General features: G+C 44.8%; 3 protein-coding genes and 1 long non-coding RNA gene across 5 annotated transcripts; 2 read left to right on the plus strand and 2 right to left on the minus strand.

Annotated features, from left to right (window-relative positions):
• Positions 1 to 9,379: 9,379 nt before the first annotated feature.
• LOC137544514 (amine oxidase [flavin-containing]-like) lies at positions 9,380 to 276,343 on the plus strand. Its single transcript, XM_068265600.1, has 15 exons — positions 9,380 to 9,519; positions 137,382 to 137,476; positions 152,417 to 152,554; positions 170,219 to 170,323; positions 174,607 to 174,698; positions 189,777 to 189,918; positions 191,674 to 191,823; positions 192,694 to 192,853; positions 224,605 to 224,701; positions 238,571 to 238,624; positions 242,165 to 242,222; positions 261,888 to 261,985; positions 262,606 to 262,717; positions 274,721 to 274,783; positions 276,188 to 276,343. Exons 1-15 carry the CDS (start codon positions 9,474 to 9,476, stop codon positions 276,341 to 276,343), a joined length of 1,566 nt encoding a protein of 521 aa, XP_068121701.1. The 5' UTR covers positions 9,380 to 9,473.
• Positions 276,344 to 296,722: 20,379 nt separating this feature from the next.
• On the minus strand, positions 296,723 to 519,909 carry LOC137544515 (amine oxidase [flavin-containing] B-like). The gene is made up of 15 exons (XM_068265601.1): positions 519,759 to 519,909; positions 472,993 to 473,087; positions 440,371 to 440,508; positions 420,671 to 420,775; positions 414,834 to 414,925; positions 405,290 to 405,431; positions 401,453 to 401,602; positions 393,540 to 393,699; positions 386,533 to 386,629; positions 367,796 to 367,849; positions 349,908 to 349,965; positions 346,173 to 346,270; positions 305,978 to 306,089; positions 301,569 to 301,631; positions 296,723 to 297,051 (listed from the first exon to the last, which is right to left on the minus strand). Exons 1-15 carry the CDS (start codon positions 519,802 to 519,804, stop codon positions 296,881 to 296,883), a joined length of 1,581 nt encoding a protein of 526 aa, XP_068121702.1. The 5' UTR covers positions 519,805 to 519,909; the 3' UTR covers positions 296,723 to 296,880.
• A 21,716-nt stretch (positions 519,910 to 541,625) lies between these two features.
• On the plus strand, positions 541,626 to 596,423 carry LOC137544518 (uncharacterized). The gene is made up of 3 exons (XR_011025891.1): positions 541,626 to 541,715; positions 568,431 to 568,748; positions 596,340 to 596,423. It is a non-coding gene; the product is annotated as an uncharacterized lncRNA (long non-coding RNA).
• Positions 567,550 to 771,404, minus strand: LOC137544516 (amine oxidase [flavin-containing] B-like). Of its 2 annotated transcripts, XM_068265602.1 has the most exons (15): positions 771,230 to 771,404; positions 710,410 to 710,504; positions 672,640 to 672,777; positions 668,342 to 668,446; positions 659,784 to 659,875; positions 635,815 to 635,956; positions 633,813 to 633,962; positions 624,718 to 624,877; positions 621,013 to 621,109; positions 617,799 to 617,852; positions 616,318 to 616,375; positions 613,230 to 613,327; positions 599,230 to 599,341; positions 572,568 to 572,630; positions 567,550 to 568,702 (listed from the first exon to the last, which is right to left on the minus strand). In XM_068265602.1, exons 1-15 carry the CDS (start codon positions 771,396 to 771,398, stop codon positions 568,547 to 568,549), a joined length of 1,689 nt encoding a protein of 562 aa, XP_068121703.1. In that variant the 5' UTR covers positions 771,399 to 771,404; the 3' UTR covers positions 567,550 to 568,546. The 2 variants fall into 2 exon arrangements, with proteins under 2 accessions (XP_068121703.1, XP_068121704.1); XM_068265603.1 differs by lacking the exons at positions 567,550 to 568,702; positions 572,568 to 572,630 and adding an exon at positions 580,182 to 580,263.
• Between the last annotated feature and the right edge of the window lie 382,029 nt (positions 771,405 to 1,153,433).

A 1,153,433-nucleotide genomic window follows, 5' to 3' on the forward strand; every position in this document is an offset into this window, starting at 1 on the left:
TTTTTTCCCATGCAATTTTCCATTCCTCCATTTGTTTGTTGGTGCCAGCATCTTCCACACAGCCCTCGCCACCTTGCAGAAAATCTGACATCATCCATATCCACTCTTCCATACTGGGAGCTTCGGGGTTCTTCCAGGATGTTGCCATAAGTTTCCTGGCCACAATTGCTGCAGGGGTTACTAGTTTATTTGCATGTCTTAAGCTGTCAGGTTCCATGCAACTCAACAGAGCTATACTGGGATGAAAAGGGGAAGGAAGTTTAATGAAATCTCCTATCTCTCTCCAAAAGTTCTGTATAACCGGGCACGACCACCACATATGCATGTATGAACCAAATGCGGTAAGACATCTCCAACAGTTCCCATTCCCGCCTTTAAATTTAGCCATCTTAGAGGGTGTGAAGTACCATCTCGTCATGAGTTTATAATTAACAAGTTGAAATGAGGTATAACCGGGGGTCCAAATTCCCTGGAATACTGCTCCCCAATCCAAGTTTTTGATATGATTTAGGTCTTGTTCCCAGCCTTTACAGAACTTAGGTAGAGGATCAGTTTGACAACTGTCAAGAAGAAAATATAAATTTGCTGTCATTCCCTTCCCCATCCTCGAATGAAGAAAACACTTTTCATAAATATTTATGGTTTTACTTATATTATCCTTATGTTTGGAAAGGTAGCTCCTGACCTGGAAGCTCCACAGCCCCTTATCCATTCTGACTATGTTATAGATCTCCCTCAATGTGGAATCTCTGTGGCCAACCAAGTCTAGGATTCTAACATCTCGAGGGAGCCCACTTTCCTTGAACCACCCTGAGGTTAAGCCAGGTTGAAAATCTGGATTATTGCGTAGAGTGGTTAGTAATGATATTTTGTTGCTCTTTGACATAGATCTTATAGCTTCCATATGGGTTTTAATTGCAGGTGCTAATAATGGATGGCTGATAGAAGGGAGGAGTTTTACTACCGTGTGGGGGTGCCACGAATCCAGCATATCATAATTAAACAGACTTCTTTCATATGTTGTCCAGAATCTTTTCGGGTCGCATATCCTGAGATCTAAGATTCTTTGCAATTGAAAACATTGGGCATATCGTTTAATATTTGGTGCCCCCATTCCTCCCAATTTCTTGTGCCTGCTTATTATCTTATATGAAATTCTGCGGTTTGGTGTTCTCCATATGAAATTTTGAAATATATTGTTCCAGACATTATACCAATTCCTCTGGATGTTTATTGGCAGATTTTGTACTATAAATATTATTTTAGGAAGAATTTTCATTTTTATAAAGTTGATGTTCCCAATTGTATTAAATTGGGCATTTTTCATTTTACTCAGTATCTTCTCACAATCTTTTTTCACTGGTGTATAATTATATTTAAATAGATCATTGAAATCACTACATAAATTGATACCGAGATATTTAATATGAGAATTGGTATAATGAATGCCATACCTTAGTTGTAGGGTACTCAATATTTCGGCGGGACTTTTTATGTTTAACCACTTCCCGACCGCCGTATTGACAATTGGCGGCCGGGAAGTGCACCCCGCAAGGACCGCCGTATTGACAATTGGCGGCGGTCCTTGTAGGGGCATGGGCGGAGCGATCGCGTCATCAGTGACGCGATCCTCCGCCCGGGATCGTTACTTGGGCATTTTGTCTCCGCTCGCCGGCCACTTAGCAGAGCCGGCGAGCGGAGGAATCCGCATAGCTGCCCAATCAGGATGTATAAGGCACTTTGTTAGGTAAACAAAGTGCCTTATACGTGCTTCCTCCTCGCCTCGTGGTCTCATTGTTGCAGAGACCACTAGCGAGGAGGAAGCACTTTGTAAGTAGAGCACACACAGCGTTTTTTTGCCTAACAGCCCCCCTGATCACCCACCCCAGGCCTCATACCCCCCCTGATCACCCCAGCAGACCCCTGCCTAGCACCCTTGCACCCCTGCAAAACCCCCACCCCCCCCACCTGCCACTAACTAGCGATGCTGCCCCTTAGTTTAGGTCCCTAACTGCCTCCTAGTCACCCCTGATCCCCCCCCCTACCTTTAGATCACCCCCAGACCCCATCCCAGACTACCCCCCTGTATACTGTATACATTTGTATACAGCTACCTTACCCCCTGATCCCCCTCTGATCCCCCTCTGATCACCTGTCTATCACCTGTCCATCACCCCTCAGCACCCCCACCCATCAGAGCAGACCCTAACTGCCCCGCGGGGGTAACCGATCACCTGCCCAGGCCCTCGATTGCCCTCATACCCCCCTCCTGATTACATCCCCTGCTCTTTGTTTACATCTGTCCTCCCCAGCGATCACTAACTGATCTGCGATCAGTAACCCCCTGTGTCTGCCTCTCATCAGATCAGGACTCAGTCTGCCCCGTGCGGGCTCCTGATCAACCACCCACCCCCTCAAATCGCCCTCAGACCCCCCCTAATCACCGTCCAAGTGCATTGTATTTGACTGTGCTGCGCTTGTATTCGATTGTGCTGCGCTTGTATTCGATTGTGCTGCGATTGTATTTGATTGTCCCGTGATCTGCTTCGATTGTCCCGTGATTGTTTGATTGCCTCTGAGACCCCACTTCCCACCAACCCCCACCCCACCACCACCCCCACCCCCCATCACCTTCCGAGTGCATCAGATTTGATTGTGCTGCGCTTGTATTCGATTGTGCTGCGATTGTATTTGATTGTCCCGTGATTGGCTTCGATTGTCCTGTGATTGTTTGATTGCCTCTGAGACCCCACTTCCCACCAACCCCCACCCCACCACCACCCCCCATCACCTTCCGAGTGCATCAGATTTGATTGTGCTGCGCTTGTATTCGATTGTGCTGCGATTGTATTTGATTGTCCCGTGATCGGCTTCGATTGTCCCGTGATTGTTTGATTGCCTCTGAGACCCCACTTCCCGCCACACCCAACCCCCCTTCCCCCCCCCACCACACCCAACCCCACCCTCCCCCCCACCACACCCAACCCTCCCCCCCACCACACCCAACCCACCCCCCCCCCACCACACCAACCCTACCCTCCCCCCCCCACCACCACACCCAACCACCACCTTCCGAGTGCATCAGATTTGCTTGTGCTGTGATTGGAGTCGATTGTGCTGTAATTGTATTTGATTGTCCCGTGATTGTTTGATTGCCTCTGAGACCCCACTTCCCACCAACCCCAATACCTCTCAAATACTCCCTTTTTGCTAGGTAGGTGCTCTTTTTTTCTGGGTAGTCTCGGAGGAAAACCCCATAAATTTAGCAATCCACAATGGCAAGAAGGGGGCTTTCCGATGACGAGGTATACAGGTACATGGACCAGTCAGATGAGTTCTTTTGGGAAGAATCATCCGTCGAATCTTCCGGGTCCGAATTTGAACCTGTAGAAAGCAGTGGTTCCCTGACCGATAGTGATGACGAGGCTATGGTCCCGGCTAGAGCCAGGCGTACCAGACCCCAAGTCGTTAGACCGCAGGTGGCGCAGGATCCGCCTCAAGGGCAGCAGGGTGGTGCTAGCGCTGTTGATAGTTTTCTTGGTGAGGCAGGCACCAGCAGCGCAGCATCTCCTGGACTTGGTACCAGTACTTCTGTAGACCCTGGCGAAGTGGTGAGCGTCAGCATGGAAGTCGAAACTGGTACGGTGGCAAGAGCAGTAGTACCCCCGTCGCAGCCACCAAGAAGAAGACGGGCCCGTAGTACCCATAGACTCCCAGAGGTGCTGGCACAACCAGATTGGCAATCCCCTGATTCCGCCGCACCCGTAGTGCCCCCTTTCACTGCCCAGTCTGGAGTCCAGGTGGCGACAGCTCATCTAGGAACGGCCCTAGACTTTTTGCAGCTGTTCATCACCCAGGTTCTCTTGGACTTAATTGTGGTTGAGACCAACCGTAAAGCCACACAATTCATCACCGAGCACCCGGAGAGCATGTATGCCCAGCCTTTCGGGTGGAAACCAGTCCAAGTTTCCGACATTAAAATCTTTTTGGCCCTTATCCTTCACTTGGGACTAATGAAACAGAATGTATTGCGGGCGTATTGGTCTACGAACCCAGTACATCATGTTCCCTTGTACCCTGCTGCCATGTCCAGGACACGATTTGAGTCCATCCTGCGCTTCCTGCACTTCAACGACGACGAAACCTGTCATGAAAGGGGAGACCCTGCTTATGACCGGCTCCACAAAATTCGGCCCCTCATAGACCACCTGTCCTCAACATTTGCAGATGCTTATATCCCTGAACAGAACATCTGCGTAGACGAGTCCCTCTTACGCTTTACCGGGCGCCTTGGCATCAAACAGTACATCCCAAGCAAGCGCGCCCGGTATGGGGTGAAACTGTATAAGCTCTGTGAAAGGGCCACAGGCTATACATGTCGTTTTAGGGTCTATGAGGGAAAAGACTCAAAATTGGAGCCGGTCGGATGCCCTGACTACCTGGGGAGCAGTGGAAAGGTTGTGTGGGACTTGGTGTCACCCTTGTTCCGGAAGGGGTACCATCTTTTTGTGGACAATTATTACACAAGTGTGGCCCTCTTTCAGCACTTAAAGTTAGAAGGAATCCGATGCTGTGGCACTGCGCGGCCTAGTCGCCAGGGCTTCCCCCAACGGCTCGTTACCACCAGACTTCAACGGGGGCAGAGGGCCGCCTTGCGTACTGAAGACCTGCTCGCGGTGAAATGGAGGGACAAGAGGGACGTTTACTTTCTGTCCACCATTCACACAGACACGCCAGTCCAAATTCAACGGGCAACTAAGGTCATTGTAAAGCCCCTTGTCGTCCACCACAAGTTAGTGGAAAATGACACTTTGTGAAAAAACAATAAAAATCAATTTTCCGCTAACTTTTGACAAAAAAAAAAAATCTTCTATGAACTCACCATACTCCTAACGGAATACCTTGGGGTGTCTTCTTTCTAAAATGGGGTCATTTGTGGGGTTCCTATACTGCCCTGGCATTTTAGGGGCCCTAAACCGTGAGGAGTAGTCTGGAAATCAAATTCCGCAAAATGACCTGTGAAATCCTAAAGGTACTCATTGGACTTTGGGCCCTTTAGCGCAGTTAGGGTGCAAAAAAGTGCCACACATGTGGTATTGCCGTACTCGGGAGAAGTAGTACAATGTGTTTTGGGGTGTATTTTTACACATACCCATGCTGGGTGGGAGAAATACCTCTGTAAATGACAATCTTTTGATTTTTTTACACACAATTGTATATTTACAGAGTTATTTCTCCCACCCAGCATGGGTATGTGTAAAAATACACTCCAAAACACATTATACTACTTCTCCTGAGTACGGCGATACCACGTGTGGCACTTTTTTGCACCCTAACTGCGCTAAGGGGTCCAAAGTCCAATGAGCACCTTTAGGCTTTACAGGGGTGCTTACAATTTAGCACCCCCCAAAATGTCAGGACAGTAAACACACCCCACAAATGACCCCATTTTGGAAAGTAGACCCTTCAAAGTATTCAGAGAGGGGTATGGTGAGTCTGTGGCAGATTTCATTTTTTTTTTTTTGGTGCAAGTTAGAAGAAATGGAAACTTTTTTTTTTTTTTTTTTTTTCTCACAAAGTGTCATTTTCCGCTTACTTGTGACAAAAAATAATATCTTCTATGAACTCACTATGCCTCTCAGTGAATACTTTGGGATGTCTTATTTCCAAAATGGGGTCATTTGGGGGGTATTTATACTATCCTGGAATTCTAGCCCCTCATGAAACATGACAGGGGGTCAGAAAAGTCATAGATGCTTGAAAATGGGAAAATTCACTTTTTGCACCATAGTTTGTAAACGCCATAACTTTTACCCAAACCAATAAATATACGCTGAATGGGTTTTTTTTAATCAAAAACATGTTTGTCCACATTTTTCGCGCTGCATGTATACAGAAATTTTACTTTATTTGAAAACTGTCAGCACAGAAAGTTAAAAAAATCATTTTTTTGCCAAAATTCATGTCTTTTTTGCTGAATATAATAAAAAGTAAAAATCGCAGGAGCAATTAAATAGCACCAAAAGAAAGCTTTATTAGTGACAAGAAAAGGAGCCAAAATTCATTTAGGTGGTAGGTTGTATGAGCGAGCAATAAACCGTGAAAGCTGCAGTGGTCTGAATGGAAAAAAAGTGGCCGGTCCTTAAGGGGTAGAAAGCCATAGGTCCTCAAGTGGTTAATACCGTAGTTTTAGAATTATTTACTTTATAGTTCGAGTATTTGGAAAATTCAGTTATTATTTTATTTGCTGCTTCGAAAGAGGTCAGAGGATTGGTTAGTGTCAGAAGAAGGTCGTCCGCGTATGCTAGTAGTTTACTTTCATAGTTACCTATATGCCACCCAGATATCTCCATGTCAGAATGGATCATGCGTATTAACACTTCTATGCCTAAATTAAATATTAGGGGGGAGATTGGACAGCCCTGCCTCACGCCGTTCCCCAAAGGGAAGGAGTGTGTCAAGGTACCATTGATTTTTACTCTGGCTGTTTGGTTTAAATATAGATTTTTGATTCGTTTGATAAAGATGGGACCGATACTATAGTGTTCTAAAGTTGTGTAGATAAATGGTCTTGAAATACGGTCAAACGCCTTTTCAGCGTCAATGGCCACTAAGATGGCATCTTCATTACGAATTTTTGCGTTATATATAAAGTTTATTGCTGAAGAAATATTGTCCGATAACCTGCCCGATTTTCTAAAACCCATCTGCTCCTTCCCCAGTAGCTGATCTAACACCCTTTCCAGTCTTAATGTTAGAATTTTTGAATATATTTTAACGTCAATATTAATTACCGAAATGGGACGATAGTTGCTACACTGTAGGGGATCTTTACCTTCTTTATGTATTAGGGTGATTGCGGCCTGATTTGATTCTCTAGAAAAGGTCTCACTTTCATCCAGATTATTAATCATTAAACAATAGTCAGGTGCCATCTCCTTTATGAATGCTTTATAGAACTCCGAGGTGAACCCGTCGGGACCTGGACTCTTACCGATTTTAAGCACATTTACTGCCTCTTTAAACTCTATTTCTGTTACCAGGGCATCCAGCGTATCTTTGTTCTCGACTGTAATTTTTGGTAAATTTACTTGTGTGAGATACCTGTTCATATTATCAAATGGCATTTCCTGCTTTATACTATATAGCTCTGCATAATATTTCCCAAATACTTGTCCTATTTCTTGCGTGCTGTAGCTTAATTGACCGAAATGATTCTGTATTTTTTCTATGAATTGGGCTGTTGTCTTTTTTTTTTTATAGCTTGGCCATAAGTTTTCCTGGTTTGTTACAGTTTATGACAAAATCTTTTTTGAGTTTTTTATATTCTTTACTACATTTTTCATTTAATATTTTATTTATCCTATGCCTAATTGAATTAACTTTCAAAAAATTATCCTGCTCAGGATTTTCCTTATGTATGGCTTCCGCTGTTTTGAGTTCATCCATTAAATTATCTAGCTGCTTCGTTTTTTGTTTTCTAATTTTACTTGCTATTGCTATTAAGGATCCCCTTATAACGCGTTTAAAGGAATCCCACATTATTTTTCCGGAATTTACTGAACCCTGATTTTCTGTGAAGAATTGTTTAATCTGGGTCGCTACTGTCTCCTTCACTGTAGGGTCAAGCAAGACAGAGCTGTCCAATCTCCACCGCCAATCAGTCGTGACATCCTTGTTCCACTTAAGGGTGAGTATCACTGGTGCATGGTCAGAATAAGTAATACTTCCTATTTTTATTTCTATTATTTCCAGAATTTCATTTTGTGGCAATAAGAATAAATCTAGTCTAGTGTAGGTATTGTGTACTCCCGAATAGAAGGTATAATCTCTCACCCCGAGGTTATAAATTCTCCAGACGTCTACCATTCCATAATTTTTTAAATGTTGTGTGAGGGATGTAATTTGTTTTTTTGAAATATGGGACATACCTTTCGAGGAGTCTAGGTTGGGTTCAAGGGGGAGGTTAAAATCTCCTCCCATTATAATTTTCCCTTTTTTTAATTCACTCACTTTATCCAATGCTTTTTTTATAAAAGCACATTGGCCATTATTTGGTGCATATATGTTTGCCAGCGTGACGGTTTGACCGTTCAATTTTCCAACCAAGATTAGTAACCTAGCCTCATCGTCTTTATAAATCTGACTTGGTTCGAAGCAGATCCTGGAAGAAAATATAGTGGCCACCCCACACGATCTGCCCCTGTCCTTCGAGTTAGTATACCATAGGCTATATTTTTTGCAATATTTGCTTGGTTCAAATTTACTCTTGAAATGAGTTTCTTGTAGAAAGGCTATGTCTATTTTATTCTTAGTTAATTCTGTTAAAATTCTACCCCTTTTTTCCCTGAATTAGCTCCCTTAACGTTTATTGTTTCAATCTTTAAGTAATTCATTAAAATGTTGTACTTTATTGATAATTCCACAAGGAGGGAGGGGAAGAAAAGACAGACTGAAATCTATTGGAATTCTATCCTGGTAAAAAATGTTCTAAAAACGCATCAGATAGATCATCAGATGCATTTCTTATCTATCTGCTGCCAATCTGATGAGTGTATGGGCACCTTTAGGGTTAGGCATTGCCAGAGGGAAGGTTCTGTGTGAGAGTACAGTTAGGTTTAGTTGTAATAAAATATCAGTAATATTTACCAATTTTTTACTATGCTTACTATGCTTATTAAGACTGTAAATATATTTGTTTTCATTGTTATAGACGATATTTTGTGATTTTTATTAATTTTATTTTAATATATGTATTATTCTATCCCCGATAAAGATGAAACAATGATAAAAATATTGTTATAGACTATATCTTAAAGTGTCAGCTATATCCTGCGTCCTTTTTTCCTGGCGCCCTTATTTGATGTATGCCTGTACAGTATATGTGAGTCCACGCACATTAGATATCCTTGCCAGTTAGTTATAATTGTTGGCTAGTTTTTAATGATTTGGCTTTTCTCAAGGGTGGGTCAAAACAGAAAATAAGACAGTAAATGTCTCCATCACCATCACTTTCTAGTACATACAAACAAAAAATCACCCACTTTTATGTATGTATTAATATTCATTAATTTAGAATATTTATTCTAAAGTGATCTTCAATATAATTATATTTTCAGTCAAGATTTTATTTATCCTTTATTTCTTTTATTTCTGTCATCTTGTGATATATTCTGCTTTCACCACTTGAGGGAGTTTTCTGCAAAGAATTATGACTAGCCAAATAGTGCCTAAAGCAGCCTGATGTTTGCTCAGCACAGGAGGTTTGAGCTAGGTTTTTATAAGAGGATCATTCACTTCCCATATCAGTGTGTCAGAAGGTGGAGTTTAGAGGCAGAACCACCTCCTGGAAGATATAGCTATTGACAGCTGATAAGAGGAGATCCTTGCCAGCTTCACTCAGCTCTCTAGCATCAGGTCTGCTGCAGAGGAATAAAGGAGCAAATCCATTTAGAACAAACAGCACAAGCAGCATGAGCAATAAACACGACGTGATTGTCATAGGAGCTGGCATTTCAGGTGCGTAAATAGAAAATGTTATATTAAATGTAACAAAAATACTTGTCGTTTTAATTGTTTTACTGTTTTTCCTATAATGAATGATACTTCATGCACGTACATATCCTACTACCTACTATATTGCTGCTGTCAGTAAATATTAGCATCTGATCTTCTCTGTACACATTGCTTAATCCACAGACATCCTGTAGAAACTATCTCTATAATCTGTCTAGGCTGCTAAACTCAAGCTGACAAAGACCATCAGGGTAGCCAGATTACTATTTATTTGCAATATCTAAAGGACGTTAAAACAAGTGGCAGTTTTGGTTATACAGGTTATATATATATTATATATATATATTTATATGAGACAACCTGCTGAACGATTAATAAATGAGAAATGTTAACTAAGATGCAGCAACAAGTTGTTGGTTGCATTGAAAATATATGAATGGTCATACAAAAGGGTAGAGCCCAGGGACAGTCAAAGCATCAGAGGATTCATTAATAAAAATATAGATCTTCCCTATAAGAGAAAGCATCTCATCATCAGGACACAGCTTATAAAGGCCAAATCTTTTTTTTTTTTTATGTCCTATGACTGTTTTAATTAAGACTAGAGGAGCAATTCTCAAGTATTTATATTCATGTGTTTGATCACTAATAACTTTTTGTCCTGTATCAAATTCATCAAAATCTGGGTCTGATTTTCTTTAGGCTGACAAATAGAACAAGCAATACTATACAGCACAAGACAACATTAGTTTTGGTGATACCAAGGCATAAAAACAAAATCAGCATTAACATAATATTTGTCACACCTGTACTGTTTTCATCTTACCTAGATAGCTGATCTTATGCATGCACGCGCGCACGCACGCACACACACACACACACACACACACACACACACACACACACACACACACACACACACACACACACACACACACACACACACACACACACACACACACACACACACACACACACACACACACACACACACACACAATTTATTGTTTGCAACACAGTGTATACCTATAAGACATGATAAGCAGAAATTACTAAGGTTCTATAAGGCTGGAGAACGCTGCAGACATGGAAAACCAAGATGATCCAGCAAACATGGCCTGCTCATATTTATTAAAAATGGTTTGTAAAGTCAAAAACCTTGCCCCTCTTTATAACAAAGCATAAACAGGATTGCTAAAACCTTTCTATAATAGCATCCGTGCAATTGCAGTCAAGTGCACACACCCGTAGCAGGATTTTTTTTTTTTTTTGGGCAATAAATTCAGATTGTGCACATTTTCACTACAGGTACATACATGACACTATAACTGCATAATTACTATTTCACTTCACTTTCATCGGTCTGTGCAATAGTCTGATCTAAAAGAGGATTGGTTTGCAAGATTTTGCCAATTAGTAGCAGACTAAAATATATCCAGCTTATGTTGGGTGGAACGTTTAGGTTCTCCACTGTACTGCAAACCAACACAGCCTTGGTACATCTGTTCCATAGGTATGCATATTATATGTATTATGACAAATATGATTTATTTTATTACACATGGTTGCTATTAACCTTACAGGTCTATAGTTTCTCAGTTCTGTTTTTTTCCCTTCTTGTAAAAAGGGAAAATGCCAGCTGTATCCTGGTCATATGAGACTGACCAACTTTAAAGAGAGTCAGGGTCCATTCACACTTGAGCGGGAATCGCGCGATTCCCGCTCAAGGCAAACCGCTAGCGGTTTTTAAAAAAACGCTGCAGCATGTAATACATGACAGTGTTCTCACTGCCACATTTGCGGTTAGCGATAACCGCAAACGTGTTACATGCAGCGGTTTGCAGGCGATTCGCAATTAGCGTTTAGCGATCGTGATTAGCATGCATAGCACCGCTAATCGTGATTGCGTCAAAACCGCCACGTGTCCAGTGATTTTTCCGTGTTAATTGTGGGAAAATCACTCCCGCAAGGCGTTTTGCGATTTTAGATGTGAACGGGCCTCACAGAAAGATAAAGTGCCCTTTTAAATAAAGGAACTCAACTCCTAATACCTGGGGGTAGACAACACCTAGGCCAGGTGACTTATCTATCTTGATTTCATTCAAACTTGCCTGCACACCTTCCCGAGGAGATTAATGTATGTATATCTTTGGTAAAGACAGGAGCAAAACATGCATTTTAATTTAAGCTTTAGGGCGATCATCCACAATCGGGTTCCTTGCCTGATCTATTAGAAGTCTTATATTCTTAGCCTTATTTATTTTTGAATTTAAAAAAAAAAGTGTAAAACTTTTTTTATGTGACTTCATATAAACAGCAACTTGTTTTTCACCTTAAAGTTTTGCAAGTACAGGTAGTCCCCGACTTACGAATGCCTGACTTACGAACGACCCGCCGATATGAATGGCATGGATTCTGTGTTTCCATGGGAAAAAGTAAGAAAAAAATTTCAAATTGGACTTTTGAGAAAATCGATTAAAAAAACATTCTAAGAAAAAATGGCTTTTAAACTTGTCTAAGCAGGTACAGAGGGCAGAGGTGACACATAGGGGGACACTGGAGGCACAGGGGGCACAGAGGAGGTACAGGGGACAGAGATGGCACAGTGTTCCGACTTAAGAACAGATTCAGGTTAAGAATGAACCTACAGTCCCTATCTTGTTCGTTAACCGGGGACTACCTGTACATGTTTTTTTTTATGACAGTCTTTATATTTATATCTCTCTCATGCTTTGTGGTTATAAATGCTTTCTTTGGTTAAAAACATTTTTTATTTATCCATTGCACCATTTTTATAATTAAAAATGGTGCCCCTATAAAGGATGTACATACTACAATATTCAAAAGTGTTGGTATCTTAGGAAGTTTCTAAACTTTTTTAAGTTGGCTTTTCATAGTTTTAGTAGTCCCCTTGTTCAGGACTTTGTTCTGTTAAATACGCGCACATGCAAAAAGGGCGCCTGGAAAAAAGGGCGCGTGATGTAAACAATAAGCGGTAATAGCGTTTATAAAAATATTGTGTTGTATTTCATTTACAATAATGTTTTACAAATGAAAAAAACAATCGATATAATTGTATAATATTGTGAATAACCTTCATTTATCGTTTCTTCATGTAATAAAATCTGAAAATATTGTTTTTTAGTACGTTCGTAATAACTGTTGTAAAACATTAGTAAATATTACTAACATTTTACTACAGCTAAACCTAACCAAACCCTCCCTGTATCTATCCCTAACCCTTAGACCCCCCCTGGTGGTGCCTAACCCTAAGACCTCCCTGGTGGTGCCTAACCCTAAAAACCCTCTAGTGGTGCCTAACCCTAAATCCTCCCTGGTGGTGCCTAACCCTAAAACCCCCCTTAGTGATCACTTTATTTTTGCACATGCAAAAAGGGCGTCTGGAAAAAAGGGTACGAGGTGTAAACAATAAGTGGTAATAGCGTTTATAAATATATTGTGTTGTATTTCATTTACAATAATGTTTTACAAATGAAAAAACACTTAATAATGTGTATGAAATCGCAAATTGTGAAAACGATAATCTTCCCTGTTTTAAAAGTGAAACTTATAATTATGTTTGTTTAAAAACGATAATATATATAATTGTTATAATTGTATAATTCTGATTCTGATTCTGATTCTGATAATATTGTGAATAACCTTAATTTATCAATCCTTCATGTAATAAAATCTGAAAATATTGTTTTTTAGTACGTTCGTAATAACTGTTGTAAAACATTAGTAAATATTACTAACATTTTACTACAACTAAACCTAACCGAACCCTCCCTGTACCTATTCCTAACCCTTAGACCCCCCTGGTGTGCCTTAACCTAAGACCCCCTGGTGGTGCCTAACCCTAAGACCTCCCTGGTGGTGCCTAACCCTAAGACCTCCCTGGTGGTGCCTAACCCTAAGACCCCCCCTGGTGGAGCCTAACCCTAAATTCCCCTGATGGTGCCTAACCCTAACCCCCCCCTAGTGGTGCCTAACCCTAAATCCCCCCTGGTGGTACCTAACCCTAAAACCCCCCCTTAGTGATCGCTTTATTGCGTGCATAATAATGTTTTACAAATAGTAAGGTATACAATTTTAAATAACGTTTTAGTTAAATACGATAAATATGATTAGTATTTTTGTAAACGTTATTTGTCACCGGCGCATTTTGTTAACTTAAATCATCACGAGCACAGTTTGAAAACATTAATAATCTTCGGGCGCTGTTGAAAACGTTAATAATCTCCGGGCGCCCTTTTTTCCTGTTCGGCGCCCATCAAACGATATATATTATGGGAGTGAATGGTGGCACCCTTTATGCGACTTGCCTCATGCGCCCAAATTTCCTGTCACTGTTAAATACACACCTTTCAAAACCTCTCATAAATTATATGAGGACAGCTTCATTCCCCTACGATACAAGATATAGAATCCACCTGTAAATTTGAATTGTCATTTAATTGTCATGGTTTGGAAAAATGGACGCCTTACAAATGAAAGATCCTATACCTCTTCAGAACACTTCACATCATCCCACTACCGTCTAATTTTTTTGTACAAATCCATAAGATCCTAACTAACGTTGTTTTTCAAAATCTAGTGGTATTTAAATTTTTAAGGCGGTTTCAATCAGAAGCAAAAATGTTGAACACCCTCATAGAAGTAATACTCAAATACATTTTAATAGTACTTTTGAGGTACTTTTTTCAATTGTAAAATGGTTAAAAGTTATTTTAAAGAGAAGATGAAAATGATCTCCTAGGAGATAACTCAGGTTAAAAAGTGAATTGCATATGGGCCTTAGGCCCCATTCACACTAGAGCGTTTTGCCGCGATTTTGGCAAAACGCTCAAACACTAGCGCTTTTTAAAAGTGCTAGCGTAATGAAACCCTATGGGCCCGTTCTTACTTGGGCGATTTGTGGTAATCGCCGCAAATCGCCCAAAAACGCGAAATGCAAACGCGTCGCCTGCACCATTTTCAGGCGATTTCCCGGTGACCATGTTTTGGTGATATAGAAGCACTAAACGCGATCACTGCAAAATCACCGCAGTGTTCAGTGATTTTTCCTGCTTGAAATCACGAAAAATCACTCCTGCAAAACGCCCGGCAAAAATCGCCGGCGTTTTGCGTTTTGTTAGATTTAAAAGCCTTGAAAATAGCATGCATATCCTTGGTGATGGATTTTTTTTACAAACGGAATCAGGCAAAATATGCCCCTTTCAAGTTCTACAATCAAAATGTTCCTTATTCTCAAGGGAAATATTTAAATATTAATGTATCAGTCATTTCCTGAAAGAAAACAAATGTGTTCTTTCATAAATCCTAAACAAGTAGCAAACCATAAGTACTCTCCCATATAATTAAAAGATGGAATATCTCTCTAGTACAAAGAGATTTTGAGGGATGACCAAACTCATCTACAAGAATATGTAAAATCTTGGGCAACAGAAGAACGTAACTGTCCTATTAAAATTAAAGATCTAGTTGTGTCAACACAAACAATCAGTAAACTTTTTACTTGTAAAAACCACCAAGAGACCTTTCATAAAATCTTTCTGAAATGTTATCTAACTCCAAGAAGGTTAGCTTCTTTCTCATCCAGTGGCTCACTACTATGCTGGCATAACTGCAACAATATTAACGCACATTCTCTGGGACTGCCCTAACATACAGTCCCTATTAGAGATGGCCCAAAACGGTTTGGTAAACGCAAATTTTTTTCAAAAAAGTTTGTGTTCGCATTTTTCCCATCGACTTTAATGATGCCGACTTTAACGGTTAATAGCTAAGCCCCCTTACATGTTATAAACACCAAATTTGTAGGGTATGTAAATAGAGACAGTGGGTATAAGAGGAAAAAAACATTTTTCAAAAAGATCTTATAGTTTTTGAGAAAATGAATTTTAAAATTCTCCTTTTGACCGTGGGAAAATTAAACGCCTGCCGACTTTGGCGGTTAATAGCAAAGTCCCCTTACATAGTATAAACACCAAATTTGCACGGTATGTAGAGGGAAACAGTGACTACAAGGGGAAAAAAATTCAAAAAGACCTTATACTTTTTGAGAAAATCGATTTTAAAATTTCAAAGAAAAATACTATACATTTAAATGTGTAAATGACAGTTCTTAGGGAAACAAAACGACTTTAGCAGTTAATAGCAAAGGCCTCTTACATCCTAGCAACACCAAATTTGCAGGATATGTTAAAAAGATAGTGGGAAACAATATTTAAAAAAAATTAAAAATTTTATTTATTTATTTTTTAATTACATTTTTTTGCTATGTTCAGAGTGTGGGAAATTTCCCCCCTCCCGAGCTCTCTGTAACCCCTTGTTCCCCTTGCAGGCTGGGATAGCCAGAATGCGGAGCCCCGGCAGCGTGGGGCTTCGCACCCTGAGCTATACCAGCCTGCATGGTCCATGGTATTGGGGGGCTCCGGGGGATAGGGGCGGCCAAGCCTTCCCCTCTCCCCCGAGCCCTTGTCCAATCCATGGACAAGGGGCTCTTCCCCACCTCCGGTGCCCCAGGAGGAGGTGGGGGTGTCGACTCCCAGGGGGGGGGGTTCATAGTGGCATCTGGGAGTCCCCTTTAAGAAGGGGACCCCAGGTGCCCACGCCCCCCCCCCCCCCCCCCGAGCCAGGAAAAATGAGTATAGGGGTACAAAGTACCCCTTACCCATTTCACCAAAGGATTAAATGAAATAAAAACACAACCACAAAAAAGTCCTTTAATGTTCTTAATTAACCAGAAATACTTACCTGTACCCACGCCAATATCCTCGGAAATGTCCCATGCCAATATCCTCTTATCTTGCGAACTTCAATTAAGTTGATTGAAGATCTACCACGAGCTATACTAATTAGTATAGCAGATAATGCACTCGCATAGGACACATAGCGCCGGCTCCCGCTATCCTCCCCGCCTCCTCACCTGTCAACCTGACCTAGCATGGTTCGTGCAAACACAAACTTTTGCGGAAGTTCGTGTTCAAGGTTCACAAACCCAAAATCGAAGGTTCGAGACATCTCTAGTCCCTATGGTATTGGATCTTAATAATAAAAGATTGCCTGCAAAAAGAGTTTATTATATCTCCCCAACTTGCTATTTTCCATATTGGTATTGCTAGAGATTTTTTTTTTTGAAAGAATATTTTTTATAAATTTTTTGTAAAAGAAAACAACAATGACAACAACAACATTGCTGTGATTACAGAACCTCACGTATGAATGACTTCCAGTCAGTCCCGAGCTCCAGGGCAATACAATACACTACAGGATATGACAAATGTGTTCTCAATGGCCTGTGGGCCTGAAAACAATCCTGATCTGGTTGCATCTCCCCCAAGAGTACCTATTGCACCCTTAAGACGTTTATGGCCTCAGTAAGCTAGTGTGACGGATTGCGGAGAAACCGCCGCGCGTTCTGACAGTGAGGCGGCGGAATCCGCGCACAGAGCGGCGGTTTCCCCGCAGCAACATGCTTCTGGTTTGTCTGGACCTAGTAGTGCACACAGATGGAGAGCTACGCGCGCGCGCGCCACAAGACAGGCTCTTTATGCCAATAGGAGAAGGGTCAGCTGATCCCAGCTCAGCAGGTAATTGGTTGACGGGAGTTGGGCGGCGCTGTGGAGCGCTTGACTATATATATCTCTTGCTGTTCAGTTGCTGGTTGTCTGGCGTTGCAAATACCTATGTGTTAGCACTCAGACCTTAGTCAGATCCTTCAGTGTGGTGGAACCAGGAGGACCTGGGAATCCACACTTAGCCAGTTCACTGTATTATTATCTGTGTTATTCTCTAGCATAGTTCCAGGGTGCAGAGACCACGGACCTCATACCCCAGACCAGGAATATTGTATATCATCTGTGTTATTCCTTAGACCAGTTCCAGGGTGTAGAGACCACGGACCTCACACCCCAGACTAGGAATATTGTATATCATCTGTGTTATTCCTTAGACCAGTTCCAGGGTGTAGAGACCACGGACCTCACACCCCAGACTAGGAATATTGTATATCATCTGTGTTATTCCTTAGACCAGTTCAAGGGTGTGAGACCATGGACCTCACACTCAAGACTAGGCATTATTGGATATCTGTTTATGAATTGTATCTCTCCTGACTTCTCTTCTGTTTTCTGATTCGGTACCTTCGCACATCTGATCTACTGTTGCCAACCCTGCCTGTCCCTGGTTACCGAATCTGTCTCCTGTCTCTGTACTTTATCTGCCTGTGTGCTGCCGACCCGGCCTGCCCGACCCTTCTGGCTGTCACCCAACCTTTGGGTGCTCAGTCCTCCTGCAGGGGTCCCCTGCTCCTCAGAGGGGGGCCCTGCTGCAAAACCAGTTAGGGACTCTCCCTCCTGGAGCCCTTGACTGCAGTAGAGTCTTCTCTACTAATTGGACCACCTGCTACCCCGGTGGTTCAATTCCTACTTTTACACCAAACACTTACACGCTTCAGGTGTCTAGAGGTTAGTACTATATCTGTATTAATGGTGATTCTGCAGATCATCCATAATCAGGTATAGATCTGTATTCTTGGTGATACTGCAGATCACCAATAATCAGATTCTCTCTGGTTGCTGACACCTATCGTTACAGCTAGTCATCCAATTTTAGTTTATAGAAGGATAAACAACATGACCAAACTTTTTTTTACAACATTTTCGTTTGATATATACGTTATATGTTACAGCCAGAACCCGAAGTCTGGCTACTTCGGGTTCTGGCCGATCAAAACGCGAAGTGGCCATGCACCTGTGGCCAATGTTAGAAATAAAAAGATTTCTGTAACATTCATGCATTTTGTGGCAGTCTCGCTGGCTTCTTCATCTATGACATTGCCGCCAGAGGAATTAATTAAATTAACCCCGGTTGGATACATTTGGCCGCAGTGAGATGGCCACAAAATGCATGAATGTTACGGGAATCTTTTTATTTCTAACATTGGCCGCAGGTGAACGGCAACTTCGTGTTTTGACTGGCCAGAACCTGAAGTGGCCAGACTTCTGGCTGTAACATATACACACTTCAGGAGCACTAATTCCTTAAGGACATATGCGGGCCATTCCCTTTTTTTGGGTGGTATAGGCTGCTTCCACCTAAGGACAATCATTTGGATTCGTTGCAACTCAGCCTGCACCTGAGTCTTGTACCATTGAATATGTGGGACATAACCACACCACCTGAAAATAATCAGACTCGGGTTGTTGGCACCTATTACAAAGACCCTGATCTGAGGGATTCATTTTCTGTATCCTTGCGGGCTAAAGGTACCTATGATGCATACACATTAGTGCTATTAGCCTGTCTCTAGCTGAGACGTAAGTCGTAACAAAAACCCCAGTATATTGTCCCATGAATCAGCAGTTAGGCTATGAATATCCACTTGCCATTTCTGGAGGAGGTTGTCTATCCTGGGTTGGCTCCTTGAAGAAAGGGTTTTTGTACAGGATTAAAGCCAATTCCTGTTTTGCTATCTCCCTCTCAGTGGCATGGGACAGTACCAATAAAGTTCTACCTCTTGACAAAAATTGTGCATGGATTGCATTTTTCAGTTGCAGGTATCTAAAATACATGTGTCCAGGGAGGTTGTACTCCCGCTTAAGTGCAGTGTAAGTCTTAACCACTTGAGGACTCAGCCTTTACCCCCCCTTAAGGACCAGCGCTGTTTTTTCCATTCAGACCACTGCAGTTTTAACGGTTTATTGCTCGGTCATACAACCTACCACCTAAATGAATTTTGGCTCCTTTTCTTCTCACTAATACAGCTTTCTTTTGATGCTATTTGATTGCTGCTGCGAGTTTTAGTTTTTATTATATTCATCAAAAAAGACATGAATTTTGGCAAAAAAATGATTTTTTTTTAACTTTCTGTGCTGACATTTTTCAAATAAAGTAACATTTCTGTATACATGCAGCGCGAAAAATGTGGACAAACATGTTTTTGATTAAAAAAAAAACATTCAGTGTATATTGATTGGTTTGGGTAAAAGTTATAGCGTTTACAAACTATGGTGCCAAAAGTGAATTTTCCCATTTTTAAGCATCTCTGACATTCCTGACTACCTGTCATGTTTCATGAGGTGCTAAAATTCCAGGATAGTATAAATACCCCACAAATAACCCCATTTTGGAAAGAAGACATCCCAAAGTACTCACTAAGAGGCATGGTGAGTTCATAGAAGATTTTATTTTTTGTCACAAGTTAGCGGAAAATGACAGTTTGTCACAAAAAAAAAAAAAAAAAAAGTTTTCCATTTCTGCTAACTTGTAACAAAAAAAAATGAAATCTGCCATGGACTCAACATGCCCCTCAATGAATACCTTGAAGTGTCTATTTTTCAAAATGGGGTCATTTATGGGGTGTGTTTACTGTCCTGGCATTTTGGGGGGTGCGGAATTGTAAGCACCCCTGTAAAGCCTAAAGGTAGTCATTGCACTGTGGGCCCCTTAGCGCAGTTTGGCTGCAAAAAAGTGTCACACATATGGTATCGCCATACTCGGGAGAAGTAGTACAATGTGTTTTGGGGTGTATTTTTACACATACCCATGCTGGGTGGGAGAAATATCTCTGTAAATGACAATTTATTGATTTTTTTTACACACAACTGTACATTTACAGAGTTATGTCTCCCACTCAGCATGGGTATGTATAAAAATACACCCCAAAACACATTGTACTACTTCTCCTGAGTACGGCGATACCACATGTGTGGCACTTTTTTGCACCCTAACTGCGCTAAGGGGCCCAAAGTCCAATGAGTACCTTTAGGATTTCACAGGTCATTTTGAGAAATTTGGTTTCAAGACTACTCCTCACGGTTTAGGGCCCCTAAAATGCCAGGGCAGTATAGGAACCCCACAAATGACCCCATTTTAGAAAGAAGACACCCCAAGGTACTCAATTAGGAGTATGGTGAGTTTATAGAAGATTTTACTTTTTGTCACAAGTTAGCGGAAAATGATTTTTATTGGTTTTTTTTACCAAGTGTCATTTTCCGCTAACTTGTGACAAAAAATAAAATCTTCTATGAACTCACCATACTCCTAACGGAATACCTTGGGGTGTCTTCTTTCTAAAATGGGGTCATTTGTGGGGTTCCTATACTGTCCTGGCATTTTAGGGGCCCTAAACCGTGAGGAGTAGTCTGGAAACGAAATTTCTCAAAATGACCTGTGAAATCCTAAAGGTACTCAATGGACTTTGGGCCCTTTAGCGCAGTTAGGGTGCAAAAAAGTGCCACACATGTGGTATCGTCGTACTCGGGAGAAGTAGTACAATGTGTTTTGGGGTGTATTTTTACACATACCCATGCTGGGTGGGAGAAATAACTCTGGAAATGGACAATTGTGTGTAAAAAATATCAAAAGATTGTCATTTACAGAGGTATTTCTCCCACCCAGCATGGGTATGTGTAAAAATACACCCCAAAACACATTATAATACTTCTCCCGAGTACGGCAATACCACATGTGTGGCACTTTTTTGCACCCTAACTGCGCTAAGGGGCCCAGAGTCCACTGAGTACCTTTATGATTTCACAGGTCATTTTGAGAAATTTGGTTTCAAGACTACTCCTCACGGTTTAGGGCCCCTAAAATGCCAGAGCAGTATAGGAACCCCACAAATGACCCCATTTTAGAAAGAAGACACCCCAAGGTATTCCGTTAGGAGTATGGTGAGTTCATAGAAGATTTTATTTTTTGTCACAAGTTAGCGGAAAATGACACTTGGTAAAAAAAAACAATAAAAATCATTTTCCGCTAACTTGTGATAAAAAGTAAAATCTTCTATGAACTCACCATACTCCTAATTGAGTACCTTGGGGTGTCTTCTTTCTAAAATGGGGTCATTTGTGGGGTTCCTATACTGCTCTGGCATTTTAGGGGCCCTAAACCGTGAGGAGTAGTCTTGAAACCAAATGTTTCAAAATGACCTGTGAAATGCTAAAGGTACTCATTGGACTCTGGGCCCCTTAGCGCAGTTAGACTGCAAAAAAGGGCCACACATGTGGTATCGCCGTACTCGGGAGAAGTAGTACAATGTGTTTTGGGGTGTATTTTTACACATACCCATATTGGGTGGGAGAAATATCTCTGTAAATGACAATTTTTTGATTTCTTTACACACAATTGTCAATTTACAGAGATATTTCTCCCACCCAATATGGGTATGTGTAAAAATACACCCCAAAACACATTATACTACTTCTCCTGAGTACGGCGATACCACATGTGTGGCACTTTTTTGCACCCTAACTGCGCTAAGGGGCCCAGAGTCCACTGAGTACCTTTTAGCATTTCACAGGTCATTTTGAAACATTTGGTTTCAAGACTACTCCTCACGGTTTAGGGCCCCTAAAATGCCAGAGCAGTATAGGAATCCCACAAATGACCCCATTTTAGAAAGTAGACACCCCAAGGTACTCAATTAGGAGTATGGTGAGTTCATAGAAGATTTTACTTTTTGTCACAAGTTAGCGGAAAATGATTTTTATTGTTTTTTTTTACCAAGTGTCATTTTCCGCTAACTTGTGACAAAAAATAAAATCTTCTATGAACTCACCATACTCCTAATTGAGTACCTTGGGGTGTCCTCTTTGTAAAATGGGGTCATTTGTGGGGTTCCTATACTGCTCTGGCATTTTAGGGGCCCTAAACCGTGAGGAGTAGTCTTGAAACCAAATTTCTCAAAATGACCTGTGAAATCATAAAGGTACTCAGTGGACTCTGGGCCCCTTAGCGCAGTTAGGGTGCAAAAAAGTACCACACATGTGGTATCGCCGTACTCAGGAGAAGTAGTACAATGTGTTTTGGGGTGTATTTTTACACATACCCATATTGGGTGGGAGAAATATCTCTGTAAATGGACAATTGTGTGTAAAGAAATCAAAAAATTGTCATTTACAGAGATATTTCTCCCACCCAATATGGGTATGTGTAAAAATACACCCCAAAACACATTGTACTACTTCTCCTGAGTACGGCGATACCACATGTGTGGCACTTTTTTGCACCCTAACTGCGCTAAGGGGCCCAGAGTCCAATGAGTACCGTTACCATTTCACAGGTCATTTTGAGAAATTTGGTTTCAAGACTACTCCTCACGGTTTAGGGCCCCTAAAATGCCAGAGCAGTATAGGAACCCCACAAATGACCCCATTTTACAAAGAGGACATCCCAAGGTATTCCGTTAGGAGTATGGTGAGTTCATAGAAGATTTTATTTTTTGTCACAAGTTAGCGAAAAATGACACTTGGTAAAAAAAAACAATAAAAATCATTTTCCGCTAACTTGTGCCAAAAAGTAAAATCTTCTATGAACTCACCATACTCCTAATGGAATACCTTGGGGTGTCTTCTTTCTAAAATGGGGTCATTTGTGGGGTTCCTATACTGCTCTGGCATTTTAGGGGCCCTAAACCGTGAGGAGTAGTCTTGAAACCAAATTTCTCAAAATGACCTGTGAAATGCTAACGGTACTCATTGGACTCTGGGCCCCTTAGCGCAGTTAGGGTGCAAAAAAGTGCCACACATGTGGTATTGCCGTACTCGGGAGAAGTAGTACAATGTGTTTTGGGGTGTATTTTTACACATACCCATATTGGGTGGGAGAAATATCTCTGTAAATGGACAATTGTGTGTAAAAAAATCAAAAAATTGCCATTTACAGAGTGATTTCTTCTACCCATCATGGGTATGTGTAAAAATACACCCTAAAACACATTGGTCTACTTCTCCCGGGTACGGCGATAGCACGTGTGGCACTTTTTTGCAGCCTAACTGCGCTAAGGGGCCCAACGTGCAAAGACTACCTTTGGGCTTTACAGGGGTGCTCACAATTTAGCCCCCCCCACATGACAGGACAGTTAACAAACCCCACAAATGACCCCATTTTAAAAATAAGACACCACAAAGTATTCCATGAGGGGCATGATGAGTTTTTAAAAAAAAATATGTTTTGTCACAAGTTAGCAGAAAAGGATACTTTGTGAAAAAAAACAAAAACAACAATTTATGCTAACTTGTGACAAAAAACAAAATCTTCTATGAACTCACCATGCACCTCACGGAATACTTTGGGGTGTCCTCTTTCCAAAATGGGGTCATTTGTGGGGTCTGTCCTGGCATTTTAGGGCCTCTGCAATCATTACATGTATGGCCAGTATTTCTGCTATACTCCTTATATTGGGCATACAGGTAGTGCATTCTGGGCTGAAAGGAAAAATGAACGGCAAATATCCCTTCATTCACATCGATCAATGTGGATGAACAAATATCTGCCAAAAAATGTGAAACAAAAAGAAAAGAAAGAGGGACATAGGAGCTGCCACCCCAAAAATCCAAACCCACCAGCTCGTATGCCCAGGCAAACCTGATTTATTCATCCACATCGATCGATGTGAATGGAGAAATCATTGCTTGAGTTCTTTTTTGATACAAAGTGCTTGCCAAAGCATATGAACCCCAACACCGCTCCTCGGCCCATATGCCTCGGCAAACGTATCTTTTTTACTGTGGAGGAGAAATCTCGTCCTACAGCGCTGCATGCACCGATTTTGTGTAACCTGACAGACGCGCAATGTTCTGTCAGGATGCACCATCAGTGCTGCAGCTGATTGATTGATTGGTCGGTCGGTCTGGATAGAAAAAAGAGAGAAGAAAAACGAAAAAACAAAACAAAAAGGAGGGGAAGGTGTCCGCCTGGACATAGGAACTGCCACCCCAAAAATCCAAACCCACCAGCTCGTATGCCCAGGCAATCCTGATTTATTCATCCACATTGATCGATGTGAATGGAGAAATCATTGCTTGAGTTCTTTTTTGACACAAAGTGCTTGCCAAAGCATATGAACCCCAACACCACACCTTGGCCCATATGCCTCGGCAAACGTATCTTTTTTACTGTGGAGGAGAAATCTCGTCCTACAGCGCTGCATGCACTGATTTTGTGTAACCTGACAGAAGCACAATGCTTCTGTCAGGATGCACCATCAGTGCTGCAGCTGATTGGTCGGTCGGTCGGTCTGGATAGAAAAAAGAGAGAAGAAAAATGAAAAAACAAAACAAAAAGGAGGGGAAGGTGTCCGCCTGGACATAGGAGCTGCCACCCCAAAAATCCAAACCCACCAGCTCGTATGCCCAGGCAATCCTGATTTATTCATCCACATTGATCGATGTGAATGGAGAAATCATTGCTTGAGTTCTTTTTTGACACAAAGTGCTTGCCAAAGCATATGAACCCCAACACCACACCTTGGCCCATATGCCTCGGCAAACGTATCTTTTTTACTGTGGAGGAGAAATCTCGTCCTACAGAGCTGCATGCACTGATTTTGTGTAACCTGACAGAAGCGCAATGTTCTGTCAGGATGCACCATCAGTGCTGCAGCTGATTGGTCGGTCGTTCGGTCGGTCTGGATAGAAAAAAGAGAGAAGAAAAACGAAAAAACAAAACAAAAAGGAGGGGAAGGTGTCCGCCTGGACATAGGAGATGCCACCCCAAAAATCCAAACCCACCAGCTCGTATGCCCAGGCAATCCTGATTTATTCATCCACATTGATCAATGTGAATGGAGAAATCATTGCTTGAGTTCTTTTTTGATACAAAGTGCTTGCCAAAGCATATGAACCCCAACACCACACCTTGGCCCATATGCCTCGGCAAACGTATCTTTTTTACTGTGGAGGAGAAATCTCGTCCTACAGCGCTGCATGCACCGATTTTGTGTAACCTGACAGAAGCGCAATGCTTCTGTCAGGATGCATCATCAGTGCTGCAGCTGATTGGTCGGTTGGAAAAAAAGAGAGAAGAAGAAAAAAAACAAAAAACAAAAAAAAGCAAGCAAGCAGCAAAGCACTTCAATAACATTAACTTTTTAAACTTTATTAAATATGTTCAAACCAAACAATAACATTGGTAACCAAATATTAACTTTTTTGCTTACCTGGTTTTTTTTTTGTTGTTGTTTTTTTTACCTGCGAGCTGAGGATAAACTTCTCCTCCCCCATGGGTCAATGTGCAAAGTGCAAATCGCACAGATATGTGGCGAAGTACATTATGCATTCTGTCCCAAGTGAAAGGAGAGGTTTCTGGCAGGCCAGTGTATTTGGATCTCTCAAAACCTGATGTTTGGGTTCACACTGCATACTGGCCTATCCGGTCGGTCGAGCCCGCCGCATCGTCTCGCCCAAAATAGATCTTCAGGGAATACCACAAGAGTAGCATTCGGCCTAGTAATTAACTGCGTCGCCGTAGACTAACATGACTTCCGGGCCGACCCAAATTGCCGCAGAAGCCACGCAGTAACGTAGGCATGCACTAGCGTTAAGTCAAGCACTTCCGGCGTAGGGAGGGACCGCAAAGTGTGACTTTTGCTAGGCAATTTGCCCTAACGCATCGCGCCAGTGTGAAATAGCACTGAGAGACCCTTGTGTGCCTACTGCTGTGTCTGTAGTTCCCTAGGTTCTAAAAGTGTGCCTTCTCGTGGTACCTCTCATAACACTCCCCTAGGCATAGGCCAGGCTGGTCAGGACAGCGGGGACAGTAAACGGGGGTGTCACGCCTTATTCCAGCCTTGCTGCAGACACGACATCTTTTTCTGGGGTTGCGTTGAGTTGGGGTACTGGGAATCGGGTAGGCGTAATGCCTTCCATGCAGCCGGCTAGTTGCATTTGGGGGTTGGGCTCTGGCACCTTCTGGATAGAGGAGTGCCGAAACAATGTCTTCCTGGAATTGAAGGAAAGATCCAGTTCTCCCAGCCTTACTGTAGAGAACAAAGCTGTTGGACATCGCCAATTGAATTAAATACACAGACACTTTCTTATACCAGCGTCTGGTTTTCCGGGAAATTAAATAGGGCCCTAACATCTGGTCATTGAAGTCCACCCCTCCCATGTTGGCATTATAGCTGTGGACGGCGAGGGGCTTTTCAATGACCTCTGTTGCCCGTGTAATTTGTACTGTCGTGTCTGTGTGAATGGTAGACAGAAGGTAAACGTCCCTCTTGTCCTTCCATTTCACCGAGAGCAAGTCATCGGTACACAAGGCGGCCCTCTCCCCCCGTTGAAGTCTGGTGTTAACGAGCCGTTGGGGGAAGCCCCGGCGACTAGGCCGCACGGTGCCACAGCATCGGATTCCTTCTAACTTTAAGTGCTGAAAGAGGGCCACACTTGTGTAAAAGTTGTCCACATAAAGATGGCACCCCTTCTGGAACAAGGGTGACACCAAGTCCCACACAATCTTTCCACTGGAACAGGACATCCGACCGGCTCCAATTTTGAGTCTTTTCCCTCATAGACCCTAAAACGAGATGTATAGCCTGTGGCCCTATCACAGAGCTTATACAGTTTCACCCCATACCGGGCGCGCTTGCTTGGGATGTACTGTTTGATGCCAAGGCGCCCGGTAAAATGTACGAGGGACTCATCTACACAGATGTTCTGTTCAGGGGTATAAGCATCTGCAAATGTGGATGACAGGTGGTCTATGAGGGGCCGAATTTTGTGGAGCCGGTCATAAGCTGGGTGGTCTCTTTCATGACAGGTGTCGTTGTCATTGAAATGCAGGAAGCGCAGGATGATCTCAAATCGCGTCCTGGACATGGCAGCAGAGAACACGGGCATGTTATGTATTTGGCGTGTAGACCAATAAGAGTGCAATACATTTTTTTTAGTAATACCCATGTTGAGGAGAAGGCCCAAAAAAATTTTAAGTTCGGAAACTTGGAGTGGTTTCCACCGAAAAGGCTGGGCGTGGCAGCTTTTCGGATGGGCGGTTATAAATTGTGTGGCATATAGGTTGGTCTCAGCCACAATTAAGTCAAGGAGATCCTGGGTGAGGAACAGTTCAAAAAAGTCTAGGGCCGATCCTAGTTCAACTGTCTCCACCTGAACTCCAGACTGGGCGGTGAAAGGGGGCAGTATGGGTGCGGCGGGATCAGGGGAATGCCAATCAGGGTTTGCCAGCACCTCTGGAAAACCAATGGGAGTACGGGCCCGTCTACTTGGTGGCTGCGGATCGGATCTTAATTCACGTACCACCGAACCAGTTTCTACTTCCAGGATGGTGTCCGCCACTTCATCAGGGTCTTCTGCGGAAGTACTGGTGTTGATAGGTCCAGGAGATGCTGCGCTGCTGGTGCATGCCTCACCAAGAAAAATCAGATCAGCGCCACTCTGCTGCCCTTGAGACTGATCTTCCGCCACCTGCAGTCCAGTGACATGGGGTGTGGTACGCCTGGCTCTAGCCGGGACCTCAACCTCGTCATCGGAACTATCGGTCAGAGAGCCACTGCTGTCTACAGGATCGTACTCTGAACCCGAAGATTCGTCGAATAACTCGACCCAATCATCCTCATCCGACTGGTCCATGTACCTGTAGATGTCTTCATTGGAAAACCTCTTTTTTGCCATGGTGGCCTGCTAAATTTAGGAGGTATTCCTCTGAGACTACCCAGGAAAAGAGCACCTACCTAGCGAAAGGGAGTACTTGAGAGGTAGAAAGCTGTGGTCACTGAGTTTAGATTAAAAAAAAATCAAAACTGATGTTTACAGTGCCACAGTGTTTTTTGCAGTGATCAGAAAAAAAAATTTCTGTCACTGCGGTGGGGCAGGCTGAACGCAGTGCAGGCGAACGATCAGGTCTGATCAGGCAAACACTGCGTTTTTTTGTGGATCCTAGTGACCCTAATATAGATCTGACTGTGATCACTAATAATCACTTACAGATACTATATAGTACCAATGCTGATTAGCGACAGTGATGACGCTAATTAGTGACTGTGGTGCAGTGGGCTGAGCACTAACTGACACTAACAACCCTTTTGCTTAGCAATCACAAATAATCAAAAACAATCACGAGACAATTACAACACAATTACAGCAATCGGCGCAATCAAAGCCAATCACGTACCAATTGAATCCAATAACGCGACAATCAAAAACCAATTACGTGACAATTGAAGCCAATCACACGACAATCGATGCTAATCACAGGGCAAAACAGCCAATCAGTGGGCAATTGGCACAATCAAAACCAATTACGGGCAAATGAAGCCAATCACGCGACAATCGAAGCCCAATTACGTGACAATCGAAGCCAATCACACGACAATCGATGCCAATCACAGTGCAATTGAGACAATTGTAGCCAAACAAAGCACAATCAAGCCTTACAGACAGGAGATAAGATACACAATGGCAGGGGGAAGAATATACGCAATCAATGAACTAGGACGGTGTGGGGAGGATCGGAAGGGGTGGGGGGTGATCAGATACCCCTAAGGGGTAGTTGGGGGTCTAATCTGATGGATAGGAGTGACAGGTGGTGAGGGGGGGGGTCTCAGGGGGATCTGAAAGGGTGGGTGGGTGATCAGAAGCCCCTAGGGGAAGTTGGGGGTCTGATCTAATGGGGGGCAGTGACAGGTGGTGACAAGGGATGATTGACAGGTGACTGATAGGTGATTGGCAGCTGATCACTGGGGAGATAGACAGATGCAGGGGAGATAGATAGGTTCAGTATACAGGGGGGGGGGGGTTGGGGGGGAGATCTTAAGGGGTGGGGGGTGATCAGATAACCCTAAGGAGTAGTTAGGGGTCTGATCTGATCAATAGGAGTGACAGGTGGTGACAGGGATTGATTGATGGGTGATATGGGGGTTGGTTAGGTCTGATCTGCGTGCTGCAGGGGGGTACAGGGGGGTGTCTGATGGGTGCTGCGGGTGATCGGGGGGTCTGTGGGGCTCCTAAAGTGTGTGTGTGTGTTGCTATACTGTGCCTGCTCTCCTCGCTGGTGGTCGATCGCTAAGTGTGACCACCAGCGGGAGGCAGGCAGTATAATACAGTTTGTTATGTAAACAAACTGTATTATACGAGTTCTATTGGTTCATTTGAATGTTTACAGCCCGCCGGCGCTGCTGATTGGCCGGCGGGCTGAAGTCACAAGGGGGCCGAAGAGTGTGACATAGCGATCGCGCGGCTGTAGCCCCGCGATCGCTCGTTAATTAGGCTGCAGCCGGCGACGCAGTTCTGCGTCGCTGGTCCTGCAGCTGCCACTTTGCCGACGCACGGTATAAGCGTGCGGTCGGCAAGTGGTTAAAGAGGAACTGTTGCGAAAATCTTATAATTGAAAACACATATAAATAAGAAGTGCATTTCTTCCACAGTAAAATGAGCCATAAATAACTTTTCTTGGATGTTGCTGTCACTTACTGTAGGTAGTATAAATCTGACATTACCGACAGGTTTTGGGTTATGCCATCTCTCCATAGGGGATTCTCAGCATGACCTGTATTCTTTGTATGGACATTCCCTGAAAAAAATTTATACAATGATGCTGGACAGCCTCCCTGCTCACTGTACACTTTTTTGGCAGTTGGATGGAGCAGCTGCCATTCACTAAGTGCTTTTAAAAAGAAAGAAACCCCTAAGAACCCCCTATGAGAAGATGGGCTAGTCCAAAATCTGTCGGTAATGTCAGATTTCTACTACTTACTGTAAGTGACAGCAACATAGGAGAAAAGTAATTTATGGCTCATTTAACTCCGGAAGAAACATACTTCTTATTTGTATATGTTAACATGTATTTTAACTTTTAAGATTTTTGCGACATAGGTCCTTTAAGGGAATTATTGTCTGTGACACCCCTAAGTTTGTAAATCCCCAAGTCTGCCCTGTTGCTAGAGGTTTGATATGTGCAAACTGGAAGTCAGAGTGGATACCCTCCTCAACTCAACTGAAATGCCAAGTAGGCTTCAATCTTAAAGAGGAGTTGTCAGCCATACTATCTAAAAAAAAACAAAAAAAACACATATATAAGTAGATAGATACTCTTGCTCTATTACACAACATATGTATTGCACTTGTTTTGATTTTAGTGATTTTTCCTTCTTAGGATTCTCCATTTTCATTGTGAAGCCAATCCTGATGTCATTTCCTCCCTTACTCTCCTCTGCCTGATTGTGTATGCATTGCCCACCCTCCTCCCAGTCTTCAGGCATTCCCACCCAGCTCTTCAATAGAAAGTGCATTGTCTCAGCATGGGAAATATTGGCCTATCATAGAGGAACAGAGGTGGGCCAGGGGAAAACAGGGGGGAGAGGCTTCAGCCAATCAAGCTGCATTAGTTAAGTCTGAGGGCTAATAAAAAACAGGCAGCAGTGAAGGATGAAACCGAGAGCAGGGTAGGTGTTTTCTCTAATGTTCCCACTGATATATATGGTAAAATACATAAGGGTGCTTCGTCTCTGTTTCACTTTAACCACTTCAGGACCACAGGTTTTACCCCCCACCCTCCCCCCCCAAAGACCAGGCGATTTCTTGTAAAATAGGCCACTGCAGCTTTAAGGCGAAGCTGCAGGGCCGCACAACACAGCGCACAAGTGATTCCCCCCCCCTTTTCTCCCCACCAACAGAGCTCTCTGTTGCTGTAGATCGCAGCGCTGTACACGTTCAACGTCTAACAGTCTCCGAACGGCGATCACTGGTGGGAGAGTGAAGGCAGAGCTCCGCTCAACCTACCAAGGAGGAGATGCGCGTGCAGCCTGCGTGCAATCTCCTGCAAAATGAAGCCCCAAAACTTTACGCCGATTGACATTAGGCGGTCCTGGGGCTGCCGCCGCGGCCACACCCATCAGTATGACGCAGTCAGCAAGCAATTAACACACAAACAAGAATAACAAGTTCCAGATCGCTAGCTGAGTCTTGGGTATGCTAATGATCTAATCTATGCCCAACCCTTCTTACCGACCATTGGATCCTTTGGTTGAATCATATTGAGTTTTCTTTTTGCTTTTTTTGTTCTCTTTTCTGTTTACTTTTACTTTTAGTATTGTAAGATGTAAGATCAATCTGAGAGTAAGCACCTGGTCAAGAAGTACAGTATATACTAAGGTGCTTAAACTCGGCCTTGCGTTAACCACGCATGTTACCTATCAATACTAAAATTCTCAATATTATTGTTAGTAGCATTGTTAATATTCCTTAATCTCTTTGATGACTAGCCTAAGTATGCATAATAATGTTACTGAGAAATTAATTGGGATGTTCCTATGTTTTGTACTGTACATTTACCAAGGAGATATTATTTTCTACTTTGTTTTATTTTCAAAAAAATAGTCAATAGAAATGCATTGATTTAAAAAAATGTTGTTAAATACTAGGTCTAGATGTCATGACAGGAAAGGTAGGGATGCTGGCACTGCAGCTAGTCTTTTAAGTGGGGGGGGGGGGGGGAGAATGAGGTGATCACAGTGACCCGGATGGTTCAGCAATCTCCAAGCGTGCTCCGGCAATGGTAAAGTCTATGTGCAAAAAGAGGAAAGAGAGCACCGGCACTGCTACCAGTTGCTTTATTCCGTCTTCCATAAAATGACAGGATGCTGTGTACATATATGCATATTCAAAAGTTTAAAACACATACTGGAAGTTGCTGTGATAAGTGCGGTGGGTGTAGGGGATGAAGAGCCTTACAGCCATTTCGTGCTAGTGCGCTTCTACGGAGGGTGCTGAATAGCATCAATAGCATAATTTCCAATCTTGACTACTGTAACACCCTATTTTGCAGCCTACCAAAAAACAGAATGGCACCTTTCTTGTCCCTATTGAACTCTGCTGCTAGTCTTATCCACCTCTCCTCCCATGCTGCCCCCCTCTGCCAATCCCTTTATTGGCTGCCAATTATTTTCAGGATCCACTTCAAACTCTTAACACAATCACACAAAGCTTTATACAAGCTGTGCCTTACATGCATTTCTTCATTAACCTCTAGATACCATTCCTCCTGTAACCTTTGCTTCTCCCTTGAGACACTCTTTTTACCCAGCTTGGTCAAGTTTCTCTCACCTCTAGGACTTCTCATGAGTCACCGGTCCTATGGCACTCTCTCCCACAGCCTGTAAGTCATGTTCCAAGCCTGGAAATCTTCAAATGCACCCATAAAACACACCTCTTTGATCAGCTAATAGTTTGTTGTAGCTAGCTAAAATTGTAAGCTTTCTGGCTCATCTGCTAAACACTTCTTGCCTTCCCTGATTGCTTCCCCCACTACCCTCTAGATTTTAAGATCTCTAGGGCAGGTACCTCCCCTTAGTGTTTCCAGTTTCTGTTGTATTTTTTATATGTACCAGTATTAGTAATGTCTTAAAATACACATTATTGTATTTATTTGGACTTGTGTTGCTGGTTGTCCTGATTGTACAATGTGTTGGTTGTCCTGCTTGTACTCATATATCTATGTTCCCAAACTATTGTCTCTTTTTTTAATATTTACAGTAATACAGACAATGGTTCTTTTTAAATAAAAAAAAAAAGTAATGGGGAAATCAAGCAGAACAATTTTCATGTTTGGTTAGGTTACCATCTAATTTAAATAATTGTCATATAGTGTCAAAAAAACTGTGACTTTGCTAGAGTGAGTAACCTTAATATCCCAGTTAATGTTTGGATAATTAAAATCACTGATATAACTATCACCCTGTTATTGTTTGCAGCTTTTTGAGGCTGCTATAATTGTACTTCCTGTGTCACTGACTTTACTTACTTCCGCCATGAATATGTATCCGTACAGCTACCGTCCAAGCATGTCTCCAATATTCCCACAATATCATAGTCCGCTTTTCATCTCTCATAAGCAACTTAACCACTTGAGGACCTCGGGCTTTCTACCCCTTAAGGACCGGCCACTTTTTTTCCATTCAGACCACTGCAGCTTTCACGGTTTATTGCTCGCTCATACAACCTACCACCTAAATGAATTTTGGCTCCTTTTCTTGTCACTAATAAAGCTTTCTTTTGGTGCTATTTGATTGCTCCTGCGATTTTTACTTTTTATTATATTCATCAAAAAAGACATGAATTTTGGCAAAAAAATGATTTTTTTAACTTTCTGTGCTGACATTTTTCAAATAAAGTAAAATTTCTGTATACATGCAGCGCGAAAAATGTGGACAAACATGTTTTTGATAAAAAAAAACCCATTCAGTGTATATTTATTGGTTTGGGTAAAAGTTATAGCGTTTACAAACTATGGTGCAAAAAGTGAATTTTCTCATTTTCAAGCATCTATGACTTTTCTGACCCCCTGTCATGTTTCATGAGGGGCTAGAATTCCAGGATAGTATAAATACCCCCCAAATTACCCCATTTTGGAAAGAAGACATCCCAAAGTATTCACTGAGAGGCATAGTGAGTTCATAGAAGATATTATTTTTTGTCACAAGTAAGCGGAAAATGACACTTTGTGAGAAAAAAAAAAAAAAAAAGTTTCCATTTCTTCTAACTTGCGACAAAAAAAAAAATGAAATCTGCCACGGACTCACCATGCCCCTCTCTGAATACCTTGAAGGGTCTACTTTCCAAAATGGGGTCATTTGTGGGGTGTGTTTACTGTCCTGACATTTTGGGGGGTGCTAAATTGTAAGCACCCCTGTAAAGCCTAAAGGTGCTCATTGGACTTTGGACCCCTTAGCGCAGTTAGGCTGCAAAAAAGTGCCACACATGTGGTATTGCCGTACTCAGGAGAAGTGGTATAATGTGTTTTGGGGTGTATTTTTACACATACCCATGCTGGGTGGGAGAAATATCTCTGTAAATGACAATTTGTTAATTTTTTTTACACACAATTGTCCATTTACAGAGATCTTTCTCCCACTCAGCATGGGTATGTGTAAAAATACACCACAAAACACATTATACTACTTCTCCTGAGTACGGCGATACCACATGTGTGGCACTTTTTTGCACCCTAACTGCGCTAAAGGGCCCAAAGTCCAATGAGTACCTTTAGGATTTCACAGGTCATTTTGAGAAATTTCGTTTCAAGACTACTCCTCACGGTTTAGGGCCCCTAAAATGCCAGGGCAGTATAGGAACCCCACAAATGACCCCATTTTAGAAAGAAGACACCCCAAGGTATTCCGTTAGGAGTATGGTGAGTTCATAGAAGATTTTATTTTTTGTCAAAAGTTAGCGGAAAATGACACTTTGTGAAAAAACACAATTAAAATCAATTTCCGCTAACTTGTGACAAAAAATAAAATCTTCTATGAACTCGCCATACTACTAACGGAATACCTTGGGGTGTCTTCTTTCTAAAATGGGGTCATTTGTGGGGTTCCTATACTGCCCTGGCATTTTAGGGGCCCTAAACCGTGAGGAGTAGTCTTGAAACGAAATTTCTCAAAATGACCTGTGAAATCCTAAAGGTACTCATTGGACTTTGGGCCCTTTAGCGCAGTTAGGGTGCAAAAAAGTGCCACACATGTGGTATCGCCATACTCGGGAGAAGTAGTACAATGTGTTTTGGGGTGTATTTTTACACATACCCATGCTGGGGGGGAGAAATACCTCTGTAAATGGACAATTGTGTGTAAAATAAATCAAAAGATTGTCATTTACAGAAGTATTTCTCCCACCCAGCATGGGTATGTGTAAAAATACACCCCAAAACACATTATACTACTTCTCCCGAGTACGGCGATACCACATGTGTGGCACTTTTTGCACCCTAACTGCACTAAGGGGCCCAAAGTCCAATGAGTACCTTTAGGATTTCACAGGTCATTTTTGTTTCAAGACTACTCCTCGCGGTTTAGGGCCCCTAAAATGCCAGGGCAGTATAGGAACCTCACTAATGACCCCATTTTAGAAAGAAGACACCCCAAGGTATTCTGTTAGGAGTATGGTGAGTTCATAGAAGTTTTTATTTTTTTGTCACAAGTTAGCGGAAATTGATTTTAATTGTTTTTTTTTCACAAAGTGTCATTTTCCGCTAACTTGTGACAAAAAATAAAATCTTCTATGAACTCACCATACTCCGTACGGAATACCTTTGGGTGTCTTCTTTCTAGAATGGGGTCATTTGTGGGGTTCCTATACTGCCCTGGCATTTTAGGGGCCCTAAACCGTGAGGAGTAGTCTTGAAACCAAATGTCGCAAAATGACCTGCGAAATCCTAAAGGTACTCATTGGACTTTGGGCCCCTTAGCGTACTTAGGGTGTAAAAAAAAAGTGCCACACATGTGGTACCGCCGTACTCAGGAGAAGTAGTATAATGCGTTTTGGGGTGTATTTTTACACATACCCATGCTAAGTGGGAGAAATATCTCTGTAAATGACAATTGTTTGATTTTTTTACACACAATTGTCCATTTACATACAAATTTCTCCCACCCAGCATGGGTATGTGTAAAAATACACCCCAAAACACATTATACTACTTTTCCTGAGTACGGCGGTACCACATGTGTGACACTTTTTTGCAGCCTAGGTGCGCTAAGGGGCCCAACGTCCTATTCACAGGTCATTTTGAGGCATTTGTTTTCTAGACTACTCCTCGCGGTTTAGGGCCCCTAAAATGCAAGGGCAGTAAGGAACCCCACAAGTGACCCCATTTTAGAAAGAAGACACCCCAAGGTATTCCGTTAGGTGTATGGCGAGTTCATAGAAGATTTTATTTTTTGTCACAAGTTAGTGAAAAATGACACTTTGTGAAAAAAAACCAATAAAAATCAATTTCCGCTAACTTTTGACAAAAAATAAAATCTTCTATGAACTCGTCATACACCTAACAGAATACCTTGGGGTGTCTTTTTTTCTAAAATGGGGTCACTTGTGGGGTTCCTATACCGCCCTGGCATTTTACAGGCCCAAAACCGTGAGTAGTCTGGAAACCAAATGTCTCAAAATGACTGTTCAGGGGTATAAGCATCTGCAAATTTTGATGACAGGTGGTCTATGAGGGGGCGAATTTTGTGGAACCGGTCATAAGCAGGGTGGCCTTTTAGATGACAGGTTGTATTGGGCCTGATCTGATGGATAGGAGTGCTAGGGGGGTGACAGGAGGTGATTGATGGGTGTCTCAGGGGGTGGTTAGAGGGGAAAATAGATGCAATCAATGCACTGGGGAGGTGATCGGAAGGGGGTCTGAGGGGGATCTGAGGGTTTGGCCGAGTGATCAGGAGCCCACACGGGGCAAATTGGGGCCTGATCTGATGGGTAGGTGTGCTAGGGGGTGACAGGAGGTGATAGATGGGTGTCTCAAGGTGTGATTAGAGAGGGGGAATAGATGCAAGCAATGCACTGGCGAGGTGATCAGGGCTGGGGTCTGAGGGCATTCTGAGGGTGTGGGCGGGTGATTGAGTGCCCTAGGGGCAGATAGGGGTCTAATCTGATAGGTAGCAGTGACAGGGGGTGATTGACGTCGGATCTGCGGGCGATCTATTGGTGTGGGTGGGTGATCAGATTGCCCGCAAGGGGCAGGTTAGGGGCTGATTGATGGGTGGCAGTGACAGCGGGTGATTGATGGGCGGCAGTGACAGGGGGTGATTGATGGGTGGCAGTGACAGGGGGTGATTGATGGGTGATTGATAGGTGATTGACAGGTAATCAGTGGGTTATTACAGGGGAGAACAGATGTAAATATTGCACTGGCGAATTGATAAGGGGGGGTCTGAGGGCAATCTGAGCGTGTAGGCTGGCGATTGGGTGCCCACAAGGGGCAGATTAGGGTCTGATCTGATGGGTAACAGTGACAGGTGGTGATAGGGGGTGATTGATGGGTAATTAGTGGGTGTTTAGAGGAGAGAATAGATGGAAACACTGCGCTTGGGTGGTGATCTGATGTCGGATCTGCGGGCGATCTATTGGTGTGGGTGGGTGATCAGTTTGCCCGCAAGGGGCAGGTTAGGGGCTGATTGTTGGGTGGCAGTGACAGGGGGTGATTGATGGGTGATAGGTGATTGGCAGGTGATTGACAGGTGATCAGTGGGTAATTACAGGGAAGGCCAGATGTAATTAATGCACTGGCGAATTTATAAGGGGGGGGGGGGGTCTGAGGGCAATCTGAGCGTGTGGGCGGGTGATTGGGTGCCCGCAAGGGGCAGATTAGGGTCTGATCTGATAGGTAACAGTGACGGTTGGTGATAGGGGGTGATTGATGGGTGATTGATGGGTAATTAGTGTGTGCTTAGAGAAGATAACAGTTGTAAACAATACATTTGGGAGGTAATCTGACGGCGGGTTTGCGGGCGATCTAATGGTGTGGGTGGGTGATCAGATTGCCCGCAAGGGGCAGGTTAGGGGCTAATTGATGGGTGGCAGTGACAGGGGGTGACAGGGGGTGATTGATGGGTGATAGGTGATTAGCAGGTGATTGACAGGTGATCAGTGGGTTATTACAGGGAAGAACAGATGTAATTAATGCACTGGTGAATTGATAAGGGGGGGTCAGAGGGCAATCTGAGCGTGTGGGCGGGTGATTGGGTGCCCGCAAGGGGCAGATTAGGGTCTGATCTGATAGGTAAAAGTGACAGGTGGTGATAGGGGGTGATTGATGGGTGATTGATGGGTAATTAGTGGGTGTTTAGAGGAGAGAATAGATGTAAACAATGGATTTGGGAGGTGATCTGATGTCGGATCTGCGGGCGATCTATTGGTGTGGGGGGGGGGGGGGGTGATCAGATTGCCCGCAAGGGGCAGGTTAGGGGCTGATTGATGGGTGGCAGTGACAGGGGGTGATTGACGGGTGATTGACGGGTGATTGACAGGTGATGGACAGGTGATTGACAGGTGATCAGGGGGGATAGATGCATACAGTACATGGGGGGGGGACTGGGGGGGGGGTCTGGGGAGAATCTGAGGGGTGGGGGGGGTGATCAGGAGGGAGCGGGGGGCAGGGGGGGGGGGGTTAAAAAAATATAGCGTTGACAGATAGTGACAGGAAGTGATTGATGGGTGATTAGGGGGGTGATTGGGTGCAAACAGGGGTCTGGGGGGTGGGCAGGGGGGGTCTGATGGGTGCTGTGGGCGATCTGGGGCAGGGGGGGGGAAATCAGTGTGCTTGGTGAAGACTAGGGTGGCTGCAGCCTGCCCTGGTGGTCCCTCGGACATTGGGACCACCAGGGCAGGAGGCAGCCTGTATAATACACTTTGTAAACATTACAAAGTGTATTATACACTTTGTATGCGGCGATCGTCGGGTTAACATCCCGCCGGCGCTTCCGTATGGCCGGCGGGATGTTGCGGCGGGTGAGCGGCGCCAGGCGGAGGCGGAGGATCGCGTCACGGATGACGCGATCGCTCCGCCCATGCCCATACAAGGACAGCCGCCAATTGTCAATACGGCGGTCCTTGCGGCGTCCACTTCCCGGCCGCCAATTGTATATACGGCGGTCGGGAAGTGGTTAAGTTTGTCAATTGTATTTGCAATGTCAGGGGCGTAACTAGAAGTCCCCAGGCCCCCCTGCAAGAATTTAGATGCCTCCCCCCCTGGGTGCCCGCTCAAGGCCGTTTTGGGGGGGCAGGAGGGGAGAGCATTGCACATCGGTGGGGAGGGGGGACAGTCCCCCTCTCTCACCTCGGGCTCTCCCCTCAGCGTGCTCCCCTCCTGCATCAATCACAGTGGCGCAGACACATACCTCCATCCACTGTGGAGGTCACCGATCTCCGATTACGTAATGTGAAGCACTTACAGATTGGAATCTCCGGTGATGTTCGAGAGGCATTATTGTGGGGAAAAAAAAACATTTTTTCAACTTTTATTTACATTTGAGCAAAAAGTGTCCAGTCCACAATTGTTCATACCCTTCTCAATAATCAATAAAAAAAGCCTTTATTGGCTATGACAACAATCAAACAATTCCTATAATCGCAGACCAGCTTTTTGCATGTCTCCACAGGTAGTTTTGCCCATTCATCTTTACCAATGAGCTCCAAATCTTTCAGGTTGGAGGGTCTTCTTGCCATCACCCTGATCTTTAGCTCCCTCCACAGATTCTCAATTGGGTTCAAGTCAGGACTCTGGCTGGGCCACTCCAAAACGTTAATGTTGCCGTCTGTTAACCATTTTTTTAACACTTTTTCTGTGTGGTTTGCGTCATTGTCATGTTGAAATGTCCACTGGTGCTCAAGGCCAAGTTTCTCTGCAGACTGCCTGATGTTGATATTGAGAATCCTCATGTATTGCCCTTTTTTCATGGTGCCGTTTACTGTGATTAGGTTCCCTGGCCCCACCACCATGTTTCACAGTGGAATTGGTGTTCTTTGGGTTGAAGGCTTCTCCTTTTTTACACCAAATGAAGGAAACATCATTGTAACCAAACAATTCAATATTTGTTTCATCTGACCATAACACAGAAGACCAGAATAATTTTTCTTTGTCCAGATGAGCATTTGCAAAGGCCAAGCGAGCTTTTGTGTGCCTTATCTGGAGAAGAGGCGTCCTCCTTGGTCTGCATCAGTGGAACCCAGCAGTGTGCAGTGTCCGTTGGATTGTCTGCCTTGAGACCAGTGGCGTACCTAGGGCATTTGCCACCTAATGCTGGTTATTATAAGACATCCCCCACCACCACCACCACCAACTCCCCCCCCCCCCCTAAAAAAAAAAGGAGCGAGTGTGGCATACTAAAGCATGCCACGGTGGGTAATGCCAGGTATAGGTGCTCCCTGTATAGTAAAGTGACCAGCATTTCACCAGAAATCATAAAGTGGGCAGCATTTCACCAGAAAATAATCGTAAAGTGGGCAGCATTTCACCATAAATTAATCTTAAAGTGGGCAGCATTTCACCATAAATTAATCATAAAGATAGCAGCATTTCACCATAAATCGTAAAGTGGGCAGCATTTGAAGTGGGCAGCATTTCACCAGAAAATAATCGTAAAGTGGGCAGCATTTCACCATAAATTAATCATAAAGAGAGCAGCATTTCACCATATAATAATCGTAAAGAGAGCAGCATTTCACCAGAAATCGTAAAGTGGGCAGCATTTCACCAGAAAATAATCGTGAAGTGGGCAGCATTTCACCAGAAAATAATAGTAAAGTGGGCAGCATTTCACCAGAAATTAATTGTAAAGTGGCAGCATTTCACCATAAAATAATCGTAAAAAGAGAGCAGCATTTCACCATGAAATAATCGTAAAGAGAGCAGCATTTCACCATGAAATAATCGTAAAGAGAGCAGCATTTCAACAGAAATTGTAAAGTGGGCAGCATGTCACCAGAAAATAATTGTTATGCGGGCAGCATTCACCAGAAAATAATTGCTATGTGGGGAGCATTCACCAGAAAATAATGCTATGTGGGCAGCATTCACCAGAAAATAATCGCTATGTGGGGAGCATTCACCAGAAAATAATCGGTATGTGGGCAACAGTCACCAGAAAATAATCGCTATGTGGGAAGCATTCACCAGAAAATAATCATTATGCGGGCAACAGTCACCAGAAAATAATGAGTGGATGAGTGGGATAGACGCCAAAAGTCCCTGGGAAAAATCTGGATTTGACGCAAAGCAGCGTTTTAAGGGCAGAAATCACATTGAATGCTAAATTGCAGGCCTAAAGTGCTTTAAAACATCTTGCATGTGTAGACATCAATCACGGAGTGTAATTGACACTGACACACCAAACTCACTGTGTAATGCACCGCAAACATCTGTTTGCGTAGTGACAGACATGCTGGACTGGTGCGCACCATGGCGAGAGTGCAGGCTATGGCGGTTTTCAAGCCCATATGGTCAGGCTGAGATAGCTGAATGACAGAACAACAGTGACTGAGTGTCCAGCTGATCGAGTTTGGTCTGTCCACAATGAAGCAACGACCTTATTATCTTCTTGTATGGTAGGCATAGGTAGGTGCCCCAGTATAGGTAGGTAGGCATAGGTAGGTGTCTCAGTATAGGTAGATAGGAATAGGGAGGTGCCCCAGTAGTTAGCTAGGCATAGGTAGGAGTCCCAGTATAGGTAGGTAGGCATAGGTAGGTGTCCCAGTATAGATAGATAGGCATAGGTAGGAGACCCAGTATAGGCATAGGTAGGTGCCTTAGTATAGGTAGGTAGGTAGGCATAGGTAGGTGTCCCCGTATAATTAAGTAGGTGCCCCAGTAGTTAGGTAGGCATAGGTAAGTGTCCCAGTATAGATAGTTAGGCAGGGCCTGGCTGGCACAGTAATAGCAATTACCAAGGTCCAGCTGCAACAGATAGGGCTGTATAATGCAGTGTCAGTGGGCAACACAAAAAAAAAACACATCAGGAGAACATTAGCTCTCAAAAAAGCTGTTGAGGGGTGCTATTTTAGTAATAACAATCAGCCAGGAGCAAGCTAACAAGCCTACAAGAGCCTAACTAATCTTTCCCTATGAGAGTCTGCCAGCAGCTGCCCCTTCACTAATTAATGCAGGCACACAAGTGAGTGTAATGGCCAGCGCTGCCTGCCTTTTATAAGGGGGGAGTGGCTCCAGGAGAGAGTGTAGCCTATTTGGCTACAATGTGCCTGCTGACTGTGATGTAGAGGGTCAAAGTTGACCCTAACGGTGCACTATGGGGGCGAACCGAACTTCCTTAAAACTTCTTCTTACATGGCCACACCGGAAGTTCGCCTGGAACCGTTCGTCGGCGAACCGTTCAGGCCATCTCTACTCCTCCTCAAGAAAATGCTATGCAGAACAGAAGTTTGCCTTTTTAAAACAGAAGGTATTTGCAATTATTCAGGTTGGAGTGAGCTCTGAGGTGTCCCACAGTACATCACTGCTGAATATGCAAATCATCTCTTTGTTGTCCTAGATAGCTAAACACACCTATACACCTATATACTGGTACATTTCATTAGTAACTTATTTTTCAGCTTATAGTTTTGCTAGTCTGAATTCCTTTTTAAAATTTGTATTACATTCCTATATTTCACTAAAGCAGATTTAGTCTCCAAATCACTTACTTATCTATAGCAGCCTTTTTTTGTTCCTAGATGATTCATTTGTTCAAAAGATGAACAGTACAAACAAACAAACAAACACAGAACACTTATATCGCGCTTTTCTCCTGGCGGACTCAAAGCGCCAGAGCTGCAGCCACTAGGACGCGCTCTATAGGCAGTAGCAGTGTTAGGGAGACTGGCCCAAGGTCTCCTACTGAATAGGTGCTGGATTACTGAACAGGCAGAGCCCGAGATCCAAACCCTGGTCGCCTGTGTCAGAGGCAGAGCCCTTAACCATTACACCATCCAGCCACTGGAACAACAGCAAATATCAACAGTAAATATGCTATAATACTCTTTAAGAATATGTATGAGAGTAGTGATGATCGGAATTAACAAATTGCGATTTCGCTAAATGTCACGTACATTTTTGCAATTACGTTTATACGTAATTACGATTTGCGAATTCAATTGACTTTGTGTAGTCATTTGTAATTTCGCATACAATTTTGCGAAATTTTGCATAATTTTTTGCCGACTTTAGCAGTGAATAGCAAAGTCCCCATACATGCTATTGACACCAAAATTGCTACATCTGTTAAGGAGAATAGTGGGCACAAGTCAAAAAACTAATTTTGCAAAAAGACCTTATAGTTTTTAAGAAACTCGATTTTCAAAATCAATAAAAAAATGTTTTTTAAACATAAAAATGACAGTTTAAAAAACATTTTTCTTAGCATTTTTAAAATCTAGTTTCTCAAAAACTGCAAAGTCTTCCTGAAAAATTATTTTTGTGACTTATGCCCACCATTCTGCTAACATTATGTAGCAATTTTGGTAGCAATAGCATATATGGGGGCTTTGCTATTAACCTCTAAAGTCAGCGTGAAATTTCGCGAAAATTGTGCAAAATTTTGAAATACTACTATTACATATGAAATTAATTACGATTTTCTCTGAAATTTCACATTACGATTACAATGCGTAATTGCGAATTTCGATGCGAAATTTTGCATATGTGAAATTTTGGCCCACCACTGATTAAGAGTATGCAATGCATGTCCTTTCATTGTTCTTACCCTGTGCTTTGGTCTATAAAACCAGAGGTGTATATGAGTAATATAGCATTTATGGCAATATGGCAACTACTGAAATTGCCCCCAGCCCCCTTCCCCTGTAAAAACAGCATCCTTTCTTGTGTACATTTGATATTGCTGTCTGTTTTTTTGGCTCAGGATATCATTGCTTACTTTTTTAGCATTCTTGCTTCTTATTCCCTCTCTGTACTATTCTAGTACTAACCTTCGCCCCTCTTAACACCTAACACTAACCTTCCCCCTTAGAAATTACAGCTAATTAGATACATACATTACGTACCCATGTTTCCCTAGATATTAGAATTAAGTAGCCATGTGCCTCAAAATTAAATATATAGTCACACGCTTCCAGATAAAAGAAGAAAGTAGTTACATGCTTCCTGATAAAAGAAACAAATAGTTCCATGCCTCCAGATAAAATAATCAAGTAGTCACATGCTACCAGATAATTTATCAAGTAGCCACATGCCGCCCAATAAATATATTAAGTAGTCACACACCTCCAGTTAAAAAAAATAAGTGGCCAGCGGCCTCACAATAAAGAAATTAAATAGCCAGGTGCATCAAGATAAATTAAGCAGCTAAGTGTCCACTGTATGTATAAATTAAGTAGCCATGTTCCCCAGAGAGCAGAATTAAGTAGCCATGTGTCCATATATCAGTATTAGGTAGCCATATTTGCCTTTAGATATTAGGTAGCCATAGCTGTCCCACAACTAGCAGTATTAAGTTATCCTGTCAGTCCCCCATTTAGCAGTCTTGGGTAACACTCCAAATTCTCAGTAAAATTTGTACTATAGCATCTAGGTGCGAGGTACTGGCAGGGGTGGGTGGTCGGGAGCATCTAGGTGCTAGGTGCTGGTTAAGGTGATGTGAGTGGGAGGAAGAGAGCATCTAGGTACTAGGTGCTGGTTGGGGAGGGTAGGAGGGATCATCTAGGTGCTGGGTGCTTGCTGGGATAGGGATGGGTGCTGCCTGAGTGCTGCCTGGGCAGGGCTGAGGGTTGTTGGCTGCCTGGGCAGGGCAGGGTGCTGCCTGGGTGGACTAGGTGCTGGGCTGGGTAGAGCTGGGTGCTGACTGCTACCTGGGTGCTGAGCTGGGTGCTGGCTGGGAAGTGATGGGTACTGCCTGGGTAGTGCTGTGCTTGGTGCTTGGCTGGGGATTGCTGGATGCTGTGCTTGGTGCTGCCTAGGTGCTAGGCTGGGTGCTGTTCTGGGTAGGGCTGGGTGCTGGATGATACCTGAGTGGTGGGCTGGGTGATGGCTGGGGAGTGCTGGGTGCTGCCTGGGTGGTGCTGGGTGCTGGTTGTGGAGTGCTGGGTGCTGTGCTTGGTGCTGCCTGGGTGCTTGGCTGGGTGCTGGCTGGGGAGTGCTGGTGCTGCCTGGGTGTTGGCTGGGGAGTGCTGGGTACTGTGCTTGGTGCTAGGTGTTGCCTGGGTGCTGGGCTTGGGCTGGCTGGGGAGTACTGGGTGCTGGCCTTTTTAAGCCCCTGATGAGTCCTGTGGGACGAAATGCATATGGCAGAGCTGGATTGATGGAGGATGCAGGAGGCTGGAAGAAACAACCCGGGACTTTTAATATACAATGTGCATGATATTATCTCCAATGTTAATGCAATTTTATGTTATTTTAAAGTTTAATAAACAGTTTTACTCTATGCAAAGACATTTGTAGTTGTAGATTTAAAGGTTGAAGGCTGTGCAGGAGGCTTGCCTGCTTAGGAATACTGCCACCTAACAAACGATATCTGCTGGTCTAGTGGTCTGTGGTCGGTCAGCCAGTGAATCTGGTGAGCAGTTTATTTTGTTACAGGTGATGGATTATCACATGTGGGTGCTGTTGTAGGTTCTCATACACTGGGAATCTTGGTGGTCGGATGTTACTGCCTTGCAAGAAGAACATACTACACCAAAAGTGTCTGTTTTTACTTTTTTGAGGAATGCTGATGAAGATTTAATGATTCCAGAGGAGACAATAGTGTTGTCTCTGATACTCACCATGCTTTGCTGGTCTATCATCGGTCAGCTATTATATGTAATGAGAAGTAATTTTGGATGATATTGTGGGATTCAGGAAGTCAATGAGGATCTGACTTGATGAACTAATTTGATTTGAAGTATGGACATTGTTACAGTGGAGCGCCAAAACACCATACTGCACTTTGAGTACCGGATGCTGGCTGGGTGGTGCTGGACGCTGTGCTTGGTTCTTAGTGCTGCCTGGCTGCTGGGTGCTGTGCTGGGTGCTTAGTACTGCCTGATTGGTGGGCTGGGGAATGCTGAGCACTGCTTGGGTGCTGTGCTTTGCAGGGCCGGGTTCAAGGTCCACCATCACCAGAGGCTGAGCTGCCCAAGTGCACGCCCCCCCCCCCCCCCCCCCAAAAATGAAGATATCCAAAAATAAGGCAGTATTTTCCCACAGGAGAACAGATTTATATAGATTAACAGCAAACAAGTGATACCAACATTTTTTTTTGTATAAATTAGGTAATAAGTGCAAATACAGTTAAATAAATTAACAGCAAAAGAACATGTATGTTTAACCACTTCCGGATTCTCGGTGCGTATATATACGCCCCTGAATCCTGAAGTTTATTCCATGGAAACGGCCGCTCATATGAGCGGCCGTTCCATGTCAGTTCACGGAGGGTGTCTCCGTGAACACCCTGCGAGCCGATCGGTGGCTCGCAGGGTAAATGTAAACACACGGGGAAGATCTTCCCCGGTGTTTACATGTATACGGCGCTGCTGCGCAGCAGCGCTGTAGAGGAGATCGGCGATCCCCGGCCTCTGATTGGCCGGGGATCACCGGCATCTGATAGGCTAAAGCCTATCCCATCAGGCGCAGGACGGAAATCCGTCCTGCGCCGCTCACAGGGAGAGGGAGAGGGAGGGAAGGGGAAGGAGGCCAGAAAGCGCTGCGGAGGGGGGCTTTGAAGAGCCCCCGCAAGCGCAAGCAGCCGGCGGCGATCAGACCCCCCCAGCAGGACATCCCCCTAGTGGGGAAAAAAGGGGGGAAGTCTGATCGGCCTGGCTGCAACCTGATCTGTGCTGTGGGCTGGAGAGCCCACGCAGCACCGATCAGCACAAAATGTCTTGGTATAGAAGTGGTTAAATGCAGAAAAAATTGCTTAAACACAACTGTAAACATTTGTTTTTCCTGAATCCTTAAAGCCTCATACACACGCTCAGCAAAAGTCTTTTAAATGCACAGTTATCAAACAACTTGAAGAAGTTGGACAACTTTTGTCAAGTAAAATATCACTGATAAGAGGCGACCAACAAGTGATAAGACACAGCTCAAGTCAATCCAACTGTTGTAATTGCACATAAATATGCACAGTTTAAAGGACAACTGTAACGAGAGGCATATGGAGGCTGCCATATGTATTTCCTTATAAACAATACCAGTTGCTTGGCTGTATTGCTGGTCTATTTGGCTGCTGTAGTGTCTGAAAACAAGCATGTCAAATCTGACAATGTCAGAAACACCTGATCTACTGCATGCTTGTTTAGGGGCTATGGCTAAAAGTATTAAGCCTCATCTACACGGTACAATTTTCCATCAGATAGATGGAACTTGATAGATCTGATATGAAATTGCATCATGTGTAGACGTCCAAAATGTTTCTGATCAATTTTGTAATAGATAGTTATAGTGCCCAGTATAGCTAGTATAGTGCCCAGTATGGATAGTATAGTGGCCCAGTATAGCTAGTATAGTGCCCAGTATGGCTATTGGCTAGTATAGTGCCCCAGTATAGCTAGTATAGTGCCCAGTATGGCTAGTATAGTAATAGATAGTTATAGTGCCCAGTATAGCTAGTATAGTGCCCAGTATGGGTAGTATAGTGTCCCAGTATAGCTAGTATAGTGCCCCAGCCAGTATAGCTAGTATAGTGCCCAGTATGGTTAGTATAGTGCCCAGTATGGTTAGTATAGTGCCCAGTATGGCTAGTATAGTGCCCAGTACAGCTAGTATAGTGCCCAGTATGGCTAGTATAGTTTCCAGTATAGATAGTATAGTGCCCAGTATGGGTAGTATAGTGCCCAGTATGGCTAGTATAGTGCCCAGTATAGCTAGTATAGTGCCTAGTATAGTGCCCAGTATAGTGACCCAGTATAGCTAGTATAGTGCCCAGTATAGCTAGTATAGTGCCAAGTATGGTTAGTATAGTGCCCAGTATAGCTAGTATAGTGCCCCAGTATAGCTAGTATAGTGCCCAGTATGGTTAGTATAGTGCCCAGTATAGCTAGTATAGTGCCCAGTATGGTTAGTATAGTGCCCAGTATAGCTAGTATAGTGCCCCAGTATAGCTAGTATAGTGCCCAGTATGGTTAGTATAGTGCTCAGTAATATAGCTAGTATTCCAATATATCCACCATAATAATGCTGCGGCTGCCTGTCACACTTACTTTTACTTAATGATGAGGGACAGACAGCCAGGCCGCGGGCCACACAGGGCAGGCGATTCCACCATCAACACAGGCACAGCCACACCTGCCTGACTCCTCCCTAGCTGCTGATTCACAGGCGAGGACACAGCGCGATGTTAAGAGGGGGCGGGACCCACAGGGTCCTGTCGACGTCACACAGAGAGGTGCACGCTGGTTGGCCGCTCTGTGAGAGAGAGAGAGGGGCTTGAAGCGGCGCACGCTGGAGTGCGTCCTGGTGACCATGGCAACAGGGTAGCGCGGAGAGCGGAACATTTATACACTCCGCTCCGGCTTCAGAGACAGCCAGCATTGTGTGTATAGCGGTGGGCGCTGGGCGCAGTGGGCAGCACAGCAGGGCGAGCAGGCAGCATGAATACAGTGGGGGCGGCCAGCCAGAGGCAACGCAGAGTCACAAGTTCCGCCCCTGAGAGTGCTAATGACCTGCGCCCTGAGGCTCCAGCCTCGCTGGCCTCTGTGTTGGCACGACCCTGGTGCTTGGTGCTGCCTGGGTTTTGGCTGGGGAGTGCTGGGTGCTGCTGAGTGCTTGGTGATGGCTGGGGAGTGCTGGGTGCTGTGCTTGGTGCGGGGTGTTGCCTGTGTGCTGGGCTGGGGGCTGGCTGGGAGTACTGGGTGCAAGAGCTGGGACAAGGTCCTCCAGCACCCAAGGCTGAGACACCAAAGTGCGCCCCTCCATCCCTGCCACCCGAGCCATCAAACACTGATTGCTATTAGACTAAGAGGCGCCACAGGGCCCACAACCTCCCCAACACCTTAATATCTAGTTATCTGGCTTGCAGTCACTGCCATGTAGCCCCTTTTCTTATTTCTTACTGCTTCAAACACAATTAGGATTGACAGCTGAATGAATTCTGCGCCCCCTCCTACACTGCGCCCTGAGGCTGGAGCCTCTCCAGCCTATGCCTCGGCCCGGCCCTGCTGGGTGCTGCCTGGGTTCTGGCTGGGGGTTGCTCGGTGCTGTGCTTGGTGCTGACTTGGGAGTGCTGGTTGCAGCCTGGGTTCTGTGCTGGGTACTGCTGGCTGGTGGGTGCTCCTGAGCAGCTCCTGCTTGGTGCTGGCTGGGGAGTACTGGGTGCTGCCTCACTGGATGGGAGAGATGGTTGCCGCTTAGTACCAAGTCAGTGGTGTGTGTGAGAACTAGGAAGAAGGTTTTCAGGAAAAATAACTTCCAATGAAAGATAGCAGGTGCTTTTCTGAATTAGATCTTGATGGCAGTATAGTTTGCCTCTCTGGTAAAAACAAAAAAAAATGCAAACTAAGGTTTGGGCAAACTAGATTATGGAAAAAGCCTTAATCTATTAACAATTTACTATTCAATCTAGATGAAAACCTGAACTGATTTTCAATAATGAGCAGTGCCTTGATTCAAGGCATTGTACTAATAAATATTTGTCTTCTGTGCTTCAAAGTTTGCTTGCAGCACGATTATTGCTTGTGAAGCAGAATGAAAGATGCAGCTGCAGACAGAATCCTGTCACTGTATCTACAAGTGGATACATCTTGGTTTAATGTTGCCATGACAACATATGAGAACCTGAAGCAACAATAGCATTGGTAAGATGATCTAAGCATATGCCTGCAATCAGCCGCAGGCTTCTATCAAGAGATATATATGACTTTTCTCTTTCAACTAGGCATGAGGGTCATTCAGAGCAGCAATCAATATAAAATTACAACAATTTAAATCACATCATAGAATGCCCTAGTAATAAATTACTGACATAAGTCAGATAAAAACTTCTTCCTGTTGTGCAAAAGGCTAGATAGGAAAAAAGATTTATCTAATGCTGTATATTAGAAAAGGTTTGTTTATACAGCAATCTGAATCCCTGTCCCTAGGCTGGGAGAACACTTGTCAGTGTGTGAAAAGTTGCGTTTTCTGTCACGTGCGTTTTTTGTGCGTTTTTTCCACACATGCTTTTTTTTGCATTTGCGTGCGTTTTAACACGTTTGCGGTTCACATATACAAAACGCTTTTGCGTTTTGTATGCGTTTTCAATGCGTTTTTCTATTGCGTTTTATTCAAATCACTAGGAAGCAGAAATACATCAGAAGGCATTTTAAAAAAAGCATATACAAATGCATGAAAAACGCATAGAAAACGCATTACATTGCGTCACCATTGACTTTTATTATGTGCGTTTTTGATGCATTTTTGAAAAACATGCAACAAAACCAGCGTTTTTAAAAACGCATATTATAAAACACGTACAAAACGCATATGCATTTTTTGATACGGCCCATTGACTACCATTGCAGGCAAAAACGCTGTGTTTTCTGTAACACTAGTGTTTCTGCTAAGTGTGTTCCCAGCCTCTCTCTCTCTCCCATTATTTGTTGGGAAAAATTGGGAGAAATGGGAGAAAGAGATGCCATACTTAATCGGCACATGCTTAAACTCTTGGGTGGACTAAAGTGCACCCCCTTAATTTTTTTTGCCCCAGTATAGGTAGCAAATGTGCACCCAGTATTACTTAGATTGCCCCCACCCCCCTCTCCTAGTATAGGTACCCATATGTGCCCTCGGTGTTAACCACTTGCCGACCGCCTTAAGCCGATGGGCGGCGGCAAGGGCTGGGCCCAAACGACCGCAATACGCCCATCGGCGGTGGCAGCGGCGGGCGTGGTTATGCGGCGATCGCGTCATTCGTGACGCGATCAGCCACCGGCGACTGGCTCCGCCCCCCGCGTGCTGTAACCCGCCGGCCGTTCGGAAGCGCCGGTGGGTTACTAGCACCCCGATCGCCGCACGGAAAGCATATAAAAATGCATGAAAAACGCATAGAAAACGCATTACATTGCGTCACCATTGACTTTTATTATGTGCGTTTTTGATGCATTTTTGAAAAACATGCAACAAAACCAGCGTTTTTAAAAACGCATATTATAAAACACGTACAAAACGCATATGCATTTTTTGATACGGCCCATTGACTACCATTGCAGGCAAAAACGCTGTGTTTTCTGCAACACTAGTGTTTCTGCTAAGTGTGTTCCCAGCCTCTCTCTCTCTCCCATTATTTGTTGGGAAAAATTGGGAGAGATGGGAGAGAGAGATGCCATACTTAATCGGCACATGCTTAAACTCTTGGGTGGACTAAAGTGCACCCCCTTAATTTTTTTTGCCCCAGTATAGGTAGCAAATGTGCACCCAGTATTACTTAGATTGCCCCCACCCCCCTCTCCTAGTATAGGTACCCATATGTGCCCTCGGTGTTAACCACTTGCCGACCGCCTTAAGCCGATGGGCGGCGGCAAGGGCTGGGCCCAAACGACCGCAATACGCCCATCGGCGGTGGCAGCGGCGGGCGTGGTTATGCGGCGATCGCGTCATTCGTGACGCGATCAGCCACCGGTGACTGGCTCCACCCCCCGGCGCACTGTAACCCGCAGGCCGTTCGGAAGCGCCGGCGGGTTACTAGCACCCCGATCGCCGCACGGAAAGTGTATAATAGGCTTTGTAATGTATACAAAGCCTATTATACAGGCTGCCTCTTGCCCTGGTGGTCCCAGTGTCCGAGGGACCACCAGGGCAGGCTGCAGCCACCCTAGTCTACACCCAAGCACACTGATTTCTCCCCCCCTGCCCCCTGATCTTCCACAGCACCCCTCAGACCCCCCCCTGCCCACCTCCCAGACCCATGTTTACACCCAATCAGCCCCCTAATCACCCATCAATCACTCCCTGTCACTATTTGTCAACGCTATTTTTTTTTAACCCTAAACTGCCCCCTGCTCTCTCCTGATCACCCCCCCACCCCTCAGATTCTCTCCAGACCCCCCCCCCCTGTGTACTGTATACCTTTATCCCCCTGTAATAACCCACTGATCACCTGTCAATCACCCATCAATCACCCATCAATCACCCCCTGTCACTGCCACCCATCAATCAGCCCCTAACCTGCCCCTTGCGGGCAATCTGATCACCCACCCACACCAATAGATCGCCCGCAGATCCGACGTCAGATCACCTCCCAAGTGCAGTGTTTACATCTGTTCTCTACCCTAAACACCTGCTAATTACCCATCAATCACCCCCTATCACCACCTGTCACTGTTACCCATCAGATCAGACCCTAATCTGCCCCTTGCGGGCACCCAATCACCTGCCTACACGCTCAGATTGCCCTCAGACCCCCCCCCCCCTTATCAATTCGCCAGTGCAATATTTACAACTGTTCTTCCCTGTAATAACCCACTGATCACCTGTCAATCACCCATCAATCACCCCCTGTCACTGCCACCCATCAATCACCCCCTGTCACTGCCACCCATCAATCTGCCCCTAACCTGCCCCTTGCGGGCAATCTGATCACCCACCCACACCAATAGATCGCCCGCAGATCCGACGTCAGATCACCTCCCAAGTGCAGTGTTTACATCTGTTCTCTACCCTAAACACCCACTAATTACCCATCAATCACCCATCAATCACCCCCTATCACCACCTGTCACTGTTACCCATCAGATAAGACCCTAATCTGCCCCTAGGGCACCCAATCACCCGCCCACACCCTCAGACCCCAGCCCTGATCACCTCGCCAGTGCATTGCTTGCATCTATTTCCCACCTCTAATCACACCTTGAGACACCCATCAATCACCTCCTGTCACCACCTGTCACCCCCTAGCACACCTACTCATCAGATCAGGCCCTAATTTGCCCCGTGTGGGCTCCTGATCACTCGGCAAAACCCTCAGATCCCCCTAAGACCCCCTTCCGATCACCTACCCAGTGCATTGATTGCATCTATTTTCCCCTCTAACCACCCCCTGAGACACCCATCAATCACCTCCTGTCACCCCCCTAGCACTCCTATCCATCAGATCAGGCCCAATACAACCTATCATCTAAGAGGCCACCCTGCTTATGACCGGTTCCACAAAATTTGCCCCCTCATAGACCACCTGTCATCAAAATTTGCAGATGCTTATACCTCTGAACAGTCATTTTGAGAAATTTGGTTTCACTAACTTGTGACAAAAAATAAAATCTTTTATGAACTCACCATACACCTAACAGAATACCTTGGGGTGTCTTCTTTCTAAAATGGGGTCACTTGTGGGGTTCCTATACTGCCCTGGCATTTTAGGGGCCCTAAACCGTAAGGAGTAGTCTAGAAAACAAATGCCTCAAAATGACCTGTGAATAGGACGTTGGGCCCCTTAGCGCATCTAGGCTGCAAAAAAGTGTCACACATGTGGTATCACCGTACTCAGGAGAAGTAGTATAATGTGTTTTGTGGTGTATTTTTACACATACCCATGCTGGGTGGGAGAAATCTCTCTGTACATGGACAATTGTGTGTAAAAAAAAAATCAAATAATTGTCATTTACAGAGATATTTCTCCCACCCAGCATCTGTATGTGTAAAAATACACCACAAAACACATTATACTACTTCTCCTGAGTACGGCGGTACCACATGTGTGGCACTTTTTTGCACCCTAAGTGCGCTAAGGGGCCCAAAGTCCAATGAGTACCTTTAGGATTTCACAGGTCATTTTGGTTTCAAGACTACTCCTCACGGTTTAGGGCCCCTAAAATGCCAGGGCAGTATAGGAACCCCACAAATGACTCCATTTTAGAAAGAAGACACCCAAAGGTATTCCGTTAGGAGTATGGTGAGTTCATAGAAGATTTTATTTTTTGTCACAAGTTAAAGTGAACCTCTGGACTAAAAATCGACTCAGCAGCACTGAAAAGACTTGGTGTTTCTTTAACAGTTTCACAGCATCAGAACTTTGTTTCTCTTATACAAGCCTCATTTTTAGCTGCACAGAAGAAAACTGCCCGGGCTTTTTTCCCCTGATGCTGTGCAAAGCATGATGGGATTTCTGATGTTGTTGTTCTCGTTCTGCTGTTTTGGTGCAATTTTTTTTTTTTACATTTTGAATTTGACATTTAAAGCCTAGCGTGTGCAGCTGGGAGGGGTGATCAGGACAAAGGACAGTTGGAACTGTGTCTCCTGCTCCTTGTCACCTCCTTTCAACCAAAAAGATGGCTGCCCCCATGACAAAGATGGCTGCCCCCAAGAATCACAAACCTTTGCCTGTTCTTTTAAAACAGGGTGGGTAAGAGATTATATTACCTATCTATTCTAATTAACATAACTAATGTAACTTGATGACAGTTTGTTTGTTTAGGCTGAAGTTCCCCTTTAAGGCCGTGGCTCCCTCCTCCATTAGAGATGGCCCGAAACGGTTTGCCCGGCGGGTAGTTCGCATGGATATCAGCTACCTGCGGTGGGTAGCGAATACATAGCGCATTCGACCCGCCACCTATATCTCGTCATTGGGCTAAACTTTGATCTTCTACATCACAGTCAGCAGACACATGGCAGCCAATCAGGCTGCACTCACCCACGGACCCCCGCATCCCCTATAAAAATGCTGCAGCGTTGGCCATGTTCTCAGTCTGCTAATGCTGCTGTAGTGAGAGGAAGGGAAAGACATTTGGAGATAGGGAAAGCGTTAGCTGTTGTTAGCTTGCGCCTCGCTGAATTTTGTTGCTAAAAGCACCCCACAAAAGCTCTTTTGAGAGCTAATATTCTTCTGATGTGTTTTGTGTGTGTGTGTGTGTGTGACACAGACAGGCCCTGTCTGTCGCAGCTGTGCCTAGTTGCTGTACTGTGTCAGGCCCAGCACACTCTGTATTACCATTGCATATCTTTCCACTGTATTTGTGATTTAACTTACTAAAGCCTAGCTGCCTTTGTGGGTGACACTGCATATAGATACAGCCCACAGACAGTTGCCAGTCAGGCCAGCTGGGATTTGTAGTCCCACCACTGGCAGCACACTCTGTTATACCAGTGCATACCTTCCCATTGTATCTGTGTGAAAGCACACTCTATTATACCAATGCATACCTTTCCTCTGTACCTGTATGACAGCACACTTTATTATACCAGTGCATACCTTTCCTCTGTACCTGTGTGACAGCACACTCTACTATACCAGTGCATACCTTTCCTCCGTACCTGTGATTGAACGTACTATACCATAGCTCCTTTGGTGGGTGACACTACATACAACCCACAGAAAGACAGGGACAGTTAGCTAGGCTGTTCTTTATTGCTGAAACCACTCCAAAACAAAAAACATTTTAAGAGCTCATAGTCTATTCTTTTTGTGTGAGACATACACTGCATACAGGGCAGGCCACAGTCATTGCTGTGAAAATTATCATTTAAATTAGAATGATTTATTACCTTTATTTATTTATTTTTATTATTATTTCTTACTTTGTTATAAATAACAATTCTATCCATAAATAGCTTTAAAAAAATTTCAATAACCTACCATTCCCTGAAACTTATCAAAACTGATACAACACTTGGGGCTCGATTCACAAAGTGGTGCTAACCCAGTTAGAGACTTTAGGCGTGATAACCATTGCACCACGCTGGTGAACAGCCAGTTTAGGCGTGATAAGTTTAGGTGTGATAAGTTTAGGCATGCTAAGTTTAGATAAGTGTAGATAGCGCACAAAGTCCCGCACGCAAAGCAGCGCCATTAAACTCTATGCGAAGTGCACCAGACTTTGCTAGCGCAAAACTTCTGATCAGCTGTGCACTGCGGTGCTAACCCAGTTGGTGCTTAAACTTATCACGCCTAAACTTATCACACCTAAACTTATCATGCCTAAACTTATCACACCTAAACTTATCACACCTAAACTTATCATGCCTAAACTGAGTTTAGGCGTGATAAAGGGGTTTTCACCAGCGTGCTAACTGTTAGCATCGCTTTGTGAATCAGGCCCTTGGTCTTAGCCAAAAGGCCGAGAAGCGTTCCATTGCTTGCAAGTCTCCACTGTGTGGCTCTGCATTGGAGTTGGGTGACACCACCCCCACCACGAATGGCAAGCAGGCCTTCTGCTGCCAGCCTGACACCTGCTGACTTTGTTTACTTTTTTTGAAAATTATCATTGAAATTAGATTTATTTTATTACCTTGATTTTTTTTATTTTTTATAAATACATTTAATTTCTTACTTTGTGATAAATAACAAAATCTATCCATAAATAACTTTCAAAATATTTTTTTTCAATAACCTACCTTTCCCTGAAACTTATCAAAACAGATACTATAACTTGAGAAGGCATAGGTGTTTATACACAGCACAAGTTCTTTATGGCACCGTACAGGTTAGCTCTCGTCGGCAGTGTGTAGAATTTGATAATTCACGCTTCAATTTTCAATCAATCAAAAAAAAAAAACACGTATTTTTCAATTTTCATCTTCTTGGCCTGCACTGTCGCCAATGTACGCACGAGCACGGCCATCACTACACAAATATTGCCGCCCAGAGAACTGACAGTTTATGTCCTGGGAGTGTCAACTAATGACAACCCTTTGCGGCTGTTACGGCGGTGCGTTAGACCGTGAGTTTGGTCTGTCAGTGCGAAGCAGTACACTACTTACACTACCTGCTGATCCATGTATACACAGGCAAGGGGCTTGATTCACAAAGCGGTGCAAAGTGTTTGCACGCTGGTGAAAAGGCCCTTATCACGCCTAAACTCACTTTAGGCATGATAAGAAGAAACTCGTGCGAAGTTACCGCGCGTACGCGCGTAAGTGCGCGCGCAGCACCCGACGCTTCGCGCGAAGCTCTCATTAAACCCTATGGGACTTTGCGCGCGCACGTACACGCGTACGCGCGGTAACTTCGCGCGAAGAGCAGGAAAAATCGGTGATAACTCAGTGGTGCAAAGGTTATTGCGCCTAAAGTCTTTTAGGCGTGATAACTGGGTTATCACCGCTTTGTGAATCGAGCCCAAGATGTTTTCAAGCACTTTATGGGCTCGATTCACAAAGCGGTGCTAACCCAGTTAGAGACTTTAGGCATGATAACCATTGCACCACGCTGGTGAAAAGCCAGTTTAGGCGTGATAAGTTTAGGTGTGATAAGTTTAGGTGTGATAAGTTTAGGCGTGATAAGTTCAGATAAGTGTAGATAGCGTGCAAAGTCCCGCACGCAAAGCAACGCCATTAAACTCTATGCGAAGTGCACCAGACTTTGCTAGCGCAAAACTTTTGTACAGCTGTGCACTGCGGTGCTAACGCAGTTGGTGCTTAAACTTATCATGCCTAAACTTATCACACCTAAACTTATCATGCCTAAACTTATCACACCTAAACTTATCACACCTAAACTTATCATGCCTAAACTGAGTTTAGGCGTGATAAAGGGCTTTTCACCAGCGTGCTAACTGTTAGCACCGCTTTGTGAATCAGGCCCCTAAACTGGCTTTTCACCAGAGTGGTGCAATGGTTATCACGCCGAAAGTCTCTAACTGGGTTAGCACCGCTTTGTGAATCGAGCCCTAAGTGTCATAAGTTTAGGCGTGATAAGTTTAGGCATGATAAGTTTAGGCATGATAAGTTTAGATAAGTTTAGTTCACGCACAAAGTCCCGCACGCAAAGCAGCGCCATTAAACTCTATGCGAAGTGCACTAGACTTTGCTAGCGCAAAACTTTTGATCAGCTGTGCACTGCGGTCCTAACCCAGTTGGTGCTTAAACTTATCACGCCTAAACTTATCACACCTAAACTTATCACGCCTAAACTTATCACACCTAAACTTATCACACCTAAACTTATCATGCCTAAACTGAGTTTAGGCGTGATAAAGGGCTTTTCACCAGCGTGCTAACTGTTAGCACCGCTTTGTGAATCAGGCCCTATGAGTACATTTGAAATCGGCGCCGGTAGACTTGGGCGCAGGATACAGCGTTATATAGCTGATCCTGCTTCTGCACAAGTCCAGGCCGATTTAATTACTATTCCCCCTCCAGGCCGACATGGATAGTGGGGGAATGAAATAATTCGGCTTCCAGCGATTGCTGGAGGCCGAATTATTGTGTTTTTAAGCAACCTCGGCTCTGTCTTCTGACGGAGCCGACGTTACTCACTGAGCGCTGCAATAGGAGTGATTCCTATTGTAGTCTATGGAGGCGCCGGCTGCGCCCAAATCTAGCAGCGCTGAAAAGCACTGCTCCGGGCCCTATGTCTCCAATTTAGGAATGCAATGTGATTTCTGTTCTTTAGGCGTTATAACCCTGCTCTGAGTCAAATACGTAATTTTCCCAGGGACATGTATCCCACTCTGGCATGCAACCATCCAGGTGCTAAACCCCTTGAAACAACTTTACCATTACTTTTGTGGCCAGAAAAAGTCTTTGTAGGTTTTAAAGTTCACCTGCCCATTGAAGTCTATGGCGGTCCGCCTGGTTCGCGCAAACTCAGTCTTTTGCTGAAGTTTGCGTCCGCAAGCCCAAAATCTGAGGTTCGAGCCATCTCTACCCTCCATCACGGTACCCCCCTCCCTCACAGTGCTCAGGGCAGTTGCACGCCTGGCACGCCCCTAGAAACGGGGTTGAGAGGCCTAAGGCTGGGAGCACACTTGCATGGGTGTTTTTTTGGGGCTTGCGTTGCATTGCGTTCATTCTGCATGTGCAATTTAATTTTCCACTCATAATTTTCCACGATCATTTGCAATTTTTCAGGTTGTACTAGATTTAATTTATTTTGAAACACATGAATCATGCAGTAAAACGGAAACAGCTGTGTGATCTAAAATCATGACAAAATCTAGTGGTGTAGCTAAGGAGCTTTGGGCCTCAGTGCAAATTTTACATTGCCCTCCCAAGCACGCATAACAATTGGTATGGTGCACTGAAACCTGCCAAGGACCGCCACAGTATTAGATGGGGGTTAGGGGGATGGGGCAGTTTGCCAGTGATTACCACTATCCATTGCATTGGTCATTACCACCACAGGACCGATAAAGAGCTAATACTGCTATTGAGGGTGGGCCCTTCGGGGCCCCTCTGGCCAAAGGACCCAGGTGTGGTCACAATCTCTGCATCCCCTATTGCTATGCCACAGGCAAAAACTGTGAATGCAATAACGCAATGGAAATCACGTGCGATTGCTGAGTGAGCCATTGACTACAAGAGCTATTTTAGCACTAGTGATTTGAAAAGCTCTTGCTAATGCAATACTATGGGTGATTTATAAAATCAACTGGCTCAAGTGAGAACAAACTTATAGCATTGCATGAGCAAGAGCTTTTAAAATCACAAGCGCTTAGAACAAGCTCTTGCAGTTTGAACCAGCCCTAAGGCCTCTTGCACACTACATGCGATTCAGATTTTTTATACGTCCGATTTTTTTATTCCGATTAAAAAACATAGCAGCATGCAGTACTTTTTTTAATCAGAATCAAAAATCGGATCAGATAAAAAATCAGAATTGCATGTAGTGTGCAAGAAGCCTTAGGCCTGGGACCCAATAGAAAGCGTAAAGCACTATTGCAATCGCTTGTGATTTGTGGTAGCGCTTTGCAAGCTATTTTGGGAGCGATTTCCCTGCTCCTATATAATACATTAGAATGGAAATGCTCCCAAAATGCTGCATGTCCTGCGATTGGGATTCGCCTAATCGCAATCGATGTAGTGGAATCTGTCCCATCCTTTTACATTAGCAAAGCATTTAGAGAAATCACTAGCGATTGAAAGAGATCCCTAAACGTTCAAAAAAACACTCTAGTAGGTTGCAGCCCTTAGAGTGTAAACACACTATGAGAGCTTTCTGAGTTCTTTTTTGACCATCAGCGCTTTCTGAGCATTTTTTAAAAACACTCCCATTGACTTGAAATCGCTGCATAACGGCCATAATATTTTGAAAAATCATTTCACAGCAATTTTACTGCAAGTCAATGGGAGCATTTTTTTTAAAAACGCTCAGAAAGCTCTGATGGTCAAAAAAGCACTCAGAAAGCACTCAGAGGCCTGGTGCACACCAGAGGAGTTTTTCTGAGCGTTTTGAGTTTTTAAATCTGCTGCTAATGTTATCCTATGTGTCTGTGCACACTGAAGCAATGAGATTTTGTAAAAAGCCCCATAGCATTACATTGGGAAGAGCTTTTAGAGGTTTCAAAAGCTCTTCCCAATGTAATGCTATGGGTTTTTTTACAAAACCTCATTGCTCCAGTGTGCACAGACACATATTTTAAAAACTCAAAACGCTCAGAAAAACTCCTTTGGTGTGCACCAGGCCATAGTGTGTTTACTATCTAAGGGCTGCAACCCACTAGAGCATTTTTTGAAAATGCTTATAGGGCCCATTCACACTTGGATTATTAGCGGGTGATTCCCGCTAATCGCTGACGTGCTAGTGCTTTTCAAAGCGGTAGCACAATTGTTACCCTAAGGCAGTGATCTCACTGCCGCGATTGCCGCCGCTCGCAGGCGTTTCACGATTAACTGCAATCGCAAAAGTGTTACCTGCAGCATTTTCTCGGGATTCTTGAGCGATCAGGATACAGCACTTATAAAAGCGCAGATCCTGATCGCTCTGAATCGCGAGAGTGTACAGTGTTTTTACCGCACTAATCACCAGCGCAAAACAGTAGTGCTAAGCTCTACCATTTTGCCCCTGACAACCGTGAATGGGCCCTAAAGGCTGCCATACACTGGTCGATTGCCACCAGATCGACCAACAGATAGATACCTCTCTGATCAGATCTAATCAGAGAGTGATCTATTGGCTGCACATACACTGCACACCAGGGGCGGCGCCAGGGGGGTGCTTGGGGGTGCTCGAGCACCCCCTAGAATTGTCCAAGCACCCCCAAAGCACCCCCTGGAGTGAACTGACTTCAGGCGTCTAAAAGACGCCAAGTCAGTTCACACACCGGCAGCACGGAGCAGCAGGCAGGGCTACGGTAAGATGGCCGCCCGGAGCCCTGTTCTGCAGACTTCGGGCGGCCATTTTCCCGTAGCCCTGCTCTCTGCATGCAGGCAGGAAGTCTCGTGGTGACGTCGGGAAGGAAGAGGATCGTGGGCGCGCGGGCGCTGCGCGCCACAATGAGGTCGGGACTCGGGACAGGAGGTCGGGAAAGAAGGTCTTCTGGCTGTAGGTGAGTAAATGGGTTTTTCTTTTCTTTTTCAGGTGATGCGGATTGTGCATATTGGGGTCATATCTGCTACGGATTGTGCATATTGGGGTCATATCTGCTACGGATTGTGCATATTGGGGTCATATCTGCTACGGATTGTGCATATTGGGGCGATATCTGCTACCGATTGTGCATGTTGGGGTCATTTCTGCTACCGATTGTGCATATTGGGGTCATTTCTGCTACCGATTGTGCATATTGGGGTCATTTCTGCTACCGATTGTGCATATTGGGGTCATATCTGCTACCGATTGTGCATATTGGGGTCATATCTGCTACCGATTGTGCATATTGGGGTCATATCTGCTACCGATTGTGCATATTGGGGTCATATCTGCTACCGATTGTGCATATTGGGGTCATTTCTGCTACGGATTGTGCATATTGGGGCCATATCTGCTACCGATTGTGCATATTGGGACCATATCTGCCACCGATTGTGCATATTGGGACCATATCTGCCACCGATTGTGCATATTGGGACCATATCTGCCACCGATTGTGCATATTGGGACCATATCTGCCACCGATTGTGCATATTGGGACCATATCTGCTACCGATTGTGCATATTGGGACCATATCTGCTACCGATTGTGCATATTGGGACCATATCTGCTACCGATTGTGCATATTGGGACCATATCTGCTACCGATTGTGCATATTGGGGCCATATCTGATAACGATTGTGCATATTGGGGCCATATCTGATAATGATTGTGCATATTGGGGCCATATCTGATAACGATTGTGCATATTGGGGTCATATCTGCTAACGATCGTGCATATTGGGGTCATATCTGCTACCGATTGTGCATATTGGGGCTATATCTGATAACGATTGTGCATATTGGGGCTATATCTGATAACGATTGTGCATATTGGGGCTATATCTGATAACGATTGTGCATATTGGGGCCATATCTGATAACGATTGTGCATATTGGGGCCATATCTGATAACGATTGTGCATATTGGGGCCATATCTGATAACGATTGTGCATATTGGGGCCATATCTGATAACGATTGTGCATATTGGGGCCATATCTGATAACGATTGTGCATATTGGGGCCATATCTGATAACGATTGTGCATATTGGGGCCATATCTGATAACGATTGTGCATATTGGGGCCATATCTGATAACGATTGTGCATATTGGGGCCATATCTGATAACGATTGTGCATATTGGGGCCATATCTGATAACGATTGTGCATATTGGGGCCATATCTGATAACGATTGTGCATATTGGGGCCATATCTGATAACGATTGTGCATATTGGGGCCATATCTGATAACGATTGTGCATATTGGGGCCATATCTGATAACGATTGTGCATATTGGGGTCATTGGACGTGTTTTTTGTTAAAATCTGCTCACATTACGTGTATTTTCTTGAGAAAACCTGCACAATTATGTGAATTTTCTGGGAAAAGGGTCACCAAAACTTGGGCCCTCTGTCTTTGCGTTGCACTTTTAAAGGGAACCCGAGGTGAGAATAATATTGAGGCTGCCATATTTATCTCCCTTTAAGCAATACCAGTTGCCTGGCTGCCGTGCTGGTCCTCTGCCTCTTATTCTTTCAACCATAGACCCTGAACAAGCATGCAGCAGGTCAGGGGTTTCTGACAATATTGTCAGAACTGACAAGATTAGCTGCATGGCTTGTTTCTGGTGTAATTCAGTTCACTACTACAGCCAAAAAGATCAGCAGGGCTGCCAGGCAACTAGTATTGTTTAAAAGGAAATAAATATGGCAGCCACCATATCACTCTCACCCTGGGTTCACTTTAAATTACAGTTAGCCCCGCCCTCATCCGGTCATGACCACGCCCATTTTTTCGCCGCGGCGCGCTTCGCGCGCCGCAGGTTGTAACCTCACCCATTTTTGGCGCGACGCGCTTCGCGCGCCGCAGGTCGTCAGCTCCCCCGGAAATTGGTCCAGCACCTACATAGCACCCCCTAAAAAAATTTCCTGGAGCCGCCACTGCTGCACACAGATTTTTAGTCAATTTCAGCATGAAATCGATTCACAACCTGTGGAGCTGTTGCTGCCTGCCTCGCCGCCCCTGCTCCCCCGGCCAGCAGCAATACATTACCTGTCTACCGGCGCGAGTCCCCGGGTCCCCGCCGTCTCTCAATTCTTTCAGCATTCTCCTCAATCTTCTCTTCACTTCTTGTCCAATTCTGTGCAGAAGAGTGCCCTCTACTGTTTGAACTTCATCATCTCACTGGGCGGGACAGGAAGTGAAGACGGAAAAGACACTGGAAGAAGTGAGATACTGTGGGCACCCGGGGACTCGCGCTGGCAGAGAGGTGATGTATTGCTGCGTCAGTCGTCGCCGTATCGAACGCAGCTAATGCTAATGACGCGCTCCCGACCCGCCGGCGATTGAGCTAAATTTTTCTCCTGGACTGATTGATTTCGGGTGGAAATATATTCAACAGGCAGTATTTCACATAAATAAGCCCCTCATCTGGCTTCTGTCTTGTCTTCAGCTGGCTGGCCTGTGTGCTGTATTCGGCGGTTTTGCTGAGCTTGCTGGTGGTGATGCTGGGCTGGCTGGTGGTGATGCTATGCTGTGCTGTGCTGGCCTAGTTGGTGGTGATGCTGTGGCCTGGCTGGTGGTGATGCTGAGCCAGCCTGGCTTTGGTGGGTGCTGGGACTTTGCTGGGTGATTTGGTGGGGGCTTGGCTGGGCTGGGCAATTTGCTGGGGTGGGGGCCTTGCTGGGCTGGGAGCATTTTTGCATGCTTTGCTGGGCTGGGGGCTTTACTAGGCTTTGCTGAGCTGGGAGCTTTGCTTGGCTGTATGCTTTTCTGGGCCGGGACCAGGAGGATTTGCTTTGCTCAAGGCAGTACTAGGCTTGGGGGTTTGCCTTGCTGGGGGCTTTGCTTTGCTGGGGCCTGGGGGTTTTGCTTTTCTGGGCTGGGGGCTTTACTCTGCTGGGCTGAGACCCCGGCGCTTTGCTGTGCTGGGGGCTTTGCTAGGCTGGGGCCCGGGATCTTTGCTATGCTGGAGGTTTTGCTATGCTGGGGCCCAGGGTCTTCCAGGGTCTTTGCTTTGCTTGGAGTCGCCACGATCTGAGGTCTGTTAGCAGGAGTTGGCACACTGCGGGGGGGGGGGGGGGGAGGGAGACTTACTTGGGCCAGGCACCCTGCTATAATGGATCCAGAGCACCATGGCAACAAGTTCGTCCGGATCAAACCACCTAGCGAAGCACCTGCAACTAATTAACATCAAAATCGCATGCAATCTTTTTGTACAAAACAATTTTTTTCCAATCAGTGGCATAACTAAGGAGATTGGGGCACCAGTGAGAGTTTTACATGGGGCCCCAAACACTCTATTGATATGAAGCCCCAAAATCTATCCAGCTAGGTGCACACATAGCAGAAACGCTAGCGTTGCGGAAAACGCGGCATTTTTGCAGCTAATGGAAGTCTATGGACCGCAGGAGAAAACGCATATAAAAAACACATGCGTTTTATATGCGTGCGTTTTTAAAAATGCTGGTTTTGTTGCATGATATGCAAAAATGTATAAAAATTGCGCGTAATGAAAGTCAATGGGAACTCAACGGTATGCGTTTTCATGCGTTTTTATTTCCCCGAATTTTTTTTTTTTTTTATGTATTTCCATTTACTGTTGTCTTCCTAGTGATTTGCATAAATGGAAATATAATAATGCATGAAAAATGCATACAAAAGGCATATGCGTTTTGTATATGCGAACCGCAAACGCATTAAAGTACAGGCAAAACCCTTAAAAAACGCATCTGCAGTAAAAAACGCAAACACACCAAAAATGCAGCAAAAACACACATAATCATAAAATGAAAACATGACATAAAATGCAGCCTTTCATGTCATGTTATGTGTGCACCCAGCCTCAAGGACAGCTGCAGGACCTGTTCACAGTGGTCAGTTGCAGGTTTTATTCAAATGTTGTGACACAAATCCACCCCATACACTGAGTCGTTTGTCAAGGCAACAAGATATAGAATGTTAGGAACACACGAGGCAGAATCGCATATGCGTTTTCTGTCTGATGCCTGACCTGCGGCTCTCCCTCCCGGTTTTCCCTGCATGCTGCTATTGCTCACCGCGATAACCCTGTCTGCCTCCTTCCTCCCCGCTTTATCTTCCGGCATCCCAAGTCACTGATAGGGCTCCTCAAATCAGTGTGACCAAAGAGACAGAGCGGCGGCTCAAAGCGACCGGGGTGCGTTTCAAAAGTGACATCACTTCCTGCATTTGAAAGGCACCCGCAATCGCTTTGAGCCACCGCTCTGTCTCTTTAGTCGCACTGATTTGAGAAGCCTTATTAGTGACTTCGGATGCCGGAAAATGAAGCGGGCGAGGCAGGCGGCAGGCAGACTTATCGCGGTGAGCAATAGCAGCACATGCGGGCAGGCGAGGGAGAGTCACAGGTCGCACCAAAGCATGCATCAAGAGGGGGCAGTTATGGCGCCCATAGGGCAGCAGCACTCATGGCACAAGCCATGCCTGCACCCCTGTAAATACGCCACTGGATTCTGCCTAGTGTGTTCCTACCCTGCAGGTTAACTCACTGCCCATACAATCGTATGGGCCTGTTCACAGTACTGAGTGGTAACTGATCACATTATTCGAACTTGCTGCATGCAGGCTTTGTATTAAGTCTATGTCCAGTCTTCATTGCAGTTCACACTCATTATAACGCATCATAGCTTGTGTTCATTACCAGCATAGCGCCAATGAAAAGCTAATAAGATGGATGAAGGCCCCCGAAGGAGGGCCCCTAATGGGTCCCTCTGGTCCATGGGGCCCCAGTGGGGTTGCAACCTCTGCACCCCCTCTTGCTACTCCACTGTTTCCCATTGACTTGCATAGAAACATGAATCGCACATCATACATGAAAGAATGCAGAGATGCCGCTTGAATTTAAAATGCAAAAGAATCATGGACACAGACGCAAGTGACTGGAAATATTCTGAATATTCCAAAATATACAATCTCAAAAAACTTTAAAAAAAAACGGGAAATTTGAATGGATTTCTCGATCGAAAACAAAAAAAAAAGCTTTCAATTTTTGGGACAACTGATCATATTTATCAAATTGGTGTAAATTGGATCTTTTAGGGCCCGTTTCCACTATTACGGAATCAGGCCGAATCTGCAGAGTTTCCCTGCAGGCAAATCGTGCAGGGAAACTCTGCCATAGGGTCTAATGCTGCCGCTGGCCGGCGTTATAAAACGCATACAAAACGCATATGCGTTTTTTATATGCATTTTTTGATGCGGCCCATTGACTAACATTGCATGCATAAACGCTACGTTTTCCGCAACTGTAACGTTTTTGCTTAGTGTGTCCCCAGCCTCATGTCAGTTTATGGTGATGTGCAGTTCCACTTAATGAGGAAGTGTCTTGCAAACCATATGCACACACACCTGGGGATTAATGAAGGCAATGATAGATGCACATGCAAATTATGTTTCACCTGGGAAGTATGCAGCAGCGAGATTGGTGCATTCTCAAGTCCACGCCCCTGTGTAAGTAGCTTATATAGCGAAATGGGTGGGGCAGGTTTGGTTGGCTGTATCTCAGGCTAGAGTACTATTGTAATGTTTGGTTTTACTTTAGTAGATACACAGCCCTAAAACAGGATGGTGTAATGAAGGATTTTTTTTCTTTACACATTTATTTAGTTGTCCAAGAGGTGTTTGTTTATGGTGAGGCTAGCGGAGCAAGCAAGCCCTTTTTAACTCCCTGGAAATTGACCGTTGGTAGTGTGTGACAGTGTGTAGGCAATTCAGCGCTGCGTAATATGTTGGCGCTTTATAAATACAATAAATAATAATAATAATAATAATTACACCTTGCATTCAACCAGCAGTGATACATGTGCTTATTTTGCTCTGCTTAGAAGTATGGTACTGTCTCATGGTGACTCTACTATGCTTCTTAAAATCTGATAGCACTTTTGTCCAGAATTACTTATCTAGCCCAGTTTTCATCTATGAATAAAGGTTGAGATTTACACATTCGTTTTCAGGTAGCAGGAAAAAAGGGTGCTGGCTAAGGGTGGACAAAAAGGGTGCCGCCATAGACTCTAATGCAATTATCGTTAATACAGCGAAACAAAAAGCAGAAAAAAGGGTGCCGAGATAAATCTTTAACATTAGAAAATTAAAGTTTTTGAAGTAAATAATGATGTAATAGTTTTAGAAGCTTGCAACGTTATAGTTTTTAGCATATTATTTTGTTTGTATGTACAGATTTTATGTTAACAAAGACATTATCGTTTCTATGAGTAAAAGAGTATTTCTGTAGAGGGAGTGGTTAGGGTTAGGCACTAACAGGGGGGTTGGTTAGGATTAGGCACCACCAGGAGGGAGGGTGGTTATGGTTAGGCGCCACCAGGGTAGGGTTCTGTGTGAAAGTAGGGTTGGGTTAATCTGTATTGTTGAATTATGTAATGATTTTTAACGTTATCTTTTCGTTATCATTTCCCATCTGATTTTTACAATGGTATTTATCGTTAACCAAGTTTGACAATGATGTTGATCATTATCAGATTTCGTTATCCAGCCGGGAACTTTTTTCATGGCGGCTTTATTTTTATGCACGCCATTTGAAATTTCAGTAAATATATTGTCCTTTTACAAATATAGTGGTTTGTGAACCCTTTAAAACGGTCTGGTATGAACGTTACCTAAAACCTAATCCTGCTTTTAAAAAGCCCTAAGAGATAAAGAAAACCTAATCCGCAGCCTCCCGCTCCGATTCGGATGGAAAAGCCGGCCGTATAGCTAGCGACCTACGGCAGAGTTTTCCCGCACTATTTGCCTGCGGGGAAACTCTGCTGATTCGTGGCGATTTTTCCCGCTCAAGTGGAAACGTGCCCTAAAAGAAGCCATGCCATGCATGGCTATGGGATTCGCTGCCACTCCCACAAAAAAATGTGGCCCGATTTCCGATGTAGTGGTAATGGGCCCATTCATACTAGCCGTTTACCGCTACTTTTAAATATACTAGCGCAATTGTAACTATATGGTAGTGATGTCGCTGCCGCGATTGCCGTTGACCGCGGGAGATCCGTGATTAGCGCCAAATGCATTGCATGCAGCATTTTGCTGTGATTACATAGCAATTGCAATGAGCATGCTATTAAAACATTAATTGCTATCGCAAAAAACATTAATTCGTACAGTGATTTTACCATGATGATCACCTGCGCAAAACATTTTGGCGTTTACAAGTGTAATGGGCCCTAAAGGTTTCTCAAGCTTTCAAGCATTGCTGTAATATTACCTTCGTTATGCAATTACAATGCAAATTCACCTGGGGATGAGAATACCTACCATGACGGATGCACCAATTATAGAACAAAAATGTATTATTCCTGGTGCAATGCTTTCAAAAAACTTGGAAACACTTTAGAAACTCTAAAGTTCTGGGACTGTTAACCCCATACATGCCCTAAAGGAGCATACACACATCCAAATTTGATTGGCCAACCAATGCCCAATTTTACCACCTCCATAAATAGTATGAGGTCCAACAGGTATTCAATACGATGAACAGATTGTGTAGGTAAGCTGTTATACTATATTGAAGTGGTAAAATTGGCCAATGGTTGGACAATCAACAATGTGTACATAACTTTAGAGCTTTAGTACAATTGGGCCTCTGCATTTTTCAGCAATATGGATCAATCTGTAACACTGATGTGCTGCTGATAAATGCACAGAAGCGTGCTCAGGTCCTAACAAAATATATAATTCTTAACCTAAAATTTTAGAGTAATTTTCCATTTTCCTATACTTAACATTGAGGCTGAATCGCCTCAAAAATGCTTCTGGACCTGTATTTGCATTTCTTTAAAAATCATATCGCTCTGGTTTGATCCAACACATAGAAAAACATTAGCCAAGCACTTTTTAAAGCGTTAGTACTTTGAAAAGCGCTCAGAATTGCTCTAGGTGTGCACCAGCCCTAAGACCTGGGACCCACTAGAGCGTTTGAGTGTTTAGGGATTGCTTTCAATTGCTAGCGATTTGCCTAAACGCTCTTCCAATGTAAATGGATGGGACAGATTCCACTACAGCGATTGCGATTAGGCAAATCACAATTCCAGGACATGCAACATTTTGGGAGCTTTTCCATTCTAATGCATTGTATAGTAGAGATGGGCCGAACGGTTCGCCGGTGAACGGTTCCAGGCAAACTTTGGGGGTTCGCGTTCGCCTGGACCAGGCGAACTTTTGCGGAAGTTCGATTCGCCCCATAATGAGGGTCAATTTTGACCCTCTGCATCACAGTCAGCAGGCACATTGTAGCCATTCAGGAAACACTAAGCCCTGAACCCCCCCCCCCCCCCCTTATATAAGGCAAGCTCGCTGGCCATGACACTCACTCGTGTGCCTGCTGCAATTAAGCAGACTAGGACACGTGTCGAACTCCAGGCCTGGAGGGCCAGATCCATGCCAGTGTTTAGGATGGACTGAGAAAGAGAGGAATGTGTTCTACCTGATGGACCACGCCTACCCTGATTCAGACCCATCAATTCATTTGAGCTGTATCAAAAATGTGTGAGGGCTCGTTTACACTAGAGCGAATCTGCATGCGTTTCCTGCATGCAGATTCGCTCAAACAATACTAGTAGATGGCGCCGTTTCCACTTGTCAGGAATTCTGTGCGGCTCGCTCTGCAGAAAAAATCTGCACAGCAGAGCCGTCAGAATTCGCACGCCGCACACCAGCACGCGAATCGTCGGTCATGTAACTAAATAGGAAAACCGCAAGCACTTGAGTCTTGCGGTTTTCCCGGCGTTTCCGCGCGCGATTTTGTTAAAAACCCCATGTCAATGCTTGCTGGCATTGACATGGTTAAAATCGCAAACGATTCCGCGTGAAAATCCGCATGAAAACATCAACGAATCCGGAACCGTATGCGGATTCGTTGACGCGTTTTTAGTGAGCAAATTGCGCCGCACAAGTGGAAACGTACCCTTAGGATCTCGGCCCTCGTAGGACCGGTTTGACATACCTGGACTAGGGAGAGCTGCTGCAGATTTTTTCTCCTAGGGAAAGATTAGTTAGGCTCTTGGCTTGCTCATGGCTGATTGTTATTGCTAAAATAGCACCCCTCAACAGCTCTTTTGAGAGCTAATGTTTTCCTTAAGTGTTGCTCACTGACACTGACATTATACAGCCCTATCTGTTGCAGCTGGACCTTGGTAATTGTTATTACTGTGCCAGCCAGGCCCTGCCTAACTATCTATACTGGGACACCTACCTATGCCTACCTAACTACTGGGGCACCTACTTACCTATACGGGGACACCTACCTAAACAAACAACAACAAACAAACACAGAACATTTATATCGTGCTTTTCTCCTGGCGGACTCAAAGCGCCAGAGCTGCAGCCACTAGGACGCGCTCTATAGGCAGTAGCAATGTTAGGGAGACTTGCCCAAGATCTCCTACTGAATAGGTGCTGGCTTACTGAACAGGCAGAGCCGAGATTCGAACCCAGGTCTCCTGTGTCAGAGGCAGAGCCCTTAACCATTACACTATCCAGCCACTGATACTAGGGGACCTACCTATGCCTACCTACCTATACTGGGTCTCCTACCTATGCCTAGCTAACTACTGAGGCACCTACCTATGCCTACCTACCTATACTGGGACACCTACCTATGCCTACTTACCTATACTGGGACTCCTACCTAAGCCTACCTACCTATACTGGGTCTCCTACCTATGCCTAGCTAACTACTGGGACACCTACCTATGCCTACCTACCTATCCTGGGACTCCTACCTATGCCTACCTACATACAAGAAGATAAGGTCGTTGCTTCATTGTGGACAAACCAAATTTGATCAGCTGGACAGTCACTGTTGTTCTATCATTGAGCTACCACAGCCCGGCGACCATATGGGCTGGAAAACTGCCACGGCCTGCACTCTGGCCATGTTGCGCATCAGTCTAGCACGGCCGTCACAACGCAAACAGCTGTTTGCGGTGCGTTACACAGTGAGTTTGGTGTGTCAGTGTGAAGCAGAACTCTAATTACACTCCCTGATTGATGTATACACATGCAAGATGTTTGAACGCACTTTAGGCCTGCAATTTAGCATTCAATGTGATTTCTGCCCTTAAAACGCTGTTTTGCGTCACATCCAGATTTTTCCCCGGGACTTTGGGCATGTATCCCACTCCGCCATGCTCCCCTTCCAGGTGTTAGACCCCTTGAAACATCTTTTCCATCACTTTTGTGGCCAGCATAATTTTTTCTATTTTTCAAAGTTCGCATCCCCATTGAAGTCTTGAACTTTTCCGTGAACCGAACCTTCCGCGACGGTTCGCGAACAGGGTTCACGAACCTAAAATCGGAGGTTCGGCCCATCTCTATTGTATAGGAGCAGGGAGATCGCTCCCAAAATTGCTTGCAAAGGGCTATCACAAATCACTAGTGATTGCGATTAGCGCTTTGTGCTTTCTAGTGGATCCCACTCATTATACTGACATCACACAGCCATCCTTTCATCATGCGGATGGCATTGAGGTATTAGTTGTTGGTCAACAAGTGATAGAAAAATGCTATTCCAGCACCTTATATGCAGGGCAATCAAAACAGTTCAGTCATGTATAGAGAGGACTCGAACCTCCAATTTTAGGTTCGCGAACCTCGAACGTGAACTTCCGCAAAAGTTCGGGTTCACGCGAACTTTCAAACCAGCAATAGACTTCAATGGGGAGGTGAACTTTGAAAACTACAAACATTTATGCTGGCCACAAAGTGATGGAAAAGATGTTTCAAGGGGTCTAACACCTGGAGAGGGGCATGGCGGAGTGGGATACACGCCAAAAGTCCCAGGGAAAAATCAGGCTTTGATGCACAGCAGCGTTTTAAGGGCAGAAATCACATTGAATACTAAATTGGAGGCCTAAAGTGCTTTAACCACTTGCCGACCGCGCACTCATACCGTGCGTCGGCATAGTGGCAGCTGCAGGACCAGCGACGCAGATCTGCGTTGCCGGCTGCAGGCTAATTAATCAGGAAGCAGCCGCTCGCATGAGCGGCTTCTTCCTGTCAATTCACGGCGGGGGGCTCCGTGAATAGCCTGCGGGCCGCCGATCGCGGCTCGCAGGCTAAATGTAAACACAAGCGGAAATAATCCGCTTTGTTTACATTTGTACAACACTGCTAACAGTAGCAGCGTGTACTTGATCAGCGATCCCCGGCCAATCAGCGGCCGGGGATCGCTGTCACATGACAGGCAGGAGCCTGTTAGAGGCTGCACAGGACAGATCCTGTGCAGCCTCGGATCTCTGGGGGAGGGAGGAGAGGGGGAGTCCTGCGGTGGAGGGGGCTTTGAGGTGCGCCCCCCCGCCAGCCACACGCAGGTAGGAGCGATCAGACCCCCCCAGCACATCATCCCCCTAGTGGGGAAAAAAGGGGGGCGATCTGGTCGCTCTGCCTGGTGTTTGATCTGTGCTGGGAGCTGTAGAGCCCACCCAGCACAGATCAGCAAATATAGCGCTGGTCCTTAAGGGGGGGGGGGGTAAAGGCTGGGTCATCAAGTGGTTAACCTCCCTGGCGGTTAATTTTTTTTGCCAAATAGGCAAAAATCCTATTTTGTTTTTTACTTTTTTTTTTTGTTTCATGTAAAGCTACCAGAGTGGTAGCTACATGAAACACCACTAGAGGGCGCATGTGTCCCTCTAGTGCGATCGTCGCCGGCATCAATAGCAAACAGGGGAACGCGTATATAACGCGCTCCCCTGTTTGGCTTCTCCTGTCGCCATGGCGACGATCGGAATGACGTCATGGACGTCAGCCGCCTCCGATCCAGCCCATAGCGCTGCCCGGAACTCATTGGTCCGGGCAGCGCAGGGCTCTGGCGGGGGGCCCTCTTCTGCTGCTGCGTGCGGGCGATCAAGCTGTACGCGCGGCTAGCAAAGTGCTAGCTGCACGTACAGCACTTTAAATGGCCCAAATCGCCCCACCAGGGGCTGAGATATCTTCCTGCGCGGCATAGCCCGAGCTCAGCTCGGGCTTACCGCCAGGAAGGTTAAAACATCTTGCATGTGTATAGATCAATCAGGTAGTGTAATTAGTGTACTGCTTCATACTGACAGACCAAAATCACTGTGTAACGCGCCGCAAACAGCTGTTTGTGTAGTGATAGCCATGCTGGACTGGTGCGCTCCAAGGCGAGAGTGCAGGCGATAGCAGTTTTCATGCCCATATGGTCACCGGGCTGAGGTAGCTCTGTCCAGCTGATCGAATTTGGTCTGTCCACAATGAAGCAATGGCCTTATTATCTTGGTGTGCCCCCCCCCCCCCCGACACACTTATATAGCCGGCGGTCATTGCATCATTGGGATATGCAAGCCCCTTCACCATGGCAAGGTAACGATCATGAAGGGGAATTGACACATGTACATGCCTTTTTTGTTTAGTTTTTGCAGCCGCAATGCAGCCATAAAAAAATAGGCAGACATGTACATTCACCAGAAAAACTATTATAGCGGCCGCTGCTAGCAGCGACATTAAAAATTCAGGAATCCTACGACTGGTCGAGGAGTTCCGGGCCCTTAGCAATTACAAAATCAATTCTAATAAGTCAGAAGTTCTCAATGTTTCCTTGCCTAACGACACTCAACTACTGCTGAGGGATGCTTTGCCTTTTAAGTGGAAGTCCCCCTCCATTACTTACTTGGGTACCCATCTTAGCACGGACCTATCTAAACTCTATGAGTTGAATTTCCTGCCTCTTGTAGAGGCCCTCGAGAGTGATGTCAAAAAATGGTCCCAGCTATCTCACTCCTGGATGGGGAGGGTAAATAAAATCAAGATGAATCTGATGCCAAGGCTTCTCTATATTTTGCAAACTTTGCCCATCAAAATTCCACAGAAATTTTGGAACCGTCTCTCCAAGCTATTTTCCAAATATGTTTGGAAGTCTGGTAAAGCCAGAATTGCGCTACTTACTTTACAAAGGAGCAGGGCTGAAGGTGGCTTAGCCCTCCCACACCCAAAAGCATATTATTATGCGATTCACTTAAATAGAATCATAGACTGGGTACACAACCACCGCCAGGCACAGTGGGTTGAACTGGCAAGGGGAATACTGCACTATGACCCAGGAGCTGGTATTTGGGTATGGCCTACGAAAAGACCGACACCACCCTCGAGGGCTTTTTCCCTTTCTTTTACTACTTTTGGAGTATGGGACCATCTAATTGCTCACCACCGCATGGCTACATATGTGGGCCCCAGTAGTGTTGGGCGAACATCTAGATGTTCGGGTTCGGGCCGAACAGGCCGAACATGGCCGCGATGTTCGGGTGTTCGACCCGAACTCCGAACATAATGGAAGTCAATGGGGACCCGAACTTTTGTGCTTTGTAAAGCCTCCTTACGTGCTACATACCCCAAATTTACAGGGTATGTGCACCTTGGGAGTGGGTACAAGAGGAAAAAAAATTTAGCAAAAAGAGGATATAGTTTTTGAGAAAATCGATTTTAAAGTTTCAAAGGGAAAACTGTCTTTTAAATGCGGGAAATGTCTGTTTTCTTTGCACAGGTAACATGCTTTTTGTCGGCATGCAGTCATAAATGTAATACATATAAGAGGTTCCAGGAAAAGGGACCGGTAACGCTAACCCAGCAGCAGCACACGTGATGGAACAGGAGGAGGGTGGCGCAGGAGGAGAAGGCCACGCTTTGTGAGACACAACAACCCAGGCCTTGCATGAGGACAAGAAGCGTGCGGATAGCATGCTTTGTACCGCCATGCAGTCATAAATGTAATAAAGATAAGAGGTTCCATAAACAGGGACCGGCAACGCTAACCCAGCAGCAGCAGCAGCACACGTGATGGAACAGGAGCAGGCGCAGGAGGAGAAGGCCACGCTTTGTGAGACACAACAACCCAGGCCTTGCATGAGGTACCGCCATGCAGTCATAAATGTAATAAAGATAAGTGGTTCAATAAACAGGGACCACGCGGCAACGCTAACCCAGCAGCAGCAGACATGATGGAACAGGAGGAGGCGCAGGAGGAGAAGGCCACGCTTTGTGAGACACAACAACCCAGGCCTTGCATGAGGACAAGAAGCGTGCGGATAGCATGCTTTGTACCGCCATGCAGTCATAAATGTAATAAAGATAAGTGGTTCAATAAACAGGGACCACGCGGCAACGCTAACCCAGCAGCAGCAGACGTGATGGAACAGGAGCAGGCGCAGGAGGAGAAGGCCATGCTTTTTGAGACACAACAATCCAGGCCTTGCATGAGGACAAAAAGCGTGCGGATATAGCAGCAATGCTTTTTGCCGCCATGCAGTCATAAATGTAATACAGATGAGAGGTTCAATAAATAGGGACCGGAAACGCTACACCATCCCAGATGTTCATTGGTCATGTTACTTGGTTGGGGTCCTGGAGTGTTGCATAGTCGTTTCCAATCCAGGATTGATTCATTTTAATTTGAGTCAGACGGTCTGCATTTTCTGTGGAGAGGCGGATACGCCGATCTGTGACGATGCCTCCGGCAGCACTGAAACAGCGTTCCGACATAACGCTGGCTGCCGGGCAAGCCAGCACCTCTATTGCGTACATTGCCAGTTCGTGCCAGGTGTCTAGCTTCGATACCCAATAGTTGAAGGGTGCAGATGGATTGTTCGACACAGCTACGTCATCTGACATGTAGTCCTTGACCATCTTCTCCAGGCGATCGGTGTTGGAGGTGGATCTGCACGCTTCCTGTTCAGTGGGCTGCTGCTGCATGGGTGTCAGAAAATTTTCCCACTCCAAGGACACTGCCGATACCATTCCCTTTTGGGCACTAGCTGCGGCTTGCGTTGTTTGCTGCCCTCCTGGTTGTCCTGGGTTTGCGGAAGTCAGTCTGTCGGCGTACAACTGGCTAGAGGAGGGGGAGAATGTCAATCTCCTCTCTAAAGTCTCCACAAGGGCCTGCTGGTATTCTTCCATTTTGACCTGTCTGACTCTTTCTTCAAGCAGTTTTGGAACATTGTGTTTGTACCGTGGATCCAGAAGGGTATAAACCCAGTAATTGGTGTTGTCCAGAATGCGCACAATGCGTGGGTCGCGTTCAATGCAGTCTAGCATGAATTGAGCCATGTGTGCAAGAGTCCTACCAGAATCCTCATCATCCTCTTGTGAGCGTTGTGATAGTTGTTGTGATGCATCATAGTCGTCACCTTCCTCCTGGTCTGCTTCTGCTGACCATTCGCGCTGAATTGTGGAAGTCCAACGTGCACCGCTCTGGCCCTCGTCAGTGGTGGCATGAAATTCCTGCTCCAACTCCAGCTGTTCCTCCTCCTCTTCTTCGTCATAGCTGCTGGGGCCAGCGTTCCCTGAGGCGGATGGCCTGATGTTGGTACCATCACGCTGATCGTTTTCTCCTTCAGATTCCCCCAGTTGCATCATGACAGCTGTTTCCTTGATTTTCAACATTGACCTCTTCAGTAAACACAGCAGTGGTATGGTAATGCTGACTGAAGAGTTGTCACTGCTCACAAGCAACGTGGATTGCTCAAAATTTTGGAGGACTTGGCAGAGGTCCAACATGTTGGCCCAATCGGATCCACAGAAGCTTGGCAGCTGTCCGGATGCGCCTCGGTACTGCGCCGTCATGTACTGGACCACTGCACTCTTCTGCTCACAAAAGCGTGCTAGCATGTGCAGCGTAGAATTCCAGCGCGTAGGGACATCACACAGCAAGCGATGGTGGGGGAGATTGAAGCGCTCCTGCATCTTGGCGAGTGCCCCCGAAGCAGTACTGGAATTTCTACAATGTTTGGCCACTCGACGCACCTTCAACAGAAGATCGGCCATGCCTGGGTATGTCCTCAGGAACCGCTGAACTACTAGGTTCATCACGTGCGCCAGGCAAGGGATGTGTGTCAGCTTAGCCAACCTTAAAGCGCAAATGAGATTACTCCCATTATCACACACAACCATGCCCGGTTTCAAGTCCAGCGGTGCCAGCCACAAATCCGTCTGTTCCTTTATTCCCTTCCAAATTTCCTCCCCTGTGTGCTGCTTATCCCCAAGGCAGATCAGCTTCAGCAACGCTTGCTGACTCATGCCAACAGCTGTGCTGCACTGCTTCCACGATCCTACTGCTGCTGGGTTAGCGTTTCCGGATGAGGTACAGCTTTGAGATGCGTTGGAGGAGAAGGAGTCAGAGAGGTAGGTGCTGCTGTTGTTATCCAGTGGGAGGGACGGCGGTGCAGCTGTTTGCGGCATGGGCAACACCCGCGCCGTAGCAGGTGAGGAATCGCTGCCAGGCTCCACAAGGTTCACCCAGTGCGCGGTAAGGGAGATGTATCGACCCTGTCCGAACGCACTCGTCCAAGTGTCAGTGGTGAGGTGAACCTTGCAGGCAACGGCATTCTTCAAGCTTCGGGTTATTTTGCTGACCACGTGCTCATGCAACTCAGGCACTGCAGAGCGCGCAAAGTGGTAGCGGCTGGGAACCACGTAACGTGGGATGGCCACTGACATCATGCCCTTGAAGCTGTTTGTCTCCACCACTCGATATGGAAGCATTTCGCAGGCCAGAAGCTTGGCTATGCTGGCTGTTACTGCCACGGCCCGGGGGTCATTTGCTGGCAATTTCCTCTTGCGCTCAAACATCTCCGACACAGACAACTGAACCGTAGCGCTGCACACGGAAGGGCTGTTGGTTGTTGTGTTTGATGAACACTGGGAGACCTCAAGAGCACTACTCCGGAAAGTGACAGTGTCAGCGTCGTCTGATGTTTGTGAATGTTGTGAACCACGCAATGGCTGGGCTACTGCTGCTGCTGAGGCGGGTCTGGTGGTGAGTCTGGTGAACCCAAGGGAGGCAGTGTTGCTGGTACCCTGTCCTGCCGCGTTTGCCCACAGAGTGGGATGTTTGGATAGCATGTGGCGGCTCATGCTGGTGGTGGAGAGGTTGTTAATACTTTTCCCCCTGCTCAGGCGGGTCTTGCACACCTTGCAAATCGCCATGGTAACATCCTCAGTGCAGTCTTCAAAGAAAGCCCAGACTTTGGAGCACCTGCCTCCTTGCTGGCGATTTCTGTTTGCTCCTCTTTTGCCTCTCACTTGAACTTCCACGCTTGTGGTGCCTGAAATTGCACGCCGCCTACCTTGTGGCACAAGGCGAACTCGTGCAGCAGTGGGTTCTTCAACAGACTCATCTGTGCTGCTGCTACGACGGCGATGTTCTCGTTCACAAACAAAATCTGGGTCTCTGTCCACATTGTCCATACCCTCCTCTTCCATCTCCTCAAACTCGTCATATGTCATTGTGGGGGGCCGCCGCCGTGGAGTAGAGCTCCCCAGAACAACCTCTGCGCAGCTCACTCCAACGTCGTCTTCCAGATCTTGTCGGCCGACCTCCTGCAATTGCAACCCCTCCTGCCCAACTTGCTCTGGGATTTGGGTTTCCGAGTCCTCCTCGGACTCGCCTTGTATTTCAGTGCGCGGTGCATTTCCCACAATTAATGGTTGTGAATCCGGGCACAACATTTCTGGCTGTTCCTCCATTGACCTTTGAAAGGTGGAAGTTTGTTGGGCTGGGAATAGCTCCTGCGAATACCCCATTGTGTCCTGAGGTAATTCATCGGACTGGTTATCTGGCAGTTGTGTGCGTGGTGTCGCTGCCGGTTGTGTCAGCTTTGTGCCCACTGGCTCCTTGTAACTGGCTGAGGACTCGGACCTCGTGCGTGATGTGCTGGTGCTGCTTAACCCACTGCTGGACGCTTGAGAGGTCATCCAAGTAATTATCTGGTCCTGTTCTTTTGGATCTGTGAGGGTTGTTGTCCTGTACAACATGGGCGGTATTGAGTGGGTTTTCTTGGGTGCTCCCCTGTGGCATGTACGTGAACCGTCAGGGGAAACACCTCTTCCCTTGCCCCTTCCTCTTTCACCGGATTTCTTCCTCATTTCACTTATCCTTACAGTACACGCTGACTGGCAGCAGTACAGTGGCAGTACAGAAATGCTATACAGTACCACTATTCCCAGCAGCGACACAGAGCACAATGCTATACAGTGGCGGGTGAGCGGTGTACCACTATTCCCAGCAGCGACACAGAGCACAATGCTATACAGTGGCAGGTGAGCGGTGTACTACTGTTCCCAGGCCCAGCAGACACAGAGTGGAAGTAAACACAATGCTATATAGTCTGGCTGAGCGGTGTACACAGAGTGGCAGTACACACAATGCTATAAAGTCTGGCTGAGCGGTGTACACAGAGTGGCAGTACACACAATGCTACATAGTCTGGCTGAGCCGTGTACACAGAGTGTCAGTAAACAATGCTATATATAGCGTGGCTGAGCGAGGTACACAGTGGCAGTACACACAATGCTATATAGTCTGGCTGAGCGGTGTACACACAGTGTCAGTAAACAATGGTATATAGTCTGGCTGAGCGGTGTACACAGAGTGTCAGTAAACAATGGTATATAGTCTGGCTGAGCGGTGTACACAGAGTGGCAGTAAACACAATGCTATATATAGCGTGGCTGAGCGAGGTGCACAGTGGCAGTACACACAATACTATATAGTCAGGCTAAGCCGTGTACACAGAGTGTCAGAAAACACAATGCTATATATAGCGTGGCTGAGCGAGGTGCACAGTGGCAGTACACACAATGCTATATAGTCAGGCTGAGCCGTGTACACAGAGTGTCAGTAAACAATGGTATATAGTCTGGCTGAGCGGTGTACACAGAGTGTCAGTAAACAATGGTATATAGTCTGGCTGAGCGGTGTACACAGAGTGGCAGTAAACACAATGCTATATATAGCGTGGCTGAGCGAGGTGCATAGTGGCAGTACACACAATGCTATATAGTCAGGCTAAGCCGTGTACACAGAGTGTCAGAAAACACAATGCTATATATAGCGTGGCTGAGCGAGGTGCACAGTGGCAGTACACACAATGCTATATAGTCTGGCTGAGCCGTGTACACAGAGTGTCAGTAAACAATGGTATATAGTCTGGCTGAGCGGTGAACACAGAGTGGCAGTAAACACAATGCTATATATAGCGTGGCTGAGCGAGGTGCACAGTGGAAGTACACACAATGCTATATAGTCAGGCTAAGCCGTGTACACAGAGTGTCAGAAAACACAATGCTATATATAGCGTGGCTGAGCGAGGTGCACAGTGGCAGTACACACAATGCTATGTAGTCTGGCTGAGCTGTGTACACAGAGTGGCAGTAAACACAATGCTATATATAGTGTGGCTGAGCGAGGTACACAGTGGCAGTACACACAATGCTATATAGTCAGGCTAAGCCGTGTCCACAGAGTGTCAGAAAACACAATGCTATATATAGCGTGGCTGAGCGAGGTGCACAGTGGCAGTACACACAATGCTATATAGCCAGGCTAAGCCGTGTACACAGAGTGTCAGAAAACACAATGCTATATATAGCGTGGCTGAGCGAGGTACACAGTGGCAGTAAACAATGCTATATATATAGTGTGGCTGAGCGAGCGGTGTACTACTGTTCCCAGCAGCGACACACAATGACTGGGGGGGACCCTGGCTAGCGTGGCTGGAGAGCGAACTACCCTGCCTGCCTACCCAAAGCTAAACCCACAGACAAATGGCGGAGATATGACGTGGTTCGGGTATTTATTTACCCGAACCACGTGACCGTTCGGCCAATCAGAGCGCGTTCGGGCCCGAACCACGTGACCCGTTCGGCCAATCACAGCGCTAGCTGAACGTTCGGGGAACGTTCGGCCATGCGCTCTTAGTTCGGCCATGTGGCCGAACGGTTTGGCCGAGCACCGTCAGGTGTTCGGCCGAACTCGAACATCACCCGAACAGGGTGATGTTCTGCAGAACCCGAACAGTGGCGAACACTGTTCGCCCAACACTAGGCCCCAGCATGCCCATATGGGATAACCCTATGTTTCTACCAGGAAGAGAACCCTCCAATTCACTGAGAAGGCTCACTCCAGGCCTGACCCTTAAAAAAGTATGGCAAAACGGAAAACCAGCCCCCCTTGGGGATCTCGTTGAGGCCCAACATATGTCCCCTCGTATTCTTTTTGAATATAGGCAATTGGTACATTTTCTGCAGAAGAATGTAGATACTGACCTCTCCTTTAGAGACCTCACAGATGTAGAAGACCTCTGTTTTGAACACCCCCCGCTAGAACATAGAATCTCCTGCTCTTACTCGATGGTACTTCCTTATCTTTGTGACAAGACTCCCAAATTCATGGTAGAATGGAACTCTAAGCTTAATGGGGACCTCTCGGAGTCTGAGTGGACTAAATGCTTTCTTTTTGCACATAAATCTTCCATTTCGATCAGGGCCCAGGAGAATGCTTATAAAATTATTTCCAACTGGTATAGAACACCAGCAAGACTTCACAGCTTCAACTCCGCTATCCCAGATTTATGTTGGCGATGCGGCACGGCAGTCGGAGATATGATCCATATATGGCATACATGCCCCAAACTTACCCACTTTTGGGAAACAATCTGCAAAATTATAGAAAGTGTAAGCGAGATCATGGTACCTAATGAGCCACTTTCCCTGTTGCTCCTCAAAATAGACTGCTCCATCAGAGCCTACAAAAAATCTCTAGTCCGCCATATCTTGGCAGCAGCTAAATTAACCATTCCTAAATTCTGGAAATCCACTCAGGCCCCGAAGATCCAAGACTGGTTACAGGAACTTTCAGCTTTGAAACATACAGAATTACTGATCCACTTAGCCTCAGATAGGGAGGAGAAATATAAACTGATATGGAGGAGGTGGGAGGTGTTTACTCTTTCCGAGGAGGGGAAACTTTTACTTGAATCCGAAGTCTAACTCCTGTTGGGAATGTTTCAGGGAATAACGGTTATGCCTCTAGTCTTTCGGGGGGGGGGGGGGGATTCTGAGGGGCCCTCTTCTTCCCCTCTTCTTTCATTCTGGTTTTTCTTCTTTTTTCTCTCTCTCTGTTTTTGTCTTCTTTCCTCTACATGTTATGGTGTCCAGCATGGATTTATTAGACAGAAGAGCTTAACGGGCAGTACAATTATTACTTTTGATCGTACCTCACCTAGATCCATGCTGAAGGATGATTCATCATTATGTATAATAATGCAAATTGTATTCTCGCTTTTTATATGTCTGCAGGGTCTTAAACCCATACTCTGTTATATTGCATCCTGCCCGGAAGATATGTAAGGCCATGTTGGCCACTGTTTGCTCTTATTTTTGTACTGTATGTTTCTATCTCTTTAAAAATTTTGAATAAACATTTATGATATTCAAAAAAAAAAAATTCAGGAATCCATCTGGAGCCCTGGACCCTGGACCACCTCAGGTGGTCATCCCATTGGAGTTTGTGCCTTTTCATCATGCGCATTCGTAAGGTAGTTGTCCATACAACGTAAGGTCTTGGTCTTTCCATGGCTCAATTTTCGGTGGCAGAGAATACAGATGGCATTGCTCTCATCTGAGGCAGATACACAAAAAAATGTCCACACCGCTGAGCCCTGGGATAATGGCACTTTGGTGATGGCTGCCCACAGAGTGTTAGTGGGGTGCCAGAATCAGAGCAGGAGGAGGAAAATATGTCACGCTTCCGTGCAGAAGCTGAGGAAAATTGTAATGATCCGCTCAGCTGTCTGCACAGGCAGACAGCTGTTTGACCATTCCTTAAGTCTGAGGGCTGCAGGTCTCTGGAAAAGAGACCTGTCTTCACTTTGCAAGTTTCAGACCTGCTCTGCTGCTGAGGAATTTGCATATACTTGTTATGCAAATTGCCTAGTTGCCTCCTTTGAAGGCTTGCAGTATAAATACCATGTTCTCCCAGAGTCCTTTGCTGGTCATGATGGTTTGTTCCTGCTAACACCTGGAATGTCAGCCTTTGCTATTGTTTGCTAAGATTATCTTAGAGTAATTCCTTGGGACTGCACTAGGCATCCCTTCTAGTGCAGTCAGGTTGTATTATCTGTTTGTCTGTGCGATTGCACGGTCTCCAGCAGTTGGCGATTGTGAATCGTTCTGTCCTGCGATTGTCTTGTCGCCAGCGGCGGTCGACAGGAAATCGTTCTATCTGTTTGGATCGCACTCGTCCTAACGGTAGAGGCGGTGGTTCCTTCTGTATTCTGCCTTAGGGGTGCTAACCAGAGCTGCGGTTGCTACTGGTAGCCCCATCTGTTTGTCTTTCTGGATCGCACCTGCTCTAGCGGTAGCAGCGGTGGTTCCTTCTGTGCACTGTCTGGGAGTGTAGGCCAGAGCTGCGGTTGCTGCTGTCTGCTCCTTGTCTCTGTCTTGTCTGGTACGAGCGCTTGCTGTAGGCTCGGTGAGGTAACCGTTTAGCAAGCGCTCGCGTTCCCTATTTCGTGTTTGTGTTGTGTTGGTTAGTTAGGGTGGCACGCTTATCACTGGGCGCCTAACGCGTGGTGATCGTGCTTAAACGCGTTCGCTGTTGCGAATGTGCGGTGTTCGCGTTTAGCTAGCGTTTGTTATTTTCCTTGACGTTCTGATCATTGTTATTGTTATGTCTTTCCTGCTACACTTGTGCTCTGTCTAATCCGGTCTTGTGTCTCTATTGGCAGTCGCCACTCTTGCGATTGCGTTCCCACTTCGTTTCCGTTGTTGTGTGTTCACCGTCGCTGGGTGGCGACTAGATTGGTGGACACACATACAATCCTGTCTCTGTGCTCTCTCTCTTTAAGAGCTATCTTGCCCTGCATTGCTTCCCCTCATACAATTCCTATCTGGCATCTGTGGCAGTACAGAGGGGTTGTTCCTCTGTTCTCCACAGCTCCATCTGCCGGCAGGAATTCCCCTCTACAGGTGCATAGCACCATTGCTGGGTACTCTCAGATTATACGCTTGTGGAGCATCCTGTGCGCTGACCACGGAAATATTTACACAATCATTACAAAGATGAGGTGTTCTGTGTTAAGTAGTCCAGGGCTTTTCAACCTGTGGTACGTGTACCACTGGTGGTACTTTGCTGTTGGCTAGGTGGTACACTCTGGGTTTGCATGCCAATGTATTACATGCCCGTCACTTGTCCTGGTCCCGTCCTGCCTCCACAAAGTTCAGCTCCCCATCGCTCACTCCTGGCTGTGCTGTCCTGCAGCCTACTTCAGACCCTAGTTCAGCAGTGAAGAGAGAGCCAGGCGAACAATGCACAGCAACAGTGTATACAGGAAGTGACATCACGGTTCACTTCCTGTATTTGACGTATACGCGCTGTCACTGTGCACCGTTCGCCTGGCTGTCCCTCGCTTCACTGCAGCCAGGTTACCAATGATCTGAGATCTGAAGTTGGCCGCGCGGCAGCACAGCAAAGAGGGAACTTTGGTTAATCACTGTCCCGCTCTCTGGTGGTTGGGGGAGGCTCCCTGTATTGAAGCAGGAGGGGGAAGGGAGGAACTGGAAAGGCTGCCTGTATTGGCAATCTGTAGGCTAGCAATCTAATTTTAATCCTTTTCCCCACCAGTGCCTCCTTCCATTCCCCTACTATATGCCCCCCTTTTCTCAAAGTGTACCTTTAAGAAAAATTGCCCCTGGGGGGTACTTACCTCAAGGGGGGAAGCCTCTGAATCCTAAAGAGGCTTCCCTCTTCCTCCTCAGTAGAGGGGATCCAGTGTTGGGACCCCCCAAAGATCTCCTTGTTGGCGTGTGCACATGTGTAGTATCAGCTCTCCGCCCGAGCTCGGGCGGAAACAGCCGAGCCCTATTGGGGCTATACTGTGCAGGCACACTAGTGGTACCACACTACTATGCAGGCACACTGGTGGTACTCGAACATTTTCAGGTGATAAAAGTGGTACAATTAGAAAAAAGGTTGAAAAGCTCTGATAGTAGTCAACTACGTCCTGACAATATTGGGGGTTGATGGCACGTGCCTTCTTCTGAACACTGTACTTTGGTCGAGGGTCACACGAAATTGCGACAATGCGACCTCTAACAGACCTGCCGGGTGGCCTGCCTCTGGATCTGGCTCTGCCTCTTTGTTTGTCCATATTGGGGGGATGAAGTGAAAGGTATGCACTGACTTGACTAATACGATGTGGGGTTACACAGGTGCAGTGAAAAGGTTGCAGTGACTGCTGGTACAACAATGTGTGGTCATACAGGTGCAGTGAAAAGGTGACTGCTGGTACAACAATGTGTGGTTACACAGGTGCAGTAAACAGGTATGCAGTGACTAGTATATAAAACTGCGTGCTGTCATGCAGGTGCAGTGAACAGGTATGCAGTGACTAGTATATAATATAACACTGCGTGCTGTCATGCAGGTGCACTGAACAGGTATGCAGTGACTGGTATTACAAATGTGCAGCTGTCACACACACAGGTAACGTGAACAGGTGCAGTGACTGGTATATAACACTGCGTGCTGCTATCACGCAGGTGCAGTAAACATGAACAGGCATGCAGTGACTGGTATTACAAACATGCAGCTGTCCCACACAAGTGCAGTGAATAGGTAGTCACTGAATATGATGGGCCTTGCACAGTATAGCAATTAGCAAGGGCTAGCTGCGACTGACAGGGCTGTATAAGCAAGTGTCAGTGGGCCACACAAAAAAAAAAACACATCAAAAGAACATTAGCTCTCAAAAGAGCTGTTTTGGGGTGCTTTTTAGCAATAAGTATCAGCAAGGAGCAAGCTAACAAGAGCCTAACTAAGCTTTCCGCAAGGAGCAAGCTAACAAGAGCCTAACTAAGCTTTCCCTAATCTGTGCAGCAACCTCTCTCCCTTCTCTAATTACTGCAGCCACACCGAGTGAGATAATGGCCGGCGCAGCTGTCTTATATAAGGGTGCAGGGGGGGGGGCTCCAGGAGGGAGTGCAGCCTAATTGGCTACCGTGTGTCTGCTGACTGTGATGTAGAGGGTCAAAGTTTAGCCTAATGACGTAGTATAGGGGGCGGGTTGAACTCGCATGTAGTTCGCGGTTCACCGGCGAGCCAATCGGGACATCTCTAGTCATGTATTACTGAATGACGCCAGCTGTACATCACACATATTATAAGCACGTAATAGCAGTAACGCTCGATACCCTTGTATGAAGGTATTTTACCAATTTCAGCCACTAATCATTGAGTTTGCCACAGCACTGCATCACTCATGGCTGATTTGGTACTGATGTGGTACTGAATAGGGATGACCAATAACAATGAGATGCAAATAATTCTGAGTTCATGCAGGATTATGTAAATTTGTATGCAAATGTGTGCAGTTTAAAAATGGACCAATCAAGTCCCACCAATGGTAAATTGGTCCATTTTCAATCTGTTTATATTTTCATCCAGAATTCACATAATCCTAATACCTTTGGCTACCTATACTGGGCATATATACCTCTGGCTACCTATACTGGGCATATATACCTCTGGCTACCTATACTGGGCATATATACCTCTGGCTACCTATACTGGGCATATATACCTCTGGCTACCTATACTGGGCATATATACCTCTGGCTACCTATACTGGGCATATATACCTCTGGCTACCTATACTGGGCATATATACCTCTGGCTACCTATACTGGGCATATATACCTCTGGCTACCTATACTGGGCATATATACCTCTGGCTACCTATACTGGGCATATATACCTCTGGCTACCTATACTGGGCATATATACCTCTGGCTACCTATACTGGGCATATATACCTCTGGCTACCTATACTGGGCATATATACCTCTGGCTACCTATACTGGGCATAAATACCTCTGGCTACCTATACTGGGCATATATAATTCTGGCTACCTATACTGGGCATATATACCTCTGGCTACCTATACTGGGCATATATACCTCTGGCTACCTATACTGGGCATATATACCTCTGGCTACCTATACTGGGCATATATACCTCTGGCTACCTATACTGGGCATATATACCTCTGGCTACCTATACTGGGCATATATACCTCTGGCTACATATACTGGGCATATATACCTCTGGCTACATATACTGGGCATATATACCTCTGGCTACATATACTGGGCATATATACCTCTGGCTACATATACTGGGCATATATACCTCTGGCTACATATACTGGGCATATATACCTCTGGCTACATATACTGGGCATATATACCTCTGGCTACCTATACTGGGCATATATACCTCTGGCTACATAACTGGGCATATATACCTCTGGCTACATATACTGGGCATATATACCTCTGGCTACATATACTGGGCATATATACCTCTGGCTACATATACTGGGGACATATACCTCTGGCTACATATACTGGGCACATATACCAGTGGCTACATATACTGGGCATATATACCTCTGGCTACCTATACTGGGCATATATACCTCTGGCTACCTATACTGGGCATATATACCTCTGGCTACCTATACTGGGCATATACACCTCTGGCTACATATACTGGGCATATATACCTCTGGCTACATATACTGGGCATATATACCTCTGGCTACATATACTGGGCATATATACCTCTGGCTACGTATACTGGGCATATATACCTCTGTCTACATATACTGAGGACATATACCCCTGGCTACATATACTGAGGACACTGGCTGTTTGTCATTATGTGCATTTACTGGTGAAAAGCTGTCTCTAATTATGTGCGTTTACTGGTGAAAAGCTGTCTCTTACTATGTGCATTTACTGGTGAAAAGCTGTCTCTTATTATGTGCATTTACTGGTGAAAAGCTGTCTTATGTGCATTTACTGGGGAAATGCTGTCATTATGTGTATTTACTTCAAAAAAAATTTTATGTAAGTACATTAGCTAGTATAACTACATTAGTTAGCCCCACCCACATGACATCATGACCACACCCATTTTTAAAATTTCCTCGGACATGTTGCCCCCTACCCATTTTTGACTGCCCCCTCATATGTGCCAGTCTAGAACCAGCCCTTTAAACCTGCCTACATATACTGGGCACATATACCCCTGGCTACCTGTTCTGGGGACATCTCTATCCCTGGCTACCTGTTCTGGGGACATCTCTCCCCCTGGCTACCTGTTCTGGGGACATCTATACCCCTGGTCACCTATTCTGAAGACACCTATAGACATGGATACTTATACTGGGTGTGGGAATGTTGGGGTGGGAGGTCCGTGGGGTTGGAAGGTCGTGGGGGGGAGGGGTGGCGCATAAAATTTTTTTGCTATGGGGCCCAGTCATTTCTAGCTACGCCCCTGATCCTGCATGAACATTATTTGCATATTATTGTTTTTCCAGGACTATGCTGATTGCAGGAAAAGCAATCAATCTATCTGGATGTCCTTAAGCCACACCCACTGATGCATTGCACAGATCCTCTCCATGGGTATTCTCGTTGTGCAATGCTGTGTGAGAGGAACATGTCCCATCTCCATTTATAAGGAACTTTAACCACTACTTTGACCAACCCATGCAGAGCAATCAAACATGCATAAGTACACACACCTCTTGGGTGTTCTGTCACATTAACACCCAGGACACGTACAGAGTTATGTGGCTGCACACTAGCGTTGTTGTGAAGAAGAACATTGAATGTGACCCAGTGCTGGAAAAAGGTAATGCATACTTCTCCCTTTGTTACTCTGCATGTCTGGAAGGCTCAAAGGGGGTACATGGGCTGGCAATGAGTGCCTGTCCAAAGTTTTTGTGGGAGCAGTCCAGCCATTTGTAAGTTATGCCTCTGTTTTAGAACTTTGTTTGCAAATGATATCCAGTTTATGGTGGGTTTAAGAAGCATCCCTTGAAATCCATATATACATCATTAATTATGTATAACTCCATGTGGTGTTTACATTTTAAATCTACTTTATTTACAAATAAAAATAATCAGTGTAAAGGTGTGCACACACTGTTGATGGATGTTGCCCATTGGGGATCAGGATCCGATCTCCTTGGATGACAACGCTGGGCCAAGCTGTTCAGATGCCAAGTCAGCTGTACAGCTGACAACGCATTCTGTTACTATGTGGGGGGTAGGGGTGCCCATTGGGGATCAGGATCCGATCTCCTTGGATGACAACGCTGGGCCAAGCTGTTCAGATGCCAAGTCAGCTGTATAGCTGACAACGCATTCTGTTACTATGTGGGGGGTAGGGGTGCATGCATGATGCCACATGGTGGGTGGGGGGAGTGGATGCACAAAAGAATCGTCTGTTGCTTGGGTGAGTTGATCAGCCAGATGAAACGCTTGCGGGTCGGGGCTACTGTACACACACATGATTATCGTCTGAGGCGGTCATTAACGGCTTCCTCAGCTAATTTTAATCAAGCATGTGTATGGGGCTTAAAAAAAGCCTTATCTTAGTGAGTGGACAACATTCGATGTTGACAAACTCTACACCAAACTGACATCAGACACATCACAGCACCACCTCTAGAATGGATAAAATAAAGGTAGGTATGGGCAAACATCAAAACTTTGTGTTCAAATATTACTGCAAAATTTTGCAATATTTAAAATTGCTACTATTCTTACACTGCCAGAGTCCTCAAACCTGCTACAGTCGGTTGTTGGGTGACTGGGGTTCAATTCAGGGGGCAAAGCCAAAAACAGCCAATCAGATTTGAATTTAATAGGAACATTTATGCTGCTTCCTTTCTCACATTATTGATGCCAAAGGTGATTGGGTGTCAAGGTAAGAAAAAGTGGCTGAACCAAATACATACCCAGGCAATGCCATGTGTATATTATACAGCGGGGTGCAAAGGTTTGGGCAACCTTGTTAATTGCCATGATTTTCCTGTATAAATCGTTGGTTGTTACGATAAAAAATGTCAGTTAAATATATCATATAGGAGACACACACAGTGATATTTGAGAAGTGAAATGAAGTTTATTGGATTTACAGAAAGTGTGCAATAATTGCTTAAACAAAATGCAGGTGCATAAATTTGGGCACCACAAAAAAGAAATGAAATCAATATTTAGTAGATCCTCCTTTTGCAGAAATTACAGCCTCCTAATGCTTTCCTGTAGGTTCCAATGAGAGCCTGTATTCTGGTTGAAGGTATTTTGGACCATTCCTCTTTACAAAACATCTCTAGTTCATTCAGGTTTGATGGCTTCCGAGCATGGACAGCTCTTTTTAACTCACACCACAGATTTTCAATTATATTCAGGTCTGGGGACTGAGATGGCCATTCCAGAACGTTGTAGTTGTTCCTCTTTATGAATGCCTTAGTGGATTTTGAGCAGTGTTTAGGGTCGTCTTGCTGCAAGATCCAGCCCCAACACAGCTTTAGCTTTGTCACTGATTCCTGGACATTGGTCTCCAGAATCTGCTGATACTGAGTGGAATCCATGCGTCCCTCCTTTTTGACAAGATTTCCGGTCCCTGTACTGGCCACACAGCCCCACAGCATTATTATTATTATTATTATTTAGTATTTATATAGCGCCAACATATTACGCAGCGCTGTACAGAGTATATATATACATATATTTATGGTCTTGTCACTAACTGTCCCTCAAAGGAGCTCACAATCTAATCCCTACCATTGCCATATGTCTATATTATGTAGTGTAAGTACTGTAGTCTAGGGCCAATTTTTAGGGGGAGCCAATTAACTTATCCGTATGTTTTTGGAATGTGGGAGGAAACCGGAGTGCCCGGAGGAAACCCACGCAGACACGGAGAGAACATACAAACTCTTTGCAGATAGTGCCCTGGCTGGGATTCGAACCAGGGACCCAGCGCTGCAAGGCGAGAGCGCTAACCACTACGCCACCGTGCATGATGGTACCACCACTATATTTTACTGTAGGTAGCAAGTGTTTTTCTTGGATTGCTGTGTTGTTTTTCCTCCATGCATAACACCCCTTGTTATGCTCAAATAACTCAATTTTAGTTTCATCAGTCCACAGCTTCTTATTCCAAAACAAAGCTAGCTTGTCCAAATGTGCTTTAGCATACCTCCGGTGGCTCTGTTTATGCTGTGGGCAGAGAAAAGGCTTCCTCTGCATCACTCTTGCATACAGCATCTCCTTGTATAAAGTGCGCCGAATGGTTGAATGATGCACAGTGACTCCATCTGCAGCACAATGATGTTGTGGGTCTTTGGTGTTGGTCTGTGGGTTGACGCTGACTGTTCTCAACATTCGTCGCTTCTGTTTATCTGAGATTTTTCTTGGTCTGCCACTTCGAGCCTTAACTTGAACTGAGCTTGTGGTCTTACATTTCCTCAATATGTTCCTAACTGTGGAAACAGACAGCTTAAATCTCTGAGACAGCTTTCTGTATCCTTCCCTTAAGCCATAATGGTGAACAATATGTCTTCAGGTCATTTGAGCGTTGTTTTGAGACCCCCATGTTGCTACTCTTCAGAGAAAATGCAAAGGGAAACTTACAATTGACCCCCTTAAATACTTTCTCAGGCCCGGATTTACCTCTGAGGAGCCCTTAGGCACAGATTTCCTGGCACTTTAGACTTTGCCCTCAAGGAATCTACAAACCCCCACTAAACCACACTGCAAGTGTGCTGGCTGTCCCAGCTGTCACTTCTCCCTTACTTCCCTTGCCCGTCATAGGTAGCTACAGTGCCCCTTAATATCAAGTAGCCAGGCGTACCCTCAACAAGTAAGTAGCTAGAGTTGACCTCAAGTATAAAATAGCTAAAGGAACCTCAATATTAAGTAACTAGAGGTGCCACCAAGTATTAGGTAGCTAGAGGAACCACAGTATTAAGTACCTAGAGGTATCCCTGACTGGGGGATATCTAGTCAGTGGAATGCCGAGAGCAGGGTGAGTAACCTCTCATTTACACCTTCATCAGGACTTTGCATAAGGAAGGAGGGAGGGAGGCACTCAGGGAGGGGAGTGGGCCCCCTTTCCATGATCAGGCGCCTGTAGGCATGTGCCTACAGTGCCTTATGGTAAATCCAGCCCTGTTCTCTCATAATTGGATTCACCTGTGTAAATAGGTCAGGGGTTACTGAGCTTACCAAGCCAATTTGAGTTCTAATAATTAGTTCTAAAGGTTTTGGAATCAATAAAATGACAGCTGTGCCCAAATTTATGCACCTGTCTAATTTTATTTAAACAATTATTGCACACTTTCTGTAAATCCAATGAACTTCATTTCACCCCTCAAATATTACTGTGTGTGTCTCCTATATGATATATTTTGACTGACATTTTTTATCGTAACAACCAGCGATTTATACAGGAAAATGACAGTTAACAAGGTTGCCCAAACTTTCGCACCCCACTGTGTGTATGTATGTATGTATGTATGTGTGTTATGTGTGTGTGTGTGTGTGTGTGTATGCGTGTATATATATATATATATATATATATATATATATATATATATATATATATATATATTATACACACGCGGTCTAATACATTCAAAACACGGTATTTTTCCTTCGTCGTGGAACCAGCTGAGGACAAGCTATCTTGTGGATGGGTAGGAAGCAGTCTTATCTTATGTTAAATCTTGCTTATCACCAGTATACACGAGTTAATTAATGTGTGAAGCTGTTTTGTGAGGTGGCTACTCCCTAAGCACCAAGAGGACTGTGTGAGGTACAAGATAATTTAATATTTGCTTTCATCCTGCAGCTGTTCTCTATGTCATGACTGTTAAAATTGTTCCAAGCTTGTGTATAACATTCAGATTTGCTTTGACCTTCTCTACATTTGTTACGTTGCCTTAAAAAATTAAACTGGTTCTGCATTCATTTGTTACAGAAACTGGGCAAATTTAAAGTGGATCCGAGATAAACTTTTACTCATTGCATAGTTGTGTTCCTTTCAAATAGTTTATAGGGCATTCCTCAAGCCAAATACTTTTTTTTGGTTTTTGTTTTAATACTCAAAATCCCTATACAATAAACAAGCCTCACCCACAGCTCCTTTTGTGCCTTGGCACTCTTAGAGCACTGTAGCAAGGGTTTACGGGATCTCAGTTTGGGCAGGAGGAGGAGGTGTTACTAGCCATAGATTTCAGAGGCAGAGGGGAGGAGGGAGGAGCAGAGGGGATTGAGCTGAGGGCTGGAGATGCTATCGGCTTGCCTGTATAATGTGACAAGCAGAACATGGCTGCTGTCATTGTATCACAGGAAGAATTGATCATATACAGTTGAAGTTGTTTGCCGCTAGATTTGCTGTGCAAAATATCTAAATCTATATCTAAAAAATCTAAAAATATATAGAGAAGTTACTTGTTATAGTTAATTTTTCACCTCGGATCCGCTTTAAAAGTGCCCAAAAACTATAAAGTGGAGCAAAATTTAACTGAATTGGTCCCTGGGTTGGCAATCTACAGTAGTGTTAAAGCTACACAAATAAAGTAGCAGGAAAAAAGCGAGCCGGCGGCTAGTGGACAAAACAGGGCGCCACCATAGACTCTAAGGCATTTATCGTTAATACAAGATAAAAAAACAGAAAAAAGGGTGCCCAACAAATATTGTTATCAACATTAGAACATTAAAAGTTTTGTTAAGGGTTAGGCACCACCAGGGGGTGGTTAGGGTTAAGCACCACCGAGGGGGTAGTTAGTTTTAGGCACCACCAGGGGAGGGTTCTGTGTAAGAGTAGGGTTGGTTTAAGCTGTATTGTTGAATTACATAACAATTTTTAACGTTCATATATTTTCATTGAAACTCCCGTCTGTTTTAAAATGATATTTATCGTTAACCAATTTTTTGTTTATCGTTATTGAGAATTCGTTACCCACTGGCGCCAATTCGTTATCCTTTTTTTATGCGCCAAACAAATTCATTCTCACTCATTATTTCACTTTTGGACAGGACCTCTATTTACAGCAGATGGGCGTGGCAATGGGTTCACGATATGCACCACAGTATGCAAATCTCTTCATGGACAAAATCGAAGAAGAATACCTCAATGCATGTCGCATAAAATCCATGGCCTACTTCCGCTTCATTGATGATATTTTAATCATCTGGTCCGCAAGTGAGGATGATCTTCTCCAGTTCCACAGGAACTTCAATGCCTTCCATCCTACAATTAAATTGAAACTTTGCTAGAGCAGGGCATGCTCTGGCCCCGGGACCCATCATGTTAAAAATCCTTAAATCCTTAATTTTGCTAACCCCTCCATGGCGTGGAGGATCAAAGGATCCCCAGATGCCATCTTAATATTGTCACTACCCAAATATAGGCAGCAGTAGCTGGAGGATTCTTCCATCAGCAGCAGGAGTTCATCAGATGTGGCTTTAGGACCATGTAAAATATTGGTGTGGGAATATTAATTAAAGGTGAACTGTATATTGTTACACCTAAATATGATAAAGTATTTATGATAGAAACCCTTTTGCTGCTGAGCGATGTGTTGCCTTTGGTTGTTTATCTCCTATTTGTCCCTCTTTGGAGGACAGGAAGACCAAAGTTAGTAAAATGCTGCCTTTTAAACAACTGGGTCCATATGCCATCCATTTTTCTCCTGAGTTTTCTCCTAGGTGATATTTTCACTCACACAATGTGATAAAATGCCTTTTATGCCACCAGCAAGCAAGAAAATACTCAAAATAAATTTGATAGTACTTTTTCAACAACTTTTGGGTACATTTGCAATTGTAAAATGCTTAAAAGTTATTTTAAAAATTATCTCCTAGGAGAATACTCAGGTGAAAAATGTAATTGCATAAGGGCCCTGGGGGCATATGCAATTAACTTTTTCACCTGAGTTTTCTCCCAGATGATCTTTTCACAACTTGTAAATAAAATGCCTTTTACACCATTAGCAAGCAAACAAATATTCAAAATAATTTTGGCAGTACTTTTTCACTTTTTTGGGGTACTTTTTCAAATGTAAAGTGCTAAAAAGTTATTTTAAGTCGAAGATGAAAAATGATCTCCTAGGAGAAAACTCAGGAGAAAAAGTAAATTGCAGTTGGCCTCTGGGTTTTCACCTTGGAGATCATTTTTCATTTTCTATTTAAAATAACTTTTCAGCATTTTGCAATTGAAAAAGTACCAACAAAAAATTGAAAAGTACTATAAAAATTATTTGAGCATTTTGTTGCTTGATGGTGGTTTTAAAGGCATTTCATTGACAAGTTTAAAAAAAATCATTTAGGACAACTTAAGAGAAAAGGTGAATTGCATATTGGCCCATATGCAATAACTTTTTTTCCTGAGTTATCTCCTGGGAAATAATTTGCATATTCTCTTTAAAATAACTGTTAAGCATTTTATGTTGGTGAAAAAGTACTATCAAAATTACTTAAGTTAGGCAAGACTTGTGCGTATAAAGTAAAAAAAACAAACTCCAAGAATAAGGGCAGGTTCACAGTGCTCAGTTGCATTGCAGAATATTTCTCCTGCCCACAATTCTGTGGGCCTGTTCACTTGGTTCCAAGTCCAGCGAAGGCTTATTATACGCAGAAAGCTCACTGCTTATTCATCTCTAAGTTAGCCAATAAATGGTATCATCCTGATTTAAAACTCTGTACTTTTATTTGAACGCAGATTATTAGTGCTTGTTTGATCATGGATCCCACCATACTCCTGCAGAATTCTAAAAGGACACCTGAAATGAGGGATAATTGAAATTAGTACCTGGCTGTCCTGCTGATCATCTGCCTCTGATACTTTTAGCCATGGACCCTGGACAAGCATACAGATCAGCTGTTTCTGACTAAAGTTTGACTGGATGTGCTGCATGCTTGTTTCAGATGGATGATTCAGACACTACTGATGCATGAAAGATCAGCAGAATGCCAGGCAACACGTATATAAAAAAAGGGCGCCTGGAAAAAACGGCGCAGGATATAGACAAAATTATAGGTTGTAATGTAAAACAATAATTTTTGTTTATAGCTTGTAAACAAAAATGTAGTGCTAAATAGATTAAATAAACGGAAATGAAATGGCAAAATACCGTCTATAACAACAAACGATTTCTGAAATGAAATGTCAAATAGCGTCTATAACAAAAAACGATATTTACACTTGTATTAAGCATAGTAATACAATGGTAGATTTTCCAGTTATTTTACTGCAATTATATCTAACTGTAGGTTCACACAGATCTCTCCCTATCCCTAACCCCTAGACCCCCTCTTTGTTTAAATATACATAATTTAATAAATTGTATATATTACATATATTGTGCTGTAACTATACCTAACCTTACTCTCACACAGAACCATCCCTGTACCTATCCCTATCCCCTAGACCCCCCTGGTGGTGCCTAACCCTAACCACCGCCCTGGTGGTGTATATTGTACTGTAACTATACCTAACCCTACTCTCACACAGAACTCTTCCTGTACCTATCCCTAACCCCTAGACCCCCCCTGGTGCTGCCTAACCCTAACCACCCCCCCAGGTGGTATATATTGTACTGTAACTATACCTAACCCTACTCTCACACAGAACCCTCCCTGTACCTATCCCTAACCCCTAGACCCGTCTGGTGGTGCCTAACCCTAACCACCCCCCTGGTGGTGCCTAACCCTAACCACCCCTCTGGTGGTGCCTAACCCTAACCATCCCCACTGCACAAACACCCTTACACATATATAAACAATAATATATTTAATCCTTAAAATATTTCACTATAAATAACATGAATAGAATAATTTATATATTTGTAATAGAATAAATAGCCTTAAAATCACGTACACATTAATAATATTATAAATAGAAAAAGGTGTGTGTGTGTGTATATATACATACAGTATATATATATATACAGTATATGTAATAGAATAAATAGCCTTACAATCACGTACGCATTAGAATTCTTAAAATAACGGTAATATTAAAAGCGATATATCAGTAAGTTACTAAAACTATAATCGACGCATTATAAGTGTGAAAAACAAAGTTAATACCAAAAGAGATGTATTTCTAATAGAATAAGGTTGAAAACGATATTTAAGCATTATACGTATGAAAACGAATCTTAAATGACAATATAAGTGTAAACGAAAATTTACTTGTTAGAGTCCTGTAAGCAAATTTTTTAAACCGGGAAAATAAGTAAAAGCTCCTATAAGCAAAATTTAAAAACGGAAAATAAGTATAACACAAAGTCAAAACGAACTTGTAAACAATATTTGTTATAAACCTTATTCTGTAAACGAAAACTTTTGTTAACACGATCCCTGCAACTGCTATTATGTAAACGAATTTAAAATGACAAAATAAGTGTAAACGAAAATTTACTTGTTACAGTCCTGTAAGCGAAATTTAAAAAACGGGAAAATAAGTAAAAGCTCCTATAAGCGAAATTTAAAAACGAAAAATAAGTATTACACAAAGTCAAAACGAACTTGTAAACGATATTTGTTATAAACCTTTATTCTGTAAACTAAAACTTTTGTTAACATGATCCCTGCAACAGCTATTTCTCGGGTGCCCTTTTTTCATGTCAGGGCGCTGTCATACCGGCTAAAGATGCGGATAGTGGCACAGCCGCCGCTTCCGCATCTGGCATCACGGCGTCTCCCGCCGGCATCAGGGAGGTCCGGTCTGCTTGTCAATGTGGGCGAGCATCAGGCTCGCGTGCGCACGGACCGCCGCCGCACTTATTCTCTGAGAAAGCATGTCAGCTGACCTGGTGGTCAGCTGACAGCTGCTTGCTTCCTGATTGGCTGGGCTCCTGGGTGGCGCCGTTCGAGTGCTCCACAGTATTTGAGGATCTGCCTGTCATTTGCTCCTCGTCTGTTGTTGCGAATACTTCATTGTGATAGCTCTCAGACCTTAGTCAGATCCTGGTGTGTTTGATCCAGCAGGACCCCGAGGATTCACACATAGGTTAGGATTACTACTATTACTGTATTTGATATTTCTGTGTATGACTTTTTGCTTGAACCTCTGACTCCGCTCTCTGCCTCCTGATTCTGTACTGTACCTATCTGATCTGTTGCCGATTCTCTGCCTTATTACCGACCCTGATTTCTGCCTCCTGATTCTGTACTTTGCCAATCTGATCTGCTGCCGACCATGGCCTGTTATTTGAATACGATATTGCCTTACAATTCTGTACTGCTGCTGACCGACCCGTTACCGACCTTGCTTGTACGGCCACTTTCTGTCTAGTGATAGCCTCAGTCACCAAGGGCTATCACTTTAGGAGTACTCCTGATATAACTGTGCACTATAACATGTGTAATCACACTCTGATTAAAGTACTGACTACTGTTCTGTTAGAGCTCACTCTGGTCAATCGTTACAGGCTCCCAATAGCCGATACTTTGCATTGCAGTCTATGGCGGCACCCTTTTTGTCCACTAGCCATATGCACCCTTTTTACTGGCCTGCCAGGCAACTGATTTTGTTTAAAAGGAAATAAATGTCAGCTTCCATATTTCTCTCATCTCAAATTCTTAACTGTGTGCAAAGACACTTGGGAAATATTAGCTGATTTTATAAACAAAGTGTGGTTGCAACTAACATTAATTTATTTTTTATTGATTTATTTTTTTTTTTATGAACTTTTGTAGATTAACTGATGGTAAAAAATATTGATTACATAACATTTATTCACACAAAATACATATTTCATAATAAGATGTAATTGCTTTAGCATTATTGGCCATTCATTGTATTGTTTGGCTTGATTCTTGGTCTGCAAATGGTAACTTTGAATCAATGTATGTTCTCTTCTCCCATTGTAGCCTCTTACCTATTAAGGCCTTTTATTCTTAATCATTATAATAGTATTTGACAATACCAAAGGACAGATGTAATAGGGTTGTCTTAATGCATTATTCAATTAAAGATAAGCCACTTGTTGCCCCTGGCATATACTGCTATTCTTACCATTAGACTAATACAAAAATAAGGCTCCCCTCAAGTGCTAATAAAGGAAATACAAGCAAATGTAATTTAATAGTTTTTAAATCAAATAACGGTGCAGTTATCCAATTAATTATTCCCTGATGGGTTAGTCTAAATCCAAGAAATAAGGAAATGATGCTAGTACTTTCCAGAAACAATTAAAATACAAAATGCTGATAAACTGCAGTGCACATGACTACCCAGTATATGTTCCATAATTTACTGTTAAGAGCAAATATTACAAGGGAAAATATAACCATTTAATATTTTAACATTTATTTTTTTCTAAATTTTGAACTGAATCAGTAAGAAAAATCCTTGTATGATTCATTTAAGTATATCTGCCATGACTGGGATGATATTGACGTCTTCAAATAATATTTCACTCTTGTTGATAAAAAATAAATACATAACTACATCCCCTCAGTTCAGATCTATACTTCACAAGAAAAAATGTTAAATACATTTATTTTAATCCATTTTAAAACCATGTGCATAGCCTTTACCATTATTTTACAAAATTACTTATTTACAAATAATACATGTAGCTTTTTTAAACAAAGGTGGAATTTCACTTCAAAACAGTATTGTTAATAATTTCAGATGACCATTTTCACGTGTCCAAAAAGTGCTCAGAGCCATACAAACTGCTTCTATAGTTTGCCATTGCTGGCTAGATGTGCAGTAAGTACTGCTGATCTAATTATACAGTTTTTCTCTTCCAACAAAGGACATATTGGCTTCAATTCATCAAAGGGTGTTCGATAACAAAACCCCAGTCCTTAAAATACCGCATTCGGTATTTTACACTTCACTGTGCTAATTCATCAATATTTTCCCATGTGCGGTAGAGGTTCGTTAAGTTACCGAACTACTAGGCTTCAATTCATCAAAGGCTGTTCGATAACTGCAGAGTGGTGCAGAGCAGCTTGGAATGTCCGTGTGTTGTTACAAGCTGATAACAATAGAAGGCATCCAGACATCCCTTTAGATGTAAAGGTGTTATAGTTACTGTTATTTATACTGCCTCTGCTGCTCTGAATCTGTCGATCAGTATTTCTTAACATTTTATTTATTTGCCACAACGTAGATGAACTTCCTGGAGACATTACAAATGCCATGCTTGGTGATTTCACCACCAGCATCTTTGCATTATCAAACAGGGCCTGAAAGGGTTACACCACCGAAGGGAATCTGGGGATATATTTTGACCCGTTCTCTCTGCTCACTGCTTGGGGGGTCTGAAAGCTTGTGTGGAGAAGCCTGTGTGACCTATCAGCGGCACTTGCAGGAGAACAGGGGCTGTTTCTATTGGCTGCCTGCTCCTGCTAATCATGAAAACATTCACACAGAAGGCTTTCGAAGCCTGTAAAGACAGGGGAGAGCTTGAGATAAACACCGAATGTGTTAGCGAATGTGGGAACCTTGATGAATTAACATTTGTTGAGCACATGTCGGTAATTTATCTCATTGCTGTGTCATTTCAGCTTCTCATTCGGTAACAGCTTTGATGAATTAACATTTTCTAAAGTGCTTCGTTAAGTCAGCTGTTTTCAGCATTACCGAATGCGGTAATGCTTGATGAATTGAAGCCATTGTTAGAAGTGTTCAACCCAGTGGCATCTGAAAAATACTTGTGACCTGATTTCTTTTAGTTCTCATTAATATAAGAATCACTACTTGGCACTACACTGCAAGGAGTGAAACCTTTTTCAATACACTATATAAAAGGAAGTTTTAGGCTAAGTTCACAGTGGGGTACAACATAACAGTTGCATTTTAAGGCAAAAAGTCACACAGTATTAGTTAGCTTAGGGTAGCCATACACTGGCTCGATTCCCGGCCGTTTCGACAGCAGATCCGATCCTGGGATCGAATCTGCTGCCATTCGTTCGCGGTAAACGCAGCCGCCGATCCGATTCCCTCCCGGAATCGGATCGGTCCGTCGGGAAATTACCCTCGATCACCCGCGGGTAAAGTGCGCGTCGCTAGCGGCGGCCGATCCGATCAGGTATACATTACCTGAGGCTGGCTCCCGGGCGTCTTCTCCGTGCTGCACGGCTCTGTTCCGGCTCCATCCATCCCGGCGCTTCCTGTGTCACTGCAGTGACCAGGAAGTTCTAATAGAGGGCGCTCTATTTGAACTTCCTGGTCACGGAGTAACACAGGAAGCGCCGTAATGGATCCCGAACAGAGCCGTGCAATGCGGAGAAGATGCCCGGGAGCCAGCGTCAGGTAATGTATACGGGGGGGGGGGGGACAGGCGGCAGGAGCAGCTCAGCAGATGGTGAATCGGTTTCAGGCTGAAATCGATTCACAATCTGTTTGCAGTAAAGGCAGCCATACGATCCCTCTCTGATCAGATTCGATCAGATAGGGATCTGTCAGCTGGTCGATCTAATGGCACATCGACCAGTGTATGGCTACCTTTATGCTACATTTAGATCATATCAGTACTGTGCAATCTAGTGGACTACAGTATGCCAACACAGAGCATGCAGTGCTTTACCGCGCCTAAAACACACATTAACAGTGCCAGTAAAGCATACCTTTCATTGACTGTATACGTTACTGCCTATGAGAGCCGATCGCTCTCCAGTGTCCCAGGGGGACAGCCATGTCACATGGCTGTCCCCAGTACAGCGCTGCTGCCGATCGCAGCGCTGTACATGTAAATAGACGGCGATCACGCCGTCTAACAGTTTCCCGAGCGGCAATAGCCGCTCGGAGACTGAAGGCGGGGCGGAGCTCCGCCCCCCAAGCAGGAGATGCGCACGCATCCTGAGCGCGATCTCCTGCATTAGCTGGCCCCAGGACTTTACGCCAATCGGTGTTAGGAGGTCCTGGGGCTGCCGCCGTGGACACGCTCATCGGCGTGACGCGGTTGGCAGGTGGTTAAAGGGGCTCTATGGTGAAAATTATACTGTTCCATTATCCCCACCATCAGTTATATAATATGAACAGCATACATTTCTCCATAGAGCTCCTAACACCAATTCTTCTCTTTTACATAGCTGATCTGCATCATTAAATCAGCTGTTCCTGATATGGAGGTGACGGGCTGGCTGTTTCCTGCTCTCTGCTAACTGCTATTAGTCTTCTGTCTCTCTGCCGCAGCTGATTTATAACTACACACTACAGAGCTGTGTTGTTGCAGACAGCTCACATGTAGCTATAAAGTAACTAAATAAACAGGCTGCTAATTAGTTACTTAGGGCTTGTTCACACCTTGGGCGGTTTCGATATTTTTTTTCAGAGCCGGCGATTTTCAAAATCACCCTAAAAGCGCTTATGCAATGATTCTTTATGGGAATGTTCATATCTGTGCATTTCGTCAGCTTTCCGCTGACCCAAGCGCTGCGTGCACCATTTTTGAGGCGATTTTGCTATGATGGAAGGTATAGGAAAAGAGCAAAAAAAGTGCACAAACTCGATTTATGCGCCGATTGCGTTAGCGCTTTCATGAATAAATACATTGTATTTATTAATTTTCGGGTGAAAGAGTTCACTTCCTGACATCAGGAAGTGAAAAAACAGAATCGCTCTGCAAAAGCGCTTAGAAAAACGCCTTGTAAAAAATCGCAACACACAGGTAAGCGCCAGGAGGCTTAAAAAACATCCCTCAACAATTGCGATTTTAGATGTGAACAAAGCTTCACTTAGCTAGTTTCTTTATAGCTGCAAGTGAGAAGCCACATGCCTTGAAAAAGGGAGACTCTGTGTAGCTCCCAAAACAATTGATTGATTGAGGTTTCCGAGCACAATAAAAATGTGCAATCACCACTAATTTGGTGTGCTGATGGACTTTACTACTTATTTGTTTAGAAGTGATATTGCTTTTTATCACACCACCAAGCACCCAACCTCCATTGACGGCATGCTAGCTCCATACCTGAATACATACTGTCTCTACTTTGAGTATCTGTTTTGGTGGAACATACATAGTGTTTGATTGATGTACATATGGATTAACATTAAAAAACTTTTTTTTTTATTGTTTTTCGAAAACGTGTTTTGACTTGTTCCCATTTTCTGGCCATTCATTTCAGACAATTGTAAGTTGGGGACTACCTGTATAAAATTAAGTGTTTATTAATACACCAAGGAATTTTAACAATCAGAGTTGGGTGTTCTTAGTCACAGGAGGTGAACCAGAATTGGAGCTAAAGACCCCCAACCATGTGGTCCATCTTCTGGGTTAAAAATCCAGAATGGTAGCAGGTATCACCATATTGGTTATCTACAGTGCAATGTGTTATTTAGCATTGGAATTTAATTGTAGATTAACAGGTGATATACCATTGTGACTGACACTGGATTTACATTGCTGCATGACTTGATTAGGTGGTGCATTGCTCTGATGATTGATGTGGGATTTATACTATGGATGTCAAAGTAATCCTAACATTTGTATAGCGCTTTTCTCTTGTTGGACTCAAAGCACTCCAGGGGCAGAAATGGCCCGAATGGTTCGCCCGGCGGGTAGTTCTCGCAGATATCAGCTAACCACGCCCACGGTGGGTAGCGGACACACAGCGCGTTCGACCCGCCTCCTATACCTCATCATTGGGCTAAACTTTGACCCTCTACATCACAGTCAGCAGACACATGGCAGCCAATCAGGCTGTATTCACCTACGGACCCCCCGTCCCCCTATAAAAACACTGCAGCATTGGCCATGTTCTCAGTCTGCTGATGCTGCTGTAGTGAGAGGAAGGGAAATACATTTGGAGCTAGGGAAAGCATTATTTAGGCTGTTGTTAGCTTGCTCCTCGTTGAATTGTGTTGCTGAAAGCTTTTTTGAGAACTAATATTCTTTGGATTTGTGTTTTTTTTGTGTGTGTGACAGACACAGACATTGCATAGATACAGCCCTGTTGCAGCTGGGCCTAGTTGCTGTACTGTACCAGGCCCAGCACACTGTATTACCATTGCATATCTTCCCACTGTATTTGTGATTTAACTTACTAAAGCATAGCTTTCTTTGTGGGTGACACTGTATAAATAGAGCCCACAAACAGTTGCCAGGCCAGCTGGGATTTGTAGTCCCACCACTGGCAACACACTCTATTATACCAGTGCATAACTTCCCATTGTATCTGTGTGACAGCAAACTCTATTATGCCAGTGCATACCTTTCCTCTGTGCCTGTGTGACAGCACACTGCACTATACTAGTAGTGCATACCTTTCCTCTGTACCTGTGTGACAGCACACTCTGTTATACCAGTACATACCTTTCCTCTGTACCTGTGTGACAGCACACTCTATTATACCAGTGCATACCTTTCCACTGTATCTGTGATTGAACGTACTATACCATTAAAGTGGACCCAAATTAAAAATACGAGATTTCAGAAATAAAATCTATTTTCTAAATTATAATAATAAATAGCAGCCTTTTTTCAGCTGCATGATGACAAATATAAAATATTTTACATTTATTGGAGGAACCCCTCCCTTCCTTTCATATTGCCGGGACAGGATCTGGCAAACTGGTGGAGTAGATGGTGTCCAGCAATGGAGGAATTGCTAATGGCTGCCCCCTGTATAACTCTAGTTATGGAAAGAGAAGGGTGAAAAGCATGCACTGAAATGCTCATAGGCTTGAAGGAGTGTTTATTTATCTTTGTATGTGTCAGAGTGGTGCAACTAAATATTTTTAATTTAAAAAAAGTTTGGTTTGGGTCCGCTTTAACCAGGGATACTTACCTTGTGATAATCCCATGCCAGTATCCTCGGAAGTGGTCCCACGCCAGTATCCTCTTAGGAGGTCCCACGCACCCGCCCAACTCCCGGGGCTGAATGGCTGTAGACAGCCTCTGCAATCTGTATTGCATAAGCTGGAAACACAAAAATTGTTTTCTGAAACAAGAATTTTTGTCAAACAGTGCCACATACAAAATGGCTGCTGGGGAGTCCCAGTTCCCCAGAGGCCACCTCAGAGTGTCAGAATGAGCATTATTTCACATGAATGGGTGGGTCCAGGGGACAAGGGCATCTCCTGCTCTGGTCACCTGGACCCACCATCTATGTGAAAAATGACTGGTTTTGCGACTCTAGTGTGGCCTCCAGCGATCAGGGATTTCCCAGTGGCCATTGTGATTGCATCACTGTTTACCGAAATTTCTTGTTTCAAAGGCAAAATTTTCGTGTTCCCAGCCTCTGCTATACAGATGCAGAGGCTGACTGACTGTGACCATTCAATGGCAGAAGTAAGTCGGTGTGGGAGGGTGGTGGTATGTCCTAGACTGAGGATACTGACATGGGACCACTCCTGAGGATACTGGCATGGAATTATCGCAAGGTAAGTATCCTTGGTTAATCTAGAACAATAAAGGACTTTTTTTTCATCATCGTGTTTTTATTCGTCGGCAGCCTCCACCTCCTCCTGGGGCACCGGAGGTGGGGAAGAGACACTTGTCCATGGATTGGACAAGGGCTCTGGGGGAGAGGGGGAGGCTTGGTCGCCCCTCTCCTCCAGAGTCCCCCATACCATGGACCATGCGGGCTGGTATAGCTCAGGGTGCGAATCCCCACATGGCCAGGACTCTGCATTCTGGCTATCCCAGCCTGCATGGGAGACAAGGGGTTAAGGAGGCTTGGTAGGGGAGACCCCACGCTGTCTGTTTTCATGAAATGTATACAGAACTCAGAATGCAGTAACCTGTACTTCAGCAGTGTCATTTTACACAGTTTAAAAACCATTTTTCCTATGAAACTTTGAAATCGATTTGCTCAAAAACCATAAGGTCTTTTCACACATTTTTTTTACCATGTTCCTACTCCTCTGCTTAATATACATGCCAAATTTGGTGATAACATGTACGGGGGCTTCACAATTAACTGCGGAATTTGGCACTATTGACTTCAGTGTGCACTCGAAACTGCCAGATCACAAACTCGAAATTCAGAATCCGAGAGCTCAGCCCTACACACTGCATACAGGCCACAGTCAGTTGCTGGCCTTTGAAGTTCTACTATACTCTAACTGTTGCAAGCAAGCCAGCACACTGTGTATCATAAGCAGTGCTTAGCTTGCAACTGTATTTGTGATTGAAAGTACTATATAGGTTATCTCTGTGTGTGTGTTAAAGTACACAGCCAGTGATACACACACACACACACACACACACACACACACACAGCTGCTGTGTATTTGACACTGATCGTGTGCCTCTTTGAGATTACACACACTGTATACCACTGTTGGTTATTGTTAGTAGTACTCCATACCCCCAATATGGGAAAAATAACAGGCAGAGGCAGGAAACCCCCCAGGTATTTTCGAGGTCGTGCTGGCGTGATTTTGTGCAGCCCTCGACCAAAGTACAGTGTTCAGAAGGCACGTACCCTCAACCCCCAAAATTCTTAGGACATGGTTGACTGGCTTAAATAGTGCACCACATCTTCTACAGCTTCCGCTCAGAACCTCCGTGATGCACCGTCCTTCTCCTGCTATGCCTCTGGTTTCCCACAAAAAAATTAACACTACCACTAGCAACACAGTTGCTCCACTAGATGTGTCAGAGGAGTTATTCACACATGATGCATTTAGTGATACACTTGGGGTCATCCAGCCAACATGCCCTTCAACGCCTGCTGTTGCCACCACCTGAATGCCAACAGTCCAAAGCTCACCAGTGTGGCATCTTTTTTTTGTTTGTGTACCTCTGATACCAGCAATGCCATCTGCAACCTCTGCCAAAAGAAACTGAGTCATGGGAAGCCCAACACCCAACTACTGACAACTGCTTTGCGAAGGCACCTGATCGCAAAACACAAACACCAATGGTATGCACACATTAATAAAAGCAGCACACAAATATAAAAAAAACATTTGAAATTGTACAGTGAGCCTGTCTGCTTGCTTCCATCATAAAGTTCTATAATTAACTTCCCATCCCAACTAGGCCTCTGGTACATGTGACATCATGACGCTACGCTGGTCCGTTCACTTGAGCATAACACACTTGAGCATAACTTGCTTATTTTTTTTGGGGGGGGGGGGGTAAACGACATTGACATTTTTTTCAAAAAAAAAAACAAATACTTTTTTTTAAAATAACAATGTCCAAGCTGGTCCATTCAGTTGAGGGCGCATGCAGCACTGGCAGAGCTAAGGGCCTTACAGACCTGTTATTGCCCAATATCGTGCGGCCGCATGGTCGCATAACTAGTTACCATGGTGGAGCTCCTGGGTCTCTGTTATCACTGTATTGTGTTTTCACTATTGCATAGCTTTGTGTCTGTATGATACTCCACAGACTCAACACTGTTACTGAGGGGTTGGGGGGGAGGAGGGGACCTTTTGTGACCTCAGTGAGGAAGAGGAGCTGGCCATCTCTGCATCCATCCTTGTTCAAATGGGGGTATTTCATGCTGTCTTGCCTGTTGAGGGAGGGACCCCCATATAAAAATGTTTAATTGAGAACGACCTGTACTGGGTGGCAACGCTACTGGACCCTCGCTGTACGCACAAAGTGGTGGAACTGTTATACTGTGATGCCCAAGCCCGGTTGAGTGGCATACTCTCACTCAACACATTAACTGTTGTCTGTTTCAAGCAAAATACGTTGTGGAGGAGATGTAGAGCATGATCCCTGGGCAGAACAATACAAGCAAAAGGAAAGGCTATTCGTAGCAAGGTTATTTTGTGGGTGATGGGCAAAAAATGATGCCCATTGTTGCCAACACTTAAAGAAAGATGAACTTTCAGACAGCTGAATGGGACGGCTCATAATGAAGGAACTGCCCGGACAGGAAAGCCAGTTTGTGGTTGGCCTATTTGCAGGGTGCTGGCACCCGGATGGTTCCAGGCCAGTTCCAGAACATGTGGCACATTTTGACAGTCAGCCTTTGTAGATGGTCAGGGCTGAGGTTCTCGGTGTTCATTACACATATGTAGCGAGTGGGAATGCCACATACTTGCCTGAGATGGTGGGAGAGCAGCAAGAAATCCACCCAGTCGTGGTTGGTGACAGTGTGGTCCACCACCACAAAACGTGCATGGGTGGCCCCGGGCCCCACCAAAGCGGGGCCCTTTCCGTTTGGGTTGGGTTTGGGAGTTGGGTGAAACCACCCCCACCACGAATGGCAGGCAGGGCTGCTGCTGCCAGCCTGACACCTGCTGACTTTGTTTACTTTTTTTGAAAATTATCATTGAAATTGGAATTATTACCTTTAATTTTTTTTTTTTTTTATAAATTAATTTGTATTTCTTACTTTGTTATAAAAAAAGCAGAGAAGCGTTCCATTGCTCGCAAGTCTCTACTGTGTGGCTCTGCATTGGAGTTGGGTGACACCACCCCCACCACGAATGGCAAGCAGGCCTTCTGCTGCCAGCCTGACACCTGCTGACTTTGTTTACTTTTTTTTTGAAAATTATTATTGAAATTAGAATTACTTTATTACCTTGAAATTTTTTATTTTTTATAAATAAATTTGTATTTCTTACTGTGTTTGAAATAACAAAATCTATCCATAAATAACTTTCAAAATAATTTTTTTTTCAATAATCTACCTTTCCGTGAAACTGATCAAAACAGATAGTACAACTTGAGAAGACATAGGTGTTTGTACACAGCACAAGTTCTTTATGCCACCGTACTGGTCAGCTCTTGTCGACAGGTATTAGCTCTGGAATTACCACAGTTATCAAAGTAACATTCAGGAAAAAAAAATTTCAATCAATCCAGAAAAAAAAAAAAAAAAAAAAAGTATTTTTTAATTTTCAGCTTCATGGCCTACACTCTTGCCAACATGCACACCAGCACGGCCATCACTGCACTAACATTGCCGCCCAGAGGACTGACAGTTTATTTCCTGGGAGTGTCAACTAATAAAAACCCTTTGCGGCTGTTTGCGGCAGTGTGTTAACCTCCTGGGCGTTACGGACGAGTTCAACTCGTCCAGTAATGCCGCAGGGCACTGCTCAGGCCCTGGTGGGCCGATTTGGACAATTTTGTTTTTCAAACACACGCAGCTAGCACTTTGCTAGCTGCGTGTTAGTTCTGCTTGCCGCCGATGTGCCACTACCCGCCGGGAAAGAGGGGCCCCCCCGCACACCCCATGCGCAGCCTGGCCAATCAACACCAGGCTGCGCTGTGGGGTGGATCGGGACTCCCCCTGACGTCAATGACGTCATTACAATCGTACTGATACGGCTGTTTCTGAGCGATCTGCCGGGCGGATCGCTCAGAAACGGCCGTATCAGTCTGCAGACAGACTGTACACACGCCGGACTGTCGCTGGAACGCCCATCCAGCGGGAGGTGACGACAGACCCGTCGTTGCCTCCAGTCCCGCGTGTGTACGGACCTTAAGGGAACCAAACAGTATACTAACAAATGCAGTCACCACTAAATGATAGGAAGGAGAAGGGGGGCATTCTCTGAACTACAGTCTGGTGACTTTCTCAGTACTTGCCACTTTACTGGTTATTGTGCAATAGTGTATTGATGTGTTTTAAAGCAAAAGTGTCCGTGTGCATCAACCCACAATGTGAGTTTGTGTTTCCTTTTAATGATTGAGTTGTTACAATAAACTGTACCCACCTGTTTATGAACTAAGCCCTGACTCCTGCATGTATGTTTGTTGGTGATGATCACTGTCTCCAATATTGAGCACAAGGGGTCTGCAGGCTTCACAGTGTGCGGGTGTGCAATAGAGAGCGCTGAGGAATATTTTTTATCTTTGACATACTGTTCCATGGTGGATTGGAAAAACTCTGGCTGCTGATTGATTATTAATACATCTGCGCTTATATTACATCTACATACTACCGCTAGATGGTGCAAGACTACGTGAGATCTGTCACCATCCAAACTGACAACCCCACGAAGTTCTGGGTCACAAGGCAGTGGTCACTATTACTAACAAAATGACCTAAGTGCTCATCCTTTCTAGGATCCTTAATCTGGACATTATCAAGGATCATGTACCCAACTTGAGGCCTGTGGCAATCATAAATGCAACATTTGACTAACAATTCTGGGATGGGTTAGGCTTGTGGTGTTTACTATATAATAACTTTCCTGTAACAACTTTTTTCAATTTTTTAGGTTTTCTGAAAGTATTTATCTTCTGATTTTGTTAATATTTGTTGTTGCCCTGCAATCTGTCTTCATGTAATCATATTTGTGTTAAACGGAAGTGCGAGTGCTTCCACATCTTCCCATGCTTGCTATATACTTGCCCATTTTTCTTTAGTTTCAATTTAAACGCTAACAATTTCCTTTGGGTTTTATCCACCCCATTATTCTATCTATCAGCTGGTGGCATGCTCTTTGAAGGATCCCCTATATTCAGTAATTTTAGTATTATGAGGGAGGAAAGGGGTGTCCCGATGAAGTTATGGGTAGGCACGCCAAATATTGGCAGCAGGTAGTTCAGTGATCCAACAATTTTGTTTTCTTTTTTTTTTTAAAGGTCTTGGACAAATATGCTACCACTATACTCTCTATACATTAAAATATTCAATTTTTACAGATGTATGCTTTTAAAATAATGTTGTGTAGTTTTACAAATATATCTCAGTAATGTGAATGGATTAAACATAAAAGAAAAAGTGAGTGACTGACAAGACTTCATAGTTACATAGTTATTTGGGTTGAAAAAAGACATACGTCCATCGAGTTCAACCAGAGAACAAAGTACAACACCAACACCAGCCTACTCCCTCACATATCCCTGTTGATCCAGAGGACTTCCAATTTTAAAAGTTTCACCAATGGAACTAAAAAGCCCAAAATAAACCAAACTGATGCTGCAAGGGATGGAAGGCTTGGCTCATATCAGAACCCGATCTCCAAAGGCCCACCGGAGCGGACAGTGCAGTTTCCACTGCAGTGTTGCATTGGGGTCCGAAGCAGATGTGTTTCCCTCATAGGTTTACATGGGAAACACATCCGCTTGTTCACAAATGTTTTCCGGTTGGAACTTTGTGTTGCACTTAATGGAACACTATCAATCCAAGTGTTCTAAAATGACAATGTACAAATAATTTCTAAGTAGCTGTGTAAACATTTTCCTACTTTTCATGTTAAATATCAGGCAAAAGCTGTAATTCATTGTGTTAGATTTTAGTTCGGTTGGAATGTCTCATTTGCATAGATGAATTTCCGCAGTCTGACATGCTAAGAACCGTGAAATATTGAAGATTTTTATTGTAAAAGATTATATACAATATATATATACACAATAAATACATTAATAAAATGAGAAGTGATCAAATATGACATAAACCATATTAAACAAGAACAATGGAAAACAAAGTGTGTATACATTATACATATTACAGGTATTAAGCCATACAAGATCACATCAATCAAATAAGGACAAGGCAATAAAGGCATAATTGCTATATATATATATATATATATATATATATATATATATATATACACACATACTGCATATATCACAATATTTACAGATAAAGTCAAGCACTGAACTTTACGCCGAAAGAAAGATCAAGGCTCAATCATAATACTATTACTTACTACTTGCAACGATTCAAAACAAACAAGACATAAACTATCACTCCATAAAAAAAATAATAACAGTCACCATAAAAAACGATTAGACATCACCAACACGACAGCAGTCATGCACACACAAAAGAAAACAGACACACTACCACTTATACTGGAAAGGTGTCATACGCACAAAACAAGAAATAATCGGAAACCATTCAAGGGACAAAAACACAAGTTAGCTGAAGGGATCACACCTCCAGTTATGTCTGGGGCTAATCACTTAAAAAAGGAATAGAAAAGGTTCAAAGTCTAAAAAGTGTGAAATAAGGGACAGAAAGCTCACCCAGAAGAAACTAAGGTAGGCTAAGCAGGCCTGATGTTCTGCCAATCAAGAACCCAAGCACCTCTGCTCAACCTACGTCTCTCCAAGCACCGGATCCTAGATACCCCACCCAGAATGTTGTCTACCACCACCTGAACAGGGAGGACTTTGAAAATTGCGCAAAAGGTGGATCAGCGCAACACCAGGCCGCCTCCGAATGGCCTCCATCAGAGATGCGCTGAGCCCCCCCAGGAACTACAAACGCACCTTGAAAGGTGCGTTTGTAGTTCCTGGGGGGGGCTCAGCGCATCTCTGATGAAGGCCATTCGGAGGCGGCCTGGTGTTGCGCTGATCCACCTTTTGCGCAATTTTCGATTTTATTTGATTAGCCGCACCCAGGCTATGCATATACATAGGTTAGGATTTAGTTAGTGTTAGGCCCCTCCCATGGAGGATTGACTTCTTCGCAGTGGGAGGGACGAGTACTTAATAGGTTGCATGCAAGCTGTTAATGGAAACCAACATCCTCCTCTAGTGGTAGACAGGTCATGTGTATGCTCGGTGTGTATTCGACCCCACAAGTGGGGCTTGCACTCTTTTGCAGGTAGGCACTAGTCTGTTTTTTTTTTTTAAATCAGCCTTTATTTAAAGCATTCAAGGAACAAATAACAATTATGAACCAAACAAATCACAATTCAAAATACAGCAGCAAAACAGTACCCCAATTAAGGGGAAAGAATAGGTATCTTAAATCCATACAACCATGCATTTCCTTTCACTAGTAATAATCGTGTATTTTTACTAACAAGCCTGAGATAATTGAGGTACAACCTTCCCTATGTTACAATGAAGAGAGAACTCATCCCATATAATCAATTTCCGTACACTGCCCGCAACTAGTCAATTAACCTTAGCCCACCATTCCTAATATCCTATCTTGTATCATAGAAAACTCCGCTAAGCCCGGGGTGTCAAGCCAACCAGCCCAAATTTTTTCAAACTTACTTGAGGCTCCTCTATGGGTATATATTAATTTTTCTAATTTTAAGTATAAGTTTACTTGTTTTATCCACATATTAACTGTTGGCGGGTTAGGGTCCTTCCACATAACCAAAATAAGTTTCCTTGCTTGGAACAGCAATCTTTGAAGCATTATGTGCAACGGTTCTTGATTTTCCATCCCCACCAGCAGGCCCAAAACACAGGATTTCAATATTCTTGTGATCTTTTGTTTTGAGACAGTATCGACTATGTCGAGCACCTCCCTCCAGTACCTTTGAAGTTTGGGGCAATTCCACAACATGTGGAGTAGATCTCCATGATCTCTTTTACATTTTGGGCAGATTGGATCTTCACGACACCCCATCACTAGTCTGTTTTTAAGTAGCGCTGCTCATTTCCTTGCTATGTACTAGGGAGGACTTTGAGCCTAATAGCTACCTGACACCGTGCCATCCATGTGTGCTGTCCAACAACTAAACTAAGTACAAAGTGCACAAATCAAAAGCCTGGCTCATGGGGACATGCCTCTTGACCAATCTGACATCCCCCACAGTCAATCCCTACTGCCTCAGTTTTCTCAGACATGGGGCAACGTAGGCCAGAAGGGAATCACGACATGACACCAGACTCCTCACTGAACCACTGCTTTCCCAACTCGTGAGAAGTCGTTGCAAACTAGGCACGGAAGATGCCTACCCAGTCAGACAGGTCGTCCGCAAGCATACTACCAAGGTTATGTTTGATAAACAGCAGAGAGAAGAAAACAATCGGGATGACCATTCCTAAGCCACCCTCCCGTCTGACTTTGTAGGTAACATTTCTGTGCATAATGTTCTTCAATATATTTCCCCAGAGCATCTGGAACAATGGTGGGCCGAAATTTCACTTATGCGCATTCTCGCATTGAAATTCCCAATTACGCATCTTAATCGTAATGCGAAATTTCATAGAAAATTGTAATTCATTTTGTATGTAATAGTAATATTTTAAAATTTTACATATATTTTTCATATAATTTTAGCGTCATTTTGCGTAATTTTCGGCAACTTTAACGGTTAATAGCAAAGCCCCCATACGTGCTATTGCTGCCAAAATAGCTACATATGTTAAGGAGAATAGTAGGTACAAGTCAAAAAATTTTTCCTAAAAAGACCCTGTAGTTTTTGAGAAAATCGATTTTAAACATGCAAAGAAAAATGATTTTTTAAACTGTCATTTTTCTGAGTTTAAAAAACATATTTTCTTTGCATTTTTAACATCGGTTTTCTCTAAAACTACAAGGTCTTTTTGGAAAATGTTTTGACTTGTATCCACTAGTCACGTATGTGGCAACTTTGGTGTCAATAGCGTGTATGTGGGCTTTGTTATTCACTGCTAAAGTCAGCACAAAATTACGCAAAAATTACTTGAAATTGTGAGGATCTGTGCCAGTGTCATCCTGCTGGTGGCAGCACTGAGGTGGACTTCCGCTGTCTACCAGCAGATGGCTCTCATATTGCTGGGAGCGGGGCAATTCCTCGGCTCACCAGCAGATGGAACTGTGGGAGATTCTGGCCAGTCCCCTGAGCAATGTGCTGCTTATTTAAGGCCGGACTTCCTAGCAGCACATTGCTAGGTCATTCCGTTTGTCTGCTTGCTGCAGTTGTGACTCTGGCCATCCAGTCCTGTGCTCCTGAACTCTGCTCTGATATTCTGTATTCCTGGTATTTGATCCTTGCTAGTCTGACTATTCTCTGTCTTCTGCCCTTGTACCTTGTATTCTCTGGTTATTGATCTTGGCTTGTATGACTATTCTTCCGTGTGCTGATTCTGCTGAGACGTGTCTGTATATATTGTATATATTCTCATATTGTGTGTGTTGCTGTATAGATTTGTATAGATAGATAGTCAGGGTTCTGGTATTTGTGGTGCACCACGCGTTGTTTGATTGTATATTGTATGTGTATGGTGATCTGCATTTGTTCACTTGCATTTTTGTAAATAAAACACATTTATTATTCTACTCTGTTGTGCAGACGTCAGTATTTTCATTGTGATCTTCTGGTTTTGTTTAAACCAAAACGATTGCCATGCAGAGATCGTGGATCTGCCAGTCAGGTTCCAGTCACGACCACGATCTGCATGGCCAATCGTTACAGAATGACCTAGCCTACCCATATATTGATCACAGAAATACTGCAGATTCATCTATCTGTACAAAGAGTTGGAGTTTTGATGATGTGTACTACTATGTCTTGCTGGCTGAGGATAACAAAAGTTATTCCTTCATGTATTTTGCAGCTTACTCCAGAAAGCAGCTTCAGCAGTTATTGGAGTTAGTGCAAAACAATGTAAATCAGAAAAGTTTGTCTGCAGAAGAGGTGCAGGACTTGCTGCAGGTCCTTCAATGGTTGTTTAAAAGTAAATTATCCAAGGATAATTTTCTTGATCCTCCATTTAGTCCATCTGATATTACCGTTTTGATTTCTATTTTGGAAAATGACAGGGAATCTTTCTTTAAGTTCTACTCCAAGAAAGACAAAAATATTATGCAAGCTTGTGTCCAATCTCTTCAATCATTAATTGATTTAAGAGTATGCAAATTTGAAAAAACCTCCTTGTTAATGTCTGCCTGGGAAGAGATGTTGTTTTCCCAATGCAAACCTTGTTCTGTGACAGCAAAGAATAAAATACAAACTGGTTCTTTGTCTGTTACAATCCAGTCCAGTCTTGATTCTGCTTCTGAGGTAGTTCAGTCAAGTTCTATTAATAGACAAATAAATTCTCTGCCAGTTAGGAACCAATCTCGTTTAGAGCCTGTCTTTTGTGCAGCAGATATTAACTATCTATTTGATCATTTAAAGAAGGCTAGGAAAAGTTTTGTGAACCACTATTCTAAAATGGAAAGTTCTTGTCTGCTGAAATATGTGCATGCTGTGAAAAGGATGAGTGGTTACAAATTGTGTCCGCAGAAAGCCGCCTCTGCCCTGATCCAAGTTTGGGAGGAAATCTTGTCATTTGATGCATGCAGGCATGTGATTGAGGAATCAAATGAGTGGAGAGATTGCAGCAATCGAGCCAGTTTTGATTTTACTGCAGAAGAGACCAATGCTTATTATGGCTATTTGAAGAATGATAGGGAACAGTTTATGTCATTCTATTCGCAACAAAATGAGGAGTTTATTAGGAATTGTATCTGTGGAGTAAGATCTCTGATGGTTAATGCCTTGTGTGAGAATGAATCTGCCTCTGCTTTGATTGCCATCTGGCAAGAAATTCTTTCCTCTAAATTTCAATCTCATCCTCTCTCTGATAACCCTTATGTCCAGAGTTCACAACCTGCATGTCAGTTATCTGTACAAACTCCATTGCAAACTGCAGTCAGAACCACACCTTGGTCCTGGCAAAAATCATTAGAAAACAAGTCATCATCCAAAAAGAAAAAATTCTTTCCTACCAACTCCATTCAGCATGTGCAGCCTCCAGCCGATTCCAGTCGTGTGCAGCCTCCAGCCGATTCCAGTCGTGTGCAGCCTCCAGCCGATTCCAGTCGTGTGCAGCCTCCATCCAAGTCGGTGCAGACTCCATGCAGGTCGGTGCAGACTCCTTTCAGCTCCATACAAACTTCATCCAGCTCCGTGCAGATTTCACCCCGATCCGTGCAGATTTCACCCCGATCCGTGAAGACTTCAACCATGTCCATGCAGACTTCAACCATGTCCATGCAGACTTCAACCATGTCCATGCAGACTTCAACCATGTCCATGCAGACTTCAACCAAGTCCATGCAGACTCCAGGTGATTTGTGTCCTCAGCAATCTCCAGTCTGTCCTGAGCAGTCCTTCGCCTTTCTTTGTGGACTCTTTCATGGACTAGGTTTGCTGACAGTGGGTCAGCCTGCCAGGCCCGCAGAGTGTTGCATCCAGCCCGCAGAGTGTTGCATCCAGCCCGCAGAGTGTTGCATCCAGCCCGCAGAGTGTTGCATCCAGCCCGCAGAGTGTTGCATCCAGCCCGCAGAACTTTGCTCCTTGCCTGCGGAACTTTGCTCCCAGTCCGCACAGGCTCAGTTCACACCGTTTCAGTGCCAGTCCGCACAAACTGTATCGGGATCTCAGCCAACGGTCCAGCCAAGCGCTCAGCCAACGGTCCAGCCAAGCGCTCAGCCAACGGTCCAGCCAAGCGCTCAGCCAACGGTCCAGCCAAGCGCTCAGCCAACGGTCCAGCCAAGCGCTCAGCCAACGGTCCAGCCAAGAGCTCAACCAAAGGTCCAGATCCATGAGGTTACACAGGCTGCTGTCCTGTCTGAAACTACTGAGCCTGCTGTCCTGTCTGAAGCATCCCAACCTGTTAACTTGCCAAAAGTTATCCCGTCTTCTGTTTTGCCTGAGGTTATGCAAGCTGCTGCCCAGCCTTCACAGACTTTTGTTGCTGCTGTTCCTGTAGGTGCCAAGTCTGTTGATGATCCTGCTCCTAATGGTGCTCAGACTGATGTTCCTGATGGTGCCCGGCCTGCTACTGTTCTTGCTTCTCCTGGTAGTGCCTGGTCTGCTGGACTACTTGAGGGCACCCAGTTTACCATCCAGCCTGTTGCTGCCCTGTCCGAGACAATCCAGCCTGTTGCTGCCCTGCCCGAGACTGTTCAGTCTGTTGCTAATCTGCCTGCAGCACTACCTGAAGTTTTTCAGTTAACTGCTCAGATGTCACAGGACTCTGCTGTTGCTTCCAAGTCTGGCGACTCTGCTGTTGCTTCCAAGTCTGGCGACTCTGCTGTTGCTTCCAAGTCTGGCGACTCTGCTGTTGCTTCCAAGTCTGGCGACTCTGCTGTTGCTTCCAAGTCTGGCGACTCTGCTGTTGCTTCCAAGTCTGGCGACTCTGCTGTTGCTTCCAAGTCTGGCGACTCTGCTGTTGCTTCCAAGTCTGGCGACTCTGCTGTTGCTTCCAAGTCTGGCGACTCTGCTGTTGCTTCCAAGTCTGGCGACTCTGCTGTTGCTTCCAAGTCTGGCGACTCTGCTGTTGCTTCCAAGTCTGGCGACTTTGCGGTTGCTTCCAAGTCTGGTGACTTTGCTGCTGCTTCTGAAGATATCCAGTCTGCTGCCGCTTCTGAGGGTATCCAGTCTGCTGCCGCTTCTGAGGGTATCCAGTCTGCTGCCGCTTCTGAGGGTATCCAGTCTGTGGTTCCAGTTGTTGCTTCCAAATCTTCGGTTCCAGTTGTTGCTTCCAAATCTTCGGTTCCAGTTGTTGCTTCCAAGTCTTCGGTTCCAGTTGTTGCTTCCAAGTCTTCGGTTCCAGTTGTTGCTTCCAAGTCTTCGGTTCCAGTTGTTGCTTCCAAGTCTTCGGTTCCAGTTGTTGCTTCCAAGTCTTCGGTTCCAGTTGTTGCTTCCAAGTCTTCGGTTCCAGTTGTTGCTTCCAAGTCTTCGGTTCCAGTTGTTGCTTCCAAGTCTTCGGTTCCAGTTGTTGCTTCCAAGTCTTCGGTTCCAGTTGTTGCTTCCAAGTCTTCGGTTCCAGTTGTTGCTTCCAAGTCTTCGGTTCCAGTTGTTGCTTCCAAGTCCACGGTTCCAGTTGTTGCTTCCAAGTCCACGGTTCCAGTTGTTGCTTCCAAGTACGGTGTTCCTGCGGATCTCAAGTCTGCTCTGGCTCTTCTTGATCCTGATGGGTTCCAAAAGTTTTTCGATTTCTCTCCCTCCCTGCCCACCCAGCCTCGGTTTTTCTATTGGGACCCAGGTGGGGCTAACTCTGGAGATCGTATGGAGCGTTCGGAGCCCGCTCCTAAAGAGGGGGGTACTGTGAGGATCTGTGCCTGTGTCATCCTGCTGGTGGCAGCACTGAGGTGGACTTCCGCTGTCTACCAGCAGATGGCTCTCATATTGCTGGGAGCGGGGCAATTCCTCGGCTCACCAGCAGATGGAACTGTGGGAGATTCTGGCCAGTCCCCTGAGCAATGTGCTGCTTATTTAAGGCCGGACTTCCTAGCAGCACATTGCTAGGTCATTCCGTTTGTCTGCTTGCTGCAGTTGTGACTCTGGCCATCCAGTCCTGTGCTCCTGAACTCTGCTCTGATATTCTGTATTCCTGGTATTTGATCCTTGCTAGTCTGACTATTCTCTGTCTTCTGCCCTTGTACCTTGTATTCTCTGGTTATTGATCTTGGCTTGTATGACTATTCTTCCGTGTGCTGATTCTGCTGAGACGTGTCTGTATATATTGTATATATTCTCATATTGTGTGTGTTGCTGTATAGATTTGTATAGATAGATAGTTAGATAGTCAGGGTACTGGTATTTGTGGTGCACCACGCGTTGTTTGATTGTATATTGTATGTGTATGGTGATCTGCATTTGTTCACTTGCATTTTTGTAAATAAAACACATTTATTATTCTACTCTGTTGTGCAGACGTCAGTATTTTCATTGTGATCTTCTGGTTTTGTTTAAACCAAAACGATTGCCATGCAGAGATCGTGGATCTGCCAGTCAGGTTCCAGTCACGACCACGATCTGCATGGCCAATCGTTACAGAAATGTTATGCAAAATTACGAACGACTATACAAAATCAAATACATTTACAAATCGTAATTCCGTATAGGCGCAACTGCGAAAATTTACGCTAAATTTTGCGTAATCGTAATTAGCTGATTACGATCATCACTAATGGAAAAACAGATCACGTATGCTCAAATATAGGGATTGAGGCAAAATCGCAACAAAGCTGAAATATAACAGTATTGGAACCAGAAGGCCCTTGATCAGGTCCACTCTTTTTATTATTATGATTATTATTATTGATTTATAATGCGCCAACATATTCTGTGGAGCTGTACAAAGTAAGAAACAAACATGGGGTACATATTAATACAGACAATAGTGTACACCAATGTACAAGATACATAATTAGTGACAAAATACAAAAAAATGATACAGAATACAAAATACAGAATTGGTAATGACAGTGATAAAAGTAACATAAAAAATAAAATGTATAATGATTTCCAAGACACAAAAGGGGGAGAGAGCCCTACCCTTGCGAGCTTACAATCTAAAGAGAATGGGGGGGAAACAAGAGGAGGGGTAGTATGCAACAAATATATAGAGGCAGTGTGTTTTAGGATACCTAGTAGGAGTGCAATTTGGCCTAAGGACACAGGGAAGTGGCCCAAGGTAGCGCATATGCTTGTCGGAACAAATTAGTTTTTAGAGAGAGTTTTTAGCGTTTAAAGGTAACAAAGGTTGGCGAGTGACGGATGTGTTGTGGGAGGGCATTTCAGAAGAGGGGTGAAGCGCGTGCAAAATCTTGTAAACGTGAATGTGAGGAGGTAATTCTAGAGGAGGACAACAGAAGATCATGTGCAGATCTGAGCTTGCGATTGGGTTTGTATCTGGAAATAAGTGAGGATATGTACTGGGGAGTGAGATTGTGGAGAGATTTGTAGGTTAGGGTTAGGAATTTGAACTGGATCCTTTGGTTAATTGGCAGTCAGTGAAGAGCTTGACAAAGAGGGGCATCAGAGGAAGATCGAGTAGAAAGATGAATGAGACGAGCAGCTGAGTTCAGTATCGGCTGGAGTGGTGCCAGTCTGCTAGAAGGTAGTCCACAAAGTAGTATGTTGCAGTAGTCCAGACGAGATATTATAAGAGCATGTATTAACATTTTAGTTGTGTCTCAAATGAGAAAAGGTCAGATGCGAGATATGTTTTTGAGTTGGAGATGGAAGGAGCTGGTTATGGAGTGAACATGAGGAGTAAAAGAGAGATATGTGTCGAATATTACCCCCAAGCACCGTGCTTTGGGAACTGAAGTTATGGGAGTGTTTTTAACATTTATTGTTACTTCAGGCAGAGAGGTGGACAGAGACAGTGGAAAAATGCCAACCTTTCCAGCGTGCTACTTTAGCGCTGACATCATTCAGCCTACAAACCCAGTTTTGATGGCCATAGTCACCGGGACCAAATTCAATGCCAAGGATCTTAATTTTTGGCTGGGGCACAGGAAAGGAGCCAGGAAGTGCAAAGCTCTCTCCATCTTTCTCCATCCAGAACATTTCACACTAATCTGGATTGACTTGCAAGCCTGATGCTTCTGAGTACCTAACAATCTCTGAGACAACCAATTCCACTTCTTCTGCCCCAGAGACCACCACAGTCGCATCAGCATAGGCCACCACCCTGAAAGGCGAGACACCAGAGATGCCTGCAGGAACTCCACTGAGCATGCCACTCTCTAGCCTCTTCACAAAGGGGTCGATTGCAAACATGTACAGAAGGAAGCTCAAAGGACAGCCCTGACGCACCCCAGAACTTACCTCAACCATTGACAAGCATGAAACTCTCTGCCCCTTTGTACAATGTGTGAAGCCAATCAACAAAACCTCCCTGCAGGCCATAAACGCAAAGTAGCCGCCACGGGTACTCATGGTTGACCCGATCAAAGGCCTTCAGCTGGTCCAACACCAGCAAGTACTCTCCCCGACCCTCAGCCCTGCATCTCTCCAGGACTTCCCGGACAGCTAAAAGCGCTGGGAAAGTGCCTTTACCTGAAAACGAACAGTGCTGATGGCGAGAGAGCACACTTGTTGTCAGTCGCCAGAACAAGATTTGTTCCAGAATCTCCCTGACATTGAGAAGGCTGATAGGACGCCAATTCTCAATCATCTCAGGATCTTTTCCTTTTCACAGAAGGATCACTGCTGACTGCCTCATGGACGGTGGTAACTCACCCTCAGCAAGACAATGGTTGAAAACATCTGCCAATGGTGGTGCCAGAAATTACTCAAAAGCCTTGTAAAACTCAACCGTCAAACCATCTGGACCAGGGGTCTTTTTTGGGCGTGAGGCTATCAATACCTCTCACCACTTCTTCAGCATTGATCACTTCTGTCAAATTTATGTCAAAAACATCAGCATCCCCGAGACTTGAAGTTAAAACTAGAAAATTCTTCATCCTTGATTGGTCAATGGGCTTCTTCCCAAGCAGGTCAACATAAAAACTTCTAGCGATGGACAGAATTCCCAGCCTGGACTTTGCTACCGAACCCGATCCATCAATGAGACTAGTGACCGTTTTAAGTGCTGTACCTTGTTTGCAATTCTGGTAGGGATCAGGAGAGTGGTATTTGCCATAATCCCTGTCCAAAAACAGAGGACAGCCGGTCATATTGTTGCTGCCTGAGCTGAGCACTGACCTCAAAGACCTCCCCTGATCTCCACCTTCCAAAACAAGGACTTCAAGTCTTCTTCGCAGATGTTGATATTGATAAGCAACATATTTACCAACATGCTTTTTCCTGGCTAGGTTCTTGAAAAGTCCAACAACATGACTACCCCCCACCACTCTGACCTGTTGCCAAAGCAGTCCAGGATGGTAACCTGTGCCTAAACAAGGTAAGTCTTCAGATACCCCTGCCCCTAGGAGGAGCATTTGAAACACCCAGGTCCACTGATAGAATACAGTGATCTGAGAATCCTACTATCTGTACTCCAGGGGCTGAGGCAGCAAAACTCTTCGTAACAATCCTATTCTGACTATCTGCTCTATGAAAAGTGAACCCAGTGAGGTCAGGTGAATGTTGAACATGAACATCCACCAAACCAGCTTCACTAACTATCCTATTCAACAAAATACTATCAGAACCCAACCGAATGTTGGTGCCTCTCCTGTCCATTACCCTGACAATGGTGTTGAAATCACCACCAAACACTACAGGTTAGGTCAGGCATGGGCAAACTTGGCCCTACAGCTACAAGTACTGAACTACAAGTCCCACAATGCATTGCAGGAGTCTACTGTATAGCTGAAAGAACTGACAGACTCCGGCACTCCTCATAGAATCTTCTTTTATTGAAGCCACAAAGCACAGGTACAAACGAAAGCCCCTATGTCTACAGCTGTTTCACGTGTAACCACGCCTCTTCAGGACACGTGGGGCCTCCGTTGCAGGAGTCTGACAGCCACAGTCATGACTCATAAAGGCAAATTCATTGTGGGATTTGTAGTTCCTTAACTGCTGGAGGGCCAAGTTTGCCCATGCCTTGGTTAGGTCATAAAAGGAAAGGCTTGACCACTGTAAAGAGGCGTTTCCTCTCCCAGGCAGACTGGGAGCCGTACATGTTGATCAGCCTGAGGTTTTGCCCCTTCACAGGGACTTCTAGGACCAGACATCTCCCCATCTCTACCTCAAACACTAGCCAGCAAGGTACTATGCCAGTTCTAAAAAGCACTGCCACACCACTGTAAGGCTCAGCCGCAAGAGACCAATAATTCGGACCAGTTCTCCAGTCCCTCCAGGCCAGATGGACATCAGCCAGAGAGGTGAGCCTAGTCTCTTGCAAACACAAAATGTCAGCATCACAGCAGCTGAGAAAAATAAGGCTAAGTTAGGAGCTCTTACTGCTTTTATGATGGCAACATTAATGGTCATCAACTTTAGTGGTGGGAGAACAGCCATCTGAGTGAATGATGTAGAATCCCTCCAGCATACTTCACAAAAGACAAAAAGAAAAAAAAAACATAAGACAAAGACATTAGGAAGTATTCTCCTGCACAGAATCTGCTACATCCATGTTCTCCCCTGCAGAGAGATCCTCCTGATCAACTCTTAGGGAGTTAAACCTATTTGACAAGTGAAGACCCTGCCTTTTAGCAGTGACCTCACTTTGCTTCTGTAAGCGCCTATCTTTAAGCTTTTTGGGCTTGTGCTTCTTGACTGAATGAAGCCTGTTCTCCAGATAAAGTAGCTCATCCAGATGAAGGCTTTTCCAGTTAATCGATTTCTTCAGCTCCCTTTCTGACGAGGAAGGAGCTACAGGTTCACTGGGAGAAGGGAATTGGGAGGAAAGATCAGGGAACAGGGAGAGGGGGTTTATCAGGAGGTGAAGGAAGGGGAGGATAGATAGGAAGGGGAGATGGGGGGGATTAGTGGGAGGGTGGGAAGAAGGGATAGAGTGAGACCTGGGTTTCTAGGGGGGGCAGGGATTTAGATCCTGTGCCACCTTTGGAAGGCGAGGTTCTGGTCCCCTCTCTCCCAGAAGTCTTAGAAGACCCGGAAGAAGGGGCACCACCCCCAGAAGTCCTACTAGAGCCTTTTGACTCAGCCTGTTTGGAGGTAGCACCTGCTCCTCTAGTCACATTCCCAGCTCAACATCTTCCCCGGCTATCTTCACCACCTGCCACAGTTCTTCAGAGGCCTCCTCAGAAAGCATCACAACGGAAGAGAGTACAGCAGGTGGGTCACTTGGTACGGACACCGGATTTGAGACATCAGGAGAAATAACAGGGGAAACAGACTGAGGGGTTTGTACAAGAGGAAGGTTGGGGAAATAGGACTGGACATAGAACTGGACACCTTCTTCCTCCTTTTCTGTAAACAAGGCCTCTTTCACTGATTTTGGCATGTTTGACCAGGAGTTTGGGCACTCACTGTAGGGATGACCATAGCCACGATACAGATTACATCTCATGGTGTTACAATTTTTGGCATCATGCCCAAACTCCTGGCAGAGGTTACAATGAGGCTGTTTGCAGCCATAACTTTAATGTCCCCTTCCCCACAGTGGTTGCAGACCCTGGGCTTACCTGGATAGAAGACCTTGATCCGATCTCTTCCTGTAAGGACAGATCAAGGAACATGAGAAAAAGTGCCATTGTTATACCTCATTTTAATTGAAATTTCATAACCTCCGCACCAGATCTCCAGGTCATCCAGGGTCTTTTGGGAAGGGAACACTACGTCAACATAGTGAGAGAGCCAGAGGATTATGTCCTGAACCAGGATGGATTCATTAGTTACCACGACGTTAGCCTTCCTCACCAGGGGCTGTCAAGTAGTGTTGGGCGAACAGTGTTCGCCACTGTTCGGGTTCTGCAGAACATCACCCTGTTCGGGTGATGTTCGGGTTCGGCCGAACACCTGATGGTGTTCGGCCAAACTGTTCGGCCATATGGCCGAACTAAGAGCGCATGGCCGAACGTTACCCGAACGTTCGGCTAGCGCTGTGATTGGCCGAACGGGTCACGTGTAGTGTTGGGCGAACATCTAGATGTTCGGGCCGAACATGGCCGAACTCCGAACATAATGGAAGTCAATGGGGACCCGAACTTTCGTGCTTTGTAAAGCCTCCTTACATGCTACATACCCCAAATTTACAGGGTATGTGCACCTTGGGAGTGGGTACAAGAGGAAAAAAATTTTTAGCAAAAAGAGCTTATAGTTTTTGAGAAAATCGATTTTAAAGTTTCAAAGGGAAAACTGTCTTTTAAATGCGGGAAATGTCTGTTTTCTTTGCACAGGTAACATGCTTTTTGTCGGCATGCAGTCATAAATGTAATACATATAAGAGGTTCCAGGAAAAGGGACCGGTAACGCTAACCCAGCAGCAGCACACGTGATGGAACAAGAGGAGGGTGGCGCAGGAGGAGAAGGCCACGCTTTGAGACACAACAACCCAGGCCTTGCATGAGGACAAGAAGCGTGCGGATAGCAATTTGCATTTTGTCGCCATGCAGTCATAAATGTAATACAGATGAGAGGTTCAATAAACAGGGACCGGAAACGCTAACCCATCACAGATGTTCATTGTTCATGTTACTTGGTTGGGGTCCGGGAGTGTTGCGTAGTCGTTTCCAATCCAGGATTGATTCATTTTAATTTGAGTCAGACGGTCTGCATTTTCTGTGGAGAGGCGGATACGCCGCCGATCTGTGACGATGCCTCCGGCAGCACTGAAACAGCGTTCCGACATAACGCTGGCTGCCGGGCAAGCCAGCACCTCTATTGCGTACATTGCCAGTTTGTGCCAGGTGTCTAGCTTCGATACCCAATAGTTGAAGGGTGCAGATGGATTGTTCAACACAGCTACGCCATCTGACATGTAGTCCTTGACCATCTTCTCCAGGCGATCGGTGTTGGAGGTGGATCTGCACGCTTGCTGTTCTGTGTGCTGCTGCATGGGTGTCAGAAAATTTTCCCACTCCAAGGACACTGCCGATACCATTCCCTTTTGGGCACTAGCTGCGGCTTGTGTTGTTTGCTGCCCTCCTGGTCGTCCTGGGTTTGCGGAAGTCAGTCTGTCGGCGTACAACTGGCTAGAGGAGGGGGAGGATGTCAATCTCCTCTCTAAAGTCTCCACAAGGGCCTGCTGGTATTCTTCCATTTTGACCTGTCTGGCTCTTTCTTCAAGCAGTTTTGGAACATTGTGTTTGTACCGTGGATCCAGAAGGGTATAAACCCAGTAATTGGTGTTGTCCAGAATGCGCACAATGCGTGGGTCGCGTTCAATGCAGTCCTAGGCCGAAGAGGTCATAGCCTAGGGTCACAAAACCTGTTTATTGGGCAATTTCAATGGTGGCGAGTCTGACGTACATAAATCGCAGCAATGGCCGTTAGCAACGTCTGAATCTCACGAAATGTCTCATGCAGGTAGAAGACATATTGTTAGACTTGGGCTCCAAAGATGGGTTCCCTACATCTCTGCAAACCAGAGTTACAGGGCTCCAAATTTGGTAAAATCCCCCATAGGCTTTCATTGGGCCTCCTATTTACAGTTCCAAAATCTCACATCTTTTCAAAGGGCAATTACTCAGCAGTGGCAAATTTTCTAGCATTGTAGGGACCCTTAGGGGGAACATGACTGGTGAGTTTCGGGCCCCTAGGCCGAAGAGGTCATAGCCTAGGGTCACAAAAACCTGTTGATTGGGGCTATTTCAATGGTAGTGATGGTGACGTACATAAATCGCAGCAATGGCCGTTAGCAAAGTCTGAATCTCACGAAATGTCTCATGCACGTAGAAGACATATTGTTAGACTTGGATTCCAAAGATGGGGTCCCTACATCTCTGCAAACCAGAGTTACAGGGGTCCAAAATTGGTAAAATCCCCCATAGGATTTCATTGGCTCCCTATTTCACTTTCCAAAATCTCACATCTTTTCAAAGGGCAATGGCTCAGCAGTACCAAATTTTCTAGCATTGTAGGGACCCTTAGGGGGAACATGACTGGTGAGTTTCGGGCCCCTAGGCCGAAGAGGTCATAGCCTAGGGTCACAAAAACCTGTTTATTGGGGCTATTTCAATGGTAGTGATGGTGACGTACATAAATCGCAGCAATGGCCGTTAGCAAAGTCTGAATCTCACGAAATGTCTCATGCAGGTAGAAGACATATTGTTAGACTTGGATTCCAAAGATGGGGTCCCTACATCTCTGCAAACCAGAGTTACAGGGGTCCAAAATTGGTAAAATCCCCCATAGGATTTCATTGGCTCCCTATTTCACTTTCCAAAATCTCACATCTTTTCAAAGGGCAATGGCTCAGCAGTACCAAATTTTCTAGCATTGTAGGGACCCTTAGGGGGAACATGACTGGTGAGTTTCGGGCCCCTAGGCCGAAGAGGTCATAGCCTAGGGTCACAAAAACCTGTTTATTGGGGCTATTTCAATGGTAGTGATGGTGACGTACATAAATCGCAGCAATGGCCGTTAGCAAAGTCTGAATCTCACGAAATGTCTCATGCAGGTAGAAGACATATTGTTAGACTTGGATTCCAAAGATGGGGTCCCTACATCTCTGCAAACCAGAGTTACAGGGGTCCAAAATTGGTAAAATCCCCCATAGGATTTCATTGGCTCCCTATTTCACTTTCCAAAATCTCACATCTTTTCAAAGGGCAATGGCTCAGCAGTACCAAATTTTCTAGCATTGTAGGGACCCTTAGGGGGATCATGACTGGTGAGTTTTGCCACTGCTGAGCCATTGCCCTTTGAAATGGTGTGAGATTTTGGAACGGTAAATAGGAGTCCCAATGAAAGCCTATGGGGGATTTTACCAATTTTGGACCCCTGTAACTCTGGTTTGCAGAGATGTAGGGACCCCATCTTTGGAATCTAAGTCTAACAATATGTCTTCTACCTGCATGAGACATTTCGTGAGATTCAGACGTTGCTAACGGCCATGGCTGAGATTTATGTACGCCACCATCACTACCATTGAAATAGCCCAAATAAACAGGTTTTTGTGACCCTAGGCTATGACCTCTTCGGCCTAGGGGCCCGAAACTCACCAGTCATGTTCCCCCTAAGGGTCCCTACAATGCTAGAAAATTTGGTACTGCTGAGCCATTGCCCTTTGAAAAGATGTGAGATTTTGGAAAGTGAAATAGGGAGCCAATGAAATCCTATGGGGGATTTTACCAATTTTGGACCCCTGTAACTCTGGTTTGCAGAGATGTAGGGACCCCATCTTTGGAATCCAAGTCTAACAATATGTCTTCTACCTGCATGAGACATTTCGTGAGATTCAGACTTTGCTAACGGCCATTGCTGCGATTTATGTACGTCACCATCACTACCATTGAAATAGCCCCAATAAACAGGTTTTTGTGACCCTAGGCTATGACCTCTTCGGCCTAGGGGCCCGAAACTCACCAGTCATGTTCCCCCTAAGGGTCCCTACAATGCTAGAAAATTTGGTACTGCTGAGCCATTGCCCTTTGAAAAGATGTGAGATTTTGGAAAGTGAAATAGGGAGCCAATGAAATCCTATGGGGGATTTTACCAATTTTGGACCCCTGTAACTCTGGTTTGCAGAGATGTAGGGACCCCATCTTTGGAATCCAAGTCTAACAATATGTCTTCTACCTGCATGAGACATTTCGTGAGATTCAGACTTTGCTAACGGCCATTGCTGCGATTTATGTACGTCACCATCACTACCATTGAAATAGCCCCAATCAACAGGTTTTTGTGACCCTAGGCTATGACTTCTTTGGCCTAGGGGCCCGAAACTCACCAGTCATGTTCCCCCTAAGGGTCCCTACAATGCTAGAAAATTTGCCACTGCTGAGTAATTGCCCTTTGAAAAGATGTGAGATTTTGGAACTGTAAATAGGAGGCCCAATGAAAGCCTATGGGGGATTTTACCAAATTTGGAGCCCTGTAACTCTGGTTTGCAGAGATGTAGGGAACCCATCTTTGGAGCCCAAGTCTAACAATATGTCTTCTACCTGCATGAGACATTTCGTGAGATTCAGACGTTGCTAACGGCCATTGCTGCGATTTATGTACGTCAGACTCGCCACCATTGAAATTGCCCAATAAACAGGTTTTGTGACCCTAGGCTATGACCTCTTCGGCCTAGGACTGCATTGAACGCGACCCACGCATTGTGCGCATTCTGGACAACACCAATTACTGGGTTTATACCCTTCTGGATCCACGGTACAAACACAATGTTCCAAAACTGCTTGAAGAAAGAGCCAGACAGGTCAAAATGGAAGAATACCAGCAGGCCCTTGTGGAGACTTTAGAGAGGAGATTGACATCCTCCCCCTCCTCTAGCCAGTTGTACGCCGACAGACTGACTTCCGCAAACCCAGGACGACCAGGAGGGCAGCAAACAACACAAGCCGCAGCTAGTGCCTAAAAGGGAATGGTATCGGCAGTGTCCTTGGAGTGGGAAAATTTTCTGACACCCATGCAGCAGCACACAGAACAGCAAGCGTGCAGATCCACCTCCAACACCGATCGCCTGGAGAAGATGGTCAAGGACTACATGTCAGATGGCGTAGCTGTGTTGAACAATCCATCTGCACCCTTCAACTATTGGGTATCGAAGCTAGACACCTGGCACAAACTGGCAATGTACGCAATAGAGGTGCTGGCTTGCCCGGCAGCCAGCGTTATGTCGGAACGCTGTTTCAGTGCTGCCGGAGGCATCGTCACAGATCGGCGGCGTATCCGCCTCTCCACAGAAAATGCAGACCGTCTGACTCAAATTAAAATGAATCAATCCTGGATTGGAAACGACTACGCAACACTCCCGGACCCCAACCAAGTAACATGAACAATGAACATCTGTGATGGGTTAGCGTTTCCGGTCCCTGTTTATTGAACCTCTCATCTGTATTACATTTATGACTGCATGGCGACAAAATGCAAATTGCTATCCGCACGCTTCTTGTCCTCATGCAAGGCCTGGGTTGTTGTGTCTCAAAGCGTGGCCTTCTCCTCCTGCGCCACCCTCCTCTTGTTCCATCACGTGTGCTGCTGCTGGGTTAGCGTTACCGGTCCCTTTTCCTGGAACCTCTTATATGTATTACATTTATGACTGCATGCCGACAAAAAGCATGTTACCTGTGCAAAGAAAACAGACATTTCCCGCATTTAAAAGACAGTTTTCCCTTTGAAACTTTAAAATCGATTTTCTCAAAAACTATAAGCTCTTTTTGCTAATTTTTTCCCCTCTTGTACCCACTCCCAAGGTGCACATACCCTGTAAATTTGGGGTATGTAGCATGTAAGGAGGCTTTACAAAGCACGAAAGTTCGGGTCCCCATTGACTTCCATTATGTTCGGAGTTCGGGTCGAACACCCGAACATCGCGGCCATGTTCGGCCTGTTCGGCCCGAACCCGAACATCTAGATGTTCGCCCAACACTACTGTCAAGACACATATGAAGCTTCAAAAAAATCTACAGTCAGATCTTCTTTTCTCCTTCTCCTCAATAAAGAATCCTTGACCCCTTGACATCAAAAAGATAAAGTTTTAGTATGCAGTGGAGTTCCCCAGGAGCTATGATTGCATAAATGTCCTGGGCTTTCATACCCATGCCAAGGAGAAGGCAAACAAAGTCTTGCTTACCCGGGATCCGGGACTCCCTGGTCCATTTCAGACGGGCCACATTCCTCCTTCCCCTCGACAGGGGCCCATACTCCCCCTGCTCTAAGGGTTCTCTCCTACCACCAGAATGACCTCCATCCTTGCAGCCTTGGCATAAGAAAGGGCTTATTTGTCTGAGCCTCTGGAGCCACAACCAACCGACAGAGAAGTATCTCCACCCCTCATAATAAAGGCCAGACCAGGGGCAGAAGATGGAGGGGCCGGCAGCCCACGGACAGATGGTTGACGTTCACCAATACTAGTGATAACTTCCATACATTTTTCTCTACCTTCAGCATTATAACAGAACAAAACCTCATTCCTAGAAACTGTATACCTAAATTAGCATCACCTTACACAATGGAAACAATGTTTCCCAGGTCAGTATCTGTAAGGATCTGCACATGCAGATCCTTATCAAGGCAAAACAGAAATAAGAGATCACTTGTAAGGAAAAACTGAGGTCTGCACAGATTGGAACGCACAGACTTCTCCTTACCAGCCACCACCAGGACACCAGCACCATTTTGGGTTTGCACAGCAGCACTACCATCAACCACAGCAGCCATCACAGAATCAGAAACTGAGCTAGGGGACTGGGCAGTGCCATTTTGGTTTAATGTGCATGCTTTCACATCTTCTCCAATCTTTGTTTCTTTCAGCTTGCTCTTAGCTAGACTCACTTCAGCAGATGCAGGGCCAGGATTCTGCTTAGGAATCTTAACAGCTGGGGCACCATTTCATTCTTACTCACTGGCACTTGTTTCCTCCACCATTTCCATGGCCACCTTCATGTCCTCCACATGTTCACCCCAGGTTTTGCTGGGTTCTTTCTCCTTCACCTTCTCTGTGGGTTTTGAGGCTTGAACAGCTGAAGGGACCAATTTCTCCTCCTTTCCTTTCTTCACCTCCTTCATCACAGCCTTTTCTCCGGTCTTACCCCCAGGGGTCACTTTCATCACAGCCCCCTTGGTAGACCAGAGCCGCTATTGAGCCTGGTTCCGGCCGGCCTCACGTGAAGGGCCCCCTTTTTCCTCCAGCTCTTCCAGAAACTCCCTCTGGGCATCAATTTTCCTTTGCATTTCTGCAGTACCCGGGTCAGTTTCCAGAAATTCTGCCCTCCATCTCACACTGAAGCGGTGTATCTTCTCTTTCAGTTGTCTCTTCAAGGTGTCATATAAGTCACTGTGAAAGTTCATAGCCTTAATCAGGACTACCACATCCTTGAACACCTCTGTACAAGTAGACCCCCCTTCCCCTGGGTCAGGTCATGGGGGTATGAGTCAACTGCTCCATTGCTGGAAGCAGCCGACTAGCTTAGAGAGGGCCCCTGCAGGCCAAGGCCTAAGCAGGGACCTTAGGCAGTCCACAGGCTGAAAAACAATCACCAAACTGGGGCAGGTATAAGCCAGTTGAGTAGTTCTCTGGAAGTTCATAGGAGCTCCACACCATGGCCCATATGCAATTAAGTTTTTCTCCTGAGTTTTCTCCTAGGTGATATTTTTAAACTTGTCAATAAAACGCATTTTAAGCCACCAGAAAGCAAGAAAATACTCAAAATAATTTTGATAGTACTTTTTCATCTATTTTTTATTACTTTTCCGTTGAAAAGTCCTGGAAAGTTATTTTAAACCAAAAATGAAAAATTATCTCCTGGGAGAAAACTCAGGTGAAAAGTGAATTGCATATGGCCCCATATGTCCTCTCCGGTCTGGGCTGCAAATGAAAGCTTCAGTCAGTGCAGACAGTCTAATATTGAAGCAGAGTTATATGCAATGGCTCTGGTATCAGGTTCCACACACTATTACAAATGTTTATGTTGCACATAAGATACATTTCCTCTGCTTCCTGCAGAGAGCTCTGAGACAGGCAGCTGCTGAGAGCTTTCTCTCACACACAGGGTTAACAGATGTATTGGGAGAGAATCCCACCTCCTCTCAAGGTTCACTGGCCCATCAGAATAGGCATCCGAGAAGTGTGAAAGTAATTTGATAACGGTAAACAAACAGATTAGCAGTCAAATTTATACACCCGTACTTAACAGCACTTCCCAAACAATTCCTATCTCAATTGAAAATTGTTAACCAATAATGTTCCTTTAACATTGGATCCATAGACTGTCAGTTTTGCAATCTGGCAAAATGAACAAAAAAAATCAATTTCGTGTTGCAGTGTGAATTACTGGTAAGTCTTAAAAGTACTTTTTCCTCCATAACTTTAAACTACAAGAGTGACCCTGACATGCATAGCATTTATGGTGATAGCATGTCTGGGGGCTTCAAATTGTGCTAAAACCTTGAGAATGGGACACATTTTTAAAAATGTGTTTTCTTGGCTAAATTTTAAAAATTCTAAATGGTCTATGAAATGCAAATCTAATGCCTGGTACATACAATGAGATTTTCTGGCAGATTTACTGTCAGATCGATTATTTCCAATAGGTCCGATCTGTTTTCCGATCAATTTTTCATAGAAGTGAACGGAATATCGATTGTAAATGAGATCGGACCTTTGGAAATCTGGCAGTAAATCTGACAGAAAATCTCATTCTGTTTATGAGGCATACGTTGATTGCTGGGCTATGCATACAGAATACTATTTGTGTACTTAATTTGCATAAACCTGCATCAACTCAGAATTATGTGCGAGGCTATGTTGGTGGGTCTGGATCAGGATACGATCATGAGGATCATGCAGAACTTCCCATTTAGGTGGGCCCAGTCTGGCTTATCATACCTGGGAATTAAACTTGCCCCATCGAATATGGAATTGTATCAACAAAACTTCCCCCCTTTGTTGAATAATATTAGTAAAGACCTTGAAAGATGGGATGTGGAGTCCTTTTCATGGTTAGGCAGAATTAATATCCTAAAAATGACGGTGATGCCTAGAATACTATATTTATTCCAGGCTGTACCAATTATGCTACCTCCGCATTTTTTCCAACAGGTAAAACGACTATTCATGAGGTTTATTTAGAAAAAGAAACCTCCACGCACTAGACCTACACTGCTGTATGCGTGTAGCGAAGGGGGGGACTGGCGGCGCCTAATGCACACTTGTATCATGCAGATGCAGTGTTGATTCGGGTGGTGGATTGGTCTAGACATAAGGGCAATAAACAATGGGTGGAGATGGAGCAAGAGTTGGTGGCCTACCCTATTCAGTATACACCCTGGATTGGGAAATGTGCCAAGATAACACACCCGGCAGGTACTCTGATAAACCAGACCTTGACCTTATTTTGTAAGTATAGGGAGCGGGGGGGCATGTCTCCATGGCCAACTCCCATGATACCATTATTGGGGAACCCAGGGTTAATTGGTAGCATCACACGCGAGGAATTTCCACGCTGTAAAAGCTGTGGGAAACTAAGAGCATTAAACTCGATTGAGGAGGGGAACTGGATTACCTTGCATCAAATTAGGGAAAATGTGGGCAACCCTGGGCTGGATGAGTGGGGCCTTATCCGCTTTCGCCACTTTTTGGGGGCGATGGGTAGCAAGAGAGAACTCTCCAGGAAACTAACTGTATTTGAAGATTTGTGTAGAGGACAGGAGGCGAGTAGGGATACTCTTTCACGAATATATGACATCTTAAACGATGAAGTAGATCCAGCAGGATATATTAGGGTTAAGTGGGGGAGGGACTTGAATAACACATTTACTGATGAGCAGTGGGGGAAAATCCTGTTGTTTGTCCATAAATCCTCAGTGGCATCCAAAACACAATAGTCCAACTATACTTTTTTACGAGATGGTATTGGACTCCAGACAGGTTAAATGAGGCCTTCCCGAATGCTTCACCCATGTGTTGGAGATGTAATAAAGAGCGAGGTACGATCCTACATGTGTTTTGGGGATGTGCAAGCTTGGCAAAATTTTGGACGGATGTGAAATGTTATATACAGAAGATCCTGGGGGTCACCCTCCCAGATGACCCTGCCTTTTTTTTGCTGCATGTAAATACGTGGAGCATCAAGAAATATAAAAATTCACTCCTGAGGCACCTCCTGAATGCCCTTAAGATCTTGATAACTAGGAAGTGGAAACAGGCTGTCCCTCCATCAATAGGGGACTGGATCAGAGAGATAGATGATATTATGAATATGGAAGATCTTATGCATATGGTGCAGAATAGATCGGATGTCTACTACAATACATGGGCTAAATGGTTAGAGTTTAGATCTTCTGAGGAGTATGCACGGGCACGAGACTCATAGGGTCACTGAGTGTGTGAGGGACAAGTGAGATTGATCCATTTGTCGATGGCAGCCCAGGTCTGGGATGTCTTGGGGCAGTGGCATGAGGTGTTCCCCTTCTATTTTGTCTTGTTTTTGTTTTTTTTCTTGTTTTTTTGTGTGTGTGTGTTGTGTTTTGTTTGTTTTGTTTCTGTATGGATGGTTTGTATGTTTAGAATGGTGGGCTGGGGATCCTGGCTCTCTCCCCTTAGTAACTTTGGTAAAAGGGGAAGGATTTGGGAGACTAGCTCTGGGGGATAGAGTCCAATTTAGTAGGCTATGCTTGAATAGAGGTTATATGGACACGCCCCCTGAAGATGGTGGAATAGGGTCTGTGTGAGGAGATTTTTTTTTTTTTTTTTTTTTTTTTAGGATGGCATTATGGTTAATTGGATTTAGGATGTGCTTGATATTATATTGAGTATGATATTTATTGTATTTGTATATTTGCTGGAAAAAATTTTTTTTTTCTATAAATAAAGATTATTAAAAAAAAAAAGAATTATGTGTACGTCATTGATCTTCTTAATTTAAAATTGATGTTCTCAAACGGTTAGGTATTTTTGACATATTCTCATCATTGATCTTTACTTGAATAGCAAACTAATAACAATAGCTTGTATGAGTTCTTTGCAATTAATGGGCACCATAGACTTCCTTGCAAAATTTACTGTATGGCTAATTATGGCCTCAGATTCACAAACAGTTTGCATTAAAGTACAACTGAAGTGTGAAGCATATGGTCGCTCACACACCTGAAACAAGCATGCAGCTAATCTAGTCTAGTCTAGTCTAGTCTAGTCTGCAACGATCTGCTCATGGCAAGGGACAGAGGGGAATGCTCCATCCTAATCCTGTTGGATCTCTCAGCTGCTTTTGATACAGTTGACCATAAAATCCTGCTTAACAGACTGCAGGAGTACTGTGGCATCAGTGGATCAGTCCTCCAGTGGTTCAGATCATTCCTGACTGACAGAACACAGAGAGTATCCCTAGGACCTATAATGTCCAAACCTGCACCTCTACAATTCGGAGTGCCACAAGGATCAATCCTATCCCCTCTGCTGTTTGCAATGTACATGTTGCCAATCGGTACACTTATCCAACGACATGGCCTGACGTACCACTGCTACGCCGATGACACACAGCTATACCTGTCCTTCAAACCTGGTGGAACAGACCCTACCCCAAAAATAAACTCTTGCTTAGCTGAGCTTCAGGCATGGATGAATGATAACTGGTTGAAACTGAATGCTGACAAAACTGAGGTCCTGTTTGTCCAAAGCCAGTGCTCGCCATCAAAACAGCTCTATCCTAAAGCAACACCAATCAGGATTGGGAATTCAGACATAAACAGCTCCAACCTTGTGCGCAGCCTTGGCGTACTAATCGATGGGGAATTGAGTTTCAGAAACCAAATTTCATCTGTAGTTAAATCTTCCTTCTTTCATCTGAAGAACATTGCAAAGATTAAACATCTGATTCCCCCAGAGGATCTTCAAACCCTAGTCCACGCCTTCATCACATCACGGCTGGACTACTGCAATGCCCTTTATGCTGGCCTCCCCAAAAAGGACCTGCGTCGCCTGCAATTAGTGCAGAATGCTGCTGCCAGATTGCTAACAAACCAGCCTCGCCACTGTCACATTACACCGATCCTTCGCTTACTGCACTGGCTACCAGTAGAATGGAGAATACTCTTCAAGATTGGACTGCTGACATTCAAATCCCTGCACAATCTGGGCCCTGGATACATGAAGGACTTGCTGAAGCTGCACCACACCTCTCACAACCTCAGATCAGCAAGTTCTATAAACTTGGTCACTCCCAGAGTGCACCTCAAAAAATCTGGAGACAGAGCCTTCTGTCATGCTGCCCCTACTCTTTGGAACTCCCTACCACACCCAGTAAAGACAGCACCATCCCTGGAGCTATTCAAATCCAGACTGAAAAGCCACCTGTTTAGCCTGGCATTTCCAGATTTATAAAATTCTTCCTCTGTACCACGATGGTCGGAGCCATGCTTATGCGCTTTGAGTCCCACGGGAGAAAAGCGCTTTACAAATGTTATTTGTTGTTGTTGTTGTAGTCAGACTTCAAACAGTCAAAGAAAAAATGCCCTGCGCTAACTAGCTAGGCTAAAGTCACTTATGCAAAAAAATGACAGGTGTTATCATTTTTGTTGGTGCACTTTGGAGCTGCTTCTAACTGGGTGGATTCCATGTACTGAAGTGTATGGATAAAACAAAAAAGAAGCGCTCCAATAGTGCATTACATTTTTTAATGAGGATACGCAATATAATATTGCACTTACATTTAGGTTTCTTTAAAATCAGCGTGTAGTGGCCTGCCCACGATTGTAACCCTCTGCCGCGGTCTGGCCAGGACCTGGAGATGCGACGTTGTTGTTCCACGTTCCGCTGGCTGCGGTGTCGCCAGGAGGGGAAGGAGGGGGCGTGACCGCTCACGTAAATGCCTCTACGTTACTACCGGTTTCAACGCTTCCTGCGCCTTCATCAGGCCTATTGAGCGCTTCTTTTTTGTTTTCTCCATACTAGTCAGACTTCAGTCAAACACTTCTATACTGCATGCTTGCTCAGTGGTTCAGGGTCTATGTCTTAAATTAGTTTTTTGTGTTCCCTTAAAATAATCTCCATGGAGTGGCAATACGGTAGTAGAACTAGACAATGGCTCATTAACCCCTTTCTTGAACATGCCTTTCATTGGCCTTTTTAGTACAAACAGGTTAAAGTCAGGTGGAGGAAATATTATTATTCTAAAATCTGATTTAATGCATTTTTCCTGCTCATCCCTGGTGGTCTGTTGTTGTAAATTGTAATATTGGCTGTTTTTACTGGCACTAATTGCTTCTTGAGCTCTTGGGGAATATTATTGGTTTATGACACTTGTTAGTTTTCTAACTTTGGTACACCCTACACTATTCAGTGTTGTATAATGTACATTTTTGTTTGGTTTTTATGTGTCCTTGTCATTGGATAATATATTTGAGCATTAGATTGTGAGGCCTTCTGAGATACAGTTAGTGGCAAGACTATACACACACATGTAACTCAACACAGCTTTTTGTTAGAAAGCATGTCACATTTTTTTTTCATTTAGGCACATGCAAATCTTGTCATATCTTTATGTAGATTAATTCTGCACAAATGTTATATGTATGTGTCTCTTTTAGGTCTTTCAGCAGCCAAAGTGCTGGTAGAATCAGGTTTGAGTGTGGTAGTCCTAGAAGCACGAGATCGTGTTGGTGGAAGAACTTACACAGTGAAGGTGAGTCATCTATATATGTTCTAAGGCCCTATAAAATTGTTCACTGACAAACCAGTTCATTCCATCAATAAATGTAGGCAGTGCTGGCAATTGAAAATAAATAATTTATGGTCTTTTTCCACTTAAAGGACAACTGACCTGAGAGGGATATGGAGGCTGCCATATTTATTTCCTTTTAAAGGACTTACGAGGTGACATGTGACATGATGAGACAGACATGTGTATGTATAGTGCCAAGCGCACAAATAACTATGCTGTGTTCCTTTTTTTCTTTCTCTGCCTGAAAAAGTTAAAAATCAGGTATGAAAGTGACAGTTTCTGTCTGGGTCGGGACCGGGTCGGACAGGGTCAGACTATAGCATAACCCTCACTGATAAGCAATTACAGCCATAAAACGTTTTTCTGTCAGTAAATGGCTTTTAAGAACAGGAAAGAGATAAAAGGGGTCAATAAATCATAGATTTGAGCTCTGGCATACTGCAATGAATGTGTCATTGAGCAGAGACAATGAAACAGTAAAAACTTAAAAACTAGATTTAAATATAAAATAAAACTGTGGGATATGTAAAAAATACATTTTTAGGAGAAGTAGGATAGATATAATTGTTTTTCTCCGAAGTTTATTTTCACCTCGTAAGTCCTTTAAGAACACCATTTGCCTGGCATCCTTCTGGTCTGCATATAAAAAAAAGTCTCTGTTAAAAAGGGCACCAGATACTGCAGTTATTCAATGTATCGATTAGTAAAATGGGTGCCACAAAATGCCATAAAATATTGTTTATAATACTGATATTGTACTATTCCACACTGTAACATATATTTATACATCTAATAAAAGTAATAAAATATCAGTTAATTTACTGGTGTTCTACTCCTTTATTCATATAGTAAAATATCGGTATTATTTACTGATATCTTACTATGACCTAACCTCTCCCTACTCTCACATAGAACCCTCTCCTGGTGGTCCCTAAGCTTAACCCCCATTTTTTTTTGTGTAATACAAATGCGTATACAATCAATTGTGCTTTTATGTAACATTGAATAAAAATGATAACTGAGGAGGCAAAATATAAAAATAAACCATTTCTTTATATATGTTTAAGTGAGTTTTTGAAAAACTATAATTTGTAACATAGGTAAGAATCGCGGGAAGCTGCTTGTAGTGATGCAAAAAGTTAAAGGGACCCTGAGCAGTGAGGGAAATTTAAAATTGGCTGCGAGTGGTCACCAGCGTACTTGCGGTATTTTTATATTCACACGGAGCGCACGGTAGCGGCACGGAGAGGAGTTCACCAATCCCTGGTGGCCACACAGAAGGTGACTCCATCTAAACTACAGTGTATCGCTTAGTGCCCCTTAGATTTATGATTTTTTAATGAACTTTTTACAATAAACGGAATCACACTATTGGAAGCGGGCCTTCCTGTGTGTTTTTTTCTTCACAAGCTGATACCAACCCCGAAATAGGAGGCCACTACGGATCCGCATAACACACGGACTACGCCAGAGGCAGCAGAGCCAGAGAGGCGACGGGGGGCCATACACCCCGAAAGCGCTGATTGGTCTGTCTGTAGACCACAACTGCCGGTGAGTGGTTTCATATAGGGGGGCAAGGTGGATGCCTGCTTTATTGATGTCAAGAGCGCATTGACTGTTTTATATTTCTTAAATTTAAAATTGGTACTCACCTGGGATTCCCTTAAGCCCACCGTTGGCTGTGAGGTCCCCTGGTGTTCTCCTGGCTCCATCCTGGGTCCCTCTGGCGGCTCCGTTGCTGCCTACACTCCCGCTGTCGGGCCTTGACTTCCTGATCAGGGACGCACCTTGTCATCATGCCGGCCGCTACGCGTCATCGCGGTGGCCAGCGTGACAGTACTGCGCATGCGTGGTTCATAGAAAACTACGCATGCGCAGTACTGTCACGCCGGCCCCCGCAATGAAGCATAGTGGCCGGCGTGATGATGAGGAGGATCAGGAAGTCAAGGCCTGACACTCAGAGGAAGTCTCGCCGGTAACAGAGGCACCAGAGGGACCCAGAACGGAGTCAGGAGGACACCGGGGGACCTCGCAGCCTATGGTGGGCTGGAGGGAGCCTGTCATACTCACCAGGTCCGTGGCTCTCAGCACTTCCAGGCAGGTGTCTCTACGCGTGCGCGCGGAGGAATGCTGGGCCTTGTAGTCCCTCTTGGAACAAGATGGCGCACAGTGTTGCGCGGCGCACGCATGAGCGGAGTTGTGCACTGCGCATGCGCAGGCGTTAATCCTGGCGCCAGATTCAATTGCCACCAGTATTTAAGCAGCACTGCCTTTCGCTGCAGTGCTGCTTGTTCTGGCAGTTTGGCTAGTTTACTAGTGCACTTATCTATTGTATTTCTGATCTCCTGTTGTGACCCAGCTTGTGAACTCGACTATCCTTGATCTCCGCCTGCCCTGACCTTTGGCCTGTGACCCCGACCATCCTTGATCTCCGCCTGCCCTGACCCTTGGCTTGTCTTATGGATTACATCGCTCCATTATTAGTCTTTCACCCAGTATGGTCCTCCTGTTCTCTGAACCACTGTGGAGCTACTTCCAGCGCAACCTGGTGGGCACTAGGCAAGGAAGTCCGGCATCTCCACTAGGTAGGTGTTGGTGAAGACCCGTGGTCACTCAGACTCTGTGCTGGAGTGGTTCTATATCAGTGGTGAGGTCAACAGCCTCCTGACCCGTAACAGAGCCCCAGGTTAGTACCAATTTTAAATTTACCCCACTGCTCAGGGTTCCTTTAATGTGTTAACAATTATTTTCTGAGAAAGTACAAAACAGTTTTATAAACGTATATACAGTTTTAGAAACAATAAATTGTTAAATAATAGTTTATTGTGATCGATAACATTGGTATGGAAATGAAAGTTTAAAAATAACAAGTGATATAGTTGTTTTATATTTGTGCAGCACCCTTTTTATACAGTCAGTGCCAGTAGAGGAAACGTTTGTATTGATGTGAATGGGGCGCCCTTTTTAATAGATGCCATTATTAGCCCTGCACAGAACTCACTTCCCCTGGATCCAGCGCTGCAATTTTCCCTCCCTCCTCAGGGTGGCGCTCTACCCCTATAGTGAGATGACTGTCTGTTGTCATATGACAAACAGCAATCTCACCCAAGGGATCAATAGCCTGCAAGGACTGGAAGAAAAATGGCTACCAGCTTCTGGATCCTGGGGGGAGGTGAGTTAGAAATGACGCCACACTGTGCTGTGTCTCTATACCTCCCGGTGGGTGCCGGGATAACCGCTTCTGGCTTCTTTTTTCCACCATGAGCCTGACTTAGGGTTACTGCTAAGGAGGTTGAATATGCAGAGTACACAGGACAATGGCATTCCAAAATCATGTTTCCTGTTCACATGCTATGTGTTTTTAGTGTAATTGAAAGAGCCCATTCAGTTGAACAATATGGTACACAAAAAAAATGCAGCTGGCACTGCAATGGCAACTTGGATTGCTTAATTGGAAACAAATTACATTATCGATGAATTATATGGTGGCAGCACTATTTGGGAAATGCACCCTGCTTGTATAATGTGCACTCATGTAAATAACCCAATTTGCACTTTATGCTCAATGCATCTAATGCAGTTTGCATAAATGCCAGTAAACTTTACATTCATTGAAAGTACACTTAAAATCTCACTGTATTGTGGCTCTGCCCCAGTGGCCTCAATTCACTAAAAGGCAGTTCAGTAAAATCATTTTGGTTAGTAAATTAATGCATTCGGTACTTATTTTTTCTCCAAATTCAAGATTTTCCGTATGAGGCAGAAGTTCAGTAATTTACTGAACAAACATGCTTCAATTCAGTAAGCCCTGTTCAGTAAGGGGTTGATTCATTAAACAGCCGTAACAATTAACGAGTGTAAGGAGTAACGCTGCACGCATAACGTGCGTTATAGCTGGAATACAAGATAGCGCACTTTAATTAGCTTTTGGTAGCAGCATAATAGTGAGTTCTAATTATTGTTAAGCCCATTATTGTTTTAATGCGTGTAATACTTTGCGCTGGTAAAGTTTTACGCACATAAAAATATATACAGTGGTTTGCAAAAGTATTTGGCCCCCTTGAAGTTTTCCACATTTTGTCATATTACTGCCACAAACATGAATCAATTTTATTGGAATTCCACGTGAAAGACCAGTGCAAAGTGGTGTACACATGAGAAGTGGAACCAAATTCATACATTATTCCAAACATTTTAAAAAAATAACTGCAAAGTGGGGTGTGCGTAATTATTCAGCCCCCTGAGTCAATACTTTGTAGAAATACCTTTTGCTGCAATTACAGCTGCCAGTCTTTTAGGGTATGTCTCTACCAGCTTTGCACATCTAAGGACTGAAATCCTTGCCCATTCTTCTTTGCAAAACAGCTCCAGCTCAGTCAGATTAGATGGACAGCATTTGTGAACAGCAGTTTTCAGATCTTGCCACAGATTCTCAAATGCATATTGATCTGGACTTTGACTGAGCCATTCTAACACATGGATATGTTTTGTTTTAAATCATTCCATTGTTGCCCTGACTTTATGTTTAGGGTCGTTGTCCTGCTGGAAGGTGAACCTCCGGCTCAGTCTAAAGTCTTTTGCAGACTCCAAGAGGTTTTCTTCCAAGATTGCCCTGTATTTGGCTCCCTCCATCTTCCCATCAACTCTGACCAGCTTGCCTGTCCCTGCTGAAGAGAAGCACCCCCAGAGCATGATGCTGCCACCACCATATTTGCCAGTGGGGATGGTGTGTTCAGAGTGATGTGCAGTGTTAGTTTTCTGCCACATATAGCGTTTTGCATTTTGGTCAAAAAGTTCCATTTTGGTCTCATCTGACCAGAGCACCTTCTTCCACATGTTCGCTGTGTCCCCCACATGGCTTGTGGCAAACTGCAAACGGGACTTCTTATTCTTTTCTCTTAACAATGGCTTTCTTCTTGCCACTCTTCCATAAGGCCAACTTTGGGCAGTGTACAACTAATAATTGTCCTATGGACACCCCCACCTGAGCTGTAGATCTCTGCAGCTTGTGCAGAGCCACCATGGGCCTCTTGACTGCATTTCTGATCAGAGCTCTCCTTGTTCAGCCTGTGAGTTTAGGTGGACGACCTTGTCTTGGTAGGTTTACAGAGGTTTACAGTTGTGCCATACTCCTTCCATTTCTGAATGATCGCTTGAACAGTGCTCCGTGGGATGTTCAAGGCTTTGGAAATCTTTTTGTAACCTAAGTCTGCTTTAAATTTCTCAATAACTTTATCCCTGACCTGTCTGGTGTGTTCTTTGGACTTCATGGTGTTGCTTCCAATATTCTCTTAGACAACCTCTGAGGCCGTCACAGAGCAGCTGTATTTGTACTGACATTAGATTACACACAGGTGCACTCTATTTAGTCATTAGCACTCATCAGGCAATGTCTATGGGCAACTGACTGCACTCAGACCAAAGAGGGCTGAATAATTACGCACACCCCACTTTGCAGTTATTGATTTGTAAAAAATGTTTGTATTGTATTGGTCTTTCACGTGGAATTCCAATAAAATTGATTCATGTTTGTGGCAATAATATGACAAACTGTGGAAAACTTCAAGGGGGCCGAATACTTTTGCAAACCACTGTATGTTAGCAATTTCAATATTGTCTAGTTTAACAGTGGTTAGTGGCCTGAGATAGGGGTCCAAACAGGCATAGAGCTCATCAAAGGCTGCCCTGTTCAGCCTTGTCAGCCTCATAAGTTCAGCATCGTTGAGCAAAGACATATCCTTGCGCTCCCGAAAGAGGCGTGGCATGGGTCTCCTGAACCGCTCATAGCTCATCCAGTCAAACCTCAAACGGTTCCATCTAGGAAGGAAATAAAAAAAAAATTATAAAATTTCACCATAACTATTCATAGTTTTCGAATGTTATAAATAATAATTTATGTGATCAATCACATTTAATCAGGGGTGAGCCTGGGGTGCCTGGCACCTGGGTGCAAGATTTTCTCTGGCGCCTATGGGAGTGGTTAAATTAACCGCACCCAACCACATAACCACACCCATGTCCTGCCTAATCACACCCACACCTTCCACCTCCTTACGCATGCATGTGATACCCCATTCCTACCCCTCTTCCATGGGCTTGCTCCTGGCTGGCTTTTGCTGCCTGCGAGTCTGCTAGTCTCTGGACTGACTCAGGTTGAAAGGCTCTGCGAGTGTGACGCAGTCACACTGCGTATTTATGGCTGCCTGCGGCCACCCTACTCTCGCTCGCTGTCGTTGGCTCCTCCCCTCGCCAAGCCCAAGCTTGAGGTGGGTTGCCTGTATTTTTCCCGTTGCGCCGCGCAGCCTGCCAGTGTTGCCAACCTTTCACGTTATTTTTTACTGACAAATACCTAAAAATTTACTGACAAAAGATTATGTTTACTGACAAAATTTCCCCACTAAATGCACATAAGAGACAGCGTTTCACCAGTAAATGCACGTAATTACAGACAGCCTTTCATCAGTAAATGCACATAATGAGAGACAGCTTTTCACCAGTAAATGCACATAATAAGAGACCGCTTTTCACCAGTAAATGCACATAATAAGAGACCGCTTTTCACCAGTAAATGCACATAATAAGAGACAGTTTTTCACCAGTAAATGCACATAAGAAACCGCTTTTTACCAGTAAATGCACATAAGAAACCGCTTTTCACCAGTAAATGTACATAATAAGAGACAGCTTTTCACCCCCAAATGCACATAAGAGACAGCTTTTCACCAGTAAATGCACATAATAAGAGACCGCTTTTCACCAGTAAATGCACATAAGACACCGCTATTCACCAGTAAATGCACATAATAAGAGACCGCTTTTCACCAGTAAATGCACATAATAAGAGACCGCTTTTCACCAGTAAATGCACATAATAGACCGCTTTTCACCAGTAAATGCACATAAGAAACCCCGTTTAGGTAGTGAGTGACAGGGAGCCCCGTTTAGGTAGTGAGTGACAGGGGGACCCCTTTAGGCAGTGAGTGACAGGGAACCCTTTAGGTAGTGAGTGACAGGGACCCCTTTAGGCAGTGACAGGGACCCCTTTAGGTAGTGAGTGACAGGGAGCCCTTTAGGTAGTGAGTGACAGGGAGCCCTTTAGGTAGTGAGTGACAGGGACCCCTTTAGGCAGTGAGTGACAGGGACCCATTTAGGTAGTGAGTGACAGGGAGCCCTTTAGGCAGTGAGTGACAGGGACCGTGTTTAGGTAATGAGTGACAGGGACCCCTTTAGGCAGTGAGTGACAGGGAGCCCTTTAGCTAGTGAGTGACAGGGACCCCCTTTAGGCAGTGAGTGACAGGGACCTCCTTTAGTCAGTGATTGACAGGGACCCCTTTAGGCAGTGAGTGACAGGGACCCCTTTAGGCAGTGAGTGACAGATACCCCTTTTAGGCAGTGAGTGACAGGGACCCCCTTTAGGCAGTGAGTGACAGGGACCCCCTTTAGGCAGTGAGTGACAGGGACCCCTTTAGGCAGTGAGTGACAGGGAGCCCTTTAGCTAGTGAGTGACAGGGACCCCTTTAGGCAGTGAGTGACAGGGACCCATTTAGGTAGTGAGTGACAGGGAGCCCTTTAGGCAGTGAGTCACAGGGACCGTGTTTAGGTAATGAGTGACAGGGAGCCCTTTAGGCAGTGAGTGACAGGGACCCCCTTTAGGCAGTGAGTGACAGGGACCCCCTTTAGTCAGTGAGTGACAGGGACCCCGTTTAGGCAGTGAGTGACAGGGACCCTGTTTAGGCAGTGAGTGACAGTGACCCCCTTTAAACAGTGAGTGACAGGGACTCCCTTTAGGCAGTGAGTGACAGGGACAGACTTTAGGCAGTGAGTGACAGGGACCCCTTTAGGCAGTTAGTGACAGGGACCCCTTTAGGCAGTGAGTGACAGGGAGCCCTTTAGCTAGTGAGTGACAGGGACCGCGTTTAGGTAGTGAGTGAAAGGGAGCCCCTTTAGCTAGTGAGTGACAGGGACCCCTTTAGCTAGTGAGTGACAGGGACCGCGTTTAGGTAGTGAGTGAAAGGGACTCTCTTTAGGCATTGAGTGAGTGACAGGGACCCCCCCCTCTAGCCGCCGCCGCCGCTCCCCCCTCACCTTGCAGTATCAGACCCCAGGATCAGCGGCGACCCAACCAGTACGAGCGGGCACCGGACGCACCCGCTCTATATGCGGAAGTGATGTTACTTCCGCATATCAGTGCGGTGTGCTAGGTCCTAGCGCCCGCACTATTGGTCGCCGCCTGATCGAGGTCTGAGTAACGCGGCTAGAGGGAGGGAGGGAGCGGCGGCTAGAGGGAGGGAGGGAGGGAGTAGTGGCCAGATGGGGTGAGCGGCAGCCAGGCGGCGCCTGTCAGAGACAGGCACCTGGGTGCAATGCACCCGCATCACCCGCCCAGGCGCGGCCCTGCATTTAATCATCTGTCAGGGGCCAACAACACCATGAACCTGAGGTGCAGAGAGGGGGATTCAACTTGGGGTCTTGCGGTGCATGTGCAATTCTCAGGCAGCAATTTTCACCTTTGCCTCAATAGCAGCTCCAGGCCAGACTGTCTCCCAGTTTACCAGTGTCCCCAACAGTGTGCCGCAACTTCTCAGGGTCCCCAGCAGTGTGTCGCAGCTTCCCAGTGTCTTACATTAAACATTTATGTCAGCAATCAAATTTGAATAACTATGCAATGAAAGTTCCAAGTATGCATTCATAGCACACACATTACACAACAAACAAGTCACACTACATGGTATCCACGTTACCTTGCCTACAGTGATATACAGTACAATCAATTAAAGTTATGCTTGCTTAACACTGTACACATGCCCAACACAATATACTTACTAATTAAAAAATTATGAAAAATACACATACAGAACACTTACTTGCCCACTCTCAAACTATTCTGAAGTAGGTGCTGATGAGCAAAGCTTATATAGGTTAAAAACAGCTGAAAAATGTTAAGGAGTACCACCTGAATGAAATACATGTGCAATTCTAACATTACGCGCATTATAAGTAATTGTGTGCATTAAGGAGCAATTGCGTGTGTTAAGAGTTAAGGCACGTAAACACTTACGCAACACACGCTCGTACGTTTTACATGCTCAATAACACGCTTCCTTTATGTAACGCTATAGCGCTATTAGCTATCGTTGTTTAGTGAATCAACCCCTAAGTGTCACTTACCAGCTACTGTATGGACCAGGTCAGTGGTGAGGCAGCTGTGTGTGTATAAGTTGTTTTTTTTTTTAGCAGTGCATCCTGTCATCACTTTAGATGTGCTGCCTACTGCCACTAGGGGGAGCTCGTCTGTCTAACAGTATATACAGATTTTCACATGTAAAGGGATGCAGAAAAGCCTTATAAAATGTCACCTTCCCCTGCTCTGCTACAGTGAAGACCCGCCTTCCACAATTTCGGATCATATCAGAATGAGAAACAGGAATGTGTGGATCTCCCTCCTGGCTGCCTGACTCTCTCTAATGGCTTTTGTCAATGTTACCACATGGAGAGAGTGAGTTTTCAGCTAGTAAGAGCTGGAGAAACATATCAAACACTTTTTTCTGATTAACCGAATGCGTAAATCTTTGTGAATTGTAATTTTCTTGAGGCAATTACTGCACAAAAAAGTCAGAAATGTACCTCACTAGTCGGTAATTCTAAATTTCTACACGGTAATAGGTTTAGTGAATTGGCATTTGGGAAGGTGTTACTGTTCAGTAAAATCAGCCGTTTTCAGCCTTACCGAATGCGGTAATGCTTAGTGAATTAAAGGATACTCGAAGTGACATGTGACATGATGAGATAGACATGTGTATGTACAATGCCTAGCACACAAACAACTATGCTGTGTTCCTGTTTTTCTTTTCTGCCTGAAAGAGTTAAATATTAGGTATGTAATGCTGGGCATACACGGAGCGATCCGGCAGCTCGATTAGCCACCGAATCGACTCCTGCCATGTCCCTGCTCGTCCCTGCAGCCACCCGGATCGATTCCCGCTCATCCCCGCGGGCGCTTCCTTATCTTCCGCTCGATTCTGACCAATGTCCACCCATGGGGATCGAGCGGCGAATGGATTACCTGTCGGAAATTATCACTCGAGCCATCAGTGGCTCGATTGATAAGGGAAAACTGATCGTGTATGCCCAGCATAAGTGGCTGACTCAGTCTTGACTCAGACAGGAAGTGACTACAGTGTGACACTCATTGATAAGAAATTCCAACTATAAAACAATTTCCTAGCAGAAAACAGCTTCTGAGAGCAAGAAAGGGGTAAAAAGGGGAATTTCTTATCAGTGAGGGTCACACTGTAGTCACTTCCTGTCTGAGTCAGGACTGAGTCAGCCACTTACATACCTGATATTTAACTCTTTCAGGCAGAGAAAGAAAAAAAGGAACACAGCATAGTTATTTGTGTGCTAGGCACTGTACATACACATGTCTCTCTCATTATGTCACATGTCACTTTGGGTATCCTTTAAGGCCATTGTATACCCTTTGTTTTTTGAATATTTGCAGTGCGTATGTGTGTGTGTGTGTGCAACTCTATTTACTTAGGTCCTATTTCCATTACACGTGGTGTGATGCGCCCGAACTGTAACCAGTGCACGGCAATGGAACAGTTTCTATTGCGTGCTGGTTATGCGGAGCAGTACTGAGTGATCCGAGAATCTGAAGCATGCTGCAATGGCAGCAGCAGTTCCACCAACATACACATAATTTGGAAGCAGTTCCCCAAAATACGCGAAACCTGGCAGCGGATCACCCAAAATACACGTAACACCCAAACGACATATAATCTGGCAGTAGTGGTCCCCCAAACATACACAATCTGGCAGCAGTTCCCCAAAATACACGTAATCTGGCAGCAGCCGTTCCCCTAACATACACATAATCTGGCAGCTGTTCCCTAAAATGCATAACAACGGTTCCACAAAAATGCAGATAATCTGACAGCAGTTCCCCCAAAATAGGTACCCCCAGGTAGCCAGGTCTATAGGTGTCCCCAGTATAAGTAGCCATGAGTATAGTAGTCCCCAGTATATGTAGCCAGAGGTATAGTTGCCTAGTATATGTAGCCAGGGCCAGGGGTATATGTGCCCAGTATATGTAGCCAGTGGGATATGTCCCCAGTATATGTAGTCAGGGGTATATGTGCCCAGTATATATAGCCAGGGGTATATGTGCCAAGTATATATAGGCAAGGGTATATGTGCCCAGTATATGTAGCCAGGGGTATATGTGCCCAGTATATGTAGCCAGGGGTATATGTGTCCACTATATTTAGCCAGGGGTATATATGCCCAGTATATGTAGGCAGGGGGTATATGTGCCCAGTATATGTAGCCAGTGGTATATGTGCCCAGTATATGTAGGCAGGGGGTATATGTGCCCAGTATATGTAGCTAGGGGTATATACGCCCAGTATATGTAGGCAGGGGTATATGTGCCCAGTATATGTAGGCAGGGGTATATATGCCCAGTATATCTAGGCAGGGGTATATGTGCCCAGTATATGTAGGCAGGGGTATATGTGCCCAGTATATATAGGAAGGGGTATATGTGCCCAAGTAGCCAGGTGTGCCCCCAGCAGGAGGGGAGCAGCGCAGAGAAGGAGAGCTATGGGGACAGCGGGGATGGGCGGACATCTCCCCCCCCCCCCCATCCCTCACCTTCATGCTCCCCTTCCTGCCTCTCCCCCTCCAGTGTTTTGAAGTGTCAGGCCTGGCGGCGAAAGTGGGCGGAGACTTACCGCTCTGTGTGCGGCTAGTCTGGTCTTCTAGCCGCACACAGTGCGGAGCGTCCCTTGCGACTGGAACGCGGAAAGTCTCCACCCACTTTCGCCGCCGGGCCCGACACTTCAAAACACTGGAGGGCAGAGGCAGGAATGGTAGCACGAAGGTGAGGGTTGGGGAGGGGGAAATGTCCGCCCATCCCCGCTGTCCCCATTGCTCTCCTTCTCTGCTCTGCTCCCCTCCACACAAGCCAGGGTGAACGGCGTCCACGCTGAAGAAAAAGTGGGTGGACGCCGTTCGCCCGCGTCCACGCAGGACTCGACCCCTGGGCTAAACCATGGATTTTGCATCAATGCTGTAGCAGCACCCCACCAATCTGACAAATTGAGTCATGCACTGGGTAAACGCTCCCAGGAAGCATGCCTAAGGAATAGAAGGAAGAACAGTATCTGCACCAGCCCAGATGTGCTGTGGACTGGCATGAGATGAGGATGCACTGGATTCCTATGGAGACTATAAATAAATAAATACAAAACAGTGGATTCAGAAAATTCTGAAAAATCTCTGTATGCTGGGAACCAGGCCAAAAGCCAATGTTGGATGGCCACGATCTTCAAGCCTTCTGGCAACACTGCATCAAAAACAGACATAATCCTGTGCTGGAAATGACACACTAATTCAAGATAGAATAAGGCAAAGGCAAAATCAAAAATGTTTGTTGTATTTGGGAATTATAAACTCTGCATCCTCAAAGTAAAAGACTTAGGCCTCTTTCACACCAGGACGTTGCGTTAGAGGGGACGTTAAGGTCGCATAACGTGCCCCTAACGCAACGCATGGTGGTGTGGGAGAGGACGTTAGAGTGAGCCGCGTTAGGCGACTCTATCCGTATAAGGTCTACCAGATTGGCGCTGATTGGCCGGCGGGACCTCGTGATGCGGAGTGAGACACTCCGCATCACGTGGTCCCGCCGGCCAATCAGCAGCCGCCAGTGCAGTGCATATTAAGTAGCCATGTGCGCAGCTACTGTAGCGCCATCTCCCCACCTCCTCTCGCCCCCCACTGAGCATGTGCAAACAGTCTAACGCAGCTTAGCCGCATGTAAAGTACTGCATGCAGTACGTTATGTAGACGTACTGCGTTACAATGTAACGCAACGTGGGCACTGTGAACAGCCCATTGATTTTTCATTGCTGTGCGTTGGGGTGCATTACAGGCTGCTCTAACGTGCACCTGTAACGTCCCACTGTGAAACCAGCCTAAAAGGAATATCCAGCTTATGAGCACATACTTTAAAAGCAAGTGCCCATGATGATATGAGGATTCATATTTTTTTTTAGATCACATAGCCTAGATAGCTTACACATCTAGGAAGGCAAAATTCATGTTCTTATTAAGGGGTATCTCTGTTTAAGTTAAAATCCCTAATTCAGCAAAAAATAAAATGAACTGGGGCCGACAGTAGGTACTGAAATGGTATCAAGGTGTGTATTCATTCATGGCAACCAATTAGTGTTTTTTTCACAATAATGCCTCTTGTACATTGTCTTATTATGTTTTGGGCAATACCTATGTCATTTCCCATCAAAAAATTACTTGCTGGTTGAATAAAAGTAACTTTAAGTCAAAATTTGCCAGGGGTATGAATAATTATGGGCAGCACTGTACATGAAAGCGTAAAATTGGTAAATCAAAATTAGATGTGTGTAAGCACCCTGAGACCAAATTTGCTTTGGGTCACCCCGAGCTGCTTGGTTACTCTGTTATACTGGTCCAAGCTCTATCCCATACAGCCATATCCATCCCTGCCAAGTACTGATGAGGACCAAAAGTCCAAAACAGGCTGTCTACATGTGAGGTTGATGTGGCTGTGCAAAATGTAAAGCTATAGGCCTTGCTATACACCAGCAGTTCTGGATGCTAGCCTGGATGACAGGGGCATAGAGAGATAATTTGCATATTCAGTAGTGGTGCATTGTGGGTAGCCACAAATGTTCACTTAAAGCTGAATTATTCCAAGTTTCTTTCTGTTTTAAAGAAAACCTAAAAAAGTTCCCCTGGGGGGTACTCACCTCGGGTGGGGGAAGCCTCCGGATCCTATCGAGGCTTCCCCCGTTCTCCTGTGTCCCACGGTGGTCTCGCTGTGCCCCTCCAAACAGCGTGGATGTAAATATTTACCTTCCCGGCTCCCGTGCAGGTGCAGTATCGGCTCTCTGCTCGGAGATAGGCAGATATAGCCGATCGCTGTCTCTTGTAGTGATTGAGTGGAATCATTTGGACCCAACAGTGCAAAAATTTGGATGGATTGCTTGGTTTGAGATATAACTATATATTCCATTTATGTAGTTCAATCCACCATGCTTGAGGATGGAAAATATTCTGCAATATTGCACTAAAAGCAAGGATTTTTTTCTGCTGCTTTTTGTAAGGATCCAAGTAATATGCTGCATGTTTTAAATCAATACTTAAAAAAAAAAACTAAAATTTGGTGGGTTTGTTTTGTTTTTGTTGTTTACGCGCGTGTGTGTGTGTTTATGTTTGTTTGTGTGTGTCAGTCCTTCATAACTAAGGGCAAGGACATACCTTTCCGAGTCGATTGCAGCCTGAAGTTCCAGATATCTGCCACTCTGCCAGGATTTATTATACAGTACTGTCATTGATTACACAGGACTAGGACTTACACAGGACTAGGAGAGGTGTGTTTGATTCTGGCACCAGTGTATTCAGCTAAAGCACCCAATAGCTGAAATATCAGCAAGGCAATCACTGAAACTCTGCTTTGTCAGGTTAGCATCATGTGTGCCTGAAACTAAGCTTTTTGTGTAATATTTAATATAGTATTGAACATAGATTAAATAAGCATGTATTTATTGTACAGTCTGTTTTTTCACTGAAATATATACTTTATGCTTGAGGTAAAACTAGAACCTTTAAGAATGTCATACTCGCAATAGTGAATAAAAAGCATGCCAGAGCATTTATTAGCTACATATTGCTTTTGTTTTGTTTTTGTTTTTTTTTCTTAGAAAAAAATTTTTCTTAAAATTAATTTCAGCAATGACCCCAGTTATTTTATTTTTTTTTAGCTTAAAAAAAGCATGTTTATCAAAGATGTACATTGGAATGTTTAATGTGTTAGTTTGTAGAATTTTGCACAGTAAAATAATTTTTATTTTATAACAGAATAGCAAAACAAAGTATGTTGATCTTGGTGGTGCCTATGTTGGACCAACTCAGAACAGAATCCTGCGAATTGCTAAAGAATTTGGAGTGGAAACATATAAAGTAAATGAAGTCCAGCGCCTCATTCATTATGTTAAGGTAAAATTATTAAAGAGGACATATTAATTGGCATGAACATAATCATGTTTGAGTTCATATTTGGCATTCATTTTACACTAGCAATGTGTATAAATACAGAGTAAACTCCAACTTCTCTGAGTATAGAGAGATTCATTTTTTTTCACCCTATATGCTGGGGTTTGTGATACCTCCCCTCCACGCACAGATGCCTCCACCCACCAGAACACTAGGGGCTTGATTCACAAGAGAGTGCTAACTGTTAGCACGGGCGTTTTCGTGCGAATTTTCGCATTGTGCGTGATCACGAATTTTCGCGCAAAACGATAACGGTTTTGCGTGCAAGCGCGAATTTTTGTGCAAAAACGATATCGATTTCGCGGGAAAATTCACGTTTGCACTCAAAACTGTTATCGTTTCATGTGAAAATTCGCGATCGCGCACAATGCGAAAATTCGCACGAAAACGCCCGTGCTAACAGTTAGCACTCTTTTGTGAATCAAGCCCTATGTAGGCTCTTTAAAAACAGAGGTATTAAAACGCTTTCCGATTTGTATGAAAGACTGAATCAAAGCAGCACCACTTATTTTTATACTAGTTGCCAGTCTCTGATAAGACAATACGTTTAAAAGGCAAAATAATGTTGCTGAACCCAAAATGTATTGTGTATTAAAGCATGCAAAATGTACCATATATACTCAAGTATAAGCCAACCCGAGTATAAGCCGACCCCCCAACTTTTGCCTTAAAAAATGGGGAAAATGATTGACTTGAGTATTAGCCCCCCCCCCCCCCCCCATATGTGCAGAGTGATGTCAGCACATCTTGGACTGTTTGCCCTGACATACCTCCTTAAACCCCACATGTGCACAGTGACTGTGTGCAATTCCCATCCCCCCCCCCCCCCACACACACACAGCCACTTCAATATAGGTGTGTCACAATCCCCCCCCCCCCCCCCCCCCCCACCAGACCAGAGAATAATGTAAGGCAGAGCCCTGGAATGTACAGAGTACTCTCTACTGTGCATATGGCCGTTACATCCCCCCTCCCCCCCAGACCAGAGAACAATGTAAGGCAGACCTCCCACCCGCTTATACGGAGTGCTCTCTACTTTTTATAATGCCCATGTGGTTGTAGCTAATAAAAAAGCCATTAGATGGCTGTGTGCCACTTTGCCAGCCACCTCACCCCTCCATCCCCCGCTGCCAGACCAGAGCAGTATGGCACTAACCCTCTGTTGTGTTACTTACCTACAGGTCCGCGTCGGGATGATTCATCTCTAGCATGTGAGATGCAGCCTCTAATTGGTATGACAACCTCTAGCGGCGCCTGTTCCACATGGGCATCTGGACGAATTATAGCAAAGAGAGGCTGCATCTCAAGCTAGAGGAATCATTGCGACGCAGACCCATAGGCAACGGAACACAGCGCTGTGCCTATACCAAAGGACACTCGGCGGGGGAGAAACTAGAGAGTCAGTGACATTCCTGATGTGGTCTGATGGGGGAAGGCAGCAGGCACAGCACATGGCCATCTATTGGCCATTAATTTACTACAGTTTTGGAGGGGTGATTCCGGCGGGCATAACGGCACACAGCCATCAAATGGGTTTTAATTGGCTACAACCACACGGGCAGAGCAGAGAGCAATCTGAGCATGTGGAGGGTGGGTCTGCCATTGTTCTTCGGTCTGGCGGGGATGGTGAAGAGGATCGAAAAATGGCCATATAGAAGTTACAGTAGAGAGCACTCTGTAAATGCTGGGAGACGGAAGGGGACTGTAGCCGGCTCTGCTACCTTATTGCGGTGACAGACACACTTGGAAGGTGGGGGGAGAATCACCAACCAATTGTGACTCAAGTATAAGCCAAGCCCCCCACTTTTGGACCACTTTTTTGGTCTCAAAAACTTGGCTTATACTCAAGTATATACGGTAATAAGCTAAAATGTGCAGTAATCCCACCTCCATCAGAATTAAAAATGTGCTTTCCTGCCAAAGTATAAAAATACATTTTTGCAAAAACTAAGAGTTTTTTTTAAAGGGAGCCTGAAGCCAGTTATGTTTTTAATATGTTGTAATAGTGATATGTGCTTTTAAGGCTGACATACCTTTGTGCAGTGGTCTATTGTTACTGCAGCCTTTGCCAGCCGGTAAAATCATCTTCTGCCTGTGTCCCCCCGCATTGCCACCCATCTCCACCCTTTTCCCTGCCTCTTTGCCTCCCCTCCGTGTGCATTCTTATAAGATACACTGGACGCAGTTGTGGGACACGCGCAGGAACAAGCAGAGTGAGTCAGGAGTACAAACTGCCCGTTCACATTACGAACGCGGACGGCCATGCGTTCGGAATGCAATGCATATGAATGCACGCCATGCGCGTTTGTATGAATTGCGTGGCTGATCCCATTCACTGAAAGTGAATGAGACAGCCGCGCGTTTTTGGAAAAATGCGTGCAGCATGCGTTCCCGGACCGCACAGGTCTGGAACGCATGCAGTGTGAACATCAGCCAGTGCAGTCTATGCACTGTCTGATGTCGTGCGTGTCGGCCTTCTGCACGCGTTCCTGAAACGTGGACGGAAACGCGTGCAGTGTGAACGGGGCCTAAAAGCAAGGGAGCCAAGACACACACACGGGCTGAAAATGAAAGTGCCTGTGATCTATGCACACCTGAATGCCCCAGAATAAGTTCTGGGCTTGCACCCATCTTGTCTGGAGAACTGGAGTTTTAAACATAAAAAAAAAAAAGTGATGATAGCGGTGGCAGGGAAGTGGCAAAAACTATGGCAATGAAGTCAACAAGTTTTTTTACATAAATAACGAGGCTTCAGGTTTCCTGTAAGGAAAAAAATTGTAACTTGTTCCCACAAGTGACGTTGTCCTCCATAGCAACTTTAACATTAGCATGTTTGGACACTTTAAGGAACTAATTTAGCACCATAGACATTAATGCGTTTAAACCAGAAAAGCCAAAAGTTGCAAGGTGAAGTTGGAATTGGACACCTAAAGCTTGAACAGAGTCCAAAACCAGTTTTCCCCGATTTCACCAAAAATCACTGCATATTAGACATCAGTTCCAGTGGAGAAATGCTGTGCAGACTTAAGGGCAGCTTCGCAGAGTGCAGTACTCAACTCAGAGGTTGTGGCATTGTTTTTATTGTTAATTCCTGCAATTTTTTTGCACCAGCAGATACGTTTTAAAAACAATAATTGTTTGTGCGTACTTGAAAACTAAATGAAATCAGAATTGCATAGAGGATTGATATGTTATAAGTATACTTGTCATGTTCAGTTTTAGCTGGATCCTACATCTCAAAACATATACATAAATTAATTGTTTTCCCCTAAAACAGTCCTTATTGTTTGATATGGGCATCAGGCTATGGTTATAGTAGGGGCGTACGTTAAAAAGGGGCGCTGGGAAAAAAGGGTGCGGGGTTTTAAACGATAAGCATGGATAACGTTTAAAAATGTATTGTACTGTATTTCGTTTAAAATTAATGTCTTATAAAGTTATAAATCATTAAATAATGTGCATTAAATCGGCAATTGTAAAAACGTTAATCTTCCGTTTAAATAGTGAAACGTATAATAACGTTTTAAAAAAAAATTACTAAGTAACCCTCCCTGTACCTACCCCTAACCCCTAGACCCCCTGTTGATGCCTAAACCTAAGACCCCCCCTGTTGGTGCCTAAGTAACCCTCCCTGTACCTACCCCTAACCCCTAGACCCCCCTGTTAGTGCCTAAACCTAAGACCCCCCTGTTGGTGCCTAAACCTAAGACCCCCCCTGTTGGTGCCTAAACCTAAGACCCCCCTGTTGGTGCCTAAACCTAATACCCCCCTGTTAGTGCCTAAACCTAAGACCCCCCTGTTGGTGCCTAAACCTAAGACCCCCCTGTTGGTGCCTAAACCTAAGACCCCCTGTTGGTGCCTAAACCTAAGACCCCCCTGTTGGTGCCTAAACCTAAGACCCCCTGTTGGTGCCTAAACCTAAGACCCCCCTGTTGGTGCCTAAACCTAAGACCTAAACCCCCTGTTGGTGCCTAAACCTAAGACCCCCCTGTTGGTGCCTAAACCTAAGACCACCCTGTTGGTGCCTAAACCTAAGACCCTCCTTAGTGCTCACTGTATTGTGTGTAGAATAATGTTTTAAAAACAGTAAGGGATAAAATATATTACAATTTACATTACGTACTGATCGCTTTGTTTTGTGAATAATAATGTTTTACAAACAGTAAGGGATAACATTTAAAATAATGGTTTATTGAAATAAGAAACGTAAATCATCACAAGCAGTTATAAAACATGAAAAATCTTCGGGCGCCGTTGGAAAACGTTATTATTCTCGGGCGCCCTTTTTTCCTGTTCGGCGCCCATTAAACGATAATTATTATAGGAGTGAATGGCGGCGCCCGATTTGTCCACTAGCCTCCTGCGCCCTTTTTTACTGTTACCATAGTAGGGTTACATGGTGAGCTCCTCTAGGGGTAATTAGTGACATGACTAGTTGACTACATAATCTGCAAAGCATTGTGGAAGATGTGAGTGCTCTTTAAATGCAAACTTTTAATACTATCTTTTTTATACATTTATTTTTTTTAATTGTAACACAAAAGTGCCTAATATAGTATACTGTACACAGACTTTCTGATGTAACTAGTGACATCTAGTGACCATAATGTAAAGTACAGGCTCCATAATTCTACAGCAGATATTTTTATTAAACTTGCTTTGAAAGGGCAATTGATGACTATACAGTATGTACATAAATAGGTATAGAATAACTATATAAATTCCAATATTGTATAATAGAAATAAAAGAAATACAGAATGATGCATAAGAAAAAAATATAAAAAATTGAACTATTGAATTAGATATTCTGTTGTGCAGTACACATAAACATTTATAAATAAGTTATAAGTTACAGAGACAAACAAGGGCATCATGGACCCGAAACAGTTGTATAGCACATACGTGTACAAGTTAACATAAGTGGGTCACTCTTTAAATTTATTTGTGCTCTGCCCATGTGAGCTTGCAGTCTAAAGGGAAAAGGGTGGAAAAAGGAGGTATTTAGAGGTTAGTGAGAGAAATCAATGAGCTAAAATTGTGTTTGAACTAATGATTTATGCATAGCTAGTTACATAGTTACATAGTTACATAGTTATTTTGGTTGAAAAAAGACATACGTCTATAGAGTTCAACCAGATAACAAAGTACAACACCAGCCTACTCCCTCACATATCCCTGTTGATCCAGAGAAAGGCAAAAAAAACCCTTACAAGGCATGGTCCAATTGGCCCCAAAAGGGGAAAAAATTCCTTCCTGACTCCAGATGGCAATCAGATAAAATCCCTGGATCAACATCATTAGGCATTACCTAGTAATTGTAGCCATGGATGTTTTTCAACGCAAGGAAAGCATCTAAGCCCCCTTTAAATGCAGGTATAGAGTTTGCCATAACGACTTCCTGTGGCAATGCATTCCACATCTTAATCACTCTTTTTGAGAAGGCCTGGTCCTTTGAGAAGGCCTAGGGACAAAAAGCTAATTTGCCAAGCTATTATATTGCCCTCTGATGTATTTATACATGTTAATTAGATCCCCTCTAAGGCATCTTTTCTCTAGACTAAATAAACCCAGTTTATCTAACCTTTCTTGGTAAGCGAGACCTTCCATCCCACGTATCAATTTTGTTGCTCGTCCCTGCACCTGCTCTAAAACTGCAATATATTTTTTGTAATGTGGTGCCCAGAACTGAATTCCATATTCCAGATGTGGCCTTGTTAGAGATTTAAACAGGGGCAATATTATGCTAGCATTTTGAGTTTGTATTTCCCTTTTTATGCACCCCAAAATTTTGTTAGCTTTAGCTGCAGCGGCTTGGCATTGAGTACGATTATTTAACTTGTTGTCGATGAGTACTCCTAAGTCCCTCTCCAAGTTTGATGTCCCCAACTGTATCCCATTAATCTTGTATGGTGCTAGACCATTGGTACGACCAAAATGCATGACTTTACATTTTTCAACATTGAATTTCATCTGCCTTGTACGTGCCCATATAGCCATCCTATCCAGATCCTGTTGCAATATGACACTATCTTCCTGAGAGTTGATGATTCTGCCCAATTTTGTATCATCTGCAAAAATAGCAACGTTGCTCACTACTGCATCTACTAGGTCATTAATAAATAAATTGAAGAGCACTGGACCCAGTACAGACCCCTATGGGACCCCACTGCTAACAGTCTCCCATTTTAAGTATGATCCATTGACCACTACTCTTTGTTTTCTGTCCATTAGCCAGTTCCCTATCCATGCACACAGACTCTTCCCCAGTCCTTGCATCCTCAACTTTTGCACCAGACTTTTGTGGGGAACAGTGTGGAAGGCCTTTGCAAAGTCCATGTATATCACATCTACAGCATTCCCAATATCCACATTAGCGTTCACTACCTCATAAAAGCTGAGCATGTTAGTCAAACAGGACCTGTCTTTAGTAAACCCTTGTTGATGCTGAGAAATAAGATTATTTTCTACTATGAAGTCATGTATAGTTTTTCTTAGTAACCCCTCAAAAAGTTTGCATACAACTGATGTTAAGCTTACAGGTCTATCATTTCCTGGATCTGATTTTTTGCCCTTCTTAAATAATGGGAAAACGTGGGCTGTACGTCAATCTACTGGGACTCTGCCAGTTGAAAGAGAGTCACAAAAGATAAGATAAAGGGGTTTATCTATAACTGTATCTATAGTTAGAAGCAGTAATAGTTCAGTATCAAGCTAAAGTGACCTGGGAAGAATTATAAGCTTGATTAAAACATGTTTTTAAATTTGTGTGAGGAGGGGAGAGACAGGTGTGAAATTCTATGTAGGTAAGTTAAATGGGGTGAGGATTTTTGAGAGGAGAAGATAATTTGGCTTGTGTGGGTTGCATTTAGAATGGCATACGTAAGGGAGTGTAGCAATGTATAGAAGTCAGATTTGGAGATAAGCGTTTAAACAGCATCTTTGGCTTCAAGATCTTTTTGTTTGGTGGACTTATTATTATCATTATTATGATTATTAATTTATATAACATCAGTATCTTCTATGGTGCTAAAGAATACAAAATATGTACAGTTTTAAAGCAATGATGGGGTAAAATGTATTGTACAGTACACAGCAGTTATAAACACAGATTGCACATAGCAGTGATAAATACACTGAGGAAGTCCTGTCGATGTGAGCTTATAAAAGGGATTGAAGGATAGAGAAACAGAAAACGTAGACAGGGTGAACTGGCAGCAGTGTGGTGGTCAGTGGCCATTTAGCGCCTACTAGGTAGGATCACCATATATGCTTTCATAAAGAGTTTGCAGGGTGTGCCTAAAGATAAGTGCGCTGAACAGACTGTAAATGGGAGTTCCAGGAGAGGAGAGAAGACATTTGAGAGAAGTTTTTTTTATGTGAAAATGAGAAGAAGTTAGTAGAGAAGAAATCAGGAGAATATCATTGGAAGAGTTGACGTTGCATGTGGGGTAGTGTCTGGAGCTAGATTTGGCTATTCAGTGGTGTAGCAATAGGGGATGCAGAGGTTGCAACCGCCCTTGGGCCAGAGGGGCCCACTAGGGGCCATCTTTAAACCATCTTATTTGTTTTTTTTATTGATGCTGATAATGAACACCTCTATATGTGCATTGATTAGTGGTAATCCTTACCTTAACAAGCTATTTTCTTACACCTTAGTTACACCACTGTAGCTGTGTAAAAAGGAGCTAAATTGTAAAGTGCTTTGTGCATGAGAGTTGGGATCTTGAATTGCATCCTTTATGTGATAGGCAGCCATTAGAGGGACTAGCAGAAGGGATAAGTGCTAAAAAAAAATAAAAAATTAAGATGAGAGGAGGATGAGCCATGACACACAGTTCATGATGACCTGAAGCAGAACCAGTTGGTTAGCAGGTAGGCCACAGAGGAGAGTGTTGCAGTTATCAATCCATTAAAAAAAATCATAAAATGCACAAGTAATTTGGTTTTCACACTGTTCACACTGCACGCATTGCTGTCCAGATGTCGGCAATGCATGAAGGAGACAGACACGCACGACATCAGAAAGTGCATAGACTGCACTGTCTGATGTTCACACTGCATGCGTTCCGGACCAGTGCGGTCTGCAAATGCATGCTGCACGCATTTTTTAACAAAACGTTCAACATTCACTTTCAGAGAATGGGATCAGCCACACAACGCATATAAATGCAGATGGCGTGCATTCGTACACTTTGCGTTCTGAACGAACGGCCATCCGGGTTTCATGATGTGACGTGACCTAACACCTAATCAGGTATTACATTTAGGCAGAGGGCCTGGGGGACAGGAGTTATTGGAGTGTTATCAACATTGAGTGGTGGAAATATCACAATTACAGTTTAGGCCATATTGAGGCACAGAAAGTGGACACTGAGGACAAATGAGTGCAAAGACACTTGGGTTGGGAGATGTTAGTGAAGCTAGATCAGGAGCAGGTGCATTAGAAAGACATTTGTGACTTCAGTGAGGGTAATATTAGTAGAATGGATAGGGTGGAAACCAGACTGAAGCTGATACTTGAGGGAGTTAGCAAAGAAGTAGTTGACCAAATGTGAATAAATGTTTTTCAAACAGATTAGATGAGAGGGTAAGAAGAGGGACAGGACCATAGCTAGAGGAGGCTGAGGTAAGGACTGAAAGGGTTATGGAGGCTTCCATAATATTTCCTTTTTTTTTTTTTCAAAAATCAGATTTTATTGATTTTTAACGGGTTACATCATAACATTGAAGGTACAATAGGTATATCCAGCTGGTAGTAAGGCATACATGCTACCGATACATCATCTTGAGAGTGACAGCAGGGTGCACATGTCATGTAAAAAAAACAGATACAGTAGTCAACAAGTAACCATATAGCGTACCATACTGGTTCTCCCGGGACAGGAGGAGCTGGTGTCCCCGATTTTTCTATGTGGGAGGGCGGGTTAAGGCAGAGGTGGATGGGGGAGGAATTGAGGTGGGGGAGGGAAAGGGGGGGGAACATCCCCTTTAAGAGGGGCTACATAGGTCGATGGGAAAAGGGAGAGGGAGGGGCTTGGGAAGGGGAGAGGGAGGGCCTAGGGGGGTATCGAACCAGGGGATACCGGGGAACCAACTTATGCTAAACAGGTGGGAGTATTTGTATAACAAGTTATTGGTTGAGGCTAGGCGTATCCAATGAATATGTTGTGAGGGTTCTTATGCCCTACTCAGGAATGTGGTAAGTTTGTCGGAGTCACAGAAGTCTACCCATACTGCCCACCTCTGTACAAATATGTCGTTCTTTCCCTGAGCAGATAGTAGTAGTTCGTCCATTCTTTTGAGGTGGTTGACCTGCACGATTAGTTCAGCCTTGGAGGGAAGGGTTTTTTGTTTCCATTTCCTGGTGAGTAGTAGGCGGGCCCCAATGAGGATGTACCTGAAAATAGATTTTTTAGCTCCAGAAATAGAGCCGGGTAGAGCAGAGAGGAGAGCTATTTCAGGGGTGCAGGGCATGGGAACAAGGTATAGGTAATCGTGCAGTTCAAAAACACCTGCCCAGAACGGACGGATGTGTTTGCATTTCCACCATATGTGATAATAGTCACCAATTTCCTTTTCGCATCTCCAGCATAGGTTTGAGGAGTTGGGTTGGAACTTAGCCAGCCGAGCTGGATCTTTGTACCATCTACAGATGATTTTAAAATTCCTTTCCTGTGCGTCCACTGATGGGGATAGCTTATGGGCTAGTGTGAATATTTTATCCCACTCTTCAGTGTCCAGATCCCTTTCGAGGTCCCTATGCCATGCGTCCTGTATTTTTTGTAGACATTCTGACCCAGTGGACGCATTTAGGATGGAGTAAACTTGGGCTAACATATGAGAGGGCCTGTCCTGCATACAACATAGTTGCTCAAAGGGGCTTAGGGTCCTGTGTATTTTTGTTTTTGGTGTGAGGGAGGCGTAGAACTTTTGCATTTGAGAGATGGTGAGCCAGTCTGGCTTGGGCGATTGATTATTGTGAGTCCACATGTCAGGAGGGAGGAGAGACTGATTATTGACGAAGTGTCTAATCTGTGGCCATTTAGTTCTATCATGTCCTAAGAATGCGTTCCTCCCTATACCTATGCCAAAGTCACAGTTGTCTAAGAGGGGAGTGAGCGGGCTGGGCCTGGTAGACAAGTGATATCTAGAACAATGGAGGTCCCATTTTGCCATGACTACTGCTGACCAGTATGGGAGTGAGTTAGGTGGGGGGCGTTTGTTTTTCGGGGCCCAAGGTAAGGCTCTTTGGTCTACGTCACGTGGTTCCTTTTCTAAGGAAACCCACTGTTTTTGTTGTCTGCCGTGGAACCAATCAAGAATCAAGATTAGTTGTGACGCTACATGGTATTTCTGTATGTCAGGTAAGCCCAGACCCCCCTCATCCTTTGGCCTATGGAGAAGTTTGAGTCTGACCCTTGGTTTTCTGCCGCTCCAAATAAAGTTACTGATTCTGCGTCCTATCAATTTTAGAAAGGTGTGGGGGAGCGAGATGGGAATAGCCTGTAACACATATAGGAGACGCGGGAGGATATCCATTTTTATGACATTCACTCTTCCTACCCAAGAGAGGAATAGTTTATCCCAAGATTGGAGGTCTTTATGGATTTTATTTAGCAGTGGAGGGAAATTTAAGTTGTAGAGCTTAGAAAGGTCAGCCGGGATCGAAATTCCCAGGTATTTAATGGCAACTTCCTGCCATTTGAAGGGGTGGGACTGTTTTAGCTTAGGTATTAAGGTAGGTGGTAGGGAGATGTTTAAGGCCTCTGTTTTGGACAGGTTGATCTTAAAGTTGCTCAGGTTGCCGAACTTTTCAGCTTCTTTGAGGAAGTTGGGGAGGGAGATATGTGGTGTTGTAATATAGAGCAAAAGATCGTCCGCGTATATAACTTAGCTTCTCGCCCATCAACCCGGATCCCTTTTATGTCGGGATTGGCTCTCAGTGCGTTCGCGAAATGTTCCATACATAGGATGTAGAGAAGGGGGGAGAGGGGGCAACCCTGCCTCGTGCCATTCTTGATATAGAAGGCGTCCGACAGGATCCCATTTACCCTAACCCGGGCTGAGGGAGAGCTGTATAGGCCCATGATTTTTTGCAGAAGGCAGGGGCCGATGCCAATCTGTGTCAGGGATTCCCTCAAAAACTCCCAGTGGATCCTGTCGAACGCCTTCTCTGCGTCAACTGATAGTATGCACATAGGGATCTTATGCTGTTGGGCTCTGTGGATCAGGGAGACAGTTTTTAGCGTGTTGTCTCTGGCCTCTCTCAGAGGCGTGAAACCCACCTGATCTGTGTGAATGATCTGAGGCAAGGAATCCCTGAGTCTGTCTGCGATAATTTTGGAGTAGAGTTTAACATCCAGGTTGATGAGCGAGATAGGACGGTAGCTTCCGCAGGAATTGGGATCCTTTCCTGTTTTTGGGATGACCACTATGTGGGCCTGTAGTGTCTGTTTCGGGAAGGGGGATTCCTGTGTAATAGAGTTAAAGGCAGAAGTGAGTAGGGGCACCAGGTCTTTGGAAAATGCTTTATAAAAGGCGCCCGTGAACCCGTCTGGACCCGGACTTTTGTTAAGTTTCATGCAACTGATTCCTGATAGGACCTCCGCTTCAGAAAAGTCTTTTTCAAGATCAGTGATTGTGTCAGGAGAGAGTATGGGTAATTTGGTGTTTGTTATGTAGGTTTTGATCTTTGCCGATAAGGTGGGGCGGTCTAGGTCCTTGTATTTGCCTGGGAGGTTGTATAGCGAGTGGTAGAATGCGCGGAAGGACTCCGCTATGTCTGCAGGTTTATGTTTTATAGATCCTGACTGAGACGAAATGGAGGGAATGAATGTAGTATTGGTCCTGGGGTGTAAGTAATGTGCCAGGGCAGTGCCGCACTTGTTTGCTTGTGAGTAGCGTATATTTTGGTATTTCTCGCGGTGTCTGAGAGATTGCTCATCTAACAGGGACAGGATTTGATGTCGGGTCTTAGAGAGTTCCACCATGGTGGCAGGAACGTTGTTATTCTCTGATTTATGTTTAGCTTCTAGTGATGTGAGGTTGGTTAAAAGTTCGGCCAGCTTCAGGTTTCTGGTTTTTTTTAATCGTGTGCCGTGAGAGATGAATTGGCCTCTTATGGTGCATTTTAAGGCTTCCCATTTCACTGCCTCATGTGTTTCATCATTCACATGGTTTGCCATGAAGTCTTGTATGGTCCTGCGGACATCCTGCAGACACTCAGGGTCCTTGAGTAGGTTGTTATTAAGCCTCCATATAAATTCCCCTTTAGAGGGCTGCAGGATATCCAAGGAGCAATAAACTGGAGCGTGGTCTGACCACAACTTTACCCCTATGTCAGAGGCCAGTGCTTTATCTAACAGACCGTGTGAAATAAGAATATAGTCAATACGGCTAAAGGATCCATGTGGGGCCGAAAAGAAGGAGTAGTCCTTCATTTTGGGGTTAAGTATTCTCCAGCAGTCAGTGATGTGCATTCCATGTAGCTTAGCCTTTACCTGGAGGAGGGCTCGTTTGGGTATGTTAGACTGTCCCGTGGAGGAGTCCAGGTCTGGGTTCAGACACATATTTAGGTCAGCTCCAGTGATAATCGGACCTTTAGCAAAAGCCTCCAATTTGGTAAGGGTGCGCAATATCCATTGGCCTTGGTTTTGATTAGGAGAATAAATGGAGGCTAAAGTGAGAGGCCTGTTGCTAATTTTAAGTTTTAAAAATAAGTATCTTCCCAGGGGATCGGAGAGGGATTCCGCCTCCGTGAAAGGCAAGCTCTTATGAAATGCAATCGACACTCCTTTTGACTTTGAGTGGGGGAAAGTACTATGGAACCATGTGGTGTAATATTTGTTTCTAACCTGCGGGATGTTGTCTGAACGGTAGTGGGTCTCTTGCAGGAACAGTATCTTAACACCATTCTTATGCATATTATATAGGATCTGTGAGCGTTTGGCAGGGCTATTCATTCCTTTAGCATTGAGTGTGGCACATTTGCAGGGACTAGACCTGAGATTATGTAATGTTGCCATCTAGCTGAGTAGTCTGTGTGTAAGCGCTACCTGAAGAGCTTGCTGGCCAAATACCTGTGTGATAGAAAGGTGGTTCCCGGGGGTGTAGGGGGGAAAACAGATTAAAACATAACATCAAAAACAGAATAAGGGTTATCAAACCAATAACATTTCTATAAGAAACAGATAGGGACATTAACATTGTATTACAACTGGCTAGAGCCAGGTAAAGATCCAGTGGGGTGAGGAGGCCCAGGACGCCCTGAGATCCCTCCACCCCCCACGACTCTTTCGTTGTGACCCAGGTAGGGTCTCTGTAATTCCTTCCTCTAGGGCAGGGAGGCAAGTAGGTATTAAAGAGTTATTAGAGGGCACCCCTTTTGTGATGGTTTTAAGGCATGGGGTATTCGCCTCTGTCGCAATATCAGTCAGATTCTGCATGGTCTCTCATCCAGATCCGGCCTGAGAACACATATATGAACAAATGGAACATAAGAACCTTTGAACGTAACTGTATAACAGCAAACCAGGGTTGTATAGTAACATACGCCGGGGCAAAGAAAAGAAAGTTTGCCACCCCCGTGGCATCGGGAGAGGTGTCGGGGGGCCCCCCATTGCAAAGAGCGGGTTTAGGGGAATGTCTTGTTAGGGGGCCATGGAGAGTGATGATCAGGGCGCTATTTTAGGAAACGGCCCTCGGACCGCACCTTGTTAGGCCAGGAACAGTGCGTCTCTGCGCAGTCTTAGTGATTCTTCTGTGTGCAAGGGGGCAAAGACAAATAAAAAGGCTTTTATCTCACCCAATGTCCGTGTTGTCGTTCGGTGCAAGGCTCTTCTTTCTCTTGCCTCTGCGAGAGGCGGTGCGCCAGGCCGGGCGTTGAGGCAGGCTGGGACCTGTTTTATCCGTGTCGGGCGGCAGGTCCAAGGGCCATTCATGGAGAGACGGGGCAGGGATCTCCAGGATCTCACAGAAGCGTGGTAGGTCTCTTGGTGTGGAGAGATAAGCGGATTTTCCCTCGTGGTTGACCAGGAGTTGGAAGGGGTAGCCCCATCTGTAGGGAATGTGTTTGTCTCGTAGCACGTCCAGCAGTGGTTTTACCGCCCATCTCAGCTGCAGAGTCAATCTGGATAGGTCTGCGAGTATAGATAGTTTGTTTCCGTCAATTTCAATGTGGTCAGCTTTCCGGGCCGCCGCCATTATGGCCTCCTTGGTGGTGAAATAATGGATCCGGCATATGACGTCACGCGGCCTTTCAGGGTTGTTTGTGGCCGGTCCCAAGGATCGATGAGCGCGGTCAATTTCAATTGGGGAGTCGGGAGGTCTGTCTAGCAGCTTGTTGAATATGCGCAAGAGCATGGGGAGAAGCCCCGCTGTTGGGATAGACTCAGGCAGGCCTCTGACTCTTAGGTTGTTTCGCCGATGGCGGTTTTCCTGATCATCAATTTTCATATAAATGTTGTGGATCTGGGTGGAGTGCATGTCAATAGTTGTTTGCTGGACGATTAGGGTGTTTTCTATGTTGTCGATATCCTTTTCAATCTTCTCCACCCTATTACCTATATGGCGTATCTCTTGCTTCACTCCCTCCAGCTCCCTTTTGTAAGTCTCTTCTATGCGGTTCACATACCTCTCTAAGTCGTCTTTCGTTGGGAGAGTACGGATATACTCATGCAGGTCCACTTCATTGAACGATTCCGCCCCCTCTGAGCGGGCCGGAGATGAGTGACTACTGGCGGGCCTAATCGGGGAGGGAGCCGGCGGCCCTGCTGGATCTGCAGAGATTGCCAGGTTAGTGGAGGTCTTCAGCGAGGGAGACTGCTGGTCTTCTGGGCGAGCAGGAGATGTGCAGGAGTTGGGAGTTTTCGGCGGAGAGGAGGGAGGCGATGCCGGAGAGACCTCTTTGTCTTTCTGCTCCGGGTCAGGAGCCATCTTGGATATGTCTGTGTTGCTGGCCACCCGGGTTAACGGCTTCAGGAATCGTTGTATGTGATCTTTAGAGGCTGCCGAACCTTTGGCCGGGGTCTTCGCCTCTTTATCTTTCTTCCTATTGCCCATTCGGGAAGAAATTGGTCGCTATTGTAAGCTAATTGATGAGTCTACGGGGTAGTGGAGCGGGAGCTCAGAGAAGAAACGTCTTCAGCGCGCCATGAGCAAGCCCCGCCCATAATATTTCCTTTTAATCAAAACCACCAATTTCCTGGCTATCCTGCTGATCCCCTGCCTCCAGTACTTTTAGGCATAGGCCCTGAACAAGCATGCAGATCAGAAGTTTCTGACTGAATTCTAACTGGATTAACCACATGCTTGTTTCAGGTGTGTGATCCACACACCTGGGTTCAATTAAAAAAAAAATCATGCATTGCAGCTACTAATACCCATTTTTTCTAAGCGTCAAAGCAAATCTTTTTTCTTGTTGATTACAGAGTAACTTTACTGAATAACACTTAATTCATAAAATTGCTTATTGTTTACAAGGACAACTGAAGTGAGAAGGATATGGAGGTTGCTGTGTTTATTACCTTTTAAATAATACCAGTTGCCTGACAACCCTACTGATCTATTTGGTTTCAGTATTGTCTGAATAAAACATCTGAAACAAGCATACAGCTCATGTTTTCAGATCTGACAATAATGTCAGAAACACCTGATATGCTGCATGCTTGACTAAAAGTATTAGAGGCAGAGGATCAGTAGGATAGCCAGGCAACTGGTATTGCTTAAAAGGAAATAAATATGGCAGCCTCCATATCCCTCTGATTTCAGTTGTCCTTTAATAAATTATTTAGTCAGTGTTTGCCCATTGTAAAATTTTTCCTCTCCCTTATTTGCATTCTTAATAGGATAGCGACATCTTTACTGCCGGTCAAGGTGCATCACTGAGGAATGTTTTTTTGTGTACTCTGAAGTAAGCAGAAATATCCAATCTCTCAAAGTGTACTGGAAGAAGAAGGCTGCATAACTAAATAGGCTAGGCTATACAACTTGGATAGTGAGGCTACATACCAATATACAGTAATTCATGTGAAGTGTTTCTGATGCTGAAAACAGAATAAATAATATAAAATTAGGTATCCTGAATAACGTAGTACATTCTATTACATTGATATGGTGCCAATTTAAATTCAGTTAATGCACTACAGAAAACCTATACAGCAAAGTGTTTCTGATGCTGAAAACAAGGTAATTACTGTAAAATTAGGTATCCTGAATCATGTAGTGCATTCTACTATACATTGTTATTGTGCCTCTTTAAATCCAGTTATTGTCAGCGGTGTTCTCAAGAGTGATTACTCGTGATTCAAATGAGCTGTAATTGCGACTGGATACAGCGGGGTTAATTACCAATAATGTCGACATCTGCCCTGCGTTTCAAAGACCTTGCACCCATCCTATTGGTCGCGTTGCAAGCCTTGCTATGGTTCACGTTCTCTTTCCAGCTTGAAGGAGGAAGTGCGCCATAGCAAGGCTTGAAATGCGACCAACAGGACGCGTGCAAGCTTTTTGAAACGCAGGGCAGATGGCGGCATTATTGGTAATTAACTTCGCCGCATCCAGCCGCTCAGCTGCAGAAATTACAGCTCATTTGAATCACGAGGAATTATTCGTGAGAGCACCGCTGGTTAATGTACTACAGAAAACCAGTAATGTAGTTTTTTTGGTGCAAATCTCTAACACTTGTTAAATTTAGTTAATGGTCTAGTCCAGCGGTGGCGAACCAGAAGTGGCACTCTGAGCCCTCTCTGTTGGCACACAGGCTGCTGGCTGCCATCGCTATATTGCAGAGTTGAGTGGTTTTTACATAATTTTTTCTTTATTATTAAAATAAATAATTCCCCTCTCACTCCACCTCCCCTCAAAAAAAAAAATCCGGTATAGAACAGCGCAGAGAGGCAGGCGGGTGAAAGAGGATTACTTTTTCACCTGGCGCCTCACTGCGCATTGATACCTCAGTGTTCACCTCCTGACAGTTAACTTATGGTTCTGGCTGGGAACAGCAGCAGAGACAGAGGCGCACTGGCTTGGAACAGCAGCAGAGACAGAGGCGCACTGGCTTGGAACAGCAGCAGAGACAGAGGCGCACTGGCTTGGAACAGCAGCAGAGACAGAGGCGCACTGGCTGGGAACAGCAGCAGAGACAGAGGCGTAATTGGTAATATCTGCATTTTATACATGGCGTAATTGCTGAATTTCATATGTGGAGGTAATTACTTTAAATGTTGAGTGGCCTTTAATGTATGAGTTGTTTTTTCTTAACTAAAACCACAGTTTTCTGAATAAATTGCCGTGTTGGCAATGTGCTAAATAAGTGGATTTTGAGTTGCAGTTTGGGCACTCGGCTTCTAAAAGGTTCGCCATCACTGGTCTATTCAAAGTAAGGACATTTCAGCAAGACCCCTCTTTAGGTGTTCTAGAAGTCATTTTGCCTTTGCCTCAAATGACTTTTTTCAATTCAAATGATGTGAAAGATGAAATACCCAATACCAAACAGGGTTGGGAGTCTTCAACACCATAAACATATGCTGTTTTACATGTTTGTATACTTACTCAGTTTAGAACTATGGTACAACATCATTTTTAATAATTTATTTAAACTCCCTCAGGGTAAATCATATGCCTTTAAAGGTCCATTCCCTCCTATGTGGAACCCAATTGTTTACATGGATTACAACAACCTCTGGAGAACTATGGATGAAATGGGAAAAGAGGTAACCTTTTATAAGACACAGATTATGGAAAATGTTAATATGTAAGTCCTGGCACATATAAAGGACATTCAGAAATAAAAAAGTAATGAGGATGCTCCAAAAATATTAATATAAAAGAAAAGAAAAACATTACAGTATGACTTTATTTATGGTGCTATAGAGCATAGTATTAAGTTGATGCAAATGTATGAGTAGAAAAAAACAAAGAGAAATGTACAAATGATATATTTTAATGCTTTGTTCCAAAAACTTTTATAATGTTAACTTTCAGAAAATTACAGTCTTAATATGGATATAAACATAGTCTAATTTAAGACACTAGAGATCAGTGCAGGTTTGTTTGGTCAGTTATATTTTCAGTGTTCTCCAGACTTAGTCAGGCCCACCACATACAACCAAAATAGAAATGTATTCATTACAAAAGATAATTAATACCCACAGAACTTAGTGAGTTGATGCAATTTACAGTATATTACATATTGTGATGGATTTACGAATGCTGTAGTAACAGTGGCCTTGATGATGGTAAAATCTTTATTGCATTACTTACAGAGACAATTAGCAGTCAGGCAGGCCTGTAACCCACAATGTTACATTTCAGATTTATTAAAGGTATTAGGAAGTGGCATTTATCATGGTGCAGTAAAGGTGCATATACAGTACCAATCCTACTTATGACTTGCATTCCCTTTTATATATATATATTTTTTTTGCTACAAGCATTAAAACCATGCTATTAATCCATTTCTCTGCAGTCAGACTGCAACTTAGTTCTTCCTAACACCGGATAAGAGATCTTAAAGCAGTAGGTTCAGCCATACTATTCCAGGGAAAAAAACACATACATACCGGTAAGTAGATAAATACTTGATCTACTTACATAACACATGTATTGTACTGTCCACGTTTTGATTTCAGTGAATGTTATATAGTAAATGACAAGAATTCTGTTCCTGGTGGGGGCCATGTCTTTTGCCCACAGTAAAGGCTAACTCATGATGTCATTTCTGCCCTTTACTTTTTTTCTTGTCTCCTCCAATCACTTAGTCACCTCAGCCTTGCTTGTAAAAACAAGTGAGTAGGGGATCAGGTTTCAGATAAGCAGCAGACAGTGAAATAAAGAGAAGAGGAGGAATAGATTATAGATAAAAAGAACCCCCAGCATGCAATTCTTTGGCACCGACTACTAAAGGGCCAGTGCTCCTAAGGTATATGATAACTCCAAATCATGACAGCAGAAAACGTTTTGAAAGTTTTGAATGCAGGATTAGCATCTTTATCACTTAATACACTCAGACCAGTTGCTGTTGAAATTTGATTTTTATGGTGACGATACCGCTTTAAAAGGTGTGTGTATCTGTATCAAAAGCCCCTAACAGCAAGGAAGGGGAAAGAAGTTGAAGAGGTCTTCTTTACAATGTTTGGGAGGCCGCAGTAGTGGGGATTAACTCACCTTTGTCTCCACCTCTATTGCCAGTGCTTCATGCCCATCTATATCCTTCCCATACTTCCTCCTTCCAGCTATGAAGCAGAAAGTGGGATGCACTTTGAAGCAGAGTGGGATGCACTGGCACCAGAGAGGATAACCAAGGTGAGTTAACCCCCGCTGCTATGGTACGCATCAACTAATGCTCAGGCTCAGTTTCGCTTCAGGAAAAATATTTTTTTTTCCACCCACTCATCCTTATTGGGAGCTCAATAAACAAGGAAAACAGTAATTGATGCAATAGAGATAGTTTAACCTTCCTGGCGGTAAGCCCGAGTTGAGCTCGGGCTATGCCGCGCAGGAAGATATCTCAGCCCCTGGTGGAGCGATTTGCTCCATTTAAAATGCTGTACGCGCAGCTAGCACTTTGCTAGCCGCGCGTACAGCTCGATCGCCCGTACACAGCGGCGCAAGAGGGCCCCCCCCCCGCCAGAGCCCTGCGCTGCCCGGACCAATGAGTTCCGTGCAGCGCTATGGGCTGGATCGGAGGTGTCTGACGTCAGGACGTCGGCTGACGTCCATGACGTCATTCCGATCGTCGCCATGGCGACAGGAGAAGCCAAACAGGGGAGCGCATTATATACGCGTTCCCCTGTTTGCTATTGATGCCGGCGACGTTCGCACTAGAGGGACACATGCGCCCTCTAGTGGTGTTTCATGTAGCTACCACTCTGGTAGCTTTACATGAAACACAAAAAAAATAATAAAAAAAAAACGGATTTTTGCCAATCTGGCAAAAAAAAAAAATAACCGCCAGGAGGGTTAATCTGCAATCCTAAAATGTAACCCTAAAAAACAATATAATAATATTGGTTTCAAGGAAGAAACTTATTATGTCTATATCTATAGATAAAATTGTTTATCTCATCAGGCCATTTGTATTTCTGGTTTACATTCTGATGACCTTAGCTGTCAGGCTTTATGTCCCAAACAATGGCTACAATGCTTGCTAGCAAATAGCAGGTGATCCTGATATTTAACCATGGATTTTGTTAGGAAAAAATACTTGAAAGACAGCATTTCAATCTCAAACACATATTATAATTATTTATGCAGTACATATTTAGGCTAAGGCCAAATCAGCCTGAATATTGACAATTTGGTTTGGTTTGAACCAACCCAAAAATTTAAAATTTTTAGGTTAGATTTTGGGGGCTTAATGGACAAGATTATAATACTGTAGGCATATAAGCAACCAGGGTGGAGCAGGAAACCGCTTGAACCATCTTGGAGATGGCAGGCATCTTATTAGATATCTGGATCACCTAGTATTTGACCACAAAAAGGAAACCATATTGTGAAACATTTGTTTAAGTCTTGTGTACTTAGTATGATACCTCTGCTGTAGAGGAGAAAGTTATCAAGACCATTTTGGAAAAACTCATTTCACTGCTATGGGAGTTTTAATACAGCATTTTAAGGATACCACATAGTGCTGCTGGTAGCAAGGATCTGTGTTAGACAGGCAGACACACAGGGAATATAATGCTACCATAGTATATATAACTGTTAGGAATCATCATAAAAGCATGGATTTTCACTGTCAGTCAATAGGCATTTTTATTTTTTAAAGCAAAACTATCCTGTTGATGGAATGAATCATAATACCAGTAGACCACAGAACTAGGTTTTGAGGTTTTATCTTTATGAAGTGCACTTGTACATTTGAAAAGGATCACTTGATAAGGGGCAATAGCTCAAAATATGGTGATGGTAATGATTGCCGTCCCTCTAGCGACTAAGCTACCATTGCCATCAAGGGACCACACAGACTTCTAGGGGCTGTAAAAAAAAAACAGGTAAGTAAAGCATAATAGGCTATTGTCACTTTGGATGTCCTTTAAAGTTAGGTTCACATTGGGTCACATTGGGACATTGTGTTTTTCTGCAATGGAGGGCAAATGTTGTGCGTTAGGGGCACCATGCAACACATACAGTGATGATTGAATGCTATACTGCACAGCATGCCTCTTGTTATGATGATGGATTCTAGTGATGATCCAGATCAGCTAATTACGATTACACAAATTTTCACGTAAATTTTCGCAATTTCACCTATATGTAATTACGATCTGTACATTTTATTGATTTCGTATAGTCATTCGTAATTTCCCATTAAATTTCACATCATTTTTGCGTAATTTCGTTCTGATCTTGCCAGTGAATAGCAAAGTCCCCATACATGCTATTGACACCAAAATTGCTACATATATTAAGAAGAATGGTGGGTACAAGACAAAAACAGAATTTTCCAAAAAGACATTGTAGTTTTTGAGAAAACCAATTTTAAAGATGCAAAGAAAAAAATTTTTAAACTCAGAAAAATTACAATTTAAAAAATATTTTCTGTGCTTTCTTAAAATCGATTTTCTCAAAAACTACAAGGTCTTTATGAAAAATTGTGCCCACTATTCACCTTAACATATGTAGCAACTTTGGTAGCAACAGCATGCATGGGTTCTTTGCTATTACCACTAAAGTCGGCACAAAATTATGCGAAATTCTGAAATATTACTATTAAATACAAAATTAATTACCATTTTCCCTGAAATTTCACATTACGATTACGATCCGTAATTGTGAATTTCTATGCAAAATTTTTCACATTCGAAATTTCGACCCACCACTGATTGATTCCACCGCACTGCAAACGCTCCAATTTGAACGTACCATTACAATATAATTGCCTTCTGAGGCAATGCTCAAGTGTGTAACAGCTTATATGTAACCCTGCATTCTTGATTTTTTTTTGTAGAATCACTTATATGATGTATGTTTTTTGTACTGAACTTTGCAGATTCCTAATGAATCTCCATGGACGGCACCACATGCTGAGGAATGGGATAAAATAACAATGAAAGAATTAATTGACAAATTGTGCTGGACAAGGTAAAATTAAGAGTTGTACATACATTGAATATTTTGATCATGTTCATAAGTTGAAAATCTTCATATACAAGTACATCTTAGTGGCACGGAGCATTACATTTGAATTTGCCCTTGATAAATGGCAAAGTAGGAATGTATCCCACATTGTGCATTTTTCTTTTGGAACATGCACATTCAGAGCGATCACGGTTCACGATTCAGAGCGATCACGGTCAGTGCTTTATAAGCACTGTACTGTGATCTCTCCAGAATCACTGCAAAATTCTGCATGTACCACATTTTGCGATTGGCTCTGTAACGATCGGTGTCAGCACACAGAGAGAATCTGATTATTGGTGATCTGCAGTATCACCAAGAATACAGATATATACCCGATTATTGATGATCTGCAGAATCACCGATAATGCAAGTATAACTAACCTCTGGACACCTATATAGTGTGAGTGTTTGGTGCAACAGTAATGACTTTGAGTTGGACCACCCGAGGAGCAGGTGGTCTTTGGCAGTATGGGCGATACCGCCCTCTGGGAAGTGCAAAAACCTTCCAGCAGCCTGAGACCTCCAAAGAGATGGAGCCCCAGGCTGACAGTAGAAAGGACCTGTGAGTGAGTGACACCTGAAAGGTGGATGTCACTAGCAGGTCTGGAGACTATCTCTAATGGAGAGAGATAGTTCTCAAGGTCGAGCAAGCCGGGTCGGCAACACACGGACAGACAAGGTACAGAGACAGAAGGCTGATATCCAAAGGCAGGCAGGGTTGGCAACAGATAATCAGATATGCGTAGGTACCGAATCAGAAAGCAGAGGGATAGTCAGAAATGCAATAGTGCAATAGGTCATAACAGATATCAAAACAATGCCTAGTCTTGGGTGTGAGGTCCATGGTCTCAACACCCTGGAACTAGTCTGGAGTATAATATGATGGAACACAGTATCCCTAGTCTTGGGTGTGAGGTCCGTGGTCTCGACACCCTGGAACTAGTCTGGAGTATAACACAAAGATAATACAGAGTCCCTAATCTTGGGTGTGAGGTCCGTGGTCTCAACACCCTGGAACTAGTCTGAAGTATAACACAATGATAACACAGAGTCCCTAATCTTGGGTGTGAGGTCCGTGGTCTCAACACCCTGGAACTAGTCTGAAGTATAACAGAATGATAACACAGAGTCCCTAATCTTGGGTGTGAGGTCCGTGGTCTCGACACCCTGGAACTAGTCTGAAGTATAGCACAATGATACACAGAAATAATCTGGCTCAGTGTGAATTCCCAGGTCCTCCTGGTTCTAACACACTGTAGGATCTGACTAAGGTCTGAGTGCTTTCATGTAAGTGTTCACAACGGCAGACAACCTGAGACTGATCAGCAGTAACTATATATAGAGCGGCGCTCTCCGGCGCCACCCATCAATGATCAACTAATAGTCACTTGGCTGATCCCTCCTTGGTTGTCATAAAGGTTCTGCCTCTCAGCGCGCACGTATTCCTCAATCTGTGTGAACTAACAGACCCAGCCACACCAGACGCACGCTGCTGCGTGCAAACCGCCGTCCTGGACGCGGAATCAGCCACCTTGCTGTCAGTACACGCGGCGGCTTTTCCGCGTTCTATTACAGGCGCTAATCAGAAAATGCCCACGATTGGCGCCAATCGATGCAGTGAGATCACTGTCATAGGGTAAAAAGCACTAGTGCTTTGGTGATTAACGGGAATCGCCCGCTAATTACCGTAATATGAACGGGTCCTGAGGGTTGGCTTTGAGGAGAATAACGCCTAGCAGGCTGAATGTATCTATCTCCAGCATAAACAACTGCAGAACTAACAGGATGAATGTATCTACGGTATCTCCAGCCTAAACAAATATTATCTTTTGTGTGTGAAATCTGATACCAAAGCTAGATTTTCATACTAATGTTTTTCTTTGCTGCAGTCTTCTGAGAGATGCAGAGAGCAGCTGGCTGTATTATTATTATTATTATTATTATTATTAAATTATCAGCACAAACAACATTTTGCAAATAAAAAAAATCCAATGCAGCTAAAAGCTACACACAATGTTCTCAATTCACTAAGCTTATCTCCTGTCTTTAATAACTCTTCTGAGCTTTTTCTACAGTTATCACTATGGGGATAACTGTAGAAACAGCTCAGAAGAGTTATTAAAGACAGGAGATAAGCTTAGTGAATTGAGGCCAATGAATTAAAGTTTTTGCCACTGATGTTTAACGTGAAAAGTAGAAAAATGCTTGCACAGCTAGACATCATTTGTACTGTACATTGCGATTTTAGAACACTTGGTTATTGATACTTGTCCTTTAACATATTATTAGTCCTGCCATCAGCACTGATGTTTCCTGTGTCCAATCAGGACAATATCTCTCATAAGAGGACTGAAATTGCCTGCTGCTGCAGGAGCAAGGGGGAATTTCCTCTTGGACTAATCTTAAAATATTTTATTCACAAAAAATGATAATGATAACCATTAACAAATAATACAGGGAAATTAAAGGAGCTTAACCACTTGAGGACCACAGGCTGACACCCCCCTAGTGACCAGGCTATTTTTTTTTACAATTCAGCACACTGCAGCTTTAACAGTTTATTACTCGGCCATACAACTTAGCAGCCAAATGAATCTTACCTCCTTTTCTGCCCACCAACAGAGCTTTCTATTTATTTTTTTTTGTTAATTTAAAAAGTATTTTTGTCCGTGCACGCATTCCCCGCTGATCTCTGCCTACAGGACTTGACGCCAATCGGCGTTAGGCGGTCCTGTAGCTTCCACACTCCCACCGCCAAGTGGCTTTAGGCGGTCGAGAGGGGGTTAAAACATCTCTTCACATAAATGGTTATCAGGAGTATAAAAGTAACCCCACTCTATGCCTATCATTGCTTAATTTTTGGATGAGCGGCAACAATGGGCTGGCCTGTATGCTGCCATGGAGTTCACCAGGAAAGGAAAATTATGTCAGGTTAGTATTCAATTTTCCTGTTTCCCTGGTGACTCCATGACAGCATCACAGATGGGCACTAACTAGAAAATAAAAAAATAGGGCAGGAATGTGTAAAACAACAAATTTAATGAAACAAGAAAGCAACAACAATAATAAATTCTCATTGGTTGCCAAAGAAACAATATTTTACTTAAATACACTAGTAGTCAACATAGTAGGATCAATTTTATAATGTTTGATGAAAGTATGGCCTGACACGCAATCAGCTGATTTGCAAATGGTTTCTAGGGAAACTTTACCTAGAGAAGCCCATGAGGCCGCCATACCTCTAGTGCAGGCTTTCTCAACCAGGGTTCCCTGGAACCCCAGGGTTCCTTGAGGACTCTGCAGGGGTTCCTTGGCATTTTCCCCCATCGTGGGGGAAGTATAATAGAGCACACTATATTAGGTGGTACTGTAACAAGAAGCACTAAATTGGGGGGTCAGGAGACAGTATAATGAGTGGCAGTGTAATAGGAGATAGTGAAATTAGCAGCCTAGCCTACTTTAAGACCATGCTTCCTGAAAAATAAATGTAGGGGTTCCTCGAGACCAAAAAATTGTTTGCAGGGGTTCCTTGAGATCCAAAAGTTATTTACAGGGTTCCTCCAAGGTAAAAAGGTTGAGAAAGGCTGCTCTAGTGGAATGGGCAGATAATTCCTGTGGTGGATCAAGACCACTACATCTGTAGGCTTTTTGTATAATCTTAACAATCTTAATCTATTTGGAAATAATCTAAAAGTAGCAGCTTTACCTTTGTTTTTCCCTAAGGGAAAAGTCTGTCTGTAGCCCAAAAGTGTTTTGTCAGATCCAGATAGGTTTTAATACATGAAACAGGATCTAAAGGATGGGGTGAATCATGATTTGATTGATCTCTGAAAGATGGAATTGTCCATTCCTGATTAAAATGGTATGAAGAGGCATCCTTAGAAATAAACTCTTCATGTGGGTTTACAACAACTCTGTCCTCAAAGAAACTTAAAAATGGTTCTTTAGAGCTGAGGGCTTATAATTCAGACACTCTTCTTCCAGAGGTAATAGCTACTATGAAGGAAAGTTTTAAAGTCAGATCAAAAAAGAGAACAGTCATTATTTGAAATTGTTGATAAATAGTCCAATACCAATGGTAAGTTGGGAAATGTTTGGTTTTCTAGGTAGACGCTTCTTTAAAGTTGCTTGAAAAATTGCTTCATTCATTTTTCATCTGCCCAGGACTTGCCCAGATTATCTGAAATAGCTGAGACCTGAGACCATAGCCGTCCTTTGACCTGAGCGACTGGAGAGGCCGCTCAGGGCACCAGCTTCCAAGGGGGCGCCTATAGCTGGCTGCCTATACTGAGGGCACCTACACCTGACTTCCTATACTTGGGGCACCTATAGTTGGCTACCTATACTGAGGGAGGGAACCTACTCCTGGCTACCTATACTGAGGGCACCGACACCTGACTTCCTATACTGGAGGCGCCTTTGTTTGGCTACCTATATTGAGGGCACCTGCACATGAGATCCTATACTGGGGGCACCTATACCTGGCACCCTACCTATACTTACTGTAGTCTGAGGGACCACTGCAAATATAACACGTGGTGCAAATTGTCAGTGCTGTGCTAGCATTCCAATTGGGGGGGGAGGGAAGACCTAACTGTCCCACTGATTGTATTTATTAATATTCCTGAAAGGTTTGAGCCTTCATTTTTAAGTGTATTCAGGCTAATGCACTCTTTCCGTCCATTTTGTGGTTATTATTAGTATTTTCTGTTATACATATATGGTGTGTCACAGAGATCTGAGCATTTGGTGTGAAGTGTCACGACTTCAAAAAAGGTTGGGAACCCCTGTCCTAGGAGGTAACTCAGGTGAAAAGGTGAATTGCATATGGGCGTGTGTGTGTGTGTGTGTGTGTGTGTGTGTGTGTGTGTGTGTGTGTGTGTGCGCACACGTGAAGAGGATGAAGCGGGGCACCAAAATCAGGTTTCGCTCAGGGCGCTGTGAAATCTAAGGCCGGCCCTGCCTGAGACTTCAGAGTACTGTAAGCTAAGCCGATTTCTAAACCTCTTTGTAAGAAGGTAATGACATGACTTAATGAAAGATTAATAGGATCAAAGCAAGTCTCTTTAGCAACATTTTAGACTCTAGTCCAAACTCTATCATAGAGTGATATCGCTGACAGTTTTCTAGTAGAAAGTAGTGTAGAAATAACTGAATCTGAACAACCCTGAGCAATTAGTCCAGGGCAGAGGCGCAAGAGGCTACAGCCTCAGGGTGCAGTGTAGGAGGGGGCGCACAACTCACTCAGCCATCATTTCCTCTATTGTGTTTGAAGCAGAGAGAAATAAGACCAGAGGATACATGGCGGTGACTGCTAGCCAGACAACTAGAAATTAAGGTGTTGGAAACCGTGGGGTGCATCTTAGTCTAATAGGAATCAGTGTGCGACGGCTGGGGTGGCCGGTATGGAGGGGTGCACTTTCGTGTCTCAGCCTTGGGTGCTAGAGGACCTTGTCCAAGCTCTGAATTAGTCTGCTCCTCTCAATCTCCAGGCTACTAGACATAGTCTTGATGGATTTGGGTGGAGAAAGCCTCCTTGAAATAACAGATTCTTGCACACTGGAAGACAAAAGGGTGCTTCCACCACAAGTGATCTCAGAAGCGTGTACCACGGCCTCCTTGGCCAATCCGTAAGAACAGCTAGACTTTCCACTCTGCTCTATAACACTTTCTGCAGAAATTTGAAGATCAGTGCTACTGGAGGGAAGGCGTACCCTTTTCTGAAATTCCACTTTTGCAGTAGCGCGTCCATACCTAAAGCATTTTCTGAAAGATACCTGGAAGAAGAGGAGCTTTGAGTTGGCCTGAGTGGCAAAAAGGTCCACCTGTGAAACCCCCTTTTTCTTCACTATTAATTTGAACACCTGGTTCAGAGACCATTTGTTGTGACTTGACAACTTGTCCGCCAGAAAATTGTCTTTTCCTGGTAAGTAAATTGTATCTGTTAGAAATTTCTGCTATAGTGCACTCCTTACTTAGCTGTTGGGCCGAATGTTTGCCTGCCATTAGGATTGTGCAGTTTCCATCTGGTTGGTTCAGATGGTTGTTACCGTTGTTCTCTGATGTTCCTGCCATTTTTTGGTACATAGAAAGGGCTTTATACAGTGGCCTGACGAAGCCTAAATTGAATGTATTAAGCCTACACTACTATTGATTGCTATATCTCTGGCTTTGGATGTTTTTTACTGAAATCACATAGACTTTTTATGAAATCACGTTATGTCAATAAAGATTTTTGAGACTTTTGTACCGCAAGACCTTGCAAATTGTTTATTTTATATGGTCCTTTCTATTCATATAAGTGTAACGATCGGTGTAGCACAGAGAGGATCTGATTACCGGTGATCTGCAGTATCACTGGAAATACAGATATATACCAGATTATAGATGATCTGCAGTATCACCGATAATCCGATATACAAGCTAACCTCTGGACACCTACGCAGAGTGTTTGGTGCAAACAGTAGTAATGAGAGGACTGAGCCTCAGAGCAGTAAGTTGTACTGCCCAATTCCTTCTGGACTCTCCCGGAGGGAGGAGTCAGGCTGAGAGAAGGAACGACAGAACGAGAGTGACACTCAAGAGGCAGTGTCACTATCAGGACTGGGAACCGCCTCTAACAGTAAGGTCGGTTCTCGAGGTCGGACAAGCCAGGTCGTAAACACACGGACAGATAAAATACAGTTTCAGAAGGCAGAGGCGAAAGTCTGAAGTACAAGCAGGGTTCGGCAACAGGGTATCAGAAATATCAAGGTACAAAATCAGAAGGCAGATGCAGAGTCTAAGGATGAGCCGGGGTTCGGCAACAGAGTATCAGAAAGACAAAGTACAGGATCAGAATTCAGGAGAATGGTCAGGCAGGCAGAAGGTCATAACAGATAATCACAATCAAACTAGTACTTTAAACTATCAACAAATCTAGCTAAGTGTAGGATTACAGCTCCAGCTGGTCCCGGCACACTTTCGGATCTGACTCAGGTCTGCGTGCTACCACGTAATGATCGCAACGCCAGACAACCAGCAACTGAACAGCCAGCAGTATATATACACAGCCACTCTCCAGCCCCTCCCTAAGTGCTGGACCAATGAGAGGGCTCAGAATTGTCAGCTGACCAGCTTGGTCAGCTGACCTACTTCTGGCTGCTATATAAGCTTTGCCTCAGTGCGCGCGCGCGTCACTCTGAATCTTGGAGGACTATCAGTTCCAGCCACACCAGTACTGCTTTGCAATGTATCCAGTGAACCGAGCGTGGGAGCCGCCTCTAATGCGGATTCCGCCGCTTCCAATGCGGATTCCGCCGTTCCCAATGCGGATTCCACCGCTCTGCCTATGCGGCATGCAGCGGTTTTTCCACGTTGTGACGTCACGCTGGACGCGGAAACAGCCGCCTCAGCCTGAGAGACGGCGGCTTTTCTGCGTTTCCTCACAGTACCCCCCCCCCCCCAGGAGTGGACTCCGGACAACTCCTACCAGGTTTCTCGGGATGTAAGGCGTGAAACTCCTTCCTTAATTCGTCCGCATGCATGCGACTCCCAGGTACCCATTGTCTCTCCTCAATGCCATACCCTTTCCAGTGCACCAGATATTGTACTGAGTTCTGTACAATGCGTGAATCTAATATTTTCTCTACCTCATATTCAGGTCGTTCATCTACCATCACAGGAGGAGGAGGAGTGGAGCCCACATGGACTGCTGGTTTGAGCAGGGATACGTGAAAGGACCTTACCCCATGCATGCTGTCGGGAAGATCAACAGAATACGTAATGTTGTTGATCTTCTTAGCTACCGGGAACGGACCCACAAACCTGGGACCTAGCTTATCTGAGGCTGTTTCAGAGTCAAGTGATGTGTGGACACCCAGACCAAGTCTCCTGGCTGGAACCTCCACTCTAACGAGCATCTCTTGTCAGCCTGACCCTTTTGACTCTGGAATGCCCTTTCCAAATTACTCTTCACCGTCCACCAGATGTCTTTAAATGCTCTTTGCCAAGCTTCCAGGGTTGGAAACGGAGAAGAGGCAACTGGCAAAGGGGAGAATTTGGGCAACCTCCCTGTCACAATCTGGAACGGAGAAAAAGCAGAAGAAGAACTCTTTAAATTATTCTGTGCGAATTCTGCGAAGGCCAGAAATTTTACCCAGTCATCTTGTGCCTCCGCAACGTAACATCTTAAAAACTGCTCCAAAGACTGATTAATCCGTTCAGTCTGCCCATTAGTCTGTGGGTGGTAGCCTGACGAGAAAGACAACTTCATGCCCATTTGTTGGCAAAATGCCCTCCAGAATCTAGAGATGAATTGGACTCCCCGATCCGACACTATGTTTTCCGGAATGCCATGCAGCCGGAAAATATGGATGATGAATAGGTCGGCCAATTCCTGGGCCGAGGGGAGTCCTTTCAAGGGCACGAAATGGGCCATCTTGCTGAAGCAGTCGACTACCACCCAAATGACCGAAATGCATTCAGACCTGGGGAGCTCACCCACAAAATCCATGGACAAGTGGGTCCATGGTTCACTCGGGGCGGGCAAGGGCTGTAAGGTACCGACAGGTGCCAGCCGGGAGGGCTTACTTTTTGCACAAATTGCACATTCCCTAACAAATTCCTTGCAATCAGCTGACAGGGAGGGCCACCAGGCACATCTGGCTACAAGATCCTGCGTTCTGGCTGCTCCGGGATGTCCAGCATTCTTATGCGCATGGAACATCTCTAGGATCTGGAGACGGAAGGGCAGGGGAATGAACATAACCCCTTTAGGCTTCCCTTCCGGAATGTCCTGCTGGAAGGAGCTAAATGTCTCCTTCCAGTCTTCCCAAGTATCGGTTGCAGCCAGCACCAATTTCTGCGGACCAATAGACTCAGGGATGGAGGGCTGTGCTGTCTCTGGCACAAAGCACCTGGACAAAGCGTCTGCCTTAACGTTTTTGCTGCCTGGAGTGTAAGTAATTATGAATCTGAACCTCGTAAAGAATAACGACCATCGGGCCTGACGGGGACTTAATCTCTTAGCTCCCTCGATGTATTCTAAATTCTTGTGGTCCGTGAAGACCGTGATAGTGTGCTCTGCTTCGAGCCAGTGACGCCACTCTTCATAAGCCAGTTTAATGGCCAGGAGCTCTCTGTTGCCTATGTCGTAGTTCTTCTCTGCCGGAGAGAACCTACGAGAAAAGTAAGCACAGGGATGTAGTCTTCCCTGTAACCCTGACCGCTGAGACAGCACAGCCCCTACCCCGACCTCCGAGGCGTCAACCTCAACAATGAAAGGATAAGAGGTGTCAACATGTCTTAGGATCGGTGCGGAACAAAACAATTCCTTCAAAGTGGAGAATGCATTCTGAGCTTCAGGAGACCAGTGGGTAGTATCTGCCCCCTTTTTTGTGAGACTTGTAAGGGGTGCAATGATCGTGGAGTACCCTTTTATAAACCTCCTATAGTAATTCGCAAAACCCAGGAATCGCTGGAGGGCTTTCAACCCCACAGGTTGCGGCCATTCCAGGACAGCTGTGACTTTAGCAGAGTCCATTGACAGACCTGAGGTAGAAATCACATACCCCAGAAACGTGACGGATGTCACCTCAAAAATACATTTTTCCAACTTGGCGAACAGCATATTTTGTCTCAGCTTGTCCAGCACAATTTTGACATGGCTCCTGTGTTCAGAGAGATTGTCCGAGTAGATCAGTATATCATCGAGATATACCAGAACAAATCTGCCCAACACCTCTCTGAATACCTCATTAATTAATTCTTGGAAGACGGCTGGCGCATTACACAACCCGAAGGGCATCACTAAGTATTTGTAATGCCCGTCGGGTGTGTTGAAGGCCGTCTTTCATTCATCGCCCTTTCTAATGCGGATCAGGTTGTATGCACCCCTCAGATCTAACTTTGAGAAGATCTTAGCGTTAGTGACCTGTGTGAACAAATCGTCTATCAATGGTAGCGGATAACGATTCTTCACCGTGATTTTATTCAGGCCTCGGTAATCGATGCAAGTTCGAAGACCTCCATCTTTTTTCTTAACAAAAAAGAAACCAGCCCCTGCAGACGACCGGGAGGGGCGAATGAACCCTTTGGCTAGATTGTCATGGATGTATTCCTGCATGGCCAGGCCACTTTCTCCGGTCCAGACAAATTATACAGGTGACCTCGGGGGGGCATACAACCGGCACGGAGATCGATGGGGCAATCGAAAGGGCGATGAGGAGGTAACTTATCAGCAGCCTTGGGACAGAATACATCCGAGAATTCAGAGTATTGCTCGGGAACCCCCTCCACTTGAATCTTGGTCTGACCTAATGTCACTTTCCCTAGACACTGCTGGGAACAAAAGTCTGACCAACTGGTTAATTGTCCTGCAGCCCAATTAATTTGTGGCGAGTGAAGCTGCAGCCAGGGCATACCTAAGACAATTGTGGAGGTGGTCATGTGTAAAACGAAAAAACTCAATCTCTCCCCATGCAGTACCCTAATAGTGACTTCCACCTCTGGTGTCTGAGACAGCGGACGGTCCCTTTGAAACGGGGAGTCGTCCACGGCAGTAACCTGGATAGGTGGTTCTACTGGGGTGAGCAGAATGCCCAACTTCATTGCAAATTCGGAACTCATAAAATTAGCCGCTGAGCCTGAATCAACAAAGGCCTCTGTGGCTTCAGATTTGTCCCCCCATGTAATCGTACATGGAAGGAGCAAATGTATTTCTTTTAGGGGTATAAAACGGACGCCTAGGGTGTTACCCCCTACAACTCCTAGGCGGCAGCGTTTCCCGGCTTATTAGGACAGTTTCGTACCCTATGCCCCCCCTCCGCGCAATACAGGCACAACTGTTCCGTCATCCTCCGTCTTCGCTCCACCTGGGACAATTTTGATCGACCTATCTGCATAGGCTCGGGTGGAGGTAAGACCGGAGCAGATGAGACTGAAGAAGATGATGCTGCCTGAGGTGTAGCGTAAGACACTACTCTGACGCGTTGACTACCCCTGGTCTGTTTTTGGTAGCGCAGTCTACGGTCAATTCGGATGGCCGCTGAGATGGCCTCATCGACTGTTCTGGGCTCGGGCTGACTTAGCATCAGGTCAGAGACCTCATCGGACAGCCCTGACAAAAAACAACCTAGCAGGGCGTAAGTGTCCCACCTGGCCGTAACTGACCACCTCCTAAATTCGGCCGCGTAATCTTCGACCAGACCCTTGCCGTGACGTAAAAACTTGAGCATCCGCTCAGAAGTCGAGGCAAGGTCTGGGTCGTCGTAAATTACCGCCATGGCTTTAAAGAATTCCTCCACCAAGGTAAGAGCTAAGTCACCGGCAGACAAATTGTACGCCGAGGTCTGGGAGTCACCAGATAACAAGGTTTTAATAAATATGACCCGTTGGGTCTCAGTCCCCGAGGATCGGGGTCTCAACTCGAAATATGATAACACTCTACTCTTAAAATTCCGAAAGTCAGACTTGTGGCCGGAAAATTTATCAGGTACGGGCATACGTATGTCATCACTATGAGGGGATCGCACCGAATCAACTGACGTCTGGAGGGTTCGCACAGAGACTGATAAGGCATCAATTAATGCTTTGTGCTGGCCCAGTGCTTGATGGATGTTATGTACAGCAGAAGGAAATGGCAGCGCTTCCAAACAGACGCTGCACCTGAATTGACTACCTGCACAGGTATGCAGAGCTCAAATAACGGGCAGGTTACACACCTTGCATTCAAAACAGGTACAGTAAAGGGGGGCGTTAGCTTCAGCATAAGTTGTGCACAAATTATCCCTAATAGACTCTCCAACGGCGGTGACGTGCCCCATAGGAGAGAAACTAACCACTAATCTAGCAGTGAAACATATAAAAAAGTGAAGCATGTTCAAACTATGAAAATTGTCCAAAAAAAAGGTTAAAACCTCAAACTAATGTAACAGTGAAACATATTCAACAGTGAAACATATCCAACAGTGAACCCTAGCTAGTCTAAAATTAAAATCATAATCCTTACCTGGTGCAGCTAGCCATAAATGGTATACACATTTGTTCAGAAGACAGGAAGCAATGGGCAGCGCTCACAGGCTGCAAGTGAAGTGAAAGCTCCAGAGATATGCCCAGCCCCTTGGGGCTAAATACACACCTTGAATACAAATCCGATGCAAATTATGTGCTAACACTAATCTAAATTCTAAAATTTGAATGCAAGCTGACACCCCTGGAGGCAGCTAGCCTGAAGTATACTTAAGTTTTGTACAGCAGAAGGAAATGGCAGCGCTTCCAAATGGCACAACTTATGCTGAAGCTAACGCCCCCCTTTACTGTACCTGTTTTGAATGCAAGGTGTGTAACCTGCCCGTTATTTGAGCTCTGCATACCTGTGCAGGTAGTCAATTCAGGTGCAGCGTCTGTTTGGAAGCGCTGCCATTTCCTTCTGCTGTACAAAACTTAAGTATACTTCAGGCTAGCTGCCTCCAGGGGTGTCAGCTTGCATTCAAATTTTAGAATTTAGATTAGTGTTAGCACATAATTTGCATCTGATTTGTATTCAAGGTGTGTATTTAGCCCCAAGGGGCTGGGCATATATCGGGAGCTTTCACTTCACTTGCAGCCTGTGAGCGCTGCCCATTGCTTGCTGTCTTGATGGATGTTATCCACCGAAGTGGCAAGCACACCCAGAGGGTCAGCGCGTGCGTCCATCTGTTTTTTGGGTCTGGCGTTCTGTAACGATCGGTGTAGCACAGAGAGGATCTGATTACCGGTGATCTGCAGTATCACTGGAAATACAGATATATACCAGATTATAGATGATCTGCAGTATCACCGATAATCCAATATACAAGCTAACCTCTGGACACCTACGCAGAGTGTTTGGTGCAAACAGTAGTAATGAGAGGACTGAGCTTCAGAGCAGTAAGGAGTACTGCCCAATTCCTTCTGGACTCTCCCGGAGGGAGGAGTCAGGCTGAGAGAAGGAACGACAGAACGAGAGTGACACTCAAGAGGGAGTGTCACTATCAGGACTGGGAACCGCCTCTAACAGTAAGGTCGGTTCTTGAGGTCAGACAAGCCAGGTCGTAAACACACGGACAGATAAAATACATTTTCAGAAGGCAGAGGCGAAAGTCTGAAGTACAAGCAGGGTTCGGCAACAGGGTATCAGAAATATCGAGGTACAAAATCAGAAGGCAGATGCAGAGTCTAAGGACGAGCCGGGGTTCGGCAACAGAGTATCAGAAAGACAAAGTACAGGATCAGAATTCAGGAGAATGGTCAGGCAGGCAGAAGGTCATAACAGATAATCACAATCAAACTAGTACTTTAAACTATCAACAAATCTAGCTAAGTGTAGGATTACAGCTCCAGCTGGTCCCGGCACACTTTCGGATCTGACTCAGGTCTGCGTGCTACCACGTAATGATCGCAACGCCAGACAACCAGCAACTGAACAGCCAGCAGTATATATACACAGCCACTCTCCAGCCCCTCCCTAAGTGCTGGACCAATGAGAGGGCTCAGAATTGTCAGCTGACCAGCTTGGTCAGCTGACCTACTTCTGGCTGCTATATAAGCTTTGCCTCAGTGCGCGCGCGCGTGTCACTCTAAATCTTGGAGGACTATCAGTCCCAGCCACACTAGTACTGCCTTTCAATGTATCCAGTGAACCGAGCGTGGGAACCGCCTCTAATGCGGATTCCGCCGCTTCCAATGCAGATTCCGCCGTTCCCAATGCGGATTCCGGCATGCGGCGGTTTTTCCGCGTTGTGACGTCATACTGGACGTGGAAACAGCCGCCTCACCCTGAGAGATGGCAGCTTTTCCGCGTTTCCTCACAAAAAGGAAGGACTTCTCCTGAAAGACCATTTGTGACCTTTTGACACTATGTCGAACACCCAAATGTCTATTAGTTCCTCTGCCCAGACAGGAACAAAATTGCTTTGTCTCACACCAACTGGACCTGTCTGGAAGGGCAGTATATCAAAAAGACTTCTGGTTAGTTGAAGAAGAAACCTTAGGTTTTTTTATCTCTAAAAAAAATGAGGATTGACCAGACTTCCAATTTGTGTTTGAATTTCTACCGGATTTATAAGGTGTTTGCATCCTTAAACCTTTGCGGAAGCTGTTGTCTCTGCTGAGCAAAAGGTTGACGTTTGAATTTCCTATCTTGTAAGAGTAATCCCCGATTTACCACCTGTTACACGAGATACAGCTAAATCCATTTTGGAACCAAAAAGGGATTTACCATCATATGGAATATGAATCCAATTTAATTTTGAAGAAGGGTCAGCAGTCCACAGTCTTAACCATAGAGTTCTTTTTGCCATTATGGAAAACAATATAGCTCTACTGGAACTTTTGAGTATATCACCAGAAGCTTCACCAATAAGGCAAGGACAAAAAAAAAGCAATGATAGGTATAGGGTGGGATAGTTTTATACTCTGAACTTTGTCCTTTCTGGCAGTTGTAGGAGTAGAACTGCCCATCTGTGATGCTATCACAGAGTCATCAGGGAAATTTAGCATTTAGGGATTTACGACAGGTGATCTGGTTTTCTAGTTCCCTTTGAGGTAGACCCATTTCGTAGAGAAACCAGACCCATTGAGAAGAAGTAATGATTTTATGGCCCCTTTTCTCCCAGCAGAAATGTAAACAGTCACTTCCTATAGAAAGTGACTGGATCGTGACAAAACACTTCTTTTTTAAGTCAAATGAAAACTAAAGGATTACTCCTAATCATGCCTTTGTGCGCATATTTTCTTGTGATGGTGCAGGTGAATCCGTCACACTGATGCCTCAATCTTAATCTATGTGGCAAAAATGTATGAATTCATATTCTTAATAGAGGAATCATATTTTCTCCTACACTTTAATTCATATAAAATAAACTGCTAAATAAAAGTTGCATGATTGTCCTAGACATGTGATAGTCTACTCAAAACCAAATTACTCACCTACCTATTGTTCAAAGCTTTGCTCATGGAATTCTCACCATACTGAAGCTGCTTTGTACTATATGTGACTTGTAAGGCTGTATGAATTTATGTCTTTGTATAACACTACAGCACAGCGAAGAAGTTTGCAACACTTTTTGTGAATGTAAATGTTACTTCAGAACCTCATGAGATCTCAGCTCTTTGGTTCCTGTGGTATGTGAAACAATGTGGTGGAACAACAAGAATTTTCTCAACTTCTAATGGTGGCCAGGTATGTTGAAACAATTTTTTTCATTCTTTGCTCTTCTGTATTCCTTCAAGGACAACTGAAGCAAGAAGGGGATATGGAGGCTGCCATATTTATTTCCTTTTAAACAATACCAGTTGCCTGGCCAGCCTGCTAAACCTCTGCCTGTAAAACTTTTAGCCATAGACCATTAACAAGCATACGCAGATCAGGTGTTTCTGACATTTTCACATCTGACAAGATTAGTTGCATGCTTGTTTCAGGTGTGATTCAGACACTACTGCAACCAAATAGATCAGCAGTGCTGCCAGGAAAATGGTATTGTTTTAAAGGAAATAAATATAGCAGCCTCCATATTCTCACTTTAGTTGTCCTTTAATAGTGAAATGTAGTGAAATGTAGAGATGTGAACATGAAGGATGCATCTCCTATGATGCATCACTTTGTGTTTCTTTAGAAGAACTTGAACACATGTTGAAACTCAAGTCTGCTTAAAAATGCCAAGAGAAAAAAAGTGGGAGGTACTTACCTCGGGAGGGGGAAGCGTCTGCATCCTAAAGAGGCTTCACTCGTCCTTCTCAGGAGAGGCGATCCAGCGGTGGGACTCCTGAAATTCCCCTTGTCGGCGAATGTTATTACTTTGTTTGGGGGTGACAGTGCTGGAGTAAGCTGGCTGAGAACGATGGGGGAAACCATATTAGAATTCAGAGGCTTCCCCCTCTTGAGATATCTTTTTTTTTATTATGTAAAACTTTAATGTTAACTTTAAAATCATTGTATGTGAAAGACTTTGCTAATGCAGTGTATCTACTCTTGTTGCTGTGCTCAGCCATGCCATAGTGTAGGATCTGTGACTTTAAACTGTCTTCCAAGGCCGTATCATGGTAGCACTGTTTGTCTGTTCCTTACCCAGTTTTAAAGGACCACTATAGCAAAAAAAAAATAGGCAGTTAAAATCTGACAGGACCAACAGGTTTTGGGTCAGTCCATCTCCTCATGGGGGATTCTCAGGGTATTCTTTGTTTTCAGCAGCATTTCCTGAACAGCAGTTTGACTGACAAAATAGTAAGATACCAGCCAGCCTCCCTAATCACTTGCACACTATTTTGTCATTTCGACTTTGCAACTGCTGTTCAGGAAATGCTGTTGCAAACAAAGACAACCCTGAGAAGCCCCATGAAGAGATGTACTTTCAGCCTCAGACAGCTGTTTTGTGTTTCAATTAATTACTGTCTTAATCCACATATAAAATCCCTGATTTTGTGCAAGTGTACCTATAAGAACTGAGGCTGCTTTAAAATTAAAGGGCTTCACACCAAATACTGATTTGATTTTTCTTCTATTAGCTCACTTTGCACTTAGTAAATTGATCAAAATAAGCAAATAGAATTATGATTTGTGAGAGCATTAGTTCACAGCATTGTTCACACCAGCCTAACTTTCTGCACAAGGCAAAATGAACTGTCGATATGCAGTAGGTGAAGCTAGCCAACATGTTATAGCCATGCCCATATGGAGATGCATGTATAAATATAATAAGTTTTAAATCAGGATGATATATTTAAGATACTCTTTTATTTACATTAAAATGTCTATAATATATCATCCAGTAAACACAATGATGAGATAAAATAGCAGTACCCCATAGCAACACAGTATAGTACCTTTCAGTGATCTCGTTCCTGATAAATGATCTGCAAATGTTTGTTATATGCTGCACATTTAACATTGTATTTTGCCATGTCTTAGACATCACTTAATTTAAAATTGTTTACTCAGGAGAGAAAATTTGTTGGTGGAGCTAACCAGATCAGTGAAAAGATGGCAGAGCATTTGCAAGGGCGTGTAAAATTGCAAAGACCTGTTGTGCGCATCAACCAAACCACAGAAACTATTGTAGTGGAAACAGTAAATCATGAAATTTATGAGGTAAGTATAATAGATGAGAAAAATAAAATGTTTGAAAAAAATGTATGACGGAAGGGATTTGTGATAATTCAGATTTAAATGTGTGACTGTGGTTACCCACAATGCATCACTGCTGAATATGCACGTTTTTTCTTTATGCCCCCGAAGAAAGGTTTACATCCAGAATCACTAGTGTATAGCAAGCCTATATCTTTAAATTTTACAGAGCCACATCAACCCAACATGCAGACAGCCTGTTTCTGAACTGTGGGTCTTCCTCAGTGCATGGCAGTGATTGATATGGCTTTGTGGGATAGAGCTTGGACCAGAACAACAGTATATTCAAGCAGTTCGGGGTGACCCAAAACCACTAAGAAAGTATAGGGGTCTAAAAGAGACTGAAAAGTCCTCCTACTTAAAAAACAAATGCTTATTTTGGTTTGCCTTCTTAAAACAGAAGGTATTTACGAAAATTCAGATTTAGGTGCTACCCACAATGCATTACTGCTTAATATGCAAATGATCTCTTTATGCCCCTGGCTTACATCCAGAACCGCTGGTGTATAGCAAGCCTATAGCTTTAAACGTGCATAGGTATTAGTACGCTGCGGGTAATTTTGGCGATGGGATAGCCGAATGACGGTGTTAAATACTATTCCCCCTCCTAGTCATTACTCTTATGCGCTTTGTTAAATTTTACAGAGCCATGTCTGAATATTTTTTTTTTAAATGATGACAATTGGTCAACAATGATAACATGTAAATGCTAAACATACACTTTCATTCTGAAAAGTCTCCCAACAATTCAACCAGATTGTCTTACCATTAACTTTATAATTCTTATAGGATGCCATACACAACTTCCCATTATATCAAATCTTCTCTCTTTAGGCCAAATTTGTTATCAGTGCCATCCCACCTGCTCTGTGCATGAAGATTCACTTTAATCCTGAACTACCCCCACTTAGAAATCAGCTTATCACTCGTGTTCCTATGGGGTCAGTCATAAAGTGTATGGTCTATTACAAGGAAGCTTTCTGGAGAAAAAAAGGTAAGTGATATGACAAGGGATACACAAGAAAATGGTAACTCATAACCTGGGCTGGCCATAGTAATATGCAGTGTTGACATTGTCATCTGTCAAGCTGGAATGACTGGGACTGGATGAAGTGGGTAAGCCTTTTCCCTTTTTGCTCAATAGGCAGGCAGTTTCAGGATGGTTCTGTTTAAAAAAAAAAAATTAAACATGCCTTATTGCAGTGGCAGAAAGATATTGGAGTGGTCTGCTTAAAATAAAAAAAATAGTCAGGCCTCAGAGTGTAAGCACACCTCAGAGTATAAGCAGATTATGTGTGGATTTAGGCTTTAAGCAGACTATTCGTTTAAACACTGCATGGAGTTGGTTAAACACTACATGGAGTAAAGGCAGATTGTTTTATTAAGGTAAAAATAACTTATAAAATATTCTAAATATCTGAGCTGTGATATAAAATCAATTCTTAACCCCCCCCCCCCCCCCATCCTTCCTTCAAGGGCCCTTCCTACATAATGATCTTCTCAGCCACAGTGATGTGACTGGCAGCTAGTAACAACGTAACAGTAACATGGAGGAGATAGGTCACATACCACATTTTACATGGGTCTTTTAGTGATTAACCAACCAGCATGGTTGCCAGAGTTTCTTGCTCATCCATGAGCCGCTAATTGATGAACCCAGATATTATAAGGTAGCCCACCAACAAAAACATTTTTCACTTTGAACCAAACTGACCCATGGGAATTATATGTACAATAAACCTAGACAGAAACACTTTCTGAAAACATGGGATATTTGGAAACACGTTTATTTTCCACAATTATAAAAGGCATTGCGTAATACTCAGACATCATTATTGTTTTCAATTGACTGTAATTTCTTTGAAAAAATATATTGGCTGGCCTCATGATAAATACTCTGACAGTACAGTTTTTTTTTTGTTTTTGTTTTTTTAATTTCCATGGAACTAAATGTCCTTTTAAGTAGTCTACAATAAAACTGCTTGAAAATGTTTTATTTTTTTTAACAAACCTTATTTACAAAAGCAACTTTAAATGCCCGTTACTGTGCTCACAAAACCTCTTCTAAAGTCACCATCTGTAGGCTGTTTCTTACTTTAGAATTTATGGAAATATAGGTGTTTGTAGAGATATAAAACAATATTTTGTCAAGAGGCTTTATTTGCATATTATTTTTCAAACTTTTCTGTCAACCCTATTTTAATTCCTGTTACTCAGTCTGAGCTAGATATGCCAAGGCCTTCATCGAGAAGTTAATTATTTCTAAATCCATTCCTAAAATGGTGGGCATCATGCTCACTGGCTTGTTTGCACACTTTAAAAATATTTTCAGTATAGGTTAATGTCTTAACTGCTTAGTTTTATACTAGATTGCAAACATACCATCAGTAAAAGCTAGATTTATGCAGCAAAACTTTTTTCTGCTTTTATCCTTGAAGCTGGGATTGTCAAGGTCACTACTCTTAGGCTACTTGCACACCAAGACGTTGCGTTAGGTGCTACGTTAAGGTCGCATAACGTGCACCTAACGCAAGGCCTGGTGCTCTTCGATGTGGAGGTCAGAGTGAGCCGCGTTGTGCAGCTCACTCTGGCGTCCGTGATGCCGTGATGCGTACTCTTGGACGCATGCTGCATCACGTGGTCCCGCCGGCCAATCACCGCACAGAGCGGCCGCACCAGGAAGTAAACACTGCACGTCACAACGTGCAGTGAATATTAATTAGCCATGTGCCTGGCCGCTCTCCGCTCCTCCCCAACATGACTGAGCATGTGCAAACAGTCTAACGCGGCTTAAGCCGCTCTAACGCCGTAGCATGCTGCACTTTCACTACAACGTGCAGCGTTACATGTAACGCAACGTGGGCAGTGTGAACAGCCCACTTGTGTTACATTGCTGTGCGTTGTGGGAGCGTTACAGGCTGCACTAACGTGCGCCTGTAACGTCCCTGTGTGTAAGCAGCCTTACTGCACACTGTAGGCCTTCATGGGATATTTCTACTGTGTTTAAATTTTAAAAGTACACTGGCCATTGTGGGAGTCTTGAGCTGACATTGTTGGCTATGTCAGTGTATGAACTTGATGACAATTTTTGTTATTACCAGATGGCTGTAAGTAGTGTTGGGCGAACAGTGTTCGCCACTGTTCGGGTTCTGCAGAACATCACCCTGTTCGGGTGATGTTCGGGTTCGGCCGAACACCTGATGGTGTTCGGCCAAACTGTTCGGCCATATGGCCGAACTAAGAGCGCATGGCCGAACGTTACCCGAACGTTCGGCTAGCGCTGTGATTGGCCGAACGGGTCACGTGTAGTGTTGGGCGAACATCTAGATGTTCGGGTTCGGGCCGAACATTGCCGAACTCCGAACATAATGGAAGTCAATGGGGACCCGAACTTTCGTGCTTTGTAAAGCCTCCTTACATGCTACATACCCCAAATTTACAGGGTATGTGCACCTTGGGAGTGGGTACAAGAGGAAAAAAAAATTTAGCAAAAAGAGCTTATAGTTTTTGAGAAAATCGATTTTAACGTTTCAAAGGGAAAACTGTCTTTTAAATGCGGGAAATGTCTGTTTTCTTTGCACAGGTAACATGCTTTTTGTCGGCATGCAGTCATAAATGTAATACAAATAAGAGGTTCCAGGAAAAGGGACCGGTAACGCTAACCCAGCAGCAGCACACGTGATGGAACAAGAGGAGGGTGGCGCAGGAGGAGAAGGCCACGCTTGGAGACACAACAACCCAGGCCTTGCATGAGGACAAGAAGCGTGCGGATAGCAATTTGCATTTTGTCGCCATGCAGTCATAAATGTAATACAGATGAGAGGTTCAATAAACAGGGACCGGAAACGCTAACCCATCACAGATGTTCATTGTTCATGTTACTTGGTTGGGGTCCGGGAGTGTTGCGTAGTCGTTTCCAATCCAGGATTGATTCATTTTAATTTGAGTCAGACGGTCTGCATTTTCTGTGGAGAGGCGGATACGCCGCCGATCTGTGACGATGCCTCCGGCAGCACTGAAACAGCGTTCCGACATAACGCTGGCTGCCGGGCAAGCCAGCACCTCTATTGCGTACATTGCCAGTTTGTGCCAGGTGTCTAGCTTCGATACCCAATAGTTGAAGGGTGCAGATGGATTGTTCAACACAGCTACGCCATCTGACATGTAGTCCTTGACCATCTTCTCCAGGCGATCGGTGTTGGAGGTGGATCTGCACGCTTGCTGTTCTGTGTGCTGCTGCATGGGTGTCAGAAAATTTTCCCACTCCAAGGACACTGCCCATACCATTCCCTTTTGGGCACTAGCTGCGGCTTGTGTTGTTTGGTGCCCTCCTGGTCGTCCTGGGTTTGCGGAAGTCAGTCTGTCGGCGTACAACTGGCTAGAGGAGGGGGAGGATGTCAATCTCCTCTCTAAAGTCTCCACAAGGGCCTGCTGGTATTCTTCCATTTTGACCTGTCTGGCTCTTTCTTCAAGCAGTTTTGGAACATTGTGTTTGTACCGTGGATCCAGAAGGGTATAAACCCAGTAATTGGTGTTGTCCAGAATGCGCACAATGCGTGGGTCGCGTTCAATGCAGTCCTAGGCCGAAGAGGTCATAGCCTAGGGTCACAAAACCTGTTTATTGAGCAATTTCAATGGTAGTGATGGTGACGTACATAAATCGCAGCAATGGCCGTTAGCAACGTCTGAATCTCACGAAATGTCTCATGCAGGTAGAAGACATATTGTTAGACTTGGGCTCCAAAGATGGGTTCCCTACATCTCTGCAAACCAGAGTTACAGGGCTCCAAATTTGGTAAAATCCCCCATAGGCTTTCATTGGGCCTCCTATTTACAGTTCCAAAATCTCACATCTTTTCAAAAGGCAATTACTCAGCAGTGGCAAATTTTCTAGCATTGTAGGGACCCTTAGGGGGAACATGACTGGTGAGTTTCGGGCCCCTAGGCCGAAGAGGTCATAGCCTAGGGTCACAAAAACCTGTTTATTGGGGCTATTTCAATGGTAGTGATGGTGACGTACATAAATCGCAGCAATGGCCGCTAGCAAAGTCTGAATCTCACGAAATGTCTCATGCAGGTAGAAGACATATTGTTAGACTTGGATTCCAAAGATGGGGTCTCTACATCTCTGCAAACCAGAGTTGCAGGGGTCCAAAATTGGTAAAATCCCCCATAGGATTTCATTGGCTCCCTATTTCACTGTACAAAATCTCACATCTTTTCAAAGGGCAATGGCTCAGCAGTACCAAATTTTCTAGCATTGTAGGGACCCTTAGGGGGAACATGACTGGTGAGTTTCGGGCCCCTAGGCCGAAGAGGTCATAGCCTAGGGTCACAAAAACCTGTTTATTGGGGCTATTTCAATGGTAGTGATGGTGACGTACATAAATCGCAGCAATGGCCGTTAGCAAAGTCTGAATCTCACGAAATGTCTCATGCAGGTAGAAGACATATTGTTAGACTTGGATTCCAAAGATGGGGTCCCTACATCTCTGCAAACCAGAGTTACAGGGGTCCAAAATTGGTAAAATCCCCCATAGGATTTTATTGGCTCCCTATTTCACTTTCCAAAATCTCACATCTTTTCAAAGGGCAATGGCTCAGCAGTACCAAATTTTCTAGCATTGTAGGGACCCTTAGGGGGAACATGACTGGTGAGTTTCGGGCCCCTAGGCCGAAGAGGTCATAGCCTAGGGTCACAAAAACCTGTTTATTGGGGCTATTTCAATGGTAGTGATGGTGACGTACATAAATCGCAGCAATGGCCGTTAGCAAAGTCTGAATCTCACGAAATGTCTCATGCAGGTAGAAGACATATTGTTAGACTTGGATTCCAAAGATGGGGTCCCTACATCTCTGCAAACCAGAGTTACAGGGGTCCAAAATTGGTAAAATCCCCCATAGGATTTCATTGGCTCCCTATTTCACTTTCCAAAATCTCACATCTTTTCAAAGGGCAATGGCTCAGCAGTACCAAATTTTCTAGCATTGTAGGGACCCTTAGGGGGATCATGACTGGTGAGTTTTGCCACTGCTGAGCCATTGCCCTTTGAAATGGTGTGAGATTTTGGAACGGTAAATAGGAGGCCCAATGAAAGCCTATGGGGGATTTTACCAATTTTGGAGCCCTGTAACTCTGGTTTGCAGAGATGTAGGGACCCCATCTTTGGAATCTAAGTCTAACAATATGTCTTCTACCTGCATGAGACATTTCGTGAGATTCAGACGTTGCTAACGGCCATGGCTGAGATTTATGTACGCCACCATCACTACCATTGAAATAGCCCAAATAAACAGGTTTTTGTGACCCTAGGCTATGACCTCTTAGGCCTAGGGGCCCGAAACTCACCAGTCATGTTCCCCCTAAGGGTCCCTACAATGCTAGAAAATTTGGTACTGCTGAGCCATTGCCCTTTGAAAAGATGTGAGATTTTGGAAAGTGAAATAGGGAGCCAATGAAATCCTATGGGGGATTTTACCAATTTTGGACCCCTGTAACTCTGGTTTGCAGAGATGTAGGGACCCCATCTTTGGAATCCAAGTCTAACAATATGTCTTCTACCTGCATGAGACATTTCGTGAGATTCAGACTTTGCTAACGACCATTGCTGCGATTTATGTACGTCACCATCACTACCATTGAAATAGCCCCAATAAACAGGTTTTTGTGACCCTAGGCTATGACCTCTTCGGCCTAGGGGCCCGAAACTCACCAGTCATGTTCCCCCTAAGGGTCCCTACAATGCTAGAAAATTTGGTACTGCTGAGCCATTGCCCTTTGAAAAGATGTGAGATTTTGGAAAGTGAAATAGGGAGCCAATGAAATCCTATGGGGGATTTTACCAATTTTGGACCCCTGTAACTCTGGTTTGCAGAGATGTAGGGACCCCATCTTTGGAATCCAAGTCTAACAATATGTCTTCTACCTGCATGAGACATTTCGTGAGATTCAGACTTTGCTAACGGCCATTGCTGCGATTTATGTACGTCACCATCACTACCATTGAAATAGCCCCAATAAACAGGTTTTTGTGACCCTAGGCTATGACCTCTTCGGCCTAGGGGCCCGAAACTCACCAGTCATGTTCCCCCTAAGGGTCCCTACAATGCTAGAAAATTTGGTACTGCTGAGCCATTGCCCTTTGAAAAGATGTGAGATTTTGGAAAGTGAAATAGGGAGCCAATGAAATCCTATGGGGGATTTTACCAATTTTGGACCCCTGTAACTCTGGTTTGCAGAGATGTAGGGACCCCATCTTTGGAATCCAAGTCTAACAATATGTCTTCTACCTGCATGAGACATTTCGTGAGATTCAGACTTTGCTAACGGCCATTGCTGCGATTTATGTACGTCACCATCACTACCATTGAAATAGCCCCAATAAACAGGTTTTTGTGACCCTAGGCTATGACCTCTTCGGCCTAGGGGCCCGAAACTCACCAGTCATGTTCCCCCTAAGGGTCCCTACAATGCTAGAAAATTTGGTACTGCTGAGCCATTGCCCTTTGAAAAGATGTGAGATTTTGGAAAGTGAAATAGGGAGCCAATGAAATCCTATGGGGGATTTTACCAATTTTGGACCCCTGTAACTCTGGTTTGCAGAGATGTAGGGACCCCATCTTTGGAATCCAAGTCTAACAATATGTCTTCTACCTGCATGAGACATTTCGTGAGATTCAGACTTTGCTAACGGCCATTGCTGCGATTTATGTACGTCACCATCACTACCATTGAAATAGCCCCAATAAACAGGTTTTTGTGACCCTAGGCTATGACCTCTTCGGCCTAGGGGCCCGAAACTCACCAGTCATGTTCCCCCTAAGGGTCCCTACAATGCTAGAAAATTTGGTACTGCTGAGCCATTGCCCTTTGAAAAGATGTGAGATTTTGGAAAGTGAAATAGGGAGCCAATGAAATCCTATGGGGGATTTTACCAATTTTGGACCCCTGTAACTCTGGTTTGCAGAGATGTAGGGACCCCATCTTTGGAATCCAAGTCTAACAATATGTCTTCTACCTGCATGAGACATTTCGTGAGATTCAGACTTTGCTAACGACCATTGCTGCGATTTATGTACGTCACCATCACTACCATTGAAATAGCCCCAATAAACAGGTTTTTGTGACCCTAGGCTATGACCTCTTCGGCCTAGGGGCCCGAAACTCACCAGTCATGTTCCCCCTAAGGGTCCCTACAATGCTAGAAAATTTGGTACTGCTGAGCCATTGCCCTTTGAAAAGATGTGAGATTTTGGAAAGTGAAATAGGGAGCCAATGAAATCCTATGGGGGATTTTACCAATTTTGGACCCCTGTAACTCTGGTTTGCAGAGATGTAGGGACCCCATCTTTGGAATCCAAGTCTAACAATATGTCTTCTACCTGCATGAGACATTTCGTGAGATTCAGACTTTGCTAACGGCCATTGCTGCGATTTATGTACGTCACCATCACTACCATTGAAATAGCCCCAATAAACAGGTTTTTGTGACCCTAGGCTATGACCTCTTCGGCCTAGGGGCCCGAAACTCACCAGTCATGTTCCCCCTAAGGGTCCCTACAATGCTAGAAAATTTGGTACTGCTGAGCCATTGCCCTTTGAAAAGATGTGAGATTTTGGAAAGTGAAATAGGGAGCCAATGAAATCCTATGGGGGATTTTACCAATTTTGGACCCCTGTAACTCTGGTTTGCAGAGATGTAGGGACCCCATCTTTGGAATCCAAGTCTAACAATATGTCTTCTACCTGCATGAGACATTTCGTGAGATTCAGACTTTGCTAACGGCCATTGCTGCGATTTATGTACGTCACCATCACTACCATTGAAATAGCCCCAATAAACAGGTTTTTGTGACCCTAGGCTATGACCTCTTCGGCCTAGGGGCCCGAAACTCACCAGTCATGTTCCCCCTAAGGGTCCCTACAATGCTAGAAAATTTGGTACTGCTGAGCCATTGCCCTTTGAAAAGATGTGAGATTTTGGAAAGTGAAATAGGGAGCCAATGAAATCCTATGGGGGATTTTACCAATTTTGGACCCCTGTAACTCTGGTTTGCAGAGATGTAGGGACCCCATCTTTGGAATCCAAGTCTAACAATATGTCTTCTACCTGCATGAGACATTTCGTGAGATTCAGACTTTGCTAACGACCATTGCTGCGATTTATGTACGTCACCATCACTACCATTGAAATAGCCCCAATAAACAGGTTTTTGTGACCCTAGGCTATGACCTCTTCGGCCTAGGGGCCCGAAACTCACCAGTCATGTTCCCCCTAAGGGTCCCTACAATGCTAGAAAATTTGGTACTGCTGAGCCATTGCCCTTTGAAAAGATGTGAGATTTTGGAAAGTGAAATAGGGAGCCAATGAAATCCTATAGGGGATTTTACCAATTTTGGACCCCTGTAACTCTGGTTTGCAGAGATGTAGGGACCCCATCTTTGGAATCCAAGTCTAACAATATGTCTTCTACCTGCATGAGACATTTCGTGAGATTCAGACTTTGCTAACGGCCATTGCTGCGATTTATGTACGTCACCATCACTACCATTGAAATAGCCCCAATAAACAGGTTTTTGTGACCCTAGGCTATGACCTCTTCGGCCTAGGGGCCCGAAACTCACCAGTCATGTTCCCCCTAAGGGTCCCTACAATGCTAGAAAATTTGGTACTGCTGAGCCATTGCCCTTTGAAAAGATGTGAGATTTTGGAAAGTGAAATAGGGAGCCAATGAAATCCTATAGGGGATTTTACCAATTTTGGACCCCTGTAACTCTGGTTTGCAGAGATGTAGGGACCCCATCTTTGGAATCCAAGTCTAACAATATGTCTTCTACCTGCATGAGACATTTCGTGAGATTCAGACTTTGCTAACGGCCATTGCTGCGATTTATGTACGTCACCATCACTACCATTGAAATAGCCCCAATAAACAGGTTTTTGTGACCCTAGGCTATGACCTCTTCGGCCTAGGGGCCCGAAACTCACCAGTCATGTTCCCCCTAAGGGTCCCTACAATGCTAGAAAATTTGGTACTGCTGAGCCATTGCCCTTTGAAAAGATGTGAGATTTTGGAAAGTGAAATAGGGAGCCAATGAAATCCTATGGGGGATTTTACCAATTTTGGACCCCTGTAACTCTGGTTTGCAGAGATGTAGGGACCCCATCTTTGGAATCCAAGTCTAACAATATGTCTTCTACCTGCATGAGACATTTCGTGAGATTCAGACTTTGCTAACGGCCATTGCTGCGATTTATGTACGTCACCATCACTACCATTGAAATAGCCCCAATAAACAGGTTTTTGTGACCCTAGGCTATGACCTCTTCGGCCTAGGGGCCCGAAACTCACCAGTCATGTTCCCCCTAAGGGTCCCTACAATGCTAGAAAATTTGGTACTGCTGAGCCATTGCCCTTTGAAAAGATGTGAGATTTTGGAAAGTGAAATAGGGAGCCAATGAAATCCTATGGGGGATTTTACCAATTTTGGACCCCTGTAACTCTAGTTTGCAGAGATGTAGGGACCCCATCTTTGGAATCCAAGTCTAACAATATGTCTTCTACCTGCATGAGACATTTCGTGAGATTCAGACTTTGCTAACGGCCATTGCTGCGATTTATGTACGTCACCATCACTACCATTGAAATAGCCCCAATAAACAGGTTTTTGTGACCCTAGGCTATGACCTCTTCGGCCTAGGGGCCCGAAACTCACCAGTCATGTTCCCCCTAAGGGTCCCTACAATGCTAGAAAATTTGGTACTGCTGAGCCATTGCCCTTTGAAAAGATGTGAGATTTTGGAAAGTGAAATAGGGAGCCAATGAAATCCTATGGGGGATTTTACCAATTTTGGACCCCTGTAACTCTGGTTTGCAGAGATGTAGGGACCCCATCTTTGGAATCCAAGTCTAACAATATGTCTTCTACCTGCATGAGACATTTCGTGAGATTCAGACTTTGCTAACGGCCATTGCTGCGATTTATGTACGTCACCATCACTACCATTGAAATAGCCCCAATAAACAGGTTTTTGTGACCCTAGGCTATGACCTCTTCGGCCTAGGGGCCCGAAACTCACCAGTCATGTTCCCCCTAAGGGTCCCTACAATGCTAGAAAATTTGGTACTGCTGAGCCATTGCCCTTTGAAAAGATGTGAGATTTTGGAAAGTGAAATAGGGAGCCAATGAAATCCTATGGGGGATTTTACCAATTTTGGACCCCTGTAACTCTGGTTTGCAGAGATGTAGGGACCCCATCTTTGGAATCCAAGTCTAACAATATGTCTTCTACCTGCATGAGACATTTCGTGAGATTCAGACTTTGCTAACGACCATTGCTGCGATTTATGTACGTCACCATCACTACCATTGAAATAGCCCCAATAAACAGGTTTTTGTGACCCTAGGCTATGACCTCTTCGGCCTAGGGGCCCGAAACTCACCAGTCATGTTCCCCCTAAGGGTCCCTACAATGCTAGAAAATTTGGTACTGCTGAGCCATTGCCCTTTGAAAAGATGTGAGATTTTGGAAAGTGAAATAGGGAGCCAATGAAATCCTATGGGGGATTTTACCAATTTTGGACCCCTGTAACTCTGGTTTGCAGAGATGTAGGGACCCCATCTTTGGAATCCAAGTCTAACAATATGTCTTCTACCTGCATGAGACATTTCGTGAGATTCAGACTTTGCTAACGGCCATTGCTGCGATTTATGTACGTCACCATCACTACCATTGAAATAGCCCCAATAAACAGGTTTTTGTGACCCTAGGCTATGACCTCTTCGGCCTAGGGGCCCGAAACTCACCAGTCATGTTCCCCCTAAGGGTCCCTACAATGCTAGAAAATTTGGTACTGCTGAGCCATTGCCCTTTGAAAAGATGTGAGATTTTGGAAAGTGAAATAGGGAGCCAATGAAATCCTATGGGGGATTTTACCAATTTTGGACCCCTGTAACTCTGGTTTGCAGAGATGTAGGGACCCCATCTTTGGAATCCAAGTCTAACAATATGTCTTCTACCTGCATGAGACATTTCGTGAGATTCAGACTTTGCTAACGGCCATTGCTGCGATTTATGTACGTCACCATCACTACCATTGAAATAGCCCCAATAAACAGGTTTTTGTGACCCTAGGCTATGACCTCTTCGGCCTAGGGGCCCGAAACTCACCAGTCATGTTCCCCCTAAGGGTCCCTACAATGCTAGAAAATTTGGTACTGCTGAGCCATTGCCCTTTGAAAAGATGTGAGATTTTGGAAAGTGAAATAGGGAGCCAATGAAATCCTATGGGGGGGGGGGCGTGGCTTGACGCTGGAGCTGTATGGTTGTTTGAGCCTGTAGCTCCCGGCTAAAGCACCTGAAAAAGCGGCTAAAAGCAACCTGGAAAGCCCGTTTTTCTCACCTAAAACCTGTGGGAACACTTCCAGATCACAATGGAGTGGAGGAGAGTGAGTTATAAGAAGAAAGACGCTTCCACTGTCCCACGAAAGCTGACAGACTTGTATGAGGAAGGAGGACAAGATGGCCACCGCTATACATAGCAGGGTATGCGCAGCCAAGATGGAGGACGCTTCCAGCAGAAAGAGGACATGGGAGTCTACCCTTTACAAACAACTCCGCTGCACCAAAGAGACAGATTCACACCCCATTATACCCCATATCGCAGAGGGGACAAAGCGGACCTGGAGGAAGACACTGAGGATGAACAAAACAGAGACCGCAGCCCCCTAAAACCAGGGCCTACTGGATCTAACATACCGCGCCAGGAGAGCCTGCGGAATAAGGTAGGACAAACTCCCAACACCTTGACAAATATGCCTCCCCCAACCAATCCATTCAAGGACTTGAATGCCCCAGAGCAGCCCCTGACCCAGCAGCTATTCAAAGACTTTATGGTATCTTTTAGCGCTATGCTGCAGGGCAATATGACGGAAATCCGAAATGAGATGCGGACACTTTCCGGAAACATGTCTCAATATGCATGGGAGAATGACCAGAGAGTCTCCAAACTAGAGAATAAGGTCACAGAAATCACCGAAGCGTACAACGAGTTAGTGGATGCCCACAAAAGTGTACTGGGGGAGGTGAAATGGCTGAAAGAAAAGTCTGTAGATGCGGAAGACCGAAATAGACGGAATAACGTCAAAATCAGAGGGATTCCGGAAAGTGTAAAAACAGAAGATCTGATGGGCCATGTAAAAGAAGTTATCAAAGCTGCAATCCCTGATATAGTGCCGTCTGAACTTATAGTGGATCGTGCCCATAGACTGCCAAAGCCCTCCTTTATTGCAGACTATTTACCAAGGGATGTGATTCTTAGGATTCATTTTTACCACATTAAGGAACGCTTCCTAGCAGTAACCAGAAGAGTACAGAAACTGCCTGAACCGCACCATAAATTAACATTCTACAATGACTTGTCACAAACCACCTTAAAAGAAAGAAAGAAATATACTGCTGTGTCTACTACACTAAGGAACAAAGGAATCCCATATTCATGGGGATTCCCAACTAAAATGAGAATCATGAACCAAGGCACAGCTTTCATCATCAAAAGCCCAGAGGAAGGATATGAGCTACTGAGGAAATGGGGGATACCTGTAACCCAACCCAGAGAAGGAGGACCTGGCCTCCCAACACAGCATCCCTCACACCAATCTATGGAATGGTCCCACGAGCAACTGGAGAAAAATAAATCTAACGAGGCTTCAAAGGACTCAGGAGAGTGAGGTAGGGTGCCTTGCCACAAACTTTGACCCCACAGAAGACTCTTCTCCTCAGGGAAAGAGACTTCCGTCCTGAGGTGAATTGTCTACAGTCTACTGGTTAGACCTGGACAACCACCAGAGAATGGACACTAAGAAGATCACTTGTTACTACTCTACTTCTGCTGATTTTTATTTTTCCTTTTTTCTTTGTTTCTTGTTGTTGTTGTTTTTGTTACTGTTTCTGTTCTGCAGCCCAAAGCTCCTTTTGAAAGGAACAATTAACTTGCTTCCTGGGGAAAGTACAAGTAGCTTGTCTCTACAACACTTGGTACTTTTCCAAACATGGTTATCTTTTCATTGGACAATTATGGTCACTCAGCGGTTGCTCCTTAAAGACTCTAAGATCATTATAATATGCTTGATTACACACCCAACTAACATCACCTTATTTTACAGCGAATTCAATAGGAACCAGTTGTATCTCCTCCCATCTAAGGAAACTACTACATATAAAACCGGTAATGTTTATGTCTATGTTTATGGTTATGCTTATACTCATGCTGACGACAATATACTTAACAGATCTCTAGTATTGGTAGGTATATGGATAAGGTACATAAAGTTAAAATGGATTTGGATCGTTTTAAAATTGCTCCATGACTCAAGACATTAATTTCCTTTCCCTAAACACAAGAGGGCTTAACTCTTATAGAAAGAGGTACCTGGTAAACAAATTAGTCAAAGAAGAAAAAACAGATATATTATGTCTGCAGGAGACACACCTGAATCAAAAAGGTGCAGGGAAATTAAAATTAGCACAATTCTCCAAGATAGTACATGCTACTTTACCAAACAAAAAAAAATGTGGAGTACTGATAGCGTTCAGAGATTCCTTGGGGTTTGAACTGTTAGACTCTTATAGTAGCCCAGATGGTAGATTGGTTATTGCAGTGGGAAAAGTGAACTCTCAGGACTTCACCTTTGCCAATATCTACTCGCCAAATTCACATCAAGCCAATTTTCTGCAAAAAAAACTACAAAAGATTAAAAGTATGTCCAAAGGCTCAATACTGATCTCAGGTGACCTTAACGCAGTAATGGACCCACTGATGGACTGTACTGCGGGAAAGAGAAGAATTCCAGCAACTATTCAATCTACCATAATTAATAATGAATTATATGACACATGGAGGTGTGCCCACCCAGGTGATCATCAATACACATATTATTCAGCAGTGCATCAATCCTTTACTAGGATTGACTATATACTGGCCGACAGGTTCTCCCTCCCCTTAATATCCCAAATTGAAATAGGCACAAGAATTTGGTCTGACCATGCCCCCATCACAGCAAAAATTGCTTTACAAAACACACCAATTACTAACAACTATATTTGGAGAATGAACAAACTAGTACTAAACTCAGAAAACACGGCCCCAATAATAAAACAAAACCTTGAAGAATACTTCAAAATCAACGATACCCCAGACATATCAAAAACCACACTATGGAACGCCCATAAAGCCTACATGCGAGGCGCCTTTATGAAGCAGGGTGCAATTTTAAAGAGGAAACATAGAGAGAAAATAGAAAATTTATTAACAGAAATCAAAAAATTAGAAAAATTGATATATATAGATAAAAAGAAAAACTTAATCCCCAACTTAGAAAAATACAGGCAAGAATTAGCTGAAGACATGTACTCTCAATATGACAGGTGGCAAAGTATCCTAAAAGAGACATGGTACTCTGACAGAAATAGAGCAGGGAAGGCCATGGCTAGAAAAATAAAAGGTAGACGAGTTATGCAGAGAATTATAAAATTAAAACATCCAAACTCTAAAGTAATGGTACATCACCCACAAGAGATAGTGGAGGCATTATCCACATATTATAGTAAATTATATAACTTAGACTTAGATCCAGATACCCACTCTCCATCGACCCAGGAAATCAATGAATATCTCAAAAAGATCAAACTCCCCAGTTTAGACATATTTGAACAAAAACAACTAAATATTCCATTCTCGCAACAAGAAGTAGAAATAGCTATTAGGTCTCTTAAGGGAGATAAGGCACCAGGGGTTGATGGATTTGTAAATGATTATTATAAGAAACATTCTAATATATTATCCAAACATCTGGTTAACATGTTCAATGAAATAGCAACCCTTGGTGCCTTCCCTAGGGAAAATCTAACTGCGATAATTACAACCATTCCAAAGGAGGGTAAGGACCTGTCGGACCCAGGAAGCTATAGGCCGATATCACTGCTGAATACAGACGTAAAGTTGTATGCAAAAATTTTGGCAAACAGATTGGCACCACTAATTCCACAACTAGTTACATCTGACCAAGTGGGCTTTGTACAGGGAAGGGGTACTGCAGATGGCACAAGGAATGTCTTGGCTCTGATACATCAGGTGAAGCTCTGTCGGACGCCTTCTCTCTTCATATCCTTGGATGCGGAGAAGGCGTTCGACAGAGTTAATTGGAGGTACATGTCGGCTGTGTTGGACAAATTTGGATGTGTGGGTAGAATGCATAACTCAATTATGGCATTGTACTCTCAACCTTCAGCAAGGGTGTTATCCTCAGGTAGCCTCTCTTCCCCCTTTAATATAAGCAACGGAACACGCCAGGGATGCCCACTGTCCCCCTTAGTTTATGTTTTGTCCTTGGAACCTTTGGCCCAGAGTATTAGGAATAATGAAAATATTAAGGGAATCCAACTTAACAAACTAGAATCAAAACTCAGTCTCTTTGCAGACGACATTCTGTTGTGTATACAGAAACCTGCAAAATCTTTACCCAATGTTAAATTAGAACTACAGGAGTTCTCTAAGGTCTCCCAGTACAAAGTAAATGAAAACAAAACAATGATTATGCCTTGCAATATTCCGGGTAAATTGATGGATCAACTGAGGAGCTCTTGCACATATTCCTGGGATGCAAAATCTATTAAATTTCTAGGTATCTTCTTGACACCCACCATAGAAAGATTATACAAAGAAAACTATGACCCTTGGATACAAAAACTCAAAATTAAATTAGAAAATCTAGCAAAATTTGAATTTTCATGGCTGGGAAGATCAGCAGCCTTCAAAATGCTAATATTCCCCCAAATTTTATATCTCTTTCGCACTCTACCCATAAAAATCCCCAAAAAATTTTTCATAGCAACTCAAAGACTAATTAACAAATTCATATTGATGGACAAAAAGTCGAGATTCTCTAATAAGATCTTGACCACCCACTCCTCAAATCTAGGCCTAGGGGTGCCAGATTTGGAGAAATATTACCAGGCCTGCATATTAGAACACTCCAGATCCATCTGGTATAAAGACTACACAAAACAATGGGTAAAACTAGAGGAAGAACAAATTCCAAGCGATGATATGATTTCTTATCTTAGTTCTAGAATCAATTGGAATATCCCCTTAAAAATCCCAAATCCAATCACAGCCAATATGATTAGGGTATGGAAGGAATTAGTCAGCCTCAGCAGCAAAGATCCTTTAGCAATAAGTATAAATGTTCCCTTATTAAGTTTATCTTCAGCACTAAAAAACTTACCCCTAGATAGTTGGGTGGAGAGAGATATTAGATTACTGGAGGACATCTTGAATAATGGCACTCTAAAATCATTTGAAGAACTAAAGGCTGTTTATCAAATACCTGAAGAGGATAAAGTTAAATACTTCAGAATTAAAAAATTTCTTACCAAACATACACCCCAACCAATCTCCCATCTACCATCAACAAAAAAAATATTAGATGAACAAAACTATAGACAAAAGGGTATATCAACCTTCTACAAAACACTATTAACACTGAAAGAAGATGACACTACTAGATGGCAACTCAGGAAATGGCAAGAGCTCCTACAGATAGATGTTACACAGGAAGAGTGGGAAAAAGCTTATGGTTCTCTCAAAAAGGCAACACATTGTGTAACACACTATGAGAGCTTCCTAAAACTCCTGTGGCACTGGTATATGACACCGGAAAAAATAGCAGCATTTGATACTAACGCCTCTCCATTGTGTTGGAGGAATTGTAAAAAAACAGGATCTTTGTTACATATTTTCTGGACGTGCCCTAAGGTGACAATATTATGGGGAGAAATTGAGGAATTTATGAAAAAACTACCAGTCCATCTAGCTAAAATCACTCCAGATATGGCTTTACTGCACTTAAAGACAATTGACATGCCCATAGGAGAAAGGTTCATTTTTAACCACATCTGTATAGTTACAAAAATTGGTATAGCAGAAAACTGGAGGACGTGTTCTCTCCCATCCTTCTCTGATATCTTAAAGAAAGTGGATGATAACTTAGTAGCGGAAAGATCATGGGCTATTAGGTGCGGTAGTGTCAGTGCCTTTCAGAAAAGATCGTACTTATGGCCTACAGTTTATACAAATTCAAAGCTCCTAAACACATAAAACACATATGGGAATTATTGGCCACTCTAGGTTAGGGGAAATATGCTGTTGGATGATTGACCATGGATAGACAGTTTTTCAATAATAAACCACTTGAATGAATGTTATTATATTATATGCCTACTCTAAGAAAATTGGTAGAGAGAGTATGAGCCTCATTACCGGTACGGACAAAGTTTCCTAGATAGATAAAGGGAGTTAAATGAGAAACAGTTGTTGAGTGACCAAACAGTTCTCATCAGTAAGCGAGTAGTTAGGTAATAGTTAGTCAGTTAGTCAGTTAGTTAGTTAGTTAGTTAGGTAGTAGGTTAACCAGCTCAGTCTAGACAAATATAAAGAAATTCATAAGTTAATTAAAATTCGAATACATTTTGGAAATATACAAATACACAAGAATAAATAGGAAATAGACTTCAACTGAAACAAACTGTCTTAAATTTAGACAGTATAAGGTGAAACGCGGGAACTAGACGTTTGTTATTCCCCAAGTACTTTAATACTCCTGGGAGCACCCTCTGGAGTCTCTGTAGGGGGGTAAAACTCCCCATTCTCCAGAGGTTGAGCTCCCTAATAGATCTACAAATAAGGAATAACTGGGAAAAACATTTCACCTAATAAATACTAAATACTAAATACTATAATGTTCTTCTCCTTTTTTCTCTCTTCAAATAACTATGTCAGCTGTATTAAGACGTTCAGAATAAGTTGAAGTAATAAATGTAACTTTTTTTTTCTCCTTTATGTACAATATTGATGCAAAACACTTATTGAGGTTAAGCAAATTGTACAGGTTTTGACTATATTGCAATGTAAAACATGTTATTATGTAAAAAGTACCCTTGACAACTAGAAAATGTTATTGTTACATTTATAAAAATTGAAAAATTTCCAATAAAAATAACTGGAAACGAAATCCTATGGGGGATTTTACCAATTTTGGACCCCTGTAACTCTGGTTTGCAGAGATGTAGGGACCCCATCTTTGGAATCCAAGTCTAACAATATGTCTTCTACCTGCATGAGACATTTCGTGAGATTCAGACTTTGCTAACGACCATTGCTGCGATTTATGTACGTCACCATCACTACCATTGAAATAGCCCCAATAAACAGGTTTTTGTGACCCTAGGCTATGACCTCTTCGGCCTAGGGGCCCGAAACTCACCAGTCATGTTCCCCCTAAGGGTCCCTACAATGCTAGAAAATTTGGTACTGCTGAGCCATTGCCCTTTGAAAAGATGTGAGATTTTGGAAAGTGAAATAGGGAGCCAATGAAATCCTATGGGGGATTTTACCAATTTTGGACCCCTGTAACTCTGGTTTGCAGAGATGTAGGGACCCCATCTTTGGAATCCAAGTCTAACAATATGTCTTCTACCTGCATGAGACATTTCGTGAGATTCAGACTTTGCTAACGGCCATTGCTGCGATTTATGTACGTCACCATCACTACCATTGAAATAGCCCCAATAAACAGGTTTTTGTGACCCTAGGCTATGACCTCTTCGGCCTAGGGGCCCGAAACTCACCAGTCATGTTCCCCCTAAGGGTCCCTACAATGCTAGAAAATTTGGTACTGCTGAGCCATTGCCCTTTGAAAAGATGTGAGATTTTGGAAAGTGAAATAGGGAGCCAATGAAATCCTATGGGGGATTTTACCAATTTTGGACCCCTGTAACTCTGGTTTGCAGAGATGTAGGGACCCCATCTTTGGAATCCAAGTCTAACAATATGTCTTCTACCTGCATGAGACATTTCGTGAGATTCAGACTTTGCTAACGGCCATTGCTGCGATTTATGTACGTCACCATCACTACCATTGAAATAGCCCCAATAAACAGGTTTTTGTGACCCTAGGCTATGACCTCTTTGGCCTAGGGGCCCGAAACTCACCAGTCATGTTCCCCCTAAGGGTCCCTACAATGCTAGAAAATTTGCCACTGCTGAGTAATTGCCCTTTGAAAAGATGTGAGATTTTGGAACTGTAAATAGGAGGCCCAATGAAAGCCTATGGGGGATTTTATCAAATTTGGACCCCTGTAACTCTGGTTTGCAGAGATGTAGGGAACCCATCTTTGGAGCCCAAGTCTAACAATATGTCTTCTACCTGCATGAGACATTTCGTGAGATTCAGACGTTGCTAACGGCCATTGCTGCGATTTATGTACGTCAGACTCGCCACCATTGAAATTGCCCAATAAACAGGTTTTGTGACCCTAGGCTATGACCTCTTCGGCCTAGGACTGCATTGAACGCGACCCACGCATTGTGCACATTCTGGACAACACCAATTACTGGGTTTATACCCTTCTGGATCCACGGTACAAACACAATGTTCCAAAACTGCTTGAAGAAAGAGCCAGACAGGTCAAAATGGAAGAATACCAGCAGGCCCTTGTGGAGACTTTAGAGAGGAGATTGACATCCTCCCCCTCCTCTAGCCAGTTGTACGCCGACAGACTGACTTCCGCAAACCCAGGACGACCAGGAGGGCAGCAAACAACACAAGCCGCAGCTAGTGCCCAAAAGGGAATGGTATCGGCAGTGTCCTTGGAGTGGGAAAATTTTCTGACACCCATGCAGCAGCACACAGAACAGCAAGCGTGCAGATCCACCTCCAACACCGATCGCCTGGAGAAGATGGTCAAGGACTACATGTCAGATGGCGTAGCTGTGTTGAACAATCCATCTGCACCCTTCAACTATTGGGTATCGAAGCTAGACACCTGGCACAAACTGGCAATGTACGCAATAGAGGTGCTGGCTTGCCCGGCAGCCAGCGTTATGTCGGAACGCTGTTTCAGTGCTGCCGGAGGCATCGTCACAGATCGGTGGCGTATCCGCCTCTCCACAGAAAATGCAGACCGTCTGACTCAAATTAAAATGAATCAATACTGGATTGGAAACGACTACGCAACACTCCCGGACCCCAACCAAGTAACATGAACAATGAACATCTGTGATGGGTTAGCGTTTCCGGTCCCTGTTTATTGAACCTCTCATCTGTATTACATTTATGACTGCATGGCGACAAAATGCAAATTGCTATCCGCACGCTTCTTGTCCTCATGCAAGGCCTGGGTTGTTGTGTCTCAAAGCGTGGCCTTCTCCTCCTGCGCCACCCTCCTCTTGTTCCATCACGTGTGCTGCTGCTGGGTTAGCGTTACCGGTCCCTTTTCCTGGAACCTCTTATATGTATTACATTTATGACTGCATGCCGACAAAAAGCATGTTACCTGTGCAAAGAAAACAGACATTTCCCGCATTTAAAAGACAGTTTTACCTTTGAAACTTTAAAATCGATTTTCTCAAAAACTATAAGCTCTTTTTGCTAAATTTTTTTTCCTCTTGTACCCACTCCCAAGGTGCATATACCCTGTAAATTTGGGGTATGTAGCATGTAAGGAGGCTTTACAAAGCACAAAAGTTCGGGTCCCCATTGACTTCCATTATGTTCGGAGTTCGGGTCGAACACCCGAACATCGCGGCCATGTTCGGCCTGTTCGGCCCGAACCCGAACATCTAGATGTTCGCCCAACACTAGCTGTAAGTGCAAGGATCTCTTGAGTCATTTCTAAATGCTGAAGTGAGCACTGTGTCACTTGGTCAGCAACCAATGCTGTCAGAAGGTACCTTCTCTTGGCTGTTGGCTGTTGCACCCACCCGTGCACTCTCCGCTACACCTCAGACTCAGTACCCTCTCACACTCCACCCACACGCACTCCCATCACTTTCACTATAGAGCACACATGGCATTGGCAACGACACACACTCACAGCAATATGGTACACTATTCATATGTAATGGCCCTGATCACTGTACACTGTAAAGAAAAAGCAGAAACACATAATTACAAAGGTTGCAGTTATACAAACACACATTAATTCATAACACGCATTCAGAGAAACAACGCGTATACCTCAGATTCCCACACACCCACACACCCAAGTAACTAACACATTTAATATAGGCAATGTAGACAAACACCATTCATTCATACAGTATAATTTAGCAGACATTTCAGCAACTGGCATAATTAACACACAAATAAAATGGAAGTAAGGAATAAACATAATATTGACCACAGATGATGAATATAATCTGCTAATTACGATTACATGAAATTTCACATAAAAAAAAATCGCAATTAAAGCTACATCTAATTAGATTTCAGAAATTAAATTTATTCTGCATGATACATTTGTAATTATGCGTCATTTTGTGCAGATTTTAGAGGTTAATAGCAAAGCCCCCATACATGCTATTGCAAAATTACAGTTCCTGATTACAGTTACAAACACTATTGATTAAGATTTTTCTGAAATTTTGCACTACAGTTTCGCATCGTAAGGCTGCATTTCCACTGTAGCTTTGCAATTTCACATCAGGAAAATCACATGCAATTTTTCTGGAAATGAAAAAACACATGGTATTTTATGTGTCTTTATGCAAATGTTCATGTACAATTTTTTACAATGGCCCTAATTTACATGTTTTGCCTAGTAACAACATGACAAATTCCCTTTTCCGGTAGAAAATTGACCACAAAAATTTCTGTTATGTGATTTTTGCCATCTTTCGCAAAATATGGCACACAGAATATGAAAACATTCAGCACTCTGTCTGTTTTCTTCACGGATCCAATCTCATTTGAAAATTTGCATGAAATGGAAACTAGCCCATTAACAATCTTTTTTTTTTTTTTTTTTTTTTATACAAATGCAACATTTTGTTGCAAACTTTCACGGAAAAATCACACACGTAGAAACAGCCTAATTGCATTATGATGCAACATTATGTTTATGTAACATTCGTGCTCATCAATATTGACCACACAGTACATTTAACATTAATAGCTGCACACTACCCATAATAAACAAAAAAACATAGCAGCCATTCATAGATATCCAGACTAGTGTTGATCGAAACCTAAAATGTGCGGGTTCGGTTCGGCCGAACGTTGCCCCGATATTCGACATGTTCGGGCCGAATTCCGAACTCGAATGCAAGTCAATGGGCACCCGAATATTTCTGCTTTGCAGGCCATAAAAAACATAAAAAATGAGGGAAACTTCTGCAAAATGGCTTGGGAATAGTGGGGGGGCAAATGAGATCTTGGAAAGCTGTCGTAGTACTACCAATGGGACCAGCACACCGGATGGAAGAGGAGGTACTACAGGAGAGCAATGCCACGCTTTGTGACACAACCCAGGCCTGGCATGGCGACAAAATGCATGCGTAAAGCAAAGCATTGTGTCGCCATGCAGTGATAAATATAATAGAATGAGATATTCCTTAAACAGAGAGCGGCAACGCTAACCCAGCACACCGGATGGAAGAGGAGGTACTACAGGAGAGCAAGGCCATGCTTTGTGACACAACCCAGGCCTGGCTTGGTGACAAAATGCATGCGTAAAGCAAAGCATTTTGTCGCCATGCAGTGATAAATATAATAGAATGAGATATTCCTTAAAAAGAGAGCGGCAACGCTAACCGAACACACCGGATGGAAGAGGAGGTACTACAGGAGAGCAAGGCCACGCTTTGTGACACAACCCAGGCCTGGCATGGTGACAAAATGCATGCGTAAAGCAAAGCATTTTGTCACCATGCAGTGATAAATATAATAGAATGAGATATTCCTTAAAAAGAGAGCGGCAACGCTAACCCAGCACAGATGTTCATGGTGCTGGGTCGTGGGGTGTTGCGAAGTCGTTTCCAAACCACGATTTATTCATTTTAATTTGTGTCAGATGGTCTGCATTTTCTGTGGAGAGGCGGATACGCCGATCTGTAACGATGCCTCCGGCAGCACTGAAACAGCGTTCGGAGATAACGCTGGCTGCAGGGCAAGCCAGCACCTCTATTGTGTACATTGCCAGTTCGTGCCAGGTGTCTAGCTTAGAGACCCAATAGTTAAAGGGGACTGATGGATTGTTGAACACGGCTACGCCATCTGACATGTAGTCCTTGACCATCTTCTGCAGGCGATCGGCGCTGTAGGTGGAACTGGGTGAATGCTGTTCTGTGGGCTGCTGCCTGGGTGTCAGAAAAGTTTGCCACACCTTGGACACTGCCGATACCATTCCCTTGTGGGCACTAGCTGCCGTTTGTGTTCTTTGCTCCCCTCCTAGTCCTTGGTTAGCGGAAGTCACTCTGTTGACGTGGCTGGAGGAGGATGCAAATCTCCTCACTAATTTCTCCACAAGAGCCTGCTGGTATTCCTCCATTTTGACCTGTCTGACACTTTCTTCAATCAGTGTGGGAACATTTTCTTTGTAGCGTGGATCCAGAAGGGTATAAACCCAGTAATCCACGTCGGCCAGAATTCTGACAATGCGCGGGTCACGTTCAATGCAGCCTAGCATGAACTGAGCCATGTGTGCCAGAGTCCTACCAGGATGCTCATCATGTTCTGTGCTTGATTGTTGTGATGCACCATCACCAGCACCTTCTTCCTGGTCTTATTCCCGCTGAATTGTGGAAGTCAAACGTGCACGGCCATGTTCCTTGGCAGTGGAGGCATCCAAGTCCTGCTCCAACTCCAGCTGTTCCTCGTCCTCTTCTTCATCATATCTGGGACCAGCGGTTCCTGAGGCAGATTGCCTGATGTGGGTATCATCACGCTGATCGTTGTCCTCTCTCAATTCCTCCTCTTCCATCCTGATTGCCTCTTCCTTGATCTGCAACATTGATTGCTTCAGTAAACACAGCAGTGGTATTGTAATGCTGACTAAAGAGTTATCACCGCTCACAAGCAACGTGGATTACTCAAAATTTTGGAGGACTTCGCCTGTTGTCAGTTTGCCAGCTGACCGGATGCACATCGGTACTGCTCCGTCAGTCACTGGACTACTACACTCCTCTGCTCGCAAAGGCGTGCTAGCATGTGCAGCATAGAATTCCACCGCGTGAGGACATCAGACACCAAGCGATGGTTGGGTAGACTAAAGCGCTGCTGCAACTTGGTTAGTGCGGCCGAGGCAGCACTGGAGTTTCGGAAATGTTTGGCCACTCGCCGCACCTTCAGCAGAAGATCCGCCACGTTTGAGTATGTCCTCAGGAACTGCTGAACAAATAGGTTCAGAACGTGGGCCGGGCAAGGGATGTGTCTCAGCTTTGCCAACCGTAAGGCGCGAATGAGATTGCTCCCATTATCACACACAACCATGCCTGGTTCCAGGTATAGCGGTGCCAGCCACAACTGGGTCTGTTCCTTGATTGCCTTCCACATTTCTGCACCTGTGTGCTGCTTATCGCCAATGCAGATCAGCTTCAGTAAGGCTTGCTGATGCAAGGCAACAGCTGTGCTGCACCGCTCCCACGCTCCTGTTGCTGGGTTAGTGATGCTGGATGAGGTCGAGCTTGGAGAGGCGGTGGAGGAAAAGGAGCCAGAGAGGTCGCTGTTGTCATTGACTCGCAGGGAAGCAGGTCCGGCAATTTGCGGCGTTGGCAACACCTGTGCCGTAGCGGGTGAGGAGTCGCTGCCAGGCTCCACAAGGTTCACCCAGTGCGTAAGGGAGATGTACCGACCCTGGCCAAACGCACTCATCCAGGTGTCAGTGGTAAGGTGAACCTTGCAGCCAATGGTATTTTTCAGGCTTCGAGTGATTTTGCCGACCACGTGATCATGTAATGCTGGCACAGCACAGCGCGCAAAGTAGTGGCGGCTGGGAACCGCGTAATGTGGTATGGCCATCGACATCATGCATTTGAAGTTGTCTGTCTCCACCACTCTATATGGCAGTATTTCGCAGGCCAGGAACCTGGCAATGCTGGCTGTTAGTGCCATGGCTCGGGGGTCATTTGCTGGCATTTTTCTCCTGCGCAGCAACATCTCTGGGACAGATAGCATGCTGTTCACATTTTTTCCCCTGCTCAGTGTCTTCCTGCACACCCTGCAAATCACCATGGTTACATCCTTGCTGCTGTCTTCAAAGAATACACACAGAAGCAAAGTATGGCCCTACAAAAACCGCACCACAAAGGTTTATAGAAATATAAATAAGCCTTTATTTATCCATATCAACAGTATTAAAAAACCATAAACTTAAAAACAATGGCACATTGTTGTATTATACATGTAAATGTATATCCAGTATGGCCCTCATAATGAACTGTGAAAATGCAATCACAAGGTAAATGACATCAGAGTATAACAATCTCAATCCACAGTCAGTAGTGGGAGTGAATGGGTGATGACTGGAAATGACTGTGCACGAAAGGAAGGCAGAATGGCCGTGTATGAGGCCACCCTGCACAAAGACCGTTAGGATGTGAAGGATGCCGAAGTGAAACGGGGCCCGTGTGTGAACCTGTGTAGAAAATACACTCAGGACTGGTGAGGGGAGCAGTGTAAGCCTGGAAACGTGTGCCAGATAGAATGTACTGGCAACATGTACCAGGTGGAAAGAGGAAAGAGGACGTGCGTGCCTGTGATCCAGCAACTTACCGGGTGTGGAGAGAGAGAAGAGGGCGTGCGTGCCCGGAAGAAGCCGCATATAGCGGCGAATCGCGACGGCTACAGGCACACACGCCCTCTTCTCTCTCTCCACACCCGGTAAGTTGCTGGATCACAGGCACGCACGTCCTCTTTTCACCTGGTACATGTTGCCAGTACATTCTATCTGGCACACGTTTCCAGGCTTACACTGCTCCCCTCACCAGTCCTGAGTGTATCTTCTACACAGGTCCACACACGGGCCCCGTTTCACTTCGGCATCCTTCACATTCTAACGGTCTTTGTGCAGGGTGGCCTCATACACGGCCATTCTGCCTTCCTTTCGTGCACAGTCATTTCCAGTCATCACCCATTCACTCCCACTACTGACTGTGGATTGAGATTGTTATACTCTGATGTCATTTACCTTGTGCTTGCATTTTCACAGTTCATTATGAGGGCCATACTGGATATACATTTACATGTATAATACAACAATGTGCCATTGTTTTTAAGTTTATGGTTTTTTAATACTTTTGATATGGATAAATAAAGGCTTATTTATATTTCTATAAACCTTTGTGGTGCGGTTTTTGTAGGGCCATACTTTGCTTCTGTGTGTATTCATCGTGTTTGGTGGCCTTTCTGCACACTATTGGTTTTAGTTCATTGAATACCATTAGCCTAACATTGAAGTCAAGTGGATGGTGCTTGTCCAAATCTTTGTGCTGTCTTCAAAGAAATCACAGACTTTGGAGGACCTACTGCTTTGCTTGGGAGTTTGGCGCGTGCCTCTTTTGCGTCTCACTTGTGCGCTTGTTGTGGCCGATGTTCCCTGACTCCTTTGTGGCACAACGCGAACTCTTGATGCAGTAGGTTCTTCAGCTGACTCATCTGTACTGCTATCCCGACTGCCACGTGCTGCTGGTGGCCAATTCGGGTCTGTGCGATCATCGTCCAAAACCTCCTCTTCCATCTCTGAGTTGTCCTCATATGTGTGCGGTGGAGTCGAGCTCATCAGAACATCCTCTGCGCACCTCAATCCCATCTGTTCTTCATGTTCTGTGCAGCCCTCCTGCCATTCCAATTGCTGCGCAGATTGCTCTGGGATTTGGGTGTCTTCGTCCTCGCTTTGCCTTTCAGTGATTGGTGCATTTTCATCATCCACTGCCTGTGAATCCGGGCACAAGATTTGTGGCTGTTCCATTGACCTTTGACAGATGGCAGTTTGTGCGGGTACGAATATCTCCTCCGAATAGCCCAGTGTGTCGTACAAGATTTGTTCAGACTCTGTATTTGGTTGTTGTGTGCATGTTGTAGCTGCTGGTCATGTCACCTTTGTGCCCACTGGCTCCATATAACTGGCAGAGGACCTCGTGCCTGACAAGGATGGGCTGGTGCTTAACCCGCTGCTGGACGCTTGAGAGGTCAACCAATTCATTAAATCTTTCCGTTCTTGTGGATCAGTGAGGTTTGTTTTTTGACTGGGTCAGATAGCGGCATTAAGGGGGTTTTCTTAGGTGCGCCACCACGGCCTGTACGTGAACCGTCAGGGGAAACACCTGTTCCTTTGCCCCTCCCTCTTTCACGGGATTTCTTCATAGTAGTCGTTACTTGTCACAAAGATGAAATATTTTTTTAATAAACAATACTCAGCAAAAGTCACAGAATATACATGTGGATTGGTGGTACGCAAGTGATCCCACTTGGCGGCACTGAAAGTGTTTTTTTAATAAACAATACTCAGCAAAAGTCACAGAATATACGTGTGGATCGGTGGTACGCAAGTGATCCCACTTGGTGGCATTGAAAGTGTTTTTTTAATAAACAATACTCAACAAAAGTCACTGAATATACGTGTGGATCGGTGGTACGCAAGTGATCCCATTTGGCAGCACCAAAAGTGTTTTTTTAATAAACAATACTCAGCAAAAGTCACAGAATATACTTGTGGATTGGTGGTACCAGGGCCGGATTTACCATAAGGCACTGTAGGCACGTGCCTACAGGCGCCTGATGATGGAAAGGAGGCTAAATCCCCTCCCCGAGTGCCTCCTACCTGCCTTACCTATGCAGAGTCCTGAGCAAAGTGTAAATGAGAGGTTACTCACCCTGCTCTCTGTATTCCACTGACCAGATCTCACTTAAGTCAGGGGCACCTCTAGTTACTTAATGCTTAGGGTACTTCTGGGTACCTAATACTAAGAGACACCTGTAGCTACCAGATGGGCAGGGGAAGTAAGGGAGAAATGACAGCTGGGCCAGCCAGTACATTTGCAGTGCAGTTTGTAGATTCATGAAGGATGACGTCTAGGGGGCCAGGATCTCTGTGCCTATAGGCTCCTGTGATGTAAATCCGGGCCTGGGTGGTACGCAAGTGATCCCACTTGGCGGCACTGAAAGTGTTTTTTTTAATAAACAATACTCAGCAAAAGTCACAGAATATACTTGTGGATCGGTGATACGCAAGTGATCCCACTTGGCGGCACTGAAAGTGTTGTTTTAATAAACAATACTCAGCAAAAGTCACAGAATATACGTGTGTATCAGTGGTACGCAAGTGATCCAACTTGGTGGCATTGAAAGTGTTTTTTTAATAAACAACACTCAACAAAAGTCACTGAATATACGTGTGGATCGGTGGTACGCAAGTGATCCCATTTGGCGGCACCGAAAGTGTTTTTTTAATAAACAATACTCAGCAAAAGTCACAGAATATACTTGTGGATTGGTGGTACGCAAGTGATCCCACTTGGCGGCACTGAAAGTGTTTTTTTAATAAAAAATACTCAGCAAAAGTCACAGAATATACTTGTGGATTGGTGGTACGCAAGTGATGCCACTTGGCAGCACTGAAAGTGTTATTTTAATAAACAATACACAGCAAAAGTCACTGAATATACGTGTGGATCGGTGGTACGCAAGGGATCCCACTTGGCGGCACTGAAAGTGTTTTTTTAATAAACAATACTGAGCAAAAGTCACAGAATATACTTGTGGATCGGTGGTACGCAAGTGATCCCACTTGGCGGCACTGAAAGTGTTTTTTTTAATAAACAATACTCAGCAAAAGTCACAGAATATACTTGTGGATCGGTGATACGCAAGTGATCCCACTTGGCGGCACTGAAAGTGTTGTTTTAATAAACAATACTCAGCAAAAGTCACAGAATATACGTGTGGATCGGTGGTATGCAAGTGATCCCACTTGGTGGCACTGAAATTTTTTTTTAAGAAACAATACTCAGCAAAAGTCACAGAATATATTTGTGGATTGATGGTATGCAAGTGATCCCACTTGGTGGCACTGCAAGTGTTTTTTTAATAAACAATATGATACAAAAGTCACTGAAAATGAAAATATGTGTGGATTTTTAACAGCCCTGTGTGTGCTACAGCTGCTGTCAGCGGTGAGGCTGGGGCCCTGTGGCTGGCCTGGCTGGCAGTGAGGCCCTGTGGGTGCTGCTGTCAGCGGTGAGGCTGGGGTCCTGTGGCTGGCCTGGCTGGCCTGGCTGGCAGTGAGGCCCTGTGGCTGCTGCTGTCAGTGGTGAGGCTCGGGCCCTGTGGCTGGCCTGGCTAGCAGTGAGGCTCTGTGGGTGCTGCTGTCAGCGGTGAGGCTCGGGCCCTGTGGCTGGCCTGGCTAGCAGCCAGTGAGGCTCTGTGGGTGCTGCTGTCAGCGTGAGGCTGGGGCACTGTGGCTGGCCTGGCTAGCAGTGAGGCCCTGTGGCTGCTGCTGTCAGCGGTGAGGCTCGGGCCCTGTGGCTGGCCTGGCTAGCAGCCAGTGAGGCTCTGTGGGTGCTGCTGTCAGCGTGAGGCTGGGGCACTGTGGCTGGCCTGGCTAGCAGTGAGGCTTGTGGGTGCTGTTGTCAGCGTGAGGCTGGGGCCCTGTGGCTGGCCTGGATAGCAGTGAGGCTCTGTGGGTGCTGCTGTCAGAGTGAGGCTGGGGCACTGTGGCTGGCCTGGCTAGCAGTGAGGCTCTGTGGGTGCTGCTGTCAGCGGTGAGGCTGGAGGCTGGGGCCCTGTGGCTGGCACTGGCAGACAGTACGCTACGCTAAACTCCCTACCTACACAAAGCTAAACCCCAAAGCAAATGGCGCCGATCACGCGCGTTCGGGTATTTATGCACCCGAACACGTGACCCGCTCGGCCAATCACAGCGCGAGACGCGCGTTCGACCGAACGTACGGCCGAACGTTCAGCCACGGACAAGTTCGAACCACGTGGCAGAGCATCCATCACGGACACTGAGGTGTTCGGATGGTGTTCGCCGCGAACTCGAACACCACAAAATTTGCCGAATCCCGAACAGTGGCGAACACTAATCCAGACACACATTAATTAATTCAATGAACTTCATTCAACACAAATACCTTCAGTTTATGCCTGCATAGCACCTTATATAGACTTTAGAAAAATAATAATTTCCAGTTGATATCTGCAGTATATGCCCATTATTTGATTCCCCGCTAATTTTGTAAGTTTGCCCACTTACAAAGAAATTAACCATTTTTCATTTCTGTGGTAGTTTCATTGAATTCTGTGGACACTAGTGGTTTATACGCATAACGAGTTGAGATCAGGAGAGGAGTACAGTATCTGTGAGGCCTCATTCACACCTAAAATCAAAAATGCAAACGTTTTTGTGCGCTTTTTCCCCCCTTCCCGGTGCTCCACTGCGTGCTGCGTTTCTGGTAAAAGCGCTTTTCTAAGAGCTTTTCCAGAGCGGTTTTGTAATTCACTCTCTGACGCAAGGCAGGAAGTGAACTCTTTGACCCGGAAAAAAAAAATACATTGGGCCTGATTCACAAAACGGTGCAAACACTTTGCACGCCTGTGGAAAGCCCTTTATCATTATTAGTTTAGGCGTGATCACAAGTAACTCGCACTAAGCTCCCGCGCGCAAAGTTTTGTGCGCGCAATCGTGCAGGCGCGCGCGCAGCACCCATTAAGCTCTATGTAACTTTGCACGCGCGCAAAACTTTGCGCGCGAGGGGAGCTTCGCGTGATCAGCAGCACAAAGCGGTGATAATTCTGCTAGTGCAAAGGTTTTCACGCCTAAAGTCTTTTAGGCGTGATAACTGAGTTATCACCGCTTTGTGAATCAGGCCCAATGTATTTATTCTAAAAAATGTGAACGCAATCGCAGCATAAAGTGGCTTTGTGAGCGTTTAGCACTCTTCCTATACCTTCCATTTTAGCAAAAACACCCCAAAAATGGTACAGGCACCGCTTTGCTGAAAGCACAGCACACGAACCGCGCTGAAATGAACCTTGTCATAGAGATTCATTGAACAAGCGTGTTGTGGGCGATTTTAAAAATCGCCTGCACTTGAAAAAAGGACGAAAACGCCCCTAGTGTAAACGAGCCCTGGCTGATTGTAATCTTTGAGCTTACACAATCTGTGGCTGCCAGAACGCTGGCAGGGTTGTAGGAAATCTAAAGCCATCTAATTTTCCATCTGATTGACCAGTGATCTGATAAGAAATTGCATCGTGTGTAGACATCCAAATTGTTTCTGATCGATTTTGCATTAAGTACCCAAAATCGATCGCAATCTGATCGGACCGGTCAGAAATTATCTAATAGATCCATTGATCTGATGGAAAATTGTACTGTGTGTACACAGCTTTATACTGATTTCACTCAGTAACATGGAAATAATTTATAACATTTATTTAATGAAATTTTTTTCCTGGATTTTCCATTAATATTCTGTCTCTCTCCATTAAAATGAAGCTAACATAATAATTACAAACGGTTAACTTATTTGTAAGTGGGCACACTTACAAGTTTAGCAAGGGATTAAATAATTATTTCACTCTCTGTACTACAATAACTATGCTAATTTGAAATACCAGTGCAGTAAGTTACTAAATGAAGCAGGGCAAAAAGCTGTAAATATATACCCCCATATAAAAATATATACAGTATCTACCTAAGGCCATGGTGTATTGTAACCGGGACAGACAAAGATGAACATTGCCTATTCTGCGTTCTGAGTTGAGTAGAACGCACATAGTGCATAAGATTATTACAAGCAATTAAACTCTGATATGCTGTAATCAATTTAATTATTAATGTAGTCTATTAAAATGGGATATTTTGTAAATAACTACACTGCTGAGAATGCATATTCTTTATGTAGATTTTTGTGGAAGCATGATCATTGAAGATGAAGATGCACCTATTGGACTAACACTTGATGATACAAAACCAGATGGATCAGTGCCTGCTATAATGGGGTATGTTATGTATTTACTGTATGCATATAGTATTGGCTTAGTTATTTTATGTTCATTATGGGCTGTAACGCCAAATACCCCATATGAATTAATTAAATGAATATACAGTATATATATATATATATATATATATATATATATATATATATATATAGGAGGGGCAGCTGAGGAACACAACATTGTTTTTCACTCAAATCAATAAGTATAACTTTGAAAATCTGATAAGACAGTACACGCTTAAAAAAATGCCTCCCAAGCATGTTATGTTTTACTTCCTGCAGTCTCGTATTCAGGGAATTTGGAGCTTTTATAAATGCTAGCCAACAAAATCTTTAGAAGGTACTTTGCAAGTGCCTTTACCCCAATGTTCAGGACAAGTGATTCAATTATTCACTTCCACCTCCACATGGCATGAATAGGAGGTGGGGTAAGCTTATTCCTTGGGTCTTATGATGGGATCTTGAAGAGCCCCTCCAAGTCTCCCAGTGGGGCAAGGGGTAGATGGGAACAGTAAATTCGGGCGCCTGAGGCTAGTGGACAAATCGGGCGCCGCCATTCACTCCTATAATAAATATCGTTTAATGGGCGCCCGATAGGAAAAAAGGGCGCCGGAGAAAAATAACGTTTTAAAAGCGGCGCCCGGAGACTTAATGTTTTATTACTGTTTCTCATGATTACACATTATTTAATGATTTATACATTTTTAAATTTTATTTTTAAACGAAAAACAGTACAATATTTTTTTAAACATTATTTTTAAACGAAAAACAGTACATTTTTTTTAAACATTATTTTTAAACGAAAAAACTAACAGGGGGGTCTTAGGTTTAGGCACCAACAGGGGGGTCTTAGGTTTAGCCACCAACAGGGGGGTCTTAGGTTTAGGCACCAACAGGGGGTCTTAGGTTTAGGCACCAAAAGGGGGGTCTTAGGTTTAGGCACCAACAGGGGGGTCTTAGGTTTAGGCACCAACAGGGGGTCTTAGGTTTAGGCACCAACAGGGGGGTCTTAGGTTTAGGCACTAACAGGGGGGTCTTAGGTTTAGGCACCAACAGGGGGGTCTTAGGTTTAGGCACTAACAGGGGGGTCTAGGGGTTAGGGGTAGGTACAGGGAGGGTTACTTAGGCACCAACAGGGGGGGTCTTAGGTTTAGGCATCAACAGGGGGGTCTAGGGGTTAGGGGTAGGTACAGGGAGGGTTACTTAGTAATTTTTTTTTTTAAACGTTATTATACGTTTCAGTATTTAAACGAAAGATTAACGTTTTTACAATTGCCGATTTAATGCACATTATTTAATGATTTATAACTTTAAAAAACATTAATTTTAAACGAAATACAGTACAATACATTTTTAAACGTTATCCATGCTTATCGTTAAAAACCCGGCGCCCTTTTTTCCCAGCGCCCCTTTTTAACGTACGCGTCATAGACTATGACAGAGCTGTGTTTGATTATCTTTACTTATTGTATCATTAGTCTGTTTAATATGTGATTGATTGAATTAGATTGCTCCATGGTGCGTACGTTAAAAAGGGGCGCTGGGAAAAAAGGGCTCCGGGTTTTTAACAATAAGCATGGATAACGTTTAAAAATGTATTGTACTGTATTTCGTTTAAAATTAATGTTTTTTAAAGTTATAAATCATTAAATAATGTGCATTAAATCGGCAATTGTAAAAACGTTAATCTTTCGTTTAAATACTGAAACGTATAATAACGTTTAAAAAAAAAATTACTAAGTAACCCTCCCTGTACCTACCCCTAACCCCTAGACCCCCCTGTTAGTGCCTAAACCTAAGACCCCCCTGTTGGTGCCTAAACCTAAGACCCCCCTGTTAGTGCCTAAACCTAAGACCCCCCTGTTGGTGCCTAAACCTAAGACCCCCTGTTGGTGCCTAAACCTAAGACCCCCCTGTTGGTGCCTAAACCTAAGACCCCCCTTTTGGTGCCTAAACCTAAGACCCCCTGTTGGTGCCTAAACCTAAGACCCCCCTGTTGGTGGCTAAACCTAAGACCCCCCTGTTGGTGCCTAAACCTAAGACCCCCCTGTTAGTTTTTTCGTTTAAAAATAATGTTTAAAAAAAAAATGTACTGTTTTTCGTTTAAAAATAATGTTTAAAAAAAAATATTGTACTGTTTTTCGTTTAAAAATAAAATTTAAAAATGTATAAATCATTAAATAATGTGTAATCATGAGAAACAGTAATAAAACATTAAGTCTCCGGGCGCCGCTTTTAAAACGTTATTTTTCTCCGGCGCCCTTTTTTCCTATCGGGCGCCCATTAAACGATATTTATTATAGGAGTGAATGGCGGCGCCCGATTTGTCCACTAGCCTCAGGCGCCCGAATTTACTGTTCCCGTCTAGGACATCTGTATATACCATACATTAGTATGAACACATGCTAGCAGGCTAGTTTGGTGGTCTGTATATGTGTTAATTCTTCCCTAATATACTATAGGTACAGCAAGAGGCCTCTATTGGGGTAGATTCTTTACAAACTGAACTCTAAGGAAATTAACAAACAAAAAGGTGGGTTGGCACGACTGCGGTCTGAGTTGCAAGCAGGATGAAGGGTGGCTAGATTATGCACACTCCTTCCTTATTATACAATTTTAGCATGCTCTGGCGTGCAAGTATAGTACTGGAACACTTGAAGAGAAGAGGAATGCCAGCACTGCTAAATTGTTGGTTTATTGGACATCGTACATGCAAAACAAACAAGCATCAATGCTAAGTATTTAAACATACCATTGCGGATGAGAGTGGCGGTGGGTGCCGAGTGCAAGAGCCTTGTGTTTGTTTCACGCAAAAGCTGCGCTTCTACAGAAGCTGTTGCAAAACGGCCGTCAGGCTATTGCACCCGGCGCCCACCGCCACCCACTATCCCACTCTCATCCGCAATGGTATGTTTTAATATTTAGAAATTAAAGCTTGTTTGTTTTACATGTATGATGTCCAATAAACCATTGATTTAGCAGTGCTGGCATTCCTCTTCTCTTCAAGTGTCTAAGGAAAATAAGGAGTACTAATGTAAATCTATACTAGTTTCCTTTTTCGGGTGAATATTTATGGACCTTTAAAATCCACCACCCTGATGATATTTCCTTGCATGTATTGAAGAATTCAGGAGCTTACATGTTGACATGTTAATCAGGTTGGGGCTTGAAAATCACTAGAGCGCTTTTTTGAGTGTTTAGGGAGCGCTTTACATCGCTAGCGATTTCCCTGAACGCTCTGCCAATGTAAATAAATGTAACAAATTCCACAGTAGTGATTGCGATTAGCAAAATCGCAATCACAGGACATGCAGCATTTTGGGAGCGTTTGCGCTTCAATGTAAAGTATTGAAGCATTGGCAAATCGCTCATGAATCACTAAAGATAGCGATTTGTGTGCGATTTTAATTTACTGCCAACTGTAACAAAAATTAAAATAATTTGAAAGGACCAATCAGAATTAAAAACGTTAATTGCAAATCGCTACCACAATCGCTGGCAAAAAGCGTACATTTTTAAAATCGCTACCAAAATCGCCAGAAAACGCTCATGAAATCGCTTACAAAACACTGATTAAAAACGCTGGCGATTGCACTACCGATATGCGATTTGTAGTGTGTTCCAGGCCTCACTACCTTCAGCATAAAATCTATAGGAAATCATCCTAGTACCACCGTCTCCACGTGCCAGGCTGCCTCTGCCTGCCTCCCCACATGTAATGTGTTGTTCCTCAGAATCTCCACCCCTCCCCCCTGGGACATGTTGAATGTTGCAGGCTCACCTATCATGCCATTATGACTCATGGCCTCCTCCATCAGTTGTCCGAGAATACTGTTACCACCACACATCCAATTGAGCCCTTTGAACTGAAATTTCTTTAACATGCTGGATTGATCATTTTCATCGATGCCAAAAATGGAGTACTGTATGAGCACCCTAAATAGGAAGGAGAATGTCAGGAGGAGTATGTGATACTGTATTTGCCGCCGTATAAGATGGTCCAAAATATAAGACGCACCTTAGCTTAGAGGGCAAAAACCCGGGAAAAATGTATATACTAAACCTGATGTATCCATATTACAGGATCATCTTGTAGATGTTCTCCTCCAATTATTGTGTCCTCCTGTGTCCCCATGTGTCCTTTGTCCGTCCCCCATGTGTCCCCTTCTGTCTCCAGTGTTTCCCCATCTGTCCCCAGTGTATCCACTTCTGTTGTCAGTGTAACCCCCCCCCCCGTATCTCTGCTCTCCCCAACCGTGTCTCTGCCCCCCGTGTCTCATGTACAATAAGCATTGTCAGGAGTGTGTCTCACTTAATCCATGGCTCCCTCAGTGAGCGCAGACCTCTTATCTCCGGCGCTACTCCTCTAGTTCTGGCTTCTGCTAATTTCATCATACGGGAAGGGGAGGGAGAGAGCAGAAGACATGGGGAGTGGAGACACGGGAAGGGGGGGGGGGACAGAGTAGACTACACGGGGGAGCCAGAGACACGGGTGACAATGCAGAGAGTCCCAAACAATGTGGTGGGTCAGCAGTTCGTATCAGTGGGCATTCATAGGTTTGGGATTCAATGCATTCGCCGTATAAATAACTTTTTGTTGTTTATATTTTAACCACTTCTGTACCAGGGGGGGGTTGCCTGATCGGTGCTGCGTGGGCTCTCCAGCCCGCAGCACCGATCAGCTAGCAGCCAGGGCGATCAGACCACCCCCCTTTTTTCCCCACTAGGGGGATGTCCTGCTGGGGGGGTCTGATCGCCGCCGGCTGTTTGCGCTTGCGGGGGGGCTCTTCAAAGCCCCCCTCTGCAGCGCTTCCTGGCCTCCTTCCCCTTCCCTCCCTCTTCCTCCCCCTGTGAGCGGCGCAGGACGGAATTCCGTCCTGCGCCGGATAGGACAGGCTTCAGCCTATCAGGTGCCGGCGATCCCCGGCCAATCAGAGGCCGGGGATCGCCGATCTCCGCTACGGCGCTGCTGCGCAGCAGCGCCGTATACATGTAAACAGCGGGGAAGATCTTCCCCGTGTGTTTACATTTACCCTGCGAGCCACGATCGGCGGCTCGCAGGGTGTTCACGGAGACACCCTCCGTGAACTGACATGGAACGGCCGCTCGAACGAGCGGCCGTTTCCATGGAATCCACTTCAGGATTCAGGGGCGTAGTTAAGCGTACGCCGAATCCTGAAGTGGTTAAGTTTTGGCTCCACAATGGTCAACTTTTTTTAATCTGAACTAAGTTAACGCACAAATGATAATATACTAATTTATATAATAAAACAAATATACCGGCATTAGTATCTGCCAGGTATGGTATATTTCTTAAACCTTTGTTTAGGATAAGGGGCTAAGGTTAGTTGTCCACATGGGGTTAAGGCTAGTTTAGCACAAGGGGGTTAAGGTTAGTTGCCCATGGGAGTGAGGTTAAAGTTAGTTTCCCAACGGGTGGGGGTTAAAGTTATACACCCACCAGGTGGGGTTAAGTCTAGTTGCCCATGGGAGGTGGGGTTTAAGGTTAAGTGCCCACCAGGGGGGGTTAAACTTAGGCACCACCATTTGAGGGTTCTGTGCAGGGCCATTTCTTGGGTAGTGCAGCAGGGCGGCTGCCCTGGGCTCAGACCAGCAAGTATTGGTAAATATTACTGATATTTACTATATGAGTTAAGAAGTAGAATATCTGTAAATGTACCTATATTTTATTGCTTTTCCTGGTGCCCATTTTACTAAACACAAAAATACAGTGGGGAGTAGTAGTGTATCTGTATTATAACCAATAATTTACAGAATTTCCTGGCACCCATTTTAATTGCTGATAAATTAAGATAACGGCTATATAAGGCATCCTTTTTTCTTACAGATACAATACAATACAATACAATAACTTTTCTATAGCGCTTTTCTCCCATAGGACTCAAAGCGCTTAGGCTCTCTCAGATTCAGTAATTAGTAGGATGAAGTATTCACACAACAAAAGTTATATTTCTGCAAATGCCAAACTGAACAGGTGGGTTTTCAGTCCGGATTTAAACACATCCAGGGATGGGGCTGTCCTGATCTGTTGAGGTAAGGAGTTCCAAAACATAGGGGCAGCATGACAGAAGGCTCTGGGACCAAAAGTTTCCAAGTGGACTCTGGGTATGACTAGATTATTAGAACCTGTTGATCTGAGAATGCGGGGATTGCTACGCAGCTGCAACATATCTTTCATGTATCCAGGGCCTAAATTATTCAGGGATTTAAATGTCAGTAGGCCGATCTTGAATAGGACCCTCCATTCTATAGGTAGCCAGTAGTGTTGGGCGAACACCTGGATGTTCGGGTTCGGGAAAGTTCGCCGAACATGGCCGCAATGTTCGGCATGTTCGGGCCGAACCCCGAACTCCCCGAACATCCCGCTTTTGGGGGCCCTATGGGGTCGCAGGCATAAGGGGGGAGCATGCCCGATCGCGGGGGGGGTCGGAAATTCCCCCCACCCCCTCCGCTAGCGCTCCCCCCTCTGCCCGCTTCCCCATTCAAAAGTTAGGAAGTGAAACTGTACCTGTGCGGCCGGTAGTGGGTGACTGGCAGTGGGCGGCACTATGGAGAGACTGAGGAGGAGGAGGAGTCCGGAGAGTGACGCGTTGAGGGAGGCCGGGCAGTGGGCGGATCAGCAGTAGTACCGTACTACTGCTGATCCGCCCACTGCCCGGCCTCCCTCAACGCGTCACTCTCCGGACTCCTCCTCCTCCTCAGTCTCTCCATAGTGCCGCCCACTGCCAGTCACCCACTACCGGCCGCACAGGTACAGTTTCACTTCCTAACTTTTGAATGGGGAAGCGGGCAGAGGGGGGAAAGCTAGCGGAGGGGGTGGGGGGAATTTCCGACCCCCCCCGCGATCGGGACATGCTCCCCCCTTATGCCTGCGACCCCATAGGGGGCCAGTATTCGGGCGAACAGGGCCCTGTTCGTGCCGAACAGGGGCCCTGTTCGGCCAGGCAATGAGCCGTTCGGGCGAACCCGAACAGTTTGGCCGAACACCACCAGGTGTTCGGCCGAACGCGAACATCACCCGAACAGGGTGATGTTCTGCAGAACCCGAACAGTGGCGAACACTGTTCGCCCAACACTAGTAGCCAGTGAAGGGAGTGCAGGACTGGTGTTACGTGGCAGTGACGTGGTTGGTTGGTTAGCAGTCTGGCAGCAGTATTCTGTATCAGCTGTAGTCGGTACAAGACCTTTTTTGGAAGGCCAGTGTAGAGAGCATTGCAGTAGTCCAGTCGGGATGTGATGAAGGCGTGGACTAAGGTTGGCAGATCTTCTGGGGGTATGAGGTGCATGATTTGTGCAATGTTCTTCAGGTGAAAATAGGATGATTTCACCACAGCAGAGATTTGAGTTCTGAAGTTTAAATCCCAATCAATTAGAACTCCCAGGCTACGCACATGATCAGAGCTGCGCAGATCCGTGCCTTCTATTCCCAGTGGTGAAGACTGCAAGTTAAGTTGTTTTGTTATCATGCTCTGCCCTCCTATCAGAAGGACTTCAGTTTTGTCTGCATTTAGTTTCAGCCAGTTGTCATTCATCCATTGCTGTAGTTCACGTAAGCAGGCGTTTATAGTTAGAGTTGGGTCTGTCACACCAGGCTTGAAGGAAAGATATAGTTGAGTGTCGTCTGCATAGCAGTGGTATGTCAGGCCATGTTTTTGGATTAGTTTTCCCAGCGGTAACATGTAAATCGTGAAAAGCAGGGGAGAGAGGGTTGAGCCCTGGGGCACCCCATACTTAAGTGATACAGGGGTGGACAGGAAGGGCCCCATAGACACTTTGTGGGTTCTGCCACTCAAGAAGGATTGGAACCACTGAAGAACTATGCCATCAATGCCGCAGTATTCCTGTAGCCTGTTTATCAAGATGTCATGGTCAACTGTATCAAAGGCTGCAGAAAGGTCTAGCAGTATGAGGATGGAGCACTCTCCTCTGTCTCTTGCCATGAGCAGGTGGTTGCATATTTGGATGAGGGCAGTTTCAGTGCTGTGGTGTTTCCTGAAGCCAGACTGGAATGGGTCATAACTGTTGTTTTGTAGGATTTTGGCTTCTAGCTGGAGGTAAACAGCTTTTTCAATTAGCTTGCCCAGAAAGGGAAGGTTAGATACAGGTCTGTAGCTGGTCATTGCATCTGGGTCCAGGGAGGGTTTTTTGAGGAGAGGCCTGATGATTGCTTCCTTCAGTAAAGCAGGAAATATCCCTGATTTTAAGGAACAGTTAACAATTTTTAGGAATACCGGTACGAACAGGTCGGGGCAGTTCAACATGAACTGTGTTGGGCCAGGATCTAGGTCACAGGTAGTTAGGCGGACATGAAGGAGGATGCTTGATGTGACTTCTTCATCAATTTCTTTGAAGTTTGACCAAGGTGTTACATTGTCTCTGCTAATGGTCTTCGGCGCTATATTAGGCTCAGATGCTGTAAGTTGGATGGCGGACCTTATAGCGGAGACTTTGTCTGTGAAGAAATGGGCAAATTGGTCACAGAGGTCCTTTGAAGACTCGATGTTAAGTTTTTGACATGCCGGGTTGCAGAGTTTTTCCACTGTGCGGAACAGTTGGGCTGGTTTGTTAACTGCATTTGCAATCTCTTGTGATAGAAAGGATGATTTTTTTCCCGTGATTACCTTTTGGTAGCTCTTCAAGTGGAGGATTAAGGCATGTTTGTCTTCTGGGGACTGAGATTTGCGCCACAGTCTCTCAAGTTTTCGGCCTTGTCTTTTCAGCTCTTTTATAGCGTTATCAAACCACTGTGCATGATGGTGTGGAGTAAGATATTTGGTGCGCAGAGGAGCAATGGTCTCAAAGGTGGAGGACACACATTTGTTGTATTTTCATATGTACGGTTTCTACACTTCCTCATATAGACTTACACAGTTCTGTTTGTTAGCGATATCAACTGATTGAGAGACAGCTTGAGACAATAAAGGTACCCATAGACCTGATGTTTAAGGGCAGATTCGATAAAGAGACAAATTTATCTCTAATCGAATCTAATTAGAGCTAAATTTGTTTTTTGTTGATTCTGCCATACACTACAGGTCGATTCCCGTCGATTTCAGTGTGAAATCTTCAGGGAATCGTCTGAGTCCGCATCTCCACTGCCCCCAGTGTGTAATGTGCCCCCCGTGCGTTGTCCATAATCCTCCGAGCGGCTCTCCGTACATGCCACTGGCACATAGCGTCTGACGTCAGACACTATGCGCGGACGCCAGACAATATGCGCTGGTAGCGTGCACAGAGAGCCATCCAGAGGTTACGGACACCGCCGGAGGCTGCTACAGGACAGGTAATGTGTAAATGCACACATCGGGCACATTTATACATAGCGACGGTAGCGGCTGGGGTTTTGTCGTCTCGTCGCTCGTTCCAGAAATCGCCACCGTACGGCCACACACCCCAACTTCAGCCCGACATCTTGCGGCATGCACGATCAACCATTCGACCAATTTCCGTCCAGAAATTGGTCGTTTTGTCGGTCGGGCATGCATTTAGCGGCACCGATTTTCATCCAATTCGATTATAATGATCGAATTGAATGGTCGATCAGCCTCCAAGTCGCCTGATGTATGGCCACCTTAAAAGAAATCCCTCAACCACCGGATCCCCAAAGCAAGATGTATAGAACAAACTAAACTGAATACTGTAAAAAGGCATGTTAGCTACATTTAAAGAAAATGTAAGCATTCACGGCAAAATTTCACTGCTACTACAAAGCATTTATAATCTCACTAAAAATTCCATTTACTTTTCAGTGTAAAGCTAATTTTGCCTTTCCAGCCATGGCAGATGATTTAAAGGATACCCGAAGTGACGTGCAACATGATGAAATAGACATGTGTATGTACAGTGCCTAGCACACAAATAACTATGCTGTGTTCCTTTTTTTCTTTCCCACCTGAAAGAGATAAATATCAGGTATGTAGGTGGCTGACTCAGTCCTGACTGAGACAGGAAGTGACTACAGTGTGACCCTCACTGATAACATAACACTTCGGGTGACAGATGTACACTGGATGGTACATACCTGTTAAAAAATCTGAACATAGGAACAGGAGATGACCACAGTTTGCAGCAATACAGACAATAAAACAATAATGTGCAACAAAGTTTATTGCAAAGCAATAAAATGCAAACATATGCAAATAAGAATATCACTGAAACATGCAAATTAAAGGGAATCTGAAGTGAAAATAAACTTATGTTATAATGATTTGTATGTGTGATACAGCTAAGAAATAAAAAAAAAATAGCAGCAGAGATATGAGTCCAATATTGTTTCCAGTACAGGAAGAGTTAAGAAACTCCAGTTGTTATCTATGCAAAAGAGTTTCACTGATCTCTCCGACTTTTGGTTGCAAAGAGCTCTGTTTTCTGAAGCTTATTTTCTCAAGTGTCTGTCTGAGTGTAGTATGTAAATTGTAAATATTAGAGAATGATGCAATGTTATAAAAAAAACTATAAAAAATATGAGACTATTTTCTTTGCTACTAATTTTCTATTACTTATCCCTACTACACAACCAATTCATTATATCATAATTTATATCATATTTTATTTTTCGCTTCAGTGTCACTTTAAGTCAAAACACATGCTGTCACTCGGTATACATGAAATCACCAAGCAATCAAGGAAATGCAGTATGTACATACAACCAATACCCTGACTATCTAATCGAACTATTTACACCGTAATATATACAGGAAGTAGATACAAATATATATAGCATACCTGTATATCAAGCACGGTACCAAAGGAGAAGGCAATAAGCAAAGTCAGGATAAAGTAACAGGTTTTGGAAACAAGTTATCATCAGATACAAAAGGTACAGGCTATCAGCAAAGTTAAGGACAAGATAAGCAAGGATAAGGACAGATTCAGCAACAGTTTAGCAAAAACGGGTTAAGATCAGGGAACGGGTTCAGGAAATAAACAACAAAGTTCTAGCAACTAGCAGGAAGCAGGGCAGTGCTTAAAAAGGAGCTGTCAGCCATACTATGTCAGAAACAAAACACATATACTGTAGAAGGAGATAAATACTTGCTCTACTTACATAACATATGTATTGCACTGTCCACATTTTGATTTTAGTGATTTTTCTATAGTAAAAGAAAAAAGAGAAAATCCTTTTTTAGCATTTTCCATCTTAACTGTGTCTGTTTTGAAGCCAATCCTGATGTCATTTCTTCCCTTACTCTCCTCTGCTTGATTGTGTATGCATTGTTACATAGTTATTTGGGTTGAAAAAAAGACATACGTCCATCGAGCTCAACCAGAAAACAAAGTACACCACCAGTCCGCTCCTTCACATATCCCTTTTGATCCAGAGGAAGGCGAAAAACCCTTACAAGGCATGGTCCAATTAGCCCCAAAAGGGAAAAGATCCCTTTCCGACTCCAGATGGCAATCAGATAAAATCCCTCGATCAACACTACTGGGCAATACCTAGTAATTATAGCCACGGATGTCTTTTAATGCAAGGAAAGCATCTAAGCCCCTTTAAATGCAGATATAGACTTTGCCATAACTACTTCCTGTGGCAATGCATTCCACATCTTAATCACTCTTACTGTAAAGAACCCTCTCCTAAATAAATGGCTAAAACATTTTTCCTCCATGCACAGGTCATGTCCTCTAGTCCTTTGTGAAGGCCTAGGGACAAAAAGCTCATCCGCCAAGCTTTAATATTGCCCTCTGATGTATTTATACATGTTAATTAGATCCCCTTTGAGGCGTATTTTCTCTAGACTAAATAAACCCAGTTTATCTAACCTTTCTTGATAAGTGAGACCTTCCATCCCACGCATCAATTTTTTTTTATCATAAAACTTTTTTATTGAATTTTAAGAAAAGATGAGTTTACATAGTTACGTATTGAACAAAATGTGTACATGAGGTATACAGTTGGACTGATACAGAATCATATTTAAACAAATACAGAATCATATTTAAACAGAAGGTGCTTGATTTTAATACTAGGCCAAGAAAGGTAAAGCTTGTGAAAAGAATAACAACAATTTATGTATGTATGTATATATTTCCAAGGTAATGGAGAGGGGTAGAGGAGGAGTGCTTAATCATAGGTCTTATGATAGTCTCCTGCCAGGCGTTTACATTACCTAATAGGTAGCCAGGTAGGGAATATCATAATATAACAACCTATATTTAACTATGGACTATTGGTACCAGTGGGCCAGAACGGACCCCCACTAGAGATATAGGGTGACGAATTGAGAGACCTTGGTAGTAGAAAGGTCAGACCTAGTACCTAGTATAAGATTAATGGGAAGATTATAATTGTCCTAAGACAGAACCAAGAGCAAAGCTAAAACAAAAACAAATACATATAATCTAACTGTCTAACTTTAACTTTAAACTCTACTTAGCAGGACATAAATTCAGGTACCATTACATGTATCATAGAATCAGGTGTTTGTACAGTATGTGCTCATTTGGCCTAATCCTTGCTCTTCCAAGGATTGTGTGCAAGCCTCTTATCTTTGCTCGTTTCGACTGGGGGCTGGGGAAGGTAGGTAATATTTTTTGGCGGGAAGACTTAGGTATCAAGTCGATCCATTTTGTGACCATGCATCCGGGAAGTAGAAGTTGGTGGATGGTAAACCCATCCTGGTTCCTATTTTTTGTTTCATCTGCAAATTGTTTTTTGTGTGGGTTAGGAGTTGGTAGGATGGAATCTCTTATGGAGATTTCCAGTTAAGAGTGATTAGGTATAAAGCGCTCAGTATTAAATGTAGGATTGGAGGGCGGATTTCCGAGGGGAATTGATTGGCATCTATGAAAAGAAGGGCCAGCTTAGGAGTGAGGTTGAAGTTGGGTTGTGAAATATTGCGGATATGACTTTCTACTTTGGACCAGAGATCAGCAACAAGAGGGCATTGCCAGAACATGTGGAGATAAGTGCCTAAGTAGGAATTGCACTTCCAACATATGGCAGATGTGGAGGTGCCACGCATCAATTTTGTTGCTCGTCTCTGCACCTGCTCTAAAACTGCAATATCTTTCCTGTAATGTGGTGCCCAGAATTGAATTCCATATTCCAGATGTGGCCTTACTAGAGGGATTTCATTTGCTCCTGACCGGCTCACATGACTCTGCCGTCATAGAGACGGCAGAGTCTATGTACTGAGGATCCCGGCGTGCGGCGATGATGGCGATTGCGGCGGGTATGCACGGTGATCCGTCAGGATTCCGTCGTTCTTGTACCAGCGGTCTCTGGTCCTTAAGGGGGCAGAGACCACTGATACTTAAGTGGTTAACACATGATAACTGTGTTATCACACTTTAATGAATCGAGCCCTTACGGTGATATATTAATTTTTTTATTTTTCATTTTTTATCTTTTTCATTTTTTGATCTTCACTTTGTCGCCATTTATGCAAAAATGTTCATGCACTACACAAACATAATTTGGCATAACATTCAGAATTTGCATGTCTGAAACACTCTGAATGTGGGAGGTACAGGGAAAATAGTAATATAACAAACAAGTTCCGTTCTGGAAAAACCCCTTTTGTGAAATGCAAGGTACCAAGAGGGGTGTTCCAGAACACGTTTGCTAAAATTTACATGTCAGAATTGCATGAATTCCAAATTCTGATCAACTTGAAATTGATAAATTCTGATGTAAAAGTCGTAATACAGAACCCTGCAAAATCCCTGAGACTTGCTGTACAACATCTTCTATGGTAGTCTACAATATATCATCTTAAGGAGCAAGAGGTTTACTATGTTTGTGCATTTTATTGAAGAAGAATATTGCTATGTAAAAATAGCTCGTAGAATTAAATGAATATATATGTTTACATATATTTTGTTATGTTTTATTTATTGGTAGATTTATTCTTGCTCGCAAATCAAGAAAACTGGCCAATCTATCAAAAGATGAAAGGTAAATAAACTAACCTTGTATTTGCTATGCTATGCTTAAATAAATATACATTTGTACCCCAAACTAATTTTATGTCCATTCAACAGTTTCTAGGAGACTTCAGATTTCTTCTATTGTTCTGTATATCGTATCTTGGGGACACCTTAGCCCATATGCAATTCAGTTCATCTCCTGACTTATCTCCTAGGAGAGAATTTTTAATTTTCTCTTTAAAATAAAGTAACTAAAAAAGTACTATCAAAATTATTTTGAGTATTTTTTTTCTTGCTGTTGGCTTAAAAGGCAGTTTATTGACAAGTTGTGAAAATATCACCTGGGAGATAACTCAGGAGAAAAAGTGACTTGCATATGAGCCCGTGTCTTCACATTAGGTCCAGGACCGGCCCGAGGCAGAGGCGAGAGAGGCTCCAGCCTCGGGGCGCAGTGTAGGAGGGGGCACACAACTCACTCAGCTACCATTTCCCTATTGTGTTTGAAGCAGAGAGAAATAAAAAAAGGGGTTACATGGCAGTGACTGCATGCCAGATAACTAGAGATTAAGGTAATGGGGGGGCGGGGTTTGGGGGCCCTGGAGCGCCTCATAAGGTCCGTACAAACGCCGGACTGCAGGCAACGACGGGTCCGTCGTCACCTCCCGCTGGGTGGGCGTTCCAGCGACAGTTAGGCGTGTGTACAGTCTGTCAGCGGACTGAGCGATCCGCGATGGCTCAGAAACAGCCGTATCAGTCTGCAGGCAGACTGTACACACGCCGGACTGTCGCTGGAACCGCCCACCCAGCGGGAGGTGACGACGGACCCGTTGTTGCCAGCAGTCCGGCGTGTGTACGGACCTTAAGTCTAACAGCAATTGCTTTGTGACGGCTGGGCTGGGAGGGATGGAGGGGCGCACTTTGGTGTCTCAGCCTTGGGTGCTGGAGGACTTTGTGCCGGCTCTGATTAGGTCCACAGAGATAAGATCCCTAATTGCCACTGTGAGAGATTTCTATCCAGGAACACAAGCAGCAGAAAAAAAACCTGCAAATCATTAAACCCCGCTCCCACTTAATTCAAAGAAAAACAGTAAGCTCTGACTGGAGTTACATGCGTAGGCTTATTCAGATTCATTATGGTATCATAAAGGTTGGATTGCCAAACAGGTAATTTGCACATTTACAAAGCAAATATGCTGCAGGCTACCATGGCAAATGGGAATTCACTAACTGAATCTCAGCCATTGACAATGGCAATAGTGCTCACTTGCTCAATAGTAGGCAAAGCTTCTCTGTTACATGTAGTTTGCTAAACTGGGAGACAATTTGTCCTGACATTTTTGGCAGTGAAAGTTTTATTAAAATTCCTGCAATTGCACTGATTTTGTTTATAAAAGGTCACCCTCCCCAGCATTAAAGCCTTACTAACTCCTTGTCCCTCATGTTGGCTGGTATAGCCCAAATGGTTTCACTCCCAGAGCAATACCAGACTACATGGTCAATATCAAACCAGGTACTCAACAAAAGCAAGGTGGTTAAGCCTCATCCTTAAAGAACGAGGGTAAACCATCCTATGCCAGGAAAAAAAATCCACATATATAAGTAGATAAATACTTGATCTACTTACATAACAGATGACTGTCCACTTTTTTTTTCAGTGGATTTTATATAGTAAATGAAGAGAATTCTGTTCCTCCCATAAGTTTTCTTTTTCATTTCTCCACCAATGTGCTGAGTCATCTCAGACTTGCTTGTAAATAAGTGCGAGCTTTTAGCCTCAGCCTGTCACACAGCAGTGTGCTCAGCCCAATCACTGAGAAGCAGGAATGTGGGAGGAGTGATGACAAGCTTTCCCCTCTTCCTCTGGTTTGCAATTGGTGAGACAATAGAGCCCAGCTGACTGACATAAGATAATTACAGCAGAGACATTCTGAATAGATTGTAGAGCTTGCACTGCAGCGTGAGATTCTTGGCAGCATTATAGACATAGTGCAGTGTTTAAAGCACACCTAGCCTGACTAGAATACACACATGCTTGTTTCAGGTGTGTGATTCAGACACTACTGCAGCCAAAGTGATCATCAGGACTGCCAGGCAACTGGTATTGTTTAAAAGAAAATAAATAGGGCAGCTACCATATTCTTCTCACTTTAGGTGTGCCACTTGTTGAGCACTCTTTATTAAGGTTATGGGAGGTGGGTGAACTACCTATACTGAGGGGTAGACACTTAGCGGACATTTGGTGGAATTTGGGAGCTTCTGATGTCATATTCATCTAAATAAGGAAGAATAAAGACGTTAACCCTTTCTTGACCCATCTGAGGGCTTACTTATTAATAAAGAGAGTTCCACCATAAATCATCCCTCAGGAACTATACCACATCACTTTGCAGAGTAGCCCTTCAGTGCTATAAACTATCAGACTAGCGTTGCTCATTGGGTGGAATCCCACACTGAAGGGCTCTAAATTCTCAAGTGAATATCACCTGCATGAGGACAAAGTGCCATTAAGCATGTTTTTTGTTTCTTTTATGTTGATTTTATCAAATGGACAGAAAAGTAGCTTCACTAGTCATCATACTGTCAAGACATTGTAACTTACTTGATAAATGTGTGGGTGGGCCATCACCAGGCTTGTGCAAAGGCCAGCAATTTGTAGAGAAATGTGTATGCTTGTGCTGGCTCTGACCCCAAAAGTTCAATTGCTCACACTTTTGGGCTCCTGCTGCAGCTTCCCTATTACTTAGAGATGTTCATGGAAGCACTAAGCCAAGGTAAGTTCTGTAAATAAAAAACACAACTAATCCTTGATTATTATCACTGAGGCCTAGTGCACACCAAAACCGCTAGCAGATCTGAAAAACGCTAGCGGTTTTGGGAGTAGATTTCGGAGCGATTCTGGGCATGTTTAAAGAGGATTTCTAAACATACCTAGTGGTTTAGGCTGCGTTTTTGTGTAACAGATTACACAAATTGTTACAGTAAAAGCTGTACTGAACAGCTACTGTAACAAAAACGCCTGGCAAACCGCTCTGAAGTAGCGTTTTTCAGAGCGGTTTGCGGTTTTCCTATCCTTTACATTGAGGCAGAAACGCCTCAGAAATCCAAAAAATGCTGCAGCCCGGGAGTTTGCGTTTCTGGAAAAAAACGAGTCGCTCTGGTGTGCACCATCCCATTTACTTTCATTAGCCATGCGGTTTGCCCCCTGAAAGCGTGTTAAAAAACGATGCAGAACTGCTCCGGTGTGCACCAGGCCTTAGTGAAAGTAAACATCTGTGCATTATATTGCATATGTTACAACACAAGGTGGTGGGTGGACAAGGATCCGATCTGATAGATGTTTCACATCCAATATACTTTTTCATAAAGCTTAGATTACAATGACCTAAATTATTGTATGTAGGGAGGAGAGACAATAGAATGCCAGCCTGGATGGTGTACAAGGGGTAAGTGAGGATTGGGGTAAGGAGCACAATTTCTTTCTAAAGTTTATTGTAATATTTTATTTTATTTACAAATACATACATTTTAAACTATTTTGCTAAGAAAATACCATATAATGTGTTTCTAGAAAAAGAAAAATATGTGAACTGTATGCCAAAGTACTGGATTCAGAAGAAGCTCTTCACGTAAGTTTCCATTTAACCGTTTTCATTATACTGATTATATTCAATAAAAAATGCACTAATCAAACTGAAGAACATGTCAAAACCAGAACACGAGAAGCATTAATTCATAAAAGATGGAATGCCCAAATAGTGCAGTATGTCAATTCAATCTGTGTTCACAGTATATATATGAAATTGTACTTATAAATCTGGGTTACCCCTAAGGTAACCACTGTAATAGCAGGTGGGGAGATTACACCTGGCCCCTCTCAGGTTCTTGCTCTCTCCAAGGGTGCACTCACTATATAGACAATTCTGAAATAGAGGCACTAGGTGAGGACAAAACAATTAAAAACCATTTAAAAAGGGAGGTAGTGGTACACTTACAGTAGCGGTGACTGTATTCACTGAAAATAATTTATTTAATTAAAAGTACTCCAAAATAGTATGCAATGCATTTCACGGGCTACAACCTGCTTCATTAGGCAGTAAAAGGGTCTCACTAGAAGTCTGAGCAGGTATGAGCACCTCCGTCTCCATCGATTTTCAGTGAACACAGACTGTCGAGTCTACTTGGGAGAGGTAAGTCCACCACTACCTCCCTATTTTGAAATGCTTTTTAATTGCATTATCCTTACCTGATGCCTGTCAGGCCTGGCAAACTATCCACTCACAGATCAGCTCCAATGCCCTAATCTAACACCACATTCTTCACCCTATGTGCCGCGTCCCCACTTGAACAGGAGGTGTAGAAACAACACCTGCCCGACTTCGGTTACACCCAGGACTTGTAGGTGCAAGGTATTGGAGATGAACGGTGAGCAGGCAAATAGACCATCAGTACCTGACAGTCACTGGAAACAGAAGGCTGATCCAGAAACAATCAAAGGTCATACACAAATATCAGATAAATAAAGGTACACAGGGGCTAGGCAAAAGCAGGTCAAGAGGCAATCCGAGGTCAGTCCAGACAGCAGACAAGAGTAACCAGTAACAAGAAGAGGTCAATCCAGGCAGCAGACAAGAGTGGTCAAAAACAGGCAAGGGTCGGTATCCAGATAATCAACAGTAGTACAACAGAGAGCACCCAGCAGCTACGGTAGCAAGATAACCGCTATCACAGGCAAAAGTTGAATGAATCAGACATGCTTAAATCTTACCAGCATCCAATCAGTGGCCGGTCACTCTCACTCTGCACCAATAATCCAGCAGCACAATCCTGCCTAAGTGTCAGCTGACTAAGAACGTCAGCTGACACTAGATCTTGCGCTTTCTAAGTGAATAGGATGGATGCTTGTCCCCTTCAGCCCTGGAGTGTGTGCGGCCCCGTCGGGAAGGATGCTGGGGTTGCTATGCGCAGGAGAAGGAGGCGCAGATGTGGAAGTGGATGGAGCAGCCTGCGTCTCGGTGAGGGTGCACGCATCGCGGAATCATTCAGGTGAGTCCCTGACAGCGCTTCTGTTTAGAATAGTCTACAGATGGTTTTTAGTCTACTGATTTCATCCTACCTCTCCAACTGCTCCTTCACAACATCCTTCAATGAGTCCTCATCCACCCCCAATCACCTCTCGGTGGGAGTCCCGCAAGGCTCGGTCTTTGCCCCCCTACTGTATTCCCTATACACATCCTCCATCCTCCATGGCTAGGTTATCTACTCCATGGGTTTTAACTATCATCTGTATACTGAGGACACCCAGATCTACCTCCACACCCCTGACATATCCCCCACTACCATGGACATGGTCTCCTCCTGCCTATCAGCCAGCTCCTCCTGGATATCCGCTAGGTTCCTGAAACGAAATCTAGACAAAATGAAATGTATGATCTTCCCACCCCAGCCACCCCTGAACCTCTCAGATGTGCATGTCACTGTTAACTACACTACCATTCGCCCTACCTCTCAATCCCGCTGTCTGGGTGTCACTGTGGACTCTGCACTCTCCTTCACTCCCCACATTCAAAACCTTACAAAGTCCTGCAACTTCCACCTTCATAACATCTGCAAGACCAGCCCTTTTCTGACCTCTGCCACCACCAAACTCCTCATCCATGCCCTCATAATTTCCCACCTTGACTATTGCAATGCCCTTCTGTCTGGTCTCCCTATGACCTGAATTGCCCCGCAGCAGTCCATCATGAATGCGGCAGCCAGAATTATCCACTCCTCCCATCGCTCCACCACAGTGACTCCCCCCCATGCATCCCTCCACTGGCTTCCTATCCAGTCCAGAATCAGATTCAAGATACTGTTCTTGACCTACAAATCTGTCCACAAAATCTGCCCAACCTACATTTCCGATCATCCTCAGAGGTACACACCTAGCCGCTCATTCCGCTCCTCGAATTAACTTCGCCTGACCGCCCCCCCCCCCCCCCCGCATCACCCACTCCCATGCACGCCTCCAGGACTTCTCAAGAGCTGCTCCAACACTATGGAACTCCCTAACTCCACCCATTAGGGCAGCCCCCTCCTTCAACATTTCCAAGAAGGCCCTCAAAACTCACCTTTTCACTCTGGCCTACCACCCCTCACAAGTGCTCTAAACCCGTAGCTGAACTCTGGTCCTCTACCTTTCGTGTCCTTACCTCTCCCTCTAGGTTGTAAGCCTTTGGGCAGGGTCCTCCTCCTTTTGTGTCCTACCTGATCATGCACCTCCATTACTGTGCACCCATGCTATGCAGTTGAGTGAACTCAACTTTCCTAATCTCCATGCTCCCATCCAGTGACGGACTAAGCATTACCTTGTACTCATACTGTGCTGCGTGATCTGGTTTTTCTTATATTCCTGTATTGTCATATTGTTGTATGTCACCCCTAAATATTGTCTGTAACCTAAACTAATTGCCAGCGCTGCGTAAAATGTTGGCGCTTTATAAATACAATAAATAAATTGATACAATCAGATGATACAAGATTGTGCAGAATCATCAACTCTCAGGAAGATAGTGACATATGGCAACAGGATCTGGATAGGATGGCTATATGGGCACATAAATGGCAGATGAATTTTAATGTTAAAAAATGTAAAGTCATGCATTTTGGTTATACCAATGGTCTAGCACCATACAAAATAAATGGGATACAGTTGGGGACATCAAACTTGGAGAAGGACTTAGGAGTACTCATCAACAACAATTTAAATAATCGTATTCAATGCCAAGCGGCTGCAGCTAAGGCCAGCGGCGTCGCTAGGCCTGTTGATCTGGGGCACCGCCCACATACCTGTTGCCATGGTGCCCCGGATCGATTTTGGCCAAAGTGCCCCCTGAGCTGCGCTCCCAGGCCCCGAGTCCTCAGACTTCAGATCGCTGCACCCACCCTTCACTCCCTCCACTGCCTCTCTCTCTTCCTCCTCTGTTCCCCTAGTGACCGGCTTCTGCTAATGACGCTGATCGCGTCATTAGCAGCAGCCGAGCATCGGGGAAACAGCAGGAGGAAAAGAGGTCTGCAGATTTGGTCTCCCGGCCCCCCGCTGGAATCCAGGCAGAGGTAAGCTGCCGCTGTTTGTAGATGAGCGAGCGGGCAGGTGGAGAGCGGGCGCGGGGGGGGGGGGGGAGCGGACACAGGGGAGGGGGGGGGGAGTTTGGTGGCCCGCCCCACACCCACCTATACTGAAATCCCCATAGCTACCTACCTATACTGGGGACCCATATCTACCTACCTATACTGAAGGCCCCATGCCTACCTACCTACCTACCTGTACAAAGCCCCATACCTACCTACCTACCTATACTGAGGACCCATATCTACCTACCTATACTGAAGGCCCCACACCTACCTACCTATACAAAGCCCCATACCTACCTACCTATACTGAGGACCCCATACCTACCTACCTATACTGAAGGCCTATACCTACCCACCTATACTGAGGACCCCATACCTACCTACCTATACTGAGGACCCCATACCTACCTACCTGCACTGAAGGCCCATACCTACCTACCTATACTATAGCCCCCCTACCTGCCTATACTGAAGGCCCCATACCTACCTACCAACCTATACTGAGGTCCCCATACCTACCTATCTATACTGAAGGCCCTATGCCTGCCTACCTACCTACCTATACTGAAGACCCCTATACCTAGCTATCTATACTGAAGGCATCTATACCTAGCTATCTATACTGAAGCAAAGCCCCTGGGCACAGCAAAGCAAAGACCCCAGCAAAGCAAAGCCCGGAAGTAAACCTCCTGGGCCCCAGACAAGCAAAGCAAAGCCCCAGCAACGCAAAGCCCCTGGTCCCAGCAATGCAAAGCCCCTGGGTCTCAGCAAAGCAAAGCCCCAGACCAGCAAAGCAAAACCCTCAGCCTAGCAAAGCCTCCGGGCCCCAGCCCAGCAAAGTGTACAGCCAAGCAAAGCTCCCAGTTCAGCAAAGCCTTGTAAAGCCTGCAGCCCAGCAAAGCACCCAAAAATGCCCTCACCCCAGTAAAGCACCCAGCAAATTGTCCAGCCCAGCAAAGCCCTCAGCAAATCCCCCAGCAAAGCCCCAGCACCCAGCAAGGCCAGGCCGGCACAGCATCACCACCAGCAAGCCCAGCATAACCGCCAGCCGAGTACAGCACACAGACCACCCAGCCACCCGAAAACAAGACAGAAGCCAGGTGAGGGGCTTATTTATTTATTTATCGTATTTATAAAGCGCCAACATAGTACGTAGTGCTGGAAATGTGAAATACTACGTATTGAATATATTTAAGTTACACCACTGCTATGTTCATGTACATTTGGCCCCACCTATGACCACGCCCACTTTCCCACAGCATGACCATGCCCATTTCCCTCTTGGTGCCCAGGGGTGCCCCGGATCTCCCAGGAACCTAGAAACGCCCCTGGCTAAAGCTAATAAAATTTTGGGATGCATTAAAAGGGAAACAAAAACTTGAGATGCTAGCATAATATTGCCCATTTAACACTCTAGTGAGCCCACATCTGGAATATGGAATTCAGTTCTGGGCACCACATTACCGGAAAGATATTGCAGTTTTAGAGCAGGTGCAGAGATGAGCAACAAAATTGATACGAGGGATTGAAGGTCTCACTTACCAAGAAAGGTTAGATAAACTGGGTTTATTTAGTCTAGAGAAAAAACGCCTTAGAGGGGATCTAATTAACATGTATAAATACATTAGAGGGCAATATAAAAGCTTGGCGGATGAGCTTTTTGTCCCTAGGCCTTCTCAAAGGACTAGAGGACATGATCTGCGCATGGAGGAAAAACGTTTTAGCCATTTATTTAGGAAAGGGTTCTTTACAGTAAGAGTGATTAAGATGTGGAATGCATTGCCACAGGAAGTAGTTATGGCAAACTCTATACCTGCATTTAAAGGGAGCTTAGATGCTTTCCTTGCGTTAAGACATCCATGGCTACAATTACTAGGTAATGCCCAGTGATGTTGATCCAGGGATTTTATCTGATTGCCATCTGGAGTCGTGAAGGAATTTTTTATCTTTTGGGGCTAATTGGACCATGCCTTGTAAGGGGTTTTGCCTTCCTCTGGATCAACAGGGATATGTGAGGGAGCAGGCTGGTGTTGTACTTTGTTCTCTGGTTGAATTCGATGGACATATGTCTGTTTTCAACCCAAATAACTCAAGTTTATCCTATTTCTCATCACTTGTAATGTCACATGACAAGTGGAGATGTTAACTTAATTTCATCATCACTGTCTCTTGCTCTACATTGAGCATTAACCACTTGGGGACCCACCCTTTACCCCCCCCTTAAAGACCAGCGCTGTTTTAGCTGATCTGGGCTGGGTGGGCTCTACAGCCCCCAGCACAGATCAGGGTGCAGGCAGAGCGACCAGATCGCCCCCTTTTTTCCCCACTAGGGGGATGATGTGCTGGGGGGGTCTGATCGCTCCTGCCTGCCTGGGTGTTGCGGGGGGGCACCTCAAAGTCCCCCTCCGCGGCGAAATTCCCCCCCTCCCTCTCCTCCCTCCCTTCCCCGGAGATCCGAGGCTGCACAGGAACGGATCTTTCCTGTGCAGCCTCTAACAGCCTGTCATGTGACAGCGATCCCCGGCCGCTGATTGGCCGGGGATCGCTGATCTGGTACAACGCTGCTACTGTTAGCAGCGTTGTACGGATGTAAACAAAGCGGATTATTTCCGCTTGTGTTTACATTTAGCCTGCGAGCCACGATCGGCGGCCCGCAGGCTATTCACGGAGCCCCCCGCCGTGAATTGACAGGAAGACGGCTGCTTCCTGATTAATTAGCTTGCAGCCGGCGACGCAGAACTGCCACAGCTGCCACTTTGCCGACGCGCGGTATGAGTGCGCGGTCGGCAAGTGGTTAAAACGGATCCGAGATGAAAAACTATAACAAGTAACTTGTCTTTATATCATATCTAATGTTTAGATAGTTTGCACAGCATATCTAGCTGCAAACAGCTTCACCAGTATATGAGTATTTCTTCCTGTGATACAATGAGAGCCGACATGTTCTGCTCGCTTTATTACACACAGGCAATCTGATCTGTATCTCCAGCCCTCAGCTTGTGAAAACTCCCCTCCCCTCTCCTCCCTTCTGCCTCTGAAATCTCTGGCTAATAACACCTCCTCCTCCACCTGCCCAGACTGAGCTCCCATAAGCCCATGAAACATGGGTCTCAGAGTGACAAGGCACTGGAGAAGCTGTGGGCAAGGCTTGTTTAGAGTATAGGAAATTAGAGTATTAAAACAAAAATTAAAAGATTTTGCCTTCTGGAATGCCCTATAAACTGTATGAAAGGAACACAATTATGCAATGAGTAGAAGTTTATCTCGGATCCGCTTTAACTCTTCTGGACTGAACCGGAACTTTGCACGGAGCTAATAAGAAATGGAAGATTAATAATGTTCACATGACTGATTAATCAGCATTCAGGTAATTAATCATCAGTCTTCTGATTCTGAAATGTTCAATGCAAATGTATAGCTCAGCTCAGCTGAAGTAAGTAACTTCTTGATTCTGTGACACAGGAAACTGCTCAAATCTGTCAGAGTTTGTAATAATCTGTAATAACTGTCAGGGAGAACCTGGTACAGTAGCCATTCTGTGCATTAGGAGTTGGGGGGGGGGGGGGGGGGGGGGGTGGGGTGCATTTATGATAGGGAGACATTACTATAAGGTTGAATATCTCTAAAAATGTGACGGTGCTGCCTAAAAAATTATAAAGCAATTTCTCAGGTAGAAAATTAAGCACACAAGAAACTCAGTAGGTGCTTCAAAATTTTCTAATTTGGACTTAAAAGGAACCAGAATCAGGGGAAATAAACCAGCTATTTGCAGCTAGCAAATCTGTTTTTATAACTGTTCATTACAGGTTTTATGTTCTTGATTTACTGGGCACATTATGAGTACATTTGGTCTATGTCACATGTGTCGGAGGGCCAGATCCATGCCAGTGTTTAGGATGGACTGAGAAAGAGAGGAATGTGTTCTACCTGATGCTCCACACCTATCCTGATTCAGACCCATCAATTCATTTGAGCTGTATAACAAATGTGTGAGGATCTCGGCCCTCGTAGGACCGGTTTGACATACCTGGTCTATGGGTACATAGTGCTAGCATTTGTTATAGTTATAGTGGTGGCTGGATGGTGTAATGGTTAAGGGCTCTGCCTCTGACACAGGAGACCAGGGTTCAAATATTGGCTCTGCCTGTTCAGTAAGCCAGCACCTATTCAGTAGGAGACTTTAGGCAAGTCTCCCTAACACTGCTACTGCCTATAGAGCGCGCCCTATTGGCTGCTGCTCTGTTGCTTTGAGTCTGCCAGGAGAAAAGCGCAATATAAATGTTATTTGTCTTGTCTTGTCTTGTATAGGGAACATGTCTGCATTTGTTATGTTAGCAAGTTATTTTTCAATCGAAAAAGTCACACTAGCTACATAACATGAAAGACATGGGACATATAGATAAAGGCTTTTCCATAATCTGTAATGTGTTTAAAGTTTATTTGCAGCATATGTTACTGTTTGTTTAGCAGAATAAAGGTAGTGTGACATAGGATGTGGCATGTTTTAAGGGGACATTGTTTAAAGTAGGGTTTAAAACAGGCTTTTCATTAAAGTGGACCGGAACTCAGACTCTCTGCTCTAAAAGATACTCAACAGCATAATAACTTTTAAACAAAAACATGTATTTCTTACAGCTGATACAAATCCTAAAATACATTTTGCACGGTTTCTACTTCCTGATTCATGGAAGCAGACATATTGTTTACAGTCTGTACTTTCAAATGGGCTTACCTGCCATAGGCAGTCATGTGACACAGGGGAGGATAAAATTACAACTTGTGATTAGACACAAATGAGGGGAAACAGGCTAAACTCTCTAAATACATTCAGGGTGCATTTATCTACGTTTTTTTTTTTTTTTTTTTTTTTTTTGTAAGATTCATTTGGCAGGAAATGGAATTTGTGGGGACTGAAAAAAGAAATATGCAGTAGGCAAGTACAATTTAGGAACTGCCAAAAAAAAGTAACTTATTCATTAATCATCAGTTGATTAACTGATTTTCATTTCCTGAATTTAATTTGCTTACTAAATGTGGTTTACATTGAATATAAATTTGCTTATCTGTCACACTTTTTTTTTTTATCTTTGCTTATCCCAAAATTCTGGTTGGAAATAAATATGTGGCGATGTGCCTTAAGTCTATTATATAATAAACTAGGTGACCTAAGCCAATTTAAAAATGGGCTCTAGGTCTGTCACCACCGCAGCAATACAGCGCGCATGCGTGCGCCCGTGCGCCATGCACGCATGCGCACACCGTGCGCACATACAATGGCCACCGTGCGGACGCGCACACACGCCCGTCCACCCCCCGGCCCGTCCTGCATCCTGTCCCAACGGCTGTCAGTGCAGGACATGTGCAGAGGTGCAAAAGCACTGACACAGAGACATGGGATGCAGGGACACAGGGAGATTATATAAAGAGATGCGGCTATCATGCTTCATGTATAAACAATGCAGCCACCATGTCTACCATATAATAGATGCAGGCACCATGTACCCATTATATATATCACACTCTGCCATAATGCCCCACCTGCACTTCATATGACATCACATGTAGCCATGATACACCACTCCTCCCCCTTCCTCCCAGTATATCAAATTCAATCATAATGACCTGATGCTCAAACAAAACTATTTTACATGGTTCATGTTCTACAGAGATCCTCCCCCTTCCATCATGTCCTCAAAGCATCGGTATCAAGTGTCAGATTTAGCTATACATGTCACAAATCAAAATGTGCCTCTTTTTTTGGCGATTCTCACAATTTCAGTCTCTTTCAAAATGCCTGTTTTCTTGCAATTCTTTGGTATCAGAAATGCATTACCTACAACTGGTAGAGGGGCAAGTTGAGTAGTATATTGTTCAATTTTGCAGTTGTCGCCTAAATGATTCACTATCCACCAATTTAGTATTGGCCTGCCCAGGTAGTTTGAAAGTGAGCTGGTCAGGGTTGACAGATTGGGAGACACCCAAAGAATTCATGTCTGGTAATGCAGATTGAGTGAAAGAAGAGGCTGGAGTGATAGGGTGCTTTGGTTATATCCTTCCCAGTGCAGTGTCTTGTTTCTGTCACCACATCCACTTCATTTTTCATTGATTCTGAAGCTATGGAGCCTATAAGGTGTGCTCAACCCACTGCATTCATTACAAAAAGGCCTACAATGAAGCAACTTCAATGTACAATATATGTAAGCCTCAGTGCAGAGTCGTGTGAAAAAAATGTGTGGGTAATAAGTGGTATCTCAATAGGACTTGACAAAACCATGGTGTCTGGCTTGATTGCATGAGCGTACAGTATCTGACTCCTGTAGTACTAACCAATAGTCAGCGCATACCTCTATAGCGGCAAAGAGCTCCCATGCCAAGATATTTTCAAGTAATCCTGATTTCCTCAATGGGCAAGGCGACTTCAGGTAATCCTGAGCTCCTAAAATGTCCCATGTAGGGACATGAAGCTACATTGTTTTACATGCCATTAAACAGGAGGAATATCCAGTAAGTGTAACCCTGTGTGTAGTTCCTTATTTTGCCACAGTGTGCACTATTCATTTTCCATTATCTCGCCCACAATCAATAAGTGGAAGCCGGACCTGAAGTGGAACGCAGCTGGTACACATACTGGAACTCGAAAGTCTGGCCACCAGAAAGCCGTGTAGAGTGCTGCATCGATTGGCACGGTCTGCTTGGGAGCCGCTGTCCATTGTAGGAGTTCGGGATTACCTGAAGTCATCTTGCCCATTGAGGAGATTGGGATTACCTGAAAACTTCTTGGCATGGGAGCACTTTGCCACTATAGAGGGATGTGCTATTGGTTGGTACTACAGGAGTCAGGTACTGTACGCTTATGTAGTCAAGCCAAACACCATTGTTTCATCCAGTCCTATTGAGATACCACTGATTTCCTACAAGTTTTTTTTTCACACAACTCTGCACCAAGGCTTACATATATCTTACCTTTGTTTCTTGCTGGGTCACAGGACTGGCCTTTGCCTCTGGCTGCACTACAGATTCATTTTCCTTCTTTACAACTTCAATGTACACCTGTACTGTAGAAAATTATCTTCACTATAAAAATGAAAAAGGGTGCTCAACATAGTGTAGTATTTACACATAATATACATCACGTGGAATATTGTGAGAACAATAGGAAATATACTCGCCAACTTGGGTTACCATACAGGCAACCACTATCAAAGCAGGTGGGGAGAATTAGAACCTGACCCCACTCAGGTTTAAGAAGTCGCTCTCTGTAGAAAGAAGGAAATTGGGGATACACCCCTCCACCAAGGGTGGACTAGACTTAGTACAAGAGTTTGAACAGAGGTGCCAAAAAGGATAAAAGTGTTTAAAAACTGGTTAAAAGAAGGTAGTTATGGTGGACTTACCTCCCTCGTAGACCAACAGACATAAGACTCTGTGGCACTTGGCTGCGATACAGACTCCTAATAGTTTTCTCCATTATTTGCATGATGAAGCGGGATTGTAGCCTGTGAAATGCGTTGCATTGTGGAGCATCCAATAAATGTTATTTTTGAATTAAAATAACTGTCTTATGTCTGTTGATTTACGAGGGAGGTAAGTCCATCATAACATACCCCTTTTAACCATTTTTTAAATGCTTTTATCCTTTTAAACTTTTGTAACATTATCTTCTCTGTGCCTGCTCTGTTAAAGGAAGAAGATTTGGGATGGTATGAAATGGGGCACTAGACAAGATAGCAGTTTTTGCCCGCCACTGATGACCCCTAGGTCTCTCTCCAGTCCCTAGGCAACTGCCTAGGTTTGCCTAGTGGATGATCCGGCTCTGTTAGGAGAGGCTCTAAATCTGTGATCTTAAGAAGGTGGCCATAGACTTATAGATTTGCAGCAGATTTGACCATCAGATAGATTTCTGTCAGATGCCTGTCAAGTCAAATCTGACAGGAATCTATCTGATGTGTGCAACACACAAGGAACAGATTTCCAATTAGTGATGCTCATCCGAGCTAGGATATCCGAGATACTCGGATATCCTAGCTCTTTTTTCACTATTCAAGCTCGAATACCGAGCTCGAATAGTATTAGCTATCCGTGCTGTGCTGTCCGAGCGCATTCGGATAGCAATCAGCTATCCGGAGATATCCGAGCTCGAATACAGAGCTCTAGATAGCGTCATCAGCGGGTGACGTCACCTCGAGTCCTCACAAGCGAATCAGAGGGCTCTCAGCCCTCTGACTGCAGCCAATCACAGAGGGGGAGCCTGGCCAAGCCCCCATCTATAAATAGCGGGCGCCATGTTGCCTCACTCGTCCTGCTTGTGACTTACTGACTGGCTGTACTGAGAGACTGCTCCAGTGCTTTTTGTCTGTGCAAGTGCAATTATTGTTCATAACACCAAGCGTTTTTACACTCCAACACTTGATATTCACCTGTATTGCTTTGTATTGTAGATAGATTGTATTTTAGGCAGTTTAGTTTGTGTGATTAGGGACTAGGGAGGGAGATTGTCACTGGTGCTGCTGCAGCTGCAGCAGCTAGGCCCTGTGCCTAGGCAAGGCAGCCTGCCCTGCTTTGTGCTCTAGTCTCTAGTTACCTGTGCTCTCACCTGTCCTACTCTACTGTACTACTTCTGTGCTAGATAGATTATTGTACTATTTTGTAGTTAGCAAGGCCCAGCTTTACTGCTATACCTGTCCTGTATCTGCTCTCTGTAGTCTAGTCACACCTGTTCTATTGTTTAGCTAGATTCTTCTATTGTTTAGTTAGTACTGTAGTGTACTTTAGTCTGTGGATAGGGACCATCCGTCACCGCGTTACCTAGGGTCTTTGTGTGCGCTGTGCACGTCTGCGCTGTCCGCACCCTCTCATTAGTGCTACACCCGTCCTATTGTTTATATTACTTGTATTGTGTATTCGCTGAATTGTACTGTACTCTAGTCTGTGTATAGGGACACCGTCAGTCAGCGTCAGCTAGGGTCTTTGTGTGCGCACTGCGCACTCTCTCGTTAGCGCTACACCGATCTCTGCTGTAGAGTACACCTGTCCGTCACCTCCCACACCCACCACCACCAGTCCCACCCCATTAAAGTACCCCACTTGTCCCACCCGCCTTCACATACATAACTTTTTTTTTTCATTTGTATAATATTAAAAATATACGATGTCTGGCACTGGCAGCCACGGTTTGGGCAGGGGCAGCAAGGGCATGGGCAAGAGAGGAGGTCGTGGCAGCCGCGCCACCACCACCATGCGCAGTTCTGCATCTGCACCAGTGGCTATTCCGCCATTAGCCACTGGCCGTGGACGCCTTGGCCGCCCAACAGCTGGGAGTCACGCTGCAGAGACACTGCAGCAGCAGCAGCGTGTTCCTCCCACCGCCAGGTCGTAGCCGTCCTATTGAGGAGAAGGACGCAGACTCTGTGGTGGAACTGATGGTGGATGAGCAGGCCACCATTAGCTCTGGAACCGAGTCCTCCACCCCCGCCACCACTCCTGTTCGCAAGAGCAGCAGCAGCCGCCCAGCACTGCCTGGGGAGGAGGAGCAGTGCAGTTCTCCAGCCCCAGTGGGCAACACCAGCACCCTGTCACTCAGCACCTTCTTTACCCCAAACACAGCGAGGGTATTGAGTGCTGTTGCGGCAGAATTTGAGGAGGATGAAATGCTGATGGGCACTTTGGGGGATGATGCTTTGGACAGTCAGACAGTGGTGAGTGTCCATCAGCCCATGCATGCAGAAGGGGAGTTTGTGGGGTTATCCCAGCAGGACATGTTTGCGGAGGGGGAGGATGATGATGATGATGACAGGGTGAAGGACAGAGACTGGGTGGCAGATCCTGGGGATGTCATCAGCTCTGAGGAGGAGGAGGAGGATGCGTCTGCGGCCTTGCTAGAAGGATCAGCATCGCAGACATAGGATCAGAAGTGGGCGTGGTATGCAGGCCACACAGCGTGCTGATCCGGAGAGTTCTGCCATTGCCACCAGCCGCACCAAGAAACCCCCCCACAGGGAGACCAGCGGCAGCAGCACCTTCGAGCCGAAGGTGAAACTTCACCTCCCCAATTTGGATTTTTTCACCCTGCCATATGTGGATTGCAAGTATGCCACCTGCAACCAGTGGCAGGGAAACACTTTCATGAGCATGAGGAGTTCATGAAGTTGAAGGAAGCTGGCAGTGGCAGTGGCAGACCCGCCACCACTGCGAAGCCGTCGGCAGCAGCCACCCTCCCTCCTCCACCTCCTCCAGCAGCACCAGCAGGAGTGCGTCAGAAACGCACTGCTCCTCCTCCCTCTGCAACTCCTGCCGCCGACACTGAGGCCTGTTCTGGCAGCCAGTCCTCAGTGGCCTCCTCTGCTCCCTCCACTGATTCCCATGCCAGCAAAAGGCGTCACCAGACCCTGCTCAGCGACACCTTCCAGAGGGTGGTCAGGGTTCTGCCTCCCAGCAGCCGTCGCGTGCGTCAGCTGAACGGCTTGCTGGCACGGGCCATGTGCTCCCAACTCCTGTCTTATTCCCTTGTGCAGGAGGGGAGCGAGCCACCCGCCCTCCTCCACCTCCTCCAGCAGCACCAGCAGGAGGGCGTCAGAAACGCACTGCGCCTCCTCCCTCTGCAACTCCTGCCGCCAACACTGAGGCCTGTTCTGGCAGCCAGTCCTCAGTGGTCTCCTCTGCTCCCTCCACTGATTCCCGTGCCAGCAAAAGGCGTCACCAGACCCTGCTCAGCGACACCTTCCAGGGGGTGGTCAGGGTTCTGCCTCCCAGCAGCCGTCGCGTGCCTCAGCTGAACGGCTTGCTGGCACGGGCCATGTGCTCCCAACTCCTGCCTTATTCCCTTGTGCAGGAGGGGAGCGACATGCGTGCGCTCCTGATGTGTGCAGCCCCCGATTGGCCAATCCCTAGCTGACATTTTTTTGCACGCACGGCCATCCCTGCACTTCACCGCTCTGTGATGGCCAATGTCGGGAGAGGGCTGGATCACGCGGTGGGTCAACGGGTCCACGTCACCATGGACTCGTGGAGCAGCCGGTTTGGGACAGGCCGCTATCTGTCCTTCACCGTGCATTGGGTCAGCTTGGTGGAAGGGGGTGAAGAGGGGGGAGCAGCATCGGGCACTGTCAGAGCAGCAGCAGCAACAATGCAGTGGGTGGTGCCACCATGCAGGGTTAGCGGAATTGCAGCAGGTTCCTCTGATCCGCTTCCATCCTCCGTGAAGCCCCGCCACTGCCAAGAGCTGCTGGAATTGGTCAGCCTGGGGAAGACCAAACTGACGGCGAACCATGTCCTGGCCAAACTCTGAGAGCAGGAGAGGAATTTGCTGACCCCCAGAGGCCTCAGAGTCGGAGAGGTGGTGTCCGACAATGGGGCAAACCTGGTTGCTGCAATCAGCAGGGGAGACCTGACCCACATGCCCTGCCTGGCGCACGTCCTGAACCTGGTAGTCCAAAAGTTCCTGCCGACCTACCAGGGGATGGACTGACTCCTTAAGGTGGCAAGGAAGGTTGTGCGTCATTTCTGGCACTCGGCTGCAGCCGTAGCGAGCCTGGAAGAGGTGCAGAAGGAGCTGCACCTGCCACAGCACCGGCTCATGATCGATGTTCCAACTCACTGGAACTCCACCCTGGCGATGTTGGAGCGTCTGGTTGAACAGAGGCAGGCTGTCAGCCAGTACGTTGCACGAGCAACAGTTGCCGCCATCACTGCAACTGGGCGTGCCGCCACCAACCTCCCGTCCATCATCTCCACGGAGGACTGGGGGCACATGCAGCAGGTGTGCTCAGTGCTGGCACCCTTCCTGCAGGCCACCAACATGGTAAGCAGGGACCATGCAATGGTGTGCGAGTGGGTCCCCATGGTGTGTGTGCTGGGCAGGGCCCTGTATGCACTGCTGGAAGATGGAGCGGCAGCCTTGGACCAGCAGGAGCTGCAGGCAGCTTCACAGGCCACCTCTGAGGAGGAGGGCTTGGAGTTGGTGAAGGTCCCTGACCTTGCTGCTGATGAGGGGGAGCAGCAGAGCGCAGCTGGAGTGGTGCGGGGGTGGAGAGAGGATGAGGTGGAGGAGGCAGAGGATGAGGAGGACAGCACTGTCGGCTCTGGGGCTGCCAATGATGTGCCAGCAGACATGGCCAAACTCTTCCCAATGGCAGCGCACATGCTGAGGGGCCTGCGCAAGGACCCAAGGGTCATCCAGATGAAGCAGAGGGAGGACATCTGGATCTGCGTGATACTGGACCCACGTCTGAAGGGGAAGCTCAGCCAGTTCCTGCCTGCAGGAGGAGACCGTGCGCAACAAATAAGGGATTTGCAGCTGTCCCTTGTTGAGCGCTTGGAGGAAGCCTTCCCTCAGCCATCCACCCCCACTGTCCAGCCAGCACAGAGGCAGCAGCAGGTGCCTGCATCCACCAGCAGCAAGCGCACGTGCACCCCAGACCTGCTGTCTCTGACCAATGAGCTCTACATGAGTGTAGAGCTGCCAGGGACTAGAGAGGAGGTGCCTGCAGCAGCATCCTTCTCCAGTCACAGACAGCGCTTGACCCGCATGGTGGCTGACTACATGGGGTCCTTCAGCGGGCTTAACAGCGTTGCCCCTATTGATCCCATGGAGTATTGGGTCAAGCACCTGCCGATCTGGAGCGAGTTTGCGCAGTACGCCCTGGAAGTGCTCTCCTGCCCCCCTTCCAGCGTACTGTCAGAGCGTTGCTTCAGTGCAGCCGGTGGAGTCGTCACTGAGAAGCGATCTCGTCTGTCTCACAAGTCTGTGGACAGACTGACGTTTCTCAAAATGAACCAGGCTTGGGTGGAAGGCGAATTCCTGGCCCCTGTTGTCGGCGAGAGGGGGACATGAAGTGGCACACACACATTACACCTGCTGCTGCTGCTGTATTTCTTCCTGCTGTCTGTGTCTCCACTGCCAGGGAACGCATTAAAAGGTGCTGCTGCCCATGCGCCACCAGCTATTTACACTCAAAAACAGCTGCATTATTTTGAAAAAAAAATGTAATTATTTTAGAGGTGTCCGGGTTGAAAACTGTGCTGTCCCAATTGTGTATTGGACACAATGTGGGCTTCACGACCGCTGTCTGGAACCTCATGGTGTTTATTTACGGCCCTGGTACCACCGCTAGGAACCAGGGCCTATTATGTCTCGCTGCCTGCCCTCCTGCTGCCAGTCTGCCACACACTCATCCTCCTCACGCTGCCTGCTGCTGTATTTCCTCCTGCTGTCTGTGTCTCCACTGCCAGGGAACACATTACAAGGTGCTACTGCCCATGCGCCACCAGCAATTTACGTTCAAAAATAGCTGCATTATTTTGAATATTTTTTTTTTATTATTTTAGAGGTGTCCGGGTTGAAAACTGTGCTGTCCCAATTGTGTATTGGACACAATGTGGGCTTCACGACCGCTGTCTGGAACCTCATGGTGTTCATTTACGGCCCTGGTACCACCGCTAGGAACCAGGGCCTATTATGTCTCGCTGCCTGCCCTCCTGCTGCCTGCTGCCAGTCTGCCACACACTCATCCTCCTCACGCTGCCTGCTGCTGTATTTCCTCCTGCTGTCTGTGTCTCCACTGCCAGGGAACACATTACAAGGTGCAGCTGCCCATGCGCCACCAGCTATGTCTCGCTGCCCGCCTGCCTGCTGCCACTGCCACACACTCATCCTCCTCACACTGCCTGCTGTTGTATTTCCTCCTGCTGTCTGTGTCTCCACTGCCAGGGAACACATTACAAGGTGCTACTGCCCATGCGCCACCAGCAATTTACGTTCAAAAATAGCTGCATTATTTTGATTTTTTTTTATTTTATTATTTTAGAGGTGTCCGGGTTGAAAACTGTGCTGTCCCAATTCTGTATTGGACACAATGTGGGCTTCACGACCGCTGTCTGGAACCTCATGGTGTTCATTTACGGCCCTGGTACCACCACTAGGAACCAGGGCCTATTATGTCTCGCTGCCTGCCCTCCTGCTGCCTGCTGCCAGTCTGCCACACACTCATCCTCCTCACGCTGCCTGCTGTTGTATTTCCTCCTGCTGTCTGTGTCTCCACTGCCAGGGAACACATTACAAGGTGCAGCTGCCCATGCGCCACCAGCTATGTCTCGCTGCCCGCCTGCCTGCTGCCACTGCCACACACTCATCCTCCTCACGCTGCCTGCTGTTGTATTTCCTCCTGCTGTCTGTGTCTCCACTGCCAGGGAACACATTACAAGGTGCTGCTACCCATGCGTCACCAGCTATTTACGCTCAAAAATAGCTGCATTCTTTTGAAAAAAAAATTTTTAAATTATTTTAGAGGTGTCCGGGTTGAAAACTGTGCTGTCCCAATTGTGTATTGGACACAATGTGGGCTTCACGACCGCTGTCTGGAACCTCATGGTGTTCATTTACGGCCCTGGTACCACCGCTAGGAACCAGGGCCTATTATGTCTCGCTGCCTGCCCTCCTGCTGCCTGCTGCCAGTCTGCCACACACTCATCCTCCTCACGCTGCCTGCTGTTGTATTTCCTCCTGCTGTCTGTGTCTCCACTGCCAGGGAACACATTACAAGGTGCTGCTGCCCATGCGCCACCAGCTATGTCTCGCTGCCCGCCTGCCTGCTGCCACTGCCACACACTCATCCTCCTCACACTGCCTGCTGTTGTATTTCCTCCTGCTGTCTGTGTCTCCACTGCCAGGGGACACATTACAAGGTGCTGCTGCCCATGCGCCACCAGCTATTTACGCTCATAAATAGCTGCATTATTTTGAAAAAAATTTTTTTTTAATTATTTTAGAGGTGTCCGGGTTGAAAACTGTGCTGTCCCAATTGTGTATTGGACACAATGTGGGCTTCACGACCGCTGTCTGGAACCTCATGGTGTTCATTTACGGCCCTGGTACCACCGCTAGGAACCAAGGCCTATTATGTCAGTCACATCACACTGCCTGACACACACTACTCCTCCTCCTGTAGCTGCATTGAGCTTCTGCTGTCTGTGTGCTGCTACCACTGCCAGGGAGAACAGAAGAAGAACTATTTTCTGCTGCCACCCACTCTCCTACCAGCTATTACCACACTACAATAGCTGCAACTACTTCCTCCTCCTGCTGATGTATGTGTTTTACCACCGCCAGGGTACACAGAAAAAGGCGCTGTGGCTTGCAATGTGCCACTACCTATTATGCCATCAACACAAATATAACTATGGTGTTATTAAAATAAAATATTTCCACAAATGAAGTAAAAAAAAAATGAAGAAGAAGAAGAAGAAGATACTATTTTTGATACCTTTTTTATAACTACTACATTACCACATAATCACTTGATGTTTTTCTTCATAAAAAAGGTGGTTTCATGCATCATTGACCTCCAATACAAGTTTTAAAAGCTATTTAAGGCCAGCTCGAATATTTTACTCGAATACAGACTCGGATAGTGACGTCGGATATCCGAGTTCGAATCGGGTATTCGATTAACTCGAATGTCGAACTTCGAGTGAATTCGGATAGTTTACTATCCGAATTCGACCAAACTCGAATAGGATAATGAGGTAGCGGATCAACACTGTTTCCAATAGATTTCAGAATGAAATCTATTGGAAATCTATTGGAAATGCATTATTGGACCATTAGATCCAATGCAACTCTATGGGCCATCGATCTGCTGCCAGCAGCAGATCGACCTAGATTTTCCATCATGTCAGATAGATCAAATCGAAATCAATCAAAATTGGCTGCAAATCGATCGATCGATAGATTTGATAGAATCGATTTCTGAACGATTCTATAGAATCGATCGATCAATGGCTGAAATTGACCAGTGTATGGACCCCTTTATAGGGCTTATAAGCTGTTGTTATCAGGAACTGCAGAGTCCTCAGTAATTTTATGGGCAATAGCCTGGCCAGACAGCTCCCTCTCCAAGATAAATGTCAAGCTCAAGAATTAATTCATTTGTCCTTCTCATGTGCTGGAGCATTGAACTCCATAAGTTGATTGTGATTATTCCAATGCCTAAGATTTATCTGGATATTTACAGAATTGGATATTTGAGTATATGCAATTTGGTTAGAAGTCATGAGTCGAACAAGTAGAAAAATTGACTTTTACTTTACTTTAATCACCAACCTATGTATGGTTTGCTTCAGTTTGCATATCTATTGCCATAGTTGGTGTGTAATTCAGATGTTTACTGTGAATTTTTCACCAGCCTGTGCATTACGAAGAAAAGAACTGGTGTGAGGAGCAGTACTCAGGAGGCTGTTACACAGCTTACTTCCCACCAGGAATCTTGACTCAGTATGGAAGGTAAGAAATATTTTATTTTTTATTTAAAATGTATTAAAATCCAGGCCAGACTTCGTTAGTATCTCAGGGACTCCCTGTATCACGTATTCACCCTATACTGCACATGGTTTATATCCTCTAGTGTGTGATGTTTTCTTTTCCTTTTTTGGGGGGGGGGGAGGGTGACACAGGACTTTTTGCCTGGAGTGAGAGAAAGTCTAGAAATGCCCATGCCTTGACACTGACCAGGCCCCAGGCACCTGTCTAGGTTGACTTGGAGGATCCTGCTCTGGCTGTGTCAGTTTCATTCCTGTCCATTAAAACTGATACAAAACTGATGGAAAACTGATACAAAATAAAATAAATGTACTGGACAGGACAGTACAGAACTGGAAAAGAACTGTACACATTATCATATGGTGTATGTGTGAATGCAGCCCAAATCATTTTTCTGTCCTGTTCTGTCAGTTCCATTCATGGTCAATAAAACTGATACAAAACTGATGCAAACTGAATTTTTTTTTCACTTTACTAGTAAATAAATGCTGTTGTTCTCTATAGTGTATATAGTACATCAGGGTCTAGGTTAATTTGGTGCTTTAGTTTTATATTTTAACATTCTTTTCTCCACATATTTAAAGAGTTCTTCGACAGCCTTTCGGTCGTATCTACTTTGCTGGCACAGAAACTGCCACTGAATGGAGTGGATATCTTGAAGGTGCAATTCAGGCTGGAGAGAGAGCAGCTAGAGAGGTATGTGTTATGTTCACCTTTTGTATCATTAAGCTAGAAAAATTGTCTTAATTTGTCAGCAGCTTCAAAAGAATGTCATGGTGTGTACTCATGGCCAAGCACCAGCTGTTCTATATTGGCTGCAGATAAGAGGTGTCGTGGGCACTAAACTCAAACTTTCATACACGTTTGAGTTCACGCGAACCGCCATAGACTTCAATGGGCAGCTGAATTTAGAAACCTATAGGGACTCTTTCTCACCGCAAAAGTGATGGAAAAGTTTTTTTTTAAGGGGTCCAACACCTGGACTGTGGCATGCCGGAGGGGGTTCCATACCAAAAGTCCCAGCAAAAATTACGGAGTTGACGCAAAGTCTGGTTTTAATCCCTAAAAGACACAAATCACACTACATTCCTACATTTGAAGAATAAAGGACTGCTTTTAAATGTCCAGAGGGGTAATGTAAGGGTTATGCCCGCTTCACACTGACAGACCAAACTGTGACAGACCAAACGCTGTTTAACGCACCGCGAACAACTGCAAAGAGTTGCTTATAGTTGACACTCTCAGGATTTAAATGCTGTCCTCACTGTGGCAATCTTTGTGTAGTGGTCGACGTGTTTGTGCCCATGTTGGCGAGAGTGCAGGCGATGGATTATTTCCAGCCCCTATGATCAGGCTGAGGTAGTTTAATGACAGTAAAGGGACCAGAAAAACACTGGTTCTGCAGTGTGGGCCCAGAGTTGGCCTGGTATTGCCTGAGATGACCACAAAAAAGTTTTTGCGAAAACTTATCCAGCCGATCGAATTTGGTCTGTCCACGATGAAGCACAGACCTTATCATCTTGGGTGTGCCCCCAACACACTCATATAAGGTCATTGCTTCATTGTGAAGCCCCTTCACCGCGTATGAGGGGGAATGACATCATGTACATGCCTTTTTTTGGGTTGTTGCAGCCACTGTGTAGCACCAGAGGCCAGAAAAATTAGGCATGTACAATAACATGCCAGAAAAACCTGGTCTTGTAGCAGCCACCGCGATAGCAGCGTCCTTAAACATTCAGGATTAACCTGGACCCTTGTTGGTGGTGGCGGAGAAGTCAGGTGCAGAGATGATAAACAGCTGTGTGGGTAGTAGGAGAGGAATCTTCGCCAGGAGACTTGGGCGCAGGATACAGCCGGTATGGCTTATCCTGCTGCTGCACAAGTTCCCGGCGATGTTAATTACTATTCCTCCTCTAGGTCGAAGTGGATAGTGGGGAATGATGCAATTCAGCTTTCAGCTATTGCTGGAGGCTGAATTACAGTGTTTTAAAAGTAACTTCAGCTCCCTCTTCTGACAGCGCTAAAGTTACTCACTGTGTGCCGCTATAGCCATAATTCCTATTACAGTCTATGGTGGCACCGGCTGTGCCCAAGTCTCCTGCGCTGGATTGCGAGTGGTCGTGTGTGGGGACTGACTTACAAGTCTTCGGGCAGGCAGTAACCCTTCCGGGATCCATGCCTCATTCATTTTAATAAAGGTGAGGTACTGAACACTTTTTTGACCTAGGCAACTTCTCTTTTCAGTGACTTCTCTTTTCAGTGACAGTGTCAATATCCGCAGTTAAGGCTAGGTAGTCCGCTACCTGTCGGGCTGTGGCCATGCGTCCAACTAAACTGCACATGTCCAACATCACCATCATCTGCAGCAGACACAAAAAAAATGCCACACTGGTGAGCTTTGAAATGACGGCATTCTGGTGGTAGCAACAGCACTATGGCAGAGATTAGATTGTGAGCCCCTCTGAGGGTCAGTTAGGTGACAAGACAATATACTCTATACATCACTATGGAAGATGTTGGCGCTATATAAATACTAAATAATAATAATACACGGAAGTTAGGTCACCCAAAAACAATAATTCAGGGGTGTGTTGGGCACCTTTTGCAAGTGTGTACATATGTCTCCCGGTACCTACCAACAATTTGTTAGTGATCAGGTAAAGTCTGGGTAAAAGAACAATTCCCTCAGCACTTAAGAAAGTACCTTCAGCGTCAGCCACTGATGGATAGAGATGTCGCGAACTGTTCGCCGGCGAACGGTTCCAGGCGAACTTTGGGGGTTCGCATTCGCCTACCAAACGCGAACTTTCCCGGAAGTTTGATTCGCCCCATAAAGCTCTATTGAACAAAACTTTGACTCCTTATATTACAGCCAGCAGACACATTATTGCCATACACACTGCTCTCAATGCTGGAGGCCCTCCCTCCTCCAAGTAAGGTCCTTATACTGCCTACACTAATTAGTTAAGGGACAGCTGCTACACACTCTGCTAGGGAGATTTTAATTAGCCTGTTTGTGGGTACCTCCCCCCTCCTACCTCCTACCGGAGGGAGGAGGGTCTCATCTGCCAGGGAATTCCAGTATTTCAAAAAACAGCTTATATACCATGATAGGGATTTGAACCCAGGCCTCAGTGTATGGTAGGCAACTAACATATCCATTGTACCACCAACACTTCTAGCTGAAAGTAGCTGAAAGTAGCCTAGCATGTACCATTTATGCTTAATGCAAGAGAAAAATTAGACAAGACAAATAACATTTATATCACACTTTTCTCCTGGCAGACTCAAAGCACCAGATTCAGCCACTAGGGCACACTCTATAGGCAGTAGCACAGATATGTAGCCAGACATGGCCTTGTATTTTGTGTTCAACAGTTGTCAAGAGAAAAATTAGACAAGCTAGCAGTGTTAGGAAGACTTGCCTAAGGTCTCCTACTGAATTTGTGCTGGCTTACTGAACAGACAGAGACAAGATTCGAACTCTGGTCTCCTGTGTCAGAGCCATTCACCATTACACCATGCAGCCACTGCTTACAGACATGTAGCCAGACATGGTCTCTGGTTTGCAGAGACGTAAAGACCCCATCTTTGGAATCCAAGTCTAACAATATGTCTTCTACCTGCATGAGACATTTCGTGAAATTCAGACGTTGCTAACGGCCATGGCTGTGATTTATGTACGTCAGCATTACGACCATTGAAATTGCCCAAATAAACAGGTTTTTGTGACCCTAGGCTATGACCTCTTTGGCCTAGGGGCCCGAAACTCACCAGTCATGTTCCCCCTAAGGGTCCCTACAATGCTAGAAAATTTGCCACTGCTGAGCAATTGCCCTTTGAAAAGATGTGAGATTTTGGAAAGTGAAATAGGGAGGCAATGAAAGCCTATGGGGGATTTTACCAATTTTGGACCCCTGTAACTCTGGTTTGCAGAGATGTAGGGACCCCATCTTTGGATTCCAAGTCTAACAATATGTCTTCTACCTGCATGAGACATTTCATGAAATTCAGACGTTGCTAATGGCCATGGCTGCGATTTATGTACGTCAGCATCACTACCATTGAAATTGCCCAAATAAACAGGTTTTTGTGACCCTAGGCTATGACCTCTTCGGCCTAGGGGCCCAAAACTCACCAGTCATGTTCCCCTTAAGGGTCCCTACAATGCTAGAAAATTTGCCACTGCTGATCAATTGCCCTTTGAAAAGATGTGAGATTTTGGAACTGTAAATAGGAAGCCCAATGAAAGCCTATGGGGGATTTTACCAATTTTAGACCCCTGTAACTCTGGTTTGCAGAGATGTAGGGAACCCATCTTTGGAGCCCAAGTCTAACAATATGTCTTCTACCTGCATGAGACATTTTGTGAGATTCAGACGTTGCTAAAGGCCATGGCTGCGATTTATGTACCTCAGAATTGCCACCATTGAAATTGCCCAAATAAACAGGTTTTTGTGACCCCAGGCTATGACCTCTTCGGCCTAGGGGTCCGAAACTCACCAGTTATGATCCCCCTAATAGAGTTGGGCCGAACGGTTCGCCTGCGAACGGTTCCATGCGAACTTCAGTGGTTCGCGTTCGCGTCCCGCAGGCGAAGTTTTGCGGAAGTTCGGTTCGCCCCATAATGCACCATGAGATTCAACTTTGACCCTCTACATCACAGTCAGCAGGCCCAGTGTAGCCAATTAGGCTACACTAGCCCCTGGAGCCACTCCCCCCTAATAAAAGGCAGGCAGCGGCGGCCATTACGCTCACTCGTGTGCCTGCATTAGTGAGAGTAGGGCGAGCTGCTGCAGACTGTCTCTCATAGGGAAAGATTAGTTCGGCTTAGCTTGTTCCTTCCTGGCTGCATACCTGTTCTGTTCAGTGAGCCCACCATACCTGTTCTGTTCAGTGAGCCCACTGCATACCTGTTCAGTGAACCTGCCACTGCATACCTGTTCTGTGAACCCACCACTGCATACCTGTACTGTGAACCCACCACTGCATACCTGTTCAGTGAACCCACCACTGCATACCTGTTCAGTGAACCCACCACTGCATACCTGTTCAGTGAACCCACCACTGCATACCTGTTCAGTGAACCCACCACTGCATACCTGTTCAGTGAACCCACCACTGCATACCTGTTCAGTGAAGGGGCTTGCGTATCACAATGAAGAAATGACCGGCGCCTAGATGAGTGTCTCGGGGGGCACACAAAAGATAATAAGGTCATTGCTTCATTGTGGTCAGACCAAATTTGATCAGCTGGACAGTCACTGTTCTGTCATTCAGCTACATCAGCCAGGCGACCATATGGGCTGTAAAGCCACCAAAACCTGCACTCTTGCCATGGTGCGCACCAGTCCAGCACGGCCGTCACTACACAAACAGCTGTTTGCGGTGCGTTACACGGTGAGTTTGGTGTGTCAGTGTGAAGCAGTACCTTAATTACAGTACCTGATTGATGTATACACATGCAAGATGTTTTAAAGCACTTTAGGCCTGTCATTTAGCATTCAATGTGATTTCTGCCCTTAAAACGCTGCTTTGCGTCAAATCCAGATTTTTCCCGGGGACTTTTGGCGTGTATCCCACTCCGCCATGCACCAGCACCAATTCAGTAGGAGACCTTAGGTAAGTCTTCCTAACACTGCTATCTTGTCTAATTTTTCTCTTGACAACTGTTGAACACAAAATACAAGGCCATGTCTGGCTACATGTCTGTAAGCAGTGGCTGCATGGTGTAATGGTGAATGGCTCTGCCTCTGACACAGGAGACCAGAGTTCGAATCTCGTCTCTGTCTGTTCAGTAAGCCAGCACCTATTCAGTTGGAGACCTTAGGCAAGTCTTCCTAACACTGCTATCTTGTCTAATTTTTCTCTTGACAACTGTTGAACACGAAATACAAGGCCATGTCTGGCTACATGTCTGTAAGCAGTGGCTGCATGGTGTAATGGTGAATGGCTCTGCCTCTGACACAGGAGACCAGAATTTGAATCTCGTCTCTGTCTGTTCAGTAAGCCAGCAAATATTCAGTTGGAGACCTTAGGTAAGTGTTCCTAACACTGCTAGCTTGTCTAATTTTTCTCTTGACAACTGTTGAACACAAAATACAAGGCCATGTCTGGCTACATATCTGTGCTACTGCCTATATAGAGTGTGCCCTAGTGGCTGCAGCTTTGGTGCTTTGAGTCTGCCAGGAGAAAAGTGTGATGTAAATGTTATTTGTCTTGTCTAATTTTTCTCTTGCATAAAGCATAAATGGTACATGCTAGGCTACTTTCAGCTACTTTCAGCTACTTTCAGCTACTTTCAGCTAGTAGTGTTGGTGGTACAATGGATATGTTAGTTGCCTACCATACACTGAGGCCTGGGTTCAAATCCCTATCATGGTATATAAGCTGTTTTTTGAAATACTGGAATTCCCTGGCAGATGAGACCCTCCTCCCTTCGGTAGGAGGGAGGAGGGAATGGGTAGAAGGGAGGAGGGAGGAGGGAGGAGGGAATAGGTGGGAGGAGGGAGGAGGGAGGTGGAAGCCCACAAGAGGCTAATTAAAATCTCCCTAGCAGAGTGTGTAGCAGCTGTCCCATAACTAATTAGTGTAGGCAGACAACTGAGTCAAATGGTATAAGGACCTAGCTTGGAGGAGGGAGGGTGAGCGGGTCCTCCAGCAGTGATGTGTATTTCACTCAATCATGTCTGCCTCCAGGTATTAGAGCCTTTGAAACATATTTTTCTAGGTGTCAGAATTTTTTCTTTTTTACAAAGTTCGCCTCCCCATTGAAGTTTATTGCGGTTCGCGAACTTTTTCGCGAACCGAACCTTTCGCGGAGGTTCGCGAACAGCGTTCGCGAATCGAAAATCGGAGGTTCGCGACATCTCTACTGATGAAATGAAACAAGCGCCTCAAAAGTGATCAAGTAGGAGCAGATTCATGGCCTGGTGATGCAACCCATTGGCTGGTGTCGTTACCATTACCAGCCTGCTGCGCCAAAAAGATCTCTGCAACCTTGGGAGATCTGAGCATGCGTGAAGATTTACGCTCATCAGTTACTTTGTGGATTGCAGGATATAGCAAGGAGAAATGCCAGTTATACTGGATGCACTGTTACCAGTAATGAACGAAAATGATGATATTCTTTTTGCATTAATTTTTGTGAAAATAATGTTAAATCTGCCTTTGAAGCAAAAATGCCATAGAAAATCCTTTTGTAATAAATGTGCTTTTTTGTGAATTTTTGCGGTAAAAATAAATTATTGTTTGCGGTAAAAATATATATATGTATTTTTTGCATTTTCCCAGTAAAACAATGATTTTTCACGCTTTCTCAAGCTTTCACCATATTACAAAAATATTCTAGAAATATAAAATGCCATCTTTTAATGCAAAAATGACTTTGCCACATATTCGCAAGCAACAATGCTGTGCACAGGCTTTATTGAACACTTGTTGTTGCTTAGAGACCTCCATAAACTAATTATTAAACAGCCTGAATTGTGCCTTGGTACGTTTTGCTGTGCTTGTCTCTATGCTCGCATAGTCTTCACTTTATCTGCATAATCCAGATATTTGGTCATAACAGTGCATGGTGTGCACTAAGCATTAGTATCAAGAGGATGTCCCAGTCCTATGTGCCCGTTCAACTTTACACTTGTCCACAATGCCCAGCACTTGCAGATTCAGAGTGAACAAAAGTACTGCAGCATGGAGGGGGAGAAAGATCCAGGCAAGCCTTCCAGGCACGGATTGTTCCTCCATGACCTGTTTTCCAGGTCTTGCATCTTGTCATACATCTCTCTGTTTCGCATCTCCACCCTCCACATGCAATCTTTATATTTATCCTTGCCAACTTCACACTTTGAAATATAGTGTTTCGCCTGTTTAATATGATTAGTGTGCGCCATTAAATCTTTTTGAACTGCTGTAAAGACTGTGTCACAGTTGTATGTACCATGGCATTTAACTTTGGTTTCTACTTTTGGACTACTGCAGCCAGTTTATTATATTTATCCCTTGTTTTGCACCTGGAGTCTCGTTCCTCCGCCCATTCCTGACCACCATCATCAGCAGTGTCCCAGTTCTGAAACAGTGAAGAAGTCAGGCCAGGGCCGCCTTCAGGGCATCACAGGTGGGAATGATGTATGGGCAGGGCCGGATTTCTGGGAAGATCACAGAGGCCACGGCCTAGGGCGATAAAAATCAGCAGGGCGCAGGACTTGGAGAGATAAGAGGTCACATGTCAAAGTAAATCACCTCTCCTGCTTTACTTTGGTCTGCCTGAATTCCAGAGATCCCTGCATCTCTCTCACTTGTGCAAAGTGTGTGTTATGCCAGTCAGCATCTGCTGTCACCTGTATGATGACAGGGGACAAACAATCTGCTGTGAGAAGAAAAATATATGGGCTCAAGTAGCAGAACTCTTGACTTCCGATTAGTTTTTTTCATGCAGTACGCATTCACAGGCAGGAATTAGTAGCTCTCCCCTCTCCCTGACTAATGGTTTATTACTAGTAGGTCAGTGCTGTTAAAGACCTCAGATCTGTTAATTTTATGGCTTTCTCCTAGAGAATGACAACACCATTCTTTGTGTGAGTTTAACTCTTTCCTGGCTTTTTTTTTTTGCCAGCAAAGTACTGTGTTAGCCATCAATGAAAGTAGGATGTTTTGAAACAGAATGACAACTGTGTTACATTTATTTATATTTACAAAACAATCAATGCATCTCCTGCTGACTGTATATATAAAGCTGTGTGCCTAACATCTTGTATACAATAGCAAACTCTGAAGATGGCTCATTAACCAAAGGCTCACTGTTTTTCTTTTGGTTAGCCAATAAAAAGTGTTGTTCTGATACAAAACTTCCTACTGACTGATTTTAAGATCTATCTTAAGTGCTAAATTGTCACTGTGTAAAGTACACCTGAGCTTATGCTGGGTACACACAATGCAATTTTCTGACAGATTTACTGTCAGATCGACTATTTCCAACATGTCCGATCTGCTTTCCAATCAATTTTCTGAATGATTTTTCATAGAAGTGAACAGCAAATTGATCGAAAAATTGAAATCAGTTCAAACATGATGGAGATAATCGACCTGACAGTAAATCTGTCAGAAAATTGCATCATGTGTATATAGCATTACACTACATCTATGCCAGTGTGTGTAGTGTCGGATCCTTCTACTTACCTGTCTTCTGTTTTGGATGGGCTTCTCTGCATTGTGTTGCACTGTCCCCTATTTGTGGCTCTGACAGCAGCAAGTAGCACAGAGGACAAAGAAGTAGCGATGTCCACTGGGGCATCCTGTGATTTTGCACTCCTGTATGCATGTGCACAGGAGCTGAGGGAGTGTTATGGGTATGCGTACTTGACAAGTGCTGCTCATACATGAGCATCATTTCTGAAGTATGCAAGCCCAGAACACTATCGCCTGCTGTGCATGCAGACGGGAGAGCAAAATTACATGGAGTGGATAGAGCATGCACTGCTTCTTTGTTGAACAGGGCAAATCAGCAAAACAGAGGAGGGCCCATTCAAACTAGTCTGAATTGGACAGAATGGGGGGGGCGGTTGGTGACAGCCGGCCTAGGGCGCTGGAAAGTACAAATCCGGCCCTGTGTATGGGGCCTGAATGAATCTGGGGCCCGGCAAACATTGCCATACACAAGCCCCATCTGCAATCTGTTTCTGTCCTTCTGGATGCCCATTAATGTGGTGAGAAGTGCCGGGAGGCTCATCCAGTACCTTAGTCAGTAAGTCAATAAAGTAATATGGCAGGAGTGAGGGGGGCCCAGTAGGTTTGCCCAGCAGGGGGCACAAAAATTTCTGATGGCAGCTCTGAGTCACGCTCCTACGATTGCTCTGTCCCTGCTTCGGATACCATCTTGGATTTATCAACCACTTTTTATTTCCATTCAGAGTGGGTCAAATACTTCTCCATGACCCACTCACATGATCTGCAGGTGAACCAGGGCTGAAAGCCCTGCTATTTCCTCCTGCTGAACCAGGGATTGTGCCCAGTGATATGGAATCCGTAGGAGTGCTTTTGCTGTGTGGGCGTTCAGGCTGACGGACAACTTGGCACGGAACTTCACTTCCAGCTTCCCCCCTACAAGCGCCAGAACCGGAAGTCCTGAATGCAGACTATATTATAGGAGCCCATTTATATTAGGATAGTTATTACTTATGATTTTTCTCAAAAGTTTTCAGGAATTTGTGCATAAAACTAATTCTAAAAGCTTTAAGTCGTGTTTTCTTTTTCAGTTAAAAAGCAATCTGACACAAGGGGATATAAAAATGATACATACCTGGCGCTTCCTCCAGCTTTCTTCAGACTGACCGGTCCCTCTCTGTCCTCCTGTGCTGCCTGGATCCTCCACTATTCAGCCTGTAAACTCCTTCAGTTTGGGGCATGCTACTGTACAGGTGAAGAATGCTCCCAGTAATTTGGAGAGTGATTAAGGGGAGCGTGCAGCCGGACTGCAGATGCTCCAACGGGCCCTGACTGAAGTACTTTACGGCCCGAATAGCAGGGGATCCAGATGGTGCAGGAGGACAGTGAGGGAGAAATCAGCCTGAAGGGAACTGGAGGAAGCCACAGGTATGTATAATTTTTTTGTTATATCCCCCTTCTCAGGTACACTTTAAAGAGACTCCGACCAGTACTGCAGAGTACTTAAAGATGCATACCTTTCTGTAGCTTGTGCTCTCCTCTTTTATTTGATGCCTGAATCACCATTCTACATCAAACAGTGTTTGTTCAATTTCAATTTAAAAATCGCAGCTGCCATCTTGGCTATGTTATATCTTCTGGGTCACCCCTGTCTTCACTGTTAGAGAAGTACCTCACTGAATGAAGCAGGAAGAGGAAGTGACACAGATGGCCATTGCAAGAGGCTCCTCCAGAGGGGTCATAGCATGACTTTGTTGAAAGTCGTCTGGCCCCATGCATTTTATAGTGGCAATACCAGGGAGAGTTTGGATAAAACAAATGGCTGGTAAGTGTGCTGACACACTCAGTTGTTCGTGGGTATCCTTAAAGGCATACCCATGAGAGGTGCTTGGAGTCCCTTTAATGACTATGCACATTTTATGTGACCATGCAAATTCTATGAATTTATGAAGTAAATACAATGAACATAGAAAAATAAAACACTGGTTAAGTACATCAACAGTGTAATGTACGTTATATTTTTCCTACAGTCCTCATCTGTTTATATTTTTCTTCTAACTAAAGTAATTTTCTGCATAAATACCTAAAAAAAGGAATGTTAAAACTACAGTAAAATATGAAAAGTTTTAAACTGAGCATATAAATCATTTCCTGACTTTTTATTTTTAAATAGACCCCTGTATGTTGTTTAAATAGTTCAATGTTTAAACTATGGTAAATGCCATTAACTAATTTTCAAACATAGGTCACTTATTTCTTGGTAGAAAAAATGAACATCATTTAATATTTAATACAAATAGTGAGGGGTTTTTTTGTTTGTTTTTAGAAAAACAAAAATATTTTATGCACATAAATTATCTTGCAACTTAATTGGTTTTATTTTTATATTATCGTTTATTTTTCGATTACCGGCCCTACAGTATATACATGAGTGTGGTGTACATTAAAAAAGGGCGTCGGGAAAAAAGGGCGCGTGGTGTAAACGATAAACAGTATTATCGTTTATTGAAATATTGTGTAGACTTTCGTTTAGAAATAGTGTTTTAAGAATTTATAAATCACTAAATAATGTGTATGAGATCGGCAATTCTTAAAACGTTAATCTTCCGTATTTGTAAACTGAAACTTATATTTACGTTTGTTAAAACCCTCCCTGTACCTATCCCTAACCCCTGTTGGTGCCTAAACCTAAGACCCCCCTGTTGGTGCCTAAACCTAAGACCCCCCAGTTGGTGCATAAACCTAAGATCCCCCTGTTGGTGCCTAAACCTAAGACCCCCCAGTTGGTGCCTAAACCTAAGACCCCCCAGTTGGTGCCTAAACCTAAGACCCCCCTGTTGGTGCCTAAACCTAAGACCCCCCTGTTGGTGCCTAAACCTAAGACCCCCCAGTTGGTGCCTAAACCTAAGATCCCCCTGTTGGTGCCTAAACCTAAGACCCCCCAGTTGGTGCCTAAACCTAAGACCCCCCTGTTGGTGCCTAAACCTAAGACCCCCCTGTTGGTGCCTAAACCTAAGACCCCCCTGTTGGTGCCTAAACCTAAGACCCCCCTGTTGGTGCCTAAACCTAAGACCCCCCAGTTGGTGCCTAAACCTAAGACCCCCCTGTTGGTGCCTAAACCTAAAATGTAAATAAAAAAATGTAATCAATTTTTTTGGGCGAAAAATAATGTTTTAGAAATGTTTTAGAAATAGTGATTTAGTATCTTTATAAACGTTATTCGTCACGGGCTCATTTTGTAAAGTTAAATCATCACAAACATAGTTATAAATCCTTAAAAATCTCCGGGCGCCGTTTGTTAAAACGTTAATAATCTCCGGCGTCTTTTTTTCCCTGTTCGGCGCCCGGTAAACGATATTTATAATAGGAGTGAATGGGGCGCCCTTTTTGTCCACTTGTCTCATGCGCCCAAATCTCCTGCTTCCCATGAATACATGAGTACATGAAGTATGCAGCACTGAGTTTAAAATTTTTATTAATTACATTTTGTGATGAAGCAAAGGGCTGTAATATACATTTAATGTTATGTTTCAGATCTTGTTTAACTTGGGGAGAATTTCAGAAAGTGAAATCTGGAGACCGGAACCAGAGTGTTTGGTAAGAAATAATGCAAGACTAAATTCAACAGCCATTGCCATCTTTTAACAACAAACAATTTATTACTATCCCAAATAAGTACGTCTCAAGTGGTTCATTTTCATTCACTATGTCCATTTGTTGATAAATACTGTACATAGTTGTGCCATTCATGCTGAGGGACAGGGAATGATGAGCAACCTCTTATTTCATACTTAAAAGTGTTAACAATGTGTATTTTGAGATGGAGAGCACGAGGGACAGAATGGCAGCTTGGGTTACTGTGTTAGGGAAAGCTAGGATAAAAGTGGTCAAATGAGAGAGGATAATAGGAAATTATAGAGTTTAGACAGAATAGAGTAAAAGAAGCGGAGGCAAAACAAAATTGAACCAGTGAGAACTGTAAGCTAGAGCAATTGATTTGTCAATGGAAAACAACTTTTATGTATAAATATAAAAACACATATTACTGTTAACTTGTATAGGATTAATATACCAACATGTTCTTGAAGTAAAGTGTCTTTATGTGGTGCTACATTATGTGGTGCTACATTCATTTTTAACATCCATATGCTGTATTTAAATTTAACTGTATGTCTAGAGGGTAAACAAAATCACCACATAATCATACATATCACATCTTTTAGTGTATGCCCCTATGGTTTTTTCTTTATATTTATTTTTTAACCTCTTGAGGACCGCAGTGCTAAACCCCTCTAAAGACCAGGCTATTTTTTGTTAAATTGGCCACTGCAGCTTTAAGGCCAAGCTGCAAGGCCGCACAACACAGCACACTAGTTATCCCCCCCCCCTTTACTCCCCACCAACAGAGCTCTCTGTTGGTGGAGTCTGATCGCCCAAACCCTCTAACCCCCACCCCCAGTGGGTTTTTTTTTCATAAATTTTTTTTTATTAAATGTACTTATTTATTTATGTATATTGTTTCCCTCCCTCCCCCCAGCCAGTCAATCATGGCGATCGGTTGTCATAGGCTTCAACCTATGACAGCCGATTGCTCTCTTGTACCCCACGGCTGTCCCCAGTACAGCGCTGCTGCAGATCACAGTGCTGTACTTAGTAAAAAGACACCGTCTAACAGTCTCCCGAGCGACAATCACTGCTCGGAGACTGAAGGCGGGGCGGAGCTCCGCCCCCCAAGCATGAGATGCGCACGCAGCCTGCGCGATTTCCTGCAGAAGCCAGACCCTGGTCTTGACGCCAATTGGCGTTAGGTGGTCCTGGGGCAGTCTTTAGGTACTTAAATTATCACGCCTCTTTAAAACTAGTGAATATAGCAGAGGAAATGGAAGTTAATCTAAAATCTTTTTATGCAAAACATTTTTTAAGAAATAATGTATATTATTTATGTTCAGTGAATACAATGTTGTGACCTGTGTAATGGAATGGTTTACAATTTTATTTTAGGATATTCCAGGCCTTCCAATTACAACTACCTTTTGGGAAAGAAACCTACCATCAGTACCGGGTTTGCTTAAAATTCTTGGATTTTCATCACTGCTTACATCATCAGCAGCATTAGGTCTAATGTTTTATAGAAAAGGCTTAATTTTTCATAATTAAACATTCATTTATGACCTCTATTTTAATTTATGCTCACTGTCAAATTTGTGACATATCTGTATAGTCAGCTCAGCTGTATTTATGTGAATGTAAAGTGCTTTTTTATATTTGAAGCACCTCTGATGTAGTTTGTGTTTAATGTTTGAGTTTTGTACTAGGAAATATTTAATTTGTTGAATTTGAGCTATACCGTCATTGGTCCTTTGTAATTTCATAATGACCTTTTTTTTACTAGTTTTTACTGACTTTGTAAGTTGCACCTGTTATAGCAATTCCATGAACAAACAAACTTTAAATATTAACGTACATCTGTCCTTGCTCCAAACCTGTTAAGCTCCAAAGTGCATTGCAGCCAAATAATGGTACCTGCACAAACTTTTTTTCACCTTAACGCCTTGGGAGTCCAGAAACTCAGGATGCTGTAATATGTATTTTCAAGTGTGGCATGATCTCACTCAGTAAATTTAGACATTAAGCAGGCACAAAGAGAAGGGATGAGAGCACACATTTTGTGGGATTATGATTTTTGCATTGGAATTTTGTGACTACAAGTTGAAAGTCGGAAATCATAATTCCCTGAATCTTGACATGTAAATTCCAAAAGTTACACGAAATGCCCATTTATGTAATGCACAAATGTTTTCACCTATAAATTGAAAATATTGACTGAGCATGTTATATGGGGCAAGAATGTGAAAACTGTAAGCGAAAAAGTGATTTTTATTAATTAATTTTAACCTATTGTGAATATACATTCACAAATTCACACTAATCATAATTTTATGCTTCGTGAAAAAACATTTTTGCAATAAATTAGAATTTCACAATGCAAATTAAGAATCCAGGAATTTTAGAATTCCTTTAGAATTCCATGCAAAATTCAGAATTTTGTCAAATTTGGAATTTTGCAATTTTGAATATGCCTAACAAAGAGCTTAGACCATGCGAGATATTTTTGGGAAAGATAGTATTTGTTTACTATAGCCCGTGGATTTAAGGTCACCTATTCTACTCTTACAGGAAACTGTTAGTGTGGTTCCATCTAGTTGCATGCACTACACTAAGATAGCAAATTAATAGACATATGGTAGCCATTTGTGCATGAAATAAGCTTATTGCTTAATGGATAAGTGTGTACAAATGCATATAAATATATATTACCTCAGGGTGCATAACATATTGATAATACCTCTTGATGTGTTGCATAGACAATTTATTTTTCTACTTCTGTTAACGTGATATTCCGTTAAGTCTTCTGAGTTCAAATCTATACATCACAAAGGATTTTGCAAACATCCTTTGAAATGTATTACCCTGTTTTCATCTGCCGGGATAGCCTTAGGCATAGCTCAACTTTTTGCTACGAGTACGAGATGTATCCGTTTTGTGATTAGTGCAGGTGATTGTTTCCAGAGTTACAGTGCATTCCAGTATATGCACCCAGTAGAGTGCATCCCAGTATATAGATTTATAAAGTGCCAACATATTCAGTGGTGCTGTACAAAGCAAGAAACAAACATGGGACACATGAGAATACAGACAGTGGAATACTCCAATATAGATATTGGAACAAAATACAGAATTGATACAAAATACTGAATTGTTAATTATAGTGACAAAAGTAACATGTATGAAATGTGTAACAAATTCCAAGACAAAAAAGGGTGAGAGATCCTTGCTCACAATCTAAAGGAATGAGGGTGTGTGGGGGGGGGGGGGAGTAATGGGGTGGTATACAATATTCATGCCTAGAGGCAATTTGATTTTAGGTTATCTAGTAAGGAGTACAACTTAGCCAAAGGTCAAATGGCCTACAACGGTGTAACTACAATTCATTGTGCCCTCTTGCAAAACTTTGATGGGGCACCCTAATGGTCACACCCCTTTCTTTGCCTCTGTTGTTCCCCTCCACAGTCTTGGGGCCCATCTCACTAGGCTCATAAAACAAGTGTGGCCATCATAATCTTCACACTCAAGTGTAGCGACAAAAACAGCTGATCTAAAGGATGGCCCCCTGTATGGAAGGAAGGGAAGGTTAGTAGTTGGGCCCCCACAGCTCTGGGCCCCCTGCGATCGCACATGCTGCTCTTCTCTAGTTACTCCCCTGGGCCTAATGTAGAGTATATGCTTGTTGGAGAAAAAAGGGGGGTAGCGTTTAAAGATATCAGTCTGGATCAATAATTACAGAGAGCAGTAACATTTACTGTTTCTCAGTTTAAAAACAATGCTTTTTGTGCCATTTTAAGACACATGCTGCATGCTGAAATCAAAGGACAGCATTTAGTAAAATTCAATTACAAAATGACCTGTGTAGCACTCATACATCATACCATTTTTTTCTTTGAGTGAGAAACTGTGTTCTATATTGGCATGTCTTTTACTTTGCAAGTTTGCATTCATACAGAATTCATTTTGAAAATGCAAATGTCCATAAGCATCAATGCATATTCAGCTTAACTTGCTTTAAAGGAGCAGTATTGCGAAAATAGTTCTTTTTACTTCATTACATATAAGTTATGTACAAATGGAGTAATACGTTAAACACGTTTAGTGGCTGAACAAATGTAATTAGTACACTGGCATTACCTATTTGAAGCAAGGGAGCCACGTCAGAAGAAACATTTACTGACACCGATTTAGACAATACCATTATGCTGTAGGAGGCAGCTAAATCAGCTGTTTGGGGTGGCATTATATTTCCCCCTTGAGACGTTAGAAATAGGATCCTCCACCTTGCAACTGCACTCTCGTGCAGTTCCCCCAGCTCATGTGAGCCGTGTGACGTCACCACACTTCACAGTAGTGGTGCTCAAATACCCCTTTTCAAAATTCGAGTTAGGTCGAATTCGAATAGTAAATTATTCGAGATCAGTCGAATATTCGAGTCGAATAATTTTTACTATTCGATTCGACCTCGGAATTCGAGCTCACTATTCAAGTCGGTATTCGAGCTCATTATTCGAGCTGACTATTCGAAATGGCCTTAAATAGCTTCCAACACTTGTTTTGAGGGTGAATGATGCAAGAAACCTCTTTTTTTCCAAGTAACAACAGCAAGTGATTATGTGGGGATGTTCCTTTAAAAAAAAAAAGTTGAAAAGAGAAGTTGTGTCCAGAAATTTGTTCAGTACTGTATATACTTCTTCTTCTTCTTCTTTATCTTCTATATCTTCTTCTTCTTCTTCTTCTTCTATATCTTCTTCTTCTATATCTTCTTCTTCTATATCTTCTTCTATATCTTCTTCTTCTTCTTTTATATTGTCTTCTTCTTCTTCTTCTTCTTCTTCATCTTCTTCATCATCATCTTCTTCTTCTTCATCTTCTTTTTCTTCATCTTCTTCATCTTCTTCTTCATCTTCTTCTTCATCTTCTTCATCTTCTTCTTCATCTTCTTCATCTTCTTCTTCTTCTTCTTCTTCATCTTCTTCATCTTCAACTTCTTCATCTTCTTCTTCTTCTTCATCTTCTTCATCTTCTTCATCTTCTTCTTCTTCTTCTTCATCTTCTTCATCTTCAACTTCTTCATCTTCTTCTTCTTCTTCATCTTCTTCATCTTCTTCTTCTTCTTCTTCATCTTCTTCTTCTTCATCTTCTTCATCTTCTTCATCTTCTTCATCTTCTTCTTCTTCATCATCTTCATCTTCTTCTTCATCTTCTTCTTCTTCATCATCTTCATCTTCTTCTTCTTCATCTTCTTCATCATCTTCATCTTCTTCATCTTCTTCTTCTTCATCTTCTTCATCTTCTTCTTCATCTTCTTCTTCTTCTTCATCATCTTCTTCTTCTTCATCTTCTTCATCTTCTTCTTCTTCATCATCTTCATCTTCTTCTTCATCTTCTTCTTCTTCATCATCTTCATCTTCTTCTTCTTCATCTTCTTCTTCTTCATCTTCTTCTTCTTCATCTTCTTCATCTTCATCTTCTTCATCTTCTTCATCTTCTTCTTCTTCATCTTCTTCATCTTCATCTTCTTCTCCTTCTTCTTCTTCTTCTTCTTCTTCTTCATCTTCTTCTTCTTCTTCTTCATCTTCTTCTTCTTCATCTTCTTCATCTTCTTCTATATCGTCTTCTTCTTCACTTATTTCTCTTTTCAATTTTTTTTTTTTAAAGAAATGCAGCTATTTTTGAGCGTAACAAATAGCTGGTGGCGCACGCATGTTGGAAGCGCCATTGTATGTGCTCCCTGGCAGTGGAAACACACAGACAGCAGGAGGTAAATTCAGCAGCAGGAGGAGGAGGATGAGTGTGTGGCAGCAGGCAGTCAATGAGGCAGGCAGCGTGACATAATAGCCCTGGTACCTAGCGGTGATACCAGGGCTGTAAATAAGCACAGCAGGCAGGAGGTCCCAGACAGCGGTCGTGCAGCCCACATTGTGTCCAATACACAACTGGGACAACACAGTTTTCAACCCGGGCACCTCAGAAAAATGAAACCTTTTTTTTTTTTTTATGGTTTTGTAGTTTTGTTTTTACAACAAATTACACAGACAGATATAGCTATTTTTTGACGTAATAGCTGGTGGCAGAGTGGCAGCAGAAGGTAAATCTGTGTACCCTGGCGTTGGGAAACACAGACAGACAGACAGCAGCAGCAGCAGCAGGAGGAATGGAGGAGTAATGTGAGCAGCTATTGTTTGACGTAATAGCTGGTGGCAGAGTGGCAGCAGAAGGTAAATCTGTGTACCCTGGCGTTGGGAAACACAGACAGACAGCAGCATCAGCAGGAGGAATGGAGGAGTAGTGTGAGTGTGGCAGCAGGCAGGCAGCGTGACATAATAGCCCTGGTACCTAGCGGTGATACCAGGGCTGTAAATAAACACAGCAGGCAGGAGGTCCCAGACAGCGGTCGTGTAGCCCACATTGTGTCCAATACACAACTGGGACAACACAGTTTTCAACCCGGGCACCTCAGAAAAATTAAACCTTTTTTTTTTTTTTTTTATGGTTTTTTGGTTTTGTTTGTAAAACAAATTACACAGATATATAGCTATTGTTTGACGTAATAGCTGGTGGCAGAGTGGCAGCAGAAGGTAAATCTGTGTACCCTGGCAGTGGGAAACACAGACAGACAGCAGAAGGGCAGTACGCAGCCCACTGTAGGTGTAAAATGTGTGGCTGCAGGCGACTTAATAGTCAAAGTGAACCAGGCTGGCTTAGTGAGCAGGAGCCAGGAGGTGGTAAAGGGTGGTAAGGCACATTAACGATGGTTCTTAGCCAGTTCATGTCCCCCTCTCGCCGACAACAGGGGCCAGGAACTCGCCTTCCACCCACGCCTGGTTCATCTTGAGAAACGTCAGTCTGTCCACAGACTTGTGAGACAGACGTGAGCGTTTCTCGGTGACCACACCACCAGCTGCACTGAAGCAGCGCTCGGACAGCACGCTGGAAGGGGGGCAGGACAGCACTTCCAGGGCGTACTGCGCCAGCTCGCTCCAGATCTCCAGGCGCTTGACCCAATACTCCATGGGATCAACAGGGGCATCGCTGTCAAGCCCGCTGTAGGACCCCATGTAGTCAGCCACCATGCGGGTCAGGCGCTGGCTGTGACCGGTGGAGGATGCTGCTGCATGCACCTCCTCTCTAGTCACTGCTGCCGGAGCCTCTACAGTCCTGTAGAGCTCGTGGCTGAGAGACAGCAGGTCTGTGGGGCGCTTGCTGCTGGATGCAGGCACCTGCTGCTGCCTCTGTGCTGGCTGCTGGACAGTGGGGGTGGAAGGCTGGGGGAAGGCTTCCTCCAAGCGCTCAACAAGTGCCTGCTGCAAGCTCCTTATTTGTTGCGCTGGGTCTCCTCCTGCAGGCGGCAGGAACTGGCTCAACTTCCCCTTGAGGCGTGGGTCCAGCATCATGCTGATCCAGATGTCCTCCCTCTGCTTTATCTGGATCACCCTGGGGTCTCTGCGCAGGCACGTCAGCATGTGCGCTGCCATTGGGAAGAGGCGGGCCACGTCTGCTGGCACATCGACGGCAGTGCTGCTGTCCTCATCCTCCTCCTCTGCCTCGTCAGCCTCATCCTCTCTCCACCCCCGCACCAACTCAGCTGCACTGTGCTGCTCCCCCTCATCAGCAGCAAGGTCAGGGACCTCCACCAAGTCCTCCTCCTCCTCCCCCTCAGAGGTGGACTGTGCAGCTGCTTGCCGCTCCTGCTGGTCCAAGGCTGCCGCTCCCTGTTCCAGCAAAGCATCGAGGGCCCTGTTCAGCAGACAAACCAGGGGCACCCACTCGCAGACCATAGCATGGTCCCTGCTCACCATGTTAGTGGCCTGCAGAAAGGGAGCCAGCACTAAGCACACCTGCTGCATGTGCCTCCAGTCATCATCGGGGACGATGGACGGGATGTTGCTGGTCTTGTCCCTTCTCTGAGCGGCGGAAACAGTGGCCAGGGCAAGGTACTGTTTGACAGCGCGCTTCTGTTCAACCAGACGCTCCAACATCGCCAGGGTGGAGTTCCAGCGAGTCGGAACGTCAAGGATCAGCCGATGGCGTGGCAGATCCAGCTCCTTTTGCACGTCTTCCAGGCTCGCACAGGCTGCAGCCGAGCGCCGGAAGTGACGCACAACGTTCCTTGCCGTTTCCAGCAGTTCGCCCATCCCCTGGTAGGTGCGCAAGAACTTCTGCACTACCAGGTTCAGCACGTGGGCAAGACAAGGGATGTGGGTCAGGTTTCCCCTGTCTATTGCGGCAACCAGATTGGCCCCATTGTCGGCCACCACCTCTCCGACTCTGAGGCCTCTGGGGGTCAGCCAAATCCTCTCCTGCTCCTGGAGTTTGGCCAACACATGGGTTGCCGTCAGCTTGGTCTTCCCAAGGCTGACCAAGTGCAGCAACGCTTGGCAGTGGCGGGCCTTCACGCTGCTGCTGAGGCGGGGGGTTTGGCCAGGTGTGCCGGAGGATGGCAGAGGATCGGAGGAACCTGCTGCAGTTCCCCTGACCCTGCGGGGTGGCACCACCCACTGTGTTGCTGCTGCTGTGCCCGCTGCTGCTCTCCCATCCTCACCCCCTTCCACCAAGCTGACCCAGTGGACAGTGAAGGACAGGTAGCGGCCTGTCCCGAAGCGGCTGCTCCAGGAGTCCATGGTGACGTGGACCCTTTCACCAACCGCGTGCTCCAGCCCTCGCTCCACATTGGCCATCACAAAGCGGTGCAGTGCAGGAATGGCCTTGCGGGAGAAAAAGTGTCTGCTGGGGAGCTGCCAGTCTGGGGCTGCGCAAGCAAGCAGCGCACGAATGTCGCTCCCCTCCTGCACGAGCGTGTACGGCAGGAGTTGGGAGCACATGGCCCGTGCCAGCAAGCCGTTCAGCTGCCGCACGCGACGGCTGCTGGGAGGCAGAGCCCTAACCACCCCCTGGAAGGACTCGCTCAAAAGGCTCTGGCGTGGCCTTTTGCTGGCACGGGAATCAGCAGACACAGCGGAGGAGGCCACTGAGGACTGGCTGCCAGAACAGGCCTCAGTGTCGGCGGCAGGAGTTGCAGAGGGGGGAGGAGCAGTGCGTTTCCGCACTCCTGCTGGTGCTGCTGGAGGAGCAGGAGGGCGGGTGGCTGCTGTTGCTGCTGCTGCTGAAGGCTGTGCAGTGATGGGTGTGGTGCCACTGCCAGCACCAGATGCCTTCAGCCTCTGGAACTCCTGATGCTGGTGGAAATGTTTCGCAGCAAGGTGGTTGATGAGCGAGCTGGTGCAGAACTTTAAGGGGTCTGCACCTCTGCTCAACTTCCGCTGACAGTGGTTGCAAGTGGCGTACTTGCTGTACACTGTGGGCATGGTGAAAAAGCGCCAGATTGGTGACAGAAACATCCCCCTACGGCATGGAAGCGCTGCTGCCTGTCTCCCTGTGGTGGTTGGGGGTGGGGCTTGGGGGGCTTGGGTGCGGCTGGTGGTGGTACTGGCAGATGCTGCTGCTGCTGCTGCTGCTGAGCCTGAGACACCAGCAGGCTGTGGGACCTGCCTACTGCTGCTGCCAATGCTTGCAATGATGCGCCTCCTTGCAAGGCCCACAAGAGCATCCTCCTCCTCCTCCTCAGAGCTGCTGAGGACGACATCCCCTGGAGGTGGTGGCACCCAGTCTCTGTCTGTCACCGGGTCATCAACATCCTCCCCCTCCTGAAACATGTCCTGCTGGGATGAGGACCCCCCAAACTCCTCTCCTGATGCATGGATGGGCTGCTTGACTGTCGCCACAGTCTTGCTGTCCAATCCCTCATCCCCCAAAGTGCCCATCAGCATCTCCTCCTCAAGATCGCCAACAACAGCAGACAATTTACTCATGATGCCTGGGGTCAAAAGACTGCTGAATGACAGGTCGGCGAGTGACGGTGAACTGGCCTCCTCCCCAGACCCTGCTGGGCGGCTGCTGCGAACAGGGGTGGTGGTGGTGGTGGTGAGGGTGGAGGCCTCAGATGCAGAGCTGATGGCGGGCTGCTCATCCTCCGTCATGAGTTGCACCACAGTGTCTGCATGCTTTTCCTCAATGGGACGTTTCCGACCCGGCTGGAGGAAAATCGGAGCAGGTGCTACACGCTGCTGCTGCTGTGTCTCTGCAGCGTGAGTTGCAGATGCTCCTGCTGGGCGGCGCCCAAGGCGTCCACGGCCAGTGGCTATGGGAGGAATGTTAGCCACTGACGCTGCTGCTGCGGAACTGTGCATGGTGGCGCGCCCGCGCCCGCGGCTTGCCACAATGCTGCTCCCTCTCCTCCTGATTCCCTTGCTGCCCTTCCCCTTGCCCAAACCGCGCTGGCTGCCACTTCCAGACATCTTCGATGTTTTGGGCGTATAGACAAAAGTTTTTTAAAAGGGCGGGTGAAAAGTGGGGTACTTTAATGGAGTGGGTTGGTGGGTGAGGTGACTGAGTGAGTGTCCCTAGTACAGTAAGTAAGTAGTAACAGTCAGGAAGTACAACTAGCAGTTACAATAATCAGTAGTAATCACAAGTAAATTTAGTGTGTGTACACTACAGACAGTGAGTGCACGCACGCGCAAACACGCGCAGGAGCTAGCCTATGAACAGTGACTGAGTGAGTGTCCCTAGTACAGTAAGTAAGTAAGTAGTAACAGTCAGTAAGTACAACTAACTAATTACAATAATCAATCAGTTATCAGAAGGAAATAGAGTGTGTGTAGTGTGTACACAGACAGTGAGTGCACACACGCAGGAGCTAGTAGCCTATGAACAGTGACTGAGTGTCCTAGACTCCTAGTACAGTAAGTAGTAACAGTAAGTACAACTAACTAATTACAATAATCAATCAGTTATCAGAAGGAAATAGAGTGTGTGTAGTGCGTACACAGACAGTGAGTGCACACACGCAGGAGCTAGTAGCCTATGAACAGTGACTGAGTGTCCTAGACTCCTAGTACAGTAAGTAGTAACAGTAAGTACAACTAACTAATTACAATAATCAATCAGTTATCAGAAGGAAATAGAGTGTGTGTAGTGTGTACACAGACAGTGAGTGCACACACGCAGGAGCTAGTAGCCTATGAACAGTGACTGAGTGTCCTAGACTCCTAGTACAGTAAGTAGTAACAGTAAGTACAACTAACTAATTACAATAATCAATCAGTTATCAGAAGGAAATAGAGTGTGTGTAGTGTGTACACAGACAGTGAGTGCACACACGCAGGAGCTAGTAGCCTATGAACAGTGACTGAGTGTCCTAGACTCCTAGTACAGTAAGTAGTAACAGTAAGTACAACTAACTAATTACAATAATCAATCAGTTATCAGAAGGAAATAGAGTGTGTGTAGTGTGTACACAGACAGTGAGTGCACACACGCAGGAGCTAGTAGCCTATGAACAGTGACTGAGTGTCCTAGACTCCTAGTACAGTAAGTAGTAACAGTGAGTACAACTAACTAATTACAATATTCAATTACAATAATCAATCAGTTATCAGAACTTGGAAATAGAGTGTGTGTAGTGTGTACACAGACAGTGAGTGCACACACGCAGGAGCAGCTAGTAGCCTATGAACAGTGACAGTGAGTGTCCTAGTACAGTTACAGTATATAACTACAATACTAATACAATCAGTAGTAAAGGACAGCAGAAATACTGGTATAGAATAGAGAGAAATAAACAGAGGACAGGAGGACAGCTGCCCACACAGGCAGGCCCTGAGGCCTAAAGCTGTAAGCCTGCAGCAGCTGGCCTGTCTCTATGTAACACCAAAGCTACTAACTAAAATACAATGTCTAACTAACTAACAACAATATAGGTGTGTATAGGAGGTGTATGTGAGCAAAAACGCTAGGTAAATGACCACAATAAAGCTCTTGCTAAGCCAAAGCACAAAGGAGCAACTCTCTCTCTATGCAAGTCTCAGGCAAGGATGGAGAAACGTAACATGGCGGCCGCTATTTATAGGGTAGGGGCTGGCCAGGGTCCCCCTCTGTGATTGGCTGCCGTCAGAGGGCCTGGGAGCCCTCTGATTGGCTCTAAGGACATCAATCTGGGCTATGACGCTATTCAAGCTCGGTACCGAGCTCGAATAGCGCCGTTTGCTCGAATAGCTCGAATAGTGAATGGGCTATTCGAGTGTACGCGAATAGCCCATTCGAATAGCTACAGCTATTCGGAGCTCGAATACCGAGCTCGAATAGCTGGAAAAGAGCTCGAATATTCGAGCTACTCGAATATTCGAGCTCTGCTGAGCACCACTGCTTCACAGATCCTAATGCTGCCTGCCGAGGCCCCTTCACCTATTGCTGCCTGTTGCTGTGGTTACCAGCTTTCAGCTCTGCGCAGCATTGTGGCGGCAGCAGGAGCAGCCAGGAGTTGTAGCTGTGTCCTGCTAGCATCTAACATTACGATTAAAGTTGTTGTTTTATTCATGAGGCAAGCATTCTTAGAAGGAAAGCAGTAAACATGTAACTCTTTCCTTCTAAGAATGCTTGCCTCGTGAATAAAACAACAACTTTAATCGTAATGTTAGATGCTAGCAGGACACAGCTACAACTCCTGGCTGCTCCGTGCTGCTGTCACAATTCTGCGCAGAGCTGAAAGCTGGTAACCACAGCAACGGACAGCAATAGGTGTCCGTGTCCTTGCCAGCAGCGGTGAAGGGGCCTCGGCAGGCAGCATTAGGATCTGTGAAGTGCGGTGACGTCACGCGGCTCACATGAGCTGAGGGAACTGCACGAGAGTGCAGTTACAAGGTGGAGGATCATATTTCTAACGTCTCAAGGGGGAAATATAATGCCACCCCAAACAGCTGATTTAGCTGCCTCCTACAGCATAATGGTATTGTCTAAATCGGCATCAGTAAATGTTTCTTCTGACGTGGCTTCCTTGCTTCAAATAGGTAATGCCAGTGTACTAATTACATTTGTTCAGCCACTAAACGTGTTTAAAGTATTACTCCACTTGTACATAACTTATATGTAATGAAGTAAAAAGGACTAGTTTCGCAATATTGCCCCTTTAATGAAAGTGTAGTATTCATGTTTATTTCATGTAATACATAATACTCCAAATATACAGCAGTGGTACAGCAAGCATGGTCTTTTTGACAATGTTAGTATTTTTCTCACTGGGGTGAGTTTCATGATGACAGTCATTCTACCTTTTGTCAGAAAATGTAGAACACAGGATCTTGGATACGCCAGGACAAATTGCAGACTTTTTTATAATGGCGAGTTTGCAAAAATGTATATTCATCTATCTGTTGATCTATGGTATCTATTTGGTTAATTCAGTAAAAGTCCTTAGAATGTTAAGACATGTTTAACTCAGATTTGTAAGTGTGCACATATGTCATCTTTCCTTTCACACAAATGCAAAGATGTTTGCAATAAATAAAAGCATAAACATGAAATAGTACATACATTATCTGATTCAATATGAACAAATGATCCAGGATAGTTCTTCGGAAGGCTTCTCATGCATGATGTGGAGACTAATTTAGGGCATGCAGGAAGCAGGAGTTAGCTGTTGTTGCACAGCCAAACTGTGCACCATCTTGAATAACAGTTTCATGGATCTATCACCAATCTCTGCAGCAATCTCTGGGAATTGCTTGAGGTTTTCAAAGAACTATCTGAAAAGATAAGAGGTTCACAGACTTCGTGCTTCAAACCCGTGCACCAAAGTAATCCTGCCAGTGTCATATATTATAAACACATCACTTTTATAATATATTGTAAACATGTCTGATTGAACGCGATGGACGTATGATGTATATCTTTTTTTCAAACCAAATAACTATGTAACTATGTAATGTACTATCATAACTGTAGTAAATACTCAAAAACGAATGAATTAGTGGTCATGCAGCATTTGCACTCAATATGATGCATTTTTTAATTACTCCAGACTGTCATTGGTTTACTTAAAAAAATTTTTTTGCTGTGGATACACACATATGTGACATGAATACAACACATCTGCATTTATGAATACAGTACTGAAAGGTGCAAAGTTTGGAACTCTCACCTGTGATTTGTTGCATAATAGCTAGGATTGCTGAAATGCTACAGAGCTATCAGCAATTAACATTCACCCTTTTTTTCCTATAAAGCCCGGATTTCCTAGATTTTGTTTTTATGATGAACCCTATGCTCTCTGAATTGTGAGGAGGGGGGAGGCTGTTATCTCACTTCTGCTTAACCCTCTTAACCAGTAAGAATGCAGAGAAGGAATTGTGTGAGGGAAGTGGAGGGTCAGGAGCTTGTCAGTCAGGGAGGTGAGTTTGGTCAGTGACAGAACTGCGGGTACAGATTAGGCAGTGTCATAGCAGCAATGCGAGAATGAAGGCAGGTAAATATTTCTTTTTAATGTTTAATTTCCCCTTAACCCATGTCAGACTCATTTCTTGCAATGTACTAAACACAGATACAATGGGTTGATTCATACAACTGCTTATTTACTAATAACTACTGTTTGAGCAACCTTCACTTTTTTTTACATGACCATGGTTAAGGGTCGCAAACTGGTGACACCTAATATCAAGCAAGATTTAAAAATTCTAGGCAAAGTTTTTAGGATTACTTAGATTCTACATTTGTGTCTAATGTTAGGCAGCTCAGGAAAACCTCAGTACATCCTGCTGATTGTTTTTATATTTGCTAAACCATGCCCATATGAAGGAAAAATTATACTTGCTTGTCTATAACACAAGAAAAAGTGATATATGCACCACCTCCTCCAACACACTTAGTGCCTATTTCCACTACACGCAGATTGCATGCAGAATTAATGCAAAATGGTGCAGAAAAACTGACTCCAATGAAAGCCTATGGGCCTGTTTCCAGTAAACGTGATTTTTCTGATGCAGATTTTCCCATAGGCATTCATTGGAGTCAGTTTTTCTGCAGCCATTCTGCATTAATTCTGCATGCAAAAAGGCCCATAGGCTTTCATTGGAGTCAGTTTTTCTGCATCCAATCTGCGTGTAGTGGAAACAGGCCCTTATACTAAAGCTAAATACATATTGCTACATGCAATGGTTTTGTTTAAAAAATGAAAAGAATACAAAAATCCTACAATTTCATTGGATCAGTTTAACTGCGTTGACATCTTGAAAAAGAAGAAAATAAATTGTCTTGTGTAAATGGTTAAACATAATAATGCTTGGATATGTATTAGAAAATGTAAGGAAAGAACTGTGTATGCTTTTCCAAACTGGTTGCTTTATATCTATACTAGAAATGTTATAACTGAAGTACGCATTGCTTTGTTATTGTCGGTACACTGTATACTGTATGTATGTCTCACTGACTGACAGAGTTTGTTGAAATTTGAAGTGGCTTCTGAAATGTGTATGCTGACTTATAAAGTGTTACATTTAAATGCTGCTAGTTAAAAATCAATAATAACATTAAATTAATATAATACTCCTGATAAGTTCTAATAAGGATTTCCATTTGTTTAGAACATGTAAAACATAATAAAGTTAATTTACTTGGTAATGTTCTGAGACATTCTGGTGATTTTGTGTTCTTTTCTTTTTCTTTACGCCTACTATGCTTATTTCAAGGAAATGTGTTGCAATGTGTACAATCAAAAATAGTAATTGCATGTAAGCTTAAGAAAACATCAGTCATAAAAAGCAATCAGGTAAAATTATTTAAGGGATTCTGAAGTGATATAATAATTTCTATGTGTAGTACAGCTAAGAAATAGAACATTAGTAGCACAGATATAAGTCTCATATTGTTTCCAATACAGGAATAGTTAAGAAACTTCAGTTGTTATCTATGCAAAAGAGCTTCTCTGATCTCTTTCTTTTCTCAAGCACTTATGTCAACCTGTCTCTCACTGTTTCTTTTGTGTTTAAGGTTTTACTACAGAAGAGTTCAGTGGGCCATTACCTCTGCCCTGTTTTATAGTTTAAACTACAAAGTGTAGTTTGTACACTGCCAATATTAGAGAATGATGCAATGTTATAAATTAAAAAGCAACTATTATTGTTTTCCATGATATTTTCTGATCAGGCTGTGGAGGGAATGATAGTTGGTTGTCATACTAGATATATATTGTTTTCAGTTTTTTTAGCTTGTTCACAGTTTTAGCATCAGTTTGCATTCAGTGTAAACTCAGCTTGCAATTAGTTTATCATCAATTTAGCATTATTTACCCATTCAGTAGTATATTTAAGACTTTAACTACTCTAAGACCGCTCCACGCCAACAGGCGTGGCTGCGGCGGCAGCCCCAGGACCGCCTAATGCCAATTGGCGTCAAGTCCTGGGGCTGCAGTTTCCAGGAGATTGCGCGCGCATATCCTGCTCGGGGGCGGAGCTCTGCCCCACCTTCAGTCTCCGAGTGTCGATTTCCGCTCAGGAGACTGTTAGACGGTGAAACCGCGATCAGCAGCAGCGCTGTCTCCCGGGGGACAAGAGAGAGATCGGCTCTCATGGGCAGAAGCCTATGACAGCTGATCGACGGGGATTGGGGAAAAAAAGAGAGAAATAGTAAAAAATATTTAAAAAATAACATAAATATTTATTAAAAAAAATAAACACAAGAGAGCTCTGTTGGTGGGGAGAAAAGGTGGGGGGAAATCACTCGTGTGCTGTGTTGTGCGGCCATGCAGCTTGGCCTTAAAGCTGCAGTGGCCAATTATGAAAAGAACAGTCTGGTCTTTAGGGGAGTTTACCACTGTGGTCTTCAAGTGGTTAAAATAAAGTGTTTAGTGTACTCAAGTTTTTGAGACTAGATAGCTTCCGCACTCGGTATGTGGTTGTTAAACTAAATGTATAATTTCTTATTCCCTTATTGAGTTTTGTTCTTCATTATGCCATTATTATTTATTTATAAAGAGCTTGCATATTACACGTGCACATGGCAAGGCAATAAATAGTATGCACAAACATGAAACAACAAATAATGAAAATATAACACAATAGGGTAGAGGGAGCCCTGCCCCATGAGACTAATAATCTAAGGGCCATTATACTAAGTGTGGCTACTGTAACGCCACCCCTTCTACCCTGTGGTAGCTTCTATGGCCAGTGGGCCAATCTGCCTGTGCCCATATACCAAGTGTGGCCACTGTAACACCACCCTTTCCACCAGGTGGTAGCTTTCATGGTCAGGGTACCCATGTACCAAGTGTAGCCTCACCACCTCTTTCCTTTTCATTGTCATCACTATGGCTCTACTCATCCATAACATAACAAGTGTGGCCACAACATAATTTTCTGGATGAGGAGGTCCTGTATTGAAGAGAGGGAATGTAAGAAGTTTGGGCTTCCACAGCCCTGGGCCATGTCAGCAAGTGCACCAGTTTTAGAACCAACCATTTACAACACCCGGTGGATATGTTTTTCAGACAGCTTAAAGGGGTTCTTCTGCGAATGATGAAAAAAATAAAAAGTGGTTTATGCATAAACTAAAAAACATTCTTCTAAAATAGTGCAAAAAGTTTTTTTAAAAAATGAATGCTTTCCTCACTACAACATGTAATATAAACAGTGACGACTGACGGATTGGGAGGCTAATCCATTTAATAGGGGTGTTTTTTTTTTACTTGCATTTCACAAACAGAAGTCCTGCCTACGTAGTTTTCAGTTAGGGATAACGGCTGATCTATGTATATGCTTCTTGTATTCACTCACAGAGAAAGGAGCCCCCTCCTTCTCCTCCCTGCAGGAACAGCTAAGCGCAGATGCCGGTGTTCCGACGTTTTGAGTTCGTCATGTGTTTACAGTTGCCCAGCAACCAGACCCGGCCTCTGTGCAGAATAGTTTGTATCTTCTCCCAGCGAGTCAGTCCCCTTATCTTATCTCTGCCAGGAGAACTAAGAGTTCAATAAGGGGACACACTACAGCTGATAGCAGAAGACTCTCTGGGAGAAGACACAAACTATTCTGCACAGATGCCCGGTCTGGTTGCTGGGCAACTATGTAAACACATGACGAAGTCACTGAATCGTTGCCGGCATCTGCGCTTAGCCATTCCTGCAGGGAGGAGGAGGGGGGTCTTTTCTCAGTGAGTGAATACAAGAAGCATATACATAGGAGATCAGCCGTTATCCCTGTAACTGAAACTCCTAACAGCAATGGATTACACAACTGAAAACTACGTAGGCAGGACTTCTGTTTGTGAAATGCAAGTAAAAAAAAAACCACCCCTATCAAATGGATTAGCCTCCCAATCCGTCATTTGTCACTGTTTATATTACATGTTGTATTGAGGAAAGCATTCATTTTTTTGAAAAACTTTTTGCACTATTTTAGAAGGATATTTAATAGTTTATGCATAAACCACTTTTTATTTTTTTCATCATTCGCGGAAGAACCCCTTTAAACTGGACATTATAATACTCCGGTAGACTACACATACATATGAACTCTGTTAAATATCATTGATATGACTTAAAATGATGAGGAAACCATGTGGGGGTGCTTTTATGCAGAAGAGAAATCCCGGAAGCCTTCAGGGGCAATCGGGGGGCATGGACAGGTAATGTATACTTTACACGGGGCATGGGAGGACACTGAACTACACAGCGGCGAGGCGGTGGATGGTTTTGTCGATTGTTGGTAAATTGCATGCCATTCCCACCATGCCCCTGAACAACCATCTTCGTCCCTACATCTTGCAGCATGCGTGGTCGACAATGCAACCAATTTCCGTCACGAAATTGGTCGATTTGTCACTCGGGCATACACTTGGCGTCAGTGATTTTCAACCAATTTAATTATAATATTCGAATTGGATGGTCGTTAGTCCGCCAAGTCACCTGATGTATGGCCACCTTTAGGGGGCCCCCGGCTGTCGTGCGGACCAGTGTTTGTGCCACCTTTAGAGTACCCAGAAAGATCATGGTGACCCAGATCCATTAGAAGATTGTAAGGGGCTTAGAGACCAAAAAGCCCTCTAAAAAATTATGCTAGGTGGCTAGCCTAAATGATCCAAGAAGTGAAGATTAATGATATTTTTTTCTGTTTTTGTGATGGAGACTCTAAATATTCTTCAAGTGAAGGAGAAAAGGGCAAAAACAAGTATGGTTATAGGAATTTTATTCAAAAACATTTTACTGCATCCTAGTAACATAGCTAGTTTGTTTGAAAAAAGACATCAATCCATCAAGTCCAACCAGCAAAAATAAATAAATACCGTACTTTTTGCCGTATAAGACGCACTTTTTCTCCCCAAAAAATGGGGAAAAAAAAGTCCCTGCGTCTTATACGGCAAAGGCAGGGAATCCCCGACTTCCATACGCCCGCCGATGCGAACCGCCGACCCGCCGCCATCGGGGATTCCCTGCCTGTGTCCCCCCAGCGTCCTCATGTGTCCCCGCTGGCCTGGCCTGCCCCCTGCTTATGTCTCTGGCCCCCCCCGCATACTCCGGGTCCCCGTGCAGCTTAGCGGCAGAAGCTTACCTCCTCCATCTTGCCCGCGGCGATTAAAGACATCCGGCTTCAGTGTGCGGCTTCCTCTAGTGCTGGCTTCTAATGGCGCATCATCAATGCAAGATGGAGGAGGTAAGCTGCTGCCGCTAAACTGCACGGGGACCCGGAGACAGAAGCGGGGGGGGGGGGCCGGAGACAGAAGCGGGGGGCAGGCAAGGTCAGTGGGGACACATGAGGATGCTGGGGGGGGGGGGCAAGAGGACACAGGAGGGCAACTACATGGGGGACCAGAGGACACAGGGGACCACAGGGTACAGGAGGGACAAGAGGACACAGGAGGGCGACCACATGGGGGACCAGAGGACACAGGGGGACCACAGGGTACAGGGGGGGACAAGAGGACACAGGAGGGCGACCACATGGGGGACCAGAGGACACAGGGGGGACCACAGGGTACAGGGGGGACAAGAGGACACAGGAGGGCGACCACATGGGGGACCAGAGGACACAGGGGGGACCACAGTGTACAGGGGGGCAACCACAGGGCACAGGGGGGACCAGAGGACACAGGAGGGCAACCACAGGGCACAAGGGGAGACCACAGGGCACAGGGGGGCAACCACAGATCACAGGGGGGGGGGGCAGAGGGCACAGGGGGGATACAAGAGGACACAGGGAGGAGACCAGAGGACACAGGGAGGAGACCAGAGGACACAGGGGGAGACCAAAGGACACTTTAGGTAGACAAGGTGAGATAAGAGGGCACATGAGGTACACAGGAGAACAGCATTTGAGGAAGGGCATGTACAAGACACTCCTGAAATATGGACGCACCAGGTTTAGTTTATTTTTTTTCCCTGTTTTTTGCCCTCTAAACCTGGGTGCGTCTTATATTCCGGAGCGTCTTATACGGCGCAAAATACGGTAATTAAAAAAAAAACACCCTCCTGAACCTGCACATATTCCAGCTGATCCAGGAAGGGCAAAAAACATTACAAAGCCTGGGCCAATTAGCCTTAAAAGGGAAAAATTCCTTTCCAACTCCAGATGGCAGTCAGATAAATCCCTGGATCAACTCTCCCGGGAGTTAGCTAATAATTATAGCCATGGAGGATCTTCAATGCAAGAAAAGTACCAAAACCCTTTTTAAAGGCAAATTTAGAGTTTAACATAACTAAAACAGAAGGTATTTGCAATTGTACAGCTCTGTGAGGAAGAAAGATCTCCTGTGTTTAGGAACATGAAGAGATTGTTTACATATTAAGCAGTGACACATCATGGGAGATCTTTCTTGCTCACAAAAGCAAGAAAGCTATTTTTTAGCATTACTGATGAAAAAGCTGTAACGCTATGTGGAAATATTATTTTTCTCTTGAAGCAAACATGAACTGAAAACTAAAAGTCAAAATAAACATACACACGCCATTCTTACCTCCCATGTAGTTTACTCTTCAATCACTTTCTCCTGTCCTGAATCCTGTTTGTCCACTGTGACCACTGTGACTGATGGAATTCTCCATCCTCCATTTTGAAAATTGCCATTACCCCATAACAGCCTCCTGGTCAGCACACTGTTAAACTGTAATATTGCCCACTTGCCTTAGGGAAACATGGCCATTACCTTATCAGTTGTCCTTTCAGTTATAACTGACAACTGCTATATAACTGGCAGCAACTGATATATTTTAGTTCTGACAAAATCTTGTCAGAACTGAAAGTAATTGTTGCAAGAAGAAAATGGTGAACTTCTGAGAGGAGCTGACGGTGTGGTAACTATGGAATATTTATTTGCAGGTACATCATGTTTACTTTAAATAATTTTACTTGGTTCAGGTTCACTTTAAGGGAAATCTGACTTGAAGCAAAATGAGTCAAGATTTGTTTTAATTTACAACAAAATGGAAACATTCTCAAACAGTACATGACTTTAAAAAAATATAATTTACATTTGCATAAAGGTATATTTTAATGTCAGTGACTGTTCACGCAATTTTTATGTTAATAATACATCAAAAATTATCCCCTTCCTGATTTATAATGCATGGGTTGTGCATCTACAAGTAAACAAAGAAACCTTTTTCCCCTGGCCATCCCTCAGGAAGTGCTGATTAGCTAACTGGCCGCACTTTTCTGAATATGCAACAAAATAAACAAACCCACATTTGACCAGTTGTATTGTAAATAGTGGAGCTGGTTGGTCTCAACAATGAGAAATCCTGTATAACCCAGGGATGATAAACATACAATGATAATTGTAGACTCAGCAAATCAATGTGTATTTCTTCATATGGATTATTACAGTACCAGATAAAGGGTAATATTAAGGAAACATCTAAGCAATTGGTATGTTTGGGCAGTGAGCGTGTTTAATTTGATGGATTTACTGGTAGTGCAAGCCACATTAGGGAGGTATTGTGTGCATAGCCATGGCAGCGTGTGCTACACAAATAGCTAGGGTAACTTGTACAAATATTAAGACAGGACATTTGTATAAAATAGTAAACATAGTTTACAGTGGCTTGTTATGCATGATTTTAATTGTTTTAAACACAAACATTAACAGTACCTAAAAAAGATACAAAAAGCATTTTCTATTTAAAACATTCTTTATTCCACGCACCTAATAATAATCCCCTTGCTTCATTACATTGAGCAGAGAAATTAGTGACGCTTTCCATAGCAACTACAATAAAGGGCTCCTTGTGACCTCACATTAGTCACAAAATATCAAAAAAGGTAAGCCACCTACTTAATATGAAAGTTAAGGTTAAAACTTATGTAATTCCTTTTAATGGCTATAATACCAGCAGCAACTGTTCCAAAGAAAACAGAGCATCCCATAAATCTCAGTAAGCCTTGAACAGATGGTAGGTTTCTTTCCATAAATGTTGTTGGGATTGGCAGAGCAGGAACATCCTAAGTAGAAATACATATCAGTTAGTTTGTTGTTTGTGCCGCACAATACGAACATTCCCAATTGCTATCTTGAGAAAATGTTGACTTTGCCCCATAATGCTAACCAGTAACCGCCTTTGGATCCACAAAAGCCTCCCCTACCTAAAAAGTAAGTACTGCAATCAGATCTAATGCACAGAGGTGGAGGTTGGTGCTGAGCTTCCAACAAATCATGATGAATGAGAAAGTGCCTAATATGCAGTTCTCTACCACCAAGTTCATAAAAACAACTTTCAGCTTATTGATTGTCAGCCAGTGGTTATGATTTGCTAGACAACACTTCCAGTGAAGGCTTTCACATTACACAAGTTCCCTGCTCACCTCTACAGTGCTGATTTGTCAAGTGCAAATATAAATAGAGGAATTTAACAAAGTTGAGTTCAAATCTACATGGTTCACATGCTAACAACAAGATTGCCAGTGAGGAGCCTCCTAAAAGAACACTACAATTACCAGCATGGCTTAGCCAGCAAAAGAATGTGCCAACTGTTTTTGAACGGTTGCTGACTTCAAATCTATAACAGAACACCTTGCACTGTTGCTAGCTACACTCTGCTTGTGATTGCAAAGTACAGTACAATCAAGTTATTTATCACTAGCATTCACTCTGTAAGCAAGCAATGTATTATAGGCTTCAGCTTTACTAACAAAATAAACAACCTAATAAAAATCACTAGAAAAGTAATTCCCTGACAATAGTAACATAATCCATGAGTTTGAGGCTTCAATATACAGTACAAATCCTAAACCACAACTGTAGAAAAGAAGCACTCAGCTGAAATTTAGTAATGAAACAAATGCTTTACTTAAAACCTAATATACTTTATGAGACGTCATGAAAAGGTCATAGACCGATATCCACATTGCAACATAGCCCCAGACCTAAAATACTGATAAAAAGTGTGCTTGGAGTCCGCCAGAAAAGCACATTATAAATGTTTTGTGTTGTGTCTTGTCTAAAGATGTTAAAAAGAGAAGTTCCAAAAGGCTGAGAAATGTCACAGAGGATAAGTATACTAGTATAGAATGATACACATATAAATATGGAAGTCACTGCATTAGAACTAAATCCAAGAGAGAAACACGAGGCAAAGAAATCAAAATACTCCTAGACGTTGCACATACATATACTGTATGTTATTGGATATGTTTTTCAATAAATATATGGCCAAATATAATGATTATCATATGTGCCTCTCACAATGCGCAATACGGACCCACTCATCTTTGGAAGCACTCGGGGACGGGAGAAGACAATAATATATTTCATAGGCAGACATGACAGAACAGAGGGACAGTGAGAGTGGAAGAGAGAAACCTAGTGGTAGCCGAGGGCCGTCAATCTGCTTCCTGAGAAATTGTGAACCGCTACGACTGAGCTACTAATTCAGGATGAGCATTTGAATTTTATCTAAACCATGTTCCGAATGCTTAGGGTCAGAACACGAACCATTACATATACTGACTGTGGCTGGGAGTGTTATCTAATCCTTGTCCCTGCATGTGCCCATTGCATTGCATGTCACATTCCAGCTTTCCAACACTTACTTCTTCTGGCTGTAAAGCAGGAAGTATCAGAGACCTGGAACTCGATGTAGAGCACAGTGGCCAGAGGTGGGGACAAGGTGACCACATATGTAAAGGTCTGTGTTCTGATGTGAAGCATTCGGAGCACCGTCCCGAAGATGAAATGCTCATGTCTACTACTCATATCATGGATACTAATGTCATGGAAAGTTAGAGATAGGTGAGTGTGGTAAATTAGGAGTCTTTTGAGGTATGTTAGGGTTCATCTAGGTTTGTTGGTTAGGCTCCATAAAAAGAGAGCTTAGAATCAGGCACAATTATTTAATTAAGATCAGCTTAGTAACTGGGAATCTGGGATGAGAAAGTGTGGGGAGGGTATCAAAGAGTTGGTGAGAAATCTCACCTTATAGTACCCATCGAAAATAACATGTTGCCCACTTTATCAATGTCGTTGGTCTTTATTGTTAAGCATTAAAATGAAAAGGCAAATTTTACAGAGTAATAATTTGGCTAGCAAACAGAAAACTTGCTCATCTTTAGTTTATTCATCAGCCCATAAGACTACTAATAAAACTACTACAACTATTTGTAATAATAGTGATCTAATAAAAATATCAACCCTTATCTGCAGTCCTCACGATCTGAGTTTGTTTAAAGGACTTATGAGGCGAAACAGTCCAAAAAAGTTAAATGTAGTCCAATCTTAGCTGCGCTCATTCATACGTCCTCAGGCTACTTCGCCGTTGCGGTCACCATTTGAGCATGAACACCTCAGAAAAAACGACATAAAGAACACATATGGCGGATAATAGTATAGACTGTTTTGGCCACTGACACCCCTCTGGTGTAAACATATATGCTCAAGCTTACTGACACAGTGAGGTTTGGGGAATTTTGGGAGCCGTCACCAATTACACCCAAACACTCCCCTCCAAGGACTTATGTCCTCCCTGCTCACCGTCGTGCAGCTGGGTATACACTTATCCAATAGCCTCCTTTTGATTGGAGACTGCTGACAAAAGGAGGCTATTGGATAAGTGTATACCCAGCTGCACGACGGTGAGCAGGGAGGACATAAGTCCTTGGAGGGGAGTGTTTGGGTGTAATTGGTGACGGCTCCCAAAATTCCCCAAACCTCACTGTGTCAGTAAGCTTGAGCATATATGTTTACACCAGAGGGGTGTCAGTGGCCAAAACAGTCTATACTATTATCCGCCATATGTGTTCTTTATGTCGTTTTTTCTGAGGTGTTCATGCTCAAATGGTGACCGCAACGGCGAAGTAGCCTGAGGACGTATGAATGAGCGCAGCTAAGATTGGACTACTTTTTTGAAAACAGGACTGGTAACTGTGTTTAGCGCGCACCACCTTGAACTGGCAATTTTATGTGTTTTTAGCGCTGTTTTACCTTGAATACGTGCAAAAAAGTTAAATACCTGTATGAAATATCCATGCACGGAGGGCACCATCCGCGCCCTCCGTGCCTTTCCGCCGGGTCCCCGCATCTCAATGTGCCCCCCTGGCCGGTCCCGACCCCACAGCCTGGGTCGGGCTCTCCTTCCTCTACTAAGATGGCCGCTGGAGCTGGCCGCGACCGCATATGCGCGAGTGCGGCTGCGCAGCTCTAGGGCCTCCCCCCCGATCCACGCCGTCTCCTGTTGCGTGGATTGGGGGAGCAGCCGCGGCCAGCTCCGCCGGCCATCTTAGTGGAGGAAGGAGAGCCCGACCCGGGCTGTGCGGACGGGACCGGCCGGGGGGGGCACATTGAGATGTGGGGACCCGGTGGAACGGCACGGAGGGCGCGGACGGTGCCCTCCGTGCATTGATATTTCATACAGGTATTTAACTTTTTTGGACTATTTTGCCTCGTAAGTCCTTTAAGCTCCTTAAAGAGTAACTGTCAGGCTGCAAAAGCTAATTTAAACCTCTATTCTCCTGTGTTAAACAGTTTAGAAGGAAGCCAAAAAGGCAATACTGAAGTTAAAAATCTCTCTTACTTTTGATGTGTGCTGAACAGCAAGACTGTTATTCCCAAGCTCTGTAAGTAGGAAGAGAGGCCACATAACATACTGCAATGCATTCTGGGGCTGCTTCTCCCCACCTTGGGTCCTCCCCTCGGCTGCTAGTGAGAAGTTACAGGCTCATGTTACAGCAGCTTGTAATGCAGCCCAGCTCACAGCACTGAAAAATCACACGGCAGAGTATACTGCATGAGTCCGCTATTGTTCCTAGCCACATGGCTAATTAATATTCACTGCACAGTAGTGTTGTCCATTAGGATCTTTTTTGCGAGTCGAATCATCAGGAAGCAGGTAGGATATGACGACACAATTGGCTTCATAGGAGACAGACAAACATGGAACCTGCCATGAGCTGTCAGGAGCATCATTCTCTGCAAATACTATATAAAAATTCTGTGAAATCCAAACGTGGACAGTGAAATGCATATGTAATGTAAGTACAGCCAATCTTTAGCTACTGATATATGTGTTTTTTTCTCTGAGACCTTATACCTAACATCTCCTCTTTAAATAAAAAAAGAGGGTTTTTTTCTTTTTTTTTTTTTTTTTAAACTTAAAAAAGGCCTTTTTGACTTTGTATTTAGGAATTAAAAAGGAAAAGGATGGTCTGCGGCATTCACCAGAAACTGAACGGCTTGTAGTACCCAAACACCCACCTCTTGTTACCCTTCTCCACAGCTCCAGAGATGGAATGGTCCCCAATATGTAGTCCTTATCTGCACATATAGCAATCTATTGTATGTGAATATGTGTGGAATACAATAAAACAGCTTCACTTTGAAATCAGACCAGATGGTAAACGTCTTTCTTCTATGAACTGGTATTATAGATTTAATGCCTTTTTCTACTGTGAGTTTTATGATAAGATATACCGGTACATCAAAAGTACTTAAATGTAACTTTTAAATTCCATTTTCCTAAAATACATACCACAGATTCAGGCTCAGGTACCCATATCTGATCTTGTCTGATTAATCCCATCTTGCACATGATCTGTGATTAAACAATATAGACATTACTTATGAAAGTAAAGCAAGGATGAAAATCAGCAGTATTAAAATTATCAACAAAAAATAGTATTTAACTACTTCACCACTGAGGGGTTTTCATCCTTCGCTCCCTCTTACGCAAACCTGTCCATGGGCCTGTTTGAATTCCAAAAAATGCAAGCCGACAACCCCTATTTCAATAACATCATATTTTATAAGCGTTACATTGACGACCTCATCTTCATCTGGAAAAGCAATACTGACCTCATCCCCCTCTTCCTCAACTATCTCAATTGCAATCTGGCTGGACTACAGTTCACATCAAAATGCGACCCAACAAGCATCGAATTCCTAGATCTAATACTCTTCACCGAATCCAATCTCATCAAAACCAAAACATATTTCAAACCAGTTGATGCCAATAATTGCATACACTTCAATAGTTTTCATTACCGTCCCTGGACTATCAACACACCATACAGCCAGTTTAGAAGAATCCACAAAAATTGTACAGACATCACTGACTACAACTCACAATCCGACATTCTTGCTAATAAATTTAAAGCACGGAAATACCCCAAAAAATTGATCAAGGATGCCATATTTAGAGCAAAAAAACCAAGGAACACGAACCCACCATTAAACCAGGAACAACCATTCACCACCGATTGCCCCAGTTTCATCACCCAATTCAATGCACAACACCCTCAGATCCGCTCCATCTTGAAAAAAAGGTGGGAAATCTTACTCCAGGACCCATACCTCCGCCCAATTATTCCACTTAACCCCTGCCATTACATTTAAAAGAGCACCCAATCTAAAAAGCCTTCTGGCACCCAGACGGTTAAAAACACCCACTACCAATGACCATACAAATAACCAACATGCACCTGGATGCGCGCCCTGCAACAACACCAGGTGCACGGCCTGCCCATTTGTACAAACCACTACTGTCTTCCAATCCCAAAACACTAAAACACAATACTCAATCAGAAACTATCTAACCTGCACCTCGAGATACGTCATTTACATTATTACCTGCCCCTGTCACCTCCAGTACGTGGGTCGAACTACCCAACTAGCACGTTCCAGAATTGGACAACATAAGAGAAACATACTTAAAAAATTTCCACTTCACAGCGTATCTAAGCACTTCGGCACCCATCACCAAAGTGGCCCTTCCCTGTTCCGCATCACACTCATCGAATCCGTCCCACAACAACAACACAACGCTTTTGAGAAACTGAGGGCGAGGGAGATGTACTGGATTCAAATACTTAAGACCCTCACACCAGAGGGCCTTAATGAACAATTAGAAAAAATTCATTGATCAGCTCTTCTTTTTTACCTTTTTAGTCGCCTCTTTTATCATCTTTGTTTTAGTTTTAATTTTATTCATTTTCATATTGTATATTGACCAATCTCTATTTTAGTGAAATGTGTTTTTTTCACACTTTTATCGCAATCTTCTTAGCTTGATGTATATAACAGCAATTTCAACATAAACTGGGGCCATTAACCCCTTTACAAAAATTCACATGAAATGCTTTTATTCCAACAGAATGCTTTTACGTAATTTATGTATTATCTGCACTTTTCCCCATAATACTTACCGTGATGTAGATTTGTTTCCTTGTATATTTATATCTGTCTATTTTCCCGCATACTATAATTCGAAAGTATATATATATATATATATATATATATATATATATATATATATATATATATATATATATATATATATATATATATATATATATATTGTTTATATTAACAAGTATGTTCCAATAATGGTCATTGATTTATCCATTTTTAATTATGAGAATCTCTTTATGTCAACCAAAGGCACTACTAGTGTTTGTCCACTAGATGTCACTAATACACCCTTACAAGAATCATTCATTATTTATAATGGATACAGCACGATCGTATATAAATAAGACTGCCTACTTCAAAAGCTTATTGCCAATTACTTGCCCATTCTCATATTAGGCACGCCACTGTTCCCTTATCAAATATGGTGCAGGGCGATTCCACACATGCGCATAGCGAGCGCCCCTGTCTCATAGCCATACGGAAATGACGCGCCGCCCCAACCCGTCCCGACACGGAAATAAATACACAACAATGCGTTCCACACGGCCCCCTACGTGGCGTCATGGCGACGCACCGACGCCACTTGATGACGCATCATAATGGCCGCTTACAATGCAGACATGGCCACCAAGGCCCGCCCAGCCAACAATCATTCAATTAAGGACGTTCCATCCACTACATAAACAGCAGGTCAGAAGCACCTAGGCACAAAGGCGCCAGGTGTGATTCTGACACTCTGCTGGTAAGTCTAACGTTTGTTCTACCCAATACTTCTTCCACTATTCTACTGCTTCCCAATCCACCCTCTATAATGTATATACCCACCTATGTTGTTCGCCCATTTTTATTCTACCAGGTGTATTTTGTCCCTCCCCCTTCACCACTCTACCCATAGCACTCTGACTCACGTAATAATTCTACTACATACTACTATTTTAACCCATAACCACCTCCACTCCACCCCCTCCCTGACGCCCCACCTCTCCCCCTGCACAGACCCATACCATACCTTGCCCATATACCAAAAGTACACCACATATCTTAATTATATTATTCCACATATTTATGCTAAATGGATCAAAATGTCGCCCACCTGTTCCTTTTTCCCACAATTAATAACCCCTACCTCTCCTTTCCCCCTATAATTACATATATCAATAATAAAAATTGTCTGGACGTTTATCATGTTTGTCAGATCACATACCAAATACGTGCCTTTTATCCCTAATAGTGTGCTCCTACTTCTACTGCCTGATGAAGCGGGTATAGACCTGCGAAACGCGTTGTAAACAAACCCTGGAGTGTACCAATAAATTTAATTTTGGTTGAAACACACAGTTACTTGTGTCTGCTTGAAGAAGGTAAGTCCACCACTGCCTCCTAAGCATTTTTAAACATTTTAATTACTGCTTTTAACCTGTTTGGCGCCTCTGTTCAGTCTAATACTATACCATATATCCACCCCTGGTGGAGGGGGATACCCCTTTCTTTCGTCACGTCTACAGAAAGCGACTTCTTAATCCTGAGTGGGGACAGGTTAATCTCCTCACCTGCTTATACAGTGGTTGCATGGAGGTAACCCTGGTTTGTGAGTATACTTTTTACTCCTTAATATATCATTTGCCTTGACCTACTACACCATATTGGGCTCTCGGTTCTCCCTTCTTATAGAATTTCTACTTTGCTCTATTAGATTCCTCACAGCTTGAAAGCTACTATCCCAGAAAAAAATTCTAACAGAGCATCACTGAAATGGTTAAACAAAGCACTTTCTCCTGCTATTCAGCTTCAAATCTTCATTCAAGCTGGAGATAACATTATCTCTTTTACTTGTTAAACACAAATGTATCAACACTGGAATCTAAACAAACACTCTCTGAGAAACTGTTTCTGCTTCATGCACAGTGTTCAGAATAGCTCATTAGAAGATTTTAATATGTAATAAAAAGCAGTTATAATAGAAAAATAATAAAATGCAATGCCAGCTTTCAGGGTAAGAAAAAGTAAACTTTGGAAACTTGTAATTTGTAAACAGACAATATTACGTGTGCACAAAAGCAAATATGATAACTGTATGAGTAATAAAAAGTAGGAAAACACATTTTTATTGAATGTTATGTCAGAGTTTCAGACCACTTTAACACCTGGAATGACTGCGATCGGATGCGATCACTAGTGGGACAGTTTGGGGATCCAGCGCTGTATATATGCATCCCTGTGCTGTTGCCTAATAATCTGTACATCACAGGGATCCCCAAACTGCGCGCCAGCGATTGCATCCAGTTGCTACAGATGCACAGGCTGGAGATAATTGTCTGCCATATGCACAATTAGTATCAAAACATGGCATGTATGGTATCGGTTTTATAACTGTGGCACTTGTCATGTGAAAAACAGGAAGGGTAAAAAATGAAAATAAGTGTCCTTTAAGGAGTAAACTCCCCGGGAACATGAAGTGGTTAAGGGATAATAAGATGGTGGTTTTCTTAATTAAAAAAATCATAATTCAAATTCTTTATTCTAAGTCCCACTTTTTAGAGGCTGTGCATACTCATAAGAGCACTTAAAAAAAACTTTTCATTAATCTACAATTGAAAAAGTACTAAGAGGGGGGGGGGGGGGAATAAAAGCACTGTCAAATTATTCTAAGTACGTTCTTGTTTGTAGGAGGTCTGCAGAGGCATTTTATTGATAAAGTGATATAGATATCACCTAGGTGAAACATTCATCAGTGCAAAAGTTTTTCTTTACCTCTCTGGCTGCTCGTTCTCCAGCTTCTATAGCACCCTCCATGTAGCCACTCCATACAGTCGCTGTCTCTGTACCAGCGAAGTAAACTCTTCCAACAGGTGTTCGAATAACACTGTATAATCAAAACAAGTATAGTTTAAAATCCAGGACCTTCCTTTTACACCAAAATAATATCATGAAAGATATGTCACATCATCTACATATCTGGAATATCTCCTAAGGTCCAACCTATGCGATTTTCTTGCTCTTGCTTGGTCTTGTATTTTATGAAAAAGCTAGCAAACCTGACTCACTGTTAGCTAGAAAACTAAATCAAAAGCAAGCCCAAACTAGACTCTTGCCCATCCATAACGCACAAGGCCTGATGGCCCACCACCCTATAGATATTCTCAATATCTTTAAACAATATTATGCTAAACTTCATGATGGCACACTAAGAGATAAAATGATCACCTATGCCATGGTAATAGCTGATTACTTAAGTATGTCTTTCTAAGACTGAAAAGGACACACTGAACAGTCCAATTTCAGAAAAGGAAGTGGCCCTAGCCGTGAAATCTTTCAAACTGTTTGCTTAAGTTTGCAACGAGGTGATGTCCAAGGGTGCCCAGAGGCCTGCCGATATGCACAGGGCACACAATATTGTTTTCCCTAAACCTAATGCTAGGTACACACCATACAATTTTTTGGCAGGTTTAGCTGCCAGATCGATTATTTCCAACATGTCCGACCTGATTTTTCAATTTCTGATCGATTTTCATTGAACTGAAATGAAACTATTTAAAAAACTATTGAAAAATCGATTGGAATTCAGATCGGACATGTTGGAAATAATCGATCTGGCAGATAAATCTGCCAGAAAATTGTATGTTGTGTACCTAGCATTACAACCACTCGTCCCACTGCAATAATTATCACCCTATTTCCCTTATAAACTTAGATCTTAACATTTTTACAAAAATGTCAGCAGATCACGCTCAGTCCTATATTGTAGGTCATTCATTGAGTCATTCATCTAGATCAGACAGAATTTATCTTGGGTAGAAAGACCACATAGCCAGGGATTGACGACGATGGGATGTCGACGACAGCCGGGGGGGGGGGGGGTCCCCTTTAAGAATGGGATCCCCAGATGCCCGCCCCCTCCCAGGAGAAATGGGTATAGGGGTACAAAGTACCCCTTATCCATTTCCACAAAGAGTTAAATGAAATAAAAACACAACAACAAAAAAAGTCCTTTATTATTCTTAATTAACCATAACTACTTACCTGTACCTTTAAGAAAATGTTCCCAAGCCAGTCCCGTCAGAAATGGTCCTACGTCAATATCCTCTAATCTTGCAAGCTTGATATATTGATTGAAGATCTCTGCGCACCCGACGCTACACAGAGACATTCAAAGTGAAGCACTCACAGCTATACTAAGTATAGCTAAGAGAAAGCTCCCCATTGGTTCCTTAACCACTTGCCGACCGCACGCTTATACCGTGCGTCGGCAAAGTGGCAGCTGCAGGACCAGCGACGCAGTACTGCGTCGCCAGCTGCAGGCTGATTAATTAGGAAGCAGCCGCTCGCGCGAGCGGCTGCTTCCTGTCAAATCACGGCGGGGGGCTCCGTGAATAGCCTGCGGGCCGCCAATGGCGGCTCGCAGGCTAAATGTAAACACAAGCGGAAATAATCAGCTTTGTTTACATTGTACGGCACTGCTGCGCAGCAGCGCCGTAAGGCAGATCGGCGATCCCCGGTCAATCAGCGGCCGGGGATCGCCTCCATGTGACAGGGGACGTCCTGTCACTGGCTGCACAGGACGGATAGCGTCCTGTGCAGCCCGGATCACCGGGAGGGAGAGGTAGGAGAGGGAGGGGGTGAATGTCGCCGCGGAGGGGGGCTTTGAGGTGCCCCCCCCGCAACTAGCCTGCACGCAGGAGCGATCAGACCCCCCCTGCACATCATCCCCATAGGGGGGAAAAAAGGGGGGCGATCTGATCGCTCTGCGTGCCCTCTGATCTGTGCTGGGGGCTGTAGAGCCCACCCAGCACAGATCCCTTCAAACAGCGCTGGTCCTTAAGGGGGGGGTAAAGGGTGGGTCCTCAAGTGGTTAACAGACCAATGGGGAGCCTTGGAGGAAAATATAACAATGCTTTTCTCTCAGCTATACTTATTATAGATGAGAGTGCTGCATGGTGAGTGTTTCTGTGTAGCTTCAATCAATGTATCAAGCTCACAAGATTAGAGGATATTGGCATGGGAACATTTTCTTAAAGGTACAGGTAAGTATTAATGGTTAATTCAGAATAATAAAGGACTTTTTTCGTTGTTGTGTTTTTATTTCATTTATCCCGTTGTGGAAATGTTCCCCTCGGAGGGGGCGGGGCATCTGGGGGTCCTCTACTTAAAGGAGACTCCCAGATGCCACCATGAAACCCCCCCCCCCCCCCAGGGTGTCATCAACCACCACCTCCTCCTGGGGCACTGGAGGTGGGGAAGAGCACCTTGTCTATAGATTTGACAAGGGCTCTGGGGGGAGGGGGAGGCTTGCCCGCTATACCATCGACCATGCGGGCTGGTATAGCTCAGGGTGCGAAGCCCCATGTGGCCAGGGATCTGCATTCTAGCTATCCCAGTCTGCATGGGGGACAAGGGGTTAAAGAGGCTCAGGAGGGGGGACCCCATGTCATTTTTATTTTAAATTTCCCACACTCTGAACAAAAAAACAAAAAAAATGTTTCAAAAAATAGGTAAAGTTGCCAGGCGTCCATAGAAACTACATGTGGACCCCCTGGAAACCCCTTCATGAAATTCAATGCTGTTTCTTTTGATATATGTAAATTTACACTACCGTTAGGTTGCTACTTTATCTGTCACTTACTGCATTTAAATGTATTCTTTTTTCCTTTTGTAACTTTAAAATCGATTTTCTCAAAAAAGGAGGACAGTACTCACTGTCCTCCCCCACATATCCTGAAAATTTGGTGTTTCTAGCACGTTAGGGGGCTTTGCTATCAACCGCTAAAGTTGGTGGCTAGTTGCCTGCCATTAAAGTCCAGGGAGCCCGCTATGAACAGTCTGTTCACGAACATTTGTGGTAAATTCATGTTCGCGGATCGAAAATTTGATGGTCGGGCCATCACTTATCTTCTTCAGTACTCTGGTGCACATTATGGAATTGTGGAGCAGGTCCAGAGGGGGAGAGGTTTCCCCGATGATCCTTTCTGCCGATCTGATGACCCTCTGAAGTTTGTGTATGTCGCTGCTAGAGGTGGTGGAGGAACAGAGGAGAGAATTGATTGTGGAGGAGTAGAAGAGTTCTTCTGCTACCTCCAAATTAGCCACTACCAATCTACTATTATCGCTTCCTCGGATAAATGGGAGCTATCTCCTTTAGAACGTGAATTCACATTGGGTAAGGATTGGTGAGGCCTAGTTTCGATCCCTTATGATATAATATAGTATGATTCCCTGCCCGCAACCACCTCTCCCATGGACTAATGGCAAGTAAGCCTCTCCATTGAGTCAGACAAGGACTGGATGGAGTTTTTCACAGATATGGCCAGTTTGTCTAATAACATCATCATTAACCACTTCGCTACCTTGAGTGAAAGAAGCGCTTAGTACCGGAGCATTTTTTTGCATTTGGGAGTGTTCAGGGGCGGCGCCAGGGGGGTGCAAGGGGGTGCTCGAGCACCCCCTAAAATTGTCCAAGCACCCCCAAAGCACCCCCTGGAGTGAACTGACTTCAGGCGTCTAAAAGACGCCAAGTCAGTTCACACAGCGGCAGCACGGAGCAGCAGGCAGGGCTACGGTAAGATGGCCGCCCAGAGCCCTGTTCTGCAGACTTCGAGTCTGCAGTGCATGGCTTCGGGCGGCCATTTTCCCGTAGCCCTGCTCTCTGCATGCAGGCAGGAAGTCTCGTCGTGACGTCGGGAAGGAAGAGGATCGTGGGCGCGCGGCCGCTGCGCGCCACAATGAGGTCGGGACTCGGGACAGGAGGTCGGGAAAGAAGGTCTTCTGGCTGTAGGTGAGTAAATGGGTTTTTCTTTTCTTTTTCAGGTGATGCTGATTGTGCATATTGGGGTCATATCTGCTACGGATTGTGCATATTGGGGTCATATCTGCTACGGATTGTGCATATTGGGGTCATATCTGCTACGGATTGTGCATATTGGGGTCATATCTGCTACGGATTGTGCATATTGGGGTCATTTCTGCTACCGATTGTGCATATTGGGGTCATTTCTGCTACCGATTGTGCATATTGGGGTCATTTCTGCTACCGATTGTGCATATTGGGGTCATTTCTGCTACCGATTGTGCATATTGGGGTCATATCTGCTACGGTTTGTGCATATTGGGGTCATATCTGCTACCGATTGTGCATATTGGGGTCATATCTGCTACCGATTGTGCATATTGGGGTCATTTCTGCTACCGATTGTGCATATTGGGGTCATATCTGCTACCGATTGTGCATATTGGAGCCATATCTGATAACGATTGTGCATATTGGAGCCATATCTGATAACGATTGTGCATATTGGGGTCATTGGACGTGTTTTTTGTTAAAATCTGCTCACATTACGTGTATTTTCTTGAGAAAACCTGCACAATTATGTGAATTTTCTGGGAAAAGGGTCACCAAAACTTGGGCCCTCTGTCTTTGCGTTGCACTTTTAAAGGGAACCCGAGGTGAGAATAATATGGAGGCTGCCATATTTATCTCCCTTTAAGCAATACCAGTTGCCTGGCTGCCGTGCTGGTCCTCTGCCTCTTATTCTTTCAACCATAGACCCTGAACAAGCATGCAGCAGGTCAGGGGTTTCTGACAATATTGTCAGAACTGACAAGATTAGCTGCATGGCTTGTTTCTGGTGTAATTCAGTTCACTACTACAGCCAAATAGATCAGCAGGGCTGGCAGGCAACTAGTATTGTTTAAAAGGAAATAAATATGGCAGCCACCATATCACTCTCACCCTGGGTTCACTTTAAATTACAGTTAGCCCCGCCCCCATCCGGTCATGACCACGCCCATTTTTTCGCCGTCAGCTCCCCCGGAAATTGGTCCAGCACCTGCATAGCACCCCCTAAAAAAATTTCCTGGAGCCGCCACTGGGAGTGTTGCATTACAGTTTATAATTCTTCTCAACTTTTTCTGAAATAGACAATCTTGGTATTGTTTTTTTTTCAGAACGGATAGGGATTTATTGTAATGTTAACAACAAAACCAAAATAATAAATCCATAAAAACAGCACAAAATTTTGAAAAAAAACACGCTACAAAAAATATTTTAGAAAGGGGAATTAAATGTATTTTTTTTCCTGAAACTATTTTTCAATGTCTCTCGAGTGTAGAGACGCCAAATTTGTGTATTTATTTTCAATTTGGTAATATTGGATGACACATGAAAAATTGTATGTATTTGGGTTTTGGAAGACTAAAAATGTAAAGCAAGTATTTTTAGCACCATACTTCATTTATAGCATGGCTAAAGAAACAAAATCATTGAATATCACCCAAAATGACCCCTTCTAGAAAACTAGGTCCCCCAACATATACGAAAAGGGGAATAATTAGGGATTTGACCCTGTGGTCTTTTCTCAATTTTGATTGGAAAAAATGGGTAAAATTTAAGAATTCATTTGATTTCTTCAAACCACAAAATCAAACAAACAAACACAGAACATTTATATCGCGCTTTTTCTCCTGGCGGACTCAAAGCGCCAGAGCTGCAGCCACTAGGACGCGCTCTATAGGCAGTAGCAGTGTTAGGGAGTCTTGCCCAAGGTCTCCTACTGAATAGGTGCTGGCTTACTGAACAGGCAGAGCCGAGATTCGAACCCAGGTCTCCTGTGTCAGAGGCAGAACCCTTAACCATTACACTATCCAGCCACAACAAAATACATTCTAAAACTCACTCATCAATTTCTCTTGTGCATGGAGATACCAAATACTAATACTCGGTCACATGTCTAAAGAACTGGGGGGCCCAGAATCAACTGAATGCATTTTGCATTTTTAAGAACTTAAAATCCATAGCAGAATTTTTAGCATCATACTTTTATGGCAGTGCAAAATGACTGAGACCCCTAAATACCCCCAAAAATTACCCCATCTAGAAAAACTAGACCCCCAATGTATCCGAAAAATTGTAAAATTAGGGATTTGACCATCTGGTCTTTTTTTCGATTTTGAACAGAAGAATGGGGAAAATGTAAACATTTATTTAAATTATGCTGATTTCAAAGCACATAATGCCCACATGCTAATTACAGGCCACACAATGCATCCTAAAACATATGCATCTACTTCTCCTATGCTTGGGGATACCAAACACTAATGCATCGGTCATACTGTTAAAGAACTGGGGAGACCGGAATCAACTTACTGCATTTTGCATTTTTATGGACTTAACCACTTCACCACTGAGGGGTTTCACCCCCTGACCACCAGAGCAATTTTCACCTTTCAGCGCTCCTTCCATTCATTTGTCTATAACTTTATCATTTCTTATCACAATGAAATGAACTATATCTTGTTTTTTCCGCCACAAATTAGGTTTTCTTTAGGTGGGACATTATGCCAAGAATTATTTTATTCTAAATGTGTTTTAATGGGAAAATAGGAAAAATGTGGGAAAACATTAATAATTTTTCAGTTTTCGGCCATTATAGTTTTTCAATAATGCATGCTACTGTAATTAAAACCCATGAAATTTATTTGCCCTTTTTGTCCCGGTTATAAAACCGTTTAAATTATGTCCCTATCACAATGTTTGGCGTCAATATTTTATTTGGAAATAAAGGTGCATTTTTTTTCAGTTTTGCGTCCATCCCTAATTACAAGCCCATAGTTTATAAAGTAACAGTGTTATACCCTCCTGACATAAATATTTAAAAAGTTCAGTCCCTAAGGTAACTATTTATGTATTTTTTTTAATTGTAAATTTTTTAATTTTTTTTTTATTACAAAAAAAAAAAATTAGGAGTGTGGGAGGTAATGAGTTAATTTTTTGTGTATAACTATTTAATTTGTATGTGAAAAATGTTTAGGGTGTAGTTTTACTATTTGGCCACAAGATGGCACCAGTAACTTTTTGTTTAATGCGACCTCCAAGCGTCCTTCCGGACGCTTGGAGGAAGTAGTAAGAGGCTGGGTACGTTTTTTTTCACAATGATCACGCTGCTTAGTGGAAAAGCAGCGGATCATTGCGAGGCTTAGATCAACGAACGGGAATGGATTTTCCCGTTCATTGATCTCCGGGCGAGCGGCCGGCGGAGTGTTTACCCGCGGGAATGCACGCTAGAGCGAGCAGGAGCGCGGGCAGCGGCGGGAGCGCGGAAAGTACGGATTTCTCCGTCCCTGGGGGTTAAAGGATGGAAAAAAGGGACGGAGAAATTCGTACGGCCGGAGGTAAAGTGGTTAAAATTCAAAGCAGAATTTTTAGCACCATACTTCATTTATAGCAGAGCAGAAGTTCCAATTCCCCAGAATATACCCCAAAAAGACCCCCCCCCCCCCCAGTGTATTCAACAAGGGGTATAATTAGAGATTTGACCCTCTAGTCTTTTCTCAATTTTGATTGGAAAATTGGGGAAAAATTTAAAAATGTATTTTTGGGGGCAAACATGCTAATTTGAAAGCACATCATTTGCACATACTGTTTCCAGGCCGCAAAATTCACCCTTAAACATATTCCTCAACTTCTCCCATGAATAGGGATATCAAATACCAATGCCTCAGTTGCATTGTTAGAGAATTGGGGGCCCACAATCGACTCCATGGACTGAAAATCCAAAGCAGAATTTTTGCACTACACTTCAATTATAGTGGTGCAGAGGGCCCCTGGATATCCCCAAAATAACCCTATCTACAAAACTGGACCCCCAAATGTATTTGGCAAGGGGTTTAAATTAAAGGATAAATCCGCACAAATATACATTTAAAAACAGGCAGCAGACATGTGTAGTGGGCTCTCCTCATGCCCACCGCCCCCCCCCCCCTTTACTGTATACCCACCCCCTGAACTCACTTCCTGGTCAGGAGGGTCAGTGCAGACTGCACAATTCCTGCACAGCGACGCCATCCTTGATCGCTCTGTATGTGCTCACTGTCACAACTACGTAATGCGCATGCATAGAGCACTCCCAGCCACGAACGTGTGATCAAAGATGCACGTCGCCAGGCAGTCATCTGGTCAGTAAGAAATCTGTTGCCTACCCATACACCACAGGCCGATTCCCGATTAATTTTATGCTGAAATCGATCCGAATTGGCCTTGTGATGCCACATCCGCTGCCTCACTGTCCCAACTCTGCCCCCACGCTGCCCCCCCCCCCCCCCATGGTCAATGTGCCCCTTCCCGGTGCCCAGTGTACAATATATTGCTGGCATGCATTTGGGCACATGTGTGACATCACGCACACGCCCACATTACTCCAGCAACCATGTGTGTCACGTGTATGGACAAAGGGCTAATCCCAGAGCAAGCGGCGAATGGGGACAGGTAATGTATAGGTACGGTGACCATACGTCCCGCTTTACCCGGGACGCGTCGCGCCTTCGGGGGGCGCTGTCCCAGGCTGCATGAGGTCCCGGGAAACGTCCCGCTTTTAGCAGCGGGACGTCCAGGCCTCGGGACTCTGGCCACCGCACATGAACTAGCCGCAGCGTCTCATAGACGCTGTGCTAGTTCATTCCCCGCAGCCCCGCTCCAACAGCCTGCATTGTCCTCCGGCAGGCAGAGCAGGGCTACGGGAAGATGGTGTCCGGAGGCGGAGCCCTGTACTGGAGACTGTCTCCAGTACAGGGCTCCACCTCCGGACGCCATCTTGCCGTAGCCCTGCTCTGCCTGTGAGCCTGCACACACACACCAGAACACCCGGCTGCGTGAGGGGACTTCTGTCAGGTGAGTACATGCTTTTTCTTTCCAGGTGAAATGTGCCCCCAAACATGTCAGCACAAAAACGCAATGGGGGCAAACATGTCAGCACAAAAACGCAATGGGGGCAAACATGTCAGCACAAAAACGCAATGGGGGCAAACATGTCAGCACAAAAACGCAATGGGGGCAAACATGTCAGCACAAAAAACGCAATGGGGGCAAACACGTCAGCACAAAAACGCAATGGGGGAAAACATGTCAGCACAAAAACGCAATGGGCCCCATTGCGTTTTTTTGTGCTGACATGTTTGCCCCCATTGCGTTTTTGTGCTGACGTGTTTGCCCCCATTGCGTTTTTGTGCTGACGTGTTTGCCCCCATTGCGTTTTTGTGCTGACATGTTTGCCCCCATTGCGTTTTTGTGCTGACGTGTTTGCCCCCATTGCGTTTTTGTGCTGACATGGTTGCCCCCATTGTGTTTTTGTGCTGACATGTTTGCCCCCATTGCGTTTTTGTGCTGACATGTTTGCCCCATTGCGTTTTTTGTGCTAACATGTTTGCCCCCATTGCATTTATTTTCTGCTGACATGTTTGCCCCATTGCGTTTTTGTGCTGACATGTTTGCCCTCATTGCGTTTTTGTGCTGACATGTTTGCCCCCATTGCATTTATTTTCTGCTGACATGTTTGCCCCATTGCGTTTTTGTGCTGACCTGTTTGCCTCCATTGCGTTTATTTTGTGCTGACATGTTTGCCCGCAGTGCGTTTATTTTGTGCTGACATGTTACCCGCAATGCGTTTATTTTGTGCTGAAATGCTGCCCGTAATGCGTTTATTTTGTGCTGATTAGAGATGTGGCGAATTTTTCGCCCGGCGAAGATCTCTGGAGCTCTTACTACTTCAGGGTCGCACTGACCCGGAGTAGTACACCTGCGCTGCCCGGCGGAGCGCGTCCTCGATCGCGCTCCTGTTGCCGGGCATTCTCTGCGCATGAGCGTGACGTCGTTCATGACGTCACGCACATGCGCAGAAAGTGCCCGGCAACAGGAGCACGATCGAGGACGCGCTCCGCCTGGCAGCGCAGGCGTACTACTCCGGGTCAGTGCGACCCGGAAGTAGTAAGAGCCCCAGGGATTTGGAGATGTTCGCCTGCGAACGGTTCGGGAACCGTTCGCCACATCTCTAGTGCTGATATGTTGCCCGCAATGCGTTTATTTTGTGCTGAATTAAATGTTGCCCACAATGCGTTTATTTTGTACTGACATGTTTGCCCCCATTGCGTTTATTTTGTACTGACATGTTTGCCCCCATTGCGTTTATTTTGTGCTGACATGTTTGCCCCCATTGCATTTATTTTGTGCTGACATGTTTGCCCCCATTGCATTTATTTTGTGCTGACATGTTTGCCCCCATTGCGTTTATTTTGTGCTGACATGTTGCCCGCAATACGTTTATTCTGTGCTGACATGTTGCCCATTGCGTTTATTTTGTGGTGTATGGGGTAACTGTTGCTGCATTTATTAATTAATGGTCATAGTTGGCTATGTTTGCTGCTTTGGGGTTACGGTATATTATTAAATAGCATCACACAGTTTCTGCACACCCATGATGCGAATCCTCGTTTGACCACATCATGGCGTAAACACTGCCTCGCTGTTACATCATTGCGTTAGCTCCGCCCATAGAATGTCATGGCCACGCCGCATGAACACGTTTGTTGGTGCGCGCACCGCATGAACACGTTTGTTGGTGCGGCAGTCCCCTATTTTTCACCGTGGCGCGCTTCGCGTGCCGCCCCCCCACCCTTCCCCCCCGCCGCCCTGTCCCAGGTTGAGCCTACAAAAATCTGGTCACTGTAGTATAGGGCACCGAGGTAGGGGCACATTGAGCATTGGGGGTTTTGTTGCTCGTCCCGATATCACTCGCCATTACCGCCACGCACCCGACAGACCAAGAAAGGCTGACATCTTGCAGCATGTCCGACCGATTTATTTGACTTAATTCGGCATGAAATTGGTTGCATCATTATTCGGTCATGCACTTGGTGGCACTGACTTTCATCTGATTCAATTATAATAATCAAATCTGGTGGTCGATCAAGTCGCTTGATGTCTGGCCTAACTTTTTTTTTTTAAAGAGGACCTGAACGCAGAACTTCCTCTCTGCTCTAAAAGATAAGCAACAGCATAATAACCTTAAAGCTATGTACCGCAATTTTCCTAATGACCGGCAATTTTTTGAGCGCCGAGCGGGCGTTTCCGTGATATGGCGATGTGGGTACAGGCTCATGACCACGCGAATGTCACTTAGTGTCGTGCCGCAATAATGACCGTCACAGCAGATTGGATCGATGAGATCCCCGACGACTCCCGTGCAAAGTACCACAATCGCTTGAAGTCTCGTTCACCCCTGGCGTGGAGCATCGCACAACTTCGTGCACACCCTCCGGCAGGAGGAGGCAACTCTGACGTCCGTCGTCAACCTGAAATTTTTTTGTTACAGCTGATACAAATCCAGCAATAAAACTGCACTGTTTATACTTCCTGCTTTCATAGAAGCAGCTATATTGTTAACAGCCTCTGCTTTCAAATGAGCTTTTCTGCCATCTTTGCCATGACAACTTGTGATGTGATTAGACACCAATGAGGGGGAAGTAAACAGGCTAAACTCTCTATACATACAGGGTGCGTTTCTCTGTTTTCCTTCTGTCCTGTGAGTTCAAGTCCACTTTAATTTATTTTTTTATTATTATTATTTTAAAATTTTGGCTTTTTTTTAATAATGTTTTTATTTGAATTTTTTTTTTTTACTAACTAGAAAGGATCTGTGGAAACGATCTGTTCTCTATAGAGAGAACAGATCGTTTCCATCCTGATCACATGATCACTGTGATAATGTGACCCCCAGAGCAGATGTGATGATGTGACCCCCAGACTGCTCTACTGCTAGATACAGGACCTGGCTACAGTGCAGAGCCGGGTCCCACAGAATATCTCCGGGAGGAGAGGCTCACGGACGAATGTCTGTGTAGCTTCTCCTCCATTGTTATGATCGTAGTGATCATGTGATCACTGCAGTCATGTGACCATAGGTGTGGCATGCAGCGTGGCAATTGGCCTTCAAAATATTTTATGAATGGTACAAATTATGAATGGACCCCTAAGAAAATTTCCAAAATATTTCTGCCCGCTTCTAACCTATGTTTTCACTGTGCCACTCCAGACACAGACACAGAACATTGTTGGTGGTCCTGCCCGGTCATTCAGACCTTCTGGGGCGCCTGTTTTGACCAGATATCATTCACCTTAAAAAATCATGTGCAGAAAGTTATAGGGATGGCCCTATATAGCAAAACGTATTACTCTCACCAAATCTCTAAATAAACTGGTTGCCTTATATTCACAGCTAATCGATGCCTTTATTTTATTCTGAAGTGCTGCTGTACAGAGTATATTGTCTTGTCATTTAACTGACCCTCAGAGGGGCTCACAATCGAATCCCTACCATAGTCATATGTCTATGTATGTATCATGGAGTGTATGTATCATAGGCTAGGGCCAACTTAGGGGGAAGCCAATTAATTTATCGTTAGGTTTTGGGGATGTGGAAAAAAACTGCAGTGCCTGAAAGAAACCTATGCAGACACTGGGAGATTATACAGTGCCCTGGCTGGGATTTGAACCGGGGACCCAGCGCTGCAAGACGAGATAGCTAACCACTATGCCACCATGCTGCCCTCTGCCCTTCTAGATAAACTGTAGTGGCTCTATTATATGGATAACATTTCCTACTCACTACAATCTAGAACCCATGTATTTAATCAGATTTGGGCTCCTTGGATTATCTACCCACTCTTGATATGTTATAGCCTGTTGACTATCTTGTATATTCAGTGGCTTGCAAAAGTATTCAGCCCCCTCGAAGTTTTCCACATTTTGTCATATTACTGCCACAATCATGCATCAATTTTACTGCAATTCCACGTGAAAGACCAATACAAAGTGATGTACACGTGAGAAGTGGAACGAAAATCATACATGATTCCAAACATTTTTTACAAATCAATAACTGCAAAGTGGGGTGTGTGTAATTATTCAGCCCTCTTTGGTCTGATTGCAGTCAGTTGCCCATAGACATTGCCTGATGAGTGCTAATGACTAAATAGAGTGCACCTGTGTGTAATCTAATGTCAGTACAAATACAGCTGCTCTGTGATGGCCTCAGAGGTTGTCTAAGAGAATATTGGGAGCAACAACACCATGAAGTCCAAAGAACACACCAGACAGGTCAGGGATAAAGTTATTGAAAAATTTAAAGCAGGCTTAGGCTACAAAAAGATTTCCAAAGCCTTGAACATCCCACAGAGCACTGTTCAAGCGATCATTCAGAAATGGAAGGAGTATGGCACAACTGTAAACCTACCAAGACAAGGCCGTCCACCTAAACTCACAGGCCGAACAAGGAGAATGCTGATCAGAAATGCAGTCAAGAGGCCCATGGTGACTCTGGACGAGCTGCATAGATCTACAGCTCAGGTGGGGGAATCTGTCTATAGGACAACTATTAGTCTTGCATTGCACAAAGTTGGCCTTTATGGAAGAGTAGCAAGAAGAAAGCCATTGTTAACAGAAAAGCATAAGATGTCCCGTTTGCAGTTTGCCACAAGCCATGTGGGGGACACAACAAACATGTGGAAGAAGGTGATCTGGTCAGATGAGACCAAAATGAAACTTTTTGGTCAAAATGCCAAACGCTATGTGTGGCGGAAAACTAACACTGCACATCACTCTGAACACACTATCCCCACTGTCAAATATGGTGGTGGCAGCATCATGCTCTGGGGGTGCTTCTTCAGCAGGGACAGGGAAGCTGGTCAGAGTTGATGGGAAGATGGATGGAGCCAAATACAGTGCAATCTTGGAAGAAAACCTCTTGGAGTCTGCAAAAGACTTGAGACTGGGGCGGAGGTTCACCTTCCAGCAGGACATGACCCTACACATAAAGCCAGGACAACAATGGAATGGTTTAAAATAAAACATATCCATGTGTTAGAATGGCCCAGTCAAAGTTCAGATCTAAATCCAATCGAGAATTTGTGGCAAGATCTGAAAACTGCTGTTCACAAACGCTGTCTAGCTAATCTGACTAAGCTGGAGCTATTTTGCAAGAAGAATGGGCAAGGATTTCAGTCTCTAGATGTGCAAAGCTGGTAGAGACATACCATAAAAGACTGGCATCTGTAATTGCAGCAAAATGTGGTGCCATAAAGTATTGACGTATTGACTCAGGGGGCTGAATAATTACGCACACCTCACTTTGCAGTTACCGTATATACTCGCATACAAGCCAAATTTTTGACCCCCAAAAAGTTGGTCAAAAGTTGGGGGGTCAGCTTGTATGCGAGTCATGTGGTCCGCGCCCACGCCCCCCCCCCCGTCCGACATATACTACCCAACCCCCCCCCCCACACACACACACCACCACCCCGCCGGTGCTTTTACCTTAGCCAGCGCCGCTTCTTCTATTCCCCTCCTCTCCGGTTCCGTAATTCACTGCAGCGCTCTTCACGGCGGCTGCTGTAGAGAGAGAGCGGTTCCCATAGTAACCGCCGCTACAGGAAGCCACGCTCTCTACTTCCTGCCTGAACACAGCAGCCGCCGTGAAGAGCGCTGCAGTGAATTACGGAGCCGGAGAGGAGGGGAATAGAAGAAGCGGCACCGGCTCAGGTAAAAGCACCGGCGGCCGCGGGGGGCACTAGCTATACTGGGGCACTTAACTAGCTATATTGGGCACTATACTAGCTATACTGGGCACTATACTAGCTATACTGGGGCACTATACTAGCTATACTGGGCACTATACTGACTATACTGGGTACTTTACTAGCTATACTGGGCACTATACTAGCTATACTGGGCACTTTACTAGCTATACTGAGACACACTAGGGGAATAAGGCGGCCAGCATTTCCTACCCCTGGCTTATATGTAGGTCAATCATTTTTGACAGTTTTTTTAGGTAAAAGTGGGGGGGTCGGCTTATATGCGGGTCGGCTTATATGCGAGTATATACGGTATTTATTTGTAAAAAATGTTTGGAATCATGTATGATTTTCGTTCCACTTCTCACGTGTGCACCACTTTGTATTGGTCTTTCATGTGGAATTCCAATAAAATTCATGCATGTTTGTGGCATTAATGTGACAAAGGGGGCTGAATACTTTTGCAAGCCACTGTATGTACATGTTAACTTGTTGATGTAAGGCTGCAGGGTTCACTTTAATAGCTGCATTGTTGTACCTGTTCTCGTGCGACGTTTCACCTACCTATGACTGCATGTCAAAATATGTTTATGATTGACCTTGTAAGCAATATGATGTAAGCTCATTTTCTTCATGTTTTGCAAAAATCTTCAATAAAAAAAATTTAAGTAAATAAAAAGTGAATTAATCTACTGACAGAATGAGAATGACTGATGTTATCTGACTTAAAGAAACTGTATGTGCTGGTAAATAGGGATGATCGGAAGAGGAGATTTCCGATATCACGGTAATTCCGCCTTCCGCTATAACGAAATTCCGCTACTGCTACATTCCGGCGGATCCACAGCAGTCATTACATTTTTTTTGGAGCAGCAGGAGAAGTCGTAGGCCAAAAGCATAGGGTTAGGATAGAATATAACATCGGACAGCTGCAAAACTGCATTTTTATGATCTTAAAAAGCAAAAATATGCGATGATAGTGAGAGGGAGACCATTTGAGGCTTGAAAAACAGCAATATTTTAATTTAGTCCGTCTAATCTTCATCATGAATCAGTGAGAGGGGCCTTGTAACTATCACTGATTCATGACTCTTTCACTTTAATGAATGTTAGTATGTCCACATTGTCTGTGGACAGACGGGTCTGTTGGTCGGTGACCACCCCACCTGCAGCACTAAATACTCGCTCAGAAAGAACACTACAGCGGGGCATGCAAGAACCTCCAGTGCAGACTGAGCGAGTTCAGGCCATGTATCTAGTTGTTTTGTCCAATACTCCATGGGATCATCATTACTCTGCATATTGTCTGGAGCACTGGCCGACCCCAAGTAATCATTCACCATACGGGCCAGCCACTGGCGGTGATTACTTTGCCCGATGGTGGTGCTGCTGCTACAAGGAGTATCTGGCATTGGCTGATAAAATTCCTTCAACATACTCAGCAGGTTCACAGATTGGCTAATGGTGCTGCTGCTGGGAGTGGGACCACCAGACCTTTGCTGAGTATGATGAGGCTTGGTAGCTTGGGCCCGGGATACAGGTTCAGGAAACGCATCATCTACCCAACGAAGAAGGGCATCCCGGATGTGGCTCATCCTGGCGTCTGCTTGGGAGGGGGGTATGAACTGCTGCATTTTCCCCTTGCATCGGGGATCTAAGATGGTGGCCACCCACATGTCGAGCCTTGATTTTAAAGTTTTAATCCGGGGGTCCTAACGGAGGCACTGGAGCATATGCGCAGTCATAGGGAAGAGATGTCTTGCCATTAATCACCTCTTCCTGGCTGTCAGAACTGTCGTCATGCTTCAGCTCCACATAAGAATCTTCTTCCCACCCCCGGACAATGGGCTCTTCCACTTCCACAAGCTCTGCCTCCTCATCCAGGACTTGAGCATGCTCACTCACACCCCCACTTGACTGACCACTGTTCAGTAGGGCTTCCTCCACCTGTCTGAGCACTTTGTCAAGAGCCTTGTCCAGCATGAAGACAATAGGGAGCACTTCTGATATGATGCAGTGCTCCTCACTGATCAATTTTGTTGCCTGCTCAAACGACTCCAAGACTTTACCCACCTGTCCAATCAGCTGCCACTGGTCCCAGTAATGTAGTCCAGTGGCCCTGTTCTGGAGGAAGATGTCTGAGATAAAGATGGCCCGAACCTCTGATTTTCGGTTTGCGAACCTCCCGCGAAAGTTCGGTTCGCAAACTGCAATAGACTTCAATGGGGAGGCGAACTTGGAAAACTAGAAAAATGTATGCTGGCCACAAAAGTGATGGAAAAGATGTTTCAAGGGGTCTAACACCTGAAGGGAAGCATGGCGGAGTGGGATAGACAAGTCCCAGGGAAAAAAATCTGGATTTGATGCAAAGCAGCGTTTTAAGGGCCAAAATCACATTGAATGCTAAATTCCAGGCCTAAAGTGCTTTAAAACATCTTGCATGTGTATACATCAATGAGGGAGTGTAATTAGAGTACTGCTTCACACTGACACACCAAACTCACTGTGTAACGCACCACAAACAGCTGTTTGTGTAGTGACGGCCATGCTGGACTGGTGCGCACCATGCCGTGCAGGCTGTGGCAGTTTTCAAGCCCATATGGTCGCTGGGCTGAGGTAGCTGAATGGCAGAACAGTGACTGTCCAGCTGATCAAATTTGGTCTGTCCACAATGAAGCAACGACCTTATTATCTTGGATGTGCCCCCCCTGAGACACTCATATAGCCGGCGGTCATTGCTTCATTGTGATACGCAAGCCTCTTCACAGTGGCAAGGTAATGATCACAAAGGGGAATTGGCACATGTACATGCCTTTTGTTTTGTTGTTGCAGCCACAGTGCAGCCAGAAAAAATAGGCAGGCATGTACATGCACCAGAAAAATTATTAAGCGGACACTGCTAGCATCCGCCTGGAGTCCTGGACCCTGTTGGTGGTGGCGGAGAAGGCAGTCACACGGCGTGCAGGCAGAGATGCTGTGTGTGGGGACTGACTTAGTCTTCGGGCAGACCTGACCGTGCTTTGCAGACCACGTGGTCAGATGGTCCCTTGACCCAACGCTGTGAGCCAGGGGCCTGTTGCTGCTGCTTTTCCTCCACCCATCTTATTGTAATTCTTTACATATTCGAACTCCCGTCTGTGGTGTTTGCGCAGATGGCTTATCAGCCCTGAAGTGCCAAACCAGCTGCCCGATTTGCGTCTGCTCACCGATTTACTGCACACAGAACAGACTGCCCTGGATTCATCCTCTTCAAGAACATTAAAATAATTCCATGATGGGGACGTGTGTGCACGTGGAGCAGTGGTGCAACCTGTTCTAGCACGACGATGCTCAGCATTGGACTGGTGGGTACTGACCGACGGGAAAGCACTTGTAGGCTGCTGGCCAACCGTCTGCTCTGTTTCTCCATGCTGCTCACGCCTGCTAGTGCCTAACCCACCAGATGGCAACCACGGTGAATCAGCCACCTCATCATCCAAAACATCATCCAGTTCAACCAAAGCTCTGGAACCCATAAGTGACACTTCTGGACCCTCCACCTGGCCACGAAACACCTCTGTAGTTGACTGGTGGTGATGTTGATTGGTGGTGACACAAGAAAACACAGGGGCCATTTCTGTCACCACAGAACCCACCACTTCTTGGGAGATTAGTCCCATGGTCTCCTCCAATGCCTCATCCCAATCCTTCTGCACATCTCTCTCATCGACATAGGTGTACTTTAATTCTGGAGGCGAGTACTGGGAGGAAGTGACCTCGTCAAGATAAGCAGCTGCGTTCGGGTTCTGGTCCTGAGGAACCTGGCCACTACTGGTGCTGCTGCAACTAGCTTCAAGTTCCTCACACTGGGTAGAGGGTTCCTGATCAAAATAATCAACAACTCTGTTCGCCTGCTGCTCTGTCAAAATTTTTCTGCGTGCGAACACAGGGAAGTCATCTTTGATCAGCACGCTTCCTGCTGCTGCTGCTACCCTCAACCTGATCACGTACTTGACGTGATCCACCAACACCACCATCACTCCATTTTCTTTTAGGAGTGGCAGGAAATTGCTGCTGCTTTCTCTCTCTCCATCGTTTTGGGGCCAAAAAAGTTTATTGGGGAAGGGGTATGAGCGACAGAACCAAAGTAAAATAAATCAACCTAACTTGAACTAAAAAACAGATAAGAAGGGGGCGTGGCCAAGTTGGCAACCTGAGCAGAAGCCACATCTAGAGCTCCGCTGCCCAGCTTCCCCCTTGTGGACAATTACTGACTCTGGTGCCACAAAATTTTGCACTATTCTCCTCCGAAGTGATTCTCAAAACATCAGGGGCACACTGGAGTCGTGGTGTGCACCGCCGGAGAAGGGAGACCTGATCGAACCCACTCCTACAACCGCGGCTTGGGAATCTTGTGCAGGCCCTGAAAGGGTACCGAGATCCACATATTGAGTTGCACCGTATCCTGAAATGGGCCCGAAAGCAAATAAAACAAGGAGAAGGAGGAATCTGCAGGAAGAACATGCGGATGATGTGCCAGATATGCCGACTCCCACTGAACTTCTGAAGGCGATCTGTACATGCCAAACCACCTTAACAGTCAAAATTGATCACTTGGACGCCAGTCTGAGCCTGCTTAAAGGAGATATGAGCAAGCTCAGGGAGAGGACAAAGGAGCTAGAATGCCGAACCTGAAGGATACTGCCCAGGCTCACAGAGTGGCGATGCCCAGTGTTCAACGCAGACTTACTCAGCTGGAAGAGAGGTCAGTGGATGCTGAAAATCGTAACCGCCGGAATAACCTGCGGATCCTGGGGTTACCGGAGGGAACGGAGGGATCCAATACTGCTGCCTTTATGGAGGATATGTTCCGCAAGATGTTACCAGAAGACACCTTCTCAAACTACTTTGTAGTGGAGAGAGCCCACCAAGTCCCGGGATGCAAGGGACCACCAGGAACCCTCCCACAGCCTATAATCCTGAAGCTACTTAACATCAAGGACCGAGATGCGATACTTACAGCAGCAAGAAAAGCAGGCGAACTACGTTTTAACAACGCCAAGGTGATGATTTTCCCGGATTACACAGTGGAGACTCAGCGGCAGAGGCAATCCTTCCAGCACGTTAAAAGCAAGCTTAAGGAGAAAAACATTCCTTACTCCATGCAATTCCCAGCCAAGCTTAGAGTGCAAGATGGGGAAACTGTTTACATCTTTGATAAACCTGCAGATGCGCTGACATGGCTTGACAACTTACCGGCCAATAGAGTGACTACCCATGAGATATAGACATTTCTCTGAGCCTATTATTTCACCGTTGGTAGATTTCTGGGGTTGTTAACCGTTGGGCTACAATATATCACAAGCTTTATTTGGGTTAACAGCAAACTATGACTTTGACTTTTACCGGCTGTTTGGGTACTACATAAAGTTAACATGGCGGATTTATCTCTGGGAGTTGTTTTCTTTCAAAATGTTCATCTCCCGCCTGTTTCTCCCGCTCACTGTCAGTGATGTGGCGAACGGTTCGCCAGGCGAACATCTGTGGGGGGTTTACTACTTCCGGGTTGCTCTGACCCGGAGTAGTACACCTGCGCTTAGCAAGGAAATGAGCAGCGCTACTTAAAAACAGACTAGTGCCTACCTGCAAAAGAGTGCAAGCCCCACTTGTGGGGTCGAATACACACCGAGCATACACATGACCTGTCTACCACTGGAGGATGTTAGTTTCCTGTAACAGCTTGCATGCAACCTATTAAGTACTCGTCCCTCCCACTGCAAAGAAATCAATCCTCCATGGGAGGGGCCTAACACTAACTAAATCCTAACCTATGTATATGCATAGCCTGGGTGCGCTACCAATTAAAATTGAAAAATCGAAAATTGCGCAAAAGGTGGATCAGCGCAACACCAGGCCGCCTCCGAATGGCCTCCAATCAGAGATGCGCTGAGCCCCCCCAGGAACTACAAACGCACCTTGAACCCAAACAGAAGCTCTGCATATACACCAAAAGCATGGCTGTTAAGTGGAAGCAGCTGACCAAAAACAAATTAAATTAGTACATAGCAAGGAAATGAGCAGCGCTACTTAAAAACAGACTAGCGCCTACCTGCAAAAGAGTGCAAGCCCCACTTGTGGGGTCGAATACACACCGAGCATACACATGACCTGTCTACCACTGGAGGATGTTAGTTTCCTGTAACAGCTTGCATGCAACCTATTAAGTACTCGTCCCTCCCACTGCGAAGAAGTCAATCCTCCATGGGAGGGGCCTAACACTAACTAAATCCTAACCTATGTATATGCATAGCCTGGGTGCGCTACCAATTAAAATTGAAAAATCGAAAATTGCGCAAAAGGTGGATCAGCGCAACACCAGGCCGCCTCCAAATGGCCTCCAATCAGAGATGCGCTGAGCCCCCCCAGGAACTACAAACGCACCTTGAACCCAAACAGAAGCTCTGCATATACACCAAAAGCATGGCTGTTAAGTGGGAGCAGCTGACCAAAAACAAATTAAATTAGTACATAGCAAGGAAATGAGCAGCGCTACTTAAAAACAGACTAGTGCCTACCTGCAAAAGAGTGCAAGCCCCACTTGTGGGGTCGAATACACACCGAGCATACACATGACCTGTCTACCACTGGAGGATGTTAGTTTGCTGTAACAGCTTGCATGCAACCTATTAAGTACTCGTCCCTCCCACTGCGAAGAAGTCAATCCTCCATGGGAGGAGCCTAACACTAACTAAATCCTAACCTATGCATATGCATAGCCTGGGTGCGCTACCAATTAAAATTGAAAAATCGTCGTTCATGACGTCACGCACATGCGCAGAAAGTGCCCGGCAACCGGAGCGCGATCTAGGACGCGCTCCGCCGGGCAGCGCAGGTGTACTACTCCGGGTCAGAGCAACCCGGAAGTAGTAATCCCCCCAGGAATTCAGAGTTGTTCGCCGGCGAACGCTTTGGGAACCGTTCGCCACATCTCTACTCACTGTTTCCTGCTCTTGGACACGAGCCAACTCCTCCCTCAAAGCCGATCTATGCCCAGCACTACATTCTTTATTGCACGAAACTGTTGACATAAGCTATACTCTATCCCAAGCTGCTGTTATGCTGTTATGTTTATGAACACTGTAAACCCATCTGAATATCTGGCCCCGCTGCACTTGCGCGTGATCTTCTCCTAGGAGGGGGGCTCTATTTGAGAGAACCTCCAAATGTTGTTTATGGTGATATGCTCCAATATTCAGAAGAAGAATAGATCTGCTCCTGACTAATCCTACCTGGATCAAGAACTCTAATGCCAACATCTATGCAGATTATGATCTAATGTTGTTCACATAGAACTCTTTGTTATAAAAGGTTTCTTAGTTTTTAGGTACACTATGGGCTCTATTCTCAATGAGTTTCCGCATGCGGTAAAGTACATGCGGGAAGTTTGCACCCAAAATACCGGCAAGTTGGGATTCTCAAAATGTTCCGCATGTTTTTTCCGCATGCGGAAAAAGTGTGATAAAAGTGCGGGATTCATGCGGTAAAATTTCCGCAAAAGTCGGTATTTTCCGCAATAAAAGATCAATTCTCAAAGATGTTCAGGCGCATCATTTCTTCGTTAATTACCGAATTTTTATCACCTACAAGAAGTAGGTGATATATTCCGCATCCCATTGACTGTAATGAAGTGTGGAGGCTTAAGGGCTGTGCTTGGTGGACTTTAACTTTTTTTTTTTAAACACTTTTTCATGCGACCTTTTTACCGCATGATTCCCGCATGAATAATGCCTGTTTCCGCATCTTTTTTCACGCATGCGGAAAACATGCGGAAAATATTAGTGAATCTGGAAATTTTGCAGCGTTTTCCGCATGCGCTTAATTTCCGCACAAATAAAAAATACCGCACATGCTTTTGAGAATAGAGCCCTATATGATTCATCTCAGGAATAATACAGCATGATGGTTTGTTTATGACTGGTGCTCTAGCACAAAGTGTGCCGCTGTTTGAGTGGACTGCCCTGCATTTATTTTTAAGGTGGGTACACACGTCAGATAAAAGTCTTTGGAAAATGAAAGATCACAGATTAATTTTACCCCCTTTCATGTAGTATGAGAGCCATACTCTACACAGTCTATTCTATGGAGCTAAACTCCCCATCAGATAAAAATCTTTGCAAGATGCTGTACACAAAGATGCTGTACACACGCAACAGATCAGTATCTGCAAAAGATCTGTTCCTGCAAAAGATCCATTCCTGCAAAATGCATTCATAGTCTATGACATCTGCAGATCCCATACACACCTTGTTTAATGGACATTCATCTGCAGATCAGACAATTATCTGCCGATCTGAAGATCCAACCTGTTGGATCTGATCTACAAATAATTGTCCGTTAAACAAGGTGTGTATGAGATCTGCAGATATCATAGACTATGAATGCATTTTGCAGGAATGGATCTTTTGCAGGAACAGATCTTTTGCAGATACTGATCTGTTGCATGTGTACAGCATCTTTGTGTGCAGCATCTTGCAAAGATTTTTATCTGATGGGGAGTTCAGCTCCATAGAATAGACTGTGTAGAGTATGGCTCTCATACTACATGAAAGGGGGTAAAATTGGTCTGTGCTCTTTCATTTTCCAAAGACTTTTATCTGACGTGTGTACGCACCTTAACTCTATCTATTGTGACAGGGTGTCACTAGTTTGGCAGAGAGTCGTCCTAGATAAAGGGCTCTATTCATAAAAGGTTACCGCAAGTTTTCCGCTCAAAACAGCGGATTTTCCCGTCCATTTAGCAAAGTGGGCATTCATAAAAGCTGTTCCCGCATGAAAATCTACAATCCCCCAGCAGAGCGAGAAATTTCCGCCTTCTCCAGTGTTTTTCTAGATTTATCTAGAAAAAAGTAACAAAATGGCCATTCATAAAGTTTAGAGGAAGCGGTATGTGGACGGGAAATACAGCTTCCTCTGATTTTGCGGATTACATACAAGTGAATGGGACAGACCTCCCAGAGAGAGCAGTGCACGGAGGGACTCTGCCGGCTGAAGTGTTTTCGCATGCCTTCCGACAGCTTACCGCCAGCTTTCAGCGGGAGATCTCCGCTCTTGCATCGCAGCTGGCAAGATTTTTTTGAATGACCACCCAGAAGTCTAAAATACCGCTGCGGTATTTTACCTCCAGGATTTTTTCCGACTCACAAGTTTTATGAATAGAGCCCGATATGTATGTTGCACCTGGTTTCAGGTATCGTGCACAATAAAGCTCCGGGGGAAAAAATGCAGCTTGATCTGTGTTTCTGGCTCTTTCAAGAGCTGGCTATTGGGTCCCTGAGCTGGCCAGTGGAAGAGTGGGAGGGTTCCCTGGCCACCTGGCCCAGTCCAGGTATTACCCTGAACAGGGTGTGGTTCAGTACTGTGTACAAAAGCTGAGTTAGATAAACCAGGAAGGAGCTCAGAGTGTTCCTAGACACTGAAAGGAACAAAGCTCACCCAGAGGATTCTGGTAAGGAAAAGCTGCTTACTTGAACTGTGTTGTAAGTTGCATACTTTGTCATGGACTATTATATGCTGTACTACTCTGTTAGTAAGTTAGGGATATTGTAGTGAGACAGATAGTTGCTCAGCCGAGCCAGTATTTTTTTTGTTTGCTGTTCATTTTTGATTTAATAAACCAGGCAGGAGCCTTTCTTTTATAAAACTTGAACGTCTGCTGTCTCTTATCTGAACTGTCAGACCCCAGTGTGACTGGGGCCCCGCTACAGTTGGTGGAGGATGCAGGCATAAGAGACAGTGAAGATTAGTCGGTTTAAAGGGCCAGTGACCTCTGTACCAAAAAGGATCGTTGCAAGCATCCAGACATGGACGAGGTCGTTAAACAGCTACTGATCTCCAACGCTGCACAGCAGCAGGCTAATGCAGTCCAGAGGGAAACCAATAACCAACTTCTGCAGTCGGTCATGGCGCAGAAGGAAGCAGTCATGGCCCAACAGGAAGCTAACCGACTACTGTGCTCCCAAATGACTGTAATCGCCAAAGCTGTCGAAAGTGACCGGAAGTCCCTCACCAAAGTGGTCCAGCGGTTAGCCGAGCAACCTCGTGAGTAACAATCCACCAGAGGTACCATCCGTGCTAGCCATTTTCTCCAGAAAATGACTCCGTATGATGATGTGGAAGCTTTTCTACACACGTTTGAGCGGACGGCAGAGAGAGAGAGAGAAGCCTGGCCGGTGGCGCAGTGGGCTGGACTAGTTGCACCCTTCTTGATTGGCGATTCCCAAAAAGCCTACTATGACTTGACCCCGGAAAATGCTAAGTGCTATTCCAAATTGAAGGAAGAGCTACTACGGCGTTTAGGGGTAACACAAGTGGTGAGAGCCCAGCAGGTGCATAAATGGACTTATAGACCCAAGAAGTCGCAAATGCACGACTTGGGTAGACCCACGATCGCAAATGCACGACTTGGGTTACCTGGTGAAGAAATGGTTGCAGCCTGATGACCTCAACCCCGCCCAGATCGCCGAAAGGGTTACTATGGACCTTTTCCTTCGGTCATTACCTCCCAAACTGCGTCAGTGCGTGAGCCACGCGAATCCAAAATCGTCTGAGTTGGTCGAGCTTATGGAGCAGTTTCTTGCTGCAGAGGATTTCCTGGCCTCGTCCCCAAACAAGGATGGGACCCAGCCGAGACGAGTGTTGTCCCCAGCGTCCGGAAAGAGGGCGGACTTCCGTGCACCGGGAACTGAGAGTGAGGCTATATCACGCTCCAATGAGGACAGTAAACTCTGCGTTCACCCGGTGGTGAGAGGAACTGGTCACATACAGTGCTGGAAGTGCAACGAGTGGGGCCATATAGCTGCTCACCATCCAGCCCATGAGGACACTATGGAGTGTGACTTTGCGCGGAGGAGTTCGCTGTTCGCCAGAAAGGTATGTACTGCTAATCCAGAGATGCATATGGCGGTAGTAAAAATTAATGGTAAAACTGTGCATGCATTACTAGACACTGGCAGTTTGGTGACTATGGTACATGCAGGGGAGCCTCTAGGCATAGGCAGTACAGGCCATTGCCTGGAGTGCCATTGGTCCTAGGGGTGCCATGTTGCTGGATGGAGCCCTGCCCCCTGAATGGAGCCCCGCCCCCACGGGTGTTCTATTACTTGCTTCTAATGCATCTGCTTATCGTAAGTTGCAGGCAGTTGCCACTGTGTCCCTCTGTGCCTTGTACATCCTCCCCCCATCTGCCTCCGTCTGTCTCTTTTGTGCCATGTCTGACCCCGTTTGTCCATCTGTCCCCCTTTATGCCTCCTGTCTCCTTGTGCCATTCTTTGTCCCCCTGTGCTACCTCTGCCCTTATTCCTCCTTCAGTCCCACTCTGCCTCCTTCTGTCCTCATGTGCCTCATTCTCTCTCCATGTGACTCTTCAGTCCTCATGTGCCACCTCTGTTCCCTGCACCTTCCTTTGTCCCCCTGTGCCTCCTTCTGTACCCCTTTGTGCCTTCTTCTGTCTTCGTGGCTCTGTCTGTCCCCCTCTGCCTCCTTACATCCCCCACTGCCTTCTACTGTCACCCTTTTGTGGTTCCTTATCCCCCCCCCCCCTTTGTGCATCCTTCTGTTCCCCATTTGTGCCTCTTACTGTCTCCCTGTGCCTCCTTCTGGCCCCTTTGTGCTTTTTTTTTGTCCCCCATCATGCCTCCTTCTGCCCCCTGTGTGCCTCCTTCAGCCCCCCTGTGCCTACTTCTTTCCTCCTGTGCCTTCTTTTGTCCCCCTTTGTGCCTCCTTCTGCCCCACTTTGTGCCTCCTACTGTCCCCCTGTGTGCCTCCTTCAGTGTCCCTGTGCCTCCCACTGTCCTTTTTTGTGCCGCCTCCTGGCCCTCATGCCTTCTTCTGTCCCCTTGTACTGCCTGCTGCCCCTCTGTGGACCTCCTTCTGTCCTCCTTTGTGTCTCATTCTGTCCCCCATTGTGCCTCCTTTTGTTGCCCATTGAGCCTCCTTGTGTCCTCCTGTGTGCCTCTTTCTGTCCTCCTGTGCCTCCTTCTGTCCTCCTTTGTGTCTCATTCTGTCCCCCATTGTGCCTCCTTGTGTCCCCCTGTGGGCCTCCTTCTGTTCCCTTGTGCCTCCTTCTGTCCGCCTTTGTGACTTCTTCTAACCCTCATGCCTCTTCCTGTCCCCCTGTGCCTCTCTATGTTGCCCTGTGTGCCTTATTCAGTCCCCCTGTGCCTCCTTCTGTCCCACTTTGTGGCTTATGAAAGTGGAGCCTATGTGTATTTTCTGGTGAAACATTACCCGCATTGTGTATTTTCTGTTGAAACGCTGCCGTATTAGGATTATTTTTTGGTGAAACACTGCTGCGTTATGATTATTTTCATGGGGGGTGCCATGGGGGGGGGGGGCACCACAGGTTTTCTCACCTGGAGTGACAATATGGCTAGAGGCGCCCCTGGGTACATGCTAAACTAGTGAGCCCAGAACTCTTGAATGAACCCCCGTATATGGGGTCATCTGTATACATGGAGACACCAAGAGTTATCCCACAGCCTTGGTGACCATCGAAACGGACTTTGGGACTATGTGTCATGAAGTGGGGGTGTCTTCAGTATTGTTACACAATGTCATTTTGGGCCGAGATTTTTCTCTGTTATGGGGGAAGGGGGGGGGGGCAGAAGTCCTCAGGGTCACCTGCCTGGAGATGTTGTAGGAGATGATAAAGCTTTGCCCCTGGCACCTATGCTTGGGATATGTGTGGAGGAGGAGGAGAACCTAAGTGGGGGTGCTGATACTCTCTTGTCTGTCTTTGCTGGAGAACCGGAATTGCCTCTGGAAACCTCGGAGGGTCCATCGATCCAGGACTTAGAGGTTTCAAGAGATAATTTCAGGACAGCCCAGCTAAGGGATCCCACCCTGACTAGAGCATGGGAAAATGTGCTGTTAATTGACGGTGTGCCCCAGCAGCCTAATACTGGGAATGTTTTTCCACATTTTGCTGTAGTGCATGATTTGTTGTATCGAGTGGTACACAAAAAGGGCGAAGTGGTCGAACAGTTGGTTGTACCACAACCGTATCGCAGATCTGTATTGAATTTAGCACATGAACACGTTATGAGTGGCCACCTTGGAGCAGAGAAAATCCTACAAAGAGTGCTCCAGAGGTTTTATTGGCCAGGGGTGTTTGCAGAAGTTAAAAAGTATTGTGCATCTTGCCCCGACTTTCAGAAGTCTGCTCCGCTGGCGCACTTTCGGGCCCCACTTGTTCCATTGCCTATCCTTGAAACCCCTTTTGAGAGGATGGCAATGGATCTGGTGAGATCCGCCCGGGGACACCAGTACATTCTGGTAATCGAGGATTATGCAACTCGGTACACCGAGGCGATACCCCTTCGCAACATGTCCTCAAAAACAATTGCCAAAGAGCTGGTGCATGTGTACTCACGTACGGGTATACCCGCAGAGATCCTGACTGATCAGGGAACTCCCTTTATGTTAAAAGTAATGAAGGAATTGTGTAGGTTACTAGGCATTAAACAACTCCGCACTTCGGTCTATCATCCACAGACCGATGGTCTTGTGGAGCGATTTAACAAAACCCTGAAAGCAATGCTTAAAGTAGTGCACAAGGATGGCAAAGACTGGGACTGTCTCTCTTGCCATACCTTATGTTTGCGGTTCATGAAGTTCCCCAGTCTTCTACAGGGTTTTCTCCGTTTCAGCTGGTTTACCGGAGATGACCGCGTGGACTTCTCGATGTTGCCAAAGAATCCTGGGAACAGGAGAGCACTCCCTATCGAAGTGTGATTGAACATGTGTCATCGATGCAGGACAGGATCTCGGCGGTTATGCAGGTCCTACGGGAACACATGCAGCAGGCGCAGGAGGCCCAAAGTCGGGTGTACAGATCGGCGAGAATTAGATCTTTCGACCCTGGAGATTGAGTACTGGTACTGATTCCTACGGTTGAAAGTAAATTCTTGGCAAAGTGGCAGAGGCCCTACGAAATACGGGAGAAAATAAGCGACATGAATTACAAGGTCTACCAGCCAGATAAAAGGAAGAAAGAACAAATTTATCACATAAATTTGATAAAACCTTGGAAGGACAGAGAGGCTCTGTCAGCCACGGTTTTATCTCCTGTCACTGACGCAGAGGGGATTCGGAAAGTGACTGTTGCGGATTCTCTGTCCTCGGTCCAAAAAACAGGAGGTCAGGGAATTCTTGCAACAAAATGTGGACGTGTTCTCTGAGCTACCAGGATGCACGAGCATGATTAAGCACGATATTGTAACGGATGAAAAAGTGCGGGTACGTTTGAAACCTTACCGAATCCCTGAAGCTAGACGGCAGGCTATAAAAGAGGAGGTGGAAAAAATGTTGGAGCTAGGGGTGATTGAGAAGTTGCAAAGTGAGTGGAGCAGCCCCATTGTTTTAGTGCCCAAACCAGATGGTACCATAAGATTTTGTAACGACTTCAGGAAATTGAATGCAGTATCGAAATTCGATGCTTACCCCATGCCGAGAATTGATGAGCTCACTGAAAGGTTGGGGCCAGCCAGATATATCACGATGCTTGATCTAACCAGAGGGTATTGGCAAGTACCTCTAACAAAAACGGCTAAGGAAAAAACTGTTTTCCACGCCATATGGTCTCTTCCAGTATGTGCGCATGACTTTTGGGTTGCAGGGAGCTCCGGCAACCTTCCAGCGCATGATGGATGAGATTTTACGACCACACTAGCAGTTCGCTGCAGCCTATCTGGATGATGTGGTCGTGTTTAGCTCGGACTGGAAAAGTCATCTACCAAAACTCCAGGCTGTGATAGACTCGATAAGACAAGCCGGGTTAACAGCCAATCCCAACAAATGTACAATAGGGCTAGAGGAAGCCCGGGACTTGGGACACGTGATCGGGAGAGGGCTTATAAAACCCCAATTGAACAAAATAGAGGCTATCAAGGAATGGCCCCAACCTACAACCAAGAAGCAGGTGAGCACTTTTCTTGGCATGATCGGTTATTATCGGAAGTTCATACCAAACTTCGCTACCATAGCAGCCCCGTTGTCAGATCTGACACAGGGGAAGGAGTCTGTGATGGTCAGGTGGAATTCTGAAGCTGATAGTGCTTTTCAAAGCTTGAAGGTAGCCCTATGTCAGCAACCTGTTTTAGTGGCCCCAAATTTTGAAATGCCGTTTGTGGTACAAACAGATGCCTCGAGTGTTGCGTTGGGGGCTGTCCTGTCACAGGTAGTCAGGGGTGAGGAGCACCCAGTGGTTTATCTAAGCCAGAAGTTGACGCCTGCCGAAAAGAATTATAGTATCGTGGAGCGAGAGTGTTTGGCAATTAAGTGGGCACTGGAGTCGCTGCGGTACTATTTTTCTGGGGCGTCACTTCCGGCTTGTCACGGATCACTCACCCCTGACTTGGATGTCGCAGGCTAAAGAGAGAAATGCTAGGGTTACCAGATGGTTCCTGTCGCTTCAGAATTTCTCCTTCACCATCGAGCATCGTGCAGGAAGATTGCAGGGGAATGCGGATGCACTCTCGAGGACACGTTGCATGGTGGCAAGCAGTGTCCAACCCCACGGGGTTGAACAGAGGGGGGGGATATGTGACAGGGTGTCACTGGTTTGGCAGAGAGACGTCCTAAATGATGTGTATGTTGCACCTGGTTTCAGGTATCGTGCACAATAAAGCTCCGGGGAAAAAAATGCAGCTTGATCTGTGTTTCTGGCTCTTTCAAGAGCTGGCTATTGGGTCCCGGAGCTGGCCAGTGGGACGGTACCCTGGCCACCTGGCCCAGTCCAGGTATTACCCTGAACAGGATGTGGTTCAGTCCTGTGTATAAAGCTGAGCTCACCCAGAGGATTCTGGTAAAGAAAAGCTGCTTGCTTGAACTGTGTTGTAAGTTAAATACTTTGTCATGGACTATTATATGCTGTACTACTCTGTTAGTAAGTTAGGGATAATGTAGTGAGACAGATAGTTGCTCAGCCGAGCCAGTATTTTTTTTGTTGTTTTTTTTTTGTTTGCTGTACATTTTTGACTTAATAAACCAGGCAGGAGCCTTTCTTTTATAAAACTTGAACGTCTGCTGTCTCTTATCTGAACTGTCAAACCCCAGTGTGACTGGGGCCCCGCTACACTATACTATTCATAGATAAATGTACTCCTATATCTGCCATCATTAATATCGCTACTTACTTTACTAGAGGAGTGATGGTAATAATTGATCCTAGTATAAAAGTCTCATAAACACTAAAACTGTTATGCCTAAATACTGCCACTAGATGACACCTAAGCGCCATAATTGTGTATTGTGTATGAGCAGCTTATTCGGATGCGGGGCAGCCCAAGAAGCGCACGACACACAACGTGTGAAATCTGTATTTCTAGCTCTAATTGATGGTTAATGTTTTATATTAAAATACTATTTGCTAATGTTTTATCCCATATGGTGGAATACTGATGTATATCAAACAAACACAGAACATTTATATTGCGCTTTTCTCCTGGCGGACTCAAAGCGCCAGAGCTGCAGACACTAGGACGCGCTCTATAGGCAGTAGCAGTGTTAGGGAGTCTTGCCCAAGGTCTCCTACTGAATAGGTGCTGGCTTACTGAACAGTCAGAGCCGAGATTCAAACCCAGGTCTCCCGTGTCAGAGGCAGAGCCCTTAACCATTACACTATTCAGCCACTTATGACTTAAACTAGGTTAAATAGGAATATTGCTGATAAATGGTTATCATCCTACTGTGCTAATCTACTCTAACGCTTGCCTCTTAAGCAGATATTGGCTGGGGTTGCCTCTGGGGGGGGGAAGCAATACACAGTAAACCCTGTTACACTCCAATACATATATTCAACTGCTTTTCCCCTTTAGGTAACAGCCTATTTGATCGATGGCAACAATTCATAGATGTAGCACCACAACTATAGAGCTTGTAATGTTGCATTATCTTGGCCATAAGCCATTAGTCAGAAATACTAAATATACATACCAATCTCCACCATTTGATGATATCAATACTTAAAGCCGCATGCATCATCAATGGGTATGGTACATACATAGAGCATCCCTCCTCCAGTTTTAGTGTACACGTAGTTTATGTGTTAACAGTTTATCGTTCAAGACCGCTTTGCCTCCCAGTAAATACTGGGTGCTGCTGGACAGTGGACCTCGCCTGCTCACACACAAGTGTGTACATATTACGCACCTGTACGCTAGGTAATAGTCTTCCGTAGGCGGATAGCTGACGGAAGACAGGGGTGTTCTGGGATTAAGCTACTCTACATGTTAGTAGACGTAGCAGGGTGGGTGTTATGGGATAGGGGGAACTTATTGGGTCAATGTTTTTGGCAGGCATTAGAAATGGTATTGACTGTACAGTATTCTTCATGCTATCGCCTTTCCAACTTTTCTATTCCTTGGTGGCCCTCCATTGGGCGACAATACATCCACAATTATATTGCATATAGTTTTATTTTGCAGATTTACATACAATGGCTTCTAATAGACAGGTAGACATGCCATCCAGCTTGACCTGTATAACATGGAATGTTAGGCATTTAAACTCCAAGATTAAACGATCTCTAGTCTTTGACTTCCTTAAAAAAAATACCATTCCCATATTTGTATACTACAGGAAACTCAACTTATTGGTAGAACTATTGTGGCCTTAAAAAAAACCCTGGGCCGGGCATTATTTTAATTCTACTTACTCTACACATTCTAGAGGGGTTAGCATCTTATTCCACAAATCTCTAAACTTGACAATACAACAGGTCAGGCTGGATACATTTGGTAGATATGCGCTGGTGCAAGCTATTCTTTTTGGAGACCCTTTTATTATTATTGGACTATACTTGCCTCCTATAGGAAGTGCCGAACTTTTAAATGATCTTATTGCTATTATTACACAACTTCCACCTGCTAAAATAATATGGGCTGGAGACTTTAATCTAACACCTAAACCAACCATTGATAGATTGAGGTATAGACAATAAACAAAATTGACTGGGGTCACACACCTTCTTAAGTATACCAAATCTGTCTTTATTGTTAGCTTAACTACAAATCACCCCATAAATACCCATAATATCAATACATAAATCCCAGACAATTAAAAACCACCAAATGCGGAGCTCTGCATTTGGTGGTTTTTAATTGTCTGGGATTTATGTATTGATATTATGGGTATTTATGGGGTGATTTGTAGTTAAGCTAACAATAAAGACAGATTTGGTATACTTAAGAAGGTGTGTGACCCCAGTCCATTTTGTTTATTGTCTATGCATGAATATGGGTTTAACCTTCCCCTTTATCTGTATATGGGGTTAGTAGCTAGAGAGCGACTACAATACAGCCAATTAATTAATTAATTACATATAGATTGAAGTATACCAGACCTGATCGATTTAACTTAAGTTCATGGGCAGAAGTTCATTCCCTAATAGATATATGGAGATGGAAGCATGGGGAGGGGGAAAAAAATTCACTTGCGCATCTACTACACATAAAACCCTATCTCGGATAGATCTCATATATGCCACAAATGATGTATTACCAATAACTAAAACAGTGGATATACTTCCTAGTGGGGTGTCAGATCATGCTCCAGTGCTCCTTGCACTGGAAAGGGTTCTGAAGACCAGGTCCTGGAGATTTTTCAGATACTGAATCTCAGAACCAATAGTAGATACTGCAGTATCCAAAGCAATACACAATTACTGGAATGAAAATGAAAAATCAGCCTCCTCAGATATGGTCTGGGATGCCCAGAAAGCATGTATAAAGGGAAATATTATATAGCAGAAATTGCTAATGCTAGGAAACAAAGTTCAGTCCTTCTTGATAATGCCGAGCACCATGCTTCTCAGGCTGAAAAAGAATATATTGAAAAAAAATCTTCTGACACCTATTAAAAATTGGCAAACATCTTTAAATAAAATTGAACTCCTGAGATTGGACTGTTGCAAAAGAGCCCTATTAGCTAAATCTCAGCACGTCAAAAGATCCCACCCTCTGTACTTCATATAGACCCATTTCATTAACCATCTTAGCGGTATGGACGAGCTCAGCTCGTCCATCACCGCCGATGGCTGCCGCTCAGGCCCTGCTGGGCCGATTTTGTTCAAATAAAGAGCAGCACACGCAGCCGGCACTTTGCCAGCCGCGTGTGCTGCCCGATCGCCGCCGCTCTGCGGCGATTCGCCGCAAGCAGCGGCGAAAGAGGGTCCCCCCAGCCGCCTGAGCCCAGCGTAGCCGGAACAAAAAGTTCCGGCCAGCGCTAAGGGCTGGATCGGAGGCGGCTGACGTCAGGACGTCGGCTGACGTCCATGACGTCACTCCGCTCGTCGCTATGGCGACGATCTAAGCAAAACAAGGAAGGCCGCTCATTGCGGCCTTCCTTGTTTATTCTGGGCGCCGGAGGCGATCGGAAGAACGCCTCCGGGGCGCCCTCTAGTGGGCTTTCATGCAGCCAACTTTCAGTTGGCTGCATGAAATAGTTTTTTTTTTATTTAAAAAAAACCCTCCCGCAGCCGCCCTGGCGATCTTAATAGAACGCCAGGGTGGGTGATTAATTTAGACACAAAAATTCTTGCTAAAGTCCTGGCCACTAGACTAAATAAATGCATAATTACGATAATACACCCAGACTAAACAGGCTTCATGCCAGGAAAGGGTACTGACATCAACCTTAGACGGCTCCATACAAACTTAGTAGCTTATCATGATAACGGGGGATCGGGTGGTGGCCTCGCTGGATAACGAAAAGGCTTTTGACTCGGTGGAATGGGGATACCTCTGGAAGGTAATGACTAAATTTGGTATCAGGTATACCTTTTATCAGGCTGGTCCAACTCCTATATAAAAATCCTACTGCTAAGCTTCGTATCAACGGAAAGATTACACAGGCCTTTTCCTTGACTAGAGGTACTAGACAGGGGTGTCCCTTTTCGCTGAGTCTCTTTGCCCTGGTCATCAAGCCTTTAGCGATCATGATCAGGCATTAATTTGGAATCTTGGGATTGAAATTGGGGAGACTAGAGGAAAAAATTTTGCTGTACACGGATGACATCCTACTTTACCTTGCACATTCAGGTTCCTCTCTTTCCACAGCTCTGGACACAATTGACCATTTTGGTCATTGGTCAGAATTAAGGATAAATAAAGCAAAATCTATCCTTTTCCCATTGGATAATAACCTTCCTACTGGGGATAATACTAGTGGGGTATTACAATGGTCAACCAATATTACATATTTGGGTATAGTAATACAAAGGACATTAATACTTTCCTTACCAATAATTTTATCCCAATAATTTAAAAAGTCAGGGATAAATGTCATACGTGGCAGGGGCTACCCTTAACCCTCATAGGAAGAGTTAATGCGATTAAAATGATGCTACTCCCCAAATTCACATATGTCTTCCGCAACTCCCCGGTGTGGATACCCAAGAGGTTCTTTACTGAAATAAATAAAATCCCAATCCCTTTTGTTTGGTCAAATAAAATTCCCCGCATGTTACTTAAAACTTTGGAACTACCAACCTCTGAAGGTGGCCTGACTATGCCCAATTTCTTTTACTATTTCCTAGCGTCAATATTAGTCACTATAAGATGGTGGTTCTCGAGAAACTAGCTTAATCCGGCAGTGGTACTAGAGGCAGCTATAATGGGTTCATATGAGGCTCTTCTAAATCTACCCTTTAGGGGCCCAAATGCTTCCCCAGATACTATGCCCATTATGAAAACTACTATCCGTGCATGGAAATACCTCCAAAATAGATTTGCCTCACCCCATAAATGGTCCCCCTACACTTCGCTATGGGGAAATCCTAGTGTCCCTCACCTGGCTACTGTTCCAGATCCTGCAATTTGGGAAAGACATGGAATCAAAATCCTGAGAGATGTGGCTCCAGAGGGAACTCTATTATCTTTCTTGGAGCTAAAATTGCTACACCACCTGCCGGTTTATATGCATTTCAGATATCTGCAACTGGCTCATGCAACCACTGCCCAATTGGGGAGAGAAAGATTCCAGTTGGAGTCTGACCCACTTGAATCTTTACTCATAACAAAACGATTAGCTAAACCGCTATCGGCTATATATACAGAACTCGTTCTTCAGTTGGGTCATAACACTGATAGAAATTATGCAAAGTGGGTGAAGGATTTAGGGGAGATAAATGATGAGGAATGGGAGGAGGCATTGGGTATGGGTTCTGCGGCCTTGATCTCATACAGGGACAGATTGATCCACCTGAAATACTTACACAGAGTATACTTACTGGCTCAATGCAATTAATAAAACCTTGCCACTATGTAAATTAACATACAAAAGACGAAATTGCCCTAATAAATTTGATAATGTATGGTCTGCTTGGTGTGACAAATACTGTAAAAATGCAATGGTAGATGTCTAATATGTTTCAATACTTGGGGTTATGCTTGAGTAACCAGGGATGCTTACAAAGGGATATACCGGTACATAAGCATTATAGAGATAGACCTTGCAATACTTGTACTACTTACTGATATACTCATCCTGTGATAAACTAATATTATATGATAAATTAATTCCTTAAATGGTACTTTCTGTGGTTGATAGACTCCGCTAGATGAACGATTTTATACAGGTTAAACCTATGATGTGTACACCTTTGAAGGAAACTTGTAGTGTACTGCATTTTACTGAATTATTATTTCTACGGACTCTAGCTTTATATACTCCTGAATATACCTGCTATTACATAGTAATATTTTTTACAATACTCAATAATATACATTCTATATAATCGCAGGATGTCTGTAATCTAATTTATGCTATGTATTGACTCTGCTACGATATTGTAACTTCTCTTCATTTCTTTTCAGGGGCGCCCCGTTGGGGTACCCCTCTTTCTTCTCTTCACACCTTTCTTCTCTTATGTCGAGCCTGGACCTAGTATGTATAGTTCTTGTTAAATGTACTGTTAAAGTTATGTTTGCTCTGTATTGTAAGTAACTTTTTTTGAAAAAAATCAATAAAAATGTACCTGTTAAAAAAAAACAGATAAGAAAATAAGGGGGTGAAATAAAGAAAATAAATCAAAAACAAAATAAAGAAAGAATAAATAAATGAACTTAGAAAAAAAAAACCCATGCACTACACTCAACTAATCAATCACCTAACTCTCTCACTCTGTCAAACACTAAGCCTGCGGCCTGAGTGGCTCTCTCTAACCCTCTCCACACAGCAACTACTACTACACTACACTACACTACACTACAATCTATCACTCAAACTAACTGTCACTCTCTCACAAATACACCTAGCTACTACTAATAGCTCACTCACAGTCTTTAAAAAGACTTGTTTTATATACAGTCTTTAAAAAGACTATTGTTTTATGTTGAAACTACTAATATGGGTCTGTCTCTCCTCTCTCCAAAACACCAGACTGAAACCCACAAGCTTCGCGACTGTCACACCTCTCTTATATACAAAATGGGTGGGATAGCTGATGATATGTAGCTAGGAACTGGTTGCTAACGTAGGATTAGTTGGTTTTTGTTAAGTCTCTAATTGGTGCAGAAATTCCTATTTTTATTTATTTTATTTTATTTTTTTTTTTTTGTTTTTTGTTTTTTGTTTTTTGTTTTGTTTTGTTTTGTTTTTTTTTATTTATTTTTTTTCTTATGCAGAAATCAGCATGTTTTAAGCTTCTGTGATGGGTCTATCCCTTCCGATCATTCTGATTGGCTTAAAAATTGTGCCTAACAGTAAATGCAGCTTTTACATGCTTTAAATTCTGAAGGAATTCCGCATAGAAATTCCGCTATTTACCAATTACCGCTATAGATATTCCGTTCCGGCTCACCGGAACGGAACTGCCAATTTCCGACCGGAATCGCAGAAATCTCCATTCTGCGGAATCCGACGAGCAACCGTACTGGTAAATATATGGTTGGTCTTGAACATATTAGGTTGTGTGGAGGTAAAAACATCAATTACAATATATTATCTTGAGAGCAGGAATTTTCAAGACTTGCCAGGAACAAAAGATTAGAGATGGCCCGAACCTCTGATTTTAGTTTCGCGAATCTCCTGTGAAAGTTCGGTTTGCGCGAACTTTCGCAAACCGCAAAAGACTTCAATGGTGAGGCGAACTTGGAAAACTAGAAAAATTTATGCTGGCCACAAAAGTGATGGAAAAGATGTTTCAAGGGATCTAACACCTGGAGGGGGGCATGGCGGAGTGGGATAGACGCCAGAAGTCCCAGGGAAAAATCTGGATTTGACGCAAAGCAGCATTGTAAGGGCAGAAAGCACATTGAATGCTAAATTGCAGGCCTAAAGTGCTTTAAAACATCTTGCATGTGTATACATCAATCAGGGAGTGTAATTAGAGTACTGCTTCACACTGACACACCAAACTCACTGTGTAACGCACTGCAAACAGCTGTTTGTGTAGTGACGGCCGTGCTGGACTGGTGTGCACCATGGCCAGAGTGCAGGCCGTGGCGGTTTTCAAGCCCATATGGTCACCGGGCTGAGGTAGCTGAATGATAGAACAGTGACTGACCAGCTGATCAAATTTGGTCTGTCCACAATGAAGCAACAATCTTATTATCTTGGGTGTGCCCCCCCCCCCCCCGAGACACTTATATAGCCGGCGGTCATTGCTTCATTGTGCTACGCTAGCCCCTTCACCGCGGCAAGTTAATGATCACGAAGGGGAATTGGCACATGTACATGCCTTTTATTTTGTTGTTACAGCCACAGTGTAGCCAGAAAAATTATTATAGCGGCCGCTGTTAGCAATAACAATCAGCCAGGAGCAAGCTAACAAGCCTACAAGAGCCTAACTAAGCTTGCCCTATGAGAGTCTGCAGCAGCTATCTCGTCACTAATTAGTGCAACTATGTAACTATGTAGTGCAGGCACACGAGTGAGTCCACTGCCTGACGCTGCCTGCCTTATATAAGGGGGGAGTGGGGCTCCAGGAAGGAGTGTAGCCTAATTGGCTACAATGTGCCCGTTGTCTGTGATGTAGAGGGCCAAAGTTGACCCTCATGATGCACTATGGGGGCGAACCGAACTTCCGGAAAAATTCTCGGTTCGATCCGCGATCGCGAACCACGGAAGTTTGCCGGGAACTGTTCGCCGGCGAACCGTTCGGGCCATCTCTACAAAACATCAGACAGAAAAGCCCTTGTGCGTATGTGTACATTGATTTATCATTATGCAATAAAAATCCGTTTTCCAATTGGCCAGTAAGAAATTTGACTGTGTGTGCTAGTCCTTACAGATGCAAAGGGCCTGATTTATGAAGGTATCTCCAAGAACTCCAAACGCATCCAGATTTACATCACTGAAGCCTATCGGCACAGCTGTCCTGGCACCCTAAACTTAGCTTTCCATGAACCTACAAACTCCTGCTGAACTGCACTGCAAATGTGCTGGCATACCCAGCTGTCACTATGCTCTGCTCAGGACTCTGGGAGGGAAGGAGGCACTAGGGGATGTGAGTGAGCCGCCTTCCCAACTTTAGGAGCCTGTAGGCATGTGCCTACAGTGCCTTATGGTAAATCCGGCCCTGGGGATGCCATAAGTGATCCCACAAACCCGGACTCCTTTCTAACAAAGTGTCTGCTATTGTGTGGTAGTAAATGGTAGCCCTCAACTAGGTTAAATTGAAATATAGTGGGAACTGTTGAAATAATAGTAATTAGCAATTATTTGCTTATACATGTATGCAGTGGCATAGCTGAATGGACCCCATAGCAAAATTTTCATGGAGCCCTCAGAACTAGGCACTCTTGAGCAATCCCACCTGCCCCTACCCTATGGACATGACTTGATTGGGCAATGTACAATCCCGTGCAATGTACACTGTATAGTCCTTGGGCTAAGAGACAAAGTCTGAGGGTGGAGAAACAAAGGAAAGTTAATAGTGAACACGTCAAGTACAACCTGAGCCCCCCTCTGCTCCAGGGCCCCATAGCAGTTGCTATAGCTATTGCAACGCCCGTGCCTGTATGTGTCCACAGTTTTGGATTTTAACAAAACCACACTGTATTAGATTTTCTCTTTTTTTCTTTTTCTTTTTTTTTTTTTTTTTTTTTAAGCCACTTAATAACAGACAGGTTTTGATGAATTTGGTCCTAGTTTGCTGGATCACAAATAATATACCCACTAGAAATGTGTGGAGATCTCAGGAGAGAAATTAGTGAATCAGGGCTCCAGGGTGAACTGCCGGAGAGTGTTACTACAGACATTAGAAGCTGTACCTTTTAGAGATAGGGTAGATATGATTATGAACAATTCTTTGTCAGTGCTATGTAAAATATAAACTGCTTAGACACACTGGATAAGTGATTAGACACATTTGCAGAAATACACGTTTTTTTTACTTCAGCTATCTTTTACTTCAGCTTCTATGCTGCAGGCCTTGCCTGTGTCCCAGAACTGACTGATTTTCCTGGGTAGGTGTACACAGCCCATACACTATAAACTTCATATCTTGGTATTTCACTCTTGCTCAATATTTTTATTGTAAACTGTTTATATACTTGGCCTCTTTGTGTATTCATACCTTCCAAATTGAGTCATGATTCCTGGAGGAAAATATGCTGTGTAACATCCGCCTGAGTATGGTTCTTTACACCAGTCTTTCTCTTCATAGTGCACAGGCTTATAGAAGGAATACAAATAAAACATTAAAAACATAAAACTCATTTTAACTATGAATCATAAATGTTGTAGGTATGAGGAAAACAGGAAATTTGTGCGCTGGGGGCAAGTGGACAAACAGGGAGCCGCCATTCACTCTCATAATAAATATCGTCTGATGGGCGCCGAACAGCAAAAAAGGGTCGCCCGGAGATTATTAATGTTTTCAAACTGCACTTGTGGTGATTTAAATTTACAAAATGCGCCCCTGCCGAATTATGTTTACAAAAATACTAAACATATTTATCAATTTAACTAAAATGTTATTTAAAATGTTATCCCTTAGGGCCCGTTTCCACTAGTGCGGTGCGAATCGCTGGGATTCCACCGCTGACAAAATCGCATGCGGATGCGATTCCGCATGCGATTTTTGCCGCGATTTCGCATAGGCAGGCTATCAGCGATTTTAACCATGTCACTGACTGGCTCAATGTACATTAGTTTTAGTGCGAATTCGCGGCAAAAAACGCATGTGCGATTTCCCCTATTAAATACATTGCCTGCGAATCGCCTGCATTCCACACGCAGGCGAATTCTGCAGGCCCTACCGTGCAGAAAAATCCTGCACAGAAAAACGCACCAAAAAACTGACAAGTGGAAACAGTCTCATCCACTTGTATTGGTTATGCGAATCCGCATGCAGACAACGCATGCGGATTCGCTCTAGTGGAAACGGGCCCTTACTGTTTGTAAAACATTATTATTCACATAATAAAGTGATCAGTGCGTAAATTGTAAATATATTTTTTTACAGTCACTATTTGTAAAACATTATCCACTCAATAAAGTAATCACGGGGGGGGGGGGGGGGGTTAGGGTTAGGCACCACCAGGGGGGGGGATTTAGGGTTAGGCACCACAAGGGGAGATTTAGGGTTAGGCACCACCAGGGGGGTCTTAGGGTTAGGCACCACCAGGGGGGTCTTAGGGTTAAGCACCACCAGGGGGGTCTTAGAGTTAGGCACCACCAGGGGGGTCTTAGGGGTGGGCACCACCAGGGAAGATTTAGGGTTAGGCACCACCAGGGGGGGTCTTAGGGTTAGGCACCACCAGGGAAGATTTAGGGTTAGGCACCACCAGGGGGGGGGTCTTAGGGTTAGGCACCACCAGGGAGGTCTTAGGGTTAAACACCACCAGGGGGTCTTAGAGTTAGGCACCACCAGGAGAGATTTAGGGTTAGGCACCACCAGGGGGGTCTTAGGGGTAGGCACCACCAGGGAAGATTTAGGGTTAGGCACCACCAGGGGAGGGTCTTAGGGTTAGGCACCACCAGGGGAGGGTCTTAGGGTTAGGCACCACCAGGGGGGGGTCTTAGGGTTAGGCACCACCAGCGGAGTCTTAGGGTTAGGCACCACCAGGGGGGGAATGGAGTTAGGGTTAGGCACCACCAGGGGAGTCTTAGGTTTAGGCACCGCCAGGGGGGTCTTAGGGTTAGGCATCACCAGGGGGTCTAAGGGTTAGGGATTGGTACAGGGAGGGTTCTGTGTGAGAGTAGGGTTAGGTTTAGTTGTAGTAAAATGTTAGTAATATTTACTAATGTTTTACAACAGTTATTACGAACGTACTTATATTTTTTTTCATCGTTATAAATATTTTCAGATTTTATTACATGAAGAAATGATAAATGAAGGTTATTCACAATATTATACAGTTATAACGATTATACTTATATTATCATTTTTTAACAAACGTAATAAGTTTCACTTTTAAAACAGGGAAGATTATCGTTTTCACAATGTGCGATTTCATACACACTATTAAATGTTTTCAAATTTGTAAAACATTATTGTAAACGAAATACAACACAATATTTTTATTAACGCTATTACCGCTCATCATTTACACCACGGGCCCTTTTTTCCCAACAAGCTTTTTACATGTACGCAGGTATGAGCTTGTTCTCCATGCAAAATAAATTTAGAAAGAAAGGTGGGTGTTTGCTTATACCGCAATTTCAGAAAATACATTTTCACAAATTTTATGGATTGCGTACAAAAGCTATTACAATTCTCTATCTGATGCAGCAGAACTGACTTAGAACCAATAGCTATAGTCTTTGGAAAATGAAAGATCACAGACCAATCTTACCACCCTTCAAGTAGTATGAGAGCCATACTCTGCACAGTCTATTCTATGAAGCTGAACTCCCCATCAGAAACAAATCTTTGCAAGATGTTGCACACAAACATGCTGTACAGACACAAAAGATCAGTATCTGCAAAAGATCTGTTCCTGCCAAAGATCTGTTCCTGCAAATTGCATTCATTGTCTATGAAGTCTGCAGATCATCATACACACCTTGTTTAACTGACATTCATCGGCAGATCTGAAAATCCATCCTGGTGAATCTGATCTGCAGATGAATGTCCGTTAAACAAGGTGTGTATGAGGATCTGCAGATATCATAGACTATGAATGCAATTTGCAGGAACGGTTTTTTGGCAGGAACAGATCTTTTGCAGATACTGATCTTTTGTGTCTGTACAGCATCTGTGTGTGCAGCATCTTGCAAAGATATTTTTCTGATGGGGAGTTCAGCTCCACAGAATAGACTGTGTAGGTATGGCTCTCATACTACATGGAAGGGGGTAACATTGGTCTGTGATCTTTCATTTTCAAAAGACTATAGTCTGTATATATGAGCCTTTAGAGTCCTCTAATTTCCATAATAATTAATAAGAACGTGTGGTAAGAGGTAATTAAAGTATTTGATTCTCAAAACAAGTGCTATTTATCAAAAGTAAGTCCAGGTCTTTACCCTATCTGCTCAGTCAGCTCTAGTCAGTACTATTGTTGGGCCCAGAACAGTACTCAAAGGTCAAAGATAACAATAAAATATTGATGGAGCTAGGCTTTCCTAACAAAGGCAAGCATTTTGTTTTAACCTCAAGCTAATTTGTAAGGCTAGGTTCACAGTGGTCTGTTGCATAATGCATGCGTTACAATGAGTGTGAACTGCAATGGAGACTAGACATAGATGCAGTGAGTTAGAATAACATGAACAGTTACAACGCAGTGCTGTGAACAGGCCCATAGAAATATATGGACAGTGAGTAGACATTCAGAATTATTCTGCAACGCAACTGACCACTGTGAACATAGCCCTAAAATTCCATCCAAATAGTTTTCAATCATTTACAGAAATGAAATGAATTTTATTTCAGCATATAGTTGTCAGAAAGCCAGTAATGTTATGGAAAACTATTTCAGGTCTTTTTATGTCTACACTAATACATATTGCCCGTGGTGTGGTCAATGCACTTTGTATCAGTGTGAATGAAGTCCTTAACAAAAAAGAGATGATAAAGAATGATATAATTGAAAACGATGTGTTACATGTGCCAGGCTAAAAGATAGTGGAAAGGAAATGAAATGTGTTATCTCACAAAGTGTTACCCTAGAAACTGCTATTCTTCATATTGATGGTATACAGGCAATGTCCTACTCACAATAGTATTTTTAATAAGAACATATCTCTGAATAATGCTGGGAAAAAGTTGAACGTGTATTTCTATAGATTTTTATTTGGGCACATCTGACCTGACAAATGTTTCATATCTTGATAATTTACTGATAAAAATAGTTATTACGGTACTTACATGCAGTGCTTGATCAGTTCCCATGACCTTCGCATAGTATTCACATATTTTTCTCTTCCTGTTCATGAAAGTTTTGTAAAAAAAAGACAATTTTAAATGGTGGAATATGTAATACCATATGTGCAGTGTAATATGGGATAAAACAATTGTAAGTTCCGGGCTCATAGTATATAGTCTAAATTATCTCAGAGCAGGTGTAGATCAAGGATGTACCTACAAGGGTCATCCTGAGAGTAACACAGCCATTTTCAATTAATTAAGGAAACATTTTATTTTAGACCCACTGTATTTTCTAAATAATATCAACACATAATCACCTCCATTATTTAAGCAATAATCATATCTTTTTACAGGGACTTTTGTAGCAAAATCACACTCCTCACCTATGGGTTGGGGGAAATAAATGGATGTCATGTTAATGCTGCTGAACAAACAGATACTGGCATCCTGCAGACATGTGACAATCAGTACATGGAAAGGATAACCTGACAGATGAACTTTCCAGGAAAAAAAAAGGAAAAAGGCCAACAACGTTACATTATCCTGAGAGAATGCCTTACATGGCAAATAAAAGCAAATGGTTATTATTTTCTTGAACACCAAAATAATTGGTCTTCATAATAAAACATTGATTTACCCGCACAGTGGTCACTATCCTTATGGGAGCAGGCAATGATGTTAATGCTTGTCCTAAAACCGCTTTATTTTACAGTCGCTTTGATAATAAGCACTTTGATAATAGCAAATAAAGGAAAATAACCATGATGCTAATGTTAGCTCTCTTAATGAGAGAACCATTTTAGCCTAGTACTTGCTGCAAGTCCTGCTCACATTATACATTCCCCATGCAGACTGCATTCATATTATACATTCCTCTCCTCCCTCCTTGTCCTTTCATCCAGTCCCTACTCACCCCCCAGACCCTGGGTCAGATAGCAGCTATTATTAATTCAACTTAGGTTGCTATTGCCCTGGCAGAGCTAAAATATACTATCTCCATGCCAGGACATGTTTAGTGAATTTAGGAGTGATGTTGGAGAACATCAGATCCATTAACCTGCTGAGCGGTCTGGACGAGCTCAGCTCAGCCGCTTGAGCCCAGCGTAGCCGGAACAAAAAGTTCCGGCCAGCGCTAAGGGCTGGATCGGAGGCGGCTGACGCAAAGAGGTTACGGTTGGACACCCCACAGAGGCTGCCACAGGACAGGTAATGCATAAATGCACACATTGGGGGGTAACATTTATATATTGGGGTCACCCGATTTCATGCTGAAAACGGACGGGCCTCTGCCTGTAGTACATGGGCAGAATCAACAAAAAGACAAGTTTATCGCTAAACACATTTCGATTAGAGATACATTTGTCTCTTTGTCAAATCTGCCCATAATCGTTGGGTCTATGGGCACCTTTGGAGCCCAAACCAGCTCTTCTGAAATAGAAAATTGTGTGTTTCTCAACTGCTCAGTGTGCACCATGCCTGCATTATTAGTTAAGTAAATGGGAAGGTAACATTAAGGATTACCAGCCTCCCAAGTCTTATTAACCATAGTGGCCAGGAATATAAAGACAGCAATTCATGATACTTTTAACTTTTTGGGCTTGATTCACTAAACGGCGCTAAGCCAGTTAGTGTGCCCTAAGTGTTAGTGTGTGCAAACCACGGCGTTAGGTGGTTTGCGCCCACACAGTTGAAATAATCCTGCTCACTGCGTGCGCAGCTCGGATAATAGTGCGCATTGCTGGTACTTAAAAGTTGCACCCGATGCGACGAAAATGATGCATCGGGTGCCCGTTAAGCAGCGCTATGATGCGCCACTTCGGGGGCACCTGTTGCGTCATTTTCATTGCATCAGGTGCGGCTTTTAAGGACCAGCGGGTGCAACGTTATTGTCACACCACGCACTAATATCAGTGCACCCGCAGTGCACCGGGCCGTGCGCAAAGTAGCTTTGCGCACACTAGCGGCCAAAAAGGGCTTTTCACACCAGCACTAACACTTAGCGCCGGTTAGTTAATCAAGCCCTTTATCTCTTCCCTGCACTCAGAAGTGATTTTTGCAGTTGCACAGGAGATTTATGACCGCTTATTGGTTATCAGAGAAACCTTGATTCATAGCATTCGTTTATTAACACTTCCCATGAGGGGGAAAAAAAGGACACAGAGAAGTTCTAAACAGGATTGGTACAATACTGTACTGTACACCCATATTATTATTACATGTCGATTCAGGGCCAGTTTAAGTGGCTGTACTATTTTAACCAGTAAGGATGGATAATGACCTGGGGAAAAGCCAGAAATATTTATATGAATAATATATAGGGAATTATTCTTTTCTGGATGATTATTTTTACAGTAAAGTCACTTTTTATTAGAAAACCTATAGAAACACGCTAAAAGGAGCACTAAAATGAAGAACTGTAAAATTGTGAATGTATATGCACACATACATATATTATAAAGATTTGCCTTGAGTAATTCACTGTAAATTACTCATTTGACACCTCAATAGAGATGTCCCGAACGGTTCCAGGCGAACTTCGGGTGGTTTGCCTTTGCAGAGAACCGGGAACCTTTTTTCAAAAAAGTTTGGTTCGCCCATAGACTTTAATGGCGCCGACTTTAGCGGTTAATAGCAAAGTCCCCTTACATAGTAAAAACACCAAAATTGTTGGGAATGTTAAGTGGAATAGTGGGAACAAGCAGAATTTTTTTTTCAAAAAGACCTTATACTTTTTGAGAAAATCAATTTTAAAGTTTTCAAAGTAAAATGAGCCGATTCATTAAAGAGAACCAGATGATTCATGAACCTTTAGTATAGCAGAGAATGCGTCCTGAGCAGGACGTGAAGCTGCCGACTCCGCTGCTGTCTCTCCCCACCTGCCTGCACCTGTCACCCTCACCTAGCCTGGCACCCATGGGTGCACCGGGTGCCAGGCTAGGTGAGGGTGACAGGTGAGGAGGTGGGGAGAGATAGCATGAGCCGTCAGCCATGCGTCCGAAAGGACGCATTCTCTGCTATGTGGGAAGCGTCGGAGATGTTCAATAAACTTAATTGAAGATCGCAACATAAGAGGATACATTGTTCGTTGGATCGTTTACCGTGGATATTGGCGTGGGAATTTTTTTTAAAGGTACAGGTAAGTATTTATGGTTAATTTAGAATAATAAAATACTTTTCTCGTGGTTGTGTTTTTATTTCATTTAACCCTTTGTGAAAATGGGTAAGGGGTACTGTGTACCCTTATACTCATTTCTCCTGGGAGGGGGGTGGGCATCTGGGGTCCCCTTCTTAAAGGGGACTCCCAGATGCCACCATGAACCCCCCATGGAGTCGTTGCCCCACCTCCTGCTGGGGCACCGGAGGTGGGGAAGAGCCCCTTTTCCATGGATTGGACTCCGAGGGGGCTCCGAGGGGAGGGGAAGGCTTCTCATTCCCCCTCAAAATGGCCACCACAGATTGCCGCGGTTGCGCAGTCCGCATAGACGCGATTGCGACTGCGCAGCTCTAGGACCTCCTCCTGGTGCGTCCGATGTATGCACGCATATTGATGACGCGGCGGGAGGAGGGCCTAGAGCTCTGCAGCCGCAATAGCGCCTATGCGGACTGCACAGCAGCGGCAATCTGTGGCAGCCATATTGAGGGGGGAATGAGAACCCGACCTGTTTGGAGGGTCAGGACCTGACCAGGGCCGGTATTACTGCGGAATCTATGGGGGAATGAACGGGAGGGTGCGGATGGCGTCCTCCATGGATCTGGATTATGAAAAGGTATTTAACTTTTTTCACATTTGTGGCCTCGGAAGTCCGTTAAATATTGTTTCCTGCTATCTTTTTAACATGTCCTGCACATTTGGTGTTGCTAGGATGTAAGGGGCCTTTGCTATTAACTGCTAAAGTCTTATAGTGGTGCAAAAGTGCTGAATTCTGCCATAGGCTTCCATTAGGCTCCCTATTTCACTTTCAAAAATCTCAAATCTTTTCAAAGGGCAATGGCTCAGCAGTGGCAAATTTTCTAGCATTGTAGGAACTCTTAGGGGAATCATAACTGGTGAGTTTCGGGCCCCTAGGCCAAAGAGGTCATAGCCTAGGGTCACAAAAACCTGTTTTATTTGGACAATCTCAATGGTGGAGATTCTGACGAACATAAATTGCAGCCATGGCCGTTAGCAACGTCTGAATCTCATGACATGTCTCATGCAGGTAGAAGGCATATTGTTATACTTTTACTCCAAAGTTGGGTTCCATACATCTCTGCAAACCTGAGTTACAGGGGTGCAAAAATGGTAAAATCCCCCATAGGCTTTCATTAGGCCCCTATTTCACTTTCCAAAAGAGCTGCACAGCCGCAATTACGTCTATGCGGACTGCGCAGCCACGGCAATCTGTGGCGGCCATATTGAGGGGGGAATAAGGACCCAACCCGTTTGGACGGGTCGGGACCCGACCGGGGCCGTTATTACTGCGGGTGTCATGGCGGAATGAACGGGAGGGCGCAGATGGCGTCCTCCATGGATCTGGATTATGAAATGGTATTTAATTTTTTTCATACTTGTGGCCTCGTAAGTCCGGGCTTGTTTGCGCTGATCTGTGCAGCGTGGGCTCTCCAGCCCACAGCACAGATCAGCAGACAGCCAGGGCAACCAGACTTCCCCCCCCCTTTTTTCCCCACTAGGGGGATGTCCTGCTGGGGGGGTCTGTACGCCGCCGGCTATTTTTAATCAGCGGAGGGGGCTCCTCAAAGCCCCCCTCCGCAGCGATTTTTCACCTCCTTTCCCTTCCCTCCCTCTCCTCTTTCCACTGGGCGGCGCAGGACGGAGATCCGTCCTGCACCGCCTCTAATAGGCTTCAGCCTATCAGCTGCCGGCAATCCCCAGCCAATCAGAGGCCGGGGATCGACGATCTCCTTTACAGTGCTGCTGCTCCTTTACGCAGCAGCGCCGTATGATGTAAATAGCAGCGCCTCGCAGGTTGTGCACGGAGACACCCTCCGTGAACTGACATAGAAAAGCCGCTCGAACGAGCGGCCGTTTCCATATAAAACCACTTAACACCTAGAAATATATAAATATATATATATATATATATATATATATATATAATTATTTTTGTGTGCTGAGTGTGGGAAATCTGAAAAAAAAAATGACGTGGGGTCCCCCCTCACGAGCCTCTGTAACCTCTTGTCCCCCATGCAGGCTGGGATAGCCAGAATGCGGAGCCCCGGCCGACTGGGGCTTCTCACCCTGAGCTCTACCAGCCCGCATGGTCCATGGTATGGGGGGCTCCGGGGGGAGGGAGGGGCAGCCAAGCCTTCCCCTCCCAACTTTCCCCCCCCCCCCCAGGGCCCTTGTCCAATCCATGCACAAGGGGCTCTTCCCCACCTCCGGTGCCCCAGGAGGAGGTGGAGGTGACGACTCCCTTGGGGGGGGGTTCATGGTGGCATCTGGGAGTCCCCTTTTAAGAAGAGGATCCCAGATGCCCACCCCCTCCCAGGAGAAATAGACATAAAAATTTCCACAAAGGGTTAAATTAAATAAAAACACAACCACGAAAAAAGTCCTTTAATTTTCTTAATTAACCAGAAATACTTACCTGTAACTTTAAAAAAAATTCCCACGCCAATATCCTCGGTAAATGTTCCCACACCAGTATCCTCCTATGTTGCGATCTTCAATTAAGTTGATTGAAGATCTCCGAAGCTCCCCACCCACATAGCAGAGAATTATTATTATTATTATTATTTTTGGACGCATAGCTGCTAGCTCCCGCTTTCTCTCCCCACCTGCCTGCCTGCCTGCACCTGTCAACCCCCACCTAGGCTGCACTGGGTGCCAGCCTAGGTGGGGGTTGACAGGTGCAGGCAGGTGGGGAGTAGTGTTGGGCGAACAGTGTTCGCCACTGTTTGGGTTCTGCAGAACATCACCCTGTTCGGGTGATGTTCGGGTTCGGCCGAACACCTTATGGTGTTCGGCCAAACTGTTCGGCCATATGGCCGAACTAAGAGCGCATGGCCGAACGTTACCCGAACGTTCGGCTAGCGCTGTGATTGGCCGAACGGGTCACGTGCAGTGTTGGGCGAACATCTAGATGTTCGGGTTCGGGCCGAACATGGCCGAACTCCGAACATAATGGAAGTCATTAGGGACCCGAACTTTCGTGCTTTGTAAAGCCTCCTTATATGCTACATACCCCAAATTTACAGGGTATGTGCACCTTGGGAGTGGGTACAAGAGGAAAAAAAATTTAGCAAAAAGAGCTTATAGTTTTTGAGAAAATCGATTTTAAAGTTTCAAAGGGAAAACTGTCTTTTAAATGCGGGAAATGTCTGTTTTCTTTGCACAGGTAACATGCTTTTTGTCGGCATGCAGTCATAAATGTAATACATATAAGAGGTTCCAGGAAAAGGGACCGGTAACGCTAACCCAGCAGCAGCACACGTGATGGAACAGGAGGAGGGTGGCGCAGGAGGAGAAGGCCACGCTTCGAGACACAACAACCCAGGCCTTGCATGAGGACAAGAAGCGTGCGGATAGCAATTTGCATTTTGTCGCCATGCAGTCATAAATGTAATACAGATGAGAGGTTCAATAAACAGGGACCGGAAACGCTAACCCATCACAGATGTTCATTGTTCATGTTACTTGGTTGGGGTCCGGGAGTGTTGCGTAGTCGTTTCCAATCCAGGATTGATTCATTTTAATTTGAGTCAGACGGTCTGCATTTTCTGTGGAGAGGCGGATACGCCGCCGATCTGTGACGATGCCTCCGGCAGCACTGAAACAGCGTTCCGACATAACGCTGGCTGCCGGGCAAGCCAGCACCTCTATTGCGTACATTGCCAGTTTGTGCCAGGTGTCTAGCTTCGATACCCAATAGTTGAAGGGTGCAGATGGATTGTTCAACACAGCTACGCCATCTGACATGTAGTCCTTGACCATCTTCTCCAGGCGATCGGTGTTGGAGGTGGATCTGCACGCTTGCTGTTCTGTGTGCTGCTGCATGGGTGTCAGAAAATTTTCCCACTCCAAGGACACTGCCGATACCATTCCCTTTTGGGCACTAGCTGCGGCTTGTGTTGTTTGCTGCCCTCCTGGTCGTCCTGGGTTTGCGGAAGTCAGTCTGTCGGCGTACAACTGGCTAGAGGAGGGGGAGGATGTCAATCTCCTCTTTAAAGTCTCCACAAGGGCCTGCTGGTATTCTTCCATTTTGACCTGTCTGGCTCTTTCTTCAAGCAGTTTTGGAACATTGTGTTTGTACCGTGGATCCAGAAGGGTATAAACCCAGTAATTGGTGTTGTCCAGAATGCGCACAATGCGTGGGTCGCGTTCAATGCAGTCCTAGGCCGAAGAGGTCATAGCCTAGGGTCACAAAACCTTTTTATTTGGACAATTTCAATGGTGGCGAGTCTGACGTACATAAATCGCAGCAATGGCCGTTAGCAACGTCTGAATCTCACGAAATGTCTCATGCAGGTAGAAGACATATTGTTAGACTTGGGCTCCAAAGATGGGTTCCCTACATCTCTGCAAACCAGAGTTACAGGGCTCCAAATTTGGTAAAATCACCCATAGGCTTTCATTGGGCCTCCTATTTACAGTTCCAAAATCTCACATCTTTTCAAAGGGCAATTACTCAGCAGTGGCAAATTTTCTAGCATTGTAGGGACCCTTAGGGGGAACATGACTGGTGAGTTTCGGGCCCCTAGGCCAAAGAGGTCATAGCCTAGGGTCACAAAAACCTGTTTATTTGGGCTATTTCAATGGTAGTGATGGTGACGTACATAAATCGCAGCAATGGCCGTTAGCAAAGTCTGAATCTCATGAAATGTCTCATGCAGGTAGAAGACATATTGTTAGACTTGGGTTCCAAAGACGGGGTCCCTACATCTCTGCAAACCAGAGTTACAGGGGTCCAAAATTGGTAAAATCCCCCATAGGATTTCATTGCCTCCCTATTTCACTTTCCAAAATCTCACATCTTTTCAAAGGGCAATGGCTCAGCAGTACCAAATTTTCTAGCATTGTAGGGACCCTTAGGGGGATCATGACTGGTGAGTTTTGCCACTGCTGAGCCATTGCCCTTTGAAATGGTGTGAGATTTTGGAACGGTAAATAGGAGGCCCAATGAAAGCCTATGGGGGATTTTACCAATTTTGGACCCCTGTAACTCTGGTTTGCAGAGATGTAGGGACCCCATCTTTGGAATCCAAGTCTAACAATATGTCTTTTACCTGCATGAGACATTTCGTGAGATTCAGACGTTGCTAACGGCCATGGCTGAGATTTATGTACGCCACCATCACTACCATTGAAATAGCCCAAATAAACAGGTTTTTGTGACCCTAGGCTATGACCTCTTCGGCCTAGGGGCCCGAAACTCACCAGTCATGTTCCTCCTAAGGGTCCCTACAATGCTAGAAAATTTGGTACTGCTGAGCCATTGCCCTTTGAAAAGATGTGAGATTTTTGAAAGTGAAATAGGGAGGCAATGAAATCCTATGGGGGATTTTACCAATTTTGGACCCCTGTAACTCTGGTTTGCAGAGATGTAGGGACCCCATCTTTGGAATTCAAGTCTAACAATATGTCTTCTACCTGCATGAGACATTTCGTGAGATTCAGACTTTGCTAACGGCCATTGCTGCGATTTATGTACGTCACCATCACTACCATTGAAATAGCCCAAATAAACAGGTTTTTGTGACCCTAGGCTATGACCTCTTCGGCCTAGGACTGCATTGAACGCGACCCACGCATTGTGCGCATTCTGGACAACACCAATTACTGGGTTTATACCCTTCTGGATCCACGGTACAAACACAATGTTCCAAAACTGCTTGAAGAAAGAGCCAGACAGGTCAAAATGGAAGAATACCAGCAGGCCCTTGTGGAGACTTTAAAGAGGAGATTGACATCCTCCCCCTCCTCTAGCCAGTTGTACGCCGACAGACTGACTTCCGCAAACCCAGGATGACCAGGAGGGCAGCAAACAACACAAGCCGCAGCTAGTGCCCAAAAGGGAATGGTATCGGCAGTGTCCTTGGAGTGGGAACATTTTCTGACACCCATGCAGCAGCACACAGAACAGCAAGCGTGCAGATCCACCTCCAACACCGATCGCCTGGAGAAGATGGTCAAGGACTACATGTCAGATGGCGTAGCTGTGTTGAACAATCCATCTGCACCCTTCAACTATTGGGTATCGAAGCTAGACACCTGGCACAAACTGGCAATGTACGCAATAGAGGTGCTGGCTTGCCCGGCAGCCAGCGTTATGTCGGAACGCTGTTTCAGTGCTGCCGGAGGCATCGTCACAGATCGGCGGCGTATCCGCCTCTCCACAGAAAATGCAGACCGTCTGACTCAAATTAAAATGAATCAATCCTGGATTGGAAACGACTACGCAACACTCCCGGACCTCAACCTAGTAACATGAACAATGAACATCTGTGATGGGTTAGCGTTTCCGGTCCCTGTTTATTGAACCTCTCATCTGTATTACATTTATGACTGCATGGCGACAAAATGCAAATTGCTATCCGCACGCTTCTTGTCCTCATGCAAGGCCTGGGTTGTTGTGTCTCAAAGCGTGGCCTTCTCCTCCTGCGCCACTCTCCTCCTGTTCCATCACGTGTGCTGCTGCTGGGTTAGCGTTACCGGTCCCTTTTCCTGGAACCTCTTATATGTATTACATTTATGACTGCATGCCGACAAAAAGCATGTTACCTGTGCAAAGAAAACAGACATTTCCCGCATTTAAAAGACAGTTTTCCCTTTGAAACTTTAAAATCGATTTTCTCAAAAACTATAAGCTCTTTTTGCTAATTTTTTTTTCCTCTTGTACCCACTCCCAAGGTGCACATACCCTGTAAATTTGGGGTATGTAGCATGTAAGGAGGCTTTACAAAGCACAAAAGTTCGGGTCCCCATTGACTTCCATTATGTTCGGAGTTCGGGTCGAACACCCGAACATCGCGGCCATGTTCGGCCTGTTCGGCCCGAACCCGAACATCTAGATATTCGCCCAACACTAGTGGGGAGAGACAGCAGCGAGAGACAGCAGATTTACGTCCTGCCGAGGACGCATTCTCTTGCTATACTAACAGGTCATGAATGAGGCGGATCTTTTTAATCGGTTCTTTTTTTATGAATCAACTCAAAAAGATGTTTTCCTCTTGTTCCCACTGTTCTTCTTAACATTCCCAGTAATTTTGGTATTGCTAGCTTTTAAAGGGGCTTTGCTATTAACTGCTAAATTCGGCGGGCGTTTAATTTTCCCACGGTCAGAAGGAGTTACTTTTAAAATGATTTTCTCAAAAACTTTAAGGTGTTTTTGTAAAAAAATTTCCCCTCTTGTAGTCACTGAAAGATCTCAGGTGTTAGACACCTTGAAACATCTTTTCCATCACTTTTCTGGCCAGCAGAAATGTTTCTAGTTTTCAAAGTTCGCCTCCCCATTGAAGTCTATTGCGGTTTGCGGAAGTTCGTGCAAACCAAACCTTCCACGGCAGTTCGCGAACAGGGTTCGCGAACCAAAAATCGGAGGGCCGCTACATCACTACACCTCAATCTGACACCTCTGACCTCTTACCAATGGGTTTTGAACTAGTCCATCTCCACATGGGGGACTTACAGACTTTTCTTTAATTTCAACAGTGCTTACTGAATGGCAGTTGCTTAGTTCAATTGGCAGAATAGTGTTTGAGTAAGTATGCTTGCTGGACAATGTCTTTTTATAGATATTTGCCAGGGAGTGTTTATAAAAGACTCCACCATGAGAAGGTGAACGAGTACAAAACGCATTGGTAAGAGGTCAGAGCTGTTAGATTAAAATGCCTATTGTCGGTGGTAGTTCTCTATATACACAGTTTTACAATTTTAGCCATAGTGCCCCTTTAATCCAACTGTATCAGTTTACTCAATGGAGAACTTATTTATTTATACCCCACTTTTGCTGAACATTATTATAATCTATGATGTTTCTGTAAAGGTATTAAAAAGAATGTTAGATAAACAAACAAAATTATAATATGATTCCTCACAATCTCATGAAGCACTCCTTCAAATTACTCCAGACAAATATGAAATTCTGTACATTCCAAAAGGTATAGGAACATGCCCTTGAGTTCTTCTAGTCATTAAACTTTTGAGCATTATATAACCATGTGATTAATTACTTTTAATTATATGTCAGCTATTCTCAACTAACCTGAAAACACTCGTCAAGCTGCTAAAGTTGTCAAGGTAGTGTAGCGTGCTGGAATGAGCATATCTATTAATTCTACTATTTCCAGTGCCTTCAAAAGAAGTGCCACAATCTCGGATTGAGGTGAAATAGTTTCCGTTTGCCACGATAATTGAAACGTGATCGGTAATCATCGCATCCTAATTCCTACTAACTAATCCAATCAGAAATCTAAATAACAGATCGATTCTTTTAATCTGATCAAATTAGATAGAGGGAATTCTTCCATTAATGGGTGAGACCAATTAGAAACAATCTTCTTATGTCAAGTTTGACCCAATCAAGAGTTGCAAGCTCTAGCCATCCAATAGTAAAACACTCTGAATAGATCCAGGCAATTTTTGCTTCTGCAAAACTTATGTTTTTCAATGTTGTCTGAAGGACCTTAACACATTAGGCTCAGGCTAGGTTCACAGTGGTCAATTACAGAAAACGTGCTTTAAAATGAGTGTGAACTGCAATGAAGACTGGACATAGTCTTTAAATGAAACCTGAAGTGAGAGGGATATGGAGGCTGCTATATTTATTTCCTTGTAAACCATGCCAGTTGCCTGGCAGTCCTGTTGATCTTCTGGCATAAGTAGTGGCAAAAGAGTCAAAACCCTGGAACAATCATATGGCTAATCCAGTAAAACCTGAGTCAGCTGAGTCAGAATCCCTGATCTGCTGCATGCTTGTTCAGGGTCTATGGCTAAAAGTATTAGAGGTACAAGATCAGGAGGACTGCCAGGTAACTGGTATTAATTAAAAGGAAATAAATATGGCAGCCTCCATATCCCTCTCAACTCAGGTTTATTTTAACCACTTGAGGACCTAGGGCTTTCTACCCCTTAAGGACCGGCCACTTTTTTTCCATTCAGACCACTGCAGCTTTCACGGTTTATTGCTCGCTCATACAACCTACCACCTAAATGAATTTTGGCTCCTTTTCTTGTCACTAATAAAGCTTTCTTTTGATGCTATTTGATTGCTCCTGCGATTTTTACTTTTTATTATATTCATCAAAAAAGACATGAATTTTGGCAAAAAAATGATTTTTTTAACTTTCTGTGCTGACATTTTTCAAATAAAGTAAAATTTCTGTATACATGCAGCGCGAAAAATGTGGACAAACATGTTTTTGATTAAAAAAAACCCATTCAGTGTATATTTATTGGTTTGGGTAAAAGTTATAGCGTTTACAAACTATGGTGCCAAAAGTGAATTTTCCCATTTTCAAGCATCTCTGACTTTTCTGACCCCCTGTCATGTTTCATGAGGGGCTAGAATTCCAGGATAGTATAAATACCCCCCAAATGACCCCATTTTGGAAAGAAGACATCCCAAAGTATTCACTGAGAGGCATAGTAAGTTCATAGAAGATATTATTTTTTGTCACAAGTAAGCGGAAAATGACACTTTGTGAGAAAAAAAAAAAAAAAAAAAAAGTTTCCATTTATTCTAACTTGCGACAAAAAAAAATGAAATCTGCCACGGACTCACCATGCCCCTCTCTGAATACCTTGAAGGGTCTACTTTCCAAAATGGATCATTTGTGGGGTGTGTTTACTGTCCTGACATTTTGGGGGGTGCTAAATTGTAAGCACCCCTGTAAAGCCTAAAGGTGCTCATTGGACTTTGGACCCCTTAGCGCAGTTAGGCTGCAAAAAAGTGCCACACATGTGGTATTGCCGTACTCAGGAGAAGTAGTATAATGTGTTTTGGGGTGTATTTTTACACATACCCATGCTGGGTGGGAGAAATATCTCTGTAAATGACAATTTGTTAATTTTTTTTACACACAATTGTCCATTTACAGAGATATTTCTCCCACTCAGCATGGGTATGTGTAAAAATACACCACAAAACACATTATACTACTTCTCCTGAGTACGGCGATACCACATGTGTGGCACTTTTTTGCACCCTAACTGCGCTAAAGGGCCCAAAGTCCAATGAGTACCTTTAGGATTTCACAGGTCATTTTGAGAAATTTCGTTTCAAGACTACTCCTCACGGTTTAGGGCCCCTAAAATGCCAGGGCAGTATAGGAACCCCACAAATGACCCCATTTTAGAAAGAAGACACCCCAAGGTATTCCGTTAGTAGTATGGCGAGTTCATAGAAGATTTTATTTTTTGTCACAAGTTAGCGGAAAATGACACTTTGTGAAAAAACACAATTAAAATCAATTTCCGCTAACTTTTGACAAAAAATAAAATCTTCTATGAACTCACCATACTCCTAACGGAATACCTTGGGGTGTCTTCTTTCTAAAATGGGGTCATTTGTGGGGTTCCTATACTGCCCTGGCATTTTAGGGGCCCTAAACCGTGAGGAGTAGTCTTGAAACGAAATTTCTCAAAATGACCTGTGAAATCCTAAAGGTACTCATTGGACTTTGGGCCCTTTAGCGCAGTTAGGGTGCAAAAAAGTGCCACACATGTGGTATCGCCATACTCGGGAGAAGTAGTACAATGTGTTTTGGGGTGTATTTTTACACATACCCATGCTGGGTGGGAGAAATACCTCTGTAAATGGACAATTGTGTGTAAAAAAAATCAAAAGATTGTCATTTACAGAGGTATTTCTCCCACCCAGCATGGGTATGTGTAAAAATACACCCCAAAACACATTGTACTACTTCTCCCGAGTACGGCGATACCACATGTGTGGCACTTTTTTGCACCCTAACTGCACTAAGGGGCCCAAAGTCCAATGAGTACCTTTAGGATTTCACAGGTCATTTTTGTTTCAAGACTACTCCTCACGGTTTAGGGCCCCTAAAATGCCAGGGCAGTATAGGAACCCCACTAATGACCCCATTTTAGAAAGAAGACACCCCAAGGTATTCCGTTAGGAGTATGGTGAGTTCATAGAAGTTTTTATTTTTTTGTCACAAGTTAGCGGAAATTGATTTTAATAGTTTTTTTTCACAAAGTGTCATTTTCCGCTAACTTGTGACAAAAAATAAAATCTTCTATGAACTCACCATACTCCGTACGGAATACCTTTGGGTGTCTTCTTTCTAGAATGGGGTCATTTGTGGGGTTCCTATACTGCCCTGGCATTTTAGGGGCCCTAAACCGTGAGGAGTAGTCTTGAAACCAAATGTCGCAAAATGACCTGTGAAATCCTAAATTGGACTTTGGGCCCCTTAGCGTACTTAGGGTGTAAAAAAGTGCCACACATGTGGTACCGCTGTACTCAGGAGAAGTAGTATAATGCGTTTTGGGGTGTATTTTTACACATACCCATGCTAAGTGGGAGAAATATCTCTGTAAATGACAATTGTTTGATTTTTTTACACACAATTGTCCATTTACATAGAAATTTCTCCCACCCAGCATGGGTATGTGTAAAAATACACCCCAAAACACATTATACTACTTTTCCTGAGTACGGCGGTACCACATGTGTGACACTTTTTTGCAGCCTAGGTGCGCTAAGGGGCCCAACGTCCTATTCACAGGTCATTTTGAAGCATTTGTTTTCTAGACTACTCCTCGCGGTTTAGGGCCCCTAAAATGCCAGGGCAGTATAGGAACCCCACAAGTGACCCCATTTTAGAAAGAAGACACCCCAAGGTATTCCGTTAGGTGTATGGCGAGTTCATAGAAGATTTTATTTTTTGTCACAAGTTAGTGAAAAATGACACTTTGTGAAAAAAAACCAATAAAAATTAATTTCCGCTAACTTTTGACAAAAAATTAAATCTTCTATGAACTCGTCATACACCTAACATAATACCTTGGGGTGTCTTTTTTTTCTAAAATGGGGTCACTTGTGGGGTTCCTATACCGCCCTGGCATTTTACAGGCCCAAAACCGTGAGTAGTCTGGAAACCAAATGTCTCAAAATGACTGTTCAGGGGTATAAGCATCTGCAAATTTTGATGACAGGTGGTCTATGAGGGGGCGAATTTTGTGGAACCGGTCATAAGCAGGGTGGCCTTTTAGATGACAGGTTGTATTGGGCCTGATCTGATGGATAGGAGTGCTAGGGGGGTGACAGGAGGTGATTGATGGGTGTCTCAGGGGGTGGTTAGAGGGGAAAATAGATGCAATCCATGCACTGGGGAGGTGATCGGAAGGGGGTCTGAGGGTTTGGCCGAGTGATCAGGAGCCCACACGGGGCAAATTGGGGCCTGATCTGATGGGTAGGTGTGCTAGGGGGTGACAGGAGGTGATTGATGGGTGTCTCAAGGTGTGATTAGAGGGGGGAATGGATGCAAGCAATGCACTGGCGAGGTGATCAGGGCTGGGGTCTGAGGGCATTCTGAGGGTGTGGGCGGGTGATTGAGTGCCCTAGGGGCAGATAGGGGTCTAATCTGATAGGTAGCAGTGACAGGGGGTGATTGATGGGTAATTAGTGGGTGTTTAGGGTAGAGAATAGATGGAAACACTGCGCTTGGGTGGTGATCTGATGTCGGATCTGCGGGCGATCTATTGGTGTGGGTGGGTGATCAGTTTGCCCGCAAGGGGCAGGTTAGGGGCTGATTGATGGGTGGCAGTGACAGCGGGTGATTGATGGGTGGCAGTGACAGGGGGTGATTGATGGGTGGCAGTGACAGGGGGTGATTGATGGGTGATTGATAGGTGATTGACAGGTAATCAATGGGTTATTACAGGGGAGAACAGATGTAAATATTGCACTGGCGAATTGATAAGGGGGGTCTGAGGGCAATCTGAGCGTGTAGGCGGTCGATTGGGTGCCCGCAAGGGGCAGATTAGGGTCTGATCTGATAGGTAACAGTGACAGGTGGTGATAGGGAGTGATTGATGGGTGATTGATGGGTAATTAGTGGGTGTTTAGAGGAGAGAATAGATGGAAACACTGCGCTTGGGTGGTGATCTGATGTCGGATCTGCGGGCGATCTATTGGTGTGGGTGGGTGATCAGATTGCCCGCAAGGGGCAGGTTAGGGGCTGATTGTTGGGTGGCAGTGACAGGGGGTGATTGATGGGTGATAGGTGATTGGCAGGTGATTGACAGGTGATCAGTGGGTTATTACAGGGAAGGACAGATGTAATTAATGCACTGGCGAATTGATAAGGGGGGGGGGGGTCTGAGGGCAATCTGAGCGTGTGGGCGGGTGATTGGGTGCCCGCAAGGGGCAGATTAGGGTCTGATCTGATAGGTAACAGTGACAGGTGGTGATAGGGGGTGATTGATGGGTAATTAGTGGGTGTTTAGAGAAGATAACAGATGTAAACGATACATTTGGGAGGTAATCTGACGGCGGGTTTGCGGGCGATCTAATGGTGTGGGTGGGTGATCAGATTGCCCGCAAGGGGCAGGTTAGGGGCTGATTGATGGGTGGCAGTGACAGGGGGTGACAGGGGGTGATTGATGGGTGATAGGTGATTGGCAGGTGATTGACAGGTGATCAGTGGGTTATTACAGGGAAGAACAGATGTAATTAATGCACTGGTGAATTGATAAGGGGGGGTCAGAGGGCAATCTGAGCGTGTGGGCGGGTGATTGGGTGCCCGCAAGGGGCAGATTAGGGTCTGATCTGATAGGTAAAAGTGACAAGTGGTGATAGGGGGTGATTGATGGGTGATTGATGGGTAATTAGTGGGTGTTTAGAGGAGAGAATAGATGTAAACAATGGATTTGGGAGGTGATCTGATGTCGGATCTGTGGGCGATCTATTGGTGTGGGTGGGTGATCAGATTGCCCGCAAGGGGCAGGTTAGGGGCTGATTGATGGGTGGCAGTGACAGGGGGTGATTGACGGGTGATTGATGGGTGATTGACGGGTGATTGACAGGTGATTGACAGGTGATTGACAGGTGATCAGGGGGATAGATGCATACAGTAAACAGGGGGGGGTGGTCTGGGGGGGGGGTCTGGGGAGAATCTGAGGGGTGGGGGGTGATCAGGAGGGGGCAGGGAGCAGGGGGGGGATAAAAAAAAAATAGCGTTGACAGATAGTGACAGGGAGTGATTGATGGGTGATTAGGGGGGTGATTGGGTGCAAACAGGGGTCTGGGGGGTGGGCAGGGGGGGGGTCTGATGGGTGCTGTGGGCGATCTGGGGCAGGGGGGGGAGAAATCAGTGTGCTTGGGTGCAGACTAGGGTGGCTGCAGCCTGCCCTGGTGGTCCCTCGGACACTGGGACCACCAGGGCAGGAGGCAGCCAGTATAATACACTTTGTAAACATTACAAAGTGTATTATACACTTTGTATGCGGCGATCGCGGGGTTAACATCCCGCCGGCGCTTCCGTATAGCCGGCGGGATGTTGCGGCGAGCGAGCGGTGACAGGCGCCGGCGGAGGATCGCGTCACGGATGACGCGATCGCTCCGCCCATGCCCTTAAATGGACCGCCGCCTCTGTGGGTGAGGCCGTCCTGCAGGGCTCCACTTCCCCGCCGCCCCTGTGTAGTGGGCGGTCGGGAAGTGGTTAATACAAAGCCTGCATGCAGTGAGTTAGAATAACACGATCAGTTACAACGCAGTTCTATGAACAGGCCCATAGAACTGTATGGGCAGTAAATTGGCATTCAGACTTATTCTGCCATGCAACTGAGTACTGTTTACTAGCCCTTAATGTATTTTTTAGTTCCTGTTTTGATTTGACATTATATTTATTGTATTTCTTAGCATAACCTGTAATCAAAAGTTACATGGTTAATTCATACTGCAGTGAATACAACTGATTACCTCTCTTCCTTGCTCAGGTTTGCCAGTAGAGATGCTTTTCTGGAAAGAATAAATCTGCAGGAATATACAAGTACAGTAAAATTTAAGTACTTTTGTAAACAAAGATACAGATTAATTTCTACTTCAGTATGGCCAGTACACCCACTTAATCTACTTTTAGTGATGTGGCTCTTTCTACAGTTGTATCTCTTAAATAATTATAAATAATAATAGCTGATATAATTAACAGTTATTATTACTAATATTATGATTACAGATGGCCCGAATGGTTCGCCAGCGAACGGTTCCTGATGAACTTCCCGGGGGTGCGTGATCGCGGAGAACCGCAACTTTTGCGGAAGTTCGGTTCGCCCCCATAATGCCCCATTAGGGTCAACTTTGACCCTCTACATCACAGTCAGCAGGCACATTGTAGCCAATCAGGCTACTCTCCCTCCTGGAGCCACTACCCCCCTAATAAAAGGCAGGCATCACCGGCCATTTTACTCACTCGTGTGCCTGCAGTAAATAGAGAAGGGACAGCTGCTGCTGCTGCTGCCGACTCACATAGGGAAAGATTAGTTAGGCTCTTGTAGGCTTGTTGGCTTGCTCCTTGCTGATTCTTATTGCTAAAATAGCACCCCACAACAGCTCTTTTGAGGGCTAATCTTGTTCTTGTGATCTATTTTACTGCATATACCTACCTACCTACCTACCTGTTGTTCACAGTGCACCCACCTACCCACGTGAGTTGAGAGCACGCAGTGTCACTGTGCCTGTCCGATACCTGTCTGTGTGTGACAGGTGCACATTGTAATACCCATCACTGCATATACCTACCTGTTGTGTTCAGTGCACCCACCTACCTACTTGAGTGCACGTAGTGTGATAGACCACTCCGTGCATACCTGTTAACTGCACCTGTGTGACTGCATTGTATTAGTCAAGTCACTGCATACCTTTCACTTCATCCCCCCCGATATGGACACAATGGACAAAACAGGCAGAGGTAGAGGCAGACCCAGAGGAAGGCCATCTGGCAGGTCTGTGCGAGGTTGTGTTAATGTGATTGCGGGCGGCCCTGGCCCAAAGTACAGTGCTCAGAAGAAGGCATGTCCCATCAACTTCCAAGATTGTCAGGACGTGGTTGACTATTTAACACAGAACACCTCATCTTCAGCAGCCACCAGCGCTACTACAAGCACCACATCCGTTGCATTTGACACTTTGCAGGAGTTAATTGGTGGGGAATTAACTGATTCACAGCCATTATTGTTATAGCCAGATGAAGACGTTAAGCAAGTTACACCACCTCATATGTCTGAGTTAGGCGGCGACACTATGGGCGTAACGTGTGAGGAGGATGATGATGAAGTACATGCTGTTGGTGCAGTTTTGGAGGTGTCTGAGGAAAGCAAAGCTGGGCAGGATGATTAGGATGATTATGATGATTCAGATCCCACATGGGTTCCTAATAGACAAGATGACCAAGGGGACAGTTCAGAGGAGGAGTCAGAGGAGTAGGAGGAGACGAGTTCCTGAAAGAAGCAGGGGGAGCTCGTCATCAGAAACAGCTGGTGGCAGTGTCCGGCGCCATGTATCGCCACCTATGTACAGCCAGCGAACATGCCCTTCAACGTCAGCTGCTGAGGCCACCATAGTGCCATCATCCCAGGGGGCTCAGCGGTTTGGAAATTTTTTAATGTGTCTGCCTCAGATCGGAGCAATGCCATCTGTTCTCTCTGCCTCCAAAAATTGAGCCGTGGAAAGGCCAACACTCACGTAGGGACAAGTGCCTTACGAAGGCACATGGAGAAAAGGCACAAACTGCAATGGGAAGAGCAACTGAGCAAAAGCAGCACACAAAAGAAAAGCCACCCTCCTTCTCCTCTTCCTCCTTCAGGTGCAGCATCTTCAACCGCTTTCTCCCTTGCACCTTCACAGCCACCCTCCTCCACTCCGTCTCTGCCCTTGAGCGGTTCCTGCTCCTCTGCCCACAGCAGCCAGGTGTCCGTGAAGGAAATCTTTGAGTGGATGAAGCCAATTTCTGTCACCCCCTTGCCCGGCGTCTGACAGCTGGTGTGGCGGAACTGTTAGCTCGCCAGCTGTTACCATACAAGCTGGTGGACTCTGAGGCCTTCCGTAAATTTGTGGCCTTTGGGACACCGCAGTGGAAGATACCAGGCCGCAATTATTTTTCTACAAAAACAATACCCAAACTGTACCGTGAAGTTGAGAGGCAAGTGGTGTCATCTCTGGCACACAGCATTGGGTCAAGGGTCCACCTGACCACGGATGCCTGGTCTGCCAAGCACGGTCAGGGCAGGTACATAACTTAAACAGCCCATTGGGTCAACCTGGTGACCGATGGCAAGCAGGTTGTACGTGGCTGTGCAGCGGACCAACTTGTGACACCTCCACGGCTTGCGGGCAGGCCTCCTGCCACCTCCTCTCCTCCTTCTACATCCTCTTCGCTGTCGTCCTCCTCCTCCTCCTTGGCTGAGTGGCACTTCAACTCTACCGGTGCTGCGATGTCCTCTCCAGCTACACAGCCCCATCTCCCCAGGGCTGCATGCCAGGTACGACGGTGTCACGCCATATTAGACATGTCTTGCCTAAAAGCGGAGAGTCACACTGGACCAGCTCTCCTGGCTGCTCTTAAAAACAGGTGGATCAGTGGCTGACCCTGCACCAGCTGGAGATTGGCAACGTGGTGTGTGACAACGGCAGCAATCTCATTTTCGCGTTGAATTTGGGAAAGTTGACACGTACCCTGCATGGCACATGTGCTGAATCTAGTCATTCAAAGATTTGTGTCAAAGTACCCAGGCTTAGAGGATGTCCTGAAGCAGGCCAGGAAGTTGTGTGGGCATTTCAGGCGGTCTTACACGGTCATGGCATGCTTTGCGGACATTCAGCGGAGAAACAACTTGCCGGTGAGACGCTTGATATGTGATAGCCCGACTCGCTGGTATTCAACCCTGGTCATGTTCTCTCGCCTGTTAGAACAGGAGAAAGCCGTCACCCAGTACCTGTACAATTACAGTAGAAGGGCACAATCTGGGGAGATGGGGATGTTCTGGCACCCGAACTGAACACTGATGCGAAATGGATGCAGGCTCATGTGGCCGTTTGAGGAGGTGACCAACCTGGTGAGTCGCAGTGAAGGCACCATCAGCGACTTGATCCCATACGCTTACTGTGAGAATCTGCTCAGCTGCCTGTGCAGACAGGCAGCGTTTTGACCACTGTTCACGTCTGCATTCTGCAGGTCTCTTTAAGAGAGACTTTCTGTCAGTTTTGCAGCTTGTGTTGCTGAGGGATTTGCATACATTAGTCATGCAAATCCGTTACCTGCCTTCTTTTGATGACTGGCACTATAAAAGCATTCTGCTCCCAGAATGCTTTGCTGGACATTTCCCTTCCATGGTCTGTTCCTGATGGACACTGCTGGAGTGTCAGCCATTGCTATCTAGTATAGTTAATTCCTGGGGGTTGCTTTAGGCTCCCCTTCTAGCCCAGTCAGGTTGTATTATCTGTTTTGCCTGTTCCGTCTGTCTTGTGTTTGGATCGCACAAGCCCTAGCGTTAGCGGCTGTGGATCCTTCTGATTGAGTCTGGAGTGTAGGTTGGAACAGCGGTTGTTTCTGCCTACCTCATCTGTTCTGTCTGCCGTGTGTTTGGATCGCACTCGCCCTAGCGCTAGTGCTGGGGATCCTTCTGTTCTGTCTCCTGGGATCACGCTAGCTACTTTTCGCTAGCGCTGGGGATCCTTCTGTTCTGTCTTCTGGGATCGCACTAGCCACTTTTCGCTAGCGCTGGGGATCCTTCTGTTCTGCTACTCTGTCTCCTGGGATCGCGCTAGCTACTTTTCGCTAGCGCTGGGGATCCTTCTGTTCTGTCTTCTGGGATCGCGCTAGCCACTTTTAGCTAGCGCTGGGGATCCTTCTGTCGCTTGTCCCTGTTTTCGTGTGTCTGTCTTGTCTGCTGCGCTTGCTGGAGGCTCAGTGAGGTAATCGTTAAGCAAGCGCTCGCGTCCTCTGTTTCATGTTTGTCTGTTAATGGTTAGTTAGGCGTGCTTGTCTCGATTGTGCTTATCACGTGGAGACCGCGCATAACCGCGTGCACTGTTGCGAATGAGTGCGGTGTTCGCGGTTAGCTAGCATTTGTTATTTTCCGTATCTCCTTATTGTATTATTTGCTGTGCCTTTGCTACCCTTGTGCTCTGTCCTGCTCAGTCTTGTGTCGCTATTGGCAATCGCCATTCTTGCGATTGCGTTTCCTACTTCGTTTCCGCCGTTGTGTGTTCGCCGTCGCTGGGTGGCGACTAATTTGGTGGGCACACATTGGTTCTGTCCCTTTGCTCTGTTCCCTGTGGGCTATCCAGCCCTGCCTGATTGTACCTTGTCCCGGATCTGTACAATTCCCATTTGGCATCTGTGGCTGTACAGCGGCTGTGTTCGCCTGCACTCCACAGCGCCATCTGCCGGTTGGGAATTGCCCTCTGCGGGTGCATAGCACCTAGCCTGGGTGTCCGCAATAATACGCTTGTGGAGGAAATCCGCCGCGTCAGCGCACGTCTGGTGCGCTGACCACGGAGACGATTCCGCAATCGTTACAGAATGTCCAGCCAAACCAAAATCCCCAGGGCAGAGGGAACCTTCGATTTTGTTCAGATGTCATTGCCTGAGGCAAAGGCATATGTGGATCCTATTATAGGTAGGATCGCACACTACATTAAAGCAGTTAAAAAGTCTGTCCTCGTTCCTGACCCCAACCCATATGGAGATTACCTAGATACTGGGTTGTTTGAACCGCCATTTGCCTCATGGGAGATTGGGGCCTTGTTGGAAGAGTTTGATTTCGATTGGAAAGCCTTTTGCGATTTTTATATCGCAAAGAGCGCGGATGACCTGAATGATTGTCTCGACTCTATGTACCTTTTGATCGATTCTGATGAATGTGATGAGTGTGATGTGGAACTGGTGATTTATGTGTGGCAGACTATTTTGGACGAATTGCACACACACCAACCAATTATTTCCAATAAAGAGACACCATTGTCACATGATTATTCCTGTCTTTCTGGGGTAAAGCAAGTGAGTTTGGACACTGTGCGACCTGGAATGAATGGGTGTGCCTTGACTGTGGACACCTGCGTGAATTCTGATGGAGTTTCTCCCGTTTGTTTAGAGGTTAAATCTGTGCGATCTGATGCCGGTTTCTCAGATGTTCCTGTCGATTGTGATCGGCGTGAGTGTGTCAGCTTTGTCAATGATTTGTGGGATCCCTTGTCATGTAAAAACAGATCTTCTCTCAGTACTACTTTAAGATCCTCCATCTATGATCTCGCTATGGGGAAAATTCCCAAACGATGCAGTTTCAAGAGTAAAATTAATATGATTCCTCATGTTGTTGTCACAACTTCCCCTAACATTGTTCAGTATGAATGCTCAGACCTAGTCAGGTGTGAATGGGAGCCCCCGTTCCAGAAAAAACAGCTCGAAGCGTTGGTGTATGAATTGGAGAACGATTCAGAGTCGTTTTGTGAGTACTACATTGCCAGAAGTGAATCTGTCTTGAGAGCATGTATAAGTTATGCTTCCGCCTTAAGAGAAAAAAAGGGGTGTGAATTTGACTTTGTGAGTCCGCTGATTTGTATGTGGAAAATGATTCTGAATGAATTACGTGTACGTCATTCAGGTGACGTTTGTAAAGATACATTGTCAGCTGGCGTTTCTGAGATCCAGCAATCCAGCCTGGAGACCTCAGAATCCCTGTCTTTGGAGTGTTCGGTTTCGCAACCTAAAGCAATTGTGGATTCGCAAATTTTGCGTTCTGTCTCCTCGGATTCGACATCGTTAGCCGAGTCTAAGAGTGAGACAGCACTTTGGTTTTGTAAACCTGATACTGAAGCACCTTTGTTCTGTCCAGAGAAGGTGTCTCTGAGCCTGCCCTGTATCATGAATAAAGACATTATGTCCACTCGCATTGACATTTGCGAGTCTGATTCTGAAGTAAGTACTGACTCTCCACCCAGTAATCTGGATGAGTCAATATTACCTTGTTTAAAATGTCCTGCAGTGTCCCTAGAGGCTCGTCTAGGTATTGCAACCATTGTTACCTGTTTCTCTGCTATTTTGGAATTGCAGTCTGGTTTGACTGCTATGGAGGAATTTCCCTGCAGTGAGACGAAACTCAGAAAGCCAGAGTTAGTTTCACTAGATATTTCTGTGTATCCCTGTCCTGATGATGAAATTCAGTCTCAGTTTATGGTGGAACCTTCCCTGGGACATCTGCCCGGTTCACAAAATAAAGTTCAAGCCTTGTCCTGTAACATGGATAGTTTAGAATTCTTCTTAGGAAACTTGAAAAAGGATGTTCCTGAGGTCCTGTCTGACCTCCTGGAGATCTCCGAGTTCCTCCCAAAGGGTGCAGAACTTGTAGGAGACGTCTCCTGCCCCCCAAGTCCTTCTGAGGTGTTGCCCACTTCAGTAAGCATTGCTGCCTTGCTGGCTACCTTTTCAGCTCTGATGGAGCTTCACACCTGTGTAGTCAATGATGATATTATTGTCACAGAAATTTCTGAATTTGTATCCGAGTCTTCTTTTGAAAGTCCAGTGCCTGTGACCTCCACTCATGATGATTCTCTGCCCGGTACTGGTTTTGGTCTTGACGTGCCGGACTCTGAGGTTGGCAGTTCCCCAACATGTCCTGAGGTTTCTCCTGTGCTGGTGTACCCCAGTGTGCTCTGTGACCCAGAAAGCCCAAGTGTGCCTCGGTTACCAGCGTACTCAGATGCTTCCTCGGTGGAGACATGCTCTGATATGGCCTGCCTGCTTGCATGCCCAGAAGTGGTCCCTGAAAGTCTTGATCTTGATGGGTGTCCTCGTAATTCTGAATCCGGAATTGTCATTGGTTCCATGGGGGTTCTTGGTAATTCTCCATGTGAGCCTGGTGATTGTTCTACCCTCTTGGGATCTCTGTGGAGCTTCAAAAGGTTCTGGGAGATTCCGGGAGAGATTTTGCTTGGTACCCTGGATAAGATCAACGGTGGCTTTTGTGTTGTAAGGGACACTTCGAACAGGTATTGTGGCAGGTTTGGTATTTTCGGACGCTCCTTGGAAGGTGGTGGGTATTGTCTGGAGGGTGTCGATGGCTTCTTCTCTGGCGTTCACAGTCCTGATGGGTGTTATACTGAGACTGGTAGTACTGATGGGCATGTTTCGGTGGCTTCTGTTTCCGATGAGGTCGGTTTCGGGTGGACTGACTCTGGAATTGGACCTTGTCGGGCTGCCCCGACTTTCATGAGTCTTCTGTTAGAATGGTTTGGAGATATCGGTTTTGAGGGTCGTCTGGAATTCGACCCTAGAAGGGGGGGTACTGTGAGAATCTGCTCAGCTGCCTGTGCAGACAGGCAGCGTTTTGACCACTGTTCACGTCTGCATTCTGCAGGTCTCTTTAAGAGAGACTTTCTGTTAGTTTTGCAGCTTGTGTTGCTGAGGGATTTGCATACATTAGTCATGCAAATCCGTTACCTGCCTTCTTTTGATGACTGGCACTATAAAAGCATTCTGCTCCCAGAATGCTTTGCTGGACATTTCCCTTCCATGGTCTGTTCCTGATGGACACTGCTGGAGTGTCAGCCATTGCTATCTAGTATAGTTAATTCCTGGGGGTTGCTTTAGGCTCCCCTTCTAGCCCAGTCAGGTTGTATTATCTGTTTTGCCTGTTCCGTCTGTCTTGTGTTTGGATCGCACAAGCCCTAGCGTTAGCGGCTGTGGATCCTTCTGATTGAGTCTGGAGTGTAGGTTGGAACAGCGGTTGTTTCTGCCTACCTCATCTGTTCTGTCTGCCGTGTGTTTGGATCGCACTCGCCCTAGCGCTAGTGCTGGGGATCCTTCTGTTCTGTCTCCTGGGATCACGCTAGCTACTTTTCGCTAGCGCTGGGGATCCTTCTGTTCTGTCTTCTGGGATCGCACTAGCCACTTTTCGCTAGCGCTGGGGATCCTTCTGTTCTGCTACTCTGTCTCCTGGGATCGCGCTAGCTACTTTTCGCTAGCGCTGGGGATCCTTCTGTTCTGTCTTCTGGGATCGCGCTAGCCACTTTTAGCTAGCGCTGGGGATCCTTCTGTCGCTTGTCCCTGTTTTCGTGTGTCTGTCTTGTCTGCTGCGCTTGCTGGAGGCTCAGTGAGGTAATCGTTAAGCAAGCGCTCGCGTCCTCTGTTTCATGTTTGTCTGTTAATGGTTAGTTAGGCGTGCTTGTCTCTATTGTGCTTATCACGTGGAGACCGCGCATAACCGCGTGCACTGTTGCGAATGAGTGCGGTGTTCGCGGTTAGCATTTGTTATTTTCCGTATCTCCTTATTGTATTATTTGCTGTGCCTTTGCTACCCTTGTGCTCTGTCCTGCTCAGTCTTGTGTCGCTATTGGCAATCGCCATTCTTGCGATTGCGTTTCCTACTTCGTTTCCGCCGTTGTGTGTTCGCCGTCGCTGGGTGGCGACTAATTTGGTGGGCACACATTGGTTCTGTCCCTTTGCTCTGTTCCCTGTGGGCTATCCAGCCCTGCCTGATTGTACCTTGTCCCGGATCTGTACAATTCCCATTTGGCATCTGTGGCTGTACAGCGGCTGTGTTCGCCTGCACTCCACAGCGCCATCTGCCGGTTGGGAATTGCCCTCTGCGGGTGCATAGCACCTAGCCTGGGTGTCCGCAATAATACGCTTGTGGAGGAAATCCGCCGCGTCAGCGCACGTCTGGTGCGCTGACCACGGAGACGATTCCGCAATCGTTACACTTACTTCCTGGAGTGTGCTGTGCGTAGAGTGGTGGATCAAGCTGTGGAGGAGCGTGAAGAGGAACAGCTACGGCAGGAACAGTTGTGGGAGCAATTTACATCAGAATCAGGTGTTTCCTCAACACCTGCGGCAGCACAGAGGGGGAGGAGGAGGAAGAGTCATGTGGGCAAGAGGAGTCAGACTCATATGATGAGGAAGGTGTTTCTTTGGAGGAGGAGGAGGCGGCGGCAGAAGAACAACTGCAGCAGGTGTCGCAGGGGGCTTGTGCTGCTCGATGTTCCTGTAATATTGTTCGTGGCTGGGGGGAGGAGGAGGACTTACCTGACATCCCTGAGGAAGAGCAAGAGGAGATGGATAGTACATCTGCATTCAACTTTGTGCAGATGTTGTCTTTCATGCTGTCCAGCCTGTTGAGGGACCCCCGTATAAAAAAACTCAAGGGGCATGAGCTATACTGGATGGCCACGCTACTAGACCCTCGGTATAGGCACAAAGTGGCGGACATGTTACCAACTCACCAGAAGGCAGAAAGGATGCAGCACATGCAGAACAAGCTGGCAACTATGCTTTACAATGCGTTTAAGGGTGATGTCACAGCACAACGCAATAAAGGTACCACTGCCAGTAATCCTTCTCCTATGTCCACGCAGACAAGGACAGGACACTCCAGCGATCTCATGGTTATGTCGGACATGCGGACATTCTTTAGTCCAACGCCTCGCCTGATCCACCCTCCACCAATGCCTGGATCCGCAGGTAGCCGACTACCTGGCCTTAAGTGTGGATGTAGACACTGTGAGCAGCGATGAACCCTTGGACTACTGGGTGCGCAGGCTTGACCTGTGGCCAGAGCTGTCACAATTTGCCATACAACTTCTGTCTTGCCTTGCGCAGCTGGAGGCATTGTCACTGACAAGAGAAGTCACCTAAGTCACAAAAGTGTTCAGTACCTCACCTTTATCAAAATTAATGAGGCATGGATCCCGGAGGGCTACTGCCCGCCCAAAGACTAAGTCAGTCCCCACACACAGCATCTCTGCCTGCACGCCGTGTGACTGGCTGCCTGCCCCAAGACTTAGTCGCTCCCCACACAGTATCTCTGCCTGCAGGCCACTTGCCTTCTCCGCCACCACCAACAGGGTCCAGGACTCCAGGCAGATTCCTGAATTTTTGAGGCCGCTGCATGTAGCGGCCGCTATACTAATTTTTTCTGGTGCATGTACATGCCTGCCTCATTTTAATGGCTGCACTTCAGCTGCAACAACAAAACAAAAGGCATGTACATGTGTCAATTCCCCTTCATGATCATTACCTTGCCGCAGTGAAGGGGCTTGCGTATCACAATGAAGCAATGACCGCCGGCTATATGAGTGTCTCGGTGGTGGCACACCAAAGATGATAAGGTCATTGCTTCATTGTGGACAGACCAAATTTCAGCTGGACAGTCACTGATCTATCATTGAGCTACCACAGTCCGGCGACCATACGGGCTTGAAAACCGCCACGGCCTGCACTCTGGCCATGGTCCAGCACGGCCGTCACTATGCAAACAGCTGTTTGCGGTGCGTTACACAGTGAGTTTGGTGTGTCATTGTGAAGCAGTACTCTAATTACACTCCCTGATTGATGTATACACATGCAGGATGTTTTAGAGCACTTTAGGCCTGCAATTTAGCATTCAATGTGATTTCTGCCCTTAAAATGCTGCTTTGCGTCCAATCCGGATTTTTCCCGGGGACTTTTGGCGTGTATCCCACTCATCCATGCCCCCCTCCAGGTGTTAGACCCCTTGAAACATCTTTTCCATCACTTTTGTGGTCAGCATAAATTTTTCTAATATTCAAAGTTCACCTCCCCATTGAAGTCTATCGCGGTTTGCGAAAGTTCGCGCGAACCGAACTTTCGCGGGAGGTTTGCGAACTGAAAATCGGAGGTTTCTATCCCTCTCTAATTATGATCACTGAAAAACCGCAATATCGGATGTACTAAACAAAATGGCTACTTGTTTCCATAAAAATGTGTAAAAAATCATGAATTCATTATGTGTTTCCCAGCAGGGGCGGACTGACAACTCATGGGGCCCCGGGCAATAGGAGATTTTGGGGTCCTGTACATCTGCAAGCCACACCTTCCCATCTTCAAGCACCACCCACACACAGCTCCACCCACATAACCTACACTTGTTACATAATTATAGCTAGCCAGGCATAGTTGCCTCCAGTATAGGGTAGGCCATATAGTTGCCACCAGTATAGGTTAGATAGGTAGATGCTCCCAGTATAGGTTAGTGAGGTGCCCCAAGTATAGGTTAGATAGGTAGAATCCTATAATATAGGTTAGATAGGTAGTTTCCCCCAGAATAGGTTACATAGGTAGGTGCCTCCTGTATAGGTTAGATAGGTAGGTTTCCCCAGTATAGGTTAGGTAGATAGGTTCCCCCAGTATAGGTTAGATAGGTGGGTGCCCCCAGTATAGGTTAGATAGGTAGGTGCCCCCAGTATAGGTTAGATAGGTAGGTTCCCCGAGTATAGGTTAGATAAGTAGGTGCCCTGAGTATAGGTTAGATATGTAGGTGCCTCCAGTGTAGGTTAGATAGGTACGTGCCCCTAGTATAGGTTAGATAGGTAGGTGCCCCCAGTATGGGTTAGATAGGTAGGTTCCCCGAGTATAGGTTAGATAAGTAGGTGCCCCGAGTATAGGTTAGATATGTAGAGAGCGGGCATAGTGTATTTACAACTCACTTTCCACAGCCGATACCCCGCAGCCTCTATCTCCTTCCTGTCCTGGCTTTTGTTGCATTGGTACCAGCGCCCCTTGTGATGACATTCACTCACGTCATCACAGGGGGCGCTGTTACTAACGTGACGGACGCCAGGGGCAGGAGGTAGGGAGAAACTGGAGGCTGCGTGCGTGGATCGCGTAAGGTGAGTTTATCTATGCTATGCCCGCTCTCCCGCCGCTCTGCCCAGCACCCCCCCTCCTGCCACTCAATCTGGCGCCCCAGGCAATTGCACAATTCGCCCGGGGCTAGAAAGGCAAGCGAGGCACCCTACTGACCACAGGCCCTCAGTCCATGCCTGAGTGCCCGAATGGTCAGCCCGCCCCTGTTTCCCAGTCATTGCTGAATAGGTGATAGGGATAAGGGATTGATAAGCCTTAAAGTGCATCCGAGAAACTTTTACTCATTGCATAATTGTGTTCCTTTCATATAGTTTATAGGGCATTCCTCAAGCTAAATACTTTTTTGTTTTTGTTTTAACACTCGAATTTCATATAAACTAAACAAGCCTCACCCACAGCTTTTCAGAGTGCGTTGACATTTTCAGACAGTAGCAAGGGCTTATGGGAGCTCAGTCTGGGCATGACGAGAGGGAGGTGTTACTAGCTAGAGATTTCAGAGGCAGAGGAGAGGAGGGAGGATGAGAGGGGACTGAATTTACACACAGGCAAGCTGATAGCATCTCTAGCCCTCAACCTGTGACAATGTGACGAACATAGCTGCCCTCATTGTATCACAGGAATAAATAATCATAAACTTTTGAAGCTGTTTGCAGCTAGATATGCTTTTTTAACTATCTAAACTTTAGATTAGATATATAGACAAGTTACTTGTTATAGTTACAGTCAGGCATGCTCGAATGTACCCAAATTCGATTCGAGTACATTCGAATTCGGGTCCGGGTCAAATTCTGATTCGGCCGGTTCGAATGGACTCGAATTCGATTCGGGTCGATTTGAATCCGGGTCAGGGGGAAATTCAGCAGTGATCACGAATTCGTGATTCAAAACCCGCCGACTTTAAGGGTTAATTGCAAAGCCCCCTTAAAGTGGTATTGTCACCATAAAAATCAAATTTCAAAAGCAATTGGTCTGAGTGTATTAAGTGATAAAGATGCTAATTCTGCATTCAAAACTTTTTCTGCTGTTATGGTTTGGAGTTATCACATACTTTAGGAGCACTGGCCCTAGTGCCAAACAGTGCCAAAAAGTTGAATGCTGGGAGTTCTTTTTATCTATAATATATTCCTCCTCTTCCATGTATTTCCCTGCCTAGCTGATCACTTGTGTTTACAAGCAAGGCTTAGGTGACTCAGTGATTGGATGTGTAAATAAAAAAAAGACTCTGGCAGGAGGGCAGCTAATGAATACACAATGAGCAAGAGAAGGGAGGGGGGTAAACAAAAGTCAGGAAGGATATGATGTCAGCATTAGCTTGGCAAAATGGCCACTGCCTGCAATAGGATTTTCTGCTTTTCCTTTATAAAATTCACAGGAAGCATTACGTAGATAGCACAATACATCTGTTATGTAAGTAGAAGTAGTATTTATCTACTTATATATGTGTTTTTTATTACTAGGTTAGCATGGGTGTCGCTTGTTCTTTAAATGCCAGAATCGCCAAATTTGCAGGTTATGTTAAGAAGAAAAGAAAGGGTTTTTCTTTTTTTTTTTCAAAAAGACCTTATACTATTTGAGAAAATCGATTTTAAAAGTTCAAAGAAAAAAATGACACATTTAAATGCCGGTCAATGACAGATTGTGGGAAATATTTCACAGCAGTTAATAGCAAAAGCCCCTTACATTCTAGCAACACCAAATTTGCAGGATATGTTAAAAAGATAGTGGAAAACAATATTTAAAAAAAAATAAAAAAAATAAAAAAAATTTATTTTTGGGGAATGTTCTGAGTGTGTGAAATCTGAAAAAAAAATGATGTGGGGTCCCCCCTCCTGAGCCTCGGTAACCCCTTGTCCCCATGCAGGCTGGGATACCCAGAATGCAGGGCCCCAGCCAACAGGGGCTTCACGCCTGAGCTATACCAGCCCGCATGGTCCATGGTGCGGGGGGGGGGCTCCGGGGGGGAAGGGAGGCCAAGCCTTCCTCCCACCCCCCACCCCCCCCCCCCCGGAGCCCTTGTCCAATCCATGTGCCCCTTGTCCACCACCAGTGCCCCAGGAGGAGGTAGGGATGATGTCTCCCTGGGGGGGTTCACGGTGGCATCTGGGAGTCCCCTTTAAGAAGGGGACCCCAGATTCCCACCTCCCTCCCAGGAGAAATGAGTATAGGGGTACCCTTACCCATTTCCACAAAGGGTTAAATGAAATAAAAACACGACGACGAAAAAAGTGCTTTAATAGCCCTTACCCATTTCCACAAAGAGTTAAACGAAATAAAAACACAACGACAAAAATAGTCCTTTAATGGTCTTAATTAACCAGATATACTTACCTCTACCTTTAAAAAAAAATGTTCCCACGCACATATCCTCGTAAAGGATCCAACGTATAAAGTATCCTCCAATCTTGCGATCTTCAATTAAGTTGATTGAAGATCTCCCACAGCAATTAGCTATACTATACCTTAGAATGTGTCCTGCCGACGCATAGCGCCGGCTCCCGCTGTCCTCCCCGCCTCCTCACCTGTCACCCTCACCTAGGCTGGCACCCGGTGCACCATGTGCTATGCGTCGGCAGGACGCATTCCAAGGTATAGTATAGCTAATTGCCATGAGAGATCTTCAATCAACTTGATTGAAGATCTCAAGATTGGAGGATACTGTATACGTTGGATCATTACCGAGGATATGGGCGTGGGAACATTTTTTTTAAAGGTAGAGGTAAGTATTTGTGGTTAATTAAGACTATTAAAGGACTATTTTCGTCGTCGTGTTTTTATTTCATTTAACTCTTGGTGGAATTGGGTAAGGGGTACTTTGTACCCCTATACTAATTTCTCCTGGGAGGGAGGTGGGTATCTGGCCGCCCTTCCCCCCCCCCCCCCCAGAGCCCCCCATACCATGGACCATGTGGGCTGGTATAGCTCAGGGTGCGAAGCCCCAGTCGGCCAGGGCTCCGCATTCTGGCTATCCCAGCCTGCATGGGGAAAAAGGGGTTACAGGGGCTCGGGAGGGAGGACCCCACGCCATTTTTTTTTTAGATTTCCCACACTCAGAACATTCCACAAAAATAAAAATGTTTTTTTTTTTTTTAATATTTCCCACTATCTTTTTAACATATCCTGCAAATTTGGTGTTGCTAGGATGTAAGGGGCATTCACTATTAACTGATGGGAAATATTTCCCACAATCTGTCATTGACCGTCATTTAAATGTATCGTTTTTTTCTTTGAACTTTTAAAATTGATTTTCTCAAAAAGTATAAGGTCTTTTTGAAAAAAAAATTCCCCTTGCTCCCACTTTTCTTCTTAACACAACCTGCAAATTTGGTGATTCTGGCATTTATAGGTAGGAATGATCTAAAAACATTTTTTTCTTTATCATTCATGTCTTAGCTTACTCACAATACTTATGGAAATTATATCAATATAAACATACTTCAATCTAGAAAAAATGGAAATTATTTTAAGTATCTACATCATCATCATTATTATAAACATACATGCCTGCTACAATGTGCAGATGATATACAAATAGGCCCTTATTTAATTCACTTTTTCTCCTATGTTTTCTCTTTTTTCAATCTTATGTTCAATCTTATGTTCAAAATATTTGTCAGCACTCTTCAATTGAAAATTACTATTAAGTATGTGAAAAAGTACTGTTAAAAATGTTAGTATTTTCTTGCTTGCTGGTGGCCTAAAAGGCATTTATTTAATGTGAAAATATCCCCTATGAGAAAAAAATGAAATTATTTAAATAAGGGTCACAGAGACAAGACAAGGCAAATAACATTTATATTATGCTTTTCTCCTGGTGGATTCAAAGCGCTTGAGCTTCAGCAACTTGGGCAAGCTCAGTAGGCGGCAGCAGCAGTGTTAAGGAGTCTATCCCAAGCACTCCTTACTGAATAGGTGCTGGCTCACTGAACAGGAAGAGCCAAGATTTTAACTCAGGACTCCTGTGTCAGAGGCAGAGCCCTTAACCATTACATGATAGATAGATAGATAGATAGATAGATAGATAGATAGTGCAGCGTAGCTAAGGAGCTGTGGGCCCCAATGCAAGTTTTACAATGGGGCCCCCCCAAGCACACTATACATCATAATTGATACGGCGCACCAAAACCTGCCAATGGCAACTACAGTGTCAGAGGTGCAATGGGGAACAGTTTGTTAATGATTACTACTACTCAAAGTATCTATAGAAGTGATTATTATGAGCAGAGGACCACTGTAGTTGAGGGAGGACCCTTCAGGGCCCCTCTGGCTCTAGGGCCCCAATGCGGTCTCAACCTAGATAGATAGATGAGCACAGAATAGCTTTGCAGGTTTGCTTAGAGTTTGTATGTTTTCCATGTGTTTATATGGGTTTCCTTAGGCACTGCAATTTCCTCCCATATCCCAATAATATTCTGCTAAATTAGCTATCCCCTACTATTCACCCCAAAATAGTTTTGATCTATGGCAGTGAAAATAGACAATTACTTATTGTGGGTAAAATAAATGTTTGGAAAAAGGAGGTACCTTTTTCCATAGCTAGCCAGCAACCACCTTCAGCATGTGTTTTTCACGCCCATTCCACACTCTGGTAAGTAGAATGCCTCTGAGTGGTTTGGTCACTATCATCGGAAAAAAACGAGACCAAAGTCTCAACTTTCCAGTGGAGGGTAGCGCAATGGAAATTGGGTGATAAGAGGTGGTGGATGATGCAATCTGGTCTCGTTGTGCTTTAATCCAAAAAAGTTTTTTTCATACACAGCCTAGACATCCATCTCTAGGTAAGTTTACACTTACTTTTATTTTATACATTGCATCATCCACCACCAGGCGTCTGTTATCCCCCAAACCCCACTAATATGACAATAAAGGCAGTTCCCCACCCCCCCATTACAGTGCCTACTGGCCCTTACACTCTCCTTGGGAGGGACATAAGAAAAGTAATAACTGCTGGAGATGAGGACTATAATATGTTTTGATAGTTGAGATAACTATGATAGGTGATCAGAAATCAGTATTATTGACTTCTTACCATTAGCTTGTCCGACAGTTGACCTGACACAGGAGTATGGACATTGGCCTCAATTCACTAAGCAGTTTAGACTAGTCTAGTGATGGTTTGGTCACAGTTGCATGAAAGGGAAATTCACTTTTACCAAATATTTTAGACCTGTTTTTAGACCTGGTCTAAAACATTTGGTAATTAGGTCGATAAAGCAGGGGAAATGACCAAAAGATGCAATTCACAAACTACTAGCTATGAATGACATCCTTCTCCTTTGATGAGCTCTCCTCTGCATACAATTAAACTCCTGCATAAGTAATTCAAAAGGTTCCATCCTCACATCTAAAATACCTCACAAAATTACTTTACCAACAGAAATCAGCTGGTCTAATTTCTGTCAGAAAAAGTGGGCATGGTTACTCCTCGTTTGCCTTTGTGAATTGTGTAATTACTGAATGTTATACCAGGTCTAAAAACAAGTCTAAAAACATTACACCAAACCATGAGTAGACTAAAAACCATCTGTAAACTAGTTTAAACTTCTTAGTGAATTGAGGCCATAGTTGTCTAAATAATTGCCAGTGCCGAGTGTGCAAGTCACATAGTTAGTTTGGTTGAAAAAAGACATCCGTCCATGAAGTTCAACAAGAAAAACAAATAAAAACAAATACAAAAAACACCATGCTGAACCTGCACATATCCCTGTTGATCCAGAGGAAGGCGAAAAAGCTTACAAGGTCTGCACCAATTAGCCTTTAAAGGGAAAAATTCCTTCCAGACTCCAGATGACAGTCAAAAAAATCTTCTCTCCCGGGAATTACCTAATAATTATAGCTGTGAATTCCCTTCAATACAAGGAAAGCATCCAAACTCTCTTTAAATGCAAATATACTGTAGCGTTTGCCATAACTACTTCCTGAGGTTAAATATTCCAGATTTTAACCACTTTTGCTGGGAAGGACCCCTTTCTAAATAGATGGCAAAAACGTTTTTGCTCCATACGCAGATCATGTCCCCTTGCCTGTTGTACAACCCTAGGGACAAGTATTTATTTTAATGGTATACCAGCTATATGAGCTCACTGATGAGGCATTGATGAAAGTTTACATGGCAGGAAAGGGGTTAATTTATGCAAAATGTCATTTACATGTGTACTTAAAAATGGACCTAAATCCAGGACTTCCTCCCTGCTCTAAAAGATAAGCAACTTAATAATCTCCTTTTACAGAAAAAAAATTCTTTGTTACTGCTTACATTTCTCCACAGATATGTGGCTATTTTAGTTACTTCCTGGTTTCATGGAAGCACATACAGGTTTAACCTCCTGTGTTAAATATAGCCTGTCTGACCATTACACACCACAGCACACATCAGACACAGTTGTCAGTACAAATTACAGTGATGTATTACTAATAAGAATTAGACAGCATTTTGTCTCTAAATACTCTAAATTTACTCTCTAAATTCTCTCATGTACAAAAGTTTAGGTCCTCTTTAACTGCTTCCCCACCGCGTCAAGCCGATGGGTGTGGCCGCGGTGGCAGCCCCAGGACTGTCTAACGCCGATCGGCGTAAAGTCCTGGGGCTTCAGTTTGCAGGAGATTGCATGCAGGCTGCTTGGTAGGCGGAGCTACAGCAGCACTGTACTGGGGACAGCTGTGTGACACGGCTGTCCCCTCTTGAGTCTAGGTGGTGATCGGCTGTCATAGGAGGGAGGGGGTAGTATATAAATAATAAAAAAAAGGAAAATGTATTACAAAATAAACACATAAACATTTTATAAACAAATAAACAAACATCCGGGGGGCGATCTGACCCCACCAACAGAGAGCTCTGTTGGTGGGGAGAAAAGGGGGGGGGGATCACTTGTGTGCTGTGTTATGCGCCCTGCGGCTTGGCCTTAAAGCTGCAGTGGCCTATTTCACAAAAAATGGCCTGGGCTTTTGGGAGGGGGGGGGGGGGGTAAAGCCTGTGGTCCTGAAGAGGTTTATGAAACACAACATTAATGTGAATTGAAAACCGATTGCATCAGCTAGGTATCTCTTTTTTAGTCATTACCCTATAATGGCAGGTGCAGAACCATCAGGTTTAGTGTCATCCAAAGTGAATCCAATAGGGTGGTCTTCTTCTTCAATCATCATACATCCACATAACCCTTAGTAAATAAAAATGGAATATATTATACATCTACTATTTAATCTATTGGGGTATTAAACAATTGCAGACCAATATATTCTTCATGTAGTTGATTGCTAGCTTTAATTTGTGTTATTACAGGTAGGGCTGCATTCAATGTATAACAATTACTGGTGAATACCTACAGCATAAATCTTAAAGAGGACCTCCAGGCTGAAATAAAAAAAACCTGCAGCGATGCTGTAAGAGAAAGTTATATTTACCTGCGGTGTGATGTCCCGCGAAGCCTGTTTACTGCAGTAACTAGCCAGTCCTGTTTACTGCAGTAACTAGCCAGGCGTTTTTTTCTCAAAGGAGAGAGGGGAGGCGGGGCCAGCACCGGAAGTGGAGCAATGCAGGGTCTTCGGGATGGCTTCGTGTGATGTCACACTGCAGGTAATATAACTTTATCTTACAGCATCACTGCAGGTATTTTTTATTTCAGCCTGGAGAGTTCTCTGTAAAGTGAACCCAAAGTGAACATAAACTGATGAGATAAAACCATTGGATCTGTCCTGGTAGTCCTAAAAAATGACCTTTTTTCAGCTATCCGATGGTTTTATTTTATATTTAAACATTTACAAAGTAGATTCAATGTTTTATTGTCTCTGCTGAATTGGAGTCTATTAAGTGTCCCGGGATTAAAATATTTGAACTATTGACCTTATTCTATCTCTTCTATCTCTCCCCTGCACTCATAAGTTGTATTCTACCAAGAAAACTTTTATGCCTGTAATTTACTTATCAGTAATGTTTACTATATTCCTGACAAGGTACCGACAAGACAGAAACTTTCTCTTGCATGCCTAAAAATTAACTTTTTCAGGCCCCAAAATAAAAATAGAAAAACAGCCTGGTTATTAATATGCTTTGCACTGTACATACACATGTTTATCTCATCATGTCGCATGTCGCACGTCGCCTCGGGTACACTTTAATACAATATCAAACTATAAAAAAAATAATGTGTCGGCTACAACTCAAAAATGAATTGACTGGAGCTCCATTATTGCAAGAATTACTTAACAAGGTTGCAGCTTAGATAACATGTAATACTTATATTTTCTTTCTGTGAGGGTCCTTGAATGATGAATGCTATTATGTAAATGTTGTTCTGCAAATAAAGCAGGTTTCTAGCTGTATCCAATTGTGCATCAAGGATTTGAAATTGAGGGGAGGAAGTGCTTATAGCCTTATACAGTATATTAAAGCGGACCTGAACTCAGTACGTCCTCTCTGCTCTAAAAGATACGCAACAGCCTAATAACTGTTAAACAAAAACATTTGTTACAGCTGATACAAACTTAAAATAAATCTGCACTGTTTCTACTTCCTGATTCATGGAAGCAGACATATTGTTAACAGCCAGTACTTTCAAATGAGCTTATCTGCCATCATGTGCCACGGGAGAGATCATATTACAACTTGTGTTTAGACACAAATTAGGGGGAATTAAACAGGCAAAACTGTCTAAATACATTCAGGGTGCATTTCTCTATATTTACATTCTGTCCTGTGCAAGAGTTCAGGTCCACTTTAACCTATAGTTTAGAAGTATTTTCAGAATATATTTAACACAGCTACTGCATACATTGTTATTTATTACAGCAGAGTCTGTATAAAAAATGTAATCCCCTTCCGAGTCCCTTACTCTAGCATCCTGGCCTAACATACTTCCCTTTCTAAACCCTATCCTTCTTACCATAACAACTAAAAACTGAATAGTCCTACTCTATCTCCTAACACTAATCATCTTAATATTGTTGCCTATCCCTAAAATACAGTAATTAGAATTTTCAGGGGCCAACCTCGGATGGGAGGGTGAGGGTTATGTCAGTCCAGCACATGCCACGACCTGATTTGGGCGAGCTAACAGTAATGTAAAGGTGTAACTCTGAGGCAGTGGCCCAGAGTTTCCTCCCAACACACAGTTAAGCAAAGGGACCCTAAAGGTAATTAGACAATGTTCCCACACACACATAAGCAAGCAGTTATCCCTATGATGTGGTGAAATGGTAGGTTCACATCATGGATGTGCAGACGATAAATCTGCAGAAACTGCATGATACTATTTATTAGCATACCATTTAGTGATCATGAGCTCCCCCAATGCCAAATGCTGCAACAACAACCCCAAAGTAGCAAATGCAGCCACTATGACCATCAAATAATAAATACAGCAACTGTTACCTCTGACACATGAAATGCAATAACCGTTACCTTCTAACACAAGAAATGCAGAACTTTACCTCCCACACATGTAACAAAGAAAACACTACCTCCAACAAATGAAATGCAGCAAATTATTACCCCGACACATCAAATAAGCCAAAGTTACTTTCAACGCATGAAATGCAACAAACAGAAAAGGCAGTAAACATCATCTCCCATACATGTTAAAATGCAGTACATTTTACCTCCCACACATGAAATGCAGCAAATGTTACCTTAGACATAAATGTATTAAATGTTTCCCCCACTGGATGCTGCTGGAAGGGAGGTTGCATTAGGTGCTGCAGGGTGGGAGGGTGACACTAGGTGCCGCAGAGTTGAAGGGTGACACTGGGTGCTGCAGGGGTGGGAGGGCAGCACTGGGGCCCATATGCATTAAGTTTTTTTCTCTTGAGTTTTCTCCTAGGTGATATTTTCAAACTTGTCAATAAAATGTATTTTAAACCATAAGCAAGCAAAAAAAATACTCAAAATAATTTTGATAGTACTTACTCACCTACTTTTTGGTACTTTTTCCATTGCAAAGTGCTAAAAAGTTATTCTAATTCGTAGATGAAAAATTATCTCCTAGGTGAAAACTCAAGAGAAAAATTTAATTGCATTTGGGCCTGGGTGCTCAAATCCCTGTCTTGTGCCTAACACTAACTACAAGCTAACCTACCTAGAGGCAAACCTCTTAGATGAGTATATATGAGTATGTATGCAGTAAAGGCTCTTGGGTGACATCTGCAGTCTCTTCCTGGCTCATGTTGCTCCCAACTTCAGTTATATGTCACTGTGCCCCTCTCACCAGCTCTGGAGGTCCAGACTGCTCCAGGTACCTCACGCTCGCTGCCAACCATGTTTCTCCACATGTGCAAACCACACACACAATTGCAGTAACTAGGAAGGTGCAAATGCCTCCCACAATTATTTTGTCTCTGCCTCAATATCTACTTCCTGGGTTTGTCATATCAATATCAGCGCTACTAAAACATGTGGGTTGGATAGAAGTCTTCAAGAAAATGGCCACCGCATAGCACTTTGGTCTTGCATGCGATCAGTGAACAAAAACTGTGGGTGGGCATGGAGGTGGAGCAAAGCCACAGGGGAGGTCGAAGAGCGATGGACAGAGAGTCCAGCGACCAACACGAGACAATCCACGGGGCATATCCATGCCTAGGACGGGAGACCCCAATTCTGAGATGCATCGCAGGTAAACCAGGAAGTATGGTCACTGTACCTAATAGCTAACCTTATTTTATGCTCACCTTCTGTCCTCTTCAGTGGTGGGCATGCAATGTAAATGCTGTTCTGTATTTACTCTCTTAGTGCTGACATGGCAATTTATCCAGCAACAGAATAGCTAAAACTACAAGTTTATTTTGTAGTGCAGCATTTTGTTTATAGATCAGCCAGACATCCAACCACGCTTTCAAAAGATGCTACAGTGAAGCGACTCAACCTTGGAGACACATGCTTTTGGATGTGAGGAGTTTTGCTATGCATCAATGCGACCAAGTTAACAAGTTCCGGATCCTTGGTATGCATTCACTTGCAGATCAGACGTGTGTATATATATATATAGATAGATAGATAGATAGATTTATATATACGCACTATATACTTACCACCGCTAATCGTAATCCCTGCGCTGTTTCCGTTCACCTTGGTCGCATCCTTTTCCTTCTGTGATTGGGGTATGAGAATCAGCTGTTCCCTACCTGTGATGAATAAGAGCTTGCGGCAGTGAGACGCAACTCTCATTCAAAACTGAAAGGAAACTGTTACACACACGCACACTAGTTCCCGTCTGCTATAAACAGTAGATGGAACTAAGTGCAGTGCCATTGTGTGGCTGAAAAGTAAAACACACCCAAATACACCATAATACACTTTTACATTCAAACATTTTATAAATGATTTTTAACCCCTTCCACCGCTACCCCATAGTTACCACACACACAAAAAAAACTGGTAAAAAAAATTACATAGTTGTTTTGTTTTTTTTTTGTTTTTTTTTAAACTACATAAATAGTTACCTTAGGGACTTTTTTTGTATATGTATGTCATGAGGGTATGTTACTGTTATTTTTGTTAATAAAGGCTTGTAATTATTTTTATAGTATAAAAAAACATGATATCATCACCATACATTGTATTAGGGACGCAATTTAAACATTGTAATAACTGGGACAATTGGACAAATGTGTTTGTTTGCTCTACAATAGGACATTTTAATTTTTAACTAGAATCGCTGAAAGCTGAGAAATGTAGGATTTTTGCAGGTTTTTTTTCATCTTTTTCCCTGTAAAATGCATATAAAAAAAGTAATTTTCAGCAAAAAGTACTGCCCAAAGAAAGCCTAGATTGTCCTGCAAAAAGTAAAATATAGATAGTTTCGGAGTGCTTAGTAGTGTAGTACCATTTGCTTGGTTGTCCTGCTGATCTCTGCAGTAGTGGCAGAATCACACACTTGAAACAAGCATGCAGCTAATTCAGCCTGACTTCAGTCAGAGAACCTGATCTACATGCTTGTTCAGGGGCTGATCTACATGCTTGTTCAGGCGCTATGGCTAAAAGTATTAGAGACACAAGATCAGCAGGAGAGTCAGGTAACTGGTATTATTTTAAAAGGAAAAATCCATATCCTGCTCAGTTTAGGTTCCCTTTAAACTTGATGTGCTGCAAAGGTACATTGCAGGCACAAAGAGGCTGATTTATAAAGATGCTGTATGTGAACAGAACTCTGGAGTAAAAGTCAAGTAATTGACTTTAACCGGGGGGCAGGGGACCTAACTGATTGCTCTGAGTAACTGCTACATTTTTAGAACCAGGTTTAATTACATTTATAATGGCTTTGCTTGTGCTCATAATAGTATATCAAAACACTTTATGGTACCTGTTGACAGGGGTGCAGCTAAGGTTTTTGTGGCCCCAATCAGTCCCTAAGTTGAGGCCCCCATCCATAAAGGAAGTACAGTAACCAGGCATAGGTGTTCCCAGTATAAAAAGGCAGGAATAGGGGCCCCCAGTAAAGGTAACCAGACATGTGTTCCCAGTATAGGTAAGCAGACATAGGTGTTCCCAGTATAGGTAGGCAGGAATAGTGGCCCCCAGTATAGGTAACTAAGCATAGGTGTTTCCAGTAAAGGTAGGCAGTAATAGGCACCCCCAGTCTCCAGGTGTCAGTGTGTTTGTGTGTGGGGGGGAAGTAACAAATGGCCCCCGGAGTTCCGTGCATCCTCAGCCTAACACACTACTACAGTGCAAGTCATACTCACCCGGTGACTACCTCGGCCCCTGTCTTCTCCCCGCCATTTCCTCTCCATTCACTGCTGTCTCCTTTGCCACCGCCTCCTTTATGTTCACCACGCTTGCTCTCTTACGCAACACTAAAGGGCGCGAAAACTGCCCTGCAAGACAGCGGCGTGATGCGCCGCGGATTGAATCAATCCGCCGGTCGCATCAGAGGACAAGTGGGACTATTTTGTCCCACGGAAGGGGAGAGCCGATCCGGTCTGTCCCGCACAAGAGGGAAAATGCCACTGAACCACTGGGAAAGTCTCACGGAAACCAAGGGTTCAGCGGAAACCTGGTTGAAAATCGCTGTCATAGATGAACACTAGGTTGCACATCTATGCTTGACAGGAAGTGTAAACATCTTTATCTTCAGGAGGAGTCAGCATTGCCAAATACATTTTTTCAAGTGCAGGGAAAATTGAGAACTTCTGTTAGTTTTTGCTGTTGCCATGTTTTTCTCTGGTGACACTATGATTAGTGACCTTGGAGTGAAAGGGCCAGTAAGTTAGAGAAAATCTCATAAAAGTGCCCATACACTAACTCGAATTCCCGCCGATATACCTATCACTGTGATCGAATCTGCTGTGAAATCAATAACACAAACGCTGACTGATCGACCAATTGCCATTGCTCGATCGCCGGTTGGTCAGGAGCACATTACTAGTAGCGTTTGATTCAGTGACGACCGACGCAGCATAGCGGCAGCAATATCACCTGTCCGGCCGACGCGAGTCCCCAGGATCCATTCAGTCATACCGGCTGATCCATTCTTCCGGCTGGCCTTCTCCATGTCCTCTTCACTTCCTGTGACAAGCTGAAGTTCAAACAGTAGAGCGCCCTAAGCCGAAAGAAGTGTGACTGAATGGATTCCAGGGACTCGCGCTGGTGGACAGGTAATATCATTTCTGCTGGCCAGGGAAGTGGGGGCGGCGAGGCAGGCGGCAGTAGTGGCTTCACAGGTTTTAAATCAGTTTCATGCTGAAATCGATTCAAATTTGTGTGCAGTGTATGGGCAGCCAATAGATGCTCTGTGATCAGATTAGATCAGAGAGGGCTCTATCTGTTGGTCGATCTGGTGGCAATCCACCAGTGTATGACAGCCTTAACAGTTCTACCGACAGCAGTAACAAACTATCAGAGGTTCTTATACTTCCCACTCTGTCGTAAACATCCTAAAAAATATGGATGATGTGGACGTTTAGCAGAATTTACTTACAAACTTGAATATTGCTAAAACTATATGGTCATAAAACATGTTCCAGAATGATATACAGTACAATTATGAGAACCTATTTTTGTAAAATGCAACAACAATCCTGGTTATGTTTATCATATGTGTTCCTTTTTATGCTTTAAAATGCTGAATAAATGCATACCCATTTTCCTCCAGAAAGCCTCCTTGTAATACACCATGCATTTTATAACAGATCCCATTGGAAGACGATGTATTAACTGGTTTCTGACTGACGGCAATTCAGGAGTGAAGTGGATCTTAGTAGTCAGCACTGGTGGTATAGCACTGATGACATATTTACTCTGCATATGAAAAACGGGCAAATGTTAATTAGAAAAAGTAAAAACAAAATAATTCACAGCCCTGAGCAGACCTGTAAAGCATTATTTATTTCCTCTAAAAAAATACAGTATGTTGAGGGTTAACGCCTTTCTTTAAATAGAACTTACATGCATGTTGTTGTTGTCAATAAGACTATGAAATGTCATTAAACATTCAGACAACTTTCATCTGGCTTAAGATTTCAAAATATTTTTCCTTTATGGTAAGCTAAGCAAGAGACTTAAAGAGACACTGAAGCGAAAAAAAATTATGATATAATGAATTGGTTGTGTAGTACGGATAATAACTGGAACATTAGTAGCAAAAAAAATATTCTCATTATATATATATATATATATATATATATATATATATATATATATATATATATATATATATATATATATATATATATACATATATATATATATACTTTTTTTTATGACATTGCATCATCATCTAATATTTGCAGTTTACATGCTACTCAGCATTCTAAATGTTTTTACAGAACAGGCAGTGAACTTTTGACCTGTCCTGAACTGTTCTCTGCAAAAGAACAAACAATACAGTTCAGACAACAGCCTTCAGAAAACGGAGCTCTCTGTGACTTTGAAAGTCGTGGAGCTCAATGGCAATTTGCATAGATAACTGGAGTTTCCTAACTCTTCCTGTACTGGAAACAATATTAGACTTATGTCTCTGCACCTAATGCTTTATTTCTTAGCTGTAATACACAACCAACTCATATCATAATTTTCGCTTCAGTGTCTCTTTAACCACTTAAGGACCGCCCCCAGCCGATGGGCGGCGGCAAAGTCCGGGCCTAAACGACCGCAATACGCCCATTGGCGGGGGCGGCTGTGGGCGTGGTTTTGCGGCGATCGCGTCATTCGTGACGCGATCAGCCGCCGGCGACTGGCTCCACCCCCCTCGCGCTGTAACCCGCCGGCCATTCGGAAGCGCAGGCGGGTTACTAGCACCCGGATCGCCGCACGGATAGTGTATAATAGGCTTTGTAATGTATACAAAGCCTATTATACTGGCTGCCTCCTGCCCTGGTGGTCCCAGTGTCCGAGGGACCACCAGGGCAGGCTGCAGCCACCCTAGTCTGCACCAAGCACACTGATCCTGCCCCCCCCTTCCCTCTGATCGCCCACAGCACCACTCAGACCCCCCCCCCCCTGCCCACCCCCAGACCCCTGTTTGCACCCAATCACCCCCCTAATCACCCATCAATCACTCCCTGTCACTATCTAAAAACGCTATTTTACCTGCCAATCACCTGTCAATCACCTGTCAATCACCCATCAATCACCCCCTGTCACTGCCACCCATCAATCAGCCCCTAACCTGCCCCTTGCGGGCAATCTGATCACCCACCCACACCAATAGATCGCCCGCAGATCCAATGTCAGATCACCTCCCAAGTGCAGTGTTTACATCTGTTCTATACCCTAAACACCCACTAATTACCCATCAATCACCCCCTGTCACTGATACCCATCAGATTAGACCCTAATCTGCCCCTAGGGCACCCAATCACCCGCCCACACCCTCAGAACGCCCTTAGACCCTAGCCCTGATCACCTCACCAGGGCATTGCTTGCATCTATTTCCCCCCTCTAATCACACCTTGAGACACCCATCAATCACCTCCTGTCACCCCCTAGCACACCTACCCATCAGATCAGGCCCTAATTTGCCCCGTGTGGGCTCTTGATCACTCGGCCAAACCCTCAGACCCCCTTCCGATCACCTCCCCAGTGCATTGATTGTATCTATTTTCCCCTCTAACCACCCCCTGAGACACCCATCAATCACCCCCTGTCACCCCCCCCTAGCACTTCTATCCATCAGATCAGGCCCAATACAACCTGTCATCTAAGAGGCCATCCTGCTTATGACCGGTTCCACAAAATTTGCCCCCTCATAGACCACCTTTCATCAAAATTTGCAGATACTTATATCCCTGAACAGTCATTTTGAGAAATTTGGTTTCCCGACTACTCACGGTTTTGGGCCCGTAAAATGCCAGGGCAGTATAGGAACCCCACAAGTGACCCCATTTTAGAAAAAAAGACACCCCAAGGTATTCTGTTAGGTGTATGACGAGTTCATAGAAGATTTTATTTTTTGTCAACAGTTTGTGAAAAAAACAATAAAAATTAATTTCCGCTAACTGTTGACAAAAAATAAAATCTTCTATGAACTCGTCATACACCTAACAGAATACCTTGGGGTGTCTTTTTTCTAAAATGGGGTCACTTGTTGGGTTCCTATACTGCCCTGGCATTTTAGGGGCCCTAAACCGTGAGGAGTAGTCTAGAAAACAAATGCCTCAAAATGACCTGTGAATGGGACGTTGGGCCCCTTAGCGCACCTAGGTTGCAAAAAAGTGTCACATGTGGTATCGCCGTACTCAGAAGAAGTAGTATAATGTGTTTTGTGGTGTATTTTTACACATACCCATGCTGGGTGGGAGAAATCTCTCTGTAAATGGACAATTGTGTTTAAAAAAAATCAAAAATGTGTCATTTACAGAGATATTTCCCCCACCCAGCATGGTTATATGTAAAAATACACCACAAAACACATTATACTACTTCTCCTGAGTACGGCAATACCACATGTGTGACACTTTTTTGCACCCTAACTGCGCTAAGAGGCCCAAAGTCCAATGAGTACCTTTAGGATTTCAAGGGTCATTTTGCGGCATTTGGTTTCCAGACTACTCCTCACGTTTTAGGGCCCCTAAAATGCCAGGGCAGTATAGGAACCCCACAAGTGACCCCATTTTAGAAAGAAGACACCCCAAGGTATTCTGTTAGGTGTATGATGAGTTCATAGAATTTATTTTTTGTCACAAGTTAGCGGAAATTGATTTGTATTTTATTTTTTTTTACAAAGTGTCATTTTCCGCTAACTTGTGACAAAAAAAAAAATCTTCTATGAACTCACCATACTCCTAACAGAATACCTTGGGGTGTCTTCTTTCTAAAATGGGGTCACTTGTAGGGTTCCTATACTGCCCTGGCATTTTAGGGGCCCTAAACCGTGAGGAGTAGTCTAGAATCCAAATGCCTCAAAATGACCTGTGAATAGGACGTTAGGCCCCTTAGCGCACCTAGGTTGCAAAAAAGTGTCACATGTGGTATCGCCGTACTCAGAAGAAGTAGTATAATGTGTTTTGTGGTGTATTTTTATACATACCCATGCTGGGTGGGAGAAATCTCTCTGTAAATGGACAATTGTGTGTAAAAAAAATCAAAAAATTGTCATTTACAGAGATATTTCTCCCACTCAGCATGGGTATGTGTAAAAGTACATTACAAAACACATTATACTACTTCTCCTGAGTACGGCGGTACCACATGTGTGGCATTTTTTTGCACCCTAAGTGCGCTAAGGGGCCCAAAGTCCAATGAGTACCTTTAGGATTTCACAGGTCATTTTGCGACATTTGGTTTCAAGACTACTCCTCACGGTTTAGGGCCCCTAAAATGCCAGGGCAGTATAGGAACCCCACAAATGACCCCATTTTAGAAAGAAAACACCCCAAGGTATTCTGTTAGGAGTATGGTGAGTTCATAGAAGATTTTATTTTTTGTCACAAGTTAGTGGAAAATGACACTTTGTGAAAAAACACAATTAAAATCAATTTCCGCTAACTTGTGACAAAAAAAATCTTCTATGAACTCACCATACTCCTAACGGAATACCTTGGGGTGTCTTCTTTCTAAAATGGGGTCATTTGTGGGGTTCCTATACTGCCCTGGCATTTTAGGGGCCCTAAACCGCGAGGAGTAGTCTTGAAACCAAATGTCGCAAAATGACCTGTGAAATCCTAAAGGTACTCATTGGACTTTGGGCCCCTTAGCGCAGTTAGGGTGCAAAAAAGTGCCACACATGTGGTATCGCCGTACTCAGGAGAAGTAGTATAATGTGTTTTGGGGTGTATTTTTACACATACCCATGCTGAGTGGGAGAAATATCTCTGTAAATAGACAATTGTGTGTAAAAAAAAATCAAAAAATTGTCCTTTACAGAGATATTTCTCCCACCCAGCATGGGCATGTGTAAAAATACACCCCAAAACACATTATACTACTTCTCCTGAGTACGGCAATACCACATGTGTGGCACTTTTTTGCAGCCTAACGGCGCTAAGGGGCCCAAAGTCCAATGAGCATCTTTAGGCTTTACAGGGGTGCTTACAATTAGGCACCCCCCAAAATGCCAGGACAGTGAACATACCCCACAAATGACCCCATTTTGGAAAGTAGACACTTCAAGGTATTCAGAGAGGAGCATAGTGAGTCCGTGGCAGATTTCATTTTTTTTTGTCGCAAGTCACAAAGTGTCATTTTTCGCTAACTTGTGACAAAAAATAAAATCTTCTATGAACTCACCATGCCTCTCACCGAATACTTTGGGATGTCTTCTTTGCAAAATGGGGTAATTTGCGGGGTATTTATACTATCCTGGAATTTTAGCACCTCATGAATCATGACAGCGGGTCAGAATAGTCAGAGATGCTTGAAAATGGGAAAATTCACTTTTGGCACCATAGTTTGTAAACGCTATAACTTTTACCCAATCCAATAAATATACACTGAATGTTTTTTTTTTTTATCAAAGACATGTAGCAGAATAACTTTCGTGCTCAAATGTATAGGAAATTTTACTTTATTTGAAAAATGTCAGCACAGAAAGTAAAAAAAGTCATTTTTTTGACAAAATTCATGTCTTTTTTGATGAATATAATAAAAACTAAAACTCGCAGCAGCAATCAAATAGCACTAAAAGAAAGCTGTATTAGTGACAAGAAAAGGAGGTAAAATTCATTTAGGTGGTAGGTTGTATGACCGAGCAATAAACTGTTAAAGCTGCAGTGGTCTGAATGGAAAAAAAGACTCTGGTCCTTAAAGAGACTCTGTAACAAATCTTTCAGCCTTAGTTCTTCTATCCTATAAGTTCCTATGCCTGTTCTAATCTGCTCTGGCTTACTGCAGTCTTTCCTAACTGCACTGTCTCTGTAATAAATCAATGTATCTTTCCTCTGTCCTGTTTGTCGGGCTAAAGCTTGATTGTGTGGAATGTGCAGGGCTGCTTGTGATTGGTAGAAGCGATACACACCCTCTGCAGGCCCCCTGCATACTCTGAATGACTCACACACTATGCTTAGCTGAGCCTATTAGAAGCTGGTTAGTTTGTTTGTAAACACTGCCTAAAACTGTTAATTACAAGCCAGGATTACAGCAGAGAGTGGCAGAAACAGCACAGAGGGGCACAGGAGAAAATAATGAATAGAATGGTATGCTTTTTATTGTAAGAATATTAGAGTACAGATTCTCTTTAAGGGGCGAAAAGACTGTGGTCCTCAAGTGGTTAAAGTGCAGTGTGCACCTGAGACAACAAGTATAACAGCATATATACTCACCTGGAGCTTGCTCCAGTCCCTTTCATTCCCTTGCCAGAAGTGCATCAATTGTCTTGGGGAAGTGACTGGGCTAAAAGATGCATACAAGTTTTTCTTCAACTCTAACAAGTCAGATGCCAAATCACAGTAGTAAAGAAACTGGCTCTGACACAACAGCTTGTGAGTTCAAATCTGGTAGTTTACTGATTTAGTTGTTTGATCATGTGCATACTTTCTTTTTACAATTTTAACATCAGCTACTCAGGGCAGCGATCTTTCTGAGCTCTCTGTGCATGAATGAGTTCAGTTGCAAAATGGCTGCTGCTTTGGAGATGCACACAGAATAGGGGGGCTCTAGTTATAGTTAGTATAGCTAGAGCTGTGCGGGGGAGTATTGATTGTTGTGTGTGATCTTCAATCTTTTGTGTGGCAGCCCTGGCTGTTTGGGGAGGGGGGACTCTACATAATTTTTTATGTACTGTTTAATTGTCCAAAAAAATATTTTTTTTTTCAAAAAATACCTTGTAGTTTTAGAGAAAATCGAGTTTAAAGCTACGATAGGAAAAAATGCAGTTAAATGAAGATGAAATAAGCTCTGTTTTCTGTACAAAACATTTTCCCACACTATGAACAAGATGGGATTTCTGTGCAAAACATTTGCCCACACAACACGAATAAGGATTATTACCAGTGTAGATCTCTCATGCATGACAAGATGTGATTTCTTTCCAAAACATATCCTGTCAATACCCAACAAACCACAGAGAGCCGCACGCTTTGATCCCTGCCCCAATGACTAACTAACAGTGCCACACATGTCAATCCCATTCCAAGCCCTGCACTTGCTATACTAAGTAAAGCAAGCCCCAGAAAAATGACATTCTGAATTCTGCTGTCATTTTGTTGACATTTTTTGTTTGACATATTCAAAATCCATTTTCTAAAAATATACATGGCCTTTTTGAAGAATTTAACATGTACAGGGGCTTTGCTATTTACCGCTAAAGTCAGCTGCCATTGACACCCCATAAAAAAACATTTTTAACCACTTTACCTCAAGCGGTGCCGATTTCTCCGTCCCTTTTTCCACCCTGTTAACACCAAGGGATGGAGAAATCCACACCTGACGCCGCTCTCGCCGTTGTCCGCTACCGCTCGCTCGTCTGCGCGCCCCTGCGCTCGTGCACACCGCCGCCCGCTCACCCGGAGATCAATGAATGGGAAAAACCGTTCCCATTCGATGATCCAAGCCCCCGCAATGATCAGCTGCTTCTAAGAGAAGCAGCGCGATCATTGTGAAAAAAAAAAGTTTCCCAGTTTGCCTCATAACACTTCCTGCAAGCCTCCTTCCGGACGCTTGCAGGACGCATAAACAAAAAGTTACTGTGGGCATCTTGTGGCCAAATAGTAAAACTACACCCTAAAGCATTTTTCATATAGAAATACATTAGTTATACACAAAAAATTTACTCATTACCTCCTACACTCCCCAATTTTTTTTTTTGTAATTAAAAAAAAAAAATTACAATAAAAAAAAAATACATAAATCGTTTACTTAGGGACTGAACTTATTCATGTCAAGAGGGTATAAGACTGTTACTTTATAAACTATGGGCTTGTAATTAGGGATGGACGCAAAACTGAAAAAAATGCACCTTTATTTCCAAATAAAATATTGGTGCCAAACATTGTGATAGGGACATAATTTAAACGGTTTTATAACTGGGACAAATGGGCAAATAAATGCCATGAGTTTTAATTACAGTAGCATGCATTATTTAAAAACTGTAAAGGCCGAAAACTGAAAAATAATAATTTTCCCATTAAAACACATTTAGAATAAAATAATTCTTGGCATAATATCCCACCTAAAGAAAGCCTAATTGGTGGCGAAAAAAAACAAGATATAGTTCATTTCATTGTGATAAGTAATGATAAAGTTATAGACGAATGAATGGAAGGAGCGCTGAAAGGTGAAAATTGCTCTGGTGCTCAAGGGGTAAAAACCCCTCAGTTGTGAAGTGGTTAAAAATGTTTGTGTAAAATAGTATTTTTTGCAGAACATTTTGCCCTTGAACCCCCTATGCCATGCCACTGTCTGAGTTTTGGTACACGTTGTACAACTTTTTAAAAGAAATTGTGGTAGCAGAGATGCCGTGAAGGTTTTAGAATTTCGTCTGATATTAAAGTCAATGGAGCTTGATGTGAATGTTCTATTCACAAATTTTAGATGTAATATTTGCGAACGAGAAATATCATTCATCAATATTGGACATTAAATATCCATGTTTATTTAAGTTGCATTTAAACTTTACCTGGTAGATTTCATGGTTTAAGGTTTCCACAATGACACATTCTCCAGACTGATCAAGTCTAACCACTGGACTCTCCAACTTCACTTGATCCTGGAGACGCTCCATTATCTTCTCACTTATTTGTCCTGAACCTCCAACAAACTTTCTCTCCTGTGTAAAAATATCAGATAAATGTATCAGAAATTTACATGATCAGTGGATGCATTTTCTCCATGTATTAATGTTGATTGCTAACTTTGGAATTATTCATTTTTTACTATTCCATCCTTTTGTATTTGTCTGCCTTTTTTTTTTTATAATGTTCACAAAGTTTTTCTATTGTAATGTCACAGATTATGGCTCAGTCAAGCTTGTCTATTTAAAACCACTTAACGACCAGCTAACGCCCATAGGCGTCAGCAGGTCTTAAGTGGTTTACCATAGAAACGGCCGCTCGATCGAGCGGCCTTTCCATGTCAGTTCACGGAGGGTGTCTCCGTGAACAGCCAGAGAGCCGCCGATCGGAAGAAATCCCCGCTGTTTACATCATACGGTGCTGCTGCGCAGCAGCGCCGTAAGGCAGATCGGCGAACCCCGGCCTCTGGTTGGCCGGGGATCGCCGGCATATGATAGGCTGAAGCCTATCCTACAATGCGCAGGACGGATATCCATCCTGCGCCGCTCAGAGGGGAAGGGAGAGGGACGGAGCGCCGAAAACGCTGCAAAGGGGGGCTTTGAAGAGCCCCCCCTGCAAAGCGCAGCAAGCCGGTGGCGATCAGACCCCCCCCCCCAGCAGGACATCCCCCTAGTGGGGAAAAAAGGGGGTAAGTCTGATCGCCCTGGCATAATCCTGATCTGTGCTGCGGGCTGGAGAGTCCACGCAGCACAGATCAGGCAAACCACCCCTGGTCCTTAAAGTGAACCTCCAGACTAAAAATCAACTCAGCAGCACTGAAAAGGCCTGGTGTTTCTTTAACAGTTTCACAGCATCAGCACTTTGTTTCTCTTATACAAGCCTCATTTTTAGCTGCACAGAAGAATACTGCCCGGGCATTTTCCCCCTGATGCTGTGCAGAGCATGATGGGATTTCTGATGTTGTTCTCGTTCTGCTGTTTTTGTGCAATTTTTTTTTTTATTTTTTTTTTACATTTTGAATTTGAGATTTGAAGCCTAGCGCGTGAAGCTGGGAGGGGTTATCAGGACACAGGACAGTTGGAACTGTGTCTCATGCTCCCTGTCACCTCCTTTCAACCAAAAAGATGGCTGCCCCCATGACAAAGATGGCAGCCCCCATGAATCACAAACATTTGCCTGTTCTTTTAAAACAGGGTGGGTAAAAAATTATATTACCTATCTATTCTAATTAACATAACTAATGTAACTTAATAACAGTATGTTTGTTTAGGCTGTAGTTCCCCTTTAAGTGGTTAAGGTGCAGATTCTGCACTTAAACTTAATGAATATTTATTTAGTAATATTGTTATACAAAATAAATGTATTTATTAAGGCCCCGTGTCAATGATTGCCAGCTTCAATGAGATGCCGCGGTAATTTGTATCTTCCGAAGTAACACAGCCACGTATTACTACTTATTCACGTACTTATAGTACGTGAATAGGAAATAATGCTCAAGGACATCTTGTAGCCAAATAGTAAAATTACACCCAAATACATTTTTTTTTAAATAAAAATACCCACACTTACGTTAAAAATTAACTCCTTCCCTCCCACACTCTCCAATAGTACCAAGTACATTTTTTGCAAAACAAAAACTGACAACGAAAAAAAGTTTAGTTACCTTAGGGACTGAACTTGTTTTTTAATATGTATGTCAATAGGGTAGATTACTGTTATTTTTAAATTATGTGCTTGTAATAAGTGATGCAAGCAAAACTGAAAATATGCATTTTTATTTCTAAAGAAAATATTGGCGCCCTACATTGTACTAGGGAAATATTTTAAACTTTGCAATAACTGTGACAAATGGGCAAATAAAATGTGTGGGTTTTATCCACAGTAGAACATTTTATTTCAAAACTATAATGGTCAAAAACTGAAATGTTGTTTCCCATTTTTTCTTATTATCCCCATTAAAATACAGTTAGAAAAAAAAATAATTCTTAGCAAAAAGTCGGAGGTGAAGTGGTTAAAATACACTCTAACAAAGGAACTTGTGAGACCTGTGTGATGGAAACGTAATTTATCACTTTGTCACCTTTTTATCATGACAAATAAAATATACTTTAACACAGAACAATTTGGATGCCAAAACTGAAAGTCCCTGTAAAGTTTCATATTATAGTAATTCATATTGTGTGGAATATGTTCTAATTTGCAATGCATAAAGGTAAGCCATTTTTGCTTATTTAGTTCTTGTTGTGATGCTTGTCAGAATTTGTGCTGTGATCTGATTGTCTTTGTGTGTCAAAGATGGTTGCTGCTTGGCTGTAAACAGCAGTCTATCAGTTGTCCTAACTCCTCCTGCTATCGCCATAGGTAAGTTGATCACAGCGGAAAATGGGACATCATTTTTTTTTTTTTTTCCTGATAAGCACAATGCAAATCACCTGAAGCGAGCCACTTTCTCCATCTGTTGTTTCAAGATGCTTTTTTTGCAACCAGAACCGTAGCCTTATCTTATCTAGTTCCTTCCTGTTCAATGTTTAAGAAAGCATTATGCTGAGCATACACGGCTAGATAGTTCTTATCAATCGAACCGCTGATGACTCGATTGATAATATCCAACCTGTCGGCGGATCGATTCTGCGCTTGATCCCCGCGGGCGGACAATGGAAGAAACGAGCGGCTGATAAGGAAGTGCCCGCAGGGACGAGCGGGAATTGATCCACGCGCCCGCGCGGACGAGCGGGGAGGCGCCGGCATCGAGCCAGCGGCTCGATTCTGGCGCATAAACGCACCGTGTATGCCCAGCATTAAACGCTTTTCACATCAGTGGCTTAACAAAAGGGTTTATATAAAAGAGGATTCTTAAAGGAAACCTGAGATCTTAATAAGTAGTGTATTTATACTTGCGTGCGGCTTTCTCCAGCCCCATGAGGCTTGTTATCCTCTCCAGATGCTCCATTCTCTATATAACCCCACCAGTAATCTGGCTGGTGGCACTCTTCTGCACATGTGTGGCTCACCATGCGTGCATCCCAGTCGTGCTCCCACAGCCAGGTGCATTCAGCGCCTGCGCATTATTACAGTAATTTTGTGCAGAGCACTCCTGCAGCTGGGAGCATAACGGGAGCGCGCACAATCAGGCCGTGCATGCGCATAAGAGCACGACTGGCTACCAAATGGCGAGGGAGCCCACACACCTCATGGAGCTGGAGGAAGCCCCAGGAAAGTATAAATACACTTACTTATTATGATCTCAGGTACACTTTAATAAAGGCACAATAGAGTGATAAGAGGTGGCTTTTATAAACACATCGGAGTGCATGCGGGGAAGATAAAATGCTGTATTAAACAATGACTAAAATAATGAAAAAATACAACCTTCAAAATAACTTTAAAACAATTTTGTTATTTAAACATTATCTAAAGTCATGATTTACTCTTGTTAGGAATCGACATAGCCGATGTATATCTGATCATCCCCATACTCAGTGAATTAGCAGCTGTACGCTTATTATTTCTGTCTAGTAAAAACTTTCTCAATAAATATGCGGGTAATTTTTGCTCTTGACTCCCTATTTATGAATATTGCAAAAATGTGTTAACACTGTTAAGGTGACAATTTTATGGTCATACGTTCACCCCTGTTTTATGTATAATGCCACAATGTAATTTAGAAAGGATTCAGTTAAGATTGTATATAATTACAGCATTGTAACTACAGATTTATTTACCTGTCCTCCATTTTCTGTTGAGAAAGTCCTTACAGTTCCACCGCATATCTTTACATACCACAGAAACCAGAGAGTAGAAACTTGTGCGGTCTCAGCAGTCACAACCAAATTCACTAATAGCTCTCCAAAGCTTCTAGCTGCACTGTAGGAACAGAGGAAAACTAAATTCACACATACAAAAGCCTGAGTACAGGACTTGACAAGCAAAAGTACATATGATTTGGAAATATACCAATGGATTCTTCTTGTCATGGATTGTATCAATATTTTGAATGCCACAGCATTACAACCTGTGAACAGTGGATTGTGGCCAATTGTTATTACTTATCGTTGCTATAACTATTAGTGAGACAATATGTGGCCATTGGCCTGTGGGCACAGTAGTAATTCAGTTAGTATACCGTGTAGTATGCATCTTTTTGGCAGTTAGGCCTTATAAACTGGGAAAGATGAGCTCTTTTTTTTATTTATGTCTTTTATATCTTTTCTGTCAGATTGTCAGGCATGCTGCTAGAAATGCCACTTCCCACTCCTGGAAAAAAAATTGCTATAAAACAGTAATTAGGGAAAGGAAGAGGAATACCGCTGTACCCCTATGTCTCCTTAAACAGTGCACAGTCAGGGATGGATAATCCACACCACCAGAAAATCCGCATGATGCAAATGAGTACTTTATCAGAGTATGTATCCAAAAGCAACACAAGAAAAACACATGGCTGACATGTTTCAGATTGCTCTAGTCCTTAATCCTTACAAGACATCCGAGGTGAAAATAAACTGATGAGAAAAACAATTGTATCTATCCTCCTTCTCCTAAAAATAACTCTTTTTTTTAGATATTCCACAATATTATTTTATATTTAAATCTACTTTTTAAGTTTTTACTGTTTCATTGTCTCTGCTCAATGGCACTTCATACTTTATTGAAGTATTCTAGAGCTCAAAGCTATTAATTATTGACCCTTTTTATCTTTTCCCTGCTCTTAGAAACCATTTACTGACAGGAAAGTATTTTATGGCTGTAATTACTTATCAGTGAGAGTTATGCTGTAGTCTGACCCAGTCCCAACCCAGACAGAAACTGTCACTTGCATACCTAATGTTTAACTTTTCCAGGCAGAGAAAGAAAAAAAAAGGAAGACAGCCTAGTTATTTGTGTGCTTGGCACTATTAATACACATGTCTATCTCATCATGTCACATGTCACCTCTTTTATCCTTTAACCCCCTTGGCGTTATGATTCTTTCTGGATTTTAGGGTCTAAAAGCGGGGCAATTTTTTGCACCCTTTTAGACCCTAAAACCTGGAAAAAATCATGCTGCTAGGGAGATCTGCAGCCGTTTTTGAATCACTCCCCTTCCTGGCTCCAGTGATGCAGTTAAGCCTCCATCCTCCAGGTGGTTCTGTAACTCTAAAGTGAAATTGCCGGCTGTCGTCATGCCGACAGCCAGCGATCTCACCAGCAGGAAGCAGAGCTCCGGAGGAGAGGAAGATGAATGCCGGCCGACATAGGGTTCCCCGGGAGGTATGTAGAAATGCTCCCGCTGCGCGCATTGCTCTGCATACTGCCTCCAGTGGCTACCCCGAGCAGAGGTCGGGATAACCGCTCTTAGCTGCGGTTTTTCACCTTGACCCTAGCTCGGGATAACCGCTAGGGAGGTTAAGTTAATAAACAATGGCCCATATGCAATTCACTTTTTCACCTGCGTTTTCTCCTAGGAGATCATTTTTCATCTTCAATTTAAAATAACTTTCCAGTACTATTAAAATTATTTTGAGTATTTTCTTGCTTGCTTATGGCTTAAAAGGCATTTCATTGACAAGTTTAAAATTAGCAAAAAAGGAAAAAGATTGACTAAGGAAGCGTCTGCTTACAGTATAAAAATGTTTATTAGACAGAACCAAAATGTAGTTGCATAGATAACCCTTATCCCCTCCTAAAATACACGGCCGTGTATGCCTATTTTGTCAGCTGACCAACCATGCTAATTCACACATACAGTTAGGTCACACACCACAGATCTCAATCTTGACAGGCTCTGTGGAAACTCCACATTCAGACTGTCTGCAGAGTTCAGTTCACTAAGTGCATCACCACAGATGAAGGGATCTGCCCAATGACCAGCTTGTGTGTGAACACACTGCCACCACACTGCACTATTATCGATGTATTTCCAGTTAGTAGAGGGACCTATGCAAGGTCTCCAAAGACTACTACTACGTAGGCCAGCCACTATCTCACTAGCCAGGAAAAGCGCAGATTCACAGTGCTTCCATAACGACATATACACATTCGTTTTTACACTATAGCTTGTTCAGGGCAACAGTTCAACTTCAAGGTATATACACTCTAGCCATGCAGGCTTAGAATGAAACAGCAACAGATGCCCAAACAGGCTCTCACCACCGGTGGGCTTTTCTTTCAGTCCTCCGCTGTTGTGTGGGCTGTGAAGTTACTGCACAGCTATAATATCCTAGTTCGAGCACGGGATGCGGTAAAGTCCCTTAGTCCAAAGCACATCGGATTTATTGGCTCTAGGCTTAGCAGTGTTGGCGCAGGGGTGTCAGCTGACCGGCAGGCTGTGTCGCGTGACATGTTTTGCCTGGCCCCCTCCAGGCTTTCTTGAACATTCTGGCACCCTAGACTTCACCCTTCATAAATCAACAAACCCCTGCTAAACCGCACCACAAGTATGCTGGATGTCTCAACTGTCACTTCTCCCTTAGTCCCCTTGCCCGCCATAGGTAGCTAAAGGTGCCCCTTAGTATTAGGTAGCCAGAGCTATCCTCAGCATTAAGTAGCTAGAGGTGCCCTTCAAGTATTAGGTAAATAGAGGTGCCCCAGACTCAAGGGAGATCTTGTCAGTGGTATGCTGTGGCCCATGTAATTAACCTCACAATTACACTCTGCCTGGGTCACTGCATAGGGAAGGAGGGAGGCAGGAACTTGGAGAAGGAAGTGAGTCGCCTCTTCATTATCAGGCGCCTGTAGGCATGCACCTACAGTGCCTTATGGTTAATCCAGCCCTGTTAGAGTTAATCGGAAGGCAAACACAGGCAGTGACAATAATTAATGTATTGCCCTGATACTGTGAGTCCCCTTTCACACACGTGGCCTTGCGTCGATGTACTCTCCCTGGCCGCCCGCTACCCCACCACAGTTTATTGCATTGACCATTAGTCTCTACGAAACAGCCCACAGTACCCGTGGTGCGACGCGATGCATTAAAAGTGCTCTGAGCACCATAGGGTAATGCAGAAGCTGCAGTGTGTTACCCTAAGATTCTCAGAAGTAAACCTGAAGGTCATTTTTTAATGGAGGCACCGCAACGGCTTTCCTAGGATGTTGTGGTGCTAACACCACTGTAGTGTGCAACTAGCCATATGCTGTGTACACTCATACAGTGGTTCTTGGTGAGTGGGGACCACCTTGGCCGAGAATCTATTATGTGTACCCCCAACCAACTGTTATGCGCTGGTCAGTCAATCTGCTGAGGTGGATCAACTCAGCCAAGGGTATTGTTCTTTCCCACTCGATGTCCACTCCATTTGTTCACTGTTCCATTGGCCTTTTCTCCCCACCATAGCAACAGAATGTGATGCTAGCCTATAGATTAGGAACACATCTGCACAGAACATAGCCCAAACTGTCACCTGAGGGATCTCTTTCCAATTACTGGCAGGCAACATTCATCATATGTGTGTACCCAGCTTAAAGGAAAGTTAAAGTAGGGCAGAGCAGGCAATGTAAGAAAGAGGGGCATTAACTGTGTACATTCTTGTGTTGCAGTTGTGTACATGCATGATTGTGTAAATGTGTGTATGTGTGTGTGTGTGTGTGTGCATGCATGTGTGCCAATATACACAGTATATAGCAGATTTTCATGTATGCATAAACAATGCGCACCTATGAAGCCGCAAAGATATGTGTTTTCGCGTGCATTTTTGTAAAAAATAGATTTAGTAATGTATATGTTTTCTCCTCTTAAAAAGGCAGATTATTAAAAAGGAAAAACGTAAATGCGCAAAAAAGGTAACTGCAAACTGATACAAAAATGCAAGTCCGAAAATGCAAGAGCAGAGATGAACGCAGAAACATATGCCAGAAACTGCATGCATTTTCAAACAGAAAAGTGTGCTCCAAAGCCACAAACAAACACAAATGCATGTTTGAGCGTTTTAATTTTTTTTATCTAAAATTTGGGGAGCTACAGTATTGGTGAGTGTAAACTGGCACAACTTCTTTCTATCAAATAATTACTTCTACTTTTGCACTATACCTCTTTGAACAATTATCGTCTGAAGCAGGTATGCTCACTGGATGCAATCACGAGTAATCACAAGTGATTACTCGTGATTCAAATGAGGTTTAATTGGTGCAGATGTGCAGGGGGATAGAAGGGGTTATTTACCCATAATTCCGCCGTCGAACTTGTGTTCCAAAGAGCTTGCAAGTGTCCTATTGGTTGTGTTGCAAGCCTCCCACCGGCGCACTTCCTCCTTCAAGCTGGAAGGAGGACGTGCGCCGGTGGGAGGCTTGCAACGCGACCAATAGGACGTTTGCAAGCTCTTTGGAACGCAGGGTGGACGGTGGCATTATGGGTAAATAACCCCTTCTTTCCCCCCGCACACCTGCACCAATTAAACCTTATTTGAATCACGAGTAATCACTACTTGTGATTGCATCTGGTGAGCATCCCTGGTCTGAAGAAACAGACAGACACACAGCTCATTAACCACTTGCCGACCGCCCACTTTAGATTAGCGGCGGCAAAGTGGCAGCCCCAGGACCACGTAACGCAGATTGGCGTCGGGTCCTGGGTTTCTTCCGGGCCGGGGATCGCGCGCATTGATGCGCGCACATGCACCGTCAATAGGCTCCGCCCACCTGCGACGACAACCCGCCGGCCGTTCGGAAGCGCCGGCGGGTTGTTAACCCCATGATCGCCGCATACAAAGTGTATAATACACTTTGTAATGTATCCTGATCACCCCTCAGATTCTCCCCAGACCCCCCCCCCCCCCCTGTGTACTGTATGCATCTATCCCCCCTGTAATAACCCACTGATCACCTGTCAATCACCCATCAATCACCCCCTGTCACTGCCACCCATCAATTAGCCCCTAACCTGCCCCTTGCGGGCAATCTGTTCACCCACCCACACCATCAGATCGCCCGCAAACCCACCATCAGATCACCTCCCAAGTGCATTGTTTACATCTGTTCTCTCCTCTAAACACCCACTAATTACCCATCAATCACTCATCAATCACCCCCTATCACCACCTGTCACTGTTACCCATCAGATTAGACCCTAATCTGCCCCTTGCGGGCACCCAATCACCCGCCCACACGCTCAGATTGCCCTCAGACCCCCCCTTATCAATTCGCCAGTGCGTTATTTACATCTGTTCTTCCCTGTAATAACCCACTGATCACCTGTCAATCACCCCCTGTCACTGCCACCCATCAATCAGCCCCTAACCTGCCCCTTGCGGGCAATCTGATCACCCACCCACACCATTAGATCGCCTGCAGACCCAACGTCGGATCACCTCCCAAGTGCACTGTTTAGATCTGTTCTCTCCTCTAAACACCCACTAATTACCCATCAATCACCCATCAATCACTACCTGTCACCACCTGTCACTGCTACCCATCAGATCAGACCCCTATCTGCTCCTAGGGCACCCAATCACCCGCCCACACCCTCAGAACGCCCTCAGACCCCAGCCCTGATCACCTTGCCAGTGCATTTCTTGCATCTATTCCCCCCTCTAATCACACCTTGAGACACCCATCAATCACCTCCTGTCACCCCCTAGCACACCTACTCATCAGATCAGGCCCTAATTTGCCCCGTGTGAGCTCATGATCACTCGGCCAAACCCTCAGATCCCCCTCAGACCCCCTTCCGACCACCTCCCCAGTGCATTTATTGCATCTATTTTCCCCTCTAACCACCCCCTGAGACACCCATCAATCACCTCCTGTCACCCCCCTAGCACTCCTATCCATCAGATCAGGCCCAATACAACCTGTCATCTAAGAGGCCACCCTGCTTATGACCGGTTCCACAAAATTCGCTCCCTCATAGACCACGTCATCAAACTTTGCAGATGCTTATACCCCTGAACAGTCATTTTGAAGCATTTGGTTTCCAGACTACTCCTCACGGTTTTGGGCCCCTAAAATGCCAGGGCAGTATAGGAACTCCACAAGTAACCCCTTTTTAGCAAAAAAGACACCCCAAGGTATTCAGTTAGGTGTATGACGAGTTCATAGAAGATTTTATTTTTTTGTCAAAAGTTAGCGGAAATTGATTTTTATTGTTTTTTTCACAAAGTGTGACAAAAAATAAAATCTTCTATGAACTCACCATACACCTAACGGAATACATTGGGGTATACATTGGGGTGTCTTCTTTCTAAAACGGGGTCACTTGTGGGGTTCCTATACTGCCCTGGCATTTTAGGGGCCCTAAACCGTGAGTAGTCTAGAAACCAAATGCCTCAAAATGACCCGTGAATGGGACGTTGGGCCCCTTAGCGCACCTAGGCTGCAAAAAAGTGTCACACGTGGTATCGCCGTACTCAGGAGAAGTAGTATGTGTTTTGGGGTGTATTTTTTTACAGAGATATTTCTCCCACCCAGCATGGGTATGTGTGAAAATACACCCCAAAACACATTATACTACTTCTCCTGAGTACGGCAATACCACACTTTTTTGCAGTCTAGGTGCGCTAAGGGGCCCAACGTCCTATTCACAGGTCATTTTGAGGCATTTGCTTTCCAGACTACTCTTCACATTTAGGGCCCCTAAAATGCCAGGGCAGTGTAGAAACCCCACAAGTGACCCTATTTTAGAAAGAAGACACCCCAAGGTATTCTGTTAGTAGTATGGTGAGTTCATAGACGTTTGTCATTTTCCACTAACTTGTGACAAAAAAATAAAACTTTGTGGAAAAAAAAATTCCGCTAACTTGTGACAAAAAATAAAATCTTCTATAAACTCACCATACTACTAATGGAATACCTTGGGGTGTCTTCTTTCTAAAATGGGGTCACTTGTGGGGTTCCTATACTGCCCTGGCATTTTAGGGGCCCTAAACCGTGAGGAGTAGTCTAGAAACCAAATGCCTCAAAATGACCTGTGAAATCCTAAAGGTACTCATAGGATGTTGGGCCCCTTAGCGCAGTTAGGGTGCAAAAAAGTGCCACACATGTGGTATCGTCATACTCAGGAGAAGTAGTATAATGTGTTTTGGGGTGTATTTTTACACATACCCATGCTGGGTGGGAGAAATATCTCTGTAAATAGACAATTGTGTGTAAAAAAATTGTCATTTACAGAGATATTTATCCCACCCAGCATGGGTATATGTAAAAATACACCACAAAACACATTATACTACTTCTCCTGAGTACGGTGGTACCACATGTGTGGCACTTTTTTGTACCCTAACTGCGCTAAGGGGCCCAAAGTCCAATGAGTACCTTTAGGATTTCACAGGTCATTTTGAGAAATTTGGTTTCAAGACTACTCCTCACGGTTTAGGGCCCCTAAAATGCCAGGGCAGTATAGGAACCCCACAAGTGACCCCATTTTAGAAAGAAGACACCCCAAGGTATTCTGTTAGGGGTGTGGTGAGTTCATAGAAGATTTTATTTCTTGTCACAAGTTAGCGGAAATTGATTTTTATTGTTTTTTTTTTTCACAAAGTGTCAATTTACGCTAACTTGTGACAAAAAAAATCTTCTATGAACTCACCATACCCCTAACAGAATACCTTGTGGTGTTGTCTTTCTAAAATGGGGTCACTTGTGGGGTTCCTAAACTGCCCTGGCAATTTAGGGGCCCTAAACCGTGAGGCATAGTCTTGAAACCAAATGTCTCAAAACGACCTGTGAAATCCTAAAGGTACTCATTGGACTTTGGGCCCCTTAGCGCAGTTAGGGTGCAAAAAAGTGCCACACATGTGGTATCGCCGTACTCAGGAGAAGTAGTATAATGTGTTTTGGGGTGTATTTTTACACATACCCATGCTGGGTGGGAGAAATATCTCTGTAAATCAACAATTGTGTGTAAAAAAAAAATCAAGATTGTCATTTACAGAGATTTCTCCCACCCAGCATGGGTATGTGTAAAAATACACCCCAAAACACATTATACTACTTCTCCTGAGTACGGCAATACCACATGTGTGGCACTTTTTTGCAGCCTAAATGCGCTAAGGGGCCTAAAGTCCAATGAGCACCTTTAGGCTTTACAGGGGTGCTTACAATTTAGCACCCCCCAAAATGCCAGGACAGTAAACACACCCCACAAGACCCCATTTTGGGGGCATGGTGAGTCCGTGGCAGATTTCATTTTTTTTTTTGTCACAAGTTAGCAGAAATGGAAACCTTTTTTTTTTGTCTCAAAGTGTCATTTTCCGCTAACTTGTGACAAAAAATAAAATCTTCTATGAACTCACCATGCCTCTCAGTGAATACTTTGGGATGTCTTCTTTCCAAAATGGGGTCATTTGGGGGGTATTTATACTATCCTGGAATTTTAGCACCTCATGAAACATAACAGGTGGTCAGAAAAGTCGGAGATGCTTCAAAATGAGAAAATTCACTTTTTGCACCATAGTTTGTAAACGCTATAACTTTTACCCAAACCAATAAATATACACTGAATTTTTTTTTTATCAAAGACATGTAGCACAATAAATTTGGACAAAAATGTATACAGAAATTTTACTTTATTTGACAAATTTTATCACAAAAATTAAAAAAATCATTTTTTTGACAAAATTCATGTCTTTTTGATGAATATAATAAAAACTAAAAATTGCAGCAGCAATCAAATAGCACCGAAAGAAAGCTGTATTGGTGACAAGAAAAGGAGGTAAAATTCATTTAGGTGGTAGGTTGTATGACCGAGCAATAAACTGTTAAAGCTGCAGTGGTCTGAATGGAAAAAAAGACTCTGGTCCTTAAGGGGTTTTATGACTGCAGTCCTTAAGTGGTTAATTTAGAAAATAACGGGAACTGATACACTAATGATTTGCTCAGTGACATTTCAAAATATTGATGATAAACAAATACAAACTATATATTGATGATTTAAAAGTTATACTATACCATATCATGTTAGAAAGCGTATCTTTACTAAATATAAATTTCCAGCTCAATCAAATGCACAATTTAAAAGGAACCCAATGTGAGAGACATATGAAGGGTGACCATATTAATTTCCTTTTAAACAATACCAGTTGCCTGGCAGTCCTGCTGATCTTTCTGGTCAGTAATGTCTAATTCACACACCTGAAACAAGCATGCAGCTAATCTTGTCAGATTTTTGTCAGAAACATCTGATCGGCATGCCTGCTCAGGGCCCATGGCTAAAAGTATTAGAGGCAGAGGATCAACAGGACTGCCAGGCAACTGGCATCGTTTAAAAGGAAATAAATATGGCAGCCTCCATATTTTCTCACTTCAGGCTCCCTTTAACATCTCATCAACTTTAGCACTCTACAAAAATTGGTGGTTTACCTTGTCCAACACACTTTTTCTATAAATTCTTTCATTGACATTTTATCCCAGATTTTAGCATGGGGTGCTTTCCATGGGCAATCAGCAGGAATCTGTCAAAAGGAAAATTTGCACTGTAGGTTCTTATGGATTTAAAAAAATATATTTCAATAGATGGTTGTTACAGTTACTGTTAAAATGATCCTGGTACTTCCTTATTCACTGGCTCTTCGTTGTGATTGTTTTCTCTTCATTTTTCTCACAGGAGAAACTTTTACACCTTATGAACAAATTATTTTGTTCATATCCCAGCAAACCAAAAGGGAGGAACCTAGCGACCTAGTTGCTCCAACATTTTCCTCACATTAATAGTGTCCTAGGTTCAGTTCCCAGTCTGTGCACTATGTTCATGGAGTTTGCATTTTCTCCATGTGTTTATGTGGACTTCCTTTGTGCTTGATTTCTTCCCACATCCCCCAAAAGTACTGGTTTGTTAATTGACTATGGTAAGGGTATCATATTCATACAGCATGAGGAATGGCAGCGCTTTCAAAACTCATACCTGAATGATTTTTTTTTTTTGCATAGATGTGCAGAGCTCCAATAACTACTGGACTAAAGTACACACCAACACTCAGTACAGGCACAAAGGGGGGGACACAGCTTCAGTGTGGGGTGAACCTATACCTGAATGATTTATCTGCCATGAGATGCAGAGCTCCAATAACTACTGGACTAAAATGCAAACCTGGCTTTCACTACAGGCAAAGGGGGGTGTTAGCTTCAGTGATAATATGTGCACAAATTATAACTTAATAGACTTCCCCACGGCAGTGATGTACCCCCTTGGGTAAGATCTACGCTAATCTAGCGATAAAAACACAATATTTCCTGTGCAGCTAGTCAAACAAATGGTATACACATTTCATAAAACAAATATATTCAGACTGGTGACAACGCTCATGGATGTATCTGATTGCAAGCCTACAGAGGCAATGTAGAGCCCCTCTGGAACTAAATACAAGCCCTGAATGCAAAGCAGATGCAAATTGTGTACTAATTCTAATCTAAAGCTTTTTGAAGTGATTTTGAAACAGTGAATGCAGCTGGCCACTAGTATACTTACATTCAATTCATACAGCAGGAGGATGGCAGCGCTTTCAAAACTCATACCTGAATTATTTTTTTTTTGCATAGATGTGCAGAGCTCCAATAACTACATGAGTCCCTTTAAAATAGATTTTATTATCTCAGTGGCATTGTCATTCTAACTCCACTGCCCTTTATTAACAGTAAGGCTATTGGGAGAGACTGATGCTGTTTCCTACACTACCTGTGGCATGCAAAACTATACATCCCCCCCCCCCCCAAAAAAAAAGGTAGCTTATAGTTGTTGAAAGGATGGTGTCTATTTATAGTTTTGTTGGCCATACCATTACAGCAGATGGAGTGAAATCTCAGCAAGTAATTATTACTGTTATGCCAATACAGGAAGTGAGAACATTATTTTTTTCATGACCTTCTAAAGGAAAAATACAAGAGGTGACAAATAAGCAACGATACAACGATTTGCCATCTTTGCTGTCCCATACCAACATTCTTATACATTACATACAATTTATCATCATGTTCTAAGTATGGTATGGTATTGTCTTTTAGCAATGCACTGTGCTTAAAAAATTCCATGGCCATTCATTTACATTATGAGAGAGGAAAGGGGTCTGCACATCCCTTATAAAAATTCACCTTTATTGTAGAAAAAATATAAAAGCGGCATACATTACATCCAGTTCATTGAGAGAGAGGTACCAAACCAGGCTAAGTGGGGAGGTCGACAGCTGTTTCGCGCCTCTAAGCAGTGTGGCGCATCATCAGGACAATTGCCCCCCGTGAAGTCACCTCTTAAATACACTAAACACTTACCCCATCCATAAGGAGCAGCTGCTCATTAAGATTCAAAAAAGCGCACCATCAATACATGGAACGCACGCTAAGTCGTTCCATCTGCCTCCTTAGAAGCACTTCCGCCTGAGTGGAGCGCAACCCGGAAGACGCGTAAGCGTCATATCCGGTGCGCGTCAGGCGTCAATGCAACCATCCAGTGCGTTCCAACAGGCACCTGGAACGCAGATTTAGAAATCTTTATCCACCAGAGGGCGGCCAAAGAAAAATGTTTAAATCAATGGCCAGAATGGAAAAATATCCACTGCTGCCATCATGTGGCTATAAAAATTAGTGCCACAGTGTAAAATTCTTTTTAAAGATGGATGGAGACAAAGGAGGGAAATTATAATAATTGTAGCAGCTACTCCATATGTACCCAATTATCAATTTCTCAATACTAATAATAATATTAAGGCAATAAGTCCGTCTATGTGGGAGAGTCATACCAAAGAGAAGGCATAAACACATAACAATGAGTTGTTATTTCAAAACATTCATAAATATTTACTCACAAACCCACAGAGACGGACCAATGAATCAGGATGCTTGACCATTCCTGAAATTGAATAAGGGATCAATGGAAAAGTTCAGGACTTATACAGTTGACAAAAGAGGGTCATCACTTTACTGAAATGAGTACTATTTGAAAATTAAAAACCACAAAATATAAAATACAAACACATCATTCAAATGAATACTGCTAAATTGTTTTTTTCATTCAAACCTAAAGGTCCTACCGCATCAAAAAATGATATCCAGAAACTTTCCCTCTGTAAAAGCCTACGGTGCCAGTCTCCACCCCTTCTATCCCGTTTAACCTGTTCCAAACCTAGAAATTTCAATTTGGTCACATCACTATTATGGGCTATTCGCATATGCTCAATCACTCTAGGGCAACCTTCCCCACTATGAACCGACCGGCAATGAGCCTGATAACGGTCCTTAAGCATGTTAGTGGTTTCACCAATATAGATTCTCTGACAAGGGCATATCAGGGCATATACTAGACCTTTTGTCCTGCAGTTAATAAATTGCTTTATCCTGCATGTTTTTCCAAAACGTGTAAAGATATTCCCCACCTCTAAAAAATTACAACAAGAACATTTATGACATTTAAAGTTACCACTAGGGCGATTTGAGCCTAACCAGGTACAAGATTGGGGACTTGTAAACTCACTGTGTGATAATTTATCCTTTAAATTAGGGACCCGTTTATAAGAAACACATGGACTTGATGTATTTTTTGACCTGAATAAATTGTCCTGCTGTATAATCCACCAGTTCTTACCTATCGCTCTCTTAATATGTTGAAACATTGGTGAGTAGGAAAAATGCATAAAGAACCTATTTCGAGTACTATCCATATCTCTTTCTTTTTTGGGTCGTAATAGGGAGGCCCTATCTTTATCCGCTGCCCGTAAAAATGCTTGCTGTATAATATTTAATTTGTAACCTCTTTCCACTAGTCTAGACTTCAGGTCCTCGGATTGCTCTAGGAAGGTTTCCCATGAACTAGCATTCCTCCGTAACCGGAGGAATTGTCCATAGGGGACCCCCCTGATGGTGGACGGTGGGTGGTAACTAGTGGCACTTAAGAGTGTATTGACTGCTGTTTCTTTTCTATGTGTCTTTGTCACCAGTATCCCCTGCTGTACCCGAATATCTAGGTCTAGAAATTGAGGAATGGGTTCCTTGGGCGGATCAGACTCTGGACCCGCTATATTGATGATATTCTGATAGTATGGGAGGGGTCACAAGATGTCTTTGAAGATTTTATGAGATACCTAAACTCTAACAATGTTAACATGGCCTTCACTCACTCTTGGGGGGACCAGCAGTTACAATTTCTAGACCTAGATATTCGGGTACAGCAGGGGATACTGGTGACAAAGACACATAGAAAAGAAACAGCAGTCAATACACTCTTAAGTGCCACTAGTTACCACCCACCGTCCACCATCAGGGGGGTCCCCTATGGACAATTCCTCCGGTTACGGAGGAATGCTAGTTCATGGGAAACCTTCCTAGAGCAATCCGAGGACCTGAAGTCTAGACTAGTGGAAAGAGGTTACAAATTAAATATTATACAGCAAGCATTTTTACGGGCAGCGGATAAAGATAGGGCCTCCCTATTACGACCCAAAAAAGAAAGAGATATGGATAGTACTCGAAATAGGTTCTTTATGCATTTTTCCTACTCACCAATGTTTCAACATATTAAGAGAGCGATAGGTAAGAACTGGTGGATTATACAGCAGGACAATTTATTCAGGTCAAAAAATACATCAAGTCCATGTGTTTCTTATAAACGGGTCCCTAATTTAAAGGATAAATTATCACACAGTGAGTTTACAAGTCCCCAATCTTGTACCTGGTTAGGCTCAAATCGCCCTAGTGGTAACTTTAAATGTCATAAATGTTCTTGTTGTAATTTTTTAGAGGTGGGGAATATCTTTACACGTTTTGGAAAAACATGCAGGATAAAGCAATTTATTAACTGCAGGACAAAAGGTCTAGTATATGCCCTGATATGCCCTTGTCAGAGAATCTATATTGGTGAAACCACTAACATGCTTAAGGACCGTTATCAGGCTCATTGCCGGTCGGTTCATAGTGGGGAAGGTTGCCCTAGAGTGATTGAGCATATGCGAATAGCCCATAATAGTGATGTGACCAAATTGAAATTTCTAGGTTTGGAACAGGTTAAACGGGATAGAAGGGGTGGAGACTGGCACCGTAGGCTTTTACAGAGGGAAAGTTTCTGGATATCATTTTTTGATGCGGTAGGACCTTTAGGTTTGAATGAAAAAAACAATTTAGCAGTATTCATTTGAATGATGTGTTTGTATTTTATATTTTGTGGTTTTTAATTTTCAAATAGTACTCATTTCAGTAAAGTGATGACCCTCTTTTGTCAACTGTATAAGTCCTGAACTTTTCCATTGATCCCTTATTCAATTTCAGGAATGGTCAAGCATCCTGATTCATTGGTCCGTCTCTGTGGGTTTGTGAGTAAATATTTATGAATGTTTTGAAATAACAACTCATTGTTATGTGTTTATGCCTTCTCTTTGGTATGACTCTCCCACATAGACGGACTTATTGCCTTAATATTATTATTAGTATTGAGAAATTGATAATTGGGTACATATGGAGTAGCTGCTACAATTATTATAATTTCCCTCCTTTGTCTCCATCCATCTTTAAAAAGAATTTTACACTGTGGCACTAATTTTTATAGCCACATGATGGCAGCAGTGGATATTTTTCCATTCTGGCCATTGATTTAAACATTTTTCTTTGGCCGCCCTCTGGTGGATAAAGATTTCTAAATCTGCGTTCCAGGTGCCTGTTGGAACGCACTGGATGGTTGCATTGACGCCTGACGCGCACCGGATATGACGCTTACGCGTCTTCCGGGTTGCGCTCCACTCAGGCGGAAGTGCTTCTAAGGAGGCAGATGGAACGACTTAGCGTGCGTTCCATGTATTGATGGTGCGCTTTTTTGAATCTTAATGAGCAGCTGCTCCTTATGGATGGGGTAAGTGTTTAGTGTATTTAAGAGGTGACTTCACGGGGGGCAATTGTCCTGATGATGCGCCACACTGCTTAGAGGCGCGAAACAGCTGTCGACCTCCCCACTTAGCCTGGTTTGGTACCTCTCTCTCAATGAACTGGATGTAATGTATGCCGCTTTTATATTTTTTCTACAATAAAGGTGAATTTTTATAAGGGATGTGCAGACCCCTTTCCTCTCTCATATTGAATCTGTTGCTTGTGACCTTGGTTATTTGCACTCCTGCAGTGATTTTTCCTCAGCCCATCCTGTGCATGTGTGTCTCAGCTTTTCTTGATAATCGCCATTCATTTACATTGTCTTCCAAATTCAGTAATGTTTCAAACTAAAATCATACCTGACTCCCCCATTGATCCATAGTTCTCAAAAAATTATTATAATCCAGGTAAACCAAAGGGTTATAAGCTGGTGGGAATGGTCCAATGAATTTGTATGATTTGCCCTGTAATATAAAATAAGTGAAAACTGATAAACAGGTAGTCACAAATATCAGATATTAAGTGATATCAGATCAGTGATCAGTGATAAACAAGTAGTCACAAATATAACATTGCACTAGAAAAGAACATGTCCATCAGGTTCAAATTCATGAGCTTCACTGTATCCCAATCCAAATGATGGGAATACTAAAAGGGTATTTTCCTAACGGTATCAAATTACACCATCCTATACTTATTTGAATTGAAGCAAAGCATCTAAGGGCTAGTTCAGAGTGCTCAGTTGCTTTGCAGAATAATTCCTCATGTCATCTCACTGTCCATACAATTCTAAGGACCTGTTTACAGCAGGGGCGTCGCTAGCCCTGTTTTAGGGGGGCACGTGCCCCCAATCTTTCCTGGGGTGCCACGGATCTCCCGGCCGCCGCTGCCCCCTCTGTCAGCGGCTCCCTCCAGCCGCCGCCGCCGCGTCTCAGACCTCAGGATCAGGCGGCGAGCCGGCGACCAATCGTGCGGGCGCTAGGACCCAGCGCCCGCACTGATATGCGGAAGTGACATCACTTCCGCATATCGAGCGGGTGCGTCCAGCGCCCGCTCGTACATCTGGTCGGGTCGTCGCTGATCCTGAGGTCTGCTGAGAGGTAGGGGGGGGAGCGGCGGCGGCTAGAGAGGGGGCCTCCCTGTCACTCACTCACTCACTAAAGGGGCTCCCTGGCACGCACTCACTCCCTAAAGGGGCTCCCTGGCACTCACTCACTCCCTAAAGGGGCTCCCTGGCACTCACTCACTCCCTAAAGGGGCTCCCTGGCACTCACTCACTCCCTAAAGGGGCTCCCTGTCACTCACTCACTCCCTAAAGGGGCTACCTGTCACTCACTCACTCCCTAAAAGGGCTACCTGTCACTCACTCACTCCCTAAAGGGGCTACCTGTCACTCACTAACTCCCTAAAGGGGCTCCCTGTCACTCACTCACTCCCTAAAGGGGCTCCCTGTCACTCACTCACTCACTCCCTAAAGGGGCTCCCTGTCACTCACTCACTCCCTAAAGGGGCTCCCTGTCACTCACTCACTCCCTAAAGGGGCTCCCTGGCACGCACTCACTCCCTAAAGGGGCTCCCTGGCACTCACTCACTCCCTAAAGGGGCTCCCTGTCACTCACTCACTCCCTAAAGGGGCTCCCTGTCACTCACTCACTCCCTAAAGGGGCTCCCTGTCACTCACTCACTCCCTAAAGGGGCTCCCTGGCACTCACTCACTCCCTAAAGGGGCTACCTGTCACTCACTCACTCCCTAAAAGGGCTACCTGTCACTCACTCACTCCCTAAAGGGGCTCCCTGGCACGCACTCACTCCCTAAAGGGGCTCCCTGGCACTCACTCCCTAAAGGGGCTCCCTGTCACTCACTCACTCCCTAAAGGGGCTCCCTGTCACTCACTCACTCCCTAAAGGGGCTCCCTGTCACTCACTCACTCCCTAAAGGGGCTCCCTGGCACGCACTCACTCCCTAAAGGGGCTCCCTGGCACTCACTCACTCCCTAAAGGGGCTCCCTGTCACTCACTCACTCCCTAAAGGGGCTCCCTGTCACTCACTCACTCCCTAAAGGGGCTCCCTGTCACTCACTCACTCCCTAAAGGGGCTCCCTGGCACTCACTCACTCCCTAAAGGGGCTCCCCTGGCACTCACTCACTCCCTAAAGGGGCTCCCCTGGCACTCACTCACTCCCTAAAGGGGCTCCCCTGGCACTCACTCACTCCCTAAAGGGGCTCCCCTGGCACTCACTCACTCCCTAAAGGGGCTTCCCTGGCACTCACTCACTCCCTAAAGGGGCTCCCCTGGCACTCACTCACTCCCTAAAGGGGCTCCCCTGGCACGCACCCACTCCCTAAAGGGGCTCCCTGGCACGCACCCACTCCCTAAAGGGGCTCCCTGGCACGCACCCACTCCCTAAAGGGGCTCCCTGTCACTCACTCACTCCCTAAAGGGGCTCCCTGTCACTCACTCACTCCCTAAAGGGGCTCCCTGGCACTCACTCACTCCCTAAAGGGGCTCCCCTGGCACTCACTCACTCCCTAAAGGGGCTCCCCTGGCACTCACTCACTCCCTAAAGGGGCTCCCCTGGCACTCACTCACTCCCTAAAGGGGCTCCCCTGGCACTCACTCACTCCCTAAAGGGGCTCCCCTGGCACGCACCCACTCCCTAAAGGGGCTCCCTGGCACGCACCCACTCCCTAAAGGGGCTCCCTGGCACGCACTCACTAAAGGGGCTCCCTGGCACGCACTCACTCACTAAAGGGGCTCCCTGGCACGCACTCACTCACTAAAGGGGCTCCCTGGCACGCACTCACTCACTAAAGGGGCTCCCTGGCACTCACTCCCTAAAGGGCCTCCCTGTCACTCACTCACTCCCTAAAGGGGCTCCCTGTCACTCACTCACTGCCTAAAGGGGCTCCCTGTCACTCACTCACTGCCTAAAGGGGCTCCCTGTCACTCACTCACTGCCTAAAGGGGCTCCCTGTCACTCACTCACTGCCTAAAGGGGCTCCCTGTCACTCACTCACTGCCTAAAGGGGCTTCCTGTCACTCACTCACTGCCTAAAGGGGCTTCCTGTCACTCACTCACTGCCTAAAGGGGCTCCCTGGCACTCACTCACTGCCTAAAGGGGCTTCCTGGCACTCACTCACTGCCTAAAGGGGCTCCCTGGCACTCACTCACTACCTAAAGGTGCTCCCTGTCACTCACTATCGGGGTCCCTGTCACTCACTACCTAACTGGAGGCGCCTGTCACTCACTAGCTAACCTGGGGGTCTCTGTCACTCACTACCTAACTTGGGGGGGCTACCATATTAAGGGGGCATTCTGCCTATTTATGTGAAATGCTGTCTATTTATGTGCCTCATGAGTCATGACTGCTGAATGTGTCTTGTTGGGAGCCTTATGATTTGTTGGGGGCCTCATGATTGCTGAATTTGTCTTGTTGGGGGCCTCATGATTTGTTGGGGGCCTCATGATTGCTGAATTTGTCTTGTTGGGGGCCTCATGATTGCTGAATTTGTCTTGTTGGGGGCCTCATGATTTGTTGGAGGCCTCATGATTGCTGAATTTGTCTTGTTGGGGGCCTCCTGATTTGTTGGGGGCCTCATGATTGCTGAATATGTCTTGTTGGGGGTCACATGATTGCTAACTGCGAGACTATGGGAAAAGCTGAATCCTTATCATATGAGACAATAGCATTAAACCTACTTTTTTAGCGTTTTAAAACAGAAAATAAAACTGGGAGGTTCTAAAAAATTGAATACATTTTTCAGGAGTAGGATGGATGAAATTGTTTATCTTCACAGTTTATTTTCAACTTGGATTTTCCATAATGTTCATGTATGAGTTAAAACGTTTGTACAGTATTTAGTTTAAATTGCTGTTGCCACTTTGCGATAGATACCGGTAAGTGACTTTTGGGTTGCAGTTTGGGCACTCGGCCTCCAAAAGGTTCGCCACCACTGTCCTAATCTGATGTCCCACCATTGCTAGGTTCATGTAAATTTGTCTCCACCCGTTACCACACCTATATTCTGGTCCATGGCCCACCCATTTTTTGGTGCGGCGCGATAAGCACGCCACACAACGTGATCGTCATATTTTTGGCACGCTAGCTGCAGTGTGCTGAATTCTGCTGCCTACAGTATGTACAGTATACGCTGTTCTCTAGTGCTTGCACTGTGTGCTGATTTACCTCCAGTGTGTACAGTGTAAGGTGTTACTCTGTGCCTTTATTGATTGTAAACCAGCTGTATTGTATGCTGATCCCTGCTACTTTCAGTATGTACAGTATTAGCTGTAAAGCCTGGTACACACATACAATTTTGATTAGCCAATTTTAGCTCTGTTCATAAAATTCATTGTCTGTTGGCCCACTTACTGCACGGGGGTGGGAAATTGGGGGTCAGTGATTGACCAATCAAAATTGTATGTGCGTATACATCTTTGATCTATGCCTATACTGATTGTAAATGATCGAAATAAAGGACAGGGGGCTCCGTCCAATATTTTGATGGGCAGGCCCGTTATCCGTAGCTTACACCGCTGCTAAGTTCATGTACATTTGGCCCCACCCATGGCCACGCCCACTCACCGCATGGCCACGCCCATTTTTTGCCGCGGCGCGCTGCGCGCGCCGCATGTACCTCCCCTCCTGGTGCCCACAGGTGCCACTGATCTCCAGGGACCCTAGAAACGCCCCTGGTTTACAGTACTGTGTTCTAACTGATTAAATTATTCTAAGGGTGGCCACTAATGATCCAATCTTTTTCATCCAATTTTACCAAATCTATGTAGTAGAAGAGTAAACTGATGGAATATATTAATTGGGTACTATAGGCAGTTCCCTTATATTAGATAGAAATGGTAAGATTGGATGAAAAGGATTGGATCATTAGTGGCCAGCATAACTCTATAGACTATGTGATATAACATGTGCATTATGCAACTGCCCACTGTGAACCTAGTCTAAGCTCCTTTTATATACATACCGGTACATACCGGTACATACCCAAATAGAAGCTGACCTGAATATAAGACCACTCCTACATTTTTACCCAAAAAAATGACAGATTGGAGTACACACATGCACACGCACACACTATAAATATGCAAAGAAAAAATGTTTTTTATACTCAGAAAAATGACAGTTTAAAAAAAACATTTTTCTTTGCATTTTTAAAATCGATTTTCTCAAAAACTACAAGGTCTTTTTGAAAAATTCTCTTTTTGACTTGTACCCACTTTTCTTCCTAATTTGTGGGGGCTTTGCTATTAACCACTAAAGTCAGGACAATATTATGCGAAATGTCGCAAATTTATGAAATATTACTATTACATATGAAATTAATTAAAATTTTCCCTTAAATTTTTCACTATGGTTACGCTGCGTAATTGTGAATTTCGATGCAAAATTTTGACCCACCACTGGTGAAGTGGAGAGTGAACCATGTGCACTGCCTGGGGACACTCAGGACAATCGGGGGTAATGTAACTAAACCTCTGCGGCAGGGGGCACATTACAGGGAACGCGCGCTGGGACATAACTACATATACCGCTGCAGCGGGGGGCACATAACAGGGAGCACACTCAGGGGGACCCAATTGTAATTTATGCATACGGCTTTAGGGGTAGGAAGGGGCACCCAGCATCATTAGTTACTTGAGTATAAGCCGAGACCCCCACATTTGGGCCTCTAAAACTCAACTCACTCTAGAGTATATACGGTATATAGAATTTGCTATAACTCCTTGTAGAAAAACCTTTTTAAAACTAGTGGTAAAATCTCCTGTCGGCCACAAACAATTGTTATCATCTTGTCCTTTGTACAGACCAAGAGCAATAAAAAAAAAAACTCAGTTTCTACGTTTTTTTTATTATTGCCATTGGATGAACTTACACCTGTTAATGAGATCACCTGTAATATTTTCCAAGCTAATAAATCAAGCTAAGACTTTCTTTGTAAGTGAAATCTCCAATCAATTTTATTAGTTTAGTACTCTGTTTTTCATTCAGTCTAAAACTCCAATGTGTTTCTTGTAATGTGGCGTTCACAAATCTACTCCATTGTCCAGATGTGGCCTGTTTATACGCAAAAGCATCATGTGTTTTTATTTCCTTTTTTACACATACCAAAATGTACTTGTTTTCACAGCTGCTGCTTGCCACTGAATATGTTAAGAAGTATGACAAGACTGCCTAATGATCCTCTTTACCTTTGGAGCCCACCCTAAGCCTTTCATCCTCCCTTCCCCAAAAACAAAGCCTATATGACACCTACCATAACAGCAGCCCACTCCACACCATCTCTATGTATATAATACAAGTGTCCCTGCATCCTGTCCCTGTGTCAGAGCTTTTGTGCTACTGCGCATGTTCTGCACCAACACAGCCATTGGGGCAGGACGGGGAAGGAGGCAGGACGGTCGAGAGGGTGCGCGCAGGCTCAGACAGGCCCACCCAATTTTCCCGGTGGGCCTCCGGGGCCCTGGGGACCCTAGTCCCACATAAAACCCCACACCTTTACATAAAACTTGGAACCACCTGAATCCTGTGATTGAATTTACATTTGGTTATTATTTAAATTTTCCTTTCTCTTTTACTGTTTTCTTTTATTTATTTATTCTTAATAAATAACCTGTTACTTTATGACTTTCTCTTTGTTTAAACAAACATGTCATTGTTAAATCCTTAGATTTTCACAGGATGCACACTGAGAATGTTACAGTCTAAATGGAAGTTAATTTTGTAAAGAGGGCCATTGTGATGGTCTATATTCTTGACCAATTTTTTAAAGTGTCTTTACTCACTAGTGTATCTGGCGATTCAGCATTCATTATTTTATAAATTTAACCATTACATACACATGTGCATTAAATTGTTGCTGTATGCTCCATCTCCTATTGCCTGATGAAGCGGGGCCACACCTGCGAAACGCGTTGCCATGACCCTTTGGAGTGTATATATAAATACATTTGCTTATTGATCTAAAATCAACCTGTTTTTGTGTCTGCTTGGATTGGGTAATTCCACCACTGCCTCCCCTGCTTTTAAGAAAAAATTAGCTACTTTGATCCTTTTGGCACCTCTGTTCATTTCCACATTGTTTGTGTCCACCCATGGTGGAAGGGTGTTAACCCCTTGTTTCCAGATCTACAGAGAGCGACTTCTTAACCTTTTTTTTTTTTGTGTGTTTTTTTTTTTTTTGTTTAACACAAAATTTTTATTGATTAAGTTCACAGAACATAGAACATAAACAGCTGAGTAAGAGACAGTGAATGATCAATATACATAAACACATATAGATGTCACTATGAGAACAAAAATGTATATAGCAGGAACTATGACATATTTTCATCGGCCTAGTAATATCAACTTCTATTAATATCATAATGATATAGAAAGCTATGAAAGATTATAGTAACCTAGCTAAAAGGAGAAGGAAGCATAAGAAAAGAAAAAGAACAAAGAGAAAGAAAAAAGGTCTATTTATATAGGTCTGTCCTCTTGTCTAATAGCTGACAATTGAGATATAATATCCTCAGGTCCCAACTGCTGGGACGAACATCCAGTTTAATCATGTGGGAATATAGTTCAGAAAGTATGTTTCCCATGGATCCCATATTTTATCATATCTGGATTCTGTGTCTCGTAATAGGGCTGTTAAAAACTCCATTATTTTAGTTCATCTAATTTTGGCCGTGATTTCAGGGGTTGTGGGGATAGAGAGACTACGCCAGTGTGAGGCCAAAGAGAGTCTGGTGGCCATCAAGATATGGGTTATTAGTCTCATGGTATGTTTTTTGGTTTTGGGGATAGGTTTGCCTAATATCATATATATAGGATCCATGGGAATATGAATACCTGTTACTTTGAGGATCAAAGTTTGGATTTCTGCCCATAAAGGTTGAATGACATGACAGGCAGGGCAGTTTCTAGGCTAAAATGCACCCAGGGCGAGGGTGTAAAAATTGCGCCCCCCCCCCACAGAACCAGGTATAGGTGCCCGCAGTATAGGTTAGCCAGGTCTAGTTGCACTCAATATAGGTCCCCCAGTATAGGTAGCCAGGAATAGGTACCCCAGTATAGGTAGCCAGCTATAGGTCCCCCCAGTATAGGTAGCCAGGCATAGGTGCCCCAGTATAATTGACCCCAGTATAGGTTAGATAGGCAGGCAACCCCGGTATAAGTTAGATAGGTAAGTGCCCCCTAGTACAGGTTAGCTAGGTGGGTGCCTCTAATATAGGTAGCCAGAATAGTTGCCCCCAGCACAGGTTAGATAGGTAGGTGCCCCCGGTATAGGTTAGTTAGGTAGGTGCAGTCAGTGACATAACTATGTACTCTGTAAAGTGTTGCAGAAGATGTCAGTGCTATATAAACACATAATAATGGCTGGATAGTGTAATGGTTAAGGGCTCTGCCTCTTGACACAGGAGACCAGGGTTCGAATCTCGGCTCTGCCTGTTCAGTAAGCCAGCACCTATTCAGTAGGAGACCTTGGGCAAGACTCCCTAACACTGCTACTGCCTATAAAGCGCGTCCTAGTGGCTGCAGCTCTGGCGCTTTGAGTCCGCCAGGAGAAAAGCACAATATAAATGTTATTTGTCTTGTCATAATAATTATATGACAGGATATTAGGCTATGACTATGACAAGATTAGATTGTGAGCTCCTCTGAGGACAGTCCGTGACATGACTATGTACTCTGTAAAGTGTTGCAGAAGATGTCAGTGCTATATAAATACATAATAATAATATGGTAGGACATTAGGCTATGACTATGGTCGGATTAGATTGTGAGCTCCTCTGAGGACAGTCAGTGACATGACTATGTACTCTGTAATGTGCTGCAGAAGATGTCAGTGCTATATAAATACATAATAATAATATGGTAGGACATTAGGCTATGACTATGGTCGGATTAGATTGTGAGCTCCTCTGAGGACAGTCAGTGACATGACTATGTACTCTGTAATGTGCTGCAGAAGATGTCACTGCTATATAAATACATACTAATAATGTGACAAGACATTAGGCTATGACTATGGTAGGAAGGAGGGAGGACACAGCAGGTTTATTGAGACATTTTGGACAGTGGGTCATAGATAGTGAGGATGGACGGAGAGTGCTAGAGTGAAACTGGGCAGATAGAGATAAGCGGCTGTCCAGACAAACAGTGAAAGAGGGTGACAGGGATTGTTTTGGTTTTCAAAAGAAAAAAAGTTGATACATTGGTAGGAATAGGGACAGAAAACAAGAGAGAAGGTGAGCAGAGAAAGTGAGGGAGAGGAGGGGGTTAGGACACAAGAGTGTGGACAGGGAGCCAGAGAGGGGGGAGAAAGACAGAGGGTGGTCAGAGAGGGAAGTGAGTGAGCAAAGAAAGATGGAACATTATGCTCTTATACAATTAACAGCCAGTCACAGTTGAGCTGCACAATATTAAATGTGTGTTACACAAATTACTGCATATAAACATATCTGTAGATTTTATTCTGCAAACACTCTGCCTGCCTGTACAATGTGCTGATAGAAAAGTCTACATCCTCCCCCACTGTATTCATTTATGACCTCAAATGTGTTCTGGTCTGCATTCTGTAGGGAAGGCTGAGCTGCAGCCTGTGCACGAGAAGACCAGCTTGAGGATCGGACAGCCTGTGTCAGGCATTTATTGTGACAAGCCTGACATTACACAGTGCAGACGCTGCCTGCAAAGTTTTCTGAGCTTTCTTTCACATGACTGCACACAATGCACACAACTCCTCTTCAGGGCAACCCCAAATGTAAACTGCTGGTGTATATTTACAGGAAGCTAATCTGCAAACAAGAATGCTGCCTTCTTTCCCCTGTTGCGCAGAGCTGGCAAAAGAGCTGGGCTGCTGTAACATAACTACCTGTCCCAGCGCGGGTAGTGCTGTCTTCTGTGCCTTCTCCTCACATGACTCGGTCTCCTCTGATCTCCTCCTCACAACCATGATGCAGAGGGAAGGGGCGGGACTAGGAAGTAGTGCGAGCATGGAGAAACCCAACGCTGGAGGGACATGTAACTAATCCATGTAATGGCGCTGGGCTGCCGACACTAGCGGGGACGCGCCCCCCCTCTCTCAGCGCTCAGGGCAGCCGCACGGTCGCACGGCCCTAGAAACGGGCATGATGATAGGGCAGACCCAATAGATATGTTCCAGAGTACCTATATGTCCCCTCCAACAAGTATTAGGAACGTCATGATAAATCTTAGCCAGTACTTCAGGAGTTCTATACCATCTGAACAATATGTTGTAGATATTTTCTTTCACCTGTGTGCACATAGAAGTATGTTTGGCATTTTCCCAAATAGAAGACCAGTCTTCTAGACTTATGGATCGACCTAAGGCTTGTTCCCATCTTGTCATATATATGTGGTTAGGTTTAGTGGAACCAGATTTATCTAGTAGCAAGGCATATATTGATGAGATAAGGCCTTTTTGGTGCCCCTTATGATCACACAGACTTTCAAATGGGGTGTAATTGAGTAGAGGATTTATGCCCTTGGAGAGGGATTTCAAGAAATGATAGGTTTGATTATACTCCATAGTAAGCTTAGCTGTGAATTGTAGTTTATCCTCTAGTTTTTCTTTAGTCACAATATATCCCGATAACACATCTTTCCAATTGCTGAAATTAGTGTATTTAAGAGTAAACCATTTACCCATAAAATCTTCAGCCATCCCAAAGGCTGGGTTTCCCAATATGGAGTAAAGGAGAGATATGGGGGATCTAAGATTGGCCATTTTTGCAGTTGCCCGCCATATTTGCAAGGTAAATTTAATAGTAGGGAGTAGTTTAGCAATGGGAATCTTAGGTGGGGTCTGGGGCCAAATTAGTGCTGGTAGTGATATTGGGAAGATGTTCATTGCTTCAATGAGACCCCATTTAGTGTACGTCTTAAGGTCAGACCATTCAGAGAGTTGTCTTAGGTGGGCCGCCTGATAGTATAATTTTAAATTAGGTAATCCTAGACCTCCTTGTTCCCGGGATGCCATTAAAATAGTAGAATTAATTCTGGGTTGGGAATTGTTCCAAACAAATTTTAGAAAGGCACGCTGTAGTATTTTGAATTGTAGAGGTGATACTCGAACAGGGAGGGTCTCAAATAGGTATAATAATCGCGGCAGTACATTCATTTTGAGGAAGTATATTCTGCCAATCCATGATATTTTAAAAGCCGTCTATTTGTGCAGGTCTGAGAGTATAGACTGGATTAGAGATGGGAAGTTTGCTTTATATAGAGTAGAATTGGAGTGGGTTAGGTGAATACCTAAATATTTGATAGCATGTGTCTTCCAATTATAGTGGAAAGTATTTTGTAAGGTGTCAAGTAAGTTTTTTGTGGGATCTTAATAGGGAGTGCCTCCGTTTTTTCTTGGTTGAGTTTAAAGCCTGAGATGGACTCGAAGTTCCTTAATATATTGTGTAATATGGACAGGGGTGGCGCTACCATAGAGACAAAGGAGGCAGCTGCCCAAGGGCCCCAGAGCTTGTAGGGACCCCCAGTGGCTACAAAAGGAAAAAAATTCAAATCGACCTTATAGTTTTTGAGAAAATCGATTTTAAAGTTTTTCATAGTGTAGTGTAGTGTAGTTTTACATGTATCAAACGAAAGCGCAATAAATTTCCTGACGGGGTTTCCAGGGGGTCCATACGCAGCCGCAACGCTTTGGCCAGGGATCGCTATACAGCCGCAATACGGCTGTATGAAGATCCCTGCCATTTTTTTCCTATTTTCCCAATTTTTTTTTATGTTTAGAGTGTGGGAATTTTTTTTTTTTAAAATTATGTGGGGTCCCCCCTCCTGAAACTTTTTAACCCCTTGTCCCCCATGCAGGCTGGGATAGCCAGAATGTGGAGCTCCGACCGATTGGGGCTTCAAACCCTGACTATACCAGCTGCAAAAAAGGTCCCTTAATGCCAATTTTGCCCCGGGGTATCTGTTGGGGGGGCCCCCCAGATTTAAATTTGCCCTGGGGCCCCATTGTTGCTTAAACCGGCCCTGAATATGGGGAGTGTAGTGAGAGGTTGGGTCAAGGTTAACAGGATATCATCCGCAAAAAGCGAGATTTTATATTCTCGGATTCCTTGTTTAACTCCTGTGATATCCGGGTTCTGCCGTATTGTACAAGCTAGTGGTTCGATACTAAGGGCAAATAATAGTGGGGAAAGAGGGCATCCCTGGCGTGTACCGTTAAGGATAGGAAAAGGCATTGGGGATGCAAAGGGTAGTTTAACTGAGGTGGATGGGGAAGAGTAGAGGAATCTTATTAGGGTTAGGAAAGGTCCGCTAAATCCCTGATGCTCCATAACTGAACAAAAATGACCAAGATAATCTATCAAAAGCCTTCTCTGCATCTAAGCTCAGAAGCAGAGAAGGCTGATTGGACCTATTCATTAATTCTATCAGATTGATTGCTTTCCTCGTATTCTCACCTGCTTGGCGGCCCATTATAAAACCTACGTGATCACTGTTGATCAGAGATGTGAGAATTGGGTTCAAGCGATTAGCTAGAACTTTAGTAATAATTTTAAGGTCCGCATTCAGAAGAGATATTGGGCGGTAGCTTTGTGGAAGTTGTGGATCTTTCCCTTCCTTAGGGATCATGGTGATTAGGGAGCTTAGAAGTGACTTAGGGGCAGTTTAGAGGTTTTGTGCCTGTTTAAGTTTTGAATGGAGATTTAGGATTTTAGATGACATCGCTTTTTCACGTTTTTAGTAGCTTCCGAAATGAATAACCCTCTAATAAAAGCCCTATGAGCTTCCCAGACTGTGCCTACAGAAGAAACAGAGCCATCATTTGTATCAAAGTATGATTGCAATTAGTTTGTAAATTTGGATAAAAGTTCTTTATCTTGTAATAGTTTAATTTAGTCTCCAGAAGTTCGGTTTATGAGTATGGGAGAATAGATCGATCTCTTTGACAACAGCCTGATGATCCGACCATGCAATCGGTTGTATTTCAGCTTCCCTCAGCAGGGGCAGTATGGTAGCTGTTGATAACAGGTAGTCCAGTCTGGAGTGAGATGCATGGGGTGGAGAGAAAAAGGTGCATTCTGTAGAGGTGGGGTTGGAAATCCGCCATAGGTCTAATAGTCTATATTGTCTCAGAAGTATTCTGAATTTTCGGGAGTTACGACTATGTGAGGGTATGGTAGTCTTATTGGGAGGAATATGCCGATCCTTTATATCGAAGAAAGCTAGATTAAAGTCTCCTCCTATCAGTAAAGTGCCTTTAGTGACTTTGAATAGTTTTCTAAAAAAGGTTGTTAGGAATGATATTTGATCCTGATTGGGGACATAGACGTTAGCCAGGGTAATAGGTTTACCTAACAGGGTGCCTGATAGTATTAAATAGTGGCCTTTGGGATCAGAAGTAATTTTAGAGATCTGTAGAGGAAGTGTTTTTTTGTAAATTATGGCCACCCCTGCTTTCTTTTTGGGACCTGAGGCTAAACACACCTCAGAGTATAGTTTGTTATAAAGACGTGGTGGATCTTTTTTGCATATTTGGGTCTCTTGTATAAAAGCTAGATCAATGTTTAGTCTCTTTAAGTCTTTAAAGAGAGAGAACCTCTTCTGAAGTGTGTTTAGTCCCTTGGTATTTAGAGTCAGAAAATTAACCATAGTCTAAGGTGATATAAGAGCTCGCTAATAATCCCAGGACAGACCCAGTAGACCTAAAAACATCAACTAATATACACTGAAGAATAACAATAGTGAGAAAAACATATAATATAACAAATGCAGTAATCTGGCAAGAGATGCCACCGTTGTTCCAGTGGCGATGTATAGGGGCAACATAAAACTGTTGCCTGTATGGAGACCTCTTCAGGTTGACCACCCGCAGGGGCGGTTGATCAAATTGAGGAAGGGTCCCCCGGAGGTATATGAGGATTCTCAGGAGAAGGCAAATAGCAACCATCATAATCAAGATAGTTGTATAGTGGTAAAGAAAATCTCGTTCCACCGCCTGCTTTAGAAGCATACTTAGTTCAGTTTGAGATTTGAGGAGCAACCATTCAGATAAGGTTCAGAGGTCATGAAAGGGAAAAGCAGGGAACCTGAGTATAAAAATAAGTGGACATGCTAGAGATATTGTCTTATCTCTGTGAAAAGCAAAAAGAGAAGGGCTGAGGCCATTATTCAAGTTCCAGATGGTTGATCTTCCATGTTGTCAGCTCTGTCAGGGTAGGTGATACTGCGAACTGGACCTTTCGACCATTCCGAGATATGTCGCACCTTCCGTGGGAGTGAAGATATAGGTGATGAGCGAGTCGTAGATGTAGATGTAGTAGGTAGTTTAAGCCCCATTTGTTTAAAGAGTAACTGTCAGGCTGCAAAAGCTAATTTAAACCTCTATTCTCCTGTGTTAAACAGTTTAGAAGGAAGCCAAAAAGGCAATACTTAAGTTAAAAATCTCTCTTCGTTTTGATGTGTGCTTATCAGCAAGGATGTTAGACCCAAGCTCTTAAGAAGCCGAGAGCCGCATACCATACTGCAAAGCATTCTGGGGCCCTCCCCTCGGCTGCTAGTGATAAGTTACAGGGCTCGTGTTACAAAAGCAGCAGCCCGCAGCACTGAAAAAACTCCCGGCAGAGTACACTGCAGGAGTCCGCTATTGTTCCTAGCCACATGGCTAATTAATATTCACTGCACAGTAGTGTTTTACATTACCGATCTTTTGTGTGAGTCTAATCATCAGGAAGCAGGCAGGACATGACGACACATTTGGCTTCATAGGAGACAGACAAACATGGAACCTGCCATGAGCTGTCAGGAGCATCATTCTCTGCAAATACTATATAAAGATTCTGTGAAATCCAAACGTGGACAGTGAAATGCATATGTAATGTAAGTACAGCCAATGTTTAGCTACTGATATATGTGTTTATTTTCTCTGAGACCCTATACCTAACAGCTCCTCTTTAAGGAATAGGGGGGCATCGTCAAAGTCAGACAGAGTGAGGGTCAGGCCCTGTTTGTTTACAATCAATCGGAAAGGAAAGCCCCATTTGTATGGGATATTAGCATCTCTGAGTAGTTGTGTAACCGGTCTGAGAGCTCTGCGTTTTGCCAAAGTGATCAGTGAGAGGTCGTTGTAGATGGCATTATCATATCCTTTAAATGAAATGGTGGCTTTATTTCTAAGAGCTCTAAACAGGGCGTCTTTAACCTTATAGTAGTGTAATTTTGCAATAATGTCTTTGGGTCTTTGAGTGCCAGGGCGTCGTTCACCTAAGGATCTATGGGCTCTGTCGATCCTCCACATTTCCTCTGGCATGTCAGGAAGAATGGTGTGGAACAGTTCTTTTAGATAGGCCTCAATGTGTTCACTTTTCAAAGACATGGATACCCCTTTAATGCGTACATTTTGTCTCCGTTCCCTGTTTTCCATGTCTTCTTGTGCTATGCGTATTGATTTTATGTCAGTCTGCATGAGTTGCTGCTCCTCAGCTAAGTCAGCATGCTTTAGAGTTATAGCATCCATCTTGTCTTCTAGTGCCTGTGTGCGCTCTCCCAGCCCTGATATGTCAGCCCGTAACTCCTGCACAGCAGATAGGATAACGTTCTTTTGGGAGTCATGAAGGCTGTGGTAGTGTCTATTAAGAGTTTGTTCCAGCAGAGCTGCTGTGAGAGGCTACGTGTTCCCCCCTGCACTTGCCTGATCAGAGGGATGTGATTCTGGCAGGGCTGCGTGGTCAGCGCCATCTTGGCTGGGAGGAGGGCGCAGGAATTTCTCCATGGTGCCCGCTGTGGTCGTGGTTCTCTGGGCCCCTTTGCCGGTCATGTGGTGCAGGAGAGAGTGCGGGGGTCGTCCCCTTCAGAACCACCCGTCTGTGAGGCTGGGGGAGCGGAGGGAATCGCTGTTAGCGGCGGCGGTGGACGGAGCTCTCGTCCTATGCGGCCATCTCCCGTGGCTCGCGCATGTGCCTCAACTTCTTAACCTTTTGACGATTGCTCCACGCCAATTGTCGTGGACTTGGCGGCCCACCCCAGGACCGCCTAACTCTGATCGGCGTGCAGTCCTGGGGGCGTGTTTTGCCAGAGATCATGCATGCCGATGCGCGTGCATCTCTACTCCACTCCGTCATCAGTCTCCCAGCGGCGATCTCAACTAGGAGGAGACTGTTAGATGGCGAAACCACCATCTATTTACTATTTACTGCGCCGCGATCTACAGCAGCACTGTACTGGGGACAGCTGTGTGACACGGCTATCCCCCTGGCCGGCAAGACAGCAATCCGCTGGCTGGCGGGGAAGGGAGGGTAAAAAAAATAGCAAAATTTATTCAAAAAATAAAGACATAAATATTTATATAAAAATAAATAAACATTAAGAGTGCAATCAAAGCCCACAACCAGAGAGAACTGTTGGTGGGCAGAAAAAGGGGGGGAAATCACTTGTGTGCTGAGTTGTACCGCCCTGCAGCGAGGCCTTAAAGCTGCAGTGGCCTATTTAGTAAAATATGTCCTGGTCACTAGGGGGGTTTAAGCCCGTGGTTCTTAAGTGGTTTATCCTGAGTGGGGACAGGTCTAATCTCCCCACCTGCATTTACAGTGGTAACCCATGTTTGTGAGTATAACTTTACATACTTGCCTCTCATCACCCACATCAATCCAGTACATACTGCACTATATTGGGCTCTCGGTGTTCTCTCTCATTTTCTCGATGCATTAAATTTTGTCTCACATAGACTTCATTCATTTTTGTTCCAAAGGAAGGCAAAGCAAAAACCCCAGAGCAACTATGGTCAATTATCTGTAATATCCCTAGCACTGTATTACTTTAAACCCCTTATTGCGATAACATTCACAAGTATTGGATTAAGCGAGGTATTTTGTGAGACTACAATCACCACATACTCTAAAAGTCTCCTTGATATACAACCTACTTTTTGAATCAGGGTCAAGAAGCCTTTAAATGGTAAATGAATCATAGGTGGCACTTAGTATCCCAATAGAGCTAGTTATAATACCTGTTCAGAACTTGGGAAAATATCAAATACTGTACTGATCTGAATGTCTCAGGAATCTTTAAATAAAATACTGGCTTTAATCACTCACCAAAGACAAGGAATTTATCTTAATTATACTGCTAATTAAACTTAACTTCAACGCTGTTTGAAGATATTTGTCTTACTGACCCAGATTGTGCTGGAACTATCCAAATTATCTATTCACAGCTCTCTAGACCTTCACAACCCATAATTCATAAGTATGTCGGGGAAGGAGATGATAGATGGATTGGCAAAAAGATGGAGAGGATTTGTTAGACTGTTGGCAGTCTACTAACTACTACCTCTAACGTTTCTGTAACTAGGTGGTATATAGTCCCCTCCAACCACAGCTACTACCTTGCCTAGGGTCCCATTTCATCTTAATCCCTCTCTCAGTGGCATGGATGGCACCATCAATGACAAATGGTGGTCTTGGTCCTGGAGCTGGATCTTTGAAATAATAATACAATCCATATTTTCCCGGGTCTTTTAGTTTCAAATAGTTTTATTAGGTTAAAAGAAACCAATTACACATAACAGCAATTTTTCTCTCGCCCCTGTTGGGGCTGTACTAGGTATAAACAAGATAAGAAAAACAGGTAAACAGGTATCATACATGCATTCTGTTTTGTATGGTCTATGGTACAGGAAATCAAGAAGGTGACAATAAGAAATTCCTAGCTATGGGGTCATTACATAGGTTCACAGTGTAAATGCACATGAGCGCAATCCTAGGAGAGTCGAGGCATTCATCCATGGTTGCCAGGTCTTAATGAACACGTCAAAAGTATCATTTATGATAGCCAGTATCCTTTCAGAGATCATAATATCAAGTATTATGTTGTCAGTTAGATGGATGGAGAGCGTTGGTTGCAACTATTGTTTGGCTATGTGTGATCTAGCAGCCTTTGCTACGTGTTGTGCTAACCTATGATGCGGGTGCTTCCATTTTGGAGGCTTATCGCCAAAAAGGAGCATACAGGGATCTAAAGATAGGGAAGTCTCTAGCGCAGTGTTTATTAATGAAGTGACCTCCCCCCAGTATTTCTGCACCACCGGGCAGAACCACCATATATGCTTAATATCTCCCACTCTACCACATTTTCTAAAGCATAACTTTGATTTAGTTGGGTCCATGCCATGTAACTGGTATGGTGTAATGTATGCTTGTAATTGGTTTCAATGTGGGAGTAATAGTTGCTACCCTTGGAAAGGGTGGTGCAACATTTTGACCATCTTTCCGGGGAAAGTTCAACTCCCAGCTCCAATTACCACGTTCGCATTGTCTTAAGTTTTTGAAGGGGCTGTGAAAGGATGGAATACAGTAGCGATATAAGGCCTCCTTCTAGTGGTCTAACTTCGCACCAGGCTTCATTTGATGAGCGTTGTGGAATAGGAGAGTTAGTTGGGCCCATAGTTTTAAGGAAATTATATATCTGCATTGCAGCAAAAAATTCTGCGGGGGGGGGGGGGGGGAATTCCATTTCAGCTTTAAACTGTTCCCAGGATGGAAGTTTATCGTTTATAAACAAGTGTTTGATGTGGGTGATCCCCTTATCTTTCCACCATCCAAACGCCCTCAAATCCAGCCCTGGCTTAAACATAGTGTTATTGTATAATGGAAGGAGTGGCGGGATTTTTGATTGTAGCTGTTTTCTGTACCTAAGAGGTCGCCATATGGAAAGGGAGTGGGCCGAGAGGGGTGATTGATTTTTTTATTGAGAGAGGTAAGGGAGACATGGACCATTGTAGGGCCGGGAGGGAATAAGGGAGCAATAGGTTAGATTCAATTTGTGCCCAAAGCGGTGAATTGAATTTGGAGTGTGTTTGCGCTAATTGTGCTATCTGCGCTGCCTTGTAGTATGTTATAAGATTGGGTCTTTTAACCCTCCTGGCGGTATATTAAAAACCGCCAGGGGGCAGCGCAGCCGTTTTTTTTATTTATTTTTTTTTTAAATCATGTAGCGAGCCTAGGGCTTGCTACATGATAGCCGCTGCTCAGCGGCATCCCCCCAGCCCCGCCGATCGCCTCCGGCGATAGGCGATCAGGAAATCCCGTTCAAAGAACGGGATTTCCTGGAGGGCTTCCCCCATCGCCATGGCGACGGGGCGGGATGACGTCACCGACGTCATGGACGTCGTAACGTCAAAGGGAGTCCCGATCCACCCCTTGCCGCTGCCTGGCGCTGATAGGCCAGGCAGCGCAGGGGTCTGGGGGGGGGCTGTGTTGTGACGCGGATAGCGGCGATCGAGCACGGGGCGGCGGCGATCGAAGTGCTGACGCAGCTAGCAAAGTGCTAGCTGCGTTCAGCAAAAAAAAAATTACTCAAATTGGCCCAGCAGGGCCTGAGAAAACCTCCTGCGCGGCTTACCCCGAACTACGTTCGGGGTTACCGCCAGGAAGGTTAAAGGCATCCATGGCCAGTTCTCTTTCATCGAAAGATAGGTCATACAGCAGATGATCCAGTAAATTTGACAGCAGACCAAAACAAGTTGGCCTCTTTTCTGTTTCTTACTTCTAAAATGACAATAGCACATAACTGTAAAAAGGCAACATATCATCATTATGAGGTTAAGCAGAGCATGAATAATTTCATAGTAATGAAAAGTTAACCAGCATTCTGAGAGAGATCCGCAAGCGGATCGCAAACCGCAGCAGAACCGCTCTGGTGTGCACTAGGCCTAACTCATCTTTTTTTCAGCACTGAATAAAACCAATTTATCTAACATTTATTTTAATATTATTAAGCTGTTTATTAATTTTCCAGCATTTTTAAATCTTCCATACATCTTTGTGCCATTGTGCACTTCATTGCATCAGTAACAGTAAATAATATAAACGAATGAGATCTAAAATCATATAAACTGACACCTGCACATGGTCATAAATATATCCAAGGTATAATACATACTGGTAGCACATAGTTATTTAAATCTATAGACTACCAGCTGTAAACCCACAAATGTAAGTGTTGTTGTTACCCAAACAAGCTGAGGTGATTTTTAAGGATACTGCTGTATTTTCAGATCTATTTATCTTACCTTTGTGTGCTGTATAAGATGGCCATTTAAGTATACTTTGTAAGTCTGCACACCCAGTTCTTTAGCCATTCGTAACAAACGATTCTGTGTTGGTCCAACATAAGCTCCTCCAACATCGACATACTGGACTTCTTTGTTCTTTAAAAAGAAATACAGCATGTCATCTCTTCTAACAGTATTTAAATATTATTATATAGACTTGCAGTGCACTGTAAACATTACTATTCAATTCGTAATCTTCATATTAGATATTTGTGGTCCAGGAAGGCACAGGCCAGGAATGTATGAAATGTAAGGTATATCTGCATATATGTCTGTTTATCTATCTATCTATCTATCTATCTATCTATCTATCTATCTATCTATCTATCTATCTATCTATCTACATGCATATGTTGTTATACCATGATATATGGATACTAAAATAAATGACCTTCCACATTTTACTCGCTAGATTTAAAATGCATGGGTATCAGCATTTTTCTACTTTAGTATTTACAATATTAATTTTGTAGAAAGTATTTTATTTTGAGTAATATGTACAGATTTGAACAGTATGATGAGACTCTGATAATGGCATGTGGATATTTGCATATTCTGTAAATTTAGGGTATCATTGATTGGAAGACTTGTCTATTTTAGCTTAATTGAGTTCCCTGTTAGAAAATCCTATCAATAGTTTGTAACAACATTGCATGAAAGTATTTTTTTTTTATACTATTATACTGCGTTGTGTTACCCTTTCTTACTGTTACTGCAATGTGCCACGAGTGCAATGAAAGTCGATGGAGCAATCAATTTAAAAGGAGAACATCTGGCAGTGCACTTCACTTAAAAAAGCTTTATTAGAAAAAAATTAAATTATTAAAAATGATAGCAGATATACCCAATCCCTGAGGTGAGGCTGTAGGGCAGAATGGAAGCAGTGAATGACTAATGGTTGTTTTGCCAGGTTGGCCAAACCAGTGACATCACCATTAAGCAGTTGCTGCTCCCATGCTGCCTCACAACCTCACCTCAGGGATTGGGAACATCTAGAAGTGCACTTCACTTAAAAAAAACTTTACTATACTTGGCTCGGTATCAAAATGTAGTAAAAATGATAGTAGACATACCCAATCCCTGAGGTGAGGCTGTGGGGCAGCGTGAGAGCGGCGACTGCCTAACAGTCATCTCGCCCAGTTGGCATCTTCAAAGCCACACAGCCTTTGAAGACGCCAACCTGGCAAAATGACTGTTAGGCAGTCTTCACTCCCATGCTGCCCCACAACCTCACCTCAGGGATTGGGTATATCTGCTATAATTTTTATTACATTTTGATACCAAGCCAAGTCTCATAAAGCTGGAAAAGGTTACAAAATCATTTCTAAAGGGTTTGGACAACACCATTCAACAGTCAGATTGTGAACAAATGGTGGAGATTCAAGACCATTGTTACTCTACCCAGAAGTAGTTAAGTATCAAATATCAGTCCAACTGCAAGGCGTGTGATAGTACAAGAGGTTACAAAGGAATCCAGGGTAACTTGTAAGCAATAGAAAGCCTGTCTCACATTGGCAAATATTGATGTTCAGGAGTCCACTATCAAGAGAATACTGAACAGCAGTGGTGTATATGGAAGAATAGCAAATATATAGCCACTGTTATTATTATTATTTTTTTAAATTTATATTATTATTATTATTATTATTTAGTATTTATATAGCGCCGACATATTACGCAGCGCTGTACAATGTATATATATATCTTGTCACTAACTGTCCCTCAAAGGAGCTCACAATCTAATCCCTACCATTGCCATATGTCTATATATTATGTAGTGTAAGTACTGTAGTCTAGGGTCAATTTTAGGGGGAGCCAATTAACTTATCCGTATGTTTTTGGAATATATATAGCTTTATATAGCTCCGACCTCTTCTGTAGCACTGTACAATGTAAAAAAACATACAATAATGGGGAACAAAGATACATGAGCAGTTCAACATCCTATACAATCAGGACAACTAGTTATACAAGTACAGATACGTACAACTGATATGTAGTTTGAAAAACATCAATATTGATGGATTAAATGCACAAATACAGGAAACAAGGGAGAGGTCTCTGCCCTTTGGAGCTTACAATCCAGAGGGTAGTGGGGTGGAGACACTGGAAGAGTAGACAAAGGGGTTAGCAGAAGATGTTTAAATTATAACTATAGCCAGGGCCGGATTTCTGGGCAGGCCACCAAGGCCGGTTCTTAGGGCGGGGAATTCTTGGGGCAACTGGGGAGTCACTTGTGTCCCACTGTCACCTCAGTTCCTTCTGTCTGTAGCCGCCCGCATTGCTTTGCACATTGCAGCATGTTGTGGGTGTGCGCAGCGGGCGGCTAGGCGGAACGCCTAGGAAGTTAGCAGGATCAGATGATTAGTGCTGACAGCGGCAGCATAGAGCAACAAGTGCTGCACGGAAGTGTCACTATGCCACTGGTGCAGACATAGGACAAGTCAGACTCAGATACCCCAGCCAGAGATGAGCGTAATGACCTAATTACGATTTCGCGAAATTTCGCGTAATTAGTGTAATTACGATTATGGCCGTAAGTACATAATCGTAATGAAGAAGGATTTCGCGAAATTTCGCGTAAGCGTAATTTTCGCGTAATTTTCGCATTACAATGGTTATTTGTTCATGCCGTAATTTCGCATTAAACGCTACCGTAATTTCGCGTTAAACCGTAAAGCTCCGTATAATATAAAAAAGCCGCCGACTTTAAGGGTTAATAGCAAAGCCCCCTTAAATGCTAAGAGCCTCAAATTTGGAGAATATATTAGGGAGATCAGGAGGAATAAGAGGAAAATTTTTTTTTTCAAAAAGACGTTATAGTTTTTGAGAAAATCGATGTTAAAGTTTCAAAGTAAAAATGTATACATTTAAAAACCCGCCGACTTTAACGGTTAATAGCAAAGCCTGCTTAAAGTTTAGGAACACCAAATTCCTAGGGTATATTAAGGGGATCAGTGGGAATAAGAGGAAAATTTTTTTTTCAAAAAGACCTTATAGTTTTTGAGAAAATCGATTTTTAAGTTTCAAGGGCAAAAATGTCTTTTAAATGCGGAAAATGTCAGTTTTTTTTGCACAGGTAACAATAGTGTATTATTTTCATAGATTCCCCCAAGTGGGAAGAGTTTTACTTACTTCGTTCTGAGTGTGGGAAATATAAAAAAAAAACGACGTGGGGTCCCCCCTCCCAGACCTCTTTAACCCCTTGTCCCCCATGCAGGCTGGGATAGCCAGAATGCGGAGCACCGGCCGCGTGGGGCTCCGCACCCTGACTATACCAGCCCGCATGGTCCATGGATTGGGGGGTCTCGGAAGGGGAGGGGCAGCCAAGCTTTCCCCTCCCCCTCCGAGCCCTTGTCTAATCCAAGGACAAGGGGCTCTTCTCCACCTCCGATGGGCGGTGGAGGTGGAGGCCGCGATTTCCTGGGTGGGGGGTTCATGGTGGAATCTGGGAGTCCCCTTTAAAAATGGGTCCCCCAGATGCCCACCCCCCCTCCCAGGAGAAATGAGTATAGAGGTACTTGTACCCCTTACCCATTTCCTTTAAGAGTTAAAAGTAAATAAACACACAAACACATAGAAAAAGTATTTTAATTGAACAAAAAACATAACCACGAAAAAAGTCCTTTAATATTCTTAATTAACCATTAATACTTACCTGTCCCTTTAAATAAATGATCCCACGCAATATCCTCGGAAATGTTCTATCAGTTACAATGTAACAAAGTTATTACAATGTAACAACTTGGTTACATTGTAACTACGCCGCACCCGACGTCACTCACCGCCGCCGCCGCCACGTCTGTGCTGCAGGACCCGACAGAGCTCTGAGCTATAGCTCAGAGCTCTCGAAAGCATCTTTGTATTTGGGCTCCAAGGAGCCCCATTGGTCCTTAGCAGACCAATGGGGTTCCTTCTGATTTGAAGGAACCCCATTGGTCTGCTAAGGACCAATGGGGCTCCTTGGAGCCCAAATACAAAGATGCTTCTCAGAGCTCTGAGCTATATAGCTCAGAGCTCTGTCGATTCCGTGCAGGACGCTAAGTCCCCGCCGGCTCCGCTGCCCTCCCCGCCTCTCCCACATGTCACCCACATGTCACCCACATGTGGGTGACAGATGTGGGCGGGGTGGACAGCGGGGGCCAGCGGGGACTTAGCGTCCTGCACGGACGCGTGTGCGGCGGCTGAGCGGCGAGTGGCGTCGGGTGCGGCGTAGTTACAATGTAACAAAGTTGTTACATTGTAATAACTTTGTTACATTGTAACTGATAGAACATTTCCGAGGATATTGCGTGGGATCATTTATTTAAAGGGACAGGTAAGTATTAATGGTTAATTAAGAATATTAAAGGACTTTTTTCGTGGTTATGTTTTTTGTTCAATTAAAATACTTTTTCTATGTGTTTGTGTGTTTATTTACTTTTAACTCTTAAAGGAAATGGGTAAGGGGTACAAGTACCTCTATACTCATTTCTCCTGGGAGGGGGGGTGGGCATCTGGGGGACCCCTTTTTAAAGGGGACTCCCAGATTCCACCATGAACCCCCCACCCAGGAAATCGCGGCCTCCACCTCCACCGCCCATCGGAGGTGGAGAAGAGCCCCTTGTCCTTGGATTGGACAAGGGCTCGGAGGGGGAGGGGAAAGCTTGGCTGCCCCTCCCCTTCCGAGACCCCCCAATCCATGGACCATGCGGGCTGGTATAGTCAGGGTGCGGAGCCCCACGCGGCCGGTGCTCCGCATTCTGGCTATCCCAGCCTGCATGGGGGACAAGGGGTTAAAGAGGTCTGGGAGGGGGGACCCACGTCGTTTTTTTTTTATATTTCCCACACTCAGAACGAAGTAAGTAAAACTCTTCCCACTTGGGGGAATCTATGAAAAATAATACACTATTGTTACCTGTGCAAAAAAAACTGACATTTTCCGCATTTAAAAGACATTTTTGCCCTTGAAACTTAAAAATCGATTTTCTCAAAAACTATAAGGTCTTTTTGAAAAAAAAAAATTTCCTCTTATTCCCACTGATCCCCTTAATATACCCTAGGAATTTGGTGTTCCTAAACTTTAAGCAGGCTTTGCTATTAACCGTTAAAGTCGGTGGGTTTTTAAATGTATACATTTTTACTTTGAAACTTTAACATCGATTTTCTCAAAAACTATAAGGTCTTTTTGAAAAAAAAATGTTTTCCTCTTATTCCTCCTGATCTCCTTAATATATTCTCCAAATTTGAGGCTCTTAGCATTTAAGGGGGCTTTGCTATTAACCCTTAAAGTCAGCGGCTTTTTTATATTATACGGAGCGTTACGGTTTAACGCGAAATTACGGTAGCGTTTAATGCGAAATTACGGCATGAACGAAACGCGAAATTTCGCGTTGAAAATTACGCTTACGGTATTTTCAATTACGATTTTAATGGCAATTTCGCTACGCTAATTTCGCATCGTAATCGCAAATTTCGCATGCGTAATTATAGTAATGCGAAATTACGAAAATTTCAGCTCAACTCTAACCCCAGGGCGCAGGCAGAGAAGGAGACAGACCTCTGTGCACATCAGCACTCATCAGGACGGACACAACATCTTTGTGTATACACTCCCCCCTCTCTCCTTTGAGTCCCGATAGCAAAGAACGGGGGAGGGTGAGAGTGCTGAAATCATCCGAACTGCAGTAGGGAGAAGCCGAACAGGACTCTGTACAGAATAGAGATCAGGAAGCTGAAGGATCGGGTGCCTGGCTAACTTCTGATGCAGACATTGACTTCAAACCTGTGTGAGTACCTGGTCCTGACCTCCCACCCAGGAAGCAGCATTAGATGGTGACCCCTTTGTCCCCTCCACCCACCATAGAGGCACTACAGCTCACAGCATGCTCCCCTGTATAGAGGCACTACAGCTCCCAGCATGCCCAACTATACAGAGGCACTACAGCTCCTAGCATGCCCCCTCTATAGAGGCACTACAGCTCCCAGCATGCTCACCTATACAGAGGCACTACAGCTCATAGCATGCACCCCTATATAGAGGCACTACAGCTCCCAGCATGCCCAACTATACAGAGGCACTACAGCTCCTAGCATGCCCCCTCTATAGAGGCACTACAGCTCCCAACATGCCCACCTAAACAGAGGCACTACAGCTCCCAGCATGCCCATCTGTAATGATTGGTGTCAGCAAGTAACTGGATTCTGATTATTAGATGATCTGCAGTATCACCTATAATGCAGATATATACCTGATTATATGATGATCTGCAGAATCACCAATAATACAGGTATACCAACAGCTACTGTGATAGCAAAGTATAGTGCTTGGTGCAACAGTAGTACTGATAGGTTTAGCTATGCCACACCAGAAGAGCAGGTGGGCACTAACAGTACAAAACCCCTCACCAGAGACTAGGGCCCTCTGATGAGAGTAGAGTGGTCAGACTAAACGAGTTGGCAACAGGCTGGCAGATACGGTACAAAGTCAGAAGGCAAAGGCAGGAAGGTTTTAACAGGCAGAGTCGGCAACAAGATCAGATGGGCAGAAGTACAGAATCACTGAGAGTAAGAATAGTCAGAACAAGCAAGAGTCATACACAGATAATACAATATTCAATTATAATTATGGCTATCAAACAATCCTATCACTGTGTGAAATCCCCGGTTTCCTCCCGGATCAAAGCACACCGGATTTATCTAAGGTCTGAGCGCTAACACGAAGCATTCGCAACAGCAGACAAGTTGCGAGTGATTCAAGGAAGCTTAAGAAGCAGAGGAGACCCCTCTCATCAAACAATGAGGAGCAGCGAGCGGCTCCTCTGACCTCAGCCGACCGGCCGGTCAGCTGACGCGCTTCCTCCCCGCATTAAGGTCTCGTCTCTGCGCGCGCGCGCACGCGACAATGCAACCCTATGTGCTGCTGACAAACCCGTCCTCGGCGTGCTAGACGCCCGAGGACCAGATAGATCGTTAGACAGAGAAATGGAGATGGCTGCGGTGGTATCACTGTTCACCGCAGCCGTCTTTTCCGTGTTTGTTACACCATCTATACAGAGGCACTACAGCTCCCAGCATGCCCCCCTCTATGGAGGCAGTACAGCTCCCAGCATGCCCACCTCTATAGAGGAATGAAAGTTCCCAGCATGCCCCTTCTATAGAGGCACTACAACTCTCAACATACTCACCTATACAGAAGCACTACAGCTCCCAGAATGTCTACCTATATAGAGGCACTACAGCTCCCAGTATGCACCTCCTTCTCCTCATAGTACTGGGCATGCCCGTTTTTAGGGCCGTGCAGGGCGTGCCGCCGCCCAGGGCGCTGTTGGTAGGGGGGGCGCTATAATGGAGGGGGGAGCCAGGGCCGCAGGGAGGGCAGCCCGACCTCTCCCTCCCTCTCCCGGGCCGCCTTCCGTGCTCCCCCCTCAGATGCAGAGCGAGCAGCCGGGAAGCGCTGTTTACAACTCACCTGCCTGGCTCCAAGCGCTGCTCTCTCACCACTGGTCTGTCTCCTCTCTCTGCATAGATGCGGATATACACGCTGCCACGCTGCTTCCTGTTTAGCAGGAAGAAGCGTGTGTATCCGCATCTATGCAGAGACCAGCCAGACCAGCGGCGAGAGAGCAGTGCTTGGAGCCAGGCAGGTGAGTTGTAAACAGCGCTTCCCGGCTGCTCGCTCTGCTTTTGAGGGGGGAGCACGGAGGGCGGCCCGGGAGAGGGGAGGGAGGGAGAGGTCGGGCTGCCCTCCCCGCGGCTCCGGCTCCCCCCTCCATTATAGGGGACAGCTAGCTATCTAACCTATCCTGGGGGCACCTACCTGGTCTAACCTACGGTGGGGAGCAGCTACCTAATCTAACCTACACTGGGGGGCAGCTACCTATCTAACCTACACTGGGGGGCACCTACCTAATCTAACCTACACTGGGGGCACCTACCTAATCTAACCTATACTGGGGGGCACCTACCTAATCTAACCTACACTGGGGGGCACCTACCTAATCTAACATACACTGGGGGGCAGCTACCTAATCTAACCTACACTGGGGGGCAGCTACCTATCTAACCTACACTGGGGGGCATCTACCTAATCTAACATACACTGGGGGGCAGCTACCTCATCTAACCTACACTGGGGGGCAGCCACCTATCTAACCTACACTGGGGGGCACCTACCTAATCTAACCTATACTAGGGGGCACCTACCTAATCTAACCTATACTGGGGGGCCCCTACCTAATCTAACCTATACTGGGGGGCACCTACCTAATCTTACATACACTGGGGGGCACCTACCTAATCTAACCTACACGAGGGGCACCTACCTAATCTAACCTACACTGGGGGGCAGCTACCTAATCTAACCTACACTGGGGGGCAGCTACCTATCTAACCTACACTGGGGGGCAGCTACCTATCTAACCTATACTGGGGGCAGCTACCTATCTAACCCATACTGGGGGGCACCTACCTAATCTAACCCATACTGGGGGGCACCTACCTAATCTAACCTACACTGGGGGGCAGCTACCTAATCTAACCTACACTGGGGGGCAGCTACCTATCTAACCTACACTGGGGGGCAGCTACCTAATCTAACCTATACTGGGGGGCAGCTACCTATCTAACCTATACTGGGGGCATTTATCTAACCTGTATTGGGGGCACCTACCTAGCTAGCCTATACAGGTGGCCACTATACTGGCTACCTATATTGCAGGCACCTACCTAAATAACCTATACTGGGGGCACCTACCTATCTAACCTATGCTGGGGCAACTATTCTGGCTACCTATATTAGAGGCACCCATCTAGCTAACCTGTACTGGGGCACCTACCTATCTAACTTATACCGGGGGCGCCTGCCTATCTAACCTATACTGGGGGCAACTATACTGGCTACCTATACTGGAGGCACCTACCTGGCTAACCTATAGCGGGGACAACTATACTGGCTCACCTATGCCTTGCTACCTATACTGGGGGGACCTATACTAAGTGCAACTAGACCTGGCTAACCTATACTGCGGGCACCCATACCTTGCTCGGGGGGGGGGGGGTGCGCAATTTTTACACCCTCGCCCTGAGTGCATTTTAGCCTAGAAACTGCACTGGTACTGGGGTGTCCCCCATGTCCCCAGAGCCAGCTGGTAGACCCCTTCCCTCTATGGGCTTGATTTACTAAGCGGTGCTAACCTACTTAGCACGTCTAAAGTCTTTAGGCGTGCTAACCAGGGTGCTAAGTAGGTTAGCACTGGTTTTCTCAATCAGATCTCACATTTCAACTGAGTTTAGACATGCTAAGGGCCAGTGCTAAAGTTAGCACCGCTTAGTAAATCAAGCCCTATGTGTATAGTCGTACGTGATGCCTTTGCAGAGTACTCGCAGCGGAGTACCCTCATCTGTCTCTCTGACACACTCTTCTGGGTGCCTCCGTCTTCATCCACGCAGACGCCTTATCTCCATGACCCAGTGGCACATGAGTAATGTACATGCCGCCAGGTCATGGAGATGAGGCATCCACAAGGATGAGGCACACGAACTGAAGGAGGAGCATGCCGATTGGACAGGTGAGTGCGCCCTGCTGCAAATACTCTGCAGAGCACTGCAGACCACTATACACATTGGGGGATGGGGTTGGCAGCCCACTCTTGGGCCCTAAGCATGCCCCAATACTATATGGAGGAAGAGAATGCTGAGAGCTGTGGTGCCTCTATGGAGAGGTGGAGTATGCTGGGAACTGTAGTGCTTCCATGGATGGCCAAACTGGAAGCTGTGGCACTTCAATAGGTGGGGGGGGGGGGCGCATTCTGGGAGCTGTTTGCCCCTATGGAAACAGGGGCCCTGGCTAGTCCTTCAATTGTTACCATCCCCTACCCTAGCTGACTTATTTACCATGAACACCCCCTCAGTTCTGACTGCCATTCTCTATTTTCTCTATCCTTTCTTACCTCACCACAGCCTGACTGATCTCTCCTTACCATGACCTCTTCAGTTTTAACTGCCCTTCACCTACCTTACACCAGCCTTTCTGTCCCTTATGCCTGGTACGCACAATGAGATTTTCTGGCAGATTTACTGTCAGATCGATTATTTCCAACATGTCCAATCTGATTTCCGATCGATTTTCCATAGCAGTAAATGGAAAATCGATCAGAAATCATATTGGACATATTGGGAATAGTCAATCTTACAGGAAATCTGCCAGAAAATCTCATTGTGTGTACCAGGCATTAGTTCTGTCCCTCTGCATGCATACATCTCCTCTAGTTGACCTTCCTCAGTTCTAACTGCCTTCTTCCATACACATGCACACACACATACACAGTTGAAGTCGTGTGTGTGTGTGTGTGTGTGTGTGTGTGTGTGTGTGTGTGTGTGTGTGTGTGTGTGTGTGTGTGTGTGTGTGTGTGTGTGTGTGTGCACTGTTAGGGATGGGGGGGGCGGCTGGTGACAATGGGCCTTGGGCGGCAAAAAGTAGAAATCCGGCCCTGACTATAGCAAACTATAGGCTTGTTTGAACAGGTGGGTCTTGAGGGTATGTTTTAAAATTTCAAGGCTTGTAGCAACATGGACAGATTGTAGGAGAGAGTTCCAAAGGAGAGGTAACATCTGTAAGAAGTCCTGGATGTGAGAGGAGGTGACCAAGCTGGATGACAAGAGGGTCACTCGGGAGAAGAGAAGGTTCTGGGTGGGATGATATCGGAAGATTACAAAGTAAATGTATGGAGGGGAGAGTCTATGTAGAGCTTTGAATGATAGTGTTTGAACAGGATCCTTTGGATGATTGGCAGCCAATGAAGGGATTGGAAAAAAGGGGTGGCGTCAGAGGAGCTGGAGGAGAGGAGCAGCAGAGTTTAGTAGGGACTGGAGAGGTGCCAGGTTTTTTGTTTGTATGTTTGTTTTTTGGTAGGCCACAGAGTAGGGGGTAGAGATGGCTCGAACCTCCGATTTTAGGTTCGCGAACCATCGAACACGAACTTCCGCAGAAGTTTGTGTTCGCACAAACCATGCGAACCGCAATAGACTTGAATGGGCAGGCGAACTTTCAAAACTACAAACACTAATTCTGGCCACAAAAGTGATGGAAAAGATGTTTCAAGGGGTCTAACACCTGGAGGGAGGCATGGAGGAGTGGGATACATGCCAAAAGTCCCGGGGAAAATTACGGATTTGACGCACAGCAGGGTTTTAAGGGCAGAAATCACATTGCATTGCTAAATTGGAGGCATAAAGTGCTTTAAAACATCTTGTGTGTGTATATATATCAATCAGGTAGTGTAATTAGTGTACTGCTTCACACTGACAGACCAAACTCACTGTGTAACGCACCGCAAACAGCTGTTTCTGTAGTGATAGCTGTGCTGGACTGGTGTGCACCATGGCGAGAGTGCAGGCAATGGCGGTTTTCAAGCCCATATGGTCGGGCAGAGGTAACTCAATGACAGAACAGTCCAGCTGATCGAATTTGGTCTGTCCACAATGAAGCAACGACCTTATTATCTTGGGTCAGGTGTGCCCTCCAACACACTCATATAGCCGGTCATTGCTTCATTGTGATACGCAAGCCCCTTCACCGCGGCAAGGTAATGAACCCAAAAGGGAATTGACACATGTACATGCCTTTTGTTTTGTTGGTGCAGCCGCAGTGCAGCCAGAAAAATTAGGCAGGCATGTACACATACCAGAAAAATTATTATAGTAACCGCAGCTAGCAGCGTTCTTAAAAATTCAGTAATCCACCTGGAGTCCCGGACCCTGTTGGTGGTGGCGGAAAAGGCAGTCAATCGGCCTGCAGGCAGAGATGCTGTGTGGGGACTGACTTAGTCTTTGGGCAGGCCTGACCGTGCTTTGCAGACCAGGCATCCGTGGTCAGATGGACCCTTGAACGCTGTGTGCCAGAGATGACACCACTTGCCTTTCAACATCACGGTACAGTTTGGGTATCGCCTTTTTTGAGAAATAATTGCGGCCTGGTATTTTCCACTGCGGTGTGTGGCTTTGCTTTTGTGTGCTGCTTTTCCTCAGATAGTTACCCCATTGCAGTTTGTGCTTTTTCATCATGTGCCTTCGTAAGGCAGTTGTCCCTACGCAGGTCTTGGTCTTTCCACAGTTCAATTTTCGGTGGCAGAGAGTACAGATGGCATTGCTCTCATCTGAGGCAGACAAACAAAAAAATTACCACACCGCTGAGCCCTGGGATGATGGCACTTTGGTGATGGCTGCCGACTGAGTGTTAAGTGGGGTGCCAGAATCAGGGCAGGAGGAGGAAGATATGTCACGCTTCCATGCAGAAGTTGAGGAAGATGAGGTGTTCTGTGTCAAATAGTCAACTACGTCCTGACAATATTGGAGGTTGATGGCACGTGCCTTCTTCTGAACACTGTACTTTGGTCGAGGGCCGCATGAAATCACAACAGCACAACCTCAAACAGACCTCCCGGGTGGCCTGCCTCTGCCTTTTGTTTTGTCCATATTGGGGGGGGGGGGGGGGGATGAAATGAAAGGTATGCACTGACTGCTGGTATATAAAACAGTGTGCGGTCACGCAGATGCACTAAAAGGTATGCAGTGACTGCTGGTTTAACAATGTGCAGTCACACAGGTGCAGTGAAAATGGATGCACTGACTGCTGGTATATAAAACAGTGTGCGGTCACACATATGCAGTGAAAGGTATGCAGTGACTGCTGGTATAACAATGTGCAGTCACACAGGTGCAGTGAAAAGGTAGGCACTGAATGTACTGGGACTGGCACAGTATAGCAATTAGCAAGGGCCAGCTGCGACAAAGAGGGCTGTATATGCAGTGCCAGTGGGCCACACAAAAAAAAAAGACATCACAAGAACATTAGCTCTCAAAAGGGCTGTTTTGGGGTGCTTTTCAGCAACAAATATTAGCAAGGAGTAAGCTAACAGACCTCCTAACTATCCCTTTCCTTATCTCTCCAATGTCTCTCCCTTCTCTAACTAATACAGCAGCACACAGAGTGAGAAAATGGCCGATGTTGCTGCCTAACATAAGGGGGGGAGGGCTCCAGGAGGGAGTGCAGCCTGATTAGCTGCCATGTGTCTGCTGACTGTGATGTAGAGGGTCAAAGTTTAGCCCAATGATGTAGTGTAGGGGGCGGGTCGAACTCGCATAAAGTTTGAGTTTCAACGCGAACACAAACTCGCGTTGTTCGCGTGCGAACCGTTTGGGACATCTCTAGTAGGGGGTTACAGTTAACCAAGATGGAAAATGATTAGAGCATGTACAAGCATTTTAGTAGCCTCTCGTGTAAGGAAGGGACAAATTCTGGAGATATTCTTGAAATGAAAGTGGCAGGAGGTTGTTAATGTGTTAATTTTTGGTTTAAATGAGAGCTCAGGGTCCAGAGTTACCCCCAAACAGTGAGCTTTCGGAGATGAGGTTATTTGGCAATTTTCTACATCAATGGTAACTATAGGTGGGGAAGCAGATGGAGGAAATTTGACTATCTCATCTGTTTTGCTCATCTTAATTTTGACGAAAGGGGATGACATGAATGCAGAAACACATGGGAGAACCATGCATTTTTTTTCATGTTTAGAAAAATCGCAAATGCTTCCTTACACATTTGCAAATTACAAATACTTCCTTACATTTGCCACATGCAGATATGTTGTTGATCACATATGATAATCTTAGTTTAATTTGTTTATCCATGTTTTTCCTGTTCTACTTTTAGTATTTACAAGCTTACAAACTATCAAGCCCCACTGTACCTTGTCAGACTGTATGTGACCTTTGGTAAGGCACTCTGTTTAAAATGTGTACTTTGCAAACAGTGATAAACTGACGATGTCAAAGTCAGAGAAAGGCCTCAGTTCACTAAGATTATCTCCTGTCTTTAATAACATTTCTAGAGTTATCACCATGGCGATGAGGCATGTCGTAATCAGGAAACATTTTACCTCAGGCAAACCTAAAGTTAACTCTTCTGTCTTTAAGTTAAATCTTCAATCCTTAACCTCCCTGGCGGTCAATTAAAACCGCCAGGGAGGCAGCATAGCAGTTTTTTGTTTTTTTTTAATCCTGTAGCTAGCCTAGCGCTAGCTACATGATAGCCGCTGAGCAGCGGCATCCCCCCACCCCCTCCGATTGCCTCCGGCGATCAGGCCCATCAGGAAATCCCATTCTGAACAGGATTTCCATTTGGGCTTCCCTCGTCGCCATAGCGACGGGCGTGATGATGACGTCACTGACGTTATGGACGTCGTGACGTCAGAGGGAGTCCCGATCCACCCCTCAACGCTGTCTGGCATTGAATAGCCAGGCTGCGCAGGGGTCTCGGGGGGCCACCCTCTAACGCGTTGAGTGGCGGCAAATCGGTAGTGAGCGGTGGCGATCGGTGAGTTCACGCAGCAAGCAAAGTGCTAGCTGCGTGCAACTAAAAAAAAATGTATTTAAATCGGCCCAGCAGGGCCTGAGCAATCATCCTGCGTGGCATAGCCCGAGCTCAGCTCGGGGATTACCGCCAAGGAGGTTAAAATAACTCTAGAATTCTAAAGTTAAAGACAGGCTGTTAATTAACTGCGTGTGAAAATAACTACAGAGGAGGTAACTTAACCACTTGAGGACCTAGGGCTTTCTACCCCTTAAGGACCGGCCACTTTTTTTCCATTCAGACCACTGCAGCTTTCACGGTTTATTGCTCGCTCATACAACCTACCACCTAAATGAATTTTGGCTCCTTTTCTTGTCACTAATAAAGCTTTCTTTTGGTGCTATTTGATTGCTCCTGCAATTTTTACTTTTTATTATATTCATCAAAAAAGACATGAATTTTGGCAAAAAAATGTTTTTTTAACTTTCTGTGCTGACATTTTTCAAATAAAGTAAAATTTCTGTATACATGCAGCGCGAAAAATGTGGACAAACATGTTTTTGATAAAAAAAAACCCATTCAGTGTATATTTATTGGTTTGGGTAAAAGTTATAGCGTTTAAAAACTATGGTGCAAAAAGTGAATTTTCCCATTTTCAAGCATCTCTGACTTTTCTGACCCCCTGTCATGTTTCATGAGGGGCTAGAATTCCAGGATAGTATAAATACCCCCCAAATGACCCCATTTTGGAAAGAAGACATCCCAAAGTATTCACTGAGAGGCATAGTGAGTTCATAGAAGATATTATTTTTTGTCACAAGTAAACGGAAAATGACACTTTGTGAGAAAAAAAAAAAAAAAAAAGTTTCCATTTCTTCTAACTTGCGACAAAAAAAAAATAATGAAATCTGTCACGGACTCACCATGCCCCATCTCTGAATACCTTGAAGGGTCTACTTTCCAAAATGGGGTCATTTGTGGGGTGTGTTTACTGTCCTGACATTTTGGGGGGTGCTAAATTGTAAGCACCCCTGTAAAGCCTAAAGGTGCTCATTGGACTTTGGACCCCTTAGCGCAGTTAGGCTGCAAAAAAGTGCCACACATGTGGTATTGCCGTACTCAGGAGAAGTAGTATAATGTGTTTTGGGGTGTATTTTTACACATACCCATGCTGGGTGGGAGAAATATCTCTGTAAATGACAATTTGTTAATTTTTTTTACACACAATTGTCCATTTACAGAGATATTTCTCCCACTCAGCATGGGTATGTGTAAAAATACACCACAAAACACATTATACTACTTCTCCTGAGTACGGCGATACCACATGTGTAGCACTTTTTTGCACCCTAACTGCACTAAAGGGCCCAAAGTCCAATGAGTACCTTTAGGATTTCACAGGTCATTTTGAGAAATTTCGTTTCAAGACTACTCCTCACGGTTTAGGGCCCCTAAAATGCCAGGGCAGTATAGGAACCCCACAAATGACCCCATTTTAGAAAGAAGACACCCCAAGGTATTCCGTTAGGAGTATGGTGAGTTCATAGAAGATTTTATTTTTTGTCAAAAGTTAGCGGAAAATGACACTTTGTGAAAAAACACAATTAAAATCAATTTCCGCTAACTTTTGACAAAAAATAAAATCTTCTATGAACTCACCATACTCCTAACGGAATACCTTGGGGTGTCTTCTTTCTAATGGGGTTCCTATACTGCCCTGGCATTTTAGGGGCCCTAAACCGTGAGTAGTCTTGAAACGAAATTTCTCAAAATGACCTGTGAAATCCTAAAGGTACTTATTGGACTTTGGGCCCTTTAGCGCAGTTAGGGTGCAAAAAAGTGCCACACATGTGGTATCGCCATACTCGGGAGAAGTAGTACAATGTGTTTTGGGGTGTATTTTTACACATACCCATGCTGGGTGGGAGAAATACCTCTGTAAATGGACAATTGTGTGTAAAAAAATCAAAAGATTGTCATTTACAGAGGTATTTCTCCCACCCAGCATGGGTATGTGTAAAAATACACCCCAAAACACATTATACTACTTCTCCCGAGTACGGCGATACCACATGTGTGGCACTTTTTTGCACCCTAACTGCACTAAGGGGCCCAAAGTCCAATGAGTACCTTTAGGATTTCACAGGTCATTTTTGTTTCAAGACTACTCCTCACGGTTTAGGGCCCCTAAAATGCCAGGGCAGTGTAGGAACCCCACTAATGACCCCCATTTTAGAAAGAAGACACCCCAAGGTATTCCGTTAGGAGTATGGTGAGTTCATAGAAGTTTTTATTTTTTTGTCACAAGTTAGCGGAAATTGATTTTAATTGTTTTTTTTCACAAAGTGTCATTTTCCGCTAACTTGTGACAAAAAATAAAATCTTCTTTGAACTCACCATACTCCGTACGGAATACCTTTGGGTGTCTTCTTTCTAGAATGGGGTCATTTGTGGGGTTCCTATACTGCCCTGGCATTTTAGGGGCCCTAAACCGTGAGGAGTAGTCTTGAAACCAAATGTCGCAAAATGACCTGTGAAATCCTAAAGGTACTCATTGGACTTTGGGCCCCTTAGCGTACTTAGGGTGTAAAAAAGTGCCACACATGTGGTACCGCCGTACTCAGGAGAAGTAGTATAATGCGTTTTGGGGTGTATTTTTACACATACCCATGCTAAGTGGGAGAAATATCTCTGTAAATGACAATTGTTTGATTTTTTTTACACACAATTGTCCATTTACATAGAAATTTCTCCCATCCAGCATGGGTATGTGTAAAAATACACCCCAAAACACATTATACTACTTTTCCTGAGTACGGCGGTACCACATTTGTGACACTTTTTTGCAGCCTAGGTGCACTAAGGGGCCCAATGTCCTATTCACAGATCATTTTGAGGCATTTGTTTTCTAGACTACTCCTCGCGGTTTAGGGCCCCTAAAATGCCAGGGCAGTATAGGAACCCCACAAGTAACCCCATTTTAGAAAGAAGACACCCCAAGGTATTCTGTTAGGTGTATGGCAAGTTCATAGAAGAGTTTATTTTTGTCACAATTTAGTGAAAAATGACACTTTGTGAAAAAAAACCAATAAAAATCAATTTCCGCTAACTTTTGACAAAAAATAAAATCTTCTATGAACTCATCATACACCTAACAGAATACCTTGGGGTGTCTTTATTTCTAAAATGGGGTCACTTGTGGGGTTCCTATACCGCCTTGGCATTTTACGGGCCCAAAACCGTGAGTAATCTGGAAACCAAATGTCTCAAAATGACTGTTCAGGGGTATAAGCATCTGCAAATTTTGATGACAGGTGGTCTATGAGGGGGCGAGTTTTGTGGAACCGGTCATAAGCAGGGTGGCCTTTTAGATGACAGGTTGTATTGGGCCTGATCTGATGGATAGGAGTGCTAGGGGGGTGACAGGAGGTGATTGATGGGTGTCTTAGGGGGTGGTTAGAGGGGAAAATAGATGCAATCAATGCACTGGGGAGGTGATCGGAAGGGGGTCTGAGGGTTTGGCCGAGTGATCAGTAGCCCACACGGGGCAAATTAGGGCCTGATCTGATGGGTAGGTGTGCTAGGGGGTGACAGGAGGTGATTGATGGGTGTCTCAAGGTGTGATTAGAGGGGGGAATAGATGCAAGCAATGCACTGGCGAGGTGATCAGGGCTGGGGTCTGAGGGCATTCTGAGGGTGTGGGCGGGTGATTGAGTGCCCTAGGGGCAGATAGGGGTCTAATCTGATAGGTAGCAGTGACAGGGGGTGATTGATGGGTAATTAGTGGGTGTTTAGGGTAGAGAACAGATGTAAACACTGCACTTGGGAGGTGATCGGACGTCGGATCTGCGGGCGATCTATTGGTGTGGGTGGGTGATCAGATTGCCCTTGCGGGTTAGGGGCTGATTGATGGGTGGCAGTGACAGCGGGTGATTGATGGGTGGCAGTGACAGGGGGTGATTGATGGGTGGCAGTGACAGGGGGTGATTGATGGGTGATTGATAGGTGATTGACAGGTAATCAGTGGGTTATTACAGGGGAGAACAGATGTAAATATTGCACTGGCGAATTGATAAGGGGGGGTCTGAGGGCAATCTGAGCATGTAGGCGGGTGATTGGGTGCCCGCAAGGGGCAGATTAGGGTCTGATCTGATGGGTAACAGTGACAGGTGGTGATAGGGGGTGATTGATGGGTGATTGATGGGTAATTAGTGGGTGTTTAGAGGAGAGAATAGATGGAAACACTGCGCTTGGGTGGTGATCTGATGTCGGATCTGCGGGCGATCTATTGGTGTGGGTGGGTGATCAGATTGCCCGCAAGGGGCAGGTTAGGGGCTGATTGTTGGGTGGCAGTGACAGGGGGTGATTGATGGGTGATTGGCAGGTGATTGACAGGTGATCAGTGGGTTATTACAGGGAAGGACAGATGTAAATAATGCCCTGGCGAATTGATAAGGGGGGGTCTGAGGGCAATCTGAGCGTGTAGGCGGGTGATTGGGTGCCCGCAAGGGGCAGATTAGGGTCTGATCTGATGGGTAACAGTGACAGGTGGTGATAGGGGGTGATTGATGGGTGTTTAGAGGAGAGAATAGATGTAAACGCTGCGCTTGGGTGGTGATCTGATGTCGGATCTGCGGGCGATCTATTGGTGTGGGTGGGTGATCAGATTGCCCACAAGGGGCAGGTTAGGGGCTGATTGTTGGGTGGCAGTGACAGGGGGTGATTGATGGGTGATAGGTGATTGGCAGGTGATTGACAGGTGATCAGTGGGTTATTACAGGGAAGGACAGATGTAATTAATGCACTGGCGAATTGATAAGGGGGGGGGGGGGTCTGAGGGCAATCTGAGCGTGCGGGCGGGTGATTGGGTGCCCGCAAGGGGCAGATTAGGGTCTGATCTGATAGGTAACAGTGACAGGTGGTGATAGGGGGTGATTGATGGGTGATTGATGGGTAATTAGTGGGTGTTTAGAGAAGATAACAGATGTAAACAATACATTTGGGAGGTAATCTGACGGCGGGTTTGCGGGCGATCTAATGGTGTGGGTGGGTGATCAGATTGCCCGCAAGGGGCAGGTTAGGGGCTGATTGATGGGTGGCAGTGACAGGGGGTGACAGGGGGTGATTGATGGGTGATAGGTGATTGGCAGGTGATTGACAGGTGATCAGTGGGTTATTACAGGGAAGAACAGATGTAATTAATGCACTGGTGAATTGATAAGGGGGGGTCAGAGGGCAATCTGAGCGTGTGGGCGGGTGATTGGGTGCCCGCAAGGGGCAGATTAGGGTCTGATCTGATAGGTAAAAATGACAGGTGGTGATAGGGGGTGATTGATGGGTGATTGATGGGTAATTAGTGGGTGTTTAGAGGAGAGAATAGATGTAAACAATGGATTTGGGAGGTGATCTGATGTCGGATCTGCGGGCGATCTATTGGTGTGGGGGGGGGGGTGATCAGATTGCCCGCAAGGGGCAGGTTAGGGGCTGATTGATGGGTGGCAGTGACAGGGGGTGATTGACGGGTGATTGACGGGTGATTGACAGGTGATTGACAGGTGATTGACAGGTGATCAGGGGGGATAGATGCATACAGTACATGGGGGGGGGCGGGTCTGGGGGGGGGGGGGTCTGGGGAGAATCTGAGGGGTGGGGGGTGATCAGGAGGAAGCAGGGGGCAGGGGGGGGATAAAAAAAAAATAGCGTTTACAGATAGTGACAGGGAGTGATTGATGGGTGATTAGGGGGGTGATTGGGTGCAAACAGGGGTCTGGGGGTGGGCAGGGGGGGTCTGATGGGTGCTGTGGGCGATCTGGGGCAGGGGGGGGGGGGAAATCAGTGTGCTTGGTGCAGACTAGGGTGGCTGCAGCCTGCCCTGGTGGTCCCTCGGACACTGGGACCACCAGGGCAGGAGGCAGCCTGTATAATACACTTTGTAAACATTACAAAGTGTATTATACACTTTGTATGCGGCGATCGTCGGGTTAACATCCCGCCGGCGCTTCCGTATGGCCGGCGGGATGTTGCAGCGGGTGAGCGGCGCCAGGCGGAGGCGGAGGATCGCGTCACGGATGACGCGATCGCTCCGCCCATGCCCCTACAAGGACCGCCGCCATTTGTCTGAACGGCGGTCCTTGCGGGGTCCACTTCCCGGCCGCCTCTGTGCGTTAGGCGGTCGGGAAGTGGTTAAAGAGTAACTGTCAGGCTGCAGAAGCTAATTTAAACCTCTATTCTCCTGTGTTAAACAGTTTAGAAGGAAGCCAAAAAGCCATTAGTGAAGATAAAAATCTCAGTTACCTTTGATGTGTGCTTATCAGAAAAGCTGTTAGACCTAAGAGGACGCAAGCCGCATACTATACTGCAAAGCATTCTGGGGCCCTCCCCTCGGCTGCTAATGAGACGTTACAGCAGCTTGTAATCAGTCCAGCGCGTAGCACTGATAAATCTCCGGGCCGAGTACACTGCAGGAGTCAGCTATTGTTCCTAGCCACATGGCTCATTAATATTCACTGCACACTGTGTTATTCAGTACGAGCTTTTCTGTGATCAGGAAGCAGGCAGGACATGACGACACATTTGACAGAAAAACATGGAACCTGCCATGAGCTGTCAGGAGCATCAATCTCTGCATATACTATATAAAAATTCTGTGAAGTACAAACGTGGACAGTGAAATGCATATGTAATGTAAGTACAGCCAATCTTTAGCTACTGATATATGTGTTTATTTTCTCTGAGACCTTATACCTAACAGCTCCTCTTTAACTACAGAGGAGGTAACTTAAGTAATGAAGAGATAAGATAACTCTCTCACTGTGTGGTAGCAAGTTATCTCTTGCCTTATTATCTCTAGCATGATCTTCGTGAATTGAGGCCATAGTTAAGTGATAGACTGTATTGTAGATGTGCAAAGCTGTTCATCCATGATGGGACACAATAGGAATATTTTAAAATCAAATGTTTTTCTATCTCTTGGCTTGTACTGACAACAATCTTGTTGCTCTTTGCAAATTACACAAACAAGTCAAGTCAAATAACTGTCTCAAATCAAGTTACATTTGTATGGAATAGCAATGCAATTACAGTTTATTTTGCAGCCCAGGGCCCTTGTTTGTTCTGCATTTTGGTACATCCATGAGAATCTGGTCCATCTCTGTGAGAACGTTCAATACTATACTGAATGTGAACTTTAGCTAATTACATTATTATTGATTTATAAAGCACCAACATATTCCATGGTGCTGTACAAAGTAAGAAACAAACATGGGGCCCAAGATAGTACAGACAATGATATACACCAATATACAAAATACAGAGTTGGTATAAAATACAGAATCAGTACAAAGTACAGAATCGGTAATAACAGTGACAGATTTAATATGCATAAATTGTGTAACAAAATCCAAAAAATAGGGTGAGAGAGCCCTGCCCTTGTGAGCTCACAATCTAAAGCACACCATACACTTAGGCTATGTAAAGAATACTTTGTGCTCTTTTAAAATATTTTTTTCAATGAAGTTTAGATATTGTGAGAATCTGCTCAGCTGCCTGTGCAGACAGGCAGCTTTTTGACCACTGTTCAGGTCTGCATTCTGCAGGTCTCTTTAAGAGAGACCTTTTGTCAGTTCTGCAGCTTGCTGCAGAGGAATTTGCATACGTTTATCATGCAAATTGCCTAGCCACATCCATTGTGGGCTTGCTCTATAAGTACTATCTGTTTCCCACAATGCTTGGCTGATCATAAGGACTCCTTCCTGTGAAACACTCCTCTTTGTTTGAAGATCAGCTAAGAGTTATTCCTGGAACTTGCACTAGGCAGGTTTCCCTAGTGCAGTTAGGATTGTTTATCTGTTTTGTTTGTCTGTTGCGATTGTCCTGTCCCAGCGACAGGAAATCGTTCTGTGTGTCTGGGTGCTAACCGCAACAGCGGTTGTTGCTGGTAGCCCCTTCTGATCTGTTTCCCTGGATCGTGCTAGCCTCTTTTCGCTAGTGCTGTGGATCCTTCTGTTCTGCCTCCCTGGATCGTAGTAGCATCCTGCGCTAGTGCTGTGGATCCTTCTGTTCTGCTACTCTGTACCTGGATCGCACTGGCATCCTGCGCTAGTGCTGTGGATCCTTCTGTTCTGTCTTCCTGGATCGCGCTAGCCACTTTCGCTAGTGCTGTGTATCCTTCTGTTCTGTCTGTCTGAATCGCACTTGCCCTAGCGTTAGTGGCAGTGGATTCCTCTGGTCTGGATCTTGGAGCTAACCTCGGCTGCGGTCGCTGCTGGTTACTCCTTCTGTTTGTCGTGTGCTTGGATCACACTGCTCTGACAGCAAGAGCAGTGGATCTTTCTGATACCTGGTTCGCACTGGCTCTGACGGTAAGAGCAGTGGTTCCTGTTTGATCGATTCTCGTTGTCTGTCTGTTTGCGTGCGCTTGCTGGTGCCTGCGGTAAGGCAACCGTGTAGCAAGCGCGTTTGTGTGGTGTCTGTCTTGTGTTGGTTAGTTAGGTGTGCTTGTCTCTATTGTGCTTATCACGTGGAGACCGCGCACAAACGCGTGCACTGTTGCGAATGAGTGTGGTGTTCGGGTTCAGTTAGCGTTTGTTATTTTCCTTGTTATTCTCATTGCATTATTTGCTGTGCCTTTGCTATCCTCGTATTCTGTTCTGATCTGCCTTGTGTCACGTCTGGCGATCGCACCTCTCGCGATCGCGTTCCTATTCATATCTGCTGTTGTGTGTGCACTGTCGCGGGGTGGCGACTAGATTGGCGCACACACATACAACCTGTCCCTTTGCTCGTTCTCATTCGCAATCGCTTCTCTTGCGATTGCGTTCTGCGCTTCGTACAATTCCTGTCTGGCATTTGTGGAGGTACAGAGGATAGGTTCCTCTGCACTCCCCAGCGCCATCTGCCGACAGGAATTTCCCTCTACGGGTGCGTAGCACCTTTTGCTGGGTTCCTGCAAATATACGCTTGTGGAGGATTTCCGCCGTATCAGAGCACGCGTTGTGCGCTGATCACGGAGAAAGTTCCACAATCATTACAGATATTTTTATTGTTGCATGAACATTTTCCATTGATCTGTATCTGCTTTTTCATTTATTATTTTTGTATTATTATTTTTTATTATTTAGTCTTTATGTAGTGCCCACATTTTCCACAGCACTGTACAGAGTATATTTAGTGTTGTTACTAACTGTTCTTCACAGGGGCTCACAATCTAATTCCTATCATAGTCATATGTTCAACGTAGTCTAGGGCCAATTGTTGGGGAAGCCAATTAACGTATCTGTAGGTCTTTGGGATGTGGGAGGAAACCTGAGTGTTCAGAGGAAACCCACGCAGACATGGGGAGAACATACAATCTCCTTGCAGATATTGCCTTGGCTGGGATTCAAACCCGATGTATTATTTACATTGATAAATGCTATTTAACTAAAACTGACTGTATGACTTTGGCAGCTAAAATAGCCATACAATTCTCATGTTCCGTATTTAAAGTGAATGTTTACCGGTAAAAAAAAGAAAAAGTCAGATACTCACCTAAGGAGAGGGAAGGCTCGGTCCTAATGAGCCTTCCCTCTCCTCTCCTGGTGCCCGGTCCCGCGCAGGATCCCCGTGGCAGTATTCGACCAGTTTGGTCAAATACTGCCACTTCCGCATGCCTTCGGGAGCTTTCGGAAGCCTTCGGGAGCACTCGGGCTCCCGATGACGCGACCGCTCCAAACTACGCATGCGCGAGCGCCCTCTATGACACGCTCGCGCGTACGTAGTATGGAGCGGCCCGTCTTCGGAAGCCCGAGTGCTTCCGAAGACCTCTGAAGTCCCTGCGGCGGCGGACGCGAACGGGGGAGCCAGCGCAGCACCAAGGGCACCGGGAGAGGAGAGGGAAGGCTCATTAGGACCGAGCCTTCCCTCTCCTTAGGTGAGTATCTGACTTTTTCTTTTTTTTACCGGTACCCATTGGCTTTAACCACTTCAAGCAAAATGGATGTTTATAAGCATCCTATATGTGCACCATTTGTGCAAATAGGATATTTATACAAATGTCCATTCTGCTGAATGCAAAAGCTTGTGCATTTTAACCCTTAAGCATGAAGTGGTTAACAAATATCTTTGCTTTAGCAAAATATTTCATATAATAGTTCAGATTAAAATGACATAGACAAATATGAAATTATTAACCTACAATTTTTTGGCAAACTCTTTAGAAAGAACCACTGACAAGTGAATTCTATAAAATATAGCCTATAGGCTTATAACATCATAGCAGCCTGGCTGCTATGATGTCATAAGCCTATAGGCTATATTTTATACTTTTTCTATAATGTAATTTTGCACCTTATCACTAATTGCACTGTCTTACCACTTTTCCATTGAGAAAGCTTCATGCAGAAGTGAAACATGTCTGGTTGTTTGGTGGGGGTTGTGTGATTTTATATTTCATCTGTATTGCAATAGGGCTTAGGTTAGCATAGTGACCTTTCTACATACTGACAGAGTAGGCCCAGCAATACTTGCAAGTATGTATATTTTCAGCCAAACCATTTTTTTTAGATTAATAATAAAAGTTATATTTTAATCTTGATCCAGTGTAGAGGGATACTTTGTTGTGTATGCTTCTATTAGCCCCTCAAAGAGGTGCAGGTCCCTAATTTCTTCCCTTGCCTATCTAAAAGATTTGCTGTGCCCCTCCACAAGATTTCTGGCTGGACCAGCCACAGGCTACTGTGCATGTGTGGTCCTGTCCATAAGTATCCTATTATTATTTGTTGTATTTATAAAGCGCCAACATATTACGCAGCGCTGGACATTAATTTAGGTTACAGACAATATTTAGGGGTGAAAAACAGCAATATGACAATACAGGAATACAAGAAAACCAGATCACACAGCACAGTATGAGTACAAAGTAAAGCTTAGTCAGTCACTGGAGGGGAGCATGGAGATTAGGCAACTTAGGTTCACTCAAATGCATAGCATGGGTGCACAGTAATGGAGGTGCATGATCAGGTAGGACACAAAAGGAGGAGGACCCTGCCCAAAGGCTTACAATCTAGAGGGAGAGGTAGGGACATGAGAGGTAGGGGACCAGAGTTCAGCTGTGGGTTTAGAGCAATTGTGAGGGGTGGTAGGCCAGAGTGAAAAGGTGAGTTTTAAGGGCCTTCTTGAAGGTGTTGAAGGAGGGGGCTGCCCTAATGGGTGGAGGTAGGGAGTTCCATAGTGTTGGAGCGGCTCTTGAGAAGTCTTGGAGGCGTGCATGGGACTGGGTGATGCGGGTGACGGTCAGGCGAAGTTCATTGGAGGAGCGGAGTGAGCGGCTTGGTGTGTATCTCTGAGTAAGATCAGAAATGTAGGTTGGACAGGTTTTGTGGACGGATTTGTAGGTCAGACACAATATCTTGAATCTGATTCTGGACTGGATAGTAAGCCAGTGGAGAGATTCACAGAGGGGAGCCGCCCTGGTGGAGCGATGGGAGGAGTGGATAATTCTGGCTGCCGCATTCATGATGGACTGCAGTGGGGCTATTCGGGTCTTAGGAGGACAGAAGGGCATTGCAGTAGTCGAGGCAGGAAATTATGAGGGCATGGATGAGGAGTTTGGTGGTGGCAGGGGTCAGGAAAGGGCGAATCTTACAGATGTTACAAAGGTGGAAGTTGCAGGACTTTGTGAGGTTTTGGATGTGGGGAGTGAAGGAGAGTGCAGAGTCCAGGGTGACACCCAGACAGCGGGCTTGAGAGGTAGGGTGAATGGTAGTGTGGTTAACAGTGTCCTGCACATCTGGGAGGTCCAGGGATGACCGGGGTGGGAAGATCATAAATTCCGTTTTGTCTAGATTTAATTTCAGGAACCTAGAGGACATCCAGGAGGAGATGGCAGATAGGCAGGAGGAGACCTTGTCCATGGTAGTGGTGGATATGTCAGGGGTGTGGAGGTAGATGTGGGTGTCATCTGCATACAGATGATAGTTAAAACCCATGGAGGAGATAACCTTGCCAATGGAGGATGTGTATAGGGAGAACAGTAGGGGGCCAAGGACCGAACCTTGGGGGACTCCCACTGAGAGGTGGTTGGGGGTGGACGAGGACTCATTGAAGGAGGTTGTGAAGGAGCAGTTGGAGAGGTAGGATGAAAGCCAGGTCAGGGAGAGCTTGTGAATGCCCATGGATTGGAGGGACTGGAGGAGTAGGGGATGATCTACTGTATCAAAAGCTGCAGAAAGGTCAAGGAGGAGGAGAATGGAGTATTTACCTTCAGCTTTAGCTAAGGCAAGGTCATTGACCACTTTGGTGAGAGCCGTTTCGGTTGAGTGGGCAAGCCGAAATCCAGATTGCAGTGGGTCTAGTAGTGAGTTGGCATTGAGGTACTGGGTCAGGCGTTTGTGAACCAGACACTGAAGGAGTTTTGAGGCGAAGGGGAGGAGGGAAATCGGGCGGTAGTTGGAGGGTAGCGAGGGGTCGAGGGAGGGTTTCTTGAGCAGGGGCAGTACTGTGGCCTGCTTGAAGTCTGAGGGAAGGTGCCTGTGGATAGGGAGAGGTTAAACAGGGTAGTGAGGACTGGGGCCAGATCCGAGAAGTGAGGCTGAAGTAGATCAGAAGGGATAGGGTCAAAGGGGGGAGGTAGTGGTATGGGAAGTCTACAGTAGGTGGTTGACTTCCTCAGTGGTAGTAGGAGTGAAGAAGGGGAGGGGAGGATAGGGTGGAGGAGGAGTTGGTTGTGAGCGGGTGGGAGGTGAAGATTGAAGATTGGTTATTTCCTGACGGATGGAGACTATTTTGTTGGTGAAGTGGGTGGCTAAATCTGTGGCAGAGAGAGAGGAAACAGAAGGTGGGGGGGTGGGTTTAAGCAGGGAGTTGAAGGTGCCAAAAAGACGCTGGGGATTGGAAGCTTGTGCTCCGATGAGCTTGGTAAAGTATTCCTGCTTCGCATGAGCAAGAGCAGTGTGGAACTGCAGCAGGTTAGTCTTGTACTGTAAGAAATCCTGGTTTAGTCGAGTTTTCCTCCATTGTTGTTCAGTGGCACGTGTTTCCCTCTGGAGGATGCGAGTATGGGTAGTGCGCCAGGGCTGGGGGTTAAGGGGTCGGTTGCGGCGGAATATTGGTGGAGCAGCTTTCTCTAGGGCTGATGAGAGAGTTTGGTGATACTGAGCTGCAGCAAGATTAGGACAGGTTAGGGTGGGGAGAGTGGAGGAGAGGCCATGGAGGGAGTCAGCAAGGACGCCAGGGTTGAGCTTGTGTAGGTCTAGCTGCCATCGACTGGGTGGGCGTGTAGTTTGGAGGTGCCTTCCGTGAGGAGGTTGAAGGTGAGAAGGTAATGGTCTGAGGGTGGAAATGGTGCGATGTCGAGGTCTGCAATGGTGGTGGATTTAGTGAATATAAGGTCAAGAGTGTGACATGCAGTGTGAGTGGGGGCGTTGGTGTGTTGTACTAGGCCATGTGAGTTGGCCATGGTGAGTAGCCGGGTCACAACAGAGTTCTTGGGTTCATTGATGGGAATATTGAAATCCCAGAGGATGATGGTGGGGAGGTCAGAGAAGAATATGTGTGGGAGCCAGGAGGCAAGGTTGTCGAGAAATTGTTGTGTGGAGCCCGGAGGGCGGTATAAGACTGCAACAATGGCTGGGAGGGGATTGTAGAGGTGGATAGTGTGCGCCTCAAATGATGTGAATTGTCGGGAGGAAGGTGGAGTGAGGACACGGAATGTGCAGGATGGGGAGAGGAGCAGACCCACCCTTTCCCCTGTCCTGTTGTCTGGTCTGGGGGTGTGACTGAGGTGAAGCCCCCCGTAGGAGAGGGCAGCCTCTGCGGCAGAGTCAGAGGGGGTGAGCCATGTCTCAGTGAGTGCGAGGATGGTGAGGGATTTGGAGAGGAAGAGGTCATGGACTGCTGTAAGTTTGTTGCGGACGGATCTGGCATTCCAGAGACCGCAGAGTATGGGGAGCATGTGTTTGTGGGTGGGATGGATGGAAATAAGGTTGGGGCGAGGATGGATGTTGAGGTTATTTGTGGATAGAGAGCTGTGAAGCGGGTCAGCAGGGGATGTTTGTCTGGCAGCAGGCTGTGGCCCAGGGTTAGGTGATATATCACCAGCAGCAAGCAAGAGTAGGAGGGAGAGAGTAAGCAAATGTGAATGGGATTTAGGCCCAGTGCACACCGAGCGGTTTTTGGAGCGATCCGCCGGCCGCATCCACCTATAAAAATGCTTGGCTAATGTATTGCAATGGGATAGTGCACACCAGCGGTTTGCGGTTTTTGCCAAGCCGCAAACGCGCCTCCTGCTGCGCGTTTGCGGTTTTCGGAAGCGTTTCGTCAATGTAAAGTATAGGAAAAACGCAAACCACTCTGAAAAACGGTACTTCAGAGCGGTTTGCCAGGCATTTTTGTTACAGTAGCTGTTCAGTAACAGCTTTTACTGTAACAATATGTGTAATCTGCTACACAAAAACGCACGCAAAACCGCTAGGTATGTTTAGAAAACCTCTCTAAACATACCTAGAATCGCTCTGAAATCAGCTCCCAAAACCGCTAGCGTATTGCGGATCTGCTAGCGGTTTTGGTGTGCACTGGGCCTTAAATGTTTGTGAGGTTTTTGAGCTGCTGGAGGGAGAGAGAGGTTTCAGGAGAGATAACAGTTCATGAAAAGCTGAGTAAGGTGAGAAAAGCAGAGCAGGTGAAATGAATATGGAGTGTGGTACTCTGGCAGGATGCATATTGCAATGTAACTTCTAGAGGTTTGCAGACAAGCAGAACATAAGAAAAAGTGCAGCAAACATAGTGTGTGTCAATGATTATCAGCAGGAAATTTCCAAACCCTAAACATAATCCTAGATCATGCTTCCATAGCTGGGAGAATTGCAGCACAACAGAGAGGCACAGGTGGAAACCAAAGGACTTGCCATGCTACTAGGGGCTGAAAGAAACCCTAGGTGAGTAAAACTGAACCTCCGCTCTTCTTCTGGGATCACGGTGGCCAATCAGCGGCGAAGCTTACAGAGATACACATACGCCGTGGCATCATCACGGGTGGGGGACGGCACATTTTAAGTGGACCTGAACTTTTGCTCATTTGAAAACATAGGATGTTAACAATATAGCCATTTGGTTCCCAACTGCTTCTGAGCTAAATGCTTCTGCCTTACTATTACCGACTTCTGCCTGGAATTTAACTACTCTGCCTGCAGCCTGCACCGATCTCTGCCTGGATTTTGACTATTCTCTGCCTGCCGCTTGCACCGACCTCTGCCTGGATTTTGACTACTCTCTGCCGAACTACCTGCACCGACCTCTGCCTGGATTTTGACTACTCTCTGCCTGCCACCTAAGACTGATAGCAAAGGGAATAAAGTTCGAAAGGAATCGCACTTCTACTGCCCTGATTGTGATGTCGCCCTCTGTGCCATTCCCTGTTTCAAAATATACCACACGCGGGAGGTGTATTAGATATATATGTACATACTGTATAGTCTGGTGCCTTATTTGTACAGTTTCAAAATTTTTTAAGCTTATACATAAATTTAATTATTTCAACAATTTTGTGTTCCAGTCTTTTATTTATATGCAGGATGTTTACCAGACCTTTATTCTGATATATTTTAGTGAGTTAAAACTTAAAAATTGGAGGCCTAAAATTCTTGAAAAAATTGTACCGCTTTAGACCCATAAATCCAGACAGAAATGCACCACCAGGGAGGTTAAGCTATGTGCTTTGGTCATTATTCCGTTGAACATCCCATGACCTGAGTCTGAGACAGAGCAATTTGACACAAGGCAGTATGTTTCGCTCCAGAATGTCGTGACATTCTTAAGATTTCTTTAATCCTTGCACAGACGCAATGAGCCTTCCCTATCCTCTCTCAGTGCCCTCAGTGCAGCTCAGGATCCTCTGTTCAAATCCCCCGCCGTGGGGGACTTTGGAAGTCTTCGGGAGCCGAGGCCTCCCGAAGACAGATGGCTCCATACTGCGCACACGTGATTACGTAACAGAGGGCGCTCACGCATGCGCAGTATGGAGCGGACCGTCTTCTGGAGTCTGAGTGCTCCTGAAGACTTCCGAAACCTCCCTTCGGCAGCAGAAGTGGCAGTATTTGACCGAATTGGTCGAATGCTGCTATGGGGGATTCTGAGTGGGACCGGGCACCGGGAGTGGAGAGGGAAGTCTCATTAGGACTCAGAGCCTTCCCTCTCCTTAGGTGAGTATCTGACTTTTGTTTTTTTATGACGGGTAACATTGACTTTAAGTCCACTGCAACAGATAATGCGATCAGACACTGATAGACCTTGACCTTGAGGTTCAGTTTTATTCTTTTGGAAGCTGGTCTACCATTTTCACTACCATTGTCTACCATTCTCACTATAGTTCTGCTTCAGTTTGGGTCACGTTTGCACCTAGGAGAGTCCACAATATTTGGCTACGGTCACATGGACCTTAAAGGACCACTGTTGCGAAAAAAGTAGGCAGTTAAAATCTGACAGAACCGACAGGTTTTGGGCCAGTCCATCTCCTCATGGTTTTCTTTGTTTTAAAACAGCAGTTGCAAAGTCTAGACTGTGACATGCTTGTCTACAGTTTCCCTTCTGATGTCCTCAGACAGTTCTTCTCTCCCATTTCTCTGTCGCTGACTAAAGAAAAAATGGTCTGAAACTTGCTTTAATCCAATTATATATGATTATTTGTATTCAGAGGTTGGCGCTCACAGTGCTATAGGACATATATATATAACACAATATTACTTGCAGCAAGATGACAGTTTCCTATGTCACAACAAAATTATAACACAATATTATTTGCAGCAAAATGACAGTTCCTAATTCACAGCAGGGTTATAGTCCATCACTTTTTCTCCCGTAAAGTAAACCTACAGAGTCCAGAACAATTTCCAGGCCAAATTCCACACAGTACTCTTGTATATTTCACAGGAACTCCTATATCATGTTTCCCTCTAGTATACCACAGAGTTTCTCATACACAATTCTGCAATTAACCACTCGAGAGGACAGCCTCCACCACACCCTAGTGAGAGACACTCACCATGTGGTAAGACTCTCTGTTAGGTCTATTGGCACCGTGGGACCTTTATCGGGTCATCCCCCACCACTCTCGCTATATTCCAGATCCTCTCCTCTTTGCAGATATCTTCTTTGCCAACCAACCTCAATAAAAAGGCTTATATAGTGTAATACTGTAACTTTATTAGGATTTATAAAAAAATATTTCACTCACAATCTCCAGGTTAAAAGCAAGCATAGAGTTTCCCACGGGCTCTCCCCTGTTTGGTGGCCGGTATCCTAGACCTAGAGGGAAACTTCTGTGGTATCCTAGAGGGAAACATGATATAGGAGTTTCTGTGAAATATACAAGAGTACTGTGTGGAATTTGGCCTAGAAATTGTTCTGGACTCTGTGGGTTTACTTTACGGGAGAAAAAGTGATGGACTATAACCCTGCTGTGAATTAGGAACTGTCATTTTGCTGCAAATAATATTGTGTTATAATTTTGTTGTGAAATTGGAAACTGTCATCTTGCTGCAAGTAATATTGTGTTATATATATGTCCTATAGCACTGTGAGCGCCAACCTCTGAATACAAATAATTGATTTACTATACAGAGGAGGCGAACTAGTGGGGAGTTAGCTGAACCACATTTGCCAGCGCGTAGTGTGTAAACTGGCCAATTATATATGACCTACTGATTCTAAAAAATGTATCCAGGCAATTTTAAAATATCATTATAGAATAAGCAATACCTTATTTCTTTTCACATGAACATATCAATAGATGACATAAGCTCGATTGTAAGCTCGCAAGGGCAAGATCTTCCTCCTAATGTTTACTGTTTTGTAACAATATTTGTGCTGCTTGGAACTCTTCTGTACATTTATTAGTTGTATCTATGTTCCCCTTGTCGTCTTATTGTGCTTTGTAAAGCGCTGCGGAATATGTTGGCGCTATATAAATAATAAATAATAATAATAAATATCACGCAGGTATATATGGGACAACTGCAGTGCATTTGATTTAATCACTTTTCAGGAAGCACTTTAATTTTTTTTTAATTAGTTGTACGTGTACCAACAGATTTGTCTAAGTCTGAATATAACCATTTGATTATGATTTATTATGTTTTTCAAATTACTTTTTCAATCAGGGACAGTTCTACTGTCCAAACTGTCGTTCATTGAGGCACAGTTTCTATAATAATGTGAACTGAAATACGATTTCACCAAAATGAAAACCTTGAAACAGAAGTGTAAATAAATAATCAACTTACGCGTATTGTGTGTGTTCGTCCACCAACTCTGTTCTGCGCTTCCAACACCAAAACACTAAGTCCTGACTCTTTCAGGAGCTTAGCAGCTGAAAGGCCTAGATGAATAATTAATGAAGAGAAACATTAAATCTGTGTAATATTTATTAAATATAATTACTTAAAGTGGAATTCCAGACAGAGGGGTTTTTTTTGTAAAAGAACGATAAACAGAACAACTCATTCTGCTTTTTGTGCCTTAAAGTTTGTGTCCTTACTTCCTGTCCTCTATAAAACTGTCACCATATCAGGAATATTTTAATGAAGTTGCAGACAGCAATACAAATCTATAGGCATTTTCTTAAACTACTGCAAAAAATATTTACACTACTTTGTGTGCCCCTACTAAAGAGATTTAACCTCTCAGTGGCCCCGTCACTGGCACATGAAATGAGGGGAAATCTCCACTGGAATGCCTGATGGCTTTCCAATTTGACACAAAACTAATAGAAAATGGTGCCTGGTATTCCACTTTGAGTATGTGTACATTATACAGTGTGGTCCATAATTATACATACCCCTGGTAAATTTTGACTTAAAATTACTTTTATTTAACCAGCAAGTAATTTTTGGATGGGAAATAATAAGAAAAAATAATAAGACGATGTACATGAGGCATTATTGTGGGAGAAAAAACATTTCTCAGCTTTTATTTACAGTGGCTTGCAAAAGTATTCGACCCCCTTGAAGTTTTCCACATTTTGTCACATTACTGACACAAACATGAATCAATTTTATTGAAATTTCATATGAAAGACCAATACAAAGTGGTGTACACATAAGAAGTGAAACGAAAATGATACTTGTTTCCAAACATTTTTTACAAATCATTTTTTTACATTTTTTACAAATCAATAACTGCAAAGTGGGGTGTGCGTAATTATTCAGCCCCCTTTGATCTGAGTGCAGTCAGTTGCCTATAGACATTGCCTGATGAGTGCTAATGACTAAATAGAGTGCACCTGTGTGTAATCTAATGTCAGTACAAATACAGCTGCTCTGTGAGGGCCTCAGAGGTTGTCTAAAAGAATATTGGGAGCAGCAACACCATGAAGGCCAAAGAACACACAAGACAGGTCAGGGATAAAGTTATTGAGAAATTTAAAGCATGCTTAGGCTACTAAAAGATTTCCAAAGCCTTGAACATCCCAAGGAGCACTGTTCAAGCGATCATTCAGAAATGGAAGGAGTATGGCACAACTGTAAACCTAGCAAGACAAGGCCGTCCATCTAAACTCACAGGCCGAACAAGGAGAGCGCTGATCAGAAATGCAGTCAAGAGGCCCATGGTGACTCTGGACGAGCTCAGTGCAGAGATCTACAGCTCAGGTGGGAGAATCTGTCCATAGGACAACTATTAGTCATGCACTGCACCAAATTAGCCTTTACGGAAGAGTGGCAAGAAGAAAGCCATTGTTAACAGAAAAGCATAAGAAGTCCTGTTTGCAGTTTGCCACAAGCCATGTGGGGGACACAGCAAACATGTGGAAGAAGGTGCTCTTGTCAGATGAGACCAAAATGGAACTTTTTGGCCAAAATGCAAAACGCTATGTGTGGCGGAAAACTAACACTGAAGTGGTGATATCTCCGCAACACTACCTATCTATTGTGTGTGCTAGGACAATAAAGTATAGTAACAAGAAGGAGAAAAAAGTCCCTTTAACACAGCACCACACATGTTATAGTTTTCAAAAAGGTAACAATTTATTTATATCCATTAATAAATCACTATAGAACCATGATTAAAAACAGTTAAAAAGAACTCATGCTGCAGGAGTCCACCTTGCTCTTGATAAAGCGGCGTTGTTGCCGCGGAACCAGTGGAGACATCCGCCCGGGGCTCTCTCTCCTCTCTGCTGCCTGTTTATGAGCCCATCCGGATAAGTATATTGCCTCATCATTACTGTGTCAGCCTTATAGCATGCAGTATCATAGTCACAGCAATTGAGTGTTACTATATCACTGATTTATGCACTTTTTTAATTCCTTATTCCTTGATCATATTGCATCTTATTTTTGTTTTGCATCATATTGATGGGGTTTGTCATGCACTGTGTGTTCATTATAGACCTTGCTCAGGGTCCTTTGCACTTGTTCTAGCTATATACTGAACCCGGGTTCAATTACTGGGGGTAGCTCTGCATTGAGCACCTCACAGTATTATTCTGCTGATATAATTGCTCATTATTTACCATTGGGTGCCCATTATATTACTTACTGAATATTGTATTCATGATATGAAGATTACAGGCAGCATGAGTTCTTTTTAACTGTTTTTAATCATGGTTCTATAGTGATTTATTAATGGATATAAATAAATTGTTACCTTTTTGAATACTATAACGTGTGTGGTGCTGTGTTAAAGGGACTTTTTTTCTCCTTCTTGTTGGAAAACTAACACTGGTCACTTATTTTCCATGGATGCGTCCTAGCATCCAGGGCTTCGTTCAGGAGAGCGGATTTATTGGTTTTACAGATTGTGATGCGATATTACCTGTGAACCAACATTTGATATGTGTATGTACTGTGTGCCTCTGAGGAAGCGGTCTTTGGCCGTGAAACACGTGTCAGGCAGTCCTTTGTTTTGATGTGGAGTCCTGTATGTGGTTCTTGTGGTTACCTGTCCGCAATCTAGAAGAAAATTGAACACTGAAGAATAAAACGTTGTAACGATCTTAAACGTTACCTCTGTGGTGGAAAGCAGCGCAGCTGCTTTCACACCTGATGTCACCTTTCTGGCCAAGCCATCCCGGGTGTCGCTTCCCGACTCAGCTGGGACAGGGATCTCTGTTGCAGCAGCTTGGGTCCACACGCCTGCACATGGAGCAAAAGGACCTTTACATGGAGCTAAAGGACCTTTATGGGCAGAGGAGACAGATCAGCTGACTTTGTGGTCAGCTGACTTTCACCTGTCAATCTTCCTTGCAGGTTGGTTCAGCCCCTCGGGCGGGGCTGCTTGAATCTGCTGTCAGTTTTTAAACATGGAGTTGTTACTCTGTCTTCGTCTGTCGTCGTGTACACTTGTGTCAGTACTCAGACCATAGTTAGATCCCAAAGTGTGCTAGAACCGGCCGGAGCCGGGGATCCACACTTAGCCAGATTCTGTTGATAGTTTAAAGTACTAATTGCTTTGTATCTGTGTTCTAGCATAGTTTCCCAAGGTGTTGACGGCCACGGATCTCACACCTTAGCGTTAGGAAATTATACTGTATTATCTGTTATGACTTTCTGCCTGCCTGACTATTCTCCTGAACTCTGATCCTGTACCTTGCTATTCTGATACCCTGTTGCCGAACACCGGCTTACCCTTAGACTCTGCATCTGCCTCCTGATTCTGTACCCCGATATATCTAATACCCTGTTGCTGAACCCTGCCTGTACTTTAGACTCCGCCTCTGCCTTCTGAATCTGTACTTTATCTGTCCATGTGTTTTCGACCTGGCTTGCCCGACCGCGAGAACTGACCTTACTGTTAAAGGCAGTTCCCAGATCCGTTAGTGTCACTACCTTTGGTGTCACTCACGCTCTGTCCTTCCTGTGCTCAGCCTGACTCCTCCCTCGGGGAAGTCTAGGCCTTCGGAAGGAATCTGTACTTGCGCAGTACTCCTTGCTGCCCTGTACCTGCTCTTGAGGTGCAGCCCTCAAAACATTACAGTTGCACCAAACACTCGTTACTCAGGTGTCCAGAGGTTAGCTTATATATCTGATTATCGGTGATACTGCAGATCACCAATAATCGGGTATATTCTGTATTCTCGGTGATACTGCAGTTCACCGGTAACCAGACCCTCTCTGTGTTACACCGATCGTTACGGAACGCCAGACCTGTTAGTGACACCCTCTCTCTGGTGTCACTCACGTTCTGTCCTTCCCTCTCCCAGTCTGACTCCTCCCCGTGGAGAGTCCAGACTACGGAAGGAACTTGTTGCTAAGACTGCAGTAAGGTCTGAACCACCTGCTCCACAGGTGACCATTAGAGCCGTGTTATTTGTATCTCTGTTATTTGTATCTCTAAGACTGCAGTAAGGTCTGAATCACCTGCTCCACAGGGGGCCTTGTGTCTAGTCTGTTCTGTTGGTGTCCTGAGTGTTCCTTACCAACTTCGGTGGTAAGGTCCTGTAAAACCATTAGAGTTACGGTGGCACCAGCCACACACTTACGCTCTGCTCTCGTTTTTGCTATGCTGGTAATTTTGGTGGTTCCGCAGAGCACCAATAATCAGTCATCTGAGTAGTGGCATTAATCGTCACAGTTGATTGTTCATTTAAAGCCCCGTTATATTGTATGGACTGTATATGGAAAACTAACACTGCACATTGCTCTGAACACACCATCCCCACTGTCAAATATGATGGTGGCAGCATCATGCTTTGGGGGTGCTTCTCTTCAGCAGGGACAGGGAAGCTGGTCAGAGTTGATGGGAAGATGGATGAAGAAAACCTCTTGGAGTCTGCAAAAGACTTGAGACAGGGGTGAAGGTTCACCTTCCAGCAGGACAACGACCCTAAAAATAAAGCCAGGGTGACAATGGAATGGTTTAAAACAAAACATATCCATGTGTTAGAATGGACCAGTCAAAGTCCAGATCTAACTCCAATCGAGAATTTGTGGCAAGATCTGAAAACTGCTGTTCACAAACGCTGTCCATCTAATCTGACGGAGGTGGAGCTGTTTTGCAAAGAAGAATGGGCAAGGATTTCAGTCTCTAGATGTGCAAAGCTGGTGGAGACATACCCTACAAGACTGACTCAGGGGGCCGAATAATTACGCACACCCCACTTTACAGTTATTGATTTGTAAAAAATGTTTGGAATCATGTATGAGTTTCCTTCCACTTCTCAGGTGTACAACACTTTGTATTGATCTTTCACGTGAAATTCCAATAAAATTGATTCATGTTGGTGTCAGTAATGTGACAAAATGTGGAAAACTTCAAGGGGGCCGAATACTTTTGCAAGCCACTGTACATATGAGCAAAATGTGTCCAGTCCAAAATTATTCATACCTTTCTCAATAATCAATAGAAAAGCCTTTATTAGCTATTACAGCAATCAAATGCTTCCTATAATGGCAGACCAGCTTTTTGCATGTCTCCACAGGTATTTTTGCGGATTCAATTTTAGCAATGAGCTCCAAATCTTTTAGGTTGGAGGGTCTTCTTGCCATCACCCTGATCTTTAGCTCCCTCCACATATTCTCCAATGGATTCAAGTCAGGGCTCTGGCTGGGCCACTCCAAAACATTAACCACTTTCCCCCCGCCCGTACGAATTTCTCCGTCCCTTTTTCCATCCTTTAACCCCCAGGGACGGAGAAATCCGTACTTTGCGCACTCCCGCCGCTGTCCGCGCTCCCGCTCGTAAACACGCCGCCCGCCGCTAGTAAACACGCCGCCGCCCGTTCGCCCGGAGATCAATGAACCGGAAAATCCATTCTCGTTCGTTGATCTAAGCCCCGCAATGATCTGCTGCTCTCCGATGGGCAGCGCGATCATTGTGATCTTACCCAGCCTCCAAGTACTTCCTCCAAGCTTCCGGAAGGACGCTTGGAGGTCGCATTAAAACAAAAAGTTACTGTGGCCATCTTGTGGCCAAATAGTAAAACTACACCCTACACATTTTTCACATACAAATAAATTACTTTTACACAAAAAATTAACTCATTACCTCCCACACTCCCAATTTTTTGTAATTAAAAAAAAATAAAAAAATGTACAATAAAAAAAATACATAAATAGTTACCTTAGGGACTGAACTTTTTAAATATTTATGTCAGGAGGGTACAACACTGTTACTTTATAAACTATGGGCTTGTAATTAGGGATGGACGCAAAACTGAAAAAAATGCACCTTTATTTGCAAATAAAATATTGGCGCCAAACATTGTGATAGGGACAATTTTATAACAGTTTTATAACCGGGACAAAAGGGCAAATACATTTCATGGGTTTTAATTACAGTAGCATGCATTAATTAACCACTGGAGGACCGTGGGCTTTACCCCCCTTAAAGTGACTCTGTAACAAAAATTACAACGTTTTTTCTACCATCCTATAAGTTCCTAAACCTATTCTAATGTGTTCTGGCTCACTGCAGCACTTTGTACTGTCACGGTCTCTGTAATAAATCAATGTATCTTTCCCCTGTCAGACTTGTCGGCCTGTGTCTGGAAGGCTGCCAACTCTTCCGTGCTGGTCTGTTCCTCTATGCACACTCCAGTGTGTGTTTTATTTACATAAGCCAGCAGCTTCTCTGCTATCGTATCAGAAGAGCTGGATAAAAATCCTCCTCTGTTAGGCTGTGAAAGTAGCTGGCTGACACATACTGAGGGATTACAAACACAGGCACAAGCAGAGCTGTCTGCAGGAAGCCTGTAATGTTCAGTGCATGAGAGAAGAAGGGGACAGAAGGTAAACACACAAATGATCTTTTGAGATTCAAAAGGAAAGCTGTATACAGCCTGCTTGTGTATGGATGTATTTTCTATATGTGGACATATTGTACATCAATCTACTTCCTGTTTTGGTGGCCATTTTGTTTGTTTATAAACAAACTTTTTAAAACTGTTTTTGACTACTTTTAATGCGGCGGGGAGCGGCGAAATTGTGACAGAGGGTAATAGGAGATGTCCCCTAACACACTGGTATGTTTACTTTTGTGCGATTTTAACAATACAGATTCTCTTTAAGGACCGGCCACTTTTTTTCCATTCAGACCACTGCAGCTTTGACGGTTTATTGCTCGCTCATACAACCTACCACCTAAATGAATTTTGGCTCCTTTTCTTGTCACGAATAAAGCTTTCTTTTGGTGCTATTTGATTGCTCCTGCGATTTTTACTTTTTATTATATTCATCAAAAAAGACATGAATTTTGGCAAAAAAATGATTTTTTTAACTTTCTGTGCTGTCATTTTTCAAATAAAGTAAAATTTCTGTATACATGCAGCACGAAAAATGTGGACAAACATGTTTTTGATTAAAAAAAACTCCATTCAGTGTATATTTATTGGTTTGGGTAAAAGTTATAGCGTTTACAAACTATGGTGCAAAAAATACCCCCCAAATGACCCCATTTTGGAAAGAAGACATCCCAAAGTATTCACTGAGAGGCATAGTGAGTTCATAGACGATATTAATTTTTGTCACAAGTAAGCGGAAAATGACACTTTGTGACAAAAAAAAAAAGTTTTCATTTCTTCTAACTTGCGACAAAAAAAAAATGAAATCTGCCACGGACTCACCATGCCCCTCTCTGAATACCTTGAAGTGTCTACTTTCCAAAATGGGGTAATTTGTGGGGTGTGTTTACTGTCCTCGCATTTTGGGGGGTGCTAATTTGTAAGCACCCATGTAAAGCCTAAAGGTGCTCATTGGACTTTGGGCCCCTTAGCGCAGTTAGGCTGCAAAAAAGTGCCACACATGTGGTATTGCCGAATTCAGGAGAAGTAGTATATTGTGTTTTGGGGTGTATTTTACACATACCCATGCTGGGTGGGAGAAATATCTCTGTAAATGACAATTTTTTAATTTTTTTTACACACAATTGTCCATTTACAGAGATCTTTCTCCCACTCAGCATGGGTATGTGTAAAAATACACCCCAAAACACATTATACTACTTCTCCTGAGTACGGCGATACCACATGTGTGGCACTTTTTTGCACCCTAACTGCGCTAAGGGGCCCAAAGTCCAATGAGTACCTTTAGGATTTCACAGGTCATTTTGAGAAATTTCGTTTCAAGACTACTCCTCGCGGTTTAGGGCCCCTAAAATGCCAGGACAGTATAGGAACCCCACAAATGACCCAATTTTAGAAAGAAGACACCCCAAGGTATTCCGTTAGTAGTACGGTGAGTTCATAGAAGATTTTATTTTTTGTCACAAGTTAGCGGAAAATGACACTTTGTGAAAAAAAAACAATAAAAATCAATTTCCGCTAACTTGTGACAAAAAATAAAATCTTCTATGAACTCACCGTACTACTAACAGAATACCTTGGGGTGTCTTCTTTCTAAAATGGAGTCATTTGTGGGGTTCCTATACTGTCCTGGCATTTTAGGGGCCCTAAACCGTGAGGAGTAGTCTTGAAACAAAATTTCTCAAAATGACCTGTGGAATCCTAAAGGTACTCATTGGACTTTGGGCCCCTTAGCGCAGTTAGGGTGCAAAAAAGTGCCACACATGTGGTATCGCCGTACTCGGGAGAAGTAGTACAATGTGTTTTGGGGTGTATTTTTACACATACCCATGCTGGGTGGGAGAAATAACTCTGTAACTGGACAATTGTGTGTAAAAAATCAGAAGATTGTCATTTACAGAGGTATTTCTCCCACCCAGCATGGGTATGTGTAAAAATACACCCCAAAACACATTATACTACTTCTCCCGAGTACGGCGATACCACATGATTGGCACTTTTTTGCAGCCTAACTGCGCTAAGGGGCCCAAAGTCCAATGAGTACCTTTAGGATTTCACAGGTCATTTTTGTTTCAAGACTACTCCTCACGGTTTAGGCCCCCTAAAATGCCAGGGCAGTATAGGAACCCCACTAATGACCCCATTTTAAAAAGAAGACACCCCAAGGTATTCCGTTAGGAGTATGGTGGGTTCATAGAAGTTTTTATTTTTTTGTCACAAGTTAGCGGAAATTGATTTCAATTGTTTTTTTTCACAAAGTGTCATTTTCCGCTAACTTGTGACAAAAAATAAAATCTTCTATGAACTCACCATACTCCTAACGTAATACGTCGTAACGGAATGTCTTTTTTCTAAAACGGCGTCAGTTTCTGGGGTTCCTATACCGCCCTGGCATTTTACGGGCCCAAAACCGTGAGTAGTCTGGAAACCGAATGTCTCAAAATGACTGTTCAGGGGTATAAGCATCTGCAAATTTTGATGACAGGTGGTCTATGAGGGGGCGAATTTTGTGGAACCGGTCATATGCAGGGTGGCCTTTTAGATGACAGGTTGTATTGGGCCTGATCTTATGGATAGGAGTGCTAGGGGGGTGACAGGAGGTGATTGATGGGTGTCTCAGGGGGTGGTTAGAGGGGAAAATAGATGCAATCAATGCACTGGGGAGGTGATCAGAAGGGGGTCTGAGGGGGATCTGAGGGTTTGGCCGAGTGATCAGGAGCCCAAACGGGGCAAATTAGGGCCTGATCTGATGGGTAGGTGTGCTAGGGGGTGACAGGAGGTGATTGATGGGTGTCTCAAGGTGTGATTAGAGGGGGGAATAGATGCAAGCAATGCACTGGCGAGGTGATCAGGGCTGGGGCCTGAGGGCATTCTGAGGGTGTGGGCGGGTGATTGAGTGCCCTAGGGGCAGATAGGGGTCTAATCTGATAGGTAGCAGTGACAGGGGGTGATTGATGGGTAATTAGTGGGTGTTTAGGGTAGAGAACAGATATAAACACTGCCCTTGGGAGGTGATCTGACGTCGGATCTGCGGGCGAACTATTGGTGTGGGTGGGTGATCAGATTGCCCGCAAGGGGCAGGTTAGGGGCTGATTGATGAGTGGCAGTGACAGGGGGTGATTGATGGGTGGCAGTGACAGGGGGTGATTGATGGGTGATTGACAGGTGATTGACAGGTGATCAGTGGGTTATTACAGGGAAGAACAGATGTAACTAATGCACTGGCTAATTGATAAGGGGGGGTCTGAGGGCAATCTGAGCGCGTAGGCGGGTGATTGGGTGCCCGCAAGGGGCAGATTAGGGTCTGATCTGATGGGTAACAGTGACAGGTGGTGATAGGGGGTGATTGATGGGTAATTAGTGGGTAATTAGTGGGTGTTTAGAGGAGACAATAGATGTAAACACTGCGCTTGGGTAGTGATCTGATGTCGGATCTGCGGGCGATCTATTGGTGTGGGTGGGTGATCAGATTGCCCGCAAGGGGCAGTTTAGGGGCTGATTGATGGGTGGCAGTGACAGGGGGTGATTGATGGGTGGCAGTGACAGGGGGTGATTAATGGGTGATTGACAGGTGATTGACAGGTGATCAGTGGGTTATTACAGGGAAGAACAGATGTAAATATTGCACTGGTGAATTGATAAGGGGGGTCTGAGGGCAATCTGAGCGTGTAGGCGGGTGATTGGGTGCCCGCAAGGGGCAGATTAGGGTCTGATCTGATGGGTAACAGTGACAGGTGGTGATAGGGGGTGATTGATGGGTAATTAGTGGGTGTTTAGAGGAGAGAATAGATGTAAACACTGCGCTTGGGTGGTGATCTGATGTCGGATCTGTGGGCGATCTATTGGTGTGGGTGGGTGATCAGATTGCCCGCAAGGGGCAGGTTAGGGGCTGATTGATGAGTGGCAGTGACAGGGGGTGATTGATGGGTGGCAGTGACAGGGGGTGATTGATGGGTGATTGACAGGTGATCAGTGGGTTATTACAGGGAAGAACAGATGTAAATATTGCACTGGCGAATTGATAAGGGGGGTCTGAGGGCAATCTGAGCGTGTAGGTGGGTGATTGGGTGCCCGCAAGGGGCAGATTAGGGTCTGATCTGATGGGTAACAGTGACAGGTGGTGATAGGGGGTGATTGATGGGTGATTGATGGGTAATTAGTGGGTGTTTAGAGGAGAGAATAGATGTAAACACTGCGTTTGGGTGGTGATCTGGTGTCGGATCTGCGGGCGATCTATTGGTGTGGGTGGGTGATCAGATTGCCCGCAAGGGGCAGGTTAGGGGCTGATTGATGGGTGGCAGTGACAGGGGGTGATTGATGGGTGATTGATGGGTGATTGCCAGGTGATTGACAGGTGATTGCCAGGTGATTGACAGGTGATCAGGGGGGATAGATGCATACAGTACACAGGGGGGGGGGGGTCTGGGGGGGGGTCTGGGGAGAATCTGAGGGGTGGGGGGTGATCAGGAGGGGGCAGTGGGCAGGGGGGAGATAAAAAAAAATAGCGTTGACAGATAGTGACAGGGAGTGATTGATGGGTGATTAGGGGGGTGATTGGGTGCAAACAGGGGTCAGGGGGTTGGGCAGGGGGGGGTCTGAGGGGTGCTGTGGGCGATCTGGGGCAGGGGGGGGAGAAATCAGTGTGCTTGGGTGCGACATAGGGTGGCTGCAGCCTGCCCTGGTGGTCCCTCGGACATTGGGACCACCAGGGCAGAAGGCAGCCTGTATAATACACTTTGTAAACATTACAAAGTGTATTATACACTTTGTATGCGGCGATCGCGGGGTTAACATCCCGCCGGCGCTTCCGTATAGCCGGCGGGATGTTGCGGCGGGCGAGCGGTGACAGGCGCCGGTGGAGGATCGCGTCACGGATGACGTGATCGCTCCGCCCATGCCCTTACAAGGACCGCCGCCTCTGTGGGTGAGCTGGTCCTTAAGGGCTCCACTTCCCGGCCGCCCCTGTGCGTTAGGCGGTCGGGAAGTGGTTAAAAACTATAATGGCCGAAAACTGAAAAATAATTAATTTTTTCCCAGATTTTTCCTATTTTCCCATTAAAACTCATTTAGAATAAAATAATTCTTGGCATAATGTCCCACCTAAAGAAAGCCTAATTAGTGGTGGAAAAAACAAGATATAGATCGTTAAATTGTGATAAGTAATGATAAAGTTATAGACGAATGAATGGAAGGAGCGCTGAAAGGTGAAAATTGCTCTGGTGGTCAGGGGGTAAACCCCCTCAGTGGTGAAGTGGTTAATGTTGCTGTCTGCTAGTGCTAGCCATTACTTGCTGTGTGTTTTGGGTCAATGTCATGTTGAAATGTCCACTGGTGCCCAGGCCAAGTTTCTCTGAAGACTGTCTGATGTTGTCGTTGAGAATCCTTATGTATTGCTCTTTTTTCATGGTACATTTACTGTGATTAGATTCCCTGGTCCATTGGCTGAAAAACACCCCCAAAGAATTAGGTTCCCACCACCATGTTTGACAGTGGGGATGGTGTTATTTGGGTTGAAGGCTTCTCCTTTTTTACACCAAATGGAGGAAACCTCATTGTGACCAAACAATTCAATTTTTGTTCCATCTGACCATAACACAGAAGACCAGAAGTCTTCTTCTTTGTCCAAATGATCATTTGCAAAGGCCAAGCGAGCTTTTGTGTGCCTTATCTGGAGGAGTGGCATCCTACTTGGTCTGCATCAGTGGAGCAGTGTGCAGTGTCCGCTAGATTGTCTGCCTTGAGACAGTACCACCAGCAGAGCCCAGATTCACATGGATGGCCTTGGTGGTGATCCTTGGATTCTTTTTCACCTCTCTCACTATTCTCCTGGCCAGCAAAGGTGTCACTTTTGGCTTCCGACCACGTCCTCTGAGATTTTCCACAGTGCGGAACTTCTTGTATTTTTTAATACTACTTTTCACTGTAGCCACTGGAACTTGAAAACATTTAGAAATGGCCTTGTAGCCCTTTCTTGACTTGTGAGCAGCCACAATGTGCAGCCGCAGATTCTTGCTGAGCTCCTTTGTCTTAGCCAATGACTGTCCACAAACCAACTGCAGAGAGCTGCTGTTTTTCACCTGTTGAGTTGAGTAAAACAGCTATTCCCAATTAATTAGGGTAATTAGGATGCTTTAGAACACCTTTGGCTATTTGGAATGGTATAGAACTTTGGATTTCCTACAGACTGTCACAGTTTGTGAAGGGTATGAATCATTTTGGACTGGATACTTTTTCCTCAAATGTAAATAAAAGCTGAGAAATGTTTTTTTCCACAATAATGCTTCTTGTACATAGTCTTATCCTTTGGGAGACACCTATGTCATTTCCCATCAAGAAATGACTTGCTGGTTGAATAAAAGTAAGTTTAAGTCAACATTTGCCAGGGGTATGAATAATTATGGGTAGCACTGTATAAGGCACCATTGATAATACAATTATCGGTAATGTAATTGATATAATTACTAATATTCATATTTCACCACCAAAATAACAGGGATTATGTACAGAAAAAGATGCTATGCTGGCTAGCTGTGAAGACAGCGAGTATATTAAATATAGAGTGACTGTGCAAGCAAAGATGGAATTACAACAGGTAGCAGGCCTGCTTCTACTCTTTGTCCACTTGCATACAATCTGTACTTTAAAGAGAATCTGTATTGTTAAAATCGCACAAAAGTAAACATACCAGTGCGTTAGGGGACATCTCCTATTACCCTCTGACACAATTTTGCCGCTCCTCGCTGCATTAAAAGTGGTTAAAAACAGTTTTAAAAAGTTTGTTTATAAACAAACAAAATGGCCACCAAAACAGGAAGTAGGTTGATGTACAGTATGTCCACACATAGAAAATACATCCATACACAAGCAGGCTGTATACAGCCTTCCTTTTGAATCTCAAGAGATCATTGCGTGTTTCTTTCCCCCTGTTCTCATGCACTGAAGTTTCAGGCTGCTTGTTTCTTCCTGCAAACAGCTTTGCCCTTGTCTGTAATTCTTCAGTATGTGAAAGCCCAGCCAGCTCAGAGGACGATTTATCCAGCTTGTAAAAGATAAGAGAGAAGCTGCTCTAATCCTAAATAACACACAGGCAGTGTGCTTACAGGGGCCTGGAAGGGGGAGTTCATAGCAGAACCACAACACTGAAGAACTTGGCAGCCTTCCAGACACAGGCCGACAAGTCTGACAGGGGAAAGATACATTGATTTATTACAGAGACAGTGATAGTATAAAGTGCTGCAGTAAGCCAGAACACATTAGAATAGCTTTTTGAACTTGTAGGATGATAAAAAACAGGATGCAATTTTTGTTACGGAGTCTCTTTAAGTACATTTGCTACAAAATCTTATAGAACATTTTAAAGCAAACCTGAATAAAAAATATGTTGATGAGAGATAAACTTTAATTGTGGTCCTAACCATAAATAGCAATTTCCTGTAATGCCAGTCTTTCAGCTAACTTAAAATCAGTAAAAAAAAATAACAAGAGCTATTGTACAGGAGAGTGAGTTAAAGAGGAACTACTGTGAAAATAGCGTAATGAAAAAAGTAATTTTTACAATAAATATTTATAAATGATTCAGTCAGTGTTTGTCAATTGTAAAATCTTTCTTCTCCCTGATCTACATTCTGGAATGTATCACATGCCGACATCTTTACTGCTGGCAGGTGATGTCTGTGGAAGGAGATGTCGCTTTGGCAGTTGGAAACAGCTGTTATTTCCTACAATGCAGCAAGGCTTCCACAGTGTGATGTCAGTACCTAGGTCCTGACATCACACTGTGGGAGGGATTTCACCACAGTATCAGCCATACAGAGCCCCCTGATGATCTGTTTAAGAAAAGGTAAAGATTTCTTGTGGGAAAGGAGGTATCAGCTACTGATTGGAATGAAGTTCAATCCTTGGTTACAGCTCCTCTTTAAAGGAGAACTGTAGTGAGAGGTATATGGTGGCAGCCATATTTATTTCCTTTTAAGCAATACCAGTTGCCTGGCTGTTCTGCTGATCCACTGTCTCTAATAGTATTAGCCACAAACCCTGAACAAGCATACAGCAGATCAGGTGTTTCTGACATTTTTGTCAGATCTGACAAGATTAGCTGCATGCTTGTTTCTGGTGTGATTCACACTACTGCAGGCAAATAGCTCAGCAGGGCTGCCAGGCAACTGGTATTGCTTAAAAGGGAGTCAGTATGGCATCCTCCATACACCTCTCACTACAGTTCTCCTTTAAAGAGAATAAGAGAATAAATCTCGCTTCAGAGCTCATAGTTAGCAGGGGCGGTTAGCCCTGCCCCAACCAGGAAGCGCTCCCCCGCATTACGGAGGGGATTTGGGGGATCAGGGACCCCCGTTAAGCCGCGGGATAGCGGCGGTTTAGCAGGGGCACACGTGCCCCTGCTATCTATGAGGTCTGAAGCGAGATTTATTCTCGCTTCAGACTCTCTTTAAGCAGCAGGCATTAAAGTGACACTGAAGTGAAAAAAAACCTTACGATATAATGAATTGTATATGTAGTATGGATAATTAATAGAACATTAGTAGCAAAGAAAAGGGTATCATAATTTTATTTTCAGTTATATAGCTTGTTTTTATAACATTGCATCATTCTCTAATATACAGTATGCAGTTTACACATTACACTCAGCATTTTAAATGATTTCTCAGAACTAATGAACTTTTCAACTTTCCTCTGCGGGAAAACCATAAACAAACAAGAAACAATGAGACATTTCATTTAACCACCCTGACGTTCTATTAAGATCGCCAGGGCGGCTGTGGGAGGGGTTTTTTTTTATTAAAAAAAAACTATTCCATGCAGCCAACTGAATGTTGGCTGCATGAAAGCCCACTAGAGGGCGCTCCGGACGCGTCATTCTGATCGCCTCCGCCGATCAGAATTAACAAGGAAGATCGCAATGAGCGGCCTTCCTTGTTTTGCTTACCTCGTCGCCATGGCAACGAGCGGAGTGACGTCATGGACGTCAGCCGCCTCCGCTCCAGCCCTTAGCGCTGGCCGGAACTGTTTGTTCCGGCTACGCTGGGCTCGGGCGGCTGGGGGGACCCTCTTTCGCCGCTGCACGCGACGGATCGCCGCTGCGGTGGCGATCAGGTAGCACACGCGGCTGGCAAAGTGCCGGCTGCGTGTGCTTCATTTTTATTTCATGAAAATCGGCCCAGCAGGGCCTGAGCGGCAGCCTCCGGCGGTGATGGACGAGCTAAGCTCGTCCATATCGCCCAGCAGGTTAAAGAACAAGTGACACCCCTGCTAACCTAGAAATAAAAACACATATATAAGTAGATAAATACTACTTCTACTTACATAACAGATGTATTGTGCTATCCACGTAATGATTTGTGTGAATTTTACAAAGGAAAAGCGGAAAATCCTATTCTAGGCAGTGGCCATCTTGCCAAGCTAATGCTGACATCATATCCTCCCTGACTCTTGTTTTCCCCCCACCCTTCTCTTGCTCATTGTGTATTCATTAGCTGCCCTCCTGCCAGAGTCTTTTTTTTTATTTACACATCCAATCACTGAGTCACCTCAGCCTTGCTTGTAAACACAAGTGATCAGCTAGGCAGGGAAATAAATGGAAGAGGAGGAATATATTATAGATAAAAAGAACTCCCTGTATTCAAAAGAACTCCCAGCATTTAACTGTTTGGCACTGTTTGGCACTAGGTCCAGTGCTCCTAAAGTATGTGATAACTCCAAACCATAACAGCAGAAAAAGTTTTGCAAGTTTTAAATGCAGGATTAGCATCTTTATCACTTAATACACTCAGACTTGCTGTTGAAATTTGATTTTTATGGTGACAATACCGCTTTAAGATAAGAACTTCAAAAGACAGTGCTGTCTACAACTATTTTGGTTGTGGAACTCAGATAAGCTCTTTTGCATAGATAACAACTGATGTTTGTTAACTACTGTACTGAAAACAATAGCTGTGCTGCTAATGTTTTATTTCTAGCTGTACCACACATACAAATCATTATATCATACGTTTATTTTCACTTTAAATTCCCTTTAAGTGATGTGTGGTTCACCAAATTCAACAGAAATTGCTCACAATAATCCTTCATGTTTTTAAGGGAACCTGAAGTGAGAAGGATATGGAGGCTGACATACTGTATGCATTTAATTTTAAACCATACAAATTGCCTGGCTGCCCTGTTGGTCCTATGCCTAATACTTTTTGCCATAAACTCTGAATACGCATACAGATCAGATTCTGGCCAGATTAGCCACATGCTTGTTTCAAGTGTGTGATTTAGACACTACTGAAACTAGTTTAGGAGGAATTAATATACTCAATATACTTCTCACTTCAGGTAAAAAAATGCAATCCTCATCCTGGCCTGATCCAGCATTCCATACATTTAGAAATGTATGGAATGCTGGATCACAAAAAAGACCCCGCTGCACAGTTAGAAAGCTAAGAAAAAGTATATAAGGCAAATATGTGAAGCTTGCTATGCGCACATTTATATACATACCTCGGGAAGGGGGAAGCCTCTGGATCCTAAAGATTCTCATTCCCATCCAGATTCCCATCCTCGTACATCAGCCCGTTCCAGTGCTGGGACCCTCGAAGCGTGGCCTTTCTGCACATGCGCACCAGCACCATCCCGCTCAAGTTCTGGTGGAAATAGCCAAGCACAATCAGGTCTGTGCTACTGCATAGGTGCAGATGGCTCACACCTGTGCAGTAGTGCAGACCTGATTGGGCCCAGCTTTTTCTGAAAAAAAGTCAAGTGGAACGGTGCTAATGCACCTGCGTAAGCTCTCGACAAGCATCAAGCTCTTTTTCTGGGTCCCAGTGCTGGAACGGTCCTGCAGAGGAGAACGAGGAAAGCTTCTTTAGGACCCAGAGATTGCCTCTCCTGAGGTAAGTACCCCCAAGGGGCACTTTTTTCTCACTACACTATTCCTTACTTTTTAAACATGAGATAGGGAGTCAGTTGTACACCACAATGCTTTCATGTACACACTGACAACTATTATTTGGCAGTGTATGGGGCAATCCCAGAGCTTTCAAAAGAATAAAGATTCAAACATGCCTCCTTCCTTCATCTCATCACCACCAAAGTCCTAAACATGTTCCTTTAACCAAGCTTAGTAAGGGCAATTCTGAAGAATTTTTTTAAAGGGACTGAGGATAAAAACCACATGTCCAACTGCCACCTCATGTCCTTGATCCAGTTTGGCAAAACTACTTATTTCGATTATGGATGGATGCCTAGATTGAATCACCCCCCCCCCCCTCCTTTTTCAGATGTTTTTATTCCTTTTTTGATATTGAGATTTCTGAAATGGAGAACTTGAATTATGTTAAAGGAAGTATTCTTAGTTTCAGCAGAAATTCTTATTTAACCTTTTTCAAAGTCATTGTAACATCCAGGAGTGAAGGAGGCAACTAGTATTGCTTAAAAAGATGTAAATATGACAGCCTCCATATACCTCTCGCTACAGTTGTCCTTTAAAAGCTGCAATTAGTGGCAACAACTATTTTACTGTTGTAGTAGCTAAACACAGCTTTTAACATGGGCACATATGGTGGCGCCCTAACTTAGAACAATATAGCAGCCAACAGAAAAATAGCTGCTGTGGCTGTGTAGCAGAACTCTAAAGGGATAGCAGTGAACATGTGATAGCTAGAGCCTATATAGGAGCTTGCTGAAACCAGTAGTATACTGGAGTTTGGCTACACTGTAACCTAACTCTGGAGCAGGTTGCTGTGGGAGTTGAGCAGCTGGGAGCAGTGGTGAACTACAGCCAAACTCCGGGCATTTTTTTAGGATGGGGTGGTTAGTGTTAGGTGGTTAGTTGCTGCGTAAATACTTGAATAAATAAATAAATTCTCTAGTTTGATTATTGCCTGTCTGACTTCTCTATGTATGCCGATTAGGTTTATTCACTCCTGTATATATCTGTGTCCTGTGTGTTGCTATTTGTTCATATATTGTGTGACCAATGTTCATGTACATTTGCTATTGTAAATATCTGTATAGTTAGTCAGTTAGAGGGGTTCTGGAAACTGTGGTTCATCGTGTGTCACTGATTGTATGAATGTATGTGTGTTGTGGTTGTATATTTTAATTGCTGCACCTTTGTAAATAAACATGTTTTCACCTTCAAATCCAGCTTGTGCAGACCTCAGTTCCTACCTTGTCTTGATAAAGCTGACCACTAACTATCCAATCTTTTTCATCCAATCTTACCATTTCTATGTAATATAAGGTAACTGCCTAAATGATCCATTCAGAACATTCACTCAGTTTACCTTTATACTACATAGATTTGGTACGATTGGATGAAAAAGATTGGATCATTAGTGGCCACCCTAAGGATCTGAATGCGCAAAGCCTTACACATGCATCTTTAATTTTTGCTGCATTTTTATATGTGGGAGGTATTGTTTGCTGCATTTCTTGTGCTTGTGTGGAATAACGTTTGCAGTGTTTGAAATGCGGGGTAACATTTGCTGCATTTCATACAAGGGGTAATGTTTACTGCATTTTTTATGACTATGCATCTGTACAGCCTCAGCCCAGCAATAATATCCAAGGAATCAGAATGATGTTGCCAATCCCCGTTGGGCGACATCATTCAATCATGTGTACAGGGCTTCCCTTGCAGCAGTTGCTGCAGCCACCCCTTGTATATGTAGGTGCCGGAGCCCAGCATGTCTCACCACTGATGTCAGTCATGCGGACACAGCCATGGCCCCGCATATGCACACTACAGCTGACACAGACGCAGACAAAGGACGCAGCAGCACTTCAACTTTAGTAAGTTATATTTGTTGGTGTCACAACTTTCCCTGCAGGAACAGTAAGCAGCAGGTGTGACCAAATTTTATTTACAATATAAGAGTTTGCAAGATGCTCAGATATTCAAAAGAAGAGGTACAAAGCGTTTATTAAAATTATTATAATGAATTATTTCGTTTTGCCGCCTTCTGCGGTACTTCCCAGAGTACATTGAAAACATAATTTCACTAAGTGTCCATTACTGGAGCTGACAATTGTGACGCCTTTGCTATATTTCATATTGAATGCATCATAACCTCATGCAGTCTTACACAGTGTCACAGCCTGTCAAATGGTTAAACCTTTCTAGCTATCACAGACAGCAACAGGATTAATTAGCACTCAGCTCTTATCAGAGGGCCTTTCTGGGATTCCAAGCCCCCTGCAAACTCATCAATCAATCCAGACCTGGCACTGACAGAAACTCATAAAGAAGGATCTTACCAGCCACACAGTCTCTAAACCTCACACCTCCAAACTTTTGCCAGATATTCAAAGAGATCCTTATCAATGTTCAACACAGCTGTTTTTACAAGGCTAACTCCCAGTAACTAGAGATGTCTCGATCCTCCGATTTTCGGTTCGCGAACCTCGAACGCAAACTTCCGCAAAAAGTTTAGTTTGTGCGATCTTCCTCGAACCGCAATAGACTTCAATGGGGAGGCGAACTTCGAAAATTAGAAACATTTATGCTGGCCACAAAAGTGATGGCAAAGATGTTTCAAGGGGTCTAACATCTGAGTTTTTGCATGGGGGAGTGGGATACACTCCAAAAGTCCCGGGGGAAAAAATCTGGATTTGATGCAAAGCAGCATTTTAAGGGCAGAAATCACATTGCATGCTAAATTGCAGGCCTAAAGCGCTTTAAAACATCTTACATGTGTATCTTACATGTGTATTCATCAATCAGAGAGTGTAATTAGAGTACTGATTCACACTGACAGACCAAACTCACTATGTAACGCACCGCACACAGCTGTTTATGTAGTGACGGCCGAGCTGGACTGGTGCGCACCATGGCCAGAGTGCAGGCCATGGCGGTTTTCAAGCCCATATGGTCGCCGGGCTGTCCACAATGAAGCAACTACCTTATTATCTTGGGTGGTCCCCCACCCCCCCCCCCCCCCCGAGACACTCATATAGCCATCAGTCATTGCTTCATTGTGATACACAAGCCCCTTCACCGCAGCAAGGTAACAATCACGAAGGGGAATTGACACATGCACATGCCTTCTGTTTTGTTGTTGCAGCTGCAGTGCAGCCAGAAAAATTAGGCAGGCATGTACACACACCAGAAAAATTATTATAGTGGCCACTGCTAACAGCGGCCTAAAAAATTCAGGAATCCGCCTGGAGTCCTGGACCCTGTTGGTGGTGGCGGAGAAGGCAGTCAAGTGGTCTGCAGGCAGAGATGCTGTGTTTGGACCAACTTAGTCATGGGGCAGGCAGTGACACGGCATGCAGGCAGAGATGCTGTGTGCGGGGACTGACTTAGTCTTCAGTCGGGCAGTAGCCCTCCGGGATCCATGCCTCATTAATTTTGATAAAGGTGAGGTACTGAACACTTTTGTGACCTAGGCGACTTCTCTTCTCAGTGACAATGCCTCCAGCTGCGCTAAAGGTCCTTTCTGACAGGACGCTTGAGGCAGGGCAGGACAGAAGTTGGATGGCAAATTGTGACAGCTCTGGCCACAGGTCAAGCCTGCGCACCCAGTAGTCCAAGGGTTCATCGCTGCTCACAGAGTCTACATCCACACTTAAGGCCAGGTAGTCGGCTACCTGCCAGTCCAGGCATTGGTGGAGGGTGGATCCAGAAGGGCTAAGGCGAGATGTTGGACTAAAGAATGTCCGCATGTCCGACATCACCATGAGATTGCTAGAGCGTCCTGTCCTTGCCTGCGCGGACATGGGAGAAGGATTACTTGAAGTGGTACCTTTATTCCGTTGTGCTGTGACATCACCCTTAAACGCACTGTAAAACATAGTTGCCAGCTTGGTCTGCAAGTGCTGCATCCTTTCTGCCTTCTGGTGATTTGGAAAAATCTCCGCCACTTTCTGCCTATACCGAGGGTCTAGTAGCGTGGCCACCCAGTACAACTCATTCCCCTTGAGTTTTTTTTTATACGAGGGTCCCTCAACAGGCTGGACAGTGTGAAAGACGGCATCTGCACAAAGTTGAATGCAGACGTACTATCCATCTCCTCTTGCTCTTCCTCAGTGATGTCAGCTAAGTTCTCCTCCTCCCCCCAGCCACAAACAATACCACGGGAAAGTTGAGCAGCACAAGCCCTCTGTGACACCTGCTGTGGTTATTCTTCTGCCACCTCCTCCTCCTCCAAAAAAACCCCACTTTCCTCATCATCTGACTCCTCTTCACCACACGACTCTTCCTCCTCCTCCCCCCTCTGTGCTGTCACAGGTGTTGAGGAATCATCTGCTTCTGCTGAGAATTGATCCCACAACTCTTCCTCCTGTTCCTGTTCCTGTTCACGCTCCTCCACAGCTTGATCCACCACTCTACGCATGGCATGCTCCAGGAAGAAAGCATATGGGATCAAGTCGCTTATGGCTCTTTCACTGCGACTCACCAGGCTTGTCACCTCCTCAAACAGCTGCATGAGCCTGCAGGCATTTCGCATGAGTGTCCAGTACTTCGGCCAGAACATCCCCATCACCCCAGAGCGTGTCCTTTGACTGTAGTTGTAGAGATACTGTTTGACGGCTTTCTCCTGTTGTAGCAGGCGATTGAACATCAGGAGGGTCGAATTCCAGCGAGTCAGGCTATCACAAATCAAGCGTCTAACCGGCAATTTGTTTCTCCGCTGAATATCGGCAAAGCGTGCCATGGCCATGTAAGACCGCCTGCAATGCCCTTACACCTTCCTGGACTGCTTCAGGATGCCCTGTAAGCCTGGGTACTTAGACACAAATTATTAGATTCAGCACATGTGCCATGCAGGGTACATGTGTCAACTTTCCCAAATTCAAAGTCGAAATGAGATTGCTGCCGTTGTCACACACCACGTTGCCGATCTCCAGTTGGTGCGGGGTCAGCCACTGATCCACCTGTTTGTTAAGAGCAGCCAGGAGAGCTGCTCCAGTGTGACTCTCCGCTTTGAGGCAAGACATGTCTAAGATGGCGTGACACCGTCGTACCTGGCATGCAGCATAGGCCCTGGGGAGCTGGGGCTGTGTAGCTGGAGAGGAGATCGCAGCACCAGTAGAGTAGCACTGCCACTCAGCCAAGGAGGAGGAGGACGACGACAGCGAAGAGAATGTAGCAAGAGGAGTAGGAGGAGAAGGAGAGGAGGTGGCAGCAGGCCTGCCTGCAAGCCGTGGAGGTGTAACAACTTGGTCCTCTGCACAGCCACGTACTCCCTGCTTGCCAGCGGTCACCAGGTTGACCCAATGGGCTGTGTAAGTAATGTACCTGCCCTGACCGTGCTTGGCAGACCAGGCATCCGTGGTCAGATGGACCCTTGACCCAACGCTGTGTGCCAGAGATGACACCACTTGCCTTTCAACCAGGGATGGTCGTAGTCAGCCAACTTCACTACGCTGGAAATACGGGTAGTTTTAGGCAATTGCGCTTCGCCAAACTACGGCTTCGAAATCAAGTATTCACTTTGTATGCATTTCGTAGACTACGCATTAAATTATGCAATTACGTGTAGTGCGAAGCGTAATGTATGCGGATGCTTATGCCCGCATGCAGAAAATTTTTTGCATTAATTTCTCTTTAAATGCTTATACCGGGAACTATTCTATGCATACATTCCCTTTTCCAATGCATACGTTTGTAAGAATACAATCGCACGTGGAAAATGAGACACGAGTAACGCATTCGTAGTTCACTACGCAATACACATGTTAACTATGCATAGTGGGCAAAAGCTACACGTAGCGGTACTTCACTAAGCATAAATTCGTAAGCGTAGTTTTGAAATTTCACCTACGAACTACGATGCGTAGATGCGAACTACGATGCGTAAATTCGCACTGGTGTAGTTTCCCTGCTTTCAACTTCTTGGTACAGTTTAGGTATCACCTTTTTTGAGAAATAATTGTGGCCTGGTATCTTTCACTGCGGTGTCCCAATGGCCACAAATTTTTGGAGGGCCTCAGAGTCCACCAGCTTGTATGGTAACAGCTGGCGAGATAACAGTTCCGCCAAGCCAGCTGTCAGATGCCAGGCAAGGGGGTGACTGGCAGACATTGGCTTCTTCCGCTCAAAGATTTCCCTCATGGACACCTGGTTGCTGCTGTGTGCAGAGGAGCAGGAACCGCTCAAGGTAAGAGGTGGAGTGGAGGAGAGTGGCTGTGATTGTGAAGGTGCAAGGGAGAAAGCGGCTGAAGATGATGCACCTGAAGGAGGAAGAGGAGAAGGAGGGGGGCTTAGCTTTTGTGTGCTGCTTTTCCTCTGGTGCTCTTCCCATTGCATTATGTGCCTTTTCTCCATGTGCCTTCATAAGGCAGTTGTCCCTATGTGGCTGTTGGCCTTTCCACGGCTCAATTTTTGGCAGCAGAGAAAACAGATGGCATTGCTCTGATCTAAGGCAGACACACAAAAAAATTTCCAAACTGATGAGCCCCCTGGGGTGTGGGCACTATTGTGGCCTGAGCAGCTGACTTTGAAGGGCATGTTGGCTGGCTGTCCATAGGTGGCGATACATGGCGCCAGACACTGCCAATAGCTTTTTCGGAAGACGAGCTCCCCCTGCTTCTTTCAGCAACTCATCTCCTCCTACTCCTCTCTGACTCCCCCTCTGAACTGTCCCATTGGTCATCTTGTCTCTTAGGAACCCATGTGGCATCTGTATCATCATAAACTGCACCAACAGCAGGTACTTCATCATCCCCCTCCTCACACGTTACGTCCATAGTGTCGCCTAACTATGAGGTGGTGTAACTTGCTTAGCGCCTTCATCTTGTTGTAACAATAATGTCTGTGAATCAGTTAATTCCCCACCAAATAACTCCTGCGAAGTGTCAAATGCAGCGGATGTGGTGCTTGTAGTAGCGCTGGTAGCTGTGAAGGTGAGGTGTTCTGTGTTAAATAGTCAACCACATCCTGACAATCTTGGTAGTTGATGGGACGTGCCTTCTTCTGAGCACTATACTTTGAGCCAGGGCCGCACGAAATCACGTCAGCACGACCTCGAACAGACCTGCCGGGTGGCCTGCCTCTGGCTCTGCCTCTGCATGTTGTTTTGTCCATATGGGGGGGGGGGGGGGGTGAAGTGAAAGGTATGCAGTGACTGGTATTACAATACAATGTGCAACTGTCACACATGTGCAGTTAACAGGTATGCATGGATTGGTATATTACACAGCGTGCAGTCACACAGGTACTGTGAACAATTATGCAACGACTAGTATTACAAATTTGCAGCTGTCACACACACAGGTACCGTGAACAGGTGCAGTGACTGGTATATAACACTGCTTGCGATCACGTAGGTAGGTAGGTGCACTGAAAAGGTGGGTATGCACGGATCGGTATTACAAATGTGCAGCTGTCACACACACACAGGTACCATCAACAGGTGCAGTGACACTGCGTTCGCTCACGTAGGTGGGTAGGTACACTGAACACAGGTGGGTATGCAGTGATTGGTATTACAAATGTGCAGCTGTCACACACACACACACACACACACACACGTACAGTCAACAGGTGCAGTGACACTGCGTGTGCTCACATAGGTAGGTAGGTAGGTAGGTAGGTAGATGCACTGAACACAGGTGGGTATGCAGTGATTGGTATTACAAATATGCAGCTGTCACACACATAGGTGCTGTCAACAGGTGCAGTGACACTGTGTATATAACACTGTGTGCGGTCACGTAGGTAGGTAGATAGGTGCACTGAACACAGGTGGGTATGCAGTGATTGGTATTACAAATGTGCAGCTGTCACACACACACACACAGGTACCGTCAACAGGTGCAGTGACACTGCATATATAACACTGTGTGCAGTCACGTAGGTAGGTAGGTGCGCTGAACACAGGTGGGTATGCAGTGATTGGTATTGCAAATGTGCAGCTGTCACACACACACACAGGTACCGTCAACAGGTGCAGTGACACTGCGTGCTCTCACGTAGGTAGGTGCACTGAACACAGGTGTGTATGCAGTGATTGGTATTACAAATGTGCAGCTGTCACACACACAGGTAGTCACTGAATGTGCTGGGCCTGGCAGTGGCACAGTAGGAATTACCAAGGAACCAAGGTCCAAGCAGCAGCTGCGACTAACTGACAGGGCTGTATATGCAACACAAGTGTCTGTGGGACACACACACACAAAAAAATACTGTAGATCACAAGAACAACATTAGCTCTCAAAAGAGCTGTTGAGGATGATGACTGCTTTTTAGCAAAAAGATCAGCAAGAAAGAGCAACCTAACAAGCTTAACACAAGCTAACTAAGCTTTCCGTATGTCAGCAGCAAGGTTCTTCCCCTTCTCTAATTACTGCAGCCACACGAGTGAGTGAAAAGGCTGACACTGCCTGCCTTTTATAAGGGGGGGGGGGGGGTGGCTCCTGGAGGGAGTGTAGCCTGATTGGCTACCCTGTGCCTGCTGACTGTGATGTAAAGGGTCAAAGTTGACCCTAATGATGTAGTATAGGGAGCGGGTCGAACTCGCATATAGTTCACGATTCACCGCGAACGCGGACCACCGAAGTTCGCGGGCGAACCGTTCGAGCCATCTCTACCAGTAACTCCATAAATTCATGTTTTTTATAATTCATGATTTTCTAGGCCCTAAGTGCATTCTAGCCAGTCCATCTGTACAGTAGTTATTAACCCTCCTGGCGGTATATTAACCACTTGCCGACCGCCTACTTCATATTGGCGGCGGCAAAGTGGCAGCCCCAGGACCACGTAACGCAGATTGGCGTCAGGTCCTGGGGCACTCTCTGGCCGGGGATCGCGCGCTGAGATGCGCGCGCATCCACCAGCAATAGGCTCCGCCCACCCGCGACGTCAACCCGCCGGCCAATCGGAAGCGCCGGCAGGTTGTTAACCCGACGATCCCCGGATAGGAAGTGTATAATACGCTTTGTAATGTTTACAAAGTGTATTATACAGGCTGCCTCCTGCCCTGGTGGTCCCAGTGTCCGAGGGACCACCAGGGCAGGCTGCAGCCACCCTAGTCTGCACCCAAACACACTGATCTGCCCCCCCCTGCCCCCTGATCGCCCACAGTACCCCTCAGACCCCCCCCCCCTGCCCACCCCCCAGATCCCAATTTGCACACAATCACCCCCCTAATCACCCATCAATCACTCCCTGTCACTATCTGTCACCGCTATTTTTTTTTTAGTCCCTAAACTGCCCCCTGCTCCCTCCTGATCACCCCCCCACCCCTCAGATTCTCCCCAGACCCCCCCAGACCCTCCCCCCCCCCCTGTGTACTGTATGCATCTATCCCCCCTGATCACCTGTCAATCACCCGTCAATCACCCATCAATCACCCGTCAATCACCCGTCAATCACCCCCTGTCACTGCCACCCATCAATCAGCCCCTAACCTGCCCCTTGCGGGCAATCTGATCACCCACCCACACCAATAGATCGCCCGCAGATCCGACATCAGATCACCTCCCAAATCCATCGTTTACATCTATTCTCTCCTCTAAACACCCACTAATTACCCATCAATCACCCCCTATCACCACCTGTCACTGTTACCCATCAGATTAGACCCTTGCGGGCACCCAATCGCCCGCCCACACGCTCAGATTGCCCTCAACCCCCCCCTTATCGATTCGCCAGTGCATTATTTACATCCGTTCTTCCCTGTAATAACCCACTGATCACCTGTCAAGCACCCCCTGTCACTGCCACCCATCAATCACCCCCTGTCACTGCCACCCATCAATCAGCCCCTAACCTGCCCCTTGCGGGCAATCTGATCACCCACCCACACCAATAGATCGCCCGCAGATCCGACATCAGATCACCTCCCAAATCCATCGTTTACATCTCTTCTCTCCTCTAAACACCCACTAATTACCCATCAATCACCCCCTATCACCACCTGTCACTGTTACCCATCAGATTAGACCCTAATCTGCCCCTTGCGGGCACCCAATCACCCGCCCACACGCTCAGATTGCCCTCAGACCCCCCCCCCCTTATCAATTCGCCAGTGCAATATTTACATCTGTTATTCCCTGTAATAACCCACTGATCACCTGTCAATCACCCATCAATCACTGTCACTGCCACCCATCAATCACCCCCTGTCACTGCCACCCATCAATCAGCCCCTAACCTGCCCCTTGCGGGCAATCTGATCACCCACCCACACCAATAGATCGCCTGCAGATCCGACATCAGATCACCTCCCAAGTGCAGTGTTTACATCTCTTCTCTCCTCTAAACACCCACTAATTACCCATCAATCACCCCCTATCACCACCTGTCACTGTTACCCATCAGATTAGACCCTAATCTGCCCCTTACGGGCACCCAATCACCCGCCCACACCTCAGAACGCCCTCAGACCCCAGCCCTGATCACCTCGCTAGTGCATTGCTTGCATCTATTTCCCCCCTCTAATCACACCTTGAGACACCCATAAATCACCTCCTGTCACCCCCTAGCACACCTACCCATCAGATCAGGCCCTAATTTGCCCCGTGTGGGCTCCTGATCACTCGGCCAAACCCTCAGATCCCCCTCAGACCCCCTTCCGATCACCTCCCCAGTGCATTGATTGCATCTATTTTCCCCTCTAACCGCCCCCTGAGACACCCATCAATCACCTCCTGTCACCCCCCTAGCACTCCTATCCATCAGATCAGGCCCAATACATCCTGTCATCTAAGAGGCCACCCTGCTTATGACCGTTTCCACAAAATTTGCCCCCTCATAGACCACCTGTCATCAAAATTTGCAGATGCTTATACCCCTGAACAGTCATTTTGAGAAATTTGGTTTCCAGACTACTCACAGTTTTGGGCCCGTAAAATGCCAGGGCAGTATAGGAACCCCACAAGTGACCCCATTTTAGAAAGAAGACACCCCAAGGTATTCTGTTAGGTGTATGATGAGTTCATAGAAGATTTTATTTTTTGTCAAAAGTTAGCGGAAATTGGATTTTTATTGTTTTTTTCACAAAGTGTCATTTTTCACTAACTTGTGACAAAAAATAAAATCTTCTATGAACTCACCATACCCCTAACGGAATACCTTGGGGTGTCGTCTTTCTAAAATGGGGTCACTTGTGGGGTTCCTATACTGCCCTGGCATTTTAGGGGCCCTAAACCGTAGGGAGTAGTCTAGAAAACCAATGCCTCAAAATGACCTGTGAATAGGACGTTGGGCCCCTTAGCGCACCTAGGCTGCAAAAAAGTGTCACACATGTAGTATCGCCATACTCAGGAGAAGTAGTATAATGTGTTTTGTGGTGTATTTTTACACATACCCATGCTGGGTGGGAGAAATCTCTCTGTAAATGGACAATTGTGTGTAAAAAAAATCAAAAATGTGTCATTTACAGAGATATTTCTCCCACCCAGCATGGTTATATGTAAAAATACACCACAAAACACATTATACTACTTCTTCTGAGTACGGCGATACCACATGTGTGACACTTTTTTGCAGCCTAACTGTGCTAAGGGGCCCAAAGTCCAATGAGTACCTTTAGGATTTCACAGGTCATTTTGAGACATTTGGGTTCAAGAGTACTCCTCACGGTTTAGGGCCCCTAAAATGCCAGGGCAGTATTGGAACCCCACAAATGACCCCATTCTAGAAAGAAGACACCCCAAGGTATTCCGTTAGGAGTATGGTGAGTTCATAGAAGATTTTATTTTTTGTCACAAGTTAGCGGAAATTGATATGTATTGTTTTTTTTTTTCACAAAGTGTCATTTTCCGCTAACTTGTGACAAAAAAAAAATCTTCTATGAACTCACCATACCCCTAACGGAATACCTTGGGGTGTCTTCTTTCTAAAATGGGGTCACTTGTGGGGTTCCTATACTGCCCTGGCATTTTAGGGGCCCTAAACCGTGAGGAGTAGTCTAGAATCCAAATGCCTCAAAATGACCTGTGAATAGGACGTTAGGCCCCTTAGCGCACCTAGGTTGCAAAAAAGTGTCACACATGTGGTATCGCCGTACTCAGAAGAAGTAGTATAATGTGTTTTGAGGTGTATTTTTATACATACCCATGCTGGGTGGGAGAAATCTCTCTGTAAATGGACAATTGTGTGTAAAAAAAATCAAATAATTGTCATTTACAGAGATATTTCTCCCACCTAGCATCTGTATGTGTAAAAATACACCCCAAAACACATTATACTACTTCTCCTGAGTACGGCGGTACCACATGTGTGGCACTTTTTTGCACCCTAAGTGCGCTAAGGGGCCCAAAGTCTAATGAGTACCTTTAGGATTTCACAGGTCATTTTGCGACATTTGGTTTCAAGACTACTCCTCACGGTTTAGGGCCCCTAAAATGCCAGGGCAGTATAGGAACCCCACAAATGACCCCATTTTAGAAAGAAGACACCCCAAGGTATTCCGTTAGGAGTATGGTGAGTTCATAGAAGATTTTATTTTTGTCACAAGTTAGCAGAAAATGACACTTTGTGAAAAAAAACAATTCAAATCAATTTCCGCTAACTTGTGACAAAAAAAAAAAATCTTCTATGAACTCACCATCCTCCTAATGGAATACCTTGGGGTGTCTTCTTTCTAAAATGGGGTAATTTGTGGGATTCCTATACTGTCCTGGCATTTTAGGGGCCCTAAACCGTGAGGAGCAGTCTTGAAACGAAATTTCTCAAAATGACCTGTGAAATCCTAAAGGTACTCATTGGACTTTGGGCCCCTTAGCGCAGTTAGGGTGCAAAAAAGTGCCACACATGTGGTATCGCCGTACTCAGGAGAAGTAGTATAATGTGTTTTGGGGTGTATTTTTCCACATACCCATGCTGAGTGGGAGAAATATCTCTATAAATTGACAATTGTGTGTAAAAAAAATAAAACAATTGTCATTTACGGAGATATTTCTCCCACCCAGCATGGGTATGTGTAAAAATACACCCCAAAACACATTATACTACTTCTCCTGAGTACGGCAATACCACATGTGTGGCACTTTTTTGCAGCCTAACTGCGCTAAGGGGCCCAAAGTCCAATGAGCATCTTTAGGCTTTACAGGGGTGCTTACAATTAGGCACCCCCCAAAATGCCAGGACAGTGAACACACCCCACAAATGACCCCATTTTGGAAAGTAGACACTTCAAGGTATTCAGAGAGTAGCATAGTGAGTCCGTGGCAGATTTCATTTTTTTTTTTGTCGCAAGTTAGAAGAAATGGAAACTTTTTTTTTTTTTGTTTTGTTACAAAGTGTCATTTTCCGCTAACTTGTGACAAAAAATAAGATCTTCTATGAACTCACCATGCCTCTCACTGAATACTTTGGGATGTCTTCTTTCCAAAATGGGGTCATTTGGGGGGGATTTGTACTATCCTGGAATTTTAGCCCCTCATGAAACCTGACAGGTGCGCAGAAAAGTCAGAGATGCTTGAAAATGGGAAAATTCACTTTTGGCACCATAGTTTGTAAACGCTATAACTTTTACCCAATCCAATAAATATACACTGAATGGTTTTTTTTTTATCAAAGACATGTAGCAGAATAACTTTCGCGCTCAAATGTATAGGAAATTTTACTTTATTTGAAAAATGTCAGCACAGAAAGTTAAAAAAGTCATTTTTTTGACAAAATTCATGTCTTTTTTGATGAATATAATAAAAAGTAAAACTCGCAGCAGCAATCAAATAGCACCGAAAGAAAGCTGTATTAGTGACAAGAAAAGGAGGTAAAATTCATTTAGGTGGTAGGTTGTATGACTGAGCAATAAACCGTGAAAGCTGCAGTGGTCCGAATGGAAAAAAAGGCTCTGGTCCTTAAGGGGTTTTATGACTGCAGTCCTTAAGTGGTTAAAAACCGCCAGGGGGCAGCGCAGCCGTTTTTTTGATTTTTTTTTTTTTTTAAATCATGTAGCGAGCCTAGGGCTCGCTACATGATAGCCGCTGCTCAGCGGCATCCCCCCAGCCCCGCCGATCGCCTCCGGCGATAGGCGATCAGGAAATCCCGTTCAAAGAACGGGATTTCCTGGAGGGCTTCCCCCGTCGCCATGGCGACGGGGCGGGATGACGTCACCGACGTCATGGACGTCTAAGGGAGTCCCGATCCACCCCTTGCTGCTGCCTGGCGCTGATAGGCCAGGCAGCGCAGGGGTCTAGGGGGGGGGGGTTTGTGTTGCGACGCGGATAGCAGCGATCGAGCGCGGGGCGGCGGCGATCGAAGTGCTGACGCAGCTAGCAAAGTGCTAGCTGCGTTCAGCAAAAAAAAATTACTCAAATCGGCCCAGCAGGGCCTGAGAAAACCTCTTGCGTGGCTTACCCCGAACGTTACCGCCAGGAAGGTTAAGACTAGGCTGACACACTAGGCTGACACACATTGTGGGAAGTTCCCAAGCAAATTGCACATACAGCTGCTGGGCAGTACAAGTTCTCAGTCAGACTTTACAGTTTAATACCTTTCAGATGTTTGAATTCGTAAAGCCTTAAGTTACTGAAAACTAATATGCAATCTATTTATTGATATGACTTATGAGACTTGAGAGATTGACATACCAGATATTCTGCCAGATCTCTGTCCTTGGATGGGGGACTGCCCACAGCTCAAATTGCAGCAAGGCTGGACTTTGCTTTGCATGGCCACTCCCCAGCTGCAGAGTGGGTAAAACTCAGTGATCCACTCCGGCTGAAGTGTCACTAAATGGAATTTGACAAAGATGATAGACAAAGGATGCATCCTTTGTTTATCATCTTTGTCAAATTCCATTTAAAGGGAAACTGAACTAAAATTATATAAAATAAATGCATGACGTATCTGCAAATGAATATTACATACTAACCTCACCGTCAGTTCCTCTCAGAAGCTCACCATTTTCTTCTTAGTGATCCCTTCCAGTTCTGAAAATATTTTGTCATAACTGAAATATACCAGTTGCTGTCAGTTATATATCAGCAGCTGTCAGTTACAAGTGAATGTGCAAGGTAATGTTCATGTTTCCCTATGGCTCAAGTGGGTGATATTACAGTTTAACAGTGTGCTGACCAGGAAGCTGTTATGAGGTAATGGCCATTTTTAAAATAAGGACGGAGAATTCCATTTATCACAGTGGACAAATGGGACGCAGGACAGGAGAAAGAGATTGAGGAGTAGACCACACAGGAGGTAAGTATGACCTATGTATGGTTATTTTGACTTTTTATTTTCTATTCAGGTTCTCTTTAAAGACACTCCAGCCGGACACTGGCTAAAACGCAATACTGGATTATTTAGCACAAATGGCCATTCACTTTTTCTCCTGAGTTTTCTCCTAGGAGATAATTTTTCATCTTTGATCTATATTACCTTTTTAGCACCTTGCAATGGAAAAATTACCAAAAAGTTTGCTGAAAAGTACTATCAAAATTATTTTGGTTTAAAAGGTATTTTTATTGACAAATTGCACCTAGGAGAAAACGTAGGTGAAAAATTGAATTGCATTTGGACCAAAGACTTTATCACTTATGGGACACAGTCAAACACAGTATTTTGAACTTTTCAGACATTCTTCATCATTCTCCCTGTTCTGCTTATTCTTATCCAACCAATCTGTTCAACCGCTAAATATATTTATTTTTAATGTATATTTTGTGTGTATAGTTTATAATAAAACGAATGATTTAATCATTCCAGTTTTTTGCCCTTACCTGATTAATCTAATCCATGCTAGAACGCTCTGTCCTCAGAATAGACACACTACCGCATTGTCTTTAGAGATGGCCCGAACGGTTTGCCGGCGAACTTCCGTGGTTCGCGATCGCGGCTTTTCCGAAAATTCGGTTCGCACCCATAGTGCATCATGAGGGTCAACTTTGACCCTCTTCATCACAGTCAGCAGGCACATTGTAGCCAATCAGGCTACACTCCCTCCTGGAGCCCCACCTCCCCCCCCCCCCCCCCTTATTAAAGGCAGGCAGCGTCAGGCAGTGGACTCACTCGTATGCTTGCAGTAATTAGTGAAGTGATAGCTGCTGCAGCCTGCAGACTCTCATAGGTAAAGCTTAGTTAGGCTCTTGTATGCTTGTTAGCTTGCTCATGGCTGATTGTTATTGCTAAAAAGCACCCCTCAACATCTTTTTTGAGATCTAATCTTGTTCTTGTGATCTATGTGTGTGTGTGTGTGTGTGTGTGTGGCCCACTTGCATTATATACAGCCCTGTCAGTAAGTGTCACTGTGCCTGTCTGTGTGTGACAGGTTCACATGTAATACCCATCACTGCATATACCTACTACCTTTTGTTCACTTCAGTGTACCCACCTACCTACGTGAGCGCACGCAGTGTCACTGTGCCTATCCGGTACCTGTCTGTGTGTGACAGGTGCACATGTAATACCCATCCCTGCATATACCTACTACCTGTTGTTCACTTCAGTGCACCCACCTACCTACGTGAGCGCACGCAGTGTGATATACCACTCCGTGCATACCTGTTAACTGCACCTGTGTGACTGCACATTGTATTAGTCAAGTCAGTGAATACCTTTCACTTCATCCCCCCCCAATATGGACAAAACAAAAGGCAGAGGCAGGCCACCTGGCAGGTCTGTTCAAGGTTGCGCTGTCGTGATTTTGTGTGAAGAAAGCACGTGCCAACAACCCCCAATATTCTCAAAACGTAGTTGACTATTTAACACAGAACACCTCATCTTTCTCAGCATCCGCACGGAAGCGTGACATATCTTCCTCCTCCTCCTCTGATTCTGGCACCCCACTTAACACTCAGTCAGCCACCACCACCAAAGTGCCCTCACCCCAGGGTTCAGCGGTGTGGACATTTTTTTTGTGTGTCTGCCTCAGATGAGAGCAATGCCATCTGTACTCTCGAAAATTGAGCCGTGGAAAGACCAAGACCCGCGTAGGGATAACTACCTTACGAAGGCACATGATTACAAAGCACAAACTGCAATGGGATGATCACCTGAGGGAAAGCAGCATACAAAAGCAAATCCACACACCGCAGTGGAAGATATGCAATTATTTCTCAAAAAAGGCCGTACCCAAACTGTACCGTGATGTTGAAAGGCAAGTGGTGTTATCTCTGGCACACAGCGTTGGGTAAAGGTACCATCTGACCACGTGGTCTGCAAAGCACGGTCAGGCCTGCCCAAAGACTAAGTCAGTCCCCACACACAGCATCTCTGCCTGCACGCCGTGGGACTGCCTGCCCCAAGACTAAGTCGCTCCCCACACAGCATCTCTGCCTGCAGGCCGCTTTACTGCCTTCTCCACCACCACCAACAGGGTCCAGGACTCCAGACGGATTCCTGAATTTTTAAGGCCACTGCTAGCAGCAGCCACTATAATAATTTTTCTGGTGCATGTACATGCCTGCCTAATTTTTCTGGCTGCATTGCGGCTGCAACAACAAAACCAAAGGCATGTACATGTGCCAATTCCCCTTCGTGATCATTACCTTGCCGCGGTGAAGGGCTTGCATATCACAATGCTGCCGGCTATATGAGTGTCTCGGGGGGGGGCACACACAAAAGATAATAAGGTTGTTGCTTCATTGTGGACAGACCAAATTTGATCAGCTGGACAGTCACTGTTCTGTCATTCAGCTACCTCAGCCTGGCGACCATATGGGCTTGAAAACCGCCATGGCCTGCACTCTGGCCATGGTGCGCACCAGTCCAGCACGGCCGCCACTACACAAACAGCTGTTTGCGGTGCGTTACACAGTGAGTTTGGTCTGTCAGTGTGAAGCAGTAATTACACTCCCTGATTGATATATACACATGCAAGATGTTTTAAAGCACTTTAGGCCTGCAATTTAGCATGCAATGTGATTTTGGCCCTTAAAACGCTGCTTTGTGTCAAATCCAGATTTTTTCCCGGGACTTTTGCCGTCTATCCCACTCTGCCATGCGCCCCTCCAGGTGTTAGACCCCTTGAAACATCTTTTCCATCACTTTTGTGGCCAGCATCTTTTCCATCACTTTTGTGGCCAGCTGTAACGATTGCGGGATTTATTTCCGTGGTCAGCACACAGGACACATGCTGACACTGCGGAAATCCTCCACAAGCGTGTAATAGAGAGAACCCAGCTATGGCGCTATGCACCTGTAGAGGGAGATTCCCACCGGCAGATGGAGCTGTGGAGTGCAGACGAGCACAGCCTCTGCACGGCCGCAGATGCCAGATGGGAATTGTACAAGTTGAAGCAATGCAGGGCAAGATAGCCCTTAAAAAGAGAGAACACAGAGACAGAATGTATGTGTGTCCACCAATCTAGTCGCCACCCAGCGACGGTGAACACACAACAACAGAACCGCAATTAGGTAGGGCTGCGCTGTCTAGTGATCTCACACCGCTTATGGACTGTACCACTGTGTATTGTAACCAGTCACTCTTAAAGCCTTATTATCTAATCAAGGGCAGGGTTTTTTCAACAACAAGCTAGTTCAGAGTTCTGTAGTAAAATGTCTGAAGCATAAAATCAGCCAGAAAGTTCATTAAATAGAAAAGTCCCTTGTTTGGGATCGCTGCTTCACTTTTCCAGAGTTTTGAAATCACACATTCCGCTGAGCTGCGCTCACCAATAAAACCTATAAGACAAAAGGTCACTATACATAGCGTAATTCTGTCACAGTATGATAAACACCCAGGTGATAGTGAAAAAGTGCACTTCTTGTGAGACCACTCCCCAATAATAGATTGCGCTCACCAAATTGTTGCCACCTCAGAGACCAGGTGGATCTAGCATATTATGGTGTAAATCACCCCACTGGCACTTTAAATCTTCAATGCTGCTTTGATACTTGGATAAAAGTTTCCACCATATATGGAACATAAAATCACATAAGACCATCATAGCGTATTATGCCTTAGAATAAAAAGCCACCCACGCTACAATTGCGCACTCACAGGACATATGATGTGCAATATTTCAAGACAAATTATGTGAGTGCGCAATTGTGAGGTGATTTACACCGTAATATGCTAGATCCACCTGGTCTCTGAGGTGGCAACAATTTGGTGAGCGCAATCTATTATTGGGGAGTGGTCTCACAAGAAGTGCACTTTTTCACTATCACCTGGGTGTTTATCATACTGTGACTGGGAGTTTATCATACTGTGACAGAATTACGCTATGTATAGCGACCTTTTGTCTTATAGGTTTTATTGGTGAGCGCAGCTCAGCGGAATATGTGACAACAGAACCGAAGTGGGAACGCAATCGCAAAAGTGGCAATTGCCAAAAGTGATACAAGACCAAATAGACAGAGCACAAGTGTAGAGAAAGAGCACATAGACAGAATGAATGTGTGTCCACCAATCTAGTCGCCACCCAGCAACGGTGAACACACATCTGCAGAAACAAAGTACGAACGCAATCGCAAGACTGGCGATTGCCAACAGACACAAGACCGAGCAGGACAGAACACGAGAGTAGCAAAAGGCACAGCAAGCAAGAACAATCAGAACATCAAGGAAAATAACAAACGCTAGCTAAACGCGAACACCGCACTCATTCGCAACAGCGAACTCGTCTACGACACGATCACCACGCATTAGGCGCCCAGTGATAAGCGTGCCACCCTAACTAACCAACGAAAGACAAACAAAAAAATAGAGAACGCGAACGCTTGCTAAACGGTTACCTCACCGAGCCTACAGCAAGCGTTCGTACCAGACAAGACAGACAGATGGGGCTACCAGTAGCAACCGCTGCTCTGGCTAGCACCCCTAAGGCAGCACACAGAAGGAACCACCGCTGCTACCGCTAGAGTGGATGCGATCCAGACAGATGGAGCAGCCAGTAGCAACCACAGCTCTGGCCTACACTCCCAGACAGACAGAATGATTTCCTGTCAACCGCCGCTGGTGACAAGACAATCGAGGCAGAGAGACAGAACAAGGCAATACAGATAATACAACCTGACTGCACTAGAAGGGATGCCTAGTGCAGTCCCCAGGAATTACTCTAAGATAATCTTTAGCAAACAAGCAAGGCTGATACTCCAGGAGAGATTAGCAGGAACAAACCATCATGATCAGCAAAGGATTCTGGGAGAACATGGTATTTATGCTGCAAGCCTTCAAAGGAGGCAGCTAGGCAATTTGCATGACAAGTGTATGCAAATTCCTCAGCAGAGCAACTCTGAAACTTGCAAAGCGAAGACAGGTCTCATTTCCAGAGACCTGCAGCATTCAGACCTAAAGAATGGACAAACAGCTGTCTGCCGACAGCTGAGCAGATCATTACACCAACATACATTTTTCTAGTTTTCCAAGTTCGCCTCCCACCTATGAAGCTGAAGTCTATTGCGGTTCATAAAATTTTGCACGAACCGAACTTTCGCTTACGGTTCGCAAACCAAAAATCTGAGGTTCGGGCCATCTCTAATTGTCTTATCTTTATAAATTGTTGATTTGCTAATTAGATTGCAAATAACCATTTTCATCCTTTTTGGAATAGCTAGTACGAGGTCTCTCCATTTCGTTTCAATCTGGAGAGGGGTGGCAGCAAAATACCACATTTCCAGTGTTGAATAGATAACTTTTTACCATTTGTACATACAATCAAGATGGTATCATGTATGGGCACACCATTCAATCGTAAACGTTTACTTTGCTCACAGTGTATTCCACTTCAGAAGCCTAGTGAATGAGACCTGAATGACAAACTGTGGCATAGTAAGATAGGATTGGCGGGTGTTTGTCACAACAATCTAATCCCTACCTTATTCATAATCTAGTAACCCTAACATAATTTACAGCCAATTTTGAACAGAAGAGGGGGAACAATGTATTTTACCAGTCTGTTTGGGTATGATTCCACACAAATGGCCTGTCTCCACTCATCAGTTTTTCTGTGCAATTTCTGCACGGGAAAACTGCAACCAATATTAATCGATGGGCTAGATAAAACTTGAATGCATTTTTCATACGCAGTTAAACAATTGAAAGCAATGCAAAACTGTTAGAAAACTCATACAGAAAAACTGACGCACTGAAAAACTAGTAGAGACAGGCCCTAGAGCTGGCCCTAGAGCAAGTTCGGACAAAAACTGAGCCACGGATGCAATGTTAAAAATAGCAGCCCTCCTCACTCTGGTTAAAAGAGGGATCCATGGGAGTCCGGATTTTGCACTTTTTCCCAGAGCTCGGATCCCCACGGAGGTAATGAAAGGCAACACAAACACTGATCTCCCTTCACACACAGAACTTTGCACACAAAACGGATGCCAAAATGGATTGCCTACTTCCTGCTCCTCCCCTCAGCATCAACTTTGCAGACTTCTTATCCAATAGAAACACCTATGAAGGAAGGACACATTTCTGACATACTCTTAAACGGACTGGAAATGAATACTACAAAACCACAACATTTAAAAAAACTGATCAGTTTTTAGAAAAACTGATCCGTTTGAAACGGGATCTGATCTGCAAGTGTGGACCGAGCATTAGAGAGGAATCTGGCATAGGCTCAACCTAGAACCATAGCCATGCAAAGTCAGAGTGTTATCCACAACACCACTGAACCGCATAGTGTGTATGTAAAAAAAAATTATGGTGACACAGTAAGCAGTTATGAAACAAAAAAGACAAACTCAGTGCAACGCCCTCTCAGCAGACTATCTCAAGTACAAGCATTAATAATACACACACAAACATATAGTATTGAAAGGCAAGGGTTCACATGAGGCAGGTTATGTCCGGACAGGAATACGGGCAGGGCAGGCCAAAGTAAATTGCCAGAACTCAGAGCAACAAGATGCTGGAACAGAATAGTATCTGAATTTAGGCTGTAAGCTTATATGAACAGCGCTCTTGCTCTAGTCTCTCATCTTTGGATCACTGTGTTATAAATCACCTTTTGCTCCGGCACCAGCAAACTCATCAGCAAGAGTTGCAAACACGACTCATCACAGCAAGCAGGAGATAGACTTTCTCAGTCGTCTTCAAAGTTTGATGGAGTTTATTAAAGGGGTTCTTTCGCGAAAAAAGTAGGCAGTTAAAAAATGTGACAGATGACAGGTTTTGGGCCAGTCCATCTTTTTAAGGGGGATTCTCAGGGCTTTCTTTGTTTTCAACAGCATTTCCTGAACAGCAGTTTAACTGCCAAAATAGCAAGATACCAGCCGGCCTCCCTAATCACTTGCACACTATTATGTCAGTTAGATTTTGCAACTGTTGTTCAGGAAATGCTGTTGAAAACATAGAAAGCCCTGAGAATCCCCCTTAAAAAGATGGACTGGCCCAAAACCTGTCATCTGTCACATTTTTTAACTGCCTACTTTTTTTCACGAAAGAACCCCTTTAAGTACACAGCTATACAGATATAGTTCATCATATCCTAGCCAAGCAAATCCTCATGTTGTGTTACATGTTGCGTTACAGCAGCGTGATTATCTTCCTGCTGAAGATAATCAGGTCCTCTTATGTCTATTCTAAGTTACATCTTCTAGACTACCTATGTACAGCATACATTATATCAGATTACATAAAGATAGGAAATTATTAGGTGTTCTAGTCAGCAGATAGAGAGCATGAAAGTAGGAATCAGAGTGAGCTCCGTCAGCCCATCCGGCTCTTTAATACCGACTAGGAAAGAGTTAAATGTGACCTCATCTTAGCTATCCCCCAGACACGACTATTGGCTTAGACCCCTCGTAGTGTCATAATACCCACCTACTCGATTAATATTTAATGACCACTTTTCACTTACTTACAGGAATGTGATATTTTGTAAACATGGCCTATGTTGATTGTTCTCGTAGTCTATTTGTCTGGGACAGTGTAGGCCTGTGGCCTTCCTTCAGGAACATGTTCTCAGTATCTGCTTGTTATCCATCTGCTTCAAGCAGACACTGAGATGCTTCTGCCTGCATCACAAGAAACTCTATTTTAAAGGTATATTCTGCGAACAAGGCTTTTACCTAAACTCAGTCCAAATAACTGAGGCCTACTTAAATTATAACACACTGGACCTCCTTTTTTGTCTTATACCTATGTATATTTTACATCGTGTGCTGAAAAACTCTGTATTATCTGTAACTACCTTGTTTGTCCGGGTAATTATTATTATGTATTATATATTCTACAACTGATCCACACAACAAAAGGTGTTGTCAATAAATCTAAATCAGGGATAAAAAAAATAACGATAGTAATAATTGGTGGAACACATACAGTAGGTAAATGGTGAAGGCTGAGAGTTTGATAACATATTCCATGCCACTTAGCAAACAAGCAGAGTGCAATGGCTTAATAGTGCTATGTGCTATGTACCCCAACCCAAAGAACCTGCCTTTTTTACAACAAGGTCACTGAAGAGATGAGAACATCTGTTTGTTTTTGAATACCTGACTTTAAACCTTTGTAGGCTTGACTTTAGTTGAAGGTCTCACTACACCCCATTTTTTATAAATGGTATGATTGCCTTGAGGACTCTTGGCATTACAGATTCCCAGCAAGCTTATGGTGAACCAGATTTCCTATGAGTGTGTAAGGGGCTAAAAAGGACCAACATTATTATTTATGTAGCGCCAACATCTTCTGCAGTGCTGTACAGAGTATATATAGTCTTGTCACTAACTGTCCCTCAGAGGAGCTCACAATCTAGTCCCTACCATAGTCATATGTCTATGTATGTATTGTGTAGTGTATGTATTGTAGTCTAGGGCCAATTTAGGGGGAAGCCAATTAACTTATCTGTATGCTTTTGGGATGTGGGAGGAAACCAGAGTGCCCGAAAGGAAACCCACGCAGACACAGGGAGAACATACAAACTCCTTGCAGATGTTGACCTGGATGGGATTCGAACCGGGGACCCAGCGCTGCCAGACGAAAGCGCTAACCACTACGCCACCGTGCTGCCCAACATGCCCTCTTACTTAAAGCGGTTTAAAACCCTGACATAATATTCAATAAAAACATGTTTTCCTACTTTTTATATGCCATACAGTTATCATATTTGCATTTGTACATAAGTATTATTATTCATTTAGATGTTATAGGTTCCTAAAAGTACAGTTTTTTGCTTTGTGAGCTGACTTTGCATTTTATTAATAACTGGTTTTAATCATTCATTCATTCAGGCAGACATGCTTTGACTCTCTGTCTGTGTTGAGCAGCTTCTCCACAGTCAGAGAATGTGTCACATTCCTCACTTGATACATTTAAGTAAACACAAGATAACATTATCTAAAGTTCGGATGCGTCTGCATTTCACTGCACTGAACTTTCAAGCTCTGTGTGTAACACTTCCAATGCTGGTCTAGTAACAAAAAAAAATGCTGGTTGCATATAATATCCTGTAAATAATGTTTTAGAGCAAAGATGAAATGCAGGGTTATATTCCATTTTAAATGCTAATCAAAACAGAAGTTTGCCTTCTTAAAACAAAAGGTATTTGTGATTATTCAGGTTGGAGTAAGCATATGAGGTTTCCCACGATGCAATACTGCTGAATATGCAAATCGTCCCTTTGGTGTCCCTGTAAGCTCAACATACCTCGAGAACCGCTGGAATGCAATGATGTGTCAGCTTGTTAATTGTGCAGAGCAACAAAAATCCAATATGCATTTAAACTGGTTGGTCATCATCATGCCATGTGCATGACATGGATTAATGTGATTCTATGTGGTAGGACTGAAACACCCTGAGTTATAGATTACCCAGCAAGCTCTTTAGCCCCTTAAACACCTTCCTAGGAGTTCTGGTTCACCATGAGCTTGCTGGGTAATCTGTAACAAACATTAAGTCTAAAACCTTTTAAAAATGTATGGTATTTTGTATCACAGTTCTGTAGCCATATAAGGTATAACATGAATACAGGAACATAAGCATCTACTGTGCTTACAATCATAGTGCTTGAAACACTTGCCAAACTTAGTTAGCTCTATATCTGTAACATTTTGTGGCATGCCTCCAAATATGTTAGAAGGCAATGATGTGAAAGCTATCCAAATATTAGTTTCAAATGAAAACCGTTTTATATTGTTTAATTACCTCCCTTTAATTTGTTTTCTGCAAGTCTGTTTTCTGAACATTAGTTCTAACATGCAAGCTCGTACATTAAAGGAATGCATTATATTTACTGTGATATTCAAAGGTATTCAACATAAAAAAACAAGTAATTGATTGGCTTTTAATTTTGGACATAGTCAGAAATGTTTTGACACTGTATAAACATCAGTGTAATGGTGCCCATACACTAATCTATTTTTCCAAGCATAATTGATCTCTGTGATTGAATCTGCCAGACATTGATGTCCCGACAAGGCCACCAGATCATAATTTTGATAAACTTTCATCCGAAATCAATGAAAATTATTGATCGGTCCAGATGGAAGATCTGGCTTAAAAGGTGGAGAGGTGGGGCTCAGCTGTAGACCAGCTGGTGACAGCCCCCAGACCCCAGGCCCTCCAGCTAATAGTGGTCCCCATGGTCCCTGCAAAGTACTTAAAGGGAATCTGAAGTGAAAATAAAACTTATGATATCATGATTTGTATGTGTAGTACAGTTAAGAAATAGATTTCTATAGATTTCCTGCTGAAATCCATGAATAATCTATGGCAATGTGCACACATAACATAGCGTGAAAGGCTGCATTTTATGTCATGCTTTCTGTTAAAGTTGTGTGTATTTTTTGTGCGTTTTTTCTGTGTTTTTGGTGCGTTTGCGGTGTGTTTCTCATGCATTTTGCGTGTGTTTAAATACGTTTGTGATTCGCACATACGTTGTATGCGTTTTTCATGCTTTTTTATATTTCCATTTATGCAAATCACTAGGAAGACAATAGGAAGCGGAAATACAGCATCAAAAATATTTTTGGGAAAAACGCATATAAATACGCATGGAAACATATGAAAAATGCATACCATTGCGTTCCCATTGACTGACGATAGCTAACGTTGGTCAAATACCTCATTGTTTGGTTCAACAGCCATTTAATCGAACAGGCCAAGATTTATCAATTGAATTATCAAATTTGAATTGCAGTGAAGTCAATGACATTCATGGTCAATGGTAAAGCACCCACACATACTAGAATCACCAAAATTGCTTGGTATGTTAAAGAGAACAGTGGGAAAATGGGATTTTAAAAAAAAAAAAACAACTTTGTAGTTTTTGAGAAAATTGATTTTAAAAAGTCAAAGAAAAAATGTTTTTTTTTAAAAAAAGGGAAACGTGTAGCTAATACCCCCTTTCCCATGAGAATCTTTACTTTTTCTCAAACAGATCATCAGGGGGCTCTGAATGAATGATACTGTGGTGAAACTCCTTTCACAGTGCGATGACAGCACCTAGGTACTGACATCACACTGTGGAAGCTTTGTTGCATTGAGGGAAATAACAGCTACTTCCAACTGCCAGAGAGCCATCCAGTATGAGTAGCCAGAACTTCCCTACCAGTATCCCCTACCTACCAGTACAGAGCCGCTCCTCTCCCCACACACACACACTCACACACTGAATTCCTAGCCAGGGAGCCCCCTCTCTCAGTATAGGTACCCAGAGAGACCGCCAGTATAGGTATCCAAAGAGCCCCCCAGTATAGGTATCCAGCAAGTCCCTCAGTGCAAGTATCCACAGAGCCCCCCCCCTATCAGAATAGGTAGCCAGAGAGTCCCTTCTCCTAGCCCCCTCTAGCCCCCCAGTATAGGTAGCCAGAGAACCCCGCCCCCAGTTTAAGGAGCCAGAGAGCCCCTTTGAATGTAGGTAGCCAGAGAGATCTCCAGTATAGGTAGCCAGAGAGGCCCCCAGTATATGAGAGGGGGGGGGGGCAAATGCAGAGTGGTGAAGTAACTCACCTCTCTGTGGTTCACACATGGCCCATCTTCCTCTTAGGCTTCCTGTCTTTATAGTGCTAATGCCATCTTTGATCACTTAAGCATTACATGATCACGTGCGGTGCTGTTACCAATGAGATGGGATGCCTAGGAAGGCCAAGTGTGGATCCCGGAGAGGTGAGTTAATTTTTATCCCACTTTGGCGGGATGGTCATCACTTGCCACTTCCAGTGCCGCAGGATAAGGGGGTAAACATGATCTGGCCTGGGTGCCCTCTTATTAAAAGGGGACTCCCAGATTCCCCCATAAGCTACTCCTTCCTGGCCTGCCCCAACCTCCTCTAGCATGATATGTATTTAACCCTTTGGGGAAACGGCCATCTAACCCCCTATAAGGACCAGGCCAAATTTGCATGCGGGGGGGGGAGTTTGGGGGGGTCAGGCAGCTGGATCCCCTCTGTTGCTAGCTGAGTTGTGTGTTCCCTGTGTGGCCAGGTGTCCCTCCTGAATGGAGCAGCATTTATTTACCTCCCAGGCTCCAGTGATGAGCCGCTGTGGACCCCTCTGCTCCGGCCGGCATCACCGCTCATACTGTAGCTCAGTTCCGGGTAGTGGCTTGATGACATCATCAAGCCGGGACCCGGCACTGACGTCAGAGTGAGCGGGGGATGCCGGCCAGAGTGGTGGGGAGCACTCATCGGGGGAATGGCAGGGAGGTGAGTGGATCCTCTTATTTCCCCCCTACCGCCGCAGCTGTCACAGTGATCACTATGATCCACCGGCGATCATAGTGATCATAAGCCATGTGCAATGGCTTCTGGTCACTGAGGGGAGATGTCAGCTTTCATATGACAGCTTAATCTCCCCTCCCGGGTGTGCACGATGGCGTCGGGAGCGGTAACGGCAGGCGGAGTAGATCCTATCAGGCTTGAACAGCCACAAGTGCGGCGTAGGATCTAATAGAGGCAGTCCCCAAATGGGTAAAGAACAAGTGACACCTATGCTAATCTAGAAAAAAAAACACATATATAAGTAGAAAAATACTAGTTCTACTTACATAACAGATGTATTGCACTGTCCACGTTATGATTCCTGTGAACTTTATAAAGGAAAAGCAGAGAATATGATTCTAGACATTTTGGTTACCTTTGAATGAAGCCAATCCTGACAATTTTCTCTCTCACTCTTTTTTTTTCTCCTCTTGCTAATTGTGTAATCGTTACCAGCCCTCCTCCAAGAGTGTTCAGACACTCCCACTGAGGTCTATACTAGGAATTACACTTTTTTATGCCATTAGAAGGAGGGGGAAATAAAGGGAAGAGGAGGAACATATTATAGATAAAAAAGACCCCACAGCATGCAACTGTTTTGTCAGCTAATGGCAATTGAAAGACCAGTGCTCCTAAGGTATGTTATAATTCCAAACCATAACAGCAGAAAAAGTTTTGAATGCAGGATTAGCATCTTTATCACTTAATACACTCAGACCAGTTGCTGTTGAAATTTGATTTTTATGGTGACAATTCTACTTTAAGGTACTCTATATGTAAATTGTCTACCAAAGTGCAATCCATATATCCAGCAAAATTAAGTACTGAATATCTAATGGTATTGTTTAATCAAACTTGGGCTCCGGCTAGCCCTGTAGTGGCCCACCATGCATCTGTACACACAGCTTCTTGTAATTTTTATAAGGACTACACTGTTGCTTTAAATGTATTATGTATATATTTCCTAGTACTAAACTTCAACTCATACATTTAACATTATACACAAGCATTTAACTGCATTACTTGGATGATGAGTTTTTTTAAAGAGTAAAATAAAATGTCGTGTTTGCCACGCATGACAAAAAAAAGCGTTTGGCAGGTCAGATTACAATTTTACCATCCTTCACTTGAATAAAGTTTGTGAAAAATAGTAAAACCGTTGCGCAGAATGATACTGTTATTTTAATGATATACATTGGTAGCACAGTTCTTCTGTATCATAACATCCTTGCACAAGCTCATAACCGAGCCTCACTCATGCATTGTGCAAAAGCCATCGGCTGTTGTGTTTAGATCTTGAGGTGTATATTTAATGGCCAAAATGCCATAATTTCCCCTATCATAATGACTGGAAAAGATAATAACAGATCACTAAAGGAAGGACAAAGAAGCACTGACTTTTTCTTGTATAATGTGTTCTGTCACTACACAGATAGTAAATAAAGGAGAGTAGCAGTCATAGTTTGGCATTATGATCTTCTTGGTTTGGGAATGATTACTCATCCACCCATCCTCCAGTACTACAGATTAAAGATAATAGATATTGATATATTTACAGTAAGTACAGTTATAAATCCATTGAGCTCAAATTATACTTGTACTTTAATGGTCTTTAATATGTTTTATTTCCCCAATCATCACCTTTCTTTAAATAAAAAATAAAAAAACACATAGCTTAATATTGGAATATATACACATTGTCACTGTAATGTACAGTTATAAGATTCTTGTTGTAGCATTACAACCACCTGACTAGTTCTGAGTGTGATTTGCAGTTAAATCTTTGCTACTGTATGCAGTTTCTCACAATGTACATATTCTACAGACCTGAAATGCCTCCCCCAATGACAATCACATCATAAGTATCCTTCATGGCTCTGTCTTTCTCTTCTCAATAGTGTCCTGGTTAGTAAGCAAAGACGATCACTCCAGGCTGAGGCTATCAGAAGTGAATAATGTCCGTTATTGTTTATTCACAGACTCCCCTCACAGCAGAAGGAGTGGAGTTCCCAGCAATTGGCTATTGCAGGAGTGGGTGTGTTAGGACACTCAGAAACTGGAATCTATCCTGTACAAACAACATGCAGCATTCATTATCCTGGTGCAACATTTGATTACTATACATGCTTAGTTTATCTAAACTGCCAATGCTCTTTTATGTAATAATTTACTCAATTAGTCTTTCCATGGAGTGATTGTAAATGATTAAACTTCACCTTTTTCTTTAATGTTGCATAAACAGATTTTTAGTTTCCAACTTGTCTGCACAGCATAATACTGTTGTACTTTATCCCTCATTTTACTTAGTTCTGAATGGTTTATTGAGATTTTTCTGCATTATTCAGCAATCTTTTTAACAAAACTTTTACCAGGAATCCTATGAAAAACATAGCACTTAAATTAATTATATAGACATTTTCAGGCTTTATGGAACTTTATTTAATTTTGTTTTTAAAGTGTTTTATTGAACAGTATTTCCTGTGTATGCACTAATAGCTAATACATACTATAGGCACAATATATTGGTATACATTTTCAGTTCGGGTCGGTCCACACTTGTCAGGTTGCAGATCGGAATGCATTTTAAACAATCAGTTTTTCAAAAAACTGATCAGTTTTTCTAAATGTTGTGCTTTTGCAGCATATACGTTTCCAGTCCATTAAAACATTAATTATGTCAAAAACTTGTCCTTCCTTCCTGTGTGTTTCTATTGGATAAAGACATCCGCAAAGATGACGCTGAGGGGAGAAACAGGCTGTAGGTAATCTACTTTGGCATCTGTTTTGTGTGCAAAAGTTCTCTGTGTAGAGGGAGATCTGTGTTTGTGTTTGTAACGAACTGCGGGCGATTTCCAGTAAGCGCACACCGCGTGCGCTGAAGCAGAAGGTAACCACCACAGTCACAGAAGCAAAGTACCCAATATAGGCTTGTAGAGGAGAATTCCAACCAGCAGATGGAGCTGTGGAGTACAGAGGGATAAGTCCTCTGTACAGCCACAGATGCCAGATTTAAATTGTACGATTTAGCAAGAATGGACAACAAGGTAGCAACACAGAAGAAAGCAAGAACAGAGACAGACTATGTGAGTGTCTACCAATCTAGTCGCCACCCAGCGACGGTAGACATAACACATCAGAACAGACCAGAGTAAGAAAGCTAATCACAAGAGAGGCGATTGCTATCAGCAACACAAGACTGAGCAAAGACAGAGCGTGAACTGAGTAAGGAAGACACCGCAAATAACCATAATCTGAACGCCAAGGAAAATAACACATGAACTAGCTAAACGCGGTCCCAGCACGTTATGCACAACAGAGACAAGCGCGTTAATTGCACGGCCACCGCACGATAAGTGCAACAGTGACAAAACGTACCAACCCTAAAGGTGGCCATACGTCTGGCCCGATTCGCGGCCGTTTCGACAGCAGATTCGATCCTGGGATCGAATCTGCTGCCAATCGTTCGCGCTAAACGCACCCGCCGATCCGATTTCCTCCCGAAATCGGATCGGGCCGTCGATCGCGCCGTGCGGGAAATTACCCTCGATCGCCCGCGGGTAGGGTGCGTGTCGCTAGCGCGGCCGATCCGATCAGGTATACATTACCTGACGCTGGCTCCCGGGCGTCTTCTCAGCGCTGCAACGCTCTGTTCCGGCTCCATCCCGGCGCTTCCTGTGTCACTGCAGTGACCAGGAAGTTCAAATAGAGGGCGCTCTATTTGAACTTCCTGGTCACGGAGTGACACAGGAAGCGCCGGGATGGAGCAAGAACAGAGCGGTGCGGTGCAGCGCGGAGAAGACGCCCGGGAGCCAGCGTCAGGTAATGTATAGGGGAGGGGGCACAGGCGGCAGGAGCAGCTCAACAGATTGTGATCGGTTTCAGGCTGAAATCGATTCACAATCTGTTTGCAGTAAAGGCAGCCATACGATCCCTCTCTGATCAGATTCGATCAGATAGGGATCTGTCAGCTGGTTGATCTAATGGCAAATCGACCAGTGTATGGCTACCTTAACTAACAAATGAACACGGAGAAAGAAAACAAATAGACAGCAAGAACGCTTGCTAATCGGTTGCCTCACACCAGACAACAGCAAGCGTTCTTTCCAGACAAGACAGACAAAAGGAGTAACCAGTAGCGACCGCAGCTAAGGTTATACTCTAAGGTTCAGACAAGAGAGGAACGCTTGCTAATCGGTTGCCTCACACCAGACAACAGCAAGCGTTCGTTCCAGACAAGACAGACAGAAGGAATAACCAGTAGCAACCGCAGCTAAGGTTATACTCCCAGGTTCAGACAAGAAAGATCCACCGCCTCTAACGCTAGGGCGACTGCGATCTAAGAACAGGACAGAACTATCAGCCACCACTGGCAATAGTACAATCGCACAGACAAGATGAGACCGAACAGGCAGTACAAATTATACACAACCTGACTGCACTAATAGGAATGCAAGGAGCACTCCCCAAGAATTAACTATACTAGAATATAGCAATAAAGATGCTGAGGCTCTAAGGTTAGTTTCCCTAATCAGGAACTATGTCGAGCAAGGAATTCTGGGAGGAAGTGACATTTATACTAGAAACCTTCAAAGGAAGCAGACAAGCAATTTGCATGACAAGTGGATGCAAATCAGCCAGCCTTGCAACCTGACAGAAAGGCCTCTTTTCCCTGGACTGACCTATGCAAACTGCATAGGAAACCACACTGTCCAGGGAATCAAGGCCAGCAGAGCGGGTTCTGACAGTGTTGCCTTTCATTGCCTCTGCGGGTATCTGGGCTCCGTGACAATCTGCAAAATACGGACTCTCCGTTCAGTTTTCTAAAACGGAGCCCATGGATCTGTTTTTTGAAGTGTGTTGGATTATTATGGCTCTGTACTAATTACAAGCTGACACATCATTGCATTCCAGTGGATCTGGAGGTGTGTTTAGCTTCTAAGGACGACAATGGTTAATTTGCATATATTCAGCAGTGATGCACTGGGAGACATCTTGGAGCTCACTCCAACCTGAATTATCGCAAATACCGAAAGTCCAATATGGTGTAGTATGTTTAAAACATGTGATTTAGAATGAAACATGAGATAAGTATACTCACAAACAAGGGTCACCACAAAGACAACCACTGTAAAAGCAGGTGAGGAGTTTAGACCTGAGTGTGGGAAAGCAGTGGTGGCCATAGTAATTAGGAGCTAATCCTGCCATTGTGACCACAGTATGGGAAAAAATGCGAGAATGAAGTAGTAAGGAATGCATGTAAATGTAAGAGATTGTGAGCTGATAGATCAGAGTTAATGTGGATGGGCAGAGGGAAAAAAAAGAGGGTTGGCATGAGGGGAAGGGTGAGCCTGGGAGAAAAAGGAAAGAAAAAAAAAAAGAAAGATTGAGGCGCACTAAAAGCAGGACATTTAAGAAGGGTGAGGAGGCAGGTGGATGAAGATATTATGTGAGGGGGTGGGGGAAGGGTGGAGGAAAGAAAGAAAGACCAAGGGGCAAGGATTGAATTGTGCAGCGTGTGGGAAAGTGTAATTAGGTAACACTGGTTGAGGATTACATTAGCACAAGAAATTTAATTGCGTGAATTGTTTGCATTATTGCTGTCAATTGCACATTTTTAAATGCACACAGGTTGAGGCACACATTAGTGCAAGAATATTAATTGAATTCATTATTTGCATTGTTGCTTCAGGGTGGCATTAATGATGCACTACAACCAGCTCTCCATGCCAGTTACCAATGTGGTCCACGCCACATTCTCCTCCTCCTGCCACTTCCTCTTCCTCCTTCTGCTGCTGCCACCTTTCAATCCTCCACTCCACTATAATGCAGATTGTATTATACACTTCTGAATGGCCTTGATGATGCACTACACCCAGCTCTTAATTCCAGTTAACAATGTGGTCTACGCTCCATTTTACGGAACCACCGTCTCCACCTTCTGCTACCGTTTTTCAGTCCTCTATTCACGCAAATTGTATTATACACTTCTGCGTGGCACTGATGATGCATTACATTCCGCTCTCTATGCCAGTTACACTGCTAATGCTCTTGATGACCCATGCTCCATCTCTGGTCCTCAATCTTTCGGCCTAATGTCAGCATGCTGCTTCTACACACCATTATAGGAAGCATTTACTCCAGATGTCATCCAGTTCATGATGTCACCTAACAATACAGTTTCCTATGGTTTTGATGGCAGAGACTGCTGCTAGTAAGCTGAGGTCACATGTAGAGCAACCCTTCCTCAGGGCCTGTACACACTGAAAATCACCAAGCGCTATCGCAAACGCGCAGCAGTCACTGTGATTGCGTTTTTCTAAAAATGCATTGCACCACTGTGTACAGGTCATCGCAATTTTCCTGATTTATCAAAAGACCTTGCGATTTGAAAAAACACATGCAATTTTTAAAATTGCCTTGCAACACAGCCAGTGTGTAGAGGCCCTTAATCTCAGGACCCACCTCCATGCTCTAATGTTTATGCTGCCTTCTGTTGGTGTCCATCACACAAAAATCCTATTTCCCTGCTGTCACTTTGACTGCCATTTTCTGGAAGAAAAACTACAAGGTCTTTACTAGCTTTTTTTTTTACCTTTCCTTTCTTTTGTTGCTACTGTTCTCCTACATATGGTTCTAACATGTATAGGAGCTTTGCTATTTACCTTAAGGTTAATTGCTCAATTGCATTGCAGAATAATACTGCATGTCAACTCACTGCCCATACTGCATTGTAACTGATAGCGTTATTCTAACTCTAACTTGCTGTATACAGAGCTGCGTAATATGTTAACGCTTTATAAATACAATAAATAATAATAATATGCAAGGTTTGCATTAAATTCTATGTCCAGTTTCCACTGCAGTTCACACTCATTGTCACACATTATAATGCATGGGTTATTCAACTGACAACTGTGAACCTAGCCTTAAAGTCAGCCCAATGACTTTAATGGAATTTGTGAAATTGGTTCCCCAAAAATTTGTGGTACCACTTCAAGTTCAAGAATATTTTTGTGAGAGGCATTCTTGCTCATCCCTAATTAATACTCAATTAGTTCAGATATGCAAGAGAAAGCATGCATGAGCGTACCCGGCAGGCTCGGACTAGGCTACCAGGAACACTGGAATCTTCCTGGTAGGCCTAGCCCCCTCCCAGGCAATGCACCAAGCAGCAGGATAGGAGAGGGTAGCAGCGCAGGAAAGGGGGGCTTGGGCACACAGCAGCGGGGTGGGGGCCCAACTCCCTTCTCCCTCATCTTGTGCCCCCCTTTTCCGCACTTCCTCCTCCAGAATTTTGCACAATGGCAGCGACCAGGCAGGGAACTACTTACTTCTCCTGCGTTCCAGGCGCCGGGGATCTGCGTCACTGCGTGTCACTTGTCTTCCATCTCCAATGCTTCTCACTGTACTTCCTGATTAGCGGAAGTACAGTGAGCAGCATTGGAGACGGAAGATACGTGGCACGCAGAGACTCTGCGGCAGAACACTGGCATCTGGATCCAGGATGAGGTCGTTTCCCGCCCGCTGCCACCAGCCCACCACTGCACAAAAAACTGGAGGGGGAGCGCAGAAGGATGGGAGGCCCAGGTGAGGGAGGGGGGAGTTGGGCCCCCTCTTCACCGCTGTGTGCCAACAACCTTCCGCCTTCCAGGCTATTGGGAACACCTATAGCTAACTATGGGGACACCTAAAGCTAGCTTCCTATACTGGGACACCGATAGCCAACTACCTATACTGGAGACACCTATAACTACCTATACTGGGACACCAATAGCCAAATACCTATACTGGGGACACCTATAACTACCTATACCGGGGACACCTATAGCTAACTACTGGGGACACCTTTAACTACCTATATTGGGACACCGATAGCTAACTACCTATACTGGAGACACCTATAACTACCTATACTGGGGACACCTATAGCTAACTACTGGGGACACCTTTAGCTAACTACCTATACTGGGAACACCTATAACTACCTATACTGGGGACACCTATAGCTCACTACCTATACTGGGGACAACTATAACTTGCTACCTATACTGGGGACACCTATATATAACTACCTATACTGGGGACACCTATAGCTCACTACCTATACATGGGACCCCTATAACTTGCTACCTATACTGGGGCCTATAGCTAACTACCTATAATGGGGACACCTATAACTTGTTACTTATACCGGGAGCACCTATATCTAACTACCTATACTGTGGACATCTATAGCTGGCTACCTATACTGGGGGAAACTATACTCAGGCTTTAGGCCCTTCATATGACACTTGCCCCAGGCCCTGCATGTTCAAGGCTACCCAGCATTGCAGGCAGTAGCACCCAGCAAAGCGCCCAGCCCTCCACAGCCAGCCCTGGCTACCTAATATATGGGCACGTGGCTACTTAATTCTATTTTCTGGGGAACATGGCTACTTAATTTATGTATACAGGGCCCATTTGGTTATTAAATTATTTTATTTTGACGCATCTGGCTATTTTTTTTTGTTTACTGTAAGGCACCTGGCTATTTAATTATTTTATCTGGAGGTGTGTGACTACTTGATATTTTTATTTAGCAGCATTTGACTACTTGATGAATTATCATGAGGCTTGTTACTACTTGATTATTTTATCTAAAGTTTATTTTGTCAGACCCACTCTTTGGGAATAACATCGCTACTTATTTTGTGTATTTTTGGGTCTGCCCATGACCCATCATGGCCACGCCCATGTTCCAGTGCATGGCCACGTTTTGCTGCGGCGCACTGCGCATGCTCCGCTGGTAGCCATCCCCCTGTTGTAGACTGAACTCACAATCTATTCCCTACCATAATCTAATGTTCTACCAAATTAATTATATAGCACTAACATCTGCACAAAATTTCTAGAGTACATGTGGCTGTGAGCCCAAATTGGGGGGTGGGGGGGGAGTGGGCCCCAGGCTGAAACCTTCCTGGTGGGCCCTTAGTGTCCCAGTCCGACCCTGGTACCAGGGGGTAGTATGCTTTCCTTGAATTGAAGGACATCCATGGCTATAATAACTAGTTAATTCCTAACAGTGGTTTTATCCAGGGATTTTATCTGATTGCGATCTGGAGTCGGGAAGGATTTTTTTCCCATTTAAAAATAATTGGTCCAAGTCTAGTAAGGGTTTTTCACCTTCTTTTGAATCGGCTGCAATATGTGACAGTGCAGGACAGTGTTTAACCAATTTAAATGGTTAAATCTGATGGACTGATGTCTTTTTCAACTAAACTAACCATGTACGCTTGTAACTATGCAACTACAAGGGACATTGCAGGGGGTACTAATAAAGAGAAAGCTGGTGTAAAGGTATGTAGACAGATAGAAAGGCTGCATGTAATGCTTGGGGGGTATACTTTTCTGAGTCAGCGTGTGTGCTCAAGACTATGTAGCTGGGTAATGGAAGAGGCTACACAGATGGCCACAGGATTAATGAACAAGGGAGCAAGATTGCCCAGAGCAACTGCAGCTCTGGGCCACCTATCACGCTAGATGCTATGTGATACAATACACAACAGACGTAGTCGGTAACAGGCTAGGGTCATACACGATAGATAAGATGGCAGTGGTACAGTGGACTAGACAGAATCAGAGTCGGTAACAGGCTAAGGTCATACACGTTAGATCAGATGGCTGCGGTACAAGGACTAGGTGAGAGAATGGTCAGTAAAGCTAAGGTCGTATCTAAGTCAGTCTGGCAGTCGCATTGAAATACATTAATTGAGTAACGAAAGTTGCATTAATATACAATGGCTGCTTAGTGCGACGCCGCACTAATCCTCAGGCTGAGTGACAAGGCAAACAACAGACAGACAGACGGAATGCTTTGCCAATCTAGTCGCTGCCCCAGTGACGGCAAACATTCACACTGACTGACATAGACAAGACTAACAGGTAGGAGCATAACTAATGGCAACCGCTGCTTTAGTTACGTCCTCAGGAACAAGGCAAGAAGGAATACTACCAACGTGGGGATGGCAGAATCCAGGCTATCAGGACCAGAAGGACTTCACTGTATCCCCGCGGATACAGCAAACATTCAAGCAAGAAACAAGGTTAAACAATGCAATATACAATTCACATGAATGACCCAGCAACAACTCAGGGAGCTGTACGCTATGTCGGGTGGAGTCTGAAATAGGAGGCAGACTTTTATGTCCACATCAGCCAATGGATGCAGGCATGCAAATTCCCACACAACTGAATGGTAATTACTCAATCCTGAGCCAGCTTGATTACAAGCTGCTAGCTGAAGGACTCTCGTAACAAATACATGCAATATTATGCAACAGCATGCATGTAGGAAATCCAGGGCTATCTGGCTGAAGTTCAACTGCAGCAAGCAATAGGAGGAGTCCTGACAGCATCCTGAGCTGCTCTGAATGATTGCAAATGACAATGAGACTTATTGCGAATGCACAACCGAATGCAAGCAGATAAGTCAGAACTGCCCGGTTGCAGTTCCACTGCAACCGACAGAACATGCTACAGGAGGGATCCTGACACTGCACAGATGCAGGGTTTTTGTCTTTTAGGGGCTCATACATACATCATTTCCAATGAAATAATCTGGTGACATCACTGCTGCTCAGTATGCCATGCTTAATAATGTGCGGGGAGGTTGGACACAAATTGTGTCAATAATGACTCTGTAAGGGTGACTCCCAGAGGTGTGTACTTTGTGAAACATGGGGTTGAGCAATATTAAAGGGACACTTAAGGCAACCACGCAGTCTCGCTCCGATGCTCCTGTCCACCGCTGGCAGCCACTTCCATTTTCGGCGACAGGCGCCGACAGGCCTGGGAACGCGGGTGATACTTAGCGTTCCTGGCCGCATTAGCTCCCTCTATACTGCTATTGCGGCCAGGAACGCAAAGAATCACTCATGTTCCCAGGCCTGTCACCGAAAACGGAGGTGCCTGCTGACGGGGGACAGGAGCATCGGAGCGAGACTGCATGGGCACTGGATGGCTGCAGGGGGCTGGTAGAAGCCCCAGGTGAGTAAAACTCATTTTTTTTTTTTGGTTGCCTTAAGTGACTCTTACAGGTACAGGATCCTGTATATTTGTAACCAGAGGCGGTTCTAGACTTTTTGCCGCATGAGGCAAAATTGTGAGATGCCGCCGCTACCCCCTGTATAATAACCCCCTCCCCCAGAATAGGTAGCCTGGAGGGGGTAGCAGGTAGGAAGGGCTATTGGGTACAGTGGCGGGGAGATCGGACTCACCCCTCACCTGGGTCCCCCGATCTGCGCTCCCCCTCCAGCTATTAAGCGCAGCAGCGTAGTATCATTAGGCAGTGGGCGGGGATGACTCACCTCTTCTGCGTTCCAGCGTGCTTCCACTCTCGTCACTTCCTGCAATGCCGTCCACCTACAGTACAGTGGGCGGCAAGAGGTGAGTCATCCCCGCCTGCTGCCTAATGATACTACGCTGCTGCGCTTAATAGCTGGAGGGGGAGCGCAAATTGGGGGACCCAGGGCGAGGGAGGGTCTGACTACTACCCCCTCCAGCTCGGTGGCCCCCCCCCCACCCACGACCAGACTTTGCCACCTGAGGAACCCGCCTCACCACGCCTTATGGGCAGCCCGGCCCTGTTTGTAACCACCAGGACATCACGGTCGGCAACAAGTTTAAATTGGGCCTTAAAGAGAATCTGTACTCTGAAATTCTTACAATAAAAAGCATACCATTCTATTCATTATGTGCTCCTGGTCCCCTCTGTGCTGTTTCTGCCATTCTCTGCTGCAAACCTGGCTTGTAATTGCCAGTTTTAGGCAGTGTTTACAAACAAACTAACCAGCTTCTAATAGGCTCAGCTAAGCAGAGTGTGTTAGTCACACAGAGCCTGCAGGGGGTGTGTACAGCTTCTAGCTAATCACAAGCAGCCCTGCACATTCCAGTCTGACTGCCTCAGCCTGACTGTGCCGACTATAGAGAGAAGATTAGATCATATAACAGAGATAACACAGCTACTGTGCAATTAGGAAAAGCTGCAGTAAGCCAGACCACATTAGAAAAGGCATAGGAACTTATAGCATAGAAGAAATAAAGATAAACAATTTGTTACAGAGTCTCTTTAAGATTGGAACGATTAGTTCAGGAATAGGAGTGCTCTCCCATCAAGAACTGCAATATTATTAGGTGCCTTTGCTGCCAACATTTGGTTTTAAAGGGGGGTCATTGTTTTTATCATCTGTCCTTGTTATTTGATACTATTTGGCCGCTTGAATAGAATCTTTATGTGTATAGCCTTGCGCTCTCTTACAATTGCTTTTCCTATGTAGGTTTCTTAAAGGTGAGACGGGTGGGATTTCTTTTTGAGGTTGATATCCCGTATTTCTACAGCTGTTGCAATAAAATAATCTTCCACTCTCTATCAAGAAACAGGCCTGGAGGAGTTTTTCTGAGCTTTTTGAGTTTTTAAATCTGCTGCTAATGTTATCCTATGTGTCTGTGCACACTGGAGCAATAAGGTTTTGTAAAAAAAAAACATAGCATTACATTGGGAAGAGCTTTTGAAACCTCTAGCATTTGGGCGCTTAATTTTTTACAAAACCTCATTGCTCCAGTGTGCACAGACACATAGGATAACATTAGCAGCAGATTTAAAAACTCAAAACGCTCAGAAAAACTCCTCTGGTGTGCACCAGCCCTAAGGGCCCGTTTCCACTAACGCGAATTTGCATGTGTTGTCCGCATGCAAATTCGCATAACCAATACAAGTGGATGGGCCTGTTTCCACTTGTCAGGAATTCTGTGCGGTCTGCTGTGCAGAAAAAATCTGCACGGCAGAGCCGTCAGAATTTGCATGCCGCACACCCACACGCGAATTGCCGGTAATGTAATTGAATAGGAAAACCGCAAGCGTTTTTGTCTTATGGTTTTCCATGCGTTTTCGCGTGCGTCATAAAAAACACATGTCAATGCTTACCGGCATTGACATGGTTAAAACCACATAGCGCAAACCGCAAGCGATTCCACATGGAAACGCAAACGAATCCGCACCCGCATGTAGATTCGTTGACACGTTTTCCGCGAGAGAATCGCAACGCACAAGTGGAAACGTAGCCTCACAGTAGCTCAAATTGTACACATCCATGCATAATTTGTCAATAGTAACTGCATCACTTTTAACAGGGCTGGCCAATTTATTATTTATTCAAAGCTTCAGATGCACACCTCCATATGTCCCACCTCCATATGCATACCTCCATATATCCCTTTCTCATGCACATGATTATTTAACATTTGTTTTACTTAAATAATACATAAAAAATAAAAAAAAATATATTTTCTTATTTAAAAAATGTCACATAAGATGGGCATAATTTATTACAGTATTGCATTTGAAACGGATGCAGATGCAAATTCTCATCCAAATCGTAATTTTGCAAATAGCAAAACATTAGCAAAAGCAATGATCACCTCTTTATGTGCTTTGACTAATTGTAACCATTAATAGACTGTTCTGCTCCCCAGTTTACACCTCTGACACTGCAGCTCTCTTTGGCAGGTTTTGGAGCTCCATATTAATTGTCATGTATAGAGTGCTTGTAAAACTCGCACAGGGGCCCAAAGCTCCTAAGCTATGCCACTGCAAAAAAGTTATGTTTTAGAAAGTATAGCATGACACACGGCTCCTACTATCCTCTGTATGTCAGGCCTCTTTTTTAAAGTAACACTGAAGCGGAAAAAAAAACTTATGATACAATAAATTGTATGTATACTACAGGTAATTCATAGAACATTAGTAGCAAAGAAAAGTGTCTCATATCTTTATTCTCAGTTAAATTGCTTTTTTTATAACATTGCTTCATTCTGTCAATTTTGCAGTTTACAAACTATACTCTGTATTTTAAACTATGAAACAGAGCAGGGAAGTTCAAAGGGTCGTTAGCTCTGCAGTAAAACCTTAAACAAACAAGAAACAGTAAGTGACAGGTTGAAATAAGTGCTTCAGAAAAAAGCATTGTTCTCTGACTAAATTAGTCGGAGAGCTCAAATAAGCTCTTTTGCATAGATAATAACTGAAGTTCCTTAACTCTTCCTGTACATGAAACAATATGAGACTCATATATGTGCTACTAATGTTTAGTGTAAATGGCTAAAGACACACTGAAGTCTCTTAAAAATAAATTTTTTATAACAAAATCCTCTTTAACATATTATTCCTAACTAAACCGCTGCATCCCCGCAGCAGTAAACTATCTAAATCCCCCCTTAGTCGCCCTCCCTCTCACCTGCAAAATCCATGACTTTCTTGGTCGTGGATTTTGCTGCCAGCATTAGCTTCCGTGTGAGGCAGGGCTATGAGCTGCAGCCCTGCCTCACACGCGTCTGTCAGCGGTGGCTCTCCGCCTCTCCCCCGCCCCTCTCAGTGAAGGAAGACTGAGAGGGGCGGGGGAGAGGCGGAGATCCGCCACTGACAGACGCGTGTGAGGCAGGGCTGCGGCTCATAGCCCTGCCTCTCACATGGAAGTGCTGCCCAGAGTGCCCCCCGGGGAGTTTGGGGAGATTTAGTTAGCATAGAGCAGCGGGGATGCGGCGGTTTAGGTAGGACTATTATGTTAAAGGGGATTTTGTAATAAAAAATGAATTTTTTAGAGACTTCAGAGTCTCTTTAACCCTCCTGGCGGTCTAATTAATTTCGCCAGGAGGGAGCGCAGCAGTTTTTTTTGTTTTTTTTTAACTCATGTAGCGAGCCCAGGGCTCGCTACATGATAGCCGCATCCCCCCGCCCGCTTCGATCAGGAAATCCCGTCGTGACGTCATTGGGAGTCCCGATCCACCCCTCAGCGCTGCCTGGCACTGATTGGCCAGGCAGCGCACGTGGGTCTGAGGGGGGGGGCGCGCGGCGTGACGGATAGCGGCGATCGAGCGCGGGGTGGTGGTGATCGGTGTGCTGACGCAGCTAGCAAAGTGCTAGCTGCATGCAGCAAAAAAAAAAGTAAGTAAATTGGCCCAGCAGGGCCTGAGAAAACCTCCTGCGCGGCTTACCCCGAACTACGTTCGGGGTTACCACCAGGAAGGTTAAAGAGAAACTCCAACCTAGAATTAAACTTTATCCCAATCAGTAGCTGATACCCCCTTTTACATGAGAAATATAATGATTTTCACAAACAGACCATCAGGGGGCGCTGTATGACTGATTTTGTGCTGAAACCCCTCCCACAAGAAGCTCTGAGTACCGCGGTACATGTAACAATGTAACAATGTTCACAGACAGAAATTAGCTGTTTACAGCTGTCTCTAACAGCCAAAACAGCTAGGAGCAGCTACATAACCTGCCCACAGTAACAATGTCACCATGTAATACATGTCAGAATGTGAATCTGGGAAAGGAAAGGTTTTACAATGAGCAAACACTGACTAAATCATTTATACATAATTATGGTAAAAAAATGAAGCACTTTTTTTACTACATTATTTTCACTGGAGTTCCTCTTTAAGGGCTTTGCCTCTGACACAGGAGACCTGGGTTCTAATCTCGGCTCTGCCTGTTCAGTAAGCCAGCACCTATTCAGTAGGAGACCTTGGGCATGTTTCCCTAACACTGCTACTGCCTATGGAGTGCGTCCTAGTGGATGCAGCTCTGGCACTTTGAGTCCGCCCACAACACATCCGTCACTCTCCAAACTTTGTCACCTTTAAGCGCTATCTAAAAACTCACTTGTTCCGACAAGCATATGCTCTACCTTAGGCTGCTTCTCTTTTTTCCCAAGACCAAATTGGACTCCTACAAAATATCCTAAAACACACTGCCTATATATGTTTATTGCATACTACCCCATGTTTATTGCATACTACCCCGCCTCTTGTTTCCCCCTATTCCTTTAGATTGTAAGCTCGCAAGGGCAGGGCTCTCTTTTGTGTCTGGGAATTCAATATACATTTTATTCATCATGTTACTTTTATCACAGTCATTACAAATCACTAATTCTGTATTCCATATTGATTTTGAAGTTTGTCACCAACTATGTACATTGGTGTACACGATGGTCTGTATTATGTACCCCATGTTCCTTTCTTACTTTTTACAGAGCAATGGAATATATCGTGTCATTTTTGTCATTTGTCAAAATGTCATTTTTAAGAATTTGTTATTGTGTCAGGAATATTTTTACATATATCTCTCCTTGAAAATACGTACTTAAGTACTTAAATAAAATAAGTACCTCTAAGGAAAACCAGGAAAAGGGCCATGTCCCAATGATTGTCACCTACAACCCACACCTGGAAATCTTTAAAGAGATTGCAAAATAATTTCATCTCCTTTTACACAAGAAATACAGACTGGGCAATATTCTATTGTTGAACTCGCCAGCACTTATGTAAGGAGGCGCGGAGGAGCAGCCGCCTCTGCTCAGAGTGAGGCGGCTGCTCCCACTAAAGGCATGGCGGAACGCCACTGGGTCCCAGCGCGGAGAGGCCGCCGCCCGTACGGCTAGCGGTGCGGCCAACCCCGCACATGGGGGACCGGAGGGATTGCCTCCAGGTTTACAGTGATGCGCGCGCACTCAGGCAGGGAACTTATGACAGCCAGAAGTGAGTCAGCTGACCAGGTTGGTCAGCTGACTCTGGCTCCACTCCTCATTGGTCAAGCACTTGGGGAGGTGCTGGAGAGATGCATGTGTATATATACTGCTAGCTGGTCATTTCCCTGGTGTCTGGCGTTGCGACCACATACGTGGGAGCACTCAGACCTGTAGTCAGATCCTTAAGTGTGCCGGGACCAGCTGGAGCTGTAATCCTACACTTAGCTAGATTCTGTTGATAGCTAAAGTACTAGTTTGATTGATTCTCTGTTGCCGAACCCCGGCTCGTCCTTAGACTCTGCTTCTGCCTCCTGATCTTGTACCTCGATATTTCTGATACCCTGTTGCCGAACCCTGCCTGTACCTTAGACTCCGCCTCCGCTTTCTGTATTTGTACCTTATCTGTCCGTGTGTTACGACCTGACTTGTAAGACCTCGAGAACCGACCTTACGATTGGAGGCGGTTCCCCGTCCTGTTAGTGACACTTCCTCCAGAGAGTCACTTTCAGACAATCCTTCCTACTGTCAGTCTGATTCCTCCCGTCTTGGAGGGTTCAGGTCTTCGGAAGGAATCCGTGCAGCACTCCTTACTGCACTGAGGCCTAGTCCTCTAAGTGTTACTGTTACACCCAAACACTACACTCTACTCAGGTGAACAGAGGTTAGCTGGTATATCGGATTATCGGTGATACTGCAGATCACTTATAATCTGGTATACATCTGTATTCCCCGTGATACTGCAGATCACCGGTAATCAGATCCTCTCTGTGCTTCACCGATCGTTACAACTTAGTTCTTAAATTAGATGATGCTCCCATTACATAATCCAATTTCAGTTAACACCCCCCGGGGGGAAAAAGAACTCGCTTGGCCGATATTAAGCCCAGCGAGTTCTTTACACCATATCCTATTGAGTTCTACTTTTGACGTGGAAGACCAGGGTTTGAATCCTGGCTAGAGTCAGTACCTATCCAGTAAGGAGTGTTTAAGTGAACCAGAACAGAATGGTACAGAAAAATTGACACCGAGAGCCCAATATAGTGTAGTATGTACTGGAAGATGTAAAATATAGTACAGTACAAAATATACAGTGGTGTGAAAAACTATTTGCCCCCTTCCTGATTTCTTATTCTTTTGCATGTTTGTCACACTTAAATGTTTCTGCTCATCAAAAACCGTTAACTATTAGTCAGAGATAACATAATTGAACACAAAATGCAGTTTTAAATGATGGTTTTTATTATTTAGTGAGAAAAAAATCTCAAAACCTACATGGCCCTGTGTGAAAAAGAAATTGCCCCCTGAACCTAATAACTGGTTGGGTCACCCTTAGCAGCAATAACTGCAATCAAGTGTTTGCGATAACTTGCAACGAGTCTTTTACAGCGCTCTGGAAGAATTTTGGCCCACTCATCTTTGCAGAATTGTTGTAATTCAGCTTTATTTGAGGGTTTTCTAGCATGAACCACCCTTTTAACGTCATGCCACAACATCTTAATAGGATTCAGGTCAGGACTTTGACTAAGCCACTCCAAAGTCTTCATTTTGTTTTTCTTCAGCCATTCAGAGGTGGATTTGCTGGTGTGTTTTGGGTCATTGTCCTGCTGTAGCACCCAAGATCGCTTCAGCTTGAGTTGACAAACAGATGGCCGGACATTCTCCTTCAGGATTTTTTGGTAGACAGTAGAATTCATGGTTCCATCTATCACAGCAAGCCTTCCAGGTCCTGAAGCAGCAAAACAACCCCAGACCATCATACTACCACCACCATATTTTACTGTTGGTATGATGTTCTTTTGCTGAAATGCTGTTACTTCTACGCCAGATGTAACGGGACACGCACCTTCCAAAAAGTTCAACTTTTGTCTCGTCGGTCCACAAGGTATTTTCCCAAAAGTTTTGGCAATCATTGAGATGTTTTTTAGCAAAATTGAGACGAGCCTTAATGTTCTTTTTGCTTAAAAGTGGTTTGCGCCTTGGATATCTGCCATGCAGGCCGTTTTTGCCCAGTCTCTTTCTTATGGTGGAGTCATGAACACTGACCTTAATTGAGGCAAGTGAGGCCTGCAGTTCTTTAGGTGTTGTCCTGGGGTCTTTTGTGGCCTCTCGGATGAGTTTTCTCTGCGCTCTTGGGTTAATTTTGGTCGGCCGGCCACTCCTGGGAAGGTTTATCACTGTTTCATGTTTTTGCCATTTGTGGGTAATGGCTCTCACTGTGGTTCGCTGGAGTCCCAAAGCTTTAGAAATAGCTTTATAACCTTTACCAGACTGATAGATCTCAATTACAGTACTTTTGTTCTCATTTGTTCCTGAATTTCTTTGGATTTTGGCATGATGTCTAGCTTTTGAGGTGCTTTTGGTCTACTTATCTGTGTCAGATAGCTCCTATTTAAGTGATTTCTTGATTGAAACAGGTGTGGCAGTAATCAGGCCTTGGGGGTGACTACAGAAATTGAACTCAGGTGTGATAAACCACAGTTAAGTTATTTTTTAACAAGGCAATCACTTTTTCACACAGGGCCATGTAGATTTTGAGTTTTTTTTCTCACTAAATAATAAAAAACCATCATTTAAAACTGCATTTTGTGTTCAATTATGTTATCTTTGACTAATAGTTAATGTTTTTGATGAGCAGAAACATTTAAGTGTGACAAACATGCAAAAGAATAAGAAATCAGGAAGGGAGCAAATAGTTTTTCACACCACTGTATATACTCACAAACCAGGGTTACCTCCAAGGCAACCACTGTGTAGGCAGGTGAGGAGATTGTCCTGTCCCCACTCAGAATTAAGAAGTCGCTCTCTGTAGGTAGGAAAAAAAAGGGGATCCCCCTCCACCAAGGGTGGATGCAAGTACTACCTAGTAAACAGAGGCACCAGAAGGATAAAACCAACTTATTAAAAGATTAAAAATGCTTGGAAGGCAGTGGTGGACTTACCTCCTATAAGCATACACTAGAAACTGCGAATATAAATAGACATAAATTTTATTGGCATACTCCACGAAAAGTTGCAACGCGTTTCACAGGTATAGTCCTGCTTCTTCAGGCAATAAAAGTAGGGAGCATACGACCGCATTGAGTCCAGGATACACCAAGCGCCTCTGTGAGGCAGCATGGTGGCGTAGTGGTTAGCGCTTTCGCCTGGCAGCGCTGGGTCCCTGGTTCGAATCCCAGCCAGGTCAACATCTGTAAGGAGTTTGTATGTTCTCCCCGTGTCTGTGTGGGTTTCCTCCGGGCACTCCGGTTTCCTCCCGCATCCCAAAAACATACAGATAAGTTAATTGGCTTCCGCTAAATTGGCTCTAGACTACAATAAATACACACATATACATACATATACATAGGACTATGGTAGAGATTAGATTGTGAGCCCCTCTGAGGGACAGTTAGTAGCAAGACTATATACTCTGTACAGCGCTGCGTAATATGTCTGCGCTACATAAATACTAAATAATAATAACTCAGAGATTTATAAAGAACGCAGGACATGTAAAAAGCTCAGCAGAGCTGAAGTTCCTTTTTTGATGCCTGTGACTGCATCCTGGAAGTGCATATTTTTGATTTCATATTCTTATGCTGCTGAAATAAAAGCTAGACAAGACACATAACATTTATATTGTGCTTTTTCCCTGGCAGATTCAAAGCGCCAGCCACTTAAGGTGCACTCCTCGGCCAACCGAGATCAATAGGGAGCCTTAGGGCTCATTCCCACTGGCGAATGGGATCTGAAAGGATGCAATGTGGCTACGCATTACTTTTGCTCCCATTCGCGTCACTTCCAGATCGGGAAAAGCAGCCGCCCATGGGAGGAGATGGGTCGCGGATGCGCCCGTGCAAGAATCTGCAGCATGCTGCAGATTTTTTAATCGTGCCGCATAACCAGCACGCAATGGAAACTATTCCATTGCCATTCATTGTTTTTAGTTCAGCCGTGGTGTGATGTGGCTATGTAGTCGTATCACACCACGTGTAGTGGAAATCGGCCCTTACTGTTTTACATACTGCCTTGAGCCAGGAGATAAACCCTGGTCCAAAGCCCAAATCCCACATCAGAGGCAACAGCATCATCAGTACACTAGCCAGCTAATAAACAAGAGTTTGAACTCTGCCCCTTTGCCTTGAGACTGATCTCCCACTATATATATATGTATACAGTGGGATGCGAAAGTTTGGGCAACCTTGTTATTTGTCATGATTTTCCTGTATAAATCGATAAAAAATGTCAGTTAAATATATCATATAGGAGACACACACAGTGGTATTTGAGAAGTGAAATTAAGTTTATTGGATTTACAGAAAGTGTGCAATAATTGTTTAAATAAAATTAGGCAGGTGCATAAATTTGGGCACTCAGGGGCAAACCCAGGACTTTCAAGGGGGGGGATGGGGATTCCTGAAAGGTCTTCCTCAGCCACGCACAATATAGTATAAAATATGGTAGGACATCATGCTGGGTACACATAATGCAATTTCCCGACCGACCAACAACGGGATCGAAGAAGCAGTTTGGATACAGATAATAATTAGGACAGCCGACATTGGTAATGCAGGGGAAAGTGAAGCATTCACACACCAGAGCTGTTCCATGCTCTGTACACACGCTGCTGCTCCATCCAAAGTCAACTGTAGCAGGGAAAGAAAGGGAGCAGTGCTGTGAGCTGCAGGATACCTGCAGATATTCTGGTGTCTCAACTTGTGCCAGTTCCCAGACAATGCACCGGCCCTGGTCTGAGGGGGGATTCTGGGCAGCTGTAATCCCCCCCCCCCCCCTGCGTTTGCCTATGACTGTTGTCATTTTATTGATTCCAAAACCTTTAGAACGAATTATTAGAACTAAAATTTGCTTGGTAAGCTCAGTGACCCCTGACCTACATACACAGGTGAATCCAAATATGAGAAAGCGTATTTAAACAGCCTGTTTCGGACTTTTGGTCTACATGTGGGTTTGATATGGCTGCGTAAAACTTAAAGCTATAGGCTTGCTATAAACCAGCGGTTCTGGATGCTTGCTTGGCTTCACAAGGGCAAAAAGGGATAATTTGCATATTCAGTAGGGCATTGTGGGTAACCACAAATGTTCACTTATAACTGAATTATTGCAAATTTCCTTCTGTTTTAAGAAGGCAATTACACCAAGCTTTGCTTTTTTAGTAGGAGGGCTTTTTGGTTCCTTTTATCCCCTATACATTCCTAGTAGTTTGGGTCACCCTGAGCTGCTTGGTTACTCTGTTGTTCTCGTCCAAGCCATATTTCATACAGCCTTATCAATCTCTGCCATGTACTGATGAGGACCAAAAGTCCGAAACAGGCTGTCTACATGTGGGTTTGATATGGCTGTGTAAAACTTAAAGCTATAGGCTTGCTATAAACCAGCGGTTCTGGATGCTTGCTTGGCTTCACAAGGGCAAAAAGGGATAATTTGCATATTCAGTAGGGCATTGTGGGTAACCACAAATGTTCACTTATAACTGAATTATTGCAAATTTCCTTCTGTTTTAAGAAGGCAATTACACCAAGCTAGGAAAATGATTTTAAGGGCTAATGCAGTAGTAACCAAAAGCCATAGTAACCTCCCAACAAAACATCTAAGGGACCTTTCACACGAACACAAACATGTTGCTTGCACTGTCGGCTGCCAAACTGCCAGGAGCAATCACCTGATTTTCTGTAATGCAAACCACCCATCAGCAGTTGACACCCATCAGCAGTTCCCGGCCACAGGAGCGCCACTGCGAGCAGCGCGTGCATGCACATGTGTAGAAGCTGCCAGCCTATCCGGGCCAGTGCCCACTACGGAGGGGATCCCAGGAGACTGGCTGAGAGCGGAGCTGCAGTGAGGTACACATGGGCTTCTAGGGGGCCGGAGGAAGCCCCAGGTAAGTAAATCTGATTTTTTTTTTATTTGCCTCATACATCCTTTAAAGGAATCTTTTTACTGTGCAGACATATTAACAGTGGCGTAGCTAAGGACCTGTGGGCCCCGATGCAAGTTTTACAATGGGGCCCCTCAAGCACTCTATACATAGCAATTGATACGGCGCACCAAAACCTGCCAATGGCAACTACAGTGTCTGAGGTGCAAGAAGGGAATGGGGAACAGTTTGTTAATGATTATCACTATTCAAAGTATCTATAGAAGTGATTATTATGAGCATAGGGCCAATAGAGAGCTAATACTGTAGTTGAGGGAGGGCCCTTCGGTACCCCTCTGGCCCAAGGGCCCCGATGCGGTGGCTACCTCTGCAACCCCTATTGCTACGCCCCTGCATATTAACATGCAAATGCGGTTATTGCTCTCCAATCCACTATTATCTGTGTTCATATAATTCATTTTAAAACACAGGACTTTAAATACTGTTATAGCTATGACTCTTCCATGTGTTGACTGAACAGATTTTTTTACTTAAAGAAAACCTGAACTGAAAATGAAAAGTTAAAATCACCATACACAGGTCATACGTACCTCCCATGTAATCTACTCCTCAATCTCTTTCTCCTCTCCTGCATCCTGTTTGTTCACTGTGATCAAGGGAATTCTCCGTCCTCCATTTTGAAAATGGCCATTGCACCATAACAGCTTCCTGGTCAGCACACAGTTAAACTGTAACATCACCCACTTGAGCCATAGGGAAACATGGACACATCAGTTCTCCTCTCGGCTGTAACTGACAGCAACTGATATATAACTGACAGCACCTGATTTATTTCAGTTCTGACAAAATGTGGTCAGAACTGGAAGGGATCACTGTAAGAAGAAAATGGTGAGCTTCTGAGAGGAACTGATGGCAAGATAACTATGTAATGTTCAATTGAAGTTACCTCATGTGTTTATTTTAAACAATTTTACTCAGTACAGGTTCTCTTTAAAGAGGAACTCCAGCCTAAACAAACATGCTGTCTGTCATTAAGTTACATTAGTTATGTTAATTAACATAGATAGGTAATATAATCTCTTACCCACCCTGTTTTAAAAGAACAGGCAAATGTTTGTGATTTCATGGGGCAGCTATCTTTATGGTTGAAAGGAGGTGACAGGGAGCATGAGACACAGTTCCAACTGTACTGTGTCCTGATCACCCCTCCCAGTTGCTAGGCAATGTGAATAACAACATAGGAAATCCCATCACGCTTTGCACAGCATCAGGGAAAAAAAGCCCGGGCAGTTTTCTTTGATGGGGAGGAGCTTCGCTAGAAATGCAGCTAAAAATCATGCTTTGGTAAGTAAAACAAAGTTCTGATGCAGTGAAACTTTAAAAGAAACACCAAGCCTTTCCAGTGCTGCTGAGTAGATTTTTAGTCCGGAGCTTCACTTTAACTTTCACACACTGAAACGAATTGCGAGGGATTGATTTATTTTTCCAGGGTACACTTTTGGAAGTTATCCACTTATGTCAGCAATCTTTAAAATAGTATGAAAACGTAAAGAAAGTTTTTTGTTTTTTTTATTTTTGAACATTTAGCTGGCTAATTATTCAAGCTGTTTTCAGTTGAAATGTGGTTTGAGGGAAAAAAACTACTTGCGATATAAAAACTGGCCATTATACAAATTTGTCTATACTGTTTTAGCTAGTCTATTACAAAGAAAGCAAAGTGACATACTCATCAGAAAATCCAAGATGCCAACTCAAATATTTTTTTCAAGAAACCTAACAAAATCCAATTAAGGTGTGGCCATTAAAGTACCATACAAAAGAGTTATACGAGTGCAGCAAGCGTATGCCATGCTAAACAGGCCACAGTAACTGGGCATGTCAACACCCCTCAACAGGCCTTCTCATCTATGCTGTTACCATAGTAACACTAATCATTCACACATCCTGCTCTATTGTGCTTTGGTAGGGATAAACAAAAGCGAACATATGAAGTAGTAAAATGCCCTTTAGCCTACAGGTTACTATGGAAACAAGGCACTGCAGCATTACAATCATAATTCCTTTCAAGTGTTTGTTTAAGCATGGATAGTATAAATATTGCTTATTATTGTAGGGTAACACTTTTGCTGTACATGGCACCAAGCCGAGTAAATGGGAAAAAAGGCATGTTTACCACATTTAAACAGTGGCATTTCCTTATCGCAGTAATACAGTAGTTCATGCAATGCAAAAGTAACATGGGCTAAACAGAGCAGACCATATTCTAAAAACCTTAATTTTCCAATTATTTTCCTTCCTTGAAATGTGATGGATCTGGTCACATTTCTCCTTTAGTTGAATTCACTTTTTTTTGAAAATTTTCTGAATTTAAAAGCACTTAAAAGAAAAAAAAACATGATTTGTATTGTGGTTAATTCACTTGTGTGTTCACGGTATCTTCCCACACAAAAATGCATTGTAAATAAATATTTATTTTAACATGGGGTCTTAATAAAATGAAATACTGCAGTCAATAAAACTATAATATACAATTTCAGTGGCGTAACTAGAGATCACTGGGCCCCCCTGCAAAACTTTGGATGCCCCCCCCCCCAAAAAAAAAAAACAGGATTTGGAAAGGCAGGCAGGATATAAAAAAAACAACATACTTACAGTATAGGTAGCTACGAAGAGGTGCCCCCAGTATAGGTAACCTGGTATAGGTGCCCCCAGTGTAGGTAGGCTGGTATAGGTGCTCCCAGTATAGGAATCCAGGTATAGGTGTTCCAGTATAGGTAGCCAGGTATACAGTAGGTGCCCCCAGTGCAGATAGCCAGGTATAGGTGCCCCAGTATAGATAGCCAGGAATAGGTGCCACCAGTATAGCCAGGTATAGATGCCCCCTGTATAGCCAAGTATAGGTGCCCCCCATATAGCTAGGTATAGGTGCCCCCTGTATAGATAGCCAGGTAAAGAGGCCCGGGTATAGCCAGGTGTAAGTGCCCCCATTAGAGATAGCCAGGTATAGGTGCCTGTAGTATAGGTAGCCAGGAATAGGTGCCCGCAGTATAGATAGCCAGGTATAGGTGTCCCCAGTATAGCCAGGTATAGATGCCCCCAGTAGAGATAGCCAGGAAAAGGTGCCCACAGTATAGATAGCCAGGTATAGGTGTCCCCAGTATAGCCAGGTATAGGTGCCCCCAGTAGAGGTAGTCAGTTATAGGTGCCCCCAGTATAGGTAGCCTGGTATAGGTTCCCCCAGTAAAGCCAGGAATAGATGCCCCCAGTTGAGATAGCCAGTTATAGGAGCCCCCAATACAGGTAGCCTAGTATAGGTACCCTCAGTATAGATGGCCAGGTATAGGTGCCCCCAGTATAGGTAGACTGGTATAGAAAGCTATGTATAGGTGCCCCCAGTATAGATAGCCAGGTATATGTGGCCCCAATATAGCCAGGTATATGTGGCCCCTGTATAGCCAGGTATAGGTCCTCCCAGTATTGATAGCCAGTTATAGGTGCGCCATGCATAGGTGCCCCAGTATAGATAGCCAGGTATAAGTTCCCAGTATAAATAATTAGGTATAGGTGCCCACAATATAGCCAGGTATAGGCGCCCAGTATATATAGCAAGGTATAGGTGCCTCAGTATAGCCAGCTATAGGTTCCCCCAGTATAGCCAGGAATAGGTACCCCCAGAATACATAGCTAGATATTGGGGCCCCCAATATAGGAAGCTTATAGGTGTCCGAGTGTTATAGCATGAGGGGGAGCAGCAGGCACACACAGCCCCAGAGAAGGGGGACCGACTTCTCCCTCCGTCATCTCGGGCCCCCCTTCAGTGATCCGTCCTCCAGAAATGAAAGCAGCAGCAAGTGGGCAGGGAATGCCGACTTGCCTCCCCCATGCTCCATGCAACAAACGTCTGGTCTTTTCTGTTGCAGACCCTCACTCAACTTCCTGATAATTAGGAATGTGAAAAACACTCCCGGCCGTGGGAGAGCGATCAGGGTGCGCGCGGCTCGAAGCCACACATGCGCAGTAGCCAACTGGTGGCGGCAGGTCAGCTTTGCAGGGGTTGCCGCTGCTGGCCGGAGGGAATCAGGAGGACGTTGTGGGCACAGGACAACTCCAGTGGGCTGCAAGAAGCCCCAGGTAAGTATATATATATATATATATATATATATATATATATATATATATATATATATATATACACACAGTATAAAGAACCTATTGAGATGGAGTATGGGAGGGGTGTGACCCGATTGAATACAAATATATTTAATGTAAGAATACAAAACTTTATTTAGCACTTGCAGGAAAAAATATATATATAAAAACACATAACCGCAAACTGTCCCATCTCCCTCCGCCCCCATTCCCAGAACCACCCAAATCAATACCCACAAATACCTCCAATAGAGCTGTAACTCATGTGCACATGAATTTAATACTAAGGCTGCACAGCCCTTAAAAAACAATAATAGTCCAATCTAGCACATGCATAGTAGAAAAAAGTGATCAAAAATTGCACTCAAACTCCTGGGAGAGATGTGGGTGAATCAGATACTGTGGATCCTCAACTCCCAGTATAGCTTCTATAGCATAGCTGTTGACAGTAGCAAATGTTCTGAATACAGCTGATATGATGGATGACTTATGCTCCACATGGAAATTGCGACAGGATAAATCAAACACCGCTTGGTAAGCATACTCAGCAATTCCACAGTTCATAGTAATTATGCAGCAGCATCAAGTGATCTCCAACTCAGAATGTTCTTCATGATATAGAGCCAGAATGGATGTTAATGCAAAGTTTTAGCAAAATCCAAACAGACAGCGGCCAGTATTGCAGAGCACAGACATAGGCATAGTGTGAAGCCAGAGTGAGTATCATATGCAGAATCTTAGCACAGTTCATGCAGACAGCAGCTGGCAATGATGAGCACAAGCACAGATACAAGCAAGCTCACTGTGAAGGCAGACAAGCCGAGCTCAGGCGCACTACAGCACTATGCATAAAGTTCAGAGAGCAAGATGAGCTAGTGCTGCCATGAAGCATAACAAAGTTGCCCAATGGGCTCTTAATGACGCTGGTGACTGGTAGCTGGGAGGTGGAGATAATTCCCGGGAATTAACGGAAGATGGGGAGCAGGTCAAATGCCACCATGAAGCATCCTCCGTCCTCAATCGATTTCGCCGGCGCTGCCGACTTCTTCAGGAGGTGTGTCTGTACATCTGTGACACGCAACCTATGTGTCTGCCGCCAGCCAATCCGCCTGCAGCGCACGGCCCCTTCTGCCCCCACCCCAGCGGGGGTCGGAGCGGGCAGACACGACGGGCGAGCCAACCAATAGCGTGCCCCGCGCGTCCGACAAGCCCCGCCCCCTGCACGCAGGCCAATCAGAGCGCAGAGCGGGCGGATCGGACGGCGGGAACACAGAGGGTGTGCGCGAGACCATCACTCGTCAACAATGCAAATAAATGCATACAAACAGGTAATAATCATAAATAATTCATGCTGGCAATCTAATCAATAAAGCAGCGGCATATCAATCACATACTATGAAGATAATATGTCCCCTAATAAAAAGTAGTGGCACAGCAAATTATATGCGGCGCCAATCCCAAGGGGCAAATCCATATAGGAAAAAACATTTGCAGTAAAATTCGCTGTAATTCAAACATAACATTAATAGCCAAATAGGGTATGTGAGATGAAGAGTCAACACCCCCAGCCCGACGTGGGAGGAGAGGTAACAACAGACCGACAGGGATGCAATAGAGGGCAATTGTTAGAGCGGCAGAAAAGGAACATAGCTTATATTTTCACTCAGACCAGGATATTTGGTAGCATTCAAGTCAAATATCCATCTCGCCTCCTTCAGTAAGAGCAAGCGATCCATATTGCCCCCTCTTAATGAGCCACGAATCCTATCCAGACCAACAAACCGTAATGAGTTATATTTTCCTCCATGCAATGATTTAAAGTGTTTGGCCACTAGGGTGAGATTTCATTTTTGGTTTTGCCTACATAGATTGCTCCACATGGGCAGATCAAGAGATAAACCACAAGAGTCCTGCTACAGTTTACATAATGTGATAGGGACCAATCCCTCCCATTGCTTAGCCGAATAGAATTTCCTACCTGAATATAACGACACATAGAGCTGCCACCACAGGTATATGTACCCGTGGTCCTGCAATGTTTGGTAGAGATTTGAGGGTCAACAAAATGGCTTTTAACCAAAGAATCACGTAAAGAGGGCGCCCTACGGAAAGAAAAAAGGGGGACTTCTGAAACTATGGTGCTCAATTTGGCATCATTCGCAAGTATATGCCAATGCTTTTCAATCATTCTGGAAACCTCAGGATGTTGTGCAGAAAATTTAGTACAAAATCTAGATGTTTGTTCCTCCCTCCCACCAAAATGTCTTTTCCCAGTTAAAATAGTTCTCATACTCGCATCTGCCCTTTTGTATGCTTTAATCAGGTTTTTGTCACTATATCCTCTCTCTCAGAATCTCGATCTCAGACGGGCAGCCTCTTCATGAAACACCTAATCCTCTGAGCAATTGCGTCGAACACACAAATATTGCCCAGTAGGGATGCTTTTAATGATGTGTGTAGGATGGGAGCTCTCTGCCCTCAACAGGGAATTAGTGGCCGTTGCTTTCCTATATAAACGTGTCGAGATATGGCCATCGCCAGAGATCCGAGATCAATAGGTCCAAAAAAGGAACCTCCGAAGGGCTCACTTGCATGGTAAATCATAGATTACAAGTGTTATTGTTAATGATCTCTACAAACTTGGAAAAAAGGCCAAGATCTCCCGTCCAGAAGATCAAGATATCATCAATGTACCTGTGCCAGGCCAAGACGTGGCACAGGTACATCGAAAGTTCATCGTCAGCAAACAATTCCCTTTCCCACGCCCCCAGGTACAGGTTGGCATATGCCGGAGCACACGTCATGCCCATCGCAGCCCCCAGCACCTGGAGGTAGTGAATACCCTCAAACAAGAATATATTATTAGTCAGAATGAAATCTAGAAGAGTCAACAGAAACATATTGTAAGCCGTATGTTTAATTCCCAACTCACTCCAAAAAACACCAGTCGCTTCTACTCCTAGATGATGTGGTATACTGGAATAGAGGGCCTCCACATCCAGAGCCACTAGAAAAGTGCCTGGTAGAAGCTGCAAACCATACAGAGCCTGTAAAGGATGAGATGAGTCACGCATGTATGACGGAAGCGATTGTACATATGGTTGAAGGTGTCTATCAATATAAATACTTGCACGCTCCGTATGGGAACCTTGGCTCGACACTATCGGGCGCCACGGTGGTCTATTCAGATTTTTATGGACCTCTGGTAGTGCGTAGAACGTTGGAAGAATAGGACTTGAAACCTTCAAAAAGGTTACTGTATCAAGGTCAATCACGGTGCGAGACGCAGTATCGTCGATAATGTCAAACAGCGTCTTTTGGCATCGCATGGCTCTGGATGGAGAGACCCTCACATAGCAGTCATGTTTATTCAAAATTTCCAGACACATAAGTTAATATATATATATATATATATATATATATATATATATATATATATATATATATATATATTTCACTTTAGAATCTCTTTAACCTCCTTGCCGGTTATCCCGATCCCAGTAACCTGTGCAGGCGGATTTCTCAGGCCCCGCTGGGCCGATTTGCATCATTTTTTTTCCTACACGCAGCTAGCACTTTGCTAGCTGCGTGTAGTACGCGATCGACACCGCTACCCGTCGATTCACCACTACCCGCCAAGCTGAGCCACCCCCCCGCCTCAGACCCCTGCGCAGCCTGGCCAATCAGTGCCAGGCAGCGCTGAGGGGCGGATCGGGTTTCCCTGTGACGTCCCGGCGTCCATGACGTCATCCCGCCCCGTCGCCATGGCAAAGGCAATCGGAGTGGGTGGGGGGATGCCGCCGCTCAGCGGCTATTATGTAGCGAGCCCTGGGCTCGCTACATGATTAAAAAATAAATAATAAAAAAAAAGTTCTGCGCTGCCTCCTTGCCGGCGGGAATTAGACTGGCAAGGAGGTTAAGTATGACTAGATTAGCCAAATGCTTGTTTTAGGTGTGTGATTCAGACACTTCTATGCCAGAAAAATCATCAGGACAGCCAGACAAAGAAATCAATTTGTCAACCTCCATATCTCTCTCACTTCAGTAGAACTCAAGGAGGAGGTGAAGGAATGTGCAGTGAAGGAGTTGATGAGACTGCATAGAAGCCATATTCAGTGTTGTAACATTTCTCCCCATTCTTCCATTTTAATAATGTGGCGTTTATCTGGATTTCCTCGCATGTTAATCTTTAGCTCAAAATGGCCATAATCACAAGGTAATATTCAATCTCATCCTACCTGGGCAATGTGAAAAAAAAATACCATAACTTTCTGTACCCAAAGGGCAAATGTCAGTCAGTCCCATCCTGGCTTTATTGTTTGGTGGGTAGACCACTTGCATTATCTTCAGATATCGTAAATTTGCAGCAACCTTGCAGTAAACCAAACAAGTGATGTATTTTTTAAGCATACAAGTGTCCATGTACAGTGTGTGAGAAAGGAGGGGCTTTGAAGAAAAAAAGTTTTTTTAACAGCTAAAAAAACAAGTAAGCCCCTTCCAAAACCGTATTAATATTTTGTTTCATTATGCTGCTCCATGATAAGTATGGCAGAAGCAAAGAGTGGTGACTTCGCCCAAGAATTACTAACACACAAGTTTTTTTGTTTTGTTTTTTTTAACTTTGGGAGATATTATGCAAATTATTGTACAAACCTCTCCTTGCAAAATACCCTTCTTTAAAAGTTAAGGACAATGGGCTCTTTCTCCATCTTTGTGTGCCCCAAAAAGCAGCATGAGTTGGCAGTGGCGTAGCTAAGGAGCTATGGGCCCCAGTGCAAGTTTTAGATGAGGCCCCTCAAGCACTCTATAGAAAACAATTGATACGGCGCACCACAACCTGCAAAAGACAACAACAGTGTCAGAGGTGCAAGAAGGGGTTGGGAAACAGTTTGTTAATGATTACTACTATTCAAAGCATCTATAGAAGTGATTATTACAAACACAGGGCCAATAGAGAGCTAATATTATGGTTGAGGGAGGGCCCCTCGGGGCCCCTTTGACCCAAGGGCCCCAATGCGGTCGTTACCTCTGCAACCCCTATTGCTACGCCACTGTGAGTTGGGAAGAGTTCCTGCACAAGTGGAGTTGGGGTTTCTAGGTGTATTTCACCCCCAGGGGAAGAAGTGCCAAGATAGTACCCATTCTCAAAAAAAGTTTAAACACTAAAATCCATATTGTGATAAAATATTTTAAATGAAATTAACACACAGGTTTATTAAAATCATCATAATCCTCATCCATTTCATATTTTTGCTTCTATTTCTCTGTAATTCAGACTCACTTGCAACCCCCCACCCTCACTATCCTCTTACCTCTTGGCTGTCTGATCAGGAGTGCTGGTATTGACATATTTACATGTTCAGCCAGGCTTCCTATTGATTACTGGAAATTCTCTGTTAAAAAGTCAAATAATTCCTATCTAGAGATGTTGTGAACCCGCGGATTTTGGTTCCGCAAAAGTTTGCTAACCGGCGAACATCACTAACCGCAATAGACTTCAATGGGGAGGTGAACTTTCAAAACTACAAACACTAATTCTGTCCACAAAAGTGATGGAAAAGATGTTTCAAGGGTTCTAACGCCTGGAGGGGGGCATGGCGGAGTGGGATACACGCCAAAAGTCCCGGGGACTTGACGCACAGCAGGGTTTTAAGGGCAGAAAACACATTGCATGCTAAATTGGAGACATAAAGTGCTTTAAAACATCTTGCGTGTGTATACATGAATCAGGTAGTGTAATTAGTGTACTGCTTCACACTGACACACCACACTCACTGTGTAACGCACCGCAAACAGTTGTTTGTGTAGTAATGACCGTGCTGGACTGGTGCGCACCATGGCGAGAGTGCAGGCGATGTCGGATTTCAAGCCCATATGGTCGGGCTGAGGTAGCTCAATGACAGAACAACAATGACTGAGTGTCCAGCTGATCGAATTTGGTCTGTCCACAATGAAGCAACGACCTTATTATATTCTTGGGTCAGGTGTGCCCCCCAACACACTCATATAGCCGGTCCTTGCTTCATTGTGACACACAAGCCCTTTCACCGCGGCAAGGTAACGATCACGAAGGGGAATTGACACATGTACATGGCTTTTGTTTTGTTGTTGCAGCCGCAATGCAGCCAGAAAAATTAGGCAGGCATGTACACGCACCAGAAAAATTATTATAGTGGAAATTCAGGAGTCCACCTGGAGTCCTGGACCCTGTTGGTGGTGGCGGAGAAGGCACTGGTGGGGACTGACTTAGTCTTTGGGCAGGCCTGACCGTGCTTTGCAGACCAGGCATCCGTGGTCAGATGGACCCTTGACCCAAGGCTGTGTGCCAGAGATGACACCACTTGCCTTTCAACATCATGGTACAGTTTGGGTATTGCCTTTTTTGAGAAATAATTGTGGCCTGGTATCTTCCACTGTGGTGTGTGGCTTTGCTTTTGTGTGCTGCTTTTTCTCAGGTGGTCATCCCATTGCAGTTTGTGCTTTTTCATCATGTGCCTTCGTAAAGTAGTTGTCCCTACGCGGGTCTTGGTCTATCCATGGTTCAATTTTAAGTGGTAGAGAGTACAGATGGCATTGCTCTCATCTGAGGCAGACACACAAAACAATTTCCACATCGCTGAGCCCTGGGATGATGGCACTTTGGTGATGGCTGCCGACGGAGTGTTAAGTGGGGTGCCAGAATCAGAGCAGGAGGAGGAAGATATGTCACGCTTCCGTGCTGAAGCTGAGGAAGATGAGGTGTTCTGTGTTAAATAGTCAACTAGGTCCTGACAATATTGGGGGTTGATGGCACGTGCCTTCTTCTGAACACTGTACTTTGGTCGATGGCCGCATGAAATCACGACAGCACGACCTCAAACAGACCTGCCGGGTGGCCTTTCTCTGGCTCTGCCTCTTGTTTTGTCCATATTGGGGGTGATGAAGTGAAAGGTATGCACTGACTTGACTAATACAATGTGCTGTCACACAGATGCAGTGAAAGGTATACACTGACTGCTGGTATAATACAACATGCAGTCACACAGGTGCAGGGAAAGGTATGCACTGACAGCTGCAATAATATAATGTGCAGCCACACAGGTGCAGTGAAAAGGTTGAAGTGACTGCTGGTATAACAATGTGCAGTCACACAGGTACAGTGAAAATAGATGCACTGACTGCTGGTATATAAAACAGCGTGCGGTCACACAGGTGCAGTGAAATGTATGCACGAACTGGTACAGTGGCTTGCAAAAGTATTCGGCCCCCTTGAAGTTTTCCACATTTTGTCACATTACTGCCACAAACATGAATCAATTTTATTGAAATTTCGCGTGAAAGACCAATACAAAGTGGTGTACACGTGAGAAGTGGAACGAAAATCCTACATGATTCCAAACATTTTTTGCAAATCAATAACTGCAAAGTGGGGCGTGCGTAATTATTCAGCCCCCTTTGGTCTGAGTGCAGTCAGTTGCCCATATACATTGCCTGATGAGTGCTAATGGCTAAATAGAGTGCACCTGTGTGTAATCTAATGTCAGTACAAATACAGCTGCTCTGTGACGGCCTCAGAGGTTGTCTAAGAGAATCTTGGGAGCAACAACACCATGAAGTCCAAAGAACACACCAGACAGGTCAGGGATTAAGATATTGAGAAATTTAAAGCAGGCTTAAGCTACAAAAAGATTTCCAAAGCCTTGAACATCCCACGGAGCACTGTTCAAGCGATTATTCAGAAATTGAAGAAGTATGGCACAATTGTTATCCTACCAAGACAAGGCTGTTCACCTAAACTCACAGGCCGAACAAGGAGAGCGCTAATCAGAAATGCAGTCAAGAGGCCCATGGTGATTCTGGAGGAACTGCAGAGATCTACAGCTCAGGTGGGGGAATCTGTCCATAGTACAACTATTAGTCGTGCACTGCACAAAGTTGGCTCATATGGAACAATGACAAGAAGAAAGCCATTGTTAACAGAAAAGCATAAGAAGTCCCGTTTGCAGTTTGCCACAAGCCATGTGGGGGACACAGCAAACATGTGGAAGAAGGTGCTCTGGTCGGATGAGACCAAAATGGAACTTTTTGGCCAAAATGCAAAACGCTATGTGTGGCAGAAAACTAACACTGCACATCACTTAGAACACACCATCCCGACTGTCAAATATGGTGTTGGCAGCATCATGCTCTGGGGTTGCTTCTCTTCAGCAGGGACAGGGAAGCTGGTCAAAGTTGATAGGAAGATGGATGGAGCCAAATACAGGGCAATCTTGGAAGAAAACCTCTTGGAGTCTGCAAAAGACTTGAGACTGGGGCGGAGGTTCACCTTCCAGCAGGACAACGACCCTAAACATAAAGTCAGGGCAACAATGGAATGGTTTAAAACCAAACATATCCATGTTTTAGAATGGCCCAGTCAAAGTCCAGATCTAAATCCTATCGAGAATCTGTGGCAAGATCTGAAAACTGCTGTTCACAAACGCTGTCCATCCAATCTGACTGAGCTGGAGCTGTTTTGCAAAGAAGAATGGGCAAGGATTTCAGTCTCTAGATGTGCAAAACTGGTAGAGGCATACCCTAAAAGACTGGCAGCTGTAATTGCAGTAAAAGGTGGTTGTACAAAGTATTGACTCAGGGGGCTGAATGTAAAAAATGTTTGGAATCATGTATGAATTTCGTTCCACTTCTCACGTGTACACCACTTTGTATTGGTCTTTCACGTGGAATTCCAATAAAATTGATTCATGTTTGTGGCAGTAATGTGACAAAATGTGGAAAACTTCAAGGGGGCCGAACACTTTTGCAAGCCACTGTATATAAAACAGCGTGCGGTCGCACAGGTGCAGTGAAAAGGTATGCACAGACTGGTATATAAAACAGCGTGCGGTCGGTCACACAGGTGCAGTGAAAGGTATGCACGGACTGGTATTAGAATACAATATGCAGCAGTCACACTAGGTACTGAATGTGCTGGGCCTGGCACAGTAAAGCAATTAGCAAGAGCCAGCTGCGACAGAAAGGGCTGTATATGCAGTGTCAGTGGGCCACACAAAAAAATAAAAAAAAACACATCACAAGAACATTAGTTCTCAAGAGCTGTTTTGGTGGTGCTTTTTAAAAGGAATTGGACCTTTAGACCAGCAGACCCTCTGAAAGAGACAACGGTTTGTGGTTTCTGATCTGGTACCAGAGAAGTGAACCTGCTTCAAATAGCAAATAAAAGACAGACACAGTATTGCAGTTGAAGTTTTACTGAGAGTCCAGCCTTTTTTATACACAAAATATGACTTCAGCGCGCACGCGGTACATGAGCAACCTTTCACCTAATTAAAAGAAAAAGTCCCAAAATGCATGTGACAGATAATGCAGGAACAAATATCAGCAAGGAGCAAGCTAACAGACCTCCTAACTATCGCTTTCCCTATCTCTCCAATGTTTCTCCCTTCTCTCACCAATACAGCAGCAGAGTGAGAAAATGGCCAACGCTGCTGCCTTATATGGGGGGGGCTCCAGGAGGGAGTGCGGCCTGATTGGCCACCATGTGTCTGCTGACTGTGATGTAGAGGGTCAAAGTTTAGCCCAATGATGTAGTATAGGGGGCGGGTCAAACACGCATAAAGTTTGCAATCCAATGTGAACGCGAACCTGCGTTGTTCGTGCGAATACGTTCGCGTGTGAACCGCTCAGGACGTTCTAGTCCTAGCAGGAAAATTAAACCCACTGCAGCTTATTTGATTCTTATTCTAGGGTCTACTACTTGTTGTAGAAGCAGCTGAGTGTTGTACCGTGCTAGCCAACAGTAAAGTAAGTAGTTTTTTAATCAGGATATTACCATTTATTGGCTAACTTAGAAGAAAGGCAGTAAGCTTTCAGCTATGAAGCCTTCAGCTTACTGCTTTTCTTCTAAGTTAGCCAATAAATTGTATCCTCCTGATTCAAAACTTATTTGTTGCAGAAAAAGGGAAGATGAACTGATGTAGCCCTGTACAAATTGCTTCGGAGAGGGAAATATCTGAGATCCCCTTTATTATTAAGATATTCTTCAAGATAGCCCTGTAATTCCCATCCCCATATCCCATTACCCTCACCTCCTTCTTAGTAGGGGAAGTGGGGATGAGACCCTTATGTTTCACAGTGAGAGAAATATGCTTTTCACCTCTTTTACAAGGAGCTTTCCAATGTTAAAAGCTAAGGTATATGGGTTGGTGATACTAGTCAGTAACCCAACCTGCAAGGTCAATAAGACATTAAGAATCCCAGTATGAAGCGTCTAAAGCTAACACGTTTCTTACTTGTTTTTAAAGTGGAATAGATGCAAGGGAAAGGAGTATAATTTTGCACCTTGGACTGGAAAAGGTGCAAAGCTTGTGACTTATTTCGAGGCATAGAGGACATTGGTAAAGAGATAAGTATATATAGCTAAATTAAACTAACTTACCCTTGAGGAGAGGAAAGAAAGAGAGAATATGAGAATATATAAATGGTCCATATAGAAAATTAAGTGAAAGGTTGTTCAAATTAAAGTCATTGTAAAAGACTCCAGACGTTTGGTCACTTTTACACTATACGTTGTCCGTCATGTCACATTGCCGCAATTCACTGCATTACATTGCAGAAGTAGTGATAGTGGGTTATGGCGTAGTAACGCGCTGCATTCAGTGCATTAGTGGTCAACTTGTGCGTATAGCCCGGAAGTGAGGCCTACTTTCAATAAAAAGTATGCCTCGCTGATTTGGTTATGCCATGGCTATAATGTGCGGAGCAACTTCTTTGTCGCAGTGTTGTGCAATTGTTAAGCATCAAGAGTGAAAACAGCCTTAAAGTTGGAGGGACAGCTGCAAAAATAGTAGTGTGGGCTGTGAAAATGTGAAATGCATCTTGTTGTATTTGATATAGCAGATAACATTAAAGGGGCACTGGATGTTTTCCTAAAATAAATAAATACAAAGAAATGCCTACATTTCCAATAATGAATATCAAAAAGCTAATCAAGAGATTTCTGCTTTTGCTGCCTAGATGCAGAAAGGTTTTCTTCCTTCTGGAGCTCATGAACACCTGATTTGAAGGTGTCTTTTTGCCTTCCTTTAGATTAAATTATATTTCTGAGGGACATAATTGTGAAATTTTCTCTTAACTGAACCATTATTTTTATTTTTTGTATTTATAAAGCGCCAAGATATTACACAGCACTGCACAATAGATAAATGGGGTTAAAGAGAAACTGGAACTAAGAATTGAACTTCATCCCAATCAGTAGCTGATACCCCCTTTCCCATGAGAAATATTTTCCTTTTCTCTAATGGATCATCAGGGGGGTCTTTATGGCTAATTTTGTAGTGAAACCCCTCCTACAGTATGATGTCAGGACCATGGTCCTGACAGTTTCCTGTCTGTGCACCTCATTGCATTCTGGGAAATAGCCGTTTACAGTTTTTTCCAACTGCCAAAAAAGCAAGCAGCATCTCCTTCCACTGACATCACCTGCCAGCAGTAAAAATGTCACCATGCAATAAATGTAAATCAATGAGAGGAAAGATTTTACAATGGGCAAACACTGACAATCATTTATACATAATTATTGTAAAAATGAAGCAGTTTTTTATTACATTATTTTCACTGGAGTTCCTCTTTAACAAACAAGGTTGGACATACAAGGAGCTCACAACCAAAAAACAAGATCATACAAATGTCTAACAGTAGTTCAATGTCTTTGGTAAAAATCAATAGATAGAGTCTGCTCTAATCCATGAGAGGGGTGTGTGACAGTGAAGGTGCATGATCAAGCTGGACACACTAGGAGGAGGGCCCTGCCAGAGGCTTACAATCTAAAGAAACCAGGTGGTCTTATTTTTCACAATAACCAGCTACATAACTAACACTCCCCCTGGTTGTTCATTTTGTTGACTATGACTTTTTGTGACCACATGAACTCTTGCATGCCAGATGTGACTACCAATCAATGCATCTTTCAGCTGTTGCATCATGTTCATAGCTTCACATATACGGTCTATCCACCTAAGCCTCTGCCGTCCTCAATACAAATTAGGCCACATCCAGTCGATATTTATTTAAACTATCTAATGAACATCCATCAGACATGCCTGTCCTTTTTCAATTGTACAGACAGGAGGGGTGCACTATAGGATGTTCGCAAAGCTCTGTACTACATGGAGAAGTACAAGCCTAGTGGCTGCAGCTCCGCAATCCTAATTAGACAAGATTTCTTCTTACCAGATAAACAGTATGGAAGATGTGCACCTGAACTACCACTTACAGATGAACTACCACTTACTGCATAGTGTATGACTAGCATGTGAAAAATAACCTTTGTGCTGTCTTTTGATGTCAAAATGTATATAAGACACAATTTAAAGAGAACACGAGGTCAGCAATTTTGTAAGAAAAAACATACATACAGACCACAGAGCAGGGAGGCAGAGGCGTAGAGGGGGAGAGGCAGAACTGCGCATTCAAAGCTGACATCTGAGTGGGCGTTTTGCAGGAGTGCCTTTCCTGCAAGGGACGTCGCTTCCACGTGAGATTGCCGACAAGCAGCTTGTTGCCAATTTTCGAGGGATGTCAGTGTGGTGAAAGGGGGGGCAGAGAGCGGCGCAGAGGGGACACACAGGCATGTCAAGGAAGAGGCATGTCAAGGAACACACCCTTGTGTCCGGTTTGCCCCCCCCCCCCCCCCTTCAGGGCTGCCTTGAGTGCACTTTAACATTCAGTTTAGTAATGGGCGGAGGTTTGAAGAAGAAATAAAAATAATATGTAGAATGTTGTCACAACTATAAACTAGATATCACTTTCTATAATATAAGTGAAGTAACACTTTATAGACTAAGCAAAAAAATCTGTCTGTTCATATTTTCTGCTATCTTAATAAATTAAGAGACTGTTCTATATTTTAGTAAACCTTTATTAATTATAAGTTCATTAGCTCTTTTTTACATAAACATAAGGAAAATGAACACTTACGGTAGGCTGTAAAATAATTTGGAATGTGTAAGAAATTTGAATCAAAAGCATCACATACTAAAGAGCTAAATGTAATTAGTTTAACAAAGCACATGAAATCAATGTTATGACGTAAAATACTGTATAGTCAAGTAAACTCAGGTGGCTTCCTAAAGGAAGTATAGATTGTCTGTTGCATCCTGTAAATGAAAAGTGTAGTTCAGGATCAAAACACTTATAAACAGAAATCAAGTTTAAAAAAAAAAAAAAAAGAGAGAGAGAGAAAGGCAAGTTAAATGGCACATCAGTTGCATTTTCAGTCATGTTCCAAATTGGTGACACTAACAGACGTTATTCAGCAGTTAAGTTGCAACATAAATAAAACAAATGTTGTGAGGGGCCATTTAACCAACAATACAGCAGAAAGGGTAAGTGATTTGACTCTTATGTCAGAAACAGAAATGTAAAAGTGATTTTCAAAATTGACTAAATGAGATCTATAGATAACCACAAATATCTGGACACTGATGTTAAAATAGGATGTACAACTATCTTCACAGTATGTAGCAAGTGTCCTTTATACACTATTTATACCTTTTATTCTGATGAAGGAAGTAGCAATTTTACTTTAAGAATTAAAAACCGCTTAATTTTTTTTTTTTAAACATGAAAACCTCATTAGGTAATCTGTCTTCATGCTGTTCACCTAAACATCTCAAATGGACGTCTGTTTATTGATCTTTGGCTACATATTTGCTGCTGGCAGTAAAGTACATTATTAGCTTCATACAAGATTCTCAACTACTTTAGAATTAGTAAATGGCCTGAGGTTAAAAAGCCATTTGCAACTGAGGATTTGTTTAATCTGATTAGGATCATGAAAACAAATTCTATTTAAACTCCATATCTAGGATGGTATTTTGAAAAAAAAAACCTCTTAAAAAGTGCAGTTACAAGGAACTGAGTCCCCAGTCTTAAAATATTATTAACACAGTGATGTTTATCTGCTAGGAAATTTGTTTGTCTTTTTCATTTACCGGTACCTGTCTCGCCTCTTCAATTCTTATAAACTTCATTCACAGTGTCACAGCATAATATGTGACTTATCTACACCCTGTATAGTTCATAAAACTGTCATGTATCACACATGGCTTCAGGAAGATATGCAGAGAATACAACTAAATATTTAGATGGTAGTTCTCATTGGGGGAAAATGGAAGCACTGCAGCCAGGCGATACAGCAAAAAGTTTGAGAAGTCAATACAAAGTTAAGTTTAAAGGGAAGGTTCAGGGAGGATGGGTAAAAAATAAAAATCAATTTCCACTTACCTGGGGCTTCCTCCAGCCCGTGGCAGGCAGGAGGTGCCCTCGCCGCCGCTCCGCAGGCTCCCGGTGGTCTCCGGTGGCCGACCCGACCTGGCCAGGCCGGCTGCCAGGTCGGGCTCTTCTGCGCTCCAAGGCCCGGCACTTCTGCGTCCCACGCCGCCGCGCTGACGTCATCAGACGTCCGCCGGGCTGTACTGCGCAGGCGCAGCTGGAAAGGGAAGGTTCAGGGAGCGTGGGTAAAAAATAAAAATCAATTTCCACTTACCTGGGGCTTCCTCCAGCCCGTGGCAGGCAGGACGTGCCCTCGCCTGCGCAGTACAGCCCGGCGGACGTCCGATGATGTCAGCGCGCCGGCGTGGGACGCAGAAGTGCCGGGCCTTGGAGCGCAGAAGAGCCCGACCTGGCAGCCGGCCTGGCCAGGTCGGGTCGGCCATTAGAGACCACCGGGAGCCTGCGGAGCGGCGGCGAGGGCACCTCCTGCCTGCCACAGGCTGGAGGAAGCCCCAGGTAAGTGGAAATTGATTTTTATTTTTTACCCACGCTCCCTGAACCTTCCCTTTAAGACTCTTACATTTACCTATATGGGACTGGTTTCTTTAACCACTTAAGGACTGCAGTCTTTTCGCCCCTTAAGACCAGAGCCTTTTTTCAATTCAGACCACTGCAGGTTTAATGGTTTATTGCTCAGTCATACAAGCTACCATCTAAATGAATTTTATCTCCTTTTCTTGTCACTAATACAGCTTTCTTTTGGTGCTATTTGATTGCTGCTGCGAGTTTTAGTTTTTATTATATTCATCAAAAAAGACATGAATTTTGTCAAAAAAATGATTTTTTTAACTTCCTGTGATAAAATTTGTCAAATAAAGTAAAATTTCTGTATACATTTTTGTCCACATTTATTGTGCTACATGTCTTTGATAAAAAAAAAATCAGTTTATATTTATTGGTCTGGGTAAAAGTTATAGCGTTTACAAACTATGGTGCAAAAAGTGAATTTTCCCATTTTGAAGCATCTCTCTCATTTCTGAGCACCTGTCAGGTTTCATGAGGTGCTAGAATTCCAGGATAGTATAAATACCCCCCAAATGACTCCATTTTTGGAAAGAAGACACCTCAAAGTATTCACTAAGAGGCATGGTGAGTTCATAGAAGATTTTATTTTTTGTCAAAGGTAGCGGAAAATGACACTTTGTGACAAAAAAATAAATAAAAAAAAGTTTCCATTTCTGCTAACTGGTGACAAAAAAATGAAATCTGCCACGGACTCACCATGCCCCTCTCTGAATACCTTGAAGTGTCTAGTTTCCAAAATGGGGTCAATTGTGGGGTGTGTTTACTGTCCTGGCATTTTGGGGGGGGTGCTAAATTGTAAGCACCCCTGAAAAGCCTAAAGGTGCTCATAGGACTTTGGGCCCCTTAGCGCACCTAGGCTGCAAAAAAAGTGTCACACATGTGGTATCGCCGTACTCAGGAGAAATAGTATAATGTGTTTTGGGGTGTATTTTTACACATACCCATGATGGGTGGGAGAAATATCTCTGTAAATGAGATTTTTTTTATTTTTTTACACACAATTGTCCATTTACAGAGATATTTCTCCCACCCAGCATGGATATGTGTAAAAATACACCCCAAAACACATTATACTACTTCTCCTGAGTACAGCGATACCACATGTGTGACACTTTTTTGCAGCCTAGGTGTGCTAAGGGGCCCAACGTCCTATGAGTACCTTTAGGATTTCACAGGTCATTTTTAGGCATTTGGTTTCTAGACCACTCCTAGCGGTTTAGGGCCCCTAAAATGCCAGGACAGTATAGGAACCCTACAAGTGACCCCATTTTAGAAAGAAGACACCCCAAGGTATTCCGTTAGGAGTATGGTGAGTTCATAGAAGATTTTACTTTTGTCACAAGTTAGCGGAAATTGATTTTCATTGTTTTTTTTTCACAAAGTGTCATTTTCCACTAACTTGTGACAAAAAATAAAATCTACTATGAACTTACCATACACCTAATGGAATACCTTGGGGTGTCTTCTTTCTAAAATGGGGTCACTTGTGGGGTTCCTATACTGCCCTGCCATTTTAGGGGCCCTAAACCGTGAGGAGTAGTCTAGAAACCAAATGCCTCAAAATGACCTGTGAAATTCTAAAGGTACTCATAGGACGTAGGGCCTCTTAGCGCACCTAGGCTGCAAAAAAGTGTCACACATGTGGTATCACCGTACTCAGGAGAAGTAGTATAATGTGTTTTGGGGTGTATTTTTACACATACCCATGCTGGGTGGGAGAAATATCTCTGTAAATGACAATTTTTTGATTTTTTTTACACACAATTGTCCATTTACAGAGAGATTTCTCCCACTCATCATGGGTATGTGTAAAAATACACCCCGAAACACATTATACTACTTCTGAGTACAGCGATACCACATGTGACACTTTTTTGCAGCCTAGGTGCGCTAAGTGGCCTAACATTCTATTCACAGGTCATTTTGAGGCATTTGTTTTCTAGACTACTCCTCACGGTTTAGGGCCCCTAAAATGCCAGGGCAGTATAGGAACCCCACAAGTGACCCCATTTTAGAAAGAAGACACCCCAAGGTATTCCGTTAGGTGTATGGTGAGTTCATTGAAGATTTTATATTTTGTCACAAGTTAGTGGAAAATGACACTTTGTGAAAAAAAACAATAAAAATAAATTTCCGCTAACTTTTGACCAAAAATAAAATATTCTATGAACACGTCATACACCTAACGGAATACCTTGGGGTGTCTTCTTTCTAAAATGAGGTCACTTGTGGGATTCCTATACTGCCCTGGCATTTTAGGGGCCCAAAACCGTGAGGAGTAGTCTGGAAACCTAATGCCTCAAAATGACAGTTCAGGGGTATAAGCATCTGCAAATTTTGATGACAGGTGGTCTACGAGGGGCCGAATTTTGTGCAACCGGTCATAAGCAGGGTGGCCTCTTAGATGACAGGTTGTATTGGAACTGAAGTGCAGGAAGCGCCGGATGTTCTCAAATTGTGACCTGGAAATGGCAGCACAGAACAAGGGCATGTGATGTATTGGGTGCATAGACCAATAAGACCGCAATACATTCTTTTGACTACACCCATGTTAAGGAGAAGGCCCCAAAAAATGTTACGTTTGGAAACTTGGAGTGGCTTCTACCGAAAAGGCTGGGCAAAGTAGCTTCTTGGATTGGCGGTTGCGTATTGTGTGGCATAATGGTTGGTCTCAGCCACAATTAAGTTGTACCAGCAGTGATCAGAAAAAAAAATTCTGTCACTGCGGTGGGGCGGGTGAGGGTTTGGGCGGGTGATCAGAAGCCCACAGGGGGCATATTAGGGCCTGATCTGATATGTAGCAGTGACAGGTGGTGACAGGGGGTGACGGGGTGATTGATAGGTGATCAGTAGGTGATTACAGAGGAGAATATATGCAAGCAATGCACTGGCGGGTTGATCAGAGGGGGTCTGGGGGGCTACCTGAGGGTGTGGGCGGGTGATTGGGTGCCCGCAAGGGGCAGATTAGGGTTTGATCTGATGGGTAGCAGTGACAGGGTTGTGATTGGGTGATTGATATGTGATCAGTAGGTGATTACAGGGGAGAATATATGCAAGCAATGCACTGGCGAGTTGATCAGAGGGGGTCTGGGGGCTAATTGAGGGGGTGGGCGGGTGATTGGGTGCCCCCAAGGGGCGGATTAGTGTCTGATCTGATGGGTAGCAGTGACAGGTGGTGACGAGGTGATTGATGGGTAAAAAAGAGTTGAGATAGTGACAGGGAGTGATTAATGGGTGATTAGGGGGGTGATTGGGTGCAAACAGGGGTGTGAGGGGTGGGCAGGGGGGGTCTGATGGGTGCAGTGGGCGATCAGGGGGCAGGATCAGTGTGCTTGGGTGCTTACTAGGCGGGCTGCAACCTGCCCTGGTGGTCCCTTGATCACTGGGACCACCAGGGCAGGAGGCAGCCTGTATAATACGCTTTGTATACATTAAAATGCGTATTATCTGCTTTACATGAGGCAGATCGGGGGTTAACAACCCGCCGGCGCTGTTAATTGGCCGGCGGGTTGACGTCGCGGGTGGGCACATCCAGCGTGCGATCCCTGGCCAGCTAGTCCGCAGCGAGCCGCCGCTGATCGGCGTATTGCGGTCGTTGCGGGCTCCACTTAGGTGGTTGGGAGGGGATCAAGGGATGAATGGGGGGAAATCGGAATAGAAAAGTGTTTTTTTTTACACTAAAATTGCACAGCCTGTCACGGCTGCAGGCTGTGCGTCTCTCCCTGTCACACAAGATTCACACAGTGACAGGGAGAGGGAGGCGGAACGGCAACTATGTTGCCTTTCGGAGGGTGATCGCTGTGATTGGCTCACAGCGATCACACGGCAGGGAGCCAATCAGTGACGGCTCCTGCTGATACCCGGAAGCCTTAGCTGTCATAAGACAGCTAAGTGCGGGCGGTTCGGTGCGCACGATCGCGGCGGGGAGCGGCAGCGCCGGTGATAGAGATCTATGCCCTGCCAACCAGGAGCCCATCAAAACAGGGCGTAGATCTCTATCACCTCGGGCCGGAAATGGTTAAACTAGCAATAACATCAGGATGCTGTCAGTAGCAGCTATATAGTTCATATCACATACAAATGCAGTGTGGCTACAGAATTAACACAGCACTCTAGCATTTCAGAGGTAAGGTAAGAATTATTCTCTCCAGCCTCTGCTTCTTTCATCTATTCCTAAGATACCCAAGACTTTAGTGTCTTATTAGTTGCTATGTAACTTAAAGTGGATCCAAGGTGAACTTTTACTCATTGCATAATTGTGTTCCTTTCCTATTTTTTATAGGGCATTCCTCAAGCCAAATACTTTTTTGTTTTTGTTTTAATACTCTAATTCCCTATAAACTAAATAAGCCCCACCCACAGGTTTTCAGAGAGCCTTGGCAGTAGCAAGGGCTCATGGGAGCTCAGTCTGGGCAGAAGGAGGAGGAGGTGTTACTAGCCATTGATTTCAGAGGCAGAGGGGAGGAGGGGGGATTAGGTTTATTTCACAGGCTTAGTGATCAAGATACAGATAAGCCTGCCTCTGTATAATGTTTAGGCTACTTACACACCAGGACGTTGCGTTAGAGGGGACGTTAAGGTCGCATAACGTGCCCCTAACGCAACGCATGGTGGTGCGGGAGAGGACGTTAGAGTGAGCCGCGTTAGGCGGCTCTATCCGCATAAGATCCACCAGAGTGGCGCTGATTGGCCGGCGGGACCTCGTGATGCGGAGTGAGACAGTCCGCATCACGTGGTCCCGCCAGCCAATCAGCAGCCGCCAGTGCAGTGCATATTAAGTAGCCATGTGCTACTGTAGCGGCATCTCCCCGCCTCCTCTCGCCCCCCACTGACCATGTGCAAACAGTCTAACGCGGCTTAAGCCGCTCAGAACACACAGTACGCTGCACTTTGCCTGAACATTTGCACTTTGCCTCAAACCTTCGCCAGACTACCTGCGATCTGGACCCTGGCCCCACTAAGTTCATGTTGAAATGCCCTGAACTATTTACACCGGCATTCCACAAAATAGTCAACGGCTCCTTACAAGAAGGGTGGTTTCCCTCTACTCTGAAAGAAGCAATCGTCAGGCCTCTACTCAAGAAACCATCCTTAGACCCAGATGCTCTAAACAGCTACAGACCTGTCTCAAACCTCCCCTTTCTGGGAAAAGTTATTGAAAAGGCTGTCTACCTCCAACTTGAAGCCAGGCTCTCCAGAAACAACATCCTTGACCCTCTTCAATCTGGTTTCAGGAAATATCACAGCTGTGAAACAGCCCTCACCCAGATTTGCAATGATCTGCTGATTGCAAGAGACAAGGGTCAATGTTCCATCCTGATTTTGCTCGACCTCTCAGCGGCTTTTGACACAGTCGATCATGAAATCTTACTCAACAGGCTACAAGAGTACTGTGGCATAGATGGCATTGTTCTCCGGTGGTTCAACTCCTTCCTGGCTGGCAGAACACAAAGGGTAGCCTTAGGGCCCTTCCTCTCCAACCCTGTAGCACTAAAATACGGTGTACCTCAGGGCGCAATATTATCCCCTTTACTGTTCACCATATACATGCTGCCACTTGGAGAAATCATACAAAAACATGGCCTGACATATCATTGCTATGCTGATGACACCCAGCTATATTTGTCATTCAAACCTGACGTCACAGACCCTACTCCACAAATAAACGCATGCTTAGCTGAGCTTCAGGAGTGGATGAATAATAATTGGCTAAAACTTAATGCTGACAAAACTGAGGTTCTTGTTATCGAGGGCCAGGGCTCAACAGCAAAGCAGCTCCAGTCTCAACCAACACCGCTAAGGATAGGGAGCTCAGACCTGAACAACTCAGACTGTGTGCGCAGCCTGGGAGTACTGATTGATGGGAAATTAAGCTTCAGGAATCAAATCTCAGCTGTTGTGAAACATTCCTTCTTTCACCTAAGGAATATTGCAAGGATTAAACACCTAATTCCTTCAGAGGATCTTCCAACCCTAGTTCATGCCTTCGTCACATCAAGGTTAGACTACTGCAACGTCCTCTACACAGGCCTGCATAAGAAAGACTTACGCCGCCTGCAATTAGTACAGAATGCCGCCGCAAGGCTGTTAACGAGCCAACCCCGCCATTGCCACATAACACCAACCCTGAGCTCACTCCACTGGCTACCGATAAAATGGAGAATTCTGTTTAAGATTGGCTTACTGACATTCAAATCCTTGCACAATCTGGGCCCTGGATACCTGAAGGACTTGTTGCAACTACATCACACCCCCCACAATCTTAGATCAAAAGGACGTAACACCTTGGTCACCCCCAGAGTCCACCTCAAAACCTTTGGAGACAGAGCCTTTTGTCATGCTGCCCCTACACTTTGGAACTCCCTGCCACACCCAATCAGGACAGCCCCATCCCTGGAAACATTTAAGTCTAAACTGAAAACCTACCTTTTCAGTCTGGCATTCATGAACATCTGACTATCTCCTCTGTAACACAACCCAGCCTGAAACACTGTATTAATCTGAGACACAGCTATGCGCTTTGAGTCCTATGGGAGAAAAGCGCTTTACAAATGTTATTGTATTGTATTGTATTGTTACTGTGTAACGCAACCTGGGCAGTGTGAACAGCCGCATTGACTTTGTAGTGCTGTGCGGTGGGCTGCGTTACAGGCTGCACTAACGTGCGCCTCTAACGTTCTGGTGTGAAAGAGCCCTTACAAACATGGCTGCTGTCATTGTATCACAGGAAAAAATAATAATTTTCTATTAAAGCTGTTTGCAGCTATATTTGCTGTGTAAACTATCTAAACTTTAGATAAGGTATATAGACAAGTTACTTGTTATAGTTAGTTTTTCATCTCGGATCCGCTTTAAATAAATGCAAATAGCAGCATTGAAAACAGTATTAATACATGTTTACTTACAGCTCAGTCAATTCCAAAACTTTTTACAGAGACTTATAGACTAAGCACATATCCAGGTTTCTAGTTAATGTGGTAATGTGATAGATACAATTGTTGAAGATCCTCACCTCTATCACTTATGCCTAAGCACTACAGAAGCTCTGGCTGTGGCAGTAACTGCCTAATTATAACAAACACCATTTCCATAGCAAAACATCATATAAGAGAAAAATGGATCCAGCATGTAAAAAAAAATAATTATCATTTAAAGAACAAGCTGTAAGGCCTCCTGCACACTACATGTGATTCCGTTTTTTTATACGATTCGATTTTTGATTCAGATTTAAAAAATTACTGCATGCTGCTACATTTTTTGAATCGGAATCAAAAATCGGATCGTATAAAAAAATCGGAATTGCATGTAGTGTGCAAGTGGTTAGGATTGCTTTCAAGATTTTCTTGCAATTGTGATACTTACTGAGATTTCAGATTTCAGATTTCTTCGATTCTACAGTACATTATACTGTGCATTAAAGGGACACTTAAAGGGAACCAGAGAGGAACCTTAATAAAAAATAGAACAAGCTTTTATACATACCTGGGGCTTCTTCCAGCCCCATAAGCCTGGATCGCTCCCACGCCGCCATCCTCCGCTTTCTGTATCTGCGGTACCGGGTCCCGTCACTTCCGGCAGACGCGGCCAATTGTCCGCATCACAGGGGCTCCATCCATACCCGTACGCATGAGGCTGCGCAGTAGGCAGCCTCATGTGTATGTATATGGAGGGAGCCCCGTGTGATGCGGACAATTGGCCGCGTCTGCCGGCCGACTGGCCGACTCGCGGCAATGACGGGACCCAGTACCGGCGGATCCAGGCAGCAGAGGACGGCGGCGTGGGAGCGATCCGTGCGTATGGGGCTGGAGGAAGCCCCACGTATGTATAAAAGCTTCCCCCCAACGTCTCTGGTTCCCTTTAAGTCAGAAAAAAAAATGAGTTTTACTCACCTGGGGCTTCCAATAGCCCCCTGCAGCTGTCCGGTGCCCTCGCCGTCTCCCTCCGATCCTCCTGGCCCCGCCGGCAGCCACTTCCTGTTTCGGTGACAGGAGCCTGTTTTGGGGACGCAAGTGATTCTTCGTGTTCCTGGCCACAATAGCGCTAATGTGTCTGGGAACGCGAAGAATCACTCGTGTCCCCAGCCTGTCAGCTCCTGTCACCGAAACAGGAAGTGGCTGCCGGCGGGGCCAGGAGGGTCGGAGGGAGACGGCGAGGGCACCGGACAGCTGCAGGGGGCTATTGGAAGCCCTAGGAGAGTAAAACTCATTTTTTTTGTTTGACTTAAGTGTCCCTTTAAAGGATACCTGAGGTGAGAGGGATATGGAGGCTGACATGTTTATTTCCTTTTAAATACATTGCTTGGCTGTCCTGCTGATCCTCTGCCTCCAATACTTTAAGTCATAGACTGTGACCCTGAACAAGCATGCAGATCAAATGTCTATGATATATTCCCCCTTAAGGTGCCCATACATTGATTTGCAGCATCCATTTATGGCTAATTAGATCATAATGAATGAATCTCCTAGAGATTGATGCCGCAACATGGCTGCCCAATCATAATTTTGAGCGACTTTTGGCTGAAATCGATCAAAGCTATTGATTTGGCATGCTGCAAATATTTCATTTGAAAAGGGGCTGTCGAGTGCATATCGAGAGAAGCATGGAATTTCCAGATAACCGTAAGACCCCTGGTCAGTCCCCCCATTTTAAATGTGTTCCCCCTGGCCCCAGAAATGCGCATAAAACAGTGGCAGCTTTTTGGGGCTGGCAAAAGCAACAGGGCAATGTTCCAACCTCAGCAGTTGCTTTTCCTGTAATTTTCAGAAACACTGTCACTCAGTATTGCCTACACTGTACTTATAGATACATAACTGGGTGGAAAATGCCTGGATCAAGCAGTTGTCATCTTATACTGCATATGTAGCTCTGGCCCATTTTATATATAAATCCTGAGGTTTATTTCTTTTTTGCTATGCATAGACACTTATTATGTTATATAAACCTGAGCATACCATACAGCAAGTAGTAGAAGTATTAGCAGTGTTATTTGCCTGTTTGTAATATCTTAATTATTTTTGATTTTGGAAAATGCTATTTGAATATTTAAAAAATATACTTTTTTTATTCTTTCAGTGCCCCTAAGAATGTATCAGTAAAATGGAAGGGCTTTTACAGGATGGATTAAAACATCCCAGTTACCAAATGAATGGTTGCATTAAGACAATATTAAATGCTGTATCAAAAGTAGATCAAACACGAACAACAAAGCCTTTCTTGTAAGCAAATAAACCAAGAGCAGCCACTGAAGCTAAGAAAGCAGAACAGCGAATAAACTTCATTAATCCTTTAGCTGATGGTAGATGTCTCTCCAAAAACGAAGTGTTGAATGGCAAAGCTGGAACATCCTACAAAGTAAAAGAAAAGAAAACACTTTGTAGAGACTTTGTAAAGGTAAAAATGCATGGTGTTGGCACTTTCAAACTGTTATTTGCTTTATGAATTATAGGTACTGCAATATTACAATAATCAAAACTGCTTAAATTCTTAAAGAGAACCTGTACCTTCAAAAAGTGCCTCTGGGGGGTACTTACCTCAGGAGGGGGAGCCTCTGGATCCTATCGAGGTTTACCTCGTCCTCCTCTATCCCACAGTGGCAGCACTACAGGTCCCCGAACGGCAGCCATGTAAATATTTACCTTTACAGCGCAGGTGCAGTAGCAGCTCTAGGATGGGCTAAGGCGGAAATAGCCGATCCCAATCGGATCCACTGTACTGTGCAGGTGCAATTCACCCCCGCGCCTGCGCAGTAGAGTGGACCTGATAAGGCTCAGCTATTTCCACCTTAGCCCATCAGGGAGCCACTACTGCGCCTGCGCTGTAAAGGTAAATATTGCAGGCGTTACTGTGCCTGCGCCAAAGCACGACAAATTGTCGGCTGTGGGTTCGGGGGGCTCCAGCGCTGTCACTACGGGACGGAGGAGGACCTCCCAAGGTAAGTGCCCCCCAGGGCACTTACTTTTTAAAGAGTCTCTTTCAAGGACAACTATCAAAGAAACTGTAATTCTGTTAACACCCATATACCAATAGAGCTATAACTCGTATCAAAACTCTGATGTTCATCTATCATAACTCTGCTTTCTCAGTCAGCGTAGGATTGCAGGACTGTACCATGCAGATAGGTGCCACTTCTGTGTCATCATTCACTGAGGAATGATTCACTGTCTGTTTCAGCTGCTTTTTAAAAAGAAGGATCCTTGCTTTCTTTCTGTTCTTGGGTGCTCACACCCACTGTTCAGAATGAGTTCTTCCTGGCTATTATCTTCTGACTGAGATTACTTCAAAATGTAGGAAGCCAAGACCAGTGTTGCTTGTGAACTTTCGCCAAAAAGCTATTTTTAATTTTGAGAAAATATTCTTGAAAATACATTGTATTTTTCGTAGTATGGAAAATTCGTGAAAAAAAAATCATTATTTTTACCATGAAAATTACCAAAATGTTTAATTTTAGTGCCACAACTTGTGAAAAATGACAAAAATCCTTGTTATTACAAAATAATTTTCAATGGCATTTTCACTCAAAAGTCGAATTTTACATTATTTATTTATTATCTCTGCTTTCTGCCATTTTTAAGACATTCCAATCACAGGATTACAGCCAGTCATCGGATTCCACCTTTGATTGATGTCACCTGTCGGCTATCAGGCTGTCCATCACCTAACAGGCAGCCTATTGGGCCAATCAAATTGCAGGTTTCACGTTCATTAAAGCCACTGGACCCGCTGGGACTCAGGCGGGATCAGTGGAGCGACCATTACTTAGGAGTAATTTAGCGCATAGCTTGCGCATAACTTACACTCCTGTCATTAAGCTGCGCTTCTTTGGCAGCGCAGCTTAATGAATAAACCCCGATGTGTGGTGATAAGATTTCTCTTGTCTTTTTATCACTAACATGATCTTAATGAATTGCAGCCTAGTCTTATGCTGGGCATACACAGATAGATTCTTCTTATCAATCGAGTCGCTGATGGGTCGATTGATAATTTCCGACAGGTCCGATTGCCCACCGGATCGATTCCCCGCTCGATACCCACGGGCGGACAATAGCGGAAAACCAGCGGAAGATAAGGAAGCGCCCGCGAGAACGAGCGGGAATCGATGCAGGCGCGTGCGGGGACGAGCGGGGATGCGGTGGGAGTCGATCCGGCGGCTAATCGAGCCGCAAAATCTATCCGCGTATGTACAGCATTATACTTGTGAAACAAGCTGTATCCAGTTTCTGATGCTAATGTCAATGAGTAAAGATGGGGCAAGACTGAAAGCTCATTCACACTGTGCGCCTGGCACACTGTGTGCATAGCACTTTCACACTGTGTGTATGGCATCTGTGATCAACAAGGAAATCAAAAAAGCATGGAATACCTTTTTAAAGTTCACACCGAAGCATCACACTACTGTATGATGCTTAATCTCAGAGCAGTATGCATTTTGGTGTACTAAACAGCAGGCCTGATTCTAGGGCCGTGCAGCCTGTGCGGGCGCCCTGGGCGCTGAAGGAATGTGGGCGCTGTAATGGAGGGGGGAGTCAGCCGCAGGGAGGCCCACGGAGAGGAAGGGAGGGAGAGGTCGGGCTGCCCTCCCCGTGGCTGACTCCCCCCTCCATACTGGGGGCAGCTACCTATCTAACCTATACTGGGGGGCAACTACCTAATCTAACCACACTGGGGGGCACCTACCTAATCTAACCACACTAGGGGGCACCTACCTAATCTAACCTATACTTGGGGGCACCTACCTAATCTAACCACACTGGGGGGCAACTACCTAATCTAACCACACTGGGGGGCACCTACCTAATCTAACCTATACTGGGGGGCACCTACCTAATCTAACCACACTGGGGGCACCTACCTAATCTAACCACACTGAGGGGCACCTACCTAATCTAACCACACTGGGGGGCACCTAACTAATCTAACCACACTGGGGGGCACCTACCTAATCTAACCTATACTGGGGGGCACCTACCTAATCTAACCACACTGGGGGGCACCTACCTAATCTAACCACACTGGGGGGCACCTACCTAATCTAACCACACTGGGGGGCGCCTACCTAATCAAACCTATACTGGAGGGCCCCTACCTATCTAACCTGTATTGGGGGCACCTACCTACCTAGCCTATACTGGTGGCAACTATACTGACTACCTATATTGGAGGCACCTACCTAACTAACCTATACTGGGGGCACCTACCTATCTAACCTATGCTGGGGGCAACTATTCTGACTCCCTATATTAGAGGCACCCACCTAGCTAACCTGTACTGGGGGCACCTACCTATCTAACCTATACCGGGGGCACCTGCCTAACCTATACTGGGGGCAACTATACCGGATACCTATACTGGAGGCACCTACCTGGCTAACCTATACTGGGGGCAACTATACTGGGGCACCTATGCCTGGCTACCTATACTATGCCTGGCTACCTATACTGGGGAGGACCTATAGCTGGCTACCTATTTTGAGTGCAACTAGACCTGGCTAACCTATACTGCGGGCATGTACACCTGGCTCTGTGGGGGGGGGGGGGGGGGGCGCAATTGTAACACCCTCGCCCTGGGTGCATTTTAGCCTAGAAACTGCCCTGCTAAGCAGTGATGCCCCATTCAAAGTAATTGAATGGATTTAGCGTTGCAATCAATATTGATTTGTTAGCCAGGTGTTGCGTTATAATTTATGGTCACCTACATTTCATGCTGCAAACAGGCCTTAAATAATGACATAAAGACTCTAGTATGCTGATACATAAATTCTTTTTGCCTTGTAGAAGTAAAACAATCAATAGAGATTGCATTTTCATGACACAAACGAGGACACAGGTTGCAAAAGTAGTTCATATCTGATATTGTGAGTGCGAAAGGCAGAAAGTGGTTAATGATCATTTACGTGTTAACAGTTTTAGTACAGGTAAGCATGAACAAACTCTGTATGCACAGTGAATCAGCAGAGAAATAGACACGTGGTGAAAGGTTACTCTCAGAATATACTGCTGAAAAGCAATCATCTGCAATATGTCAAGAATAGTGACCTCTGTGTTCATTTACAAATAATAACCATTAGTACACTTTTCCTACAGGTGAATCCTTCCATCTTCCATTTCTGTCAAATGTCCCTGTGAAACCTAAAATAGACTGTTCAGCTAGAAAATAAAAGAACTTGCAAATAATTAGACGGGTGTTTCACTAATATATTAGGACAGAACTTACTGCAGACTCAGGTTCAGGTAACCATACTTCATTTTCTGAAATCAGGCCCATGTTGCACATTACCTGTAAAAAAAAAAAAAAAATATATATATATATATATTTAGTAGTGTGTTTTCTAGAGAAATAAAAACAATAAATATCTAAGGTTGGGGAACAGAGCCTAGGTGGGACATAACCAGTGTGATGTGCTGAAGAGACGTCCTCCGATTTTATGAAGCGCTTTTTATCATTTTAAATCTGTGAGTAGTACTGTACTATGTTTTTCTCTATCAAAAAAAAAGTTTTACACTATTTGAAGCTCCTTAGTCCTTGGATAAAACTGGGTGTACTTGCTACTGCTAACATGTGTGCTGGAGACCAGCAGGCATCAACTCAGAGTTGTCTGAGGAAAACTGAGGAGCTGCTGTGGAAGTCTGGAATGTTGAGCTAGTGGCGTGCTGATCCAAGATGTGCATAGCAGTGGTGTGGCAATAGGGGATGCAGAGGTAGTGACCACACCAGGGCCCATAGGCCAGAGGGGCCCAGTAGGGCCCTCCTTCAACCACTTTATTAGTTCTTCATTGGTTGTAAGCTGGTAATGATCATCTCTGCATGTGCTTTGATTAGCTGTAACCATAAGACTGCTCTCTTCCCCAAGCCAACACCTCTCTGACACCGCAGTTGTCCTTATCAGGTTTTGGTGCTCCAAATTGTTATGTATAGAGCACTTGAGAGAGTGCAGTGTAACATTTACCCTGGGGCCAGGAGAACCTAAGCTACGTTACTGGTACATAGCCAGGATGAAGGCGCAGCACAGAGGTGGCAGTGTGCATACAAGGTGGACAGCAGTATCTAAGGGTGAATGGGCATGCACCTATATCGTTTGATGGTGGCATATGCCGCACATGCTAGTGTTGCTCTGGCCACGCATGTATACTCAATACCGATAGCGGTGTGTTGTCTCTACTAGTGACTAGGGGTAAGCAAGGCTTTATGCCCATGCACGGAAAAAGTAAAAGTGCTAAAAAGCCCCACAAAAATGTGCATGGGCAGCCCCAGGACCCACCACAGTGGGGCCCTTTCCGTTGTATGTATTTTTTAATTTTTCAAAAATAACTTTGTCAAAGTTTGTTGAAGGTAAACTAAAAAAAAGGAGGGTGCCAGCTCACGTATACCACCCACCACCCTCTCTTCTCATTCTTCGTTTCTCAGACACCATGATGGACTTTCAGGTAGCCTGCATTTCATTGGTTCCAAGCCTCCACAAGAATAGCAGGCAGGCCAATGGCAACTGGCGGCAAGCCTCCACTGCGTGGCTCTGCATTGGAGTTGGGTGACACCACCACATCACCCTCACCATGAATGGCAGGCAGGCCTGCTGCCAGCCTGAGACTTGCTGACTTAACATTTTATGAAAATGATCATTGAAATTATATAAATATTACCTTGAAATTTTCGATTTTTTAATAAATAAATTAGTATTTTTTAATTTGTTATAAATAACAAATCTATACATAAATAACTTTCAAAATATTTTTTTATCAATAACTTTCACAAATAGGCCGAAAAAAAAAATTCACCTGTACACTGAGCCAGTCTGCCTCAGTTGAGCACACATGCAGCTCCCACACACATAAGGGCCTTACAGACCTGTTAGCGCTTAATGTTGGTAAATGCGGCGTTTGGTCTGTCAGCGTGAAGCGGGCATAACCTTTACATTACCACTGGACATTTTAAAGCAGAATTTTATTCCTCAAATGTAGGAATGTACTGTGATTTCTGCCCTTTAGCGATTTAAGCAAGACTCTGCGTCAACTATGTAATTTTTGTTGGAACTTTTGGCATGGATCCCCCTCCGGCATGCCACAGTCCAAGTCCTTGAAAAAAACATTTTCCATCACTTTTGTGGCCAGAAACAGTCCCTGTAGGTTTAGGAATTTGCCTGCCCATTGAAGTCCATGGGGGCTCGCCCGGTTTGCCAGATTCACAAACTTTTACGGAGATTCAGATTAGAAATTCGCAAACCCAAAATCTGATATTTGGCCCATCTCTACTCCCCACACCAGCCTGGCTCAGTAGATTACATATGCCACTCCTATTCACAAGCCATGCTTCTTTCCATATATTATTAACAATGTAGGGGGTGGGGTTGAGTGGGGTGGATTCACCATTTCTCACAACTCCCTGCACTACACCGCATATTGCCATGGCACATCCCACAAAATCCAACAAAATGGCTATGTCCATTGCCAAGTTAAAGAGACACTGAAGCGAAAAAAAAATATGATATAATGAATTGGTTGTGTACTATAAATAATTACTAGAAGATTAGCAGCAAAGAAAATCTCATATTTTTATTTTCAGGTATATAGTGTTTTTTCTAACATTGCATCATTCTTTAATATGTGCAGATTACACAACACTCAGCATTCAAAATGATTCTTTCAGAGCAGTCTATGAACTAATGACCTCTCCTCTGGCAGAGAAAAAGAAAATTGTTCACTAACAGTTGAGATAATAAGAGTCAGAAGACAGCCCTCTCCACGACTTTGAAAGTCGTAGAGCTTAATGGCTTTTTTGCATACAAATAACAACTGGAGTTTCTTAACTCTTCCTGTACTGGAAACTATTAGACTGATGTATCTGATCTTAATGTTTTATTTCTTAGCTGTACTACACATACAAATCATAATATCATCATTTTTTTTTTCACTTCAGTGTCTCTTTAAAGAATACCAGTGCAGGAAAGTGCTACTTGTAACCACACCTGTCCCATAGGGAACATTGGGAGGGCAGGTGAATATCAGCATATGCAAAATCCTCTTCCTACAAGGCACTGCAGGTGTTTAGGCCACAATGATGATACAATGGTCCACCTAGAAGACAAGGGGGATCAGACTTGTGAGGTATGTCCACAGAGCAATCATTGGCAATTTATTGAATATGTAGGGTTTGTTGGGAAAGGAAGGGATTTTTTAATTTAATGAAATATGGGATCTTGATAAGTAGAGATGGCAAGGCTTAGGAGAACTCATGGAGAAGCATGCAATCAGTTTCATCAGCTGATAGATTTGTAATGTTCTGATTTGCTAAGTGTGAGAAAGCGTGGAAGAGCCGCCGCCATAAGCCAGCGGCAGGCGGCTCTTTCCGCACACAGTGACGCTGCACACGGAGAGGCAGCCGCCTCCTCTCAGTATGAGGCGGCTGTCCCCGGGCAGGTCTCAGCAGAGCGCGGAGAAACCGCCGTGTTGGACGCGGCGGTTAGCGCGCATGCCCCCGCTGCGGAGGCACCGCAGAGCGGGGCTGGTGTGGCTGGGACACGTAGTCCCTCTGGAGTTAGAGTGACGCGCGCGCACTCAGGCAGGCTTTTTGTGGAAGCCAGAGGTAGTCAGCTGACCAGGCTGGTCAGCTGACTCTGGTTCCACTTCTCATTGGTCCAGCACTTAGGGAGGTGCTGGAGAGGTGCCTGTGTATATATACTGCAGGCTGTTCAGTTGCTGATTGTCTGGCGTTGCGATCACATACGTGGGAGCACCCAGATCCGTAGTCAGATCCGCAAGTGTGCTGGGACCAGCTGGAGCTGTAATCCTACACTTAGCTAGATTCAGTTGATAGCTAAAGTACTAGTTTGATTGTGATTATCTGTTATGACTTTTGCCTGCCTGACTATCCTCCTGAACTCTGATCTTGTACCTTGATATTTCTGATACTCTGTTGCCGAACCCTGCCTGTACCTCGACTCCACCTTTGCCTCCTGATACTGTACTTTATCTGTCCGTGTGTGTACGACCTGGCTTGTCCGACCTCGAGAACCGACCTTACTGTTAGAGGCGGTTCCCCGTTCAGTTAGTGACACTTCCTTCAGAGTGTTACTGTCAGACAATCCTTCCTACCCTCAGCCTGACTCCTCCCGTCTTGGAGAGTCCAGGTCTTCGGAAGGAATCGGTGCAGTACTCCTTACTGCGCTGAGGCTTAGTCCTCAAAGTTTTACTGTTACACCCAACACTACACTCTACTCAGGTGAACAGAGGTTAGCTGGTATATCGGATTATCGGTGATACTGCAGATCACTTATAATCTGGTATATATCTGTATTCCCGGTGAATCTGCAGATCACCGGTAATCAGATTCTCTCTGTGCTTCACCGATCGTTACACTAAGATGACTTCCTGGTTTAATGCATGATCATGACCAGCCAACCAGAGCCTTATGAATCTATCAGTTGATCAAACTGATCACGTGTCTCCATGAGTTCTCCTAAACATTGCCATCCCTACTGATGAATTGGTTCGCAAAAATTCATTTTTAAATCGCACCCATCTTAACCCTAATTTCAGCACCTTTGTATGTAATTATTCTTTTTGACAAAGAGAGGGAGAATTCATCTGTAAATCTCTCTAAAAGCTTAAAGTGGATCCGAGGGGATCCACTTTATATATATATATGGGTTTTAGTGCAATCTTCCACCCCAAAATGTTTTATTTTTATCTTTTTAATACTTGTAGCCATATAAATTATGAAGCCACACCCCCTCTCCCCTAGCACCTCGGCGTTTAGAGTCCCATGTTGCATGAAGTCTTGGGAATTCCGTCTGTGCAGGAGGAGGCTTTCAATGACGGAGGAGGAGTGAGCGTTCCCAGCCAGGAGCTGCTGAACTCACGCAATGCTTGTGTGAGTTCAGCACTTGTCTCCTGACGTCATCCGGATCAGTGACAGGCAGCGGGAAAATCAGTGGAGCGCGGACAGAGGATGGCAAAGGACCGGGCAGCAGTGGAGAAGAAGCTGGCAGCGGAGGAGAACAAGTGGAGGATCAGAAGAAAAGGATCGTGGACGGGCAGCCCAGGACCATGGTCTGCTAGGTGAGAGAAAACGGGGGGGAGGGGGGGGGGGAGGCGGAGGCCGTGAAATGAGGTCTGATTTTATTACATAGTACGCTGAGGGGTCCACTGATGTCAGTCAATTAGGGGGTCAGCCGCCTAAAATGAGGTCTGATTTTATTACATAGTATGCTGAGGGGCCCACTGCTGTCAGTCAATTAGGGGGTCAGCCGTTCTAAAATGAGGTCTGATTTTATCACATAATGGCCTCAATTCACTAAGCTTTCTCAAACACTTTATCAAACGTTTGATAATTTACCACATGGGTAAAATCTTATTTTGAATTCACTAAGGTGTTATATATTTGTTGAATGTTTTATCAATAAATATACAACACCTTAGTGAATTCAAAATTAGATTTTACCCATGAGGTAAATTATCAAATGTTTGATAAAGTGTTTAATACATTTTAGTGAATTGAGGTCACTATGTGGGGACATTCACACTGAGGGGCATAATGATGTCAGTCATTTAGGGGGTCAGCCGTACTGATATGAGGTCTGATGTTATTGCATATTACATGGTGACATTTGTACTAAGAGGCATACTGTTGTCAGTCATTTATAGAGGTCAGCAGCGCTGATATGTCTGCTGTTATTGCATAATATGTGGTGACACTTGCGCTAAGGGGACCAGTGCTGTCAGTCATTTTGGGAGCTCAGTCGCGCTGATATGAAGTCTGGTGTTAATCAAAATCATTATGTCCCTGCAGAGGTAATACTATTATCTGGTTTGAATAAAAAAATGGTGGTTTTATAAATGAAAGTAGGTTTGGTAAACAGGATCAGTTGTATTTGCAGGTATGATTCTTCTTCCACAAGTTGTGTTCCAATAAACTGCTTCTTTCCACAATGGACAACCCCAGCACACACTGAGCATGTACAGGATTTCGGAGGAAAGGGAGGAAAGAGGAGAGGGGAGTGGAGTTTTCACAGCCTGAGGTGTGGAAATGCAGACCAGCTTACCTATGTAATGATTACAAACAGAACATAGCTGCCCTCCTATCACAGGAATAAATAATGATATACTGTTAAGCTGCTTGCTTTAGATAAGATATAAAGACAAGATAACTTTAGATAAGATATAAAGACAAGTTACTTGTTATAGTTAGTTTTTCACCTCGGACTAAAGACTAAACTTGCAAAAATTAATTTACTGAGAGTGGAGAGTAAAATTAAAAGTAAAACCATGGCTGTCATTTGAATAAGAAAGTTTATTTTTGAATCAGCATGAATCTAAGCTCTATTAGAGGTTATAGATTAGCTTATAGATAACTGTTTTTATTTTGCATAATAATATTTAGAACACAGAGATTTACCCACATACCTGATATCACAGAAATGTAAAGGAAATTAAGTAAAATGTATGATTTAAGCAATATTCTGCTTTTCCATAATACTTGCACTTTAAGGAGACTCCGTAACAAAAATTGCATCCTGTTTTTTATCATCCTACAAGTTCCAAAAGCTATTCTAATGTGTTCTGGCTTACTGCAGCTCGTTCTACTATCACCATCTCTGTAATAAATCAACTTATCTCTCTCTTGTCAGACTTGTCAGCCTGTGTCTGGAAGGCTGCCAAGTTCTTCAGTGTTGTGGTTCTGTGATGCATCTCCCCCCTCCAGGCCCCTCTCTGCACACTGCCTGTGTATAATTTAGATTAGGGCAGCTTCTCTCTTATCTTTTACAAGCTGGATAAATCCTCCTCTGAGCTGGCTGGGCTTTCACATACTGAGGAATTACATACAGGCAGAGCTGTCTGCACTCTGCAGAAAGAAACAGCCTGACACTTCAGTGGAAGATAGCTGCAGGGGGAAATAAACACACAAATGATCTCTTGAGATTCAAAAGGAAGGGTGTATACAGCCTGCTTGTGTATGAATGTATTTTCTATGTGTGGACATACTGTACATCAACCTACTTCCTGTTTTGGTGGCCATTTTGTTTGATTATAAACAAACTTTTTAAAACTGTTTTTAACCACTTTTAATGCGGCGAGGAGCGGCTAAATTGTGACAGAGGGTAATAGGAGATGTCCCCTAACGCACTGGTATGTTTACTTTTGTGCGATTTTAACAATACAGATTCTCTTTAATGTATGAAAGAAGGTAGCGCTATCAACAGCCTCAAGTCTCTGTATATATACAAGGAGTTACAGCACAAGTCCCGTTCTGATTAGTTTCCTAGCATATGATGACAATCTGCTGTCTGTGGTATCTTCATAAATATCACCACCACCACACCGCTAAGGACCAGACTCACCAGATGGTAGGACCTACACTAGGTCTAGACACGCCTTGGGACACTTAGGGCCGTCCCCTACCTCCTCTGGGTAGTCCTCTTGAACCAAGGGTATACTATGCTGCCTCCGTGTATATCAGATATTCCTCAAAGGAAAAACTCCATATAGTGTAATACTGTATATATTTATTAAAATCAATAAAATTATCGCACTTACAATGTGAAGACTTGTATAAAAACACAGAGTTTTAGGACGGGCTCTCCCCCGTTAGGTTGGGCTCCGGCTGCCGTGTTGTGTCCCCTTCCGTGTGGAGAATAAGGATCTGTGCGCGCTAGGTCCTCTCTCCTGTTCGGGAACGCCGTTCCGTACACCCGCACCTTCCGTGTCACGTGTATCTCTCACTTCCGTGCCTAAGCCCCGCCCGACATGTTTCGTCACAAGGACTCATCAGGAGCAGGGGCTTGGCACATTTGTGAGAGGTTTAAATACGTCCAAACGTCCCTCCCTCCCTTCCCGCGTCACCAACTTCCAGCTGCGGTTACTTCCGCCCTGCGTGTCATCTCTGCGTTCCACGCTTAGTTTCCGGATTCAGAATGACACTATTGGGGAGGAAACGTTTTTTAATCCCGCAGCCCAATTAAAGGGGAAGATGTCCGTTTACATATAAATAAAAAATCAACCAAAAAATGTATAATTACATTTACATACTAAAACATATCAATAGGATTAGGCTATATAAACATGGTACTGCTATAAATTTCAATCCCCTAAAAAGCATACTATATCCTCATCTATATTAAGCCCTCTAGGTGTAAGAGTATCAAGGTTGAATATCCACCTAGTTTCAGCTTGAGATATAGCTTTAGTTTTATTACATCCTCTCCAGCTAGGTGTCAATTTAAAGATTCCACAAAATGATAGCAATTTTGCATCACATTGATGCGTTTCACCAAAATGTGAGGAGAGGCTGTGAGCCATAAATCCCTACCCACATTTCTGATGTGTTCCCCCATTCGTTCTTTAAGAGTTCTTGTGGTACGTCCCACATATTGTTGCCCACATGGGCACCATGCCAAATAAACCACATGCTTATCATTGCATGTGATAAATTGAGAGATCTTAAATGTTTTTTTATTACTATGGGATATAATTTCAGTAACCTTTTCTGGTTTACCTTCCCTACATGCTTTACAATTTCTACAGGGGTGAAAGCCAGGTTTTTGCCAATCCAGGGGGACCAGAGTTTTTTTAGGGGGCTGTACGCAGCTTGGTGATATATAGTTTCTTAAATTGGGCGCCCTTCGAAAAATAAATTTAGGTTGGGCCGGTAAAATGGTATTAAGGATAGGATCTGTACCCAGTATTTTCCAATACTTATGTATTATATCCTGAACATGCCTGTATTGATTGCTATATCCCGTTATAAATGCACATTGGTACTGTACTTGCTTATCCCTAGTTCTATTATCATTGGTTAGGAGTGTTGCTCTATCCCTGCTGCGAACATGCTGTATATCCATTTCCAGTTGTTCAGGTGAATACCCCTTCTCCACAAACCTGTGTTTCAGGGTATGAACCTGAGCATCAAATTGTGTTATTTCTGTACAGTTCCTGCGTATACGCAGAAATTGACCTTTGGGTATGCTTTTTTTCCATTGGGGGTGGTGGCAGCTGTTAATTGGTATAAAGCCATTACGATCTGTGGGCTTAAAGTATGTGACCGTCTGTAATTTACCCTGGTGATTAATAAGTTCCAAATCTAGAAATTGTATCCTCTTAGTACTGGAGGTAGCAGTGAGATTTATCCCAAGACTATTGTGATTAATTGTGTCCAAAAACACTAATAGTGATTCCTCTCCCCCCCCCCCCCCCCCCAAATGAAAAATAGATCATCTATAAATCTATGCCATAATTTAATGGCTGTATTATTCCTAACAATTTGTTTCTCCCATTTCCCCATAAAAAGATTTGCCACGCTAGGGGCATGACTAGCCCCCATTGCGCAGCCTTTGTGCTGTGTATAATAATCTTGATTGTGCCAAAAATAATTAGATGTAAGTGCGAAATCTAACAGTCTTAGGATATACTCCCCCTGCTCCCCCCTAAGATCCTGATCCTGTTCCATAAAGTACTCAACTGCTTCTAATCCTAATTCGTGTTTAATATTTGTGTACAAAGACGACACATCTGCTGTGACCATTATGTCCCCCTCCTGTAGTATATAACCTTCCACAATTTGCAAAAGGTGTTTGGTGTCCTTTAAGACATAGGGCAACCTTGCCACCATGGGTTGGAGAAACAGATCTATATATTGTCCTAACCTGTGCGTAACAGACCCTATACCACTAATAATGGGTCGTCCCGGTGGGTCGACCGGATTTTTGTGGATTTTAGGAATCTGATAAATAATAGGTACCCGTGGTGTATCAGGTATAAGAAACCTAAATTCTGTGTCAGTCACCATCCCTTTATCCATTCCTTCTTTGAGTATGGTTCTAAGTTCACCCATTAACTTTTGTGTGGGGTTACCTCTTAATTTCGTATATGTATCTTGATCTTGTACCAGCTTATCTAGTTCTTTCCTATACTTTTCTTTGCTCAGCACCACCACCCCTCCCCCTTTGTCAGCTGGTCGTACGACCAGATTTTTCCTTTCCAGCATTTCCCTGGCTATTTTCTGTTCATAACCTCCTTTGTTTTCAGGGATACATTTAATCTCCTCTACTACCAAATTTTTGAATACCTCAATGGCATTATAACTATTATCTCGAGGAAAAAAAGTTGATTTACTTCTAAGTTGGGTATGTTTATACTCTGACGGTGGCGGGGTTCTATTAGTTGTATCTATTCTTCCGGCAAAATATTTTTTTAGATGTAACGTTCTTGTGAATTTATTAACATCTATGTATGTAGAAAATGTATCCAATCCCTTTTGGGGTGCATATTTAAGTCCTTTATCCAATAATTGTAATTCGTTTTTCTCCAATTGCACTCCACTAAGATTGTAAATTCCCGCCCCTACATGTTTCTCCTTCTCTTTGTTCCTTCCATCCCCCCGTCTACCTCTTCTTGTCCTCTTTTTCCTGGGTATCTGATATATCCTGTTCCCCCTTCCGGCCACCCCCTCCCTCGTCCCCACTGTCCCCCTCCCCGGGGTTCTCTCTAAAAAATGCTCATACTCACCTTGATGTTGTATGGGGTCATATCTGTTGGATATAGGGATATTATATTCATTTCCATAAGATTCTACTGGTCTTTGGCCTCCATAAGCACCTCCCCCTCCCTGGTATTCCCCTCTCATTGGCCCCCCAAAGCCCCCTCTATATGGGCCTCTATTTAGTGTATATCTTCCCATTTGATCTGTATACCCATTAGGTACATTATTTTGGGGCCTGCCTCTAGGTGGATTTCCCCTCTGGTTCCCATGACCTCTATTGGGAGCTGGCATAGTTTCTATGCCTCGATTGTGTGGGATATTTGGGGGTTCTCCAGCCTTTTGTATTCCTATCTGCTGTTCCTGATTCTGGGCCTGAGCCAACTTTTCCTCCTTCCTCTTAATCTGCCATTTGTATGCTTCTTTTTTCCTAGTTGCATCAGCATCTCTCTGAAATTTTCTTTTTTTATCTGCCATGATATCTTTTTCACTTTTTTGCAATGCTTCACTCAATTTTTGTGACTTAATTTTGTATTCCTCAGTTACATTAAAAGGCAACAGGTTGGTTTTGACGGTTTCTATCCCCCCCCCCCCAATCTATCTAGTCTCCTATTTTTCCTTTTTATCAACAGTTTAACTAATCCCTGTCCACATTTATCAAAATATTCCTCCCATTCTTGATCATTTTCATCATCATCCTCACCATCATTGGCCATAAGATCCCACCTTAATCTTTTTGGTATAATACCCTCTTTATCATATTTTGTCAGGGTTGCCACATCCCACCAAGTTTGTTGTTCTTTAATCATAATTCCCTGTAATTTTTTAAAATCTGAATCCATACTATTGCCATTTTCTCCATGTATCATAAATACCTCATCCAAATTAATTAATCTACGTGCTCTATGTTCAAAAACATCCACATTATTACTATCCATTTTAAATCACATAAGAAATTGGTAATGACTATGTCCTTTTAAAATTACCAATGTAATAGTTCCAATAAAAGCTACAAATGAATGGGTGCACCAATCTCTATAACAAATAACAATCTAAAAAAGATAGAGATGGCGCTACTCCAACATTGCTAGAATTTACACTAAAAGAAACACAATATTCCCTATTGAGTTTGGAGCCACTCCTTCTGTAATGAATAAATAATGTATGAAAGAAGGTAGCGCTATCAACAGCCTCAAGTCTCTGTATATATACAAGGAGTTACAGCACAAGTCCCGTTCTGATTAGTTTCCTAGCATATGATGACAATCTGCTGTCTGTGGTATCTTCATAAATATCACCACCACCACACCGCTAAGGACCAGACTCACCAGATGGTAGGACCTACACTAGGTCTAGACACGCCTTGGGACACTTAGGGCCGTCCCCCACCTCCTCTGGGTAGTCCTCTTGAACCAAGGGTATATTATGCTGCCTCCGTGTATATCAGATATTCCTCAAAGGAAAAACTCCATATAGTGTAATACTGTATATATTTATTAAAATCAATAAAATTATCGCACTTACAATGTGAAGACTTGTATAAAAACACAGAGTTTTAGGACGGGCTCTCCCCCGTTAGGTTGGGCTCCGGCTGCCGTGTTGTGTCCCCTTCCGTGTGGAGAATAAGGATCCGTGCGCGCTAGGTCCTCTCTCCTGTTCGGGAACGCCGTTCCGTACACCCGCACCTTCCGTGTCACGTGTATCTCTCACTTCTGTGCCTAAGCCCCGCCCGACATGTTTCGTCACAAGGACTCATCAGGATCAGGGGCTTGGCACGTTTGTGAGAGGTTTAAATACGTCCAAACGTCCCTCCCTCCCTTCCCGCGTCACCAACTTCCAGCTGCGGTTACTTCCAGGTCTGTGGAGTCGGTCCAAAAATCCACCGACTCCGACTCCGTCTCCTCAGTTTAGGATTCCACCGACTCCGACTCCTCGACTCCGACTCCTCTAATTTGCATATTACAATTATGTTGATTAAAAGTATGTAACGTGAAATTCGTCTCTTAACTGCCAACGCTTAGGAATTTTACAAGACAACTGAAGTGAGAAGGATATGTAGACTACTATATTTATTCCCTTTAGACTAAAACTAGTCCTTGGTAAGAGTACTTGTAAAAGGTACAAACCGGAACAAAGAACATCTATCAGGCCCTAGGCAATGTAAGTGTGGGTACATGTACGAATGATGTGCAGGTACTCTGCAGGGGAATGAGGAGATTCTTCCTCTATTACACATTCTTCATGCACAATCTGAACAAGGTTTATGTGTGACAGACAACACCTCTGTGTTCAATGTGCACAGCATTCTCAGTGGATTCCCTGCAGCTCTGTGGGGAGTGCATATGTAGAGTATAGTACTACTGTGTAACAAAGTAAACCTGAGACAGATGAAATTAAAGTTTTATACATACCTGGGGCTTCCTCCAGCCGCCTTCAGGATAATCAGTCCCTCGTTGTCCTCCTCCACCACCTGGATCTTCTGCTATGAGTCCAGGTACTTGAGCCAGTCGGGCGTAGTGCGCATGCACACACTCCGCCACCAGGAGCATACTACACCTGTGCAGCACTATTGCGCAGGTGCAGAATGTTCCTGGCTGTGGGAGCGGCATGCGGCCGGACAGCGCTGACTGGCTGAATTACCAGGACTCATATCAGAAGATCCGGGTGGTGGAGGACAGCGAGGGACTGATTAGCCTGAAGGGGGCTGGAGGAAGCCCCAGGTATGTATAAAAAAACTTTACTTTTCATCCGTCTCAGGTACCCTTTAATTTGTTGTCACCAAACCAAATTTTAACAACATATCAAATTATTTGATTTCATCAGCAAAGGGAGTGCATACATTTGCATAAATCAGCATCAGTGCAGAATTATTTCCATCTCATTGACCATCTCTATTAGTGACACAGCTACACATCAGGCTTTATTCTTACAGCATAGATGTTATTTAGTATATATAAGAGATTCCTGTGTACACATCATATATACAGTCACAATCAGATATGTATATCTGACCGTAAAAATATGGGGACTGCTTTATTGAAGCAGCACAAGTAACTCATTTTGATTGGTTTATTTCATTTTTGTGGACTAAGCACAGCTATTACTGTGTATATACTGTATATATACATTATTTTTAATGACTATTATCTGAAAAATAGAATATTTTATCATATTTTCTATTTTAATTACAGTTACAAATTCATTAGGAGTCGGAGTCGGTGCATTTTTTCCCGACTCCGACTCCAGGCACCCAAAATTGCCCGACTCCGACTCCACGACTCCGACTCCACAGCCCTGGTTACTTCCGCCCTGCGTGTCATCTCTGCGTTCCACGCTTAGGTTCCGGATTTCCGCGTCGCTATCCACCTATCTATGGTAGTACCTGCCACCCCCTCTACGCTGTCATCCACCCGCCCCCTCAGTGTGATCATTGGGGGCGTAATATCAAGTGTCAGAATGACACTATTGGGGAGGAAAAGTTTTTTAATCCCGCAGCCCAATTAAAGGGGAAGATGTCCGTTTACATATAAATTAAAAATCAACCAAAAAATTTATAATTACATTTACATACTAAAACATATCAATAGGATTAGGCTATATAAACATGGTACTGCTATAAATTTCAATCCCCTAAAAAGCATACTATATCCTCATCTATATTAAGCCCTCTAGGTGTAAGAGTATCAAGGTTGAATATCCACCTAGTTTCAGCTTGAGATATAGCTTTAGTTTTATTACATCCTCTCCAGCTAGGTGAATACCAGGGAGGGGGAGGTGCTTATGGAGGCCAAAGACCAGTAGAATCTTATGGAAATGAATATAATATCCCTATATCCAACAGATATGACCCCATACAACATCAAGGTGAGTATGAGCATTTTTTAGAGAGAACCCCGGGGAGGGGAGGGGGACAGTGGGGACGAGGGAGGGGGTGGCCGGAAGGAGGAACAGGATATATCAGATACCCAGGAAAAAGAGGACAAGAAGAGGTAGACGGGGGGATGGAAGGAACAAAGAGAAGGAGAAACATGTAGGGGCGGGAATTTACAATCTTAGTGGAGTGCAATTGGAGAAAAACGAATTACAATTATTGGATAAAGGACTTACATATGCACCCCAAAAGGGATTGGATAAATTTTCTACATACATAGATGTTAATAAATTCACAAGAACGTTACATCTAAAAAAATATTTTGCCGGAAGAATAGATACAACTAATAGATACAACTAATAGAACCCCGCCACCGTCAGAGTATAAACATACCCAACTTAGAAGTAAATCAACTTTTTTTCCTCGAGATAATAGTTATAATGCCATTGAGGTATTCAAAAATTTGGTAGTAGAGGAGATTAAATGTATCCCTGAAAACAAAGGAGGTTATGAACAGAAAATAGCCAGGGACATGCTGGAAAGGAAAAATCTGGTCGTACGACCAGCTGACAAAGGGGGAGGGGTGGTGGTGCTGAGCAAAGAAAAGTATAGGAAAGAACTAGATAAGCTGGTACAAGATCAAGATACATATACGAAATTAAGAGGTAACCCCACGCAAAAGTTAATGGGTGAACTTAGAACCATACTCAAAGAAGGAATGGATAAAGTAATGGTGACTGACACAGAATTTAGGTTTCTTATACCTGATACACCACGGGTACCTATTATTTATCAGATTCCTAAAATCCACAAAAATCCGGTCGACCCACCGGGGCGACCCATTATTAGTGGTATAGGGTCTGTTACGCACAGGTTAGGACAATATATAGATCTGTTTCTCCAACCCATGGTGGCAAGGTTGTCCTATGTCTTAAAGGACACCAAACACCTTTTGCAAATTGTGGAAGGTTATATACTACAGGAGGGGGACATAATGGTCACAGCAGATGTGTCGTCTTTGTACACAAATATTAAACACGAATTAGGATTAGAAGCAGTTGAGTACTTTATGGAACAGGATCAGGATCTTAGGGGGGAGCAGTTGGAGTATATCCTAAGACTGTTAGATTTCGCACTTAAATCTAATTATTTTTGGCACAATCAAGATTATTATACACAGCACAAAGGCTGCGCAATGGGGGCTAGTCATGCCCCTAGCGTGGCAAATCTTTTTATGGGGAAATGGGAGGAACAAATTGTTAGGAATAATACAGCCATTAAATTATGGCATAGATTTATAGATGATCTATTTTTCATTTGGGGGGGGGGGGGGGGGAGAGGAATCACTATTAGTGTTTTTGGACACAATTAATCACAATAGTCTTGGGATAAATCTCACTGCTACCTCCAGTACTAAGAGGATACAATTTCTAGATTTGGAACTTATTAATCACCAGGGTAAATTACAGACGGTCACATACTTTAAGCCCACAGATCGTAATGGCTTTATACCAATTAACAGCTGCCACCACCCCCAATGGAAAAAAAGCATACCCAAAGGTCAATTTCTGCGTATACGCAGGAACTGTACAGAAATAACACAATTTGATGCTCAGGTTCATACCCTGAAACACAGGTTTGTGGAGAAGGGGTATTCACCTGAACAACTGGAAATGGATATACAGCATGTTCGCAGCAGGGATAGAGCAACACTCCTAACCAATGATAATAGAACTAGGGATAAGCAAGTACAGTACCAATGTACATTTATAACGGGATATAACAATCAATACAGGCATGTTCAGGATATAATACATAAGTATTGGAAAATACTGGGTACAGATCCTATCCTTAATACCATTTTACCGGCCCAACCTAAATTTATTTTTCGAAGGGCGCCCAATTTAAGAAACTATATATCACCAAGCTGCGTACAGCCCCCTAAAAAAACTCTGGTCCCCCTGGATTGGCAAAAACCTGGCTTTCACCCCTGTAGAAATTGTAAAGCATGTAGGGAAGGTAAACCAGAAAAGGTTACTGAAATTATATCCCATAGTAATAAAAAAACATTTAAGATCTCTCAATTTATCACATGCAATGATAAGCATGTGGTTTATTTGGCATGGTGCCCATGTGGGCAACAATATGTGGGACGTACCACAAGAACTCTTAAAGAACGAATGGGGGAACACATCAGAAATGTGGGTAGGGATTTATGGCTCACAGCCTCTCCTCACATTTTGGTGAAACGCATCAATGTGATGCAAAATTGCTATCATTTTGTGGAATCTTTAAATTGACACCTAGCTGGAGAGGATGTAATAAAACTAAAGCTATATCTCAAGCTGAAACTAGGTGGATATTCAACCTTTATACTCTTATGCTGGGAATACACGTTTCGTTTTTGCCTTCGTTTTAGCCTTCGTTTCGATTGTGCCTTTTGTCCTTTTCATTCCCGAAATAATCGAACGTACGGTTAATATCACCACCCACGATTTCGGGTTTTTTTTCGATTCTGATGGTTTCGTTTTTCTAATGATCGAAGGCTGCAAAGAAACGAAACGAAAATCCCTTTTTACAGGGACGGACTAACATAAACGAACATATAATCGATCTGAACAGCCATCAAGCCTACCAATGGCTCGATTAGATGGATAAAGAGAGATAATATCAAACATGTTCGATCACTAGTCGTTCGTTTTTGGGGTCTATTAATCGAAACTATAATGAGATTATGACTATTTTCACATACGTTTTCAACACTCGATTCGTTTACTGAACGAATCGAAGGCTAAAACAAAGGCAAAAACGAAACGTGTATTCCCAGCATTACACCTAGAGGGCTTAATATAGATGAGGATATAGTATGCTTTTTAGGGGATTGAAATTTATAGCAGTACCATGTTTATATAGCCTAATCCTATTGATATGTTTTAGTATGTAAATGTAATTATACATTTTTTGGTTGATTTTTAATTTATATGTAAACGGACATCTTCCCCTTTAATTGGGCTGCGGGATTAAAAAACTTTTCCTCCCCAATAGTGTCATTCTGACACTTGATATTATGCCCCCAATGACCACACTGAGGGGGCGGGTGGATGTCAGCGTAGAGGGGGTGGCAGGTACTACCATAGATAGGTGGATAGCGACGCGGAAATCCGGAACCTAAGCGTGGAACGCAGAGATGACACGCAGGGCGGAAGTAACCGCAGCTGGAAGTTGGTGACGCGGGAAGGGAGGGAGGGACGTTTGGACGTATTTAAACCTCTCACAAACGTGCCAAGCCCCTGCTCCTGATGAGTCCTTGTGACGAAACATGTCGGGCGGGGCTTAGGCACGGAAGTGAGAGATACACGTGACACGGAAGGTGCGGGTGTACGGAACGGCATTCCCGAACAGGAGAGAGGACCTAGCGCGCACGGATCCTTATTCTCCACACGGAAGGGGACACAACACGGCAGCCGGAGCCCAACCTAACGGGGGAGAGCCCGTCCTAAAACTCTGTGTTTTTATACAAGTCTTCACATTGTAAGTGCGATAATTTTATTGATTTTAATAAATATATACAGTATTACACTATATGGAGTTTTTCCTTTGAGAAATATCTGATATACATGGAGGCAGCATAATATACCCTTGGTTCAAGAGGACTACCCAGAGGAGGTGGGGGACGGCCCTAAGTGTCCCAAGGCGTGTCTAGACCTAGTGTAGGTCCTACCATCTGGTGAGTCTGGTCCTTAGCGGTGTGGTGGTGGTGATATTTATGAAGATGCCACAGACAGCAGATTGTCATCATATGCTGGGAAACTAATCAGAACGGGACTTGTGCTGTAACTCCTTGTATATATACAGAGACTTGAGGCTGTTGATAGCGCTACCTTCTTGCATACATTATTTATTCATTACAGAAGGAGCGGCTCCAAACTCAATAGGGAATATTGTGTTTCTTTTAGTGTATAATCTAGCAATGTTGGAGTAGCGCCATCTCTATCTTTTTTAGACAGATTCTCTTTAAAAAGTAGCTTTAATTTAGAGCAACAATTTATGTAACGCCTGTAATCATTACAGAAGGCATTCATTGCTATGTTTTGTTTAGATTCAGTCTGTAGAAACAGTAGCTTTCTAGCAAACATATTGGATAGCAATTCTTAAAGGAATACTATCGATTCACATATTCTTTTTCAATTGACACAGGAATTGTTTGGGAAGTGCTGCTAAGTACTGGTGTATACATTTTAGTAGCAACTTCTTTGTTTACTGTTAGCAAAATACTTTCAAAGTTTACTGACTCCAAAACTGACGGCTGACTGAGCCATGAGGAGAGGGGAAATTCCCCTCACACTTGATCAGGTAACTCTACGTGTAGCTCTGTGTGTGACAGAGAGAACAGCTGCAGCTCCTGTGTCCTGTGTTTCTGACTGAAGTGTCTGAAGAGAGCAGAGGAAATGTAACTGATGGTCACAGCTTTTCATACTGTTTTTGCTTTCAGAGTTTGATATGTTTGATATTTGCTTTCTGTAGTCTGATATGCAGCTCTGGCTGTGCATTGAAGCAGACACCCCTTCTGCAATTGATTTGTCCCAATATAGCTAAGTCCTACTCTCAATAAATTACAGTTTTTGCCTCTGATATTTAACATGAAAAGTAGGAAAAATGTTTACACAGCTACTTAGACATTATTTGCACACTGTCATTTTAAAACACTTGGGTATCGATAGTATTCCTTTAAGTATAAAGCTAGGTGTAAAAGACATCTGAACTAATGATACAAACAAGGATGAAGATTCTGAGAAGTACGCACAAAGCAGAAAGTAAAATTTCATGTAACCCTACATTTTTTTTCTACTATAATGATACAATGAACACACATGGAGGAGGGTTTCTGCATATCTGTGGTCTGCTGGTAATTTGTTCATCTGAAGTAATTACTGTATTTCCATCTCAATGGCACCTGTCACCAATGCAAGGTGGCTATTGTGGGGAACACATGCATAATTCCAAAGCAGTCACTAGAGACATCTCTGGTAAATCTGTATAATAAAGCTTGTTAAAATGGTATGTTATGTGCTGGGCAGTTGCTCACCTCAAAGTTGGGAAGTTTAAAAGAACCAATTAGGACGTACAAATATTTAAACAATATATAAAATAATTAAAATATTTATAAAAACAAATCACATAACAACAATAAACTTAGGATGCCAAACTGATGCAATTACTTAAAGGACTTAGGAACCCAAGAGGAGTAAAAAAAGTCAATTACTTGCATGGTCGTTTCAGGCACGGAGGACACCGTCTGCGCCCTCCGTGCCGCTCCTACATAGCGTGGATCGGGGGGGTTGGCCCTAGAGCTGCGCAGCCGTACTCGCGGCCAGGCGGAATGTGCAGCCGCGGCCAGAGGAAGCGGCCATCTTTGGAGAGGCAGGAGAGCCCGACCCGGGCCGTGGGGTCGGGAGCCGGCCAGGGGGGATAATGAGCGGGGGGACCCGGCGGAGCGGCACGGAGGGCGCGGACGGCGTCCTCCATGCCTGAAACGACCATGCAAGTTTTTTTACTCCTCTTGGCCTCGTAAGTCCTTTAAATAGTTGAAAATGCAGCTGCTTTTAATCACTACATTAGTATAATCACTCACATCAAACAGGCTAATGTAATAAATGAGGTGACATGAATCAATATTATAGCTTGATAGAACAACAAACCCTATAATCAACTGATCCCAGGGTTCCTCAAGTTATTTGTCAGCATATGGATTAATTATTTTACATGTTACTTGTTGACATGCTATTTAGTACTAAAACTAGATAAGTCCATGGTTTAAAAATGGACAAAAATGTTTCCATATTCAGGTAAACATTATAGTGCTAGCATGAAGATTAAAAAAATCATAAAACAAAAGTTCAATGTGCAAGTTTCAGCAATACCTGCCAACTTCCCACAAGACATATAACAACACACTGTGGTTATATTCACTAGTCTCAAAGAATCATTATTGTTACCTGGCCTAAGGTACATTTGGAGCATGCAATGGACACACTTGAACTTTTTAATAATATTTAACTTTTATCACCCTTAGTTAATGAAAAACTCACAGTTTCCAGTTTTCAATGTACAGGCATAAGATGGTACAACAGCAAGACACCTTGAAAAAGTGTCAACATACATTTCATGCTACATTAAGTAGATTAAAAGTTAAACCTTATTGGTAATTCCAAGTCTGCTCAGTTTCTACCATTGCATGCTACCATTCTCTTGGATTACCTCTGAAGCACCTTGAAACATTAATACAACATACTAAAAAATTATATACCGGTAAGTGTGCCCCTATTTTTTTTTTAACACTATGGGGAATTTGTAATTGTGTTTTGGCATTTGGAGTGATATTGCTTAAAGAGACTCTGTAACAAAAATTGCATCCTGTTTTTTATCATCCTACAAGTTCAAAAAGCTATTCTAATGTGTTCTGGCTTACTGCAGCACGTTCTACTATCACCATCTCTGTAATAAATCAACTTGTCTCTCTCTTGTCAGACTTGTCAGTCTGTGTCTGGAAGGCTGCCAAGTTCTTCAGTGTTGTGGTTCTGCTATGAACTCCCCCTTCCAGGCCCCTGTATGCACACTGCCTGTGTGTTATTTAGGATTAGAGCAGCTTCTCTCTTCTCTCTTATCTTTTACAAGCTGGATAAATCGTCCTCTGAGCTGGCAGGGCTTTCACATACTGAAGAATTACAGACAAGGGCAAAGCTGTTTGCAGGAAGAAACAAGCAGCCTGAAACTTAAGTGCATGAGAACAGGGGGAAAGAAACACACAAATAATCTCTTGAGATTCAAAAGGAAGGCTGTATACAGCCTGCTTGTGTATGAATGTATTTTGTATGTGTGGACATACTGTACATCAACCTACTTCCTGTTTTGGTGGCCATTTTGTTTGTTTATAAACAAACTTTTTAAAACTGTTTTTAACCACTTTTAATGTGGCGAGGAGCGGCGAAATTGTGTCAGAGGGTAATAGGAGATGTCCCCTAACGCACTGGTATGTTTACTTTTGTGCGATTTTAACAATACAGATTCTCTTTAAAGGGATTCTTTCGCAAAAAAAGTAGGCAGTTAAAAATGTGACAGATGACAGGTTTTGGGCCAGTCCATCTTTTTAAGAGGGATTCTCAGGGCTTTCTTTGTTTTCAACAGCATTTCCTGAACAACAGTTGCAAAATCAAACTGACATAATAGTGTGCAAGTGATTAGGGAGGCCGGCTGGTATCTTGCTATTTTGGCAGTTAGGGCTCGTTTCCACTAGGGCGAATCCGCATGCGGGCACTGCATGCGGATTCGCATAGCTAATGTTAGTGGATGGGGCTGTTTCCACCTGTGCGGCGTGCGGGAGCGATTTGGCAGCGGGCCAAATCTGCACGGCGGGACCCACAGTTTTCGCCTGCGTCGGGAATCCGTGCGAATCGCCGCTAATGTATTTAATAGTAAAAACGCATGCGTTTGGTACATGCGTTTTTACCCGCGATTTCGCGTGCGATTTCGCACCCTTCCCAATGTTATTTTGTCCTGGCAGTGTCATGGTTAATTTCGCATGGCACCCTGCCATGCGAAATCGCACGCGAAATCGCGGGTAAAACGCATGCGGAAACGCACCCGCATGCGTTTTTACAAGCGTCGGAATGCCGGCGAAATCGCGTCGCACTAGTGGAAACGGGCCCTTAAACTGCTGTTCAGGAAATGCTGTTGAAAACAAAGAAAGCCCTGAGAATCCCCCTTAAAAAGATGGACTGGCCCAAAACCTGTCATCTGTCACATTTTTCAACTGCCTACTTTTTTCGCGAAAGAACCCCTTTAAGTTTCGAAGCTGCAGACTGTACTTAAAATCACTAGCCTGGAAAAATGATTATTGTTACCGTACCTGAATTCGTAACTGTGCTTTGGAATTTGGAATGTTGTTGTTAAAGTTTGGATTTTTTTTTAACTTCTAATCAGCACCTGAATATTCATGGAGGTGTGTAAACAATCTTAGCCTATTTTTAGTTTTCTGACATTATTTGCAACTGACAGTACCTTCCTTGTTTTTGTGCTAATCTGCTTGTCAACAAATAATATCTGCATCATGAAATTATCTATACTAACAACTAAGTTGACAAGTTTTTGGATCATGTAATATTCAAATTGTATAATTGCAGTTTTTGTCAAGCCACAAAACTAAGTTACTTTGATATTGAATGACTGTGCCCTGATTAAAAGCATATGCTTTTCAACTATTTAAACCACTTTAGTACCAGCAGTCTCTGGCCCCTAAAGGACCATAGACTGCTGGTACAAATACTGGGGTTCACCAACGTCTAGCCGTGCGGAGCCTTTGCTCTCGCCGTTCATGCTTCTCTCTAGTCACTGAAGCCCACTCGCTCTGCTATTGCTATGACAGCAGAGCTCCGTAAGCCTGTCAGGAGCTGTTTCAATTGGCTCCTGACCCTGTGATCACTGTGAGCCAGTGTGATTGGCTCACAAAGATCACAGGGTCAGGTGGCTCGCAGTGATCACAGGGTCAGGTGGCTCACAGTTATCACAGGGACAGGTGGTTCACAGTGATCACAGGGTCAGGAGCCAATGAAATTGGATCCTGGCCGGCTCACAGAGCTCTGCTGTCATAGAGACAGCATGATTAGTGGGCTGCAGCAGCGGAGAGCGGCGCGATCTGCAGTAGCGGCGGGTCTGTGCAGTGCACCTCGCAGAGATAACAGGTCTCAAACAAGACATGGATTCAATTAACGTGGTCTGTAAACGGTTAAGCAATTGTATACACTTCTTTTCTGTGATTGTTTTTATTAATAGTTTTAATCTGTTGTTTTATATTGGTATAGCATTATTCTGCTCAGTAAGCTTCCTAACAGCAGGAAGGTAATGGCAGTGCTTCCAAATGCAGGCTGCAACCGAATTGACCAGCTGCATAGATGTGCAGAGCCCAAAACACGGGCAGATTACTCAACTTGCATTCAAAACAGATTTAGCAAATGGAGGACGTTAGCTTCCAAAAACAGTTTGTGCGTAGATTGTTAAGCACTAGACTCTTCCAGGATGTTGGCATGCCCTCACAAGAGAGACCTAACCACTAACTAACAATTACAACATAGTGTAAACCAGCGGCAATTGCTTGGAGTTTAAGGGTGGAATTTAAGGGTTAAGGGTGAAATCCCACTTTCTGTTTTGCTGATCGCTACAGCATCGCGGATAACATGCAAATCACGGTGCTTGTTTTTCACTAGTGGGAGTGGATTTTTTTGTGAATCACAATTGCCGGCTTGCATGATATTTGGTGCAATTGCACTTATATACTTTGAATAATACAATACAATACAATAACATTTGTCAAGCGCTTTTCTCCTATAGGACTCAAAGCGCATATAGGACTGCAGGAAAATTGCATAGCAATCATACCGCATACTCTTTCCCCCAAACTGTTTTCCCAGAAGGTTTTTTTTTTCTCCTTTCAGAAATCGCAAACGCTTCATACACCATATGAATTGTGGCACAATCGTGGAGAAATAGTGGTAGTAAAAACTGAAGAAAGTGCAATTGCATCACAGCGCGATTTTGTTTAGCTTGTTAAAATACCATATTTTTGGGACTAAAAAACGCACTTTTTCTCCTCCAAGGCCCAGCGTACTGGAGTGAGGACAGATCAGTCTAGAGTGCCGAACAGGTTGTTTTGCTGCTGCGGGCTGTCTGCATGTCTGGAGAAGAGAGAGAACGGAGACCAGCTGCAGGTTTGAACCAGGGGCTGAGGGAGCATAAATGCTGAATCCACTATACTTACATGCTGAATCGATTGTTATTATTGTAACTGGGGTGGGGGCAGGGAATTACTGTAACTGGGGATTAACTGTAACTGGGGAGAGGGAATTATTTTAATGGGGAGGGTGTTATTGTAGCAGGCGGCATCACTGTAACTGAGGGGGAATACTGCAATTGAGGGAGGGGGGTTATTACTATAACTGGGAGGGTATTACTGTAACTGGGGGGGGGGGATTTTTGTAACTGGTGGGAAGATTACTTTAACTGCGAGGGGGATTACTGTTATTTAGGGGGATTGCAGAGACAATTGTTTTTTCTTCCTGTTTTTTGTTCTCTAAACCAAGGTGTGTCTTAAGATCAGGTGCATCTTATGGTGCAAAAAATATGGTAGTCAATATCAACAGAGATAATTTAATAAAGATTGTTTTTTTCTTAAAGGGAACCTTAACAGTTGCATAGAAAAAGAGTTTCACTGGGTCTTCTACCAGCCTCCCGCAGTCATCCTGTCCATAGCCAGTCCTCAATGATCCTCTGTTCCCCCGCTGCAGCTTAGTTTTGGTTCTACCGATACTGTGCCTGTGCGGCCGCGTGCATCCTCGTACATGTTCACGGCAACAAAAGTGTCCTGCGCAGATGCAGTACGAGGTTTTCTCTTACTGCACCTGCACAAGACACTCTCACGGCCGTCGTTAAGGACCGGCGCAGGACAGGACGGCTGCGGAGGTCTGGTAGAAGCCCCAGGTAAGGAAACTCTTTTTCTATGTGATGGTTAAGGTTCCCTGCCCATTTACACTTAATCAGTTGGTGAGCGTTAGTGTGCGTTAGTACGCGTTTTTTTCATAGCAGTGCATTGTGAAAAATATTTAAGTTAAAACACGTTAAGTGTGAAAGGTGCCATAAGAAAACATGGGCATTACTTTGAAAATCAGTTTTGTTTCAGTTATAACTGAAAGCAACTGATTACCGTATATACTCGCAAGCAAGCCGACCCGCATGTAAGCCGACCCCCCAACTTTCACCTGAAAAAACAGGGAAAAATGATTGACCCCCATATAAGCCGGGGGTAGGAAATGCTGGCCGCCTTATTCCCCTAGTGTGTCCCAGTATAGCTAGTATAGTGCCCAGTATCGCTAGTATAGTGCCCAGTATAGCTAGTATAGTGCTCAGTATAGCTAGTAAAGTGCCCCAGTTTAGCTAGTATAGTGCTCAGTATAGCTAGTATAGTGCTCAGTATAGCTAGTAAAGTGCCCCAGTTTAGCTAGTATAGTGCTCAGTATAGCTAGTATAGTGCGCAGTATAGCTAGTATAGTGCTCAGTATAGCTAGTATAGTGCTCAGTATAGCTAGTATAGTGCTCAGTATAGCTAGTGAAGTGCCCCAGTTTAGCTAGTATAGTGCTCAGTTTAGCTAGTATAGTGCTCAGTTTAGCTAGTATAGTGCTCAGTATAGCTAGCATAGTGCCCCAGTATAGCTAGCATAGTGCCCCAGTATAGTCAGTATAGTGCTCAGTATAGCTAGTAAAGTGCCCCAGTTTAGCTAGTATAGTGCTCAGTTTAGCTAGTATAGTGCTCAGTATAGCTAGTATAGTGCTCAGTATAGCTAGTATAGTGCTCAGTATAGCTAGTATAGTGCTCAGTATAGTGCTCAGTATAGCTAGTGAAGTGCCCCAGTTTTGCTAGTATAGTGCTCAGTATAGCTAGTATAGTGCCCCAGTATAGCTAGCATAGTGCCAGTATGGGTAGGTGGGTGGGTAGGTAGTTAGTGCCCCTTCCCGCTCCCCCCGCGGCCGCCGCTGCTATTACCTTAGGCGGCGCCGCTTCCTCTATCCCCGTCCTGCTCCGGTAACTAATTCACAGCAGCGGCCCCTCGCTGCTGTGATGACGGAGGAAACCATAGAGAGCGGCTTCCTGTAGCGGCGATGCCGTTACTATGGGAACCGCTCTCTATGGTTTCCTCCGTCATCACAGCAGCGGGGGGCGCGCTGCTGTGAAGTAGTTAGTTATCGGAGCAGGACGGGGATAGAGGAAGCGGCGCCGCCTAAGGTAATAGCAGCGGCGCCCGTGGGGGGAGTGGAGAGGGGCACCACCTACCCACCCACCTACCCATGACTCGCAAGCAAGCCGACCCCCCAACTTTTGGGCCACTTTTGGGGGGTGAAAAATTCGGCTTGCTTGCGAGTATATACGGTAAGTGTAAACGGAGCCTTAAAGAGGAACTCCAGTGAAAATAATGTAATAAAAAACAGTGCTTAATTTTTACAATAATTATGTATAAATGATTTAGTCAGTGTGTGCCCATTGTAAAATCTTTTAAATACCTGATTTACATTCTGACATTTATTACATGGTGACATTTTTACTGTTGGCAGGTGATGTAGCTGCTGCATGATTTTTTTGGCAGTTGGAAACCGCTGTAAACAGCTATTTCCCACAATGCAGCAAGGTTCACAGACAGGAAACTGCCAAGAGTACGTACTTTTCTTGTGGGAGGGGTTTCACCACAATATCAGCCATACAGCGCAACCTAATGGTCTGTTTGTGAAAAGGAATAGATTTCTCATGTAAAAGGGGGTATCAGCTACTGATTGGGATGAAGTTCAATTCTTGGTCGAAGTTTCTCTTTAAGAAAAGTAAAACTGCCTTTTAATGTGCCTGTATAATTACATCAGTAAACATGATTACATATCAAAACACAGTACCATGTTTCACAATATAATTCCTAATAATTTGTGTGAAAGGGAAGTGTCTGGTACCTCTCTTGCTGCTCTCTCCCCAGCCTGCACTGCTCCTTCCATGTATCCACTCCAATATGTGGCAGTTTCTGTGCCAGCAAAGTAAATCTTCCCAACAGGCTGTCGAATGACACTGTAGAGATACGAAAACATGTTATCAATATTACAATAAATTCTAAATTACTTTCCCAATAAACAAACCATCGTCACCATTCCTGCTGCAATCATACATACATTAGGAACACATTTTAGCGGAAGCCATTTAAATTGCCAGGATGTTTTCGTGCTGTAAGGAAACTCACCTAAGGCAGGAAACACCCTTATCTTTCAGTTTTCTGTGCCCATTTTTCTGCATGTGTTTTCTGCACATCAATGGCTTGATTCACCAAGGCAAATAACACGTCTTATCAAAGTTAACACGTCTTATCAGAGTAGCATAGCACACTTATGCCTACTAATTGGCAATGACAAGAGCTCCACTCGTCCTGCCCTGAGCCCCTGCGGGTTGGTAGCACTATGCTACTCTGATAAGGCATGTTAACTTTGATAAGGTGTGCTAACTTTGATAAGGCATGATATTTGTCTTAGTGAATTAAGCCCCAAGTGTGTTTCTATGCAGAAAAACATGCACGTTTTTTTCCCCAACAGCTAATGTAATTGATAGAGAAAACTGACTAAATATGCAGAGTCATCATGCAGAATGTCAGGTTTTTTTTCTGCACGTAAAAAAATGCATTAAGTGTGAACTAGCCCTTTGAGTAACATGAGTTCTCAGTATTTCTGTGCAGAAAATGCACACAAAAACAGTCTCATGTGTTGCCTGCCTTAAACAATTACATACAAAAGTGCTGCGCTTCCGCCTGTCCGTTCACCATTTGGCCTAGTGCCCAGCATCTCCTACCATATGTAGCGCAAAGAGAGTGAGGTGCCTGCACCAGAGGGAGCAGAAAACAGATAGGATGGTTGCACAGGCACAGCACTGGACTCCAGGGGGGAGGTTAGAGCACAGCTTCTGCTGCACTATACTCTGCCTTTACACCCTGGACTGGGGAATGTAGGAGGGGGACGAAAACAGATAGTGGGACAAGGGGACATAGGGAGGCACAAAGGGGGACAGAAGGAGGTACAAAGGGGGACAGAAGGAGGCACAGTGGGACGGAAGGAGGCACAGAAGGATGCACACTGAGCCAAATCATCCACAAAGCAACTTAGGCAGGTGCCTAGGGCCTGGAGAGAGGTTTATGCTAGCCCCCAACAAATCTTGCTAAAAAAAGCTAGGTGGCCATCAAGGGTGGGCCTAAAGTCTTTGCTTGCCTAGGGCACCATTTCACCTTAATCCATCTCTGGATGCACAGGGGGGTAGAGATGGCACAGACAGAGGTAGCACAAGGAGACAGAAGGAAGCACAGGGGGACAGAAAGAGGCACAAAGGGGACAGAAGGAGGCACAAATACCTGTGGGGGCGTCGCTTCATTCAGGAGGCATGGCTTATGTCTAGGGTGGGCTGGCTGGGCTTAATCAGGGGCATGGCGCCCCCAGGGCCAATGACAATCCAGGCAGTGGCCTGGAATGCCTAAACATGATTTTACAGATCTCAATGTGATCAAGCAGTAGTGTAATGTGCTTGGAAAGAGAAGCCTAATCCATGGAAGCCTCACCTCACAGGAATAAAGAATCTGATGCTATGAGTGTCTCCCATTAAGATCAAGTTCGATCCTGTGGGTGGCACTGTGGAGAACAAGAGCCTTATTTTGATATGCCAGAGTGATACATGCTAATTCTATGAAGAGGGGAGGCACCACAAAGGAGTCGCTTCCAGGAGCAGCATTAGGAGGTTAACAATTTATGCCAAATCTTTAAAGGGAACCTGAAATGGGGGATTCAACATAAAATATACATAGCTGGGGTTTCCTCCAGCCCACTCTGGCCTGATCTTTCCCACAGCGTCCTCTTTTCTCCCTCCATGCGTCCACAATTGGCCCAAGAAAGTCCTCAGGTCCGGGGCCAACTACACATGCGGAGGTCGGCTGCACGCGTACTCCTGCCACTTTTTACGTTGCTGGGAGCGCTCTGCGCCTGTGGAGTACTACTGCGCAGGCCCAGTACGCTCCCAGAGAAGGGAGCGAGACAGGGAAGCACGCCTGGCCAGACGGCACCTGTGCTGACTGCAGAATTTTTTAGGGCCAGTTGCGGGCGCATGGAGGGAAAGAAGAGGATGCCGTGGGAGCGATCAGGCCGGAGGGGTCTGGAGGAAGCTGCAGTTATGTATATTTTATGTAGAATCACCACCTCAGGTACAATTTAAGTTACCTTGGGGGACACCTGCAAACAGGCTAAAATTTCAGCCAAGGCGGCCTGGACCTCCAGTCTAGCATGTGTGGATATACTGTATAACGTAGTGCAGTGGTGAAAAAATAAACCAACTAGGGTTGAAGTATGAGTGAGATTAGGTAGAAGTAGATTAAGATAGATTCAAAGTATAGGAAATGGAGTGCAGGGCTCACCTAGTAAATCAGTAGAGAGGCTTAGTGATGACCGTGTGAGCGATGCCTGCGCCCATCCGACTAGTTCCACCAAAGCTGCAAAGGGACAAGTGTTTGTTCGGGCTGGCGCGGTTTAAATGATGTCCAAAGACGCGGCTGTCTTACGTCAGCACGCAGGGTCAGCCATGGGTATATAATAAAATTGTATGTGTAAATGCTAAAGTGAGCTATTCGCCATCTTGTGGACAAAGTTAGAAATGCAGATGCATATTAGAATAATAAGTATACATACAGTATTTTGTGATATTTTTCCCCCGTCATATTATTGTTCACCTTTGATTGTGATTTGCACTAATATTGTAATTTCTTCATGTTGAAGTCATATTTATGGCACTAGCACTTTATCATATATCCTTTAGGTGCATATTGTAGGACATTTTCCTGAGGCCCCGTTCACACCTATAATCGCAAAACGGGAGTTTTGCGGGAGTGATTTTCCCGCAATTAAAGCGGAAAAATCACTGGACACTGCGTCAGTTTTGGAACGATCGCAAATCTTGTGCTTTGCACGCTAATCGCCATCGCGAATCGCGAAATGCAAATCGCCGGCAAACCGCTACATGCAGCGCGTTTGCGGTTATCGCTAACCGAACACTGCCCCTTGCTACAATGTGTAGCGGTTTTTGCAAAACCGCTAGCGGTTTTCCATGAGCGGGAATCGCGTGATTCCCGCTCAGGTGTGAATGGGACCTTACCATTTTGGCATATTTCTCTCTCTTGAATTGATTGTGGTCCAGTGTCACTTGATTACAATTATTTATTTTTACTCTATGCAACACTGTTGATACTTAGACCGCAACTTCCTGAGAGACTTGTATAACAATATCTAACTTATTGACAATGTTGTAAATTGTGATTAATGCAAGACTCATTTTTTGATCAAATCTGTAGGACAGTGAAGTTGCTAACTTGCAATACATACAACAACTTAAAAATAGGTTAATTGGCTTCCCCTGAATTGGCCATAGAATACAATGGACATAAGACTGTGGTAGGGATCGATTGTGAGCCCCTCTGAGGGGACTATTAGGGTTTATTTCCACTAGGATATTACATTTTGCATATGTTTTTTTCCAGTATGCAAATTTTAATGCCAATGTTTGAATGCGTCTAACAATCATTACATGGGAAATGGATGCCTGTTGCAGAAATCTGCACGATGCAATCTATATTTTTTCTGCATCACACCACATGCAAAAGTTCACATTCAATGCAAATTACTCCATTGGCATGCATTGGTATCATTTTTTGTGTGAAAAATCACATTGCAAATTCGTACTTAGTGAAAAGAGGCCCTTAGTGACAAGACTGTAATAGACTGTAATAGTTACAGATTGTTTAAGTAGTTTGGGATCCAGTGAGTTTGGCAGAGGAAGGGTTAATCAGCTCACCTGCATCAATTGCATAAAAGGCTGCAGGCCTCATTATGCAGTGGGCTGTGTGTGGAGCATGTAGGCTCCTGAAAGATTGTGCAGCAGGGGAAACTGTCAAGTCTGTGAGAATCTGCTGAGGTGTTGGAGGGATTTGGATTCCAGTACTGGGAACCTAGGAGAGGACTGGATAAATGAGTGGCTAAGGACTGCACTTAGGCCTGTGGCAGGGTGCCACTGAAGAGCGAGTGAGGCTGGCAGATATGAAGTGACCCCACAGAAGTGAAAGACTGTATATCCTGTGAGACTGCATCCGCTGCTGAATACCCAGTGTGGTGTTTTTTTTATTTATTTATTTATTGCTGTCACGGACATTATTTGGCTGACAAACCTGTGTTCTATGTTTAACCCTAAATACTAGCTGTGATCCCTACTACCGAGGAGAGCTAAACATCACACTTTGACAAAAGACAATTTTTCACATGTCGCACCTCTGTGAAGTTTTGCAAGTTGATGAACTTCATAATACTGACCTGGGTTGCAAGAATGTCCAAGCAAAATAAAAAAATGAGTTTCACATACGTGGGGCTTCTACCAGCCCCATGCAGCCATCCTGTGCCCTCGTAGTCACTCACTGCTGCTCCAGTCCCCTGCTGGCAGCATGCCGACCTCGGAGGTCGGCGGGACACATTGCGTACATTTTTACGCATTCCCGCTAGTCCAGGAACATTAACAGGTACTTATCCGTTAGCCGGGCGCATCCGGCAGGTGGCGACAAAACTCCACCAGAGTTACATCTTTCCCTACTATCCATGTCGGCCTGGAGGGGGGATAGTAATTAGCACCACCTGCCGGATGCGCCCGGCTAACGGATAAGTACCCATTAACACATACATTTTTCCGCATTACTGGTTCAATGCGTAAAAATGTACGCATTGAACCAGTAACGCGTAGAAATGTATGTGTTAATGTTCCTGGACTAGCGGGAATGCGTAAAAATGTACACAATGCATCCCGCCGACCTCCGAGGTCGGCAAGCTGCCAGCGGGGGACTGGAGCAGCAGTGAGTAACTACAAGGGCACAGGATGGCTGCATGGGGCTGGTAGAAGCCCCAGGTAAGTGAAACTCATTTTTTTATTTTGCTTGAACCTTCCCTTTAATGCCAATGCTAAGGATAACCAACCTGCTCTGAATAAGAGGATGTTCTCCAAAAGTCCGGAAGTGCCAAAGCATCAGATAAATAGTATTTTGGTCAAGGGCTGCCAGAGAAGACTGGATCACCTAAAGCTTGAGCTGCAGGAGAAACTATGTGTGTGTTTTCAGCTGTGTCTTGCACACTATGGTGTGGGAAAAACAAAGCCTGGACAGGAGGGCTTATTTACTTCCCACCTGAACTGCATGTTGCCGCCCAGAAGAACTTCATGTGGCACTGGTAAGACTGTTTCATGTAATGTGTGTGCTGGAAATGTGCCTGAAAAGGGGTGCACAGTCATCAGTGGTAAACATGGCCCAGTGTGGAATATAACTTTGAGAGCTGGTCATTAGGGTTGCAGAGGTTTGTGTGATCCTTCCTGCATAGTCACTGCAGTGCACAGTGCGTTGCTCTAATTAATATGGTCCATCAGTGAAAGTGAGCACACTGCCACTGTTACAGTGCAAACCAAATTGGGAGAAGTAACCCATGAACCTGTATAATGCTGAATTTGATGTCTAGGAACCTTTTGTGATTCTGGGATATGTGGTACAACCAGCATGTGGATGGAATCTTAACCACTTCAGCCCGCAGATGTTTTCACCTTCAGGACGAAGGCAATTTTCCCCTGTCAGTGCTCCTCCCATTCATCCGCCAATAACTTTATCACTACTCCTCACACGTAAATGATCTATACCTTGTTTATTTATTTTTTGTTTTGTTTTTTGCCACCAATCAGGTTTTCTTTGGGTAGTACATTTTGCTAACAATTATTTTATTCTAAATGCATTTTAACAGGAATAATAAGAAAAAAATGGGGAAAAAATCATTAATTCTCAGTTTTCAGCCATTATAGTTTTAAAATAAAACGTTCTACTGTGAATAAAATCCACACATTTTATTTGCCCATTTGTCCCGGTTATTGCAACGTTTAAAATAGTTCCCTAGTACAATGTGTGGCGCAAATATTTTATTTAGAAATAAAGGTGCATTTTTTCAGTTTTGCGTCCATGACTAATTACAAGCCCATATGGGCTCAAGGCATGCCCGTTTTTAGGGCCATGCGGCGCCCTGAGCGCTGTTGGGAGTGGGGCGCTGTAATGGAGGGGGGAGCCACAGCCGCGGGGAGGGCAGCCCGACCTCTCCCTCCCTTCCTCTCCCCGGGCCACCCTCCATGCTCCCTCCCTATGATGCACAGTGAGCACACAGCAGCAAAGCGCTGGAAATCGAGAAATAGACACAACTCACCTCCCTGCGTTCCAATCGCCGCTGATCTCTTCTCTGCATAGACTCTGATACACACGCTGCTTCCGGCTAAACAGGAAGCAGCGTGTGTATCAGCGTCTATGCAGAGAGGAGATCAGCAGCGATTGGAACGCAGGGAGGTGAGTTGTGTCTATTTCTCTATTTCCAGCGCTTCGCTGCTGCGCGCTCACTGTGCATTGGAGGGGGGAGCATGGAGGGCGGCCCGGGGAGAGGAAGGGAGGGAGAGGTCGGGTTGCCCTCCCCGCGGCTTCCCCCCTCCATTATGGGGTGGCACCTACCTACCTAACCTATAGGGGGGGCACCTACATATCTAACCTATACTGGGGGGCACCTACCGATCTAACCTATACTGGGCGGCAGCTACCTAATCTAACCTATACTGAGGGGCACCTACCTATCTAACCTATACTTGGGGGGCAGCTACCTAATCTGACCTATACTGGGGGCACCTACCCATCTAACCTATACTGGGGGGCACCTACCTATCTAACCTATACTGGGGGCACTTACTTATCTAACCTGTATTGGGGGCACCTACCTACCTAGTTAGCCTATACCGTTGGCAACTATACTGGCTACCTATATTGGAGGCACCTACATATAGTTACATAGTTATTTTGATTGAAAAAATACATACGTCCATCGAGTTCAACCAGTATAAAGTACAACACCAGCCTGCTCCCTCACATATCCCTGTTGATCCAGGTATAACTAACCTATACTGGGGGGCACCTACCTATCTAACCTATACTGGGGGCACTTACTTATCTAACCTGTATTGGGGGCACCTACCTACCTAGCTAGCCTATACCTTTGGCAACTATACTGGCTACCTATATTGGAGGCACCTACCTAACTAACCTGTAATGGGGGCACCTACCTATCTAACCTATGCTGGTGGCAACTATTCTGGCTACCTATATTAGAGGCACCCACCTAGCTAACCTGTACTGGGGGCACCTAACTATCTAACTGCCTGAAAGAGTTAAATATCAGGTATGTAAGTGGCTGACTCAGTCCTGACTCCGACAGGAAGTGACTACAGTGTGACCCTCACTGATAAGAAATTCCAACTATAAAACGCTTTACTAGCAGAAAATGGCTTCTGAGAGCAAGAAAGAGATTAAAAAGGGGAATTTCTTATCAATAAGGATCACATTGTAGTCACTTCCTGTCTGAGTCAGGACTGAGCCAGCCACTTACATACCTGATATTTAACTCTTTCAGGCAGACAAATGGAAAAAAGGATCACGGCATAGTTATTTGTGTGCTGGGCACTGTACATACACATGTCTAACTCATCGGGCTTGATTCACAAAGCGGTGCAAAGTGTTTGCACGCCTGTGAAAAGCCCTTTATCACGCCTAAACTCAGTTTAGGAGTGATAAGAAGAAACTCGCGCGATCTCCCGCGCGCAAAGTTTTGCGCGCGTAGCGCACCGCGCTGCGCGCGCAGTGTGCCGTGCTTCGCGCGCAGCGTCCATTGAGCCCTATGGGACTTTGCGCGCGCAGCGCGGTGCGCTACGCGCGTAAAACTTTGCGCGCGGGAGCTTCGCGCGAAGAGCAGCACAAATCGGTGATAACTCAGCTTTGCACCGCTTATCACGCCTAAAGTCTTTTAGGCGTGATAACTGAGTTATCACCGCTTTGTGAATCAAGCCCATCATGTCACATGTCACTTCGGGTATCCTTTAATGTGAATTGTGTGTGTGTGTTTGTTTTTTTGTTTTGTTTTTTTGGCCATTAGGTGGTGCTAAGCACTCTCCTGGAAGCTGATTGGAGGCATTTGATTCATTTGCAGGGAATCGTTTGCCTCCGGGGAACACTGGTTCCTCTTCAGCAATCAATCACCTGTAATAGTGGCAGGGAACGAGCCGCCTGCATGCAGATATGCATGCACAAGGGCAGCAACACTGCTGGACGGATATATTCATCCAGATTGTCTTTGAGTGGCGATTTTTGGACAAATATATTCGTCCAGATTGGCTTAAGTGGTTAAAATCCATGCCTGGGGTTACCGATAATATGCTATATGATTGGGATGAAGACGTAAAGCTTGCTAGGGATGTTTGGACCAGAGTGACTAAAAGCTTTAAAGTCACTAGTTTTGGAGGGGTTAAACTCCTGTGCTGGGTGTACATAATTTATGATACTGTTACAATATTGCAGGAAACAAAGAGAAGCTTCTAATAATTTGAAAACAGACATGGCAGATGAGGAAAGTTCAAAATCCGTTGTGTGTGTGTGTGTGTGTGTGTTTGGCCATTATAGTTGTAAAATAATACCTGCTACCATTATTAAAACCCACACATTGCCCATTTGTCCTGGTTATTGCAACGCTTAAAATGTTTCCCTAGTACAATGTATAGCGCCAATATTTTATTTGGAAATAAAAATTAATAACATAAGTTTTTTTTTTTTGCGTCCATCCCTAATTACAAGCCTATCCTACCTAATAAAAGTTAAGTGTTGCTGCGTCCCATGTCCGTCCGTCAATGGTTTTTGTGCACTGCGCATGTGCAGCGATACAGAGACACTGCCGAGAGCCGGAGGAGGACAGGCCATAAGGGGCGGGCGTGTGTGTGTCACGCGCGGGCGTGGCGTGCGCAAGCGCGACAGGTGCGTGCGCGGTGGGCACGCGCATTAGGGACATTAGTTTTTAAATGGGCTTAGGTACACTAGTAATTTATAAAGTAATAGTAATATACATACATACATAATAATAAAGCTCAGTCCCTAAGGTAACTTATTTTTTTTTCTTTTAATTTGTAAATCAAAAAAATGTGGTCGCTAATGGGGAGTGTGGGAGTCCTTGCCGTTTACTTTCTCATGCATAGTATTAGCACGCATAGAGGAAGTGATGCATGGACGGTCTTTGTGAATCTGCAGAGGCATCTAATGGACGGCTGCCATCATTCACACGGGGACTTAGATCAATGAATGGGAACTGATCTAGAAGCTGTGTGTGTGTGTGTGTGTGTGTGTGTGTGTGTGTGTGTGTGTGTGCGTGCGTGCGTGCGTGCGTGTAGGATAAGGCATTTTGCAGGGACGTAGTTACTCGTCCGGGGGAGGGGAAGAGGTTAAAGTGGACCTGAACTCTTGCACAGGACTGAAGAAATACATAGAGAAATGCACCCTGTATGTATTTAAAAGGTTTAGCCTGTGTAATTCCCCCTCATTTGTGTCTAATCAAAAATTGTGATCTGATTTCCCCCTGTGTCACTTGACTGCCGATGGCAAATAAGGCCATTTGAAAGCACATGATGTTAACAATATGTCTGATCCCATGAATCAGGGAGTAGAAACAATTAGATGTATCTAAAGGGGCCCATACACCTAACTATTTTCCCGCCGATATACAGCAGATTCGATCACTGATCAAATCTGCTGTGAAATCGTTGCGCAAACGCTGACAGAACAATCGATTTCTGTCCAATATCAATCATTCCGTACGTGCGGCAGATCTTGCTCGATCACCAGGGTGGTCGGGAGTGCGTCGATAGCGGCATTCGAATGCCCGACGACCGACGTAATACAGCGGCAATACATTACCTGATCCGGCTGGCGCGAGTCCCCGATCTCCTCTTCTCCGGCTGGCTTCACTGAACTAACTGTCCCCGGAAGGAAGTTTAAACACTAGAGCGCCCTCTACTGTTTAAACTTCCCCCGGACAGGAAGTTCAGTGAAGCTAGAGCCCAGCGCAGAGAAGCAGAGAGCGGGGACTCGCGCCGGCAGCATCAGGCAATGTAAGCAGGAGGGCAGCGGCAGCTTCACAGATTGTGATCGGATTCATGCTGAAATCGATTCACAATCTGTTTGCAGTAAAGGCTGATCAGATTCTATCAGAGAGGGATCTATCTGTTGGTCGATCTGATTGTAAATCGACCAGTGTATGGCCACCTTTAGGATTTGTATCAGGTGTAACAAATGTGCTTTTGTTTAAAGGTTATTATGCTATTACGTAGCTTTTAGAGCAGAGAGGACGTTCTAAGTTAAGGTCCGCTCCCCTATCCTGCTATCCCTTCTGACAACAAGGTGTGCAACCAAAGCTCTGATATAATTGAAGCTGAGTGTGAAAAACCAAGTCTGCTTGGAATGTACTGAATTAAAAATTACCAGTTGTGTCAGTCAGGAAAGATGTTTATCTGATGTTAGCCCTGTCTTTTCTGATTTTATTTGCAAACAGAATTCTGACAGTGTGGAAAAATCATTCATAAATATGAAGATATAAATGATCGCCATAATGAAAAACCATGTGAAATAGTAATTTCGGTCACCTAGAGGCAGCACATATGGTAAAAATTCCCATTCGCACTAGTGTAAAATCAGAAGAAAATGATGGGGGTCCTGGAGACAGTTTAGCAGAATGCAACGGCAGAAAAATGTGAAGGCTGTTTTTTGTTTTTTATAGGAGGTCAAAATATTTGCCCCGGGTATAATCAATTGTGCCATGATTAGGCATATTCTGGACACATTCCAAAGGTTCTAGATCTGTCAAATATAAATTAAGCAAAAGAGAGCTGTGGGGATGCTGTAACAGATGATGCATTATTGGCAGATTCAGTAAATGAGGGGTTTCTTTGTCACATATTACAAATGCTGAATTTAGTGCTCTGAGTAGAAATTGTGCAAACAATGAATTCTGGTGTTGCAGAATTACCGTATATACTCGCAAGCAAGCCGACCCGCATGTAAGCCGACCCCCCCACTTTTACCCCAAAAAACAGGAAAAAATGATTGACCCTCATGTAAGCCGGGGGTAGGAAACGCTGGCCGCGTGATCCCCCCAGTATGTCCCAGTATAGCTAGTATAGTGCCCAGTATAGGTAGGTAGTGCTCAGTATAGCTAGTAAAATGCCCCAGTATAGCTAGTATAGTGCTCAGTATAGCTAGTATAGTGCTCAGTATAGCTAGTATAGTGCTCAGTATAGCTAGTATAGTGCTCAGTATAGCTAGTATAGTGCTCATTATAGCTAGTATAGTGCTCAGTATAGCCAGTATAGTGCTCAGTATAGCCAGTATAGTGCTCAGTATAGCCAGTATAGTGCTCAGTATAGCTAGTATAGTGCTCAGTATAGCTAGTATAGTGCTCAGTATAGCTAGTGAAGTGCCCCAGTTTAGCTAGTATAGTGCTCAGTATAGCTAGTATAGTGCCCCATTATAGCTAGTATAGTGCCCCATTATAGCTAGTATAGTGCCCCAGTATAGCTAGTATAGTGCCCCATTATAGCTAGTATAGTGCCCCATATAGCTAGCATAGTGCCCCAGTATGGGTGGGTAGGTGGGTGGGTAGGTGCTGTCCCTCCCCGCTCCCCCGCGGCTGCCGCTGCTATTACCTTAGGCGGCGCCGCTTCCTTTATCCCCGTCCTCCTCCGGTAACTCATTCACAGCAGCGCGCCTGACGAGGAAACCATAGAGAGCGGCTTCCTGTAGCGGCGATGCCGTTACTATGGGAACCGCTCTCTATGGTTTCCTGCGTCATCACAGCAGCGGAGGTCGCGCTGCTGTGAATGAGTTACTTACCGGAGGAGGACGGGGATAGAGGAAGCGGCGCCGCCTAAGGTAATAGCAGCGGCGGCCGCCGCGGGGGGAGCGGGGAGGGACAGCACCTATCCACCCATGACTCGCAAGCAAGCCGACACCCCAACTTTTGGCCCACTTTTGGGGGGTCAAAAATTCGGCTTGCTTGCGAGTATATACGGTATTTGAAATTGCTGTAAATAATTGGCGAGGTTGTACTCTCCTGAAAATGCAACTAATGGTATGGTTAATCCTTGTTCTGGTGCGGATGTTGAAAATCAAATGGAAACCTCATGTTCAAATGCTTTTGAAAATTTGAATGCAGATTCCAGGGCAGTTAATACAACTCAGAAAATTTGATGCTAAAAAAATGACAGAAGAATGTGAAGTTGGTGATGCAAACATAATCTTGTGTGTGGAATGTGACTATAAACCTGTGCCAAGTGAGGTTGACCCTACACTCTGTATGGTGATGACGAACCAGCCTAATGGGTTCTCATGTGCTGATGGAGTTAGAAAGTAGGTGGTTCCAGCAAGTGCTGATGGTAAGCTCTAAGGCCTGGTGCACACCAAAACCCGCTAGCAGATCCGCAAAATGCTAGCAGATTTTGAAACGCTTTTTCTTATTTTTCTATGGCGTTTTGCGGATTGCTGCAGCGGATTTCAGTATAGTACATTTCATATATTGTTACAGTAAAGCTGTTACTGAACAGCTTCTGTAACAAAAACGCCGGCAAAACCGCTCTGAACAGGCGTTTTTCAGAGCGGTTTGCGTTTTTCCTATACTTAACATTGAGGCAGAAACGCATCCGAAATCCAAAAAATGCCTCACCCCGGCATTTTTCGTTTCTGCAAAACGCCTCCCGCTCTGGTGTGCACCACCCCATTGATATACATTGACCAAGCGGATCCGCAGACGCAAGCGGCTGCAGAAACGCTGAAAAAGCCGCTCGGTGTGCACCAGCCCTAAGAGTGGGTTCACACTCGGAACCCAGATTGCCATTTTGTGTCACAATTTGCATTTTGATTCCCGTTCAACAGAATCAGAATCACATTACAATTGTCTCAATGTGATTTGGAAAAGACAGCAGCATCCCAAGAGTCAGGAGTAGGAAAAACTTAACAAGGGAGAAAGGGTATGGAATTGCTCCACTGGTGACAGTTTGCATGCAAATGCAGATAGAAAATTGTTAGAAAGTGGATGTTTGGAAGAAGTCTTGTTTAGACAGCTGGCTGAGAAAGGAAGTTCTCCAGATGTAGAAAGGGGACTTTGCCACAAAGGGTTCTATTCACAAAAGGCAGTTTGGTAAAAATAATTTTGGTCATTAAAATACCTCCTCTTTTTTTTTTTTTCCAAATTCACTAAAGTTTTTTCGCCTAAGGCAGAAGTTTGGTAATTTACTGAACAAACATGCCTCAATTCACTAAGCCCTGCTCCTTAAGTATCACTTACAAACCATGGAGCAGGTCAGCAGGCAGGCAGAGAACTGCGTGTATGACTCAGGTTTTCTGAGCAGTGTATCCTGTCATCCCATTTGATCAGGGTTGTCAAATTGTTCCTTTTGAGGGCCGAGGTCATCACACATTTTTTACACCGCTCAAATGAATTGATGGGTCTGAATCCGCAAAGGTGTGGTCCATCAGGTAGAACACATTCCTCTCTTTCTCAGTCCATCCAAAACACTGGCATGGATCTGGCCCTCCAGGCCTGGAGTTTGACACCTGTGCTTTAGATGTGTTGCAGCCACCAGGGGGAGCTGCTTTGATACAGTAGGAACTAGACTGGCATGGAGGGAGCTAACAGTACAGGGGTGTGGAGGAAGCCCCAGGTAAATATAATTTCTTGTAATATGTTTGTCTTAGGTTAACTTTGACTGGTGGTGATTGACATCTATGTCCTGTTTGTGGCTGCTAATTCCTGCCAGGGTGTAAATTTCAGTCACTGCCACCAGGCGGTCTGCATCGCTGCACCCACTCGCTCCGCTGTCACATTGACATTGGCTCCTGACCCCGTGATTGCTGAGCCAATTACTTTTCTTAAAAGGGCCCAGATGGCTCTGGTCTGAAAGGGGCCATAGCCGTCCGATCCTAAAGTGGTTAACATACATATTTACTGCAATGTTACCTTACCTGCCATACTGAGTCATTACTCCTGGAGGGAAATAGGCTGTGTAGCAGCCACCAGAATACTGTTCTTCACACCAATTCTTCTCCTCATAGTGCACAGGCTGTTAAATGGCAGAAATGGAAAACTGAGAATAAGAGATGCTGAAGAATAGTGAGTAACTGAGCAGAGAATATACAAAAACTAAAGGCAAACAAATGTAACTGTGTAATTTGGAATATCTTTAAAAAAGCAGTTCCATTCATGCACAGATCTATCTTTTTCTTAAATACCCAACTCCTACGGCTACACAGTTTCCCCACCATGGAGCCAGTGCTGAATCGTCAAAAGTGACACTGGTCTGCACACTTCTGGCCTGTGCCCCGACAAGTATTTGGGAGGTATTATTGTGTATTATAGTGGCATAAGCAGCCACTGATCAGCATTAACCTACCCTCCCAATCATATTATTCATTGCTTATGCCTAATAGCGTAGTGGTTAAGGTCTCAGCCTCTGACTCAGGAGACCGGAGTTTGAATATTGGTTCTTCCTGTTCAGTAATCCAGCACCTATTCAGTACGGAGTCCTGGCTAGACTCCCTAACACTGCAACTGCCAACTGAATACGACCTAGTAGCTGCAGCTCAGGTGCTTTGAGTCAGTAAGGAGGAAGGCACAATATAAATGTTGTTTGTCTTCCTGACACCCAACCCTAATCTCCTTTCCTAACATAGTCTTTCTATATGCCTAACTTTAAACACCTGTTAAATATAACCACCTTACTTCTACTCAAACACAAGTCCTCCAAAAATAATGCCTAACATAACACTAATTGACATGTTTGTTTCCAAATTGGGTGCTTGATTTTGGTGGTGTTAATAAATTAATTAGGTGCCTGTGTTTTAGCTATTCTTTAGCTAGACTACAAATTTGCCAAACACAAAAGCCCAACTCCATTCCTGTAACCAATAGCTGGTGCTTGGCTATTATAAAGGCAGCATTACTGCTTATAAACCTTTTGCAGTGTCAAAGTTTGCTTTAACCACTTGAGGACCCCAGTGTTAAACCCCCCCTCCCATAGACCAGGCTATTTTTCCTTAATTAGGCCACTGTAGCTTTAAGGGCTCGCTGCAGGGCTGCACAACTCAGCACACAAGTGATCACCCCGCCCCTTTTCTCCCCACCAACAGAGCAAAGTAATGGAAAAATGCAGCACACCAAAGGACAGAAACTACTGAACAGCTATAGATGTTCACAGAGAAATGCATATGGAAGGATTAAACAAAACTGTAACGATTGTGGAACTTTCTCCGTGATCAGCGCACAACGCGGGCGCTGATATGACGGAAATCCCCCACAAGCGTATAATTGAAGGAACCCAGCAAAAGGTGCTACGCACCCGTAGAGGGAAATTCCTGTCGGCAGATGGCGCTGAGGAGTGCAGAGGAACCAATCCTCCGTCCCTCCACAAATGCCAGACAGGAATTGTACAAAGCGCAGAACGCAATCGCAAGAGAAGCGATTGCGAATGAGAACGAGCAAAGGGACGGGTTGTATGTGTGTGCGCTAATCTAGTCGCCACCCCGCGACAGCGCACACACAACAGCAGATACAAAACAGAAACGCAACCGCAGGAAAGGCGATTGCCAAAAGTGACTCAAGGCAGATCAGAACAGAATATGAGGATAGCAAAGGCACAGCAAATCATACAATGAGGAGATACGGAAAATAACAAACGCTAACTAAACGCGAACAACGCACTCATTCGCAACAGTGCACGCGTTTATGCGCGGTCTCCACGTGATAAGCACAACAGAGACAAGCACGCCTAACTAACCATCGACAGACAAACATGCAACAGAGGACGCGAGCGCTTGCTCAACGGTTACCTCACCGAGCCTCCAGCAAGCGTTCGTAGCAGACAAGACAGACACACGAAAACAGGGACAAGCGAGAGATAGGATCCACAGCACTAGCGAAAGTGGCTAGCGCGATCCAGGAAGACAGAACAGAAGGATCCACAGTACTAGCGCAGGATGCTAGTGCGATCCAAGTACAGAGTAGCAGAACAGAAGGATCCACAGCACTAGCGCTAGGCGAGTGCGATCCAGGCAGACAGAGTAGCAGAACAGAAGGATCCACAGCACTAGCGCAGGATGCTAGTGCGATCCAGGAAGGCAGAACAGAAGGATCCACAGCACTATCGGAAAGTGGCTAGTGCGATCCAAGGAGACAGAACAGAAGGATCCACAGCGCTAGCGCAAGATGCTAGTGCGATCCAAGTGAGACAGATCAGAAGAGATAGCTGGTAGCAACCGCTGAACTAGCTATACTCCAAGAACAGAGATCAGAACGATTTCCTGTCGACCACCGCTGGGACAGGACAATCGCAACAGAACAAACAAAACAGATAGCAATCCTAACTGCACTAGGGAAACCTGCCTAGCGCAGTTTCAGAAATTACTCTAAGCTGAACTTCAAACAAAGAGTAAGGCTGACACTCCTCCAGGAGTGTTTCACAGGAAGGAATTCTTATGACCAGCCAAGCATTGTGGGAAACGCATAGTACTTATAGTACACGCCTCCAATGAATGTGGCCAGGCAATTTGCATGACAACGTATGCAAATTCCTCAGCAAGCACAAGCTGCAAAACTGACAAAAGCTCTTCTTTCCAGAGTCCTGCAGCATGCAAACCTAAACAAGGGTCAAAAAGCTGCCTGCCTGCACAGGCAGCTGAGCAGATCATTACAAAAACCTATTTATTAATGTGGCCTTTAACGTTACAATTTATTGAACTATTTTTTTTTTTTTACAAATGATTCTTCGTACGAATGATCAGAAACAATCCTTTGGGACCACTAATGGAAAAAAATCTCCTAACCAATCCATGAATCTGATCAGACTAGTTTTGGGGGAGTTTTGTCCATTAGTGGTCCCAAATGACAATTTCTGATCGTTCATTCGAAGAATCATTCATAAACGATGGTTTGGTAAATTGTATCGTTAGTGGCCACCTTTACTGTGTACACTGAAACTCCAAATTAAAAGTAGCTGTCAATCTCTTGTTGCAGCATATCTATATACAAACTATCTATAAAACATTAAGATCTTACATGCAGAGCTTCTTCAGTACCAAAGACTTTGGCATAATATTCACATATTCTTTTCCTCCTACATTCAGTAAAGAAATTCTTTATTAATGTGAATTCTGTTTCTTGTAAAAGCAATAAACACAATATGCTACACTTTTGTAAATGATTAACAATAAATGGAGAATCAAAAGCAATAAAAGATGTGTCAATGCTGCAGCCCAATATTTTCTAGTACCAGGGAGTCAACCAGTCACCACCCTTATCCACCTAGGGGTAACTTTGGTTCTGTAAACACTTGATAAAGACTGCATTGATTGAAGTGTTGTGCTCTGCATTATGGTGCTTGCAATAAACTGGCCAGTTGGCCTAAAATACCGGTGGAGACCTGGTCTCTTCGTTTCTGCAATAAATGGAGAATCAACAACATTTGTGCATAAACGCAAAGTTTAGCTTTGCCTTTAAGAAAAAATAGAGTGGAATATAACCCTGTATTTCATCTTTTCTCTAAAACATTATTTACAGGATATTATATGCAACCAGCATTTTTGTTTACTAGACCAGCATTGGAAGGGTTACACACAGAGCTTGAAAGTTCAGTGCAGTGAAATGCAGATGCATCTGAACTTTAGATAATGTTATCTTGTGTTTACTTAAATGTATCAAGTGAGGAATGTGACACATTCTCTGACTGGAGAAGCTGCTCAACACAGAGAGAGTCCAGGCATGTCTGCCTGAATGAATGAATAAATAAAACCAGTTAATAATAAAATGCAAAGTAAGCTCACAAAGCAAAAAACTGTACTTTTGGGAACCTATAAGTTCAAAATGAATAATAATACTTATGCACAAATGCAAATATGATAACTGTATGGCAAATAAAATATGTTTTTATTGAATATTATGTCAGGGTTTTAAACCGCTTTAACTGTTCAAATTTCTTATACAGATATATACTTGATAGATGTTCAGTACAGTATCTGTACCTTTTTAAAAAGAAATTATAATAAGTTTAAGGGAGATGCCTGTATTTTACTTTCTGTAAGCTCAACGTAGGAATTTCATTGTTTGATTTATTTATTTTGACTCCTCAGTTTCTGAAATACCTTGCAAATTCTTTAACTGCAAAAGCAGCCAAAAGATGGGGATAAACAACTGTGGGATGTCTGTAGGAGGCTTTGAAAGAACTCTTCTGAAAGTTAAAATTCAGAGGGCATGCAGAGATGATATGTGTATGTATGGAAAAAAAGGGGGGGGGGGGGTAAATTAAATAAATAAATATCTACAGTATATCTGGATGTGCCACAGTAGAACGGTCATAGTAAAGTCTGATATAGTAAACCTCTGGCTATAGAAAACATTTGATCTTATTCACCAGCTATGTTGCTAGCTTTGAGTTGTAAGGTACTGATCTCTTTTTGAAGGAGGGAAAATAGATGAAAACTGTAGTAAACCGACATCCATGTTAATGAACTGTTGTCCAAGGTTCTATAAAAACAACTTACCTTTCTTCCTTAGTGAGGTTTGTCAATGCAGTTGCCCTTCTGGACAAGATAAATCTACAAAAAAAAAAAAAGAAAAGATGTGGCTTTTTAAGTACACATTTGGGTAATCCACTGTTTCCCATGGTTGACATGAAAATCAAAATCAGGGTATGTATAAATGTAAAGAGTTTTCGGTAATTTTCAACAAATGGTAACTGGTCTAACCCATTCTCCCACCCTATATGAATATTTAAAAGTTGACTCCATACACAAATACAGAAAATACATTTGCCTTCTAAAAATTGAAACCATTTTCAGATTGTACCATTGTTGGTATGGAGGTCTAACTGGCCTCACACTGTAACACAATAATGTTCCTAAGGGCAAAGTATTCTGCTCTGCAAGATAAAGTTGTTTCACTTCAGTAGTGAGGGAGTTGCTGAATTTCTGGCCATGATCTTCAGTCACTTCTATTTCCCACATTGGTTAAAGCAGGAAGTGATTACAGCAAGTTGCCAATACAAGGACTTACTCCTTTCGGACTTTGGCCAGCCAGAACAAGACCATGGCCTCGATTCATCAACACTTAGCAAATTTGTTAACAACAGTTTGGTAAAATACCGAATTTGTTAACTTCATTTCAGGATTCATCAAAGTTATCTACAGCTGTTAGCGAACATTCGGTAATGATTCGGTAATGATTCGCTAAAACGGAATAAAGTGCAATTCATGAAAAAGAAAGTGGGCGTGGTTTAGCGTTACATTTAGGATTAGTTATCTCCTTCACTGCTCTGTCGTTACTCCTGTCAGATCATTGCTGACAGAGAAGATGGAGCCATTTGAAGTGGTTATGTATCAGCTGAGAGTGATTCAAAGGCGCAGAAGGGCAAGAATAAGGTCTGCAACCATATAAATTTGTAAGAGAATAGATTTATTTGCTATAACACGACATCTGCATTTCTCTTGAATCATCTTGTAAGAGAACACAGGCAGTGTCAGGGTTAACTAATTTGCTAGCTGCACTATAATTTTTTTAGAAAAGGCTCCTATCAAATTGTGGGATTGTCCCAACCACTTTCAGAATCCTGGTCCAGGTGTAAAGCCCTATTCAGAATGTTGCTACGTAGTGCTCAAAGGACTGCCTTTTACCCACAATTCCATGGGAATCTTATGGCCTTGTGTTAAAGTACCACTGTAAAATGGAAATATCGACACGTTACCGAATGGTTACCGAATTGTTATCGAATTCACACCGAATGAGGAAAAACCTTGATGAATACAACTAGAAATCGCTAAACTTCGAATTCGGTAATTTAACAAACTGGAAAAAGTTATCTCAAAGAGAATGATGAATCGAGGCCCAAGTCCTGAAGAAAGGCTTTCATGGAGCATGGCAGTGGAGTAAATGGCAAAGTTCAGCATGTGCATTCCCTGGCTCCTCTCCCTGCCCCTTTCCCTCTTACCACTTTCTACAGGAAGGAAATATACAGGGCAGCCTATCCTAGTTGGCCGTGTGTGTGTGTGTGTGTGTCTTCTCCAGCTTTATTGTAGCCTGTGTCACTGGTATTTGCTGTCATATAAGTAATGTTTTTCATATGGCAGTGAATACCGGCAACACAGGCTTCAATCTGCTGCAATCTGTACATACACAGCGGAATGAAGAAAGTACAGGAATCCTGGAAGAGGCTGCCCTGTATATTACCTCACTGGAGAAAGAGGAGAGAGGACCCTGGAGCAAGGGGCAGGGGAGGAGCCGGGGAATGCAGATGCTGCGCTGAACCTTGCAGTTTTCCTTTCTTTAGTACTTTGCTGGCTGGGTCTTGTTGTTGTGCATTCTAAAGCTGGCCACTAACGGTCCAATTTCTAGCAAAAAATCGTTCGAGCGATCAGAAATTCTGATTGGATTGGTTGTAAATAATCTCCATTGGTGGACACAATCGATTATGAACGAGTGAAAAAAATGTCGCCCGAATGAATTTTCGACGAACGAAAATTTGAATTTTCTTGGCGGTCGTGATAGATAGGAAGCAATGATTGGTTAGTTGATGGTGTAGTGAACGATTTTTCGTCCGATCAGAATTTCTGATCGCTCGAACGATTTTTCGCTAGAAATTGGACCGTTAGTGGCCAGCTTAAGTAGCCAAAGTCCAAAAAGGCCAGTTAAGCGCAAGTTGTTCCCGCATGTGTTAACCACTTCACGTATTGGTTGGCCAGATCCTGAAGTGGCTAGACTTTGGGTTCTGGCCATAACCTATACATCAAGACTCTCCAACAGCTAGCAACTGAATCGAATATGTAAACCGCTATAACATATAATCTCCTTTAGTATAAAAATAAATAAATAAATAAATAAAAAATTGCTGTAGAACTCATTTGCACAAAACACCAGCTAATTTATATCCTGGAACATTTGAATAATTTACTAGAGATAAAGGCCATTAACCTCTTGCCGACCGCGTCACGCCGATGGGCGTGGATGCGCCGGCAGCCCCAGGACTGCCGAGGGCCGATTGGCATAAAGCCCTGTTTTGCAGGAGATCACATCTCCGCTTGGTAGGCAGAGCTCGGAGACTGCTAGATGGCGAAACCGCAATCTTTTCACTGCGATCTAAAGCAGCGCTGTACCGGGGACAGCCGCGTGACACGGCTGTCCCCTCCAGAGGCTCGGGGGGGTGATCCGCTGTCCTAGGCTGAGGCCTATGACAGGCGATCACAGTGATTGGCTGACGAAGAAAGGGGGGCGTTAAATAAATACACATTTTGATTATTAAATAGTTACCAAAAGAAAAATAAACATGGGGGGTGGCGATCAGACCCCACCAACAAAAAGCTCGTTGGTGGGGGAGAACAGGTGTGTGTGTGTGTGTGTGTGTGTGTGTGTGTGTGTGTGTGTGTGTGGCCCTGTAGCGAGGCCTTAATGCTGCAGTGGATAATTTATTGAAAATGGCCTGGTCTGTAGGGGGATTTAACACTGCAGTCCTCAAGTGGTTATAAACACATTTGAGATTCATCCAAATAAGGCAGTTTTAATGAAAATTATATATAAACACAGAAATGTTTAGTACATCAAAGCTAAATACACTAAGATACTAGAATCAATGTTTTGCCCCGGTCACGTTTTAAAATATTTAGATTTGGGAATAAAGATATAGAATGCAAGTGACTGAATAGTTAATTACTGTAGGAAACCTCTATTTATCCAGCTCTTTGGGAGACATAAATTGCTATTTCTTACCCCATGATGGCTGGGGAAGAACCATCAGGCTTCGTGTCATCTAGTGCGATTTCAATAGGACTATTGTCATCGTCGATAAACATAGCTCCACAGTAATCTAAAAAAAAAAAGTCATGCCAAGAATTTAGAAAGTGATCACTATTACATGGTGAACAGCTAGCACACACTACAGCAAACTCGCTCACTGTATTTCATCAAGGGGCATTATGATAAAAATGATGCTGCTCTAGTATCTCTCTAGCTGTGTAAAAGGGACAGCAGAAGTTTCTCCATAGAGCTTGTGTTAAATGCCTTCTACAGTAACACCATTTTTTTTTCCATCTCACAGTTGATATCCTGTTGGAAAATCAGCTATTGCCGAAAGGAAACGCTCATGCTGCAATGGTTTTCTACCTCTGGCAGGCTAAATCTCTGAAATTTCAGATTCTGACTTCAAGAGGTAGACAGCTAAACTGCACAACTCTCATAACCTCAGATCAAAAGGATCAAATTACTTAACTAACACTCCTCCCTCTTGCAGTGCATCCCCCTACCCTTCAGAAGGCCTTGCCACACCCAATCAAGACAGTTCCAACCCTGGAGGCGTTTAAAGAGAAACTCCAACCAAGAATTGAACTTTATCCCAATCAGTAGCTGATACCCCCTTTTACATGAGAAATAGAATGATTTTCACAAACAGACCATCAGGGGGCGCTGTGTGACTGATTTTGTGCTGAAACCACTCCCACTAGAGGCTCTGAATACCGCGGTACTCCTGGCAACTGTAACAATGTTCACACACAGGAAATGGCTGTTTACAACTGTCTAACAGCCAGAACAGCTAGAAACAGATACATAACATGCCCACAGTAACAATGTCACCATGTAATAAATGTCAGAATGTGAATCTGGGAGAGGAAAGATTTTACAATGGGCAAACACTGACTAAATCATTTATACATAATTATGGTAAAAATGAAGCACTTTTTTTATTACATTATTTTCACTGGAGTTCCTCTTTAAATCAAAACTGAAAAGCCACCTGGCATTTATAATCACTTAACTTACCGCTGTAACATAGTCAAACCCATAACTATGTACTGATATGAGACGGGTATACTCGCTCTGAGTGCTATGGAATAAAAGTGATTTACAATTTTATTTTGTTTGTTTTTTTGTTTGTTTTTTGCTAGAGAAAACAGAATAGCATAATTTTCAACATGGTGATCCTCTGCAGCCTTATATTATGGATATTATTCAGAAATACATATAAACATTAAGTCATCTACAGTTGGTGAAGGAAAATTGAGGAAAAATCCTCTTATCTAGGTTATATGGAATTCTGAAAATGTCTATCCTTTGAGCAGTTAAGCTACGGAACCTAGTTTCTGAAATGTCTAAAATGATCTTAGTCACTTTACACAATTTTAACCCCTTAGCAGCCAAATTAAGTAAACTTTATTTGGCTGCAGTGCCAAATGTTTCCTGCCGCTGGGGAAGTGTGCTTTCCCCATCCTGGCAGGCTCAGCAGGTATGTAGGGTAGGGGTGGCGGCAGGGAGAGCTGATACATACCTGTCCGATCAGCTTCCTATTCCTCCACTGTGGCGGCGATGTACTCCCAGAAGGTCTCCTCGGTTCCGATCACATGTTAGGATCTGAACGGATCTAGGAGACCGTGTCAGCGCTACAGTGCCACCCGGTGGTGGGTGATGAAAGAATCTCTTCCATCACCCTTTTCCACCAACAGGTGGTGCTGTAGACCGCTTGATCCCAATGACGTCATATCATGCGATTGGAGGTGATCTGGGCACAGACTACAGAGCCGCTGGTGGACGAAGAGAATAGGCTGCCCGGAGCAGGTAAATACAGTGGCTTGCAAAAGTATTCGGCCCCCTTGAAGTTTTCCACATTTTGTCATATTACTGCCACAAACCTGAATCAATTTTATTGGAATTCCACATGAAAGACCAATACAAAGTGGTGTACACATGAGAAGTGAAACGAAAATTATACATGGTTCCAAACATTTTTACAAATAAATAACTGCAAAGTGGGGTGTTGCATAATTATTCAGCCCCCTTTGGTCTGAGTGCAGTCAGTTGAGCATAGACATTGCCTGATGAGTGCTAATGACTAAATAGAGTGCACCTGTGTGTAATCTAATGTCAGTACAAATACAGCTGCTCTGTGACGACCTCAGAGGTTGTCTAAGAGATTATTGGGAGCAACAACACCATGAAGTCTAAGGAACACACCAGACAGGTCAGGGATAAAGTTATTGAGAAATTTAAAGCAGGCTTAGGCTACAAAAAGATTTCCAAAGCCTTGAACACCCACAGAGCACTGTTCAAACGATCTTTCAGAAATGGAAGGACTAAGGCACAACTGTAACCCTACCAAGACAAAGCCGTCCACCTAAACTCACAGGCCAAACAAGGAGAGCGCTGATCAGAAATGCAGTCAAGAGGCCCATGGTGACTCTGGATGAACTGCAGAGATCTACAGCTCAGGTGGGAGACTTAGGACAACTATTAGTCGTGCACTGCACAAAATTGGCCTTTATGGAAGAGTGGCAAGAAGAAAGCCATTGTTAACAGAAAAGCATAAGAACTCCCGTTTGCAGTTTGCCACAAGCCATGTGGGGGACACAGCAAACATGTGGAAGAAGGTGCTCTGGTCAGATGAGACCAAAACAGAACTTTTTGGCCAAAATGCAAAACGCTATGTGTAGTGGAAAACTGACACTGCACATCACTCTGAACACACCATCCCCCCTGTCAAATGACAGCATCATGCTCCGGGGGTCCTTCTCTTCAGCAGGGACAGGGAAGCTGGTCAGAGTTGATGGGAAGATGGATGGAGCCAAATACAGGGCAATCTTGGAAGAAAACCTCTTGGAGTCTGCAAAAGACTTGAGACTGGGGCGGAGGTTTACCTTCCAGCAGGACAACAACCCTAAACATAAAGCCAGGGCAACAATGGAATGGTTTAAAACAAAACATATCCATGTGTTAGAATGGCCCAGTCAAAGGCCAGATCTAAATCCTATCGAAAATCTGTGGCAAGATCTGAAAACTGCTGTTCACAAATGCTGTTCATCTAATCTGACTGAGCTGGAGCTGTTTTGCGAAGAAGAATGAGCAAGGATTTCAGTCTCTAGCTGTGCAAAGCTGACATACCCTAAAAGATGGGCAGCTGTAATTGCAGCAAAAGGTGGTTCTACAAAGTATTGACTCAGGGGGACTGAATAATTATGCACACCCCACTTTGCAGTTATTTATTTGTAAGAAAATGTTTGGAATCTTGTATGATTTTCGTTCCACTTCTCACATGTACACCACTTTGTATTGGTCTTTCACGTGGAATTCCAATAACATTGATTCATGTTTGTGGCAGTAATGTGACAAAATGTGGAAAACTTCAAGGGGGCGAATACTTTTGCAAGCCACTGTAGCTTCTTACTCACACACACTCGTTTGTCTGCACACACTTTCATGTGTAAACAGCAGGGTGATTTAATTTTTAACTAATTAACCCTTCACTATCCCTTCTACTAGCATTAGCTTCAGTATATATCTTTTGATGGTGGTCCTTTAAATGAAAAATATTGTTCCAGAGGTATTTTGACAGTATCTCCTAGGAGAAAACATGCATTCCTACTAACTTTAATAAAATAAAAAATAACACTACAAATGTTATCATTAACAAGTGATTCAACTGTTTACCCAATTTCCTCCAAAAAGGTTCCTTGTAGTACATCATGCATTTTATAACAGATCCCATTGGAAGTCTGTGTATTAACTGATTCCTAACTGGAGGCAGCTCTGGATTGAAATGGATCTTGGTTGTCAGACATGGTGGTATAGCACTAACAATGTACTTGGCCTGTAAAAAGCAAAATAATTAGTTAAATTAACATGTTAAGATAAAATATATTGTACTGTACATACTTATGCACAGGCCAGAAAAATCAATAGATAAAATAAATAGCTACAAAGTATAAACTTTTTATTGTGCACAAAATATTTATAATCCATAAAATTCTCCCACCAAAGCATTAATTGCACCCTCATGGATCTTGCTTTATATACACTAACACACCAGGCCGGTCACAAGTGCAAATCTCTTCTCTATTGGTGCCAAGTGTATAAAAAGGGTGCAGCATAAGTTATAAAACCACTATATCGTTTGTAAAAGGGCACTGCGTAAATATAAAACTTGTAAGGGCTAGCAGAAGTACCGCCGCCACGGTAAGCAACATGGCAGCGGTCTCTGCATCTCAGCCGGCGGTTTCCACCGCACAGTCATTTCCCAGCACAGCGCCTGTGTCGCAGGGCAGCAGGGACACCACGGCCAGCGACATGGCGGCGGTTCCCGCAACCCAGCCGGCAGCCTTTAACACACATTCACATTCTGACATTGTGCATAGACTCTCTGACACACAGAGGCTGAGGGTCGCGTGCGCGCAAGGCGACAGGACCTTTATGCAAGTAGAAGGCGCCAGCCGCCCTTCTGATTGGTTGAGTGAATGGGGTGGAGCTAAGGAGTACTCCAAGTATATATAGACCCTGCCTGTCAGTTGATCCTTGTCTGCTGTTGCGAATACTATATGTGTTAGCTCTCAGACCTGAGTCAGATCCCACAGTGTGCTAGAACCAGCAGTAGCTGGGGATCCACACTTAGGCCTAGTGCACACCAGAGCGGTTCGGCTGCGGTTTGCGATCCGCTTGTGGGTGCGGATCCGCTAGGGTAATGTATTTCAATGGGCTGGTGCACACCAGAGCGGGAGGCGTTTTGCAGAAACGCATACTCCCGGGCTGCTGCAGATTTTGGATTGCGGATGCGTTTCTGCCTCAATGTTAAGTATAGGAAAAACGCAAACTGCTCTGAAAAACGGCACTTCAGAGCGGTTTTGCAGGCGTTTTTGTTACAGAAGCTGTTCAGTAACAGCTTTACTGTAACAATACATGAAATCTACTACACCAAAAACGCTTCCCAAAACAGCAAAATGCTAGCTGAAACGCTGCAGAAAAAGAAGAAAAAGCGTTTCAAAATCTGCTAGCATTTTGCGGATCTGCTAGCGTTTTTTGGTGTGCACCAGGCCTTAGTCAGATTCCTTGATAGCTTAAAGTACTATTGAACTGTATAATTTGTTATGACCTCTTGCTTGCCTGACTACTCTCCTGTCCTCTGATTCTGTACCGTTGCCTATCTGATCTAGTTGCCGAACGCTGCCTGTGACACTACTCTGATCTTGCCTCTTGCTCCTGTACTGCCTCTGTCCGTGTGTTACCGAATCTGCCTGACTGACTACTCTACCCTCAGCACTGGGTCTTGCCCAGGCTGAGGGTTCTTGTTATTCCCGCTCCTCGGGAATATACTTCTGCAGTAAGGTCTGAATCACCTCTCACACTCAGGTGATTCAATCTCCTTGCAGGCCGTGATCTCCTAGCATTTGAGATCCTCAGCTGCAGCAGTATCTGTATCATTCTTGTGAATTACATTCATTCAGTCAGAGTCTCCTGCTCCTCAGGGGATCCTGATCTTTTGCCTGTGCTTTGTATTACTGTTGCACCAAACACCCTACACATATCAAGTACCTTGGTGACGCTATATCAGCATTATTGGTGATTCTGTAGATCACCATATAATCAGATATAGCATCTGTATTAGTGGTGGTACTGCAGATCACCAGTAATCAGAGAAGCTGGTGCTGACACCAATCGTTACAAAACTACAGTGGGATGCGAAAGTTTGGGCAACCTTTTTAATCTTCATGATTTTCATGTATAAATCGTCGGTGGTTACGATAAAAAAATGTCAGTTAAATATATCATATAGGAGACACACACAGTGGTAATTGAGAAGTGAAATGAAGTTTATTAAATTTACAGAAAGTGTGCAATAATTGTTTAAACAAAATTAGGCAGGTGCATAAATTTAGGCACCACAAAAAAAGAAATGAAATCAATATTTAGTAGAGCCTTCTTTTGCAGAAATTACAGCCTCTAAGCGCTTCCTGTAGGTTCCAATGAGAGTCTGGATTCTGGTTGAATGTATTTTGGACCATTCCTTTTTGCAAAACATCTCTAGTTCATTCAGGTTTAATGGCTTCTGAGCATGGACAGCTCAGCTTTAACTCACACCACAGATTTTCAGTCTGGGGACTGAGATGGCCATTCCACAACATTGTGCTTGTTTCTCTGCATGAATGCCTTAGTGGATTTTTAGCAGTGTTTAGGGTCGTTGTCTTGTTGAAAGATCCAGCCCTGGTGCAGCTTCAGCTTTGTCACTGATTCTTGGACATTGGTCTCCAGAATCTGCTGACACAGTGGAATCCATGCGTCTCTCAACTTTGACAAGACCCCCAGTCTTTGCACTGGCCACACAGCCCCACAGCATGACGGAACCACCACCATATTTTACTGTAGGTAGCAGGTGTTTTCTTGCTTTTTTTTTTTTTTTTTTCCCTCCATGCGTAACACCCTTTGTTATGCCCAAATAACTCAATTTTAGTTTTTAGTTTCATCAGTCCACAGCACCTTATTCCAAAATGAAGCTGGCTGGTCCAAATGTTTCTTATGATACCTCTGTTTGTGCTGTAGGCGAAGAAAAGGCTTCCTCTCGCATATAGCATCTCCTTGTGTAAAGTGTGCCGAATGGTTGAACGATGCACAGAGACTCCATCTGCAGCAAGATGATGTTGTAGGTCTTTGGCACTGGTTTGTGAGTTGACTCTGACTATTCTCACCATTCATCGCTTCTGTTTATCCGAGATTTTTCTTGGTCTGACACTTCCAGTCTTAACTTGAACTAAACCGTTTTTCTTCCATTTCCTCAATATGTTCCTAACTGTGGAAACATGATGTTGAACAATCTTTGTCTTCAGGTCATTTGAGAGTTGTTTTGAGACCCCCATGTTGCTACTCTTCAGAGAAAATTAAAAGAGGAAGGAAGTTTACAACTGACCCCCTTAAATACTCTTTCTCATATTTGGATTCACCTGTGTATGCGGCAGGGCTGTGGAGTTGGAGTCAGAGCAATTTTGAGTGCCTGGAGTCGGGGAAAAATGCTCCGACTCCTAATGAATTTAAACTGTAATTAAAATAGAAAATATGATAAAATGTTCTATTTCTCAGATAATAGTCATCATAAATAATTTATATATACAGTAATAGCTCTGCTTAGTCCACAAAAATGAAATAAACCAATCAAAATTAGTTACTCGTGCTGCTTCAATAAAGCAGTCCCCATATTTTTAAAGTCAGATATACATATCTGATTGTGACTGTACAGTATATATGATGTGTACACAGGAATCTCATATATATATATATATATTATACTACATAACATCTATACTGTAAGAATAAAGCCTGATGTGTAGCTGTGTCACTAATAGAGATGGTCTTTGAGATGGAAATAATTCTGCGTTGATGCTCATTTACTGTATGCAAATGTATGCACTCTTTGCTCATGAAATCAAATAATTTTATATGTTAAAATTTGGTGACTACGAATTAAAGGGTACCTGAGACGGATGAAAAGAAAAGTTTTTTTATACATACCTGGGGCTTCCTCCAGCCCCCTTCAGGCCAATCCGTCCCTCGCTGTCCTCCTCCGCCACCTCGATCTTCTGCTATGAATCCTGTTAATTCAGCCAATCAGCGCAGTCAGGTTTACTTTGTTACACTGTAGTACTATACTCTACATATGCACTCCCCACAGAGCTGCAGGGAATCCACTGAGAATGTTGTGCACATTGAACACAGAGGTGTTGTCTATCACCCATAAACCTGGTTCAGATTGTGCATAAAGAATGTGTTATAGAGGAAGAATCCCCTCATTCTCCTGCAGAGTACCTGCACATCACTTACATGTACCAGTCACATTGCCCTGGGCCTTATAGATGTTCTTTGTTCCGGTCTGTACCTTTTTCAAGTACTCTTACCAAGGACTAGTTTTAATCTATGACTAAAGGGAATAAATATGGCAGTCTACATAGCCTTCTTACTTCAGTTGTCTTTTAAAATTCCTAAGCGTTGGCGGTTAAAGCGGAATATAACCCTGCATTTCAACCTTGCTCTAAAACATTATTTACAGCATATTATATGCAAAAAGCATTTTTTTTTTACTAGACCAGCATTGGAAGGGTTAAACACAGAGGTTTAAAGTTCCATGGAGAGATATGCAGAAGTTCAGATTGTTACATTCTATTTAGTTAAATGTATCTATTGAGAAATGTTACACACTCTTTGGCTGTCCTCCAGCTCCTTCTCAGTCAGAGAGAGATGAGTCACATTCAACACTTAGATACATTTATGTAAACAAAATGTATCTATGTCAGCTTCGGATGCGTCTGCAGAAATCTCCAGGAACTTTGTAACCCTTCCAATGCTGGTCTAGTAAAAAAAAAATGCTGGTTGCATATAATATACTGTAAATAATGTTTTAGAGCAAAGTTGAAATGCAGGGTTATATTCCGCTTTAAGAGACGAATTTCATGTTACATACTTTTAATCAACAAGATTGTAATATGCAAATTAGAGGAGTCGGAGTTGGTGGAATCCTAAACTGAGAAGTCTGAGTCGGTCGGTGGATTTTTGTACCGACTCCACAGCCCTGGTATGTAGGTCAGGGGTCACTGAGCTTACCAAGCCAATTTTAGTTCCAATAATTAGTTCTAAAGGTTTTGGAATCAATAAAATGACAGTGCCCACCTGCCTAATTTTGTTTAAACAATTATTGCGCACTTTAGGCTTGATTCACTAAACCGTAATAACTCAGATCACGGCTGCGCTAACGTTTTTGCATGCAAAAATTTGCGATTGCACGCGAAAATACTACCGCGGCCGTGATATGAGTTATCACATGTTAGTGAATCCAATATCACATCTCTGTTAATCCAATAAACTTCATTTCACTTCTCAAATATCACTGTGTGTCTCCTATATGATATATGTAACTGACATTATTATTTATCGTAATAACCCACAATTTATACAGGAAAAATCATGATTAACAAGGTTGCCCAAACTTTCGCATCCCACTGTGTATGTATGTATGTATGTATGTATATACTGATTGACAATCTATTTCACATGCTGTTGTGCAAATGTAATAGACAGGTGGAAATTATAGGCAATTAGCAAGACATCCCCAATAAAAGAGTGGTTCTGCAGGTGGTGACCATACACCATGTCCTATGCTTTCTGGCTGATGTTTCAGTCATTTTTGAATGTTGGGGATGCTTTCACTCTAGTGGTAGAGGTAGTATGAGTCGGAGTCTACAACCCACATAAGTAGCTCAGATAGTGCAGCTAATCCAGGATGGCACATCAATATGAGCTGTGGCAAGGTTTACTGTGTCTGCCAGAGTAGTGTCCAGAGCATGGTGGCACTATCAGGAGATGTAGAGGAGGCCATAGGGCAACAACCGGCAGCAGGATCACTACCTCTACCACTGTGCAAGGAGGAACAAGAGGAGCACTGCCAGAGCCCTACAAAATAACCTTCAGCAGGCCACAAGTGTGCATGCTCAAACACTAAGAAATAGACTCCATGAGGGTGGTATGAGGGCCCAACATTCACAGGTGGCGGTTGTGCTTACAGCCCAACACCGTGCATGATGTTTGGCATTTGCCAGCGAACACCAAGATTGGCAAATTCACCACTGGTGCCATGTGCTCTTCACAGATGAAAGCAGGTTCACACTGAGCACATATGAAAGAGTCTCCAGCATGACTGGTTTGGCAGTGAGTCAGTAATGGTGTGGGGTGGCATTTCTTCAGGGGGCTGCACAGCCCTCCATGTGTTTACCAGAGTTAGCCTGACTGCCATTGGGTATCAAGATGAGATCTTCACACCCCTTGTGAGACCATATGCTGGTGTTGTTGGCCCTGGTTCCTCCTAATGCAAGACAATGCTAGTCCTCATGTGGATGGAGTGTGTTAGCAGTTCCTGCAAGATGATGGCAATGATGCTATGGACTGTCATGCCTGTTCCCTACTCCTGAATCCAATTGAGCACATCATGTCTCACGCCATCCACCAACAGTTGCACCCAAGACTGTACATGAGTTGGTGGATGCTTTAGTCCAGGTCTGAGAGGAGATCCCCCAGGAGACCATCCACAACCTCATCAGGAGCATGCCCAGGCATTGTAGGGAAGTCATACAGGCACGTGGAGGCCACACATTACTGTGCCTCATTTTGTCTTGTTTTAAAAACATTACATCAAAGCTGAATCAGCCTGTAGTGGGGTTTTTTCTACTTTAATTTTGAGTGTGACTCCAAATCCAGATGGGTTGATAAATTTGATTTCCATTGATAATCTTTGTTTTTTATTCTCAGCACATTCAACTATGTAAAGAATGAAGTATCTAATAAGACTTTTTAATTCATTTATTCACTTTCATTTTTTTTTTGTATATAATGTATATATTACGCTATACAGTATATACCTGTTTGCCCACCTCCTGATGCGGATCCTCCTTTTTTTGATGTTCACCTCTGATACTACACATACAACACATTTTAAACTTCATTTTTATTTTTAAAACTTAAAAATGTATACAGGTGCTAGATACGATATGTTCTCTCTCAAAGAGAACAGATCATCACTAGCAAGTAGGTTGGCTCCTTAATGTGACCATGTGACCTGCAGAGCGTTGATCGGCTGCTCTTACTTAGTTAATTGGAAGTTCCATTACAATTCAGTACCTGATAAAGGAAGGCCAGGCAGAGGCAAGAGAGGCACCAGCCTCAGGGTGCAGTGTAGGAGGGGTGCACAACTCGCTCAGCTATCATTCCTTTATTGTGTTTGAAGCAGTGAGAAATAAAAAAAAAAGGGGGTACATGGCAGTGACTGCAAGCAAGACAAATAGATATTAAGGTGTTGGGAGGCCTGGAGCACCTCTCAGTCTAATAGCAATCAGTGTGTGATGGCTAGGGTGGGAGGGATGGGGGGGGGGGGGCGCACTTTGGTGTCTCAGCCTTGAGTGCTGGAGGACCTTGTCCCGACTCTGAAGGCGTGCAATGCCAAAATACATAGTAATGTCACTGGCACATAGAGGTATGCTGCTGGAGTCTCGGTTGATTAACATATGGGACCATCAGTGCTGCTGACCACAGTGCTCCAAGAGGTGGCGAACTCAAATGAAGGGCAATTGCTTTGCTAAGTGATTTTTTTTTTCTTTTTTCGCTTGCTTCTATTAAAATGGAACTGTAAACTGGTATTGTACAATAATTTGTAGATTTCAATATGTCCCTTTAATCCTCCCATACCTCACAGCTGTGTAGTTTTGTAATTACAGGCTCTCCTGGTCCCGAAATCCGCTCGTTAAAATCATCGAATTACAAGTTGATGATGCACTGACAGGACGAGCCTGTGCTCTTCTGTCTCTGTGACCTATGCAAATAGCAGCTGGTCGCATTCTCCTCCCTTTCTCCGCCCCTCCGCCTCCCCTCCGTGCTCATTCCTTCAGCTCATCATGAGCGCTGCTTTTGTTCACCAGAACGAGCCTGGACACGAGCAGGAGAAGGGCTCTTTGATCATGGCCGCGCAGGTGTGACAGCGTGAGCCGGGACACACGCAGGGAATGACAGCAAGGCAGCCACAAGGCAGCAAGGCAGGCAAAAGCAGCAAGTAAACGCATACCATTGACGCGCAATGCCCCAGAAGTATTGAGGTATCGCGGCCATCTTTAGTGGAACACGGAAGCAGAAAAAAATGAAAAATCCAGTGATTGCAGGGAATTGGCGAAAATTAAATGACTGTGATCAACGAGAAACGGAGAAGCTGCTGGTACATTTTTTTTTTTATATACATATATATTTTTTTTTTTTAATTTAATTTGAAAACAGTTTTTTTTTCCTCTGCAGCAGGAATATACAGCAAATGGCTAATACAATTGGGGGTAATGTAGAAGGGTTTGTTTACTATTGCTGCATGTTAATCTGGAAAGGCGATATTATCGTTATTTAAATTTTGGTAATATAGTCATACCCTCCATTCTTAACATTAACCTCCCCCTCCATGCTTAACACTAACCTCTCCCCTCTCCACTTCTAACACTAACCTCCCTCCACGCTACCTTATAGCCTGGCACTAGCCTATTCCAGTCCCTCACACTTAAAGTGAACCTTAACTGAGATTAAAAAAAAAAAGTTTTACTTACCTGGGTCTTCCCCAATCCCCTTGCAGCCGTCCTGTACCCTCACCAGCCCTAGACTACCCTCCGGTGCCCCGACGCAGGTTAGTTTTGTTTTCGGCCGACAGAGAGCCGTTTTTGTTCGCATTCCCGTCAAGCGCATCCTGCAAAGTTACAGAAAACTCGTACTGCCCCTGCGTAGGACGCACTTGACGTTGGGAATGTGATCAAGGATGCCAGGGGCCGACTCTGTCGGACGAAAACGGAACGAACCCGCCGCCAGGCACCGGAGGATAGTCTAGGACCAGCAAGGGCACAGGGAGGCTGCAGGGGGCATCGAAGCCCACGGTAAATTAAACTTTTTTTTTTTTTTAATCTTGGTTAAGGTTCATTTTAACTACCATCCCTGCCATTATATCAATTCCGCAATACTGTATAAGAAATACATTGGTAGTTTGAACATAAACGTGATGTTTGGTAAAGTTATAGAGTTGGTGTACGTAAGCTGCTTTTTAAGTATTTACTAATTTGATTATGTCCAAGGGATCCAATGATTCTGATCACCCAAAAACAATCACAATATCTATCTATCTATCTATCTATCTATCTATATATATATTTATTTATATTATATTTATTATTATTATTTAATGATTAATATTTACTTACATGGTAGGTTTCATGGTTTAAAGTTTCCACAATCACGTTTTCACCAGATTGATCAAGCCTAACCACAGGTCTTTGTAACTTTACTCGACCTTGAAGAAGTTCCATTAGCTTCTCACTTATCTGTCCAGCTCCTCCAACAAACTTCCTTTCCTTGAACAAAACAAATTATATCTTTTAGTCAGCCCTGTTCATGCTTTCAGGCTAAGAACACACTTAGCAGAAACGCTAGCGTTGCTGAAAATGCAGCGTTTTTGCCGCTAATGGAAGTTAATGGGCCGCATATAAAAAACGTATATGTGTTTTCAAACATACGTTTTTAAAAACGCTGGTTTTCTTGGTTATTTTCAAAAAAAACATTAAAAAAATGTACATAATAAAAGTTCATAGTAAGCAATGTATTGCGCTTTTGTATACATTTTTTATGCATTTTTTTTAATATGCTTTTTTTAAATGAAAAAAAAAATTGTGATGTATTTCCGTTTCCTGTTGTCTTCCTAGTGATTTGCGTAAAATGCAATACGAAAAAGCATATGCATTTTGTGTATGTGAACCGCAAATGCACTAAACACACACGACCTAAAACTCAACCCTTCACGCACAGCCATGTGTGCACCCAGCCTCACTCTGATGTTCATGAAAAATAATTGAACTCAAGTTTATGAACAAGCTTTCTGAAATTAATTCAATGCTCAGCCATGCTAGAATTTCATTTAGTTTTCTCTGCTGAAATCTTGCAAAATAAAAAAACAAAATTATATCTCTCTCTATCTCTTATTGTTATTATTATACTGTATATAATATATATAATATGCTGCATTGAGTCTGTAGTTTTAGGTAATGCTAAACTGAAAAATAAAACTTACAGTTATTTTATGAGGAACAAAAATGCCTTATTGCCTCATAAAAGCTTACCAGGTAAGAATTCCAGTGAATAACCTACACCACAGTTCACCAAAACATTTAAATCTCTACAGTTATTAGTTCATTATTCACTTCTCATGTGTTATGCTTAAATCACTAGCTGTCAAAAAGTCCTTCACCCCTAGAAAACTGTAACCAATAAGATGGTTTCCTTGATAGAGCTTGTCTATCGAATTTGAGAGAATCATCCTCTATTACAAAGTCTGGGGATAGTGGCTAGAATCCACTGATACTTTAAAACCTTCAATAAATATCCTACAGTCTGTGCATATACTGTACACCTTCATAGATGAATCTGCTAACCACTATCTTCCTGTGTCACATGTTCTCTCACAATGCTATAAGATTGTCTACTAGTTTTTTGGCTCTACGCTGGTAAGGTCACCAAATTCAATATAGTATATTTCTATATGTGCTTACTGTTTTATAGTACTGTTTTATCACACATATTGCATTTACTAATTGGCAATAGATTATGTTCTGTAACAGCAGTACTGGTTTGTTATCGTTTAAAGAAAAAAGTTACAAACAAACCCTTCAGTGTGTGTGTGTGTATATATATATATACAGCAGGCTTTTTCAACCAGGGTTCCTTGAGGACTCTGCAGGGGTTCCTTGGCATTTTCCCTCATCGTGGGGGAGTATAATAAAGCACATTATAGTAGGTGGTACTGTAACAAGAAGCACTAAATTGAGGGCTCAGGAGATGGTATAATGAGTGGCAGTGTAATGGGGGTAGTGAAATAAACAGCTACACATAATTTTAAAGACCACGCCTCCTGCAAAATAAATGCAGGGGTTCCTCGAGATCAAAACATTGTTTGCAGGGGTTCCTTGAGATCCAAAAGCTATTTGCAGGGTTCCTCCAGGGTAGAAAGGTTGAGAAAGGCTGATATACAGTATAAGAAGACAGTAATGTACTGTAATGAACTGCATGTTAAATTGTTACATTGATTTGCATTCCAGGTCATGATTATGTTTTTGTATATTGCATACATTTGTATTACAGTAATTTAGTATGATCTATTGAGTAAGCCTTTTGTTTAGGACGTTTAAGGGTATTAGGTGAAATATGCATTACCTGGCCTCCATTTTCCACAGAAAACATGCGCTGCGTTCCACCACAAAGCTTTACGTACCACAAGAACCAAAGTAGCGAAACATGTTGTGTTTCAGAAGTGACATTCACATTCACAAAAAGCTGACCAAATCTTTTCACTTCTCTGAAAAATAACAAACATGTCTTAAAAGTGTAATCAAGTTTGTTTTTTTTGTTGTTTTTTTAGATACACTGCACTGGAAAAAACTTCATGATCTGCCAAATTTATTCTTCTAAGTGTGATGCTAACACAGTAAATTTGTCAATTATTTCAAAAGCCTTGTGACAGGCTGGATATGTCTTTTAAGGCTAAGTTCACAGTGGGCTATTGCAGTGCTGCATTGTAACGCAGAACGTCGCATTGCAATACAAAAGAAATGGAAAGTTGATAGTGCTGCCGTTGCGGTGTGTTTTGACAGTGTGGTATTTTAACTCCCTGCATGGATGGCGTTTACCACATAACGTTAGCTTTAATAGTACAGTGAAGCATACTTAACAATGACTGTATGAGATGCAATGCTCAGATAACGGCGGTACTGCATTGTATTCCTGATTTTACAGGGAACGCAACAGAATTCTCACTGTGAATCTAGCCTTAGGCCCTGTTCACAGTGAACAGTTGCATTGCAGCATAATTCTGCATGTCAACTCACTGCCCATACAATTATATGGGCCTGTGGTCACACACCATACATTTTTTTTAAAATATCTGTTTAATTCAAGAATTGCAATCAATTTCTCTGACTGATTGTAACCTTTCAAAAATCTGACCAATGTACCACACACGTTAAATTTTTCCCCAATTATGATAAAAATGATTGGAAACTCTGAGAAAATTGCTTGAGTGTATACAGTGGGATACGAAAGTTTGGGCAACCTTGTTAACCGTCATGATTTTCGTGTATAAATCGTTGGCTGTTTTGATAAAAAAAATGTCAATTAAATATATCATATAGGAGACACACAGTGATATTTGAGAAGTGAAATGAAGTTTATTGGATGTACAAAAAGTGTGCAATAATTGTTTAAATTAAATTAGGTAGGTGCATAAATTTGGGCATGGTTGTAATTTTATTGATCTCAAACCTTTAGGCCTCTTTTCCATGAACTGTTAAACTGTGTGCTCAGCAAGCAGTTGCCAGGCAGCCGTGAACAGTTACCAGGCAGCAACAAGCAGTTACCAGGCAGCAGTGAGCAGTTGTGAGAATTTGAGAGGCATTTCACTGCCTAGAAACAGTTCGTGGAAAAGAGGCCTTAAAACTAATTATTGGAACTCAAATTGGCTTGGTAAGCTCAGTGACTCCCTGACCTACATACACAGGTGAATTCAATTATGAGAGCGTATTTAAGGGGGTCAGTTGACAGTTTCCCTCCTCTTAGTTTTCTCTTAAGAGTAGCAACATGGGGGTCTCAAAACAACTCTCAAATGACCTGAAGACAAAGATTGTTCAACATCATAGTTTAGGGGAAGGATAAAGCAAGCTGTCTGAGATTTCAGCTGTCTGTTTCCACAGTTAGGAACATATTGCGGAAATGAAAGACCACAGGATCAGTTCAAGTTAAGGCTCGAAGTAGCAGACCAAGAAAAATCTCCAATAGACAGAAGCGATGAATGGTAAGAACAGTCAGTCAACCCACACACCAGCACCAAACACCTGCAACATCATCTTGCTGCAGATGGAGGCACTGTGCATCGTTCAACCGTTAAAGTGAATGGGAACCGCAATAAAAAAAATGAGATAGATACTTACCCAAGGAGAGGGAAGGCTCTGGGTCCTATAGAGCCTTCCAGCTTCTCTCCTGGTCCCCTCGATCCAGTGCTGGCTTGCCCGGTAGCAGTATTTGACTAAATTAGTCAAATACTGCTTTATCCGGCCGATGGAGGCTTCAGAAGTCTTCAGGGAGCCCGAGTGCTCCTGAAGAAGGGTGGCCCTGTAGTGCGCCTGCGCAAGCATGCTCTCTTGCACGCTCACGTGTGTGCAGTATAGAGCCGCAGGTCTTCGGGAGGAATCGGCTCCAAATACTCTTTCAGCGGGGGATTGAAACGGGGGGGGGAAGGGGAGCCAGCACAGGATAGAGAGCACCGAGAGAGGAGACAGAAGGCTCTATATGACCCAGAGTCTTCCCTCTCCTTAGGTAAATATTTGCTTCATTTTTTTTTTAAATGCGGTTCCCATTCTCTTTAAGCGCACTTCACACAAGGAGATGCTGTATGCAAGAGTGTGCTGTGGGCAGAGAAAAGGCTTCCTCTGCATCAAACAGAGCTGCTTAAGGTATGCTGAAGCACATTTCGACAAGCCAGCTTCATTTTGGAATAAGGTGCTGTGGACTGATGAAACTAAAATTGAGTTATTTGGGCATAACAAGGGGTGTTATGCATGGAGGAAAGACACAGCATTCCAAGAAAAACACCTGCTACCTACAGTAAAATGGTGGTGGTTCCATCATGCTGTGTGGCCAGTTCAGGGACTGGGAATCTTGTCAAAGTTGAGGAACGCATGGATTCCACTCAGTATCAGCAGATTCTGGAGACCAAGTACAACTTTCTGGAATGGCCATCTCAGTCCCCAGACCTGAATATAATTGAAACTCTGGTGTGAGTGAGGCCCAGTGCACACCAAAAACCTCTAGAAAACGTTTCTAAAAATGGCTCAGAAATCTAAGAATGGCTCAGAAATCTACTTCAAAAACCTCTGGTAAACATGCCTAGCGTTTTTGGAGCGTTTTTGTGTAGCAGATTACAAATATTGTTACAGTGAAGCTGTTAATTAACAGCTAATGTAACAAAAACACCTGGAAAACAGCTGTGATCTAGCGTTTTTCAGAGCAGTTTGAGCTTTTCCTATACTTTACATTGAGGCAGAAATGCATCTGCAAACCGCAAAAGTGCTTCAGGACCCACATTTGCGGTTTGCTAAAAACCTCAAACCTCTAGTGTTTACCATCCCATTGAAATACATTAGCCAAGCGTTTTCATAGGCGGAAGTGGTTTGCGGAACACTTCAAAAACCGCTCGGTGTGCACCAGGCCTTAGAGGGCTGTCCATGCTCAGAAGCCATCAAACCTGAATGAACTAGAGATGTTTTGTAGAGAGGAATGGTCCAAAAAACCTTCAACCAGAATCCAGACTCTTATTGGAACCTACAGGAAGCGTTTAGAGGCTGTAATTTCTGCAAAAGGAAGATCTACTAAATATTGATTTCATTTCTTTTTTTGTGGTGCCAAAATGTATGCACCTGCCTAATTTTGTTTAAGCAATTATTGCACACTTTCTGTAAAGCCAATAAACGTCATTTCACTTCTCAAATATCACGGTGTGTGTCTCCTATTTGATATATTTAACTTTTTATCGTAAAAACCAAAGATTTATACAGGAAAATCATGACTATTAATAGGTTGCCCAAACTTTCGCATCCCACTGTATATTGATAAAATGCATCATTAAATTTTCATAAAAATTGATCCGAAAAATGCAGCACTCCCAATAAACTTTTATCAAATAAAAGCGGGAAATCTGATCGGATTTCTTGCTCGAATGAAAAAAAAAAGCTTTTGATTTTTCAGGAAATCCAATCTTATTTATCGAATTGCTGTAAAATTGGATCGTTTTATTGTATCGTCTGGCCACCTTAACGGATCCGCGATATTTTAACTCTCTGCATGCAGGCTTTGTATTAAATTCTATGTCCAGTCTCCATTGCAGTGAGTGAGCCTGAGGTTGGATTCACAGTGGTCAGTTGCATAACGCATGCGTTAAAATAAGTGAGAACTGCAATGGAGTCTGGACATAGACTTTAAAGGGACTCTGAGCAGTCCCCTAAAATCAGAAATTTCACTTACCTTGGGCCTCCTCCGGTCCACTGTAGGCCGCGAGGTCCCCTGGCGTCATCCTGGCTCCTGCCCGTATCCCGGCGGCTCCCGTTACCGGCAACACCCAGGCCAGGTGTCGGGCCGGCTCTTCCTGGTCTTTGACAGCACTCGTCATCACGCCGGCTGCTATGCGTCATCACCGTTTAACCGCGCATGTGCAGGACTGTCATGCCGGCCGGCGTGATGACGAGCGGCGTTAAAGACCAGGAAGACCCGGCCCAGCAGTCGCCGGTAACTGGAGCCGCCGGAGGGATATGAGCAGGAGTCAGAATGACGCCGGGGGACCTCGCGGCCTACGGTGAGCCGGAGGAGGCCCAAGGTAAGTGATATTTTTGATTTTAGGGGACTGCTCAGTCCCTTTAATGCAGAGCCTGCATGCAGCGAGTTATCATAACGTGATCCGTTACAACGCAGCACTGTGAACAGGCCTGTAGTATGGAGGTGGTCCGCACACTCTAGGGTTGTAAAAAGTCCAAGAAAACTTTATTTTCAAATTAATGGCAAAGAATTAAGTCAGCTTTATGCTGTGACTATAATTGGCCAATAAAGTTTACTTGGACTTTTTACAACCCTAGTTGTAAAGTGTGCGGACCTTATCCATACTACAGTCCTTCCAGCGCTTTGATTTCAGCATCTTCAGTCAGGTGGGCAGGTAAAGTGGGTTTTCCTTTTGTCTTCCACTGTGAACAGGCCCATAGAAATGTATGGGCAGTGAGTTGACATGCAAAATTATTCTGCAACGCAACTGACCACTATGAACTAGGCCTTAACCAGCTCAGCTTGTCCAGTACTGCCGCGCTGGATTGCTCAGGCCCTGGTGGGCCGATTTGCATAATTTTTTTTCCAAACATGCAGCTAGCACTTTGATAGCTGCATGTTTGTTCCGATTCGCCGCTACCCGCCGCGAAAGACGGGCCCCCCCGCAGACCCCTTGCGCAGCTTGGCCAATCACCGCCAGGCTGCGCTATGGGGAGGTTCGGGACTCCCCCTGACGTCATGACGTTGATGACATCAGTCCGATCGTCGCCATGGCGACGGGGGAAGCCCATACAGGAAATCCCGTTCAGAACGGCATTTCCGGTTGGGTTTTATCGCCGGCAGCGATCGAAGGTCAGTGGGTGATATAGCGAAGGGAGGGGGGAAGCAAGTAGCAAGCGCTAGGCTAGCTACATGTTGAAAAAAAAAATTAACCAAAAAAAACTAACAGGAAGGAGCCCCGCAATTTGCCCCGGGATTTTCAGGGTGATTAAGGCATCGTTTTGCTACGTGATAGCGTTTCAGCTATCTTGTCATATGATTAAAATGGCCAACTTTTGATGTTAACATGTCTTATTTAAGCTTTTCACCAACTATTGTCATAAAATGAAGCAATTCAGTTTAAGGGAATTTTCTTCTACTGTACATGATACAAAATGTTGAGATAACAGACTGCCACTGTTACGAAACCTGCAGCACCAGGTTCTGTCTGCTGGTAGTCCTGTGCTTCAGAGATTAAAAGAAACCTGTGTGAGGACCAAAAAGGTAGACATATTGCAATTGCCTTTAAAGGGGCCCATACACCTAACGATTTTCCGCCGATATACAGCCGTTTCGATCACAGTGATCGAAACGGCTGTGAAATCGCTGCGCCCTCCGCTGACAGAACGATCGATTTCCGTCCGAAATTGATCGTTCCCGTCGATCCATCCGTGCGGAAGATTTTTCTCGGTCGCCGGCGGGTCGGGAGTGCGTCGTTAGCGGCGTTCGAATGCCCGACGCAATACAGCGGTAATACATTACCTGCTCCAGCCAGCGCGAGTCCCCTGGTCTTCTTCTCCGCTTCGGGCTCCAGAGCTACACAGAACTTCCTGTCCCGGCAGGACGTTTAAACAGTAGAGCGCCCTCTACTGTTTAAACTGCAAACAAGAGAAAGCAGAAGGTTTGCACTACAGCGGTTATAACATTGACTGCTCAGCTTCAAGGACATGCAGTGTGCACAGGAGGATTAAAGATGCGCCTCTTCTCTAGAACCTCTTCAGCGTGCTCAAGCTCGGACATCAAGCAGTAAGCAAATGAGGGAAGCAAGAAAGCTGGCACTGCTGCAAGTGTTCAATTTATTATAGCATATATGAGGATGCCTATCTGTACCCAGCACCCACCACCACCTACGCCTCCTCTCACAAAGCGTATGTGCTTGTTTTATGCATTTCGCAAAATGTTGCACGTATGCACTTTATATATGCGATAATAAATTGAACACTTGCAGCAGTGCCAGCTTTCTTGCTTCCCTCATTTGCTTACTGTTTAAACTTCCCCTGGACAGGAAGTTCAGTAGCCGGAGTGGAGCCAGAGCGGAGAAGAAGACAGCGAGGCCTCGCGCCGGCCGGAACAGGTAATGTATGCAGGGGGGGGGGGGGGGTGCGGCAGCTCCACAGATTGTGATCGGTTTTAGGCTGAAATCAATTCACAATCTGTTTGCAGTAAAGGTGGCCATAAGGTCCCTCTCTGATCAGATTCGATCAGAGAGGGATCTATCTGTTGGTCGAATCTGATGGCAAATCGACCAGTGTATGGCCACCTTAAAACAGTTAATTTGCCTGGCTATGTTTTGGTTGCAGTGTCATCCAATACACACACACACTGCAACAACCAAGCAAGTATTTTATTCACATTGATTCAAAAGACCTGACCTACTAGTGTGTCCTGTGAGTCATGGAGTCAAAAGTTATTAAAGGCAGATGCACACCACAACAGGCAGGCAAACTGTATTTTAACCACTTCACCACTGAGGGGTTTTACCCCTTGAGCACCAGAGCAATTTTCACCTTTCAGCGCTCCTTCCATTCATTCGTCTATAACTTTATCATTACTTATCACAATGAAATGAACTAGATCTTGTTTTTTTGCCACCAATTAGGCTTTCTTTAGGTGGGACATTATGCCAAGAATTATTTTATTCTAAATATGTTTTAATGGGAAAATAGGAAAAATGTGGGAAAAAATTCATTATTTTTCAGTTTTCGGCCATTATAGTTTTTAAATAATGCATGCTACTGTAATTAAAACCCATGAAATGTATTTGCCCATTTGTCCCAGTTATAAAACCGTTTAAATTATGCCCCTATCACAATGTTTGACGCCAATATTTTATTTGGAAATAAAGGTGCATTTTTTTCAGTTTTGCGTCCATCCCTAATTACAAGCCCATAGTTTATAAAGTAACAGTGTTGTACCCTCCTGACATAAAAATTTTAAAAGTTCAGTCCCTAAGGTAACTATTTATGTATTTTTTTTAATTGTAAATTTTTTAATTTTGTTTTAATTACAAAAAAAAAAAAAAATGGGGAGTGTGGGAGGTAATGAGTTAATTTCTTGTGTATAAGTAATGATTTGTATGTGAAAAATCCTTTAGGGTGTAGTTTTACTATTTGGCCACAAGATGGCAACAGTAACTTTTTGTTTAATGCGACCTCCAAGCGTCCTTCCGAACGCTTGGAGGAAGTACTAGGAGGCTGGGTACGTTTTTTTTTTTTCACAATGATCACGCTGCTTAGCGGAAAAGCAGCGGATCAGTGCGGGGCTCAGATCAACGAACGGGAATGGATTTTCCCATTCATTGATCTCCGGGCGAGCGGCGGGCGGCGTGTTTACGGGCGAGAGTGCGCGCTAGAGCGAGCGGGAGTGCGGGCAGCGGTGGGAGCGCGGAAAGTACGTATTTCTCCGTCCCTGGGGGTGAAAGGTCCCTGGGGGTGAAAGGATGGAAAAAGGGACGGAGAAATTCGTACGGGCGGGGGTAAAGTGGTTAAGAGGAAATCAGCAAAGATGCTTCCACATTATATATATATATATATATATATATATATATATATATATATATATATATATATATATGGGCAGCACGGTGGCGTAGTGGTTAGTTCTCTCGCCTTGCAGCGCTGGGTCCCTGGTTCGAATCCCAGCCAGGGCACTATCTGCAAAGAGCTTGTATGTTCTCTCCGTGTCTGCGTGGGTTTCCTCCGGGCACTCCGGTTTCCTCCCACAGTCCAAAAACATACAGATAAGTTAATTGGCTCCCCCTAAAATTGGCCCTAGACTACAGTACTTACACTACATAATACAGTGGAGGAAATAATTATTTGACCCCTCACTGATTTTGTAAGTTTGTCCAATGACAAAGAAATGAAAAGTCTCAGAACAGTATCATTTCAATGGTAGGTTTATTTTAACAGTGGCAGATAGCACATCAAAAGGAAAATCGAAAAAATAACCTTAAATAAAAGATAGCAACTGATTTGCATTTCATTGAGTGAAATAAGTTTTTGAACCCCTACCCAACCATTAAGAGTTCTGGCTCCCACAGAGTGGTTAGACGCTTCTACTTAGTCACCCTCATTAAGGACACCTGTCTTAACTAGTCACCTGTATAAAAGACACCTGTCCACAGAATCAATCAATCAAGCAGACTCCAAACTCTCCAACATGGGAAAGACCAAAGAGCTGTCCAAGGATGTCAGAGACAAAATTGTAGACCTGCACAATGCTGGAATGGGCTACAAAACCATTAGCAAGAAGCTGGGAGAGAAGGTGACAACTGTTGGTGCGATTGTTCGAAAATGGAAGGAGAACAAAATGACCATCAATCGACCTCGCTCTGGGGCTCCATGCAAGATCTCACCTCGTGGGGTGTCAATGGTTCTGAGAAAGGTGAAAAAGCATCCTAGAACTACACGGGAGGAATTAGTGAATGACCTCAAATTAGCAGGAACCACAGCCACCAAGAAAACCATTGGAAACACATTACACCGCAATGGATTAAAATCCTGCAGGGCTCGCAAGGTCCCCCTGCTCAAGAAGGCACATGTGCAGGCCCGTCTGAAGTTTGCCAATGAACACCTGAATGATTCTGTGAGTGACTGGGAGAAGGTGCTGTGGTCTGATGAGACCAAAATAGAGCTCTTTGGCATTAACTCAACTCGCTGTGTTTGGAGGAAGAAAAATGCTGCCTATGACCCCCAAAACACCGTCCCCACCGTCAAGCATGGGGGTGGAAACATTTTGCTTTGGGGGTGTTTTTCTGCTAAGGGCACAGGACAACTTAATCGCATTAACGGTAAAATGGACGGAGCCATGTATCGTGAAATCCTGAACGACAACCTCCTTCTCTCTGCCAGGAAACTGAAAATGGGTCGTGGATGGGTGTTCCAGCACGACAATGACCCAAAACATGCAGCAAAGGCAACAAAGGAGTGGCTCAAGAAGAAGCACATTAAGGTCATGGAGTGGCCTAGTCAGTCTCCGGACCTTAATCCAATAGAAAACCTATGGAGGGAGCTCAAGCTCAGAGTTGCACAGAGACAGCCTCGAAACCTTAGGGATTTAGGGCCCGTTTCCACTATCGTGAATCCGCATGCGTTGCCCGCATGCGGATTCGCACAGTCAGTACAAGTGGATGGGACTGTTTCCACTTGTGCGTTTCCCCGCACGTTTTTCTGTGCAGAAAAAATCTGCAGGGTAGGGGCCTCAGAATTCGCCTGCGTGTGGAATGCAGGTGAATCGCACGCAATGTATTTAATAGGGAAATCGCATGCGTTTTCCCCATGCATTTTTTGCCGCGATTTCGCATGCGATTTCGCATAGGTACCCATGTTAATTCACACAGGCAGTGACATGGTTAAAATCGCATACAGCCTTACCTATGCGAAATCGCATGCGAAATCGCATGCGAAATCGCGGCAAAAAACGCATGCGGAATCGCACCCGCAAGCGATTTGCCTGCGGTGATTCGCCGGCGATTTCGTAACGCTATAGTGGAAACGGGGCCTTAGAGATGATCTGCAAAGAGGAGTGGACCAACATTCCTCCTAAAATGTGTGCAAACTTGGTCATCAATTACAAGAAACGTTTGACCTCTGTGCTTGCAAACAAGGGTTTTTCCACTAAGTATTAAGTCTTTTATTGTTAGAGGGTTCAAAAACTTATTTCACTCAATGAAATGCAAATCAGTTGCTATCTTTTATTTAAGGTTATTTTTTCGATTTTCCTTTTGATGTGCTATCTGCCACTGTTAAAATAAACCTACCATTGAAATGATACTGTTCTGAGACTTTTCATTTCTTTGTCATTGGACAAACTTACAAAATCAGTGAGGGGTCAAATAATTATTTCCTCCACTGTATAGACATATTGCAATGGTAGGGATTAGATTGTGAGCTCCTTTGAGGGACAGTTAGTGACAAGATGTATATATACACTGTACAGCGCTGCGTAATATGTCGGCGCTATATAAATACTAAATAATAATAATATATATATATTTTATTGAATTTCAATAGCTGAGCAACTTCAACATACACCTTCACCTCATAACAAATAGTCTTTTTGCGATTTGGTTTACCTTTCTCACAATTTTCCTTAGCAATTCATCTTGTGATGGTAAGATTCCTGAAACTCTGTTCTGATTTACTATCTGAGGGCCCTTTTCATCTGCAAAACACTTGCATTTGCGACCTATTTTGATTTGCGTTTTTTTTATGCGTTCGCTTTTTTTGATTGGCAAGTGTTGTCTTGTTTTCTGAAAATAGATACTAGTTATTAAATCGAATCAAAACGCAATTCTATGTGTTTTTCTTGCGTTCCTATACTTTACATTGAAATGCAAAACGCATCATAATCTCACAGACATGCGTTTGCGTGTTTTTGTTTTTTTTTTCAAATTGGAACGCAGCAGTGGAAGAAGCTACCCAAGATTTTTATTTGAAACAGGCTGCACTTAATCAGCAAACGCATGTGTATTGCGTTTTTGGCAAAAACGCAGCTAGTGGAAAAGGGCCCTCACTCTCCATGCCTGCTCCTATTCATGTTCTACTTCGTCTTGATTCTAGTTGTACATGGTTGTGCATCATTTTCATTTCTGTTCTTTGTATAGTGATTTTTGGGGTCTATGGCTACTTGCTTCTAGTTATTTTTTGAGTCGTTTGCTGTATTTTTCCTGTAACCGTTTTTCTTGCTGTAAAAATGTTCTATTACAAAACTATTACTTAAAATGTATATACATTTACAGTATATCTTGACCCTTTTGTGTTAGTTGCTACATCTACTTATATTCAGAGATCGGATTCCTGCTGTGGAATCCATTAGAGTGCAAAGGCAATAAGGGTAACTACTGTATACTGCAGGACTGTTCAGTGGTGTGTTGTGGTGTAATGGCTGTATTGTAACAAGGCTTTCCGCACTGCAATTCCCCACCTATGCAACGTTCACCGTGTGGCTGCGATCCAGCACACTGCATGGAGTATATTGCCACAAACCCTACAAGTTGACGGTGACAGCGAAACATACTCTTTATTGAATGTATGCTTCACTGTATGTGATGCAACGCATGGGTAAACGTGAGGCAGGAATTTCCAGTTCTGCTGTTACAGGAAATGCAACACCCACTGTGAACCTAGCCTAAGACATCTAGGCCTATAACTGAACATTGTTGTCCTGTACTATGGATCCCAGCTAGAGATGGCTCGAACCTCCGATTTTAGGTTCGCGAACCTCGAACGCAAACTTCCGCAAAAGTTAACAAACCGGTGAACATCGCAGACTTCAATGGGCAGGCGAACTTTCAAAACTACAAACACTAATTCTGGCCACAAAAGTGATGGAAAAGATGTTTCAAGGGGTATAACACCTGGAGGGGGGCATGGCGGAGTGGGATACACGCCAAAAGTCCTGGGGAAAATTACGGTTTTGATGCACATCAGGGTTTTAAGGGCAGAAATCACATTGCATTGATAAATTGGAGGCATAAAGTGCTTTAAAACATGTTGTGTGTGTATACATCATCATATGCACTAATGGACCGCCACTCACTTACTATATAAATCTTTATTATATCAAAGGTGATTATACACAACAATACTTTCCCTCAGACCCCCACCCCTTAAAACTCCCATCCCAACGCTGGACTAACAGGAGCGCTCCTGGTCACACCATACACATCCAACCTTCATTCATCAACCATAGAATTTTCCAATCCCTACTGGCTAAACAAATGGAGGTAATTGCATGACAACAGTTCCGCCAAGGCACGTCCGCCTATCTGTATTCACTCCGGAATATACAATGTAATGATTCCTCATGCAGCACTTTGTCACAGTTCAGAGTATGTCTTCAGCAACTGCGCCCAACCTCTGCAAATCACATATCTTTCAACGCTTCCTTATGGAGTTAATCATAGGCTTCCCTCGACACACCATACCATCATAAGCCCTCTGGCTCTCCACACGGCTGTATGGCCTCTAGTGTTTCCCTCAGCATAAAGGTATTACCTTCTCGCTGCCTCAGTTGATGGTCGTCAAGGCTTCTGACTGCGGCGTCCCGCAGTATACAGGTACCTGTGTGTGTATGATGTTTAGCCGGCTTGTACCCTGTCATGCATCCCCTTCGTGCAGACGCCTGGAGCAGCCCTCCATCACCAGCGTATTGGCCACGCCCACATACGCGTTACGCCCACCAACGTGAGCTTCGTCAGTGTGATGACGCTGTGACTGGGTCATAACGGGAACACCCTCTTCTATTTAAAACAAAACTGTCTTCCTTCCACGCCTTCCTCTGAGTCATTTCTGATTCTGCGCTCTATATCCTTAATGTGACTTTGCTCCACAGATCCATCTTCTGATGTTATAGATAGTACTATCCAGGAACGTGGCTACATGTCATAGAAACAATAGAGTCTCAGAGTTCGTGCTGTATAAAGTTTAATAATCCGGTGCCACTTTGTTGTTTTTATTTTCTTCATGGTGATTATAAATGTTTTAGTTGTTAAATATGTAATTCATTTTTATACTCATATCTATCCCTTTTCCCCGTTTTCTGTCCCATTTTCCACCATTAGCCTCCAAGCGGCCTGCACTTCTGCAGGCAGCTTCATGCATTTTCATCTACATCTTCCATAGGGATCTTCTCATCACGCCTATTCCAGGGATACATACAACCAATCTGCACAACATCCATGACACCTATTTCCTAGTTCTTAATTCAAGCATCCTCAGCACCAATATTGATACATTTCGCAGCATCCCTGCAATCCAGATTAGTTCTCAGCAATAGTCACACCTAATCAAATCCCACCTATTCATAGAGGGGGAGATGAATACATACACTCCTAACAAAAACTACAAATTTTACCCATATTCTTTCAAGAAATGGACCAAATTCAGCTCAGAATTGAGTCCTCGTGGGATTAAAGTTCCCAAAGTGTAAATCCATCTATTCTCTATCTGGTATAGTAATTTTTCAAAGTCTCCTCCCCGTGTGCTCCTTTTTGGTTTAATAATACATTTGTACCTCAAACAATCTGGATTGCTATCATGAAATACCGCGAAATGTGTACCCAACGGGCTTTTTTCATCCGCAGCAGCAATGTTTCCTACATGTTCCCCAATTCTTTCTTTAATCTTTCTCTTTGTTTTCCCTATATACTTCAGTCCGCAAGGGCAAGTAATCATATATATCACACCCTCAGAGTTACAGCTCACAAAGCTCCTGATGTCATATTTTTTATTGCCTTTCGAATTTTCAAACTCATTTGTTTTATCCACTAATTTGCAATACTTACAAGACCCACATGGGAACATCCCAACTGGAATGGGGCCCAAAAACCCTCTCCCCCAGTTTGGGTCTATGTTTTTGGAATGCACCTCAGCCCTCACCAAAGCGTCTTTAAGATTTGGGGCCCTTCTTGAGGTCATAAGCGGGTAAGGGCCTACGATTTTGGAAAGATCAGGATCCAAACTCAGGATATGCCAGTGTTTTTCCAACACCTTCCTGAGCTGGGGCCAGTGAGACCCATATGTAGTTATGAATCTCACCTTCCCCTGCCCTAAATTCTTAGTTTTGTTTTTCTTTCTCAGAACGCCGTCACGATCGATTGTACCGACCCGCTCTCTGGCATCGTTTAGTACCTGTTCAGGATACCCGCGTTTTTTGAAACGTTCACACATTTTCTCTACTTCTATCCCGAATTCTTCCTCTTCCGAACAATTCCGACGTATTCTCACGAGCTGACCATAAGGTATACCCCATTTCTGACTCCTTGGGTGAAAGCTTGAGGCATGAAGATATGTGTTTCCTGCTGTCTCTTTCCTGAAAATGGTTGTCTCAAGTCTACCTCTTCTTTTCATTATCATCACGTCCAAAAAGGACAACTTATCATTTTCTATACTGTATGTTACCCTTAAATTTCTGGAGTTGAGATTTAAATCCTCCAAAAATGTCACCAAATTGTTTCGTGGTCCCCTCCAGACGAGGAAGACGTCGTCTATGTAACGAAGCCAGAGGGCGGCGTGTGCGCCAAACAGGGGGTGGGTGTATACATCACCCCTCTCCCATGCCCCCAAATGCAAGCATGCATAGGCCGGCGCACACGCCGCCCCCATCGACGTCCCCCTCGTCTGTCGGTACATTGACCTGTCCGCCATAAAACAGTTATTTTGCAATACCAACTCCAACAGTTCAATCACTGTATTATTCCTATTGGGCATCCATCCTCTGTATTGTGCTAGGAAATACCTAGCCGCCTCAATACCCACCTCATGAGGGACTGAAGTATATAGGGACTCTATGTCTACACTTACTAGCAGGTCATCATCTTCAATCTGAAAATCCTTAATTAAGTTCAAAAGTTCAGTGGTATCTTTAATGAAGGATGGCAATTCCTCTACCAGGCCTTTCAGGTTCTCATCTATGAAAATTCCTACCTTTTCTAATGGTCCATCTATTGCAGCTACGATGGGTCTTCCCGGGGGATTATCCCTATCTTTATGGATTTTAGGTATTAAATACAATACCGGGATTTTATAATGTTGTAACTTCATAAAATTATACTCAGCTGCTGAGATCGAACCTTCCATTAAAGCTTGTTCCAAAATGCTGTCCCTTTTCTTGACTATCTTAGGGAATGGATTGTCACGTAATTTCATATATGTGTCCTGACAATTAAGCTGTCTCTCCATTTCTTTGAAATATGACTCTTTACTCCACAGGACAATGTTGCCCCCCTTATCACTTCCACGGATAACGATGTCATCTGCCTCTCTCAATTCAAGAACTGCCTGTCTCTCCAAAGGGGATAGGTTATCATACCTTGGTCCCCAGTGTATAAATTCCAGGTCTCGACTGACCAAATCAGAAAAGACCTTAATATTTTTATCCATGGAGAGTGGAGGCATGTATCTCGACCGTTTTTTAAGATCCGAGTAGATCACAGCATCATCCATGATTTCGTGCAAGGGGGTGGGCGGGGGGGCCCCTTCATCCATCAGACCCTCCAGATCTCTTAATATTGACCTCTCTTCTAGGGATCTGATATTTGGTACATTGTCTAGGGTTTCTTCAGGTAAAAGGGACAAATTTTCTTTTTTGGCAAACATCTTTTTAAACAAAACATTTCTCAGGAAAAACTGGAAATCCTTGTATGTATCGAAGGGGTCTCCTCCACAGACTGGAGAGAAAGATAGTCCCTTATTAAGCACAGAAAAATGCTGTTCCTTTAATTCAAATTTAGTCAAATTTACTATGTTGTTTTTATCCTCTCTGTCTTCAGAGTCCCCATATTTTTCTATTCTCTGTGTGTTTTGCCTTTCCTGTACGGTTGAACCCTCTTCTTCAGTATGGGCTGTATTTCTTTGTCCCAATTCCTTCTCCCTCTGTGTCCTCTCCCCCTCCCCCTCCCAGATTGTCTGTCTGGTTTTCCTACTCTTTCCTCTCCTTCTCCTTCTTCTTCCTCTTCTGTTTCCTCTCCATTCCCTAAAAAAGAGATCGATTTCCCAGAGGCGGTAGGTGAACTATCGGGGCTCCCATCCTCCTGTGGTCTCCTCCCCCTACTCCTGGATCTGGATCTTGCTCTACCATAATTACAGTTGTAGTATTCACCATCCTTCCATTCATTTACATCAATCTGAAACTTGTTCTGCTTGACCATCTTAATCTTTTTCTGGGTTGCTTCTACCTCCCTTTTGACCATGTCATTTAATTTGGCAAAATCTGCATGTGATCTATGACCTTCAAGGTGTGCTATACTTTCTGCCGTCTCTGATTTTAATGTATCAAGTTGAATGGTCTCTTCCTCTATCATGATACGCATCACATTTAAATCATTCTCAATTGCCATCTTTTTCCATTTAGTCATAAAACGGGGATTTCTTAAATGCCCGGCAGGAACAAACCTGTTCCTCATTCCCCATGGGACTACCCCCTTGTCCACATAAGATTGCATCGTCTGAACACTCCACTTTCGTCTTAGATGTCTTAACAATAATTTCTTATGTAGCCGAAACAATCTTTTCAGATCTTTTAAATCATCTTGACTCTCTTTGCTAGTTTCCTGAAAGGCAGAGGATATATCAGAATCGATCTCTGACCCTAACACATATGCCATGGTGTTTTGACAGTTCAATTAATTAAAATGATGATAAAATTCCCACCCTTTCAGTAGGGGTTTGACAGGATCAATGCTGTTTACACCTCTTTGGAAAATCACACAGATCGTGCATCACAGAAAATCATCCCCTTTGGAGAGACAGGCAGTTCTTGAATTGAGAGAGGCAGATGACATCGTTATCCGTGGAAGTGATAAGGGGGGCAACATTGTCCTGTGGAGTAAAGAGTCATATTTCAAAGAAATGGAGAGACAGCTTAATTGTCAGGACACATATATGAAATTACGTGACAATCCTTTTACTAAGAAAGTCAAGAAAAGGGACAGCATTTTGGAACATGCTTTAATGGAAGGTTCGATCTCAGCAGCTGAGTATAATTTTATGAAGTTACAACATTATAAAATCCCGGTATTGTATTTAATACCTAAAATCCATAAAGATAGGGATAATCCCCCGGGAAGACCCATCGTAGCTGCAATAGATGGACCATTAGAAAAGGTAGGAATTTTCATAGATGAGAACCTGAAAGGCCTGGTAGAGGAATTGCCATCCTTCATTAAAGATACCACTGAACTTTTGAACTTAATTAAGGATTTTCAGATTGAAGATGATGACCTGCTAGTAAGTGTAGACATAGAGTCCCTATATACTTCAGTCCCTCATGAGGTGGGTATTGAGGCGGCTAGGTATTTCCTAGCACAATACAGAGGATGGATGCCCAATAGGAATAATACAGTGATTGAACTGTTGGAGTTGGTATTGCAAAATAACTGTTTTATGGCGGACAGGTCAATGTACCGACAGACGAGGGGGCGTCGATGGGGGCGGCGTGTGCGCCGGCCTATGCATGCTTGCATTTGGGGGCATGGGAGAGGGGTGATGTATACACCCACCCCCTGTTTGGCGCACACGCCGCCCTCTGGCTTCGTTACATAGACGACGTCTTCCTCGTCTAGAGGGGACCACGAAACAATTTGGTGACATTTTTGGAGGATTTAAATCTCAACTCCAGAAATTTAAGGGTAACATACAGTATAGAAAATGATAAGTTGTCCTTTTTGGACGTGATGATAATGAAAAGAAGAGGTAGACTTGAGACAACCATTTTCAGGAAAGAGACAGCAGGAAACACATATCTTCATGCCTCAAGCTTTCACCCAAGGAGTCAGAAATGGGGTATACCTTATGGTCAGCTCGTGAGAATACGTCGGAATTGTTCGGAAGAGGAAGAATTCGGGATAGAAGTAGAGAAAATGTGTGAACGTTTCAAAAAACGCGGGTATCCTGAACAGGTACTAAACGATGCCAGAGAGCGGGTCGGTACAATCGATCGTGACGGCGTTCTGAGAAAGAAAAACAAAACTAAGAATTTAGGGCAGGGGAAGGTGAGATTCATAACTACATATGGGTCTCACTGGCCCCAGCTCAGGAAGGTGTTGGAAAAACACTGGCATATCCTGAGTTTGGATCCTGATCTTTCCAAAATCGTAGGCCCTTACCCGCTTATGACCTCAAGAAGGGCCCCAAATCTTAAAGACGCTTTGGTGAGGGCTGAGGTGCATTCCAAAAACATAGACCCAAACTGGGGGAGAGGGTTTTTGGGCCCCATTCCAGTTGGGATGTTCCCATGTGGGTCTTGTTAGTATTGCAAATTAGTGGATAAAACAAATGAGTTTGAAAATTCGAAAGGCAATAAAAAATATGACATCAGGAGCTTTGTGAGCTGTAACTCTGAGGGTGTGATATATATGATTACTTGCCCTTGCGGACTGAAGTATATAGGGAAAACAAAGAGAAAGATTAAAGAAAGAATTGGGGAACATGTAGGAAACATTGCTGCTGCGGATGAAAAAAGCCCGTTGGGTACACATTTCGCGGTATTTCATGATAGCAATCCAGATTGTTTGAGGTACAAATGTATTATTAAACCAAAAAGGAGCACACGGGGAGGAGACTTTGAAAAATTACTATACCAGATAGAGAATAGATGGATTTACACTTTGGGAACTTTAATCCCACAAGGACTCAATTCTGAGCTGAATTTGGTCCATTTCTTGAAAGAATATGGGTAAAATTAGTAGTTTTTGTTAGGAGTGTATGTATTCATCTCCCCCTCTATGAATAGGTGGGATTTGATTAGGTGTGACTATTGCTGAGAACTAATCTGGATTGCAGGGATGCTGCGAAATGTATCAATATTGGTGCTGAGGATGCTTGAATTAAGAACTAGGAAATAGGTGTCATGGATGTTGTGCAGATTGGTTGTATGTATCCCTGGAATAGGCGTGATGAGAAGATCCCTATGGAAGATGTAGATGAAAATGCATGAAGCTGCCTGCAGAAGTGCAGGCCGCTTGGAGGCTAATGGTGGAAAATGGGACAGAAAACGGGGAAAAGGGATAGATATGAGTATAAAAATGAATTACATATTTAACAACTAAAACATTTATAATCACCATGAAGAAAATAAAAACAACAAAGTGGCACCGGATTATTAAACTTTATACAGCACGAACTCTGAGACTCTATTGTTTCTATGACATGTAGCCACGTTTCTGGATAGTACTATCTATAACATCAGAAGATGGATCTGTGGAGCAAAGTCACATTAAGGATATAGAGCGCAGAATCAGAAATGACTCAGAGGAAGGCGTGGAAGGAAGACAGTTTTGTTTTAAATAGAAGAGGGTGTTCCCGTTATGACCCAGTCACAGCGTCATCACACTGACGAAGCTCACGTTGGTGGGCGTAACGCGTATGTGGGCGTGGCCAATACGCTGGTGATGGAGGGCTGCTCCAGGCGTCTGCACGAAGGGGATGCATGACAGGGTACAAGCCGGCTAAACATCATACACACACAGGTACCTGTATACTGCGGGACGCCGCAGTCAGAAGCCTTGACGACCATCAACTGAGGCAGCGAGAAGGTAATACCTTTATGCTGAGGGAAACACTAGAGGCCATACAGCCGTGTGGAGAGCCAGAGGGCTTATGATGGTATGGTGTGTCGAGGGAAGCCTATGATTAACTCCATAAGGAAGCGTTGAAAGATATGTGATTTGCAGAGGTTGGGCGCAGTTGCTGAAGACATACTCTGAACTGTGACAAAGTGCTGCATGAGGAATCATTACATTGTATATTCCGGAGTGAATACAGATAGGCGGACGTGCCTTGGCGGAACTGTTGTCATGCAATTACCTCCATTTGTTTAGCCAGTAGGGATTGGAAAATTCTATGGTTGATGAATGAAGGTTGGATGTGTATGGTGTGACCAGGAGCGCTCCTGTTAGTCCAGCGTTGGGATGGGAGTTTTAAGGGGTGGGGGTCTGAGGGAAAGTATTGTTGTGTATAATCACCTTTGATATAATAAAGATTTATATAGTAAGTGAGTGGCGGTCCATTAGTGCATATGATGTTCGGAAGAGTTTGGTCCGGCCTTCCCCCACAGCTGTGAGGTTTTACTAAATAAGTAATTGATCTGTGCTCCAGATTGGAGTTGTCTGTGTGTATACATCAATCAGGTAGTGTAATTAGTGTACTGCTTCACACTGACAGACCAAACTCACTGTGTAACACACCGCATACAGCTGTTTGTGTAGTGATGGCCGTGCTAGACTGGTGCGCACGATGGCGCTTTTCAAGCCCGTATGGTTAGGCTGAGGTAGCTCAATGACAGAACAGCGACTGTCCAGCTGATCGAATTTGGTCTGTCCACAATGAAGCAACAACCTTATTATCTTGGGTCAGGTGTGCCCCCCCCCCCAACACACTCATATAGCCGGTCATTGCTTCTTTGTGATACGCAAGCCCCTTCACTGTGGCAAGGTAATAATCACGAAGGCGAATTGACACATGTGCATGCCTTTTTGTTTTGATGTTGCAGCCCCAGTGCATCCAGAAAAAATTAGGCAGGCATGTACTCGCACCAGAAAAATTATTGTTTTTGTTCTGAATCCACCTGGAGTCCTGGACCCTGTTGGTGGCGGGGGGGAAGGCAGTCAAGCGGCCTGCAGGCAGAGATGCTGTTTGGGAGACTGACTTAGTCTTGGGGTAGGCAGCAGCGGCCGGCAGGCAGGCAGAGATGCTGTGTGGCGACTGACTTATCTTTCGGGCAGGCATCCACACAGTGTGCAGGCAAAGATGCTGTGTGTGGGGACTGACTTAGTCTTCAGGGAGGGAGTAGCCCTCCGGTATCCATGCCTCATTCATTTTAATAAAGGTGGGGTACTGAACACTTTTTTTGACCTAGGTGACTTCTCTTCTCACTGACAATGCCTCCAGCTGCACTGAAGGTCCTTTCTAGGACGCTTGAGGCAGGGCAAGCCAGAAGTTGGATGGCAAATTGTGACAGCTCTGGCCACAGGTCAAGCCTGCGCACCCAGTAATAATAATAATGGCAGTATTTGTATAGCGCCTTTCTCCTGTCGGACTCAAAGCGCTTGCGAGACAGCTACTAGAGCGCACTCAGTAGGCAGTAGCAGTGTTAGGGAGTCTTGCCCAATGAACTCCTTACTGAATTACTGGCTTACTGAACAGGCAGAGCCGAGATTCGAACCCAGGTCTCCCATGTCAGAGGCAGAGCCCTTAACCAGTACACCATCCAGCCACTGCAGTAGTCCAGGGGATCATCGCTGCTCACACTGTCGATAGTTCTTTCACTACCATTGTTAAAGAAAGGGTACGGCCAGGGAATCAGGGTTCGATTCCGGTCCGGAGTGGGAGCCTGAGAAACTGCTACCACCACACATCCAAGGAAGGCAGCAGGCACGGCACGCAAGTACTGACTCAGGGAGGTAGTGAAAAAAAATAACAATACAGGACTCTTTCGAGGCCCTGTATAATGAGTACACTTGAAATCCTTTAAAGGGAATCTGTAATGGAGGGTAAGTCTGCCATTCATTCTACTGTGTGATCAACTCTCTTTGGTACTTTCTGCACCATGGTGACCACGGGTAACGGCCGGGGAATCAGGGTTTGATTCTGGTCCGGAGTGGGAGCCTGAGAAACGGTTACCACCACACATCCAAGGAAGGACCCAATGTGCTGTATAAGTAATGTATCTGCCCTAATCGTGCTTTGCAGACCAGGCATCTGTGGTCAGATGGACCCTGACCCAACTCTGTGTGCCAGAGATGACACCACTTGCCACAGTAAAGTTTGAGTATCGCCTTTTTAGAAAAATTGCGGCCTGGTATCAATGTGCAGTCACAGATGCAGTGAAAAGTATACACTGACTGGTATATAAAGCTGTTTGCAGTCACACAGGTGCAGTGAAAAGGTATGCCGTGACTGCTGGTATAACCATGTGCAGTGAAAATGGATACACTGACTGCTGGTATATAAAACAGCGTGCGGTCACACAGATGCAGTGAAAGGTATGCAGTGACTGGTATTATAATACAATGTGCAGCAGTCACACAGGTGCAATGAAAACGTAGGCACTGAATGTGCTGGGCCTGGCACAGTATGGCAATTAGCAAGGGCCAGCTGCGAAAGACAGGGCTGTATATGCAGTGTCAGTGGACCACACAAAAAAAAACGCATTCAAGAACATAAGCTCTCAAAAGAGTTGTTTTGGGCTGCTTTTTAGCAATAAATATCAGCAAGGAGCAAGTTAACAGACCTCCTAACTATCGCTTTCCCTATCTCTCCAATGTCTCTCCCTTCTCTCACTAAAGCCCCATCTACACGATACGATTCTTTATACGATTCGATTACGATTCTATTTACGATCCGATTAAATCCAACATGTCCGATCGGGATTCGATTCCATTCAATTCGATTTGCCATTGCAAAACAATGGCAAATCGAATTGAATCGAATCGAATCCCGATCGGACATGTTGGATTTAATCGGATCGTAAATAGAATCGTAATCGAATCGTATAAAGAATCGTATAGTGTAGATGGGGCTTTATCAGCAGCAGACAGAGTGAGAAAATGGCCCATGCTGCTGCCTTTTATAAGGGGGGGGAGGGTCCAGGAGGGAGTGCAGCCTGATTGGTCCAGGAGGGAGTGCAGCCTGATTGGCTGCCATGTGTCTGCTGACTGTGATGTGTAGAGGGTCAAAGTTTAGCCCAATGATGTAGTTTAGGGGGTGGGTTCGAACCGGCCATCTCTACTCCCAGCTGCCGGTCTTGCTCCTACACTTGTCCTGCTCCTGTTCAGCTTACTTTCCATGTTAGTCCTTTTTCTGGTCCAAGCTACCATGGGTTGTATATAATTAGTATGTATCTTATTGTATTTAGGGTTTGTTTTTGGTTCCAGTTACTGTTTACAGTATCACATTTCTGCTGTTTACATGCATTTACCATAAATACTTTATATGCTTATATACTTGTCTGTGAGGGTCTATAACTGTCACATCAACTATACTGTACAAGCTGGGATTGTAACATGTTTGGAGTTATGCAAACATGCAGCCATGTCAGTGCTGAAGGCAATATGACTAAATCCTGAGAGGCGTACATTTAAAAGTTGCGGTCAAATTTGGGCATGATTTATCGGCAAAAGAAAAATATCGGTAATTTAAAATTATCAATAAATAACAGTATTTATAATGTAAAATCATTAATTCCAATTATTACCGGTTTAAAACAGATGGGGAGTTGAAAACGAAAATATAATAACGTTAAATATCGTAATGTAATTTGACAATACAGCTTAATCCAACCTTACTCTCACACAGAATCTTCCCTTGGTGGTGCCTAACCCTAACTACCCCCCTGGTGGTGCCTAACCCTAACCTCCCATGGTGGTGCCTAACCTTAACTATACCTAACCCTACTCTGACACAGAACCCTCCCTGTACCTATCCCTAACCCCTAGACCACCCTGGTGGTGCCTAACCCTAACCATCCCCCTGGTGGTACCTAACCCTAACCACCCCCTAGTGGTGTCTAACCCTAAAACTCCCCTGGTGGTGCCTAACCCTAACCCTTTCCCCTGCATAAACAACCTTTTACACATAGAAAGGATAATATTGTAATAACACATTATCGTAAATAAATCATTACATATAATGACCTATAATCCAATTGCATCATTACACTTTTTTTGTAATGTCACATCGATATAATCCACATATATTGATATATTCGTGACCTAATAAAATGCAATTGTCTCTGCATCCCATGTCCCCATGTGTGTTTTTGTAGTGCGCATGTGCAGGGAAAGATGCAGGCACTGAACAGGAAAACAGGCCAGAAGGGGTGGGCGTGTGTGGGTGCGCGAGGCGGTTGCATGAGTGCTGATATGCGCAGTGACAGACCTAGCCCATTTTTTAAATGGGCTAAGGTCACTAGTTACATATAATGACCTATTATCGTAATTACACCATTACACATTTTTTTATCATAATGTCACATACTGTATATTGACATAATCCACATATATCGATTTATATTAGTGAAATATCATAATAAACATACACAATATCAGAGAATGAAAGTCTAGCTTTAGTTTCACAAACCTCTATTTATCAATCGTACTTTATTGTTGTAGATAAAATTTCGATGTTTCACAACGGCGCCCAAACGTGTGCAAAAACAACATTTAACATTTAAAAGATCCCCGCGCCCAAATCTTTTAGCGCTATAATTAGCGCCTCAGAGGTGCTTTGATAGGATTTGCCAAAAGAGGGAGTAACCTATCTCTATGAACATATATAGCTTACTTGGTCCAACAGGTTTTATCAAGAAATTCTTCCATTGTCATCTTGTCCCATTCTACTGCATGAGGAGCTTTCCAAGGGGCATCAGCGGGAATCTGAAAATAAAAAAAAATGACAATACCTGAAACCATATATATGTGTGTGTGTGTGTGTGTGTGTGTATATATATATGGGTGTGTGTGTGTGTGTGTATATCTATCTATCTATCTATCTATCTATCTAATATCCCCCCCCCCCCCCCCCCTTGCGAATGCAGACACCTGCAAGCAACCCTACAAATGTGTACAAATATGAATTTACCGGGTACCCTATTCCATTTTTCCTTTCAGATTCAATCTAGTTGCAGTTGAATGCCTGGTAATATTGATGAGGTTTTTTTTTATCACAGTGGCACAGTAATGTAGTGGATAGCATTCTTGCCTTGCAACACTGGTTTTCCGGTTCGATTCCCACATCTGCAGTATGTATGGTCTCCCAATGTTGTGGGTTTTCTCCTGGCACTCCTCCCACATATCAGAAACCTACAGTTACATTTTAAGTTAATTGGTGTTCCCCTAAAACTGACCCTAGACTATGATGGACTATGGTAGTGTTAAATTGCGAGTCCCATTAAGGCACAATAAGTGACAAACTGTATTTTCTGGGGTATAAGACTATGAAGGAAAATCTTCTCAAAACTCTGGTGTCGTCTTATAAGGCAGGTGCTGAAACTTCCGAGCCGGACTGGAGAATCTGTGGCTGCTGCATATGGTGGGGAGCTCATAACTGTCCGCGGCCGCATTCGCAGCCGTATGCGGTGACCGTATGAAAGCAGCAAGGGCGGTGCTGTACAAGTATGGTGGAAGAAAATCCACTCACCAGGTTTCGTGGAAAGAAGTGACTTAACGCGGTCCTGATGACTAGGTGAGGGAGCACCTCACTGAGAAGGTGTAGGTGAAGGGCGGAGCAATCTGTAGGCGTCCGGGACACCCAGGGTATGGAAAAAAGAGCGGCGCTGTGCCCAGAAAAGCACGCCTTTTTCACCCGTCAGACCCACTATTGTATCCTATTACCATACCTCCTTCTCTGCCTCTCTGCCTCGCTCCTGAGGTCTGCAGTGGTGTGGCGCAGGCGCGCATGTGCAAGATCTGAATGGCAGAGAAAGTGGTAATGGTATACAAGGGCAGGCCAGAGGGGTGAAATAGGCATGTTTACACTACCGCTCTGATAGGCTTGGAGACAGGGATAGCTGACCAATACAAGCAGGCTTTGAATACAACAACCAGCTAATCACCAGTAATGTACATCTCTTGCCTTGATTGGCTGGTTGTTGTATACTGGGTACCACATGCTGTACAGCAACAGTATCTGTACCTGTGTATAGCAACAGTACATACAGTACAGTATACGAATGTCCAACAGTCAAGAGGGGTAGCCTTATATGACAAGTATATCCCAATATATGTATATTTTAACTGGAAAAGTTGGGGGTCGTCTTATATGCCGGAAAATATGGTATATGCTCTGTAAAAATGCTGTGGAAGATGTCAGCACTATATATCCTTTTTTTTTCTTTTTGTATCTTCCCCCCCTGCTAGTGTAAGAGTTATATTGGCCTTAAAATGTACCATTTGAGCCTTGAGATGTAACATTTTTTATATTTGTGAAAAGGAAATTGTTCCCTTAAATGAAACCTGAGGAGAAAATAAATTGATGAGATAAACAGTTACATCCATCCTCTTACTCACACTTTAATTCTCTGTTTAAAACCTGTAACTTAATGTTTTATTGTCTTTGCTCTATAAGACCATCTTATAGATTCCTGCAGTGTCCGAGAAATAAAATATACAAAGAATTGATTATTCTTATTTTTTTGTCAATCTATCCCCTGCAATTGCACTCAGAAGCTGTTCTTTAAGGAAAGCATGTAATGATTTTATGGCTGTAATTCCCTATCAGTGGGGGTTGCACTATAGTCCCACTGGGTATTGACAGGAGAGAAACTGTCAATTGTTTACCTGAATGTTTAACTCTTTCAAGCAGAAATAGAAGACAAGCAACACAGCCTAGTTATAGGTATGCTTGGCACTGTACATAAACATGTTTATCATATCTTGTCACATGTCACCTCAAGTACACTTTAACCACTTGAGGACAGCGGGCTTTACCCCCCTTAAGGACAAGACCCTTTTTTTCCATTCAGACCACTGCAGCTTTCACGGTTTATTGCTCACTCATACAACCAACCACCTAAATGAATTTTGGCTCCTTTTCTTGTCCCTAATAAAGCTTTCTTTTGGTGCTATTTGATTGCTGCTGCGATTTTTACTTTTTATTATATTCATCAAAAAAGACATGAATTTTGTCAAAAAAATGATTTTTTTTTAACTTTCTGTGCTGACATTTTTCAAATAAAGTAAAATTTCTGTATACATGCAGCACAAAAAATGTGGACAAACATGTTTTTGATAAAAAAAAAAACATTCAGCCTATATTTATTGGTTTGGGTAAAAGTTATAGCGTTTACAAACTATGGTGCAAAAAGTGAATTTTCCCATTTTCCAGCATCTCTGACTTTTCTGACCCCCTGTCATGTTTCATGAGGGGCTAGAATTCCAGGATAGTATAAATACCCCCCAAATGACCCCATTTTGGAAAGAAGACATCCCAAAGTATTCACTGAGAGGCATAGTGAGTTCATAGAAGATATTATTTTTTGTCACAAGTTAGCGGAAAATGACAGTTTGTGACAAGAAAAAAAAAGTTTCCATGTCTGCTAACTTGTGACAAAAAAAATGAAATCTGCCACGGACTCACCATGCCCTTCTCTGAATACCTTGAAGTGTCTACTTTCCAAAATGGGGTCATTTGTGGGGTGTGTTTACTGTCCTGGCATTTTGGGGGGTGATAATTTGTAAACACCCCTGTAAAGCCTAAAGGTGCTCATTGGACTTTGGGCCCCTTAGCGCAGTTAGGCTGCAAAAAAGTGCCACACATGTGGTATTGCCGTACTCAGGAGAAGTAGTATAATGTGTTTCGGGGTGTATTTTTACACATACCCATGCTGGGTGGGAGAAATATCTCTGTAAATGACAATTGTTTGATTTTTTTTTTTACACACAATTGTCCATTTACAGAGATATTTCTCCCACTTAGCATGGGTATGTGTAAAAATACACCCCAAAACACATTATACTACTTCTCCTGAGTACGGCGATACCACATGTGTGGCTCTTTTTTGCACCCTAACTGCGCTAAGGGGCCCAAAGTCCAATGAGTACCTTTAGGATTTCACAGGTCATTTTTGTTTCAAGACTACTACTCACGGTTTAGGGCCCCTAAAATGCCAGGGCAGTATAGGAACCCCACTAATGACCCCATTTTAGAAAGAAGACACCCCAAGGTATTCCGTTAGGAGTATGGTGAGTTGATAGAAGATTTTATTTTTTGTCACAAGTTAGCGGCAATTGATTTTAATTGTTTTTTTTTCACAAAGTGTCATTTTCCGCTAACTTGTGACAAAAAATAAAATCTATGAACTCACCATACTCCTAACGGAATACCTTGGGGTGTCTTTTTTCTAAAATGGGGTCATTAGTGGGGTTCCTATACTGCCCTAGCATTTTAGGGGCCCTAAACCGTGAGGAGTAGTCTTGAAACAAAAATGACCTGTGAAATCCTAAAGGTACTCATTGGACTTTGGGCCCCTTAGCGCACTTAGGGTGTAAAAAAGTGCCACACATGGGGTATCGCCGTACTCAGGAGAAGTAGTATAATGTGTTTTGGGGTGCATTTTTACACATACCCATGCTGAGTGGGAGAAATATCTCTGAAAATGGACAATTGTGTGTAAAAAAAAAATCAAACAATTGTCATTTACAGAGATATTTCTCCCACCCAGCATGAGTATGTGTAAACATACACCCCAAAACACATTATACTACTTCTCCTGATGTGACACTTTTTTGCAGCCTAGGTGCGCTAAGGGGCCCAACGTCCTATTCACAGGTCATTTTGAGGCATTTGTTTTCTAGACTACTCCTCGCGGTTTAGGGCCCCTAAAATGCCAGGGCAGTATAGGAACCCCACAAGTGACCCCATTTTAGAAAGAAGACACCCCAAGGTATTCTGTTAGGTGTATTGTCACAAGTTAGAAAAAAGTGACACTTTGGGGAAAAAAAACTAGAAAAATCAATTTCCGCTAACTTTTGACAAAAAATAAAATCTATGAACTCGTCATAACCTAACAGAATACCCTGGGGTGTCTTTTTCTAAAATGGGGTCACTTGTGGGGTTCCTATACCGCCCTGGCATTTTACGGGCCCAAAACCGTGAGTAGTCTGGAAACCAAATGTCTCAAAATGACTGTTCAGAGGTATAAGCATCTGCAAATTTTGATGACAGGTGGTCTATGAGGGGGCGAATTTTGTGGAACCGGTCATAAGCAGGGTGGCCTTTTAGATGACAGGTTGTATTGGGCCTGATCTGATGGATAGGAGTGCTAGGGGGGTGACAGGAGGTGATTGATGGGTGTCTCAGGGGGTGGTTAGAGGGGAAAATAGATGCAATCAATGCACTGGGGAGGTGATCGGAAGGGGGTCTGAGGGGGATCTGAGGGTTTGGCCGAGTGATCAGGAGCCCACACGGGGCAAATTAGGGCCTGATCCGATGGGTAGGTGTGCTAGGGGGTGACAGGAGGTGATTGATGGGTGTCTCAAGGTGTGATTAGAGGGGGAAATAGATGCAAGCAATGCACTGGCGAGGTGATCAGGTCTGGGGTCTGAGGGCGTTCTGAGGGTGTGGGCGGGTAATTGAGTGCCCTAAGGGCAGATAGGGGTCTAATCTGATGGGTAGCAGTGACAAGGGGTGATTGATGGGTAATTAGTGAGTGTTTAGGGTAGAGAACAGATGTAAACAATGCATTTGGAAGGTGATCTGACGTCGGATCTGCGGGCGATCTATTGGTGTGGGTGGGTGATCAGATTGCCCGCAAGGGGCAGGTTAGGGGCTGATTGATGGGTGGCAGTGACAGGGGGTGATTGATGGGTGACAGTGACAGGGGGTGATTGATGGGTGATTGACAGGTGATCAGTGGGTTATTACAGGGAAGAACAGATGTAAATAATGCACTGGTGAATTGATAAGGGGGGGGTCTGAGGGCAATCTGAGCGTGGAGGCGGGTGATTGGGTGCCTGCAAGGGGCAGATTAGGGTCTGATCTGATGGGTAACAGTGACAGGTGGTGATAGGGGGTGATTGATGGGTGATTGATGGGTAATTAGTGGGTGTTTAGGGTAGAGAACAGATGTAAACACTGCACTTGGGAGGTGATCTGACGTCGGATCTGCGGGCGATCTATTGGTGTGGGTGGGTGATCAGATTGCCCGCAAGGGGCAGGTTAGGGGCTGATTGATGGGTGGCAGTGACAGGGGGTGATTGATGGGTGATTGACAGGTGATCAGGGGGATAGATGCATACAGTACACGGGGGGGGGGGGGTCTGGGGAGAATCTGAGGAGTGGGGGTGATCAGGAGGGAGCAGGGGGCAGTTTAGGGAATAAAAAAAAATAGCGTTTACAGATAGTGACAGGGAGTGATTGATGGGTGATTAAGGGGGTGATTGGGTGCAAACAGTGGTCTGGGGGGTGGGCAGGGGGGGTCTGAGGGGTGCTGTGGGCGATCAGGGGGCAGAGGGGGGGGGGGGTGAAATCAGTGTGCTTGGGTGCAGACTAGGGTGGCTGCAGCCTGCCCTGGTGGTCCCTCGGACACTGGAACCACCAGGGCAGGAGGCAGCCTGTATAATACACTTTGTATACATTACAAAGTGTATTATACACTTTGTATGCGGCGATCCGGGTGCTAGTAACCCGCCAGGCGCTGGTGGCTGATCACGTCACGAATGACGCGATCGCTCCGCCCATGCCCGTACAAGGACCGCCGCCTCTGTGCGGCGGTCCTTGCGGGATCCACTTGCCGGCCGCCTCTGTGCAGTGGGCGGTCGGCAATTGGTTAATTGTGATATATCGTCCTTAAAGAGGAACTGTAAGCTCAAAATAATTTATTGCCAGCAGGTAGCCTATACCCAATTTATAGATGAAAACCCAGTATTTTCTGCTAGAAATCCAGCATTTTGCTGGAATCACACCTTTAAGTAGGAAGCCACGCCCCCTCATGAGGCTGCTCCGCGGCTGTATATTCATTAAGCTTGTGCGCACTGCCTTCTGGGTAGTGACATCATGGGTTGCTAAGGGGGGAAAAAAAACAGCAGTCCTCACTGTTATCAAGGTGGGACATGTGCACGAGGCAGAAGAAGTTTATCTTGCAGCCTCCAATGGGATGATTGATCATCCCTCTCTGCCCTGTGAAGCTGCCGCTGCCACTATCAGGTCAGCGACATGTGTTTAACTCTCCTCATCCCAGCTGGAATCCCTCTTGTCAGCTCTTCCTACAGCCTCCAATGATCTTCTAACTCTGCCTGCATGTCGGGTGAATGCACATGACATGCAGGCAGAGCTATAAGATCATCGGAGGCTGTAGGAAGAGCTGACAAGAGGGATTCCAGCTGGGATGAGGAGAGTTAAACACATGTCGCTGACCTGACAGTGGCAGTGGCAGCGGCAGCTTCACAGGGCAGAGAGGGATGATCAATCATCCCATCGGAGGCTGCAAGATAAACTTCTTCTGCCTCGTGCACATGTCCCACCTTGATAACAGTGAGGACTGCTGTTTTTTTCCCCCCCCTTAGCAACCCATGATGTCACTACCCAGAAGGCAGTGCGCACAAGCTTAATGAATATACAGCCGCGGAGCAGCCTCATGTGGGGGCGTGGCTTCCTACTTAAAGGTGTGATTCCAGCAAAATGCTGGATTTCTAGCAGAAAATACTGGGTTTTCATCTATAAATTGGGTATAGGCTACCTGCTGGCAATAAATTATTTTGAGCTTACAGTTCCTCTTTAACAGTGCTATAGCTTTATTTCTAGCTTGTTCTTATGTTATCTCCTATTTCTTAAAAAAAAATAAAAAATTAATCACTGCTTGTCTTGAAGGAGAAGTTGTTTTCAGTTAGTTTCCTGTTCATAGAGGTCACTTGAGGTTATGACTGCCTTATTGCTTTCCTTACATTCACTCCTTCCCCTTTTTAGAAGTTAAAAAGAATCCTACTGGTCTTAAGTAATCTTGTAATATCTACAAACTGATGTTTAGTTGTTTGTTAAAACGTGTATTTGTAAGCCATAGTAATTTAAAGGCCACAACTGTTACTGCATTTTTTTCAAAGTTTGCAAATGCTCACTGACATAAACAGCCTTACCAGCATTCTTGGAGGTATTAAAGAATACTATTTCTGTTTTATTCCCAATTAACTAATTTGTATTAAGAATACATTTATCATGATGATGTTAAAGTGGTATTGTCATCAAAAAATGTTATTTTTCCTCTAAAACATTAAACACAATAAAAAATATAAAATACTATGAGACCGCTTTGATGTCTTTTGAATGCATACAGTATTTGCAATGATATCAGTCAGCTTCAGTGAGGAGCAGACTGTAGGCCAAATTATCAGATGTTCTTCTAGAGAAGTAATTATTGATTGAACAAAGCAGAAAAAGTTCTCTGCCCTACCCTCTCTTGGATATAGCAGAAGCTTTTCTGCCTTGTTTAAAGTGTACCAGAGCTATTATAAATAAATAAATAAAACATTTTATACATACCTTGGGCTTTCTCCAGCCCCATACGCACAGATCGCTCCCACTCCACCGTCCTCAGTCTTCTCGAAACTCCGATACCAGGTCCCGCACTTCTGTCAGTTGGAACCAGTCTGGCGTAAGAGAAGTGTGCCCTCTATGTATCTCTCCAGCAGCTGCTGGAGAGATACGCAAAGAGCGCACTTCTCCTGCGTATACTGGCCCAACTGATGGAAGTGTGGGGACCCGGTATCGAAGCTTCGAGAAGACTGAAGACGGCGGCGTGGGAGCGATCTGTGTGTATGGGGCTGGAGGAAGCCCCAGGTATGTATAAAACGTTTTATTTATAACCACTCTGGTTTCCTTTTAATATGCAAATCAACTTTGTTGTCCCTGATGGCTTAACACACCTCCAAAACCGCTGGAATGCAATGTGTCACCTTGTGTAGGGTTAGGTTTAGTTGTAGGAAAATATATTTGTTATAACTATATAATAAAACATTTGTAAATATTACCAATATTTTTTTTCATTGTTATAAACGATATTTTCAGATTTCTTACATGAACGATAAAGGTTATAGACAATATTATTTTTATACAATTTATTATGATTATACATATATTATTTCCAGTGTTATAAACCATATTTTCAGATTTTTCTTTTTATATATATTTTTTTTTTTACAAGAAACCATAAAATATGGTTATAGAATATATCATCACATTTCCTTTACACTAGGTGTCCTTTTTTGTTCTATGCATGTGTCAAAACCACTCCTATCACCCCGTAAGAAGAATGTATGGTGCAAGCGTGTACAGTAAAGTAATCATTTAATGTACTCTTATAACCATTCCCCAGTCATACAACCCTGCATAACCTCTTCCAGGACTTTTACCTCTTTTCCCATGTTATCAACTGTTCTCAGTAAGTTGTTAAAATCCAAAATAACAAAAGGATTCCATGCTGGTGGAAATACTCCATAAAATGCGTATGATTTTCCCTTTAAAACAAAAAATAAATAGGCTGTTAGAATTCTCATGACCTATAATAACTGTTCCTTAGCTTAATACTGGCACAATCAATTGGCTCAAAACATTAAATGCAGCATAAAAAAAATCTATGTGCACACGTTATTAGTATCAAAGAACATGTAGTGTGTATGTAGGGCATCAGGAGTATTGTTTGTGGATCCATGGTTGCAGACCCTCCTTAAAGGGCAACTATCAAAGTTAACTCAAATTCTAAATGCCACATATATTTCCAGTAATTACTAGCAAATAGCAATACCAAGTTGTTTTTGTTATATTTTCTTCACATAAAACATGGAAACATGAGAAAATTTTTACAGAGAACAGTTTTCACTGTCGGCATTACTATGGAGGACTATGCAGCATACAGGAACAATCTTCACTAGCTGTAATCCTGTGAGTAAAATGTGTTCAAAATGATGGAAAGTAGACATATAATAGGTATATAAATTACTCATTAGCTACATCTCTCTCTCTCTCTCTATGCTTGTTCAGGGTCTATGGCTAAATTATTAAAGGAGGAGGATCAGCAGGACAGCCAGGAAATATGCATTGTTTAAAAGGACATAAATATGGCAGCCTCTATATCCCTCTTGCTTTAAGTTCCCTTTAAAATATCAAAATCGCCTCTATTTTTAACTGTCTCCGTCTGCTACTGCTTGGTGTCTATGTGCTCACTGTAAGTGATCAATTCAATTTTCCATGTGAAATGTTTTATAGTAAATTTTGTAAAAGTAAATATTCTATATTTTAGTCCTAAACAATTTCAAGAAAAGCTATATTTGCCCTTTAAAAAATAATTGTCTGTACTGTGTAGAAGACCTTTTCATTTTTTTTTTCTAAGTTAAAAAAATCTATGTGCAGTATTCATTCATTTGCCGTCTTGCAAGCTAATTGCTACTGAACAGTGAAACCTAAACGTACTGAAAAAAAGAGGCACATCCCTTGTACACGTGACAAAGTGGACGTACAACCGAGCATGTATAAACATTTCACTTGTGCTGCTCATATATCATTCATTACTTTATATGGTGAAACTCGCAGAACAAGGGCCTCACGTAGGAAACTTCTCTAATCTTTCTTACTTAGTGCTCCAGAGGAAGGTTTATGAAAGGAGGAGAAGATGAAAAATAAACTCTTTCAGCCTTTACAACAACAAACTATCTCACAATTTAGTCAAGATGTGCCAAAAAGATTTCTACAGTGTTCTCTGACAGTATCCACTGGCTTGAGATTTTTTTTTTTACCCAGTCTTGCTAATTCCCTTGTCAAAGGGCAATAGCAGACTAAACCAGATATTTATGACCAATTTTTTTTATAAAAAAAAACCTAGGCTATACCAGAGGTTTTATGGTTATTGGTACACTACAATTTATCTTGATAAGTTGACACTTTTGTGTAAATATACAGGTAGTTGTGTAACTAAAGGCTCGTACACACGCTCATCAAAAATGTCTGATTGTCCATTTTAGACTGTTGGACAACAATTAAGGGCCTGTTTCCACTACACGAAGATTGGATGCAGAAAAACTGACTTCAATGAATGCCTATGGGCCTGTTTCCACCAAACACGATTTTTCTGATGCAGATTTTTCCATAGGCATTCATTGGAGTCAGTTTTTCTGCATCCATTCTGCATCCAAGCTGCGTGTAGTGGAAATAGGCCCTAAGTGTGTGTACGCATGCAAACGACTTGAGTGACTGATAATAGTCATTTCCCCCAATCCAACTGTTGGATCTATGTTAGCCACCGGTCGTCTGATATTGTGCAGATGATCCGTGTTTACAAGTCGTTTGAACGACTGTTAAAAGACTTGTACTTGTTTTCAATGTGTAGTCCGTCGTTCCGCTATCGTGCGCAGTATGTAAATGAGTTGATCTTTTATCCGTCCGGACATACAGGTCATGCGGTACGTCTGGTCGTTCGGTTCGTCGTGCGGGTGGTCATTTGCATGTTTGTGCGCTTGTTAACTGCTTGCCAACTGCATCACGCTGATGCTAAATATTTTTATTATGACAGGTGCATCTAATATACAACACTGGAAAATGTATTCTACAGGTGCCCACAGTTAAATAAAGCTACATGCCTAATCTGAGTACTAAATGGGTATGTAGCAGACTATTACATCCACCCTGCATAACTTTATTTTTCAAGGGAGGTACTGTTGTCTGAGCACCCTGAATACCACCGCTGTCTGCCGTTCTACCTCCTCTTGCTCTGAGTCGGTGTAGTATCACAAAAGGTAGCCACGCGCTTGTTGTTTTTTCCCATTTGCTTCCCAGAAAATTTGATCACTCTGATCAAATCTACCAGTAGTCATAGTTTCAATTATGGCCAAAAATCTTTTAAGATTATTGACCAGATGGAAAATTTCGATCAAGGGGCAGTAGCAGTGGTAGATCAATAGCCCATAGTGTTGCACCACTGAAATCTATTAAAAAATTATGTGCAGTGTGTGAAAGGAACACATCCCTCCTCAATCAGATTGAGGTCAGACAGGGATCTATCTTTTTGCCACGCTGGTTCTTAACCTATTAATGTGTGGCTGCCTTAAAGGACCTCTTTCACAAAAATCTTAAAGGGAACCTTAACTGAGAGGAATATGGATGTTTCCTTTTAAACCATACCAGTTGCCTGGCAGACCTGCTGATCTCTTTGGTTGTAGTAGTGGTTGAATCACACACCTGAAACAAGCCTGCAGCTAATCCAGTCTGACTTCAGTCAGAGCACCTGATCTGCATGCTTGTTGAGGGACTGGGGCTAAAAGTATTAGATACAAAGGATTAGCAGGAGTCAGGCAACTGGTAGTTTAGGTTCCCTTTAAAAATGTAAAATTCATGTAAACATACAAATAAGAAGTATGTGTATTTTTCCAGAGTAAAATGAGTCATAAATTACTTTTCTCCTATGTTGCTGTCACTTACACTAAGTAGTAGGAATCAGACATTACTGACAGATTTTGGACTAGCCCATCTTCTCACGGGTAGGGTTAAGGGTTTTCTTTATTTTCAAAGGCACTTAGTAAACGGCAGTTGCTCTGTCCAATTGCCAAAGAAGTGTACAGTGAGAAGGGAGGATGGCCAGCATCACTGTATAAATCTGTTTCAGGGAATGTCTCTATAAAGAATAAAGACCATACTGAGAATCTGTGTATAGTACCTCAGCGCAAAAAGGGGTGTGGAACTTGCCCCGGGCTATGCAAGCCCACTCGAGATGTAAGCAGATGACAGTACAGTACCTTAATAGAGGTTACATCTAGCTGCCCAAATACTTGCTGTAATCCCGATCTCTGTATTTCAAGTAATCCCGATATCACAGCGGCGGGGGATAAGAGCTAGCTCGCTCTACCACTTCCTGTTTCCGGTCTCCCAAGGAGAGGAGTCTATGTGTTTTATTACGTGCAATAAACAAGCTCTGCTTCTAGTAAGTGATTCCTAAGCGGTGGCCACTCATTTCGCTACTCTCTGCACTATATGTTGCCTATCTCTTTTTTAGGCTGTCCGGTGCGATTTTATTGGCGCACGGAACTACATTGCAGTGCAGCACGCACCCTACTGGCAGTAGGGCTTGACGGACCGGAAACAGGAAGTGGTAGAGCGAGCTAGCTCTTATCCCCCGCCGCTGTGATATCGGGATTACTTGAAATACAGAGATCGGGATTACAGCAAGTATTTGGGCAGCTAGATGTAACCTCTATTAAGGTACTGTACTGTCATCTGCTTACATCTCGAGTGGGCTTGCATAGCCCGGGGCAAGTTCCACACCCCTATTTGCGCTGAGGTACTATACACATTTTCTCCTTTATCATTGGGTCTGAGCCGACCCCACCTCTAGCAGCAACACATTCATCTACACAAGCGCAAACTTTTTCCTTTTTCATACTGAGAATCCCCCATGAAGAGATGGACTAACTCAAAACCTGTCCTTAATGTCAGATTTCTACTACCTACTGTAAGTGACGGCAACATAGGAGAGAAGTAATTTATGGCTCATTTTTACTCTGGAAGAAATATACTTCTTATTTGTATGTGTTTAACATTTTAAGATTTTCACAACAGTTCCTCTTCAAGAAACTATTAAAGATCTGAGCTTCCATTCCTGAAAATGAATTTACTGTTACTGTAAATGTCAACTGCACATGCTTAAAGAAAAAAAAAGCCTTACCTTTACATGATGGATAGCCCTTTGCTTTACATTCACTTTATATGTTTCTATGCCCAATTCCTTTGCCACTCGTAAGATACGATTTTGAGTTGGTCCGACATAAGCCCCGCCAACATCAACATACTGAACTGCTTTGTTCTGTATAAAATAAATATATTCATAATCTTAATTCATCAGATTCATCGGTATTGCCACAATTCATTAAGATCATTTTAGTGATGATGGAGCAAGTGAAAACTTATCACCACACATTGATTGGTATTTTGAGTGTTAATAAAGCAAGAATCTTCTTTAATAAATGAACGTGTGATAATCTTTCACAGTAAGAATCATCTTATTACTCCCAGTCCTTACGTTATCACCTTTGTAGTTGTTCTCACATGCAGTAGGTAGGTAGGGAGGGGAGGAGAACACAAAGGCAGGATATAGCTCTGCCCCTCCTGCTGCCTCCTCTGCCAGCAAGATTACAGGCAGCAGTGGCTGTGTTTGTGTGTACCCGTGTATACATAGACTTGAGGTCTCTTCCTCCTTCTCTATGTACATGCTGTGTATTTCTTTCTGTACAGAGTCCCCTTCTGCATAAAATACTAAAAAAATAAAGCAGACAGCTCAGAATCCTTCATATTACATTGCAGTCTCTAGTAACACCCCACTTGTGATCATAGCACCCCACAGGTTATCATTCCTCACAAACTTTACAGAAGTTGTCACTTGCTTTCCTCTCTGTGAATTAACAACCTGTCTTTAAGGAGGTATACAGAGGCGCCAATAGAGTAAAAAATTTTTTTGCCAAATAAAAACAATAAAAGTGTGGGTGGTGGGGATAGACCAACCCACCCCACAACAGACACAAGCACAGCTTTGTGTAAAATAAGGAAAAATTTAATGATTACTCCTAGTACATATACAGTTTGCAACGCGTTTCACGGGTCCCAAGCCCGCTTCCTCAGGCAAAAAAAGTTTTACAGGCAGGAGCAACTGAAATATACAAAAAACAGAAAACAGAAAAACAAAAAACAAGGGAAAGATATAAAACAATAAAGGAAAAGAAAAAGGACAAAAGACAAAAAGAACCATATGTCAGAATAACTAACATCAAGGTTAACATCTGTCATGTTAAAGCCAAAAACAGTGCATGATCATGATTATGCTATTATAATATAACATCCAACTATATCTGTGGGACCTATATCCCCACCGCTACATCGGTATATGGTACTATATATAAGATAGAACAACGGATCTTGTTTCCATAATAACAACAACGTTAGTCCCTCGGGTGGTGTGCAGTAAGTTTAAACACAGGTATAGGATTTCTTTAGGCCATTGGTGCAGCGGGACCCTGCAATTAATCAATCAGGGACACAGCATCTATATATGCCATAAGACGGCCATCCCTGGGCAGTCTCCCCCCAAAAAAAACAAAGTATGCAATTTGCTACAATAATATAGTCAATCTTCAAAACGATATACTTGGTCTCCCACATGGAGAACCTTTTAAATACTTACATAATAGTGCGGAGGAGTGGGTGGGGGGTGGGAGGGCTATACCAAATAGTCCGTGGTAAGGAAGGGAAAGGGGGGGGGGGGGGGAGAGGAAGGAGAAGAAGAGCGGCGTGCGCGGCCTATGACAATGTATCAGATAGTCACGCCTCCCCACTCCACGTGACCATACTCCCCTCCCTTACGCATACGTCACAGTACGGAAGTGATTTAGATGCGAGTGTGGCGCCGACCTGTAGCAAAGGCGCCACACTCGTCTGCACAAGGACACTGGTAAGTGTTGTGCAAGCTCCTAGCACATTCTTCTTCTCCTTCCTCTCCCCCCCCCCCCTTTCCCTTCCTTACCACGGACTATTTGGTATAGCCCTCCCACCCCCCACCCACTCCTCCGCACTATTATGTAAGTATTTAAAAGGTTCTCCATGTGGGAGACCAAGTATATCGTTTTGAAGATTGACTATATTATTGTAGCAAATTGCATACTTTGTTTTTTTGGGGGGGAGACTGCCCAGGGATGGCCGTCTTATGGCATATATAGATGCTGTGTCCCTGATTGATTAATTGCAGGGTCCCGCTGCACCAATGGCCTAAAGAAATCCTATACCTGTGTTTAAACTTACTGCACACCACCCGAGGGACTAACGTTGTTGTTATTATGGAAACAAGATCCGTTGTTCTATCTTATATATAGTACCATATACCGATGTAGCGGTGGGGATATAGGTCCCACAGATATAGTTGGATGTTATATTATAATAGCATAATCATGATCATGCACTGTTTTTGGCTTTAACATGACAGATGTTAACCTTGATGTTAGTTATTCTGACATATGGTTCTTTTTGTCTTTTGTCCTTTTTCTTTTCCTTTATTGTTTTATATCTTTCCCTTGTTTTTTGTTTTTCTGTTTTCTGTTTTTTGTATATTTCAGTTGCTCCTGCCTGTAAAACTTTTTTTGCCTGAGGAAGCGGGCTTGGGACCCGTGAAACGCGTTGCAAACTGTATATGTACTAGGAGTAATCATTAAATTTTTCCTTATTTTACACAAAGCTGTGCTTGTGTCTGTTGTGGGGTGGGTTGGTCTATCCCCACCACCCACACTTTTATTGTTTTTATTTGGCAAAAAATTTTTTTACTCTATTGGCGCCTCTGTATACCTCCTTACAATTTGATCCACTTTGTGGATGGGTTTTTAACCCCCTTTTTTTCCTTCTACGGAGAGCGACTTTTTAACCTGAGCGAGGACAGGTCTAATCTCCTCGCCCGCGATTTGAGTGGTTGCCTGGATCCGGCAACCCAGACTTGTGAGTATATATTTTTATCATTCTTATGCCAACTGTACCACAGTAATACACTATCGGGGGCTCTCGATTGTCTCTTCTTCTTCTTTCATAACCTGTCTTTAAGTTTAGGATTCAGTCGTTAATTTAGTTTAGAATTCAATTGTTAACTTCAGGAATCACTCCTTAACTTAAGGATAGAATCCTTATTTTAAATTGTTTAGTGAATACTAAGGGCCATATGCAATTCACTTTTTCACCTGAGTTTTCTCCAACGTGATATTTCTACAACTTTTTTTACAAAATGCCTTTTAAGCCACCAGCAAGCAAACAAATACTCAAAATAATTTTTGCAGTAATTTTTTTACTTACTTTTTGGTACTTTTTCCGTTGCAAAGTTATAAAAAGTTGTTTTAAATTGAAGATGAAAAAATGATCTCCAAGGAGAAAACTCTGGTGAAAAGTAAATTGCATATGGCCCTAAATGTTTTATCACCATGGTGATAACAGTCAAAAACAGCTCAGAATCGTTATTAAAAGATGGGAGATAAGCTTAGTGAATTGTGACATATGTAACTTTGCTTTCAAAAGGAATAATGCAGAGTCAAATAAAGCAATAATAGAATTAGAATTTTCCAACAATGGATATGCGAAATTTATCACAAATTTAAACAAAAACAGGGACATTTAAAAGGCCAAAGCATCATTATAACCTTGTTCAGTTCTTATTTTTTCACATGTCTATGTACTTAATCCTTCTGCTCATCAAATACTGTCCATTCTACAATAACTGAGTGAGTTGGAAGCAATATAGTACTATTTTATTCTGTAATAAATACAGTATAACAGTATGGAGAGTAATGAATCAATTTAATTATTGGACTTATTGCCACATACTCCTTACACCTTATTCCACTATGAAACATTTAGCCCTGTCTATTTGTTTTAACTTGGGCTTTAATGTTCTTAAGAGTACAAAGTGCCTAAAGCAGCATGTAGAACATCCTAAATATTTACTTAAAACGTGACTATATTCCTTTTGCTTTAAAGGTTAAAAATCTGTAGCTATAATAATAGTCTTTTTTGCATTTGGGTGAAGTTGGACTGCAGAAGAAATTGTACCTGATAACTAAATCGCAATCATAAAACATCTGTGTGGCTGTGAAGAAATTCCTCACAGTAGGAAACAGTGGAGGGGTCGGAGTTTCTAACATTTAATGAATTATGGGTGAACAGGTAAGTGTTTGAACTTGCCTCCCACCCAAGCCTTGAAGTCTCTTGCACATGCTTACTTTTTCATCACTTAGCCTCTTCAACTCCGTGAGGGCTGGTGCACACTACAAGAGCTTTTTAAGCACTAGGGATTTGGAAAGCTCTTGCTAATGCAATGCTATGGGGATTTTTTATCTTATCGCAAGCATCTTCTGTTTTTCAGAAGGCAAATCACACCAAGCAACACTCAAGTGAGAATGCACACACAGCATTACATTAGCAAAAGCTTTTCAAATCAAAAGTGCTTCGAAAAAGCTCTTGCAGTGTGAACCAGCCCTGAATCAGCATTCTGAGTTGAAACACATTTACTATTTTACCTGTCAAATTATTTAGTTTAGTCTGGAGTTTTCCTGTTGCGTACCTGCACACTGAAAAATACAATGGTACCATTCTAAATAGAAGTTGCAAAAGAACATCTGCTGGTCATAGAAAACAAATTTTTATAACTAAAGTGTCAAATTATCTGTTAAAAAAAGTGTCATTCTAACTAGACCTCCTCATATGATATGGAAATATTGATGCGACTTCTAGGGATCTGAATCACAGTCCTGCAGGGGTCACAGACCCTGAGAAGGACCAGAGGTGTGTACACACTTACTAATATTAAAAAAATACATATATCCAGGCACATCGCCTCTAGTTAGGACATTAAATAAGTTATTAAGGAAAGGGAGGTGCTAAAGGGGGTGTGGCTAGAAAACAGGAAAAAATCTATTAACCCTTAGCACTCTTGCATGCAAATGTTCAAACAAATGCATTCACAGATTCACTCATCCAGGCACAACTGTTATCCCTACAGCTAAGTTAAAAGCCGGGGTCTTAGTTCACAGAAGAATGCATTCTTATGCTTAGTCACCTATACTGCATAGAAGTACCCAGGTAAACATAGGTGTCCTAATTCTGGCCCTGTAACATGCATAGTGCAGACATGCAAACACATTAATTGCATCAAACCTATCAATGGATTAGGAGCACACATCCTGACGTCCTCTCCTGGGACAGATAGTGCATCTTACCAATCGCACAAGGGAGCTAACGTAATGTATCCATCTGCACCATGCACATACACCAGCATAAGCTGTGTGCATGCTGACAAACACATACAGGGGAAGGAGGGAGTGCACTGAATTAGACCCTAGCCACTAGCGTGAATTAGACCCTAGCAATCGAGAGTGCGAAGGGTTAATAGATTTTTGCTTTTTTTAGCCACACCCCCTTCAGCACCTCCCTTTCCTTAATAACTTATTTAATGTCCTAACTAGAGGCGATGTGCCTGGATATATGTATTTTTTTCTTGTTACTGACCCCTGTGGCTAGGGTCTAATTCAGTGCACTCCCTCCTTCCCCTGTATGTGTTTGTCAGCATGCACACAGCTTATGCTGGTGTATGTGCATGATGCACATGGATACATTACGTTAGCTCCCTTGTGCGATTGGTAAGATCAGATGCACGATCTGTCCCAGGAGAGGACGTCAGGATGTGTGCTCCTAATCCATTGATAGGTTTGATGCAAAGAATGTGTTTGCATGTCTGCACTATGCATGTTACAGGGCCAGAGTTAGGACACCTATGTTTACCTGGGTACTTCTGTGCAGTATAAGTGACTAAGCATAAGAATGCATTCTTCTGTGAACTAAGAATCAAAGCACAAAAACTGCGTGGTGAACAGCTCTACAGGTCTCCAACTACCTGTATCTCTGCCGGTGCCCAGTCTCAGCCGGATTGCTCTAACGGCTTCACAGATATTCAAACCAAAGGAAGAGATGGCACACAACAGGCTGCAAAATTACTTGCTTGTATTCAGCGAACACGAACACCAGTTCGTGAACTAAGACCCTGGCTTTTAACTTAGCTGTAGGGATAACAGTTGTGCCTGGATGAGTGAATCTGTGAATGAATTTGTTTGAACATTTGCATGCGAGAGTGCGAAGGGTTAATAGATTTTCACTTAAAAATATTGTCAACGCCTCAGGCAGCAGTTCGGGGATGAGTGCTGTACAGATACACTTTGTTATGGAAGGGAAAAGAGGAACAATGGAATGATACATGACAGAGCGACTTCTAGGGCAGGGGGTAAGGAGGAACAATGTGCTTGGTCAAGACAATCCAACACTTAAGATCTCTCAATAGGCTTGATGCATCAATCTGCACTGAAAATACCACACGGTGTGGGTTAACAATGCCATGCACACACAGTGTGTGGTCCTGTGTGTGTTTCGTGCGCTTCTAACTGCCACACGATTGCACTTGTAGCGCAGCCATGGTGCTGCAGTAGCTGGGCCGCTACTATGGTAACTACTGTAGTGGTGGCTGTGCTATTGAAGTACTACGATTACACTACAAGCGCGGCAGTTAGGAGAGCACGCTACACACACAGGACAGTGTTGTGTGTATGTGGTATATTTAGCGCAGATTGATGCATCAAGCCCAATGACACATCGAGAGAGCTGTACACACACTAGAGTTTGAGCAGAGATGGCCCTTACTAGCCAGAACACACCTGCATATGTATGCGCCCTAACATATTAAACTGTGAGGGTCTGGACTTTTGTCTTAGTATATCTCTTAGTATATCTCTTATCACAACCCTTGTCAAAGAAAAAAAAATACAACATAAATCAGAAAGGCAGTGAAGAAGGTCAAGTGCACATTAACCAATGGGCAACCCCTCAGGCAAGAGATTCCAATCGATATTGAAATGTGTGATGATTCAGTCAGAAAAGTGTTTGAATGCTTCTGTGACATAACGTTTGTTCCAAGCAATTTCATAAGGGTTAATCATATATTGATTTTTCTTTTGCGTTTTGAAAAGAACCAATAACCAGTTGTGGTGTACAATCAGTCCACTGAAGAATCCACTTCCAATCAATAATCAATAAAAAGGTAAAGAAAATCCAATAACTTTGATCTGCCAATTAGAAACAAAAAGTGAAGATAGTCTTATGATCACCAGGCCCATAGACAACTAGGGAAATTGCAAGTGAGTGGGGGACTACTAGGGAATGTAAAAAGGGCATTACATAGGGGCACAGCATAGAGGGCCTCTATATGGGGCACTGCGCAGTGACCTCTTCATTAAGGTACAAAAAGCCACTGTACAAGGGCACAACACAAGGGCAACTGTAAGGGAGTGCAAAATAGGGGACACTACAGAGAAATACAGCATAAGGAGCAGTATATAGGTATGAGTGCACTATAAGGAAAACACTACATAGGGACAATACAATGGGGGGCACTTTAATGGGAGCAACCCATTTGAGACCATGCCCCCTCAATAAAAAAAAATCTTCCCCATTTTAACAATATGCTCAAACAGGATGAAAAGGTGCCCAAAGGATAATAAAATAAATTAATATCTATAAAATAAATAAGGTTTGAGGTCGCATACCTCAATGAAGACAAATTCGTATATAAATGATTAATCTTTGCTAGCACTGGCAACACATTTCAGTGCTCTATTTCTGGCTCTGAACATAGCATGGCACTTGATTTAACTCGAGGAAGTGGAGACCCACAAAACTCATTGCCATTGCTATTAAATGTTATTCCTTTATATATGAATTTGTCTTCATTGAGGTAAGCCACCTCAACCTTTTTATTATCCTTTGGGAGCCTTTTCATCCTTTTTGAGCACTTAATACCCCCCTGTCTCAGGGTAGGTGATACCCTTGGACCCCATCTACGGGTCACTAGAACCCTTTTTTTTCCTTGAAAGGTGTGACCATTTCCAGCTGACCGGGACCCCCGAGTGGAGTTAGGTTTATTGATCTCCGACCTGACTGCAATGGATGGTTGCCCCATTGCAACCTCGATTTCTTATTTCATCCATTGAGTGTGACGTACTGCACCATTTGGGCTCCCTTTGTCAATGTATGTTTTCTTTTTGTTTATGGTGACAGCTCAAGCCCCCAAACCCCCCCCCCCCCCCCCCAATCTATTTTAACAATATTTTTTTGTATTGCTGTTTCAGCTCAAGGAGAAAATGATACACAACACAGCAAAAATATACCATTTTCAAAAACCGTTCTAGCAACATTGTTTAACTTTTGTGATAAACAGGACAAATTACCAGTTTTTATCTAAATTAGCAGTTTTATTTTAAGACTACAATTAGTGAAAATTGAGAAAATAGTGTATTTCTTTACATTTTTGTCCCAAAAAAACACATAGCAAAGTAAAATATTTCTTGGAAGAATTAAAACGCAAGGCAAATCTAATTTCTCTTGACAACAATGTGTTTAGTGGTAGTTCCTTAGTGTGTGCTTTAATTGTTTAAACATCTTGTGTATGTAGTTTACATGTAAAATAAGCTGAAACGGATGAAATTATTGCCGCCTCCCAAGACAAAACAGAGCAATTTATTAAAATCTGGACTATGGCATGATTTTAGAAACTCTGCTAGTTATAAATATACCGTAATATAAACCGACCAGCTCACTGATTTCCCTATTTTACTCTCCTTTTCTTTCTTTTCTCTTCTCTCTATTTTCTCTATACATTCTTAAAGAGGAACTCCAGTGAAAATGATGTAAAAAAAAAAAAAGCTACATTTTTACAATAATTATGTATAAATTATTTAGTCAGTGTTTGCTCATTGTAAAATATTTTAAATCCCTGATTTACATTATGACATTTATTACATGGTGACATTTTTACTGTTGGCAGGTGATGTGGCTGCTGCATGCTTTTTTGGCAGTTGGAAACAGCTGTAAACATGTAACGTTTGCAGGATTTTATTTCCGTGGTCAGCGCACAGAACGCGCGCCGACACTATGGAAATCCTCCACAAACGTGTATTAAAATATAGCCCAGCTATGGTGCTATGCACCTGTAGAGGGAGATTCCCACCGGTAGATGGAGCTGTGGAGTACAGACGGACTCAGCCTCTGTACTACCACAGATGCCAGATGGGAATTGCACGAGTTGAAGCAATGTAGGGCTGGATAGCCCTAAAAGAGAAAGAGTACAGAGACAGAATAAATGTGTGTCCACCAATCTAGTCGCCACCCAGCGACGGTGAACACACAACAACAGAACCAAAGCGGGAACGCAATCGCAAGAGAGGCGATTGCCAGAAGTGACACAAGACTGAGCAGGACAGAGTACGAGAGTAGCAAAGGCACAGCAAACAAGAACAATAAGGAAAATAACAAACGCTAACTAAACGCGAACACCGCACTCATTTGCAACAGCGAACGCGTTTAAGCATGATCACCGTGCGTTAGGCACCCAGTGATAAGCGTGCCACCCTAACTAACCAATGACACACAAACATGAAATAGAGAACGCGAATGCTTGCTAAACGGTTACCTCACCGAGCCTACAGCAAGCGTTTGTACAAGACAAGACAGAGAGGAGAAGCAGCCAGCAGCAACCGCAGCTCTGGCCTACACTCGATGGACGTATGTCTTTTTTCAACCGAAATAACTATGTAACTATGTAACTCCCAGACAGAGTTCAGAAGGAACCACCGCTGCTACCGCTAGAGTGAATGCGATCTAATTATTTATTATAATAAATCTTAGAATTACTCTAAGATAATCTTAGCAAACGACAGCCAGGCTGACACTCTAGAAGTGTTTGCAGGAACAAACCTTCATGACCAGCAAAGGATTCTGGGAGCACATGGTATTTATACTGCAAGCCTTCAAAGGAGGCAGCTAGGCAGTTTGCATGACAAGCGTATGCAAATTCCTCAGCAGCAGAGCAAGTCTGAAACTTGCAAAACAAAGACAGGTCTCTTTTCCAGAGACCTGCAGCCATCAGACTTAAGGAATGGACAAACAGCTGTCTGCCCGTGCAGACAGCTGAGCAGATCGTTACAAAACAGCTATTTCCCACAATGCAACAAGGTTCTCGGACTGGAAACTGCCAGGAGTACCACTGTCCACAGTTTCTTGTGGGAGGGGTTTTAACACAATATCAGTCATACAGCTCCCCCTGATGGTCTGTTTGTGAAAAGGAATAGATTTCTCATGTATAAGGGGGCATCAGCTACTGATTGGGATAACGTGCAATTCTTGGTCGGAGTTTCTCTTTATTCTCCTAGTTACCGATTTGTACTACTTCATAAATTAATGACAAAAAAAAAATCTCTTGACATTGTTAAAATACTAGCATGTTTGATATATTTATTCTTTATTACTATTCTCTCAATAAAACTTTGAAATGTGAAAAAAACCTTTAAGTTGTGTGGTAGTTTACATTTGAAAAATTAATTTTTGAAACGTTTACTTTGAAAATAACTAAAGCATTTTTCTCCTAGGTGATTAGACCATTTTATAAAATGATTCTGTGTTAGTTTTTAAATATTCATTTACTGATTAAGTTAAAACATGACTCATGGATAACAGCAGCCTGGCTTGATTTACTTTAGAAGAATTCCTAGTATGCTTGAAATGCCTTCAGTGTATCTGGATAGAATCATCTTGTTGCTGTTATGAAGAGAATGATGCACACAACTGATCTTCATGTTGGAAAACATATATGGCTATATCATCTGTTATGTCACCTGAGACTATGAAAAGCAGTGTAAGTGATCACTAGTTATGGACAAACATACGTTCAGGGCGGACACCATTGACTTTTAAGGTAGATGAACTTTAACAACCTTCAAGGCCTATTTCCAAGCACAATTAATTTAATAGGTGTTAAAACTGTCTAAAAACATGAGCAGTGAGATGGCAGGGGTGTGGGGGATCAGTAGCAAACTTTTCCCCCAAAATACCTATTTTATTCACAGGCTTTGCTTAATGTGTAAATGCAAAAAATTGCTGCTTGCGCAGTGTGGCCCTTATCCAGCCTGATTGTAAGCACCCCTGTAAAGCCTAAAGGAATCTCCAAGAACAATCCATCTGGGGTGTTCCAGTGTTAGGTTGCATAGGAATTGTCATCTGTAAATGACAATTTTTTTTATTTTTTTTTTACACACAATTGTCCATTTACAGAGATATTTCTCCCACTCAGCATGGGTATGTGTAAAAATACACCCCAAAACACATTATACTACTTCTCCTGAGTACAGCGATACCACATGTGTGGCACTTTTTTGCACCCTAACTGCGCTAAGGGGCCCAAGGTCCAATGAGTACCTTTAGGATTTCACAGGTCATTTTGCGACATTTGGTTTCAAGACTACTCCTCACGGTTTAGGGCCCCTAAAATGCCAGGGCAGTATAGGAACCCCACAAATGACCCCATTTTAGAAAGAAGATACCCAAAGGTATTCCGCTAGGAGTATGGTGAGTTCATAGAAGATTTTATTTTTTGTCAAGTTTCAGACCACTTACTGTAGGACCTACCAACTCGTTTGAATGCTTGGGGGCGTAACTTTCAGCTGAGAATAGCATAAACATATTGCTGATCTACCGCCTACCAGGAGAGGACTCAGCCTTCCTCAAGAAACTTGTAGAGCTCCGGGGGGCGGAGCTAGCCATGCAGCCGTGAAGACACGTTTCCTTGGAGCTCCTGATCCAACCGCCCAATACTAGCTAAAACGACCAGAATTGATATAGGTAGAACTCCTGCAACATGCCAGGGAAATCCAAGAACAAAACAGGAGTAAAACCCACCCCGCGGAAGACACAAGAGACACAACAACAGGCCGTTAAATCTCCCAAGAGAAACGAAGCGACGCAGACTCCAGTCAAAATGGCCGACGCCTCCCCATCCGCTAGCAAAGCAGCGAAGATGGCAGACACTGAGGCTGCCACGGTGAAGTCCCTAAACGAAATCCGTGATTTCCTCCACACCTTACCTACTAAAGATGATCTCGCTGACTTGGCGGACCGTATCACGGCGGCCTCCCGGGCAGAGCTACAGGTGGTGCAGGATGAGGTCGAACTACATGACTCCAGAATAGCACGCCTGGAGAGCGATCTGGACGACCTAAAGGCGGACGTGAAAAAACTAAAAAAGGAGAAAGAACAGCAAGCCACGACCAATGCTTTACTACGCTCGGGCCTGGAAGACCTGCAGAACCGTAGCCGCCGCTGCAACATAAGGGTGAGAGGGCTGCCGGAGACCTATGACGCAGCACAAATAGATCCAGCATTAACGGCGATTTTCAACGGTGTTCTGAACCGTTCAGCGGAAGAGGTCATTAAATTTGACCGGGCGCATAGAGCCCTGAGGCCTAAACCGGCGGAGGGGGATCCACCACGTGACATAATTTGCAAACTGCATCACTATAGCCTGAAAGACGCCATCATGCAAGCAGCGAGGCAGAAGGATAGCATCGACCACGAAGGCCACAAAGTGCAGCTCTTCCAGGACCTGGCTCCAGGAACCTTAGCTCAGAGAAGAGCCCTACAACCACTACTGAAGCTGATAGTGGACAAAGGCTGGAAATACCGGTGGGGCTTCCCGTTTCACCTGGTAATCATGGAAGACGACAAGGCTCATATCCTCCGCAGCCCTTCAGACCTCCCAGAGCTGTTTGAGACCCTACAGTTGCAACCGGTGGAGCTCCCGGAATGGAACCCCGATCAAATGGTCCTAGGCCTGCCGCAAAGGAATAGGCGCAAGAGGTCGAACCCGCGTAACGGTGGTAATGATGACTCACCTTAAGCTATCTTATCTTTAATACACTACAACGGACCAGGTACTGTAGCCCTATTTTATTTTATTCCTACTATGTAGACTGTTCAGACCTTCTCCCTCCTATGGAGTGGGCACAGCTCATATGGCCGCTATGTGAAATCCCCATATGATTATCTACGCAGTGACCATACCTCTGAATACATACATTGGAGAATGGTCTAGCCAGTTATGTGATTGAGCCCCCCCGCTGCTTATCCTTAGCATGGAGAGTGCCTTACCGGAACAATTTTACCACTTAGCACTCAGAAGACGGCGCACGTCTGTACGTGCATTGCTAACAGCACAGGGCCTGGGGCCCCCGTATACCACCTTGTTCACTGGATATATGTGCTACCAGATATGCCTTTTATGAAAAGGGGTTACGGGAGCTCGGCAACTTGTTCACTGGACATATGTACGCTTTTGATAAATGGGATTACTGTTCATAACTGTAATGGTGGCATACTACATCTATTAGTGGGAGTAGGCAAACTAGTGGGCACTGAGGGAGGGGAAGGGGACCTGGGACTGGGCTGCTGCTATAAGGCGGCGGTCCACCTCAGGATTAGTGCAACCCATAAAATCAATCTGGAAGTATCTATGTGGCTGTTGCAAAGTAACAGAGGCGAGACCAAAATGAGAATGTACACACCTTGGGCCGTTTTCTCTCCCACTTGACAGGGCCATTATTGCCACGTCTTTGCATGAAGAAATGGGGGTAGGGGCCACCACCAGAGGCAAAAGGGGGGAGGTGGGAAGGACGTACAGGTAAGGATGTAATGGGCCGCAGACACCTGGTCAGTTATGTGTACCCTGGATCGGTTCTACTATCTATAATATATGGTTGTTTATTATTTAGATAAAATGCACTGGGCGGTGTGGGTTGGGGGAGTCCCATTCTCCACGCTGTCAATGGTTGATCAGAACCCACATAGGAAGACTCGTGTAGTCTTAACCCAAAAGTGGGCAATAGCTGCTATTAGTTTTTCCTTCATGTTGAAGGACATATGTTTGGTTATACATTTACAACCCGGATTTCCTGATAGTATCTACATGACACACACTGTAGCTGGAGACAACAGACTGCATATATGGCAGGAGTGAAGTGTATTTCCATCAACGCCAGAGGCCTTAACACCCCAGAAAAAAGGAGAATTCTCCTAAAAGACATGATGAAACAAAATGCACACATTGTGTTTGTCCAAGAAACACATTTTAAGACAGGTAACCATCCCGCCTTTCGGGACCAAAACTACCCAAACTCCTTCCTGGGAGTTTCCCCGATTTCAAAGACAAAAGGGGTCGCTATTCTAATCCACAAAAACTTACCATTTGTTATGCTTGATGTGAAATCTGACGTTGATGGAAGATTTGTCCTAGTAAAGTGTCTCATAAATGATCTCAAATATACCTTGTGCTCCGTTTATGCTCCCAATATGGACCAGGTCTCTTTCCTGGCTAAATTTCTGGAGGCCCTGGATTTCTTCGCAGAAGGTAGCATTATCTTGGGGGGAGACCTCAACACAACTTTGAACCCTAAAATTGATAATTCACAGGGTAAGGCATCCCTGTCCTTTGCAAAAATAAACAAGATTAAACGCATGCTACATGAAAGACAATTGGTTGATGTGTGGAGGTTGTCTCACCCAGACACAAAAGATTTCACCTATTACTCCAGTGTCCACCAAACCTACAGCAGAATAGACTATATTCTAATATCCCATAATCTGCTGACAGAACACACTTTGGCGGACATTGGAGTGATCTCCTACTCTGACCATGCCCCGGTATGTGTCACTCTTAACTGCAGGCTTAAAAGAGAGCTACCGTTCACATGGAGGCTAAATGCATCTATTCTCCAAGATGAAATAGCAAGTTTAAGTGTTCTAAAAGAACTGGAAGCTTACTTTGCAATTAATGACAATGGAAATATACACCCCACATCATTGTGGGATGCGCATAAATGTGTACTGAGGGGGTTTTTTATTCAATTGGGGGCAAAGCGCAAGAAGGAAAGAAACCGGGCCATCCAGACACTACTAGAGGAGATCCATGTCTTGGAACAAAAACATAAGCGGAGCCCAAGACAGGTAGATTTGACACTCTTGCAGGAAAAAAGAAGGAAGTTGAATACCTTCCTACAGGAGTACGCCAAACAGGCGGCCTACAGATGTCAGAACATGTACTACACCCGGGGTAATAAATCGGGGAAGCTGCTGGCAAAGGCCCTTAAGCAACAGCAACAGAGGACATACATACCCCAGATAATTGATGAGAAGGGAGTAAAGCACGTTAGGAGCGGCTCCATTGCCAATAGCTTCCAAAAATTCTATACCACCCTATACAATTTATCACTTAAAGAGGACGCTGGAGACGTACAAGGGAGACAGGAAGCCATTGAAAACTATCTCGCAGCAGCTAGACTCCCCCACTTAGACGCAACCATAGCTGAAGAACTAGAGGCTCCATTCACTGAAATGGAAATTAATGATGTAATTGCAAGCTTAAAAACTGGGAAAGCACCGGGGCCAGACGGCTTCTCGGTTGACTATTACAAAAAATTTAAAGGAACCCTGACCCCTTACCTGTGCAGATTATTTAACTCTGTTGCAGATAACAGGACCAACACAAATTTTTCGACACAGATGCTGGAGTCACATATAACCGTGATCCCAAAACCCGATAAGGACCCATCTAGTTGTAGCAGTTACAGGCCAATATCTTTGCTAAACATAGACATAAAAATATTCGCCAAAGCTTTGGCAAACAGATTGGCCCAACATATGGGTCTTTTAGTGCATTGGGATCAAGTGGGATTCATACCTCATAGAGAGGCAAGGGACAATACTATCAGAGCCCAGATTCTGCTGCAGCTTGCCCGGTCTCGGAACACGCCCTGTATGCTACTTTCCACTGACGCCGAAAAGGCCTTCGACCGGGTGAGCTGGAGCTGGATTATGGCAACACTTAAAAACACTGGGATGGGCCCCCGTATGTTATCCGCAATTAGTGTCCTGTACTCAAATCCTACAGCGAGAATCAAAGCTAATGGAGAACTTTCAAAACCACTACCTATTAGAAATGGTACGCGCCAAGGGTGCCCCCTGTCACCATTGATATTTGCATTGACATTGGAGCCGTTCCTTAATCACGTTAGGGCCTGCAGAGACATCAAAGGGATCGAGGTGGGAGAATCTAGCAATAAAGTAGCCGCATACGCAGACGATTTGTTGTTCTTCCTTACAGAACCAGACTTATCTCTCACTAGGCTACTAGAAGAATTCAATACCTTCGGAAAACTGTCAGCATTTAAGATAAACCTGGACAAATGTGAGGCCTACAATGTGGGGATCTCTGAATTGGCTAGACGGAGACTAGAACAGAAGTTCCCCTTTAAATGGAATAAGCAATATATACGCTACTTGGGTACCAATATTACACACTCTCCCTGCGAAACCTTTGCACTAAATTTTCCACACATGCTAAATACCATAACGGGTGACCTTGAGAGATGGAACCTACCTTACTTATCATGGCTAGGGCGTATTGCTGTCTTAAAAATGAATGTTATGCCACGTCTCCTATATTTATTCCAGACTCTGCCAATACCAATACCTTCAAGCTTCCTGACACGTTTCCAAACTCTTTTCAACAGATATGTCTGGAAAGGTAAACCACCTAGAATTAAGAGAGAGATCTTGTATAGCACCAAGCAAACAGGTGGCCTGGCAGTACCCAACGTCAGACTATATCACTATGCGGCTGTTCTAACTAGAGCAGTGGACTGGGCTAGACACAGTGGCACTAAGCAATGGACCGTCTTAGAAACAGGACTAACAATGTATTCCCCACTAGATTTTCTGTGGACAAAGGGGCATGACACAAGGGAGCTACAATTTTCCCCCCTGAGTATATACACGTTTAAATGCCTCAGCAGAGTCAGGCACCTACCAGAAATGTCGCCTCTACCTTCGCCCTTGCTCCCGCTCTCCCACAACCCAGAGTTACACCTGGCCTGCAGTAGAGATGACAGACCTCATAGACCTCAGGAGAAGCTGACCCTAGGAAAATTCTGTGTCCAGAATAACTGGTTGACGTTGGAGGACCTACAACTCCAATACCCAGCCTTGAATCTTAACTGGTGGACCCTATTCCAAATTAGATACTACCTACGTAGCCTTAGAATCTCGCCCTCGGGGGTGAGAAAACCCTCCATTTTTGAGGAACTCTGCTCCAAGGGCGAGCCTGTACAGAAAACCCTCTCAACTATTTACTCGCTATTAATTGAGCAGACCACCCCAGTTATGTCATTCTTTGACAAATGGGAGGTGGAGATGGGAATGCCTCTTAGTCCAGCACAAAGAACCAAGATCTGTTCCTTCACCCATAAGTCTTCTAGGGCCACCAATATCCAGGAGGTCAACTACAAAATCCTGACCAGATGGTATCTAACACCCTGTAAACTCCATAGGATTTTCCCCTCAATTAGCCCAGATTGCTGGAGATGCTCCACAGAAAGAGGGACGTTATCACATATCTTGTGGTCATGTACCAAATTAAACACCTTCTGGAAAAAGGTAGAAAGCCTAGTGAAACTGGTCATTGATGGGGACATCCCCTTTACCTTAGGTTTTTACATCCTGCACATAAACTCCTGGTCGTATAAAAAATACAAAAAGTCAGTAGTAAGACATATCCTTAATGCAGCAAAGTGTGTGATAGTCAGGCGTTGGAGAAGCCCCGCCCCTCCTAGTATTAAAGAAGTGGTAGCAGAAATAGACCGGATATATCTGATGGAAAATATGGCACATATCTCTAACAATGACCCTGAGAAGTTCTGGAAGACTTGGAGGTATTGGTCGGGTATACGTGACTCTGAGGAATTGGGTACAATACTGGGAGATGAGTAGCAGAGCAAAATAGCATTTACTGTGGGCAGACTGGGGCCTGGGGCTTGATGGTATCTACCCTGAACTGCTTGGCATTACGTCTACAGCTAGGGAGTAGTGTGTTGTCATGTAATTGGACTGGTTTTATATAGGACGGAGGGTTTCCTGTCTAGTTAGGGAAAGCATCTGCCGTCCTAGGTGAGAAAACCGGGTTGTTTCAGTTAAATACATGTTTATTAGTTTATTGATAAAATTGGTAAAGATCATAGGTGGTCAGAGGGGTGAACAGGGGAGATGGTCTGCCTATGACACGCACGGGCCGGGGATGTGCCCTACAAGCTGTTGAGGGTCTTGGCTCACGGCTGCCTCCGCTGTTCACCTAACACAATAAGCTATACCTAATTCTATGAGTAAGCACATGCGGTTGATGTATGTACAAATATCCTGTGGTTCACATTCTCATATGCTAATTGATTGCAAAAGTCCGTGTGTACAGGACTACTGTTTTGATAACTGTTAGACTGCCTTTGGATCTAAATAAAGAATTTGAAAAAAAAAAAAAAAAAAAAAAAAAGAAACTTGTGGAGCTCCTATGCAACCTAACACTGGAACACCCCAGATGGATTGTTCTTGGAGATTCCAATACATGGGTGGATGACCCTTTTTGCAATTAGGAATAGAGCTACCTCATGCCATAAATGAACTGGGCTTCTCCCAAGCAATTAGCTCTGCTACTCACAAGAAAGGTCACACGCTGGACCTTATACTCCATACTGGTCTGTGTGGAAATTAATCCTGTTGCCTGGTCAGACCATCACACTATCTACTTCTTCCTCTCAATACCAGCTGTCAAACACCAGTTCAAGAACTAAATAAAATATCACCGCTTTAAAGGGCTAACACCGCAACATATCCAAGATAACCTCAGCTTTGCTGAATTGACAGACTCCAGCTTGGACCCTGATACTCTGGTGTTTAAATACAACAAATTTGTGTCCTTCATCTTTGAGACCATTGCTTCTTCGCGCACCAAATATGTTACTCCACACCATTATGCAAAGTGGTTTGATAACGCTATAAAAGAGCTGAAAAGACCAGGCCTAAAGAGACTCCGTAACAAAAATTGCATCCTGTTTTTTATCATCCTACAAGTTCCAAAAGCTATTCTAATGTGTTCTGGCTTACTGCAACACTTTCTGCTATCACAGTCTCTGTAATAAATCAATGTATCTTTCCCCTGTCAGACTTGTCGGCCTGTGTCTGGAAGGCTGCCAAGTTCTTCAGTGTTGTGGTTCTGCTATGAACTCCCCCTTTCAGGCCCCTCTCTGCACACTGCCTGTGTGATATTTAGATTAGTGCAGCTTCTCTCTGCTCTCTTATCTTTTACAAGCTGGATAAATCGTCCTCTGAGCTGGCTGGGCTTTCACATACTGAGGAAATTCAGACAAGGGCAAAGCTGTTTGCAGGAAGAAAAGAGTAGCCTGAAACTTCAGTGCATGAGAGATGCAGGGGGAAAGAAACACACAAATGATCTCTTGAGATTCAAAAGGAAGGCTGTATACAGCCTGCTTGTGTATGGATGTATTTTCTATGTGTGGACATACTGTACATCAACCTACTTCCTGTTCTGGTGGCCATTTTGTTTGTTTATAAACAAACTTTTTAAAACTGTTTTTAACCTCTTTTAATGCGGCGGGGAGCTGCGAAATTGTGACAGAGGGTAATAGGAGATGTCCCCCAACGCACTGGTATGTTTACTTTTGTGCGATTTTAACAATACAGATTCTCTTTAAAGAGAATCTGTACTCTAATATTCTTACAATAAAAAGCATACCATTCTATTCATTATTTTCTCCTGTGCCCCTCTGTGCTGTTTCTGCCACTCTCTGCTGCAATCCTGGCTTGTAATTAACAGTTTTAGGCAGTGTTTACAAACAAACTAACCAGCTTGTAATAGGCTCAGCTAAGCATAGTGTGTGAGTCATTCAGAGTGTGCAGGGGGCCTGCAGAGGGTGTGTATCGCTTCTACCAATCACAAGCAGCCCTGCACATTCCACACAATCAAGCCTTAGCCCGACAAACAGGACAGAGGAAAGATACATTGATTTATTACAGAGACAGTGCAGTTAGGAAAGACTGCAGTAAGCCAGAGCAGATTAGAACAGGCATAGGAACTTATAGGATAGAAGAACTAAGGCTGAAAAATTTGTTACAGAGTCTCTTTAAAGCAGATCCGAGATGAAAAACTAACTATAACAAGTAACTGGTCTATATATGTTACTTACAGTTTAGATAGTTTACACAGCATATCTATCTGCAAACAGCTTCAACAGAATATGATTATTTCTTCCTGTGATACAATGAGGGCAGCCATGTTCTATTTGTCACAGGCTGCTATCAGGAGATGCTATCAGCTTGCCTTTTGTGTAAATTCAGTCCCCTCTCCTCCTCCCTCCTCCCCTCTGCCTCTGAAATCCATGGCTATTAACACCTCCCCCTCCTCCTGCCCAGACTGAGCTCCTGTAAGCCCTTGCTACTGTCTGAAAATGCCAAGACACTGGAGAAGGTGTGGGCGAGGCTTGTTTAGTTTATAGGGAATTAGAGTATTAAAACAAAACAAAAAAAGTATTTGGCTTGAGGAATGCCCTATAAAATATATGAAAGGAACACAATTATGCAATGAGTAAAAGTCTATCTCTGATCCACTTTAAAAGACTATGGAGCAAATCTCAGTCCCCAGAAAACAAACATGCCTTAATCCTCCACTTGAAGAACTACCAAAAGGTAATCGCCGATAAAAAGTAATCTTTCTATCACATGAGATTGCAAATGCAGTTAACAAACCAGCCCAACTGTTCCACACAGTGGAAAAACTCTGCAACCCGGCATGCCAAAAATTTAATATCCAGGCTTCAAAGGACCTCTGTGACAAATTTGCCCATTTCTTCTCAGACAAAGTCTCCGCTATATGTTCCGCGATCCAACTTGCAGCATCTGAGCCAGATATAGCGCCAAGACCATCAGCAGAGACATCATAACACTTTGGTCAAACTTCAAGGAAATTGATGCAGAGGTCACATCAAGCATCCTCCTTCTCCTCCGCCAAACTACCTGTGACCTGGATCCTGGCCCAACACAGTTCATGTTGAACTGCCCCGACCTGTTTGTACCCGTATGCCTCAAATTTGTAAACTGTTCCTTACAATTGGGGATATTCCCTGCTTTACTGAAGAAAGCAATCATCAGGTCTCTCCTCAAAAAACCTTCCCTAACCAAGATGCAATGACCAGCTACAGACCTGTGTCTAACCTTCTCTGGGTAAGGTTATTTAAAAAAGCCGTATACCTTCAGCTAGGAGCCAAAATCTTACAAAACAGTTATGACCCATTCCAGTCTGGCTTTAGGAAACCATATGCTCATGGCAATAGACAGAAGAGAGTACTCCATCCTGATACTGCTAGACCTTCCTGCAGCCTTTGATACAGTTGACCATGACATCTTGATAAGCAGGCTACAGGAATACTGTGGCATTGATGGCATAGTTCGTTAGTGGTTCCAATCCTCCTTGAGTGGCAGAACCCAAAAAGTGACTATGGGGCCCTTCTTGTCCACCTCTGTACCACTTAAAGGGAATCTAAACTGAGAAGAATATGGATGTTTCCTTTTAAACAATACCAGTTGCCTGGCACTCCTGCTGATGTCTTTGGCTGCAGTAGTGGCAGGATCACCGACCTGAAACAAGCATGCAGTTAATCTAGTCTGACTTCAGTCAGAGCACCTGATCTGCATGCTTGTTGAGGGGCTGTGGCTAAATGTATTAGAGACACAGGATCAGCAGGAGAGTCAGGCAACTGGTATTATTTTAAAAGGAAAAATCCATATCCTTCTCAGTTTAGGTTCCCTTTAAGTATGGGGTGCCCCAAGGCTCAATCCTTTCTCCCCTGCTTTTCACAATTTACATGTTACCGCTTGGAAAACGAATCCAAAAACACGGCCTGACATACCACTGCTATGCAAACACCAAACTATATCTTTCCTTCAAGCCTGGTGTGACAGACCCAACTCTAACTATAAACGCCTGCTTAGCCGAACTACAGCAATGGAAGAGTGACAACTGGCTGAGACTAAATGCGCATGACAACAAAACAACTTAACTTGCAGTCTTCACTGGGAATAGGAGGCACCGATCTACACAGCTCTGAGTTGTGCGTAGCCTGGGAGTTCTAATTGATGGGGACTTTAACTTCAGAACTCACATTTCTACTGTGATGAAATCATCCTATTTTCATCTGAAGAACATAAAAAAAATCAAGCACCTCATACCCCAGACGATCTGCCAACCTTAGTTTATGTCTTCATTACATCCCGACTGGACTACTGTAATGTTCTCTACACTGGCCTTCCAAAAAAGGACTTGTACCGCCTACATCTGATACAATACTGCTGCCTGACTTTTAACCAACCCCGTCACTGCCACATAACACCAGTCCTGCACTTCCTTCACTGGCTACCTATTAAATGGAGGGTCTTATTCAAGATCGGCCTACTGACACTTAAATCACTACATAATCTGGGCGCTGGATACATAAAAGACATGTTACAGCTGTGTAGCAATCCCTGCAATCTCAGATCCACAGGTTCTAATAATCTAGTCATACCCAGAGTCCACTTGGAAACTTTTGGTCACAGAACCTTCTGTCATGCTGCTCCATCATTATGGAGCTCCTTACCTCAGCATATCAGGACAGCTCCACCTCTGGACATGTTTAAATCAGGACTAAAAACCCACGTGTTCAGTTTGGCATTTGCAGAAATAAAATTTTGTTGTGTGAATACGTCATCCTACTACAAACTACTGAATCTTAGAGAGCCTCAGCCTAAGCGCTTTGAGTCCAATGGGAGAAAAGCGCTATAGAAATGTTGTTGTTGTTGTTCTTAATAAGGAGTTGGTAGCCGGGCTTTTTTTGTATAGCGTCATAGATGTACTACCCAAAGCATTCACAAGAATTTCAAGATCGAAAAAGGGGATATGGGCTTGATCCATCTGGAAGGTAATAATGCCCATCGCCACTTCCTGCACCTGGAAGTAGTGTGTCCCCTCAAAACCAAAAAAAAAGTTGTTATCAAAAATTCTCTAATAGGGACCGGAGAAAAATATTGTGTGGTATGTGCTGAACATTGAATAGGGCTGCACGATTTTAGGAAAAAATTGAAATTGCGATTTTTCTCTCAAAAATTGCGATATCGATTTTTTTCACGATTTTTTTCAAATCGAGCTTTAGCACTTAATTCACAATGCCCCAGTATAGTTTAGCCAGGTAGGTGCCTCCAGTATAGTTGTCCCAGTATAGGTTATTTAGGTAGGTGCCTCCAGTATAGGTACTGTATACATAGCCAGATCCCCCCCCCCCCTTTAGTTTATATAGGCAGATTCTTCCCCTCCCTTTAGTTTATATAGCCAGATCACCCCTTTAGTATACATAGGCAGTGCGCTGTCCTCCGTCCTCCGGCTGTCCTTTCACCTGAAGGTGAAACTGTATTAAAATTACATGTATTAAAATAGAGTACACAGACCCCGCTGTCACTAGGCTCCGCCCCCTGCCCTCATACACTCCAGGTCCAGTCCAGAGTGTTTAGCCCCCTGCCAGCAAGATCACAGACCCCACCCCCATACACTATCTCCGTTTGCCATGCAATTAACATATCATATGTTAATTGCATGGCAAACGGAGATAGTGTATGGGGGTGGGGTCTGTGATCTTGCTGGCAGGGGGCTAAACACTCTGGACTGGACCTGGAGTGTATGAGGGTGGGGGGCGGAGCCTAGTGGCAGCGGGGTCTGTGTACTCTGTGCGAGACAGTGGAGCTTCACAGAGCAATGCATGTATGAAGACTGTGAAGCCTTCTGTGATGTCGCTGCTCTGATTCTGTGAAGATGCTGGGGACAGTCAGTGAACGGCGACATTTTGCAGACTGTGGTGGAGTGAAGAGGGTCATCGGGTATGAGATGCGGCGGGGGGGGCGGATCCAGAGCGGCTTCACCAATCACTGTATCTAGTTGGTGTGACGGCGGTGGCAGGCGGAGCTATAGAGAGCAGCCCAGCTCCTCCCATTCCCTGGATCTCATCACGTATGAGGGCGGCGGGGGGCGGAACCAGAGCGGCACACAACTTTGCCGTGTGCCAATAGCTGGATCTATGTGGTATGACTGCGCAGCGGTAGGTGGAGCCGCACGGACCAGCATAGCAGGGAAAGTGGAAAACCGCAGCTATTGACGATCCCGAGATCGTCTTAACAGGAACTGCGGTTTCGGTTTAAAACCGCAAAATCGGTCAGCCCTAACATTGAATTGTACCTACTCTCAGTATTCCACTGCTGTGCGGGATGCTCGACTATAAGGCCTTCACATCAAATGTACCAGGTGGTACCTGTATGTCATTTAAAGAGGAACTCCAGTGAAAATAATGTAGTAAAAAAAGTGCTTCATTTTTTACCATAATTATGTATAAATGATTTAGTCAGTGTTTGCTCATTGTAAAATCTTTCCTCTCCCAGATTCACATTCTGACATGTATTACATGTTGACATTGTTACTGTGGGCAAGTTATGTAGCTGTTTCTAGCTGTTCTGGCTGTTACAGACAGCTGTAAACAGCTATTTCCTGTCTGTGAACATTGTTACATTGTGGCAGTTTGCCCAGAGTACCGCGGTATTCAGAGCTTCTTGTGGGAGGGGTTTCAGCCAAAATCAGTCATACAGCGCCCCCTGATGGTCTGTTTGTGAAAATCATTATATTTCTCATGTAAAAGGGGGCATCAGCTACTGATTGGGATAAAGTTCAATTCTAGGTTGGAGTTTCTCTTTAAGATCTGCAAAAGATGCAACGTGTGTCTAACATAAGACGGGAGGGCCTGTACGTGAGGCTGAAGGTGTCTGTCTAAATATATAGTGCCTCTTTCAGTAAGAGAACCACACCCCAAGACGATAGGACATCCAGGGAGTCTTTCTAGTTGTTTATGTACTTTTGGTACAGCATAAATAGGTAAAATTGGGCTCCTGACTTTCAAAAATGGGGCAATTTCACCATCAATCACATCACGGCTCAAAGTGTATTTTAGCACAGTGACTGGCTTCAACAGTGATGCAGCCACACACTACACTATACTACACGTGTGGTATGGTGTACTATAGACTAGCTACACACCACAAACCACAAAAATAAGTCCTCAAAAGCACATCTGGTGTCACTAGTTGGTGACACCAGAAATGGTGAACTCCATGGAGCAGAACACGTATGGACGCAGTTACACAGCACTGGATAACTCAGAACAGTGTCAGAAAGCTATCTATTAGCCCCTCACTCCGCAGCACAGCTTTTAGCTTTGTCCCAAAATAATGTAATCTTATTATTATTATTATTATTATTTATTTTTAAAGCGCCAACATATTCCAGGGGCGCTGTACAATGTAAGAAAACAAACAAGGGATACATAATGATACAGACAATGATATACATCAAATATGAACACTGATACACAATACAGCACTGCTGATTACAATTTGATTTAACATGATGACTAAAATGTATAAATGTCTAACAGAGTGCAAGCAATTAAATTAATAACATTCCGTAATCTGTGCAAAAGTCAAAATTTCCCTGTCATGCCACACTGTATGGTAATGATTTTCTATGTAGTTTAGGAGTGGAAGCTGTGCAGAAGTAAAAAGAAAAGATATTTCTGCTGATTAAAGTATTATAGTGTTATTTGTATAGACTCCTTGGACCAGTTGCATATTCCTGTCAGTACAGTCATGGGATGAGGTTTGAGCAGAGAGCCGAAGTAAGTTTTTATTAATCATTTTTTAACTGGTTTTTAAAAACAAGATTTTTTTTTTCATAGTAGTTGTAATAGTGGGGCATATTTTATTGGAGCAGTGGGGACATTTTAACAGCAATTCTGCATTAAAGGACTTACGAGCCGAAGCAAAAAAAAAAAAAGTTAATTACCTTAGCTGAATGTCAGACCTCAGGGCAGATGATCAGTGCCTCCCTTGCTATTTATAGACCCTCTGTCATGTTAATCCAGGTATCATTAGTGGCCCCGACCCGGGCCAGGGTCGCCTTAGCTCATGACGATTAGAATCGCCAATTTAAAACTCCTCTGCCTGCGCAGTACTGAGGCTGCGCAGGATTACAGCCCTGGGAGCGCACATCGTCGCTCGGTATACTGTTATACGTCATGTGGGCTTCACCACATGACAGCCCACATGACTGACTGCACTTCGAGCCGGCCGCGCCCCCTCAGCACAGAATACCAGCGCTGAGTGAGGGAGGACGTTACCTAGCTACAGGACTTGTTAACTGCAGATTTGAATAAAATAACGTACTCTGCAAATCTGCAGTAAACAAATCCTGTAGCTAAGTAACGTCCTCCCTCGCTCAGCGCTGGTATTCTGTGCTGAGGGGGCGCGGCCGGCTTGAAGTGCACTCAGTCATGTGGGCTGTCATGTGGTGATGCCCACATGATGTATTACAGTATACCGAGCGACGATGTGCGCTCCCAGGGCTGTAATGCAGGCAGAGGAGTTTTAAAGCGGTGATTCTAATCGTCATGAACTAAGGCAACCCTGGCCCGGGTCGGGGCCACTAATGATAGCTGGATTAACATGACAGAGGGTCTATAAATAGCAAGGGAGGCACGGATTGTCTGCCCTGAGGTCTGACATTCAGCTAAGGTAATTAACTTTTTTTTTTTTTGCTTCGGCTCGTAAGTCCTTTAAAGTGGCCTAATCCATCAGTTTCCTGTCTATGTGCATACTGTGGGTGTGTTTTAGACCTACTACCATCAGGATGTATGAGATTACATAAACCTGTATTTTGCAACTCAGTTAAAAAAAGAGCATTGCCATACAACCCAATACTAATCGCAGTGATTAGCAGCTAAGACCCGTGAAAAGAGAATCAGAGCACACGATAAAATTACTGTTATAGCAACGACCTGCTAATTGCAGCCGCACTTTTGTTTCTATGTGTGGCTAAACTATCGGTATCCATAACTACTGAATATGAACTACTATATTGTGGCTACAAGAAACTGAAAATGAAATTGAAAAGGATAACATGAACTATTAAAATAACGTTAATACTTGTGGCTACTACTACATTGAATTTGAACTACTGTATGGCAGCTAAAAGAAACTGCTTTTATAATAAAATTTAGGATGGGTGGTTAAAGTTGGGCACCGCCAAGGTGGAGTGAGTTAGGTCCCACCATGGGGGGATTAAGGTTAGGCACCACCATGGGGATTAAGGTTAGGCACACGGTGGTAAAGGATAGGCACCGCCATGGGGCCATGGGTGGTGAAGGTAAAGTTCTGGGGGAGGTTAAGGCTGGGCATCAGTAGAGGGAGGGTTTTGTGTGCGAGTAGAGTTAGTTTAGGTCATAGTAAAATATCAGTAATCTTTACTGATATTTTACTATAAGAATTAACTAGTAGAATATCTGTAATTTTACTGATACTCTAATAGCAGCTATAACTAGTAGAATATTGTTAATTTTACCAAAATTCTAATAGCAGCTATACCTGGCGCCCTTTTTATCAGGTGCCTTTTTTGCATATATGTGTGTTTTGGACATACACATGTGGACAAATGATTGTGAATAGACTATAAGTTCTATTCTGTTCACTAAATAATCAAACACAAACAAGCAAACAACAAACAAACACAGAACATTTATATCGCGCTTTTCTCCTGGCGGACTCAAAGCACCAGAGCTGCAGCCACTAGGACGCACTCTATAGGCAGTAGCAGTGAATAGGTGCTGGCTTACTGAACAGGCAGAGCCGAGATTCGAACCCAGGTCTCCTGTGTCAGAGGAAGAGCCCTTAACACTATCCAGCCACCGGCTAAATAATCAAGCAGATAAACTGTATGTGTTAGAGCATTTGCATAATCTGCCTTTTATATGTCCCTCATAATCATTGCTTCATGACAGAAATTTGTATCTGAATCATTTTCACCTACTGTGCCCTAGCTGGACATATTGGGCCTGATTTACTAAGGTTCTCCAAGTCTGCATATTGCTGGAAAACCGTGAACAACTTTAGTGATTTAGCAAACCTAAGCTCTGCAAAAACTAAAGTCGTCATGTCTGTTAACCACTTCCCGACCGCCTAACGCACAGAGACGGCCGGGAAGTGGAGCCCTGAAGGACCGGCTCACCCACAGAGGCGGCGGTCCTTCTAAGGGCATGGGCGGAGCGATCGCGTCATCCGTGACGCGATCCTCCGCCAGCGCCTGTCACCGCTCGCCCGCCGCATCATACGGAAGCGCCGGCGGGATGTTAACCCCGCGATCGCCGCATACAAAGTGTATAATACACTTTGTAATGTTTACAAAGTGTATTATACAGGCTGCCTCCTGCCCTGGTGGTCCCAGTGTCCGAGGGACCACCAGGGCAGGCTGCAGCCACCCTAGTCTGCACCCAAGCACACTGATTTCTCCCCCCCCTGCCCCAGATCGCCCACAGCACCCATCAGACCCCCCCCTGCCCACCCTCCAGACCCCTGTTTGCACCCAATAACCCCCCTAATCACCCATCAATCACTCCCTGTCACTATCTGTCAACGCTATTTTTTTTTTATCCCCCCCCTGCTCCCTGCCCCCTCCTGATCACCCCCCACCCCTCAGATTCTCCCCAGACCCCACCCCCCCCCAGACCACACACCCCTGTTTACTGTATGCATCTATCCCCCTGATCACCTGTCAATCACCTGTCAATCACCCGTCAATCACCCGTCAATCACCCGTCAATCACCCCCTGTCACTGCCACCCATCAATCAGCCCCTAATCTGCCCCTTGCGGGCAATCTGATCACCCCCCCACAGCAATAGATCGCCCACAGATCCGACATCAGATCACCTCCCAAATCCATTGTTTACATCTATTCTCTCCTCTAAACACCCACTAATTACCCATCAATCACCCATCAATCACCCCCTATCACCACCTGTCACTTTTACCTATCAGATCAGACCCTAATCTGCCCCTTGCGGGCACCCAATCACCCGCCCACACGCTCAGATTGCCCTCTGACCCCCCCTTATCAATTCACCAGTGCATTAATTACATCTGTTCTTCCCTGTAATAACCCACTGATCACCTGTCAATCACCTGCCAATCACCTATCACCCATCAATCACCCCCTGTCACCCCCTGTCACTGCCACCCATCAATCAGCCCCTAACCTGCCCCTTGCGGGAGATCTGATCACCCACCCACACCATTAGATCGCCCGCAAACCCGCCGTCAGATTACCTCCCAAATGTATCGTTTACATCTGTTATCTTCTCTAAACACCCACTAATTACCCATCAATCACCCCCTATCACCACCTGTCACTGTTACCTATCAGATCAGACCCTAATCTGCCCCTTGCGGGCACCCAATCATCCGCCCACACGCTCAGATTGCCCTCAGACCCCCCCCCCTTATCAATTCGCCAGTGCATTAATTACATCTGTCCTTCCCTGTAATAACCCACTGATCACCTGTCAATCACCTGCCAATCACCTATCACCCATCAATCACCCCCTGTCACTGCCACCCAACAATCAGCCCCTAACCTGCCCCTTGCGGGCAATCTGATCACCCACCCACACCAATAGATCGCCCGCAGATCCGACATCAGATCACCACCCAAGCGCAGCGTTTACATCTATTCTCTCCTCTAAACACCCACTAATTACCCATCAATCACCCCCTATCACCACCTGTCACTGTTACCCATCAGATCAGACCCTAATCTGCCCCTTGCGGGCACCCAATCACCCGCCTACACGCTCAGATTGCCCTCAGACCCCCCCTTATCAATTCGCCAGTGCAATATTTACATCTGTCCTTCCCTGTAATAACCCACTGATCACCTGTCAATCACCTGCCAATCACCCATCACCCATCAATCACCCCCTGTCACTGCCACCCATCAATCACCCCCTGTCACTGCCACCCATCAATCACCCGCTGTCACTGCCACCCATCAATCAGCCCCTAACCTGCCCCTTGCGGGCAAACTGATCACCCACCCACACCAATAGATCGCCCGCAGATCCGACATCAGATCACCACCCAAGCGCAGTGTTTCCATCTATTCTCTACCCTAAACACCCACTAATTCCCCACCAATCACCCCCTGTCACTGCTACCTTTCAGATTAGACCCCTATCTGCCCCTAGGGCACTCAATCACCCGCCCACACCCTCAGAATGCCCTCAGACCCCAGCCCTGATCACCTCGCCAGTGCATTGCTTGCATCTATTCCCCCCTCTAATCACACCTTGAGACACCCATCAATCACCTCCTGTCACCCCCTAGCACACCTACCCATCAGATCAGGCCCCAATTTGCCCCGTGTGGGCTCCTAATCACTCGGCCAAACCCTCAGATCCCCCTCAGACCCCCTTCCGATCACCTCCCCAGTGCATTGATTGCATCTATTTTCCCCTCTAACCACCCCCTGAGACACCCATCAATCACCTCCTGTCACCCCCCTAGCACTCCTATCCATCAGATCAGGCCCAATACAACCTGTCATCTAAAAGGCCACCCTGCTTATGACCGGTTCCACAAAATTCGCCCCCTCATAGACCACCTGTCATCAAAATTTGCAGATGCTTATACCTCTGAACAGTCATTTTGAGACATTTGGTTTCCAGACTACTCACGGTTTTGGGCCTGTAAAATGCCAGGGCGGTATAGGAACCCCACAAGTGACCCCATTTTAGAAAAAAAGACACCCCAAGGTATTCTGTTAGGTGTATGACGAGTTCTTAGAAGATTTCATTTTTTGTCAAAAGTTAGCGGAAATTAATTTTTATTGTTTTTTTTTTCACAAAGTGTCATTTTTCACTAACTTGTGACAAAAAATAAAATCTTCTATGAACTCTCCATACACCTAACGGAATACCTTGGGGTGTCTTCTTTCTAAAATGGGGTCACTTGTGGGGTTCCTATACTGCCCTGGCATTTTAGGGGCCCTAAACTGCGAGGAGTAGTCTAGAAAACAAATGCTTCAAAATGATCTGTGAATAGGACGTTGGGCCCCTTAGCGCACCTAGGCTGCAAAAAAGTGTCACACATGTGGTACCGCCGTACTCAGGAAAAGTAGTATAATGTGTTTTGGGGTGTATTTTTACACATACCCATGCTGGGTGGGAGAAATTTCTATGTAAATGGACAATTGTGTGTAAAAAAATCAAACAATTGTCATTTACAGAGATATTTCTCCCACTTAGCATGGGTATGTGTAAAAATACACCCCAAAACGCATTATACTACTTCTCCTGAGTACGGCGGTACCACATGTGTGGCAATTTTTTAAACCCTAAGTACGCTAAGGGGCCCAAAGTCCAATGAGTACCTTTAGGATTTCACAGGTCATTTTGCGACATTTGGTTTCAAGACTACTCCTCACGGTTTAGGGCCCCTAAAATGCCAGGGCAGTATAGGAACCCCACAAATGACCCCATTCTAGAAAGAAGACACCCAAATGTATTCCGTACGGAGTATGGTGAGTTCATAGAAGATTTTATTTTTTGTCACAAGTTAGCGGAAAATGACACTTTGTGAAAAAAAACTATTAAAATCAATTTCCGCTAACTTGTGACAAAAAAATAAAAACTTCTATGAACTCACCATACTCCTAACGGAATACCTTGGGGTGTCTTCTTTCTAAAATGGGGTCATTAGTGGGGTTCCTATACTGCCCTGGCATTTTAGGGGCCCTAAACCGCGAGGAGTAGTCTTGAAACAAAAATGACCTGTGAAATCCTAAAGGTACTCATTGGACTTTGGGCCCCTTAGTGCAGTTAGGGTGCAAAAAAGTGCCACACATGTGGTATCGCCGTACTCGGGAGAAGTAGTATAATGTGTTTTGGGGTGTATTTTTACACATACCCATGCTGGGTGGGAGAAATACCTCTATAAATGACAATCTTTTGATTTTTTTACACACAATTGTCCATTTACAGAGGTATTTCTCCCACCCAGCATGGGTATGTGTAAAAATACACCCCAAAACACATTGTACTACTTCACCCTAACTGCGCTAAAGGGCCCAAAGTCCAATGAGTACCTTTAGGATTTCACAGGTCATTTTGAGAAATTTCGTTTCAAGACTACTCCTCACGGTTTAGGGCCCCTAAAATGCCAGGGCAGTATAGGAACCCCACAAATGACCCCATTTTAGAAAGAAGACACCCCAAGGTATTCCGTTAGTAGTATGGCGAGTTTATAGAAGATTTTATTTTTTGTCACAAGTTAGCGGAAATTGATTTTAATTGTGTTTTTTCACAAAGTGTCATTTTCCGCTAACTTTTGACAAAAAATAAAATCTTCTATGAACTCACCATACTCCTAACGGAATACCTTGGGGTGTCTTCTTTCTAAAATGGGGTCATTTGTGGGGTTCCTATACTGCCCTGGCATTTTAGGGGCCCTAAACCGTGAGGAGTAGTCTTGAAACGAAATTTCTCAAAATGACCTGTGAAATCCTAAAGGTACTCATTGGACTTTGGGCCCTTTAGCGCAGTTAGGGTGCAAAAAAGTGCCACACATGTGGTATCGCCGTACTCGGGAGAAGTAGTATAATGTGTTTTGTGGTGTATTTTTACACATACCCATGCTGAGTGGGAGAAAGATCTCTGTAAATGGACAATTGTGTGTAAAAAAAATTAACAAATTGTCATTTACAGAGATATTTCTCCCACCCAGCATGGGTATGTGTAAAAATACACCCCAAAACGCATTATACTACTTCTCCTGAGTACGGCGGTACCACATGTGTGGCAATTTTTTAAACCCTAAGTACGCTAAGGGGCCCAAAGTCCAATGAGTACCTTTAGGATTTCACAGGTCATTTTGCGACATTTGGTTTCAAGACTACTCCTCACGGTTTAGGGCCCCTAAAATGCCAGGGCAGTATAGGAACCCCACAAATGACCCCATTCTAGAAAGAAAACACCTAAATGTATTCCGTACGGAGTATGGTGAGTTCATAGAAGATTTTATTTTTTGTCACAAGTTAGCGGAAAATGACACTTTGTGAAAAAAAACTATTAAAATCAATTTCCGCTAACTTGTGACAAAAAAATAAAAACTTCTATGAACTCACCATACTCCTAACGGAATACCTTGGGGTGTCTTCTTTCTAAAATGGGGTCATTAGTGGGGTTCCTATACTGCTAAAAAATCATTTTTTTGCCAAAATTCATGTCTTTTTTGATGAATATAATAAAAAGTAAAAATCACAGGAGCAATCAAAAAGCACCAAAAGAAAGCTTTATTAGTGACAAGAAAAGGAGCCAAAATTCATTTAGGTGGTAGGTTGTATGAGCGAGCAATAAACCGTGAAAGCTGCAGTGGTCTGAATGGAAAAAAAGTGGCCGGTCCTTAAGGGGTAGAAAGCCCTAGGTCCTCAAGTGGTTAAAGAGAAACTGAACCAAAAAAAAGGTCACTAAATTGAGCCTCCTTATCCCTTTGAAATGAATGATTAGACACAAAACACTTGTGAAGGGAAATATACAAGTAGATATATTTGTGCAATACAACTATGAATAAAAGAGAATGGCAGGCTCCATCTTGCAGCTCTCACTCCATGGGAGGTGCAGAGTCTGATTCTGCTGGGCGGTGTTACAGTTGGAGTTAGACATGCCAATTCACGCCCACAGAATGAGATTTACAACCCAGTGTCATGAGGTCATCATCAGTCGCCCTGTTACAGGAAAGTGACAGCTGGGGCTTCTGCTGCTGCCCTGCACTGTACTGGCACACGCCTTGATAAAGTATTATTCTTTTTCTCTAACTATGCCTCCTGCAGTGTGAGATCTTGTGATGTCATTCTGTAGTCCTGCAGCTCTCCCTATTGGTGTTGTGCCAGATCCCATATCATGTCCTGTAGTCACACAGCTCTCCCCTTTCGTATCCTGTGCGACAGAGGGAGGGGGGTAACACTGCAGAGGGAATCCGCATTTATGCCAAACACTCCTTCTCGTAGGTGTCACGCAGGGGGAATCCCTTCTTACATCATCCAGCTGCCCTTGCCCTCCCGTGTAGGTAGCTTGGCAGAGGGAATCCCCCTTTTATGTCACCACCTGTGATTACTCGTGATTCAGGTCGGTGATCATCCCAGCTCTCTTAGGCCCAGTGCACACTGAGCAGTTTTAGGAGCGATCCGCCGACCGCATCCGCCAGTGAAACCGCTTGGCTAATGTATTTCAATTGGATGGTGCACACCAGCGGTTTGAGGATTTTAGCAAACCACAAACGTCCCTCCTGCTGCACGTTCGCGGTTTGCAGAAGCGTTTCTGCCTCAATGTAAAGTATAGGAAAAACGCAAACCATTCTGAAATACGCTACATCAGAGCGGTTTTCCAGGTGTTTTTGTTAGAGAAGCTGTTCAGTAACAGCTTCACTGTAACAGTATTTGTAATCTGCTACACAAAAACGGTCCAAAGACCCGTAGGCATGTTTAGAAAGCCTCTCTAAACATGCCTAGAATCGCTCTGAAATCTGCTCCAAAAGCCGCTAGTGTTTTGAGGATCTGCTAGCGGTTTTGGTGTGCCCTGGATATACACACTAAGTGAGAGGTTCGGCACTTCACAGTGTAAAAAAGAAGGAACATGTTTTTCCCCCAAAAAAATCATAAATATATATATATATATATATATGCTTCACTCTTTATAAAACTGACCAAATGTCCACTTTTAAAAAATGACAGTCACGCATATGCTTCACTGATATTACTTCACTCTTGCTAATTTCAGGAAAAACTATTTTTTAGCCAAAAAAACCCGTTTAGATACATGATCACCCCCTCTCGTTATCAATTCACATACACCCTAAGAGAGGTTTGACACTTCACAGTGTAAAAAAGACTGAACAGGTTTTCCCAAAAATCATAAATATATATGCTTCACTGTTAATGCTTCACTCTTTATAAAACTGACCAAATGTCCACTAAAAAAATATGACAGGCATGCATATGCTTCGCTGATATTACTTCACTCTTGTTAATTTCAGGAAAAACTTTTTTTTTTTTGCAAAAAAGCAACCCGCTATCTCCCCCTCTCGTTATCAATTCACATACACACTAATATAGGTTTTGTGCTTTACAGTGTAAAAAGGACTGTTATATGTTTTTAGTGGACATTTGTTTAGTTTTATATAGAGTGAAGCATTAACAGTGAAGCATATATATGTATTCATGTTTTTTCTGGGAAAAACTTGTTCAGTCCTTTTTACACTGTAACGCACTATAAGCGCTTTTATGAGCACTTTTTAGCCATCAGAACTTTCTGTGAGCTTTTTAAAAAGGGCTCCCATTGACTTACATTAAAATCGCTATTGCGGTAATATCGCTCAGAAAAGCGCTTATAGTGTGTCTAAGCCCTTATGCAGAGAAGGGGAGAAATGGTGAGGAGAGAAAAGCTGAAAGAGAAGGAAGAAGATAGTTAAGTGACAAGACAATATGCTCTGTACAGCACTGCAAAAGATGGCGCTATATAAATCCTATATAATAATAGGTAACTGCGTACAGCAGGGACAGTTGTTTCTGTGTAGCTGGATGTGTAGCTGGATCTGTGCTTTTTGCTAATGCGCATGTGCGCAGCACGGACCCAGCCTTACACACAGAAGGACGGGGATTGGGCCAGGGAGCCGAGCGGCCTGCCGGATGTGCGGCGGGTGAGTGGGTGACATACGCGCGTGGCCGGGTGAGCGGGCAGTGGACACGCGCGGCAGGCGGGTGGCGAAAAACAGACCCAGAGCCGTTTTTAAAAGGGCTTAGGTCCACTAGTACTAAATAATAATAATACTTTGCCTCACCAGCATTGCACTTTTTTTTAGCTTTCCTGTATGACAAGAAGACACAGCCATCCAGCACTAGGGGAAGAGGGAAACAAAGGTGAATGAGGGAGGACTGGTGCCCACCAAGAGTGCTTCTGAGCGTTTTTCAAATCAACAGTGATTTGAAAAGCGCTTGGCTAATGTTACCCTATGACTGTGTTCTCACAGCAGCGTTGTGATTTTTTCAAAAACGCAAACACATTGCATGAAGCATTTTTTGGAGCGATTCATTTGAAAATCGCTTCACAAAATCGCACTCACAAATTGCTAGCGATTGCTATTGTGATTTTGGCGTGCACTAGTCCAGAAAGGAGAGGTATAGGGAGGAATTGAGAATAGCCTGAGATGGAGCAGAGATCTTATCTGTATTGCAGCCCCACATCACACAGAGGTTACTTGCCTGTAATAGGACTCCTGTGCCTGCCAGTCCCTCACACAAGTCAGAAAGCAGCCCTCCTGGAGACTAGGGACTGTCAAAAACTTTTCAACTTGTTTAACACCTTATCCACACATGCAGTCATAACAATGAGGAAAGACCAGACAGATTTTTGCCCACATACCCTCCATGCATAGCTCTGCATCATGCTGCCCTGTGATTGCACTTTTATCAGCTAGCCCAGTGTTTCCCATTGCCTTACAACAAGTTATTTTCTCCCTCAGCTGCTGTCAGGATTCTTGGCTTCACAGGCTCCTCCTGATGACTCACTGTGTCAACAAACGAAGCTGCAGGGGATTTGCATAAGCAGGAGAAAGTCTCCCATTGATCTCTGGGAGCCTGAGCCTGCCTGGCATTTACCATGTGACTTGCCCAGGCAAAAAACGTCACAGGGGAGTGGGGTTTATTAATTAACCATTTACCGCCATCCTAACGTATTAAAACGTCATGCTTACCGCTATTAACAGCAACATGACGTTTTAATACGTCGCGCATTCCCGCCGCTGCTACCGCCGTGTGTCCGCCGCTACCGCCGCCATTACCGTCGGGATCCCGTGCTGGGCGATTGGGGAAGAGGACTGAACCCAATCGCAGTGCCTGGAGTGAATGGACGTGACCGCGAACAGCGGCTACGTCCATTCACATAAACAGGAAATGTAACAGTTTAATAAAGTGTGTAAAAAAAAAAAAAAAAGTGAACACGTCCTATGAGTGTTCACCAGCGCCATCTTGTGGCCAAAATTATATTACACTTACAAAATACATACATTTTCAAGTATATACACATCATTAATAAAATTACACTTCCAACCCTCCCCCCCAAAAAAAACACTTGTAAAAAAAAAAAATCAGCTTAAAAAAAATAAATAAATAGTTACCTTAGGGACTCAGCTTTTTTTATTCTATATTTTATGGGGGAAAATTAATTTTAATTTATTACATAGGGGCTTGTAATTATGGCCAGAACAAACAGAAAAATAACCACTTATATTTCAAAATAATATACTGTCGCCATACATTGTGGTAGGGACATAATCTAAACGGTTTAATTATCGGGACCACTGGGCAAATAAAACGTGTTTGTTTTATCCACAGGAGAATGTTTAATTTTAAAACTATAAAGGCTGAACACTGAGAAATAATGATTTTTTTTCTTTTTTTTTCTGTTTTTCTCATTAAAATGCATTTAGAATAAAAAAATTCTTAGCAAAATGTACTATCCACAGAAAGCCTAATTGGTGGCGAAAAAAACGAGGTATAGATCATTTTCTTGTGATAAGTAGTAATAAAGTTATTAGGGAATAAAAGGGAGGAGCGCTGACAACTGAAAATTGCTCTGGTCCGTTAGGATAAAAACCCTTGGGGGTGAACTGGTTAAATTGTATATTACAGTTTATTCACATATTTTTGTACATATATTGTACTGTTTTTGCCTACAACTTTTAACATGGATTGCAATGCTCTGTTTTCATATTCTGAGTTCAGTTCCTCTTTAAAGTAATTAAATTAATGAGCTAGTGTTGTTAAGCTCGTCATATTCCTTTTTTTTTTTTTTTGATTGGGATCAATTTCCCTGCTCCTATACAATACATTAGACATTAGAAAGGAAACCCTGCCAAAACGCTGCATGTCGCGCGATTTGCTTAATCGCAATCGCTGTAGTGGAATCTGTCCCATCTATTTACATTGGCAGAGCATTTAGGGAAATTGCTAGCTATTTAAAGCGCTCCCTAAACGCTCTAGTGGGTTCCAGGCCTCTCAGCAATAAAGCTTTGGTAAAATGCTTACATAACATGGCTTAATCATAAACAGCTGAAAATAAATAGTGGTGGTTCTTATTTTTTAACACATGCAAAAGTGAAAATCAAAAAATGCTAATTAAACTTTTAATCAACCATCTTACTCTAATTGTATGAGTTCTTCCTCCAACTCTGTCCCGTGCTTCCAACACCACCACATTAAGTCCTGACTCCACAAGCAACTTAGCAGCTGTAAGACCTGCAATAACACAACGCATCATTAATGTTTTGATGACAAACTGGGTATTTTAGTACCTGATATAAAGTGATGGTCACATAGCTCCAAGGACATTACTCCTAACATTTCTGGCCACAAGAAAGTTGTGTGCAAATGGTAAAAAAAAAAAACTTGGTTTATTTACAGTGGGGATTACCTAAGGATTTGCTCAGATGATTGACTGGCCGTGGTGGTTGTACCTATCAACTGCCACCATCAGCGGTGCTTATGGCAGTTACCATTTGGTTGAACTATATAGCAAACGGGTCGATCCCCTACTGTTAGACCACTGAACCACATGGTATCCGCAGAGTTCAACTATTTGTGTTTATCAAGATGATTTTGCTTGTTAAATTCTAGGAAAACTACTAAATACACACTTTAAATACAGCAATTGTTAAATATTCTTCTTGTTCACAGATCTGAAATTCTGTCCAGAAACTCATGTGATTCAGAAATTTCCAGAATTTTCACAATAAACCCCAGTAAATGCAGACAGGATAATATAAGCTGACCAAACTTTGCAGCATAGCAATTCTTCTAGGTTATCCCTATAGCCTATTGTCCTGTGATGAGGCGCATAGTTGTAAGTATTTGCAGGACATTCTCTAGAAGGGGCAAGACATTTTTGTGACTAAGGCTAGTACTATGTAACTATTTAAAGGACAACTGTAATGAGAGGAATATTGAGGCTGCCATATATATATTTCCTTTTAAACCATACCAATTGCCTGGCTATCCTACTGTGATTCTCTGTCTCGAAAACTTTTAGTCATAGACCCTGAACAAGCATGCAGCAGACCAGGTGTTTCTGACATTATTGTCAGATTTGACAACAATAGCCACATACTTGTTTCTGGTGTTTTTCAAATACTACTGCAGATAAATAGACCAGCAGGACTGCCAGGCTACTGGTATTGTTGAAAAGGAAATAAATATGGCAGCCTCCATATTCTTCTCACTTCAGTTGTCCTTTAAGGCATCATTCACATGGGACAAGAGTACTGTTCAGCCTCACTGCTGCAGTTTCATGCAGCTGAATGACAGCATTTGTAATACCCCGTGTCATGTTGCCTGGTGGCAAAAAGCAACATTTGTTCTTCCAGGTATGACCAAAGCAATAAAGAATATAAGAAGAAATAACAGATTTTTTCTTGAATCTGGGTATTGGAAGAGAAACCGGCCAAGTGAGAATTTCTTTTTTTATAGAGAGCCATTTCTTTGATATTTAAGCAAGCAAAAACACACTGGTCCATATGCAATTCACTTTTTATCCTGAGCTATCTCTTGGGAGATAATGTTCATCTTCTCTTTAACCATTTAACCACTGAGGTTTTTTTCCCCCTTTTTGACCAGAGCAATTTTCAGCTTTCAGCGCTCCTCCCATTCATTCGCCAATAACTTTATCATTACTCATCACAAAAAAATTATCTATATCGTGTTTGTTTGTTTTTTGCCACCAATTAGGTTTTCTTTGGGTGGTACATTTTTTGTTAAGAATTACTTTATTCTAAATGCATTTTAAGAGGAATAATAAGAGCATTTCTTAGTTTTAGGCCATTATAGTTTTAAAATAAAACTTGCTGCTGTGGATAAAACCCACACATTTTATTTGCCCATATGTCCCGGTTATTACAACATTTAAAATATCTCCCTAGTACAATGTATGGCGGCAATATTTTCTTTGGGAATAAAGTAGTATTTTTTCAGTTTTTTTGCGTCCGTCATCAATTACAAGCCCTTATTTGCAAAAAAAAAAAAATAACAATATTAGACCCTCATGGCATACATATTAAAGAGGTTGAGTTCCAAAGGTCAAAGGAAAAATGTCCGCACTCACCAACAAGTAGCTTCCATACGTTTTATTAGACATCCATAAAACAGAATGGCTGACATGTTTAGGACAATTGTGTCCTTAATCATAGCCCATAGGGCTAGTTACCAAAGGTAACTATTAATGTTTTTTTTAAATGTCACTTTATTTTTTTTTTTATACAAGTGTTTTACTTTGGTAACTATGGGAGGGGATGTAAGGGGTTAATTTATGGGGTATGTTATGTATTTTTATTAAATGTTATGTATGCAGGGTGTATTTTTACTATTTGGCCACTAGATGTGCCCCCACTATATTTCTGTTCGTACTGTTAGTACGCTAATAGGAAATAATGTGTGTACGTTTTACTTCCAGTTTGCTAATGACCACGGCATCTCATTGATCACAGTTAGATCGGTGAATGCGAACTGTTACTAAAAAGCTCTAGCTTGGTCTTTTCTGTCCACAAGACGTTTTCCCAGAAGGATTTTGGCTTACTCAAGTACATTTTGGCAAACTGTAGTCTTGCTTTTTTATGTCTGTGTCAGCAGTGGGGTCCTCCTAGGTCTCCTGTCATAGCGTTTCATTTCATTTAAATGTTGACGGATAGTTCAGTACGGTGATTCATTTGCATGTGCCGATTTCTGGTTCCAGTGGTCTCTGGTCCTTAAGGGGCCAGAGACCACTGGTACTGAAAGGGTTAAGTATTAAATTCTTTATTAGAATATGATCACATTTCAAAGTGTCTAATCTTGTTTACATTTAAGAAAGTGATTTAATTAAATGTAAACAATGAAAATACATTGAATTACTCATTGAGAAACATTTTTGTAGATGTAATTTTACTATTTGGCCACAAGATGTCCTCGCACATAACGTTCCTGTGCGTAGTATTACTACGCAAATAGGAAGTAATGCATGGATGTGTAAGTATCGGTTCTTGGAAATGGCGGCACCATCTCATTGATGGTGGCGGTCATTCACACGGAGACTTAGATCAGTTCATCGATCTCCCGTCTAGCGATCGGCGGCGATAACTAGCGCGGCGACAAGCAGGAGTGCGCTGCAGAAAAGGATGTAGTAGCTACGTCCCTGCAAGGAGAAGAGGGATTTTGCAGGGAGGTAGCTACTCGTCCCGGGGGAGGAAAAGTGGTTAAACGAGCTATCAACAAAAATGTGTACTCTACCTGAGGAAAAAGTAAAGACTCCCTACCCTCTAATACATAGTTTTAATTCCTTTGACTGAAATAACTGCTGTGAGATGTTTGTCAGTCCCTGAAATCGGTCTGAGGAAAGTTTGCCCCACATCTTGATGAAAAACTGTCAGCTGTGAGATGTTAGAGGGGTATCTTGCACGAACAGCCCAGTCCAGGTAACCCCACAGTATTTCAATTTGAAAATCTAACCTTTGACTCGGCCACTCTAGGTCTCTTCAGTTTTTAGTTTTCAGCCAGGACCTGGTGGATTTACTGGTATGGTTTGGGTCATCATTGTTGCAGAGTCAAGTTACACTTCAGCTTTAATTGTTCATCTTACAGATGGTCTCACATGTTCCTCAAGCACCCACTTATACATGTTAGAATTCATGGTAGATTCCATGATGGTAAGCTGGCCAGAGTATGTTGTAGCAAATCATCCCTAAACCATGACACTTCCACTACATGCTTCACAGTTGGTATGAGGTTTTCTCCTGTTGCAATCTGGATAACACAAACGTGTTGTATTGTGCAAGTAATTACATTCTACACTGATCTGGCCAAAGAAGATTACTCCATAAGTCATGGTCTTTTGTCTGTTCTCTGGTAAACTTCAGTGTGGCCTTGATGTTTCCCTTAGAGGGTAATTGCTTCCTCCTTGCACACCCTGCAAAGTTGTACAGTGTCTTTCACATAAACAGAGGCAAGAACCTGCTCTAGGTCTCTTGATGACATTTTAGTTTAGTTTAGTGTTTTTGTGGGGGAGGGTTAGCATTTTGCAGTCTGCTCCCCAAGAAAACTTGATTGGACAGCCAGACATGGGCATGCTGGCAGTTGTTCTGATTATCCTACATTTGCAGACTATTTTCCAGACAGTGTAACAACTGACTTGAAATTCTTTTGAGATCTTTTAAAATCCCTTACCAGACTTATAAGTTTCTGCAATCCTCCTTCAAAAGGCATTGGACTGCTCTTTTGATCTTACCAGCCTCAACAGGTGGAGTACACCAAACAAAATGTCTGAGGTTCATATAGACAAAACTTCTTCAAAATGTCAAGTAACAATGTTCTAATCATGTGCACCTGATGTGATAACCTGAGTGAGGTTTGATCAGTTTTTAAATGTGTACAGTACAAATGTGGAAGTGTCCTAATTTATTCCTCACCAGAAATTGCATTTTGTAGAATTATAGTTTACAAATGATTTTATTTAGTTATTATTTAGTTTATTATATTTACTAGCCGACCCGTGGCGTAGCATACGCCGCATAAGAGGGTAGGAAGGGGGTATTGGGCACAACGGCGGGGAGGGGGGTTGGACCCCCCCTCAACTGGGTCCCCCATGTATGCTCTACCTCCGGCTTAAGCTCAGCAGGAACCCCCCTCACCTGGGTCCCCCATGTGCGCTCCCTCTCCAGCTTAAGCTCAGCAGGAACCCCCCTCACCTGGGTCCCCCATGTGCGCTCCCCCTCCTGCTTAAGCACAGTAGCAGCCGCCACTATTAGTAAGAGGCAGCGGGCGGGGATGACTCACCTCTTCAGTGTTCCATCGTGCGTTCCACTGTCTTCACTTCTTGCAATGCCGCACACTGTATTGGTGTAATTTGCCTTTTTAAAACAGAAGGAAAGCTGCTATAATTCAGCTATAAGTGAACATTTGTGGTTACCCACAAAGCACTGCTATTAAATATGCAAATTACCCCTTTTCCCCATTGGTAAGCCAAGAAAGCATCCAGAGCCGCTGGTGTATAGCAAGTATATAACTTTAAATTTTACACAGTCATATCAAACTCAGATGTAGACAGCCTGTTTCAGACTTTTGGCCCTCATCAGTACATGGCAGGGATTGATACAGCTGTATGAGATAGGGCTTGGACCAGTACAACAGAGTAACCAAGAAGCTCAGGGTGACCCAAACCACTAAGAATGTATAAGGGGATAAAAGGGACCAAAAAGACCTCCTACTAAAAAAAAGCAAAGCTTGGTGTAATTTTCCTTCCTAAAACAGAAGGAAATCTGCAATAATTCAGCTATAAGTGAACATTTGTGGTTACCCACAATGCACTGCTACTGAATATGCAAATGACCCTTTTCACTCTTGGTTTGATATGACACTACTACTTCTTCTTCTTCTTGCTTGGACCAGCCCCTTCTTCTTGGTTGGACTGGCCCTGGAGGCAGGGCGCTACTTCTTCTTCTTGCTTGAAGGTTGAGGCACTTACTCTATTATATATATAGATTACTTGACTCTGCCAGTATTATTAAAATTGATATTACACATACAGTCATGGCCGAAATTGTTGGCACCCCAGAAATCTTTCCAGAAAATCAAGTATTTCTCACAGAAAAGTATTGCAGTAACACGTTTTGCTATACACGTTTCTTCCCTTTTTGTGTATCGGAACAAAACAAAAAAAGGGAGGGAAAAAAAGCAAATTGGACATAATGTCACACAAAACTCCAAAAAAGGGCTGAACATAATTATTATTGGCCTCCTTTCAAAATTGTGTGGAAATAATATTGTTTCAAGTATGTGATACTCCTTTAAACTCCCATAGGGCAAGCAACAGGTGTGGGCAATTTAAAAATCACACCTGAAAGCAGGTAAAAAGGAGAGAAGTTCACATAGTCTTTGCATTGTGTGTCTGTGTGTGCCACACTAAGCACGGAAAACAGAAAGAGAAGAGAACAGTCTGAGGACTTGAGAACCAAAATTGTGGGAAAATATCAGCAATCTCAAGGTTACAAGTCCATCTTCACAGATCTAGATTTGCCTTTGTCCACAGTGCTCAAAATGATCTAAAAGTTCGCAGCCCATGGCACTGTAGCTGATCTCCCTGGGCGTGGACGGAAAAGAAAAATTGATGAAAGGTTGCAACTCAGGATAGTCCAGATGGTGGATAAGCAGCCCCAAACAAGTTCCAAAGAAATTTAAGCTGCCCTGCAGGCTCAGGGAGTATCATTGTCAGCACGAACTATCCGTCGACATTTAAATAAAATGAAACGTTATGGCAGGAGACACAGGAGGACACCATTACTGACACAGAGACATAAAAAACCAAGAATACATTTTGCCAAAATGTACTTGAGTTAGCCAAAATCCTTCTGGGAAAACATCTTGTGGATAGATGAGACCAAGATGGAGCTTTTTGGTAAAGCACATCATTCTACTGTTTACCGAAAACAGTAAACTGAAAAATGAGGCCTACAAAACAAAGAACACAGTACCTACAGTGAAATATGGTGGAGGTTCAATGATGTTTTGGGGTTGTTTTTCTGCCCCTGGCACTGGGTGCCTTGAATGTGTGCAAGGCATCATTAAATCTGAGAATTATCAAAGGATTTTGGGTCGCTCTGTAGAGTGCAGTGTCAGAAAGCTGGGTTTGCGTCTGAGATCTTGGGTCTTCCAGCAGCAATGACCCCAAACATACGTCAAAAAGCACTTAGAAATGGATTGCAACAAAGCGCTGGAGAGTTCTGAAGTGGCAAAAAATGAGTCCAGATCTAAATCCCATTGAGCACCTGTGGCGAGATCTTAAAAATGATGGTGGCAAAAGGTGCCCTTCCAATAAGAGACCTAGAGCAGTTTGCAAAGGAAGAGTGGTCCAAAATTCTGGGTGAGAGGTGTAAGAAGCTTATTGATGGTTATAGGAAGTGACTGATTTCAGTTACTTTTTTTCCAAAGGGTGTGCAATAAAATATTAAGTTAAGGGTGCCAATAATTTTGTCTAGCCCATTTTTGGAGTTTTGTGTGACATTATGTCCAATTTGCTTTTTTTTCCTCCCTTTTTTTGTATTGTTCCAATACACCAAAAAGGGAATAAGTGTGTATAATAAAACATGTTACTGCAATATTTTTTCTGTGAGAAATACTTGATTTTCTGGAAAAATTTCTGGGGTGCCAACAAATTCAGCCATGACTGTACATACCGTATGAAGTAGAATGTTACCAAAACACACAAGCGTTTCATGTGGTGTCCTCATTTTTTTCACATGACTGTATGATCTGGTAGGATTTTTGCTTATCGCCTTAAAGAGACTCTGAAGCCTCTTTAAAATCCTTTTTGTATTTAACCATCCTGTTTAATACCTTAATCCTACCTAAACCGCCGTATCCCCACACCTGTAAGCTATCTAAAATAATCTAAACCCCCCCCCCTAACTCGCCCTCCCTCTCCCCTGCAAAATCCATGACTTTCTTGGTCGTGGATTTTGCTGCCCGCATTAGCTTCCGTGTGAGGCAGGGCTATGAGCCGCAGCCCTGCCTCACAGGCGTCTGTCAGCGGTGGATCTCCGCCTCTCCCCCACCCCTCTCAGCGAAGGAATACTGAGAGGGGCGGGGGAGAGGCGGAGATCCGCCGCTGACAGACGCGCATGAGGCAGGGCTGCAGCTCATAGCCCTGCCTCATAGCCCTCACACGGAAGCGCTCCCCGGATCGCCCCCCCCACCCCCCGAGGAGTTAGGGGGGTTTTAGATAGCTTACAGGTGTGGGGATACGGCGGTTTAGGAAGGATTAAGCTATTAAACAGGATGGTTAAATAAAAAAGGATTTTAAAGAGGCATCAGAGTCTCTTTAAACAAGGTCAAATAACAATTTAAAATTCCTCTTTTTAGAAGAAACATCAGGCCAAATTCATCCTTTAAACAAGCTCGTTAATTTCAAGCTACTTTAAAATGCAGGTTAGACACCTGGGTTCTGAAATATCCTCCACCAATTAACCAGTTAATTGATGGACAATTCCAAGCCTATTTGCTTAATCTGCAATTTATAGAAGATTGAAAATAATGAGCTGGTTTTAAGCGTAGACTGTACATAAGATTTTTCCTGCAATAAAGAACTATTTTAATTTGTGATCTGATGCGGTTTTTTTTTTTTACGATGGTGAGTACAATTCTAAGCAGCTGTTGTATGCAATCACTCATACAGAGGCATATAGTGCCGTGAGATAATGGGATATGAGGCACAAAAGTAAAACTATAGCGAGAATTGAGGTTTACTGAGACAGGAGATACAGAAATAACTAAGGTATACAATATTGCCAATTATTAGGGCACCTACCTTTGCACACACATAGGAAATGTAATATTTCATTCTTAAATCGTGGGTCATCTAGAAAGTAACAGCTTTTGCTTTTCTCTGGCAAGCAAGATATTCTTTCAGCATAATTTAATATTTATTAATTGAAACCCTGATGATTATGTGGAGAAATAATCAGAAGATACATTTTGTATAAAATGTTTCCATAATTGATTAAATTAATATGGCTGTTACTTTCTGAAAGACACTCGTACTTGGGCTTTGATGTGGAGTTGGTCTACCCTTTGCAGCTATAACAACTTCAAATCTTCTGGGAAGGTTTTCCACAAGGTTTAGAAGTGGGTTTTTGGAAATGTTCTTACTTTACTTCTAGAAGAGCATTTGTGAGGACAGGCACCGATGTTTGAAGGTCTGGCTTATAGTCTCTGCTCTATATAGAAAGGTATTCTATAAGGTTGAGGTAAGGGCTCTGAGCAGATCAGTCAAATTCCTCCCCATGAAACTTACCCATCCACGTCTTTATGGATTTTGCTTGGTGCACCGCTGTGCAGTGTTGTTGGAACATGAAGGTACCATCCCCAAACTACTTCCATAAAGTTGGAGAAACACATTTTTCAAAATGTCATGGAATCCTGAAGGATTCAGAGTTCCTTTCAATGGAGAAAAAAAGCCAAACCCAACTTCACACTTTGCACAGTTCAGTCAGGCTAGTACCATTCTCCTGGTATCTACCAAACCCAGACTTGTCCCTCACATTCCCAGACTTGTCCATCACCTTTCCAAACTCGTCCATTAAATTAGTGTGCAAATTTTATAGGTATTCCTGTAGACTGCTTCCTAAAAATGAATTAAAATAGAGGCAGAAGGAACAGTTATATAGTGTCCCCCTTTGGCAACTCCTGTAGTTAGTGTTTCCACAATGCCTCTCCTGTATAGCTTGTCTCCCTAGTACCCTCATTCCAGAAATTAATGGCCCCATTGCGGCCCCCACCCCTGTCACTACTGTGGTCCCATCACTAACTGTTATTGTCAACACAGTGGCCCAATCTTCGACCTTGATCTCACTGTGGCCCCCTCCATGTACTTAGTATACCTCCAGTACCCACTCCTTATACTTAGAATTGCTACTGTAGACCCATTTCTCTCCCTGCAGTCTTATTGGGGCCACTCCCTCTCTCTATTTAGTGACCCACAGTTCCCCTATATTTAACGATCGGTGTCAGCACACAGAGAGAATCTGATTATTGGTGATCTGCAGTATCACCAAGAATACAGATTATACCTGATTATTGATGATCTGCAGAATCATCGATAATCTAAGTATAACTAACCTCTGGACACCTTTATAATGTGAGTGTTTGGTGCAACAGTAATGACTTTGAGTAAGACCACCCGAGGAGCAGGTGGTCTCTGGCAGTATGGGTGATACTGCCTTTTGAGAAGTGCAAAAAACGTCCAACAGCCTGAGACCTCCAAAGGGGTGGAGTCCCAGGCTGAAGGTAGGAAGAACCTGTGAGTGAGTGACACCTGAAAGGTGGATGTCACTAGCAGGTCTGGAGACTATCTCTTAAGGAGAGAGATAGCTCTCAAGGTCGGGCAAGCCAGGTCGGCAACACACAGACAGACCAGGTACATAGACAGAAGGCTGATTCGGTATCCAAAGGCAGGCAGGGTTTGGCAACAGATAATCAGATATGCGTAGGTACCGAATCAGAAAGCAGAGGGATAGTCAGGAATGCAATAGGTCATAACAGATATCAACAATGTCTAGACTTGGGTGTGAGGTCCGTGGTCTCTACACCCTGGAACTAGTCTGGAGTATAATATGATGGTACAGAGTATTCCTAGACTTGGGTGTGAGGTCCGTGCTCTCGACACCCTGGAACTAGTCTGGAGTATAACACAATAATACACAGAAGTAATCTGACTCAGTGTGAATTCCCAGGTCCTCCTGGTTCTAACACACTGTAGGATCTGACTAAGGTCTGAGTGCTTCCACGTAGTGTTCGCAACGGCAGACAACTTGAGACTGACCAGCAGTGACTATATATAGCGCGGTGCTCTCCGGCGCCACCCATCAGCGATCAACCAATAGCCACTTGCTTTGAGGTCAGCTGACCAACCTGGTCAGCTGATCCCTCCTTGTTTGTCGAAAAGGTTCTGCCTCTCAGCGCGCGCGCGCGTATTCCTCAGCCTGTGTGAACTAACAGGCCCAGCCACACCAGACGCACGCTGCTGCGTGCAAACCGCCGCGCTGGACGCGGAATCAGCCGCCTTGCCGCCAGTACACGCGGCGGCTTTATCGCGTTTTATCACACTATCCCTGTGTTACGTGTCTCCACTGTGGCCTTATCCCACAATGCAGCAATGTTGGGAGCTGCAATTACATGAGTATGTTAGGTCAAGTTTAATTAAAAAGTGATGAAGTAGCACTGGGGGTTGGATTATAATCCACACTACTGTGCTACTTTATTGTTGCTTATCACAAATTGTCTATCATGTGGGAGGAAGTTATAAATTCAGCAGCAGGGGTGAATGTTAATTGCACCTACCTAAGACACCATAGGGCCACCTACTTGAGAAGATTATTAAGTTTATTCAAGTCCTCTGACGGCAGAGAGCCGAAACCGGTCAGCAACTGGAGATTGGGCATTTGTCTTTTGCAAGCCTTGTTGATCCATAGTGTATTTTTAATACACAATATGTGCAACACATCTTAAGGGTCCCTGTCGCAAGTGCCCATGATGTAAGTTATTGTATACTGTTTTATTTGACACTTTTGGAAATAAATTGGTTACCATTTTATCTTGAAAGTAAACTTGGATTTTATCTGGGTGGCGGTCACCTGCATATTTGAGCACTGTATGGTGACTGCAGATACTGTTGTTTACACCAAGCGCTGAGGAATTGTTGATATACTTTACTTTTGTCCAGTTATAAAAATAATTTCATGGAAAAATGTGTGAATGTTAAAACCTGGATTGAAAAACATGGACACAAAGCATATTATACTAATTAGGCACTTGATCGCCAGTCAACGCAAAACAGGGTCTCTTTAGTCTACGAATGAGCTTGTTACAAATAGAATATGTATACAAACTACCTAACCTCCTTGGCGGTAACCCCAAGCTAAGCTCAAGGTGAAAAAAAAAGAAAAAAAATGCTGGGAGTGGTAATCCTGAGCCTGGCTCGGAGTAACCTCCAGGAGGTATTGGAAAGCTGTGCAGCAGTGTTTTGTAACACACTTCCCATAAAGCCCCATCTACACCATACAATTTTTTTTGTGCGATTCAATTCATCAATTCGATTCAATCCGACATGTCCGATCGGGATTCGACTCGATAGGGTGGTCGAATGTCATTGCAAAACAATGGCAAATCGATCACACTACCGATCGAATCAAATCCTGATCAGACATGTCAGATTGAATCTAATTGCACAAAAAATTGTATGGTGTAGATGGGGCCTTAAACCGGATGCTTGCAGTCCATCTTCTTCCGGTCCTCAGAGGCTCTCATTCCTTTGGCTGAGATCGCCGATTGTCCCATGATGACAGATGGCGTTCTTACCATAGTGGTAGAGCACCACACAGCTCTATCCCTATGGTAAGATGCAGAAGAAATGCAGCTCTGGATGCCTAGGATCTGAGTCTGTGCAGGGCTGCTGCAGATCTCTCTGCGGTAGGATTGTTTTCCTGCTTTTAGGGTCTAATGCTGGGAATACACAATGTGTTTCTGCCACTCGATTCTGTGCTCAATCAAATTTGCACTCGATTCTCCACTCTATTTTGTTATCTTCCGCTCATTTTTCTTATCTTTTTCCATTCACTTCTATCCGTAATTGAGTGCCAAAACGATCGAACGAGAGATTGGACATGTCGGAAATTATCTATTGAACCATCGATCGGCGGCAGAAACGAACCGTGTATTCCCAGCATAAAAGTACATGAGAAAATTGCACTGCTTTTAGACCCCAAAAGTAGGAAAGAATCATACAACCAAGGAGGTTTACTATCGCAAAAAATGTGAAATGCATGTTTACAAATACTTATAAGAGGTACATTTCTCCCAGATTAAAATGCACTAGAAATTACTTTTATCCTACATTGAAGGTGCTTCTAGTAGGCAGTAGAAATCTGACAGATCTGGGAGGTTTTAGACTAGTCTCAGTATCGTCTTTATTATTTACAAAAGCAATTCTTAGAACGTATCTATACAAAGATGTCAGTTAACCTCACTACTCATTTTCACACTAGTTTGTCATTTGGAATAAAATGCTGCTCAGTAAGTGCTTTTGAAAATAAAGAAAACACTGAGCAGCCTCCACGAGGAGATGGACTAGCCTAAAACCTGTCAGATTTGTCAGACTTTTACTATTTACTGTTAGCAACAGTAATGTATAGAAGAAAAGTAATTTTAGTGCATTTCGCTCAAGGAGAAACGTAATTCTTTTAAGTAAGTGTACGCATGTATTTTAAGCTTTAACAATTTTCACAATAGTTGTCCTTTTATGGCTACAGAATGAAAAGTAAAATAAATAGCACACAATTGTTAAATGGCAAAATACAAAAATGGGTAATAACAAAGTACCATATTTATTGATCTATAAGGCCTAGTGCACACCAGAGCGGTTCTGCTGCGGTTTGCGATCCGCTTGCGGGTGCGGATCCGCTTGGGTAATGTATTTCAATGGGCTGGTGCACACCAGAGCGGGAGGCGTTTTGCAGAAACGCATACTCCCGGGCTGCTGCAGATTTTGGATTGCGGATGCGTTTCTGCCTCAATGTTAAGTATAGGAAAAACGCAAACCGCTCTGAAAAACGGCACTTCAGTGCGGTTTGCCAGGCGTTTTTTGTTACAGTAGCTGTTCAGTAACAGCTTTACTGTTACAATACATGAAATCTACTACACCAAAAACGCTTCACAAAACCGCAAAATGCTAGCTGAAACGCTACAGAAAAAGAAGACAAAGCGTTTCAAAATCTGCTAGCATTTTGCGGATCTGCTAGCGGTTTTTGGTGTGCACCAGGCCCTAGGCACACTTTTTACCTCAAAAAAGTGAGGGGAAAAAGTATCTGTGTTGTATAGAGGGAATACTGCATCTCTGCAGGGTCAGCCTCAATTAGAAGAGTGGATCCTACCATGTGAAATAAGCTGGGGGGGGGGGGGGGGGAGGGGAGTGACATTAAGCTCCAGATCACACAGAAAAGAAAGGATATGTGAATAGTGCATAATCACCATAGTGATCAATCACCATAAAAAAGAACAGAGAGACAACGGGAGCCTAAATGGTGCTGTATGTCACAGCTTGGTTGATAAAAGTAAAAGGAAATTGTGGTACTACTCACAAAGGAAGGCTGCATAAGCGGAAACCCATCACTGAAGGCAGGTGGTGATGTATTAAACTGACTCCACTCGGGTGTCCAACTAGAACTGTAAAGGTCTGGCTGAAAGTATTTGACAGTGTCATCACCCCAATCCTACTGTATGGAAGTGAAGTATGGGGCCCCACTACCTACCCAGACCAATCAAAATGGGAATCCAGTCCAATAGAAATATTCCACCTTGAGGGCTGGTGCACACCGAGCGGCTTTTTGGGCGTTTTCAGATCCGCTTGCGGCTGCGGATCTGCTTGGTCAATGTATCTCAATGGGGTGGTGCACACCAGAGCGGCAGGCGTTTTGCAGAAACGAAAAATGCCTGGGTGAGGCATTTTTTGGATTTCGGATGCGTTTCTGCCTCAATGTTAAGTATAGGAAAAACGCAAACCGCTCTGAAAAGCGCCTGTTCAGAGCGGTTTTGCAGGCGTTTTTGTTACAGAAGCTGTTCAGTAACAGCTTTACTGTAACAATATATGAAATGTACTATACTGAAAACCGCAGCAGCAATCCGCAAAACGCTAGCAAAACGCCTCATAAAAATAAAAAAAAGCGTTTAAAAATCTGCTAGCATTTTGCGGATCTGCTAGCGGGTTTTGGTGTGCACCAGCCCTGAGTTCTGCACGCACCTTCTCCATGTCCATCGGAGTACCTCAAACAATGCCTGCCGAGCTGAGCTGGGGAGATTCCCATTACTGCTTGAGATACAGAAGAGAGTGTTGTCCTTCTGGGCCCACCTACAGAGCAGCAGCCCTGACTCACCCTACTACAAAGCCATGCTGCACAATGAACAGGGATGCTCATCCGGATTCCAGATATTCGGGTAAACCGGATATCCAAACTTTTTTCAGCTATCCGATTCGGATTCCGAATTTTTTTTAAATCTGGATAGCTATCTGCGGATAAGTTCACCCATGACCCGGATATCCACGGATTTCTTTCAGATATCCGAATCCGATTACTAGTTCAGTGGCAAAAAGGACCTCCACCTCCACCCTCTCTCTCTCTTTCTCTCTCTCATCTTGCCTTCCAGGGATTTGTTGGCTGTCAAAAGCAAGCTCACATACATTGGCCAGGAATCAAACCCAGGTCAACTGCTTAGAAGGCAGCTATGCTCACCACTATACTACTGACAGCACTACATGCTGAAGCCAGCCTAGCATGTACCATTGTGATTTACCCAAGAGAAAAATGAGCTTGCTTATTTGCCTAATTTGCTAGATGAAAGCAGTGGGACACATGGTGAAACTGCTTACAGGCTTCAATTCAAGACTTCAGAATCAGAAAGATCATGTGCCCCCCTGGATGATGCTGGTGTAACACACACAGCAAAGGACAGCAATTTGAAGTCTGGAAGATTCCAGGGCAAGGGTGGGAAGGATGGAAAGCTAGGTGGCCGGGGCGGAGCCTGGACGCGCCGCTGAGAGGACACATGGAGAGATAGCTCCGACCAACTTGTCCTAATTTAGCTCCCTTGCCTCGCTGAAACCTCCTCCTTCCCATCGGAGTGAAGCCTTATAGCTCCTAATACCCCCAGGATGGGTCCCAAGAAACCCGGAGCTGATTCTGACCCTGGAATCCCAGAAATGTTTGTTCGTAAGAACAAGACTGGGAGCTCCCGAGATGGCACCCGCCCATCCGGCAAAGCAGCTCAACAGCAGAACACTGTCTCCCCCACTGCAGGCACCGCGACCAAAGCTGACTTGAAACAGCTCTAGCAAGACATCGAGAAACTGGTAAAAACATCTAATACTAGCGTGGTTAAGGAAATAAGAGGGGAAATAGCCGCGTTAGGCGAGAGACTGCATGAGCTAGAGGAGGAGGTGGATGAGGTTAAGGCCTTCTGCACGCAGACAGACCAGGACCTAGCAGAGATCCGCACTGATGTACAGGCCCTTAAAGACGGGCAGGAGGATCAGGAAAACAGAGATAGGAGGAATAACCTCAGAGTAAGAGGGGTCCCGAAGTCTATTACAGAAATTACACCCTATCTCGAATCCCTCTTTGCATCTCTGCTGCCTGATATCCCCCCTGCAGAGCTACGTATGGACAGAGCCCATAGAGCACTCAGAGCTAAACCACGAGATGACGAGCCACCGCGGGATATAATACTGCGGTTCCACTACTACAGCACTCGAGAAGCTCTCTTATCTCAAACCCGCAACTCACCAGACCTTACCTTTGGAGACTAACATATCACCTTTTTCCCTGATTTGTCTCAGATTACACTGAAAAGAAGAAAAGATATGAAACCCCTGACCTCTTTATTAATACGCAACAAGATCAAGTAAAGATGGGGGTTTCCGTTTAAGCTCATTGTGATGCATAATGGCCGCCAGCTGGTAGTTTACGGCCCGCATATGATACAGGATACACTTGACAAGCTTGGCATGGAGTCTCCTGAGAACCAAGCATTGTCCACAACTTCTCCACAAGGTCGGGTAGCTTCTCCTCGCGTTACATGGACAAAAGTGCGATACAGAAAGTCCGCATGAAACGTTAGTCAACGTGAGCACTCAGTTAACACTGAATACTGCACTCTGTCATGTCTGCCATCTCAAACCTTAACTTTGAAATTTTCTATCAGCGTACACTGTTTACTGGTTGAGATGATGTTCTGCCTGCCTTTTCATCTCCCAATGATAGGCCTTGGTTGAAATTGAGGCATGCACCACTCGGTTTTGGCCCCTGAGGCATACCGACCCCCCCTGGAAGCTGCATATACCACTCACGCAGCCGGCATCAAGCATATTAGGGAAGTCTGAATTCTGACTCCCTACCTTACCAAGTCCCTTATGGTAGAGCTAACATTAACATATTTCTCATTATGGTTTATTTGCGTTATGTTTTCTTGGTTACAGGTTACTGTTGTTATATGTATATATAAGTACCGCAAAGTGTTACTTAACTGGTATTCAGTCACTATTATTGCAATCCCTATGGTGATCTTAACATTTAACCCTATGGTGTCATCAAACTATGTAAGCACGACCACTCTGCATCTAATATGACCCAGTTCCTGTTTTCCGAGCCTCCTTTAGATATTTCTGTTAATACAGTCCCTACTACCCTTAAAGTTGTAACTCATAATGTGAAAGGGCTGAATGTGCCTCAAAAAAAGAGAATGGTGATCAATTATTACAAAAGCCAACAAATAGATATACTTCTCCTTCAGGAGACCCACTTCAAGAAAAGTTTTGAACCTAAATTCTGGCATAAAGCGTATCCTCATACTTTTTACGCATCAACCTTGTCTAAGAAAAATATAGAGTGGCTGTGCTGCTTAAGAAAAATATCACCTTGGAAATCTTTAAAGTAATCAGGCACCCAGGAGGTAGATTTCTAATTGTCATTGCAACTACCGGTATATCTAGATGTACTTATACTGTCGTTTGTGTTTATGCTCCCTCGGAAGGGTTAAAGCACTTTCTGGACTCTCTGACTTCAAGAATTGCACTGCATAGGGAGGGCAAACTGCTTATAGCAGGAGACTTTAATACAGTCTTAGACACTCCTCCTGCTAGTTCGACTTTGCGAAGAACTCCTAGCAGGACTCTGATATATTTTTTACAGGAGGTTAATGTTTGGGACGCATGGATGGCAGCACACCCGGGAGAGAGAGGGCACTCTTTTTATTCACACCCCCACGGCACGTACTCCAGGATAGACTTTACTTTTATGGATGTGACACTTCTGGAGAGGTCTAAGGCAACAGATATGTCAGAAATCTCATGGTCTGACCATTCCTCAGTTAGCACATCCCCCTACACAATGCCAGTGGAGACTGAACGAGCCTTTACTGAAAGATCACGAAGTTCAAGCGGAGGTCACTGAGTCCATTAAACCCCCTGGCGGTCTAAAAAATTCCGCCAGGAGGCAGCGCAGCAGGTTTTTTTTTTGTTTTGTTTTTTTCTTAAATCATGTAGCGAGCCCAGGGCTCGCTACATGATAGCCGCTGCTCAGCGGCATCCCCCCGCCCGCTTCGATCAGGAAATCCCGTTCAAAGAATGGGATGACGTCACCGACGTCGGGACGTCATTGGGAGTCCCGATCCACCCCTCAGCGCTGCCTGGCACTGATTGGCCAGGCAGCGCACGGGGTCTGGAGGGGGGGGGACCGCCCGGCGCGACGGATAGCGGCGATTGAGCGCGGGGTGGCGATCGGTGTGCTGGCGCAGCTAGCAACGTGCTAGCTGCGTGCAGCAAAAAACAAAATTAAACAAATCGGCCGAGCAGGGCCAGAGAAAACCTCCTGAGCGGCTTACCCCAAACTACGTTCGGGGGTTACTGCCAAGGAGGTTAAACAATATTTAGCGCATAATTCCCCGAATGACACATCAAGGAATGTCCATTGGGCAGCCCTGAAGGCTACAATCAGAGGCACATTAATCAACATTTCTTCTCGGAGGAAAAAAGCTAGCGAGCTTAAAATTAAAAAACTTCAATTACAGATTAGAAAATTAGAAGCATTACATGCTGACTCTGGGGGCCAAGACGTTCTAGACCAGCTCTTGGTTGCACAACAGGAACTACACACAATTCTTTTTAAGAGGGCTGAATGCTCTTTAAGACTTACAAATCAAAAATATTACGATAAAGCTAATAAGCCTGATACCTTATTGGCACGTAAACTATCCCAGAGACTGGCTCAGAACAGAATATACCCCGTCAGAGATCAACATGGAAATAAGTCTTATGACCCATCCCACATAGTAGACCTTTTTTCACAGTATTATACAAATTTATACAATGGTACCACTACAGACAAGTCCTCGACGTCAGCCCAATCCATCCTCCAATATCTTGATAACATTCAGATACCCTCCTTTTCCCGAGAAGATAAATCTAAGCTAAATGCTCTCATCTCCCCCAAGGAAATCGAGCTTACTATTTCATCATTGAAGAATGGTAAAGCTCCTGGGCCGGACGGATACATGGCCCTTTTTTTAAAAAACATTAAAATCACATCTTATTCCAATACTAACTTCCCTTTTTAACAAATTATTATTGGGAAAGGAAGAACTACTACCGGAGTTCTTACAGGCCTCTGTGGTTGTCATCCCCAAACCAGGGAGATATTGTGCTGAAATTTCAAATTATCGGCCAATCTCCTTAAAGCGGACCCAAACCAAACATTTTTTTAATTCAAAATATTTAGTTGCACCACACTTACAAAGATAAATAAACACTCCTTCAAGCCTATGAGCATTTCAGTGCATGCTTTTCACCCTCCTCTTTGCATAACTAGGGTTATACAAGTGGCAGCCATTAGCAATTCCTCCTTTGCTGGACACCATCTACTGCACCAGTTTGCCGGATTATTTGCCGGCAATATGAAAGGAAGGGAGGGGTTTCTCCAATAAATGTAAAATATGTTATATTTGTCATCATGCAGCTGAAAAAAGGCTGCTATTTATTATTAGAATTTAGAAAGTAGATTTTATTTCTGAAATCTTGTATTTTTTGTTTGGGTCCACTTTAATAAATTCTGATATCAAAATATTTTCAAAAATATTGGCCAATAGGTTAAATACCTTACTTCCAAAAGTCATTCACCCGGATCAAACGGGGTTTGTAATGGGACGACAGACCACAGATAACATTAGGAGAATGGTCAGTACCATAGAGGTCATGAACCATGCAAGAGGGCCTTCTCTGCTTCTATCATTGGATGCAGAGAAGGCCTTTGATAGAGTTGACTGGAGGTACCTGCGCCCGATTCTACAAAAATTTGGGATTACTGTGGAATTCCTTAACGGAGTACGAAGCTTATATACACATCCGATGGCAGCGGTTTGCAATATGGGTCTTTTTGCTCTGTGCATTGAGCCCCTGGCCCTGTTGGTTAGAGGTTCAGCCGATGTTAGGGGTGTGAGAGTTCGAGAGGAGGAATTCAAAATAGCATTGTTTGCAGATGTTCACCCTCTCCAGCCCTCACCAGCTTTATTTCATCTTATTGATGAGTTTTGTTCTGTTTCTGGCTTTAAGGTTAATCGCACTAAATCAGAGGCGTTGGTTTTTGGGTTGACACATTCTCAACAAGAGGCACTGGCCACCTCCTTTAAATTTAAAATCCAGAATAAGGGGTTAAAATATTTGGGAATAATCCTCACGCCTTCCATCACGCAACTCTACGCAGCCAACTATACTCCTATTATAGCAAAACTACATCATTTGTTGAATGAGTGGAACCATTATAACATCTCTCTAACTGGTCGTATAAACGCGCTCAAGATGACAGCTTTACCCAAGATCCTGTACCTCTTCCGGGCTCTCCCCATTAGAATCTCTCTCTCAGATATTAAAAAGCTACAGTCACACTTTACGAGATTTATCTGGGCGGGTAAAACTCCCAGAGTAAGCTACAAATATCTAGCCAGAGGGAAACCTCAGGGGGGACTAGGCGCCCCTATGTTACTTAAATACTTTTATGCCTCTCGATTAGCTCAGTTGGTGCAATGGTCAGCCCCTCGGAGCACAATTAGGTGGGTAGATCTCGAAGCCGCTTTAATACACCCCTTCCCCTTATCATCCTTGCTCTGGACTAAGAGACCTGCTCTAAACAAAACAAGGACTATAGCTGTTATACAGGTGTCCCTATTTATTTGGAAAAGGCAACAACATGGACTTGGACTCCTCAACAGGCGGTCCTTGGATGAATCTATCCTTCTAAACTTAGACTTCCTGCCAAGATTAGAAATCCAGCATTGGGTAAATTGGTTGCATCTGGGTCCCCTCACGTTAAAAGATATAGCCCCTGGAGGAGAGATAGCCCCCTGGACTGAAATCCAAATTAAATATAATCTTCAGTCAAAAGATTTCTTTAGATATTTTCAGATCAGACATTTTGTGCAGAGTTGCATGGTGCAAGGTATTGATGCTACACCTCTCCCTATTAGTAAAGAGTTCCACACTTATAAGCACATCCCTGGTATGATATCTTTATTCTATTATGAGGTTTGGTACCAACACTTGGAGGAAATCTCTCCGGCCATGGTAAAATGGCAGGAGAGACTTCAGAAAGTATGGTCCCTAGATGACTGGAAATCCCTACTTTTAAATCTTGCTAAGTCAACTAGGAATAGTCTTGTTCGAGAAAGAGGATACAAAATTCTCTATGATTGGTACAGATCTCCCTCACTTTTATTCAAAAGGGGCCTCTCTCATACAGATCAGTGTTTTAGAGGCTGCGCGGAGCACGCAGATCACGTACATTGTTGGTGGTCCTGTACTGTAGTGCAAGACTTCTGGAAAATATGCTTTCGTCTAGCTTCTGCAGTTCTAGGAACACAAGTTGCTCTTGACCCATGGGTGGCCCTGTTTGGTCATACTGATCCTCTTCTCCCGAAACATAGCAATAAACTGCTCACTCACTTCTGTAACGCTGCCAAAGCTATTATAGCTAAAGAATGGAAATCTCCTACCTTAACCAGAATTGCACTAAAACATAAAATTAATGAATACTACTGGATGGAGAAAATCACGGCTTCTCTATATGATGAGGAGGACCGGTTAGACAAGATATGGTCACCATGGGCAGATAAAATGGTGTAAGAAGACCCTCTTAAGTCAGTATATGGCACTTATTAATCTACCTTTTTCCTCCACAGCACTTTTAGGACCATTGTAGTCCCTTACACACTCCAATGAGTTCTGGGTCACCATGAGCTTGCTGGTTAGTCTGTACCTCTCGGTGTTACAAGCCCTACTCCATAGAGCCAAATTAATCCATGCCATGCACTGATGAAGATCAAACAATCTGAAACAGTCTGTATGCATGTTGGATTATTATGGCTCTGTACAAATTAACAAGCTGACACATCATTGCATTCCAACGGTTCTGGAGGTGTGTTTAGCTTCTAAGGGTACAATGGTTAATTTGCATATATTCAGCAGTGATGCCCTGGGAGACATCTCAAGCTCACTCCAACCTGAATTATCGCAAATTCTTTCTGTTTTAGGAAAGCAAACTTTTGTTTTTCTTAACATCTTAGTAAGGGGGCTTTTAGGACCATTGTAGTCCCTTACACACTCCAATGAGTTCTGGGTCACCATGAGCTTGCTGGTTAGTCTGTACCTCTCGGTGTTACAAGCCCTACTCCATAGAGCCAAATTAATCCATGCCATGCACTGATGAGGCTCAAACAATCCGAAACAGTCTGTATGCATGTTGGATTATTACGGCTCTGTACAAATTAACAAGCTGACACATCATTGCATTCCAGCGGTTCTGGAGGTGTGTTTAGCTTCTAAGGGTACAATGGTTAATTTGCATATATTCAGCAGTGATGCCCTGGGAGACATCTCAAGCTCACTCCAACCTGAATTATCGCAAATTCTTTCTGTTTTAGGAAAGCAAACTTTTGTTTTTCTTAACATCTTACTAAGGGGGCTTTTAGGACCATTGTAGTCCCTTACACACTCCAATGAGTTCTGGGTCACCATGAGCTTGCTGGTTAGTCTGTACCTCTCGGTGTTACAAGCCCTACTCCATAGAGCCAAATTGATCCATGCCATGCACTGATGAGGATCAAACAATCTGAAACAGTCTGTATGCATGTTGGATTATTATGGCTCTGTACAAATTAACAAGCTGACACATCATTGCATTCTAGCGGTTCTGGAGGTGTGTTTAGCTTCTAAGGGTACAATGGTTAATTTGCATATATTCAGCAGTGATGCCCTGGGAGACATCTCAAGCTCACTTCAACCTGAATTATTGCAAATTCTTTCTGTTTTAGGAAAGCAAACATTTGTTTTTCCTCCACAGCACTTATGGACATTCTTGGGCCCTCTCTAGGCCATTGGTTATTAGACTATTTGTCTTTGACCCATAGGGATATGATATTATATTATGCTATACAGTACTACTCCAATTGTAACTCTGAAATAAAGACCTAAGCATTGTAGTTATGACTGATACTGAAATCCAAAAACATATATTTTGTATCTGGATATATATACGCTGTTTGTACTTATAATCTTTTCAATAAAAGTTTTATTGTTGAAAAAAAAGAAAAGCTATGTGGCCATGCAACCCTTCCTGCTAACCTAAAGCTTACTTGTGGCTTACAACACATTGGCTTAAGACTTTACCAAATCCAATGCTCCAATATGGGGACGCTTTGCTGTTTGTTTGTTTTTAAGTGTGGTGTCACAGTTCACTCATCTCTTCAACTACAAGAAAGGCCCAGGAGTACAACAACAACAACAACAAATAACATTTGTAGAGCGCTTTTTTCCCATAGGATTCAAAGCGCATAAGCATGGCTCAGACCATCGTGGTACAGAGGAAGAATTTTATAAGTCCGGAAATGCCAGGCTAAACAGGTGGCTTTTCAGTCTGGATTTGAATAGCTCCAGGGATGGTGCTGTCTTTACTGGGTGTGGCAGGGAGTTCCAAAGAGTAGGGGCAGCATGACAGAAGGCTCTATCTCCAGATTTTTTGAGGTGCACTCTGGGAGTGACCAAGTTTATAGAACTTGCTGATCTGAGGTTGTGAGAGGTGTGGTGCAGCTTCAGCAAGTCCTTCATGTATCCAGGGCCCAGATTGTGCAGGGATTTGAATGTCAGCAGTCCAATCTTGAAGATTATTCTCCATTCTACTGGTAGCCAGTGCAGTGAGCGAAGGATCAGTGTAATGTGACAGTGGCGAGGCTGGTTTGTTAGCAATCTAGCAGCAGCATTCTGCACTAATTGCAGGCGACGCAGGTCCTTTTTGGGGAGGCCAGCATAAAGGGCATTGCAGTGCTGTCTGTGATGTGATGAAGGCGTGAACTAGGGTTAGAAGATCCTCTGGGGGAATCAGATGTTTAATCTTTGCAATGTTCTTCAGATGAAAGTAGGAAAATTTAACTACAGATGAAATTTGGTTTCTGAAACTGAAATCCCCATCGATTAGTACGCCAAGGTTGCGCACAAGGTTGGAGCTGTTTATGTCTGAATTCCCAATCCTGATTGGTGTTGCTTTAGGATAGAGCTGTTTTGATGGCGAGCACTGGCTTTGGACAAATAGGACCTCAGTTTTGTCAGCATTCAGTTTCAACCAGTTATCATTCATCCATGCCTGTAGCTCAGCTAAGCAAGAGTTTATTTTTGGAGTAGGGTCTGTTAAATCAGGTTTGAAGGACAGGTATAGCTGTGTGTCATCGGCGTAGCAGTGTTACGTCAGGCCATGTCGTTGGATAAGTGTACCGAGTGGCAACATGTAGATTGCAAACAGCAGAGGGGATAGGATTGATCCTTGTGGCACTCCGAATTGTAGAGGTGCAGGTTTGGACATTATAGGTCCTAGGGATACTCTCTGTGTTCTGTCAGTCAGGAATGATCTGAACCACTGGAGGACTGATCCACTGATGCCACAGTACTCCTGCAGTCTGTTAAGCAGGATTTCATGGTCAACTGTATCAAAAGCTGCAGAGAGATCCAACAGGATTAGGATGGAACATTCCCCTCTGTCCCTTGCCATGAGCAGATTGTTGCAGACTTGCATGAGGGCTGTTTCACAGCTGTGGTGTTTCTTAAAGCGGTATTGTCACCATAAAAATCAAATTTCAACAGCAACTGGTCTGAGTGTATTAAGTGGTAAAGATGCTAATCCTGCATTCAAAACTTTTTCTGCTGTTATGCTTTGGAGTTATCATATACTTTAGGAGCACTTGCCCTAGTGCCAAACAGTGCCAAAAAGTTGAATGCTGGGAGTTCTTTTGAATGCTGGGAGTTCTTTTTATCTATAATATATTCCTCCTCTTCCTTTTATTTCCCTGCCTAGCTGATCACTTGTGTTTACAAGCAAGGCTGAGGTGACTCAGTGATTGGATGTGTAAATAGAAAAAAGACTCTGGGAGGAGGGCAGCTAATGAATACACAATCAGCAGGAGAAAGGAGGGGGGAAAACAAGAGTCAGGGAGGATATGATGTCAGCATTCGCTTGGCAAGATGGCCACTGCCTAGACTAGGATTTTCTGCTTTTCCTTTATAAAATTCACAGGAATCATTACATGGATAGCACAATACATCTGTTATGTAAGTAGAAGTAGTATTTATCTACTTATATATGTGTTTTTTATTTCTAGGTTAGCATGGGTGTCGCTTGTTCTTTAAAGCCAGATTGTAGAGGGTCCAGGATGTTGTTTACTGACAGCCTGGTTTCAAGTAGCAGATAGACAGCCTTTTCAATAACTTTACCTGAGAAGGGGAGGTTGGAGGCAGGTCTGTGGCTGCTCATTGCATCTGGATCCATGGAATGTTTTTTTTTAAGAAGGGGCTTGATGATTCCTTCTTTTAAAGAGGTAGGAAACCTCCCTGCTTGCAGAGAGCAATTTACTATTTTGTGAAATGCTGGACCAAGCAGGTCAGGACATTTCAGCATATGTTTAGTTGGTCCAGGGTCCAGGTCACAGGTTGTCTGGCGGAGGCGGCGGAGGATGTCTGAGATCTCTTCCTCACTAAAACTTTTGAAGTCAGTCCAGGGTGTTAGGTTGTTTTTGCAGCTATTTCCAGGAGTTGCATGAGTCTTGGGTGCTGTGGACTGAATGAGAGACCGAATAGAGGATACTTTGTCAGCAAAGTAGCAAGCAAATTTCTCACATAGCTCCTTTGAGGGAGTTATAGTAGGCTTTAGACAGGATGGGTTACATAGTCTATCAACTGTGCGGAATAGTTGGGCTGGTCTGTTGGCGGCCTTTGTGATCTCCTGTGATAGGTAGGAGGATTTTTTCTTGGTGATCGCATTTTGGTAGCTTTCTAGGTGAGAGACAAGGGTGTGTTTATCTTTTGAATTCTGAGATTTTCGCCACTTCTTTTCTAGTCTGTGCACTTCTTTTTTTAGGTCCTTTAGTGAGCTGTCAAACCACCGTGCATGGTGAAGTGGTGTAGATCGTTTAATGCGAACTGGAGCAAGAGCGTCATAGGCAGATGACACTGCATGGTTGTACAACAGGACCATGGAGTCTGGGTCTGCGCAATGATTGGTTAATGCGTCGAAGTTAAGGATATTCTGAACGTGCTGGGGTGAGACATCTTTCAGAGAACGGTATTTTATGAGTTCTTTCCCTCTGTGTTTTATCGGTGGTGCTGTCAGAGAGAAGTGGATGGTGTGGTGGTCTGACCATACCACTGGGTTTATATCTATGTGTGATATTAAAAGTCCACAATGAAATATAAGATCCAGGGTGTGCCATTTCTTGTGGGTGGGGAGGTAGACAGCCTGAGAGAAACCCAGTTCACTCATTATGAGAAGTAGTTCACTTCCTAGGCGTGAGGCATGATCATCCACCCATGCATTAAAATCTCCCAGAATGATCCATCTAGGGTGTTCCACTGTAAGGCAGGATAAGAGTTCAGAGATTTCTTTAAGAAAGGCTGCACCATTTTCTGGGGGGTGGTATATGAGCAATATGTTGATGTTTACTTCTGCTGACATTTGGGCTGCAAGACATTCAAAGGTTTCAGTGGGGCCTATGGCCAGAGGCCTTATGTTCAAAGAGGATCTGAAGCATATGGCAACACCCCCACCCTTGCGGACTTGTCTCTCACAGTGCAAGACTGAGTATTTGGTCGGCACCGTTGCTTCAAGGGTTGGGCCTGCATGTTTCCCGAGCCAGGTCTCTGTCAAAAAGGTCAAATCAGAGAGCTCTATTAGGACATGTATTGTTGCAGTCTTATTATTTATCGATCTGGCATTGCAGAGTGTGGCTGTGATTGAGCTTTGCTGGGGACAGCTATGTTTTTTAGGCTTCACTGTCAAACTTGTTATCCTTTGCCTGGTGTTGCTTCCCTGGTGTTTATTTTTGGAATTACTACCTCTCTGCCCCCTTCTGCATTTCCTGAGTATCCCAAAGGATTTTAAGAGGAGAGCTAGTGAGGTGTTAATTTGTAATTGTTCCTTGGGAGGGCAGGCAGAGAAAAGGTCCTTTGATGAGTATTTGTATGTTAACATTAGAGACAATAGACTTGTTCAGATAGCTTTTACTTTTGGAATCATGCTGAGATCAAAGGGGATCTGTGCAAGATGCTTTCATTCCTACACACAGTTGGATCATAGATTTATTTTAAGTAAAGTTCCTTGTTTTAGAGTTAGATGATAAATGATAAAATAAATGTGGAAAATAGTCACTTGATGCATATGCCTTGAATAAAGGATTACTCACAGGTTGGAGTGAGGGCAATCACAGAGAGGTTGAAGGTCTTGCTTCAGGTCAGCTGTTAGAAAGCTTGGTGTGTTCAGGAATGGATGGTTTCATGTAGGATTTCAATCCAGTTTAAATCTCTGCCATCTAAAGTAATCCGATTGTTCTGGTTGGTTGTAGTTGTAGCCTTAGTCGTGATGGGTGGAATTCCTCTGTATTTTGGGTCCAGTTTCAGCACAAATAGGTTTAAAGGTGTGAAAATCTGAGACAAGGTCTGGAGAAGCTTAAGAGAGCTGCAGCCCGGCTGGGCACGCTCAGTAGTCAAGGAGTAGTCTTAGCTACCGTAATATCTATGTTACGGCAGGGCCCTTATTACACTTTCTCTTACAGATCTATGGAAACCATTTTGCCCATGCTATAAAGCGAGGTGCAAAAATGTAATCATGCCTAGTAGAGGATGGGTTCAATCCATCAACCTCTGGATTATGGGCCCAGCACACTTCTGCTGCGCCACTCTGCAGTCTGCTTACATTTGTATACAATCTTAAAGTTTAAGGAGGGTGCATTAGTTGAAATAGTTACACTACAATCTATGTTACAGCAAGGCCCTAATGACACTTTCTCTTAAGGGGCTATGGCCGCCGATTAGCCCATGTGGTAAAGCAAGGTGTAAAAAACAAAGTACACCTAGAAGAGGATGGTTTAAATCCATCAACCTCTGGGTTATGGGCCCAGCACACTTCCGCTGCACTACTCTGTTGCCACACAGTGAATGCTTTGTTGTAGGAAAAAGTGGCGTTAAACTTCTTGGAGCAGACTTACTTCCTCCCTCCAAAAGACACACATACATCCCCATGAAATCATTTCGCAGCAACTGCATACACAGTCTCTGTGGTGCAATCAGTTAGCACATTCGGCTGTTAACCGAAAGGTTGGTAGTTCAAGCCCACCCAGGGACGGCCTTGCCTTTTGTGTTTTGTGAAGGGAACTAATGTACCCTTCTTAAACTTGAAGATTGTATACAAATGTAAGCAGACTGGAGAGTAGCGCAGCAGAAGTGTGCTGGGCCCATAACCTAGAGGTTGATGGATTGAAACCATCCTCTGCTAGGCATGATTTCATTTTTGCACCTCGCTTTAACGCATGGGCAAAACGGTTTCCATAGCCCTGTAAGAAAAAGTGTAATAAGGGCCCTGCCGTAACATAGATATTACGTGTTATGATCTGGTGTTGATTTCCACAGTCAGCGCACACCAAGTGCGCTGAAGCAGATGGAAATCCCCACAATCATAGAAGCAAAGTACCCAGTATATGTAAATACATTTGTAGAGGGGAATTCCAACCAGCAGGTGGAGCTGTGGAGTACAGAAGAACAAGACCTCTGTATAACCACAGATGCCAGATTGAAATTGCACGACGTGAAGGTAGCAATTAAATAGAGAGTAAGAACAGAGACAGATTATATTAATGTCTACCAATCTAGTCGCCACCCGGCGACGGTAGACATAGAACAGCCGAACAGACGAGAGTGAGAAAGCCAATCGCAAGAGAGGTGATTGCTATCAGAAACACAAGACTGAGCAAAGACAGAGCATGAATAGAGTAAAGGAAAACACAGCAAATTACACATTCCAAACGTCAAGGAAAATAACAAATGAACTAACTAAACGCGGTCACCGCACGTTATGCGCAACAGTGACAAGCGTGTTAATAGCACGGTCACCGCACGATAAGCGCAACAGTGACAAAACATACCAACTCTGACTAACCAATGGACACAGAAACAAGGAAACAGATAGCGGGAACGCTTGCTAATTGGTTGTCTAACACCAGACAAAACAGACTGAGGGAGTATCCAGTAGCAACCGCTGCCTAGGTTATACTCCAAAACACAGACAAGGGAGATCCACCACCTGTAGAGCTAGGGCGAATGCGATCAAGGAACAGGACTGAATGATTCACTATCAGCTACCGCTGGAGATAGTGCAATCGCAAAGACAGGACAAGACAAGACCAGGCAGTACAAATAATACACAAAACTGACTGCACTAGTAGAAGTGCCAAATGCATTCCCCAAGAATTAACTACACTAGGATGCTTTAGCACCAAGATACCAAGAGGCTGAGGCTCCCAGGTCGGTCTCACAAAACAGAACCTATGACGAGCAAGGAATCCTGGGAGGAAGTGACATTTATACTGAAAACCTTCAAGGGAAGCAGAAATGCAGATTGCAAGATAAGTGGATGCAAATCAGCCACCACAACAGCAAGCCTCCTAAATCTTGCAGGCTGACAAAAAGGCCTCTTTCCCCTGAACTGAACTATTCAGGCTGCATAGTAAACCAACACACTGTCCAGAGAATCAAGGCCAGCAGAGCGGATTCTGACATTGCGGTAGCTAAGACTACTCCTGGGCCTTTCTTGTAGTTGAAGAGATGAGTGAAATGGCTGGCTTCAGCCTGTAATGTTAGTTGACCTGGGTTCGATTCCTGGCCAATGTATGTAAGCTTGCTTTTGACAGCCTACAAATCTCTGGAAGACAAAATCAGAGAGAGAGAGAGAGAGGGAAGGGGGTGTTTTTAAAGTTTAAAAACGTTTTTAAAGCATTTTAAAAGGCACTTCCGGTTTGTCTATCCGGATATCCGGATTGGAGGAACCCCTCCCTTCCTTTCAAATTGCCGGGACAAAATCCGGCAAACTGGTGAAGTAGATGGTGTCCAGCAAAGGAGCAATTGCTAATGTCTGCCCCCAGTATAACCCTAGCTATGAAAAGAGAAGGGTGAAAAGCATGCATTGAAATGCTCATAGGCTTGAAGGAGTGTTTATTTATCTTTGTATGTGTCAGAGTGGTGCAACTAAATATTTTGAATTAAAAAAATGTTTGGTTTGGGTCCGCTTTAACACCTTTGTGTCATCCACTAGAGGCTTCTGAAGGCAAATACACTGTAAGCAGAGTAAACATTTAAGATTGGTTGGTGTGTTCATACATCCTGAATGTATGTACAATTGGTAGAAAAATCTGTTTTGCACTGGAAATCTGGTAATTTGCTGCCACCACTCTCCAGATCGAAAAGAGGTAGAGAGGCCGCAGACTAGCTATTCCTAAAAGGAAGAAAAAACGTTAATTCCAATCTAACTAACAATGAACATTATTATAATATTATTATTATTATACAGATAAGACAATGTGGTAAAGTGTCTTTTCTTGAGGACAGAAAGTTCTAGCATGGGTCGGAATAGTCAGGTATCAAAGGCAGAAGAGGAAGAATTAAAATGTACTTGAGACAAAAGGGAAAAATTTTATACGTACCTGAAGCTGCCTCCAGCCCCATCCACTCAGATCGCTCTCTCACCACTGTCCAAAGCCTCCTGGATCCTCCAGTAGCAGCCCGGTTATCTTCAGCCAGTCAGGGCCAGTTGGCGCAGTGTGAACAAGCACGCTCTCCCGTCTTGCTCCCATTTCTGGGAGCGTTCTGTGCCTGCTCATTATTATTGCGCAGGTGCAGAATGCCCCAGGGGACAGGAGCTAGACAGGAGTGCAAGGCCAAGACAAGCATTCGCAGTTCGCCCAACTGGCCAAGGAGAGCGGGGCTGCTACCTGAGAATCCAGGAGGCTTTAAACAGCTGTGATGGAGCGATCTGCGTGGAGGGGGCTAAAGGAAGCCCCATGTATGTATAAAACTTTCCCCTCCTTTTTGTCTCAGGTTTACTTTAAACCATTAGTTTTATTGTAAAACTATACATAAAAAATATACATTAGGACTGTCAAATATATTGAACAGTTGAACAGATTGGTTTGATATAAATACAGAAAAGAAAGAATGATGAAGAAGCTGTGTCCAATAAGCGGTATAGTCTTTGGGTTGAGTAATCCAAAGTATTGTGTTTTAGTCAGAATCCTGCTCAGGTGTCGATAGATGGAATTAGACAAAAATGATAGACAAGGACCCAGAGCTCTGTTTGTACCAGACTCTTAAAGGACCACTATCGCCTAAATCGTAAAATTTAAAATACATGTAAACAAATACAAATAAGAAGGATGTTTCTTCCAGAGTAAAATAAGCCATAACTTACTTTTCTCTTATGTTGCTGTCACTTACAGTAGGTCGTAGAAATCTGACAGAACCGACAGGTTTTGGACTAGTCTATCTTCTCATGGGGGATTATCAGCAAAGCTTTTATTCTTTATAAAGACATTCCCTGAAAAGGATTTATACAAAGATGCTGGCCAGTTTTTTGGCAGTTGGACAGAGCAACTGCTATTCACTAAATGCTTTTGAAACCAAAAATAAACCTGAGAATCCCTCATGAGGAGATGGGCTAGTCCAAAACCTGTCGGTTCAGTCAGCCTTCTACTACCTACTGTAAGTGATAGCAACATAGGGGAAAGGTCATTTATGGCTCATTTTATTCTGAAAGAAACTTAATTCTTATTTGTATATGGTTTACATGTATTTTAAATTTTACGATTTTTCATGATAATGATCCTTTAAAGACCACATCCTGATGGGAGGGGCTGATATAAGAGCTGATGCCCTCCTTGCCAGAGGGGGAATGAGTTCCCATATATCAAACATGAGTATTGAACTGTAACATACGGTTGAGGACTTGATTTGCTCAGCAGCTGTGTGCACGATTTGCATGAAAATCTCTGTGCCAGACGGCCCTTAATAACTTCTGAGAAGGTGGGTCATCTTGAACTTCGTAGTGCTTAGAAAACCCATGAAATATGAAGAAAATATTTATTTTCAGTGATCTTGTGGGTTTGCTGACACTTGTGAAAGCAGCTGTGTGGGGAACACAGATGGGAATCTCTCTGAAGTTGGGCAGAGGTTCCTAGGTGTGAGGTGTGGAGACTGTCAGGCTGGTAAAAGTGTACTTTTATGGTTTCTGTCAAGACTAAATCCAGATTGATGGCTGGCTAGTAGTCAGCAGCGGGTTGATAAGCTCAGGAAGGCCTTTTGGTAAGGGCTGAGAGCTAAAAAACGAATTACTCTGTCCTGGCTGTTGTGATCCTGTAATTAAAATATGATGCATTTGATATTGAATTCGATATTGAAAAAATAGTAAAGGCATTACATGGTCCTTCATAAGTCTATGGATGCAAAAACAAAGCTTTTTAACTTTTAACCCTAAAAATCAGGGTTTTGAAATCCAATTTCCTGTGAATATTTAGAAGTCATTGGCCTCAATTCACTAAGCTTATCTCCTGTCTTTAATAACTCTTCTAGAGTTGTTACCATGGTGATAAGGCATGTAGTATTCAGGAAACATTTTACCTCAGGCAAACCTAAAGTCAACTCTTCTGTCTTTAAGTTAACTGTTTAATCCTTAAAATAACTCCAGAGTTAAAGACAGGCTGTTCATTAACTGTGTGTGAAAATAACTACAGAGGAGGTAACTTAACTACAGAGGAGGTAAATGAACTACAGAAGAGGTAACGTAAGGAATGAAGAGATAAGATAACTCTCTTACTGTGTGGAGGTAAGTTTTCTCTTGCCTTATTATCTCCAGCATGATCTTAGTGAATTGAGGCCCTAGTCACAAGCTCTCTCATCCACCTCTGGTGCATACAATTGAATATGGGTAAAGAGGGAAGTGAACTATGTGGCTAAACAAATATGTATTCCTATGCTCCATTCTTGTCACTGTCTATGTCACTACCCTCTGCAACCACTTTCGGCCACGTTTTTTAAAAGCAATGCCGGAAAATGTAGTCTGGTCACTATTGTTCTTCCTATTTTGATTGTCACTTGGTAACACCTGATTTACTTACCCACCAGCTGCAGAAGAAAGGCAAGTTAATAACGTAGTTCCCAAAAATTTGGCCCATGACAAAAGTATTGTGTCCACCACTCTGGTACTATATATTGATAATGTAAGAGTGAACAGAGGCGCCAGCAGGATAAAAGGTTCTAAAAGGCTTAAAATCCCTCAGGAGGTGGTGGTGGACTCGCCTTCCCGAAGCAGACAAGATACCGTCAGTTTTATGACAACAGGTTTATTAATATACTCCAAAACAAACAGTGCAACGCGTTTCACGGGTATGTTCCCGCTTCTTCAGGCAATAAACAGATAGGAGTACACAGTATAGTCTCAAGGTCACGAATAGCGCCTCTGTGTTTCACTTACCTGGGGCTTTTACCAGCCCCATGCAGCCATCCTGTGCCCTCGTAGTCACTCACTGCTGCTCCAGTCCCCCACCGCCAGCTAGTTTCATTTTTGCCAACCTCGGGGTCGGCGGGCCGCATTGCGTACATTTTTACGCATTTTTGCTAGTGCAGGAACATTAACGCATATATTTTTGCGTTAGCGATGCAACGTTAATACATTTTCACGTTGCAACGATAACGCAAAAATGTATTAGCGTTGCACCGCTAACGCGAAAAATGTTTCTGCACTAGCCGGAATGCGTAAAAATGTACGCAATGCGGGCCACCAAACTCGAGGTTGTCAAAAACTAAACTAGCTGGCGGCGGGGGACTGGAGCAGCAGTCAGATTGTGCCAGTTTTGTCAGTCACAATGCAGTATCTAGGATGTGTTTGCAGGACGTTGTCTAAATTAATAGACAGATGGTGTTAAGCAAGCTAGTTAAAATGATCATGGGCAGTGCTAGGCCAGCTAATTGATGATCACTTTTAAATTTTGATAATTATCACATATAGTGCCAAAACAGAATAATCCCTGTCTTTTCTTAACATGCGTTTATTGTACATTTGTAAAAACAGGCAATGCAGTAGATATAAATCACATATGTAAAATACACATTGAAGCAAAAGATTCTTGAGAAAATAGTGAAAGTAGAGTAACCACGGTTATAGCTAGGCGGTAATCCTCTTGCCAGAATTGAAAAAGCAAGGGCTGCACCGTGGCGCAGCATCATAAGAAACTTCATATCTGCGGTGCAGTGCTCGCACCGCATCGCACAAATTTAGTGTAAAACCAGCCATAGAGTTAAAGATGTGCAATTTCACTGATATGTACAGGAAAAAAACAAAATCTGTTGGCTACATTCAGTGACACGTTGCAGTGCCTTGCATCGGACAATATCATAGCATTGCTAGCACATATCTGAATAGTAAATTTAACACAGGGCATTAGCAATGCAGTGCATCTGTCAGCATAACTTGATGCATGCAGTGTGGTAATGCATAATGTGCACATTGGCCTCAATTCACTAAGATCATGCTGGAGATAAGGCAAGAGAAGCTTACAACCACACAGTGGGCCATATGCAATTCACTTTTTCTACTGGGTTTTCTCCTAAATAATATTTTTACACCTTGTCAATAAAATGCATCTGAAACCATATACACACAAGAAAATACTCAAAATAATTTTCATATTGCTTTTTTATCTACTTTATGGTACTTTTTTAATTGCACATTGCTGAAAAGTTATTTTAAACAGAAGATGAAAAATGATCTTCTAGGAAAAAACACAAGAGAAAAGGTGAATTGCATATGGGCCCGTGAGAGAGTTATCTTATCTCTTCATTCCTTATGTTACCTCCTCTGTAGTTAAGTTACCTCCTCTGTAGTTATTTTCACATGCAGTTAATTAGCAGCCTGTCTTTAACTTCTGGAATTCTGAAGTTCTGAATTCTGGAGTTATTTTAAGGATTGAAGAGTTAACTTAAAGACAGAAGAGTTAACTTTAGGTTTGCCTAAGGGAAAATGTTCCCTGAATACTACATGGCTCATCACCATAGTGATAACTCTAGAAACGTTATTAAAGACAGGAGGTAAGCTTATGACAGTTGCAGTGAAGGATGCTTTGGGGCCAGTAACTACCAGTATTCAGTAAGGAGTAAATCTCAAGTGAAATGATAACCAGGTAGGTGACCACACCTCTGATCAATAATATGGTTTCAGGTCCACAATCAATAATAGAGTGATTATAAAATGTAGCTTTTAATTACATCAATAATACAATGATTACAAAATGTAACTTTTAACTACGGTCACTGACTGTAATTAAAAGTTAAGTTTTATAATCACTGTTTTATTGCTTGTGGGTCTGAAAACCCTAATTTTCTTGTTGTCTCTGTTGCCATACTCCGCAAGGAGTCTTTGTTCAAGACTCCCTAACACTGTAGGGTGGCCTATTAAGCGTGCTCATAGTGGCTGCAGCTCTCAAGCCTTTTAAATCTTAATGTAGAAAAGCGCATTAGCTTTATTATGTTTAATATGTCTGTAATCTTCACTGTGTGCTTTGCACCACATACATAACATGCAATGCGACTTTTCCCCTGTTTCATTGTGATCCTGTTTTTACAGCCTATGCACCGCAATGTGTTACTGTGAACAAAGCTTTAACTTGTAATGCCGGTTTTATTTTTACTTTACAGTGGTATGCGAAAGTTTGGGCAACCTTGTTAATCGTCATGATTTTCCTGTATAAATCATTGGTTGTTATGATAAAAAATGTCAGTTAAATATATCGGAGACACACACAGTGATATTTGAGAAGTGAAATGAAGTTTATTGGATTTACAGAAAGTGCGCAATAATTGTTTAAATAAAATTAGGCAGGTGCATAAATGTTATTGATTCCAAAACCTTTAGAACTAATTATATGAACTCAAATTGGCTTGGTAAGCTCAGTGACCCCTGACCTATACAGGTGAATCCAATTATAAGAAAGCATATTTAAGGGGGGGTCGATTGTAAGTTTCCCTCATTTAAATTTCTTGGAAGAGTAGCAACATGGGGGTCTCAAAACAACTCTCAAATGACCTGAAGACAAAGATTGTTCACCATCATGGTTTAGGGGAAGGATACAGAAAGCTGTCTCAGAGATTTCAGCTGTCTGTTTCCACAGTCAGGAACGAATTAAGGAAATGGAAGAGCACAGGCTCAGTTCAAGTTAAGGCTCGAAGTGGCAGACCAAGAAAAATATTGGATAAACAGAAGCGACGAATGGTGAGAACAGTCAGTTAACCCACAGACCAGCACCAAAGACCTACAACATCATCTTGCTGCAGATGGAGTCGCTGTGCATCGTTCAACCATTCGGCGCACTTTACACAAGGAGATGCTGTATGCAGAGGAAGCCTTTTCCCCGCCCACAGCACAAACAGAGCCGTTTGAGGTATGCTAAAGCACATTTGGACAAGCCAGCTTCATTTTGGAATAAGATGCTGTGTACTGATGAAACTAAAATTGAGTTATTTGGGCATAACAAGGGGCGTTAATCATGTAGGAAAAACAAAGCATCTCAACACCTGCTACGTGCAGTAAAATATGGTGGTGGTTCCATCATGCTGTGGGGCTGTGTGGCTAGTGCAGGGACTAGGAATCTTGCCAAAGCTGAGGGGTGCATGGATTCCACTCAGTATCAGCAGATTCTGGAGACCAATGTACAGGAATCGGTGACAAAGCTGAAGCTGTGTCGGGGCTGGATCTTTCAACAAGACAATGACCCTAAACGCTGCTCAAAATCCACTAAGGCATTCATGCAGAGAAACAAGTACAATGTTCTGGAATGGCCATCTCAGTCCCCAGACCTGAATATAATTGAAAATCTGTGGTGTGAGTTAAAGAGAGTTGTCGATGCTCGGGAGCCATCAAACCTGAATGAACTAGAGATGTTTTGTAAAGAGGAATGGTCCAAAATACCTTCAACCAGAATCCAGACTCTCATTGGAACCTACAGGAAGCATTTAGATGCTGTAATTTCTGCAAAAAGAGGATCTACTAAATATTGATTTCATTTCTTTTTTTGTGGTGCCCAAATTTATGTATATGCCTAATTTTGTTTAAACAATTATTGCACACTTTTTGTAAATCCAATAAACTTCATTTCACTCCTCAAATATCACTGTGTGTCTCCTATATGATATATTTAACTGACATTTTTTTTATCATAACCAACAATTTATACAGGAAAATCATGACGATTAACAACGTTGCCCAAACTTTCGCATCCCACTGTAACTGTTCTTAAAGCAGAACTGTAGAAACTTTTTCAACACACTGTTTCACTTACCTGGGGCTTCAGCAAGCCCCCAGCTGCAGTCCTGTCCCGCGCCGGTCCTCCACAAGCTTCCGTTCTGCCGCCACCAGCTACTTTCGGTTTCGCTGCCAGACCACTGCGCCTGCGCGGCTCTGGCCACGCGTATCCTTTCCTTGCGTTCCCCGCTATTGCAGAGGGAAACACGAAGAAAAGATACGCTTGGCAGGGCTGCACTGGCCTCGACTTACAAGTCAAGAAACGGAGTGGCGGCGTGAGAACGGAGACTTGTGGAGGACCAGCGCGGGACAGGACGGCTGCTGGGGGCTTGCAGAAGCCCCAGGTAAGTGAAACAGTGTGTTGAAAAAGTATCTACAGTTCCGCTTTAAAGGGGAACTGAAGTAAGAGGTATACGGAGGCTGCCATATTTATTTCCTTTTAATCAATACCAGTTGCCTGGCAGCCCTGCTGGTCTATTTCTCTGAATAACACCAGAAACAAGCATGCAGCTAGTCTTGTCAGATCTGACTTTAAAGTCTGAAACACCTGATCTGCTGCATGCTTGTTCAGGGGATATAGCTATTAGTATTAGAGGCAGAGGATCAGCAGGGCTGCCAGGCAACTGGTATTGCTTAAAAGGAAATAAACATGGCAGCCTCCATATACCTCTCTCTTCAGTTCCCCTTTAAGATCTTCTAGCCCATGATTGCATAGTAGTTGTGATAAACTTTGGCCTTGGTTACTGAACTTTAGACAAATCTCTGTTATTGAACTTTGTTTTCTATCTTTATGATACGCCTTGCAAGCATACAAAGCTCAAGGTTCAGGATTTTATACTTGGTAAAAAATTTTTACATTTTAGCCTTCTGTCTATTGAAGTCCATAACCTTTTTTTCAAGGTGCACTGCATTATGGAAGTGACAGCAAATGTATAATACATACTAAATGAATTCCCAGTAAGAGGAATACATAAAATCAAGCATTTGTTCATTTGGGTGCCTGACACTAACCCCCCCCCCCCCCCCCCCAATCACTAACACTAACCTCTCTATGTCTAACACTACCCCCCACCTATACCTAAAACTGACCCCTTCCCTAACTCTAACCCCCACCTCCACAGCGCCAGGTGTAGCCAACAGGGCGTGACCTGATTCAAATAAGTAAAGAAGGAAACATATGGACAGATAAGTCTGGTGTATTATGGGCTGTAAGGCACTGAATTGAGACTGAGGTCGGCCCGATTCACACTGGCATAAAAAAACGGTCAGTTTAGAGGAACAAAAAGGACCGGATCCTAAAGGAGGTGAACCGATATCTATGTTAATCAACAGGATCTGTTCACATTGCTCCATTAGAATGGATCAGTTCAGCCCGTTCCATCGACTGACCAAATGTTTGGGGTGGAAGCAATTTTTCCATCTCAACGGACACGTTGCATTGACCGCGTGTTAACGGAATGGAGGGTCACAGGTGAAAAACTGGTGCCTTTTTTACACTGATCATTTTTTTTATTCTGCAATGTGAACCGGCCCGTACACAGGAGTAAGGGACACCAAATAGAGAATAATGGTATAGCAAGGTGTAAAGACGGGTTAGTGTGTTTTATACATCACTATACAGATATGTTGATGGATAGGATCCATTCACACATGTCATTTTGACCCATGGGATCTGTTACGATCCAAAAACGTAAAGTTCTCACCTGCACAATATTTTAGTTTAAAGAGGAGCTGTCAGCCATACGATCCCAGAAAACAAAAACCTATAGAAGTCGCTAAATATTTGCTCTACTCGCATAACATACGGTATGTATTGCACATATGTATTGCACTGTCCACGTTTTTAATTTTAGTGATTTTTCTGTTAAAATGGAAAATCTTGAGAAGGATTTTCTCTTTTTAACAACTGTCTATTTTGAAGCCAATCCTGATGTCATTTCCTCCCTTACTCTCCTCTGCCTGATTGTGTATGCATTGCCCGCCCTCCTCCCAGTCTTCAGGCACTCCCACCCAACTCTGCAGTAGAATGTCTCAGTATGAAAAAAATATTGGCCAATCAGAGGAACAGAGATGTGGGAGGGAAAAACAGGAGGGAAAGGGGCTTCAGCCAATCAGGCTGCATTAGTTAGGTCTGAGGGGAAAGTAGAGAAGGGAAAAAGGACAACCCAGCATGCCCTGCAAGTTCCTTTGAGCTTCAATGTACCAAATAAGATTCAGGTAAACTGGGCAATGATCATTTATCAACAAGAAAAGTAATAGTGATTTTTAAGTTTTGGATTGCCTGGTTAGCATCCTTATTACTTGTTTACCAGATAAAAATAATGATTTTTGATTTTATGCCAAACAGTTACACTTTAACCATTTGTACCGCCCAGACGTGATCCTCACGTCCAGGCGGCTGCTCTGCTGCGGTGCTGTGCATGCTGTTCCCCGGTAGCCCTGGGATCAATGAACGGGAACATGGTACCCGATCACCGATCCGTGTCCCCAGCAGAAAAACCAAAGAGCTCTTACTAGAGGCTTCAGTCTTTCTGCAAACGCAATTTTCCGCTCCCTCCTTGTGCTTCCGCTGATCAAGAAGCACAAGGAGAAAAAAATAAACTCAAGGTAGTAAAACTACATCTACATATTTTTTACATAACAATTTACACATATAATAACATTAAAAATTAACTGTTTATTTCCCACACTAATATATTACCCAAATAAATTTTTTAATGGAAAAAAAAAATTACAATTAAAAAAAAACATAAATAGTTACCTAAGGGTCTGAACTTTTTAAATATGCATTTGAAGGGGGTATACTACGAACATTTTTTAAAGTATAAGCTTGTAAATAGTGATGGACGCAAAACGGAAAAAAATGCACCTTTATTTCCAAATAAAATATTGGCACCATATATTGTGATAGGGACAACATTTAAATGGTGTCATAACCGAGACAAACAGGCAAATAAAATACATAGGTTTTAATTATGGTAGCATGGATTATTTTGAAGCTATAATGGATGAAAACTGAGAAATAATGAATTTTTCCCATTTTTTTTCTTATTAATCCTGTTAAAATGCATTTATAAAAAAAATATTCTTAGCAAAATGTACCACCCAAAGAAAGCCTAATTAGTGGCTGAAAAAAACAAGATATAGATCAATAAATTGTGTTAAAGGACTTCCCAGGCCAAAAATCAAAATTTTGATCAGTACCTGTCTCTTTTTCAAATCCATGGGCAAGTTCCTCCTCGCCCTCCGCTCTGTTCCGCCGCAAATGTATTCTTTTCTTCGCCCCCAGGTCGGGGCCCGACCCCACTGCACGGGTCGTCTCGTACTTCACTCGCAAGATGGCTGCCGATCAGAGCCGTGGCTGCGCAGTACATATGGAGGCAAGTGCGGCTGTGCAGCTCTCCACTTGCAAGATGGCTGCCGATCAGAGCCGCGGCTGCGCAGTATATATGGAGGCAAGTGCGGCTGCGCAGCTCTCCGCGGCTGGACGGGGGGCGGAGAGCTGCGCAGCCGCACTTGCCTCCATATGTACTGCGCAGCCGCTTCTCTGATCGGCGGCCATCTTGCGAGTGGAGTACGAGACGACCCGTGCAGTGGGGTCGGGCCCCGACCTGGGGGCGAAGAAAAGAATACATTTGCGGCGGAACAGAGCGGAGGGCGAGAAGGAACTTGCCCATGGATTTGAAAAAGAGACAGGTACTGATCAAAATTTTGATTTTTGGCCTCGGTAGTCCTTTAAGAAGTGATAAAGTTATTAGCAAATGAATGGGAGGTGAAAATTGCTCTGATGCATAAGGTGAAAAATCCCTGCGGGCTAAAATGGTTAAAGTAGAAGCCTTTCCCATAGAAGCCTATGCAAGAAACAAATCTGCTTCAGACTCCAAACCAGGGTCGGCTCTAGCAGTAAGACAAAGTGGGCAATTGCCCCTGGGCCCCATAATCCCTGGGGGCCCCAAGCCTATTGTCTCACAATTTGCCAGCCCAGTCCAACAAAGTTTGACCGTGGCCATTGAATGCTCTGGCTTACGTGTCTCTGTGTGTAGTCGCTGGTGCAGAGGGACGGTGTTGGTGCAGGTGAGGCAGGCAGGGGAGGTGACGTATGGGAGGTTGGGACCATACGTTACCTGTTTCGGAGTGACGCATCCTGGTTTCAATGTTTTCCTCCTCGCACTGCATCACACACAGCCAGCCACAGTGGAGCTCCCCCCAACAAGACGCAGGCATGGACGTTGCATCAGTACGTACAGTACATGCGTGTGACATCTTCAGGATCACTCTGGTATCGCCAGCGGTAATGTTACTATGCTATGTCTTGTACAGTTTGTTTCTGCAATGTACCATGTTTATTTTAAACTCTGTTGGATGTCAGCTATTTTTAAGGTGGCCATACACTTATAGATTTGCTGCACAGTGGCGTAACTAAGACTCCGTGGGCCCCAGTGCAAGTTTAGCATTGGGGCCCCCCAAGCATGCTATAGATAACAATTGATAGAATACAACAAAACCTGCCAAGGACAACCACAGTGTCAGAGGTGCAAGAAGGGGATGGGAAACTGTGTGTTAATGATCACTACTATTCAAATCAACTATAGAAGTGAATATTATCAGCACAGGACCAATAAAGAGCTAATACTGTATTTGAGGGGTGGGCCCCATGGGGCCCCTCCAGCCCCAGGGGCCCAGATGCGGTCGCTACCTCATCACCCCCTATTGCTACGCCACTGGATTTGCAGCAGATTCGACCATCAGATAGATTTCTGTCAGATGACTGTAAAGTCGAATCTGACAGGAATCTATCTGATGTGTGCCACACACTAGGAACAGATTTCCAATAGATTTCAGAATGACATGTTTTGGAAATCAATCTAAATCGATCCAATGCAAATCTATGAGCCATCAATCTGCTGCCAGCAGCAGATCGACCTAGATTTTCCATCCTGTCAGATAGATCAAATCGATTGAAAATGGCCGCAAAATGATCGATCTGGGGATTTGATACAATTGATTTCTGATCAAACGACTCTATAGAATTGATCAATGGCTGAAATCGACCAGTGTATTATTGGTATTTTGTATTGGTGCTGCGACAGATAGCTGTATGGGATGCACTGCTGAGTTGATGTCTGCAGCCTCGTTTACATATTCAAACAATGGTCCCAGATAAGACCAGGGCTATGTAGGTTTTGCTGGAATCTTCTTTTAACTATTGCGTGAGATGGATTTTTTTATACTGCTTGAGAATAAAGGAGATATCTTCAAACTATTGGTCTTCTCATGGCGTATGGACCCTCATCCCTTCACAGCGATATCATGTGCACACAACTTTGCGGGGGTGGGATGACTGGGGATGTCATGTGCATATAACTTTGGGGGGGGGGGGCTGGGGAAGTCATGTGCATACAACTTTGGGGGCAGAGGAGTTGGGGATATCATGTGCATACAAATTTGCTGGGGGAGGGGAGATTGGCATGTGCTACAACTTTGCTGGAGAAGGGAGGGACTAGGGATACCCATACAACTTAGCCTGGGCAGGGGGGACTGGGGATGCACATACAATTTTGCTGGTGGGGGGAGGGTCTGGGGATGTGCATACAACTTTGCTGGAACTGAGGACACACATACAGTGGGATACGAAAGTTTGGGCAACCTTGTTAATCGTCATTATTTTCCTGGATAAATCGTTGGTTGTTACGATAAAAAGTCAGTTAAATATATCATATAGGAGACACACACAGTGATATTTGAGAAGTTTAATGAAGTTTATTGGATTTACAGGAAGTGCACAATAATTGATTAAAGAAAATTAGGCAGGTGCATACATTTGGGCACTGTTGTAATTTTATTGGTTCCAAAACCTTTAGAACGAATTATTGGAACTTAAATTGGCTTGGTAAGTTCGGTGACCCCTGACCTACATACACAGGTGAATCCAATTATGACAGAGTATTTAAGGGGGTCAATTGTTTCCCTCCTCTTTTAATTTTCTCTGAAAAGTAGCAACATGGGGGTCTCAAAACCATTCTCAAATGACCTAAAGACAAAGATTGTTCACCATACTGAGGAAATGGAAGACCACACGCTAAGTTCAATTTAAGGCTCGAAGTGGCAGAACAAGAAAAATCTCAGATAAACAGAAGCGACGAATGGTGAGAACAGCCAGAGTCAATCCACAGACCAGCATCAAAGACCTACAACATCATCTTGTTGCAGATGGAGTCACTGTGCATCGTTTAATCATTTGGCACACTTTACACAAGGATATGCTGTATGGAAGAGTGATGCAGAAAAAGCCTTTTCTCCGCTCACAGCACAAACAGAGCCACTTGAGGTATGCTAAAGCACATTTTGACAAGCCAGCTTAATTTTGGAATAAGGTGCTGTGGACTGATGAAACTAAAATTTTGTTATTTTGGGCATAACAAGGGGCGTTATGCATGGAGGAAAAAGAACACAGCAATCCAAGAAAAACACCTGCTTCCTACAATAAAATATGGTGGTGGTTCCATCATGCTGTGGGGCTGTGTGGCTAGTGCAGGGACTGGAAATCTTGCCAAAGTTGAGGGACGCATGGATTCCACTCAGTATCGGCAGATTCTAGAGACCAATGTCCAGGAATCGGTGACAAAGCTGAAGCTGCACCAGGGCTGGAGCCTGAAACGAGACAACAACCCTAAACACTGCTTAAAATCCACGAAGACATTCATGCAGAGGAACAAGAATCCTGAATGAACAAGAGATGTTTTGTAAAGAGGAATGGTCCAAAATACCTTCAACCAGAATCCAGACTCTCATTGGAACCTACAGGAAGCATTTAGAGGCCGTAATTTCTGCAAAAGGAGGATCTGCTAAATATTGATCTTATTTCTTTTTTTGTAGTGCCCAAATTTATGCACCTGCCTAATTTTGTTTAAACAATTATTGCACACTTTCTGTAAATCCAATAAACTTAATTTCACTTCTCAAATATCACTGTGTGTGTCTCCTATATGATATATTTAACTGACATTTTTTATCTTAACAACCAACGATTTATACAGGAAAATTATGACGATTAACAAGGTTGCCCAAATTTTCGCATGCCATTGTAACTTCTGTATCCACAACAATAACACCTGCCTATGGCTTTACCTCTGCAATATTCATTTTTGAATACATTTTCAACTCTCCTTTCAGACTGTGCTCAGAAAAATAGCTTTCTCTTTTTTGTCTTTGAAAAGAAGGAAAGGTTATGGATCCGTATGTGGCTGTCCCCGTGGCTGTCCTGTCCCGTCCCCCTGTCCTCCTCTGTCCCGTCCTCTTCTTTCCCCAGTCTCTTTATGACATCTATGGGGAGTGTGCAGGTTGCGGCTTACCGCTGGACGCCAAAGTACAGAGATAAACAGCGGTTATCCTCCATGGAAAAGTCACTGCGGGGTCCATGCAGGCTGCCAAAGGCACTCTACTAGGTGTCTCTTTAAAGTGAACCTAAAGCCAGTTAAAAAAATGAGATTAACTCACCTGCGGCTTCCCTCAGCCCCCTGCAGCCGATCGGTGCCCTCGCAGCTCCGCTCCGATGCCTTTGGACCCGCAGGCGACGACTTCCGGTTTCGCCGTCACCGGCCGACAGGCATGGGAACGCGAGTGATTGTTTGCGTTCCCAGCCTGTATATCGCCCCCTATGCTGCTATTGCGGCCAGGAGGTCGCAATAGCAGCATAGGGGGCGATATACAGGCTGGGAACACGAACAATCACTCGCGTTCCCATGCCTGTCGGCCGGTGACGGCGAAACCGGAAGTCGTCGCCTGCGGGTCCAAAGGCATCGGAGCGGAGCTGCGAGGGCACCGATCGGCTGCAGGGGGCTGAGGGAAGCCCCAGGTGAGTTAATCTCATTTTTTTTTAACTGGCTTTAGGTTCACTTTAAGAGAAGAAGCTGTTAGGGGTGGAGTATTTTCTCCACCCACCCACATATACTTCACCTCTCAGCAGGTTCATTTTAACTATGACTAAGCCAGACACCAGTCAGTTGACCCTGTGGATGTATTCTCTTTTTGTGTGGCGATGTTAATAAAAGAATACCGGCATTTTACCTACCTTACCTGGTTTGTGGCTCCTCTGTTTGTATATGTTACGGCCAGAACCCGTAGTGTGGCCACTTCACGTTCTGGCCAGCCACTTCGGGTTCTGGCCGGCCAATGTGCGAAGTGGCCGCAGCGCAGCGGCCAATGTTAGAAATGTTATGTTTACGCCGTCTCGCTGCGGCCAAATTTATGACAACCTTGCTTAATTTAATGAAATATAGCCGGCGGCAATGTAATAGATGAAGCCACCGGCTTTCGCACTGCTCCCCCCCCCCCTCTCCTCTCCCCGCTTCCCATACAATAAGTAGCAGCCGGCGGGGACATGCAGCCGGAGAGTCGTTCGTCACGGCAGGGGAGGCTGCAGACATTGCTTCTGCCAGCACCCGCTCTGCAGGAACGGAAGGATTCCCCTGTCGCGACGAACGACTCTCGTGTCCCCGCCGACTGCTGCCTATTGTATGGGAGGCGGGAGAGGAGAGAGGCGAGGGGGGGGGGGGGGGGAGAGGAGAGAGGCAGTGCGAAAGCTGGCGGCTTCACATTGCCGCCGGCTATATTTAATTCAATTAAGCAAGTTGTCATCAATTTGGCCGCAGCGAGACGGCATAAACATAACATTTCTAACATTGGCCGCTGCGCTGCGGCCACTTCGCACATTGGCCGGCCAGAACCCAAAGTGGCTGGCCAGAACGCGAAGTGGCCACATTTCGGGTTCTGGCCGTGACATATACATGGATTGGCCTGGCTGACCAGGTCCTGCACCGGGGGGTGTAAGTTTATGGGGGTATCAGAGCATTTTCAACCATTTTTTTTTTAACAATGCGGCCATTAAGTGGCAACACACCACTGTGAACCTAGCCTTAAATTCTGCTCTGTATGCTTTCACCCAGCCTCTGAAATTTAAAAATTACTTATCAGCTTGATTGAGTGGACTACTATTTCTATTGTGACGCTTAAACTTTATGAACCCTCGGTCTGAAAGTAGATGTAAATTTTGCAATGTTCCTTGATTAATGCTATACCACGTAGAATCTTTTGGGACTCTTTAAAGGGACTCTGAGAACATCTCATGGGTATGCCTTTAAGCCAGACTACTTCCAACGAAGACGTGCTATGACCCCTCTGGAGGAGCCTCTTGCAATGGCCATGTGTGTCACTTCCTCTTCCTGCTTCATTCAGTGATGCACTTCTCTAACAGAGAAGACGGGTGAGCTGGAAGTTATAACATAGCCAGGATGGCAGTCGCGATTTTTAAACTGAAATCGAACTAAAACTATTTGGTGTAGAACAGCGATTCAGGCTTCAAATGAAAGAGGAAAGCACAAGCTACAAAAAGGTATGGATCGAAGTCTCTAGGAATAAAGTAAAATTACTTCTGGCTCCCCCTGATTCCTTTTTTATGGGGTTTGGGTCATAGTCTTCCCCAGTGACTACTTTTTTCTGGTTAGTAAATACAGTTGTGTTCAAAATTATCCAACCCCAAGCCTTTAGGGAATTTAGTGTACAGTTGTAATTGTGTTCAGAATGAAATCTTACAAGTACTTTTTAAAGAACCAAATGCAACTAAAATTACATCAATTGTTTTTGTAATACAGTATTAAATGTTTTTTTTTTTGTGATTTCTTCATTGACACAATTATTCAACCCCTTAAAGACTACCACTCTTGAGAAAAGAGGTTCATTCAAGTGGTATTGAAAACACCTGTGGATGTTAACGAGCAGCAATCAAGCATAATAAGCACCAATTAGGAAGATTTAAAATGACTGTGATACTCAGCTCCTTCTAGACATTCATTGGTGTGTTTACAAACATGGTGAAGTCAAGAGAATGGTCCAGGAAGAAAAGAGAAGAGGTGATTTCTCTTCACAGGAAGGGCAATGGCTACAAGAAGATTGCAAAGATGTTAAACATACCAAGAGACACCATAGGAAGCATCATTCGCAAATTCAAGGCAAAGGGCACTGTTGAAACGCTACCTGGTCGTGGCAGAAAGAAGATGCCGACTTTGACTGCTGTGCGCTACCTGAAGCGCAAAGTGGAGAAAAGTCCCCGTGTGACTGCTGAGGAACTGAAAAAAGATTTCTTAGATGCGGGTACTGAAGTTTCAGCTCAGAAAATAAGGCGCACACTGCGTAATGAAGGCCTCCATGCCAGAACTCCCAGGCGCACCCCCTTGCTGTCTCCAAAGAATAAGAAGAGTCGACTGCAGTATGCCAAAAGTCATGTGGACAAACCACAAAAGTTTTGGGATAGTGTTCTGTGGACTGATGAAACAAAATTAGAACTGTTTGGGCCCATGGATCAACGCTATGTTTGGAGGAGGAAGAACAAGGCCTATGAAGAAAAGAACACCTTGCCTACTGTGAAGCATGCTTTGGGGCTGTTTTGCTTCTGCTGGTACAGGGAAGCTTCAGCGTTTGCAAGGTACCATGAATTCTCTTCAGTACCAGGAGATATTGGATGAAAATGTGATGCAGTCCGTCACAAACCTGAGGCTTGAAAGACGTTGGACCTTTCAACAGGACAATGATCCCAAGCATACATCCAAGTACACTACAGCATGGTTGCAGATTAAAGGCTGGAACATTTTGGAGTGGCCATCTCAGTCACCAGACTTAAATCCGATTGAGAACCTCTGGTGGGACTTAAAGAAAGCAGTTGCAGCACGCAAGCCTAAGAATGTGACTGAACTGGAGGATTTTGCCCATGAAGAATGGGCTAAGATACCCGTAGATCGCTGCAAGACACTTGTGTCAAGCTATGCTTCACGTTTAAAAGCTGTTATAACTGGAAAAGGATGTTGTACTAAGTACTAAGAATGAATGTCACTTGGGAGTTGAATAAAACGGATAATGATGTGAGCACAGGAAATACCTTTGTGGTTATTTCATTAAAAATGTTATGTTATATTTATCTGACTTACAAGTGCCTCTTTGATTTAATTGTAAACAAGATGACTGAAATGATCAAAATCAATGTCACACTGGCCAAAACACTCAATTTCATTGGGGGTTGAATAATTTTGAACACAACTGTAAAGTACTTTTTTTTTTTTTAATTTCTTTTTTTTTTACCTAAACACAAGACGAGTACTGTCTATTTATTTATTTTTTCTCTCATGCAGATATAATGACCCTAACATAGCCAGTTATATGTCAGTCGTAATGTCATGCAACAGCCTGCAGCACAAATTACATCTATACACACATGATCACTATATCAACATATCCAGCACAACCCTCCCTTCCCTCTCTGCAAAGCAATGACCATGCACAATATGCCTACAACACAGCACTTATCTATATATATATTGCATTATACTTGCTATAAGGCTTCCCTCCCACCAGCCAGCCCAGTGGCTTGTAACACAATTTCACAAGCACACACAAAATCCGTCTTAAAAAAAAAAAAACATAGCATCCCCCCCCCCCCCTTTCCAAAGTAATTACCGATCAAAGTACAGATTGTCACAAGTTGTAACAGTGATTTCAGTAGGACTGCAGCCTCACGATTTTTGGAAGACAGTGTTTTGGCTTTTTATATGGGGGGAGGGGGGGGGGGAGGGGTTAGTGTTCAATATGTTAAGGGGGTGCAACTTGTCATGTTTAACTTTTCAATAAATTATGACATTTTGATAAGGAATTTCATGCACCAAAGAGCATTTACATATATTGTTAGCACGGTGCATGTGAAACTACTGGATAACTAACTTATAATCCTTTTTGAATTTGAGATCTTAAGGTGTGTACACACGCACTACCAGCAGCAACGATGGGTCTGCTGGACCCTCCTGCTGGACAGACGTTCAGCCGACAGTAATGCGTGTGTACGCGCTGTTGGCAGGCTGATGAGGCGGTTTCTGAACGATCCGCTGAGCGCTGGAACCCACTAGGAACGCTATTTTGAGCGCTTTGTGACCTGAAAAGCTCTTCCTAATGTAATGCTAGGGGTGTGATGCCACTAAAGGGATGTGGTTTTATAAAAATCCTCTATAGCATTGCATCAGCAAGAGCTTTTTCAAATTACTAGTGCTTAGAAAAGGCTGCTAGTGTATTTGAGCCCTTAAACAGAGTTACAGATTGCCCAGCAAGCTCGTGGTGAACCAGAAGTCCTAGAAGTGTGTAAGGAGTGTGTCTTACTAAAAATGCTATGAAAAGCAAGGGTTTGCCTTAAAACAGAAGGTATTTGCGATTATTCAGGTTGGAGAGAGCATACGATGTTTCTCAAAATCCATCACTGCTGAAAATGCAAATTGTCCCTTTGTCTCTGTAAGCTAAAAACCTCTCTACTGGTGGAATTGTACAGAGCCATACTAATCCAACATGTATAGAGATTGTTTCAGACCGTTAAACATTAACTGACACCAAAATTCATAATTGCTCTACTTGAAGCCACTTTTTATAATGGCATATGTTGATCTTCCCAGTGGTCCTAAACATCAGCAACACTAATTTTGCAACTGTTCTGCATCCAAAGTGGTTTCAGACCATCTCACCCAGCTTGGATTCCCCAGCTTCCTCTTGATCCCCAGCTTCTTGCTCCTGAAGTTCCAATGGGAGTTTGAGCACCTTTTCGCATAAGCCTCAGCCCTTCATGTAAGAGGAGTTGAGACAACACCCAGCCCTAGAGACTCTGGAGCAATTATAGGGAAAACTGGAAAATAAAGGAGCCATATAAGCGGAAAGAATTCTGACCGCCATGATTGCTGCTGGTGAATGACACTTTGGCTGCAGGACATTGGCTAAAATTACTGGTGCAGGTGTTCAGGAAGCATCAGCATGTGCCACTATAAATGGGTGCTTTTGGACAGTTAATGACAGGAAAATATATAAAGTACCAAAAACACAAACTCACCTGGCCTAAAGGATGCCATAGGAACTGAGGGGGATTAAAGAGAACCCGAGGTGTGTTTAAAGAATGTTATCTGCATACAGAGGCTGGATCTGCCTATACAGCCCAGCCTCTGTTGCTATCCCAAACCTCACTAAGGTCCCCCTGCACTCTGCAATCCCTCATAAATCACAGCCGTGCTGTGAGGCTATGTTTACATCTGTAGTGTCAGTCTCAGCTGCTCCCCCGCCTCCTGCATAGCTCCGGTCCCTGCCCCCGTCCCTTCCCTCCAATCAGCAGGGAGGGAAGGGATGCAGGCGGGGACTGGATTTCTGCAGGAGGCGGGGAGAGCAGCAGACTGACACTAAAGAGATAAACACAGCCAGCTCTGACAAGCTGTTTGTCAGCAGCGTGGCTGTGATTTATGAGGGATTGCAGAGTGCAGGGGGACCTTAGGGGGGTTTGGGATAGCAACAGAGGCTGGCCTGTATAGGCAGATCCATCCTCTGTATGCAGATAATATTCTTCAAACCCACCTCGGGTTCTCTTTAAGAGGCAGAAAACCATGATTTAGGAACAGTATGGATGGCTTTACTCTAAATCAGTTGTTTTCTGCTATGACGCAATGGACAACTGATGAGAAGGAATTTTCCATTTTTCCATATGGGTCACTTTACTTCTGTGCTATAGCACATAGATGTAAACTGACCCATAAGGAAACATGGACAATAATTGGAAGAAGCCCCAAGTAAGTTAAATGGGCATCTTAGTGTCACTTTAGATCAGCCTTTCTCAATCTTTGTACCCTGGAGAAACCCTGCAAACAACTTTTGGATCTCACGGAACCCCAGCAAACAATTTTTGATTCCGAGGAACCCCTGCATTTATTCTTTAAAAGAACATGAATAACCCCGGCATAGTCTTTAAAAGTAGATGAGGCTGTTTATTTCACTACCTCCTATTACACTGCCACTCATTATACTGGCTCCTTATCATAGTGCTTTTTAATGTGCTTATTATTATTCCGACCCCCAATTTAGTGCCTCTTTTTACAGTACCCTCTATTATGTGCTCTATTATACTTCGCCCACGATGGAGGAAAACGCCAAGGAACCCCTGCAGAGTACTAAAGGAACCCTGGGGTTCCAGGGAACCCTGGTTGAGAAAGGCGGCTTGAGGTACTCTTTAACCACTTAAAGAGAATCTGAAGCGAGAATAAATCTCGCTTCAGTGATTATATTCAGCAGGGGCACGTGTGCCCCTGCTAAAACGCAGCTATCCCGCGGCTAATTGGGGGTCCCTTATCTCCCCAATCCCCTCGTGCTGTGCGGGCAGCGCTTCCGCATTTAGGCAGGGCTAATGGCCGCAGCCCTGCCTCACACACGTCTGTCAGCGCGTATCTCCGCCTCTCCCCCACCCCTCTCAGTCTTCCTTCGCTGAGAGGGGCGGGGGAGAGGCGGCGATGTGCCACTGATTGATGGCGCTGACAAGCAGGGCTGCAGCCGTTAGCCCTGCCTGAAGAGCAGCAAAATCTACGACCAAGTTGGTCGTTGATTTTGCAGGGGGGGTTTGGGGGTGAAGGGACCCCCATTCAGCCACGGGATAGCGGCGTTTTAGCAGGGGCACACATGCCCCTGCTGAATATAAGCACTGAAGCGAGATTTATTCTCGCTTCAGTGTCTCTTTAAGTACCAGTGGTCTCTGCTACCTTAAAGGGAACCTAAACTGAGAGGGATATGGACGTTTCCTTTTAAACAATACCAGTTGCCTGGCTATCCTGCTGATCTCTTTGGCTGCAGTGGTGGCTGAATCACAGACCTGAAACAAGCATGCAGCTAATCCAGTCTGATTTCAGTCAGATCACTTGATCTGCATGCTTGTTGAGGGGCTGTGGCTAAAAGTATTAGAGACACAGGATCAGCAGGAAAGTCAGGCAACCGGTATCTTTTTAACCTCCCTGGCGGTACGCAGTTTAAGTGGCTGCGTCCGCGGGAGGGAATTTTTTAATTAAATGGGTTGTTTTGTATGTAAGCTAGCACTAAGCTAGCTAACTATGCTGCCCAAGCCCCCCGGCACCGGTCTGACCCCCCCCAGATCGCCGCCAGCAACACTCACCCGTCCGCAATCCCGCGAGAGCCGCAGCTTCCCAATCAGCATCACTCGTCGCTATGGTGACGATCAGACATGACGTCATGACGTCATGCACAGTTCCGATCCTCCCCATAGCGAAGCCGGATGCTGATTGGGAGGTTGCGCCATCGCGGGATCCCTGGGGGGGTACGTATAACGGCGATGATAAGAGGGGAGGCACTTGGGGGGCATAGTTAGCTAGCGAAGTGCTAGCTGAAGATTATACAACAGGTTTTATTCAACAAAATCCTCCCGGGGCCATGCGATCCCCTGCGGCGGCTAGCCCGACACTGTGTCGGGCATACCGCCAGGGAGGTTAAAAGGAAAAATCCATATCCTTCTCAGTTTAGGTTCCCTTTAAGGACCAGAGACCGCTGATACAATACCGACAGAATCCCGACGAATCGTCACGCATATCGCCGCCACCTCCTCACGCCGGGATCCTCCTGACATAGACTCTGCCGTCTCTATGACGGCAAAGTCATGTGAGCCGGTCAGGAGCCGCTTTCATTGACTCCTGACCGTGTCTATCAATGCAAGCCAATGGGAGCGGCTTACATTGATAGACGTGGCCAGGAGCCAATGAAATCGGCTCCTGACCGGCTCACATGGCTCTGCAGTCATAGAGACAGGCAGAGCCAGTGATCTGCGGCGAGAGACGTCGGGTTTGAGCGACGCGATTGGCGGGGAGAGACGGAAACGGTGGATGCGTGCTGCGGCGGTGATTGAAATCTACGCCCTGCCAGCCAAGAGCCCACCAAAACAGGGTGTAGATTTCAATCACCGTGGTCCTACAGTGCTTAACCTGCCCAAAATTTGGTTTGAAAAGTAGACATATACATTTGTTTATAAAGTCCTAAGCCTATGACTTTACCTCCCTAGCGTTCAATTTCTGCAGGATTTCTGTGCAAAAAGTGGTTCAATTAAATTTCCTGAAATGTTTGCTTCCAACTTACTAAAATCCATCAAGCAAGGGTCTAGTATCCATTTTGAGTATAATAAAAGTTTCAAATACAAAATCATGTCAAAAAGTTACATTAAAATGTCTAAAATAAACTTTTTAATCACAAATAGAAAAATCCTCCTCAAATATGGATGAAGAAATAAATCTACAGATGCAGAAATAAATACTGTCCAGTGTTTACCTAAAACATCTCCCTTGTGTGGTACAACAACTAATGGCCAGTTCAGACGCACATTTGCATGCCATTTACCGCCGTTTATGCAAAAGAAGCATTTTGATCTTTATTTTTTCCACTGTCTGGAAGCAGCACGGTCTGGTCTTTCTGGGGTCCATTAGCGCCGCACTCCTGTGTCTCCCTGTGGGATGAGAAATGACGATAGCTGGGAATCGCCATTGAATCGTCAACAAATGCTTTTCTGCATGCTTGCAGAAAAGCACTTGGATTAGACACTGGGCAGGTGATTGAGACATCCACCTGAACCAGCCCTAAAGGTCCATACACACGCTGGTCTGAACTCTGAGTGGTGCACCATAATGACTGCCATGGTGGGGGTGGTCATTATGGTCAGACCAGCGTGACTACATCAGGCGCACAACGATTGCATTAAGATGTGGCATTTTAGATTTTTAGCAATACCCGGGCACAGCACAATAGCATTGTTCTCGCTGCTCCCACCGCCAGAAACTTCTCCATTCCGCACGCTCATCGTTTCATCGTGTGCAAAGGCTGATGACACTCCTGTATAGTATTGTTAGTGCACTGTTGCCTTTGGCTGATGACGCCTCTGTTGCGATACGCGGGGGCGAAGGGACGACAAGCGCATCTGATGGAGCGGCTTTCAGCTGGTGGGGAGGTGCCAAGAACAATGCCGTTGGGTCATGCTTAGGCATAGCTAAAGGTCCGACATGCCAGATCTTTAGGGATCATCATTGGGCCGCTGCACACACTCTGGTCTGCTGCACAACGCTTAGCCATGGTGGTCGTTATAGTCCGTCACTGCCGAGTTCAGACCAGTGTGGCAATAAGTGTCATTCTCTGTACAATATACAGTATGGTATCAGATTCCAGAACTGAATTTTCTGCAATGCTGTAACATCTGCCAACTGCCAGTAGGTGGTGCACATATACCATTATAACTCTTTCCAGGCCAGTTTTCAGAGTTGATAAAGCTAACTCGTCCATACTGTTTGTAGCAAGTTTTTTAACAATGAGTCACTCCTCATTACCACCAGGGAGGCTACAAGTCAGCTGATGAGCAAAGGCAGCTACAGAGCCACAGGCCCACTGCGTAAAGTATGCTGGGTCCACCCCTAACCTTGCCAGCAGTCTCAACCAACCAGCACAAATCGCCGACAGTACTCAGTCTTGAAGGACAACTTCTTAGGCAGTTTGTGGGTATCCTGCACTTAACCTCCTTAGCTGTAAACCCGAGCAAGGCTTGTGGTGGAGAGAAGATGCTGTTAGCAGTAATCCTGTGCACGGCTCGGGGTTGCCCCGGAAGGTATATGTAGAGCGTGCGTGCAGCAGGCATTTATAACTCCCCATTTGTCACATGACTACAGATAGGGATTTCACCAAATGGGTAGAGCGCCACCTGGAGGACAGAAGGGAGAATTGCAGTGCTGGATCTTTTTGCTGCCTGAGGCAACCCCTAAAATTTGGAGTGATCACACAGCCTGCATCGCACAGTATAGCCGTGGTGCGACCAAAAAAAACAAACACCCACAGTATAGGTAGGTAGCCAGGTATAAGTTCCTCCAGTATAGGAAGCCAGGTATAGGTGCCCCCAGTATAGGTAGCCAAGTATAGGTGCACTCAGTATATGTAGCCAGGTATTGGTGCCCCCAGTATAGGTGGCCAGTCTATGCCCCCTCCCCTCCATCAGTTGCCGCTCGTTTGCCTGCTTGGGTGGCAGTCCCCTCCTCCACAGAGTCCTTGCATCCCCCTCACTGCATGCCTGGTGTGGCATATTTCAGAGACCTCAGATCAGGGGTGACCTGCAGTGGAGAAAGGAGAGCTGTGCCCTTAGTAGTGGTGTATCTACAGGAAGAGAGCCTGGGGCTGCAGGCAGACTCTCACTCCCCAGCAAATCCGGACAGTGTGTTTCCTCTGACCTGGGCTGGCTGCATGAATGTCAGCAGCCAGCCCCATCCTTTCCAGGCAGCTCCGAGGCTGACTCACATGCGATCAGCCCCTCTGTTTCCCGGCTTCCCCAGCCTCAGGTCACAAAGCACTAGCCTGCCTGCACATGTATCCTGCCGTCCGCTGTTATGTCTGATCGTGCTGCCCACGTCCCGCCCCTTAAAACCCGCCCAGCCAATCACAGTTCCACCAGGAAGGTGAGGTCACGCAGGCAGAGCGCTCCTGCACTGTACAGAGATAGCTTTTGCTATTGTTCCCCAGCTGAGCGATGATTGATAGGCTATGGAGCGCACCTGCCTGCCGTTTACAACACTGGCATTTGCAAGCTACACAAGTGCATACCAACAGGCGTGCAGGGTTTCAAAGCACCTGAGCGGCCCGCCCACCTAATTTAGCCTGGGGAGAACACTGACGTACATGGGAATAACACCTGGTATAGTAAAGCCTGATATAGTAGAACTTCTGTTAGGATAGTAAGCCTGTTTTTAGGCCCCTTCAATATTCTTTATCCGGCTATAGTAGAAAGTACGCAGGTGCATGCGTCATGTACTAGTCAGAGACCAATGTGGCATGGTTGGCGGGGAGGCTGCCACCTGTAGCCTGCTTGCTATTTGCACCAGGGCTGTGGAGTGGGTACAAAAATCTACCGACTCCAACTCCGACTCCGATTCCTCAGTTTAGGATTCCACCGACCCCGACTCCTCGACTCCGACTCCTCTAATTTGCATATTACAATCTTGTTGATTGAAAGTATGCAACATGAAAATCGTCTCATGTGACACTTTTTTGCAGCCTAGGTGCGCTAAGGGGCCCAACGTCCTATTCACAGGTTATTTTGAGGCATTTGTTTTCTAGACCACTCCTCACGGTTTAGGGCCCCTAAAATGCCAGGGCAGTATAGGAACCCCACAAGTGACCCCATTTTAGAAAGAAGACACCCCACGGTATTCCGTTAGGAGTATGGTGAGTTCATAGAAGATTTTATTTTTTGTCACAAGTTAGTGAAAAATGACACTTAGTGAAAAAAAAACAATAAAAATCAATTTCCGCTAACTTTTGAAAAAAAAAATAAAATCTTCTATGAACTCGTCATACACCTAACAGAATACATTGGGGTGTCTTTTTTCTAAAATGGGGTCACTTGTGGGGTTCCTATACCGCCCTGGCATTTTACGGGCCCAAAACCGTGAGTAGTCTGGAAACCAAATGTCTCAAAATGACTGTTCAGGGGTATTAGCATCTGCAAATTTTGATGACAGGTGGTCTATGAGGGGGCGAATTTTGTGGAACCGGTCATAAGCAGGGTGGCCTTTTAGATGACAGGTTGTATTGGGCCTGATCTGATGGATAGGAGTGCTAGGGGGGTGACAGGAGGTGATTGATGGGTGTCTCAGGGGGTGGTTAGAGGGGAAAATAGATGCAATCATTGCACTGGGGAGTGGGGAGGTAATCGGAAGGGGGTCTGAGGGGGATCTGAGGGTTTGGCCGAGTGATCAGGAGCCTACACAGGGCAAATTAGGGCCTGATCTGATGAGTAAGTGTGCTAGGGGGTGACAGGAGGTGATTGATGGGTGTCTCAAGGTGTGATTAGAGGGGGGAACAGATGCAAGCAATGCACTGGCGAGGTGATCAGGGCTGGGGTCTGAGGGCGTTCTGAGGGTGTGGGCGGGTAATTGAGTGCCCTAGGGGCAGATAGGGGTCTAATCTGATGGGTAGCAGTGACAGGGGGTGATTGATGGGTAATTAGTGGGTGTTTAGGGTAGAGAAGAGATGTAAACAATGCACTTGGGAGGTGATCTGACGTCGGATCTACGGGCGATCTATTGGTGTGGGTGGGTGATCAGATTGCCTGCAAGGGGCAGGTTAGGGGCTGATTGATGGGTGGCAGTGACAGGGGGCGATTGATCGGTGGCAGTGACAGGGGGTGATTGATGGGTGATTGACAGGTGATTGACAGGTGATCAGTGGGTTATTACAGGGAAGAAAAGATGTAAATAATGCACTGGCGAATTGATAAGGGGTGGTCTGTGGGCAATCTGAGCGTGTAGGCGGGTGATTGGGTGCCCGCAAGGGGCAGATTAGGGTCTGATCTGATGGGTAACAGTGACAGGTGGTGATAGGGGGTGATTGATGGGTGATTGATGGGTAATTAGTGGGTGTTTAGGGTAGAGAAGAGATGTAAACAATGCACTTGGGAGATGATCTGATGTCGGATCTGCGGGCGACCTATTGGTGTGGGTGGGTGATCAGATTGCCCGCAAAGGGCAGGTTAGGGGCTGATTGATGGGTGACAGTGACAGGGGGCGATTGATGGGTGATTGACGGGTGATTGACAGGTGATCAGGGGAATAGATGCATACAGTACACAGGGGGGGGGGGGGGTCTGGGGAGAATCTGAGGGGTGGGGGGGTGTTTAGGAGGGAGCAGGGGGCAGTTTAGGGCATACAAAAAAATAGCGTTTACAGATAGTGACAGGGAGTGATTGATGGGTGATTAGGGGGGTGATTGGGTGCAAACAGTGGTCTGGGGGGTGGGCAGGGGGGGGGAGGGGGTCTGAGGGGTGCTGTGGGCGATCAGGGGGCAGGGGGGGGGAATCAGTGTGCTTGGGTGCAGACTAGGGTGGCTGCAGCCTGCCCTGGTGGTCCCTCGGACACTGGGACCACCAGGGCAGGAGGCAGCCTGTATAATACACTTTGTATACATTACAAAGTGTATTATACACTTTGTATGCGGCGATCCAGGTGCTAGTAACCCGCCGGCGCTTCCGAACGGCCGGCGGGTTACAGCGCGAGGGGTGGAGCCAGGCGCCGGTGGCTGATCACGTCACGAATGACGCGATCGCGCCGCCCATGCCGTACAAGGACCGCCGCCTCTGTGCATGCAGCGGTCCTTGCGGGATCCACTTTCCGGCCGCCCCTGTGCAGTGGGCGGTCGGTAAGTGGTTAAAATCTTGTGATAACCAGGACAAATAGGCAGATAAAATGTGTGGGTTTTATGTACAGTAGCAGTGTTTATATTAAAACCATAGGGGTGAAATTGGAGAAATAGTGTGTTTTTTCATTTTTTTTTTTCTTGTATTTCCCTTTAAAATGCTTAGAAAATAAAGTAATTACTGGAAACAGTATAGATAGATATAGATCATTTCATCGTGATTAGTAGTGATTAAGCTATTGGCAAATGAAAGGGATGAGCACTGAAAGGTGAAAATCGCTCTTGTCCGTTAGGGTAAAAACCGCCTTGGGGTGAAGTGGTTAAACAATACCAGTTGCCTGGCAGCCCTGCTGATCTCTTTGGCTGCAGTATTGTTTGAATAACCCAAGAAATAAGCATGCAACTAATCATGTCAGATCTGAAAATAATGTCAGAAACATCTGATATGATACCGTACATGTTTTTTCAGGGTCTATGGCTAAAAGTATTAGAGGCAGAAGATAAGCAGGAGAGCCAGGCAACTGGTATTGCTTAAAGAAAATAAATATGGCAGCCTCCAAATTACTCTTGTTACAGTTGTCTTTTAACATTGAGTCTCAAACAACCAGAAAGCAAACTTATTTGTCGATCCCCGGCGGGGCTGAATAATTGAGACTCTACTGTACTACTATTTAAAACAAAAACTAAAAAAAGCATTTGCAACCTCTGCGTCCCCGTTATCCAGAATTCAGGCAACCAGAAGTCTCAACTATCTGGCATGCCTGAGGGATAACGGAGACCTCTTTTGTGGGGCTTTCTGTGGGTGCTGGCAGGCTTTTAAATGATACCAGAAGTGGCATGTGACATGATGAGGTAGACATGTGTATGTACAGTGCCTAGCTTTAACTTTTTCAGGCAGAGAAAGAAAAAAGGAACACAGCATAGTTATTTGTGTGCTAGGCACTGTACATACACATGTCTATCTCATCATGTCACATGTCACCTCGGGTATCCTTTAAATACTTACCAAGTCTCCAGCGATGCATAGTATTCTCCCTAGGGCTGTGGAGTCAGTACAAAAATTATCTGACTCAGACTCCTCAGTTTATGAAACCTCCGACTTCAGATACACAAAATTGCTCAGACTCCTCAACTCCGATGCCACAGCTGACTTTCCCTCTCCCAGCTCCGATTGACTTCTGGCATCTGTGTACGGAAGCCGGAGTGTCACATGACCCGATGCACGTCAGCTGACACTCCGGCTTGCGTGCACTGGGGAAGCTGAAAAGCCGTTCCAAGCCTGCGGGGGAGACTGCCAGACATTGCTGGAGCCTCGGTAAGTATTTTACAGGGGAGTTTGGCTCTATTTTGCTAAAAGGTAACCTTAAAGAGACACTGTAACATCAAAAAGATCCCCTGGGGGGTACTCACCTCGGGTGGGGGAAGCCTCCGGATCCTAATGAGGCTTCCCACGCCGTCCTCTGTCCCACGGGGGTCTCGCCGCAGCCCTCCGAACAGCCGGCGACTGTGCCGACTGTCAGTTCAATATTTACCTTTGCTGGCTCCAGCGGGGGCGCTGTGGCGACTTTCGGCACGGAAATAGACGGAAATACCCGATCTCCGTCGGGTCCGCTCTACTGCGCAGGCGCCGGAAACTTGCGCCTGCGCAGTAGAGCAGACCCGACGGAGATCGGGTATTTCCGCCTACTTCGGCGCCGACAGCCGTCAGAGCGCCTGCGCAGGAGCCAGGAAGGTAAATATTACGTCACCGCTGCACGGAGGGCTACAGCGAGACCCCTGACGGATGGAGGACGGCGTGGGAAGCCTCATTAGGATCCGGAGGCTTCCCCCACCCGAGGTGAGTACCTCCCAGGGGCCGTTTTGTCGTTACAGTTCCTCTTTAAGTCATACAAAAAAAATGGCTTTTACTCACCTGGGGCTTCCCTCAGCCCCCTGCAGCCGATTGGTGCACTCGCCGTGTCTCAGAGATCCTCCTGTCCTCGCCGGTGACCACTTCCGGTTTCGCCATCAGGACCCGACAGGCATGGGAACGCGAGTGATTCTTCACGTTCCCAGCCACAATGTGGCCGCAATAGAAGCATAGGGGGGCGATATTTTGGCTGGGAACGCGAAGAATCACTCGCGTTCCCATGCCTGTCGGGTCCTGACGGCGAAACCGGAAGTGGTCGCCGGCGAGGACGGGAGGATCTCTGAGACACGGCGAGGGCACCGATCGGCTGCAGGGGGCTGAGCGAAGCCCCAGGTGAGTAAAAGTCTTTTTTTTTTAACTTAAGGTTACCTTTAAAGGGATACTGTAAGGGGGTCAGGGGAAAATGAGTTGAACTTACCCGGGGCTTCTAACGGTCCCCCGCAGACATCCTGTGTTGGCGAAGCCACTCACCGATGCTCCGGCCCCGCCTCCGGTTCACTTCTGGAATTTCAGACTTTAAAGTCTGAAAACCACTGCGTCTGCATTGCCGTGTCCTCGATCCCGCTGATGTCATCAAGAGCGCACAGCGCAGGCCCAGTATGGTCTGTGTCTGCGCAGTACACTCCTGGTGACATCAGCGGGAGCGAGGACATGGGCGTGCAGGCGCAGTGGTTTTCTGACTTTAAAGTCAGAAATTCCAGAAGTGAACTGGAGGCGGGCCGGAGCATCGGTGAGTGGCTGCGCCAACACAGGATGTCTGCGGGGGACCATTAGAAGCTCCGGGTAAGTTCAGCTCATTTTCCCCCGACCCCCCTACAGTATCCCTTTAAGCAACCGGCAAGCACAGGTATCCCCCATCAGGCAATCCCTGCTAGTGCCGGTTCCTGGGGACTTTGCTGTAGTTTGAAAAAAGGAGGGGGGGAGGGTGGAAAGACTATCATCTCAGAGGAAAGACAGAGGATAGTCTGCTGATTTCTGATTCATGAACACACATGCATCACATACTCTTGATTCTTGAAACAGTGCTGATCTAGTTTTAGTACACTGAACTACATTGTAAACCTCCTGGCATTCTAGACTAGACTAGTGTATAGGCTTTCCATTATAATCTCCATCACAGCTGAGGTTTAGCTGTATCTGATTGACATTTGTAACACTATCCAAACAGCACTGTCTGAGCATTCTACAACACAGCAATGGCATAAGCTGTAAAACACTGAAAATAAGGAGTTTCCTACCTGAGATGCCTCCACCGATAACAATGACATCATAGACCTCGCTCATGGCTGCTGTGCTTTGTGTATCCTTTGCAATTGCAAAGATTAAATCATGGACACTACTGAATGGAGGTGGAGACGAATCCTCTAGGCAGAAAGATACTTCAGCAAAACGGAAAGAACAGCACATGAGCACAGCCCTTCCCACGTCACTCTGCAGCTTCCAACACTGGCATTGGTCTGGCTCTCTCTGGGACTGGGCTGCCCTCCCACTCTGTAAGCAAACAGGCAGGGGTGAAAGGGACAACATGACAGAGATTGGCTGTTTCTGCTTATTGACAAGAGCAGTCTCGCTTGATTTAGATCACGTACAGTCCAGCCTCTCAAAGTTTACTTGTAGAAAGGTTGCCGAGAGCTAAAGAAAGAGGAAGGGTAGACTTCCAACAATGCTGACAATGAATAAATATTGTTTTCGGATCTCTTCTTCAGTGATTCGTGCCTGTCCCCTTTATAATCTGGGTAAAGACACATCTTTTAATGAAAATCTTTAGGCGAAGATGAAGACTATATCACTGGCTGCACTGCAGGCTAGGAGGAACATAAGGCATTCATCAGAAAAAGTTAAATGTTATCTTTCCACAGATACTGTAATGAAGAGAATACTAAAAAAAAAACAGTTCACATTGAAATAAGCAATGGTATAATTAGAGAATGTAAAGTATCGCCACATATAGTATAGTAGTGATACATTAAGCAGAGTCCCCAACTGTCCCTCTTGGTATCCAGTCCCTCTGTCCCTTTTACTTCCTTATTTGTCCTTCTTTCAGGACTGATGTAAAGATCTATATAAAGGTGGCCATACATGGTACAATTTTTAATTTTTTTTCGATTAGATAATTTAGTTTGATTATTCCGTTAGATCGAATATTAAGATTTTTCCATCATGTCCGATCAGATTTTTCTCGAAAAAACAGGATAATCGTTCGAATTTCTTGATCGAAAAAAAAATATTTTCAACTTTCATTCACTTATTACCCCACCTGTGCATAGGTGAGGTTGCCTGCAGAACATGGACCGTTGGGGAGTCACGAGGACAGGTTTGAGAAACACTGGCCTAAACCTAAACCTAAACTCTCTCCACCCCTTCCCCCCCCCCCCCCCCCCGCACACACTACCTGCCTAACAGTGTCCCCACCCCCAAGATGCTGTGTTGTGAAGTGATTATCTCATTGCATCTGCAGGGGGGAAAAAAAGTATGTAAAATCTCAGACGTCGCAAAATATTGGCATTTGGGCACCCTAGGTGCCCGATATATAGTGGGCGTTTTATCAGTGCCAGCTATTTCCTGGACCCCCAAATTTCCGGCCCGGCGCCCAAATACCAATATTCTCTATTGGCGTCTCCCACTGTTTGTCACTAGTCATCACATACTATCTGATGCTACTAGTGGGGTGGGGGTCCAGGTCCAAATTCTGCGTCAGGGCTCAGAAGCCAGTAGCTATACTACTGCCTGCACCCCCTCCCCCAGCACACACACAAACAGACACTTCCTCATCTGCACTGCTCAGTGTGGTGTGCAGGGCCGGATTTCTGGAAAGGCCACAAAGGCCACGGCCTTGGGCGATAAAATCAGATAAGATAAGAAGGGCGGCATGACTTGGAGAGAGAAGAGGTCATATGTCAAAGTTAATCACCTCTTCTTGTCCCGCAGAGCAGCCAGCCAGCGCCCTGCTCTGCACTAATAGCTGATTTCCAGAGTTCCCCAATTCCAGCAAGTCTCTCTCTCACATTTCCTGGTGTGTTATGACAATCAACATCTGCTGTCACCTCACCTGATGACCCATTCCTCTTATCATGATCATACAAGTTGATGTGAGAAATACCAGGGATTTACATTACAAAACAGATAGAACTAAGTTCCGCTGAGTTTTAGTGCAGGCATTCACAGACATCAGTGAACTCTGCTAATTTCTTCACTTTCTCCTTTACAGCTGTGACACTGACCCCATCAGCTCTAAATTACACTTTCTTATCTCTAGTCTACCTAAATTTATGGCTTTAGGTTTTTTTTTCTTCCTAGCCAGCAGTGGTCTCAGTTAACTCTTTCCTGACTCATTTTCTGTCCTTCAGTTCCTACCATCTATGAGAGGAATAAAAATGCTGTTTGCTTTACTTTCATTGCTAAACTGTCACTGTCACCTGAGCTGTTACTACCTCTATGCTAGTGTGTTTGGTTTGGCATCCTTCTCCTTTCCTGTAGCAGTAAAGCATTGTACCATCTTAGCCATCAGTGAAAGCAGAGAGTTTTTAATCAGGATGATACCATTTATTGGCTTAAAAGAAAAAAAGTAATCTTTCTGTGAATAAGCCTTCTTAAGACTTTGTTGCTGTATACTGTCAATATGTTAGAGCACACCACCATATGTATACTCAGCATTCAAAAGAGATACATAGATTTTTCAAATATAAATCAATATCATTCAGATGCTTTAAAGTGGAGCTGAACTCTTGCACAGGACAGAAGGAAAACATAGAAAATCCACCTTGTATGTTTTTAGAGAGCCTGTGTAATTCCCCCTCATCTGTGTCTAATCTGAAGTTGCAATTTGATCTCTCCCCTGTGTCTCCTGACTGCCACAACATCTAAGCTCATTTGAAAGCACAGGATGTTAACAATATGTCTGCTTCCATGAAAGCAGGCAGTAGACACTGCCAATTTATTGCAGGATTTGTATCAGCTGTAACAAAGAAATGTTTTTTTTTTAAAGGTTATTATGTTATTGTGTATCTTTTGAAGCAGAGAGGAAGTTCTGAGTTCTGGTCCGCTCTAATTACAACCAAACATCCAAAGTGGGTATTGACAGGATGTTTGCTACATACCTGTGCTCTGTTTCTCTCCATTGAGCTGTCCTGTAACCTGTTTGTGGCTATGACTGCAGCCAGTCGCAGAGGACAAAGAAGCAGCGCATGCTCTGGCCACTTGCGACTTGCGCACGTTTTCTGCTCCTGCCCAGATGTGCACAGAAACCAACGCCAGTATAGTGTTATGCATTCTTGATAAGTACATATATCAGCGTCATTTCTCAAGTATGCATGCACAGAACACTATTGGCTGCTGTGCACATTCTGGCAGGAGCACAAATTGCAGGAATTATTGAGCAGACAGAGCATCCTCTGATTCTTGGCTGAATGGGAGGCAGAGCAGCACAACTGAAATGAGCCCATTTAAATCAATGATCGATAATCAGAGTGTTGGACAGAATGTTTTTTGGTGGTGGTGGTGGCAGGGGGTGGGGCGGCAACGGTAGATGACAGCAGGCCTAGGGCACTGGAAAGTAGAAATCCGGCCCTGGTGGTGTGCAGCCAGAGTTCCATTGGGTACCTCTCATAGAGCAGCCATTGCCCCCTCAACTCAGTGGGCCTAAATGATGTATGTACCCCCTTCCCCAATTATGCAGCCACATTGCCTGTTTACCCCCTAACCCCCCCCCCCCCCTCCATTATTTCACTATAACCGCTTTACTGCAGACTGCACACCTAAGGCTCAGTTCAAGTGGGCGTCCTGCCACATTGCTCTCTAATGCTTCTGCAAGTGTGCCTGAAACATGCCCTATTGCATGTGCGCACACACACTGACACTGTAACAACCAGGTAGTGTCTCCATGTCTCCTCTGTCTCTCTGTGAGTGTACTTTGGTCCACCCACTCTGCCATTTGATGTGGTCTCCTCATCAGTTAGGTGCAGGCAAGGGTCTCAGCACTTTGCCAAAGCATGCCTGAAGTGTGCTGGGTTCATAGCCTCCAATCTGAGGTTTTCAGATCTGGGCAAAGTTTGAACAGTGTGCACACCATGGTGGCAGCCAGAGCCAACCAATAGAAATGTAGAACGTTCCAGCCCAAGATTGCCCATAGAATAAGAGGGAAGATGCAAGAAGTAGCAGAGCCTCTCAGCCAATGCTGTACACTAGAGCAGGGGTTCCTCAACCCCCGGGCCACAGCCCACTACTGGGCCGCAGGCTGTTCTGAGCCGGGCCACGTCCTTCTGACTGCACAGAGTGAGACGCTCCGTTTAGCGTCACTGCACTAAACAAGATGCTGATGAGAAGCAGAGCTGTCTGCAGACTCTTACTGCTGCCACCTGGTGTCTGTAATTTTAAAGCAGCATATTTTTTTGTCTGTACAGACACCGGGTGGTAGCAGTGAGGATGGCTGAGACCTCTGGTCTCTTGCCAGCCGCAGAGTTGCATCTCTCTGCATGGAGGTGAGGTAAGCAGCTGATGCTAGAAGTTAGTGTAGGAACAATGGAAGGCTAAAACTACGTACACACATCAGATAAAAGTTGGTCTGAATGCTACTAAAACGATCGTTTAACCTCCCTGGCGGTAAATTTTTTTGCCACTTAGGCAAAAATCCTTTTTTTATTTATTTATTTTTTTTGTTTCATGTAAAGCTACCAGAGTGGTAGCTACATGAAACACAACTAGAGGGCGCATTTGTCCCTCTAGTGCGATCATCGCCGGCATCAATAGCAAACAGGGGAACGCGTATATAACGCGCTCCCCTGTTTGGCTTCTCCTGTCGCCATGGCGACGATCGGAATGACGTCATGGACGCCTCCGATCCAGCCCATAGCTCTGCCCGGAACTCATTGGTCCGGGCAGCGCAGGGCTCTGGCGGGGGGGGGCCTCTTGCGCCACTGCGTGCGGGCGATCGCCGCAGAGCGGCGGCGATCGAGCTGTACGCGCGGCTAGCAAAGTGCTAGCTGCGCGTACAGCATTTTAAACTGAGCAAATCGCCCCACCAGGGGCTGAGATATCTTCCTGCGCGGCATAGCCCGAGCTCAGCTCGGGCTTACCGCCAGGAAGGTTAATGAGCTATCGACCGATTAGTGGTTTCAGACCAACAATGACCAACTACTTCAGACCTATGGAAACGACTGATATCTGTAGTCGTTCATGATCAAACTTGTTGGATTCCTTCAACCAACGGTCTTTTACCATCGTATGTGTATATGGCTAATTAAACGACGTACAACGATAGTTTTCTTTAAAGCGCGAGCGCTAATAGAACAGTTGCGCACTGCATGAACTTGATAGCTCATTACTGAGCATGCACAAAGTTCCTTTGACGTACATTCAGACTAAGAACGTTCGTACAAAGTTTTTTAGCAAAACTTTAGTTTATTAAAAAGTTTAATAGTAAGAACGTTCCTCTGTAGATGAATGTTTATTTTTTTAGTTGTGTTTTCTTTATTTTTCAACTAGGGACACTCCCACATATTTATTATTTAACAAATGGAGATTTTTTTTTTTAAATAAACTTTAATATACATGTACATATATTAACAAATTAGCATATAAAAATAAAATAATAATAAACCTGTATATATTATTTACAAAAGGCTACGACTTTTTGCTTCAGTTCTTGTAAATGTTCCTGAGTTTTGGTCAAGGCAGCCCAAGTATTGGCTTTTAATATTTCCACCCTGTTAAGCGCTTCATTGATGTCATCAATGAGGGCACGTCCCTTTTCCTTATCTGCAATTAATCAAATGTAATATAAAATTTTAAAAAATTTCGTTTCCCATATTTTATATGTTTTTTTTCGTTTCAACAGTATGATGAAACATATTGTTAAAAGAGGATCACTAGGGCTGACAGACAGATTTTGTTTGGGGGGCATAAAGGAAATATGGCAGCCTCCATATTACTTTATGTTCATTATCCCTTTATCTCCGTGTACTCAATGCAATGCCTACATATTAGAGAAGAACATTAGATAGTAATTGAACTTACAGCAACGTACTACCTGTATGATTACAAGTGTATATACATAAAGTTGTTCTTGTATGGCACGAGTACAGCACACACATAATGTACAATTGGCCTGAAAGGTTTTGTGTAAGAGGAAGGCCTATATATATATTTCCTCCTAATTTTGTATATGTTGTATAAAAAACATGATACAACAGTGTTTAGCATCATTATGCAAATAACTCACCAATAGTGCCAACAAATTTTCCAGAAGTGGATTCCTCTGCAGATATAGTCTCCATTGTACTGTACCTCACTTTTTCCTCAGTATAATTAAAGAGCATACATGTTATATGTGAAATGCATATCTCTAGGTGTACATATGTAAATTATACACAAATAGAACATGTTCTGATGTTCATAAATATATATATATATATATAGAGTGTTTTTTTTTTTTTTGTTTTTTTTTGTTTTACATTACTATGTCATGACATATTAAGCAAGTGCTTCCACTTTTCTACATCAGCATCCCATTGTGTCAATGCTGTGTTCGTTATATATTATACCAATGATGGCAAAAGAGTCAGAGTAATGTCTCTGTACACTTAGGCCTAGTGCACACCAGAGCGGTTCTGCTGCGGTTTGCGATCCGCTTGCGGGTGCGGATTCGCTTGGGTAATGTATTTCAATGGGCTGGTGCACACCAGAGCGGGAGGCGTTTTGCAGAAACGCATACTCCCGGGCTGCTGCAGATTTTGGATTGCGGATGCGTTTCTGCCTCAATGTTAAGTATAGGAAAAACACAAACCGCTCTGAAAAACGGCACTTCAGAGCGGTTTGCCAGGCGTTTTTTGTTACAGTAGCTGTTCAGTAACAACTTTGCTGTAACAATACATGAAATCTACTACACCAAAAATGCTTCACAAAACCGCAAAATGCTAGCTGAAACGCTACAGAAAAATAAGAAAAAGCGTTTCAAAATCTGCTAGCATTTTATGGATCTGCTAGCGGTTTTTGGTGTGCACCAGGCCATAGAGTGTTTACATCTATATCTTTATTTTGTGTTGCAAGCAGGAGTTCATGACAAATGTACATAGGACTGTATCCAAAAACAAAGTTAATAGCATTAATGAACAACATTACCTTCATGGCTGATTTGTACATCACACTCCTGTGGGTCCTCTATATCCTCAACGTCTTCCACTATATGTTGTGTGCTGTTTTGGTGATATATTGAGGTGCTGATGATATTAGGGAATACAGGAACATATTTCTGTCATTTTTCTGTCTGCTATATCTCACATGTGTATTCTGCTTTGAAGCGATGGTCATCTGGCTGTACTACATTTGCATCTAAAGGGACTTCAGTGAATAGAGCTGGAGTGTTAGCCTCCAGCAAAGACATTGGTTAATTAGACAATGGCAGAAGTGAAGGGTTTTGTTCTACCTAACTGGAGTGGAAGCTTGGAAGTCATTGACAACTGAAACATTTACCACTTCTGTTGATGAAGGCTGTTAAAGCATTATCAAGAACTCTAGACTAGCCAGGAAGAGCCTCCTGTGTGTTAAACACTATTTCGTTGTGAGGAAATTAAATTATTGGTGGAGGTGCAAACTATATCCTTATCTTTGATCAGCTAGGAAATACGGTCAACAATGGAGTTGAAAAGTCTCACTTCACAATCTTTTGATGTATAGACTTTTACCTGGAGAACTTGGATTAAGGAAGTCTTTTGTTGTGTGTGTGTGCTATAGTACATTTTTCACGTGTGGATGTTAGATCTCTGGAAATCCAATTATGACTGAGGATGTAATTAAATCTAGTCGTTTCCCCCCCCCCCCCCCCCCATCCACACAGGCTTTCAGCCTCCAGACAAATATTTCATTATAAAAACCAGGGGACAGACACCTCAAATCAGTCCCCTCCTGACGGTAGCTGCAGCTGGACTCCTGGCCCAGGCTAGTGGACTCCTGGTCTAACCTGAATTGTGTCCGTCCACAAAAGTACTAGGTTCTTCTATCTGGATCCCTGTATTTTGGTAAGCAAATCGCTTTGTGTGTATCTTTGTAGACTCTTAATTTTGTAACTTTTTATTTTGCTTTTTTGTAATCTTTTGTATATATTCTGTTCTGCATTGTTCCACTTTTTTCCCTGGAATATTAAATTATTATTTAATAAGCTTGACTTCTGCTGTATTAAACTAACACTCATAGCCTAGAAGCGATTGATGTGCAACTGTGTATAAATCCATGCCTAATTGTATGCTTGAGCAACACTACCATGTGAAATTGTAATTGCATTGTGTGTGGGGGCATTTGTCATACGTTGGCCTAAAGCGCGCAGCTGACCCAACGTACGAAAATGCCAGTGCGAGTAGCTAACAGTATCGTTCGGAACGACTGTTAGTGGTTTTGCTTCACTACAGTGTAAGATTGCAACTGTGTGTGTGTGTGGGTGCGTGGCGTTCCCGTATTCGGCCTAAGCGCAAAGCTGACCTGAATACGAAAACGTGGATTGCGCGCTGAGGACTCGACAGCAGAGTGGAAGTGTCTAGCGAACCGCTAGTGGTGGCAGTGAGAGGTGTTCTGAGGGGTCCCAGCCTTGTTTTAGCTCGAATAAGGCTGCTCCCCGCTTGATCTGGTCAAACCCGCAGTCGGGAACCGTATACGCAGGCGTGCCGCGGGCCGGTTCCTGACACTGTTGCCTTCCATATCCTCTGCTGTTAGTGCATATGATGGCACATCCTCCCTTTCATGTTGATTCTCCTTTGCCACTTCTTGTTGAGTGTCCATTCCACCTTGGCATGTTAGTTGTGGGTCAGTGTGCTCCCCATTATCTTCATGTTCTTGTGCAGCATCTTCTTCTTCTGCTGCTTCTTCTTCTGCTGCTTCTTCTTGTGCTGCATGTTGTGCATCGTCTATCTCCCTCAGGCGATCCCTTTCAGCTTTTCTCTCTGTGTAAATAAAGTTATTGATAAAGTGTATTAATATGGTCATGGAAGTATCGTAATTTGTACTGTGTTAATTATGTAAAATATTTAAAGATCTAGCAGCTTATAAAGAATTCAAGAATGTTTACACACTACATGGCTTTAAGTTTTTTTTAATATTAAGTTGCATTAATTCAAAAACATAGTGGACCTTTATAAGCCTTCCTTAGCATTGCCTCATGACTGCCATCTAGTGGTGACAGGTATAAAGTTAATAACAAGCTTCTTTTCACTGTTAAAGTGTAACTGTCGGGCATAAAATCAAAAATCAATTCTTTAGTTTTATCTGGTATACAAGGAATACGGATGCTAACCGGGCAATCCAAAAGTTAAAGTCTCTATTACTTTTCTTGTTTAGAAATGATCATTCCCCAGTTTACCTGACTCTTATTTGGTACTTTGCCGCACAAAGGAAGTTGCAGGGCATGCTTGGTTGTCTTTTTTTGCTTCTTTATTTCCCCTCAGACTTAGGGCTGGTTCAGACGGACGTTTGGAGGCGTCGCGTTTGTTGGCGTCGCGGCGGCAATGCGTTCGGGCTTTCAGCAGCGTTCGCATTGCGTTCGGATGCGGTCGCGTTTTTTCTTCCCGTAGGGGAACATTACCCGTCGCGGTTAACCACCCCTGGAAGCTACATGTAGCTTCCAGGGGCTCCTTGAACGCCAGGGAAAATCGGGACCCGAACGCCGCGTTCGTGTAAACGCGCGTAAAAGCTTGGTACAAACGCTCCCATTCACTTGAATGGGAGCGTTTAACGCCAAGCTCCGAACGCTGGCGGTAAACGCTGCACAAACGTCCGTCTGAACCAGCCCTTAACTAATGTACAGAAGCAAAAAATAACAACCCAGCATGCCCTGCAACTTCCTTTTTGTGTACCAAATTTTGTGTGTACCAAATAAGAGTCAGGTAAACTGGGGAATGATCATTTATAAACAAGAAAAGTAATAGAGATTTTAACTTTTGGATTGCCTGGTTAGCATCCTCATTACTTGTTTACCAGATAAAAATAAATAATTGATTTTTGATTTTATGCCCAACAGTTACACTTTAACAAGACATGAAAAAAATCAATTACACATCCTATATCACATTAAACATTTACGTTTTTGTACTTACTATCATGTGCTATTTTTGCTTTCAATCTCTCCAGAACTGTTTGTTCTCGTAATTTTAAATCACACCACTGCTTTCTTAAATGATCTTTGGTTCTCTGTACCCCAAACTTCTTTTCTAATCTATGTATGACATGGTCAAGAATGTCACTTTTCCGTTTGTTGGGCCGTTGGTAAACCTGTAACCTCCCGTCATAATCATGTTTGTCCAGAATGCGAACCATTTCAGCCATTTCTTCTCTGCTCATGGGTGTTGCTCGGCTGTGACTCCTTCTGCGCGGCATCTTGCAACTCCCCGCACTATTTCAGGGAGTGATGCGCACAGTATTTAAAAGAGAACATAATAAAGTCAGAGATTCAAAAAAATCAGGCTGTGCAGCCCGTGACATCTATAAGCCAAGGTTATGGTATTACCATATGTTGGAGTTCACATCTGACCAGGAGGAAAGCAGAGAAACTATCAGCAACCTAACTAATGATAATACTAATGAGGCTACTACCAGCTATAAAAGTGCGCAAATGGAGTCAGCATTGTGTGAAGACGAGGAGAAGGAAAATATTGAAGAGGACACATACAATGAAGATCAGGTAACACTAATTTTTAATAATGGAAAATTAACATACCAGCTGAATAAATGGCACAACCACTCCCCTCCCACAACAATTAAATGAAATACATTTTTATTAAGTACCACATACTACACCATTCGATATTTCCATGAAACTGAACCTGCACCATTAACATAATTCAGATATTGATCTCTGTTTTCTTTTGCACTCAATGTTGGATTCCTGGGGGCGGCTGGTTGCAGTTCAGTCAATGGTGTGTGTTGATTATGCCATTCTCCAGGAATAACTGTACCTAATTCAAAGTCCTCCTGGTCCACACTGTTGGGGGGCATGTATTGCAAACCATGTCTATGCCTCAGAAAATTATGCAGCTTGCAACATGCATATACAACCACATCAATTTTATCCATTCTTAAAGGAGTTCTGTGGGGGGTTGCGGAGGAGAAAAACAGACACTTACCTTGGGCTTCTATCAGCCCCGTGCAGCGGTAATGTCCCACGCCGTCCTCCTCCCATCTGCCGTTCTCCGCTGCCGGCCCCGGTCTAAGCGGCATGGGATCCAACTGCGGCTGTGCTACAGTGGCCGCGCAACCGCTCGCTTCTGCCTGCGTCATTGGAAGCTTACTGTGCAAGCGCAGTACAAGAAACCGTTGTACTGCGCCTGCGCAGTATGCCTCAGATGACGCAATCGGAGGAGCGGTAGCGCGCATTATTCGTCTGTGTGTCAGACGAATAATAGCCCGGTGCTGGCTGTGGGGAACGGCGGATGGGAGCAGGACGGCGTGGGACATTACCGCTGCAGGGGGCTGATAGAAGCCCCAGGTAAGTGGCAGTTTTTCTCCTCAGAAACCCCCACAGAACCCCTTTAAATTTATAGCTGTATGTAATATTCAAAATCTGTTGGCTAGTATCCCAAAAGCATTCTCGACTATTCTGCGTGCTCTTGATAGTCTATAATTAAAGATTTTATGCTCATAGTTCAATGTACATTATTTAAAAAGGCTTTAGAAAATGCTCATGCAATGCAAAGGTCTCGTCGGCAACATATACAAAATTTAACCCAAGTTTAGTTTGTCCATTATTGGGTAAATTCTGCAAATTCCACTTGAGTTCATAGTACATTAAAGATGTTTTTTCTATGACACCACCATCTGAAACTCTGCCATTTGCACCTATATCAACCATGACAAATTCATAATGGGCATTAACTAATGCCATTAGCACAATTCTGTGGAAGCCTTTGTAATTAAAGTAGAATGAGCCACTTCCTCTGGGTGGAATAATTCTAATGTGTTTCCCATCCAAGGCACCGCCACAGTTTGGAAAGTGTCAAAGATGGTCAAAATCTTCGGCTATAGCCAACCATTCTTCAGGTTTTGAGGGAAACTGTGTATAAAAATGTAAATATATATATATATATATATATTAATAGTGGCACGAATGAATAATTTACATTTATTTTTCACAAACTTAGACAAACTATGAAGCTGATGAAGCTTTGGAAACAGAAAGCAGTTCCACTTTCTCTGATATTCACACACAGCAGCCAAAGAAACAGAGGAGGACCAGGAAAAGAAAAGCTTCGGAAGTTGATAATTATATAGATGAAGCAGTGCATCAGGCCATTGGACTCCTGAAAGAACCCGAGGATGAAGTTGATTGTACTTGGTGTTAGTAAAAAAAAAAATGAAAACACTAGAGCCTGCACAAAGACATGCTGCTGAGGTATACATAACTGACATTTTATTTAAAGCTAAAATTAATTTACTCAATACTAATATACCTTCATACTCACCTCAAGCCACCACTGCTCAAACCCCACAACAAATAACTACATCAACACCACCAACACTACCACCACCACCACAACAACAGTATCAATATTTTGAACAACACTATCCATACAATCAAATGGAAATGTCACGACACACAGAAAACCAACATTAAACACATGTATAAATTACCTTGCATTGGATTAAATGTATGTCAGAAACCTCGCATACAGAGGTTTTAGACATTGTCAGTATGTTCCTTTACTTTCAGAAATAAAACTTATGTTTCTTAAGATGCAATAAAAAAGGTTCCTTGTTGCTTCTTACACATGCTACACCAAAAACGTATATTATGGGCATTAATCAAAATACTACAACCAGTAAATACAATTAAAGATATTTACCTTCATATAGTCACGTTTAAGGCAGTTCACAATAGCCTGGCACGTCTTAGGGATAATGTAACCAAGGGCCTGGGGTGAAATGCCGGTGGAAAACTTTAGGTCTTGAAGTGATCTTCCTGTTGCCAGAAAATGCAGCGTCAGGGGCGTTCCTACGGTCCTTGGAGATCAGTGGCACCTGGGGGCACTAGGTGGGGGCTATGTGCGGCGCGCGCAAAAAAATGGGCGTGGTCATGCAGTGAGTGGGCATGGCCATGGGTGGGGCCAATCGTACATTAGATTAGGACAGTGGTGACGAACTTTTTGGAGGCCCAAACTGCAACCCACAAGTCACTTATCTATCGCAAAGTGGCAATAGCAATTTAAACTAAATACTATACAAACGTTATACATGAACATTATGGAAAATACAAGTTGAAAAACTGAAAAGATAAACAATTTCATCCATCCTACTCCTGAAAAAATATATTCATTTTTTTAGAACCTCCCAGTTTTATTTTCAGTTTTAAAAAGCTAAAAAAGTAGGTTTAATGCTATTGTCTCATATGATGATGATTCATTTTTTTTCCATAGTCTCGCAGTTAGCAATCATGTGACCCTCAACAAAGACAAATTCAGCAATCATGAGGCCCCTATCAAGACAAATTCAGAAATCATGAGGCCCCCAACAAGACAAATTCAACAATCATGAGGCCCTCAACAAGACAAAGTCAGCAAGCGTGAGGCCCCCAACAAGACAAATTCAGCAATCATGAGGCCCCCAACAAATCATGAGGCACCCAACAAGACAAATTCAGCAATCTTGAGGCCCTCAACAAGACAAATTCAGCAATCATGAGGCCCTCAACAAGACAAATTCAGCAGCCATGAGGCACATAAATACACAGCATTTCACATAAATAGTAGACACCTCTCACTTGGCTTCTGAATTCTCCTCTACTGGCTGCTGTACCTGGCAATACTGTTTTTGGCTGGATTGGGGATGATGTGTGAGCTGAAAGGCCTGGCAGTGATGCTGTGGCCTGGCTGGCGGTGATGCTGTGGCCGATGTTGTGGCTGGGTTGGCTGGCAGTGATGCTGGGCTGTGCTTGGCTGGTTGAAGTAAATGCTGGCCTGACTGGTGGTGATGCTGTGGCCTTTTTGATAGTGATTCTGGGCTGGTTGGCTGGTGGTGATGCTGGGCTGGCTGGCCTGGATAGTTTAGGTAGTGACAGGTGCCCCCTAGTTAAGGTAGCGCCAGGAGTATCCCAGTTTAGGTAGTGACAGGAGCCCCCCAGTTCAGTTAGTGACAGGAGCCCCCCAGTGTAGGCAGTGACAGGCACCCCCCAGTTAGGTAGTGACAGGGACCCCCCAGTTAGGTAGTGAGTGACAGGGACCCCCAGTTGGGTAGTGAGTGACAGCAGGTACCCCCAGTTGGGTAGTGAGTGACAGCAGAGACCCGCGTTAGGTAGTGAGTGACAGCAGGGACCCCCAGTTAAATAGTGAGTGACAGCAGGGACCCCAGTTAAATAGTGAGTGACAGCAGGGACCCCCAGTTAAATAGTGAGTGACAGCAGGGACCCCCAGTTAAATAGTAAGTGACAGCAGGGACCCCCAGTTAAATAGTGAGTGACAGCAGGGACCCCTGTTAGGTAGTGAGTGACAGCAGGGACCCCCGTTAGGTAGTGAGTGACAGCAGGGACCCCCGTTAGGTAGTGAGTGACAGCAGGGACCCCGTTAGGTAGTGAGTGAGTGACAGGGACCCCCGTTAGGTAGTGAGTGGCAGGCGCGCTCCCCACCCCACCTACCTTGCTGCTTCAGACCTCAGGATCAGCGGGCGACCCGACCAGATACAGCGTGCGCGGGGCACAAATATGCGGAAGTGATGTCACTTCCGCATATCAGCGGTGTCCGCTAGGTCCTAGCGCCCGCTCTATCTGGTCGCCCGGCGCTGATCGAGGTCTGAATGCAGCGCACCGGGGACAGCAGGGCAGAGCGGGGCAGCGGCGGCTGGGAGATCCGTGGCACCCCAGGACAGATTGGGGGCACGGGCCCCCCCAAAATAGGGCTAGCGACGCCCCTGCGCAGCGTGGCCATTAATCGTTGCTGGGCAGATATAGCCTTACGCATCCAAGTATCTTGCTTCGATTTATGTGGTATTAGAAGCTCCAAGAGGTGCTGGAACGTTGAATTACTCATCCGTAAATAATTTTTAAAATCTTCTGGAGATGAAACACGTAGTTCCCTTAATAAGTTTTCATGAGAGATATTGTCACGCTCTTGAAGCCATTTCTTACACCAGAAACTACGCTTTCTTGGTGGATCCTCATCATGAGCTTGCAAAGAACACTTTCTGGCTAAACACAATATTAGCAGAGCACAGGCAACCTTCTTTCGACGGGTTAGCATGCTTCGTTCAGAAGAAAGAACGTTTAAAGAACGGTGCATTCTAACTACGCATCTTCCTCTTTTCTACTGGTCGCTTTCATATGTCACTTCCCACACATTAACACACTTTTCATGTATCAACAACTTACTAAACTCACTTCCTGCCAGTCGTCCATGGTTTGACTCGTTTGTACACAAATCGATCGTTAACTCAATTAATTTAGTCACGTCATATCCGCTCTCAAACTCCGTCTGAACTTTCTGGCATCGTTTCTTTGTGTATAACAGTCGATTGAAGTCGGTCTTTCATGGTCGTATACTTTCGTCGAACGACCGTTGGTCTGACTATGTTCCAACCAATTTTTGTATGATGTGTGTACATAGCTTAAGTGAGTGTGGGAAGGAAGGAAAGGTAAAAGTCAGTGAGGGGGAGAAAAGGGTAAAACTGACTGGGGGGGCAGATGAGGGCAGGAAATGCTGGAGGGGACTGTCTGTGCCAGTAGATGGGGAAGCCCAGGCAGTATCCCCCTCACTTTCACTACCTGCCACAACATGTGCATCTTGAGTGGAGTACACTCCTCTATACTCCAATAGTGAACTATGGCGGGTTATGCAGCAGCACTGCGCTAGTCAGCAGAACAAAACAAACTAAAAATCCAAACTGCTGAGAGTGATTAGGTTGGTGGTCAGGGGCTTGTGCTGCCAGGACTTCTTGAGACCACACACACACACACGCACACGCACACGCACACGCACACACACACACACACACACACACACACCAGTCCTTGGCAAAACTGCCTGATGTGGAAACGGTCCTTGAGCCAAAATGTTTGGGGACCAACCACTACACTAGAGTATATGACCCCACACAGTGGTACAGCTGAGCAACAGGAGAGGAGAGGGAGAGTCCCAGGAATAGTATGGAGGGCTGCTGGGGGCAGGGCTAAGAATCAAGGGGCAGAACCAGTGAGACAGATGCATGTTATGCGCTCGGAAAACAATCAGGAGCAGGGTAAAGAATCGAGTGGCCGCTGTGTTGCAGATAGGTATTTAAATTCAGCGACAGCCCAGGTTGATTTAGAGGGAGGTGGCCCAGAGGGAAATCTTCCCCTACCCCCTGAACCACATGATCTGCTCCTGCATGCTTGTTTAGGGTCTATGGCAAAAAGTATGAGAGGCAGAGGATCAGCAGGATAGCCAGGCAACTGATATTGCTTAAAAGGAAATAAATATGGCAACCTCCATGTCCCTCTCGCTTCAGGTATCTTTTATGCCTGAAAGAGGGACTACTTTGAATTTGGTTTAAAAAAAAAACCCTATAAAAGAGGGATATCGTCAGGATGTATTATACAATTGTGAATATAGCTGCTTCCCTTTACAAAGCAGCATTACTTCAACACTTAGTAATTTTGGCTGATTAAATGCTGCTTTTCCGTTTTCTGCACTGCAGTTTCCTACTTAGATAACCATGATAAAGGAAGATGAACAACTATATTTCTGCAGCCAGTGTTTAGCAGTAGCTGCAATGGTTTAAAAAGGAAGTGGTCTGTTTATAAAATAGTAATCAATCCCAGCTTTATACTTTACCCACATACCGTAGTGGTGCATTCAGCTGCTCAAAAAAAAAAAACAGCAAAGGCCAGGCAGTAGCAAAAGGAGAAAGGCAGGTGAGCACATAACTCTCCACAAGCATGATGGGGGGAGAAGTACCGTATTGCATTGCAGTGCCGTTGCATGAATTTGACACCAGGTGTTAAATTTAGAATTCTGTTATTTTAATATGTAGTAGCCAGCAACCACTCTCACTTGAACCCTCTTCTGTAGATGACACACGCACGCACACACACACACGCGCACACACACACACACACACACACACACACACACACCCCTGAACAAGGATGTAGCAGATCAGGTGTTTCTGACATTTTGTTAAATCTGACAAGATTTGCTGCATGCTTGTTTATGGTGTGATTCAGACACTTCTGCAGACAAGCAGGGCTGCCTGGCAACTGGTATTATTTATTATTATTTTTTATTTATATATCCCAACATCTTCCGTAGCGCTGTAAATTGTACAGTGTCTTGATTTTCTTATGTATATTTTTTCCCCATTATTTGTTTTGTACTGTCAAAACAAATGGAGGTCCCTGCCCTTGTGAGCTTACAAGCCTACAAGCTTGAAAATGCAGCATACGTTTAGCCTGTTGCTCTGGTGCCCTTGCTCCTGTGGTGCCCTAGCCCTGGCTTTAGGAGTTAAGGTTATTGGGATGCTATCTACATTGATTGGGACTACGGAAGGTATAACAGAGAGTGAAGGTGGAAATATCACTGTCTGTTTTGCTCATGTCGAGTTTAAGGAAACGTGATGACATGAATGTAGGTCCAGCGGATAGACAGATAGTAGTGTGGAGAGGTCTGGGGCAGAACAATATATTTAGGTGTCATCAGCATAGAGGTGATATTGAAAACCAAAAGTGCTTATTATTTGTCCCAAGCCGTGAGTGTAAATGGAAAAGAGGAGGGGTCCAAGGATGGAGCCTTGTGGTACTTCTACAGACAGTGGGCGTGGAGAGGAGTTGGTATTGGCGTAGGAGACCATGAAGGAACGTACAGACAGGTAAGAGTTGATCCAGGAATGTGCTAGGCCCTTGATTCCCAGTGTCGCGAGGGTCTGGAGAAGCAGTTTATGATCAACAGTGTACAGAAAATCTGCCTTTGGATTTAGCAACTAGGTCATCATTGGCAACCTTAGTAAGAAAGTATTGTTTAAAAGGAAATAAATATGGCAGCCTCCATATACTTCTTGCTTCATGTTCCCTTTAACTATAAGCCCAAAGTGGCTTCCTTCCTCATTGCCCACTGGTGTTGATATTGCTTTGTACTACCATCCAGTCCCATCACTTCTCCGATCCCCAGCAAATGACATTAGCACTCTTGTGCCCTAACAAGCCTCCATCCCCCTCCACACCTCTCTAGTCTCACTGTCATCCAGCTACATAGAAAGTGCACTTCAGGAGCATACTGAGAGTGGGGATTTGTATAGCTATTTTTACTCATTCCCACCATTGGGTCTCTGTCATGCTACCTCCTTTGCTCTCCACCACCATCATCATTCAGTCTCATTTATTTATTTTCACAATGACAATGAGTGATGCTAGAGTAAGGGACAGCACTATTCAGAACAAGGCTGACGCAGTGGAGGGCACTGCAGCAAGTGTAGAACATGTGGCAGATGGTGGCTGATTGAAAGAGACTAAATGGCTGGAATAATAAAAAAAATGTGTTCATGAATAAGGGGTGCAAGGAAATCTGGGTGCCCAGTTTTGACTAGTAAAATATAGGTATAATTTACCAATATTTTAGGTTTTAAAAGTGTAAATGACCGGAGTAAAATATCAGAAAATGCTGATATTTTACTACATCTTAACCTAACACTACTCTAACACAGAGCCCTTCCTTACCGATGCCTAATCGTAGTGTCCTGGTGGTAAGGACGAGGCTGACTCGTTAAAAAAACTTGCTACAAACAGTATGGACGAGTTAGCTTTGTTAACACTGAAAACTGGCCTGGAAAGAGTTATAATGGTATATGTGCACCACCTACTGGCAGTAGGCAGATATTACAGCATTACAGAAAATTCAGTTCTGGAATCAAATACCATACTGTATATTGTACAGAGTGACACTTATTGCCACACTGGTCTGAACTCAGGCATGACGGACTATAACGGCCACCATGGCTAAGCGTTGTGCAGCAGACCAGAGTGTGTGCAGCGGCCCAATGATGATCCCTAAAGATCTGGCATGTCGAACCTTTAGCTTATGCCTAAGCATGACCCAACGGCATTGTTCTTGGCACCTCCCCACCAGCTGAAGGCCGCTCCATCAGATGCGCTTGTCGTCCCTTCGCCCCCGCGTATCGCAACAGAGGCGTCATCAGACAAAGGCGACAGTGCACTAACAGCACTGTACAGAAGTGTCGTCAGCCTTTACGCACAACTTGTCTTTTTTCCTGTGGCCCTTAGTTGTACCACACAAGGGAGATGTTTTAGGTAAACACTGGGCAGTATTTATTTCTGCATCTGTATATTTATTTCTTCATCCATATTTGAGGAGGATTTTTCTATTTATGATTAAAAAGTTTATTTTAGAAATTTTAACTTTGTGACATGTTATATTTGAAACTTTTATTATTTTAGAAAGTTGCAAGCAAAAATTTCCCGAAAATTAATTGAACCATTTTTGCACAGAAATCCTGCAGAAATTGAATGCTAGGGAAGTTAACCATTCCCACCCCCACTACAAATGGTGTGTACACACTTAAAAGTTAAATAAAAGATCTAAAGCCCCATGTACACAATACGATTCTTTGTGCGATTCGATTACGATTCTATTTACGATCCGATTAAATCCAACATGTCCGATCTGCATTCGATTCGATTCAATTCGATTTGCCATTGCTTTGCAATGGCAAAAAGAATTGAATCGAATCCCGATCGGACATGTCGGATTTAATCGGATCGTAAATAGAATCGTAATCGAATCGCACAAAGAATCGTATCGTGTAGATTGGGCTTTAGACCTTTTGCAGATACTAATCTTTTGAATGTGTACAGCATCTTTGTGTGCAGCATCTTGCAAAGATTTTTATCTGATGAGGAGTTCAGCTCCATAGAATAGACTGTGTAGAGTAAGCTCTCATACTACATGGAATGTGGTAAAATTGGTCTAAGATCTTTCATTTATCTTTCAAGTGTGTACACACCTTAACACTTAAAAACACTCCCCACGCCTAACCTTAACCCCACATGTAAACCTTAAAAACAACCCTCCATATCAAATTTTAACCACCCCCCCTCCATGTCTAAGCTAATAGCCCTCTCATGCCTAACCCATAAAAACACCCCCCTCCATGCCTAACCTTAAATCCTACACTTAACCGACCCCAACCGCCAATATCATTCTGTTGCGATAATTTGGGGGCGCCACCATAGATGCCATTATAAATAGTAGCTATAGTGTGAACATTTACTATTTATTGGGCTCCCTTGGTGTGAAACTTGCTTTTTATCGAGTGCCCGTATTTCACACTCTTATAGCAGCAGTTTATAATGGCGCCTATGCTATGATACAGGGCACCCACATTTCTTGCGTCGTAAAAGACAACTGCAAATCAATGGAATCTATGGAATCTAGTATAAATCCACATCTTAGTTGCTCCAGACGTCCTTTTCGTCTGGTCAGCCAAATGCTGATTACTGTATATACTGTATACCAGTAGTGATCACTGAAATAGAATTCACAACACCGATAGTCTTCAAAGGTGCATAGCAGGAACTTAGCAGCCATCAAGGACGTGTTTGGCTGCAGGGTAGTCCTTAGGGTCAAAATGGCGTGGCTGGAGTGAGCTGGTACTTTTGCAGACTATTGTATTTGTCAAATATGACTATTAATGAGAATTACAATAAAAAGCTATGTTTTATAGTACTCGACGGCTATCTATGGGCCTGAAAACCCTCATCTTGGTTTAAAGGAAACCTCAGCCAAAACCATGCCCCCCCCCCCCCCTCGCTCTACTTACCCGGGGCTTCCTCTAGCCCATTGCAGATGACCCGTCCCGTGCCACAGCTCTGCTCTCAACCGTTCGGCCCAGGGTCCCCGCCGGTGCAGAGGCCGACCTCGAGTTCGTCTTTACTGCAACTGCGTCAATCAAGCCCACGCTGTCAGCGGTGTACTGCTCAGGCGCAGAACTACTGTGCTTGCTCAGTACAGTGGACAACTTGGACTTAATTGACAGTGGCACTCGTGCAGGCGCACTAGAGGAAGTCACCCTCTTCACCGGCGAGGACTCCGGGCCGAACGGCTGAGAGCGGAGCTGCAGCCTGTGACGTGTCATCTGCAATGGGCTGGAGGAAGCCCGGGTAAGTAGAGCGGGGGTGGCATGGTTTTTGTTGATGCTTCCTTTAAGCAAATAAAAACAAGTACAGACCAGAAAGTAAGAGCCATTTTGTATCTAACACGCAAGGTATTATTTCTGTGTAATTTAACTTGCATCTGCCAGGTTAACCTATTCTCTCCCACACCGCTTGTCTGTTTGTTGAGCAGCATTATTATGCAGACAAGCTCCCCCCCAATTTCTCCTTCCCAACTGAGGAGTGGGATGCTACTGCAATAAAGGGATTGAAAACTTTGCAAAAAGATATGATAAACACTTAACCACTTAAGGACCACAGGCTTACACCCGCCTAGTGGCCAGGCTATTTTTTACAATTCAGTGCTATGCAGCTTTAACAGTTTATTACTCGTCCATACAACTTAGTAGCCAAATTAATCTGAGCTTTCTGTTGGTGGGATCTGATTGCTGCTGCTGTGTCAATTGTTTTTTATTAATTTAAAAATATATTTTTTAATTAAATTATGCTATATTGTTTAATTTTCCTTCTTTCCCCCTTCCCTCCCTCCGAGATCCAGCGCTATGATCACCTCTCATAGATATTAGCCTATGAGAGGGATCCGATTGTAAGCCACTCCACGGGACAGTCAAGACAAATAGACAAGACAAATAACATTTATATTGCGCTTTTCTCCTGGCGGACTCAAAACGCCAGAGCAGCAGCCACTAGGGCACACTCTATAGGCAGTAGCAGCGTTAGGAAGACTTGCCTAAGGTCTCCTACTGAATAGGTGCTGACTTACTGAACACGCAGAGCCGAGATTTGAACCCTGGTCGCCTGTGTCAGAGGCAGAGCCCTTAACCTCCCTGGCGGTAAGCCCGAGCTGAGCTCGGGCTATGCCGCCGGGAGGCACCGCTCAGGCCCCGCTGGGCCGATTTGCATAATTTTCTTTTTTGTTACACGCAGCTAGCACTTTGCTAGCTGCGTGTAACCTCCGATCGCCGCCGCTGCCCGCCGATCCGCCGCTATACCCGTCGCCGCAGCCGCCCCCCCCCCAGACTCCGTGCGCTGCCTGGCCAATCAGTGCCAGGCAGCGCCGTGGGGTGGATCGGATTCCCCTTTGACGTCACGACGTCGATGACGTCGGTGACGTCATCCCGCCCCGTCGCCACGGGATCTCTTGATCTCCGTTCGCCGGCGGCGATCGGAGGGGCTGGGGGGATGCCGCTCAGCAGCGGCTATCATGTAGCGAGACATTGTCTCGCTACATGAAAAAAAAAAAAATTAAAAAAAAGGTATTTGCTGCCCCCTGGCGGATTTTAACAAACCGCCAGGGAGGTTAACAGTCAATTGACATGGCTGTCCCCAGTACAGCGCTGCACTAGATCGCAGCGATGTACTAAAGAAAATGACTGTTTTTTTTCCCCTAACAGCTTGCCAGCTCTGAACACAGCTGGCAGGCTGTGTACAGATCGGAGCACCGTAACTCTGCGGGAATGCATGCACATCCACGCGCGCATTCCCCGCTAATCTCTGCCTACAGGACTTGACCCCAATCGGCGATAAGCAGTCCTGTTGCTGCCACCCTCCCACTGCCAATCAGCGTTAGGCAATCAGAAGGGGGTTAAAACATCTCTTCACATAAATGGTTATCATACAAGAGCCCTACAACTTAGCACACAAATGATTTTTTTTTTCTTGCCACCAACTGAGCTTTCTGATTGGTGCTGCAATATTTTTTTTTTAATTAAATGTCCCTATATATTTATTTTTTATTTTTTTGCGCTCTTCCTTCACTACGTTCTCTAAGGAGCCTTCGTGCCGCTTAGGGCCCTTGCGCACTGCATCAGTTGCATTGCAGAATAATTCTGAATGTCAGTTCACCACCCGTATAATTCTATGGGGCTGTTCACGCCTGCTGTGCTGTAACATCACATCACATATTCTATCTCGCTGCGTGCAGACTTTGAATTATGTCTATGTCTCCATTCAGTGGCGTAGCTAAGCAGCTGTGGGCCCCGATGCAAGTTTTACATGGGGCCGCCCAAGCACTCTATACATAACAATTGATACGGCGCACCAAAATCTGCCAATGCAACTACAGTGTCAGAGGTGCAAGAAGGGGATGGGGAACAGTTTGCTAATGATTACCACTATTCAAAGTATCTATAGAAGTGATTATTATGAGCACAGGACCAAGAGAGCTAATACTGTAGTTGAGGGAGGGCCCTTCGGGGCCCCTCTGGCCCAAGGGCCCCGATGCGGTCGCAACCTCTGCAACCCCTATTGCTACGCCCCTGTCTCCATTGCAGATCACACTCATTATAACATGTGCGTTATGCAGTGCGCACAATGTGCAAGGGCCCTTCTATTACCTTTCACCACTCATTGGTACTTTTTTCAGCTAACAGCACCTTTTTCTTCCTGAAGAGGCTCTGTAAAAATAGATAACATCCTGCAGCAATTTCTACTTTTATAACCCTTTACAATTACCTAAGGCTGTACTCTACTCAAACTTAAAGGACCACTATCGCGAAAAAAGTAGGCAGTTAAAAAATGTGACAGATGATCTTTTTAAAGGTGGCCACTAATGATCCAATCTTTTTCATCCAATTTTACCAAATCTATGTAGTATAAGGGTAAAATGAGTGAATATATTGAATGGATAATTTGGCAGTTCCCTTATATTACATAGAAATGGTAAGATTGGAAGAAAAAGATTGGATCATTAGTGGCCACCATAAGTGGGATTCTCAGGGCTTTCTTTGTTTTCAACAGCATTTACTGAACAACAGTTGCAAAATCTAACTGACAAAATAGTGTGCAAGTGATTAGGGAGGCCGGCTGGTATCTTGCTATTTTGGCAGTTAAACTGCTGTTCAGGAAATGCTGTTAAAAACAAAGAAAGCCCTGAGAATTCCCCTTAAAAAGATGGACTGGCCCAAAACCTGTCATCTGTCAAATTTTTTAACTGCCTACTTTTTTCGCGACAGTGGTCCTTTAATGTAATGTTCAGTACATAAGAGACAATCCGTGCACCGCATTCTTCAATCGCATTATTTATTCCAAATTGCTGCCAGCAGGATTTGACATCATGGTATACATGTTCACATCATATGAGAAGTGGAAAGATCTGACCTGCATCCAGGACGGGTACGGAGGTGTGACCTGGGGGTGGTAGGACGGCACAACAGCCGTTTCGCGCCGGTGTGGCGCTTGCTCGCGTGCGTGTGTCCCTGGGGCACACCGGCGCGAAACGGCTGTTGTGCCGTCCTACCACCCCCAGGTCACACCTCCGTACCCGTCCTGGATGCAGGTCAGATCTTTCCACTTCTCATATGATGTGAACATGTATACCATGATGTCAAATCCTGCTGGCAGCAATTTGGAATAAATAATGCGATTGAAGAATGCGGTGCACGGATTGTCTCTTATGTACTGAATATTCACAGTTGACCATGCTTGTTCTGATGCACGCTTCTGTACATGCCACAAAGTAGAGAAACACAACGGACGGAGTCACTAATTAAAGGTGCAGGGACCGAACTCCACCCCCATCACTGAGTGCCAGGCAAATCTATTCCTTTTGTGTACACTTTAATGTAATGTAATGTACACAAACCTATAAACCTCTCTGTCAAAGCACTCAATGTGGCAGCTGTTTCATTAATATTGCCATTCCATTCAACTAATAAATTGACCTTCTGTATACGTTCCTCCAAGGCATATTCTAATCTAGAAGGATTTTTCCCTTTCATTTTTTTTTTTTAACAGCGCAATATTTTCAAGGTGATGTACTGTATGCATTGGCTTTAAGGCATATTTGCTAGAGGAAAAGTGTCCTCTAGTGGCTACATGCAGTACTGCTGCTGTGATTTTACTATACTTCTACCGGTACTTTCAGAATCTGGAGAGAAAATAACATAGTTAATTTATTCCTTTCCACACTGTGAGTGTCAATAGGGGGAATTGTGTATCCTATGTAATAAAACCCTAACTGTCACTGTGTCATCCTCCTGTCCCTGTGTCCAGTGTGTTTTGGCTACTGAGCATGTGTACCGTTGGAACAGGAGGAGGACAGAGCCAGGGGGTGTGGGCGGCAGGCGGGTGCGTGCGTGGCGGACGGGTGCCCACGCGCGCTGCCATGCGGCGGTGAGAGAGACCTAGAGCCCATTTTGAAACGGGCTTAGGTCTTCTAGTAAACATATAATAACTTGGAACATTTTTCAGTTTTTATAAATGGGCTTGGAAAGGTGTGCATTGAGGTAAAGACAGCTGAGAATGGCCTGTTCAACTGAGGATCGCTTGACTGTCTTCCATGTGTACAGCGTACATCCAATTTTGATCATTGTGATTCAATGGTGTGCCTCTGCCCCCTCCACAGCTACAGAATGAATTGCTAGCCTAAAGGATAGTGATGCGTCTACAGCATCGTTCCCTGACTTGTCAACCCGGAGCAGAGGTGGCCTAAAAGTACGTGGGGCCTGGGGCGAGTGTAATATGCAGGGCCTAGGGCCCAGTGCAGTTTCTAGGCTAAAATGCACCCAGGGCGAGGGTGTAAAAATTGCGCCCCCCCCCCCGAAGCAAGGTATGGGTGCCCGCAGTGTAGGTTAGCTAGGTCTAGTTGCACTCAGTATAGATTCCCCCAGAATAGGTACTCCAGTATAGGTAGCCAGCTATAGGTCCCCCCAGTATAGGTAGCCAGGCATAGGTGAGCCAGTATAGTTGCCTCCGGTATAGGTTAGCCGGGTAGGTGCCTCCAGTATAGGTAGCCAGTATAGTTGCCCACAGTATAGGTTAGATAGGCAGGCGTCCCCGGTATAAGTTAGATAGTTAGGTGCCCCCAGTACAGGTTAGCTAGGTGGGTGCCTCTAATATAGGTAGCCAGAATAGTTGTCCCCCGCATAGGTTAGATAGGTAGATGCCCCCAGTATAGGTTAGTTAGGTAGGTGCCTCCAATATAGGTAGCCAGTATAGTTGTCACCTGTATAGACTAGCTAGGTAGGTAGGTGCCCCCAATACAGGTTAGATAAGTTAATGCTCCCACTATAGGTTAGATAGGAAGGTGCCCCCCAGTATAGGTTAGGAAGGTGCCCCCCAGTATAGGTTAGATAGGTAGCTGCCCCCCAGTATAGGATAGGTAGGTGCCCCCCAGTATAGGTTAGATAGGTAGGTGCCCCCCAGTATAGGTTAGATAGGTAGCTGACACCCAGTATAGGTTAGATTAGGTAGGTGCCCCCCAGTATAGGTTAGATTAGGTAGGTGCCCCCCAGGATAGGTTAGATAGGTAGCTGCCCCCAGTATAGGTTAGATAGGTAGCTGCCCCCCAGTATAGGTTAGATAGGTAGCTGCCCCCCAGTATAGGTTAGATAGGTAGGTGCCCCCCAGTATAGGTTAGATAGGTAGGTGCCCCCCAATATAGGTTAGATTAGGTAGCTGCCCCCTCAGTATAGGTTAGATTAGGTAGCTGCCACCCCAGTATAGGTTAGATTAGGTAGGTGCCCCCCAGTATAGGTTAGATTAGGTAGGTGCCCCCCAGGATAGGTTAGATTAGGTAGGTGCCCCCCAGGATAGGTTAGATTAGGTAGGTGCCCCCCAGGATAGGTTAGATAGGTAGGTGCCCCCAGTATAGGTTAGATAGGTAGGTGCCCCCCAGTATAGGTTAGATAGGTAGGTGCCCCCCAGTATAGGTTAGATTAGGTAGCTGCCCCCTCAGTATAGGTTAGATTAGGTAGCTGCCCCCCAGTATAGGTTAGATTAGGTAGGTGCCCCCCAGTATAGGTTAGATTAGGTAGGTGCTCCCCAGTATAGGTTACATTAGGTAGGTGCCCCCAGTATAGGTTAGATTAGGTAGCTGCCCCCCAGTATAGGTTAGATTAGGTAGGTGCCCCCCAGGATAGGTTAGATAGGTAGGTGCCCCCCAGGATAGGTTAGATAGGTAGCTGCCCCAGTATAGGTTAGGTAGGTGCCCCCCATGATGGAGGGGGGAGCCGCAGCCGCGGGGAGGGCAGCCCTCCCTCTCCCTCCCTCTCCCCAGGCCGCCCTCCGTGCAATCTCCCCTCGGACGGAGTGCAGAGTAATGCGCAGGGAAGCGCTATAGAAAACTACTCACCTCGCTGGCTCCAAGCGCTGCTCTCTCGCCGCCAGTCTCCTCTCTGCCTACACGCTGATACACACACACGCTGCTTCCTGTTAGCCGGAAGCAGCGTGTGTGTGTATCAGCGTGTAGGCAGAGAGAGGAGACTGGTGGCGAGAGAGCAGCGCTTGGAGCCAGCGAGGTGAGTAGTTTTCTATAGCGCTTCCCTGCGCATTACTCTGCACTCCGTCCGAGGGGAGATTGCACGGAGGGCGGCCCGGGGAGAGGGAGGGAGAGGGAGGGCTGCCCTCCCCGCGGCTGCGGCTCCCCCCTCCATCACAGCGCCCCCCTCCCAGCAGCGCCCCGCACGGCGGTAGAAACGGCCATGCTAGGGCCATAAGTGTAGGCCATATAATGTACCACCACGCTCACAGGCTTGTCTGCCTCTAATGCAGTACACCTTATTATTGGTTATAAACCATTATATTTGTTAAAGGCCACTAAGCCAACCTATATAAGATCAATTACAATACGCAATCAAACTGCTAGTGGTACTACCATTCGCCGTTTGATTACATTACATATTGTTATTATTCCTATATTGGCCTTTAGTGGACTGCAGGGGGAAGTTTGCCATGCAGACCTAATGTGTCCAACCTCTTTTTAAACCTTATTTCAAACATCCAACCAGTCTACATCAAGGGCTAGTTACAGTGCTGCCCATAATTATGCATACCCCTGGCAAATTTTGACTTAGTTACTTTTCAGTAACTTCAGTAATTCAACCAGCGAGTACTTTTTTCACGGGAAATTACATAGGTGTCTCCCAAAAGATAAGAGAATGTACCAGAGGCATGATTGTGGGAAAAAAAATTCTCAGCTTTTATTTACATGTGAGCAAAAAGTGTCCAGTCCAAAATTATTCATACCCTTCTAAATAATCAATAGAAAAGCCTTTTTTGGGGTATTACAGCGATCAAATGCTTCCTATAATTGTAGACCAGAATGTAGACTAGAATTTTTCAGGTTGGAGGGTCTTCTTGCTATCACCCTGATCTTTAGCTCCATCTACAGATTTTCAATTTGATTAAAGTCTGGACTCTGGCTGGGCCACTCCAAAACATTAATGTTGTTGTCTGCTTACCATTTCTTCACCACTTTTGCTGTGTGTTTTGGGTCATTGTCATGCTGAAATGGCAACTGGTGCCCAAGGCCAAGTTTCTCTGCACACTGCCTGATGTTGTCATTGAGAATCCTCATGTATTGCTCTTTTTTCATGGTGCTGTTTACTGTGATTAGGTTCCCTAGTCAATTGGCTGAAAAACACCCCCAAATCATTAGGTTCCCACCACCATGTTTGACAGTGGGGATGGTGTTCTTTGGGTTAAAGGCTTCTCCTTTTTTACGCCAAATGAAGGAAACATCATTGTGACCAAACAATTACATTTTTGTTTCATCTGACCATAACACAGAAGACCAGAAGTCTTCTTTTTTGTCCAGATGAGCATTTGCAAAGCCCAAGTGAGCTATTGTGTGCCTTGTCTGGAGAAGTGGCGTCCTTCTTGGTCTGCATCCGTGGAACCCAGCAGTGTGTAGTGTCCATTGGATTGTCTTCCTTGAGACATTGCCACCAGTAGAGCCCAGATTCACCAGGATGGCCTTGGTGGTGATCCATGGATTATTTTCACCTCTCTCACTATCCTCCTGTTCAGCACAGGTGTCACTTTTGGCTTTTCCACAGGGTGGAACATTTTTTAATAATACTTTGCACTGTAGCCAATGGAACTTGACAACAATTGGCCTTGTAGCCCTTTCCTGTCTTGTGAGAGCAGCCACAATGCACAGGTCCTCCCTGAGCTCCTTTGTTTTAGCCATGACTGTCTACAAACCAACTTCAAAGAACTGTTGTTTTTTCACCTGTTGTTGATTAAAACAGCTGTTCCCAGGACTTCCGGTTCCCAGCGCCGCGGGAGATGGCAGCTTAGAACGAGAGCTCCGTCTCTCCTGCTCGGATAGATCATCCCACACAGCTAATTTATCCCCAGAACGAGATGGCAGAGCCTGGAGAACAAACGGCGATGGATTGCTATGTCCTCCGCACCCCGCGTGAGAAGCAGCAGCCAAAACCGCCGAGACAAGGGCAGCGTGGTGGAGCGTCCAAGATGGCGGGCGCACAATCAGGGCCAGAAGCGGAAACGCCTGAAATACTGGAGGAAAAACAACACCCCACCGCTGTCAGTGCAGAGAATCAAAGCCTGGTGCCCTCCACAGATCCCTCCGCAAAGTTACCCGATGAAGGTTCAGGACATCCAGCGGAGCCAGAAACGAGTGGTGACAGGATCAGCGAACACAGAGATGACAATGCAAGTACCTGTCACACCAGCTATTAACTATATCTTGATAGCACAAAAAGTTGTAAAATTACTAAAGCCGGAGCTAACCTCTACAATAGTGGAGGTTACAAGCAGTAAAGATTAACAAGGCAGAAGCCAGAATAAGTGATCTCGAAGATAAGCTAGAAGAGACAAACAAACTGGCACAAACTGTAAACACTAGGCAAGTAATCTTTTTTGATAAGTTAGATGACCTGGAGAACAGGTCAAGGAGGAACAATCTTAGAATAATAGGGGTTCCAGAATCTGTAAAACCTGCTGATTTGCCAGAATTATGCTCTACCGCAATACCGAAAGCACTAGGCCTCAGCGCATCTTTTAAAGTGGAAGGGGCACATCGCATAGGTCCACAGCGTCCAGACAGAATATCTCCTCGTGCAGTGATAGCACGTTACTTGGACTATACTGAAAAAGCCTCCATAATGAGAACCTACAGATCGCTACGAAATCTGGTAGTAGATGGAAGAAAATTACTTTTATTAGCTGATTACTCCACTGAGGTTAATAGAGCACGAAAAGCCTTTAATACAGTCTTCCAATCTTTAGTACGCCGCAGACTTAGGTTTGCACTAAACTATCCAGCAACGATATATATTTATCCGCCTGATGAGAAACCAGTAATTTTTACATCCCCTACGGAAGCAGAGGACTACCTTAAACAATACCCAGAAAACAACTCCCCAGCAACAAACAAATCTCCAGTGAAGCAGCTCTCTATCGACGGAGATGGAACCCCGGGAAAATCTAGCGTCTTTGCTTCAAGTCAAGAATCAGCACCATGGGATGATTGATATTAATAATAAGGAAAAGAACAATGACTTTTGCAGGGTTTAACGAACCCAAACAAAATAACTTGGACAGATTCACAGGAATCATTTATTACAGTTGGGAGGAAGGTGGAGAGACACTACTCTGCTTACTGGTAACAACTAAGCGACCACCTCCTCCCCAATCAGGCAACACGAATCTCTCTGAATGAGAGGTTAGAGTACTATGCTCTGGCTTTAAAAATGGTCTTTTGCGCAGGGTCCCATATCAAACTTAATAATGAGACAAGCAATCTTCCATGTTCATTGTTAATTTTAACTTGTTTGATATCCATAATTTTTCCTTTTACAGAATGGGACAATGCTCCCTCGGAAAAAAGGGAGTCAATAAGATGTGAGGGTTATATGCAAATGTTAGAAAAAAGTTGGTTGCTGACAGGGATAGAAAGTCCTCAGCAGTTAAAGGGACCTCATCCTCGGTCAGCTAAGGTTGATGTTCAATTCGTGATGGGTTGTATTGTTGATGGTTCTCCCCCTCCCCATATTTTCCTACTCCCTCTTGATTTAAAAGTAAAAAACATAACATGGTTGTACTTCCCTCTAAAAATAAGTCTTCTTGCTAGCTGCTGGGACGGCAGGGGACTAAATAATGCAGAAATATTCACTATATTAATCTTAACACTAACTCAGGCCCCAACGTGATTATTACAACTTGGCATGTTAAAGGTCTTAGAACCCCCCAAAAACGGATCCAAGTCTTGCAACATCTGTAAGTAGATTTAGCACTACTACAAGAATCCCACTTAAAAACTTCCCTTGATGTCCGTGTGGGTCCGAGAAGTGATTGGAGCACCATCTCAAGGTAGAAAAGCTGGGGTATTATTATTACTTGGTAAGTCTTTCCCAGGGAAGGTCGTTTCTAATGAAACAGACAAAGAAGAGGGCAGATGGGTAAGAGTGGAACTGCAACTGGAAAATGATACTATATTAATATGGGGTATCTACGGCCCTAATAATAACAGGGACTTTTTCAACAAATTAGCAATGGATATATCACAAACACCTGGGCAAACAAAATGCATAGTATTAGGAGATTTCAATGCAGTACCTGTCCCAAAGGAAGATAGACAATCTCCCCGCCAAATGTCAGATCACTCCACTTCACAAGACCAGTCATTAGCTTTGTTCCTAACCAAGACAGCATTAATAGATGGGTGGCGACATCTGAATCCATTAGAGAGAGATTACCGGTATACTTATTTTTCAAGAGTTCATTTAACCCACTCCAGAATAGACCTGATTCTTCTCTCACACAACATTATTACACCTCTAAAAGAAATATCCATTAACCACCCTAGTGTTTTATCAACATCGCCAGGGTGGCAGCGCAGCACTATTTTTTGCTTTTTTTTTAAAATCATGTAGCTAGCCTAGCGCTAGCTACATGATTCCCCCCTCCCTGCGGCGTCCCTCTCTACCCTTCGATCGCTGCCGGCGCATTAGCCTGTCCGGAAATCCCGTTCTGAACGGGATTTCCTTTAGGGCTTCCCCCGTCGCCATGGCGATGATCGTGATGACGTCATCGATGTCACCGACGCCGTGACGTCATCCAGAGTCCCGATCCACTCCGCAGCGCTGCCTGGCACTGATTGGCCAGGCTGCGCACGGGGTATGCGGGGGGGCTCCTTTCACGTCGGGTAGCGGCGGATCGGCGGCGAGCGGCGCGATCGAATCCCCCACGCAGCTAGCAAAGTGCTAGCTGCGTGATTAAAAAAATAAATTAGCAAAATCGGCCCAGCAGGGCCTGAGCGGCACCCTCCGGCGGTAATAAACGAGCTGAGCTCGTCCATACCGCTAAGGAGGTTAAAGCAATGGTAATCTCAGACCACGCCCCTGTTATGGCTAAATTACAACTTCAACCAAAAAATCCTCAGGCGACGTGGCGATTTCCTACATATTTATATACTGATGAGCAATTCCATAAAGATCTGACATATTGGTGGAGAGACTATTATTTGAATAATAAAAATCATTTAAAACAACCAATCCTGTTCTAGGAGACAGCCAAAGCTGTATTGAGAGGACAGATAATGGCTTACTCGGCAACATATAAAAAAAATCATTAGAAAAGTATATGTCCACTTGTATTAAAACTAGAAATTCATATTTATTATTTAAATCTGATCCTTCAGTGGAAAATAGAGAAAAATGGTTACAAGACAAAAAAGACTGTGATATTTGTCTGGAAATGTATGACAAAGCATATAGAGTTCATGGGGCAGCCAAGTTTTTTAAATGGGGAAATAAATCCGGGAAATTACTGGCAAATATGATCAAGGCTAAACATCCGGCAATGATTATTTCACAGTTAAAAGGTGCCAGAGGGGAAATTGTCCAGGAGAGGGAAAAAACAATAGAGGTCTTTTGTGATTATTACAAAAATATATACTCTTCTAAAGTGAAAGATACAACTGCACAAAAATCTTTTCTAGAAAAGGTAAACCTCCCAAAAATATCTGAAGAAGAACTGGAATTGTTAAATGCTGATATATCAACAGGGGAAATAACAAATGCTATTAAGTCTCTCGCACTAGGTAAAACACCAGTGCCTGATGGCCTATCGTCGGAGTTCTTTAAAATTCTAAATTCAGAAGGTGGAGACTCGATGGCTAATTTGTTTAATGCTATCTACAAACAAAAAATATTTCCTCCTACAGCAAATTACGCATTTATTAAACTTCTACCTAAACCTGGGGAAGACTTACTAGAATCAGCCTCTTAGAGGCCTATCATTTTAAACTGTTTACTAAAATATTAGCAGATAGATTATCAGACATATTGCCAAACTTAATAAGTAACTCTCAAGTGGGGTTTATTAAGAACCGTAGTGGTATAATTAATATCAGAAAAGCTTTACTAGTCCTAGAGAGACAAAGATTGGATTTGGGAGCAGGAAAAGCGGAGGTCTTCTTGGCACTTGATGCTGAGAAGGCCTTCGATAGTATTGAATGGACATGGATAACCAAGGTGCTGACAAAATATGGATTTGGGGGAAAATGTATGTCTTTCGTGGACCTTACGCATGTTAACCCACAGGCATGTATTTCCTTGATGGGGAGGAACGGTCGGGTGTTTGGTCTGGGTAGAGGAGTGCGACAGGGTTGTCCTTTATCTCCACTCTTGTTTAATTTAGCTTTGGAACCCCTGTCGTGCTCCTTTGCTCAGAACTGAATATTTGAAGGAATTTCGATAGGACAACACAAACTTCTGTCTGCGTTGTTTGCAGACGTCATTTTATTGTTTATGTCAGATCCTGAGAGAGATGTAAAAAGAGTCATAGATCATATAAATGTTTTTGGAGCTTCCTCTGGGTTCGTCATAAACTATCATAAAAGCGAACTATTATTCTTATCTCCAAAACAAGCTAGTAAACATTGTCCAGCTCTGGAGACGATGCAGATAAATTATAAGAGTTCCTTCATTACCTGTTTAGGAATTAAACTCCCATGGTAAAAATGGATCAATTATAAAATTGAAATTATACTCCATTAATCCAGAAAATCATAAAAGAAGTGACATCTTGGGAACAGTTACCATTGTCTCTAGCAGGGAGAGTACAACTAATAAAAATGGTCAGTGTCAGTGTAGCTAGACTATAGACTCTCCCAATATTATTAAAACACAAAGACATCAAACGTTTGGAATCAATGTTTATTAAGTTCCTCTGGAAATAAAAAAAAACAAGAATAGCACTGGCAAAACTAAAAGCTCCCATTTCTCACATTGGCCTTAACTTTCTAGATTTGAGGACATATAATTTGGCTGCGCTTTTCAGGCATGTTTAGGATTGGTTGGGTGGTACATCTTTTTACACATCCAAAGGACTAGATGCAGAAATGGTGGCTCCATATTCTCTTATAGGAATACTCCATACCCCCTGGCGTAATCTACCTACAAACATTAAACAGAATGTTTTGGTAAGAGATACTATAAACACTTGGAAGGAGGTCAGAAAAAACTATGGTTTACCATCACACTTCTCCTCACAATGGCCCTTTATAAAAAAAATCCTAGCTTCAGACCTGGGAATATGCATGAAGCCTATCAGCAATGGGAAGCAATGGGAATAACTAATTTGGGGCACTGCATGGGTTCAGAAGGGAAATTATTAGAATGGGATGAGGCCCTTAAAACGAAAGAAGTACTCTCAAACCATAACTATTATTATAGACAGGTTAAAAGTTTTGTAATGAAAGCTACAGGAGGAACAGGGAATATCAAAACACACTCCAAATTTGAAGATCTACTGAGCTGTCCAAAACAAAAACAATCTTTGTCCTAGATATATGCTTTTTTGAGAGATACACAAATCCAGCGCAAAGATTATTATTCTCAAATGCATAAATGGGCAGACTTGATGGATATACCAAGGTCTGCATTTATAGAACATGCTAAAAAAGGGTGGGAAGCTGTGAGGCAATCAATAATTGGCGAAGAATGGAGAGAAATGTTTCTTAAAATCTTGTACAGAGCATACACCCCCATCATGAAACCTTACAAACCCAAAAATTCTGATACAGAAGTAAAATGTCCTAAATGTGGTAGTTTGACTCCAAACTTGAACCACATGCTATGGCTTTGTGCTCCCATTCAGAAATTCTGGAAGGATGTAATAGACATGATGAGCGACATTTCTCATAATCAGAGGGTGGTTGATCTTTTATTTTGTTTATTTCATAATATTAAACAAATAGAGGAAAAATAATCTTCCCCGATCTCTAAATGGGAACACCTATGTCTGTTAGCTGCTAAAAAAGCAGTTATGAAAAAATGGCTTGATCCATCTCAGCCACTATTGACAGAAGCAAAAATTCTTCTTAACCATTTATTACATCTTGAACGCCTATCATTGGAACAAATGAAACCCAAAACAATACCAACATTTTTCAAAACGTGGCAGCCCTTCATTGAAAAGACATATAATAGAACTCAAATAATACAACTGATGAGGTGTTTTGAAGACATTGGCCCATATGCAATTGGTTTTTTCACCTGAGTTATCTCCTAGGACATCATTTTCATCTTCTCTTTAAACTAAATTTTCATCATTTTACAGCTGGAAAAGTACACAAAAGGTTGGTAATAAGCACTATCCAATTTATTTTAAATATTTTCTTGCTTGTTGGTGGCTTAAAATGCATTTTATGACAAATTGTTAAAATATCACCTAGGAGGAACTCAGGAGAAATAAGCAATTGCATATGGGCCCTTGAGTGGTACTTAAAAGGCAAGATTGGGGGCATAGCCTGCGCTACCATTCAGGCAAACTAGGCATTTGCCCTAGGGCCCCCACCACTTCAAAGGCCCCCTGCTGACAGAGTTGTTTTCCCCACTGCTGTTTATTTGTTTTTACTAAAGAGGCTTGAAAGTTCAAGCCAAGTGTATGCAGGCTGCCCCGCCTACCAGCACACTTCAGGAAAATTCAGCTGCTTACCCCCAGGCATTCAGCGGCTGCTGATCTGTGAGGTATAGTGATAGTGTCTGTGTGTACAAGCAGGGGGGCAGACTGTGAAGCAGAAGCAGCCCAGAGAATGAACACATCTCAGGGAGTATGTGTTACTTACTGCACTGGGATAGGGGGGTTGAGGGAGGGAAGCATGCTGTGTCTGTGTGTGCTGACAAGGCTGGAAGCAGCCAGGAACACGGACACATCTTGGTGAGTCTAACTCACTGTGCATTGCATCTTATCTTTCAGCCTGCAGATGTCCCCTGATCTCCTGGTAGAGGGGGCTGAGGGATAGAGACATGCTGTGACTGTGTGCAAGAAAAGGTGAATGGGTGGGAGACATCACTGGCTAGTTGGATGTCTGGAATACCTCCTGTACCTTTAAAAAAAATTCCCTGAAATCGCTGAAGCAGCTGGCAAGCTGGTAACTGTACAGAGGCTTGCCTCCTGCAGGGTCTGTGGGAAAAACTCAGCTCTTTCACTATTGTAAAGACTGATGTGGACAACTAGATAAGGTATTTCACAGGTTGAAAAGTTTTTGACAGTCCCTAGACTCCAGGAGGGCTGCTTTCTGACTTGTGTGAGAGACTGGCAGGGGCAGGAGACACATTACAGGCAAGTAGCCTCTGTGTGATGTGGGATTGCAATACAGATATGCTCTCTGCTCTATAGCCCAGACAATGCACACCATAAACCTCTAGCAGATCTGCAAAATGCTAGAGGTTTTTGAAGCAGATTTCAGAGCGATTCTAGGCATGTTTCGAGAGGTTTTCTAAACATGCCTAGCGTTTTTTGGAGCGTTTTTGTTTAGCAGATTTCATATATTGTTCCAGTAAAGCTGTTACTGAACAGCTTCTGTAACAAAAACGCCTGGAAAACCAATCTGATCTAGCGTTTTTCAGAGCGGTTTTCCACTTTCCTATACTTTATATTAAGGCAGAAACGCCTCAGAAATCTCAAAAATGCTGCAGCCCCCGAGTTTGCATTTGTGGAAAAAACGAGCCGCTCTGGTGTGCACTGGTAAATATACACAGCATGATGCAGAGCTTGCCTGGAGGGTCTGTGGGAAAATATCTGTCTGGTCTCTCCCCATTGTTATAATGACTGCATGTGTGGATAAGGTGTTAAACAAGTTGAAAAGTTTTTGACAGTCCCTAGACTCCAGGAGGGCTGCTTTCTGACTTGTGCGAGAGACTGGCAGGGACAGAAGCCCTCTTGGTGTGCACCAGCCCTCCCTCATTCACCTTTGTTTCCCTCTTCCCCTAGTGTTGGGTGTCTTCTTGTCATACAGGAAAGTTAAATAAAAGTGCAATCCTGGTGAGGCAAATTATTATTATTAGTGGTCAGGAGGAAACTGTGGGGGGAAGGAGGGCCCCGTAGATTAAGTTTGCCCAGGGGCTCCAGGGCCCCTTAAACCAGCCCTGATTGGGGGTTATTTGGGCCTATTGGAAATATGATGGTTCAAATGCATAAATGATTTATTTAAGGGACTCACACAAGGAGGAGGGTAGTGGGGAGTGGATGAATGGAGAACTGTATTAGTTTGTAGTTTTTTTTTTACAGATAAAATTATGTTTTATTGTCAAAAAACAGTTCGCATTGGACAGAGATACAGACAATTTGGTATAAGTATTTAAGAAATAGAAACGTCAGAGAATTTAAACTCTGTACATTAATATACTTTGGATTTAAAGGGACTCCGAGCAGTGCAGAAACTATGCAAAGATGCATACCATTCTGAAGCTCTCTTTCTCCTCTTTCCAACAATATATAAACCGCCGCCCTACGCCTTTTAGTTTTCGCTATTTTCGCGATGGAAATCGCGGCCGCTGCGATTTTGATCTCGAAAATATTGAAAACTAAAAGCCGTAGGGTGGCAGTTTATGTGTCGTTGGAAAGAGGAGAAAGAGAGCTTCAAAATGGTATGCATCTTTCCATAGTTGCTTGTATTACACAGGAAGACTTTTCCCCAAAATCGGCAGCTGAATGGAACTGCCGACTTTGGGGAAAAGTCGTCCTGTGTAATACAAGTAACTATGGAAAGATGCATACCATTTTGAAGCTCTTTTTCTCCTCTTTCCAACAATATATAAACCGCCACCCTACGCCTTTTAGTTTTCGTTATTTTTGCGATCGAAATCACGTTTGCCGCGATTTCAAAAACTAAAAGGCGTAGGGCGGCGGTTTATATATTGTTGGAAAGAGGAGAAAGAGAGCTTCAAAATGGTATGCATCTTCCCATAGTTACTGCACTGCTCGGAGACCCTTTAACTGCAGTGCTCTGGTGATACAATATTTTATATGTCTTAAATGGAGTTAATGATAAACTGTTAAATTGTTATAGGAATGGTATTGATGCATAAGTGTATAAACGTTTGGAAAAATTTCAGAAATACCATTTTGTATGCACAATACTAATAATAAAAATATTTGAAAAAAAAACAAAAAACAGCAGTTCCCAATTAATCAGAGTAATTAGGATGCTTGGACTATTTGGAATGGTATAGAACTTTGGATTTTCCCACCGATTGTGACAGCTTGTGAAGGATAAGAATCATTTTGGACTGGACACTATTTGCTCAAATGTAAATAAAAGCGGAGAAATGTTTTTTTTTCCACAATAATGCCGCTTGTACAATGTCTTATTATCTTTTGAGAGACACTTCCTGTGTTCCCACGTGCTACCTCTTGTGCCCCTCTGTTCCCCCAGTGCCACCTCTTCTCCCCCTGTGTCCCCTCTGTAACCCCTGTGCCACCTCTTGGCCCTCGTGTTCCTTCTGTTCCCCCTGTGCCACCACGTATCCCTGTCTGAGCTCCGCCTCCATGGCCCTCTACAGAGGTGCAGAGATCAACCCAGATTCTAATCAGATGAGGAAGGTCACCACCAGTGTCAAAAACCTGTGCGGTTCTTGCCTTTTTCATGATTGCTAACTCAGAAAAGCACCAGCCTTTAAAGCGTTGCTATCATATAAATCCGGCATAGCGGGGTCTGAACACTCTATAACAGTAATTATAGATTGATGATATACCTTGAAATGAATCAGAGCACTCAGTATAGGGTTTTATATAAAAAATTGCTTATCATACAGCATATATACAAAATATGAACAGTTCCAAGTAGCGTTTCCTTCTAACAATACTCCATCTCATCATAGCATTTAGAGCCAAGCAATCATCAATCTTCTAAGTACATACAAAAAAGAATATAACAGTTGTGTTATGTAGAAAAAATCAAAAGCAGTCTTATCTGTATCAATAGCTGTGTATCTAGTAGCTGTGTAAAACTTGTAGTAATCTTTTTAAAGAAATAGCATAAAACCTAGCTTCTAAAAAAACTTCTTGCTAACATTTTAACAGAACTTAATGCTGAAAAATTAATAAAGTAAATCACCAGAATATTAAGCATATTACCCCTTCTCTGTCATCTCTTCAGCATCTAGAACCACGTGTGGGAAGGTAGCTTCTCAGGAGATTGGTAGGCTTGTGCAAACTATGAGCTTTCAGCTCCTACTTTTATAGTGATTGGATGCAATATGGCTGCCTAATCTGGAATTTCCCTAAATCCCAGGTTGGGATTGCCTGATTGGCTGAAACTTCCATGCGGCATTGCTTTATTATGTTGAATACCTAAGTCATAATATTATTGTTTATAAATTCCTTAAAGGGACTCCTTATAAATTCCTTAAAGGGAGCAGTGCAGAAACTATGGAAAGATGCATATCATTTTAAAGCTCTCTTCCTCCTCTTTCCAATGATATATAAACCGCCACCCTACGCCTTTTAGTTTTCGCTATTTTCGCGATTGAAATTGCCGCGACCTCGATTTCAATCGCGAAAATAGAGAAAACTAAAAGGCGTAGGGTGACGATTTGGGTGTCTCCAGAAAGAGGAGAAAGAGAGCTTTAAAATGATATCCATCTTTCCATAGTTACTTGTATTACACAGGACGACACTTTCCCCAGTGTCAGCAGCTCCATTCAGCAGAATGGAGCTGCTGACTTTAGGAAAAAGTCGTCCTGTGTAATACAAGTAACTATTGAAAGATGGATATCATTTTAACCTCCCTGGCGGTTTATTTATTTTGCCAGGGAGGCTGCAATGTGGTTTTTTTTAAATTAAAAAAAAAATATTTCATGCAGCCAACTGAAAGTTGGCTGCATGAAAGCCCACTAGAGGGCGCTCCGGAAGCGTACTTTCGATCGCCTCCGGCAATCGAAAGTAACAAGATAGGCCGCAATGAGCGGCCTATCTTGTTTCGCTTTCCTCGTCGCCATGGCGACGAGCGGAGTGACGTCATGGACGTCAGTCGACGTCCTGACGTCAGAGCCGCCCGATCCAGCCCCTAGCGCCGGCCGGAACTGTTTGTTCCGGCTGCGCTGGGCTCGGGCGGCTGGGGGGACCCTCTTTCGCCGCTGCACGCGGCGGATCTCCGCGGAGCGGCGGCGATCGGGAAAGTGCCGGCTGCGTGTGCTGCTTTTTTCAGAATGGAAATCGGCCCAGCAGGGCCTGAGCGGCGACCTCCGGCGGCATACCCCGAGCTCAGCTCGGGATTACCGCCAAGGAGGTTAAAGCTCTCTTTCTCCTCTTTCTGACGACACCTAAATCGTCACCCTACGCCCTTTTAGTTTTCTCTATTTTCGCGGCCGCTGCAATTTCAATCGCGAAAATAGCAAAAACTAAAAGCCGTAGGGCGGCGGTTTTTATATATCATTGGAAAGAGGAGAAAGAGAGCTTTAAAATGATATGCATCTTTCCATAGTTTCTGCACTGCTCAGAGTCCCTTTAATTACCTTATCTTGTGAGAATTAACATTAACGTCATTTGGTCTGCTTACACATTCTGACATTTTATATCAGGTCATATTTGACGCAGTAAATAAAAATGGACTTCACCAGCCATCTTGTCTGCTGGTTGACTTATTTGCCCCAGACATTGGGACTTTCAAACATTAAACAATGTCATTCATGACGCATTTCTGATAATATGTCCTTCTGCTAATTAGTTTGGAATGTGTTTGTCATTTTCCAAACAAGAAATAGGGCATGCTGACCCAAACAATCTGTGAATTACAGATATAGTAATGTAATGCTTGTTGAAGTACACAGGACTTCTAAAATACTTATTTAAATATAAAGCTTATTATATCATTCTTCTTAAAACAATGAATCATAATTGCACATTAAAATTTAATAATATAAAATCATGTACTATATTTTTGTCTTTCATATGAAGAAATAAATATAATAATTTCCACCGGCAGATGTCACCATTTAATCATGTAAATAACAAGCCGTATTAACCTCCCTGGCGGTGCAAAAATTCCGCCAGGGGGCAGCGCAGCACCTTTTTTTTTTTTTTTTTTTTAAAGCATGTAGCTAGCCTAGCGCTAGCTACATGCTTCCCCCCTCCCTTCGCTATCCCTCCCACCCCTCCGATCGCCGCCGGCGCTTTTGCCCTGCAGGGAATCCCGTTCCGAACAGGATTCCCTGTATGGGCTTCCCCGTCGCCATGGCGACGATCGCGATGACGTCACCGACGTCATCGACGTTGTGACGTCGGCGGGTGCTCCGATCCACCCCTCAGCGCTGCCTAGCACTGATTGGCCAGGCAGCGCAAGGGGTCTGGGGGGGGGCGACGTGGCGCAGCGGATAGTGGCGAATCGGCGACGGGCGGCGGTGATCAGACCAAACACGCAGCTAGCAAAGTGCTAGCTGCGTGTTTGAAAAAAAAATTATGTAAATCGGCCCAGCAGGGCCTGAGCGGCACCCTCCGGCGGCTTACCCCGTGTCCAGCACGGGGTTACCGCTAAGGAGGTTAATAATATTCATTTTATAAGACTATGAAAAACGCCAGGTGGCATAATTGTCCTAAATATGGGACAACCTTGGAATGTTCTATTGTTTACATTCCAGAATGTCTGATAAGACTTATAACCCAAACATCAGTGTGGAACACATGATCTAATATGTTTTGAACTTTTACTGTCAGAATCCAGCATTTAAATATATTTCAAAGTAATACATTCTATTATATGTAATTATTGGGTTTAACAATAATTATTTATTTCTTTAGAAGTACTGTATTGATTATTAACCCTCCTGGCGGTCTATTAAAAACCGCCAGGGGGCAGTGCAGCAGTTTTTTTTTTTGTTTAGTTTTTTTTTAAATCATGTAGCGAGCCTAGGGCTCGCTACATGATAGCTGCTGTGCAGCGGCATCCCCCTATCTGCTCCGATCGCCTGCGGAAAGAACGGGATTTCCTGGAGGGCTTTTCCCGTCACCATGGCGACGGTCGTGATGACGTCATCGCTGATAGGCCAGGCTGCGCAAGGGGTCTGCAGGGGGGGCAGCGTGGCGCGGCAGGTAGTGGCGAATCAGCGTGGAGCAGCGGCAATCGTTGTGCACACACAGCTAGCAAAGTGCTAGCTGCGTGTAGCAAAAAAAAATTATGCAAATCGGCCCAGCAGGGCCTGAGAAATCCTCCTGCGCGGCTTACCTCGAACTACGTTCGGGGTTACCGCCAGGAAGGTTAATGTTTATATGTAATAACTGAGCAAATATACATATATGATTGTTGCAGTAATGTGTCTTTTAAACTTGTTTCTTTTCAGTCTTAACACAGTACACTTATCTACAACCTTGACATTTGCAAGATGCTTTTAACATAAACAAAAATGTTTTAGCTTCTGTAACTAAATGAATCTTATACATTTCACTGCCTGGAGTATGCTGAGATGTCCCAGAGCAATATTTTAAAGAAGTACCCCAACTTTACAATGAAATTTTGCATAGAACATTAAAACTTAAAACATACACATATGACAGCTTTTCTTGCATACATAAACCGCTAGAATTTTGACACCAGTCCACTCAGCGTCTCACGTAAAAGACTCCTCTCAGGCTGACTGCTGAGAAACTTCCTGATCAACACTGGGTTGGTGGTATGAGCCGCCGGGTCAGCGCCTGACACTGAGCTGGACCAGGAAGGAAGAGAGCCCCTCAGTCCGTCTGAGCTGGGGGTTTTAAGGTGAACGGCACTGGCTGGCACGGGGCCCCAATTCAGGCGCGGGGCCTGAGGCACTTACCCCACTTGCCCCCCCAAGGCTAGCTCTGCCTGGGAGATTGTTTCCCAATCCCCAATTGGTGACAATCATTATAGACAAAATAAAAATAGTGTTTTTCCACCCCTGAATATTACAACAATTCAATTCCAAACAGACAAACAATGTTTATTTTTTTTTTATACCAATATTCTCTTATTTATTCTTCATTCACAGTGTCTTCAAATTGTGGACAAGACGTATGGGTACAAAATCAGAGTTCCAATTTACATAAAAGATTTTTACCCATACGTCTTGTCCGCAATTTGAAGACACTGTGAATGAAGAATAAATAAGAGAATATTGATTAAAAAAAAAAACAAGAAATGGGTGACTAAGTCTAGTATGTAACATTTTTTTTCTGGTCTATATATTTATTTTTGTGATTGTCTATATTGCACTCATTTCCTTCCAGAGCTCTGTGTTTGTGTGTATGCCTGTGTGTCTAGATACCTGCTCCCCCCCTACACTGTAATCCCAGCTTGCTGCCAAAGCTCTTTGGGGGGAGGGCACCTATACCTGTCTACCTATACTGGCTGCACATCTGGCCACCAATACTGAGGGGGACTGAGGGGACTTCTTATACTTACAGACCACCTATCTATATATATTTGGCCACCAATTCTGGGGGGGACTTCGTATACTAAGGAAATACCTGGCTACCTATACTGGGAGCACATCTGGGAGGGGATGGAGGGTGCTGAATCTGGCTGCCTACACCGGGGGTGAGGGGGGGCTACATGTGGCTAACTATACTAAGGAGAATCTGGCTCCCTATATTGGGGAGGTCTACATGTGGCTACGTATACTAAGGGGTCACCTGAATACCTATACTGGGGGGGGGGGGGGGGGTAGAGTTATATCTTTCTACTTATTACTGGGGTTACTTCTGGCTAACTCGTAGAGGGGGCTGCAAAATACCGCATTGCATTGATGTGCTGAGCATGGTGGCGCACTGTAGCCACTCTCTTTGTGGGCAGGATGCATAACATCAACCTCACAAGCATACAGTAAACACAATAGGAAAGCTCTATTTATACTCATACTTTAATGTTTTCAGTATCTGTCTCGGGAATGCTCTCGTAGCCTTAGAGCTGATTCACACTAGGTCCAAAAATGTATCCGTGGCTCCGTTTTTCAGCCCTGATTAAAGACAGAGCCGCAGATAGCTGCAGACAGATAGCAATGTTAAAAATGGCAGCCGTCTTCACCCAAGAAAAAAATGGATCCGTCTGCGTTTGCAGGGACCCGTTTTCAAAACCTGAATGGAAGGTCCGCATCTGCTGCCTTTTCATGCAACGGATCTGGAATTTGATACACTGAGGGGTAATGGCAGACAATGGGAAAACTGATCCCCCTCTACATAGGCAAATTTGGGCACAGAAACTGATCCGTTTCTGTGTGACAGCCTGGGGGGGGGGGGGGGGTGCACCCGCCATGCTGAAGGGTGATAGCAGCCAGGATGGGGGTGACAGTGGTCGGCGGGGAGGGGGGATGCCCCCTCCCTCACCTGGGTCCCCTGTCCCCGCTACCCCTCCAGCTACTTTGTGCAAAGTAATTAAAATGTTGCTATGCGGCAAGCGGGGAGCTTTCCTTCTATACTTCCTCCGCTCGCCGCGTCACTTCCTGCAATGCCGCCCTCCCAAGTATAGAGGGCGGCATTGCAGGTGGTGATGCGGCGAGTAGAGGAAGTGAAGGTAAGCTCCCACTCGCGGCATAGCAACATTTTAATTACTTTGCGCAAAGTAGCTGGAAGAGTAACGGGGACAGGGGACCCAGGTGAGGGAGGCAGCCGTCCCCCCTCCCCGCCGACTGCTGTTACCCCTGTCCTGGCTGCTATCACCCTCCAGCATGGTAGCCTCCTCCTGGGCATACGTTTCCATGGACTGGAAACGCATGCACCAAAATAGCACAAAGAGTAAAAACGGAGGGGAAGAAAATCAAAACAAAAACAAACCTGATCTGTTTCCAACGGATCCGATCTGTCACGGAGTTAGTGTGGACTTATGCTACTCAGAGAAAGAACAAATTACTAAGACATGCTCAGTAAGATGCTAGAAAATTGAAAATTACACAAATCAGTTAAGCAGGAAGTGAAACTAACTTGCCCAAATTCAAGTTGCATATGATTTGCTTGGAGTGCCTCCCATAACTCTGAAATAAGTGGATCAATGTGAAGCAAGAAGATCAAAGCTGGTAAAGCCAGGTCCATACACACATGTATTACTAGAACCATGTTCTATGGTCTGATAAAAACATGATAAACTTAGTTGATTCAGATGGTGTCATGTGTGTGTGGGAGCAACCACCTGAGCAGTACAAGGACAAGTATGCCTTGCCTAAAGTCAAGCATGGTGGTGGGAGTCTAATGGTTTAAGTTCATGAATGCTGCCAGCACTGGAATGCTACAGTTTGAGACAACCTTGAATGCCAACCTGTACTCTAACCTACTGAAGCAGAGCATGAGCCCATGAAAATATATAATAAAATATTTTCAAAAATGTGAGAGGTTTACTTACTTTTGAGAGATACTGTACATTTCAGCAGGCAAGATAACTTCCCTAGTGGCTTGACTGGTTTCCAGCATCTGCTCCACACATGACCAGGAGTAAGAATGTGAGCTGCCAGAAGTACATACACGTGTTTAGTGCAATCACACACTTGGCATATGAAGAGAATGCAGACCTGCCAATTGTCATGTTTTCACCATGACACTGTTTTGCAGCCTCTATCATGGCATCACGGGGCACTGGTCAAATGTCCCAGCCTCTTCACAAAGCAGTAGAGTTTGTCTGTTTCACTGCCCAGAGTCTTTGCAGAGATCGCTAAAATACATGCATCACATCACACACTGCAGCTTTGCCTCACGCTGAACTTCAGCAGCACAACAACATAAAACTACAGGCTCAGAGAGGAATGTCTTTGAAGTTGAGAGAGATAGTGAGACCGGTATCTCTACCCTGGCTATCTGGTTACAAAGCATCTGAATAGTGAGGTGGATATCTCATCTTATCTTTCAATATGCTTGTGAAGTGCTAGAAATCCTGTATGTATCATTCATATTAGTTGCATTCCTCTGAGCTATTGCTCTTATTAATAACCCATATTGTGGCACAACATCCTTAATTAGGGATAGTTGTGTGATTTTATGCGTTTACAGTCCTGGGACTAGAGTTATGCACTTTATGGCACTGTGTTACAGAGCAAGCGACACCCATGCTAACCTAGAAATAAAAAACACATATATAAGTAGATAAATACTAGTTCTACTTACATAACACATGTATTGTGCTATCCACGTAATGATTCCTGTGAATTTTATAAAGGAAAAGCAGAAAATCCTATTCTAGGCAGTGGCCATCTTGCCAAGTTAATGCTGACATCATATCCTCCCTGACTCTTATTTCCCCCCCTCCCTTCTCTTGCTCATTGTGTATTCATTAGCTGCCCTCCTCCCAGAGTCTTCAGACACTCCCACTGAGGTGTATACTAGGAACTACACTGTTTTGTTTTTTCATTTACACATCCAATTGCTGAGTCACCTCAGCCTTGCTTGTAAACACAAGTGATCAGAGGGTGTTTCTGATAAGCAGCTAGGCAGGGAAATAAATGGAAGAGGAGGAATATATTATAGATAAAAAGAACTCCCAGCATTCAACTCTTTGGCACTGTTTGGCACTAGGGCCAGTGCTCATAAAGTATATGATGACTCCAAATCATAACAGCAGAAAATGTTTTGCAAGTTTTGAATGCAGGATTAGCATCTTTATCACTTAATACACTCCAGACCAGTTGCTGTTGAAATTAGATCTTTATGGTGACAATACCGCTTTAACATTTCTGATATCTGAAGTTTTTTTTCCAGAAATAAATAATTTAATATTTTGCACATTTCAGTCTTTATTTTCTTATTTAATATATTCATAACTCTTCGTGTAGAGCTGTTTACTCTAATTTATATCCTTTAATACATATGTGTGCTGTGATTATTCTTTAAATAACTTGCCTATCATTGCTCCATGCGCCAATCTCTGCATATGATGGAGGGGGAAACTGTATAGGGGAGTGGTTTTGAAAAATTGGGACATGGTTGAAGGTGTGGCAGATGGGGCATGTCTTAGTGTCCCTTTTTCCTAGCTCCAAAAGTTGGGAGGTATGAGAATGCATTAGCATACACTCTGTGCACAGGAATGCACACAGGGTGTCCCAGCAACAACCTTTACGGTCCCTTTTTTAATTTTTTGCAGAAGTCTGTACTGGAGCTTTGTTCCAAGTTGAATTTTCTTGAGGGCCCATTTCCACCAGCCGCCGTGCGTCCTATGAAACATGCGGCGGCACTTCCTGGTGTGCGAGTACACAGCCGAATCCCAGAAGTCTGTGCGAGTGGCGTAGCGATTGCCATAGTGATTCGGATGACATTGCAGCATGTTTCCGCGCAAGTGGCAGCCAATACCATAGCCATGCATGTGTCATGCACGGCTATGGGATTTGCTGCCACTCCCGCGAAAAAATGCTGCAATGTCGTCCGAATCGCTATGGCAAGTGATTTAGACAGCTGCTGCATTATCCCCCATGGCATAGTTTCCCCACGCAGTTTGCGTGCAGGGAAACTGCGGATTCGGCCTGATTTCCACACTAGGGAGTCTGAAGTGCTTTAAAAAAAAAAGATACTCACCTAAGGAGAGGGAAGGCTCTGGGTCCTACAGAGCCTTCCTGCTCTTCTCACGGTGTCCTCGTTCCCCCGCAGGCTCCTCCATTGCAATCTCTACTGGAGCTGCGGCGAGGGACTGAGACAGCTGCAAGGGGCTTATAGAAGCCCCAGGTGAGTAAAAAATGATTTTATTTTTCATATTGGAAGTCCTTTAAGTTAATACAGGAGTATTGTGTTAGATGCTGTAGTTAACACTGTTCTACTTGTTTACTGCATAAGATTATCTGCACTGTTGCCGGTCGTTGTTTCTGAAACTGTTTTGCAAGAATCTCACAGACCGATCTGAAGTTTGACAAAAAAAATCCTGAAAATTTCTGATCGGTCTGTGAGAATCTTGAGAATTACTTTTACGAAACACCCACATTCAATTAGAGAACACAAATGTAAATTAAAGTGAAATGATCAATAAGGCCTCTTTCAGTTGAGAGGCTGAACTGCCAGTGCAATATGGGTGCAATTTAAATGCAGCTGAATTGCAGCGGTAGTAACATCACGCGTGTCAAACATTGACACACAGTGGTGTTACAGGGTGGCAGAGAACCGCGACATGTCGAGTCAGAGCATAGCTGCACTCAGATCTGTCTAGCACCAGTACCGAGTGCTAACGAGCGCCCAGCCAGTGAATTCACTGCCTGTCAGTTGCCCATGTGAAAGGGACCTGAATTAGGTCATCCCCGCCCTATTTCATGCCCCAGCAAATGCAATCAGAGTGCTTACACTATTACACCGTCCTACACAATATTCCATCAATACATTAAAGGACAATCACATATCTCATTATAAAAATTGAATTTCTATGAGATGAACTGTTAAAATGATGTCAATGTTTACCCATTGTTGCCTTTGCCTCTGAAACACTGGTAGTGGTGTTGCCAGGATCCCAGAATATATAAAGCACACCTGGACACCAGAGAGTTGGTAGACTGGGTGTATTCACAACAAAATGTGCCAAAGGCCAAATACTGTGCATTATAACACCCAGGAACCCCCCCCCCCCCCCCCCGATTCTCAAAATAATTGCACACACCCCAAACATTGCACTAAGCCAATGCCCACACTAAGCTCCTGCCCACAACTGTGCCATCCACACTAAGCTGCCACCCACAACTGCGCCATGTACTAACTCCAAAACTTTGATCTATGTTGGCAACACGCTGAGCTGCATAATAGCATATTACATCAGTGTGCATGAATTGTGGGGTGAAGCTAGGGCATGTGAATCGACCTAGCTCCCCTCTGAGCTGTGGAAAAGGAATGTCCAATATTATACACTAGTCTTGCAGCTGTACAAAAACAGAACTGGCAAATTAACTTTATTAGACATTTTATTAGCAGTCTGAATAATGTGAAGTGCAATAGCTTATTTCAAATAATTTTTCATGACTTAAAAAATTAAAAATACATAGCACACTCTAATGCTAAGTAACATAAAACTTGGCTTGGATCAAAAAAAATGCTACAAGATGGGGATTGGGGACCTATATAATGTATAAGCAAAATGCTGTTGTGTTGTAAAGCAGTCCTAGCTTGCGATTTGCTTAAATGTTTTATTACGTAGGTGATACTTTACCAAGGCTTTATTTCTCTTTAAATTCTGCAGACGTAATAAAAATACTAATTGTTGTCATATATCTTCGGCTTCAGTATTTTTCTAAATTGAAGATCTGCAATTAACCTCCTGCTGTGCAAGACTGTAACCCCCTTCATGTCAATACCAATAACAAAGCTGTTGTGCTCCTATTTTATTTTACTCTTAAGACTAGTGATTATGAATGGGGTTATCTATACTTGCTACAACCAAAAAATGACACAGACAAGGATATTATGTGAAGAATTCAATACACTTAACCAGTTAATGGCAAACTGACTTATTAAAACGTCACCGCGATCTGGGATTGGGGAGCGATCCTCTACCCAATCGCAATGCATGGAATGAATGGACGTGACCGCGAACAGCACAATACTGGATTATCTTCCAAGTTAGGTTGGTTCCATATATGCTGGTGTACAGCTGAATTTTCCCATTCAACAAGGGAAAAATTAAACTGTTGTAAAATTACCATTACCTGCGTTGAAACTCTGAGGGTATGCTGAGGGACCCTATACAAGATAAAGCACATAATACACATCTAATATGAAATTATCAACATGTTTAGTTTTTATGAAGTGATGAATGCAATGTTATATCTTTGGTAAGCAACTAACATGGTATATTTCAACTTTTCTAAGAAACAGATGATGTGGGGACTATAGGAAACTGTGTGTGTACATTCCTAGAGAACTGGCAAAGAAGGCAAAGAATAGTATCAAATCGATCATATTTAAAACTAGTGACCTTAGCCTGTTTAAAAATGAGCTAGGTCTGTCACCGGCATCCACGCGCACACATGCTCGCGCCTGCCCGCTGCGCGCTCACGTGCCCATGCACGCGCACACACACGCCCGCCCCCCCTGCCGCGTCATTCTCCCAGCTCTCCTCCTCAGTGTCTTTGCGTCCCTCCCTGCACATGCGCACAGCAAAAAAAGGACTCACACAGGGATATGGGACACGGAGACACTTGCGTCTTATTAGGTAGGATGGGAAACAATTAATGAGAACCTGCAACTAACATGGTATATTTCAACTTTTCTAAGAAACAGATGATGTGGGGACTATAGGAAACTGTGTGTGTACATTCCTAGAGAACTGGCAAAGAAGGCAAAGAATAGTATCAAATCGATCATATTTAAAACTAGTGACCTTAGCCTGTTTAAAAATGAGCTAGGTCTGTCACCGGCATCCGGTCAGTTCTTAGTCCAGCTCTATTGAAATTATTTATTAATGACCCTAATGGATGGAATACAAAGAAATGTTGTCACCTATACAGACGATACAACATTTTGTAGAATTATCAATATTTAACAGGATCTTTACAGCATGGATATAGGGCAGGCATATGGCAGATGAAATTTAAAGTTGATAAATGTAAGGTCATGCATCTTGGATGTTAATGTCAGAGGCTCAGAGCACCATGAAAGCTGAATAGCATATGGCTGGGGACATCGGAGTTGAACAAGGACTTTAATACTGGTTGTTGATAAACTGAGCAGCCGTATTAAATGGCGTACATTTGAAAAGGGCTCCTGAAAAAAAGGGTGCCTGATATAGATGAAAAAAATCCAAATTCGACTACAAAGGGTGCCTGGTGTAGCCCATATGCCAAATTTGGCTACAAAAGGCCCCTGGTGTAGGCCATATTCCAAATTTGGCTACAAAGGGTGCCTGTTGCCAATATGCCAAAAATTGGTTACAAAGGGTACCTGGTATAGCCCATATGCCAAATTTTGCTACAAAGGGTGCCTGGTGTACAGGGCCGGTTCTAGACTATTTGTTGCCTGAGGCAAACTTGTGAGGATGCGCCCCCACCCAATTTGGAATGATCGCACAGCACCTCACAATTTGTTTTGCTTCATTTTATGTTCTCACATGACAAGCTGCAGTTCAACACAATAGCACACTGGCTGGCTGTTAGTCTCGTTCTCTTCCTACTCTGTCTACATGCTGTTAGTGTAAACACAGTACAAAAATGCTGCCCCTATAATCTCTGCCGCCTGATGCTAATGTTTCACCTTGCCTCATGAAAGAACCGGCCCTGCTGGTGTAAAAGTTTGTTGGGCTATAAAAGGGCTCTGGATATAGCTGAGAAAAGTGATTACTATGACCTAACTTCTCCCTACTCTCACACAGAACCCTCCCCTGGTGGTGCCTAACCCTAACCCCCCTGGTGGTGCCTAACCGTAACCCCTCCATGGTGGTGCCTAACCGTAAGACACCCCCTGGTGATTACTATGACCTAACTTCTCCCTACTCTCACACAGAACCCTCCCCTAACCCCCCCTGGTGGTGCCTAACCCTAAGACCCCCCCTGTTGCAGCCTTACCCAAAGACCCTCCTAGTGGTGCCTAACCCTAAGACCCCCCTCCCTTGTGATGCCTAATCCTATCCCCCCTCCACCCCCAAATCAAAAATCTCTATAAAAGAAATGAAAAATATGGACGACAAAGGGGCGTCCTTTTGTAGCCGAATCGAAAACCTTGTAGCTGAAAGAAAACTCGGGAGCCCTTTTCACCACATTCTAGCCCATATTTGCAGAAATAACATTGAAGTCTATGGAGGCGCCCTTTTAATACAGATGACTTAGGAGCCCTTTTCAACTGATTCCATTAAATGCCAAGCAGCAGATAAAGCAGATAGAATTCTGGGATGCATTAAATGAGAATTAAAATTCCACTGATATGCTAGTATGTATGTCTCCCTCCATATAAATTGCTTGTGAGGCCACATTTAGAGTATAGGATACGGTTTTTGGAGTATCGCTATAAAAAAAAAAAACTATAACATTTTACAACCAGTAATAAAAAAAAACAAAAAACTAAATTACAGGGATGAAAGGGCGCCCTTACCAAGAAAGTTTAAAAAAACTTGGCTTATTTAGATTAGAAATGAAAATTAGAAAACAAGTTATAACACATATACATATGAATAATAGATTTCTATTAAGAAATTATAAAAAAAACATATATCCCCTTCTAAAATGTTATTTTTTTTCTCAGATTGATGCCAGTTTGAGTCCCCCCCCCCCCCCCCTACATTTTGAAAGCAATATAGCATAAGGTGACCACCTTAATGTGGGGTGGCTCTTGCCCAGTGTTGCTAGATCTACACTGTATCTCAATAAACAAGTTGTGGCTCAAATTTTGCATATAGTTGACCTTGAAGGGAGTACGTATGCCTACTTGGATCTTGTTTGAGGAACCATTAGCAGCACCTCAGTCTGTACAGACTACAATTTGGCTATGAAACATATATCGCCCTAAATCCCTAGGTGTAGTGTATAGGCACTGTTTCAATGTTTGGGACTCTATTAGGTATCGTAAAAAACTGCTCCCGCCTTCTTTTTCATTAATGTCCATAATAGACTTTCCAGTGTTCCCTCCTGGGGTGGAATTCCCTGGTTAGCAAATTTCTGGATACGAAGTGGCATGACATACCATCTAGCTATTCTCTTAAACTGTAATAATTGTAGCCTTGTATCTTGGACTTTCCAGATATTGGACCATATTTGTGGCCACCTTTCTTTAACCCTCCTGGCGGTTCATTTTTTCTGCCAAATAGGCAGAAATCCATTTTTAAAAAAAAAAAAAAATTTTGTTTCATATAAAGCTACCAGAGTGAAACACCACTAGATGAAACACCACTACATGAAACACCACTAGAGGGCGCATGTGTCCCTCTAGTGCGATCGTCGCCGGCATTAATAGCAAACAGGGGAACACGTATATAATGCGTTCCCCTGTTTGGCTTCTCCTGTCGCCATGGCGATGATCGGAATGACGTCATGGACGTCAGCCGACGTCCTGACGTCAGACGCCTCCGATCCAGCCCATAGCGCTGCCTGGAACTCATTGGTCCGGGCAGCGCAGGGCTCTGGCGGGGGGGCCCTCTTCCGCCGCTGTGTGTGGGCGATCGCCGAAGAGTGTCGGCGATTAAGCTGTGCGCGCGGCTAGCAAAGTGCTAGCTGCACGCACAGCACTTTAAATGGGGCGAATCGCCCCACCAGGGGCTGAGATATCCTCCTGCATGGCATAGCCCGAGCTCAGCTCAGGCTTACTGCCAGGAAGGTTAAAATTAAGGGCAAGTTGGTTTTCCTATTTATGACAATAGGATGGAGCAACTGTGAAATTTTCAGTAAAACTTAGTTCATACATTCTAAAAAGGGGTTTATCTAATTTTTTTTTATTTAAAATTATGTTTTTCAAGCATGTTTAGATAATTTCTCAAGACACTCTTAGAGCCAATTTTTGAAAGAAACTTTGCATTTGATTAAGGCCCCATACTTCACCTTGTTTGGGGTTTTCTAAAATATTGGGGATACCTAAGGAACGACTCCCTCTAAGGTCGATAATTTGACATTCCACCCCGCACCCACAGCAATTCCCCCCTCCATATCTAGCACCCACATTACACTCAGCTAGTAGCCCACACTATAGCAGGCACACACATGTCAACCATAACCTGATTACAAAATTACACCCAGCCAGTACCCCTCCCCATGGCAAGCACACACATTGGACTCAGTAGCCACAAGGCACTCCGTGCCCACAAGTCACACATTAACCACCCACCTCCCCCATAGTTGGCATCCATTAGCCACATGGCCCTCAATACCCCTAAATGTATAGCTGGCACCCAGTACTTGCACCAAACACCCACATGTTATCCAGTCTAGCTCCCACAAGCATACATATTATAGTGAGGAGATCATACAGGGATAGTGATGAGTGCCTTAAATAGGCAAGAACAGAATGGAACATTCCCCTGCCGAGGGAAAAAGTGTGGGACCTGTAAACACATCCATTCCACTGACAGGATACTAATACCAGGTACACAACAGGAATACAAAGTACAAGGCACCTTTTCCTGCGACTCATCTAATGTGGTATACGTGATCATGTGTGCAAAATACCGCAAAGGAATTTATGTGGGAGAAACAAGTCAACCACTGCGTGATCGCATGACACACCACAGATCCACTATTAACAGCAGGAAAAAGGATATTTACAAAATATACTGATCTCCCAATACCAACACACTTTTATTTACCTGGACACAGTTTAAGCGATTTTCGCGTCACTGTATTAATGGGTGGCTTCAAATCGGGAAACATGAGACTAACAAAAGAAACTAAGTTTATACATTGGTTCAAAACTGTAGAAGATGGTTTAAACAAGGACTCTAACTTCTTGTGCTGGTACGATGGGTTTTAAATGCCACAATTCTTTTAATTTTAATTTTCTATCTTTTAATTCATTTTTGTGCCATATGCTGTGTAAGATGGAATTCACTGTCACTATTAATTTTATTTGCCTTCAGGTGCTGGCTTTAAAGGGGAACTGAAGAGAGAGGTATATGGAGGCTGTCATGTTTATTTCCTTTTAGACAATACCAGTTGCCTGGCAGCCCTGCTGATCCTCTGCCTCTAATACTATTAGCCATAGCCCCTGAACAAGCATGCAGCAGATCAGGTGTTTCAGTGGTTCAGACTTATAAGTCTGATCTGACAAGATTAGCTGCATGCTTGTTTCTGGTTTTAATCAGATACTACTTCAGAGAAATAGACCAGCAGGGCTGCCAGGCAATTGGTATTGATTAAAAGGAAATAAACATGACAGCCTCCATATACCTCTCTCTTCAGTTCCCCTTTAAATGTCACAATTAATTAATTAATGGTGCATGTAACCAGGCCAGTTACCATTTGAATTCGGAATTTACGATGTCTCCCCATCACCAGAGTCTGCTTTATGTCATGTTGAGGATTCTATTGATCTTATCAATTTAGATAGGATGCCTGGGAAAGCCTCCTCAGTAACAGTTAAGGCATCTAATTACATTTATGTTTGCTAAAGAATGTTTCTCCTCTGTATGTCAGTGTATATAAGCTGTGTTTTTCAGCTTAGGTCAGGAACCAGTCCGACGAAGGTTTTTTATAAGTCGAAAGCTCACTGTTTATCCATCTCTAAGTTAGCCAATAAATGGTATCATCCTGATTCAAAACTTCTTGCTTTTACTCATGGCTAACACGGTACAACACTTTACTGCTTCTACAAGCATACATACACATATGTGCATCCTGCCTCCGTATGACACTTAATACTCACATCGAGCAGCCACGTGACACCCTGTACCCTCACCACTTCCACCTATAGCTGGCACACAGTACTCGCACTCACTCACATGGCACAGTACCTGCACCCAGTAAATGGCCCGCAGTACTCACACCTGCACACAGCCTCCACATGGCACCCACATAACCAGTACCCACATCCAAAGTATCTGCACTCAGAACCCACATGACATGCACATGTTTCATTTGCAGTAATTTCAGATACACCAAGCCTCCACTGATACACCAAGCCACCCACAAGTACTCACATGTCATCCAATACATGCACCTAGTAGTATATTGCACCCAGAACTCTCATGGCAATACCTGCAATCAACATACACATGATACCTAATACTCACCCATAGCCAGAACCCACATGACATCCAGTGCCCGAACCCTGAAACCACATGGCACCCAGCATCTGCATTCAGCACCCACATGACAACCAATACCCCGCTAGCCAGCACCCACCACTGACATGGCACCCTGTAGTTGCTCCCAGTACCCACTTGGCACTCAGTACTTGTACCTAGGACCCACATGACAATACTTCCATAATAAATCCCTACATGACACCCAGTACTCACATGGCACCCAGTACTTACACAACACCAAGTTTGCCCCAATAGCCAGGACTTGACACCCACATGGGATTTACTACCCGGCCTCCATACCTAGCAACCAGCTCCCATGTTGCACCCAGTACCCACCTATGCCAGCACCCACATGGTACCAAATACCCTTCTTTGTCTGCACCCAGTACCCAACCATGGCCTGTACCCACATGGCACCCAGTGCCTAGCTATTATATGCACCTAGTACCCTTCCATGGCCTGCACCCAAATAGCACCCAGGACCCACCCATGGTCCGAACCCGTATGACACCCAGTACTTCCTCATGACACATATCCAGACCCCACATGGCACTCAGCAATAGGGATGTAGGCGAACCCGTTCGCCGGCGAACCCCTATGGGCCACTACTACTTCCGGGTCGCTATGACCCGGAGTAGTACGACTGCGATGGGTCGGCGGTGCGCTTCTTCGATCGCGCGCCTGTTGCCGGCCACTCTCTGCGCATGAGCGTGACGTCACTCATGACGTCACGTATATGCGCAGAAAGTGCCCGGCAACAGGCGCATGATCAAGGACGCGCACCGCCGGCCCAGCGCAGCCGTACTACTCCGGGTCATAGCGACCCGGAAGTAGTACAGGGTGAGGTGTTCGCCGACATCTCTACTCAGCAACCACTGCATATTGGCAATATTGGTTTAGATATTAATGTCAGTGTACATTTCCTGATCCACCAAAATAAAACGCAATTATACAACCTGTACACGTTACATTGTATTAGATTAGATTGTAAGTCTTTGTCAGGGTCCTTCCTTCCCTAGTTCAAAATGTCACAATAAATTAATTAAATATGAGATTACTAGGGAGTATGGAACCTATTTTGTCAGTGCTTCCTTGTGGTGATGCTGGGTGCGAGCAGACCCTGTTGACCCAGTCACAGGCGGTAGGCGAGGGCTTTCCCAGGGCATGGAGTCTAAGTGGCCACCAGTCTTCACCAGAGCACCCTGCAAGAGATGATGGGCCGCTACCCCTAGTGGGCAGTGGACAACTTTGCTGCCTGATGGCCACCAGGTCACGACCCCTGGGATTGACCCACCGATGACCTGAACGGAACAGACAAGACAAGACAAATAACATTTATATCGTGCTTTTCTCCTGGCGGACTCAAAGCGCCAGAGCTGCAGCCACTAGGGCGCGCTCTATAGGCAGTAGCAGTGTTCGGGAGACTTGCCAAAGCTCTCCTACTGAATAGGTGCTGGCTTACTGAACAGGCAGAGCTGAGATTCGAACCCTGGTCGCCTGTGTCAGAGGCAGAGCCCTTAACAGTTACACCATCCAGCCACCACTACAGAGGATGCCGCAATGAGGAGTCATTCAGGTGCTAGAGGTAGAGGTAAATTGTAGTCGAGAAAAAGAGCCAAGGTTTGGGCAGGCAGAGATCAGCGTTCAAGAGGTCACAAGTCAAACGTCAGGAGGGGCAGCAATTAACATGTTTGGAGAAAACAGGAGCCAAGGGTGAGAGCAGTCGGCAAGCAGAATAGTTGGGGTCACAAAGCCAAGTATTGATACCGGAAACAGCAATAAGGTAAGATAACAGGCACAGGATATGCCTTACTGCCTTAGCCCAAACTGTCAGAATGAACATCACTGCTAGTGAGGCAAGGTGGCCCTCTAAAGGCCAGGCATTTGAATCTGGTGCCGAAAATGTGCCACACGAGCCGGTTTTCGTGCGCGTATGGCGTAACTTCCTTAGGCATTATGCACCTGGCTAAGGCAATAAAGCCGTGGGGGTTCCTACATGCATAAGGAGACCACCAGGAACACAGAAGGTTAATTGTTTACAGTAACAGAGACATATGTTTTCAATGGCAATATCTTATTTCTCCAGAATCCTCACTCTTCTCTGTGACAGTAAAAGCAATACAATTAAACATAGCTTGATCAGGTAAAGAAAAAGTGTTAACTAACATCTGGCAGCTTTCGAACTGGCCCATGTATGACTTTTGCAGATACATCCACCCATCGTTAACCGACTACTGATAAAATTAATGTGAAGCAGAGAAAGGGGACAATAAAAATTAGATGATTCTAAGATTTTCAGAACAACTGTCCCCGCCAGAGTTCACATCAGTTTGATCAGATTTGTATAAATTTGTCTCAGATTTATAGGGTCAAGTTACGGTACATACCCTCCATAGCCTGAATATTCTTAGGTTATAAAATTAACCTTACATTTACTTATGCTGTGCAGCAGTGCTGGTCGTAATGGAGAAAGCTACGCTTACGGATCATTACGCGTAATTTTACGCTATTACGCATTACGAAATTACGCTTACGGCAAAGACAGTCAATTTCGGTACATGTCTATAATTACGCATAGCACTTACGCAATTACGCGTAAGTATACCGTAATTCAGGTTATTACGTTATAGGCTTACACGTAAAATCCTACTAGCAATTAATGCGTAAGGTCATGCTGCCAAGCGGAAAAGTTGACGCATGGATCAATGTTAGGTAGCCGCCGACTTTAAGGGTTAATAGCAAAGCCCCCTTAAGTGCTAAGAGCCTCAAATTTGGAGAATATATTAAGGAGATCAGAAGAAATAAGAGGAAAAAAATTTTTTTCAAAAAGACCTTATAGTTTTTGAGAAAATCGATGTTAAAGTTTCAAAGGAAAAATATATACATTTAAAAACCCGCCGACTTTAACGGTTAATAGCAAAGCCTGCTTAAAATTTAGGAACACCAAATTCACAGGGTATATTAAGGGGATCAGTGGGAATAAGAGGAAAAATTTTTTTTTCAAAAAGACCTTATAGTTTTTGAGAAAATCGATTTTTAAGTTTCAAGGGCGAAAATGTCTTTTAAATGCGGAAAATGTCAGTTTTTTTTGCACAGGTAACAATAGTGTTTTATTTTCATAGATTCCCCCAAGTGGGAAGAGTTTTACTTACTTCGTTCTGAGTGTGGGAAATATAAAAAAAAAACGACGTGGGGTCCCCCCTCCCAGACCTCTTTAACCCCTTGTCCCCCATGCAGACTGGGATAGCCAGAATGCGGAGCACCGGCCGCGTGGGGCTCCGCACCCTGACTATACCAGCCCGCATGGTCCATGGATTGGGGGGTCTCGGAAGGGGAGGGGCAGCCAAGCTTTCCCCTCCCCCTCCGAGCCCTTGACCAATCCAAGGACAAGGGGCTCTTCTCCACCTCCGATGGGCGGTGGAGGTGGAGGCCGCGATTTCCTGGGGAGGGGTTCATGGTGGCATCTGGGAGTCCCCTTTAAAAAGGGGTCCCCCAGATGCCCACCCCCCTCCCAGGAGAAATGAGTATAGAGGTACTTGTAGTACCCCTTACCCATTTCCTTTAAGAGTTAAAAGTAAATAAACACACAAACACATAGAAAAAGTATTTTAATTGAACAAAAAACATAACCACGAAAAAAGTCCTTTAATATTCTTAATTAACCATTAATACTTACCTGTCCCTTTAAAAGCCAGTTCCCACGCAATATCCTCGGAAATTTACTAATCAGTTACAATGTAACAAAGTTATTACAAAGTAACAACTTTGTTACTTTGTAACACCACCGCACCCGACGTCACTCGCCGCTCACCCGCCGGCCGCCGCATACACGCTAGTCCCCGCCGGCTCCCGCCATCCACTCCGCCCACACCTGTCACTCATATACATGCTGGCACCCATGGGTGCCAGCATGTATATAGGTGACATGTGGGAGAGGCGGGGAGGGCAGCGAGAGCCGGCGGGACTTAGCGTCCCTTCACCCGACAGAGCTCTGAGCTATATTAGCTCAGAGCTCTCGAAAGCATCTTTGTATTTGGGCTCCAAGGAGCCCCATTGGTCCTTAGCAGACCAATGGGGTTCCTTCAAATCAGAAGGAACCCCATTGGTCTGCTAAGGACCAATGGGGCTCCTTGGAGCCCAAATACAAAGATGCTTAGAGAGCTCTGAACTATAGCTCAGAGCTCTGTCGGGTCTGTGCAGCGCAGACGCGGTGGCGGAGGCGGCGGTGAGTGACGTCGGGTGCGGCGTAGTTACAATGTAACAAAGTTGTTACATTGTAATAACTTTGTTACATTGTAACTGATTAGTATATTTCCGAGGATATTGCGTGGGAACTGGCTTTTAAAGGGACAGGTAAGTATTAATGGTTAATTAAGAATATTAAAGGACTTTTTTGTGGTTATGTTTTTTGTTCAATTAAAATACTTTTTCTATGTGTTTGTGTGTTTATTTACTTTTAACTCTTAAAGGAAATGGGTAAGGGGTACTACAAGTACCTCTATACTCATTTCTCCTGGGAGGGGGGTGGGCATCTGGGGGACCCCTTTTTAAAGGGGACTCCCAGATGCCACCATGAACCCCTCCCCAGGAAATCGCGGCCTCCACCTCCACCGCCCATCGGAGGTGGAGAAGAGCCCCTTGTCCTTGGATTGGACAAGGGCTCGGAGGGGGAGGGGAAAGCTTGGCTGCCCCTCCCCTTCCGAGACCCCCCAATCCATGGACCATGCGGGCTGGTATAGTCAGGGTGCGGAGCCCCACGCGGCCGGTGCTCCGCATTCTGGCTATCCCAGTCTGCATGGGGGACAAGGGGTTAAAGAGGTCTGGGAGGGGGGACCCCACGTCGTTTTTTTTTATATTTCCCACACTCAGAACGAAGTAAGTAAAACTCTTCCCACTTGGGGGAATCTATGAAAATAAAACACTATTGTTACCTGTGCAAAAAAACCTGACATTTTCTGCATTTAAAAGACATTTTCGCCCTTGAAACTTAAAAATCGATTTTCTCAAAAACTATAAGGTCTTTTTGAAAAAAAAATTTTTCCTCTTATTCCCACTGATCCCCTTAATATACCCTGTGAATTTGGTGTTCCTAAATTTTAAGCAGGCTTTGCTATTAACCGTTAAAGTCGGCGGGTTTTTAAATGTATATATTTTTCCTTTGAAACTTTAACATCGATTTTCTCAAAAACTATAAGGTCTTTTTTAAAAAAAAAAATTTCCTCTTATTCCTTCTGATCTCCTTAATATATTCTCCAAATTTGAGGCTCTTAGCACTTAAGGGGGCTTTGCTATTAACCCTTAAAGTCGGCGGCTTTTTTATATTATACGGGAGCGTAATATTACGCGATTACGGCAGACTGTGTAATTTCAATGGGAGTTTACTGTCTTACGCGTAATTTGTTACGCGTAAAACGTAACCCTATGGTCTACGCGTAATTAATTACGCGTAATACCGTAACCTTACACGTAACGCTTATGGTGCATTTGTAGTGAATTACGATGCGTAATTACGCTAATGCGTAATTTCGGCCCAGCACTGCTGTGCAGTTTATTATGGTACACTTATTTAAACATACAAAAATTTAAGTAGGGAATGTATTATGGAATCATTGTTGCTGTACCAAATTGGATGCAGCTGTGCAATATGGAAAGAACAACGCCTCTAATTGAATTTTTGCTCATTGAAGGCAAATGGAAAAATAAATTGATTGCCTATTTTCCCTATGTAAATCTCTCATTAAGACCTAACAGCTGTCATATTCATAAGGCAATGCTTTGAAATTACAATCTTGGTTCTAGTTCTCCTTTACTGCATAAGGCATTGGTATTCCTTTTTTTTGAAGAACCGATCAAGATGTTGTCTTGATATTCTTCATTTATCTGCAAGTGACTACATTTCAACTTATTTAGAAAATTATTTCATAGATAATTTCAATGTATCTGAATTTAGGATAGTTGTATAAAAATAACAGCATAGTTTTTCTCAACAGTCTAGCAGGAAAAATGACTGACACATCAGTGACAGACTAGCACTGTCGCTTTTACCTGTAAAATAGCAAGAGATAACATTATAAGTAATCTGAGGATGCTGGAAATAATGCAGGGGCTTATAAATATGATTGCATTAATTTTAGGAGGATCAAGAACAATTGTTAAGGTCACTAGTAAAAACAAATCCACTTAAAGAGACACTGAAGCGAGACTAAATCTCGCTTCAGGTCTTATATATAGCAGGGGCACGTGTGCCCCTGCTGAAACGCCGCTATCCCGCGGCTTAACGGGGGTCCCTTCACCCCCAACCCACCCCCCGCAAAAGTTGGTCGGAAAATGGTCGCTCGTATTCTTCTTCCTGGAGGCAGGGCTAACGGCTGCAGCCCTGCCTCCAGTCGCGTCTATCAGACGCGCATCGCCGCCTCTCCCCCGCCCCTCTCAGTGAAGGAAGACTGAGAGGGGCGGGGGAGAGGCGGAGATACGCGTCTGACAGACGCGCATGGGGCAGGGCTGCGGCGGTTAGCCCTGCCCCAACCAGGAAGCGCTCCCCCGGTGCACGGAGGGGGTTTGGGGGGACAGGGACCCCTGTTAAGCCGCGCTATAGCGGCGTTTTAGCAGGGGCACGCATGCCCCTGCTAGCTATGAGGTCTGAAGCGAGATCTATTCTCGCTTCAGACTCTCTTTAAAGTAAACAAAGGAGTAAGGCCCGGTTCACATTAGCGTTCCAGGTCCGGCTTCCCTGGACCCGGAACACTTCATACACAGCGGATGGTGAACAGATACATTGTTAATCAATGTATCCATTTACACTCGTGCGCCGTCCGGATCCGGATCCGATCCGGGAACGTAGCTCCGGGACGGTCTGGCTTTTTTTCCAACATGCGCTATTTTTCAGTCCGTCCCGGTGCGGCTGCGGACCCGGGTCGGATCCTGACCCGAACATGCGGCCCATGCTGTGCAATGAGAAACGGATGTTTCTCATCACACTGGCAATAGGACCGGATGCTTCCAGCACCGGTCCTATGCCACTTGGGGGGCCCGGACTACACGCCGGTATCCCCCATGCTTGTGGTGCCTTTCCGGCACTGCAATGTATCTAGTTCCGGCTACTTTATTGTAGCCGGAACTGATACATGCATCCGGCGCAACTTGTGGCCAGCGCAGAGACCCGTACGGTCTTTTTGCGGCCCCCGGACCCGGACCCCCAGACACTTGCGGACTCGAACCGCAAGTGTGAATGGGGCCTAAGACAAAGTGATGTATTGTTAACATTGCTTTTTATGTTTCTATTGGTAGATACACTTAGAAAAGTTTTATATGAATGATAATCTCACATTTCAAATGAGTTAGGTGGCAGTATATGTTGATGATAATTATTATTACTGATTTTGTAAAGTGCCAGCATATTCTGTGGTACTGTACAAAGTAATAAACAAACATGGGTCACATAATAATACAGACAATGGTGTACACAAATAGACAAAATACAGAATTGGTAATTATAGTGACAAAAGTAATATGATTAATAAATAAATAATGAGACCCCTGCCCTTGTGAGGTTACTAACTAAAGGAATGGGCGGGGGGGTGGAACAAGAGGTAGGGAAGTATGCAATATTCATACCTAGAGGCAGTGGGCTTGATTCACAAAAGAGTGCTAACTGATAGAATGACCGTTTTCGCACAAATTTTCGCATTTCACGTGATCGTGAATCTTCGCGCGAAGCGATAACATTTTCACGTGCAAACGTGAATGTTCGCGTGAAACCGATAACATTTGCATGCTAAAATTCGTGTTTGCGCACGAAAACGTTTTCGTTTCGCGCAAAAATTTGCAATCGCGTGAAACGCGAAAATTTGTACGAAAATGTGAATCAAGCCCAGTGTGTTTTAGTTTATCTAGTTAGGAGTACAACTTGGCCAGAGGAAAAAGGGGAATGGCCTAAGTTAGAGAGTATGCTTGTCTGAACAAGTTTTGAGGGAGTGTTCAAATATTTCAAAGATTAGAGAGTGTGTTGTGGAAGGGGATTCCAAAGGAGGGGTGAAGCACGTGAGAAATCTTGTATGACAAAAGGACATGTGCAGATTTGATATTGTGGCTGAGTTGGTATCTGTTTAGCGCACCACAACGTGCATTCCGTTTGAACACTGTGCGTTGGCAGCGCATGCATGAAATCGCATTCGTGCATGCGTTCTATAGTGTGAATGAGCCCTTAATAATGCAGCAACAGACACCAGAAAATAAACGCAATGTGTGCAACATTTCAGCAGAAAATCATGCAATGTGGGCCACATTTCACCAGAAAACAAACGCAGTGGGCCACATTTCACCAGAAAACAAACGCAGTGGGCCACATTTCACCAGAAAACAAACGCAGCGGGCCACATTTCACCAGAAAACAAACGCAGCGGGCCACATTTCACCAGAAAACAAACGCAGTGGGCAGGGGCGTATAAGAGTAATATGGCGCCTATGGCAAACACTGAAACTGCGCCCCCCCCACCCCCCACCCCTCTCATCAGAGCCCCCTTCCCCTGTAAAAGCAGAATCCTTTCTTGCATATATTTGATATTGTTGGCTATTGTTTTTTGGCAAGGGATATTGATAGTCACTTTTTCAGAAATATCTCTATATTAGAATTAAGTAGTGATGTGCCTGAAAATTAAATCATCACATGCTTCCAGATAAAAGAATAAGGTAGCCACATGCTGCCAGATAAAATAATCAAATAGTTCCATGCCTCAAGTTAAAAGAATCAAGTAGTCACATGCCCCCAGGATAATTAAGTAGCAGTGCTCTCCCCAGATATGTTTTACAGCAGGTGTCCCCTCCCCAAGGCTCATACGAGAGAGGGCAAGAGGGGGAGGAGAGCGAGACACTCACGAAGCAAGCCGGCGGCTTGATCTGTTTAAGCCGGGCGCATCCGGCGTTTACATTCACAGGTTTACGTGAAGTAATTATGATTGGAATTAACATCAACAGCGCCACCTGCCGGATGCGCCCAGCTAACGGATAAGTACCAAAGAGTGTATAGGCTAAGTGTGAGTGAGAGACAGAGGGAAAGTACGGTATATGTGCGGTGGATACTGAGTGAGGGACAGACTAAATGCAGAAAAACATGTATTTGAATGTGGGAAACTGAGGTGGGGGAGCAGTGAAAAGTGTGTGTCTGTGTGGATGCTAAACAGAGAATGTATGTGTGAGAGGGGAATATGAGGATAATTGCAAGTTGGAGAAGCAGTATTGCCTACCATATGAAGTTTACACATTGAATGTATGCAAAGAATGCAGGTCTCTCACAGCTCCTGTGTACCTTGTCCTGCACATCACACTGCATGAGGTCGGAGGGAAACACTGAGTCTAGGCAAAGCTATATTCATGGAGTTGTAACGTCTCTCCAGCAGAGTAGAGCAGAGCAGTGGGGGAAGGGAAGCAGCTGTAAAGAGGTGACTGGACACAGCAAGGATCTGCTGCTGGGATGCACCTGCACTGCAAGGCTGTCGCTACTTCCCAGCCCCTGCTAAAGCTGCTCCGAACTTTCCTCTGACCTCTGAGTCTAAACCACGAGACTGCAGAGGCTGAAGCACATGGGGAGAGAGAGCCTGCTACCAGGGCCGGTTTAAGCAACAATGGGGCCCCAGGGCAAAATAAACCTGGGGGGCCCCCCCAACATATACCCCGGAACAAAATCGGCATTAGGGGACCTTTTTTGCAGCTGGTATAGTCAGGGTGTGAAGTCCCAATCGGTCAGAGCTCCACATTCTGGCTATCCCAGACTGCATGGAGAACAAGGGGTTAAAAAGTTTCAGGAGGGGGGACCCCACATAATTTAAAAAAAAAAAAATTTCCCACACTCTAAACATAAAAAAATTTGGGAAAATAGGAAAAAATACCAGGGATCTTCATACAGCCATATTGCGGCTGTATAGCGATCCCTGGCCAAAGCGATGCGGCTGCGTATAGACCCCCTGGAAACCCTGTCAGAAAATGTATTGCGCTTTCGTTTGATGCATGTAAAATTACACTACCGGTAGGCTTGCTACTAAAAGTTATATTTACCGCATTTAAAACTATACTTATTTCCTTCTAAACTTTAAAATCGATTTTCTCAAAAACTATAAGGTCTTTTTGAAAAATTGTTTTTTCCTCTTATTCCTAATGATCTCCTTAACATATCCTGCAAATTTAGGGTTTTTAGCATTTAAGGTGGATTTGCTATTAACCATTAAAGTCGGCACGTTTTTAAATGTGTTTTTTTTTCCTTTGAAACTTTAAAATCGATTTTCTCAAAAACTATAAGGCCGATTTGAAAAAATTTTTTTTCCTCTTGTAGCCACTGGGGGCCCCTACAAGCTCTGGGGCCCTGGGGCAGCTGCCTACTTTGCCTTAATGGTAGCGCCGGCCCTGCCTGCTACGAGATGTGATTGCTGGAGATGAAGAGCCCCGTAGTAGCCAGGGAGATTGATTACAGTACTCACTGGGCGAGCCACACGTTCTCTCCACAACGCCTGTGCATGGACGGCTCCTGTGCTTTCACCGCCCCTGCACCCCACTGATAGGTAGGAGGCAAGAGAAGGGCGGAGATAGTGATAGCGCCCGCTGCAGACAGTGACAGACACAGCCGCTGCCCAGGGTAAATTGAGCATGTCGCAAGGCAATTCTGTTGCAGACCAGGACTAGCAGGCATGGCGCCCATGGGGCTTTGGCGCCCATAGCACTAGCCATGCCTGCACCCTTGTAGATCCGCCTCTGGCAGTGGGCCACATTTCACCAGAAAACAAACGCAGCGGGCAGCATTTCACCAGAAAACAAACGCAGTGGGCCACATTTCACCTGCAAAACAAACACAGTGGGCAGCATTTCACAGGACATAAACACATGTGACAAAACATTTTAGCTGAAAACACAGTGGGCCGCATTTCACCTGCAAAAAAAGTAATGTATGTACTCACCTGACAGAAGTCTTCTCTCTCGGCTGGGCTCTGGCGCGCATCTTCCCCGGATCTTCTGCAGTGACAGTCTCCCGCGCTGCCGCTGACAGGCAGAGTGCAGGGCTACGGGAAGATGGCGCCTGAAGCCCTGTACTGGTGACACAAATAGTCTCCAGTACAGGGCTTCAGCAGCCATCTTGCCGTAGCCCTGGTCTGCCTCCCGGGAGACTGCGGGGCTGCGGGCTATGAACTGGCGCGGCGGCGTCTAGTAGACGCTGCGGCCAGTTCATAAGCAGCAGTGGCGTGCCAGCAAATTAGGCTACGCGTGCCGGGTTTGGCACGCGTGCCATAGGTTCGCCACCGCTGCTATAGGGGATGAAATTGGAGAAATGTTGTTTTTTCATTTTTTCCTTGTTTTTCCCTTTAAAATGCATAGAAACTAAAGTAATTACTGAAAACAAATATCAACCCCAAAACGCCCAATTGGAGTGAAAAAAACAAGATATAGATCATTTCATTGTGATTAGTAGTGATTAAAGAGAAACTCCGACCAAGAATTGAACTTTATCCCAATCAGTAGCTGATACCCCCTTTTACATGAGAAATCTATTCCTTTTCACAAAGACCATCAGGGGGCGCTGTATGACTGATATTGTGGTGAAACCCCTCCCACAAGAAGCTCTGAGTACCGAGGTACTTCTAGCAGTTTCCTGTCTGTGAACCCTGTTACATTGTGGGAAATAGCTGTTTACAGCTGTTTCCAACTGCCAAAACAGCAAGCAGCAGCTACATCACTTGCCAGCAGTAAAAATGTCACCATGTAATAAATGTCAAAATATAAATCAGGGATTTAAAATATGACTAAATCATTTATACATAATTATTGTAAAAATGAAGCACTTTTTATTACATTATTTTCACTGTAAGCTATTGGCAAATGAAAGAGATGAGCATGGAAAGGTGAAAATCGATCCTGTCCATTAGGGTAAAAACATCTTTTGGGTGAAGTGGTTAAGATACTGAGTGTACATAAACTTAAACTGCCAGAAACATTCGCAGTTGTCTTTCAAAAACTGCCAAAAACGAACACTTCCCTCTTATACAACTGATATATTTTCTATTTAGTATTAAAGAGAAACTCCGACCAAGAATTTAACTTTATCCCAATCAGTAGCTGATACCCCCTTTTACATGACAAATCTATTGCATTTCACAAACAGACCATCAGGGGGCGCTGTATGACTGATTTTGTGCTGAAAACCCTTCCACAAGAGGCTCTGGTACCACGGTACTCTGGGCAAACTGCCACAATGTAACAATGTTCACAGACAGGAAATAGTTGTTTACAGCTGTCTGTTAAAGCCAGAACAGCTAGAAACAGCTAGAAACAGCTACATAACCTGCCCACAGTAAAAATGTCACCATGTAATACATGTCAGAATGTGAATCTGGGAGAGGAAAGATTTTACAATGAGCAAACACTGACTAAATCATGTATACATAATTATTGTAAAAATGAAGCACTTTTTTTATTACATTATTTTCACTGGAGTTCCTCTTTAAAAGGGTTATACTACAGTACATATGGTATTCTCTAGCTCTCCCTTTACTGTAAGTCCATCTATTAATATTAAACATACTGTATATGCAGACTATTTTATATATGAAAAACAGTTAAACATTCTGACTACTTGATTATTACTTTGCTGGATGGCATCTAGTTTTGCATTCACAGATGCATGTATCCTGTATATTCCCACAACAGAAAGATGTCAGGACTGTTAAAAATCACTTGTCCTAATTAGTTTATCATATTTAAAGTGTATGCCTGTAGGAAACTAGCTAGCTAGTGAACATCTTCCATTTTTCATACATCTCTAAAACTATATGTCATACTATCATTAATGCAAAATATTTTTGTGGCCTTTTGCATTCATGTTTAGCACTCATGAACTGATATCTTGAATTTCTGAAGAATGCTTACTAGGTACCCACTGAGCACTACCATTTACATATCAAAGTGTGAGGCTTTGCGGGAAGGCAGCCGCCTCCACTCAGCGTGGGGCGCTGCTTCCCGTAATGGCAGGTCGGAGTGCGGAGAGACAGCCGCCTCCTCTCAGCGTGAGGCGGCTGCCTCCTTGCAGGGCTGTACGGAGCGCGGAGAAACCGCCGCGTCGGACGCAGCGGTTAGCGCGCATGTCCCCGCTGCGGAGACACCGCAGAGCCGGCTGCTGTGGCTGGGACTCGTAGTCCCTTCAGTTTCAGGAGGACGCGCGTGCGCGCAGAAAGGCAGAATAAATATAGCTGCCAGAAGTAGTCAGCTGACCAGGCTGGTCAGCTGACTCTTTCTCTTCTCCTCATTGGTTCAGCACTTAGGGAGGTGCTGGGAAGAGGGTCATGTATATATACTGGTGGCTGTTCACTTGCTCCCTGTCTGGCGTTGCGATCACATATGTGGGAGCACCCAGATCCGTAGTCAGATCCGCAAGTGTGCCGGGACCAGCTGGAGCTGTAATCCTACACTTAGCTAGATTGTGTTGATAGCTAAAGTACTAGTTTGATTGTGATTATCTGTTATGACCTTTGCCTGCCTTGACTACCCCTCTGAACTCTGATCTTGTACCTCGATATTTCTGATACTCTGTTGCTGAACCCTGCCTGTTCCTAGACTCCGCCTCAGCCTCCTGATTCTGTACCTCGATATATCTGATACCCCGTTGCCGAACCCTGCCTGTACTTAGACTCCGCCTTTTGTCTTCTGATCCTGTACTGTATCTGTGCGTGTGTGTACGACCTGGCTTGTCCGACCTCGAGAACCGACCTTACCGTTAGAGGCGGTTCCTCGCTCTGTTAGCGACCCTTCTTTCTGAGGGTTACTTTCAGACATCCTTCCTACTGTCAGTCTGACTCCTCCCGTCTTGTAGAGCTCAGGTCTGCGGAAGGAATCTGTGCAGTACTCCTTGCTGCACTGAGGCCTAGTCCTCAAAGTGTTACTGTCACACCAAACACTACACTCTACTCAGGTGAACAGAGGTTAGCTAGTATGTCGGATTATCGGTGATACTGCAGATCACTTATAATCTGCAGATCACCGGTAATCAGATCCTCTCTGTGCTTCACCGATCGTTACAGAACGCCAGACCAATAAACAGATGGACGCACGCGCTGACCCTCTGACTGTGCTTGCCACTTCGGTGGTTACTATCCATCAAGCACTGGGCCAGCACAAAGCTTTAATTGATGCCCTAACAGGCTCTGTGCAAACCCTTCAGACGTCAGTTGATTCGGTGGTATCCCCTCCTAGTGATGACATACGTATGTCCGTACCTGATAAATTTTCCGGCCACAAGTCTGACTTCTGGAATTTTAGGAGTAGAGTGTTGTCATATTTCGAGTTGAGACCCCGATCCTCAGGGACCGAGACCCAACAGGTCATTTTTATTAAAACCTTGTTAACTGGTGACTCCCAGTCCTGGGCATACAACCTGCCTCCCAGATACCGCTCTGACCTCGGTAGAGGAGTTTTTTAAAGCCATGGCAGTAATATACGATGACCCTGACCTTGCTGCGACCTCGGAGCGGAAGCTCAAACTTTTGCGGCAAGGCAGAGGTTCGGTCGAAGATTACGCGGCGGAATTCCGTCGGTGGTCAGTTACGGCCAGGTTTGATACATATGCTTTGTTGGATTATCTTCTGTCTGGGCTGTCGGATGAAGTGTCTGACCTAATGTTAAGTCAACCCGAGCCCAAAACAATCGATGAGGCCATCTCATCGGCCATTCGTATCGACCGCAGGCTACATCATCAGAAACAGATTAGGGGCAGTCACCGGGTCAGGGTGACATCTTATGCAGCACCTCCGGTTTCTCCGTCTCCTTCAGTCTCATCACCTCCAGTCATGCCTCCACCTGAACCGATGCAGATCGGTCGGTCTAAGCTGACCCAAGTGGAGAGAAGACGGAGAATGACGGAACAGTTATGCTTGTACTGTGGTGAAGGGGGGCATAGGGTACGAGACTGTCCCATTAAGCCAGATAAGACTAAGCCGGGAAACGCTACCGCCTAGAAGTTGTAAGGGGTGACACCCTGGGCGCCCAACTCACACCCCTTAAAGAAAGACGTTTTCTCCTTCCTTGCATGATTTCGTGGGGGAACAGAATTGAAGCCACGGAGGCCTTTGTTGACTCGGGCTCCGCGGCTAACTTTATGAGTTCAGAGTTTGCAGAAAAGTTGGGCATTCCGCTCACCCCAGTAAAACCACCTATCCAGGTTACGGCGGTGGACGACTCCCCGCTGCAAAGGGACCGTCCGCTGTCTCAGACACCAGAGGTGGAAGTCACTATTGGGGTTCTGCATAACGAAAGTCTAAGTTTCTATGTATTACACATGACCACCTCCACAATTGTTTTGGGAATGCCCTGGCTGCAGCTCCATTCGCCACAGATTAATTGGGCTACAGGGCAATTAACTAGTTGGTCAGACTTCTGTTCCCAACAGTGTCTAGGGAAGGTGACTTTAGGTCAGACCAAGTTGCATGTGGAGGGGGTTCCCGAGCAATACTCCGAGTTCTCGGATGTATTCTGTCCCAAAGTTGCTGACAAGTTACCTCCTCATCGCCCTTTCGATTGCCCCATCGATCTCCGTGCCGGTTGTATGCCCCCTAGGGGTCACCTGTATAATTTGTCTGGACCAGAGAAAATAGCGATGCAGGAGTACATTCGTGACAATTCAGCCAAAGGGTTCATTCGCCCCTCCCGGTCGCCTGCAGGGGCCGGTTTCTTTTTTGTTAAGAAAAAAGATGGAGGGCTTCGACCATGCATCGACTACCGTGGCCTGAATAAAATCACGGTGAAGAATCGTTATCCGCTACCATTGATAGACGATTTATTTACGCAAGTCACGAACGCTAAGATCTTTTCAAAATTAGATCTGAGGGGTGCATACAACCTGGTCCGCATTAGAAAGGGCGATGAATGGAAGACGGCCTTCAACACTCCCGACGGGCATTACGAGTACTTAGTGATGCCCTTCGGGTTGTGCAATGCGCCAGCCGTCTTCCAAGAATTAATCAACGAGGTATTCAGGGAGGTGTTGGGTAGATTTGTGCTAGTATACCTTGACGATATACTAATCTATTCCAACAGCCTCTCCGAGCACAGGGTTCACGTTAAATTCGTGTTGGACAAATTGAGGCAAAATATGCTGTATGCCAAGGTGGAGAAATTTATTTTCGAGGTGACCACTGTCACATTTTTAGGGTATGTGATCTCCACCTCGGGCCTGTCAATGGATCCTGCCAAGGTCACAGCTGTTCTGGAATGGCCACAGCCAGTGGGGTTGAAGCCCCTGCAAAGATTTTTAGGCTTTGCGAATTACTATAGGAGGTTCATAAAGGGATACTCCACGATGATTGCCCCTCTTACCAGTCTCACAAAAAAGGGGGCAGATACCAACCACTGGTCTCCTGAGGCTGTGGCAGCCTTTTCTCACTTGAAAAAATTGTTTTGCTCTGCACCCATATTGAGACATGTAGACACCTCGTACCCATTCATTGTGGAGGTTGACGCCTCAGAAGTTGGAGTAGGGGCTGTGCTGTCTCAACGCTCTGGGCTGCAGGGGAGGTTGCACCCGTGTGCCTATTTCTCTCGGAGGTTTTCACCGGCGGAGAAAAACTACGACATAGGCAACAGGGAACTTCTGGCCATTAAATTGGCATTTGAAGAATGGCGCCACTGGTTAGAAGGGGCAGAACACACGATCACAGTGTATACTGATCACAAGAATCTGGAATACATCGAGGGGGCTAAGAGACTAAGTCCCCGACAGGCCCGTTGGTCGTTATTTTTTACGAGGTTCAGATTTATTATCACGTACACTCCAGGCAGCAAAAACATCAAGGCAGATGCCCTGTCCAGATGTTTCGAATTAGAGACAGCACAGCCCCCCGCTCCCGAGTCCATCATCCCGCAAAGGCTGGTGTTAGCAGCCACAGAGACCTGGGAGGATTGGACAAAGGTTTTGGGTCCCTTTCAGCAGGATGTCCCTGAGGGAAAACCGAAGGGGGTCTTGTTTATCCCACTGCCTTTTCGTCTACAGGTCTTACAAACGTTTCACGCCCATAAGAGTGCTGGTCACCCTGGTGCTGCCAGAATGCAGGATCTGATTGCCAGATGTGCTTGGTGGCCTTCTATGGCAACAGACTGCAAGGAATATGTCAGGGAATGTGCGGTATGTGCCAAAAGTAAACCCTCCCGGCAGGCACCTGTCGGTACCTTACAGCCTTTGCCCGCCCCGAGTGAACCATGGACCCACTTGTCCATGGATTTTGTGGGTGAGCTCCCCAGGTCTGAAGGCATGTCGGTCATTTGGGTGGTAGTCGACCGCTTCAGCAAAATGGCCCATTTCGTGCCTTTGAAAGGACTCCCCTCGGCCCAAGAATTGGCTGACCTATTCATCGTCCACATTTTCCGGCTGCACGGCATTCCGGAAAACATTGTGTCCGATCGGGGAGTCCAATTTATCTCTAAATTCTGGAGGGCATTTTGCCACCAAATGGGCATGAAGCTGTCTTTCTCGTCAGGCTACCACCCACAGACCAATGGGCAGACTGAACGAATTAATCAGTCTTTAGAACAGTTCTTAAGATGTTACATTGCGGAGGCACAGAATGACTGGGTGAAGTTTCTGGCTTTTGCAGAATTCGCGCAGAATAATTTAAAGAATTCTTCTTCTGGTTTTTCCCCGTTCCAGATTGTGACAGGGAGGTCGCCCAAGTTCTCCCCTTTGCCAGTTGCCTCTTCTCCGTTCCCAGCGCTGGAGGATTGGCAGAGGTCGCTCAGGGACAATTGGGGAATTGTTAGAGATAATTTACAGAAAGTGTTCCAAAGTCAAAAGGGTCAAGCGGACAAAAGACGTTCCATGGAATGGAAGTTTCAGCCAGGGGACTTAGTCTGGGTGTCCACACGTCACTTGACCCTGAAGCAGCCTTCTGCCAAATTGGGCCCCAGGTTTGTGGGTCCGTTTTCTGTGACCAAAAAGATCAACAACGTCACTTATGCCATTGATCTTCCGTCCAGCATGCGGGGCGTAAGATCTTTTCATGTGTCCCTCCTTAAACCTGCAGTTCACGTGGGTCCCACTCCTCCTCCTCCTGTGATGGTAGAGGAGCGACCAGAGTACGAAATAGAGAAAATAATTGACTCACATATTGTGCAGAGCTCGGTACAGTATCTGGTGCATTGGAGAGGGTATGGCATTGAGGAGAGACAGTGGGTACCGGGGAGTCGCATGCATGCGGACGAGTTGAGGAGAGAGTTTCATGCCTTACATCCCGAGAAACCTGGTAGGAGTTGTCCGGAGTCCACTCCTCGGGGGGGGGGGGGGGGGGGGGGGTACTGTGAGGCTTTGCGGGAAGGCAGCCGCCTCCACTCAGCGTGGGGCGGCTGCTTCCCGTAATGGCAGGTCGGAGTGCGGAGAGATAGCCGCCTCCTCTCAGCGTGAGGCGGCTGCCTCCTTGCAGGGCTGTACGGAGTGTGGAGTCAGATCCGCAAGTGTGCCAGGACCAGCTGGAGCTGTAATCCTACACTTAGCTAGATTGTGTTGATAGCTAAAGTACTAGTTTGATTGTGATTATCTGTTATGATCTTTGCCTGCCTTGACTACCCCTCTGAACTCTGATCTTGTACCTCGATATTTCTGATACTCTGTTGCTGAACCCTGCCTGTTCCTAGACTCTGCCTCAGCCTCCTGATTCTGTACCTCGATATATCTGATACCCCGTTGCCGAACCCTGCCTGTACTTAGACTCCGCCTTTTGTCTTCTGATCCTGTACTGTATCTGTGCGTGTGTGTACGACCTGGCTTGTCCGACCTCGAGAACAGACCTTACCATTAGAGGCGGTTCCTCGCTCTGTTAGCGACCCTTCTTTCTGAGGGTTACTTACAGACATCCTTCCTACTGTCAGTCTGACACTACACTCTACTCAGGTGAACAGAGGTTAGCTAGTATATCGGATTATCGGTGATACTGCAGATCACTTATAATCTGGTATACATCTGTATTCCCAGTGATACTGCAGATCATCGGTAATCAGATCCTCTCTGTGCTTCACCGATCGTTACACAAAGTAAAGTTTTTGAGATGACCTTGAAAATTGAAAATCTCACTTAAATTCTATGAGATCTTTATAAACAAATGTGATGTCTAAAACATTATTGAAAGACATTCAATGTTTTAAAAATACAGGTTTATAAATATGTTGATAAGGTTTAAAATTATTTTAACCCCAGTTATAATAAGAATAATATAACAATAGGTGAAGTACAAATGTATTCCATCCATCGTGCGTGCGTGCGTGCGTGCGTGCGTGCGTGTGTGTGTGTGTGTGTTTTCTCCTTGATAATGAAGATTAAAATCCAACTCTAAAGACTAGTACACCCTTTCAATTATGATTGGCCAATCACAGACTACTTTTACCACTTGTATGTAGTATGAGAGCTTATCTTATACAATCTCATAGTGTTCAATATCTGCTGACTGTCATACTACATAGAGAGGTGGTAAAATTGGTCAGTGATTGGCCAATCATAACTGAAAGCGTACACCATGCTCTTCTACCATCCAGATGTCTTCAGCCTCCTCCTTGTCACTCCCAACTCCAGCATAGCTTATATAAATGTAGCGGCTTCATAAGCAACTACATTAACATGATGTTGCTTATTTCCACCATTGTCTATACTCTCTTCTACATCACCCACTGACTATCTGCCTATCATATTAGACAGAACATTTATATCAAAATTTTCCCCTGGCAGACTCAAATCTCTTCACCTCTAAGGGGTTTTTCCCCTTATTGACCAGAGCAATTTTCACATTTCAGCTCTCATCCCACTAATTCGCTCCCGCTTCACAGCTCCGCTATTCTCTATGTGGAAGATCGGGACTTAGAGTCATAATGTTAATGATGTCATGACGTCAAGTCCCGATCCTCCGCATAGAAAATAGTGGAGCTGTACGTTGGAGATGCTGCGTTCACTGGAGAGAGGCACGGTAAGTAACAGCGCGGGGGCGATCGGGAGTACTAAAGCACCTAAACCTGGTTAACCTATACTGGGGGACGCCTATCCCTTTTAAAACCTCCTGAGGGCATGCCTGCCACTGGGTTGGTCATACAGCTTTCAGCTAACTTTTCTTGCCCGGCACAGTGTCGGGCATACCGCCCAGGAGGTTGGATTATGACCGTAGTACAATGCGTTGACCACAATATTTAATTTTCAAATAGAGATGTCCCCTGCGGTTCGCATGCGATCTTATTCGCGCGAACAACACAGATTCGCGTTTGCAGCCAAAAGTGAACTTTATGACAGTTCGACCCGCCCCCTATACTACATCATTGGGCTAAACTTTGACCTTCTACATCACAGTCAGCAGACACATGGCAGCCAATCAGGCTGCACTCACTCCTGGAGGCCCCCCCCCCCTTATATAAGGCAGCAGCGTCAGCCATGTTCTCACTCTGTGTGCTGCAGTATTAGTGAGAGAAGGGAGAGACATTGGAGAGATAGGGAAAGCGATAGGAGGTCTGTTAGTTTGCTCCTTGCTGATATTTTTTGCTGAAAAGCACCACCAAAACAGCTCGTTTGAGAGCTAATGTTCTTGTGATGTGTTTTTTTTTGTGTGTGTGTGTGTGTGTGTGTGTGTGTGTGTGTGTGTGTGTGTGTGTGTGTGTGTGGCCCACTGACACTGCATATACAGCCCTGTCTGTCGCAGCTGGTTCTTGCTAATTGCTATACTGTGCCAGGCCCAGCACATTCAGTGCCTACCTTTTCACTGCACCTGTGTGTGTGACAGCTGCACATTGTATTGTAATACCAGTCACTGTATACCTTTCACTGCACCTGTGTGACAGCACACAGTTTTATGTACCAGTCACTGCATACCTGTTCACTGCACCTGTGTGTGTGACAGCTGCACATTGTATTGTAATACCAGTCAATGCATACCTGTTCACTGCACTTGTGTGACCGCATGCTGTTTTATATACCAGTCCATGCATACCTGTTAACTTCACCTGTGTGACAACTGCACATTGTATTGTAATACCAGTCACTGTATACCTTTCACTGCACCTGTGTGACAGCATGCAGTTTTATATACCAGTCACTGCATACCTGTTAACTGCACCTGTGTGACAGCTGCACATTGTATTGTAATGCCAGGCACTGCACCTGTGTGACCGCACGCTGTTTTATATAGCAGTCACTGCATACATTTCACTGCACCCGTGTGACTGCACATTGTATTAGTCAAGTCAGTGCATACCTTTCACGTCATCCCCCCATTATGGACAAAACAAAAGGCAGAGCCAGAGGCAGGCCACCCGGCAGGTCTGTTCGAGGTCGTGCTGTTGTGATTTTGTGCGGCCTTCGACCTTCAGAAGAAGGCACATGCCATCAACACCCCAATATTGTCAGGACGTAGTTCACTATTTAACACAGAACACCTCATCCTCCTCCGCTTCCGCATGGAAGCGTGACATATCTTCCTCCTCCTGCTCTGATTCTGGCACCCCACTTAACACTCCGTCGGCAGCCATCACCAAAGTGCCATCATCCCAGGGCTCAGTGGTGTGGAAATGTTTTTGTGTGTCTGTCTCAGATGAGAGCAATGCCATCTGTACTCTCTGCCACCGAGCTTTGGAAAGACCAAGACCCACGTAGGGACAACTACCTTCCGAAGGCATATGATGAAAAAGCACAAACTGCAATGGGATGACCACCTGAAGAAAAGCAGCACACAAAAGCAAAAGCCACACACTGCAGTGGAAGATACCAGGCCACAATTATTTCTCAAAAAAAGGTGATACCCAAACTGTACCGTGATGTTGAAAGGCAAATTGTGTCATCTCTGGCACACAGCGTTGGGTCAAGGGTCCATCTGACCACAGATGCCTGGTCTGCAAAGCATGGCCAGGCCTGCCCGAAGACTAAGTCAGTCCCCACACACAGCATCTCTGCGTGCAGGCCGCTTGACTGCCTTCTCCGCCACCACCAACAGGGTCCAGGACTCCTGGTGGATTCCTGAATTTTTAAGGCCACTACTAGCAGCATCCGCAATAATATTTTGTCTGGTGCTTGTACATGCCTGCCCAATTTTTCTGTCTGCACTGCGTCTGCAACAACAAAACAAAAGGCATGTACATGTGTCAATTCCCCTTCGTGATCGTTACCTTGCCGCGGTGAAGGGGCTTGCGTATCACAATGAAGCAATGACCGGCTATATGAGTGTGTTGGGGAGCACACCTGACCCAAGAGGATAATATTCATTGTGGACAGACCAAATTCGATCAGCTGGATACTCAGTCACTGTTGTTCTGTCATTGAGCTACCTCAGCCTGACCATATGGGCTTGAAAACCGCCATCATCTGCACTCTCACCATGGCGCGCACCAGTCCACTACGGCCATCACTACACAAACAGGTGTTTGCGGTGCGTTACACAGTGAATTTGGTGTGTCAGTGTGAAGCAGTACACTAGTTAAACTACCTGATCCATGTATAGTACACATGCAAGATGTTTTCAAGCACTTTAGGCCTCCAATTTAGGAATGCAATGTGATTTCTGCCCTTTAGGGATTATAACCCTGCTGTGCGTCAAATCCGTAATTTTCCCCTGGGACTTTTGGCGTGTATTCCACTCCTCCATGCCCCCCTCCAGGTGTTAGACCCCTTGAAACATCTTTTACATCACTTTTGTGGCCAGAATTAGTGTTTGAAGTTTTGAAAGTTCGCCTGCCCATTGAAGTCTATTGCAGTTCATGATGTTCGCCGGTTCGGCAAACTTTTTTGCAAGTTCACGTTCGCGAACAAAAAACCGTGGGTTTGCGACATCTCTATTTGGAAATGAAGTTGTATTTTTCCCAGTTTGTGTTTCTGGTTTTCTCATTGTACTCTATAAAAATTAAAAGCCCTAATTTTCAAAATAATAATAATATACCCTCATAGCATACATATACAAAAAGCTAAGTCCCTAACAAAACAATTAACAGTGGGATGCAAAAGTTTGGGCAACCTTGTTAATCATCATGATTTCCCTATATAAATCGTTGGTTGTTAGGATAAAAAATGTCAGTTAAATATATCATATAGAAGACACACACAGTGATATTTGAGAAGTGAAATTAAGTTTATTGAGTTTACAGAAAGTTTGCAATAATTGTTTAAACAAAATTAGGCAGGTGCACAAATTTGGGCACCACAAAAAAGAAATGAAATCAATATTTAGTAGATGCTCCTTTTGCGGAAATTACAGCCTCTAAACGCTTCCTGTAGGTTCCAATGAGAGTCTGTATTCTGGTTGGAAGTATTTTGGACCATTGCTCTTTACAAAACATCTCTAGTTCATTCAGGTTTGATGGCTTCCAGGCATGGACAGCTCTCTTAAACTCACCCCACAGATTTTCAATTATATTCCGGTCTGGGGACTGAGATGGCCATTCCAGGCCATTCCAGGATGTTGTACTTGTTCCTCTGCATGAATGCCTTGGTGGATTTTGAGCAGTGTTTAGGGTCGTTGTCTTGTTGAAAGATCCAGCCCTGGCGCAGCTTCAGCTTTGTCACTGACTCCTAGACATTGGTCTCCAGAATCAATCTTCTGATACTGAGTGTAATCCATGTATCCCTCAACTTTGACAAGATTTCCAGTCCCTGCACTGGCCACAAGTTAGTGGAAAATAACACTTTGTGAAAAAAAACAATAAAAATCAATTTCCGCTAACTTGTGACAAAAATAAAATCTTCTATGAACTCACCATACTACTAACTGAATACCTTGGGGTGTCTTCTTTCTAAAATGGGGTCACTTGTGGGGTTCCTATACTGCCCTGGCATTTTAGGGGGCCTAAACCATGAGGAGTAGTCTAGAAACCAAATACCTCAAAATGATCTGTGAAATGACCTGTGAAATCCTAAAGGTACCCATAGGACGTTGGGCCCCTTAGTGCACCTAGGCTGCAAAAAAGTGTCACACATGTGGTATCGCCGTACTCAGGAGAAGTAGTATAATGTGTTTTGGGGTGTATTTTTACACATACCCATGCTGGGTGGGAGAAATATCTCTGTAAATGGACAATTGTGTGTAAAAAAAAAAAAATCAAAAAAATCTAATTTACAGAGATATTTCTCCCAACCAGCATGGGTATGTGTAAAAATACACCCCAAAACACATTATACTATTTCTCCTGAGTATGGCGATACCACATGTGTGTCACTTTTTTGCAGCCTAGGTGCGCTAAGGGGCCCAAAGTCCTATGAGCACCTTTAGACTTTACAGGGGTGCTTACAATTTAGCACCCTCAAAAATGCCAGGACAGGAAACACACCCCACAAATGACCCCATTTTGGAAAGTAGACATCCCAAAGTATTTAGAGAGGGGCATGATGAGTCCGTGGCAGATTTCTTTTTTGTTTGTCACAAGTTAGCAGAAATGGAAACTTTTTTTTTATTTAGTTGTTTTGTCACAAAGTGTCGCTAACTTGTGACAAAGTATCACCACCAATACAGATGCTATATCTGATTATATGGTGATCTGCAGAATCACCAATAATGCTGATATAGCGCCACCAAGGTACTTGACACGTGTAGGGTGTTTGGTGCAACAGTAATACAAAGAGCACAGGCAATAGATCATGATCTCCTGAGGAGCAGGAGACTCTGACTGCAACAAAGTAATTCACAAGTAGTGATTCAGATACTACTGCAGCCGAGGATCTCAAAAGCTAGGAGATCACGGTCTGCAAGGAGATTGAATCACCTGAGTGTGAGAGGTGATTCAGACAGTACTGCAGCCCAAGATTGCTGCTGGATACAATCTCGACTGAGCAATAGCCACTCCAAGACTGACGTGACTGAGGTGCTATTGCAGCAGTAAGGGAAGGCTGAATACAGTGTAGCTGTAGTGATTCAGACCTTACTGCAGAAGTATATTCCTGAGGAGCGGGAATAACAAGAACCCCTCAGCCTGGGCTAGACCCAGTGCTGAGGGAAGAGTAGTCAGACAGGCAGATTCGGTAACACACGGACAAAGGCAGTACAGAAGCAAAAGGCAAGATCAGAGTAGTGTCACAGGCAGAGTTCGGCAACTAGATCAGATAAGCAACGGCACAGAATCAGAAAACAGGAGAGTAGTCAGGCAAGCAAGAGGTCATAACAAATAATACAGTTCAATTAGTACTTTAAGCTATCAAGGAATCTGATTAAGTGTGGATTCCCAGCTCCTGCTGGTTCTAGCACACTGTGGGATCTGACTTAGGTCTGAGAGCTAACACATATAGTATTCGCAACAGCAGACAAGGATCAACTGACAGGCAGGGTCTATATATACTTGGAGCACTCCTTAGCTTCACCCCATTCACTCAACCAATCAGAAGGGCGGCTGGAGTCAGCTGACCGGCTGGTCAGCTGACTGCCCTTCTACTTGCATAAAGGTCCTGTCGCCTTGCACGCACGCGCGTGACCCTCAGCCTCTGTGTGTCAGAGAGGCTATGCACAATGTCAGAATGTGAATGTGTGTTAAAGACTGCCGGCTGAGATGCAGAGACCGCCGCCATGTTGCTTACCGCGGCGGCGGTACTTCTGCTAGCCCTTACAAAAATCTTCTATGAACTCACCATGCCTCTTAGTGAATACTTTGGGATGTCTTCTTTCCAAAATGGGGTCATTTTGGGGGTATTTATACTATCCTGGAATTCTAGCACCTCATGAAACCTGACAGGTGCTCAGAAAAGTCAGAGATGCTTCAAAATGGGAAAATTCACTTTTTGCACCATAGTTTGTAAACGCCATAACTTTTACCCAAACCAATAAATATACACTTATTGGGGTTTTTTTTTTTATCAACGACATGTAGCACAATAAATTTGGACAAAAATGTATACAGAAATTTTACTTTATTTGAAAAATGTCAGCACAGAAAGTTAAAAAAATCATTTTTTGACAAAATTCATGTCTTTTTTGACAAATATAATAAAAGCTAAAAATCACAGCAGCAATCAAATAGCACCAAAAGAAAGCTGTATTAGTGAAAAGAAAAGGATGTAAAATTCTTTTAGATGGTAGGTTGTATGACTGAGCAACAAACCGTTAAAGCTGCAGTGGTCTGAATGGAGAAAAAGTGTCCTTAAGGGGTTTTATGACTGCAGTCCTTAAGTGGTTAATACCACCAGTCACTGTACCTGTTCATGGTACCCAGGCAGTTGCACCTTTGTAATACCCATCACTGCATATATCTACCTGTTCAGTGCACCCACCTATGTGAGCGCACGCAGTGTGATATTTAATACCACCTGTACCTGTTCACGGTACCCAGGCAGTTGCACCTTTGTAATACCCATCACTGCATATACCTACCTGTTCAGTGCACGCACCTACCTACGTGGATGCATGCAGTGTCACTTCACCTGTTCACGGTACCTGTGTGTGTGTGTATGTGTGTGTGAGACAGGTGCACATTTGTAATTCCAATCACTGCAGTGCATACCTGTAACCTGTTCACAGCACCTACGTGAGCGCAAGCAGTGAAATATACCACCAGTCATTGCACCTGTTCACGTTACCTGTGTGTGACAGCTGCACATTTGTAATTACCAATCCCTGCATACCTGTTCACTGCACCTGTGTGACAGCTGCACATTTTATTGTAATACCAGTCACTGCTATCTTTCACTGCACCTGTGTGACCACACGCTGTTTAGTATACCAGTCCATGCATACCTGTTAACTGCACCTGTGTGACAGCTGCACATTGTATTGTAATACCAGTCACTGCTACCTTTCACTGCACCTGTGTGACTGCACATTGTATTAGTCAAGTCAGTGCATACCTTTCACTTCATCCCCCCCCCAATATGGACAAAACAAGAGGCAGAGGCAGACCCAGAGGCAGGCCACCCGGCAGGTCTGTTCGAGGTCATGCTGACGTGATTTCGTGTGGCCCTTGCCCAAAGTACAGTGCTCAGAAGAAGGCACATCCCATCAACTCCCAAGATTGTCAGGACGTGGTTGACTATTTAACACAGAATACCTCATCTTCCGCAGCCACCAACGCTACTCCAAGTACCACATCCCCTACATTTTACACATCGCAGGAGTTATTTCGTGGGGAAATCACTGATTCGCAGCCATTATTGTTACAATAAGATGAAGGCGCTAAGCAAGTTAGACCACCTCATATGTCTGAGTTAGGCGACACTATGTGTCGTGTGAGGAGGAGGAGGACGATGAAGTACCTGCTGTTGGTGCAGTTTATGAGGTGACTGAGGCAAGCGAAGCTGGGGAGGATGATTATGATGATGTCGATGATACGGATGCCACGTGGGATCCTAAGAGACAAGATGACCAAGGGGACGGTTCGGAGGGGGAGTCAGCGAGGAGTAGGAGAAGACGAGTTGCTGAAAGAAGCAGGGGGAGCTCATCATCAGAAACAGCTGGTGGCAGTGTCCGGCACCATGTATCGCCACCTATGGACAGCCAGCCAACATGCCCTTCAACGTCAGCTGCTGACGCCACCATAATGCCCACACCCCAGGGTGGCTCAGCGGTGTGGACATTTTTTAGTGTGTATGCCAAAGATCAAAGCAATGCCATCTGTACTCTCTGCCACCAAAAATTGAGCCGTGGAAAGGCCAACACCCACGTAGGGACAACTGCCTTACCGTGATGATCCGCTCAGCTGGCTGCACAGGCAGACAGCTGTTTGTCCATTCCTCTAGTCTGTGGGCTGCAGGTCTCTGGAACAGAGACCTGTCTTTCCATTGCAAGTTTCTGGTCTGTTCTCTTGCTGGAAAATTTGCATACATTCGTTATGCAAATCCCCTACCTGCCTTCTTTGATGACTGGCACTATAAGAGCTTTATGTTTCCCAGAAGGCTTGGCAGGTCATTTCCTTTCCATGGTCTGTTCCTGATGGACACTGCTGGAGTGTCAGCCATTGCTATCTAGTATAGTTAATTCCTGGGGGTTGCTTTAGGCTCCCCTTCTAGCCCAGTCAGGTTGTATTATCTGTATTGCCTGTTCTGTCTTGTCTTGCCATTGTCCTGCCCCTATGGTGGTCGACAGGAAATGGTTCTGATCTCTGTTCTTGGAGTATAGCTGGTGCAGCGGTTGCTACCAGCTATCTCTTCTGTTCTGTTTCCTGGGATCGCGCTAGCTACGTTTCGCTAGCGCTGGGGATCCTTCTGTTCTGCTACTCTGTACCTGGATCACGCTACCCACTTTTCGCTAGTGCTGTGGATCCTATCTCTCGTTTGTCCCTGTTTTCGTGTGTCTGTCTTGTCCGCTGCGCTTGCTGCAGGCTCGGTGAGGTAACCGTTAAGCAAGTGCTCGCGTCCTCTGTTTCATGTTTGTCTGTTAATGGTTAGTTAGGCGTGCTTGTCTCTATTGTGCTTATCACGTGGAGATCGCGCATAACCACGTGCACTGTTGCGAATGAGTGCGGTGTTCGCGGTTAGCTAGCGTTTGTTATTTTCCGTATCTCCTTATTGTATTTGCTGTGCCTTTGCTACCCTCGTATTCTATTCTGATCTGCCTTGTGTCACGCCTGGCAATCGCACCTCTCGCGATCGCGTTCCTCTTTCGTATCTGCTGTTGTGTGTGCGCGGTCGCGGGGTGGCGACTGGATTGGCGCACACACATACAACCTATCCCTTTGCTCAATCTCATTCGCAATCGCCTCTCTTGCGATTGCGTTCTGCGCTTCGTACAATTCCTGTCTGGCACTTGTGGAGGTACAGAGGATTGGCTCCTCTGCACTCCCCAGCGCCATCTGCCGACAGGAATTTCCCTCTACAGGTGCGTAGCACCTTTTGCTGGGTTCCTGCAAATTATACGCTTGTGGAGGATTTCCGCCGTGTCAGCGCACGCGTTGTGCGCTGATCACGGGGAAAGTTCCACATTCGTTACAGAATGACCAGCCCAACCCAAAACCCCAGTGTAGACGGAATTTCCGATTTGTACAATTTTGTCGAATATGGCTCTTGTACCTTTAAGAGATTTAAAAAACTCGAACCTGAATCAGCAGACGAATTTTTGTCTGAGTGTACGAAACTGTTAGCGAACCCTGAATTCCAATGCACCCCAGTGTCTACCTGGGCCCCCCAAATGGTCTACATTCTGTTAGGGGGCGAAATGTCAATGTGGGGTTATGATGTGTTAGATCATACCACCCTGAGTCAAAGACCCCTGGAATTCTTGGCCTTTTTAATTCACAATTGGCTGAGATTACCTTAATTACCATACCCCCTTAATGAGTTGTTGTCAGCAGCTCAATCAGCTGTTCCATCTACTCTTTCATCCATAAAGCAGCCATCCAAAGCCTCTAAAGGCTCATACACACATCAGACCATAGTCTTTTGAAAATGAAAGATCACAGACCAATTTTACCCCATTCCATGACGTATGAGAGCCATACCTACAGTCTATTCTATGGAGCTGAACTCCCCATCAGACAGAAATCTTTGCAAGATGCTGCACACAAAGATGCTGTAGACATTCAACAGATCAGTATCTGCAAAAGATCTGTTCCTGCCAAAGATCTGTTCCTGCAAAATGCATTCATAGTCTATGATATCTGCAGATCATCATACACACCTTGTTTAACTGATATTCATCTGCAGATCAGATCCACCAGGACGGATTTTCAGATCTACAGATGATTGTCTGATCTGCAGATGAATGTCAGTTAAACAAGGTGTGTATGATGATCTGCAGATCTCATAGACTATGAATGCAATTTGCAGGAACGGATCTTTGGCAGGAACAGATCTTTTGCAGATAGTAATCTTTTGTGTCTGTACAGCATCTTTGTGTGCAGCATCTTGCAAAGATTTTTTTCTGATGGGGAGTTCAGCTCCATAGAATAGACTGTGTAGAGTATGGCTCTCATACTACATGGAAGGGGGTAAAATTGGTCTGTGATCTTTCATTTTCAAAAGACTATGGTCTGATGTGTGTATGTGGCCTAAGTCTAAACGTAAAAGATCTAGGAAGGCTTCCCAGCGGAAAGATCCGTTGCCCATGGCAACCACAGATAGAGAGGTTATTTCTGTCAAGTCTGAAATGGGCAAAACCATGCAGTATGATAATGATGTTTATAATGCATCTGCTGATCAGTTTCCAGGTTTTTTGCCCCAATCCAAAGCTTATGTGGATCCTGCTATAGGTAGGATCGCACACTATATTAAAGCAGTTAAAAAATCTGTACTCGTTCCTGATCCCCACCCATATGGAGATTATTTAGATACTGGGTTGTTCGAACCGCCATTTGTCTCATGGGAAATCGGGGCTTTGGTGGAGGAATTTGATTTGGATTGGAAAGCCTTTTGCGATTTTTACATCGCAAAAAGCGCGGATGTCCTGAACGATTGTCTTGACTCTGTGTGCCTTTTGATTGATTCTGATGAATGTGACGAGTGTGTTGTGGATCTGGTGATGTATGTGTGGCAGATCATTTTGGATGAATTACACACACCAATTAATTGATCCCAATAAAGAGGTAAAAGATTCCCGTTCCGTTCCTGCTCCAGTTCCATCTGTAGACTGTGCGCACAATGATTGTTCATCCTTTGTTAAGTGTGCATGGGAGCCCCCGTTTGAGAAATGGGAGATCGAGCTCCTGGTCTATGAATTGGAATGTGATTGGAGATCGTTTTGCAATCATTACCGTTCTAAAAACGAAGCAGTTTTGTATGCGTGCATTGAGTCTGCGTGCACTTTAATCAAGACTGGTGAATGTATCTCTGACTTTGTGACTCCGCTGTTTGACGTGTGGAGAATGATTTTGGATGAACTACATGCGCTTCAATCTGCTAAAAACACATTGTCAGCGGACGATTGTTCCAATCCTCTGGATTTAAAGAAAGTGAGTTTTGAATGCATTCCCTTTCCCAAAGCAACTGAGTGTTTGAAGTCTGAGTGCAAGTCGTTCAGAGCAGTTGCTTGTGTGGAAGTTGAACCAGTGCGGTCTGATGTCGCCACCGCACGTATGGCTGCAAAAGGTCTGTGTGGTCCTGTGTCTAAGGAAGACAGATTTTTTCCCTCAGGTTCTCTAAGATCGTCCGTTTGTGAGTCTGCCATGGGGAAAATTCCTAAGTTATGCAACTTTAAGAAAATTATTGATGTGTCTAATAAAGCTTCTCCTGTTGTTGTCGCCACTTCTTTTGCAAATGAATCTATGTCTTATTCTGTTTGCACCTGTGCAGGCCTGTTGCCTGATGACAGTTGCTCCAGTGTTTCTGTCCTAGATGCCTTGCAGTCTGCTCCGCAGATCGCGGAGGTTTGCGATATGGAAGCGTCAGTTTCGCAACCTAAAGCGATCTTGGATCCGCAAATTTTGCGTTCTGACTCCTCGGATTCGACATTGTTAGCCGAATCTAAGAGTGAGACAGCGCTTCGGTTTTGCGAATCTGATGCTGAAGCTTCTTTGCCTTGTCCAGAGAAGCTTTCTCTGAACCTGCCCTGTACCATGAATGAAGGCATGATGTCCACTTGCATTGACATTTGCGAGTCTGATTCTGAAGAAAGTATTGACTCTCCACCCAGTACTCTGGATGAGTCAATATTGCCTTGTACAATATCTCCTGCCCTGCCCCTAGAGGCTCGTCTAGGTATTGCTGCTATTTTTACCTGTTTTTCTGCAGTTTTGGAGTTGCAAGCTAGTTTGACTGCTACGCAGAGTTCTGAGTGCAGCGAGATTAAAGTTAGGGAGTCAGTGTGTGGTCCAGTGAATATTCCTGTACGTTCCACTCATGATGATGAAATTCAGTCTCAGTTTATGGTGGAACCTTCCCTGGGACATCTGCCCTGTTCTCAAAGTAAAGTTCCAGTTTTGCCCTGTAACATGGATAGTACAGAATCCTTCTTAGACAACTTGAAAAATGATGTTCCTGAGGTCTTGTTTGATGATCTGAAGGTCTCCGAGTTCCTCCCAAAGGGTGCAGAACTTGTAGGAGATGTCTCCTGCCCCCAGGTCCTTCTGAGGTGTTGCCCACTTCAGTAGGCATTGCTGCCTTGCTGACTACTTTTGCAGCTCTTGTGGAGCTTCATTCATGTGTAGTCAATGATGATATTACAGTTACAGAAAATTCTGAATTTGAGTCCGAGTCTTCTTTTGAAAGACCAGTACCTGTGACCTTTACTCGTGATGATTTTCTGCCCGGTACTGGTTTTGGTCTTGTCGTGTCGGACTCTGAGGTTGGCAGTTCCCCGACATGTCCTGAGGTTTCTCCTGTACTGGTGTACCCCGATGTGCTCTGTGACCCAGACAGCCCAAGTGTGCCTCGGTTACCAGCGTACGCAGATGCTTTCTCGGTGGAGACATGCTGTGATATGGCCTGCCTGCTTGCATGCCCGGAAGTGGTCCCTGAAAGTCCTGATCTTGATGGGTGTCCTACTAATTTTGAGTCTGGAATGATCATAGGTTCCATAGGGGTTCTTGGTGGTTCTCCATGTGAGCCTGGTGAGCGTTCTGGCTTCTTGGGATCTCTGCGGAGCTTCAAGGCGTTCTGGGAGATTCCGGGAAAGGTTTTGCTTGGTGCCCTGAATACGATCAGCAATGGCTTTGGTGTTGTAAGGGACACTTCGAACAGGTATTGCGGCAGGTTTGGTATTCTTGGATGCTCCTTGGAAGGTGGTGGGTATTGTCTGGAGGGTGTCGATGGCTTCTTCTCTGGTGTCCACAGTCCTGATGGGTGTTACGCTGAGACTTGTAGTGCTGATGGGCATGTTTCGGTGGCTTCTGCTTCCGATGAGGTCGGTTTCGGATGGACTGACTCTGGAATTGGGCCTTGTCGGGCTGCCCCGACCTTCATGAGTCTTCAGTTAGAGTTTTGTGATGATACCAGTTTTGAGGGATGTCTGGAATCCATCCCTAGAGCGGGGGGTACTGTGATGATCCGCTCAGCTGGCTGCACAGGCAGACAGCTGTTTGCCCATTCCTCTAGTCTGTGGGCTGCAGGTCTCTGGAACAGAGACCTGTCTTTCCATTGCAAGTTTCTGGTCTGTTCTCTTGCTGGGGAATTTGCATACATTCGTTATGCAAATCCCCTACCTGCCTTCTTTGATGACTGGCACTATAAGAGCTTTATGTTTCCCAGAAGGCTTGGCTGGTCATTTCCTTTCCATGGTCTGTTCCTGATGGACACTGCTGGAGTGTCAGCCATTGCTATCTAGTATAGTTAATTCCTGGGGGTTGCTTTAGGCTCCCCTTCTAGCCCAGTCAGGTTGTATTATCTGTATTGCCTGTTCTGTCTTGTCTTGCCTGTTGCCATTGTCCTGCCCCTATGGTGGTCGACAGGAAATGGTTCTGATCTCTGTTCTTGGAGTATAGCTGGTGCAGCGGTTGCTACCAGCTATCTCTTCTGTTCTGTTTCCTGGGATCGCGCTAGCTACTTTTCGCTAGCGCTGGGGATCCTTCTGTTCTGCTACTCTGTACCTGGATCACGCTAGCCACTTTTCGCTAGTGCTGTGGATCCTATCTCTCGTTTGTCCCTGTTTTCGTGTGTCTGTCTTGTCCGCTGCGCTTGCTGCAGGCTCGGTGAGGTAACCGTTAAGCAAGCGCTCGCGTCCTCTGTTTCATGTTTGTCTGTTAATGGTTAGTTAGGCGTGCTTGTCTCTATTGTGCTTATCACGTGGAGATCGCGCATAACCGCGTGCACTGTTGCGAATGAGTGCGGTGTTCGCGGTTAGCTAGCGTTTGTTATTTTCCGTATCTCCTTATTGTATTTGCTGTGCCTTTGCTACCCTCGTATTCTATTCTGATCTGCCTTGTGTCACGTCTGGCGATCGCACCTCTCGCGATCGCGTTCCTATTTCGTATCTGCTGTTGTGTGTGCGCGGTCGCGGGGTGGCGACTGGATTGGCGCACACACATACAACCTATCCCTTTGCTCAATCTTATTCGCAATCGCCTCTCTTGCGATTGCGTTCTGCGCTTCGTACAATTCCTGTCTGGCACTTGTGGAGGTACAGAGGATTGGTTCCTCTGCACTCCCCAGCGCCATCTGCCGACAGGAATTTCCCTCTACAGGTGCGTAGCACCTTTTGCTGGGTTCCTGCAAATTATACGCTTGTGGAGGATTTCCGCCGTGTCAGCGCACGCGTTGTGCGCTGATCACGGGGAAAGTTCCACATTCGTTACACTTACGAAGGCACATGCAGAAAAGGCACAAACTGCAATAGGAAGACCACCTGAGGAAAAGCAGCACACAAGAACAAAGCCACCCTCCTTCTCCTCTTCCTCCTTCAGGTGCATCATCTTCAGCCGCTTTCTCCTTTGCACCTTCACAATCACAGCCTCCCTCCTCCACTCCGCCTCTCACCTTGAGCGGTTCCTGCTCCTCTGCCCCCAGCAGCAGCCAGGTGTCCGTGAGGGCAATCTTTGAGCGGAAGAAGCCAATGTCTGCCAGTCAACCCCTTGCCCTGCGACTCACAGCCAGCTTGGCGGAACTGCTATCCTGCCAGCTGTTACCATACCAGCTAGTGGACTCTGAGGCCTTCCGAAAATTTGTGGCCATAGGGACACCACAGTGGAAGATACCAGGCCACAATTATTTCTCCAAAACGACGATATCCAAACTGTACCATGAAGTTGAGAGGCAAGTGGTGTCATCTCTGGCACAAAGCGTTGGGTCAAGGGTCCATCTGACCACGGATGCCTGGTCTGCGGCAGACCTATTGACACCTCCACGGCTTGCAGGCATGCCTGCTGCCACCTCCTCTCCTCCTGCTACATCCTCTTCGCTGTCATCCTCCTCCTCCTCCTTGGCTGAGTGGCAGTTCAACTCTACTGGTGCTGCGATCGACTCTCCAGCTACACAGCCCCAGCTCCTCAGGGCCTATGCTGCATGCCAGGTACGACGGTGTCACGCCATCTTAGACATGTCTTGCCTCAAAGTGGAGAGTCACATTGGAGCAGCTCTCCTGGCTGCTCTGAACAAACAGGTGGATCCGTGGCTGACCCCGCACCAACTGGAGATCGGCACCGTGGTGTGTGTCAATGGCAGCAATCTCATTTCGGCTTTGAATTTGGGAAAGTTGACACATGTACCCTGCATGGCACATGTGCGCAATCTCGTAATTCAGAGATTTGTGTCCAAGTACCCAAGCTTACATGACGTCCTAAAGCAGTCCAGGAAGGTGAGTGGGCATTTCAGGCGCTCTTACACTGCCATGGCACGCTTTACCAATATTCAGCGGAGAAACAACTTGCCGGTGAAACGCTTGATTTGCGATAGCCCGACTCGCTGGAATTCGACCCTCCTGATGTTTGACCACCTGCTACAACAGGAGAAAGCCATCAAACAGGGATGGTCGTAGTCAGCCAACTTCGCTACGCTGGAACTACGCGTAGTTTTACGCAATTACGCTTCACCAAACTACGGCTTTGAAACCAAATATTCGCTTCGTATGCATTTCGTAGACTACGTGTTAAATACGCAATTACGCGTAGTGCGAAGTGTAGTGTATGCGGACGCTTATGCCCTTTTGCGGAAACATTTCCGCATTAATTCCTCTGTAAATGCTTTTACCAGGAACTTTTCTATGCGTGCATTCCCCTTTGCAATGCGTAATTTTGTAAGCATACAATTGTACGCGTAAAAACACGCTAGTATCGCATTTGTCGTTTACTTCGCAATAAACATGTAAACTATGCATAACAGGCGTAAACTACGCGTAGCGGTACTCGCTACGTGTAAATTCGTAAGCGTTGTTTTGAAACTTCGCCTACGAACTATGATGCGTAGATGCGTAAATTCGCTCTGGCGTAGTTTCTGCTCATCGCTGCCGTCAAACAGTATCTCTACAACTACAGTCAAAGGACACAGTCTGGGGAGATGGGGATGTTCTGGCCGGAAGTACTGGACACTGATGCGAAATGCCTGCAGGCTCATGCGGCCGTTTGAGGAGGTGACAAACCTGGTGAGTCGCAGTGAAGGCGCCATCAGCGACTTGATCCCATATGCCTTCTTCCTGGAGCATGCCGTGCGTAGAGTTGTGGATCAAGCTGTGGAGGAGCATGAACAGGAACAGGAGGAAGAGTTGTGGGATCAATTCTCAGCAGACGCAGATGATTCCTCAACACCTGCGGCAGCACAGGGGGGGAGGAGGAGGAGGAGGAAGAGTCATGTGGGGAAGAGGAGTCAGATGATGAGGAAGGTGTTGTTTTGGGGGAGGAGGATGAGGCAGAAGAACAACCGCAGCAGGTGTCGCAGGGAACTTGTGCTGATCAACTTTCCCGTGGTATTGTTTGTGGTTGAGGGGGAGGAGGAGAACTTAGCTGACATCACTGAGGAAGAGCAAGAGGAGATGGATAGTATGTCTGCATCCAACTTTGTGCAGATGGCGTCTTTCATGCTGTCCAGCCTGTTGAGGGACTGCCGTATAAAAAAACACAAGGGGAATGAGCTGTACTGGGTGGCCACGCTACTAGACCCTCGGTATAGGCACAAAGTGGCGAAGATGTTTCCAAATCACCAGAAGGCAGAAAGGATGCAGCACTTGCAGAACAAGCTGGCAACTATGCTTTACAATGCGTTTAAGGGTGATGTCACAGCACAACGGAATAAAGGTACCACTGCCAGTAATCCTTCTCTTATGTTCATGCAGGCAAGGACAGGATGCTCCAGCGATCTCATGGTGATGTCGGACATGCAGACATTCTTTAGTCCAACGCCTCGCCTTAGCGCTTCCGGATACACCCTCCACCAACGCCTCGACCGGCAGGTAGCCGACTACCTGGCCTTAAGTGTGGATGTAGACATTGTAAACAACGATGAACCCTTGGACTACTGGGTGCGCAGGCTTGATCTGTGGCCAGAGCTGTCACAATTTGCCATCCAACTTCTGTCTTGCCCTGCCTCAAGCGTCCTGTCAGAAAGGACCTTCAGCGCATCTGGAGGCATTGTCACTGAGAAGTCACCTAAGTCAAAAAAGTGTTCAGTACCTCACCTTTATCAAAATGAATAAGGCATGGATCCCGGAGGGCTACTGCCCACCCAAAGACTAAGTCAGTCCCTGAACACAGCATCTCTGCCTGCACGCCGTGTGACTGCCTGCCCCATGACTACGTTGCTCCAGTCCCCACACAGCATCTCTGCCTGCAGGCCGCTTGACTGCCTTGCCTTCTCCGCCACCACCAACAGGATCCAGACTCCAGACGGATTCCTGAATTTTTAAGGCCGCTGCTAGCAGCGGCCGCTATACTAATTTTTCTGGTGCGTGTACATGCCTGCCTAATTTTTCTGGCTGCACTGCAGCTGCAACAACAAAACAAAAGGCATGTACATGTTTCAATTCCCCTTCGTGATCGTTACCTTGCCGCGGTGAAGGGGCTTGCGTATCACAATGAAGCACTGACCGATGGCTATATGAGTGTCTCGGGGGGTGGCACACCAAAGATAATAAGGTCATTGCTTCATTGTGGACAGACCAAATTTGATCATCAGGACAGTCACTGTTGTTCTGTTATTGAGCTACCTCAGCCTGGTGACCATATGGGCTTGAAAACCACTATCGCCGGCACTCTCGCCATGGTGTGCACCAGTCCAGCACGGCCGTCACAACACAAACAGCTGTTTGCGGTGCATTACACAGTGAGTTTGGTCTGTCAGTGTGAAGCAGTACTCTAATTACACTCCCTGATTGATGTATACACATGCAAGATGTTTTAAAGCACTTTAGGCCTCCAATTTAGCATGCAATGTGATTTCTGCCCTTAAAACACTGCTTTGCGTCAAATCCAGATTTTTTCCCAGGACTTTTGGCGTGTATCCCACTCCCCCATGCAAAAACTCAGATGTTAGACCTCTTGAAACATCTTTCCATTACTTTTATGGCCTCCCCATTGAAGTCTATTGCGGTTTGCAAGTTCGGGAACGTTTGCGGAGGTTTGCAAACCAAAAATCGGAGGTTCAGACCATCTCTAGTCCTGGTCAACTCAAAAGAGGATCTTTGTAAACATGAGGAAGAAATGATTTATCCCTGGAGGACTCTTAGTGATGTGTATTGCTTATGCCTTTTGTAAGATATTTGTGAATATGATATTTATTTAAATTATATTGATATTTTTGCCTTTATAGTATGCTAATAAGAGGTAAAAAAAAATATTAGATTTCATGCAATTTACCCTATTTATATAGTTCCCCCTTTGGATGAAAGGTGTTTGGGGATTTTCAGGCTCACATGGTCTTTCTCCTCTCTCTCCTCCCTTCTCTTTCCCTTAATTTAGTTTATATTGACTGGATGGAATCCACTTTTCTGCAGGCTAAAGCAGTACCCTTTTTTTTGGCCACAAGATCGCAATGGTGCAAACCAACACCCAGGTCAAGAAAAGGATTAGGAACTCCCACAGTACATTGTTTCTTGACAATAACCATGCGAGGCAGAGGCCTGAAACACAGTAGACTGGAAATGCGTGGGAAGGCAATGAGACACCAAAAAGGCAGAAGTCGCTGTCCCACACCACACTAGAAGCCAATGAACTGCTGGTATGGGACATAGCGAGCACCTCTGATGAGGCCCCACTCTCTCGTCAAAATGGCTGTTAGATGGCTCCTGCCCCTGGTGTGGATCTAGTGGATACCATCCCCACATACCACCAATTCAGTGCACATCTCAGACATGCAAGTATAGTGGATGCCTGCATTGCACAGCTCCACTCCATGTCAGCATGCTTTGCTCTATACCTGAATGTGTTAATTGAATAATTCAGCCTTGTGACCTAAGAAATTTCGGAACACTGTTGTTACAGTATATGGAATAGTGTCTTTTGAAGGATCACAAATAAAGAGGTGTAATTTTATCTATCTTGTGCTTGCCTTGCCTTTTGTAGTTATATTTAAATTGGACTAAAACAAGAATACATGTAATTGCTATTGTGAGTAACCTGCATGTATTATTGTGCTTGTTTCTTGCTTAAAGATTTTATATTAATAATCCCATGATTATTTAACACTGTATGTGCTCCATTAGAAAGCTAGAGTACAAATTTATTTTGTGATTTATGTATGATAAATGCCTTCATGTGTGAAAGTGCACATAAAGCATTGAAAATGATTTTAACTTCTTCATCTAAGCAATGACAAGCTGTGTAACTTGACAAGGTCATTACACAGACATCCATGTGAGATGTAAGGCGCAGTAAGGAAAGAAAAATCTAATCTACTGTGTTGATTTGGAATGAAAGGAAGAACATGAGTGAAAAACACCCTTACTTGATAAAAGCAGTAAATAACAGGACTGTGTAAATCTAAGACGTGCATTACTGAGCAAAAAAGGCTACAAAAATTAATTCATATTTGTATAAATAGTATAAATATGTCAAACCAAAACTGTGTTTCTATGGTATGTGTGCATGTAAATATATATACAGTATTAGTTAAATCGATACATCATATTTTTTTGGGACCGTAAGACTCTCTGGACCATAAGATGCACCTAGGTGTAGAGGACAAAAACCAGGAAAAAAAATACTAAGCCTGGGTGCATCCATGGTGCAGGGACGTTTTGTGGAGCATCTACCCTCATACACTGAGCATTATAGGTGTTCTACTGCTGCCAAGTACAGAGCACACAAACACAGTGAAAAGCTACACAAGCAGCACACCATACACATAGCACTAGAGATGGGCCGAACGGTTCGCCCATTAGGGTCAACTTTGACCCTCTACATCACAGTCAGCAGGCACATTGTAGCCAATCAGGCTACACTCAGTCCTGGAGCCACTCCCCCCTGTATATAAGACAGGGAGCGCCGGCCATTACACTCACTTGTGTGCCTGCTATAGTGAGAGTAGGGCGAGCTGCTGCAGACTGTTTCTCCTAGGGAAAGATTAGTTAGGCTCTTGGCTTGTTAGCTTGCTCCTGACTACCTGTGTCAGTCAGCTGCACATTGTGTAATACCCATTATTACTGCACTTGTGTTGCGGCAACAGCTTTTGCAATTCAAACTGTGTGCAGTGTCACTGCCAGCCAGGCCCACCACATTCAGTGACTAACTGTATCAGCTGCACATTGTGTAATACCCATTATTACTGCACTTGTGTTGCGGCAACAGTGTAACGATCGGTGTCAGCACACAGAGAGAATCTGATTATTGGTGATCTGCAGTATCACCAAGAATACAGGTATATACCCGATTATTGATGATCTGCAGAATCACCGATAATCCAAGCATAACTAACCTCTGGACACCTATATAGTGTGAGTGTTTGGTGCAACAGTAATGACTTTGAGTAAGATCACCCGAGGAGCAGGTGGTCTTTGGCAGTATGGGCGATACTGCCTTCTGAGAAGTGCAAAAACCTTTCAGCAGCCTGAGACCTCCAAAGGGGTGGAGTCCCAGGCTGAAAGTAGGAAGAACCTGTGGGTGAGTGACATCTGAAAGGTGGATGTCACTAGCAGGTATGGAGACTATCTCTTAAAGGAGCGAGATAGCTCTCAAGGTCGGGCAAGCCAGGTCGGCAACACACGGACAGACAAGGTACGGAGACAGAAGGCTGATTCGGTATCCAAAGGCAGGCAGGGTTGGCAACAGATAATCATATATGCGTAGGTACCGAATCAGAAAGCAGAGGGATAGTCAGAAAAGCAGTAGGTCATAACAGATAACAATGCCTAGTCTTGGGTGTGAGGTCCGTGGTCTCTACACCCTGGAACTAGTCTGGAGTATAATATGATGGTACACAGTATCCCTAGTCTTGGGTGTGAGGTCCGTGGTCTCGACACCCTGGAACTAGTCTGAAGTATAACAGAATGATAACACAAAGTCCCTAATCTTGGGTGTGAGGTCCGTGGTCTCGACACCCTGGAACTAGTCTGAAGTATAACACAATAATAACACAAAGTCCCTAATCTTGGGTGTGAGGTCCATGGTCTCGACACCCTGGAACTAGTCTGAAGTATAACACAATGATAACACAAAGTCCCTAATCTTGGGTGTGAGGTCCGTGGTCTCGACACCCTGGAACTAGTCTGAAGTATAACACAATGATAACAGAAGTAATCTGGCTCAGTGTGAATTCCCAGGTCCTCCTGGTTCAAACACACTGTAGGATCTGACTAAGGTCTGAGTGCTTCCACGTAAGTGTTCGCAACGGCAGACCACCAGCAACTGGCAAGCAAGCAGTATATATAGTTGCAGGACTCTGCCGCCCCGCCCGAGCCACTCAGCCAATCAGGAGTCCAGCAGGAATCAGCTGATCATCCTGATCAGCTGATACATCTCCTGCTGGTACAAAGGACCTGACTTATGGCGCGCATGCGCGCGTAGCTCTCCATCCATGTGCACTAGAGATCCCAGCCGACCCAGACATGTGCCGCTGCGCAGAAACCGCCCGTCTCAACACGGAGATAGCTGCCCCACCGCCAGACCGTGCGGCGGCATCTCCGCCATTTATTACAAACAGCTTTTGTAATTCATACTGTGTGCAGTGTCACTGCCAGCCAGGCCCACCACATTCAGTGACTAACTGTATAAGCTGAACATTGTGTAATACCCATTATTACTGCATTTGAGTTGCGGCGACAGCTTTTGTAATTCATACTGTGTGCAGTGTCACTGCCAGCCAGGCCCACCACATTCAGTGACTAACTGTATCAGCTGCACATTGTGTAATACCCATTATTACTGCACTTGTGTTGTGGCGACAACTTTTGTAATTCATACTGTGTGCAGTGCCACTGCCAGCCAGGCCAAGCACATTCAATGACTAACTGCATCAGCTGCACATTGTGTATTACCCATTATTACTGCACTTGTGTTGTGGCGACAGCTTTTGTAATTCATACTGTGTGCAGTGCCACTGCCAGCCAGGCCCAGCACATTCAGTGACTAACTGCATCAGCTGCACATTGTGTAATACCCATTATTACTGCACTTGTGTTGTAGCGACAGCTTTTGTAATTCATACTGTGTGCAGTGCCACTGCCAGCCAGGCCCACCACATTCAGTGACTAACTGTATCAGCTGCACATTGTGTAATACCCATTATTACTGCACTTGTGTTGTGGCGACAGCTTTTGTAATTCATACTGTGTGCAGTGCCCCTGCCAGCCAGGCCCAGCACATTCAGTGACTAACTATATCAGCTGCACATTGTGTAATACCCATTATTACTGCACTTGTGTTGCGGCGACAGCTTTTGTAATTCATACTCTGTGCAGTGCCACTGCCAGCCAGGCCCAGCACATTCAGTGACTAACTGTATCAGCTGCACATTGTGTAATACCCATTATTACTGCTCTTGTGTTGCGGCGACAGCTTTTGTAATTCATACTGTGTGCAGTGCCACTGCCAGCCAGGCCCAGCACATTCAGTGACTAACTATATCAGCTGCACATTGTGTAATACCCATTATTACTGCACTTGTGTTGCGGCGACAGCTTTTGTAATTCATACTGTGTGCAGTGCCACTGCCAGCCAGGCCCAGCACATTCAGTGACTAACTGTATCAGCTGCACATTGTGTAATACCCATTATTACTGCTCTTGTGTTGCGGTGACAGCTTTTGTAATTCATACTGTGTGCAGTGCCACTGCGAGCCAAGCCCAGCACATTGAGACAGTCAGTGACTACCTGTGTCAGTCAGCTGCACGTTGTGTAATACCCATTACTGCATTTGTGTTGCGTCGACAGCTTTTGTAATTCATACTGTGTGCATTGCCACTGCCAGCCCAGGCCCAGCACATTCAGTGACTACTGTACCTGTGTGTGTGATAGGCAGCTGCACATTGTAATACACATTACTGCATATACCTACCCAGCTGTTGGGTTTAGTGAACGCACCTACCTACGTGAGTGCACGCAGTGTGATATACCACTCCGTGCATACCTGTTAACTGCTGCACCTGTGCGACTGCACAATGTATTAGTCAAATCAGTGCATACCTTTCACTTCACCCCCCCCCCCCCCCCCGATATGGACAAAATGTACAAACCAGGTTGGCGGAAGAGGTAGCGGCAGACCCAGAGGAAGGCCACCAGGTGTGTGCGTGGTCATGTTGATGTGATTTCGTGTGGCCCTGCCCCAAAGTACAGTGCTCAGACGAAGGCACGTCCCATCCCCTCCCAAAGTTGTCAGGACGTGGTTGACTATTTAACACAGCACACCTTATCTTCCGCAGCCACCAGCGCTACTACAAGCACCACATCCGCTGCATTTGACACTTCGCAGGAGTTATTTGGTGGTGAAATCACTGATTCACACCCACTACTGCTACAACAATATGAAGGCGCTAAGCAAGTTACACCACCTCGTATGTGTAAGTTAGGCGACAATATGGACCTAATGGAGGAGGATGATGATGATGAAGTACCTGCTGTTGGTGCAGTTTTGGAGGTGTCTGAGGAAAGCGAAGCTGGGCAGGATGATTATGATGACGATTATACAGATGCCACGTATGTTCCCAATAGAAGAGATGAACAGGGGGACAGTTCGGAGGGGGAGCCAGAGAGGAGTAGAAGGAGACGAGTTCCTGAAAGAAGCAGGGGGAGCTCGTACTCAGAAACAGCTGGTGGCAGTATCCGGCGCCATGTAACGCCAGCTATGAACAGCCAGCCAACATGCCCTTCAACGTCAGCTGCTGACTCTGAGGCCACCATAGTGCCCACACCCCAGGGTGGCTCAGCGGTGTGGACATTTTTTGATGCGTCTGCCTCAGATAGGAGTAAAGCCATTTGTTCTCTCTGTCTCCAAAAATTGAGCCATGGAAAGGCCAACACTCACGTAGGGACATGTGCCTTACGAAGGCACCTGGAGAAAAAGCACAAAAAGCAATGGGAAGAACACATGAGCAAAACCACACAAAAGAAAAGCCACCCTCCTTCTCCTCTTCCTCCTTCAGGTGCAGCATCTTCAGCCGCTTTCTCCCTTACACCTTCACAGCCACCCTCCTCCACTCCGCCTCTGCCCTTGAGCGGTTCCTGCTCCTCTGCCCACAGCAGCCAGGTGTCCGTGCAGGAAATTTTTGAGCGGAAGAAGCCAATTTCTGCCAATCACCCCCTTGCCCGCCGTCTGACAGCTGGCGTGGCAGAACTATTAGTTCGCCAGCTATTACCATACAAGCTGGTGGACTCTGAGGCTTTCCGTAAATTTGTGGCCATTGGGACACTGCAGTGGAAGATACTAGGCCGCACTTATTTTTCTAGTAAGGCGATACCCAAACTGTACCGTGAAGTTGAGAGGCAAGTGGTGTCATCTCTGGCGAACAGCGTTGGGTCAAGGGTCCACCTGACCACGGATGCCTGGTCTGCCAAGCACGGTCGGGGCCGCTACATTACTAACACAGCCCATTGGGTCAACCTGGTGAACGATGGCAAGCAGAAAGTACGTGGCTGCGCAGCGGACCAACTAGTGACACCTCCACGGCTTGCAGGCAGGCCTCTTGCCACCTCCTCTCCTTCTCCTCCTGCTACATCCTCTTCGCTGTCATCCTCCTCCTCCTTCACTGAGTGGCAGTTCAACTCTAGTGGTGCTGCCATCTCCTCTCCCGCTACACAGCCCCATTTCCCAGAGCCTATGCTGCATGCCAGGTACGACAGTGTCACGCCATCTTAGACATGTCTTGCCTTAAAGCGGAGAGTCATACTGGACCAGCTCTCCTGGCTGCTCTTAACAAACAGGTGGAGCACTGGCTGACCCCACACCAGCTGGAGATTGGCAACGTGGTGTGTGACAGCAATCTACTTTCCGCTTTGAATTTGGGCAAGCTGACACATGTACCCTGCATGGCACATGTGTTGAATCTGGTCATTCAAAGATTTGTGTCAAAGTACCCAGGCTTAGAGGGCGTCCTGAAGCAGGCCAGGAAGTTGTGTGGGCATTTCAGGCAGTCTTACACAGCCATGGCACGCTTTGTGGACATTCAGCGTAGAAACAACTTGCCGGTGAGACGTTTGATATGCGATAGCCCGACTCGCTGGAATCCGACCCTGCTCGTGTTCTCTCGCCTGCTTGAACAGGAGAAAGACGTCACCCAGTACCTGTACAATTACAGTAGAAGAACACAATCTGGGGAGATTGGGATGTTGTGGTCCAACAACTGGACACTGATGCGAAATGCATGCAGGCTCATGCGGCCGTTTGAGGAGGTGACCAACCTGATGAGTCGCACTGAAGGCACCATCAGTGACTTGATCCCCAACGCTTACTTCCTGAAGCGTGCCGTGTGTAGAGTGGTGGATCAAGCTGTGGAGGAGCAGTTACGGCAGGAAGAGTCGTGGGAGCAATTTTCATCTGGACCAGATGTTTCCTCAACACCTGCGGCAGGTGGGAGGAGGAGGAAGAAGAGGAGTCGTGTGAGGAAGAAGTGGAGTCAGACTCGGATGATGAGGAAGGTGTTTCTGTGGAGGAGGAAGAGGCAGTGGCAGAAGAACAACCGCAGCAGCCATCACAGGGGGCTTGAGCTGCTCAACTTTCCCGTGGTATTGTTCGCGGCTGGGGGGAGGAGGTTGACTTACGTGACGTCACTGAGGAAGAGCAAGAGGAGATGGAGGGTACTGGATCCGACTTTGTGCAGATGTCGTCTTTTATGCTGTCCTGCCTGTTGAGGGACCCCCGTATAAAAAAAACTCAAGGGGAATGAGCTGTACTGGGTGGCCACGCTACTAGACCCTCGGTACAGGCACAAAGTGGCAGACCTGTTAACAACTCACCTGAAGGCAGAAATGATGCAGCACGTGCAGAACAAGCTGGCAACTATGCTTTACAATGTGTTTAAGGGTGATGTCACAGCACAACGCAATAAAGGTACCACTGCCAGTAATCCTCCTCCCATGTCCACGCAGACAAGGACAGGACGCTCCAGCAATCTCATGGTGATGTCGGACATGCAGGCATTCTTTAGTCCAATGCCTTGCCGTAGCCCTTCAGGATCCACCCTCCACCAACGCCTGGACCGGCAGGTAGCCGACTACCTGACCTTAAGTGTGGATGTAGACACTGTGAGCAGCGATGATGAACCCTTGGACTACTGGGTGCGCAGGCTTGACCTGTGGCCAGAGCTGTCCCAATTTGCCATCCAACTTCTGTCTTGCCCTGCCGCAAGCGTCCTGTCAGAAAGGACCTTCCGTGCAGCTGGAGGCATTGTCACTGAGAAGAGAAGTCGCCTAAGTCACAAAAGTGTTCAGTACCTCACCTTTATCAAAATGAATGAGGCATGGATCCCGGAGGGCTACTGCCCGCCCAAAGACTAAGTCAGTCCTCACACACAGCATCTCTGCCTGCACGCTGTGTGACTGGCTGCCCCAAGACTAAGTCGCTCCCCACACAGCATCTCTGCCCGCCGGCCGTTTGACTGCCTTCTCCGCCACCACCAACAGGGTCCAGGACTCCAGGCGGATTCCTGAATTTTTAAGGCCGCTATTATAATTTTTCTGGGGCGTCTACATGCCTACCTAATTTTTCTGGCTGCACTGCGGGCGGCTGCAACAACAAAACAAAAGGCATGTACATGTGCCCATCCCCCTTTGGGATCATTACCTTGCCGCGGTGAAGGGGCTTGCGTATCACAATGAAGCAATGACCGCCGGCCATATGAGTGTCTCGGGGGTTGGTACACCAAAGATAATAAGGTCGTTGCTTCATTGTGGTCAGACCATATTTGATCAGCTGGACAGTCACTGTTCTGTCATTCAGCTACATCAACCGGGCGACCATATGGGCTGTAAAGCCACCATCACCTGCACTCTCGTCATGGTGCGCACCAGTCCAGCACGGCTGTCACTACACAATCAGCTGTTTGAGGTGCGTTACACAGTGTGTTTGGTCTGTCAGTATGAGGCCTCTTGCACACTGCAAGCAAATCAGATTCAGATTCAGATTTTTAATCTGTTTTTACATCCGATTCCGATTCAGATTTTTAATCTTAACTGCATGCTGCGTTTTTTGATCCGTTTTTCTGTTGAATGTATTCAAGGAAAATCGGAAACGGAATCGGAATCGGAAACGGAATCGGAATCGGAAAACGGATTTGCAGTGTGCAGGGAGCCTAAAGCAGAACACTAATTACACTACCTGATTGATGTATACACATGCAAGCTGTTTTAGGCTGCTTTCACAGTAAGACGTTACAGGCGCACGTTAGTGCAGCCTGTAACACAGCCTAACTCACAGCAATGAAAAGTAAATGGGCTGTTCACAGTGCCCACGTTGCGTTACATTGTAACGCTGCACATTCTGAGAAAGTGCAGCATACTGTGCATTCTACGCAGCTCTAGCCATGTTAGACTGGTTGCCCATGCGCAGTAATTAGCCACATGGCTAATTAATATTCACTGCACTGCTGACGTGCAGTGTTTTCTTCCTGGAGTGGCCGCTTTGTGCGCTGATTGGCTGGTGGGACCACGTGATGCGGAGTGGAACACTCCGCATCACGTGATCCCGCCAGCCAATCAGCGCCACGGAGACACACAGAGACACACGGAGCGCACAAAGAGCTGCATAACGCAGCTCACTCAGGCGTCCTGCTTCAACACCACCAGGCGTTGCGTTAGGGGCACATTATGCGACCATAACGTCCTCTAAAACGCAACGTCTTGGTGTGAAAGTAGCCCTAAAGCACTTTAGGCCTGCAATTTAGCATTCAATGTGATTTCTGGCCTTAAAACACTGCTTTGCGTCAAATCCAGATTTTTCCCTGGGACTTTTGGCATGTATCCCACTGCGCCATGCCCCCCTCCAGGTGTTAGACCCTTGAAACATCCCATCTCCCCATTGAAGTCTATTGCGGTTCACGAAAGTTCGCGCAAACCGAACCTTTCGTGAAAGATCGCGAACCAAAAATCGGAGGTTCGGCCCATCTCTACTGGTGACAGCAAGGGAGTCCAGATAGGAACTTTCCAGAGGTAGCATAATCAAGCAAGCCAAAGTCAGTCCAGGCAGAGTTCTTGCAAAGCCGTGTTTAAGCAAAGGTCAATCCAGGCGGCAAGGTAAAGCGTATTTGAGGTACAAGGCAAGGTATGACAACAGGAATCCAGCAAGCAAGCGTGGTCAATACAAGGCAGTAGTCGGCAACAGGAGTCAAGCAGAGGTTAAGCGTGGACAAGATACAAGGCAGTGGTCGGCAACAGGAATCCATAATAACAGTGAGCGCTACCCAGCAACAAGCTAAATGCATAGGGCCAACTGTCACGATTTCATCGGGACTGTAACTTTTTTGACCCCTCCTTCCCGGGTCCCACCCATTGCAGGCAAAATCCAGGGTTGGCGCCGTTTGGATAATTTACAGGATGCTCGATAACTGCTGTCTCTCCCTGTTCTGGAGACAGACTGATCTCACACACACACACACACACACCTCGTGGCTTGCTTGCAGCTAATTGGCTCAGGCTGTGTGCTGTGGGACTGACACTGAGCTCTATCTAGCTCCGCCCCTTTTTTCAGAGACCAGACAGTGAGAGGAAGCAGGAAGCCAAGAACTGCTCATGGAGACAAGTGAATCAATACAGCTGCCTGGCATGATCCTTGTCACGGTGACTGCACAGTGGAGGAGAGCCCCTGCAGAATGAATTGCATCCTGCAGTTCCTTGCTACAGAACTGGTAAGTGCTCTGACCCCTTCCACATGTGTGTCCCCTGCAGCTCCCTCATGCAGTGTGTCCACCCCTCCAGTGTTCCCTGCCATGCTGTGTGTCTCCCCCTCCAGTGTCTCCTGTCATGCTGTGTGTCCCCCTCCCTGCCATGCTGTGTGTCTCCCCCTTCAATGTCTCCTGCCATGCTGTGTGTCTCCCCTCCAATGTCTCCTGCCATGCTGTGTGTCTCCCTCTCCAATGTCCCCTGCCCTGCTGTGTGTCTCCCCCTCTAATGTCTCCTGCCCTGCTGTGTGTCTCCCCCTCCAATGTCTCCTGCCCTGCTGTGTGTCTCCCCCTCCAATGTCTCCTGCCCTGCTGTGTGTCTCCCCCTCCAATGTCTCCTGCCCTGCTGTGTGTCTCCCCCTCCAATGTCTCCTGCCCTGCTGTGTGTCTCCCCCTCCAATGTCTCCTGCCCTGCTGTGTGTCTCCCCCTCCAATGTCTCCTGCCCTGCTGTGTGTCTCCCCCTCCAAGGTCTCCTGCCCTGCTGTGTGTCTCCCCCTCCAATGTCTCCTGCCCTGCTGTGTGTCTCCCCCTCCAATGTCTCATGCCCTGCTGTGTGTCTCCCCCTCCAATGTCTCCGGCCATGCTGTGTGCCTCATGCAGTGTCTCCTCTTTCCAGTGTCCCCTGCCCTGCCATGCTGTTTTTCTCCCTCTAGTGTCTCCTGCAGCTGCCATGCTGTGTGTTACCCCCACCAGTGTCCCCTGCCCTGCTGTGTTTCCCCCTCTCCAGTGTCCTTTGTAGCTGCCATGCTGTGTGTCCCCACCTCCAGTGTCCCCTGCAGCTGCCATGCTGTGTCCCTCCTCCAGTGTCTCGCTGTGTATCCCCCTCTCCAGTGTCCCCTGCGGCTGCCTCATGCAGTGTCTCCCCCCTCCAGTGTCCCTTGCGGCTGCCTCATGCAGTGTCTCCTCTTTCCAGTGTCCCCTGCCCTGTCATGCTGTGTCCCACCCTCCAGTGTCCCCTGCGGCTGCCTCATACAGTCCCCCCTCTAGTGTCTCCTGCAGCTGCCATGCTGTGTGTTACCCCCTCCAGTGTCCCCTGCCCTGCTGTGTTTCCCCCTCTCCAGTGTCCTCTGTAGCTGCCATGCTGTGTGTCCCCACCTCCAGTGTCCCCTGCAGCTGCCATGCTGTGTCCCTCCTCCAGTGTCACGCTGTGTATCCCCCCCTCCAGTGTCCCCTGCGGCTGCCTCATGCAGTGTGTCCCCCCTCCAGTGTCCCCTGCAGCTGCCTCATGCAGTGTTTCCTCCCTCCAGAGTCTCCTGCAGCTGCCATGCTGTGTGTCACCCCCTCCAGTGTCCACTACCTTGCCCCGCAGTGTGCCCCCCTCTCCAGTGTCCCCTGCACCTGCCATGCTGTGTGTCCCACCCTCCAGTGTCCCCTGCCATGCTGTGTGTCCCACCCTCCAGTGTCCCCTGCTATGCTGTGTGTCCCCCTCTCCAGTGTCACCTGTGGCTGCCTCGTGCAGTGTGTCCCTCTCCAGTGTCCCCTGCCCTGCCATGCTGTCTGCCCCCCCTCCAGTGTCCCCTGCCATGCTGTGTGTCCCCCTCTCCAGTGTCGCCTGTTGCTGCCTCGTGCAGTGTGTCCCCCTCCAGTGTCCCCTGCCATGCTGTGTGTGCCACCTCCAGTGTCCCCTGCCTTATTCTGTGTGTCCCCTTCTAATGTTGCTGTACCATTGCTTTACTCCTGTGTGCCCTTTCCATGCTCCACTGCTTCCTGTGTGTCCCTTTTCCCTCCTGTGTGTTCTCTTTCATAATGCCTTCTGTTTGTCGTCCTACATGCTGCAGTCCCTTGACTCATGTGTGTCCCCTCCATGCTGTCCACTGCCACTTGTGTGTCCCGCTCTGTGCATTACCATGCTACCCTGTGTTTCTCCTCACCTGATGTCCTTATCACCTGCTGGGCATGCTCTCTCCAGCCTGTGTTTGTCTGACTTCATCTCCACCAATGGCCGTTCACCATGAGCCTGCGGTATGTTATGTAAATATATTCATGCCACTGGGTCATGCAGAATGGGAGTCAGTGGAGATAAAAGGACACAGGAGGGAGTGCTTGGCCGGATAGGTGAGTTGTCTGTAATCAATGATAGATGGCCATGTACTGTATTGAAGGGGGGGAAATTTTGAATTCAACTGAAGTCAATCATTGAAGCTGTGGTGGCTACATTTGTGTGCTGTGTGGCGTATTTTATGCATTTAAATTGAGATTGACATTGTAACGATCGGTGTAACACAGAGAGGGTCAGATTATCGGTGAACTGCAGTATCACCGAGAATACAGAATATACCCGATTATCGATGATCTGCAGTATCACCGATAATCAGATATATCTACTAACCTCTGGACACCTGAGAGATGAGAGTGTTGGTGCAACAGTAATACTTTGAGGAACGCACCCGTGAGATAGGTGCTAGACAGTAAGAGATACAGCAATGGTTCAGATTCCTTCCCCAGGTCTGGAGCTCCCCAAGGGGCGGAGCAAGGGTGAGAGAGGGAAGGACAGAAGGTGAGTGACACCAATGGTGCAGTGTCACTGACAGGTTTGTGAACTATCTCCAACTGGGAAGATAGTTCTCGAGGTCGGACAGGCCAGGTCGGCAACAGACAGACAGATCAGGTACAGAGACAAGAGGCAGATGCAGATTCCAGAGACTAGGCGAGTTTGGCAACAGAGTATCAGAATGACAAGGTACAAAATCAGAGATCAGAAGAATGGTCAGGAAAGCAGAAGGTCATAACAAATAATCAACAATGCCTAAGCTTGAGTGTGAGCTCCAAGATTCTCACACTCCTGGAACTAGCCTAGAATATGACAATAATACAGATGATACAGAATTCCTAGACTAAGGTGTGAGATCCTTGGCCACCAACACCTTGGAAACTGAACTAGAGTATAATACAAAATAATAACAGATTTCCTAGACTAAGGTGTGAGATCCTTGGCCATCAACACCTTAGAAACTGGTCTAAATAACATAGATACTGACAAGGTCTGAGTGCTACCATGTAGTGATCGCAACACCAGACACCAGATAAATGACCAGCACCCAGTATATATACACTAGCGCTCTCTAGTGCCTCCCCTAAGTGCTGGACCAATGAAGGTTGCTGAAATTGTCAGCTGACCGGCTTGGTCAGCTGACCCCATTCTGACTGCCATAAAGGCCCTGCCTCTCTGCGCGCGCGTCCTCCTAAACCAATGTGGACTATCAGTCCCAGCCACACCAGTCATGCGTTGTAATGTTTCTGCTGTGTTGGATGCGGAATCCGCCGCACCGCTGTCCGTGCGTGCGGCATTTTCTCTGCATCCCGCATTACTGAGAGGCGCAGGCCTATGCGTGCAACTTGCCGCATTGGACGCGGAATCCGCCGCCCTGTTGTCAGAGCATGCGGCGGTTTCTCCGCGCTCCAACTGCGCGCCAGCTGCCATGTTGAACGCGGAATCAGCCGCCTCACCTTGAGTATTGGCGGCGGCTTTTCCGCGTTTTCTCACAGACATATTTCATATGAGGGGTGATTGATGCCTCTCATATCTGGGGATGATTAATGCTTTTCATGTCAGGGGCAGTGATTGATGGATCTTATATCTGGGGGTGATTGATGCATTTGTCTGGAGGTGTTTATTGTCTTTAGGATCCCTCCCACTCCCTGTTATCATACTGTTACCTCCCTGGTGTTGATACTGAGCGTAGATGGGAGATTAATTAAATGGGCCAGAAGCAGAACCTCTGAGCCCCTCTTGGAGAAACCAGCACTCAGCAGGTGGGAAATGTTTATAGAACACAGCGGAGGAGTGAAATATACATCTCCCCAGGATCTGACCACATGCAACCAGTCTTCCTCTTCTCCTCCAAGGCTCACTGCCTCTATTGTTCAAACCCCTTTTGTCACATGAAGACAGATGCCGCTGCCATGGCGAACCATAGAGATGGATAATCTATAAAGAAAGTAGGAAGACAAGTTGTGCTTGTGTGTGACCGGATCTTAAAGTGAATCTCTATCCTGAAAAACAAAATCAGTCAGCGCTGCTGAAATGAAAAGTTATATTTCTTCCGCTGCTTGCAGCAGTAGCACATTCAGTCACTACCTGTGTGTGTGAGACACTTGTGTTGCTTAGACAGCATTGCTAATTCATGTGTGTGTCCCACTGCAAGCTACCCACCAGCAGCAGCAGCACATTCAGTGACTACCTGTGTGTGTGTGAGACACTTGTGTTGCTTAGACAGCATTGCTAATTCATACTGTGTGTGTCCCACTGCCAGCAGCCCACCAGCATCAGCAGCACATTCAGTGACTACCTGTGTGTGTGACAGGGAGCTGCACATTGTACTACCCACCCAGTACTGCATTTACCTACTACTAGTACCTGTTGTGTTTAGTTAACCCACCTCATCACTGCATACGCCTACGTTTGTGTTGAGTGAACCCACCTCGCTGCACATAACTACCTTTTGTGTTGAGTGAACTTGCATCACTGCATATAACTACCTTTGGGTTGAGTGAACTCACCTCACTGCATACAGCTACCTTTTGTGTTCAGTGAACTCACCTCACTGCATATATAACTACCTTTTGGGTTGAGTGAACTCACCTCACTACATATAACTATCTTTGGGTTGAGTGAACTCACCTCACTGTATATAGCTACCTTTTGTGTTCAGTGAACTCACCTCTCTGCATATAACTACCTTTTGTGTTGAGTGAACTAACCTCACTGCATATATAACTACCTTTGGGTTGAGTGAACTCACCTCACTGCATCTAACTACCTTTTGTGTTGAGTGAACTCGCCTCACTGCATATACCTAGCTTCCCCCCGAGATGGACAAAATGGACAAACCAGGTAGAGGAAGAGGTAGAGGCAGACCCAGAGGAAGGCCACCTGGCACTGGCAGGTCTGTGCGAGGTGGTGTTGCTGTGATTTCATGCGGACCTGGCCCAAAGTACAGTGTTCAGAAGAAGGCACGTGCCATCACTTCCCAAAATTGTGAGGACGTGCTTGAGTATTTAACACAGAACACGTCATCTCCCCCAGCCACCAGCGCTACAACAAGCACCACATCCGCTGCATTTGACACTTCGCAGGAGTTATTTGGTGGTGGTGGTGAAATCACTGATTCACAGCCACTACTGCAACAACAAGAAGAAGGTGCAGGTACACCACCTCATACGTCTGAGTTAGGTGGCGATAGTATGGACGTAACGTGTGAGGAGGGGCATGATGAACCACCTGAAGTTGGTGCAGTTGTGGAGTTGTCTGAGGAAAGCGAAGCTGGGCAGGAGGATTATGATGACGATTATACGGATGCCACGTATGTTCCCAATAGAGGAGATGACCAGGTGGACAGTTCAGAGGGGGAGCCAGAGAGGAGAAGGAGGAGACGACTCCATGATAGAAGCAGAGGGAGCTCGTCCTCAGAAACAGCAGGGAGCAGTGTCCGGCGCCATGTATCGCCAGCTATGGCCAGCCAGCCAACATGCCCTTCAAGGTCAGCTGTTGATGCCACCGTAGTGCCATCACCCCAGGGGGGCTCAGCGGTTTGGAAATATTTGAACGTGTGTGCCTCAGATAGGAGCAAAGCCATCTGTTCTCTCTGCCTCCGAAAATTGAGCCGTGGAAAGGCCAACACTCACGTAGGGACAAGTGCCTTACGAAGGCACCTGGAGAAAAAGCACAAACAGCTATGGGAAGAACACCTGAGGAAGAGCAGCACCCCTCAAAAGACAAGCCACCCTCCTTCTCTTCTTCCTCCTTCAGGTGCATCGTCTTCAGCCGCTTTCTCCCTTGAACCTTCACAGCAACCCTCCTTCACACCGCCTCTGCCATTGAGCGGTTCCTGCTCCTCTGCCCACAGCAGTAGCCAGGTGTCCGTGAAGGAAGTCTTTGAGCGGAAGAAGCCAATTTCGGCCAGTTACCCTCTTGCGCGGCGTCTGACAGCTGGTGTGGCGGAACTATTAGCTCGCCAGCTATTACCATACAAGCTGGTGGAGTCAGAGGCTTTCCGTAAATTTGTGGCCATTGGGACACCGCAGTGGAAGATACCAGGCCGCACTTATTTTTCATGAAAGGCCATACCCAAACGGTATTGTGCAGTTCAGAGGCAAGTGGTGTCATCTATTGCAAAGAGCATTGGGTCAAGGGTCCACTTGACCACGGATGCCTGGTCTGCCAAGCACGGGCAGGGCCGCTACATTACGTACACAGCCCATTGGGTCAACCTGGTGACCGATGGCAACAAGCAGGGAGTACGTGGCTGCGCAGCGGACCGACTTGTGACACCTCCACGGCTTGCAGGCAGGCCTCCTGCCACCTCCTCTCCTTCTCCTCCAGCTACATCCTCTTCGCTGTCAACCTCCTCCTCCTCCTTGGCTGAGTGTCAGTTGAACTCTAGCGGTGCTGCCATCTCCTCTTCCTCTCCAGCTACACAGCCCCATCTCCCCAGAGCCTACGCTGCATGCCAGGTACGCCAGTGTCACGCAATTTTAGACATGTCTTGCCTCAAAGCGGAGAGTCACACTGGAGTAGCTCTCCTGGCTGCTCTTAACAAACAGGTGGAGCAATGGCTGACCCCGCACCAGCTGGAGATCGGCAACGTGGTGTGTGACGACAACAGCAGCAATCTCCTTTCCGCTTTGAATTTGGGAAAGCTGACACATGTACCCTGCATGGCACATGTGCTGAATCTGGTCGTGCAAAGATTTGTCTCAAAGTACCCAGGCTTACAGGACGTCCTGAAGTAGACCAGGAAGTTGTGTGGGCATTTCAGGCGGTCTTATACGGCCATGGCACGCTTTGCGGACATTCAGCGGAAAAACAACTTGCCGGTGAGACGCTTGATATGCGATAGCCCAACTCGCTGGAATTCCACCCTGCTCATGTTCTCTTGCCTGCTAGACCAGGAGAAAGCCGTCACCCAGTACCTGTACAACTACAGTAGAAGGACACAATCTGGGAAGATGGGGATGTTTTTGCCCAACAGCTGGACACTGATGCGAAATGCATGCAGGACCATGCGGCCGTTTGAGGAGGTGACCAACCTGGTGAGTCGCGCTGAAAGCACCATCAGCGACTTGATCCCCTATGCTTACTTCCTGGAGCGTGCCGTGCGTAGAGTGGTGGATGAAGCTGTGGAGGAGCGGGAACAGGAACAGCTATGGCAGGAGGAGTCGTGGGAGCGATTTTCATCCGAACCACATGTTTCCTCGACACCTGCGGCACCACAGAGGGGGGAGGAGGAGGAAGAAGAGGAGTCGTGTGGGGAAGGAGAGGAGTCAGACTCGGATGACGATTATGAGGAAGGTGTTTCTGTGGAGGAGGAAGAGGCGGCGGCAGAAGAACAACCGCAGCAGCCGTCACAGGGGGCTTCTGCTGCTCCACGTTCCCGTGGTATTGTTCGTGGCTGAGGGGAGGAAGAGGAGTTGCATGACGTTACTGTGGAAGAGCAAGAGGAGATGGAGAGTACGTCTGGATCCGACTTTGTGCAGATGGCCTCTTTCATGTTGTCCAGCCTGTTGAGGGACCCCTGTATCAAAAAACTCAAGGCGAATGACCTGTACTGGGTGGCCACGCTACTGGACCCTCGGTACAGGCACAAAGTGGCAGACCTGTTACCAACTCAACACAAGGCGGAAAGGATGCAGCACTTGCAGAACAAGCTGTCAATGATGCTTTACAATGCATTTAATTTTTCACTCAAGAAAGCACAAACAGCATATCATATCTAACAGCTAAATAGCTATATTAAATCAATCTAGAAAATCAGGGGGAAGGTCAACGACCTCAAACAATTAACTAAACTCAACAACAAGAAAAAGGCACCACCTGACATGATAAATAATTCAATAGAGCAAAAAAGGCAAATCCAGGATATAATTGAATGCAAAAATGTCTTTATTGATTGCCACTACAAATTTAAAAACCATTAAAAACAATGGAGCCAACCTGGACCAAAGATCCCTATAATATCAATAATATAAGGAGCCTAATACCAGCACTTAGCTGGTAAAAAAATATGTGTCACAATCTGAGCTCTCTGCGATGGTTTAAAGCACAGTATCCGTACAAAAACATGGAGGCATTGTCACTGAGAAGAGAAGTCGCCTAAGTCATGACAGTGTTCAGTACCTGACCTTTATCAAAATGAATGAGGCATGGATCCCTGAGGGCTATTGCACGACCGAAGACTACGTCATTCCCCACACACAGCATCTCTGCCTGCAGGCCGCTTGACTGCCTTCTCCGCCACCACCACCAGGGTCCAGGACTCTAGGCGGATTCCAGAATTTTTAAGGCCGCTGCTAGCAGCGGCCGCTATACTAATTTTTCTGGGGCGTGTACATGCCTGCCTAATTTTTCTGGCTGAACTGCAGGCAGCTGCAACAAAAACACAAAAGGCATGTACATGTGCCCATCCCCCTTCGTGATCATTACCTTGCCGCGGTGAAGGGGCTTGCGGATCACAATGAAGCAATGACCGCCGGCTATATGAGTGTCTCGGGTGGGGGTGGCACACCAAAGATAATAAGGTCATTGTTTCATTGTGGTCAGACCAAATTTGATCAGCTGGACAGTCACTGTTCTGTCATTCAGCTACATCAGCCGGGCGACAATATGGGCTGAAAAGCCACCATCACCTGCACTCTCGTCATGGTGCGCACCAGGCCAGCACGGCCGTCACTACACAAACGGCTGTTTGCAGTCACTGCATACCTTTCACTGCATCTGTGACTGCACATTGTATTATACCTGGCAGTCAGTGCAGAACTTGCACTTGAATGGATGGCAGACTTGCCCTCCATAACGGATTCCCGTTAAAGGATTTAAAGTTGATTCATTACAATTAGGGCCTCAAAAGTCCTCCTGAGTCCTGAATTGTTGTTTTTGGTCACTACCTCGGGGCGGGCGTGCATGCCTGCCTGCTGCCCTCCTTGCCTGGATGTGTGGTGGTAGCCGTTTCTTAGGCTCCAACTCCGGAACGCAATACAACTACAGTTTCAAACAATTGAAAAACACAACCATCTACAGTTTCAAACCATTGAAAAATACAACCATCTACAGTTTCAAACAATTGAAAAATACAACCATCTACAGTTTCAAACAATTGAAAAAAATGGCAAACTTGCCCTCCATAAAACATTCTTGGCAAATGCTTTCGACTTGGTTTGTCTTCCGCTGGGTCAAGGGTCCATCTGACCACAGATGCCTGGTCTGCAAAGCACGGTCAGGGCAGGTACAGCATGGGTCTCAGCAGGCTCCCACTTCGGGCCGGAATCCAACCTTCATTCCCCGCCCATTACCCGGGGTGACAATGGCAGACTTGCCCTCCATAACGGATTCCCGTTAAAGGATTTAATGTTGATTCATTACAATTAGGGCCTCAAAAGTCCTCCTGAGTCCTGTATTGTTATTTTTGGCCACTACCTCGGGGCGGGCATGCATGCCTGCCTGCTGCCCTCCTTGCCTGTGTAGTGGTAGCCGTTGCTCAGGCTCCACACCGGATTCCATCCCTCATTCCCCGGCCATTACCCGGGGTCACAAATGGCAGACTTGCCCGCCTCCATATGATTCTCGTGAAAGGAATGTGGTGTCATCTTTGCCCGCCATAACTGGTTCTCGTTAAAGGATTTAAAGTGCATTCATTTCAAATACAGCAAGCCCTCGATAGTCCTCCTGTATTGTTATTTTTGGTCACTACCTCAGGGCGGGCGTGCATGCCTGCTTGCTGCCCTCCTTGGATGTGTAGTGGTAGCCGTTTCTCAGGCTCCACACCGGATTCAAACCCTCATTCCCCGGCCATTACCCGGAGTCACAATGGCAGACTTGCCCGCCTCCATAGGATTCTCATTGTAGCGGTACTGAACAAGTACACAGCAAGTAGAAAATTTAATTTAAAAACAAAACGTAAGCTTTTTAACAATGCCATGGAAAGTTGACAAGGCAGTCACACATTACCTGACATCACTGAGTGAGGAAGAGCAATCTCGCCATGTTGCGCAGTAGTCCAGCATGGCCGTCACTACACAAACAGCTGGTAACTTGCGGTGCGTTACACAGTTAGTTTGGTGTGTCAGTGTAAAGCAGTACTCTAATTACACTACCTGATTGATGTATACAGATGCAAGATGTTTTAAAGCACGTTAGGCCTGCAATTTAGCATTCAATGTGATTTCTGCCCTTAAAACGCTGTTTTGCGTTCAATCCAGATTTTTCTCCATGACTTTTGGCATCTATCCCACTCATCCATGCAAAAACTCAGATGTTAGACCCCTTGAAACACCTTTTCCATCACTTTTGTGGTCAGCATAATTTTTCTATTTTTCAAAGTTCGCCTCCCCATTAAAGTCTATTGCGGTTTGCGAACTTTTTCGCGAACCGAACCTTCCGCGGAAGTTCGCGAACCTAAAATCGGAGGTTCGGCCCATCACTACTGCTTTTTTTTTTTTTTTTTTTTTTTTTTTTCAGCAGCACTGACTGATTTTGTTTTTCAGGATGGAGGGATGGAGGGTCTCGTTAAAGGTGTATCGATCTTACCTCTACACTAATTTGAGTTATTACCTAGACAAACTATTCCCTTATGGTGGATGGACTGTGAGAGTTGTGTGTAGGGTATCTTGCAGAAGAGTGGAAAATAACCTTATTTACCCTATGGAGGGGGGTTGTTGTATGTGGGCTATGAAATCCATTTAACATAACTGTATTTGCTAATATAGTATTTTTTGTCTTTAAGCTCACTCCACTCTTTGATCCACTACAATCAAGATCTGCATCTTGAAGACATCATTCCAGTAAGTGGTTTTTTTTTCTGTCACAGCATCAGAACTGGATTGCGTTGTGTGTCCAGTCTGACATTCAGAGCTTATTAAAAATATTTACACAGAGAGGTATTAAGGTTGAAATGTTTATAGTACTGTGCTGTCTGACCTATTGGTAGAATACCACATATAATTACTTTCCAAGGACTCCATCTGCATTGGGTCTGTATGTTTTACTCTGGCTTCCATCTCAAAAATGTGGCTTTAGAGGTACCCTGAAGCTAAAAAAAAATATTTAACCTCCAGATAGTATTCGTGTCCTCAAGTACTTCTGAAGATGAATGTTTCTGTACTGTGCACGCAGTACAGAGCCGCTTGTCTTCTGAGGTACACGTAGAGCTGAGTACTTCTGAGCCCTGAAGACACAGGCGGGTGCAAATTTTGAAAGAATGGGGGGTACAATGGTGGTCTGAGGACTGGGAAGGATCTATGGGATCTATAGTCTTCCCTCTCAGCAGGTATCTTTTTTTTTTTTTTTCTTTTGTCACTTCTATGTTTCTTTAAGTTTCTTACATACAAAACTGTTCTTCAGATATATACATATATTTGACTTTTGTTGGCCAAACCCCATCATGAGTGATTTGGACAGCAACCCAATGTATGCTGGGTGTACAGGTGTCACACAATGTCCTTTTGGAGTTTGTTAGTGATCCAGTAGGTTTGTTGTGGTTTCTGTGCAGGAGTTTCAAAGGAACGATCATTCAGGTCCACAATGGCCACTTGTCCACCTCCCTCCCTCCCCCATAAAGTACAGCTTGTTGAATCCCAGATAGGGATTAATAGGAATAAAAGAGAACCCTGACACAGCTTACATGAAGCCAGTGGATGAACAGAATAGTGGACAGCTGTGTTCATCTTCTGGCATCATGTGATTTGAGCCAGGCTGATTTAGTCTCTGTTGTGTGATTGCTTGCCTATCTCCGTGAGCTCCTCACAAATTAATTTTATGTTATTAGTTTTACTGAGTGAATCTGGATGCTTTGGGGTTTGTAAAAAAAAAAAAACTTACAAGGTTGTAACATATTCCTAATTTTAAGTAAATATGCACATTTCAAAATATTAATGACAGGTTCTCTTTAAAGCTAAAATTAGGTATTTTAACAAAAAAATTGTTTTGATGCGCATTTCTGTAGGTGTTCTAGAAGAATCTGAAGGTGACTGAAGCAAATCTCTTGTGTGGTCTGGTGAGTGTACAATTGTTACCCTGTTGGGAAGTTTCAAATATTCAATAAAGTTTGGTTCCAAACATAACTACTTTGCCTGGGTGGTTATTTTTTTCTTACTTTTGTTGAAGGTGCCCACCAGAAAATGCATGATTCTGCAGGGGAGCATGACGCCTTTTTAAACATTTTACAAACAGGGATTCCAATTCTACAGTTCTACCCACCAGAAAAGAAAAGCAGTACTGTATGTAGAATACCTGTTCATAAAAATCAAGACAAACTGCACAATAAGAACAATTGTTTTCTTTTTCTTTTTAATGTGTTAGAATAATGTGGCAATTCAATATTGGCAGATGCCTCTCCAGTTTGTAGAATTTTGTCACATCCTGTAGCTTTTTCAGAATCACCTATCCTGTTGTTCAATATGCCCATTCCTATTCAGTTAACCATACTAGTTTCCCAAATTCCACAAGTTAATGTTTAATATTTTGGGTGTGAAGCACTTCACAGTATATTTTAACAAGCATTTTGTGTACTGTACTGAATGGTCTGCGTGACGACAAGCGCAAACAAAAGTTAAATTAGCTGGGTAGCCGATAAAATTGTAGAAGCAGTTTGTTTTGCTCATAACCAGTTGCCATGTGTGTTTGGTGACCAGCTTCTGTAGCCAATGGTGGCTATCCAGCTGCTTACATTAACAGGCCCCTTTCACACTTACCTTAAGTTTCTGCATTGTCTTCCTCTCTGTTATTACAAGGGGCCACAAAAGCAATGCAAGTCTATGGAGCCTTACATACTTATTACAATCCATTGCACTGCACTAGAAGTGCCGTTCAGTCAACCCAAAGTCAACAAGGCGTTATCACCAGACTTCTGCGCCGAAAGTCATTGGAGTCAATGGGAGATACAAGATTTTTGAAAATGTTAGCAGCAGTTTGTGTTGCGATACACATGCACGGATGATGGGAAACCCCAGCAATCCCAGTGACATACTTCCTGTCCAGCAGGGAGTACGTCACTGGGTGAAGGGGTGGCGCTATGCTGCATAATACCCTGTAGACGCACTGTGCCACAGAGTCATATTTGTGGGTTTTTTGGGGCAGGGTGATACCTGCCTCAAAATGTATAAACCAAGTGTGAAACCAGCGAGAAGTAGATATTTCTTATCTTGTCATGGATAACTGGTGGCTATTCTAAAACTCTAGCTAACAACCCAAACCTCATTCCCTTCCAAAGACTGAAAACAATTTGTTTTGTAATGGTTCCAGTTCTAATGGGTCCTCGTACTTTTTCTTGAGCTTATATTTAATGTAAGGTATTGTGCCTGTGCTTCTCTTTCCAATATGATAGCAAACAAATCCTTATCATCCCACAAGATTAGTAGAAATGGCTGAGTCACCGAAGAAAAGGACCAAAAGATTGTGTGTGTTTAATGAGCCTTGGCAGAAAAAACAACCTTTCATACTGAAATCAAAACGAGGAGGATCGTATGCATTCTTTGAGCTCTGCAGTATCGACTTAAGTGTAACCCATGGTGGCTATAATGATGTCTCACGTCATATGTCTACTGAGAGACACATTGGAGCAGCTAAGTCTGCTGCTCAAACACCACCAATGACGACATTTTTTTCGGTGCCGATTCACAAATGGAAGAAAGGGTTACTCAAGCAGACGTTTTACTTGCTGAGTTTCTTTTAAAGCATAATATTTCAATTTCATCCAGTGATCATGTTAGGCCCTTAGTAAAAAAAAAATGGTTCCTGACTCCAAAGTTGCAACAAAATATGCCTGTGCAGCCACTGAAACTACACACATCATACGAGGAGCTATAGCACCAGAGGCCCTAAAGAATGTCAGAAATATAATAGGGGGACAGGCTAATTACTTTGGAATATCATTAGATGCAAGTTCTGATGAATTTGAAAAGTATTTTCCAGTCCTCATTACATATGAACACCCAGTAACAGGACTTATGAATTGTATGGTCTCTTGTGCTTCAGGCAAAGCACAATATCTTTTTGAGTGTGTGGAGACTGTTTTAAAGAAGTATAATGTTGACTGGAATAAATGTGCCACATATTGCTCTGACAATGCAGCTAACATGAAGGTAAAGCATAAGTGTGCTATCGTGAATTAAAGCAGCTCAGACACAGGACCAACAAGTTTTTGCTGTAGGATGTCCATGCCATTTAGTTCACTTGATGGCTGAAAACGCTGCCAAAACACTTTCTTTTAGTGCTGAAGATTTAATAATAGACATATATTTTCATTTTCAAAAAGGTGTCAAGAGAGTGGCTGCTCTGCAGAAATATTTGGCTTTCTGCAATACAGGGGTCAGAAAAATTGTAAAACATGTGAAAACTCGCTGGCTCTCACTAGAAAAATCCATTGAGAGGACTCTGTTTGCATGGGATGCCTTGAAATCATACTTTATTAGTACATTTGAATTGGAAGGTGAAGCACTTGAGTTAAGAGAAAAAATAATTCTTGAGTGTATGCAAAATGCAATGACCAAGGTGTACATGTTATTTTTTACACTCGGTGCTGCCAGTTTTCAATGGTTTCAATGTGCTCCTTCAGACTGAATCACCAATGGTACATGTCCTACATCCTGCAATGATGACCCTATTCAGAGACCTGTTAATGAGGTTTGTTCAGCAAGCAGCCATCGCATCTGTAAACTGCATCACAGAGCTGGATTATCATGAGCCCTCAGTACAATTACCACTTTCAGAAATGCTCATTGGGTTTGAAACCCAAAATTATGCAAGGAGAGAGAACTTGACTGACGCTGCTGAATACAAAAAATTTGCAGGTGAAACCATAGAATTTTACTGCCGAGCATTGGATTATATGAAAAAGGCAATGCCTTTAGATGATCCAGTGCTCAAAAATATTCATTTCCTTAATCCAAAGTCCAGGTTATCTGCAATTATTGATAACTTGCAGACTGTTATCTCCAGGTTTCCAAAAGTAGTTGAAGCCACAGACATGGATAGACTTTTTGCAGAATTTAGGGATTATCAGACAAGTGATGTTCCATCAGCTGAAGGCCTCAGAATTGATGACTTTTGGCACAAACTGTCACAAATAAAACATCCTGTGACAGACCAGTGCAGATACAAAATAATTTGCAGACTAGCCAAATTCTTGCTCTTGATACCTCATATTAATGCTTCTTGTGAGAGACTATTCAGCATTATCAGAAAAATTATTACAGACCAGAGGGGCTCACTGAGCAAAAATCCCATAACTCAATAGCCTGCCTCAAATGTTTGAGGATGTGACCACTGTTAGGAACACACTGTGTGCAATACTGGTCAGTAAAATTAATATTTTTTCTCAAACACAATGCCATGAATGGCAACCATCCCCACTGATCTTGAAAAAACAAAATCTTCAACATTTGTGTCTTTGTCCAGCCAAAAACAGTCAGGAGTTGGGCCTAGTACAGAAGTGCAAACAGCCTCTACAGAGTCTGCAGTTGAAAATGTAGAATGTATAGCTGGACCAAGTACTGAAAACACCACTACAGGGTCTTCAGCTGGTTCAGCACCTCTTCAGAAAGAAGACAGTACACTGGCTTCAAGTAAAAAAATAGCCCCTTTGTTTCAAAAATCAGTCCTTCCCTAGTGATTCTTTTGTCTTTTTTTGTGTGACCCATTTGGGGAGAATGTAACTCAGTGCTTAATATCTGTTACTGTGTAACTACTGATTTTGTTATCAATAAAGTTTTTTTATTTTTTAACTCTGATTTGTGCCTTTCTTAAAGTACACTTTTAAGTGTAAGGCCCCGTTCACACTTGCGGTTTTGTAAAAACCGGAACGGATGTCCGGACCGCACCGGATCCGGACCGGACCTAATCCGTACGGTTCCTATCCGGATCCGGTCCGTTTGCATCTGTTTTCCGTGCGGTATGAACACGGTTGCGGTCCGGATCCGGTTTCTTAAAGAGATAACAACCTGTATAAATACCTGGGGTCTGGGAGGTCAGCAGAAGCTCTGGGGTCATTGTTGGAGACAGGTGGACGTGTGGGGACCATCCGTGGATACAGAGACTGCAGTTGGGACCATGGATCCAGTCATTTTTTACTCGTATTACCTGGGAATTCTCTCCTTCCTGTTGTTCACCTACTACTATGTGGGAAGAAGGCGTGCTCCTCGCAGGAGATGGTGGGTGCACCCTCTACTAGCCAGGAGGCAGAGGAAGGGAGAGTTCCAGGCCCTCTACCGGGACCTCAGACGACACCCACAGAAGTTCTACAGCTACACTCGGATGTCTATTCCCCTGTAAGTATTTAGGCCTAAATACACCAACCCCCACCATCCCTAAACACCCCACCCTCACCCCCACAACACCTCATCCCTGTATACCTAGCTAAACACAACACCCTGACCCCCACACCCCTGTATACCTAGCTATACACTACACCCCCACCCTCCACAACACTCCCAAACCTCTGTAAACACACCCCCCCATCCTCCACCCAACACCTTGTCCCACAACATACTTTACAGCTTCTTCCTTTCCATCTCCTGACAGGTTTGATACCCTCTTGGAGATGGTGAAGGATGACCTAAGGAAGAAGGATACCACGTTCAGGAGAGCAGTCACACCACAAGAACAACTACTCATCACACTAAAGGTATGTAAAAACATTTTTTTTTTTATTTTAAAAAACAATTATTAACCTTTTCAACATGAAAATATTCTTCCAACATGGAAGACAAAACATTTCTATGGTATAGCCCGGTCAGTGTTGAGGAACACCAACCACCAACTTTGTGCAGGAAGAGTTGCAGGGCATAGCTGCCCAAGTGTCTTTTGGGGACACCAGTCCCTAAAATTAAAGTGCTTCCAAAACCTAACCACTGGCACATGACCCTCTGAGCCATGGATCAAGGACACAGGTCAGTGAAAAGGCTAGGCCTCTCACCGACCAGTCAAGGTGTCCTTCATCCATGGTTCCAAGGGTCTTGTGCAAGTGGTTAGGAACAACAACAACAAAGTGAGGAGCAAGAGGAACCGACAGAAGAGGTGCAGGACTACAGGTCTAGTGCAACAGGCACAAGGTTGTGACCCAGGTAGTGTCTTTCGGGGACACCAGGCCCTCAATTTAAAGTGCTTCCAAAACCTAACCACTGGCACATGACCCTCTGAGCCATGGATCAAGGACACAGGTCAGTGAAAAGGCTAGGCCTCTCACCGACCAGTCAAGGTGTCCTTCATCCATGGTTCCAAGGGTCTTGTGCAAGTGGTTAGGAACAACAACAACAAAGTGAGGAGCAAGAGGAACCGACAGAAGAGGTGCAGGACTACAGGTCTAGTGCAACAGGCACAAGGTTGTGACCCAGGTAGTGTCTTTTGGGGACACCAGTCCCTAAAATTAAAGTGCTTCCAAAACCTAACCACTGGCACATGACCCTCTGAGCCATGGATCAAGGACACAGGTCAGTGAAAAGGCTAGGCCTCTCACCGACCAGTCAAGGTGTCCTTCATCCATGGTTCCAAGGGTCTTGTGCAAGTGGTTAGGAACAACAACAACAAAGTGAGGAGCAAGAGGAACCGACGGAAGAGGTGCAGGACTACAGGTCTAGTGCAACAGGCACAAGGTTGTGACCCAGGTAGTATCTTTCGGGGACACCAGTCCCTAAAATTAAAGTGCTTCCAAAACCTAACCACTGGCACATGCCCCTCTGAGCCATGGATCAAGGACACAGGTCAGTGAAAAGGCTAGGCCTCTCACCGACCAGTCAAGGTGTCCTTCATCCATGGTTCCAAGGGTCTTGTGCAAGTGGTTAGGAACAACAACAACAAAGTGAGGAGCAAGAGGAACCGACGGAAGAGGTGCAGGACTACAGGTCTAGTGCAACAGGCACAAGGTTGTGACCCAGGTAGTATCTTTCGGGGACACCAGTCCCTAAAATTAAAGTGCTTCCAAAACCTAACCACTGGCACATGACCCTCTGAGCCATGGATCAAGGACACAGGTCAGTGAAAAGGCTAGGCCTCTCACCGACCAGTCAAGGTGTCCTTCATCCATGGTTCCAAGGGTCTTGTGCAAGTGGTTAGGAACAACAACAAAGTGACGAGCAAGAGGAACCAAAGGCACAGGTGCAGGACTACAGGTGCAGTGCAACAGGCACAAGGTTGTGACCCAGGTAGTGTCTTTCGGGGACACCAGGCCCTAAAGTTCAAGTCCAGCAAAAACAAAAGTACCCTGACATGGTCATCTTAACACCTCTGAACCTTGGTTGAAGGAGATGGGGCAGGGAAAAGGTTGGGCTAAAAAAGCCCTGGCATGGTATCCTTCCTCCGAGGTTCGGAAGGATTCAGAGGAGCATGTCCAGGAACAATATGACTGTTTTTTTCAAATTGTATCGACACCACTACTAGAGAAGGTGGGAGTTGCTGCCTGGAAATCCGGACTTTCTTGGGTGCTGGTCGTGGATGAGCTGGACCCTGACAGCGGCGGTCCGTATTGACTGCCTCTGTAGCCAGTGTACATCTGTGATGAAGATTGCCAGGGGGGCACCACTGTAGGTTGTGGGGGTCTAAAAATTGGTGGTTGGAGCAATGGCGTGTCCATGTGTTGTTTGATCGCCTCCAGCAAAGTTGAATGGCACGCCATCATGTTTTGGGAAGGCACCTTTTCCAAATATGGTAGTAGAGACATCACAGTGTGAAAACACGGGTGTGCCTGCAATTTCAGCAGTTCCTTACTTTGTTGATGCATTTGATGCATCATGTTCTGCAGCTGGCCCACCGAAAGATGATGCTGCGCACGCAGTTGGTCGATTTCTCCTCTGTGCATCTCATGCATCATTTTAAGCTCGTCCCTGTAGTGCCCATGTACAGCTTCGAGCTCACATTGCAGTGAACTGATGTGGGCCTTGTAGTGCTCCATGATATGGCCCCTGTCCCCATCTTGCAACTGCCGGGTTATGAGAGTTTGGTGGCTCTGCAGAATCCCGAGAAGTCCGGAGACAGCCCGGACATCTCGGACTCTGTCTCTCTTCTTGTTGGGGGAGGGCACCTCGACGCCTCAGTGGTGGGGTGGTAGCATCTTCCCGTCCTCTGGCTTGCGTAGGGGTTGCCCTGCGCGCTGGTTGTGCTGCAGTCTCTCTGTGCTCCTCTCTTTGCTCTTGGTCCCCTGGAGCTTCCATACCGGTCGATTGTGGAGGTGCAGCTTCTGCCACCAGTGGCGTAGCTAAAGAGCTGTGGGCCCCGATGCAAGTTTTACATTGGGGCCCCCTAAGCACTCTATACATAACAATTGATACGGCGCACCAAAACCTGCCAATGGCAACTACAGTGTCAGAGGTTCAAGAAGGAGATGGGGAACAGTCTGTTAATGATTACCACTATTCAAAGTATCTACAGAAGTGATTATTATGAGCACAGGACCAATAGAGAGCTAATACTGTAGTTGAGGGAGGGCCCTTCGGGGCCCCTCTGGCTCAAGGGCCCCGATGCGGTCGCAACCTCTGCAACCCCTATTGCTACGCCCCTGTCTGCCACACTCGGTCCTGCAACCTCCAAATCACAGCTTTCTTCGCCCAAGTCAACCTCAATGTCGAGAGATTCGACAGGGAAGGACTCCCTCCTCCTACTCCTCTCCTCGGGGCAATATGTCACATCGGTGACCTCATCATCCACCAAGCTCTCCTCACTGCTGAAGCGTGCCTCCTCGGTCGGTTCCTCTTGCTCCAAATTGTCTTCAGTCCTGTAGATAAAAACAATATTTATTGGTTTGCCAAACAGCATGTGGCGTCAATTCACAGAGCTAGCAAACACTTATCAAACACTTTATCAACCATTTGTAGCAAACGTTTGATAAAGCATTTGAGAAAAGTTTGCTAAAGCCATGGGAATTGAGGCAAGTTTTAGCAATACATGGCCGAAGTCATGGTAGTTGTCGGGTACAATGAGTTCTCAGTTCCTGCCCACAGTAGTGGTACTTACTGTCTAGGTTCCACGCTTGCATTTATGAAAGTTAATTGCTTGGCGAATTGGTATTCCTTTGTGTGCTTTCCGCCGCCACTGCCACTTCTTTCGGCAAATGCTTTCTTGCGTAGAAATTTTACGTAGGCATCCCGGATATTGCGCCACCTTGTCTTGAACCTTTCTCCTGTAACGACATGAAAAATTGATTTTGATTATTTCTCTTGTAGGTACATGGCAACTGGACAAACATATACATCGCTACATGTGATATTTCGTATTGGGAAGAGCACGGTGGCAGGCATCGTCGTGAGGACTTCGAGGATCATTTGGACGCGACTGAGGGCCAGATACATGCCAGTGCCAGACACCAGGAAATGGGAGGAGATCGCCCAGAGCTTCTGGACTGAGTGCAAGTTTCCTAATTGTGTTGCGCACTGGATGGGAAACACATCCGGATTCAGAAACCCGTGGGGAGTGGCAGCCATTATTTCAACTATAAAAAATAATTTAGCATTGTTCTAATGGCAGTGGCAGATGCGGACTACAAGTTTGTGTATGTGGATGTGGGGTCGTACGGTAGTTCCAATGACTCTGGAATCTTCCAGCGTACGACCCTTTGCCGGCTGATGGAGGAAGGCAGACTGCGTCTCCCCCGTGACAGACCCTGGCCTGGGACAAGGGCACCGGCCTACCCCTATGTGTTTGTGGGGGACGAGGCCTTCGCCCTGTCCGACCATGTAATGCGGCCGTACCCAGACAGGGGACTTGATGCCAGCCAGCTACACTTCAATGCTCGGTTGAGCCGTGCAAGGAGAATGGTGGAGTGCACATTTGGGATCCTGGTGTCAAAGTGGAGGGTGTTCCACACGCCCATGCTGCTGAAACCGGCCAACGCAGTTGTCGTGGTGAAGGCAGCATGTATATTCCACAACTTTGTGCGGCAGGAGGAAAGAGAGACTCCGGAACCCCCGAATGTGCTGCCACTAATGCCCCTGAGGAGGTATGCAACCAGGCCAAGGGTAGTGTCACTGAGGAACAGGGACCGACTGAGACTTTATTTTAACACACCACCAGGACGAGGGTGAATGTTTGGTTTTTAATATGTTTTGTTGAAATGTGTATATTTTGTAGTTTAAAGTTTTTAAGTGATTTAAAATGTGTTAATTTTTTAAAATAAATTGTTGTTCAATAATTGGTTATTGTGTATGTTTTATGTGCACAGGTGGGGTACATCACAGGTGGGTGGGATACATCACAGGTGGGGTACAGGTGGTTGGGATACATCACGGGTGGGTGGGATACATCACAGGTGGGGTACAGGTGGGTGGGATACATCACAGGTGGGTGGGATACATCACAGGTGGGGTACAGGTGGGTGGGATACATCACAGGTGGGTGGGATACATCACAGGTGGGGTACAGGTGGGTGGGATACATCACAGGTGGGGTACAGGTGGGTGGGATACATCACAGGTGGGTGGGATACATCACAGGTGGGTGGAATACATCACAGGTGGGGTACAGGTGGGTGGGATACATCACAGGTGGGTGGGATACATCACAGGTGGGGTACAGGTGGGTGGGATACATCACAGGTGGGTGGGATACATCACAGGTGGGGTACAGGTGGGTGGGATACATCACAGGTGGGTGGGATACATCACAGGTGGGTGGGATACATCACAGGTGGGGTACAGGTGGGTGGGATACATCACAGGTGGGTGGGATACATCACAGGTGGGGTACAGGTGGGTGGGATACATCACAGGTGGGTGGGATACATCACAGGTGGGGTACAGGTGGGTGGGATACATTACAGGTGGGTGGGATACATCACAGGTGGGTGGGATACATCACAGGTGGGGTACAGGTGGGTGGGATACATCACAGGTGGGTGGGATACATCACAGGTGGGGTACAGGTGGGTGGGATATTTCACAGGTGGGTGGGATACATCACAGGTGGGGTACAGGTGGGTGGGATACATCACAGGTGGGTGGGATACATCACAGGTGGGGTACAGGTGGGTGGGATACATCACAGGTGGGTGGGATATATCACAGGTGGGTGGGATACATCACAGGTGGGGTACAGGTGGGTGGGATACATCACAGGTGGGTGGGATACATCACAGGTGGGGTACAGGTGGGTGGGATACATCACAGGTGAGGTACAGGTGGGTGGGATACATCACAGGTGGGTGGGATACATCACAGGTGGGGTACAGGTGGGTGGGATACATCACAGGTGGGTGGGATACATCACAGGTGGGGTACAGGTGGGTGGTATACATCACAGGTGGGTGGGATACATCACAGGTGGGTGGGATACATCACAGGTGGGGTACAGGTGGGTGGGATACATCACAGGTGGGTGGGATACATCACAGGTGGGGTACAGGTGGGTGGGATACATCACAGGTGGGTGGGATACATCACAGGTGGGGTACAGGTGGGTGGGATACATCACAGGTGGGGTACAGGTGGGTGGGATACATCACAGGTGGGTGGGATACATCACAGGTGGGGTACAGGTGGGTGGGATACATCACAGGTGGGTGGGATACATCACAGGTGGGTGGGATACATCACAGGTGGGGTACAGGTGGGTGGGGAACAGGTGGGTGGGCCACGGGTGGATGGGCAACACGTGGGTGACACAAATCAATAGCAAAAGTGGAATACATCACAAGCAAACAAAACCACAAGCCCCCCCCAAACACTTCTATTCAACATACCCTCTGTGGCTTGCTGTTTGCGGCTCATGCTTTCAAAGCCCTCCATGTACAGCTTGGCAATTTTTTTCCACAGGCCTCTGCATTTTTTTACGTTGCTGTGGTCCGCATCCCCCTTGTCCCACAGGGCTGGTATCTGCAGCACCTGTAGGATGAGGTCTTCTGCTGTGTAGGACCTCCTCGTTATCAGACATATCAGACATGTTGCTGCCAAAGAGCTCCAGCATGAAATCGCTGCTGCTCCACTCTGTGAACGTTGGGCCCATGTGGTCCCCATCCAAAATGGCCACTATACCATAGAAAAAGCATAGGAAGTGGGGTAGAACGTCCGGTTTTTATAGCCAGTGTGTTGTGCGCTCTCCGGTTCTCATTGGTTTGAATTGGCCAGATGCAACAGTCCGGCTCCGCTCCGGATACGTCTGCCGGAGGAGCCGGACCAAAAAATAGCGCATGTTGGATCTTATGCCGGAGTCCGGATCCGGTCCGGCTCCGGTCCGGACGAAACGGATGCATGTGAACGGACGCATAGACTTTCATTGCTATGCCGTGTGTCCATGCGGTCCGGCTCCGGCACGGCGATTCCGGACGGCGACCGCTAATGTGAACCGGGCCTAATGAGTGTTTTGTGTGCTCATCATGCCAACAATATAGTGACTTTTTGCACCTTTTATTGCAGTATATGCTGTGTTTATTGTTTATAACTTATTGTTTAGCCACACCCCTTATTCTCCACCTCTTTGACCACTCACAATTTTTGCTGTGGGGCACCACTTATGTCGAGTGATCCCTTCCTTTTGATTTGTCCCTCTTTGCAATTTTCTAATGTTGAGATGTATGGCTAAATGCTATCACAGGTGATGACTGGGGGCACTCACCAGGTTTAAATACTAGAACTAACCAATCAACAAAAAGCAGAATTGAAAACAAACCAATAGTAATCCAGCGTGTCAGAGTTACTGCTTACATCTGCAGAGCGCGTACTGGGAACGTGTCCTTTGCCTATCCAATGAGGTCTGAGAAGCCTCCTGCGTTCCACTGATGTCAGCGGCTTGCCGAGACCCGGAAGCCGGAGCTGCAGCCCGAGTCTTGGCATTGCATTCTGCCACTGACCAGGCACAGTGGACCTTACAGTTTCTAACTTCTTCAGACACTGCTATCCTCCTGGCTTAAGGAATTTTGTATCCCCAGCTCTTTCACAATGTTATGCTTAATGACAGTCAACTGACGTGGCTGTTGTGAAGAGACATCTCTATTTCAAATTTAAAAAAAATCCTTAACTCTGCTGATTTTGAAAGCTGGAACGAGTTTCAGCTACTGTCACTTCCTACACAGGATTGTATGCCAGTGAACATCTATCTTTCCAGAGTTTTTTTAACCGGTTCCCTGAAGATGGGGACACTAGCTGGAAATATGATAAATAACAAGGAATTGGGCTGACCTATAAACAGCTCAGCACCCTGCTAAAGGAGAGTGAGATCTCAAATTGGCTTATAGAAGAGTCCAACTGAGATGCATGGTTCTTCTATAAGCGCATTTGAGATCTCACTCTCTTACTTGTCTGATAAAGCGGACTTTCTTTTCATTGTTACTTTAAATGCTTTTAATTGGCACTGTATGGTACCCAAAAAAAAACACTATTAGTAGTTTGTTTTTATTTCTCTGTTAATGTGGTGTTGCACATATCTACTTACTTTTACACAGAACAGCCAGCTCAAAGACAGGCTCATGGGTAACAGACAAAACAGAAAGCATAGACTGGCAACAGTGATTAATTCTGGCATAAATGTAAGGACTGGCACAAAATGACAGGCTGGCATATATACAATGATAATCTGGCTCCCTGAACGACAAGTTGGCACAAAAGAAATGGACTAAAACCAAAGCAGAAAATCACAAGAAATATAGACAGACAGAGATATTCGGATCCAGACTGGTACAATCAGTAGTATACAAAATGACAGAGAAGCTCATGTTAAACAGGCTAACCTATACAAAATAAAACATATGAGCATTGGCTTGTTCTGCATGTTTTCTAATGACTTGTTTTCCCTTATTTACAGTACAGATTCACATGCAACAACTGCCTGACAATGCATATATGCGTACGCAAATGATGAAGTCCACTTTAACCGCCAGAGACCCAAATATAGAAAAAAACCTTTTTCAACCTTTCACATGTTGTTATAGGAGGCTTGTGATGCCTAAATCAGTGCTTTTTTTTTTTTGTTGTTTTGGTTTTTTTTTTAACATTTTAGTAACTTTTTGGGAGGATGTTGTAAAATTGCAACGCTGGGCTTGTAGAGTAGCAGAATTTCAATAGTATCACTCACACTCTGCACACATGTAACAAGCAATTAAAAGTGTTTTTTTACTTTACAGTTTATAAAGACCCACATAAGTTTATGTATACAGTGGCTTTCAAAAGTATTCGGCCCCCTTGAAGTTTTTCACATTTTGTCATATTACTGCCACAAACATTAATCAATTTTATTGGAATTCCACGTGATAGACCAATACAAAGTGGTGTACACGTGAGAAGTGGAACGGAAATCATACATGGTTCCAAACATTTTTCACAAATCAATAACTGCAAAGTGGGGTGTGTGTAATTATTCAGCCCCCTTTGGTCTGAGTGCAGTAAGTTGCCCATAGGCATTGCCTGATGAGTGCTAATGACTAAATAGAGTGCACCTGTGTGTAATCTAATGTCAGTACAAATACAGCTGCTCTGTGATGGCCTCAGAGGTTGTCTAAGAGAATATTGGGAGCAACAACACCATGAAGTCCAAAGAACACACCAGACAGGCCAGGGATAAAGTTATAGAGAAATTTAAAGCAGGCTTAGGCTACAAAAATATTTCCAAAGCCTTGAACATCCTACGGAGCACTGTTCAAGCGATCATTAAGAAATGGAAGGAGTATGACACAACTGTAAACCTACCAAGACAAGGCCGTCCACCTAAACTCACAGGCCGAACAAGGAGAGCGCTGATCAGAAATGCAGTCAAGAGGCCCATGGTGACTCTGGACGAGCTGCAGAGATCTACAGCTCAGGTGGGGGAATCTGTCCATAGGACAACTATTAGTCGTGCACTGCACAAAGTTGGCCTTTATGGAAGAGTAGCAAGAAGAAAGCCATTGTTAACATAAAAGCATAAGAAGTCCCATTTGCAGTTTGCCACAAGCCATGTGGGGGACACAGTAAACACGTGGAAGAAGGTGCTCTGGTCAGATGAGACCAAAATGGAACTTTTTGGCCAAAATGCAAAACGCTATGTGTGGCGGAAAACTAACACTGCACATCACTTTGAACACACCATCCCCACTGTGAAATATGGTAGTGGCAACATCATGCTCTGGGGGTGCTTCTCTTCAGCAGGGACAGGGAAGCTGGTCAGTGTTGATGGGAAGATGGATGGAGCCAAATACAGGGCAATCTTGGAAGAAAACCTCTTGGAGTCTGCAAAAGACTTGAGACTGGGGCGGAGGTTCACCTTCCAGCAGGACAACGACCCTAAACATAAAGCCAGGGCAACAATGAAATGGTTTAAAACAGTACATATCCATGTGTTAGAATGGCCCAGTCAAAGTCCATATCTAAATCCAATCGAGAATCTGTGGCAAGATCTGAAAACTGCTGTTCACAAACGCTGTCTAGCTAATCTGACTGAGCTGGAGCTGTTTTGCAAAGAAGAATGGGCAAGGATTTCAGTCTCTAGATGTGCAAAGCTGGTAGAGCCATACCGTAAAAGACTGGCATCTGTAATTGCAGCAAAAGGTGGTTCTATAAAGTACTGACTCAAGGGGCTGAATAATTACGCACACCCCACTTTGCAGTTATTTATTTAAAAAAAATGTTTGGAATCGTGTATGATTTTCGTTCCACTTCTCACGTGTACACCACTTTGTATTGGTCTTTCACATGGAATTCCAATAAAATTGATTCATGTTTGTGGCAGTAATGTGACAAAATGTGGAAAACTTCAAGGGGGCCGAATACTTTTGCAAGCCACTGTATACACAATAACAATAGTATAATAAAAGAAAAAGAGTAATTTTTAGTATCAATTTAATAAAAAAAATGAGTATCATATAAAAAAAACACTGGATCCAGACTAAGGCCTCGATTCATCAAGTGTTACCGAACGCTTACCGAATGCTTTATCGAGCGTTCGGTAATTTAGCGCAAGCATGTAGCGGAAGTTAGTATTGATGAATGACATCGCATGTCAATATTGTGCGTGTGGTAATTGTGCAGTAAATTTTCCAAAACTAGTATTCAAAAAGCAGAAAGGGGGCATGTCAGGGCAGTAAATTCCAAGTGCAATATCGCCTGCACTGCCCTATCGTTATTTATGTTTCTGCTGTCTGTGTATTTAACAGGAAGCTACAGGGGCGCCTCCAGCCATTTTGGCACTCCATGCAAGAAAACCTCTGGTGACCCTCCCCCCCCCCACCACCCACCCACTTGCAACCCCCAGTGACGTCGATCCCATTGTGCGTGCTGATCCCCTGCCTGCTGCGTGACGTCACGCATGCGTCACTCGTCGTCCCACCCTCCACATAGCAACACAGCACACCGGAATGAAAGCTTGGGTAAAAAATTAAATGCTTAAAGAGAGGGAAGCCTCAGGATCCTATTGAGGCTTTCATTGGTGCTCTGATGTTCCATGTCACTGATCGTGGCCCCCAGAAGATTTTTCACAAGGCTAATCATATTGGAGCTGCACACCTCCTCTTACTTCAGCGTGGCTGCACAGTAGCCATGCAAGCACGCCCATGTAGTGCAGTAAGTTGGAGTCGCAGGCTTCATGCTACTGCTTATGTGCAGCCGTGCTCGCATGGCTACTGCACGGCCACACAAGTAACATAGGAGGAGCGGGCCCCAATGTTGAAGTAGAGGAGACATTGCACGACCAAGGGAAGTCTCAATAGGATTTCCTCTCTTTAGTTTAATAGCCTATTTTGAACCTGAGCTTTGGCTCAGGATCATTTAAAAGGATACCTTAGTCCTTAAAGGGAACCTGAAGTGTTTCAAAAAAAGCAAGTTTAACTTACCTAGGGCGGCCCCTGCAGCCGCCCTGTGCCCACGCCATGACAAACTGAGCCTCCAATACCTCACCGCAGCTCAGTTTCATTTTCCTGCAACTAAGGCTGTTTGTGCACGCGACCAGGGCCATGCAGGCACAGTGGCCTTCGACTGTCACAGGAAAACTAAACTGAGCCACAGTTAGGGACCGGAGGATCGGTATAGCACGTTGCGGGCATAGGACAGCTGCAGGGGGCAGACAGATAAGTTAAACTTGCTTTTTTTTTAACACTTTAGGTTCCCTTTAAAGGACTCTGTAATTAACCCCATGTGTGTGTGTGTGTGTGTGGGGGGGGGGAGGTGAGGTGCGCATATGCTTACCGCACCTCATATTGCCCAGTGTCTGTCTCCATTCATCTATAAAAGGTGCCGATGCAAAGTAGTGGTCAGCACAGGCACAATGTCATGCAGGAAGACGTATCAGGCGCACGGTGCCCTCTGACCAGGACATACTGCGCGTGCATATGCAGTGTATGTCCGCTTAGGCACCTTGTGACTGCCCTACCTGCTGACCTTTTAGTCCAGTGCATACTCCAGCAGACATACTTCACCTGAGCCAACCACTTCGTAGAGACCTTTTACAGATGAACAAAGACGTCGGGCCACAGGGCGCGTTTCAATTACAGAATTCATTATTATTAGAAAGAAAAAAAAATCAGAGAGACTGAGACTACTAGTTAGCAGCGCTGCAGCCAACATCACCTCAGACACATACAGCATGATTGAATGCTGATTATCATCATCATCATCAGTGTGCTGTGCTGCAGCTGCATCAGAGTCTCAGACTGACAGTGTGTGTCAGTTTGTCAGTGACTGAGTGACGTGATGTCACCTGTTCTCACCTGCTGCCTGTAAAGCTTGACAAGCTGGGTCCAGTGCTGTTTTGATCGGCTGCCTCACACACACTGACTGTTCACTGCTGCTGGCTGGAATACTGAGTGTAGTCTGTCTGGGCCTCTGGACTGCACTCATAGCCACCGGTGTTTGGGATAGGAGAGAGTCGGGTGACGGAGACACGCAGGGTGGAGAGGGCAGGGCAGGCGCCCGAACGCCTAGCACTTGTAGATAGCTTGACTGGTGGGGGGGCGGAGTTAGAGGCGGCACCGGTTGAGGTAAACAATGCACCCCGTGCGTCTGCTGCCGCTATAGAGAGGGGACTAGAGGAGAAGGCGGATCGGAGGAATGGGAACTTAGAGCAGTGTGCTGAATACTGCTATTGGCCAGGCCGTCATCGGAGGGCGTGTCTAGAGGCAAGCGGCGATGGAGGCGCTGGAGAGCACGTAGCGTACAGGCGTTTAGACGGTGGTATTAGCGCGCTGGTCAGGGGCCCTGGGGACCGCGCCTTTCCCCTGCACGGCGCCCTAGGCAGTAGTCTGTAGTGCCAGGTGCTAGAGGCGCCTCTGGAAAGCTGTACTGAGTAAAATTATTTAAAATAAACACATGACGTAGCAGCAAATGAATATTACATCCTTACCTTTCCTCTCAGAAGCTCACCATTTTCTTCTTACAGTGATCCCTTCCAGTTCTAACAAGATTGTCAGGACTTAAATATACCAGTTGCTGTCAGTTATATATCAGTTATATATCAGCTGCTGTCAGTTACAACTGAATGTGCAAGGTAATGTGCATGTTTCTCTATGGCTCAAGTGGGCAATATTACAGTTTAACAGTGTGCTGACCAGGAAGATGTTATGGGGTAATGGCCTTTTGGCCCATGAATTTACTCTAAAGGCTCTATACAGTAGGTAGAGACATACCCAAGTTAAACAAATTAGCTAATTGCCAGCACCTAATCACAGGTATACAAAAACTCTAATTAAATTAGCTGTTAAAGAACAACAGGTGGTAACAGGTGATAACAGTTGATACAACAGGTCACAAAAAAGGTTAGGAAGTCTGCCAGCAGGACCCTGTGATGTACAAATTGGGTGCCTGTTTCCAGTGGACTCCTCAATCGATGAAAAATGTCATCAATTACTATAAGTATTGGCAGGTCTGAGGGCTGCAGGAGATAGGTATTTGTGGAAGTTCCAATGACTTTCCTGTCAGGCAGGAACAGCCAGGTTTGATATTAAGTCCATGTTTCATGTTTCAACTTCACACTTTCCATTCCACAACTCTTATCAGGTAGACATATTATTCAATTAGTCATGCAAACACTTTCATCCTCGTCTCAAAGAAAATTATCACCTTCTCAAGTTTACTGTGCAGACAAAATCTTGCTACCATTATGACCCACTGTTGTAAAATTACAACATAGAAATAACCATCTCTAAATCTCTCAATATCAGTATATTTGATGATGTCACAAAATCTGCATGATCTACACATATTAATTATCACAGGAAAAAATATTTCAAACTTTTTATTTACTTGAGTCTTGATGTATCCTGTCCAAAACAACAAGATGATGTACTGCAAAGCAGGCAACAGGGTTGCATGACTTCATGGCCAGATAAACAGACCTATTTATACATTCAACCATCCAATAGTGTTGCAGAACTGAACAATCGGTCCTATTAGTAATGTTTGTACATGAGGTTTTAAAAAGAAGAGAATGGGGGAGGGTTTTTTTAGCCTTAAATGTGATGTTGTAATATTACAACACTGGGTCTCTGCGCATTAAAGAGACTCTGTGACAAAATGTTCAGCCTTATTTCTTCTAACCTATAAATTCCTATACCTGTTCTAATGTGGTCTGGATTAATGCAGCTTTTTCTAGTTGCACTGTCTATCTAATCTTCTTTTCTTTGTCAAGCTTTGTTGACCCAGGGAGGAATTGGCTGCCTCTGTTGTAATGAATACAAGTTAAGCCTCATCTACACGGGTAGATGAGGCGGCGATGTGGCTTATCAATCGAGCCGCTGATGCGGCTCGATTGATAAGATCCGACAGGACGGATCTCCCCACCGCCGATTCCCTGCTCGTTCCCCGCGAGGGGACAATGGCAGGGAATCGAGCGGAAGATAAGCGGCGCTGGCGGGGACGAGCGGGGAATCGAATCCGGCGCACGCGCGGTGAGCAGGGACGCGGAAGAGGGGATCCGGTGGCTAATTGAGCCGCCGGATCGGAGCCTCATCTACCCGTGTAGATGAGGCTTTAGGCCCTGCAGGCTCTGTGTGCTTTGTTTACTCCTCACTCTCTGCTCTCAGTTCCCGCTTGTCTGTGCTGAGTGGGGAGGGAGCTGCCTGTCTCAGGATCGCAGACTGGAGTGCAGATAATTCACTATGTAATAAAAACTTGTAGTATACTGTAACATAATAAAATATATATTTATTTTAACACACACACATATACATATACACATAATTGTGTATGTATATGTGTGTGTGTGTGTGTGTGTGTGTGTGTATATATGTATATATATATATATATATATATATATATATATATATATATATATATATATATATATTTATTATACACAGTGGAATGCGAAAGTCTTTTCTCCGCCCACAGCACAAACAGAGCCATTTGAGGTATGTTAAAGCACATTTGGACAAGCCAGCTTCACAGCTTCATTTTGCAATATGGTGCTGTGGACTGATGAAACTAAAATTGAGTTATTTAGGCATAACAAGGGGTGTTATGCATGAAGGGGAAAAAAACACAGCATTCCAAGAAAAACACCTGCTACCTACATTAAAATATGGTGGTGATTCCATCATGCTGTGGGGCTGTATGGTCAGTGCAGGGACTGGAAATCTTGTCAACGTTGAGGGATGCATGAATTCCACTCAGTATCAGCAGATTCTGGAGACCACTGTCCAGGAATCAGTGACAAAGCTGAAGCTGCGCCGGGGCTGGATCTTTCAACAAGACAACAACCCTAAATACTGCTCAAAATCCACCAAGGCATTCATGCAGAGGAACAACTACAACGTTCTGGAATGGCCTTCTCAGTCCCCAGACCTGAATATAATTGAAAATCTGTGGTGCGAGTTAAAGAGGGCTGTCCATGCTCGGAACTAGAGATGGCCCGAACCTCCGATTTGAACTTTGAAAACTAGAAACACTTATGCTGGCCAGAAAAGTGATGGAAAAGATGTTTCAAGGGGTCTAACATCTGAGTTTTTGCATGGATGAGTGGGATAGACGCCAAAAGTCCCAGGGAAAAATCTGGATTTGACGCAAAGCAGCGTTTTAAGGGCAGAAATCACATTGAATGCTAAATTGCAGGCCTAACGTGCTTTAAAACATCTTGCATGTGTATACATCAATCAGGGAGTGTAATTAGAGTACACACTAAAATCACTGTGTAATGCACCACAAACAGCTGTTTGTGTTGTGACGGCCATGATGGACTGGTGCACACCATGGCGAGAGTGCAGGTGATAGCGGTTTTCAAGCCCATATGGTCTCCAGGCTGAGGTAGCTCAATGGCAGAACAGCAGTGACTGTCCAGCTGATCAAATTTTGGTCTGTCCACAATGAAGCAACAACCTTTATTATCTTTGGTGTGCCACCCCCGATACACTCATATAGCCATCGGCCATTGCTTCATTGTGATACGCAAGCCCCACATGTACATGCCTTTTGTTTTGTTGTTGCAGCCGCAGTGCAGCCAGAAAAATTAGGCAGGCATGTACTTTGCACCAGAAAAATTATTATAGCGGCCGCTGCTAGCAGCGGCCTTAAAAATTCAGGAATCCGCCTGGAGTCCTTGACCCTGTTGGTGGTGGCGGAGAAGGCAGTCAAGCGGCCTGCAGGCAGAGATGCTGTGTGGGGACCGACTTAGTCTTGGGGCAGGCCTGACCATGCTTTGCAGACCAGGCATCCGTGGTCAGATGGACCCTTGACCCAACGTTGTGTGCCAGAGATGTCACCACTTGCCTTTCAACATCACGGTACAGTTTAGGTAACGCCTTTTTTGAGAACAAATTGCGGCCTGGTATCTTCCACTGCGGTGTGTGGCTTTGCTTTTGTGTGCTGCTTTTCCTCAGGTGGTCATGCCATTGCAGTTTGCGCTTTGTAATCATGTAAGGTAGTTGTGCCTACGCGGGTCTTGGTCTTTCCATGGCTCAATTTTTGGTGGCAGAGAGTACAGATGGCATTGCTCTCATCTGAGGCAGACGCACACAAAAAATTCCACACCGCTGAGCCCTGGGGTGATGGCACTTTGGTGGTGGCGGCCGACTGAGTGTTAAGTGGGGTGCCAGAATCAGAGCAGGAGAAGGAAGATATGTCACGCTTCCGTGTGGAAGCTGAGAAAGATGAGGTGTTCTGTGTTAAATAGTCAACTACGTCCTGACAATATTGGGAGTTGATGGCACGTGCCTTCTTCTGAACACTGTACTTTGGTCGAGGGCCGCACGAAATCACGACAGTGCAACCTCAAACAGACCAGCCGGGTGGCCTGCCTCTGGCTCTGCCCATATTGGGGGGGATGAAGTAAAAGGTATGCACTAACTTGACTAATACAATGTACGGTTACACAGGTGCAGTGAACAGGTATGCACGGAGTGGTATATCACACTGCGTGCCGCCTCGTAGGTAGGTGGGTGCACTGAACAACAGGTAGGTATATGCAGTGATGGGTATTACAAATGTGCACCTGTCACACACGGACAGGTACTGGACAGGCACAGTGACACTGCGTGCGCTCACGTAGGTAGGTGGGTGCACTGAAGTGAACAACAGGTAGTTATATGCAGTGATGGGTATTATAAATCTGCACCTGGCACAGTAGTAATTATACCACCAAGGGGCCGCAGGCCAGCAGCGACTGACTGAAAAGGCTTTATATAATGCAAGTGGGCCACACAAAAAAAGAAAAAAATAGATCACAAGAACAAGATTAGCTCTCAAAAGAGCAGTTGAGGGGTGCTTTTTTAGCAATAAGAATCAGCAAGGAGCAAGCTAACAAGCCTACGAGAGCCTAACTAAGCTTTCCCTATAGGTCTCTGCACAGCAGCTCTCCCTTCTCTAATTACTGCAGGCACATGAGTGAGTGAAAAGCCTGACGCTGCCTGCCTTTTATAAGGGGGGTGGGGCTCCAGGAGGAAGTGTAGCCTGATTGGCTACAATGTGCCTGCTGACTGTGATGTAGAGGGTCAAAGTTGACTCTAATGATGCACTATGAGGGCGAATCGAACTTCTGGAAAAGTTCGCGGTTCGAACCTCGGAAGTTCGCCGGGAACCGGTCGCCAGTGAACCGTTCGGGCCATCTCTACTCGGACGCTATCAAACTTGAATGAACTAGAGATGTTTTGTAAAGAGGAATGGTCCAAAATACCTTCAAACAGAATCCAGACTCTCATTGGAACCTACAGGAAGAAATTAGAGGCTGTAATTTTTGCAAAAGGAGGATCTACTAAATATTGATTTCATTTCTTTTTGTGGTGCCCAAATTTATGCACCTGCCTAATTTTGTTTAAACAATTATTGCACACTTTTTGCAAATCCAATAAACTTCATTTTACTTCTCATATATCACTGTGTATCTCCTATGTGATATATTTGATTGACATTTTTTATCGTAACAACCAACGATTTAGATCACGATGATTAACAAGGTTGCCCAAACTTTCGCATCCCTATATATATATATATATATATATATATATATATATTTATATAAAATATATAGACACACACAAAAACATCACTTCCTGGTTAGCGGCCATGTTTTTTGTTTGTGAACACTGCCTAAAACTGGTGATTAAAAGCAAGGATCACAGCGGGGAGTGGCGGAAACGGCAAAAAGGGATCCAGGAGATCACAGTGACTCGATTGGTATGTTTTTCATTGTACAAATTGGACAGTACTGATTCTCTTCCAAAAACAGCAGTAACCCCAACATGTACTAGGTCTATTTTGGCTTTACTGCTACCTGTATCTACACTGGTAGAATGTAGGTGATTTATAGATAAGTCCATAAACTCTCTTGATCAAACCTATTGCTGTTTGTTGTTTGGCTTAGCATAAACCGGGATATTCTTTAAAAATTACAAAACATATACATTTTTTTAAAAGAGCCCGATGATGGAAAATGGTACATTTTGAAAACCTTTTTACAATTTCAAACCAGTATAAAATGTAATGTATGTTTCAGAAGAATTATAAGATGTGTTAAATTTGCAGGTTGATGAGGTGTGACTTGGCTTTCACACATGTACACAATTTGAACCTGCTTGTGGGTTTTTAAAATGTTATGTTTTGCAAAAGAGTAACCAAGCAGCCCAGGGTGACCCAAACCACTAGGAATGTATAGGGGGATAAAAGAGACCTAAAAGCCGTCCTACTAAAAAGCAATGCTTGGTGTGATTTGCAATAATTCAGCCATAAGTGAACATTTGTGGTTACCCACAATGCACCACTACTGAATATATATGCTAGCTTTGCTTACAGGGGCAAAAAGAGATAATTTGCATATTCAGTAGTGTTGCATTGTGGGTAACCACAAATGTTCACTTATGGCTGAATTATTGCAAATTTCCTTCTGTTTTAAGAAGGCAAATTATATCAAGGATGTTTTGCAAAGTGATGAGGGGTGCCGGATCAATGAAATTCCGGTGACAAACCTCGAACTGGGAGAGAAAAAAGGAAACTGAAAACACCACGAGTGCCAGATAGCGTTACTCTTCCTGACAATAAATTATAGTGTAAAATAAATACTACTTACAAACCTGGGTTTAGTGATGAGCGTAATGACCTAATTACGATTACGTGAAATTTCGCGTAATTTGCGAAATTACAATTACTGCTGTAATCGAAACTTTGCAAATTTTAAGAAATGACACAAAATTTTGTGTTTTTGGGGAATTTCGTAATTATGATCTTTTTTTTCATTACGATCATTTATGTAACACAAACAAATCAAAATTTTGTGTTTAACATGGAAAATGGTCCGCTCTCGAAATTGTGTTCCAGTCCAGAGCCTCCTGATACATTTAAAGAAACAGCACTTGCAGTTACCTTTGCATTATCAGATTTTGTAAAGCCCACAACCAAGTGTCTCAGCATGCATGACCACTAAGCGCACTTTGACAAAGAGCACCACTAAGCGCACTTTGACAAAGAGCATGTGCTGATACATTTAAAGCAACAGCACATGCAGAGACTTTTGCATTATCAGATATTGCAAGGCCCAAAACCAAGTGTCTGAGCATGCATATCTGCTAAGTGCACCTTGACAAAGAGCACCTGTCTTAGAAGTAACTGCAGGTAAAACCTCCTGATGCATTTTTTTTAAAACAATTTTTATTTGGTGTTCACAGATTTACAGACTAATCAAATATCACCAAGATGTTAGGAATATTCTTAACAGCACATCAGAGACATATGAATTGGAGGATGTTCCCCTCCTACGAATACAAGAGTCCTTCCATCTTGGGAGGCCGTGTAGAGTACAGGCCTGCAGGATAGTATGTCCGAGTCCAGTTAGAGTCAATTTAGAGTGGTAGTAATTGAACACTATCAACACTTTAAACCCCAACAGTCCCCCCCCCCCCCGGGGGGGTCCTCTCTCCATTGGGTCCACCTTAACTTGACTATAGGTAGGTAAAGGTCAGGGAACCTCCATAAGCTAATAGGTCAGTTAAGCATGAAGCTTGAAAGGTCCCAGGGTTCCAAGAAGATCTTCGTTGCAATACCAAGAAGAGTATTTGAATGGTTCAACCAAGTGAGTGATTTCTTCCTGATTAAACATAATTAAAATAAAAGGTTTCCATTTACTAAAAAAGCGTTTGGCTCTTTTTTCTTTATGAAGGAGTGTGTCATATCTGTCCATAGAGTATAGATCTATCGTTACGTCTTTTACATCTTGAATAGTCGGACTAATAGGATATATCCAACTATTTAGGAACGCTTTTTTCGCTGCTGCAAGTGTCACGTGCAATATATCAGGATCAGAGGGGGCTTTATTTGGAGTTGTTGGTGAGGGAGTCCTGTTGTGGAACAAATAGAGTATGTGGTCCTTCTCAGTGTGTTTGCATTTAAGCCTTTTAAGGAAGCGAGAGACTTGATCCCAAAAATGAGAAATAGCAGGGCATTGCCATATGCAATGTACCATGTCAGCACTAGGATATTTGCACTTAGGGCATTCTGGAGAATATCCCTGAGGGGGGATAGCGTATTTAATATTAAAAGCATACTTTGCATGAAAGAGGAGGAGGAGATGAGAGTCCCTCCAACTCTCGCTTATAATGTTTTTCCTATATGTTGATATGCCTTCTATTATAAGTAATAACCACAAAAAAGAAAACTTGGCTCTTGGGTGCATACAAGTATATAAGTTTTTCTATTGAGGGTGCATATAAGTTTTTCTATTGAGGGAGTCTCAAAGTATTTGTTCCATCGTTTAAAGTTGTCTTGTGCTAATTTTCCTGCATTGATGGCTAGTAGGCCGTTATGTAGCGTTGAAAGGGTTAGTCTCTCAGTTCCCGGTTTAAGGAACCTGTCGAATGGAGTAATCTCCGTCAGGCAGGAGGTATTCATTAAATGTGATTTAACATAGGACTTTATTTGGCAGTAGGCTAAAAAATCAGATTTAGGGATGCTATACAGAGTGTGTAGCTCTGATAAACTCCACCAACATTAACCTTTGAAATTAAAGAGTTGGCTAAGCTTGGTGACGCCCCTGTCCTCCCAACCCAGGAAAGTGCTATGTTGCATACCTGGAGAGAAATCAGGGCATGTATTTAGTGATCTTCCATGGCAGATGAAATAACTTCCTGCATTCCTTCCATGTGGCAATGGTGTCTTTTACTATGACATTGTATTTGAGGCGAACAGGGAGAGTAGACCATTTGGAGTGTAGCAGACCTACTGGGGTCCAGGGTTCTACTAGAGCTGCCTTGAGCTTATAATTGGAGAAACCAGAGGTTTGGGATACCCAGTCACAAATGTGATGCAGCATACAGGCTAAATTATAAAGTCTAATATTTGGGAGAGCAAGACCACCCAGGCTCTTAGGAATTTGAAGTCTGCTTAACTTTATCCTTGATCGCTTGTTTTTCCAGAGGAAGAGTGAGGTGCCTCTATTTAAAGATTGTATGTTGGAGTGTTTCAAAAGAAAGGGGAGTACTTGCAGGGGGTATAGGAGCCTGCCAAAAGTAATCATCTTAAATAAAGCTGCTCTTCCAGAGAGGCTAAGAGGGAGATTTTCCCAGCTGCGTAGCTGGTTGATTAGTTTGTGGATGAGTGGAGTTATATTAAGGTTGTAAAGTGATTGGGGATCCCTACCCACCTGCACTCCCAGGTATGTAATTGGTCCTTTAGTGATCTTAACTCCAAGATCAATATCTGTTGGAATATTACACTTGCTAGAAAGAAACATAAGTTCGCTTTTTGTTTTATTGACTTTAAAGCCAGATTCTCTGCCTATTTCTGCTATCAGTTGTAGAATCTTAGGTACTTGAGCTAAAGGATCATCCAGAAATAGCAGAACATCATCTGCAAATAGAGCCGAGTGGTCCTGACACCTCCTACCCTAAAGGTGGCCATACACTGGTCGATTTGCCATCAGATTCGACCAACAGATAGATCCCTCTCTGATCGAATCTGATCAGAGAGGGATCGTATGGCTACCTTTGCAGCAAACAGATTGTGAACCGATTTCAGCCTGAAACCGTTCACAATCTGTTGTGGTGGTACTGCTGCTGCTGCCCCCGCCCGCCCGCATACATTACCTGCTCCGCCGGCGCGACTGCAGTCTCCCGGTCACCGCTGCTCTGTCTGCGCTCTGGTCTCCAGATCCGGCATGCCTCACTTCTTCTAGCCCGGCAGGAAGTTTAAACAGTAGAGGGCGCTCTACTGTTTAAACTTCCTGCCGGGCTAGAAGAAGTGAGGCATGCCGGACCTGGAGACCAGAGCGCAGACGGAGCAGCGGTGACCGGGAGACTGCAGTCGCGCCGGCGGAGCAGGTAATGTATGCGGGCTCTATTGCGTCGGTCGTCGGGCACTCGAACGCCGCTAGCGATGCGCTCTTTACCCGCGGGCGATCGACGGTTATTTTCCGCACGGCACGATCGACGGGATCGGACGAAATGGATCGAAATTCGGCGTGTAGCGTGAACGATTGGCAGCAGATTCGATCCCAGTGATCGAATCTGCTGTCGAAACGGGCGCAAATCGGGCCAGTGTATGGCCTGCTTAATTCCCTCAATTACTCTATCTAGTAGTCTAGCGAGAAGTTCAAGGGCTAGGTTGAAAAGAAGAGGAGACGGGGCATCCCTGTCTCGTCCCCTTCTGAAGGGCAAAGGATGTGGATAGGAATCCAGGAGTGTAAACACGAGCCTTAGGGGCTTGGTACATTAATCTAAAGAGATTGAGGAAACTACTAGTGAAGCCCATTTTTATTAAGACCATATCTAACCATTGCCAGTGAACTTCATCAAAGGCCTTATGTGCGTCAAGTAAGAGAAGAGCACTCTGCTTCTTGGTTAAAGGGTACGCTTTTACCTGTTCCAGAATTCATAGTAGCTTTCTAATGTTAGTGACCGCGGACCTGCCTCTCACAAAGCCCACCTGGTTAGGGTGAATGAGCTTGGGCATAGATATGGCCAGACGATTGGCCATTAATTTGGTTAAGACCTTGAGATCTTGATTGATTAGCGAGATGGGTCTGTATGACTCAGCTAAAGTGGGATCCTTTGTCTTTTTGTGAATTACTTTAATGTAGGTATCATTTCCAGAGGACAGAAACTGTTCACCACGCAGAATCCTATTATAAACTTCAGATAGGGTAGGGGGAATCTCTAATTGTAGTATTTTAAAAAAACTCTGAGGATAGGCCATCCGGGCCTGGTGCTTTGTTATTGGCCAGACTTTTGATAGTTTGAACTATTTCGGGGGTAGTAATTGGAAAATTGAGGATATTAAGGTCTTCCTCGCTAAGCTTTTTGAGGGGGGCAGAATCTAGCCATCTAGCGCTATCAGCTTCACTAAAAGTGTGAGAATTGGTATAGAGGTTCCTATAATAGGAAAGAAAAATGTCATTAATGTCTTTTGGATGATTCTTAATTTCCCCTAGGTCATTCTGAAGACCTGAGATGAGGGAAGGGTCATATCCCCCCTTGGCAAGTCTGGCCAAGAGTCTGACTGATTTGTTGCCGTGTTTGAATAATTGTAACTGTTTATAAGGTTGAGTGAGGAGCTCCCTTTGTTTGAGCCATTTATCTGCTACTACTTTGGCCTTGAGCCACTGCTCCCTAGAGGATGGTGAGTGGGAGTTCTGGTATTCTAGCAAAGCCTGTCTTACTTTTTTTTTACCTGAGCAGAGTATTCCTTTGCCACTTTTTTTTTCTTGGAGCTGACATATGCTATGATGCGTCCTCTAAGGACGGCTTTGGCAGTGTCCCAGAATAAATGAGGGTAATTTTTATGGGTTTTGTTGTCCTCACTGAATTCAAGCCACCAGTTCTGTAATAGGGGATGGAACTCCTCATCACTATAAAGATGTGACGGGAATCTCCATATGTAATCGGAACCTCTGGGGGTAAGCTCACTTAAGGCTACTGAAATAGGAGAATGATCTGAGATTACTGCATCATGTATGCTGGCTTTAGTTAGTCTAGGGATAAGATCTGGAGAAGTGAACAGGTAGTCTATCCTCGAGAATGACCTATGGGGATGAGAATAAAACGAGAATTCCCTTTCACTCGGTGAGAGGTATCTCCAGGTATCCTGTAGCATTAAGAAATTGCTAAATTGAGAGAGGCAGGTATCTTAGGCTCTGTGAGAGGGAGGCACATGTCCCTCAGTTCTTCTATCTTCGAGAGGGTGCATAACCTCGTTAAAGTCCCCTCCCACTATTAAATGTTGTGGTTCTAGTAGTAACGGAGTACCTAGACATTGGAAAAAACTTTTTTTCCCTTCATGCGGCCCGTAGACATTGTAGATGGTAAGAACATCCCCTGGAAGTGTAATTTTAACTGCTACACATCGACCTGAAGTATCTGCATATGTTTGCTCAACGGTGCCTTTAAGATGTTTGCTGATTAAAGTTATCACTCCGGCTTTTTTGTTAATTGCAGGTGATCCGAAGCAGTGGGATACCCATTTTTTTTTTAAATATTGTATTTCAGAGGGGCCCAGATGGGTCTCCTGTAATAAAGCAATATCAGCGTCTAAAGATTTTAGATGCCGGAGTATTTGAGATCCTTTTTATGGGGGAACGTAGTCCCTTAACGTTCCAGGATACAATTTTCATATTATATATAATATGAAAATTGTATCCTGGAACGTTAAGGGACTACGTTCCCCCATAAAAAGGATCTCAAATACTCCGGCATCTAAAATCTTTAGACGCTGATATTGCTTTATTACAGGAGACCCATCTGGGCCCCTCTGAAATACAATATATTTAAAAAAAATGGGTATCCCACTGCTTTGGATCACCTGCAATTAACAAAAAAGCCGGAGTGATAACTTTAATCAGCAAACATCTTAAAGAGGAGCTGTTAGGTATAAGGTCTCAGAGAAAATAAACACATATATCAGTAGCTAAAGATTGGCTGTACTTACATTACATATGCATTTCACTGTCCATGTTTGTACTTCACATAATTTTTATATAGTATTTGCAGAGAATGATGCTCCTGACAGCTCATGGCAGGTTCCATGTTTGTCTGTCTCCTATGAAGCCAAATGTGTCGTCATGTCCTGCCTGCTTCCTGATGATTCCACTCTCACAAACGCTGGTAATGAATAACACTACTGTGCAGTGAATATTAATTAGCCATGTGGCTAGGATCAATAGCAGACTCCTGCAGTGTACTCTGCCCGAGATTTATTAGTGCTGTGAGCTAGACTGTTACATGCTGTTGAAACTTGAGCCTCACTAGCAGCCAGGGGAGGGCCCCAGAATGCTTTGCAGTATCTGTTATTTGGCTTGCGTCCTCCTTAGGAGCCTGGGAATACGGAGCCTTGCTGTCAGTAAACATCTAAAGTAAGAGAGATTTTTAACTGAAGTATTGCCTTTTTGGCTTCCTTCTAAACTGTTTAACACAGGAGAATAGAGGTTTAAATTAGCTTTTGCAGCCTGACAGTTACTCTTTAAAGGCACCGTTGAGCAAACATATGCAGATACTTCAGGTCGATGTGTAGCAGTTAAAATTACACTTCCAGGCACCGGTGAGTAAAAGGCAGATGATATATGCATCATAAGATATAAGATAGCTATCTGAAGCAGCGAAAGAAATACAATGTGGACCCAGATAGAGAGAGCAACACCCCAAAATACACGTAAACAGAATAAAAGTATAACTAACAAGAACTTGCAGGAGAGAAAGATGATAGTAGGTGAGTGATAGATTAGCTCCATCACATGTAGTGAGTCCCGCCTTATTGGGGACTATGGTTCCTGCTTACAATAAAACACAGTGGCGTATATTGCCAATAAACCGTTAGGAATTGACTTCTCTTCTTCCCGGTGAATAACACCAGCGAGCTTCCTAGCATCCGAAGCCTAAGAGGACTGTCCGCGGGAGAATGTCAGACAATGGTAACATCTGAGTTATTAAAGAAGCAAGCAGACCCTCATTCCGGTGGATCGTTGGAGGATTGATTTGGAGAAGCAGATCGTCTGGAAGGGGACGAAAATCTAGTGGTGAGGTATCTATCTGCTTCCCGGGGATGCTTGAAGATTTTAAAAGCATCTTCATCCTCAAAAATCTTGAGGGTGGCGGGATAAAGCAGAGAGAATTTAATTTTCTTCAGCGCGAGGAAGGAGCAGGCTTTGTTGAATGCCTGATGTTTCTCCGTCACTTCAAAGGAGTAGTCGTTGAAGAGCTTGATAGTAGCTTCTTGGTATAGGAGAGGTTCGGCCAGGGCCTTATAAGCCCGGAGTATCCTGATCTTAGCATTGTAGTCCAGGTATCTGGTCATGGCCATCCGGGGGTTGCTTTGGCCGGATTCTTTTTCGGGGGCCCTACCCTATGGGCACGCTCCACTCTGAAGTCTCCCGATAAGTTTAGCAGCTGCGGCAGGGTCTTTTCACAGAACTCAGGGATATCGCTAGGGCAGCATGCTTCAGGGAGGCCTACAATCCTTAGATTGTTGCGCCTCGACCTGTTCTCTAGGTCTTCTATACGGGCATGGAAGACTGCGTTGTCTTTTATAAGAGAGTCCATCTTGGATATATTAAAGTCACAGTCCTGTTCGCACTGCCTAATTCGTTGTTCAGCTTCTCCTATTCTAGCGCTTTGGGCCCTGAGTTCTTTAGTCACGCTTGCTAGGGACCTGGAGACAGCGTCCTCCATGGTGCCTTGCAGGTCTGGGGCTAGCAGCTTCATCATTTCTTTGGCCATCATTTTATAGTTAATGGAAGGTGTAGGGCACTTACCCTCCTCAGATGGGGCATCAGAGTCTTCCTCCCAGTCTTGCTGCGAGTGAGCAGCCTCAGATCAATTTCCTCTCTTCCTCGCGCTGGCAGCCATCTTGCCTTGTGGCTGCTGTTCCTGCGTATCTCCCCGAGAGTTGGTCTGGCGGGTCTGGCGAGTAACGTAGCAGTCCATATGATTGTCCCCGCGCTGCGGGGACTGTGTGCAGCTCGGATATAAAAGATCCGAGCGATCTGGTAGGATATTATGACCGCGGTCGGCCTGGCTTATCGGAGCTCTGCTAGTCTGCGTCCACCATCACAGGCGCCGGAACCGGAAGTCCTCCTGATGCATTTAAAGTGACAGCATGTGCAGGGACCTTTGCATTATCAGATATTGCAAGGCCCAAAACCAAGTGTCGCAACATGACCGCTAAGTGCACCATGGATAAGAGCACCTGTCTTATGCTACATACACACTTGAGATAAAAGTCTTTGGAAAAGGCAAGATCACAGACCAATTTTACCCCATTCCATGTAGTATGAGAGCCATACCTACACAGTCTATTCTATGGAGCTGAACTCCCCATCAGATAAAATCTTTGCAAGATGCTGCACACAAAGATGCCCGTACACACTCAAAAGATCATTATCTGCAAAAGATCTCTTCCTGCAAAAGATCCATTCCTGCAAAATGCATTCATAGTCTATGAGATCTGCAGATCATCATACACACCTTGTTTAACAGGCAATCATCTGCAGATCATCTGCAGATCAGATCCACCAGGATGGATTTTCAGATCTGCAGATGATTGCCAGATATGCAGATGAATGTCTGTTAAACAAGGTGTGTATGATGATCTGCAGATCTCATAGACTATGAATGCATTTTGCAGGAATGGATCTTTTGCAGGAAGAGATCTTTTGCAGATAATGATCTTTTGAATGTGTACGGGCATCTTTGTGTGCAGCATCTTGCAAAGATTTTATCTGATGGGGAGTGCAGCTCCATAGAATAGACTGTGTAGACTAGAGTATGGCTCTCATACTACATGGAATGGGGTAACATTGGTCTGTGACCTTGCCTTTTCCAAAGACTTTTATCTCAAGTGTGTATGCAGCATTAGAAGTGGCTGTAGATAGATCCTCCTGATATATCTAAAACAACAGCATGTGCAGAGATCTTTGCATTATCAGTAATTGCAATAAATGAGTGACTTTTCTGAGTTTAGCCATTACCTAAATGTGCATAATTACTATTAGAAATGAAACTATGTCCATTTTCATAACTAAAATAACTATGTTTCTATAGAAAACATGAAATTACGAAATTTCATGTTAAAAAAAAATTTGCATCAAAACGAGAAATTATGAAACTGAAATTTCGCTTACAGAATTCAGAATTACGGTTTGTATGGCAATTACGAATTTGTGTCGTAACGGCAACATTTGCATCCGTAATTAAGGAAATGCGAAATTATGAACATTTTGGCTCAACACTACCTGGGTTGCTACAGTAGAATATCGATATAGTAAACTCTGATATAGTAAACCTCTGGATATAGTAAACTCATTCCTCAGGTCCAGGCAAATGCATCTGTATAAATATACAATGGAAGATCAATTCTAATATAGTAAACTTCTGATATAGTAAACTATTTTCCTTGTCCCTTGGAGTTTCCTATAAAGGGATTCTACTGTATTAGGCAACTACAGTATCAGGCAGGTGGAAAAAACCACATGGTGTGAGGCCTGCTGGATCCACTGCGTTATTTCAGCTCCTTTTCCCCAATGTCCTCCAAAGTCTTTGCCTTGTATGCCGTGTCCCCAGACAGCCAAGGGAAAACAAGTGCGTTGTCCCAACACCCAGTTTCACCCAGGCTTTGTATGCACAAGGTATATGAACTGAAGCAAGCGAGACAGGGGTATCAACAGAACAACACTAGACAGCTACAGATGGAAAAATAAGACAGTCCAGCTCAGCAACAGGTGATCAGAATAGCATGGAAAAGAATCTCAAAACGTATCCAATAACAATCCAGGGGTCATACGCGGTAGATCAGAATAAAATGGCACCAAGGGATAAGGCAATATCAGGCCAAGAACAGTTCCAAAGGATGGTCCAGGCAGCAATCCAATAACTGGGTCAAGAGACAAAGCAAGGTCATACACAAAAATCCACAACATTAATCACACCCAGTGGAAAAGCACAAGGCAGCTTTTGATATCACTGTCAAGGGTACAGTGATCAGAGCAGGCTTAAATAGGAGCAGAGCATGATGGAACCTAAATCCTGACATACCATTAGCTATTCCTCTACATCCGAACGACATCTCTACTGGAGTGCAAGCTGTTTCTACATTTTCCATTTTGACAGCCTCTGGTTTGCACCCAGTCAACATGGCCACTGCTACAATCGATGAGCACATTTTCTCCTATACACCGGAGGATACTGCCAGAATCGTGCCCAAGGTGACAGCTGAGGTGGCATTTTTGAGCACTGTGGATGAGAAATCAATTATGAAACAACTTGAGAAGCAATCCAAGATGCGTACTTCACTGGAGCTCCATGCCACCACATTAACGGAATACCTTAAGGTGGGACGGATCCCTCGTGGTATCAGATCAAACGTTAGTCCTTTGATGTTCCCTAATGATACAAACTTTTGCCTAACATGGACTAAAATATGGAATAAGGCCTCATTCAACTCCATGACTTTAACGATTGACCGGATTATGGAGGAAATTCCTAAGCTTGATGTTCAGATCACTGATTTGAAACGTAAATTGATGGACAACATGAACTCTGATGATTGTGGCAAATATACCCTTGAACTGGCAAATAAGATGGAAACTCACAAAAACAATTACAGATCATCAAACGGGAGAAATTCCAACGCGATGCTTCTGATTACAGTATGGGCTACGTCTATTCGTGGCAGAAACCTATGACAAAACGTAAAAGGCCAGTACGCCCTAAACCTACAGATGGTCAAGGTAATCCACCTGCAGAAGAATCATCAGATTTTATGGCCTCAAATTCCCAGTCATCATCGGATCTACCGTTAAGCGCAGACGAACGCGCAGAGGGGGCAGGAAGCATAAATATAAAGGATCGGTTAAGGCAAAGGCCACGACAGCAGAAAATCAGGTCCAGCAATATGTAGCAGAGACTATAGTGGTTAATATTTCATCCACAATACTTACAACAGCTCAGCAATCACTATTGGAGAAGGGACTGTCATTCGCTCCCACGGCATGGCCCCAACAGGTAGAACTGGACATTGACCTGCAAACATTTTATAGAAATATTCGCCTTAAATATTATTTCAGCAATTCTCAGATGCACATGTTTGGTCAGGGACGGAGACCTGACATGGATCAACTTTCCTTACATGGTACCTCATTAAGGACAAAAAGCAGATTTAATCCACCCTCATGCCAGGCGATAGATCAATTCATGAAACAGACTAATGATCAAATCAATGCTCTGTTGAGAACGGCTTCTATGGACAGTACTATTCATGTTAAACATAATTTAACAGCTGAAGAAAGGAGAGCTCTACAAGAACTGAGCAATAATAGAAATATTATTATCAAGCAGGCAGATAAGGGGGGGGGCAGTAGTTGTGATGGACTTGGTGGATTATAGAAATGAAGTCTATCGTCTATTATCTGATACAACAACTTATGCAAAGCTTGATCAAGATCCAATTAGAACATTTCAGGAAAAAATATTGATGCTGTTAAAAAATGCGGTTGATAGTGGGATCATAGATGAGAAACTTATGGAATATCTTATACAACAGAACCCCATCACACCTGTATTTTACATTTGTCCAAAAATTCATAAGAGTCTATCCCGGCCACCGGGGCGACCCATTGTGGCCGGGATAGACTCTGTATTCTCACCGATAGCTCGTTATCTAGATGTAGTCTTGCGTCCATATGTAGTGTCAGGTAAATCCTATCTGAGGGATACGACAATGTTTATCGATACTATTAAGAAACTGCCTGACATACCGGAGGGAGCGCTGTTAGTTACATTGGATGTGGAAAGCCTCTACACCTCCATCCCACACGATGGGGGTGTAGAGGCTGTTGAATCTGTTCTTACATGTGCCTCTGATTTTGATAAGAAACAGGTTAAGTTTTTATGTGATTTATTACAGCTTCTATTAACATGCAATTATTTTCTAGTTGAGGACCAATTTTTTCTACAGCTGCGGGGCACAGCTATGGGCTCGAATGTGGCCCCCTCCTACGCAAATATATTTATGAATACATATGAGGAGACGTTTGTATATACCAATGAAATGTTTACTAGAAAAGCCCTTTGTTGGCTTCGATTTATTGACGATGTCTTTTGCGTGTGGAGGGGGTCACATTCGAGCCTACAACAGTTTGTAGATGATTTGCATAAACAATGTCCTGCTATTCATCTCACGATACATTGTGACAGTCGGGAGGTGAGCTTTCTCGACACATTGGTAGGTGTCTCGGGAGGTGGGTTGGGCACAGACCTACCGGTATATATTAAACCTACGGACACCAATTCATTGTTGTGTTTCAATAGCTTCCACCCGATAGCCACAAAACGTTCCATTCCAGCAAGCCAATTTCAAAGAGTAGCTAGGATTGTAGAGAATGAACAGTTGAGGGAACGTCATTGAATGAGATGCAGGAAAGATTCATTGAGAGACAGTACCCCCAACGATTGTTGAGCAAAGCCAGAAACCATGTTGATAACGCTGGAAGTCATCGTACACACCGGAGATCAGTTAATAAAAGGGTAGCATTTGTAAGTCAATTTAATGTATACAGTGGTGTTATTTCGGACATCATATGCAGCAATTGGAAGATTTTAAGTACAGCTTTCCCTCATGTTGAGGAATTTCAGAGTTTTCCATTAATGTCCTATAAACGTGCCCCTACACTAAGGGATAAGTTGGTACGGGCAGATATGGGCACACATAAAGTAGTGAGTAGTCAGTCGATTCGCCCCAATGGCACATATCCTTGTATGAATTGTGTCCATTGCCATAGTGTAATCAAAGGAGATTATGTATCACACCCACATTCAGGCACAAGATTTAAGATTTATGGACAATTTGATTGTAATTCACGCTATGTTATATATGCATTAAAATGTCCCTGTGGTTTACTTTATATTGGGCAAACTACACAGCCCATTAAAGTTCGATTATCAGCACATAAGAGTACAATTAGAAATCATGCCATAGAATTGGCTGTCCCCTCTCATTTCTATAGTGCTAACCATTCTGTTAGTCAATTACGGTTTCAAATTCTAGAACAAATACCACCACTTAGACGTGGGGGAGACAGAGTCAGGAAACTATTGTATAGAGAGGCTATTTGGATTCGGAGGTTAGACACACTTGAACCTAGGGGCATGAATAGGGAATATGATATGATGCCATTTATTTAATTTTTCTTCTTTTTTCTTTCTTCTTTATACAGTTGCTACATATGATGTCTGGTTGATAATTATGTTTATTTATGTTTATTTATTTTTTAGGTCCACGGTATGTCTCTGCAGCATGTTGCTGTATCTGATGTAGCGGCACTGTCCGCATGAGTGGCGGGCGTCTATCTGGTTGCCTAGTGCTGCTGGGGGGCGGAGCATGATTGGTCCGCTCAGCCATGCGTCATTTGATGCCGTCCATAGGCGGACATTTTCCGCCTTGCGGAATGCAGTCTCCCGTCAGGTCCGGTCAGTTCATGGGCGTGGCCTGACGCTATGTCATCAGGAGTCTGCTTCCGTATAGGTCGGCATCCACACGGGCGGCTGGGTAGTCGCCTGCCCCTCTGCGTAGTACAGGTAGCCGCTCCTACTGCTCTATGAGCAGCAGTTTTGTGCATATGAATTAGAAGTTCCCCATAAGGTCCGCATGGCGGACGGAAGGGGATTGGTCGCTACAATGCGACTGTTGCAAGCTGATTGGCCAATGTTTGAATCATGAACTATATAAGTTGTGAAACCCAGTGTATATTTGTAGATGCTGACGACACTTGACAAAGGAGGTTTGTCCTCCGAAACGTTGTGAATAATGTCAGTATTCATCTAATAAAGTAAAAGAGCAATTATTGGATGGTGCCAGACTGTATCTTTATTCATTAGCTATTCCTCTGTGATACTGCAGCTAAGCATGCCGCACCCATTTCCCACCAGTCTGTAGTTTTCGCGTCTGACAGAATAAAATGAGGGGCAAGCTGCACGCCTTTATCTATAGGAAGTCCTAGCCATGCAGGCTAGCACTGTGCACGGCTCCTGCAGACACTGCGCTGACTCGCAGCTGAAGTCTGTCTCCCAAGCTGGCTCTAAGAGGGACCAGACCCGCGAGTTTATTACATGCAGATTGGGTATCCTTTTTTTCAGGATAGGTTGAGTCACACTCCAGAAAAAGGATCACTGGATAATTGTCACAGAGGAAACCCCTGAGGGAGGGGAAAAACAAAATGGTAGGAGGCATCCCAATGTAGTATGCATGGGTAAATGTGAGTAAAGATAATAATGTTATTGTACACAGGAAAAGACAATGTATTTTGCGAGATCTGGCAGCTTTTCCTGGTCTGCAGTACAGTGTCTTATGCAGCTGCACATACGGACTGGAAGTGCATATAAAAATATATAATATACAGTAGGTGCCCCAAGTCCATGTGTGCAGCAGCATAAGACACTATACTCTAGATCTGTAATAATAATTACATAAATAATAAAAGGAGAGAATATGCACAGAAAAGACATTCAAGAAGTCACAGAACAACCATAGTGGCATTAGAGGGATACTTAAGTCAAAAAAAAAATGATGTTTACTCACCTGGGGCATCCCTCAGCCCCCTGAAGCTGTATGGTGCCCTCGCAGCTTCGCTCCGATCCTCCTGTCCCCGCCGGCGGCTACTTCCGGGTTCGGCGACAGCCGCCGACAGGCTGGGAACGCGACTGATTCTCCCAACCGCTATATCACCCTCTATGCTGCTATAGCGTATATGTTATACGCTATAGCAGCATAGAGGGTGATATAGCAGCTGGGAACGCGGAGAATCAGTCGCGTTCCCAGCCTGTCGGCGGCTGTCGCCGAACCCGGAAGTAGCCGCCGGTGGAGACAGGAGGATCGGAGCGAGGCTGCGAGGGCACCATACAGCTTCAGGGTGCTGAGGGATGCCCCAGGTGAGTAAACATCATTTTTTTTTTTTATTTAAGTATCCCTTCAATGTACAAGCTATACAGCTGATAAACCCTGCTGTCATCATCTGTAAGATGCAACACCTTCCTACTCTCTTAAAGGGAAGGTCCAAGCAAAAAAAAAAATGAGATTCACTTACCTGGGGCTTCTACCAGCCCCATGCAGCCATCCTGTGCCCTCGTAGTCACTCACTGCTGCTCCAGTCCCCCGCTGGCAGCTTTCTGACCTCGGAGGTCAGGGCCAAATTGCGTACATTTTTACACATTCCCGCTAGTGCAGGAACATTAACACATACATTTTTACGCGTTAGTGGTGAAACGCGTAAATTTTTGTTCCTGCACTAGCTGGAATGCGTAAAAATGTATGCAATGTGGCCCTGACCTCCGAGGTCAGAAAGCTGCCAGCGGGGAACTGGAGCAGCAGTGAGTGACTACGAGGGCACAGGATGGCTACATGGGGCTGGTAGAAGCCCCAGGTAAGTGAATCTCATTTTTTTTTTTTTGCTTGAACCTTCCCTTTAAAGGGGAGCAACAATGCAAATGTTTGGTAAACTGCAGTGGGCATCAGTCCCATGGGGCAAAGTGCATGCTGACAGGGGGGAAAGTAATACAATAATAAAATATAGAAATAACCAATTGAACTAAGTAAAACAAAATAAAAGTATAATAAATCTTTGTGATACGAAAGTACCAGACACTGTGTACATAAAGTAGACCATGGTCTTATAACTTTTCATGAATACACCATTCCAGCAGTTTTTTTTTTCTGGCTTAGTCCTATGGGAATAACCATATCAAAAGACGCCTCTTGTTTCTATTACCTCTTTTTAATTTTGGATCCTGATTAATAACCACGTCCTTGAGTTCATGTATTTGGTGGTATCATTCAACAAAATGTGCCATAACAATTTAGGTATAGCCAATGGTGTGCATTTTTTCATTTACTGCTAGCACCAATCTAATATTGTGGTGTTGAAAATGTATCTTAAGGGGGCCCATCTTTTTCCCACATATCAAAGTACGCATGTAGCCACAGGTCAGTATTACAATTGTAATATTCTCTGATCTCCTATCTCTTATCACTTCTCGCATGGGAGAAATGTGCCTCCTGGACAAGTGAGTTACACTTGTAGTTTTTGCACATTTGTAGCAACGTCTTGGACGCTATTTTGATTTACTCCTTATATTTTTGCCAACACATCTTGAAGACATCTGCTGAGATGACACTGGTGGGCTGGCTCTCAATCTAGTTCTTCTCAAACATTCACCCTCTCTCTAGAAACCCATCTTTAAATACATTTGATTGGTGGCTGCATTAATATTCACTATTACTAGTCACACAGGCCTGGATGCATTGAGAGATGAGAAGACCCCCCAGAAGACCTACTAAAGTATAACAGGTTGTTTCTACCAGATTGTGCAAAAAAAATGTTATTCATAAACTACTACATTCAATACTAATGAGTACATCAAGGAAAATAAATATAGACTTTTTGAGATGTCTGGGTAATACAGTACCTTCAAACACGTTAAAAAATCTGTAGATTCCATAAACTGAGATTCACAACTCTTCCATATGTCATCAAGGTACTGTCAGACTTGTCTGGTCAAAGACTATAGGTCAGGCTGCAGGGTCGTACTGACCCACCGGGGTACTGGTAATTTGCCCGGGGGCCCCGCCTCCACATCTCCGTGGGCCCCATCTCCACGTCTGTTGTGCACAAATCGCCGCTGGCTGTGTCAGGGTAGCTCTGTCCCCCCCCCCTTGTGGTGCTGAGCTGGGGTGGCAAAGCCCAGCGTGATGATTACAGAAAGCTGCTGTCTATGGAGCTGAGGCCAGGGAGGGAAGCAAGAAGAGGCGACAGCTACGACGAGGGAGGTAGGGGCGGACATACGGCAGATGCAGGGGGTGCTTCAGGTTCAATTACGTTAAGGGCCCATTAAGATTGCTGCTCGCTACCTTTAGCACCCGCAGCAGAGTCCTGCAGACTGCAAAAAGCCTAAAGCTCAAAGAGCAGCCTGGAGTAAATGCTTTGCCACCCTCCCCCCTTTTTTCTCCTTCCACTCCTCCTCAGTCGCTTGCCACGTGGCACTTGCCACGTGTCACGTGTGGCACTTGCCACTTGCCACGTGTCACGTGTGGCACTTGCCATGTGTGGCACTTGCCAGTGTCGTGTGGCACGGTGAGTACCACATGACACGTGGCGAGTACCACACGTGACACTTGGCGAGTGCCGAGTGACAGTCAGACAGCAGAGGAGAAGACACTAGTGCACACTAACTTTCACACTGGCACTGCTCACAGCACAGCAGTTCTGTAGAAAGCTAACGCAGTAGTACTACAACTCTAACAACTACTAGCACTGACTGCAGTACTAACTACACAATGACACAGTAATCCTATCCCCTAATGCCTAACCTATACCTAAGGCTAATAGCTGGCCAGCAGGCAGCAGCTGGCCTGGTCTGTGCACAGCACACACACAGACACATAGTAGCTGCCTGCAGCACACACTTTGACTGTCACACAAATGACATCAAACTAATTAATGATTTAACAATAGTGTAGTGAAAGTGAAGGGGTTAATCACTGAACAGCTTTCGGTTTATCACTGCTAGGCCAGCAGCACTGGAGCACAGCACACACTCTGACTGTCATACAATGACATCAATCAAGCTGTAAGGATTCTTCCTGTGGTGAGTTCTGTCCATTGCGGTGGAGCTGCAAATGGACAGTTCTGGCTTGTCAGCCTGCAATTGGTTGTGCATTCGCAATGAGTCACATTGTCATTTGCAATTGCTCTGCAGTTCTGGGCAGCTCAGAATGCTGTCATCATTCCACCAATGGCTTACTACAGCTGAGCTGCAGCCAGATAGCCCTAAATTTCCTGCATGTATGTTGTTGCATAGGACTGCATGCATTGGTACAGATAGGCCTCTATTCATAAAGCATTCCCGCATGCGGCAATGCTCAAAACAGCTGACTTTACCGACCATTTAGCAAAGTGTCCATTCAGAAAAGCTTTTTCCGCATGAAAAGCTACAATTCCTGAGCAGTGCGGGAAATTACCGCCTTGTGCGGTGATTATCACAACACATGTCACTAATGTCAATTCATAAAAATTAGAGCAGGGGGAATGGGAACGGAGAATACCGGCTGTTTAGATAACGCGATAAGCATGCGGATGACAGCCAAGCTAATGGAGACAGACTTCCCAGACAGCAGCAGAAAGAGCAGAGCAAACAAGGCATCCAGGAATACCAAGGCTGGGTTTTTTAACCCCTTGGGTACCTGTTTTCAGATAAATTTCACATCAGAAAGCCTGCATGTGTAACATTTCTGGAAGTTCTTCTAAGCTGCGGAAATTAGATTGTTAAGAAAGACTAATAGACAGATTCAGAGCAAGGAGAGGCAGTTTAAAAAAAATGCACATCTAAAGGGATGCTGGGGCTGCCTCCTTTATAGTAACTCTGTCTATGCACAGAGAAAATGTATCAACTCAGCCAACACCGCTAGTTTAGTGCGGGAATTCCCAGACCTTTCATCGCAAGTGTAAACATTTTTATGAATTAATTTAAAACACTGCGCCACAGTTCCAGAAAAAAGTTAATTGTTCACCAGTCCCTGGGATCGCTGCAGGAAGTCCAGATTAGGATGTTATAGTATAAAGAAACTGCTGCGCTCTCCAGACCTGAAACAAAATCAGACTCCACATAGGGTAATAACCTTCAAAATATGCAGATAATTCCACTTCAAGTGACACTGTTCTAATTTCAGCAGAAGCCGGTGCATGAATAGAACCTCCGTGCTAGTAATCTCACTCAGTGCTCACTCCGTGCCAATCCCAAAGAAATATATGCCAAAAGGCTCACCAGATGCTGCCCACCTCTGCTTGCAGGTGGATACAACGCTTAGATTAGCTGTCAATCAATACCATAGATCTGGTCATATGAATCTTCTTTTAATCCGATAAAGTTATATTTAGGTTTCTTTAAAATCAGCGTGTAGTGGCCTACCCCCGATCGTAGCCCTCTGCCGCAGTCTGGCCAGGACCCGGGATGTGACGTTGTTGTTCCAAATTCTGCTGGCTGTGGCGCCGTCAGGAGGGGAAGGAGGGGGCGTCACTACCGGTTTCAGCGCTTCCTGTGCCTTCATCAGGTCCTGATCTTTGGGATTGGCACTGAGTGAGGTTACTAGCACGGAGGTTCTATTCATGCACCGGCTTCTGCTGAAATTAGAACATCAGAAAGCCTGCATGTGTAACATTTCTGGAAGTTCTTCTAAGCTGCGGCAATTAGATTGTTAAGAAAGACTAATAGACAGATTCAGAGCATCAGAAAGCCTGCATGTGTAACATTTCTGGAAGTTCTTCTAAGCTGCGGCAATTAGATTGTTAAGAAAGACTAATAGACAGATTCAGAGCAAGGAGAGGCAGTTTAAAAAAAATGCACATCTAAAGGGATGCTGGGGCTGCCTCCTTTATAGTAACTCTGTCTATGCACAGAGAAAATGTATCAACTCAGCCAACACCGCTAGTTTAGTGCGGGAATTCCCAGACCTTTCATCGCAAGTGTAAACATTTTTATGAATTAATTTAAAACACTGCGCCACAGTTCCAGAAAAAAGTTAATTGTTCACCAGTCCCTGGGATCGCTGCAGGAAGTCCAGATTAGGATGTTATAGTATAAAGAAACTGCTGCGCTCTCCAGACCTGAAACAAAATCAGACTCCACATAGGGTAATAACCTTCAAAATATGCAGATAATTCCACTTCAAGTGACACTGTTCTAATTTCAGCAGAAGCCGGTGCATGAATAGAACCTCCGTGCTAGTAATCTCACTCAGTGCTCACTCCGTGCCAATCCCAAAGAAATATATGCCAAAAGGCTCACCAGATGCTGCCCACCTCTGCTTGCAGGTGGATACAACGCTTAGATTAGCTGTCAATCAATACCATAGATCTGGTCATATGAATCTTCTTTTAATCCGATAAAGTTATATTTAGGTTTCTTTAAAATCAGCGTGTAGTGGCCTACCCCCGATCGTAGCCCTCTGCCGCAGTCTGGCCAGGACCCGGGATGTGACGTTGTTGTTCCAAATTCTGCTGGCTGTGGCGCCGTCAGGAGGGGAAGGAGGGGGCGTCACTACCGGTTTCAGCGCTTCCTGTGCCTTCATCAGGTCCTGATCTTTGGGATTGGCACTGAGTGAGGTTACTAGCACGGAGGTTCTATTCATGCACCGGCTTCTGCTGAAATTAGAACAGTGTCACTTGAAGTGGAATTATCTGCATATTTTGAACGTTATTACCCTATGTGGAGTCTGATTTTGTTTCAGGTCTGGAGAGCGCAGCAGTTTCTTTATACTATTTTTATGAATTGGCACACAAAAGTCTAGAATACCGATGCAGTGTTTTCCCTCCAAGATTTTTTTTTTACGCAAATGATTTATGAATAGAGCCCATAGTCTTTCAGCTAGCAAATGGTAACCAAGCCAGCTCAGGATTGAATGATTACCATTCAGCTGTGTGGAGATTTGCATGCTTGCATCCATTGGCTGATGTCAGCATAAAAGTCTGCCTCCCCTTTTAGACCTCACCCGTCATAGTTTCAGCTCTGTCTAAGCTGTTACTGGGTCCTTTTGACAGGGGCGTATCTGGGTGACATAGCGCCTATGGCAAACACTGAAATTGCGCTCTCTTCCACCCATCAGACCACCTTGTCCCATAATAACAGTTTATTTTCTTGCAATGACAGAAGTCACCGCAGTATAGGTTGCTAGAGTTAACCCCCAGGTAAAAGTAAGCAGAGGTTGCACCCTAGTACAGGTAGCCAGAGGTAGTTCACCCAGTATAAGTAGACGCATGATTACGTTGCCCTTCCAGTATATGTAGTTAGAGATGTCTCCCCAGTATAAGTAGCCTTCTTTAGCATAAGTGGTAAGAGGTATCCCCTAATATAAGTAGTCCCTCGGTATAGGTAATGAGAGGTTCCCCCCCCCAGTATAGATTTGGCAGGTGTCCCCCAGTAGAAGTAGACACCCCCCCCCCCCCAGTATAGGTAATGAGAGATGTCCTCCAGTATAAGAGCAGGTACAAATGCCTGGGAGGCATCCCTCAGTATGGTGGTGAAGCATAAGGGAGGAGGAGCCAGCCATGGCGCCCATGGTGCTTTGGCGCCCATGGCACAAGCCATGCCTGCACCCCTCTAGATACGCCTCTGCCTTTTGATACTGTGAAATATATTCCTTCTAGTTCAGTTATCTTGTGGAGCTACGATTATATATTTCCCATGGGGACATATATACGTACTCCTTCTAGTTTAGAGATTTTGTATTGTTTGTATTGCCTAGTTAGTTCGCTGTATTGCTCCAGTCCAGATCTAGCTAGTGTCCTTGCTTATGTTATATATTGATTCATCGCCAATATATACATATTCTAGTCAGCGTTTGTTATTTTCCTTGTATTCGTGTTACGGTGATATATCAGTGCCTCTGATATATACGTACTCGAACTGTTGATATCCTGTGTTCAGCTAATCAGTTTTTAGCATGTTTCCGTAGGTTGCGCTTAGCTTGATCACCCGTGCTTAGCTAGCCTAGTCCTGTCCTTGTGAGGTAGCCATTGCTGCGGTTGCTATTGGTTACCTCACTCAGTATGACCCTCCAGCATTACACAAGCTAATTAACGATTTAACAATAGTTTAGTGATCGTAGTGAAGGAGTTAATCACTGAACAGCTTATCACTGTGTACAGCCCTTGCTACTAGGCCCAGCAGCACTGGAGCACACACTCTGACTGTCACACTATGACATCAATCAAGCAAATTAACGATTTAACAATAGTGTAGTAATAGTAGTGAAGGGGTTAATCACTGAACAGCTTTATGTTTATAACTGTGTACAGCCCTCAGTTGTTAGGCCACCAGCAATGGAGCATGTCTCTCAGTGAGCATTCAGCAAGCTAAAACGATATGTCTCATCATGGCAGCCCTCCTTATATACAGGGGGGGCTGGCCAGTGTTCCTTTCTGTGATTGGGTGCCAGGATTTAGGCTGGGAGCCCTCTGATTGGCTCAATGAGGTCAGGTGGGGCTGGCCAGGGTTCCCCTCTGTGATTGGTTGCTAGGGCTTCTGCTGGAAGCCCTCTGATTGGCTCCACGACGTCATCTCCTTAGTTACAGTATTTTGGATCCGGATACCCGCAATATTCGTGGATATCCGCGTTATATATGCGCAAATATCCGCAGATAGCTAGCCGGATTTTTTTAAAAAATCTGGAATCCGAATCGGATAGCGTAAAAAAGTTCAGATATCCGGGTCTCCTGGATATTCGGAATCCTGATGAGCAGCACTGCTCACAGACACCCAGAGAATGGGGCTGCCAAAGCCAGCCCAGCAGAGTGTACAGAGAGCCAGTTCAGTCACATGACAGAAGGAGAGGAGATAATGTACACTGCTCTGTCATCTTCTTTTTGCCCATACTCAATCTCTCTTTTCTATAACACTCTCTATCTCCCTACCTTCTGTCTCTCTGTCTGCTCACTCTGTCCTGCCTCTCTCTCTATCCCTTTGTCCCTCTCCTTCTCACCCTGTCTTTTTCTGTGCTTCCCACCTACTGACCAACTCTAACTATCTATCAGTCCGTCTCTTGCTGTCCACCCATCCACTGACTGTCTGCTGCCCCTCCCCCGTCCATCTCTTTCTCACCTATGTTTTTCTCTGCTCCTCTCTCTCTCTCACTCCCCATCTCTCTGTTCATCTCTGTCTGCTCCTCTGTCTCTCTCTCTCTCTCTATCCATCTCTCTCTGCCTCTGTTCATTTCTCTATTTCCTACTCTCTCTCTCTCTGTCTCTCTGTCCATTTCTCTCTCTGTCCATCCAAATCCAAAAAAGCTTTATTGACAGGACCAAATACATTTTGCATTGCCAAAGCAAAACAAAACATTAACACGTTAAAACATTAACTCTCTCCCTGTCCATCTCTCTCTCACCCTGTCTCTCTCCATCTCTCTCTCTCTCTCTCTCTCTCTCTCTCTCTCTCTCTGTCAATGTCTCTCTCACACTGTCTCTCTCCGTCTCTCTCTCTGTCCATCTCTCTCACCCGCTGTCTCTCTCCGTGTCTCTGACCATCTCTCTCTCACCTGCTGTCTCTCTCCGTCTCTCTGACCATCTCTCTCTTTCACCCGCTGTCTCTCTCCATCTCTTTGACCATCTCTCTCTCTCTCTTTCACCCGCTGTCTCTCTCCGTCTCTCTGACCATCTCTCTCTCACCCGCTGTCTCTCTCCGTCTCTCTGACCATCTTTCTCTCACCCTATGTCTCTCTATGTCTTTCTGTCCATCTCTCTCTCACCCTCTGTCTCTCTCTCACTCTCTCTCTCTCTCTCTCTCTCTCTCTCTCTCTCTCTCTGCCTCTCTATCCATCTCTCTCTCAACCTCTGTCTCTCTCTCACCCTCTGACTCTATCTCTCTCTCCCTCTGCCTCTCTATTCCATCTCTCTCTCACCCTCTGTCTCTTTCTACCTCTCTGCCTCTCTGTCCATCTCTCGCTCAGCCTCTCTGTCCATCTCTCTCTCACCCTCTGTCTATCTCTCTCTCTCTCTCTCTCTCTCTCTGCTTCTCTGTCCATCTCTCCCTCACCATCTGTCTCTCTGTCTCTCTCTCTCTCTCTCTGCCTCTCTATCAATCTCTCTCACCCTCTGTCTCTCCAAATCCAAATCCAAATCCAAAAAAGCTTTATTGGCAGGACCAAATACATTTAGCATTGCCAAAGCAAAACAAGACAAAACATTAACATGGGGGGGGGGGGGGGGGGGTTGTGGGAATAGGGAAGGATATAGGGAGTTGGGGTATATAGTCCATAGGTGTGTGGATGATGTAAGGGGCAGCATGGGGGACTGGGATATACAGTCCATAGGGGGGTATTGGGGGGGAATACAGTCCATGTGGTATCATGTTCCTCTCAGTTGGTGGCAGGCTGTGACATATCGGGCAGCTATTTGCACGGTTGTTTCCTCCTCCCCCAGTAGGATGTAGAGTTTCCGCTCCTCATCTGTGGAGGTAAAATCCTGGATGTGGGCGGAGAGTCTCTGGAAGTGGGCGGTCCTCACAGGTGCGTATTTGCTGCAGTGTAGCAGGAAGTGGGCCTCATCCTCCAAGACCTCCTGGTCGCATTGTCTGCACAGTCTCTCCTCCCGGGGCTTCCATGTCTGTCTGTGCCGCCCTGTCTCTATCTCCAGGCTGTGGGCACTCAGACGGTACAAACTCAAGACCTGTCTGTCTTTGTGGTGATGTAGCCTCCCCAGATATGGAGCCATTGTGTACTCCCTCTGTAGTGATTGATAGACAGCGAGTTTCTTGGAATTCTTTATGTCACTTCTCCATTCCTCTATGTATCGTTCCTTGCAGCTTTCTATAGTCTGTTTTATTTGGGCTTTTGTCAGCCTGTGTTGGTGGCCTTGGCTGGGCTGGCTGCTGGTGCTTTGCTTGAGAGCGCGTGGTATGGCCTCGCCCCCCTGGCTCAGTGAGGCTTTATGGTGGTAAGTGCTGGGGTTGCTGCTCTGTATATGCGCCCAGTATGAGAGTGCCCTCTGCTGGATAGTAAGCCATAGTGGGAACCTGCCTAGCTCTGCCCGGCAAGCTGAGTTTGAAGTGCTTCGATGGACTTGGAGGAGATACTTGCAGAACTCTAGATGGAAGATTTCTGTTGGGCTGGAGTCCCATTTTGATTGGTCAGGGTAGGTGACCGGGCCCCATACCTCACTGCTATAGAGCAGGATTGGGGTGATGATGCTGTCGAATATCTTTGCCCACACTCTCACTGGTGGTTTTAGGTGGTAAAGCTGTCTTCTGATGGCATAAAATGTTCTGCGGGCTTTGTCTTTCAGGGCCTGTACTGCTGGTTTAAAGCTTCCTGATTGGTTGATCTCCAGCCCCAGGTAGGTGTAGCTGTTAGTGGACACCAGTGGGGAGCCATTTAATATAAATGAGGAGGTAGGGGTTTTATTTCCATTCTTCCTCTGGAACACCATCACTTTTGTCTTCTTTGGGTTGATGGGCAGTGCCCATGTGGTACAGAAAGTCTCCAATACTGACAGGCTGTCCTGTAGTCCTTTCTCTGTTGGGGAGAGCAGCACAAGGTCATCTGCATACAGCAGGAACTTCACCTCACGGTCATGCAGGAGGAGGCCTGGAGCTGGGAAGGATTCCAGGGCTACAGCCAGTTGGTTAATGTATATGTTAAAGAGTGTTGGGCTCAGACTGCAGCCCTGCCTGACTCCTCGACCCTGCTTGAAGAACGCACTTCTCTTCCCATCTACTTTCACACTGCATTGGTTCCCAGTATATGAACTCTTGATGACATCATAGGTTTTTCCTCCTATTCCACTCTCTAGGAGTTTTAGGAAAAGGCCTGGGTGCCACACTGAGTCAAACGCCTTCTTAAAATCAACAAAGCAAGCGTGTATTTTGCCACGTGAGTTGTGGACATGGGTCTTGATGAGGCTGTGCAGTGTGTAGATGTGGTCGGTTGTGCGGTGGTTTGGCATGAACCCGGCTTGGCTTTTGCTGAGTACGTCCTGCTGTGTGAGGAAGGAGAGGATCCTCTTATTGATGATGCTGTTAAACAGTTTCCCCAGTGTGCTGCTGACACAGATTCCTCTGTAGTTTGCTGGATCATATCTGTCTCCATTCTTGTAGATGGGTGTTATGAGGCCTTCACTCCAGGCCTGAGGAAAGGAGCCCGCCCTCAGGATAAGGTTGAATAGTCTTGCGAGTGCCTCATGTATGTCCGGGGGGCTGTATTTGATCATCTCTGGCAGGATGCCATCGGTACCGCTAGCCTTCTTACATTTTATCAGCTTTGTTCTTTCTCTTATTTCCTGCACCGTGATTGGTGTATCCAGAGGGTTTTGAAAGTCCTTGATTGTCTCCTCCATGTCCTTCAGTTTTGCGGCTATTTGTTTCTGCTCCAGGGTTTGGGCATTTTCTGGGATGTCTTTGTAGAGGTTCCTGAAGTAGTGGAGCCAGATGTGGCCATTTTGGATATGAAGAGGGCTTTTTTTAGGCTTTGCACCGATATGGTTCCAGGTCTCCCAGAATGAGTTGTCTTGGAGGGAGTCCTCCAGCTGTTGGAGTTTGTGGGAGATGTGGCTCTGTTTTTTCTGCCTGAGGGTGTCTTTGTATTGTCTCTGTAGGTGGTCATGGGTTTCCCTTAGGTCTCGGTTGTTGGGGTCTCTGTGTTTTTGGTTAGAGGCTGCCCTTAGCGAATTACGTAGAGCCTTGCATTCACTGTCAAACCATTTTTGGGACTGTTTATTTGTGGATCTCTTGAAGTTGGTCTGCTTGAGGCCTGCTTGTACTGCCATGGTATGTAGGATGTTACTGAAGTCCTTCACTGCATGGCTGACACCTTGTTGGTTTGGTTCATATGGGTTGTTATAAAAGTTTGTCAGCAGTTCTTGGATTTTGGCAGTTTTGGTCATGTTGGTGTATTCGGTGGCAGACTGTTTGGGCCATTTGAGGGGTGGTGGCAGCTTGTAGAGACCGGTCTGATGAGGCTGCTGTGTGGTTGGTTTGTCGGTGGATTTCAGGTACAGCAGGATTTGGCTGTGGTCTGACAGGTGTGTTTCAGGGGTGACTATGAGGGCATTGATGTTTATGGGATCTGTGTCTGTGACAGCATAATCTACCACACTGCTGCCTACGTGTGAGTTCATAGTGAATCTCCCAAGAGAGTCACCCCTGGTTCGCCCATTCATTATGTATAGGCCGAGGCTCCGACACAAGTTCAACAGGGCTTTCCCGCTTTTGTTTACTGTCTTGTCATAGCTGTTTCTTGCTGTCTGCATTGGTTCCTGGTAGTAGCTCTCCCCTCCAAGTATGTATGTGTTTCCCTCAGAGGTCAGATAGTCCTTTTCTGTGCCTGTTCTGGCGTTAAGGTCTCCATAGATGAGTACTCTGCCCTGAGACTGGAAGTGGCTGGCTTCTCTTTGTAGGACCTCATAAATATCAGGTTTGTAGTAAGGGGACTCTGTTGGGGGGATATATGCTGCACACAGGTACATGTCAGACTGAGAGGTGAGGATGGAGCTGTTTATTTTGATCCAGATGTGGCTGTCTCCTCGTTTGATAGCTTTAATGTGCTCTGTAAGCTCCTCCTTGTACCAGATTAGTATGCCTCCTGAACGACGACCCTGTTTAACGTTCTTGTTTTTCTGTGAAGATACAGAGAATTCCCTGTATCCCATGGGTGCAAGAGATTCATCCTCTGCCCGGGTCCATGTCTCCAGGAGGATTTGAATATCAATGTTTTCAAGTCTCTTTTTAAAGTCTGGATCATTTGTTTTGCATCCAAAAGCTGAGGCATTCAGCCCTTGAATGTTCCAGCTACTGATAATGAGTGATGTCATTTTAGGTCTGTATACCTTGTAATGAGCAGGGATTGTCATAGGACTCAATATTTTCGGGGTGTCGCATCAGTATACTATATAAAGTGCTACACAAAGTCCTGATTTCCGCCGTGTTTCTGTCCTCCCTTGTTCCGTGTTGCCATTGTGGGTCAGGCGGTTTCCTCCGCATTTGTTGTGTTTGTGGCGTCTCTCTTTGGTAACGCTTTATTGGAGTTTGCCATCTGTGTGTTGGATTAGGTCTATCTTGGGGTCTCTGAGGTCTATCAAGTACCATGTCCTTAAACTCCTTTGCAAGGAGGCTGACTCCTTGTTTGCTAAGGTGCTTGTTGTTGTACAGGTGGTGAGCTGAGATTGTAGGGTGCTGTGCCAGTTGTATGCCTGGTGAGGATCTGAGACTGGAGGTCAGCTTTGCATTGATTTGTTGGATTGTCTGGTGAGAGATATCTTTTCTTGGGAGCAGGGAAGAGAGGATAATCTTTGTATTGGGGAATTTCAGCTGTGCCCTTTTTGCAATTTGTGACAGTTTGTCTGTGATGGTTTCTTGGTCTATGGTGTTTTGTTTAATGTCATTGGTCCCGGTGTGCAGGATGAGATGTTTTGGGTCAGTGAAATGAGGCTCATTAATGACCCCTGCTACTTGTTCAATAGTTGAGCAGGTGATTTTAATGACATTCTTCCCTGGAAAGAGTCTCTTTATGTCTAGGTATGTCCCATTAGAGTCTATAATCAGCACAATGTCAGGACTGCGAGGTCTATAGGAGCCATTTGCTTGGTGTTTAGGCTTAAGCTCTGGAGTGTTGGGTGGGGCAGTCTTGGCAGCATTTGGGGAGGGGTCTTGCTGGCAGTGGCTGGGCTCTGAGGTGTTGGGTGGGCATGTGTTGGTAGCATTTGGGGAGGGGTCTGGCTGGCTGTGGTGGTCTTTGGTGTTTACTGTATCTTGTGTGTGGTGTACAGTGCAGTCCTCAATCAGCGCACGACTTGTGGGAACCTTTGTACATTTTGTTGTCACCTCTTCTTTTGGCTGATTTAATATCTGTATTTTCCGGATCTCCTCCTTAAGCTGTGAATTCTCCTCCTGCAGTTGTTGAAGAGATGCTTTGATTTCACACAGAGCTTCAGTGTGCTCAGATTTCAGCCTGGCTAGTTCTTCTCTCAGTTGGTCATTTGCATTTTTCACACCTTGGCTTCTTTGATATTGTTCTCTGAAGAGGGTGAAGTCTATCTCTAGATTAGACAAACAATCTCTGAGGGTCTCCAGGGAGGGGTGTGATTGAGAGTCTCTGGGGGGCAGTTTTTCTCCCTGTTTTGTAGTTTGAGCCTCACATTTTTGTGTAGCAGGGTTATTTATGGTTTTATAGTTTTCTGCTTTCTCTCTGATATGGGGAAATAGCTTCTCAAATTCCTCCAGTCTGCATTTAGCACCTTGGATCAAGATGGTTCCACTGTTATAAACACTGATGGTTAATGCTGTCTGCTGGGGGGAGTCCTCATCCTGAGTTCTGATTTGCCTGCCTGTGTCCCCATCCTGGTTGATGTCCACAATTGTAATATCTTTGTAGTGTTCACATATTGCCTTGTGCCATGCGAGGATATGTTCTGTATATAATATTAAATTAGTTATGCTCCCTAGTTTGTTATAATCTGCACATAGAGTTTCTGTATTGGCTTTCAGTATTGCCTTCTTAATTGGCTTCCTTTGATCTTTGTTTGTTCCTTGTGGATATGTTATCCTTAGGATTCCTGACCTCCTGCTGGCTCTGCCTTCTGTCTCTGAGGCTTCAGTCTTGTCTATGCTGCTTTGCCTTTGCATTATCACAGTACTTTTCTTATTTTATATCTTTGTCTTTCTATTATAATGTATTGACAAGTTTATGCAGTTTATGCAGCTGTATGGCAGAAAGCCCTTACCTTGGAGAGGGCTTGTGTTCTGTTCCTCTGGATTTCTGTTATTTCTCTGAGGGCAGGGCAGGGGTCTCTTCAGCAGTCTGCTTGTTGTTACTCCATAAGCTTGTTTCTTTTATTTTGTCTGGATGTCCTTGTTTAAAATTGTTTAGTCCATGTCTTTAGTTTTTCATTACTTTTTCATTCTGTCTGTATGTCTGTTCCTTGCTTTTGTGATGTCCTTCAATTTGCTCATTACAAGGTATAAGTTGTATAGAATCAGGAGCTCATCTTCAGTGCTGCTTACTCTCTCTCTTCAGGATGCATCCTCTCTCTCTCTGCCTCTCTGTCCATCTCTCGCTCAGCCTCTCTGTCCTCTCTGTCCATCTCTCTCTCTCTCCGCCTGTCTCTCTGTCCATCTCTCTCTCACCCTCTCTCTCTCTCTTTCTCTCTCTCTGCCTCTCTGTCCATCTCTCCCCCCCCCCCCTCTCTCTCTCTCTCTCTGCCTCTCTGTCCATCTTTCTCTCTCTCTCTCTCTCTCTCTCTCTCTCTCTCTCTCTCTGCCTCTCTGTCAATCTCTCTCTCACCCTCTGTCTCTCTCTCTCTCTCTCTGCCTCTCTGTCCATCTCTCTCTCTCTCTCACCCTCTGTCTCTCTCTCTGCCTCTCTGTTCTTCTCTCTCCCACCCAAATCCAAAAAGCTATATTGGCAGGGCCAAATACATTTAGCATTGCCAAAGCATAATAAAACATTAACATTGGAGGGGGGGGGGGGGGATTGTGGGAATAGGGGAAGGATATAGGTATACAGTCCATGTGGAGGATGTAAGGGATGGTATGGGGGCTGAGATATACAGTCCATAGGTAAAGGGGTTATACAGTCGATGTGGTATCATGTTCCTCTCAGTTGGTGGCAGGCTCCAGGACACCCTGGTCACCCTCTCTCTCTCTATCTGCCTCTTGTCCATCTCTCTCTCACCCTCAGTCTCTCTATCTCTCTGCCTCTTGTCCATCTCTCTCTCACCCTCTGTCTCTCTCACCCTCTGCCTCTCTCTCTCTGTCTCTCTATCCATCTCTCTCTCACTCTCTGTCTCTCTCTCTCCCTCTCTGTCCCTCTCTCACTCTTACCTCTCTCTTCCTCTCTGTCCATCTCTCTCTCACCCTCTCTCTCTCTCTCTACCTCTCTGTCCATCTGTAACCGACCAAACGATTACGATCACAAAGAGTGAGTTCCCTTACAACTTGAGAAGGGTTTGTCTGTTCCCCCTAGGTCTGAGGTAAAATCAGAGAGGGCTTGCCTCTTCAGCTGGAGGGGCATTCCCAACCTCTGTAACTGGCACCCGCCCTCTGTCTGAGAGCAGAACAGCCATCTTGAGTGCTGGCTGCTTGCTCTGTGTAAAAACAGCCTGTGCCAGCACTACTTCTCATAGTTAATGCTGGCCAGAGGTAGAACTAAAATCTTTTTAAAATAAAAAAAACTGTGCTATTTGTAGCAGGGCTACATTTCTCTCTCTCACACCCTCTGTCTCTCTCTCTCTCTCTCTCTCTCTCCTTCTCTCTCTCTGCCTCTCTGTCCATCTCTCTCTCGCCCTCTTACTCTCTCTCTCTCTGCCTCTCTGTCCATCTCTCTCTCACCCTCTGTCTCTCTATCTCTCTCTCTGCCTCTGCCTCTGGGGTATATAGTCCATAGGGGAGGGGGGTATAGGCATACAGTCCATAGGGGAGGGGAGTATGGGGTTATACAGTCCATGTGGTATCATGTTCCTCTCAGTTGGTGGCAGGCCGTGACATATCGGGCAGCTATTTGCCACAGTTTTTTCCTCTTCCCCCAGTAGGATATAGAGTTTCCTCTCCTCATCTGTGGAAGTGAAATCTGCAATGTGGGCGGAGAGTCTTTGGAAATGGGCGGTCCTCAACGGTGTATATTTGCTGCAGTGTAGCAGGAAGTGGGCCTCATCCTCCAGGACCCCCTGGTCACATTGCCTGCACAGTCTCTCCTCCGGGGCTTCCATGTCTGTCTGTGTCGTCCTGTCTCTATCTCCAGGTTGTGGGCGCTCAGACGGTACAGGCTCGAGGCCTGTTTATCTTTGTGGTGGTGTAGCCTCTCCAGATATGGAGCCATTGTGTACTCCCTCTGCCTCTCTGTCCATCTCTCTCTTACCATCTGTCTCTCTTTCTTCCTCTCTGTCCATTTCTCTCTCACCCTCTGTCTCTGTCTCTCTCTCTCTCTCTCTCTCTCTTTCTCTCTCTTTATCTCTCTCTCACTCCCTCTCTGATCATCTCTCTTTTACCATTGTGTCTCTCTCTCTCTCCTCTCTGTCCATCTCTTTCTCACCCCCTGTCTCTCTATCTCTGCCTCTTTGTCCATCTCTCTCTCATCCTATGTCTCTCTCTCTCTTTCTCTCTCTCTCTCTCTCTCTCCCTCTTGTCCATCTCTCTCTCGCCGTCAGTCTCTCTCTCTCTCTCTCTGCCTCTTGTCCATCTCTCTCACCTCTGTCTCTCTCTCTCTCTCTGCCTCTTGTCCATCTCTCTCACCCTCTGTCTCTCTCACCCTCTGACTCTCTCTCTCCTTCTCTGCCCATCTCTCTCACTCTCAGTCTCTCTATCTTCCTCTGTGTCCATCTCTCTCTCTCTCACCCTCTGTCTCTCTCTCTCTCTCTACCTCTCTGTCCATCTCTCTCTCTCTCTCACCTTCTGTCCATCTCTCTGTCTCTCTGTCCATCTCTCTCTCACCCTCCCTCTCTCTCTCTCTCTCTCTCTCTGCCTCTCTCCCTACCTCTCTGTCCATCTGTAACCGACCAATCGATTACTATCACAAAGAGTGAGTTCCCTTACAACTTGAGAAGGGTTTGTCTGTTCCCCCTAGGTCTGAGGTAAAATCAGAATCAGAGAGGGCTTGCCTCTTCAGCTGGAAGGGCATTCCCAACCTCTGTAACTGGCACCCGCCCCCTGTCTGAGAGCAGAACAGACATCTTGAGTGCTGGCTGCTTGCTCTGTGTAAAAACAGCCTGTGCCAGCACTACTTCTCATAGTTAATGCTGGCCAGGGGTAGAAATAAAATCTTTTTAAAATAAAAAAAACTGTGCTATTTGTAGCAGGGCTACATTTCTCTCTCTCTCACCCTCTGTCTCTCTCTCTCTCTCTCTCTCTCTCTCTCTCTCCTTCTCTCTCTCTCTCTCCTTCTCTCTCTCTCTGCCTCTCTGTCCATCTCTCTCTCGCCCTCTGGCTCTCTCTCTCTGCCTCTCTGTCCATCTCTCTCTCACCCTCTGTCTCTCTATCTCTCTCTCTCTGCCTCTCTGTCCATCTCTCTCTCTCTCTCTCTCTCTTCCCCATCTCTCTCTCCCTCTCTCTATCTGCCTCTCTGTCCCATCTCTCTCTCTCTCTCTCTCTCTCTCTCTCTCTCTGTCTCTCTGTCCATCTCTCTCTTACCATCTGTCTCTCTCTCTTCCTCTCTGTCCATTTCTCTTTCACCCTCTGTCTCTTTCTCTCTCTCTCTCTCTCTCGCTCCCCTCTCTGTCCATCTCTCTTTTACCATCTGTGTGTCTCTCTCTCTCTGCCTCTCTGTCCATCTCTTTCTCACCCACTGTCTCTCTATCTCTGCCTCTCTGTCCATCTCTCTCTCATCCTATGTCTCTCTCTCTCTCTCCCTCTTGTCCACTCTCTCTCACCGTCAGTCTCTCTCTCTCTGCCTCTTGCCCATCTCTCTCTCACCCTCTGTCTCTCTCACCCTCTGTCTCTCTCTCTCTCTCCCTCTCTGTCCATCTCTCTCACTCTGTCTCTCTCTATTCCTCTGTGTCCATCACTCTCTCTCTCACCCTCTGTCTCTCTCTCTCTCTCTACCTACCTCTCTGTCCATCTCTCTCTCTCTCACCCTCTGTCTCTCTCTCTGTCTCTCTGTCCATCTCTCTCTCACCCTCTGTCTCTCTCTCCCTGCCTCTCTGTCCATCTCTCTCTCACCCTCTATCTCTCTCTCTTTGCCTCTGTACATCTCTCTCTCACCCTCTGTCTCTCTCTTTCTCTCTCTCTCTCTGCCTCTCTGTCCATCTCTCTCTCACCCTCTGTCTCTCTCTCTCTCACCCTCTGTCTCTCTCTTCCTCTCTGTCCATCTCTCTCTCTCTCTCTCTCTGCCTCTCTGTCCATCTCTTTCTTACCCTCTTTCTCTCTCTCTCTCCCTTTCTGTCCATCTCTCTCTTACCATCTGTCTCTCTCTCTCTCTCTGCCTCTCTGTCCATCTCTTTCTCACCCCCTGTCTCTCTATCTCTGCCTCTCTGTCCATCTCTCTTTCACCCTCTGTGTGTCTCCCTCTCTCTCTGCCTCTTGTCATCTTTCTCTCACCCTCTGCCTCTCTCACCCTCTGCCTCTCTCACCCTCTGCCTCTCTCTCTCTCTCTCTCTCTCTCTCTCCAAATCCAAAAAAAACTTTATTGGCAGGACAAAATACATTTAGCATTGCCAAAGCAAAACAAAACATTAACATGGGGGGGGGGGGGGGGGGGGATTGTGGGAATAAGGGGAAGGATACAGGTATACAGTCCATATGAGTGTGGAGGATGTAATGGATGGTATGGGGGGATGAGATCTATAGTCCATAGGGGAGGGGGGTATAGGTATACGGTCTATAGGGGAGGGGAGTATGGGGTTATACAGTCCATGTGGTATCGGTATCATGTTCCTCTCAGTTGGTGGCAGGCAGTGATATATCGGGCAGCTATTTGCACAGTTTTTTCTCTTCCCCCAGTAGGATATAGAATGGAGGTGAAATCCGGGATGTGGGTGGAGAGTCTCTGGAAGTGGGCGGTCCTCAATGGTGTATATGTGCTGCAGTGTAGCAGGAAGTGGGCCTCATCCTCCAGGACCCCCTGGTCACATTGCCTGCACAGTCTCTCTTCCCAGGGCTTCCATGTCTTTCTGTGTCGCACTGTTTCTATCTCCAGGTTGTGGGTGCTCAGACGGTACAGGCTTAAGGCCTGTCTGTCTTTGTGGTGGTGTAGCCTCTCCAGATATGGAGCCATTGTGTACTCCCTCTGTAGTGATTGGTAGACAGTGAGTTTCTGGGAGTTCTTTATGTCCCTTCTCCATTCCTCTAAGTATCGGTCCTTGCAGCTTTCTATCGTTCCTTTTATTTGGGCTTTTGTCAGCCTGTGTTGGTGGTCTTGGCTGGGCTGGCTGTTGACGCTTTGTTTCAAAGCGCGTGGTATGGCCTCTCCACCCTGGCTCAGTGAGGCTTTATGGTGGTAAGTGCTGGGGCTGCTGCTCTGTATATGCGCCCAGTATGAGAGCGCCTTCTGCTGGATAGTCAGCCATAGTGGAAATCTGCCTAGCTCTGCCCGGCAAGCTGAGTTCGAAGTGCTGTGATGGACTTGGAGAAGATACTTGCAGAACTCTAGATGGAAGATTTCTGTTGGGCTGGAGTGCCATTTTGATTGGTCAGGGTAGGTGACCGGGCCCCATACCTCACTGCTATACAGCAGGATAGGGGTGATGATGCTGTTGAATATCTTTACCCAGACTCTCACCGGTGGTTTTAGGTGGTAAAGTTGCCTTCTGATGGCATAAAACGTTCTGCAGGCTTTTTCCTTCAGGGCCTCTACTGCTGGTTTAAAGCTCCCTGTTTGGTTAATTTCCAGCCCCAGGCAGGTGTAACTGTTTGTGGTCACCAGTGGGCAGCCATTTAATATAAATGAGGAGGTGGGCGTTTTTAGATTTTTCCTCTGGAACACCATCACTTTTGTCGTCTTTGGGTTGATGGGCAGTGCCCATGTGGTGCAGAAACTCTCCAGTACTGCCAGGCTGTCCTGTAGGCCCCTTTCTGTTGGGGAGAGCAGCAGGAGATCATCTGCATACAGCAGGAACTTCACCTCGTGGTCATGCAGGAGGAGGCCTGGTGCTGGGGAGGATTCCAGGGCTACAGCCAGTTGGTTAATGAACATGTTAAAGAGCGTTGGGCTCAGACTGCAGCCCTGCCTGACTCCTCAACCCTGCTTGAAGAACGCGCTTCTCTCTCTCTCTCTCTGCCTCTGTCCATCTCTCACTCACCCTCTGTCTCTCTCTTCCTCTCTCTCTTCCTCTCTGTCCATCTCTCTCTCTCCCACACTCTGTCTCTCTTTGCCTCTGTCCTTCTCTTTCACCCTCCATCTCTCTCTATATCTCTCACCCCCCCCCCCCCCTCACTCTCTGCTTCTCAAACCACCCTCTCTCCCACCCTCTGTCTCTCTTATTAAACCTCCCAGTGACCCATTGTTGCTGTATTGGTCACTTGTAGGCCTTGTGGTTGCTGCATTTATTTGCTTGCAATCTCTTAATTCCTAGGCATAGCTAGTCTAAGGTCCTAGATTGGTATTATTAATATTACCACCATGTTGTTGTTGTTGTTTTTAATATAGCACTGACCTCTTTTGCAGCACTTTACAGGGTACATAGGCATGTCTCTGACTGTCCTCAGAGGAGATCACAATCTAATCCCTACCACAGTCATAGTCTAATGTCCCACCATATGATGTATTTATATAGCGCTGTCATCTTCTGCTGCACTTTACAGAGTACTTAGTCATGTCACTGACTGTCCCCAGAGGAACTCACAATCTGTCCATCTCTCTCTCACCCTCTGTCTCTCTCTCTCTACCTCTCTGTCCATCGCTCTCTCACCCTCTCTGTCTCTCTTTATCTCTCTCTCTGCCTCTTGTCCATCTCTCTCTCACCCTCTGTCTCTCTCACCCTCTGCCTCTCTCACCCTCTGCCTCTCTCTCTCTCTCTATCTATCTCTCTCTCTCTGCCTCTCTCTCTCTGCCTCTCTGTCCATCTCTCTCTCACCCTCTGTCTCTCTCTCTCTTCCTCTCTGTCATCTCTCTCTCACACCCTCTGTCTCTCTCTCTTCCTCTCTCTCTTCCTCTCTGTCTATCTCTCTCTCACCCTCTGTGTCTCTCTCTCTGCCTCTCTGCCCATCTCTCTCACTCTCTCTCTCTCTCTCTCTCTCTCTCTCTCTCTCTCTCTCTCTCTCTCTCTGTCCACCTCTCCCACACTCTGTCTCTCTGTGCCTCTGTCCTTCTCTCTCACCCTCCGTCTCTCTCTCTCTGTCTATCTCTCCCCCCCCCCCACACTCTCTGCTTCTCAAACCACCCTCTCTCCCAGCCTCTGTCTCTCTTAATTCACCCCCCAGTGACCAATTGTTGCTGTGTTGGTCACTTGTAGGCCTTGTGGTTGCTGAATTTGTTATTTGCTTGCAATCTCTTAATTCCTAGGTATAGCTAGTCTAAGGTCCTGTATTGGTATCATTATTACCACCATGTTGTTGTTGTTGTTTTTTAACCACTTCCCGACCGCCTAACGCACAGAGGCAGCCGGGAAGTGGACCCCGCAAGGACCAGCTCATGCCCAAAGGCGGCGGTCCTTGTAGGGGCATGGGCGGAGCGATCGCGTCATCCGTGACGCAATCCTCCGCCGGCGCCTGTCACAGCTCACCCGCCGCAACATCCCGCCGGCCATACGGAAGCGCTGGCGGGATGTTAACCCCGCGATCGCCGCATACAAAGTGTATAATACACTTTGTAATGTTTACAAAGTGTATTATACAGGCTGCCTCCTGCCCTGGTGGTCCCAATGTCCGAGGGACCACCAGGGCAGGCTGCAGCCACCCTATGTCGCACCCAAGCACACTGATTTCTCCCCCCCTGCCCCAGATCGCCCACAGCACCCCTCAGACCCCCCCCCCCTGCCCACCCCCCAGACCCCTGTTTGCACACAATCACCCCCCTAATCACCCATCAATCACTCCCTGTCACTATCTGTAAACGCTATTTTTTTTTTATCCCCCCCCCCTGCCCCCTCCTGATCACCCCCCCCCACCCCTCAGATTCTCCCCAGACCCCCCCCCCCTGTGTACTGTATGCATCTATCCCCCTGATCACCTGTCAATCACCTGTCAATCACCTGTCAATCACTCGTCAATCACCCGTCAATCACCCCCTGTCACTGCCACCCATCAATCAGCCCCTAACCTGCCCCTTGCGGGCAATCTGATCACCCACCCACACCAATAGATTGCCCGCAGATCCGACGTCAGATCACCTCCCAAGTGCAGTGTTTACATCTGTTATCTACCCTAAACACCCACTAATTACAAATCAATCACCCATCAATCACTCCCTATCACCACCTGTCACTGTTACCCATCAGATCAGACCCTAATCTGCCCCTTGCGGGCACCCAATCACCCGCCTACACGCTCAGATTGCCATCAGACCCCCTTATCAATTCGCCAGTGCAATATTTACATCTGTGCTTCCCTGTAATAACCCACTGATCACCTGTCAATCACCTGTCAATCACCCATCAATCACCCCCTGTCACTGCCACCCATCAATCACCCCCTGGCACTGCCACCCATCAATCTGCCCCTTGCGGGCAATCTGATCACCCACCCACACCAATAGATCGCCCGCAGATCCGACGTCAGATCACCTCCCAAGTGCAGTGTTTACATCTGTTATCTACACTAAACACCCACTAATTACCCATCAATCACCCCCTATCGCCACCTGTCACTGTTACCCATCAGATCAGACCCTAATCTGCCCCTTGCGGGCACCCAATCACCCGCCTACACGCTCAGATTGCCCTCAGACCCCCTTATCAATTCGCCAGTGCAATATTTACATCTGTGCTTCCCTGTAATAAACCACTGATCACCTGTCAATCACCTGTCAATCACCCATCAATCACCCCCTGTCACTGCCACCCATCAATCACCCCCTGGCACTGCCACCCATCAATCTGCTCCTTGCGGGCAATCTGATCACCCACCCACACCAATAGATCGCCCGCAGATCCGACGTCAGATCACCTCCCAAGTGCAGTGTTTACATCTGTTATCTACCCTAAACACCCACTAATTACCCATCAATCACCCCCTATCACCACCTGTCACTGTTACCCATCAGATCAGACCCTAATCTGCCCCTTGCGGGCACCCAATCACCCGCCTACACGTCTCAGATTGCCCTCAGACCCCCCCTTATCAATTCGCCAATGCATTAGTTACATCTGTTCTTCCCTGTAATAACCCACTGATCACCTGTCAATCACCTGTCAATCACCCATCAATCACCCCCTGTCACTGCCACCCATCAATCACCCTCTGGCACTGCCAGCCATCAATCACCCCCTGTCACTGCCACTCATCAATCAGCCCCTAACCTGCCCCTTGCGGGCAATCTGATCACCCACCCACACCAATAGTTCGCCCGCAGATCCGACGTCAGATCACCTCCCAAGTGCAGTGTTTATATCTGTTCTCTACCCTAAACACCCACTAATTACCCATCAATCACCCCCTGTCACTGCTACCTATCAGATTAGACCCCTATCTGCCCCTAGGGCACTCAATCACCCACCCACACCCTCAGAATGCCCTCAGGCCCCAGCCCTGATCACCTCGCCAGTGCATTGCTTGCATCTATTCCCCCCTCTAATCACACCTTGAGACACCCATCAATCACCTCCTGTCACCCCCTAGCACACCTACCCATCAGATCAGGCCCTAATTTGCCCCGTGTGGGCTCCTGATCACTCGGCCAAACCCTCAGATCCCCCTCAGACCCCCTTCCGATCACCTCCCCAGTGCATTGATTGCATCTATTTTCCCCTCTAACCACCCCCTGAGACACCCATCAATCACCTCCTGTCACCCCCCTAGCACTCCTATCCATCAGATCAGGCCCAATACAACCTGTCATCTAAAAGGCCACCCTGCATATGACCGGTTCCACAAAATTCGCCCCCTCATAGACCACCTGTCATCAAAATTTGCAGATGCTTATACCCCTGAACAGTCATTTTTAGACATTTGGTTTCCAGACTACTCACGGTTTTGGGCCCATAAAATGCCAGGGCGGTATAGGAACCCCACAAACTGACCCCATTTTAGAAAAAAGACACCCCAATGTATTCTGTTAGGTGTATGACGAGTTCATAGAAGATTTTATTTTTTGTCAAAAGTTAGATTTTTGTTTTTTTTTCACAAAGTGTCATTTTTCACTAACTTGTGATAAAAAATAAAATCTTCTATGAACTCGCCATACACCTAACGGTGAGTTCATAGAAGATTTTATTTTTTGTTACAAGTTAGCGGAAATTGATTTTTATTGTTTTTTTTCACAAAGTGTCATTTTCCGCTAACTTGTGACAAAAAATAAAATCTTCTATGAACTCACCGTACTACTAACGGAATACCTTGGGGTGTCTTCTTTCTAAAATGGGGTCATTTGTGGGGTTCCTATACTGTCCTGGCATTTTAGGGGCCCTAAACCGTGAGGAGTAGTCTTGAAACGAAATTTCATAAAATGACCTGTGAAATCCTAAAGGTACTCATTGGACTTTGGGCCCCTTAGCGCAGTTAGGGTGCAAAAAAGTGCCACACATGTGGTATCGCCGTACTCAGGAGAAGTAGTATAATGTGTTTTGGGGTGTATTTTTACACATACCCATGCTGGGTGGGAGAAATCTCTCTGTAAATGGACAATTGTGTGTAAAAAAAATCAAACAATTGTCATTTACAGAGATATTTCTCCCACCCAGCATGGGTATGTGTAAAAATACACCCCAAAACACATTATACTACTTATCCTGAGTACGGCAATACCACATGTGTGGCACTTTTTTGCAGCCTAACTGCGCTAAGGGGCCCAAAGTCCAATGAGCACCTTTAGGCTTTACAGGGGTGCTTACAATTTAGCACCCCCAAAATGTCAGGACAGTAAACACACCCCACAAATGATCCCATTTTGGAAAGTAGACACTTCAAGGTATTCAGAGAGGAGCATAGTGAGTCCGTGGCAGGTTTCATTTTTTTTGTCGCAAGTTAGAAGAAATGGAAACTTTTTTTTTGTCACAAAGTGTCATTTTCCGCTTACTTGTGACAAAAAATAATATCTTCTATGAACTCACTATGCCTCTCAGTGAATACTTTGGGATATCTTCTTTCCAAAATGGGGTCATTTGGGGGGTATTTATACTATCCTCGAATTCTAGCCCCTCGTGAAACATGACAGGTGGTCAGAAAAGGCAGAGATGCTGGAAAATGGGAAAATTCACTTTTTGCACCATAGTTTGTAAACGCTATAACTTTTACCCAAACCAATAAATAGAGGCTGAATGGTTTTTTTTTAATCAAAAACATGTTTGTCCACATTTTTCGCGCTGCATGTATACAGAAATTTTACTTTATTTGAAAAATGTCAGCACAGAAAATTAAAAAAATCATTTTTTTGCCAAAATTCATGTCTTTTTTGATGAATATAATAAAAAGTAAAAATCGCATCAGCAATCAAATAGCATCAAAAGAAAGCTTTATTAGTGACAAGAAAAGGAGCCAAAATTCATTTAGGTGGTAGGTTGTATGAGCGAGCAATAAACCGTGAAAGCTGCAGTGGTCTGAATGGAAAAAAAGTGGCCGGTCCTTAAGGGGGGTAAAGCCCTAGGTCCTCAAGTGGTTAATATAGCAATTGCCTCTTTTGCAGCACTTTACAGGGTACATAGTCATGTCTCTGACTGTCCTCAGAGGAGATCACAATCTAATTCCTACCATAGTCATAGTCTAATGTCCCACCATATGATGTATTTATATAGCACTGTCATCTTCTACTGCACTTTACAGAATACTTAGTCATGTCACTGACTGTCCTCAGAGGAACTCACAATCTAATTCATGTCATACGTATGGTAACTAGGACATTACTTTATAGTAAAGGAGGGGGACTCTATGCAAAGTTTTGCTGGGCAGCAGTGTTTCTGAATTACAATGCTGCTAAGTTCATGTACATTTGGCCATGTCCTTTTTTTCAACACAATCTTCGGATGTGTGGGCCCCAGGTTGAAATTTCTCTGGTGGGCCCCCAGGGTCCCAACCCGACCCTGTCAGGCTGTATGCCTATATGACTGACCTATAGCCCACACAAATTTCTACCTAATACAATTCTACAATACCCTGCAGGTAGATGTAGCATACAGACTGACAGATAGTAGTCAACTAACAAACCAATAGCAAGATACAGTATTTACAAGGTATATCACCTGAGGTTTGAGGGCTGAGGCAGTCTAGACAATGGCCAGGTGACTGCAGGCTGGAGTGGGTAGGCAGAGTGCAGATAACGCGGTCAATTCAAGCCAATGTCGGTCCCGGCAGAGTTCAAAGGAAGTCCAGTAACTTAGCAGAGGTCTGTAACAGGTAATCCAATAGGCGAAGTCAGGAGCAAGCAGTAGTCGGCAGCAGGGATCAATCTAGAAGAAGCTTGAGCAGGACAGGATACAAGGCAAGATCGGCAATAGAGATCCGAGCAATGAGTGAGCGCATACCCAGCACAAGCCAAAGCCAAATGCTATCACAGGCAAACTGGGAGCGCTCACAGCAAAACCAATGAAAATTCAGCGTGTCAGTTGACTTGACACGAAGGTACACACGTGGTTACTGTGTACCTCGGCGGGACGCATACAGGGAACGTGTCCGCCGCCTATCCAATGGGAGCCGGCAGCCTCCAGCGCTCCAGTGACGTCATCGGCTTGCCGATACCCGGAAGTCAGAGCTGCAGCTCGGTTCTCGGCATTCCGCATCTGACATGCGCCGGCGGCGCTTACAGGTACATTGTCCACATGAGAACCTGGATGAGGTACTCTGGCAAGGTTAATACCACCAGCTTCTCAAGGAAACCCATAAAAAGATCCACAAAAGCGTATACATGGCTGAACTACGCATTGTCGTTCCCCAACATTGTTCATACCAAGTATCCGCGAATTTGAAAAGGTTGTTGTTTAGAAAAGATACGTTTAAGTCAAGCAAGTATAAACTCTAAAGCTACTAGCATAAATGCAAATCTTTTCAAAATGAATCTCACCACCTCAGTTCCAGCCTCATTGGGTAATAAGTTATGCAATTGGCTAGTGTCCATAACACACAACAATACATCAACCATTCTGCCATCAAATTCATGAAATTTCTATCCGAGAAGGATTTAGGTACACTGGAAAAACTTGGCCAGTGGTTGAAGCACATAGTCTTTGAATTGTGCTAGTGCTTGCTTTACGGGGTCAGTCCCGGATACAATAGACCTATATAGTAATGGATTTGTCCCCTTGTTCAACTAAACCATGAATAACAGGTCTTTGTGGCTATTTAGGGTATAAGAAGTTAACTTCTGATTTAGTAAACAAGTTATTTTACATCCAAATATGTACTGCTAATATGTATTTAAGAAACAAAATAATACATAGTTCACCAGTCATACCTCACCCCAATAAGGCTGTATAGAAAGGGAAACAGGGCACATTCTAGCTGCTGTGAGTTAAGTGATATTACTTTCTCAAGATAAAATCACTTCAATGGTAAAATTAAATTGTGTTATGGTGTGCAAGAGAAGAACATTCTATTCCGAGTAATGATACAAATTAAAAATCAATTTGCAAGCAAAGTACTGTATTTGGTTTTAATATCAAAGAACAAAAATCCAGCAGAAGATCATCAATCACAAAGGAAATACCAAACAGACAAAGGATGTGGTTGGATGCTAGTGCACAGATGTCTACAAGCAAAAAGCTATAGGGTGGAAAAGGCTTGTACATGATCCCATGTGTTCAATGATGGCATATGGTAGCCACAGATGCAGGACATCCTTTTTCTTCACCGTCTGTTTGTACAAGGAATGTTCAGAGTAAACCGATTGATATTTTTCAAATCATTTTTCTTTCACTGTGAATTAGATGTCTACAATGTTTCAAAACACGTAAGAGACATGCTTTGACAGTGCTTTCCAGTGAACATAAAAAATATACAACTTTAAAATGCACAAAAAAGTTAAAATAAGAATGTGCTTAGGAAAGAGAATGCTTTTAAACAAATTATTTGTAATAATCAACAGCCTTTATAGTTATAGCATTGAAACACTGTAGAATAAAGAGTAACATTAACCACTTGAAGACCACAGTGGTAAACCCCCCTAAAGACCAGGCTGTTATTTTCATAATTGGCCACTGCAGCTTTAAGGCCAAGCTGCAGGGCCACACAACACAACACATGAGTGATCCCCCCCCCCCCCTTTTATCCACATCCAACAGAGCTCTCTGTTGGTGGGGTCTGATCGCCCCCCAGTGTTTATTTTTCTTAAATAAATATTTATGTGGGGGTTTTTTTTATTATTTTTTACTAGTTTTTTATTTATTTATTTATTTAAAGCCCTCCCTCCCCCCAGCCAGCCAATCATAGCGATCAGCTCTCATAGGCTTCACCCTATGAGAGCCGATCACTCTCTTGTCCCCCAGGGGGACAGCCGTGTCACACGGCTGTCCCCAGTACAGCGCTGCTGCTGATCGCAGCACTGTACATGTAAATAGACAGCGATCACGCCGTCTAACACTCTCCCGAGTGGCAATAGCTGCTCGGAGACTGAAGGGGGGGAAGAGCTACGCCCCCCCCCCGAGAAGGAGATGCGCGCACACTGTGCACGCAATCTCCTTCAGTAGCCGGCTCCAGGACCTGATGCCAATTGGCGTTAGGCGGTCCTGGGGCTGCCGCCGTGGCCACGCCCGTTGGCGTGGAATGGTCTTAGAGTAGTTAAACAATTGAAAAGCATTGTTTGGGGAAGTACAATTGCTATTAAATTATTATCTATATAAAAATCTCTGAGTTATTTTTCAAAATGAAAGGAATGCTGCTATTTTTCTTGTTAAAAAAAAAAAAACACCAGTAGGCGTCGGGCAGGTGGCTCCCCAGGACCGCCTAATGCCGATAGGCGTCAAGTTCTGGGGGCAGAAATTAGCGGGGATCGGACGCACGGATGCACGTGCATCCCTGCTGAGTTACACCTGCCACTGTGATCGTGGCCGGCAGGCTGAAAAAAGGGAAAAAAAAGGCTGAAACTGCTTATACAGCATTGCGATGTAGTGCAGCGCTGTAAGGGGACAGCTCTGTCACTGAGCTGTCCCCTGGAGAGGCTGACAAAGCGATCCCGCTGATGCCTATGAGAGGCGATCTTGCTGTTTGGGTCTTGAGGGGAGACATAAATTTAAACAAAAATAGCGATTTTTATTAAAAAATAATTACAATTAAATTAATTAAAAGAAAAACACATGGCAGCAGCAATCAGATGCTACCAACAGAAAGCTCTGTTGGTGGCAAGAAAAGGAGGGCAGATTCATTTGTGTGCTAAGTTGTATGGCCGTGCAGCACAATGTTAACCACTTGAGGACCGTGGGCTTTACCCCCCTTAAAGAGAGTCTGAAGCGAGAATAGATCTCGCTTCAGACCTCATATATAGCAGGGGCACGTGTGCCCCTGCTAAAACGCCGCTATCCCGCGGCTTAACGGGGGTCCCTGTCCCCCCAACCCCCTCCGTAATGCGGGGGAGCGCTTCCTGGTTGGGGCAGGGCTAACCGCCGCAGCCCTGCCCCACGCGCGTCTGTCAGCGCGTATCTCCGCCTCTCCCCCGCCCCTCTCAGTCTTCCTTCACTGAGAGGGGCGGGGGAGAGGCGGCGATGCGCGTCTGATAGACGTGACTGGAGGCAGGGCTGCAGCCGTTAGCCCTGCCTCCAGGAAGAATATTACCAGCGACCATTTTCCGACCAACTTTTGCGGGGGGTGGGTTGGGTGTGAAGGGACCCCCGTTTAGCCGCGGGATAGCGGCGTTTTAGCAGGGGCACACGTGCCCCTGCTATATATGAGAGCTGAAGCGAGATTTAGTCTCGCTTCAGTGTCTCTTTAAGGACCAGACCCTTTTTTTCCATTCAGACCACTGCAGCTTTCACGGTTTATTGCTTGCTCATACAACCTATCACCTAAATGAATTTTGGCTCCTTTTCTTGTCACTAATAAAGCTTTCTTTTGGTGCTATTTGATTGCTGCTGCGATTTTTACTTTTTATTACATTCATCAAAAAAGACATGAATTTTGTCAAAAAAATGATTTTTTTAACTTTCTGTGCTGACATTTTTCAAATAAAATTTCTGTATTTGTTCTGTGTTTATTTTTCAAATAAAATTTCTGTATACATGCAGCACGAAAAATGTGGACAAACATGTTTTTCATAAAAAAAACCCATTCAGCCTATATTGATTGGTTTGGGTAAAAGTTATAGCGTTTACAAACTATGGTGCAAAAAGTGATTTTTCCCATTTTGAAGCATCTATGACTTTTCTGACCACCTGTCATGTTTCATGAGGGGCTAGAATTCCAGGATAGTATAAATACCCCCCAAATGACCCCATTTTGGAAAGAAGTCATCCCAAAGTATTCACTGAGAGGCATGGTGAGTTCATAGAAGATTCTATTTTTTGTCACAAGTTAGCGGAAAATGACACTTTGTGACAAAAAAAAAAGTTTCCATTTCTGCTAACTTGCAACCAAAAAAAAATGAAATCTGCCACTGACTCACTATGCTCCTCTCTGAATACCTTGAAGTGTCTACTTTCCAAAATGGGGTAATTTGTGGGGTGTGTTTACTGTCCTGGCATTTTGGGGGGTGCCTAATTGTAAGCACCCCTGTAAAGCCTAAAGGTGCTCATTGGACTTTGGACCCCTTAGCGCAGTTAGGCTGCAAAAAAATGCCACACATGTGGTATCGCCGTACTCGGGAGAAGTAGTATAATGTGTTTTGGGGTGTATTTTTACACATACCCATGCTGGGTGGGAGAAATATCTCTGTAAATGACAATTGTTTGATTTTTTTTACACACAATTGTCTATTTACAGAGAGATTTCTCCCACTCAGCATGGGTATGTGTAAAAATACACCCCAAAACACATTATACTACTTCTCCTGAGTACGGCGATACCACATGTGTGGCACTTTTTTGCACCCTAACTGCGCTAAGGGGCCCAAAGTCCAATGAGTATCTTTAGGATTTCACAGGTCATTTTTGTTTCAAGACTACTCCTCACGGTTTAGGGCCCCTTTGACAAACTTTTGACAAAAAATAAAATCTTCTATGAACTCGTCATACACCTAACAGAATACATTGGGGTGTCTTTTTTCTAAAATGGGGTCACTTGTGGGGTTCCTATACCGCCCTGGCATTTTACGGGCCCAAAACCATGAGTAGTCTGGAAACCAAATGTCTCAAAATTACTGTTCAGGGGTATAAGCATCTGCTAATTTTGATGACAGGTGGTCTATGAGGGGGCGAATTTTGTGGAACCGGTCATAAGCAGGGTGGCCTTTTAGATGACAGGTTGTATTGGGCCTGATCTGATGGATAGGAGTGCTAGGGGGGTGACAGGAGGTGATTGATGGGTGTCTCAGGGGGTGGTTAGAGGGGAAAATAGATGCAATCAATGCACTGGGGAGGTGATCGGAAGGGGGTCTGAGGGGGATCTGAGGGTTTGGCCGAGTGATCAGGAGCCCACACGGGGCAAATTAGGGCCTGATCTGATGGGTAGGTGTGCTAGGGGGTGACAGGAGGTGATTGATGGGTGTCTCAAGGTGTGATTAGAGGGGGGAATAGATGCAAGCAATGCACTGGCGAGGTGATCAGGGCTGGGGTCTGAGGGCGTTCTGAGGGTGTGGGCATGTGATTGAGTGCCCTAGGGGCAGATAGGGGTCTAATCTGATGGGTAGCAGCAGTGACAGGGGGTGATTGATGGGTAATTAGTGGGTGTTTAGGGTAGAGAACAGATGTAAACACTGCACTTGGGAGGTGATCTGACGTTGGATCTGCGGGCAATCTATTGGTGTGGGTGGGTGATCAGATTGCCTGCAAGATGCAGGTTAGGGGCTGATTGATGGGTGGCAGTGACAGGGGGTGATTGATGGGTGATTGACAGGTGATCAGGGGGATAGATGCATACAGTACACAGAGGGGGGGGGGGTCTGGGGAGAATCTGAGGGGTGGGGGGTGATCAGGAGGGAGCAGGGGGCAGTTTAGGGTTAAAAAAAAATAGTGTCGACAGATAGTGACAGGGAGTGATTGATGGGTGATTAGGGGGGTGATTGGGTGCTAACAGTGGTCTGGGGGGTGGGCAGGGGGGGGTCTGAGGGGTGCTGTGGGCGATCAGGGGGCAGGGGGGGAGAAATCAGTGTGCTTGGGTGCAGACTAGGGTGGCTGCAGCCTGCCCTGGTGGTCCCTCGGACACTGGGACCACCAGGGCAGGAGGCAGCCTGTATTATACACTTTGTATGCGGCGATCCAGGTGCTAGTAACCCGCCGGCGCTTCCGAACGGCCGGCGGGTTACAGCACGAGGGGGCGGAGCCAGGTGCCGGCGGAGGATCGTGTCACGGATGACGCGATCGCTCCGCCTATGCCCATACAAGGACCGCCGCCAATTGTATTTGTGGAGGTCCTTGCGGGGTCCACTTCCCGGCCGCCATTTGTACATGCGGCGGTCGGGAAGTGGTTAAAGCTGCAGTGTGCTGAACTGTAAAAAAATGGCCTGGTCACTAGGGGGTTGTAAGCCTGTGGTCCTCAACCGGTTAAAGAGTTTAGCAAATATACAGAAAATAAATCCAAATGCAACATGAGTAAAGGAGTACATATATGAAAGAAACTTCAAGCAGTTAGTACAATATCATTAAATTACTGATATTGTGCTATCAGCAATATCTCACACACATTTTTTTTTTTTGCTTTTATAGGTACGCCCCCCTACTCACCCACATACCCTCTTCCGGTGGATTCTTCTACAAAAAAAAGTATTCTCCATCTACTATCCCCTTTACAGGAATGAAACTAGTTTAATTTATCAAGTCTGTAAATTGCCAACATGAACAACTCACAAAAAAACTCAATTAGATAACCAAGAGAGTTTTGCCTTCATCAGTCTGTGTAGAAAGCCCACAGTATCCAAGAGTTGTTGTGACTCAAGGGTCTACTATGTGACTCCTGAACCAAAGATTCCATTCACCTGATAAAAATCAAATTGCATCAACCAATCCTGAATTGAAGGAACTGTTTCACTTTTCTAATGCCTGAGTATGGTCAGCCTTGCTGCAACCAAAGAGTTTCACAGTAGAGATTCTTGGAATTTCTTGATGGCATGGGCAGTATTAATAGATGCAGTGCTTCAGGAGTATTGGCAACCATAATATCCAGACAATCCACTGCCACTTTACAGATCATTAACCAAAGTGGAGTGAGACTAGGGCAAGAATGTCATAAATGAGACATGCTACCAACTTCTAGATTGCAGTGCCAACAAACTGAAGAAACCACCTAGATAGTCTGTTGGCTAAAATCTTGATAAAGATGTTCTAAATCAATATTGACAAAGGTAATTGGCCTATAATTAGAGCTGATAGACGGATCCTTACCCAGTTTGTGGATAACTGAAATGTGCACCAATGTTGCCTCTTTAGGTAAGACTGAAAAGGGAGTGATGTCATTGAAGGCTTTTACAAAAAGGGGGGCTAGCTCTGCTGTAAATAGCTTAAAATATTCAGGTAAAAAACATTGGGGCAAGTCACTTTACCAGTTTTATAACTGTTACTGTGCTAGCAAACTCATCTACTAATAGGGGTTCATTAAGCATATCCAACTGCTTATGACAGAGGCATTTGACTTGGACCCAGACTTAGACTAGTTTTTGTTCTTTGATTGCCTGATGAAGCGGGTAAAACCTGCGAAACACGTTGCATTGTGGAGTACTTAAATAAACGGTATCTTAGTTGAAATTTAATCAACACAGTCTGTTTTTTACTTGTTGGGGAGGTAAGTCCACCACTGCTGCCCTTTTAAATTGTTTTTTAACCGTTTTTTACTCTATTCTGGTGCCTCTGTTCTAGCTTCTCTTCTATCGCCAAGTCCACCCCTGGTGGTGGGGTGTTAGCCCTTGTTTCCTATTTACAGAGAGTGACTTCTTAACCTGAGTAGAGTTGGGCCGAACGGTTCGCCTGCGAACGGTTCCATGCGAACTTCCGTGGTTCGCGTTCGCGTCCCGCAGGCGAACCTTTGCGGAAGTTCGGTTCGCCCCATAATGCACATGGAGGGTCAACTTTGACCCTCTACATCACAGTCAGCAGGCCCAGTGTAGCCAATTAGGCTACACTAGCCCCTGGAGCCCCACCCCCCTTATATAAGGCAGGCAGCGGCGGCCATTACGGTCACTCGTGTGCCTGCATTAGTGAGAGTAGGGCGAGCTGCTGCAGACTGTCTCTCATAGGGAAAGATTAGTTAGGCTTAGCTTGTTCCTGGCTGCATACCTGTTCTGTGAACCCACCACTGCATACCTGTACTGTGAACCCACCACTGCATACCTGTTCAGTGAACCCACCACTGCATACCTGTTCTGTGAACCCACCACTGCATACCTGTACTGTGAACCCACCACTGCATACCTGTTCAGTGAACCCACCACTGCATACCTGTTCAGTGAACCCACCACTGCATACCTGTTCAGTGAACCTGCCACTGCATACCTGTTCAGTGAACCCACCACTGCATACCTGTTCAGTGAACCCACCACTGCATACCTGTTCAGTGAACCTGCCACTGCATACCTGTTCAGTGAACCCGCCACTGCATACGTGTTCTGTTCAGTGGACCCGCTACTGTATACCTGTTCTGTTCAGTGAACCCGCCACTGCATACCTGTTGTGTTCAGTGAACCCACCACTGCATACCTGTTGTGTTCAGTGAACCTGCCACTGCATACCTGTTCTGTTCAGTGGACCCGCCACTGTATACCTGTTCAGTGAACCCGCCACTGCATACCTGTTGTGTTCAGTGAACCTGCCACTGCATACCTGTTCTGTGAACCCGCCACTGCATACCTGTTCTGTTCAGTGGACCCGCCACTGTATACCTGTTCTGTTCAGTGAACCCGCCACTGTATACCTGTTCAGTGAACCCGCCACTGCATACCTGTTCTGTTCAGTGAACCTGCCACTGCATACCTGTTCTGTGAACCCGCCACTGTATACCTGTACTGTTCAGTGAACCCGCCACTGCATACCTGTTCTGTTCAGTGGACCCGCTACTGTATACCTTTTCTGTTCAGTGAACCCGCCACTGCATACCTGTTCTGTTCAGTGAACCTGCCACTGTATACCTGTTCTGTTCAGTGAACCCGCCACTGTATACCTGTTCAGTGAACCCGCCACTGCATACCTGTTGTGTTCAGTGAACCCGCCACTGTATACCTGTTCTGTTCAGTGAACCCGCCACTGCATACCTGTTCTGTTCAGTGAACCTGCCACTGCATACCTGTTCTGTGAACCCGCCACTGTATACCTGTACTGTTCAGTGAACCCGCCACTGCATACCTGTTCTGTTCAGTGAACCTGCCACTGTATACTGTTCTGTTCAGTGAACCTGCCACTGTATACCTGTTCAGTGAACCCGCCACTGCATACCTGTTGTGTTCAGTGAACCTGCCACTGCATACCTGTTCAGTGAACCCGCCACTGCATACGTGTTCTGTGAACCCACCACTGCATACCTGTTCTGTTCAGTGGACCCGCTACTGTATACCTGTTTTGTTCAGTGAACCCGCCACTGCATACCTGTTCTGTTCAGTGAACCTGCCACTGTATACCTGTTCTGTTCAGTGAACCCGCCACTGTATACCTGTTCAGTGAACCCGCCACTGCATACCTGTTGTGTTCAGTGAACCCGCCACTGCATACCTGTTCTGTTCAGTGAACCTGCCACTGTATACATGTTCTGTGAACCCGCCACTGTATACCTGTACTGTTCAGTGAACCCGCCACTGCATACCTGTTCTGTTCAGTGGACCCGCTACTGTATACCTGTTCTGTTCAGTGAACCCGCCACTGCATACCTGTTCTGTTCAGTGAACCTGCCACTGTATACCTGTTCTGTTCAGTGAACCCGCCACTGTATACCTGTTCAGTGAACCCGCCACTGCATACCTGTTGTGTTCAGTGAACCCGCCACTGTATACCTGTTCTGTTCAGTGAACCCGCCACTGCATACCTGTTGTGTTCAGTGAACCTGCCACTGCATACCTGTTCAGTGAACCCGCCACTGCATACGTGTTCTGTGAACCCACCACTGCATACCTGTTCTGTTCAGTGAACCTGCCACTGTATACCTGTTCAGTGAACCCGCCACTGCATACCTGTTGTGTTCAGTGAACCTGCCACTGTATACCTGTTCTGTTCAGTGAACCCGCCACTGCATACCTGTTGTGTTCAGTGAACCCGCCACTGTATACCTGTTCTGTTCAGTGAACCCGCCACTGCATACCTGTTCTGTTCAGTGAACCTGCCACTGCATACCTGTTCTGTGAACCCGCCACTGTATACCTGTACTGTTCAGTGAACCCGCCACTGCATACCTGTTGTGTTCAGTGAACCCGCCACTGTATACCTGTTCTGTTCAGTGAACCCGCCACTGCATACCTGTTGTGTTCAGTGAACCCGCCACTGTATACCTGTTCTGTTCAGTGAACCCGCCACTGCATACCTGTTCTGTTCAGTGAACCTGCCACTGCATACCTGTTCTGTGAACCCGCCACTGCATACCTGTTGTGTTCAGTGAACCCGCCACTGTATACCTGTTCTGTTCAGTGAACCCGCCACTGCATGCCTGTTGTGTTCAGTGAACCTGCCACTGTATACCTGTTCTGTTCAGTGAACCCGCCACTGTATACCTGTTCAGTGAACCCGCCACTGCATACCTGTTGTGTTCAGTGAACCCGCCACTGCATACCTGTTCTGTTCAGTGGACCCGCTACTGTATACCTGTTCTGTTCAGTGAACCCGCCACTGTATACCTGTTCTGTTCAGTGGACCCGCTACTGTACACCTGTTCTGTTCAGTGAACCCGCCACTGCATACCTGTTGTGTTCAGTGAACCCGCCACTGTATACCTGTACTGTTCAGTGAACCCGCCACTGCATACCTGTTCTGTTCAGTGAACCTGCCACTGCATACCTGTTCTGTGAACCCGCCACTGCATACCTGTTCTGTGAACCCGCCACTGTATACCTGCACTGTTCAGTGAACCCGCCACTGCATACCTGTTCTGTTCAGTGGACCCGCTACTGTATACCTGTTCTGTTCAGTGAACCCGCCACTGCATACCTGTTGTGTTCAGTGAACCCGCCACTGTATACCTGTTCTGTTCAGTGAACCCACCACTGTATACCTGTTCAGTGAACCCGCCACTGCATACCTGTTGTGTTCAGTGAACCCGCCACTGCATACCTGTTCTGTTCAGTGGACCCGCTACTGTATACCTGTTCTGTTCAGTGAACCCACCGCATCAGTGCGCATACCTGTGCAGTTAAGTGAACCCACCTACCTACGTGAGTGCACGCAGTGTGATATACCACTCCGTGCATACCCGATATGGACAAAACAGGTACAGGAAGAGGTAGTGCCATAGCAAGGCCACCCGGCAGGTCTGCGCGAGGTCGTGTAAATGTAATTTCGTGTGGACCTGGCCCACAGTACAGTGCTCGGAAGAAGGCACGTCCCATCACCTCCCAAGATTGTCAGGACGTGGTTGAGTATTTAGCGACACAGAACACCTCATCTTGCTCAGCCACCAGCGCTACTACTAGCACCACTTCCGCTGCATTTGACACTTTGCAAGAATGATTTAGTGTTGAAATCACTGATGCACAACCATTGTTGTTACAGCCAGATGAATTTTCACCAGCTCATATGTCTGAGTTACGCGGCAACACTATGGAAGTAACGTGTAAGGAGGATGAAGGACCTACTGATGGTGCATGTTTGGATTTGTCTGAGGCAAGCGAAGCTGGGCAGGATGATTACGATGATAGGGATCCTCTGTATGTTCCCAATAGAGGAGACGAAGAGGGGGACAGTTCAGAGGGGGAGTCAGAGAGTAGTAGGAGGAGAGAAGTTGCTGAAAAAAGCTGGGGCAGCTCTTCGTCAGAAACAGCTGGTGGCAGTGTCCGGCACCATGTATCGCCACCTATGTACAGCCAGCCAACTTGCCCTTCAGCATCAGCTGCTGAGGTCCCCATAGTGCCCAAATCCCCGGGTGTCTCAGCGATGTGGAAATTTTTTAATGTGTGTGCCTCAGATCGGACCAAAGCCATCTGTTCGCTCTGCCAACAAAAATTGAGCCGTGGAAAGGCCAACACTCACGTAGGGACAAGTGCCTTACGAAGGCACCTGGAGAAAAGGCACAAACAGCAATGGGATGGCCACCTAAGTAAAAGCAGCAGCAGCACACAAAAGAAAAGTCACCCTCCTTCTCCTCTTCCTCCTTCAGGTGCATCATCTGCTTCTGCCGCTTTCTCCCTTCCACCTTCACAGGCACCCTCCTCCACTCCGCCTCTGCCCTTGAGCGCTTCCTGCTCCTCTGCCCACAGCAGCAGTCAGGTGTCCGTGAAGGAAATGTTTGAGCGGAAGAAGCCAATTTCGGCCAGTCACCCCCTTGTCCGGCGTCTGACAGCTGGCGTGGCGGAACTGTTAGCTCGCCAGCTGTTACCATACTGGCTGGTGGACTCTGAGGCCTTCCGTAAATTTGTGGCCATCGGAACACTGCAGTGGAAGATGCCAGGCCGCACTTATTTTTCGAGAAAGGCCATACCCCAACTGCACCGTGAAGTTGAGAGGCAAGTGGTGTCATCTCTTGCGAAGAGCGTTGGGTCAAGGATACACCTGACCACGGATGCCTGGTCTGCCAAGCACGGGCAGGGCCGCTACATTACGTACACAGCCCATTGGGTCAACCTGATGGTGAACGATGGCAAGCAGGGCGCAGCGGACCAAATTGTGACACCTCCACGGCTTGCAGGCAGGCCTCCTGCCACCTCCTCTCCTCCTGCTACATGCTCTTCGCTGTCCTCCTCCTCCTTGGCTGAGTGGCAGTTCTCCTCTCCAGCTACACAGCCCCAGCTCCGCAGGGCCTATGCTGCATGCCAGGTACGACGGTGTCACGCCATCTTAGACATGTCTTGTCTCAAAGCGGAGAGTCACACTGGAGCAGCTCTCCTGGCTGCTCTTAAGAAACAGGTGGATGAGTGGCTGACCCCGCACCACCTGGAGATAGGCAACGTGGTGTGCGACAACGGCAGCAATCTGCTTGCCGCTTTGCATATGGGGAAGCTGACACACATACCCTGCATGGCACATGTCATGAATCTAGTTGTTCAAAGATTTGTGGCAAAGTACCCTGGCTTAGCGGATGTCCTGAAGCAGGCCAGGACGTTCTGTGGGCATTTGTGGCGGTCTTACACAGCCATGGCACGCTTTGCGGAAATTCAGCGGAAAAACAACATGCCGGTGAGACGCCTCATTTGCGATAGCCCGACTCGCTGGAATTCGACCCTGCTCATGTTCTCCCGCCTGCTAGAACAGAAGAAAGCCGTCACCCAGTACCTCTACAACTACAGTAGAATGAAACAGTCTGGGAAGATGGGGATGTTCTGGCCCGACAACTGGACACTGATGAAAAATGCATGCAGGCTCATGCGGCCGTTTGAGGAGGTGACCAACCTGGTGAGCCGCAGTGAGGGCACCATCAGCGACTTAATTCCCTACGCTTACTTCTTGGAGCGTGCTGTGCGTAGAGTGGCGGATGAAGCTGCGAATGAGCGTGACCAGGAACCGTTACGGCAGGAACTGTCAGAAAGGACCTTCAGCGCAGCTGGAGGCATTGTCACTGAGAAGAGAAGTCGCCTAAGTCACAAAAGTGTTAAGTACCTCACCTTTATCAAAATGAATGAGGCATGGATCCCGGAGGGCTGCTGCTCGCCCCAAGACTAAGTCAGTCCCCGCACACACAGCATCTCTGTCTGCACGCCGTGTGACTGGCTGCCTGGCCTGCCCCAAGAAGACTAAGTCGCTCCCAGTCCCTCCACACAGCATGTCTGCCTGCAGGCCGCTTGACTACCTTCTCCGCCACCACCAACAGGGTCCGGGACTCCAGGCGGATTGCTGAATTTTTTAGGCCGCTGCTAGCAGCGGCCGCTGTAATAATTTTTCTGGTGCGTGTACATGACTGCCTAATTTTTCTGGCTGCACTGCGGGCAGCTGCAACAACAAAAGAAAAGGCATGTACATGCGCCCATTCCCCTTCGTGATCATTATCTTGCCGTGGTGAAGGGGCTTGCGTATCACAATGAAGCAATGACCGGCGCCTAGATGAGTGTCTCGGGGGGCACACAAAAGATAATAAGGTCGTTGCTTCATTGTGGTCAGACCAAATTTGATCAGCTGGACAGTCACTGTTCTGTCATTCAGCTACATCAGCCAGGCGACCATATGGGCTGTAAAGCCACCAAAACCTGCACTCTCGCCATGGTGCGCACCAGTCCAGCACGGCCGTCACTACACAAACAGCTGTTTGCGGTGCATTACACGGTGAGTTTGGTGTGTCAGTGTGAAGCAGTACCTTAAAGCGGACCCAAACCAAACATTTTTTTAATTAAAAATATTTAGTTGCACCACACTGACACATACAAAGAGAAATAAACACTCCTTGAAACCTATGATCATTTCAGTGCATGCTTTTCACCCTTCTCTTTTCATAGCTAGTGTTATACTGGGGGCAGCCATTCCGCCATTGCCGGACACCATCTACTCCACCAGTTTGCCGGAAAAATCCCGGCAATTTGAAAAGAAGGGAGGGGTTCCTCCAATAAATGTAAAACATTTTATATTTGTCGTCATGCAGCTGAAAAAAGGCTGCTATTTATTATTATAATTTAGAAAATAGATTTTATTTCTGAAATCTTGTATTTTTAATTTGGGTCCACTTTAATTACACTACCTGATTGATGTATACACATGCAAGATGTTTTAAAGCACTTTAGGCCTGTCATTTAGCATTCAATGTGATTTCTGCCCTTAAAACGCTGCTTTGCGTCAAATCCAGATTTTTCCCGGGGACTTTTGGCGTGTATCCCACTCCGCCATGCCCCCCTCCAGGTGTTAGACCCCTTGAAACATCTTTTCCATCACTTTTGTGGCCAGCATAATTTTTTTTTTCAAAGTTCGCATCCCCATTGAAGTCTATTGCGGTTCGCCAACTTTAACGCGAACCGAACGTTCCGCGAAAGTTCGCGAACCCGGTTCGCGAACCTAAAATCGGAGGTTCGGCCCAACTCTAAACCTGAGTGGGGTAAGGTAATAACATCTCCACCTGCCTATACAGTGGTTGCCTTTGAGGTAACCCACGTTTGTGAGTATAAATTCTTGCACACCTTAATACTAGCTATTGCTTATTGAACGTACTACACTATTTTGGGCTCTCTGTGTTCCCTTTTCTTACTCTGCAAGTTTATTCATATTACAGTTTCCACCACTGACCCCAGGGATTTGGAGCACACTGCTTAACTATGGGACAATACCTAATAATATTTTTGGATGTGCAGGGAGTTTTGGGGTAGGGTCTGGGAAACTATGCCTTAGTATGTTTGAGGATTTGACGGGGGAAAGCTATGCATAATTATGGTTGGAGATTTAAAGGGACTCCGAGCAGTGCAGAAACTATGGAAAGATGCATATCATTTTAAAGCTCTCTTTCTCCTCTTTCCAATGATATATAAACCGCTGCCCTGCGCCTTTTAGTTTTCGCTATTTTCGCGATTGAAATTGCCGCGGCCGTGATTTTAATCGCGAAAATAAAGAAAACTAAAAGGCGTAGGGCAACGATTTAGGTGTCGCTAGTGTTGGGCGAACAGTGTTCGCCACTGTTCGGGTTCTGCAGAACATCACCCTGTTCGGGTGATGTTCGGGTTCGGCCGAACACCTGATGGTGTTCGGCCAAACTGTTCGGCCATATGGCCGAACTAAGAGCGCATGGCCGAACGTTACCCGAACGTTCGGCTAGCGCTGTGATTGGCCGAACGGGTCACGTGTAGTGTTGGGCGAACATCTAGATGTTCGGGTTCGGGCCGAACATGGCCGAACTCCGAACATAATGGAAGTCAATGGGGACCCGAACTTTCGTGCTTTGTAAAGCCTCCTTATATGCTACATACCCCAAATTTACAGGGTATGTGCACCTTGGGAGTGGGTACAAGAGGAAAAAAATTTAGCAAAAAGAGCTTATAGTTTTTGAGAAAATCGATTTTAAAGTTTCAAAGGGAAAACTGTCTTTTAAATGCGGGAAATGTCTGTTTTCTTTGCACAGGTAACATGCTTTTTGTCGGCATGCAGTCATAAATGTAATACATATAAGAGGTTCCAGGAAAAGGGACCGGTAACGCTAACCCAGCAGCAGCACACGTGATGGAACAGGAGGAGGGTGGCGCAGGAGGAGAAGGCCACGCTTTGAGACACAACAACCCAGGCCTTGCATGAGGACAAGAAGCGTGCGGATAGCAATTTGCATTTTGTCGCCATGCAGTCATAAATGTAATACAGATGAGAGGTTCAATAAACAGGGACCGGAAACGCTAACCCATCACAGATGTTCATTGTTCATGTTACTTGGTTGGGGTCCGGGAGTGTTGCGTAGTCGTTTCCAATCCAGGATTGATTCATTTTAATTTGAGTCAGACGGTCTGCATTTTCTGTGGAGAGGCGGATACGCCGCCGATCTGTGACGATGCCTCCGGCAGCACTGAAACAGCGTTCCGACATAACGCTGGCTGCCGGGCAAGCCAGCACCTCTATTGCGTACATTGCCAGTTTGTGCCAGGTGTCTACCTTCGATACCCAATAGTTGAAGGGTGCAGATGGATTGTTCAACACAGCTACGCCATCTGACATGTAGTCCTTGACCATCTTCTCCAGGCGATCGGTGTTGGAGGTGGATCTGCACGCTTGCTGTTCTGTGTGCTGCTGCATGGGTGTCAGAAAATTTTCCCACTCCAAGGACACTGCCGATACCATTCCCTTTTGGGCACTAGCTGCGGCTTGTGTTGTTTGCTGCCCTCCTGGTCGTCCTGGGTTTGCGGAAGTCAGTCTGTCGGCGTACAACTGGCTAGAGGAGGGGGAGGATGTCAATCTCCTCTCTAAAGTCTCCACAAGGGCCTGCTGGTATTCTTCCATTTTGACCTGTCTGGCTCTTTCTTCAAGCAGTTTTGGAACATTGTGTTTGTACCGTGGATCCAGAAGGGTATAAACCCAGTAATTGGTGTTGTCCAGAATGCGCACAATGCATGGGTCGCGGTCAATGCAGTCCTAGGCCAAAGAGGTCATAGCCTAGGGTCACAAAACCTGTTTATTTGGGCAATTTCAATGGTGGCGAGTCTGACGTACATAAATCGCAGCAATGGCCGTTAGCAACGTCTGAATCTCACGAAATGTCTCATGCAGGTAGAAGACATATTGTTAGACTTGGGCTCCAAAGATGGGTTCCCTACATCTCTGCAAACCAGAGTTACAGGGCTCCAAATTTGGTAAAATCCCCCATAGGCTTTCATTGGGCCTCCTATTTACAGTTCCAAAATCTCACATCTTTTCAAAGGGCAATTACTCAGCAGTGGCAAATTTTCTAGCATTGTAGGGACCCTTAGTTGGAACATTACTGGTGAGTTTCGGGCCCCTAGGCCAAAGAGGTCATAGCCTAGGGTCACAAAAACCTGTTTATTTGGGCTATTTCAATGGTAGTGATGGTGACGTACATAAATCGCAGCAATGGCCGTTAGCAAAGTCTGAATCTCACGAAATGTCTCATGCAGGTAGAAGACATATTGTTAGACTTGGATTCCAAAGATGGGGTCCCTACATCTCTGCAAACCAGAGTTACAGGGCTCCAAAATTGGTAAAATCCCCCATAGGATTGCATTGCCTCCCTATTTCACTTTCCAAAATCTCACATCTTTTCAAAGGGCAATGGCTCAGCAGTACCAAATTTTCTAGCATTGTAGGGACCCTTAGGGAGAACATGACTGGTGAGTTTCGGGCCCCTAGGCCGAAGAGGTCATAGCCTAGGGTCACAAAAACCTGTTTATTTGGGCTATTTCAATGGTAGTGATGGTGACGTACATAAATCGCAGCAATGGCCGTTAGCAAAGTCTGAATCTCACGAAATGTCTCATGCAGGTAGAAGACATATTGTTAGACTTGGATTCCAAAGATGGGGTCCCTACATCTCTGCAAACCAGAGTTACAGGGCTCCAAAATTGGTAAAATCCCCCATAGGATTGCATTGCCTCCCTATTTCACTTTCCAAAATCTCACATCTTTTCAAAGGGCAATGGCTCAGCAGTACCAAATTTTCTAGCATTGTAGGGACCCTTAGGGGGAACATGACTGGTGAGTTTCGGGCCCCTAGGCCGAAGAGGTCATAGCCTAGGGTCACAAAAACCTGTTTATTTGGGCTATTTCAATGGTAGTGATGGTGACGTACATAAATCGCAGCAATGGCCGTTAGCAAAGTCTGAATCTCACGAAATGTCTCATACAGGTAGAAGACATATTGTTAGACTTGGATTCCAAAGATGGGGTCCCAACATCTCTGCAAACCAGAGTTACTGGGCTCCAAAATTGGTAAAATCCCCCATAGGATTGCATTGCCTCCCTATTTCACTTTCCAAAATCTCACATCTTTTCAAAGGGCAATGGCTCAGCAGTACCAAATTTTCTAGCATTGTAGGGACCCTTAGGGGGAACATGACTGGTGAGTTTCGGGCCCCTAGGCCGAAGAGCTCATAGCCTAGGGTCACAAAAACCTGTTTATTTGGGCTATTTCAATGGTAGTGATGGTGGCGTACATAAATCTCAGCAATGGCCGTTAGCAAAGTCTGAATCTCACGAAATGTCTCATGCAGGTAGAAGACATATTGTTAGACTTGGATTCCAAAGATGGGGTCCCTACATCTCTGCAAACCAGAGTTACAGGGGTCCAAAATTGGTAAAATCCCCCATAGGATTGCATTGCCTCCCTATTTCACTTTCCAAAATCTCACATCTTTTCAAAGGGCAATGGCTCAGCAGTACCAAATTTTCTAGCATTGAAGGGACCCTTAGGGGGAACATGACTGGTGAGTTTCGGGCCCCTAGGCCGAAGAGGTCATAGCCTAGGGTCACAAAAACCTGTTTATTTGGGCTATTTCAATGGTAGTGATGGTGACGTCACCCAAAGATGGGGTCCCTACATCTCTGCAAACCAGAGTTACAGGGGTCCAAAATTGGTAAAATCCCCCATAGGATTTCATTGGGCCTCCTATTTACCGTTCCAAAATCTCACACCATTTCAAAGGGCAATGGCTCAGCAGTGGCAAAACTCACCAGTCATGATCCCCCTAAGGGTCCCTACAATGCTAGAAAATTTGGTACTGCTGAGCCATTGCCCTTTGAAAAGATGTGAGATTTTGGAAAGTGAAATAGGGAGGCAATGAAATCCTATGGGGGATTTTACCAAGTTTGGACCCCTGTAACTCTGGTTTGCAGAGATGTAGGGACCCCATCTTTGGAATCCAAGTCTAACAATATGTCTTCTACCTGCATGAGACATTTCGTGAGATTCAGACTTTGCTAACGGCCATTGCTGAGATTTATGTACGCCACCATCACTACCATTGAAATAGCCCAAATAAACAGGTTTTTGTGACCCTAGGCTATGACCTCTTCGGCCTAGGGGCCCGAAACTCACCAGTCATGTTCCCCCTAAGGGTCCCTACAATGCTAGAAAATTTGGTACTGCTGAGCCATTGCCCTTTGAAAAGATGTGAGATTTTGGAAAGTGAAATAGGGAGGCAATGCAATCCTATGGGGGATTTTACCAATTTTGGAGCCCTGTAACTCTGGTTTGCAGAGATGTAGGGACCCCATCTTTGGAATCCAAGTCTAACAATATGTCTTCTACCTGCATGAGACATTTCGTGAGATTCAGACTTTGCTAACGGCCATTGCTGCGATTTATGTACGTCACCATCACTACCATTGAAATAGCCCAAATAAACAGGTTTTTGTGACCCTAGGCTATGACCTCTACGGCCTAGGGGCCCGAAACTCACCAGTCATGTTCCCCCTAAGGGTCCCTACAATGCTAGAAAATTTGGTACTGCTGAGCCATTGCCCTTTGAAAAGATGTGAGATTTTGGAAAGTGAAATAGGGAGGCAATGCAATCCTATGGGGGATTTTACCAATTTTGGAGCCCTGTAACTCTGGTTTGCAGAGATGTAGGGACCCCATCTTTGGAATCCAAGTCTAACAATATGTCTTCTACCTGCATGAGACATTTCGTGAGATTCAGACTTTGCTAACGGCCATTGCTGCGATTTATGTACGTCACCATCACTACCATTGAAATAGCCCAAATAAACAGGTTTTTGTGACCCTAGGCTATGACCTCTTCGGCCTAGGGGCCCGAAACTCACCAGTCATGTTCCCCCTAAGGGTCCCTACAATGCTAGAAAATTTGCCACTGCTGAGTAATTGCCCTTTGAAAAGATGTGAGATTTTGGAACTGTAAATAGGAGGCCCAATGAAAGCCTATGGGGGATTTTACCAAATTTGGAGCCCTGTAACTCTGGTTTGCAGAGATGTAGGGAACCCATCTTTGGAGCCCAAGTCTAACAATATGTCTTCTACCTGCATGAGACATTTCGTGAGATTCAGACGTTGCTAACGGCCATTGCTGCGATTTATGTACGTCAGACTCGCCACCATTGAAATTGCCCAAATAAACAGGTTTTGTGACCCTAGGCTATGACCTCTTTGGCCTAGGACTGCATTGACCGCGACCCATGCATTGTGCGCATTCTGGACAACACCAATTACTGGGTTTATACCCTTCTGGATCCACGGTACAAACACAATGTTCCAAAACTGCTTGAAGAAAGAGCCAGACAGGTCAAAATGGAAGAATACCAGCAGGCCCTTGTGGAGACTTTAGAGAGGAGATTGACATCCTCCCCCTCCTCTAGCCAGTTGTACGCCGACAGACTGACTTCCGCAAACCCAGGACGACCAGGAGGGCAGCAAACAACACAAGCCGCAGCTAGTGCCCAAAAGGGAATGGTATCGGCAGTGTCCTTGGAGTGGGAAAATTTTCTGACACCCATGCAGCAGCACACAGAACAGCAAGCGTGCAGATCCACCTCCAACACCGATCGCCTGGAGAAGATGGTCAAGGACTACATGTCAGATGGCGTAGCTGTGTTGAACAATCCATCTGCACCCTTCAACTATTGGGTATCGAAGGTAGACACCTGGCACAAACTGGCAATGTACGCAATAGAGGTGCTGGCTTGCCCGGCAGCCAGCGTTATGTCGGAACGCTGTTTCAGTGCTGCCGGAGGCATCGTCACAGATCGGCGGCGTATCCGCCTCTCCACAGAAAATGCAGACCGTCTGACTCAAATTAAAATGAATCAATCCTGGATTGGAAACGACTACGCAACACTCCCGGACCCCAACCAAGTAACATGAACAATGAACATCTGTGATGGGTTAGCGTTTCCGGTCCCTGTTTATAGAACCTCTCATCTGTATTACATTTATGACTGCATGGCGACAAAATGCAAATTGCTATCCGCACGCTTCTTGTCCTCATGCAAGGCCTGGGTTGTTGTGTCTCAAAGCGTGGCCTTCTCCTCCTGCGCCACCCTCCTCCTGTTCCATCACGTGTGCTGCTGCTGGGTTAGCATTACCGGTCCCTTTTCCTGGAACCTCTTATATGTATTACATTTATGACTGCATGCCGACAAAAAGCATGTTACCTGTGCAAAGAAAACAGACATGTCCCGCATTTAAAAGACAGTTTTCCCTTTGAAACTTTAAAATCGATTTTCTCAAAAACTATAAGCTCTTTTTGCTAAAAAAAAATTTCCTCTTGTACCCACTCCCAAGGTGCACATACCCTGTAAATTTGGGGTATGTAGCATGTAAGGAGGCTTTACAAAGCACAAAAGTTCGGGTCCCCATTGACTTCCATTATGTTCGGAGTTCGGGTCGAACACCCGAACATCGCGGCCATGTTCGGCCTGTTCGGCCCGAACCCGAACATCTAGATGTTCGCCCAACACTAGGTGTCGCCAGAAAGAGGAGAAAGAGAGCTCTAAAATGATATCCATCTTTCCATAGTTGCATTGTATTACACAGGCCAACTTTTTCTGCTGAATGGAGTTGCTGACACTGGGGAAAGTGTCGTCCTGTGTAATACAAGTAACTATGGAAAGATGGATATCATTTTAAAGCTCTCTTTCTGGCGACACCTAAATCGTCGCTCTACGCCTTTTAGTTTTCTTTATTTTCGCGATTGAAATCGCGGCCGCGGCAATTTCAATCGCGAAAATAGCGAAAACTAGAAGGCGTACGGCGGCGGTTTATATATCATTGGAAAGAGGAGAAAGAGAGCTTTAAAATGATATGCATCTTTCCATAGTTTCTGCACTGCTCGGAGTCCCTTTAAGGGGGGACTCAGCCTAATTATGTTTGATGGATTCAGAGAAGCTGTGCTGAACTATGTTTTGGGATTTAGGAGGGCTATACAGGTTTATTTGTTTTTGTATTTTAACCACTTCAGCCTACAGCTTCGAAAATCTTATGCATCCGAGCAATGTTCACCTCCCATTCATTCGCTAATAACTTTATCGCTACTTATCAAAATTAATTGATCTATATCTCGTTTTTTCCGCCACTAATTAGGCTTTCTTTAGGTAGTACATTTTGCTAAGAGCCACTTTACTGTAAATACATTTTAACAGGAAGATTAAGATAGAAATGGAAAAAAATCATTATTTCTCAGTTTTTGGCCATTATAGTTTAAAATTAATACATGCTACAGAAATACTGCCTATTTATGTTTTAGTTTTTTTGTTTTTAAGGGGGGGGGGGGCATGCTGCCTAATTATTTTTAGGGTAGGTGGGGGAGGACACTTTGCCTGAACGTGTTTGGGAAGGAAATACCTAAGGACCTGGGCACACTGTCACATCTAATGGTGGCCACTAATGATCCAACCTCTCTCATCCAATCTTACCATTTCTATGTAATATAAGGGACTCTCTAAATGATTCATTCAACATATTTACTCAATTTACCTTTATACTACATAGATTTGGTAAGATTGGATGAAAAAGATTGGATCATTAGTGGCTACCTTTAGTGTGTATTTTAGCAACATGTATCAGTGTGCAATATGTACGAACATGAAACAGTGTATAGACAGTATTGTCTTATGGGCACACTTATGCACTGTGCAGAAGTATGCTCCAACAACACACTGCTTGCTGCATGCATTTTGAGCACAATGCAGACCTGTCTGTTTCAGTATAGGTGAACTGGGTCAGCTCTTTAACCCTTTCCCTGTCAGCCGATTGTCCTGAATGCGAACATCTACTGCCAAGCAGTTTTTATACATTTTGCACTCATTAGGTTTTATTAGGATATTTGACAAGAAAACCTACATGAAATAGGATATACTTTCCATACTGAATTGGGCTTGAACTCTGAAACAAAATTTTGTACTTTTTTTCTGGAGCTATAACAACATTTTTGAGTGAAATACGTTAAAAAAAGTAAAATAAAATATTTTTCTGTTGTATTTTTTTTTCAAAGAAGACTTACATTTACTGACAAAAATGTTACTGTTTGTAAAAGCCCTGATTCTGCAGGAGTCAATGGTACCAGATATGTATTGGTATCCCACTTTTCCTGACCTGGAATAGGTGTGCCAGTACAGGTAGCCAGGTATAGGTTCAGCCAGTATTGGTAGCCAGATATAGTAGCCGCCAGCACAGGTAGCCAAATATAGGTGCTGCCCGTATAGGTAACCAGGAATAGGTGCCCCAGTATAGGTAGCAGGTATAGTTGCCCCAGCATCGGTAGTAGGTATATGTTCCCCCAGTATAGGTAGCAGGGATAGGAGCGCTACTTTTCACATAAATTATCTATATCTCTTCTCTTTTTTTTTGCCACAAATTGAGTTTTTCGGGGGCAATACTTGTTTTCAGTAATTACTTTATTTTCTATGCATTTAAAAAAAATGAAAAGGAAAATACACTATTTCTCCAATTCTATCCCATGTAGCATACATGTCAAATGCCAAATCTGGCCCTCAGAGACATTAAATTTGGCCCTCAGGGGGTTTACCCACTTTGCATTATGTTTGGCCCACTCTAGACCACCAGGGAAGCCATATGGGGGAAGAAAGGGGAAAACACTAGACACCAGGATGCTTATGTTCCTAGTACAATATATGGCGTCAATATATTATGTGGAAATAAAGGTGTATTTTTCTTTTTTGTTTTGTTTTTTATGTCCTATGAATACTAAGCCCTTACAATGTACTAAAATAACAGTTATATATTGTCATGACACGAACACAGTGAATCCAGAGCAGGAGACTTGGGCGCACATGGAGTAACTTCAGCACCGTCAGAAGACAGAGCTGAAGTTACTTTTAAAACACAATAATTCAGCTTCCAGCAATTGCTGGAAGCCAAATTATTTCATTCCCCACCATCTATGGCGGGCAGGAGGAGGAATAGTATTTAACATGGCCGCTACTTGTGCAGCAGCAGCCATACACTAGAGATGGCCCGAACGGTTCGCCAGCGAACGGTTCCAGGTGAACTTCAGGTGGTTCGCGTTCACCATGTAACGCAAACTTTTCCGGAAGTTCGGTTCGCCCCCATAGTGCGCCATTAGGGTTAAATTTGACCCTCTACATCAGTCAGCAGGCACATTGTAGCCAATTAGGTTACACTCTCTCCTGGAGCCACTCCTCCCCCTTATAAAAGGCAGGCAGCGCTGGCCATTACACTCACTCGTGTGCCTGCATGTGAAGGGACAGCTGCTGGCAGACTCTCATAGGGAAAAGATTAGTTAGGCTCTTGTAGGCTTGTTAGCTTGCTCCTGGCTGATTGTTATTGCTAAAATAGAACCCCTCAACAGCTCTTTTGAGAGCGAATGTTCTCCTGATGTGTTTTTTTTTGCGTTGCCCACTGACACTGCGTTATACAGCCCTATCTGTTGCTGCTGGACCTTGGTAATTGCTATTACTGTGCCAGCCAGGCCCTGCCTAACTATCTATACTGGGACACCTACCTATGCCTACCTAACTACTGGGGCACCTACTTACCTATACGGGGACACCTACCTATGCCTGCCTACCTACCTATACTAGGGCACCTACCTATGCCTACCTACCTATACTGGGTCTCCAACCTATGCCTAACTAACTACTGGGGAACCTACCTATGCGGGCACCTACCTATGCCTACCTACCTATACTAGGGCACCTACCTATGCCTACCTACCTATACTGGGACTCCTACCTATGCCTAGCTAACTACTGTGACACCTACTTATGCCTATCTACCTATACTGGGACACCTACCTATGCCTACCTACCTATACTGGGACTCCTACCTATGCCTAGCTAACTACTGGGGCACTTTTGTGGTCAGCATAAGTGTTTCTATTTTTCAAGGTTCGCCTCCCCATTGAAGTCTATTGCGGTTCGCGAAAGTTCGCGCGAACCGAACCTTTTGTGTAAGTTCGCGAACCCGGTTCACGAACCGAAAATCGGAGGTTCAGGCCATCTCTACCATACACCAGCTGTATCCTGCGCCCACGTCTCCCGCGCCGCTTCCTCTCGTACGCCTCATGACATACATATAAAAAAATAAAAATAAAAAGTCCCTAAGGCAACTATTTATGGATTTTTTTCCCTGTTTTTTTTTTTATTTATTTTCATCTGTGTGCTTGGTAATTGGGGTGGGGGGCTTTGGACGGGATTCATTATATTATTTTTTTGTAATAAGAAAAATATGTGATGTGTGTAATTTAATTTTCCGCCACTAGATGGCACTAGAAACACTCCCTGGTTTATCAGGAAGTGTTTTGTTTTGGGGTTTTTTTTTTACACTTATTCACATTCTTAGTTATGAATGGACATGGTCCCTGATCAGGGTCATGTCCATTTATTACAGGCACTGGATAAGCCTTGCTTTCCTTCCCCAACCGCCAACAGGGAAATACCACCAAGTCCGAGCAGTGGTCACAAGAATACTCGTCCAGTTAGCCTTGAGAGGCGTCTATCTGGACAAGAATTCTCATCCACATAGGCTTAACTGGTTAAGCTATAACAAACCTCCCAACTTTTTGAGATGAGAAAAAGGGACACTTAAGCCACGCCCCTGCCACACCCCTGATCACGCCCCCATCACACCCCTAGTCACCCATACCATAAAGATTTCATTAAAAAAAATGTTGTTTTATAATTCGAACCACACTGGTCCTTTCTATCCTGGTGCATTTTCCTTCATATTACCATTTTAAGATTAGTAATATATCAATTTAAAGGATGGGAATAAAGTTTTGAGTCAATCAAACACATTTTTTAGTAGAGAAATATATACATAGAGAGAAGGACAAAGTCCCGAAAGAGGGACAAATGAGGAGGAAAGAGGGACACCCAAAGAGGGACTGTCCCTCCAAAAGAGGGACAGTTGGGAGCTATGGGCAATAATATCCTGAGCCCTGTCATCAAATTACTGAAGCTTCCCCCCTCCCCCTCCATAATTCAGTGACAGTCCCATGCCCTGATTATCAAGTGACTTACCAGTGTGTGAAGAGCATGGGACTCGGGAAGGCAGCTCAGTCACTCTTATCTCCTCCTGGTCTGCAGCACAGGTCACTGAGATAAAGAAACACAGGCTGCCTGTCACAATCTCCCGGGGATCAGCAGCATGGGTCTCCAACATCACATCCTCTCTGCCTCTGCACATGTCTCCAGTGCAGAGGACAGCGTGGGGATTCTTTCTAGTGTTGTCCGGATCATGAACGATTCGGATCTTTGATCCAAAGCTCTTTTGTGAGTCGAATCATCCGGTTCATCAAAATGAACGATTCGGTTCACAGAGGGGGTGGAGCCAGGAGCAGCAAGCCCCCCCCCCCCTCTCAGCGGGCAGGGGGTCCTGGAAGCAGAGCAGAGATGGAACGCTCAGTTCGAGGGGAGTCAGCCTTGCAGGGACAGGTGATGAGAGAGGGGACATGGGTGCCACTGCCAGATATGTGTAGAGCACACGTACTGGCTGTAATGTGCTGCTCATTTTAGGCTGTCTGTTCGTGCATAGTGACCAAATGGGAAAGTTTTGGCTCAGAAGCACAGCTCAGTAACTTTGCAGACAGCGTGCTGGGCTAGAATGACAGGGCAGGTACTGTGATTGCATTGCAATATGATCCTCCTGTACTCTGCTCTAAACAGCTGCACTTAACCTCTCCCTAAATTTATGATGAGTGTTCGAAGTGAGAAAAGGACACATTGGGGAATGCTTTCTTTAACTGTGAGACGTTTGCATTCAAAGTATACAGATGAACATATAGGTGAAATATATTTAAAGCATATGATTGCAACATGTGGGTAATGTGTGCAAAAAACATTTCTGCTCTCCCCTCTTCGTCTACCTCCTCCCTTCTCTGTCCACTCCCTGCCCTTCTTTGTCCATCTTCTCCCCTTCTCTGTCTGTCCACCCCTCTCCCCTTCTCTGTCCACTGCAGGGAAAGTCCTGTCCTGCTAGTCATTTCACCCCCAAATGCTTCCCTAGTAAAATGATTCAAAGATTCGGATCAAAGATCCGGATCTTTTCAATGATCCAATTTGAATGATCCGAATCCTTGAAAAGATCCGGACTTCCCATCTCTAATTCTTTCAAATCATGCCCCTCCCTCCTCTTCTTACTAGATGGCCACAGCAGCAACAGCATTGGCTGGTGGGAAGCTGCTGCTGCTGCTGCTATTGGCCAGATTCTCCTGCTCTGTGAGGCGGGTGGGACTAGTCTCTCCTTGCCGTGAGGAATGCAGGCTGCCCCGTGATACCGGGAAGGGGGCTCCAAAACAGAACTGCCACGGCAAAATCGTGGCACTTGGGCCCTCTGCTATAAGACAAAGCAGAAATGATGACCCTTAGAACTTTCCTACAGTAAAACCTTATCTCAAGCTGTTTCTTACTGTTCCTTGGCTTTCTTCAGAAAACAGGACTGTATTCGACCATATTCAACCCAGATGGGTCAAATAGCTCAGAAAAGCTCTTTTGCATAGATATCTGACTTTTTTTTAACTCTTCCTGTACTGGAAAATAATTATTTGCTAGTAATGTTTTCTTTCTCTTTGATTAAAATAGGACCTGTTCACCTCTTTTAGGTTCCAGTATATTTAGTTTCACAGAACAGACCATTTTTATGCCAGTGTAAATCGAGTCTAATAATTATTCAAGAACAAGCAGCTAAATTTGATGTTTGGTGCACACACTACTGTATTCTGTAGTAACATGCTGACTAATTATTATGTGAGGGATCTGCCTGCTTAAAGGGAAGGTTCAGGGAGGGTGGGTAAAAAATAAAAATCAAATTCCACTTACCTGGGGCTTCCTCCAGCCCGTGGCAGGCAGGAGGTGCCCTCGCCGCCGCTCCGCAGGCTCCCGGTGGTCTCCGGTGGCCGACCCGACCTGGCCAGGCCGGCTGCCAGGTCGGGCTCTTCTGCGCTCCAAGGCCCGGAACTTCTGCGTCCCACGCCGGCGCTCTGACGTCATCGGACGTCCTCCGGGCTCTACTGCGCAGGCGCAGAAGTACTGCGCATGCACAGTAGAGCCCGGAGGACGTCCGATGACGTCAGCGCGCCGACGTTGGACGCAGAAGTTCCGGGCCTTGGAGCGCAGAAGAGCCCGACCTGGCAGCCGGCCTGGCCAGGTCGGGTCGGCCACCGGAGACCACCAGGAGCCTGCGGAGCGGCGGCGAGGGCACCTCCTGCCTGCCACGGGCTGGAGGAAGCCCCAGGTAAGTGGAATTTGATTTTTATTTTTTACCCACCCTCCCTGAACCTTTCCTTTAACCTTTTGGTTACGCCTCTATAAGATCCTACGCCGCACTTGTGGATGTTCTAGCCCGATGCGGCATAGGATCTACACGGCCCGCCGTTTCCGCTTTCTGACGTGATCATGCGCACCTGAGAGGGGTGATTAAGAGGGGTGATTAAGCTGTCATATGATAGCTGACATCTCCCCTCAGTGATCACTATGATCGCTGGCGGATCATATAGATCACTGTGACAGCTGCGATGGTAGGGGGGGAAGAAGAGGATCCAATCACCTCCCTGACGTTACCATGATGATCATCACTTCCCTCCGCTCTGGCCGGCATCCGCACTTGCTCTGTCATCAGTATCGGGTCCAGGTCCCGGCTTGATGACGACATCAAGCTGCGACTTTGAAACTGAGAGTCAGTAAGAGGGGGAATGCGGCCGGAGCGGCCGACTGCGTCTCATCGCTGGAGCCTGGGAGTTGAGTAAAGGCTGTTGCATACAGGGGGGACACCTGGCCACACAGGGGACACAATGCCCAGCACGCTCCAGCAGGGATCCGGCTGCCTGACACCCCCCCAAACGCGCACCCGCCTGCATGCAAATTCGTCTGGTCATTAAGGGGGGGGGGGGTTAGGCGGCCGGTGCCCAAAGGGTTAATTATAGTATAAGAAGTGGATGATGTTCTATTCTGACTCATAAGGCTGGTTGCATGGTAAGCAGAGCCTTCATTTTTATTAAAGGAGAGGGAGCTTCTTTTAAAGTTTTTCTGGTCAGGCCCACTATCTTTGAATTACATCACTGCTACATTCATGTACATTTGGTTCCTGAACATGACTCATTGCACGCACGCACGCACACAGACAGACACACACACACACACACACACACACGTGTGTGGGTATGTATATACAGTGGAGCCCTGGTTTGGGAGCATAATCTATTTCTGAAACATGCTTGTAATCCAAAGCACTCTTATATCAAAGATAATTTCCCCATAAGAATTAATGGAATCTAAGATGTTTGGTTCCACAATACAAAAAGATTTATAGAAAAATGTTTGATACAAAGTACTGTACTGTATAAAGTAAAAATTAACAGTAAAACAAATTAACTTGCACTTTACTCTTGAAAAGAATTGTGGCTGGTGGAGACGAGAAGAGGAGGGTTATTGTGTCGGAAGACTTTCACTATTGCAAAGAGAATCACTGCTACAGGTATCTGTTGACTCGCCCTAATATTTCTCTTTTAGAGTGTCTTTAACAAGGAACTTATTCAATGACCGTTGCTTTTGCCTCATTTTGAGGATTTCATGGATATGTGACATTAAACAGTCACTACACTCAAGATAAGTACAATCCTGCAGAGTTAAAGAGAGAAGAACAACCAACTCAGTTGTGATTAGAGTCGTCCCGAACGGTTCGGCTGCAAACTTATTCGCGCGAACATCGGTGGTTCACATTCGCATCGAAATGCGAACTTTATGGCGAGTTCGACCCGCCCCTATACTAAATAATTGTGCTAAACTTTGACCCTCTACATCACAGTCAACAGACACATGAGAGCCAATCAGGCTGCACTCCCTCCTGGAGCCCCCCCCTCCTTATATAAGGCAGCTGCGTCGGCCATTATCTCACTTGGTGTGGCTGCAGTAATTAGAGAAGGGAGAGGAACCTGGTGTAGACATAGGGAAAGCTTAGTTAGGCTCTTGTAGCTTGCTCCTAGCTGATATTTGTTGTTGAAAAGCATCACAAAAAGAGCTCTTTTCAGAGCTAATGTTCTTGTGAAGTTTTATTTATTTATTTATTTATTTGTGAGCCACTGACACTGCATAATACAGCCCTGTGTGTCGCAGCTGGCCCTTGCCAATTGCTATACTGTGTAAGGCCCAGCACATTCAGTGCCTACGTTTTCACTGCACCTTTGTGTGTGACAGACAGCTGCACATTTGTAATACCAGTTCGACCGTGCATACCTGTTCATGTGCGTGACTGCACACAGTGTTATATAGTATACCAGTCACTGCACAACTGTTCACTGCACCTGTGTGTGACAGCTGCACATTTGTAATATCAGTCCGACCGTGCATACCTGTTCATGTGTGTGACAGCACGCAGTGTTATATAGTATACCAGTCACTGCATAACTGTTCACTGCACCTGTGTGTGACAGCTGCACATTGTATTGTGTAATACCAGTCTGTGCATACCTGTAACTGCACCTGTGACTGACCGCACATTGTATTATATACCTGCAGTCAGTGCATTCATTTTACTTCACCTGTGTGATTGCACATTGTTCTACCACCAGTCACTGCAACCTTTTCACTGCACCTGTGCAACCGCACATTGTTGTACCAGCAGTCACTGCAACCTGTTCAGTGCACATGTATAACCACACGTTGTACCAGCAGTCACTGCAACCTTTTCACTGCACCTGTGTAACCACACATTGTTTTACCAGCAGTCACCTTTTCACTGCACCTGTGTAAAAGCACATTGTATTAGTCAAGTCAGTGCACACCTTTTACTTCATCCCCCCAAAATGGACAAAACAACAGGCAGAGGAAGAGCCAGAGGCAGGCCACCCGGCAGGTCTGTTCGAGGTCGAGGTAGTGTGATTTTGTGCGGTCCTGGACCAAAGTACACTGTTCAGAAGGCATGTGCCATCAACTCCCAAGATTGCCAGGACGTACTTGACTATTTAACACAGAACACCTCATCTACCTCAGCTTCCACACATAACCGTGATATATCTTCCTACGCAGCCACCACTGCTACTACTAGCACCACATCCACCCCATTTGACACTTCACAGGAGTTAATTGGTGGGGAATTAACTGATTCACAGCCATTCTTGTTACAAGATGACGGCACTAAGCATGTTACACCACCACCTCATATGTCTGAGTTAGGCGCCAGCATGGACGTAAGGTGTGAGGATGATGATGAAGTACCTGTTGTTGGTGCAGTTTTGGAAGTGACTGATCCAAGTGAAGCTTTGGAGGATAATTATGATGATGATGATGATGATACTACCATGGATGCCACATGGGATCCTAATAGACAAGATGACCAGGGGAACAGTGTAAATGGCCACAGCTTTGCTCTGCACACTGAGCTTAGTTCTATAACAGTGTGGGTGTGTGTGCAGCCCAACCCCCTTTCAGAGAACTGCAATCTGGGACACAGGAAGTTCCTCCCAGCTCAGTGTGTGTTCCAGGGCATTCTGACCAAGCAGCAGTGCCTTCATGAAGAAGCAGACATAATACCCCTTAAAGTTTGACATCCCTTGGTTAAGCGGAGCAAGGTACATTGCAGTTAATACCTGTTCACATGCTTATTGCATCTTGTTTGATTGTTAGCTCTGTATTGATAAGTGTTCCATTTATGTTTTGTTTGCAGTTTTCACGGTGCTCAACTACTGTATGGAACATATTAAAAAATTAAACTTAAAGCACCAGTCTAGAGACTCTCTGCATAATTACTGAAGCCAAGGGCTGTTACAGTGAAAACTTGTCGCTACATCTGAGTCTGCATATAAAGAGCACCTGAAGATAAGTCACTGATTTGCATTTAGCTGCATGAGATATTAAGAATGTTGTCAGCTGCAGAGGAATCAGAGAAGACTGCACAGGTCAGATGCAGCTCCAGGGAGAGAATTCTCACAGAGAAGGGACAGGAATTACATGACCAGGAAGTTATGAAACATGAGAGTGCATTTAACAAAGCGTATGACTCCTGGATGCAGATAGCAAAAGAGACAAGGACTAGACTAAAATCATTCTGTTTACCAGAGGATCTCCACATAATACAGCATGAAATTCAGAGCAGACATTGCAAGGTTTGCCAGCATTATGAATCCCTTACACACAGCCGCTCTACTACCACTGATATTGTAAAGAAAATGGACGCCTGTGTGATTCTGACTGCAGAAATGTGTGAGCTTGTAGGTAAGCGACTAGAGACTAATAATGCAACTTATAATGATCGGCTAGAGAAAGACAGAGTAAGGATGATATTAAACAAAGATGAATATGGATCTGTTTTTGGACACACAAACACAGAAACCGTATACTCAGAACCTTCACAAACATCAGATGTCCACTCTAATGCCAGCTCCAAGGTCTCGAGCAAACAAGTAGATGCAGAAGCAGAGCTTGCAGCTAAAGTAGAACAAGCCAAGGCTATGGAGGAAATTCAGACTCAGGAAGCAATACTTCACAAACTGGAGAGCGAATGGAAACTAAAGGAGGCAAAATTGTTTGCAGAGTTTCAGTTAAAGCTGCAGGAAGAGAAAACAAAGCTTCAGCAGCTGCATACAGATAAAGAAGTCAGAATAGCAGCAGCCAGAGTTAAAGTCTACAGCAGTTTTCAAGTGGACCCTGACTGTTATAAGGAAGAGGATGACTTTTCCTGCCAGAGTACTGAATTCAGACCTCTCCAGAAGTCAGAAACTGTTATTTGTCAACCTCAGCAAATCCCTCCCTGCCTTCCATCATCTGCAGAAGCATCCAGCCTTGCCCAGGCACTTGCAAGTGCATTGACAATAAATCGGTTATCTCCTCCTGAATTAACTACATTTACAGGTGATCCTTTAAAGTTTATAGATTGGAAGATATCGTTCATGGCTCTCATTGATCAAAGACCCATCCCTGCTTGTGAAAAGATGCTTTATCTAAAACGGTACCTTGCTGGAGAAGCACGTAAAGCTGTGGAAGGACATTTTTATAGGAACTCAGAGGAAGCATACCAGAGCGCACTGAAAGTCTTGCAAGAAAGGTATGGAAATCCATTTATTGTACAAAAGGCATTTCGAGACAAGCTAATGAAATGGCCCAAGCTTAGTGCGCATGATCCCCTGGCAATCAGAGAGTTTGCAGACTTCCTGCACAGCTGTCTTGAGGCTATTCCCCATGTTAAAGGTCTGGCCATTCTAAATGATTGCGAGGAAAACCACAAACTGCTTAAGAAATTACCTGAGTGGATTGTACATAGGTGGAGCAGAGTTGTCACAAAGAAAATGGATGCATCAGGAGATTATCCTAGCTTTGCATGCTTCACAGAGTTCATGCAAATGGAAGCACGGGTAGCCTGCAATCCTATAGCCTCCCCTCTTATGATGAACCTCAGGACTACAGAGGAAAGATCATCTAAGAAAGCCAGTGTCTTTAACACAAGTGTTGAAATTAGGAAGGACATCCTCAAAAGTCAAGATGCGCTTGACTCAGATTTGAATCCACCTTGTTCTATTTGTATAAATGAGGAACACAGTCTTGCTGTATGCCCAATCTTTGCAGCAAAAAGCCCTGAAGACAAGAAAACTTTCATTTTTGAAAATTATATATGTTTTGGGTGCCTAAGAAAGGGACATATCAGCAAAAACTGCAGAAGGCGACACACTTGCGATACATGTGGTCGTCGCCACCCAACCTGCCTACATGAAGAAAAACCTGAAACATCTATAGAAGTAGCTAAAAAGGATTCCGCCCCTACAGAAGATCCTGCAAGCCATATATTTCACAAGGTAACGTCCCATGTACTGATGCAGTGCGTCACCGCCACATCTAGTATTGTTCCTGTTTTTGTATCATCAGTAGAAAAGCCCCATAGAGAGATTCTGACATATGCATTGCTGGATACACAAAGCGACTCCTCATTTATTTTACAAGATCTTGCTACAGAGTTAAATGCAAATGCTCAACCTGTTCAACTAAAGCTAAGTACAATGACCGCTGTTGACACAATTGTAACCAGTAAAAAAGTTCAGAACTTACAAATTCGAGGACTGTACTCTGGAAACCGCATCAGGTTGCAGCAAGCTTACACTCGCGACTTCATTCCTGTCGACAAGTCCTACATTCCAACTGACAAGACAGCGCTGCAGTGGCCTCACCTTAGACACTTAGCAGATAAGTTACCACCACTCCAAAGCTGTGAAGTTGGAATGTTGATCGGATACAACTGCACATCAGCTCTAGCCCCATTAGAAGTCATTACAGGCCGTGAAAATGAACCTTTTGCACAAAGAACTGAGCTAGGCTGGAGTATAATAGGGTCATCTAACCCTCATTTGCATCATCAGGAAGGCCAAAGCTTTGTACATCGAGTGGTGGCAAAGGAATTACCTGTACCGTCTACCTCTGACATCTTAAAAACCCTTGAAGCAGACTTCAATGAAATAAATACTGAAACAAAGTATGTATCCCAAGAAGATATCCTTTTCCTACGTCCACTTCGTGGAAACATAAAACCGAATGAAAATGGACACTATCAAATGCCCCTTCCTTTCAAGGGCAACAGTTTGCTAGTAATGCCTAACAACAAGAAACTGATTGTAGAAAGTCAAGAACTGTGCAAAGGGGGAGACATCCATCTTCACAAATTCCACTCTTATGCAAAGGAAGTCCATGACCATGTGAATCCCTCAGGAAGAGCAACTATTCCTAAAATTCTCAAACTAAACTTAGATGCGTCAGCAGACCGTGCCCGTGGAATTCCGCGGTTAGTAGACAATGACACCTTCACCTTTAAGATTGAACTGCAAGGCAAACCTTCAACATGTTGTGGTATCCCATCTGTACTTGCTTCTGTGTATGATCCTCTTGGGTTTATTGCTCCATTCACTATAAGTAGAAAGTGCATCCTGCAAGAGATGTGTAGAAGAAGCATTGGAAGGGATGGTTTGCTCCCAGATAGCTTGCACCCACGGTGGGAGAAGTGGAAGAAAAGCCTCCGATACCTCAAGAAAATCACAATAGCCAGAAGCTATCATCCTCACGACTTCAAAAACATTGTCAGAACAGAACTACATAATTTCTCAGATACCAGCAAAGAGGACTACTGTAATGAAGTTCACTGCAGCTTTGTGATGACTAGAACAAGAACTGCTCCTACAACGGTTATAAGCATTCCAAGACTAGAACTTTCAGCTGCTATGGTTGCCACCAGGATTAGTGTTATTCTAAAGGCCGACCTGGAAATGAGGATAGATAAAGAACCTTTCTGGACAGACTCACAAGTTGTGGTAGCATACCTGAAAATTGAAGTCCAAAGGTTCCACGTACTTATCACAAATTGTGTCCAGTTTACAAGAGAAACCACAGACCTCAGTCAATGGCGTTACATCGACACAAGAGAGAACCCAGATGATCGTGCCTCTAGAGGTCTTCAGGTCACTTCAACCTGGTTATCAGGACCCAAATTTCTGTGGGAACAAGAACTACATCCTACACTTTACCCCTGTGCTGACCTGCCTGTCGGTGATCCTGAAGTTAGACCAGTTCATGTATTTACAACAAGAACCACTAGTCATGTGGACCTTCTCACTCAATTGAGTATATTCTCATCTTGGACAACACTCCTTGAGCTCATTGTAAGAATCCTGAGACAAACAAAGAAATTACTCAGGCCTTGTGACTTTTGTAGAATGTGAAAGCGACGCAGAAGCTGTAATTAAGTTCATCCAACACCAAGCCTTCAAACAAGAAATGTTCTTTCAAGCTCAAGTCTTCTCTATTTTCTTGACTCAGTTATTACCAGAGGACGTATTTGTGTTGGTGGAAGACTAAAGAACTCATCACTCAACCAAGACGTTAAACACCCAATCATCCTCCTGAAGGATCATTATATCACAAAGTTGATCTTGTCCCATTACCACAATAAATTCTGCGACAAAGACCAAAACCAAACCCTAATGGAACTCGGAGCAAATGGATTTTGGGTTATTGGTGGGAGCAAGTATATTGCCAAGTTGATAAAATTGTGTGTTCTGTAGAAAACTCAGACGACCAACAGAACGGAAAAAAATGGCTGACATGAAAAGGCACGTATGTACATGACTTTGTGTGGTTATTTAATGCAATGTATTCAAATCATGTTTTGTTTAGGTTATAACCCACAATAACATGATTGGTGGGAGTGTAAATGGCCACAGCTTTGCTCTGCACACTGAGCTTAGTTCTATAACAGTGTGGGTGTGTGTGCAGCCCAACCCCCTTTCAGAGAACTGCAATCTGGGACACAGGAAGTTCCTCCCAGCTCAGTGTGTGTTCCAGGGCATTCTGACCAAGCAGCAGTGCCTTCATGAAGAAGCAGACATAATACCCCTTAAAGTTTGACATCCCTTGGTTAAGCGGAGCAAGGTACATTGCAGTTAATACCTGTTCACATGCTTATTGCATCTTGTTTGATTGTTAGCTCTGTATTGATAAGTGTTCCATTTATGTTTTGTTTGCAGTTTTCACGGTGCTCAACTACTGTATGGAACATATTAAAAAATTAAACTTAAAGCACCAGTCTAGAGACTCTCTGCATAATTACTGAAGCCAAGGGCTGTTACAAACAGTTCAGAGGGGGAGTCAGAGAGGAGTAGGAGGAGATGAGTTGCTGAAAAAAGCAGGGGGAGCTTGTCATCATCAGAAACAGCTGGTGGCAGTGTCCGACAGCATGTATCACCACCTATGGACAGCCAGGCAACATGCTCTTCAAGGTCAGTTGCTGATGCCACCACCAAAGTGCCATCATTCCAGGGCTCAGCGGTGTGGAGTTTTTTGTGTGTGTCTGCCTCAGATGAGAGCAATGCCTTCTGTACTATCTGCGATCAAAGATTGAGTCGTAGAAAGACCAAAGATTGAGTTGTGGGACAACTGCCTTACGAAGGCACATGCAGAAAAAGCACAAATGACAATGGGAAGACCACTTGAGGAAAAGCAGCAAACAAAGGCAAAGCCACCCTCCACCTCCTCTTCCTCCTTCAGGTGCAGTATCTTCTTCAGCCGCTTTATCCCTTGCACCTTCACAGCCACCCTCCTCCACTCCGACCTCTATGCCCACAGCAGCAGCCAGGTGTCCGTGAAGGAAATGTTTGAGCGGAAGAAGCAAATGTCTGCCAGTCACCTCCATGCCCCGTGTCTGACAGCTGGCTTGGTGAAACTGTTATCTCGCCAGCTGTTACCATACCGGCTGGTGGACTCTGAGGCCTTCCGAAAATTTGTAGCGATTGGGACACCACAGTGGAAGATACCAGGCCGCAATTACTTTTCTCAAAAGGTGATACCCAAACTGTACCGTGATGTGGAAAGGTTAGTGGTGTCATCTCTGGCACACAGCGTTGGGTCAAGCGTCCATCTGACCACGGATGCCTGGTCTGCCAAGCACAGTCAGGGCAGGTACATTACTTATACAGCACATTGAGTCAACGTGGTGACTGCTGGCAAGCAGGGAGTACGTGGCTGTGTAGCGGACCTAGTTGTGACACCTCCGTGGCTTGCAGGCAGGCCTGCTGCCACCTCCTCTCCTGTGCTTCTACTCCTCCTGCTACATCCTCTCCAACTACACACCCCCAGCTCCCCAGGGCCTATGCTGCATGCCAGGTACGACGGTGTCACGCCATCTTAGACATGTCTTGCCTCAAAGCCCAGAGTCACACTGGAGCAGCTCTCCTGGCTGCTCTGAACAAACAGGTGGATCAGTGGCTGACCCCGCACCAACTGGAGATCAGCAACGTGGTGTGTGACAACAGAAGCAATCTCATTTCAGCTTTGAGTTTGGGAAAGTTGACACACCCAGCATGGCACATGTGCTCAATCTCATAATATAAAGATTTGTGTGCAAGTACCCAGGCTTACAGGAGGTCCTGAAGCAGTCCAGGAAGGTGTGTAGGGCATTTCAGGCTGTCCTACACAGCCATGGTGCGCTTGGCCTATATTCAGCAGAGAAACAACTTGCCGGTGAGGCGCTTGATTTGCGATAGCATGACTCGCTGAAATTCAGCGCTCCTGATGTTTGACCACCTGCTACAACAGGAGAAAGCCATCAAAGAGTATCTGTACAACTACAGTGAAAGGACATGCACTGGGGAGCTGGGGATGTTATACTACTGGACACTCATGCGTAATGCCTGCAGGCTCATGAGTCCATTTGAGGAGGTGACAAACCTGGTGAGTCGCAGTGAAGGAGCCATCAGCGACTTGATACCATATGCTTTCTTCCTGGAGCATGCTGTGCGTAGAGTGGTGGATCAAGCTGTAGAGGAGCGTGACCAGGAGGAGGAGGAAGAGTTTTTGGAAACATCACCTGGGGCATCATCAACACCTGCGGCATCACAGAGGGGGGAGGAGGAGGAGGAGGAGTCGTCTGGGGAAGAGGAGTCAGATGAGGAAAGTGGTTTTTTTAGGAGGAGGCGGAAGAACAACCACAGCAGGCGTCGCAGGGGGCTTGTGCTTCTCACCTTTCACGTGGTATTGTCCGTGAGAACTTACCTGAGATTACTGAGGAAGAGCAAGACGAGATGGCTAGTACGGCGGCATCCGACTTTGTGCAGATGAGGTCTTTCATGCTGTCCAGCCTGTTGAGGGACCCCCATATACCCATATAAAAAAACTTAAGGGGAATGACCATTACTGGGTGGCAACACTACTAGACCCTCTGTATAAGCACAAAGTGGCGGAAATGTTTCCAAATCAGCAGAAGGCAGAAAGGATGCAGTACTTGCAGAACAAGCTGGCAACTATGCTTTACAGTGCGTTTAAGGGTGATGTCACAGCACAACGGAATAAAGGTGCCACTGCCAGTATTCCTTGTCCCATGTCCACGCAGGCAAGGACAGGATGCTCTAGCGATTTCTTGGTGATGTCGGACATGCGGACATTCTTTAGTCCAACGCCTCGCCTTAGCCATTCTGGATCCATCCTCCACCAACGTCTCGACCGGCAGGTAGCCGACTACCTGGCCTTAAATGTGGATGTAGACACTCTGAGCAGTGATGAACCCCTGGACTACTGGGTGCGCAGGCTTGACCTGTGGCCAGAGCTGTCACAATTTGCCATCCAACTTCTGTCTTGCCCTGCCTCAAGCGTCCTGTCAGAAAGGACCGTCAGCACAGCTGGAGGCATTGTCAGTGAGAAGAGAAGTCGCCTAGGTCACAAAAGAGTTCAGTACCTCACCTTTATCAAAATGAATGAGGCATGGATCCCGGAGGGTTACTGCCCGCCCGAAGACTAAGTCAGTCCCCACACACAGCATCTCTGTCTGCACGCCGTGTGACTGGTTACCTGCCCCAAGACTAAGTCGGTCCCCACACAGCATCTATGCCTGCAGGCCGCTTGACTGCCTTCTCTGCCTCACCAACAGGGTCCAGGACTCCAGGTGGATTCCTGAATTTTTAAGGCCGCTGCTAGCAGCGGCCGCTATAATAATTTTTCTGGTGCGTGTACATGCCTAATTTTTCTGGCTGCAACAACAAAACAAAAGACATGTACATGTGTCAATTCCCCTTCGTGATCTTCACCTTGCCACGGTGAAGGGGCTTGTGTATCACAATGAAGCAATGACCAGCTAAATGAGTGTGTTGGGGTTGGGGGGCACACCTGACCCAAGAAGATAGATAAGGTCGTTGCTTCATTGTGGACAGACCAAATTCGATCACTGTTCTGTCCTTGAGTTACCTCAGCCCGACCATATGGGCTTGAAAACCGCCATCGCCTGCACTCTCGTCATGGTGCGCACCAGTCCAGCACGGCCGTCACTACACAAACAGCTGTTTGCGGTGCGTTACACAGTGAGTTTGGTGTGTCAGTGTGAAGCAGTACACTAATTACACTACCTGATTGATGTATACACATGCAAGATGTTTTAAAGCACTTTAAACCTCCAATTTAGCAATAAAATGTGATTTCTGCCCTTAAACCCTGCTGTATCCCACTCCCCCATGCCCCCCTACAGGTATTAGACCCCTTGAAACATCTTTTCCATCACTTTAGTGGCCACAATTAGGGTTTGTAGTTTTGAAGGTTCGCCTGCCCATTGAAGTCTATGGCGGTTCGAAAAGTTCGAGGTTCGCGAGCCAAAATCTGCGGTTCGCAATAACTCTAGTTGTGATGACATGATAAACGTAAACGTATTATGCGTGTAAATCAAGACGTTGCTTGCTTATGAAGTCAAAATTTAACATTTTTTGCTTGACTTGCAAAGCGCTTGCAAACGAAGTCCAAAGTTACTTGTAATTGTGAAGAAACGCAGAAAAGCCGCCACATGGATGCAGGATGAGGCGGCTGTTTCCGCGGCTGGCATAGCGGAACGCGGAGAAACCGCCGCGTCAGACGGCAGGCCTATAGGCCTGCGCGCACAGGCCTGCTACTGACGGTCTGACCAGGCGCGGGGAGGCCACCGCATGTGCAGATAGCGGTGCGTCTCACCCCGCGTGCAGGCCAGCAGAGACATTGCAAAACGTGACTGGTGTGGCTGGGACTGATAGTCCACACAGGTTCAGAATGATGCGCGCGCGCGCTGAGAAGCAGAGTTTATATGACAGCCAGAAGAAGGTCAGCTGACCAAGCTGGTCAGCTGACATCTCCACCACTTTTCATTGGTCCAGCACTTAAGGGTGGCGCTGGAGAGCGCTATAGTCTATATACTGGGTGCTGGTCATTCTCTGGTTGTCTGTCGTTGCGATCACTACGTGGTAGCACTCAGGCCTTGTCTGTTTCTGTGTTCTAGCATAGTTTCCAAAGGTGTTGACATCAAGGAGTTCACACCTTAGCATTAGGAATATTGAATTGTATTATTTGTTATGACCTTCTGCCTGCCTGACTATTCCTCTGAACTCTGATCCTGTACCTTGCTATTTCTGATATCCTGTTGCCAATCTCTGCTCGTTCCTGGACTCTGTACCTGCCTCCTGATTCTGTACCTCGTTATTCTGATTCTCCATTGCCTGACCCTGCCTGTTATTGGATTCCGTATCTGCCTTCTGATTCTGTACTTTATCTGTCTGTGTGCTGACGACCTGGCTTGGCCGACCTCGAGAACTAGCCTTACTGTTAGAGGCAGTTCCCAGATCTGTTAGTGACACCCGCTCATTGGTGTCACTCACGCTCTGTCCTTCCCACATTCTGCTTAGCTCCTCCCCCGGGAGAGTCTAGGCTTACGGAAGGAGCATACTTCGGTGCAGTATTCCTTACTGCCTCTGTACCTACTCCTTAGGTACAGTTTCCTGTATTACTGTTGCACCAACACTCGCATATCTCAGGTGTCCAGAGGTTAGTAGATATATCTGATTATCGGTGATACTGCAGATCATCAATAATCCGGTATATTCTGTATTCTCGGTGATACTGCAGTACACCGGTAATCAGACCCTCTCTGTGTTACACCGATCGTTACAGTAATCTAAGGTTTTACTGTGTCTGTGTGTGTGTGTATGTGTGTGTCACACACACACGGCTCACCAAAATTAAAGGAACCCGTTGAACACATCAGGTCTCAATGAGTCTGATGCAGGAAACTGTTCACATATATTGCCCAGTAATAATACCCTTACTAACAGCACTGTGTACCACAAGTTACACTACAAACCACTGCTAAGGTAAAATGCACTGCTAACAGTAACGTTCATTAGTAATGCCTGTTACCATATCATAAGTCGCGCTAGTTGAGTACCGCAGGTCACACTTATAGCATAACTTTTAGTACACAGTGGCATTAGTAAGGGTAATGTTGCTGTGCAATGTCTGTGCACAGTTTCCTGCATCAGGCACATTGAAACCTGGTGTGTTCAACATGTTCCTTAAATTTTGTTGTGGTTTCCTGCATCAGGCCCCTTGAGAGAATAAATCATGCTGGTTCCATTCTAATACGGGCTGGGTAATGTGTTAGGAATGAAAGGATGCCATATAATTTGTTGAAATAAAAAATTATCAGCCTCTAACTGGCAGATTTCAAATACACACTAAAAACTGTTAAAAAATGATATGGAAGGCTAGTACATTAGCCAAAATTTTATTTCAGCACATCAAAATCATACTCAATAGTTTGTATGGCCCCCTACCTATTGGTAATCAAGGTGGCATTGTCCAGATGCTAGAGTTCTGTGTACCCCTCCATGAATATACCTCCCCAGACAATGACCCACTTGCATACCTGCTCACATCTGTGAAAAGCACAGGGTGCCCATGGCAGACCAGCTACTTCTGGTGCACTATAGCAAATTACAGTTGAGTGTCATGATGCACATGAGCACAGGGCTCACTAGAGGATGTCCGGCCCTCAGGCTATTTTTTTGTTTTGGATTGTTAAGTCAGAGACATTACCACCATTGGCTTGCTGGAGGTCATATTGTAGGGTTCTGTCAATGCTGTACCTCCTTGACCAACGGAACAGATCTCGGTTCTGCTTTTAGGGCAAGGACCTTCTGCAGCCATGTCCAGCTGTCCTCACTGCTCACTTCCTTATGCTTAGTATAAATCAAACAGGAAGCAATTCAGTGGACGAGTTTTGTGAATGACTGCTAAGTCTCATAGACGGCTGCGGTCATTCACACACAGACTTAAATCAATGAATGGGAACTGTGTTCCGATCTAGCAGCTAATGATTGGCGGAGCTAACGAGCTTGGGGGGGGGGGGGGGTTTGAGGGGGTGAGCGGGAACGCACGATGTGCAGGGACATAGTAGCTACACCCCTGCAAGCAGTTATGGCATTTTGCAGGGATGTAGTTACTCGTCCCTGGGGAGCATAAGTGGTTAATTACACTGTAGTTTAATAAAACTACAAAAAATAAATAAACAGCATGTGTGGGTTTATGCTTACAAAAAAAGTTAATTAAAGTGGACTTCTATGTGACAGTTCACCACTTGGCTAATGTTTGACTTGTTTACACATTGTATACTGACATTTATTTTTAACGCAATAATAATAGCTATAAATACAAATCATTAATTCCCAGTCTAACACGCAGTAAACCATAGTGGCGGTTCATCAGTATTTTCTTGACCTACTTGAAGAAATGCAGCTTAATTTTTTTGCTGAATGTACTAAGTCATTAAACTCCTTACTAGATATTTAAGTGTATTGTTGGATTTAGGGGCCTTTTCTGTCTTCCGAGTCATTTATTCTTTAAGTCCTAGCACATAAAGCCGAAAAGACTGACAATCTTATAATGTGAAGCAAAGTGCTAAATCCTCATAAAAATGTGCAATGCTACTGAATACTTAATTTCAAATGCTCCTAGGGCAGTGGCAGCCTTGTAATGTAAATTGTTCAATTTCAGACATTTCAGCATCAAAAAGAACTTTGTATTGCATCAAAACACACTGCTGTCCATACTTTAGACAAAGCAGGACAAAACCGCCTGTCCCTTATACTTTTTTGATACATTGATGATCTATATTCCCTTTCAGAATGAGGATTATTATTGTTGTCCACAGTAGATGGCACTGGCTATCTGACCCCTGCATATCTTTGTTGTCCACTAGAGATGGCCTGAACCTCCGATTTTAGGTTCACAAACCGGGTTCGCGAACTTTCGCGAAAGTTCGGTTTGCGCAAACGTTCGCGAACCACAATAGACTTCAATGGGGAGGCGAACTTTGAAAACTAGAAAAATGTATGCTGGCCACAAAAGTGATGGAAAAGATGTTTCAAGGAGTCTGACACCTGGAGGGGGGCATGGCGGACTGGGATACACGCCAAAAGTCCCGAGGAAAAAATCTGGATTGGACGCAAAGCAGCGTTTTAAGGGCAGAAATCACATTAAATGCTAAATTGCAGGCCTAAAGTGCTTTAAAACATATTGCATGTGTATACATCAGTCAGGGAGTGTAATTAGAGTACTGCTTCACACTGACACACCAAAATCACTGTGTAACGCACCGCAAACAGCTGTTTGCGTAGTGACGGCCGTGCTGGACTGGTGCGCACCATGGCCAGAGTGCAGGCCATGGCGGTTCTCAAGCCCATATGGTCGCTGGGCTGTGGTAGCTCAATAATAAAGGAACAGTGACTGTTCAGCTGATCAAATTTGGTCTGTCCACAATGAAGCAACGACCTTATTATCTTGGGTGTGCCCCCCTCGAGACACTCATATAGGCCATTGCTTCATTGTGATACGCAAGCCCCTTCACTGCGGCAAGGTGATCATGAAGGGGAATTGACACATGTACATGCCTTTTGTTTTGTTGTTGCAGCCGCAGTGCAGCCAGAAAAATTAGGCAGGTGGGGCGCATGCCCGGCGCGCCAGGAGACGGAAGCAAGCCGATGTAGCTCCGTGCTCTCCGCTCCTTCTCCGCAACTTTTCGGGGATTTCTCTGCAGCGAATCTGGCACTGATATTCAGCAACCCCTAACGGAGACACTGGTGCATGCCTGGGAAGCGGAATCCAGGCTCGACGAAGCGGCAAACCTCTGTTTCGGATTATCTTCTGAGGCCGCGTGCATCCTCCACCATGTCGCAAGATGGCCCGCGGCTCTCCTGCTCCCTCACAAGATTCAGATGCTGGCCCGGACTGGACACAGGCAAAGCCAGAGAGAGGTAAGAACCTCACTAAACGCGACCTAGAGGAAAGTTTGGAGGCAATGTATAACAAACTTGCCGGAAAATTTCAGTCCAAGCTCAGAAGGGTAGAGGCCTCACTGACACAGGAGATAGCTTCCCTGGGCAGTAGAACAGACAGGCTGGAAACAAAATATGACGACTTACTAAAAGCTCATAAAGAACTGCGCTCTGAACATGATTCTCTATGTGACACAGTCCAGTCATTACATTCACAGACTGAGGACTTATATAACCGGAACCAAAGAAATAATTTAAGGATAAGAGGCTTGCCGGAATCTTTTGTTGACTTGCCTGAATATGTCACTAAAATATTTCATCAGATCCTGCCTGAGGTTTCAACTGAGGCCTTCTTATGTGACCGGGTTCATAGAGCTCTCAGAGCACAACCTACACCTGATCAGCCTCCTCGTGATATTATTCTGTGCCTTAAAGATTTCCTCATTAAAGAACAGATTTTGAAAGCTTCACGTACCATCTCTGATCTCAAATATGAGGATTATGCAATTCAAATATTTCAAGATATTTCACCAGTGACGCTAGAGAAACGTCGGAAGATGAAGCATATCACCGCCTCATTGGTTAAAGCCCAAATTCGTTACCGTTGGGGCTTTCCCTTTAAACTGATAGTGCTGCACAACGGGGTTACTCATCTAGCAGCAACACCACGGGTAGGGGAAAAGCTGCTGAATAAACTAGGCCTGCGTAACTCTTCTCCAACACCGCAAAAACCCCGAAGACGCTCTCCGTCGCCCATCTGGTCGCAAAAAGGATCTCCTCGAGCTGGCTCTTCTCCTCAATCACCGGACCACTCATGATTTTTCATATTGACAGGAGGTTTTACTTATCAATGTTTTGCTTTACACACCTTTGCCACTTTAAAATGCTGTTGTAAGCACCGGATAACTTGCCACGCTTCTCCTACATGCCTAGTGTTTTGTAAGCTTAATATGTTGCGGCTGTTTCCGAGCTGGGCTAAGTGCATTGAACTCAGCCCCCCCCCCCACCCCCCCCCCCCCCCCAGCTTTCAGGTGCTTTCCTGAGCTGTGGTATTTCAGACATTCGGCTCTCCGATATCGGTTGGACACTTGTCTGAAAGTTTATTGAACAGTGTTTACCCATTATAATGGCTTTCTTATGCACTAGTTTTTTTACTTGTTATAGATACTTTTTAGTTTTAATCTTCTGTGTGATCGAACCAATAGTATCCTCTGCTCTTCACCTTATGGTCTATGTCCCCCTTCCATGCTCTGAGACTAGTATTCAGCTTGAACTTCAATATGTCAGTTTCACGCCTTCTGAACAATGTTCCTTTCTCAATTTTAAACCTCCAATAACCTCAATTTTGCAAAACCAGATCTCTAATTATGGCTCTGAACATTTTAAGCCACAATGTACAGGGGTTTAATTCCCCCAGCAAAAGGCGTAAGGCTTTTAAACAATACAAGCTTTTGAAAGTGGATATTCTTCTGCTTCAAGAGACACATTTCTCCTCTAATACTCCCAAAAATTTGGACAAGTCTTTTGGTAAAAATTATTATACGGTATTCTCAAATAAAACCAGAGGTGTAGCAATTTTAATTAGAAATGGGATAACCTTTGACCTTAAGAAATCATACAAAGATCCTGAAAGCAGGTATTTGATTCTACAAGGTACTCTGGCGGGAAAGGAAGTAACTTTTTGCAATGTCTATGCCCCACACTCTCAACAAGCTCAATTCTTTAAGGAATTATTTCTACGCCTTAAGAAATATCTATCTAATCATTTAATATTAGGGGGTGATTTTAATTGCGTTAGTAACCCTTTAACTGATAGAAGTAATGCCACAAATAGCAGTAAAACTTTTCCTAAGATTCTTCAGAAATCACTTAAAAATGTTCAATTAACAGACCTATGGTGGGCTTTCAATATGGGAGACAGGAGTTACACATATTATATAAAACCGCAAAATTCTTATGCCAGACTTGATTATTTACTCCTCTCTCCCATCTTGATGTCCAATGCACAGGCATCTGCTATCCATGCTTGCGTTTGGTCAGATCATCAGATACTCAATGGGGTTCTTCTGGGATCAATGGGTATCCCTTTCTCATTCGATAACTGGAGACTAAATGATCTACTGCTTCGGGATCCAGTTATCTTTAATGATGTGCAACAATCCTTAGAAGAATATTTTATATTGAACAATGGGGAAGTCTCTAATGGTACTCTGTGGGCAGCACATAAAACTGTAATTCGTGGAAAGCTTATTCAGGTGGGGGCTAAAAGAAAAAGGGAAAGATTAGCTTTCATTCTCAAACTTACTTCTGAATTGGAAGATTTATACAAAAAACAGTTCTTTGGATCAATCTACGCTTATTAGTATTAGAGAAAAAAGACAGGCTTTAGATCAACTCTTATCAGAAGCAGTTGAAAAATCTTTAAAATTTGCAAAGGCCAAATTTTTACTCCATGGAAATGCTCCTAGCACGATGTTTGCAAGAAAACTTTCCCAGTTTCAAAGATCCCCCCACCTGTATAAGCTTCAAAATAAACACGGGACTTTAGAATCTATCCCCCAAAAAGTAATGCATATTTTTGAAGAATTCTACACTGGTTTATTTGCTGCTCCTTTCAATCCTCCTTCGACTGAATTGGATGATTGGCTAAATTCTCTACCTATTCCATCTCTGACAGCAGAAAAATTGGAAACTTTAAACTCACCTATCACCTCTCAAGAAATTAGCAATGCAATTTCTTCTCTTAAAAATTCTAAAGCCCCAGGCCCAGATGGCTTTTCAGGCCTCTATTATAAAAAATTTGAACAAATATTATTGCAACAGCTAAAGCAGCTTTTTAACGATGCATTGCAAGGCACTAAATTTCCTAATGAGTTAACCAATGCTTGTTTCCCTTTTACCAAAGCCCAATCTAGATCACACGTTGCCACAAAACTATCGACCCATTTCATTAATTAATAACGATGTGAAGCTGTTTTCTAAGATTTTGGCCAATCGTCTTTCTCAGGTAATTACAGATCTAATTTCCCACTCCCAATTAGTGTTGGGCGAACATCTAGATGTTCGGGTTCGGGCCGAACAGGCCGAACATGGCCGCGATGTTCGGGTGTTCGAGCCGAACTCCGAACATAATGGAAGTCAATGGGGACCCGAACTTTTGTGCTTTGTAAAGCCTCCTTACATGCTACATACCCCAAATTTACAGGGTATGTGCACCTTGGGAGTGGGTACAAGAGGAAAACATTTTTTTGCAAAAAGAGCTTATAGTTTTTGAGAAAATTGATTGTAAAGTTTCAAAGGAAAAACTGTCTTTTAAATGTGGAAAATGTCATGTTTCTTTGCACAGGTAACATGCTTTTTTTCGCCATGCAGTCATAAATGTAATACAGAGAAGAGGTTCCAGGAAAAGGGACCGGTAACGCTAACCCAGCACCAGCAGAAGCACACGTGATGGAACAGGAGGAGGCGCAGGAGGAGAAGGCCACGCTTTGAGACACAACAACCCAGGCCTTGCATGAGGACAAGAAGCGTGCGGATAGCATGCTTTTTACTGCCATGCAGTCATACATGTAATAAAGATAAGAGGTTCAATAAACAGGGACCGGGCGGCAACGCTAACCCAGCAGCAGCAGACGTGATGGAACAGGAGGAGGCGCAGGAGGAGAAGGCCACGCTTTGAGACACAACAACCCAGGCCTTGCATGAGGACAAGAAGCGTGCGGATAGCATGCTTTGTACCGCCATGCATGCAGTCATAAATGTAATAAAGATAAGAGGTTCAATAAACAGGGACCGGCAACGCTAACCCAGCAGCAGCAGCACACGTGATGGAACAGGAGGAGGCGCAGGAGGAGAAGGCCACGCTTTGTGAGACACAACAACCCAGGCCTTGCATGAGGACAAAAAGCGTGCGGATAGCATGCTTTTTACCGCCATGCATGCAGTCATAAATGTAATAAAGATAAGAGGTTCAATAAACAGGGACCGGCAACGCTAACCCAGCAGCAGCAGCAGCAGCACACGTGATGGAACAGGAGGAGGCGCAGGAGGAGAAGGCCACGCTTTGTGAGACACAACAACCCAGGCCTTGCATGAGGACAAAAAGCGTGCGGATATAGCAGCAATGCTTTTTGCCGCCATGCAGTCATAAATGTAATACAGATGAGAGGTTCAATAAACAGGGACCGGAAACGCTAAACCATCCCAGATGTTCATTGGTCATGTTACTTGGTTGGGGTCCTGGAGTGTTGCGTAGTCGTTTCCAATCCAGGATTGATTCATTTTAATTTGAGTCAGACGGTCTGCATTTTCTGTGGAGAGGCGGATACGCCGATCTGTGACGATGCCTCCGGCAGCACTGAAACAGCGTTCCGACATAACGCTGGCTGCCGGGCAAGCCAGCACCTCTATTGCGTACATTGCCAGTTCGTGCCAGGTGTCTAGCTTCGTGCCCGGTTTCAGGTCCAGCGGTGCCAGCCACAAATCCGTCTGTTCCTTTATTCCCCTCCAAATTTCCTCCCCTGTGTGCTGCTTATCCCCAAGGCAGATCAGCTTCAGCAACGCTTGCTGACGCATGCCAACAGCTGTGCTGCACTGCTTCCACGATCCTACTGGTGCTGGGTTAGCGTTTCCGGATGAGGTACAGCTTTGAGATGCGTTGGAGGAGAAGAAGTCAGAGAGGTAGGTGCTGCTGTTGTTATCCAGTGGGAGGGACGGCGGTGCAGCTGTTTGCGGCGTGGGCAACACCCGCGCCGTAGCAGGTGAGGAATCGCTGCCAGGCTCCACAAGGTTCACCCAGTGCGCGGTAAGGGAGATGTATAGACCCTGGCCGAACGCACTCGTCCAGGTGTCAGTGGTGAGGTGAACCTTGCAGGCAACGGCATTCTTCAAGCTTCGGGTTATTTTGCTGACCACGTGCTCATGCAACTCAGGCACTGCAGAGCGCGCAAAGTGGTAGCGGCTGGGAACCACGTAACGTGGGATGGCCACTGACATCATGCCCTTGAAGCTGTTTGTCTCCACCACTCGATATGGCAGCATTTCGCAGGCCAGAAGCTTGGCTATGCTGGCTGGCTGTTACTGCCACGGCCCGGGGGTCATTTGCTGGCAATTTCCTCTTGCGCTCAAACATCTCAGAGACAGACAACTCAACCGTAGGGCTGCACACCGTAGGGCTGTTGGTTGTTGTGTTTGATGAACACTGGGAGACCTCAAGAGCACTAGTCCGGAAAGTGACAGTGTCAGCATCGTCTGATGTTTGTGAATGTTGTGAACCACGCAATGGCTGGGCTACTGCTGCTGCTGAGGCGGGTCTGGTGGTGAGTCTGGTGAACCCAAGGGAGGCAGTGTTGCTGGTGGTACCCTGTCCTGCCGCGTTTGCCCACAGAGTGGGATGTTTGGATAGAATGTGGCGGCTCATGCTGGTGGTGGAGAGGTTGTTAATACTTTTCCCCCTGCTCAGGCGGGTCTTGCACACCTTGCAAATCGCCATGGTAACATCCTCAGTGCAGTCTTCAAAGAAAGCCCAGACTTTGGAGCACCTGCCTTGCTGGCGATTTCTGTTTGCGCCTCTTTTGCCTCTCACTTGAACTTCCATACTTGCGGTGCCTGAAATTGCGCGCCGCCTACCTTGTGGCACAAGGCGAACTCGTGCAGCAGTGGGTTCCTCAACAGACTCATCTGTGCTGCTGCTACGACGGCGATGTTCTCGTTCACAAACAAAATCTGGGTCTATGTCCACATTGTCCATACCCTCCTCTTCCATCTCCTCAAACTCGTCATATGTCATTGTGGGGGGCCGCCGCCGTGGAGTAGAGCTCCCCAGAACAACCTCTGCGCAGCTCACTCCAACGTCGTCTGGTTATCTGGCAGTTGTGTGCGTGGTGTCGCTGCCGGTTGTGTCAGCGTTGTGCCCACTGGCTCCTTGTAACTGGCTGAGGACTCGGACCTCGTGCGTGATGTGCTGGTGCTGCTTAACCCACTGCTGGACGCTTGAGAGGTCATCCAAGTAATTATCTGGTCCTGTTCTTTTGGATCTGTGAGGGTTGTTGTCCTGGACAACATGGGCGGTATTGAGTGGGTTTTCTTGGGTGCTCCCCTGTGGCCTGTACGTGAACCGTCAGGGGAAACACCTCTTCCCTTGCCCCTCCCTCTTTCACCGGATTTCTTCCTCATTTCACTTATCCTTAAAGTACACGCTGACTGGCAGCAGTACAGTGGCAGTACAGAAATGCTATACAGTGGTGGGTGAGCGGTGTACCACTATTGCCAGCAGCGACACAGAGCACAATGCTATACAGTGGCGGGTGAGCGGTGTACTACTGTTCCCAGCAGACACAGAGTGGAAGTAAACACAATGCTATATAGTGTGGCTGAGCCGTGTACACAGAGTGGCATTAAACACAATGCTATATAGTCTGCTATATAGTCACCCCGAACAGGGTGATGTTCTGCAGAACCCGAACAGTGGCAAACACTGTTCGCCCAACACTACTGGGAGGGAACGCAGATTTTAGTACCTAAACACACGATACAACATGTTTTCCGGGGTCGGACTCTGAGGCACATACAGATGGTCCCGATCATCATCCTCATCATACAACTCTTCTCCTGAGTCTGACCCACCCACCACCTCTGCCACCCCAACATCCCCAGACACAGACCCCTCATCGTCCTCAACATTAACTTGGGATGCTGGCCTGAGCCAGACCTCCTCCTCCACATCAGGCCCCATCATCTCCTCAATGGCAGCCCTCATTAATCGCTCTGGCGACGGACCGATGGACACAACGTTCTCCTCCGGGGAGGGCTGCTGCTGACCACTGGCTGCTGGGGTGGATGTTATAGCTTGCGTGGGGCGTTGGCTGTTGCTGTTGTTGGGAGTGCTGCTCACAGCGGAGGTCTCTGGGGAACTCATGTTGAGCTCATATAGTGGTTGACGGTGAGTGGAGTATTACTGATCCCAGCAATATACACACTGACTGGCAGAGTACGCAATGCTATATAGTGTGGCTGAGCGGTGTACACAGAGTGGCAGTAAACACAATGCTATATAGTCTGGCTGAGCGAGCGGTGTACTACTGTTCCCAGCAGAATCAGAGTGGCAGTAAACAATGGTATATAGTCTGGCTGAGCAGTGTACACAGAGTGTCAGTAAACAATGCTATATAGTCTGGCTGAGCCGTGTACACAGAGTGTCAGTAAACAATGCAATATAGTCTGGCTGAGCGGTGTACACAGAGTGTCAGTAAACAATGGTATATAGTCTGGCTGAGCGATGTACACAGGGTGTCAGTAAACAATGGTATATAGTCTGGCTGAGCGGTGTACACAGAGTGTCAGTAAACAATGGTATATAGTCTGGCTGAGCGGTGTACACAGAGTGTCAGTAAACAATGGTATATAGTCTGGCTGAGCGGTGTACACAGAGTGTCAGTAAACAACGGTATATAGTCTGGCTGAGCGGTGTACACAGAGTGGCAGTAAACACAATGCTATATATAGCGTGGCTGAGCGAGGTGCACAGTGGCAGTACACACAATGCTATATAGTCAGGCTAAGCCGTGTACACAGAGTGTCAGAAAACACAATGCTATATATAGCGTGGCTGAGCGAGGTGCACAGTGGCAGTACACACAATGCTATATAGTCAGGCTAAGCCATGTACACAGAGTGTCAGAAAACACAATGCTATATATAGCGTGGCTGAGCGAGGTGCACAGTGGCAGTACACACAATGCTATCTAGTCAGGCTAAGCCGTGTACACAGAGTGTCAGAAAACACAATGCTGTATATAGCGTGGCTGAGCGAGGTGCACAGTGGCAGTACACACAATGCTATATAGTCAGGCTGAGCGGTGTACACAGAGCGTCAGTAAACAATGGTATATAGTCTGGCTGAGCGGTGTACACAGAGTGTCAGTAAACAACGGTATATAGTGTGGCTGAGCGGTGTACACAGAGTGGCAGTAAACACAATGCTATATATAGCGTGGCTGAGCGAGGTGCACAGTGGCAGTACACACAATGCTATATAGCCAGGCTAAGCCGTGTACACAGAGTGTCAGAAAACACAATGCTATATATAGCGTGGCTGAGCGAGGTGCACAGTGGCAGTACACACAATGCTATATTAGTCAGGCTAAGCCGTGTACACAGAGTGTCAGAAAACACAATGCTATATATAGCGTGGCTGAGCGAGGTGCACAGTGGCAGTACACACAATGCTATATTAGTCAGGCTAAGCCGTGTACACAGAGTGTCAGAAAACACAATGCTATATATAGCGTGGCTGAGCGAGGTACACAGTGGCAGTACACACAATGCTATATTAGTCAGGCTAAGCCGTGTACACATAGTGTCAGAAAACACAATGCTATATATAGCGTGGCTGAGCGAGGTGCACAGTGGCAGTACACACAATGCTATATTAGTCAGGCTAAGCCGTGTACACAGAGTGTCAGAAAACACAATGCTATATATAGCGTGGCTGAGCGAGGTGCACAGTGGCAGTACACACAATGCTATATTAGTCAGGCTAAGCCGTGTACAAAGAGTGTCAGAAAACACAATGCTATATATAGCGTGGCTGAGCGAGGTGCACAGTGGCAGTACACACAATGCTATATTAGTCAGGCTAAGCCGTGTACACAGAGTGTCAGAAAACACAATGCTATATATAGCGTGGCTGAGCGAGGTGCACAGTGGCAGTACACACAATGCTATATTAGTCAGGCTAAGCCGTGTACACAGAGTGTCAGAAAACACAATGCTATATATAGCGTGGCTGAGCGAGGTGCACAGTGGCAGTACACACAATGCTATATTAGTCAGGCTAAGCCGTGTACACAGAGTGTCAGAAAACACAATGCTATATATAGCGTGGCTGAGCGAGGTACACAGTGGCAGTAAACAATGCTATATATAGTGTGGCTGAGCGAGCGGTGTACTACTGTTCCCAGCAGCGACACACAATGACTGGGGGGGACCCTGGCTAGCGTGGCTGGAGAGCGAACTACCCTGCCTGCCTACCCAAAGCTAAACCCACAGAGAAATGGCGGAGATATGACGTGGTTCGGGTATTTATTTACCCGAACCACGTGACCGTTCGGCCAATCAGAGCGCGTTCGGGCCCGAACCACGTGACCCGTTCGGCCAATCACAGCGCTAGCCGAACGTTCGGGGAACGTTCGGCCATGCGCTCTTAGTTCGGCCATGTGGCCGAACGGTTTGGCCGAGCACCGTCAGGTGTTCGGCCGAACTCGAACATCACCCGAACAGGGTGATGTTCTGCAGAACCCGAACAGTGGCGAACACTGTTCGCCCAACACTACTCCCAATCAGGGTTTATCCCCCAACGACAAACCACTAATAATACTAGGCTAGTGTGTAATATACTTCAAGATGCTCACTTAAATGATCAAAGACTGTTAATGTTGGGCCTTGACCTTCATAAGGCATTTGACTCGGTCTTATGGCCTTATCTGCACAAAGTGACCGATAAAATGGGAATTAAGGGGGCTTTTATGGAAGCGATTTTGGCTCTATATGACTTGCCCCAAGCTAGATTAAGATTACCTGGCCTTCTCTCCAATCCTATGCAAATCAGTAGAGGCACTAGACAGGGCTGTCCCCTCTCCCCACTTTTATTTTTTAAAAGCTATGGAGCCCTTATCATTGGCTATTCAAACAAACCCTGATATAAAAGGCTATATTAAAGCTGATAAGGAGTATAAACTGAGTCTATATGCAGATGATGCATTATTATTTTTATCGCAACCCATTACATCTATGCCTATATTATTTCAACTTTTGAAACATTTCGGTAAGCTTTCAGGTCTGACTGTCAATGTTTCCAAATCACAGACCTTACCAATCAATCTTCCTCAGGCGGTGGTTAAGTTATATAGAGCTAATTTTGACTTTAAATGGGTTAACTCTTATATCTCTTATCTGGGCATAAAAATACCCCCACTTTTTAGCACCCTCATCAATACGAATTTTATGCCGCTACTCCACACAATATCGTCCACATTAAAGGATTGGTCACATTATCAAATATCTTGGCTGGGGAAGTGAACGCGGTCAAAATGGTTATTGTAACGATCCGCTCAGCTGCCTGCGCAGGCAGGCAGCCTTTTGATCATTATTCAGGTTTGCATGCTGCAGGACTCTGGAAAGAAGACTTTCTGTCAGTTTTGCAGCTTGTGCTTGCTGAGGAATTTGCATACGTTGTCATGCAAATTGCCTGGCCACATTCATTGGAGGCGGGTACTATAAGTACTATGTGTGTCCCACAATGCTTCGCTGCTCATAGAGGTTTGTTCCTGCTGGACTCACCTGCAGTGTCAGCCACTGCTATCTTAGTATAGTTAATTCTTGGGGAGTGCTCCTTGCATTCCTAGTTAGTGCAGTCAGTTTGTGTATAATTTGTACTGTCTATTCTGTCCTGTCTTGTCTGTCGCGATTGCGCTGTCACCAGCGGCGGTTGATAGCGAATCGCTCTGTCTTGTTTGGATCGCACTAGCCTCTAGCGGTAGCGGCTGTGGATCCTTCTGATCTAGTTCCTGGAGTGTAAGCTGGAGCAGCGGTTGCTACCAGCTACCTCATCTGATCTGTCTTGTTTAGATCGCACTAGCCGCTAGCGTTAGCGGCTGTGGATCTTTCTGATCTGTGTTCCTGCTTGGATCACACTTGCTCTGGCGGAAGAGCGGTGGATCCTTTCTGCCTAGTTCCTGTTTCTTGTTTGTCTGTCTTGTCTGATACGGGCGCTTGCTGTAGGCTCGATGAGGTAACCGTTAAGCAAGCGTTCACGTTCTTTGTTTCGTGTTTGTCTGTTGATGGTTAGTTAGGCGTGCTTGTCTCTATTGTGCTTATCACGTGGAGACCGCGCATAACCGCGTGCACTGTTGCGAATGAGTGCGGTGTTCGCGGTTAGCTAGCGTTTATTATTTTCCATATCTTCTCATTGTATGATTTACTGTGCCTTTGCTATCCTCGTATTCTGTTCTGATCTGCCTTGTGTCACTTCTGGCAATCGCCGTTCTTGGCGGTTGCGTTTCTGTTTCGCACCTGCTGTTGTGTGTGCGCGGTTGCGGGGTGGCGACTAGATTGGCGCACACACATACAACCTGTCCCTTTGCTCGTTCTCATTCGCAATCGCTTCTCTTGCGATAGCGTTCTGCGCTTCGTGCAATTCCTGTCTGGCATTTGTGGAGGTGCAGGGGATTGGTTCCTCTGTGCTCCCCAGCGCCCTCTGCCGACAGGAATTTCCCTCTACTGGTGCTTGCACCAAAAGCTGGGTTCTAGCATCTTGACACGCTTGTGGAGGACCTCCGCAGTGTCAGCGCACATCTTTGTGCGCTGAACACGGAGATATCCCACAATCGTTACAGTTATATTACCAAAAATATTGTATTTACTCAGGGCAATACCCATCAATCCTGGACGTTCTCTTCTAAACAAGTTTCAGAAGATAATTAATAAATTTGTATGGGGTAATAAGCCAGCCCGTTTCAAAAATATATACTTGTATAGAGGAATCGTTAGGGGTGGGGTTGCGCAACCTAATCTATGGCTGTATTCCCTAGCTGCCAGATTTACACAGATGCTCCCCTGGTTTATATGGGATTCTCAAGTTCCATGGGTTCAATTTGAAAGAGATTCGGTTCTCCCTTATAATCTCACCTCAATCCCTTCACTGGTTGGACGTTCTCCAAAACTTTTGAAACCTCTTAATTTAATAGTTTGGGACAACATTTCACTCTGGTATATACACAGATTTAAGATGAAGCTTTGCTCAGATAAACCTCCCAGATTATCCTTCATAGGCCATTCTGATTTTCCTCCTGCTTTAGTAGATCATTCCTCCTTTCATTGGTGGATCTCTAACTCACTAACTATGTCTAAAAACTTTTGGCTTGCTGATAAATTTATACCTTTTTCGTTAATTAAGTTTAATAAAAATATCCCCAATGAGGAATATTTTAGATATATCCAGATTGAGAGCTTTTTTCAAAAGCACACGGGCCCTTTCGGGAGACTTAATTGCACATTTTACGAAAACTTTTATTTATCCTGTACTGTGGGCAGTGGATATATTTCTCAAATTTATTCCCATATGCTGGGACTGTCATATGATCAAAAAACCAAATTTATGATGGATTGGGAAGAAGAGCTGCAAATCACACTAGACACAGGTGATTGGCTTCTAATAGGCCTCAATATGTCAAACGCTACCAAGACCCCCATGATTAGGGACACTGTCCTAAAACTAATCACACGTTGATACAGGACTCCAACTAAAATTCACAGAATGTTCCCCTCTGCTTCATCTCTTTGTTTCCGAGGCTGTCAAGATGAAGGCTCCTTTGTGCACACATTTTGGTCTTGCCCGGTTGTTAAACATATTTGGGATTGGTTTGTGAGGGATCTGAGCAACTTGTCATCCGTTTCTATTTTGCTAGAACCCCAACATGTGTTGTTATTAGCCCCTAATAAGAGCGTCCCAAAAGCCTGGAAACGAATATATTATACTGTTGTATGCTCTATTCTATGGGCTATAGCTAGAAACTGGAAACAACCAGGAATACCTATCGATCAAATTCTACAAAGAGTGGAAACTATACGCACCATGGATTATATCTTCCATTTATCTCAAGACTCCATCCCAAAATATTTGCTGGCTTGGCAGAAATGGTCTCTCTCTACTATCTTCTCTACACCTTTTAGTGGTCCCTGAGCATGGAGGGGTGGATACTCTCATATACTCTCTTTAGGTTTCCTAGAGTGTTTGGTTCGCCTTCTCAGTATGTTCTAATTTCTGAAGTTCCTAATATCCTTGTTAAAAACTGTTGTGTATTTCTGTAGTTCCCATTGGGTTTTTCTGTACTTGTCATTATATGCATGAGATTATGGTATATCTTTAAATTAACACCATTTGCTATATTCTTATGCAAATACTGTCTGTACTATTTTTGCTTTTCTTGCAATAAAACCTTAGTGAAAGAAAAATTAGGCAGGCATGTACACGCACCAGAAAAATTATTATAGCGGCCGCTGCTATAAAAAAATCAGGAATCCGCCTGGAGTCCTTGACCCTGTTGGTGGTGGCGGAGAAGGTAGTTAAGTGGCCTGCGGGCAGAGGTGCTGTGTGGGGACCGACTTAGTCTTGGGGCAGGCAGCCAGTCACACGGCGTGCAGGCAGAAATGCTGTGTGTGGGGACTGACTTAGTCTTCGAGCGAGCAGTAGCCCTCCGGGATCTATGCCTCATTCATTTTGATAAAGGTGAGGTACTGAACACTTTTGTGACTTAGGCGACTTCTCTTCTCAGTGAAAATGCCTCCAGCTGTGCTGAAGGTCCTTTCTGACAGGACGCTTGAGGCAGGGCAAGACAGAAGTTGGATGGCAAATTGGGACAGCTCTGGCCACAGGTCAAACCTGCACACCCAATAGTCCATCGCTTCATCGCTGCTCACAGTGTCTACATCCACATTTAAGGCCAGGTAGTCGGCTACCTGCCGGTCGAGACGTTGGTGGAGGATGGATCTGGAAAGTCGAGGCGTTGGACTAAAGAATGTCCACATGTCCGACATCACCATGAGATCGCTAGAGTGTCTTGACCTTGCCTGCGTGGACATGGGAAAAGGATTACTGACAGTGGTACTGTAACGGTTGGGTAGCAACTCAGATGTCTGATCATATGGTGATCTGCAGAATCACCAACAATGCAGACGCTATACCTGATTATGTAATGATCTGCAGAATCACCAATAATACCGGTATAGCTACCAGGATGCTATGAGTGTAGTGCTTGGTGCAACCGTAACTTTAATAGTTTGCAAGGCCTTACCAGAGGGGCTGGTAAGGTACTATCAGTACACTGACTGTACAGCTTTGAATAGACCTTCCCAGAGGACTGGAGATGGTACTAACAGAGAGAATACAGAAAATAGGCTAACTAGTCCTTACCAGAGGAGCTGGCTAGGGACTACTGATGAATAAATACCGAGTGCTCATCAGTGGAGCTGATGAGCCTCAGAACCAATAAGGCTAGGCCTCTCCAGAGGTGCTGGTGGGCACTAGCTGTGAGAGCACTAATAAGTACGGCCAGACCTTCCAGAGGGGATGGCTACGTACTATCAGATTCGGTAACTGTATAACTTGGCTAGACCTTCCCAGAGGAGCTGGCAAGGTACTATCAGTTACAGAAACCGTAATAGAGTACAGTAACTAATAGTTTGGCGAGACCTCACCAGAGGGGCTGGTGAGGTCCAATCAGTACATACAAGAGTACAAGCCCCAGCAAGCTGGACATGTAGATACTGGGGAGATAGAATCTCCCGAGGAGCGGGTGATTCAGACTGTACTGCAACCTAGTGACTATCTAGGGAGCAGGTGTTACAAACCATACTGCAACGGATGATCACCTGAGGAGCAGGTGATTAAGACTGTACTGCAGCCTAGAGGACACCTGAGGAGCAGGTGTTGCAAACAATACTGCAACTAATGATCACCTGAGGAGCAGGTGATTAAGACTGCACTGCAGCCTAGTGGACACCTGAGGAGCAGGTGTTTCTACACTAAGAATCCCTCACCAGAGGCTAGGCCCACTGGTGAGGACAGAGTGGTCAGACAGGCAAATTTCGGGAACAGAGAGAACAGTATCAGTACAGAATCATGAGGCAGGAGGATAACGGGTAATCAGGCAGAGGTTCAGCAACAAGTCAGATAGGCAGAAGTACAGAATCAGTGAGCAGATGCAAGGTCAGAGTATAGCCAGAATCATACACAGATAATCAATACAATATCCAGAATCCTAGTCTAGGTGTGAACTCCTTGGTTTCAACACCTGGGATCTAGTCTAAGGTCTGAGCGCTAACACGCAATGTATTCACGACAGCAGACAGCGCCAGACTGAAGCCCGGAAGCTTAAGAAGCAGAGGAGACCTCACTGGCACGCCCCCTGCTCACAGCCAGTCCGGGGCGCCGTGAGTCTCCTCTGAGGTCAGCTGACGAGCCTCCTCCTAGCATAAAGGTGCGCGCGCCCGCGCGAGACAGCGACCCTATGGTTAAATAACAGCCCCGTCCTCGGCGTCCTAGACGCTGGCGGGACGGGCAGGGGAACAGAGGCAGCTGCGGCGGCGATGCCGTTCGCCGCAGCTGCACTCGTTACAGGTACCTTTATTGCGTTGTGCTGTGACATCACCCTTAAACGCATTGTGAAGCATAGTTGCCAGCTTGTTCTGCATGTGCTGCATCCTTTCTGCCTTCTGGTGAGTTGGTAACACGTCCACCACTTTGTGCCTATACCGAGGGTCTAGTAGCGTGGCCACCCAGTACAGCTCATTCCCCTTCAGTTTTTTTATATGGGGGTCCCTCAACAGGCTGGACAGCATGAAAGACGCCATCTGTACAAAGTTGGATCCAGACATACTATCCATCTCCTCTTGCTCTTCCTGAGTGACATTACGTAAGTCCTCTTCCTCCCCCCAACCACAAACAATACCACAGTAACGTGGAGCAGCACAAGCCCCCTGTGACGGCTGCTGTGGTTGTTCTTCTTCTGCTGCCTCTTCCTCCTCCACAGAAACACCTTCCTCATCATCCCAGTGTGACTCCTCTTCCCCACACGACTCTTCCTCCTCCTCCCCCCTCTGTGCTGCCACAGGTGTTGAGGAAACATCTGATTCTGATGAAAATTGCTCCCACAACTGTTCCTGCCATAACTGTTCCTCTTCACGCTCCTCCACAGCATGATCCACCACTGTACGTAAGGCGCGTTCCAGGAAGTAAGCGTACGGGATCAAGTCGCTGATGCTGCCTTCACTGCGACTCACCAGGTTGGTCACCTCCTCAAACGGCCACATGAGCCTGCATGCATTTTGCATCAGTGTCCAGTTCAGGGGCCAGAACATCCCCATCTCCCCAGATTGTGTCCTTCTACTGAAATTGTAGAGTTACATATGTTACATAGTTATTATGGTTGAAAAAAGACATACGTCCATCGAGTTCAACCAGTAAAAAGTACTTACTCCAGCCTGCACCCTCACATATCCCTGTTGATCCAGAGGTAGGCGAAAAAACCCTTACAAGGCATGGTCCAATTAGCCCCAAAAGGGAAAAATTCCTTCCCGACTCCAGATGGCAATCAGATAAAAATTCCTGGATCAACATCATTAGGCATTACCTAGTAATTGTAGCCATGGATGTCTTTCAACACAAGGAAAGCATCTAAGCCCCCTTTAAATGCAGGTATAGAGTTTGCCATAACGACTTCCTGTGGCAATGCATTCCACATCTTAATCACTCTTACTGTAAAGAACCCTTTCCTAAATAAATGGCTAAAACGTTTTTTCCTCCATGCGCAGATCATGTCCTCTAGTCCTTTGAAAAGACCTATGGACAAAAAGCTCATCTGCCAAGCTATTATATTGCCCTCTGATGTATTTATACATGTTAATTAGATCTCCTCTAAGGCGTCTTTTCTCTAGACTAAATAAACCCAGTTTATCTAACCTTTCTTGGTAAGCGAGACCTTCCATCCCACGTATCAATTTTGTTGCTCGTCTCTGCACCTGCTCTAAAACTGCAATATCTTTTTTGTAATGTGGTGCCCAGAACTGAATTCCATAGTCCAGATGTGGCCTTACTAGAGAGTTAAACAGGGGCAATATTATGCTAGCATCTCAAGTTTTTATTTCCCTTTTAATGCATCCCAAACTTTTGTTAGCTTTAGCTGCAGCGGCTTGGCATTGAGTACGATTATTTAACTTGTTGTCGATGAGTACTCCTAAGTCCTTCTCCAAGTTTGATGTCCCCAACTGTATCCCATTTATTTTGTATGATGCTAGACCATTGGTACGACCAAAATGCATGACTTTACATTTTTCAACATTGAATTTCATCTACCATTTATGTGCCCATATAGCCATTCTATCCAGATCCTGTTGCAATATGACACTATAATTAATACTTTAATAAATAAATTAAAGAGCACTGGACCCAGTACAGACCCCTGTGGGATCCCACTGCTAACAGTTTCCCATTTTGAGTACGATCCATTGACCACAACTCTTTGTTTTCTGTCCATTAGCCAGTTCCCTATCCATTTGCACACAGACTCTTCCCCAGTCCTTACATCCTCATCTTTTGCACCAGACTTTTGTGGGGAACAGTGTCGAAGGCCTTTGCAAAGTCCAAGTATATCACATCTACAGCATTCCCAATATCCATATTAGCATTCACTACCTCATAAAAGCTGAGAATGTTAGTCAAACAGGACCTGTCTTTAGTAAACCCATGTTGATGCTGAGAAATAAGATTATTTTCTACTATGAAGTCATGTATAGTATCTCTTAGTAACCCCTCAAATAGTTTGCATACAACTGATGTTAAGCTTACAGGTCTATAATTATCTGGATCTGATTTTTTGCCCTTCTTAAATAATGGGAAAACGTGGGCTGTACGCCAATCCACTGGGACTCTGCCAGTTGGGTTTATCTATAACTGAACTTAATTCCCTTAGGACCCGAGGATGCATGCCATCCGGGCCAGGTGCCTTGTCTATTTTTAATTTATTTAGTCTTGCCTTCACTTCTTCCTGCGTTAAGTATTTAATATTACAGTTAGAAGATTGAGACTCTTCTGCCTCTGTAATTTGCAACAGTGCTGTTTCCTTTGTGAAGACAGAAGCAAAGAAAGCATTTAATAACTCTGCCTTACCTTGGTCATCCACCATTGAGTTCCCACCCTCATCCTTTAGAAGTCCTATACAGTCAACCTTTCTTTTTTTAGAGTTGATGTACTTGTAAAACTTTTTTGGGTTAGATTTGATATCCCTAGGGATTTGATTTTCAGCTTCGATCTTTGCCAGCCTAATTTATTTTTTACAATTTTTATTGCACTCCTTATAATTGCTTAGTGCAGCCTCGGTTCCCTTCTGTTTTAGGACCTTATAGGCATTCTTTTTCCTCTTCATTTTATCCCTAACCTTTCTATTCATCCATAGAGGCCTTTTTTTATTCCTAGACATTTTGTTTCCATATGGGATATACATACTACACAATTGATTGAGAATAAGTTTAAAAGCTTGCCATTTCCCTTCAGTGTCCTTCCCTTGTAGTACATTTTCCCAGTTCACCAAACGTAGTGCCTGCCTAATTTGATTGAACTTTGCTTCTCTAAAATTCATAGTTTTAGTGGTCCCGCTGCCCCGTGGCCTATCAGTCACCAGATTAAACGTTATCATAATGTGATCACTATATCCCAAATGTTCTTGAACCTGCACATTTGATACATTATCTGGTCTATTAGAAATGATCAGATCCAGCAACACATTCCCCCTAGTTGGTTCCGTTACCATTTGAGTCAAGTAATTGTCCTGTAGTGCTGCCAGAAATCTGCTGCTTTTACCAGAATGGGTAGCCTCAATACCCCAGTCAATGTCTGGAAAGTTGAAGTCGCCCATAACTATGACCTCATTTTTACTTGCAGCTTTTTCAATTTGCTGTAGTAATCGCAGTTCTGCAGCTTCATTATGAGGTGGTCAGTAGCATACTCCAATAAGCAATTGGCAACTTTTATTTCCACCATGAATATTTACCCAAACAGACTCCACATCTTCGCAATCTTCCTCCATCTCATCGTTGAGGACAGCTGTAAAAGAATTCTTAACAAAGAGACAAACCCCTCCACCTTTTTTCCCTGTTCTATCCCTCCTAAACACATTGTATCCTTTTAGATTAGCTATCCAGTCATGGCTTTCATCCATCCATGTTTCGGTTATTTCCACAATGTCATAGCCTTTGTCATTCAGAATGAACTCTAGTTCATCTATTTTATTTGCAAGGCTCCGAGCATTGGTTACCATGCACTTTATATTTTTACCACCACATTTACCAATTTTGTTTACATGAAATGGGCTACTTGAAGTTTTACCAACCTCCTTAATCTTTACACTGTCCCCACCCCCCTCTCCACCCCCCATAATGTTAGGCTCCCACTGTCTTTTTACCTTATCTTGTCTACGTATTGAGACTTTATCCTCCCGCCTCCCCCCAGATCCTAGTTTAAAATCTCCTTCAACCGTTCAGCCATCTTCTCCCCCAATGCCGCTGCACCCTCCCGAATATAACCCTGCATTTCAACTTTGCTCTAAAACATTATTTAAAGCATATTATATGCAAAAAGCATTTTTTTTTTTACTAGACCAGCATTGGAAGGGTTAAACACAGAGGTTTAAAGTTCATGGAGAGATATGCAGAAGTTCAGATTGTTACATTCTATTTAGTTTAATGTATCTATTGAGAAATGTTACATACTCTTTGGCTGTCCTCCAGCTCCTTTCTCAGTCAGAGAGAGTGAGTCACATTCAACACTTAGATACATTTATGTAAACAAAATGTATCTATGTCAGCTTCGGATGCGTCTGCAGAAATCTCCAGGAACTTTAAAACACTGTGTAACCCTTCCAATGCTGGTCTAGTAAAAAAAAAATGCTGGTTGCATATAATATACTGTAAATAATGTTTTAGAGCTAAGTTGAAATGCAGGGTTATATTCCGCTTTAAGGTGCAGCCCATCCCTGCTGTAGAACCTGTAGCCGACTGCAAAGTCTGCCCAGTTCTCCAGGAACCCAAACCCTTCCTTCCTACACCAATTTCTCAGCCACTTATTTAACTCCCTAAGCTTTCTCTATCTCTCAGATGTAGCACGTGGCACTGGCAGTATTTCAGAGAACACCACCTTGGAGGTCCTTGCTTTAAGTTTATCTCCAAGTACCTGAAAATCATTTTTGAGGACCTTCCATCTCCCACTAACTTTGTCATTGGTGCCAATGTGTACCATGACAGCTGGGTCTTCCCCAGCCCCACCCAATAATCCACCACAATAGAGGTACTGGGTGATGGCTTTCTCCTGTTCTAGCAGGCGAGAGAACATGACCAGGGTCGAATTCCAGCGAGTCAGGCTATCACATATCAAGCGACTCACAGGCAAGTTGTTTCTCTGCTGAATGTCTTCAAAGCGTGCCATGGCCGTGTAAGACCGCCTGAAATGCCCACACAACTTCCTGGCCTGCTTCAGGACATCCTCGAAGCCTAGGTACTTTGACACAAATCTTTGAATGACTAGATTCAGCACATGTGTCATGCAGGGTACATGTGTCAGCTTTCCCAAATTCAAAGCAGAAAGGAGATTGCTGCCGTTGTCACACACCACGTTTCCGATGTCCAGCTGGTGCGGGGTCAGCTATTGCTCCACCTCTTTCTTAAGAGCAGCCAGGAGAGCTGGTCCAGTGTGACTCTGCGCTTTGAGGCAAGACATGTCTAAGACGGTGTGACACCGTCGTACCTGGCATGCAGCATAGGCCCTGGGGAGATGGGTCTGTGTAGCTGGAGAGGAGATGGCAGCACCAGTAGAGATGAAGTTCCACTCAGCCAAGGAGGAGGACGACAGCGAAGAGGATGTAGCAGGAGGAGAGGTGGAGGTGTCACAAGTTGGTCCGCTGCACAGCCACTTACTCCCTGCTTGCCATCGGTCACCAGGTTGACCCAATGGGCTGTGTAAGTGATGTAGCGGCCCTGACCGTGCTTGGCAGAACTAGCATCCGTGGTCAGGTGGACCCTTGACCCAACGCTTTGTGCCAGAGATGACACCACTTGCCTCTTAACTTCACAATACAGTTTGGGTATCACCTTTTTAGAGAAATAATTGCGGCCTGGTATCTTGCACTGTGGTGTCCCAATTGCCACAAATTTATGGAAGGCCTCAGAGTCCCCCAGCTTGTATGGTAACAGCTGGCGAGCTAACAGTTCCGCCACGCCAGTTGTCAAACGCCGGGCAAGGGGGTGACTGGCAGAAATTGGCTTCTTCTGCTCAGAGATTTCCTTCATGGACACATGGCTGCTGTGGGCAGAGGAGCAGGAACCGCTCAAGGGCAGAGGCGGAGGAGGGTGGCTGTGAAGGTGCAAGGGAGAAAGCGGCTGAAGATGCTGCACCTGAAGGAGGAAGAGGAGAAGGAGGGTGGCTTTGCTTTTGTGTACTGCTTTGCTCAGGTGCTCTTCCCATTGCAGTTTGTGCATTTTCTCCATGTGCCTTCGTAAGGCACTTGTCCCTACGTGAGTGTTGGCCTTTCCATGGCTCAATTTTTGGAGGCAGAAACAACAGATGGCATTGCTCTGATCTGAGGCAGACACATTAAAAAATGTCCAAACCGCTAAACCTCCCTGGAGTGATGGCACTATGGTGGCATCAGCAGTTGACGTTGAAGGGCATGTTGGCTGGCTGTACATAGGTGGCGATACATGGCGCCGGACACTGTCACCAGCTGTTTCTGATGACGAGCTCCCCCTGCTTCTTTCAGCAACTCGTCTCCTCCTACTCCTCTCTGACTCCCCCTCTGAACTGTCCCCCTGTTCATCTCCTCTATTGGGAACATACGTGGGATCCGTATCCTCATCATCATCATAATCATCCTGCCCAGCTTTGCTTGCCTCAGACACCTCCAAAACTGCACCAACAGCAGGTACTTCATCATCTTCACATGTTACATCCATAGTGTTACCGCCTAACTCAGACATATGAGGTGGTGTAACTTGCTTAGCGCCTTCATCTGGTTGTAACAATAATGGCTGTAAATCAGTTAATTCCCCACCAATTAACTCCTGCGAAGTGTCAAATGCAACGGATGTGGTGCTTGTAGTAGCGCTGGTGGATGCGGAAGATGAGGTGTTCTGTGTTAAATAGTCAACCACATCCTGACAATCTTGGGAGATGATGGGACTGGCCTTCTTCTCAGCACTGTACTTTGGTTGAGGGCCGCACGAAATCAACACGACCTCGCACAGACCTGCCGGGTGGCCTTCCTCTGGGTCTGCCTCTACCTCTGCCTGTTTTGTCCATTGTGTCCATATCGGGGGGGATGAAGTGAAAGGTATGCACTGACTTGACTAATACAATGTGCAGTCACACAGGTGCAGTTAACAGGTATGCACGGAGTGGTATATCACACTGCGTGCACTCATGTAGGTAGGTGGGTGCACTGAACACAACAGGTAGGTATATGCAGTGATGAGGTGGGTGCACTGAACACAACAGGTAGGTATATGCAGTGATGGGCATTACAATGTGCACCTGTCACACACAGACAGGTAGCGGACAGGCACAGTGACACTGTGTGCACTCACGTAGGTAGGTGGGTGCACTGTGAACAACAGGTAGGTAGGTATATGCAGTAATGGGTATTACAATATGAACCTGTCACACACAGACAGGTAGCGGACAGGCACGGTGACACTGCGTGCGCTCATGTAGGTAGGTGGGTGCAATGTGAACAACAGGTAGGTAGGTATATGCAGTGATGGGTATTACAATGTGCACCTGTCACACACAGACAGGTAGCGGACAGGCACAGTGACACTGCGTGCGCTCAACTTACGTAGGTAGGTGGGTGCACTGTGAACAAGTAGGTATATGCAGTGGGTATTACAATGTGCACCTGGCACACACACAGGTAGTCACTGAATGTGATGGGCCTGGCAGTGGCACACACACAGTATGAATTAACAAGGCTGTCTATGCAACACAACAAGTGTCAGTGGGACATACAGAAAAAAAATAGATCATAAGAACAAGATTAGCTCTCAAAAGAGCTGTTGTGGGGGTGCTATTTTAGCAATAAGACTCAGCAAGGAGCAAGCTAACAAGCCTACAAGAGCCTAACTAATCTTTCCCTATGAGAGTCTGCACTAGCAGCTGTCCCTTCTCTATTTACTGCAGGCACACGAGTGAGTATAATGACCGGCGGTGCCTGCCTTTTATAAGATAGGGAGTGGCTCCAGGAGGGAGTGTAGCCTGATTGGCTACAATGTGCCTGCTGACTGTGATGTAGAGGGTCAAAGTTGACCGTAATGGTGCATCGTGAGGGTAAACCGAACTTCCGGAAAAGTTTGTGGTCCTCCGTGATCGTGAACCACCGGAAGTTCGCCGGGAACCGTTCGGCGGTGAACCGTTCGGGCCATCTCTATTGTCCACACATTAAGATATGATCATGCAACTTAATGGTTGGTTTGGAAAATTAATAGATGTCACATACATTCATTAAAAAAAGACATCCGCTAATTTGGGCACCAGAGGAAGTCTATATTAGAATATCATTAATGTTACCAATATTTTACTATTGATTTCACTAACCTAACTCCAACATTACCCCTCCCCTCCCGTTCACCTAACACTAACTTCCCCTTTACATCAGCACTGAGATTACTGATTATAGCCGAGCTTTGAACGGAAGAGGCAGGCATTTTCTGTGTAAGAAGAACCTGTCATGCAGGCTTGCTCGCCAGGACTCCCGAATGCAAATTTACCCGAATTATTCGGGTAAATTTCAGCGTTCCTGAAGTCGAAACCGAAGCCAAATGCGCCGGACCCGAAGCCGGACGAATGTGCGCATTTGAATTCGGCCGGATGACGCGTTGGGTTCGGCTTCGGGATTCGGGAGTGACGCGGGCCAATCAGAATTCCTCCAGCCGAGTACCCTGGCAACGCTAGCAACTAATCAGAGGAGGGGAGCCTTGCCCTCCCCTCCTCTATATAAGGCGGTGGCCATTTTGCGGAGCTACGCACTTGTGTGAAATCCTCGAGGCTCAGCGTCCCTCTCCGTGGATAGGCTCCGCCCAACTAGTTTCATCATAAATGACTCATCAGGGGCATGGTCATCCAATGGAGGGGACGCTATTTATCCTAAAAATCCTCCTTCTTTCATGTTAAGGTGCCGCCCATTGACTTCCTCTAACCTCATTGGAGGTTTCGATTGGCCTATAATCATGCCACTCTAACTCACCCTTCTTCCGTATACCTGTAGTGACTCCCCGCCCTGTATTCTCTCTTGGTAATTCCGTGAAGTTACGGAAAGGGATCCTGCACACGCGCCCCGCTCTCCCACTACTATGCGTGCGCAACCTCTATTCTGAGAGGCCAGTATATTCTCCGTATATAAGGTTTCCGCCCCCCTCACTTCCCATTGGCCCTTCATTCTCATCTTCACCCTCGTCCGTACAGCCCGGGGCGTTCCTATGGCAACCATTACGCTAACCCCCGCTAGCCATGGATGCAATAATAATGCATCCTATGATAACTGGATCTTCCTCCACGCCAGCGCAATATCAAGCAGCTCCCATTGCACTCTATCAACCCCCCATGCTAGCATTAATCGGGTGCTCCACCCTCATCATTATGGATTACAATTCTCAATACAGAGAAATGGAAAAGGTAATCAAAAGACACTGGGGGTTACTGAGAAATGACCCAGTATTGGCGGCTGCTTTACCGGTAAAACCCAAATTTATTTACAGAAAAGCAGATAATTTGCAGCGTCAGCTGGTGAAAACCTACATAGAAGGCCCCAGGGTGCATAATAGGACAGATATGTGGGGACAGGTGGGGTTTTACCCTTGTGGGCACTGTATTGTATGTGAAAGAGCACGGGGTATTAGGACACAGACTACGACAAGTCAGATCACTGGAAAAAATTACAAAATTCGAGAGTTTATACACTGCTGTAGCACCCATGTGGTATACCTGTTAGGATGCCCATGTGGGCTACAATACGTGGGGAGAACAAAAAGGTCCCTAAAGGCACGGGTGGGGGAACACATTAACAATATTGCCAAAGGGCTGCAGGGCCATAGTGTGTCCAAACACTTCGATGAGAAACACTCTAGAAACCCTTGTTTACTCACCTTCCAAGGTATCCAAAAATTAACCACTAACTGGAGAGGATGTCACAAAATTAGGGAGATCTCCAAAATGGAAACTCGCTGGATATACGAACTAAAGACTATGAAACCAGGGGGATTGAATGTCGAGTTGGATATCAACTGTTTTATATCTGATGATTAAAATTATTGAGAGTACATAAAGTTTGAATTTTCTAGGGATGTCCTACATATGGAGTGGGGATATTAAAAATGAGTTGCAGTTTGTTTTTAATTGTGGTATTTGTGGTGGTACAAGTTTATGATGTATATGAATACCTCATATGTTAAGGTGGGCACGTGGACTACAAATCCTATGTTTACTTGCAGCAATTGCTGTGTGGTTAAGACAGAGAGCATACTAGAGATGAGGGTGGAGCACCCGATTAATGCTAGCATGGGGGGTTGATAGAGTGCAATGGGAGCTGGTTGATATTGCGCTGGCGTGGAGGAAGATCCAGTTATCATAGGATGCATTATTATTGCATCCATGGCTAGCGGGGGTTAGCGTAATGGTTGCCATAGGAACGCCCCGGGCTGTACGGACGAGGGTGAAGATGAGAATGAAGGGCCAATGGGAAGTGAGGGGGGCGGAAACCTTATATACAGAGAATATACTGGCCTCTCAGAATAGAGGTTGCGCACGCATAGTAGTGGAAGAGCGGGGCGCGTGTGCAGGATCCCTTTCCGTAACTTCACGGAATTACCAAGAGAGAATACAGGGCGGGGAGTCACTACAGGTATACGGAAGAAGGGTGAGTTAGAGTGGCATGATTATAGGCCAATCGAAACCTCCAATGAGGTTAGAGGAAGTCAATGGGCGGCACCTTAACATGAAAGAAGGAGGATTTTTAGGATAAATAGCGTCCCCTCCATTGGATGACCATGCCCCTGATGAGTCATTTATGATGAAACTAGTTGGGCGGAGCCTATCCACGGAGAGGTACGCTGAGCCTCGAGGATTTTACTGATATGCGCATATTTTATTGATGTTTGTGAGTACATTTTTATACGATTTTTACTGAGAATAAACGGTATTATACTATGGTAGTATCTGTCTGAGTTTAAGGTGAAGTCATGCTGAGAACGCCACTCTGAGGATTGCAGTACAGCTTAACCAACTCTGATGCTGGTTGTGATGGTCAGCCATAGTGTCTGGTAAGGGGCTAGCATTTAGAATTGGTGCCTGGGAAGTACATTGAAGGCACTGGGTGATCAATGGTGAAGGAGTGTGTGGCACAAAGGTGGTGTAAATTGAGGATTTACGTATTGCACCAAAGGAGCCGTCTTTCTTTTCCTTTTTTGCATGAACTGATTGAAATGATGCTGAAAAAACCGATGCAAGTTTAGGAGACCTGAAGATTGTTACTGGCCGGGCTGAATGTGATTTATGCCAACTGTCACGATTGGCACTACAATCTGGTGAGCGTAACTGTTGCACTAATAGTGGATTCCTAAGAATCAGTGTGCTGCGTATGATTATCTCAGCTCACACCGCAGTGGGACTTGGAAACTTGGACTTTTGACACAAATCTGTGGACTGAAGTTTGGGGTATTTATATCGGGAGGGTGGAAGTTATGAAATAAGGAATATCTTATCTTTCCACCATAGGAGCACAAAAATATGTGGATTGTTGTGGGATAGATGATTGGTATCAAATTGTGCTTATTGGTTAACGGGCTGATGTTTGTAAGTCAACTTGCCATGAGAAGTACCTGCTGAGCGTTGACATCATTTTATATTTGAATAAGTTATAGGGTATACACAACCCTTACTGAGCATAGCGCACCAGGAAAGATGCAGAACTGAGTGAATTAATAGTGAGGAGCGCACTTTGCAATTATTTGTATTACGCACTTGTGTGACTGAACTGATACTGAGAGCATCTCCAGTGCTGTGCTGCGTGTCTGATCAAGTGTATTCTGTGCTAAACCTAGCGTTTTGCTTCCTAAACACCTCCTAAACACATTCATTGTACTGTTATATAGATAGATAGTAATTTGATTGTTTGTAGTCAGCTAGTGTGTACTGTATACTGTGCTAGGCTAGTGTTAGTCTGTGTGCAGCCTAGGGCAGCCTTAGCCTACTACTAGCTTAGGTAGGTTAGGGATTCTAGTTAGTTGTGTACTATAGTAGTTTAGTTAAATTGTACTGCTGCTGTTTGCTGTAGTCTGTTATTTTATAGCTTCAGTACTGTTAGTTAATACTAGTTAGTTACTGATTGACTGTGTACAGGCCAGCATCCCTTGTTGTCACCTGCTGTGTGACTGACATTTGCCGGCGCACCCTGTTGATTGCGTCTGACCGTGTGTGACCGACCGACTGTAATTTGTCACCCACTGTCTGGCAGTTAGTTATATTGTTTACTGTTTAGTACAGCAGGCGTTTAATAGTTACTACCTGCGCGTACAACCGTACTACTACTAGGTAGGTGGTAGTCTCTCTTCCACTACTACTACCACCCACCCCTTCATTTAATTTTTTTCATTAGTTACTGTGTGATTTATTATCTTTCTGTAGTAAATTGTTCATTCACAGGCCAGCATCCCTTGTTGCCACCTGCTGTGACTGTCATTTGCTGGTGCACCCTGTTGATTGCGTCTGACCGTGTGTGACCGACCGACGGTATTTGGTCACCCACTGTCTGGCAGTTAGTTATATTGTTTACTGTTTAGTACAGCAGGCGTTTAATAGTTACTACCTGCGCGTACAACCGTACTACTACTAGGTAGGTTGTAGTCTTCCACTACTACTACCACCACCCACCCCTTCATTTAATTTTTTTCATTTGTTACTGTGTGATTTATTACCTTTCTGTAGTAAATTGATACATTCACAGGCCAGCATCCCTTGTTGTCACCTGCTGTGACTGTCATTTGCCGGCGCACCCTATTGATTGCGTCTGACCGTGTGTGACCGACCGACTGTAATTGGTCACCCACTGTCTGGCAGTTAGTTATATTGTTTACTATTTAGTACAGCAGGCGTTTAATAGTTACTACCTGCGCGTACAACCGTACTACTACTAGGTAGGTTGTAGTCTTCCACTACTACTACCACCCACCCCTTCATTTAATTTTTTTCATTTGTTACTGTGTGATTTATTACCTTTCTGTAGTAAACTGTTACATTCACAGGCCAGCATCCCTTGTTGTCACCTGCTGTGACTCATTTGCCGGCGCACCCTATTGATTGCGTCTGACCGTGTGTGACCGACCGTAATTGTCACCCACTGTCACACGAGTTAGTACTGTAGAGACTCACTGTTAGTACTACTACTACTACTACTACTACTTAAAAAAAATGCATTTTTTGTTGACACTTACCACCAGTCAGTCACTCACCACCACCCCAGACTTTATTAAAGTTTACACCCTTTCCCACCGTTTTCTACACATTTGTTTATTCGTATATAAGTGCAAAATGATGGGCAGAGGTAGAGGACGAGGCACCACCAGGAGAGGCAGCGCCATTGCAGCAGCCACTGCCAGCAGCAGCAGCAGCAGGTCTGTGACTGGTCCGCCGCCAGCCACTGACCGCAGAGTTGTGGAGGAGGGAGCAGAGGCGCAACAGCAGCGCTTTGCGCCCATCTTTGAGACAGGTCGTCGCCCCCGGCCCATTATGGAGAGTCAGGCGCAGGCTGTGGTGGAAATGATGGTGGAGCAGGAAGCCACCGTTTCCAGCCAGGCCTCCAGCAGCAGCGAGACCAGTGCCACCACCACCAGCAATCCGGTCCGCAGCAATCCTCCACCACCGCTTGAGGTCACGGTGACCCCATTGACCAGCCTGCCCTCACTGAGCTCGGTCTTCACCCCAGTGACTGCAGCCGTGTACAGGGATGTTGTGGAGAAGTTTGAGCAGGAGATAATGGGGACATCATCCTGCAAGGAGGAGGAGGAGGAGTTGGAGGTGGAGCAGTTTGTTGTTGGTGCTGATGAGGAGGGGCGTGATGCAGGGGATTTTGGGCTACTGGATGTGGTTGAGGCGGGCTCAGAGGACATGTTTGGGGATGATGATGACGTGCTGGATCCTCCCTATGTGCCACCACCAGTACCACCAGCACACTTGCTTGAAGGCAGCTCGTCATCGGAGGAGGAGGTGTCTCTGGCGCAGAGGCATGGCAGCAGCAAGGCGGCAAGCACAGGGCGTGGAAGGCAGGAGGCACAGCCTGCTGCTTCAGCCGCTACCACCACCCGCAGCAAACCTCCAACCAAACCAAAAAAGGCACAAGCCTCAAAGGCCACCAAAAAACCCCAGCCCTCAAGCTCAAAGGGCAGGTTGAAGTCCCCAGTCTGGCGGTTCTTCACTAAGTGCACAGAGGACCCGACCCGTGCAATTTGCAACAGTAGCAAGGTCAGTCTCAGCAGAGGTCGTGATTTCCTCAAGCTGAGTACCTCGTGCCTGTCGACCCACTTAGAGACCAGGCATTTTGAGGATTTTTGTGAGTATGAGAAGCTGATGCAAAGTGGCGCAGGCAGTGGTCAGAGCCAGAGAGCCACTGCACAGATTTCAGCAGCAGCAGCAGCATCAGGAGCACAGCAGCAGCAACTCACTCCTCCCTCCCCCCCCCCCCCGGGGTAGCCAGTCCTCAGTTGCCTCATCATCTCCCTCCACAGTGTCCTCATCAGCTCCCTCCACAGTGGCCTCCTCATCCTCCCGCGCAGGCAAACGCCGTCAGACCCTGCTCACCGAGTCCTTTCCCGGTGTGACCAAGGTGTTGCCTCCCGCTCACAGGCGCATCCGGGTGCTGAACGGGTTGCTTGCCTGGGCCATGTGCTCCCAGCTCCTGCCATATTCCTTCGTGCAGGAGGGGAGTGACATGAGAGCACTGCTGCATTTTGGGATCCCGGAGTGGCAAGTCCCCAGCCGCCACTACTTCTCCCGCACGGCGATCCCAGCACTGCACCGGTTTGCCATGGCGAACGTGGGCCGCGCACTCGATCACGCTGTGAGTGCACGGATCCACATAACCATGGATTCATGAAGCAGCCATTTTGGGACAGAACGCTATCTGTCCTTTACGGCACACTGGGTCAGCCTGGTGGAAAGCCCGAGCGAGGAAGCAGCAGGTCCACCCTGAAGGCCCGCCACTGCCAAGCGCTGCTGGAGATGGTGAGCCTGGGGAAGAACAGTCTGACAGCAGCCAACGTGCTCCGCTACCTGAGTGAGCAGGAGAAGACGTGGCTGACCCCCAGAGGCCTCCAAGTCGGATTGGTGGTGTCCGACAATGCCGCAACCTGCTGGCTGCCATCAGCAGGGGACACTTATCCCACATCACCTGCTTGGCCCACGTCCTGAGCCTGGTGGTGCAGAAGTTCCTGTGCACCTACCAGGGGATGGAAGAGCTGTTGGAAGCGGGGCGGAAAATTGTGCGCACTTTCCGCCGCTCAGCTGCTGCTGCATCAAAGCTGGCAGAGATCCAGCAGTGCGAGGGCCTGCCACCACACCGCCTTGTCATCGATGTGCCGACTCGCTGGAACTCCACCCTGGCGATGTTGAAGCGGCTGGTTGAGCAGAGGAGGTCTGTCAACCGGTACATCATGGATGGCACTCTCGAAGGCACCACCAAACTCCAGCTCCTCACCAACGCACAGTGGGGGCAGATGCAGTAGGTCTGCTTGGTGTTGGCTCCCTTCCTGCAGGGAACCAACCTGGTGAGCCAGGAGCGGGCATCCCTCTGCCAGTGGGTGTCCTTTGTTTGTCTGCTGGACAGGGCACTTGGCGATTTGGTGTATTTGGGGGAGGAGGCCCGGAACCAGCTGGAACAGCAGCCGCCTGCGCAGTCCACTGCTGTGCAGGAATTCGAATCCCTGGAGGAGGATGAGGAGGAGTTGGAGGTGCTGGACGTCGCTGCTGAGGGGGAACAGCAGAGTGCAGCAGCAGTGGTGCGAGGGTGGAGAGAGGAGGAAGAGGCTCAGGAGCCAGAGGAGGACGCTGACCCTGATGTCTCTGTGTCACAGACCACCCTGTTCCCCATGGCAGCGCACATGCTGCGTTGCCTGCGCACAGACCCCAGGGTGAAGCAGATGCAAGCGAGGGAGGACGCCTGCATCAGCATGATCCTGGATCCACGGCTGAGGGGGAAGTGGGCTCAGTTTCTGCCTGCTACAGGACGTGAGCAGTGCACAAGCGAGTTGCAGCAGCTCCTTGTTCGGCGACTGGAGGAAGCCTTCCCCCAGGCTTCCACCCCCTCTGTCCTGGTCCAGCCAGCACAGCAGCTGGTGCCTGCGGCCAGCAGCAGCAGCAGCAGCATCAGGCGCCGAGGAGACCTGTTGTCATTGACGCAGGCGCTCTCCATGATGGTAGAGCAGCCGAGAGAGGATGTGCGTGCAGCAGCCACCTCCTCTGAAAGCCACAGCCAGCGCATGACCCAGATGGTGGCTGAGTACATGGGGTCCTTCAGTGGGCTTGACACCGGCAGCGTGGACCCCATGGAGTACTGAGTAGAGCGGTTGCACATCTGGAGTGAGCTGGCACAGTACGCCCTGGAAGTCCTGTCTTGCCGCCCTTCCAGCGTGCTGTCCGAGAGGTGCTTCAGTGCGGCCGGTGGCGTTGTCACCGAGAAGCGCTCTCGTCTGTCCACAGAGGGAGTGGACAGACTGACATTTTTGAAGATCAACCAGGCCTGGATTGAAGGCACGTTCCTGGCACCTACTGTCGGCGAGAGGAGGACATGAGGTGCCTGGGCATCATTCTTTGACAACATAAACCTTCATTCCCGGGGTCCTGATAATTTGGCCTGGTGTTTCTTCACTTGCTGTAGTAGTAACGCTAGCTACCATGGCCCGTGACATGCCTGCTGCTGCCACACGTCACTCTTCTTCCTGCTGCTGTTGCTGATGTATTTATATATTTTTGAATTTACTGATTTATTTATGAATTTATTTATTTGTGTATTTATTTATTTATTGTATTTATACAGCGCCAACATATTACGAAGCACTGATTTTCATCCACCTGCTGTTCACCACACAATGCATGCCTGCTGCTGCCACACGTCACTCCTCTTCCTGCTGCTGTTGCTGATGTATCTATATATTTATGAATTTACTGATTTATTTATGAATTTATTTATTTGTGTATTTATTTATTTATTGTATTTATACAGCGCCAACATATTACGAAGCGCTGATTTTCATCCTCCTGCTATTCACCACACAATGCATGCCTGCTGCTGCCACACGTCACTCCTCTTCCTGCTGCTGTAGTTATCCTGCTGTCTGTGCTCCCACCGCCAGGGTCCACAGAATACATTGCCTGCTGCCATTCGCCACTCCTCCTCCTCCTGCTGAGTTTATCCTCCTGCCAGTCTGTGTTCCCACCGCCAGGGTCCACAGAATTATGCGCTGCTGCCATTCACCACTAGCTATTACGCCACTACAATAGCTATACTGTTGTATAAAAAAAAAATATTCTGAGGTGTCTGGGTTGAAAACTGTGCTGTCTCAGTTGTGCATTGGGCACAATGTGGGCTGCACGACTGCTGTCCGGAACCTCCTCCTGCTCTTTGGTGTTTATTTTCAGCCATGGTACCAACGCTAGGTACCATTGGCCTGTGACATTGCCTGCTGCCATACGTCACTACTCCTCCTCCTCCTGCTGCTGCTATAGTTATCCTCCTGCCTGTCTGTGTTCCCACCGCCAGGGTCCACAGAATTATGCGCTGCTGCCTTGCGCCACTAGCTATTACGCCACTACAATAGCTATACTGTTGTATAAAAAAAAAATTCTGAGGTGTCTGGGTTGAAAACTGTGCTGTCCCAGTTGTGCATTGGGCACAATGTGGGCTGCACAACTGCTGTCCAGAACCTCCTCCTGCTCTTTGGTGTTTATTTTCAGCCATGGTACCAATGCTAGGTACCATTGGCCTGTGACATTGCCTGCTGCCATACGTCACTACTCCTCCTCCTCCTCCTGCTGCTGCTGCTCCTGCTGCTATAGTTATCCTCCTGCCTGTCTGTGTTCCCACCACCAGTGTCCACACGTTGCCTCCTGCCATTCGCCACTCCTCCTCCTCCTCCTGCTGAGTTTATCCTCCTGCCAGTCTGTGTTCCCACCGCCAGGGTCCACAGAATTATGCGCTGCTGCCATGCGCCACTAGCTATTACGCCACTACAATAGCTATACTGTTGTATAAAAAAAACAATTCTGAGGTGTCTGGGTAGAAAACTGTGCTGTCCCAGTTGTGCATTGGGCACAACGTTGGCTGCACGACTGCTGTCCGGAACCTCCTCCTGCTCTTTGGTGTTTAATTTCAGCCATGGTACCAACGCTAGGTACCATTGGCCTGTGACATTGCCTGCTGCCATACGTCACTACTCCTCCTCCTCCTCCTCCTGCTGCTCCTGCTGCTATAGTTATCCTCCTGCCTGTCTGTGTTCCCACCGCCAGTGTCCACACATTGCCTCCTGCCATTCGCCACTCCTCCTCCTCCTGCTGAGTTTGTCCTCCTGCCTGTCTGTGTTCCCACCGCCAGGGTCCACAGAATTATGCGCTGCTGCCATGCACAACTAGCTGGTGTTGAAGATAACATTTTACAACAGTACAGTTCTGTATGGGAAAAAACAAAGAATGTTGGTGGTGGAAGGAGAAGGAGAAGAAGGAGAAGAAGAAGGAGAAGAAGAAGTGTTCCATCACATTTTTTTTTTTTTTTTTTTTTTTTTTATATAAGACCCATTTACATGTGATTTCCCTTTAAAAAAAACAAAAAAACATCCGAATTCGCGAACATGAATTTTTCCCAAATTTTTTTATGCAACCCGATTCAAATTTGAATCAGAACCGAATTCGGAGATCGAATCCGAATCCGAATTTTCCGCGGGCCCGAATTCGAATGTACCCGAATCGAATTTTGGTACATTCGAGCAACCCTGCTGTCATGTCTTAGCAAACCATAGACCCCAATATAACTTTGGACGTGAGTTTTGGCGCATGGTAGTGTGAGAGAGAAACTGGTAATATCATAAATTATGAATGGATTATACAAAACCAATCTTCATTGTAATTTATGCATGACCATAATAGCAAGAGTTCATGTAATTGTAATTAGAAGACTATGATAATCAGTAATTATAACAGGTAAAATCAATATTTATTTACAGAAATTGATACATTGGCTTATGCACTATGTTACCTGAAACCAGTTGACTTTTTTTTTTCTTTTTGTAAATATTTTACTTGATGGGTATTGCCACAGCAATAGTAAATCAGCTTCAGCATGTAACATATTATAGCTGGTTGAACACAAATTGCTCTACTGTTCTACTGCTGTGCTATTGCTGTTGTATCTCAGTATTTTTTCATCTTTTTTGACAAATAGCGCGCACATCTATGCCTATTTAAAATAATATTTTCCTATGTACTTACTTGTGTTTTGCACTGTTTTCTTGTGATGCTAAATATATTGGAACATGTTTTAAGTTAAATAATTGTACTTACATTGGTGTTTCACACGCACAACATAAATTTACATACATTACATTACATTACATACAACTGTTTCCTTTACCTGGAGTCTCTGCACTCCAATTTTTTTTTCATCTGTTTTCTTTATTAAAGCAGCACACAAATTAAACAAAAATTATTCTCCTAGGGTTTCTTAATAAGCTGGTGCCAAAGTGCTGTGAACTAAACGGTACACATCTTTATTAACCTTTTGTTAACAGTGGTCTGAGGGGGTGATCAGGGGTGGGTCTGAGGGGTGCTGTGGGCGATCAGGGGGCAGGATCAGTGTGCTTGGGTGTATACTAGAAGGGCTGCCTCCTGCCCTGGTGGTCCCTCGATCACTGGGACCACCAGGGCAGGAGGCAGCCTGTATAATACGCTTTGTATCAGTCCCCCAGGAGCCGCCATCGATCGGCGTTAGGCAGTCCTGGGGGTGCCACTTTGCCAACGCCCATAGGTAGTGGGCGGTCGGCAAGTGGTTAAAGTTACTTTTATTCAACCAGCAAGTAATTTTTTTATTGGAAATGACATAGGCGTCTCCCAAAAGACAATAAGACGATGTACAAATAGCATTATTGTAGAAAAAAAATTTCTCAGCTTTTATTTACATTTGAGCAAAAAGTGTCCAATCCAAAATGATTCATACTCTTCACAAACTGTCACAGTCTTTGGGAAAATCCAAAGTTCTATACCATTCCAAATAGTCCAAGCTGTTCTAAAGCATCCTAATTACCCTGATTAATTGGGAACATGTAACGATTGTGGAATTCTCTCTGTGATCAGCGCACAAGACGTGTGCTGACACTGCGGAAATCCTCCACAAGCGTGTAATTTGCGGGAACCCAGCAAAAGGTGCAATGCACCTGTAGAGGGAAAATCCTGTCGACAGATGGAGCTGTGGAGTGCAGAGGAATGGCTCCTCTGTCCTGCCACACACGCCAGACAGGAATTGCACGAAGGAAAGAAACGCAGGGCAAGATAGCCCTGAAAGAGAGAGATCAAAGCAACAGAGGGTATGTGTGTCCACCAAACTAGTCGCCACCCTGCGACGATGAACACACAACCATGAAGACAAAGTGAGAAGGCAATCGCCAGAGATGGCGATTGCTAACAGCGACACAAGACCGAATAAGCACAGATGAGGAATGTATGTATGTCCACCAATCTAGCCGCCAACCTGCGATGGTGGACACACAACAGAAGAAACCAAGTGAGAACGCAATCGCAAGAGAAGCGATTACAGAAGAGAATGAGCACAGGGACAGATTGTATGTGTGTGCACCAAACTAGTCAACAACCCGCGACGGTGCATACACAACAGCAGATATGAAGTAGGAACACAATCGCGACAGAGGTGATTGCCAGAGGTGACACAAGGCTACAGCAAGGCAGAGCACGAGAGTAGCAAAGGCACAGCAAATCATACAATGAGGAGATAAGGAAAATAACAAACGCTAGCTAAACGCGAACAGCGCACCCATTCGCAACAGTGCACGCGTTTATGCGTGGTCCCCGCGTGATAAGCACAACAGAGACAAGCACGCCTAACTAACCACTGACAGACAAACACGAAACAGAGGACGCGAGCACTTGCTTAACGGTTACCTCACCGAGCCTCCAGCAAGCGTTCGTAGCAGACAAGACAGACACACGAAAACATGAACAAGCGAGAGATAGGATCCACAGCACTAGCGAAAGAGGCTAGTGCGATCCAGGAAGACAGATCAGAAGGGGCTACCAGTAACAACAGCTGTTCCGGTTAGCACCCAGACACACAGAACGATTTCCTGTCGACCACCGCTGGGACAGGACAATCGCAACAGACAAACAAAACAGATATGCAATCCTAACTGCACTAGGGAAACTGCCTAGTGCAGTTCCAGGAATTACTCTAGGCTAATCTTCAACAAAGAGCAAGGCTGACACTCCAGGCGAGTGTTACACAGGAACTAACTCTTATGACCAGCAAAGGACTCTGGGAAACATAGCTCTTTATACTGCCAGTCATCAAAGGAGGCAGGTAAGGGATTTGCATAACGAGTGTATGCAAATTCCTCAGCAGCAGAACAGACCAGAAACTTGTAATGGAAAAACAGGTCTCTCTTGCAGAGACCTGCGGCCCACAGACTAGAGGAATGGTCAAACAGCTGTCTGCCAGTGCATCCAGCTGAGCGGATCATTACAGAACAGCTGTTTTAATCAACTCAACAGGTGAAAAACAGCAGCTCTCTGCAGTTGGTTTTTGGACAGTCATGGCTAAGGCAAAGGAGCTCAGTGAGGACCTGCAGCTGCCCATTGTGGGTGCTCACAAGTCAGGAAAGGGCTACAAGGCCATTTTTAAATGTTTTCAAGATGTTCTGCACTGTGAAAAATCTTAGAGGACGTGGTCAGAAGCCAAAAGTAACACCTGTGCTAGCCAGGAGGATAGTGAGAGAGGTGAAAAAGAAGGATCACCACCAAGGCCATCTTGGTGAATCTGGGCTCTGCTGGTGGCAATGTCTCAAGGCAGACAGTCCAATGGACATTGCACACTGCTGGGTTCCATGGATGCAGACCAAGGAGGTCGCCACATCTCCAGATAAGGCACACAAACCTTGATTGGCCTTTGCAAATGCTCATTTGGACAAAGAAGAAGACTTCCGGTCTTCTCTGTTATGGTCAGATGAATCAAAAATTTAATTGTTTGGTCACAATGATGTTTCCTTCGTTTGGCGTAAAAAAAGGAGAAGCCTTCAACCCAACGAAGACCATCCCCACTGTCAAGCATGGTGGTGGGAACCTAATGCTTTGAGGGTGTTTTTCAGCCGATGGACCAGGGAATCTAATCACAGTAAATGGCACCATGAAAAAAGAGCAATACATGAGGATTCTCAACAACAACATCAGACAGTCTGCAGAGAAACTTGGCCTTGGGCACTAGTGGACATTTCAGCAAGAAGACCCTCCAATCTGAAAGATTTGGAGCTCATTGCTAAAGATGAATGGGCAAAAATACATGTGGAGACATGCAAACAGCTGGTCCGCACTTATAGGAAGTGTTTGATTGCTGTATTAGGCTTTTCTATTGATTATTGAGAAGGGTATGAATAATTTTGGACTGGACACTTTTTGCTCAAATGCAAACTCAAAGATGAGAAAAAAAAGTCCACAATAATGCCTTTTGTACATTGTCTTATTATCTTTTGGGAGACCCCTATGTAATTTCCCATCAAAAAAATTACTTGCTGGTTGAATAAAAATAACTAAGTCAAAATTTGCCAGTGGTATTAATAATTATGGGCAGCACTGTATATATCATGATTATTATTATTTTTATTTATAGAGCGCCAACATATTCCATAGCCCTGTACAACATGCAAAGCATACAACAGTGGTGAGCATAGATACATGTATGTTCAACATACTGTACATCCAGGGAAACCAGTGATACACATACAGATACATACAACTGATGTGTAATTTTAAATAACCTCACCAATACTGATAGATGTTCATTTGATAAAATGCACAAGAGAGGTCCCTGCCCTTGCGAGCTTACAATCTAGAGGGGAGTGGGGTTGAGACATTGGGGGAGTAGACAAAGGGGTTAGCAGATGAGGAAGCTAAATTCTAGCTATAGCAAAGTATAAACTTGTCTGAAAAGGTGTCTCTTGAGGGTACATTTGAAAATTTCCAGGCTTGGAGCATAATGGATAGGCTGTGGTAGATAGTCCCAAGGAGAGATGACACTTGTGAGAAGTCCTGGATGTAAGATTCAGAGGAGGTGACCAAGCTTGATAAGAAAAGGGTCTCTTGGGAGGAGCAAAGGTTCCAAGATGAATGATATCTGGAGATTTACACGCAAATGTATGGAGCGAATAGCCTGAACTTGATATTTTGGGTGACTGGTAGCCAGTGGAAGGAGTGGCAGAGAGGGGAAGCATAAGATGATCAGGAGGAGAGGTGGATGAGATGGGCAGCAGAGTTCAGTAGTGACTGGTGAAGTGCCAGCCTGTTTTATTGGTAGGCCACCGAGTAGGGTGGTACAGAGCAAGGGCGTAGGGCCCGTGGTCGCAGCGGTCACCTTGGCGACCGGGCCCGGCTCCTGAGGAGGCGGGGGAGGGGCCCGGGGGGCCCATCTCTATTTGGAGGGCCATGCGCCCGTGCGCGCTGGTAGGAGGGAGCCGCAGCCGCGGGGAGGGCAGCCCGACCTCTCCCTCCCTTCCTCTCCCCGGGCCCCCCCCCCCCCCTCAGATGCAGAGTGAGCGGCTCACGGAAGCGCTGTAGGCAGAACTCACCTCCCTGCGTTCCACTCGCCGCTGATCTCCTCTCTGGCTGGCTCTGCATAGATGTTGTTACACACGCAGCTTCCGGCTAAACAGGAAGCTGCGTGTGTAAGCATCTATGCAGAGCCAGCCAGAGAGGAGATCAGCGGCGATTGGAACCAGGGACGGAGGTAAGTTCTGCCTACAGCGCTTCCGTGAGCCGCTCACTCTGCATCTGAGGGGGGGGCCCCGGGGAGAGGAAGGGAGGGAGAGGTCGGGCTGCCCTCCCCGCGGCTGCGCCCCCCCTCCATTATGGGGACGGGGCAGCTACCTAATCTATCCTGGGGGGCACCTACCTAATCTAACCTATCCTGGGGGGCACCTACCTAATCTATCCTGGGGGGCAGCTACCTAATCTATCCTCGGGGGCAGCTACCTAATCTAACCTAATCCTGGGGGGCAGCTACCTAATCTATCCTGGGGGGCATCTACCTAATCTATCCTGGGGGGCAGCTACCTAATCTATCCTGGGGGGCAGCTACCTAATCTAACCTAATCCTGGGGTGCAGCTACCTAATCTATCCTGGGGGGCAGCTACCTAATCTATCCTGGGGGGCACCTACCTAATCTATCCTGGGGGGCAGCTACCTAATCTAACCTATACTGGGGGGCACCTACCTAATCTATCCTGGGGGCAGCTACCTAATCTATCCTGGGGGGCACCTACCTAATCTAACCTAATCCTGGGGGGCAGCTACCTAATCTAACCTATACTGGGGGGCACCTACCTAATCTATCCTGGGGGGCAGCTACCTAATCTATTCTGGGGGGCAGCTACCTAATCTAACCTATACTGGGGGGCACCTACCTAATCTATCCTGGCGGGCAGCTACCTAATCTATCCTGGGGGGCAGCTACCTAATCTAACCTAATCTTGGGGGGCAGCTACCTAATCTATCCTGGGGGGCACCTACCTATTCTAACCTAATCCTGGGGGGCAGCTATCTAATCTATCCTGGGGGGCAGCTACCTAATCTATCCTGGGGGGCACCTACCTAATCTAACCTAATCCTGGGGGGCAGCTACCTAATCTAACCTATACTGGGGGGCACCTACCTAATCTATCCTGGGGGGCAGCTACCTAATCTATTCTGGGGGGCAGCTACCTAATCTAACCTATACTGGGGGGCACCTACCTAATCTATCCTGGGGGGCAGCTACCTAATCTATCCTGGGGGGCAGCTACCTAATCTAACCTAATCTTGGGGGGCAGCTACCTAATCTATCCTGGGGGGCACCTACCTATTCTAACCTAATCCTGGGGGGCAGCTATCTAATCTATCCTGGGGGGCAGCTACCTAATCTATCCTGGGGGGCAGCTACCTAATCTAACCTATACTGGGGGGCACCTACCTAATCTATACTGGGGGGCACCTACCTAATCTATCCTGGGGGGCAGCTACCTAATCTATCCTGGGGGGCAGCTACCTAATCTATCCTGGGGGGCAGCTACCTAATCTATCCTGGGGGGAAGCTACCTAATCTATCCTGGGGGGCAGCTACCTCATCTAACCTATACTGGGGGGCACCTACCTAATCTATCCTGGGGGCAGCTACCTAATCTATCCTGGGGGGCAGCTACCTAATCTAACCTATACTAGGGGGCACCGACCTAATCTAATTTATACTGGGGGCACCTACCTATCTAACCTATACTGGGGGCACTTACTTATCTAACCTGTATTGGGGGCACCTAGCTAGCCTATACAGGTGGCAAGTGGCAACTAAACTGGCTACCTATATTGGAGGCACCTACCTAACTAACCTATACTGGGGGCACCTACCTATCTAACCTACGCTGGGGGCAACTATTCTGGCTACCTATATTAGAGGCACCCACCTAGCTAACCTGTACTGGGGGCACCTATCTATCTAACTTATACCGGCGGCGCCTGCCTATCTCACCTATACCGGAGGCAACTATACTGGCTTACCTATGCCTGACTACCTATACTGGGGGTACCTATAGCTGGCTATAGGGATTTTGATATGTGTGTGCATCCGTCGGGTGTTGCCGGGGGAGGGGGGGCTGTTGTTGCCGGTATGGGCCCACATCCAGATTCCGCATCGGGGCCCAGAGGTTTGTAGCTACGCCACTGGTACAGAGCATGTACAAGCAGGGTAGCCATCAGGGGGGGACAACTGACACTGCAGTGAGGGGCCCTGGGCTCCTCCCCCAAAGTGCTGGAAGGGCCGCATATACTGGCTGCGGGCCTGTGGCTCACTAACCAGCACACCGCGTTCCAGCACTGGGAGAAGAGTGACATCAGCGATTGAACGTGGGGAGCAGATGATTGAGCCCGCTACAGTGGACTTTATATACTGGGACACTTCTATATCTGGCTACAGGCTACCTATACTGGGCCAACACCTGAACCTAGCTGCCTATACTGGGGCTGGAACCACCTATACCTAGGTACCTATACTGGGGCACTACCTACACCTGGCTACTTATACTGGGGCACCATCTATACTTGGATAACTATACTGAGGGCACCACCTGTATCTGGCTACCTATACTGGGGCACCACCTGTACCTGGCTTCTTATACTGGGGCGCTTATAGTTTGCTACCTATACTGGGGGCACCTGTTCCTGGCTAACCTATACTGGTGTACCACCCATACCAGGCTACCTATACTGGGGGCAACTATACCTGGCTACCTATACCGGGGCACCACTCATAGTTGAATATGTATACTGGGGCACCAACTATACCAGGCTACCTATACTGGGGATATCTACACCAGGCTACTTATACTGGGGCACCACCTATAGCTGGCTACTTATACTGGGGAAACCTATTCCTGGCTACCTATACTGGGAGCGCCTATGCCTGGATACCTATACTGGGGGCATCTATAGCTGGCTAGGGCAGGGGGACGAGCTGAGACAGAAGGGGACAAGAGGTAACACAGGGGGATAAAAGAGGCACAGGGCGAAAATAAATGAGATGGGAACATGAGATCACACAGAGGGACACAAAAGAGGCACAAACTGAGGTGAGACAGAGGGGGACAAAAGAGGCACATGAAGAAAAGAGGGGGACAAAAGAGAATGGATAAAGATTAAGAACGGACCTACAAATCCCTATCTCATTTGTCAACCGGGGACTACCTGTATTTTGCTAGAATTTGGCCCCACCCACAACATGTCATGGCCACGCCCACTTTTTGCCACATCACGCTGTGCATGCGGTTTTCTTCAGTGTCGGAGCCATGCACATTTTTTGCTGCAGCGCACTTCACTCACAGACACGGGTATTTTTGAGATGGAAGTAGCAAGAGGTTGTTAATGTGTTTGAAATGAGAGCGTAGAGTCCAGAGTTACCCCCAGACAGCGAGCTTTAGTAGTTGAGGTTATTGGGGTATTTTCTACCTTAAAGAGAAACTCCAACCTAGAATTGAACTTTATCCCAATCAGTAGCTAATACCCCCTTTTACATGAGAAATATACTGATTTTCACAAACAGACCATCAGGGGGCGCTGTATGACTGATTTTGTGCTGAAACCCCTCCCACAAGAAGCTCTGAGTACCGCGGTACTCTGGGCAAACTGCCACAATGTAACAATGTTCACAGACAGGAATTAGCTGTTTACAGCTGTCTCTAACAGCCAAAACAGCTAGGAGCAGCTACATAACCTGCCCACAGTAAAAATGTCACCATGTAATACATGTCAGAATGTGAATCTGGGAGAGGAAAGATTTTACAGTGAGCAAACACTGACTAAACCATTTATACATAATTATGGTAAAAAATGAAGCACTTTTTTACTATATTATTTTCACTGGAGTTCCTCTTTAATTAACTATAGGTGGGAAAGCAGAGAGAGATGGAGGAAATATCATAATTGCTTGATTCATGTTAAGTTTGAGTAAACAGGATAACACGAGCACAGAAGCAGTCAGAGACTTAAAGTGATAAAGTAGAGAGGTCAAGAGCTGAGATAAATTGAGTGTCATCAGTGCAGAAGTGATACTGGAAACCAAAAGAGCAGAGCCTTGTGGTACACCAACAAATAGTGGGTGTGGAGAGGAGTTAGTGTTGGAATAAGAGACAGTGAAAGAGTGTCCAAACAGGTGGGAGCTAATCCAAGAATCTGCTGGGCCCTTGACACCCAGTGACGAGAGGAAATATCAAGGAGTATTAGTAAAGTAAATTGGCCTTTGGATTTTGCAATTTTGGTGAGGACTGTTTCAATGGAATGGTGATATTGGAAGCCCCCCCCCCCCCCGCCTTATATAAGGCAGGCTCCAACGGCCATTACACTCATTCGTGTGTCTGCAATACTGAGAGAAGGGACAGCTGCTGGCAGTCTCTCATAGGGAAAGATTAGTTAGGCTGTTGTAGGCTTGTTAGCTTGCTCCTTGCTGATTTCTTATTGCTAAAATAGCACCCCACAACAGCTCTTTTAAAAGCTAACCTTGTTTTTGTGATAATTTTTTTTTCTGTGTGTCCCACTGACACTTGTGTTGCATAGACAGCCTTGCTAATTCATACTGTGTGTGTGCCACTGCCAGGCCCAGCACATTCAGTGACTACCTGTGTGTGTGACAGGTGCACATTGTAATACCCAGTACTGTATATACCTACCTGTTGTGTTGAGTGCACCCACCTCATCACTGTATATACCTACCTGTTGTGTTCAGTGCACCCACCTCATCACTGCATATACCTACCTGTTGTGTTAAATGCACCCACCTCATCACTGCATATACCTACCTGTTGTGTTCAGTGCACCCACCTCATCACTGCATATACGTACCTGTTGTGTTCAGTGAACCCACCTCATCACTGCATATGCCTACCTGTTGTGTTCAGTGCACCCACCTCATCCCTGCATATACCTACCTGTTGTGTTCAGTGCACCCACCTCATCACTGCATATACCTACCTGTTGTGTTCAGTGCACCCACCTACCTACGTGAGTGCACGCAGTGTGATATAACACTCCGTGCATACCTGTTAACTGCACCTGTGTGACTGCACATTGTATTAGTCAAGTCATTGCATACCTTTCACTTCATCCCTCCAATATGGACAAAATGGACAAACCAGGTAGAGGAAGAGGTAGAGGCAGACCCAGAGGAAGGCCACCCAGCAGGTCTGTGCGAGGTCGTGCTGATGTGATTTCGTGCAGCCCTAGCTCAAAGTACAGTGCTCAGAAGATTGTCAGGACGTGGTTGACTATTTAACACAGAACACTTCATCTTCCGCAGCCACCAGCGCTACTACAAGAACCACATCTGCTGCATTTGACACTTCGCAGGAGTTATTTGCTGGTGAAATCACTGATTCACAGCCACTACTGCAACAACAAGATAAGGGCACTAAGCAAGTTACACCACATCATATGTGTGAGTTAGGCGACACTATGGACGTAACATGTGAGGAGGAGGATGATGAAGTACCTGCTGTTGGTGCAGTTTTGGAGGTGTCTGAGGCAAGCGAAGCTGGGCAGGATGATTATGATGATATGGATCCCACATGGGTTCCTAAGAGACAAGATGACCAAGGGGACAGTTCAGAGGGGGAGTCAGAGAGGAGTAGGAGGAGACGAGTTCCTGAAAGAAGCAGGGGGATCTCGTTGTCAGAAACAGCTGGTGGCAGTGTCCGGCGCCATGTATCGCCACCTATAGACAGCCAGCCAACATGCTCTTCAACGTCAGCTGCTGAGGCCACCATAGTGCCATCACCCCAGGGGGGCTCAGCGGTTTGGAAATTTTTTAGTGTGTCTGCCTCAGATCGGAGCAATGCCATCTGTTCTCTCTGCCTCCAAAAATTGAGCCGTGAAAAGGCCAACACTCACGTAAGTGCCTTATGAAGGCACCTGGAGAAAAGGCACAAACTGCAATGCGAAGAGCACCTGAGTAAAAGCAGCACACAAAAGCAAAGCCACCCTCCTTCTCCTCTTCCTCCTTCAGGTGCAGCATCTTCAGCCGCTTTCTCCCTTGCACCTTCACAGCCACCCTCCTCCACTCCACCTCTGACCTTGAGTGGTTCCTGCTCCTCTGCCCACAGAAGCCAGGTGTCCGTGAAGGAAATCTTTGAGTGGAGAAGCCAATTTCTGCCAGTCACCCCCTTGCCCGGCATCTGACAGCTGATGTGGCGGAACTGTTAGCTCGCCAGCTGTTACCATACAAGCTGGTGGACTCTGAAGCCTTCCATAAATTTGTGGCCATTGGGACACCGCAGTGGAAGATGCCAGGCCGCAATTATTTCTCTAAAAAGGCGATACCCAAACTGCACCGTGAAGTTGAGAGGCAAGTGGTGTCATCTCTGGCACACAGCGTTGGGTCAAGGGTCCACCTGACCACAGATGCCTGGTCTGCCAAGCACGGTCAGGGCCGCTACATTACTTACACAGCCCATTGGGTCAACCTGGTGACAGATGGCAAGCAGGGAGTACATGGCTGTGCAGCGGACCAACTTGTGACACCTCTATGGCTTGCAGGCAGACCTCCTCTCTATCTGCTACAGCCTCTTCGCTGTCATCATCCTCCGCCACGATCTCCTCTCCAGCTACACAGACCCAGCTCCCCAGGGCCTATGCTGCATGCCAGGTATGACGGTGTCACGTCATCTTAGACATGTCTTGCCTCAAAGCGGAGAGTCACACTGGACCAGCTCTCCTGGCTGCTCTTAACAAATAGGTGGATCAGTGGCTGACCCCGCACCAGCTGGAGATCGGAACGTGGTGTGTGACAATGGCAGCAATCTCCTTTCCACTTTGAATTTGGGAAAGCTAACACATGTGCCCTGCATGTCACATGTGCTGAATCTAGTCATTCAAAGATTTGTGTCAAAGTACCCAGGCTTAGAGGATGTCCTGAAGCAGGCCAGGAAGTTGTGTGGGCATTGCAGGCGGTCTTACACAGCCATGGCACGCTTTGCAGACATTCAGCGGAGAAACAACTTGCCGGTGAGACGCTTAATATGTGATAGCCCGACTCGCTGGAATTCGACCCTGGTCATGTTCTCTCGCCTGCTAGAACAGGAGAAAGCCACCACCTGTTAGAATTTAAGTAGGCCTCAGTTACTTGGCCTGAGTTTAGGTAAAAGGCTTGTCCGCAGTGTATACCTTTAAAATAAATAGAGTTTCTTGTGATGCAGGCAGAGGCATCTCAGTGTCTGCTTGAATAAACAAGCAGATACTGAGAACATCTGAGAACATGTTCCTGAAAGAAGGCCACAGGCCTACACTGACCTCAACATGTACACCACAAGAACAGTAAACATAGGCCATGTTTTCTAAATACCAAATTCCTGTAAGTATGTCAAGAGCCTCATTAAATATTAATCGAGTAGGTGTGTATTATGACACCACGAGGGGGCTAACCAATAGTCGTGGCGAAGATGAGATCACATTTAACTCTTTCCTAGTCAGTATTAAATAGCCGCACGAGCTGAAAAAGGTCTCTCTGATTCCTGCTATGCTTCCTACTTTAATGCTGACTGGAACCTCTTAAGTATTTCATTCCTTTCTGTAATCTGATATAATGTATGCTGTACATAGGTAGTCTAGATGTAACATAGAGTAGACACAAGAAGACCTGATTGACTTCAGCAGGAAGTTTAATCAAGAAGCTGCAACGCAACGGAATGACTAAATGAGAATCTTGCTTGGCTAGGATATGATGAACTATATCTGTATATATGTTTCCTGAAAAACTCCTTAAACATTGAAGAAGCCTGAGAAAAGTCTATCTCCTGCTTGCTGTGTGAGGAGTCGTGTTTGCAAACTCTTGCTTATGAGTTTGCTGGTGTCGAAGCAAAAAGGTGATTTATAACACCACCCACTACCTTTACAATTTCAGTACAAGGACACAATCTGGGGAGATGGGGATGTTCTGGCCCCCGAACTGGACGCTCATGCGAAATGCATGCAGGCTCATGCGGCCGTTTGAGGAGGTGACCAACCTGGTGAGTCGCAGTGAAGCACCATCAGCGACTTGATCCCGTACGCTTACTTCCTGGAGCGTGCTGTGCGTACAGTGGTGGATCAAGCTGTGGAGGAGCATGAAGTGGAACAGTTATGGCATGAACAGTTGTGGGAGCAATTTACATCAGAACCAGATGTTTCCTCAACACCTGCGGCAGCACAGAGGGGCGAGGAGGAAGAGTCGTGTGGGGAAGAGGAGTCAGACTTGGATGATGAGGAAGTTGTTTCTGTGGAGGAGGAGGAGGCAGCGGCAGAAGAACAACCGCAGCAGGCGTCGCAGGGGGCTTGTGCTGCTCAATGTTACCGTGGTATTGTTCGTGGCTGGGGGGAGGAGGAGGACTTACCTGACGTCACTGAGGAAGAGCAAGAGGAGATGGTGAGTACGTCTGGATTCAACTTTGTGCAGATGGCATCTTTCATGCTGTCCAGCCTGTTGAGGGACCCCCGTATAAAAAAACTCAAGGGGAATGTGTCAAAAACCTGAGCGGTTTTTGCCTTTTTCATGATTGCTAACTCAGTAAAGGACCAGCCCTTAACCACTTGAGGACTCAGCCTTTACCCCCCCTTAAGGACCAGCGCTGTTTTTTACATTCAGACCACTGCAACTTTAACGGTTTATTGCTCGGTCATACAACCTACCACCTAAATGAATTTTGGCTCCTTTTCTTCTCACTAATACAGCTTTCTTTCGATGCTATTTGATTGCTGCTGCGAGTTTTAGTTTTTATTATATTCATCAAAAAAGACATGAATTTTGGCAAAAAAATGATTTTTTTAAATTTCTGTGCTAAAATTTTTCAAATAAAGTAACATTTCTGTATACATGCAGCGCGAAAAATGTGGACAAACATGTTTTTGATTAAAAAAAAAACATTCAGTGTATATTGATTGGTTTGGGTAAAAGTTATAGCGTTTACAAACTATGGTGCCAAAAGTGAATTTTCCCATTTTTAAGCATCTCTGACATTCCTGACTACCTGTCATGTTTCATGAGGTGCTAAAATTCCAGGATAGTATAAATACCCCACAAATAACCCCATTTTGGAAAGAAGACATCCCAAAGTACTCACTAAGAGGCATGGTGAGTTCATAGAAGATTTTATTTTTTGTCACAAGTTAGCGGAAAATGACAGTTTGTCACAAAAAAAAAAAAAGTTTTCCATTTCTACTAACTTGTAACAAAAAAAAAATGAAATCTGCCATGGACTCAACATGCCCCTCAATGAATACCTTGAAGTGTCTATTTTTCAAAATGGGGTCATTTATGGGGTGTGTTTACTGTCCTGGCATTTTGGGGGGTGCGGAATTGTAAGCACCCCTGTAAAGCCTAAAGGTAGTCATTGCACTGTGGGCCCCTTAGCGCAGTTTGGCTGCAAAAAAGTGTCACACATATGGTATCGCCATACTCAGGAGAAGTAGTACAATGTGTTTTGGGGTGTATTTTTACACATACCCATGCTGGGTGGGAGAAATATCTCTGTAAATGACAATTTTTTGATTTTTTTTTACACACAATTGTACATTTACAGAGTTATTTCTCCCACTCAGCATGGGTATGTATAAAAATACACCCCAAAACACATTGTACTACTTCTCCTGAGTACAGAGATACCACATGTGTGGCACTTTTTTGCACCCTAACTGCGCTAAGGGGCCCAAAGACCAATGAGTACCTTTAGGATTTCACAGGTCATTTTGAGAAATTTGGTTTCAAGACTACTCCTCACAGTTTAGGGCCCCTAAAATGCCAGAGCAGTATAGGAACCCCACAAATGACCCCATTTTAGAAAGAAGACACCCCAAGGTACTCAATTAGGAGTATGGTGAGTTCATAGAAGATTTTACTTTTTGTCACAAGTTAGCGGAAAATGATTTTTATTGGGTTTTTTTTACCAAGTGTCATTTTCCGCTAACTTGTGACAAAAAATAAAAACTCCTCACGGTTTAGGGCCCCTAAAATGCCAGAGCAGTATAGGAACCCCACAAATGACCCCATTTTAGAAAGAAGACACCCCAAGGTATTCCGTTAGGAGTATGGTGAGTTCATAGAAGATTTTATTTTTTGTCACAAGTTAGCGGAAAATGACACTTGGTAAAAAAAACCAATAAAAATCATTTTCCGCTAACTTGTGACAAAAAGTAAAATCTTCTATGAACTCACCATACTCCTAATTGAGTACCTTGGGGTGTCTTCTTTCTAAAATGGGGTCATTTGTGGGGTTCCTATACTGCTCTGGCATTTTAGGGGCCCTAAACCGTGAGGAGTAGTCTTGAAACCAAATGTTTCAAAATGACCTGTGAAATGCTAAAGGTACTCATTGGACTCTGGGCCCCTTAGCGCAGTTAGACTGCAAAAAAGGGCCACACATGTGGTATCGCCTTACTCGGGAGAAGTAGTACAATGTGTTTTGGGGTGTATTTTTACACATACCCATATTGGGTGGGACAAATATCTCTGTAAATGACAATTTTTTGATTTCTTTACACACAATTGTCAATTTACAGAGATATTTCTCCCACCCAATATGGGTATGTGTAAAAATACACCCCAAAACACATTATACTACTTCTCCTGAGTACGGCGATACCACATGTGTGGCACTTTTTTGCACCCTAACTGCGCTAAGGGGCCCAGAGTCCACTGAGTACCTTTTAGCATTTCACAGGTCATTTTGAAACATTTGGTTTCAAGACTACTCCTCACGGTTTAGGGCCCCTAAAATGCCAGAGCAGTATAGGAACCCCACAAATGACCCCATTTTACAAAGAGGACATCCCAAGGTATTCCGTTAGGAGTATGGTGAGTTCATAGAAGATTTTATTTTTTGTCACAAGTTAGCGGAAAATGACACTTGGTAAAAAAAACCAATAAAAATCATTTTCCGCTAACTTGTGACAAAAAGTAAAATCTTCTATGAACTCACCATACTCCTAATGGAATACCTTGGGGTGTCTTCTTTCTAAAATGGGGTCATTTGTGGGGTTCCTATACTGCTCTGGCATTTTAGGGGCCCTAAACCGTGAGGAGTAGTCTTGAAACCAAATTTCTCAAAATGACCTGTGAAATGCTAACGGTACTCATTGGACTCTGGGCCCCTTAGCGCAGTTAGGGTGCAAAAAAGTGCCACACATGTGGTATTGCCGTACTCAGGAGAAGTAATACAATGTGTTTTGGGGTGTATTTTTACACATACCCATATTGGGTGGGAGAAATATCTCTGTAAATGGACAATTGTGTGTAAAAAAAATCAAAAAATTGCCATTTACAGAGTGATTTCTTCTACCCATCATGGGTATGTGTAAAAATACACCCTAAAACACATTGGTCTACTTCTCCCGGGTACGGCGATAGCACGTGTGGCACTTTTTTGCAGCCTAACTGCGCTAAGGGGCCCAACGTGCAAAGGCTACCTTTGGGCTTTACAGGGGTGCTCACAATTTAGCCCCCCCCCCACATGACAGGACAGTTAACAAACCCCACAAATGACCCCATTTTAAAAATAAGACACCACAAAGTATTCCATGAGGGGCATGGTGAGTTTTTAAAAAAAAAATATTTTTTTGTCACAAGTTAGCAGAAAAGGATACTTTGTGAAAAAAAACAAAAACAACAATTTATGCTAACTTGTGACAAAAAACAAAATCTTCTATGAACTCACCATGCACCTCACGGAATACTTTGGGGTGTCCTCTATCCAAAATGTGGTCATTTGTGGGGTCTGTCCTGGCATTTTAGGGCCTCTGCAATCATTACATGTATGGCCAGTATTTCTGCTATACTCCTTATATTGGGCATACAGGTAGTGCATTCTGGGCTGAAAGGAAAAATGAACGGCAAATATCCCTTCATTCACATCGATCAATGTGGATGAACAAATATCTGCCAAAAAATGTGAAACAAAAAGAAAAGAAAGAGGGACATAGGAGCTGCCACCCCAAAAATCCAAATCCACCAGCTCGTATGCCCAGGCAAACCTGATTTATTCATCCACATCGATCGATGTGAATGGAGAAATCATTGCTTGAGTTCTTTTTTGATACAAAGTGCTTGCCAAAGCATATGAACCCCAACACCGCTCCTCGGCCCATATGCCTCAGCAAACGTATCTTTTTTACTGTGGAGGAGAAATCTCGTCCTACAGCGCTGCATGCACCGATTTTGTGTAACCTGACAGACGCGCAATGTTCTGTCAGGATGCACCATCAGTGCTGCAGCTGATTGATTGATTGGTCGGTCGGTCTGGATAGAAAAAAGAGAGAAGAAAAACGAAAAAACAAAACAAAAAGGAGGGGAAGGTGTCCGCCTGGACATAGGAGCTGCCACCCCAAAAATCCAAACCCACCAGCTCGTATGCCCAGGCAATCCTGATTTATTCATCCACATTGATCGATGTGAATGGAGAAATCATTGCTTGAGTTATTTTTTGACACAAAGTGCTTGCCAAAGCATATGAACCCCAACACCACACCTTGGCCCATATGCCTCGGCAAACGTATCTTTTTTACTGTGGAGGAGAAATCTCGTCCTACAGCGCTGCATGCACTGATTTTGTGTAACCTGACAGAAGCGCAATGCTTCTGTCAGGATGCACCATCAGTGCTGCAGCTGATTGGTCGGTCGGTCTGGATAGAAAAAAGAGAGAAGAAAAACGAAAAAACAAAACAAAAAGGAGGGGAAGGTGTCCGCCTGGACATAGGAGCTGCCACCCCAAAAATCCAAACCCACCAGCTCGTATGCCCAGGCAATCCTGATTTATTCATCCACATTGATCGATGTGAATGGAGAAATCATTGCTTGAGTTCTTTTTTGATACAAAGTGCTTGCCAAAGCATATGAACCCCAACACCACACCTTGGCCCATATGCCTCGGCAAACGTATCTGTTTTACTCCGGAGGAGAAATCTCGTCCTACAGCGCTGCATGCACTGATTTTGTGTAACCTGACAGAAGCGCAATGCTTCTGTCAGGATGCACCATCAGTGCTGCAGCTGATTGGTCGGTCGGTCTGGATAGAAAAAAGAGAGAAGAAAAACGAAAAAACAAAACAAAAAGGAGGGGAAGGTGTCCGCCTGGACATAGGAGCTGCCACCCCAAAAATCCAAACCCACCAGCTCGTATGCCCAGGCAATCCTGATTTATTCATCCACATTGATCGATGTGAATGGAGAAATCATTACTTGAGTTCTTTTTTGATACAAAGTGCTTGCCAAAGCATATGAACCCCAACACCACACCTTGGCCCATATGCCTCGGCAAACGTATCTTTTTTACTGTGGAGGAGAAATCTCGTCCTACAGCGCTGCATGCACCGATTTTGTGTAACCTGACAGAAGCGCAATGCTTCTGTCAGGATGCATCATCAGTGCTGCAGCTGATTGGTCGGTTGGAAAAAAAGAGAGAAGAAGAAGAAAAAAAAAAAAAAAAAAAAAAGCAAGCAAGCAGCAAAGCACTTCAATAACATTAACTTTTTAAACTTTATTAAATATGTTCAAACCAAACAATAACATTGGTAACCAAATATTAACTTTTTTGCTTACCTGTTTTTTTTTTTTTTTTTTACCTGCGAGCTGAGGATAAACTTCTCCTCCCCCATGGGTCAATGTGCAAAGTGCAAATCGCACAGATATGTGGCAAAGTACATTATGCATTCTGTCCCAAGTGAAAGGAGAGGTTTCTGGCAGGCCAGTGTATTTGGATCTCTCAAAACCTGATGTTTGGGTTCACACTGCATACTGGCCTATCCGGTCGGTCGAGCCCGCCGCACCGTCTCGCCCAAAATAGATCTTCAGGGAATACCACAAGAGTAGCATTCGGCCTAGTAATTAACTGCGTCGCCGTAGACTAACATGACTTCCGGGCCGACCCAAATTTCCGCAGAAGCCATGCAGTAACGTAGGCATGCACTAGCGTTAAGTCAAGCACTTCCGGCGTAGGGGGCGACCGCAAAGTGTGACTTTTGCTAGGCAATTTGCCCTAACGCATCGCAGCGGTGTGAAATAGCACTGAGAGACCCTTGTGTGCCTACTGCTGTGTCTGTAGTTCCCTAGGTTCTAAAAGTGTGCCTTCTCGTGGTACCTCTCATAACACTCCCCTAGGCATAGGCCAGGCTGGTCAGGACAGCGGGGACAGTAAACGGGGGTGTCACGCCTTATTCCAGCCTTGCTGCAGACACGACATCTTTTTCTGGGGTTGCGTTGAGTTGGGGTACTGGGAATCGGGTAGGCGTAATGCCTTCCATGCAGCCGGCTAGTTGCATTTGGGGGTTGGGCTCTGGCACCTTCTGGATAGAGGAGTGCCGAAACAATGTCTTCCTGGAATTGAAGGAAAGATCCAGTTCTCCCAGCCTTACTGTAGAGAACAAAGCTGTTGTACATCGCCAATTGAATTAAATACACAGACACTTTCTTATACCAGCGTCTGGTTTTCCGGGAAATTAAATAGGGCCCTAACATCTGGTCATTGAAGTCCACCCCTCCCATGTTGGCATTATAGCTGTGGACGGCGAGGGGCGTTTCAATGACCTCTGTTGCCCGTGTAATTTGTACTGTCGTGTCTGTGTGAATGGTAGACAGAAGGTAAACGTCCCTCTTGTCCTTCCATTTCACCGAGAGCAAGTCATCGGTACATAAGGTGGCCCTCTCCCCCCATTGAAGTCTGGTGTTAACGAGCTGTTGGGGGAAGCCCCGGCGATTAGGCCGCACGGTGCCACAGCATCGGATTCCTTCTAACTTTAAGTGCTGAAAGAGGGCCACACTTGTGTAAAAGTTGTCCACATAAAGATGGTACCCCTTCTGGAACAAGGGTGACACCAAGTCCCACACAATCTTTCCACTGCTACCCAGGTAGTCAGGACATCCGACCGGCTCCAATTTTGAGTCTTTTCCCTCATAGACCCTAAAACGAGATGTATAGCCTGTGGCCCTATCACAGAGCTTATACAGTTTCACAGCGCTTGCTTGGGATGTACTGTTTGATGCCAAGGCGCCCGGTAAAATGTACGAGGGACTCATCTACACAGATGTTCTGTTCAGGGGTATAAGCATCTGCAAATGTGGATGACAGGTGGTCTATGAGGGGCCTAATTTTGTGGAGCCGGTCATAAGCTGGGTGGTCTCTTTCATGACAGGTGTCGTTGTCATTGAAATGCAGGAAGCGCAGGATGATCTCAAATCGCGTCCTGGACATGGCAGCAGAGAACACGGGCATGTTATGTATTTGGCGTGTAGACCAATAAGAGCGCAATACATTTTTTTTAGTAATACCCATGTTGAGGAGAAGGCCCAAAAAAATTTTAAGTTCGGAAACTTGGAGTGGTTTTCACCGAAAAGGCTGGGCGTGGCAGCTTTTCGGATGGGCGGTTATAAATTGTGTAGCATATAGGTTGGTCTCAGCCACAATTAAGTCAAGGAGATCCTGGGTGAGGAACAGTTCAAAAAAGTCTAGGGCCGATCCTAGTTCAACTGTCTCCACCTGGACTCCAGACTGGGCGGTGAAAGGGGGCAGTATGGGTGCGGCGGGATCAGGGGAATGCCAATCAGGGTTTGCCAGCACCTCTGGAAAACCAATGGGAGTATGGGCCCGTCTACTTGGTGGCTGCGGATCGGATCTTAATTCACGTACCACCGAACCAGTTTCTACTTCCAGGATGGTGTCCGCCACTTCACCAGGGTCTTCTACAATAGTACTGGTGTTGATAGGTCCAGGAGATGCTGCGCTGCTGGTGCATGCCTCACCAAGAAAAATCAGATCAGCGCCACTCTGCTGCCCTTGAGACTGATCTTCCGTCACCTGCAGTCCAGTGACATGGGGTGTGGTACGCCTGGCTCTAGCCGGGACCTCAACCTCGTCATCGGAACTATCGGTCAGAGAGCCACTGCTGTCTACAGGATCGTACTCTGAACCCGAAGATTCATCGAATAAGTCGACCCAATCATCCTCATCCGACTGGTCCATGTACCTGTAGATGTCTTCATTGGAAAACCTCTTTTTTGCCATGGTGGCCTGCTAAATTTAGGAGGTATTCCTCTGAGACTACCCAGGAAAAGAGCACCTACCTAGCGAAAGGGAGTACTTGAGACGTAGAAAGCTGTGGTCACTGAGTTTAGATTAAAAAAAAATCAAAACTGATGTTTACAGTGCCACAGTGTTTTTTGCAGTGATCAGAAAAAAAAATTTCTGTCACTGCGGTGGGGCAGGCTGAACGCAGTGCAGGCGAACGATCAGGTCTGATCAGGCAAACACTGCGTTTTTTTGTGGATCCTAGTGACCCTAATATAGATCTGACTGTGATCACTAATAATCACTTACAGATACTATATAGTACCAATGCTGATTAGCGACAGTGATGACGCTAATTAGTGACTGTGGTGCAGTGGGCTGAGCACTAACTGACACTAACAACCCTTTTGCTTAGCTAACTGGCCTAACTGTTTGTTACCACTAGTGATACTAAAAAAGTTTTTAGATCACTAGGATAGTGATAGTGATTGGGGGGGGGGGGGGGGGGTTTGGGGATCAGAGAGCAATCACAAATAATCAAAAACAATCACGAGACAATTACAACACAATTACAGCAATCGGCGCAATCAAAGCCAATCACAGACGAATTGAATCCAATAACACGACAATCAAAAACCAATTACGTGACAATTGAAGCCAATCACACGACAATCGATGCTAATCACAGGGCAAAACAGCCAATCAGTGGGCAATTGGCACAATCAAAACCAATTACGGGCAATTGAAGCCAATCACGCGACAATCGAAGCCCAATTACGTGACAATCGAAGCCAATCACACGACAATCGATGCCAATCACAGTGCAATTGAGACAATTGTAGCCAAACAAAGCACAATCAAGCCTTACAGACAGGAGATAAGATACACAATGGCAGGGGGGAGAATATATACGCAATCAATGAACTAGGACGGTGTGGGGAGGATCGGAAGGGGTGGGGGGTGATCAGATACCCCTAAGGGGTAGTTGGGGGTCTAATCTGATGGATAGGAGTGACAGGTGGTGACAAGGGGTGATAGATGGGTTATTGACGGGTGATAAGTGGGTGTTTACAGGGAAAAACAGATGTAAACAATGGACTGCTGATGTGATCAGGGGGGGTGTCTCGGAGGGATCTGAAAGGGTGGGTGGGTGATCAGAAGCCCCTAATGGGCAGTTGGGGGTCTGATCTGATGGGGGGCAGTGGCAGGTGGTGACAAGGGATGATTGACAGGTGATGGATAGGTGATTGACAGCTGATCAGCGGGCAATTACAGGGAAGATAGATAGATGCAGTATACGGGGGGGGGGGGAGATCTGAAGGGGTGGGGGGTGATCAGATACCCCTAAGGGGTAGTTGGGGGTCTGATCTAATGGATAGGAGTGACAGGGGGTGATAGATGGGTTATTGACAGGTAATAAGTGTGTGTTTACAGGGAAAAACAGATGTAAATGATGGATTGCTGATGTGATCAGGGGGGGTCTCAGGGGGATCTGAAAGGGTGGGTGGGTGATCAGAAGCCCCTAAGGGGCAGTTGGGGGTCTGATCTAATGGGGGGCAGTGACAGGTGGTGACAAGGGATGATTGACAGGTGACTGATAGGTGATTGGCAGCTGATCACTGGGGAGATAGACAGATGCAGGAGAGATAGATAGGTTTAGTATACAGGGGGGGGGGGGGGGTCGGGGGGGAGATCTTAAGGGGTGGGGGGTGATTAGACAACCCTAAGGGGTAGTTAGGGGTCTGATCTGATCAATAGGAGTGACAGGTGGTGACAGGAATTGATTGATGGGTGATATGGGGGTTGGTTAGGTCTGATCTGCGTGCTGCAGGGGGGTGTCTGATGGGTGCTGCGGGTGATCGGGGGGTCTGTGGGGCTCCTAATGTGTGCGTGTGTGTTTCCTTACTGTGCCTGCTCTCCTCGCTGGTGGTCGATCGCTAAGTGTGACCACCAGCGGGAGGCAGGCAGTATAATACAGTTTGTTATGTAAACAAACTGTAGTATACGTGTTCTATTGGGCAATTTGAATGTTTACAGCCCGCCGGCGCTGCTGATTGGCCGGCGGGCTGAAGTCACATGGGGGCCGAAGAGTGTGACGTAGCGATCGCTCGTTAATTAGGCTGCAGCCGGCGACACAGTTCTGCGTCGCTGGTCCTGCAGCTGCCACTTTGCCGACGCACGGTATAAGCGTGCGGTCGGCAAGTGGTTAAAGCATTGCTATCATATTAATCCGGCATAGCGGGGTCTGAACCCTCTATAACAGTAATTATAGATTGACAGTATACCTTAAAATGAATCAGAGCACTCAGTATATGATTTTATATAAAAAATTGTATTTGCTTATCATACAGCATATATACAAAATATGAACAGTTCCAAGTAGTGTTTCCTTCTAACAGTATTCCATCTCATCAAGGCTTTATAGCCAAGCGATCATCAATCTTCTAAGTACATTCAAAAAGTAATATGACGGTTGTGTTATGTAGAATACGATCAAAAATAGTCTCATCTGTATCAATAGCTGTGTATCTAGTAGCTGTGTAAAACTTCGAGTAATCTTCTTAAAGAAATAGCATAAAAAATAGCTTTTAAAAAACTTCTTGCTAACATCTTAACAAAACTTAATGCTGAAAAATTAATTAAGTAAATCACCAGAATATTAAGCATATTACCCCTTCTCTGTCATCTCTTCAGCATCTAGAACCACATGTGGGAAGGTAGCTTCTGCCTCATGTGTCTTCTCAGGAGATTGTTGGGCTTCTGCAAACTATGAGCTTTCAGCCCCTACTTTTATAGGGGTTGGATGCAATATGGCTGCCTAATCTGGACTTTCCCTGAATCCCAGACTCTGATTGGCTAAAACTTTGTGCGTCAATGCTATCTTTGACATTTAAAATACCCATAACACTTTTTTGTTTTGAATATCTTAATCATAATATTATGGTTTATAAATCCCTTAATTACCTTATCTTGTGGGAATTAATGTCATTTGGAGTGCTTACAAATTCTGATCAGGTCATTTCTGACGCAGTTAATTAAAAATGGACGTCACCAGCCATCTTGTCTGCTGGTTTGCCCCAGACATTGAGACTAAACAATGTCATTCATGACGCATTTCTGATAAAGTGTTCTCTGCTAATTATGTTGGAATGTCCTGTTACTTTCCCAGACATACGATTGGTCAGGTTGACACTGTACACAGACCTGTAAGAGCCTTCAGCAATTTAAGGCTTATTGAAGCATACAGGGCTTCTAATATACCTATTTAAATATAAAGCTTATTATATAATTCTTCTTAAAACAATTACTCATATAAGAAATAATTGCAAATTAAATCTTAATATAAAATCATGTTTTATATATTTGTCTTTCTGATGAAGAAATAAATATAATAATGTCCACCGGTAGAGGTGAGCATTTCATAACAAATAATATTAATTATATAAGACTATGAAACCGCCAGGTGGCATTATTGAATCATCTAACTAATTGGTAACACACCTTCTATTGTTTATATTCCAACTCACCAGAAGGCAGAAAGGATGCAGCACATGCAGAACAAGTTGGCAACTATGCTTTACAATGCATTTAAGGGTGATGTCACAGCACAAAGCAATAAAGGTACCACTGCCAGTAATCCTTCTCGTATGTCCAGGCAGGCAAGGACAGGAAGCTCCAGCAATCTCATGGTGATGTTGGACATGCGGACATTCTTAGCCTTAGCCCTTCCGGATCCACCCTCTACCAACGCCTGGACCGGCAGGTAGCCGACTGCCTGGCCTTAAGTGTGGATGTAGAAACTGTGAGCAGCGATGAACCCTTGGACTACTGGGTGCGCAGACATGACCTGTGGCCAGAGCTGTCCCAATTTGCCATCCAACTTCTGTCTTGCCTTGCCTCAAGCGTCTTGTCAGAAAGGACCTTCAGCGCAGCTGGAGGCATTGCCACTGAGAAGAGAAGTTGCCTAGGTCACAAAAGTGTTCAGTACCTCACCTTTATCAAAATGAATGAGGCATGGATCCCGGAGGGCTACTGCCCACCCGAAGACTAAGTCAGTCCCCACACACAGCATCTCTGCCTGCAGGCCGCTTGCCTTCTCCGCCACCACCAACAGGGTCCAGGACTCCAGGTGGATTCCTGAATTTTTAAGGCCGCTGCTATTTTTCTGGTGCATGTACATGCCTGCCTAATTTTTCTTGCTGCAGTGCAGCTGCAACAACAAAACAAAAGGCATGTACATGTGCCCATTCCCCTTCGTGATCATTATCTTGCCGCGGTGAAGGGGCTTGCTTATCACAATGAAGCAATGACCGCCGGCAGTATCTCGGGGGATGGCACACCAAAGATAATAAGGTCGTTGCTTCATTGTGGACAGACCAAATTTGATCAGCTGGACAGTCACTGTTGTTCTATCATTGAGCTACCAAAGCCCGGCGACCATATGGGCTTGAAAACCGCCACGACCTGCACTCTCGCCATGGTGCGCGCCAGTCCAGCATGGCCATCACTCACTACATAAACAGCTGTTTGCGGTGCGTTACACAGTGAGTTTGGTGTGTCAGTGTGAAGCAGTACTCTAATTACGCTCCCTGATTGATGTATTCACATGCAAGATGTTTTAAAGCAGTTAAGGCCTGCAATTTAGCATTCAATGTGATTTCTGCCCTTAAAACGCTGTTTTGTGTCAAATCCAGATTTTTCCCCGGGACTTTTGGCGTCTATCCCACTCCTCCATGCAAAAACTCAGATGTTAGACCCCTTGAAACATCTTTTCCATCACTTTTGTGGCCAGCATTTCGCGAACCGAAAATCGGAGGTTCGGGCCATCTCTAATAACATGTCCCCCACAATCACACGCAGATAACATGACCCCCACAGGTTACTTTTGCTACAGTGTGTACTTTTCACTTAGAGTAGAGAAAATATTTAAAAAAAATGTAATCTCAATTTATATGGTGCAAAGAAACAATGCTGTATAGCTTATGATACATGAACGATCCCAAAAAATAAATGTGGATTCAGGCTACCCTGTCTGCAAACTTACTACCATGTACAAAAAATTGTAGCGCACAGGTAAGCACCAGGAGGGGGAAAAAAATCACTCTCAAAACTGTAAAAAGCGGCGGTCAGCGATTTCAATTTTAGATGTGAACAAAGCCTAAAAGTGGCCATACACTGGTCGATTTGCCATCAGATCGACCAACAGATAGATCCCTTTCTGATCGAATCTGATCAGAGAGGGATCGTATAGCTGCCTTTACTGCAAACAGATTGTGAATCGATTTCAGCAAGAAACCGATCACAATCTGTGGTGGTGCTGGCGCTGCTGCCGCCGCTTCCCCGGCATACATTACCGGATCCGGAGTCCCCCGGTCTCTGCTGTCTTCTTCTCCCCTGGGTTCCGGACCGGCAGGCTTTACTTCTTTCTGTCCAGGGAAGTTTAAACAGTAGATGGCCCTCTACTGTTTAAACTTCGTGCCGGGACAGGAAGTACAGTGAAGCTGCAGCCCTGGAGCCCAGCGGAGAAGAGACAGCGGTGACCGGGGGACTCGCGCCAGCCGGAGCAGGTAATTTGTTGCCGCTGTATTGCATCTGTCGTCGGGCATTCGAACACCGCTATCGACACACTCCCGACCCGCCGGCGATCGAGCAAAATCTTCCGCACAGATGGTACGACGGTAATCGATGGGAACAATTGATTTCGGACGGAAATCGATCTTTCTGTCAGCATTTGCGCAACGATTTCACAGCAGATTCGATCACAGTGATCAAATCTGCTGTATATCGGCGGGAAAATCGTTAGGTGTATGGGCCCCTTAAGAGATATGACCAGCTAAAATGATCATTGGTATTATCAGCTAAAGCTATGTGTAAAGGTTTAGCTATTTAGCAACAACGATGTTATATTGCAAATACTATATGCGATGTTCTACTTTGCTCTTTATTTGTATTTTTCACCGAATGTTTGATGTTAAGGCAATTCTACCAGTACAATATAAAGCATATGTTGTAATTGTCTTCTAACAAGAACCAATAAAAAGTTAAATTTGAAAAAAATAAATAAATCTAATGGTAAAAATTAGGAAGAAAAGGTTAATGGGGAAGGTTAACTAATAATTTTATTACGTAAAGTATGTGGTCTTAAAAGTGGGCGTGGTTAAACAGTATATTTCAATGTAATAGTTGTCACTGCATCCCCATTATTACATTTTGCCCTATTACATTTCCCCATTTGAACAGTGGACCTCCTCCCTTAAAGGGGAACTGAAGAGAGAGGTATATGGAGGCTGTCATGTTTATTTCCTTTTAGACAATACCAGTTGCCTGGCAGCCCTGCTGATCCTCTGCTTCTAATACTATTAGCCATAGCCCCTGAACAAGCATGCAGCAGATCAGGTGTTTCAGTGGTTCAGACTTAAAAGTCTGATCTGACAAGACTAGCTGCATGCTTGTTTCTGGTTTTAATCAGATACTACTGCAGAGAAATAGACCAGCAGGGCTGCCAGGCAACTGGTATTGATTAAGAGGAAATAAACATGACAGCCTCCATATACCTCTCTCTTCAGTTCCCCTTTAAACAAATTTCCATTGTAGACTAGTGGCGTCCCCTTACGCTCCCCTGGCAGGGCTGGCAAAGATTCTTGAGAACCAGAAATTTCAAAGTGTGCTCTCCTGCCCACCCTTCCAATTGTGCCCACCCCCAGTATAGGTAGTAGATGTGCCGCAGAATTAGGTAGATCCCCCAGTATAAATAGATGTGCCGCCATATTAGACACACAGAACATTTTTATTGCGCTTTTCTCCTGCCGGACTCAAAGCACTAGAGCTGCAGCCACAAGGACGGGCTCTATAGGCAGTAGCAGTGTTGGGGAGTCTTGCCCAAGGTCTCCTATTGAATAGGTGCTGGTTTACTGAACAGGCAGAGCAGAGATTCGAACCCTGGTCTCCGCTGTCAGAGGCAGAGCCCTTAACCATTACACTATCCAGCCATATTAGCCCCCACAGGTACCCAGATGTGCCCCCAGTAAAGTCAGATGTGCCCCCAATTTATGTAGCCAGATTATTATTATTAACCCCCTATAGGTAGACGTAGACTCAGTATTAGATCCTCCCCAATATAGATAGACAGCTGTGCCTACAGTGTTAGGTCCCCCATGTAGATAGCCAGATGTGCCACCATTATTAGGTCCCCCAGCATAGCCAGGTTAATTTTGTAGTTAGAAATATCTGCAGAGTTTGACAATATATTAATTACTGCTTGAAGTGAGTGTACAGGGTCAGTCAGAGTCAACATTAACCTATTTTGGTTCCTGGACGTAGAAACTACGTCCAGGAAACATGCGCGCTACCGCGGCCGATCGCGCGCGTGCACGCGCACTCCCGGCCGCGGATTCGGTAGCCAGGGAATCAATGTATCGGGCTATGGTGCCCGATCACTGATTACTCTACCCCGCTGAAAAAGCGACAGCTTCTCTCGGAAGCTGCGCCTTTTCTGGCCGTTCCCTCCCCGATGCGTCACTCTAAGCGTGTGTTACGCTTAGAGTGACGTCATGTAAACAAACTCATGGCCGCCATCTTGTGGCCAAAAAGTAATACTACACCTGAAAATAAAAATAAATTAAAATGAACACACATTTACATTATAAATCTATTGTTTACCTCCCACCCTCCCAAAACTACCCAAATAAAATGTTTACTATAAAAAAAAAAAAAACATTACAATAAAAAAAACAAAAACATGTAAATATTTACCTAAGGGTCTAAACTTTTTAAATATCAATGTAAAGATGAAATATTTCTATATTTTTTTTATTTTAAACTTGTTAATAGTGATAGATGCAAAATGGAAAAAATGCACCTTTATTTCCAAATAAAATATTGTCGCCATACATTGTGATAGGGACATAATTTTAACGGTGTAATAACCGGGACATATGGGCAAATACAATACGTGAGTTTTAATTATGGAGGCATGTATTATTTTAAAACTATGATGGCTGAAAACTGAGAAATAATGAATTTTTCCATTTTTTTCTTATTCTACCTGTTAAAATGCGTTTACAGTAAAGTGGCTCTTAGCAAAATGTACCCCCCAAAGAAAGCCTAATTGGTGGCGGAAAAAACAAGATATAGATCCGTTCATTGTGATAAGTAGTGATAAAGTTATAGGCTAATGAATGGGAGGTGAACATTTCTCACGTGAAAACCACGGAACCTGAATGGGTTAAGTCATCCACACAAAAGTAGAGTAGATAATGGGCACCCATGTTCTTGTAAAGCTTTCCATTATTTCTCCATTCATTTTAACCACTTCACCACTAGAGATGGCCCGAACGGTTCGCATGTGAACTTGTTCGCATGAACAACGCGGGTTCTCGTTCGCGTTGAAATGCGAACAACTAGCGAATTTGACCTGCCCCCTATCACTAGCATAACTACCGCCCCTGCAGGTCTTGCGACAGCAGTGGGGTCCCGGGGGACTCAGGGGCCCGGCACCCACTCATGTATATCGATCTACACACGGCAATCCCAGTAGTCTCTTGCCTCCTCTTGTCTCATGACGCACAGGATGCACAGTGACTGACGTGCAGAGGCAGAGCAGTCTGTTTAGTTGGTGCTGCAGCCTCTACTCACGCTAGTCTTAGCAGTCACCTTTACTGCCCCACCCTCCCAGCACCAGTGGTCACAGTGGTCCCTGGAAAAGATAGAAGATGCAGGCACCACACTGTGACAGCCTGCCTGAGCTCAGCTGCCGAGACTGGAGAGGGATGGAGGGAGGGAGACAGAGAGAGGGCTACCTGCAGTCCTGCAATGGACGGACTCCTGTGTAAGCATGTTGTTTTGTTTGTTTATTTATGTACTCTGTCTGTGCCTGTCACTGTGCTTTCATGTGTGCTAATTGAAGTTGGGGACTGGGAGAAGGGAGGGCGAGAATAGTTGTGTGAAAAGTTGTGACTGAGGCAGGGGTCTTAGCTAACAAAGCTGGGAAAGGTGGTTGCCTGGTTGTCAGAATGAGGTATTAGACAGCGCAGGTTAAAAGATACCTTAGTGCTGTTTAAAATGTAAAAATGTAAAAACTGTTTAAAAAACCATGTGTACTGCGCTGTCCTCATGCCCACTGCTCCCCCGTTCTACTTCGTTATCTTCTAAAGTCCTCCTGAAGCTTTTTCTGGGTTGGCCGAGTCGGGGAGGAGAGCGCAAACGCTGCCCGGCAGCATGCATCTTTGGTTGTGTGTCCAGATGCACACAACTTCAAAACGATGTAGTGCAAATGCGCAGAGTGCTGCGGGCAGCTCCTCCGCAGTGCACACTAACCCGGCTGATCCTGAAGTAGCTTCAGGGGACCTTTAGAAGATAATGGAAGGGACGAAAGAGAATGGGAGAAGTGGTGGGCATGAGGAGAGCTTCTTACATACCTACTCCCCTCGTTTTTATATTTTCAACAGTGCTAAGGCGTCCTGAGGTGTTGAGGGGCAGGGGTTAGAGGGTTGGAGCCCGGAAATGCCTGTGGTTTTTTTTTTTGTAGTATACAAATCTGTGCGTTGCCTTGCTCTCATTTCCGTGGCCTTGAGCGTTCTGCACATGCACAGTCTTTGTGAACTGTGCAAGTGCAGAACGATCCCATCTGTGAGAGTGTTATCAAGGAGGCCCGTGTACAGGCCCACACATGAGCAGTAGCCACAACCAGAGTCTAGCCGGGGGATCATTCGGAGGGGACAGTGGTACTCTGAAGGGGTTCAGAACTACAGCAAGGGACTGGATAGACTGCGGGGGGCTGGAAGAAGCCCCAGGTAAGGAAAAGAGCTTGTTGGATATGTTACTGGGCTATGCTCCTCTTCATGCACGAGTGCGGCCTTACTGTGCCTGTGTGAGTTCGACCGTGCCTGTGTATAAAGCCGAAGCCATTCATATTAATGCTCAGGCATGGCTGTACTTGCACAGGGGCAGTATGGCTACACTCCTGCTATATGAGGAGCGCAGTGTGAAATTCAGTCAGTGGCCGTGGTCTGGAGGTGGACACAGAAAGCTTCCAGAGGATCCAGAGGTTCCTCTTCTTAGGAAAGTATGTTTTTTAGGTCCCAATTTGTCTTAGGTTTGAGTTAAACATTTACTTAAAGGACAACTGAAGCGAGACGGATATGGAGGCTGCTATATTTATTTCCTTTAAGCAATACCAGTTGCCTGGCTATCCTGCTGATCCTCTGCCTCTAATACTTTTAGATATAGCCCTGAACAAGCATGCAGCAGATCAGGTGTTTCTGACATTGTTGTCAGATCTGACAAGATTAGCTGCATGCTTGTTTCTGGTGTTATTCAGACATTACTGCAGCCAAATAGACCAGCAGGCCTGCCAGGAAACTGGTATTGTTTAAAAAGGAAATAAATATGGCAGCCTCCATATTCTTCTCATTTTAGTTGTTCTTTAATTTTGTTGATATTCTGGCAACACAGAAGAGAGGTGTGTGTAGGGGAGCGGTCAGAAGTTGGAAGGGGGGGGGGCATCCAAGGTTTCGCAGGGGGGCTCAGTGATTTCTAGTTATGCCCCTGCCCCTATACTACATCATTGGGCTAAACTTTGACCCTCTACATCACAGTCAGCAGACACATGGCAGCCAATCAGGCTGCACTCTCTCCTGGATCCCCCCTCCCTTATAAAAGGCAGCAGCGTCGGCCATGTTCTCACTCTGTCTGCTGCCTGTAGTGAGATATAAGGGAGAGACATTGCTGGAGAGATAGGGAAAGCTTAGATAGATCTTGTTAGCTTGCTCTTTGCTGATATTTATTGCTGAAAAGCACCACAAAATAGCTCTTTTGAGAGCTAATGTTCATGTGATGTGTTTTTGTGTGTGTGTGTGTGTGTGTGTGTGTGTGTGTGTGTGTGTGTGTGTGTGTGTGTGTGTGTGTGTGTGTGTGTGTGTGTGTGTGTGTGTGTGTGTGCCATTGATACTGCATATACAGCCCTGTCTGTCGCAGCTGGCCCTTGCTAATTGCTGTACTGTGCCAGGCCCACATTCAGTGCCTACCTTTTTACTGCACCTGTGTGACTGCACTTTGTATTATATCACCAGTCACTGCATACCTTTCATTGCATCTGTGTGACTGGCTACACATTGTATTATAGCAGCAGTCAGTGCATACCTTTTCACTGCACCTGTGTGACTGCACATTGTATTATAGCAGCAGTCAGGGCATACCTTTCACTGCATCTGTGTGACTGGCTGCACATTGTATTATAGCAGCTGTCAGTGCATACCTTTTCACTGCACCTGTGTGACTGCACATTGTATTATAGCAGCAGTCAGTGCATACCTTTCACTGCATCTGTGTGACTGCACATTGTATTATACCAGCAGTCAGTGTATACCTTTTTACTGCATCTGTGTGACTGCACATTGTATTATACCAGCAGTCAGTACCTTTCACTGCATCTGTGTGACTGCACATTGTATTATACCAGCAGTAAGTGTATACCTTTCACTGCATCTGTGTGCCTGCACATTTTATTATACCAGCAGTCAGTGTATACCTTCTGTGTGCCTGCACACTGTATTAGTCCAGTCAGTGCATACTTTTCACTGCATCTGTGACTGCACATTGTATTATACCTGGCAGTCAGTGCATACCTTTCACCTGAATGGATGGCAGACTTGCCCTCCATAACAAATTCTTGTTAAAGGATTTCAAGTGTATTTGTCTCATCATTATACAGCAAGGCCTCGAAAGAGTCCTCCTGTATTGTTATTTTTCGTCACTACCTCCCTGAGTCGGGACTTGCGTGCCGTGCCTGCTGCCTTCCTTGGATGTGTGGTGGTAGCCGTTTCTCAGGCTCCCGCTCCGGACCAGAATCGAACCCTGATTCCCATACCTTTCTCTGCATCTGTGTAACTGCACACTGTATTGTACCAGCGGTTCCTGCTCCTCTGCCCACAGCAGCCAGGTGTCCATTAAGGACATCTTTTAGCAGAAGAAGCCAATGTCTGCCAGTCACCCCCTTGCCCGGCGTCTGACAAGTGGCTTAGCAGAACTGTTAGCTCGTCAACTGCTACCATACCAGCTGGTGGACTCTGAGGCCTTCCAAAAATGTATGGTGATTAGGGACACTGCAGTGGAAGATACCAGGCAACAATTATTTTTCTAAAAAGGTGATAACCAAACTGTACCGTGATGTTGAAAGGCAAGTGGTGTCATCTCTGGCACACAGTGATGGGTCAAGGATCCATTTGACCACAGCTGCCTGGTCTGAAAAGCATGGTCAGGGCACGAACATTACTTATACAGCACATTGGGTCCTTACTTGGATGTGTGATGGTAGCCATTTCTCAGGCTCCCCCTCCGGACCCCTGGACTACTGGGTGCGCAGGCTTGACCTGTGGCCAGAGCTGTCACAATTTTGCCATCCAACTTCTGGTTTGCCCTGCCTCAAGCGTCCTGTCAGAAAACCTTCAGCGCAGTTGGAGGCATTGGCAGTGAGAAGAGAAGTCGCCTAGGTCAAAAAAGTGTTCAGTACCTCACCTTTATCAAAATGAATTAGGCATGGATCCCGGAGGGCTACTGCCTGCTTGAAGACTAAGTCAGTCCCCACACTGCATCTCTGCCTGCCTGCCAGCCGCTGCTGCCTGCCCCAAGACTAAGTCAGTCCCCACACAGCATCTCGCTTGACTGCCTTCTCCGCCACCACCAACAGTTTCCAGGACACCAGGTGGATTCCTGAATTTTGAAGGCCGCTGCCAAAAACAATAATAATTTTTCTGGTGAGTGTACATGCCTGCGTAATCTTTCTGGCTGCACTTCGACTGCAACAACAAAACAAAAGGCATGTACATGTGTCAATTCCCCATCGTGATCGTTACCTTGCCGCGGTGAAGGGGCTTGCGTATCACAATGAAGCAATGACCCAAGATAATAAGGTCATTGCCTCATTGTGGACAGACCAAATTCGATCAGCTGGACAGTCACTGTTGTTCTGTCATTGAGCTCGACCGTATGGGTTTGAAAACCGCCATCGCCTGCACTCTCGCCATCGTGCGCACCAGTCCAGCACGGCCATCACTACACAAACAGCTGTTTGCAGTGCATTAAACAGTGAATTTGGTCTGTAAGTGTGAAGCAGTACACTAATTACACTACCTGATTGATGTATACACACACAAGATGTTTTAAAACACTTTATGCTTCCAATTTAGCAATGGAATGTGATTTCTGCCCTTAAAACCCTGCTCTGCGTCAAATCCGTAATCCGTAATTTTCCCCAGGACTTTTGGCATGTATCCCACTCCGCCATGCCCCCCTCCAGCTGTTAGACACCTTGAAACATCTTTTCCATCACTTTTGTGGCCAGAAACAGTGTTTGTAGTTTTAAAAGTTCGCCTCCCCATTGAAGTCTATTTTAGTTTGCATGGTTCGAGCAAAGTTTGCAGAAATTCGCGTTCGAGGTTAGCGAACCCAAAATCGGAGGTTCGAGCCATCTCTATTCACCACTACAGGGGGTGTTCCCCTTATGGACCAGAGCAATTTTCACATTTCAGCGCTCCTTGCATTCATTCACTAATAACTTTATCACTACTTATCACACCCAAATAATCTGTATCTTGTTTTTTTTCACCACCAGTTAGGCTTTCTTTGTGTTGTGCTTTTTCCTAAGAATTATTTTATCATATATGCATTTTAACTCGAATAATAAGAAAGAAAAGAAAAAAAATCATTATTTCACAGTTTTCAGCCATAATAGTTTTCAAATAAAACATGCTACTGTGGAGAAAACACACATTTTATTTGCCCATTCATCCTGGCTATTACAACATTTAATTTATATATCTAGTACAATGTGTGGCGACAATATTTTTGGGGAAATACATTTTTTTTAAATTTACACTATAACACTAATTACAAGCCTTTATATGAAAAATAACAGTAATATAACCTCATGACGTACATATTAAAAAATTTGAGTCCCTCAACAATTTATGTATTTTTTTTAAAATGTCACTTTTTTTTTTTACAATTGTTTTATTTTGGTAACTATGGGAAAGGGGGGGGGGGTGAGAGGGGTTAATTCATTGGGGATTTATTTATTTTTATTTAATTTAATGTATGTGGGGTGTATTTTTACTTTTTAGCCACTAGATGTCCCCCCTACTATATTCCTGTGTACTGTGAACAATACACAGGAAAAGATGTGTGTATGCTTTTACTTTCATTTTGTCAATGACCACTGGCAACTCACTGATGCTGGTGATCATTAATCGCAGGCACTTTGATCGGTGAATGGGAACATGTTCCCAGTCACGGATCAATGTCCTAACGGGCATTAATGTGAGTGATCACAAGCACGCACAGCGGGCAATCGCATATCGTATATCTATGCCCCTGGAGCTAAGATGAATTCTCAAGGGGCATAGATATACTGTACTTGAATGCATAAGTGGTTAATACATCAAAATTTTTTATTTACCAAGTACACAACAAAAATGTAAAACATAATGTACAGCAATCAACAAACCTGCCACTGGTTTACAGAAAAGGAAATGTAAAAAGTAACAGGGTGATTAAAAATAAACAATGTTGATTCCAAACAGCCTGCAAGAAATGTCTTATGTTAAATACAGCAATCAGTGGAACAGCCAGTGTTCTTCAGCAAGCTAAGCTGCCGGATAATGTTTTACACTGTGAAATCCATATGGATTTCTGTATGTACATAAAATAAATGCTACTTTAGTATTAGCTAGAAACACAGGTACAGAAAGAACCTTTGACTAAGCTAGAAAAGACATACCAATATAGTGAATGGAAAAAGGCTACCAGTACATGAATTATGTTTGTTTTTTTAAAGAAAATAAATCTTGACTGAAGATACAGTATATACAGCAGTAACAGCACAAAAAAATCTTTAGAGACTTCAAGATGGAAGAGAATTGAAGTGAGTAAAGATAGAGGGCTTTAAGACAAAACAAATAACTATCAATCTGTTTCAGCAGCATAAACCATTTAAAAGGTTTATGAATCCAAGATAGGAGAGGAGAGGAGAATGGAGAAAATACAACTGCACAGGCAACATTCATTTTAATGAATATGAGTATGTATCCCCAACACATCATTATGCGGACCCCCCTCATACCACCTCTTTCCCTTGATCACCCGCCCTATTGGTGCCTCATGTTCTGGCTCCATCTGCTCCTCCCCCTGGTCCCTTGTCCACTGCTCACCACACATCCTAACCCCAGGCCCACTCCAGTCTCCCAGCCCCCCCATTCCCCTCCTCATACTTCCTCCCTCACCCACAACCAAATTCACCCACCAAGCCCCTCTCCCCGCCGCCCCTCCCATCCTCCCCATACCCACGAACATTCTCGCCCCAATCTCATTCCCATCCGCCCCATACTCAGACAATCTCTTCCGCTATCTGGCGCTCTCTGGAATGCCAGATCTATCCGCAACAAGCTTACAACTATCCATGACCTCTTTATCTCAAAAACCCTCACCTTTCTTGCCCTTACCGAGACCTGGCTCACCCCCTCTGACCTGCCTGCAGCTGCAGCCCTATCGTACGGGGGTCTACACCTCAGCCATACCCCAAGACCAGATAACAGGCCTGGGGGAGGGGTGGGCCTACTCCTCTCCCCATCCTGCACCTTCCGTGTCCTTACCCCTCCCCCGTCTCTTTACTTTACCTTCTTTGAGGCCCATGTTATCCGCCTCTATCATCCCCTCCCAGCCATTATTGCAGTCCTATACCGCCCCCCTCCAGTACAATATCGCACTTCCTAGAAAACCTTGCCTCCTGGCTCCCACACATCCTGTCCTCCGACCTCCCAACAATCATCCTCGGAGACTTTAACATTCCAATTGATGAGCCTACCACCTCTGCTGCCACTCAGCTTCTCTCACTCACCAACTCCCTTGGCCTCACTCAGCATACTAATGCCACAACCCACAGTGCTGGTAATACTTTGGACCTAATTTTCTCCAAAGCCATCGCACTTACCAACCTGGACATTACACCATTCCCCATCTCCGACCACCACCTCATCACCTTCACCCTCACTCCATCCAGCACCCCCTGTCTCCCTCCCCAAACTGGACGTTGGCAGAGAGATCTACGCAACCTTGACCCCAATGTACTAGCCACACCCCTCCACTCTCTCTCCTCCTCCCTCCCCAGCCTAACCTGCCCCAACGAAGCAGCAGCTCAATACAACAGTAACCTCTCCGCAGCCTTAGACCATGCGGCTCCCCTGACCTTTCGTACCAACAGTCGCCCCAACCCCCAACCTTGGCACACTGCCCTCACAAAAAAACTACAAAATGAGACACGAGCTGCAGAACGCAAATGGAGGAAATCCCGCCACAACAATGATTTCCTGGGATACAAGACCAAGTTGCAGACGTACCATACTGCCCTCGCTGATAGTAAACAGATATACTTCACTCACTTGATCGCTACCCAAGCCTCCAACCCACGTCATCTTTTTGCCACCTTCAATGCCCTACTTAACCCCACACCTCCCCCCCCAACCTCCACCCTCTCAGCCACTGACCTATCAAACTACTTTATCAACAAAATTACAACAATCCGGAGGGATATTTCTCTCCTCCACTCTATCGCCCCCGCCTCCCCACCACATCCGACTCCTGCCTCTTTCTCCTCCCTTACCTCCTTCAATCCTGTCACGGTGGAGGAAGTCAACCAGCTGCTGGCAACTTCACCTGCCACTTCCTGCCCCCTAGATCCGGTCCCATCTGATTCTCTGCGCCCACATTTTTCTGATCTGGCCCCTGTCCTCACCCATCTGTTCAACCTCTCCTTCTCCACCGGCATCTTCCCCTCCATATTCAAACAGGCCACTGTGCTTCCCCTGCTAAAGAAATCTTCACTTGACCCTGCTCTGCCATCCAACTACCGCCCAATCTCTCTCCTCCCTTTTGCCTCAAAAATTCTTGAACGCCTGGCCCAACAACGCCTGACCAACTTCCTTAACTCCAACTCCCTTCTCGATCCCCTGCAGTCTGGTTTTCGCACAGCCCATTCTACAGAAACAGCCCTCACCAAAGTGGTAAACGACCTTGCCCTTGCCAAAGCCGAAGGTAAATACTCCATCCTGCTCCTCCTGGACCTCTCCTCGGCATTTGACACTGTCGACCACTCCCTCCTCCTCCACTCCCTGCAGCTAATGGGCATTCAGGACCTAGCCTTAGCCTGGATCTCCTCCTACCTCTCCAACCGCTCCTTCACAACATTTTTCAATGGCTCCTCATCCGCTCCTACACCCCTCTCAGTTGGTGTTCCTCAAGGTTCCGTCCTAGGACCACTCCTGTTCTCACTCTATACTGCCTCAATTGGTAAAATCATCTCCTCCATGGGTTTCAATTATCACCTGTATGCCGACGACACCCAGATATATCTCCACACCCCAGATCTCTCCTCCTCTACCATGGACAAAGTCTCTGCCTGCCTCACATCCATTTCCTCCTGGATGGCTGCCAGGTACCTGAAGCTTAATTTGGACAAGACTGAGCTTCTAATATTCCCACCCCGCACAGCTGCACCCCTCCCAGATCTGCACGTCACTATTGAAAATACTACTATCCACCCTACCTCCCAAGCCCGCTGTCTAGGCGTTACTCTGGACTCTGAACTTTCCTTTACAGCCTACATCCAAGGTATTGTCAGATCCTGCAACTTCCACCTCCGCAACATCTCCAAGATCCGCTCCTACCTGTCACTTGACACCACTAAACTCCTTATCCATGCCCTTGTCATCTCCCGCCTAGACTACTGCAATTCTCTTTTATCTGGCCTCCCCTCTAACCGTACTGACCCACTTAAATTGGTAATGAATGCGGCAGCCAGACTGATACATTCTTCTCACCGCAGTGCCTCTACAACTCCGCTCTGTAAAGCACTACACTGGCTCCCCATCAGCTTTAGGATCAATTTCAAAATCCTGTGCTTGGCCTACAAATCAGTGCACAAGACCTGCCCGACCTACATCTCTGATCTGGTCCACAGGCACATACCAGCCCGCCCCCTCCGATCCTCCAATGACCTGCGCCTAGTCGCACCACGCATAACTCAGTCACACGCACGATTGCAGGACTTCACCAGGGCTGCCCCTACTCTCTGGAACTCTCTCCCACCAGCCGTCAGACTCGCCCCCACCTTTAATACCTTCAAACAAGCTCTTTAAGACTCACCTCTTCACGCTCGCATACCCCCCTACACCAGTATCATAATATGTTCTGTTAGACCCCCTCTCAAAAGACGCACCTATTGTCTCCACCCCACCCTTTAGATTGTAAGCCTCTGGCAGGGCCCTCCTCCCTAATGTATCCATCTTGATTATGCAATCTTACTCACAACCACCCTTCTTGTAGACTCGAACAGTCTCTATCTTGACCTATGACACTGTATTGTTATCAAATCATTTGCATGATCTTGTTTTGTTGTGAGTTTCCGTATGTTCTACCTGTATGTTAACCCATTTATCTATTGTGCAGCGCTGCGTAATATGTTGGCGCTTTATAAATACAATAAATAATAATAATAATATAATATCTTATAAGGATTTCCATGCGATTAATTGCATACAGTTTTCATTGACTGACTATCTTATAACAAAGTGACCATAAATAAATTGCCATAATAAAACTGAAAGAGCATATATATATATACATACATATATATATATATTCCCTCAATGTCTCATAACTTCAGCCAGTGAGCATATCAGTAAGCATAGTGATTCATGGTTTACTTTTCCAAAGATTAAACCACTGCTAGCTTAGGGCATGATACAACCAAAGATAATCTCTTTCCAGCAAATGGTTTCCAGACAAATTAGATATTGATGGACAGACATATTTGACAGTAGGGTATTTCTGTTTCAAAGTAATTCAGCAACATGGGTCAATTTCTAGATCATGATTTTCCTGTTACCTCATTCTGTGCAGTGATGCATGGATTTTAATTTGTAAACATAAAGTAGATAAGACATCACAACATACATTTAAAACAGATATAATAGAACATAAAGTAATTAGGTTTATCTTATGTTTTATCATGCCAACTATTATTCGTATTCATTGAGTTATTACTCTATCAACAGTTTACAGCTGCTTTTTCTAAACCTATTTTGCTAAACAGTTATAAAAGATCCCTAAAAACATTTAGGATTGTTCTCTGTGTGCATATGTTGGGAATCCTATCTATCATCCTATTGCTGTACTACTGCAGGACTTAGTGGATCCCGCATTTAGGTGCGTGCTACCATAATGGCCCATACTCACGGGCTACATTTGTGGCCTGTCGCTAGCACACGTGAGCGTGTGCGCGACAGGCCGGCGACAGCTCATCGCCAGGTCCCTCCGCGTACACACGCGGAAGAGGGATCAACGGTGCGACGGAAGCTGTCGCCGACGTTCCTCCCCCCCCCCCCCCCCCCCCGCCGGAAGCTCCGTGTTCTCCATAGAGGTTGCTGTCGCTAGTCCGCATACACACGCGGACTTGCGGCGGCAACTGTCGCCAGGCGATTGACCATGCCAATCGCCTGGCGACAGTAGCGACGAGCGACGGTTCGGGGTGCGCGCGCCATACTCACGGGTGACCTGTCGCCGCAACACGCGTGCGCCACGTGGCTGCGGCGACAATTGTAGCCCGTGAGTATGGGCCATAAGTCATCACTGGAATAAAACTAAGCTTCTGTGTTTACATAGACCATATGTGATCCTTATAATTTAACAAGAGTCCTTTACTCTGTGTACCCACATTTGTCTCTGCTGCTTTAGCTTTAGTATGTGTTGTGTTTTATTGTGGGTTTTTTTTTACACCTTGTTGCTGAAGTATCTTACCATTCCTTTCTTTGTCCATGTCTTTCTAGCCTGTCCTGTCTTTCATACCATGTGTAAAGTAAGTGATCAGTTGCTGACATACTCTCCAAGATATGCTTGGTAGATTTGCCAGAACTTTTCTGCTGCACATTTTCTAGCTTACGGTCCTTGGGTACATCAAGCTGAAAAACCAACAGTTGGTGGGGAAATTGTTGGACTAATGGTTTCAAGAAAACAGAATAATTCCATGTATTTGTTATGGTTTCACCACAGTGTCATTTTGTTATGGCATTTCAAAAGAGTATGCTATTTATACATGTGCCAATAAGGATATTAATGTACTTAATATTTTGTGCACCATGCACAAGTTCTATCATAATAGATATGTAGCACCTCCTTTGATGACTATACTACTATACTCTGAAAACCCACAATTGTCAGCATGGTCAATTCAGTAGGCAGGAATTGTGAATAAGCCCTTGTTCACACTGAGTATTGCATACATTTTCTTTTACACAAGTCTTTTGGAACAGGTACTGGGTGCATTAAATTCTTGAAGACCAGTGGTTTATACCCCCTAGTAACCAGGCGATTTTTTACAATTCAGCACTTCGCCACTTTAATGATTTATTGCCCGGTCATACGACTTAGCACTCAAATTAATGTTACCTCCTTTTCCTTTTCTTGCCACTAATAGCTTAATTAGCCTTAGAATGCGATACACACACTACAAGATACATACATAGGCATTAGCCTATGTATGGGATTCGATTGTGAGCCACTCCAGGGGACAGTTAAGTGACAGGGCTTTCCCCTGTACAGCGCTGCCTTATTACTCCCAATAGAAACCTGCAGCAAGTCTTCACTGTGAGCAGCAACACCTGATTACTGCTGGTTGGCCAGCAAGTGGATTTCCTCAGCTTTCCCCGCTCCCAGTCCGACACTGGATTCACACATTATATACGTATGAACGTATAAACACAAACGGCAGGCAAGAGAGTAGTCAAATAGGCATAAGATCAAGACCAGGGAGTCAGATTGCCAGAAGCAGGGATCAGGGAGCAAGGAATCAATGACCAGATTCACAAGGATATGTGCAACAATGGTCTAGCAGTCCACAGATGCCAGAAGCAGCCTTAACAGGAACGTAAACTGAGAAAGATATGGGTTTTTTCTTTTAAAATAATACCAGTTGCCTGACTCTCCTGCTGATCCTGTGTCTAATACTTTTAGCCACAGCCCCTCAACAAGCACACAGATCAGGAGCTCTGACTGAAGTCAGACTGGATTAGCTGCATGCTTGTTTCGGGTGTGTGGTTCAGCCACTATTGCAGCCAGAGAAATCAGCAGGACAGACCAGCAACTGGTATTGTTTAAAAGGAAACATCCATATCCCTCTCAGATTAGGTTCCCTTTAAATGTACTGTATGTTGGTCAAGTAATAGTCAAGAATGTTCATAGGGCTCGACCCGCATGTGAGCTGAAGATGTGCATAGTTCCAAATTGCAAAGAGGGATATCTGCTGGTGGACAACAGAAGCAGTGTCGGACTTGGAGATGGGAAAGCTGACGGAATCCACTTTCTGGCCAAGCAGCAGTAATCAGGTGTTGCTGCTCACAGCGAAGACTTACTGCAGGATTCTATTGGGAGTGATAACACAGGGTTACTGCTGCTTGGCCAGCAGGTTGATTTTCTCAGCTTTTCCAGCTCCAAGTCCAACACTGAGCAGAAGTACACACAAAAAGTTCACAAGTGCCACCACCAGCAGGAAACTTAGGTGCAAAATTCATGACAATAGCAAAACCAGTGGCATAGCTATGGAGCTATGGGCCCCGGTGCGAGTTTTACATGGAGCTCCCCCAAGCACTCTATATGTAACACTTGATATGGCGCAACAAAACCTGCCAAGGTCATCCACAGTATTAGAGGTGTAAGAAGGGGTTGGGGAACAGTTTGTTAATGATTACTACTATTCAAAGCTGTGCCAGCCTGGCCTAGAACAGTGCCTAGAACAGTGTGCAACCCACTGCTCTGTGTTCTGCTACCTGCCAGACCAGGTGGCTTTGTTTTTCAGTGCTCTGCCTGCCCTGCATTGCTGAGCCGAGGGCTGTCCTGGCCCTAAAGGACACTGCTAGCGGGCACTGCCCCTGTCCGGGGATAGGCGCTCCGACCACTGCCTGCATGCTCCTTGCACCACCACTATCTGACAGTACTCCGTTCCACCTCCTCCTACCCACAGTACTCTGGCTATGGGTGCGGTACGGGAAACGCAGCCAATCGCCTCCCTGTCTCGAGAAGACCTCCTTAAGTGGGAACCCCCAGTTGACCTCCAGTCGCATGGGGGAACCCCCCTGTGGGATTCAGTCGCTGCCCACATCAAGCTCCTGACCACAGATCAAGCCCCGAGGAAACGTCATCACAGAGGGAGAAGGGCGGGGGTTCAGGTGCGGCTCAAGAGGAAAGGCCTGCGCTCTCCTGTCCCTGCCATCCTGCTAGCAAATGTTTGCTCCCTTCCAAATAAGGTGGACGAACTGCTCCTACTACTCAGCAGGAAACCCCTGATTGGCAAGAACACCCCAATTCTCTGCTTTACTGAGACCTGGCTGAACGATAACATCCCCGACAACTCTTTACAAGTGCTAGGCTACGACTTCCTGCGGGCAGACCGCGACTCAGCTCTCTCTGGGAAAAATAGAAGTGGGGGCATTTGCTTCTACATAAACACGGCCTGGTGCACAAATACCATCACTCTTAGCAAGATCTGCACCCCAGATGTGGAGTTCTTTGCCATCAACTGCAGGCCGAGGTATTCCCCCAGGGAGTTCTCTTCCCTAGTTCTTGTCGGAGTCTACATCCCCCCCGACGCATGCTCCAAGACTGCCCTGCGAGCACTAAGTGACAGCATCTCGCAGTGGGAAACTGCCCTCCCAGAGGCCCTCTTCATCATCCTGGGCGACTTCAACAATGCGAACTTATGACAGGAGATGCCTCGCTACAAGCAACATATCACCTGCCCCACTAGGAATAGCAAAATCCTGGACCACTGCTACACGGTCCACACGAACGCTTACAAGGCCACTCAAGGAGCCGCCCTGGGGAGCTCCGACCACAACACAATCCATCTGATCCCCACGTACAGGAGACTCCTGGAAACTGCTAAGCCCATCATCAGAACTGTCAAGAAATGGACTGCAGAGGCCAAACTGGAGCTTCAAGCTTGCTTTGACTCTACCGACTGGTCAACCCTGGAGGCCCCCACTCTAGACGAATGGGCAGAGAATGTCACCTCTTACATCAGCTTCTGCGAAGAAGCATGCATCCCATCCAAGACCTTCAAAGTGTTCCCCAACAATAAGCCTTGGTTCAACGACAAGCTGCGCCGGCTCCGAAAACTCAAGGAGGAAGCCCACAAGTCCGGCTCCCCAGAGAAGTTTAGAGATGCCAAGAATGCCCTGAAACGTGAACTGCGTGCCGCAACGAGGGCCTACTCTGACAAGCTGGGACTCTGCCTCCAGTCCAAAAACACACGGGAGGTATGGAAAGGTCTTAGAGCAGCCACAAACTTCAAACCTGCCCCACAACCCGTGACCCCCAGCCTCCAACTGGCCGAGGAGCTCAACGAGTTCTACTGCAGATTCGAACATCAGTCCAAGCAGCCCGAGGCCCCGGTAACCATGGGAAAGGAGCCCTCCTCCTTAGGGGGACATGACGCCATGCCTCCAGTTCTAGTACAGGAAGCAGAAGTCCTCCGGCACCTCCGCAAGCTGAACCCCAGGAAGGCCTCAGGCCCTGACGGCGTGTCATCGATCTGCCTAAGAACCTGTGCGGACCAGCTATCCCCTGTGCTCACCTCCTTATTCAGGAGGTCACTATCAGAAGGTGTAGTCCCCTCCTGCTTCAAGAGGTCTACAATTATACCGGTTCCCAAAAAATCAGGCAGCACGGATCTCAACAACTTCAAGCCGGTGGCCCTAACCTCAAACATCATTAAGATCCTGGAGAGACTGGTCCTTGACAACCTTAAGAGCTCCACAAACGCCCTCCTTGACCCACACCAATTCGCATATAGGGCAAACAGGTCTGTTGAGGATGCTATAAATGGTAGCCTAGCATACATCACAGAGCACCTGGACAGTCCCGGCTCCTACGCTAGGATCCTGTTCTTGGACTTTAGCTCAGCATTCAACACGATCTGCCCCAACATTCTGCTTGACAACCTGGCGCAGCTCGGAGTCGAACCCACTCTCAGTGGATGGGTCAAGGACTTCCTGTCGGAAAGAACGCAACAGGTCAAGCTGGGCAACTGCTCCTCCAACGTGAGAACCACCAACACTGGAGCCCCGCAAGGATGTGTACTGTCCCCACTCCTCTTCTCCTTATACACCAACAACTGCACCTCAACTGCAGACTCTGTGAAGGTCATCAAATTTGCAGATGACACCACTATCATTGGTCTAATCGGCAGCAATGGAGAGCAAGAGTACCGCAGCGAAGTGGAGAGAATCTGCAACTGGTGCAAGGATAACAACTTAGTACTTAACGCTGCAAAGACAGTTGAACTGATTGTGGACTTCAGGAGGCACCCCCCTCCTCTCCCACCAGTCCTTATAGGCGATTCCGAGGTCTCTAGAGTACCATCTGTTCGGTTCCTTGGTACGACCCTCACAAATGACCTGAAATAGGGGCAGAACACTACCAAAATTCAGAAGAAATCGCAGCAGAGACTGTTCTTCCTGCGCCAACTAAAAAAATTTGGCATGCCGCGGGAGCTGCTGACCAGCTTCTACACCGCAACCATTGAATCAATCCTCTGCTCCTCAGTCATTGTCTGGTATGCTGGTGCGACGGCCTGCGACAGGTATAAACTGCAGAGGGTCATAAATGATGCAGAGAAGATCATCGGATCTCCACTGCCACCTCTTGATCTCCTTCACTCTGCTAGGATGAAGTCGAGGGCCACTAGGATCTCTCGCAACCCCTCCCACCCTGGCAGCAGGTACTTCGAGCTTCTCCCGTCGGGTCGCCGCTATAGAACGATCCCATCCAAAACCACCAGGCGCAGAAACTCCTTCTTCCCACAAGCAGTTCTTCATCTAAACTAGTGGGGGACTCCCTTTTAGCTGAGCATAATCTCCCAGCCGCTACCACCTTGGGCGGAATCTGAACGGTCCTTAAATTTCTGTTTTTTGTAGGCCACAATGACCTCCTGGAAATGTAATTGTTATATGTACCACAGCACACCTGTAAATGTCTGTCTCACGCTTCTGTTTCGCCTGTCTTATGTAGTTTGTAGTTTGCCTATGCCATGTGTACCACAAATAATTCTGAGTATGACTCCTGTTGTACTTGGCGAATAAAAATGATTCTGATTATGATTATGATTCTATAGAAGTGATTATTACCACCACAGGACCAATAAATAGCTAATACTTTGGTTGAGGAAGAGACCCATGGGGCCCCTCTGGCCCAAGGGCCCCGATGCGGTCACTACCTCTGCAACCCCTATTGCTATGCCACTGAGCAAAGTCATTATCTATGGTGCCTGTGTGCATATATAGAAATGTGCAGTAAATCCCTGCATCAGGAAAACTGAACATGTCATGATCCAAATGTATGAACCTACCCATTAAATATCATGGGCAGTGCATTTGTAAGAGCTAAAGGTTTGCATTATAGCACAACATAGTATACATAATATGGACTTGTAATTGAATATCTTAAATTACTGCATCCTTTTACCTGAAAAGTGGAAAATTGGTGATAAAGGTATTGTATATTATCTTGACAAAAAATATACATGTACAGCCTGTGTTCTGACAATACTAATGCCTCAACTACTGTATGTAGGTGGCCTTGTATCATTGTAACTGCTTGCACAAAAGAAAGTATTTGAAAAGAAAATAACATAATGAATAAAATGCTTATATTTTACAATATTAATTTGTTTATCATTATTTAGTCAGTGTTTGCCCATTGTAAAATCTTTCCTCTCCCTAATTAACATTATTAACATTCTGAAATGTATCACTGGTGGTGACATCTCGAGTTCTTACAGGTGATCTCTACGGCATGTTTGTTTACTGAGAGTTCTATGCACAGAGGGAGATATTGCTTGCTTGGCAGTTGGAAACAGACGTTATTTACCACCATGCAACCAGGTTCACAGACAGTAAGCTGTCAGGACCATGGTCCTTACATCACACTGTGGGAGGAGTTTCACCACAATATCAGCCATACAGACAGCCCTGATTCCCTGTTTGAGAAAAGGAAAAGATTTCTCTTGGGAAAAGGGATATCTGCTACTGATTGGAATAAAGTTCAATCTTTGGTTAAACTTCCTATTTACGTGAGCAGAAACACTTAGTCCTCCAGAGTGCTCTGGGCCAGAATGCTATGATGTTATAGCCTAGGCCAATCATCACTGGAAGTATAAGGTTACATACCAATATACATCAATATTTGGTTGTAGGAAGTGTTTCTGATGGTGAAAGCAAGATAACGCATGTAAAGTTGGGTATCATGAATAATGTATTGCATTATGTGATATGTCTGTTAGCGTTGATCTTCAGGCGCTACTGTAAACGTTGATCTTCAGGCGCTGTTGACCTTCCCACTGAACGAAGAGGCGTTACCCAGTAGTGGATCTAAGCGACCACGGGTCTTCGCCCACACCCCTTGAGGGGAGTGCAGGATTTCGCTGCCTAGTGCCAAGCCAGGTCACTACTGGGATAACCTCAGCAAGTGGTCAGGAGAACAACGACGCTAATGTGTGAGAGGAAGCAGACGTAGTCAGACAGTATCCAGAGGTCCGGGGCAGGAGATAGCAGCGTAGTCGGGTCACAGGCCGGAGGTAGGGGCAGGCGGAGAACAAGCAGAACGAGGTCACAATCCAAAGGTCGGGGCAGGCGGCAAACAGCAGGAGTCGGGGTCACAAGCCAAGGGTCAAATCCAGGAGTCAATCAGAGATATAAGTAACAGAGTTTCCACGGGGCTTACGCCAAGCTGTCAGAACGAGCAGCACTGGAGCAATGGCCAGTGCTGCTTTTATACAGGATTTTGGCGCCGAAATTAACGCCATGCGCAGTGTGCGCGCAATGTATTGCGCATACGCGCGTACACGTGCGCATGCGCAACAGCTTGCGCGCATGCGCACACCGCGTAACGCCGCGCGCCGCCAACCAGGAAGCCCACACACCAGACCAAAGGACCCCCTGTGTGTGCGCAACCCGGAACGGCCGCGGGAACGTCGTAGCGCCCTGGAGCGGTGAGTGTGACAATGTCACTTGAGTTCCTCTTTAAGATATGACTGTTCATTATTTTCTTAAAGAGGAACTCCAGTGAAAATAATGTAATAAAAAAAGTGCCTCATTTTTACAATAATTATGTATAAATGATTTAGTCAGTGTTTGACCATTGTAAAATCTTTTAAATCCCTGATTTACATTCTGACATTTATTACATGGTGACATTTTTACTGTTGCAGGTGATATAGCTGCTGCATGTTTCTTTGGCAGTTGGAAACAGCTGTAAACAGCTATTTCCCACAATGCAGCAAGGTTCATAGACAGGAAACTGCCAAGAGTACGTACTCAGAATTTCTTTGTGGGAGGGGTTTCACCACAATATCAGCCATACAGCGCCCCCTGATGGTCTGTTTGTGAAAAGGAATAGATTTCTCATGTAAAAAGGGGTATCAGCTACTGATTGGGATAAAGTTCAATTCTTGGTCGGAGTTTCTCTTTAACCAGTTCACCCCCAAGGGTTTTTATCCTAACGGACCAGAGCAATTTTCAGTTGTCAGCGCTCCTCCCTTTTATTCCCTAATAACTTTATTACTACTTATCACAAGAAAATGATCTATACCTCGTTTTTTTCGCCACCAATTAGGCTTTCTGTGGATAGTACATTTTGCTAAGAATTTTTTTATTCTAAATGCATTTTAATGAGAAAAACAGAAAAAAAAAGAAAAAAAATCATTATTTCTCAGTGTTCAGCCTTTATAGTTTTAAAATTAAACATTCTCCTGTGGATAAAACAAACACGTTTTATTTGCCCAGTGGTCCCGATAATTAAACCGTTTAGATTATGTCCCTACCACAATGTATGGCGACAGTATATTATTTTGAAATATAAGTGGTTATTTTTCTGTTTGTTCTGGCCATAATTACAAGCCCCTATGTAATAAATTAAAATTAATTTTCCCCCATAAAATATAGAATAAAAAAAGCTGAGTCCCTAAGGTAACTATTTATTTATTTTTTTTAAGCTGATTTTTTTTTTTACAAGTGTTTTTTTTGGGGGGGAGGGTTGGAAGTGTAATTTTATAAATGATGTGTATATACTTGAAAATGTATGTATTTTGTAAGTGTAATATACTTTTTGGCCACAAGATGGCGCTGGTGAACACTCATAGGACGTGTTCACTTTTTTTTTTTTTTTTTTACACACTTTATTAAACTGTTACATTTCCTGTTTATGTGAATGGACGTAGCCGCTGTTCGCGGTCACGTCCATTCACTCCAGGCACTGCGATTGGGTAGAGGACTGTTCAGTCCTCTTCCCCAATCGCCCAGCACGGGATCCCGACGGTAATGGCGGCGGTAGCGGCGGACACACGGCGGTAGCAGCGGCGGGAATGCGCGACGTATTAAAACGTCATGTTGCTGTTAATAGCGGTAAGCATGACGTTTTAATACGTTAGGATGGCGGTAAATGGTTAAAAAAAAAAAAAGGTAGAAGTGGCAAAGAGAAGTAATAAGGAAGTAGATATGAACAGACTTTGCACTGCAAACAGCTGCAAACAAAACCCAATGTAGCAAAATAACACTGATGGTCATAATATTTGAAAAAAAAAAAACGACTTTATTTTGTTGTCTTCTTTTCATCCAGAACCAACTTGCTATTTCTACTAAAACATACTCGCCAAAAAACTTGGTAATATGATCCATTAACAGTATATTTGGCATCTCTTGCTTCTTGAAACATTTCTCTTTTCAATGTTTACATTTGTCACAGGCATTCATGTCAACATGTAAATATAAAAAACCTAAACGGTTCTTGCCTTTTGCATGATCGCTAACTCAAAAAAAGATCAAGCTTTTAAAGCGTTCCTAACATATACATCCAGCATAGCGAGGTCTGAACCCTCTATAACAGTAATTATAGATTGACGGTATATCATGAAATAAATCAGAGCATTCAGTATTCGATTTTATATAAAAAAATCATCTTTGCTTATCATAAGGTATATATACAAAATATGAACAGTTCCAAGTAGTGTTTCCTTCTAACAGTATTCCATCTCATCAGGCCTTTAAAGCTAAGCAATCATGAATCTACTATTCCTTTTCCTAGGTTTGATAGGCTAAAGTATCTATTTTTTCTTCAAAGTCTTTTCATAGACTATAAACTAAGTGTGCTCATTAACAATTCTCTTCTGTGAGACTTTAAAGCATAAGAATATCTGTCCTTCTTTCCTTCAGATTTTGAATGCTTCATATGCATATCCAGCCCTATATATGTATGTATAAATACTTTTTTATCCTCTTATTACGATAGAAAACTATGGTCTATGCTTCCACCATAAAAAGTATATTTCAAGATAACAATCAAGATAGCCATCAATTGTTGGGCTCCAACTGTCAAAAACCGAGTGGTTCTTGACAGTTGTTTTGACAGTTGTGACAATGTTTTGCTTTTTTTACACACAATTGTCCATTTACAGAGATATTTCTCCCCCCCCAGCATGGGTATGTGTAAAAATACACCCCAAAACACATTAAACTACTTCTCCTGAGTATGGCTATACCACACGTGTGACACTAACTTGTGACAAAAAATAAAATCTTCTATGAACTCACCATACTACTAATGGAATACCTTGGGGTGTCTTCTTTCTAAAATGGGGTCATAGATGTAGTTGGGCTAGTAAGGGTGAGTATGATGTCGTCAGCGAACATGCTTAATTTGAATTCTTTGTTTGATATCTTGTAGCCTTGTATGTCTGTGTTTAGGCGGATGAGAGAGGCGAGGGGTTCTATTATAATCGCAAAAATTGCGGGAGAGAGGGGGCATCCTTGGCGTGTGCCTCTGTTGATTGGGATGGGTATATTGGGGGAGCCAGATAGTTTCAGTGAGGCATTGGGTGAGGAGTAGATCTGGCGTAGCCAGGACATAAAGTGGCCGGATATTCCTAAGTATGAGAGAACTGTAAACATGTAGGGCCAGGAGATCATGTCAAATGCTTTTTCTATGTCGAGGGTGAGTGTTGGGGTGTATTTTTACACATACCCATGCTGGGTGGGAAAAATATCTCTGTAAATTGACAATTGTGTGTAAAAAAAAGCAAAACATTGTCATTTACAGAGATATTTCTCCCACCCAGCAGGGGTATGTGTAAAAATACACCCCAAAACACATTATACTACTTCTCCTGAGTACGGCTATACCACACGTGTGACACTTTTTTGCACCCTAACTGCGCTAAGGGGCCCAAAGTCCAATAAGTACCTTTAGGGTTTCAAGGGTCATTTTGAGACATTTGTTTTCAAGACTGCTCCTCACAGTTTAGGGCCCCTAAAATTCCAGGGCAGTATAGGAACCCCACAAGTGACCCCATTTTAGAAAGAAGACACCCCAAGGTATTCCGTTAGTAGTATGGTGAGTTCATAAAAGATTTTTTTTTTTGTCACAGGTTAGCGGAAATTGATTTTTATTGTTTTTTTTTCCACAAAGTGTCATTTTCCGCTAACTTGTGACAAAAAATAAAATCTTCTATGAACTCACCATACTCCTAATGGAATACCTTGGGGTGTCTTCTTTCTAAAATGGGGTCATTTGGGGGGTTCTTATACTGCCCTGGCATTTTTGGGGCCCTAAACCGTGAGGAGTAGTCTTGAAAACAAATATCTCAAAATGACCCTTGAAATCCTAAAGGTACTCATTGGACTTTGGGCCCCTTAGCGCAGTTAGGGTGCAAAAAAGTGCCACACATGTGGTATCGCCGTACTCAGGAGATGTAGTATAATGTGTTTTGGGGTGTATTTTTACACATACCCATGCTGGGTGGGAGAAATATCTCTGTAAATGGACAATTGTGTGTAAAAAAATAAAAAAATTGTCATTTGCAGAGAGATTTCTCCCACCCAGCATGGGTATATGTAAAAACACACCACAAAACACATTATACTACTTCTCCTGAGTAGGGCAATACCACATGTGTGGCACTTTTTTGCACCCTAACTGTGCTAAGGGGCCCAAAGTCCAATGAGCACCTTCAGGCTTTACAGGGGTGCTTACAATTTAGCACCCCCCCCCCCACTTGCCAGGACAGTTAACAAACCACACAAATGACCCCATTTTGGAAATAATACACGCTAAGGTATTCCATGAGGGCCATGGTGAGTTTATAGAAAATTTTATTTTTTGTCACAAGTTAGCGGAAAATGACATTTTGTGAAAAAAAAAAAAAACTATTTCTGCTAACTTGTGACAAAAAATAAAATATTCTATGAACTCACCATGCACTTCACGGAATACTTTGGGGTGTCCTCTTTCCAAAATGGCATCATTCGTGGGGTCTGTCCTGGCATTTTAGGGTCTCTGCAATCATTACATGTATGGCCAGTATTAGGAGTGTCTGCTATACTCCTTATATTGGGCATAAGGGTAATACACTCTGGGCTGAAAGGAAAAATGAACGTCAAACAATCAATCAATCAATGTGGATGAAAAAATATCTGACATAAAAATTTGAAAAAAAAAGAGGGGAAGGCGTCTGCCCCAAAAATCCAAACCCACCAGCTCGTATGCCTTGGCAAACCCGATTTATCCATTCACACCGATCGATGTGGATGAACAAATCCTTGCCAAAGTTCTTTTTTGATACAAAGTGCTTGCCAAAGCATCTGAAACCCCAAGACCGCTCCCCGGCTCATATGCCTCAGGAAAAACGTATCTTTTTGACTGCGGAGGAGAAATCTCGTCCTGCAGCGCTGCATGCACCGATTTTGTGTAGCCTGACAGAAGTACAATGCTTCTGTCAGGATGCACCATCAGTGCTGCAGATGATTGGTCGGTCGGTCGGTCTGGATAGAAAAAGGAGAGAAGAAAAAAGACAAAACAAAAAGGGAGGGGAAGGTGTCCGCCTGGACATAGGAGCTGCCGTCCCAAAAATCCAAACCCACCACCAGCTCGTATGCCCAGGCAAACCTGATTTATTCATCCACATCGATCGATGTGAATGGAGAAATCATTGCTTGAGTTCTTTTTTTGATACAAAGTGCTTGCCAAAGCAAATGAACCCCAACACCGCTCCTCTGCCCATATGCCTCGGCAAACGTATCTTTTTGACTGTGGAGGAGAAATCTCGTCCTGCAGCGCTGCATGCACCAACTTGTGTGTAATCTGACAGACGCGCAATGTTCTGTCAGGATGCACCATCAGTGCTGCAGCTGGTTAGTCGTTCACTCGATCCACCTGGAAGGTTAATGGATGGAAAAAGAGAAAAAAAATACAAAAAAACCCCAAAAAACAAGCAAGCAGCAAAGCAATTACTTTATTAACATTAATAAACTTTTAACGTTTTTAAACAAAAAAATTAACATTGCGAACCAAACATTAACTTTTTTGCTTACCTGTTTTTTTTGTTTTTTGTTTTTTTTAACTTACCTCCCAAGGACAAACCTCTCCTCCCCCATGGGACAATGTGCAAAGCGCAAATCGCACAGAGTTGTGGCGAAGTACATTCCGCATTTTGTCCCAAGTGAAAGGAGAGGTTTCTGGCAGCCGTGTATTACGGTCACTCGAAACCAGATGTTTGGTTTCACACTGCATAGACATATCCGGTGGGTCGAGCCTGCCGCACCATATCGTCCAAAACAGACCTTTAGGGAATACCACAAGAGTAGCATTCGGCCTAGTAATGAACTGCATTGCCATAGACTAACATGACTTCCGGGCCAACCGAAATTGCCACAGAAGCCACACAGTAACGTAGGCTTGCACTAGCGTTAAGTCAAGCACTTCCGGTGTAGGGGGGGACCGCAAAGTGTGACTTTCGCTAGGCATTTTGCCCTAACGCATCGCAGCGGTGTGAAATAGCACTGAGAGACCGTTGTGTGCCTACCGCTGTGTCTGTAGTTCCCTACTCTCTAATAGTATACCTGCTCGTGGTACCTCTCAAAACACACCCCTAGGCATAGGCCAGGCTGGTTAGGGCAGCGGGGACAATAAACAGTGGTATCACGCCTTGTTCCAGCCCTGCTGCAGATACGTTTTCTTCGGATTCTGTGACCTGGGGTACTCGGAATTGGATAGGCGTAATGCCTTCCATGCAGCCAGCTAGTTGCATCTTGGGGTTGGGCCCGGACACCTCCTGGATACAGGAGTTCCATAGTGATCTGTCTCTGAAATTGAAGAAATGATCCAATTCTCCCAGCCTTACTGTAGAGAACAAAGCTGTTGTAAATTGCCAATTGAATTAGATAAAAAGACACTTTTTTATACCAGCATCTTGTTTTGCGGGAAAGTAAATAGGGCGCTAACCTCTGGTCATTGAAGTCCACCCCTCCCATGTTGGTATTATACTCGTGGACGACAAGGGGTTTTTCAATGACCTCAGTTCGCCGTTGAATTTGGACTGTCGTGTCTGCGTGAATGGTGGACAGAAATTAAATGTCCCTCTTGTCCTTCCATTTCACCGTGAGCAGGTCGTCAGCACTCAATGCGGCCCTCTGCCCCCGTTGAAGTTTTTGTGGTAATGAGCCGTTGGGGGAAGCCCCAGCGACTAGGCCGCACGGTGCCACAGCATTGGATTCCTTCTAACTTTAAGTGCTGATAGAGGGCCACACTTGAGTAGTAATTGTCCACATAAAGATGGTACCCCTTCTGGAACAAGGGTGACGCCAAGTCCCACACAACCTTTCCACTGCTCCCCAGGTAGTCAGGGCATCCGACCAGCTCCAATTTGGAGTCTTTTCCCTCATAGACCCTAAAATAAGATGTATAGCCTGTGGCCCTTTCACAGAGCTTATACAGCTTCACCCCATACCGGGCGCGCTTGCTTGGGATGTACTGTTTGATGCCAAGGCGCCCGGTAAAACGTATGAGGGACTCGTCTATGCAGATTTGCTGTTCATGGCTATAAGCATCTGCAAATTTTGATGACAGGTGGTCTATGAGGGGCCGAAATTTGTGGAGCCGGTCAAAAGCAGGGTGGTCACGTTCATGACAGGTTTCGTCATCATTGAAGTGCAGGAAGCGCAGGATGTTCTCAAATCGTGTCCTGGACATGGCAGCAGAGTACAAGGGAACATGTTGTGATGGGTCCGTAGACCAATAAGACCACAACACATTTTGTTTGATTAGTCCTATGTGTAAGAGAAGGCCCAAAAAAATTTTAATTTTGAAACTTGGACTGGTTTCCACCGAAATGGCTGGGCAAGGGGGACATTCGGATTGGCGGTTAGAAATTGTGTGGCTTTACGGTTGGTCTCCGCCACGACTAGGTCTAAGAGATCCTGGGTGATGAACAGATAAAAAAAGTCTAGGGGCGATCCTAGATTATCTGTCTCCACCTGGACTCCAGAATGGGCGGTGAAAGGGGGCAGTACGGGTGCGGCGGTATCAGGGGATTGCCAATTTGGATTTGCCAGCACCTCTGGTAAACTAGGGGTAGTACGGGCCCGTCTACTTGGTGGCTGTGACTGGGGTGTTACTGCACGTGCCACCGAACCAGTTTCAACTTCCATGCTGGTGCTCGCCACTTCATCAGGGTCTACGGAAGTACTGGTCCTAGGTCCAGGAGATGCTGTGCTGCTGGTGCCTGCCCCTCCATGAAATCTCAGACCAGCACGAGCACCACTCTGCTGCCCTTGAGGCTGATCCTGCACCACCTGCGGTCCAACGACATGGGGTGTGGTACGCCTGGCTCTAGCTGGGACCTCAACCTCGTCATCGCTATCGGTCAGTGAGCCACTGCTCAATTCAGGTTCAAACTCTGACCCAGATGATTCGTCGAATGGTTCGTCCCAATCGTCCTCATCCGACTGGGCCATGTACCTGAACACCTCATCATTGGAATACCCCTTTCTTGCCATGGTGGACTGCTAAATTTAGGGGGTATTCCTCTGAGACTACCCAGGAAAAAGAGCACCTACCTAGCGAAAGGGAGTATTTGAGAGGTAGAAAGCTGTGATCACTGAGTTTTGATTAAAAAAAAAAATCAAAACTGATGTTTACAGTGCACAGCAAGTGTACAGTGGTTTTTGCAGTGATCAGAAAAAAAAAATCTGTCACTGCGGTGGGGTGGGCTGAACGCAAGTGCAGGCGAACGATCAGACCTGATCGGGCAAACACTGCATTTTTTAGTGGATCCTAGTGACCCTAATAGATCTGACTGCTGTCAAATATCTGATCGATATCTGCTTAAAATGATTACCAACTCAGTAAAAGACCAGCCTTTAAAGCGTCATAACCAAGATTAAACAGAAGTGGGTGCGTGCTCACTATAAACAGAATATTTATAGGTTAACAGTTTTACCTCTGAAAGAAAAACGCAACACTCAGCTGTTGAATTTTATAAAATTATCTTGTTAAGAAAAATAGATAAAGCATTTATATACAGGAATATACATCTCTCAAGTTGTTGTCAATCTTCCAAGAAATACATTTTCATCCAAAAATACATTTTCAAAGTCCCTTTAGTTAAAAGAGTCCATTTCAATATAGCAAATATTCTGCTGCAGCTTTTATCCTTCATCGATAATTGTTGTCTCGAGATTGAACAGTGTATGTTACACACAATATAGCTTTATCCTTAAAAGATGATTTATGAAGTTCTATTCTTATATAAAGAACTTAAGTAGATATTTCTTAATCCTTCAAGCTTGTTAATTGCTTCTAAGCTTGCAATTGCGTTTGAAATAGTAAAACTTATAGCATAGAAAAAAGTTATCTAAAACTCAAAAAACTGCTGAAGTTTAAAAAAGACAAGTCTTAACTTTTGCATAGACTAATTGTCAAAGAATTCACCAAGAATAATTGCATATTACCTCTCTGGGGTTTCAGAATCACGTCTGTGAGAAGGATAAACGTCGGCCTAGGATGTTTCAATCAGCTAGGGCATCAGGCAATGAATAAATATACAGCCTGAAAACTCTCTTTTTATAGAGAATTTCTCCCAAGAAATGATATAAGGGACTTTCCAAACTATGACTTAATTGTTTATAACATCTCTATAAATACAGGTATGAGTTCATTTTTATTTTTAGATAGAGTTCTATAGAGGCCCCTTGTGGTTATAAGTGTTAGTAGCAGGCACAAGAGATGCCCCCTATGGTTATAAGTGGTAGTAGCAGGCACAAGAGATGCCCCCTGTGGTTATAATTGGTAATGGCCAACACAAGGCTTATGGCCTAACTGTTTTTATACAATCTGAAATAAAGTGTATATTATTGATCAGCTTATTAGATATGTGTGAACACTATGTGATTAACATCTTGCGTATAAAATAGGCTTAGCTTAACCAGTGTATATCTTGACCTTAGACGGTTGATCTTACTAACACAACAATATTGCATAACATGTGAACATCTCTTCAATACTATCTCATTTTTAACCTTGTAGGAATAAACAGCTCACTTCCAATAATAACATTGAAAAGTACACAATCTAATTTTGATTTTGCCCGTACTCACAGATCTTGAAATTCACTCAATTTATCTGCAAACCATTTAACATTTGTATACAATTTGGGCAAGGGGGATGATCAGTTCTCTGCATTAATATGAGATTCTGACACTGCGATCAGTAATGATCACTTACACAGATACTATATAGTAACAATGTTGATTAGCGACAATGATGACGCTAATTAGTGACTGTGGTGCAGTGTAGTGCACTAACTGACACTAACAAAGGGGCCTAGCTAACTGGCCTAACTGCTAACACTAGCGATACTAAAAAAGTGACAGTTTTCACTGATCACTGTTTTTAGATCACTAGGATAGTGACAGGGGGGTGGTGGCGAGTGGGGAATCGGAGGCAATCAGAAACAACCACAGGACAATCAAAGCCAATCACGGGACAATCAAAGCCAATCACGGGACAATCAAAGCCAATCACATGGCAATCGCGAGACTATCAAAGCCAATCACTGGACAATCAAAGCCAATCACTGGACAATCAAAGCCAATCACTGGACAATCAAAGCCAATCACAGGCCAATCACAGGGCAATCACAGCCAATCACAAGGCAATCACAGCCCAATCACAGGGCAATCACGGGACAATCACAGGCCAATCACGGGACAATCACAGGCCAATCACGGGACAATCACAGGCCAATCACAGGGCAACCACAGGGCAATCACAGGGCAATCACAGCTGATCACGGGACAATCAAAGCCGATCACGGGACAATCAAATACAATTACGGGGCAATCAAATACAATTACAGCACAATCAAATACAATGTGAGCACAATCAAATACGATGTCAGCACAATCAAATACAGCTACAGCACAATCAAATACAATTACAGCACAATCAAATACAATGCATTGGGAAGGTGATTGGGGGGGGGGGGGGGGGGGGTCTGAGGGAGATCTGAGGGTGAGGGGGGTTTATTAGGTGCCCGCACGGGGCAGATTGGGTCCTGATCTGATGGGTGGCAGACACAGGGGGTGACCGATGGGAGATCAGTGAGTGATTACAGGGGAGAATAGATGTAAACAATGCACTGGGGTGGTTATCAGGAGGGGGGCCTGAGGGCAATCTGAGGGTCTGGGTGGGTGATCAGGTGCCCCCAAGGGACAGTTTAGGGTCTGCTCTGATGGGTGGTGGTGACAAGGGGTGATAGACAGGTGACAGACAGGTGATCAGTGGGTGATCAGTGGGTGATCAGTGGGTAAGGCAGATGTATACAAGTGTATACAGTATACAGGGGGGTGGTCTGGGGGGGTCTGAGGGTAGGAAGGGGTGATCAAGGGACCCTAGGGGACACCTAATCTAAATTATAGCGTCGGCAGATAGTGGCAGGGGGTGATTGATGGGTTTATTAGGGGGTGCTTGAGTGCAAACTTGGGTCTGCTGGGGTGGTCAGGGGGGGTTCTGAGGGCTGGGGTGGGCGATTGGGGGGATCTGTGGGTGTACAAACGTTTTCTGCTGCTCCTGCACAGGGCTGCCTCCTCCTCGGACGATCCGTGCGAATACGAGTGCAGAGGAGGAGGAGGCAGCCTGTATAATACACTTTGTCATGTCAACAAAGTGTATTATACATTCCTATTGGCCCAGATCGGATTTTCAAACCCCACCGGCGCTGCTAATTGGCCAACGGGGTACCGGGACAGGTGGGCGATCGCTCCCCGGAAAAGCCTTAAGGACCAGCCGCTGACAGGCGTATTGCGGTCCTTAAGGAGTCCACTTTGCCGCCGCCCATGGGCTGTGGGCGGTCGGCAAGTGGTTAAACACTGTAACTATTTTTATAGAATAATCAAATAACATGTATATTGATCATTTATCTAAATAATTTAATTCTATAATTGTTTTGTGAAGAAGAGGTAAAAATATTATTTGTATATAATGGTTTTATAAAGATTATAAAAACTGCCAAATGGCATAATTGTCCTAAATATGAGACAATAGAAAACAAAAAAACTTTGTTATGTCTATTGTTGACACTCCAGGACATTCATTAACCAAAACATCTTCTTCTAGCTGAATGCTCTTGCTAATATGTGTCTTCAACATTTACTTGAAGAACACAGTTACAAATGAATGCTTATCCAAGTTATAAATTATCTTATATTTAATTATGGGGTTTAACAACAATTATTTCTTTACTTAGAAGGAATGTATTGATTATTAATATTTCTATGTAATATAACAAAGCATATATGCTTTTATGATTGCTGCAGTAATGTAATTTTTAAATGTCTTTCTTTGTCAAAATAACATTGGCATTTTAGCGATGCTTGTAATAGTTACATGGTTATTTGGGTTGAAAAAATACATTTGTCCATCTAGTTCAACCAGAAAATAAAGCACACCACCAGCCGGCTCCCTCACATATACCTGTTGATCCACAGGAAGGCAAAAAATCCTTACAAAGCATGGTCCAATTATAAAAGTTCAAGGTGATGTCCGCTCTACCTTTTGCTAGGAACAGGGCTAGAACCAGGTGCCTCAATCCCCAATGGACAGATTTAGAAGAAGTGGAGTTCCGCTCAATGTTCCACATAGAATTGTAGCCTTTATTCAACACGAATATAGTAAAACACATGGCCCAAAGAGAATGGCTATCATTCATAAAGGAGCTGTCGGTACAGGGAATCAGTGCGGGAAAACACCGCTGCCGGTGTTTTAGACTTCTGGGTGGGCATTCATAAAAAAACATCCAGGTGCGGTAGCAGTGCAGAGATTCCCCGAACTAGGCAGGCGGTAGGCTGGCGGTAGGTAGTGTTGGGCGAACAGTGTTCGCCACTGTTCGGGTTCTGCAGAACATCACCCTGTTCGGGTGATGTTCGAGTTCGGCCGAACACCTGATGGTGTTCGGCCAAACCGTTCGGCCACATGGCCGAACTAAGAGCGCATGGCCGAACGTTCCCCGAACGTTCGGCTAGCGCTGTGATTGGCCAAACGGGTCACGTGGTTCGGACCCGAACGCGCTCTGATTGGCCGAACTGTCACGTGGTTCGGGTAAATAAATACCCGAACCACGTCATATTTCCGCCATTTGTCTGTGGGTTTAGCTTTGGGTAGGCAGGCAGGGTAGTTCGCTCTCCAGCCACGCTAGCCAGGGTCCCCCCAGTCATTGTGTCGCTGCTGGGAATAGTAGTACACCGCTCGCTCAGCATTCTGTTTACTGCCACTCTGTGTACCTCGCTCAGCCACACTATATAGCATTCTGTTTACTGTTCTGTGTCTGCTGGGAATAGTAGTACACCGCTCGCTCAGCCACACTATATAGCATTCTGTTTACTGCCACTCTGTGTACCTCGCTCAGCCACACTATATAGCATTCTGTTTACTGTTCTGTGTCTGCTGGGAATAGTAGTACACCGCTCGCTCAGCCACACTATATAGCATTCTGTTTACTGCCACTCTGTGTACCTCGCTCAGCCACACTATATAGCATTCTGTTTACTGTTCTGTGTCTGCTGGGAATAGTAGTACACCGCTCACCCGCCACTGTATAGCATTGTGCTCTGTGTCGCTGCTGGGAATAGTGGTACACCGCTCACCCGCCACTGTATAGCATTGTGCTCTGTGTCGCTGCTGGGAATAGTGGTACACCGCTCACCCGCCACTGTATAGCATTGTGCTCTGTGTCGCTGCTGGGAATAGTGGTACACCGCTCACCCGCCACTGTATAGCATTTCTGTACTGCCACTGTACTGCTGCCAGTCAGCGTGTACTTTAAGGATAAGTGAAATGAGGAAGAAATCCGGTGAAAGAGGGAGGGGCAAGGGAAGAGGTGTTTCCCCTGACGGTTCACGTACAGGCCACAGGGGAGCACCCAAGAAAACCCACTCAATACCGCCTATGTTGTCCAGGACAACAACCCTCACAAATCCAAAAGAACAGGACCAGATAATTACTTGGATGACCTCTCAAGTGTCCAGCAGTGGGTTAAGCAGCACCAGCACATCACGCACGAGGTCCGAGTCCTCAGCCAGTTACAAGGAGCCAGTGGGCACAAATCTGACACAACCGGCAGCGACACCACGCACACAACTGCCAGATAACCAGTCCGATGAATTACCTCAGGACACAATGGGGTATTCGCAGGAGCTATTCCCAGCCCAACAAACTTCCACCTTTCAAAGGTCAATGGAGGAACAGCCAGAAATGTTGTGCCCGGATTCACAACCATTAACTGTGGGAAATGCACCGCGCACTGAAATACAAGGCGAGTCCGAGGAGGACTCGGAAACCCAAATCCCAGAGCAAGTTGGGCAGGAGGGGTTGCAATTGCAGGAGGTCGGCCGACAAGATCTGGAAGACGACGTTGGAGTGAGCTGCGCAGAGGTTGTTCTGGGGAGCTCTACTCCACGGCGGCGGCCCCCCACAATGACATATGACGAGTTTCAGGAGATGGAAGAGAAGGGTATGGACAATGTGGACAGAGACCCAGATTTTGTTTGTGAACGAGAACATCGCCGTCGTAGCAGCAGCACAGATGAGTCTGTTGAAGAACCCACTGCTGCACGAGTTCGCCTTTTGCCACAAGGTAGGCAGCGCGCAATTTCAGGCACCACAAGCGTGGAAGTTCAAGTGAGAGGCAAAAGAGGAGCAAACAGAAATCGCCAGCAAGGCAGGTGCTCCAAAGTCTGGGCTTTCTTTGAAGACTGCCCTGAGGATGTTACCATGGCGATTTGCAAGGTGTGCAAGACCCGCCTGAGCAGGGGGAAAAGTATTAACAACCTCTCCACCACCAGCATGAGCCGCCACATGCTATCCAAACATCCCACTCTGTGGGCAAACGCGGCAGGACAGGGTACCAGCAACACTGCCTCCCTTGGGTTCACCAGACTCACCACCAGACCTGCCTCAGCAGCAGCAGTAACCCAGCCATTGCGTGGTTCACAACATTCACAAACATCAGACGACGCTGACACTGTCACTTTCCGGAGTAGTGCTCTTGAGGTCTCCCAGTGTTCATCAAACACAACAACCAACAGCCCTTCCGTGTGCAGCGCTACGGTTCAGTTGTCTGTGTCGGAGATGTTTGAGCGCAAGAGGAAATTGCCAGCAAATGACCCCCGGGCCGTGGCAGTAACAGCCAGCATAGCCAAGCTTCTGGCCTGCGAAATGCTGCCATATCGAGTGGTGGAGACAAACAGCTTCAACGGCATGATGTCAGTGGCCATCCCACGTTACGTGGTTCCCAGCCGCTACCACTTTGCGCGCTCTGCAGTGCCTGAGTTGCATGAGCACGTGGTCAGCAAAATAACCCGAAGCTTGAAGAATGCCGTTGCCTGCAAGGTTCACCTCACCACTGACACCTGGACGAGTGCGTTCGGCCAGGGTCGATACATCTCCCTTACCGCGCACTGGGTGAACCTTGTGGAGCCTGGCAGCGATTCCTCACCTGCTACGGCGCGGGTGTTGCCCACGCCGCAAACAGCTGCACCGCCGTCCCTCCCACTGGATAACAACAGCAGCACCTACCTCTCTGACTCCTTCTCCTCCAACGCATCTCAAAGCTGTACCTCATCCGGAAACGCTAACCCAACAGCAGTAGGATCGTGGAAGCAGTGCAGCACAGCTGTTGGCATGCGTCAGCAAGCGTTGCTGAAGCTGATCTGCCTTGGGGATAAGCAGCACACAGGGGAGGAAATTTGGAGGGGAATAAAGAAACAGACGGATTTGTGGCTGGCACCGCTGGACCTGAAACCGGGCATGGTTGTGTGTGATAATGGGAGTAATCTCATTCGCGCTTTAAGGTTGGCTAAGCTGACACACATCCCTTGCCTGGCGCACGTGATGAACCTAGTAGTTCAGCGGTTCCTGAGGACATACCCAGGCGTGGACGATCTTCTGTTGAAGGTGCGACGAGTGGCCAAACATTGCAGAAATTCCAGTACTGCTTCGGGGGCACTCGCCAAGATGCAGGAGCGCTTCAATCTCCCCCACCATCGCTTGCTGTGTGATGTCCCTCCCACTGGATAACAACAGCAGCACCTACCTCTCTGACTCCTTCTCCTCCAACGCATCTCAAAGCTGTACCTCATCCGGAAACGCTAACCCAACAGCAGTAGGATCGTGGAAGCAGTGCAGCACAGCTGTTGGCATGCGTCAGCAAGCGTTGCTGAAGCTGATCTGCCTTGGGGATAAGCAGCACACAGGGGAGGAAATTTGGAGGGGAATAAAGAAACAGACGGATTTGTGGCTGGCACCGCTGGACCTGAAACCGGGCATGGTTGTGTGTGATAATGGGAGTAATCTCATTCGCGCTTTAAGGTTGGCTAAGCTGACACACATCCCTTGCCTGGCGCACGTGATGAACCTAGTAGTTCAGCGGTTCCTGAGGACATACCCAGGCGTGGACGATCTTCTGTTGAAGGTGCGACGAGTGGCCAAACATTGCAGAAATTCCAGTACTGCTTCGGGGGCACTCGCCAAGATGCAGGAGCGCTTCAATCTCCCCCACCATCGCTTGCTGTGTGATGTCCCTACGCGCTGGAATTCTACGCTGCACATGCTAGCCTGCTTTTGCAAGCAGAAGAGTGCAGTGGTCCAGTACATGACGGCGCAGTACCGAGGCGCATCCGGACAGCTGCCAAGCTTCTGTGGATCCGATTGGGCCAACATGTTGGACCTCTGCCAAGTCCTCCAAAATTTTGAGCAATTCACGTTGCTTGTGAGCAGTGACAACTCTTCAGTCAGCATTGCCATACCACTGCTGTGTTTACTGAAGAGGTCGATGTTGAAAATCAAGGAAACAGCTGTCATGATGCAACGGGGGGAATCTGAGGGAGAAAACGATCAGCGTGATGGTACCAACATCAGGCCATCCGCCTCAGGAAACGCTGGCCCCAGCAGCTATGACGAAGAAGAGGAGGAGGAACAGCTGGAGTTGGAGCAGGAATTTCCTGCCACCACTGACGAGGGCCAGAGCGGTGCACGTTGGACTTCCACAATTCAGCGCGAATGGTCAGCAGAAGCAGACCAGGAAGAAGGTGACGACTATGATGCATCACAACAACTATCACAACGCTCACAAGAGGATGATGAGGATTCTGGCAGGACTCTCGCACACATGGCTCAATTCATGCTAGACTGCATTGAACGCGACCCACGCATTGTGCGCATTCTGGACAACACCAATTACTGGGTTTATACCCTTCTGGATCCACGGTACAAACACAATGTTCCAAAACTGCTTGAAGAAAGAGTCAGACAGGTCAAAATGGAAAACTACCAGCAGGCCCTTGTGGAGACTTTAGAGAGGAGATTGACATCCTCCCCCTCCTCTAGCCAGTTGTACGCCGACAGACTGACTTCCGCAAACCCAGGACGACCAGGAGGGCAGCAAACAACACAAGCCGCAGCTAGTGCCCAAAAGGGAATGGTATCGGCAGTGTCCTTGGAGTGGGAAAATTTTATGACACCCATGCAGCAGCAGCCCACAGAACAGCAAGCGTGCAGATCCACCTCCAACACCGATCGCCTGGAGAAGATGGTCAAGGACTACATGTCAGATGGCGTAGCTGTGTTGAACAATCCATCTGCACCCTTCAACTATTGGGTATCGAAGCTAGACACCTGGCACGAACTGGCAATGTACGCAATAGAGGTGCTGGCTTGCCCGGCAGCCAGCATTATGTCGGAACGCTGTTTCAGTGCTGCCGGAGGCATCGTCACAGATCGGCGTATCCGCCTCTCCACAGAAAATGCAGACCGTCTGACTCAAATTAAAATGAATCAATCCTGGATTGGAAACGACTACGCAACACTCCTGGACCCCAACCAAGTAACATGAACAATGACCATCTGTGATGGGTTAGCGTTTCCGGTCCCTGTTTATTGAACCTCTCATCTTTATTACATTTATGACTGCATGGCGGCAAAAAGCATTGCTATATCCGCACGCTATTTGTCCTCATGCAAGGCCTGGGATGTTGTGTCTCAAAAAGCGTGGCCTTCTCCTCCTGCGGCTCCTCCTGTTCCCTCACGTGTGCTGCTGCTGCTGCTGGGTTAGCGTTTCCGGTCCCTGTTTATTGAACCTCTCCTCTTTATTACATTTATGACTGCATGGCGGCAAAAAGCATTGTTATATCCGCACGCTATTTGTCCTCATGCAAGGCCTGGGATGTTGTGTCTCAAAAAGCGTGGCCTTCTCCTCCTGCGGCTCCTCCTGTTCCCTCACGTGTGCTGCTGCTGCTGCAGGGTTAGCGTTTCCGGTCCCTGTTTATTGAACCTCTCATCTTTATTACATTTATGACTGCATGGCGGCAAAAAGCATTGCTATATCCGCACGCTATTTGTCCTCATGCAAGGCCTGGGATGTTGTGTCTCAAAAAGCGTGGCCTTCTCCTCCTGCGGCTCCTCCTGTTCCCTCACGTGTGCTGCTGCTGCTGGGTTAGCGTTTCCGGTCCCTTTTCCTGGAACCTCTTCTCTGTATTACATTTATGACTGCATGGCGACAAAAAGCATGTTACCTGTGCAAAGAAACATGACATTTTCCACATTTAAAAGACGGTTTTTCCTTTGAAACTTTACAATCAATTTTCTCAAAAACTATAAGCTCTTTTTCAAATATTTTTTTCCTCTTGTACCCACTCCCAAGGTGCACATACCCTGCAAATTTGGGGTATGTAGCATGTAAGGAAGCTTTACAAAGCACGAAAGTTCGGGTCCCCATTGACTTCCATTATGTTCGGAGTTCGGCGCGAACACCCGAACATCGCGGCGATGTTCGGCGAACGTTCGCGAACCCGAACATCTAGGTGTTCGCCCAACACTAGCGGTAGGCAGGCGGAGACACGGAAGCTGCCGAGTTGATACATTTCTCCATGTTCCGCTCTGCTGCAGCTGCCTGGGAGGTCTGTGTGTCTCCATTCACTTGCATTGGTATCGCCACATCACAGGGAGCGGTGCTTCCTCACCTCTCACCGCTTGCGGTGATCTTTATGAATAAACATTTTGCTACATTTGTTCCGATAATCACCGCACAAGGCGGTGATTTATCACTCTGCTCGGTAGTGTCATTTTTTTATGTGGAAAGAGCCTTTATGAATGCTGACTTTGCCGAGTGGTCGGTAAAGTCAGCTGTTTTTAGCATTTCCGCATGCGGAAATGCTTTATGAATGATAGCCAATGTCTGCAACTCCTGTATATACCCGTAGTGTGCTTAGGGTCAAATCAACATGTATTCAGCATAGGAGAGAAAGAAACCGTATAAAGTACAGCACCACTCAGGACAATATGTAGAACATATGAAAAAATGTTCATATTTATTATTCCAAAAATTCTCCATATAAAGGTACACTTCACAAAACATTAATGATTAAAAACAATTAAAATACACACAATAACCCCCACATATCAACTCTCTGCCTAAACCATCTCAGATAATGGGTATGTAGCATAATATTGCCCCTGTTTAACTCTCTAGTAAGGCCACATCTGGAATATGGAATTTAGTTCTGGGCACCACATTACAAAAAAGATATTGCAGTTTTAGAGCAGGTGCAGAGACGAGAAACAAAATTGATAAGTGGGATGGAAGGTCTCACTTATCAAGAAAGGTTAGATAAACTGGGTTTATTTAGTCTAGAGAAAAGACGCCTTAGAGGTTATCTAATTAACATGTATAAATACATCAGAGTGCAATATAATAGCTTGGCGGATGAGATTTTTGTCCCTAGGCCTTCTCAAAGGACTAGAGGACATGATCTGCGCATGGAGGAAAAATGTTTTCGCCATTTATTTAGGAAAGGGTTCTTTACAGTAAGAGTGATTAAGATGTGGAATGCATTGCCACAGGAAGTCGTTATGGCAAACTCTATACCTGCATTTAAAGGGGGCTTAGATGCTTTTCTTGCGTTGAAAGAAATCCATGGCTACAATTACTAGGTAATGCCTAATGATGTTGATCCAGGGATTTTATCTGATTGCCATCTGGAGTCGGGAAGGAATTTTTCCCTTTAGGGACTAATTGGACCATGCCTTGTAAGGATTTTTTCGCCTTCCTCTGGATCAACAGGGATATGTGAGGGAGCAGGCTGGTGTTGTACTTTATACTGGTTGAACTCGATGGACGTATGTCTTTTTTCAACCAAAATAACTATGTAACTATGTAACTACCATGCATAATTAGTGATAACCTCCTATATCTGAAAAAATTACAAAATCCTCAAAGGGCTCAGGATCTGAGCCCTAATTGGAAAGAACACGGGTTCAGCATGATTCTAAAGTGCATAAATAAGAGGCAATATCCACTGTCATATATAACCTGTGCTTAATAAAAAACCAAACAATTGCACAACCACCTAATATTATGTGGAAACAATATAAATGACCCTGTAAGTTAATTAACATCAATAGTGATAGGTAGGACCAGTGAAAATATGATAGCAGCTCATAGTGAAAAGAAAAAAACAAGAATGATACTTAGCCCAGTAGGGTGAATAGGAGGCAGGCAAGACGGAGGCGGAGGGTTCCCTCAACGGACTCACTAGTTTTGCGGGCGTTACCCCGCTTTTTCAAGGAAGGAGGGAGACATCCCATGGCACTACATGGTCCACTTAGCCCCAAAAGGGAAACAAATTCTTTCCCGACTCCAGATGGCAATCAGATAAAATCCCTGGACCAACACCTTCGGGCATTACCTAGTAATTATAGCCATGGATGTCTTTCAACGCAAGGAAAGCATCTAAGTCCCCTTTAAACGCAGATATAGAATTTGCCATAACTACTTCCTGTGGCAATGCATTCCACATTTTAATATCTCTTACTGTAAAGAACCCTTTCCTAAATAAACATCTAAAACATTCCTCCATGCGCAGATCATCTCCCCTAGTCCTTTGTAAAAGCCTAGGGACAAATATAAACAAAATGCTACAGCTTCTGTAATTAAAGCAACCTTATGAGTTTCACTGCCTGGAATATGCTGAAGCGTTCCAGAGCAATATTTTTAAGAAACTTTACTGTTTACAATGAAATTGCGTAGCACACTCTAACTTAAAACATATACATATGCCACTTTGTCCTGCATGAACAAACCACTAGAATTCTGACAATAAGGGCTTTCCTTTTCTTCCTTAAATACTGTAAATCATAAGGACAGGAACTTATTTTTAGGAGTGATCCTCCATTTTTTCACATCACTTACACATTACACTTATGACATTGTTGCTCTGGTCCACTGAGGGATGTAGGTGGTTAGATCAGCAACAAAGAGAATTTTGCCAAATTCTTCCTCCCTTTGCATGCTCCATTCTAGTTGGGTGGGAATTGTGCAAAACTTTATACTTTCTTGCAGATTTCCACAAAAACACCCTCACATTGTAAATGGTGGTGTGAAATTTGTGGTCCATGGAACATTTATATGACACAAAGCTGACTAGGCAATTTATCTTGAGAGCTGCTTATAAATTAAAGAGGCACTGCAGTGACAGAGTGAAATGTAACACAGTATTCAGGATACCCATATTTACATTAATGATACCGGTTTCAGCATCAGAAATACTTCCTATAATTATGTAATGTTCGATGTATACTGGTTTGTAACCCCGATCTCCCGCTGATGTTTGACCTAAGCAATTGGGTTATGCAGCCTTCTGCTCCACTGCACTCTGAGAGACCAGGTGTTGTTTCTGATCATTTTGGAACACACAACAAATAAACATTCCGCAGTGATGCTCCTTGCTAGCGCTAAAAATGTTGCTACTTGTGATACATTTAAGAATGTAAACAAAAGATTTTCAAACATTGACTTATTCATTCATAAAAGAATATTGTACAGTATAAAACAATTTTATTCATTAAGTTATAATCAGTAAAGTTCCTCTTTGAAAAGTGTTTTACCCAAAGTTAATAAATTCTAAGCCTGTAATAAAGTAAATGTAATCATCTAATTGTAAATTAAATTTCTGAGTGACTTGAGCATGCACTCAGTTATGCAACTCTTTACTTACCTTAGCAAGTCAAGCTATGAAACACCTACTCCTATGTGCCATTGTTGGCAGCTGAAGTGACCAATCCCAGAGGTTCTTTACTGGCATACTGGAGATGGGGTGGGTTCACACGAACGTCATTGCGGTGTAAAACAATGGCCACGGCACTTGTTTAAGCACTGTTCATTAAAATGAATGGACAGCAATCAATACAATCGCTTACCATCATTTGTGAAAACTCAGTTTACGCCGGTTCACGCGGACGTCTTTGCAACGTTAAACGATGGCCATGGGGCTCATCGTTTAAAAGCTGTCCATTCAAATGAATGGACAGCCATCAGTATGATTGCTTATCATCATTTGCAGAAACACCATGCTCAATTCTGTCATTTCCCATTGTCTTGTTTGTTCCTGGACACAACCTGTAGCACCCAGGATCATTAACTGTCGTTTCTGTGTACCCCTGCAACAGGGCCGGCCCGCTCATGAGGCGGGGTGAAACTTTTGCCTCAGGCGGCAAATTTCCAGGGGCGGCACCCGCCCGTCCGTGGGTGCGGGGAGCCGGCCGCCGAGCTGGAGGGGTAGCTGGCAGGACGGGGGTATTGGGCCAGCGGCGGGGAGGGGGGTCGGACCCCCCCCCTCCCTCGCCTGGGTCCCCCGTCCTCCGCTCCCCTCAAGCCTTAAATAGAAGCAGCCGCTATGTGTAAGAGGAACGGGCGGGGAGGACTCACCTCTTCCTCGTTCCAGCGTGCGCTCCACTGACGTCACTTCCTGCAACGCTGCAGAAAGTGACGTCAGTGGAGCGCACGCTGGGAAGAGGTGAGTGTCCTCCCCGCTCGTTCCTCTTACACATCACATAGCGGCTGCTTCTATTTAAGGCTGGAGGGGAGCGGAGGACGGGGGACCCAGGCGAGGGGGGCAAAAAGTCTAGGGCCGGCCCTGCCCTGCAAGGGTCGAAATGTAACTCATAGAGCAAACGACGGGAAGTGCCACTATGGTGAAAATGTTTGCAACTTTATAAGATTTTGCAACCGGTTGCAAGAATTTACATGTATAGCTATCAGAAAGTGTAACCTAACCACTGACTTCAAGCTGTTTGTATCAGAAAATGCAACCCAACCTAACACTATTATCACACAGAACCCTTCTCTATTGGGCAACTAATAACCCCCCTGGAGGGAACAATGAACCCCCCTCAGTGGGCAACTAATAACCCCCTCCCCCGAGGGAACTAATAATCCCCCTACCTTACTGGGCAACGTATAACCCCCTGGAGGGAAGAAATAATCCCCCCCCCCCCCTTGGTGGGCAACTAATAACCCCCCCTGGAGGGAACACCGGCAGTTGCAAATAATGACAGTCAGGAAAAGTGAAAGAAGGCATGCATGGGCAATGAAGCACAGTCCGTACAGCAAGTTGAAAAGACCAAAATTACTTACGGTAACGTCTTTTCCAGTAGTCGCGAAGACAGCACCCCTAATGAGACTTGTCTCCCTCCGAGCAACGGACAGGAAGCTGCAAAAGATTTAAAATTTGCATAACTGGCGGCCATCAGTACAAATAGGCATAGCCTCTCCCATTACCTTCAGTTCTATACAAACGACACGGACACCAAATGATGCTTACTATACTGCTTTAATATACACTTCTTTTTTTTTTGTACCCAGGGTGGGTTGTAGGGGTGCTGTCTTCGCGACTACTGGAAAAGACGTTACAGTAAGTAATGTTGGTCTTTCTCAGTACGTCTGCTCAGACAGCACCCCTAATGAGACGATATACACGATATATAAATATATTCAGGGAGGGACAACCGCCTGCAGAACTTTTCTGCCAAAAGACAAATCAGCGTTAGCTAACACATTAAGTCTATAGTGTTTTACGAAAGTATTCTGGCTGGACCAGGTTGCTGCCCTGCAAATCTGCTCGATCGAGGCTCCAGCCCTCTCTGCCCATGAGGTTGAAACAGCTCGTGTAGAATGTGCTCTCACTGGTGAAGAGAGCTGCTTGCCTTAAACTTAATAAGCTGTAGCAATAGCCTGTTTTATCCACCTAGCCAGAGTGCTCTTGGAAGCTCTTCCTCCTCTAGATCTACCTGAAAAAATGACAAACATTGCCTCAGTTCTTCTCCATGATTTAGTTCTCTCCAGGTAATAAAGTAAACATCTTCTTACATCCAGGTAATGTAAAGCTGGCCATACACTAGGCCGATTCCCGCCAGAACGACAGCAAATTCGATCACTGGGATCGAATCTGCTGTCACATCGTTCCCGCTACACGCCGAATTTCGATATATCCCGTCTGATCCCGTCGATCGCTTCGTGCGGAAAATTACCGTTGATCGCCCGCGGGTAGGGAGGGTGTCGCTAGCGGCGTTCGAGTGCCCGGCGACCGACGCAATAGAGCCCGCATACATTACCTGCTCCGCCGGCGCCACTGCCCCCGGTCGCCGCTGCTCCGCTCTGGTCTCCAGCATGCTTCACTTCTTCTAGCCCGGCAGGAAGTTTAAACAGTAGAGGGCGCTCTACTGTTTAAACTTCCTGCCGGGCAGGAAGAAGTGAAGCATGCCGGAGACCAGAGCGGAGACGAAGCAGCGGTGACCAGGGGCAGTCGCGCAGGTGGAGCAGGTAATGTATGCGGGCGGGGGGGGGGGGGAGCTGCGGCAGCACCACCACAGATTGTGATTGGTTTCAGGCTGAAATCGGTTCACAATCTGTTTGCAGTAAAGGTAGCCATACGATCCCTCTCTGATCAGATTCGATCAGAGAGGGATCTATCTGTTGGTCGAATCTGATGGCAAATCGACCAGTGTATGGCTACCTTTACTCTCTTTCCTTATCATTAACTGGATTAGCACAAAAGGAAGGAATATACAGCTTCTGAAATTCATGAAACGCAGACACAACCTTGGGAAGGAAAGCAATGTCCAATCGCAGTGTGATCCTGTCATCAGAGATTACACAGTATGGTTCCTTAATAGAAAGAGCTTGTAATTCTCCCAGCCATCTTGCGGTCGTGATTGCTAATAGAAATGCTGTTTTGAGGGATACAATCTTGTCGGATGCCTGTTCCAAGGGCTCAAACGGAGGTTTGCATAGTCCCTGTAGCACCGTATTTAAGTCCCAGGTAGCCACTCTAGTTGTTATAGTTTGTCTTATTCTCTTCAAAGCTTCAAAGAGACGAATAACTAATTCTTCCTGAGACAACTTTCTCTCCAAAAATACAGACAGAGCGGAAGTTTGCACTTTAACTACTTGAGGACTCAGCCTTTACCCCCCCCCCTTAAGGACCAGCGCTGTTTTTTCCATTCAGACCACTGCAGCTTTAACGGGTTTATTGCTCGGTCATACAACCTACCACCTAAATTAATTTTGCGTCCTTTTCTTCGCACTAATACAGCATTCTTTTGATGCTATTTGATTGCTGCTGCAATTTTTAGTTTTTATTATATTCATCAAAAAAGACATGAATTTTGTCAAAAAAAATGACTTTCTGTGCTGACATTTTTCAAATAAAGTTAAATTTCCTATACATTTGAGCGCGAAAGTTATTCTGCTATGTCTTTGATGAAAAAAAAACATTCAGTGTATATTTATTGGATTGGGTAAAAGTTATAGCGTTTACAAACTATGGTGCCAAAAGTGAATTTTCCCATTTTGAAGCATCTCTGATTTTTCGGACTACCTGTCATGTTTCATGAGGTGCTAAAATTCCAGGATAGTATAAATACCCCACAAATGACCCCATTTTGGAAAGAAGACATCCCAAAGTATTCACTAAGATGCATGGTGAGTTCATAGAAGATTTTATTTTTTGTCACAAGTTAGCGGAAAATGACACTTTGTGACAAAAAAAAAGGTTTTTATTTCTGCTAACTTGTAACAAAAAAAAATGAAATCTGCCATGGACTCAACATGCCCCTCAATGAATACCTTGAAGTGTCTACTTTTCAAAATGGGGTCATTTGTGGGGTGGGTTTACTGTCCTGGCATTTTGGGGGGGGGGGGTGCTGAATTGTAAACACCCCTGTAAAGCCTAAAGGTGGTCATTGCACTGTGGGCCCCTTAGCGCAGTTTGGCTGCAAAAAAGTGTCACACATATGGTATCGCCATACTCAGGAGAAGTAGTATAATGTGTTTTGGGGTGTATTTTTACACATACCCATGCTGGGTGGGAGAAATATCTCTGTAAAGGAAGTATAGGAACCCCACAAATGACCCCATTTTACAAAGAGGACATCCCAAGGTACTCTGTTAGGAGTATAGTGAGTTCATAGTAGTACATAGTTGTACTACTTCTCCCGGGTACGGCGATAGCACGTGTGGCACTTTTTTGCAGCCTAACTGCGCTAAGGGGCCCAACGTGCAATGACTACCTTTGGGCTTTACAGGGGTGCTCACAATTTAGCCCCCCCCACCTGACAAGACAGTTAACAAACCCCACAAATGACCCCATTTTGGAAATAAGACACCACAAAGTATTTCATGAGGGGCATGGTGAGTTTCTAAAAAAAAAATATTTTCTGTCACAAGTTAGCAGAAAAGGATACTTTGTGAGAAAAAACAAAAAACAATAATTTATGCTAACTTGTGACAAAAAATAAAATCTTCTATGAACTCACCATGCACCTCACGGAATACTTTGGGGTGTCCTCTTTCCAAAATGGGGTCATTTGTGGGGTCTGTCCTGGCATTTTAGGGTCTCTGCAATCATTACATGTATGGCCAGTATTTCTGCTATACTCCTTATATTGGGCATACAGGTAGAGCATTCAGGGCTGGAAGGAAAAATGAACGGCAAACATTCCTTCATTCGCATCGATCAATGTGGATGAACAAATATCTGCCAAAAAATGGGGAAAAAAAAGAAAGAGGGGAAGGCGTCCGCCTGGACATAGGAGCTGCCACCCCAAAAATCCAAACCCACCAGCTCGTATGCCCAGGCAAACCTGATTTATTCATCCACATCGATCAATGTGAATGTATCAAAAAAGAACTCAAGCAATGATTTCTCCAAAGTGCTTGCCAAAGCATATGAACCCTCGGCCCATATGCCTCGGCAAATGTATCTTTTTTACTGTGGAGGAGAAATCTCGTCCTACAGCGCTGCATGCACCGATTTTGTGTAACCTAACAGAAGCACAATGCTTCTGTCAGGATGCACCATCAGTGCTGCAGCTGATTGGTTGGTCGGTCTGGATAGAAAAAAGAGAGAAGAAAAACGAAAAAACAAAACAAAAAGGAGTGGAAGGCATCCGCCTGGACATAGGAGCTGCCACCCCAAAAATCCAAACCCACCAGCTCGTATGCCCAGGCAAACCTGATTTATTCATCCACATCGATCGATGTGAATAGAGAAATCATCGCTTGAGTTCTTTTTTGATACAAAGTGCTTGCCAAAGCATATGAACCCCAACACCCCTCCTCGGCCCATATGCCTCGGCAAACTCATCTTTTTTACTGTGGAGGAGAAATCTCGTCCTACAGCGCTGCATGCACCGATTTTGTGTAACCTGACAGAAGCACAATGCTTCTGTCAGGATGCACCATCAGTGCTGCAGCTGATTGGTTGGTCGGTCTGGATAGAAAAAAGAGAGAAGAAAAACGAAAAAACAAAACAAAAAGGAGTGGAAGGCATCCGCCTGGACATAGGAGCTGCCACCCCAAAAATCCAAACCCACCAGCTCGTATGCCCAGGCAAACCTGATTTATTCATCCACATCGATCGATGTGAATAGAGAAATCATCGCTTGAGTTCTTTTTTGATACAAAGTGCTTGCCAAAGCATATGAACCCCAACACCCCTCCTCGGCCCATATGCCTCGGCAAACTCATCTTTTTTACTGTGGAGGAGAAATCTCGTCCTACAGCGCTGCATGCACCGATTTTGTGTAACCTGACAGAAGCGCAATGCTTCTGTCAGGATGCACCATGAGTGCTGCAGCTGATTGATCGGTTGGAAAAAAGAGAGAAGAAGAAGGAAAAAAAAAAAAAGCAAGCAGCAAAGCACATCAATAACATTAACTTTTTAAACTTTATTAAATATGTTCAAACCAAACAATAACATTGGTAACCAAACATTAACTTTTTTGCTTACCTGTTTGTTTGTTTTTTTGTTTTTTTTACTTGCGATATGAGGACAAACTTCTCCTCCCCCATGGGTCAATGTGCAAAGTGCAAATCGCACAGATATGTGGCAAAGTACATTATGCATTCTGTCCCAAGTGAAAGGAGAGGTTTCTGGCAGGCCAGTGTATTTGGATCTCTCAAAACCTGATGTTTGGGTTCACACTGCATACTGGCCTATCCAGTCGGTCAAGCCTGCCGCACCGTCTCGCCCAAAACAGTCCTTCAGGGAATACCACAAGAGTAGCATTCGGCCTAGTAATTAACTGCGTCGCCGTAGACTAACATGACTATGACTTCCGGGCCGACCCAAATTGCTGCAGAAGCCATGCAGTAATGTAGGCATGCACTAGCGTTAATTCAAGCACTTCCGACATAGGGGGGGACCGCAAAGTGTGACTTTTGCTAGGCAATTTGCCCTAACGCATCGCGCCAGTGTGAAATAGCACTGAGAGACCCTTGTGTGCCTACTGCTGTGTCTGTATTTCCCTAGGTTCTAAAAGTGTGTCTTCTCGTGGTACCTCTCATAACACTCCCCTAGGCATAGACCAGGCTGGTCAGGACAGGAGGGACAGTAAACAGGGGTGTCACGCCTTATTCCAGCCTTGCTGCAGACAAGACATCTTTTTCTGGGGTTGCGTTGAGTTGGGGTACTGGGAATCGGGTAGGCGTAATGCCTTCCATGCAGCCGGCTAGTTGCATTTGGGGGTTGGGCTCTGGCACCTCCTGGATACAGGAGTGCGGAAACGATCTCTTCCTGGAATTGAAGGAAAGATCCAGTTCTCCCAGCCTTACTGAAGAGAACAAAGTTGTTGTACATCGCCAATTGAATTAAATACACAGACACTTTCTTATACCAGCGTCTGGTTTTCCAGGAAATTAAATAGGGCCCTAACATCTGGTCATTGAAGTCCACCCCTCCCATGTTGGCATTATAGTTGTGGACGGCGAGGGGCTTTTCAATGACCTCTGTTGCCCGTGTAATTTGTACTGTCGTGTCTGTGTGAATGGTAGACAGAAGGTAAACGTCCCTCTTGTCCTTCCATTTCACCGAGAGTAAGTCATCGGTACACAAGGTGGCCCTCTTCCCCCGTTGAACTCTGGTGTTAACGAGCCATTGGGGGAAGCCCCGGCGACTAGGCCGCACGGTGCCACAGCATTGGATTCCTTCTAACTTTAAGTGCTGATAGAGGGCCACACTTGTGTAAAAGTTGTCCACATAAAGATGGTACCCCATATGGAACAAGGGTGACACCAAGTCCCACACAATCTTTCCACTGCCACCCAGGTAGTCAGGACATCCGACCGGCTCCAATTTTGAGTCTTTTCCCTCATAGACCCTAAAACGAGATGTATAGCCTGTGGTCCTATCACAGAGCTTATACAGTTTCACCCCATACCGGGCGCGCTTGCTTGGGATGTACTGTTTGATGCCAAGACACCCGGTAAAATGTACGAGGGACTCGTCTACACAGATGTTCTGTTCAGGGGTATAAGCATCTGCAAATGTGGATGACAGGTGGTCTATGAGGGGCCGAATTTTGTGGAGCCGGTCATAAGCTAGGTGGTCTCTTGCATGACAGGTTTTGTTGTCATTGAAATGCAGGAAGCGCCGGATGATCTCAAATCGCGTCCTGGACATGGCAGCAGAGAACATGGGCATGTTATGTATTGGGCGTGTAGACCAAAGGGAGCGCAATACATTTTTTTGGGTAATACCCATGTTGAGGAGAAGGCCCAAAAAAATTTTACGTTCGGAAACTTGGAGTAGTTTCCACCGAAAAGGCTGGGCGTGGCAGCTTTTCGGATTGGCGGTTATAAATTGTGTGGCATAACGGTTGGTCTCAGCCACAATTAAGTCAAGGACATCCTGGGTGAGGAACAGTTCAAAAAAGTCTAGGGCCGATCCTAGTTCAACTGTCTCCACCTGGACTCCAGACTGGGCGGTGAAAGGGGGCAGTACGGGTGCGGCGGGATCAGGGGAATGCCAATCAGGGTTAGCCAGCACCTCTGGGAAACCAATGGGAGATCGGGCCCGTCTACTTGGTGACAGCGAATCGGGTCTTAATGCACGTACCACCGAACCAGTTTTTACTACCAGGCTGGTGTTCGCCACTTCACCAGGGTCTTCTACGATAGTACTGGTGTTGATAGGTCCAGGAGATGCTGCGCTGCTGGTGCATGCCTCACCAAGAAAAATAAGATCAGCGCCAGCACCACTCTGCTGCCCTTGAGACTGATCTTCCGCCACCTGCAGTCCAGTGACATGGGGTGTGGTACGCCTGGCTCTAGCCGGAACCTCAACCTTGTCATCGGAACTATCGATCAGAGAGCCACTGCTGTCTACAGGATCGTACTCTGAACCAGAAGATTCGTCGAATAAGTCGGCCCAATCATTCTCATCCGACTGGTACATGTACCTGTAGATGTCTTCATTGGAAAACCTCTTTTTTTGCCATGGTGGCCTGCTAAATTTAGGAGGTATTCCTCTGAGACTACCCAGGAAAAAGAGCACCTACCTAGCGAAAGGGAGTATTTGAGAGGTAGAAAGCTGTGGTCACTGAGTTTTGATTAAAAAAAAATCAAAACTGATGTTTACAGTGCCACAGCTAGTGTACAGTGTTTTTTGCAGTGATCAGAAAAAAAATTCTGTCACTGCGGTGGGGCGGGCTGAACGCAGTGCAGGCGAACGATCAGGTCTGATCGGGCAAACACTGCGTTTTTTTGTGGATCCTAGTGACCCTAATATAGATCTGACTGTGATCACTAATGATCACTTACAGATACTATATAGTACCAATGCTGATTAGCAACAGTGATGACGCTAATTAGTGACTGTGGTTCAGTGGGCTGAGCACTAACTGACACTAACAACCCTTTTGCCTAGCTAACTGGCCTAACTGTTACCACTAGTGATACTAAAAAAGTGACAGTTTTCTGATCACTGTTTTTAGATCACTAGGATAGTGATGGTGGGGGTGGGAGGGGGGGGTTTGGGGATCAGAGAGCTATCACAAATAATCAAAAACAATCACGAGGCAATTACAACACAATTACAGCAATCGGCGCAATCAAAGCCAATCACGGAGCAATTGAATCCAATAACGCGACAATCAAAAACCAATTACGTGACAATCGAAGCCAATCACATGACAATCGATGCCAATCACAGTGCAATTGAGACAACTGTAGCCAAACAAAGCACAATCAAGCTTTACAGACAGGAGATAAGATACACAATGGCAGGGGGAGAATATACGCAAGCAATGCACTAGGAAGGTGTGGGGAGGATCTGAGGGGGTGGGTGATCAGAAGCCCCTAAGGGGTAGTTGGGGGTCTGATCTGATGGATAGGAGTGACAGGTGGTGACAGGGGGTGATAGATGGGTATTGACGGGTGATAAGTGGGTTTTTACAGGGACAAACAGATGTAAACAATGGACTGCTGATGTGATCAGGGGGGGTCTTGGGGGATCTGAAAGGGTGGGTGGGTGATCAAAAGCCCCTAAGGGGCTGTTGGGGGTCTGATCTGATGGGGGGCAGTGGCAGGTGGTGACAAGGGATGATTGACAGGTGAATGATAGGTGATTGACAGCTGATCAGTGGGCTATTAGAGGGAGATAGATAGATGCAGTATACAGGGGGGGGGAGGGGGGAGATCTGAAGGGGTGGGGGTGATCAGATAACCCTAAGGGGTAGTTGGGGGTCTGATCTGATTGATAGGAGTGACAGGTGGTGACAGGGATTGATTGATGGGTGATATGGGGGGTGGTTAGCTGCAAACTATGGTCTGCAGGGGTGTACAGGGGGAGGGGGGTCTGATGGGTGCTGCGGGTGATCGGGGGGGTCTGTGGGGCACACGTGTGGTGTGTGACTCACTGTGCCTGCTCTCCTCGCTGGTGGTCGATCGCTAAGTGTGACCACCAGCGGGGAGGCAGGCAGTATAATCCAGTTTGTTAGGTAAACAAACTGTATTATACGTTTTTAAGTGGCTGATTTAAAAAGTTACAACCAGCCGGCGCTGCGGATTGGCCGGCGGGTTGAAGTCACAAGGGGGCGGCACCACGTGACACAGCGATCGCTGATTAATTAGCGAAAACCTCCAGCTGCCACTTTGCCGCCGCACGGTAAGAGTGTGCGGTCGGCAAGTGGTTAAGAGTGCTGATACTGAGACCTTTCTGGAAACCAGCGTGTAGAAACTCCAGAACAGATGTGACAGAATTATTGGGCATGGATCTCTCATTACACCACTCATTAAAAACTCTCCAGGGCTTTTGATAAATTTGACGAGTCACCTTTTTCCTACTCTGGATTAGAGTGTCAGCCAGACCATCGAAGAGTCCCCTTGCCTTTTCCACTCAGGTTCCATGCTGTAAGATGAAGCAGATCTAGATTCTGGTGAAACACTGGTCCCTGAGACAGAAGGTCTGGATGGAGAGGAAGAGTGATTGGCTGTGATATCGTTAAAGTCTGTAGTAACGTGAACCAGGGTCTTTTTGGTCAGAATGGTGCAATCAGTATTACCCGAGCCTGGTCCTGTATGATCTTGTTCAAGACCCTGGATATAAGAGGTAATGGAGGGAATGCATACATTAGATGGCAACCCCAGTTCACCGAGAAGGCATCTATTGCCCAAGGCTTGTCCTGTGGATGGAGTGAACAGAACTTCTGATACTTCGCATTTGCTCTCCTGGCGAATAAATCTACCTCCGGACATCCCCATAAATTCGTAATTTGCTGAAGCACCTCCTGCTTGAGTGTCCACTCGTTCTGGTCCAGGGTCCTTCGGCTCAAGAAGTCAGCCAGCTGATTCGAGGTTCCCTTCAAATGGCTTGCTCTTAGGCCCGGTTCACATTAGCGGTCGCCGTCCGGAATCGCCGTGCCGGAGCCGGACCGCATGCAGAACGGACGGAACGGACGCACGGCATAGCAATGAAAGCCTATGCGTCCGTTCACATGCGTCCGTTTCGTCCGGACCGAATCCGGACCGGATCCGGACTCCGGCATAAGACCCAACATGCGCTATTTTTTGGTCCGGCTCCTCCGGCAGCCGTATCCGGAGCGGAGCCGGACTGCACCATCCGGCCAATACAAACCAATGAGAACCGGAGAGCGCACAACACACTGGCTAAAAATCCGGATGTTCTACCCCACTTCCTATGCGTATTGAAGCGGCGATTTTGGATGGGGACACATGGGCAAGCATTTTGGAGTGGAGCAGCAGTGATTTTAAACGTGCTGGAGATGTTGGCAGTATGTCGGAGGTGGAGGTGAGTGCTAAACAGCGGAGGGCCTGATTCCACAGGTCCACCTTCTGCTGACCTCCCAGACCCCAACATTTTTATTCCTTTTCTACTATCTTTTGCCAAACGGATCCGGATCGCATCCTGATGAACACCTAATGCAAACTGACCAGATCGGATCCGGATCAGAACCGTACGGTTCCGATCCGGATCCGGTCCGGATCCGGTCAGGTCATCCGGTCCGTTTGGCAGAGAACCGCAAGTGTGAACGGGGCCTTACAGAGTCCAGATTTGCTTCTGCCCAGTTTAGAATTCGAGATGACTGGCGCCACAAGAGCTGACTCCTTGTTGCTCCTTGGCGATTTATGTATGCCACCACACTGCTGTTGTCTGACCTTATCAGAACATGATGTCCCCTGATGTGGCTGCTGAAACACTGTAATGCCTGCCATACTGCTTTGAGTTCTCTGCTGTTTGACGAACGGGACCTCAGCTTGGTTGACCAATGCCCCTGGGCTGGAAGAAGGTCCAGGTGGGCTTCCCATCCCCACGTACTGGCATCTGTAGTTATTGTTGTCTGATTCGGATACTGCCAGAGACGACCCCTGGAAAGATGATCCCGAGCCTGCCACCATAGCAACGACACTTTGACATTGTGTAGGATTATCACTTTTCTGTGCAAAGAAGTTGACTTCCTGTTCCAATTTCTTAGGATCCACATCTGTAGGTTTCTCGAATGGAATTGTCCCCACTGAACCGCAGGGAAAGATGCTGTTAATAGTCCTAATGTCGTCATTGCTTTCCTCAGTGAGATGCTTCTTGTTTTCTGAAAAGAAAGAACAACATTAACTATAGAAGAGATCTTCCTATCAGGCAGAAACACTTTCTCATTCAAAGTATCAACATTGAACCCCAGATACTCACTAGTCTGACAAGGAGTTAAGGATGACTTCTCCCAGTTGATCAGACACCCTAATGACTGAAGGAAAGTCAAGCATAAGTCGAGATGAGAACTCACTAAGCTTGCAGATGAACCCCATATCAATAAGTCATCCAGATAGGCAATGATATGAATTGATCCCATTCTTAAAACTGCCAGTACTTCAGACATGACCTTGGTAAACAACCATGGTGCTGAGGATAACCCGAAGGGGAGAGCATTAAATTGAAAATAGTATAGTTAATGTGGTTATAGGCGCTCCTCCAACTCAAATATAGTTTCACAAACCACAAAGCAAACAAGTGTGGGTCGCCACACGGTGGGATGGGAAATGCCTCCCTGAAATAAATGATATGAAGTCTGTGCAGGCGCTCAACACTAATGATAAAAAGTCCACAGTCCCAGAACAGTCTGTATTCAAACGGACCCAAACGGTATCAAAAAGTTCATAAATATGTATCCACCAGGTACTCTCACCAGATCAGTTGGCTGACTCAATCACAAATCAGCAAAAGTAGCATAAACATATACTCCAACGATCTTCCACTGCTAATGGCATCTGTAGATTAAACATAATATGCGGACATAGCGTAATACTGCCGTGGATCACAGAATTATAGTGACAGTGTAATTCACCCCGTGTCAGGTGATCAAATCTGTGTTCCCACCACCGACAATATAATGGTTAACTGCTCACCAGATTCCAATGCTGACCCCCCAAATCGATCAGCAGTTAGCGCTTATGTTTAGATCTTTTCTATTCAGACGGGATGCACATTCCTTAAAAACTTTAAAATCTAATGATGTTGGGGGGACGGGGAAATTTAGAGGCTCAGCTAGGGGTGCATTCACCTCATTTAAGCACACTTCACCGATTGTAATCAATCGGTTCTGTCAGACCGTCTTTAAAATCCAGGTTTTCTTAAAGCAAAAGAGGTTTTCCTCGGTTCAGATTTTAGTCTGCTCCTCAAGCCTGGATTCATTGCAGGCTTGAGGAGCAGACTAAAATCTGAACCGAGGAAAACCTCTTTTGCTTTAAGAAAACCTGGATTTTAAAGACGGTCTGACGGAACCGATTGAATACAATCGGTGAAGTATGCTTAACCACTTGAGGACCGTGGGCTTTAACCCCCTTAAGGACCAGGCACTTTTTTTCCATTCAGACCACTGCAGCTTTCACGGTTTATTGCTCGCTCATACAACCTACCACCTAAATGAATTTTGGCTCCTTTTCTTGTCACTAATAAAGCTTTCTTTTGGTGCTATTTGATTGCTGCTGCGATTTTTACTTTTTATTATATTCATCAAAAAAGACATGAATTTTGGCAAAAAAATGATTTTTTTAACTTTCTGTGCTGACATTTTTCAAATAAAGTAAAATTTCTGTATACATGCAGCACGAAAAATGTGGACAAACATGTTTTTGATGAAAAAAAACCCATTTAGCCTATATTTATTGGTTTGGGTAAAAGTTATAGCATTTACAAACTATGGTGCAAAAAGTGAATTTTCCCATTTTCAAGCATCTATGACTTTTCTGACCCCCTGTCATGTTTCATGAGGGGCTAGAATTCCAGGATTGTATAAATACCCCCCAAATGACCCCATTTTGGAAAGAAGACATCCCAAAGTATTCACTGAGAGGCATAGTGAGTTCATAGAAGATATTATTTTTTGTCACAAGTTAGCGGAAAATGACACTTTGTGTCAAAAAAAAAAAAAAAAGTTTCCATTTCTTCTAACTTGCGACAAAAAAAATGAAATCTGCCACGGACTCACCATGCCCCTCTCTGAATACCTTGAAGTGTCTACTTTCCAAAATGGGGTCATTTGTGGGGTGTGTTTACTGTCCTGGCATTTTGGGGGGTGCCTAATTGTAAGCACCACTGTAAAGCCTAAAGGTGCTCATTGGACTTTGGACCCCTTAGCGCAGTTAGGCTGCAAAATAGTGCCACACACGTGGTATTGCCGTACTCAGGAGAAGTAGTACAATGTGTTTTGGGGTGTATTTTTACACATACCCATGCTGGGTGTGAGAAATATCTCTGTAAATGACAATTTTTTGATTTTTTTTACACACAATTGTCCATTTACAGAGAGATTTCTCCCACCCAGCATGGGTATGTGTAAAAATACACCCCAAAACACATTATACTACTTCTCCTGAGTACGGCGATACCACATGTATGACACTTTTTTGCAGCCTAGGTGCGCTAAGGGGCCCAACGTCCTATTCACAGGTCATTTTGAGGCATTTGTTTTGTAGACTACTCCTCACGGTTTAGGGCCCCTAAAATGCCAGGGCAGTATAGGAACCCCACAAGTGACCCCATTTTAGAAAGAAGACACCCCAAGGTATTCCGTTAGGAGTATGGTGAGTTCATAGAAGATTTTATTTTTTGGCACAAGTTAGGGAAAAATGACTGTGAAAAAAAACAATAAAAATCAATTTCCGCTAACTTTTGACAAAAAATAAAATCTTCTATGAACTCGTCATACACAATACCTTGGGGTGTCTTTTTTTCTAAAATGGGGTCACTTGTGGGGTTCCTATACCGCCCTGGCATTTTATGGGCCCAAAACCGTGAGTAGTCTGGAAACCAAATGTCTCAAAGTGACTGTTCAGGGGTATAAGCATCTGAAAATTTTGATGACAGGTGGTCTATGAGGGGGCGAATTTTGTGGAACTGGTCATAAGCAGGGTGGCCTTTTAGATGACAGGTTGTATTGGGCCTGATCTGATGGATAGGAGTGCTAGGGGGTGACAGGAGGTGATTGATGGGTGTCTCAGGGGGTGGTTAGAGGGGAAAATAGATGCAATCAATGCACTGGGGAGGTGATCGGAAGGGGGTCTGAGGGGGATCTGAGGGTTTGGCCGAGTGATCAGGAGCCCACACGGGGCAAATTAGGGCCTGATCTGATGGGTAGGTTAGCTAGGGGGTGACAGGAGGTGATTGATGGGTGTCTCAAGGTGTGATTAGAGGGGGGAATAGATGCAAGCAATGCACTGGCGAGGTGATCAGGGCTGGGGTCTGAGCGCGTTCTGAGGGTATGGGCGGGTGATTGAGTGCCCTTAGGGCAAATAGGGGTCTAATCTGATGGGTAGCAGTGACAGGGGGTGATTGATGGGTAATTAGTGGGTGTTTAGAGGAGAGAATAGATGTAAACACTGCGCTTGGGTGGTGATCTGATGTCGGATCTGCGGGCGATCTATTGGTGTGGGTGGGTGATCAGATTGCCCGCAAGGGGCAGGTTAGGGGCTGATTGATGGATGGCATTGACAGGGGGTGATTGATGGGTGACAGTGACAGGGGGTGATTGATGGGTGATTGACAGGTAATTAACAGGTGATCAGTGGGTTATTACAGGGAAGGACAGATGTAAATAATGCCCTGGTGAATTGATAAGGGGCGGTCTGAGGGCAATCTGAGCGTGTAGGCGGGTGATTGGGTGCCCACAAGGGGCAGATTATGGTCTGATCTGATGGGTAACAGTGACAGGTGGTGATAGGGGGTGATTGATGGGTAATTAGTGGGTGTTTAGAGGAGAGAATAGATGTAAACACTGCGCTTGGGTGGTGATCTGATGGCGGATCTGCGGGCGATCTATTGGTGTGGGTGGGTGATCAGATTGCCCGCAAGGGGCAGGTTAGGGGCTGATTGATGGGTGGCAGTGACAGTGGGTGATTGACAGGTGATTGACAGGTGATTGACAGGTGATCAGGGGGGATAGATGCATACAGTACATGGGGGGGGTCTGGGGAGAATCTGAGGGGTGGGGGGGTGATCAGGGGGGAGCAGGGGGCAGGGGGGGGGATAAAAAAAATTGCGTTGACAGATAGTGACAGGGAGTGATTGATGGGTGATTAGGGGGTGATTGGGTGTAAACATGGGTCTGGGGGGTGGGGGGGGGTTAGGTCTGAGGGGTGCTGTGGGCGATCAGGGGGCAGAGGGGGGGGGGGGGGGGAATCAGTGTGCTTGGTGCAGACTAGGGTGGCTGCAACCTGCCCTGGTGGTCCCTCGGACATTGGGACCACCAGGGCAGGAGGCAGCCTGTATAATACACTTTGTAAACATTACAAAGTGTATTATACACTTTGTATGCGGCGATGGTCGGGTTAACATCCCGGCGGCGCTTCCGTATGGCCAGCGGGATGTTGCGGCGGGTGAGCGGAGACGGGCCCCGGCGGAGGATCGCGTCACGGATGACGCGATCGCTCTGCCCATGCCCCTACAAGGACCGCCGCCATTTGTCAATACGGCGGTCCTTGCGGGGTCCACTTCCCGGCTGCCAATTGTCAATACGGCGGTCGGGAAGTGGTTAAATGAGGTGAATGCACCCCTAGCTGAGCCTCTAAATTTCCCTGTCCCCCCAGCATCATTAGATTTTAAAGTTTTTAAGGAATGTGCATCCCGTCTGAATAGAAAAGATCTAAACATAAGCGCTTACTGCTGATCGATTTGGGGGGTCAGCATTGGAATCTGGTGAGCAGTTAACCATTACATTGTCGGTGGTGGGAACACAGATTTGATCACCTGACACGGGGTGAATTACACTGTCACTATAATTCTGGGATCCACGGTAGTATTACGCTATGTCCGCATATTATGTTTAATCTACAGATGCCATTAGCAGTGGAGTGCTGATTTGTGATTGAGTCAGCCAACTGATCTGGTGAGAGTACCTGGTGGATACATATTTGTGAACTTTTTGATACCGTTTGGGTCCGTTTGAATACAGACTGTTCTGGGACTGTGGACTTTTTATCATTAGTGTTGAGCGCCTGCACAGACTTCATATCATTAAATTGAAAATGTCTTACCTCTCCGTCTAGCAGAATTGCAAATCTGAGGAATTGCTGCGAGGACAGGTGGATCGGAATGTGCAGGTATGCATCTTTCAGGTCCAGGGATGCAAGGAAGCAGTCCTTCTGTAAAAGACGAATCACAGACATAATGTTGTCCATCCTGAACTTTCTGTATGTTACTGACTTGTTCAGGCCCTTTAGGTTGATAATGAAGCGGAAGTCCCCCTGAGCTTTTTTGACCAGAAACACTGGCGAATAAAACCCTTGGCCCTTCTGACATAAGGGAACCTCCCGAATTACTCTTTTGTGGAGCAGGAATCTTACTTCGTTTTGAAGAGCGAGTTGCTTTACGTGGCTTGAAGGCAAAGGAGTGAGGAAGAATCTTTAAGGGGGCATAACATCGAATTCTATCCTGTATCCCTCCAATACAATGTGCAGGAGCCATGGATTCGTTAGGGAGTGTTGCCATGTTTCGAAGAAGTGGGATATTCTTCCCCCCACTGGGAGCCTGATGTCATAGTTTACCTGACTTGCTAGTGGGGGGAGTGTTGGGCTTATTTCTCTGGTTTCTATAAGGGGCCCATCTCCTTTTTGTGTTTGATTTCTCATTTGACTGATTTTGATGGACCACGAAAGGGCCGTTTAAACTGAAAGGATCTCCTTCTAGTGGGAAAGTTTTTCTTTGTATCAGCTGTTCTATCTAAAGTCTCGTCCAGTTTAGATCCGAACAAGAGACCTCCTTCACATGGAATGCCACAGAGCTTAGACTTAAAAGAATTATCACCTCCCCAAGTCTTAACCCAAGCTCCCCTTTTGGCAGAATTTACTAATGCAGTGGTTCTTGCCGTTAATTTAACAGAGTCATCAGCGGCATCAGTAAGATAATCAGCAGCATTGAACAGATTAGGAAAATCCTTGAGTATCTCCTCTCTAGGAACGCCAGAGGCAATCTTGGCCTGCATCTCCAAAAGCCATGTTTTCAACTATCTACCCACTGCTGTGGATGCAACTGCAGGCTTGAAGGTTAGTGAGGAAGACTCCCAACCTCTACGAAGGATATTCTTAACCACTATCCCCACTAGGGGGGATGATGTGCTGGGGGTGTCTGATCGCTCCTGCCTGCATGTGGCTGGCGGGGGGGGGGCACCTCAAAGCCCCCTCCACCGCAGGATTCCCCCTCTCCCTCTCCTCCCTCCCTGCCCCAGAGATCGGAGGCTGCACAGGAACGGATCTGTCCTGTGCAGCCTCTAACAGGCTCCTGCCTGTCATGTGACAGTGATCCCCGGCCGCTGATTGGCCGGGGATCGCTGATCTAATACAACGCTGCTACTATAGCAGCGTTGTAAAAATGTAAACAAAGCAGATTATTTCCGCTTGTGTTTACATTTAGCCTGCGAGCCGCGATCGGCAGCCCGCAGGCTATTCATGGAGCCCCCCACCGTGAAATGACAGGAAGCTGTTTCCTGATCAATTAGCCTGCAGCCGGCGACGCAGATGTGCGTCGCTGGTCCTGCAGCTACCACTTTGCCGACGCGCGTTATCATGGGCGTCCGGAGAAAATTTTCCAAGGGGGGGGGGGGCAAAAAGGCAGGGAAGAAATTTTTGAGAAGATGTGTGCGCCAAAAAACCTGAGGGTTATGTTGTGCGGCGCGCGCCGAAAAATGGGTGCGGCCATGGACCAGAATGTGGGTGTGGCCATGGGTGGTGACAAATTTTCATTAACTTAGCAATGTGGGACATTAGATTAGGAAAGTGGTGGCAAACCTTTTGGAGGCCGAGTGCCCAAACTGCAACCCAAAAGTCACTTTATCTATCGCAAAGTGGCAACAGCAATTTAAACTTCATATAAACGTTTTAACTCATACATGAACATTATGGAAAATCCAAGTTGAAAATAAACTGGGAAGATAAACAATTTTATTCATCCTACTCCAGAAAAATGTATTCTTTTTTTTAGAACCTCCCAGTTTTATTTTCCGTTTTAAAAAGCTAAAAAGTAGGTTTAATGCTATTGTCATAGGATGATGATTCAGCTTTTCCCAGAGGCCCCCAACAAGACAAATTTAGCAATCATGAGGCCCCCAACAAATCATCAGGCTCCCAACAAGACACATTCAGCAATCTTGAGGCCCCCAACAAGACAAATTAAGCAATCATGATGCCCCCAACAAGACAAATTCAGCAATCATGAGGCCCCCAACAAATCATGAGGCCCCCAAGAAGACATTCAGCAATCTTGAGGCGCCCAAAAAATCATGAGGCCTTCAACAAGATGAATTCAGCAATCATGAGGCCCCCAACAAGACAAATTCAGCAGTCGTGAGGCACATAAATAGACAGCATTTTAATATGGTAGACACCTCTCACCTGGCTTCTAAATTCTCCTCTACTGGCTGCTGTGCCTGGCAATACTGTTTTTGGCTGGATTGGGGATGACGTGCGGGCTGAAAGGCCTTGCGTGATGCTGTGGCCAGGCTGGCTGGCGGTGATGCTGTGGCTGGGTTGGCTGGCGGTGATGCTCTGGCTGGGTTGGCTGGCGGTGATGCTGTGGCTGTGCTTGGCTGGTTGAAGTAAATGCTGCCCCCTAGTTTAGGTAGCACCAGTAACCTCCAAGATAGGAAGTGACAAGGACCCCCCCCCCCCAGTAAAGTAGTGACAGGGACCCCCAGGTAGGTAGTGACAGGGGACCCCCAGGTTAGGAAGTGACAGGGGACCCCCAGGTTAGGAAGTGACAGGGAACCCCCAGGTTAGGAAGTGACAGGGGACCCCCAGGTTAGTCAGTGAGTGACAGGGACCCCTTTAGGCAGCGAGTGAAAGGGACCCCTTTAGGCAGCGAGTGACAGGGACCCCCCAGGTTAGGCAGTGAGTGACAGGGACCCCCCAGGTTAGGCAGCAGGTGACAGGGAGCCCCTTAAGGCAGCTGGTAACAGGGAGCCCCTTTAGGCAGCGGGTGACAGGGAGCCCCTTTAGGCAGCGGGTGACAGGGAGCCCCTTTCGGCAGCGAGTGACAGGGAGCCCCTTTAGGCAGCGGGTGACAGGGAGCCCCTTTAGGCAGCGGGTGACAGGGAGCCCCTTTAGGCAGCGGGTGACAGGGACCCCTTTAGGCAGCGAGTGACAGGGAGCCCCTTTAGGCAGCGAGTGACAGGGAGCCCCTTTAGGCAGCGAGTGACAGGGAGCCCCTTTAGGCAGCAGGTGACAGGGACCCCTTTAGGCAGCAGGTGACAGGGACCCCTTTAGGCAGCGAGTGACAGGGACCCCTTTAGGCAGCGGGTGACAGGGAGCCCCATTAGGCAGCGGGTGACAGGGACCCCTTTAGGCAGCGAGTGACAGGGACCCCCCAGGTTAGGCAGCGAGTGACAGGGACCCCTTTAAGCAGCGGGTGACAGGTAGCCCCTTTCGGCAGCGAGTGACAGGGAGCCCCTTTAGGCAGTGAGTGACAGGGAGCCCCTTTAGGCAGTGAGTGACAGGGAGCCCCTTTAGGCAGCGAGTGACAGGGAGCCCCTTTAGGCAGCGAGTGACAGGGAGCCCCTTTAGGCAGGGAGTGACAGGTAGCCCCTTTAGGCAGCGAGTGACAGGGAGCCCCTTTAGGCAGCAGGTGACAGGGAGCTCCTTTAGGCAGCAGTTGACAGGGACCCCTTTAGGCAGCGAGTGACAGGGACCCCTTTAGGCAGCGGGTGACATGGACCCCTTTAGGCAGCGGGTGACAGGAACCCTTTAGGCAGCGGGTGACAGGTACCCCTTTAGGCAGCGGGTGACAGGGACCCCTTTAGGTAGCGAGTGACGGACCCCCATTTAGATAAATGTCTATAATACCTCAGCGCAATGGATATAATACCCACATAAAACAGGGTGGTCACAGTACCTGTTCCTGAAGTGGACCCCCATTTAGGCAGTGAGTGACAGGTGCCCCCTGTCTCTATCCACCGTTCCCCCCTCACCTTGCAGCAACTTCAGACCTCGATCAACGGCGAGCCGACCAGTAAGTGCGGGCGCCGGACGCACCCGCTCTATATGCGGAAGTGATGTCACTTCCGCATATCAGTGCCGGCGCTGGGTCCTAGCATCCGCACTATTGGTCGCCGCCTGATCGAGGTCTGATGCGGCGACCAGGAGGGGGTGAGTGGCGGCTACAGGGGGGTGAGCGGCGGCCAGGGGGGGGGGGGGGTAGCGGGCGGCTAGGGGGAGGCAGCAGCACCCCCCTGGCTCTATGTGCGGACGCCCATGCGCGTTATGAGTGCGCGGTCGGCAAGTGGTTAATCTTTGCACAACATGTTTATTAAATGCAGTTTCACACATACATGCAGTCAGATAGACATATCTACTGTAGCTATTGTCTTCCCATATCTTACACAAGGCAGTCAAGACAAACAGAAATTTGCTTCTTCTGTTCTGGAACATGTTGAGTCATAAACACTATTATTTCCAGGAAATAGGCACAATTTTACTTACTTGCTAGCAGGATATAATTTGAACAAGACTTAATGTTACAAATTCGGAATTTATTGGAATAAATGTACATGTATAGGAAGGAAAAAATAGATACACATCTTTTAAAATATTCACGCAGAAATGAGGTAGAAAAGAGGAGGAAAATGTGTTGACATATCTGATATTATCCCAAAGTCATTTTGCTTGAGCAAGCAAAGTATAGCTCTGTTCACATAAAAGCTTTTGAAAATGAGAAAGTCAAAATATCTTTATACTAAAGTGTCACTTCAAAGTACACAAGAAAATCATGTTTTGTAATTATATTCATGGCAGAGCTCAAAGAGAGTTTTATATTGATTTCTGGAGAAATCTAAAGCCCTCCATTCATATATGTGATATAGTAAAATCCCCATTAATCATGATTCAAGCAACCAGAACTCCCAAGCAACCAACAAAAAGCCTCAGGAAAAAATGCAGCAAGTCCTCGACTCCAACTTAGACTTCCTGCAATCTGTGCCACCTCTCCAGTGCTCAGTCATGGGCTCCAGAGATCAATATTTAATTTTTTTGTGTGTCATCGGGCTAACACCTAGAGTGTTTACCATTCGTGACTGCCCACTGCAAATCAAGTCCCCCAGCTTCTGAATCTTGAGTAGATCGTATGCTGCAAAAAGGTTTGGCAAGGCTCCACACTGCTCCCTCTTTACTGGGGTCTTTCCCTCTTCATGTATCCTTGAGGAGCTTAAAGAGTTCAGACAGAACATTACATTAATAACTATTCTTCAACATTAATACAGAGTTTATGATAACTATACAATGTGGGTTATGTACTATATTGGCCAGACTTATTTTTAACATTAACATTCACGCAACCAGAAAGTACACTTATCCGGTATCAATCCCATTTGGTGATGGATAATGGAGGTTTTACTGTACATATATACAATATATCCGATACATTTTCAACAGAACAGAAAGTTCATGCACTCAATGTTGAGGTAGGTGTGTGCTAAGTCCCTATATATAGAATAGCTCAAGATTTATGACCAATACAGCACCACACCTATATATATATCAATTCAAAATAAAGTTTATTTATGTATCTTCAGAAAGCACCAACAATAAAAACATCTAAAAACACAATGGACACCTCATATCATATATAACAATTCATTAATACATAATATAGCTCAAATGGAGCATGATTGATTTGATCAATAAGAAAATCACCTGGATTGCTCAATATAAGAGCTATCGACGGGATAGAACCCGGGTTCTGAAAGTCAGGTTTCAATAAAGTGCATATGTGAAAAATAAATAAAACAAGGAAATAGCAAAAAACATTTCATATCAACAACAGTGATCAGTGTAATAAAGTGCCAACGTGCTAAAAATAATCAGCCCCCAAAAAGAGGATGCAGAATAAATGAGTGATTGATGCTGAGACCACCGCAGCAATTATAAAGTGACAGATGGAGTAGCCTTACGTGACCCAGGATAGGAGTGAACCAGCGAGGTGTCCAATGCAGTGGAGAGGCCCCCGGTAGACTACTCTACCGGTGTCGCGGCAGTCACGCCGCTTTGTCAAGAGTGGGGGGTCCCATGTCGTTCCGGCAGAAACGCCGGACAGAAATAGTGCTAATGCGGAAGTCACGTGGGCGCAAGACGCGCACCACGTGATCCGCCCACAATGCCGTCCAATACGGTGAAGGCGAGATGCGAACAGGAAGAACTTCAATGGAACGCAGACTATGGGCAGGAAGTAAGCTACGCTGAAACGCGGACTGCGTAAGTATGGGTAGCGCAGAGGGACAATAGCTCTAATGAGTTGTATGGGTATCAGAACTGAAGCAGGGGAATGCAACCACAGGGGAAAACAATATAATAAATAATAAGATATAAGGCGGACAAGGGGAGTATATACATTTAGAGCGGATAGGTGGTACCATCAATCACTCAATATTCAGAATCCATACTTGTGTAAAGAGGATACCAAACTTTATAGATGAAATAATACAGTCATGTATATATATCAACACTAACATTAGAACGCATACATATAAGTCAATAGAAAAGCCATAGTATAACAACATGTATCTATATACATCAATGTGTACAGAATTGTAGAACTTAGGGGTCCATTAGGATTTCCAATGTCCATAAGTCCATAATGGCAGCAAAGATGGCAATCCCAAGGTGTGAATGGTCCATCCAGACCGATAAAAGCGAAAAAATGCGCAAAAAACGCGACCAAAAGGGCAGGCAGAATAAATGTTCATATGTGACATCAGAGTCCGTGTAAAATAATTAAGGAGTCCATCAAAGGTAATAATAATGGTTTTAACAGAGTCTAAGAGAATAGTATAAATAATCTGAAACAGACCAAAGCAAATGTTAGTTACATTTCATAAGAAGCCTGAGAATTCAATTTCCTCATTGAGACCAGAGGGAGATTTGGAACCCAGATTATATATCCATCTCGCCTCCTTTTGTAAAAGTTTACTGACTAAATCACCCCCCCTGTTATATATGATATGAGGTGTCCATTGTGTTTTTAGATGTTTTTATTGTTGGTGCTTTCTGAAGATACATAAATAAACTTTATTTTGAATTGATATATATAGGTGTGGTGCTGTATTGGTCATAAACCTTGAGCTATTCGATACATTTTCAAGGCATTTTCCCCCTGCAGTGATACCCTGCCAGGTTGTCAAATCCTAGGCAGCACACTCTACACGCAGGGCCAGATTTGTACTTTATGCCGCCCAAAGCCCACTTTCATCAGCCGCCACCTTGACCAACAGCATCCTAAATAATACCCCCACCCCTGCACCAACACACACACAATTTATACACACCTTTCTCCCAGCTAACACAGCTGGGTTCTCCAAATTACGAAGCTTCAGTAATTTGGCCATTCATGTTTTACTCTAGAAAGGGCTTCTTGGCGCACGGCGTGTAGCGCTTTAACCAAGCGCTGCTATAGCCACAGTGCACAATTATTTCTTCCTCTGAGATGCTATGACTCGGAGGGGGAATATTAACGCAACGCCACCTAGAATTTCACCGGCAGCAGGATGAGCTGTCATTCGGCTCACCCTGTGCCAAACTGACCAAGCGGCAAACTGACATGTACGCTGCTCTACTGGGCATGTGTGTCCCCATCGCGCTTAAAGACCACGCATGCGCAACTGGCCAGTTTACAGGAGCATACCAGATGACTCCACCCCCAGGATAGGTAGCCCCCTTTCTGCCCTCCCCCAGTTTAAATAACCAGATGACTCCCCCTCCAGTATAGTTAGCCCCCCTTCTCTCCCACCTTTAGTTTAGCTATCCGAATAAACCGCCCTCCTACGATCTGAGCAGTTATTTAGCTCACTTGCTTTCCTCCACTCAGAATATTTCAAATACAGGAAATGAGCTTCACTTCCTGCATTCGACGCTGCACTGTGGATGGCATCTCTTGCCTTCTTGTCATCACTGTGAGCACCGGCCAGCACTGATCTGAGGTTTGATGCTGACATACCGGGAAGCGGGCGAGGGGGAGATTATAGCGCAGGGACAGCGAGCAGACGTCTGGTGGACAGACAGCGGGCAGCGGACAATACACAGTACACACGGCAACACTGCCCCACAGCATTCTCAACACCCTAGGCATTGACCTAGGTGGCCTGCCCACAAATCCAGCCCCGTCTGCATAGAGTGTCGAGATTTGCTCTTTCCATGAGCACTGTTTTTCTACCAACAAAAGTAAAACAATGTATTGGCTGGTCATTCGGTTTCCTGAAAACTTGGACCTAGACTAAGGTGAGGACTTCATATTGTGGGTCCTGCTGAGGGATAGTTATTATTATTCATTTATATAGTTTCACAATCTTTTGTGTGAAACAAATATGGGTACACAAATCAAGCATTTGTAAATGCAAATTTGTTTGAGGCGGGTCTTTTTTTGGGGGGGGGGTTATGTAGTGATTTTCACCTTGGAACTCTGCCATGCATGCCATTCTCTGTCTTGTGATTGAGTCATAAACAATGACGTTAACTGAGGCAAACGAGGACTTCAGTTCTTTACACGTTGTTCTGGGGGAAGCAGGACATTTGGGCGCCTGTGGCAAATGCACCATTTGGGCACCGCAGTGGTGTTAATGCAAAATAGCAGCTATTGGGCTCCAAAAGCAGAAATTTGGGCGCCCCATAAATAGCAGGCGCTCATCCCGTCCAAACTAAATTTATTTTTGAGAATTGTCAGTTTGCTAATTATCCTTTTTGAATTATTTTTGAGAATGTTATAGGTATACAGAGGCGCCAAAAGAATAAAAGTATCTTAAAAGTTTAAAAAATAAAGGAGGCAGTGGTGGACTTCAAGCAGACACAAGATAATATTGATGTAATATCAATAGAGCAGTTTATTTATACACTACTAAGATCATACACATATCCAATGCTGTTTTAAATGCTGCTATGGGGGGCAGGGGGAGGGGGAATTCATTCATTTTTATTTAATGTATAAAGTGTAAAATGTAGTGTATAATGTTTATTTTTATGTACTTGTTTTACCTTAGATGTCCCCACACACACTATTACGTGCGCTTTCAACAGAGTTCTAAGCACACAGGACAGGGTTGTTACAGGAAAGATCATTGGATTCTCATTAAAGCCATAATCTTTCTTTACAGGCATTTTTATTGGCTCAGGGAGTGCTTCCCTTTCCCTTTCACCATTAGCGGATCTGCGAATCCCGACAGGTACACGCACCAGGCGAGCGCGCATGCATGGCGATGCTTGACATTTTAAAACATTGGTCTGTTAAGAGGGACAAATTGGATGTTTTAAAACTACAAGCGGTTGGCTAGTGGTTAATACCGTTATTTAAAAAAAATTCTAATCTACCAGAGATAAAGATAAAGAAACATTAAGAAAAACTTTGTCATAGATTATATTTTTTTAGACTTCTGCTTCCCGCAACCTTTTTTCTTCACACTCAGCTGTTCTGGGTTCTTTTGTAAACATTTGAAAGATTCTTTGCTCTAGTCTTGGGGTATTTTTTGTAGGCTGGACACTTCTGTGAAGGTTCACCACTGTTATGTGTTTTCTTCATTTTGATAATTGCTCTCGCTGTAGTTCATTGGAGTCCCAAAGCCTCAGAAATGACTTTAACCTTTTTTCTGACTGATAGATGTTAGTTACTTTGTTTCTCATCTGTTCCGGAATTCATTTATATCGCAGCATGATAACTTCCTTTTTGGGATCTTTTGGACAACTTCAATTCTAATTAGAGCACACCTGAACTAAGACAGAAAATTTGACTTACAATTACCTGTGGCTTCTACCAGCCCCCATAGTGTGTCAGGTCCCTCTGCATTCACTAGTCTCCTCTAATCTCCTGCTGGCAACTCCAAAATATCTGAGACTACGGCAACTGCTCATGTGCAGTCCCAGCCATGCAGGTTCCACGATCGCGCGCCGGTCAGCGGGAGCATTCTGGGCCTGCACAGTTCATATGATCTCTCGATTAAACAGGTCTGGCAAAAGTCAGGCTAGTGAAATTGAACTCCGTTTTCCCCCAAAAAGTGGTTAAACCAGTTAATTTGTGTATTAACAATTAATTATTCACACAGACCCATGTAGGTCTATATAGTTTTTCTCCCTACTAAATAAAATCCTCACAAAACTGAATTCTATGTTAAATTTTTCCGACCATCATTCAAATCACTAACATTTTACTATTACCCCCCCCCCCCTCCCCCCCCCCCCCCCAAGTTAAGTGTGATAGAACCGCAAATCAGGAAAGAAACAAATGCTTTTTCATAGCACTGTATATTCTGCATGCTCTTATTTTCCCACTTAGAAAGAAATTAACTTTGTCATTTTCATGATAGATTTATTTTAATGGACAACACATTAATTAAAAGTTATAAATTGTTTTTCAGGTGATTGAATAAAATAAGTAGTTGATGTTCTACAGCCAGACAGAATTCTGGATCCCACAAATTGTAATCTGGCATAAAACTAATCCATAAATTACAGATACTCCTGATTTCAGCTCACTGTGTGCATAAAGTACACCACAGAACCAGTTCCTACAGTTACAACCTCTTCATCACCATGGGCAAGAACAAAGAGCTGTTGCAGGACATACGGGACAAGATTGTAGACCTGCACAATGCTGGAATGGGCTTCAAGACCATTAGAAAGAAGCTTGGTTAGAAGGTTACAATTGTTAATGCAACTGTTCAGAAATGGAAGAAATATAAAATGACCATCATTCACCTTTGCGAGCATGCTTACAGTTCAGAAATGGAAATCGTGCATGAAGGAGGTGTCTTTGCTTATAAGCCTAATGTTAGACGTCAGACACCGGTACGACTTGGGAACTTTGATTCAGTGGATATGGTAGTGCCAGTTTTCCTATTGAAAGGAACATTTTTTTTTAAATAGGTCCCAACCTAGGAACATATCCTATCTGATGAGAAAGAATTTCTGTAAACCACCCTCACATTATAACGTTAAACCTGGGCTCCACAGAATCTATGGTATAACAAACAAGCCCCGGCAGGTCTAACAAGTATGCAGACCTACTTCCTATTACTTTGGTGATTAAGGAACCTTATTGACTGGCCTACTGCACTGTGTTAAATGGACTTGCCATTTGGATTACAACATAGCATAAAGAAAGTTTAACTGTGAATGGGAAAGAAATATGGGGAGATCTGGGGTTCTGGAATCTGTTTTAGGAAGCTGAGACATCACATACTTTCCAGGTGGGTCATGTCAATTCACACTTTGGAGATGCCCACAATGAAGTAACTGATCAACTGGCAGATATGGCCTCAATTGAACTCAATAGAGTAAGTAAAAAAAATGGCCTATGAAAAATCAGTTCATTTCAGTGCCAAAAGTACTTGGAGGTGAGCTAAGAAGAAAGGGATCCCCCTAAACCATACTTAGTCACAGGGCATTGGTACCTACAGGAGAGCTTAAAGAAGTCCCCTTTTATCTCTCTTCTTATTCTTTTTTTTCTCCCCTCTCTACATCTCTTTTTCAATCTTCATCTCCACTATTAGTTGCTCCATTCAACTCATGACCTTTGGTTAATCTGGAGTAGGGTGGAGAAGGTGCCTCAAAAACATTGTACAGTAGTAATCAATTAATAATAAAAATAAAACCTTACCTCCAAGTAAGGACAAATGCCTACATGTGGGGTAAAAGGTCATTTAAAGATGATGATGTTTTAGTGTCTGACTAATAAATTACCTTTTACCCCATATATAGGCATTTGTCCTTACTTGGAGGTTAGCTTTTCTTTTTACTAGGTTAGAGAAACTGAGAGCCCAATATAGTGTAGTATGTTCAGCATACAATTAGTAAAGATAATTAGTGAGAACTGAGAAGAGTATACTCACAAACATGGGTTACCACAAAGGCAACCACTGTATAGGCAGGTGAGGAGATTAGACCTTTCCTCACTCAGGATTAAGAAGTCGCTCTCTGTAGATCAGAAAAGGGGTAGATCACCCCTCCACCAGGGGTGGACATGGTACAGCAAACGGGGAACAGAGGCGCCAGCAGGGTAAAAGTGGATAAAACCTTTAAAATTTGCTTGGAGGAAGTGGTGGACTTACCTCCATAATGCAGACATGAAAGACTGTCTGTATAATAGTAATCACATTTATTATATAGTACCCCAAAAGTGCAACGCGTTTCGCAGGCCACGCCCGCTTCATCAGGCAGTAAACGTGGGGACAAACAGAATTTCAGCAGTAGCAGGAGTAGCGCTACTCCTGCTACTGCTGAAATTCTGTTTGTCCCCACGTTTATTGCCTGATGAAGCGGACGTGGCCTGCGAAACGCGTTGCACTTTTGGGGTACTATATAATAAATGTGATTACTATTATACAGACAGTCTTTCATGTCTGCATTATGGAGGTAAGTCCACCGCTTCCTCCGAGCAATTTTTAAAGGTGTTATCCACTTCTACCCTGCTAGCGCCTCTGTTCCCCGTTTGCTTTCTTTCTACTAGATCGGACGAATCACGAATTTCCTCGAATCCAAAAAGGTTCTCTAAAATCTCAAACCTTTCAAAACTCGAATCTAACAAATCCTGTACATAAGATTTGTGTGATCCGTGTAAAAAAAACATACTTAGAAATCCAAACTCTTTATTCTTATGAAGAATAAAGAGTCCTTATTTATTTAACAAGTATTTGTCTACACAGAAAGAAAGTAACCTTAAAAGGACAACTGAAATGAGAGGTATTTGGAGGCTGCACTATTTATTTCCTTTTTAAGCAACTGCTAGTTGTCAGAGCCGGGACAAGGTCCTCCAGCGCCCAAGGCTGAGACACCAAAGTGCGCCCCTCCATCCCTCCCAATCCAGCTGTCACACACTGATTGCTATTAGACTAAGAGGCGCCACAGGGCCCACAACCTCCCCAACACCTTAATATCTAGTTATCTGGCTTGCAGTCACTGTCATGTAACCCCTTTTCTTATTTCTTTCTGCTTCAAACACAATTAGGAATGACAGCTGAATGAATTCTGCGCCCCCTCCTACACTGCGCCCTGAGGCTGGAGCCTCTCCAGCCTATGCCTCGGCCCGGCCCTGTGTCTGGCTATCCTGCTGATCCTCTGCCTCTAATCATTTTAGACATAAACCCTGAACAAGCATGCATCAGATCAGATGTTTCTGTAATTTTGTCAAATCTGACAAGATTATCTTAATGCTTGTTTCTGGTGGGATTCATATACTGTACCTCTCACTTCAGCTGTCCTTTAAAGCACTTGAAGTGGTGGTGGTGGTGGTGGTGGGGGGGGGGGGGGGGTTTGAAGGCTGACATATTTTTCCTAAACAATATCAGTTGCCTGACTATCCAGCTTATCCTCTGCCCCTGATACTTTAGCCATAGACTTGAACAAGACGGCGGTTGGATTTATTTTTTTTTTCAGACTGAAGACTGACCAGACTGAAGACTGACAGGACACCAGGCAACTGGTATTGTTTTTAAAACATGGCACCCTCCATATCCATCATATCCATCAATCGTCTTAAAACATGGCACTCTTTATATCCCTCAATCACTCTGTGTCCAGTCTACTTAATTTCCTATCAACTGTGATGCCTGATGTGCTGAATAATCTTTCTGAGGGTTGAAGGTGGTGTTATTAAGAACTTTTTAGAGAGTTTCCTTAAATTCTGATATTTTTTGTTCTTCCAGTATTTAAAAATATCAAAAATATCAGATGATGTTGAAGCAGTGGTTCTGCTAAGTAGGCATTTATTTCTTCTTCTGGAAATAGACAGTGACTCGACTCACTGCTGGAAGATGGTATTATCAATTGAGAATAGTAAAGGTGCTTATACATCAGGCGACTTTGGTGGCCGATCAACCAACCAATTTGATTATTATCGAATTGGTTGAAAATCGGTGCCGCCGAGTGCAGGCCCGATCAATGATATGATCAATTTCAGGGCCAAAATTGTTTGTGTTAGTCAATTGCCCCTGGAGCAAGATGTGGGGCTGAAGTTGGTTGCTTGAGTGTGTGGTGGTACAGTGGCCGTAGATATAAATGTGCATTATACTTTACCTGTCCCGTGTCAGCCTCCCTGCGGTGCCGGTAACCTCCAGGTGGCCTCCATACATGCCACTTGCGCATAGCATCTAACGTCGGCGCACAGCGTCTGACGCTATGCGCCAGTGTTGTGTACGGAAAGACGCTCGGAGGTTACGGACACCACATTGACAGGTAAATGCACACACTGGGGGGGGGGGGCAAATTTATACATTGGGGGGCAGCAGTGGGGCAGACGCAGAGGGCACAGCCGATTCCCTTAAAAATTCATGATGAAATCGGATGGGAATCGGCCTGCAGTATATGGACAGCTTCGACAAACAGACAAATTTATCTCTAATCAGATTCAATTAGAGACAAATTTGTCTCTTTGTCGAATCTGCCCATAATTTCCTGATGTATGGGCACCTTAACTCACATGCTATGACCAGTGGCGGTGCCACACTGGGGCTTACCCAGGCTTCAGCCCCAGCTGGCGACTTATCAGCCCCCCTTAAGCCCCACCGCCGCGGCAACCGCAGGTTCCTTCACACAAGGAGCAGGAGGACTGTCTGTCTGGACTGAGCCTGTGGGAGGAGGGCCTGGTGCTGACTGTCACTCTGTTAGTATGACCACCAGTCAGTCACCGTCCCGGCGGGGTCATATACATGCTGGCTTTGGCTAGCAGCTACGCAGAGCGGCCCACAAGGGTACGTTGTTGGTGGCGTATAAATTTGTGTCACGTGACGACGTCCGGCGTCATGTGACACTTGCAGCCGCTCCTCTCGCCTGGCCCGCCCGCTTGCCCAGGCAGCTACAGCAAGTTCCCGGGCGAAGACAGACTGTGTCACTTAGACAGTGACTAGCCAGCCAGCCGGCAGCATGCACACCCACACAGGCACCCACGGACAGCACAGGAAACGTTCGGGCGCCAGCAGCAGCAGCCAGCAGGAGGAACTCTGAGGGAAGACTCAATGCAGCTCAATGCAGCTCAAGGTGAGTGGATGTCCAGCCAGCCATCTGCCAATTTTTTTTTTATTTTTTTTTGCACCAGCCAGGCCTGAGCTGCCCTGAGCTGATCCCAGCCCGGCATCATCACCAACCAGGCCTGGAGGGCCCCAGCCCACCACCACCAGCAAGGCCTGAGCTGAGCCCAGCCCGGCACCACCACCAACTAGGCCTGGGGGGCCCCAGCCCACCACTACCAGCCAGGCCTGAGGCCTTCCCACCACCAGCCAGGTCTGAGCTGCCCTGGGGCCCCCAGCCCCCCACCAGCCCACCACCAGCCAGGCCTGAGCTGCCCTGGGACCCCCAGCCCAGCACCACCAGCCAGGCCTGAGCTGCCCTGGGGCCCCCAGCCCACCACCACCAGCCAGGCCTGAGCTGCCCTGGGGCCCCCAGCCCACCAGCCTAACTACAGATACTGGGGACAGCTATATGCCTGGCTACATATACTGGGGACAGCTATATGCCTGGCTACCTATATGGGGGACACTGGCTGTCTGTGCATTAACTGGTGAAACGCTGTCTCTCATTACGTGCATTTACTGGTGAAAGGCTGTCTGTCATTACATGCATTTACTGGGGAAATGCTGTCTGTCATTATGTGCATTTACTGGTGACAAGCTGTCTCTTATGTGCATTTACTGGTGAAAGGCTGTCTGTCATTATGTGCATTTACTGGTGAAAGGCTGTCTGTCATTATGTGCATTTACTGGTGAAAAGCTGTCTCTTATGCGCATTTACAGGTGAAACGCTGTCTCTCATTACGTGCATTTACCGGTGAAAGGCTGTCTGTCATTATGTGCATTTACTGGTGAAACGATGTCTCTCAATACATGCATTTACTGGGGAAACGCTGTCTCTTATGTGCATTTACTGGTGAAAGGCTGTCTCTCATTACGTGCATTTACTGGGGAAACGCTGTCTGTTATTATGTGCATTTACGGGTGAAAGGCTGTCTCTCATTACATGCATTTTACTGGGGAAACGCTATCTGTTATTATGTGCATTTACTGGTGAAAAGCTGTCTCTTATGTGCATTTACTGGTGAGACGCTGTCTCTCTTTACGTGCATTTACCGTTGAAAGGCTGTCTGTCATTATGTGCACTTACTTGGGGAAACACTGTCTCTCATTAAGTGCATTTACTGGTGAAAGACTGTCTGTCATTATGTGCATTTACTGGTGAAAAGCTGTCTCTTATTATGTGCATTTACTGGTTAAATGCTGTCTCTCATTATCTGCATTTACTGGTGAAAGGCTGTCTCTTATTATGTGCATTTACTGGTGAAATGCTGTCTCTCATTATATGCATTTACTGGTGAAAGGCTGTCTCTCATTATATGCATTTACTGGTGAAAGGCTGTCTCTCATTACATGCAATTACTGGGGATATTATGTCACTATGTGCATTTACTTATTTTTTTTTTAATGTAACTACATTAGCTGGTACAACTACATAACAGTTAGCCCTGCCCACATGATGTCATGTCCACGCCCATTTTTGCACGCGCCACAAATTCTCCCCACCCCCCGGTGAGCCCCGCCTGCCAGCCCTTTTGCCCCCTTTGAGCCCCCCTAAAAAAATCTGAAGCTGGAGCCGCCACTGGCTATGACCTCTTTGTTGGTAAGTTTGTGATGTTTGACTGAGATACCAGTCAATATCACTCCTAGTACTTGTGTTGATGAGTACAGATTAGTGTGTGTCATCAACTTGCATACTTAGATCTGAAATTTCAGTGGCCAGTGTTGATTTAGTTACCTCAAGAATTTCTCTTGAATCGGGGATCCCGTATAGTACCAAGAGAATCGAATATTCCAGACTCAATAGACCGATAGTGCCTTTTTATAGATGCAAGCAAATCCTTTCAGAATCCCCTTACGGAACCTACAGTTGATTTGAAGTTCTGCAGAGCACGAATTGTACTATTGACTAAAGTTTTCAATAAATCAGGCGACTTTGTGGCTGATCGACAATCGAATTGGATGAAAATCGGTGCCGCCAAGTGCATGCTGACCGATAAAGTGACCTAATTCGGGACGGAAATTGGTCACATGGTTGATCGCGTATGCTGCAAGATGTTGGGCCAAAGTTGGTTGGTCGGGTGTGCAGCGGTACGGCTGAAGATTTTGGAACGAGCGATGAAACGGCGAAACCCCCGCCGCAATGTATAAATGTTCCCCCCCTTGTGTGCATTTATACATTACCTGTGTGGTGTCAGCCTCCATGCGATGTCTATCCATCCTTCACATACACGCTAGTGGCGCATAGCGTCTGATGTCAGACGCTATGCGCCGCTATCGTGTATGCGGCTCTTAAAAACGGGCGAAATAGATGGACACTACATGCGGAAGCTGCTACAGAAGAGACAATGTATAAATGCACACACTGGGGGGGGCACATTTACACTTTGGGGAGCAGCGGCGGTGCGGACGAAGCCGGCTAAGCCAATTCCCTGAAGATTTCATGCTGAAATTGGACAGGAATCAGCCTGTAGTATATGGGCAGCTTTGACAAGGGACAATTTTTTATCTCTAATCAGATTCGATTAGAGATACATTTGTCTCTTTGTCGAATCTGCCCATAATTGTCAGGTCTATGGGCACCTTAAAGGAAATATTTCAGAGATTATTTGGCTTGAACTGTCTACAAAAGTACCTTTATCAAACACATCAAGTATTCGTATCACTTCGTCTATGATTGTTCACTGCCGAGCAAGATCTAACTGAAAATTTAAGTCTGAAGCAGATAGTAAAGCAGCTGGCTTTTGTTCCATGAGACGAGCTAGCATGTGAAGCAAAGAGTTGCATTTAGTTGGTTCGGGTGAGGATGAGGTTTCAGATTTAACTTGGCTTGACAACGTCACAAGGACGGATTCATTGGGTTCGAATTGTGGAAATAATGTACAGATTAGAATCCAAGAGTCTCAAATCTTTCTCCGTATTCGGGGATTCATCAGATTCATCATCCCACCTCTACTTTTTACTATTTATTAATTACTACAGTACAATATTTTTGGGGCGCCTCCTTCACCCTACTTCATTAGTTCAATAGCCCCAACCCCCCCCCCCCCCCCCCCCCCCCGTTTCAATCTTGGCAGTCTGTTTTAAGTTTTTTATATTTTTTAAGGTTTTTTTTTTTACTTTATACAAATTTTGGGGGATTGCGACCCAGCCAGCTGAAGAACCCATGAGTCTGTGTGAGGACGGGTTTTCCTCACTGCCTGTTACATTGCAGTTGTAAGTGCTGCAATCCACGTTTGTGCATATCACTCTACATACTTATTTAAGAAGGTACCTTAACCTAGTACTACACCATAGGGTGCTCCTGGTGTCTCTCTGTGTTTTTTCCTATCTCTTCTGGAAGGTCCTGAAATCCCCAGAACTCAAGAACTCAACCCCTATAGTGAAACTGAGCTCCTTTGTGTTCAGCTTTTCTATATGTTATAGCCATGATATTGACAGTTTCCTATTTGTGAACCGCATTTCATTGTGGGAAATAATGCTTGCTTGGCAGTTGGAAACAGAGGTTATTTCCCTCTGTGCATATATGTATATTAAAAATATAACCTTTTAGCCTATCACATTGTTAGTGGGTGTGTTTATAGATACTGGAAGTATAATGGCAGTTGGTGCTGTCTGTTTTTTTCATGTCTGCAGTAGTAGTGACACATGACAGACAGGCTCACGGTGGATCAAACAGCATTAACTATTTACACAGCGAATAACAATTTCTTGATCTATCTTCTATTTTTTTAACTATGCAATGTATTGATAACTGTTTCTTCCCTGCTACAATTTTTTGGTAAAGTTCCTTTTTAAGCACACACCAACAATGTTGTACTAGGGATTTTGTTGAATTTTAATAGACCACAATATCTCTGTAGTATAATAGCTTGTCAAGCTTGTAATTGGCTAAGGTGCTCACAGTGGACAGTGACACAACTAATTTCCTCCAGTGAAATAACTGATTGATGTAACTGGAAGACGGAAGTGACAAAGTACTCTTTGCAAGAGTATTAGTTTCTATTGGTTGATGCAAATTCATGAATAAGATGATGATACTGAAATGGTAGATGCTGTTGACAATGTTTTGGGAATTGTTTGATCCAGAACTTTCCACAAGTTGATCTTGTTAGGATATGTGTAGTACCCTGTTTCATGTGGTGCAAGCCTGAAACATGGTGAACTTCCATTCCACCAGTAGGTTGCACTTTGCTGTCTGAGGGACAACTTGCAGTTCCTTGTTTAATGACTCATCCCCTAAGATACTACCCGTATCTTAGGGGATGAGTCATTAAACATTGGTAATATTAGTGTAGTTCCACAGCGCATGGCATTATTACCGTTACTTCTGTGCGTAAGTACAGAGGGATACATGTGATGCTGTATATGATTTAGCATCATTTTGTTACGTGTATCTTGTGGGAGCCTCCATTTTCTGTATGACCGTCATTTTGTGTAGTCCTGTGCAGTGTGGTTCATTTGGAGAGAGGGCTGACTCTCCATCTCCAATGCAAAGGGGTGAGCATTTGCATTCCCTCTGAAGTCTACATATAATGACATGTAAATATTGCACCCAGCCAGCAGCCGCCATTCAGTAGCACACTTGAATAAGAAACCTGACCCGTAGGCATTGTTAAGCTAGGGTTAATGCAAAAACCTTATTGTCACCTGTAAACACCTTGAGAGGAAATGGCCAACACATTTGAATAAGGCTGTCCGGGTTGTTGGAGCCAGAAAATGTAGGGTGTCTGCCTATAATTGGGTGTCTGCCTATAATTACCAAGATGGAGTTCAATAAATTAAAAAGGCATTTCCACAGGAAATTGGGTTTCTAGCCTAGAGCTACATTCTGGGGCATAAAACAGATGCACACCTGAGGAATGGTGTACTTCTCAGGCGCTAGTCACACGCTAGGGGTGCCCTGACTTCTGGTCAGAACCTGAGTGCTCACACAATGCTTGGACCTTTACGCTGGTAAAGTTTGATTTCTGTTTCATTTCCTTTTTTATGCAAAAGAAGAAGCAAGGACTCCGGCACTCTACAAGCAAAGTCTTCTTTTATTGAAGCCACAAAGAACAGGTACAGCAGAAAGCCCTTATGCTGGGAATACACGGTTCGTTTTTGCCTTTGTTTAAACCTTCGTTTCGATTGTGCCTTTTGTCCTTTTCGATCCCGAAATAATCGGTCATACGGTTAATATCACCACCCACGGTTTCGTTTTTTTTTTCGATTCTGATGGTTTCGTTTTTCCAATGATTGAAGGCTGCAAAGAAACGAAACGAAAATCCCTTTTTACAGGGACGGACTAGCATAAACGAATATATAATCGATCTGAACAGCCATCAAGCCTACCAATGGCTTGATTAGATGGATAAAGAGAGATAATATCAAACATGTTCGATCACTAGTCGTTCGTTTTTGGGGTCTATTAATCGAAACTATAATGAGATTATGACTATTTTCACATACGTTTTCAACACTCGATTCATTTACCGAACGAATCGAAGGTTTAAACGAAGGCAAAAACGAACCGTGTATTCCCAGCATTACTGTCTACAGCTGTTTCACGTGAGTTTCACGCCTCTTCAGGACATGTGGGGCCTGTCACCCCTACCTCCTACCCCACCTATATACAGGTAGCCCCTCCCACCACCTCATCTCTCTCCAGGGGAGGGGAGGGACACCAAAAAAGGAGCAAAAATCACAGTGTAGTATGAATACAAATTCCCACCTAGACCTTTATTTAAAAAAAAGCATTAGCTTCATCTCTTTTATTAAAACCCAGATTCCCCAGAGCCTCAGTACATTAAATCATCCGAGCCTCTCTTTTTGAGAGTTTATCATCTCTTGATCCGCCCCTGCCATCACATTGTATTACTTCCAGTCCAGCAAAGGAGAGACAACCAGCATATGGGCCTCATTTATGTGCTCTATCATGCAGGTAGCACCTACACAGCTTTTAATAGATCTCTTATGCTGGAGAAAACGCTCCTTCAAAGGCTGGACTGTTTTACCAATGTAATAGTGCCCGCACGAACACCACATACAATAGACAACGTATTTTGTACGGCAGTTGATGAATTGTCTGATTTTCCAAGTGATAGGACCAATTTAAACCATTTTCCCCTTCCTAATTAAGCGTGAGTATAACATCACTATTTACCAGTACCTTCCTAATTGCCTTTCTCCTTCTAAAGCTAACCCTGGGGGGTAGGATGGTCATATCTTTCAAATTACTATCCATCTTTAATATTTGCCATTGATTCCGAATGGCTTGCCGGATCTTTTCAGACAGGGGTGAGAAGTCAAACACAAAATTGCATTGACATTCTTTCGGGCATAATCAATTTTTCTAGTAAGCAACCATTCCCTTGGAACCTCCTGGGCTCTATCCAGGGCCCTAAGAACTGCTTCTAACTTATACCCTCTACTCTTTAAGCGTTCACATAATTCTCCAGCCTGAGTCTCAAAGTCGACCTCATTTTTGTTGTTCCTTTTGAGATGCAAGAATTGGCCATACGGGATGGTGTCCTTGACATGTCTGGGATGGTAGCTAGCCGAATGGAGCAAACTATTAGTGGCAGTTTTCTTCCTAAACCCTTTGGTAGTCACTGCCTGGTTCTCAATCATCACCTTGAGGTCCAGGTATTCAATCTCCCTATCACCAAAGTGAGATGTGAACCTCATATTAATTTGGTTGGAATTGATCCACTCCATGAATTGAGTGGACTCCTTGCTGCCACCATCCCAGACTACAAGGACGTCATCCCCGTATCAACACCATAACCTCAATTTGTCTCAAAATGGATTAAGGGGGGACCAAATGGTCTCATCTTCCCATACTGAAAGGCAGGGCCGCCATCAGAAATGTTGGGGCCCCTCACACATCATCAGGCCTGGGCCCCCCTCCCTGGGCCCACCCACTGGTTGCTGTGCCCGCCCACTAGCCACCCCACCCCCGTGTCTGTGCGTGAAGTGTGCTGCAGCAAAAACTGTGCCTGGCTCCGACACTGAAGAAAGCGGCATGCACAGCGTGATGCGGCAATAAGTGGGCATGACCATGGCATGTTGTGGGTGGAGCCAAATACTAGCAAAATACAGGTAGTCCCCGCTTAACAAATGAGATAGGCACTTGTAGGTCCGTTCTTATCCTTTCTGTTTTCTTTTGTTCCCCTCTTTTCTTACTGTGCCTCTTTTGTCCCCCTCTGTCTCACCTCAGTTTGTGCCTCTTTTGTGTCCCTCTGTGTGACCTCATGTTCCTGTCTCATCTCTTTTCTCCCTGTGCCTCTTTTGTCCACCTCTTTTCCCCCTGTGCCTCTTTTATCCCCCTGTGTTACCTCTTGTCCCCTTCTGTCTCAGCTCATCCCCCTGCCCTAGCTAGGTATAGATGCCCCCAGTATAGGTAGCCAGGTATAGGTGCTGGAACACGGTGTGCTGGTTAGGGGGCCACAGGCCCGCAGCCAGCACATGCGGTCCTTCCAGCGCTTTGGGGGGGGGGGCAGGGCCACAGAATCCCTGGGCCCCTCACTGCAGTGTCAGTTGTCCCCCCCTGATGGCTGCCCTGCTGACAGGAGAAGGTTAGAATAAGTTAGAGCCACCGGGGTCCCCATGGCCGGACCTGTTATTTCCTTTTTTTAATTTGATAAGCAAATTTTGTGGCCGTGTGTTTTTGTACCTTTTTACTTTGTTTTTGTAAATATCTTTGTATATATTTCTTTCTGCACTGTTCCACTTTTTTGGAAAAATAAATCTTTATTCAATAAGCTAGTCTTCTTAATACTAAGCAGAGCTTTACATCTCCTGGAGGGAAGCGGGAAAAAAGGGCGCAGGCCGCTAGTGGACAAAAAGGGCGCCGCCATTCACTCTCATAATAAATAACGTTTAATGGGCGCCGAGCAGGAAAAAAGGGCGCAGGACATAAATAATGTTTACAAACGGCGCCAGGAGATTTTTAATGATTTATAAGTGTGCTTGTGGTGGTTTACGTTTATAAAATGCACCTGTGCCGAATAACGTTTATAAAAATACTAAACATATTTATCTTATTTAACTAATTAAAACATTATTTAAAGTTTTATCCCTTACTGTTTGGAAAACATTATTATTCACAAAATAAAGCGATCAGTACGTAACGTAAATTGCAAAATATTTTTTGCATCCACAATTAGTAAAACATTATCCACATAATAAAGGGGGGGTCTTAGGTTTAGGCACCAACAGGGGGGTCTTAGGTTTAGGCACCAACAGGGGGGTCTTAGGTTTAGGCACCAACAGGGGGGTCTTAGGTTTAGGCACTAACAGGGGGGTCTAGGGGTTAGGGGTAGGTACAGGGAGGGTTACTTAGGCACCAACAGGGGGGTCTTAGGTTTAGGCACCAACAGGGGGGTCTTAGGTTTAGGCACCAACAGGGGTGTCTAGGGGTTAGGGGTAGGTACAGGGAAGGTTACTTAGGCACCAACAGGGGGGTCTTAGGTTTAGGCACCAACAGGGGGTCTTAGGTTTAGGCATTAACAGGGGGGTCTTAGGTTTAGGCACCACCAGGGGGGTCTTAGGTTTAGGCACCAGCAGGGGGGGGTTTAGGTTTAGGCACCACCAGGGGGGTCTTAGGTTTAGGCACCAACAGGGGGGTCTTAGGTTTAGGCACCAACAGGGGGGTCTTAGGTTTAGGCACCAACAGGGGGGTCTTAGGTTTAGGCACCAACAGGGGGGTCTTAGGTTTAGGCACCAACAGGGGGGTCTTAGGATTAGGCACCACCAGGGGGTCTTAGGTTTAGGCACCAACAGGGGGGTCTAGGGGTTAGGGATAGGTACAGGGAGGGTTCTGTGTAAGAGTAGGCTTAGGTATAGTTTTAGTAACATTTTTGTAATAATTACTAATGTTTTACAACACTTATTACGAACGTAGTTATATTTATATCATCGTTATAAAGAATATTTTCAGATTTTATTATAAGAACAAACCGTAAATGAAGGTTATTCACAATAATATAGAATTATAACAATTAAACATATATTATTGTTTAATTGTTTTTTTAATAAACGTAATTATAAGTTCAACTTTAGAAACAGGGAAGATTAACGTTTTCACAATTTCCGATTTCATAAACATTATTTAATGATTTATTATTTTGTTAAACATTATTTGTAAACGAAATATAGCACACTATTTTTATAAACCCTATTAATGATTAATTATTACTTAGAGTTTACACCCCGCGCCCTTTTAGTCCGTGCGCCCTTTTTGTACGTACGCCTCCTGGAGAGAGATCTTGTTAGTCAAACACAAAATTGCATCGACATTCTTTCGGGCATGATCAATATTTTCTAGTAAGCAACCATTTCCCTAGAGAGAGACTGCAGTGTAATTGTGTTACAAGTTCAGTGCCCGATTGCATTGTGCATGTGGCGGTTTCTTACTTTGGCCTACAGCTCAGCTGACCCAAAGTACGTAAAACGCCAGTCTGAGTGCAAGCAGCTCGACAGCAGAGTAGGAATTGTCGAAGTGTCTAGCAGTATCGTCCTGGGCGACTGCTAGTGATGGCAGAGTGTAGTTGAGGGGCAAAAGCTTTGTGTTAGCTTGAATGCTTGGATGCTCCCCCTTTCGAACTGGTCAAAAAACCCAGTCAGGAACTGTCTTTGCAGGCTTGTCGTGGGGCCGGTTCCTGACAATATACTATGAACGTGACCCACACAGTGACATACCTGGGTCATATAGCGCCTAAGACAAGCACTAAAATTGCATCCCCCAGCCCCCTCTATTGTGGGTAATAATTAGCTGATTTAATCAATAAGGTCAATAATAAAGTGCAGCAGTGCTAGTTAATGAAAGAAGAGCGTAATTAATCAAAGCAGTCAAGGCAAAAAATAGGGTGCTGGGTGAAAAATAAATCTACATTGCAAATGAATGGGTGAGTGTAATTACACTATTTATGACTTAGAGGTAGATAATGAAAAAGTAATATAAACAAGTAGGGGTCAAACCAAGGTAGTTAATAAAGTGCAGTGCTGCAAATCAAATATTCAGACCTCTTCAGCAGACTGATATCACTAGCAAAAAGAGGGAGGAGGCAGCCTTTGCTGGTAAAGAGAAAGCAGACTTTTGTTTTACTCACAGCCCTCAGATCAACAGCGCCTGAAGAAAGGAGAGTGCTAGCGTACAGTGCCCAATACGGCACACTTCACATGCAGAAAGCGGCTAATGATATCACGTTCGCATCTGATGTGCTTCACAGTTACTGTCCTCTTCTCTCTTTGGTCGATGCTGACCTGAGGTCTGTAAGTAACAGAGAGGCAGCAGTGGTGGCATAGCATGAGGGCAGGCAAAGCACCTATGGTGCTGTGGTGCCCGTGGCTCAAGCCATGCTTTCACCCCTCTAGATACAACCTCTGGACCGGCAGTACTCAAGGAGCACAACTGTTACTACCACGGGTCACATTACTAGTGTATCAGTACTTGCGTAACAGTAATATTGCAGTGAGCTGTGCATGCATAGTAATATAACTGATGTTTAATGAATCAACCCCTTTGACTCTTGCAACTGACTCACACATCCCCATTAGCAAATGTTCCACAGTGGACTTGGAATCACCATTGTTAAGGCCCCTTCTTCCCTACAGGCCTTGTGAGAATATTCAGTGGTTAGGCCCTGTGTTGATAAGCTTAGATCTTTATTTCTGTGTTTTCTCTTTTTCCCTTGTGCCTGCTCTACTGCTTGTTACCACAGTTTAACTTAATATGTTGACATTTCTTTTGCCTGCTGTGTTTCTGTCAAGTTTTGGCATATCATTGTATATTTGTACATATAGTTTGCCTGCTGTGTTTTTGCCAAGTTGTGGCATATAATTGTATATTTGTACAAATAGTTTTCTAGTTAGTTAGGATTTGTGGAGTTGCTTGAATGTGTCACTTGTGAGACGTTTTTTTTTAATTGTATATAGTGCACTATTCACAATTAATATAATTTTTACAGCATGTTAAGGTCCAGTCCTAAGTATTTAATGCAAACAGTGGCAATCTTCTGGCTTTCTGTACAACCCTATAACATCTGTATGCACCATTGTGAAGGAAAAACTAAAATGATGCCAATCCCATGGCAAGGGTAGAGTTATTAAACTATAGCCCATGGAATGATGGAACTAGAAGTCACAGTGTTTAATTACTCTTACTGAACTACTAATTATGGCTTGTGTATCTGATGCTAATGGACTGCCTGCCACTAGTAAATGCTAAAGGACCTCTATCGGTTAAAGCATTTTTTTAAAATACTGTATGTTATGGCACACATTACCAAGTCCTAAGAGCAGTTTCTTTCCTCACACAGCTGTTCCTCTGTGCTGTAAAATCATCCCGACACATCCAGATAAACAAATGTTTTGAAGCAGGCGGGACAGACAATGTTCCTGCATGGGGTGGGGCTGCCTGCGGAGAGATACGTAGAGAGCGCACTTCACTTGCGCAGACTGGCCACAACTGGCCGAAGTTACAGGACCTGGTACCGAAGAAGGGGGAAGACTGAGGATGGTGGCGTGGGAACCACCCATGCGGATGGGGCTGGAGGAAGCCCCAGGTATGTATAAAACCTTTAGGTAATCTTGTTTCTGGTAAACTTTAAAGCAGACAGGGAGAACTGGCCCTGGCACTAGTGGTAATGTGAACCCTAATACAGAGTATTAAAAAAAAAAAAAAAAAGTGTTTATCGATAGTTTGTCCTTTAAACTTAACTTTTAATTTTGACTGTCCAAAACCTAAGGGCCGCCTGTTGAAGATGTAGTATTCAGAATTAAAATTAATTGAATGAGAACCATGTGCAGCACAGAAACACATGTAGAAAATGTTCCTGCTGGGAAATTCAAGAGATGACTGGAACGGCCAAGTTGAGCTAAGCTTGTTAAGCCTAGCCAACAGGTTCTTGTAGTTTCTGGATCAGTTGGGTGTATATTGCATGGTCTTGTATATATTTTGGCTATTGGAGTCAATGGTGTAGCAACAGGGGATGCAGAGGTTGTGGCCATATCTGGGCCCCTGGACCAGGGGACCCTACTAGGGTTTTATTTCAGTTGTTGCATTAGCTCTTCATTGGTGCGTTAATGGTAACTAACACCTCTTTATATACTTTAAATAGTGGTAATCATTAACAATCCTTTCCCCCTTCCCTTTGCTTACACCTCTTTTATACTGTGGTTGTCATTGTTAAGCAGGGATTGGTAGTCTGTGAAATGGGATTGTTGAGTATACATTGTTATTAACACCACTTAAGGACCAGGGGTGTTTTGCCTGATCTGTGCTGCGTGGACTCTTCAGCCCGCAGCACAGATCAGGATTAAGCCAGGGCGATCAGACTTACCCCCTTTTTCCCCACTAGGGGGATGTCCTGCTGGGGGGGTCTGATCGCCGCCGGCTTGCTGCGCTTTGCGGGGGCTCTTCAAAGCCCCCCTCCGCAGCGTTTTCGGTGCTCTCTTCCTTCCCGTCCCTCCCTCTCCCTCCATGGGCTACGCAGGACGGATATGCGTCCTGCGCATTGTAGGATAGGCTTCAGCCTATCATATGCCTGTGATCCCCGGCCAATCAGAGGCCGGGGATCACAGATCTGCCTTACGGCGCTGCTGCGCAGCAGCGCCATATGATGTAAACAGCAGGGATTTCTTCGCCGCGTGTTTACATTTTGCTGGCGAGCCGCGATCGGCGGCTCTCCGGCTGTTCACGGAGAGACCCTCCGTGAACTGACATGGAAAGGCCACTTGATCGAGCGACCGTTTACATGGTAAACCACTTAAGACCTGCCAACGCCCATGGGCGTTAGGCGGTCACTAAGTGGTTTTAAATTCAATTCAAGCAGATCAAATGCAATGCATAACTTGAATGGTACAAAGGTAAGTGGTGAAATGCCAGGAGTAAAAAAAAAAAAAAAAAAAAAGAAGCCTTTTGCAAGGTACAAGAAAGGAGTTAACAACTTACAGCTGCTTTGCAACAGTGGTGGCTGCTCAAGCCTTGAAAGCTGTTGCTACCAAATTCTACAGGAGACCTGAGTTTTCCTGATTAGTTACAAACCTCTCTATCTGCATAAAAGTAGTATTGAAACTCACTGTGGTACCATACTCTTCTGAGCATTATTTAAACAGTTTTGTACTGCATAAAGCACAGAGTGGCACATGAAAGAGATTTCATAGCATTTCACCGCCCGGTCTTTTTGGCGCGGGGTGAGCAAATGTTGGCTCACCCTGCTGATGCACAAATTCCAGGCAGCATTACTATTTGGGGTCTAGCGATAATAATCAAATTAGATACACTCGGCCCACCTTCGCCTGCCTTGCCACCAGCAATAGTTTGGAAAGCCAAAAGATTGGGAAGTCTGGGAAATCCTGCAAAAGTTTTTGATTGTTATTTGAAAACAAGAAACCATAGAAGTGATAAACAAGTTACTAGGATACCATTTGTCTCTCAGTATAATACATTATAAGGCAGATTGAAGTCCATTATTATGTCTAGGTGGCACCTGTTGAGGGAAGGACTCTGGAGGGTCCCTGAGTTTTGGTATACCCCTCGGTTCTCCTTCAAAAGGGCACCATTATTGAGGGAAAAGATTGGGACATCCGATATTGGCAGTTTAAAGAGTGTGGACAGTGGATGCCTGAGAATGGGTTACTTTACCCTGTCTTTCATGTGCCCAATGCAAAAGTGTTGTTAAAGAGAACCCAAGGCGGGGTTCTCACAACAAAATCCCCATACAGAGGCTGGCTCTGCCTATCGAGCCCAGCCTCTGTTGCTAATCAGATCCCCCCTAAATCCCCCCTGCACTCATCCAGACCCCATAAATCACAGCCACGCTGTGCGGCTGTGTTTACCTTCCTAACATCAGTCTCGGCGCTCACCCCGCCTCCTGCAGAGCTCCGGTCCCCGCCTGCGTCCCATCCCTCCAATCAGCATGGAGGGAAGGGACGTGGGCGGGGACCAGAGCGATACAGGAGGCGGGGAGAGCGGAGACTGACGTTAGGAAGCTAAACACAGTCGCTGCTGACACACTGTGTGTCGGTAGCGCGGCTGAGATTTATGAGGTCTGGCTGAGCACAAAGGGGATTTAGGGGGGATCTGATTAGCAACAGAGGCTGGGCTCGATAGGCAGAGCCAGCCTCTGTATGGGGATTTTGTTGTGAGAACACCACCTCAGGTTCTCTTTAAGGGTGACTCTGTATCTCACCCTTTGAGCAGTCAGACGTTTAAGATTTAAGGTTTTTTTTTTACTTCTGATTCCGTTCATGTTGCTTATTGAAATAAGTTCCCTTGTGAACTAATGTATATGGGGATGACCACTCAAAGGATGAAAGACCAGATTTCGTCACACAAATCTACAATTAGGAATAGTTATATCGAATATGTATTAACTTTTCATTTTATTAAGAGAAAACATACAGTGTCACAACTGAGGTTTCAGGTGTTACAGCATGTACTGGTGCCAAGGAGGGGTGGTAATTGAGAGACGTTATTGCTAAAAATAGAGGCCCAGTGGATTAGGAAACTTAATATCTCCATCCGCATGGTCATAATTGAGAATATGATCCTAAAAATATTATTTGATTTGATCACCCTCTCAGTCAGCTTTTTGTTTTTAATCTAATGGCCACTCTTTTTGTCTATCCCTAAGATCTGCTGGACTGCTGCTGATGGCGAGACGTGAGAACGTGGAATGAGTGTATCTAATTTGATTGTTTGTATTAATGTAATTTACTATTTGGACACTAGGTGGAGTTCTTTACTACATGTGAGAGATTTTGAGTGATGTGAGGCTGGGCTGCGGAAAAAGTCTAGTCGCATGACCTTGTGCCATTTGATTTTGCGGAAATATATTTTGCCACATAGAAAAATGCCTCAGGAGAGGATATAGCTCTTAATATGGAGATACTGCATCTCATTGCTGAAAGTAGACAGAGTAGCAGAAATTAGGCGGCTGTGTGATGCTATGTTGCCCACGTCACCCTCCCTTGTGTGTTTTCATTGGTGCCTGCTGTCAAGTGTCTTGCCAGTCCTGCAGTCTTAAATCAGGTCCTCTTGGATGGGTTAGGATGATTGGATGTTTTGTGCTTCACTGTGATTAGTGCAATTTGGTATTTGGTAGTTTGGATAGGATGTGTGCACTTTTTTCTTGGCTTGAAAATGGTTGGGGTGCTGGTGTCTGCCACCTACCATACAGACATGGACTGATCTATGCCGACAAGTTAGTATCCATGCCGCATCTTTGAATATTTACCTGGATGTACCTGGCCTTGGAAAAGGACTTTATCTTCATATAGTGATTGATTCACACAGGACTTTTGGCTGTGTTGGTACTACAGGTTGTCACTGTCAACTTATTCTACATTCCTGAATAAAGATGCATACATTTCAGGCATATGTGATTTGAAGTGCTGATCATCTTTGAAGTTTCTACAAGTGTGCCTGTGGGTGCTCTGGCGGGCTTACCATTGCACTCACCACTGATTCTCTAGGTGTGCATCTGCATCTTTGTATATTGCTGAAAGACCATCATGAGCATGAGTATACAGGCAAACACTGGCCAATCCAGGCACACCTCATACTCAATCCCTAATTAGTGTGTCCTCCCCAGGTTTATTGAAGCTTATGTTGCCTGCATTTGCTGCCATTTGGGTAATGCTCTCATACGGCAGCAAATGCAGGCAACACAGGCTTCTACCATATAAAGTTGGGGAAAAAAAACAAAGCAGGGTGTCAGGCTTGCCTGGTCAATGACTATAGATCAGGCTGTATGCCCATATGACTGACCTAAAGCCCAGCCCGTAACACCTGCACAAAACTACTACCTAATACAATTCTACAATACCCTGCAAGCAGATGTAGCATACAGACTGACAGATAGTATTCACCAAACAAAGCAGTATGAGTAATATAAGTACAGTGTACTCAGGATATATAGTCACCTGAGGCCTGGGTCAATCCAGATGATAGCCAGGTGGTGACAGGCAGGGAAGGATAGATTGTAGGCAGTTCAAACACTTTGCAGATAACGTGGTCAATCCAATCCGAAGTAAGTTCAGGCAGAGTTCATGGGAGAAACCTTTAAACAAGCAGGGGTCAATCCAGGCAGCAATCAGAGATATCCAGGAACAAGCAGAGTCGGCAACGTGTAATCCAATCAGAGAGCGTGGTCATGAACATGCAGAAGTTGGCAACAGGAGATTAATCTGGAAATAAGCTTGGTCAAGATACAGACAAAGTCGGCACAAGATTAGCAGCTGTGAGCACAGTCTCAGCAACAAGCCCAGCAGAGGCTATCACGGGCGATGACAGAGGGCGCTCACCTTACCTTTATACAAGGACTAACCAATCAAACAGAAAGGAATCCAAAGTGCCCAATCACCTTACCGCGTTTCAACAAGTCAGCTGACATGCCATGCACACAAGCTGTCACAGTTTACAGCGGCGGAGCGCGTACTGAGGACGCATCTGCTGCTTAGCCAATAGGAACTGAGCGCCGTGCGCTCCACTGACATCAGAGCCCTGCCAAGACCCAGCGGCTTGCGTCGCAGCGTGGGTCTCGGCGTTCCGTCGCTAAGAGCGGCTAGAAGATCTTACACAGGGCTTGACTAAAAGTTGCACGAGGACCTTTCATGCACCACCTTTTAACTGGAAAGGTAGGCTACAAGTGTGGGAGTGATCCCTAGACTCACCCCTCCTGCCACAAATGCACTGCCTTCCTGCACCATACCAGTTTTTCCTGCCCAATTTAGTTTTCACTGCTGTACAGGCATCAGAACTCGCTCTAACAGTTTACATACAGAGACAGGCTTCTAATGTCCATCGTTGTGTTTATATGAGAGGATACAGATGATGGTTAGTTGAAAGCAGAGGAGGCAGTTGGGCTGTGCCACTGCTCCTTCACAGGTACAACTGTTTTTGTTTTGTTTTTTAAAAATATTTTATTTTCATTTTCAAAATAAACAGTGTGAAATGAAATGTACACAGCAGGATTACACATCCAGAGTATTCAGACGCATGGTACAAGAACAGAATGTGCAAATAAACCCTTCAACATAACAAGACCCCCCCCCCCCCAAAAAAAAAAAAAAAACGAACCCCACTCCCCACCCCATGAATTGTTCTCTCATTTTAATGTCTCACAGCTTACTCTATCATTGTGAAGAAACCAATGAGAAGGTTTAAATTCAGGGCCAGAGAGCCCAGAGTCCCTTATACATGCTCATAACAGTACTAGGAAGAGTACTTAAATGGCTCCATAAATTCTTTGATCTGTTCTGCCGGCAACAGATGTAATATGTATGGTTTCCATGTGCGGAAAAAATTCTTGGTGCCTTTTTCAATATTTAGTGTAGCTGACAATTTATCCAGATGCATTATAAAGGTCAGTTTATCCTCAAAGTCTCGAATTGACGGTGTTGTAAAATAGATCCATCTGTTGAAGATCGTATTTTTTGCTGCAGGCAGCTAAAATTAAGTGACCTATATCAGAGATCTTTATTCCCCTAGTAGCATCCTACTGGTCCTTATGTGTTGTTTCCACATAATGAAAGAGATATAACATAGGGTCTTTGGGAACCAGCTTTTTACAAATTAACCCCAGGAAGTAAGTGAGCCTTCGTCCCAGTAACCAGAGACCAGTGGACATTGCCATATACAATGGAATAAGTTAGCATCTATCAAATTACATTTGGGGCACTTATTGGTATAGTGCGGTGGGGGTACTCTATATTTGATGTTAAAGGTGTACTTAGCCCTGAACATCATCAGCAGATGTGACTCCCTCCACTTCTCACTAATCATAACTGCCCTATAATTGTTGTTCCCTTCTATTATTTGTTTTCTCACCTCTGAATCATGAATGTACTTTTCCCAGCTTAGAAAATTTAAAGGAGCTCTTTCCTCAATCTTCACTGCTATCATTGTTCTGTGAAGAATAAACAAATAGTCTCTCACCCCCTGGTTTAAAAAAAATGGTCAAACAATGTAAGTCTAGCAGCATTTGCAATGTCCCTCAAGTATTTAGATATATACAACTTTATCTGTATGTATGGCATAAATTTACTTTTTGGTATGCTGAACAATTGCTGCATCTCTCTAAGAGTCAGCCATCTATGTTCCTCTAAATCTAATAGATTACTCAGCTTAGTTATCTCTTTCTTTTCCCACTGGATAAATACCTTGTGCATCATCCCAGGGACAAAGCCAGGCAGGCCCCATATGGGCAAATACTTGGAGACTCTCCATGGGAGACCAAATCATTTTCTGAGCTCTTTCCATGATATAATAGTATTGTGTAGCAACTGACTATGCTTCAATTGTAAGGGTAGATCAGACCATGAAGAGTGAAGTAAGCCTATCAATGACCAGGGCTCAGCTATAGCTTTCTCCAATTTTAGGTTAGAAAAATAGTGAGTGTCAGACACCTAGTCGCGCATATGTCTGGCTAAGCAAGCCAAATTATACCTGCGTATTTATGTAATGTTGAGACCACCCAGGTTTTTGGGAATCGGCAATTTTTGTAAACGTATACGTGCTTTCTTCACCTTCCAAAGGAAGACAGTGAAGGTCCTATTCAATCTTTGTACATCTTTGTGTTTGATTAGGAGTGGAATGGTTTGCATAGGGTAGTCATTTTCCTAAACTCACCATTTTTAGGAGGGCTGCTCTCCCTACAATTCTCAGGGGTATGTTCGCCCAGCTTTCTAGTTGGTGTACAACTTTCTCTATTAATATAGATACATTTTATTTATACTGTATAGACGGGAAGGATCGCTATGTATTTTCAGTCCTAGATAGGTTATTGATTGAGAGGCTATGTTAACCCCTTATGACAGCTGTTCCTGGCCCCCTAACTCCTTTGAGAGGTACAGTAGCTCGCTTTTTTGTTCATTGATCTTTAAACCTGATTCCCTTCCCATGCTTTTAATTGCTGTCAAAACATCAAGTACTTGAGTATATGAGTTATCTAAAAAGAATAACACATCGTCTGCAAATAGGGCTGTATTTACTCTCTGTTGGCCTATTATTATGCCTTTTATCGTGGTCAGGAAATATCTAGCTAATGGCTCAAGGACAATATTGAAGAGCAGTGGTGACAAAGGGCAGTCCTGTTGCGTCCCCTTATAAAGCCCAAAAGAAGGAGAGAAAAATCCAGGTGTATGTACTCTTGCTCTCCGACTATTGTATAGCTGGAAAAAAAGTGATAGATTCTCCTTTAAATCCCATTCTGTGTAACACTTTGTCTACCCATGTCCATTGTACTGCATCAAAAGCTTTTTTCGCGTCAAGGGCAAGGATAGCAGTATACTTAAAGAGACTCTGTAACAAAAATTTCATCCTGTTTTCTACCATCCTACAAGTTCCTAAACACATTCTAATGTGCTCTGGCTTACTGCAGCACTTTCTACTTTCACCGTCTCTGTAATAAATCAGCTTATCTTTCCCCTGTTGGACTTGTCGCCCTGTTTCTGGAAGGCTGCCAACTTCAGTGTTGTGGATCTGCTATGCACGCCCCCCTCCAGGCCCCTCTATGCACACTCCCGTGTGTGTATTTACATTAGCCAGCTTTTCTCTGCTCTCTTATCTTTTACAAGCTGGATACATCCTCTGTTGTGAAAGGAGTCTCATGCTGAGGAATTACAGACACGGGCAGAGCTGTCTGCAGGAAGAAACAATCAACCTGTAACTCTTCAGTGGATGAGAGCTGCAGGAGGAAAGAAACACACAAATGATCTCTTGAGATTCAAAAGGAAGGCTGTATACAGCCTGCTTGTATATGGATGTATTTTCTATGTGTGGACATACTGTACATCAACCTACTTCCTGTTTTGGTGCCCATTTTGTTTGTTTACAAACAAACTTTTTAAAACTGTTTTTGACTACTTTTAATGCGGCGAGGAGTGGCGAAATTGTGACAGAGGGGAATAGGAGATGTCCCCTAACGCAGAGTTCCCCAACCCTGTCCTCAAGGCCCACCAACAGTACATGTTTTGCAGAAAACCCCAAACATGCACAGGTAGGGTAATTAGTGTCCCAGCAGAGCTGATGATCTACCTCTGTGGATTTCCACAAAACATGCACTGTTGGTGAGCCTTGAGGACAGGTTTGGGGAACATTGCCCTAACGCACTGGTATGTTTACTTTTGTGCGATTTTAACAATACAGATTCTCTTTAAAGGTCTTTGGGTATGCTTTCACCTGTTCCAATACTGCCATGAGTCTGTGAAAATTTGTCACCGCTGCTCTCCCTTTAATAAATCCCACCTGATTATAGTGAATTAACCTAGGCAGAAATTTTGACAGCCGATCTGCAATAATTTTTGTCAGGATCTTAAGATCCTGATTAATTAGGGCAATTGGGCAGTGTGAAGTTGGAAATGAGGGATCTTTTCCAGGTTTTATAATTAATTTGATATAGGCCTCATCTCCTGAAGCCAAAAATTATTTACCTTGGAGAATGGAATTATAGATAGAAACCAGAACAGGGGTAACTTCAGTTTGAAGAATCTTGTAATATTCAACCGTGAGCCTGTCAGGGCCAGGGCCTTATGATTTGCAAGGTTTTTGTTTATTGTTGTTTTAACCTCTTGCTCTGTTATAGCAGCATTTAAGCCCTCTAGTTCTATCTCCTTGACCTTACCCAGACTAACTTCGTCGGTGGCCACTAACTGTCCAATTTCTAGCGAAAAATCGTTCGAGCGATCAGAAATTCTGATCGGACGAAAAATCGTTCACTACACCATCAACTAACCAATCTTTGCTTCCTATTTATCACGACCACCAAGAAAATCCAAATTTTTGTTCGACGAAAATTCATTTGGGCGACATTTTTTTCACTCGTTCATAATCGATTGTGTCCACCAATGGAGATTATTTACAACCAATACGATCAGAATTTCTGATCGCTCGAACGATTTTTCGCTAGAAATTGGACCGTTAGTGGCCAGCTTAAAAAGAACCGCACTGCAACCGCTGGTTGCAGTGTGACAGGTGAAGTGGAGTAAAAATCCCTATAATATTTTTGAAAAACGGCATTAATGTCCCTGATATAATGCACCACTGATCCACTAGAATGTCTAAGGCAATGAATATGTGAGGTTTGGAACCTTTTCCCCGCTAATTTTGCTAGTAGCTGCCCTGACTTGGCTCCATACTTGTGAAAATATAAATCCCTGTGAGGTTTGGTAAACAATTCTCATTCTTTGGCCCACTTATCTACTTCTTTTTTTTTCTTTAAGTCAAGCCAATCTATTCAACTATGAGGGGTTGTCTTTATATTTTGTATAGGCAGCTTGAACTTGTCTTACATATTCAGTATACTGCTTGTGACTGGATTTTTTTTTGCCCACTATGTAAGAGACTATTCTCCTCCTTATGACCACTTTCGAGGTATCCCAGAACAGGGTAGGTTTATTGCGATGGGCTCGATTATCTTCACAATATTCAAGCCACCAGGCTTTTATACGTTGATTAAATATATCATCTTTATACAAGTATTGTGGAAATTTTCATATTATGTCAGTGCCTTTTGGATTTTTTTTTCCATTAAATCGATAAGTACAGGACAGTGGTCTAATATCAGCATTTCCTAAGTATTAGCTTTTTTAAGCCTCAAAACAAGCTGTTGGCTAAGAAATAAATAGTCTATTCATGAAGAGGTCCCGTGCACCTGGGAATAGAACAAGTATTCACGGTCATAAATGTCGAGAAATCTCTATGCATCAATCAAATCTACCACCTCAGACATAGCCCCCAAAGAAGTAGAACGTGCTG

Source organism: Hyperolius riggenbachi, chromosome 2, assembly GCF_040937935.1.
Source record: "Hyperolius riggenbachi isolate aHypRig1 chromosome 2, aHypRig1.pri, whole genome shotgun sequence".
NCBI lineage: Eukaryota > Metazoa > Chordata > Amphibia > Anura > Hyperoliidae > Hyperolius > Hyperolius riggenbachi.

Coding starts and splice junctions, on each gene's coding strand:
- LOC137544514 (XM_068265600.1), top strand. CDS start 9,474: ATGAGCAATAAACACGACGTGATTGTCATAGGAGCTGGCATTTCAG. Junction 170,324..174,606: donor TGGATGAAATGGGAAAAGAG/GTAACCTTTTAT, acceptor TGAACTTTGCAG/ATTCCTAATGAATCTCCATG. Junction 238,625..242,164: donor AATCTATCAAAAGATGAAAG/GTAAATAAACTA, acceptor ATGTGTTTCTAG/AAAAAGAAAAATATGTGAAC.
- LOC137544515 (XM_068265601.1), bottom strand. CDS start 519,804: ATGAAGGATACTTATGATGTGATTGTCATTGGGGGAGGCATTTCAG. Junction 414,926..420,670: donor TGGATCAATGGGGGAGTCAG/GTATGATTTTAG, acceptor TCCTTTTGACAG/ATTCCTGCTGATTGCCCATG. Junction 297,052..301,568: donor TACCTGAGCCTGAATCTGTG/GTATGTATTTTA, acceptor ATTTCTACTTAG/GATGTTCCTGCTCTGCCAAT.
- LOC137544516 (XM_068265602.1), bottom strand. CDS start 771,398: ATGTGCTGTTCTTTCCGTTTTGCTGAAGTATCTTTCTGCCTAGAGGAT. Junction 613,328..616,317: donor GTACTGAAGAAGCTCTGCAT/GTAAGATCTTAA, acceptor GCCATTTAACAG/CCTGTGCACTATGAGGAGAA. Junction 572,631..599,229: donor GGGAGAGAGCAGCAAGAGAG/GTACCAGACACT, acceptor TTTTTTTTACAG/GTAATGTGCAACATGGGCCT.